The following is a 1,153,433-nucleotide window of genomic DNA, read 5'->3' as shown; positions in this document are numbered from 1 at the left end:
CACAATTATTTTAAAAAGTGAGTTAGAACTCTATGTATTAAACTGAAGAAAAATGTGGGAAAGCAGAATACAAAATAATATGCACAGTATGATCTTGTTTTTGAAAATAAAAGACAAAAAGTACATGTTTTTTTTAAAGAGAGAGTGAGAGAGGGAGAGAGAGAGAGAGAAGTTTTTTTTTATTATTTATTTTTTTTTAGTTATTGGCGGACACAACATCTTTGTTTGTATGTGGTGCTGAGGATGGAACCTGGGCAGCACGCGTGCCAGGCGAGCGCGCTACCGCTTGAGCCACATCCCCAGCCCCAAAAGTACATGTTTGTTACTGAGTTTTATAAGAACTTCAAAATTTGCAATTAAAAATAACATTAGTGGTTTTTTTTTTAAATTTTATTTTTTTTATGTGGTGCTAAGGATTGAACCCAGGGTCTCATGCATGCTAGGGGAGCGCTGTACTTCTGAGCCACAATCCCAGCCCCAACATTAGTGTTATTTTTATGTTTCTAGTTTAATGGGATCTGTTCAAATTGGCATCTTAGAAGTTGACAGTGGAGGAGAGGGGATTATGTTTACTTTTCTCTGTCCTCTAGTTTTTTAGATATATTTCAAATTTGTATTTAAACAATGAAGCAGTCTTATTTCCTTCATTAAAAAGGCATACATTACTTGGTAAAAGAAAATTTTAAAATTTTAGATTTAATATTACATAATCTAGTTTCTCCAGTTGGTTATTTAGTTGTTATAAATTATAGCCTAATAATTAGTAAAAATGTTGTAAAACAAATAGTAGTTAAATTTTTGATCTTTGAGGTTCTTTTTTAAAGTTCACAGTAATATTGTAAATCATTCTTCTTTTCCAACCACCTACTTATATTTAAAGTTGTGCAATAAATAGCTTGAGTGAGTTTAAGAAAAGGACTTAATCCAGGTTTCTTAATATAATTTTAATTTTATTTAAGTGTTTTGTTTGAAAAATATTATTTAAAATACAATAGTAAGATAGTGTTTGTTATCGGTGTATGAAAATGAATTTTCCCATAAGGAAAATTTAACTAAACTTTCTCAAGTTTTTTTTTTTTTGTTGTTTTTTTTGTTTTTTTTTTTTTTTTTTTTTTTTTTTTTTAGTTCAAATACCTTGGAAAAATGAAGTGTAAATTAAAAGTTTCCATTCCTACTTCATGGGTACTAAATCCAAAATCTAAATTAAATTGCACTAAAGGTCAGTCTACAGAACTTGAGACTTTATATTTCCCAATTAAGGGGTGGGCTACTTTATCTTTAATATCCTTTAGAAAGTGAAAAAACACTCCCTCCTCTTTCAGTCTTCATTATCAAATAATATCCAATCAAAGTAGAATATATCACTTCAAAAGTGTTTAGAGGTGTCTAATTATGCATTTTGACTAGGAGTCATCCTTTGCATTAGCAACTGTCCTATAGAACTAATTAATTTAATTTCCTCATTAAATTTATTTCTGCTCCAAATAGTGTTTACCACTAGATATAAATAAGCTTCAATTTCTACCTCTTAAGGGAATCATGCCAATTAAAGTAATGAAGTTTTCAAGTTTCATAGCTATATAGTTAACCATGTACCAAAATAGCTGGGGTTTAATGAATCATATGATTTGAGTTGGGTTTTGTTGAAGTACTGATGCTTGCAGTTTATTAAGTGACTCGTTCCTTAAATACAAACACCACAGGGTGTAATCTTCGTGCACAGATTCTGGGATTTGATAAACCTAGGCTAGAATTCAAAACTTGCTTTCTTTGTGCTCTGTCACCTTCAGCAGGTAACTAGACAATTCTAACTTTCATTTTCCACACCTATGAGGCACAAACATGAAAACTTAACTCTCCAAGTTGTCATCATCATGTGGAAGATGTAGGGAAAGTGTGAGACATCAGGCTCAGCATTTAGTAAAGCATTCAGTAAATAAAATGGCCTGCCCTTGTGATTAATTCATACTTTTTGGTTTACGATTTAATTGTTAAATGGTATTAAACATATTTAAAGTGTGAAGCATGCCTGTAATAACAATGAATCTAGAGGCTGAGTGCAGAGGATCCTTAGTTTGGGCCCAGCCTGTGCCAACTTGCCAAGACCCTGTCACAAAATAAAAAATAAAAAGGAGTAGGGATGTAGCTCAGTAGTAGAGCACATTTGGATTCATTCCCCAGTACACTCCTCTGCAAAATAATAGCTATGTATGAATAACTTTTTATTGATTATCGTTTAAGTCTTAGAACTAAGAGAAACATAATGAAGTGTGTTCCTTGAGGTTGGTGTCTTGTGGTGTTTCAAGTTGCACCTCACTATTGGCCCTCCTGTCTTACTTTCTTACTCCTGTGTTTCAATCATATACTAATGAAGTATACCAATTGTAATTTTCTTTGTTATAGGTTCTCTTGATATAAAGTATGTGGGCAATATAAATGTACTTTGCAACTTAGTACTAATAGCATCTCCGTTTTCTTGCTAACTAGAAAGTCTATCTAATATCTAATATTTGTTTCTTCTTCTTGTGCAACCTTTCCTTGGTACTAGCTGCTGCTTCAAAGAATAAAGTTAAAGGTGAGCCCATGTCCATTTTGCATGGTTATTGTGATTCACTTTTCTGCTTATTCCAAGTTCTCTTAAATGATGAAATCGATTCTGTTGGTGTCAATGCTATTTCAGTGCATGAATACTATTTATAAGTTACCCAAAATACATGTATTTCAACCATTCGGTTTTTGATATATGTCTGTTTGCATGGTTGTTTTTAAGTTTGTTTTCTAGTTTTGTTTTTCATTTTATTTCATTCTGAAATGTGCTTTCATGTGCTAATATTTTGCCTGTTGACCTGAGCTTCCTTAATAAAATTGAGAATTAAAAAAAATGTCATAATTAAAGCTTGAGGAAAGTCACAAAATTCTGTATGCCTTCATATAACTATTTGAAAAGGAAATTAAATCCTCTAAAAGATGAATATTATAAACAGTTCGAGTTATTAATTATTTTTTCTTCTATTTTGAGATAGTATTAAATTTGTTTGATAGTAACCTGAAAACATATTTTCATTAAAAATATGCACTTGTCTAAAAACCAAAATATCTTCCTAAAAGCCAAAAATCTGTCATAAGGTGTCTAAGCTTTTTTGAATTTGGAAAAAATTCAAATTATCTATCTATATAATCTGTGTATCTACTTATGATAGTATGTACTAGATTCATAGTTCATATGACTCAATTTATATTTCCCATAGTAATCTATTCACTGTTTGAAAAGTTTTTTTTTCTGTTTATGTTTCTCAATTAGCCAAAAAGCATTATTTTATTTTACTTTTTGACTTTTAGGTCCAAGTTCTAGTTTTATGCTTAGTTTTAATATAGTAAGTTAGGCCTACTTTTGAAGTGTTAACTTCCTCCTCTTGATAAAGCTTAGTATTTACTTTAGAACCCATAGTTTCCTAGCAATGTATTTGTCAATAGAATACTAAGTGTAAAAGAGGGGTTGGCAAATTATTGTCACCTCCATGCCTTGTGTAGGTTCTTGTATCAGAAAATTTGATAGAAATATTAGCCAATCTTTACTGTAGTAATTTTCTGTCTTAATTTGAAAAAAAAATTCATTGAACAATTAATGTATGTTTATAAATTAATAAACATAATGAATTCATATAATAAAAGGTTAAGAAGTGTTGTTTCAGAAATGAGGCATTAAGAAAAATGTAACAATAATGTGTCAATGGTGGGTAAACCCCTACATAAAGAGACAGAGATTCTTACTAAAATCTGGGTAATACTTTATGAATAAGGTTGAATGTTAACTTGATCTTAAAAGATGATTAGAATGTATATAGAAAAAATGTAGTAAAAAACAAAGAAGATTAGAGCCAGGTACAGTTGTGTACCCCTGTAATCCCAGTGACTAGGGAGGCTGAGGCAGTTGAATTACAAGTTTGAGACTAGCCTCAGCAATTTAGCAAGTTCCTAAGCAATTCAGTGAGAACCCTGTTTCAAAATAAAATATGAGAAGGCCCAGGGATATGGCTCAGTGGCTAAGTGCCTGTGTGTTCAATATCTGGTACCAGCAACAAAAAAAGGAGTAAGAAAACATATATAAAGCTAAGGAAGCAGGGGTGATTGCAGTCTATTTCAGTAAAGTGAGAAGACATTTTGAATGAGCCCTGAGTTTTTAAAAATAAATGGAGAAAGTAAATTTGAAGATAAAACAATAAGGAATGGAGTGAGCATGAGTCATTGCTGCATTTATTCCATAAACCTCTAGCAATAATCAAACCTATGTTCACTTAATAATTCTCAAATATAATCACAACTAATTAAAATATAATTAAAATTATTTCAAATTATAGAGGTTGCAAAGTTTTAAATACAGGAAAAAATTTTTTTCCATTGGATGATGATACCATAAATTATTCTAGTGGTTCCATGTCTTCTGCTGGCTAGAATTTTGCAATGCAAATATATTTTTGTACACAGATTAATACTTCCTACATCTTTTTTCCTACCCTTACACACATTTCATTGTCTTTTTATCTCTTCTGACTTGCATTCAGAGGGCTTTCAGACATAGTTTATCCCATGCCTGTCTTTTTGCATGTGCCAGTTATTATAAAGCAAGAATAACACTTTCTAGAATTAACTGCACCTCAATCAGAAATTTAAATTTTATTTCTAACCATTGTTTGAGAAAGATATAAATTATTCAAAGGTAATAGATTGAACTCTGCAATACTTTTATTGTCTAATTTCTGTGTCAAGGTAAATTGTCTTTAAACAGGAATAAAATTTGGATGCTGAAAATAGAACCCAAGTAATGTAAAAGTGGATGGTTGCTTAAAAATAGTTCTTTCCTCTGACCCAGACAACTTACTTCCCAGAAAATCAAGGGAAGTTCTGGGGAGGATCACATCTCATTCACTTTATAAAGTCTTGGAAAGGTGGGGAGATTCTGACAGAATGGAGAAAGAAATGTATTCTCATTTTTTACAAAATAGAAATGTGGTGTCATTCCATAAACCCTAGACTAGTGAATTCAAAATCAACATCCCAGTAAGGAATTTTAAATAAGGCTCCTATAGTAGTTATTTGTGGGTGCTTAGATTAAAACAGAGTTCACTAGGAGTCAGCTAATAGTTACTAGTAATGGCATAAAAGACTACCTTAATTGTCCTCCTTTTTTTTTAATACTGGTTACAACTATTGCACAATATCAGCGCACAATAATATAGACATTGCATATGTAAATTTTATCAAATTATGTAGCAACTGATTATCTTCATTGGTCAAATCCAATGGTGGATTGACAATCAGCATATTACTTATTTCTTTTCTGCTGAATATATATTGCTTCTTTTGATTTTCATTACCCCTGATCTCAGTGTCTCTGTACACATTAGATTTTTTAAAAAAAATATTTTTGACTCTTTCTCTCTTCTCCATTTTATTCTGAAGCAGAGGCATCATTGAGACTACATCTCTAATCCTTGAGGAGATCATCCATTGCAGTGTTGGCTCAGATCTCCACAACTCCTTTGAAAAATACACTTCATTTCATTCAAAATAAAGGAAGCAGCCATTTTCTAGATGGTTGTCTACCCACCAGCAACCCCTCCCCACTGTTGACTGGCAAGCCAAGAATAAATTACCCAATCACACTGCTTCTCTGAAATCTTAAGTCTGAGAAAAGGAAAGGAGAGAGGGAAAAGGTGAAAAAGACAGAAGGGTGAAGGAGAGACAGTTGATCAGATAGTTTATTCTCCATGGCCATGAATTCTGTGTGTGGATTTAAAAAGATAAACTAAATCTAAGAGAGAGGAATGAAGCAAGGTTGTATAAAAAGAAAGAGGAAAGAATACCCTAATTGTGCCCAATCCCCTTGTTTTAAAGTATGTCTTGGCTCTGTTTTATCCCTGCATTTTGGGTCTAAGAAACAGCTTTATTTTAGCTAAGCTTTCTAGACGGATTTCTCTTTCAAACAATCCAAAGAGAACCAGTTGGTATAGTTGTCTTCTTTCTCTACAAGTTTACTTTGTTGGTTTTGGTGATTACTTTTTTTGGCTTGATGTCACCTACTGAGCTTTTGCCTGCTATTTCCTCATTGTGCAGAACACTTACCCTTCAATATTAAAAGCATTGTGCTTATTTTGCTTTGCAAATCTGAATGGTCTGGATTTGCTATCTTCTCATAACACCAAATTTCTCTGATTTTCTAGGTTTATAAGATTGGGAACTTTTTTCATTTCTACTCACTAATAGCTCTCACATTTGGTTAGGTACCAAATAGTCCTGGTTGGATTGCATTACCATCGTATCCTCTTCCTCAAGTCACTCATTCCTCAGAGCTTGTCTGGAGTCTTTTGTAACTTGTTTCCCACTTTAGTTCTCCATACTCTACAATCTATTTTACATCTGTATATCTAGCTGAAATTTAAATAAGATCATCAATGTTTTGCCACTTAGAAGAAATGGGCATCTGAGAGTTTTCGTAAAATGTCTTTGTGTAAAATAATTTTGTTTCATTCTATAATAAATTTATAAAAATATAACAAATGTATTACACTGCTTAATATTGCTCCAAGATCTTACAAATTTTAAGCAGTTTTAACTCAGTAGAAATATTTTATTCTCTAATCCTGATTTTTAAGTTATTTCAAAATTCTGCAACAATAGTAAGGATAACATTTTATGCCATTTCTAGAACACCAGCTTTTAGCTACTATTTTCAAAGTCTTTAAGTCTTAACAATTATATTATCATTATTCAGTGCTCAAATAGAAATTAGCATAATTATTCTGACAGTGCCTAAGAATTCAAGGATAATGCAAGTGCTCAGCTATATAAATTGAGATACACATGTAGTTCAAAAAAAATCAATATTTTAATTTACTAGGTTTATTAAGGAAAAGTCATAAAGAATATCATTAAATAAAATATTCACGTGAGACTATATACAAATCTGATGTAATATAAAATATAATATTTAGGGTGGAGTTGAAAGGAATATAAGAAAATGAAATTGGAATGTTGTTTCAAACTATTTTGAGATTTTTATTTTAGGTGTGGCACCTGTTTTTAGTTTGCACTATGTAATGTATTTCACACATTGAGTCATTCATTTTGTGTTTAAACATAGGTTGAATCTTGATTTGGGGACTCACTAGATTTCAGTATTTGGACATTTGACTAGCTTCACTAAAGTTGATACAACATTCAGTTGTTATGAAAATTATATAGGATGATGCATAAAAACGAATTATCGCAGGGCTGGCCCATAATAAGCCTTCAGTAAATTTTGCATACTGTAGTTTTGAATATTACATTATAATCATCAATACCAGTTATATGATATCTGTAGGGGAAAAAATATGAAAACATATAGTCCAAGACAAGTCTATGTACTCAATGCTTTTCTAGAAGTGTTAACTAAATTTCATCTTCATGATGATGTTCATATATTTATATTCATTATAAAACTAAAATAAACACATAAAATATATGAGTGATCTAGTAGGTAGTTTTTACCTTTCTTCAATTTTGTTATTAAAAACCAAAGTTAATGAAAAATATCATTAAAGAATTTTAACTCAAAGTGAAAAGAAAACAAGAAAATTATTTCATAGAGAGGTCTGTAGGATATTTAATTTTAAAGTTGTTTTTATTCTGAGTGAAAAAAAATTGAGAAATAAGACCATACTATTTTTCTTGAAAATATCAGTTAGATATTTTTTATTGAAGATTTTGTTTAGATTTTAACTTAAAAATATAAGGAATTCTTCAAATTTTTATATTACAGCTATAAAATATTCATGAAAAATTGCTAATCAAGAAATGACTACTAAAGCTTACATTTATCCTGCATAAAACTGATCTAAAGGAATATGTTTAGGATGCTAGGATTATGTAAATGAATTTTAAAACATGTTGTGTTCCTATAACACAGTCACCAAGGGCTCCAGATAAAAGGCTCTCCAGTGGTACCTTTTAGAGGAATGCTTTCTTAATCCACACTCTAGTTGAACTCACTTCTCTAGTAAAATCACAATGAAGGCATTGCTATATATACTAGTGGAATAATGTTTATAAAATTCTAATGTATTATTCCAGCTGTTTTCCAATTTAGAAATATGAATAAAAATGATAATTTCAACAATTAATCTTTCCTGTATGTTATTATGGGTCACACCATAACCTAAACATTTTATATTAGTTTGTTGAGATGGGTATTATTATATGGGTATTATTATTAGCCTCATTTTTAAAATGTGGAAAATGAAGAAAAAATAACATATTTAAGTTCACATAATGAGTGAGAGGCAGTGCAAAAATTCCAAACCAGACATACTGACTACTGAATCTATTAATGCCTTTGAAGAGACTGGCTTAGTCAAATTTATAGTTTACCTGAACCTTATTTATTTAAATGATTTTTCTTGATCCTATTTACTCAAAAGGGAGTGATGTTCAACAAGTTATGCAGTAGGCCAACTTAGACAGAAATATTGGCCAGAAAGTGACTCTTAAGCAGACCTTTCATTTCTTATTCTGCCCTTGTTCTCTTTCTTCTAGATCTTTCACTCTTTCACCTTATGTTAACCTCACTCCCTCTTGGGAAAGTGAGAAGTAATTAGTTTCTTTAGTAATGTTCTAGAAAATTTTGGGGGATAGATAATGTGAAATACTGAGTTCAGAAGAAGAAAACAGGGTTAAGGCAGGTGCTCATGAAAATTTTATTGTAAGATGACTCAATGGGTCAAGATATGGATAATTTAATATTTTTAAAGTACAGCTTCCTTCGGTGTGGTTTCTGTTTTTTATTTCTCAGTGTGTAGCGATTGTGACATGGATTTTCTCTCTAAATTAGCTCATTACTTTAGTTGTATAACTATCTCCCTTCATGTTTCTCAGTACAATCAAGCCTGAGTCATGATAGAAAGACCCCTCTAGATATTCCATTCTTAAGTCTAAGAGAATATTATTTTTCACTTGAGTTGATGGAGCTGCATTTTCCCTGTCTTTGCTTTCTTTGTGAAATGCAAACACAGGCTTGCACTTTATTGTGGGAATGTGGATGAATGCAACTCATTTGACAGCAAAACAGGTCACAGCTTTGTACAGCAATTAGAAATTAGTTTAAGCATTACTACTTTAAGTTTATATTCTTATTTCTACCATAAATAAATCATCAGAATAGTTTTTTTATTCTATTTAAGCACATCTCATCCAAAAGGCATGATCTTCTGGGATTTAATTCATTCACTTGGCTCATGTCGTTCCATTATGCTAATAAAACTGATATTTGCTTCCTCTACAGCTGCTGTGTGGGGGTTTAGAAAGTGTGTAATTAAAATCTCAAGGTTTGTGTTTTTTTCAGATTTTTAAACAGAACAAACGTATAATAAGGGAAATACAGTGATCAATGTATACCAGTTAGTTGGACCTTTAGGAGCATTTTGAAAACATGTTATAAGGACAAATATTAAATTACACTAAAAATAAATGTAACTCTATTTTTCAAATAAAATGATGTTATGGTCATATATTAGTGGAAAAAATCCCTTGACTTAACATCCTAATCTAAAATTTTTATTATTAGCAAAGTGCACTGTTAAAAGCTTTTTAGAAGGGTATTTGAGTACTTAAGTTCTAGCATTTGCTCTATTTTTATTTTTTCTTTAGTCATCTATAAAATGATGATAAAAATGTCTACACTACCTACCTCACAGAGTTATAATGATCAAAAAGAATATTTCAAAACACATTTAAAACAACCAATTGTATTCAGATGTAAGTAGCTCCTCATTAAATAAGCCATAATCAGAGACAGGAACTTCAAATTGAGTGATGAATTAAATGTGGCCCTTATACTGAGCCCATGCCAAAGATCCATGCATGAATGTTCTTGTAATACTGAAAACTTTTTAATAGTTTTTATTACTAAATATCCTTGGAAATGAATTAAAGCAAGCCTATTACTTCACTGGCTAAATCTATATTAAACTTCTGTAACCTGTGTTTTAGTCTTTCCAAGCTGTAATACAAAAATACCATAAATTAGGTGACTTATGAAAAAACAAAATTTATTTTTCCCAGTTATAGAACCTAGGAAGTAAAATATCAAGGCAGATTCTATGTCTGAAGAGGGCCTGCTTTGTGGTTCATAGATGGCACCTTTTTGCTGTGTCTTTATGACACAGCTCTCTGGGGCTTCTTCTATAAGGGTACTGATTTCATGTGTAATACTCCACTTTTATGGCCTAACAGCTTCCCAGTGGGCCATCATCAAATACCAATACTTTGGGGATTAGGTTTCAAAATATAAATTTTTCAGTGCTATATTCACATGTAGCACTATGTTAAGATATTGCAGGGAGATATTTTTCCCCTAATTTTTATTTCATAAAGCTTTGATGTGTTTGATCACTAATTCATTCATTTCCAGAATTTCTGGAAATTTATTAATGGAAAAAAGTTCTAAACCATAGTATATTGCAATGTGATAGACTATGAAGAAAGACAAGCATTCTTGGACAAGGGAGAGGAGGCAGTGGTTTTAATTTTGAATATGGAGACCAAAAAAAATTGAATATTTGATCTGAGAATTAATAGAGAGATAGAGCAAGCCATGTATCAGGAGAAGAATTCCAAGAAAAGAAAGGAAGAAGAATAAAGTCCTTAAGGCAAGGAGGGCCTGAATTATTCAGGGGTCATTCAGCAACCCACGTGACATGAAAATCATAAACCTGGAGTGTAAAGATATAAAATCACAAAGGAAATGAATACACAAGTCATCTAATGACTTTTGCTTTCCTCCAAGTGAAATAGAGAGCCACTTGAAGTTTGAGCAAAAGAGACACATACGCTGATTCAATTTTAAAGAGATTTATTTCATTTCCTTGATGAAAAAAAAAGACTATAATCAAAATTTTTAGGACACTTTCCCTAAGAAATTAGGGGACAGATGATAGTTGAATTACGAGCATCGTAGCAATGAAGGTGAAATTACACCTACAAGAACTTGAAGGCTAGAAGTGAGGCACCATAAAGAGGGTGGATTGTAGAATGACATTATTTTATTTGTTTTAATTATTTTGTGTAGACTAGAAGGACAAAGTGACATTGATGAGATGGAGAAGACTTGGGAGGAACATTGTAAAACAACTAGAGATTCATGTCGAGTACATGAAGGTGGAGATAGCTAGAAGGCATTCCAGTGACATAATAATTAGAACTTGTTACATGAAAATGAACCTCAGGAAAAAAAAACTCTATACCATTGATAAAGTATAAGGAAATCATTAAGTTATAGACATTGTTTACAGTCATTACCTTGGGTAAGCTCACCAAGGACATGAGTGGAGCTAGAGAAGAAAGTAAAAGCCTTTGTATTGAGTTCTTGGGTATTCAAACCTTAAATAGATAAAGATGATGAGAGGAAGCAGAGAAAAAAACCAAAACAGGTGAAGAAAACATTTCCAAAGTAGAAGTTTTGTTCAACTTGATCAAATGCTGTTCTTATTTAAATTCTTTTATCTTGATCCCAATTACCCAAATGAGAGTGAGGTCAGTTGTCAGGGTAAGTAGGCCAACTTAGATGGGAACACTGGCCAGAAAGTGATTCTTAGTAGATCTTACATGTTATTGTTATTAGAAACCCAGATTTCATTGTTAGAGACAAAATAAAAATATAAAAAAAATAAATTTGAATTGACATTCTAAGAATTCATGACTTTTCAAATGTGTTTCCTTGTTCTGCCTAATGAAAAGGCTTAGAAGCAATGTTGTCCTAAATTTTAAGATCCTAAATGCCAAGAAGCAAGAACACAGGTATTTGTAAACATATTATTCCTACTTTTCCAATTATTTAAACATTTTATATTAAAAAATGTAAAAAAAGAATATTGGTGGGCTGGGGATGTGGCTCAAGTGGTAGAGCACTCCCCTGGCATGCACAGGGTGCTGGGTTTGATCCTCAGCACCACAGAAAAATAAAATAAAGATGTTATGTTCACCAAAATCTCAAAATAAATATTAAAAATTATCTCAATTCTCTCTCTCTCTCTCTCTCTCTCTCTCTCTCTCTCAAAAAAGGAACGTTGATCATTGTAATTCTAGTTATGATATTATCTGCAGGTAACAATTGTAAACCCTGGGGCAGGGGTAATGATCTGAAGTCACTGATGTGGTGCTCAAAGCAGACAGGTCCTAAAAGACATTTGGTTCCTCAAAGAAGGAATCCTCACGAAAATCCAGGTTTTGGTAGCTTTTCCCAGAGCACCTCCCACTGCTCTGACTCCTTTTCTTAATATTGGAGTGGTGGAAAGTCTCTTTTTTTTCTCTTTATCCCCATCTCCTGCTGGCTCACAATTGCCTCAGATTCTATGTATAAGCTTTTCCTTTACTTGGATATTAGTTTCTGTCAACCCACCTCCAAAGTGTAATGAACATATAGCCCTATGTGATTCCCAATCTTAAATAGGATCTTCTGAGTGAGACATTTCCTGACTTCCCAAACTTTATCTGGTTCTGTTAAGATAAAGAAAGCTTATTACAGAAATAAGGAAAACTATTGTAACACTTCCTCCTATTTTCTGGTAATAAAGGATGCACCAATTAACTTTAGGAGGGGAATATCTACCAAAATGTTCAATAAAAATGTTTAATCAAATTTAGTTACATTAAGATAAGGTGGTTTCATTATCCTATGATTTGAATTTTCCCACCTACTTTTGAGAAAATGGAATAGACTTTCTGCTATACAAGAATATAGAATATATGGATTGCATTTGCCTTAAAATGTGGTTACTGCTTGCTACATTGAAGTGTGATGCTTAACATTATGTGTCAACTTGGCTTGAATAAGTCTCAAAATTTTGATGAAATTCCCTTACAGAGGTTGCTATGAAAATTTCTTTAGATGTGGCTGATATTTAAATAGATTTTCAGTAAGACAAAATACCTGTCACAATTTGATCCAATCATCTGAAGGCTTTATGAGAAAAGACTGAGTTCTTCTAAAGAAGCATGATTCTGCTGCCAGACTTCCTTTAGACTGAAACTACATCATCATCTCTTTTCTAGCCCACAGGAGTGCTCTGCAGATTTTAGAATTATCAATCTCAGCAAATGCCTAAAACTAAAGCTGTATCCCCTCTCCTCCCGCTACCCCTCCTCTCCTCCTCCTCCTCCTCCTTCTCCTCCTCCTCCTCCTCCTCCTCCTCCTCTTCTTCTTCTTCTTCTTCTTCTTCTTCTTCTTCTTCTTCATCTCTCTCTCTCTCTCACACACACACAAACACACACACACACACACACACACACACACACACACACATGCAAACAATCTATTGAATCTGTTTTTCTAATGAACCTTGACTAATACAGAGAGAATAGAGGGAAGTAAGAAAACTAATTTAACAAGTGCATGGATCACTCTTTCTATTAGTTATTTTAATTTCCCAAGAAACCCTAGAAAGTAAGTTTAATTATTATTTTAATTTAAGAGGAGAAAAAAATGAGTCCCAGAGAAGATAAGAGGTACTTTCCTGTATAATGGGAAGCCATGCAAAGAACCTACAATGACAGTCTTCATGCCTTCTGCCATTCTTAGATTACCTGCCTGTGAGAGACACTGGCTAGGGAAACTTGTATTAGCCAGAGACAGCACTATGCTCCAAAAATAAGAGAGACTCTTTGGATTAGAGAAGGGCAAAAATAAACCTCAGAGTTATTGTTGGTAAGCTGTGATTGTTGCTGTGGTTTTATTAAGCAATAATTTTTTTCTGACATTGTGCTGGTTTTCAGAGATTATGAGATAGTCCCCATTTTAAAAATAAAACACAAAAATATATTTCTTCATTCCATTAGTGAGCTGAGAATGGTTTTTATTTTCTTTCATGGTTTTTTGCCCAATTTTCTTGAAGCAGCCCCCACATTTGTAAGTTTCACTGAGGCTAGACTAGGACAAACCTTTGTCCTTCAAATGGAGCATGTGTTTCTATTTCAAAGTCTGTGGCCCACATGTACCTTGGGTAAGAACAATGAATGGAAAAGTTGCCAAAATTATAGTATCCTAGGAGAAAAGCAATGTAGACTAATTGTACTCTCTAAAGAGTAAAATAAAGAATAGGCTTCTTTGCTCAAAGCCAAAATTATTTCTATATATCTCTAGTATTTAAAAGTTCCCAAGAAAGCATCCCAAATTTATTCTTAGGACTATAGAATATGATGGCCTTAAGGCACCACACTAGAGGTAGAAATGAGTTTGAGTGGATGACATCTTTTTAAATAGAGAGAAAGAGTTTTCTGATGTTAATATAAATGTATACTTTGATTGATTTTTTTGGAGACCTCTCAAAATATTTTAGATGAAAACATGAGTCAGTTAAAATATGATAATAAAATCAAATCTTTTGTACATATTTATGTCACTACATTTTTATTTTGGAACTGGTTTTAAGACTGAACTTAAATTTTATAGCAATGAGTTATCAATTTATTATTTCTGCTGTTTTTTTCTCTTTTGTATTGATCACTAGCAAAACACAAGCTTGCAAAAGGAAATGTCAATATTTCAGACTAAGCAGAATGGAGGCTACCCCCTAACTTTTCTGACCTTAAATTCAGAAGAAATATATTGATAGGACATATAGAAATCAAAAGCGAAAAAAGAAAAAGAAAATTAGCTCAACTGGGCTTAAAATCTGAGAGTAGTATTTAGAGCTAAGAAATAAATTTGAGTGAAATGCATCTTAGAATAAAAGCAAAACCAAAATTCCAGTGAAGAAACCAAACCATATATGTAAGATGAAAAGAGTAAGACAATTCATTGGAAAAGCTAAAATTCTAGTAGAAATAAGATTAGAAAGAAAAAGAAGATGCAAAATGGATGAAAATGAAAAGAGAAGATCTGTGAGATCTGAATGCTGTGAGAGTTTCATTTAGCAGGGCAGAGGCTCCTCCATTGCCTTCAGGTTGGATGAGTCCCCAGGCCTTTCTAACGAAAGAGTCGAATATTGTGACTTCCTCATTTCTCTCTAATGATGACACTTTCAAAAAGTTCTTCCTTAGCTCTGATATTTGGAACTTTTTCCCACTCACCAAAACTCAAAATAATTATTAATTGGAGAAAATATTTTTTTATGAAAACCAATGCTGCTCTTTGATGATTTTCTCTATTCATGTTAGTTTTAATGTTTTTACAACTTATTGGTGTCTTTCCCCTTACTAAACATGACTATTTTGTTTTAATTAATTTTAGCATTTACATGAAAGAATACTTTGTATAGATTCATTTATTTAGTGTTTTGACTTTAATAACACTCTCTGGGAATAAAGTTATTTTCCATTATTTTGTTATTGTTGTTGTTTTTCCAAATGAAATTATGCTCTTTTTATGCATGGTGTTATATTTGAAGAATGCTAATGCAATAATGAAGCCATACTCAAGCTAATTCATAGCCAAAAATGTTGTTTAAGCACCCACCAATATTGTGACTCTCTTTTAAGCCACATTTTTATACACTTCCTTTTGTTTGCTGTTATTTCTAGGGTCTTGAATTTCCAACTAGACTATAAAATCCTCCATGATAGCAACAGTATTTTAATGCTTTTATGACCTCCATTGATATTGGTATAGTGCTCAGTAAAATGTGCATTTGAATGAGTGTGTGTTGAATTGATACAGTTCTTAAACATGCATATAATTGAGTCATGTGACATCTCTGAGTTGCCAAGTTTTTGAGTTAAATGGTACTTAAATTAAAGTAGCTAGCTTCCTTAAAATTGATAAGATTTTTCTAAAATCTCATCATTCCTAATTCAATTTGTTAAAAAGATGCATATTTCAAGAGCCAACAGTTTTAGAATATCACTTATTCAATTGCATTTTTGCTACTTAACTTTAGAAAACTTAAAAATAAATCTTATTTAGTATACATCTTTTCTTTTTGGCAAAGAATATACTTAAAGAGTTAGAACTACATATGTTCATTTTTGGCAAGAATTCTTACTATATTGGCAAGGTTCAATTGTTTCTTTTAAGATATTTGTATTTCTTAAAAGCCTCACAACAAACAATAACAATATGTGAATTATGTGAAACTGAAGTTCATTCTGTATGTTGTGTATAGATTTATCTTTTCATATACTAAAATATTTGCTATCCTAAACACATTTGTACTGGCTCTGGTGCAATATAAACCTTTGGTAGCTCTCAGTTTTCCTAAACATTTTCTTTAAAGTTTTTTTCCTGTGGTTGTTCTAGCTCAGAATTCTTTTTGTGTGTGTTAAAGTTCTTGACTTAGAATTTTTTTAAAAAGTGTAAGAATTATAAAAACTTTCAGATCCATGTTGTCTTAGAGATTTATTGGTTAAAAATTTGTTGAGAGCCACAGCCGAAGGGGCCCCAGCAAACTTCCACCTGCCAGCAAACTTCCAGACTGCCGGCTGATGATTGGCTCACAGTGGCCCCAGCAACATCTAGCTGATTGGCTCCTCTGCGGTGATGCTCATTGGAGATGCTCATTGAGCTGTTTCCCAGCCCTTTCAGACTACCAGCTGATGACTGGCTCACAGCGGCCCCAGCAACATCTAGCAACATCTAGCTGATTGTCTCCTCTGCGGTGATGCTCATTGGGCTGTTTCCCTGCCCTTTCAGACCACGGAGCTGCTCATTGGGGGACTTTTTTGGCTCCGCTCATGCGACCCAGCCAATCAGCCTCAAGAGCAGGAGGATTGTGGGAGGAAGAGGCTGGGTTGGTGTGTGTGGCTTGTGGGAAGCCAGTGGTGGCAGGTGGGCTCTGAGGGTTTTTTCATGAGGAGCTGTTTTGTTTGGCGTGTGTAGTTCTAAAAATAAAGTTAGTTTCTTTTGACAAGTGGCTCCTGAATTGTGCCCAGCCAGTCTGCGTAACTGACTGCGTAACAGCCAGACTGCGTAACTTTTTAGTACTCAAAGCTACTCTTTTTTTAATATATACTTTTTAGGTGTACATTGACAGAACACAATGCCTTTATTTTTATGTGGTGCTGAGGATCGAACCCAGGTCCCACCCATACTAGGCGAGCAAATCCCAGCCCTCAAAGCTACTTTTTATGTGAAGTTGCCTGTGTGCTTCTCTCTTTCTCTTCTTCCCTCACTGAATCTTGATTTCTATGTTATCTATTTGTCAAAGCCATCAGACTTCCATCTGTTTAATAAAAATAGTGTAAATGAAACATTAGTTTTGTTATAATTACTTGGTACCTTAATAATTTTAAAGAATTTTTTATCAATTTCTTTTGGTATTTATGCTTGTAAGAAAAAATTAACATTGACATTCATACAAATACTATTAACATTCTGAAAATGGTAAATCCACATAATGAAAAATTTGTGTTCACTTTTATGTGCAAAATATAATAATTAAACAGTTTAGGGTAGTTTTACAGGGCTATTCTGTAAATTTTTATCCAGGATATGAGGCCTGAACATATTTTGAAGCAACTGTGTTTAGGGAAGTGAAAATATAATATACTGGAATTATGTGAAGAGGGTAAAGAGATCAAGAAAGTTCAGATATGTCATTATTTAGAGTTAGACTTCATCCTTTAGTTGGTTTAGAATTGTAAAAAGAATAAAAAATAAAAAAATTGAAAATTGAACAAGACAGTATGTTAAATTGAAAATTGAACAGGACAGTATGTGATATGTATTGGAAGGTAATAAGAAAGATAATTCTTTTTGTTCTTTTTAGACAATTTCTAGGGTGGCTCATGGGCCCCAGGAGGAGAGATCAGAGTAAGGTGGAATTATATCACTTATTAAAAAGAAATAAGAACTCAAGAGAGAAGGAAGGAGTTTAAATTTACCTAATATAATACCTTCCTTAGCCTTTTTTTGACAACAGATAAGTAATGTGCAGATGTAGTGACAAGATGTAGAGCAAGGCACATCTCCCACACCAGCCACATGAACACCCAATAATCATTACACTTATGAACCAAAAGTATATTTATTCTATTTTTATAAGTTATATTAAAGATTGTTGTCATGATGAAATAAATGATTAAAGTTTAATTCTTTTTTATATAGGTCATAAAATCCATACAATTATATCTTGGTTAGTATAACAGATTGAATCATATCATAATTTTATCATAATCATATCATAACTTCATGATATACAAAGAAATTTGATGTCAGGAAAATAATTAAAAGAATGTTCTGAATACTTCTTTTCTGCTATTTTTTCCATTTTTTCTGAACCTTTCATTCTGTTATAATTCAGTTATCAATTTCATTTATCAATGGACATGTATGAAGTTCTAACATATTTCAAACTAAATGTACTTGAGAAGTTCACTTGAAGTATGCATTTTAGTGTAAAACAGGAAGTTATATAAACTTATCTATGTCCTTCTCGATTCTGACCATCCTTATTGCTATTCTCCTTTCAGTACTCAGAATCAAACTAAATATCTCTGCTCAGTCTTTGTCAGTGCCAGATTTAGTATTTGTGCCATTTAGTATTTATGCCCTATCAAGTTTCTTAACCTTTTTGACACCATAGATTCTTTCTATGAATTTTGCTTAAAAATATTTACATCATAAAGTTTTGAGACTTAGATAAAATAAAAAATTATTTAGAATATATAGTGCCTCAAAGAGATGCTAACACTATATGTCAATAATATCTTGGTGTATCTTTAATATTACTTGTTTGCATTTTAAATCCTATCAGAAATATGTTTCAAAATTTATTTTTATAAAATAGAAAAAAATCTAGCACTGACAAAGTTTGAGCATAGACAAATTTTAATAAATTTGAAATTTTTAATAAAAATTTCTGTGTTATCATCATAGGTTTTTTTCTCTATATGTTTTACCTTATCAAATTAAACAGGTAAAATTGATATTTCTAAATATGAAATTAAAACCAACTGTGGCTCTACAGTGATCTTTAAAGAATATTATAATTAATGATCTTCTTATTAAGATAGTATGTCCAGATATCTATGCTAATTTTCGATTTTGAAAGCCAAGGCAAAGAGCACATGCATTAAATTTGACATTAGGATAGGATAATTTTTCCTCAGTTTGCCCTTGTTTTAAATAAACTATTCCCCTCCCACTGTGGCAAAAGATGTGTAGAATTTATTCATACTTTACTCTTCAAAAAGTTCTTAAGAGTAAAGGAAATGTCATTTAATATTTTATGACATATCAGTTGAGGAAAAACTATGTGAATTCTCCTTTAACATCTAGATGAATTTTCCCTCTCCTTGCATCCCCTTAATATGTGGAAGAGCTAATTAAGGTGTGGAGCATTACAGAGTATTGTATGGATTGCTGCAATTAAGTGCACATCTCCAAGCAACATAGAGCCATTATGCAAAACCATTGTGAACAGATGATACATTGAGCAGCACAGCTCTGCTGTGTATCTAGTCCTTGATACTGAGAAATACTGCACTTGAGATGGAATATGCAAATAGAAAATCCACACAAGGTCAGAGTGAGAAGGCCAAAATGCCACCCTTTGTTGGTTTCAAAATGAGAAATCCATTTCTGCTGCATAATCAAGTTAAAATAGAAAAAGAAATCCGTCAAAGAAAATTCAGATATTTCTCCTCCTTTTTGCTTCTTTGTAAAATAATTCTTTGACATTTGCCACTAGAGACAAATAGAAGAATTATTTTCACTACGTATTATTCCTCTGGGGTGATTTTATACTTTTCTTAATTTCCTAACATTTTCCCTCTTGTATTTACTCTAATGAGAGAAAATGGTGATGAACCATTACTCAAGAAGTCATCCATGATCATTGCTTTATTTATACTTTTCCACTCTCTGAGTTACCTTGAGAAAGAGTCTTTTCATTCTTTTCTTTCTCCAGCTTAAGTACAACAATAATAATAAACAAATAAATTTGTATACTTTATTTTCCTAATAGGATAAAATGATTAATAAATGGTGAAATGATTTTTATTTAGGTAAATAAATTTTTAGTTGTTTCTCTTTTGTGTTCATCTCACGTGCACAGGGGTCATCTCATGAATTTCTGCATTTTGTCTCATGCTATTCTCCTAACTCACCTTTTTCTTATCCTTCATCCCTAATGCCCACTTCTCTGTTTATGCAGATTTCTAATGAGTTTTATGTATGTACTTGGATAAATATAAATATGTCTCACTAAATAAGTCTTCTGTGCTTAATTCATATAGCTATAATTCAATTTTATACATTTGAAATTGTACAAATCCAGTATAATTATCTTAACATTGTCTCCAACTTCTCCTGATTATCTCTAATTCTGGCATTTCTGTGAACAATGCCAAAATAAAGCAATCATGTCTATGTTTTTTTCTAAACTTTTTCAAAAATTGCTCTAAACTTAAATCTATGAGTAAAATAACTGGAACAAAGGATATATTACATTTAACTTCATTCATAGTCAGAATAATTCAATGATCTAAATTTTCATTTAAGTATTAATTTTGTATACATAAATTTAGAGTATTCATATATTTAAAGATTTTCTGAGCAAGATGTAGATACTATTTATTTTATGTCTTGAGATATATGGATCTCTCTTTTTTAATTTTAAGAGAAAAAATTAGATTCATAGAAAAATTGAGGGAAGTTACAGAGAGTTTTTATATACTCCTTGCCCCACATGAGCAGAGCTGCCTCAAGTTAACATTCTGTGCCACTAATAATATCTTAATATTTGTTATGAGTGTGTGTGTGTTATAGTCCTTGAAATTATACTGATATAATCAATATCCAAAATAGATAGTTTTTCTATCTAAATAGATAGTTTTTCAATATCCAAAATAGAGAGATTTTCTTTTTAACCTGGCAGATTTTTATTTTTAATATTTAAATGTTTGAATTATTAAAAAGTTAGCCATATGCTTTTATTTCCTTTTAGCTCTCTAATGTGATGGATTAGACTGTAAGGCTTCTTGATATTGAACCATGTTTGCATTGTTGGGATAATGCCCAATTGATTATGTATTTTTTTCTTTAAAAAATAACCTTTTCCTATTCTGGTGAAGGAGATATAACACAAAATTTCCTCTTGTGATTACTATGAAGCATACAGTTCTGTGGCACCCAACTAACACCACCATGCCATGTATTGTTTTGTAGTACATCATTAAATTTTCTTGTCAGGATTTTGTATCTAAAACCAGAAGTGAGGAAAAATGAGACCATAATTTCATTGACTTGAATTCTTGCTCACTGATTTGGGAACCCAGGTTTCCCAGCCTTCTAAATAAGCTGGCAGCTTTCACTCTGTTTGCTAGAAATCCTTGCATGGGAGCGAAAGCAACAGTTTCCTCCAGGCACATGAAGAATCACCTATAAAACCTCCCTGCTGATGTCTCTGTGACATTTTTGGGTGCATTTGAGTGTAAATATTTTATGGTTACTTTTTGTCTGTGCTAGGCAAGCACTCTATTGTTGAGCACACCATTCTTTTAAATATAACCCAATGGCACTCTTCAGTCCCCTGCCTGGCCCCTCTGCCAGGCCCTACCTCTGATTCACCTCTTCTTCAGCTCCTGGTTGTGTTCTTCTAACTGATACTGGAGCTGCTTTCTCTGCTGCTCTAGGGGCAAGTGGCTAAAATCCTCTGAAGCCACAGTCTGCAAAGGAAAGAGAGGGTTGAGTCTGGGATTCTGAAGCTGAAGCTTCCAGGCGCTGCACACTCCTGAAGATTCAAGTCCACCTTCCTCCCCTTCCAAATATCTTGGGAGCAAGGTCATAGACAGAGTGAAGAAGGAGTGGGATCCAGCTGGCTGCAGGAAGCAAGCCTAGGGTCCACCATCTTGCTGATGGGAGGGCCAGTGCCATCCCTCCTCCCACAGTCCTCACTTACCCCCATGGCCTCCTGGAAGGATGATAGCCACAGATTGACTGACTTACTGATCTCACTCAATAAGACCAAGGGATCATAGACATAGCTGGTAAGGGAACCCATTAGGCAAGGCCAAGGACATGACACCCTCTAGGGGGAAGAGGGTTGGGGGGGCGTGACAACCAGCTGGGTCCAGGAAGGGACAGGCAAGGAGGAGGCAAGGGCAGAAAATGAAGATGGACAGAAGGATGAACATAAGTATGGATGCAGAGAAGCAAAAGCAAAAAAGAAATAAAAAATAGTAATAATATCCCAAATCAAGATGCATAATCACACAGAAAGTACATGTAAGGGCAACACAAAATCTGATAGGTAACAAGGAGGACATTAGACTCAGAGAAAGAGGTCACACCTCTCTCTACCCCATCTCCTACATCCCTTGACTATTAGGTCTAGGGGCTGGAACAGGGATGCTATAGTCCACTGGGTTTTCTGGACTCAGTTTAGAAGGAGGTACAGGAGGCATTTGCATGAAGAAAGTCTTCAGACACAGGCCAAAGTGGCATGCCACTCACAGAGGGCTGTGGAAGGCAGGAAAGGTCAGGGGTTACAGCTTAGGAGGAGAGGGCTGAAGACCAGAATGGCTGGTGTCAGTGGGAGGTGTCTAATGCATACTAGGGAGTCAGGAGCTGTCCAAGATATAAACCGGTGGTGTTAGGGTTTACATCTGATGCTAAAAACACACAAACAAACAAAAAATACCAAAACTATAGAGCATAAGGATCCATCAGATGGATAGAGATCTGGGGTTAGGGGCACTCCTAAAAGACAGGAACACAAACTGTCAGTCCAGCACGAATTCTACCAGCAGATCTTCTCCCAGCATCCTGAGCATCAGTAGACAGATGCCACAGGACAACATCCTGCCCTCCTCAGTCTCAGGGGACTCCCAGGCCAATGTGCTGCTGACTTGCCTTCCTTCCCTCCAGCGCAGGAATGTAGCAAAGAGGAAAAGTATGGCCCAGGACTCAGCATTCCTGTGGCTGGGCTCAACTCATTAGGGCCTCAGCTGTCCCCACTCAGTGTCTTCTCACACAACATTCTGGGCCCCCACCTTGCTCTTCTTGCCAAAAGGCCAGCGCTTGGCACAACTATGGCCAGGGCCCTGGAACTTAGGCTCTCCATCTGAGCAGGTGTCCAGGCCATTTTCTGAGTGTGCACAGATCACAGGCTGGCTGAAGTCCTCAAATTCCACATCACCAGGGCGGGCATAACCTGACTTGTGCACCTCAATGAGAATCTGGGTGTCCTGGGGGAAGGAACAGTGGGTGGGCAGTCAGAGGCAAGGCCCTACCTAGTTTGGGAGATTCCCACAGTGCCCACTCATTGGCCTACTCAGGCACCCACATTCTTGGTATCCCCAGTTTAAGCAGCCACCTTCATGTCCTCAAAGCACTTGGTAATGATGAGTAACACCTGCAGTTCCATCTCTGACAGCAGCCAGTACCCTGATTTACTGATCTCACTGAATGTGGCTCTATACTATTCCTTGACCTGCAGTTTCTGTGGGGACAGGGAAAAGGCATGAAACACATGAGTGGAGGCAGATCAGGTATAAAGCATTCTGCATATATGATGGTGCCCTAACTGTCAGCACTAGCTCCTGCCCAGTGGGGTGGGGAAGACACACTCCGGTAGGTGAAGCTGCAACATAGGGCTGGGGGTTGAAAATGAGTTATATAAGAACTGTAAATTGCTTCAGGTCAATTTGGTATCACTTGTGTTTTGACACAAAGTTATGAAGTATATCTTGTTTCCAATGTTTATTTAGTATAAGTGATTTCGGATCTGTATGTACTTTTTTTGGTAAATTATTTTATTGAAATTATTATTTGAAATAATAATTTTTTCATTGAAATAAAAATTTACAAAGAATAGGTAACTATCCCCAAGGAGTTTATTGATTAAAAATATCAACTGGTTGGCTATTTTATCTGCACATAATTAGTGGAAGTTTTAGTTGTTTCATACTGATTGGACTGAAGTAAATTTGAACATATATTTAAGATAAATATGAACTCTGATAAATTTTAAGTTATTCACTTCATAAATTATATTTTTGGAAAAAAACTCATGGTACTTTTAGTTGAGGAAAGTAAATGTCTTATCTGGAGCTTGGCCCCAATCAAAGAAAGGCACCTTGAGTTATTCATTCTCAGCAAGTAACATTTCTTTCCATACCTTTATTCATCCACTATATAGCTATTGTAAATCAGTGAAACTATTTTGCAGTAAATTCAGAAGATATGAATATCCTCTTCTAACCAGTTCTCTATCTCAATTTCTTTAGGAATAACGAGCAGCACCTATGTTCCCAATGGAACCTGGAGGAAATTAACAATAATGTTGAGGAAATAGGTCCTCCATATGATTAGATTGGTTTTATATCCATCAATCAATCATTCAATAAATGTTTTGAACACTAACCAGCATTGTGTTCCACAGATACATGGTGATGTATCTGTGGAAAACAAACAGACAAACATTGTTTTTTTTTTTTTTTTTTAAATTCTTGTCTTTCTTTATAAAATTTGCATTGTTGTTAGGATAAATAAACCAAGTTATTGATTGCTTAGCATAGTTATATTCTTCAGCTATTATTTTCACTATACTTAATATTCCAAAATAATGATAGTTAATCTCATTAAATAATGGCTAATTAACAAGATTTTAAATTGGTACATTTCTGGGAAGCCCCTTGGAATATAAAACAATAAACAAACAGAGGCCCAATATTCCCATTTGACAAGACACAATTATTTGCCTTAATTAAATTAATATTTTCAGAATTATTGTGGTGATAAATTTGTTAAACTGGTGCTTCAAGGAATTTCAGGTTTCTTGTAGTTCTTGTAAAATCAATTCTTTTATATTATTCGGGGAATGGAAGCAAGTGCAAGTTTAGAATTTTATTTTTGTCAGGGTAACCAATTTTTGAAAAGCTAAGCTTGGTTTCTTTCTTCTGACTTATAAAATAAGAGTCAAGAATTATCTTCCCAAATGAGTATAAAATACTAAATATCAATATTTACCTCCAACTCGTAGATTTAGGCAAATAATCATTTGAAAAATTAAAGAAACTTGTTTAATGTAATGAACTCAGGGGTGTGCTTCTACTGAACTACTCCTCAGCCCTTTTTGTTTTGTGAGACAGGGCCTCACTAAACTGTCCAAGTTGTCTTGGAGCATGCAATCTTCCCACTGAGACTCTGGAGTCACTGAGATTACAAGCCAGCATGATACTATATGGAGCTTACATGGAGCTTATGGAAAGGTAAGAATAATGCATATGTGTGTATCTTATACATAAATATATGCTTAGTCTGAAATATATCTGTGTGCATAAACTGTGTGTGTGTATGTATATATTATGGTGGTGCTAGGTGCTCTGAAGTCAGTGAAGGGCTATAATGCAGTGGGCAGGGATGGCCTCCCTGATAAGGTAACAAATGAACAAAACATAAAAGTGAGAAAAGGGACCATTTGAATAGATGTACAAAGACAATAAAAGCAGCAGAAACTCCCTCACAAAATCAGACACACTGACTTATCAACTTGGAGTTACAGGACTGAAATCTACATTAAACCCAGGGAGAAAAAATCTCAAGTTAAGAATATTATATACAAGATTGACCAAATTATGGGCATTTACAGATGTGGCATAATGAATCCTATGATTATGTATATTTACAATATACCAATTTTTAAAAGTTATATTCTAAGTTGAGTGTGGTGGTGAATGCCTGTAATCCCAATGACTCAGAGTGAGGCAAGAAGATCTGGAGATCAAAGCCTGCTTCAGCAGCTTAGTAAGGCCCTAACCAACCTAGTGAGAACCTGAATCCATATAAAAAATAAAAATTCTGGAAATGTAGCTCAGGGTTAGAATGTCCCTGGGTTCAATCCCCAGTACCAAAAACCAAAAATAAAATAACAATAATTAAAATATAAATAAAAAAGAGAACATCTAAAAGAAACCCAAAAGAACATTATGCATCAAAGATCAATAATCAGATTAACAGAAGATTTAACAACTGCTGCAGACACAAGCAGATAAATGAGATTTCCAAAGGACTGAACAACAACAACAACAACAACCTGTCATTCTAGAGATTTATGACTAGTTAAACTATAACTAGAGTAGGGGCAGGAAAGGACAGCTTTCTCCCTGAAATAAAAACTATTAAGCTGTTATTAAACAATTAAACCACATATTTTAAGCATATCAGCTCTGGAGGCTGATAGCAGAGGATCGCAAGTTCAAGGACAATCTCAGCAACTTAGTGAGGCTTTAAGGAATTCAGGGAGATGCTATCTGTAAGTAAAAAATAAAAAAAAAGGGCTTGGGATGTGGCAACCCTGGATTCAGTCCCCAGTACAAAAAATAATACATCTGAATAAAGCAAAATGACCCCAGAGAAAAGGTATCATTTGAAGGAGGAATAATTCACACAATACAATTGAAAAAGATCTTTATCATTGTGGAATTAGAAAATACATAAACAAAGAAACAAAATGGAGTCAGGTGACAACAGTGTTCTGAGGAGAGCAAGATGAGAGGTGTGTCAGAGCAATCTGGAGAGGAAGGGCCCTGCTTTGGACAGGGCAAGTTTTCTTTATCAACATCAGCACAACTGAACTTCTGAGCCAGAACAGTCCTTAGGGTGGGAGCTGACCTGGGCATGAAAGGATGTAGACAACACCTGCCATTTTAACAACCAAAAGTGTCTCTAAACAATATCACAGGCCCTTAGGCCCGCTCCTGAGGGCCCTAGAAAGAGGTGTTCAAGAAGGCAGGGGCTGGCCTGGGTTGCCAGGAGGTGCAGATAGGGACCCAACTCCAAGCTGGCCCCAGCATGTCCAGGCACAATCTAGAGGGGCCATCCAATTACTAGTATCCAACAGGATCTCAAAATTACTCTTCTGTTTCTGAGCTGGAAAGGGGACTGATGTGATGTTTGAGCAACTCCAGCGGGTACAATAGGGTCCTCTCTGCTGCCTTGATATCATTTTCCAGATTTTCCTGAAGCCGCTGGCAAAGCGACCAAACCAGAAAAACCAGTAACACCAGGCTCAGAGCCCCCAGGGCAACCACAGCCAGCCACATAAGCCATAGGTATTCCATGGGGGCCTGAACCTCCAGGTCACTGAGGGGCCCACTATCACAGCCACAAGATACCCCTCAACAGCCAGCCATGTCCCCTACTCCTCTGAAAAGCAGTTGTAGGCCCCAGCATGGTGATATTGGGCAGTCATCACCACCAGGGCTTGGAGATGGGCATCATAGTGGATGGAGCCTGGTTCATCTGCAGGTAGGTCCTGGCCCTCAAAGATTCAGCAGGTATAGGCCAACTTGGAGGAGAGGAACAGGGAAGTACCAAGTCTGTGCCCACTACCATTGTGATGTTTTTCAGCATTCACCTGACTGTAGCAACAGAGAGAGAAGGTAGCAGTGTCAGTGCAAGAGACCAAGGGCCAGGGAGGTGTGATGTGGAAAATCCACCTAAGGACCACAGCCCATCTGGAGTGGAGGGGAACACAAAAAAGCTCACCTTTCTTAGTGCCATGAAGGTCACAAAAGCCTCTGGTATCTGAGATCCCCATGTTCTGAACAAGTAGAGATCTGGCAGAGGAAAGGGGTGTCAGAAGCATGGTTCCAACCACCGTATCCACACACCTTCCTGGTCCCAGCCCTTGCAGAACCCAGCTCACCCAGAGTAGCTGGCCACAGACAAACAGTGACTAGTGTTGATGCTCCAGGCAGAGTAGGAGTCCCGCGCAAGGACACAGTCTGCACAGATGTGGTACTTCACAGAGTCTGCCAGGGGCAGCTGGACCAACTGAGAGCAGGAGCCAGCAAAGAGAAGCTTCTGTGGGAGAAGAGGAGTGAGAGGGTTGGTAGGGCCACATGCATCCCAGGGCTGCTCAGACTCCAAGAAGCACAAGCATGAGAGGTGCCCATATGAAGAAGAGGCAGAAGACAGCACTGCAAAGGAAGGTGCAAGTCTCAAGAAAACAGGGAGGCTATACACACAGAAGGCATGAAACATTTTCCTCCAGTGCCCTTGGCTCTCACAATAGCACCAGCACAGCATAAGGTGTTCTCTGTTTGAATGGTAACTGCCAATCTGAGTGTTTACACAACCCCATATTCTTTCTGCTATTACTCCATGTGCTGGGAAACAATTTTAAGTGATAATAGCTGCAAAAGGCAAACAAATCATCATCCAGAGGATGCTGCAAATGTGTATGAGGGTTAAGGAAAAAAACAACACTTCAGGGGACATGGTGGGGAATCAGCGGGTCAGGCCCGGTGCACCACTGGGGACTAGGCAGAAACCAACGCTGGGAGGGCACCATAAACATGTAAAAGCTGAGGAAGTCTGGCGAGTATGGAGAGGATCAGAGAGGAGGCTGTAAGCAGAGTCCTGGACCCACATAGAGGTGTCTAAAAAAAAACATGAGTTTTCTCCAGGACTAATTCTGGGAATGCAGCCCTGCAGGGACCAGGGTATACATAATGCTCCTTTGGAGTGCCAATTCTGTCAGCACACACCCTGACTTCCCAGGCTTGCCCTGAGGTTACTTAGGTGTGCTGAACTGGCCAACCATGCCAACCTGATTTGGGGATGGTGGAGTGGGTGCAATGGCAGTGCATGGAGTCTAATTAGCTACCTTGCTTGGTGACAGCACAAGGCTTTCCACATTTTTTTGTCAAACACTTACAGTTCCTCAATCAGGTAGACCCCAGGCCTCAGGATCACAGCCTTGAGCAGCCAGCCGTCTCCTGGAAAAGTCTGGAGAAGGGAGTGTCAATGACAGGGAATGAGGCTCTTGGGTGTCTCCCAGCCCCAGACACACCCAAGAGCTTACCTACCTGTGCCAATGAACAGCAGTGTATAGATGGCTTTGTCAAATCCTGTAAATTTGTCAGCCACCAGGTGGGTGAAGTTGGTGTTTTCATGAGCAGGGGCTGGCCCCATGAAGGCTCTACCTGCTTGTCCATCAGTGGGTGCTTCTTGATGAAGATGAGGGTTCTGTCAGCTAGCTCCAGAGAACTGGTGTGACCATGGTGATGGTGCCATTTGTTGATGCACTTGTGGGGGTAGGGGTATGGACAGGGGAGCTATCAGCTGTTGGGAGGCCACTGGAACTGACAGGGAACACTTCCTGCCCAAAAGACTCACTGAACCAGGCTGGGGGCTGGGTACTGGGTCAGTGTATTGACCCCACTTCTGCACTTCCTCAAACAACCCAGGGTTGGTTTCTGCCTAGTCCCTGGTGGTGCTCTGGTCCTGACCTGCTGGTTCCCCACCATGTCCTCCTCCTTGTAGGGACCTTGGAATACCCACTGGATCTCTTCCAACTGGTACTCACAGACTGAGGAAAGGTCCACATCACCCCTGTTGCAATGAGAGAGGGATCTCAAGGGTCAGGTCTGATGCCCACCTTAACATCTCACCCCAGCTCCAGAGATTGCAGGAATGTAGGGATCAGCAGAAAATGCTCATGGGAAGAAGAATATACCAGCAGGCAGATCTAAGGTGCCACCAGGCAGGGCCTTGCCTTCTTTCCCCAGGGGCCTTTAAAAGGGGCAAGTACTCAGTGTTCCAGAAACTGACCACTTGGATGTCCCTATAGGACAGCATGGTTCAGGCCCTCCCACCCACATACTGCCCTTGACCTGAAGACCTGCTCATCCCCACCCCAGCATTCCTGGCCAACTCACCATCACATTTGAAATACACCAAAGAAGGTGGTCTTGTGCCAGGAGGCACCCTGCAGGGTGTGCTTAGCCTGCAGCTGGTTGAAATAGAGCTGCTGGTTGGGCACTGAGCACCCCAGCCATGACTTCAGGAATGTGGTCCACTTCTTCTGCAGTGTGCGTGCACCGGCTATGTCACTCTGGCAGATATCAAGGGGATGCAGTGGGTCAGCCACTGCCCAGCCCACAGGGTTCCCAGGGCTCATGCTGGGGGCTCAATACCTTTTAGACACGGGCAACTTGGGCCAGCAGCTGCTTGGTACAGCAGTCGTATTCCACCACCCTCTCACTGAAGAAGTACACCTTGTCGTCATCCCCTGTGATGCTCCCCACACTCTCAGGGACATAGGCAGAGACAATGAAGTGGGGCCCTGCAGCAAGGTAAGGAGGTTCAGTCATGAGGTGACAAGGACCTCACAGGTTTCCCACCCTGGGCTTCCCCAGTCCTTCTCCCTGCTCACTGTTGAGCCATGAGGCCTCATACTCTGCCTTCATGGGGTGATAGGGCCCCATGTTCTGGAGGATGACATGCTGGGTGGCCAGGAAGTTATTGAGGGTGGCTGAGTACAACTCACCATCTGTGGGAAATGGAAGGATAGTCAGGCCATAAACAAGGTGTAGACACCCCAGAGTGTGTCAAGTTCCAAGGGCTCACTCAAAACAGGCACAGCCACTCACCTACAAGAAGGCCAGTGTGGCCCTTAGCTGGGTCATAGGGACAATTCCCCTTCCCATCATCAAAATCTTCATGCTCCAAAGTGAAGGTGAGCATGTTCTAGAGGCAGAGGGAGCCAGTCAGGAGGATGAGCATGAGGGCAGGATCCCATACTGGAGGCCAGGGTGGCAGGCAGCCAGGGTGGGGCAGCACTCACAATGTAGGTGCACTTGGGCTGAAAGGCGTAGGTACCACGGACATACAGATGGGAGGTGTTGTAAGGCTGCAGGAAGCAGATGCAGTTGAAACACTCCATCTTGGGGATACAGGGATCAATCAGTGAGACCCCTAGGTGAGGACCACTAGTGCCGAGGCTAAAGAGAGGTCTGCCCTCAAATGACAGTACTCCAGGGAACAGTGCCCTGTGAGGCCCAGGAGGCCAGCAGTGCCTGAGCATCCACATGGCTGCTCTTCCCTTTCTCAGTACACTCGATCTTCTTCTCAGCTGGTGCCTCCCAGAAGATCTAGTGGACAAGGAATATGGTAATGTCATAAGTAGATGCAGAGAAGGATGATACCCTGTGGGAAATCTTGATCCTCATCCTCCGGAAGCTTCTTTCAGTAGAGGACAGAAGCCCCTAGCCACCAGCAAGGAGTCCTGGCACTTGTCTTCCAAGTCACTCAGGAGGCTGAGGCAGAAGTATTACAAATTGAAGGCCAGCCCTTGCAACTTAGTAAGAACTTGTATGTAAATAAAGTTTGAAAAGGGGCTGTGAATGCAGCTCATAGAGTGTCCCTGTGTTTAAGCTCAAGTACATGGGTATGTTTGGGGGGAGTCCCATAGTACTTCATCATGACATAATCCAGTAAGTGCCATAGAAGGGAAGAGAGAGCTTGCTGATCCTGATGGGGGTTGGGAAAGCCTGGAGGTACACTATTTGATGAGATACCATGTGGTTTAATTGGGTCAAATGGTGGTTGCATTCCAAGCTTTCTGAAGAATCTCCATATTGCTTTCCAGAGTGGCTGTACCCATCCAAATTGATTTATTCTAAGCAAGTGTCTTCCCATGTCTTTTAAGTTTAGAGGCAAGGAGTTCTTTTTCCAAGGATGTCATGCCACTTTTTAAATTATTGTTGAAACTCCAAATATGTGTAGCTTTTCATCCACCCTTCCCACACACAAGTAAATGAATATCACAGTATCTCACTGGATCTCCAGTGCCCATATGTGTTTGCAGCTGATGGCAGGGTTGAAGTTTTGTGGCAGAGATCAGACAGCACAGGCTCAGAATGTTTCTCTCCTCCTTATTTTCCATCCTTTTATCATTGGAGATGGAGCCCAGCAGCCTGCTTGAATCCTTAGGTAGTGTGACCCTAGAATATTGGTGGCATTATTTCTACTCTCCATTAGGTACCAATAGCAAAAAAGCAAATTGGGAGCACACTTATAGCATCTGCAGTAAGTATGAAGTTTGTGTGCATCTGTTGGGCTGCAGTGATGAGATGAATCCTCTTTGTTAATATGTGACTTGCAACTTGAAGCCTCCCCAGTCTCTGAATTATAAAGCAGGTTGCTCCGTGGGCAGCCTTTCAGCCAGAGAACACATGGAACAGAGCAAGGGATAATTCTGGGAATGCAAAGAGCACACTGGAATTTTTTTCCTTTCCCTTTTGGTGGTGACTTTAGGTAACAGCTTCGTCAAAACCTGGCTGATTCCATAAAGCCTTGGAAGTAAGGGCTGCTAGAAATGAGAGCACACTGAAGTATGTCAGCAAAACAAGAACAAGGGGCTGCTCTTGTAACATGCACTCTAGTACCTTGACCCCTCTCCCAAAAACTATAGTTCCGAGTCAGGCGTGGTTGTGCATACCTGTAATCCTAGTGGCTCTAAAGGCTGAGGCAAGAGGATTGCAAGTTCAAAGCCAGCCTCAGCAAAAGCAAGGCCCTAAGCAACTCAGTGAGACCCTATTGCTAAATAAAATATGAAAAAGGGCTGGGGATGTGGGTCAGTGGTTAAGTGTCCCTGGGCTCAATCCCCTGTAAAGGGGGGATTTTTTGTGTATGCTAATTATATAGAATAGTGGGTTTTGTTGTGGTATATTTGAAACTGCATATACTATAACTGTAGCATAGACAAAGGGGTCAGAGGGAGAGTTGAGGGATGCAAGGGGAGGGTACCCTGAATGAAATATATCAATCAGAATATCATGAATCCTATAAAGAAAGAAACTTTCAAGCCTTCCACAGAACTAAGACTCTGTCTACCACCAACAGATGGAGCTGGGGGGTGGGGGGCTTATGTCATGTCCCTTTGGCTTGGAAACAAATATTTGTAAACACTTTTTCAGAACCTAACATAAATTGAGACTGAAATAGAAGACAGGAACTTATTATGCTTGATCATGACCTGTTGGCATAATACTTAAGATTTATTGATTCCCTTCTTCTATAATTCCATAGTCATAAAGAGAATTGGAATCATTTTGTTAAAAGCTAGAATGCTAGGTAGTGCTTGTTTTGGAGAAAATGTACCAGAAGTTTGTGCCTCAAAGAAGTGGAGTGGAGTTACAGCTACAAACCTGTTTTCTCTGATATCCATTTCTAGGAAATTGTTTTCACAATATCTGAGCATCTCTTAATTAATTGGTAAAATGAATTTCTGAGCAGAATTGTACTGTGGTCTGATAAGCCAGAAAATCCCCTCTTATTCACCCCTCACAAACACTCTGCTTAGCATTTTAAAAGGATTCTCCCCTCTTCAAAGATGAAGAATGATTGTTGTTTTTATTTTATCAATCCACATATTTAAACAAGTTTTTTTCTGTTTTGTTTTATACCTGAAATTGAACCCAAGGGCAGTTAACCACTGAGCTATATGCCCATCCATTTTTCTATTTTATTTAGAGACAGGATCTCACTAAGTTGCTGAGGCTGGCTTTGAACTTGCAATCCACTTACCTCAGCCTTCAGAGCTGCTGAGATTACAGGGGTGCAACACTGCACCCAGCTAAATGTAACTTTTTAATTCCACTTCTACACATGGGTGTATAAAGTCAATGTGACCTCAACTGATGTAACCTGCAGATTAGCCACTGGTAAACACAAACAAGATTGGAGACTTTTTAAGCAAATGGTTAGACATGTCATCACTTTTCACAGTTTGTCCATGGTTAGCATATACAGTTTCAGCAATAATCTTGCAGTTTCTGATGTAAGTTCTTGCCATAAATTTTTATTGGGGGGGGCAGGGATAGGAGCTGGGATTTTCACACTAAAGCCTGCTGTCCGTTGTGTGGATAATCCTCAGTTTTTTTCTTTGCATTTGACTGTGCAGATGACATAAAAACATTTTGTGAATTGGAAAGTATGATCACATTCCCCCTCAGGTTTCATTGAGGCACAGATTCCTAGTGAATCTATTTTATGCCTGCACATTTTTGGGGAGGTGAAGTACTTTTGCTCTGAAGGATGCTGCAGCCACTTTTCAAGTGGGAAAAAAGTTATCTCTAATACATGTGAAATTTTTCACTACCTAAGAGGAAGGGAGTTGGAAAACAGCTTTTATCTTTTTATTTTTTTTCCTTTTTCTTTCTTTCTTTCTTTTTTTTTTTTTGTACCTGGGATTGAACTCAGTGGCACTCAACTACTGAGCCACATCCCAGCCCCATTCCTTTTTTATTTTATTTAGATACAGGTTTTCCCTGACTTGCTTAGGGCCTTGCTAAGTTATTGAGGCTGGCTTTGAACTTGCCAACTTCCTGCTTCAGCCTCCTGAGCTGCTGGGATTACAGGCATGCCCAGCTAGGAAGCAGTTTTAAGTCACAGAGACATTTGATGTGCATATTTGTGTGAGTTAGAGTCTTACTAGAGACATTTTTTAAAATAGTTTTTAAGTTAGAGATGAACTCAATATCATTATCTGGTTTATGTATTTTTATGTGGTGCTGAGGATTGAACCCCAGTGCCTCACTTGTGCTAGGCAAGCACTCTACCACTGAGCCACAATGCCAGCCCACAAATTAATGTATTAAAGCTCAGATTTTCCTCCTGTCAAGTGGAGTATTACCAACATACTTCACAGGGTTGCAAAGAGGAGTTAGAAAAAGTGCTTAGAAGAATATATTCTCTATAATCCTTAGATATTGTGATTAATGTATCATGCACAATTTCAAGTAGCTTACATCATAAGACACAGCTAAAAAGGGTGAAATGAATATCCCCCAGTGGTAGAAAAAGCAATTTGACACATTCTGGAGTCCCGATACATTTTTTACTCTGGAGTCCTGATACATTCTTACTCAGATCGTGAATGGGGTTCTGTGTGCCCCTCCTATGGTTCATGATGGTTTTACTAGGTTTGTATATAGTAGGAGTACAGGTAGAGCAGCAGATGATACAGCCTCAGGGCCAGGCTGTATTTATCGACATTATCTGGGAAAAGACCTGAGGTTTCTGGGGGAGGAAACAAACAGTAGCTGATAAAGTTTGGTGGTACGAAGCATGATTCCAGAGAAAGCAATGCTCCCCAGCTAGCTGGTGACAGATTCCTGCTTGCTCTTCCTTTAAGCTAAGAGATGTGCAGAGGTTGATGGGAAGGGAGTGGGCGTGAGTTTTATTCTTCCTCATGGCTTTATCTTTGTGAAATAGGTTAGGGAGATTGTTATTTGGAACTTCAGGATATTTCTGTACCCCATAATAAGCGAGTCTGTGCTAGACAGATTGATAGCACTCCATAAATAGAGATGGCCCCCACCTTATGATGGGTTGACTTAAAATATTTCAACTTTACAGTGATGTGAGAGCAGATCTTTCAACCACTCTGTTTTTTTTTTCACTTTGAGTTCAATATTCAGTGAATTCCATCAGCCTTACAACACTGTGTTATAAATTGAGCTCTGTGCTGGGCACAGGGGTGCAGGCCTGCACCTGTAATCCCAGCAGTTTGGGAGGCTGAAGCAGGAATATCACAAGTTCAAGTACAGCTTTACCAATTTGGTGAGGCCCTAAGCAACTCAGCGCAACTCTGTCTCTAAATAAAATACAAAATAGGGATGAGATGTGCCTCAGTAGTTGAGCGCCCCTGAGTTCAATCTCCAGTACCCCCTCGCAACAAAAAGAGGTATGGCATCAGTGATTTTGCTCTGCAGCAGACTCACACCACTGGAGTTTGTTTAAGGCAAGCTAGGCTGAGATTTGATATTTGGTGGGTTGAGTGTATTGAATGCATTTCAATACAATATTTTTAACTTCCTGTGGGCATCCTTTTATTGTAGATTGAAGAGCATGAGTATTGGTTAGTGGGTTGAGGATTAGGGGACAACCTCTAAATGTTTATGTCATCTATAGAAAAGCAAAGAATTGACATAAACTAGTCTGTGTTAGTTACATATTAAAATTCTTGTTGTGCCATATGCTGATAAACGTATAACAAATTATTGCTGTAATGACTGATAACACTCAGTTTGGAATTGGGTAGACATGTTAGCATATGACTCTTTGGAGCCAGTACAAACTTATAAACTCACACAACTAATTAATAACCCTTGTGTGATGGGTACTGTGCTAAGTGGTTTAGGTATATTTGTTCATTTAAACATCACTGTACCTTTTTTTTGGTACCAGGGATTGAACCCTGGGGAACTTAACTACAGAGGCACATCCCGAGCTCTTTTTTTATAACCATAGCCACATCCCCAGCTCTTTTTATATTTTATTTAAAGACAGGGTCTTGATAAGTAAGTTGCTTAGGGCCTTGCTAAGTTGCTGAGCTGGTTTGAACTTGCAGTCTTCCTGCCTAAGCCTCCAGAGTTGCTGGGATTACTGGTGTGTCACCATGCCTGGCATAGAACCTCTTTTGAAAGGAGAAAACTGAAGTTCATAGAGTTCAAGAAGCTAGCCCAAGGTTACATGAGTTGTTAGTGACAGAATTTCCATGGGGACCCACACAGCCTGGCTTCAGGGTTCATGCTGTGGACTCAAAACTATACTGTCACCTCTCAGCAAAATTTCAACATTGCTAATCTGAAGTTTCCTTAAGTTAGAAAAACTCACACAAGAGCACAGTCTAAATCAGAGCTAAACTTGACTAAATCCTCTTGCTCTGTCCCATTTGCAAGCAAGTGCAGCTGTAGGTCGGGGAAATAGGTTCCTTACTCCCTTTGAGTGTCCTGAATTACCCCTTGAAAGCCACACACTCCTCCTGGCTGTGTCTTCTCTCCCACAGGCATCCCTCTTTCCCCAGACTGTGCCAAGCATACATCACTCTCTTCATACAGGAGTCTACAAGGGCCTCCAAAAGCATGTTTAAGTGTTACCTTATGGCTGATTTTCTCCCTGGAATCAGCCACTGTGGAATTCTGAGGAATCAAACACTTGCCTTTATCACATTGTTTACACTATATAAGCCATTTTATTTTATTTTATTCTTGTACCAGGGATTGAACCCAATGGTGTTTAACAACTGAGCCACATACCCAGCCCTTTTCTTGTATTTTATTTTGAGATAGGGACTCGCTGAGTTGCCTAAAGCCTCACTGTATTGAAGATACTAGCCTCGAAGTTGACATCTTCCTCCCTCAGCCCCCTGAGCTGCTGGAATTACAGGTATGCACCACCACCCCTAGCACATTCCCAGCCCCCTCCATCACTCAGACACTCATACTCCACCCCAACTGTACACTTTTGAGTTATTTTTCAAGCTACCCCCTAGGGCCCTCTTCTTCATAGGAGTGCTCCTTTTGTCACCAAATAATGTTGATCAGTGCCTTTAAAATGAAGATGTCTTAATTTGAAGATTATTTTTCCCTTTGGTCATTCTAGGCAAAGAAATGGCATTTCTTCTCACTGTGAACCATCAGGACACTGCAATGTAGGACACATTCTTTGTTGATATTTTGTTCTCTCAGTGGGATCATTGTAGATATTTCTGCCACATCAATCTGGGTTGTGTTATCCATCTGGCATACACTACGGAGGATGGACATGGTCAGGAAGAAAAGGGCAGTGGTGTCCAGGGCTTATCTCTACCTAATGGTGGACCGTTATAGTGGCCTGAAACAAAGAGTAGAGCTATTGCACCTCTGAAGGGTGCAGAGCTGCCTACAGATTCATCTGTGATAGTTTCTTGCCCTGAAGTGTACAGGGTAGACCAGGCACAGTGGTGCATGCCTGTCATCCCAGCATCTCAGGAGGCTGAAGCAGGAGGATCACAAGTTCAAAGCCAACCTCAGAAACTTAGTGAGGTGCCAAGCATCCCAGTGAGACCCTGTCTCTAAAAAAAATACAAAATAGTGCTGAGGATGTGGCTCAGTGGTCAAGTGCCCCTGAGTTCAATCCCGGGTTACCCTGGTCCCTCCAAAAAAAAAAAAAAAAAAAAAAAAAAAAAAAAAAGAGCTGCTGGAAAGGGTTTGACATCTTTCTCACTCTGGGTAACGTGACTGTTGTGTCAGTATTTTAGCCTCACATCAGTGATGCCCAGGCAGCTTTATCTATTGATGGTCATCTCGCATGCCCCCAATTGTAGCCTGTCTTATGTCTTTTGAATAACTCAGTCCTGCACCATCAATGCTGCTTGATGTTGATAGTGACCATGAAATAATAAGAAGGTGGGGCATGATCTAGGTGGGTACATGCACACTTGGTGGCTAAAAGTTTTCATGGTTCTGTGTGTATTCATAAAGGACCATGAAAGTGTCAAGAACATTGATTTTGAGGTTACAAATTAAATCTGGTGGGTAGGAAAATTTGCACACATAGAAACTATTAATAATGAGGATTGAATGTCTCTCTCCCTGTGTGTGCAGCTGGAAAGAGGAACCACTTTTGTGATGCAGTGAAAAATCCCTCACCAATTTATAACACTTTAGCTTTGGCTAAATCTCCAATTTCTCTTATCCTTCTGTAAAATGGAATGATACCATAGGGATTTATGAGCATTAAACAATTTGATGACCTTAGAACAGTAGGTAGTTGATACATATGTGTGTCCCCTGCAGAGATAGTATTATTTTGGTGGATATGGGTGGTGGTGATGGTGACATGAGCCTTGGAGACATTAAGCATCAACCTCAGCATCCAAATATTGAAAGGAATAATGTTTCTGGGTATTCTGGTTTATTTTCCACTCAGTACATACTATAATAACTATTTGGAAGACTATTGTGAGCATTCAATAAAATATCCTGCTGGATAGATTTTGGTCATCTTTGAATCCCAATACAATTGGGAGATGTTTCACAGTCATGGAACAGTATAGATATCGCTTATCATTTTCCTTCTGATTATAAGTATCACCTAGGATATGTAATTTTTTTTTTCAGTATTGAGGGTGGAACCCAGGGCCTTGCATGTGATAGGAAAGTGCTCTACCACTGAGATGCATCCCCAGCCTATTCTGATTCTCCTTCTTCTTCTTCTTCTTCTTCTTCTTATTATTATTATTATTATTTTGAGACAGGGTCTTCCCAAGTTGTTGAGGCTGGCCTGAAATGTGTCACCCTATTGCCTCAGCCTCCTAAGATGCTAAGATTATAGGTATGTGCCACTGTGACCAGCAAGAAACACAAGTTATTTTTTTTGTACCAGGAAATAAACCCAGGGGGCATTTTATCCACTGATCCACATCTCCAGTCCTTTTATATATTTTATTTAGAAACAGGGACTTGCTAAATTGCTTAGGGTCTCACTAAGTTGATGAAGCTGGCTTCAAACTTTCAATCCTCCTCCCTCAGACTCCCAAACTGCTGGGAATACAGGTATAAACCACTGTGCCTGTCAGGATATAGAAATTTTCATGGATGTTATCTTTCCATGAGAATTTTAAAGTTCCTCACTACTTGGCAAATTATAGTTCTTGTTAATAGTGATTATCAATATTTTGTCTTATGCCAGTCATTCATGATAGAGTTGATTTGTCTGTGGGGAGACACATGGTAATGTTTTGCTTGTCACAAGTATGCAGAGGTGCTACTACCATCAAGTGAGTAGATGACAGGGACACTGCTAAACCTCCTGCAATGCACACAACATGCCTTACAGCTGGGACAGCCCAGAATGTCAATAGTGCCAGGGCTGAAGCACTCTGCACTAACTGAAAGCTCCTTGGAAGCAGCACTGTGTCCTACTCCCTGTCCTGAGCCCTGGCATGGATCCCTATCAGATCTACCTTGGGTCCTCAGGTACCTCCTGAGTTACATAGTCTACAAATACACTAAGCCCCTGGGTTTAGCATTTCTGCAGATTAACTTTGTGACTTCTAGATTTTGGGATTCATCCACAGCCATTTTTGATATTTTATTCAGGACAGGGTCTCACTGAATTGGTTAGGGCTTCAATAAGTTGCTGAGGCTGGCCTTGAACTCATGATCCTCCTGCCTCAGCCTCTTAGATGCTGGTATGACAGGTGTGTGCCACCATGCCCATCTCTCTTCTGTTTTTATTTTACATTTTTGATGACAGAGATTTAACACAGGGCCTTGCAATACACATATAGCATACACTATAAATATAATTTTATCCTCTTAAAAATATTAATCTCATAATATCACAGACATTAGGAAAAAAACAGTATAAACACAGCTCAAAGCACTGTCCATGGACTGCCCTCAATCTCAAAACTGTTGATCCCCAGGGAAGCGAGTACAGAAAGTGAGAGAGTTCAGAAACTTGGGAAGCCATGGACCAGTGCTTGGTGGTTTCTGTTCTCTGTGGGTATCTTTCCTCACCATATTCAAGAATATGAATTTCTTTTACAATGTATGACCTTTTAGTATTTAAACTTTGCATAATAGTTAAATTGTTGGATAATTCAAAGACATATTTTTCTAACTTTTATCATGTAATAGTTAAAATGTACAGAGAAACTGAGGGAATTGTATAGGGAACAATTATAGAACTACTAAAAATGTGGATTGGGTTGCCATGCTGCTGCTTGCAGGTCCAGCCAGTGTGGAAATGAAGCCTTTGTTTGGAAATGAACTTCTTCTGGAACAAGCCCTGCCCCTTATTTCATGTATTGTTTCTGCCTGCTGTTGTACCACTCAATCAGGACTGAGTAGTTTCTACAGAGAACTTTAGGCACTGTTGCTGCACCCAGTAGCAATACATGGTTGTTTCAGAAGCACAGAGAGCCCATTTTTGGATCCCCAGTTTTAGCAGGTATTGACATTTAGGTGTCTTAAGTGCACATTTATGTCTCTTTCCCAATCTTACCCTGTCACGTCCTACCCCTAGTCTTCTGCTTATTTTATGGTTTTCTCCTTTCATTCACCTTTTGGTTTATTCTGATCCAACTACTTTCCTAAATTTATTAGAATTTTTGGTAATTTTTTTTGTCTTTGTGTGTTTATGTGGGAGTGTATTATGGGTTTTTGTTTTTATTTATTTGGGTTTTTTTTGGTGGCAATAAAAAAGGATATCCAGAGACAATTACAATAATAGTAAAACAGAAACACAAGTGCCAGATGCAAGGCATAGTGAACTATGCCTTACATCAGAGTGAATCTGTCACCCCCTACTTTTTGTTTATACACTTCAGTGAAGGAAATAGAGATATGTTTGATGTCTTCGATTACATTTTTACCTTCCATAAAGTAAGATCATTATGGTATTAAAAGAATTTCTTATAAAATGCAGGACACAAAAAAACGATTTCTCCTATTCATATCTAAAGCTTGAAAAACATTAAGTATGCTGTATAACAGAAAGAAAGTTTCAACAGGGTGTTTTTAACCATTTAATTTTTTTTCTTTCTATAATGTATGTTGTGGGAAGGGACACTTCAACAATTGCTTTCTGGTCACACATAAAACAATTCTACCTGTCTTCTATGAGGGAAATTAAGTTGTATCAAAGGATTTCTTGCAACATTTATAAGGACCTTTCTTTCGTGAAGAATTCCTGCCAAGTATTTCCTGTGGGACAATAAAAATAGTTATCAATTGTTAGGTTTATTTTTTAAGAAACTAATTATGATGAAATGATGAAGATAGTTGTGTCTTAAGTGTAGTTTTAAATTGATTTTTTTTTTTTTTGGTAACAGGCATTAAACCCAGGGGTACTTAGGCAGTGAACCACATATTCAGCCCATTTTTTACTTTTTATTTGGATACATGGTCTTTCTAAGTTGTTCAGAGCCTCAATAAGTTGCAATAGTCCTGCCTCACCCCAGAGTTATTGCAATTGCAGACATGAACCATTGTGGCTGACTGAAATTAATTTTGATCAATCCTGGGGTTTTTTGGAGATCAGAAAGCTAATACATCTTGCCTAGTAAGTCTCTCCATGAACTCTGAGAAAATTCTCATACTTCTATCAGCACAATACTCTTTGTTTTAAGATAGTTTTAGAAAATAGAACATCAATGTTTATTCTTTTTTTTTAAAGAGAGAGAGATATATAATTTTTTAATATTTATTTTTTATTTTTCAGCGGACATAACATCTTTATTTGTATGTGGTGCTGAGGATTGAACCCGGGCCACATGCTTAAGTGTGCTACCACTTGAGCCACATCTTCAGCTCTCATTGTTTATTCTTAAATTGCAGTTTTCACAAATGTACTGGGTGAAACAACACAAGTAAAATATCTAGTAATTTTCATAAAGATCCTGAGTTATATTAAAATGCTATATCCACTTTCTCAATAATTAGAAAAAAAAATGGAGTAAAATGGAATATATTGGTTTTGTATTTTTTTTAGAGAGAGGGTCTTACTGAGTTTCTTAGCAACTCGCTTTTGCTGAGGCTGGCTTTGAATTTGTGATCCTCCTGTCTCAGCCTCCCAAGCTGTTGGGATTACAGGTATGCACCACCATGCCCAGACAGAATATACTGTTTTAAATGAGTTTTAAAACTTCATTTTTTCTTGTTAGTGTAAGCATGTGAATCAAAGAGAACACTAGTGACATGGTAATAACAAGTCTGTAGTTGCATTAAACAATTTTTATATTTTAGCCAATTTTTCACTGTAGGCAAATTTCTTTAACTATTCCAAAAATGTTAGACTACAATGAATTTTGCTGATAGGTGATGAGCCAAGTTTCAGGGTCTTGGTGATATTATGTGTGTTTGCCTCCAATTCCTTTCTGGAAAACATCTGATAAGAATTTAACTTTTAACCAAGTAGAAGTATCTATACAAATGGCTCATTTATTTTTCTTGATCCTATCCAGTTTTTTTTTTTCTTGAGGAATTTTAAAATTTTGAATATAAAAGTTTATCTTTACTATTTTAATTAATGTTCTAACATTTGATATGTTTTTCATATCACTTTTCTAATTTATCAGAAATTGTTTCGTACTGCTTATGGCTATTTTCCCCAGCTTGGTAAAATTTCATATATTTGTGGAGCATATTCACCACAGTGTAGTAAGTAGAATAACATGATATTTTCATTTCTTTCAAGAATATATTCTCACCAAACCCTAGAATATTCAGTGGAGCAGGGAATAAATTATTTATCACTACCCAATATAAGGGAAGGTATAAAAAATATAAGAACGAATATTTACTTTTTAAGAAGGAATGGAATTTTTTTGGAGAGAGAAAAGGTAAAAAATTTTCTTAATGAATACAACAAATGAATGATTATTATTTAAAATAAAATCAGGTTATGTTTTTGAATAACATTTCAGAAGACTCCTCAACTTATGCCACTCCCATTTTGGGGGGTAATACTTTATACGTAATTATGTAATTATACCATTTTACTATTCAGTATTTTATATAAAACCAGTAATAATATACCATACTTTCAAATCAAGAATATGTATCAATCTACATATATATGCACAATTTATAGGCCATTGTAATGCTATATTCAAAATACTTTCAAGATAATCAACATTCAATCAGTTCTGTCAGTTTTAAAAGTATGATAATAAACATTTAAACAACAGCAACAAAAAAATCAAAACAATGATCAAAGACTGATTAACCATTTATTTTTTAAAACTAATAATCTGTTCATGATTGCAGATTAGATAAAAGTCTGCAAATTATTAATATAATACTGCATTGCTCTTCTATGACAGATGTTCCATGTGATAAGGAGGTAATTTCCTTCAGAGTATGGGCAAATTGTCCCATGTTTTAAACACACCCCATAGTAATTGCACGTAGAGATATTGTTCATTCAAATTAAGAAGAAATGGAAGAGCAGCAGTGAGCTTCACTAGAACATTTTAGTTGACAAAAACTATTCATTAATTGCTTTTTTTTTGGGGGGGGGGAAGTTTGGTAATTATTGCTTTTTAAATGCTATAAAAATAAGAAAAAGAGAAAGAACCAGGTGGTTCCTTCTAGAAAACACCAAAAGAGTGCACTGCTCATCTGTTATGGATGGAAATTCAATAAAAGCAAAGACTCAAGGTACTTTTGGCACAAGGCTTCCAGAAAATTTATAGTCTGTTTTGCCTGCATGTCTGCTTCAAGCCCCCAAAGTAAACAATAGGACTTCATGGGAACACTGGGAATGCTTCTGAGACTAGTCTGCACAAAAGCTAAGTGGAAAACAACCCTTAGTAAGCAGTAGCAAGGTGAGTTTGGGGCAAATGGGGGAGTTGAAAGGCTCAAGCTTATAACTGGAAAATTCTACAGAAAATTAAAGCCACCACTCAGCAAAGTGAGGGTGCCTGTGAATGAAGCATGGCTTACCATCAATCCTCTCTATTGTTGAGAACAGTGTTTTAGTATCTTTTATACACCATGAGTTTATCTATGCTAGAGGAGCATACTTTTTAGACACTCAGCTCTGGGACTCTTCCTGATGGTTGATGATTTGAGTGAAGTGCAACTATGAATATTCATTTCTAATTTTAATCCTAGTGGAAGTGGTTTTGGTGTATATTTTAAGGTATTTCAGGCCCATAAGTTAGCAGAATCACTCTACCTGAAATGTATTCCTTCATTTTCTATAGAAGGAAGGTCTCCAACTGGACTCCAAGTCACAATCCTTGAAGATTTGTGTATTTTGTGGTTTCCTGTTGGATGGAGTTTGCACTTATTTGTTGCAGAGGGAACTTTCCATGTGTCAGACCCAGAAATTTTCTGGTTCATACACATGTCCCCAGTAAGCTTAATCTTGTTGCTATAAAATTCTTTTGATGTAACAGCACTAGTCATCTGGGAATCTGAAGGAATGTGCCTTCAACAACTCCAAAGTGTCCTCTGACTAATTTAGTGAACTACTTACATACAGTGATTATGACAATGATTTTAGCTGGAAAGTTGAGAAGCCAACCCAAAAAAGCAATTTAGAGAAAAGCACTGTGGTTACCAAAAGTTTTGACCAAGTTCCCAGATGGCTGTGCACTACGAGGGGCCAGAATGTGGCATGAGCCAAGGTGTAAAGAACATCTACTCATTCTGCTGCAGGACATAACCATCTGCTACAGATGGGCATATGGATTGGCATCCACTGAGATTAGTTATGGAGGACTTGGCCTTTACAAGTTTGATCCTGAGTCACAGCAGTTAAGTCCTGGGCACAGCTCAAGTGTTTAGCATTTTCTCAGCATAAAACAGCACATGGAATGGTCCTCCTTCCACCCAGCTCTTAGCCTTTTTGCCTCAGAGACAAGAATCCACTGCTTTCCTTGATCTAGTCCCCAGGTTTAAGAAACTGGCAAGATCCTGCCCACTCAGAGTCTACTGCAGAAAGAATTGCCCATAAAGATATGGCCATCTGACTTGTGCCTTAGTTCCCATTAATGTCATGTTTCAATCCAAGGACAATTTATCCTGTTTTGCTACAACTTTGAAAAAAGGCAGCTCTGTTCATTAAGTCTTCCTCACATATTCACCTTGTCTTTGAGGAAAAGCATTGCCTGGTGTTGCCTTCCAAAAGGACCTCTGTCCAGGATTCAGACTAGGAGAGGACAGCATGGTTATGATGGATGGATAGTGTTCACTTCTTAGGGAAGTAACCAATGTGGTTGCAAAATATTCTTTAATTACAAAAACCAGTTTTTTAGCAGCATATGAATAATTTCTCTGACAATTGTGCATCACACACCTGGCTGTGTTCCAGGAAGGTTAAGGAAGAAGGCACTCAACAATTAAGTGCTGTCACTGCCAACAACTGTAGGTCAAAACTAACGACTTTCACTGGAATGTCTTCAGTGTGATTACACAGAAATAATAATCCAAATTGGTACAGGGAGACCATGAAAACTATTGATATTATTTCTTTTTAAAGCCACCATAATGTGGGATTGCTCTTTGCAGAGGCAAAGCCCAACAGTGAGTGTGTATGTGTGAGTGTGTGTGTGTGTGTGTGTGTGTGTGTGTGTGTGTGTGTGTGTATTTGTTCATACATGGAAGAAAACAAAATTTTAATTTTACTGACTGGGATACCCAGTAATGCATAGCCTTCCAATACTTTGGTCCCTAAGTAATATCAAAAAGGAAGTTCCTTGGCACAAGGCTTCCAGAAAATTTATAGTCTGTGTGGCCTGCATGTCTGCATCAAGCCCCCAAAGCAGACAATAGGGCTACATGAGAACACTGGGAATGCCACTGAGACTAGTATGCACAAAAACTAAGTGGAAAACAACTCTGAGTAAGCAGTAGCAATCATCTTTCAACTTAGAAAACAGTTCTGCCTCCTAAGTTTTCTAAAGTATCCATAAAAGTTCCCTGGCAATGTACTACTTGGTGTTACAATATGAAACAGTGTTTAAATGTCATTTTCAAAGGTTCTCTCTTGTAAATCATGCTTTTTTGAAAGGAAATCAGTTGAGTACTTCATATAGTGAAATTGACAACAATATTTCAAAGAGAAAAGGCAGAATGGTTAAATTGAATAGTATCCCATTTGGAAAGATCCATGGCAGGAGCATCTGCTGGGGTCACAGTGTAAATAAAAAATAAGAACATCAAAATCTCTCATTAGATATACTTCTGACGGCCATGAGTGAATATAATTATCAGCAGAAGGACAAAATGCACCACACAGACTGGGCAACACTCCGCATGGTGAAATGTGTGCTACTTTCACCTGAAAGTAGTTGATAACAGTGTTTTTGTGGTTTAATTCAGACAAAAGTGAATCAGGCCCTTCATGTCACTGCTCAAACCTCAGACACTGAGTTACTGAAACTCTAGTGGATCTTTTCTTGTTCAGATAAATTTCTAAGGGGGAAAGCAACTAAAGCATCTGAAATTTTGTTTTGTTCTGTGTTGAGAGCCAGGTCAGTCATAATGACGCCTAGCATTTGCCTGAGGGAATGTTTGAAAGGTGATGCCAGCAAACAATTTAGATGATGATTTGAGTTAAGCTATATATAATTGCTGTGATGCTGGCTTGATTGTATTGTATATTTGACCTTTACCATCTGGCAATGGGGCAGCTCTTGATGCCTGGGGGCACCAGCTACTTTGAAGTTCTCGTGGTGATTCCAGGAGAGTTCCCATTGGTTGGGGAAGTGCCGGAGGCAGGATTTCTGGTGAGGGGGGTTTCTGGATGTGCTACGTGGGTGGCCTTGGCAGAAAAACGTGACTGCAGTGCCAGTGAGAGTTGAAATAAAGTAGTTGCTGTTTGAACCTAAAAGGCTTTGTGGCAGCTCGGTTATTCTTGTCCAGCCAGACTGCGGCAGTTCTGAAAGAAATTTTTCTAAATCTTTTCAGAGTTTTCTATTCCCAAATTCTTTCTTCAGTTCTGATCACAACTTTTTATTTCATGCAAAAATATTAGTCCTTGTTGAAGAGGGACTGCTAAAACTGCTTTTCCTCAAAGCAGATTACTTGGTTGTTTTAATAAAGTTACATTCAAATGTTTAAAACTGTGAAGTGTGTAATGAAGAATTACTATGGGTGATATAATGTTTGATGGTTTTCAGCTTTTCAAGGCCCCAATTCTATCACCTTGTGGAACTCCATTTATTATGTCACCATCACTACCTTGTTCAGGTTTCTGATTGTCTTGATTTTCCACACTGCTTGTTGAAATACCACCTAAGTGAAGTCTGGGGAAGATTGATGCTGCTTAGTGTGCTCCATTCTTCTGACTCCCTATCTTTTGCTGAATATGGTCCCTATCCAGCCAGACACTGGTTTGTTTCATGACCAAATCCTTCTGCTGAGGCCTGATCTCTGAGCTGGGTCTACAGATTTGGACCCAGGAAATAGTCTCAGCTGCTCTCTTCCCATAATGTTTTATGATGTGGCCTATTTGAGTGGACATTAGATCAAGGCAGACTTTACAGTGCATGGAAATGGCACCTTCCACATTTTCATACATACCCAGAAGTTATTTTACAATGGCATCCATTGGGGTGCTATCATCCACAAGGAAAAAACCATGGTGATCAAAGAGTTTAGCAACATATATCCTTTTACTCAGAAAATACCTATAGTAACATTTTGAGTCTTACTATCAGGAGAATGTTGTGTATCTTGCATAAATTCTGCAGAAAGTGGTCTGATATTTTCCATTTTAAATCTCAATTTTTTGCTATTTCATAGTGTTTGTATTTATCAATGTCAAATGTGTTGAAATTTAAGAAGCCATAATGTGTTGCCTTCTTCAATGGCCCAAAATATAGTAACAGCCATGGACCATGCATATGCATGCCCAGGAGGCCTATACCAGCCCCAAGTGAGTGCTAGTAGGCGAGTGTGAGATGCTACCGTGGGGACATGGGGTGCCAGCTGAGCCCAGGAAAGCAGCTTAATGTATGCAAGTCCCTTTTGAGGACATATGTTTGTTGTTAAATATATCTCCAAAATATTTTTGGAATTATGCATTTCCTCTAAATAAATGAGAGTATTTGCTATTGAGCCTAGTCCATGCTTCAGATAATTACTGGAATAATTGGAAATGTATCATGAAGTAAATATTTACTTAGATATTTCTCTAGACAAGTGAATACAAAAATGAAAAGAACAGTACCCACCCCTACAAAAGATGCCTAGCTGGTCAGGAAGCACATGGCATTAAATTCAGTTGCTCAGGAGACTGAGGCAGGAGGACTACAAGTTTCAGTTCAGCCTTTGTGACTTAAGAAGTACCTGTCTCACATTATAAAATAAAAGGTTTGTTCAGTTGTAGAGTGCCACTGGGTTTAATCCCAGTCTGCATACATGTGCGCTTGCGTGCATGCACGTACACACACACACACACACACACACAGCCTGAACTTACTTTATGTTCTATTTGTCAACTATGCCAAAATTGTTGTATGCTGAAATGGAATTTAGATTTTAATACAAGATACAAAATCAGGAGGCTGAGGCAGGAGAATTGCAAGTGCCAGGCCAGCCTCAGCAACTTGGCAAGACCTTGTTTCACAGTAAAAATTAAAAGAACTTGGGATATAACTTAGTTATTGAGGGTCCCTAGATTCAATCCCCAGTATTGTACAAAAAAGGGAGGGAAAGTTAGCAAAGCAAGTATTCCAGAAGGCTACAAATATGGAGTTCTGCATTCCTGGAAATAGTAACACATCTATGAAATGGCTTCAGGTTTTTTTTAGCTCATAAAATATCACAAATAAAACATGCAAGACTCTTCCTTAGACAATGTGGTAGAGAGAACAATATATCACATTGTCCACAGTAAGGCGATTCTGGGGTCAGCACTGGTATGAGGACCTTTGCAATGTTTACTTTAGGAATGGAATTTAAAAAAATATTACAGTTCTTTTGCCTTTATTAACATAAACACATGAGCAGATAATGTAAAAAGAAAACAGTTTTTACTCATCATCAGTACTTTCAGTTCCTGAAACTGTGATTTTAGGGAAGCAAGGCAAGACAATTCAATGAAACTTATTTCCAGATACACACATAAATAGTTCACAGAGTAACACTTCAGTTTACATTAATTGTATAATTTGATCAGTAGGACTAATTTTTTTTTGTACTGAGCCACATCCCCAGCACTTTTTATATTTTGTTTTGAGATAGAGCCTCACTAAATTGCTGAGAATGGCCTCGAATTTGTGATTCTCCTGTCTCAGTCTTCCAAATTACTGGGATTACAGGTGTGAGCCACCAGGCTTGGGGTAGGACTAATTATTCTTTCCAGTATAAGCTAGAAAACTGGAAGAGAATAAATAATCAAAATTTTGACTTATAACAAAATTCTGCTTAGTACAACCATCAGATAATTTAGTTAAATTGTTAGGAAATTAAATAATGAATAATATCTACAAATTTAGCTGCCAAACTATATAATACCCTACAGAACCATACAATTGAAACTTTTTGGTTTGCGTTTTAGTTATGCATAGAAATTACTTGCAACTTATTAGTTGTATACAGGCTATCATCTAACATCAGCCTGGACCTAAGTCAGAAAGAAATAAGTTAGATAAAGTTTTCATCTCATAAACTCTAGAATAGTACTGTCAAATAGAAATATGAGATAAATGTATATAACTTTAGTTTTCTGTTAACTACATTTTTAAAACTTCAAAAAAATAAGTGAAGTCAGTTTTTTAAGAATCTTTTTTATAATTGTAGATGAACCTTTTTATTTTACTTATGTTTTTAATATGTGGTGCTGAAAACTGAATTATTCTAATATATTAGTATAATTCAATTATATATATATTAGTATAATTCAGTTATATAATATATATGTATAATTCAATTATATATAATATATATTAGTATAATTCAAATATATATATTTCAATTCAGTGCTTCAGCTGTTCCAGCCTCAAATTGAGGGCTCAACACCCACATGTGGCTACCATACTGGAGACATCTAGGTTCTGGAGTACAAAGATTTTCAGGAGATCTTGTAAATGTTCCAATACAGACTACAAAAAGGCACATGGCAAAATTATTGCCTCAATTATAAGCTTTGTATAGATTTTATTTTAAAAAGTGGATTTGTAAACAGTGATATGGCACTTACTGAAAAGTCTGGGGATGAGGATCTGGAGCTAGATTTTGTTTGCTTTGGGAAAACAAAAACAAAAATGATGTGCCTTTCTTAAGCTATGCAGCAGTATTTACTATTTAAACAGCAGTCTAGAATCTTAAGTGTGATTGTGGCTATTTTGTCAGACACTTTATTGTTCTAAGTAGCAGCATAATGAAGTGTTTAAGTTCAACTGAACTTCACTTCCTGCCTTTTTTATTCAGTCCTAATTCAAAAAGCTGTGGGATAATCTGGACACAAAAGGGTGCTTGTCAACTGGATGGCTCATGTACCTAGCCCCTTCCAGTCAGTGGACTACAAAGTTACATGTTAGTGAATAAAAGTGATACTACAATTTCCTTTGGTCTATTTAGTAAAGTGAATTAGTAATTGTGACATTTTGGCTTTGTTTTATAAATTCAACTAGGGAGAAAGAGATCAAAAACCTTTGTGTTTTAGATGAAAAATGATGGAGTCAATTTGCCACATGTTACAGAAATTTTAATCAGTGATTGACATCTGGGCTGCGTAATTTGCATATGTTGTATTTAATGACAATCAACTCTGTAAAGGGATTATCAGTTCTCTACTAGAAACAAACAGTGTCAATAAGTTTATGTCATTCAAGCATTCAAACTCAAGTTTAATTGACTACAAATATTTTGCTATTGCTACTATTTTTGTGCCACCTCCTAGCTATACTGAATGGATTGGTCATAGATTTAAGAGCACTGGCAAACAGATTATCCAAATAATAAACATCTCTGGGGTTAATTTTAAATTTAACAAATGTGGATCACACAATAGATGATGGCAGTCCCCAATATATGTAAAACCTCTTGTTATATGCTGGGAAGTCTTCTAAATGCTTTGGAGGTAACTGGTCAACTTGATTTTTGCAATAACCCTGAAAGAATATGCGATAAGAATTTCAATTTTATCAGATCTATAATATAGTTAAGAAAACTGAAGCACAGAAAAATTAAGCTACTTGCCCAGAAATGATGAAACCAGGACATTCTGGCTTCAGAGCCTGCATTTTTAACACCTCTACTAAGAATCACTCATGGGAAATGTGGAAGGGAGAAGTCTTAACTGTGTAGTAGCTGAATCTAATCCCTTAAGTCCTTTTCCAGCAATATGATCCTCAGAAACTTGGATATTGGTACAAGCAGAACTGTCACAACACTTCTCCATTAGCTTTACCCTTCACAGTGTAAATTATTAGGGACTTCACACATCTTCTTATTGTATCTTCACACAATCCTAAAAAAAACGTATCCTAATTTCTTATAGGGGGGAGCAATGTTTCTGTGGAAGATGGCTTCCCAGATTTTGAACATAACCCTGGAATTTACAAAAGTATTTACTTTAGCTTTGATTCCTCAGTGAACAATTCCAGTTATCTATATGCAAGCTTTCTAGCTACCAGGGTGAAGAAAATGCGGTCTTATCTCTAGAGTCATGGAGGTATGCTCTGACTCCTTTCCCCATGCTTATTGAAATTTTCCAGAAGCCTGAGCTGGGCATGGAGTAAAAGAAGGACCTACAATAGTGAATATGTAACTTCTGAAGCACAAAGCCTCCATCAAGGTCAACCTCCTATTCCCCACTCAGGTCATTCTCAAGAACTTAATCATCAGAAGAATTTTTCTCCCAAGTCTTCAAGGGAAGAAAGAACCCTAAATTTGACAATTACTTGCCCATAGCAAACACAGTTAGCCTACTCTCACTTAAACTAATCAAGCCTTTATACTTCTCTGACTCTGAGACCCTATTCTCCTTGCTTAGTTACTTCTTTTCATTCCCTTTAAAAATCACTAACTCTGAAGGTCACTCAGTTTAGCAAAATAATATTAGTCTCCTACTAGCCTTGCTGTAGCCAGTACCTCTGGCACAGGCTTTATAACGATAATTGTTACCTAGGTTTCTTTTCAGGCATGAGAAGGCTGTTTTTCATTTTGTTTTGTTTTGTTTTTTGCTTGTTTTTTTAAAAAGGACTCTTTCCATGGGCCTGTTCAGGTATGTAATGTGTGTCCTATTGATGTTAAAAGGCCAAAGCTCCACCCTCATATTATGCTAATGCTGACATTTTCTGAACACACAACCCAGGAAAAGCGATGAATGTTAATTACACCTATAAAAACCACTGATTAACTCACCTCCAATTATGCCCATGCCTTAAATACCCTGTTTCCATATCCCATAAATGTCCTCAAACCCTGTTCTCAGGAGGTCAATATGAGACTTAGGCTTCCCATCTTCATGTTTGGCCACCTTGTGGATAAACTCTTGCTCCTTTACAAAACTCATTTCAGTGACTGGCATGCTGTATGGTGGGCAAAGGAGCCTGGTTTGGGAACTCAGCTTGAGAGGTCACCACTAGCTTTTTGAAGAGTTGTGGGTACAATCCCCAGCGACAGCTTCCAGTGCCTTTTGGCATTTGATACACACTTATGTAGCTCTTCCTACATAAAAAATTACCACTATTGTATGTTACTCTGTTTTTTCATGTGCACAGTCTCCTGGACAAGTTGAAAGGAAAGAGGCCAGAGAGGCACCATGACATTTTGAAGATCTGTTTTGATCTGTTGCTTTCAGGTCTTAGTTGTTGGAAGTTCTTTACTGACAAATTCTAAAACAGTTCTGCTAACTTTTCACATTAAAAATAAAGTTAGAATTGCTTAGAAAGCCTATAGACAATCTGAATATATACAGTATGTAATTTATGCATGAATAAATTATGCCACCAAGCTGATTTTATCATGTAAAATCCTCACATTTGTGAGGTGTTATTCAGAGATCTGATCAGGGTCAATGAAAGCATCTGTGTGCATCTTTCAGAGGTCCTCTGAGTTACCTCAATACATAAGACTTCATATTGCCACACAGGAGATCAGAACAGTAACATGTCCCTTTGTTGTCCTTATAACAATTAGTAGTCTGCCCAGCAAAGCAGGAGGCCAGATACCCCAAATGCTGAAAGCTCTCTGTTACTTTTTCTAATGAAGTTAGTTAGTCACTATTTTTTTTCAAAAATTAAATGTAGTATACATCCATGGCAAGAAATTCAAGGGTGAGACCCTCAGAAATAATTTCATGAGAACTAAATACTCTATTTATTGGTATGATCTGCCAAATGATTCTGGGAAAGAAATCCCATTGATGGAAAAAACATTTTCTTTAAGGATACTATGATAGGTTAATTAACTGCAATTTGTAAATGTGCTGTGAGGGTCTTGGGAGAGAAGAGGCACAAGTAGATTCCCTGTCATAGGATATATATTGCTCTAATACACATGCAAAATAGAGGAAGTCCAAATTTCACAAATGGTGAATTCCACTGGTAAAGAACATTCCAAGAGGGGGCATGTGTCCCCGTAGTGTGATATTTGACCTTATTTCCATGGAGCAACATCATAGGAGTCAAACTTCAATGATTATGGGGAAGAGAGATGAAGGAGTCCCAGAAACAGTAATATAGTCAACCCCTACTCAGGAAGGTCTCCACTAACTTTCAGCAAAATGAGACATTCCATTAGTCTGGAGCAATTGCTATGCTACAAATTAGACCTGCTATTTAGGAATCCTATGTGCTTTGATTTAAAAAGGATTCATGCACTGTAGTGATCCAAATTGCCTCATGAAAGGTCGCTAATTCAACCTCAGCCTTTGGCCAGGAATGAAGGCCCTCCTTGTTGGTAGGCCTTTTACCAGGATCCCTGAATGGGGAAAAGGGGAATCTCTCATTCCCCAGAAGAGGCAAAGCAGTTGTTTGTGCATGGATGAGGAGCCATTGAAAGTATGGCAAGCCATGGGCAAAATATACCTCCATTGGGACAAGCATTTCATTGATAAACAGGTTAAGTAAACAAAGACACCTTGCTTATAAAGAGAGCACACACTAATATTCTCAATGTACTGCAGTGTATCAGGAATAATATAAGAAGCTAAAAAAATAAGAATAGTTATTTGAAAAAGAAAAGAAATAGAATTTGCTACCCAACTAGGTTAGAATGTGGTTGGTCCCAAGAAGGCCTCCCAGCAACATTTGGGAAGGTACCAAGTGAGCCTTAGGTACTACTTACTCTAAGATAATTGGAAAACTTTCAAGGAAAAATTGTGGTCACCATGATATACTAACCACACCGATCATATACACAGAAATAATTTTGAAATAAGCTGCTCTAATTGTCATTCCTCACCTTTAGTTATTGCTGTTTGCCAGGGATCATTGTACTATTAAGTCCCAGATAATCCAGGGAGAGTATAAACAATTCAGAAAAGAGGAAAGTAGGATGTGATGACTTTGGGCTGCTCAGGAGAAAGAAATGCCTAACACATGGTGGGAAAGTAATCCACATTCCTTGCTCAGTAACAAAGGCCCAGAAGATCATAAAAGTCAGAGGAATATGAGAAACTTACAGGCAGGCTTTTGCTTTGTTTCCCTATGGAATTTAGGGATATGATCTTGTAGGGGCAAAGTGGTCATCAGCCATTACCACCCTTTTCCAAATACTAATATTTCTTCACTTAACATGGCATTGCAAAGTGGTGAACCCATCATCTAAAAACATTATAAATGGAAAAATGCATTAAGTACACCTAACCTATCAAATACCACAATATGCTATAGAGGACAGGTTGTTCAAACTTAATATAAGATCACGTGGCCCAAGAAATGTTAAAATATAAAATTCAAAGTACAGTTTCTATAGAATGCAAATCACTATCACACCATAGTAAAGCTGAAAAATCACATGTTGTACCATGCCAAGTCAGAGACAGTCTGCAGTTCCTGGTTTTACACTCCCTGGTCGTGTAAAGCTCTCATTTTCCATGCCCTCTGTGGTTTCACTGGAGAAAGTGACTAGTTGTTGCAGCTGAGCTGATAGGTCAGTTCTGAGCCTAACCTGCCAGGACAAACCAATCAGTACTTTTTTCCACTGGCTCAGAGTGACTCAGAATTTCCATCAAAAGGTCATCAAAAGGAGGCAAAGAAGTAAGCTGAGTCTAACAGAATCTAAACAGAAGGTCAACATGACAGCGGCAAAGTAAACATAATCCAGGCCCTGACTTTCTGCTCAGGTCATAAATGAAACTCACAGACTTCAGGGAGGCCACACCATCAGCAAAAAGCCAAATGACATGGGACACATTCAGCACAGGATGATGACTGCTCCCTGGGAACACTTAGAAAGTCCACCACAGGCTTCAGGAGAAGATGTAATTAATTAGTCTTCAGGGTTAAGGCCAGGCAAACTTCCTCAGCACAAGCAAGAGTCAAGGACCAGCATGAGGAGTTGATGTGTACCATGATGTCTCCTCCTATCATACAGTTCCACAAGGGCAGGAGACTGTCCTGTGCATCCAAATACCATTTTGCAAGGAAGGAACAACACTAATAAATCTAAGCATTCCTGGAAAGTGTTCAACCATCCAAAACAGGCAACTGAGTCCAGCAGAGTCCAGATTCTGAGGGTACTTCTATAATTTGACATAGTTGGAGACAAAGTCACACCTAACACTGCCTCTCCAAAGGCTGCTGACTACAACAAATCTGGCCGGTTTATTCTGTTTATCTCATCTGGTAACTTAAGCTTTATGGAGAATATGGAGGCTCTTAAACTAGAGGAGGAACAGAAAAGAACAAGAGCAGATGAATGTTTACCTTCCATATAATTACTCCAGGGAAGATTCTGTACAAACCTTGTTGATTCAAGGTGCTTCCCCATGCTACCATTTTGCAGTTTGTAAAAGCTGACTAAATAAAGCTATGTAACTGCCAAGAAAGGGCTGTGTGCTAGCACATGAACATATTGAAAACAGACATTTTTACCTTTGGCCTGTCCACAGCACTTCATACCCATAGTGCATCTTGCAGGGTTAAAAACAAACAAACAAAAAAACCCTTTTTATCTCAGGACAAAACATAATGTTAGCTTAAAAATAAAAAATTTCTTTGCCCTCATAGGTCTAAAATTTTTAAAAAAGTAAATAGAATTAAATATCTGATGTGCAAAGGCAAAATCATCCCTGTATTTCATTCATCTTATAGAAATCTAGTTTGCAAGTCCCTTTGCTGTGATTTGAATTGACCTACTTGATGGAACATAGGCCAGTTCCATTAGGCATCTGCCTGTGCATAATGATGAAAAATAAAAAACAAAACATAACAAAACAGAAAACAAACCTAGGTTCTATGGAAAAAATATGAGGGTAAGATTCACATTGAATATTTAGTAATATTCTGATTTGTATCAGAGATTGACATACTTTCAGATATTTTAAATTATCATTTACTCTTTTAAGTTTTTAAAAAACATTTCTTGAATTAAAAGCCAATAAATTTTATATCATACACTATTTGGGAAATTTCGGAATTGAAATTGTAAATATTCATGTTGTAAAAAGCTATTTAGTATCTTACGGACAAATTTAAATATTTTCCCTTATCTAATCATTTTTATTTTCTTATTTATCTTCCTGATGCCCATAACATAAATGTATATACTACTAACTGTATGGAAGTGAGAAATAAGTATCTTAGTGTTAACAAGAGTTTATAAAATGCTTGGCAATGACTAGTATTGGAAGTATTAGGCAAATATTTTCCTGGATCCACAAACATATGAGGTAAAAATGTTAAAATACAAAATTCAAAGTACAGTTTCTACAGAATGCATAAAACAGATTAGCTTATGCTAACTCACAATGGGGTAAGGGGAGAATAGAAGTACTTTGCATTAGATAAAGGGAAATGAAGGCAGATGAGTGCAGTCCATGTTCTGTGGACACATATTCAATGGCATTGGTAAGGCTGAGAATTACAAGGAAAAGAGGAACAATCAAATCAGTTCCATATGTCTCTATCTACTTTTGTTTTGCAAAAACAAAAATTGATACTGCATTCTCAATGCCACTTTTGATTCAGTTGCAATCAAAGAAGTTTACAATTTCCACTGTCTCCAATGGGATCACAAATGCACGTGGCCACTTTCAGCTTTAGAGCTCACAATTTCAGCATCTGCATTATGAACAAAGCAGTCCTTTCCTGGAAAAGAGCATTTTTGCAAGCACTTGGGGAATTAGAAAAGAAAAAAAACACTGGTATGATTTTCTAGTCAATTTCAACCACCTCTGCCAAGATCATGGCTCTGATATCTAGGTCTGCACCTACAGCCCCCATGACTGACAGAATGAGAAGGTGCCAATGAGGCTGGAAGGCACCAGCATCTGAATGCTATAAGTCAGCTTTATCTATGGTCCCTAGAGTCCATGAACAAGCAAAATGTGGAGTGAAAGCTTATATAGAGATAGTTTTTTGTGTTGTTTTTTTTTATTTTTTACTTTTTAACATTTAACTGGATAAATGTGGAGTAGAAAGTTTCTTAAGAACGATTTTGAAAAAAAAAAGTGAAAATTAATATTATAGCATGTTTTTTATTTAGAATGCATATTCAGCAATCTGCTTTTATATGAAACATGCTAACTCTTAATTTTAGAAAATACAAATTTAATTTTGATGGCAACAAAGTAAACAGTCAAATCCAATTTTGTTAGAAATTTCACCTGTATCAATTGCACGAAAGGTGGAAGAAGACCCTCATCATTATACAAAATACATGTATGATGATGTGAGGGGGGGAAGAGAAATGTGTCACATTTGATTGTGTAGAGAGAGGTGATGGGAGGAGAGAGGAGGGGAAGGGGGGATAGGAAAGGCAGAAGAATAAAATAGTCACTAGTGTTGCTGTATATATATACCTGGCCATATAACTCATGTGATTCTGCAACCTGTACACTTGGAAAAAATGAGAAATTATACCCCATTTGATTAAAATGTATGATATGTCAAGATCATTACATTGTCATGAGCAACTAATAAAAACTAATAGATAATTTTAAAAATTGCAAAGAATATGATTCTTGTTGGACCATGTCAGTCCAAATACATCTCAGTAACAATGCCTTAGATATGCATTTCTGGTCAAAAGCTATAATTGAGAGTACTTCTTTAATGGGGAATCCAAATAAGTAAACTTATAACCCCTAATTAAAGAGGAAAATATTTTGGTGCAAAAAGATAGTCATGTTCAAGGCATTAAAATTGAATGGATATTTAATTACAGTTAAACTTGTCCTGAAAGTAAACAACAATAAAAAGTGTCTCTTTAAATAAAGGAATTTTACCTGTATCTAATGACATGAATTTTCTTAATTGGGAATAAGTTGTACTTCTTAAAATCTATCAATTTTGGGGCTGGGGTTGTGGCTCAGTGGTAGAGCGCTTGCCTCACCTGTGTGAGGCACTGTGTTCAGTCCTCAGCACCACATAAATATAAATAAACAAAATGAAGGTATTTAAAAAATCTATCAATTTAAAAAACTTTAGGGGAGGCATTGTGAGATGTTAACTTTTAAACAGTTTATGTTTCTTGAAATAAAAATGTAAGGCATATCATGTCAGGGCCACTCTATTAAATGTATACCTGGAACCTACCCTCAGGCTTTAAATGGGAATTCCAAAAGAATCACCACAAGCAGAGCTTTTAAAAATAAACTCTTAAAATGTATTATATATACACAATGGAATATTACTAAGCCATAAAGAGAAATAAAATAATGGCATTAGCCAATATATGGATGGAACTAGAGACTATCATGCTAAGTGAAATAAGCCAGTCCCCCCCCCCCAAAAAAAAGCAAAAAAACAAAGGGCAAATGTTCTCTCTGATATGTGTATGCTAACTCAAATTAGGGTAAGGGGAGAATAGAAGTATTTTGGATTAGATAAAGGGGAATGAAGGGAAGGGAGGGGGAATGGGAATAGGGAAGATTCTAGAATGAATCTGACATCACTTTCCTATGTTCAAAGATGAATACACGATCAATGTAATTCCACATCATGTACAACCAAAAGAATGGGAAATTGTACTCTGCTTTTATATGTTAAAATATATTCTACTGTCATAAATAAAAAAATAAATAAACTTTAAGAACATTTAATTCTATGTTGAATGATAATACAAATCCATTACTATCGCTACAATATTTTTTCTCTTCCAGTAAGAAACTCAAAAAAAAATCACTGACTCAAATATGGCCACAAGATCACTTGCTTTGATGCTCAGCCCCTTGGGAACTTCCTCTCTGTCTTTGGTCACTGGAAACACCTGAACCTGCCCAGACTTTGATACTCAGCCTTCCCAGTACAGTTCATAAGATCCCTTTCCTTTATTTGTCATAAAAGTGTTGCTAAGGAATACTTTATTCTTTTCAAAAATCAATAGAAAACAACACAAATACAGAAATAAATAAAATGCATTAGTATAAAAGAAAAATTATACACATAAAACAGAAAACACATAAATAATCCTTCAGAAGAAGTATTGATACATTAAGCTTTGTAAATCACACTTCAGGAATGAGCATGAAGTTTGGTAGCAATATCAAGGAATATTCATTGAAACACACATTACATGCAATTAGAGTTGCAACCATAAACACTAAACCTAATCAGCTGAATGCTACTCTCTTAGGAAAAATTAACTTAAATATGCAGTGAAAGTAATCTAAATATACATGGTGAATTTAGTACTACCATTTTGTAATGACTACTTATCATATTCTGAGCTGTTAAATTTTTAAAATTATTAGTAATGGAAATAAGTAGATTTGAAACTAGAAGACTTATTCGTCTATATGTTTATGACCTCCAAAGTACCTACTGCAGGGAAACCTGAATCATAACAGGTTTTTGTCTCTGCAGATCAGAAACACAACATGCAAGACCATTGGGCTTTTTTAAAATAATTGAATTGACCCTTCAGTAAATGATTGGACAAAAAATGTGGCATATATACACAATGGAATATTACTCAGCAATAAGAGAATAAAATCATAGCATTTGCAGGTGAATGGATGATATTGGAGAAGATAATGCTAAGTGAAGTTAGCTAATCCCCCCAAACAAATGCCAAATATTTTCTCCAATATAAGGAGGCCGATTCATAGTTGGGTAGGGAGGGGGAGCATGGGAGGAATAGATGAACTCTAGATAGGACAGTGGGGTAGGAGGAGAAGGAAAGAGGCAGGAGGTTATCAAGGATGGTGGAATGTGGTGGAAATCATTATCCAAAGTAGATGTATGAAGACACAAATTATGGTGAACATATTTTATATACAAGTTGAGATGAAAAATTGAGCTGTATATGTGCAATAAAAATTGTAATGTTTTCTGCTATCATTTATTTAAAAAATAAATTTAAAAAATTTTAAAAATGAAATAAAAATTTGAGTCTTTACTTAGTTATTATAATCTTTGCAACCACTGAAAAGTTTAGGTGTTAATATGGTATTGGATTAATCACCAGACCAAAAAATGTTAATTTGATAATGTAAATAATAGATGAACTCTGGTTTCAATGACAGTATATTTTAAAATATATTGAATGAGATTTGAAGTCTAACTCTCAGGCCACAGAATGCTCGTGCACATTTAAAAAATGAGAGAGGACAATCATGGGCAATTTAAATATTTTATATTTAAATATCACGTTCTGGGTTTTCCTCTTGTATCGACTGTTTCCTATCAATGTATCTGATAACTAAGCATCATGCTTGATTTTAAAGGGATAAAGAAACTCAAGGCTGTACTTTCACCCAGATCTTTGGAATATTACATAAAGGGAGCAAATACTCAACTCCAGGCTACATCACCAATACTTACAATGATGTACTTAGAAGGGGTAGAGCTCATTTTAAATTGTACTTCCTGAATGAATTAATTCACCTATCACAGAAAAATCAGTCTACCTCTTTAGAATTTTGTAGAAAGATTTATCTTTAATTGTATTAACTTATTTAATCCTCTGAACTACTATTTGTGCAACAGAAAAAAGTAATTTACTCAATGATACTGGAGTCCTAAGATGGAATGATACATCTCCAAAAAGCAAGTTCACAGCTTCCTTCATACTACCTGGGAAGGAAATCCCTACTATCAGAACAACCTTCCCCTGGCTTCCTCTCATATGATGTCCCAGGATGGTGCTCATTGCCCATCAGGCAGCCATGTATACCCAGTGCTATATATTCAACCTTGTATGATCTGATCCCAAAGTAGATTAGAAAACTCAGAGGTTAGTTGCTAAATTGCTGCGTGTAGTATCTCTGGTAAAAGCCAACACCAAGAAACAAAAAGATGTTATTATGTCAAGATCAGTCAGACTCCAATATGAAATTAGTTTTTAGTCCATTCAATTCCTGGTTAACAGTCCTATATATCAGCAATTGTGAAAACAAAGGTGACATTAACTTGGAATCCAAGTGTAAGTATCAGGTGTCAGTCTATTTAACTGCCTTTTCTGTTCCAGAACTTATAACTTAAATCCCAATAAATAAAGCTCACGTTACACTCATTTCCTCTTTTGAAGAAGCTCACAGAATTGAACAGTGCTGTTTTATGCACCTCTAGCCACGTTCTCCTACATCAGAAACAGGGACGTTGTCACTCAATGCAGAGATTATTAAAGAAGAACTTGCCAATTTACTGGAATATCAATGGAATAAACAAAGAAACTAAACTTCTTGGTTTACTAGGACTAGATTTGAGAGCATTTACTAAGAAGCTAATCTTTTTATATATTAGAGTAGCAGGAAACAAAAAAGTTTATAGGAAGACATAAAGGAAGTAGAATATCCTGAGTAGAGTCAAACTAATCCAGGAAGCAAGCAAAGGAGACAGTCCCCTTAGTCACATGACCACCCCAAATAATCTATGCTCTACAAAGATCCTTTTGTACAAATTTCATGGTGATATTAATTGAGCTTATAGTCATTTGCCTTTATGGTAAAAGTATTTATTCTAATATATGGCCCACAAAATTTATATTCTGATGGATTTGGGGTGGGAGCCCTGGACACAGAATTCAGTGTCATTTCTGGATATGAAACTACATGTATATTAATCTACTTAAAATTAAAATTATCACCTCTATGCTAATAGACTTTTGCATATATGCTTATACAGTCTATAAGACTTTCCTACTCAAGAATTTGCTGCAATTTAACATGGTGAAAAAAATCTGTTTTCCCAGAAATACTTCTGTATGTATTTTGCCTAGTACAAAGCCAGAATTTTTAATGCTTGAAACTCTTCTATAAGAACGCAAATACTTTGAGGGAAAGGATAATCCCTTATTCATAGCATTAAAAAGTACTTTTTTTTCATAAGAAAACTTTCAAACATGTATGTTAAAATATAACTAATTCCAACTTAATTTCCTTTTAAAATTCTTTCCACCCTTGTAATGAAGTGGGTCAAAGATGATTCAAATGCTTTTGAATCATTTCAAACATTAGAAAGGCAAGTGTGCTAATTTGTGTTTATAAAAAAAGCATTGCATTTAATTTGACAACAGTTCACATGAGCAAAAAAAAGCAGCAGCAGTTTAATCTCACATATTATTTTGATTAGCACTTAACATTTTAAAGGTATTTTATGAGTTTTAGAAAATACTTAAAATCATATCTAGGTCTTTTCAATTTTAAAGGCACTAAATATGCAGCTAAGTAGATCTCCACTTTTCAAAACTTAAGGAATCTATAATGTATTTTGAAGGACAGCAGGATGATTTAATGTCAGTACACACAGAGCTATCTACTGAGAAAATATGCTACAAAAGAAGGGAAAGTATGTTTTTGAACCTTATAATTACCATTAAATAAAGAAGTTACTTGTTTGAAGATGATTCTGTAAATCTTTATGAAGATTCTATATTCCAATTTTGAAGCTCAAATCCTGCATTCAGAATAAAGAACACAACATGTACAGATGTAAATAATGTAACAATAACAGATTGAGTTTTTGTTTTTTCGTGATTTAGATACTAGTTTATTGAGCCTCAGTTAGAGTTCAAAATTTTCTCCCTTTAGAATCATTTAGGGCTACTTATGAAATATGTTCATTTGGTGACATGGCATAGAAGCAAATTACTGAACACAGTACAAATAAAGAGGAAATTCATTAAAAACTTGGATTGCTTAAAAACTAAATAGTACTTTTACTAGTTCCTATAAAACTTTTCTCAAGAAAATTGAATTCACATAAAAATGAAAAAAATTTATTGATTTTTGTGTGTCTAGATTATTTTTATTAACAAAACGATTGTTTTTAACATTAGGAATTTGGAAAGCATACCCATCTAACCACAAACCCATCAGATACTTATTTTTTAAGAATTAGCCTGAAAGTTTGTTTTGGACTGGTTTAAATGAAACCAGTCATTTTCTTAAGTAAAATATTTATTTAACTGTCTTGCAACTTAAATGTATCTTTAGTTTTAAAAATAAAACAATATATGAAGAGCTGGTTTACTCTTTTTTGATTTATTGTAGGTAAAAGTTACTTACTTGAGATGGCACATTGGCAGGTCTGGTGTTTCTGACACTATGAATATTTAAAAACAAATTCCCTTGAAAAGTTTTATCACCCAGAAAGAAAAAAAAAAGGTGACTTTCCAGAGTTGAAAATTTCTTGAAAAAAGGTTGAGAGGATAATAATCTAAAAACCACACCACTCTTGATAAAGAACTGAGGCAGCTTTGAATTAAAACTACAAATTTAAATTAGTTTTATAAAGTACTGAAAAGTAGGTGAAATTACATACATAGGCATTTAATCAATAATAAGAGGAATAGCAGCAGAACTTAAATATATGATAGTTTATCAACAATAAATAAACATTTTTAGTGCAAATAGTGCAGAAAATTTTCTCAAAGCAAAGATCATAGCAAGTATTTTGATCTATACAAAATCAGTCTCAGTTCTGTATACAATCTATATAGTATATCTGTGAATTCAGCCCCCATGATGAAATGCCAATTTGCAAATCATAAATATAAAACAATGTTCTTAAGTTTTATGTCTCATTTTTCTCTTGGCAGTTCATGTTTTCGGGAAAATCTATAGTGGAGCATGAAATTGGCTGTGCATTGCTATCACCTATTGAAGTTTCTCTTCCTTTGCTCTTCTAACAGTGGCAAATTGTTCTCTTTTCCATGAAGCTACTGAGAAAATCGTCTATTTCAGTTTTTCCCTCCAAGAAATCTTCAGCGATATTATCAGATTCTTCTTCAGCTTCATGTGCAGCTACTTTCAATCTTGCCTGCAGGGTACTTGCACTACAGCTCTCACTAAGTTCATGCTGCCTTTGCATCTTCTTTTCAAAAGTAGATTTCATTTGTGTAAGTAATTTATACTTATCTAAAACAATCTGCCTTTTGGCTTCCAAGCTAGGTTCCAAAAGAAGATTTTTTCTTGCTAATTCCTCGATACTTTTTACTAAGTCATCCTTGTCTGCAATAATTTGTTTCAATTGAGGCAAAGTCAGGAACTGTTCTAGTAATACTTCCTCTTGTTCATTCATATCTGTGAGTTGTGATAAACTTAATTCTGAGAGTTCTGGAAATGTATAAGGAACATCTGGCATCTTATAACCAAAACCATTCTGACTTATCGGAGCTGAAGTGTCCGTTGTGGGAACAGGTAATGGCAGACTTGAAAGGACACCAAATGAAGGAGCAGCAGGCTTGGCTGTGGTATAACTTGTTGTTGAAGAAGAAACAGCGTCAGCAACAGACAAAGAAGTGATATTCCTGTTAGCTTCTTGTGGAGGATATGGAGGAAGAAATGGAAAGCCCTGAGAAGCATAAGGAGGCATACCTCCTGGGTTACTGTACAGGTATGGAAATGCTGTCAAAGCAGGAGCTAAAACTGGGGGATTCTTCCAGAACTCATCCAACAGACTTTGAATAATTTTCCCAAGATCTGAATGCATTGTAAAATTGCTTACTAATGGAGAAGTAACATACACTCCTTGTTTATCCATTAAGTGATGTCTTATTGGTGGATAAACACTGATCACTGATTTTTCCTGTGGAGGAAGTAATACATTAATGTTAATAGTCAGATTGTGTAGTGACTGGCAATCTGTATTCCACATCTTTCTGTATTTCAGCTATACTGGAGTGTGAGTTCTGGAGGGACTCGATCAAGCGCTGCTTCTGCTGTTGGAGGCTGGTGAGGCCACCAGGAGAACCAGTCGTGGAGGAGGAGGCGCTCTTGGTTAGGGGAAAGAGCCAGCTCATCCTCCTTGGGTCCCCGGGCCCAAGGCCCTAGAAGGCTCTGGCCTGCTTCTCCCAGCTGCTCAACCCGGGTGTTCTCCAGCGACAGAGAAGCGGGCTGAGATGCGAGTGGCCTAAACGCTGGGGGGACGCATCTTCACTAAGCAAGCCCGTCTCGCGGTCTCTGGGTTCTGGGGGACATGCTATAATGCAGTTAGCTGGAGAGGGGCAACGTGCCGCCAGGGAAAGGCAGTCCTACCTTCGCTGCCCAGACGCCCAAACCAGCCAGTCAGGGAGGCTGACCGTCCAGCGCTCCACCACCCTAGCCTTCGTCCAACAGATTGAGTTTTTGTACTTCTTGTTCCCTGTACAATTTTATCATAAGAATAAATCACATAGTGTCACTTTTCTTCTTACAAGTCACCTCTGAAAATAAAGCATCAAAGCCTAATATTCTTTCTTGTCTAAATTCTCTTACTTTTTAATGTATGTGAAGAGCAAGAATAAGCTAGAGAAAAATCTCACTGTCTTTCACTGACCCCTTAAAACAGTCTATTCCGCTGTCTGTGTGCATCCATCCTCCTCATCACACTAATGCCAACTTGCCAAAATAAGAAAAAAGGACATTTACTTGAGATCAGATCCTGAAAACATGCTTTATATAAAGGTTTTCAATGCTTTTTAGGACATCATCATAAGTGCCACATACATTTAGACAAAAACAATCCTTAAATCTTTTTTTATGCTTTTTAATGAAACAATTGCATTTGCGAATATTTAAGAAAATGTTTACAACAGTTCAAAAGGTATTGATGCAGTTTTGAAAGAATATTTGAATGACTAAGATTCTACCACAGTTTAGGAATTATTTAGAAGTATACATTATAGGAAACTATCTATTTTGAGGATTTTAAAAGTAAACTTCAATTTAGAGAACATGTCTTACTATCATCATAATAATACTCAAGTGCATAATGAATTAATTTTTAATTTTAGGATCCTATTGCAAAACTAAATACAAAGCAAAACCTGAGTTCTACATTTCAAAAAAAAAAATCTGAACTGATTGTATTTAGCAGGAACATATTTAGTAAAATAAATAAAGTTGCTGTTTACATTGTGAATGTTCAGAACAGTAAAGCCGGAATAAACAGCTGCACAACATTTTGAAAGAAATTATTAGGCAATCTTAAAGTTAAGTCAACCTTAATTGACTTGGTGCCTCCTTTTATTGTGAACCATCTCAATGGACTGAACCATAGTTAAATGAGAACTCAGTGCAAAAATGTGTGTAGAAGAGCACTACAAAAATTTTTCAGACATAACTTCAAAATTGGAATCCATTTTTGTTTATTCAGGTAGTTGTTCTTTAATTAGAACAAACTTTCTCCTCTTCACATATAATGTTAACTCTTGCCATTATGGATGGATACTTAAATAAATAGGCAACTAGATCTCAGGCAGTAAATTAGGACATTTCTACTTCAAACCATTTTTCATACAGAATAAAAAGGAGAAAAACAGAATATAATATCTACCACAAATCATACACATGGCCTTACCTTCTTTCATAAGCCATATGTATAATTTTGGGAAAGTTTCTTGTTCTACAGTAATGCATAAATAAAACCAAACTAAACACAGTTTGATTTTATTGAGATATTTTATTAATCTATATTCTCCTTTTGATGGCTACCATTCCAATGGGCTTTACCTATAAAGAGGGAACACTGAAATTGTAGTTTAAAATGATGAGCATGTAGCAATGCAGTTCCACATTTTATTTCAAAATCCTGTATGTAACCTTCTAAGCAGATAATATTATTACACCATTGACAAAAGTTGGAGGGTGAAATATTTTCTGCTTAAATTTCAAGCAGAAATTTGATAAAGTTAATCAATAGTTTAAAGATAAATTATCTTTCTTATATTCCAATAGCAAGTTTATTTATCCAATTGTATGTTAAAATGTCCAAGTATTTAAAACATTAATGAACTCAAATCAAACTGATGGTCACGGATTGTCTAACACTGCATCTCTGTTGGCAAATAGTGTTTGCCAGACCAAATTCTTCTCTGAGCTTTAGCTCTCTGCCATAAATTTCAAAGGATACCAAAAATCCATTTTCTTCAATTTTCAAAAGAATTAGTTGTTCATGTGGATTATATCAGATAGAAGAATAATATACTACTCATCAGAATTTCTTCTGTTATTGAATCAAATTCTGATTTATCCATAGTGTTTAGGTTTCCCATAGTAAGAAATGGGCCATGTATTGAAAAGTTTCTATGAAAACAACCTCTTTATAACACCACTCCTGGGATAGTAACCTAAGTGTTAAGGAGATGATGACTATAATGGGGACTAATGCAGGAATGAATTAATGCACAGTCTATATGTAAAACAATTTGTTGATTTGTAATTTCTTAAGCAATTCAAATAAGTGCCATGTTGCCATAGTGTTTATAATTTGGTTTTTCTACAATTGTGAACCTTAGTTTTCCTCATTAAGAACATTGTATTTTTAGACAATTTAGGTATACAAAATTTTGTATTATATCCATCTAAAATTGGATCTATGTATGAAAACCTCCAAGGAAGTACAAGGTTGTTATTTATAAATGAATGACTTCCTCATGATCTATCATGGGGACCATTGCATCACACTGAAGTGCTTAGAGAACACAAATGCTGTAGGAAGTTATCATTACTTCAGTCAAAAATCCATTAGCATTGATACCACTTTGTCAACATTTTATTCCTTGGGGAGAGGCAACACCGACATCCAGAGTCAGTTTCTGAAGTGAATACCAGCTTTTAGAAACTAACATCTGCTGAGTCCCAATGCTCCAGCTGCCACGGAAAGCAGATTTTCAAAAGTAAATCTGCCTCATTCATTTCTTTGGGAAGTGGGCATTCAATGGTTGAAATCAATTAATGCTTATTTGTGTTTTATCTTAAAATCTATGATTTAGAAACTTTAATTGACAAAAATAATGAATGACTACAATGCATTTTGGAGTTTGGGTTGTATTTTAAAACAAGTGAAGGTAATTGTAAGTGAAAAATGAAAGAAAGCTGCGTATCTCAGTAAATGAGTGATTAACCTTTCACCTTCCAAACCAGAGAAGAAACCCTGATGATAATAACCAAACTGCTTTAATAGTTCTTCAAAATGATAATACAATTAAATTGATAGTTTGAAATTTATTTTTATTGTTTTCAAGCTATTTCAAATTTAGCCTTCCTCATATGAGTAAGAACTTAGTACACACATCTCTCCACCCCTTCAACATATCTCTGCCTTCCTTTTGCTTTGATAGGAGCAGTGATCAAAAGGGAAGGGAGAGAGGAAGAGAGAGAGCTCACAGCAGAGGAAAAAAGGAAGAGAGGAAAGAAGAAGAAAATTACCAATAAAAATAAATTCCAGAGGCACAATCATTTTAAAATTGTTTTATAATAATTGAACTCTCCCAAGTTGTTTTTTTGGAGAGCATATAGCTTTTGAATTTGGGGAGAGAAGTAGGGATAAGTGTGCTAATGTACAGCAGAATTTGTAGCTGAAGTAATAAAGGATCAACTATAGCCTGATTCATTCTCAAACAGTGGCTATTGCTCTGGTGATCTGGCCCATAGCCAGGCTGGATATCCCCAGCATCATAGGTTGGCAGCTGGACATTCTCACATACTACTTCACAATCACTTAGTGACAGGTTATTCCTTTGGGAAGAGTTTAGGTAATATCTGAATTATATAGGAGAGCTGAATGATTTGGATTGAAGTTGGCCACACTCACACTTCATTAAAATGGAATACAAGATGTGTTAATGTGTCTATTTCTATGCATATGTTACACATATTTTGATATAAAGCATATGTTATACATATTCTGCATATGTTATATATATTCAGATATAAAACATGTTATATAGATATAGCCTGATAAAATGAGATTCTAGATGACTTTTCAAGTCCTTAAGAATCCAAACAAAGCTGTCATTTAAGGTAGACATACCTTAATGTTTCTTTTCAGTAGCCAATCTGTGAACTGATATTTCCATTAAAGTAATTAGAAGCCTGTAATCAATATGATTAATTTAATACTTTTAAAAATACTTACATCAGCAGCTTTACTCTTTCTACCCAAAAAGAGATAGGAGCCTAGCCCTGAATGTTATATTGATGTGATTAAGACTACATAAAAATATTTCTCCTAAAATTGCCTTCGGATAACACCATTCACTTAAAATTACGTTCAAAATTTGAAAGTCAAAATAAAAATACCAAGTCTAAACATTTTCTCCACTCCCAGATTTTACCTTTATATGATTTCTAATTATTGAAAATAATTTCATTATACTTTACAAACCAAGATTTAAAAATGGTGAGTTGAAAAGAAAATGCCATAGGCTCTAAAGGCAATTCCAAAATAAGAATTACAAAAATGTTCTGTGCACATAAACCATTACTGGAACATGTCTTCAGCCTCCCATGGGGTCCTACCTAGTATTGAAATAAAACGTTTACACGATGTACTTTGAGTTCTGAGATATTTGTTATAAAACAAAACTCTGATAGTACTTCACTGTCATAAGACAATATTTTATTAAATATTAATGTAGTTGCTCTGGGAAGCTACACTTTGATTATGGTTGAGAAAGAAAGGGATTGGAGTTTAAAAGATCTGAGTTCTAGTCTCTGTGGTGCTCTGACATTTGATGTTAGACTGTGTGGGTCTAGGTTCTCTTTAAAGTAAGAGGCAAATTTTTTGTTGCTTATAATGATATAAAGTGTGCAAAATGCATTTTAATGTCTAAAGCATTTTGTGACATCAGTAGCCTTACATGGGCTTACAGTCAAAACATCATGAGCCATGTTAAGCTCCAATTATAAATCCCTTCCATCTTCCCTTCAAATACCTGAAAATGATGTCAAAAGAAAAGTTTGAAGATTTCTTTGTTCAGTATTGCATTTGTGTTGAACTTTCACCAGACAAATTCACTTAAGATCTAGTACCTCTACTACCGTACTATGAAGCCAAATATCAGGGTTAGACTCCTATTTTCTTCTCTGTAGAGAAAGTGAAACTGCTGATATATTTTGAAAGTATTCAATTAATCATATTTATTACATCCTTCTAATTACTTAAAGAAAATGTGAGGTCACAAATTGGCTACTGATAAGAAAGTTTAGAATACAAATATTTTATTATTAAACTCATATCACAAAATTGGATCATGGAAGATACATAGAAGAGAATGAAGTATTTTACATATATGGAAAAGAAGTCTTTCCCTAAATTTATTTCATGTGTTTAATCAGGTATAATAAAAAACTGATAACCATAACAAAATAAAAATATTAACAATAACCAAAATGTTTGTTTTTTAAAAACTAAAACTTTTACCTTTAATTAATATGAAAGAAAAAAATACTAAGAGTAATGACTGTGTTGCTCATGCCTTGAGTTTCTGGGTTTATGTCTGATGAGCAGAACTGTGTAAATATTTAGACTTTTTTCCTTTCTAATCGTAAAATAAAATACATGGTTCTCTGATATGGAGTTGGCTCTTTGTATCAGAAGTATAATTCTGGTAAGAAGAATTTTCTTGCTATCTCTTGCTGACCATAAGATCTGCAAAGAGTTGAGGGCTTGTTAACTTGTCATTTTAAACACCATATCTTTAGTGAAGGATTTTGCTAACAGATTACCTATGTTTTATGTATCTTAATTTTCCTCTAGATGGAAAAAACATGCAAATTATGAACGTTGACTAAATTATTGAAAACTAATTAGGCAAATTATTTGCATAAATGTGTTTTCTTATTACGTATTAGCATTAGTCCCTGGGGATCTACAAGACCAAACTGTTAAGTCAATATATAGACACAAATTTACAAACTGTCCCTTAAACATACAAGTTACTATTTACCATTCTTTATAACCATCAGTTATAAACCTTGCTTCATTCTGGGACTCCATAGAATTACTCTTTCCTCAATAAAGAAGCCTAATCCTAACCTTTGTGTTCTTTAAATATGTGAAATAATATTTTGAGTTTAATGTGTTTGCTCTTGGCAGTCTATGAGACTAACTAGAATAATTTGTTATGTACAAATTTTACAGTTCAAAAAAAAAAAAAGAGAAGTCTTAGCCAACAATTAATAAAATGTTTTCTTCTTTCATAAATACCACTTAACATTCTAATCCTTTTAGAGATGGCACAATGATTTTTTTACAAATAAGCATACACTGAATAGCACCATATTTTAAGGTAGAATATATTGCAAGCTGTAATAAAGACAATATGCTAAATAAATGGCATCTCTGACCTCATGCTATTGGCTGATTCTTACCTGCTATATATAAGGAACAGCCACATTAAATATTGTGCCAATCCAGGATTCATTAGCAGGACCTGTCAGCTGTGTAAAAGCTTCCTCACAAGTGTTTGATCCGTACTCTGGTGCATACTTGTTGAGCTTCATTTACAAAATTGTCAGAAATCTAAATGTATTTTCACAGCACCTTGCAAATCTTTAATCATGCAATGTCTAATGAATCTAAAATTCAATTTCTCAATTCTTTTCCACTTCCTTTTTCTCCCAATAGGATATTTACAAAGAGAGAAAGAAGATGACACACAATTTAGTGGTTCAAAGGAAAGATATCCATAATCCACATATTACCAAACCAAAAGTTCCAGTGTCATTCTTCACTTCAAGGAGAACTTGAAGGAGAATTTCTTTTATTACAGGGTCCACTAATGCCAACTCTAAATTCCCATCCTTTCACAGAGGAGTTTATAAAATCCTTCTTCAATTTGTGAAAAGAAAATTTTCAGAACACTGATGCACAAAATGACATTTATTGACATTAAAAGCCTCATCAGTTATTTCTCAGTAGTCTTTATTCCTTTTGCTGAGGGCTTTATTGTGCTGTTTGGAAAGAAGGAAACTGGCACACTTTGATTTAGCAGAGTCTGGCCAGAAACCAATACTCCAAATAGTTTCTTTAAAGCCAGGTATTTCATAAATATTGGATTAAGTCTTGTGGGTACCTGTATGTGGCAGAGACGAGCATGATATAATAGAGTCATAAAGATCTTTTGAGGCATTTTCTTTGTATTTAACTGATTAGTTCTATATTTGCATTAAAAATTGTAATAGGCTGCAATGTATTGAAAATCTGTCTGGTCAGCTCACCAGGGTTTTTCTACTTGTGTCTCATCCCAGGAAATAATGGTCACACATTTTCTCATTTTTTCAGCTTCATTCTCAACCAGTCTTTAAAAAAGCAAGCAATGACCAATTTATGTCTTTATTACTTAAACATCTGGAGAACATCAGAGTTAGGGCCTACCCCCCACAAGAAGCTCTTTATCAGGCATTTTTTTTTTAAGAACAACCAAGATCATTGGTTCCAATAGGGTTCTTCAAAGTCAAAGCATGTTTCAGACCATGCACATTAGAGATAGAAATAAATATAGATTCCATATCCTCAAGGAACACACAATATAAAAGAAAAGATATTAACACTGGGCAACAACTATAATAATTTTGGGGAAATGCTATAAGAAAGGCTTTGTAGGCTGATTTTCAATGGCAGGAAAGGGCTTGACCCAACCTGACTGGAAGTGAACCATCATCATGATCCCAAGTACCTTGCCAAGAAAGTTTCTGTTTTTTGTTTTGTTTTGTTTTGTTTTTTCCCTAAAGTTAACTGGAAACCATTAAAGGGTTTGGGATAGAAGATCTGTTAGGGGCTATATGGATTTGACTTCTGATTTTTCTTCAGTTAATAAAATTGAATGGATAATCTACTCTGGATTGAACAATAATAAAGATATGTCATTTTCTTTGACAAATTCCATTAAAGAGAACTAGTTATAGCTGAGATTATACTTTTCTTTGTTAAGTCTTATAGGGCTGTATAGTTTGAAAATGTAGGTTTTAATAAGATGAGTATAGAATAAAATAATACATTTCTAAATAATTTTCTACATATGATGGAATATTTGGTAGTTATCAAGTGTAAAAGACAAATCATTAACTGTAAATATGTGGTTCAAAAAATTAGTCAAAATGATAGCATTGGTAAAGACTTTCAGATTCTAGGAGATAGTTTATTAATACTAAATATGTTTATTTTTCAATATAGGCCCAAATTCTATATATTTTAAAAATTTCTAGCCATGATTTATACTCCATATTCACTTTTATTTTTCATTTATTAACATGACTTTTTTCATTAAATATATTTTAAACAGTGGTATATTAGGATACATGTCCTTTGAGATTACATACTGATCTGGTCACCTACAGCTAAAGTGGAAAAAAAAATCACTTACCCTCTTTCTTAAAAAACGTTTAGACTCACCAATGACCTGAACTGGATCTCCCCAGTGCTTCATCACCATTTCCTTTGGGCACAGGACACCATGAGAAATGAGGTGCCGGGTGACTTGTGTCTCCATTCTCTACCTCTGGAACCCTGTTGTCACCCACACAGATTGTACTGTGCAGTGCTGGTATTTTTTTTTATTCCATCCTAACAAATGAACTTTGACTTTCATTATTGCATCACTCACATTGCTTTTGGAATTTCAATTTTATTTTGCATATGTGTGATAAATATTTTTGAAATAATAAATTGTGATTAAGCTGAGCTTTCTGCCAAACATAGAAATTAAGAAATTAATAACTAAACAAAAAATCAAAGATCTCAAAATTATATAATTATAAAAATTATAAAAGTGAACTGACTGATTATTACCATTGTGAAATGATGAAGTGATAATTCTGTAAAGTGCTATAGAATTTGTGAAGCACTCTTATTATCTTATTCAGTTTTAAAACAACCCTATGTGATAATTGTCATCATGTTACAATTTACAGATACGAAAACTCAGTTTTGAGAAATTAAGTGATTTTCTGCAGTTACTTTACCAGAATGTAGCAGAATCTGAGGCCCAGATATTAATCTAACTCTGTCTTCAGGGCAACCACATTCCATTAAAGCTTTTATGTCATTAAGGTATAAAACACATAATGTACTTAATTTTTTTTCTTTTTTGCCACTTGGAATATGATATTGCTCAATAGAAGCAGTCTCTCCTCTCCCTACACCTCATCCACATATGGTGGATCATATTGCATTATGCTAAGTCAAATTCTAGAATCGAGTAATGGTGGTCATAATGATGACATTAAAAATTCTCAATAAAAAGTTTTAAAGGGCTGGGGATGTAGCTCAGTAGAGTGCTTTCCTATAATACCTAAGGTCCTGGGTTCCATCTTCAGCAACACAAAAATTTAAAATGTCAAAAATTATATTACACTTAATATCCATTTAATACTATGCAGCTATAATTGTATGTTACTTCTTAAAAATACATCATTATTTAATGTTATTATACCTGCTCTCATTTAACTGATAGGTTATTAATGAAACAATTACAGAAGCATAAAGACAAAGCTAGCACACAAGTTTATATTTATACTATTATATTTTTGCCTCAATTTAAATAGACAAATGTTCTAAAATGTAAATTAAAATTTAGTTTTCTGAATAAAATTCAGTTTGTTATTTCTTTTGGAAGATGAAAAGAAATAAGAAATTTTTGATACATTTAACAGTATAAAAATTGACATTTTAAACATATTTTATTTTTTATAAAGGTTCTCTCAGCTAAAATAAGAATATGCTGCTCAAGAATATTGGTTTAAACATATGCACAGTTAAATCAATGAATTATGTTTTAATATGAATTTCTGTTAGATATGTTTCTAAATAAGTCATTTTATAATATTATTTTCAGATCAAGGTCTTATGTTTTAACTATTTAATATTACAAATATATCTTAATGATTTCCTAACAAACAAATTTTCTAAAAAATAAAATATCAAATTTCTTAAAAAAATATATAAGAGGGATGAGATGGCTCAAAAGTAATAACTAATTTACGGGAAACTCTCCATAAACAATAGGGCAGAAATGTCCTCTGAAATGAAACTTTTCTATGATTTTCAAGGCTTTTATCATTTGCCTAGTTTTTCTTTTCTTTTTTTTTTAAATTCAGTTATGTTTAATTTTCAGTACTATGAAAAGAACAATCTCAAATTTAAGATCAGTTGACAAAAAAATGTTCATGGTCACTCCTTTAAACTTCTCTACTAAGAGTGTAATCTGCATTTGATTTATCAATAGATGTGCAATAATTAAAATAAAAGTGAGAAATCCACTAGAGCATGGGCTGCCAATGCCACTATTATTCCTCTCTTATGGAAGAAGAAAAATCCAACAATGAAAGAAAAGATAGTTTGGATTTTCAGAGTCTTTTTTTATCTTAATGATAATTTCATGATACCATTGTTCTAATTTCCTATATTTGCTTTCATTGGAAACAAAGGTTTTAGGAGAATCTGAATGAGGAAAGGATTCAAAGAATGAAGACTGACAAAGCCAAATGAGGACACTTGGACACTCCACACGTTCTCATTCACTATCAAGTGATTGGGATTTTTTTTCTTTCAATATATTTTTTAAGTTGACCGTGGACCTTTATTTTATATATATATATATATATATATATATATATATATATATATATATATATATATATATTGCTGAGAATCGAACCCAGAGGCTCACACATGCTAGACAAGCACTCTACCACTGAGCCACAATCCCAGTCCCAGGGATGTTTTTTCTTTATGCATTCTTAGTAGGACTTGATTGCTAGTACACTTTTACAACCATTTTTTTCCTATCACTTCTGAATATCTTATATAGGTAGATATAAAATTAGTAAATTAGTTTTGTTTCGTTTTGTTTGTTTTTAAGGAAAAAAACTTGAAAAACAACAGGGATACACACTTTACTTCATACACTCAAGATCTAGTTGCTTTTTATTTTTGGTTTCAGCCTTTGGCTAAATTTTGCCCTGCTGGATTTATTTACCAAGTTAACTGGTGTCATATCTTTTGTATCTTGTCCCCTAATTACTTCAGGTAAAGACATCTGAGTAGGTCAAATGGTGGGTGTCTCATTGGTCTCAGAAACTATGCACTTTGAAGAACCATCTTATTGAACCTAAATCCCTATTTTTCTTTTCAATTTTTGAGAGATCAGTATCCTAATTTGCATGAGGCACAATTCTTCTGTAACATATAAAATCAGCATACACACAGAAACAGAGAGAGGGGGAAAAGAGCAAAATGACCTGAGAACAGCAGGAACCTCAGTGGACGAGATGAGAGTACATTTAGAGTGGACTTTGGGAGGGGAGCAACACCTTATCACAGACTGTTATTGCTTAATGAGATACATGACCCCACATTCATTGTGTGGGATCAACCTGGATCCCTGCTGGGTCCCCACAGCCTGCTGATGGTTGGTGGTTATGATGTTAACTCACTTGAACCCCTAGAAATGTTTCATTTTTTTTCTGATTTCTGCAATACTGAAATAAGACTTGAATTTCCCAAGAATATACAGAAGCAATATTAAAATAGCACAGTTTGGGCATTCTCAGTAGCAGTTCTGTGTTGTTACTTTAAGTAACATTTATGTTAAGAGGTCATCTTATTTAAATTTGTGAAATACTTTTGAGAATACTTATCAGCTAACCAGATATGAACAGCTTCCAACATATTAAATTTCTAATATATTGTGACCCTCTAGTCAAAGGAACCCCTGGATTTACAAATGTACATATGACCAGATGTTTTCAGACACTGCATAGAATAATATGGGTAATATTAAGAGACAATACCAAGTCTTGATTTTAGTCTTCATTCTGATTTTCTGACAGAAAATCTTTAACATATGGATGCTGATGTGAAAGCAAACTACCTTTTATGTAAATTTATCATTTAGACACAGTGAACAACTACTTGATATGATGCAAGCATAACATTCTTCCTAAAAAAAATTGTATTTTTCAAGAAGGACAGCCATATTCCTGGCCAAAAAAGAAAAGACACATCAGATATCCTCCCTTCCCTCCCTGCTTATTTTAAAGAAAAATCCCTATATGGGTGAAAATATATAATAAAAATGTTGAATCTTTATTTTTAATATATAAGAGCAAAAAGAAAAAGCACCATCTTTCATACTACTATCAAGATCAGAAAACTATTCTAGACTGGCAATTATTTGTTCTGGTGACTTTGAGAATCAAGGATAGTGAGGCATCCCCACAGCATACTCAGCATGGAGGCAAAGTCATGACTCAAAGCACCACTAGTTAGTTAGTTAACAACTCTGTTCTAATGTAGTCAGAATGCCATTTTAAATCATTTGATGAAAAGTAAATTACATTTTGAGTAATCTCAGGAGAGAATATGAAAATCAATATTAAAATATATTCTCTAACAAGTATCTTTTCACTTATTGTAAATTAATTAATTAATTTTATTTATAGATTTTTTGAGAGTTTCTTCACAGACATTGTGTGTGTGTGTGTGTGTGTGCATGCACACACGCAAGAGTGTGGCTCTACATGCTGTGTATGTAATTACTCTACCACTGGACTACACTCCCAGTTTTTGAAACAGTTTTTAAAAAGCAATGTTGGCTTCACTGGATGGTAAAGAGCATCTCCTATATATCTTACTACCCAAGATTTCTTTGGGCATTATAATGAACTACTGAACCACTTATTGGATTGGTACTCTGGCTCTTCACTGACTTTGCACCTGAAATTCCTTCTGCTCAGAAAAATCTCAGCTAGGGCAGCAATAGTACTTGGTTCTTTTGTGCAGTGCACAGACCTTATGACAGCCAAGATTCCTACTAATACATTTCATAGGAATATGAGCATTCATAACTTCCCACTGCAGTACCAGTGATATAATAAAATTATCATAACAAAAAACATTCATTAAGTACATATTTTGAGTCAAATGTTTACATGTCACCACTCAGGTTAAACTTTTGAGCTTTTCTGCAAATGTGTACATTCACAGAGATTCTAAGTGACTGTGTATCATGACCAATGCTATACTGAAAATAATGATAAAGTCTAGATTTGAATATATGGTGATTGACTTCAAAAGGTAATCTCTTAACCTCAACCCTAATGTGGTTTCACAAATTTATTAGGAACAGCTCAAGGGTAAGTTTCTGGGTCTTCCGTGTACTTGTACTTCTCTCCTTGTATCACATGTATCCATGTACTTCTCTTCTTGTATCATTGTAGCAAAGCAAAAAGATAATCCTCAGACAAAGAAGTCTGAAAATCACTAGAAAGTATTTTGTTGATGAATAATGTTTTAACATTGTTTATGGAATTATTTATGACCCAATTTATTATGGAAATGATTTCAATATCTCTCACTTAAATCAAACCAAATGTGGTGGTATATTAAGCAACCAAACAAGTAAATTGGAGCCATTCATATATTTCAGTAGAGAATCTGGGATGAACAGCATTGGTTCTCTGTAGAATGAATGCCAATCTTAAATCTCTTAATCATGCATGACTATGATACAGAATGCTACTCCTAAAACAACAGATATATTACTACTACTAATAATAGGCTGCCATTAATTGAATATCTTCCATGAACAGGACACATGTAGGTATTTTCTCGAGACCTTAAAAAAATCACATATGGTAGCTTTTAGCCAACCCTTTTGTACATAAGGAAATGATCTGTGATTACTTACTGGTTAGAAAGAAAAGACTAATAAAATTATAAAAGACACTTAGGGAAAATCTGAGATGCATAAAATGAGCCAGCAAGAATAAAGAAAAGGGAGAGAAATGAAGGCTAAAAACATTGCTGGAGGAATTAGAGAAGACGTTATAGAATAAGACTATCTATTAATAATATCACCTATGATTTTCCAGCCTACAATGATACCCCTACTGTCTAAACTGAACAAAAACATTTTTGAAAAATATTCCTTGGTAATGTTCCCTCAGTTTCCTCAAGCATAAGCCTCTCCTCCCCAGGACTCCATCATCTACTCTTGGAATGGGTTCAATACAAGACTCCATAGCTGGCACTGAAGGGGACTGAGACAACAGATAGTTTTGAATCCACATGATCCAGGAATGCTCCTTCCAGCCAATGAGAGCATTATGATGAAGTAATATGTACTGCAATAAAATTTCAGTGTAAATTGAAAATCTAAGGAATTCTGGAAGTTAATTGTTATTCTGTATGATTATTGCCTATTTTTAATCAATTACATTCTAATAAAAGTAAGTTTGACGTTAACAAACAGAAAAGGGGGATTCTCTCAGTGGTTACAGATAGAAAGCAGCCTCAACACATCTTGTTTAGGTAGGCGTCTTCATGCATTATTCTCCTTATTTTTACCAGGCAGGAAATAGACACAGAGAGAGGCTAAGTGACTTGCCCAAGGACAAAGAGTGAGTCAGAAGCAGAGCTGGGAATCGAGCCCACTTCTCCCAGTTCCCAGTGTACAGCTTTTCTCAGCAAGCCATAATGCCTTTCAGATGGATCTTTTTCTAAAATGTATTAAGTTGTTAAAAATTCAATATGGGTGTTACAATACTTTTCAAACAGCTCTGTTTTTCACTACCATAGTAGAGCTCTTATCAGAAGCTAAACTGATGGTCAGATGAGCTATTGCATATCTAAATATTATAGACAATACCTCATTAGAAGTGGCTATACCCAAATACCTAAGATGAATCAAGTTCTTTACAGAATAAGGTTGTGTTTGGCTCTCACAGCTTCAGGAAACATGCATGCAGTTTCAAAGTTAAGAACTGGAAATGATTGCACAGAAAGGACCTCACCAGCCACCAGAAAGTTCAAAACAAACACAGAAAAGCACAGTGATATTGTGTTCACGTGGGGAGAAGGAAACTAAGAAAATAAGGAAATAAAAGGTATGCATAATAAAAAATGGCAATTTTAGGCCATTCAGATACAATCTAGATGCTCATTTCTGTACAAAAATGTGTTGTTTCATTAGCTTAAAGTTTGCAGTTACTCTGGAACATAGACAGGTACCACTCTTTGTAATTGCAATTACCCAAAACTCTTTTGGGGGCTATCTAAACCAGAAATGGTCAGATATTAAAACTCATTATAGTTCTGCTATGCTCTTTGGAAGCATCAATAATTTGTCATGGTACACTTTACAAACGAAACCAGACCCAGCTATAGAATTGCTATTCTACATAATAGTATGCAGAGTCATGAAATAATTGGTCAATATTGGCCTAAATGATCAAACACATTTACTCTCCCTGGTATATACTTTTCTTTTCATCTCCCATCTGTAGAATCAGTGCATACCTCTATCTTCACCCAACAGGTCTGCCTAAAACCCCCAATTTTCCTATATATGACCTATTTATATTTGCATAATATTTCTTGTCTGAATTAGATCATCAGCTCCTTGAAGACAGAGATGTCTGTCTTTCTTTATTTCCCTCCCTCCCTCCGTCTCTCCTTCCCTTCTTCCCTCTTTCTTTCTTCTTTGTTTCTTGTACTGAGGATTGAATCAAGAGACATTATAGCACTGACTTATACCCCCAGTTCTTATTTATTTATTTACTTTAATTATTAAGTTAGGGTCTAAGTTTCTGAGGCTGGCCATGAGCCTGGGATCCTCTGGCCTCAACCTTAATTGTTAATGGGCACAGAGATATCTTTTTTTAAGCCAATGTTCTAGGATATATTTCTTGAGAAAACTTCAATAATTACTAACAGATTTTATAAAGTGTTTCTTTAGAAACTTTGCAGGCAGTGAAGTTTGAATGTCTCAATAAGTACCACCTTGTATAATAACACTAATTCAGCATTTTACTCATCAGAAAATCAGTCATTGCCATAAGTATACTGTTGAAATGAAAGCACTAAACAAAATGATACCTCTTGGAACATCAAAACATATTATCAGAAGAATTGTTCTTGTAATTGGTTATTACTCTTAAGATAACCTTATTACTCTTTGGAGAATGCATCCAATTAAAAGTTTCTGATGTTTTGATATCCTACGAAATCCTTCAAGAAGTGGTTGATTCCAGGGTAGGGACAGGGACAATACATGATGAATTGGGAATATCTGGTAGCATTAGAAAGTTAAGAAAAACGTATGTTAAAGGTTGGAGTTGTTGACCTGAATTTTTTTGCAGTAGACAGCAAGGTAAATACATAAACAAGAAAATAAACAATGATGGTATTTGATTATAGTAAAAATAATGAAATAAATATCAATGAGTATATATTGGTAATAGATATTCACTGGTATGGATACATATGTACATAGAGTAGAATTGGCAGCTCTGACAGAATTATTCCAACTAACAAATGTAGAAAGAATAAGAAACCACCTCACCCAAGTGATAAAGGTTAACATCACCAAAAATGACTAAGATTGACTTGTTTCTCCTGATATGATAGAGGGCATATATCTGTGTGTAATGCTCTTATCAAAAATATATAATCTCCATCATGAGAAAATTATCAGGCAAAATTAAATGTGAGATATTCTAAAGAGAATGACCTGTAGTTCTTATATAAACCCAAGCCATGAAAGTAAATGATCAAATATTACTCAGCCCTAAAGAAGAATGAAATTACAGCATAATGCTAAGTAAATTAAGCCAATCCCCAAAATCCAGTCTAAATTTTCTCTTTGATATGAGATGCTAACTCACAATAAGGGGAGTGGGAAAGAATACAAGTTCACTGGATTAGACAAAGGGGAATGAAGGGAAGGAATGGGAGTTGGGAATAAGAGAGACAGTAAAATGAATTGGATGTAACTTTTCTATGTTCACATATGAATAAATATATGGCCAGTGTAAATACACATGGTACAACCACGAAAGTGGGAAGTTATATATATGTATGATATGTCAAAATACATTCTACTGTCATGTATAAATAGAAAGAACAAATAAAAAAAAACATTTTTAAAAAGAAAGTAAATGATCAGACAGAGAAATTGTCACAGATTGGAGGAATCGAAATAGATATCACAAAAAAATGCAGTGTTGAATCTCAAATGGATATTGAGCTAGGTCATTAAGGTCAGCTTAGTTTCTATTTGTGGAATAAAAATGGAAAAGATTTTGCAACAACAAAAAAAAAGATCAGACTGTTAAAAGCTGAACAAAGTGTGTACTTTAATAACATTTGTTTTATGAATATATATGTTTACCTTGTATTACAGGTATGCAATATGTAGAATTAAGGGAATTGGGTGAAGAAAGTATGGGAGCTCACAATATTAATTTCACAAATTTTCTCTGAGTCTAAAATTACCTCAATACAAAAACTAAAAAAAAAATCTCTGATTCAAATAATTAGTATGAATATACTGAGCTAATGTGAAACATAGTTCTGAAATCTAAAGACCATGTGTGGTAATAGAGCACACAGTTGGCCCTTATTAAGTCACAGCATTTCCAAGGAAAGGAAAGATGAACCACAAGCCTGGATATGATCCATTCCTGTCTCAGCACAAGAATTTGTTACCCATGAGGATCATATCTCTGCCCTCTTCAGTTCACTACACAGTTTTTTTCTATTCCTTCCTGTCTTTTCCATTTTTTCCTTCCATATTTCAATAATTATCTGTGTGTAGCATGGCAATGTTTTATCACAACCATGTGACTATGTATCATAAAGAATATTTTCATGCTTCAGTTTCAGAGGGCAAAAGCTGACTAAAATCTCTTCTTAGCAGTTCCCCCCTTTATTGACATTTTTGTTTCTTAGATGATGTCCTGTGCTGTGTTCCTAAGTCACAACTGGGTTGGATCTAATGAACCCTCTGCTGGGTCATTAACAAGGTTTTCTATTACTATTTTCTCTCCTCCTCATTCACATCTTCCTCTCTAGTGCTTTGTGTCTAACAGGGGAGAGGAAGTTGTGAAGCAGGGATTCAGGGCACTGCTGAAACTCATCTGTGGTTTTCTTCTTCCCAAACCCAGGCCCTACAACAATAATGCAATGAAGATTTCTAGGCAGTATGCTTGTCTCTCCAGTCTGCAATGCATCAAACAAAATGTCCTCTATTGCACACTCTGCTGTTGTCTACACTCAGGGACCCCAGAGAGGGTCACAGCCTATCTGACTCAGTGTTAAATCTGTCACTATTTCTTTATAGCATCCTGTTGTTATTTGTTTGTGCATTGTGTCAGTGGTTTATCTTGATCAGAAATGTTTAAAACTTAAGAAATTTTACATAAAAATCCAGATTCCCAGCCTTTCTTGTGTTACCCAAAGGCCTGGCTACCCTGGCTGCCACTTTTGCATAAGGCCAAAAATATGTTTATATTGTATATCATCTGCTACTATGGACAGTCCAGTTGCTTCTAATTTGCATGACACCAACAGCACTGCATCTTTTGACCAGCCTGGGTGCTGTACATTTTTGCATTTGTTAAACATGTCCTATGTCTTGCCCCTTAATTCATAAAGGTCAATAAATGAGTAAGAATGAGGTTACGTTATATGATGAGCAAAGACATTTAAGCAGTCAATTTTCCTCTGGATTTTGGGATAACAGAATCTATAAGTCAACATTATTTTCCTTGGTGAAACAATAGAAGTAATGCTGCCAATCATTTTCTCTTGCCACAGAAGGCAGAGAAAAGGGCAGAATTGCTACTTTGGGTTCCTTTATTATATTTCTGCCTTTTTAAGGAAATATTATTCTTACTGCAGACTGAACTCAACACTCACTCAGTGACTCTCAAGCAAAAGTTTGTGATGTGGCAATGGAGCCATTACTGCTGTATTTCACACAGAAGAGAGTTTTGCTAATCCTTCTTGGCATTCATCTCTAAATCTTGGTTAACTGGAGTAGCTTCAGCCTCAGAAAATTTATTTCTACTTAAGTGATTTTCTTGCTATTGTTAGATTTTTCAGGTATCTTGCCAGTTTAACTGTCATTGGAATGAGATTTGATTATTCTCCTTGGCTCTTTATAGCAGGGTTTAAGTTCTGTTCTAAGGGGTCACAACATTTCCTGCCCAAAAGCCTTTTATTGTAAGCATGTAGCAGTAATTATTTTTTACTTTACCTAAAATATAAATAACCTCCTTATGCTGATTTTGAACCTTTTCTAATAGTACATTGCTCATGAAAGAAATAAAGCCCTTCAGCAGACCTCCATGTGATATGAGCAGAGTTCTAAGCATAAATCATACCTTGTACTCACAAATATACAAGTAACCCTTCCCCTTCCTGCTGCTTTCAATTACTCAGATTAATTTCTTTCTATACTTTCTGGCACCTCTCTGCTAAAGCACACAGCAAACAAATTTACACTGAGCCCCAAATTAAATAATAATGCAAAATCTCCCAGCTTCAAATTTCATTTGGTTCAGACACACTAGAATTTAATAAAATTTTGGTGTTTTTCATATTTAACTTATTTGAAGGCATAATGTTGATTTTAGTACTGAAAATATGGAGCCAAATTATCAAAGAGGGTTTTGACAACAACATGAATAAAAAATGGACGGAACTGGGCATGGTAGCATAAGTCTGAACTCCCAGCAACCCAGGAGTCTGAGTCAGGATGATCAAAAGTTCAAGGCCAGTCTCAGCAACTCAATGAGGCCTTAAACAACTTAGTGAGACTCTACACTAAAACAAAAAAATAAAAAAAGTAGGGCGCTGGGGATGTGGCTCAGTAGTTTGGAGCTCCTAGATTCAATCTAGGGTGCCTACAAAAAAAAAGGACTAAACTTAAAGTCACACACAAGTTATATTTTTTATACATGCATCTAGCATATGTCTACTATATTCACAAATAAGCTTTCTGCAAAATAAATAAATCAGCTGAGATCTTTTACTTCAGTATTTTATTTAAGTATTTCTAAAATTTTATATTCCTAAGTTTTGGATCACTTTTTATTTTAGTCTTATCTGTTTTGTATAGATCACCTCTTATATTTAAAGCCATACCATGTTGAAATCTAAGAACAGAATTCATTTTTTTTGTACACAACTAGTAAAAATTATGCAGCATTTCCAAGGTAATTTCCCCAGATGAGGTAAAGTATTTCTTTTATCATGTTACTGATTTCTCCATCTAAAGAAAAAAAGAGTTTAAAAGAGTTGAAGACTCACTCCAAGGTGCCCTTTTGGTTCTCTATTTAGGTGATCTACATAACCTAACAAGAAATTGAGTGAAATATTTTGGGAACCAAGGTGGCATTATGGTCATACTTTGGAATTCATAATTTACTATCATATTTTAAAACTAACCTATGCCTGTGCTTAATGTAAAAAACAAAAGAGAGATTAAATGAGAAGAAAAGCAAAAAAAATGTAGGTATGAAATCTGAAAACTATTTTTTAAACCTTAGGACCCAGCAGAACTAATCAGCTTAACACTAAGAATGTTTCCTTCAAATGTTATACTGGCTTCTTTCTCAGAGATCTCTAGGTTTTGATATTTTGATATTTTTCCTTTTCTGTCACTTTTATAAACCTCTCTCCTTTCTTGTTTTTCTCCTCTCATGTTCTCTTTCCCTTTTTGACTCCAAGAGTTAAATAAATCAGAAGTGTTTGATAGCCACAAGCAATGATTACTTGAAAAATCCATAGTTGTATTGTTGCTGAACTAGAGTCTGTAATACTTGTCCTGGTTTTAATTTAGCTGTTTCTGTCTCCAGGTCTAAAATCTGCACTGAGACTGGCACCTACTATCCATGGATAGGTGCAGGGGAATAACCCCAAGGGCTCTGATAGTCCAAGAGGCAACACCCAGTCAGTCATACATTCTTAACTAGTAGGTTCTCCTGGTCTGGTAGATTGTATAACATTTGCTGTCAGCACCTTTTTTTTCTATAATTTTCTTGGAATCTTACAATCTCTTTCCTTTACTAACCTAATCAAATATTCATAACCAGGAACTTGACTGTCAGTACAAATTCTTCTCAATCATGTCAAGGATTAGGGGACAATTGAAAAGGAGCTCTTTCTTAAAGACACTATTACCTCAAGAAGAAAACACAAATGAGTCTCTATAGGCGATTGTCTGTTCTTTTTTGCTATTGTGCTGGTTTATATTGGTAGAAATAACAGCAAAATAATTGATGTGCATTTTTCAATGTCTAGAATGTCTTTAAATAGATTATTTTAGCCAAACACCAAAGAATACTATGAGTCAGACTCTATTAATTCCAATTTAGAGATGTGTTAATGATGAATATGGAATAATAGGGAAGGTGGAATTCTGACAAAGAAAAGTAATAAAAGGGAAACCAACATTACCGGGTCCATACATGAAGGCCATATGCCTTATGTTATGAAACATATTTTATACAGTGAATAAAAGGGGCTTGCAGAAATAGGATGCAATCATTTTATTTAAAAATAAATAACCATTTAGGTTACTACACCTAAATTAGATATTAAAGTGTTTAGAATATTAACCCTTACCTCCAAGAATTATGTTTTGAGGCTTTATTTCATGTTTATTTCCAATATATTGGATGGTGCTACATTCATTTTTATAGACCATCTCCCTAAAATAAAGATGTTAATCTCTGCTCTACCTTATCTGTATCTCCACTGCTGTCTTTCTCTTTAAGTCACCATCATCTTCTCCAGGACAGTTATGATGACCGGTTAACTGGATCTTTTCTCCTCCTTTAAATTAATTTATGAGCGTGATCTCTTAAAAAAAAGTTTATTATGTCATGCTGTCTCTGATTAGATATCCAATTGCTGCTCATTGTAATCAGAGCCAAACCCACACCTCACCTTTATTTGCATCGTCCTAGCTCACTTAAACTGACTTCATCATAAATATGGCTTTTTTTTATCTCCCTCTCTACCAAACATATACAATTTACTTCGGACATATAGATCTTTTTTCTTTCTCTAAGAAAATGCCAATTTCATGACTCCCTCTCAAGGGTTTGCATAGGGAGCTCCCTCCTCAGCACCAGTCATAGATCATCTCCTCTCATCACTTAGTATAAGTAGCTATGTCACCCTTCTCCAAAAGATTCTGTGATTGTAACCATAGCGCACCAAAGCATTTTCATGAATCATGTACACTATTTTTTCTTCTTTTTAGCTTACATCTTTATTATCTGTCTCCTCCCATGCTAAAAGTCCCATTATTATGGTTGCATTATTGAACTTGCCCATTTGCTTCTTTCCCATCACCAAGAACAATGCTTTCAACCTATTTCTTCAAATTTGTTGACTGAGTAAATACATGAATGATCACCAATCACAAGGCTATTTGGGGGATCAAATGATTTCAGCAGGGAAAACTGAAAAAAAAGTTCAGGCATCTTGAAAAAATGTAAGGCTTTTCTTGCCATTAGTAACTTACATTAAGTTAATGCTATCATTGATAAAATGGGTATTTATGGAATGTAATATATGAGGCAATGTGTTTTCACAACATTAGCAGCTGTGCTAATGGAAAGTGAAAAGTGTAGGGTTGGTGCTGCATTTCTTTTTTCAGAGTAGATTGGAGCTGTATTCTATAAAACTCAGGTGATACCCCAATTAAAACAAAGATAATATAAAACCCAGTCAGTGTCCTTCATTACTTCCCATTCTCTAAGCAATGAGAGCAGCAACTGAGGTCGTAGATGGGGAAAGATGTTAGTTTTCATTGTCAGGATTAATTTCAAAACATCTGACAAGATCTTTAGAAAATAAAAACAGGAAGAAAACATCCTATAGAATAGAGAAATAGAGCATAATGTGATGATGGGCCCAGGAAAATGTGTAAGTTCTAAATTGTACCTAATTTTTGATGTTGGTAAATGTCAGAAGAAGTCAAGATACTTTTCCCAATGGAGATCAGTATACCATTGTATTAGAAACCATCAACATGATGCTAGTGTATTATTACCATTTGTGTTACAATTATGAGAGCACAAGGGCTCAGAGGGAGGCTGGATTCTAAGTTAGTAATTCTAACTACAAATCTGACTCGGTTAGTATTTTAAACAAAATCCCCTTTTATAATACTTTCATCCAATGAGGCAAGAATCTCACCCATGAGGTGATATCGTTATTACTGTACTTTCAGAGCTTAGTCATGAGAAAATGCCTTAAAAATTAATAGAGCTGAATAAAGTAAGATACTTTAATAAAGCATACTTGCTATTTTAGCATTTTTGTACCAATAAAATATACTATTAAATAGAAGCTTTGGAAAAATGCACACAATGTCTTAGATTATCTAAAATCTCAGCTTTTGAATTCCTAGAGTTTGTATGTCAGCAAAAGTTCGAGGTTCCTAATTGCTTCAGATACTTGATCTATGTGACTAGAAGCAAATAAATTCAATAAATGTCAAAAGTTCTCCTTCTTAGCATCTTTATGCTTCCTTTCCTTATACATCTTAATTTCTAAAGAAAATAGATCTTTCTAAACACGTTTCTGTTATCAGCATTATACCTACAGTTTTTCTTTTTCACAAATACCTTATAATACCCTAGGAGCCCTCAAAGCAACCACAACTATGTTTCATTTCTCTTCTTCTCTGCTCGCCCCCTTTTTATTTTTAGTTCTCTTTTCTCATTTTTAAGAAGAAAAGGCTAAGATGACAAATTGTCATTAAAGAAAAACTCAGCGATAGAAAAATTCTTAAGGAATTATGCATTCATATTTCTAAAGTTAAGCTGTCTTGGAAGTTTGAAGGATGTCAATGCAATGTAGAAAAGTTAGGAAGAAATGTCCTATTGCTTGTAAGAATAAAACAAGAGACGATCTGGGGTACCTTGATCTTACCTAAAGAAGAAACATATTCTTTCCACTAAAATGAGGTCGGGTTTCAAAAATACCTGCCTTTGTTCTGAAGGCTAAGCCAGTCAGGACAATGAGGTGCAAGCCACTCAGGAAGAGATGTCTGACTGTTAATAAGAATGCACTATGAGATAAAATGTAACACGGGCATCTTAGCAAGGCAATATTCTCTATCTCCTTCCAAAAGTTTTTTTTCCCTTCTTTTTCTCTTACTTACAGCTAGAAGAAATCATATATGAAAATGCACTTTCTCAGTATACCTATAAAAGGTACTTTGTCTCCCACAAAGAATTCAGTTATAATATTATTCATTTATAAATGTAAACTTCGATGTACACATGACTATATTCTTTTATCTTAGAAAAAAAGTTAAGTAAATGAGCCTATGCTAAGGATCTATTAATTGAAATTAGTTTTCTTTGTTTCTATGGGTAAAGACACCTATTCAACATATTGTATATTTAAAATTATTTTGGAATATGGGAGAAGAAAACCTAGATGTTGATAATGTTTCATTATTCAACAAATAGACCTTAGGGCTATTATCTAATAGTCAATTTCATCAATTAGTTTTGTCTGGGGACTCAGTCAAAATAATTTGGTTTGTATAGAAAGAGCCTAAATCAATAGAGTGAAGAGAGAAAGAAAGGGACTATATTTTGACATCACTGAATTCAGAACAGTAATAAATATTACATATTTTCTAACCTGGCCTTGTAGATATGCCAGGGGAAAACCAAGTCCACAAAATCATTTATGAGAAGACATAGATCTAAAATTGTTAAGGCAGCTTATAGAAGAAAAATAGGGAGAAAAAAAAGCATATAAATTTTGAATGTCTAAGCTTAATTGCTGCATTCCTCTTTTTCTTACAGAGAGGGTTCAGGTGTACCTAGTGAAATTAACATGTTATTTAAATGACAGTGCCCAAAATAGCCAGAACACTGATTCAGTATCACTATAAGCATACTTTTCAAAAGTGATTGAGGTAAATATGCTCATTAATACATATGGGAATTAGATCAAGTTCTAAGTTTTAGTAACTGAAACTAATTTTTAGAAATATTTTTACTTTTTGTATTATTTAGATTAAATAATAGATTTTTCCCCCAAGAAATCAATTAGTTTTAAATATCTCCTTCCAAAAGAACTGGTGAACTTTCCCAAGGCCTATAGATTGTTATATTTCTGATTATTAGGTTGATTTTTTTCCCTATGCTTCAAGTCAATGGTTTCTAACGTAGATTAAACTTGGGAATGCCAATTCCTTTAAAAATATACAGCCACTCCTCATAAAAGGATAAAAAGTATGACTTGATGTTTTTCTGTTTGGTTAGTCAGATTAATTTTGCCTCAACCCTCCGAAACCAAAAATAAAAAATGATAAAAATAATAAAAGAAAACCTTTTTCAGTATATCAAGTTAAATTCATTTTTTGGTCATTTGTTTTAGATTAAATATGGAGAGCTGGATTTCTTTAGGAAATTTTAAAAAGTTTTTAAACTACCTAGAGTATAGATAACTATTTTCTCATAGAAGTTTGGCCATGCATATATTCTAATTAATTTATTAGGAGAATACTCAACTTTTTACTTTATGTATCATTAGCATTCCAAAATATTCTTTAAAAATTATATGCATTGGCTATATCATAAACATGGAAATTCTATAGCAAATGCATTTTGACATTTATTTCTTCAACAACAAAATATTTGTCAAATGGAAACCCATTGGAATGTTCATGTTGGGAACTGAAAAAATACCTTAAACATGTTTTCATTTCACTTTATGCTTCTCAAAGAGGCAGTAATCATAATAATAAACATTTTATCCAGATTTTTAAAAAATAAAAGTTTAAGTAATAAAAACCCTCTCCAATTTTCAAGATAGAGTGGTAGTTTTAAAGGTGTTTGTGCCAAAGCAGCCATTTTGAGGGAGAATGACTTCATGTTGGTACAGGCATGTTTAACTTTTAGTTTAAATTCTAACTTTCTTTGAATGCATCTATCTAGAATGAAGACAAGTGTTTCCTTTGAACAAGAATTGTTTTGACACACAGCCATAGAAGATAGATAAATCTATCACTATGTCTGATTGGTACTTTTTACTGCAAAGAATCCCTATAATCAGGAAGGTGTTGAAGACAGGGGAAGGGTGTCAAAATTTACAGCAGAAAATAAAACTGATCAGAAAAACATTAACCTAGGTTTGTATGAGCTCAAAAAATAAAAATAGAACCTTATGATGTAGAAAATGCAATAATAAAATAGATATTGAAAAAAGCATCCTGGTTAATCACAGTCGCAGATGTAAGAATGGCCAAGCTGGAGTTCTGGATATCAGCTGTTATGGATTTGAGTCAAATCATCTTCTTTTCGATCTGTAGAAATCGTTTTGATTAGTCTTTCTGGAATCCAAATCGGCTGCTGTTCTCCCTGTGGAAACACGCAAACAGAGCCCCGACTCCAGACAATCACTGGGTCAAGACCTTTCCATTGTCCTGTTAGAATATCTTCCCAAAGTACCTTAGGCTTATGTACATTTTTTGGATACATATGTCTTTCCGCAGCACTAAGTCCTGATGAATCCAAATTTAAAAAGTTTAGAGAAAAAAGGGTTATTTTAAGTTTATCTTTGGGGGATACATACCCCTTTCCAATTTTTAAGATTAACTAGGCTTCGAGTGACGCAATCTTTCCTCTGTCATGAAGGCATCTTAACCACCTTCAAATTAACCTTTTAAAGCCTTTTAATTATCATCTATACTGTACTTTTAAATGTACTTTTTCACCACCTACAGCTTCACTATTTTAAACGAGGCTTAGATTTTGTTTAAATCGCTTAATGTTAGTTTACATGGCTGCCCTTCAACCAAAGGCCTTTTTTACTCCATTAAGAAGCTTTGTCTCAATCTGCCATGTACAAATACCTTTTTTTTTCTCAAGCTTTTAAAGTAAGTTTAGTTTCCTCAAAATCTTTTTAAATGGCATTTTACAACTTTTTACTTTACCACACAGAGATTATCTCATCTAGAAACATTTCTTTTTCTTTTAACCTTCCATATTAAAATATATTTTCACATCTTGAATCTTTTTATATCTCTTTTTGAGCCGTTAACCCTTTTTATAAATTTACATTCTGAAATAACCCTTATAAAATTTCTGATCTAGACAAATTACTCCACTTAAATAAGATGAAATACTTTCATGTTTTTATGGTACTATAATACTATAATTGAAACCCAACTGAAACTTCTTATACTCTTTGTATATAAATTACACATGATAGAATCTTAACACTTAGTAACCTTGTTTCAGCAAAGACATAGACCAAAGCAATATTAAACATTTTTCCATTCACCAATTTATGAAAGCACACATAATGATTAAATATATTACCTTATGGAACTTAATAAGTAAAGAGTACTTGATTTCATATTTAGTGGTTGATATTTTAACACTTTAGTTTTGTAAATTAATTAGAACTTTGTAGAAACCAAGATCTTAGACAAATGTAGTAAACAGAACTAGCCATCTCTTTCTTGTTGAAGAAAAATCCTTCTACAGGATACCATGATTGTCCCATTGATATACTTAGTAACTCGTCTTTAAAAAGCCATGGTCTACATTTTTGTATTGTATCAACATATGCCCTAGCTGTTCTTGGTCTTACTGGGGTGCCTTTTTTCTCTAACAATTTCTCTTCCTCGGAGGTAAACAACTTTAAACCTTGAGTCAACCATTTTCCCCAGTTTGCCTGAGAAAGTTCTAGGAACAGGCAACTTGAAATGAAAACAAAATAAATCATAACAAGAACACATTGTTTTTTGAAGTGGTCACCCATTCTTTCGCTCTTCCTCAGGGGCGAACAATTTTACTTACCTTGTCTTCAGATGTTCCCCCGTACGGACCGCCAAATACCGCAGTCTCTGGCTGGGCACCAATCACGAGTCTCCACACAGCTTGTAGATTCAAACAGCAATTCTTTATTCCCGAACTCACACTGGCCGTCTACAAACACGTTCTGGGGAAATCCACGTTCTCTGCCCAAATCCACTCGCTCCCAAATCCACTCCGCATGGGCTTCTGTCTCCCAAAATATACTGTCTGACCCTAAGCACTCAAGAGGAACTCAGCAGCAGGATACGCCCTATTCTAAAGGGGGAACACCCTAAACATGGATCCTGCCCTGGTCCTTGAGCAAGGTCACCTTTCAGAAGTCCTTCCACTAGAGAGCATGGGAGTAAGCTGGCAAGGAATTTGTCATACCTACTTGGCTGATGGCTCCCAGCACTCAAGGACAATTGACATACGCATGTGCTGAAAGTTACATCTCATTAACCTCTTCCTTGAGTTTATATTCCTATATCTTCTGTTAAACATTTTAGTGGGGGAGGTCTGTCATAATGCAGCAGCACCTTCTTTTTTTCAACTTTCAACAATATTTCTTTCTCTTATTCCTCCCCCCACTTTTTTTTCTCCCAAATGGGGCCCCCTCATTTTCATTTTGGTAACTAGCTATGGCAATTAGCTATTTGGAAAGATGTGTATACATACATCTTCATATATTTATATAAAGAGCAATAGGTTGTTGGCCTACCACTCTTTACTTGTGCTGCATGACAAAGTACTTCTTAGGATGGTATTGTTAAGGAAGAAAATGAACACTGAAATAAACAATAACAACTCACAATTATTTTCCATGTGACTGGCTTATATCTTAGATGTTCCTTTCCTTCATGGAACTAAATGGCACTAAATACAATCCTTTAGTTATGTAATTTCCTCTCACAAGAAAGTTGGTTATCTCTATGCTCAACTTTTTTATTATATAAATAATTCCCTTCAAACATTCATTGTGATCATTGTAGCAACAGTACTATCCCACATAAATATACACAAAAGCCCAGAGGACTTAGCTCCAGATGAGGTCAAATTTCTGGAGATAGGGAACTCCTTCAGAAAGAACCCAACAGCTCTAGTCTGCCAGTGCCATTATATTTTGCTAGCACAGTGGGCTGAAAAGCTTCATTCTGTTCATCTGCTGCGGTCCAACTTCAAACAATCCTAAGAAAGGTTGAAAGCCGATTGTTCCAGATCAAACACATCATCATTTCAAGTTAGAGCTATGGGCTTCCATTTCATCAGTACAGTTTTCAACAATTTCACACCAACTTCAAGGCAAGTTAAGCAAGTTCAGAAGCTATGTGATTAGGTGACAATGATATGTTTCAAAGATTATCTCTAGCAAGTGTCAGATTTCCTAAAGGAACTCTTATTAGTCCCACTGCTGGTAAAGGAAATGGCATGTGTGGGTATATTATACAGAGTATGGTCTGGTTTCCAATAGGAGGTTCTATACAAACACTACAATTCATTCCCCTTCTCTTTCCTATAATGAAGCAATAATTTTCAGTCAGTTCATAATTTGCTTCATATAAACAGAGACACTAAATCTCCCAATGCAATGTTTTGCCTGTTGGCTTGGCATGAACATCTGATATTTTCTTACTTGCTTTTCTTTATTCCTAATTAAACCTAAATTTGAACTATATTAGTCATGTAAACTCATTTTATGATTTGCAAAACTAGATCTATGATACTTCTGATTTTACTTTAAGCAGTTAACCATTCCAACCCTGGTTTTTGTGTCCCAGATATTCATCTACTCTTTTTTCCTTTTTTTTTTTTTTTAACGTGCATCCGTTGTCAAAGGTTATTAAATTTGTACAAGAATTACTGGTTTTCCAGGTTAAAAGTTCACAGATTAAAGGTTTATTATAATATCCACATCCTTTCTCCTCGGCTTCCCATACCACTTCCCTTCTAAACTTCTACCATTTATCAGCTACTGGAAGAATAAAAAAACAGTGTAAAGCACCAGGTTGGATCAAGGTACCCCAATAGTGGGCAAGTCTCTTAAGGTACCATGGGGCTGTGCTAAGATCTTCTGAATTGGAGGAAAAAAAAAAGTCAAGTTCAAGCAGGTGCTTGCGCCCTAAAAAGCTTCTAGGCTGATGACGAGAATCTCTCTGGATTCTGCCCCAGGAAGGGGCTACAGAAACCAAATGGGGTCGTGTAGGCTCTTTCACCTCTCCATAGACCCTGTATCCACCAGGTAATGAAGTTAACCCAGAAGCTAAGTTGAGGGCTGACCCGCTTAACCGGAAGAATCTGGAGCCCGCAAAAGCTCATGAGTTGAGAGCCCAAGCAGAGGGGAGTCTCATGGAAATGCGATTTCTGATCCCAACATCTGCAGCGCTTGTGATGCGAGGGCAGAAGCGCACAATCAAGTTCAAATGCTCCTGGAGGGTTCAAAATCAAGACCCGTAAATAGCCAAAGGAGGGGGAAAAAACTGTGGGGGTGTCCACAACTCTGGCACCTGGTTCAGAAATTCCCCCACCGCACCTCTCACCCCCGAGAGGTCAGAGCACAGTGGCCAAATGGTCCCGGGGAGCGGGAACGGCTGCAAGGAGTTAAGTTTCCACACTCACTTATCTCCAAGCATCGCCCAGGAGCAAAGCCGAGGGAGAAAAGGGAGGTGGGTGTTCTCCTTACCTTGGTGGGCTCCCACTGTCAGCACCTTGGCGATAGACAATAATCCTGAGAGAGTGAGTAAGGCGAGGAGAAACTCGGACATTGTGGTCCCCCTGAAAGGAAGCCTGCGCTGGAGACTGGCCCAGCAGCGGTGGCGGCAGCGGCGGCGACAGCGACAGCTCGGAGCCCGGAATTGAGCAGTGTCATTTACAAATGTCACTGGGAATTCTTCAGCTCAGTGAGTCCAGCTAGTCCGCCTTCTCCTGCCTGGAGCAGGATGTGGAAGGTGTAAGGATGCGCGCGTGCGGGAGACTGAGTGTGTGTGAGCGCAAGCAAGCAGCTCGGGTGTCTTGACTTTTCAATGCAGGGTACGTCTGATCTTACATCACGCAAGAGGGGCAGTGAGAGATGCCAGTGGATGGGAATTCACTGATTAATCACCGAATCCACCACCTACACCCCTTCGTCGTCCACATAAATCACATCTATTACTTATTAAGAGGCATTTAACACAACAGGAAAATACCACCACAAACTGAGAACGCCACAAATCACAATTATTTCAGTCTCCTTGAAGGGAAAGTAACTCCAAGCTGGTTCTGTAGGGAATTGGGTCTTTGGAAAAGGGGGAGACTTCTGCAATGGGCTGAGCCAGCCAGGCGCCTAGAAGGCTCTGCATTTACCAGCCAGCTGAGAATTATGAGCACTGGGCCGCTTCTCTGGGCAAATCGGATTTGATCCCTTCGGTCCTTGGAAGATTCCTAGGAAGGAAAGACAAGCCAAGTAATTGAGCTTCTTAGGGAAATGGTTTCCTCCACTTAACAATATCGCAGTGCTTTCTGAATTGCACTTTTAACTATTATGCTGAACAGCACTTGGGAACAGGCATGCAAAATTTAGTGACTCAACAGAAACAAAACCAAAACACCCCCAAAAGTCACTACCATTTCCTAAGATGGGAAGGTGGATGGAAATGACTATTGAGTTCCCTAAGAAGGAACAATTGGCAGTGTGTTTTGTGGTGGGTTTCTCTCTTTAAGAGGGTGCCTCCAGCCATTTTAAACAGGTTTTGAGGTGGGTTTGATGTTACTTTGTTTTGTTTCCTTTTTCTAAACAGTACAGTGGCAATTTTGGAACTTTTTCAAACCAACAAAGGCATCAGAATGAATCAGTGGAATTAAAAATAAAAGTGTGACCACTTAAGTTTTCAACATGATCATCCAAGTGTCTAAAATTTTACTTTGCCATTAAAAAATAGCTGTGTAGTTCAAACTCAGAAGTCTGAATAGTTGAAGGTTTACTTTCTTCATAAAGCACCAGTAAATTGTCCAGCAACAAATTGAAAATAAAAATGTTTTACATTCAATATTTTAAAATGTGAGATGAGTAAAAGGGAAAATTGTAACAAACAAAACTAAGCAAAAGGATAATTGAAAAGAAAGCTATTTTAAGCACTTTATGCAGTTTACTGATTGAGACTTATAGATGAATGTCAGCACTATGAACTAGTTGTTTATGTAAATAGAATTATCCAGACACACCTTTAGATGCTCCATTGAACTCATTAAAATTAGACTAGATCAAAGAACATAGAGGTGATGCCACAGAATATTGCCAAGAATCTCTGAATCTCATCTTTTCATAGTTATGATGATTGTAAAGGCATTATCTATGTCAATATTTCCATATTTTAAAACGTAGTTTATATTTCCTTGTAAACCAATTGATTTAGTGTCTAAAATATAATTCCATCTATATTTTAAAGAGTGTGCTTTTTCCTTCTAGCTGTTACTCATGCAATTTTCCATAGATTTTTTTTTCATAATAAAATGTATTACATAGAGTAATTCTTCCTCTTTGAATTCATTTCAAAATTTTACAACTTAAAAATGAGTGAAGGGGGCTAGGGATGTGGCTCAAGCAGGAACACGCTCGCCTGGATACACAGGGCACTGGGTTTGATCCTCAGCACCACATAAAAATAAAAAGATGTTGTGTCCACAAAAACTAAAAAATAAATATTAAAAAGTTATCTCTTTCTCTCTCAAAAAATTGAGTGAAGGTGTGAAAAATGAGAGAAAGAGAAAGGGATAATGTGAAAGTTATAAATATATCTTTCTTTAGAGTCCATGTCCCATTATATTCTATGAAGTAGTTATTCATTGGGAAAAAAGTAAGCAGCTGTCTTTTTCTACAGCGTCCCATTTAATCAACTACGTGGCCAGCTATTATGAAATATCTATCCACTTGTGTATTGGCAAGATATAAGATGCTCTCACAAACCATGCTAAAAACATCCAAATTCTTCCTTTTCTATGCTATTACTACCAGTACCCTTCTACCTACACATTGCAAGAAAAAGGAAAAATAGCCAGTTTCCATATGTTCCACTAAAGTCACTCAGCAGGTAAAAATGCTACAATGCAATGAGCAAGCATCAGTAGACTCAGCAAATTTAGCAATAGATGGAGCTGTCCGGGATTGCACCATTGGCTTAGAAATGGAAAAAGTCATTAAATATAATCAGAGAACCAAACTCCTAAGAGATATTGTATTCTTCATTTACCATACTTAATACATACAGGGGTCACTGATATTAAACCTATTGAATGAATTAAACAAAGTAAAAAACCATATGATCTCTTTTAAATCATTTGGTTGGTATTTTTCATTGAAGGGAAGAAAATCAAGGATACATTATTCAAACATTGTGACAAAGTAGTAAAGTCAAATAAGAAATTTTTAAAAGTTGTCATCAAATAGACAATCAAGTATGAAAAATGACTCAAAATAGTGCTATAAAGTGGTGTAGAAAATATATAAGCCAGAATACCAATGAAAGGTGACTTGTTATATTTAATGTCCACTATGATGACTTTCAATGAAGTATTATAAATAAAATAAAATTTGAAGATTGATTTTAAGAAAGCAAGTGGCTGTGATTAATAAAAATCAAAATGATATCAAAATTTTCTACAGCAATTTTGACATGGACATAAGATACATCTAAATACCTGTCACAAAGAATATTAGATAATAATATAATAAGGACATTTATTTACATCCCAATTAGTATATATAACAATTTATCCATAAAATATAATGAATAGTTGAAGTATTTAACATTAGATATATATACTCCAAAACTGAAATGAAATAGGATAAAATTTCTATCCCAAAACAAATAATTTGTATAATGTGGATCTTCTTCCCAATGGCCATTGAAAATGACCAGTTTATCAAGAGATATTTTTAAAAACATGAGTGAGTGAAGCTGATAAAAAGTCTACCAAATTTGAGCTTTAAAATTAAATCACTTATTCTTATATGTTGAATGACCATTTAGTTTTAATGGATGAATAATTGCTGGGAAATCATAATTTTCTACAAAATACTTGTATTTCTCCTTAATGTTTTGATGAAAAAGGATATTAATAAAGTATGCTGTTAGTGAAAAAAGAATACCTAGAGTTACTGTTCAAATTTGTTTGTTCTTATGGCTCATTATAATTTCTTCTTTCTAATCAGAGTTATTAACACTGGCAAGTTAAATAAATTAATTCATCAAGCTATAGAATATTATGAAATATTTCAATGAGATAAATTATACAAAGTAGAACCAATCATTCTTGCTTTCTGCTGTAAAACAGCATAGTAATATTAATTATCAGTCAGTGATAATCTTATACTTTCTAATTAGAGTTATGTTTTGCATACATGTGATCAAACATCAGATTTCACTTCTGCTAACTTGTTTTGTGTGTGTGCAGTTGTGTTTCTTAACATAGTTGATAACAATTCATGTTACACACCTGAAAGTGGTACGGTACAAAGAGGGCTTTTGTATAAACAAACTGGGGCTGACAGTTTGCCTCCTTTAAGAGGTGTGTGAAGAAGAGTTGGCCTAGAAGTTAGGTTGCTAGGGATTTCTGTAGCTATCCTTCCAAGGGTTGCTGAGTTTCATACCCAGCCTTTTCAGACAGAAAAGTTGCCAGGCAGCAGCAAAGAGGGGATGAGAAGAAGGAAGGAAAAAGAGAAATAGAAAATATTTCAGGAAACATTATCACATTATCAATGCTTTAAAATGGAAACAGAGTTACTGTAGACAATGCCTTTAAGAAAAAGACTTCATATTCCTCTTACTTCACAAACTGTGTCATGTATATATTTTGCATATTTATAACTGCTGTCTTTTGAAAATGTACACTGTTAGTAGCCTACACTTTCAACTGGGTTTTGGGATTTGATTTGGTTAAAACATTTTGTTGCAACATTAACTGCCACCACTTGCAATGTATTTGAGGGGTATATACAACTTAAGAAAAATGCATAGCAATGCAATTATCTAATTAAGTCTGGGAAGTAAAATTACTTATAACCAAGTTAAATCATCCTCTCTTTAAGTAGTCCCAGTGATCTGTACTATCATTATTTGTAAATATTGTAAGATAAATGTATTATGTATTACATGGGAAGCATAACTGATAATTATAACTTTCAAATATCAGTTAAAATTTTAAGACTGGTGGTTGTTTTAGATTTTCTTTGACTCTTGTTGGATAAACTTTTGTCATTAGGAAACAGAGGAGTCCTTATTGATTTATACAACATCAGCAGGCAACTATAAATATGAAAATCGGTCATTTTATTTTTAATGAATTAACTTTCATAATAATATTGCATCAAGATACAAATTATCTTTTGCTTTTGTTGTTGTTGTTGTTTTCATTTTGTTTGTTTGTTTTCATATAAGGAATTAAACCCAGGGGGAATTTACCACAGAGCTAAATTCAACCCTATTTTTTTTTAAATCTTAGATTCAAAGAATTTATAAGAACAAATGACTACTCAAAAACCATTTCCTTCAAAGAGTTAAGAAGCACTGACATGGAAGGCTTTCACCAACTGTGACTGTGGATGTCTTATTACTCATGTTACAAAGAGCTATAGAAAGACACAGCTTTTTTAGTTTAAGACAGGATCTCACTAAGCTGCTTAGTTCCTCACTAAAGTGTGATGGTTGATCTCAAACCTGAGATCCTCCTTCCTTGGTCTCTCAAACTTCTGGGATTACAGGTGTGCTCTCCCACACCTGGCTAATTTTGCCTCTTAATATGTGATCAGAAGGCACAATCAGTAACATTGCTATCCATGTATATGTAATACAGAAATGTAAACATGTCACCAAATCCTGTCACTCCATTCATGTGAAAGTCACCCTTAGGTTTAAAGTTATTTGCTGATTATAACACATGGTATTTTGGGTGCATTTAGAACCTAACAGACCTGCGGTCAAGGTGAGCTCCCTGGTCACCCTCACCAGTTGCTAGAGAAGCCTCAGGAAATGGTACTGAAGGTTGTCTGTAGTGCCTCCTGGTTGGGTACATTTTTAGTAGACCCTGATGATACTTTTATACCTGATGATCTTTGGCTTTTAGTCCTCATCTCATCACTTCTTTACTGTATTTAGAAACTTTTAGATTGTTGGAATGGGACGGAACATTGAAATCATCTATTCCAATTTACTGTATTTAACATATGAGAATCTTTTTTTAGAGATTTTTAAAATATTTATATATTTTTAGTTTTCAGTGGACAACATCTTTGTTTGTATGTGGTGCTGAGGATCGAACCTGAGCCACACACATGCCAGGTGGAGCACGCTACCAATTGAGCCACATCCCCAGCCCATACATATGAAAATCTTAAAAGACAGGCAAGGGGACTAGTCTGGGACCACACATTTCATAAATGTCAGAACTAGTACTTGAATAAAGTTACCTGACACTGTAACCTTGTAGTTGGACTTAATGGTTTTCTTCTTCAATGTTTTCTCCTTTATGGAGTGATAGCTTAAAAAATATGAATTCAATATTCATTTACTAAAAATTTATGTGTTATATGGCAGGCTCTGCATTCAGCACTGTGCATATAATAATGAGATGAGACATGGCCCTTGCCTGAAAAAAAAGGGGGGGGGGTACAATCTAGATCAAATATTATATATGTGCCAAAGCATTGACTTTCCAGGATTTAGTAGAAACTATGCTGTCAAAAATCACATTTACAAGGGCTGGGGTTGTAGCTGAGTGGTAGAGTGCTTGCCTTGCACGTGTGAAGCCATGGGTTTAATCCTCAGCACCACATAAAAATAAACAAATAAAAACAAAGATATTATGTCCATCTACAACTAAAATAAATGAATAAAATTTTAAAAAATCACAGGCACAATGTAAGAAGACCACTACCCAAGAATACCCCTAAAATCAGTACTCCATCTTTCCTGGAAAATATATTTATAGTTGTAGAAAAATTCAAGATTTCCATTAGAATTAGATCACAATCAAGAAATAACAAAATATATTTAAGTATATTGAGTTTTAGAACATGCATTTTTCATCATTTGGCACACCATACATATTTTGATATAAAACGTGATAGCAAATTCAGAGATAATCAGAATTTGGAACACAGAAATGTTGTCAGTGATAACTCTAAATGGATTTATCAGATTTTGAGGATTTTATGTTGTGGATTCACATGGAACCAGAAGACAAAAGAACTTGGGAAAGCCTTTTTCACCTTTGATTCATTTATTTATTTTTATTATAGCTTTTATTTGGAGACTTATTTGAGACTTAAGCATCTAACCCACTTTATTTAATAGCATAATATAAATCCATATTTTTCTCATTTACTTTGTGTATAGCCTTTGGCATCTCATAATTTCCAAGCAAAAAACAAATTTCTCATTCTTTTCATATAAACTTTCTCCTAGTAGGTATCGAGAGACAATTGGCCCTACTACTAATTAATGACTTTTCAATTCTTCCCTTGAACTTGTTAATCTTACCTATATCTGCTGTTCCAGGGTCCTTTCTGTCAGGGAACACACCTTACATCTGAAGTAAACAGGATAATACAATAACGAAGAGGTTAGACACAGTCAATTGACAGAGAGCTGAGAAACAGAATACCAGAATCACCTTAATTGTACTTCAACTATAAATACTTTAATAAAATGAGCTCCTATTAAAGTGAAAAAAAGACTTGGGAGCTAAGTTGTTTATGTCAATTCTACTTGCTTTTTGTTTTGTTTCATTTTACTTTAGAGGGGACAGTTGTTTTTCTTTGTTACATTTTGGTTCATAATTATTATTTCTTTCTTTCTCAGAAATAGCCTTCACATAGTAAACTAAAATATAAAATAGTAAAGAGTAGCACAATGTAAAATCACAAAGAGAGAGAGAGAGAGAGAGAGAGAGAGAGAGAGAGAGAGAGAGAGAGAGAGAGGAAGAAACCCAAATGTTTCTTAGAAATGTACCACACCCAATACTGGGAGCTGCTGTAAGGGACTGTCAACAGTTCCCTTTGGGCACAGTGCCTGTCATGGAGTAAGTACTAAATAAGTCTGTGGTAAGTGGCATTTACTCAGAGTTACGTTTTTACATATTTAAAAGTTGACTTTAAAGAAAAACTTACAGAACCAACTTTTCCAAAACATTATTTATTTTTAAGCAAAAAGAAAATTCATTTCTCTCAGATCGAAAATGTCTCTTGCCCACATCTTACACAGATATGTGTAGAGGCTTAAGCTCTGTCCCCAAATCTGAAAATGGGTCAAAAACTCTGAAACAGGCCTTAGAGAAAATTACAGCTATGATTTAAAAATATCTTAAAGCAAAGAAAAGTACATCTATGACAAGTTCATTGGGGTAATTCTTCCCGATTAGACTAGAAAAATGCTTCACTGTATTTTATATTAATTTTAGAAAAAAGCTGTCATGATGATTATTCCAAAAGTATACAGCATTCTGAAGGGCACTTACCAAGAAGCTCTGCCACAAAGAATCTAAAAGATAAATATATTTTGTAGAGTTCTGAATCTTTGTTCTTCATTTTTCTACATGCACAGATTTACTTATCTATACATCTAAGTTGCATCAATTATTGAAATAATGTTTTCTTTTCAGCATGTTCAAATAAAGAAACAAAAAGAATCAATTAATAAATACTAAGTTATTAATAAGAAACAAAAGTATAGCAAATCTTTTTTTCCCCCATTTTCTCATTAAATACCCACTGAGTACCTACTGGGTGCCAGATACTCATCCAGGCCCTGGAAATGCAGAGGGAAACAAATCAGATAAAATTCTCTCACCTAGAGTAGTTTTCAATGTGAAGGGAAGACATTAATCTTAAGTATACAAGTGAGAAATTCAGTATAGCATATAGATATCAGTAACTGACATGGAGAAAAGAGCAGAGAAGGGTTCAAGCATGGAAGACAGTATTTTAAATACGTCCAATAGGAAAAACTTCACCAAGAAAAAATGAAGGAAGCCAGAGTGAGTCATTCAGCCAACTAGGAAAGAACGTTTGCAGTCAGAGGAGTATCAAAGACTAGATAAGATTTTTTTTTAACTTAATTAAAGTGTCCTGGCACTGTGGCCTCAAATGTTAATCTTATGAGAAGGAAAAGATAACAGTCTCTCTCTCTCTCTCTCATATATATATATATATATATATATATATATATATATATATATATACACACACACACACACACAAATATAGATACAAGTTAATTTAAAAATGATAATATGTTTTTGATTGCCTAGCATAGATCACAAGTATTTGCACTAAAATTTTTCTTGCAGTAAACTTATATTTACAATCTTTCACCAGTGAAATTAATTTTATCCAAGAAATATTGGTTTTCAAAGATTTTTAATACAGTCTACATATTAGAAAATCAATTCCCTGAACAACATTTTTCTTATTTTAGTAGTTATACTTTAAGGAGATATGGAAAAAAAAATTTGCCCTGTGGGTCGGTATGCACACACAACATATACACACACACACACACACACACACACACACAAACACACACACTTGCTCATCCCCATTTAACACATGCAGGAACACATCCTCCCAAACCACAGAAGTGATGAGATATTAAATTTAACAATTGAAATTCAAAATGTTAACTCATTCACCCTTCATAATCTTAAAATATATATGAAATAACCAAGTAAGTAATTTGAAATAATTATGCTTTATATATTGGAAGAAAGAGAACACATTTGTCTTATTTAGAACAGCTTAAATTCTAAGGCTTAATGAACTGAAAAATCACTCAACATGATTACCAAATGCAAGCTATCCTTTTTCAGCTATCTACATTCCCCCTCCAAATTAAGGATACAAAGTTACTATTGGCACCTGTACAAAAGAAAATCTATAATGTAAGCCACTTTTCAAGGTGTGTCAATTTTTAAGGCTTAAAACAGTGCAATTTTATGGAAAGTGAATGGTCTTATTCTTTTTACAATTTCAATGTCTGATTGAATCAACTCAAGCATTCAATCCATCATATTACAGGTAAGGCCAGCTAGAACATGACTAAATTTTCAGGTTAACCTTCTGTGGATATAATTGGCATAATGTATTATCCAAATCATATGAAAGGACATTGACATAATGGGTATAGTTTTGGGTTCAGAAAAAGGTGGCTGAGATGATGGTCTCCTAGGTCATTGGAAGAACGGGATCAGAACATCCTGTGATAAGTCATTAATTGACAAAGGAGATAGAAATAATGACCTCCAGTTAACATGGCAGGTCAGGGTGAATAAAACAATAACATGGAAGGGCATGGCAGGTTGTATTAGCCGTAGATTGGCTTGTTCTTACTATAAATTATAGACATAGGGAAAGTGCTTAATGCTAATGAGGTGATGCTTGATTACTCAAGTGATAGAAATGTCATTATTAATGTCATTCTTTTTTCAACATAAGAAAAAAATCATGGTTGTATATTCATACATTTTAAAGCATATGACTGAAAGAAAACATATTTTATGGGGAAAAAAGATTTTTTGAAGTTGAATTATTCCTAGACAGCCTTTTAAAATAATAAATAAAAGTATTTTATTTATTTATTTTCATCTACAACTTCAAAAGTATTTTTTTAAATGTGTAAATTAGGAAATAAAAAACACAGAATTAAACAACTAAATTGTCAAGTATCATAAGACTACCATAAGACAAAACTAGAACTAGGCAAATTAGCCAGTTTTTGGAACTATGTATCATACCATGCTTTTAAAAATAATCAAGTGTGATAATTGCTGTTATAATTATGATATACACATGTACCTTTTGAATTCTTAGACATAGAAAAATTTCAGTTCAGTCTACTTCTCTGTAATATAATAGGCTGACAATTGCTGATAAAATTTTAACAGTGATAGATCAGTGTCCTTATGATCAAATAATTATATGATTGACAATGTTTCTTCTTATTCCACAAAATCAGTCTGCAAAGGCAAAAATATGAATGGCATACCCAAGATATGGAAACATTTGACATCATTATAATAACCAATTATGAGTGATGGGTTGGCTATTATTAAGTAATGAACATGTGATTCATTTTTTCTAGCTAATAAGAAGAAATGAAATTTACGAATAATTATATACATCTAAACATGCATTTTAAAAAACAATATAGTTTTTCACCAATAAACAGAAAAAGTAATTGGCTATAAAATAATGCATACATTAGTATGTAAAACTTTAGGCATCATTGTATAAGATTAGAAGTAGTTACGTGTTGGTCCAGTTAGGTAAAACATGATAAATGGAACAAATATGATTGCCAATTGATGCTGTCTTTTGCTTGTCACTCATATTGTATAATAGAAGTGCCATAGGTAGCCAAATTTTCTAAAACAATGATAAGCATTTTACCAACTTCTGAACAAAACAATATAGAATCTTCTCTTGAGTGGTAGTTTTATTTCCAGAGATATATTTAATTTCTCAGCAGTGTTAAAAAAAAACTGTGTAAAATGGAATTGAGTCCAGACTCAGAGATTATAAATATATATTTTTAATCTACTAGAGTATTTGGCTCCATCAATAAGTTGTGTAAAGCACAGATGGTTTTTCATTATGAGAGACACCTTCCACGTGACAGACTGGTCCTTTCTGGAGAAAGGTCCCCAGTCATTGTATCTACAAAAAATTCTCAAATTTGCATCTTTTAATTTCTCAAATGCCTTTTAGATGGAAGTAAAAAGCTGTGTCAATCCACAGCCTAGGTCCAGACCTCAGATAGTGACTTAACCAGGCTCTCTCTGTATTATCAGTACTATGGGATCACATGTCATAATTTCCAAAAACAACCGATTAATCATTTTCTTTTAAAAAAGTATGTAACTCCTCTACACCAGTAGTCAATATGTGTTTTCTGAGGTAATGTGTTCCAGGTGTTGGAGGAGGAAGAATTATCTCAGGACTCTGAGTAGCTTCTTACTGGGTGTTTCTTAATTGTTACAAGTCCTAATGTGGTTGGTTTGATTAGACTCTGAGAGTCTGGGCCAGGGAAGGGATCATCAGCTGGAAGTTGGTCTCCCCACTTCTGCCTGTCCTAGAATGAAGTAGAGAATGCTATCATTGGATAGAGGCCTCTTGGCATAAGAAAAGGCCTAGTCAAGGAATCTAGGTACTTCAGTGCTGGTACAGGTGCTGCTACTAACCCACCCTGGGGGTTTGTGCAAAGCCACAAGACCTTTAACCACGTCAGTTTTTTTTATCTGTAATAGGGAGGTGTGGTTGATGATCTTTAATGCCCTTTCCAGCTCTAAAATTATAGACCTTCAGGAGTGTGTCAGGAGACTACCCTTGCATTATCCTTTCAAAACTAGTAGGAATGCCAGGCACCAGCAGGGGCTCTCAGCAGTCAGAGGAAACAGTAAATGATTAGTCATTTCCTCTGTTTATGAACAGCCTTAGAGAGGTGGTTGTAAGATATATGACTCCTGTACCTTCCAAAATAAAATCAGTGCAGTAACATTTGAGGTCTCTAGATTTGCTTCTACTTTAAATATCTCTAATACGTGTATTAATCATACTTGTGTTATCATTGTACTAGAATTAAATTAATTGTTTTGTTCTATCCCAGTGCCTAACATAATGCTTCTCTTATAAAAGAAATATAAATTTCCTAAATCAGGTTTTGAAAAATGATTCTGTAATCCACATCACTAGTCAGTGACCAGTTTACTATTCTGAATTCCCTAAAGAGTTTCATTTTGCAGAACATAAAAGTCAAGCAACTAGAATAAAACAAAAAGAAAAACAAAAACACTCTCAAATTGTAATTTTTATATACTTAATATAAATAAGAGGAAATATTTCTAAAAATGTCTTCAATTATAATCAAATCAATTACAAACTTTTAAAAATCTCACTGAATTATTCTGAGTGTCTCTCTGTATTCTATTTAAGGAAACACAAGAGCTATAAGTTCAAAGCTATAAGTTCAAAAAGTGCAATTAGAAGAGGATAACACTACATAAAATGTTATTTTTAAGATTTACTTACAGTAAGTTTTACTGAGTTTCTTTCTCAACCCTAGATCAAGTAGGTAAGGTATAATTAGTTGAATGACCCTGTTACAGGGTTGGCACCTTCCAGGAAACTGAGGCTGCATGAAGGACCCCTTTAAGCCCCTGTTCATTAAAATTTTAGACATGTCACAGAGTAACAGGCAAGAGATGGGAAATGGGAAAAGAGGACACTCTCAAGGGAGACAGAGAGCAGAGGGAGAGTGTTCCTCAACTATCTTCAAGTTTCACTGGGGTCCCAGGGAAGTTTCCACAGAGTTCCACCAAGGTCTACTTCTTGACTTTTGATTGACAGCAGAATTACATCAGACATAAGTCCCCGTTGTCATGACAACTCTAGGTCACATTAGCTGACCAATTCTAATTGGAACCTGTTCTTACAGAAAATTAAGGAATTTTTTTTCTTTTCTCCCTGAGTTCCTGGATCTGGTCTGTGAAAGGCCACAAAAGTCCCCTCTTGAAGGTAATTTTTTTTTCTTATTATGAGTATTTTGAAATTTCAGGTTTGTATTTCTCCTATAAATAGATAATATTTTACTGAGGAATGTAACATGTTCTGTTCACTTAAGGTAGGTATAGCTACAGGTAAAATGCTCTTTAAAAATGAAAGCTTCTGTGAGTCCTCCTTCAAAACAAAACAAAACAAAACATATAAAAGTTTATTAGAAAGTAATCTCAGATCATGAACTATAAGATTATGGGCCAGAAAACACTTTAGGGTACTATAGTGTAAAGTGATTTGTCAGCTGCGGTTCAATGCAAAACCACTAACCACTTCAAAGTGTTCATACCTTCAGAGCATTGATGTATTTCTTGTAAATTATAGCAATGCCTTCAGAGAAGCACCCATGCGGCTCAAATGGAAATACTTAGTAGAATTAACAAGGGTCAATGCCTAGAGGGAGGTGGGGGTCTTCAAAGTGCTTTTTATATGGTCCTGACTCAGAGATTGGAATCTGAATCCCTTTCTTCAGTCTAGCCTGTTGTAAGATCAACTCAGGACCTGCTGTTATGTGAAAATAGATTGACATATGTGTTCTTGCAAAATCACGAGCCTGTTGTACAGTAGTACAACAGAGTAGTGGTTACAACAGTGAGAACTCAAGAGGAACTCAGGCAGCAGGACACACCCTATTCCCAGCAGGAATAATCTTCCTAAACTGGGAATGCCCTAAACTCAGATCCGCCCTGATCCTTGAGCAAGGTCACCTTACATGTAATGTCACTGCAAAATGTCCTATTTCCACGAGTCCTTCCACTAAGCAACATGGGGTACGCTGGCAAGGAAATTGCCATACCTACTTGGCTAATGGCTCCCAGCATCTCCCCCCTTCTGATTAATTAAAGAACAAGTAATGTGGCTTAAGGACCCTGCCTGGTAGGTTGTCCAATTCAACATATGGTTCTTACCCGTCATCGGAAAACTGACCTTTAGGCATCAGCCTCCTGTCTTAGGTTGATACCACTGCAATTGGATCATACCCATCACTAACTACCAGTCCAGCATATAGCCATTGGCCCCCAAATTTTAGGCCATCACTAGCAGAATGGAGGAGGATACAGAAATGACACGACACCAAGCCAATTGACAGCTCCTTTGGAAAAATTGCATCACTGGTGACACCATCAGCAAAGATATGCCAGCATTACCACAATTCGCTGCACCAAACGATAGTTAAATAGTCCAGGCAAGTTCTGCAAGCAGTTCAAAGCGGAGGAATCTATCAATATGTCCGTCTCCTCCCAAAGTCCGTTTCCTCCCAAAGTAAGTTGACTCCTTGATTGAGCATTTCTTGTTGAGTTATATTCATTGATGCATCAGTTTATACAGTTTACTGTGATAGCTATCATAGAAGCTGTAGTTTGGTTTTATCTTTGTCTTCACTGGCACTGGGATGAAGATAGGAATTCTGGCAATGATCCTGAAAAGAATTATTAAATATAATGAAAAGGAAAGGTGAAAGTAAACAAACAGATCTGTTAACTTCCTTTAAAAACAATCCTTAACAGCTGTTTACCTGATTTAAATTAGTAAACAAACAGATCTGTTAACCACCATTAAAAACAATCCTTAACAGCTGTTTACTTAATTTAAATTAAGCCATTTAAATCACGTGAATAAAAATAATAATAATTTGGATCCATTTTTCATGAGCGCTCCTCATATATGAAATATGGACATATGCACACACAGACATACAACACAAAACACAAATGTGCACACATACGTACAACACATAAGACAATAGTAAAAGCCTTGTAGCTTTACCTAGGTGAAATCTCCATTGCAATGTTTAAAAACTCCACAGTCAAAAAATAAAACTGATCAAAAAAACATTAACCTAGGTTTGTATGAGCTCAAAAAATAAAAATAGAACCTTATGATGTGGAAAAATGCAATAATAAAATAGATATTGAAAAAAGCATCCTGGTTAATCACTGTCACAGATGTAAGAATAGCCAAGCTGGAGCTTTGGATATCAGCTGTTATGGATCTGAGTCAAATCATCTTCTTTTTGGTCTGTAGAAATTGCTTTAGTTAGTCTTTCTGGAATCCAAATTGGTTGTTGTTCTCCCTGTGGAAACACACAAACAGAGCCCCGACTCCAGACAATCACTGGGTCAGGACCTTTCCATTGTCCTGTTAGAATATCTTGCCAAAGTACTTTAGGCTTATGTACATTTTTTGGATACATATGCCTTTCTGCAGCACTAACTCCTGATGAATCCAAATTTAAAAAGTTTACAGTAAAAAGGGTTATTTTAAGTTTATCTTTGGGGGATATATATCCCTATCCAATTCCCTCTTTTTGCTTTAATAAGTACATGTCTGTATCTAGTAGTTGTCTTTGCTTTTTGCATTTTTTATCTGAAATAACTTTACTTGACATTTTAACCATTTTCTATCTTATTTCTATCTTCTAGTTTTTATTTAAGTTTTGTACATACACCCTTAGTTGCTTTTTTTTCCTCCTATTTTTTTTCCTATTTTGTGGGTTTCAAATTCTTGTCTTCCTACATCTTTTTTATCTTCCTACATCTTTTCTATCTTTTTTCTTTTTAATTTTCTATAATTCTGTCTTTAAAGTTTTTCACTTCAAATTTTTAATCTTCTTTATCTAAATATCTTTTATGTTATTATCTTCCCATTTTCATGTTTTTTTTTCCTCTGTCATGAAGGCATCTTAACCACCTTCAATTTAACCTTTTAAATCCTTTTAATTATCATCTATACTGTACTTTTAAATGTACTTTTTCACCACCTACAGCTTTACTCTTTTAAACGAGGCTTAGACTCTGTTTAAATTGCTTAATATTAGTTTACATGGCTGCCCTTCAACCAAAGGCCTTTTTTACTCCATTAAGAAGCTTTGTCTCAATCTGCCATGTACAAATACCTTTTTCTTCTCTCTTCTTTCTCAAGCTTTTAAAGTAAGTCTAGTTTCCTCAAAATCTTTTTAAATGGCATTTCACAACTTTTTACTTTACCACATAGAGATTATCTCATCTAGAAACATTTCTTTTTCTTTTAACCTTTTATATTAAAATATATTTCCACATCTTGACTCTATTTATCTATTTTCTAGCCATTAACCCTTTTTATAAATTCACATTCTGAAACAACTCTTATAAAATTTCTGATTTAGATAAATTACTCCACTTTAATAAGATGAAACACTTTCATGTTTTTTTTTATGGTACTATAATACTATAATTGAAACCCAATGGAAACTTCTTATACTCTTTGTAGATAAATTACACATGATAGAATCTAACACTTAGTAACCAGTAACCTTGTTTTGGCAAATACACAGACCAAAGCAACAATAAACTTTTTTTCCATTTACCAATTTATGAAAACACACATAATGTTTAAATATATTACCTTATGGAACTTAATAAGTAAAGAGTACTTGATTTCATATTTAGTTGTTGATATTTTAACACTTTAGCTTTGTAAATTAATCAGATGTCTGTAAAAAACAAGATCTTAGACAATTGTAGTAAACAGAACTAGCCATCTCCTTCTTGTTGAAGAAAAATCCTTCTACAGGATACCATGATGGTATAATTAACAACTTTTCGTTAAAAAGCCATGGGCTACATTTTTGTATTATATCAACCTATGTCCTAACTGTTCTTGGTCTTACTGGGGTGCCTCCTTTCTCTAACAATTTCTCTTCCTTGGAGGCGAACAACTTCAAACCTTGAGTCAACCATTTTCCCCAGTTTGCCTGAGAAAGTTCTAAGAACAGGCAACTTGAAATAAAAACAAAACAAATCAAAACAAGAACACATTGTTTTTTGAAATGGTCACCCATTCTCTCGCTTTCCCTCAGGGGCGAGCAATTTCACTTACCCACAAGCTTCAGGCGTTCCACGTACGAGCCACCAAATGCCGCAGTCTGGCTGGGCACAAAATCACGAGCCACTCACAGCTTTGTAGATTCAAACAGCAATTCTTTATTCCCGAACTCACACAGGCCCTTTACAAACACGTTCTGGGGAAATCCACATTCTCTTCCCAAATCCACACCACCACTGGGTTCTGTCTCCAAAAAATACTGTCTGAATCCTGTGAGAACTCAAGAGGAACTCAGGCAGCAGGATACACCCTATTCCCAGCAGGAATAACCTTCCTAAACCGGGAACACCCTAAACCTGGATCTGCCCTGGTCCTTGAGCAATGTCACTGCAAAATGTCCTATTTCCATGAGTCCTTCCACTAAGCAACATGGGGTACGCTGGCAAAAAAATTGTCATACCTACTTGGCTAATGGCTCCCTGCAGGTTAGTACCTTTGTTTTACCATTAAATACAAATATTGTTTGGATTTGTTCATGAATAGACTTTGTTTTGTATTTCAGTCTTTTCATTTCTGAAGGTTTTGAAATGATTTTAACAGATGAGTTATTTGCAAAAACACTCCAGTTTCTTAGGGTGAAATGTGCTATTTATGTACATTCAAAAACAATTAATTGATGCTCAGTGAATTTCGTCTATTATTAACTCTATGTTCAAAGAAGTATTGTAATTTTAAATTTAGTGGTTTTTTTTACTTTTAAAATGCATTTCTACACTTTCATTTGGTAAACCTTGGGTAATTTAGCCAAGTTTTAAGTGTATATTTTGAGATATGTTAATTCCCAAATTGTGCCTTTAATGAAAAGGGTATGTTTTACCTCTATAAGACAAAAAATGCCACTTTCACTGTAATATCCTGTGGTGCCCAGTGTTACTGAATTGTCCTTTCAGGAATAAAATTGGTTATTTTGGCTAGATATGCACTGAGCCATGAGTGTAGCTCTTATTAAAAAGTTAATCAGACATGGACAACTTATATTATATTAATTGAATACCATGGAAAAATCAGATTAAATCCATTATGAGGTTCTCCTAATCCACAAGTTGTGTAATGATATAAATATCATGGCTAATATCTTTATGTTTTTCAAGATAATATGAAGTAGAAAATAGAGGTTCTTTTAATAATTAGGTGTTGTATAAGCAGTTGCAAATTATATACTTTCAGTGGAGTGTTAGAAGTTAATTACTAGTACAAATATTTTAATTTTGTGGAACAATGATCGGCTCTACTACAATGTCTAATGTTTCCAAAATAGACATTGGTGATTGGCATACAAACAGATATTTTCAGTAGTAATCATACAGAATCACTATCTTAATTGTCTTTATGTTCCATAATATTTCGAGAATGATAAAAGATAATCCAGTCTTTATTTTTTTAAATTCAAATGAAGCTAAAGTGGAAAACAAACCAAACAAAGTGACAATAATGAAGCTTTCACTCAAATAAAAAATAGTTACTATAGTAACTTAAAATTGGAGATTTACAATGACAGTGGAATGAAAAGATAATTTCAAATGCTATATTAATCTTCTGAAGTATGGGGAAGAAGAGTTGCTGTTTGATATTTGAAAGAGACTAGGTTGCTGTTTAACCTTCTAAGATGACTGATTTTGTCTTGTCTCTTAATAATAAAAAAATAAATGTGGAAGCCTCTGACTGCAGGAATTAACTAGAAGAGAAGAGAACTATTGGTTTTGCTTGTATAATTTCCCTAAGACTGATGACTATCACTTTATTCAAGCAAGTCATAATTACCTGTGGGAATGGAGGGCTGACTGAATGAAGCAGTATATTTATAAATGGTCTCAAGGATATAATTTTTGTGTTTATTTCTACTTTATCCATCACTACAACAGAGGTACAGACACATGGAGACATAATATGAGATTTTACTAAAGAGGGAAGAAGGGGAAAATCCAGAATTTTGGATGAGTAAGAAACTACTCATTCAGTGGGTCTTATATATACCTAAAACCAATGGGATCATATTGTGTTTAGGTCTCTTTAAAATTTCATGCTAATGGTGCAGTAATTGTAGATGGTGTTAGCACATTTTTCTTGGGTCTGAAAATAGAGATATAAGTTTATAGTCAGAAAAGAGGTGATGCAAAAGCTAGGACCCACTTTGATGAGGAAGGAAAATTTACAGCAGGTCTTTGAAGTCTTCTCTGTATTCCCATAAACAGGGGTAAGTCACGCTTTTTTCTTTTTTTGGTACCAGAGATTTAACCCAGGGACACTGAGCCCACTCCCAGTCCTTTTTATTTTTTTTTTTTATCTTGAGACAGGGTCTCACTAAGTTGCTTAGGGGCTTGCTAAGTTGCACAGGCTGGTTTGAATTCAACAATCCTCCTGCCTTAGCCTCCCAAGCCACTGGGATTACAGGCATGCACCACCATGCCTGGCCACTCTTCTTTTATTCAATCTTCTTTTGCTTCCTGCTTCTTTTCCTTTTTTTCTTTCCACTAATGAGTATTGAGCAAATTCTATGTGTCAGGTACTATGATGGCCACAGGGGACACAGTAGTGAACAATATAATATAGTCTTGCCTTTATGGAGTTTATAGTCTATGGAGAAGACAGACAATAAACAATTACACTGATAATTAATTACAATTGAGATTGAGGCTAGTTGGAAAGTAAAGGGTACACTGAGAGTATATCACATGAAGAAAACCTAAGTGGTTAGGAAAGAGTTTTCTGCATATGCAATATTTTCATAGATTATTATAAGTAAATAAGACTTAGCTAGTCAATGAATGTAAGAAAGAATATTTTTGGAAGAAGAAATAACATGTGCAGAGGCTCTGAAGTTAAAACTTAGAGCATTTGAGGTAAAAAGGAGGCTAATGAGCTGAGAGGGTAGAGACCAATATGAGATTAGAAAGGTAAGCAAGGGTGTTGATCCCATTCTACTGCAATTGTTTGTATAAATGATTACAGAGACATTTTTTTCCCTTTTCATTTTTGTATCCTAGATGTCAAGTATAGTGCCAGATATATAGTAAGTGCCCTATAAATGCTTGTTGAATTAATGAAGTAAAGGAAAAATAGCTCTCTCACAATTGGAAGGCCACATCATTACAAAGCTCAGCTTGCATGTGACTATTATTTCTCTTATCATGTCTTATCACAAAAAACACATTTATTTAAAGAATAGTGACTTTTTATAAGCAAAGAGACTGAAAGGGACTGGTTGGTGACAGTGAATTCCTAAATTGTACTAAGAGGAAACCAATATTTCAAGGCAAATATTCTTTTTTTTATAGTTAAAATCTATACCATAGTAAAAACCTCAAAGTCAAAGTGTCTATATGAACTTTGGAAACAGAAGCTAATTAAACTTAATGAATCCTACTTCTGAAAGCCACATAGGGTAAAGAGAAATAAAAAGATGTGCAGCTGTTAAGAAATTTAGACCATAAGATACATAGGTTTTTAAATTTCTCTAAACTTTGTTCCAGCTTTATTTTAAATATGATAATATATGATTAGGTATACCAATAAAGAATGAAAAAAGTACATTGACATAATTATCCCAGAGTTATGAAATAATAACCAATACATTATTATCTAACAAATAGCATCTGGGCTGTAATGCAGCTGAACTCCCCAGTATAAGGAAAACACTTTTAAAATTGTAGGCTTGCAAAGGTGCATATACAGAGGAATTTCAGACCCTCCTCTGAATTCCTGTTATCATCTGTTACACTTACTTGACACAGGTGTATTGTCATAGTTTGACCATTTTGTGTATGCGTCTTATCTCCTCCATTAGACCATAGTCCTTTAAGAAAATAGCATTAGGCTTCACATCTCCAACAATTCTATGCATAGATGGTGTTAATTTAGAGTTTTATTGAAAGGTGCATAATAAACAGATTTTATTCTAAGTAATTTGATTGCTTATAATGCCTGACAATAATGAAAGAGTACTTTAGTAATATTACTCTATGAGCTCAAGAATAATTTAAAATTAAAGCTACTAAAAATGAAATATTAGTGACTAATTTAGTTAGTTTTGCACATAACTTTTTGGTGTTTAATTCTAATAAAAATGTGGTTTTGATAATCAATCTCATAATAGAAAGGCTAAACATAATACACATGCCTTTGCATATAAGTAGTCTTAGATTTTGTTATTGTTGTTACCAAGGTTTTCATTTATAATCTTTGAAATACTTTCATAGTCAAATTACATCGGAGGAGAAAAGCCATGGAAACATTTTATTTTAATCTGTTTACTGAATTGTAGAGTTGCTTTTTTTGACCTGGGTTTTCAGAGAAATCATATTCAGGGCTTGCTCTGGGTTATTCAACCTCACTAACACAAGGTTGTCTTCTTTTTCTATATAAGGCACATTCTACTTTGCTTAATTTCCGATGGATTAATTCAACCACTTATTTGAGACACTGTAAAAGAAATAAGCACTATAAAATGACACAAAAAAGACTTTGTTAGAATCACAATGTCTGGTTTGTGGGCTCTATGAAGACATTTAGATGCTAGAGTTAAACTATGTGCTCCATTAACGATTAGACATAACACCCTTCCTAGCATTTTCTTTTGTCTTTCTCCATGCCAATATAGTGTCATAAGTATAAATGCTGTCTGAACCTCAAAAAATTATAGAGGTAACCTTCTGCTCTCATTGTATGTCAAATTACTAGATCATAGGATTAACAAAAGAAAAACCTAGAAGCTGCTGACCAATTTTTGGCATCCCTCCAGCCTTCTAAATCTTACAGGGATCTTTAGTTCCTCTAAATTTATATGACCAAGCAGATGTTATATAAAAGCAAGATGTTTATTGAGCCTTGGAGGTTACAAATAAGCTTTGCAATTACCTCTTGAATGGGAGGGGGAAATAGACGGTATCTTTGATTGTTTACAATTCTAGTATTTTAATAATTCTGACAGTTATGAGAAATAGTTGAGCTACTTTGAATAGTTACTTTTGTCAAATGGCAGGATTTCACTAAGTATATACCCGTGTAGTTACACAAAATGAAAAACACTTGGTCCAACAAAATAATTCTCATAAATAGGCACAGTGGGCATCTGCATCTTTGTCCATCCTCTCTGCTCTAATCTTAAATGCCCTTCAGACCCTCTCTCAGTGTGTTAAACACCTTGCACTCCTTGTCAAAGATCTGTTGTACTTTAAGATCATTTGAACCACTCCAGAAGGATTAGGAACTTTGTCCATATTTCCCATTTCTCCAGGCCTCCCTAACCTGTGGCAGTTATCACATAAATGGTAGTATATCAAATAACTTGCTCATGCTTCCACGTACATCACACATGACAGCAAGTTTCTTCAAAGAGCCCTCTCCTAGGTATTTCTGGAAGGTTTCAAGGGCTCCCTCATGTGTATTCCTGAACAAATCACTAAACTCATCAGCCTTCCACCAGATTACCTGTTGTTTTCCTTTGCTCTTATTTGTCTCCATGTTACCCTCTGTATATAAGGGAACCCTTGCAAAAATGCCTACACCCGCCCCCCGAAGAACTTAGGAGTTCAGGACTTAAACATGAGTCAAGTTGGAGTCTACATTCAAGATACCAAAACAAATAACAGCCACCACATTTTACCCAATATCACTTCACACTTTATTTTTATTTTTTTAAATATTTTTTTTAATTAAGTGGACACAATATATTTTATTTTCATGTTGTGCTGAGGATCGAACCCAGTGCCTCATGCATGCTAGGCAAGCACCCTACCTTTGAGCCACAACACCTGCCATATCATTTCACACTTTAGAGGACTTCTGGATCCCTCTTCTCTCAGGAGGAATGATTCTAATAGGCTCCTCATACACATGGACTTTGATTGACTTTATTTGACCACTGTGCTGGACATGTCTATTATTGTCTGGATCATTTAGCATCTCAAGTTGGGACTCCAATAATTTTATTTTTCAAATGATAAGCAACATCTTTAAGATGCTTTGATGTAAGATCTGGCAGGTGTTAAGAGCCACTGAAAAAAGAGAATTGTTTTCTGCAATTAAGTCACCTGGTATTTTCTGTCCTTGGTGATTCAATTCCATCCCTTAATTTATATATCCTGATTCTCCCATCCACATCTTTCCCCGCTGCTTGAACTCACTCTATCCATGGCAACTCCCAGAAATTTTTCCATGCAAACTTTTATTATTGCCCTCTCTGATTCTGGCTCAAGGAAGAGATATGGCGCCAGAATGCTTTTTTCTCAATCTATTCAGCTCATATCTTACGAGGTACAACCAGTGAAGTTCTTATCCCAACATATTGTGATTGTTTAATGCTGTCAACTCTGTTCCAATTTCTAATAATTTTGGTAGTGAGGATTGCCAGGTGCTTTTTTCATAAGCAGTTTTCCCAGGCCTGTTTCTCCCCATTAGGAAAAGTAGGCACAAGCAAACTGACAATTGTCAGAGAAATGGCCCCTGAATATTGCAATGAAAAGTCTGTTTGGCTTGAGAGACATTAATGAAATAGGAAGTCTTTGTGAACTTCATTATTTAAATATTTTTCTAAGAAAATGATTTTTTTTTTATTTTACAGTTTTATTGAGATACAATTCACATATCATACATTTGTTTTACTCTTTCAAAGTATACATGTTAATGTTTTTCAATATATTTATCACCATAGTCAATCTTGGAACATTTTTATCACCTCACAAAATCAAAACAAAACAAAACAAAAAACAACAGCAATAAAACACCCTGTACTTTTTAAGCTATTGTCTTCATGCTCAAGACCTCACCAGTTCTAAGCAACCACTAAATTACTATCTCTACAAGTTCAGCTATTCTAGGAATTTCATATAAATAAAATCATATAACACATGGTCTTTTGTACCTGGCTTCTATAATTGCTTAGCATAATATTTTGAGGGCTAATTCATGTGGTAGCATGCACCATTTTGTTCCTTTCTATGACAAAATAACAAAGTAGTATCACATTGTATGGTCATACCACAATATATATATTTATTTATATTTATATATCCATTCCTCCGTTGATGCACTTATGACATTTTGTTGTGGTTGTTGTTGTTGTCGTTTTATATGAGAGATTAAACCCAGGGGTGCTTAGCCACTGTTCTACACTGTCAGCCCTTTTTAATATTTTATTTAGAGATAGGGTCTTGCTGAGTTGCTTAGGGCCTCACTAAGTTGCTGAGGTTGGCTTTGAAATCACAACCCTTCTGCCTCAGCCTCCCAAACTGCTGGGATTACAGGAGTGTGCCACCATGCCTGGTACTTCTGCTTTTTAGCTAGTGTGAATAATGATGCAATAAGGATGCGTGTACATGTTCTTATTTAACTACCTGTTCCCAATCTTATGAATATATTCCTAAGTGTAAAATTGCAGGGTTATATGATAATTCTATGTTTACCTTTTTAAGGAACTCCCAGTTTTCTACATCACCAATCCATTTTTATTTCCACCAGCAATGTGTGAGGATTCTAGTTTCTCCATATCCTTACCAATACTTGCTCTTTTTGGTTTTTTCAATTATAGCTATCTTTAGTATTTGTGAACTGGTATTTCATTGTGTTTTTAATTTTTATTCCCAATGTCTAATAATGTAGAGAATCTTTTCATGTACTTTTTGGCAATTTACATATCTTCTTTTGAGAAACATTTAAGTTTTTTGTTCATTTTTAAATGTTTGTGATATGGTGTTTTAACAATTCTTTATATTCTAGATACTAGACCCTTATCAGATACATGATTTGAAAATATATTCTTCTCTTCTTTAGATCATTTCAACACATTGTTTTTAATGTCCTTCAATGTAGAAAAGTTTTTTTTTATGTTGATGAAGTCTAACATCAGTTTTTTTTTTCTTGCTTATGCTTTGAATGTTATATCTAACACTCCTTTGCCAAACACAAGGTCAAGGTTTACTTTTATGTTTTCTTCTGAGTCTCTGGTGTTGTCTCTTATGTTTAGATTGCTGGTCCATTCTCAATTAATTCTGAATCAATTTTGGTTATGGTTTGGGGTAGGTATCTGACTTCATTTTTGCATGTGGATATCTTGTAGTCCCAGAACAATTTGTTAAATATACTCTTTCCCCATTGAATGAACTTGGCCCCTTGTTGAAAATCACTTGACTTTATACATATGGTTTATTTCTGGAATCTTAGTAATATTCCTGTGGTCTATTTGTCTATCCTTATGCTAGTATCACAATGTCTTAATTATTATTGTTTTGTAGTAAGCTTTGAAATTGGAAATTGTGTCATTAAACTTTTGTTCCATTTAAGTTTGTTTTGATTATTCCCTTATATTTCCATATTAACTTTAGAACCAGTTGTGAATTTTTACAAAGTTCTGGTAGGAATTATGTTGAAGATGTTGGTCAATGAGGATTGTTGTGTGAAATCTTCTGATTCATGAACAAGAGATGTTTTTCAATCTATTTACATCTTCTTTATTTTCAACAACATTTTGTAGATCTTAGAGTATAAGGTTTGCACGTAAATTATTCTCTTTTACTTTTATTTTAATTTGTTAATAATAATTGTATATATTTATGGGGTATAATGTAACATTTTGATTCATGTATATATTATGATAAAATAAAGGTAATTGGCACATCTGTCACCTCAAACACCATTTTCTTTGTGGTGAGAATATTTTAAATCATTTCTTTTGGTCATATTTAATAATAATAATACATTATTATTAACTGTAGCCACCTTGCTATAAAATAGAATATCAAGAGTTATTCTTCCGATAAAACTGTGACTTTTGTACCTATTGACCAATGTTTCCCCTTTCTGTATCCATTCCCCTATCAGTCTCAGGTAATCATTCTTCTATTGTCTACTTCAGATATTTTAAGATTTCACACATAATTGAGATTATACAGTATATGTCTCTCCATGTCTGGCTTATTTCAGTTAATATAATGTCCTCTAGGTTCTTCTATGTTGTCACAAATGATGCAATTTCCTGTTTTTTTTTAACTGAATAGTATTCTGTTGTTTATATATACTACATTTTAAAAATCATTTAACCTCTTGATGGGACCTTGGGTTCTTTCCATTTCTTGGCTATTGTAAATATTGCCATAGCACACATGACGGTGCAGATATTCCTTCAGCTTATTGATATTGTTTCCTTTGAATATAGACACAGTTGTGTCATTGCTGGATCATATAGTAGTTCTGTTTTTATTTTTTTGAAGAACCTTCATACAGCCTTCCAAAATGTCTATACTGATTGACATTTCTACCATCAATGAATATGGGATCCCTTTTTCCCTCATATCCTTTCCCACACTTTTGATAATAACTGATCTAACAGGTGTGAGTTAGTATATCCTTCTGGTTTTGATTCAATTTTTAGAGATATTAATCATTTTTTATGTATCCATTGGATGTTTCTGTCTCTTCATTTGAGAAATGTCTACTTTAGTCTTGCTATTTTTAACACAGGTACATGTTTTCTTGTTATGGAATAATCTGAGTTCCTCTCATATCTTAGATAATAGTCCCCCCTCCCATGTATGATTTTTTAAAACTTTTTCTTTTTTATTTTTAGATATACATGACAGTAGAGTATATTTTGACATTATTATACATACACGAAGTATACCTTCCCATCCTTTGTTGTACATGTATGAACACAGAAAAGTTATGTCCAGTTCATTCTACTCTTTCCTATTCCCATTCCTCCTCTCTTCCCTTCATTCTCCACTGAGAGAGAACATTTGGCTCCAGTGTATAATTTACAAATATTTTCTCTATAGGTTGTCTCTTCACTCTATTGTTTGCATTACTCCCTCCAGCCTTGGTATTATTGGTAAAAATTGCATTGGATGTTTAGATTCTTTTGTAATTCCATGCCAATTTTAGGATTTTTTTTCTATTTCTGTGAAGAATGACATTTTTTAATGAGGATTGCATGAATCCATAAATTGCTTTTGGCAGTATGGACATTTTAATAATATTAATTATTCTAATTCATGGACACTGGATATTTTCCATTCATTTGTGTCATCTTTAATTTCTTTCACAAATGTTTTACAGTTTTCATTATAAAGATCTTTTATTTCCTTGGTTAAATTTCCTCTTGAGTATTGTTTTTGATGTTGTTATAAATGATTTTGTTTTCTTAACTTCTTTTTAGGCAGCTAATTGTTAGTGCATAGAAATGCTGCTGATTTCTATACACTAATTCTGTTCAGATTTCTAATTTCTTCATAAATCAGTCTGAGTAAATCCTATGTTTCTAGTAATTTGTTCATTTCTTCTAGGTTGCCATGTTGGTTGGTGTATGATGGTTCATAATACTTTCTTATGATCCTTTGTGTTTTGTGTTATCAATTGTACTGTCTCCTTTTCTGATTTTGGTGTTTTTGTTTATTCATTTTTGAGAAGTCTCTTTTTTTCTTAGATTAACTAACAGTTTGTCAAGTTTACTTAGTTTTGTTGATTTTTTTCTATTGTTTTTCTAGTTTCTATTTCATCTGCTCTGATCCTTATTATTTCCTTTCATCTGCTAATATTGTACTTTATTTACTCTTCCTTTTATAGTTATTCAAGGTATAAAGTTAGTTTGTTTGAGATCTTTCTTCTGTTTTGATGTAGGTATTTTTCACTATAAAGTTCCCTTTTAGAACTGCTTGTGCTATATCCCATAAGTTTTGTATGTACAATTTCCATTTGTTTGATTTGAGTATTTTTTTCTTTTCAGTTGTAGATGGACACAATACCTTTAAAATTTTATTTATTTTTATTTAATTTTTTATGTGGTTTTGAGGATGGAACTCAGTGCCTCACACAGGCTAAGCAAGTACTCTATCACTGAGCTATATCCCCGGCCCCCTGTTTTGAGATATTTTTAAATTCCCCTCTAGTTTCTTTGACCCAGTATTTGTTGTGGAGCATATTGTTTAATTTGTACATATTTATTAATTTTCCATGATTCCTCAGATTATCAATTTCTAGTTTCATATCATTGTGGTTGAAAAACATACTTGATAAGATTATATATATATATATATATATATATATATATATATATATATATATATATATATATATGTTGTTGGACACATGACTTTATTTTATTTATTTTTATGTGGTGCTGAGGATCGAACCTAGTGCTTCACACATGCTAGGTGAGTGCTCTACTGCTGAGCCACAATCCCAGCCCCTTGATATGATTTTGATCTTCTTAAATTTGTTAAAACTTGTTTTGTGGCCTAATATCTGATCTGTCCTGAAGAAATTTCTGAATGTACTTGAGAAGAACATGCATTCTGTTACCATTGAGTAGAATGCTCTGTATATGTCTATTGGGTCCATTTGGTTTAAAGTACAGTTCAAGTGAAATGTTTCCTTGATTTTCTGTATAGATGATCTGTCCATTGTTGAAAGTGGGGTATTAAAATTCCCTTCATGTTGCAGACTGTGTCTGTCTTCAGATTTCTTAATGTTTGCTTTATATATTTGGAGGCTCCAATGCTGGCTTCATATATACTCGCTATTATTGTACCCTTTTGATGAATTCACCCATTTTATCATGATATAATGATCTTGTCTCTTTTTACATTTTTTGACTTAATAACTATTTACTCTCCTTTGGTCTCTGTTTGCCATAGATTATCTTGTTCTATCCCTTTACTTTCAGTCTATGAGTGTCCTTTAAGTAAAATGGGTCTCTCATAGATGGTACATAGTTGTTTTTTTTGATACCAGGGAATGAACCCATGGTTGCTTAAGCACTAAGCTGCATCCCCATTTTTTATATTTTATTTAGAGACAGAGTCTTGCTAAGTTCCCTTAGAACTTTGCAAAGTTGCTGAGGCTGCCTGTGAATGTGTGATCCACCTGCCTCAGCCTCTATGTCACCACTTTTTTAAAATCAAGATTTCTGCTACTCCTTGCCTTTTGATTGGAGAGTTTAATCCATTTACACTCAAAGTAATTATTAATCGGTGAGGACTTACTAGTGATGTTTTGTTAATTGTTTTCTGGTTGTTCTTTTTTAGCTTCTTTATTCCTTTCCTTATGAAATACTTGCTTTTGTTGTGGTTTTCTGGCTTTCTCTAGTGGTGTGTTTTGGATATTTTCTGATTATCTTTTGTGTATCTATTATAGGATTTTGCATTGTGATTACGAAGAGGCATACATGAATATTTTATACTTATAATAGATTATTGATAACTTAATTTTGATTGTAAACACAAGCCATACACTTTCACACCTCCTTTTCTAAAGTTTTATGTATATGATGTCACACTTCACATTTTTATATGTACTCCTTAACAAACTTGTAGCTTTCGCTTTTTAAAAATAGCTTTGCCTTTTAATTTTTAGAGATAAATTTGATTTATCCACTGCCATTAAAGAATTAGAGTGTTTTGGGTTTAACTAGTGAGTTTTATAATTTCATAAGTTTTTATGTTACTAATTAGCATTCTCTTCTTTAAGCTTAAGTATGTCCCTTTTGTATTTCTTATAAGGCTTGTCTAGTGAAGATAAATTCTCAGTTTTTGTCTGAGAAAGTTTATTTTTCCTTTATTTTTGAAAGAAAGGATTGTCGGGTATATTATTCTTGGTTGGCGATTTTTTCCCCTAGGATTTTGAATATATCATTCTATTCCTTTCTGAACTACAAGATTTCTAATGAGGAATCAACTAATAGTCTTATAGTAATTATCTTATATGTGACAATCACCTCTCCCTGGTTGCTTTCAACACTTTCTCTATAACTTAACTATTTGATCATTATGTGTTTTGGCATTGGTCTGTTTGTATTTATATTATTTGATGTCCTTTATATTTCCTGGATCTGGCTATTTCTTTCCCTAAATTTGGGATGTTTTCTAGCATAATTTCTTTGAAATATTTTATTATTTTTGATAATACTATAAGTTATTTTATTTCAAATTGATCATTTCAAATGTAGAAACATAATTACTTTTGTGCATTGATCCTCTTTTCTGAAGCCTTGTTAACCTTGTTAATTAGTTTTAATAGTATTATTAAAAATAAATTCCTTTTGATTTTCTATACATGAGATCATGTCATGTACAAATAAAGATAGTTTTATTTCTTCCTTTCCAATTCAGATGCACTTTATTTCTTGTTTAAATTTCTCTGGCTAGAATTTCCAACACAAAGTTGGAAACAAATAAGAAGAGTGGAGTCCTTGTCTTGATCTTAGAACGTTTGTTCTAAGATCTAGTCTTTCATCACTAAGTATGGTGTTAGCTGTGAATTTTTCATAGATGCCTTTAACAGAAAAGGTATTTACTGAATAATTTCTTTTATAGTGCTTTACAAAATTATCTTTTAAAATAAAATATCTGCAATTAAATTTAGACATTTAAACACACTATTTCTACATTACTTGGGGTTTCATTATTCTTGTTAACATTTCAGAATATTGGAATGCCCTAGTCTTCTTCAGGTGGATTTTTGAAATTTATTTTTCTGTCCCCAAATCTCTCACTCCCTCCCAATGTTACCTACTGATTTTTTAAATACAAAATATACTCAAATGTGAATTGTTATGATTACATATTGCAATAGGTAGGGATTTAAAATAACAAGAGACTTTCTTTACTACCTCCAAACTATTAAATAGGTTAGAATGGAACTAACATCCTTGCTTCAATATGTTCCCAAAATAGAAGCAGGGAGAAGCTAATCTGTATTCCTGGGTCTATTATCTTTTTCCTTCAACTTGAACTATGTCATGTACCTTGTTTCTAAGGTCTCTGTTGCCACTCCTTTGGCAATGCATTGTCCTTGTTTCTGACTCAGCTCTCTTGAGGCAAGCAGCTTCTGTAACTTGTCTGTTGCAGCAATAATACAAAGAAAGATTTTAAAAATCCACTTATGAAAATTAGTGGATTCACTGCTTAGTAACTTTAATAATTTAAGATTTCTATTCCAGAAATTGAATCATTGGAAATATTTCAAAGCTAGATAGATTGCATGCAGTCTGAGGGTTGTTTAGCATTGTTCCAATAATTGGAGAAATATAGCTCATACAGATCAGTCAGGGAAATGCCACAGAAATTTGAGGAGTAAATTATCTCTGGATCCATATAGGAAAAGACTCCATTAAAAAAGATAACCATATTTTTTTTTTCTTTAAGCAGAGTGAAAACATGGATATTTTGATTAGCATTAAAATGCTGAATGTATCAGAAATGCTTTTAGTTGCAAATTACAGAAAACCTGATAAAGAGTGGGTTGAGCAAATAAGGATTTATTTTTCTCACATAAGTCTCAGTGTGGTTCTTAAAGTGTGATCCATGGACTCCTGTGAATCCTTGAAACCCTTTAAGGACAATAATAATAATAAATGGTTTGATGTTTTCACTGTGTTGACATTGGTACCAATGATTCAAAGCAAAGGAGGTGTTTTAGTCAGCTTTTTATCACAGTGACCAAAATACTTAACAATTATTTGGGGTCCATGGTTTCGAAGTTCTAAGTCTATAGATGGCTCCTCAAGGTGAGGCAGCACATCAGTGGGGAAAGGCCCTGGGGAAGAAAGCTTCTCAGCTTGTGATATGATCAGGAAGCAGAGGGGGAGGGAAAGGGCCATGGGAAGATACACCCTCACAGGTCACACCCCTGGTAACCTACCTCTTCTAGCCATATCTTACCTGCCTACAGTAACTACCTAGTCAGTCCATTCAAACTAGTATGGACTGATTGATTAGGTTATAGCTCTCACAGTCCAATCACTTTATCTCTGAACATTCCTGCATTAACACAGGAGCTTATGGGAGGAAACCTCATATTCCAAATGATAACAGAAGGAAGAAATTACTAGAAATTTAGCACAAATCACAGGAGTGGGGAGTGGATTGGGAATGCCTGATATACTTTCAACTGATCTTTAATAAGCAAGAAAAAATAATAATTTTATCAAATCTCAACACTTGATTATTTTTAATATTCTGTGGGATGAAATGCAAAGTTTGCATAAAGTATTTCTCTGTACACTGGAGCTTAAAGAGCTTTCACAGTTGAGAAGCAAACTAACCTGGCTGTTTTTCTTATGAAACATCATTTGTACTTAAAACAATGACATACAGGCAAACTATGGTAATAGAGACTTGAGTATTTGGCAGATACTAATTTTTTTATTTAAATAAATAAAAAAGTGAACCTGTTATTTAAAAAAACAGTATTTCTTTCCAATAACATCTAAGCTTCCAAGTAAGTATAAGAGATATTTTATTTTTGATAGGGCTGAGGCTCAAACTCTGGCCCTTGTGCATGCGAAGCAAATGCTCTCCTACTAATGTATGTCCTCATCCCAATACATATTATTTATATGTTTTTCGAAAATTGGCAAATGTCAATAGATATGTTCCAAGCAAGTCAAAGATTTTTTGGGCCAGAAGCCTCAGTGATGTTTTTAAATTTTTACTTGGAAATAATTTTAGATTTATGGAAGAGTTGTAGATGTAAGAGTTACATTTATCTAATTTCCTCTAATGTCATAGCCATGTCTCATTTGTCAAAGCTAAGAAATTAACATTCCTCAGTAATGGGTATTACTGTAAGGGTTCTGAGCCCTAGAAGTTTGAGATCTGCTGGTCTACAGGTAGGCAATTGTTGGTATTGGTTTTGCTTGTCAAAAATACCATTGAAGACCTAGACATTACTGTTCTATAGATTTTTGATTTCAAAATTGTCATCTCTCTTTTTTAAGATGATTCAGAATTCTAGGCTTTGCTTCTTGGTCTAAGGCTAGAATAGAGAAGGAAAGTATCAGCAAACTCTTTTAATGCTCTGTCCTTTTGCCAGGAAACAAAATGTCTCTTAGGAATACCTATCAAAAATAATAAGGTGCTGGTACAGACTAGAGGTCACAGAGCTTAACCCACAAAATAACAATTATCTTATATTAGACAAAGGTACCAAAAATGTGCATTGAAGAAAAGATAGCCTCTTCAACAAATCGTGCCAGGAAAACTGGAAATCCATATGCAACAAAATGAAATTAAACCCCTATCTCTCACCATTCACAAAACTCAAAGTAGTTCAAGGACCTAGGAATTAAACCAGAGACTCTGCATCTAATAGAATAAAAAGTAAGTCCTAATCTTCATCATGTGGGATTAGGCCCCCAACTTCTTTAATAAGACCCCTATGGCACAAGAATTAAAACCAAGAATCAATAAATGGGATGGAATCAAACTAAAAATTTTCTTCTCAGCAAAAGAAACAATCTGTGAGGTGAACAGAGAGCCTACATCCTGGGAGCAAATTTTTATCCCTCCCACATCAGATAGAGCACAAGTCTCTCAGGTGTATAAAGAACTCAAAAATCTAAGCACCGAAAAAACAAATAACCCAATCAACAAATGGGCCAAGGACCGGAACAGACACTTCTCAGAAGAATATATATAATCAATCAACAAATATATGAAAAAGTGTTCATCTTCTCTAGCAATTAGAGAAATGCAAATCAAAACTACTCAAAGATATCATCTCACTCCAGTCAGAATGGCAGCTATTATGAAGACAAACAATAATAAGTGTTGGCTAGGATGTGGGGGAATAGGCACACTCATACATTGCTGGGGGGACTGCAAATTGGTGCAGCCAATATGGAAAGCAGTATGGAGATTCCTTGGAAAATTGGGAATGGAACCACCATTTTACCCAGCTATCCCTCTCTTCAGACTGTACCCAAATGACTCAAAAACAGTATACTACATGGACACAGCCACATCAATGTTTATAGCAGCACAATTCACTATAGCTAAACTGTGGTGCCAACCTAGATGACCTTCAGTTGATGAATGGATAAAAAAAATGTGCATATATACACAATGGAATATTACTCAGCAAGAAAAGAGAATAAAATCATGGCATTTGTAGGTAAATGGCATTGGAGAAGATAATGCTAAGTGCAGTTAGCCAATCCCCCCAATAAACAAATGCTGAATGTTTCCTCTGATATAAGGAGTCTGACTCATAGTGGGGTAGGGAGGGGGAGCATGGGAGGAATAGATGAATTCTAGATAGGGCAAAGGGGTGGGAGGGAAATGGAGTGGGCAGCAAGGATAATGGAATGTGATAGACATCATTATCCAAAGTACATGTATGTACATGAATTGGTGTGAACATACTTTATATATAACCAGAGATATGAAAATTTGTACTATATATGTATTATAAGAATTTAATGTATTCCACTGTCATTTTTTTAAATCAATAAAAAATAATAAGGTACAGTGAGAACTCAAATACATGTTCAGAAATGGTCAGCAAGGCATGTACTTTGCAGAAGGGTGTGCTCCCAAAGGGAATCTGGTGAGCAAGCACACCTGGGTGGGCAGTCTGCCAACATTTATCCCTCACAACATACTGCCTCTCATTCCTGATAGGAAGAGCTCAAGGGTATAATCTATGTGATTAACTAATTTAAAATTGGGGTGGACAAAAGGGAAGAGCTACAATTGTGACTGGCTATTTGTTAGGGAATTTAAAAAATGGCATCTCTGGTCACATGATTCTGTAATTTCAAGATGGTCCTAGTTTAATCACATGATTCCTTAGTTTCAAGATGGCTTCCTTCTGACCACAGGCTTCCCTAAATTAATATGGCTCCATTATACAAGGGAAACAAGTTATAGTAACCATGTTGATGTTAACTTTGATAGAAAAGAAATCATAAATCTTACATAGCTTACCACATTTCCTTTTACATCTTACTGATCATAAGTCTCTGGGCTATGGGATCAACCCTAGAAAAAAACAGAACTAAAATGATTAGAGCAAATAATTTATTCCCAGGAGTAAAGTAAGGGGTTCTTCAACCTTGAGATTAAGGGATCTCTGCCTATGTCCTGGGGAAAAATAGCTTCTATTATTAAGGACAAGTAGAGAGAATCGCTTTTAGGTAGATAACTGGCATTTTAAATGTTATCTTGAAACTTCTGTAAGAGATTGCAGAAATTAAAAAGCAAACTGGCTACTGACTATATCCGGAGTGTGGAGAAAGTGGTGGCATTATTTGGGACTGTCTCTAACTACTTTAAACACCTGACATATGAATGTCCACAATAGGTTGTAAATTGCTATTTTCCAGCACTCATTCTACACATTGCACAATAATTTATAAGAGCAAATGAGCAAGTAACTCCCAAGTCCAATTTATCCCCCTTGACAATCATTCCAGGAAATCCCAAAACATGAATTGAAATGACTGTCTTTTTGTGACCTGCCAGGAGAAAGGGTAGAAGGTGAAGTTGAAGAGGAAATTTAGGGTGAGGACCTAGGTGTTTCTCTATTTCCATAAAATATGGAGTGAGCAGCAAGAAGATCAGTGCATCATAAATCTGAATGACTCTAGGTGATTCTTAGAATAATGGAAGAAAAATGCTGTGCCAGAGAATCATAATCAAAGGATTCTTGGGGAAGAGGATCATTACCAAACCCCACTGTCGAATTGCCTATCATGATAGTAATAAGAAATCTGGAAAGATTCCAACATGTATGGGTTAATATACTTTGAGTCTGCATACTGAGAGAACACACAACCCCAAATACAAAGTGCTTTTAACTTTTTGGTAGGAATTCAATATTTTATCATCCTAAATATATAAAAAGAATATTATTTATCTGGCCCTTGAGAATAACAAGAGTTATTCAGGAATAAATACAAGGGAAATGTGCTTGTGCTTTATTCATATAACTTTGATATTTGCCACCTTCTGTAGTGAGCTGGACATATGCAAGCCTGCTTTTCTTTGACCTAAGCCTCCTTGTAAGCAGCTTATTGTACACCTTTAGTTCCTTGGAATCTTCTTAAAAGAAGAGTTGGAATGAGACTCCTCTTTTAATTAAAATATGCAAAAGTATTTAAATCTAGATGTCATTGTTGCATACTATAACAGTGGATGAATAGCCCTGCTAACTTGGTCATTCTACAATAAAAGTATTCATAGCAGTCCCACCTATCCCACCCAGAAGCAAAATGCATAGATTTACTAATTTACTAATAGGAACTAATTATTTAGTCCACTATCCCAGGCTTATCTTGAAATTGGAATGCATCTGCTTTCTTGGATGTTATTGGGAATCACTTCCATATATAGGTTACTCTGTTTCCGCTAATGAGCAGTAGTAACAGACTACTTTCAAAACAACCTTGTATGTTGTATGGTGCTAATCTCCAGCCCTTCTTTATGTATCCTTAGCAAGAACCCAAAGTATTTATATCACTAGCCACAAGAGTTAGGGATCCCTGTTCTGGAATTCTATGTGAGTTTTTTTTTTACCCTGGCTGGTGAGTGCAAAAATGGGAGAGACATGAGCATATAGGCTTGGTTTGTTGTATTCACAATAAATGAAACACCTACCCACAGAGCTACTCATCCAAGACCACAGTAAACCTGTATTTCAGGGTGTCAGAAAAAACCTTCCTCAGCCTTAGAGTCAGAATGTTACTAAGCCAACAGGGAGGAGTTAGGGAAGTGGCTACACTTTTACAGCATTGGTGCTAACAGTTTTGGCATGAATATGATGCAGTAACCTTGGTGCATAATCAGTGTATTAGTTTCCTAAGGCAACCATATCCAATTATCACAAACATGGTGGCTCTCATACCTTCTTGATCTTTAGTTTAGTTCTATATTCAAAGGCCCCATTTCAAGAAGGTCACATTCTGAGATTCCAGGTGAACATGGAACATGGGGAGGATATTATTAACTCATTATAATAAGTAATATTAAAATGGGCATCTATAGTACTATTATAAGAAAGGATTCAGCATCTGTAATATTGTCTCATTCCAGCAAAGAAGCTAGGCATTGGAAGTTTGAATAAAAATGTTAGGATTCTAAAACCCTCTGCAAAGAACAGCAGTAGGAAACATCTTAAAAGAAACTGAGGAAAGGAGAGATCCTTGTAATAAAGGCCACAATCTGGATAAATTTGTCAAAAAGCTCACATTACATTCCTGCTTGTTGATCCCAATTTATTACAACTAAATATCATTATATTAAAGTCAAAAGTAGGACCAAGATAATAAAATGGATATTGACTGGATCCTTGCAAGGAAATTCTAGGAAAGAAGGATGGATTTCATAGTGACAAGAAAAGCAAAGAGAAGTTAACTAGAGGTAATAAACTTTATATGAATTTTTTTTAAGTTGGTTACAGTATTTCTTCAGATTTATGAATGGGATTTGTTGTATATCTAACTTTGCTGGAATTTTGGCCACCACCACCAGTTAATAAACAGTAAATGTGTAGATTGCTTCTAGTTAACAGGAAGATAGGGTACAATGATCAAGAAAGCCACCAGTCAATAGGCATAAAGGATGTCACAAGCAAAGAGCAGGGATGACTAAGAAACTTAAAGGAGAATAAGAAGAGATTTAAACAAAGGGTATTTTAACTACTTCCATGAGGAATGAATAATCAAAAAAACAACATGCTTTTTGTTATTACAGTCTTGTCTAGTATCACCTTATGCTGGATGTGAATGTAGAAAGTACTTGGAAATGCTGATCAATTCAAACTTCAGAAAGGAAATCCATAGACAAATACCAACTGTACCTACCTATTTTCTAGGTTTGCAGTACTTTCTGCTACACAATCCTAAAATTTTTCAGAAATAATATTAACACAAATTATAAATGTACCAATACCACTATACATGACTGATACAAATAAGGCTCAAATTAAAGGGTGTTTTTTCTCCAGCACTGTTTTTATTAACATTATTACTGCACAACAAAATCCATGTACATTTTTTATACTCTGGCCAACGAAAGCTATTTCTGTCCAACTCAAATATTCGGACAAATAATCTACTAAACATTTTTTTCTGATTTTTAAAAATGATTTATGAGTGTTCTCACAGAAGAATAAGAACTAGATCATCTTCAGTCATACATTTCAATTCCTCTTATAGAAAATAAAATAGTATATCATTGGAGATTTTCCACAAATTCAAGAATGCACTTTTGCCTTAGTTGTACAATTAACTTTTTGATAACTATTTCAACTACATTTCAACTAACACCTAGAATCTGTCATCCCTTTGACCTTATTCTCTATCTACCCTGCCAATATACAGCATTGGATAAACCCAAACATCTGTTTTGTTTGCTGGTGCTAAGTTCTGCTACAGAAAGTTGAAGAAAAGTGCCAATTGGCTTTACTACAAATTTATGACATTTAATCTCAATTGGGCCTTCAATGCTGCTTGGCAATTCTTCATTCATCCCTGTGACGATGCCCCCAGCAGCTGTTCAAAATCTTTTTTACTTTCTACAAGCTCTCAATCCCCAAAGAAGAAAATCATGGGAAGAAAACAAAACCATTTCTACAAAGTATGATGCAAGAAAACTTCCCTGAAACAGGATTTAAAACTGCACATTAAAAGAGCACAACTACGTGCCTGAGGAAATTGACCCAGATCAATTAACACAGAAATATATTCTAATAAAATTACTGGACTTTAAAGGGGAGGGCTTTCTGTTAAAAGGATCAAAGTCACTCATAAAAAAGAGAAAATCAGATTATCATTAGACTTTGAGAGCAAAGCTTTATGTTAACAGAAAAGTAGCATATTTAACACAGCCAAGGAAAGAAAATGTGAGCCAAAGATTTCACATCCAGACTGACTTTCAAATAAGAAGGCCACAAAATATTTATCATCATGCAAGAACTCAGGAAATGTTCCCATGGGACTTTTCCCATTTAGAGAACACACTTCTGATAGCAAAAACATCTGGAGACATCCTCAAACTCATGCCTGATGGCACTGATGGCTAAAAGAAGTATTCACGGAAAAAAGAAATGACCAAACATTTTATACCTCCAATAAAGGAATATTACCACCACCTAGGAAGTCAAAAAAAAAAAAGAATCAATTAATTAAAATCTGACCAAGCCTATGGAAACAACTACAGATTTACAGGAAACACAGAATAGATACAGCAATATCTGAGACTGTGGAAAATTCTAAAGGATAAAAGACACAGTTTCTTCAATAAATAAATTGCAAGAAAAAGTGATACAGGGAGAACTTTGATTAAAAGAGATTTAAGAATTATCAAAGGGAGGCCTAACTGAAGTAAGTTTTTACAAACAAACATTGGCGTAACAAACTTATAAAGAAAATGAGTTGGTAACCATAAAGGTCAGGATTGAGTTTATTTCTGAGGAGAGAGTTGTGATGAAGATATGGCTGGAAAAATTCTAATTTTTTTATCTTGGTGGTTGTTTACAAGGGTGTTGACCTTATAACAATTACATAAGCTATATATTCATCTTATTATATTTCTATATCTCTTATATTTTATAATAAAAATGTTTTTTTAAAAAGAAACACTACATAGTTGTTTCATGTTGATTAGTTTTTTGTTTTAGAGCAGTGAAGTAAATAATTTTAGAGCACAGCCAGAAAGGGCAGGGCCAGAATTGCCTAATTACTTAGGAAATCAGCCACAACTGTAGGATTGTTCAGTGATCTAGAGGGAAAAAATAAATAGACCACATTCCTCTGCTTTTTTCCACTACAAGTCTCATCACTTCCATTATTTATTTTATAAATGTGGTTTCCTCCCCAGTAATCAAAGTTGTATATAAAAATTACAGTAAATTTTAAACTCATAGATTGAGTAGCACCTGGTTAAAATTGGCATTTTCACATAAATTTTGCAATTTCTTCTTTTTTTAACTCAGATCAGAAAGGTACATTTATTTTTATCACTTTATCTGTTCAATCTCGTATAAAATTAGGTCACCAAAATAAATTCAATTATGTTCATATATACAAAAATAGAAGAAAGTAAAATCTCCTAGATGTGTTACTTGCACTTAGATTTGTTACTTTATTACTAGTTAACTCCTATTACCCATTAAGCTTGTTTTTTATAATAATCATATCTTTAAACCTTTGACAATAGAAAATTGTAGGTATATACAGAAGTAGTTTTAGTATTATCACGAACCTCCATGTATTCATGATGTAGCGTTGGTGAATATCAACACATGACCAATCTTGTTTTACCTCTATACATATCCAATGCCTCTTGTCACTGAATTATTTTGAATTAAATATTAGCCATCATTATGTTATGTTCATCCCAAGGCATGCTTTCCAGAAAGGAAGCAAGAGAGAAAATAGCGTGCTCAAAGACTTGGCCAAATACTACCAGTTAAGGCCAGTGCCTAAAAGAGACCAAAGCCAACAAAACCCTGTAGCTCTACCCAGAAAACTTCTAATATCATTCTAAAGTTTTCAACTTTGTGGTTGTACTTATATTACCAGTTATCACTCGTGCTATCTGACACCAAAGCTAACAGAAGTAACAAGGCTATCCAGGAAGTTCCCCATATCTTACTAATGTTTGAATTTGCAACATTTCAGTTATAAATTCAAATCCATATGGACAATGGAAAGAATTGACCTGAAATTAAGATTTGGGTCAGTCCCAGCTCTGCTAATTTATTTTGCTCCTTCCTTAAGCAAACCACTTAAAAATTTGGGGCCAATTCCTTCAGAGGATGAGAGTGATATCTCAATTTTCTTCAAGCACTGTATCTCTAAATTGACTTTTACTAGCACTATCTCTTTTTGGAGTTAGAAGATAAAGCTTTAATGCTCTTCAGAAAAAGTTAACTATAGTTGAAAAATTCTCTAAGAATGAGGTTTAAATAAAGTAGCACTTTAAGAAATATTTGAAAATACTAATTTTAGCTAAACATGATCATTGCCATTCCAAGAATCTGTGGCTCATGAGATATTTTCTGGCATAGGTACGGAGACACAAGCAGAAATTGCTCTCTAAAGAGCTGGAAAAGCATTAAAGTACTATATAATGAAATGCTCATCTAACAAATGCATGAAACCAGAATTCACATTCAGATAAATTTCAGGGCCAGATTGTCACTCTGATCTTAGCAAGGTACCTTAGAATATAATAATGTTTACCTTCAAAATGTACTTAGCAATGACATTTATAAAACATAATTGGAATGCAAAAATGCATCTGAGTAAGAAAAAAACTCTGTGGATTGAAAATGCTTACTGTTAGTTTGCACTAATAATGTTCCAACCCCCAACTTCCTACCACCATGAGAAAATCCAAGCAATGATATGACTGAGACCACTATGATTTCTCTCCTTTAGTGCATTGCAATTGTTGTCTCCTGAGAACATGCTGCTCAGAAAGATGAAACACAATATCTAATTCTTTCCAACTATTCACTAAAATCATTGGAACAACTTTGACTTATATTTTGATATCTTGTCCATCCTCAGGATCTTCAACTTCCAATTCATCTTCTGGGACTTATGTTGCTTCTTTTACCTGGGATTCGGGGGCTCTGGAACACACTAACCCTTTTATCAAAGTCAAGAGTCAAACGTCATCTTTAGGACCTCTATCTCTGTTTTGCTAATTGTGCAAATCATGGTTAGTTGGCCTCTTTCTGCTTTTCTTTTCATTTTGTACCAGGGATTGAACCCAGGGGTGCTTAACCATTGAGCCACATCCCCAACTCTTTTTTTTTTAATTTTTTATTTTGATACAGGTTCTATGTAAGATGCTTAGGGTCTCCCTAAATTGCTGAGGCTGGCTTCGAACTTGCCATCTTCCTGCCTCAGCCTCCCTAGCCACTGAGATTGCAGGCATATATTACTGTACCCAGTTCTGCCTGCATTTGTATCCAATTCAAGGTCTGTTCAGTGATTTCTAACTACAGGGAATTTCCTGTCCTCTCCTAGCTTCCCCTCATTCATTTTCTACAGTGAAAATTTTAGTTGCTTGTCTATGATCTGGATTCTCCGACTGTAGAGTTATCGACTTTACTTTCCACTAAGATAGTGAATTTAATTTCTAGTGTAGTTGAACCTTCCTATCTACTGACATATTTCTTGTCTGCTAATCACCATATGTAGAGTTTCCTGCCCAATTTAGTTGCCCACTTTATTTTCCATTTTAACCCAGAATAACTGGTTTGCTGGAGTTTCCTGTCTACTCTAAGACTTGTACCACTTATGACTATCATAGCTTGCTTCTATCCTACCCTGGTATTTTCCTCACACTGGGAGACTCTCTCACACTCCTACACATTTTTCTTCACCAAAATTACACTTTGAAACAAAAAACAATGCCAATCAAGTCTATATAGTCTTTTCTACAAACATGGGGTTTTGTTTCCTGTACTTCAAAGATAACATTTAACTTACATAGGTCAGACAACATGAATACCTGGTCTATAAAAAATATATCTTTGGATTTAATATTGGGGATGAATTCCCCCCTTCTCCTTCAGAGATGCATGTACTTATATGGACCAGATCACATGACTAGATTCATCTGGAATCTAATATCTCTGTAATTAATTTGGTAATGGCAGTTTCCCCTCCTCCCTCCAATAAGCATTTACTCATGTTGATCAGACTCCTGACTAATTTGTTCAGAATCCAATATCACTGGAATTAATTTTGATTGTGGCATTTGTCCTCCTTCTGATTCAGGTAATCATTTACTTATCTAGATCAGACAACAACAACAAAAAACTAGTGAAACAAATGTTTTTGGGTGTGATTTGGGGGTGAATTAATTATTTCCTCTCTTCATTCAGAAAGGTGTGCACTTATTTGGATTATACCACAAGACTAACTCATCCAGAATCCAATATCATTAGAATTCATTTTTGATGGTTTTAATTTTCCCTCTCTTCTTTCAATTAAGTCTGTCTTTATATGGTTCAGGCCACTGTCTAATTCTTCTAGGATCTAATATTATAGGAATTAGTTTAATGGTGACACTTTTCATTATCATCCTTCATATATATTTACTTGTATGAATCAGACTCATTAACCATTTCACTCTGAATCAAAATCCAGTGAAATTGGGCTGGGGCTGTAGCTCGATGGCAGAGCATTTGCCTAGCATGTGTGAGGCACTGGGTTTGATCCTCAGAACCACATAAAAATAAATAAAATACAGGCATGCTGTCCATCTACAACTACGAAAATTTATTTTAAAAACAGTGGAATTAATTTTGGTATTCATCTAGAACCTATACTTTCCACTGTTTTTTTTTTGACCATTTCTTTGTGTAAATCTAAACTGAGCCTTCCCTTAATTCTAGTAGCATCCCATTTTACCCTTCACCACCTTTTCTCCAATTCCATCTCTGCAAGAATACCTTCTTTGGACATGGACTTCATAAGTCCCTTGAATGTCAATCTAAAAAGTGTCTAAATCCTGCATACTTTATCCTGGAGTTTTAATGCACATTATCCATGTTTTAAAACTATAAAGGCAGAAAAGAAAAGTAGAAGGAGAGCAAGGAAAATACATTAAAACTGGTACCACAATGTGGATAATGTGCAGGACCCGGGTTCAATTCTCAGCACCACATAAAAAGAAAGGCATTGTGTTAGTGTCCATCTACAAAAAAATATTCTCTCTCTCTCTCTCTCTCTCTCTCTCTCTCTCTCTCTCTCTCTCTCTCTCTTAAAAATAAGAAGTGAAATGATATTATTTGGGCCCTGGTAAAGTTGAGAGGTCTGTTAGATGTTCCAAGTGGCAATACGGAATAATGAGTCAGATACAGTGTATGATTTCTGAAGTTCAGAAAAGATGTATTCAAGTTAAAGTAAAAGTGTACTAGATTTTGGTATAAATCCAATGCCTGGTATCCTTAAAAGGAAAGAGTGATTTGAAGGTGAAGCTATAGATTTGAACAGTATTTCAAATAGATGATATGTGTACAGATAGTATGTTAACTCATAGTACTTTATGAGATAACTCAGAAAAAAAGCATCCAGAGGAAAAAGATAAAGAAAGAGTTCTGAAATACCCCAACTTCTAAAATTGTATAGAAGCAAAAGAGCCTGCAAGAGAGACTGAGAAAGGGTACTAAAATAGAAGAAAAACCAGACAATGTTGCAAGTAGAGCATTGTCATCTATACCAAGTGTTTCTGATGAGTAAATAAAATTAGATCAGAGATTGCACCATTGGCTTGGGTAAAATTTAAGTGTCTTTGGTTAAAGCTTTTTCAAAACAACAAATTTGTGTTACTATTTTGAAGAGTATTTCAATATAATAGTTTAAACAATAAAATGAAGATTAGGAAGTTGAGTTAGTGGATATAGATAAATGTTTGGAGGATTGTTATCATTGAAGGAAAATAGAGAATGGAGGATTTTTGGTTTTGAGTGATAATGAGGTATATTTGAATAGCAGTTAGTTTGGTTCAGTACAAAGAAAGAAATTGATAAGTAGAGATAAGACAGAATTATAGAAGTAAAGTCTTTGTGAAGGTGAGATTCAAGGGACCTGTGAATGCACTGGTAGGAAACACACAAATGCTTTCATTTCTTCATAAAATGGGGATTAGGGATTAAAAATTAAGCTCATAGTGTTGTCATGAAAATTAAATAAATTGAAATGGGTCTGCTGATTGAATTAATATTTTTAAGAATACAGTGAGATGATTGAAGGGGTCAGTGGGGCAAAAAGTTAAAAAATTTAAGGAGAGAGAAGATACAAAATGGTTATTTTTTTATCCCAATGAAATGCATTCTGTTATCAGTGAAAGGAGTCTAGGTCTAAAATCCCCATATCACTGAACTGTTATGAAGACAAATAAGATAATATCTAAAAAATAGTTAAAATAAAAAGCAGTATGTGAATGGTATTATTATTTTGTTGTCACAACTAGTTAAAAATGTTCCTTCAACTATTGGGGTAGGGAAGGCTACAAGACATCATATAACATTTGATTTTTGTCCTTGAATCATAGGCTCATTTTTCAGTGTTTCTTGCACAGTGACTATATTAGATGTCTTTCCTTATTTTTGTACATTGCATTTTAATAAGTTTGAGGCAAAAAATTCTATAATTCAGCATGAATTTAGGTAGCGAAGGATTACAACTCTCAAAATATGGAATATACCTCTTAGCCTTTGGGGTTCTCTCATACTCCAAATGTTATTATTTAACAGGCTATGTTTATTTCAAAACAAGAGTTAGGTATTCATGTTTGTAGCAAATAAATGGCATGTAAAAATCCTGGCAATCTTACCATTTTGACAACATGAAATTTTCCCATCCAGCTGGTCATTAGGCCTTTCCAACTGTTAATGTCTCTTGCAATCTGCTTTAATAGTAGCATATAATTAGCTTTATACAGATCAGAGGCATTGGGGGGTAATATTCTAACACAAATATCAAAATCCCAAGAAAGTTAACTCAAAGAGACATATGTCCCTACCATTCTTCATGGCAGTCTTTAGCTCTGAAGGCAGTAGCAGTTGATTTGTGTAAGGCACTTTGAATGATAATATGGAAATATTGTAATTAAATACCTACTGGAGTTCTGGAAAATAAATTCAGGAGAATGATATAAATAGCAATATGTCATTAATGTACATTGTTTGTCTTCACATCTGTAGCTTAGTAATCATTTCAAAGAATTGTGCCAAATAATTGGAGAAAATGATTTCTAATGCTTAGGTGAGGTTTTCGAGGTTTGGTTATATGAGAAAGTTTAAATCAACAGTTTGATTTGTGAAGTAATACACTGTGTTATTGATCTAGGATTTGTCTTAATTTAATGTATCATACTGAATTATGTACACAGTCTCACACCTATACAGAGACACATACAGATTTTCTAGGACAAAAGTATGTCACTGTTTTAGTAAAGAAGATTGTGATACTTAAATGGAATTTGAGGCATATTTCATCTTTTGAGTCAAGAAATTTCATTAGGGACTTCAAGATTTTAACACCTAATGTTTTGATTTTTTTAACAAGAGTCTCTTTAGCCTTGGTAGTTCCACACCAACATAGCAAGAATTCTGACTTCATCAAATGTCATCAGACAGTACTCAGTAGGTAGGATAGTCAGCTGCTCCCCAGATTCTTACTACATGGAACTATTTATAGTTCAGTGAAAGAACTATTGTAAATAGTCACTGGAGAGGAGGTGTCTACAGAAAATTTTCCAAAGAATTCCCAGAAAGAAAGGAGGATGTTACCTTAGGACTAGCAGGGTCTTGACATACCTAGTGTAAAAGAATTTCAGCATGTGTCAGTCAGAGACCTAGACAGAGGTTTATTAAGGAAAGTAGATACACATTCAAGGGAGAATGTGGCCATCTTGAGAGAGACATATTTTGAGAGTTCCCAGCTCCTCTTTTAAAGGATACTTGAGGAGGGGTAGGTATGAGAAGGTATGTAGGAATGATATATCAGTCTGGTGATTTCAAGACAGTTTCTGGTGGTCTGGTAGTTCTCAGGATCTTTAGACTGACATGGTCTCCATTATGTGATCAATAGATAATTCTGGAAAGTCCCAGTAACTATAGGTTTCTCAAACTATCATATTTCTCTTTAATTAATGCATTCATAAGGGATTAATTAAAAGTGCATAGATTTACAGATTTTCCAGGAATTTCATGGTGACAGGCCTGGGAAAGAGATCAGCTTAGGGAACAATCGGCCTGGAAAAATATGTGGAGTATCTGAAATAAAATTTCATTTCCTTCTCCTTACCCTTTTTCATCTTTATACCCACTTCTAAGTTCTTCTAGTCTACCCTGGGTCTATGTGAAAGTGTTTCCTAAGCAGAGGCCTAATGGCAAAACTGTGAATGAGACAAGGCAGTAGACAGGATGTGAGTGTTCACTACTAGAGAAAAGAGAATTCCATCTATGTGCAATTTCTAAGAGTTTCACTTGCTTTCTAACAAATGAGAGCATTGCTAATAATTAAATATCCCTGGTAGGCGAAAAAATGCAATGTACCATGCCTCAGATCTGACCACAGGAGAATTGCCATTTTCCAGAGCAAGTCCAGAATACCAGTTGTATATTTCAGCTTATAACTTGGCCAGACCCATAATGCCAAATCACATGAGAGTAGTGAGTTTACAATCTCTTGAAGACTCTAGGGTTGGCATTATTATGGTTGCTAATGATAAATTGAGCAATAACCAGAATTCATTGACAGTAAGAAGGAAACTGCAGTCTGGAATTTACATGTGAATATCCTAAGTGAAAAATGTTCACTAATAAAGTCTGAACTAAATGTCAGATGGGATTTCTTTATTCCTTTTGAGTTTTTTATAAGCCCATTGCCTATACCCCAGAGAGTTTACAAGAAATTCCTGACTTGAGTTTCGCATTTCCCATCGATTTATTTGTGTCCCTTGATGATTATGCTCTTGTCATAAAATCATACTCATTTTCTGGCTGGGAATCATTAAGTGTTTGTTTACAAAGTCATTTCTGTTGTTGTATATACCACCTATTCCAGCTCCTGTTAAGTATTGGAGTGGACCAAGTGAGAACTTGAAAAATAAGCATTCTCATTAAGCTGTAACACCCTATAGGCAGCTTGTTGGGTAACCAAGTGATCAGCTTTTAGGTACGTCAGGGCAGGGAAGGGCAGAGAAGGAATATTTATAGCCCTATTTGATGGTTAAAAATTTGGAGACCTAGAAATGAAAAATGATTTATAATTGATCATACAACTCATTATATTCAAAGAGCATTAGGAAAACACAGGTCTTATTTTGTAGCATTTTCCATAACTCTTTTCTGTTTTTGAATATCTGATGGTAACATAAGTATATTTCCAATCACAGTTTAGGAGTATATTCTATGGAGAAAATGACTCTCTCTAGCTTTTGTGATTTCCTTGCAACAAATAAACCCTAATATAAACTGCACAAATATGGTCCATTAGAATGGAAGTTTATGTTACTATCCCAAATTCATATGTTAAAATCTTAATTACAAAGATGATAGTATTAGGAGACAGGGCCTTTCAGAGGTGATTTAGATCCTGAGAGCAGTGCCCTCATGAAGGGGATGTTGCCTTTGTAAAGGAAACCCTAAAGACATTCCTTGTCCATTTCTGCCATGTGAGGTTACAGTGAATAGATAGCTGTCTATAGAGGAAAGGGATCAAGGGGAGGCAAAGAGGAAGTGCTGGGGAATGAAATGAAGCAAATTGTTATGTGCATATATGAATATATCAAAGTGAATACCACTGTTATGTATAATTGTAATGTACTAATAAAGCATTAAAAAGAAGATGGATTGTCTAGGAAGCAGGGTTGCCACATATTGAATCTACTGATGCCTTCATCCTGGACTTGGTAGCCTTCTTAACTTTGAGAAATAAATTTCTGTTGTTTATAAGCCACCAAGTCTTGGTATTTTGGTATAGCAACTCAAGTGGACTAAAACATATTACAACACAGGAATGTATTCATGAGGGGTTTAAAATATTCTGTTTTTTAAAAAAGTGGGGTTTTTTTTAGTATGTCAGTGATCTGCCCATAACATGTGCTATATGGTGATGATTCAGCTGATATAGGTGTTAATCTGGTTGTCCCTAGTTTTCCCTAAGAAGTCCTACTAGTGCTACACAAAATGCTCACTGTTGCTTATTTTCTTTATAGTTTTATATACCTTGATCAAGTGATAAGCATATTCAGCTATTGAAAAAATTACCTACCTTCCAATCATGTAACACCTATCTTCTCTCATAGATCAGGGTAATTTCACTACTTTACTTTTGTAAGACTATTAAAGAGTGGTTTAGCACTTGTCTTAATACACCTAGGTGTCAATACAAGAGCAGCAATTTTTGTGAGCATGTGCAAGTTATTTAACCTCTCTTGATCTTTGTTTTGTTCTTCTGTAAAATGGGAAACCATTAATACCTACCTCAGAACATTGAGGAGAAAAACCGCAATTTAATTAACGTTAAAAAATATAGGAAAATGCTAAATGCATCGTAAGTAGTCAATATATGAATAGAAGTGGCTGTAGCTGTTATTGTTTTATTAGAGGATCTTTAGAAATCCCACAGGAGCAAACTGGGAAGGGGAAAGGACAAAGAATAAAGAATGAGTAATATATCTCATATGTGTATAGCAAAAGAAAATAATGGCTTATGAGCCAATTTCTTCAACTTTTTCAGATAATTCTATGAAGAATGTAAAGTAACCTTTCTTGTTTATCAACAGCTTCTCTCTTTTTGAATAATCAGGGTTATTCAATAAAAGCTGAAGCATGATTTTGCAAGCATTTTTGCTTTTTTGTGAAATATATGCCACATTCTTAGGGGAATTTAATCAAAAGCTGATGATTCACATATTTCTAAAAAATCAAAACTGATTTTGGAGAAGCATTTTGATATTCAAAAGCTTTTTATTCTTATTATAACCATAACTCCACCATCTGGAAAAAATAGGTTATTATATTTCTTAAGTAAATTGATTTAGCATCAAAGATTTGGTTTCAGACTGTGAATTTCTGAATTTTTCAGGGGTAATAGAGAGAGATAGTGATGTTTTGAATATTATAGAATGAACCATTCCCAACCATAAGAAATTACTCAAACAGACACAGAATTTCTGAGAGCCAGGTGATTATACAAGAGAAACTGGATTGCCTGTCTCTTTATTCTCCTGAACACCCACAGAGTATTCAAAAACACCCATCTGAAAAGTATTTTAACTAACATATTGGCATAGAATGTCACAGACAAACTAAGAAACAAAATAATTATAAATGGACAAGAATGGTATATACATGGAAAAAAAATCATGAAAACTGGTGTTTAGAGCAAGCATCCAGTACTTAGAACCGCAAAGGAAGTTGAAAAAAAGGTCAAAATATGTATAATTATAATTTTTGTCATAGTACAGTAGCTTAAAATTGAGTTTTCAACTATAGAAATAATCTTTGCAGGGATATGGAGAAACATTTTATTTTTGATTTAACAGAACCTCAACCACCATTTAATGACTAAAAAGTAATGGAGCTACTACTGCATTTATTTCCTGGGCAATCAGATAGGTACTTTCTGGCACACAGTGAGAAATATGCTTCTGTGAGGCCTTCATCAAGATTTTGTTCCTTGGTCCTGCCAAGAAGCAGGTCTGATACCTGATTACTTCCCTTAATCTAGCAGCCTTTTTTTAATTCTAATAATGAACTATAGAAATGATCCCTGAAAGTACAGTCTTTAGCAGTCCATTTTTTTTAAAGAGAGAGAGAAAGAGAATTTTTTTAATATTTATTTTTCAGTTTTCGGTGGACACATCTTTATTTTATTTTTATGTGGTGCTAAGGATCAAACCCACTGCCCTGAGCATGCCAGGTGAGTGCATTATGGCTTGAACCACATCCTCAGCCCCCATATTCTTTTAAATGTTGCTTAACATGTTAGGTTTGGGGGTATAGAATTTTAAAATAACAAAAGCAAGCCACAGGCAGAAATGCAGATAGTCCAGAGCCTTGCTTCTCCAAATGTTAGCCTGATGTTAGAAACACACATAAAGGAGACTGATTTCTCAAGAGAGCATATGGACTCAACCACATTGTAATAATAAATACATAATGTCTGTTTCTTAGTTTCCAGAGATTAAAAAAAAACACAGTTGCAGAAATATTTGAAGTCTGCATTTCAACATAATCCTTCTGTGTAGGCATTTATATATGGAACCTAAGTTATAGTCAGAAAGTGACTTGGTAAGAATGGAATCAAAACAGGGACATTAGGTAGAATTTTTAATTTTTTTTATTTATTTTTGGTACCAGGGATTGAACCCAGGGGCACTTAACCACTGAACTATATACCCAGCCTATTTTGTATTGTATTTAGAGACAGGGTCTCACTGAGTTGCTTGGGGCCTCACTAAATTGCTGAGGTTGACTTTGAACTCATGATCTGTTGGGGTTTTTAGCCCCCCATTCCCTCCTGACCTGTGGGAGAGATTGGGATGCATGCCCGGACCAGGATAGGCCAAGAAAGGTAAAGGTCGACTGGCTGCCCACACCCAGCCCTCCCTCCCTGGAGGACAATCAGACAAAGCAGGATCTCGATCTCATTTAATGAGAAAAAACACACAGCTAATATAATGTACAGGAGCCAATCAGGGTAAAGGTCAGCAGGGTGGGGAGAATTTACATCTACACCCATCCTATATGCAGTAATGTCCATGAGGGCAGAAAGGTTCTGAGCCTATCCTAGAGGTGGTCTTTTTCTTCATTACAACCCAGGGCAATGCCTTCTGGCTAAGCCCTAGGTGCTCTCTTAGCCACATATGGCCCCAGGACTGGGAAGCAGATGCATCCAGCAAGTTAAGTTTCCTCTTTTCTGCTGCAACATGCCCCACTTTACATCATGCCCTGCAATGATCCTCCTGCCTCAGCCTTCTGAGTAGCTGGGATTATAGGCATGTGTTACCGCCTCCAACTAGATAGAATTTTAAATTTCATCAGGCTAAGATAGATAAGCACAATAAAATTGATCTTACCAATAGTGCTAAAATTTTTGAGTTTGTTGGCAGCAATACCCTGCTCTCAATTACACACAGGTGATAACTGTAAATATGCAAAAGTTATCATTCAAAGCTATTTATCTTCTGCACAATGCTTGTATGGATTTTGCCAACCTTTGGCTCTGTGATGCTCCTTTACCTGTGTCAGCGACTCAACCTTTCCCCACTACCTTCTGATGTTCTTTCAGTTTTATAATAAATTCAAGCAAATTAGAGTCAAATCCTGTGGGCTTTGGAGTTAAATCAGTCAGGGTCCCAGCAGGAAACAGTACACTCCAGATGGTTTGAATTAAGAGACTAAAGGATAGACACGAGTCATGAAAACTCGTGTCTAGTTAGAAGTTGTTATCACCACTAATCCTGAAGGGATTATAGCGCTGACTGAAAGAAGGATCCAAGGGTATCCTGCTTGGCAGGAGCTGTAATCAGTGAAGGGGCTCATGTACTGCTGGGGACAAGGCGTTGAAGTAAAGAGGGCTTGAGGAAGAATGAAGGACAGTTCCCTTCCCCTAACCTAAAATTTCTTGCTGATGTCACCTTTTGGCCTAACTGATTGGAAAATCAGCTGGCAAGGGAGGTTGAGTAATTCAGTCCACAGAAGTCAGTTTTCCAGGAAACAAAGCAGAAAAGATGGGGATGGGTGGTGGTTTTTGAGGAGAGGCAACAAAAGAAAATAAGCAGTACAACAGCCATTTTGTATCTCTTTAGAGACCTTTAATATCTACATTTAGATCCACTATATGTTGATCTTTTGTGTTGTAAATGGAAAGTCTTCTTTATCTCAATGATGAATGGATAAAGAAAATGTGGTATATATACACCCAATGGGGTACTACTCAGCTATAATGAAGAATGACTTTGTGACATCGGCCATATTTTCTTGGAAAGACTATGCCCAAGACATTGGATATGAGATAATTTTCTAGAAAGAATTTTCTAGAAAATTAAGGCTGATTGACACAGAAAGACAAATACCACATGTTCTCATATGTAGAAGCTATAGAATGTCAACCTGAATGTCATACAGTGATTAATAGAAGTTGGGATGGTGGGGAATTGGTGGATAAAGGGAGGGTGGATTTGTACAGTTCACACTATATGCATATATAGAGATATCACACTGAATCCCATTAATATATACATTTGATACATATTGGTCAGTATAAAAGATATTAGAAAAGGAAAATTAAGAATGTTCATTAGTAGGAACATGAAACTGGAGAACATTGGGAGCAGCTCTAAAAATCAAAGCTAAAGTTGCTTATGTCCCAGTCTCAAAATGAGTAAACACTTAGCTTTCATCTCACTCCAGTCAGAATGGCAATTATTAAGAATACAGGCAACAAAAATTGTTGGCAAGGATGTGTAACAAGGAAAATATACACTCATACATTGCTGGTGGGATTGCAAATTGGTGCAACCACTATGGAAAGCAGTGTGAGAATTCCTTGGGAAACTTGTAATGGAACCACCATTTGACACAGCTAGCCCACTCCTCTGTCTATACCCAAAGGACTTAAAAATAGCATACTATACTGAAGCAGCCACATCAATGTTATGGCAGCTCAACTCATAATAGCCAAGCTATGGAAACAATCTAGGTGTCCTTCCATGGATGAATGGATAAAGAAAAGGTGGTATATATACACACAATGGAGTATTACTCAGCAATAAAGAAGAATGACTTTAAGACATCGGCTAGTAAATGGATGGATCTGGAGACTATCATGCTAAGTAGACCAGTCCCCAAAAACCAAAGGTTGAATGTTTTTGCTGATATGTGGATGCTAAACCATAATAAGTGGGGGTAGAAATTTAATAGTAGATTACACAAAGGGGAATGAAGAAAAGGGAGGGGGATGGGAAAAATAAAGACAGTGGAAAGAATTTGACATAATTATCTTATGTACATATATGAATACATTACAGTGAACCCCATTATCTTAAGGCTGGGATTCTAATCAGAAAAGATATACTCCATGCTTGTATTACTGTATCAAAATGGATTCTACTGTCATGTATAACTAAGAAGAACCAATTAAAAAACAAGAAAAAAAGATGAGTAGTTTAGGTGTAGAATAATATAGATGGGAGAAGTAAAATAGGTAAGATGGTAAGAATACATGTATGGTGGAGATGCATATGATCCATGGGCCTCAATTGCTATTGCATACTAAGACACAGTGGTTTCTTTTAATCACGAGAGAACTAGTCTTACTGATGTCCTACACAACCAGGAGGCCTGAATGAGGGGAGAGAAGAAAGAGTTGATAATATTTATTGGAACATCAAAATCATTGAGTGATTTCTAAGCAGAAAAAGGGCAGCTTTGATATCATTTTCAAATAATCAGTTATCAAAGGAAGTTCATCACTACTGAAAAGTAAAGCATGCAATGATTAAGGAAAGGGATGTTTACATAAATAAGAAATTCATGAGGGTAGAATAGCAGGTAAAATAAACAAACTAGAAACTCAGCATGATTGAGTTGTGTTGGTCAAGTGAGGTTTTCCAAAATACCTATATTTTTCTTTGTTTTATCTTCTGTCTTAAAAAGCAATGTGTGATTTTTATAGTTACCAAACAAAACTGTAACTTATGTTTCACTCTTTAAATAGCTTATTTTATGTACATTTGACAGTTCGATTATATTTCTGAAAGGAGTTGAAATTCATTTTTTTATTAACAATTGGGGAAAGAGGGTGCACATCTCCTTATGATTCCTTGATCTATATTTTAGAAGGACAATGAAGCCAGTCAATTGATACATGAATAATCATTCTATATGCTTAGCACAATCTGGGTTTCTATGTTAACAGAAGCACTATAAAACGTGGTCTTGCCTCTCAAGGAGTTTATGATTTGACCTGCATGAGAAAGCATACACATATAGAATTAGGGATTATGCAAGATAATGTATAATTAAGTACCAAAATGTATGGTATACACTGCAAGTGCTGGAATTATCAACAAAGGCCTGTTGAAGCAGAACTTGATTTAGACTGAAATATAAGATGCGCATAAGTGGAAGGAAGTTATCAATAATAATACTATTTGGGTCATAAACCTTTTAAATATTTGCTCAACTTGCCCTTTCTCACTCTGTTTTGCTCATGGTGCTCCTATTTAAGTATGTGTGAACTTAAGTTTTAATTCCTTTGTTTTGTGATTTATTTTATTCTTGTGCTTAGAAAATCTTTCCACATCTAAAAAGTATTAACTTCCATTTTCTCTTGAAATTTTTATGTTTATGTTTTAACAATTGGCTTTTTATCTGTCAATTTATTTTCATACATTTTGTTAGATAAGAATCTAATTTTTTCTTCTATTGATTTTATATAACAGCATTTTTGTACTGATTCATTAAGTCTGGATTGCTTGTTATGCATTCTCTTTACGTGTTAAATTCCAATATATGTGAGGTTTTGTTTCAGTTAGATTACTCCTGTTTTAATTTAAATTTATTTTTAAACAGAATTATAAAAATCAAAATGTGTACATACTAGGGGAGTACCAAGGGATGTTTTAATACACAAATACATTGTATAAAGTTTAAATCAGGATAAAAATATCTATTTTTTAATCAGTTATTATTTCTTTTAAAATCATTTCTTCTAGCATTTTGAAATGTTCAGGAGATTATTGTTATAATATTTACCTTTCTGTGCATTTGTACCTCAGAACTTGTTTTTCCTACCTAACTTAACATTGATCAACTTTTTCTCATCCCTCCTTTCCTCCTAGTCTCCCCAGCTTCTGGTAACATTACATCAATTTACTGTCGACTTCCAAGTTATAAACTTTTTTAGATTCCATATATGAATGAGATCATGAGGTACTTGTCTTTCTGTGCCTGTCTCATTTCAATTTACATAATGGTCCCCAGTTCTATTCATGTTGTCACAAATGACATAATTTCTTTTTTATAAACAAATAGTATTCTATTGTGCATATGAATTACAATTTCTTTATCTAATCATCAGTTGATGGGTATTTAGCTTGTTTTCCATTTCTTGGCTATTGTGAATAATGTTATGCCGCAGTCTCTGGCTGGGCACAAATCACGAGTCTCCACACAGCTTGTAGATTCAAACAGCAATTCTTAATTCCCGAACTCACACCGGCCGTCTACAAACACGTTCTGGGGAAATCCACGTTCTCTGCCCAAATCCACACTCTGCCCAAATCCACTACTCTGCCCAAATCCACTCCACATGGGCTTCTGTCTCCCAAAATATACTGTCTGACCCTAAGAACTCAAGAGGAACTCAGCAGCAGGATACGCCCTATTCTAAAGGGGGAACACCCTAATCTCTTATTATGCTAAACTGCCCTATTCTAAAGGGGGAACACCCTAATCTCCTATTATTCTAAACCGCCCTGGTCCTTGAGCAAGGTCACCTTTCAGAAGTCCTTCCACTAGACAGCATGGAAGTAAGCTGGCAAGGAGATTGTCATACCTACTTGGCTGATGGCTCCCAGCAATGTTACAGTGAACATGGGCATGAACGTATTTCTTTGGTTTCAGTTCTTTCACATATATACCTGGGAATGGGATTGCTGGATAATAGGTAATTCTATTTCTAGTTTTTGAAGGACCTTCACACTGTTTTCCAAAATGACTTTTCCAACTTATATTCCTGTCAACAATAGCAAGAGTTCCTTTTTATTCACATCCGTGTCAGCACTTGTCATCTTTTGTCTTTTGATAATAATCATTCTTACTGGGTATGATAATGTATTTCCCTGATAATTTAAGATGTTGAGCATTTTTTCATATAACCTTTGTCCATTTGGATATCTTTTCTTGAGAAAAAAGAAATGACTATTTAGAAATATTACTCATTTACAAATCATTTTATTTTAACTTTTTTGTTGTTTTTTTTGTTTTCTTTTTTAACATTGATTTTCTGAGTTCCTAATATATTCTGGATATTAACCCTTTGTCAGATGAACAGTTTGCATTTTCTTCCATTCTGGAGGTTGTCTCTTCACTCCATTGTTCACTCAATTGGATGTTCAGAAACTTTTTAGTTTGATGTGATCCTATTAGTTTATTTTTGCTTCTGGTTACTGTGCTTTTGGGGTCTTGACAAAAAAAAAATCCCTGCCAATTTCAATGTTCTAAAGTGTTTCTTCTGTGTTTTTTTGCTAATAGTTTCATAGTTTGAAGTTGTACATTTAAGTCTTTGATCTATTTAGAGTTTATTTTTGTAACTGGGAAGATATAGAGATCTAGTTTTATTCTTCTCCATGTGGAGGGTTAGATTATTCTTTACCATTAGTCTTTATATTTTTATACCAATATTATTTTAAAATTATTTAGCACTTCTACTTTAGTAATTTGTTCTTCAAACACTTATTTGGTATATTAATTTTTTTTGAGAGGGAGAGAGAGAGAGAGAGAGAGAGAGAGAGAGAGAGAGAGAGAGAGAAAGAGAATTTTAATATTTATTTTTTAGTTTTCAGTGGACACAACATCTTTGTTTGTATGTGGTCCTGAGGATCGAACCCAGGCCGCACGCATACCAGGCGAGTACACTACTGCTTGAGCCACATCCCCAGCCCCTATTTTTTTTTTTAATTTTATTTTTTATTGGTTATTCAAAACATTACAAAGATTTCAGAATCACATCGGTTACACATCCACATTTTTACATAATACCGTAATAGTAACTGTTGTATTCTGCTACCTTTCCTATCCTCTACTATCCCCCCTCCCCTCCCCTCCCATCTTCTCTCTCTACCCCATCTACTGTAATTCATTTCTCTCCTTATTTTTTTCCCATTCCCCTCACAAACTCTTATATGTAATTTTGTATAGCAATGAGGGTCTCCTTCCATTTCCAAGCAATTTCCCTTTTCTCTCCCTTTCCCTCCCACTTCATGACTCTGCTTAATGTTAATCTTTTCCTCCTGCTCTTCCTCCCTGCTCTGTTCTTGGTTGCTCTCATTATATCAAAGAAGACATTTGGCATTTGTTTTTTAGGGATTGGCTAGCTTCACTTAGCATAATCTGCTCTAGTGCCATCCATTTCCCTGCAAATTCCATGATTTTGTCATTTCTTAGTGCTGCGTAGTACTCCATTGTGTATAAATGCCACATTTTTTTATCCATTCATCTATTGAGGGGCATCAGGGTTGGTTCCACAGTCTAGCTATTGTGAATTGTGCTGCTATGAACATCGATGTGGCAGTATCCCTGTAGTACGCTCTTTTGAGGTCTTCAGGGAATAATCCGAGAAGGGCAATAGCTGGGTCAAATGGTGGTTCCATTCCCAGCTTTCCCAGGAATCTCCATACTGCTTTCCATATTGGCCTCACCATTTTGCAGTCCCACCAGCAATGTATAAGAGTACCCTTTTCCCCACATCCTCGCCAGCACTTGTTATTGTTCGACTTCATAATGGCTGCCAATCTTACTGGAGTGAGATGGTATCTTAGGGTGGTTTTGATTTGCATTTCTCTGACTGCTAGAGATGGTGAGCATTTTTTCATGTACTTGTTGATTGATTGTATGTCCTCCTCTGAGAAGTGTCTGTTCAGGTCTTTGGCCCATTTGTTGATTGGGTTATTTGTTTTCTGATTGTTTAATTTTTTGAGTTCTTTGTATACTCTGGATATTAGGGCTCTATCTGAAGTGTGAGGAGTAAAAATTTGTTCCCATGATGTAGGCTCCCTATTTACCTCTCTTATTGTTTCTCTTGCTGAGAAAAAACTTTTTAGTTTAAGTAAGTCCCATTTGTTGATTCTTGTTTTTAACTCTTGTGCTATGGGTGTCCTATTAAGGAATTTGGAGTCCGACCCCACAATATGTAGATCAGAGCCAACCTTTTCATCTATCAGACGCATAGTCTCTGATTTGATATCAAAGTCCTTGATCCATTTTGAGTTAACTTTTGTGCCTGGCGAGAGGAGGGGATTCAGTTTTATTTTGTTGCATTTGGATTTCCAGTTTTCCCAGCACCATTTGTTGAAGATGCTATCCTTCCTCCATTGCATGCGTTTAGCCCCTTTATCGAATATAAGATAGTTGTAATTTTGTGGATTGGTTTCTGTGTCCTCTATTCTATACCATTGGTCCACCCGCCTGTTTTGGTACCAGTACCATGCTGTTTTTGTTACTATTGCTTTGTAGTACAGTTTGAAATCTGGTATCGCTGCACCTCCTGATTCACACTTCCTGCTTAGAATTGCTTTTGCTATTCTGGGTCTTTTTTTTTCCATATGAATTTCATGATTGCTTTATCTATTTCTACAAGAAATGCCGTTGGGATTTTGATTGGCATTGCATTGAACCTATAGAGAACTTTTGGTAATATTGCCATTTTGATGATGTTAGTTCTGCCTATCCATGAACAGGGTATATTTTTCCATCTTCTGAGATCTTCTTCTATTTCTCTCTTTAGGGTTCTGTAGTTTTCATTGTATAAATCTTTCACCTCTTTTGTTAGGTTGATTCCCAAGTATTTTATTTTTTTTTGAGGATATTGTGAATGGGGTAGATGTCCTCATTTCCAGTTCAGAAGATTTGTGGCTGATATACAGGAATGCCTTTGATTTATGCGTGTTGATTTTATATCAAGCCACTTTGCTGAATTCATTTATTAGCTCTAGTAGTTTCTTTGTAGACCCTTTTGTGTCTTCTAGGTATAGGATCATATCATCCGCAAATAGTGATAATTTAAGTTCTTCTTTTCCTATTTTTATGCCTTTAATTTCTTTCGTCTGTCTAATTGCTCTGGCCAGTGTTTCAAGAACTATATTGAATAGAAGTGGTGAGAGAGGGCCTCCCTGTCTTGTTCCAGATTTTAGAGGGAATGCCTTCAGTTTTTTTCCATTTAGAATGATGCTTGTCTGAGGCTTAGCATATATAGCTTTTATAATTTTGAGGTAAGTTCCTGTTATCCCTAGTTTTTCTAATGTTTTGAACATAGAGGGATGCTGTACTTTGTCGAATGCTTTTTCTGCGTCCACCGAGATGATCATATGGTTCTTATCTTTAAGTCTATTGATGTGGTGAATAACGTTTATTGATTTCCGTATATTGAACCAGCCTTGCATCCCAGGGATGAATCCTACTTGATCATGGTGCACAATCTTTTTGATATGTTTTTGTATATGATTTGCCAGAATTTTATTGAGGATTTTTGCATCTAAATTCATTAGGGATATTGGTCTGTAGTTTTCTTTCTTTGAGGTGTCCTTCTCTGGTTTGGGAATCAGGGTGATATTGGCCTCATAGAATGAATTTGGGAGTTCTCCCTCTTTTTCTATCTCCTGAAATAGATTATGGAGTATTGGTATTAGTTCCTCTTTAAATGTTCTGTAAAACTCTGCTGTATATCCATCCGGTCCTGGGCTTTTCTTGGTAGGTAGTCTTTTGATGGCTTCTTCTATTTCCTCCCTTGAAATTGATCTGTTTAGGTTGTTTATATCTTCCTGATTCAATCTGGGTAGTTCATATGTCTCAAGGAATTTATCTATGCCTTCACTATCTTCTATTTTATTAGAGTATAGGGTTTCAAAATAATTTCTAATTATCTTCTGTATTTCTGAAGTGTCTGTTGTGATGTTGCCTTTTTCATCCCGTAAGCTAGTAATTTGGGTTCTCTCTCTTTTTCTCTTTGTTAGCGTGGCTAGTGGTCTATCAATCTTATTTATTTTTTCAAAGAACCAACTTTTAGTTTTGTCAATTTTTTCGATTGTTTCTTTTGTTTCGATTTCATTGATTTGTGCTCTAATTTTAATTATTTCTTGCCTTCTACTGTATTTGCTGCTGATTTGTTCTTCTTTTTCTAAGGCTTTGAGGTGTAGTATGAGGTCATTTATTTGTTGGCTTTTCCTTCTTTTAAGGAATGAACTCCATGAAATGAATTTTCCTCTTAGTACTGCTTTCATAGTGTCCCAAAGATTTCGATATGTTGTTTCTGAGTTTTCGTTTACCTCTAAGAATTTTTTAATTTCCTCTTTGATGTCTTCTGTAACCCTTTGTTCATTCAGTAGCATATTGTTTAATCTCCATGTGATGTAGGGTTTTTCCTTTCTCATTTTATTATTGATTTCCAATTTCATTCCATTATGATCAGATAAAATGCATGGTAGTATCTCAACTCCTTTGTAATTGCTAAGCTTTGCCCTGTGACATAATATATGGTCTATTTTTGAGAAGGATCCATGTGCTGCTGAGAAGAAAGTGTATCCCCTTGATGTTGGGTGGTATATTCTGTATATATCAATTAAGTCTAAGTTATTTATTGTATTATTGAGCTCTATGGTTTCTTTATTCAATTTTTGTTTGGAAGATCTGTCCATTGGTGAGAGAGGTGTATTAAAATCTCCCATGATTATTGTGTTGTGGTCTATTAGACTCTTGAACTTGAGAAGAGTTTGTTTGATGAACGTAGCTGCACCATTGTTTGGGGCATATATATTAATGATCGTCAAGTCTTGTTGGTGTATGGTTCCCTTGAGCAGTATGTATTGTCCTTGTTTATCCCTTTTGATTAACTTTGGCTTGAAGTCTATTTTATTTGGTACAAGTATGGACACCCCTGCTTGCTTCCGGGGTCCGTATGAGTGATATGATTTTTCCCAACCTTTCACCTTCAGTCTGTGTATGTCTTTTCCTATCAGATGAGTCTCCTGTAGGCAGCATATTGTTGGATCTTTTTTTTTAATCCATTCTACTAGCCTATGTCTTTTGATTGGTGCATTTAAGCCATTAACATTTAGGGTTACTATTGAGATATGGTTTGTATTTCCAGCCATATTTGGTTATGTATGATACTTAACATGATTAGTTTTTCCTCTATGCTTAGTTTTTCCTTTATTGTACTACCTCCCATTGTTGGTTTTCATTGTTATTTTTCATTTCCTCTTCCTGTAATGTTTTGCCAAGGATGTTTTGAAGAGCTGGTTTTCTAGCTGCAAATTCTTTTAACTTTTGCTTATCGTGGAAGATTTTTATTTCATCTTCAATCCTGAAGCTTAATTTCGCTGGATACATGATTCTTGGTTGGAACCCTTTTTCTTTCAGCGTTTGAAATATGTTGTTCCAGGATCTTCTAGCTTTCAGAGTCTGTGTTGAAAGATCAGCAGTTATCCTGATTGGTTTACCCTTAAATGTAATCTGCTTCCTCTCTCTTGTGGTTTTTAAGATTCTCTCCTTATTCTGTATGTTGGGCATCTTCATTATTATATGTCTTGGTGTGGATCTCTTATGATTTTGTATATTCAGTGTCCTGTAGGCTTCTAGTATTTGGATTTCTTTTTCATTCTTTAAGTCTGGGAAGTTTTCTAGTATTATTTCATTGAATAGATTACTCATTCCCTTGGTTTGGACCTCTGTACCCTCTTGTATCCCAATAACTCTTAGGTTTGGTTTCTTGATGTTATCCCATAATTCTTGGATGTTCTGCTCATGATTTCTTAACATTCTCGCTGAGCAGTCTATGTTCTTTTCAAGTTGAAAAACTTTGTCTTCGTTGTCTAAAGTTCTATCTTCCAAGTGTTCTACTCTGCTGGTAATACTCTCATTTGAGTTTTTAATTTGGTTTATTGTTTCCTGCATTTCCAGGATTTCTGTTTGTTTGTTTTTTATATCCTCTATCTCCCTATAGAGTTGATCTTTTGCTTCTTGGATTTGTTTATGTAATTCATTGTCAAAGTGATTTTTCATTGTCTGAATTTGATGAATAATGTCTTCCTTGAGACTCCAGATCATCTGAAGCATGTATATCCTGAACTCTTTGTCTGACATTCCATCAGCTGCAGATATTACCTCATCTAATGTTGAATTGACCTGTATTGTTTGTGGTCCTTTCTTTCCTTGTCTTTTCATACTGCTCATGATTCTTTCTAGCTTTGTGAAACTGTTGAGCTAATGTTTTTCCCCTTATATATTTGTATTGTTCTTGAATAGCTCCAATATCCCTCTTTTTCAGAGAAAGACAATGTTAACAGATCCCAATATCAACAGTACATTATCTAAAGACAAGTTTTCATTATTAATACATTTATAGTTAGATTCTAAGACTATAGATATTGGATTTAATTATTACTTAAGAATATATTCCTTAGTTTCATAAAAGGTGTACCATATCTGGTGGCATATAGAAAACTTAATTTCAGACGAAGGATATTATACTTAGAGAGAAAGGAGTGAGGGAATGAGGTTAAACTAACTTAGCACCTTTGGAGAACTCTAACCACTCGACTGGTAATTTATGGAAGAATGTATAGACTCAACCTCCTATTTAGATAGTTACCCTATGTATAGATAGCAAAAGTTAGGAGATTGAAAGTGGTATAGAGAGAATATGAATTAAAAAAAAAGAAAAGAAAAGAAATAACAAGGAAGAAAAGAGAAATAAGAGAAGGGAAAGGGAAGTAAGATAGAAATACAGAAAAAAAATGGGGGGGAGGTGGGGTATATGCAATTCCTCTATATTATATTACTTTGGTAATTCAGTTGTTCATGCTCAGTTCTTGGTTTCACATATGCTGAAGTTGTGGAAGAGAGAGAAGAAAAGAGAAAGAGAGGAAAAAAAAAGTCTCTCAGAACACTGTTTTCCTTGCTTCCAGTAGGTGGCGTTGTCTATTCCTAGTTTGAGCCTCTGTATTCAGGGTGGTGGGTATAGCCAGTGTGAAGGGAAATGAGCTTCCACCTGTATCTTCCCTACTCTAGTCTCTGAGGTAGAAACCAGGTGCCTCTACAGTTGTTGTTTTGTGTTGATAGCTACAATCCCCAAAAGCTTGTGGAAAATATTTTGAGTTATCGCAGCTAAGGGTGGGGGAGTTGGAAACCGGGTACCTGGATCAGCCGCAACTGTGCTGGTAGCCACACCCACTTTGATGGGTTTTAAGGGTTGATGGGCTTCCTGGAGACTAGCGCTCGGGGCGGGACCGGACTTCCTCCTCCGGTCTGGCTGAGCGGCTGGCGCCTTCCTGCTCCGGTCTGGCTGGCGGCTGGCGCCTTCCTGCTCCAGTCTGGCTGGGCGGCTGTCGCGGCTTCCTGCTCCGGTCTGCTCCCCAGCCCCTATTAATCTTATAATTCCCTAGGAGTCCTTGAAATCATTTTTTTCAGTGTGCAAAAATTGTATTCTGATATTTTTTTTTTATTTTTCACTACTATTTTACACTGCCATTTCTTCATGACTATCAAATATGATTGTGTCCTGTTACATATAAACAGTACTCTAGCTAAACTGGATTTTTGTCATTGCTGAGAGCCACAGCCAGTCAGAATGGCCCCTGGCATTTTGCCAGAAATTATGGTTGAGAGGCAGCCATTAAGATGATGATAATTAAGTTAAGCTGTCTATTTTTGTGACTGGATGATGCTGGATTGAAACAGGCTGTGTATTCAATTGTATATAGACCCCTGCTGTCCGCCTGCTACTTTGGAGTTTTCCTGGGGATTTCTGGGGAGTTCAAGCGGAGCCCATGGAGAGCTGGGAGAGTTGAGCCCATGGAGAGCTGGGAGAGTTCCCGGGAAGTGCGAGTGGAGGAGTGGAGTGCTGGTGGAGTTAGGGCAATAAAGGAGTTCCTGTTTGAACCTACAAGTGTCTCATGGTGGCTCGGTTATTTTTGTGCCCAGCAAGACTGCGGCATGTCATGTTCTTGTTAAACAGTCTAATGCATTTACTCATTCTTTTTCTTCATTGCTGGGAGCCATCAGCCAAGTAGGTATGACAAATTCCTTGCCAGCTTACTCCCATGATGGCTCCCAGCACTTCATCTTTACCTTTTGAAATTGTACTTATCCTTTAAAGACTCATTTCAACATTACCTTCTGATGTTTGATTAAGCCTTTATCTGATCAGCCATATCACTGTGTTTATTCTTCTTATGTAACTTCACCTTTTGCATTATTTTATAGCCAAATGTAGGATCTTTTAGAGCAGAGGCAGTGTCAAGTTATTCTTTGTTTTCCCAGTAAAAACTAGCATAGTTTCTAAGATGTCCACCTTGGTATAAAGTGCTTTGGGACTCTTTAAATGCTGACACAGTGGGTACACAATGTTTGCTAGTAATATGACAACCATGGTATCATTATTATATCTGTTAATAGAAACCATGGAACCAGATACTTATAGAAGTAAGGATTTAAAGCATGAGTGAATATGGATATTGTTGATATAGAAAAGTCTTCATAGGACTCTGCATTTACTTCATAGGATTCTAGTAATTTTACTATCCTTATGGGTACCTTTTTATGTGTAACTTTTTTTTTTCAAATGAATCACCCATTTCCTAAGAATTTTTTTAAAAGTTATTGTCAAATTCTATTAAAAAAATGAAGATTCTGTTCTTTTCTAATTCAGTGCTATTCACAAGCATGACTCCCAGTTCGTTACTTATACTCTAGTAGGTATTCTGTATCACAGGATCTATTTCCAAATTATAAGAGGTAATATACATTTTAATTGGATCCCAGTTATCTATCTAAAAACTTCAAATGAAATAATTACTTAACATTCTTCCTCCAAGATTTTATCCATTTTTAATGACTAAATTCTACTTTCACATTAAAAAAGTTCAGCACTTATCAGCAATTATGAATATAAAAATAAAGTCTAATGATGTAATAAAATACAGTACATAAAAATGGTGCAGGAATATAACTGGTGGTTAATTAAGAGCTAATGCCCATAGTGCTGAATAGTGTCATAGGATAATTATCCTTTGGCCCCAATGTTAAGGTGAAGAAAAGTCATTATTTTATGAACAGAAAAGTAATTTATAAGGATCATAGTTATTTATGCTGTATTCTGGTTTACAGGAATGCTACTGGATGACAAGGAAAGAGGGTTGTATAAAACATTTTTTTTCTGCAACAGATTTTCTTTTACTCAATAACAGATGCCTTTCTGTCCTAAGCAAAACACTCCACTTGGATTTTAGTTATCTCATTTATAAAATGGACAAACATCTCTGTTTTGATTACTTCATATTGTTTTTTAAAGCATTCTTTTTTTAACCTTTATTTTATTTATTCATTTTTTATGTGGTACTGAGGATTGAACCCAGTATCTTACCTGTGCCAGGCAAGCACACTGCCACTGCCACAACCCCAGCCCCACTTCATATGGTTTTGATGATTTCACAACAAGTAAAGGATATGACAGAATATTGACAAGTTAAACAATGTTAAGTACATGTGAGAAAAAGATTAAAAAGCACACACACACACATGCACCATAGAACAGACATAAGCCACACAGGTATTGGTTTTAAAAAGTACTGTTTTAGTTAATTAGAAGATAATGTGTGCTCCAAAATAATCGTCTCAACAATTCTTCCAGATATATTCATAGACACACATAAGACTAGGAAATAGTATAATCTTTAAAGTTGTCTATTGCCCAAAAGAAAAACAACAACAAAAAAATAAATGCTTAGAGACTTACAAGATATTTTCCTAGATCACTTGTGAGATGGACTCCTAGGTTATTTCTAAAATTCAAAATCCCTAGATTCCTGGTGGGCGGACACTCATCAGAGCCTAGCCTCTTGTGCAGGACCACACAGTTGATCACACAGTGAAGAAAGTTAGAAACCACGAACAGAACATTCAAGAATTATGGGACAGCATCAAAAAACCAAATCTAAGAGTTAGTGAGATAGAGGAAGGCATAGAGTTTCAAACCAAAGGAATGCACAATCTCTTCAATAGAGAACTTAGAGAATAAGGATAGAGCATAGAGAATAAACATAGAGAATAAGGATAGAATCTTAAAAGCCACAAGCAAGAGGAATCAGATCACATGTAGGAGGAGAACAATTCGTAACTCAGCAGATTTTTCAACTCAGACCCTCAAAGCCAGGAGATCATGGAACATCATATACCAAGCTCTAAAAGAAAATGGATACCAACCACGAATCTTATATGAAGCAAAATTAAGCTTTATATTTAATGATGAAATAAAAAACTTCCATGATAAGCAAAAGTAAAAATAATTTACAACCAGAAAGCTTGTGCTACTGAACATCCTCAGCAAGATATTCCAAGAGGAAATGAAAAACAATGATGAAAATCAGCAGAGGGAGGGATTACATTAAAGGAAAATCTAATCAGAGGAGAAACCAAGTCTTGTTAAATAGCAAAAATAAACAAAAATAGCTGGGAATACAAATCATGTCTCAATAATATCCGTGAATGTTAATGGCATAAACTCACCAATCAAAAAACATAGACTAGCAGATTGGATTAAAAAAAAGACCCAATAATATGCTGCCTCCAAAAGACACATCTCATAGAAAAACACATTCACAGACTGAAGGTGAAGGATTGGGAAAAATCATACCATTCACGTGGTCTGTGGAAGCAAGCAGGGGTTTCCAACCTGATATCAAATAAAGTTGTCTTCAAACTAAAGTTAATTGAAAAGGATGAAGAAGGACACTACATACTGCTCAAGGGAACCATACACCATCAAGACTTAACAATTATAAATAAATATGCCTCAAACAATGGAGCATCTATGTTCACCAAACAAACTCTTCTCAAGTTCAAGAGTCAAATAAACCACAGCATAATAATTTTGGGTGACTTTAACACACCTCTTTAATCATTAGATAGATCTTCCAAACAAAACTGAACAAGGAAACTCTAGAACTCAATAATACAATCAATTACTTACACTTAACTGACATATATAGAATATTCCAACCTTCAATGAGAGAATATACTTTCTTCTCAGCAGCACATGGATCTTTCTCTAAAATAGACCATATAATATGCCACAAAGCAACTCTTAGAAAATATAAAAAAGTAGAGCTACTACCCTGCATTCTATCAGATCATAATGGAATGAAATTAGAAATCAATGATAAAATAAGAAATAAAACCCTCTCCAACACCTGGATACTAAATGAAAAATGGGTTATGGGAGACATCAAGGAGGAGATTAAAAAGTTTTTAGCACTAAATGAGAACACATATATAATGTATCGAAATCTCTGGGATGCTATGAAAGCAGTTCTAAGACTTCATTGCATGGAATTAATTCCTTAAAAGAAGAAAAAGTCAACAAATAAATGACTTAACACTACATCTCAAAGCCCTAGAAAAAGAAGAATAAATCAACACCAAAAGCAGCAGAAGACAGGAAATAATTAAAATCAGAGCTGAAATAAATGAAATTGGAACAATGAAACAATTGAAAAAATTGACAGAACAAAAAGTTGGTTCTTTGAAAAAATAAAATTGACAGATCCATAGCCATTCTAATGAAAAGAAGGAGAGAGAAAACTCAAATCACTATTATACATGATGAAAAGGGAAATATTACGAAAGCCACTACAGAAATGCTGAAGATAATTAGAAATTATTTTGAAAACCTGTACTCCAATAAAATAGAAAATATCAAAGGCATCAGCAAGTTTCTAGAGTCATATAATTTACTCAAATTGAATCAGGATGATATACACAATTTAAACAGATAAATTTCAAGTGACAAAATAGCAGACACCATCAGATGTCTACCAACCAAGAAAAGCCCAGGACCGGATGGATACCCAGCTGAGTTCTACAAGACCTTTAATAATAATAATACAATACTCTCCAATTTATTTCAGGAAATAGTAAAAGAGGCAGCACTTCCAAACTCATTCTATGAGGCCAATATTACCCTGATTCCAAAACCAGGCGAAGACACATCAAAAAAAGAAAACTTCAGACCAATATCTCTAATGAACATCGATGCAAAAATTCTCAATAAAATTCTGGCAAATCGAATACAAAATCATATCAAAAAGATCGTGCACCATGATCAAGTGGGATTCATCCCAGGGATGAAATGTTGGTTCAGCATATGGAAATCAATAAATGTAATTCATCACATCAATAGACTTAAAGATAAGAGTCATATAATCATCTCAATAGATGCAGAAAAAGCATTTGACAAAATACAGCACACCTTCATATTCAAAACATTGGAAAAACTTGGGATAACAGGAATATGTCTTAACATCATAAAGGCTATCTATGCTAAGCCCCAGGCCAACATCATTCTAAATGGAGAAAAATTGAAGGCATTCTCTCTAAAAACTGGAATAAGTCAGGGATGCCCTCACTGGCCAGGGCAATTAGACAGATGAAAGAAATTAAAGGGATGCACATAGGAAAAGAAGAACTCAAATTGGAACTATTTGCTGAAGATATGATTCTCTACCTGGAAGACCCTAAAAGTTCCACCAAAAAACTTCTAGAACTGGTAAATGAATTCAGCAAAGTAGCAGGATATAAAATCAACACCCATAAATCAAAGGCATTTCTGTATATCAGTGACAAATCCTCCAAAAGGAAATGAGGAACACTAACCCATTTTCAATAGCCTGAAAAAAATAAAATGAAATAATTGGGAATCAATTTAACAAAAGAGGTAAAACATCTATTAAATAAAAAATACAGAACCCTAAAGAAAGAGATCAAAGAAGACCTTAGAAGATGGAAAGACCTACCTTGCTCTTGGATAGGCAGAATTAACATTATCAAAATGACCATACTTCCAAAAGCATCATAACGATTTAATGCAATTCTGATCAAAATTCCAATGACATTCTTCATAGAAATAGAAAAAGCAATCATGAAATTCATCTGAAATAGCTAAAGCAATCATTAACAGGAAGCAGGTGGCATCACTACACCAGACCGTAAACTATACTACAAGCAATAGTAACAAAAACAGCATGGTTTTGGCACCAAAACAGACTGGTAGAGCAATGATACAGAATAGAGGACACGGAGACTAACCCACAACTATCTTTTTTTTTTTTTTTTATCGATTGTTCAAAACATTACAGAGCTCATGATATATCATCTTGCATACATTTGACTCGATTTATGAATTCCCATTTTTTCCCCAAATACAAATTGCAGAATCACATTGGTTACACACTCACATTTTTACATAATGGCATATTAGTGACTGTTGTGTTCTGCTACCATTCCTATCCTTTATTATCCCCCCTCTCCTCCCCTCCCCTCCCATCTTCCCTCTCTACCTCCTCTGCTGTTGTTTAATTCTCTCCCTTTTTTCCCTTCTCCTTTCCCCTCACAACCTCTTATAATATTGTGTAACATTGAAGGTCTCCTACTTTTTTCATATGCTTTCCCTTCTCTCTCCCTTTCTCTCCCCCCTCTCGTCTTTGTTTAATGTTAGTCTTTTCCTCATGCTCATCCTTCCTGTTCTGTTCTTAGTTGCTCTCTTTATATCAAAGAAGACATTTGGCATTTGTTTTTTAAGGATTGGCTAGCTTCGCTTAGCATAATCTGCTCTAATGCCATCCATTTCCCTGCAAATTCTATGATTTTTGTCATTTTTTAGTGCTGCATAATATTCCATTGTGTATAGATGCCACATTTTTTTATCCATTCATCTATTGAAGGGCATCTAGGTTGGTTCCACAGTCTAGCTATTGTGAATTGTGCCGCTATAATCATTGATGTGGCAGTATCCCTATAGTACGCTCTTTTAAGATCCTCAGGGAATAGTCCAAGAAGGGCGATAGCTGGGTCAAATGGTGGATCCATTCCCAGCTTTCCCAGGAATCTCCATACTGCTTTCCAAATTGGCCTCACCAATTTGCAGTCCCACCAGCAGTGTACAATTGGACCCTTTTTCCCACATCCTCTCCAACACTTATTGTTGTTTGACTTCATAATGGCTGCCAATCTTACTGGAGTGAGATGGTATCTTAGGGTGGTTTTGATTTGCATTTCTCTGACTGCTAGAGATGGTGAGCATTTTTTCATGTACTTGTTGATTGATTGTATGTCCTCCTCTGAGAAGTGTCTGTTCAGGTCCTTGGCCCATTTGTTGATTGGGTTATTTGTTATCTTATTGTTTAAAAACAGCATGGTTTTGGCACCAAAACAGACTGGTAGAAAATGATACAGAATAGAGGACACGGAGACTAACCCACAACTATCTTATATTAGACAAAGATGCCAAGAACTTGTATTGGAAAAAAGATAGCCTCTTAAACAAATGGTGCTGGGAAAACTGGGAACCCATATGCAACAAAATGAAATTAAATCCCTATATCTCACCATGCCCAAAACTCAACTCAAAATGGATCAAGAACTTAGGAATACAACTAGAGACCCTGCATCTAATAGAAGAAAAAGTAGGCCCTATTCTCCATCATGTGGGATTAGGCCCCAACTTTCTTAATACTCCTGTGGCACAAGAATAAAAATCAAGAATCAATAAATGGGATGGACTCAAACTAAAAAGCTTTTTCTCAACAAAAGAAACAATCTATGAGGTGAATAGGGAGCCTACATCTTGGGAAAAAATCTTTATCCCTCACAATTAGATAGAGCAGAAATCACTAGGATATATAAATAACTCAGAAAGCTAGACACCAAAAAACCAAGTAATCCAATCAATAAATGAGCCAAAGGCCGGAACAGACACTTCTCAGATGATGAACAATCAATCAACAAATACTTGAAAAAATGTTCATCATCACTATCAATTAGAAAATTGCAAATCAAAACCATTCTAAGATTTCATCTCACTCCAGTCAGAATGACAGCTATTATGCATACAAACAACAATAAGTGTTGGTGAGGATGTGAGAAAAAAGTCATACTCATACACTGCTGGTAGGACTGCAAATTGATGTAGCCAATATGGAAAGCATTATGGAGATTTCTTGGAAAATTGGAAATGGAACCACCATTTGACCCAGCTCTCCCTCTCCTTGGTCTATACTCAAAGGACGTAAAAACAGCATACTACAGGGACAGAACCACATCAATGTATACAGCAGCACAATTCACAATTGCTAACCTGTGGAACCAACCTACATGCCCTTAAATAGATGAATGGATAAAAAAGTGGCATATATACACAATGGAATACGACTCAGCAATAAAAGAGAATAAAATCATGGCATTTGCAGGTAAATGGACGGAGTTAGAGAAGACAATGCTAAGTGAATTTAGCCAGTCCCAAAAAAACAAATGCTGAATGTTTTCTTTGGTATAAGGAGGCTGATTCATATTGGGAGCTGGAGCATTGGAGGAATAGATGAACTCTGTTTAGGGAAGAGGGGTTGGAGGGGAAGGAAAGGGGCATAGGGTAATTAATGATGGTGGAATGTGATGATCATTACTATCCAAAGTACATGCATGAAGACACAAATTGGTGTTAATATACTATGTATACAATCAGAGATATGAAAAATTGTGCTCTGTATATGTCATAAGAATTGTAATGCATTCTACTGTTATATATAAAAAATTTCATGAAAAATAAAATAAAATCCCTAATTATAATAAAGGAACTATTTGAAATAATTCTATCAAACAGAGGACTATAAATAATAAAAAAACTGAGTACTATAGAAATATAAATCCAATCTAATAAGATTATCAAATCTAGAGCAGTTAGAAATGTGATTAAAATGAATTTAAAAACCACCTTGTAATAAATCTAAGTTCAGTTCAGAAAGCCTTTTTCTGTGTGTGCATATATTTTGTTAACATACTCAATATTAATAATTTAAAATAAATATCTGGTTTTATAATAAGACTGGTATTTCATGGGAGGATATTGGGATTAAAACCAAGAGTGCTTAATCATGGCAGAACATCCCTAGTCCTTTTTCTTTTTTATTTTGAGACAGGGTCTTACTAAGTTGCTTAGGGCTTCGCTAAGTTGCTGAGACTGGCCTCAAACTTGATTCTCTTGCCTTAGCCTCCTGAGTTGCTGGGATTACAAGTGTGTGTCACCATGTCCAGCATAAGTTTATTCAGTGATTTATTCATTCTTTGGCAATCATTTGTAACAAATACCAACAATAAAGAATCAATCATCATAATGACCAAGGAATGAATATAGATATGATACCAGGGATCTGTAGTATGTTATAGGAAAGATACCAATGAGGTTTATTAAAAGTCTTTTGAAAGAATGAATAAATGATAAATATTTTCATCATCTTCAATTTTGTTTTGATTTTCACATGTTATATTTATCTTTTCTTGCACCTATTCTTTCAAAATACATATGCACACAGGTGCATAATCTTATGGGCAATGTTTTGCATTTTAGAACCATTTTTTAATTTTAGAAAAGCACTATGGAGCATATACTAATGTTAAGTAATGGATCTGATGGAATACCTCATAATAATTAAAAACCTAGTGTATCCTCAACTAAACATTCAAATGTTTACAATAAATGTTAAATATAGAGATAATAAATGGCTTTAGTCAGTTAAATTAAAATTTTGCTGAACTGGATAAATTTGGTACCAAATCTGGAAAACCTCATTTTTTTTCAGAACATTCTGAATTTTGAAATTAGGGATGAGAGATACTGGACCTGTAGTAGTTCCTTTGGAGGATAGCTGAAATTATAAGTATGACCATGTTGACCTCATTCCACTTTGAGAGGTTTTATTTTTGCTTGTCTATCCATTTTTTAGCTAAAAAAGAATAGAGTTGACTTGAGGGTTCTCTAGAATACATAGGGGTTTGCTAACCCATTTGTTGATGGAGGGCATTATGGGCAGAATTAGACACACTCTTTTCATGAAGCAATCTTGGAGAACTTGGTGAACACCAGCCTGAGTGCACCAAAGAGCTAGAGAAAGGCATCCTCTCCATTGTTGCTTGCAACACAACTTGGCTCAGTCTGACACCAAAATCCTAAGGCCTGAATGAAGGACAGTGATATTTTTATACCTTAAAATGTTGTGCAGCATACAAGGGCATAGGGATGCAGTGTTGCAAAAGGAGAGATGCCATCCTTGAGTGTTTTTAGCCAATAATGCATTTGAAAAATGGGTTTAAATGTGAAAAAAATTTGTCATGTGGGTGGAGGCATTGGGCTGTCAGGAATTCCCAGGTCTAATTGGGAAAAGGTTGATGGGACCTATTGAACTAACTCCAGGAGGGTGAATATACCAAGCTAGTGAGATTTGAGTGTTAATATTATCATGGTCTTTTTTGGAAAATCCTGGAGAGATTCTGGTTACACCTAAGTTTCAGAAAATTGACAATTTAGACTTAAAATATTTTACCACCATCATAAATTAAGGTCATTTACATTTTATAATTTTTTATTTAGATGGTATATTGATGGTGGAGATTGGGATGAAGAGACACCCCTTGTGGGAACCATAGTGTTGCCTGAATGAGCTCAATCGTTTGACAAGCAACATTTTAGGAAAAAAAAAGTCTAGGTGATGAAAGGAAATTGTACACTAAGCCCCCTGCCTGCAGAAATATCATCATTACCTTGGCATGGAGATCAAGAAGGAGGGGTACTATTAGTTGTGCTTTTATAGTGAATATTTGAATGATAGTTGGATCTTTAAAACTACCCTTTAATTTTTTATTCCATCAATATTCACCCTATAAAAAATATCCCTGTTTGAATCATAATTGACTCATGCTTGTGACATTTTACCCAATAATTAAGTACATTTAAGAGAAAGGAAATGTTTTTGAGGGAAAAATCAGGGTCATTTTTATGATATCCTAAATAATACAAATGAATGATGAAATACATTGATTAAAGTCTTTTAAGATAAAAGAATGAAGTAATTTGGATTTTAAATTTAATATTCAAAAAGTTATTGAAGCAATATAAAATCACTATGTGCATTTGCACTTATTAGTTGAATGTGAATGAATAATGTATATTTATCTTGTTCCCTATAAAAGATTTTAATATCAGCAATTATAATCTTAGAAACATTAAATTCAATTAAAGACCCAATGTGCTAATTTTTTTCTTTAAGCATCAATCGTTTTCAAGTTTTAGGTGCATTAGAAATTTTTTAAAATTCTATGCAACTTTTTGTATTAAGGGAACAAGTCAAACCCAAAAAGCATGCAAAGGCATTTATATTTTAATTTGAAAAAAATGTCAATGGAAACAACTTTGCAAAGATATATAAATTTGCAGCCACAAAAGCCAATTGTAATGTCAGGAAAATAAATTACCACAATAAGAATTTATTTAGGAAACAGTGGCATCACCTTTAAAAGTTCAATCACATATTCATTGCATGCAATCATTTTTTAAAACTCTAGTCTGTCTGTTCTAATTTGTTTTTGATAAGCCAGCAATATTGTCCCTATCATTCCTTTTCAAAGCTCCTCATATTGGTTTTTCTCTTTGTCCTACAGCATTGCCATTAATAAGGGATTTCAATTGTGCAAAGAAAGGAATGGCTAAAATTCTGTTGACTCATTGTTCAGCAGAGAGCATCGAAGAGTCATTTGAAAGGAATGTAGTATGGTAACAGATTGGAGTTTAAAAAGAAAGAAAGAAAGAAAATAAATGTAAATATTAGTGAACTCATTTTCCTTGTAGGAGTATTGATTTCATTCATCTTACTTGATAATGCAAAATAACAATATTTTGACTAAGCAAAATAACCAGATTCAAAGGCATCAACTGAACAGAAAACACGAGTGTAGTAGAGGAAGGGGGAAATGATGAATGTTACTTTGTTAAAAGAAAAAAAAATTCAATCCTTCTTCATGAGGGATTCATCATTTTTCTTCTTGTTCTTAAGCCATCTTAATAAGCATTTGATAAATGTCCATTTATGTTAGAGTCTGTAAACAAGTCAGATTGGCACCTGTTATTTTGCCCAAGAAATGTTAAAGTCTGTAAACAAGTCTGGATGGCGCCTAGCCAAATGCCAGAGGGAGTGGTTTGTGAAGTAACAAAAGCGAGCCATTAAGTGTGGAGATTCCTTATTGGTTGACTGCTGTATCTATTTTATGCTAATTACATAAGCTGTGTAAAATGTATAAATATCGCTCATATCCTACAATAAATGGCTCTCATTCCTGCTGCATCAACGTACACAAGTTATTCGTCACCCCCCGGTTATTCTGCTGCAGCCGGACTGCGGCACATTTACCTATAAGAGAAAAATCATGTTTAAAATCTCGGTTCAGGGGTCATCTTTCAAATATTTCATCTTAATAGAAAAAAAGCTTTATCAGATTCCCTGTACAATTGTTTAATATCTTGGGTTTAACTTTCTAATAGTTGTAGAGAAACACTAAAAAATTTCATCACGAGCAGTAGCAAATTTATGACAAAATAGTGTACCATATATATTTCCCCAGCAACATTGAGAACAGTTTATATGAAAATTTTACTACAGATATTGGTCTCAGTGGATAGCACATTATTCCAACTGCATATATGCAGACTTAAGATAAAGATATTCTCAGAGTAATTCCATGATATTAAAATGTAGGGGCTTGTGAAAATTGTAAAGACTATGGAATGAAGGTTGAGAACACAAATGTTTACAACTGTTAGTGTGCATGCCAGCTGTCATACATATACATATGGAAGTTTCAAAAAGAATTGGAAGGGATAAAAGAACAAATGCTGTTTCTCTCATTTGATATAAAAGTCTAAGTCATTCCATTTATCTCCATTGAGTAGATTGTCTATTCCAGATAGTTGTGCTTGAAGGCATTTGCCTAGCAAAATTGTGTTTTATTCAGAATGAAAATAAAAGGAGAAACAAAGATTTATTGATTTTTGTTTATTGGCTAGGTTAGGAAGATAACATGTATTTGAAAAAATATGTAAAAGAATAATATATGCACACAATATTAGTCTTTAATGATATCTTAGCATTTCATATAGCAATGATTGTGATAATATATAGTTAATGTCTTCACAAATAGGCAATATTGTACATGGTTTTATTGAGAAAAATAATTAATATCTGATCTGGCCACATCTCTGATAAGTTTCTTTTGAGGGAGAGAAAAATTAATCACCTATTAATAAAATCATATTTATTAGTGGTAAAAGTTATATAATTTGTATGATATTTCAAACTTATATTAGAAACCAATCTATTTTCAGTTCCTACTTTGTGGCAGAAATTTATAATATTTGCCTATATAATGTTAAAGAAATATATTCAATGGTTCATATTAAAGCATGTGAAGGCAAACTTATTCAAGACCCCTAGGATATGTATAGGGACTACTGCAAGTGCCTCTTGCAGTAGGAGAGAGAGTTTGGCTCCTCTCTGAATACAGCATGGGTAACTGGGACTCTGTAGCCAAGGAGCAGGGTGGAGGTCAAAAGACACAAAAGAGTATAAGGGAAAACATGATGTATCAGAGAGATTCTGGCTAAAATAACCTATCAGGAATCTTGTGAAGATAGGCCAGGGTGATTAAACATACTTATGAGAAAATGGAGGACCAAGAACCTGATCAGATATCCAGATATTGAAGGTGAAGGGTTCTTGCTAAAGTGACTTATTAGGTTTCTTGGCTAAAATTGGATTTTATAAGGAAGTCCACAGATGGGCCAGGGCAAAGGTGCAGAAGTCTGACTAAAGTTTAACCAAGCACAGAATCTCTTTCATTAACCATGGCAATTCACCAAAAATGAGATAAGTTTGATTACTGTATTTTTGTTGTTATTTTTCTCCAAGGCTCAGAAAATAAATAACACCCCAATTAAAACTGTAGAAGCAAAGTTTCTCTCAGACTTTCTCATGGTCTCCTGTCTCCTGCTTCATTTTCTACCCCCAAGGAAAGCCATAGAAACTAGAATTTATTTTACTTAAGATAGGTCATACAAACTAGAACCTCTTTTACTCAAAGCAAGACATAAAGCCTAAAAGTATTATTCTAATCTTCCCTTGCCTTTCTGTCTTGGAGCTGGTGAGAAAGAAATTCTCTGACCTACCTTGTCAAATAGTAGATCATAAGACTCCCATTCCATAAATGGTCTTGCCCCTTACCCGGATGGCAGGAATGCTGCCCAGAGGGGCTAAGAAGAATCTGGACAGGCCTTGTTAGGTTTCTTCACTCAGAGTACTTCCATTAGATCATAAGCTTTTTGTCTGATCATATCTCTAAAGGACTGTTCCTACTTCATTAAACCTAAGCATAAAAATGGATAGGTTACCCTGGATCTTTGTCTCTTTAGTCTGAAGGCTCCCATATCATATAAAACTATGATCAAATAAATTTGTTATGCTTTTCTCTCGTTAACCTGTCTTTTGCTATGCGGTTTTGGCCATGATCCTTTATGATGGGCAGGAAAGGGGTCACCCCCTTTTCCGCTTCTACATCTCCAATTTACAAGTTCTGCTATGGAAGTTCAAAAGGGGTATGTTTCTTGTCCAACATAGCCTAACAGGAAGTATTCAAGCTCTTTCTTTAATGATGAAGCATAAATCTTGGGGAGTGTATGTATTGCAGAGTTATTTCACTTGACAGAACAGAGAGAAGGCAAGAGATTTGCACTATTTTGAATTTTCCCACTCTTTCTGAAAAATAGAACTAAAGTGTCAGCCTTCTTCTTTGGAAATATTATCTGAAATGAGGCAAAACCATCAAAAATTCCTGGACTGATCTTAGCTATATGAGCAAAAACAGATAATAAGGAAAAAATATATCTGGATTGCTGATCATCATATAATATTCTCAAAGGGTTGGAAATGGCAAAAACAATGCCCTTTCCAAGATAAATTGAAACAGCCAGAGATGATTTGTTCATTGAGCTGCAGAACCACCAATTATCTCCAGTAGTTTTTAGCAGCTGGAGATATTTATTTTGTGTCATAGAGACATGGTTATTTGTCAATATTCTCACAGAGAAATAGGACTATTCTTTATTGCTGTGCATGATCACTAATTACAAAAGGCAATCAGTTAACATTCAAAGAGTGTTATATGTATTTCATCTCATTTAATGGAAACAATATTGTTCCCTTTGTGTTTCACATTCAAAATTGCAAACACAAGCTCTGGATATGCATCTGCAGTGTTACACACAGAATAATTCACACCAGATAATGTGGATGTTTGACTACTTTATTTAGTCAAATTGGATCTAGTAATTAGTACTGTTGTAAAACCCTATTACACATGGAAAACAATCCATATGTAATGGGGGAGGGGAGCTAAAAAAAGTGAGATTGTCATGTCCCCTTGGATCTATTGCTAATGTTTGTGTTGGCAGAGAGATTTCACTAATTTTGAAAAACTTTTTACATGATTGCTTTAATATCATTTAAATTGGAATGATAAAATCTTAAGTAAAATTGATCACCTCATGGCTGTCTTCTTACCTATACATTTTAGATAAAGTATGGTACCCCAGAATTCCTTGTTCTTACCCAAATAAGTCCATGAGATAAACATGGATGATCTAACTTTAGCCATGCACAATTGCCCAAATCTATTTGTAAAATTGGTAAAGGTGTTCATTATCTTATAGTTGGGAAGAACCTTTAAGGTTCTTTACATGGATGGAATATGAGGTTTACAGAAGAAATGATTTACCACAATAACTGCTAGTTTGTGAGGAAACTAGGACTAGAACCACAAATTCTTTCTTGATTCACAGAATGTCTTCTGCTATTTTGTACCTCTTCAACGTCATCTGCAGATATGGGAAACAGGTAGTTTTCTTTTCCCTTTGTATTATTTATATATTTAACAATACATTCATGAAAAATATTTCCTGAGCAATGTGATTTAAGAGATAACTCTTAGAGTTAAGTGTATAAATAAACTCATTACTTATGCCGAGGAGAAAATTTGTGATGACAATTTATCATTCATATTTTATTATAAGCATTCTCCCTCAAATTATAATACCTTTCTGGGGCCTAGGAGACATGTCTATATTTCTGTTGAATTCAGTTTTATTAATTCACCTTAAAATTCACACACTCAATACATAGTTCAGAAAGATTTGTTGAAGGAGAAATAATTGTTGTTCTTTTATAGATAAAATTATCTATAAAAAGTCCAACTTATTTAGAGTGCAATGTCTCTATTTAGAAGAGATTCAGGACCAAGTTAGAAAAAAAAAACTTTATTTTCTGATACTGAATGATATCATTAAATGATATCATTGTTTTTTTAAACTTTTGTTTAAACTTTTGTCATTTGTGAATACTTACCAGTATTACTATACAGTATCATAATATGACTCAGGATGCTATTCCTATTTGGATATTTCTTATATAATTAAAAACAAATGATTGCTGTATGAATTTGTATGATTGATGGAAAAAAAATGGGAAGCTTAGAATTTAGCGTTTGGGGTTTCATAGCATTCTAAATATACACATTGAAGGCTTTTCTCTTTTAAAATTGTCCTTTAAAAATAGTCTTTTCTATCTTCTCTTCCCTTTCATTTTCCTTTCTCCAGTCTTATAGATGCCACAGTTTGTTTCTCTCAGTTAGTGCTTTTTGACTGCATTTACCTTCTTCCTTTGACATTTCCTTATTGAAGATCTTAGATGGTGTGGTGATTGAGGGCTCTGAATTCACAGGATAGCTAAGATAGATAGGCTTATCACAGATTAGCAGTGAAGCCAGCTACACATTCTTAGTGCCTCTGAAGTAGAAATATTTTCATAGTTTGGTAGCCCAGACTTCCTTTGAAACAGGTGCCCTTAATTTTTCTTCAGCTAAATGCAGTATGGTTTTATTGATATGTCTTTTAAAATTTCTTTGATTTAGGTTCTGAGAGGGAAACCCTAGGGGCTTTGGGACTTAAAGGGGGGGAGGGAATTGGGAAATAGAAATGATGGAGATCTTTAAGGAAAAAAATGGTAGAAAATCCCCCTATAAATCAAAAAACGTCCTTGAACCAATTGATAGACAGTAAATGCAAGTGAGAGAAATTTCAGGTGAGACATATATCTTTGATGGTTCAAGGAAAAATAATCTTAATAACAATGGCACTTATTTGGGATCTCTTGATCTTATATAAGGAACCCAAATTAAAGGTTTATTGATTTAAACATTAAGAATAGGAATCTGATTCCTCAGTATCTGGAAAAGGCTTTATAGCACATTACTAACCCACTACTGGACATAATCAGTTAGGGCTTTTCTCTCTTAACGAAAGATAGTATCCAGCAGTGCATGATACTGTATGCCTGAAATCCCAGCTAATCAGAAGGTGGAGACAGAAAGATCTCAAGTTTGAGGCCAGCCTTGGCAACTTAACATCACCCTGACACATTAAAGAAAAAAAAATGCTGGGTATGTAGCACAGTGGTTAAGCACCCCTAGGTTCAATTACCAGTACCAAGAAAAATAAAAGGGAAAAGACAGCACTGTACCTTTGTTTCAACCTCTACATAAAGATAAAATTTATGAACACAGGAAAATAGCCCACAAAGGTTTATTGGTACCCTTACAAAATACTAATTTTCTTACCCTTTTAAATAAAGCTTATGTTAACAGAAAACATTTTTTTAGATTTGTGTTCTTCATAAATTTGTACCCTGATCTATTAAGATGAATCATAGATAACCTTTGGGGTAAAGATTAGCATTTAAAATACTCATAAACACCATACTACATTGTGCTTTTAGTAATGAACCAATAATGGGCTTGTGGAAAAAGAGTAAAGTGATACTTTACTTACCACATTTTAAGATTCAAATGCCAGCATATAAGGTACATAGAGGCTAAGAGGTTCTTATTCCATATATATAGGATTGACTTACTGTTTATTGACCATGCTTTATGTATCATTTGCTAGGAAATTATATTCCTAATCATAGTATGTTTTATATACTAGAACTGACCTATTCATAAGCATATTTTTCAGGAAAGTAAAGACAACTTTCATGGTAGTTAGATCTATATAAGCTTAATTGAAACTATTTAGACTTAATTTGTCTTCAAATTGCCATAAATTTTATATCTTTTCATGCTGTATTTTTATTGACTGGAAATATAACTCATAAATGCCATAAATTGCCATAATCAACTCTTCTCTTTAACTGCTCATGATAATTTGTAATTTCTCTTTAAATACTGCTTTCCTTTATTGTAGAAGTGAAACTAAAGGAAACCATGTAAGTGAACAAATGAAGTAAGGGAAATCTTTTTAATATTATGTAGCCTACAAGTTCCTAGAATGGTTTTCTCACTTAACTCTTTTGGGATAGCTTTTCTTCTCTTTTTGTGTTGTCCTTGGTAAAGAGTTTACCTTTATTATATAGCATTATGAACTTTTGCATGCCTGCCTGTCCTAGTACATTGTGGTGTCTATTTTATTCTTACATCCTGTTCAGTTTATTATTGCTGCATAAAAAAATTCCAAAACTGAATGGTATACAGTGGCTTAAAACAATAAAATAATAATTATTATGAGGAGTAACAGTAATAACAGTATATTTTATGAATTTGTAGGTCAGTAACTTGTCAAGAACTTGGCTATTATAGTTTGGATCTGGAATGTCACTCAAAGGCCTGTTTGTTACAGCTTTGGTCCCCAACATGGAGCTATTGGGAGATGGTAGAAACTTTAAGATGTAGGGCCTAGTGGAAAGTTTTTAGTCATTGGGACATGCCTTTGAAAAAAGATTGTGGGATTCAAATATCTTTCTCTTTCTCCTTTGCTTCCTTGCCATGAGGCAAATGTTTTGATCCACCATGAGGTGAATGAATGGCTTTGCTGTGCCACATACTCACCACTATGATATGCTGTCTAGTCACAAGTCCAAAAGCAACAGAGCCAGTCAATCTATCCTGGACTTAAACCTCTAAAATGTGTGTAAAATAAACCTTTTCTTTTTATAAGTTGATACTAACACAGCTGGGTAGTCAACTCTGGGCTACATGGCATAAGTCTGATAAATGGTGCTGGAGAATCTACTTTGAATATGACTTGTTCATATAAATATCTGGTAATTGGTGCTTTTTGGCTTTTCTCTCTTCAAACAGTATCTAATTTTCCAGGACTTCCCATGTTGTTGGAATTTCTCATAGCATGAAAATAATCAGACTCCTTACATAGCAACTGCCATTCACAGGAGTAAGAGTTCTTAGAGGCCTACACAGAAGTTGTAAAATGTTTTAAGGACCACCCACCCATAGAAATCTTAAAAATCAATTCTTCTCATTGGTAAGGCAAGTTATTAAACCACCTTCCATTCAAGAAAAGAGAAGGGATAGACTCCATCTTTCAATGAGAGAAGAAAGGAGTTAATGATGGTCATCTTGGAGATAAGGCACCACACATCTTCAAGCTTTTGAATGCAACATTTTGTATCTAATTTGTCTCTCCTTCTTTGGTACTTTTTAGAAGGCTTGGCAGTAATTGGGCTCAGTAATTGAATAAGTTATTTCTAGTTCTCACTTCCAAATAGAAGATTCAATGTCCCTCTTAAATAGAGTTATTAAATTTACAGTTGCCTGCTGAACATTTCTATCTGTTATCTCTTGCTGGTAGTTCAAATTCTCTCTCAGTTGAAACTCATGAGAAGAGTTTTTCTGCTAGGCTTCCTTAATCTCATTCTTCCAGTCATGATGGCTCAACAGCTAAGGATCTTTGATTCCACAATCTTTCAGCCTTATATTTTCATCAACTTTTTCTGTTGATTCTATTCTTCTCTCATATACATTGAAATCACAAATATAGCCATCTAATATTCTTTGTTCTCAGTCTCTGACTTATTTAATTTATCTTCTAAATTTCTGTAATGAGCAACTCTGATTATATCAGTCTCCAGCTCCCTATTATTGTGAGTGTAGTTTTGTGCTTGGTCACTCATGCATATGCTTTTTTGTAGAAGTCTCATTATCTGTCTAATTTTAGGTGAACACTGAAGTCCTCATCCTTATTATCTAACAAATGATACTTCTATGGACCCCCATAGCAAGTATAGTCCCCATATTTTCTAATGTCTACTTTTCTATATATTACTATCTCTATCTCTTATCTATCCATTGATCTATAATTTCTTCACCAGGCATTAAAGGCAGGAATTATATCATGTGTCTTTTTATCCCCAGAGCCCAATGTGGTACCTCATACATAATAGGTATCTAAAAATATGTGATAGAAATATTGGAAAAATGAATGGGTGACCAACCTATCATCACTTCTGCGCTTATAAATCATTTATAAAGAATGGGCATTCGGGAAACCTGAATTATGAGAGAGATGATTTTGATGACTTCCAGTCTCATCTTTCAGTGTCATACCTTTATGGTCCTTTGGCCCTAGCTTCTCAGATTCTTCATTAGTATATATGAGGCACATTTCCCTTCTTGGGGAATTCTTTACACTCAGGGACAGTAAGCCCATTGGTAGGATTCTAGGAATAGTCATGAGTTACTTTAAACTGTATTCAAAATTGTGTGTGTGTGTGTTTTGTGTGTGTGTGTGTGTGTGTGTGTGTGTGTGTGTGGAGAGAGAGAGAGAGAGAGAGAGAGAGAGAGAGAGAGAGAGAGAGAGAAAGAGAGAGAGAGGAGAGAGAGAGAAAGAAACTGACTCTGACTGAAAGACCTTGACCAAAATGGTTAAAAGCCACTGTTCTGGCTTTATATTTCTTCTTATTAAAATCAACTTTAGCTATAATCTTATTTCCTGGGGGACTTGTGAGGTCACTAACTTGGTTATCTCTGAAAATTAATGGCCTTTACTATTAACTAATAGTAACTCATGACTATTCCTAAAATTAATATTATATTAATTATTATTAATATAATATCACTCTTATTATATAAGAAGGGCATAGTCTAAAGTCTATCTTTAGTAATAGTGATTTCTAGTGTTTGTTAGAATATTGTATATACATAGATTAGATTTGATTCCCAATCTTATCATATACTATTCATATTTCATTTCTGAATCTCAGTTTTCTCATCTAAAATAATATGGAGACCATGATGCTAATCTTAGAATGCTTTTATGGAGAGCAAGTTAGACAAGGCACATAAACCACATATTCAAGCTTCATAAGAAGTAAATATCTGGTAGATGTTAGTTTTCATTCATAGTACTTGGAAATGTATTTAGGGTTCACCTCCACCACTCACTAACTGTGTCCTTGAAAAAGTTTGTTTTTTTTTTTTTTTTAAACAATTTTGTGCCTCAGGTGTTCATCTGTAAAATGTGAAGACTGGATAAGAAAATAGAAAGACCTTAGAACATTGTCTTACACATAGTAAACAACAAATGTTAGCTATTGATATCACTGTTACATGAGTTAAAATTGGACTTTGTACATTTTATCTGCCTTCTTGTTGTATAAATGATATTTGCAGTTTAACTATGAAGTTAAAACCCCTTATATTTGCATCAGATTTTTATATAGATTTTATCACAGTGAGAAATGTCTACAGATAATGATGAATGCTACTTCTATAAGCATATGTTTTTACCTTTTAGCATAAAAAGCAAAATAATGTTTTATTTGCCTCTCTGTTTGATACTTAAATCTGAACTCTTATAAGCTCTATCTCAATGTTGATTTCTATTTACTCTTGTCTTTGTGAGAACAGACAGTTAAGAAGAAATGACAGAAAGACATGGGAAAGGAGAGGTGGAGAAAAGTCAGAAATTTCAAGCTTTGTTATAGTCCTCGGAAATTTCTCTGAATTTCTTGACTTCATTGGTGTTACTTTTTAAAATTAGCTGCCTTTTTTGCCAGGCTGCTTTGCTAGATCTCAGAGAGAGCCATTTTGCATTTCTCCACTTGGTTTTGAGGTTTCCATGATGATAGCAAGGTTTCATTGTGGTGGCTGAAACCATTCTTGTTATTATCCATTTCCACACTTCTGGATGATTCACAGAACAATGCTCACCAGGGCCAACAAAATATACCTCCCACTGATATGCTACAAGGAGCTGCATTACCATGGTAATGATACAGGATTCCTTTTTTATGTTTTTTTAAAGATATACTGAACTATCTTTGTATTTAATTATGAAAATACCAAACTAACAATTTTTTTTTTTCTCAAAAGTAAGTCAGGGGCTGGGGTTGTGGCTCAGTGGTACAGCACTTGCCTAGCATGTTTGAAGCACTGGGTTCAATTCTCAGCTATATGTATAAATAAATGAATAAAGTAAAGGTTCATTAACATCTAAAAAAATATTTTTTAAAAAGTAATTCAGGTTACTTATTTCTTTCTGATTCTGCATCCTCACTTTCCAGGCCATGTATGTTTGGCCTATGCCACTCTCTTTCTACTTACCTCCTTATTACTTTATTAGAGGTCTGGCCATCCTTCTTCAGTGCACTCAGCTCCTTTACAACTTAGGACAAAGGTGATGCTGTTTCCTCTGCCTGAAACATTCTGTTGCTTTTTATCTAGCAACCATCTTACCTTTTTGTTGTTGTTTCTACTTAAATTTCAACTCTCTTGGGGAGGACTTCCCTGACTTCTTAGGATATAGATAAATTTCTAGTTAAGTGTTCACTGAGATACTTTATATTCCCTCATATGTCTAATAAAAAGAGTAACTATTTCACTTTGTATGACTCATGGTCTAATGTCTTTCTCTCCCATTAGAGTCTAAAATTTCAGGAAGGCAGAGACTTTTACCATATCATCCATGGTTCTATCCCAGGCACCTACCACACACAGGACCCGGAAGTGTGGCAGTGTGTAGGTCTTCAGTAAATATTTTTGTTAAATGAATGAATGAAGACTCAGTGACAGTGAACAGAGATGTGAGCAGTGGGAACATGAGGTTAAGTGAATAATTCTATAAAATGGGCCCACAGTGCTGACCACCACATGCTTTTTTTTTCCAAGAAGCAATTTACCTGTAGCCCTGCCTCACTTGATTCCACAGTAATTTGCATTCCTTAGCAAACTACCTGTTATCTGCAGAAGAAATGCCGGCTCCAAAATGAAAAAAATGAACCTAGGCGAACTTTTTTGACCTTTACACAGACTAAATCCCAGAACTCAAAGATGAGGATAATTTTTCCTAACCATAAAATCTATAAGAACAGGTTCTAATTCGAACCAGTCAGCATAGGCTAAAGTGACCTAGAGGATTTAAAAGTCTGATGTCATCTTGCTGTTTGTCAAATCAAGAGGTTGACCTGGTGCAGCCTCTATGGAAACTTCTCTGGGACCCCAATAAAATAAGAGTACAGGAGAGACACACTGTCCTTCTCATCTATGAGAGAACCCACTCTCTCCCTGAGAGTGTCCCATTTTCCTCTTTGCTATATCTTCTAATAATAGCATGCCTGTTACTTTAAGCAACATGTCTACAATTTTTCTGGCCTGATTATAAGAATCAGGGATTGAATGGGTATCTCTCTGCTTTTTCTACTTCACCTAAGGCTAATACCCTGTGGAGTTGGGAGAATTGTAATATATTCAACTGTTCTTTGATTTATATGCAGGACATCTGCTGCTTTCAAATGCACTATTTTAACTTACATTAAGGGTATTGCTTTAATGAGATATTTTTCTGTTGTTATCTATGCTCATGTGAAAAAGTCCAAATTTTACAATCACATGATGTGGGCATATGTAAGTAAGTAGAAAGGGTGAATAATGTAATTTATAAGAGAACCAATTTTATGAAAGTGTTTAAAACATTTGAGACCTTTTGCTCCTATTCAGTTTAAGCCAAATTTTCAACTAATATAATTCATTTTCTTGTTATATTAATTAAACTTACAGCAACAGGAAGTGGGAAGACACTTGATATTGAAAAACAAAAACCACAGAAGGCACTTGCCTCATTACTGTGTTCTTCCAGCATGGTTATTAAATGCTTATTAAGATATTGAAAATCCCTACCAGCCTGAGTTATTAGCTGGCTGTAGAAAACAACAAAGGAGTCGTAGGATAAAAGAAAGAAAAGTACAGGTATTTGAAATCAGATCTGAGTTCAAACTGCAAATTTTCTACTTTTTGCATGACTTAGGAAAAATTACTTAACTTCTCTAAATATGTTTATACATTTATAAAATGGATATCTTAATATTTGCCTTGCCTATTCATTTTGAAAATATGAGAGATCATATGAAAAACTTAAAGAGCTTGGAATTTTATAAGATAGTGGGAAATAGTAGTTTAAACTCTAACACCAAGTTGAACTGTAATACATTTCTAAAAACCAGTGTTATGGGCTGTCTGGTTTCCACCTTCCAGATTCAAGTTTTGGGCTCTAAAGAGGTAATTAATTTAAAAAGGAAGATTTCAGGGTGTGCTATAACCTGTCTGACCAGTGTCCTTATACAAAGAGGAAACATTAGGGCACAGATAGCATAGACAGAGGGATAACTGTATGATGACACAGGGAGGTGTATGAGGTGGCTGTCTGCAGTCCAAGGAGAGAAGCCTCAGATTGAACCAATCCCATAGACATATTGATCTTGAACTCCCTGTCTGCATAACTATGAGGAAATCCATTTCTATTGTTTAAGCTACCCAATACCTGTGATGTTTATTATGGCATCCCTAGCAAACTAAAACATCCACAAAGATTGCTTGATTTTTAAAGAAAACCCATGAGAGATAACAGGCCTGAAAATATATGGAAGTATATTTTCCTATGAACTGGTAGTGCCCAGTTCATAGGAAATACTCTCAGCACATTAGTTGAATCTGTTGGCAAACAGTTCTAAAGAAAAGCTCAATATGGCTGCAGTTGTGGCTCAGTGGTAGAGTGCTTCCCTAGCATGTGTGAGGCACTGGGTTCAATCCTCAGCACCACATAAAAATAAATAAATAAAGATATACAAAATACAATAACTATTATAAAAAGATTTTTAAAAAAAGCTTAATAGGTTGGGCATCCAGGGAGGTGTGTTGCTAACTAGCCTTAGAACCTTTATTTCTCTAGGTCACAATACTTTTGCCTATAGAGACAGGAGTTCAAAGTAAAGGGATTTTACTTTTCTTTAAAGTCAAAGAATTTAATTATTGCAAAAGCCTGATGTTCTACATGTGCTAATAGCAGAGATGGAACTTGATTCTGATCTTCAGATCCCCAGAGCAGTGTTTTACTTTCTTGCTATAAATTCTCCACAACCATGAAAAATATTTTTAAGACTTTGAGGTCAGAGGGAGTTATTCAGATATTCCTGGGTTTTTCAACATTAAAAATATTCTGTGGCAGAAATTTGCTATTGTTTTTACCATGGAACTCCTCTGATTTCCATAGATACAATATTTAAATGTTTGTTGACTGTACTGCATCAAAGATTGCTCTAAAGAGTGCTAATTTAAATAAAATAAACATGTAAAAGAACAAGCCACAAGCTACTCTGCTTTTAAGAAATTTATCTTCTGTAATTACATAGCAAAAAGAAAGAAAAGTAAAAAATTAAAAAAAGCCACATCTCTGGCCTACTTCCGTTTGGGTCAAAAGCAAACCAGAAGAAAAATTTATATTTTGAATTGATGTTTTCTTGGTGATAAGGCCTCAAGGTCCAACCCATGTGCTGCTGCAAGATAAATCGGTGGCCATGTAAGTTTACCAAGGAAAGGTAATATTTATTTCAATTCTTTAATTTCATCATCTAAAATAGTTTAGGGCTATATAGTAATGGCAAAGATTTTATTTAATACGATTTAGACAGGAATATTTGTTATCCTCTGTTTTTGAAACTAACAAAAGATAAATACTACATATACAACACTGAAATTTACCAACTTGATCCTAAACTAGAAAGAGGTAATAATCTTATATGCTTTATAACTTTTTTACTCTGTGTTGTATTAGTTTGAATATATCTAAACTGTGTTTCTTTACAATGGCACAAGCCACTGGACTTCTTGCTCTGATTAAATTACTTTTAAAAATTATAATAACAACTGCTAACATTATATGGAACAGTATCATCCAAACACTGCTCTAAATAATTTACCTGTATAAAATCATTAAATATTTACAACAAATCATTTGATTCTCACAACAATCTTTTTTAAAAAAATTTTACTCTAATTTGTTATAAATGACAGCAGAATGTGTTAATTCATATTACACATATAGAATACAAGTTTTTGTAACTCTAGTTGTATACAAAGTATATTAGCACCATTCATATCTTTATACATGTACTTAGGATAATGATGTCCATCTCATTCCATCATCTTTTTTACCTCCATGCCCCCTTTAATTTTTTATAAATGACAGCAGAATGTGTTACAATTCATTTTACACATAAAGAACACAAGTTTTCGTATCTCTAGTTGTATACAAAGTATATTCACACCATTCATGTCTTTATGCATGTACTTAGGATAATAATGTCCATCTCATTACACCATCTTTTTTACCTCCATGCCCCCTTCCTTCCATTCCCACCCCTGGAAGGATTATACAAACTCACAGCAATCTTATGGAGTAAAAGTCATTATCATTCCTATATTACAGATGATAAAACTGAAGGATAGAAATATGTATCTAGCTCAAAGTTAGAAGGATTGTCAGTGGCAGCATTAAGATTTAAATCCAGAATCTATGCTTCAAATTTATTCCTGAACTTTCTCCCTAAAGGCAGCAGTCCTACATTACCAACATCCTACATGCAGCAGTGTGGCCTTTTCCCTACCTGTTTGATTTTATTTCATCAAGGCTTGATGATCCTCAGACAATGAATATATTCAGATTTATCTTTGGAGAATAAGGTATGAGATAAAAAAAGAACACTTATTACTACTAAATAATCCTACAACGGTGATATTTGGAGATGCAAATGTGAATTGCTAATATTTCCAATCAGCCTTAACTCCATCTGTCCTGCTGAAATGTACAAATTAGAACCTAGGCTTAGAATCCATTTAAGAAAAAGCTGGAGATTTTAGATGATGTCCATTTTTAACTGTCATACAGCCTCTATGTTTGATCAACAGAGTATAGTTATCTTACTGCATTTGTTTTTCCTGTTCAGAACAACCTGAATTCATAACTTTGAAAATTGGAAGGTAGGAAAGTCGCACATGTTGAAATTTACATTGTTGATTTCATTAGATGTAAATCTTTTTCTTTCCAAACCCAACGTTTATTGTTTCACATTTTCATAACTAATAAGATTTCTGTCCTCATACTGTTTGGAAAACTTGTATTATTTTGAAGCCCATATTTGTTTTTATAAATTTAATTACATGCTCTCATTTTTTTGTTTAAAATCATGTTTCAAAAATAGGAAGATGCAATAGGTCTTTGAAATATCTGAATATTCCACAAAAGCTTGATCAGGCCTAATTCAAGAATCTGAAATCTGAAATGTTCCAAAATCTGAACCCTTTTGAATGCTGTGTTTCAGATTTTCGGGTTAGGCATGTTCAACCATTAAAATCTGTGCAAATATTCTAAATCTGAAAAAATCCAAAATTTTAGACATTTCTGGTCCCAAGCATTTTAGAGAAGGAATCCTTGGTCTCTGTGTACATGTGTGCATACACATGTAATTATAAAATGTTAGTTTTTCCCTTTACACATTTGAGAAATCAACAAATTTCAGTACAGGGTATTTTAGTCAACTAAATACTTGGTGCTCTCTCAGCATCTTCAGGCAACCATGGATTTCTGGGGGAAAATGTATGAATATCCCATTGTTAAGGATCACTTTTTAGATGGCTCTCTAGCTTCTATGGCTTGTGCCATTGGTACAGTTTTCTAAGTGGTACGTTCCTGGTTAAAAGCATCCTGTTCAGTAAGTCTTTCAATCTGTCTAATTATCCTATTTTTTGAGATCCCTAGTCACTTCTATGCTGATATTAGACCAGCTGTAAATATTGATATTTGGCCAGAGTGCCTGGCCCTCTCCAGACTTGGATCTCAACTTGACCAAGGCAGAAATGGTTACAGTGGCCTTAAGCAAGGAGCTTAAAATCTTATTGCCTAAATCAGATATCTGCTATGATATGAGTCCCAGTGAAGCTTCTAATTCTACAGATCTCCAACATTTACTATACCAATGCCTATCTTTTCAATTGGGTAGATAGATAGATAGATAGATAGATAGATAGATAGATAGATAGATAGAAAAAACATATATTTATATAACATTCAATCCCAGTTTTTTCTGCCTAATATACAAGTTGCATGTTAAAAGTTGCATCTGAGCCTATTCTAAATCAAAGTTCATCTCTCTGATACCTTAATGCCCAATTGAAATTTTGCCCACCCCTATCCTGAGAAATAGATTCAATTAACCATATCTTGAACTTTTAAGCAGAGTCTTGCTTTGGTTTGACCTACTACTCCAAACAATAATTCTTATTTCCTTATTAGTTCCTCACATATTGCATTAATAATTACTTGAATTATAACTGAACTTCTCTACCTGTTGATGTATTTATATAACCTTTCTGCATAAGACTATTCAGCCAGGTTAATTTATTATGGTCTTTATGCTGCCACTAGATCCAAACATGTCTAAACCTAGAACCTGTCACTATTATGGCATAGAAGTCTTTTTACAATTCTGATAAAATATACATAACACAAAATTTACCATTTTAATTCTTTTAAGTGTGTAGATAAATGACATTAAGTACATTCATATTATTGTCCAATCAATATCACTATCCATCTCCAGAAATTTTTCATCTTCCCAAATTGAAACTCTACCTTTATTAAACAGTAACTACCCATTCTTCCCTCTTCATAGTCTCCAGTAACCACTGCAGTAGCTTATCCCCTTTATCTGTGGAGGATACATTCCAAGAATCCAAGTAGGTTCCTGAAATCACCAATAGAATTGAACCCAGTATATACTGGTGTGTGTGTGTGTGTGTGTGTGTGTGTGTGTGTGTATTAGAACCTGAGTGCAAATTAGAACTTATAAGAAAAAGCTGGAGATTTTAGATGATGTCCATTTTAATTGTCATACAGCCTCTATGTCTGATCAACAGAGTATAGTTATCTTACTGCATTTGTTTTTTTAATAAATTTTATTATATATATATAGATATATATACACACACATACATATATACATGTATATATATACATATATACATGTATATATATACACATTCATACACAAATTTCATCTTTTCTTTTTTAATATGTATTTTTTAGTTATAGTTGGGCATAATGCCTTTATTTTATTTATTTATTTTTATGTGGTGCTGAAGATTGAACCCAGGGTCTTATACGTGCTAGGCAAGCGCTCTACCACTGAGTCACAACCCCAGCCCCTCATCTTTTCTGCTTAATAATGTACTTATCATGTGTTCTCACCTCCATAAATTTTACAGTTTGAGATACATAGCAAAAGATCATGGACTTTTTTTTCTTCCCAATTTCATAGATAGAAGATATATTTCTTCAGATATAGTAGCAATCTCAGCATACACTTTTTTTTCTTTCCTCATTAAGACCTTCTACCATTTCACTTTAAGGAAATCTTTGGCATATTCATATTGTAAGCATGACTATTCTTGTTTTGCAGTTATTATTAAGTAAAATAAGGGTTATTTGGCCACAACCACTGTGATACTACAATGGAGTATATAATAACTGAGATGTTACTACTGACTAACCAGGGGATAGTGTGTACAGGGTGGATACACTGGAGAAAGGGATAACTCACATCCTAGATAGGATGAATTATGACAATGTAAGATTTTTATCATTCTACTCAGAATGAAGTACAATTTGAAAACTTATGTTTATTTATGGAATTTTACAGTTAATATTTTTATGCTATGGATATCTCTGAAAGTAGAAAACTATGAAAGTGAAACCATGCATAAGAAGGAACTATAGTATTTTATTTTTTGTGTCTGTAAATTTGGCTATTCCTTGGTACCCCATATTATTGTAATCATAAAATATTTTTCTTGTGTTTGGTGTTTATCAGTTAGCTTAATGTCTTCAACATTTAAACATGTTGTGGCACCTTTCATAATTTAATGCCTTTTAAGACAAAATAGTATTCCATTGTATATATATATAATATATCTTGTATATCTCTTCATATCCATTGAGGCACATTTGGATTGTTGCCACTTTTTAGATATTATAAATAATAATGCTATGACCATGGATGTACAAATATCTCATGCTTGTTTTCTGTTCTTTGGGGTATATAACCAGAGGTAGAATTATTGGACCATATGGTAATTATGTTTAATGTTTTTTAAGGAACTACCATCCTGGTTTTTATATCAGCTGCACCATTTTATATTTTTCACCAACAATACGCAAATTTTCCAATCTCTCTTTATCCTTTCCAATACTTGTTTTTCTGGTTTTCTTTTTAGTTCCATTTTGATAATTGCAATCTTAATAGATGTGAAGTGGTATTTCCTTGTGTTTCCATTTACATTTCCCTAATGATGTGGAATCTCTTTTCAAGTGCTTGTTGACCATTGAGATATATTCTTTAGAGAATTATGTATTCAAGTTCTTTGGCCATTTTAAAATTGAGATGTTTAGTTTTGCTGTTCTTGAGTTTTAGGAGTTCTTTACATACTCTGGATATTAATACCAGTTCAGTGTATGCTTTGGAAAAATTTTCACCCATTTTGTGGGCTTCCTTTTGACTCAATTGATAGTGTGCATTGATGAAAGAAGTTTTAAAATTTGATGAAGTCCAATTTATCTATTTTTTTAATCTGTGCTTTTAATGTTATTCTGAAACATAATATCCAAATCCAATGTCAGAAAGTTTTCCCCTTGTATCATTTTCTGAGAGTTATAGATCTTACATTTAGGTGTTTGATGCATTTGGTTAATTTTTGTCTGTAGTATAGGTGCTAACTTTGGTTTTTTTGTTTTGTTTTGTTTTGTTTTTTTGTTTTTTTGCATCTAGATATCCAGCTTTCCCAGTAGGATTTATTGAAAAAACTGTCCTTTCCTGGATTGAATGGTTGTGGCAACCTTGTCAAAATCATTTGATCATATATAGAAGTTTATTTCAGGGTTCTTTATTCTACTCCATTGGTATATATTTTTGCCTTTAAGGAAGTACCACACTGCCTTGATTGCTGTATATTTACAGTACATATTGAAGTTAGGAAGTGTGTGATTCATCCAACTTCATTCCTTGTATTTTAAAAAAAGGTTTTCTTTGCCTATTTTTGTTTTTCTATCAGGGTACCTTGAAATTCCTTATGCATTTTATTATTTATGTTACTCTATATCTACAAAAAATTATTGAAGTCTGTTGTATATCATTCAGCCTCTCTTTTGATCTCCAATATGGCTTATCAATTTGGAGAAGAGAACTTATGGGCGTATACTACAGCAGCTAAACAGAAACTTTCTAAGTCTCAGGGAGGCCTACACCCATATAAATAAAATATAAATAAAAATATAAATATAAAATATAAATTGAAATATAAATTAAAACCATAATGAAGTCCAGTATATACTGCCAAAATGACTACAATAAAAATAAGGAAATTATCAAGTATAAGAAAGATATGGAGCAATCATAATTTACATAAGCTGCTGGTGGAAGCATAAACTTTTATAAGCAACTTGGCCAGTATATGATAAAGCAAAACATGCCCAGCTAAGATCTAACAATTCTACTTGTAGGCATATACAAATCTATACATATGATTTTCAAAAATCTAACTACAATATTGAAAGCTACACTATTTGTAATACACAAAACCTGAAAAATACCCTAATATCCACAGATGTACACTATCAATAGATTGTTGTATAGCCATATCATTCTGTACTCTAGAGCAACAGGAATGATTCACAACTATATTCAACAATATGGATGAACCTTAGAACCATGAAAGAAGCCAGACAGAAAGAATAGATACTATGTGATTTCATTTATACAACAATTTTGAGAGGTAGAACTTTTAGGAGGTGATTAGGTCATTAACGGATTAATATCCTTATCCAGATGGTGGGTATGTTATAAAAGCAAGTTTGCTATACTCTCGCTGTTCCTTGCAGGTGTACTTTCTTGCCCTTTGGCTTTGCCTTGAGGTGACATAGCAAGAAGATCATCAATAGATAATATTGCCTGAATCTTGGACTTCCCAGCCTCCAGATCTATGAGCGAAATAAGTTTCTATTCATTATATATTACCCAGTCTGTTGCCAGGCATGGTGGCAAATACCTCTAGTCCTAGCAACTTGGGAGGCTGATGCAGGACTATTGCAAGTTCAAGGCCAGCCCAATAAATAAGGGAGATCCTGTCTCAAGGTAAAAAGAAGAACTAGGGCAACTTCAATATTCTTTTATAATAGCACAAAATAGACTAAGACAATAGTGGTTATATTTAGGGGAGGAAGGGACTGGACAGAACATGAGGATAGGTTTGGAGGTTGTTGATAATGTTTTCTTTCTTGATTAGATTTGTGAAAAAACATCCATCTATGTACTTTATAATATACTTTCTTTGTATTTTTCTCTGTGTTGTATTTCAATAAATAGAAACAAATAATTAAATAGTTTAGGTAATTTTGGAGTGGCCTAAATTGAAATCCCAACTGTACCTCTTGCTAGTTCTGACTGTGGTCAAATTTTTTCATTTCTTGAAAAGCCATAATATCCTCACCTGCATAATAATGTAATGATGTGGGTGGTGATGCTGATGATGACAATGATAATAAGAAATAGAAGAAGAAATATTTTCATGACACTTTGGGGCCCAAAACAATTCTAATCATGTCATTTCAATTTCATACTTACAATAACTCTGTTGAGTAGATATTAGGTAATATTATTGTCTTCACATAATTGATGAGGAAAGCTAGGCACAGAAGTGTTAAGTAACTAGCCCAAGGTCATCCACGTGCAGAATTCATAACCTAGGCAGCATTTCTCAAGAGTTCATACTCTTACCCAATATGTCCTTCTGTAAATGGGGCTAAAAACCCAAGTGGTATTTAAAAGAGTTCAGAAAACTGTAATGAAATGGACATATGTCAGTTCTCCTTAATTATCATGAACAAGAAAACATTGCCTCTAGCTCTCCTTTCTGTGCCCACTTTTCATAGTCATACTCTGTCCCACAAGTAGCCAGTTCAGCATTGATTTGATCACAAGCCTAGATTCCTTTATCTTTCTGGTTATAAATTGTTATTAAATGCCCTTTCAAGCTTTGGAGAAGCTTATGAACAGGTTATATGTTTCCATCTTATGCCAGTTTCTTTCCATAATTATATGTAGAAAGGGAACTTTTAATGAAATGGTAGTTTTTTAAATCTCTATTTTCAATGCTTAGCAGAGATCTTAGATGCATTAGGTGCTCATTAGATACTTGTCTAGTTAAACATTCAAATGGAGGATATTTACCTCCTTGGAGACCCATAGTTGTTTTGTCATTCATAGTTAGGGTAAGTATCAATATGTGGTTTCTTGATTAAAGGTCTTTTATATTGCTGTCTAAGCAATACAAAACAAAAGATGATTACTGGAAAGCAGTGAGATAAGTTCTTTGAAGCAGTTTGTTTATTTGTTTTAAGCACTTCCAAATTATACCATTCTGATAACAATTTATTTGGTCTTTAAACATGGCACCAACTCAGCTACTCACCAAAACTTTTCAGTTCACTCTGTTGGATTATCTCTTTCTGGGAACTCATCTCAATTTTTATCATGAAAACCAACAAAAAAAATAAGTTGGTATTACATATATTAGTTTTACAACCACAATTTTGGAAACACATCTGTTCTATAAAGAGGAAAAGCATTTCTTATAATGGTCGCTTGCTCTATGCAATGTGAATGACATTGTTTCTCTTGTGTTTAATGAACTTTCCCTTTGTCTACTTGCCAGTTGGATGTAGACATGAGCAATTTAGAATCATGGCTTTGATTCTGGTCTCATTCCTATATTGTGATATCCTTGGCTGCATCATGTTACAGTGAAATCCATTGGACTTCTTGCCAACAAGGATAACCACAGAGCCATTGCAATCTTCACTATTGCTTAATTTCCTCTGTGTAAGTTTTGGTAGCCTGGCTGGGACATCTTTACTGTATTTTCCTGGCTATCATCACATTTTCCATCTGCCAGTATTTAACACTGCTCAGGTATGAAATCATAAGCTAAATAGCTTGCTCCAATTTATGACTATATTATAGGGGCAAAAGATGAAATTATCCACATTTTAATTAAATCAAAGAAGAAAATAAATGGAGGAGATAGAAGGATCTCACTGTGTGCATGAAAGTGAGGTTGCTATTAAAAATTATTTGACTTTCTCATCTCAAATTTTAGTAGCACTTCAATAGTAACTTGAGGTCTTAAGGCAAATGTCTTTTTCTGGCATTGGAGTAAAGCCACGTGAGAAATTAGATGGTACAGTTAAGGTGCTCAGTTACCATAGTTTTAACACATGAATACTCAATTGAAGTGATTTGGGTCCTGATTATGAGCTCTATATATCAGTTGGCTTATCTTATGTGCTGAGACATACATGTGTGGTTTGATTTTGGTTTTTGCTTAAAATTGTATTTCTTCCCAAGGAACAAATGAGAAGTCATGGATGTTACAATTAGGTGGTAGTGGCAGCTATTGTTTTTAAAAACTTAAAATTAACATGATCTAGGCCAGGCCTTTTCAAACTGTAGGTTTGGTATCAACTGTAGGTTATAGATTTACCAGTCATAAGTATTATATTTAAAAATTAAAATAGAAAAAAGTAGAAAACAGCATTATGCATCATATGTAGTTAGGGTAAGTTTCAATTTGTGAAACTTTTGTGTAAACATGCCTGTGAGTACAAGGTAATGATGTCCAACATACTTCTTCTGTATGTTTAGGTTAAAAAAAGTTTGAAGTCTTCTGATGTAGGGATAGATTAAGAACCATTGTCCACCTTTTATAATCTTGTCATAATAAATGATGAGGCAATTTCTCCTGATTAGAGAGGGCTCAAAACCTGCTAGTATTAATGTGTTAATATGAATTATAAATTTTCTTTTAGAGGTTCTGAAAATATCAAGATGACCTAATTTTAAGATTGCTCTAAATCAATGATCTTTACATTAATTCATACATAAGAGTAATAGATCTGAGTATATGGATAAGGTTTAAATCATCTTTCTAGGAAAACTCCATTTGGCAAATAAATAAATGATAAGATTCTAGTTAAATGGGAATCTCTGAGAGTACTTCAGAAGACCTGATATTTTCAACTGTGGAAGCCTACTTGAAGCAGAAAGAGCCTTCTCTACACACACACACACACACACACACACACACACACACACACACAGTGGTTGTAGTTAAATTGAAATTTCCAGTGTTTTGGGTCCTGTTTAGGATCCTGTGATATTCCTTTGAGGCCTCTTTAACACAATTCTGGTATAGTTACTCATATCATACTTCAAGCTATTTTTGTCTTCAGTTATTTTCGTTTCAATGAGAAAATTGAGTAGGCTATTTGAGGATTCATTCGTTTGCAACATCCATGGCCTGAAACCAATCAGGTTTGTCTCATCTGCAAAGCGTGTGCTAGTGTCCATATATCTATGAGCTGTCTTTTTTTCTCACCCTCCATTTGAGTATATATACTCCCTGGCTTCCAGATACAGACAACTTCTAAACCAACCACTGGTTTTGCCTGAATTTTAAAAAATTCTTTGATTTTATCTACGTGATCTCAGATTAGAATCGTGAGTAAAATTTTCTTTTTTTTTTTCCAGCTAGGCTTGCTATTTTATAGAAATAGTCTGAGATGTTTGATTGTGGTTATATATACTATGTGGCAACTCATTTGTCTGACTTTGACAGAGTGGCATTTTGAACAGCCAAACCATAGTGTTTGCTAGCCTTGTTTATCTAAGGATCAGAGGGAATATGGTTATGTCAATATGAACAAAATAAATGGATAATGGAAATAGCCATTCATTTTATATTGCCCCAGTGATCAAAGACGATCACCACTTGATTTATCTAGCTGTGGTGATCAGACTTAATCAGAAAAATGACAAATTGATGGATCAACAGTGCTATGAGTTTGCTGCTACCTAAAGTTTGTCATAATCATTCAAAGAATTTTCCATTGTTTGTTTTGTTATATTGTTATTTGGGGTCAATTTTACTGTTAAAATGGGCACATATTTGATAAACAACAAGCCCTTTAGTGTGGCAAATATGATGTAAATGTCTCTGCATTTGCAATGACAATCAATTTCTATCTCTAATTACATTAATTATAGCATTACATACCTTTTCAATTTGCACAGGATTGTACTCAATTAGGTTCATGTTGTATTTCAATAAAGCACTTTTGCCACTGTCATAAATCTTTGGAACACTATGCCATGGAGATAGTGGCAACTGAAGATTCATCTGCAGTGTTGGAATTCAGTGGGAAATCATGTCTTGTTATTGATTACTAAAAGAGTCATTAATTTATGGAAGCTGGTTGGAGATTTTGGCAAGTTAGGAACTTATTTCAAAATCATTCTCAATCCTAGCCACAGCTTTTGTCACAGACAGGCAGGCAGAGGAGGGGATGGAGCAGGAAGAGAGAAGAAAAATGAATATAAATTAGAATTTTAAAATTGCAAAATGAATATATGTTGCATTGTGCTAAACAGAGTGAAGAGTGTGTGTGTGTGTGTGTGTGTGTGTGTGTGTGTGTGTGTGTGTGGTTATATCAAGGTCAGTAGGAACCTGACTATTACCAGGCCACAATCAGGTTGAGTAATTGGTTTCTGACAGAAATCTTTATTCTCTCAGAAATTTAACTGACAGAAAACACCTAGCTATTCAATGTAAAAGCAGATGGCTCACCATAAGAATTCAAGTAGCAGGTGAAAACAGCTCACAGTAAGCTCTCTTTCCCTGCTTTCATAATAGAAATACTCTAAAGGTACACTCTGGTTTTTAGGCACTAATTAAAATGGTATAAAAAGGAATCTAGAACTAGTTTGTAAAAGGAAGAAAGGCTTCATGTCTAGGAATCTCATAATTTTTTATTTAGCTTCCGATATAATAAACCAATGTGACCATGTATAACATGTAATTTAGTTTTTATTTATGTCTGGACTTTAAGTCTATATTTTGTTTACCTTATCTTCATTTAGGGCTTTGAAGTACCTGTGACTAAGTTGGCAGATTGGAAACATTGAACCCATTTTTTCATTATTTTCTTTTTCCTTCTCCTTTTTTTAAATTCAGAGAATGTTTGGAATAATATATGTTATGTAATGAGAGGGAGCTTCTGAGGTTTTACCTGCAGGTGGAAGATTTGAACACTAGCAATGTAACACATCTGATAAAGAGAGAAACCTAGTATTATTGTTGCTAGATTTTTATTTCTATGGTAACCATGATGTCACTGGTGCCTGCAATGCTTAAACCTCCCATCTCTAATAACTTGAGCTGATCTGGTAGGACTGAAATATAAAATGAAAAAATTCTAATTAATAGAATGTGATCGCTAGATGCAACAATACAGATAATGTTTGGAAATGTAAAAGGCTGAATATCTTGGTTGGGACTGAAAGAAAACTGTAGCATAGAGTCTATTTTATTAAAAGGAAAAGCATGGTTTTATAAAAAAAGGTAATGAATGTGATGAGTGTAAAGGAGATTTAAAAATACAATAGAGAAGGAGCTATCTGATATACAATAGCCTTTATGATTGATAGCTACAGAATGGGGGGGTTCGTGCTTTGGGAATTAACATTTAATTTCTGTTTAATGCAGAGAATAAGTGACATGTATATAGTCTACCAACAGACAGATAAAAAGCCTATTAATTATTTTGTTATATAGAATTATTGAATATCTACTCCTTTTTCTAACTAAACTACCTTCATTTTCTCTCTAGAGCTATAGGAAGCTTTCTTTTTGCTATTATTATGAACTATCTTTGGCAAAAAAAAAATATGCAGCCACTTGCTTGCTGAGCTCTAATCTATCCTCTTTGGGAGGAGTGAACTTCTTACCCACGTAGGCACAGGCTGGAAAAAAAAGCTATATTGTGCCCATGTTCTAGGGGAGAAGAAAAATATTGGAGGCACTAATAACAACCAGAAAACTCCCAGAGCATTTACAAAGGGGATCCTCGGATGACTCGGAGTGGGCCTCTTCCTCTATTTTCTTCAAAGTGACCTTTATTATTCTTCAGCAAAGAAGCTTTTTACAGTGAAGACAAGGGGTTGGAGGAATAAATAGAAGTCTCCTGTGCCTGTCCTGTTTTTACCCTCAGAGACAAAAAACCTGGTTCTCTTTTCTATTCAAACAGGGAGATTGTCCTTCCTGCTTGACATCACCTAGATGACCCCATAATAGCAGAGGGTTGGGAGGTTGTCCTAGGTAGGTCAAAGTTTTAAGACTGTTTCCTAGGTTAATTTTGTGAAGCCCCATTGTGGTGCTAGTTTTATTAGTTTCCAAATTAATGAAACTCTTGAGGTCTAATGTTTTAAATATTTCACAGGGGACAATTCTTACCCATTAGATAGATACGACTTCCTAGCTTGATCATATGCCTGCCAGCACTATTACTTTTCTATTGTTATCTGACTACAGCTATCAACTATATAGACATTAGAGTGGTAAAAATTAATCTGGTTGACATATAAGCTAAAATCCAGCTGACTATGAGCTCTGTAAATCTCTGCCTTATAAACACTTGTATCCTTGATAACATATTGCGAGAAGAGACAAAATGAGAATAACTCTTTGTACTGCACTGACAGCACAAAGTCATTCAGCTTTCAATGGGCAAAATGCAACATTTCCATAAAGAAAATATGGATTTATATTTCCAGGATTGATGTCATATGACTTAAATTACCTCTCCCTTATCATTTACATATTTATATATCCTAACAGTGGAAACAAACTATTTTATGCATAATGATATTGCTAATTGTACAATGAAAACACCTTATATTAATAATATTGAATGTAGCTCACATCCATTTATCATTATAAAATTGTACTTTGCAAACACCAGGTGCCTGAGATTATATGCTTGGCAAAGTACAGAGAAAATGACATGGACGTAATCTGTGCTCACACTGAGAAAAGATCTAAAGAACTTCTAGCATTATTTGCATAAAATATCATCTAGAAAGGAAAATTAAAGCTTCTCTTTCATTGCATCCTCTAATGATATTAACATGTGGCGAAGTACTGTATTTGATGCAGTATAGAGTAGAGGTTAAGAGGATGCCCTTTAGAGATGACTGCCTGTTCCAGCACCACCTCTGCCAAGTATCAAGGGTACTTTGACCTTGGTGACACATTCTGAACCTCTGTGCCCCCATTCCCACATCTTAAAATGAGGTCAGTGGCAGTGCATACACCAGAGCTTTGTTTTGGGGATTAAATAACCACATATAAAATCCTTTAAGGATGTGCCTGGTCTACATTTAGTGCTCAATAAATATCAGCTACATTTATTAACTCTTACCATTTCATTGGGTTAAAATTACCCAAAGTCAAAAACCTGGAAAGAGGGGGAAGTAAAGAAAGGAAGTAATAGTTCAGATATGAAAAAATATTATACTGCTGCCATACATAGTGGTGCATGTCTGTAATCCCATGTACTTGGGAGGCTGAGGCAGGAGGATTGTGAGTTCAAGGTCAGCCTTGGCAACTTATCAAGACTCTGTCTCAAAAATAAAACAGGCTGGAGATGTAACTCAGTGGTAAGCACTCCTGGGTTTATTCCCAGTACTATAAAATAAAATTATACTGTTATTTTACCCTTAGTATGTTAACAAGATTTTAGAGAAAAATTTATTAATTTTTATTTTTTAAGTGGTGCTGAGGAAAAAAATCAGAAACTCCTGTTTTTTGTCCTCTGTCTTTTCAACTGCCCAGAATTTCCCAAATTATTATTTTGTTTAGCACCTCCAATCTTAAATATGAGTTGGTTCCAACATGTAGCCATGTGCTTCCCATTGCTGAGGTATGGAAATAATGAAAGCTCTTTTTCTAGCACTTTATCCTTTGACCCTTAATCTGTTCCAAGCAGCTCTGTCCATGCCTGACAGATACCTCAACCATGTAACAGTGCTATTATTGCTAGTTCTTGAGAGTGATTCTTCAAGGGCAATATTTGATGTAGATGTTTGTGTTGTATCATTGCCATTTTTATGACTTTCATATAGTGTCACATGCTTCTAGCTACCTCTCCTATTATTAGCTATTTGATGGAAAAGAACTTTTTCTGTATCCCAGATCTACTGCATTGTCAATAATTGTTTTGCAAGTAAACTTACAGAAATCCTAAACAAATGACTACCAAAGATGACACTTACTGGCCCTGGGGAAGAAAATGATTAACACAGGAGAATCCAAGATAAAGAGAGATAAAAATTAACACTTAGAATCCAAATTTGACTCCATCACTTATTAAATGATTTTGTGTAAATTAGCTAACCTCTGAACTTTTTATTCTATAAAATGAGTTGGTGAACATTCTTATCTTTAGAGTTGTTACAGGCATCTAGTGAGATGATTCTTAACAAACTGATTTGTGAGGCTAGGGTTGTAGCTTAGTGGTAGGGTGCTCACCTAGCACATGCAAGGCCCTGGGTTCAATCCTCAGCATCACATAAAAAAATATAAATAAATAAATAAAAAGAAACTGATTTGTAAGCTAGATATTTTTGGACAATTATTTACTGTGGTAGTGACAGTGACTTATAACTTAGCCTACAAATTCTGCTATATTTTGGTGACCAGTCTCCTTTTTGTTTAGATGATGTTCCACTTATATGATGCTATATAACAAAAAGACCTTAGTGGCTTGAAACAACAGCAATAGCATTTATTTTGCTTACGAATTTGTGATTTGGACAGTGCTTTAGGAGAACAATTCATCTATGTTCAACTGGGTTCCGGGAGGTTTAGAGGCGAAAGTGATCTCAAGTCTCATTTACATGTCTGGCAGTTGTTCAGAGAGAGAGACAGATTAAGAGACAGAAACAGGCAGAAGCTGTATTTGCTTTCTTATAACCTCTGAAGTCACGCTGTCATTTCTATGATATTGTGATAAAAGAGAGTTACTAAGGCTCACTCGTATTCAAGGGGAAATGTATTTCTACATTTTGATGGAAAGAATATTCAAGAATATGTGTACTACCCTAGACACTACCACCAACACCTTTAACACTACAGGCTGCCATTTTTGAGTGTTTAGAATATGCCAGGTAATATACAGTTATTTAATCCCCACAAAATATCTCTGAGGTAAACATCAGCTGCAGAAAATGATGCTCAGATATTAAATAGCTTGCCCAAGGTTACTAATGGTAAGATCCGGGGTTAAATTCAAAGTCATGTTAACTACCACAATATATATTATTTCCCTTTGTGTCATTGCACTTGTGTGATAATAGAAATACTTTTTTTAATGGAGTGTGACTGCTAAGTTATCAATCAGTGAGTACAATTTGTCTAGCTCTGTTGTTCTGACAGAGGAACAAATTTGATACCTGTAAATAGGTGTTGCTTAAAAAAGTTATAAGAACCTGCACTCTGAAATGAGTGCCTAACTTTGGTCAAAGAACAATTTAAAACTCTTAAAATCAGCACCCTTTTAATAATCAGCTCTCAAGAACTTTTAAGATTCTTGATGTTAGATAGCCTAGAGGTGTCTAAGTCAGAAACCCTTGTGAGTGTGTAGTTCAAAGAATGATTGAAAATTGAAGTTAGTGGCCCAGCATCTTGGTCACTCATTTGATGGGTTCTGTGCTTCAGCAATAATGGCAAGTGGAACCCTTCATGAGATGATGGCCAGACACTTTGGATGCAGTGACTGTGATTCATTTCTATGACCAATGCTATGTGATTACAGTGATCATTGCCAATGTCATTCAACTTTTGAACTCTACCTAGACTTGTTTATAGAGTTAACAGGTTGCATACTTATTTGTTGATTTTTGGAAAATCCCAACATTTTACCCTTGCCTGAATTGCCTTGATTGACAGTATGATATCATTAATTTAACTTAATAAGTGCAGAGCTCTCTGCTTTTCTTGGCTCTGTCAGCACAGTCTAATGGAGGGTGGTAATGATATGTGGGAGGCAAACAGCTGTATATCATTGTCCTTGAAAGTGGAATAATTTGGAAACTAAAAAAGACCCACAAAGGAGAGAAATGTGAATTGCTAAGCTTATTGTCTACCATACTTAATGTCAAACGGAATGGGTGAAATGAGATTGATAGCATCATTAGTTAGCCATTGCTTTTGGGATATTAAAATTCAAAAATGCAAAAAGATGGTTGCACTTATAGAGTTACATACTCATATTCATATCATTGCTTTACTAAGTTAGATTAAACTATTGTTACTCTTTAGGTATGGGGTGTCCCCCAAAAGCTCATGTGTGAGACAATCCAAGAAGAAGATGAAATGATTGGTTATGAGAGCCTTAATTCAACCTCTGAATTAATCTCCTGAGAGGGATTAACTGGGTGATAACTGAAGGCAGGTAGGATGCAGCTGGAAGAGATGGGTGATTGGGGGAGTGCCTTTGGGGTATATATTTTGTCCCTGGTGAGGAACTCTTTTTGTGCTTCCTGGTGCCCTGTTACCAGCTGTTTTCTTCTGCCACATATTTCTGTCCTGATGTTCTGCTTCACCTCAGATCTCACTGAGAAAGGAGAAGGCTGCCTATGGACTGAGACCTCTGAAGCCATGAGCCCCAACATAATCTCCCTTTCTAAAATTGTTCTTGTCAGGTCTTTTGGTCACTGCAGTGAAAAAGCTGACTAGAACAATTATATTGTTGGCTGCAAGGAATGTTGCCTTTTAAAAAGATTAACATGTTAAAATAAGTGAAGCCAGGCACAGTGGTGCAGGAGGCTGAGATAGGAGGATCATGGGTTCAAAGCCAGCCTTAGCAACAACAAGGCACTAAGAAACTCTGTGAGACCCTGTCTCTAAATAAAATACAAAAAAAAAAAATAATAATGCTGGCTGGGCATGTGGCTCAGTAGCTGAGTATCCCTGAGCTCAATCTCCAGTAGCCAAAATATAAAAAGTGAAATATTTAAGGCACAGGACAGATTTCAATTTTTCTATATTTGTTTGCTTTTATGATATTTAAGGGAAATAAAATAAAATTCTTTCATTCATGAGACAAATCTTTTTGGTCCATGAGGTCAATTATTAAAGGCCATTTCCTTAAGAGTATGTTTTGTTTTAGGGGAATGCTTATCACAGTTTGGGCAGAAACATTCCTAGAATAAATTCAATGAGAAGAAAATCAGTGCATACAAAATGAACTTAAGATGCTGTGAGTAGCTATCCATCACATTTTTCTCTTGCTCAAACCTTTGTTTTTTAGAAGAGGGAAGTTTATCAAAAGGTTAAATCCATTGTTTATACGCCTACATAAATTTTTATTTTTTATTTTTGTTTTTTGGCCTGCTAAGTATGAAACGTTTCCTTTGTATCGTTTGTCAAGTGAAGGCTAAAATGGGCAGTTGCCCATGAGAAGAACACATGTTTTACTCCACAGAGGCAGATATTTGATGAGAATATGAGCATTTGGCAAGCACATAATTACCTTTAAACATTTTTTTGTGATGATTTGAACAAAAATACTTCTTTTAAAGAGAATAAGAGAAGGGTATTTCATTGTTTATCACTTTAAGCATATTATTTCATGCCAAGATTAAAGAGGCAAAAGTTGATGTTGTACCTGTTAAGCCATAACTATTTATTTCAAGATGTTCCCTGTTTTGATAGATTTTTCAAGAAACTGAACTCATTTTTCACTGTATCTATATAACTCTAGATATCTAACACTTGAGTTTCAGAAGTCAGGGCCAGAGAATCCAGATTACAGGTTTAATATCATGGAAAATTTTAGATGTTATTAAATAGCAAGCAGATCTTAAATTTTCTCAAGGTTTATGAGTATAATAAATAAAAAATGTGGCACAGATGAGGTGTTTACTAGTATATGCTCTCTGCACAAAATCAGCCAAGGTGTGTATGATCATTAAATGTTTCATCCCACAAAATGGCTGTACTCTAAAATCTATATTATTTTAATTGATTCAGAACTGTCTGAAGAATTCATGACATTGAGATTGTGCTTCTCTCAAATCTGGATAAGATTTCTCTACAAATGTTTTATTGATGCCTATAGTGTGTATGCTGTAAGCAGAAGAGAAGATCTGCTATTATATGCTAGATCAGTGAATTTGGTTGCAGAGCTGGGGAGAGGGTAGATATATGGAATATCCTAAATTGTATGTTTATGGCCCAAGTCTAAGCTTATTGAGTATAGGTACCTGTCTCAAAGAATTTAAAAATATTATATAAAATTTGATAAAAAAATAGTCTACTTTGTTATCTTTCATAATCCACAAAATGGGAAGAATTAGCATGGCTATCTGAGTAACTGAGTTTCAAATATATGCTTCCTCTTGATTGTTTTGAAAATGGAAAAACCATGCATTCAACCCACAAATATATTCTGATTGTCTAACATGGGCCACAGTTCATTACATTGAATTATAATTATTGCTTACCAATAGTTTTCCATGACTAGACTATTTTCTTTAGGAGAAAAGAGATTATGCCATAGTCTAGTAAGAACCTCACCTTTGCTGTGTATTATATTAAAATATTTTGTAAATGACAAAATTTAATTTAGTATAGGTCAGTTTAGAATGGATAGAAACTTTTTAGCATGCAAATAATAAAAAAGCAACGTTCAATGATTGATAGAGTGAACTTTATAAAATATCATATATATTTGACTACCCCAAACCAGCAGGAATCAGTTAAAAAAACAGGACAAATTAGGAATATAAATGAGGCAGATGAAGGGTTAATATCTATAACAGACAAAATTCATACATTTTAAAGGGAAATTGACTGTAACACTCCCATAGAAAAAGAGGTAAGGAATACAAATAGATAATTCACAGAAGACAAATTAAAATGGCTGATAAACATGACAAAACACATTCTATGTCACTAATCATATTTGAAAAACTAAAAATTGAAACAATAAGGCATCATTTTTTGACCCATCAAACTTATTGTCATTGTTGTGTTTTTTTCCTCTTACATTTAAAAATGTGTATCAAGCTTTTCAAATGGATTTACACCACTTAAAAAAGAATTCCCCTTCTAAGAATATATCCTAAGGAAATAATAAGAGCTGAAGACAATGATTTATATACAGAGTTGTTCATAACAACATTATTCAAACTGCAAAAAATCAAACCATTTGACAACAAGAATTTTGTTAAATAAATTATGGTCATCTATGTTTTCTTATTATGAAAATCATGTTTTTGAAGTTTTTAAGGGTGAGGAAAATGCTCTCGAGAAGATATATTACCAACAAATTTTAAATGAGTCATAAGTCCATAAATAAAAAATGTGAAAAGTAATACGAGAAAGAAGTACACCAAAATGTTAATTGTAGTTGTTTTTCGGACTTGGGATTTGCATAATTTGATGGATTGATTGATTTCATGCTAATCAGAGAGTACTTTTACCCTTCACCTACATGACCTCATGAGATTCTCCCAATTATACAATAAGGTGGATAGGATTCAGATTATTATATTGATTTTAGATGCAGTGAAACTGGGATTGAGCTATCAAGTGACTTATGCAAGGTATTACATTCCTTCTGTATTACATGGTACAAAGTAAGCACTCACTACGTATTATTTGTGTTCTTAAGTGTGCCCCTAATCCAGGTTTTATGACTCTTAGCTCAAAACTATTTCTACAAATATGTCTATAAGGTTCATTTACTATAGCCCAAACTTCTGAAGCAACTCACTGTGGTTTGGGCCTTCAACACTTGACCACTTCTGGCTACTCTTTATGAGATATTTCAATATTTTACTTACATTCACAAAGCATTTAACCAGAACCAGAAATATGATGTGCCATTATGTTTCATCAGTTTGCTTTGGTATTATAATGATAATGTGTTAGTGATTTAGAAAGTAATTACCTCAAGATCAGAGGCTGTGTTTTTTCTATGTCCAGGTCTATAGAGAGTTACTCAATTGGCCGTGGCACAGTCAATTTGGTAGTTTAGACCATCTTAATGTTTGCTTGTGCTGCAATCCATCAGATTGAATGTGCTTTGATCCCATTTGATTGTTAAAATGGACAAAAACACTGGATTGACTGTGCCATGGTACATTATTTTTGAATCTTAGGCAATGTCCTGTAAAACATCTAACATAGTGCCTTGAACATTAGAACACTTAATAAATATGATAATGATGGCAAAAGCAAACTTGACCACAATTAGGATAGTTGTTTCTAAAAGATCAGTAGTTCTATTTGAAAACAGAAAAGTATGTATAGCTTTTTAAAAACTCTTTAATTTACATCTTCAGAAGCCACAGCTGAAAAACTAAGTTTAATACTTAGTATTTTAGCATTTTGAATTATTTTTTTCCTTCATTAGTATGGAAACATATTATATTAGCATACTTTAATTTTGTAACCTGGTCCCTTGGAGTCATATTAAATTTCCTCATAATCTTATATCATGATAGCATTTATAACACCGTCTCTATATATTTCTATTTAAATTATTATGAGACTTGTATGCATTATTTATGTCAAAATGTCTACTGTCAAAATGCTTATGGTTTGGAGAAAATGTTACATTATTTTTATACTTTAATGCAAAAGTATTACTTACAGAACCAAAAAGAATGTATTTTATACCAAAGTTTTTACTTGTATGGCTACTAAAAAGAGAAATGTTACAGTGAGGGAAGTAACATGTCAATATTTTAGCATAATGCAGGGAGTACTTATCATAATGTTAATGATGTTTCCATCCAGAATGTTATAGACTGAATTGTATCCCATTCAAATTCTTATGTTGAAATCTTAACCCCCAATGTAACTGGATTTGGTGAGGGCCTTTACAAGAGTTAATTAAGCTTAGATAAGGTCATAAGGGGGAGAACCAAATCTGATGAACTGGTATCCTTATTAAAAGAGGAAGAATGAAACAGACATTATTACTATATGTATATATGTGACTGCATGACCAGTGTGATTCTACAGTATGTATACTCAGAAAAATAAGAAATTGTGTTCCATCTGTGTATGATATATCAAAGTGCATAGATGCATTCTATTGAAATGTCTAATTATAACAAATAGAATAACCAATGTGATTCTGCAACCTGTACACTCAGAAAAATGAGAAATTATACCCCATCTGATTCAAATGTATGATATGTCAAGATCATTGTACTGTCATGTGTAACTAATTAAAACAAAAAAATAGAAAAAATAATTTTTAAAAAAAGAGGAAGAGTCATGGAAATCTGTTATGTGTGTATGTGTGTGTGTGTGCTCACACATTCACACATACAGAGCCATGTGAGGACATCATGAAGAGATGGCAACCAACAAGCCAGGAAGAAATGTTGCACCACAAACTAACCCTTTAGCATTTTGATCTTGAACTTTCAGCTTCCAGAATTGTGAGAAGATAAATGTCTGTTGTATAAGCAGTGCAGTCTATGGTATCTTGATTGTGGCCTGAACTGACTAACATAGGATTTGTTTTAAATAAAAATCACCATCCCCAAATGCATGTTGAAAATCAGAATTTTGTTTGTTTCAGAGTTTTTTTTAACCAATTCAAACTATGAATCACATTCCTTAAAGATGGATAGAAGTGTGCCAGCAAAATTTTTAAGAAATTTTTTATCTTCAAGAAAGCCATAAAATACAATATGTTATTAGTGAGGAAGAAAAGAGGAAGTGATGTAGGTTTGCAGGAAACCCTCCAATGCGTTCCAATTTGAAGGAAATTTTTAAAACTAAGAGGAGCTTCTAAGATAGAATGACAAATATAAGAGGGGTACCAAGGCTTTTTAATGAAGTTTTTTTTTTAGGTGTGCAAAATACACTTTTTTGTTACTTTTACTTGCACTAAGAGCCAGGGTTGATACTAGGTCATGTACTCTCAGAAAAATGAGAAATTATGTCTCATCTATGTATTAAACAGCATTCTGGCTCAAAGCAACTATTGTAGGCAACTCTTCTAACTACACAGTATCAGTGCCATACTTATATATTTTAAAAACTATAATCAATACTTAGAGCAAGAAGAATGAAAGCTGAAGGTTCACTGAATAGTCAGGTGGGTAACTTGACCCAGAAAGCTGACTTGGTTGGCTTCTTGATTCTGTTTTCTCTGCCAAAATAAATTATCATGAATATATATATGACTGGAAGAAACTTGATGTAAGAGAAATATGCTCATTTGTGGGAAGGAAGCTCAAGCTTATGGCAACAAGTTTATCTATAAGAGCTTTGTTACTCTGTTCATCTAATCTTCAAAGTCAAAGTTATTCCACCATTGAGAATATCCAACAATTGAGATAGCAGGGCCATAAAAGGAGATTCAAAATGATCATAAACAACAGAAGTATTGCTTGTTCTAGTAAATGCAGAGCTTTCTGTGACGATTGCTTTAAAACAAGGCAACACTTAATAAAATAGTTGAGTTGTTCTACATGTTTGTTGAAAAAGAACTCAGACTCAGTATTGGAGCTAAAATTTTTAAAATCATTCATTCAATGATTTGTTGAGTGATACATTGGGTCACACACCTCTGATGGTAATTAAAACCCAAAACTACCTCTGAAGAAGTTTTTATTTAGTATAGTGATGATTACAGAGTGATTATGATTCATTAACTACTGAAAAAAGCAGGTAGCAAATTGTAGGAATGGATGCCTTGCCTAGACACTCTTTTCTTTTTTGATTGACATTAGTGATAAAAATCTAAACTGCTTTAGTTTAAGAGGTCAGGAGAAGAAACTCTAACCCAGCTCATTTCAGTAGAAATATAAGCCATAAATAGAATTAGATTGTGCCATTATACATTTTCCAGTCACCACATTAAACAACATAAAAACCAACTGGTGAAGTTTATTTTTACATGTAATGAATACCAATTACTAATGAAATATTTACATGCTTTTATAAATTTTCAATCTCCTACATGTATTTTACATTCAATGAACACTTCTATTTCCACTAGCCATATTTTGAGCGCTCAATATCCACATACAGCTAGTGGTACAATATTGCATAGCCCTGATCTTAGTTCATACTCACCCTGAACTGCTCTGGGAGTTTTTAATCAACTGTGTTCTTTCCAAAACTTATCTGTTGGATGACCCCCAAATAAACTTTTCTGAGATGTTACTTAGACCTTATTAGTTCAATTGGTTAATGTGTTTAGATTTTATCCCTACAAAGAAATAGTATTCCAGTCCTTTACCATCACCGTAACTCTCCAGGAGCCTTATTATAAATGCCCCCCTTTCATGCTCCACTGGTTAACCTTTCATTATAGCATTTGTAAAACTTCAGGGCGCTTATTGAATAAATATGTCTCCTTCTATGTGATGCAGTATAACAAGGCACAGGGTTATAGGCCCAAGATTTCAACCTGGGTTCTGATTCCAGATTTGCCACTTGGGAAGTTCCTTAAACTCTCAAAGCCTTACTCATATTTAAAATGAAGATAGTAATACCTACCTTACAAAGTTTCTGTAAGGAATATTAGATATAATATTTATAAGTTAATATAAAACCCTTGGCATGGTGAATCTTACTAGTAAGCATTCCATAAATAGTATCTTCTATTATTGTTAATAATATTACTAATAAAACTTTGCCATCTTAATTTTAGTATTCTTTATGCCTATAGTATTGCAGGCTTTCAATATATTTTATTGACTTAATTAGTTAAGGCTCACCAGATAAGATGATGTATAAACTTGCTCAACTTTTACAACACAGAAACCTAAGAATTATTACTGATAAGCAATTCATTTGAATAGTCTTGGATTAAAGTCTAGAAAATTAGTCATAGATTCTATTATTTCTTGAAAACTCCAGAAAACAATTTTAGAACTTATTTCTTCAGAGAAAGTCACTGGAACATTCAAAATTCTCTGAGCCTGCCATGGTTTCAGTGTACATTGAGGATCATTTGTGGTTCTTGATCTTTTCCTGTTGTCTAATGAAAATAAAGACAATCTTTGGTAACTTGCTCCAAAATAGCTGGTTAAAGCAAAAGGACTCAGAATGGAAAATCAAAAATCAATTGTCCAAATTTACAAAGAGTGTTCTCCTTTCTCATTTCTCAGTCACTTTGGGAGAATAGAGTTTAGAATCAAAAGACGCCAAGGTCTTTTTTAAAAAATCGGGCACACCCGCACCATAAATGCTACACATTCATTCAAAGACACATGTGCAACATATCTGCTGACAATTCATGCTGGAATTTTTAATATTTTCAGCAATCATTAAGCAATATGGCAGTCACTTAGAATAATCCAATGTCTTAGTGATTTGAACTTCTAGATTGAGTTACATTGTACATGCCTTTTCTCTGTTCCTAATATTTATGGAGTATGCTATAGTCAATTATGGCTTTAAGCAATTAGTAAAGCCTTGAATGTTGTTCCAGAGAGCCAAGCACACTAGAACAAATGTAGCAAATCTTGACAATTAATAATTCTGGTGAAGGGTACATGGGAGTTGTACTATTTTTGCAACTTTTCTGGAAATTGTAAGTAGAGTTTTTAAAAGTTAAAGGTGCCTAGCAAGGCATGGTGTCCCACACCTGTAATCCCACTGACTCGGGAGCCTGAGACAGGAGGATCACCAGTTCAAAACCAGCCTCATTAATGGAGAGGTACTAAGCAACTCATTGAGACCCTGTCTCTAAATAAAATACAAATAGGACTGGGGATATGGCTCAGTGTTAGAGTGTCCCTGAGTTCAATCCCCGGTACAAAGAAAAAGTTAGAGGTACATAAACATCATCTCTTTGAATTCTCACAATGTGTTTGCCACCAGCGAATGACCCAGGTATCATGGTGGCCCTGAAAATTTGTGATTCATTTTGTCATTAAATAGTCTAGTGTGAGTATATCACATCTATTGACTTTTATGTTTATGGTTATATCTGTTCTATTGTGATAACTGCCCTAATACTGAGGAGCAGGGGAATAATTAGATATTAAAGTAGTATTAATTATAAGCTTTTAATGAACTCTGGCACCAGGACTTAGAGTAGGATGATGATATCAGCTGGGGGACCTCTCTGTGGTGTCTGCCAGTGTTTTCTACCTGGGAATTCTCTAGCTTTTCCTTTGTTTGCCATTGTTTGTTTTATCCTGCCTCTAGTTAAATCCAAGGTTCCCAGTAAAAAGACTGATCATGCAGTGTCCTTTTCCCAGCCTCACTGTCGACTAGAAAAACATTGAAGCTTTTCAAATAAATTCTGTTCCAGCCCGGAACTCTTTACCTAGGAAAGTTTTATAATCTATTATAGAGTTTCAAGAGTAAATCTAAAACAACCATGAAAGTGCCTTTACATTGCAAAGAAAGCCTTGGGTAAACTTTCATGTACTTCCAAATTCCCTTTCCTCAATAAATCAGGTAAGGGCTGTGAAGGTTCACAAACATGTCAAGGCAAACTATGTTGGTTTGATTTCACTTTTGAATTTAAAATAGGATCATCCTTGGCCAGGAAGGCCAAATTCCAGACATGAGGCCCTTTGGAATATCTCCAGAAAGCCAGAGTTGTTGAATTGGTTACAAGAAAAAGAACCAACTGTTAGTTCTGTCAGTTTATGTGACAAAGTCACTTAGCTGGTTGATTTCTTTCCATCTGGGAGAGATAATCAGACTTGTCCTTTGTCCATTTGGAATAGTTTGCAAGGACAAAGAATATAGAGATGTTTTTGGTATTTACTTTCAGAAATATATAATGCAATTTCTAAATTTCCACAGGCTTTTGAAGTCTCGGTAGAAAGCCCATGCAAGGAAAGTCAATACAGAATGTATCCAAAACTTTTCCCACAGAAGTATGGCTTCTTGATAAGAAAGTTTCTTGAACTTTTTGTCAGAAGCACCACAATTCTGATCATTATATTATTACATTTTTATTGCTCAGTGGGGATAGAAAGAAATTCCCTGGTATTATATAATTGGGAAAAGGAACTGGTGTCTTTGATAAATCCTTGAATCCCCCTGGCCACACACACTACAGCCAGAATATACAAAGTCTTGCTAAATAAATTGACACTTTATCAAATGCGCAAGTAAATAAGCACTGTAAAGGCATAAATAAGGTTTATGGATTTTTTTTCCAAAGCCTGTGGTGCCCATGTGACATTGATGGCAAAGAGCACATTTTGAAGTTTGGATTTCAGCTTCTGGATTCTGAGTGCTTTGCTTTATACCTTATTTGGGGAGGAAAAAATAATGACACCTCAATCCTATATCGTTCTCAGTGAACATAATGTACATTCTGTTTTAATAGCTTTTTATGGTCCCCATTTTTTATTAATACACCCTGAATATGCTATGCTTTTTATTGTGAATAACCAATAAAGACTGGCTGTAAAAATAGTCATAACACTATACTATTTTCTTTCATACTTTTATCTTCCACTTAAACTTAGATGCTGCTCAGAAATGCAATTAAAGTAAAATGAACTCACAAAGAAAACATGTAGGGCTATGAGAGCCCCTTCAGCTCCCATGGCTTCTTTGACTGGACATACCCATAACAGCCCAGTATTCACTTGGCTCATTTCTCTAAATAGTCTTCCTTATTTATAGTTATATGATATCATTGATTAAAAATTGCACATAGAATTTGAAGACAGGCATTTCAAAGGCATCTTAACTCCTGAGAGCCAGGCTTTTATTAATTACAGTGAAACTGAAAGGTTACTTGAGATAAAAATGTTTCCAAACTATGCTACAATCCCTTGGGATACAGAGTATTTTAAATGATTCCTGTCTAGTGAGCTACACTATCACTTAAACATGGTATCAGCAAGTACTCATTAATTACCTATTATGTACAATGCATTGTTCACAGGCACAAAGAGGTATAAAACACAGCCCCTTGTTGGGGGAAGACAGAACATAATTTAGTAAACAATGAATTAATATGCATAGGCAATAATTGTTTAAGACTCACAGAAAGAGAAATAATAATGCTAGGCTTATTTTCCAGAGGAGGTTTCACTAGGAACGTAGGATTTAAGCCAAATCTGGAAGGATTCATTGTGTTAAGAAAGATGGAGAGCTTTAAATGGACTTTACAAGTTTTGAAAGAAGATAAGATTGTGTTTAGGAGGATAACATGTAAAGTCTTTTTACATGAGACATGCTTTAAGAAACAGCAGAGATTGGAAAAGAAACTTAAGCTAGGTTGTAAATATTCTTGAATGCAAGGGTGACCAAGTTGGGCTTCATTCTGTAGCAGATAGAAACCTTTGGAAAGCTTTTGAGGAGAAGCATAACATGGTAGAAGAAATGATTTCATTCCACATGATGTGTGGAATTATGGAAAAGAAAGAAGCTAAAAGTGGAGAGGCTAGCAAGGGTTGTACCACCATCCTGAGAGCATGCACCAGGGCACCCAAAGGATAAATGTATTAAAGAATACAGAGTAGTCTCTGGCACTTGGGATCCATATGTGAAACATCTTCTACAGCCAGTGTCTTCATGTTTGGGGGCAATTCTTTGCTGTATCTCTTGACCTGTTCTTTGGGGGTAAAATGATGGCATCTGTATAACATAATTGACCATGCAGCCATTTTGAAGGTTAGAGCTACAGAACTGGTTAGGTAACATAAAAACTTTTCTTTTTTTTTATTTTATATTTCAGGATCTTAACTTTTTTATTTTATTTTTTATTGGTTGTTCAAAACATTACAAAGCTCTTGACATATCATATTTCATACATTAGATTCAAGTGGGTTATGAACTCCCATTTTTACCCCAAATACAGATTGCAGAATCACATCGGTTACACATCCATATTTTTACATAAAGCCCTATTAGTAACTGTTGTATTCTGTTACCTTTCCTATCCTCTACATAAAAACTTTTCAAATCTTTTTTTCTAGATGGCATGAATGACTAATTTCTTCCCCAGGGAGATATTATTTCTCAGTAATGCCCACAAGATGTTTTCTTGATTTTTTTCATGTTCCTGTTCGTGATACTAAAGAAATTAATGGATTGGCATGGTATTCACAGGATTTGCACAATGCAGCTGAAGAATATTTTGAAATATTAAACAATTCATATGCCTTTAAGTAAATAAAAGTAGATCTAGAGATATCATGCATGAAGCATTGATACTAATAATTTACATTGCTAATTGTATGGATGATAGAAATGTAATATGGATGATAGAAATGTAAATAGTTTATGTAAACTAATACATTCAGTTCAATTTTCAGAAAAAAATAAAAACTGTAGCTTTATTTAAATAGCTTTGAATTAATCATAATTAGTATTTAGCAGTTTAATAGATAAGTCAGAAGAAAAATAACTGCCAATACATATTAAAAATAATTTCTTTTTTATATTTTAACTTTATCATATGATATTATATGTTATATGATATGTTATATGATGAAATAATTCAATAATTCAAATACTATATTTTTACTCCCTCACTTCAAAACCATCAATAGATTCAATATATATAAACATCTTTATTATAGAATCATAATAATGTTGCTGAAGAGAAGTCAAGAAAAACTAATTTAAGGATTACATAGTATATATCAATTTATGATTTTCATATCACTTCTTCATCTTACCACTCATCCAACATTCCTAGCCCATTAAGGGATCACTCAGACATATATAGTAACAAGTTATCAACTTGTTACAATCAACAGCCATATGGAAATAATAGCTTTATACATTTTTCTCTCTCCACATTTTTAATTGGTGCATTAAAGTTGTACATAATGGTAAGATTTGTTGTTACATATTTTTACATGGACACAATATAATTTAGCCAATATTATTCTCCAATATTTCTTGCCTCTCTCTCCTGTGGTCATTTTACATATTGTTTGTTTTATGAGTTAGGTCTATTTGTTTATATAGGAAGATAGAACATAGTTTATTCCAATTTTTAACCTGATTTACAGTGTAAATATCTAGACATATGTGATATGGGTCTCCATTTGTTCTCTTGTCTTAGGTTCCATGATAGAGTAAGCCTGAATTAGGGATTGTTGTTGTTGTTGTTGTTATTATTATTATTTGGTATGGAGGATTGAACTCAGGGGTCTTTAACCACTGAATCACATGAGACAGAGTCTCACTAAGTTGTGAAGGGCCTCATAAATTGCTGAGGCTGACTTTGAACTGGCAATCCTCCTGCCTTGGCCTCTGAGCCACTGTATTACAGGCCTGTGCCCTCACATCTGGCATCTTTTGAAATAAAATTTTTCTTTTGTTCTTGTTTGTGTTTTACTTTTAGCGTGTGTGAAGTTTTTGACCTATAACTTACATAAAATAAAGAACAGAGAGTTTAAATGTTCAGTTTGGCAAGCTGGATAAATATATATTCAATACACCAAAATCAATATGTAGAACATTTTCATCTCCTCAGAAGGTTCCTTTGGGTCTGAAAGTTCCGCCCATGCCTCCCCACCTTCATTTCTGCCAGAGGCAAACGCTGTTCTTATTTCTATCACTATAGATTAGTTTTGCTTCTGGAATTTAATATAAATGAAATTATAGAGAACTGTACTTTATGTATAGGTTTGTCAGTATAGTGTTTTTGAATTTCATCTTTGTTGGTGCATGTAGCACTATAAGTTCCTTTTTTGCTACTGAATAGTATTTCATTTTATGAATATTACGTAACTTCCTTTGCCATTTAGTAGTTCTCACACACATTTAAGTTCTTCTAGTCTGAGACTGTCATTAATAAATCTGCTATTAACAATTTTGCATTAACCACATTTTGTGAATATATGTGGATATAAGTTTTCATTTCTGTTGAGTAATTTCTTAGGAATGTACCAGAGGGCAGATACATGTTTAACTTTATGAGAATCTTTCAAAAAATTTTCCTATGTCATTTTATAATTTTATAATTCCATTATGATTACATGGAAGTATTAATTGGTCTTAATCTATGCTAACATTGATTTTTTTGGTATTTTTAATTTTAGCCATTCTAGTAGGTGTGAAGTGATATCCTATTGTGGTTCATAATCTACATTTCCCTGATGTATAATGATGTTGAACTCTTCTATATCTGCTTATTATTCATCTGTGTATATTTTTTTTGAAATACATTTCAAGTTTTTTTCCCAATTTTTATTTGGGGTATTTGTATATTCTTATGGGTTAGGAGTTCTTTATAAATTGGTTTATACCCTTTTCCCAATATGTGTATTGCAAATATTTTTGCCTCATGTGTGGCTCCCCCAACCTCAGTTTACTAATGATGTTTTTTGATGAGCAAAGGAGAAGTATGAATTTTAGTTTTAGTTTGATGAAACTTAGTTTAATTATTTTCATTTATGTGGTGCTTCCCATATCCTAAATAAAGGTACATATCTGTTTTGGTTTGAATATGAGGTGTCCTCTAAAAGTTCATTTGTTAATGCAGGAATATTCAGAGATAAAATGACTGGATTATAAGAGCTCTAACCTAATCAGTTTATCCTAGTTTGAATGGACTGCCTAGGTGGTAACTTAGGCAGATGGGAGAGGGCTGGAGGAAGTGGGTCACTTGAAGTGTGCTCTACATTTTACCTATGGCATCTTCCCCCACTCTTCTGCTTTTTGACTGCCATCACGAAGGGAGCAGCTTCCCTCTACCATCCCCTTCCCCCATGATGTTCTACCTCAATTTGGGTCTAGAACAATAGAGTTAGCCATCTATGGACTGAGACCTCTGAAATCATGAGGCCTAAATGAACTATTCCTCATGTAAATCACTCTTGTCAGTTGTTTTAGTCATAGTGACAAGCTAACTAAAATTGTACCTCAACATCAGAGTAATAGTCTCCTGTTTACTATTTTAAGAAACATATTTTTTTAGAGTAGCTTTTAGGTACATAGCAAAATTAAGTGAAAGATACAAAGATGTCTCACACATTCCCTGTCCCCACACATGCAGTCTCCCACACTGTCCACATCCTATACCACAGTGATACATGTGTTACAATTGATAAATCAATTCTGACACACCATGATAACCTAAAGTCCATACTTTACCTTGGTATTCAGTCTTGGAGGTATACTTTGTATGGATTTGGATGAATTTATAATGGAATGTATCTGCCAATATAGTATCAAACAGATTAGTTTTACTACCATAAAATTCCTGTGTCTGTACTTTTCACTTAGTTTTCCTGCATATCTAAAACAACTTTTAAAACTAAGATAATAACAAAAAAAAATAAGTCCTTTATGGAAGAAAGTATGGAGGCTCAGAAAGGCTGAGTGTTTTTTTTTTTTTTATTGTTTGTTTGTTTGCTTTGTTTTTTTTTTTTTTTTTTTTTTTTGCAGTGAACGTTAACAGGAGATAGTCCCAGGACTCCCACTAAGGCTGAGGTTCCCAAATATGGGATTGGTTATTCCATCCCCTTAAGTGCCCTGTTACCTGACCTTAATACTTCTTTTGTGGCAGTGTAAGGAATTTGGCTTGAGGTCTCAATCAGGTCCCAAGGCAAGGATTTAGGAATATTATCTCTACTCCTGTCTGTGGATGTGAAAATAAAACACAAGTCTGAATTTTAGCAGCACTTTCACAGAAGGTAACACCATGATACTGTTCTAAGAAAGATGAGTAATAACTGCTGGGTTTGCCCATCTTTCCCTTTTTTTCTTCTTTTAGCCTCCTTTCTTTTCTTTACATGTTTTTCTTTTTAGCTTATTTAACTTAATTCACAAATCCATTTAAAAAAAACCTTTGCATTCTTCCTGTTAGTATTCTAACCCCTGAAAACCACTGACCATTTTATTATCCCCATATTTTGACTTCTTCAGAATGTCACATAGTTAGGTTTAGTTGAAAACAATAGCTTTCATACTATGTTGAAATGTCCCAATAGTCAATTAAAAATATGACTTAAGGACTTGACAAATAATCAAGATTATGAACATACACATATTATTATTACTGAGTATAAGAACAGTCATTTCTTGAACTCATGTGAAGTGTGGTTAGCATGTTTAACCTTTTGTATAAGTGACATAATTGGTCAGCTGTGCATATGGAAAAATCTGCTATCAAAGCAACTTTTCTTTATGATTCATGATAATATCTTAAATTTTATTATTAGGGATGATTTCTTTGATTAGGTCCTGTCCCTTGTTAAAGTGCAAAACTCCGTGTTTGCAGTTGCTACAGTTTGAATGTGTCCCCTTCAAAATTCATGTATTGGAACTATAATCCCCAATGCAAGTGTTGAAAGATGTGGCCCTTGAGGAGTGGTTTATGTCATAAGGGATATGCCTTCATGAATAGAATGGATTGGTGCCACCATTAAATGAGGTTGTGGGAATGCATTTTTTTCATTCCTGTGCTATGTAAGGACACATTTGTCCTCTCTTCTCCTTCTGCCTTCTGACATATGATGACACAGCAAGATGGCCCTCACTGGATGACAGTACTTTGGTCTTGGGTTTCTCAAGTCTCCAGAATTATGAGAGAGTAATTTTCAGGTCTTCATAAATCAGTCAGTCTCAGTTATTCTATTATAGCAGCACAAAATAGACTAAGATAGCAAGCAATATAACAAGCTTATATTTCTCAAAGTGTGTTCTTTGGGACACTATATCTATAAGCTCCAGTTGTTATTCTATAGTAAAAAGTAAATAAACTTTGTAAACAGTAGTTTAAATAAAACCAAACATATTTCTTTTCTTGGGGACTTCTCATACTCTGTAGTAATATAATATGTGTCCTGATACATCAAAAAGGTAAAGTATGTAATATTTTCAAAGCTTATTTGACCATGACACCTTTCTAAAATAGATCATCTATTATACTTCCATCATTTAAATATGATTTTAGAAATTTCTTATAATATAATTTCTCACTGACAGTATCCTGAGAGAAGGAGCTCAAAACAATTAAATGTTAATGGATAAGTCATAGGATAAGCAAGAGAAATTGACATATTTATAATCATATCATATAGCACTGTCTGGTCTACCTTAAGCTTGTAAAATTGCCATGGATTGAGTGGCTAGTGGAAAAAATGAGAATTGGAAGGCACATGGGAATATATCAGTTATACCCTTTGAAAGTATCATTTTCATGTTATTAGACAACTAGTATAGATGAGTGAGTAGTATTATGTAAATCCTCTATAGCTTTTCAACTTGTAAGTCTCTTAGAAATATTCCTGTTGCAGTGACATTCACCAAGTATGCTCTTTCTAATTGGCAAAATTGGCATAGAAATAATTCATATTAAAGAACAAATATTCTATTTTTATCAATGAAACCATCATTCTCTCAGTAACTCAGCCTTAAAAGTTTGAAATCATCTATGACATTTATGTCTCCCTTACCCCCATATTAAATCTATCACTGAGTCCTACTTCATTAATTTTCTCGCATTCTTTCACAAATTTAGTATAGAACTCCCTCCCCCCATTCAAAACCGTTCTTCATGTTATGGTCAGCTTCATCTTCCTAAAAAATCTACCTTGGTTTTTCATTGATAACTAGCCCTTGCTGAGGCACCAGTATCTGAACACTTTCAAGTGGTATTCAAGGACTTTGATTTCCTATACCATGCATACTTTTAGGATCCTGTGTTTTACCTCCTAATAGATCCCTTCACTCTAGTAAGAGTTATCTGTTAGGTGGCTATGCACACTCTTCCTATTCATTCTCTACTTTCCCTTATAGTCCTCATCTATCTAAAACTAATCCATTCCTCTGCACTCAGAATAAGCCCTATTATACTAGGAGGCCTTGCACAACAACACCTACATGAATGATATCTACATATTCTGGACTAATTGAATATTTACCATCTCTTCCTCTGATTTGGAACTCTCATTATTTTTGTATTTTTAGATCTTATCTCCTTAAGTCAATAGTATGCTCCTTGAAGTTAACTATTATGCCTTGTTCTTATTTAGATCCTCTAAAACAGACCAAGCTTTTGAAGAATCCCAATAAAACAAATGGTTTTTCTTACATGAAAATGCTTCAAGTGACCATGTCTTGATCTTTGAAAACACACTGAGAATAATAAAAAGAGCTTCAGTCTTTCATTCTTCAAAAATTAAGGTTTTATCTGTACTCTAATTTTATAACTGTACTTAAAATTACATCTGTTTCCCCCTTGAAATAGTATCTATATGTATGACTTGCATCCAGGAGAAAGCATCTGATTTCTAATTAGTAACATTCCCATTTTTATCAGATTTTTTTTGTTGGGAAAAGAATAGTGAAACATCATTATTTCGGTTGAATTTTGAAAAAGATGCTGTGATGCTTTCAAAATGCTTATAATCTCCCAGACTTAGCATTTCCCTATCTCAGAGAACTTCATATTTCCCTAACTGCCAAATGAATAATTCATATTTGTAATAAGCAGAAATATTATTCTTTTTTGGGAGAGAGAGTACCTCATTTTTTATGATCCTAAGTTGTTTATCAAAACCACCTTGAAAGTGTTGCCTTGATTTCCTTATTGACTAATTATAATTTGAACATGTTTTGGCACAGTCTTATGGTATGGATCTGATTGCAGATGTCTAGTAAAGCAAACTTGTCCTTTATCATTTTCTTTAAAGTAAACCTTTTTCAAAAATGCCAGCAATTGTGGTACTTATTTCAAGAAAAATTAACAGGCAACTAATGTGTGTGTGTGTGTGTGTGTGTGTGTGTGTGTGTGTGTAGGTGAGGGGGTGGATGGGAGCACAGAAGGTTAAGAGTAATGTAGGAGGCTCTAGTGCAATAGAGCTTACCTTAAAAACAGGAACAGTTTATCATTAATATACATATGAGACAACATCATGGTAGTTGCCTGAATACAAATAAGAGGAAGTCAAATAATCTGATGTCCCAGTGAACCAAATTGAACTTTAAAACTACTAGAAAAATGGATGGCAACCAGATTAGCTTACATAGTTCAGTGCTTGAAAATAGACTTTTTAAAAAGAAAAAAAAAAAAAGCCCTTCCATTTAATTTTCCTGTCACCTTAACATATTTTCCCCCAGTGGGACAGTTAGAAGCAGTATTAATTGGCCACGCCAAAGAGTTTAGCAAACTAGAATATTAAAGCCTGAAATAAATGCTTTACAAGGCCATTTGAAATGATGTAAATGATAAGGTATCTCTTAGGACAGACCTTTTCATTATACACTTATAATGTCAACCTGATATACTCGTATCCTATTGAGGGAGATGCCTATTAACTTGAAAGTTTAAAGAAATGCTTAAAAATTCCTTGTAATGGCAACATGAAACAGAAATGACTTCAGAAAGTTCTGAGTGAGTGATGTAATTCTACTCTGTGGTTTTCAATGGAAGACACAAGAAAATCATAGCGTGAGATGAGAGGGTCCCTCTGGCTAAATGCCCTTTCTGGTAAGCACAAAAGATACTCCATGTATCAGACTTGACAGGGATAAGAAAGACAAATGCATATGCTTTTATAGAAGCACTATATCATTTCAGCATGAGAAAAAAAATAAGTGAAGTAATAGACCCAGGAATTCGAACATTTTATTGTTTAAAAAAAACATATGTGTGGTGTTATTTTTTAATGTTATTTATTTTTTTAAGTGCTAGAAACTTTAGGACCAATACTGATGCATATTTTTACCTAGTGTCATATGAGAGACTACCAAATGATTTATTCAACAAGTATTTGTTATGAGACTCTGTTGTGTTCAAGGTCCTAGGTAGAGAGAGATATAAAAATAGTAAAGCTACAATAAATGAAACTTGGAGCTTATAGCCCAGTGGAGAAAAAGGAATATGCATCAATAATTAACAGTACAATTATATGCTATAATAGAACATTTCACAATGCTTTCCAAAACCACAGAAGAAATAATAAATTAGTATCTATGGTAGAATTAGCAAAATATTCACACAAAAAGTATTTCAGGTAGGTTTTAGATGATTAACAAGAGATTTTTCCCTTGAGACAAGGAGGAAGGATATGCCAGGCATAGTAAAGTTATGAATATAATTTTCTCCATCTTTTCTTTTAGAAAGATTAGGGTTTTCATTTTTAAGTTTAGGTCTATCATCAGTTTTGTGTTCATTTTTACATGTGATGTTAACCCATTTTGACCCATCGCTCCAGAGTGATAAACCTATAAAAATTTTAACTGAGCAACAAATATACCACTAATGGTAACTTATAGTAACTTTGAAATAATTATTATGTTTTAGAAGTATAGTCTTTTGAGAACAGTAATAGATGAATGATTAGAGTATTTGAAATATATATTATATATAATATATATATGAAAAATATGTAAGGGATATATAATCTCTAGATTATGATTTCCAACCTATCTAAGTGCACCTGTATCAATTTCACTGAGGTAGTCACATAATTGAAAACTTGGAACTCAATCGGTTAAGAAAGAGTCAAGAGCATGTTTAAACATATGTGCTTTTACTTGCTTATTGTTCTTAAACACTGTGTTGAAAAGAATATCCCTTCCCTTGTATGGAAAAAGAGAATAGAATACTGATTACTAGGGTCTAGGAAGAATAGGAAAGAGGGAGGAAAGAGGAAGTTGGATAATGTACCAAACCACAGACAGACAGGAGGAATAAATTCTAATGTTCTACAGCACAGGAGGATGAATGTAGTTTACAACATCTCACTATAAATTGTATAAAGAACTGGAAGAAAGGAATTTGTGAACTCCAAACACAAAGAAATGATAAATGTTTAAGAATTAAATTTTAAATACCCTGCTGTGTCCATTAGATGTTGTATACATGCATAAAGTTATCATCATTTCCCCCAGAAATATGTACAATTATTATGTGTCAATTAAAGATAACGTTAATAAAGAAAAAAAGGCATAGAAGTCTGCAAATAAATGAGGTGACAAAGAAGTGTGAAAAGGTATAGCTGAAATGTTTTTACTCTATGGTTGTACCTATTGTAAGCAGTGGCCTCCAAACCTGCTGATCATTAGAAATCTCCTAAGAGCTTTATAAAAATACAGATTACCTGATCCTAGAAATTTGTATGTGATAGATTTGAGATGGAAGAAATATTTTTAAAAAGAGTCCCCAGTATTATCACAGCTTTTAGCTAAATTTGAGAAACTGTGGTCTAAAGTGCTACTTAAATTTCAATGTGCATAGAAAGTACCTGAAGACCTTGTAAAAATGCAGATTCACATCCAGTTGGTCTATTACGCACACTAATATTCTGCATTTCTAATGTTTCCAGGTGGTAACATTGCTGCTGGTTTGTGCACTAAGAGCAGCAATGTTCTAAACCACATTATAGATGTAAGGGAAATACTGAGACAGAAATTTTTAAGCAGGGAAGTAACATTGCCAGCTTTGCATTTTATAGATCTCACTCTGGCACTATTGCAACAAATGGATTTGTGTGGTGTACAAGAGTAGAAACTGGAAAAAATGAGTAGAAGGATATTGCCATAGTTTGGGTAAGAGCTAATGATAGAATAAAGTATAGAATTGGCAATGATGATGGAGAAAAGAACATAATGAAAAAATAAGTTTGATATTCACAGGAAGTTATGACTGGATGGTGTTTGGGAGTAAATGGTAAGAAAATGGGAGTAATATGTCAGGGAAATGTGTACATTTATTTGGATGAAGATATAAGAAAATAATTTATTTGTTTTCCAGAGAAACACAAGCAATAGAGATTTATTTGTAAGAATTACATATTTGTGAAGTCTTAGTCTAAGATATGATGAGGTTAGCCAACAGACTGGAAACTCATGGAAGAATTGCAATTCAAGTTCAAAGGCAACCTGCTGGTAAAATTCTTTCTTGCTGAGGGAAGGTCAGTCTTTTATTTTATTTTATTTTATTTTTTGGTACCCATGATTGAACATCCTCCAATAAAATGCACAGGTCAGCTAAAAGAGCAAATAAAAGACATGGAAATAAAGCCATGTAACTTGAAGACAGAAAAACTACAACCTTCACATTACCTTAAATTGCACAAATGAGCCAGGCACAGTGGTGCACACCTATAATCCCAACAATTTGGGAGGCTGAAACAGGAGGATTACAAATTCATTACAAACAGCAACTTAGCAAGGCACTTACCAACTCAGTGAGACCCTGTTTCTAAATAAAATGCAAAATAGGGCTGGGGATGTGGCTCAGTGTTTGAGTGTCCCTGAGCTTAATCTCCGATACAAAAATAAATAAATAAATAAATAAATAATAAATCAGAAAATCTCTCTTTGAAATTTACTGAAGTCTTCTTCAGATAGTGAGGGGACTCTGGGAAAATTATGCAAAAAAAAAGAGAGAGAGAGAGAAGAGCAAAGCTCAAATTACCCCACAAATTCAAATTAGAAAATCTACTGAAAATACTGAAATGATAACCACTGGACTTTTATCTCAGAAAAGTATAATAAATGTTTTTAATGTTTTTAAAGAGATAATGTTTTAACAGAGGGTTTAAATACCTGACCAAAGCCAGACAGTAAGTAGGCAAGTGCATACTGTTGTACATCATGGTTTTTATCGATATGTCAAGAAAATCTTTCCATAACATTAAATACTTCTACTTAAATATAGAAAAGCCTTACTTCTGGGTGTGAAGGGGTTAAAAGGAAAGGAAGAGGTGCTCTTAGGAGATGTAATACTGAAGGTTGGAAAAGAATATTTAGAATTCAGAAAACAAAAGAACTAAATAATTAGATGACACAATTTTTCCACTGACCACGACCAAGCACCAGTAAACCAAAGTTATTCATTGAAAATTTGCTTCTGCTGTACTGGAAGTGTAGGTTGTGATTGAACTAGGAATATAATAAGCCACCCCAGAAAATCAATTTATATTCATAAAAAATTATTATAACAACACACTAGAAACTGAGTCAAAGCATTTTAGGTACTGACCCTGACATCCTCCCAAACCCCCACCACCAATAAACAACTACAGAGTAATAGAAAATTATATACAAATAGTTCAAATGGTATAAAGTATCCTAGAGAAATAAAAATTCTTGCATCAGAAATTAAAAAAAAAACATAAACAGAAATAAATGATAGGAAAAAATAAAATGAGTTGATCTGGACTCATGAAAGAAATCAAAGGAAATACAAAATCATGTCATACAACTGAATTTCAGGCATTTAAGCAATCTGAATGTCAAATAATATGGTACTTAAAAGTAAATAAATAATGGCATCTATTGAATAGAAAATATGGGACCATTAAATGCAATGTGGTAGAACAAGATTTTCAATCTGCTCTGTGAAGACTTAGAGGTTACTCAATGTGATTTAAAAGATTTCCAATGAGGGCTAGGGTTATAGCTCAGTGGAAGAGCACTTAACTACCATGTGTGAGGCACTGGATTCAAATCTAAGCACCACATACAAATAAATAAAATAAAGGTCCATCAACAACTAAAAAAATACATATAAAAAAAAAAGGTTTCCAATGAAAGATAAAATCAAGTGGTTAGGTCCCTTAAATACCTGTTCAAGAGTTCAATCCCACAACTCTTTTCTCGGTCTGTTTTATAGATAGGTATATTTTGAGACTTTTAAAAATAATGTATGCAAAGGCTACCATTCTTCATATTTTACAAAAACACAAGTATTTATTTTCATGGAAATCTTACATCAATAAAAAGCAAAATGTACAACAGTATAGACTTGTCATGTGTCTGATTTTGGGGAAATATTTAAACCCTCTGTTCCTCATTCTCTTTACTTAAAAATGGGGTTAATAATAGTACTTATAGCATTGTGAAGATTAAATTATCTAATTATTGCCTGGAACTTAATAAGTGCTCTGTAGTAGAAAAGGTAGTCAAAGGAAAGAAATATACCAAATGTGCCTATAGTGATTAATCGAATTACGATATAAGTAATTATTTCTTCATTGGCTAATGTTAACTTTTTCTCTACAATGGACACATACTATTATTTAATCAACAATAACATAATGGATAATGTTGAAAAGAATGAAGATACCTCCATAAACAAGCTGTTCACCTGATAGTGAGTGAGTTTCTATAGCTATCATGGATTGAAGCTATTTCTTTGCCTTCTAAGCTCTGAAATAGCAGTTTCACTTGTGATTGAAATAAACAAAAAGGGCTTATCTGCTACAGTTGATGGTCATGTCTTTGCAGTGTGCTTCAGAGTTTGTCCTTACACTAGACACAATCAGCAGAGCTTTTAACTTTGTGGCATTCGGTTTCTATGTAAGTATTGTGACAGCTAGTTGGTGAAGGATCTCATCATTCTTATTGGAATAGGTTGCATTGTTAGGGAAAAAAGAAAGTTCCCCCTTTCAATGAATTTCAGTGTTTTCATTAATACTTTTCATTTTTAAGACTCTGTTAATTCTCATTCTCTATCTGGTCACTTGTATTTTAAGCTTAAGTTGTATGCTTTAGACTTTCTTGAACAATGGTACTGCCAAAAACAAAACAAAAACAACCATATTTATTTCATGTGTTTATTTGTCACATAATTCTCAGATAAGGATTAGGTAAACAAGATTACAAATTAGACTTATGTATAAACATAACAAGTCTCACCATAGTTTTATATTAAATTTTGTGTACTTGGGTTCCATGTTTTTGCTGTCTCCTCATTTCAAGTCTGTAAGACCTACAAACTGGCGATAGTTGAGGGCTCATCCACTTTTTAATGGTTTCTAATATAATTTCATTGTGGCCAGAGAACATACTTAGTATGATTTAAATCTGTTTAAGTTTAATGGGTATGTTTTGTGTCCCAGAACATTGTCTATTCAGTAAATGTTCTCTAACATTGCAAAGAATTTGTATTTGCTGCTATTGAGTGGAATGCTGTATAAATGTCAATTAGGTCAAATTGGTTAATAGTGTTGTTCAAATTTACTATATCCTTGATGATCATCTGACTATTTAGTCTATCAGTTATTTAGAGAGTGGTGTTTTAATCTCTGACTACATTTTTGATTTGTTCCTTTCCCTTACAGTTATATCTATTTTTGTGTCCTGTAATATGAAGTTCTGGTAAGCTCTATTATAAGATATATAGACATTTAGGATTGTTCTATCTTGATGTTATTCTGTTGACAATATCTTAATCTCTTTATCACTGTGAAATTATGTTCTTTAACCCTTTTGATATTCTTTGCCTTGAAATCCACTTTGTTCATTGTTAATGTAGTCACTCCAACTTTCTTTATGACTAGGGTTAGCATGTTATATCTTTTCCTGTCCTTTTCAACTTTTTTATGTGTGCCTCTTACAGGCACTAAATAGTTGGACATTGCTTTTTTTCATCCAATCTAAGAAATTCCGGCTCTTAAGTGTTTGACCTTTATATTTAATATGATTGTCGATATTGTTAAAGTCTAACATCTTTAAGATTTCTCTTTGTCACCTCTGTTCTTTGTCTGCTTATAATCCTTATTTGCTCTCTTTGAGATTTTTTTTTCTGTGTATTCTTTTTATCACCCTTGGCTTACTAGAAACAACTTTGTTTTGCTATTTTAGTCGTAGTTTTAGGGTTTAGAGTATGCATATTTAATTTTTCACAGTCTATCTTCAAGTGATATTATACTTTTTCACATATAGTGTAAAATCTTTACAATGGTACGCTTTAATTTCATGCCTCATGCCTTTAGTGATTCTTGTTAAATATTTTTAATTTCATAACACATCCTTAATTTGTTTAAATGGTCACTTATCTTTTTAAAAGAATTGAAAAATACTTTAGATTTTGCCACTTAGTTATCATTTCTAGTGTTTTTCATTCATTTGTATAGATCTGTATTTCCATCTCTTGGCATTTTCCTTTTAAATAAAAGAATTAGCATTATTTGTACTGCAGATATTCTGGCGTTCAACACTTACAACTATTGTATGTATGGAGACATTTTGTTTTTTTTTCACTTTTTAAGTAATTTTCACTGGGTTTAGAATTCAAGGTTGACAATGTTTTCTTTCTTTACTTTAAACATGTTACTCTACTGTCTTTTCACTTGCATGATTGCTATCAATCCATATGCTGTAATATTTATATATTCCCCCCTCTATACATAATGCCCATTCCCAGCTGTTTGAAAACATTTTTTCCCCTTCATCACTTATTTTGGATCATTTGATTACAATGCGCCTTGGTGCAGATCTCTTCATATTTCTTATACCTGGGGTTCATTGATTCTTGGATCTATATAGGTTTAGACTTTTCAACAAAAGCTACTTGAAGTTGTCCTGTAGATGATTAATACTCTTCATTTTTAAAAATAATATTTCTTTTTTTGTGTGTTTTGTTTCTATTGTTAGGTTTTCAACTTGCCTAATAGTTTCTTCTGCATTTTCTAATCTGATGTTAACCTCATACATTATATTTTTTGTCTTATACATCATAATTTTTATCTCTAAAAGCCTTATATAGGTCTTTTAATAATATATTTGCATCACTCTAACTATTTAGACTCATGTAATAAACTTGTAATATCTCTGTTAATGTCCTCCTAAGCTAATTCTAACTTCTGTGTAAGGGCTAGTTCATTTTCAATTGAAGGCTTGATTTTTCTTCACATTATGGGTGTATTATCTTTTTCTTTTGCATATATGTGTGTGTGTATACACACACACACACATACATATACACACACACTAGGAATTGACCCCATGGGTCCTTTACAACTGACCAATACCCCCCAGTCTTTTTTTATTTTTTATTTTGAGGCAAGGTCTCACTAAATTGCTGAGAGTCTTGCTAAGTTGCTGAGGCTGGCCTGGAATTTATAATCCTCCTGCTTCAGCCTCCTGAGTCACTGGGATTATAAACTTGCACTACCACACCTGGCTGCTTTTCTAATTTTTGATTGAATGCCAGGTTTTGTGAACTTTCATCTTTTTGGCTATTTGACTTTTTTTTTACTCTAAATATTTTTTAGCTTAATTCTTGGATGCAGTTACATTGTTTGAAAACAGATTGATCCTCCCAGATTGTTCTGGATCAAACAGTATTCCCACCAAACTTATGTCTACCTGAAACCTCAATGTAGCCATATTTGAAAATAAGGTTTTTGCAGTTCTAATTTGTTAATATGATGTCTGCTGGATTTTGGTGGGCTCTAAATACAATCAGTGTTGTCCTTATAAGAAGGCTGTATGAAGACATATATGGAAGAAAGCTATGTGAGAATGGAGGCAGAGACTGGAGTTATACAAATACAGGCCAAGGAATGCCAAGGATTATTAGCAACCACCAGAAGTTTTAAGCCATGTTTTTGTGGTAATTTTTATGGCATTCCTAGGAAAGTAATACACGAATCTTGCTTCTAAGATTTGTTAGGTCAGATCATGACAGTATTTAGTATAGGGTTAATTATCCCCCACTAGTCAGGCAATACCCTTTCGAGAACTCAATGATCCAAGAATTATGAGATCATACATCCTGGTTGGTGTGAAGAGATACCATTACTGGCTCTTTAGGAAGTTTTACCCCCACATCTTCAAGTTGTTTCTTTACATTGAAAGGTCCAGAAGTATTCTCTGCAGAGTTTGGGGATTCTCTTTCTGAGTAGCTCTATGCTAAATTGGTACTATATTTCATGAACTCCAGCTGCCTTAGGTTCCCTGGACTATGAGCTGTGAGTTCTTAATTCAGGAAGAATTTTAGTCTCCACCTTTGCTTCTACTTCTTGGGTAATGCCCTGTAATTTCTTTCCAGGCATTAACTAGAAGAATCATATGGCTTACCTTATTTGTTTACCATTTTTCACAGATCACTATCCTTTGTTGCCTGATATCCAGCATCATTGAAGCTATTATTTCATAGATTCTTGCCTCTTGTTTTGTTTTATTATTTCTAAACACTGTTACTGCATGTTGTTTGGAAATGGAAATCTGCCTCAGCCAAAATTATGACAAAGCTATGAAAACATTTTAAGTATTTCCTAGTAATTGAAAGGAAGAAGAATAAAATAATTGTGTTCAAGTATTTAGGTAGCATTGGTTTCCCTGGCACCTAGATGTTTATAAGATGCAGCTTCTCAGAGGGTGGTAAGAAGGTATGGAGGTAGGCAGCATTGCTAAGAGATCTCAAATCCATCCTTTCTACTGATGAGCCTTGATCCTAGGTTATTGACCCAGTGTTAATATTATGTCAGGTGTCCCTGGGATTGTTTTGAAATTTAAATTATTCAAAACATGTTAAGTTCTTAACAGGTCATCTATTTTGATACCACAAAATTTATTTTCTATGTGTAAGAGACTTTATCTTAAGTGACAGCTTATTCATTTTCCCTGAATATTATAGAGATAGAAAACCTCCAACATTTTGCTGTCACATAATTTCTACCAAATTAATTATTTTCTTTTTTAGATATTTGGGCAAAATTCATGCCAAGTAGGGGAACACTGAGTAAGACACCCTGAAGCAAGAGAAATTTTGGTATCTTCTAGCAATGTCAAGAAGACTAGTATGGATGGTGTGCGGTAAGGTTAATGCATTGTGGAAGGAAATTAGCCCACAGAGGTCACTTTGAGGGGGTATAGACAGCAGGCTCACTAACAAAGCCCAGTTAAAAACAGGCTAAGAATTTTAGTTTTTTCCTGAGATAAGGAATGAAGTAACATTATATGATTTTTATTATATTTAATAGAAATACTCTATTGTGTGACAGAAAAAAAAATGAATGGGTAGTAAGAATGAAAGCAAAAAGTCCTTTAGGAGGCTATTGAGAAAATTCAGGTGTTAGGTTTTAATTGTCTGGTCCTTGGTGTTAGCATTGTGAATAATGAGAAGTGGTCAGATTTTGAATACATTTTGAAAATAGAATCAAAAGAATTTGCTGATGGATTAAATATAAAATGTGAAAAGGAGAGAGAAAGGAAATGATTATGAACTTTTTTATCTCAGTAGCTGGACAAATGGAATATAATTTTCTGTGATAGGAAAGAGAGACAGTTTTGAAATGGGGTGTTATATTAAGATGCATATCAGACGTCTAAGTGAAAATATCTAATTGGTATTTGGTTATACAAGTCTGGACATCAGGAGGACAAGAAACGAAATTGTAGTAAAATAAAGAGAACCAAGAAAGAAGAGAGTCTGAGAAAGAATGTGGGGGGGGGATGACCATTCAAAAAGGGAGTGTCAAATTATACTGCCAAACCAATAATTTAAGTGTGATAGGAAACAGAAAGTAATCATTGTATTTTTCAAAATACAGTTCATTGGTGACCCTAAAAATACTAAACAGAGTGGGAAAGCCTGTTTGGAATGAGGGTCAAGAGAAAATTAGACTTCATAGTTGGTTGCATAAATCCGGATGTATCCACAAGTCCTCAAAAAACACTACAGGTCAACAAAAGAGCAAATTAAACTACACATAACTTATTTTTCATCACAATGATAAGACAGAATATGCTGCAAACATCAAATTGCAAAGGAAAAGGAGTGACATTACATGTATCAGAAACATGTCAGACATCACATGAACCAAGAGTACTACCACTACTAAAAATGCATAACCTAGATTTATTCATAAGAAATCATCAGGAAAGCTAAAACAAAGTAAATTCTCCACAATGACAAGCCTGTATTCTTTAAACATTTAAAGTTGAATAAAAGGTAAGAATGAAAATCTGTTCTAGACTAAAGGACACTAAACAATACAATGATAAAGTATAATACGTGACCCAGGATTGGATCCTGGGGTGGGAAAACAAATAACTATAAAACACATTAGTAAGCCAGTTGATGAAAATTTAAATATTGTCTGTATATTAGCAAATAGTACTTTATGTTGCTGAATTTCCTTATTTTAATAATTGTACCGTGCCTATATCAGAGAATGTCTTTGTAGGGAATGCACACTGAAGAACTTTGGGATAAAAGTCAATTTATGTTGTCTTGCATTTCTCTAACTACTAGAGATGTTAAACATTTTTTCATATATTTGTTGATTGAATGTATATCTTCTTCTGAGAAGTGTCTTTTCAGCCCATTTATTGATTGTGTTTTTTTTTTTTTTGGTTTTAAGTTTTTTGAGTTTTTTATATATCCTGGAGATTAATACTCTATCTGATGTGCATGTGGCAAAAATTTGCTCCCAAAATGTAGGCTCTCTACATTTTGGAAGCAGCTTTTTAGTTTGAGACCATACCATTTATTAATTCTTGATTTTATTTCTTATGCTTTAGGAGTCTTGTTAAGGAAGACAGGACCTAATCTGACATAATAAAGATTTGGGCCTAGATTTTTCTCTATTTTGTGCAGTGTCTCTGGACTAATCCTAGGTCCTTGATCCACTTTGAGTTGAGTTTTGTGCATGGTGAGGGACAAGGGTTTATTTTCAAGTATTGGTTTGGAAAAACAATATATGTTTATATGTATGTTTGTATATACATATATATGCACTAAACAAGGAACAAAGCAAATTTGATAACATGTTAACAACTGGTTAATCTAGTAAAGAATAGAAGGGACAAGGAACTTTTTTTGTACTTAAACATTTTAGTAAGTTTTAATAAATTATATCAGCTTAAAGAGTTAAAATGAAGGAAAGAAAGTAAAGATAGCAAGTATAGGCAAATCATTTGGGAAATTTTTGGTGAGGAGGAGCAGAAGAAATGATAGTTATTGAAAGGAAATATTAAATAAAGGGAGATTTTTTAAAATGGTACTAATACAATACTGCTAAGAATAATAATAATAATGATGCAGCTTTTATTAAACTCTATGTAAAGTTCTAAGTGGTTTTCCTATGTGAACTCATTTAAGTATACACATATGTGTGTGTGCACATGGACACAATAATGCAGATATTAATGTTATCTCAGTTAACAAATGAGAAAATTAAGGTACAGTTCAGTGAAATGATGTGCTAAAGTCCACACTGTAGCAGTAGGTAGGAAGGGGCATACTGTAGAATGTTTGTGTATTTATGGAAATGATCCAAAAAGAGGAACAGACAAGACCATTGGGTGATAGTAAGGATGGAAAAAGTAGTTTTTGAGGCTTCAAAAAGTGGATGGTGTGACAATCTCCAGGGAGAGTCAAAGAGGGAATTGTTCCGGGAAATGTAGTAAGAATTGCAAAGCCGCACTAATGGGCCACTTGAGGTTTTATACCATGAATTCAAAGTGAAATTAGTTGTTATACATCAGATTTACTCTAGGCATGTCCTCCAGTTGCCCAGTAAAGCACAGAGTAGGGGCACAATCATGACCTTTTCCATTACTACAGTAGAGGGAGAAAAGAGCAAGAGATTTGAGCATGTGTGCAGTGGACCATGAAATTTAAACTGCATAAGCAGAGAAATGAGGATATGATGGTGAAAGACTGGAAAAGGTGGTAGGACAGTTTTATCCCAGAGGATAAAATGATGGTTATTTTAAGTTAGTTCAAAAATGTTTAATATCTTTTGCATGAAAATATAAAACCTGAAACTTTTTAGTAAAGAGTTGACTTTATGGTATTATCAAAAGTGATCACTTAAACACTAATGTCAAAATGTAAATTCAGGGCTGGGGTTGGGGCTCAGTTGTAGAGTGCTTGCCTAGTCATGCAAGGCGCTGGGTTCGATCCTCAGCAACACATAGAAATAAATAAATAAATAAACAAAATAAATGTGTTTTGTCCAACTACAACTAAAAACAAGTTATAAAAAAATGTAAATTCAGATGAATTAAATTGCTCATGTAAAAAGTATGTGGCTTGAAAAACTTGCAAAGGAAAGGAAGAAATATAAAATAAAGAATAAAGCTGGCTAAGATAGTAACATCTAAATAAACTTAGGTAATAATAATACCAGAGGTGCTGGATGGTTCTTATTCAGACTCTATTAAAGAAGATATTGCATTATACTCTCTAAATTGCAGGGAGCTATTTAAATGTGAATACTTATCATCCTCATTTTGAAAAATGATTTGGAAAAGACTATTTCTGATAAGGACATTGTATAATATGATATTTTTTGGCTTTGTTTGCATTAAAGGAGGACAATGTTGGATAAAGAAGTTAGTTGTTCCAGAGGAAAAAAGGCTAAAGTCAAAAGGGGGGAAACTGGAAGTAAAAGAATTGTTTTTTCTTTAGGAGAAAAAAAATGGCTATATCTCTTAAATGACATGTGCTTAATATCATGGTGAGGTTTTAATGGTTAATTTGATCCATATAAAGCAATATTAAGTATAATACCTACTATGGTAGAGAAGGATTTTTAAGTTATAGAAGTTAAAATATGGTCTTTATCTTCGATATACCTTGCAATTTAAGTACAAGTTAAGATATTGATGACTAGAAACATTTACTTATAAGGACCAAGATACCTGGAAATGCTATCTACAGAAAACTACCCTAAGCTGTGGAATCAAAAGCCTAAAGGTCTTAAGGCCTTGAGTAGCTGATTTAGTCATACATAGTGATTCATATTTTAAGGCCTCTGACTGTTCTTGTGTTTCAATTACTTACAAAAAAGCATGTGCCATTTTTTAAAAATTACATTCATACTTCCATTTTTTGAGTGCCTCTGAAAATTACCTCCTTAAATGAGGTATGTATTTGATGTTTGTCAGCTGATTCAATAAACAGGGGTACATTAGATAAAAATCTGTAGAGCAAATAAAAAAGAAAATCTATGGAACACCTATGGGTAATGACCTAGAATGCAGCTTATGTATTTATTTACATTGTACTTCAACATTTACTTGTAAGTTATGACATCAGCTTTTAAAAAATCAATTAAGAAAGAGGAAAATACTCTGTCTTATTTTCTGCTTAACAATACAAAAAGTCACCTGTCTGGTTCATAAGTTGTCATTGAGAAAGCTCATCTAAAAATGTCGTCTATACTTAAAGATCCCTAGTTATAAAGATGCTAGGTATGGTTGAAGGATTAGTTAACTAATTAGTTACCTAGAATTTAGAAGACCTAGCATTAGCTGTTTCAATAGTATGTTGAATGGCATTAAGAAAGTCACATATACTATTAGCTTTCATTTTTCACATTGGAAAAAGGAAAGGGTATAACTACATGATCTCTAAGGTATTTTGTAATATTTTCTGCTTCCTCAGTTATCTGCAAAAACTTTGTATTGTAATCCTTTTCATCTATACCACTTGACAGGGCAAAACCATACTGGTTATCCATTTTATAGGAAGATGAAATAGAAACCAGGATGAAAAGTAAAGATTTAAGGGCAACCAATGTAACCAAAAATACAAAGGAAATTAAAAATTAATATATTAGTAAATTAAAGTGTAGATCAAGATTTACTGAAAGTGTAGATCAAGATTTACCTTCATTCATGGGGTGATTTACTAGATCCCGACACACTAAATTATAGAATTACCATTTTTCCCTTAAATAAATTTCATTAAATTACTTTTGACAAGCACACACTAATGAAGAAAAACATGGAGAACTACAATCTTCCCTATTTATATGGGAAAAAACTATATAATCCATGAATTGGTGCTTAATTACTTAATTGCCAAACATCACCCAAGCTGAAACAGAATGAACAGAGCAAATCCCTATTGCCTTGTCACTGGGTGTGACCAAATCCAGTCTCATTCTCCAGCCTGGGCTTCTGAGTGAAGACAGTGAAAAAGGAATTTGGTCAATCCATTGAAAATAGTGATGGAATGTAAAAAAACAGATGTAGCCCATCTTATTATTATGAACAGGAAGTGTCCAGGGTGCAGAAACAATCTGTCTTGCAGCATTGTATAATGCCTCCCCATATGTTGCTTTATTTATTTTTTCTTCCTCCTACTTGTTTTTCATTTCTCTTCTTAATTTTCACATAAGGGTGAAATATTTTCTGGTCTTTAGAAAACTGACAGAAGGAGAACATACATACACACACACACACACACACACACACACACACAAGGACTACATGTATTGATTCAAGTTTAAAGGTAATTTAAAATTTTCTTTTTCCAAAGGCTGCATCCAAGGCTATAGGTTATAAAAAATGTGTCGTCACTTTGCCCATGAGGGTTCCTTTTTCCCATATCCTTTTCAAATAAGCATCATGTGCATTGTTTCATCTGTTTCTCTTTCTTTCTGACTTCCTGACAGTTTTTTTTATTTCCTTCTATTATTTAGGCAATGTGTCTTGAGTTGGCAGATCCCATTTTTCTTTCTTCATTTTCCTTATTTCCTACATTTTTGCCCAAAGCCTATGTAGCTCTTAGTTCAATCAACATTTCAGGTCACAAGAAGAATATATTTCTGCCTCATTTCCTTCCTTTATTGTTAAGTCAAGACATTCCTTTGTATATTTCATATGTTTCTAAAGCTATTTTTTTCTAACTTGTTCAATATATGATGACTAAACATGGTGGATGGGGAACTGGGATGGAGAAAGGAGGTGTCACAATGCATATCAGGGTGAGAGTTAACTATATGATCCCTGAGGATAATAATTTGGGACTAAGTATATACTTGTAAGGGTTTAAAGCATGTTTATCAAACAAAAACTGCCTTTGTATTCATCAGATAATCCAGAGAAACAGAAAAAATAGGCTGCGCGCACACACACACACACACACACACACACACACACACATTTATATTTATCTAAGAAATTGGTTTATGACATAATGGAGACTGAGAAGACCCAAGATATGCAGGTAAGGTTGGCAATGTGGAAAACAAAAGCATGTCAATGGTTTAGTTCTAGTCTGGGTCCAAAAGCCTGAGTACAGAGAAGACTGTTTGTGCAATGCTAGTCCAAAGGTCAATAGACTTAATAACCAGAAAGAACCAGTATTTCAGTTTGAATTTGAAGGGTGGACAAAAATCCATCACTATCTGATAAGTCAAACGAGAGTTAAGATGTAATATAATTTGCCCAAGACCGAACTTGAAGTTAATTCTATCTGAGCTGTCCCTCAGGGAACTTGAAAAGGCAACAGATAGACCCAAAGAAGATAGATACTCAGAAAAGACTCAAGAAGACCTTAAGCATTCACTTTCAATTAATCAGTATACCCAGCTAATTAGTGAAGGACTATCCAAACACAGAGCCAATCTGCAAAGACTGAAAAGGTGGCTGATTTCTCCAGTGCCCAGTCTTAAACAACAAAATCAAAATCACACAAAGAAATAGGAAAAATTGGTTCATTCAGAGTAACATAATAAATCGTGAATTGACCCTGATGAAACAGAAACATCAGATTTACTAATAAAGACTACAAAACATTTGTTTTAAACATGCTCAAAAGCAAAAAGAAAATACAAATAGTTAATGGATTCAGAAAAATGAAATATAAAATGAAAATTTCAACAAAAAGGACAGAAATTACCAAAAGGAACAAAAATTTTTAGGAGCTGAAAACTATAATAAATGGATTAAAAATTTATTGGAGAGGTTCAATAGATTTGAATAGGTTAAAAAATCAGTGAACTTGAAGCCAAAAAATTGATATTATTAAGTCTAAGGAGAAAAATTATAAACAATGAAGAAATGAACACATTCATTATTGGTATTACAAAGGAATAAAAATGGAAAGTGATAGAGAGATTATTTAAAAAAATAACAGCAGAAAACTCATCACATTTCATTAAATGTCAATATCAAAGTCCAAAAAACTCAAGAAATTCCAAGTAGGTTAAACACAAAACGGTCTGCATTAAAACCGAATTGTCCAAAGATAAAGAGAAAATCTTAGAATGAAAGTAACTGGTCATATCCAAGGGAAACTCAGATGATCACTGGATGTTTCAGCCAAAAACGTTAGAGGACAGAAAGCAATGATACAATATGATTTTTTTATTACATATTGAAAAAGAAAAAAAAAACTTGTCAAATGGGAATTCTATATCCAGCAATAGCATCCTTAAAAATTATGCAGAAATTAAGACATTCTCAGAAAAACAAAAGCTATTGGAGTTCATTATCACTAGACCTGCTTTATAGAATTGTCCAAAGAAATTATTTTAGGCTGAAATGAAAAGACGCTAGACATTAACTCATAACTAAATGAATATATTAAGCTCTTCAATGAAGGCAAACACATAGGCAATTATAAAACTCAGTATTAATGAAATTTTTATTTAGGAGTGTATTTTTAATGTTCTACAGTATTTAAAAGACAAATTAATAAAAATAAACATATATCTATGTTAATGGGTACATGATGTATAAAGATATTGACATCACTAATATAAATGGGAGTGGAGAGACCTGAGTACGAGTAAAGATTTTGTAAGTAATTGAAATTAAGTTAGTATCAACACACAAAAAACGGTTTTTACAACTTTAGTAGATTATATATAATACCCAACAAGCTACAAAAATATCAACAAAATAAATATATGCAATAAGAAATGAGAAGGGATCAAATATTTAACAGTACAAAAATTTAGCTAAGCACAAAGGATGGAAGTCCTAAGAGGAAATGAGGGACAAAAATATAACTATAAGGAATACAGAAAACAAATAGCAAAATGGAATAATAACTCCATGTCAGTAATTATTTTAAATGTAAATAGATTAAGTTCCCCAACTGAAAGACATGGAAGGAAATAATGGATTTTAAAACATTATCCAACTGTGCCCATCAGCTTTCTTTTGCTGTAACAAAAGACCTGAATAAGCCAACTTAAAGGAGGAAAGATTTATTTTGGTTCATGATTTCCAAGGTCTCAGTCTGTGATCACTTGGCTCTGTCACTGTAGGTCTGTGATGAGGTATATCAATGGGTTAGTTCATTGATGAGATTAAATACAATTACCAATTGATCCAATTACCTTTCACATCTGAACACTGCTGCATAAGGGACAAGTCCTCAACAAAATGAGATTTTGAACATTCCAGATCCAAACAATAACATTAGCTATAAGCATTTTATAAGAGATTCACTTTAAGAATACAAATAGGTTGAAAAGGAAAGGATGGAAAATATTGTAAACAAACATAAGAGATGCAAAATATATGAAGTAACTATTGACAGAACTGATGAGATGGCTATACAATAATATTTGGAGACTTCAATTCCTAACTTTTAATATTGTGCAGAGCAAGCCATCAGAACAGGACCCCAACAGTTTATAACTCTGCAAGTTTGAAATGAAAGAGCATGCTAATTTTTTTCCATTTAAGAAGTAAATGTGAAATTACCTAAGTAAACCCCACCTTCATGCCCACACATAAAGATGGAGTCCTAATTAGAATAAGATACATCCTATGCTTGTGTAATTTCATGAAAATGAATTCCACTGTCATGTATAACTAAGAAAAACCAATAAAATAAAATGTTTTTAAAAAGTAAAAAAAAAGAAGATCAATAAGGAAATATAGTACTTGAAGGACACTATAAACAAATTGTACCTAAAAGAACGCTGTACTCCATATTTTCCTTAAAAGCCTATGGAACATTTTGCAGGACAGACCCACAGAAGAAGTTTTTTTTTTAATAAAGCATTTTTTTTCTACACAATATCTTTATTTTGTTTATGTGGTGCTGAGGATTAAACCCAGTGACTCACATGTATGAGGCAAGCACTCTTCCACTGAGCCACAACCCCAGCCCCTAGAAGTTTTAATAAAGTTAAAAATATCGAGACAATACCAGGCAGTTTTTGTCACTATGGAATGAAACTAGAATAGTGGAAAATTCACAAATAAGTGGAAATTTAAACAATATGCTTTCAACCAATTGGTCAAATAAAAATCATAAGAGAAATTATAAGACATTTTCAACCTAATGGAAATTAAAACACAATATACCAAAATCAGTGAAATGTAGCCATAGCAGAACCATATGGAAATTATAGCTATAAACACTTACATAAACTAAGAGGAAAATCTCAGCAAGCACCTGTCTTTATGACTTAAAGAACTAGAAAAAGAAGAATAAATTATACCCACAGTTTGCAGAAGGCAAGAAATAAAAGATTACAATGGGTATACATAAAACAGAGAAGATAAAAATGGAACAGAAAATCAATAAAACTAAAGTTGGATTTTCAGATGATCAATAGAATTGATAAAACTTTAGCCAGAAAGATTAAGGGGAAAATTAGAAGATTCATATTACTAAACTCTGGAATTACATGAAAACGTTTTTACTGATTTTAGTTATTATTTATAATGGATGATAGGATAGTATGATGAATAATTTTATGACCACAGAATATAGAAAACTTGTGTGAAATCAATAATTTCCTAAAGATACATAATATACCAATATCCTGAATTAGATATTCCAAAGAATTAGAAAATCCAAATTGATATATAATAAGGAGAATGAATCAGCAACCAAACATACCTCAACAAGGTGAGTCATGAACTAGATGGATTTATTGATGAATTGTACTAAATATTTAAAGAATTTACATCAGTCTTTTTTTTAATCTCTTTTTTATGGGGCTGGGAATTGAACCCAGGCTTGATCTACCGCTGAACCATATCTCTAGTCCTTCAATTTTTTTTTATTTTGAGACAGGGACTCACTAAGTTGCTGAGGCTGGCCTTGATTTGCCACCTTCCTGCCTCAGCTTCCCAAGTTGCTGGGAATAAAGGTGTGTGCCATGGTGTGTAGCCATACCAGTCTTTTCCTTAACTATTCTTAAAATTTGAAGAAGAATGAGCATTTTGTATTAAATAATAAAATGTGGACTTGAGACACTAAATAAATTAAGAATAAAAATTGTCATATAAGATGATTCCTAAAATGATAGTTTTGGCTTTGGGAATAGCACAAATTGACAAAAGATGTGAGGAACAGCCAAATCAGTTTTGATGCAATGGCTCAGATATGTTGAGTAGATCAGTGCCAAAAAAAGAGAGAAAGAAACCAACTCCTGGAATGTATTGTCCAGAAAAGGTGTTGAGTGGATAAATAGAAATGAATACAAATTTAATAGTTTGCTGCTGTGAAACCACCCAATCAGACAGTATGTGTGCAAGAGATGTGCTGGCATATATGGAAATATGTCATCAAATAGCTTAATTTGATATGTAGGAGAAATGAACAGCTTGTGACAGTTCAGAGGCAGGCCATTGTGAACTGTAGCAACAACAAAAATTAGTTAACTACATCTGAAATTAATTCCATCCAGCATGAGATAATATAAATTTTGGATTTCATCATATCATAAATGACAAGGGCCCCAATGGTAATGAATATATCCTGGAACAATAACATTGAAGAGCTGCCAGTGACTACAAATGAAAAACATAAACTGTTGTAGGTCTTTTCACTTTTTAGGAAAATATTTTGACCATAAGTAAATTTAGCATACTAACCAGTTACATATTGAATCTGAATGTTTGGGGATAAGGAATGCTACACCCCTCATGATTGATTCTATTGCATGTTAGTTTCAGAATCAGTTAAAGGACTAGTGTTTACTACTATTGTACCCAGTTTATTGCCATTATAGCAACCTCAATTTGGGTTCACAAACTCAAGAGTTAGAAATTGGGCAGATATCTAAAAGTGTGGTCTGGGAACCATTAACATGGAAATTATATGAATGCTTGTTAAAAATTTAGACTCTGGACTTGATCCTCAGTTCTGCTCAAACAGTTTCAGTAGGAGTACAATCCAGAAATCTGCTTTTAACAAGCTCCCAAGTGAATTTATTATATCCTGAATTTTAAGAGCCAATGATTGAGAATGATTCCCCAGCTTGAAAAAATGTATATGGCTAAAAGGAAGGAAATACTTATAGGGCAAAATCTTAGAACTCTAGAGAAATGGATACTGAGCTAAAAGTCTAGAATCCTGGATTTTGGCCTCAGTTCTGCCATATATGTAAATATATTAGGTAAGTCACTTTCCCATTGTAAACCAGTTTCCTAATGTGTTAAAAGAGCAGGAAAAATAAAATGTATTACTTTATGTACAGCAATATTTTATATATTTTATCTCATCTATTCCTCAAAACATCCTTTGAATTAGGTACCATTTTACAGAAGATGAAAATGTGTCTCCATGACATTAAGTAATTTTTCCAAGGTTGACTATTTAACAACTGGCAGAGAAGTATTTTGAATATAAGTACCTGACTCCAAAGCCATCTTGACTTCTGCTCCTTCAGTTGGAACTAGAAATGATTTACTGTAGTCCCTTCAGCCTCTAACATTCTCTTTTATTATGCAATATTGCTCTGGCTGATAATAATATGACTCAGATAATAATAGTGTAGCTAGTGAGTTTTACTATGACTATTCAGTTGTTACTATGACTGGCATCTGTTTTCTTTCAGAACCTGAAATATATTATTCCAGGACCTCCCAGCTTTAAGGGTCTGGGCTGAGAAATCAGTTGAGACTTGAATTGGTTTTCCCCCATATGTAATTTGATTTTTTTTCTCTCACAGCCCTTAAGATTTTATCTTTATTATCTGTGTTAGTCATTCTCAGTGTATTGTGTCTTGGTGTGGGTCTGCTATCATTTGGTACATTTAGGGTCCTGTATTTGATTTTCCATTCCATTCTTTAGGTTTGGGAAATTTTCTGCTATTATATCATTGAAAAGATTGTGCATTCCTTTGGTTTATATCTCTGCTTCTTTCTCTATTCTGATAATTCTTAAATTTGGTCTTCTCATGTTATCCCATAAGTCTTGGATGTTCTGTTCATGGTTTCTTACCATCTTCTCTGCATGTTAAACTCTACTTTCAAGATTATATATTTTGTCTTCATTGTCTGAGGTTCTGTCTTCCAAGTGGTCTAGTCTGTTGGTTTTGCTTTCTATTGAATTTATAATTTAGTTCACCAATTCCTTTGAGGATTTATGCTTGTTTTTTTTTTTTTCATGATCTTTAATGCCTTATTGAAGTTGTCTTTCACTTTCTGTATTTTTTCTATGAATTTGCTCCTTATAATATCCTTAACTTCTCATATAAATTTAAATATATACAATCTGAACTCCTTCTTGGACATTTATTCTACTGTGTTATCAGTGACTTCTGTTGTTAAAGCATATTGGTTTGTTTAGGTGCTTTATTCTCTTGTTTTTTCATGTTGTTACTGTGTTTTCCCATCTAAAATTATGGATCTATGTCAGGATAAAGTCTGCCCTGTTGACCTGTAGTGTCCCTGAAGGTTTCCAGCACTTTGCCTTACTGGTGAGATGATTATCAACAGCACCCAGTGTACATAATACATAGCCTTAAACCTAATAGCTCCCACTAAGGTGTCTACTGCTTTCTGGCATTAAATCAAAATGATGAGTTCAATAACTATCTATAGTACAAATAGAATATTTATTAAAATGACTTACAATTTCAAATGGTGGATTAGAGAATAGAGGAAGTGAAGTATGCAATATTCACAAGGGAGGAAGAGAGAAGCTAGAAGTAAAAATTACAGGAAGAGTGGAAGAGGAGCTGACAGAGATTGGCGATTGATTAGAGAAAAGTTGGAAAGAAAATCCAAGAAAATATACAAGAGATAGGAAGAATATGAGCAAAGAGAAAAAAAATAAAGACATAACAATATAACAAAAATGCAAAACACCATTCATGTATCATTGTCCTTCACATACTGATGCATAAAAAACATCCTGTTTCAAATATGGTAGAGAGATTAGTGAATCAAAAATAAAATAAGTCTTTCTGGAAAGTTGAACTGTCTCTGTCAGTGTTCAACAGTTTCTCAGCCCTGTCTCTCATATCTCGTGGAATCACCAAACCCAGATCAGCCCTCTCAAACCCAGTCTCTATCCCACTGATCTTGGCTTCATATATCTCAGGCTTGGCCGTGCTGCAGTTCCAAGATCTCAGTGCTGTTCCTACTTGCAGAGAGACCACCAGGGATACACTCATGCAAAGGAGCAACCCGGAGATGCAGCAGCAAGACAAGGGCCACCAGCACTCTCAGCTGGAAGACCCCAGGCTCCTCCAAATCCGAAGATACCCCACACTGGACCTGTAGGTCCCAGCTGGAGTCCCCAGACAGAGGCTCTTGTAGTGATAAACCTGCTGGCACCTGTAGGAGGTCTGTGTTTGGGATTGAGGTCTACAAACTCCGTGATTGTGACATGCTTGATGAATAGGAAGTTTCTGTGCAAAGACACAGAATGTCTAGATGGTAGGTAACACCTGGTGACAGGAAAACTCCTGTGCAAAAGCATGACTGCCATAGCATTTTCCTTCACAAGTGTACCCTGCTTCCCAGATCTAGGATGCCCAGCCTCCTCCCTCTGAGGCTATTAAGAGAACTATGCAGGTGTACTACCTGGTTTCCATAGTAGTGTCCTTAGGTGTGAGAGTCTCTTTTTTGCATTAACCTGGACCTTATCTCACTCAAGGTTAAAGGAATACTGGTTAGAGTATAGTCATTGGTGGTGGGTAATATGTAAGCTTTGTTTGGTTAATAAAGATGATGGCAGAGGGGAGTAGGGACCCTTTTGTCTGCCATCCTTCTGTCTGTCTGCACCTTCCCTGTGTGTCTGTGTCTGTCCTTTGTGCGCCTCCTCCACAGGTACCCAGGCCCCAGGCCCTGGCTGGTGTCCCAAAATAGGTACAGCCACGTGCAACCAAACCTGCAGTCTCTCCCAAAGCAGTCTTCTAGGCCATGGTAGCAGTGGTAGTGGTGGTGGTTTTCGGTAGCAGGTAGTGGGTCAGCAGTAGAGGCAGCTGCAGTAGCAGCTACAACTGTAGCTGTGGGGTCAATGTCATCAGGTGATCTCTGGTGGTCAGCAGCAGTGTCGGCTTCACTTGCATCCAGGGCAATGATTTCTTCTGAGGCAGCAGCATCCAGAAAGAAGACCTCCAGGGGACCTCAGGCTGGCAACAGTGGAATCAGAGGCAGCAGCAATGGTGGTAGTGGTGCAAGCGGTGGTTGATTGACAGGAGACTTCCAGTTCAGCTGCAGTGACCATGGAGGTAGCATTGGAATTCCTGATCAAAGTAACTGAGGCCATGCCCAGAAAAGAGACCTCCAGTATGGCAGCGGCTTCTGCGGCAGCCCAGAAAGAAGAATTCCAGGTGACCTCAGGCTGGCAGCAGTGGAATCACGGGCAGCAGCAATGGTGGTAGAGGTGCAGGCCCAGCTTCTCTGGTACCCAGAAATATTTGTCTAGACTATATGTCAGTTTCTCTCTTCCTCTGCATATGCTCTTGTGTATGATATCTATAAACATTATGAGGAGAATCACACCTTAACTGAGGAAAAGCAAGATATAAGAAATTATAACAGGTTGTAAGGATCAGGATATTACAAATTTAGTGAGGCCTATCAGGCAGTCAAAAACAAAAACAATGGAGCTGGGGTTATGGCTCAGTGATAGAGAGTTCACCTCACACGTGCAAGGCCCTGGGTTCGATCCTCAGCACCACATATAAATAAATAAAATAAAGTTGAAAGAAAAAGAAACTATGAGGACATGTGGTACTATTGCATAAAGACTAAAGTCCTTAGTCTTTATTTCTTCTCATACACACTAAAGATTAACTGGTCTATACAATTTGACTCTAGTTATAATTTTTGGTGCATAAAATAATAAAATCTTATGTCTTGCAATAGTGGGAGACTGTAAAAAAGGATAGTTATACATGTGAAAGGAAGATCATTTAAAAATTATTTACTTAGGGGCTGGGTTTGTGGCTCAGTGGTAGAGCATTCGCATAGCATGTGTAAAGCCCTGTGTTCGATCTACAGCATCACATATAAATAAATAAAATAAAGATATTGTGTCCAATTACAACTAAAAAATAAATATTAAAAAATGATTTACTTAGTCTTCTCAGTTCTATTTGAAACCAAAGTCGTTAAGTAGAAATAATATACATATGTAGACATGTATACCTGTGTTAGTATACACACATATATTTCCTTGCTTTGCAAGCAAAGAGGGTCCAGAGCCGTAAAACTCCAGTAGCAATGAGTACAACTAAGTAGCACACAGATCTCAGTTTCTAATGTAATTCTCCAATAGAAAAAAATAATGCTCCTTAGATAAATGGTGGAATCTATGACTGGGTCAATAATTATATAAGATGATCCTGAAGCATCCTATACAGCCAGAATATAAGGAAAAATAATCAAGAAAACACTTCAATGATGAGGGTATGTCAAAAGGATAAATGAGCCAACTGAAAGAGCTCCCAAAAGCCAAAGCTGGAGCACTTTGAATAAGACAATAAATATAGTATTTTTAAGTTATAACCTAAAGGATATAATTAATATGCATGAGGCCATATTAACATAAATAAATAATCAAATAATTGGGGAAAAGAGACAAATGTCCCATGAGGAATTATATCAAATAATTTATGCAGATACTCTATAATTAAGGATGTGGAGCATAACTCCACTTTTCTTAAGTGTTTGTTGTACATAGTGACTTCATTCTAAAGAAGAGAGTATGGCATTATGGAAAAGGGCAACAAATGGATAACCCTTACAGTGTACAATCCTGATAAGCACTACTTCGCCAGGTAGTCAAGGTTGACATCATCAGCGAAAGGTCATGTTGATAGTATGTACTTGCACTATGATGTGATGGGGATAGCACTTTAACTTTGTGATCTTCTTCTCCCAAACCCAGAACTCTAATATAATAATAAGAAAAATATCAGAAAAATCCCAATTGAGGATCAGCACAGTGGTACATGCCTATAATCCCAGTGACTAGGTCATTGAGGCAGGATGATTGCTGGTTTCATGCCAACCTCAGCAACTTAGTGAGACCCTGTCTCAAAGTAAAAAAAAATGTTAGAGATGTAGCTTAGTGGTGGGGCACTTGCCTAGGACGTGTGAGGCCCTGGGTTCAATTCCTAGCACTGCAAGAAGAAGAAAAAAAATCTCAATTGAGGGACATTGAGATGACATCAAAATATTTCACCAGTATTCTACAAAACCATCAAGTTTATCCAAAGTAATGTCTGAAAATCTGTCATAGCCAACAGAAACCTAAGGAGACATAATGTGGTATTGTGGATGAGATCCTGGAACAACAAAAAATATATAAAAACTAAGGAAATGTGAATAAATAAAGACTTTAGTTAATGTATCAATATTGGTTCACTAATTGTAACAAATTGTACCATCCTAAGATATTAATAATAGGGAACACTTGTTGTAGGGAATGTGGTCATTCTCTTTGTGATCTTCAGTTTTTCTGTAAATGTAAACCTGTCCTAAAATAAAAGGCTCATTAAAAAATCAATTAGCCATAAAAAAGTATTTGAAAAATGTGGCTAAGGTTACTCATATTAGTTCAGTTGTGTATTATAGTTTCCTTCAAAATGAAGAGAATAATTTGTCTAGGACTTTCATTTGCATTCTCTAGTGTGAACACCCATCAAGACATTGTGATACATATTGCTTCCCAATTTTTGATCACTTTAACTCAAAGAACATGTGATAATAATTATATAACCTGTCTCCTGTCAACTTACTTCCATCTTCATTGTGAGTATACTTTGTTCAGTAACCTTGTGTATTTTGTCGCTATCTCACTCTATCCAGCTTATAGGTAAGCATTTCTCTTTTGAAAAGCCTGCTTAATTTTGTCTATAATTTCTCAGAATCTTCTATGAAACATCATTTTGATGACACTTCATTGTGCAGTATTCTTGGATTTAAAGCAGATTAATGTTACTTGTTTTGAAAAAGTCTTGGCCCTACTTTTGTATTCCTATAGCCTACTTCTGAGATGAGAAAATGTAATCCTAAAAATAGGCCAGAAAGCAAGTCATTTCTTGTGTTTTCAGAGAAAAACATTAATTAATACACAAAATATCTCTATTTAAGTGACACCTCTTTTGACCAAATGGTCTAACAGTAAAAGTTGTAAATTCCAGCAGACCACATTCAGGTTACCAGAGATTAGTGTATCTCCATTTATTGATGTGGAACATTAAGAGAAATAAGATAGGTTGATTCTCAGAATGGTATCTGACAGAGAGTTAATGCTACCTGAGTGTTCACCATTAATATTATTGTTACTACGAAGAAATTTATGCATCTCAGTTACATACAGGCACACAAACACAAATAATGGTCACTGGCTGTGTATAGCTGTTCATACTGGGAAAGTGTGCTGATAGTGAGCTTCATTGTCAGGGATCTTGAAGGCTCAGAAAGAGCTGATTCACGGCAGGAATCTCAAATGATTCCATAAAATGAATGCCAGGTGATCAATTCCCATAATTAAAAATCTCTGATTAATATTTTAAATATAATGAGTCCCAAATTGCAGAAATATTAGTTTCCTTTTGAGCATAATTCATAACAACGTTTTCAAACATTTAGAGTTTACAAAACAGTATCTAATAAGTTATCTCATTTGATAACAACAAACCTATGCAGTAAGTAGAAAGTGAAAATAGAGTAAAATGCTGGTGCAACTGTGAGGAACATATTACCTGTGTTATGATTTCTGCCTTCCCAGTTTAGTAAAAATTTAAGGCTACAATTGGATATTTCCCTTACATTTTATGTTAGCATCTTGTGACAATTTATGAAATTACATGAAAAGAATTTGCTACTTCTGAATTTAATATAACTAAAATCCTGAGAGTTTTGAAAATATTTCTGTATGTTCAGTAATATTGTTTTACTATTTATAAGTGCCTTCTCTCCAACTATGGACAAAAGTGTTCATCCTGTAATAAAAAAAAGTCATGCTTTATCAGATTGTAGGTCAGAAACAAAAGCCTAGTCCATCAAAGCCAGAGCAAAACAGAACATTTATCAGATAATTCAGAATCACTCATTTTTCTCATACTCATATTTTTCTGCTAGAATGGCATGAATGATAGTTTCAATTTCCTATTATATTTCACTTGACTTGGATTTCTAAATACCTTTGTTTACTCCAAATGTGTGGTACCTAGATTCTCTGACTCGATCTAAGTAATCAGTATTTATTAAATGAGTTTGGATGTATCAGTTCATGAGAACTTTAAGTATAATTTTTCTTTTTCTATTTTTTGGTATTGTGAATTGAACCCAGGGATGCTTTACCACTTACCTAATTCCACAGCCCTACTTATTTTTTGAGATGGGGGCCTCACAAATTTGCTGAAGGTCTCACAAAGTTGCCAAGGCTGGCCTCAAACTTCCTATCCTCCTGCCTCACCCTCCCAAATTGATAGGATTATAGGCATTTGCCACCACACCTGGAGTTCAAATTGTAAAGAGGTTCTTAATCACTAAAGAACCATCTTCATGGTTCTTCTTGAAATTACATGTAAAATTGCAGCACATATTAACAGTGGCCAGAGAAGGTCTATACCTTTCATCCTATCTTTCAGAGTCCTTCTATTTAAAAAAAATGTTAAGAACAAATTAAAGAAAACAGATCTAATCCAAAGTTATCCCTGTTTTGTGTTGATCTACGCCAAGAAGGAGGAAACCAGTGCTACTTTGGTAACATTTTTTAGAGTTAAGAAAGTTGGTGTTTTTTTTCATTATTTTCAAGTTTATATTCAAATATTACTTTATCAAAGAAATCTCTCCTGATAACATTTCAAAAAATAATACTGTTTTCACTACCTTACTATTACCCCACTTTATTTTTGTAGAATATATTAGCAACTGATATTATACTTTTATTTATTTGTATTTTCAAATTCTCCACTTCATTAGAATATATGACCATGAGAATAGTGGGTTTGTACTGTTCACTTTTCTATCTTCAGAGCCTAAAATTATGCCTAGTTAAAAGCATATGATTAATATTACTAGATGAATAAGTAAATGAATTAATCCTACAAAATAAACTCTTTTATTCTTCCCCCCCCCCGCTGTGGTACTTGAGACCAAACCCAGGGCCTTGCACATTCTAGGCAAGTATCTATATCCCCAGCTCTAAGGTTAACTCTTAAGCAATCAAATGTATTTGAAGCTTAGCTAAAAGTCATGAAGTAACCAGTAAAGTACCATAGTCTATCAAAAAACAATATCACAAAGGAGTATTATATATTTCAAAATGTGCATGAAATGATTCAGCAGCACCACTATGTTCTCTTGTAGCTATAGAGTTTGGTGGTGCAGCTCACTAGGGGAGCCAATTTTAGATCTTCCCAAGTTTAAAATTGCTTTTAAAATGAAAAGAAAATGTTTTTTATAGAAATTCTTGTACCAATTTTGTGGGGTCACAAAAAAATGCAGAATTGAGCATAGAACACAGGGAATGTTTGACTCAAAGAGAACTCTAACTTGAAGGGATACAGTACTGCTTGAATAATGATATGATTCCTGGCATGAAAAGTACCTGCAGCAAGAATTTTTTCAAGCATGTTAAAGAGTAAAAATTCAAAATAGATATAGCCAGTGGGTATAACTAGAAACGTACTAAGAGTATACTAAAAAATCTAAATTTTGAACTATTCCAGGTCAAGATATTACAAGAAAATGTGAAATACACAGGTGTAACCTTAACAGTAAATGTGTAGAGTCTACATCTTGAAAATTGTGTTAGTGAGCTTTACATCACAGTGACAAAGTAACTGAGAAAAAAATAATTAAAAGATAAATTATTTATTTCCACTCATGGTTTCAGGGGTTCAGTCCATGATTGGCGGTCTCGATTATTATTGACCTGTGGTGAGGCAGTATATCATGATGGAAGAGCAAGGTGAAACAAAATTGCTTGCCTCATGGCAACCAGGAAGAAGAGAGACAGCATAAGGTAGGGACATGGGACAAGAATTCCCCAGTGAATCTCTTCCTCGAATCTGGCCCCACTTCCTATGGTTTCCACCACCTGTCAATAATGCCATCAAATCATGAATTAATTAATGGATTAATCCACTCATATGGTCAGCACCCTCATTATCCAATCACTTCCCCAAAGCCCCATCTCTGAATATTGCTGCTACATGAATCAATCCTTTAACACATGAGTCTTTGGGGACATTTCAGATCCAAACCAAAACAAGAATTATAAAACTTTGTTGAAAAACAAGACAAAAATTGAATACATGGAGAATCATAGTCTGGTTTCAGTTTTGTGAGTTTTTGCTTCATGCATTTTGTAACTCTATTTTAAGGTACATAAACAATTGGAATTATATTATCTTCTTGTTAAATAAAATCCCTTTATCATTATAAAATACACTTCTTGATCTTTGGTAATGCTCTTTGTCCTGAAACTGACTTCTTCTGGTTATAATATAGGCACTCCAGTTTTCTTTTGATTAGCATTGGCATGCCATAGCTTCTCCCATTCTTTGATGCTTAATATATTTGTTATATTTTAATGTGTTTATTTGTAGGGAGAACATAGTTGGACCTTTTTAAAATATAATCTGATAATCTTTGTTTTAATATTCAATGTAAGTATTGACACAGGTTTTGAATTACCATATTGCTATTTTTTCCCTATTTACTTAATCTCTTTCTGCTTTATTTTAGGTTGATTGTCTGAATTAGCCTTTATTTTACCTTCATTTTTTGAGATATATTCATGGAGTATAGAATTCTAAATTGATTCCCTGCCTACACTTAGTATTATAAAGGTATTACTCCCCTGTCTTCTCATGTGCATTGTTTCTGTCATGAAATTGTCTGTCATGCCTGGCAAGGTTTCACCCTTAAGTGATTAAGAACCTCTTTACAATTTGAACTCCAGGTGTGGTGGCAAATGCCTATAATCCTAGCAATTTGGGAGGGTGAGGAAGGAGGATAGGAAGTTTGAGGCCAGCCTTGTCAACTTTGTGAGACCTTCAGCAAATTTGTGAGGCCCCCATCTCAAAAATAAAAAAAAATTCACGAGGCTGAGGCAGTAGGACCTCAAATTAGAGGCTGGCCTTGGCAACTTAGCAAGACCCTGTCTCAAAACAGAAAGTGAAACAAGCTAGAATGTAGCTCAGTCGTGAAGTGTCCCTCGGTTCAGTCTCCAGTACCAAATAAAAAAGAGGGAAAAAGCAGGATGGGGAGAGAAGTAAAGAAAAGAAAAGAAAATTGTCTGTTACTCTTATCTTTGTTCTTAAGCATGTAGCATTCTTTTCCTGACTGCCTTTGAGATTTCCTCATCATCACTGCTTTTGAACAATATTTTATAATGTGTCTTGTTAAAGTTTTCTTCATGTAATTTTTTATGCTTATGGCACATTGAGCACTTTGCATCTGTGGGATTACAGTTTTCAACAAATTTAAGAACTTTACAGGAATTGTTTCTTCAGATATTATGTCTCCCTTCAGCAACCCCAATTTCACATATTTTGGACACACAATTAATTAATGGTTGCTTATTATTATTATTTTTAATTCTCTTTACTACCCATGATGCATTTTGGATAATCTTTATTGCTATATGTTTAAGTTTAATAATCATTTCCTTTATAGTATCTAATTAAACATGAATTGATCTAATGTATTTTCCATCTAAAATATTGTAGTTTTTCATCTCTAGGAATTTAACTTGCATCTTATATTATCTTCTGTTTGTTGTTAACTTTTTGTTCATATGGAATGCAATTATAGTAACTATAGTAACTATTTTATGAACTTATTTACTAATTGTCTCATCTATGTCAATTCTGGGTTCGTTCCATGGATTGATTTTTTTGTTTTGATTCACAAATACATTGAATAATGGTAATAATGGTCAAATCAAGATAATTAGCATATCTGTCACAACCTTTTATCATTTCTTTATGGTGAGTACATTTAAAATTCTGTCCTCTACTTTAAGATGCATTATTGTTAGCATATTCACCCTATTGTGCCCTAGAACATTAGAGCTTTTATTGGCTGTTAAATTATAACATTGTGTCCATATTCCTGGTAATATTTGATTGAATGACTGATATTATAAATTTTATCTCTTACTTGATGAATGTTTTCAACTTCCCTACAAATCTTCTTGAGCTTTGTTTTAGATTGTAGTTAAGTTGCTAAGAAACAATTAGATGTTTTGTAAACTTGCTTTTAAAGTATTTATCAGTCAACAGAAGAGCAGCCTTCAGTCTGGGGATAATTATTCCACACTACTGAAGGAAGACCCTTCTGATTGCAATCATCACTAATTCATAAATCGTGATATTTTCTTATATGGCTAGTGAGTTTAGGCACAATTTTCCATCATACATGTGTGCCATGAATCATTGCTTCTAATCCTTTATGGTGTTTCTTTCCCTATTCTTGTATAGTTTTTTAAACATGTGCATTGATCAATTTTGCTGAATAATTGAGGAAGACCTTCTGTAGCTCTCTAGGGTTTTCTCTTTGTGCAGCTCTTTCATTTCCAGTACTCTGTTCTGACAACTCAAGCTGCCTGGTTTCTCTAGGCACTCAGCTTTGTTTCCTCAACTTACAGAATTAGCCAGGTTTTACCTTTATTTCCCCTGGTAGGTGCTACAGTTCAGATTTCTCTCAACCAAGTGAACTGGAAAAATCACAGAGCTCAATGAGTTTTCTCCTTATCTCTCAGGGATCATTGTTTTTCAATGCCTGATGTACAGTAACTTGATAATCATCATTCCCTATATTTTATACATTTTTCTTAGAGTTGTTTCAAATGGAAAGGTAAATCCAATCCCGTTACACCATGTCAGTTGGAAGCAGACATCTGATTCTGTTAATCTCACTTTTAATGACATTGAATTTATATTTCTTTGATTAACTATTTTTCTTCCAATGATAAAGATCATTAAGGCTATTCATTTGACTCTACAGATGGATTTCACCAAATCTCATGTATTTCATTTTTGTGTCATAATTATTTCATTTAAGAGATTAATTTTTGATCATCAAATTCAGTTTTTTAATATTCTAGTTTTATTGATTTCTGATCCAATAATGTGACTTCAAATTTTCTACTTTTTACTTTTTAAAGATGCTCTTTGTTGCTTAATATAATAATAAGGTAAAGTTTACTAGAATTTAATGCATCTTAACAAAGTATAAACTTTAGTTAACAGCCAAGTTTGAGTTAACTTTTGTAGTACTGCATACATTTCTCTTTTTTTAGTTTTTTTTATTATTATTTTTTATTGTTGGTTGTTCAAAATATTACATAGTTCTTGATATATCATATTTCACACTTTGATTCAAGTGGGATATGAACTCCCATTTTTACCCCGTATACAGATTGCAGAATCACATCAGTTACACATCCATTGATTAGAACCTTTAAATACACCATCATAAATATGTTGCTGAAACTCATGTTGCAAGTTTATTGGTTTCTTCTCCATTTCTCACATAAATCTTACTGCCACACATTATATGACATGTGTATAGCTTAGAAATGGCATATACTCCAAAAGCTCATGTATGAGACACTGGAAGAATGTTCAGAGGTAAAATGATTGGATTATGAGAGCCTTCACCTAGTCAATGCATTAAAATCTTGGTACCTGGTACCACCGTACATGCCTGTAATCCCAGCTGCTTGAGGCTGAAGCAGGAGGAACGCTAGTTCAAAGCCAGCCTCAGCAAAGGCGTTAAGCAATTCAGTGAAACCCTGTCTCTAAATAAAGTACAAAATCAAAATAGGGCTGGGGATGTGGCTCAGTGGTTGAGCGACCCTGAGTTCAATACCAGTACCCCCCAAAAAAAAATTTCTGGTGGATTAACTGGGTGGTTACTGTAGATAGGTAGGGTATGACTGGAAGAACTAGGTCACTGGGGGCATGCCTTTGGGGTTTATATTTTGCCCCTGGGGGGCTGAGCTCTCTTTCTTCTTCCTGATTTCCCTGTCTGGAGCTGTTTTCCTTCTTCACAACCTTCCAGCATGATAGAGCTATGGAATCTATGGACTGAGATCTCTGATCCCCAGCCCCAAATAATCTTTTCTCCTTTAAAATTGGTCTTGTCAGGTCTTTTGGTCACAGCGCAAAGAAACTGAGTAAAACAACATGTGATTTATATATGTTTACCTCACTGAAAGCTCTGATTGAGGGGCTGGGGTTGTGGCTCAGCGGTAGAGTGCTTGCCTGGAACGTGGGTTCGATCCTCAGCACCACATAAAAATAAATAAAGGTACTGTGTCCATCTACAATTAAAAAATGTTTTTTTTAAAAAAAGTTCTAATTGAAGCTAGTCAGCATGTGCAATCCCTCAGGCAACACTGATTGTTTCAGGGAATGGTGACTCAGATCAATTTTAAGTAGTACAATTTCTGCCAGAAAGGATTCTTCCACTACCCTTTGATAGTAAGGAATAAGGTTATGAAACCTGCAGTTGCTGCATTGGTTTTGTAGCTATAAGGCAAGAGTCTGGGTTTGATTTGATAGATAACAGTAGTTTTATTATACAAAGTGAGTATAAAAACTACTGTAGAATATGGATTTGAATGAAGAGAAATGTGTATAGGTGATATCATTTTAGCCAGCTGATCCAATTTTGCCTGAAGCCAGCCCACCTTCAACTTTTTCAGTAATTAAAGGCAACATATTTCTTTCCTTTTTGTCTGAAGTACACTTGATTTGGGCTTTTTGTCACTTGCAACTAAAAGTATCTGCATATAGACCCTGACTGATGATTTCAATCAAGATTATGCAGGGCAAAACAGGTGAGCAATACCCATTACAGAAAGATGATGGCTGCCTGGGGTTTGCAATACATTACACATGCTCTATTACTTGTGCATTTTATAAATATTCAATTTCTTCAGATTCTTGTTTAGAGTCTTTTCCCTTCTTTTAAAATGACAAAAAACGCTTCATCATCTGGTTTCTAAAACCATTAGCAGAAAAGATGCTACAGATGAGGAAAGAGAAGAAATACCATTAAGGACAAGCTCTCTTGTCTATAGAAGTCATCATAAATTTTGTTTAATTCAGGAAGAGACAAATAATTCATATAGCACAGTAATCTGGTACGAACACTCTGATTCTGGTAAATATACCTTGAATTTACTAGGACGACCCTGAATTATCATGAACAGTAACATTATATTTAATATAATTTAAACATTGTCTTTATTTAGTACATTAATTTAAAAAGCACATTTGGTAAACAAGAGTTGAAAACACAATGAAGTTCTAGATAATCAATATTTCACAGAGTATGAATTTTTAAAAATTTGATTTTTCCCCAGGTTATTTAGGATATAAGAATAAAAAAGAAAGATCCTTGGCCATGTAACTATGACTAGCAAATTTCTTTAAAACTTTCTGCAAAACTTCCATTCTGTCTTTTGCTTATGTGTTTGCACTTGTTTCATTTTCTTTTTAGATTTATAAGGGATATTCTAGATATCCTTATCTTAATGAAAAGAAACAAAAATATTAAATATTCCATATTAAACTGTTTACCAAAGAAAAGAAGGGGTGTATTTTTCCTTGAAAAATACCTAAGAAAGAGTGCTTCAGAGTTGTATTTGCCAGATACTTTTTAAAGTGGTATTGCATGTTTTTTAAAAAAGATATTCATTTTATTTTGTTTTTGGGTCAATCTCCCATAGAACTCAAAAGCAGCAGAATACCATATTGAATATTCATTATTTCACAAGTAGTCTGACTTTTGCTAAGTCCTAGGAGACAATAATCTAGGATAAAAGAAAAACATTTCTATTTTTCTTTTGTTCTCTTGGTTGTCTTATGTATGTTTGTTTTTCCCATGGAAAACATTCTGTATTCTTTCCAGAGAGCTGACCTCAGGTCTTCGGAGCTGTCTCTAATAGAAGAGATGCTGCATATCAGTCATAATTTCAAGTACCATTCATGTATGTGCATTTCTAACATAAAAAGCAATGAGGAAAATGGTAGAGAAATATTTCAGATGTAAGTTATGGAAAGCATGTGTGTATTTTGAAAAGATTAAATAGAAATAAGCATCTTAGTGATAAAATTGTCTCAGAATGCCCAATAAATGTTTTTACAAAAAGGGAAACAGTCAAAATGGGTTTCCACTGACTCTTAAGGAAATAATCTATTATACTGTTTGATTGCAATATCTGTGCAAAAAGATGGTTATCTACTTAATCAAATAACCATTTTTCATTTTAACAATAGTGCATAAGGGGAATCCTGTTAATATAATGGGTTTTCTTTCTCCTCTATGTAGATCTAATGGATACAACCATGGTTGAAAGTACAATCAATTTTCTCAGCAAGTTGGATTGCTTTGCTTCACTTCTTGGTGATGGTGGATCAGGATAATGATTTTTTCAATTTTTTTTTCCTTCAGGGTATTGTTTCTAGAGAACCTGAAGAGATTTGAAGGAACTCATTTCTCAGTTCCTTAGATGGCCCAATAGCTTGAGGTCACTAACAAAATCATTTATTCCTTAGGCTGGTCTATGTGTTTAATTCTGTGTAATAAAATGTGAAACCATTGTTTTAGAACAAAAGGTCCAATTTGCTTTAAATCAGAGTCATATTTAGATGTGATCTCACTTTGGTTTTGACCTCCATGTACTGACTCATATTACAAAGACATTGTTTGTAGGTGTAATATGTCATCCCAATTAACAGGCAATGACAGTACCAATCTCTGTCATTTTCATTTGGAAAAATGTTTATAGACTATATGTGTGTGCCGATATCTGTATCAGTCATTTTTCTCCAGAAAAAGAAATAGCCAATAGGACATATCTAAATTTCTGTCTAGCTGTCTAGTCAGTGAGGTAGGTAGTTAACTCTCTGTATATATGTGTACACACACATATGCAGAGAGAGAAGAATAGGATGCAGGGAGATAGAGATTATTTTAAGGGTTGGCTCACATAATTATGAGGACTGGCAAGTCTGCAATTTGTAGGAAAGGCTGCCAGGCTAGAAACTCAGGCAAGAGTTGATGCTGCAGACTTGAGGCAGATTTTTTTTGCTGGATATCCTATTTTATTCTTCTCTCTCTTAAGGCCTTCCAGCTGATTGGATGAGACCCAGCCACATTATGAAAGGTTATCATCTCTACTTCAATCAACTGATTGTAGATGTTAACCGCATCTACAAAGTACCTTCACCTAACACCTTGCTTAGTGTTTGATTAAATAACTGGGTATTATAGCCTAGCCAAGTTAACATATAAGTAAGCATCACAATATCTTCTAAAGGCATAATTCTTCATTTTAAGCTCTTCTGAAATTGATCAGTTTCTTAAGCAATTATCCATTAGAGAAATTGCTCTTTTTCTTTAAATCACTAAGTGAATTTTCTTCTTTGAGATTAAGTTTATTATCACTAACATTTTTCTTCCTGGGAAGAAGCACTATCACACTTGTCACTGTTAGCTGACAAGATTTTTTTTTTGTCTCTCACTTACTAACCCAATATAACCTGTTTCTGTGTTCACATTTTTGCAAGATTCTGGTAGTTGTCTTAGTGCATTTTAGATATGTACCCTGTCTCCAATTTGGCGAAACAATAGCTTATTAGACCTGAAAGGGCAAGGGATAGTTTGAAATTGTCCACAGAAGAAACTTATCACATGTTCAAGCACATTTATTTTTTTATTTTATTGCCATTTTCAATACCAGGGGCCTGCAGTAATCCATTAAAAGGTCATGATTGTTACAAAAATAAGTCTTTAGCATTTACTGACCATATTTGTTAGAAATCTCTTCTTGTTCTTTTGATAATAATAGTAGAAAAAGTAACTTAATATATAATACTAGCTTTGTCTGTTTTATAAAACTCTTGATATATTTTTGGGGGTACCAGGGATTGAACTCAGGAGCACTCAACCACTGAGCTTATTTTGTATTTTTTTTAATTAGAGACAGGGTCTCACTGAGTTGCTTAGCAACTTGCCATTGCTGAGGCTGGCTTTGAACTCGCAGTCCTCCTGTCTCAGCCTCCCTCGCTGCTGGGATTATGGGTGTGTGCCACCATGCCCAGCCTTAAAACTCTTGATCTTTAAGGCATTCTTGTGAGCATCTATCTCATTTTGGATTGTAAGTTGTCCAATAGATTGTGTCCCTTAATATGGCCAATAACCAAACTAACATCTAGCAGATATGGAGAACCTCAGGCTATTTATAGTTTGTAGCTAACTGGGACAATAATAAATAGTTTATTCTTTGACTCCATTGAATAAGTAATTAAAAGTCAAATCATGAAAGATGTAGATGATATTCCAAAATATAACTTTCCCGTTACTTCTTCTTAACCCAAAGATAAAAACCTTCAAAATGGTCTGGAACTAGTTTCTCACAAGTCTGATAAATGAAATTGAAGGGTTAAAAAAATTATAATATTGGACATTATTGAATGCAGGCAATTCCCTTTGGGAAGAATCGTATCAAATTGAACCAAAGTATACTAATGTATAAGCTTTAAATTTTAAGACCTTTAGGTCAAAGTTATATCCACTAATGCATTTTAATGTCTAAAAGCTCTAAAAATGCATTTACACTGTAGATGCCTGTTGTGATCAATTAGCTATGATGGTATTTTTCCAGAAAGTGCTTGCTTTCATGAATAAGCAACAAATCTGGCAACTCTTTTCTTTGAAGCTGTTAAGCTATACCCCAATTTTAGTATTAGTGTTTCAGAAGATGATGCTATAGGCATTCTGAAGTTAAAAATCTAATCATGATTATTAAGACTCCATAGAACATCCCAAGTCAATAGTGACCTTTAGTATAATTTCATACAGTGTAAGTAAGGAAATAGTTCTTTATCTGGAAAGAGTTTGGAAATAAAGTACTTGGTTACATTGGTATACTGTGTGGGTTAGATAGTATATTCATTAGTGACACAGACATAACACAGGTACCTTTGTAGCATGCTGTATGAAAGAGTATAATTTTGTGTGATATGATTTAATCTCAGGTCCTGGTTTAAAAATGGTTAGTCAACAGATATTATAGTCTCATCTTCACATCTCAGTTCATGTGTAGTTTGATTTCATGCATGCCACCCTTAAAAAGCAAGCATATAGTAAGGATTCAGAATTGAGTGTATTAATGACTATGTGATAAATACAGATCTGGAAGTGGCAGTAGTGGAAATAGAATAATTAAATTACTTTCAGAAAATTGTACAACTGTATTCAGAAAAAGAAAAAGAAAATCATCAACCCCAAGGTTCTGCCAAGATGCTATTTGATCCATGAACTTCTATACAACCTTGTCCTATGCTATCTAGAAGAAGATTAATGCATCAACTATATCTTTGCCTTTTAACCCCATAGGAGAAATTTGCTCAAGCTTTCAGTATATACAATACATACAAAATAATCTACAAAAAGGGGGAAAATAATTAATATTCAATTCATTTACAAAGCTTATATATAAGTAATAAAGGAAAAATATTGTCAAGTTATAGAACTGATGAACTATAATTAGAAACAGGACCTAAATTATTTCTTAGTCTAAAAATCCAGGATGCAGTGCACTTTTCTATATTATGATAATAAACATTATGGTAAGCTATCTTCTGTATTCAATATAAATGAAGAAAAAATAAAATAACTTCAAATCTCTTAAATGCCTCCAGAGATTTTCAAGGAGCTAGGAAGGTGGGATTGTTCATTTTCAGTTATGCAGTTCCTATGGCATTGGGAGGAATCCAAATGAGTTTTCCTCATTATTTTATATGGATTATGTTGACTGTTGTGCCAATTGCATTTTTGATCTTTGCAGTGTAGAAATATATTTTGTACAGTAAATAATAAAACTGTTCTGAATTGATTCATAGAACAGCAGCAATTCATAAAATCCTCATATTGCTTAAAGATTTACTCTCTCAGCCAATGGACTGGGCTTTTCTTGATTGTTTCCACTAAGGAGGCAGTGTCCACTATTTGATGTCACCTGGGAGAGTAATTTGACTTTCAAGGTCACCAAGCTTAAATTCACTCAAATTTTATGAACTGAAATGACATCATTCTAGTATCTATGCTGTGTGTAGCAGAATTGAGACGCAGCAAAATTATAAGGTAGGTTAGGTTAATCTTCAGTTGTCTGTTACCTGCTCATTCAGGACTCCTTTCTCTTTTGTGGTAACATTCTAAGATTCAAATAATATATCTAGTAGTATAGGAGACATTTTTGCACTTTAGAGACTACCATATACTACTACAGCTTCACTGAGAAAAGCTCCTGGATTCTACACTGAGTAGTCCCTGATAAAAACCATTAAGGGTAGTTTTACTCTAAAGTAGCATGCATTATTATTATTGTTATTATTTGTATGAATCACTTTTTCATACTTGAAACTACAAAATATATAATTCACATTTTCTTTAGCATATATATTACAAAGTATGTAAGACAAAACAACTCCTCAAAGAGACACAGTAATTATGTTATTGGTGTGGGCAGGGAAGCACATAAACAAAAATCACTGAAGATATGCATTCCAAATACACAAACCTCTATATTGTTAAGCAATGACCTCCATTATTTACCTTTAGAAATAAAGTTTACATAGATTTGCAGAGCAATATGGGTTTCAGGATGATTGCATACTTTAAAATGAGAGTAGGTCTTTAAAAATCCCTACAGAAAAATAAGTAGAAGGCATCTATTTCATAGTGACTCCATTTCTTGAAGTCTTAGAAATACTATTTTATACAATGATTAACTGTTCATCAGAGCCAGGGAAGCTCAAAATGCATTCGGTAATGCCTTTGCCACTATCCTGAGCAGTTAAAACATTTTGGCATATCTCCTGTTCATTTTTGGTCCTTACAGGCATCTCCCTTTCAGAGAGGTTTTTCTGTATGAATATTCATGCTTTCTACTGGCTTTCCCTGTTCTTTCAACTGATGTCTTATTAGTTGACATAATGAAAAGAGCGAATTGCCTAATCAAGCTTTTTATAGTACTAAAAACTAGAGAAAGATTTTTTAAATTATATGCATATAATGCATGTCATCAAAATCAGTGGCATTGTTAATGAGAATGAGCTCACCACACACTTGAAGAGAGGAACTATGCCCCCCCCACCATGATCATCACACAGAATAGAGAAACAAACAAAAATATGCAGACTGTCAACATCTGTAGAGTGAAATTTCCAAATTTATAATGGAATTAATTCTTTTGAAGTTATAAATATCAAAATGTAGTTCTGCATCTGCTAACTCATGCTTTTTGACAATAAGCCGTGCTGAAAAGCAGTCTGTTGGTATTGCAAGCAAGCACTGTGGGCTGAGGGGTTGCAATTTGTTTATTGTTTTCTGATACACATTCTTGGGCCATATGGTCAGGGTCTTCATGGAAACAAATTCTCCATCATTTTCTTCCAGTTTGAGGACAGGATAGTAAAAGTATTTCAGAACTATAGAACAACCTCAACAAAATCTGTTAATTATATTGATTATGTGAGGGTTGGACAATTTACTCATCTCATTGAGTATCTCTGCATATATTTCAGAGGCCATCACCTATCTCTGCATATATTTCAGAGGCAGGTATTCTAATGCAATTAGTATATCAGATATATTATGTTACTGTCTTTATTTTTATTTTTTATGTTACCTTCTCTATGACTGAAATATATCCTCCTCCATCACAGTGGGAACTGTGTAGTATACTTCATTTTGTGCAGCCAGAGGAAACAGTTAGAGTAGTTGTTTCTCAACAAAATTAGCACTCAAAGTATATGTACTTCTCTGCCACAATAGATTTATGTTTTCATATTTGTTTTCTTTTGCATTTGTAGTTGTATGTTGCTGATACCACCAATTCAGAGCATTAACCTGGAAAGCCTAGTAGCAATAACATTTCATTTTAAAAATCCTTCCTAATTCAAGTGTACCTTTCTGATTCTAACTAAGTGCACCTCATCACAATATAAGTCAACAAGAAAAGTAGGGACAAAATAAAGACCAAAGCAGTGGCTACATTTCACATGAATAGAGAGGTATATATCATGGAGATCAAGTGCTGCAATAAGAAATGCAATGTTCTTAATCTTCAGAGAGAATAGTGCTTTACAGTCTTGAGGTACTCAGCTTTGTGTCATTTAGTCAGAGTGGAATGAGGCTGTGTGCAAAATCATTTCCATTACTTGTGTCTTATGACCTGTAGCATACAATTGTAAGCCAGCCAACTAATTAGAAGCACCCTCTATAATTAGAACATGAAATGAAACCAACTGGCCATATGGGAATTTGCCCCATGGTGTGAATCTTCTTAATATCATGCTCTAACCAATGCAGCAAATAAGTTCTAACTCGAAGTAGAAATAGAACATAAGTTGCCTAAATTATTCACTATTGCTATGATTGTGATTCTGAAATTCTAGTTCTGGTGAATGAAAAAATGAAAGAATTAAACATTATGTGAAAGACAAAATAGTTTTTACTTAAAGTAAAATGAAAGGTGAAATAAAAAGATGATACCTTTATTTTTATGGTACTCAATAAATTATTTGAAATGAAGATTATTGAATTGACTGAAAATGGATCTGATGTAATTGTCTGTAAATGCAAAGTGTTGGGACAGTTGCGTTGACTTGACTGGAACAGCATTAAATTAAATGTACCTTCAAGCTCTTGCTCTGCAGTAGAAATTCTATGGCCTTGTAATCACTGCTGCCATTCCCTCTGAAAGACCACCCACAGTTGGTAATAGCAACTGTTTCACAGTAAAAGGATGTGTGGATTTTGACTGCAAGATAGTATTATGCTTATCTAGACCACTTAGGTTTGATAACATGAGCTTAATAGCTCAATCTCACAAGAACAATATCCCAGGAGATTTCCAGATTGTACAACTGTGCTCTTAGCTGTGTGTCCTGTAGGAATTGACTGCATTGTGCAATTCATCTTGGTTTTACCTGGCAGAACCATGTAATTTCTAGAACGACCATATATTTTTAGTCACCACCTCTGATATGCATATATCCTTCTTCATGTACCTAATGTTAACAGTTAACTCATTACTAGTTATATACATAATTGTTTATGATGGTAGAGAGGGTGAGTTCATTTATGGTGGAGAGAGGTTTATGTTTCCATGTTTATCTTTTTTTTTTTTTTGGTACCAGGGATTAAACTCAGGGGCACTCAATCACGGAGCCACATCCACATCCCTATTTTGTATTTTATTTAGAGACAGAGTCTCATTGAGTTGCTTAGCACCTTGCCATTGCTGAGGCTGGCTTTGAACTTTCAATCCTCCTGTCTCAGCCTCCCCAGATGCTAGAATTACAGGCATGCACCACCCTGCCAGGCTCCATGTTTATCTTAGATGTTGGAATCCTGGGTAGAAAAATCAAGTAGTTAATAGCAATAGCAACTAAAAACTTATTAAAAGTGCTGCAGCAGATAAGGCACTATTATCATGTACTAGCAACAAAGAGAAATATTGGAACTGGAGGTTTTAATTCCTCTGGGTTCTTGTTTCACAAATTTTGAAGAATAAAATTTACAGACAATCACAGAAAGGAAGAGTAGATGGAGCAGGATTTATTTAAGCAAGAAAAGATACAGCTCCCACCATGCTGATGCAGGAAGAGGCCTGATAGCGTGCGCGCACGCACACACACACACACACACACACACACGCAAAAAAACCCTTTGCTATTTCAGTTAAGGAGTTTATATATGTTTCTGGGTAGAGCATGGAGCAAAATGTATGTAAAAATAGGGATTGAAAAAGTATCAAGGCTATCACCTTCCTATAACTTCCATCCCATTTTACCCCCACTTTTTTCTAGTAACTTCCATGGGGTTCATTCCCACCTTCTGTTTTCCACCTCTTGGACTAAGGAGTTGGCTGGAGGTGTGCCCACAGGTGAGCCTCAGGTTTTTTACATTTGAAATAGGCCTTGGTAGTGCTCAATAATAGGTCTACAGATTAGCCTCCAGGTGTGGTTCCTGCATTTGAATAAGACTGACCATTGATATATTTTTCTTTTTAAAATTTTTTTAGTTGTTGATAGATCTTTATTTTATTTATTTATTTATATGTGGTGCTGAGAATCAAACCCAGTGTGCCTCACACATGCTAGGCAAGCTCACTCTACCACTGAGCTACAACCTCAGCCCACCATTGATATTCTTATTCAATATGTATTTGATTGGAGGGTATTATAAATATCAAAATATGTATTTATCACATGAAGGTTTGTGATTAAATTGGAAGTTGCCAAAAGACACGCATAGATAAGCAGCAAAGAACGGTGGGAAAGCATGAAAAATATAGTTTTCCAGTCTTGGGGAATGACAGGAACAAAATGTGAGGTTACTTACAGCCTAACCCAGCACTCAAAACAGGTGCTAAGAAATTCTTTGTCATGTTGATCTTGCTTTTAATTACATGTGTGTATGCAGTTCTATAAAAGCAATAGTTGATTGACTACAAGGTGCTATTATTATTCTTTCAAATAGAGTTCTTTTGGGGTGAGAATTATTATTCTGGCAAATGCTGTTTATATAACAATAAAGAAAATGTACCTACTTACATATTTTGCATTTGCATTGTTTGCTTCTTGATAGGAGCAGAAAGGGAGAGGAGGAGAATTTAGCTGGAGCTGTGGTAGTTCTAGTTCTTTCACTCACTACCTCATAGCCATTACTAATGCTTCCTAAATTCTCAAGCAGTTCTAATACCTACTTCTTGACCACACAGAATATGCAAAAACTCAACTTCCACACTACCTTCCAGAACAAAATATGTACAAAACAGCCTATAAAAAACAGACCAATCGGCTGGGGTTATGGCTCAGTGGTAGAGTGCTTGCCTAACACATGTGGGGCACTGGGTTCCATCTTCAGCACCACACAGAAAAAAATAAAATAAAAAGGTATTGTGTACATCTACCAAAAAAAAAGACCTATGAGTTCAAAAGGAAGGAGTAAGGCATTGGGATGGGGTAGCTATGGTTACCTACATGAAACCTACCTTGCTACCTTGTGCTGCCACCCTCCACACATATTTTGCCCTCTTCATTTTCTTTTATTGCTGTCTAAAGTGCTGCTTTTCACTTGTTAATTCAAACAGATAAAAAAAAATCTAGGCATCAGCTTCTTTCTTCCTGGCTCGCAGCTTTCTTCTACCTTTAACAAAATATCACCACAACAAACAATGAATTCTGAAGTCTCCTTTTCATAGTAAGACTTTTACCTGTTCCCTGAGTGTAATTGCAATGTCCCTGACCTGTGATTTCAGAAATCATCCTCCTTTTTGTTCGCTAAAGCAGTGGCTGGCTACCAAGTGCATTAAGTGTTCAACAACAGGCCATACACTGGAGTGTGTGCTGGGGCAGGGAGGGAGGGTAGGCAGGTGCTCTGCTATAGGGTTCTGTAATTAGACAACTCCATCATTTGAATTTGACTGGCCTCTCTTTCCTTCCTGACAACAGGAGCTATTTCAGCTGTGCTGTGCCATTGCATTAAAAGGTCACATTTCTACTGCCAGAGAGAAAAGCAAAGAATTGAAGAATTCAATTAAATAATCCAGAGTCTGATTTCCCCCCATTTTTTCCTAAAATTACCCAGGTAATTATTCCATTGTGTTTTGACCTCAGAATAAAATTATCGACAAGGAAATAAAAGTTAAATATTATAGTGGTATAAACAACTCTGTTGCCGTCCCTTGTTACAGCCAGGTTTAAAATGTAAAATGGATCTATGAGATAGAGAAAATCTAACATAAATACAAGCTGTTAAAATGGAATGCTATTATATTTAGTAGACTGTTTTTGATTGTGAATAATATTTGGAGAATTGCATCTTTGTTCATTCATGGCCATCATGATTTTACCAAAAAGAAGAGGCCCCTGCCTCTATGCCCCCACTGCTCACAATGTAGGTGATGGGAAATTTTAACTGACCTCTTCTGTATTTGTCTCAAGATCTTCTTTTTCCTGTTTGATTTAAGCCATAAAGAACTGAATGCTGATGAGGCACTGGGTAGAGCCTCCAGCCAGGATTTTTTCCCCCCATTTTGGGCTAATTTGTTTCAGAAAGTTAGAAAGTTATCTTGTTCTTAATCGGAACCTCTAAGGTAAGTTAAAATCATTTCCCATAGCTAAGAAGTGCTTGTGGCTGCCTGACCAGGTGAATAGGTAAACATTGCTCATGAGAATAAATCACCTTGCTTAGTTGAGGCTTGGACGGAGAAGTTGAATGGAATGCCAGAGTGTTAGCTGTGGCTGTCTCCTGGCTCGGTGGGATGCCTCCATCGTTTGTGATGCAAATAGTAATTTATTTCTTCCCAATAGCAGGTCAGCCACAAGGATTTAGTTTCCTTCCAAGGTGGGGGAGCTGATTTAACCTGCCGTTATGCTTTTCTACAAGATTCTTATTTACAACGGATTCTTAATGAGTTATGTCAGAGTAGCTGCTGGTATGATCCTCTTGATATCAGGACCTGTGAAGCAGAATGGTTAATGATGCATGCCTTGCTAGTTCCAGTGGAGAACATTACAGATTGACTGTATAGCAGTGTGGACTTGATGCCAAATTCATAATAAATGGAACACCGCCACCTTTTGGTCATAAAGTAGGAACACAAATTAGAATGGCTAGGATTCTGCAAGTCAGAGAGGTTATTTTGAACTATTTGTGACTGATTGGTGGTCATGCAATCTGCAAATAATAGTAAAAGAATTCTTTGTCTCTCCCCCCCACACTGTGACAGCATCTATAATTTGACTGTATGCATTTCACATAACAAGGATGCTTCAGAAGAGACTGAATTATGTTACATTCTAATTATGTTTTGCACATGAATGAATTACACATGCATTATGCAGATAATATGAAGGATACCATGGTTACCCTTGTACACATGGCAACTTCTTTTATACAGTGACAATTAATCTAAGGAAATATTTGGGAATAGTTTTGAAAGAAAAAAACTTAATTGAGCATTGCGGTATTTGTTTAGTATTGTATGTTGAATACTGATTCTAATTTTAAAAAATTGGGGGTCTGCATTGTTCCTTCCCTACCTAGCCTTTCTCATGAAACAATAAAATAGTAATTAATTGGAAAATAATTAATCAAAAACATTCACACATTGAAATTGATTTTTCTCTATTCATTTTAAAAATAGACTTTATTTTGTTCAATAATTTTAGGTTCATAGGAAAATACTGAGGAAGGGACATATTTTCTGTATCATATTTCCTGCTTCCACATATGCATACTCTCCTCCCTCCATCATTAGCATTCACAACCAGAATGCTATTTTTATTACCATTGATGAGTCTCAGGGACAAATCATTATCACCCAAAGTCCACACTGTACATTAGTTTCGCTCTTGCTATACCTTCCATCAATTTGGACAAATGTATAATAACTCATGTCCACAATTATAGTATTTGTATTTCTTTTGGAAGAAAGTGGCAAATCACAAGAAAACAAGGTGATATCAGGTATTTAATTAGAAAAGGAAATCACTGGTTATGTTCTGATATATATCTATAAATATTCAACCCAATCTCCTATGCCATCTACAGGTCAGCCTAATGGTGATTGACATCCAGAACATGCAAGACCCCAATTCTAGAATTCTATAAAAATATGTCCACTTGGAGCCTACTGGGAGAACAATATTTTAAAAAAAAATTAAAATCACAATCCTAAAAGAACACTATAACACTGACTTGAATTTCCTTCTTTCACAATTCTTACCAAATGTTTTCTCATGTCAATTGTCACTGGATAAAAGATGTTTCCATGTATATTGAAATGTTTTTCAAAGAGTTTGTAGCTTTTATTAAATAAGAAATTTAATCTGTATCTTAATGGTGTGCAAAATAGAGAGTCTGGTGGTTTTCAGAATATAGTATTCAGCGTTAATTGGATCTAATTGTAGCGTTTCCCTTTTGCCTAACTTAATTCTAAAATTAGCCAATCGCAAAGATTGTAACCTGAACTCCTCCAATCAGAATGAAGGGCAGCGCTACAGCAGGCTAGAAATAGGCAGTAGGCAGGACTCCCTACCCAGGCATGCTGGCTAGCCAGGTTCTAGTAGAACACCCTTCTGCTGGAAATAAAAGTTTTTGCCTTGCCCATCCACTTTCGCACACGTATTTGATTTCCGGTGGCACCTTGTTATTTCTAACAATGTTTATTACTGGAAATAGTGTTTGTCAACCTGAAGTGGAAGTTCAGGTATTTCAGCAAATTTGGTTAAAAGATATTATTGAAAGGTTGTGCCTCCCCAGCAGCAAAACTTATTCAACTAGACATAGGAAAACACATTGCAAAGTGAAAGAGGATGAAGACTGTTGGGGGTGGCCAAAGAGTTGGCCTTAATTGCTTTTATTGGAATGCTACATCCACCTTTTGCCTTCTATGATATTAATATGCTTACTGATCACCCATGAGCTGATTCTTAGAACTTTTCCACACAGACTCTGTTTTGCTGTTATCCTTCCAGAAAAAGATTGGAAATGGGCAGAATGTTTGCTTTTTTTTTTAACCTCTCTTAAACAATCAATACTATGTAATCCAGCATGTTTCCTGTTGTGCTTTTATCTGCTAGAAAACAGGAAATTTCAGAACATTTAGTTTCTCTAGATCTTTTTAATATTTCCTATTTTGTGTTAAGTCTGGATTATTTTGAATTTCTTTGCATTTTATTTTGATAGTGATTTAATCATATTGAGCTGCCACAACATATTACCATAGACTGAGTGGTTTACACAACACAAATTTATTTTTCACAGTTCTGGAGGCTGAGAAATCTAAGATAAAGGTAAGGATAACGGTTTCATTCTGAAGTCTCTTGGTTTGCATTTTCACATGATCTTTTCTTTGTGCTTATGCAAGGGGGAAGGGAGAGAGTTCCCTAGTGTTCCTTCTAAGGACACTAATTCTGTCATGAGGGCCCCACCCTCAAGACTTCATCTAACCCTAATTATCTCCCAAGGTCCCCATCTCTAAATACCATCACATTGGGAGATAGGGCTTCAATGTTTGAATTTTGGATGGACAAAAGCATACACATTCTGCCACTAAGGAATTGCTTCTCCAAATCCTTTAGGAAATAAATAGTGCTTAACTATAAAAGCATAAATTGAAAATCATAAGTGTAGTACATCATATTAGGCATTTGAGAGGAAAGAAATATTATGTTTTTTATTTGACATTAGAGCAAATACAAATAAGTAGATTTCAGTTGCTTTGTGAATTAAACTTACTTTCCAAAATTAACATTTATAAATCAAATAAGATTTCTGTAATATTAAAACCAATGAAACACATTTCAAATGGAGTTTTTATCATTTACATATATAAAATGTGTTCAATTTAATATGTTTGTATATAGAAATGTTCTTAATGTTGCAGGAAACTGAATATATTTAATTTTTTTCTCTTCTACCTTGATTGGAAATACTACAAACTAGTTTCATTCATTATCTTAATGTAGTTGTAACATATGGTTATATTTGATATACTTTGTGCATAGACATGATAAACTGTATGATAGATCAAAGGTAATGAATTTTTGGTTCTATGAAAATGTACCAAATGATGGAAATTAGGAAGATTAAATATACACTTCTCTTCAAGTCAAAATAAACTTAATTAAATTTGACATTCTACTTAAGGAAACTGTCAGATTTGAGAGAATATAAGATTTATGTTTTGTTGTTAAATGTCTTGAAAATTCTTGTTATTTTTTCTGGGTGTATTTCTTTTACTTTTGGAGGAACCTACTTCAAAGCCTCCTTAAAAGTGACCTTTACTGCTTTTCTAATGTATTATAAACAAAGAGAATGTCCTTTCCTCAAATATGCAGGACTCCTGTGAGATGTCACTGATGTATTGAACAAAAATCAAGAGCTTGCTCTTTTATCAGCATTATCAAGCCCCATCCAGTAGTAAGGACTTGTGGCAAAGGCACATCATAGGCCACAATTTAGACTTATTTTATCCAATTCACTCAGCTCAGACTTCAAGGGACAAAATGATACACCAGCAGAAACTAGATTTCTCTCTGCTTTTATCTTCTTTCTACTTCTTGAGCCATGGTTTCTGCCAGTTCTGGGCAGAGACTGCTGTGTCTGCTACCATGGTTCACTATCCAGGTTCATTGCATGGTCAGAGATTTACAAGGTCTTCCTCCCTCCAAATAACTACCCCAACTGGCCTGATCTAGTACCTGATAAAAAAAGACCTCTGCTTCTTGCCAGACCACTGAAGTGTAAAATAGAATATCCTTTAATAATCATTGATATGTTTTTCAGATTAGCTATATGTAAATCTTGAAAATATCATAGAGGACAGAGCAATGAAAAGAATACTGGAAGGAAAACTTTCAGTTTGGGGGGATGACTACTTGGTGCATAAAGGCTAACTCTAGGAAGGACATGGTTTGTTTTTATGAATACAAAATTATTATCTATTAAAAGGCCAGTGATTTGGAAGGCTGAGGCAGGAGGTTCACAAGTTCAAGGCCAGCTTCAACAGCTTAGCAAGACTGTGTCTCAAAATTAAAATTAAAAAAGGCTGGATATGTGGCTCAGTGATTAAGTGCCCTTGGGTTCAATCCCCTATACCAAAAAAAAACAAAAGGAAAAAACTAATCCTACTGATGTAAGCCAGCATTTTTCTGCATTTATTAAAATATTTATTGAGTATATAGTATATGCCTGTCACTGACCTAGGCTCTACAAAGATAGCAAGATTCCTTTTTTTCAGTTACATTCTAGTAGGGAGCTTACACAGATGGTATGGAGGGCACTTTACTCAGTTGTCCTCATTTATTCTCAGAGCTTACTATACAGACACTAGTATGGCAATAGGTAAATCAATGAATGTGTAACTGATGTGATTCTGCAATCTGTATAAGGGGTAAAAATGGGAGTTCATAACCCACTTGAATCAAAGTGTGAAATATGATATATCAAGAACTATGTAATGTTTTGAACAACCAACAATAAAAATTAAAAAAATAATAATAATAAAAAAAAATGAAAAAAAGAGATAGATTTGGCTTCCTGTATTGTTCCTGTGTTACATTTTCTTTTTTTCCCCAGTGCTACTTTTGTTGTGTGAATTAGCCTTGGGGACAAAGAAGACAATCCAGGAAAGCCCTAGAGATACCATAAAAATGTCCCATTCTCCCAGCAAGCTGTATTTACAAAATATTGGCAATAAAAAATAATTGTAGGCTACACCTTAAGCAGTCTTCTTAATCAGAACACTTGTTGTTGGTTTTTTTTTAATTTTTTTTCATCTTTCATACATTTGATTCAAGTGAGTTATGCATTTCCATTTTTACCCCAAATACAAGTTGAAGAATCACATCAGTTACACATTCACAATGTTTACATAATGCCATATTAGTGACTGTTGTATTCTGCTGTCTTTCGTATCCCCTACTATCCCCCCTCCTCTCCCCTCCCATCTTCCCTCTCTACCTCATCTGTTGTTGTTCCGTTCTCTCCCTCCCCCCACTTTCCCCTCACAACCTCATATATGTGATTTCAGATAACGATGAGGGTTTCCTTCCGTTTCCTTGCAATTTCCCTTCTCTCTCCCTTTCCCTCCCATCACTCGTCTCAGTTTAATGTTAATCTTTTCCTCATGCTCTTTCCCTCTGTTCAGTTCTTAGTTCCTCTCCTTAAATCAAAGAAGACATTTGGCATTTGTTTTTTAAGGATTGGCTAGCTTCACTTAGCATAATCTGCTCTAATGCCATCCATTTCCCTGCAAATTCCATGATTTTGTCATTTTTTAGTGCTGCATAATACTCCATTGTGTATAGATGCCACATTTTTTTTATCCATTCATCTATTGAAGGGCATCTAGGTTGGTTCCACAGTATAGCAATTGCGAATTGTGCTGCTATGATCATTGATGTGGCAGTATCCCTATAGTACACTCTTTTAAGGTCCTAGGGAATAGTCCGAGAAGGGCGATAGCTGGGTCAAACGGTGGTTCCATTCCCAGCTTTCCCAGGAATCTCCATACTGCTTTCCATATTGGCCGCACCAATTTGCAGTCCCACCAGCAATGTACAAGGGTACCCTTTTCCCCACATCCTCGCCAGCAATTATTGTTGTTTGACTTCCTAATGGCTGCCAATCTTACTGGAGTGAGATGGTATCTTAGGGTGGTTTTGATTTGCATTTCTCTGACTGCTAGAGATGGTGAGCATTTTTTCATGTACTTATTGATTGATTGTATGTCCTCTTCTGAGAAGTGTCTGTTCAGGTCCTTGGCCCATTTGTTAATTGGGTTATTTGTTATCTTATTGTTTAATTTTTTTAGTTCTTTGTATATTCTGGAAATTAGGGCTCTATCTGAAGTGTGAGGAGTAAAGATTTGTTCCCAGGATGTAGGCTCCCTATTTACTTCTCTTATTGTTTCTCTTGCTGAGAAAAAACTTTTTAGTTTGAGTAAGCCCCATTTGTTGATTCTTGTTATTAACTCTTGCGCTATGGGCGTCCTATTAAGGAATTTGGAGCCTGACCCCACAATATGTAGATCGAAGCCAACTTTTTCTTCTATCAGGTGCAGGGTCTCTGATTTGATATCAAGCTCCTTGATCCATTTTGAGTTAACTTTTGTGCATGGCAAGAGAAAGGGATTCAGTTTTATTTTGTTGCATATGGATTTCCAATTTTCCCAGCACCATTTGTTGAAGATGCTATCCTTCCTCCATTGTATATTTTTAGCCCCTTTATCAAATATAAGAAAGTTGTAATTTTGTGGATTGGTTTCTGTGTCCTCTATTCTGTACCATTGATCCACCTGCCTGTTTTGGTACCAGTACCACGCTGTTTTTGTTACTATTGCTCTGTAGTACAGTTTGAACTCTGGTATCGCTATACCTCCAGATTCACACTTCCTGCTTAGAATTGTTTTTGCTATTCTGGGTCTTTTGTTATTCCATATGAATTTCATGATTGCTTTATCTATTTCTACAAGAAATGCCATTGGGATTTTGATTGGCATTGCATTAAACCTGTAGAGAACTTTGGGTAATATCGCCATTTTGATAATGTTAGTTCTGCCTATCCATGAACAGGGTACATTTTTTCCATCTTCTAAGATCTTCTTCTATCTCTCTCTTTAGGGTTCTATAGTTCTTATTGTATAAATCTTTCACCTCTTTTGTTAGGTTGATTCCCAAGTATTTTATTTTTTTTTTGAGGATATTGTGAATGGGGTGGTTTTCCTCATTTCCATTTCAGAAGTTTTGTTGCTGATATACAGGAATGCCTTTGATTTATGCGTGTTGATTTTATATCCTGCCACTTTGCTGAATTCATTTATTAACTCTAGCAGTTTCTTTGTAGACCCTTTTGGGTCTGTTAAGTATATTATCATGTCATCCGCAAATAGTGATAATTTAAGTTCTTCTTTTCCTATTTTTATGCCTTTAATTTCTTTTGTCTGTCTAATTGTTCTGGCTAGTATTTCAAGAACTAAATTGAATAGAAGTGGTGAGAGAGGGCATCCCTGTCTAGTTCCAGATTTTAGAGGGAATGCCTTCAGTTTTTCTCCATTTAGAATGATGTTAGCCTGAGGCTTAGCATATCTAGCTTTTACAATGTTGAGGTAAGTTTCTGTTATCCCTAGTTTTTCTAGTGTTTTGAACATAAAGGGATGCTGTACTTTGTCAAATGCTTTTTCTGCATCTATCGAGATGATCATATGGTTCTTATCCTTAAGTCTATTGATGTGGTGAATAACATTTATTGATTTCCGTATATTGAACCAGCCTTGCATCCCAGGAATGAATCCTACTTGATCATGGTGCACAATTTTTTTGATGTGCTTTTGCATTCATTCACCAGGATTTTATTGAGAATTTTTGCATCTAAGTTCATTAGAGATATTGGTGTAAAGTTTTCTTTCTTTGAAGTGTCTTTGTTTGGTTTTGGGATCAGGGTTATGTTGGCCTCATAGAATGAATTTGGAAGAGCTCCTTCTTTTTCTATTTCTTGAAATAGCTTGAAAAGTATTGGTATTAATTCTTCTTTGAAGGTTTTGTAGAACTCTGCTGTATACCCATCCGGTCCCGGGCTTTTCTTAGTTGGTAGTCTTTTGATGGCCTCTTCAATTTCTTCTTTTGTTATTGGTCTGTTTAAATTGTGCGTGTCTTCCTGACTCAATCTGGGCAGATCATATGACTTAAGAAATTTATCGATATCTTCACTATCTTCTATTTTATTGGAATATAGGGTTTCAAAATACTTTTTAATTATCTTCTGTATTTCTGTAGTGTCTGTTGTGATATTGCCTTTTTCATCCTGTATGTTAGTAATTTGCGTTCTCTCTCTTCTTCTCTTCGTTAGCATGGCTAAGGGTCTGTCGATCTTATTTATTTTTTCAAAGAACCAATTTTTAGTTTTATCAATTTTTTCAATGGTTTTTTTTTGTTTCAATTTCGTTGATTTCCACTCTGATTTTAATTATTTCTTGTCTTCTGCTATATTTGCTATTGTTTTGTTCTTCCTTTTCAAAGATTTTAAGATGTAGTGTGAGTTCATTTATTTGTTGTTTTTTTTCTTTTTTTGAGGAATGAACTCCAGGAAATGAATTTCCCTCTTAAAACTGCTTTCATTGTGTCTCATAGATTCCAGTATGTTGTGTCTGTATTGTCGTTTATCTCTAGGAATTTTTTGATTTCCTCCTTTATATCTTCTGTAACCCATTGATCATTCAGTAACATATTGTTCATTTTCCAGGTGATGCAGGATTTTTCCTTCCTTCTTTTATCATTGATTTCCAGTTTCATTCCATTATGGTCAGATATGGTGCATGGTATTATCTCCACACCTTTATATTTACTGAGAGTCGCCCTATGGCATAATATATGGTCTATCTTTGAGTAGGATCCATGTGCTGCTGAGAAGAATGTGTATCCACTTGATGACGGTTGATATATTCTATATATGTCGGTTAAGTCTAGGTTATTGATTGTGTTACTGAGATTTAGAGTTTCTTTGTTCAGCTTTTGTCTAGAGGATCTGTCCAATAGCGAGAGTGGTGTGTTGAAGTCCCCCATAATTATTGTGTTGTGGTCTATTTGACTCTTGAACTTGAGGAGAGTTTGTTTTATGAACGTTGCAGCACCATTGTTTGGTGCATACAAATTGATAATTGTTATGTCTTGATGGTGGATGGTTCCTTTTAACAGTATATAGTGTCCTTCTTCATCCCTTTTGATTACCTTAGGTTTGAAGTTGACTTTATTCGATATGAGAATGGCCACTCCTGCTTGCTTCCGAGGGCCATGTGAGTGGTATGATTTTTCCCAACCTTTCACCTTCAGTCTGTGTATGTCTTTTCCTTTCATGTGAGTCTCCTGAAGGCAGCATATTGTTGGATTGGTTTTTTTAATCCAGGTTACTAGCCTATGTCTCTTGATTGGTGAATTTAAGCCATTAACATTTAAGGTTACAATTGAAATATGGTTTGTACTTCCAGTCATGTTTATTTATTTATTTATTTTAGATTGGTTAGTTTTCCCTCTTTGGTTATTTTTCTCCCCCTTTACTGAGATACCTCCCACTGTTAGTTTTGGGCGCTATTTTTCAATTCTTCTTGTAATATTTTGCTCAACATACTTTGCAGTGCTGGTTTTCTAGCTGCGAATTCTTTTAGCTTTTGTTTATCGTGAAATATTTTAATTTCATTGTCAAATCTGAAGCTTAGTTTTGCTGCATACAGTATTCTTGGTTGGAATCCATTATTTTTCAATGTTTGAAATACGTTGTTCCAGGATCTTCTCGCTTTCAAAGTCTGTGTTGAAAAATCAGTCGTTAACCTATTTGGTTTACCCCTAAATGTAATCTGCCTCCTTTCTCTCGTAGCTTTTAGTATTCTCTCCTTGTCCTGTATGTTAGCTATCTTCATAATTATGTGTCTTGAAGTTGGTCTATTATGGTTTTGGGTGTTTGGGGTCCTGTAAGCTTCCAGGATTTGGCAATCCATTCCATCTTTCATCTCTGGGAAGTTTTCTAGTATTATCTCACTTAGTATGCTATCCATTCCTTTGTACTGATTCTCTGTGCCTTCTTCTATCCCAATGACTCTCAAATTTGGTCTTTTGATGAGATCCCATATGTCTTGGATAGATTGCTCGTGAGATTTCAGCATCTTTTCTGTGTTGACTATATTCTTTTCAATTTGATAAACTTTGTCTTCATTATCTGATGTTCTGACTTCTACTTGATCTAGTCTGTTTGTAATATTCTCATTAGTGCTTTTAATCTGATTTACGGTTTCTTGCATTTCTATGATTGCAGCTTGATTTTTTTTTTACACCTCTATCTCCTGATAAAGCTCATTCTTTGCGGATTGAATTTGTGTGGTTAGTTCCTCTTCAAAATATAGTTTCAATGCTTGGATTTGCTGTCTCATGTCTTCTCTAATATTCCGTTTCATCTGAATTAGGTATGCCTTGATTTCTTTCCCTGTCCATGTTTCTGATTCTTCTAGCTCCTCCTGTATATTTAGGTTGTCCTGCATTGTTTGTAACCCTTTTTTCCCTTGTTTTTTTCATATTGTTCACGTTGCTTTCCGGATCTGTTTGACTGCTTAGTAACTGCTTTCTCCTATACATTTGTTTTGGCTTTGTATATCTCTGTTGTCTCTCTTTTGTGGTGGGAGATTATGCCTAGAAATGTTGGGCTTTGTTGTACTTTAAAGCTGATTCATTCAATTCATATAAGGCTTCTAGGTTCTGTATGCATATAATGTTTTGCTGTTTGTTCTTAGGACTATATGTTTAGGTTGGGTGCTCTGGTGGTACGATGGTGAGTATGTCTTGGCTACTTTAGAAGATTGCTCCACTGAAGGTGGATACTACCAGGCAATTGGATCAGGGTGTTGGTAGTAGCTAGGTATTTATGAGTCTTATAGACAGCCTCGAGACATTCACCTATTTGCATTTAGACAATTACACGCCATGGAAGATGTAATGCTTGGGATGAGAGTTGGGGGTTAGGGGAATGAAGGTGCTGTTAAAAAAAGAAAAAAGGATAGAGGGAGAGATAGATTAGAGGGGAATGAAAAGAACAATAAAACTTGAAATGGGATAGAAAGAGAGAAGGAAAAGGGGAGAACGGAACAGGGAGAGAAGAAGGAGAGAAAAAAAATATCGACAACAGCAACAAAAAAAAAAAAGAAAAAAAAAATTAAAGTCTTAGAGATCCACCTTCCATTCTTCCAGTAGGCGGTGCTGTGCCCTCCAAGTGGAGCGTCTGCTCTCTGAGAGCTATCTCTGTAGGGCGTCTCCTGGGGGTCTCTCAGACTTGTCAGTCCAGAGTCATTTCACTTCTCCAGCTCTTAACTCCCTTCCTCCTGTCAGCCTGCCAGCCAGGTCCTGTTCCCCAGAAGTGACTCCCCCGAGGTCTAGTTACACTTGCAGCCCCGCCCTGTGTCCCTTTTAAGCCTCAGTGCTGTGGTAAACTGGCAGCTAAGACCTTGGGGTTCACCGCTGGTGATATGTGGGGCTGGGGGTCTGGTATCCCCTCTGCTTCCCTATGGACACGACCCCTGAGAAGTCAATGAAGTTTCCTGGCTGCTTGTATCAGTATGGGGAGTCACACACCTGCTAAAGTGGATTCTGCTGGGAAGGAATTCCGCCGGCAGAACTCCGATGACGTCACCTCTCTGCTATGGCGGGCCCCAGGCTCCTTGCCAGAGTGTCCGAGGGGAGGGGTGGGACTGGTCCGGCCCGGTTCGCCTCAGCTCCTGGCTTGTGGAGGCTTGGCTAAAGACTTCTTCCTGCCAAGCTGTATCTTGGCATCTAGCAGGACCCAGTCACTTTGGCTGCGGGTGGGTGGACGGATCTGCAGCTGTGCCCGCAGTGCGCGGACTGTGGCTATTGGATTTGGAACTCTGCGTCTCTGGCAGAGTCCCGCTCGTCTGGGTCACTCAGACGCTTCAAGAAAATCATTGTAGCTCCCGGGCGGTCTCTCTTCAGTGGAATTTTGCTAGGAGAATCTCCGTTGGTAGAATCCAAGAGTTACCTTTGCGACTTTATGATCCCATCACTGGGAGTGCATTAAAAGCGCAGCCTCTCTGCCCGTGGCCATGTTGGATCCCCCAGAACACTTGTTTCTAATAGTTGATCTCCTAAGATGCTCAACACCTTCCAAAATTATCAGCTGTTAATATTTACCTCAGTATCACAGATTGATGTTCCATGTGGAAGCTAATGCATGGTCTGCATTGGGTTTTCAGGAAGCACAGCTGCTTCCAGTCAGCAGTAATAAAGTAATCCCTATACCCAATTATATGGCTACACAATTAGCACCAGCCTGTGTACTCAATAAATTGTTGGTTGGTTGCTGGCTCTATTCAGAAGTTGAGAATGGTAATTATGGCAGTAGCATATTTCAGCTAGTGATACAACAGGCAAGATGTGTAAGGCATTTGTTTAGAGCAGCTGGTTCTTTGGATGGACAGAAACCCAGATGGAGTAGTTCTGAGTCACTGAGCATTAGTAAGGGTATGTACTGATCTGGCACACAGTCATCTCTGCTTGGGGAAGATTCAGTTGATCATTACCAATAAAGAACTTAGATCAAGAAACTAGAAGGCAAAGAAGACACTTGGAGAGTGAAAAGTAATTTGAAAAACAAATGAACATTTCCATTTATACCATTCATGTCTTAGAATTATTTTGGCACATTCCCGTTTTTAGAAAGTATAAGTAAAATGTATTGTAAATTAGGTTTATAGTAAAATTCATAGACTTATGTTTTATTTTATTCTGGTCACAAATACTACTTTACATTTGTTTGTTTGTTTGTTTGTATATTTATTTATGTTTACATAGGATTGAACCAGGGATATTCTACAAATGAGCTACATCCTAGGGCCTTTTTATTTTTTATTGTGAGACAGGGTCTCACTAAGTTACTGAGGCTGGTCTCCAACTTGTGATCCTCTTGCCTCAGCCTCCTGAGTTGTTAGGATTACAGATGTGCACCATCAAGCCTGGAATCTGATTTTTATTTTTAATGAAATAGGCTGGAAACTAAATCAGAATTTGTTTAATGTGTATAAAAAAACAGTAGCCATAACATTGTGATCCCTCTAACTCTTGTTTCTAGATATTCTTTTTGGATAGCTTTTTGGGACATGATTTGGTGCCCAGGAATAGGGGTAGTATAAGAAAACTTCTTTTGTTTATCAAGAGCTAGATGGTATCTCTTAATCACTGAAGATTTCATATAAAATACGGTATTCTTTTGGGGGATTTAAAATATGTCCAGAAAATATATATTACTGCAAGGAAAAATAAATGGCTATCATAATTTCAGACACCCCTTGTGGACTATCATGCTATCCCCTGAGTATACTAAGAGGGTTTTGTTATGTTTTATTACATTTATTGATTTGTATACATTTATTGATGAATGAATTGGTCATCAATAAAGCACTATTAATGTGACTTAAGTAGTTAGGAATAAGTATATGGTCCTGTTATTTCTTAAAAAGTAAATTCAAGCAACTACTTGACCATAAAATAATTTGCTTGGTGATGAACCATAACAATAATTGAAATATTGTGCTTGAATTTTATTACCATGAAATCTACATTCTAAGCATGTGATCACCTTAAAAAAGAAACACATATTTACAAAAAATTATGCAGAAAAGTGATATAAAAACTGACTTCTTAATTTAATAAGAAGTTTATTTTGGTTCATGGAATAGTATCAACAAAACTAAAATGAGATAAATTTGATTAGGCTAAAAGCCTTATGAAATAAAAAAAATGAAAATTTTATAGCAGTAAATTTGTTGTTGGCATATTTTTTATTCCCCATGTTCACCATATTATTCTTAGGCAAATCTAGAAATATTTCCAGGTTAAATATTGTTCTTTCTTTCATATACTTACTTTCTCCATGTCTTTCATAGAGTACCAATATTGAAGACAGTTTCAGTAATAATTAGTATCTTTTTTCAGTTACATAAACTTTTTATTTCCTAAGTCCATATAAAATGAGAAGGTAAAACTTTATTTGGTTTTTCTACTCCTTTGTGGAGAAGGGTGCTGCTTGAATTCTTTGGCATGCCTCTCCCAGTTTCCACACACTGTGTATTTTTTTTAACCAGACAGCAGGGAGGGAACTGTCCGTATTCTACTGGCTTTCTTGACAAAATAGTTGTAATTTATGGAATATTTTTCTTCTACATTTCTCAAATGATTTTAATGGGAGTTTTAAATGTAAGCAAGTGGAGTAGTGTGTGTGTATGTGTGTCTATACCTGTGCATATGTATGCTTTTAGAACTCCCCAAAGAAAACCAGGACATTAGTAACACTAGGACAATTCTCTAAATTTCAGATTCTCCAGAGGACTGATGATTCTAATAGCCATGAGACTTGACATTGTGATTTATGATAGACACTGACTTAATTGCTGTTTTAGTCAGCTTTTGCAATACTGTGACCAAAATACCTAATAAGAACAACTTAAATGATAGAAAGTTTATTAGGTGCTCACAGTTTCTGAAATTTAGTACATGATGTGTAGGGTCATCACTCTGGGCAGAAGGTGAGGTCAAAATCATGGTGAAGGACAATGGTGGAGGAGCACTGCTACATTCATAGTGGCCAGGAAGCAGAGAGAAAGAAGAGCGAGTGGCCACAGGGAAGATCCACCCTTCCAGGAAATATCCCAGTGGCTCACCTCCTCAAGCCACACCCCACCTGCCTACAGTTACCACTAAGCCAGTTCATTCAAACTAGGGTGGACTGATTACATTAAAGCTATTACAATCCAATCATCTCACCTCCAAACATCTCTACATTAATAGAGGAACTTTTGGGGGCACTCCATATCCAAACCATAGTCGTTGCCAAAGATACACCTTGTCAAAGCAGCATGCTAATATTATACCACCTTTAACTTCACTGGGTAAAAGCGCAAATTATTCATGTAACTATGGTAGATGGAATTATAATTTGTAGTGCTTAAAATATTACTTAAATACTTTTTTTCTTTCAGGATATTATGTCACTAGTAGTTTTTAAAAGTACTTTATAAGCCCAGAATATTAGTATTCTTTTCCACAAATCCTTACTTATCAAACATGTTTTCCCTGTAACCCAGCAAAAGTCTAGAGCAATAATTTGTAAAATTCAAAGTAGTTTTTTGGTTTCCCTTGATTCCATTTTAGAATTGTCACTATTTGCACATAACATAAACACCACAAATGAGGTATATCAATCAGAGCAAATCAGAGACAGCTATGTATCAAAACACTGAAAAATAATTTGTAGATATACTGAGAATGATAGCAAAATCCATGACTTTGAATTCCAAATATCATATTTTCTTCACTAGAAAAAAAAAACGGAATTTCAAGATTGACAGTGACTTTTATTGGTATATGTATGCCAATATCTAATGATTTGGTACATATCTCATCTTTTTAATATCTTTAATTTGGCTTCTGATATCTTTCATATGCTGAGAAGAGAAACCTGCAGACACACTATTCATCTACACTTGAAATTTGATTACAGAATATTCCAGATTCTGCAACGTTCATAAAACAAATTCTCCTCAAGTTCAAGAATCAAATAGACCACAACACAATAATTATGGGTGACTTCAACACACCTCTCTCACCATTGGACAAATCCTCCAAACAAAAGTTGAATAAAGAGACTATAGAGCTCAATATCACAATCAATGACCTAGACTTAACTGACATATATAGAATATATCAACCATCATCAAGTGGATATACTTTTTTCTCAGCAGCACATGGATCCTTCTCAAAAATAGACCATATATTATGCCACAGGGCAACACTCAGTAAATATAAAGGGGTGGAGATAATACCATGTATTTTATCTGATCATAATGAAATGAAAATGGAAATTAATGATAAAAGAAGAAAGGAAAAATCCTACATCACATGGAAAATGAACAATATGTTCATTTTCCATGTGATGTATGGGTTACAGAAGACATAAAGGAGGAAAATCAAAAAATGATCAATGGGTTACAGAAGACATAAAGGAGGAAATCAAAAAATTCTTAGAGATAAATGAAAATACAGATACAACATATAGGAATCTTTTGGACACAATGAGAGCAGTTTTAAGAGGGAAATTCATCCCCTGGAGGTCATTCGTCAAAAAAAGGAAAAAACCAACAAATAAATGAGCTCACACTTCATCTCAAAGCCCTAGAGAAGGAAGAGCAAAACAACAGCAAATGTAGCAGAAGGCAAGAAATAATTAAAATCAGAGCCGAAATCAATGAAATTGAAACAAAAGAAACTATTGAAAAAATTAACAAAACTAAAAGTTGGTTCTTTGAAAAAATAAGATCGACAGACCCTTAGCCATGCTAATGAAGAGAAGAAGAGAGAGAACTCAAATTACTAACATACGGGATGAAAAAGGCAAGATCACAACAGATGCTACAGAAATACAGAAGACAATTAGAAATTATTTTGAAAATCTATATTCCAATAAAATAGAAGAGAATGAAGACATCAATAAATTTCTTAAATCCTATGATTTGCCCAGACTGAGTCAGGAGGATACACACAATTTGAACAGACCAATATCAATGGATGAGATTGAGGAAGCAATCAAAAGACTACCAACCAAGAAAAGTCCAGGACCAGATGGGTATACAGCGGAGTTCTACAAAACCATTAAAGAAAAATTAATACCAATACTTTTCAAGTTATTTCAGGAAATAGAAAAAGAGGGAGCTTTGCCAAATTCATTCTATGAGGCCAACATCACCCTGATTCCGAAACCAGACAAAGACACCTCAAAGAAAGAAAACTACAGGCCAATATCTCTGATGAACCTAGATGCAAAAATCCTCAATAAAATTCTGGCGAATTGGATACAAAGGCACATCAAAAAAATTGTGCACCATGATTAGGTAGGATTCATCCCTGGGATGCAAGGATGGTTCAATATACGGAAATCAATAAATGTTATTCACCACATAAACAGACTTAAAGATAAGAACCATATGATCATCTCAATAGACGCAGAAAAAGCATTCGACAAAGTACAGCATCCCTTTATGTTCAAAACATTAGAAATACTAGGGATAACAGGAAGTTTCCTCGACATTGTAAAAGCTATCTATGCTAAGCCTCAGGCTAGCATCATTCTGAATGGAGAAAAATTGAAGGCATTCCCTCTAAAATCAGGAACAAGACAGGGATGCCCTCTATCAGCACTTCTATTCAATATAGTTCTCGAAACACTGGCCAGAGCAATTAGACAGATGAAAGAAATTAAAGGCATAAAAATAGGAAAAGAAGAACTTAGATTATCACTGTTTGCAGATGACATGATTCTATACCTAGAAGACCCAAAAGGGTCTACAAAAAAAATACTAGAACTAATAAATGAATTCAGCAAAGTGGCAGGATATAAAATCAACACGCATAAATCAAAGGCATTTCTGTATATCAGCGACAAAACTTCTGAATCGAAAATGAGGAAAAACACCCCATTCACAATATCCTCAAAAAAAAAAAAAAATACTTGGGAATCAACCTAACAAAAGAGGTGAAAGACTTCTACAATGAAAACTACAGAACCCTAAAGAGAGAAATAGAAGAAGATCTTAGAAGATGGAAAAATATACCCTGTTCATGGATAGGCAGAACTAACATCATCAAAATGGCAATATTACCAAAAGTTCTCTATAGATTTAATGCAATGCCAATCAAAATCCCAATGGCATTTCTTGTAGAAATAGAGAAAGCAATCATGAAATTCATATGGAAAAATAAAAGACCCAGAATAGCAAAAGCAATTCTAAGCAGGAAGTGTGAGTTAGTTGGTATAGCGATACCAGATTTCAAACTATATTACAGAGCAATTATAACAAAAACAGCATGGTACTGGTACCAAAACAGGCGGGTGGACCAATGGTACAGAATAGAGGACACAGAGACTAATCCACAAAGCTACAATTATCTTATATTTGATAAAGGAGCTAAAAGCATGCAATGGAGGAAGGATAGCATCTTCAACAAATGGTGTGTGGAAAACTGGAAATCCATATGCAACAAAATGAAATTGAATCCCCTCCTCTCACCATGCACAAAAGTTAACTCAAAGTGGATCAAGGAATTAGATATCAAATCAGAGACTCTGCGTCTGATAGAAGAAAAAGTTGGCTCTGATCTACATATTGTGGGGTTGGGCTCCAAATTCCTTAATAGGACACCCATAGCACAAGAGTTAATAACAAGAATCAACAAATGGGACTTACTTAAACTGAAAAGTTTTTTCTCAGCAAAAGAAACAAGAAGAGAAGTAAGTAGGGAGCCTACATCCTGGGAACAAATCTTTACTTCTCACACTTCAGATAGAGCCCTAATATCCAGAGTATACAAAGAACTCAAAAAATTAGACAATAATATAACAAATAACCCAATCAATAAATGGGCCAAGGACCTGAAGAGACATTTCTCAGAGGAGGACATACAATCAATCCACAGTACATGAAAAAATGCTCACCATCTTTAGCAGTCAGAGAAATGCAAATCAAAACCACCCTATGATACCATCTCACTCCAGTAAGATTGGCAGCCATTATGAAGTCAAACAACAACAAGTGCTGGCGAGGATGTGGGGAAAAGGGTACTCTGGTACATTGCTGGTGGGACTGCAAACTAGTGATACCAATTTGGAAAGCAATATGGAGATTCCTGGGAAAGCTGGGAATGGAACCACCATTTGACCCAGCCATTGCCCTTCTCGGTCTATTCCCTGAAGACCTTAAAAGAGCATACTACAGAGATACTGCCACATCGATGTTCATAGCAGCACAATTCACAATTGCTAGACTGTGGAACCAACCCAGATGCCCTTCAATAGATGAATGGATAAAAACATGTGGCATTTATACACCATGGAGTATTACGCAGCGCTAAAAAATGACAAAATCATGGAATTTGCAGGGAAATGGATGGCATTAGAGCAGATTATGCTTAGTGAAGTTAGTCAATCCCTAAAAAACAAATACCAAATGTCTTCTTTGATATAATGAGAGCAGCTAAGAACAGAGCAGGGAGGAAGAGCAGGAAGAAAAGATTAACATTAATCAGAGACATGAGGTGGGAGGGAAAGGGAGAGAAAAGGGAAATTGCCTGGAAATGAAGGGAGACCCTCAATGTTATGCAAAATTACATATAAGAAGTTGTGAGGGGAAGGGGAAAATAAACAAGGAGGAAAATAAATTACAGTAGATGGGGTAGAGAGAGAAGATGGAAGGGGAGGGGAGGGGAGGGAGGATAGTAGAGGATAGGAAAGGTAGCAGAATACAACAGTTACTAATAGGGCATTATGTAAAAATGTGGATGTGTAACCGATGTGATTCTGCAATCTGTATTTGGGGTAAAAATGGGAGTTCATAATCCACTTGAATCTAATATATGTAATATGAGATGTCAAGAGCTTTGTAATATTTTGAACAACCAACAAAAAAAAAGGATATTCCAGATAATCCACCATTAACTATAAATGTGTATCTGAATTCCAATAAGTTCTCTTTTCTAAATCAGAACTCCTTTGTTTTCCAACCCTGTAGAGGTATTGCTTTCATATTCAGGACAACTGACTATAATTTATGAGACAGTTATCAGTAAAGCTCAATGCTTCTGTGGTCATACTGTCTGCAGCCTATTATTTTCTTATTAGTGAAACAACAACACCTGGTCTGTTAACTAAGTGGAGAAAGTAAATTCAATGGGTTTCTAGTTTTGTGCCAAGATTGTACTGTTTTTCTAAGATTGACTGTCAGCTTTGGCATTTGGCTATTCTCCAGGTATCTTTTTGATAGATACTATTTTACATGAAAGAAAAAGGATATCATTACACCACATCAATATATGATGGAAAGTTTGCCCCCAGGAATTTTGTTCAGCTGCTAAGTTGGGGTCTGATCTTACACTGCTTACCAGATTCATTAAAAGAGGAGAAATTCCATTGTTGAAAATTATTAAATGTCAAGTGTATACAAAAGAATATTTATAAATTATATGTAAACAACATTGGATTATAATGAACACTGTTCTCTCACCCATTCAATTTAAGATAAAACAATCATCATTACCTTTTTTTATTTTAGAGAGAGTGAGAGAGGGAGAGAGAGAGAGAGAGAATTTTAATATTTATTTTTTAGTTATCAGTGGCACAACATCTTTGTTTGTATGTGGTGCTGAGGATCCAACCTGGGCCACACGCATGCCAGGCGAGCGCGCTACCACTTGAGCCACATCCCCAGCCCTCATCATTATCTTTTAAAATTCAGTATGCCTCATCTATTCTCTCCTTTCATTGAGGTAGTCTGATCCTGAATTTTGTGTTTACTGTCCTCTTGCTTTTCTTTATATTTGATCACATGTGTTTGTACATTTATGTAATTATCTCTTTAGTTTTTTTTACAGTTTAGTTTGTACAAAAGAAATCATATCATGAGCATTCTTTTATGACATCTTTTGAGCTTTGTTTTTAAAATAAATATTGTTATTTAGACTCATTAATTCATGAAGTTGTAATTCATTATTATTTGCTATTGTGCAGAAAATTTCAGTATGTCACTATTCAAAATGTACTTATTCTATTGATGAGCATTTGAGTTATTTCTAATTTTTCTTACTATTACAAACAGAAATGTTATGAACATTATTCTTATAACTGTCTTCTATGGCACAGTTTTAAGAATTTATTCAATACTTGTACCTAAGAATTTGATTACTTCTAGGTCATAGGACATATGCAATTTCAACTTCACTAGACAATGCTTTTTTTTAATTATTTTTTATTATTTTGTTGCTGTAGATGGACAGAGTGCTTTGATTTTATTTATTTATTTTTATGTGGTGCTGTGGATCGAATCCAGTGCCTCACACATGCTAGGAAAGTGCTCTGCCACTGAGCTACAACCCCAGCCCACATTTTTTTAATGATTATGAATACTGGTGCCAGTTGCTCTGCATCTTTAACAATACAATATTATCAGACGGAGTTCTAATATGGAAGATCATATCACATTTCATTTGATAATGTGGTTGAGCTTCTTCCATGTGCTTATTAGCCATTTGGGCTTCCTTTTGCATGAAGTGACTCCCTGAAGTTTTTATCAATTTGCCTGTTAGAGTTTTGTATTTTTCTTACTGTATTTTTTTTAAGAAGAAACAGATTGCAGAGGGGCTAGCATGTGGCTCAGTGGCAGAGCACTTGCCTAGCACATGTGAGGCACTGAGTTCGATCCTTAGCACCACATAGCAAATAAAATAAAGGTATTCTGTCCATCTACAACTACAAAAAAATTAATAAAATAGACTGCAGACACTAATTATGTGTTGCCAATATCTTTCCTATATTTATAATTTATCTCTTCATTTTTTGACATATTTCAATGTACAGAGGTTCAAATTTGATAAGCTTTTATTTTTAATTTTTTGATTTACGTGGGTTTTAAATTAAATCTTCTCTAAAGTTCATAAAGATGTTTTTTCTACACTGTTTTCTAAAAGTTTATGTTTGTGCTTTTTACATGTAAGTATTGTGATCTCTGTTAATTTTTTTGTTTACTTGTGGTGTTACATAGACATTTATTTCTCATATAAAGGGCATGTTCTTGTAGAACTATTGATGCCCATGAAGTGCTTGTATATATATATTAGTCACTTTCTGGGTGTTTAATTCTATTTCTTTATCTAATATGTTTATCCCACTGCCAATACTAAATGGTCTTAATTATTATAGCTTTCAAAAACTCCTGATAAGTTGTGTTTATATTTTTGGATTGTTATGTCTTTTCCTGGTCCTTTTTCCTTGGAAAAAGTTTTAGAATAATGTTAACTTAGAATAATATTAACTAATACACGTTTGTTAGGTTTTTGTTCAGTATTGCACTGAATCTGTATTTTAATTTGAAGTAGATTGACACTACTATAATACTGAGGTTTTCAACAAATGGCCACAGCATATCTCCTAATTTTTTTAGGTGTTTAAGCTATTTTTCTATCTCGTTAAAAATTTCACAATCTAATGTTTTATACTGTTGTTATTCTTTCATTTTGTAGCAATGTTTTTTCCTGGGATACTGAAGTATGGTTGGTTTGGGTATTTGTTTTCATATTCCACAATCTTGCCAAACTTGTTCTAGTTTTTTATCTGTAGATTACTTTCATTTCTGTGAAGATAATTTTATCACTTGTAAATAATGACACTTTTATTTCTTTATTCCTAATTATTATTCCCTACCTATTCTTTTTTTTTTTCTTATCTCATACTGACTAGAACTTTTTCTAACATGTTGGGTACTGTTTTTGAAAGCAGTTGCTATTTTTAAAATATGTTTTATTTCTTCTTTTTAGTTATATATGATAGTAGAATGCATTTTGACATATCATACATATATGGTGTATAACTTCCCATTCTTTTTTTCCCATTCATTCTTTCCTTTTTATGGTTGTATGTGATGTGGAATTACACTGGTTGTGTATTCATATATGAACAAAGGAAAGTTATGTCCAATTCATTCTATTGTCTTTCCCATTCCCATGCCCCCTCTTCCACTAGGCCCTGTCCAATCCCATGAACTTCTCTGTCCTCCCCACCATTCTGAGTCACCATTGCTTATCAGAGAAAGCTTTTGGCCTTTGGTTTTTTGGGATTTGCTTAGTTCACTTACCATGATAGTCTCCAGTTCCATCCATTTACCAGCAAAAGCTATAATTTCACTCTTCTTTATGGCTGAGTAATATTCCATTGAGTATGTATACCACATTTTCTTTATCCATTAATCTGTTTAAGGGCACCTAAGTTGTTTCATAGCTTATCTATTATGAATTACGATGCTATAAACATTGATGTAGCCATGTCACTATAGTGTTGATTTTAAGTCCTTTTGGTATATACTGAGGAGTGGGATAACTGGGTCAAATGGCAGTTCCATTCCATGATTTCTGAGGAATCTCCATGCTGATATTCAGAGTGGTTGCACCAATTTGCAGTCCCACCATAAATGTATGAGTGTGCCTTTTTCCCTGCATCCTCTCCAACATTTATTGTTACTTATATTCTTGATAATTGCCATTCCAACTGGAGTGATCTTAGTGTAGTTTTAATTTGCATTTCTCTAATTGCTAGTGATGTTGAAAATTTTTGCATATATTTGTTGACTGATCATAATTTTTCTTCTGTGAAGTGCCTGTTCAGTTTCTTAACACATTTATTGATTGGGTTATTAGTTTTTTGTTTTTTTTTTTTTTTTGGTGTTAAGTATTTTGAGTTCTTTATATATTCTCCTCTATCTGAGGGCAGGTGGCAAAGTTTTTTTTTCCCATTCTGTATGCTCTATGTGCATATTTTTGATTGTTTCTTTTGCTGTGAAGAAGTGTTTTACTTTGATATCATCCCATTTATTGATTCTTGGTTTTACTTCTTGTGCTTTAGGAGTCTTGTTGAGAAAATCAGTTCCTAAGCTGACATGATGGAGAGGGCCTACTTTTTCTTCTAGTAGGTGCAGGCTTTCCGGTCTAATGCCTAAGTTCTTGATTCACTTTAAGTTGATTTTTGTGCAGGGTGAGAGATAAGAGTCTAATTTCATTTTATTACATATGGATTTCCAGTTTTCCCTGCACCATTTATTGAAAAGACTATCTTTTCTCCTTTGTATAGTATGAAATAACTGTATTTATGTGGGTTTGTGTCTGTGTCCTATATTCTGTACCATTGGTCTTCATGTCTATTTTGGTGCCAATACCATGCTGCCAAAACCATGCTGTCTTTATTACTATAGCTCTATAGTATAATTTAAGGTCTGGTATTGTGATGCCTCCTGCTTCACTTTTTTCACTGAGGATTGCTTTTGCTATTATGGGCCTCTTATTTTTCCAAATGAATTTCATGACTGCTTTTTCTATTTCTATGAAGAATGTCATTGGTATTTTAATAGGAATTGCATTAAATCTATATATCACTTTTGGTAGTATGCCCATTTTTTAAAAAAATTTAATTTAATTTATTTATTTTTATGTAGTGCTGAGGATTGAAACCCACTGCCTCATGTGTGCTAGGCAAGCACTCTACCACTGAACTACAATCCCAGCCCAGTATGGGCAATATTAATATTTGACAATATTAATTCTGCTTATCCAAGAACATGGTAGATCTTTCCATCTTCTAAGCTCTTCTTCAATTTTTGTCTTTAGAGTTCTGTAGTTTTCATTGTAAAGGTCTTTCACCTCTTTTATTAGATTGATTCCCAAATATATTTATTAGGCTATTGTGAATGGGATAGTTTTCCTAGTTTCTCTTTCAGTGGATTCATCACTGATGTACAGGAATGCATTGATAGCAGATGCCATATCTTGTTCCTTATCTTATAGAGAATTTAATATTTTACCATTGACTACCATGCTTGCTGAAAGAGTTCTTTTAAATAACCTATATGAAATTAAAGAAGTTTCCTTCTTTAATTTCATATAGGATATTTTAATTTGCTTAGTTGTATCTTGAATATTTATTGCATTTTTATCAAGCATTTTTCCCTGTAGCTTTTGAGATGATTTTTTCGCATGAAATCATTATTTTTTTTTCCAATTAAGATGTCAGCATAGTAAATTATTATATTGGATACCACTGGCTGAACTTATACCTTTCAGTCTACCTTTTCCTCCCTTTGTTGTGATGGTAGGCAGAGAAATTAGCTTTGTGTAGGTATTACCTGACAGTTCTCACTTCTAGTACTACTTATCTCTCAATTTTTGCTCCATGGATTTCTCTTCTTCCTCTAGAATGGCCTGTGTACCTACTTGGAGCTTATGCACAGACTGGAAGTGAGAAAGAGTTAATGCCCCATGGAGCAAACTAAGCCAGTTAAAATATATTTTAATTTTCTTGGTTTACAATAGATAATTCTGACCAAGTTGTGGGTAGTTGAGAATTCTCTGTTCTATTGGCTTTTCCTCTTTATGAGTTCTATTTTCTCCATATAGTTACTTTCATGAAAATCTTTGTATGTGGGCAGAGGGTGGAGTAGTTTAGGGATTAATACAAGTATATTGCTTATTGAGTATCAAATTAATTTCATTTTCCAGAATAAACCCAGTGTGGTCAGTGTCCAATTTTTTGTACAGTGGATTTTACTGGTAATTTTGTTTATTATTTTGTATCAGTTTCATGAAACATGTTGCCTATAAATTTCCTTCTCTTTAAGGCTCTTATATCATGATTATGATAATCTCAGGGATATGATCCTGGGAGTGTTTCTTATTTTCTATACTCTGGACTAGTTTCTAAAAAAATAAAATTATTTATTTCCTGATTATACATCTTTTTTTATTACTTGATTGTAGACCTTACATAACCATATAGTCCTAAGGTTTTCATTGTAAGGATATTGCTAACTACTGATTTCATTTTTTTTAATATTGGGTGTTATCTTCATTCTTAGGATACTTTTATTCCTTTTTTCTTAAGTTTTGTATTTGTGAAGATAAAGATATTCTCATATCCTCTTTCTGTCTTTATATCCAATATCATTTGCTTATAACTTTATTACCCCTTCCTTTTTGACTCTTAACCTTTTAAATTTTAATTTTTGATCAATTTTATAACTTTCTGCAAAATGCTTTGTCTTCCTTATTCTAAGTTTGCTTTCCAGGTAGTTTATTTTCTTATATTTACATTTTCCCATATATTTTCTTTAGATTTTTAAAGTTACTAACCTTGATCACTTAAATTGGATTCTCAGTCCACTAATATTCAGCCTATAATATTTTTAAATATAATTATTATAGAGAATAAACTTCCTTCAAAGCACTGCTTTGGATATGTTACAGTCACGTTTTAGTCATCAACTCTGAATGGATCCCTCCTCTTCCTCTACATTCCTGGGCTTCCTCATAGTATTGTAGCATTCTATTAACTGAACTCATCATATACCAGCTCAGGGATTAAACAGACTGTAGTAGAGCTGCCAGTCCTCTTAAAAGTTAGGTCTGCAATTGGCATAGCATCACTTCCAACCTATTCTGTTGGCCAAAGCAATCCCAGTCCGTGCTGGGACTAGGATATGGACATCCCCATCCCCGACTGTGAAGGGGAAATAGACCCCATATTTCAATAGGAGGAGAATCACAGTATTTGAAGGCAACATAATCTGACACAAGCTGCATCCCTGACATATTAATATAGAATATTTTACTATTTAATATGACACATTTTCTAATTTTGACCATGATTTCTTCTTTTACGTAAGAGTCATTTGGAAGTAATTTTCTTCATTTCTAAATATTGTTATTTTCTAGTATGCCATTATGATTTAGCTGTATTATTGTTTAAACTAATTTGTGGTCGGAAGAGTTTATCCACTACATCAGATTTGCTAATTATGTTTTTCAAATATTCTAAATCTTTATTGAATTATTTGACTTTTCAGGATGTACTAAATATTGAAAAAGGGGTTAACCTCAAACTATAATTGTGAATTTTAAAAATTTTCTTAAGTCCATTTTTAAATTAAAAATATATTTTTTGGTTTATATAATTTGAGGTTGTTATTGGTACAATATATGTTTGGGATTGTTATATCTTCTCAGTGAATTGACCATTATTTTATTTTTGATACTGAGGACTGAACCCAGGTGTGCTATATCACTGAACTATATCCCAGCCCTTTAGGGCCTCACTAAGGTGCGAGGCTGGCCTCGAACTTGTTATCCTTCTGCCTCTACCTCCTGAGATTACAGGTATCTGTCACAGTGTCTGGTATAAATTGACTTTTTGTCATTATGTAGTTAGTGAATAATGTTATGATAAAGCCTAATTTATTTCCTACCAATACAATGAAACTAATTTTATTTGAAATAGTAATTTTACTTACATTGTTCTTCCCCCTGTTTTATTTGCATTTTTATGAACTAGTTCTTATGAATAGCCTATAGTTAGATAGAAGAAAATGACATTTGTCTTCAATCAGAACCATTTAGTTCATATACAACTATCGTAAGTATTAGTAAATTTGTTTTGATTTCTACTGTCCTGTTTTGTGTCTTCTATTTGTCCACCTTGTTTATATTTGTTTCTCTCTCCCTCCTTGAATTCTTTTGGTTTATTTATTTATTTATTTTTACCCATTAGTGTTTTTGTTGTTGTTGTTGTTGTTGGCATTAGGGATTGAACTCAGGATTCACCACTGAGGCACATCCCCAGCAGTTTTTTTGTATTTTATTTAGAGACAGAGTCTCACTGAATTGCTTAGCACCTCACTTTTGCTGAGGCTGACTTTTTACTCACAATTCTCCTGCCTCAGCCTCCCAAGCTGCTAGGATTACAGCTGTTCACCACCACACCAAGCACCATTACTTTTTTCTCTATTACTTTAGAATTTATATACTTCATACCTACTCCTTAAATGATATCCACAGGAAATTTAACATTAATGTATTTTTAAAATGTATTGCCAGTTTATTTTATTTTTTATGTGTTCTAATTAGTTATTCATGACAATAGAATGCATTGTAACACATCATACATAAATGGAGTATAACTTCTCATTCTTCTGGTTTTACATGATGTAGAATCACACTGGTTGGGAAGTCATATATACACATAGGATAATAATGTCTGATTCATTCTACTATCCTTCCTACCCCATCCCCTCCCTTTACTCCCATGCCCTTCTACAGATGAATGCATAAATAAAATGTGGTATACATACACAATGGAATATTATTCAGCTTTAAAGAAGAATAAAATTATGCCACTTTCAGGTAAAAGGGTGGAGCTGGAGATTATCATACTAAGTGAAATAATTCAATCTCAGAAAAACCCCCAAAGGCCTATGTTTTCTCTGATATGTGGATACTATTTCAAAATGGGGGGAGTGCCGAGGGAAACAGATGTATTTTAATTCTACTGTAACTCTGTGAAATATTATTATTGTTTTTATAGAATCATATTTACCACTTTATTGTTCTTTCTTTCTTGCATATTGAGCTTTTCATGTGGGATAATTTTCCTTCTGCTTAAAGTATTTCCTCTGGCATCGATTTTGGTAATAGTGTAATACATTGGTATAAACACTAATAACTTTTGATTAGCTTCAAATTGTCTGTATTATATCATTGTTCTTAAAATATATTTTTTTGGGGAATAGATTTATAAGTGATTTTTTTTCTCAATACCAACAAAAATGTAATGATAATACAAATCTACTGTCTTCCAGTTTTCACTATAACCTTTTAGAAGTCACCCATCAGGCCTTGTGGCTCAGAGGTAGAGTGCTTCCCTAGCTTGTGGCAAGCACTGGGTTCAATATCCAGTACCACATAAAAATTTAAAATAAATAAATAAAAAAAAATAAATCTATTTTTAAAAGTCATCCATCAGTTGAATTACACTTTTGGTCTAGTCTTTTGTATTCTGCCTGCTGTTGTGATTTTCTTTTTGTGGTATTTTTCACTTTCATAATGTTTTGTGTTGGGATAGATTTCATTTTAGATATATTCTCTGAGATCAATGGTATTTATGATGAACTTGTAGATTATTGTGTTTTTTAACCTCTGGAAAATTCTCATCCAGCATCTCTTCAACCATCTCTGCTCCTTTCTCTCACTCCTGTTCATTTGGAACTCCAATTATGTGCATGGTAAAACTGTTCACTCCATTTTCCATATCTCTTAAACACTTTCATATTTTTCGTCTCTATATCTTTCCATGTGTCATGCCTTTAGATCTATCTTCCAGTTTTTTATGTTGTTAACTGTACTAAATGATTTTTATCAATAATTGAGATTTTGAAATTGCTATGTTCTGAAATTTTTATTAGTTTTTAGATATGTTTGTCAATTATATTTCCCAGTCTCACTTTTATGTTTTGAAACATTAAACATATTTTCATTATGCATCTTATAGTTATAATTTCTAAAATATTTTTGTCCTCTTTATTTTTTTATTTGTTCCAATTAGTTACACATGACAGTAGAATGCATTTGACATATCTTACATAAATGGAGTATAACTTTTAAATCTTCTGGTTGTATGTGATATACAGTTACACAGGTCGTATAATCATATATGCACACAGTGTCATAATGTCTAATACATTCTACTCTCATTTCTTCCTCCTCTCCCTTCTCCTCCTTCTGTCTGATTCAAAGTACCTCTATTCTTCCCTAGCCCCCTCCTATTGTGAATTAGCATCCGAATATCAGATAAAACATTCAGCCTTTAGTTCTTTGGGATTGGCTTATTTCATTTTAATTTCTAAAATATTGATGGAGTAATATTCTATTGTCTGTTTCTGCTGGATCTCAGTCATTGTACTTTGTTTGCTGGTTTTCCTCTTTTGTTGTTGTTTGGATGGTCATGATGGTCATAGTACTTGGATAATTACATAGTAAAGAGGAAGTTCATAAAGTCTATTAATATTTTACAGGCATCTCTATTAGCATGTGAAAAGAATTTGATCCACCAATACATAATAGATACTTGTCTAAATAAATGCATACTTATGTCAATTACACAATGTTTTGTACTTTTAAGATTTATTGATAGGGGAATGCTAGGCAATGGATGGCACCTGAAATAATACTCTACTGATTCTAAATGACTTATAAATTGATATATTATAAAATTGAAACATCCATTGGGTTTAAAAGTTTGGGGTTAAAATAAAATAGTTCTAAAATTTTGGAGACGAAGTGAGGTCTGCAGTTTTTTGTTTTACATAGAAAGTATACTGTTTAAAATACATGATAGCATATGCTATTTCCATTTTTTTGTATGAAAAGGGGTGTTCTAACATCAAGAAAGTAGTGAAGATAAAGATCAGTCCCTCTTCAGAAAGATTGAGAAGTCTCTAAGAAAGGTAGCAGGGGATGAGCTGGTGTATGCTTAATCATTGCCAAGCATAGGGTGTGTCCTTGTGGGTTCTCTTCATTCCTTAATAAAGATCTTTGAAAGTTCTGAAAATGAGACAGTGGGTAAATTGATCATATAAAATTGAGATTTTGTAATTTTACATGGACAAGTAAAAAACAGGAAACTTAGAACCGTGGTCCACAGATTGGCATTTGAGAACCATTACACTAGAAGACAAAGTTGGGAATTTCAAATAAAGAAGTTAAATCCACATAGAAATCAGTTACCTTTCATTGCTCAAGTGTAGACTCTGTTTTTGATTCTGTCCATCACCTAATGCATGTTACTGGTTTCAAAATTACTGGTGACTAAATGTGGTTCTATCAGAGATAATCTATTGCTCCTAACTTAAAAATTAAGGAAAGTCACTTGATTTTTACACTTCCATGCTTACTGATCAGCAATATTTTTCTTACCTGAAAAATAGCCTCTTATTCAGTGAATATTGTCAATTTTCTTTTAATTTCTGGTGTTGGATACTCAGAAGCCTCAGAGTCCTGGTTATAACATAAACTTACTGTCCTTATTGCATAATGCAAGCTCTGGGAAAAGGGGCCCAGTGACTTCTAACATTTCCTCACTATCCCTTGTAAAAACAGAATATCTAAAGTCCTTTCTGTAGTTGTGCCAATCCTAGCATTAAATGAAGAAACACACCTTTCCTTTCTTTCACTATCTTTCCTTCCTTCTGTACCAACAGAGAGTTGAAAGCCTTCATTACTGTTGCTTTTTGTTTCTATGTTAAGCTCTTTTCTCTTGAGATGCTGATACTACTCATCTTTCTTATTGTGAATTATAAAAGCAGGCAGATTGCTAGTTTTGAGGTTCTTATTTTCCAGCAATCTGATAAATAGTATTCAAAGTTTTATAATAATTATTTCCATCTTATTCTTATTACCCAGAGTCCTCTGGTACTGCCACACTTGCCCCCACCTAACTTCACTCCAGGAATCTGGAAAACATTTGTTATGTCCTAGACATTGATGGGAGATTTTGCTGACATTAGTTTTGCCTTTGTAATACAAATATTAGTAAGATTTTACCTCCTGGTGGGTAAAGACCTCATTAACTTTATTCTAATTGCACAAGTTTACTTCAGATACACTGAAATAAATGGAAACAACAAGAGTAGATCTAGCTGGACTGCAATGCTCATTTGGAATCAGAATTTAATTATTTAAGTTTTTCTAAGAGTTATTCAAACCTTTCCAGATGTGCAGTTAAAAATTATGTCAACATAGAAAAGACAAAAAAGAGACAATATTCATATGTTTTAGATCAAAAGTTTTTAATTCATCAGCAAAAACTGAGTCATGTTGTTTAGCCATCCTATTTAATTTTATATAAGCCAACTGACTTACTTCTTTTTTAGGTAACTTAATCATAGCAACCTAAATGTATTTATAAAATTAGAATTTTTGTCTAATGTAGCCTATGTCTCCTTCTAGATTGAATTGATTTTTTAAGCATATGAAATATAACAAAATTTGATTGGCCTGATAAGTCCCAAGAACCCTTGAAAAACAATTAAAATAAAATATTTTTATGTAGATTAAACATATTAATTGGGATATTTTATAGTCTTTTTTTTCCTCCTTATCAATTACAACATTAACATGAGGGGTTTAACAATTCTCCAGATGTCTTAGCTATTCAACCAAACAATCTATTTTATTCTTCTTATGCCTCTGGCAGTGTTCCCTTTTCCAAGTTATATTAGCCTAGATCAGAATTTCTTAAAGGTTTTACATTACTTACTTAAGATGTTAATATGTATTACATGAAAAAAAGAATACTGTGATCAAATAATTTGGGAAAACACTTGGTTAGCAAATTAGCAAAACAGAATGCTTTATTCCTTTGTTCATTCATTCAATGAACATTTCTGCTCTAGGCACTATTTTATCTATATTCAACAAGACAGAGCATGGCCTTTCCATTGTGCCACTTGGATTTTAGTGGCACTTGGATTTTATTGAATAATGTAGGTGAACACCAAATATATCAATATTAATACCAGATACAGAAAACTGACTTAAAGCATATAAAGGAGGATAAGTGATGAGGAATGATGGGGGATCCCTTTAGATGGGAAGTAAAGGAAGCCTTCTAAGACAAAGTATTATTTGAACAGAGACTTGAATAAGATAAGGAAGCCAACTATGCCACGATAGGGATAAGTATAGGGAATGGTTCAAAGGCTTTGATGTGGGAATTATCTTGATGTGTTTCAGCAGCAGAATGGAAGATGAGTCAAATGATGGATAGTGCTAAATGATGAGATCCAAGAGGCAGTGAAGCTCCAGATTATGTTGAGCCTCTTAAACCATCATAAGGATTTTCAAATTTGTTACCAGGAGACTTCTCAGGATTTTAGAAATTATGATATGCTATTGTACATTGTGAAACAATAAGAATAGGCCATACACAGTTTCTACAAGTTCTATAGCCATGGATCCCTCCTTTCATTGAATACCTCTCAGATTAGATACAAGTGTGCACCTCAAAACTTCCTTGGAGAAATACTGGTATTGGACTAGATGCTTCTAAATCACTGGTTGTAGATAGAACATGTGAATTACTATGACTGACTAAAGTGTAAAGTAAAGGGAGCTCAATTCACATTTATATTTATATTCCTACATTTCAGTATTAGTATGAGTTCCATTTCAGTCCACTATTCAAACTTAATTCACTTTAAATTTCCTTAGAAACAAATGAGCCAATTCATCTTAATGAGAGTTTTTAGAGGAAGAGAGACTTTGGAAGACAGTCTATTTAAATATTGAAAAACTTGCTATTTTTATTGAAATGCCTTTTCCTTCCACTTTCCACAGGCAGTTTAGATTCAAGAACCATGTAATGTCTTGTTATTTTTGTATTACAAATTAAAAATTCTTTTGATGCTCTCTCGAATGGTTTCTTCTTTTCCTTTTTTTCCCCTGGTTGTCCTAACACAATTTTAATCAAACCATGAGTGAAAGTTACACTAAAATAATTGTGTCCTATATTCATTTATATCTTTTGTCCACCTGCTACTAAAGTCTCAACAAAATGTAAAGACATAGGGAAGACATGTCAGAAATAAAGAATTTTTACTGTATATTTTACTATCTATTTGTTGTTTTTGATGATGTTACTCTTCTCTTTAGCTGTGAAAAAGTAGCAAATTTACTACCATTGAGAGATTGGGGAAAGCTAGTAGATGGTAGAAGGATCAATTAGTTTGGCTTAAATCCATGTTCCCAGAAACCTATAGAGAGCAGAAATTCAGAAGCTAAAATTTCTTTATGGAACTTTGAGAGAAGCCACAAAGTATAGTGGTTTAATTTTAGCCATGTAAATTTTGATAACTCTGGGAAAAGCTGAAGTAACCTTAAGAATTCTGCCTTATTTGTATTCTGGCCTAAAGCAGCCATGATTTATGCATAGAATGAATGAAAATTGGTTCTCTTGCTAGAAAAGGAGGTGAAAGAACTTATCCAGGTGGTAAGTTTGGTCTCTGCTGTGAGCTACACATTGCATATATTCAGCTGTTTATTTGGCATTGCATTGTCACTTGGATGGCACTAACTCAAATGCAGATTCCCCAAATAGAATATGTAGGATCTCTCTATAATATGTCTCAAATTTGAGCCTTTTCACATGTATTCTTAATCTTCTGTTTTGTACCATCATGCATGTTGCATAAGCCCCAAACACAAAGTTATCCTTGATTCCTCATTCTGTGTTACTTCTACACATAATCCATCACCAAATCCCTCTTCCTAAATATCTCCTGAAATTACCCATTTGCTTCTGTCTCCAATTAACTAGACCATTCAAGCTATCATCAATTTCCCTTGGAATTAATAAAGTACTAACCTTCTAAAAGGATTCACTTTAATCAAGTCATACTTTCTTCCTCATTCATTCGTAATAGTCTAATCAACAGGAGAATGGATAAATAATCTGATAATGCATCAACATAGATGAATCACAAATATGTTATGCTCCATGAAAGAAGCTAATTTTAAGATTTTGTATTGTATTATTCCACTTATATGAAATATTACATGGGAACATGGCACCAAGAAGCAGAGAGGGAGAGTGCTTTTACTGCAGACAAATTATAAACCTCAAAGACATGTCCCCACTATCCACCTCCTCCAGCTACACCATACCTACCTATAGTTACCATACAGTTAATCTCTATCAGTGGATTAATACACTGATTAGGTTAAGGCTCTTAGAACCCAATTATTTCACTTCTAAACCCTTTTGAATTAACTCACACATGAACTTTTGAGGACACATTATATCTAAACCATAACATACACTATATATTTTCTCCACCATATTTTACTGCCAAACAAAGACATTTGGTCTTTTACCTGACAATTAAGAGGACATATGGAAAGATTTAAATACATCTTTGGAGTTGCATTTCAGAAATACTCATTTTATGTTTGAATAGGCAATGGGAAGACCAAAGGAGAAACGTTTGGAAGGGAAGTTTTATGTTCAGCATGTCTCACTGTCAAAAGTACTAATAATTATACAGTAGGCAACAAGAAATATAAGAGTGAAGATCAGAGATTTGTTTGGTCTGAAGAATGAGATTTGGAAGTCATCCATTTTTTTTTAAAGAAAGTGATATAAAGCACAAGACAGAGTAAATGCCCTTTAAAAAGAAAAGTATGATAAAATGTGGAAAAGCAAAGGGTAGACCCTTAAGGAATAATCATGCTTCTGTGTGGGAGGAATAAAAGAATCCAGAAATGGAGATAAAATTTGGTTAAAGGTGACGAGAAAGAGGGTATATTCCTTACCATACAAAGCTAAATTTTAAGAAAGATGTATTTATAGGACACTGTTCTATGGTACAGAGAGATGGAGAAAAATGAACATTAAGTAAATTCTATTGATGAGACATTCACAAAACACTTTTTAACAGTGCCTCTGGATTCAGAGAAACACTGTGACCCAGGAAGATGAAGAAAACCTTTTCTTTTTTCTGCTTCAATGGGACTTGAGCCTGTTTAAGTTAAGAATTGCTCAGCTGTCATCAGGGGCCACCAGCTAACACAGGGTCCTAAGTATATCCAAAAGCTGCTTAGGGAACTGTCATATCTGAAGCATAGCAGCAGCTGCTGCATGTTACACAAGGGAAAGTGTATGTTTCATTTTATTGCATTGACTGTGCCAGTCCGTATGTGGAGGGCAATTGAATGATATGCTGCTGTGAGATCTCTGGCTATCTGGATTAGATTTTTTGACAGATATCCAAGTCTTCACTCAATGGTTTGAATTGTCAGGGTATAGAATTCATAATCTTCAAAGGCCCTCTTTTCTATTTTCCTCTTTTGGACCCCTTTCTACCATTTCTTTATTTTTTAATAAAAAGGTGAAGGCAGTACTTATATTTGCACTGTAACCTATGGTATGATTAAGAGAAGACTTAATGTGATTATGGGTAATCTTTCATTTTATTTTATTTGGCTGGTATTAAGTTTTCTCCATCCTCTCTGCTCCAGATTGTTATATTTTTAAGTACCCCTTATGGAAACTTGACATTAAATATGTGTAATTATTATAATGGAAACAAAGTACCTTCATTTTATACTATAATGAACTCTTTTCTGAAGTATACATTTAACTAGCTCATCTGGGTGAATTAAAATGATACACGTTGGAAAATTGTTTTCAAATAGGGTATGAATTTCCACCAAATCATGTACACAATGGTGTTTGTAAAATAGTTATCTGGAATAAGATTGTACCTAGTCAATGGAGATAGAACAAAGTTAGTTGGCCTATAATTAGCACCTTTTTTTAAAAAAGAATTAGGACAATAGAATCAATTTTCTCTTCAAAACAACCACTTCAGTTCATTAGCTGAACTGTTTTATAAAGATTTAAGAATCATTAAATCACATGCATCCATAGAACTGTGATTTAGTCTAAATTTTAAGAAATCAGGATCTGGGTCCATAAATCTAATTTGGCATGATGAGAGTGGTGTCTGCAGTATACATTAGCTTGAAGAGTTTTATAAGCTAGAGCGGTTTTAAGCTAGAGCAGATTTTGCACTTCAATGACATTCCACAATGTGTGGAGACAATTTTGATTGTCTAAACTGGGGGATGAGTGAGTGTAACTACTTGTATCTAGCGGGTAGAGGTCAGACATGCTTCTAATGATCCCAGAATGAATAGGACACCCACTTCCAAAAAAGAATTATCCAGCCCACAATATCAAGGGCCAAGGTTAGGGAACTTTGGCTAAAGCCCTGATCTTTAGACATAACCCTCATCCCTTCACAGCTATTAATCTTTTCACAAATATATGATATAAGTACTAGGGACCTGAAGGTGTCAAGTGTAAATATCTTGTAAATCATTTCCATTAAAGGAAGAATTGGAGTTATACCAGAGGCAGTGTTAGAAAACCTGGCACTTATATTGAGCTCCCAATATAAGTTTTACACTCTATTAGGTGCTTTGCATATATTATCTCACATAGTTTTCACAAAGAAACCTTATGAGGTAGGTCATCCTGATAGATGTTCAAAGTGAGGCTCAGAGAAGTAAGAATAACTTTCCAAGGACAGACTGTTTTTCAACAGAATTGCAATTTGCATGCCGCAATATGGACTCTTTCCATTAAAGAGAAAAGCCATGCAAAGTGCTCTATGCAGATCGTGCCTCAATGGCACAATATTACTATATAAAGCCCTTCTCATTATTATTCGGAAAAGTACTGGAGTACTGAAAAAAATTTGCTTGCAAAAACTGATTCAAGAACATATCAAATTCTGTCCTGTCTTTGACAAAAAATAAAGAGAGGCTGACAATCTTGCCTTTATAATAGAAAATTCATTGTTCAGTGAAAGTGAAGGTCTTTTTGAAGCACAATTTTCTTCATCTAACTAGATTGGAATAAATCTCGTAATCTCTTTCCAGTTTTAAAACTATGTCATCACCCCAACTTTTCTTATTATCCAAGATTCTGTTATTGAAACCCTAAATGGATAATTTGGAAATAGGAAAGACACAGAGGTGAAAAGAAAACTTATATATGTCTAAGAGAGTACTTTTAGAATATTTCAGTAAGTACCAAGGTATGGCCTTATGAGATATATTATAGTGAAAATTAAATTATAATGTTTTTGAAATTTATAGAACTACTCTTCAATCTTACGATCTTGAAGACAAATGATAAAAACAACAAAAAAAGCTACTGGGTAAAATAAATTTTGCTATAATATGCCTTGATCCCCAGTTTTAACATGTATTTGTATGATGACTGAAATATATCCTCATTTTTAATACAGTTTAGTTTGAAAGTGTGGAATGAACTCTTGTCCTTATGATGAATATATCATTCAATTGATTTGCCAACTTCTGTGTGGGCAATTGTCTTGTTTACCAGCATGCCATGAGCTGACAGGGGGAAAGCCCATCTTCTCTGCCTCCCTCAAGAATTTCACTCATTTCACTAAGATTAGTTATTAGTGACTATTTTTGGCAGAGATTCTACCTAATGCATAATCCTAGGACCTATTCCCTGACTTAATTTTTTAGGCACATTTAACTCTTTGTATAGCACAATTAGGAAATGCTTAAATTGGAGGTCTCTCTGAATGGAAGGTGGGGTGATTAAAGTGGGGGATATGTGAGCAACAGAACATTATTTCCTCTCTCTCTGATTCCACAGGACAAAGCAGAAATGTGGGGTGATAGTTTTTCTCCATTTCTTTATACATGCAAAAAAGACTTTGGATGGGTATTTCTGGAAGCATATGCTTACACTAGGTATGTTAGTCCACCAGGGATCCATATTTGAGAAGTTTTAATCCCTAGACTGCTTTTAACCAAAGTTCCCCAGGAAACAAAGCAAATTCTGATGCACAACACTAGCAAGGCCAAAGAAAGGAATGTTCTATGTAATGCTGGCATCCCAGTTCTTGAAATGAGTTTTTCATCTGGCTTTAAATTCATGCCATGATAAAGGAAAAATAAAAACAGCATTGAAATTGGTATGTAGGAGATTGCATGGAGACTGCTGTTTATATTTTAGAGTTAATCTAGAGTCAAAAGAAAAGGAACTCTTTATCGCTGAAATACTCTGAAGTCAAACAAAAAAATCATATATTTGAGTTAAGTTTTAAACACAGGGACAAAAAATATATAGATGCAAGAGATGTGGTATTTCACTGTCCTGTGAAGCACTGCACTGAACACTTCTTTATAGCCATTAGGTTGGCCATTTATAAGGTGAAAATGCAGAGCCCATTAGGATCTTAGAGGGTTTCTGTATAAGAGTGGCTATGAGTATTCTCTGAGGTCACAGTTTGTATATGCATGCATGTCTGTGTATGCATTTTTGTGTGTACCTAATGAGCATGTATTGTTTTTGTAATAAGAAAATATCATAATCAGTGTTTTGGTTTACATGTGATGTATACCCCAAAAGCTCATGTGTGAGACAAGGCAAGAAGGTTTAGAGGTGAAATAAATGGGTTATGAGAGCCTAAACCTAATCATTGGGTTAATACTCTCATAGGGATTAACTGAGTGGTGATAGTAAGGCTAGTAGGGTATGGCCGGATAGCTGGGTCATTGGCAGGTCGGTTTTTAGAGTACATATTTTGTGAGCCAAGTTTAGTCAATCACGAGCCACTCACAGCTTGTAGATTCAAACAGCAATTCTTTATTCCCAATCGTAGTTGATCTTACAACAGTTCTCAATGGATTCAGACAGTATTTTTGGGAGACAGAAGCCCAGTGGTGGTGTGGATTTGGGCAGAGAATGTGGATTTCCCCAGAACGTGTTTGTAGAAGGCTCGTGATTTTGTGCCCAGCCAGACTGCGGCACTAACCCTCTATAATTATTTGTGTTTATGTAATGGTCTATGATTTATAAAGTACAGCCAACATGCTCCATAATCTTCTCAAAAGTCCTGTGAGGTAATCATCATTGCCATTCTACAGATTAAAAACAAACCCAAAGTTCATTTAAAGACAGGGCTTTCTAAGATCACAGAACTAATTAGTGGCAGAGCTAAGTCTCAAATTCAGTCATATGACACACATACAAGGCTTTTCCACTTAATTCACATAATATATTGTTTTAATTATTGAAAAATCATTACTAATGCCTTCCAGGTAAAAGACCAAACCTTCTAAAAGTCTAAGCCTTAGAGGCAGAGGAAAAATGAAAAATGACAAGTTTTATGAACTTTCAGTTTAGGTTTATCATCCAAAAGTTTCTATAATTACAGACAGAAATGTAGTTAATAATTTTGTTAAATCAAAGTGCTTCTATTTTTTAAATAATTTTCAGTATTTCTTTGGAAAACAAAAATTCGAGTACATGGAGCCTATGGTGACTGTTAAATACCCAAGATGATGTGTTGTGGTCAATTTGACTTTGAACTTGAGAAGAGTTTGTTTGGATTCTTTTAAGAGAAGTCCTGTGCTTTCATATCTAGGGGTGAATGCCAGTTGAAAAAGATGGGTGTCCATCCTGGTCTTAGAAATAGACTACAATGGTTCTGTATGTAGACTGTTTTCAGTATAGTTGTTAATCTCATAAAATTCAAATTAACTACTGCCTCCATGTGCTCTGTCTCTATGGGGTTTCCTTTGGGAAAAACACATTCTTTTGAAGCCTTCTTATACTATAGTTTAGATTGTGGATTTTCTACTTATTCTTATCTATCAATTTAAGAACCACTTCTCATATTCAGGGCATTTATTAAAAATCTACTCTAGGTTGGTAATATTTCCACTATGTTTTGGGTAATTCAATAGCCTATAAGCACTTTATTCTCTCCTGCACCTCCCAACTTTTATTGTAGAGGGGTCTTGGGGTAATGGATAGCAAATTCATGAGCCAGAGTATAATTTTGGCCTGGCCATATGAGTGTGCACTTAAAAGCAATCTCATGAAGTGTTTCACTTATGAAGAGGGTGGTTGCCTGTTGCAGATAGATTTAGGAAAAATTGACAAGCATCATAAGAATGGTATTTGAATCTGGTCACAACTGACGCTATTGAAAATCTGAATATGTTATTCAAAGCCAAGATCTGGAGATCCTAGAATGTTGGGATATTTATGAAAGAACATGTAAATTAACTGGACATCTATTTTCCAGAAATAGTTCTAGAATGGGCTTGCCTCTTCCCCATGTCTAACTTTCCTAGAATGGGGTAGTCAGAGGAGGTGTTGTCATGGTAATTTATGGGATTGGGCACTGAAGAGAATGAATGAATATTCCTGAACTTTTTAATAGTTTTATAATTTAGTGTCAGCAGCATTCAGGTAAAAAAAAAGGTGTTTTTCAAGAGTTCTTCAACTTTCCAATAAATGGATAATAGGAATAGTGTTAAGCTTAAATAGTGTTAAACTAAATTCATCATTACACTTCTCAAAATTTCTTTAGAGATTTCTAGCCCTTATGAGTGGGAGAGCTACTACTAAGAATTACAGGAGATACTTCGAATTTCTAATTTCTAGTTTTTATTATATTCATACAATATCGTTGGCTATTGCAGCTGGAGAGGCTTAATGCTTAGAACTCTAAAATTTTAATCTAAGAAATATCCTGCCTGACAGATGTCTAGAACCCATGTCTTTTCAATATATTTGATTTAATAATTAATGTTTTCCATTTATATATGATCTTATTACATAAATTCCCTAAATATTTTGAAACTATTATTAGGCATATTTTTATAAGGAAAAGAAAATGAGCAAGTATTTGAATTAAATATCAGCATTGTCTGCTTCATTTACCCTTGTTTTTGTCACATCACCTCTCATCTTTCTACTCAGTGAGACAATACAAGGTGTATTTAAAAATAAACAAACAAAATAGTTTATTTTACAAGCAATTCCTGCTTGGTAATTAAGATTTTCCAAGGAAACAAAAGCATCTTATAGACATATATTCATAAATATATTTTATATACTTATTCAAGACTAATACATATTTTATATGCATACACACATTGACAATTCATGATAGTTCAAGTTATTTGTATTTTGTTGCATATTTATTCGTGTTTAATAAAGAGAGATATTTAGGTTAAGAAAGATGTGAGGTTAAATCAAAATAAAAGCAAGATTTCAGGATACAAAGTTTCCAATAATCTATTTTTGAAATATGAACAAGGTCACTGTGGAGGGCAAGGTCAAGGAGTTCTGCCTAATTGTACTGGGGTAGAATTAAGCTGTGTAATACATGTGTGGCAAATGGAAATGAAGAATCGACCTTGTGTGTACAGAGTACTATTCCTCTTAGATTAGCAAAGTCATGAATGTTAAGAAAAGGTTAGTGATTTTTTTTAAAAATAAATCATTCATTGCACTCTTTGCTTCTCTCTCTTTGGGAAGTCTGTCATACCAAGGGTGAGATTTAACAGTGAATGTGCAGCCCAGCATTAGCCAATTATTAGGTGATTGTATAATTGCAATCATTTCCATAAACCTTAGGCAAATTCTGTCTTTTTGCTTTAATTTTTATGTGTAAGGCCTATTCTCCTTGTATATAGGGCTCTAAGAATCAATTGCATAGCAATGAGAAAACAAAAAATGCTTCAACTGTATTTTTGCTGGGTCTATGACAGCAGTTTCATAATGAATACCTTTGAGCACCCTTTTTCCACTTCATAGTGTGTTCAATTCAGAAATGTTTGGCCTTGTATGTTTTCTATGTTGTCAGCATTCTCATCATTTTGGGAGACAAATTGATAACTCCCTTAGAAATGACCAAACTGAGTGCCATCTGTTACAATGAAGGGCTACTTCAAGGACAACTTTTATTGAGTGTGAGTTGGACTTTTCATTGTAGCAGCAAAATTGATCAGCATTTTTAGTGGGCTCATGGGGTAGTGTTTTTCTCTTTAAAATCATTGTTTCCAATTTTATAGGTTATCACCCCAAAAACTCTTTTGAATGACATGCAACAGAATTTTTGTTTTACGAATTACATCAGAAGAAATTGATGGTGAATCAAACTAGAAGAAAATATAACAGATATTCCTAGAAACCAAAGAACTAGTATTAAATGTATCAAATACTGATTCAAAGGCATCTAAAGTAAAGCTCTGCATAAAATGGTTAATGATTTTTGATCAACTTTTAAAATATCCTCATTTTATTTTATTGACATTCATTCATATATTTGGCACACTCTGTGGGACTAACCCTAATAAATTATCATAAAATGCAAACAATTTTTAAGTAAGCAAATATTACAAAAAGATGTACACAAGTAAAACTAATCTAATACATCAGTTTGGAAGCAAATACTGTCCAGATATTTTGAAAACATTTTAAGTACATGTTCTCTATCACAGAATTTCTTGCTACACATACACATGGTGATTCCTGAGTAAAACTCAATTGAGTATGGAAAATATATGTATTTGTTGAGGAAGTTGGTGGTTGTACCTCTATGATGGAGTATTAACATGGGTTTTCTTTTAGCACTTGCAGTGTTTCTGCTCTAATTCCTAGGTCCTTGATCCATTTTGATTTGACTTTTATATGTGATGAAATATAGAAATCTAATTTCATTTTTCTGCATACAGGTATTTAGTTTTCCCAGCACCATTTAAGAACAGTGTTTTTAAAATATGTCCACTTGCTTCTTCTGCAAGATTTATTTTCCAATATCTTACATTAATCGTTTTGAGGTGTGATGTTTAGAGTTGCTGTTAGAATTCAGTGCTTGACCCAGTCACAGGAACAATCCTGTGTAAACAACCTACAAGTAACATAAATACAAGTGTACCTAAATATAAAGGTACTCAGTGGGTTCATTAGCCATCTTTGATAATTCAACCCTATTTGTTAGGATAAGATCCATATGGTTATTCAGATATACTCACAAATTGTACAATTGGGTGAACTAACACCCCTTTTCAAGTCCTTTATTCATTTTCTCCAGCTAACAATTACTTCTTTTTTTGGCAATTCTATTTATACCCTTTACATTTACCTTGTAAACCTTTTGTCCTTATTCCAAATATGTGAAAAAGAATGGCTTTTTTAAGATTGAGAAAAAATATTTTATTTCTAGGAAGGTGGGAAAAACATGAAGAAGAGGATGTTTTTTGTATTTACAGGCAAATCCATTTTATTATTTACACTTCATTAAAGAAGAAATTTGTGTATAAGCTTAACTGGAATGTGACCTGATGATTTATATACCATTTTTTTCATGGCAGCTTAATTAAACTACCACAGTATTGAGATTTCCTCTCCAGAGACTTAGTGATGGCCCATAATCTCTTCAAATGGCTCATTGCAGAGAATAAGAAAGCTTAAAGGTTTTGTTTGCAAGTTCAGAAAATACTGCATGTTAAAAATAGTTTCTATTTAATGTAGATACAAACTGTTATTGTTTGGATCTGGAACCCCCAAAAGCTCATTTGGTGAAGGCTTAGTCCTCATGCAGCAGTGGAAGAGATGGGGGGTTTTTGTAAATGATTGGATCATAAAGGCATAGACTTAGTCAAGGGATCAGTCCATCCATAGCTGAATGCACTACTGGGAAATGGTGAAAACTTGGGGTGCATGGGGGTGGAGCATGGTTGGAAGAAGTAGGTCACTGAATGTGTACCCTTGGGGTTGTCCCTGACCCCATCCTCCCTCCTTTCCTCTCTGTCTCCCTCTCTCTGCTGTTTTTTCATGAATAGAACAACTTTCCTCTGCCCAGTGGGTTTTGCTTCACCTCAGGCCCAAAGCAATGAATTCAGTCAATCATGGATTAAAATCTGTGAAACCATCATCTCCAAAACATTTTCCTCCTTTAGGCAGTTTTTTATAAGTATTGGCCACAGAGAACAAAAGCAGACTAGCACTCAAACAAACCTCAGAAGCATCACCATTCAATTAAATGTGAATCTAGTTAGCAAGACTACAGAGAAGAGCACACAAGAAAGTGCTGTTCACAACTCTGTGTTATTTGCTTACTTGTAAGATTAGTACAAAGACTGAAATTTGTATTTTATGGAATAATAGCAATTTCCAAGATGGGGAAATAATCTTCATAATTACAAATAAGTGTTTTTGAGCAAGGTCTCAAAGATAATAGTGAACTTTAGTGATCAACAAAAAGTTGCTTATCAAAGAACAAGTGTAAACTATGCTCAGCCTGGGATAGGCTGTTAGTAATTTGTTAGTTCTTTTATCCTCACAGAGATAGTGATCTTCACATTAAGTATGCTGGATATATTAGAATGCTTGCAATGTGCAAAATTGGTGTGCATACTTATTTTGTAATAGTCCTCAATTATATTGTTTTTTTTTGGGGGAACTAATTTCAAATCCCACTCCCATCTTGCTCAGTCCTTCACCCAAAAGGATTTTATACATATTTAATATTTGTAGTAGGTTCTTTGAGTGGTGTCTTAGTCTGCAATCAGGTCTAGTTGTCTGGCTTTATCTTCCCTTCTTATGAATTAATATATATTACAGGTCTCAAAAAATTAAAAATAGAAAAGAAAAGTTTTGGATAGGAAAGCAGAACCTCTGTGCTTCCCATATAAATCTCTGGAATTTTCTGACTGTGGCTGTGGGACCTTTTGTTAAATAGAGCTTATGGAGCTAGGAGTACTGCTTTATTCAGTCTTCTATATAGCATGTCAATAAGTGAACTGGAACAGAGATTGCCAGATTTACTTAAGTTATCCCAAATTTGGCATAGAATATTCTATATTAAAAGTAGTTTTCTAAAATTCAAATTTAGTTGAACATTCTATATTTATCTGAAAAACTTAAGGGCAAATAAAAATTAAAAATAGAGGCTAATTCTTCCTGTGAAAATAAGGGTAGAATTTTTTCTTCTTAAGGAATTTACCTTCTGAGACTTGTAATTGTGAGGACTTTCTAATGTCTTTGAAACGTATATAAGCTCTTTTGAAAACCAGATCTTTAGTCAGCTGACCTTTTCTCACTTTTGTAGCCAGGAATGTTTCTTCCTCAGGAACAGAGAATGTCTCTCTCATATAAATATCAAAGGAACATCCCTGTTTCCCAATTTCTGTGTTAGGGAAGGAAACTGACTTCTGTAGGTATCTTCATCCCAGTAGCAAAATTAACTCCTGTTATAAAGAATCAATACATATGTTTTTCCTCTGTATAAAATCAATTAGCTAATACAGAGAGATGGTACACTTCAATAATCAGGTGACTCTGATGAACTAAGAATCAGAAATGCCTTTATCAAATTCTCTTTTTTGAGGTTTACTAATTATTCATCTTGAAAATGTGTATGCAGCTATTTATGTTCCTTCACTATATAAATGAGATTTCTTTCTGTTTTTATAATCTCTTAATGGATGACCTGTTATGCACATCACATTCTGGTTTAATGCTTTTTCAATAATTAAAACTGCTTTCTTTTTCTAGTACCTTTGTGAAGAGGTTTCCTGGGTTGGAAGAAGATTCTGGTTTTAATTATTTCCCAACACAACCTTGCTTGGAACACTAATTTCATATTTAAGTTTTGATTTTAGACTTTGAAAGTAGTGGGTGTATAGGTGAGTTGACTCAAATTGGGTGTTTATTGTAGTACAAAATCACTAATTTTCTTGTACCTTCTAATTTATCATGATATTCATCATTTTGAATGAAGAATTGAATTTATGAATACAAAGTTTCTCCAGGGAAAGTTAATGGTTAAATCAAAGGATGGCTGATGCCTTTGTTCTCAACTCATACAAACAGAGTTAATTTGACCTGAAGACTGTTTTCTGGCAAAACCTAGCTTTCTTTATACATATAATGCTATCTATAAGGAAGCTAATGAAGACACAGTGCCCTCCATGTTCTCGGACCTGCCATTGTAGTAACTGAAAAAATCTGTTCAGATCATGCCATTTGCTTCTCCTTAGGTTGGGTTCATGTCTATCTTACAGAAAATAGATCAGAAAACCCTGCCAACATTTGGAAAATATAAAAAATTGTAGATTGTGTAATAAATCATTGGTTCAAATGTATGTATTATTATTGTGGGTGTGTGTATGTACACAGGTTTGTATGTGTGTATCCATCTTAGAAATATACCATTAAAAATTGAATATAATCCTCCTCCATCCCACTTTCCTCCCTCTTTACTTCTCTCTGTCCCAAGGAAACAATCTGGTATTACATAGCATTATTATTTTTGCCTTTATTGATTTATCCTGTTGTATGCATCCCTGAAATTATACTGCACAGATCTATCAATTTTAAACTTTGTATAAGTAGTTGCAAATATCAAGGGAGATGCCTGTCAGCAATTTACTTGAAACCAGAATTGCCAGATTTACCAAAATTGTCCTCATCATGTCATAAAATATGCTTATATTAAAATTTTATATATTTCCTCAGAATTTTTTTTATTGTTCAATAGATTTTTATATGAAGATATGCTCAGTATCAGGCTTGTTATTCTTTTAAAAAGTACAATTATCCCTTGTTTTATATGAAAATAATTTCAAGATGGGTTATGACTTAAATATAAAAGACCAATCTTTAAAATTTTTAAACATGTGGATTTTTTGCACCAGATGATGAAAGAATTTTCTGTTTGGTTGTGATGATGGCCCACCACAATTTCTGAAAACACTAGTGTCATGAAGTCATGCCACATTGTTTTATTACTTGGGAATGCTATATAGTTTCAAATTTTTTGAGTTTGTGAGTTGCACATGAGAAAACTGGTAGATGAATCCAGGAAAACCGTTAGGGCACATATAATGTAACTGTAACTTAGGTTTGTAACTAAAGAGAAACAATGAAACTCAAAATGTATGCAACAAAATTGAACAAAATTGATTATTGTGTAAACAAGTACAGTGGGTTTGCCCCCCCACCCCGTGGTGAGTGCAATGATTATCTGCACAACAGGGAGATAATAGTAAAGATAAGTTTACTACTTGCAGCAAGCTAGAAGCAAACTGGAGATAATTCTCAGGGCAGTGTCTCCCAAAACAAAAATAGTAAGGGCAATAACTTTGGGAAAACTTATGCATATTCCTATGGAAAGGTTGGTCATTACAGGTAGAGGCAACACAGTCCTGAGCATGTTCAGTTTTAGGCTATAAATCACATGTTCAAGAGAATGGTGGACAAAACACCTCTGGCAGAGAATTAAACATTATTTAATAAGCAAAGTTTATTTTAGATCATTAAAGAAAGAAAGACACAATGATTTTGGCTGGTTCCTTATAAGCTCCCCAAGAGGACTTTATCTGAAACAAACAAACACCACTTTGAAGGAGGCTTAATAGTCATCTTAAAAGGAAGGATCTTCCCTCCTCCCCTTCAGAACCTAGGTGATTGCTCATAAAAGTAAGTGTCTTATGGCAAACAATAGTGCAGAGGTTATATGAATTAGTAATTAGGAGGCATTTGCATTAGTATAGAGAAAATATAATGGGAGTCCTATGAATGTATTTGCAAAAATCAAAAAAGAAAGAAAGAAAGAAGGAAAGAAAGTCAGACAAACACATATATAAATAGAAAATTTATTCCAAAGGTTCAACCCCTCAGTAAAGACAATGCCCTGTGAAACCTCAAATGCAAATACTGTTTTAAACAAAAAAGGAAAATGTACATTTACTTTATGTAGCCAAATGAAATTATCAAGCAGGAAGTTTAATATACCAATTTGTGACTCATAGGTCATATTCAATACAGATATAAATTTGGAAAAAATTAAATGAAGACCATAAATATTAATAGCATTGCTTAGGAGACATGATCTCCAAATAGAAAATAACTAAGAGAAATAAAAATTGAGAGACCCCATAATTTGAAAATTAGGAGATTGTAGCCCCCAAAATAAAGCACTTAATACAGGTAGCATATATAATTTGACAATGTAAACAAAAGAAGAAAAAGAAAATACTTCTACTATCAATGATTGGAAGTTAAAAACTCTGGGGATTAATATGTTAGCAATTTTGATCTTTCTACTCATTAATTGTTAACTCAACAAAATTCTGGGTGCCTACTAAATCCCAAGCATTCTTCTATCATAGGAAATTCAGCAGTGAAAAAAGGTGCATGGATTTAGGTGCTGATACAGATGTCAAATAGACCATTGTAGTGATGTGAAAATAAACCTCAGAATCTATATTAAATATATCAAGCAAGGTTGCATAAGACTGTTATTTAATGTCATGATAGAAACTAGCTACATTAAAAAAATTAAAACAGTTAAAAAGAAAGAGAAGATTGGGAAGAGAGAAATGGAGCAATATATTATTATTATTTATTCAAAATGTTTTTTATCTTCAATTTGTTTATTTGTAAGAACTTTATTTTTTTAGGAAAACAAGGAGAATTGATGATTGGGCAGAAATTACAAAAAGATCACTGAGAAAGATACAGAAATTTTACATGATGATAGTATCATGGAATCATAAGAGGAGGAAGTCTTCCTAAAGTAGGATATTATTTTCTGCCTATTTATTCAAGAATAGGAATCTTAGAAAAGATCGTCTCCTTTGTGTTTATGACTCTATAGCATTCTTGTGATAAGATCATTTGAAGTAAGATTATTTCAAAGCTTTCTACATCTAAAAATGATTTCTACCTAAACTGACTTTCATATTTTCTAGGCTACAATAATCTTTCCCTTGGGCTAAGTATTGTTTTCTTTCTTTCTTTCTTTCTTTCTTTCTTTCTTTCTTTCTTTCTTTCTTTCTTTTTCTTTTTTTGAAGACACAATTCCTTTATTTTTACAGATAAAATTGTTAAATATCTCTCTTTAATTCCCTTATTACAATGTTATAGATGATGTGACAAGGTATGTGTATAATTATTAATTCAAATGTCTAATATTATAGCAACTGCAAATAACTATATTTTTAAATGAAGATAAATATAGTTTATCTGGCTATAAATTTTGTTGTGTTACTCAGGTTTTATTACTGGAACAAAATGCTGATTAAAAACAACTGAAAGAAAAGTTTACTTTGATTGATAGTTTCAGAGGTTTAAGTGCATAGTTTCAGAGGTTTAGGTCCATGGTAAGCTGGTTTTATTGCTTTGGGCTTGAAGGTGGTCATAACAACATGGTAAAAGGGCATGGTGTAGGAAATCATTCCTCTGTGGATTAGCACATTAATGAGGTCGGTGTTCTCATGATTCAATCATTTCTGAAAAACCTCACTTATGGGCATTACTGCATGGGGACTAAGTGTTCAAAACTTTAGCTTTTGGGGGATATTCCACATCCAAACCATCACATTCTGTCTCTGGTACCCAAAGATTCATGTCCATTTTTTTAATGCAAAATATATTTATTTCATCTCTTAAGAGGCTGCAAAATCTCAACAGTTTCAGCATTGCTCAAAATTCCAAGCCCAAAATTTCTTCTCTGACTGAATCCTATCTTGTCTAAAACTTTCATCCACAAGATGAAATAGTACATCACCTCTAAATTCAACCTCACAGTCTTAAGGCATAGACAAAATATAGACAAGTTCTTTACCAAATATAACATGAATGGCCTCAACTCCAATTCCCAATAGAATCCCCATTCCCATCTGAAACCTCATGAGAATTTCAACTTATAAATATTGTTCTGATTTCTCTAATGAATGAAGCATGAATAATAAAATGATTCTGACTGTGAACAAACAAAAATCCTCATTATCATGATAAGTGTCCTTACTGTCCACATTCCTATCAGCATTCTAATATTTCAAGCTCCCAACAGAATTGGGGATTAAGTTGCCCTTATAATATTCTAAGACTTTTTTGTCCTGCATTTCCAAACCTTTCCAAACTCTTCCTGCAGTACAATCCCAAATGCTTCTGAAACTTACATGATCAAGATATTATCACAGCAACTACCCCACTCATTGGTACCAATATTTGTCTTAGCTTTACATCACTGAGAAAAAACATCTGAGAAAAATATCTTAGAGGAAAAATAAATTTTGGCTTATGATTTCAAGAGTTTTTACTCTTGGTCATGTGACTTCATTGCTTTGGGTTCAAGGTGAACAGAATATCATGTGGTGGAAGAAAGTTACTTACCTGATGGCATCCAGGAAGCAGAGTAGGTAAAGTGCTGGGGAGAGTAATATGTCCCCAAAGTCCCACTCCTAAGCTTCCACACTCTCCCAATAATCGCCTTCCTCTTGTTGTTTCTGCCACTTCCTAGGAATCCACTCAGCTGTGAAACCCTCAATAAATTAATCCACTCATGGGATCAGAGTCATGATTCAATCAGTCCCTAAGAGCCCCACTTCTGACCATTACTGCATTATACATTAGCCTTTGGAAGACATTCCATAACCAAACCAGAACAGCAATCTTGAAATTTTTGAATGTTATATCAAAACCAGGGTATTTATTGAGAATTTACCATAGTCTAGATGCCATTATAAAACATTTACATGTGTAGAATTTCATTCTAAAATGTTAAGTAGTATTTTCATATATATTTCAAAAATACAGTACACAAAGCTTATCTTACTTGCCAAAATCTGAAAACTATTATAATTTAGAACCATGTTTTAAATCAAATTTATCCAGTTTCACTGGCCTCACAATTAAGTGCTCCATAAACTGCCTGCCAGATGAAAACTTCCCTCTGGGCTAGTCGCTCCTTACCAATGGATACTCAAGAACAGTGTTTTACCAACTTTAATGTATACATACATTACCTTTGGACATCATTAAAATCCTGATTCTCACTTAATTGATGTGTAATAAATACTAAACTTTTCAAATCTCGAGCTGTTGCTGCTGTTGCTGGTCTACCTCTCATCTTTATGAATAATCAAAAGTCCTCTAAAAATAAAGAATTACTGAAAGTAATTTTAATATTTTCTACATGCATGGGAACATTAACTTATCATATACAATGCAACTTAGAGAAGCACATTTGAAAGAGACTGCTTGACTAATTCTGCATTACAGATTATAACGCATAGAAATGGAATGGTGACCTGAGGAGAAAAACGGATTAAGACAGATTTTGATAGCCTTGTGTTAATATTGTTTTTCAATGAGAGGTGTATCAATATTGTCTACCTATGGACATGTCCCAGGTAAACTGAAATTTAGCTCTATCTCCTGCCTAGGAGAATAGAAAAAAATATTTTATACTTAGTTTTCTAGATAGCATATGAATATGTAAGTTAAATAATATGTAACATTAATTTATAATTTATAGAAATCATGTGCAAACAATTGCTTTAAAGAAGTTGAATATATACTCAATATAGTCCTCTTAATCATAAGTTAAAAGTATCATTTGAAAAATGGCAATAGACAGAAAGTTACTGAGTGATTTTTCAATGCTGTGCTTGACATAAATTTATATTTACTGGAATATTATACAACTTTTTATTACCATAGTTTATCTCAAACATTTTGATCTGGTAGTGGCCAAGGGTTAAATTTGTAATCCTATTAAACATTAACTAGTTTTTATCCAACTCAGAAATCTTACTCTTTTATAAATAATTTGATATCTCAAATACCATTTGGAGGACTTACAGTAATCAACCCATTACTTCATTAATTCACAAATTAAATGAAACCACTGATACATGTTCATTTGTTATTAATAGGAGAGTCATGTTATTTTTCTAAAAGGTTTTGAAACTTTTGCTTTAATAGTTATGGACATTAAAAATGTGCATAAAAATGCACCAGTAGATTTACCTAGAGGACTTTAGGAAACTGCATGATTAATGACTGCACTGTCAAGAACTATAAATGGTGTGCGATTTTACTGCAAAAAGTAACTTGTTAACTGACCACGTTTTCATTGATTCCAGAAGAAGATATGAGATTACTGGGTCAGATCAAAGGACTTTCTTATAGTTCAGCAGGCAGCTTAAATGTCACATTTGCATGGATTTCCCTTGCATCCTCCAAGTCCATGGAACAATGAAGAGCCAGGTTCAGTTGAATTCTTTATATACATAGAATTTGTGTCAGGAGGAACAACAATTTTTGATAACTCTAATCTTTAACATGGCTCCTACAAAAGTTGTCCAAATTTTACCTGGAAGAAAAGCATCACCTTCATTATATTCCACAACAAACAAGTTTATTCCCTGACCTGAAGTGAGGGAAACCCATCTTTCAAGGCCTAGATGCTGAACTGTTAGTTCATGGAAAAGCTGTCACCTCTGTGGAACAACATTGAGGTGCTCATGAAGAAATGTCTTCCAGCATGTGGACTGTTTAGCCTAGGCAAATTTTAATCTTAAGAAGTAATAGAACTTGAACTCTTCCTCCCTGTCTACCCGCCAGATCTCTGCATCTGCTTTGGGAATTTGATTTTCTTTTGTATTCATATACCATAAAACACTTATTCCTCAGTGATAGAAACAACGATGGGGGTTTGATTTTGAGAACTGTAGAAATTCTTAAATTCTTAACTAGTTTTTAAACTCCATAAGAGAAATGTTTGAAAACATGAGGGGAGAGATGGCAGAAATCTGATTTGCTAGTTTTTGTTTTAATATGTTTTTGTCCACTTATAAATGTGATTAGTAATTTCATGTCCACTGATAAAGAAAACAAGCTCTGAGATACTTAATGGACAATTATTGTGTTTCTAATTGCTTTTCACCTGTGGATAGTTTTGTGGAACCAAACATATTAACCTCTGTGTATCTGGGAGTCTGCATGTCTGTACTTGAAGAAAGACTTCCCATTTTGAGTGCCTGAAATGTTTACCAACCTGTGGAGGATATTCACAAATTAAATTGTAGCATCTTCTAAGTAAAAGACACTCTGCTTTTATTGATATACAGAGATGAAGAAAGGCTTAAATATTGCCTATTTTTTTTCTCAAAATAAAGAGGCTAAACCTTAAATCTTTAAAGTATAGGATTTTAAGAAAAATATTTTTTTTTCAGAAAGTACTACCCTGGAAACATTTTCAGAATGTACATTCATTATAGTTAAGGCAAAAGTCTTCTTGTGGTTATCACAGTGGAGTAAAAAGAGGTCTACATTTTTATATCTATTTTTACAAATTAGTATTTGTTTTAAATTAAGACACTTTTATAGTCTGAAATTTATGAACTTATACTGGCTATATGATCAAGTAAGCTAACATAAGTCATATGTAATATCTATGATAATTACAGATGAGTTTCTAAATTAATTAGAATAGTGATTACAATAAAAGTTTATATGTATTTAGGTTGTTCTTGATAGTTGAAATAATTTCCAGATCCTTAGGCAACTTAAAACCTTCAGATTCTTAAATTGAGTTAATTTATTAGTAATGTTGGATATCTGGATACATTCTTATTAAGATTAAGCAATGGGGTGATGATTTAGAAGCATAAATTTATTTTCTCTTGGTTCTTCTTTTAAAATATCCTTTAGAGAAGTTTTATTTTTGAGTCATGGTAATGAGCATGTGTATCTATACCACTTTATGAAAGTATAAAAGATGTCTGTGGCTACAGAAAATTGTGTTAAGTGTGTTTTTAAGCATTGATAACCTGCTAAAAGATTGGTTGTAACACAGTTTGTATTTTTTTCCCTCCCACTTTTCTCTATTTAGTGAAAGTGAGTGACTTTGATTAAAAGTTATTCACATAAATGCTGTAGAGTATTCTCAGAGCAATAGTGACAGAGAAATAGAACCACATATACAAGATAATGGAGAAAATGTTCAGTTTTCAAAGGTTGAGTATGTAATTTTTCTAAAGTACAGATTTATGTCTTCATAATATATGATTACAATAAAAGATAACAGCTGAAGAAGTGCAGCAGATTATGAAAGGTATGAGAAGAGTGGATATTATTTTACTCAATTATAAAACGTATATCACTTGTCTAAGCCTGCTGTAATAGATTTCAGGAAACTTTGTGACTTAAAACACTACAACTTTATTGTCTTATAATTTTGGAAATCTAAAGTCCAAACTGTGTCTCAAATGGTTAAAGTAAAGGTGTCAACAGGGTAACATGTCTTCTGGGGACTCTAGGAATAAAAATCCATTAACTAAATTTCTATTTCCCAGTTCTTTAGGCTAACCTCCATTCCTTATAGAAGGTAAACACTACTTCCAAAGTCTCATCTGGTACCCTGGTACTCTGGTACTCCGACCCTCTTTTTCTTATAAAGAGCCATGAACATTGCATTGGGTCAAATTGCATAATCCTAGATAACATCTCCACCTTAAACTCATTAACATCATTAAGTCTGTAGAATCCTTATTAACATGTGAAAAAAAAAACATTCAGATCTTCAGGAATTAGGCTGTGGATATCATTTGGGGGTGGAAGGTCAAATTGTCTGTGATGAAACCTGAATCTGAAAGTAAAATGTAAAATGCATTAAAATTGTATCAATTTCAAATTCCATCAAGTTTACTAAGTTATATTAGCTCTTTTTGGAAACATAAGAATTTACCAAGAATTTACTATTAAAAAACAATGTGTATTTTTATCTCATATTCCATGAGATAAAAATACTATAGAATACTCTGCATTAAGAAATGACAAAATTACTCTGCATTAAGAAATGACAAAATCATAGAATTTGGAGGGAAATGGATGGCATTAGAGCAGATTATGCTAAGTGAAGCTAACCAATCCCTTAAAAACAAATGCCAAATGTCTTCTTGGATGTAAGGAGAGTAACTAAGAACAGAGTAGGGACGAAGAGCATGAGAAGAAGATTAACATTAAACAGGGATGAGAGGTGGGAGGGAAAGGGAGAGAGAAGGAAAATTGCATGTAAATGGAAGGAGACCCTCTGGGGTAAACAAAATTACATACAAGAGGAAGTGAGCGGAAAGGAGGAAAAATATAAGGGGGAGAAATGAATTACAGTAGAGGGGGTAGAGAGAGAAGAGGGGAGGGGAGGGGGGAGGGGGGATAGTAGAGGATAGGAAAGGCAGCAGAATACAACAGACACCAGAATGGCAATATGTAAATCAATGGTTGTGCAACTGATGTGATTCTGCAATCTGTATATGGGGTAAAAATGGGAGTTCATATCCCACTTGAATCAAAGTGTGAAATATGATATATCAAGAACTATGTAATGTTTTGAACAACCTACAATAAAAATTAATTAAAAAAATACTATGGAATATATCCACTCTTCTCATACCATTATGAGTGTTGGACAAAAAAATAATACAATAAATGAGTGTTTGCATCAGAGTTTTAAAAGGACTTCAACCAAAATGTTGAGAAGGGCAGGAATCTCTCTGAAGGCTCAGATAGGGAAGGATACACTTTCAATCTCATATAGTTTTTGGTGTTAGGGCAGTCCATTGAGGGCTATGTGGTTGTGGATCTAAGTTCCCAGCTGGCTGTTGATAAGCAGCTGTTTTCAGTCACTTCCCAGATGAGCCAATCATGTCTCTTGCATCAACAGTAAACGGAAAAGAGAAGAGACAGTCTTCTACTGAAGGAAGATGTTCTCTTCTAATAGAAGTGATGGCTTCTCAAAGTGCTGGATCCTTCTTAGAATCGAGCTTTTAGAGGGAGGTCTGTACACAGGTTATGAGTGAGAGGAGGCAGGTATTGTCAGGAGTAATGTTAAATCCTGCCTGCAAACTAATGTATTTTTCAACTTTTTACCCAAGAAATACTCTTTTTGATTTCTACAAGTGCAATTTGGGTATTTGAATGTATTTCATGTCTTTCTTAATGTAGTCATATGTTCCACTAATTTATTAAATGAATGAAGCATACTTATAATAGCAGACTCATTGCCCTTGTCTGTTAATTCTATCATAAGGATCATTTCTTTTGACAGAGCTTTTTCTTCATCATGGGTCACATTCTCCCACTTCCTTTTACACCTGTACATTATAGATGCTAGAGCTTCTGAAAGTTCTATTGCTGTTTCTCATTTGCTGTTGTTGTTATATACCTTTAAATGATTTGAGTCTTTGATCTGAGATGCAGTCATATTTCTTGAAAACAGATCCATACTTGAAAGTGTAGTGCTTGAGATATTCAATGAAGGACCAAGGTAGGTAGTTTATCAAGAGCAGAAAATAAACTATGAATAATTGGCTCCTCATGCTGAGTTCTCTTTGCAAAACACTGTGTATTATGTGGTTTTCTGATTTAGATGTTGATAAAATGACTTTTCCCAGACATGTGGAAGCTCTAGAAATAGTTTTCCTTGAGCCTTTCTATGCTTTACCTTGTCTGCACATTCATACACTGGGGGTGAATGAAAGCATTCTCTACACATCTTCAGAGCTCTCCCTGTACAATACTCTCCTTATCATTACTGTGTCTTATGAAATTGACTGGCTTTCACTCTTTGCACTACACTAGGCTGAACATGCATTATCGTCTGGAGCCATGTCCTAAAACTTCACTCTTGGTAGGCAGTAACTGGGAGCAGTCATAGGACTTAATTTATTTATTTTATTTTTCTCAAGATCAATACATTTAACTCTCACTTCACATGCTAAGATTATTTTTCAAAAATTTTGAATGGATTTTACAATAGTGTTTTCATTAACAGAATGTTTCATTTTAAGTGGTTACAGGAAGAAGCCTCTTCACACAACCTCTAACAATTTGTTAGAATATTTTTTTTCTAACTCGAAATGAATCATTCTAAATTAATACCTAATTCTCACTATCTTCTCAAAAATAAAATGTGAATAATTTTGCTGAGTCAGTTCTTTACATGGATGCAGTATAACTCTGTCTTCCATTTTACCAGGATATAATTGAACAAATCAATAGTCAGCCAAAGGCATATTTGAAGTGCTTATTTTGAACATAATCTCACTTAATAAGGTATAGCAATCCCCTATTAAGGACTAGGGATCAAGTTAATTTTTGGAGACAAATTCTATAATATCCTCCCAAGAAAACTGATTTGTTACCTGAATTACAAAGTCTTTTTACAGTTGGTAAGAAATTCAACTATGTAGTAAGCAAAGGACCTTGAAAAATCTGGATGTCTCAATTCAAGAGAATTCACTCAAATATATAGCAGTTGAAATCTGATGGAGAAGGTAGTATTTGCTTAGTTCCCTACCTTCAGAAGGAAAGAGTAGTCACACAGCTTTGAGCAGTCAATCGATGAATCCTTTAGAAACTTTATACACAGAGAATAATTATTTGATATTATTAGTCATCAAAACTGAAGACTCACAACAAACTCAAAAAAGGTATTTTGGGACAAGTAACTTTCTTGCTTTAACAATACAAATAATCAAGCCAAATCTACTAAGGCCATTGTGTGTGTGTGTGTGTGTGTGTGTGTGTGTGTGTGTTTGAGTGTGTGTGTGTGTTTGAGAAGAATCTTTGGAGATTGTGATCAGAGAGGTGAAACATCCTGAACAAAAATATCTACAACTTGGATATAGGTAGGTAGAAGAGGTTTATTTCTACAAATGTAGTCACAAACGTTTAAACTGCTCATAACACATTACTGCTAATATCATTAAATAATTTGTCAACAACTTTGACAAATGTTCCTATTATATTTGCCTGAGAGTCACACTTTTTTAACCTTTTGAAAATTATACTTTAACAAATTATATCAGAAAACTTCTATTATTTATCCTCATTTTAAAGATAAAAATACTGATGCATTGTTAAGATTTGTGACTCACTAAAGGTTCTGTATTTCTGATTAGATGGAACAGAAATACAGAATACAGAATCTAGTTCTACAGGACATGCTCATTATTCTGAAATCTATGTGAATAACCTGTCATTTCAGAACATAGAATGCAGTTCATAATACCATCTTAATGAAAAGTTGGGAGCAGAAATGGCATGTTTGCAAAATTCTTCCCCCTCCAAATGATTATAATGTGCTTTATTCTTAAGAGAGTTTTTGAGTATGAATGTTAATGTGATTCTGAAAGGATTTTGCAAGAAAAATTATAAAAGCATGGATCTCATTTGATGAGGGTCTGGTGCTTAACTTTTCACAGTACTGTTTACATATTTTTGACTGTAAAAACATCTTCAAATAAAAAATTTTCTATTTTTAAAAAGTTAATAAAAGTTACCCATTGGGTTGGTCTCAGGTTTTCCTGCTACAACCAAAAGGATTTGAGTATTTTGGCTACCTTGAATTGATATGAATTTTATTGACAATTTATACTAATTATATCAAACATGAAAAAAATGTCACATTGGCAGGAGTTTGAATAAAGAATCATAATGTGAACTATAAAATAATTAAAAGAATCATTTACTTCATATATATTTTACAGTAAAATTATCATGTTTATCCCATAAATACATAAACATGTTATATTTAAATCAGATACTATAAATTTTATCAAAGAACACCTTTGTATTACTAAGTAATTAGTAATACATTCCCTTTAACAAAGCAATATTTGTTTAGCTACTTGTGTTATATTTTCCATTAAACATAGCATGTAGCATTGTATTTAAAACTAAGCCTGGTAACAAAAGTTATATAAAATTCAAATACATTTGACTTTTTTATTCTCCTCTTTTTACTATACCATGGATAAACCTACAATTATGAGTTGTCAGATTTGCATTCTTTATTAAACCAAATTGAATTCTCTTTTTGAAAATTGATAAGAGTTTTGAAACTCTGACAGTGCCTATACAACTCTCATTGCAAAAAACAGTGAATGCATATTACATTGATTTGCTGAATGTACTCTGAAGTAACAGCAACTGCTGAATGGTCTCTGCAGTATATTTTCTTACTTGAAGTGAATGGAATATAGACTGTTCTTGTACTACATCACAAGAATTAGTTTCTCGGGATTAGCATAATGCAATTCTCTGAATCCTCTTTTCCACTTTATTGTTTCTATGTGCCTGTTTGTTTATAAGAAAGCCCTCCAATTCATTAAAGAAGTGCCTAAGCAGCATAGTTCTGTATAATTTTGAGCATTGTTTTAAAAATTGTTCATGAGAAAACTGGATCTCTGCAATTTTTTATTCAGCTTTAATACTTTCCATTGAGTCCTATACTAGATTTACTTCAGAGCTGATTATGCCAAAATATGATCAAACAGCCATAAAAGTGTATAAAAGCAGCTACACTTTTCATTAAGTAGGTTCATTTTGATATGAATATTGTTTGTTATGGGCTAACAGGGAAGATGTTTTGCTATTTCTATTATGGAAAAATTATATTCAACTGCTATATCTAGCATTTCATTGCAAAATGTAGCTCAAACTGGGAATTTAAGTTGCCAACTAGAATGCAAACTATGCCTAGATATTTTGATTAATTGTAGACAATAAGGGGCCAAAGTGCAATGCATTGTTTTGCATATTCAGAAGCCTACTCTGCATTGATTAATAATCTGGACCACCATTTGCTCTTTTACACATAGGTTATCTTTGAACATGAATTGGCCATTTAATCAGTTTTATTTTCCTTTTAAGTTTTTTTTACATCTAAACTAATCTTGCATATATTTCAGTCAGATCTTAAAACATTGCAAGTATTTATATATTCTATGTCTGAAGTTGCACATATTTTCAGATAAAAGGCAGTTTAAATTCACTTTCTATATGTCAGCAGATTCATCATGGCTACTTAAAAAATCATGAAGAATTAAAAAAAAGTCTTTGAACAAGGTTAAATTAGGTTATTAATGTTACTTGCTAGCATTTTTGTCCAATATTTTTCTGTTGATTGTTAACCTAGAGCTTACTACAAACCCAGATTTAAAGTTAGCAAGAAAGTAGCTCATCTATGTCATGTATATGTGTTTTTGTGTGTGCTAGAATCATTCCCTCAGAAACATTTATCACATACATCATATGAAAAAGACCTGGTCTTTATCATCAATAAATGTAAAATCTAGAATGAAAACATTTATGAATATGAGATATGTGATCTAAAAACACACTAAAATACAAAGAACATAACTACAAAACAAGGTTATATTATGCTTGCTATACATCTGTCCATTCAAAAACTCATTAGCTTGGATTCTCAAACAAGCATTGTTCTAAGCACAAGGGTTAGAAAGATAAATGATGATGAAAAACATAGAGGAGGTATTTTATTCTGGATTGAATACATTTGGAGAGACAGTATGGGCCAAATTGCATTTTAGTTATTTACTGAAAATATAGTAGGATTTTTCTAGAAAATAAAATGATTAGAGCAAAATTATCTTAGGGAAATGGAGAGACATAAACAAAGATAAAGAGGCAGAAAAGAATTTTTCTAGATTGAGGGCATAATAATAAGTAAAAGTGTTGTAAAATAATGGTGTGGAATTTGCAGGCAGAGTCATTATTGGAAGAACAAGATTTTAAAAGTATCACTAAAAAGTCAAGAGATTTTTGAGTCCTTTCTTCTTACTTATTAACCCATCATTTATACATGAAGTTTGAGGGAAAAAGGAAAGTCAGATTTAGCTAAGGAGAAAGCAGAGAAGGTTTACTCTAATAAATGGGTTGGTGAACATCTAGGCATTGACCACAGATTAGAAGAAAAAGAAAACAAGTAATAAAAAGCCTGGGTATTGGTAAGAAATATAATCAGATTTTTTTATAAGAAAGGAGGATCAATGATTCAAGGAAATAAAAAACAGATATTGAAAAGTATTCAACAATATCAATAAAGACAAATAATGAGATATTTTGATGCACAGCATTATCAGTAAACACAAATTAAATAATAAAATATTACTTGTCATTAGTTTTAAACATTTGAGAAAATTTGAATTTACATAGGATCTACTAAAATATGGAGAAATAATATAGTTTACTGCTATTTTTTGGAAGGCAGCTAAGAAATATTTTTGACCATAAAAAATGTTCATGTCCTTTATGTCAGTTAATAATCATATAACATATATATATATATATATATATATATATATATATATATATATATATATATATGATAGAGCCAAATATCATGCACTGTGATTTTGATTCAGTATTATTTAATTTATTCGAAAATTCAAAAGAAAAAATTAAATATTCTATGTGTCATGATAATAATTACTTACACATTAACTACAATAGGGACTATTATGCATATCAAATGGGTTATTATATTAAATTTTTAATAGTAATTTTTATTATTTATATGTCAAAACAGGAAATACAAAAGAGCAAGATACAAAATTTAGGGACAGCATCATCAAAAATATATAAATATGCATATGATCCCGACACATTAACAATATCTATTCATCAGTAATATGATCACAACTAATTTTCACTTTTTTTCTGTTTTGATGCAACTTCTTAACTTTCTTTTTAAAATATACATGATTTCTAAAATATCAGACTATAATTTTTTGAAGTAAATACACAAAGAATATCAGCATTGTAGAGCTTAATTTGAGTAACAAGCAAAGTGGGATACTGGAAAGTAAACAAGAAGGACTCAAAGGAAATAATCGTAGGATTTTTGATGAAACTTTGCAATGAGTACCATATCATACTACCTCCCTAAATCTCTTGGTTCTTGGTGTATGGAATAATAACATCTAACTTGTTCTAAAGCGTGTGGGAGAGCTGAGTTCATATTGAAGTTTGGCCTCTGTGTTGTCCAAAAAAGGGAAGTTTTGAATGAACATATCACATAGTATAAACTATAATATAAAACAATTTTGGTAATGTTGAATTTAATAGATACTGTGTGATGCTGGAAAGTAATTTCCCTCCTTCTATTTTCTCTTTCTCATTCTTGTAACAATCCTTTCAATTAAAGTCTCTCTTTACTGAATCTGGATTTGTTTTCTGCATGAAAACATGTTTACAAAGGAATTGTGACTCAAGAAGATAATTACAAAGTCTTCTATTTCTTTTTTTCAGCTATGTAATTCCAGCATATATTTGCCCAAAACATTAATTTTCCCTTAGATATGCTTTACTTGAAGCATTTGTTTTGGTGTCAGTTAAGACAATAATTGATGAATCATTGCATTATCTCCAAACATATTCTAAAACAAACAATTTTTGAAATTAAATAGAAAAATTAAAAATATATATATTTTGGGAGGTAATGGGGATTAATCTCAAGGGCACTTTATCATTTGAGCCACATTCCCCAGCCCTATTTTGCATTTTATTTAGAGACAGGTTCTCACTGAGTTGCTTAGCATCTCATTTTTGCTGAGGTTGGCTTTGAACTCACTTAATCCTTCTATCTCAGATTCCCAAGCCACTGGGATTACAGGCGTGAGACACTGTGCCCTGGTGACAGGAAGGGGTCTCATCAATCAACAAATTGATTCAACACTTAAATTTTTTTTCAAAGAATCAAAATACATGTTAATATTTTATTACACTTTTAAACTGACAGACAACAATTTTACATAATAATAGAGTGCCATGTAATGTTTTCATAGAGTTATATCTTATGTAATGATTAAATCAGGGTTTAACAAGAATCCTCTCTATCATCTATCATTTATTTCTATGGAAAACAATATTGTTTTTTCTAACTTTTTGAAATCTACAGTATATAAATAGTCATCTGTAGTCAATACTAAAGGAAAATACCATATGTGCTTTTTTACTCCACTTTAATTACACATTTTTCCCTTAGCCATATTCTCCTAAGTGTTTGGTAATCAGCATTCAACTCTCAGCTTCTATGAGATCAACTTTTTTAGATTCCACATATGAGTGAGATCATGCAGTGATTGCATTTTAGTCTAACTTTTCACTTAACATAATGTTCTCTAGTTCCCCACATATTATTGAAAAAATCACAGGATTTCATTCATTTTATGGTTGAATAATGGAATACATGGTGTATATGCAACCACATTTTCTTTATTATTTATCAGTTTATTGATTCCATTTCTTGACTATTGTGAATAGTGCCGCAATGAACATGGAAGTGCAGAAGTCTTTTCAACCTGTTAATTTCATTTCTTTTGGATATATAGCCAGTAGTTAAATTGTTAGATCATATGGTAGTTCTATTTTTAATTTTTTGAGGAACCTGCATACTCTATTCAATATGGTTCTCCTTATTTACATTCTCACCAATAGTGTTCAAGGTTTTCCACTTCTGTACTTCATAGCTAGCATTTGACTATTTTTGTCTTTTGGAAAACAGCCATTTTTGCTAGAGTGAGGTGATAATGCATTGTGGTTTTCCTGTCTATTTTCCTGATAATTAGTGACACCGAGCATTCTTTCTTATATCTGTTAGCCATTTATAAGTCTTCTTTTGAAAAATATCTATTAAATTGCATTTCTTTTTTTAATTGGTTGGTTTGTTTGTTTGCTATTGAACTTTTCAGGTCCCTCATATATTCTGGATATTACTCCATTTCAGGGGTATAGTTTGCACATAGTATTTACTCTACATCAATAGTTCTTTGATTTTCTTGTTTAATTTATTTAAAGATAGTTAAATTATTTTGTAGCTACTGTTAATGTAATTCTTTTTGGATTTAATTCTAATCAATTTCATTGGTTTATAAACATGATTGACTTTTATAGGCAGATTTTGTATCCTCCAACTTTACTATATTCATTTGTCAGCTCTAATAGAATTTTACTTGAATCTTTAAGTTTTTTGAAATATAGAATCATAGTGTTTACCCATTGGTATAGGTCTGTTTTTAATACTGTGAATATGCAGGGCAAGAAGGAAAATTTTAAATTACATGGACAAAATTTTTGAGATATATTTTTTATTTCTTATAATATTTCTGAAATATTATAAGCAATTTAGTAGTTTGTCATGTTCATGGGTTTGAGAAGCAATTCGTATAAGGGAAAAATTTTAAAGGGATTTTAAATGACTCCTGTCTAGAGGAAGCCAATATAAAAGTGAGATAAAGAAACATTCTAAGTCCCTTATTTTAGTGAAAAAAGAAGCAAGTATAGTACAAGAACCCTTCAAAGATTTAAGAATCTTTTAGGACAATGGATAAAGGACAAAACTAAATATTAGATCTAAATAACTAGCTATTATCTCTGTTTCTGTACAATGGGGATAATAAAATAATTAAAGTATGCTATGAAGTATCTAATTTAGTATAGCCCTAGAAGGTTATATGATCAAGTATACTACAAGAATGGTAAGATAAGTGCTATAAAGACACAGTGGAAAAGCAATTAATTTTAAGAAAGCTTAAATGAGGGATTTTATTACATATGAATTTGAAGTTTCAGATAAATATAAAATCAACAGATGGGAAAACAGAAAAAGAATCATATAAATGATGTTATAAAATCTTTTGTGAGACTCAAAATATATTCAGATCCTCGGATACTTGGATATGGTACCATAATTGGAGGTTATGGTAAGGTGGGCTCAGAAAGAACACAAAATGTCCTATTACATATAGGCTTTACTGTATATTACAGAAGGAATTCACTTCATGTTTTAACGCAAATGCTATGCTTTAGAAATACAACTTTGGTAGAATAGATATGTAGGAGGGGAGAAAGACTGACACAAGATAAACCAGTTAGGGGGTATATTGCAATTACTTGCCTGCTCAAGAGACAGTTAAAAGCTAGGATAAGTCAATACAAATGAAAATTAAGAAGAGTTCAGTCAGTATTTGGAGAGTCAATACAAGTATAAAATGTTTTCTATATATAGGTGAAAAGGGTTTAACCATTTGTTTTGAGATGCCTTTGAGACATCCAGATGGAAATATCTTATTTGTGCTTTGAGGTAAGTGAAAACTGGACCTGCTGACTGCTAAGCTGTTAGGGGAGAACTGAAAATTTAAAAAATAAACCACAGGGATTCCCACCTCTTGGGTCCCCTTCTTCCTCCGGGAGAAGTCTTTTCTGCTGTTCTTTAATAAACTTCTAATTTCTACTCTGACCTTGCCTCAGCGTGCTTCTTTGGTGTTATTCTTCAACATCGGGGAAGCAAGAACTCGTCACCGGTCAACAGCGGTTTCATATTGGAGGTCCCATACCGAGATTCTACACCGAGGTAAGTGCACACACCCCATGTCTGTTTGAGGTGCATCTTTCTCTCTCTTTCTCTCTGGAGGGTAAGGTGGGTACCTGATGGCTACTTAAACGCAATTAGTGCAGCCGCCACTCTTCAAGACTCGGGTGAGAGGTTTCCAGGCCTAGGCAGCTCTCGATCACCTGTTCAATACAGAGCAGGCATGTTGGGTTCTGCCAAAGTTGCTTCAAACTTTTCTGTCTGGGCCCGGAGAGCAATTGGCATGAGTACACGGGGTCCCTAATCCCGATCTGCCTCGGATGCGTGGAGGTGGGGGAAGGAGTTTGGAACAACTGCGGAATTCCGGTCTGGGCTACACTCAGACGATTCCTAAGGTTCCTTTCTCTTGAGCCTCCCGACAGCCTTCAGGGGTATCTAGGGTGAGCAGTAGATGAGTGTCACTGAGGGAAAGCCCCAATCACATTTGCCTCCGTATGGGCTATGCAACACTCCCAAACTCGCATCCATTTCTCCTGGATGCTCCCCTTCCTTCGCAGGTCAGAAATGTTAGCAATTCAGGTTGTAGGACTGAGAGAAAGGCATGGGATAATTAGTAAAATCTGCCCAGGTTCCCTAAGGTGCATAGGTAACTTTCAATAGTCTGTTTTACCGCCCAATGTTTAAAATGAGCTGTGTTCTCTTTAAGCTGCTAGAGAGGCATTTTTAGAATCAACTCCTCAGGTAATCTGCTAGTCTACAGAGCAAAGGCAACAAAAGAGATCATGTTTCTCTTTACAATGGGTTTTTAGTGGCCGGGAGGATGCAGTAATGCCCTTAAGTCTGAATCCTCCCAGGGTCTCTGGCACAGGGCAAACTGAGACCCTAGCTCTTTGCTAAAGGGGACCAGAAACCCCTTTGCAAAGCAAGGTGAGAGACGGGTTTTCTGGACTGTTTAGGAAGCTCAAACCTAGGGAGACGTCCCTAATGAGAACAGTTTTCTCTGGCGCAGCGTGGGCGCGTGAGTCCTGTTTTCTTCTCACTCAGATGGGAGCTTCTCTCTCTTCAATACGCCAGGTGCACCACAAGCCTGCGTATTGAAAAACTGGGACAGTTTGATAAAATTTACAAAAAAGAAATGGTGTGAGGTGCTGTATGTTCAGATTTTCATTGCTCTAAGGGAAAATCCTAAATTATGCCAACAGTGTGAAGTAGACTTAGCTATGATATCTGCTATGAAGAGAGAAAATCTTGGACTCACTGAGGAAAAAAATCAAGAGAAAAATTTGATCCGATCAAAGTACATACCCTCTTCCCCCTTCAAGACCTAAGGCAGATAAAAACTGACTCTACTGGAAAGTTAGGAGATATGCCAGATTGCCTGGCATTGGGTCTATCCAAAGGTGCTAATCCTATAAGTACAGGGGAGACTGAGGATTTCCCAGCAGCTGCCAGAGCCATTTGCTCTGGGGAATTTCCTCATTCTTTCCCTGCACTGCAAGGATTACTCCACCTGAATGCAGTAAAGTCAGTCACACTGAGACCCTTAATTTTACACCTATAGTTGCCCCTATGTGAAAACATCTGGTCCACTCATGGGAAAATCTATGGTGCCACTGATAGGAGTCATAATTAAATGGAAGTTCAAAACCTGGAGAGATATTTTCTTATCTAGTTGTCTGATTGTTTCTTGGGGATAATCTAGGCTAAATGTGTGTCTAAAAGATGATGTTTCATTGTAACATCTGGTATCTAAATGAGTTTGAAGCATTGTGCAATCTTGCAGTTAAAAGTTAGGGTTAGGTAATTGTTTAGTTTGTGATTTCAGATAATTAATGCCAGAGAACTTAAATATTTAGGATAAAAAAAAATTAAAAGAACTCTACTTCCAAGTTGGCAAGTAACTCTCAATCATTCAGTTTTATTTTTTCATCAATTTTGAACTGGGAAGCCTGAAAAGATATCACTAGGTGTACCAGTGCATTAATTTGGGCAAGGATAGTAAATTATGATTTGGTATCTGTTCCCCGTAGTGTGTAAGATTCAGGAAAAGAAAATGTTGGATTGGGATGTTGGTCTGGCTTATTGAAATAACATTGAATAGCAACAGTCTTGGAAATTTTTAAAGCTTAATTTTGGATATACATGGTAGTGTGTGGTTCTCTTAAGATTTTCTCCAGGTGATTTAATAAAACTTTATACTACTTTAGGAACTTCAGAACAAAGGAAGTGGCTTAATGATCCTAAAGAAATTTCTTCTGATGGTAGAGATCCTATTTTCAGTTTTGTGTGAGAAAGTTTTTCTAGTGTAGAAAGATGTAAAGGTATAAAATTTTATAAATTGTATCTTAAACTTGTATCATAATTTTCAACATCCAAACCTGAAAATTGTGATTTATGGTTAAAATGCCTTAGGCATGAGGTTTGTGCTCAGAATTCCAGTTTTCCCAGACCTCAGCCAGGACTTAAGCTGATATGCAAATAGAAGAAGCCTGGAGCACTCAGTAGGAGACAGATCTGAGGCCCAAGGGGAAAAAATAGTAAAAGTGTCTTTTTATGGGAACTCAAACTAGATTAAACCAGAGAGTAATTACAGGCTGGTCAATTTTTTTCTAGGACTTTTTGCTTTTTTCTTAGATTTTGTATTTTTTTTGAGCTCATGATTTTGATCCTACAGACAAGTTAATGTTTTTTTGATAAGTTCTATTTTTGATCAACTATGGAGTTTTTAAACATTGCAATAAGATTTCACCTGAGAAAGCAACAAGGCCTTTACTATTGTGTTGTGTTACACTTGTGTTACGTGTTGTATGTCAGTATGTCTGTATGTGTGTATGTATGTCCATATATCATGCAGTGATATGACAATTGACAGATGAGGAGCGCTCATGAAAAATTTTAAAAATGGATCCAAATATCTTTGATTCATGTGATTCAAATGGCTCAATTTAAATTAGGTAAACAGATGAAAGTAAAGATGTCTTTAAAATTAAGCTAATGTTTTTCTAGGTGTTCAAAAAGGCCCTAATAAAATGTTAAATCTGCTTAAATTCAAAAATTTACAAATATTGTTTCAAAATGTGAACAGAAGGAAGATAACAGATAAAAAAGAAACTAGAAGGTTCTAGGTATGGATTTCATAGAGGGAAAATGTGTTTCTGGATAAGAGTCTATATGATTAAGTAATTAAGAGGGTTTAAGTAAATGATATAAAGAAGGTCTGTGTAAGTTGCTTACAAGTGTAAGTTTTTGAGCAAGTAATCTTAAAGAAATTAAACAGCTGGTTAAACAAGTGCTGTTTTAGAGAATTGTGCTGGGTTATTTCTTTAAAAGGTAAACTTGGTTAATACAAAAACATCAATGTAATTGGTGCTAATAATGTGTTCATATCTTCCAGGTATAAAAGTCTGTAAGGTAGAAGATTTAGAAAAAGCATTATATCAAGCTGTGTTCTAAAGTTGTATGGTAATTTTAGGCTTAAAAGAAAAACATGTTGGAAATTTATTTATCATTTGTGTTCTATAACTGGACTTGTTATCATGTAAAGTTCCATGTTACTTTTTACACTGAGATACAACTTAAGTGTATTTTTAAGTTATGAGGGCTTAATCTGTGTAAAGGTTTTATTGTAAAACACAAAAGTACTTTGCTACTTTTCTACAAAAGGTTAGAAGCTTTCAGCCTTTCTTTAATTCATGTTTTAGATGTGATATTATGTTATGTTTGCTCAAGTTCACAACAATTTATGTAGGCTTTGTAAAATAATGTTTAAAAAAGCAAAGATCAGTTTCAGAACTATAGTATTTAAGATCTAAGAAGAGCCCCACCTTACTTGAGATAAGGCTCTATGTCCCATCTCACTGCATGTGAAGTGACTATGAAAGAAGTAGGCTAGATTTCAGTACTTTTAAAGTTGTGTCCAAAAGTTGGTTTTTGTCAAGATTACTAGGATCTCAAACAGGGGATATAATGTATAACTCCACCAAAATTCAAGGTAGCTATTACATGAACTAAATGTTTTTACTCTTGATAATTTTATCTTGTAGTTTTTAAAATGGCTTAAAGATTGCCTGTTAATGTTTTGCAGAGGTACTGATTTAAGATCTCACAACCTGGGTCAACTTAAGATAAGGAGTTACCACCTACAAGATAGAGAGATAGACATTAAAGCCTAGTGCTCTTAATATAAGGCTGTTAACTTATTTGCTAGATGTTTAAGATCAAGTTTTAAAATTAAAAAATTGGCTTTTCCCTCTGAGTCAGTCTGAGTCAGGGGATAGGGGACTTTTTCAAAGAGCTTTGCAACTCTGGGCCACATAACTTCCCGATCAGGGAGATTAATGAGACCAGTAGAGGACAGAAAGCCAATCAGTGCATTTGCTGTGAAGAGGAGGGTCATCAGAAAAGGGAGACATCCCTGATGCTTCCGAGGGAAGCCACATGGTCAAGCAAGGCCTGGACCCATCCTAGCGCAAATGGCACTAGCAGATCTGAAAAGCTGCTGTAAAGTTCCCGAGGACTCCCAAGGAAACTCAGCTGACTGTTAACAATAGATAGAAACAAAAGTCAGTTTGACTTGCTTCATCTTAAACACTTAGCAAAGACAGTCAAAGCCAAAACACAGCTATTCCTGGGCATTTTAAATAAAATAATAGTTAAATGTAACTTCCATAAATAAGTAAACTGGAGGCTTCAAAAGAGATTCTCAGACAGGAATGCCTGATAACTACTCTGGCAGTTTCTTTTGATAGTTTTTAGTTCAAGGCCTTTATTTCTAACCTACACAGGTAGGCCTGGTGTTTGCTAGTATGGTTATCCAACCCTAAGTAACAGAATTAAAGATTTCTCTATTAGACACAGAGGTCATACTAATAAAAGGATTTTACAAGATCAGATGACATTAAATTATTAAACTGTATCTTAAGGAAAAGGACATCTGTAACCCTAAAAGTTAAATGTTGTGTTTACATCCCTGACAATTCTGGCAATGTGACGAATATCCTTAAAGATTTACATCCTCAGATAGAAGCCATGTCCTCAGCAAATTTGTCATGAAAACAATATCTTAGCCCCTTGTTCTTGGTACTTCCTGGTGGAAAACATTGTTAGTCTTTGTCTTTGCCATCATACTCATTGGCATATTCCTGTGCTATGGCATTTATTGCTACATCAATCTGGTTCCAGTACTAATGAATTCTTGTTTCTCTTATAGACCACCCATCACTCAAATGGCCCTCTAGTCTGTTACTTCTCAATCAGACTTCTATCATGGACCACTCGATAGACCCGATTTTTAAAGGGGGACTCCAAACTGCTTGCCCCACACCGTCCCTTTTCAGCCTGAAGAAGCCAGAAAGATCTTTGCCCCCCTTCCTTACAGCAGTAAGGAGTTCCCAAATTAGAGGGGGGAATGAAGCCAGATTTAAAATTAGGTAGTCAGTGTAGTTAGGTAAATCGGGTCTAATATCAAGTGAAATCTAAAATGGAGACCATGCTGGGAATGACTCAGGGAAAACGCAGGACAACTCATGGAATGTTAATGAAGTCCTGGAAAGGCCCTAGGCCAAAGTCCACCTCAAAGAAATGTTAATGGAGCTCAGGAAACAGCCCCCAACAGACTTGGAGATAGCCCATCCCAAAAGGTGATAATTAAGCCCACTGTGTCCCACCCCTCGGGCCTCCAACCTACATTCAATCACTGAAAGAACTATAAAAAGGGGAAAGAACAGCCCTTCCATGGATTCCCACCTCTTGGGTCCCCTTCTTCCTCCGGGAGAAGTCTTTTCTGCTGTCCTTTAATAAACTTCTAATTTCTACTCTGAAAAAATAAAAAAATAAAAAATAAATAAAAAATAAACCACAACCTGTGCAAGATACATCACCTTTCAAAATAGATAAAGTAAACCAAACCAAAACTATAATATTCCTCACAAAATATCTAAATTGAATTTAAAAAATCAGTGCATTCAGAGCCTTATGCTTCAAGATGATTATAAACTGCTTTAAAATTTACTCTGCACAAAATTGTGTATTCTGATGTAGTGAATATATAAAGGGACAATGGTCCAGTCTGAAATGATAACAAAGCTAACTCACAACCTCTGCAGCAACGAGAGCAAGAAAACAAGCACAACTACTGCAGCAATGAGCTCTAAGGGGTCAGGATCTAGTTAGTGACCACCAACTTCCCTAACTGCCATTCCTACTTCCTACTCAGTCCAAACAGAGAAACACAAATATGTTCCCCAAACCATCAGATATTATCCCACTTCTAGTCTCTCAACTCATGTTTCCCCTGAAAACAACAACCAGTCAGAGAAGCTTCAACCTTCTTCTCTCTGTCTGCACTGAGGTGTTTCACAACTCGAATGATTGGGGCTGACTCCCTTGACAGAACAAAAAGCAAATAAATAACCTTCATTTGCTATTAAAGGGTTTTTCTGTTTATTACCATAGGTAAGAACAGTGATTTCTGTACTTTAGAAATTCTGAACCATTAATTTAAATACTCATTTATAACTTATTATACAAAAATGTGCCCTTTCCAAATTTTTCCTATTAAGACACTCACAGATATTCATTATATGATTTACCTTTCTGTGGCAATTGGCAAGTCTACCTTTCCTGAATTTTTTTTTTCCTAATGATCTTTGTCAGATAGGCATCATCATTTGAAAACACAGAAACAAGGAAAATAAAGTTTCTCTGCTTCTGCAGACAGGTGGGATCTTCATAAGCTGCAGGACTTTTCAGCAGCCAAGAAAGCCTATTTTAGTGTTAGCAGCTAATAAAGGCAGGATGCCTACTAGCATCAACTCTGAGGGTGGCAGCTGGCAAACCCAATTCTTCTCTACTACTACTGAGTTGCATGTTGCATATCCTAAAGGCAGGCTAATGCCCTCCAGTGTTGCAGCAAACCCCAGTAGCTCACCAGTTTCTTTCCTGGTTCCTGTTTCATAAATTCAAAGAATGAAAATTTCTGACAACAGTAGGCAAAGTGAAAAGAGTAGGATTTATTCAAATGTGAAAAATAAAAACAACTCCAGAGGTCAAGAAGGACCCTGGTAGCAGATTGCAGCTTGAGGGTGCTAGTGTAGTATTTCATACAGCTTTTGGTTAACTCTATTGGTCCATATTTACATTAAACATGTATTGGAAAAGTACCAATACTGTTGTTCCAAATTTATGCGAACCAGGTTATGGAAAGTGTCAATAGTCTTGGTGAACCATTGAGTTAGAATTGTCCTGTAATCTCCATTTGGGTCTGCCTCCACTTCCATTTTTTTGACACTCATTGGACCAGGCAAGGCCTTTGTAGGAAGAAAGGTCCAAGTGTCCTGGCTCTCCTTGGCCCTGGCTCACTGCACATTAGGCCTGTGCTAATTGGCGGGTATTAAGAGGCTGGAGCCCATGCTTACTGCCCTTACTCAAGTCTGCTTGGGCCACTGTCTGCCTGCTTCTCTGCCTCAGTATCTTTGCAGGAATTAAAGGACTGGCTATGCTGTTCGTTGGTCAGGCAGCCATACTGACTGGGACAAATATTGGATTCAGTAGGTGGGAGAAAATAAAATGAAGTCAAATTATAAAGATTGTTTTAGAAAATTGAGATAGTTAACATTTCTGGAGTAATTAAAATGTGTCAGAAAGCCTAAAATATTCATTCTTTATATTATTTAATTTATCACCATACTATCTAATGAGTCTCAATATCTTCATTTTATAGGAGGAAAATGAGAATTCAAAAGGCAAAAAGACCAGACTGGGGGTATGGCTCAATTGATAGAGCACTTGCCTCGTATGCACAAGGCCATGGGTTGAATTCCAGCACCACCAAATGAAAAAAAAAATGAAAAGGTGGAAAGACCAAGATTATTCAGAAGTAAAAGATGAATGGGTTTTGTGTAGGGATAATCTGGCTTCAAAAATTTAATCAAAAGGCTAAAATGCTTCAGAAACGCAATAGAATGAAATCTGAAAAGCACAACTTCAGTTTAGTTTTATATTAATCATAAATTTGGTAAGAACTGTTTCAGGCATGTGGTGGTGGCCAAAGTCAGGCTGCTGTGGAGTAGATAAAGGAGAAAAGTAAGTAGCAATGGTGGATAATGATTTCTCTTTTGGGAAATGTGGTTCAACAGAGAATGAAAACAGTATCCTGAAAGGAGACGTGAATATGGCTAGTCATGAGAGTGAAAGACAACTGAAGGTAATCATAAATACAAAAAAAAAGTAAAGCAGCCAAAATGGAGTAACTGAAGAAACTCTTTAACAGAAATGAAAGTACTAACAAAATGATAATTTGAAAAAGTCTATGGAGCACAGAAGGGTAAGTGACATAGTTTTAATATTGAGTCTTTTTTAAATAGAAGAAATCTTAGTGCCTAGAATGGGAATTCGATTTTTGAAAATAACAAAAGATAAGTTGTCAATTTTGTGAATATGATAGATAATTTGGATGAATATTATTATATCAACTTTAAATTAAGATTTGATGATATTATTGTGATATTTTCCATTTTCAGATATTTTTGACTTGAGATTTCATTATTTTAGTTATTTTATAATTGGAGGAGCAGTATCTATGGTTTTATAACATCAATAATTAATGTTTATACCTAAATTTGAATATATACCCACACATACACTTAGCATGATGTTTCAGGAAGATTCATGTTGCAACATGCTAAGTTATAGGAAATAGTAATTTAAAGTAATGTATAATTATATAAATACAATTTGTCTTAATTCTATATTATGTATCTAAATGTATATTTCAAAGACAACAAATTCTGAATTTTATTAAATTTTGAGAAAATTGCGCATATTGGAATGTCATACTTCTGATCTTTATATCTTGAAATTTAATTTATTTTTATAAAAGAAGATGACTAAATATAATTTCTAATATTGTCAGTCATTTCAATATGCAAATAAATTTGTAAAAAGACTGAAAACATATGATAAAGTTAAATCCAAATCTTCTTTGTAAGTTCATTTTCTTTTGGAGATAGAGTTATTAGCACAGAAGTTTCGGCTTCAGGTTTTCTTAGTTAGAAGGGAATTTGCATTTTAATCTTTTTGACATTTTTTTTTTTTCAAACTTGTGTGATACTTTATTTCACTAATTGGGAATAGTCTTTAGTTTTACATTAAGAAAAGTAATCACTTAAGAAAAATTTCGATGAGGCTTTTTAGTTCTACCATATTAAAAATTTAGTAGTGGGGAAAAGTGGGCATTAAGTGAACAAACTACTTGACACTAAGTGTAAAAATGTCATACATATTTTGTTCATATCTTTATTGTTCAATTCATGTTTCTAGAGATTTTTCTAATAACAGGCTTCTAATATCTAAGTATATATAGTAATTTATATTCAATTATACTCATAAAACTTCAACTATTTATTATAAAGTCATGGCATTTCTATTTTCTGTCATAAAAGCTCTTGTCCAAATCAAAGAGCATTATTTATTAAATATGTAGGATATGTAAAAATTTAGTAATGATATTAAGAATTTGAAAAAGAAAGTCACCTTTAAAAATGAAAAAAGCAACATGAAAACATTTCCCTTTTTATGGTCCAAATATGATTCTATTTATGCAACCATTATATTTATCGCTGTAGAACTGAAAATGTTTACTGGTGATTGAGTTTCTCTTCTCATCTTATTGCTTTTAAGGAAAACTTGAAATTACTACTAGCCTGCCAAAAAAATCTTTATTGTTAACTATAATTTGTTAGCATAATAAACTACAAATATTGCAACCAACAATTTCTAGTAAAAGCATAAAAGATGATTGAATACAAAATAAAAAGACCTAATAGAAAGATGCACTGCACTGATAATTGGAGAAAACACAGTGCTTGAGATGTACTCAGTTCAGCATGTGAATAAAAACTTACAAAGGTAGACTGTTTCAGTTTCAAAAGGAATGATTTTAATGGAGCATTTTGTATCACAAAATAACCTTGGGATGTACTCCTTATGTCATTCTAAAATGTCTTGATGCATGCTGTAGTTGAAATAAGAACTGTCTACAGATATTGTCATAGGCCATTTACCTTGTTAAAGGGCTTGCTCTCTCTAAGAGTTTTATTTATCACCCTTATTAATACCTATTAATCAGAGGTGCAACATGGGGAAAAAAAAAGACAATGATGAGTAAGAATAATAAGACTTGTTTTTTTTTGTATTAGCCATGCTGAAGCAACAAATAAAGTGAATCCACTATCCAAAGTGTTTCTAGCTAAGAAAAGTAAGCATCACAATTATTATAAAATGTACTTTTTACATGATATACTCTTCTTTAGGTTGAATCATTTTTCAAAAATCATTTTCAAGTAATTTTAGATTTGTAGGTGGTAACAGTGATGACAATGACAGTTGTGACTAAGAATTTCATCATGTATAGATCAGAAATAAGAGCCACATGGCATTAGTGATAGTTTCCATATATGAGCTCTGAAAATGCTTGAAGAGCTACAATTTTTTTTTTCTGTATTTTACATAGAAGAGGCCTAATGAGACACTACCATCCACCCCCAACTTTTGGCAGTGACACATTAGTAGTAAAGGATGTACCTCGGGATGATTACCCCTGAACCATGAACTACTATGAAGAGAGGGGACATGGTCTTCTTTTCCTTTTGCTATATATCACATTTATATCTCTAATTTAAAGTCACACATCATAACAACTAGAAAAAATCCTAAATAATGAATGCCAAAAAATCCAATAAAATGTTATATTTCAACTGTTGATTTTATTAATCTATGCATTTATAGTGTTGATTGAGAACAAAAAAATGCAGATATGAAACCTTAGAAAAGGACCTCAAAATGATTTTAAAAATCTAAGAAATAATTGAAATAGTATTTATAAAACTCTGTATTTGTAATTCAGACTAGAAAACTTAACTATTATTTTCTCAAATTCAAGTAGCTAACAAATGAGGGACTGAATTTAGGAACAGAACAAACGTGGTAACTTTAGAACTGAATTTTCTCTCTCTCTCTCTCTCTCTCTCTCTCTCTCTCTCTCTCTCTCTCCCTCTCTCTCTCTCTCTCTTTTGCACTTCTTCCTCCTTTACCTAATTATTCTGATTTCATAAATGAAAGTAAAAATTTGGACTAATGTAATTTCATTAATTTTTTAGGTTTTTAATGGTTCAAATAGGAATTAGTGTTTCTAGTGACCTAAAATCAAGCTACTATCTCATGAGAAAATACATTTTGAGTTCTGAACAATCAATATGCAAACACTTATTGGTCACAATTCATAGATATGACATTGTATATCCTCTGATTAAAAATGAACCCAATATAAAATTTTCAATATGGGAAATCAAATAACCCTGAAAATTACATCATTTAAGAGTGAGTCATCAGTAGGTATGTTTCATAGGGAATGGATTTTAGCCTGTGAGCTATAACTTGTTTTATGGCAAGTTGTTAATACTGTGAGCACACCAGAGACAATATGATGTTATTATGAATAAAATCTTGGCAGAGCCTTAGCATTCAAATTTCCTGTTCTGAAGCCTGCAAAGAAGATATTTTCCTTTAATATATTAAAGAAAGAGAAGACAGTAAAAATCATTTATACAGAGAGTAAAGGAATGTTAAAATGCAGGAAAGCAGATAAGCTAGCTGACATAGGGCAAGTCTAATCTAGCTTAATTTCAAAGAACATTATTTGACAATGATTTGCAATTTCACCTAAGCTGAATAAATTATTCTCTACATATATTTAGTTTGAATACAGAATTATACCTGGGATTATTTAAATCCCCCATAAAACACACACACACACACACACACACACACACACACACACACACTAAGTTTAGCACACATATTTAATTTTTTAAACATATAATCTTTGATAATATTTTTTTCTGGGTACCAGGGATTGAACCCAGAAGTACTTCAGCATTGATCCTTATCCCCAGCTATTTTTTTACATTTTATTTAGAGACAGGGTCTCACTGAGTTTTCTGAGTTCTTGATAAATTGTGGAAGCTGGCTTTGAACTCACGATTCTCCTGTCTCAGCCTCCTGAGCCACTTATAGGCCTGCACCACCAGGCACAGCCTTTGACAATATTTTCTGAGAATAAAATATGTAAATTATTTGAGATAAAGTGTTTCAGATTTCATTTACATAAGTTCTCTAAATGTTTATATGCATATATGTGATAATTAATAATATTTAATCTGATAAGAAATAATATTTTATCCTTTAGTAGTAAAATGCAAATTATAATTTCTATGATTATAAACCTACTGATTATCAAAATAAAATTTTGAAGTATATAATATATTCTCTCCTTTTGAGACACATATACTCTACTCTCATATATTCACATCCTCCAAAAAAATCTTGAGTATGTATTTGTAAAATAAATGCCATTTTACATATAAATGATATAAAATATTATAGTATAAGACATATATACAGTAAAGTGGTTTTAGTAGTAGAATGTACGCAATTATACATTTAGACCAAATTTCACATTAGTGATTTATTTATATTCACATACTTCAGTTGTATTGAAGGATAATTTGCATGGGCTTTTTAATCAATCAGACCTTGTCTAAAATAACAATTCCTTTTATAGTATTTGTCAAATTAAGATCCTTAGGACCTATCCTTTATATAATAAAACACTCAACAATTTTTAATAATTCTACATTTTCAAGTTGTGGGGATTAAGAGAAATGTAATCAAAGTTACTTCTGAATTCCCAAAAATATAATCCCAGGAATATAGCTCAAAATAACAGATTTCATGCATTTTGTTATATGCACAGTCTTTTATTATTTAGTGATTTTGTTATATGTTTGTTGTTGTGCATATAACAGGTGTGTCTATGCTCATGTGGTCTGTTTAAATTCCAGATGTAAATATTATATATGTGTTCAACAGTGGTGTGAAGTTATTTAAATCATGTCTGATTTAAATTATTTATACTTGAATTAATTAAATAATAATTCTTCAAGAGCAACTTATTTATTATTTACAGCCATACCTTATCTTTCTCTCTTGTGAAAAAATTACAACTTAAGCCCCCTGCTGTGAACTAAGGAGGATACATCTGTAAGAATATCATGCCTGTGTTTGAAACATACACAAGTATTCATTATATGTTACTTCATTTTTTTAAAGTTTTTTTAAAGAGAGAGAGAGAGAGAGAGAGAGAGAGAGAGAGAGAGAGATTTTTTAATATTTATTTTTTAGTTTTCGGTGGACACAACATTTTAATTTTTATATGGTGCTGTGGATTGAACCCAGCGCCCAGTGCATGACAGGCAACTGTGCTACTGCTTTAGCTACATCCCAAGCCCTTTTACTTCATGTTATACTCATTTTCTGAAGCTTTTTATCAGCTGTCTTAGCATATATATGCACAGAAAGTAATATCAATAGCAAAACATGATGAGTTAATACATACTTCCATTTAACATCACACATTTCAAATGCAGAAATAAGTTTACATTCACCAAATGTGCTTATGATGAAAGAATTCCATTAGTTGTACATGATTTCTCTTAAAGACAAGGAAAAAAACCAATTATATATCTTTGATCATGGCAACTTACTTTTGATATTTACACTTCCTATGAACTCTTCTCTTCCTAGAGTAATCATGAGGTAATCCAATCAACTGCAGTAGTATAGATATAAGGAATACATCTCATAATCTAACATTGGAAAAAATGTCCATAATGTAGCAAATATTAAATATATGAAGTGATACAAATTTAGACTGTGCTGAATTATTTATTGAGTCTTTGAGAAGAATGTAACTAGAAATTTTTAAAGAGTGATTATATGATCAACACGTTCATTTTTCTATATCCCTATATTTTTAGAACTGATCATTGTAACTCAGGCATCTTTATTGTCCCAAGGGTTGGTGGAGTGCTTTTTAGGAGGGGAAAAATTACTTTTTAATGGGGGTTTGCAGTTCTTCAGATAAGTATAGTATACAAGGGTATACATTAAATCTATGTTAAAATATCATAGGAAGAGTAATTAACAGAGGATTTTTTAAAGTTTGTAAGGAAAAAAAATCTTTTAAGAAACAAATAATTAAGAAGTGCTTCACTAGCAAAATTCATACAACAATATATGGGTAGTCACTTTCCAAAAAAGTGAATATTGTGCTTGATGACACATTTTGGCTTTTATCTCTTTTGTGATTAAAATTAAAACATGATGAACAGTTTGTGTTTAATGTAGGTGTTTATGGGTACTTCCATATGTCTTTGGTTTCAAATTTTGATGTACTAAAACTTGTTTCAAAAATGTGTTCTGAGAATTTAAATATACAGATTAAAAATAATTCCTATAGTGAGTTTTCATAAATAATAAATGGTCATTTGAAAGAATAACTTATGTGGAATAAAAGCTATATAATATATTTTTTTCTATTGCATATATTATGACAAAAATTTATTTATGTTTTTGGTCTCTGGTGTTTGTGAATTTTAATCTAAATAATTTAATATTATGTTAAACAGTATTTCCATTATTCCTTAAACATTCCTTTTAATATGTGAATATTTTTTCAACTCAAGATTTCTATGTTTTCGTACAATTCAAACTGAATCATGAGAATTGCTGATCCAAATTTCATCTTCTGCTGGTATTTAATCAGCATCATATTGTGCTAAAATTCTGCTCAGGAAATAATTTTTTTCACTTCTCTGAATATAAGTTGCATTATACTATCAAATATGCCTTTTTGTTCAAACCATTGAGGCATCAATGATGATATCATTCCTCTCCCTTTGTTCTTTTTAAAAATGAACATTGTGGGAAAGAACTGGAACAGCCATTAGGGCTTTGTCAGTGACTATGACTTGGAATAATCCACTTAATCTTTGAAGTTCTCAATCATCTAAAAAATAAAATAAAAATGAATTATTATTCAGTTTTATATATGGCAGTCTATTAAATAAATAATTATATGAATAAGTGTATTTGAAATAATTTTACATTTAAAATTCAAGTTTTCCAAATATTTGACTAGTAATTCTACTGTCTTCTATGTAGCAATGATTAGTACTGGTAATTTGTACTTTATTTCTTATTCTATGAGCACTTTGTTCATAATCAATAGTGTCATCATTTAACCAATAAGTTCTGTAAATTAACATAGTCAAAATTTTTAAGTATGTATTTTTTTAAATTAATTTTATTTTTTAAAATATTTTTAGTTGTAGTTTGACACAATACCTTTATTTTACTTATTTTTATATGGTACTCAGTATTGAACCCAGGGCTTTGCACATGCTAGGAAAACACTCTACTGTGGAGCCACAACCCCAGCCTGAGTATGTATATTTTAATACACAAAGTACTCTTTTTGTTTTATCTTTAAGTGCAGAGAATTCATCCTTTTCACAAAAGGATGAAAAAGAATTCATCCTTTTTCACAACCTAACACTATTGAAAGAATTTTGTAAAGTTTGGCTAATTCTAAAAAATTAATTTATCTCTGTATTATAAAATTTTGAATGTTTACTATAAGGGGTGCAACATGTAAGACACTTTTAAAAAATTTAAAGTTTAGGTATGCAAATTCAACATCAATACACATTTTTATAATTATTCTGGTAGCTGTAATTTTGATGCTAGAAATTAAATGATTGTTTGACATTTTCTAAAATATACATTTTAAAATTTTAATTTTCTACATATGACAGCAGAATGCTGTCAATTCATATTACCCATATAGAGCACATTTTTTTTTATATATCTCTGGTTGTACACAAATTAGAGAGTCACCATTCATGTCTTCATACATGTACTTAGGGTAATGATGTCTATCTCATTCCACCATCTTTTCTACCCCCCATGTACCCTCACTTCCACTCCATCCCCTTTGCTCTATCTAGAGTTCATCTAATCCTCCCATGCCCCATTCCCCATCACATTATGAATCAGCATCCTTAAATCAGAGAAAACATTCTGCATTGGGTTTTTTGGATTTGGATAATTTCACTTAGCATATATTCTCCAACTCCATCCATTTATCTGCAAATGCCATGATTTTACAATCTTTTAATACTGAATAATATTCTATTGTGTACGTATAACACATTTTCTTTTTTTTTTGAGCTATTCTTTTTTAAATTTATTTTTAAAATTTAATTTGTTATATGAGACATAAGAATTCATTACAATTCATATTACACATATAAAACACAATTTTTTTTATATCTCTGGTTGCACACAAAGAAGAATCACATTCTTTGTGTCTTCATACATGTACTTAGGGTAATGATGACCATTGCATTCCACCATCTTTCTTACCCCTCTGCCTCCTCCCTTCTCCTGCCTATCATTTTCCTATTTGCCCTATCTAGAGTTAATTTAATCCTCCAACCTCATGTCCCACAGCATATTATGAATCAGCATCCTTAAATCAGAGAAATCATTTAGCATTAAGTTTCTTGGAATTGGCTAATTCCACTTAGCATTATATTTTCTAGCTCCATCCATTTACCTGCCAATGCCATGATTTTATTCTCTTTTAATGCTTAATAATATTCCATTGTGTATATATACCACATTTTCTTTATCCATTCATCTACTGAAGGGCATCTATGTTGTTTCTACAGTCCAGTCATTATGAATTGTGCTGCTATAAACACTGATGTGGCTGTGTCCCTGTAGTATGCTGTTTTTAAGTCCTTTGGGTATAGACTGAGGAGAGGAATAGCTGGTTTCCATTCCCAGTTTTCCAAGGAATATCCATACTGCTTTACATATTGGCTGCACCAATTTGTAGTCCCACCAGCTATATATGAGTATTCTTTTACCCCACATCTTCCCTTACATTATTGTTGTCTGTAGTCTTAATAGCTGCCATCATGAGTGGAGAGAGATGAAATCTTAAAGTAGTTTTGATTTGCATTTCTCTAATTGCTAGAGATGTTGAATATTTTTCATATATTTATTAATTAACTGTATATAATCTTCTGAGAAGTGTCTGTTCAGGTTTTTGGCCCATTAATTGATTGGGTTATTTTTATTTATTTATTTATTTTTGGTGCTCAGATTTTGAATTCTTTATATATCCTAGAGGTTAGTGCTCTGACATGCCTGTGAAAAATATTTGTTCCCAAATTGGAGGCTTACTATTCACCTCACTGATTTGTTTCTTTTTCTGAGAAGAAGTGTTTTTGTTTAAATCCATCCCATTTATTAATTCTTAATTTTAATTCTTGCACTATATGAGTCTTATTAATAAAGTAAGGTCCTAATTTGATGTAATGGAGATGTGGACCTACTTTTTCTCTTGATAAATGCAGTGTCTCTAATTTAATTACTAGATCCTTGATCCACTTTGAATAGAGTTTTGTGCATGGTGAGAGATGCAATAAAATATATCTTTTATATAAATGCAGACTAAAGAATTTTTCCATATCATGTAACCTTTTAATATGATCATTCAATCTATAACAATAGATTAGGAAAGTAAGATTATACAGTATTAAAAATGATATCAGTAACATTGATAAAGTACTCAAGCAATGATGGAGTTCATCACATCATGAAAGTACCTCAAACAATATGTCTTGAATTCCTACTTGTCTCAAATAATGATTTAGGCTCAATGTTACTATCTACTCTTAGCAGTCTGTAGTTAAAAACATTCCAATTGGGGCTTTATGGGCATAGAGTTCAGTTTCATATTCATGAACAGAAAGCATGCACATGCTGCCACTCTTGTACCATGCCAAGCCTCCTATGGAAGGACCAGAGAAGTTTCAAAACTCCACACTAAATTGAAAGTTTTCAGTTCAAAAAAAGAAAGGTCAATGGTTTCCCATTTGTCTAACAGTCAAAAGGAAATTTGTTATTTTAGTTAATAATAATATCAACACAATTTTATTCACACACATTTTTAAGTTTTAAAATTAAAGATTACATATGACAATTAGAGATCTTTATATAATCTTCGTACCTGAAAATATTATTGGAGCTTGGTCATGAGGAAAAAAGGACTGTAGGTTAATATTAGTAGGATGCAGTTATTTATAGCTAGTGAAGTTTTATGTCACTTGCACATTATTCGAGTTGTTTAATAAGTTTCTTTTGGTAATTTTCTATAATGCTGCTTTACATTCCTAATTAATGAAACTGGATCAGTGGCTCAGAATTAGTTCAAAAAGCATGAAAATATCTATGCAAATAGCAAAATAAACAGTATAATTTATAAATGCAATTATGAACAGGAGCCTTCTGTTAATTTCTATCTGCTGAGACAAACAAATCTGTAAGTGTGATTATCTTACACAAGCATATTTACTAGTACCAACAAAGAACTTAAGTAGCAATTGGAAATTATAATTTAAAAAATTCTAACTATTAACTTTCTACATCTTAATATGTTATCTCTTAAAAATTTATGATATATTGTCATGAATTTATCAAAGTTTTCACATCACCTTTAAATAAAACAGATTGAATTCAATGACAAAAATAATTTTACAATTTTTCCAGAATAACTTTAATATAATATTTTCTTTCCAAGCCAATAAATGGAGACAAACTCAGTATTCTACTATTGGTTGTTCAAAACATCTGCCCAGGAGGGAGAAGGCTAATGATATTCAGGGCCTGCTCTACTGAGCCTGATATTGAAGGCAGAGTTTCAAGGGCCACAGAGAAGAAATCACTATATTCTTACCAGTTTATGTGTATTGATCCAATGATCATCACCAGAATGAAGTCTTTGTCTCCTCCATGACACCTATTTATAGCGTGTGCACACTTGTCTTCAAAAGGTGTTGCTGATTCCCCAGCTCCCTGAAGCACAGAAACCTCGCCAGGTGTCCTGGAGCCTTGAGAGGTTTGCTCACAGCCAGCCCCACAGAGGCCTGAGCCCCTGGCTGGTGAGGAAATGAGAACATAAAAAAAAGAAATCAGCCTTTGATTATCTTTGCTTTGTGTCCCTGATCTGATCACTCTGCGGAGGATTCAGTCCCATAATTCACATGATTTCCTTTAAACAGGTTGATCCTGTTAACGATGATCATATGAAGAGTTTACCTTTAGAATTAGTGGAAGGGGTGCAGCTTTGGAAGGATATGCTTGGGGATTCGATGCCACGCTAAGTGTTCTGCTGCATCCGTGTCCAGGACCCTAAAGACTCCCACTGGGGCAGAAAATCATGTCAGGGAAGCAAACTGAATAGGGGGACAGTGCCAAGGACACCAATTTAAAGGAGATTCATTTTCCAAATTGTCTTCTATCCAACAGAGTCCTTTTGCCATTTAACACATCGAAAGCTTCTATACAGTTTGAGGCCAAGTTTATTCTCGGTGCAGTTTTTTTTTTTGTAAATCACATCCAAAATACGATTTGGACCAAAAAAAATGCACCTTCATATGAGCCCTCTAGTACTGGAAAGACCCAGTGCACAAATCATTTGCACCTGTACCATTTCCATCCAGTTCTAACTAATTTTAAAAAGGCTCTGAAAGCCTGCCAACAGCACATGTGCACAGAAGATAAAATGTAATAGCAATTAATCCAATCTCTCTGATTTAACGTTAATTTAACCCAGTGGATTATGCCTTGTTTTGTGTGCAACTGTGTTGATCCTGCTACATTTCAGAGAGCCCCCAAATCAATCAAGTCACAATCCCTAATTGCAGTCAAAATGGGGAATTCCACTCAGCATGGCCCTTCTCTAGAGTATCTGTTCCTCCCAAGGAAGAAAGGAAAGTCAAAGAAAGAGGCGTCTCTAATAGCAGGCTGCTAACATGCAGCTGATGGTGTCAGGGCTGGCTCTGAGGAGTGGCCTACTGTTTGCTGGCATATTCTATTGCATCAGGGCTTCTTGCCAGAATGAACAGGAAAGGGCTATCACAGAAAAGCCAATGGAAGCATCGCTGCTGTTTAAAGCAGAAACAAACAACAGCAACAAATTCCGGGGACACACTCTTTTCCTTGCCTTTATTTGCAATATGGATCCGATGACTGTGGCAGTTAGAGACCCGAATTAGGACGGCAGTCATGAAAAACTAACACTATGATACCCTCCTGGGTCTGATTCAACTGGGTTAGAGTGTCAATCTGTTTTCTTGGAACCAAAAGTTGGTTGTGAGAGCATTTGTGCTATCAGATGTGAAGAATAGAGAATGTTTCCGGTTACTAATTCCTCCTAGTTTGGATTTTATTGAGAACTGAAATTATAAAATGGGTTACCTGGGGCTCAGGACAACCCAATAAGTTCAATGGTAGTTCAGCCTTAATTAAGGATTAGTTAATAGGTACTTCACATAAAGTGCTACCATGTTCTTTTTCATAATTTTTCTCTCCCCTCCTCCCTTCATTTGCAGCTGAGAATAATTAACTGTTCTTTTGTGAGTGTCATTTGTTCTCAAGGAATTAAATGGCACCTTATTTCCCAGAACAAGAATTCAACTGTCATAATCATAGCTTCATTTCAGAAGCAAAAAAAAAAATCATAATTTATTACAGATTGGTCAGCATGTGAGATAGGTTTAAATGTCATTGGAAGTAAATTGTGGCATGTCATGAACGGGTTTTAGCCACCACTGTAATTGATTTATAATTTCACATTTAAAATGAACAACATTCAAAAAAAAGTATTCTACTATTGATTAATGGATAAATAAATTGTACACATGCATCATGAAATATTATTAAACTATAGAAAAGAATAAAATCCTGTCATGTTTGTGATAACATGGATAGAACTGAAGATCATTGTTAAGTGAAATAAGCCAGACACAGAAAGATAAATGCCCCTTGATCTCTCATTTATGTGTAGAATATTAAAAAAAGTTGACCTTCTAGAGGTGGAAAGTAGAATGTTGGTTACTATGTGCTGGGAAAAGTAAGGAGGAAAGGAATAAGGACAGATTTTTCAATGGGAATTGTTATAATTAAATAGGAGTAAAATGTTTTGGTGTGGTATTGCACATCAAATGATTATAGCTAATAATAATATGCTATATATTTTTTAAAAAGGTAGAGAAAAGGATTTTGAAATTTTGTACAGGAAAGAAATAATAAATGTTTAAGGAGATGTGTTTAACTGATTTAAACATTATATAATGTATACATTATTGAAACATGCATCATACTCCTAAGTATTATATATATGTATCAATTAAAATAAATTTAATAAAGATAAAATATTATTTTCCAATATAAAATTTATTTATTTGATCTTTTAGCAGAGAAATAAGATTAAAACTACTATACTATATTTTATATATCAACAATTATACTACTACTGAACTTTCATGTCTGTAAAGATGGCAAGAGTCACATACATAGTGAATAACAGAACATCTTTTATGTATTATATAATTAACAACTACATCTTATATGGCACAGAAATACTACCAGAAAATCTTCCTAGCAGGTGTTTTACTTTCAACTTTACAAGACTATATATGTACATACCATGGTATGTGCATAAATCAGCTATTCATTTTTTTTCAAAATCTAAAAAAAATGAATCTTTTTATTATATTTATTGCAATATCATCTATTTGGAAATAATTTTGGTTTAGTAATTAAATTCTTGTTCATTCCATTAAACTAATTTAAAATGTCACAGTGAAATAGTCAAAGTATGCTCATTCCTACAACATCGTTAAATAAACTATCTTTTCCAATGTAGCTGTTGTTCCTATCCTTGCAGATATTGATACTGTGTAGTGTGGTTCTGATATACTCTACAAAGAGAAAGCACTTTATAGTTGAGAAGCTACTTGAAAGTCCTACTTCATTTTCAAATTAAACATATAACACCTCTGGACAAAATATGGTTATTTAGTTTCTGATAGAGAATTTCCAATGGTAAGAATTTTCACTTGTTTCAAAGGTAGCACCTTAAATTTTTAGATGTTTCTGAGTTTTATAAACCTTATTCTATTTGAATTAATTCTACTACCTACCTTTAAAAACTTACCATGTGAGATTACCATGGGAGGTCAGGCCCATCCCAGATCTGCCCACATCTACTTGCACAGAACCCAGGTGCAGGGTAGGTCTGAGTTCTACCTTCCCACCACCTGGGAGCCTAAGCCTAACACACTTCAATGTTGGGACACTGCAGTCATTACCATTGCCTTCTCCACACAGTAGCCCCTAACTTTTTGACAATGGACAGGAACTAGAAGCAGTTGCGTCTAAGAGCAGGCATCCCAAAGACAGTGTGAAGCCCACCCTTTCAGCCGAATCTTTGTAATACATTGCTTCCATCTTGGGGCATCTCAACTACTATCTCAAGTTACCTAGGCTAATGCCACCATCACCTTTAGTTGCAGTAGCATACATTGAGGGACACCAGCAGGTTCCGGAAGCCTAACATTAAGGTGAGGTACAATCTGCATGGGTACTACAAGAATATAGAGTAGAAACTATAATATCTCAGATCCAAACTGCAAAAAAGGAAGACACATACACACATGAAAAAAGGGAAGAAATTGCCTCTAAGACAAACCAGGACATTATAATAATAGAAACCATTGGCTGCAAAGTTGATGAAATGTCAGAGAAAGAGTTCAGAAGGTTCATATTTAAAATTATTTGTGAATCAAAGAATGACCTAAATGTGAAAATACAGGCAAAAATTGATCACTCTAACAAAGAGATAAGAAAGCAAATACAGTAGCAAAACATTACTTCAACAAAGAGATAAAGATCCTGAAAAAAAAGTCAGAAATCCTTGAAATAAAGGATACAATAAGCCAAATAAAAAACTCAATACAAAACATAACCAACACACTAGATCACTTAGAAGATAGAATGTTAGATAATAAAGACAAATTATACTATCTGGAAAATAAAGTTGATCACACATTGAAGATAATAAGAAACAAGGAACAGAACATCCATAAATTATGGGACAGCATCAAAAGACCAAATCTAAGAGTTATTGGGATAGAGGAAGGCACAGAGTTTCAAACCAAAGAAATGCACAATCTCTTCAATGAGATAATATCAGAAAATTTCACCAGCATGAAGAATGAATTGAAAAACCAAATACAAGACACCAAATGTACAAAATTACAACAGATCTACACCAAGGCACATTATAATGAAAACACCTAGCAAACAGAAAAAGGATAGAATCTTAAAGGCCACAAGAGAAAGGAATCAGATCACATATAGGAGAAGATCAATTCATATCTCAGCAGATTTTTCAATTTTTCAGATTTTTCCAGACCTTCAGAGCCAGGAGATCATGGAACAACAGATACCAAGCTCTGAAAGAAAATGGATGCCAACCAAGAATCTTCTATCCAGCAAATTTAGGCTTTATGTTTGATGGTGAAATAAAAACCTTTCATCATAAGCAAAAGTTAAAAGAGTTTATAATTAGAAAACCTTCACTACACAACATCCTCAGCAAAATATTCAAGTGACAAAATAGAAGACTCCATCAGAAGTCTACCAACCAAGAAAAGCCCAGGACTGGATGGATACATCGCCGAGTTCTACAAGACCTTTAATGAAAAACTAATACCAATACTCTTAAATTTATTTCAGGAAACAGAAAAAAGAGGGAACACATCCAAATTCATTCTATGAGGCCAATATCACCCTGATTTCAAAACCAGGCAAAGATACACCAAAAACAGAAAACTTCAGACCAATATCTCTAATGAACTTAGATGCAAAAATTCTCAATAAAATTCTGTCAAATTGAATACAAAAACTTATCAAAAAGATTGTGCAACATGATCAAGTGGGAGTCATCCCAGTTATGCAAGGTTGGTTCCACATACAAAAATCAATAAATGTAATTTATTACATCAATAGACTTAGAATAAAGAATTATATAATCATCTCAATTGATGCAGAAAAGCATTTGACAAAATACAGCACCCCTTTATGTACAAAACACTAGAAAAACTAGGGATCACAGTAACATATCTCAATATTATAAAATCTATCTATGCTAAGCCCCAGGCCAATATCATTCTGAATGGATAAGAATTAAAAGCATTCCCACTAAAAACTGGAACAACACAGGGGTGTCCTCTTTCAGTAATTATATTTAACATAGTTCATGAAACATGGGTCAGAGCAGTCATACAGATGAAAGAAATTAAAGGGATACACATAGGAAAAGAAGAACTCAAATTGGCACTATTTGATGATATGATTCTATACCTGGAAGATCCTAAACGTTCCACCAGAAAACTTTTAGAACTAGCAAGTGAATTCAGCAAAGTAGTAGGATATAAAATCAAGACCCATAAATCAAAAGCATTTCTGTATATCAGTGACATATCCTTAGAAAGGGAAATGAGGAAAACTACTCCATTTACAATAGCCTCAAACAAATAAATACATAAAATACTTGGGAACCAACTTAATGAAAGAGGTCAAAGATCTATATAATAAAAATTACAGAATCCTAAAGAAAGAAATCAAAGAAGACCTTCGAAGATGGAAAATTCTACCTTGCTCTAGGATAGGCAGAATTAATATTATCAAATTGAGCATACTACCAAAAGCACTATACAGATTTAATGCAATTCCAATCAAAATCCCAATGACATTCCTCAAAGAAATAGAAAAAGCAATCATGAAATTCATATGGAAAAATAAAATACCCCGAAAAGATAAAGCAATCATTAGCAGGAAGAGTGAAGCAGGTGACATCACAATACCAGACCCTTAATCTATACTACAGAGCAGTAGTAGCAAAAACATCATGGTATTGCCACCAAAACAGATTGGTAGACCATGGTAGAGAATAGAGGACACAGAGACTAACCCACAAAATTGCAATTATATTACACAAAGGCACCAAAAACATGCATTGGAGAAAAGATAGCCTCTTCAAAATGGTGCTGAGAAAACCGGAAATCCATATGCAACAAAATGAAATTAAAACCCTATCTTTCACCATGCACAAAACTCAACTCAAAATGAATCAAAGACTTAGGAATATAACCAGAGACCCTGCGTCTAATAGAAAAAAAAGTAGGCCCTAATCTCCATTATGTGGGATTAGGCCACAACTTCATTAATAAGATTCCTTTGGCACAAGAGTTAAAATCAAGAATCAATAAATGGGATAGAAAAATAAAAAGTTTCTTCTCAGCAAAAGAAACAATCTGTGAGGTGAATAGAGAGCCTACATCTTAGGAACTAATTTTTACCCCTCATACATCAGATACAGCACTAATCTCTGGGATATATAAAGAACTCAAAAAGCTAAGCACCAAAAAAAAAAAAAAAACAAACAAATAACCCAATCAATAAATGGGCCAAGGACCTGAATAGACACTTCTCAGAAGAGGATATACAATCAATCAACAAAATATATGAAAAAATGTTCATCATCACTAGCAATTAGAGAAATGCAAATCAAAACTACTCTTAAGATTTCATCTCACTCCACTCAGAATGGCAGCTATTAGGACTAAAGACAACAATAAGTGTTGGCTAATATGTGGGGAAAAAGGTACACTCATATACTTCTGGTGAGACTGCAAATTGGTGCAGCCAATATGGAAAGCAGTATGGAGATTTCTTGGAAAATTTGGAATGGAACCACCATTTGACCCAGGTATCCCTCTCCTCGGTCTATATCCAAAGGACTTAAAATATCATACTACATGGACAAAGCCACATCAGTGTTTAGAGCAGCACAATTCACAATAGTTAAACTGTGGAACTAACCTAGATGACATTCAGTAGATGAATGGATAAAGAAAATCTCGTACACAATGAAATAGTATTCAGCAATGAAAGAGAATAAATTCATTATATTTACAGGTAAATGTGTGGAGTTAGAGAAAATAATGCTAAGTGAAGTTAGCCAATCCTAAAAAACAAATGTCAAATGTTTTCTCTGATATAAGGAGAATGATTCATAGTGGGGTAGGGCAGGGGAGCATGGGAGGAATAGATGAACTCTAGATAGGGCAGATGGATTGGAAGGGAAAGGAGGGGGAATGGAGTTAAAAATGATGGTGGAATCTGATGGACATTATTATCCAAAGTACATGTATGAAGAAATGAATTGGCATGAATATACTTTAAATACAACTAGAGATATGAAAATTATGTTGTATATGTGTCATAAGAATTGTAATGCATTCCACTGTTATATCTAAATTTTAAAAAATTAATTTAAAAAAAACTTACCATCTGAAACTTTCACCTCTAATTCTTTACTACAAACAGGCCATCTCTAGTTCTTACTTTATAGTTTTTATCAAAGCAACTGGAATCTGCCAATACAAGCAATCTTATATTAGAATAAAAGCAATCTATACTCAGAGATTTGTGATATGCATGAATTTCAAAACCAAGATTTATCTAAATAACACCAATTGTATCAACAGCAATTTTTAAATTTCAGCTGTGACTTTAATGGAAGATATTGCAAAAAGCACACTTTTTTGCCACTAGTCCTTTGGAACACATATCACCTTATTTTTTTTTTCAAAGTTTTCTTGCCAATTAGTCATTGTACATCTGCTATTTAGCACATTCACAGACAGCAAAGCATGCACCTGCATTACCCCTTATAATCCAGTGACAAACCTATGTGACATTTGAAAAATGAATAATCAATACAGAAAACTGGTCAACAAAGATAAAAATTCTGGAATTAAACAAGAAGTCATAATGCTGAAAGTGAAATTTGAAACAAAAGTAAGTGGAGTTTTAAAAGAAATGAATGACCATTCAAATGTCATTCATTCAAATGATATTGCCACTGTTTGAGAGAATTTTTATTGGCAGACAGAAAATTTTAGTGAAAGAAAACATATGAACATACTTGACAAAAGTGGTTATACCTGTGAAAAAACACAAACATACCAGGAGCACTAATATTGGCTAAACTTCACATTAAGTGAATTCCTGAATGTATTTCACAACATCAAATGCAAAAGATAAAATGATTCCTCACAGGTGATTTCTCAGATAACATTGTTTAAGAGATCTGATTATTCTGAAGTTGTAGAGTGAAGATTTTCTAAAATATGGTTTATAAGACATGGCAACTCAAGTGGACTTCTCTGAATGTGATCAGATCTCTCTGTACTATATGTTCACATTATTGAATATCTACTTATTAATAATTATTTATAAAACCAAGGGTTAGATACATTTTAAAAAAATAATAATAATACTATATTGTATGGTTTATCTCCCAAAGTAAGATATTTGGGTATCAATGGGTCTGCTCAATGCTCTTCATGATATGTGCTATGTTTTATTGCTGAGGACTTATTAAGTGGATGTGCTATATAAGTTTGTCCAAGATTTAGAAGGAAGAGAAAAGACTTAGGAACATACAGCTTATTAAAATAATTATTTTATTAAGTAATTATTATTTATTATTTATAATCTTTAAAAATAATTAAAGAATATTTGACAAATACAATTATGAATGCAAACCAGTAACATTTGGGCAACCTGAAATATAAAGAAAACAAAGGGAAGAAACAGGGCTGGGGATGTGGCTCAAGTGGTAGCTCGCTCGCCTGGCATGCGTGTGGCCCGGGTTTGATTCTCAGCACCACATACAAGCAAAGGATGTTGTGTCTGCTGATAATTAAAAAAAATAAATATTAAAAAATTCTCTCTCTCTCTCTCTCTCTCTCTCTCTCTCTCTCTCTCTCTCTCTCTCTCTCTCCCCTCTCTCACTCTCTCTTTAAAAAAAGGGAAGAAACATATATTACTGACACCAAATAACACATGTATGTATTAAGAAACAGGTCAATTCTTTTGAAAATTATCAGTTCAGAGTCAAAAGAACAATACTGAATATTCAAGAACCTATATTATAAACAAAAATAAAATAAGATGATCATCTGGCCCAGCTATACACATCTCACTCATTGTCTCAACTTAGAACAAAGCATTTCCTGTGGGAAGGAGGCAGAAATAAGTGGAAGGCATGTTGTCTTCCTCAGGGAAGTCACAAGACACAATTAGGAGTCTGAGGACGGATGCATTAATGGATGGATGGACAGCAGTTGTGTAATTATTTTCATTATGAAAAGAATAATCTATCTTATAAAACCTGTAATATAATTTCATTTTTTGAATGTGGTTGCAAAACAGAACACTCATGGAATTCTATGTCAAGTGTGTGTGTGTGTGTGTGTGTGTGTGTGTGTGTGTGTGCACGTGTGTGTGTGTAGTATGTATATTTTCCCCCAAATTGAAGTTTTCTATTTGAATAGCAAATTTACCTTGAGAAAATCAAAACTGCTATACCAAAGAAACAAATTTAGGAAGTTGTTGTTGCAAAGTTCCTTTTGTGTCCTCTCCTTTTTCTGTTCCTCAAATTTGTTTCTCCTTGCTAAACCTTTTCCAAGGTTTTACTTCTTTCTGTTCTGCCCAGCATTCTGAATTCCAAAGAGAAACCTTATGTGTGTAGTTGAGCTGTTAACAGCTAAATAATATTTCTTCAGAGTTACAGAATCTAGAACATTTTGTAACTCCCATAATGTCCCTCCATTCCATAAGTATATCAACTTGTGCAAAGCATGTAAATATCTACATTTTACTTATAGAAAACTATATATATAATTTTAGAAAATAAAGAAATTAACACTGAGAGGTAGGGGTTAGTCAGCATGTTCTGGTCTGAGTCAGGTGGGAAAAAGAGACACACCCCATGTATTATGAAGACCCTACTGAACGCGTAGCTATCATTTCATTGTATCTCCAGTTGGATTCTTAAAATCCCTATGATGGAACTTTGAAGATATTAGTAACTTCATTATTGGTTAAACTCAAATTTGAACTTTTATATTTCTATTTAGAGAATATTATTTTATTTTTGAGCTGTCAAAAGTTGCATCAAACAATATTAAGCAGTCAAGAAGGCTTTGTTGAAGAGGATTACAATAGGGGAGAAAGATTGAACTCAACTGTTAGCAGAGGGTAGTATCACAAATTTGTAATCCCAGCATCTTGGGAGGCTAAGGCAGGAGGATCATAAGTTTGAGGCCAGCCTCAGCAACTTAGTGAGACCCTGTTTCAAAAGGCAAAATTAAAACAACTGGTATGTAGCTCAGGGGTAGAGCACCCCTGAGTTCTATCCCCAGTACCACCCCCACAAACACATACAGTACTTGAGTCTGCTTTAATAGAAGATAGGAGGATTTTTAAGTGTGGGGGTGAGCTATTGGAAAAGTAAAGTTGAAAACAGGAGCATGAGGTAAATTGGTGCCATAGCTAGAGGCACTTATATTGAATTTAAAAGGTTAGAAGCTGTGACAGGGAGAGGAGGGGGAGGAAGCTAACAGGAAGTGTATTAAAGAAGGGAATTAGAACATGAGATCATGATCAAAGCAAAAACCAAAAACACTACTCTCTGGAAAGGGAGAAAAGTCATGTATCACAGTGAAAGTAAGAACTGTAAAGAGAATTTTAAAATGCCTAAAAAAAGATGATTAATAATCAAAAGTTTTTAAAAAATATGATTCTCTATGAAATACCAAGCTACCTGCTGCTTAATTCTTTCAAAGAATGAATGAAAACCTTCCAGAATTTTGTGATAATATACTGCAATTTGGTAGAATATTTAGCTAGATGATGTCTTTATTTTCTCCACATTAGGGTTCAAATGTTTTGGTCTTTCAAATTATAGAAATGGAAAGGAATATTCCAGATGTTCTCTGGAATACTATCTAAGGGATTTTTCATGTTAGTATTTTTTAAAATACTCCTTGTTTTAACATTTTACCACTATGTATGAAACATATATGGTTGTAGGAATTAGTATACCAACACCTTACAGTTTTAGAACAATCTATTTAATACTTGGTTATGAAGCCAAGCCAATGGTACAGTTGTAATTGGTAATTATGATATGACTAATTCCAGCCTTTATAAAACAGAAGAAAACAAAACACGCATATGATTCTTATTAGTTCAGTGGATAAAAAGCAAACACCACTTATAAACTCAATTACCATTACTCTATCATCTTTTTACTATATTGAGTCATACAAAGTATTATGTGCAAATCACTGTGACATTCCTTTTGAGTTTAAGCTAATAACTATAATTTAATGTCCTCTGAGTTTACTTTGAATAGAAGGTAGTGACATACTATGTAATAAATTGTAAGAATAAATCATATTGCAGTGTTCTTATACACAGATATTGTTCTCAAGTTTTTGAGATTGCACAATGAAATATCTTTATAATGGCAGAAAGAGGAAAATAAGCATACTTTAAATTTAAAAGCACTTTGATTTGAAATACTGTTATATATTAATGAACATATTGTATTTGTTACATTTTCACTTATGCTTTTGACATCTTTTTCTCTATATAGCATATATAATAACCTTGAGAAAACTTTCAATGGATAGTTCTAACAGTGAAAAAATTGCTCTTTTTGAGAAGATAAGTTATTTGAAATTTACAAGCTCCATATTGGCTGTTTGAATTTTATCTCTTTTGGTATTATACAGGAATACCAAAAGACACATTAAATAGTTTCTTTTGTTTCAATTTCATTGATTTCCGCTCTGATTATAATTATTTCTTGCCATCTGCTGCATTTGCTGTTGTTTTGTTATTCCTTTTCTAGGGCTTTGAGATGAAGTGTGATCTCATTTATTTGTTGGTTTTTCTTTTTTTTTAAGGAATGACCTCCAGGCGATGAATTTCCCTCTTAAAACTGCTTTCATTGTGTCTCATTAAAGATAGGGAAAATTTAGAAGAAGACTCTAAGGATGTGTGCACAAAAGAAAGAGCATGTGAAGAGGGTGGCCATATGCAAGCCAAAGAGAGGTGTCATAATAAAGCCAACTCTGCCAGCTCCTTGATATAGGATATCCAGTCTCCAGAATTGTGAGAAAGTAAGTTTTTGTTGTTTAAACTACCTAGTCTGTGGTGTTTTGTTATTGTTATTCAAGAAATTAGTAGAGTTATCTTCTTCATTTGTGTGATTCTTTGGTGTTATGGTTTGGATGTGAGGTATCTCCCAAAAATTCACACATGAGACAATGCAAGAAGGTTTGGAGGAGAAATTATTGGGTGATAGCATTCATCTAACTAGTGAATTAATCCCTGGTGGGATTAACTGAGTGGTAACTGGAGGCAGGTGGGGTGTGGCTGGAGGAAGTAGTTTATTGGGGGCATGACTATGGGGTATATATTTTGTATTTGGAGGGTAAAGTCTCTCTCCACTTCCTGATCATGAAGTGTGCTGCTTCCTTCGGTCACACTCTTCTACCATAATGTTTGTCATCACTTGAACCTCTAGGAATGAAGAGTGCTGTCTATGGACTGAGACCTATGAAACCAGAATTCTCAAACTTTTCCTCCCCTAAAATGGTTATGGTCAGATCTTTTAGTTGCAACAGCAGAAAGGCCGACTAAAACATTTGGCTTATCTTGTGTGGTCCTAGTCCATTTGCCTTCCTTGAAATTTCTATGCTGCTTGTTCTCTTAATTCTGAGTAGTATTAAATGTTTGCTTTGATTCTTTGAACAACACAGATTTCAAGTCTCTGGTGTTGTCATATAATGACCATACATAAATATTTTAGAGATTGTCTTGGATAAAGGTAATGTTACTTTAATGATAAAATCTGATAGGTGCACTTAGATTAAACAATATGGGGAGTATGCTGCATGAATGAAGAGACATGCAGTCTGGAAAGAAGTCAAATCCAAAATCAATGAAGCAAAATTAACTAAGAATAAAGGTAGCTGGGTAGTGTGGTGCACACCTGTAATTCCAGTGGCTTTGGAGGCTGAGACACAAGGATTGCAAGTTCGAAGCCAGCCTCAGCAATTTATTGAGGCCCTCTGCAACTAAGTGAGACCCTGTCACCAAAGGAAGATGCAAAGAAAGGTCTGGGTATGTGGCTCAGTAGTTAAGGGCCCTTTGATTCAATCCCAGTACTAAAAAAATAGAATAAAAGTAAAGTGTTCGTTTTTAAATCTAAAAAAAAAAAATAAAAATAAAAATAAAGATAATGTAGCCAAAACATAATATGTGATGCAAGGGCGAAAAGCTTACTGAAATATTTATCAGTGTTGTTTAATATTCAGTAAGTTTGATATAAACTTAGATGCAGAAGTAGTCATCTCAACATTTTCTAGGTTACTCATACTTTACTCAGATAATTTGACCTGTAGGAACCTAAGAGATATTAACTACTCTGATTAGGTCTATAAAATTGAATTGGATGTTGAGTAAATGCAATGTCCATGTATATTAAAAAAAGACATAGGAAGATTTTATATTAAAGATGGAAAAAAATAGAGAATCCTCAATTAGCTTTCTTAAAATAATTAAGGTTTATTATTATAAGAGGTATAAATTCCATTTTTTTTCCTGAGTATCACAGTACCCTTAGATAAATGGGAAAACAAAAGAATAGAATGTTGTATTTAAGGGATTATATAGAAATAAATTTTCTTAAAGAATAAAATAATCTAAAAAAAAAGAAGAAATTGTCCTACTATTACTAAGGCAAGTTTTGTCTGATAAAAAACATTGTCACTAATGTCCTAGAGTATATTAAAGAATCCACTGGGGATTTTTAAATTATGCTCTCTGATACTTGGGTGATTTTCTTCCAGTTAATTAATGAGCCACAAACTATATCAGAAAACAAGTAGGCCATTGGAGTTCTGCACCTCTGTCTTATTTTTAATGTTCATGTAATTTCTTTTGAATGTGTTCCATATCTGACTTTTTAAGAATATGGTTGTTCCACACCTATCCCTCTTCCTCAGAGTCATTCAGCTATAGTATCTGTCAGGATTCCTATGATCAAACAGAGGTTACCATTCCAGGTACTTCAAGCAGAAAATAATTTTTTACAGGGACTTACATTACAATAATGTTGAAAAACACCAAATTATTTTAAAATGGAGGACACTCTTCACCAGATGTCAGTAACAGTAGGAAATAGCTACGTCTTGGAGAAGCAGGCTCCTGTCTGATGCAGTTGACATGGGAGCCCAAGAATATATTTTGTCCCCTTATGTCCCTGACACTTCTCTGCTGCTGTTTGCTCTTGTCACCAACTAGAGGCCTCCCACCAGCAAAAAATATAATGATGCTGTGATAGTAAAGACGCTGGAAATCTATGTTGGTGTTATAAGACGTGCATTAGAGGAAAATGCTTCAAAATAGCAGGAATTACTAGGTATGGTAGCACACACCTGTAATCTGAGAGACTTGGAATGCTGAGGCAGGATAATTGCAAGTGCAAAGCTAGGCTTAGCACAAAACAAAAAATAAAAAAGGACTCAACATGTGGCCCAGTAGTTAAACAACCCTGGTTAATACTTGGTACTACTACTACTACTACTACTGCTACTATTACTACTACTACTACTACTACTGCTATTACTACTACTACTACTACTACTACTACTAATAATAATAATAATAATCAAGATGGTAGGAATTATTCTGAATGCCAGAATGAGATTTTATGTCACTCTCACCTCCTAATATCAATAGATGGCATAATCTTATCTACTCTGGTAAACAAAGAAGTAAATTAGACAGAGGTACCTTCATATGCTTACCAGAAGTGTATCTACCTACAGAACTTCCTCAGGAGTGGTCTTCTTTTTCTTCCCTTTACTTGCTTACTTACTGCCAGCCTCCTTCTTCTTTTCAATATTTATCCTCCCCCAATTACCCCCATTAGCAATATCTTTTGACACTATATCCAGTATATCCCACTCTGCATACCACCATATTCCTTTGTACTCCTGTATTTTAAAAAAGATCTTAGAAAAGTTAACTATGGTAACTATCCACTTTCTCATTTTACATCCTTTCCTCAATCTAATTGCATTCCCATTATTTTAACTCCATTAAAACAAAGAACTCTAATTTTCTAAAGTTAAAATAATTTTGTTTTAATTTTTAAACTTTTTAAAATATTTATTCCCTTGTCTTTCTTCTCATCAAATTCACCATTTAGTCTACCATTTCCCTTTCATTTCCCTACTCCCATTTTTGTAGGAGATCCTTTCTCTTAATTCTTAAATGATGTACTTATCATTCTGAGCTTCATTTTACTCTATCTCAGTATAAATTCAAGATTATCTCATCTACTTCCAAATCTTCCACTACAGCTATTCAAATCTATGCCTTGAATCCCAATCCTTTTAGAACATCAGATAAATTTCTAATTAAGTATTTGACTTCTTAACTATGATATAAAATAGGCTTCTCTAATTTAATATTAAAAACTATTTTCTACTCTAATTTACTTAATTGATGATTTTGAAACCACAGAAGTTATTTTATAGTTGTAATGCTTCTGTTACTCCATCAGCAAAATCTTTTGCTTCTATGCTTAAAACAACAAACAAAAATCTACAATCGGTTCAAACTTCTCCATCTTTTCTATCATGCACCTAATCCACATATTAGCACTCAATTTTCTCTCCTGGATATTTCAGTATTTTTCCTGCCCATCTGCCTGCTTCAACTTTTGATGTCTATAATCTATGGACAACCTAACCCCTTATGATTCCACATTGCAGCCAGTGTGAGTTATTTCAAACAAAATTGGACCACTTCACTTAAATAATTCAGGACCTTCCATTTTAATTGAAACAAAATTCAGTCTGCTATCCTGATTTACAAACAGCTCCATGAGTTGACTTTAATCTATTTGAATAATCGTTTCTAATGCTACTCTCCCACTTGTCTGGTAATTCCAGGCAACAGACCTACTTTCAGTTTTCTGAAACTGCCAAACTTGTTTTAGCTCTAAGACCTTTGCTCTAGCTGGTTCCATGCCTGGACTAGCACTGAAGCATGTTGAGCTCTCTTAAATTTCATCTCTTATTCTAGGGAGTTTTCTCTAGTTTGCCAACTCCTGATCTTGACTTAAAATAAATTATATATAAAATTGTGTCAGATGCATTAATTTAAAATAAGAATTCAAAACATTCTGCTTTTTCTAACCTTGTATTTTTCCAGTAATATTAATTTTATTATTTTAACTTTTTTTCATAAAGCTCCAGTTTTTAGATCATTTCTTCTCTGCATTTCACTTTTATCCATTCTGACATTATTATTTATACTTCTCACTCTTCCAAGATACACAACACTCAAGTTTTAAAAATGAGATTTTTTTCTTTTGAGGAAGATACACCTCCTACTTGTTTTCAAAATGAAATGTTTACCTTCTTAATAAAGCTGTAATCATTCGTAATGAATTTAGCCATCCACATCATCAATAACTGAAAGGTCTGGGTATGTGGCTCAGTAGTTAAGGGCCCTTTGATTCAATCAGCACATAAATTTGGGGAAAATTACAATTTCTTCCATAAATATTTGGGTCCTCAATAGTGAATGGTAATTACTATTTATTGGTCTTTCATTACTTACAATTAATTTTACTCCATTTGTCTCACTAACTTTTTCTTTTACTCTCCTGACTTAACAATGTGAAAATATTTTCAACCTTTTTATATATCTCATTTCTCTTATTTTTCTCTCAGTTTTGGCAGAAGAGTATTGTTTCCATTACAGAAAAATCAGAAGCCATCAATTGGAAATTTCCTAGTCTCTTAAAACCAACCTTAGAATCAGTTTTCACTTATTACTATCATGATAAAATTAGAAAAAATGTCTTCCCTCAAAGTCTATTTCTTTTCCTATTCTTCTTTATTTGATTCCTTCCCATCTCTGCAACCTTGATTATTTCCTCTCTTCTCTCTCACTGGATCTTTGTATCTTCACATGCTCTAGATTATCCATCAATTAAAATATATTGAAATTAATCTTAATAATGAATATTAAAATAAATAATTGAAAAAGTTTACATTTACATACATTCTTCAATCTATTCCATACAATTATATCTCATTTTTCTCTAGCCTTTTAGAGTTACCTTCTCAAAAGAGCTTTTATATTATTAATAAAACTTTACTTTTTTGTAATTGACTTCCAAACATATTCCAATGTAGTTTTGTCTGTTAAAGTCACTGATGTCATCCATGTTGATATATTCAATTAATATATTTTACTTGAAAGTCTATTTTTTCCTTAACTCACTTAAGAAATCTTGAATTTATAAAATCTTACAAAATTTCCCAGACCCCATTTATCACCAATTGAAAATTTTAGTTCCTCCAAGTTAAAACAAAGTTACAAAAAATAATGTCTACTCTTCTCTAGGGACCCTGCAGAAGTTCTTTAGTTTTTGTTCAAACCAACTGCTGTCCAATTAGGTGAAAACTTGCATGTCAGAATACTTAAAGCCTGCCAGTATTTTTCCCCTGGAATCACTGCTACTTGTCCTTAGCATGGCTCCATCTATAAATCCCCTGTCCTGTTTATTCTGTCTGAAACACTTTCTTCAGAGGCTGCCATCCCTGCTGTGCATCAGCTTATAAAAAGAAAAACTTTGTTCTTTCAGATCCCCTAGTTTATTCCAATGCATGCTAAATTATTTATTTATTCATTAAAGTTTTTTCTTTCTTTCTGTTCTTATCATCAGATAATAGTAGACACTCTTTCCATGAAGCATTTCCTTTGGAAGAAAGATAAACATGCTTTTCTGGCTTCTACCTTTCACTACTCTTTTGGTTTCTACATTTGATTTTACCTCTTTTATATGACTCCTATGCTTTTTTTCTGTTTTTGGTTTTAAGACTTCAATATTATTACTTTAATTTTCTTTCTAAAATGCTGTATGCATTTTCATAAGTCTTAATACAAAATATATCTTAAGGAATTATTTTAAAAAAAGTATATCCTGAGCATAGTTGTTGTCATTAAGCCTCTGAACAGCAGGCATAAATTTTTTTTTAAACTAATGTTTTTTCTTTTGCCAAACAAGTCACAAAAACTCAAAATGTCCTAAATTAAATTCATATTTCCCACAGTAAGTTTCTTCTCCAGTTCAAATATTTGAGGGAGTAAATTGCCCCTGGAGATCTCACTAGCAACAAAAGGACACACCCCTATCTGTCCATTTCTATTGGTTTCACTGTGACCCTCCACTATTTTTTATTGCCTCTTCCTCTACTCTCCATCCAGCCATCATCACATGAAGCCTAGTGTGCATCAAGATGCTGGCTCCAGTATCCTTGCAGCCTCTTTGTTTCTTTTCACACCAATCTTCATGGAGTAGGCAGAACAATCTTTAAAATTATGAACTGAATCATGACAGATCCTCTCCTAAAGTCCCTATATTTTCATGTCTGCATTATCTCTGCTGAATTTTACACATTGAATGCAGATACTCAATGAGTATAAAATTTGTTGTTAAATTTAATGAATAAATGACTGAATGGATTTATGATTTCTTGACAGTGTAGAGAAAATTTAAATATCTGGATGCTAATAAGGGATATATGATTAGTAAACCAGTATGTAATGTTACCAATGATCAGAATCTGTACTCTTTTCAAGGAATACTTAGATATTCATTTAGGCAGAAATATCTAAGAGAAGAAAACTATTTTCATATTTTTTTTAAATTTTTGTTAAAGATTTCATTCATTACCAGTGTGATTATATTAAACAAATATATAGAGAATCATATAAAATTTATAAAGACTTTAAATTTAAAACCATTGTTGGCAAGAGAAAACAATCAAATATATTCATGGCCTTTACTCCATTTAAATTCAAGATTTATGCATAGGATTATAGTGCATTATATGCTCATGCCACTAGATTCACATTTAAAACATTCCCAGGCCTATATGTAAAAATAAAGGAAGGGATTTTGCTTACAAGAGGATTAAAGTGCATTGTGGTTACATGTTCAAGTTGTTTGTTTACCATTGAATTGAACACCCTTTGCTTTGGCCAAAAAAAAAAAAAAGAAAGAAATCTTGTTAGACTCATGATAAGTGAGCAGAAGAAAAGTAGTGCCCTGAATTTAATGCAGATCAAAACACACTTGCTTCCAAAAAACAAAACAAAGAAACAAAAAAAACCTCTGCATTTCTTCAGTGCCTGCTGTTAAAAAGCAAAACTGTCTCTAAGCAGAGAAAGGGTTCAGAAGTCTCTCAATTCAGATCAGACTGAAGGAAACCTTGTCATGCCATTAGGGATCACTTTGCTTTTTCTATGGATGACACTGTGTCACTGTGTCTCTTTTTCTCTGCATTATCTATTAATGAATTACCTGTACTATAAGTTAGCTTATTCATTATTTGAATACCAAGTTGTCCTCCTGCATAAAACCAGGATATGGGGAGGAGAGAAAATAGTTGTAACTGTGAATGCACTGAGCTACTTAAGTGGCTGTCAGGTGTCCCTCAGTTCAACACAATTTTTTCTCAGGGTCCCCTGGGAAGTTTTGAACATTCTTTTGGAAATGAAAATGTTTTTCTTTCTACTTCTACTGCATTTCTTTGAAGCCCACATACAAGCCATTATTCAAAGAATGAATAATCCTGAAAATTCTCCTTGGAGATCATCGTGTTGCATACTGAATATAATTTGAGGCTGAAGACAGAATGAAGTGCTTTTTTTTGTAAATAGATGGTATAGTTAAAAAAATTGAAAAAAAAATTGTCTCAAATTCAGTGTGTGTTTCATTTCACCATTAGACTACCAAGTTTAAAAAAATATATATTTGAGGCTGCTAGATTTTTCTTTTGCTACATTTTATAAACATCACAACTCATATTTTAGCCTCACATTTTTACCTTTTTACTTCATTAAGCCATTTTACAAAGCGTTCTAAAGGGTATATAAAATAAGTGAAATTGGATGAGAATGTGTTTAGAGGAAAGAAAAGAATATTGTCAAAACAAATTTAAGCAATGTTATGTTAAAAAAATTCTTAGCAATCCAAACCTCACATAACTAATGATAAAAATAGGTGAGATCAATCCTCACTCATCACATTACCTAACATAGAGTTTACTAAACTTAACAATCTGCTTTTTATAGAAAAATATGAGAAAAGAATAAAATTGAAAATAAGAAAATGTTGTACTCCATAACAAGTAATATCAAATTTATATTTTAAAACAACAATGTTCATAATATCAAAAGTTCCATAAGAAATCACTCAGTTTTGTTTATGTCACTTTAAATTTGCCACATACCCCATTACCAGTTACTTTCTATCTTCTTTCTGCTTAGTTTTTTTTTCTAACAATAATCATTATCTTAATGTGGTATACTATATTTTACTTTTTTTTAGGGTTTATTGGTGATATCTTCTGACACTCAAAAAATAGGGTTTGAGGGTTGGAATAAGAAGAAAAACATAGATGTTTGAGAGTTAGTGGAGATTTCAAGGTAGCTTAAGTTTTTTTTTAAAATATTTTTTTTAGTTGTAGATGGACACAATATCTTTATTTTATTTATTTATTTTTTAATGTAGTACTGGGGATCAAACCCAGTGCCTCACACACCTGAGGCAAGTGCTCAATCACTGAGCTACAACCCCAGAACCCTGGTATGTTAAGTTTTGAAAGCATTATGAATAATTTATGATTTTTTTTCTTTTTCTGGCAGTTATATGATTTTTTTTCTTTTTTTGGCAATTATATGATTTTGTTACATTTCCGATCCCATCACAATATTATATCTTTAAAATATGGTACGCCTTCTGGAAAGCATGAAAATTTGAATATCAAGAAGCCAGGATTCTAGAGACACCGAATAACAACTACTTTTGCTGTTTTGGGCACTTCATTTTGTGGCCCTATCTCTAGAATAAGGGATTTAAACTCAGTGGTCTTCAATATACCCCTAGTCTTTCTTGATTCTTAATTAAAATAGTTACTCCACTTTCTCCTTTAACAAATATTTTTAAGAGTATGCAATTTGTCAAGGCAGTACTGATTAAGCCAAAAAAATCTGACCTATATTCAACAGGAAGAGCAATTAAAATATATGAGAATGACAATGAAAATAAAACAATAAAAAGATAGTAAATCTAGAGATTAATTTTCTGTCTATGACAAAAGACATGTGATGAAGTAGAATTTAATGTGAGACTGGGGTGAGAAGGTATCTAGTTAAGTGAAGGTTTTATGGAAAAATGAAATCAGGCTGAAGAAAAGACAAATCCTTAAGACATGAGTCTAGGAAAGTAATAAACTCAGAATATTCAAAGAGCAGAAAGAAAGTCTGAATCTCTGACACAGTTCCAGAGTATAATATAAAAGGTAAGTAGGATTAGACTGTGCTGGCCCTTCTCCCAAAAATAAGGAGTTGAAAAGTTAAGATATTTATTTGGGAAGAGAAGCTGTGTTTTAATTAATGGAGGGTCACTTTTAATAACTTGGTAGCATAGATTTCAGGAAGGCAAGAAAGAAAACAGAAAGATTAGAAGGAGTATAGACAAACTCTTTCACTGCTATAGAGCTTGTGCTAGTGATGTAATGGTAATGAGAAGCATTCTGATTTAGAATATATTCTATAGGTAGAGTAGGAAGAATTATATATTGCTTTTCTTGTGAAATATAACAACAACAACAAAAAAAAGATTTAAGAATAACCATGATCCATACTGTAATCCCAGCCACTTGGGAGACTGAGGCAGGAGGATCATCAGTTCAAAGCCAGCCTCAGCAAAAGTGGGGCACTAAGCAACTCAGAAAGACGCTGTCTCCAAATAAAATAAAATAAAAAATAGGACTGGCGATGTGGCTTACTGGAAAAGTGTCCATGGGTTGAATCCCTGGTGTCCATCCCCCCACAAAAGAAAAAATAAAATAAAAACAACTGTGAGTAGGTATTCCTGGATAGTTGTTTCAGTTCTGATGTTAGGAAAAAAAACAGCCTTGGTGCAGTGGTTGTCAGGGCATTAGGAAGTCAATGACATTGTAGTTTAAGTCTGTGTTTCTGTGCCAGCCAGTGAAGTATAGGTAAAATACTAGAATAAACTAGCACAAATCTCCTATTGCACTTTCATCATAATGAGACTGTTAAATATGTCATTTCGCTTTGCCTGGCCTTTTCTCAGCTTTCTTTTTGTCCCCCTTTCTTCCTCCTTACTAATAGAGGTCCTTAGTGTTTTAAAAGTCTGGAATGTCCCTGCCCTGACAGTTCTTCTGGTGTACACCTGTGATCAGCTGGCTGTGAGGTCCAAAAGCTTATCTGGATGACCAACTTAATCTGATGTTATAAGAATTACATATCTCTTTTGAATGTAAATGCCTTTCTCTGGGCAACATCATGTTAATACTATGAGTTCTAGACTCAGGCCTTTCCAAAACCCAATGGCAGCAGTCAAAAGCAAGATGTATCTAAATGTTTATGAGTACACATTCTAAAGGCTATTTTGATGTAGGTGCTTGCCAAGAACCTCACTGAGATATTCTCTAGACAGGACTAATTTTTCTCCTTTTCAAATAAGTAGTAGTCTGAATTTTCAGAAAACCAAAAATCCAATGGCTCCAAAAGGAGATATTTTGCACAAGAGTGTGATATTTAATCCATGATTCAGCTTTTCCAGTACCAGTTTATTTCTTACGTATCCAAGAATTGTTGCTTGCTGTTATTTTTTGAGGCAGAGGACAGGCCAAATGAAGAAATATCAGATGGCCTTGTATTCCATTCATTTCCTTTATAGTGACAAAAATTGTTAGCAATGATTAAACCCAAATTTGACTATTATTTAAAGTAGAATCAAAACGTCTATTTTTACCTAATAAAAGTTAATACTTATGTATCATCAAATATTATTCAAGGATTATAAAATGAGCTCTATATGCTTTCTCATTTAATGCTCAAAATAATCATATGATGTAGTTATTATTATTACTACTACAATTTTAGAGAAGAAGCAATAGGCATGTCAAGTGACCTGTGCAAGTTATTCAGCCAAATGACCTCTAGGATTTTGATTAAATCCCAGTCAACTTGTCTATCCCCTAAACTCTATGAGATTTACAAATATTAGACTAGAAACTGACATGAGTTTGGACATCCAGAAACCATATCAACATGACATAACCTTTATGTGGTGAGAATTTAAAATATATATCTGAGACATGTGCACATAAACATTGGTGTGAGTCTGTTTTTAATTACTGATTATTTTCATTCTACTTATTCAGTTAACAAATATCTATTGACATTGTAGGCTTTGGAAATTATCAGTGAACAAAAAAGGACAAAGACCCTCACCTTCACTGAGTTTACTTTCTAAGAGAAGTTATTGTCAAGAGGTAAAATGTGCTTATTTCCACTTCTTCCCTAAGAGATAAGGAATAAATACCATTGTGTTAGCTTTACATTGCTGTAACAAATATGCCTAAAAGAACAATTTAAATGAGGAAAGTTTATTTGTGTTCATGTTTTTAGAGGGTGAGTTTATAATTGGCTAACACCTTAGCTCTGGGCCCAAGGTAAGGTAGAATATCATGGTGAAAGGGCATGATACAAGAAAAAAGCTCAGGGTATGACATCAGGGAAGCAGTGAGAGCTTGAGTGCAAGAAGTCAGGGGTAATATAATCCCCAGGGACATGTGTCCTGGGTCCTACTTCTTCCAGCTATGCCCTGCTTGCCTATAGTTACCATCTATTAATGCACTCAAATATAACCCATCAAATGAATCAGTCAATTGATTAGAATACAGCTGTAATAAACTAATCATTTTACCTCTGAAGGCATCTGTATTGTCTCACATATGACCTTTCAGGGACACCTCATATCCACACCATAACAATCATTGACCTTATGGTGAATGTCAAGTGGATTCCAAGCCTGGGAGTGATTTTATAAAATGTGTCTCAGATCACTAGGGCATAATCCTTTTGCTGATAATAGTACTCCTCTACTGGGATGCAACAATTATTATTTAGTACCTATAAAAATGAACTAAAATTTTAACCACTGAAAGTGTATGTGAACTGCAAAAAAGGTCATTCTCACTAAACACCAATATCTTTTATACGGAAGGATTTTTGTTATTGTTTCACTTTCTCTAATACTTTGCAGCATCTATAGAACATTAAATCAACTTAGAATTTCTACAGTTCTTGCTTGGTTATGCTTCAGAAAAAAAAATCATTAATGACAATAATCTTCTGAGGCTTCCTCGGAATGAAGAGAGCTACATTTCCGCACTCCTCTGAATTTGTCCCATTTTGGTCTAAGCAGTACAAATGGGCTGTTGAATATTGTTTTTGCATCTTCAGCCACCAAGAAAATGGTATTCTGTGCTTCTCACTTAGACTGAATATTGGGATATCAAATAATCAGACAGCCTTTGTGTCTGGGATATCTTCCTTCAGGTTTTACACAATCAGTAATTTATTGTGAAAATTAGACAGTGGTTTCACGTATTGCTTTGCTATTGTTTTGAAGTGATAACTTTTGAATGTGCTGGTTATTTGTCTTGTTTGGAATAGGGTGCTTATTTGTGAATGTTTTTCAAGGATCAGATAGAGGAGTTCGTGCATCTTAAGCAAATTAATAAAAATACAAAAACATAAATAAATGAAGCATATATGTAAAAACATTTTAACTATGATCTGGTTAGGGCACTTACTTCATCACCTTTTGAATGTTTTCAAAACATTGACAAATATATTCATCAGAAAAAATGTGGTGGGTATAAAGAACAAATTTATAAATTATTTTAATGCCTTGAGGGATAGGGAAAAGAAACCATTAATGGAAACCATGTTTTGAGACACTGGCTGACAATCATTACAATTTGATATTGGATGTTTTCAGGTTTTTATGCTGCTGGTTATTTGAGGACAGTGTGAGTGATTAACAGCACAAACTCAGATGTCTCACAGAGTCATTTTTAGACCCATTTTCTTCTCCATTTTTTATTAGTAACCTTGCAGCTCAGAACATGATCTCCTCTCTGTGAATTGACAGTGTGCCAATGCTGTGGTGTGAAATTGCAGTATGTAACTTTGCCTCAAGGATTCTAGCAGTCTGGAGTTGAACTTTGATAAAAATGAATGGATTATTTCTCCCCAATGGGAAAAGATGGATGGCCTGGTGTGCAAGGCATTAGATCATGAGGCAGAAGTCATAGCCTTGTCACTTACTTGCTGTGTGACATTGGGCAAATCAATTAACTTCTCTGTGCCTCAGGTTCTTCATCTGTATAATGAAGACCATGATTCCTACCTTAAAAGTAAGGTAGAGGGATTAATGAGGCAATGTCTGCAAAACACATTAAGCTCCATGGAAGAGAGGTATTCTGTAATTACAAGCCATTATTACAGAATATAAAAGACAGTAAAATGGAACTATTATTTTATCTTCTCTTGTAGGAGTTATTTCAACTGAAGCAGTATTTGGTAGAATCTTAAAGCTGAACAGCTTATTTAAATTGCTTTAATTTTTGAAGAATCTCTCCTAATTATAGAAAATATCAGATTTTGAATATAATAGATCTGAGAATTAAGTTAATTCTGTACAGTGGCAGAATGCAAATCACTAAATATTGAGCTTCAGATGACCTCAGATTTATTCTACTGCCTAGAAAGAACTGAGTCTAATTCATCTCAGAAAGATAGTTATCTATTTGATCCTTGAGCCTTAAAAGAGAATGTTTCTAGACCTCCTGTACTAAGCTGCTCTAATATTTAGCAACACAGTCTTTCACATTACCTAAATAGTTCCTGCTCTATTTAACTTCAATATTTCATTCTTAATGGAAAGAATAGTCATTTTACATATTCCATTTAACTTTTGTGTGCTTTAGAAGAGTTCAGAGGTTATATTATTCTCAATGCTAAATAATCCTATCATTTTCCATTTTTTCCTGAAGTTCAAATATTGCAATATTGCTGCCTTTGAATTCTGAATCTCATTTGATTCTTTTTTTTTCAGTACCTGCACCATCACAAAGTCTAAATTGTGAAGAAATTCAGATGTACTGCTTGGGTTACCAACAAGATTTCTGAGCTCTTTGTAGGCCACTGAAACTTCCAATGGCTTAATTTATGGAAAACTTGTAAAGTCAGGACTTGAATGCAAGGGTTAATTTGGGTACTCACATCCTACACTGCATATCAAGGTTCTTTGGTAGTTGGTTTGTTGGTTGGTGGGTTTTATGCTAGTCTATAGACTAACAACCTGTAGTTCCAAATCTTTCACAGGATTTGCCACATTTTGTCATCTCAACAGACTTGATAAACAATTATCTCTTTCTTTTTTATATTTATTTTCTCATTTTTGGTGGACACAACATCTTTATTTTACTTTTATGTGGTGCTGAGGATTGAACCCAGCGCCCCGCACATTCCAGGCGAGCGCACTACCACTTGAGCCACATCCCCAGCCCAATTATCTCTTTTTTGTTGATAAAGAAATGAATCAAACAGAAATAACTGTGTTTTTTGTAGCTAAAGATCTGACTACCGAAATCAGACAGGCATGGGATTGATTCCAATTAATCCATTTCTTTAGACCTCACTTTGTCAGTGTGGTATAATAATACATATTTCATATTTCACAGATTTAGTGAGGATTATACAAGGTTCTATATAGTAGGTGCTTAATAAAGCCCAGTATGTTAAATACTTAGTACCTTTTGATTTTGATTGTCACTGGGGTTGTGGTTAATGCTAATGATTCAGTATTCCATGTAACCTATTCAATAGGTATAAAGTTTTGATGCAAGTATGTCCAAAGCCCAAGTTCCATAGGTTTTAAAATATAAGTAAAGGCATTCTTTCTTTTATTTAGTTTTTCTTTCTTCTTCTTCTTTTTTTTTTAAACTGGGAATTTAACCTGGAGACTTTTAACCACTGAGCTACATCCCAGCCCTTTTTTATATTTTTATTAGAGACATGGTCTCCCTGAGTTGCTTAGGGCCTTGCTAAGGTGCTGAGACTGCCTTTGAACTCACAGTTCCTGCCTCAGCCTCCGCAGCTGCTGGGATTAGAGGCACATACAACTGCACCTGACAGTGAAGGAATTTTTATTAGGAAAAAAAGTATAGATAATTTCTCAGTTTCCTTATGCCTTCCTGTGAGGAAGTTAAGACTCTATAAACCATTTATTGGGTAAACTTCTTATTGAGGAATTTGCTTTATTTCTTATATATGCATGCATATATATATATGCATATTTATTACTTATAGATACTTACACCTGTATTCCAAAAGATATTATTTTAGAGCTTGATATTATTCTCAAGAAATACTTGGTTGATAACACATGTAATAAATCATATAATAGACATAATTAATTTATTTTTTGTTTATTCTTAGAACAGTACTTTAATATTTTTTATTATTATTGCTGAGAGTACAAAAGCTAAAACACTGTCTTTTCCTTAACAGACTGTGAGGCATTTAATATCAGGGATTCTGTCCTTTTTTTCTCTGAATTTCTAATGACTTACTAAGTTCTGATCCTTATGATGATCCCTAAGAATTTTGAACAAAACTGTTTTTTCTTTGAGGAGTGTAAAATCAAGGGAGGGTAAGACATGTACCACTCAGATTCTGATACAGAGTAAAAACTGTTAGAGTTACCATAAAGAATATGGACACATCATTACCCTAGGTACATGTATGATCTCAGGATTGGTGTGACCCTATTTTGGGTACAACCAGAGAAATGAAAAATTCTGCTCCATTTGTGTACAATGTATCGAAGAGCATTCTGCTGTTATGTATAATCAATAAGCTTATATATATATATATATATATATATATATATATATATATATATATATATATATATAATATGTGATAAAATTGAATGAATGAATAAATAAATAAATAAATAAATAGACTATGGACAAAAAGAAATTAAGCAGTCTATGAGATTTGGATTCGTAATGGAATTTTCTGAAGGAGAAGGAATTTTAGTGGAGCATTTAAAGAAAAGTTGTATTCAGAAATGGAGAGAGAGGAGAAGATGCTATGAAAGGCAATGGGAATGTGCGGAAAAAGAACTATTTTGTTTTCTTTTCAAGCACTGTGTCTTGGGCTCATCTCTACATTCCTCCACTTTTAGGACAGAGTTATCATTTTGAAAGGATAAAAATGAAATTCAGAGGATAAGATGCTTATTAGGAGTGACAAAACTGAGTTTGTCAGGGGTCTGTTTTCAGGTTCTGAGTGCCCGGTGATTGGGTAGGAGGGCAATATAAAAATCAAAGAATAGTTGATTTGGATCAAAGAGAATGTTTTGGATCTTTTTGGTCTTTACTTATTCAAAAAAGTCCAGGCTGAGACTGACCTTGCTTTTACAAACATAGAGTCAAGCCTCTTGGTTTGCATTCTGTGAACCAGGCACCATGGTTCTCTCCCTACTTCTTATGGCTTTATTATTCTCTCTACAAAAAATTGATAAACACATTCAGTTAAAAATGAGGGAGATCCTTGCTCAATTCCTAGTGACAATTAGAGATGTGTGGGTGTGTATAATTTTTAAAACTTTCTGAACTTCAGTTATTTTCTATGTAGATTTGATAATGTTATTTTAGAATAATATGTGATAAAATTTAATGAACATTCTATCAATCAGGGATAATATCATTTTCTCTATGGACTATTCTGTGGATTCAAATAGATAAGGTAAATGATAAGAGTATTTTTTATAACATAAGCACCTAAAGACTGAGAAAAAAGGTCAGTATTACACACACACACACACGTATGCATATATATGTAATTTCTATACTCACACACTCACACCCACACTCACACACATACTCACCAGTCCATATACATCTTATCTATATAAATTCTCTGTATACTACCTAGTACATACTAGATGTTTTATAGGTAACAACTGAAGGCACATGCAACTCAATACAAATGTTTAAGATAATAATTTATTAGTTTGAGCATCCTATTTTAATTATATTATGTACATAATATCCATAGTTTCCCCATAGACTACAGAAAAAATTGACCTCATTTATATTTTGCACAACTATGTAATTGCTGTCATCAAATCTACTGATTTGATTATTTTGCTTAACATTTGACAGTATTATTTCTTCTGATACTAAATGGTTACATAATATTTTACTATACTTTAAGTAACTGATCATATATTTTTAAGTGTTTTAGTCATTTTTAATTTGTTTTTGTCTATTGAAAAAATGGATTCTGTCTTCCTGGTTAAACTTTTTAGGAAAAAAATTTCCATTTTTCAAAGTGAAACTACTAAACTTGTGTATATGTATTTTTCAAGAGTTTCCCTTCTCAATATCAAACTGCCTTTCAGAAATATTTCCCTATCTCTTTAATTAATATTATCTACTTTATCTGTACCATTGTGAAAAAATCTTCAGTGTTTTGTTTAAATTGATTTTTTAAAAAATAAATGACAGCGGAATGCATTACAACTCTTATTACACAGATACAGCACAGTTTTTCATATCTCTGGTTGTATATAAAGTATGTTGACACCAATTCGTGTCTTCATACATGGACTTTGGTTAATGATGTCTATCACATTCCACCATTCTTGCTAGTCCCTTGCCCCCTCCCTTCCCCTTCCACCCCTTTGCCCTATCTAGAATTCATCTATTCCTCCCATGCTCCCCCTCCCTACCCCACTACAAGTCAGTCTCCTTATATCAGAGAAAACATTCGGCATTTGTTTTTTGGGGATTGGTTAACTTCACTTAGCATTTTCTTCTCCAAAACCTTCCATTTACCTGCAAATGTCATGATTTTATTCCCTATTATTGCTGAGTAATATTCCATTGTGAATAAATGCCACATTTTTTAAATCCATTTCATCCACTGAAGGGCATCTAGGTGGACTCCACAGTTTAGCTATTGTGAATTGTGCTACTATAAACATTGATGTGGCTGTGTCCCTGTAGTATGCTGTTTTTAAGTCCTTTGGGTATAGTCTCAGGAGAGGGATAGCTGGGTTAAATGATGGTTCCATTCCCAGTTTTCCAAGGAATCTCCAGACTGCTTTCCGTATTGGCTTCACCATTCTGCAGCCCTACCAGCAATGTATGAGTGTACGTTTTTCCCCACATCCTCGCCAACACTTATTGTTGTTTGTCTTCATAATAGCTGCAGTTATGACTGAAGTGAGATGATACCTTAGAGTAGATTTGATTTGCATTTCTCTAATTGCTAGAGATGATGAAAATTTTTTTCATATATTTGTTTATTAATTGTATATCCTCTTTTGAGAAGTGTCTGTTCAGATCCTTTGCCCCATTTGTTGATTTGTTTTTTGTTGCTTAGCTTTTTGAATTCTTTATATACCCTAGAGATTAGTGCTCTATCTGATATGTGAGGGGTAAAAATTTGCTTCCAGGATGTAGGCTCTTTATTCACCTCACAGATTGTTTCTTTTGCTGAGAAGAAACTTTTTAGTTTGATTCCATCCCCTCTATTGTTATCTCTTTCATTAATATTCTCTACCTTATATGTACCATTGTGAAAAGATCTTCAGTGTTTTTTTCTTTAGTTCTTTTCTTCATTGGAAGCCACTGTGGAATTTCATGTATATTATTCTAGTGAAGGTGAATGTTGTGAATATCATTTACACAATTTTACAGTGTGTAAGGGTCTTGTCATTTATTAGAGCAGGAAAAAAATGGGTTTTATTTATTTATATCTTAGTTATTATTTTTGTGATGTTATATATTCAAAGGTCTGAGAAAAGTTTCCTTGGAATTGAGAGATTTTATTTGTCTTTCTAAATCAAAAAGTGATTTAATATACAGATTTAACAAACTATACACATTTATTTATATCCACTTTTATTTAGCTTACTAGATTGGAAATAATTCACTAAAATGCCTAAAAGTATTAATATCAAAAGCCTAAACTTACTATTGGAAGAGTATTTTGGAAGTTGGAATTCATGAATCTTTTATACCTTTTAGCAATAACTTAATTATAGTCTTTTGAGATACAATTTTTGCATACTAATGCCACACTTATAAATCGTGTTCCCTTTGTCTGCAGCTCTCCAAAATAGCTTTGAATTATAAACTAATAAAAAATCTACCAGATAAATGATAATTAAATTATAAAAATTAGTATGAACAATGTGATTAATGTGCACTTTCCTAAAGTTGTATTTTTATTTATTATTTCTATAACAAAATGCCTATGATCTTATGGGCTATAATAAAGATAGCACAAAACTGAACATGGTGGCACATGCCTGTAATACCGAGAGCTTGGGAGGATGAAGCAGGAGGGTCCCAGGTACTAGGCCAGATTCGACAATTTAGCAACACTGTGTCTCAAAATATGAAATAAGACTAAAAGTGCTGGGGATGTAGCTTAGTGGTGTGTGTGTACACCCACACAGACACACACACACACACACACAGACACACACACACACACACTCACATACATTTTTATGTATAAATATGGTTTATGATATATATCTTTATCATATACAATAAAATTTTACATTTGGAGCATATAATTAGTCTATATAATTTAGCTTGTTCTTGAAAGTAGAACTGGTTAACTTCTAGAATGTTCTTGGATATTTCTAGTTTGTAGTAATCATGTTGAAGTAGTATTTCTATTTTAGTCATATACCTTCAGTGTTAAATAATTGGGAGATGAAGTTCATTTTTTTTTCAATGAAATTATGTTATGTCAAATCTGTTCTGACTCTATTTGACTTCATCATTAAATTTTCCTCTAAGAGATAAATATTCAATGACAAAACCTATCATTCTTGAAGTCAGATTCATAATTCTTCTGGAAAAAGAACTATCTCTTAAAGATAAAATAAACTGATGAGATGTGTGAATATGAAAAGTTAGGACTAGTGGCAAGTTCATGAAGGACAGGGCTTATCTAATACAGCCTTTATCATAGTACTTGAGATAAGGTGAAATTATGAAAGGTGTTCAGTCTGTATGTTTAATTTATTATTTTACAGCACTTTAAAACCATGTTGGATTCAAAAGAGTTGAGTAGGGATGCAGAACAACAGGTAGATGTAGTCTAGAAAAGGACAGAGGTAGGATGAGAAAGGTAAAATTCTAGTAAAATGAGAAAGGCAAAATTGAGCAGTTTTTGATATACAGTTGATACGGAGCAAGATTTCAATGCTAAGGCAGTTTGCTACTCCCTCATCACTTAAATAAAAGTAGTCAGACATATTTCCTGTCAGTGCTGCATTAAACAGAATGATTTTTAGGTAATCCTGTGTGGATATGGAACTGTATGGAAAAGAAAGAATATATGCAAATGCCACTACAAAAGTAGAAACTGAGAATTCAGAGACAGCATAAAAACAGAAGCGATGAGGGTAAATTTCAGTCCTGCAAGAATTCCCATATTAATTTGGAAGGATAGTAGGTTTCTTTTGAATGCATTGGATATACCTGACATAATTATATTTCAATATTAAAAGGTGACTCCAATCACATTGAAAGACTTAGGGCTGATATTTTTTTTTTCATAAGATAGTACTTTATACCAAATCCAGATCTACATAAAATCATCACATCAGTTTCCAGCATATTTGATTTTCGGCTCAGTGTGTTAAAAGATGTTATTCATAAAATGTTTTATGAAATATTTAATTTCACATAATATTTGTGAAGTCAGTGTCTGGCTTGATTACAAGAGGATATAATTTGGCTTTGTTAATCTATTTGTGATCTTCATATTTTTAAATATCAGGCAAAAATACATATTACACATTAAATTTTTGCACTAATCAGCCAAGAGACATGAAGAATTTACCAGCTACCAAGAGCTGGTAATAAAACATTGAGGAAAATAGGCATAATTTCTGGTTTAATACAGATCACATTCTGATGAGAGAGATGTTAGGAAAATAAGAGAATTATAATAAGAGAATTATGTAAAAATTTTACCTTTCTACGTGCCACAAAGCAAATACATATGTTATGAAAATGTCAGATTCAGGGTGCCATTGAGTAAATTCGCCTGAGCTTAAACCTGAATGCTTCATGGGAGGTAATTGGCCGAGAGGAAAAGAAAGCACATTGCAAGCAGAAGAAATAGTAAGCACAAAGTTCTTTTTTTTTAACATCACCATGATAATGATTTTATTATAAGACTGATTTAGGTACATGACCATACACAATCATCATTATGATGACAGCCCAATGTGAATAATTAATCCTTATTTGACACCAGAGAAATTCTGTTTAAACAACCAAGTGGCAAACACTATCAGGCAGAATTAGACATATTGAATGCAAAAAGAACAGCCAGAAAATACTCAAGCTTATTCTTCCTTTTCACAATCATCTTTCCTGGTATGTGGTGTCTAAGGCTTGAGAAATGAAAGGTTTATATACAAACAAATGAACATCAGCCTCTGTCAGCTTTTAGCTGGCTTACTGCACTAAGCTTACAAGCTGCCTGAGAAGCCTACTGGTTTCAGTTAACTCTGCTTGAATGGCTGGTGAGCCAGCATGGCAGGGAAAGATCTATTACACATCAAAAGGCCTTTTCAGATTTCAAAACAAGTCATTCATGATAGGATTTTTGCTGAGTTTGTCAATTTTTTAAGATAACTTTTTTAAATGTGCATTTAAAAAAAAAAGTTCACTGAATGTGACTCTTACCTAACATTAAACATTCCCACACAGAGAAGAACGGATCTGCACCAAGGAAAATAATTCTGGTATTAATCCAAGAAAAAAACAATCCTGTTCACCCTCCACCCTCAAGCTAGTGTTTCACACTCTTTATTGGTATGATTTGGATACTCCTCACAAATGCTAATGAGCAACAATTCAGTAATGCTAATGATTAAACTCTCTTTGAGTCTGAAAGCAACCTAACAGATCCAGAAATCTGAAGAATCCCAAAGTAGTTCAAGGGGTATTCAGCTGCAGGTGCATTCTAGAACAAATCTTACACATAGTGGTGCCCTTTTTTGCCATGGACTCCATCCCTAGGAAGGACAGAATCCCAGATGTAAATATATCATATTTTCAGATGAAACTCGAGAAATATCCAGTCCAAGCACTCTTTTACTTCAACTACTCGATGCACTCTTGTTACTTCAACTACTTGATTGGCATTTCCCCACAAAGCGCTAAAGATAAGAATGAATATACTATGCTTAACAGAGCAGGTAACAGGAAAGTAACTCTTAACATAATGTCTGCCCTCACTTTCCCAAAAGGTACACTCCATCAGTTACCAAGTCTGACTTCTGCAGTTATATAACGAGGACCCAGGGAGCAAATTGAGAGGGGTAGATTGGGAAATGTACTGTGACATGTAGTTGGGAAAGCTTTCTGAAAAAAGGTACACATAATAGCCCCCTAGAAGTTCAATCAACCTCATTATGAAACTCACTGAAATTAACTCATACCAAAGAGAGTACACAGATGGTAACACCAATACCAATATATTCATGGCTTAAGTTCCTGACTAAAGGTAGGTGAGCATTTTCAGTTCGATAACCCTGAAGTTCTACCTTTGAAATGAAAAAAATATAAAAACAAAGCCCTGTAGCTATTTTTGTCCGGAAATCTTCATATGCAAAATGCTAAGTCCTCAGAGAGGGGCAGAAAGCAAGTTTAATTTAACATTATCAGCTACATTTTTAAAATGTTTTACAGTTATTCATGTGATTTCCTAATTCAAACAGAAAAAAATGAAAAGAGCTCTTTCTTTTTTATTTATTAATTTATTCTAATTAGGTATCTATGACAGCAGAATGCATTTTGATTCACTGTACACAATTGCAGGCACATCATATGTGCAGTCTACATGTGCCTAGGGTCATGATGTTTATCTCATTTCACCATCTTTCTCCTCCCATATCCCTTCCTTTTGCCTCCCTCCTCTTTGCCCAATCACAGTTCCTCCATTTTTCCTGCTTCTTTAATACATTAAGCAGTGAGTCTTAACTAAGATTGCCCCTCAAATTCACCTGAAAAGATTAAAATATCCTGTCCTGACTACTCAGTGGATTGTCACCTTTATTGGCTTGGGAGTCGGATCTGAACTGAGATCAGTACTTTTTATTTATTTATTTTTTTGTATTTTTTTATTGGTTGTTCAAAATATTAAAAAGCTCTTGACATATCATATTTTATATATTAGATTCAAGTGGATTATGAACTCCCATTTTTACCCCAAATACAGATTGCAGAATCACATTGGTTACACATCCACATTTTTACATAATGCCCTATTTGTAACTGTTGTATTCTGCTACCGTTCCTATAAATAAATGCTGCAGTCCTCACAGCAGGCAGTGGGTGGGGCTAGGTGTGTCCAGCTCACTGGTGAGAGGGTTGGGTTAGAGCCTGGGAGGATAGTAGAGGATAGGAAAGGTAGCAGAATAAAAGCACAAAGTTCTTACTGCAGTAGGTAACAAGTAGATCTTTCCAGAAATATAAAACATTCTAAATGCTGGAACAGAGGTTGAAAAGGGGCATGTGTCACACTATTAGCCTGTAGTTGCAAGGATGGGGTCATCCATGCTGGGCCTTTCTGACCTATTTTAATAATTTTGACTCTATTTTAGGAATAACTGAAAAATACTTAAAAGAGCTTACATGTGCCTACAAAGTAAAAAAAAAAAAGCTGACATAATTAGGTGTTTATTTAAAAACAGATCACTCTTTCTGACTATAGAATATAGATTGACAGTGTGATCAAGTAAAATCATGTAGGAATCTATTAGAGAAATCCAAATATGTAGTAATAATAATTTGACCTAGGAAGATTACTTATGCAAATGGCTACAATGATCAGATTTGTGGTAAGTAGTTAAATTTTAAAATGTGAAACCAATATTTGGAGAGGTGGGCAAAAGTATTAGAGTGGTCAAGAATGATAGTGAATCTCTTCCTTGCATTTCTTTATAGGTATAAAAGCCATTCAATCATATAGGCACCTCTGCAGAAGGGTGAATGAGGGTGGATCACAAATTTACTTAGAACTATTTAAACAATTATTGTCTTTGAGCTACTTAAGAGATGTGAACTGTGAGTTGGATATAATGATCTGAAGTGGAAAAAATAGTTCAGGCTAGTTGTCATGACTTCTGACACCAGCTACTTATATTTAGGTCAAACTTCACAGGGTAGAAGCACAATCCTCCAAAAAAATTATATTCATTTCCAACAGTGTTGTAAGTTCAGGGGTCCTCAGGCCAGCTTTACTTCTGATTAGCTAGCTACTAATTGGAGTGAACCTACTCCTCCTCAGGTTCAATAATTTACTAGAGTTCACAGAAGTTAGAAAAAGTTTTAAATTTATAAGTATAATTTTATTATAGAAAGGCAATTCAAATCAGAATGAGTCAAAGAGAAAGACGCTCAGGACAAGGTCTGGAAAAATCACAAATGCAAAGTTTCTTTTTTCTTCTCAGTCAGCACACATTGACATCACAAAAGAATGATGTGAGCCAATGCCCAGATTCCTGAAAAACTCTGGGAGTTTTTTTTTTTTTTTTTTGGTACCAGGGATTGAACCCATGAGCACTTAGTCACTGGGCCATTTCTCTGACTGCTAGAGATGGTGAGCATTTTTTCATGTACTTGTTGGTTGATTGTATGTCCTCCTCTGAGAAGTGTCTGTTCAGGTCTTTGGCCCATTTGTTGATTGGGTTATTTCTTTTCTTATTGTTTAATTTTTTGAGTTCTTTGTATATTCTGGATATTAGGGCTCTATCTGAAGTGTGAGCAGTAAAAATTTGTTCCCATGATGTAGGCTCCCTATTTACCTCTCTTATTGTTTCTCTTGCTGAGAAAAAAACTTTTTAGTATGAGTAAGTCCCATTTGTTGATTCTAGTTATTAACTCTTGTGTTATGGGCGTCCTATTAAGGAATTTGGAGTTCGACCCAACAATATGTAGATCGGAGCCAGCTTTTTCTTCTATCAGACGCAGAGTCTCTGATTTTATATCAAGCTCTTTGATCCATTTTGAGTTAACTTTTGTGCATGGCAAGAGAAAGAGATTCAGTTTCATTTTGTTGCATATGGATTTCCAGTTTTCCCAGCACCATTTGTTGAAGATACTATCTTTCCTCCATTGCATGCTTTTAGCCCCTTTACCAAATATAAGAAAGTTGTAATTTTGAAGATTGGTCTCTGTGTCCTCTATTCTGTACCATTGGTACACCCACCTGTTTTGGTACCAATACCATGCTGTTTTTGTTACTATTGCTCTGTAGTATAGTTCAAAATCTGGTATCGCTATACGGAGTAACTCACACTTCCTGCTTAGAATTGCTTTTGCTATTCTGGGTCTTTTGTTGTTCCATATGAATTTCATAATTGCTTTATCTATTTCTACAAGAAATGCCCTTGGGATTTTGATTGCAATTGCATTAAACCTATAGAGAACTTTGGGTAATATCACCATTTTGATGATGTTAGTTCTTACTATCCATGAACAGGGTATAAAATTTTTCCATCTTCTAAGGTCTTCTTCTATTTCTCTCTTTAGGGTTCTGTAGTTTTCATTGTATAAATCTTTCACCTCTTTTGTTAGGTTGATTCCCAAGTATTTCATTTATTTATTTTTTTTTTTGAGGATATTGAGATACCATCTCACTCCAGTAAGATTGGCAGCCATTATGAAGTCAAACAATAACAAGTGCTGGCGAGGATGTGGGGGAAAGGGTACTCTTGTACATTGCTGGTGGGACTGCAAATTGGTGTGGCCAATTTGGAAAGCAGTATGGAGATTCCAGGGAAAGCTGGGAATGGAACCACCATTTGACCGAGCTATTGCTCTTCTCGGACTATTCCCTGAAGACCTTAAAAGAGCGTACTACAGGGATACTGCCACATTGATGTTCATAGCAGCACAATTCACAATAGCTAGACTGTGGAACCAACCCAGATGTCCTTCAATAGATGAATGGATAAAGAAATGTGGCATTTACACACAATTAAGTATTACTCTGCACTAAAAAATGACAAAATCATGGAATTTGCAGGGAAATGGATGGCACTAGAGCAGATTATGCTAAGTGAAGCTAGCCAATCCCTAAAAAACAAATGCCAAATGTCTTCTTTGATATAATGAGAGCAACTAAGAACATAGCAGGGAGGAAGAGCAGGAGGAAAAGACTAACATTAAACAGAGACATGAGGTGGGAGGGAAAGGGAGAGAAAAGGGAAATTGCATGGAAATGGAAGGAGACCCTGATTGTTACACAAAATTACATATAAGAGGTTGTGAGGGGAATGGGGAAAAAAACAAGGAGAGAAATGAATTGTAGTAGATGGGGTAGAGAGAGAAGATGGGAGGGGAGGGGAGGGGAGATAATAGAGGACAGGAAAGGTAGCAGATTACAACAGTCACGAATAGGGCATCATGTAAAAACGTGGATGTGTAACCGATGTGATTCTGCAATCTGTAATTGGGGTAAAAATGGGAGTTCATAATCCACTTGAATCTAATGTATGAAATATGATATGTCAAGAGCTTTGTAATGTTTTGAACAACCAATAAAAAAAGAAATAAAGACAAATCAAGATAAAAATGAAAAAAAAAATCACTGGGCCATATACCCAGCCCTTTTTGGTATTTTATTTTAGAGATAAAGTCTCACTGAGTACCTTGCTAAGATGCTGAGGGTGACTTTGACTCACAATCCTCCTGCCTCTGCCTCCCAAGTCACTTGGATTACAGGCATGTGCCACTTTGTCTAGCTCTTTCAGTGAGTCTTCAAAAAAAAGGTTCACCTAAACCTCCAGGTCCAGTTTTGGTTGAGGTCTTATTATGGAGGTTATGTTGATTGGATTATTGATTACAGTACTCATATTAGCTCTTTTTACCTTCCTGGAAATCAAATTGATAACACTAGTCCTAATCCTCTATTCAATTTTTTGTTTTTCTAGTATGGCCAGCCCCTATTCTAAGTTATGCCATCATCACAAGCTAAGAGCATACTGTCAGTTACCATGTTAGCACAAACTAACAGGTGTGGCCTAAAAGACTCACCAAAAGAGCTGAGCATAGTTGTGAATGCAGGTAATCCCAGTGATTTGGGAGGCTGAGGCAAGAGGTTTGTGAATTCAAAGCCAGCCTCAGTGATTTAGCAAGGTACTTAGCAAGATGTTATCTCTAAATAAAACACAAAAAGGCTGGTGGATATGGCCCAGTGGTTAAGTGCCCCTGGGTTCAATCCCATATACCAAAAAAAAAAAAAAAATCAAAAGACTCACCAAAAATAAAAAATCTCTCCTTTCACTATGGAAATCACACAGAATTTGATACTAACACCCAGGAACCCAGGAACAAAAGTCAGTGAGACATTTTTCTACATTCTAAAAATAATATCTTTGTGGGAAATATGCATTTAAGAAGTTGTTGAAGCTATGGAAAAGTCGCTGTAAATAGCTGAGTGTGGCCTGGAACTTTGCATACTCCTGCTTCAGTCTCCAGAGTCGCTGGTAATACAGTTATGTGCCACCATGCCCAGCAGCTGAGATCTTGTAAGAGGAGGCCTAAGAATTTAGTTTTTTTTCTGACTGATGACTTTTACAAATGTTGTATTTTTAACCAGATGGGGATGGAAACTCTGTGAGCAGAGGATTGAATTTCTGGAATTTGGTAGGTATAGATATCTATTTATGGACGTGGCTCTTAAGTAAAAGTAAATTTACTCCCATAGCTGGAGAAGTATGAAGGATTCAGATTTGGAGGTTTGTTTTAGATTTACTGAGGAGGAGTTCAAGACAATTAAAAGCTAATAAGAGAGCTGGGGAAATAGCTCAATTGCTTCCCTTACATACCCAAGGCCTTGGGTTTCATTCCCAGCACCCCACCCCACACACACACACACACACACAAAAATGCTAATAAGAAACAAGTATTAGAGACAGAGAGACAAGTTTGTTTCAACTGAAAAACTGCATGTGATTTCCAGAATTTGGATGAGAAAGAAAAGTACATATGGAAGAATTTAATACATAAGAAGAGGAAAAGGAAGGGAGAGGAGTAGGACGGATAAAGATAGAAACACAGTGTCTTCAGCTGGACCTTAGCAGAATCAATGAACAAAGTTCTACCATAATAGAGCTTATGGTCTAGGCAGGAAAGTACCATTAGCCAAATACAGTGTAAGTACAAATGAGAAGAGTGCAAATGAGAAAACAAACAATGAGGAAAAACATCTAGAGGGAAAAACAGTCAAACAAATAAACAAAACAAACAAGTCACCTTACATAGATAGAATAGTTTGAGGGATTTAATTTTAGACTATAATTGTAGTGTCAGCCTTGACAGGTTGGGAGTGGGAGGAAGAAATGGAAGATCATCCTTGTGTAAGAGCTCCATGCAGGCTGAGAAGGAGAGTGGCCAACCAAGGTGTTGGAGGGAAGCCAGTGAGACTCAAAAAGTATAGAGAACCAGGGGAAGAGAGGGAAGAAAGTTTATTTACACAGTGGAGCTTTAGTCCCCCTCAATGAACAAAGAAATTGTGGCACTTGAAGGTAAATGGATGGAGGTAGAGAATGTTATGCTGAATGAAATAAGCCAGATACAGAAAGTTTAGGATTGAATTGTTTCTTCAGTGTGTGAAAGCTAAACCAGAATAAGGGAAAAAAGGGGGGATGCCATAAACTTTAGGGAGATTAGTAGAGTAGGGGAAGAGAGTTGAGGGGAGGGATAAGGGATAGGAAAAAAAGGAGAAACTATGGAATAAATTTGACCAAATTATGCTATGGACATATATGAATATAAGCAGTGAATTCCACAATTATGTATATCTATAAAGCACCAATTAAAAAATAAATAAATAAATTGAGATCAGTAGAGTAAAGGAAAAGAAATGGGGGGACAGGGAGGGAGGCAAAGACGAAGCACTGAAAGGGAGCAAAATATATCCCATGTATGTACGATTATATCAAAACGATCCTACTATTATGTGTAATTATAATGCACTAATTTAAAAATCTAAATGAAAAGGATACCAATCTATCCATTATATACCCATATATCCACTATTTCTATTAATCATGATCATTTCTCCAAGATCCAAGATTTTTCCTTTAGCATTTAGTTTCTGTACAAAGAACTTCCTTTAACAACATTTTTAAGAGTAGGTATGTTAGCACCAAATTATTTTGATTTTTCTTCATTTGAGGTGTGTTTATTTTTACCTCATTCCTGAAGGTTATTTTGACCAGATGTCGAATTTACAATTGATAGGTATTGTGTTGTTTTGTTTTAATTCTATAACTTTCTTTTAAACTGTACATCTTCTCATGAGAAATATTATATTATTTATCTCTGGCTGTTTTCAAGATTTTTATTTGTCTTTAGTTTTCAGAAGTTTGACTAATGCTGTGTTTTGAAGTAGAATTGTCTGAGTCTATTGCCTTTCATTCACTTTCTTCAATTTGTAGCTCTGTGTCTGTTGCTTTATTTTGTTTGTTTTATTTTTTTACCAAATTTTTAAAGTTTTCAAGCCATTATTTCTTCCATTTTTTTTCACTTTCATATTTTTCTACTCTTAATCTGGATCTCTATTTATTTATTTATTTATTTATTTATTTATTTATTTATTTATTTATTGTGTCCCAGCGGTTAAACCCAGGATGCTTTAACATTGAGCAATATTCCTAGTCCTATTTTATATTTTATTTTGAGATGGGGTCTTGCTAAGTTGAATAGGACCTCCATAATTCGCTGAGGCTAGCTTTGAACTCATCATCCTCCTGACTCATCCTCCTGAGCCGCTGTGCTGGGTTTACAGGTATGCACAGCACTTCTAAATATTGATGAAAACAAATGTTAGATCTTTAGTTATTGTTGTTCTTTCAAACTGTTTTCTTCTTATTGTTCATATTAGGTAATTTTATTAAGTTCAGTGATTCTAATCTGTCCTTTTCACTCTATTTCTAAATCAATCCAGATAATGAAATGTTTGGAATTTTTTGTAATTTTCTTCTCATTCCTCTGTTTTATAACTTCCATCTCTTTGCTGAAATTTTCTACTCATTCACTTATTTCAAGAAGATATACAATTGGTTGTAGAAGCATTTTATGATATCTGGTAAGTCTAAATATCTGATTTCTCTCTTTTTTAATGGTCATAAATCAAGTACTTCTTTATTTTCATCAAATTATCTGAATTTTCCTTCAGAAAAAAAACTTTAGTATTAGCAAAGGATGTTGAACTGTGTCCTTTCCTTAGTAACTCAAAACCTATTTGAAGAAATAGACAAATAGTTAACAATTACAGAAAAGTTGTAGAAACAAAAAACTTAAATCTTTTAAAAAGTTTATTGCTTCAGAAAGCAAATATTTATTTCTCACAGAATTCAAGTCAGTTGATCATCTTTTCTCAGAGTATGACTTTCTTGGTAGGACAAGTGATTTAATTGCATCCTGCAAAATATTTTTTTAATACCATATTAGGGGACTCTATGGTTCTACTTATATTTTCTTTTAGAAGATAGTCTGTTTAGGTTTAGCATGAGGAACCTGGCCTATTTTTATGGGTTGTGGATGGGATTTGCCATGATATTATGCTACCAGGGAGAGTCTGAAGTTTCCTGTGGAAGGAGAATACATCCATGGAACTTACTGTTGTAAACTCCCTTAATGTTCTTACAGATTCACCAAGCTTTGGACAGTGTTATCACTTGCTCTAGGGAAGAATGGACCTCCTTGAGGTATATCTTATGCTGGATTATGGTGGTGAAACACTGTAATGTTGGGCTTGGGTTTTCTCAGGTGGACAGTATTCCTGGCTGTTATGTTACTACTCTAGTCTTGAAATTTAAAAGCAGTTAACTTCCTTCTCATTAGGTTTCAAATATTTACTTTACTTATCTCTATGTTATTTTGAGAGTTTATAATTGTACTTAGTGAAGAGGAAGAAATGGATCTGTACCATATATTCTGGACTGAGTCAGAACAACAGTATTTTATATTTCTTGCTGGTAACATGAATCACCTTGATAAAAATGTTAGTCTCATTTGTGCATAAATCTAACATTTAATGGTGGTCTCTTAACCTATAAAATCACAAGGAAAGAATAGAAGCATGCATTGTTATATAGATAAGAAAATTAATGGTAGTATCAACAAGACACTTTTAATATTTGAAAAAGAATAATATAAATCATGATTTAAAACATACATGTTCACTATTTAAATACACACATGATTTAAGGTATGAATCTGTTTCAAGATGTTATTATGTTAAATGAGTTCATGAATGAGTTAGAAAAAAAAATTTTAGGGTCTAACAATTGCTGGATTCTTTCAAACTGGTGTTAGTACAATTAAATAGATAAAACACTTACCCACACTGAGCACATACTTTTGAGAAAAAAGCAATTTTCAATTTCCAGCAAAGTAATGCATTAACTATAGGCACATGATGTAAACATATTTCTAAAAGAAGAAATACAAATGACAACAAATATATGAGAAAATGTTCAACATCTTTAGCAATAAGGGAAATGCTAGTCTAAACTACACTGAAATTTCATTTCACTCCACTTAGAATGGCAATTGTCAAGAATACAAAAAATAATAAATGCTGGAGAGACTTTGTAGGGAAAGGTACACTTACTTATATATTGTTGATTGGAATGCAATATGGATATTCCTCCAAAGTCTTGGAATGAAACCACCAAACTACCCAGCTATTCTATTCCTTAGTGTTTATATGAAAAAACAAAAATCAGCATATTCCGGTGATACATGCATAACAATCTTTATAGCAGCATAATTCATGATAGCCGTGTTATGAAACCAGTTTAGGTCTTTGTCAAAAGACAAATGGATTTTGAAAAGTCTCATATATACAATATATACATAATGGAATTTTATACAGCTATAAAGGATAATGAAATTGTGGTTTGCTGATAAATGGATAGAACTGAAGAACATCATGTTAAATGAAATAAGCCTTGATTCAGAAATTCAAGGATTGAATATTTTCTCTCAAATATGGAAGCTAGAGTGGGGACAGGGAGGAATAAAAAAACAGAGGTCTCACAAAAATGGAAGACCAGTAGAATAGAGGAAAGGGATTCAGAGAGAGGGAGGGAGGCCAGAGGGGAAGGCAAAGGGAAGTTCTGGGGAAATTAATCGACCAAATTATGAATATGCCACAATGAATCCTGCTTTATATATTATGTATTATAATATATTAATTGAAATAATAATAAAAGAAGGAGATTAGTAGAGTAGAGCAAGTAGATCATTGCGGGAAATGAGAAGAATGAATAAGAGGAGGGAAAGGAAAGGTACTGGAGAATAAGTTTTATCAAATTATGTTATGTTCATGTATGAATATGGTATAATAAATACTACTATTATGTAAAATTATAATGCATCCAATAAAAATTTAATTCAGCTAACACTTTCAAAATAGAGAAGCAAAGTCAAAGGTTTTTTTGTTTGTTTTGTTTTGTTTTTTAATAATGCGGTTATTAGGGCTTTAGTCACACTTTAAGGTTATTTTAAATCAACAGAACAAATTCATCAAGTTTATGTTAAAAAAAACATAGATTTAGATTCCAAATTTTTCACATTATTATTTCACTCCCTATTTATCAATCTCTAATTTATAATTCTATTTTTTACAGATATAAATTTTAACTTGAATAAACTCATATTAATTTTTTTTGCTTGGATTAATGAAAGGCATATTAGGACAATTTCCTATTAAATCTGGAAATAATGAGCTAGCCAAATGTTGTGTAGTTTGTAGCACATTTATGCCTAAAAAATTACTTAAAGAGATATTAATTAAAAAGTTGTTCCAAATTCTTTTGTATTTAAATCTCAAACTCTTTTGTGTTTCTGATTGGTGATGCAGAATTTGTAAGTCTCTCTCATAAATAATATTGTTTATGTAGGTATACAAGCAATTAATAGTAGATGAATAATCAGGACAAACTTAATTTTGCTACAGGACAATAAACCTTATTAGCAAAGATGAAACTATGACACTTATATGAAAAATAATAATAAACTTCAGGGTCTTTGATTCTGTATTGGCACATATACTTTCTGCCTCTTGGGTTACACCAGGCTTTAGCTATTGCCTTCTGCATCATAATTTAGCAGTAGGACTCACTCTTACCTAATGACACCATTCTTTGAGCAATACAATAATAGATCATGGGCTGTTGATGTTCATTGATGATGAATCACACTAATATATCATTTTCTCTGTCACACAGGTGTTTTATCAGATTAATTTCATCGGTGCAATGACCTGTGATGATGATGCATTGCTTAAGGATAATGCAATTCACAAAGAAATGAAATTTAGAATTAAACCTGTATTCAGCATCTTTGAGGCTCTATTGAAAAACTATAGAAACAATAGATACAAATGAGACATGCATTCAAATGTTCAGCATATATTCTCATTTTTATAAAGAACAGAACAAAGCAGCTCATATTTCTAATTACAAATTATTTTTTTCTAAAAAGCAAACATATTTAAGTCCTAACCTGTGACTTCTTAACAAGTAGATTCTAATTAGTTAAACTATTGTATGTAGTCAAACTCATTTCAAGTAGCTTTTTTGTAAAATTAAAACATTGTGATTCAGTATTTTTTCTAAACTTAGGCAATATTGTTAGAGATGGTAATTAATCTCTTATTTTTATTAATTTGGACATTGGATAAAAACAAAGTATATGTTTTACATATTAAATATCTTAGATAATTGATTTAGGTCAATGTAAAGAGAATTTTGAAAGTTTCCTATATATAGCTAATCAAAATATACATTAAAATTACATTTTTTCTTAATATATGTGAATAAAAATTTTAAAACTTTACTAAGAGAATTTTAATTAGGCCTCTCATGGTGATAATGAAAAAATGTTTACTTTTTATTATTACATTTATATTTTCAATTATAAAATTGAATCCCAATTAGCACCCTATTAAATTACTTTTAAATGATTATTATCTACATAATATTGAAGACATCTTTAAGAATATATTTAAACATTTATTTTAGAATTTTCTTTTACAAAACTACCTCACTTTTCTTTAAGTAAATTTCCAGTTCTTAAAGTATTATGTAAATTATCTTTTACTCTATAATTCCTGAACTCAATTTTAATCTTTCAGTATTTTCTATAAGTTTCCAAACTGATCTAGATCCATCCCTGATACACATGACTTCTCTAATATCAATTGTCATTTTTATGTGTAGTATAAAAGACCCCTGCAAACTTAAATCACCCACATTCTAACAAACTTTGTGTTCTGATTGAAACATAGAAATTATGTTATCCTTTCCTAATGGATGCTTGACATTGACCAGAGGGATCTAAATTTATGCAAATTTAGCATTTTGTGAAGATGGTGTTGACTTTTCTACTTCTTATTCTCAGATCTTTATTTTTAGACAAGTATGTGTGCATAATATTTTATACTCCCTTACAGTGACATCCTGATCTGTATAATGATTTTATAACAGCAAGAAGATTAAGATACATATCTCACCTTCTCCCATTGATGGCCAGGATAGTAAATTGAAGTAATTCTACATCTTGGAAAACAGGGAGAAAAGACTGAAAATATTCAAGGACGGTGCCTCTGTTACATTCTTGTTTAATTTTTGTATTTGGCATGAGAAAAACCAGCTGGATTGTGGCAGATGGTGATGAACTACTACAGTTTAAGCCAAATGGCAGTCTCAATCAAAGCTCTTTTGCTAGAGGAGGTATTTCTGCTAGGCAGAACAATGCAGCCTCCAACACCTGTTGACCTAGAGAATTCATTCTTCTCAAAATAATAGACATATATCTGCTATAATGCAGTGTCAATCAGATATGGAACTAAAGGATGGTAAAGAAGAATATTCTGCCAGTGGGAACAGATGTAGTGTTTGACATTAGTTATTCACTGTGTATGGAAAGAGAAGTAGGAAAGTGTCCTGAGGTTTAGGGATAAAAGGACTCCTAGGTACAAGCAATTGGTCTGATATGCTAGTCAGTGACAAAGAAGAAACAAGATTAGAAAATGAGATAAAAAGTAGAATAGGAAAAACGCATGTATGTGGAATGCTAGTGAGGACAAACATTATTTATTATTTTCTCTTGTTAATGCCCATTAGAAAAAGAATTGACTCTAAGTGGCCAGAATGCCTCATTCTGTAGGATTCCTCTGCCTAACTGGCACAATGAGCATATGAACAGCTCAGTCATCATGGTAGTGATGATGGCCAGGCATAGGCTCAACAGCATGGATACTATTCCTAACAATGATATTCTAGATATGGACACTAAAGAGTACACAATCTACCAGAAAGTGAGAATGATGTTAAATTCTTAGAATGAATTACCTACTTTGTAACCACTTTGTAGGTTGTAGTTTGCTCAGGAAAGATGCGAATTCTTCTTAAAAATTACTAGTATTATTTCAGATATAAGTTTACCTTTCCTGCCTGTTTGATTTTGGGGAAACTTCCTGCAGGAACGAAGAACTGCTCTCACTAAGTAAAAATCAAACAGACCAAAAGAGGCAGAACACTCCAGGTTGATAGGCAGTCAGGGGAACTTACATACCAGGCAGTGTTGGATGAGTTACATCTCTACACTCACAATGCATGCCTGTCTAGCCTTTTCTAACATGAAAGGTAAAATTAAGGGAAAAAAAGAAAAGACTCTGATGTCCTGTTAAACCATTTGGTTATAGTCTTAATCCATGTAATTTTCTGCTTAAATGGAGTGTTTATATTTCCTATATCTTGTCAACATTTCTAAGCGGAAAAATTTCAGCTAGCAGCAGTCATCTTGGCATCTGTAGGTTTCTTCTGGTCACCGCATCCTATAAAATACCTCACAGTCACATAACCAGAATTATTTCCACAATAATTCTTTGTTTTTCAAACATTTAAAAATTTTTGATCAAGTAGTTCATATAATGTTGAATCTGATTAAAGTGTTCATTTTGCATGAAAGAAGTTGTAATCATGGACACATGATCATGGCTTATGATGGTCTCATGAATCCCATATGTCTGAAGAACCTTATAGAATAACACAGAGAAATAGACTGTTAAAGAACCAGCTGAAGCTCCTTCTTGGGACTATCTATCCATGGATATATATTATTTTATCAATTGATGATAAATCATGTTGTCTCCCTAATAGAATACAAGAATGGAGAAAATGGGTTGTGGCAATAGTAGTAGTGGACTCATCAACTATAACTTTCAATAAATAATTTAGGAAATCTGTGTTTTCTTCCCCTATTTCCTCAGACTCTGCCGGACTAGATAGAGTTTCTTGCTCCCACTGGCACCAAGTAGGATACCACAGAGATTGAACTGATGACCACTATTTAGCCACTAAGATTTCATCTTCCAGTCAATCATCAGAAAAAAAATGGAATTATTAACCTAAGAAGGATAATGGCAAATAATAATCTATGTTAAGGGTAAAAGAAAGTATATCTGGAAACTGGAGATTCATTGGAATTTCTTTTACATCTTTGCTGCTTTATAATAGCAGCAAGTGGACAATTGCAACAACTAGAGAACAAAATGAAAACAAAAATAAGGTTTTCTTTTGGGAAAGATAATTTGGTCAACCTACCTGGTTAGCAATCTAGACTAGCCAAAATAAAAGATGAGAGAAATCTATTATGGCTTGTAGAGAAACATCATGGACGTCAGTAATGCTTTGGAGATATTTGTTGTTGCTGGAGAAGAACACCCCTCGCCACCCCCCCCCCCCTTTTTATAGACTGAGTTGTAACAAGAGTTTCAGATGATTCAGCACTGATGTATAGAGATGCATTTGACTTATGGGTGTTGATTTTATATCCTGCCACTTTGCAAAATTCATTCATTAGGTCTAGAAGTTTTCTGGTGGAATTTTCTGGATCTTCTAAGTATAGAATCTTGTGTTTGGCAAATTTGAGTTCTTCTTTTCCTATTTGTATTACTTTAATTTTAAGAGATTGGATTTCCCCTATAAAAAGACTCTGGCTGACTGCCTTTGATTTAAGAATCCAGTGATGCAAATAATTATATGAGACACCTGTGGACATCATTGTAAATTCTTAGAGCCATTTCTTTCTCAAGGTGATGATGAGACAATAATTAACTAAACAATTTGTGAAATGATTTGCACAAAAATAAAAAATAAAAAATAAGTGAGTACTGTCCTCCTGCCTCTTGCTTTCAGCCCCAGAGATTTTTATATAACTAACGTGTGTCTGTGGAATATCTGTGGAAATCTACTGAATACTAATACATATGTGAGCTTGATTGAGTTTCTATGTAGCTGTAGGATTCCCCACATACCTGTATGGCAAGATCAACTCAGGACCTGCTGTTATGTGAAAATAGATTGAGGGAACAGAATATGGTTAAGGGTCATATCATGTTCGATTTGGGTTAAAAGTCATTCTGCTGGATGAATACAGGTATTGGGCAACTGGGATATTTTTACGAATGTAAGGTGAAATGTAAGTATGAAAATAGAAAACTAGGTAAGATCTGAAGCACACAAGTTTTTTGGGCCCTTGATTTGGATACATAGTTTTGAATTATGTTGTGCAGAGATGAATCCTCTAAATCCATAGACAATGGCCTAAGACCTTGTACCTGGGACTACTGAATGTAAAAGAGAACTTGCAGTGAAATAGAGAGAGTAGGCAGGATTCCAGTGTAGGGTAAGGAAGAAGAGTGAGTTTAGGATTTGGACCAAAGGCCCTTTTTGCAATCCAATGAATTTCTATTAAAGTGTAAACGGGAATTTCAGCACACATGAAGAGTCAGTCACAAGGCACTTGGGGAAATAGATATCTCTAAGGATGTTAGGAGATCATTCAAAGTACAAAATGAGTGATAAGATCAGGGATAATTTCTACAGGGGGCTAGTTGAACACACTATCCTTTAAAGAATCAAGTGTATACTCACCATAGGAGTGAAATTTGAAAACAATAGGCAATGCAGATGTACATGATTTTAGTAATCAATGCTCTCTTTAAAATGAGGCTTTGGGAAAAGAATTAGATAAGTCTGAGTTTTGCATTTTGTGTCCAGAATATGTTGTGATGAAAGGAATATATGGAGCAGGTGACATGCGTATTTCTTCCACCATTTCTGGGAGCATGTTTTGAAACCCTATCATTTAGAGTTTGGGGATAAAAATAGATGTACCCTGGGTTTATGTATATAGAGATGATGCATGAATAGACCATATGGTGAATAAAAAATATAACAGGTTACTATTTTAAATAATGGATTGAATTATTATTTTAAAAAATACATAAAGTCTGGTATTCACATACAAACATTCAATCCAAGTAGTTATACATGTAGTGGTAATATTAGGGTTACTAATTATAACAAACTGTGTTTGAGTTTTGCTTTGAAAATGATGGTGGAATTCAAAAGTTATGTGATATAAAAGAAATCTCATGAAAAAGCAAGTAAAGCAACATGCAGAAATACATGGGATCTGATACAGGGAGTGATTAAAAGTGAATCATATGCATATCAATTTGTGAATTGTGGATGAAATGATACATCCTATGATGTATATATACTGAAGAAATAGGAATATAACAATTTTGAATAAAAATTTAATTCAAAATAAACATCATGTCCCATATGAATATACTTTCATTGACCTTAACCTGGGTCACCTACTGTAGAAATATTAGGGTTTGTACTCAATATTCACTGAAGTTCATTTTGAGTATTCCAAAATGAATATGTATGTCAAGAAAATGAATATTTCTGAAAAATATCACCTGAAAAGTTGATTATAAATCCACACAGATGGACATGAAAGAATCAAGGTAGAATAAGTATAAGACACATATAGTTCATGTTTGCAAATTCATAATATATATATATATATATATATATATATATATATATATATATATATTTAATACATTAAAATGTAATAGTATGTATGCCATTAGAAATTCATAAGGGGATTTATTCAGGATATATATCCCCTTATGTATCCCCTTATGTATTTTGTGTTTATGTATTTTGATTGGCATACATATTATTACATTTTGATGTATTAAATATATATATATATATATAATTTGCAAACATGAACTATATGTGTGATATACTTATACTACCTTGATTCTTTCATGTCCATCTGTGTGGGTTTATAATCAACCTTTCAGGAGATAATTTTAAGAAATATTCATTTTCTTGACATACATATTCATTTTGGAATACTCAAAATGAACTTCAGTGAATATTGAGTACAAACCCTAATATTTCTACAGTAAGTGACCCAGTTTAACATCAATGAAAGTATATTCATATGGGACATGATGTGTATTTTGAATTAAATTTTCATTCAAAATTGTTATATTCCTATTTCTTCAGTATATATACATCATTGGATGTATCATTTCATTCACAATTCACAAATTGATATGCATGTGATTCACTTTCATTCACTCCCTGTATCAGATCCCATGTATTTCTCCATGTTGCTTTACTTGGTTTTTAATGAGATTTCTTTTATATCACATAACTTTTGAGTTCCATCATCAGTTTCGAAGCAAAACTCAAACACAGTTTGTTATAATTAGTAACCCTAATATTACCACTACATGTATAACTACTTGGATTGAATGTTTGTATGTGAATACCAGATTTCATGTATTTTTTAAAATATCAATTCAATCCATTATTTAAAATAGTAACCTGTTATATTTTTTATTCACCATATGGTCTATTCATGCATTATCTCTATATACATAAACCCAGGGTACACCTATTTTTATCCCCAAACTCTAAATGATAGGGTTTCAAAACATGATCCAAAAAATGGTGAAAGAAATATGCATGTCACCTGCTCCATATATTCCTTTCATCACATCATGTTCTGGACACAAAATGCAAAACTCACAATTATCTTATTCTTCTACCAAAGCCTCATTTTAAAGAGAGCATGGATTACTAAAATCATCTACATCTGTACTGCCTATTGTTTTCAAATTTCAATCCTATGGTGAGTATACACTTGATTCTTTCAAGAATAGTGTGTTCAACTACCCCCCTGTTGAAATTATCCCTGATCCTATCACTCATTTTGTACTTTGCCTGATCTCCTAACATTCTTATTGATATCTATTTCGCCAAGTGCCTTGTTGTGACTGACTCTTCCTGTGTGCTGACATTTCCATTTACACTTTAATAGAAATTCATTGGATTGCAAAAAGGGCCTTTGGTCCAAATCCTAAACTCACTCTTTTTCCTTACCCTACACTGGAATCCTGCCTACTCTCTCTATTTCACTGCAAGTTCTCTTTTACATTCAGTAGTCCCAGGTACAAGATCTTAGGCCATTGTCTATGGATTTAGAGGATTCATCTCTGCAGAACATAATTCAAAACTATGTATCCAAATCAAGGGCCCAACAAACTTGTGTGCTTCAGATCTTACCTAGTTTTCTATTTTCATACTTATATTTCCCCTTACATTCCTATAAATATCCCAGTTGCCCAATACCCGTATTCATCCACCAGAATGACTCCTAACCCAAATCAAACATGATATGACCCTTAACCATATTCTGTTCCCTCAATCTATTTTCACATAACAGCAAGTCCTGAGTTTATCTTGCCATACAGGTATGTAGGGAATCCTACAGCTGCTCAGAAGCTCAAAGTAAAATTCAGAAATTATCCCTGGAGCAAATGTAGGCAGCTAGGTAGGACCTGTGAGGTATAAAGTCATCTTCCATGGCCAAGAACCCAATCAGGATGAAGGGATGGGGCTGAATAAGCCTCTCTCTTCTCAATGCAGGGAAGATGGACACAATTATGTCTGCGTGGATTGCTGATCCCGGACTCCTAGGGTATATAGACCTTTATGTCTTGTGAAAATGTCACAGGAAGGTGGGGCAGCCTCCATCTCATGGGACCCTTGGAAACAAGTGTTAGGACAAAGTGGTTGCCAAGGCAGTGACCTCATTCACTTCCCTGAAGGAAGTGACCTCACCTCACTTCCTTGGTGAAGGAACTCTCTGAACTTTGGATCTAGGAGGCAAGGCATCCAGAGGCAGTTCCACTCCCAGTGGGCTCACTTGATTGTCTCTACCAAGGCCAGAGTCATTGTTTGTTGGTACCTAGTGATGTGTGGATAGCCAAATGCCTTGAATGGTCTCAACAGGGGCCTTTCCTGAGAAAAAAGTGTTGGCTCATTGCTGGCTCCTGAAAACTACGCAGAGATGGCCAAGGAGACCAGAGCTGAGACAGGAAAGGCCACTGTTGAGGAACGTATTTTCACCCACCAGTCAGAAGACAGAGTGGATAGATGCAGACCAAATACAGGGGTGGTTTGTGTGTCTCAGTGGGTGTGTATTTCAATTTGTCATTTTGTCTCATGTTTTGAGAACATGAAGAAAAAACGTTGTTTTTTTTTTTTTTTGTTGGTTTGAAATGTACTGTTAACTAGTGAGTTTTTTTATGTCAGTGGATCCCACTGCGTTTCTGGTTAAAGAGAGAAGACAGAAGAATGCAGTCGTGAATATGTCCTATCTTGTTTAAATCTTTGCAGGACTCCTCATGGCCAATCTATGAATGGACTGCTACTTGCCTTGCAGATGGGAAACACCTACCAAGATCCTAAGTTCCTGTATTCTTCCTGAATTTGGGCCACTCTCTGAAGGGGTTCGTAGTTTTGTGTCCAAGATGTGTACCACATTCAAGCTCTGTGACATGGCCATGGACGGGATTGCTGAAGGGCTTGCCAAGCATCTCAGAAAACTCAAAAATTACCATGACTGGTAAGGATCTCTCTGGAGAATCCCTGCTTGCATAGATAGTAACCCAAGTTGCATGATTAGGAGCTGTCAGTGCCACAGTGTTCAATTAAAGGCAAGTTTTTCTCCAGGCTTCTTTCTTACCTATTGTTCTGTTCCCCTGAATGTCAGGGAGGTGTTTGCCTTAGGGCACTCCTTTGGGACTTCTCAAGAAAACAGTTTCTAATGGAAATGAAGAGGCTTAATCTGTGCCTTTTAATAAAGTGCTTTGTAAAAGCTCTGCCTGAATCAGAATCTTGGCCCTGTGTGTGGCTGTGAATTACATTCTCAGCTCCCCAAGAAACTCAAGAAAAATCCCATGTATCCATCCCAATCTAAAAGGATGAAAAAGAAGTGTACTATTGGATGAAGTCTCTTGCCTTCCTCTGGTCAGGTTCCTGACCCCTATGAAGTCAGAACAGGGATCCTCTGGGTCAAATGATTTGTTGCAAGCCCTCCAGTAACTAGTACACAGGTGTTTGGGTTTTTCATGAGTTGAGTACACATAAAGAATCTACCCCTGGCAGGCAGGAGGCCTCTAATTTGACCAGCAGAGCAGTATTAACTACAGGCCCATTTAATCTATCCTGTTTCTCAGGAAGTGTGTCCAGGCCACCATGACATTTGGCATATGATGGGCATGAGAACTTACTTTGCACACCATCTAAGACTGCTCACCCTATAGAAATCCCCAGCCAGAATGTTATGATGAGTGTCTGTATGGAAGAAGATGAGGGCCATGTGGGAGTGTTTTTGTAAGAATAGTGGTCTTTTGTGTGGTGGTTCGAAAAGTTGACTGGGTCCAACTCAGCTTGAAATCTGGTGTGATGCCATTAGAGACTGAGTTCTGGAACTGATCTCAGAGAAGTATTGCCATGAATTGTGTTGGAATTTTAGAAGGCCAGGCACTAGAGGAGCCTTTGGAAATGGAGATCTAGGCCAAGGGTGGTATTCTCCATGGCACTGGGAATCTCAGCCAGGATTTCACATGATTTTGATGTGAAAGCCTTTTCAGCTATAGTTGAGAGCCAAAATTCACAGGAACCTCATATTTTAGACCCCAATGGGTCTGGATTCCTGTGACCTTTTGCCACTCTTTGGGAACTTTGCCTGCATGTGATCTCCAGAGTTTTTACTGAAAGGAGATTCCTCAACACTTAATGGCTCCTGAATGAATCAAAACCCACAGTGTCCACTTCTTCATTCTTGAAATATGGCTAGGCCAATACCATAAAGTTTTTGAGAATCTCATGACCAGAAATCCCTGGAGAAGCTTTAGATCTCCTGTTGCTCATCATGACTGAACCAGCGAGTGCCATTTTTGAATGAGTGGATTTTATGACCATGGTGAAGAACAGCGATGTCAGTGAGTAGGAGGCAGCAGGGAACTGGGCCTGGAGCAAAGAAGTGCAGGTGTGTGATCCAACATCTGTGGTGGGCCCCTGTGGTTCTGTCATTGGCTTCCAAATGACATGAGACTGACAAGGTGCAGCCAGTAGACCCAAAAATATAAAGGCATGTTGTTGTAGGGATAGGATTTGGTGTGATGCTCAGAAACACGTTGCTACTCTCAAGTGGGTAAGATATATGGGGTAGCAGCCCAGTTTGTGTTTTTGCCTTTAGACCCTGACTCAACCAACATGACAGAGCTCCCTCCAGCATTGTGTCTTGGTTGACCTTTTTGTATTTCAAAAATAAACACCAATTTTTTAGGGAAGCTGTAAGAAATGCCATTAAAACTGGGTGGTGAGCCTAAGGCTTCACAATCCACCCAGGGAGACATTCATTCTCCAACGGCCACAGTTACCTGCATAGAGAGGATTCAGCTCTGCTGCCTCCTGTTCCTATTGGAAAATATGAACCCATGTCCTCCTGTTCACATAGACTCAGAACAAGCTTTCTTGATCTCACTACAAAGGAAGCTAAAGCACCAAGGTATATTTCTAGTGCACAAATGACAGAGGCAGATAGTCAAGAAGTCATTAGGCCAGCAAAGATCCATGTTTGTGGAATGTTTACCCTGTCCTCTACTTTTGGGATCTCTTCTGCCACACCCAAGTTTGTGAGCTCCTCAGAATTTCCAATTCCAGATATGTATTCACAGATTTTTTTCCTCTTCTCCTCTCATTGTGTCTTCTTTGGGGTGATAGTAATGTCCAGGCATTGTGGTGGATGACAGTGGAAGATTTTTATGTGCCACGTGTTCCCATATGTAGTAGACTCATAGTATGTATGCCAATCGAAATTTATAAGGGGATATATATCCTTCCCATATGTACCCAAAATATTCATTTTCCTCTACATTGTTTCATGTCTAAACTTGTTGAAGTATAAAGATCACCACAGCTTGAATTTTCAGGTACCTCAGTGTATTGGGGGGCAGTGATCTCTTCATGAAATTCGTATTTACCAAAGTGAGAGTACTCTCAAGAATATACCTGTGATGGCAGTAGGATTATATATAGGTATATAAAAATATACATTATGACCCAGGCGACAGAGACAGGGAGACAGGAAGTTACATATTTGTTGATTTTGAAAATTCTTGGAGAAGTAAAATGAGAAAAATGTGTCACAGGTTTTATAATATGTATCTCTGATGAAGCAAAAGGCAAGTCCAAGTATACACCATGCCTCCTATCTAATGCCTCTACTTGTATTCCTTTAGGATAATTTTTATCGATGTTAGGATAAGTAGTCAGAGCCTAGAAGGTTATGGGTTAGTGTCAGAGAGTCAATATTTCAAATGGCAAAACGGAAAATGAGTCTAATACATATGGGAACACGTGGCACATAAAAATCTTCCACTGTCATCCACCACAATGCCTGGACATTACTATCACCCCAAAGAAGACACAATGAGAGGAGAAGAGAAAAAAAAATCTGTGAATACATATCTGGAATCGGAAATTCTGAGGAGCTCACAAACTTGGGTGTGGCAGAAGAGATCCCAAAAGTAGAGGACAGGGTAAACATTCCACAAACATGGATCTTTGCTGGCCTAATGACTTCTTGACTATCTGCCTCTGTCATTCGTCCACTAGAAATATAGCTTGGTCTTTTAGCTTCCTTTGTAGTGAGATCATGAAAGCTTGGTCTGAGTCTATGTGAACAGGAGGACATGGGTTCATATTTTCCAATAAGAACAGGAGGCAGCAGAGCTGAATCCTATCTATGCAGGTAACTGTGGCCGTTGGGGTATGAATGTCTCCCTGGGTGCATTGTGAAGCCTTTGGCTCAAAGCCCAGTTTTAATGGCATTTCTTGCAGCTTCCCTGGAAAATTGGTGTTTGTTTTTGAAATACAAAAAGGTCAACCAGGACACAGTGCTGGAGGGAGATCTGCCACGTGGGGTGAGTCAGGGTCTCAAGGCAAAAACACAAACTGGGCTGCTACCCCATATATCTTTCCCACTTGAGCATAGCAACGTGTTTCTGAGCATCGCACCAAATCTTCTCCCCACAACAACATGCCTTTATTTTTTTGGGTCTACTGGCTGCACCTTGTCAGTCACATGTCATTTGGAAGCCAATGACAGAACCACAGGGGCTCGCAACAGATGTTGGATCACACACCTGCACTTCATTGCTCCAGGCCCAGTTCCCTGCTGGCTCCTACTCACTGGCCTCTCTGTTCTTCACCATGGTCATGAATTCTACTCAGTCAAAAATGGCACTCACTGGTTCAGTCATGATGAGCAACAGGAGATCTAAAGGTTCTCCAGGGATTTCTGGTCATGGGATTCTCAAAAACTTCATGGTATTGGCCTAGCCATATTTCAAGAATGAAGAAGTGGACACTGTGGGTTTTAATTCATTCAGGAGCCATTGAGTGTTGAGGAATCTCCTTTCAGTAAAAGCAGGCAGACAAGGTTCCCAAAGAGTGGCGAAAGGTCACAGGATTCCAGGCCCATGGGTGTCTAAAATATGAGGTTCCTGTGAGTTTTGGCTCTCAACTATAGCTGAGAAGGCTTTAACAACAATATCATGTAAAATCCTGGCTGAGATTCCCAGTGCTGTAGAGAAAGCCACCCTCGGCCTAGATCTCAGTTTCCAAAGGCTCCTCTAGTGCCTGGCCTTCTAAAATCCCAACAGAATTCATGGCAATAGTTCTCTGAGATCAGTTCCAGTACTCATTCTCTAATGGCATCACACCAGACTTCAAGCTGAGGTGGACTCAGTCATCTTTTCCAAACACCACACAAAAGACCACTATTCTAACAAAAACACTCCCACATGGCCCTCATCTTCTTCCATACAGACACTCATCATAACATTCTGGCTGGGGGTTTCTATAGGGTGAGCAACCTTAAAAGGTGTGCAAAGAAAGGTCTCATGCCCATCATATGCCAAATGTCATGGTGGCCTGGACACCCTTCCTGAGAAACAGGATAGATAAAATGGGCCTGTAGTTAATACTGCTCTGCTTGTCAAATTAGAGGCCTCCTGCCTGCCAGGGGTAGATTCTTTATGTGTACTGGACTCATGAAAAAACCCAAACACCTGTGTACTAGTTACTGGAGGGCTTGCAACAACTCATTTGACCCAGAGGATCCCTGTTCTGACTTCATAGGGGTCAGGAGCCTGACCACAGGAAGGCAAGAGACTTCATCCAATAGTACACTTTCTTTTCATCCTTTTAGATTGGGATGGACACATGGGATTTTTCTTGAGTTTCCTGGGGTGCTGAGAATGTAATTCACAGCCACACACAGGGCCAAGTGTCTGATTCAGACACAGCTTTTACAAAGCACTTTACTTAAAAGGCACAGATTAGGGCTCTTCATTTCCATTTGAAACTGTTTTCTTGAGGAGTCCCAAAGGAGTGCCCTAAGGCAAACACCTCCCTGACATTCAGGGGAACAGAACAATAGGGAAGAAAGAAGCCTGGAGAAAAACTTTTCTTTACTTGAACACTGTGGCACTGACAGCTCCTGATCATGCAACTTGGGTTACTATCTAAGCAAGCAGGGATTCTCCAGAGAGATCCTTACCAGTCATGCTAATTTTTGAGTTTTCTGAGATGCTTGGCAAGCCCTTCAGCAATCCAGTCCATGGCCATGTCACAGAGCTTGAATGCGGTACACATCTTGGACACAAAACCTCGAACCCCTTCAGAGAGTGGCCAAAAATCAGGAAGAATACAGAAACTTAGGATCTTGGTAGGTGTTGCCCATCTAGCAGTCCATTCATAAATTAGCAATGAGGAGTCCTGCAAAGATTTCCACTAGACAGGACACATTCACAGCTGCATTCTTCTCTCTACTCTCTTTAACCACAAACCCAGTGGGATCCACTGACATAAAAAGGCTCACTAGTTAACAGTCCATTTCAAACCACCACCACCACCAACAAAAAAAAAAAACCCAGTTTTTCCTTCATGTTCTCAGAACATGAGACAAAATGACAAATTGAAACACACACCCACTGAGACACACAAACCACCCCTGTATTTGGTCTGCATCTATCCACTCTGTCCTCTGACTGGTGGGTGAAAATATGTTCCTCAACAGTGGCCTGTTTTGTCTCAGCTCTGGTTTCCTTGGTCTTCTCTGTGTAGTTGTCAGGAGCCAGGAATGAGCCAACACTTCTTTCTCAGGAAAGGCCCCTGTTGAGACCATTCAAGGCATTTGGCTATCCACACATCACTAGGTACCAACAAAGAATGACTCTAGCCTTGGTACAGACAATCAAGTGAGCCCACTGGGAGTGGAACTGCCTCTGGATGCCTCGCCTCCTGGATCCCAAGTTCAGAGAGTTCCATCACCAAGGAAGTGAGGTGAGGTCACTTCCTTCAGGGAAGTGAATGAGGTCACTGCCTTGGCAACCACTTTGTCCTAACACTTGTTTCCAAGGGTCCCATGAGATGGAGGCTGCCCCACCTTCCTGTGACATTTTCACAAGACATAAAGGTCTATATACCCTAGGAGCCCGAGATCAGCAATCCACACAGACCAAAACTCTCAACCACTTAGGACTTAATCACTTAGAAATAAATCCTGTTACAATGTAGGAAGGGATAACTATCTCATGTCATTTAAGAATGGTTTAATTTTTAATTTAACAATCTTCAGATATTAAAAACTAAGTGGCAAAAATATCTTTTGTGGAATAATATAGTTTCATTGTTGGAACTGTATTTCTTTGGTTTTTAGACTACTTTTGTTTCTAACTTAGAGCAAATTACCATATTGTTTGCTGCTGTGTATCTGGATCTAGAATATTACTGAAAACAATCAATCAGTTACATGTTGGTCAAATAAATAGATATCTTATACTGAACTAGTAATAGAGTGGTCAGGTTTAAAGTCAAGACTGGCTTTTACATGGAAAATAAGTTTGGAAAAATCAAACATGGTGCCTATGATTGGGTAAGTACAAGTTCAAAAGCCAGATTCACATTCAACATTAATGATGAATAGAAGTCATGATTGTGAATACTCTTTTCTTGACCTTATCTGTGAGGTTTAAATATTAAGGGTTTTATATTAAGTCTAGTATTATTCATAAGTTTTGATGTGGATACATTCATTCCAAGGACCGAATATTTTTATTCCTGTTTCACTAAGCGTTTTATTAGCAATGGATGCTGAATCTTGCCAATGACTTTTTCTGTGCCACTGTAACAGAGCCTGACACCAGGTAACAGAAAAGAGGTTCATTTGGCTCATAAATCTGGTAGTTGAAAAGTCCAAAATGCGTAGAAATGTTATCCTGCTGTACTACAGCGTGACAGATGGCACATGACAGAAGCAGGTGAGAGAAGGAGAAAGGGAAGGAGTGGGAGAGCCATGTTACATGATGAGACAGGAAGCAAGACAGCAGGGAGGGGCATATATATCCCTGTTTTATAACAATCTGATCTCACAAGAGCTAATCAATTCCTGGGAGTGCTAATCAAACTGGAGGAAAGTAACCCAGTTTCTCAAGGAAGACATCAATTCATTCTTGAAAGAATAAATTTACCATAAATATCCCTTTAAAGCCCTCACCCACTCAATGCTGGGTATTTAGGCCTTGAGAAGAGTTTTAGTAGCATCATACCAGTGTGTGGCTATGGAATTGATCATGTGGTTTCCTTTATTGTATTGATATAATGAATCATATTGATAGCTTTTTAAAATAAAACATTTAACTCAAGTTATCCAAACTATTAACATTTTGACATATTCAATTAATTTATCATTTTTAAAGTAAAAACTTATCATGAGATCTAACACCACATTTTAAAATATAGAGTATTTTTTCCTGTACGCATAGTTTGCTATACCTGTTGTATAGTGATTCTACATTTCCCCCACCCCCAGATTCTGGAAATCAGCCTTCTATTCTGACCATGACATTGGTCTTGAGAATTATTTCTTATATATCACACCAACAGCACAGCAATAAAATCAAAGAAAAAGAAATGGGGCAACATTAAATGAAAAAGCTTCTTCCTGGGAAAGGGAATAATGAAGACTGATAAGGCAACCTACAAAATGGGAAGAAAATATTTGCAAACTGCATATCTAATAAAGGGGTAATATCCAAAATCTACAAGAAATTCCTATAATTTAAAAAGAAAAAAATAAACTGATTATACAGTAGGCAAAGGAATTGAATAGACAATCTAAATGAGGCAAATATATGGTCAACAATTATATGAACAGATGCTCAACATCACTCTCTCTACTCAGGTAAAAGCAAATGAAAACTGCAATAAGTGAACACCTCTCACCTGTTAGAAGATGTATACACCTGAGATAAGGGTTAGAAAGGATGTGTAAAAAAATGGGATACTTGTGGGTACAAATATAAATGGTACAGTGCCTTGGAAAATAGTATGTATTTTCCTTGAAAAGTTAAAAATTCAATGATCTAGCAATCACACATCTGCGTTTTTATCTGAAAGAATTGAAAATAGTATCTTAGTGCCATATGCACCTCTAAATTTCTTGCCATATTATTCACAATGGCAGAAAATGTAGAAATAAGTCATGTCTTCTGGCAGATGAACAAATAAAGGACACATGATATGAACACTCAATGGACTGTTGTTTAGCTTTAAAAATGGAGAAAGCCAGGCAACGTGAAACAATGTGTATGGACCTGGAGGACAACTGTACTAAAGTGAACAGTGCTGCCTGCTTTCACTTATGTGGGGTTTATACATCTATAGAAGCACACAATGAAATGGTGATAATTTTTTTCCCTCACTAGGGGATTGAACTTGGGGACACTTAACCACTGAATCACATCCCCAGCCTTATTTTGTGTTTTAATTAAAGACACTGTCTTACTGAGTTGCTTAGCACCCTCCCTATTGCTGAGGCTGACTTTGAACTTGTGATCCTTCTGCCTCAGCCTCCCAAGCCGTTGGTATTACAGACATGCACCACTGCTCTGGGATGGAGATAGATTTTAAATTAAAAATGAATATTGCATTGCTTGGATTTGTAAGGTTTTAGCATCAGAATAATTCTGACTTCATAAGACAAGTTTGGAACTGTCCCCCTCTTTATTTCTGAAGAGGATAACATTTTTATTCTTTTAATCTGGAGAACAAATTTATTTTAAAAATAGATCTCAGCAAAAATAAAATATCCAAACTGGTTATTATTTAAAAAGAAAAAAAGATAGCAGAAGTTTGATTTTTGTCTTTCCTGAAAAATACAAAATTATCACTGTAATAAATTGTGAGTTTCATTTATCTGTATTTGAGTTGTTCATTTTCCATAAAAGAAAGAAAGAAAAAGAAATGGGGCAACATTAAACTAAAAAGCTAAATTATACAAGGACAATTTTGAATCATAGATTGAGGTTGTGCCTAATATTTAGACATATGGGTTTTATTCTTACCTTCAAATAAATACATCCTTAAGGAATAAAAATAAAATCGAGCATTTGCTTAATATAATTAGGAAGATAAATTTATGCTCAGAAAGTGTGTTCCAAAGTAATATATTCTATACTATCACTTTTCTTAATGTTTTAGATTTAAAAAATTGTTAAAGATACTGGTATTTGAAAATAACAAATTATACTGATTATATACCGAGAAAAGCCATAATTCTATTATTTTCAATCCAAAGCAGAAGAAACATTCAAGGCAAATGACATTTGGTGCTTAAGAAATGATTTTCTATTTGTAAAGTTGTAAAGAAACAGTATGAAAGAAAAACTTGAGGCCAGTCTGTAAAATTATGGTTGAATAGAAGCACTGACTGAACTTCCAAGAATACAAGAGAAAATAAGTTAAAGGTCCTCTTACTACAACTAGATTTTGCACAGAAATAAAAGCAGTAGTTATATAACCAGTTAGGGCTGAGTTTGTTACTTACAACTCACCTAGTAGCCCACTAGGTACTTTTCATAATAACCATATGTGTTTCATAAAATTTCCTCCCTAGCATATTGTATTGAGTCAGTCTTACCCACAAGTTAGTTAATTTTTTTAATCATATTATTCAAATCAATTGTCCATAATACCCAGCAAGTAGAAATTATCCAAATTTACATCAAAACTTTTGATATTTGGCATTCTTTGAAAACCAAAGTTGATGACCAAAGCCATAGTCCTGATTAAATGCAGTGCATACTCAATATCTTAGTTCACTTTTGTATTTTCAGAAGTAGCTGTTGTTTACTTTGGCCTCTTGAGATACAGATGTTATCTTAGTACTTAGATACTAAATATGTCTTTTGTTCAAACTTGACTGAGCTTTGATTATGGAATATAAACTTTATGCCTTGAAACATTCTAAACTCTATTAGCTAATAGTGATGTCTCTATGAAACTTTGCATTTTCCTCCATTAACATAATGCATCTAGCAGTAACTCCTCTTCAGCCATGGAGTTGGTGATTTAGGGAAATACCCAAATAAGGTAGCAAGAAATTGTCCGACTAAAAATTTTCTTTCTTAAAGCTTGATGGGAATTTATTCCAAAATATCTGTGCATGTGTGTGTGTGTGTGTGTGTGTGTGTGTGTGTGTGTGTGTCTCATTTCCCCAAGCCTCTGAGTAAAATCAACAGTGCATGAAGAAGCAGCATTCTCGGGCTGGGGATGTGGCTCAAGTGGTAGTGCGCTTGCCTGCCATGCGTGCTGCCTGGGTTCGATCCTCAGCACCACATAGAAACAAAGATCTTGTGTCCGCCAATAAGTAAATATTAAAATTAAAAAAAGCAGCATTCTCATTCTGCAAAGTTTTGTAGTGGAGGAATATCCCATAGTCTCCAGTTTAATAAAATTGGCATTAATCTATAGTTTTGACTACATAGAGTGTTTCTTTTTCGGAAACCATATAAAGGGCTTTTAAAAAAAACTTAGGTATGTTTATTCTCCACTAAAATAGTCAACATATTTATTGTAGGTCTACAATTCTCAAAAATTATTAACAAAATATAAAATTAACATTAATGAGTAAATATGAAATAAAAGCAATTGCTAGTCGTGACAATATTCTCACAGGGAAAAACTAGAAGATAGATTTGCTACTATCATTCAAGTTTTACAAGAAAGTCTTTAAAACATTATTATGTAAACATTGCAGTTGACCTAAGTTACAGAGAAAATACTATATCAATTAATGTTACAATGTCAAAAGAAGTCATTTGTAAAATGTATGTTCTTAAATGCTCCAAGGGTTTAATATAGGTTTCATTTGGGATTTCATCTGAAGAATTATTTTGTATTTTGTTTCTAAACCAACTATTATACTTCAAAACATATAAAATATTTATGCTTTCTTAAATCATGCTTCAGAAGTGCTTTACTCAATAGCAATGTCTGTTGTGTAGCATTAGTAATTAGGATATGTCCAGATCTGAAAAACACTGAAGGTCTTTGCATGAGTGATAAAAACACTCAAAATCCTGAGTGCTGTGACAAACACCTTCTTTGTATGCCCAGGTTAGGGGCATACAAACATTGTGTGTTCAATGTTGTATTTCAATTACTGATTCTATGTGACAAATGCCACCAAAAAAAAGGACTTGTTTGGCATGCGATGTATTTGATGAAAGTGAATATTTTCATTGCACAAAGTGTAAGCTCCAACCATTCATTAAAAAACTCAAATCAAACCCTTTTAGTAATCATATGACACCTTTGCATATTTGTGTAACATATTGGGCATTATTTGCAGAGCCTGCTTATACTATTTCCAAAAAGAGAATATTAAACCAAAATTTTAATGCTGCATTCATATTTTTCCTTTCTTCTTGTTCTTTGGATTTCCTTAAATGATGACATGTTCATCAATGATTCTATGGATATTCCCATGCCTCTTCTTGGATGTATTTTGCATCAAATGTAAAGAAAAGTACAATCCCCAGTTTTAATACCATAACACACAAGAAAGCTGCCAGTACCAAATTTTATTTGCTCATTTTCTTTAGTCTGAATAGTTTCTGTGATTGTTACTGATAAAGAAATAGGTGTCACTAAATTATTGTGTGCTATATAGCCTTCATGGATATTGACATCTGGGTGGTTTTTTCAAACAATTGTTGCTTTGCATAAAGTGTTGAAAGTTATATTTGTTGAAATCAGAAACAGACTTGAAGGTGGTGAAAGTTATTTGTTGAGACCTCTGATGTTGACACTTCTGACGTTACTGTAGGTGTCAGTGGCCATTGTCATATTGCTTGGGACTGGTTATTTTCATCGGCAGCAAGAACTGTTTGCCTCTCTGCACCTAGACCCCGCTGCATGTGCCCTTCTGCTGGTATCATCTCCCTTTATTTTCTTAAATGTGTGAGCAAATTCGCCAGGAAAATCCTCAGCATCTTCAATTTATTCATTTGTTTACTTTACCTTTTATGTAAGTTATCTGACAAGTTTAGAGACAAAAGAAAAAGTTGAAATCAATGAAGTGCATTTCAGATTTAATCTGTGGTCTTTATGATTTTCTTTATTAAGTTTTTTTCTTAATTTTTCAAGATATTGGATCTCTTTTTCAAGGGAAAAAAATTGGTGTAAAATGATTCCCAGTATTCCATTGTCCTCCTACTGTTTCCTTTCTTCTTTAAAGATACAATCTTAATTCCTGGCAGTTTGTAATTTCTGCTTTCTTTCTGACCTCAGAAATAACTTGTGGCCATGTTAATTTTCTCTCATTTTTTTTAGATCATTGATTGTTAATCTTCATTTCCCCCCTTTTATATAATTTGCTTTTCTTGTTTGAGAACTTTAGATTTTTTAGGTAGAAAATGTTATTTTTAATTTTTCTTTTTTGTATAAACAATTATACAAAAACTTACACTCTGTTGACATTATTCCACACACTTTGATATGATGTAGTTTTATTTTATTCAGTTTAAAATATTTTAAAATACTTTCTCTCTAGAGCTATAGGCTATTTAAAAGATGTATAGTTTAATATTGCAAGATTGTCACCACTTTTGGCTTAATTTTACTCATTTTTGACTCATTTTCATTAAGGTCAGAAAGCATACATAAGATTTCAGAGGTTTGAGACTTATTTTTTTAAATTTATTTATTTACTAAATTATTTTTTATTTATATATAACAGCAGAATGCATTACAATTCTTTTTTTTAATCTTTTTTTGTGAGAGAAGAGAGAGAGAGAGAGAGAGAGAGAGAGAGAGAGAGAGAGAGAGAGATTTAATATTTATTTTTTAGTTATCGGCGGACACAACATCTCTGTACGTGGTGCTGAGAATCGAACCAGGGCTGCACGCATGCAAGGTGAGCACACTGCCACTTGAGCTACATCCCCAGCCCGCATTACTATTCTTATTACATATATAATATGAACTCAATTTTTCGTATCTCTGGTTGTATGCATAGTATACTCACACCAACTTATGTCTTCATACATGTACATTGTATATTTTGTGGTCTTGTTTGAATCTGTCTAAATAAATGTTTCATGTGTAGTATAATTGAACATGTATTTCATGTTTTGTATAAATATCAATGATCAATTAAAATTTTTAAATTCTATTTAGGTACTCTATAAATTAACATTATTTATCTAGTTATTCTGTAAATTCACAATACAGCATTATATATACACAATCAAATAACATTTTATCATTAAGAAATATCAATTTATCTCATATTTCTTATTTGGATATCTACGTTTTAATAATATAATCACTTAGGGTCTCTTATGCTAACTGTTGCCACGATGTGATTAAAAATAATTGTATGTATATGTGCCCCACTTGTGTATTTGTTGTAGGCACTTCTCTTATCTGGCTTGACAAGCTATCTTTGATCTGGAATGTTTATTTCATTTACATTTGGAGTTGTTTCTATGGTTTCATTTGAGTCTACTGTTTTGCTCTTTATGTCCTTCACTTGATTAATTGACCATTTTTTAGCATTCTGCTTTAATTCCTATATCGCTGTATGAGTCTCGTTTCATAGTATGGAATAGTTCTTTAGGAATTATAATAAGCAACTTTAGCTTATCACTGTCTGTTTAGAAATAATTAAGGACTTTTTCATGTAACAGGAACATGGATGCATAATTTTAACCTTTAGCTTCTTGTCTGTTGAACTATTAATTCAGAATGGTTTATTTACATTCTCCATCACACAGTGATTCTCTCCTATTGCACCCGAGTTTTCTACCTCTTTTATTCTCTTTACCTAGAGCTCTGTACTGACTCTTTTCACTAGAACAACTTGCTGTCTTCATTGTAGACATCCAATTGTATACAGAATGAACAAAATTTCATCAGGGGTCAAATACTGACTATCATGCTAATTCTTTTTTCCAATCCAATCAAATATATTTTAAGAATTTGTTATTTTCCTTTGCATCTGAATTAAATATGTGCTACTACATTTTGTAATTGAAACTTTTTGTATCAATGTTTGCAAACCCTCTCTATATTTAGTGAACTTTACAAGTTCTCAATCTTCAAGCACTAGAATTGGGGATTAAATTCCCATTTTTACCTTTTAAGCAGATGTAAATAATCAGATATATCCACACATTTGATAGTAAGAAAAGGGTTATAAGGCACTGTAGGAAGCTATCATTTTTAAAAAGTGCATTATAGTTATACAAAATAGTGTGCTCATTTTGACACACTGATCCATTCATGGAATATAGAATTTTTTCATTTTAGTCCCCACTGTAATATTATTTGATGCAAGTGTGTGTGTCGGGGGGTAAACTTTCATTGACAATTTCTGTCTTCCGTGATTGTTTTCCTATGAGTGAATAGTTAATTTTATGGACAGAAATGGGATTTGTATGGTGTTAACTGACATTCTGGTTTTATCCTTTTAAAAAATATATTGTAAATTCTCCTTTGTTTCTGGTACTATTACCAATACAGTATAGAATTTCATAGTTTTGTTCTGGTTTTGCAATCCAGCCTAAACTTATTTTGGTGGGTGAAACTCATTTTTGAAAAGAAGTAGTTTGGGTTCATATAAGACAGAAATGACAATAAAGAAGAAAATAAGGAAATATATTTGTCATAACATATTCATTTATCTATTGACAGCACCTAGGCTGATTCTATAATATGGATACTGTCAATTGTGCTGTGATAAACATTGGCTTGCCTGTATCTCTAAAATATGAAGACTCTAATTCTTTTGCATAAATACAACAGAGTGGAGTGTCGGGATCACATGATAGCTCTATTTGCAGTTTTTTAAGAACCTCCCTACTGATTTCCATAGTGGCTGTACTAATTTACATTCCCACCAACAGTGTATGAGATTTCCATTTTATCCACATCCTCTTAGTGTTTATTGTTATTCATATTCTTGATGACTGCTGTTCTAACTGGAGTGAGATGAAATATCAGTGTAGTTTTGATTGCATTTCCTTGAGGGTTAAAAATGTGAACATGCTTTCATATAGCTGTTAGCCATTTGTACTTCCTTTGAGAAGCATCTGTGCAGTTAATTAGCCCATTTATTGTTTGATTTCTTTTTAAATGTTGAGTTCTTTACGTTACTTATATAATATATAATGGATATTAATCCTGTTTCAGAAAAATACCTGGCAAATTTTTCCTGTCATTCTGTTGGCGATTTCTTTGTTCTTTTAATTGGCTTGTTACAAAAACGTTTTTATTTGTACCTTTACTTCAAAACCTTTTAAAAATATTTGAATTTTTTACTTTTGTCATAACACTTAAGATACAAACACATTATTATCAAGTGTTATATACTGCACAAAACTGTATATGCTACACTTTTATATGGCTGACAGTACAGTAGGTTTATTTATACCAGAACTATCACAAATATGTAAGCAATATATTCACGATGATGTCATAATGACTACAATGTCACAAGCAAAAGAGACTTCATCTCATGGGATCACCATACTATAGGCAGTGCATCTTTGACTAAAAATTTGTTATGAGATTCATGACTGTTATAAATCCTATGCAACTGGAAATTAATTGCTTCAATTTGTAAATATGAAATACAAATGGAAATATTGCATGGCAACAATAGCATACAATTAAGTTATAAATCTTGCTTTTGAAGAAATTCTTTTAAAAGTGCATGTAAATTGCTAGCAAATGGAATATACAGAGTTGACTAATAGGTAAATAAGCAAAGATTTCTGCAAAAAGCAAAGATGTTTGCAAATGCTGTTTGACAGAGATGCAATTTTTTCTCTTTTTATTGGATAATTTCCAGAAATATGTACTGCTTTAGAACATTGGACAAGGGATGGAGGCTATAGGCAAAAATAAACAACAAATAGAAACAGATGCTCAAATATAAGAATTTTTATGAGAAAATTATCAAATATTAGTAATTTCAAACACAGCTTTGCCAGGTAGTATTTTCTGAAAGTATCACAGCAGAGATGGGTTATGTGTTCAGGTAGATCTTATTAATGAAATAGGCAGTTAAGTGTCAGACACTTGAATTTTAGGAGGTGCATTGACATCCTAAAAAATACCTCTCCCACAGAGATTTTCTGGGGATGTCTAATTATCAGAAGCATAATTCTAACTGGCTACTTCCATGAATTAGTCTACAAAATATTTATAATTTGCTTTTCAGAAAGTTTAAAGTTCTGTTCCTACAATTTTGCAAAATGAATGTTTATCAGGACAAAATATTAAATAGTAAAATTAATTGGGTCCTACAAATTAAAATCTAGCCACCTTAGTTTTTTCTTCTTAATGATTTTTTTTTTGTCTTTTCATTCATGTCTTTATACATGGAGCAATGCTCTGGATACCTTTTTTGAAATTCTTGGCCACCAATATAATTAATGTACAAATAATTAGTCCACCCACAGAGGGCTGGTTACATTAAATTGGAAGCAGTTTGCTAATTGGCGTATCCTAGAAGATAACCTAATAATAACTTTTATAAGAGAACAACAGTTTTCATTTTATGAAACATGAAATGTAAGCTTCACAGTAAATGTAAAACTTCCAGCTGCAAAGTGATAGTTTGTAAATAGTACAGTGAATATGCCAAAGGACAATAGTTGCTTATCTAGCAAGTCTATGCAAAAGTTCTGGGACAGGTCCAGGTGCAGGCGAAGTTATACAGTACTTGACACTTGAGTTCAGAGTTTTTCTCTCCTTCAGAGGTATTCTACATATCAAAGAGATGCAGGCTGTGAGTACAGATTACTAGAATCAATAGTAGGGAATGAGTCATAAATAAGTAAATTTCCCTGTCCTGGATTTCCCAACAGTTTCAAAGACAGCAGGTGTAATTCTCTAGGCCCACATAATCTTTTTACATAGCAAGACCAAGTAGTATCTGGTTAAGATGTAAGGTGTGTGAAGGTTGTAAGATGGGTCTAAATATATTCACTCAGAGGTCTGTTCTCATTGCTTATTTTAGCATTCAGTAACTAAGTTATCAGTGTTGCAGTAAGCAAGTAACTTTACTCTTATCAAGTTTGATATCAACCCCCAAGTTAGGTCATTTGAAAACATAACTACAGATTGCCTCACACAAAGGGACATACCCAATTATGAACATTCAGTGATATTTCTATACATTGAGCACTTCAGGCAGCAAAAGATACACCACAGGAAATGGCAACCTGACTTCATTGACTTTTTACCTATGAACTCATCTATAATTTTTTAACTCATAAGAACATAAAATAACTCATAAAAATACATAAATATATGGAAAACCAGGTAATGTTTCAAAACATGTATGCATTATATAATACTAGGTTAAACATTTATGTCCTCAATATTAATTATTTTTATGATGAATTTTTACCATTTCATCTAGCTTTCTGAAATGTATAGCATGTTATCATGCATAATCATCTTACTGTGCAATAAAACACCAGAAATTTTTTAATCTAACTTCATTACCCACTGACTGATAGCATCATCTCTTCCTTCCCCATATTATCCCTAGCTTCTGGTAAACACCATTTCATTCTCAACTTCTATGAAGTCAACTTTTTTTTTTTTTAATTTCACGTATGAGTGAGATTATGTACTTGTCTTTCTAATCCTGGTTTATTTCACTTAACATCATGACATCCAGTTCTTTCTATGTGGCAGCTGACAGTATATCCTAATTTTTATTGATAAGTAGTAATGTGTTGTATACATGTACTATATTTTCTTTATCCATTTATTAGTTGATGGACACTTAGGCTGTTGCCACAATAAACAGAGGAGTGCAGATGTCTCTTCCCTATGCTGATTTCATTTCCTTTGAATTTATATCCAGTAGTGGGATTGCTGGATGATAAGATGATCCTATTGTTTTTTAAGGGACTCCATACTGTTTTCCATTATGGTTTTGCTATGAAACATTCCTTTGAACAGTGTGCAGTTGTTCCCTTTTCTTGACATCCTCCCCAGCACAAGTTATCTTTAGTCATTTGATAGTAGCTGTCCTTATAGAATGAAGGGATATGTCATTGTACATTTAACTTGGATTTCCCTAAATAGTAATGTTGCACAGTTGTACATATACTTGACAATTTGTGTCTTTTTTGAATGATGTCTATTGCCCATTTTTATGAGGTTATTTGCTATTGAAGTTTCTTATGTACTCTGGGTATTATCCCCTTGCCAGGAGTAGTTTGCAAATATTACCTCACATTCTGAAAGCTTTTTTTGTACTCTTGATTGTTTCCTTTTCTGTATAGAAGCTTTTTAATTTGATATTACCCTATTTGTCAATTTTTGCTTGTCTCCTGTGTTTTTGGAGGCTTGAATAAAAAAAAAAAATCTTTGCACATTCCAATGTCCTGAAGCATTTCCCCTATGTTTTCTTCAAGAACTTACATAGTTTAAGGTTTTACATTTAAGTCTTCAATTCATTTTGAGTTTTCTAAATGAGAGAAGGGTCTAGTTTCATTTTTCTTCTTGTGTTTGTTTTTCTTTTGTACCAGGGATTGAACCCAAGGGTGCTTAACCACTGAGCCCTTTTTATTTTTTATTTTCAGACCAGGTCTTGATAAGGTGCATAGAGCTTCACTAAATTGCTGAGCCTGGCTTGGAGCCTGTAATCCTCCTGCTTTAGTTTACTGAGTTCCTAGGATTCCAGGCATATACCAGAGCACCCAGATAGTTTGTTTTTTTTTTTTTTTTTTTTTTTTTTTTTTTGCATTTGAATATCTTAATTTTTCCTGAACCATTTACTGAAAAACTGTTTTTCCTCTAGTGCATGCTTTCACACCTTTGTTGAAATCAGCTGACTGTAGATGTGTGAATTCACATCTAGCCTCTGTATAATGTTTGTTTGGTCAAGGTGTCTGTTTCATGCCAATATAATAGTGTTTTGATTGCTATAGTGTTACAGTATATTTTGAAGTCAAGTTATATATACCTCATGTTTTTTTTCCTTTTACATTGGTTCTATAGATTAATTTTGGTAGTGTGGACAATTTATCAACATCAATTCTTCCCCTCCATGAACATTGAATAATATTCCAGATTTTTTTGGTAATCAATTTCTTTCATTGATGTTTTAGAGTTTTCATTATAGAGATTTTTCACATTTTGATCAAATTTACTCTTAGGCATTTTATTTTACTGTGCCATCATTGTTAAATTACTTTCTTAGCACAAATCAATTAGTACTGATTTTATATGGTGGTTTTTATATCCTGAAGTCTGCATAAATTTGTTTATTCTAATAGGAGTTTATTTATTTATTTTTTGTAAAGTCTTTTGAGTTGTCTACATAAAAACATGCCATCTGAAATATCAGTTTCTTTCCTGCCTTTCCAGGTTAGGTGCTCTTTATTTATTTCTCTTGCCTGATTGCCTGGCTAACACTTTTAGAAATTGTTCAATAAAAATAGTGGAAGTATCCTTTCTTGTCTGTTCCAGATCTTAGAAAATTGTCAGTATTTCCACATATAGTATAATCTTCGCTGTTGGCCTATTATAAATGGTCTCTATTATATTGAGGTATGTTCCCTTGATACCGTATAACTTTTTTGATGTGCACTTGGATTCTGCTTGTTAGTATTTTGAATTTTTACCTCTACATTCATGAAGGATGTTGGCCTGAATCTTTCTTTCCTTGTGCCTTTGCCTAGTTTCGGTATCAGGGCAATGCTGGCCTTCTTGCATGTGTTTGAAATAGAAGAAAGAAGAATTCTTAAGAATTCTTAAGAAGAGTTGGTATTTATTCTTGTTTTAATGTTTGGTAGAACTCATTGGGGAAGCCATCTGGACCTTCCTGGTCTTTTATTTTATGGGAAGCAATTAAATTACTGAAAAATCAGTTGTTATTTGTCTGTGCAGGCTTTTATTTCTTCGCAATTCATCATTGTCAAGATGTATGTTTTCAGGAATCAGTTTCTTCTAGTTTAAAAAACTTGTGGGCATAAAATTGCTCATATAGTCTCCACTGAACCATTGTATTCCTGTAAAATCAGTTGTAAAGTTTGCCTTTTCATCTCTGATTCAGAGTTTTAGTCTAGCCAAGAGTTTGTCATTTTATGTATCTTTTTGAAAAATCTGATTTTCATTTAATTAATTTTTTATATTGCAGTTTGTATTTTATTTTATTTCTGCTCTGATATTTATTATTTCTTATTTTAATTTTCTGGGTTTTTGTAGTTTGTGAAGATATAGCAATAGCAATAGCAATTTGTGATTTTTTTTTTTAATGTAGGCATGATTGGTATAAACTTTTTAGTATTTGTTTTGCTCTATCCCACAAGTTTGGGTATGTGGTGTTTCCATTGTTTCAAGAAACTTTTAAATCCCCTTCTTGATTTCTTCATGACTCATTGTTTTAGTGTAACTTGTTTACTTTTCATGTGTTTTCAAAGGGTTTTCTTCTTGCGTTCTGGTTTTATTTATTGGGGTCAAAAATATACTGGATATTTCATTTATTCAAAATTTGTTGATTTGTTTTGTGGCCCATCATGTGGCCTATCCTGGAGAATGTCCATATTCTGTTGAAGAAAGTGTATTGCACAGTAGTTGAGCAGAATAACCTTGTGGTATGTTAGGACCATTTAGTCTAAGGTGCTGTTTAACTCTGTTATTCTTGATTCTCTGTCCAGTTGGACTGTCCTTTGCTGAAATTAGGGTACTAAAGTCCTCAAACATTTTTGTATTGGATTTTGTGTTAGGTATTTTGGTCACTGCAAGAAAAACCTGACAAAAACAAGTAAGAGGAGGAAAAGCTTATTCAATTAAGCTTATTATTTCAGAGCTTTAGTCAGTCCATTGTTGGTTGATTCCATTGCTGTGGGCCCAAGTAAAGGCAGAAGATTGTGGAGGAGGACTGCTGCTCCATTCATGCCAGCCAGGAAGCAGAGAGAAAGAGGAAAGTTAGAGGGGCTCCAGGAAAGATTCTCTTCCAGGGACTTTGCCTCATGATCCATCTCATCAAGCCATACACCACCTGCCTACAGTTAACACCTGGTTAATGTATTCAAGCTTGGAAGGACTGATTAGGTTACAGTTTTCATAATTAAATGAATTTACTTCTGAACATTCTGTATTAACAAATGGGCTTTTCGGGGACATATCATTTTCAAAATAATAACATTCCGCACTCCCCCCAAATGGTCATGTCCATCTCATCCTGTACAGGAATTTAGTGCATCTTCAGGAGTTCCATAGAATTAATAGTTTCAGTATGGCCCAAAGGTCCAATTCCATAGTCTCACCTGAGACTCATGCAAATTTGGCTGGGAGCCCCTGTAAAAATCAAAAGGAATTTTCATATATCCAATACATAATGACAGAATAGACATTCTTTACTAAGAGGGAGTAATATGGGGATAGAAAGAAAGGATGGGACCAATCAAACAATGAAACCTAGGTAGGCAAACATGTCCCATAACTCTACATACAGATCTAGGACACATGGTGGCAAACCATGCTCTCCAAAGGGCTTGGACAACCTTGCTACTTTAGCCTCGACTATATTTTCAAATAGCTTGCCCTTAGTTCATTAATTATTTCTTCTATTTGACTTAAACTGCTATTGTGATGCTTTATGTCATGTTTTGATTTTGCTTAGGAAATTTTTCAATTTAAGAACTTCTGCTTTGTTACTTTAAAAAAAATTCTCAGTAAAATTTCTTTTTTAAAGCATTGAAAATATTTGTTTTCTTGAAGCCTGTTGGGATTCACCCATTTCAATGTTACCTAGACTGTTGTAGATATGACTTTCATTGGCATTTATAGATAATGGAGCCATTCATTAATCAGAGTTCACTGGCCAGGGTCTGCGTTACCTCAAGGAATGAGTCCCCTTTTTTCTTTTTGCTGTCATTGGTGAAGATGACAACAGTGAAATCATCCAAAACAGTAGTTGGAACATTAATATCTGATGCTTTTGGTATGATTGATGTAATTATTGGAATCAAATGTGAACAAGTAAATATTCAGGAAAGCTGTTTGGATAATTATCAGTAAAGATGCTAAATAAGATATCTGGAAATGATTGTTCTCTTGCTCTGCTTTTCTATAGTTGTTTTTCTAGTTATTTCCATTTCCTCTAAAGTTCCCACAGTATTATCTAACAACTAAAAAATTAATTAAACCTAGTATTGAAGTGGCTTTTGAGATTTTCAACAAAAGATGTTTCTGCTAAATGATGATTGCCTAAAATGGGAGTTGACTTCCTTCATACTCTTGTCTCATCTTAAGATACTGTTGCTTTCCAAGGTTCTGGGATTTCTGAAAAATCTGTGAATTTCTATTGCCTACATCATGAAAATCATCTGGTATAAAATGAGAAAAAACATTAAATTTTAAAAACATGTGACTTTCTTTGTTTAGAGCATGCCTTCTCTAAATGGAGCAGGCATGGTTCTGTCTGAAAATTTTCTACAGTTGCTCTGGACAAATTTTGGGCTATGATTTTTTGCCTATTTGTCAAAAATAATGTTTGAAGGATATATTTTTGTAAAATATATAATGTGAGTGTGCTCTTTTTGAGGGTCTATCATTTAGCCTTTTTAAATGTCAAATACTGTGCAATCAAGGAGCCTCATTAGAGGACTTTACTGACAACACATATACCCATGTACACATATGCATGGATGTGCACCACTGGATTAGGCAGGATGAAATGGGACTCGATGAAATTTCAAACTTGTAAGAACAGTGCAAATGCCTTGGTCTTTAAATTACCAAGTAAAAATATCTCTATTTTATGTCCTTCTAATTAAGCTGATTTAGCCTTCTCAGGCACTTGAATCTGGGAACCATGCATTTTAAAAAAAAATTCTGTGCTCTAGCATTTCCCTCTGCTTCTCCATAGAAGCATGGGTAATTGTTTCAGGTCAATACTACTTTTTAAATTGAATATTAATTGCTAAATAGAATTCCATAAAATAACATTTTTTTTAATTTTCATGAGTGGTTTTATGCCAATGTTGGACAGAACCTGAATCACCATTTACACTTCTTATGATCTTTTGTTTTCTCAGTTTAAGGGCAAGATCAAAGCTGATCCCTTATTATACTTGTGAATCAGAATGATTTAAAGGAATTATGCATTTATTAGAAACCCATAATCTAAAGAGAGCATCCAAGATATACTAACCTTCAAAAAGATAAATTTTGTATTCATAGTATTACAGCTAAACTTATATTTACATTTTTATTTATAATATTTTGTTAAATTTGGTGGGTACAATGGTAAGTGCAAAGAACATGTAGTGGAGAAAAATCCAAGCACCCTTGGTAAACTGGCTCAACTAATGTTAGTAGAAATGCTGGGTTTAATAGTGAGAAACCTACCAGTCAAATTTGTTGAGCAGTTTTATATATTGTTGTAGTCAGAATCTTCACCACTGTGATCAAGAGTCCTGATGAGAAGAATTTTAGAGGAGGAAAAGTTTCTTTGGGGCTTAGAGTTTCAGAGGTCTGCCTACGTGACTGGCTCCATTGCTTTGGGGCCAAGTAAGGCAAAACATCATGGCAGAAGAGTGTGGTCAAGAAAATCAGCTTAGAACATAGCCACTAAGGAGCCAGACAGACTTAGTTTGTCTCACCAGGGACAAAAAATCCCCCAAACATGTCCCCAGTGACCCACCTCCTCCAGTCACATCCTCCCACCTGGTTAATCCATTTAAGTGGATCAATGAACTAATAGGTTAAGGCTCTCTTAACCCAATCATTTCACCTCTAAACTTTCTTGTATTATCTTACACATGAAATTTTGGGGATACCATATATCTAAATCATAACATATGTGAAAGACTGTTGTCTGTTAATCAAGGAACAATGTAAGTGGAGGTGAGTAAAATCAGATATTTAAGTTTTGCTTTGGTTTCTACTAAGAAGAAAATATAAAAATTTATAATGCTTTTTTCCCCTTGTATGGCTATTACTTCTCAATGTTCTATGTAAACTGCTAGTGTCTATTGGGTTTTACAAGATAAATGATTCATATTCAACATTTATTTTTGCCACAACACCAGGTTTTGCCCGGTCCTTTCATATTTTTTTCTTCAACCACATTAAACTAATGAAACTATCTGCTCCTAAGCTTTCTTTCATATACAAGCTCCCTTGACCTGAAAAGACCAGTCCCTACTATCACAACCATGTTATCCCATAATTTATTTATGTTCATGATTTTTTTATTCTTTTGAGAACAGCTCAAGTGTCATCATTTTCAAAAAGTTTTCCCTAATGTTCCAAATCCAAATCAGGCACATTCTCATCAACTCTCTTAGATGTACCACTTGTGCATATTATTTGTTTATATAGTGCTGGTCTGGAAATTAGGAAATTAGCTCTTTATGGGCAGGTCCAGGATCCGGTTATTCTTATGTCCATATTGCCTAACTCAGGGTCTATTGCTACAAGCATACTGAGGGACCACAATGCCAGAGCATATAAGCAAATGGTAGGGATATAAAAAGGTTTTGAATAAATACAAAAAATTGGTTCTATTGAAGAATTCAATTAACTTGGCATTTCTATATAGATAAAAATCATAGGGAAAAACTAGTACAGAATAATAGAAAAGTCAGGATGTAGAGTAACAGAGCAGGAAATTGGTTCTTAGATGCTCAGATGCAAAGAAATTGTGAAAATTAATTGCTGACATGGGAAATGGAGTTGGCAACATGGACTAGTAGCCAGTATCTGTTATTTCAAGACATCCAGGAAACTGCATTTACCATACAACAAATTTGTGATTAAATGGAAGATTAGACAAGAGGCAGAAGACTTGCAGATGACAGACTTAAAAAAGACATGGATGGGGCTAGAGGCCATAATCTTCAAAAAAAAAAAAAAAAGGTTATTTTTGCTCCAGGAAGGAAGACTAAGTCTAAAATGTAATAAAGGATAGATAATCAGCTACATCATAATGTGTTCTGAGAACTCAAGACGTATGTGTTGGTTTTAGTCATCCTTGTGCTCACAATTTAGATTTTAATATCTTAGAATTCACATTTGTATGGTTCTTCTTGCATGAAATCAAAAATACAAGATGTAGAATGGTGGTGTCTGGGAGAAGGGGATTGAAAGGCCATGGTTTAATGGGTTCAGGGGTTCAATTTTATAAGATGAGAAGAGTTATGGAGATGGATGATGGGGATGGCTGTATACCATTATGAATGTACTTTAAAAAACACTGAACTGCACACTTAAAATGGGTAAGATGGAGAGTTTTATGTTTTATGTTATATTGCCATAAACTATTGATAGAAATTGCATTTGAAGACATAGGCAATTTCAACAGCTGTATGAAACTACTCATCTGTGAACAGGCATCTCTGATTCCACTGTCAGGAGGTTAATGTTATTCTCCAAAATATGAGAAAATTGATCTCACATGGCCGAGTAATGTGGGTGTAGTTATTCCACCCAGGCAATAATGATATTATAATCATAATGATAATTCACATTTAACACACTTTACATTTATAACTCTTGGGAGAGTACTTTGTAGACATTATTACTTAATACCATTTTTTCCTTACCACATCTGTCTCTTCTGTCTCTGCTGGCTTCAGAAAAATGTCTCTTCCACAACACTCTTCAATCATCTTCTTCCTTTTGTCAAAACTCAAGTCTCAGAGTCTCCAAGAAAATATTCCAGACAAGCCTCATCAGTTTCCAGTCACTGATTTGCCAATGTCCTTAGAGACTTTCCCCATCTCAATTTAACATAGCTTTCAAATACCTTTCCAGTAAAATGAAGTTGTTTATATGGTTTTGTATTTCTTCCTGTTGCCTTATGAACATTTGTCTATATTGACATTGATTTCTATCTGGTCATGAACTACTCAAGATGAAGAAAATGGTACAAGATGGCTAATGTTTAGCAAGAGTCGGGTACAGTTTTAAATTTCCTACAAGGATAAATTAATGTATGAACTATAACTTCATTTTAAAAAGAGCTTGTTAAATCATGTTTTTCCCCCATATTTTAAAATAATATAACTCTTTGCATAGTCTCTTTTTCACTGAGACACTTAAGTTTTCTTCCTAGAGCATTTTTTTTCTGAGAATTTTCTTTGTATCTTCTATGAAATACAATATATGAAGTAAAAAATGTTTATTAAGTTCCAATTATTTACCATGTACATGGCTCACATTTTCCTGATCAACTAAAGTCCCATGATGAATTTTTCCAGAGAACTATAATGTGTACAGGGACTTTAGAGATAACTTCTTTAATAGAATGGTAGTGATTAGATGGCAAGTTTTTCTATATTGATATCTCCAAAATTTATTGCCTCATTGACTGAGTAATATTGGTTAGTCCAATCTTCTCAAATCTTAGCACCTTAGGTCTTGGAAAACCACCACATTCTCTCAAAGAACATCTGACTGAGGGCGTGTGAGATATGGTTGGATAATTAGCATTTCAACGTTGCAAACAAGTTTCTAAGCAATATTTATGCTGCTGGTCAAGGTCTTGTCACCACACTTTGATAACCACTGGCTTGTCAACCTAGAGGTTTTGTTTTTGTTTCATTTTGCTTTATAATCTTGAGGCATTGCCTAAACTATAGTTGTTTTGTAGTCATATGTATTTTAAGAAGTCACATGTTTTGCCCTCATCTTTATAGATTTTATAACACAGTTGAAGAAAATTAAGAAATTACTTTTTATTCTATTGTTTGTTTTGAAAAAGAAACATAAATTTGTGTTTGATTTTTAGGGTCACATATCATGAGGAACAAACATAAACTCTTACCTAGTTTTATATACCCTGCCAATATGAAAACAGGGGTCATGTTCATAATTCAACTATTATTTTTATTGTGAAAAAAACTCACTTAAAATATTTTATATCACATTCCATAGAGATAACTGAATTTTAGTTACAACCATTTGGAAGATTTTTCATACATAAATCAACAATTTATTGTTAATAATAACATCGGGCTTTTCTGTAGAAAAATGTACTTCTGTAGCTGACTTGCATATATGGTTTTAAGACTTTTGTTCCTAACATACACAATTTAGATAGGCATCAGACAATTGCATATCTCTTGGCATTCTTACATTCATGATTTTCTAGTCATCTAAAAAGACAAGTCACTTTTTGTTAATTTTGGTGACCTACAAACATCATTCAAAATGGAAGGCGATATTAGAGTTATTTTAGTAAAAGTTTTACAAATGATCTAACAAAAAATATTCCAAAATATAAAGTGAGTATATAAAAATCATCCAAACTGTGAAGCCTAGGCAGAAGTAGAGTTCTGCTATTCTCATAAACTATTCAGTTCTCTCACCTCTATTTTATAATGTTTACTTGAAATTTATGACCATCAAAAGACAAAATTTTCTCTTCTTAGATCACTGAGGGTTCATAGCCACCAAAAACAGAGAGCAGTTGGTTTCCAACACATGGCTTAGGTGTATACAATAGAATGTCCAAATCTGATCTAAATGTCATACAAGTGTGTGTCTGTGGGTTCATAACTCTGTGTAACTTAGGGTCCTAACATCTGTATGTATCTCCCTTTAGTAACTAGATGTGTCTATAATTATAATTATATGCTTCACAGCAAGAAACCTTTCCCTTATGTATAATATTGTAAATTTATGAGAAACAATTCCAATTTGGTTATTCTCCATGCTAGATAAAAATTAGGACACATTCTTTTCCTCTCTGTGATTACATTTAGCTCTTCCCATTAAGGGGTGGCATGTATTTTTGTGCCTTTTGAGTCAGTACTGGGCTGGGAACTTGCTTTGGCAGACAGAATGTAGCAGAAGTGACAATGCTCATGTTAAGGGTCTGAATCTCTAAATTCTTGCACAGTCATTTGGGTGAAAGGCAAGTCCAGAAAATAGTACTAGATGCTACACAAAAGGAACCATGAAGACACTGTTCTCCCCCAAATCTCAATAGCTAACTATTGGACACTGATTTATTATCACATAAACACTGACATAGATATCTCCATCTTAGTTACCTAGATTGTAGAAAGAAATACCAGGGGAAATATAAATAGATAGAATGATGCATTATATTACTCATAGGGAAATAACAAGAGCTCATTAGAGGAAAATTGTCTAGTGGCATTGTTGAAAAAAATATTTCTGGGCATATTAGTCTATTTTAGGTCTTTTTCTACTGTGTACATCAGCTTTGCATGCCTGTGATCAAGAAACCCAACAATAACTTAAAGGAGAAAAACTTTACTTTAGTTCATCGTTTCAGTGGGTCAGTTCATGGTTGGTCAGTTCCATAGTTCTGGGCCCAAGGTTAAGCAGAATATCATTGCAGAAATGTATGGCTCAGTTTAAGACACAGAGAAAGAGAGTACTCCAGGATCCAGAGATAGAACGTAATTTCCAAGGGCATGTATATAGTGACATAATTTTTCCATCCACACCTACCTTCCTTTAGTTACTACCCATCAATCAACTAAAATTATTAATCCATCCAATGGGTTAATGCACTGGTTCAGTTACAGTTCTCGTAAGTTAATTGTTTCACCTCTAAACATTTTTGTATTTTCTCACAGATGACTTTTCAGGGGAAACTCAAATAGAAAACATAACATCTTTTTTTTTTCTTCAAGCTAGTCTTGATGAAAAACAGAAAAAGGAGGGAATGGAATTTTGATCAGAAAAGGAAGTACTTTTGCTAACCTATGAAGAGGTTGGTGATTAGGTTACTTCCACTGGAAGAGGAGGTTCATGTCACAATAGGTGAGAGTGTCTTGGCAAGATGGTAAGTCTTCAGAAAACACCACATGCATTTGGAGGCAGAAATCTAGATATCGGCATTTCCAACTTTATAAAAAAAATCCATATCTTAAATAAGGAAGCAGCAAAATCATTAGAACACATCAGCAGGTACACAGATTGTTATAATGTCATCTGTGTAGACAGGTAAATCTGAGAAAGTTTTAGTCGCAGCTGAGATTGAATTTTATGTAAGTTTTTATTTTGAATACATATGAAGACAAATATTTGCAGTGAAATGCATGAGTTCATGGACCAAGATTTATACTTGCTATAGTGCCTAAGTATAATGTAGATCCAGGAACCAATGCCATCTGGACTTGATGACTATCTAAAAGAGTTTAATGGAGATGATGTGTCCCCAGATGAAGTTTGCATACTCATGGAGCTATCAGACAGTGCTAGTGCTCACAACAGAGGCTAATTGTTCCTTTTGGGAATGCCAAATTCATGTCTCATGGTATATTGAACTCAAGATCATAACTATTAAAAAAACTCTATTAGGCTATCATACAGAAAAATATTTATTTCTTAATCTGTACTGTACAGTCACCTTTTTAATGTACTTTGACAAAAAAACATTCATTATACTGAGGAAAATCATAATGAAGCTATAAACCACTGACATTTGAAAGGAAGTTAAGAGATGTCTAATCCATCTCAAAACCAATACTGAGCTCTCTTAATACCCTTCATGATGGATGGCCATCTTGTCATGGCTGAGATTGACCACTATCAGGAATAGGAAACCTCATAAGTGAGATCAACAAGTTACTGAAGAAAAAAAAAGCATGAAAAAATTAGTGTTGCAACTATTTCATACAAAGAGAGGCAGCCAGGCCATTGGGGCAAGGAGAAATTGAACTTCATCACTTGTGAATGTCAGATCTTAGACATAGTTTCTGTTCTAATGATCCCCTACCTCTAAAGGTTTGTTTACTGGGCCATTACAGTGTCCAATAGAATTTTTCTAGGATGGAGACATATATTCCCTGTGTTCAATATCTTATTTTGTATAACATGTAGTAATTTTACTTTATAAAATTTAAAATTATAAATTCTATAGAAAAATAAGTAAAGGAGTATCAATGTTTGGCTTTCTCCATTGATTCTATGATCTTTTTATTTATTTGAATCATCCTATGAAGTGGCTCACAAATATATCAGAGAATATCGTTAATTTTTATGGTGCTTCTACATGTGACTTTAAATTTTATTACCTAAAATAGAAAATATCCCCAAATACATTTTTCTCTCATTTTTATTTTGAGGCAAACATGGGAGAATGTTATTTTCCTATTGCTGTATACACTTATAATTGGTGTATTATGACAATTGTGTATCTAATGCAGCATTATGTGTTGACCTAAAAGGAAGGAGGTGGAAAATCTGTACTATCATTGTTAAATTGCAGTATAATTTAACAAGAGATAGAGATATAGAGAAAGAGAGAGAGTTTTACCTCATAAGTGGTGAATTATTGGGCATCATATTGACCAAACAATCCACTGTAATTTCCAAACATTCAAATTAAACCCTGGAGTCAAAAGAAGTTTCAGGATGGGTTGTTTTGGGCTTGGTGATGCTCTCAAAGGAAATGGGGGAAACCAAAGAGTAACTCAGAATGGTGAAAAAAAATCTCCTACTCCCTACAGATAGGCAGGCAGCCAGAAGGGAGGAAAGGCAGAGAGGTGTCTGTGATGTGTAATAGACTTTCAGGGATAGAGGGTAACTGATGTTGGATTTAAACTTTGAAAACAAGGCTATAAGTTTGCTTTTAGAAATTTATAGAGTTACTATTTCCTATGTGTTCACTTAATTTACAGGATTTCTTTCTATTAACTACAACATTAAATATAATTTTTATGAATATCTAAAATACTGACAGTCTTTGTTCAACATTTTAATATTTTTAATACTGATTTTTATTCATGGAATATAAATAACTTTTAGTTTCCATTGTTGGCAATTATTCTGTTTCAGGCTTTAGAGTCTGTTCCTTCCTGTAGTACAATATGTCCAACAAACAGGTAACATTAACATGAAAGAGTGATTCCCCTGTAGTATCTGTCAAAGGTTATGTCCATGTGTCAGAGGACTGTAAACTTATGTCATTTTTCAGGGTCCCAATGGTTTAAGGAATTCCTGAATGCTGAATAAAGTCTTTCAATGACAGTTTAATAATGCTGAATAAAATTGAACACGTAATGTCTTACCATATAAGTGTTACACATTGTCTCTGTTATTATTATTATTTTAAATCAAGAGTAGCGACATGAGAAGAATTGTGGAGTTAATCAGAAAGCAACAACCCATTTTAATTTACACTTCAGGAAATTTTGAGAATGAATATAAAGTAATGACAAGGAACTTTTTTGCTATCTGGAAGACAGTTGTTTTATAGTGTAAATAAATTGGCTAAATTTGCTGTCATGAATCCTGAGTTCTTTAATACAGATGTCATTTACTCTTAGGGAAAACCCACAGATACCAAAATCTAAGAATGCTCAAATCCTACAGAATTTGCATACAACCTGTTCATATCCACCTTGTATACTTTAAAATTACTGCTAGATTAATATATGAATAAATTAATTATGTGAATAAAGTGAAAATCCTCTGTATATAATTTTTATATTGTATTGTTTAGGTGTTACTGACAAGCGAAAATATCTGTTCATGTTAGGTACCTAAGCAGATTTTTAAAAAATATTTTCTCTCTGAGCTTCATTGAATGCCTACATGTGGAATCCTCAGCTAAGGAGAGCTGACTATACCATTATTGCAAACTACCTATTCAGAGTTTAAGTGTATCCCAAACTTCCCTGATCCTATTTCCCCACTCATATTAATGGAGCACCTCACTGGGTTACTGTGAAAGAGAATTGCAGTAATGTTGATGTTCAAGGCATATTACATGACTCCATCTGGTTGAACACTTTACCTTAAATTTTAGATTTGCAGATGATAAAATCATCAGTTTGAACTCATCTGAGGAAATCATTAAGTACCCATTTGTTATTTTAAGGGATTACATTATAAATTAAAACTAGAGATTTGATTTTTAATTTAAAGTATATAATAAGTTTTGACATAAGATAATATTTCAGGAAAGCATAACTAAATCATCATAAAAGTCATCATAAAGCCATCTAAACCAAACCAGTAATTACTTTTGAAAGCAGAGGAAACTGGTGCTCCAAATAAAGGCTTGGGGAGTTTTATCAACCCCAAAGGTAATCAGGAGAAGTCCTGAAAGGCTGAAATGAGGCAGAAATACTGTAATCAGATGAAATAAAGAGCACCCAAATTTTAATTTCAAACATATTTGTTATAGTATAAGTAGGTTCCATGTAATAATTGGAACATCATAACAAAGTCATGTGTGCATAATGACCCGTGAAATATTTGGGAAATCTTATACTAAAAATATTCACTGATGAAAGGAATTCAGATTTAACTGGGTGGTCTTTTGCTCTTTTTGCTCTTGTGTTTCAATCCAGTTACCTTTGGTAATAGGAGGTTCTTAACATTGTGAGGAATCTTTTACCATGAGATTACTCTTTCCATCCTGTATTCAGGACACAGTAATGGTTCTTTAAACATGCCCTAGAAAATCCTTTATTGTACTCACAGGAGAAAGCTAAGAAGGCTGAATCTGGAAGGCAAAAATTCTGATTCAAGCTTTGTTTTCAGTTTATGATACACACAAGACCTCTTTGCACAAAAGCTGCTTTCACCCAGCATATTGATTTTTATGCTTCATCTTCATTCCTTTGCATATATTGTTTACGTATCTTAGATTTCCAGAAGCAATCACTTAAGTTTTGTTCCAATACTGCCTTTTTTTTCCCAAGGCCACACTTGCCCATTTGCTTCTGTGTAGAAGGAACATGTAATGATCATTTAGATCAAAATTCTTTTGAGAGTGATAGTGGGACATATAATTATTATGCAAGAATATAGTAATTCATTCAAATTCTTCCATTAAAACCAAGACATATGGTTACTCTACTTGTGGTATATCCCTGACCTTATCCATTTATGGCAATCTCACTCCACCATGGATGATAGCACTGAGGGTATATTGCAAGTGTTTTGCTTTTTTGGCTAACTTTGCCTCACATTTTTGATTATCTTCTTTCTTGTGGATATTTTCTCATTTCAAAATGAAATGAATTTTGAAATCAGTCCATCTTATATTCTCTGTTATTGAAGTTATCCTAGAGAACCTTCAAGAAAGCAGACACAAAATGAATATTTGTTGACTGAAATATTCTTAAGTCCAAAGTCTACTCAAGCATTTTGTTAGTCAGCGTTTTATCACAGTGACAAATACCTGAAAAAAACAACTTAGAGGAGGAAATATTTATTTTGGCTCGAGATTTCAGAGGTTTTGGTGCATGGTTAGTTGGTTCCGTTGCTTTAGGACTGAGGGGAGGCAAAACATCATTGAAGAAGGGCATGGCAATGCAAGTTCAGCTCATAGAAACAAAGAAGCAGAGATAGTGAGTGAGCAGGGAAGGGGTCCAGGACAAAATACAGTCCCAAAGGGCATATGTCCATGAACCCACTCCCTTCCACAGCCTCCACCTATTCCCAGTAGATCACTCAGCTATCAAAGGATTAATCTACTGTTAGGGTCAGGATCCAGTCACCTTCCAGAAACCCCACTTCTGGATACAGGTGCATGGGGGAACAAGCCATAAACTCATGAGCCTTTGGGGGACAATTCATATTCAAATCATAACACATTTCAACAAGTATAACAAAATTAATTATTATACAGCTATGAATATGTGTTGAGTTTGGTCATGCCACATAACTCATAATGACAAAAAATCATATCTCATGTTCATAAGCTGTGACATCAAGAATATTCTTATGGCTACTACTAAACAAGAGCTAATTTTAGAACGGTCATTCAGATGAGGATTCTGTTTTAAGATTGGCGATATCCTCTTTTTATGTTTATTTAATATTAAATTTCTCTTAATATGTGTCTTTGGAGATTTGAGTGTACTTCTGTGTTTATATATTTTCAAATTCTCAGTAATAAAATTGAGAAAATGAATATAAAAAGCTGATGAGATTTTTGGAATGTCCTCTTTGTATAGTTAGTATAATTGCCATGGATATGGCCAGGTGTAGCTAAACTATATTTCAGGCAAAGAACTAATAGCAAAGCTTTTTACACAGTAATTTCCTGGGTAAGGTTCAACAAAATGAAAACTCATCAGAAGCCCTGCTGGGATTCCATCAGCAAGGATTTATTTGTAGTCTCATGTACACCTGCTTACATAGTAATAATACACCAGTGAGTTAAGTCACTATCCCAATGCAAATTAGCTTTATTTTGAATCTAATACTAAAATCTAGAAGATACAGTAAGCAGACAAACGAATTACCTCTGGATAGGTATAATAAGCTGAGAAAAAATCTGTTTTATTTGCCTGTTTCTGCTGCTTTGTGTTGTAGATAATCTTGTGTGAAAAACCTTTTCTCTAGCATCTACCATTTCGATGAAGAATTTGCAGCATATGCCTTGCTCCATTGGTGCAGCAATGCTAGGCATTACAGCATGCCCTCTGCAATGTGGTTTTTCAACTCAAGAGATCCTGTGTATTTAATTCAAAACTGAAATCAATTCAGCAAATATTTATAGAAGCAAACTTTATGGAAGCATTGGACTGGGTGCTAGAGGTAGTGACAGGGCATAAAAGATGGAGAGGAACACCACCTGCTCCAAGAGATTTCTGATAGTGTAAGGGAAATAAGATAAACACTGACTCTATGGCAAAGAACCAAAGTGAAAAAACCACAGGGGAGCCACAAAGAGCTACAGCACAGGCGAATAACTGAACCACAGTTGATGCGATTGACAAAGGATGGTTTATAAGATAGTCTTAATGTCTAGTAGGATTTAAGTGGGCTGAAGGGAGTGAGAGGGAAGAGAAGTTCTATCATAGGATGGGTCCAGCTTGAGAAAAGAAAGTGGGAAAGCAGAATGTCTGCTAAAGCAAAATAATAGGAATTCAGTTTAGCTGGAGTGAAAAGTACTTGTTATAGAAGCAGGGCAAGAAAAGTTTGGAAAAAAGGGATAATTCATATCTCAAGTTATTAACAGTAGTATTTCTGATATTTTAAGAGTGTATTTTATGAAAGGCACTGTCATACTTAGAGGTTAGACATTCATTCTGTAGATGATAGTTTCCCTTCGTGGGATTTTCCTCCTCCCCTTCCTCCTCCTCCTGCTCCTCCTCCTCCTTGATTTTTGTAAGAAAAGTACATGTCAGAGTATTAAGAATACTTAGGTTTACCTACAGAACTATAAGGAGATTCATACCATTATCATGTGAACTTATGAAAAATTAATCCCCATCTCATGATTTCCCTTCTCTTCCATTAGGATACATTAGTTTCTTACATATATAATAATTAAGCACCCTAAACTAGGTGGCTTAAAAATAATAGAAATTTATTCTTTCACCATTGTGGTGGATAGAAATCCCAAATTAGGATGATGGTGGGATTGGTTCCTTCTGAAGCTCTCAGAGTATATATGTTACCTGGATCTCTCCCAGCTTCCGGGGCTGGCTGGAAACCGCTGGCACTTCTTGCCTTATAGATGTGTCACTCTAAGCTCTGCCTCCATTTTCTCATGTGGTTTTTCTTGTGTCTCTGTGTCTCTGTCCATATTTCCCCCTTGTGAGAACACATATCAGATCAAGATCCACACTAATGATGCCAACCTTATTATGGCTAATCTGACGAAACTTGCAATGATTCTATTAAGTTCACATTCACAGGTACTGAAGGTTAAGACTTAAAGTATTTTTTTTTGGTGAGCTGGGCACAATTTAACCCATAAAAAGTGATTAATTTTTTATACATCAAATAATTAATATACAAATAAACCTCAGTTTCATTATTTACATGATAAACATAATGCGATCAACAAAGGTTGTTGTGAAGATGAGATTTTACATAAAAAGTCCAGCATGGGACAGTCTATACAGTTGGTATGCAGTAAATATTAGTATTCTTTAGTTGAGATACCTAATTCCAGAGGAACTTTAGAAATAGATTAGTTAGGTTCTATACAACTATCTGATTGTAAATACCAGATATTATCAGTTTAAAACAAAGCCATAAGCATCATATAAATAACCAAAAGAAACATATGACTTGACATTTAGTTGCTGTAAACTAACCTTAGAGAATTCCATTAGAAAATCAAGATATTGAATATTTGCAAAGTTAATGTTTCCCAACTCTGCTTGTCCCTCTACTACAACTCTACCTATATTTATACCATATAGTTAGTGGTGTTAGAAAGTGGCTAATTGCTACATTACTTGAGCTGCTTAAGAATTTCTCTTCTCTATTTCTCCCTCTCAATATTCCATGGCTAGGTTTTAATGGTCTAGATAATTACCTGAACTTTCTACTTTTCTTCACCCTTTCGCACTAACTCATGCTAATGTGAAGATATCATCTGGCACATTTTTTTTCAATCTCAATAAGGTAAATTACCAAACCTCAGTTGAAACATTTCTACTTTATCCTGACTTTTCAAATTGAATGCTTCCTCATGTCTTCACTTAATTTGGTTTGTGCAGATATAATCATATGTGAATGGGGAGGCTTCTTTGCTGTCAGTAAGTTTGGCATCCATAAGGGATTGTATATGGGAATTCTGGAATTTATAATCCTTTTCACTCTGTCATTAATTAAAAATACCCCAGAGACACATTGGGCATGACCCAGGGTTAAGGGGCTAGAGGTTAAGCCTTTTAGCTTTGAGTCTCCAGTTTGAATTTGATCTAAGCTGGTAATAAACAAGAGCTACTGCTATTTTATATCAGTTTGGTGACCCATGTGGAATGAATTAGTAATCTCAGTTTTATTCTGGTAGACAGGTGTCCTCATGTAGCCAGAGTTGATAGCATCTGCAGAAGACTCCAACCACCTAAAAATGGAAAGAAATGACTTCTTAAATTGTCTCTTGTCCTGCTAGGATTGGGATTCAGTAACATAAAAAAATACAAGGGTTTAGGATTCTACATACCCAACTTGTAGAAAAACTACATGAATAAATGTGATCAGAGTGAGCTTAGTAAGACCCAGACAGTGGGTCAAACAAGAATCAGGTGGTAGGACTAAAAGAAATTTAAAATCTTCAGCTTCTCGTTTTTTTACCTTCCTGTTTGGTTGTCATGAGAATCTGTGCTTATGGAAGGAGCACTGATAATCCTTGCCCAGGGCAGATGGGTATACCCCTTGATCATTGAATTTGGCAGTGGCAGGACAGAAGGATTGAACTGATTAAAAAGGGGATACACTAGTAATTTTGTCAAGAAGAATAAAACTATGACAAGTATGCTACCTTTTTTGTTTGTTTGTTTAGAGATGTGATGCACTGAATTGAAATAAGAACACAAAATTTATTACTGAACTTAGGCTATTTGGATCTTGGTTTACTCTAAGTTTTCTATTAGAATTAATTTGGATCCATCTGTACCTTCACATGTTTTTTTAAAAATGTGTATTAATGGGGCTGGGGATGTGGTTCAAGCGGTAGCCGCTTGCCTGGCATGCGTGTGGCCTGGGTTCGATCCTCAGCACCACATACAGACAAAGATGTGTCCACCAAAAACTAAAAAATAAATATTAAAAATTCTCTCTCTCTCTCTCTCTCTCTCTCTCTCTCTCTCTTTTTAAAAAAATGTGTATTAGTGCAGGGGTGTGTGTGTGTGAGTGTGTGTGTGAATGCCAGAAGTGGGGAAACTGGGAAGTTAAATGGAGTATAGAAGTATTCAATCCTCCAATATGCTTATATTTATTTATTTTCTTTATATTCATTAAAATAGAAACCATTAATATTACTTTTATCTTGCTATTTTTAATGAGTTTTGAAGCTACAATGTTGGGGCAAAAATTATATTACTTTTTGGTTCAAGTTTGTGGGCTTTGTGTGAAGCTCCAGCTTTATTTATGTATGTCAGTGCTATAGAGATGTCGTGACTGTCTCCTTACTACATCTTATCAGATAAACTTCTTCAAAGATAAATTCATCAGTCTGTGATGGCTAGTACCATGAATTTCAGGTCTAGCTAAGGTCTAATCAAACCACGTTAATGATTCTGTTTTCTTCATTCCCTTTTACTATAAAATGTCTTACTTTGAGTTTTGACAATTTGTTACTCATCCAGAAACAAGTTATTTTATAGACGTTTTTCTCTAATTGGTGTTGTCTTTGAGGTGCCATTATAAATAATTTTGCATCAAATGTTAGGGCCTGACTGTTGATTGAATATAAAAATTGAACCATATAAAATTGCTTACATTTTTTGCCTTTGATATAAAACATCAGTTTCATATGGATCAGCCTTACTATTTTGAAATTTGCATTTATAACAATTCCAGTGGCATTTCATGATAATGTAAAAAGAGTTGGAGTGAAGTGAGTCAGTGCATAAAATATTATAGAAGGAGAACTTTTATTGAGATAGTCAAAGCCCCATCCTGTAAGTTTTTACTATTATATATACAAGTGGCATATATTTTTTATTTCTAAGGAATGGCATAAGTATAGCACCAAAACATTAGAAAATAATTGCAGCACATAATTCTTTATTGGCTTACTTTTAAATTTAAAATTTTTAAACCAAAATAGTACATATTAAGAAGCTTCTTCAGTAATACTCTTAGGATCAAAAAAGTTTTAAAATAAAAACTTTTATTTGGTCAAAATTTGATATCTCATTAAACCATCCTACTTCCTTGCTGTGTAGGTTTTGATAAAGAGAGTGTTCTAGAAGATCATCTACAAAGTATTGAGATTTTGATGCCATTTTCAGAAAATCAGATATAACAGATGTGCTGCTATTCCCATTTTTAAAACAAGTAAATTCTTGCTTAGAGGCACTAAGCAATTACTCATAGACCCATTCATCATTGTCAGACCTGGTTTTCAAACTCAATTCATTTGGACTCTATACACATTCTTTCACTGAACCACAAAGGAACTTGTTTCTGGTGATATCACAAAATATTTTCTGCTTTACGTATACTTTGTTTACCAATCAGCATAATGAGGGACATCACTGAAAATGAACTCTGTTTACAATGTATTTTGAGACTGATATAAGAAATGCATTTTCCAACTGACTAATTTAATGAGAAATAATTTTCACTTTGAGGTTTATGGTTTGAATTTTTTTTTCTGAAAACCTATTTTTTTCTGGAATAAAATATAGGAGAATAAGAGAGACATTCAGTAGGATTGCTGAATTGAAGCAGATGTAACCAGGTACCTTCATTCTAGTTATTTTTTGCTCTGTTTTTGTGACAAGATCTAGAGAAAAGTACATCACTAAGTCCCTATGACCTCTAAATCCCATCCATGAGTGAATAAAGAACGGGGACATCACAAACTAGCCTATTATTTGGTATTATTTTTGTTGTTCTTGTTGGGACAAAATTGAATCCTATGACTTTGTAAGCAAATATATTTGTTTCTTAACATCTATTCTGATAATACAAGAGAGCTGACTATAATATTATGTAATATCTCTTTAGTGCTATGTCCTACACAACAAAACAACATTGCTAGAATAAACTTTTTTTTTCCATCCATTCTAGAAACCACTTTCATTAAATCCTTAGTTTTAACCAAGAAAACAGATTAGCATAAGTCCCTTTGGACTTGTTATTAATGCCATTCCATGAACCATTTAAGGGGACTTTTAAATTTAATCTCTTCTCCATTCCCTGAACACTCTTTGAAGAAAATAATTTTTTTTTCCTCGTGGACACACATTAGTTTTAGTCGATAAAATTACTTTTCCTAGGGTTTCTTTACTAAAATATATATATATGCTTATATTGGATTGCCTTTTTAGCTGCAAAGGTAATTAAGAGTTAGGTTGCATAGATTTCCAAAACTATAATCTCCAAGGACCTATATTTGTGACTGCATTTTCAATTGCCAATTAGATAAAGAGTATATCATGTGAATCCACTTAAATGTGTTCAGTGCTACAATCTAATCTCTTTATAAAATAGTGTTCAAGGGTACTTTGTAGGGTAAATTTGGTTTCAATTTTAGTTAACCTATTTGGTCATGATTTGACTTCTGATATATACTAACATCTGTATTATAATGATTTATAGTCTAATGTAATTTTCAAATATTAAAAATAATTGTAAAACAAAAATTTTAAAGTACAAGTTGAATAAACAAAATAAGAATAAAACTTTTAAATACAATACAGTAATTTTAATAGTAAATCACTGAAAATCTTTCTATAAACATAACTTTTGGGTTTCCTTTTATGAAGCATATAATTTGAAGATTAACTAGACATAGTGAAACTCACTATGATTTTAGTTTCTTGGATGTAATAAGATTGAAGTTTTAGATCTATTGAAGAATTTAATGACCAACTTTTGAGTGTATAATACATTCCAGAGAGTAATCTAGGGGTTAAGAAAAAATCAGTATAAAGTAACCACCACCCTCATAGAGCCCATACATTAACAAATATGATCAAATAGTACAGGTTTTATGGTGGAAGTACATTCATTGCACCATGGAGTCAATAAATGAAGAGTGTTAAAAATGGAAGGAATAAAGACAGCATATATTTAGTTCTGATATTTAAAGGCATTAGATAATTTCATATGACAATTAAAATATTCTTGTTAAAGGAACAAAGAACTACCAACATCTATCTTATTTTAGAGTGTGTTTTCTTCTATAATTTATCATTCATAAAATGAAGTGTAGCCAAATACTCATTTAGGATATAGGTAAAATATTTAAACATGCATATATGTTTTAATTTGAAGATCTAGGTTAAAATTACAGCTTATGTGTGTGAAGTCCATGTGGAATATTGTATGAATTCTAGTTATTATAAGTCCTGGAGCTGGGTAGGTGGCTTATGCCTGTGGTCCTAGCTACTTGGGAGACTGAGGCAGGAAGATTACTTGTACTTCGGAGTTTAAGGCCAGCCTAGCAACATTTTAAACCTCACCTCTTTGCAATAAAAATTATTAATATTGCATTCATCAAGTTATTATAAGTCTATTATATCACCTATTTTCACATTTTGACATACAGTTTAATGTTGGTTGGAGCCTCCATTTATTGCTAACTACGTAATGTTCATCTTTGTATTCTCAGAACCTAAAAACATACTGCATACATAATAAATATAATACTTGGTGAATAAAATATTAGTTTATCCATCATTGTTGTTATATAACCCTAAAGAGTTTATTTGAATATTAAGTGATATTTAAATGTATAATAAAACTTTCTATATTTTCAGTGGGAACATTTCATACTTACTGACAGATAATCTAAGTATATAGTAAATATTCAATTAATTCTAATCAGTATTAAGGCTTTGCATTTAATTTTGCATGCTTTAATTAGAATATTAAAATTGAATACATCTAAAACAGAGGTATTCATTATTCAACTTTTCACATTTAGAAATATTATTCAAGCAAACACAAACACTTTTCAAAAGTTGTACTCATCTTCTGCATGCTATTTTGAAATTTCATATTTTGATTGAATACAAAGAGTAAATAAAATTCTGTTAATTAAAATAATCATTTTTGGTCTGGGATGATGGCTCAGTAGTAGAGCTCTTGCCTAGCATGTGTGAGGCACTGGGTTCAATTCTCGGCATCACATATAAATAAGATAGAGGTCCATTGACAACTAAAAATATTTAAAAAATAATCATTTATAAAAGGTTGAATAAGATTCTTTGTGAGTTTTAGTAAGTAATAAACAATTCTTCTTACAAGTCATAATTAAAAATAGCATTGCATATCTTTTATTAGATTAACCCACTAACAAACAAGTATATTTTTATGTTTCCACTTTTAATAATGAATCTCCCTTGACCCCAGTTTTCCTGAATCCTTTGATTCTTATAAAATTGTATTTCAAAAATTTGTTTATACAATCAATCTTAAAATATTTCTAAAAATAATTTTCAAAAACTACATAACCCCTTGTAGATTTTGATTTTTCTTTAATTTTTATCATAAGTGTAAGCACTGGTGAAGAATAAAATATTTGCATGTGCTCATCTTAAAATAAATCACTGATGCTTGGATATATTGACATGATATGATGCTTTGGGGATATGTCAGCACTGTTGTTTCTTGCCCCATATCCATAATCTGAATTTACTCATGAAGACATACACAAAATGAGTGGCCAGTTGTACAAAATTTCTTAAAAACTATGAGTATATTAGTCTTTTGATATTTATGCATCTTAAAAAATGTTATTTTAAGTATGAAAGACAATTTTTTCAATTTATATGTTTATCAATAGATTTAAATTAGTTAGGCTGAATTTTTAAATTTTATTTCAGTGCTGGCAATCAAACCTAGGGTCTTGGGCATACTATTCAAGCACTTCTACCATTGAACTATAACCCCACTGCTTGGCTTTGTTCTTATTGTTGTTTATAAGTGTAAGCTTTGAAATCTCTTGTTTATATTAAATGTTGGGAAAGGAGTTTTGTCATCATTGGGAATTCTAGGAACTCCTTTTTTTATGTTCAAAACAAAAGAATATAAAAAAAGAGTATGACAACTATGCTATAACAGTTATTTTTGTTAACTTAAAAACTGACAATTTTATGAGGTCTTCCTTCGACCTGTTAAAAGCATATAATTTAAAATATTGCATTTGGGGCATCCAGTTTCTCATTTTTCTGGGAGAAATATTAAAATGATTTTATTAAAACATATCAGTTTACTAATCATTACATTTGATTTTTTAAAATACAGAGACAGAAGGCTTTAAGTTAACATGGTCAGAAAAATGTCAGGAGAATTAAACTATTATTAATTTTAATACACTTTGACAATGTTATATTTTAAGAAAATACTTTATTATTTGCCTTAAAAATATTTGTCAAAGCCTTAGAATTTCAGCTTTAACTCATTCAAATTTTTAAAAAAATAGGCACAGTGTAACCTACTACTTCAAGTCAGATTTCAATGTTAAACCAGTCAGGACAGACTTACTTTCTATTAGAAAAACAAACCCAAAACCAGATAATACATTATGTAATGTGGATTTCAAATTAAAATAAATATGGTAAATATATTTCAAAAAACAATATTAAAATATTAGAAATTTAAAAGTGTTGAAAACATCCTATGAAAGAAATTAATAAAATTATTGATATCTAATTAACTAATACATGTTTATAATAAGTTATAAAACAAGTATAATAATCAAATATTATGTATGAAGTTAAAATTATCAATTTTTTAGGAGGCAAAAGTAAGATATAATAGCTGTTATTCCTTTCATGAATGTATGTTTATTGTATTTTGAATTCTAGTGTTAAGTTTTGGGGCTCAACTTGTAGATAATAAGCATGTATAAAGTTCAGAAATACCTCCCTTAATTTCATTAAACATCAGGGCCACTCTTTTCCTGTTTATTTAATAAAAAGTGAAAATATGTTTGATATTTTCAGCTCCAATGTAGTTTCACTTTCCAACTATAGGAAGTAAAAGAATGAATGAGAATTTCATAGATTAAGTAAAATTATTGACTGTAGCTAAACATTTTATATAATTGGAGGTTTATTCACATGCCCATTGTGAAAGAGCTCATGTAATATCTTTCCATGGATTTTGTTCACTATAAATTAATATTATTTGCTTTTTATTGTTTCTTGATCTGTATTATTAAACTACTTTTCAGAAAATTGATGCCAATTCATTATATTCTGTGGGGAGTTGGCTTTTAGTATAGATATGTTGAATAAATATGCAAACTCCTTCTACAAAAGAAATACAGAGGAATGATAGTTTTAGACTGCTAAATGCTTGATTGTGTTAATAGAAAAAAATTGATAAATTCAAAATATTTTTCAGTTTCATTTGTTAAATAGTGGAACTAAAGAGTACCTGGATCTTCCACTAATAAATCTATGTAATAAAATGTTGATACATAAATGTAATCCTAGATCCCCTGTTTGGTTAGGGACTGCATGTCGAAACAGCTCTGATGTTGATAACAAACAAACAAAAACTGCTGAGAGCCATTAGCCAAGTAGGTATGACAATTTCCTTGCCAGCATACCCCATGTTGCTTAGTGGAAGGACTCGTGGAAATAGGACTTGCCTTAGACATTTTGCAGTGACATTGCATGTAAGGTGACCTTGCTCAAGGACCAGGGTGGATCTGGGTTTAGGGCAGATCAGGGTTTAAGGCTCTCCTTGGATTTAGGTCGTTCACAGTTTGGGACAATCCGGGTTTAGGGCGGTTCCAGGTTTAAGGTTATTTCTGCTGGGAATAGGGCATATCCTGCTGCCTGAGTTCCCCTTGAGTCTCTCCTGGGAGTCAGAGAGTTTTTTGGAGGCAGAGGAGGTGGATTTGGGCAGAGAACATGGATTTACCCAGAACGTGTTTGGAGAGGGCTGGTGTGAGTTCGGGAATAAAGAATTGCTGTTTGAATCTACAAAGCTGTGAGTGGCTCGTGATTTTGTGCCCAGCCAGACTGCGGCAAAAAAACAAACAGAATTTTAGGAATTATCAAAATGTGCAAGTGTTAAAATTGAGGGTAATATATTTGAGAGGATGGTGACAAACAATGACAACAAATCATTTCTTAAAGCAGATAAAATGATACTGTGCATGATTTGCCCTAATGCCTTAATACATTATTTCCATGGTGACATACATGGATGGAAGTAGCATGATTAAATGATGATTTGGAGTTATTACTGTGTCAAATGTATGAAAAATGACTTATAAAGATAGAAAAAGTCAAAATAGGCAAGTGCAGTAGTCTGAAAGTGGTAAGAAGAATCTGAAATAGGTAATGATAATGGGAATGAAAAAGAGAGTAATTTTGATAGACATTTTGCAGAGATAGAGTCAATAGTCACTGTTTGGTTTTGGGGAAAAAGCACCAAATAAAAGAAAAGAGAGAAAATGATAGAAATTTTTCTTTTTTTTTCTTGTTAAGTAGAGTGATGATATTAACAGAAGATAAAGGAGGAGGAGTAGGAGGAGAAGGAAAAAGAGGAGGGAAGAAAAAGGAGGTGCCAAGAGGAGAGAAGTGAAAGAAAATGTAACAAATTTTGCCTTGAACATATTGACTCATAGATACTAGATGTCCATTTCACCATCTATCAGAAAGTTACAAGTGAACAATGCAGCCTGGAAGAGAAACTGGCAATGGAAATATAACTTCTGATGACATTTGCTGAAGTGATTGTTGAAGCTATGGAGAAATCTAAAATCAAAAGGAAAAAGGCTTGTCGGAGACCAGCTCCAAAAGGGGGTCTCAGGTGAGGAGTCGGCGAAAGAGGGGTGGAGAAACAACACAGACACCAAAGTGCAGGTGTTGATCCCAATCTTTACTTGTGAAGTTGATCATATATACTTTTCATTTTGGCAGGCTCACAGTACTTTGTGGTTACAAAACAGGAATCATTATTCAAAGAAACAAAATATTAGCTAGCTACAATCAGAATAGAAGAATGTATCTTGGCTTATGCATAAGCAAACATTTGTACTTTCAGTTCGTGTTTTGCTTTGAGCTGTTTCTGCTTAGTTAACTTTTAATAATAATTACAAATGTCCCAAACTATTGGCCTATACCTTGACTATTCTTTCTTGACTTACTGACTGGAACCGGTGCCATGGTTATCTCAAGTGGTTGACTTGTTATTAATTTTAATCAAACAAGAGTAAGAGCACAAACCATTGTGCACAGGAACAAGAACAAGTTGCCCAGTACTAAGCACTAATCTGTCTTCTTAACATTAATTTTTCTTCTCTAGATTTTAATTTAATTTCTCAAAAACTTCCTTGACAGGAATACAGGGAGTTTTTCATTAGACATTAACAATTTACACTCCACAGCTGAATCATTGTATTTAGAGCAAACAGATCTATTCTTTAGAAGTAGTTGCATTAATTGGGAAAGTCATGTTTTTTCCCTCATACTCAATGGTCATATGAGAAGTCACAACTATACTTATTAAAGGAATACAAAAACAAATTAGCCCATTCCCAGAAACATACTGCGCTCCTCCAGAGGATGGACGCCTTGCGCCATCCACCTCAGTAGGGCCTTGCCATTGCCTGAGTCAGGGGAGGGGTGCAGCAAAGGCTAAGCAGAAGGCAGTAAATAAACTGAAAGCAAATGTTAAGAAAATGCTTTTAGTATAGAATAATTTGTTTTCTCTTCGGTATAGAGTGGATCCAAACATGTCAGCAAAGTAGAGACCTAATGAATAAAGCACAGATTTAGAGAAAGTGGGATAAAAGGAATCCACTGGCACAAAATATGGGTTTAGAAGGAGTAAGGGAAAAGGCGATTGTATTTTGTAGATAACAAAGTAAAAGTAAAGGTTGAAGAACAACATAAAGTGAAGAGCTGAACACAAGGATTTATGCTACAGAGTCTGCACTTATTGATATAAAGGATGGGGTTATGGTCAGAGATGTTTAAAGGTGTAGGGAAAAGAAAATTATGCTCTGTCTCAGGACCATATAGATATAGGCAAAATGAGGTTCACAAAAATATGGATAAACCCAATTGTAATTATCAGGTTAAAATAAAATTTGATTATGACATTTTCCAGCAAAACTTTGCAGATGAAAGGAAAAGAGAGCAGGATTGAAAGTTGAAGAGGAATGAAGAATTCTATATGATGAAGTTGACATCCACTCATGGTAGAAAATTAATGATGTAAGAGATTTAAATGGCTAAATTGAGTCTCACTAAAATGGCAGCTAGTTGCTTGAGATTTGGGATGGCAGCTGTAACACATATGGTCAAGAACTTAAAATAGAGTCAAGAAGGTAAATTTTATCTCCAGCATGAGTGACTTTGGGTTTCTGGTAAAGATAAAGGGTTAAATCTTCTCATTTAGTCTTACACATTCCCAAAACTCCATTAAAATAATAGTAAAGGAACATGTTCATGACTCCATAACTCAGTGACAAGACAAGCCAAGAAAGTAGCAAGTAAATATGGGAACTGGAAATCTGAGTGAATGGCAAAAAAATATAGCAGTCTTGAGAAAGCAAAACCCTGATCATTGGCCAAAAAAGCTTAGAAGTAATTAGTTTGTATCACAGATTCCACCAAATCACAATCATTGGTCTAGTGTCCCTGGTTATTAGGAGACCAAAAAGCTGTTAGACCACTAAATTCCTTCTGCCACTTTTCAGGTCTAGCAACTAACCCTGTTAAGACAGAAGAACACTAAGAATTCATTCTCTGGGATAGGTCAGGTGGAGGCTAAGCACAACTGAGCACAGAGATGTTTCACTAAAGATTATGGCTTTAATTGAAAGTTTATAAATTGAAAATAATTGTTGTCTTTCAATTGATGTTCCCCAATCAACACAAAAACAGAGTGGGATCCAAAGATAGGATGTTTTTGATTCTTTCTAGAAACAACTAAGTTGAATGATCTAAAATTAAAATGAAAGATTCTGTACAAAAATGGTTCTGCAAAGTTTCACTACAGTAAATACCCAAACCGATGAGCCTCTTTTCCCATACAACACAAAGGAAATTTCCACACATTGTTTTGGTTATATGTTTATAAATATAAGCAGGCAATAAATCTGAGACAATTAAGGACAGAATTCATTATGAAAGATTGTCATGAAGTATTAAAGTAGAAAAACAAATTTCAGAAAAGAGAGACTATGCAAAAAGAAACTTGAATAATGGAAATACCAGAAATATCATCTTTAAAAAAGAAATATGCAAATTAATTTTCAGAAAAAAAAATTGCTTTGGGCATGTAAAAATATGAGAGGAAAGTAATAGGTCACTTTATGGAGCTAATACCATCAGTTACTGGTGATAGTTCTGCTTCCTCATATGTTGAAGTATAATATTAGAGGAGCACGATGAAACAAACATATAAAGTAGGGTTTATTTAAAAAGGGGTTGGGGCTGGGATTGTGGATCAGAAGTAGAATGCTCACTTAGCACAGGTGGGACCCCGGTTTGATTCTCAGCACCACATAAAAATAAAGGCATTGTGGTTGTGTCCATGTACAAAAAAAAAAAAAAAAAAAAGATATTATCTCTCCCTCTCTTTCTCTCTTTAAAAAAAGGTGTGTGTGTGTGGGTGGGGGCAGTAAGATAGACTTTTCCCAAGAGGAAGAAGGGGGCCATACAGTATCCTGGTATCCCAAGAATTGAGGCGTTAGGCCTTTTTAAATGGGTCTAGGCTTCCTTTGTTCTCCTGCTCTCTACCCCTTCCTTCATACCTGGCCCAGGAGATGTTCAGATGGGATGGCTGAAAGATGAGAAGCAGATGGACAGGGAAAGGGCCAGATAGAGCAGCCCAGGGCGTATTAAATAACAACTTTTATAACTCCCTGTAGGGAGGGACAATTCTTGGGACAGGTTACCTTAGCAACAGGTTGGAACAGGGGTAGGTTATCTTGATAAGGGTGAAGGAAGAGCTCTAAAGTAATTTCGAACCCTCAGGAGGAATCTTCCCAGACTCACTCAAATTGACCTCCTGATCTGACCTGACTCGATTTACCTATGTATTTCTACTGCCTGTCTAATTCTGGCTTCAGAGAGATAAACTACAGAAAAACTGTCATAAAACAAAATGAGAAACAAGACTAAGGAAATAAAAAAAAAATATAAAGAAAATTAAGGAGATGGTAAAAATGCCTAATATTTGAACAATATGAATTCTAGAAAGGAAGAACCAAGAAAAGAAGGAAAAGGAAATTTTCAAATGAATAATTCAAGAAGTTCCCACAAGTTTAATATGAGATATCAATAAAATGTCCCACTAATTATCTAGTAAAATAATGAAAATAAAAAATCATAAAGCATGTCACTATGAAATTTTAGGAAAATGTGGAAAAATATTTGGTCTAAATATTCACAAATTGGGAAAAAATAGTTTTCATACAAAAAAAATCAAGAAATTGAATGGTATCAAACTCTGAAATAGTAGCCAAAGCCAGAAAATAGAAGGCAATGGGATGTCACTCCCAAATTCTTTTTTTGTGGGGGTATCAGGGATTGAACTCAGGGGCACTAGACCCCTGAATCACATCCCCAGCCCTATTTTATATTTCATTTAGAGACAGGGTCTCACTGAGTTGCTCAGTGTCTCATTTTTGCTGAGGCTGGCTTTGAACTTCTGATTCTCCTACTTCAGTCCCTTGAGCCTCTGGGATTATAGGGCTACTCCCACTCCCAAATTATGAGGTAAAATTAAATTAAATGCCAATTTAAGCAATGAACTAAAGGTAGAAAAAAAGATGATTTTAGACATACCAGGTCTCTAAAACTGTGATTTGCATTTACCCTTTTTCAGAAAGCTACTAGAAGATTTCCCCCTTTAATACCAAGAAGTAAACATAGGAAAAAGTAACATGGTATTTAGGAAAAATGAGATTCTACACAAGAGAAACTGAGGGAATCCAGCCATGATGGCAAATGGAAATCCTAAGCAACAGCCATTGGACATTCCTTGACACAATCAGTGCAGTTGGGAGAAGGGTTAAAATCTCTGGAGAGATTTTAAAAAGAGGATTAAAGATGAGAGTAAAATGAATTTGAAGAGAGTAAAAGGAAATGTATTCAATTTGTTGAGCATTTGAGTTCAAATTGAAAATAACGCAAATGCCAAAATAATATAATCGTTAATTTTAGAGTAAACAAAGCAAGATGAAAAGCTTCACATGTTGCATAATTGGCTATAAATATTCTTTTATGAGGTAAACTGTTTCAAATACTGAAATATTATCTAATAAAAGTTGAATTCAAACTATTTTGGGAGGACTTGTGCTTGAGATGGAGATAGTGAAAATGTTAAATGTTGCACTATCACAGAGAAAAATCCAATAGCTAATATTTAATATATGAGAATCAATAGGTATTAATATAACCAAATTTCTCAGAAAAAATGGACTTAAAGATGAAAAATTTGTTAATAAATATTGGGAACAGGAAATTGGAGAAAATTAATTCATAAAAGTGGTGCATGTTTTGTCTTTATAAAATCTGCACTATAATCTTGACCGAATGGGCAACTAGGTGTTATTTTTATTACTTTTAATACAATAACAGATAGAAATAGTAGTGGGAATGTAAGAACGGGTAGGGAAATTTTAGATTGAAGACTTTGGAGAAGGAGAAATGTCAAATGAAACCAGTCAAATTGCAGCTGTCGAGGTGGACAACAGGAAGTAAACTCAGTTGAAAGTCCAGGAGCTGAAGAGGTAGAGGAAACACTGGCACACATGGTATTGGAAGGATTAATATATGGATGATGCTAAGAGCTGTTCATCTTTGGGAATGAGCACTGGTGAACAAATGCAAAGGGAATAATTCACTTCTCTGACTGATAGCTCCAATATTTGAGGTGAAAATGAAGCACATGATTGAAATCTAAGGCAATGAAGCAACTGAAAGTTGAAAATCTGTATTGAATTATAAAAACCTCCAAACTAGAGGCTCACTGAAGTGTTAAATTCTAAAATTCAAACATTATTTCCTCATGAGTATGCTTCTCCAATTTATATGCCCTCAAGTTTATAATAGTCAAAGAGAGAGTTCTCATGGAGAGGGAAATAGTTGCCTTTTTTTTTTTTTTACAAAATTGAAATACAATAAATCAAAGTTACACTTACCCCTCTGTCAGGGGTGTTGTAGTTCTTGATAATCACCTAACTTCCAAGGTAGAGACACAAGCAAGAGTGAACATTCTATAAGAGACTCAAATCATACTAAAAATTGTTGAAAATTCGTGGCTTGTCTCATATTTTCTATACCATTTTTATGTTTTCATCATACCAGTTAAAATTCGGGGGAAAAGTACGAGATAAAAAGAAATCTGGAAAGTCTTACCATAAAGCTTTATTAACAGTTCAAACGTTGCAAGCAGGAGGCTAACGTGGGTGGACAATTAGTGTCTCTTAACTCTTTCTAGGGTATGGTGGTTTTTAATCATCGTAGCAATTTTATTATGAGTGAGAAGTCATTTCCATCTTACCTTCATCTTACCTTTATTCATCTTTAGCATTTTGACAAACAAATACAGAAAATTGCCATGGGGTAAAGAGGAGAAGAAAGGAGAAGTTTTTAGATTCCATCTTGCTTGTTATTCTAAAAGTATAAACAACAACAAAAAAATTGGCTGAAGGAGTTACTGAGAGAAAGGAAGTAATGAGAAATTCCACTGTGGAAATTTTGTAATCACTTTTCTAAAAATAACTATACTTTAATTACCCAAGGAAAAATCTACATACAGAAGAAACACTGTGGAACATGAGACATTGCAATGAAAGAAACAAAGAGAAATTAAATTCAAATCAGAATATTTGCTTAATAGCTTAAGCAGTTGCTAAAGTTTATATATTATGATATGAATTATAATGCTTAGATAATGAATTTGTTGCTTTTTAAAAAGTCATGAACATTTCAACTCACAACTTCTCATACTAAACAGATATGCAAATATTGTTAAGATGATTGTCTATTTTACAATAAGGTTAATTTTGGTAAAAGGCACATTAACTCTATAATCATAATAGGGCTAATCAAGACTGGGTTTGGTAAAGAAAGCAACAAAGGTAAATTTTAAAGGGAAAAAAATTGCCAATTTGGATAATTTAGGCCAATACAATAATTTTTGTTTCTAAATAGAAAGGTGGAATTCTTTTGGCATGATATAATATGAGAAAAAGGATGATTTCTTTTCGCTTACCTTCTTTGGGGAAATGTATTAAATGCATTCTGATTTTGTATTATTTTAAGCATAAAAATTTAAGGGAATTTTGAAAATATATGGCTGCTAGCTAGCTAATATTGAATTTACATTTTGCTGAAGCTGGAATAAAACTTCTGTGAATTTTATTCTCTTCAGCTATGATTTATTTCCATAAAATGATCATAAATGTATATAGAGATACTTTGATTTTACTTCAGTGCACAAATTAGATGTTAAATAAAATGTTGCTTTTTACCATTAGAAATTATTTTAGTCCTTAGCCATTTTGAAATGTTCTTTTAAAATAGGATAGCATTCTGTATTATTCTGATTAAATAATACATTTCAGCCATACATTTGAAATTTTGAAAATAGAAGGGGACCTCAGATCTCTTCTGTTCACATTTCATGGAAGCCGCTGAGGCTCTATGATGCTACATGATTTGACCAAGTTCACTTAGTTAATTGAATGATACTCTGTGGGTATTATATATTTGTATTACAAAAATGAAAAACCATAAGCATATTTGAAAGTGAGGAAACAGAAGCCTAAAGTGATAATGTAGCTTGCTAAGAACTCACAACTAATTGATGGAAGATGCATTGTCTTCTGGAAATGTTTATGTCCAAACCTCATTAATTTAATGTAATTAAATATCCAGCACGATTTTTTTCTCTGAGCTCTGGACTTTCATTTTCAGCTGAAATTGCCATCTTCAATTCCTATAGACATTTCAAATTTAACATGTTCAATATTTAAATTATGATTTTTCTCCATGAAAATTGTTTTCTCACTGTCACTCTGTAGTCTTATCCATCTCAGCTAAATATACAATCACATTGCTTAATCCAGAAACTATACAGTCATTAAATTCTCCCTTTTTCTGACCTGCCACATTCAAGTCATGTTGGTTCTACTTCTAAGAGACATTAATATGTCATCTTCTCTGCCATCTCACTCCAGAACAATTGTGTTGCCTTCATTATCATCTCATTACCAACACTACCATGACTTCCTTTCCATCTCCATCTCCCTTTTACCTGTGTGAAGAGTAAACAAAAACGTGTAATTCTTCTGCTGAAAACTGAATAGATAACCAAACTAATTATCATAGTCTGTGATTTGCATGGCCGAAATGCACCCTAACCTCTTTAAATTAATATTTTATCACTTTCCCCATCATTTATACTTTCTGATCTCTGCACTCTTAAGTCTTTCCTACTTTAGGTCTTTGACATTATTTCTTGGAGTATTCTTCCTCCTCCTTTCCTAATGGTCAAGATTAGGTGACATCTTCTGTGGTAGTATCTAATATGGCCTTAAAAGGTCTCTACCTTCTGGTATTCATGACCTGTGTTATACCCTTTGTTTGACTGATTTCATTTTAACCTATTGAATATCTTGATTATTTGATTAGGTTATAAAGATTCTGACTTCTGTTTTACTAGCAATTTTTATCTCTTGCTGGCTTCAATGAAGCAAACTGTTATGCTGGCATGTTCAAGTGGCCAGGACCTGAAGGTTGAAATAGTATCTTTCAACCACAGTTTCAAAATTTTGAAAATGAAAGGAGACTTCACTTCTCATCTGCTCATGTTTCATGGGATATAACTGAGGCTCTGTGAGGCTACTGAGTCAAGTTTAACTAAGTTCACTTAGTTAATTGAACAATAATACTTTGGAGGCATTATATATTTGCATTTCACAAATGAAGTCTACTAAAGCCCTCAGCCTAATAACCCAAACAAAAATGAATTCTCTCAAAAACTGCATATCTGGGTTTTGCAGAGTTTTTTTTTTTTTCCTAATCAAGCCTCCAGATGAGACCCCACCCCTGGATGATCATGAGAGATTCTAAAGAGGAGGAACCATACTGAGTTGATTCCAGCTTCCTGATCCAGAGAAACTGTGAGATAATAAATTTGTGTTGTACTAAACTATCAAACTTGTTGTAATTTGTTATGCAAAATATATATGTAGGACATTCTCTCAGGGAGCATTCACTAAGTATCCTAAAGTAGATCTCCCTTTACCTCGACTCCTCATCTCGTTTCATAGAACATATTAAAAACTTGAAGTGATCGTATTCAGAGTGACTCCTCTTGCTCACACTTCGTCAGGCTAACTTGCATAAGTGAGTTTTCAAGTATTGAAATGACATATGCATTACTGGTTTATTGATGGCCTCTATTATTGACCCATCCTCCTCTTTTCTTTCTTTATAGCCTTTATGTGGTATTTAGGGCTGCAGAATTCTCAATTCAGGACAGTGTAGTGTTCCTTCATTTTCATTTTCTTTCAATACATGTTTGGGCTCTTGAAAAAAAATTCTCCTTCACCATTGTATTATGAATGGAAATACAGGCCAGTTAGGCTTTGCTGTTTGGTATCTTTCACAATATTACTATCTTTCCTATTTCTATACAAAGAGGAAACATGGGTAGTATAGTTAATCTGGTCAGCTCATGCCTCAGTGGCTGCTTGCTTATGACTTTCAGGGAATTATTTTTTGCATGGTTAATCAGGAAAATGCCTTTAGTTCTCCACTTTACAATGATTTTGTAGACACAGTCAGAGGCCAGAAGTGCTAAATCCACCTTGAACCCTTCAGGTAGTTCAGAGGGCTTCTGTCTCGCATGCAGCACCTCAGAATAATAATTCTTCTTTTGGGAATAGTTGCAACTGAGGTAACTCAATAGTTCAAGTGAAGCATCTGTCAAAATTGTCTGATTCTGCATTTGTGAAGCACAGTGTAATTATCATAATACAATCAAGTATTTTGCTCAAAATAATTTTAAATGATTTTGAGCAGGTTGATAGCCGTAAAATTCAACAGAAGAAGTTGAATTATTTGATTTTTGTTGTTGTTTATGCTTTTTCCAAAAAGCTGTTTTTCAATTGTTGCATAAGCTATGTCCCTCTTCTCACCTACCTCTGTTGATAGATATAGATAGATAATGTATGTGAACATACATATGCACATATATACAAATGTATAAATATACTTACACATACATGAATATACACACTTTTTCAAATGAAAATATTAGCTTAATTAAAATGCTAGTGATTTAAAATTGGTTTTCAACTTGTTGGCATTTCATTAGAAATATTACAATTTATACATTCTCACATATTTTTTATTTAACCCATTGGCATGTAGTCACAGGTGGAGTGAGTTAATGTGGACTCTCCCTTTTCCCAAGTGTTAGTAGATCATTACTGAAGGGAAAAAGTTCAGGTTCATCAAAGCTATCAATACAATCTTTCCAGAATGAGGTTGTTTGTTCTAGGTTTCCATCAGAAGAGAGAATATTAGGATTGTACTTATGTTACAGTTTTACAAAAGTATTTTTGAGAAATTATAGCCACAAAGAACTGTTTACTATTCCAGGGTTACTGCCATTAATATTTCACTCAACTAAATTGTAAATTTGAATTTCTTCATTGTTGTAATCTACCTAGTGTATTAAAAGTATAAAGGTAATAGCTTCAAATTTACTTAAGCTTTATTCAAATTCTCTTTAGCCTCATTGTTTCTTTCATGCATTGTAATGAGGCAAATCTATTTAAAGTTTAGTTTGAATGTATTTAAAAATTAATTTTCCTTTATTAAGTAAGAAAGCTACATATTTAGCTTTTAGGTCAAATTAATTATACGAACAGTATGATATCATTAATTTTCACTAATAAGAATAAAAAAGTAAATTTGAGTCAATCCTGAATGACTCCCTATTGCATTGCTTATGTGCCATAAAATCTCTGGTATATATAGTGCCAAGAATTATAGAGGACATACAATAAGAGTCTCTATGATGTGTGGCTACTTGGGAGAGTAATCAAAGCTATCTGAGCACATTCAAAACCTTTGCAATTAAAAATTGAAGCAGAGAATTAAAATTCAAAATTTAATAATTTGAGTTATAATAGTAAAAATTTGATTTTAGCTGATATATTCCATGTAATTAGTCCTAAGAATATTTTAGTTTTGTTTTAAATTTTATTTAATTTTGTTTTGCTACTTGGATCATGTTGTCTTTTATTTACTTACTTGGTATAAGACACAGCCAAAATGTGGACATGAGAAATAACTTAAGGCAATTTCTGGGACAGATATTACTTAATACTGATAAGAGATAAATAAAGGCATACTGAAATTAAAAACAAACAAACAAACAAAAAACTATGTGAATAGACAGCTCCAGACCACAGGGGGTTTGGTGTTCCAGCAATGGGGCATGAGAATGAGACTTTTGTAGGTTCTAGCAGAAACAAGGCAAATGAAATATTTGAATTATTTAAGTAGTGATGTAGACTTATTTGGATCATTCCAATGGAAAGTCCCTTATAAGAGGTTAGTTAGTATGAACATGGATGTAGCATTGTCCCTATAGTGTGCTTCTTTTAGGTCTTTAGGAAATAGACCGAGTAGGGGAATAGCTGAGTCTAATGGTGGTTCCATTCCGAGATTTCCAAGAAATCTCCATACTGCTTTCCAAATTGGCCACACCAATTTGCAGTCCCACCAGCAATGTACAAGTGAACCCTTTTCCCCACATCCTCGCCAGCACTTGTTGTTGTCTGACTTCCTAATGGCTGCCAATCTTACTGGAGTGAGATGGTATCTAAGGGTGGTTTTGATTTGCATTTCTCTGACTGCTAGAGATGGTGAGCATTTTTTCATGTACTTGTTGATTGATTGTATGTCCTCCTCTGAGAAATGTCTGTTCAGGTCCTTGGCCCATTTGTTGATTGGGTTATTTGTTATCTTATTGTCTAGTTTTTTTTAGTTCTTTGTATATTCTGGATATTAGGGGTCTGTCTGAAGTGTGAGGAGTAAAGAATTGTTCCCAGGACGTAGGCTCCCTATTTACCTCTCTTATTGTTTCTTTTGCTGAGAAAAAACTCTTTAGTTTGAGTAAGTCCCATTTGTTGATTCTAGTTATTAACTTTTGTGCTATGGGTGTCCTATTGAGGAATTTGGAGCCCGACCCCACAGTATGTAGATCATAGCCAACTTTTTCTTCTATCAGACGCCATGTCTCTGATTTGATATCAAGTGCAGCACAATTCACAATAGCAAGACTGTGGAACCAATCTAGATGCCCTTCAATAGACGAATGGATAAAAAAAAATGTGGCATTTATACACAATGGAGAATTACTCTGCATTAAAAAATGACAAAATCTTAGAATTTGCAGGGAAATGGATGGCATTAGAGCAGATTATGCTAAGTGAAGCTAGCCAATCCCTTAAAAACAAATGCCAAATGTCTTCTTTGAGATAAGGAGAGTAACTAAGAACAGAGTAGGGACGAAGAGCATGAGAAGAAGATTAACATTAAACAGGGATGAGAGGTGGGAGGGAAAGGGAGAGAGAAGGGAAATTGCATGGAAATGGAAGGAGATCCTCAGGGGTATACAGAATTACATGCAAGAGGAAGTGAGGGGAAAGGGGAAAAATATAAGGGGGAGAAATAAATTACAGTAGAGGGGGTAGAGAGAGAAGAGGAGCACTGCCCCATTTTTCTAAATTGGTAGTGCAGATCACATTATTCCCTGTGATGACAGCAGGACCCATACTCCCTCCTCTTTCTTTATCCTCTGTTTCAGTTGATGATAGCATTGTCCTAATTAAAAGCTAAGGTGGTCCTTGACTCTTGCCTGGACATTTCCACCGCTCAATGCTAGTACTCATATTAGAGTCTTACAGTAAAAGAATTTAGAAGTTTTCACAGAAAATGTCAAATCTACTGCTTCTTATAATGTGAAATAACATTTTAAGTTTCAGAGACAGCAATTTTTTTTCCTGCAGTAATGTAGCTAGTAAATAGTGTAACCGAGATTATAATCCAGATCAGCAACACCTGGTATGATATGCTTTCATTTTATTTACATTTTGCTGATTTTTAATGGTAGGAATCTTTCATTGTGGTCAATCAGATACCAAAGCTGATGGAGCAGTCACTATCTTGGACCTTAAACTGTTCAACTATAGAAAGAATCCATAGGAATAAACACTTGCATTTATTTAACCTAATCAAAGAACTTAATGTGTTTGCTGAGGACGTAATTATTGGATGCTTACTATGTGACAAGCATAACTACCTTTCAGGGCTAATCTCATTCAATGCAGTCTTAATATTCCCATTTAGAGGTGAGGAATTTGAGTCTGAAAGAAAATCTCTAATGTGTCCAAGAGCACTTTGACCTGAGAAACCAACCTGGGATTTGAATTCAGGTGTCCATGAACTCCAGATCACTCATTCTTACATAGCCTTTTCCTGTACTGGAATCATTTCACCAAATTTGGAAACTAAGAAATGTCTTAACTTCTCTAGGCCACCATTTCTCAATTGTAACATGATAGACCTTTAGGATTTAAAATCAAGTTGATATGAATGTGAAATGTTGCAACCATTATGGAAAAAATTTAAAATAGAATTGCCATATGATTCAGAAATTCTATTTGTAGGTATATACCTCAAAGAATTGAAAGCAGCATCAGTTTTGAGTTTATGACAGAATTAACAATAGCAGAAAATTGAAGCAATCCTAGTGTTACTTTTGGATAAATGGATTAAAAAATGTAGCATATATCTACGTAATGGAATACTTAATATTCAGTCTCAAAGTAAAGGATATTCTAATATCAAAATATGGATAAAAATTGAGAATGTGTGCTAGCTACATAAAAGACAAATACTGTATGATTCCACTAGTAGGAAGTACCTAGAATAGTCAAACTCATAGTAACATAAAGTAAAATGATAGTTGCCAGAGGCTGGGGAAGGGGGGTATATGGAGTTTAGTGAGCACAGAGTTTCAATTTTGCAAGATGAAAAAAGGTTAGGAGATAGGATCCACAACTAAGTAAATGTACTCAACATTATTGAACCATACATTTAAAAATTATTTGGATGGTTCATTTACACTACATGTTTTGCCACAGTTTTTAAAAATTTTAATTGAAGTAATGTTTGAAAGAAATTATCATAGTGCCTAACTTCTGATTGTGTTGATCAATAAATAGTAGCTATTCCTGTTTTTGTCTACCAGTTTCCTTTTAGTGTGGTTAATTTTATTCAGGTCTCAGTATCTGGTGGAATTGAGTGAAAAAACTAAATTGAGTTTCTGAACCACCAACCATGAAGACTTTAATAAATTGCTCTTATTTATCAAGCCATGTCTGTATGTTGGTTAAATCTCTCACTTTTTACCTTTAGCCTTTTAATTTCCTTGGCAATAATTTACATAAAAAGTTAATTTTCAGCTTAAACTAGTATATGAATCCTGTTCCCTATAAATAAATTTCAAATAGAAATCAGTGGCAAAAACTTCCACAAAGAACAAAATTTAGGATAGTATTTTAATGTAAAATATCTTAAGAAAACCATATGGGAATCTATTTAATAGCTCTTCAGGATTTACTGTGGGCAACTGGGTCAAATACAACAAGTGGACTTGTTTGGTTTGCTAGACACGATGTTTCATAAAATTTCAAGTTAGGAATGTCTTTGAATTGGACAAATAATTTACAGGTTTATTCAGGAAACTCTTTACCAACACCCCAGCTGTATCCTAAAGTGATTCTTTGTCTTGGAGCACACATTTTTATTACCTATTTTGTTCTTTGGGTGTTTGATTTTCTTATATCTTAATTTATAGGTTAACCCAGGAAAATGAATTACAAACTACTTTCCATGAATTACAGTAATTTCAATGTGTCTACACATTACAAAAGCTTTTGTATAACTTATTTATTTTTATATAGTTGAATCAAACTGTCCTATCATCTTTAATATGTTGTATATTATATGTAACACACACACACACACACACACACACACACACACACACTTAACAAGTATTTACCAGTCTTAAAATTTATTTTACAAATTTTGGTAAACGTTTTTATCCTTTTCATAAGAATTTTTATTCAACTTTTGTCACCAATGATGAAACTATTCTAGATTACTGTATTTAAATGTTTGAATGAATATATATTATTGTATTTTAAATGTTTGAATGATTATACACGTGTGTGTGTGTGTGTGTGTGTGTGTGTGTCTGTGTATGTACTTATACTTACATGGAGAGTCACTATGTAATTAGTAAGAAAGGTTCTTTTGGTAAATTAAAGATAAGGTACGAGATAACTGAAAATCTCAAATATTTTACATATGCTCACCTTTAAATTTTATGGACTCTTATACTCCATACTAAAGTGGTACAGAGATACAGAGAATATAAAACAGAAAGTAATTTCTGCATTTACAACATTTTCTTCTGATGTCATATTGTCATAGCCAAATTTTAAAAAATTCCCCCTGCAATTACAAAATGTTTTATTCAAACATATTTGTTATCTTACAAAGATATACTGGAGAAAAAAACTCCAATATGATTTTCCATTTTTTTTAATTTCACAAAAGCAGTTTCTCCAAGGCTCACATCTTCAACATGCAGTTCAACACAGAGTACATGTTTATAGCCAAGTGATAAACCTCTCAAAGTATGGAAGTGATGGCAAAGTGTTAACTGTGAGCAGCACTATTATCATCAATTACAGTGATATGCAGTGGACTTAAAACTCGGAAACTGTTCAATAATCTACATTTGAAAGAAAAATTTGCTTATTCTATTTCATCTCCCAATTGCAGCCATAATAATTTATAGAGATAAAAAGACTAGGTAGGAAAAAACAAGTACATATGGGCAGGATATATTTGCAAGGATATGAATGGGTAAGTGGAAATTATTAGCCTATTTGCTTTTAAGATTATTTATGATAATATTTTAAAAGCATGCATTAGCTTTGACATATACCATTCATAACAAAACCACTATTTATTTTACTTTGGGGAAATTCATTTTTACATGAATATTTGGAATAAAATTTACTTGGTAAAAAATAGGAACTATTCTATTATACTGGCAGATATTTTCTTATAGATGGAAAAATAGCCTTGCAATTTTTTTTCTGTACTGGGTTTCAAATACACGACCTTGAGACTATTAAGTGAGTATTCTATAACTTCATTCTGAGTCCCTTTTATTTTTTGTTTGAGACAGGGTCTCTCTAAGTTGTTTAGTATGGCCTCAAATTTCTGATTCTCCTGCCTCTAACTCCAGAGTTTCTGGAATTATAGGTATGTTCCACGTGCCTGGCTGGTTTTATAATTTTTTAATGTTTATTTTTTAGTTGTAGTTGGGCAAAATACCTTTATTTTATTTATTTAATTTTATGTGGTGAGGATCGGACCCAGGCCCACACGTGCTAGGCGAGAGCTCTACCACGGAGCCACAAAATCAGCTCTGTTTTATAATTCTTTAAATATATTTTGGGAAAGACTATAAAAATAATCTTAGGTGGCTTTTTTTAAGGCTTATGTTGTTTTTGGTATTCAATTATAAAATATGTAGATTATCAGTTTTCTGCATGTAAGTTGTTTCTCTTTTTATGAGAAATCTAAGAGACTTACAGGCACCTCATCTGTTTTTTTTCTTCATCTGATTTAAGCATACATGCATGTTTTATTCAATATTTATCATTCATTGGACCTCGTCCAAACTATAAGATGTATGTGTCATTGAACTGTTCTTTTTACTCTTTGCACCTTAAAAGATAGCTCCAATCGAAAATATATGATGAATACAATTCTGAGTTATTCTGGTGATCTTATCTATTACAAGTTTCTGTTATTCCCTCTCCAAAAGCATATGTGATTAATTAAAGACTAAAATAAAGACAAAAATAAGATTAGAAAATATAATTCCACTTTAAATTATATTGAAGAGGCAATATCTATTGTTTTTGTTTAATGCTCATGGGTATTACTTACATTATGAATGCAAGTTATGGGTAAGTGTACCTAGGATAATTTTTGTAATTTATTTTACCTAGCCATTTTTTCCACATATTTTTTCAACCCAGGAAATCAATTGTACAATTTTTTTTTATAAAATGGAAACTATACCATACATCATCAAATTGTTAGGGATCTGGATGAATACAAATGAGAAAATAATTTTTAAAATTCCACTAAAGATAAATTTTCTTTCCAATTCAATATCTTTTACCATCTCTACTCTTCATGTATGCTTTCATCAAAAAGATAGGAAGATTTAGAAAATAAATCTTTCATCAAAAATATAGGATGATTTATTTCCTATTGTTCTATAGATATGTTGCATGTTTTTGATATAAGTGGTATAATATTCATTGTTGTTTGAGTTCATGAGATTGGATAAATTAGTTAAATAGATTGTGTATTTTTTAATCAGGTAGAAATAGGAGAAAATGAAAATGTGCTAAGAAATGATAATTACTTTTTTCTAATAAAAATTGATCATCTAATATACTCAGAGAAGGTGAAACTTGGTGTGACTGAAAATTAAGGTGTAAAGAAAGACAGAACTTCAATTCTCAGTCAATAAACTGAGACTTTTGTACCTTAAAATACTCAGTCTCAAAACACTATTTTGGTCTTATGTTTCTAAAGACACTCTTGTAATAAAAAGATGAATATTCAAGATAAATATTTATGTTTCATTTTGCATTTCTGCTATAGTCTGTTAGAAACTAGTCAATTCAGATTGTTAGAGCTGCTTCAACCACAGAAACAATGTACTACACAACACCCTCCAGTCTATATTAAGTCCCATTTTATTCCTGTTTTGAAATGATCTAGACTAAGATAAGAAAAATCTTTGGAGAACAGGAAATTGCCTCTAGAATTTTGGAGAATGACTCAAACTCATTTGACTTAACACACACACACACACATACACACACAGAAATAAATAATAATTTCACTTTTTTAACATTAATAGGAGCTAACCTTTGAATACTCTGCATAAACAGAATTTATTTCAAATGGATAAATTTCTCTTGATAGACACACTGGTATATAGACATTTGTTAACTTATCTGCATAGTAGTTGATTTATGTTTATTTGAAAGAAGGTCAATTAATGAGTGGAAACTCAGAGTGTAATTAAGAAATCTTTTACTCTTTCTCTTCTTGCTAGGGAACAGTTCTGAATGCTGATGGGACTACATCTATTACAATGCCATCTACTGGAGTTAGATAATTAACTCAGAATGAAGGACAACAAAATATCATGGCTAGCGGCAGAAGTCTATGGAAAATCAGGAAGCAATGAGGATGCAGATTCACAACTTTGATGAAGATTATTGAAGACTCATTTTTTTATTGATCCAGAATAAGAAAACTTCTGTAAGAATGAAATGCTGTATACCTGACCAGTACCAGTATTAGTTCTTCATAGGCATTAGGAACAAAACAACTTTTAGTTTTTATTAATCAATGAGCTGAAGTTTTCCATAGTGCTCATAAATATATTTTTTTAAAAAAACACTTGCTTTTCTATGAAGCTTTGGCATAGATCTCACTTTTAAAGGCCAAAGTCTTTCTATACCCTGAGGATGAATACAAAGTGAGTTTTTTTTTTAATATTTCTTTTTCAAATTGCTGTTCTACTTCATACTTTCCTAAGAATGAGTATCAGAAATTTCTACCAGACCCATATTCTTTAACTCAGCATGTTGTCTATAATGAAGATTTTTTCTTCCTACTCTGCATCTATATAAGTCACTCTATTTGAATTACCTTTGAATCTGCAGAGATTTCTTAAAGAAATGTATCAAAATCAATGCAGTGCTTGTTAAAAATGCAAATTTCAATTGTTATTTTAGAGACCTGTTGAATCTGGATCTTTAAAACAAGTCAAGAAAATTTGGGTTCTTAACAAGCAGTGATTCTTTTATTCATAAATATTTGGAAAAACCTGATTTGTGGGCTTATAGGACTATAGGAGTTTCCTAAACTATATGAAGCATATACTTATATATACAAAATTGAAAGGAGTAAAATAAATCTCTTGCTTTTCTTTTCCAGGGCTGTTTCAAATGAAAGTTGGGTACTCTTCTAAGATTTGCTATTTTCTCTCTCACTGATCATTCATCACCTGGCTACTGAGTGCCTACATGGTGCTTCTAGATGATGAGAAAATACAGCCAACACAACATGAACAATCCCTGCCATCCTGAAGCCTTTGTTTCATGTGGAGAAGATAGAAAAGAAGCACAATAAGTAAGTATATGCTGATACAGTTACACTTAGCAAAACTGGATGTTTGGGCCAATGACAGACCACATATACAGCAATGAAGCCCCCAAAATAATAATAGAGTTTAAGATTGCTCTAACCTAGAAACTTTAGTCATCCTAATGTCATAGTGCTGCACTTTCATTTCATTTTGGCCTATGAGCTTCCAGTACTATAAAAATATAGCACAATTATATATAGTTTATAATACTTGATGTGCTAATATGATTATATTATTGATTTATGCACTTATTATCTTGACCTTTTGTTATTTTGGAGTACACTGGTACTTATAAAAAGTTTCCAGTAGAACAGTGCATCATACTATGCTATCAACAGCCTCACACTTCTAATGTTTTCTATGTCTTTTGATGGCATTAAGAGACCACCTTAATTGATTGGCCACTACCATCTAGATTTTTGAAGTATACTTTATGATATCTGCACAGTGATAGAACCACCTAAAGTGCACTTCTGAGAGTGTATCTTCATAATTAAGTAACACATGACTACAGTATGTGAGATGGTGATGAGTGCTTAGCATGAATTTAAGTGCAGAAGAAGAATTGGACTGTGGGAAAGCAAGTATTAAATTATTTAAGGGAATAAATAGAGAAGGAAGATACATTTGGAACAGAAATTTTTGAATAAAGATCTAATTTATTTAGTGAACTAGCCTTGTAGACATCTGGAGGATGTCTACCATGAAGAAACTGTAAAATTAGTGGTTGAAAGATAAGAGAGTTTCACAAGTTCAAGTTCAAGGGAAGGAGGTCAGAGCTACTGCTGTGAGGGAACAAGAAGAGCTTGAGCTCTGTGAGAGCAGTTATAAGCATGAGTCAGAGAGGACCTTGGAGATGATGATCAAACTTTGCCTTTTACTCTAAGTGAATTAGAAAATTAGTGTTTTGGTTGGCTGTATTGAAGCTATTCTGAAAGGAGCAATAATAAGAAACAAGGAGATATTTTAGGAAGCTTTTGCTCACATGTAGACAAAAGATGGTGGCATGTTGGACCTGCCACATTGGAGGGGAGGGTGAGGAAAAGGATAGAAATATAATCTGCATAGAGAGAGGTGAAAGAGAATAACCAAGAATGAGGCAAAGTTTTTAGCCTAAGTATAAACCTGAGATAATAGAGTCTCCATTAATTAAGGAAAACAGAAGAAAGAAGAAGTCAGCATGAGATATCAATCTCAAATCTCAAGATAGTTTCAGGTGCCTATTAAACATTCAGGTGGGATGTCAAGTAGACCTGTGAATGTATTGTTGGGGGTTTAGGTAAACATTGAAATTTGAATTACCAACATATGAAAACTATTTTAAAAATCATGAAATCAGTTGAGATAAGCCAGGAATGAGTGGAAATAAAACAAAGGAGAAGTTCAAAGATGAAGTTTGGAGCTTCTGCACATTTAAAGTTTGGGAACATGAGGAAGTGCCCATAAAGGAGGCCAAGGAGAGACAAGTGAAACAGAATGAAAGTGAGGCTAGTGGGATACACTGGAAGAGTAGCAGAATAAATACTTTAGGAAGAAGTGAGTACTCAAATGTATTAAGTGGTCCTGCTAGGCCAGCACTGAAAACTGACTTCCCAATTTAGCTTTGTAGACCATTTTTCCTGGAGTATTGCAGAAAACAGCTTATTGGAATACATTTAGGAAACAACATGAGGAAAGAAATTGAAGGGGCTAGGGTTGTGGATCCTTGGTAGAGCTCTCGCCCAGCGCGCGTGAGGCACTAGGTTTGATCCTCGGCACTACATAAAAATAAAATAAAGTTATTATGTCCACCTACAACTAATATATATATATATATATATATATATATATATATATATATATATATATATTAAAAAAGAAAGAAATTGGAGATCATGATTAAAAACAACTTTTGTCTTAAATGGGGTGGAATCTCAAAAGTGAAGAATGTAATTAAAAGGTTTTTGTTTTGTTTTATTGTTTTCTTATTTTTTTCAATATTTTTTTTAGTTATAGTTGGACACAATACCTTTAATTAATTAATTAATTTTTATTTAGGGTTGAGGATCAAACCCAGGGCTTTGCACATGTTAGGCAAGTGCTCTACCACTGAGCCACAACCCCAGCCCTGTTTTATTGTTTTAAGAGAGAAACAAACATACGTATAAATGGAAATGAGAATGACCCACTATAGAAAATGTAACAGAGTAAAGACAGAGCATTTTGCACTAAAAACTGGTTAGTGGATGGATGTTGTGGGAGAAGTGGCAAAGGTTCTCTTCTGATTGTTTTTTTTTTTTGTCTTCAGTAAAGAAGGAAGAAGATGTGCTGATTAATATTTTGTGTCAACTTGACTAGGCCACATGATGCCCCTTTATTTGTTTAAATATTATTTCTGCATATGTCTGTGAGAATGTTCAGGGTGAGATTAATACTTGAACTTGTAGATTGCATATTCCCAATGTGGGTGGAGTGCATCTCATCCGTTGAAGTCCTAAATAAAATAAAGGTTAAGAAAGAATTCTCTTTCTCTGTTTTAATCAGCTTTTACATTGCTGTAATCAAAATATCTGGAAAAAACAATTCAGAGGAGGAAAAGTTTATTTGGGGCTCACGGTTTCAGAAATTGCAGCCCATTGATGGCCACTCAGTGGCTCTGAACTCAAACTGGAAAACACATCATGACAGAAGAGCCCAGTATTGGATAGCTACTCAGCTCATGGTAGGAAGGTGGATGGGCAGGGAAAGACAGAGAGAAGTAGGAGGAAGAACAACCCTTCCAGAGTATACCCCTCAATGACCCACCTCCTGCAGCCATACCCCATCTGCCTACAGTTACCACCCAGTTAGTCCACTCAAATTTGGATGGACTGACTAGCTTATAGCTCCCACAATCCATTTTTTTTTTATCTCTGAACATCCCCACATTAACAGAAACTTTGTGGGGAGACCTCATTTCCAAACCATTACACTCTGTCTAACTATCTTCAAGTTGGGACATTGCCCCTGGACTTGGGCTTAGACTGGAATTCATAGTATCAGTGCCCTCTTCTTGCTATGAGGCCTCAGACTATGTCTAAAATTATAATATTGACCCACATGCAGACTGCAGATCTTGGACATTTTAGCTTTTCTAATCATATCGTCCCCCCCCAAATATACAAAAACAGTACCACTATTGGTTCTGTTCCTCTGGTGTTATCATTTGGATCTGTAACATTCTCCCAAGTCTCATGTGCTCAGAGGTGGAGTTTGGGGGAAGTGATTAGATCATGAGCAATCTGACTGCATCAGTGAATTAATCCATTGATATCTGAATGGACTACTGGGAGTTAGGACCTAGTCACAGGGTGTAGGTCACTAGGGGTGGGCCCTTGAAGGGTTTATATTTTCCCCATATCTTCTCTTGCTTATCTGCTTTCCCACTGCCAGAACTGAATAGTTTTCCTCCACTTTTTCCTTTCTGCCATGATGATTTTGTTTCAGAGACAGCTAACCATAGACTAAATCTTCTGAAACCATAAGTCAAAATAAATCTTCCCTCCTCTAAATTGTTCTTGTCAGGCATTCTGATAATAATGATGAAAAGCTGACTAACACATCTGTAGAAGCTTGATTAATATAAAAGCCTTATGACTCAGTGTCAGAGTAATGAATATTGGGATTGTGAAAGAAGGATCTGTAAAAGAGTTACCTAGCTATGTAGCAAAAAAGGTGTGGGAATAATCTAGAAATATTTTCTATGATTTCCCAGAAATATTAAAGTTTAGTAACTATATATTTAACATCATTTTTTCACAACTTGTAAATGCTTTTATTTTTTTCTTGTTTAATTTGATTTTGCTTTTCTCTACTATGTTCACTAGCAAAAATTAAGATCAGTAGTATATTAACAGTTGGATTGAACCAGGTCTATAGCATAGCCACACAAATAATAAAAAGAGGAGGGGGAAAAGAAAATTAAGAATATACAAATATATATGATTAGCCATTCTAATGTAAGCTTGGAAAAAGAAGACAAATATAGGTAGTGAGAAGTTGGTGACATCCAAAATTGGAGGTTCTGATAGGTTAAAAGGAATGTTAGAGTTGGAGCATGGCATATGCAAGATGGGGTTGAAAAGATTGGGTATGTACACTATCTGAGATAAAGATTGTAGAATGTTTACAGTAATGACAGATTCAAAGTAATGTTTACAGTAATGACAGATACAAAGAAATGACCATGTGACTGACTGGCTAATACAGAGTAAAGAATATTAGAGAGGAAAAAGATCAGGAATGGAGAGTTCGGACATTAATAGGAAAATGCTTTGAATTTAAATTCATTCAGAGTTAAGGGAGGAATAGCAATGAAACAGATGACAATTAGCCAAAGATCTAATATTCAAAGAATAATGTGGGGGTTGGTTAAGGTTGAAATAGTACAATTTAATGACATGAGATTGAAAGCCTGAGATTTTAAGGAGGACAGCTATTCAACCCTTTATTATCAAGAAATAGCCACCTATATGTGTATAGTTGACTCTATGACCAGTGTGATTCTGCAATCTGTACAATCAGAAAAATGAGAAATTAGACCCCAATGATTCAAATGTATGAATTGCCAAGATCATTGTAATGTCATGTGTAGCTAATAAAAAGATAAAATTAAAAATAGTTCCAGAAATCAAAAATAGCCCCCCATTTAAGAGCAAGGTAAGGGAAACCTTGCTTTCTCTAGAGTAAGATGGAAAGGGGAGATTTAGAGAATTTGTTTCTGGAGGAGATTTTGTTGAGATTTGATCTGGAGTTCCAGAAGGCATACCCAGAGGGTTTACAGTGTCATACTTAGATTGGAATCCACTGTGTCAGATTGAACTCTGAGTTCTGGCCTTTGTGCTGTGACTATCATAGATGGGAATGAAGATGCAGTGAGATAAGCTCAGGTGGTCCCTGGCATGGAATATTGGATAGGCTTGGGAGAGAATGAAGGGATGCAGCCATGTCTCATCAGCAGTACCAGGGACTAGAGCTTGCCACTAATCTCCTGTTATGAATTCAGGGCCTTTTGCCAAGAAGTATTCTTCTTCCAAGTACTAAAGAAAGAAATGTTCACTCGGGTACAATAATTGTCCTTTGTCAGTTGCTGAGTAGTGATCTGCAAAGCATTATTATATTAAAAAAAGTTTAATAAGCACACAAGAAACACCCTCCTCACTATTGCTTTAGAATTATATTTTAAATCCATTCTGTGAAAATAGGCCACATAGTCCTACATTACATTGACATATACAATTCGATTTCCTAAGTGTATTAATGTGATTTGTAGCCTGAATTAACATTTTTATAGTGTCCCTATGGTAATTGGCATATATATATATATATATATATATATATATATATATATATATGACCTTGTGCCAGGGTAACAAAAATGAGACCCTTCCTTTTTAGTCTAGTATGACTTAATCTTGATAGTCTGTATTTTACCTCATATGCTGGCTTTTTTAATACAGAATATCACATTTGAAAAATGATAACAAGCTGTTACTCTTCATCTCAACATGAATTTCTAATTATACTTTTTGAGTTATTAACAGTGAGTAGAGGATAGGAAAGGTAGCAGAATAAAACAGTTACTAATAGGGCATTGTGTAAAAATGTGGATGTGTAACCGATGTGATTCTGCAATCTGTATTTGGGATAAAAATGGGAGTTCATAACCCACTTGAATCTAATGTATGAAATACGATATGTCAAGAGCTTTGTAATGTTGTGAACAACCAATAAAAAAATAGTGAAATAAAGAAGGGTAAAATCAACTTACTTTGTATATAAATGTATGTAAAGCAGCATTTAGAAACACACCAAAACTTGGGACATTTTCTTAGATTATACAACTGAGAGACATCATTTTATAAACCTTTGTTTAAACTGTTTAAAGACATTTTTCAAGAATCATCATAAAATATATCCCAATATAATACTGTAAAGACTATTGAATGACTACCCAAAACTTTCTAAAAATATGAAATATTTGCAGCAATATTTTGGGGTAGACGTGTTTTCCTTGGCTTCTTATCAAGACAAACTGTTGCTGAAAGGGCAGTTCCTCCTGGGTGTTGAGAACAACTGCTGGTCTCATGTGACCTGAATATATTTTGTTTAAGTCATAAAAAAATGCTGTTCTTCTTGGAAAACAAATCATTCAACTTTTTTTTTTTTGTTTGTTTGTTTTAGTTCCCTGATGCTCTAAAGGCACAAATTATGTTTTTGTTGTCAAAAAAAAAATAAAACTTAATGCCAAGAAATTTTGAATTCTTAACATAATAGGTATTATCATTTGGAGAGATTTACTTTGGGGATTTAAAGCATAGGAACTATGAAGATTGTATGATAAAAATGCTGTTACCAGAATTTTTAATGGCATCTTTTATTTAAAAGATGGTATTCAAAAAATCTAAATAGGAAGTTGGCGTACCATTTATTTCTTTTTTTCCCCAGTCATTTTGTTTTTTATTTATATATGACAGCAGAATGCATTACAGTTCTTATTACACATATAGAGCATAATTTTTCATATGTTCCATTAAAGTTATAATTGATAAATTATAATACTATCTGGAGGAAATGAAGGAAATCAATGTAAATTTAAGTACCTTTTAGTCTTTCCTTTATTGTTTCTTGCATTCAACAATTAGTTATTCCCTTCTCTGTCCCTGGGAGCAATGTATGTTAGAGAAATAATGGGTTCAATATATATGGTCCCCAACTTAATGTAGATGAAGAAAAACCAAGAATAATTGCAGTGCTGAGTGATATAGGAATTATAAGGAGAGGACAGGGCGTAGCACTTAGAAAAACAAATTAATTCACACTTTGCAGTTGGATATTTCCTCGATGAACAACCATTGAGGCTGAAATTAAGAGAATAAAAGGGAATTACATTCATCAAAGCAGCAGAGAAACTGTGTCCAAACAGAGAATATCACTTTCTTTTATTATGCTTTGTAAATGACGAAGAGGAAGCTAGAAGTTTTGGAAAAGGAAGAATTTATTTCTTGATAGAATTGAAGAAATCGTTAAGCAAATAAAGTGTAGAAAATGCAGTTGATACTAAGACAAGAGGAACCATCCTTTTAATTTCTTGCTTCTTTACACTCATTGGTTCTATTCTCTTTCACTGCAAACCGACTTTTATTTCAAATGGCAGTAAAAAGTCCACTTGACTTTGGCTACGAATTTAAAGTTCTAAAATCTGGGAATAGACTAATTGGTTCAACCTGTGTCTGGTTCCCATCTCCAAGGGAATAAACTGTGGCTGGAGTGTGGGGACTATGTGAGGATTTAAAAACTCCTGCAGTAATAATGAGGTGGTTAGTTGAGAGGAGCTGCAGGTCCTTAGGGAAATAGTCTTGGGCAGCAGTCTCACAGATGTTTATGATTTGGCATTTCAATCATAAACAGTTTTCTAATAACATTTTAAATCTGTCTGTGATTAAATTTACTATTTCACTCAAAGTGCTAATACAAATATTAAATAGAATAGTATTTTCTTCCTCAACTTGTAAAATCGTTTTAGTTTATCCTAAAAGCACATTGTACATAAAAACACATACATTGACACAGAAATATATACACACATATATTTACGTATAATGTATTAATATATAAATGAAGACATAAATTCATAATTTAATGTTTAGTTGTGTAATATATTTAAAATATAAGCTTAACTATATGAGGGAGAGTTTTGTGTTTTTCCTTGTTTTAAAAGAAGGCATTCTTTTGTAGACTGCTATTCAGCAACAGAAAAACTGGTACATATATAAAAAGAGAGACGCACATGTATGTATGTGTGTATGTGTTCCTATGTTTTTCTTTTATATCAGCTGTCTACCTATTCTATATAACTATATAGCAAGTTGGGAATTTAGTACTGGAATATACAGACAGTGGGTCTTCATTATAGGAAGTCAGTATGCCCCAGAGTGTCCTGTACTGACCACCGGGATGGGTGCACTCCCACATGATGTCATTTTGCCTTCATTCTGCCTAGAGATGGGTAAGGAATTCAAGGTTGGTATTATTCTTTATTTTCTTGCCTTAAATAGTGACTTGTGATTAACTTTGCACTTTAATCTTTAAATTGATGACACATCATTTGGGAAAAAAAATTATTTGGATGGAAACAAAATCTGGTAAGAATTGTAATGTTTTCCAGGCCTCTGGTTGACTAAATTTCACTAGTCAATGTTCAAAATTTTCTACTTGCATAAAATGATAGTCACGAACTGGGATTGTAACTTAGTGATAGAGAACTTGCCTAGGATATGTGAGGCCCTGGGTTTAAATTCTCAGCACCACCTATGAATAATTAAAATAAAAGTCCATCAAGAACAACAACAAAAAAATTTTAAAAGAAGACAGTCACACATAAAGTGAACATAGTAGAATTCTATTCTGTTAAAAGTTAGTTATACATAAAGTTAATGTTTACTTTAAACAGCATTTGTTCATAACTTCATAATATTTGAATCCAGGCCCTGGTTAAAAGTTCTCTCTCATAATCCTTTACCACATATGTTCTGAGATTTTGTTTTGAGGGTAACAAGCAGGAGCTGTAACTTGAACCAGATGCCCACATAGCTTCTGTCTTCTTTTAAGTGGCTATTTCCTACATCCTTTTATCATCAGAAAATAAAATATTCAGATCCCACATAAAGCCAGAGCTGAGTTTCTAAATGCAGAATTTGAACTAGCAAACATTAAAAACACATTATTATATCAAACTTTTTTGCTTTAAACAAATAAAATATGCTGAAGATAGAAATTCTGATTTTTTCAATTTTTCTATATTATATTCTTATGTTTTCTTAGTATTATTTTCTCAAGGTTTCAGATATTTCAAAGAATTTTTCATCCTGAAAAAAATATTATAATAGTTAAACTAATAACATTTGTTTGAAATAATGGATAGGGAAAGAACTTGCATTCAACATTATGAGCATGATCTTTATTTTAAACTTTGTGGCCTAAAGATCTGTGGCTAGAAGCATATACAATAAGGTGAGAAAATGAATTAAAATTTATTCGAAATTAGACAAAGCAACTTCTCATAAAATATTGAGAATATATTTTCTGACACAAAAATTGATGCATTATTCTGCCAAAGTGATTCTAATTTTCTGATTTGTGGTTCTATATATGTAAAAAGGCTTTAAGTGAACAAAATTGGTTACATTTACATTTGCATTTACATAATCACATTTATTGAGAAAATGTTGTGATCTAAAGGATACCTCAAGGAACTCTGGAAACATGTCATTGCCGAAACTGTTTTCACCTTCAGGTATCCAAATGTCCTCAGAGCACGAATATTGCCCTAGTAACAAAAGTGCTCTCTAAGAACACTGGGTCTGTAAAAAATTATGGGAATAGGTTGTTGGGAAAATATTTCAGATGTAATAAGGGAATAAATGGCATATAGTAGCCAAAGGAAAAATAGGACCTAGCAGAGAAAAATACTGTTTTCAGAAAAAGAGTGAGCTTTATTTTATATGTATGATAACCAGACTATGCTACTTAGTTTGTGATCATAATTCTGAGATGATGGAACTCTCATCCACTGTGTATCCTGTGTAATAAAATGGATTTTTCAAGCACTCATGAATATCCACCACTGACCTGAAATGCTACAATATCTCTCTGGAGTTCAATTTCAGTTACAAAGCTAATTCTATCAAATCATGTTCATTTCTAGTGGAGGGACTAACAGAACTAAAAATGCCTTTTAGACAGAATGTTTTTTTCTATGAGGAGAGAATATAATTCAATGGACAAAAACGCAGGCTGTAATAAGAAAGTATATTTATTTATTTTTTTAAAGAGAGAGAGAGAGAGAGAGAGAGAGAGAGAGAGAATTTTTTTTAAATATTTATTTTTTAGTTTTCGACGGATACAGCATCTTTGTTTGTACGTGGTGCTGAGGATTGAACCCGGGCCGCACGCATGCCTGGAGAGCACACTACCACTTGAGCCACATCCCCAGCCCCAGAAAGTAGATTTATTTTAAGTCACTAGTTGTTTTCTTCTTCGATTATGAATTCCCTAAATTTGTTTTATATACTTTGACTGGGACAATATGGCTCTCTAAGGTTTTTTTTTTTTTTTTTTTTTTTTTTTTTTTTTAATAACACAATTTCACTATAGACTAATGGATCCTTGTATTTCAAAAATATGAACTTTTCATCTACTGATTGTAGGATGTATCCTGTGAGCCCCTCATGCTGATATTTATTTCCTTTTATAGTTTTCTTCCTTTGAATCTGAATTACTTCTATTCCATGCTTTCTTTATAAATCATAGAAAATTTAGCAGGAGACATATGATTTCATGGATAGGTTAATATCTTTAAGATTAGATAAGAGAGAAAATAAATATGGGCATAAACTGTGCCCAGTTAGCAGGAATATATTGCACATATACTCTAAATTTCTCTTCTACCTCCTCTTCATGCTCAAAGCATTGTCCAAATATATCTATACTTGGACAGAAGGCTAGTCAAAGCAAAGGGTATTGCATAATGTGACCATAAAATTGAGTCTCATGAAAAATTGACATGGCCATAGAGAGACTGCAAAGTCAGAGTTGAAAAAAGGATACATAAATAGCTCAAACTGGCCACATTAATTTGTCTGTACAAATTGAGTCTAATGTTACGGAGCGTCCCTGAGATAACTTTGAGGAGAGAGAGAGAGACAGAGATCTGGGGGTTGCTTAAGAGAGAGAAAGAGAGAGAGAGAGAAGAGAAAATAAATAGCACATGGAGAAAAACATGACATATTTATGCTTCACTGAGTTCAGTCTGCTCAATGAACCATTTATTCTTGCTATATTTCAAGGAACATAAACTGAGTGCAAGCCAGTGACTAGAGTTCTTAGCTCTGCTACTAGAAGAATCATAAACTTGATAAAGTTATTTAGTCAGATATTGAGTTCCTTTGAGCTATTTATATATACAACAAGCAGTAAATGGGAAACTTTATACCTGTTGGATAACGCTTCTCGTAATGATGCCATCAGTTATTATTGTTGGTTTCATTTCATGATCAAGGAAAAAGTTCAATTAGATGTCCAAAGCCATAGAACTAAGATTCATATTCAGATTATTATATCCCAGAACATTTGTTTTTTCTATCATTTTGCATTTCTACTTAAAGCGGCTCTGTCTTTTCAATTGAAATAGTTGTAAGATGGGGGAAAGACATTTAAAATTGTTGTGTGTGTGATTGTGCTGAGAAATTAGTAGTTTGGTTATCCTTCATCTCCTATTCCCATCCACAACATAATTAATATCCAGTCAAATTGAGTTGCAATGTTAAGAACATTCTTCTCAGAAAAAAAAAAAATCAGAAAATGATAGCATACTGTCTTATATAAGCTTAAAAGTTAAGTCTGGGTGCCCAAAAGTATTTGTTATTTTTAATTATTATTGTTATCATTACTGTACCCGTAAGCTCGAGTTATTTTTTTTTCTAAGCCTGTTGCATCACAGTAGAATAGTAGATAAAAATTAAGACCCAGAAGTATGGACATAGGTTAAGTGGGTCACATCTTCAAACTTTCTGGATGGTTTGAGAATTTACCTCCTTCAGTTTTAAGTTTTGCTTCCTTGATTGTGTTGTAAGAGATGCAAGAGACTTCATCCTTCTTATATATCTTAAAAATTAATGCCCACAATATTCAATTTTATGGCACAGGGAAGTTTCAAAAACAGGCCTAGAATCTGTTTTAGGTTTGGCAAGCAAAGATTGATGTATAAAATGCCATATAACTGTGCAAAAAAAATTATCACTATTTTCCCTATCATTTCATGAAGGACAATTTCATTTCAAAAGTTAGAAAAAAGTTCCAACAAAAGAGAATCTTTTAAATCCATAAATTTACCTTTATAACAAATACACTTTACTTGTTTTGAGGGGGATATACTTTTGCACCTTGCAGACACCTTGTGAAAACTTTGACATTAATCCATGCAAATCCTCAGACTAGCTTTTAGCAAACAGACCAAAAGACTCCTGAGCCCAACCTGGAGAGGAGCATGAGGTGGGTGATTATGCTGACTGTGCTGAACACCATAGAAGTTCTGACTCATCAGCTTCTGGCCAACTGACCAGTGGTGAAAGGCTTTTGGTGGACACCATGTTGTGGTTTGCCACTTTCCAATCCCTGGAGTCCTGTGCGGTCCAAATCAGCATTCTCTTGTGGCTCCCATAAGCCAGAGAATTGCCCGATTGCAAAGTTTCATTATTTATTTTTCCAGTTATCCCCCGCTCTCTCTGTGAGGTATAGGCTAGTGTGGCCACTGATACTGTTTTTGCAACATTCCATCCTTTGGGATCTGAGGGTTTGAATCAAACGAAAATCAACTGTGAAGGAAAACTGAAGTCAGGAGAGGATCACATATATGGTTTTCCACAGTTCTCTCCAACCTTTCTTTCAGTCTCAATTTCCCTGACTTCTCATGATTCTGAAATAGAACATTCTCATGAATACCAGAATATGAAGCAACATGAACTTCTGAGATCCCAGGGCCAAACCATGAACACACGCAAAGAATCTGGGCCCTTCAAGACACATGTTTGGTACAAGACACATACACAAATTGTGCAGAGTCCACCATACATTTAATAACATCCTGTGGTCTTAAATGAGGAAGAAAATTCTTCTCCCCTTGAATTACGTGATGCACGTTTATGGCTTTTCAAAAGGTGCTTTGAAAATAAGAAAGGAAAAAATAAAATGAATATTCCACTAAAGAAATAAATGAGTTTTAGAAAGTAAATATATCATGTAACTTCCTGGACATTGAAAGACAGTGCTGCTTTTTAAAAAAATATGGAGTCTGGAAATAAGGCTGAATCCCACCTCTGCCATTTATAATGATGAGATTCAGGGCAACTTGTGATTTGTGTCACTATATAGTAGAGTATAAAATGAGAAAGAGAAGACCAATGTCATAACATTGTAGTAAAGATGAAGTTGTACAGTGTATGTAAACATTAGCCCTGGTCTTAGCCCATACTGAATGCTATTAGGGAAGTATCACAGTGGAGGATTGTTGCTACTCCCATTGCTTTTTCTAACACAATTACTAGTCAATTTATTAACTTGGCACATGGAGAAATCCATATGCATCTCTCTTCAAACTGCTTTAGAGTCCTCCACAAAGTCTCTATTTCATTTTTTAGGACTTTTTATTTTACAAATATTCTTTTATTTTCTCCTTTCTCCCATAATCTGAGGTCAGGATTGAATTATATCTTCCCTCACCAGCTAAAGAGGGACCTGTACTTAATAATTAATATACTACTCAGTGAGAAACCTCCACATTCTTCAGGTTTAAAATTCTCCTTTCTGATGTTCCTCAATAGGCTAGGAATGGAACCATTATATGAGCAAGCTATACAATTCCTTAGTATTTATCCTAAAGAATAAAAGTTATTATACTATAGAGATAAATATATACCATATTCTTAGCAGCACAATGCACAATAGACAAACTACAGAACAAGCCTAGGTGTCCATCAATAGGTGAGTGGATACAGAAAATATGGTCTATATACACAAGAGTTTTATTCACCCATAAAGAAAAAATTAAATTATGTCATTTGCAGGGAAATAGACAGAACTTGAAAATGTTATGTTGAATAAAATAAGCCAAACTCAGAAAACATTAAGGGTCATATGTTTTCTCTCATGTGTGGAAACTAAGGAGGTAAAAGAGAAAGAAAGGTGTGGGGGGGGGATGGGGCAGGGAATTTCATGAAAATCAAAGGGAAGTCAGTAGAGTAGGTGAAAGGGAAAAGGGGGAAAGAAGAGGAGAGAGAGAAAGGAGAAATACTGGGAAATGATATTGGTCAGATTATATTGTTATATTGTGTGCATGTATCAATACGTAACGACTAATTCCACCATTATGTAAAACTAGAATGTGCCATTGAAAAATATGGAAAAGAGCTTTTTCCCAAGAGAAATAAAACAGAATTCTCTGTATTTCAGAAATCTTTAATACTGAAACTTCGTGAGAATAAACTATATAAAAATGCAAGTTTATATACATTAAGACACAATGTTTCTGAAGCATAATATCTCATTCGTAATTTTATAAAAGCTAATCAGCATAGGAGGGACAAACAATCAACTTCTAATTTACTGTCCTGTGACATATTTCACTCTCTATTTGGATCCATGTTGTTGAATCTTCTAGTATTTTAGGGTTACATCCCCAAGCTCCAGAGGCAGTTTTTGGCAGGGCTGAGACTGAGTATAGGCATGGCCCACTGGCAGCTGGGGCTCTTCAGACTTGAGAAAGAAGATAAGATGTTTGAGGAGCAGCACTTTGTTTTAAGTGCTTCTAACCACAGGACTCATTTTAGTGGCCTTCACTTTCCAATAAGACTCAAGGACTGGTTTTATATTTCAGTTTCCTATAGCTTATGTTGGAACGTTTCTTCTTCCACACATGTAGCCAACAAATATTAGGTTTTCTCAGCGTTTGCTTATCCTACAATGCAATGCAAAATATACAAGATCTGGAGGAGTCTATATCATAAGTAACGATGAAAAAATAAATCCATTTGTAAAAACTCACCCTTATTGTGTGAAAAAAAATGTTCAACAGTTTCCAGTTAAGGGTTGTGTAAGGCCAAGACTTGATGAAATTTTAATAATGGGCTTGAGAGGTTGTGCAGATTGGTCACTGGAAGTTTAGATAAAAACACCAGTGGATAGGAACTAGCAATGGCAAACACATGAAAAAAAAGGTGGGTATTGCTTTAGTTTGCATCTTGAACATTCCCCAAAGACCTACGTGTTTAATGTGTGGTACCCAGGACGATGGTGTTTGGAAGTGGAGAAACTTTTAAGAGGTGAAATCTAGTAGTAGGTCTTCCAGTCATTGGAGGCATGTCCTAGAAGGGATAGTGAGACCCTGAACCCTCCTTTTTTTTCTTTTGTTTCTCAGTCATAGTGAATAGTTTTGCTTCACCACATGCTCCCAGCCATGATGTGCTCACTCACTACAGGTCCAATAGCTAGGTGATCAATGGGTCATATACTGAAACCTTCAGAAATGTGAGTCAAATAACCCTTCTCCTTGTAAGTTGTCTCAGGTATTTGTTTAATGATAGAAAGCTGAATTAGCATAGATACCTAAAAGGCAATTGTAGAGAAGAGAAAGTTGCATTTCCATGGGGCCAGCTACAATAGCTATTCAGGTGGTCAGTGTATGTTGGAAACCCATTGTGTGTGTGTACACACACCTGTGCATATGTGTGCAAAAAGGTGAATTTGCAGATTTGTTTGTCAGGGGTGGTCATTAAGCAAATGAGAGATAAGGGGAGGCTTACTAGAATTGGAAGGGCACTAAGCTGTCAATTATTGCCACCTTTGATGGTGAGAGAAAGGGAAGAACCTTTTACATTTGTAGGAAGAAAACATTTATGGACACCTAGACACTGTTTAAGAAAAAAATTTTAGCCAAAAAATCATTTTTTGTTTGTAAATTATAATGTTTCCATGTGTCTAAATATAAATAAGCAAAGATGATTTCTTGATGTTTATATCATGTTTTGGGAAAAACTTTGTCAGAGCTTCTGAAGAGAAATCTCTCTAAGTGATTTTACCAATATTTTACTGAAGTTAACAATGGCTTTCTGTAGTTTACTGTGAGACAAGGAGAGGCTTAGGTCATGAAATATATTAGTTAAAATAATGTAAACTTGTTGGAATCTAGAGTTAGAGCTAGTTTTAAAAAGGAAAGAATATATGAGCTTCATCTAATCACTAAGATTTTCAATTGAAAAAAAAAAAGAAAGCACCCAGAGAATGGTGTTATTAAAATCTCATTTCTATTGTGGAACTCAGGTCTGGTCTTTACAGCATCATTTCATAGTAATCATATTTCTGTACAGACAATATTGTTTCCCTAGATAATAAATGATGCATGGGAGAAACCTTATACCATCATGTGAAAAATTGGCTAGTGATGTTATTCAGAGGCAGATCACAAAATAAGTACACACTGGAGACCTATGTTCCTATCCTTAGTGACTCTTAGGAGTTTTCTCAGTGTTTCAGAAAATGTGAATGTGTTTTTGTTGCATTGAACTTGCAAACAATATAAGGAGGGAAAAAATCTAACTATATAATTGCTAGAGCAGAAAATCCTAGGCCTGTGTATGAATGTTATTTTTCTGGAGAGCTAAGTAATGGATTAATTCAAAATTGCCATGGAGATGATGATATATTTACCATTAAATATGGAGAAATGTTTTTTTTTAATAATGGCCTATTTTTATTTCACAGGCAATTTGTTTTCATCCTGGGTAAAGGATATATAGCTATTTATGTGTGAGAAAACTGGTGGCCACATGCCCCATGACATCTGTAAGATCTCTTAGGAACAATGAATTTGGCAGGAGAATAAGAGAACTTGTACATTTTAATTATAAAGAGATTTAATTTATAACTGATGAATAAGAAAATATGATATCTCAGAACTGGAATATAGACAGATAATAGGAGGGATGTTGGGAAGAGATCATTTTTTTATGGCACTTAAGATTGAGCCCATAGGAAAATAGGCAAAAAAAAAAAGTTTTCAAAGCAACTGATCTTTGAGTGCTTCCAGGGACATGATGCTTGGTGTATGTCATCTCCTTTAGGAGAGTAAAACACTTCACAGGGCATTTCAGAGTCATTTTATCTTTGTTGAGGAAATAGACTACATTTTAAATGCATACTTTGCTCCTATGTGGAGCAGCCTATACCAGAGAAGCCATTTCCAAGGAATCAGTGGATAATTGAGGAATCGAGCAACACATGAAGCACAACCAATGAGTGCAATAATTGGGAGCATATTATTACAGAAATGAACATTGGGAAATCAGACTGACTCCCAAGAGGAACAAATAAGCCTGGCAACTACAAGGTGAAGTTAATCCAGACCCAGAGCCCAAAAAGCGATGCCTGAGAGGAAGAGGGAAACTGGCCTGAGATCTACATGAAATTTTTCCTTAAAAAGTGGCTTTCAACCCTGGATGCCCATTAATATCACCTGGGGAGATTTAAAACCAAACTGGCTCCCACCAGAGACTGATTAAGCCAAAATTTTCTGAGAGCAGGAAGAAAGCACCAGTGTATTTTAAAACTCCCAAGATGGTCATAGGTACACAGTATGGCATCTTATCATGAAGCTTCTGAACTTTAAACCTTCCAGAACTGACCAAGAAGAGAGACCACTACTTCCAAGGGTAGGAGGAGTTTCTAGCTTTGGGGACTCAAATATTGTTACATGAAAGTTTTATCAAAGAGATGATATTATAGTCTTAATTCTATACTCCTACTTCTCTCAATGTTTATTCCTTTTGTTTACTGGAATAGCAAGAAAAAAATTTGAAATGTTAAAATTTTCTGTGTTTATAGGAGCTAGAAATAAATCTAAAAGAAATCAAAGATAGATAGGAAAGAGCCCCAGTGGAACTGGTTTGTAATGTTAGGCTCTGCCTTCTCATTAGATTGCCTAGAAAAACAAAAATGAACTTTATGGCACTACGGTATGATTAAAAGATTGTTAACAACACTAGGAAAACATTCCTTGTTTGGTTTCTTTTCATATGTCTACATTTCTGTGACCTTTCACTACTAAAAATAATTTTTTTTCATAATCAGCTAATCTTGCAAGATAGGTATTGCCTAGTTTTACAAACATAATCTCTAATATCCATCATAACTCTGATACGTAAATATTGCTATCCTTTTTAGGGTTCAAAACTGAGGCTTAAAAAAATCAGGTGATATTTTAAAAATATCAAATCTGGTTAGAGGGTGAACAAGGAATTCAACTCAGTTTTGTTTGGGTTCAAAGCCAGTTATTTCAGAAAATTTATTAAACTACTTTTCCTATGAATAACTTCTCTAATGCCAGATAGTCAGTGCACCAAGTATATTTCATTATGGTAGACAATTGTATTTTTTAAACTTCTTTTAAGGAGAAAAATGATATCACAATAGTAGGCAACTCTACCAAAAATGGTATCACAGTAGTAGGCAACTTTACCTAAAACCAAATGTTTGGGGCTAGTTTTATTATTTTCTTCATGCATTTTTTTCTTTTGATCTTTATACAGCTTAAACATAATATGCCTGTATATAATTTCTTGATATTTATCCCATTCAGTGCATTCTGAGCATTTTAGATCTATATTTGGTTTCTGATATTAATTTGAGGAAAAGTTCTCAGTAATTATTTCTTCAAATGTTGCATCTGTTCCTCTCTCTTCTTTTCGAATATTCCGATCCCACACGTTATATGGTTTTTAGCTTTCCACTGTCCTCAATATTCTGTTTGTTATTTTTGTTTGTGGTATGGTTTTTGATTTTGGAAATTTTTACTGATATATCTTCAGGTGCAGAGATTATTTCCTCAGCCCATTTCATTTATCTCACAGCTTTATTGTGTGTGTGTGTGTGTGTGTGTGTGTGTGTGTGTGTGTATGTATTTTTAAAAATTTTCATGGAATTTTCAATTCTTACAATTTTTCCATCTATTTTGGCATGTTGTCTGTTTTTCCATTAAAACACCTCTGACATATTAATGAGTCATTATAAGTTCACCGTCTGATAATTCTGACATTCCTGCTATATCTGAATCTAGTTCAGATGCTTACTATTATCTTTCAATGCTGTGCTTTTTGCCCATTACTATGCCTTGTGTTTTTTTTGTTGAAAGGTAGGCATGATATTTTTGGATAAAGGAATTGCAGTAAATAAACCTATAGTGATATGGTGGTGGAGTGTTGTGAGAGGAACATGCTCTACATAGACTTACTGATTAGGTCTAGGTCTTCTAGGGATCGTGAGCCCGTGGGCTGTGAGCATCACAAGTTTTCAGTTTTTTTTCTTTTATTTTCCCCCACCACCCTGTAGGTAGCATAATAATGTGGCTTTAGGGGGATATACAGTTGGATATTTCCTTTCTACTAGGCCCCAAAGTCTGATTAAAACCTCTGTACTTTACACTTTGGTAAAGTAGCTTCTCCTGAAGGCCAACTTTAAGAGCAGAAATCTCTGTAGATTTCTCTCCCGTATTTACTCAGAAACTAGGAAAGCTCTCTCCTAGGTAAAACTGCCAAAGAGAAGTCTCTGCTGACTGGGTCCCTTGGGTGTTTTTGTTCACAGTGCATCTCCAGAAATTCAATTATAGTTCAGGATTTACCAAGCCCCTGATTCCTACAGAAGTTTCCTACAGAAGAAGTCTGTTCAGGTACCTTGTGATTTTGGGTACCTGCCTGTTTCTCCAACTATGGGAACAGCAGTTTGCCCTGTGACCTCACATCTTTGATGGATCTAAGAAGAGTTGTTAATTTTTATTTTTTTTCAGCTTTATACTGTTTTTAGATAAAGTAGTAATTTCTAAGCTATATACCTGCTAGACAAGACACTGTGTATCTCTATAGTGTACTTTTAATTTTTATTTCTAATTTCTTCTCAGGAAAAAATGCAAACAAAATCATAAAATAATGATCAAAATAAAAAAATAGTCTTGAACAAATTTCTTTAATTTCTTATTGAATTTGAGGGAACTTATTTTTTCATATTAATTGTGCTATCATCATTTGACTTTCATTAGTTGCTTCCTGGTATGATAAATCTGTTAGCCTATAGGTCCCAGGTGGTCTCATTTATCTACTTTTACCCCTGCAACCTAGCTTAACACTTCAGAATAAACAGTTTCTTTAAAGTATATTGCAATGCCCTACACCTGAGAGCATTTAGAAGCAGTTTCTTTGTACTGGGCACTGAACTAGGCAAGAAGGTATTTTGTTATAAAGGCTTTCTTGACATCAAAGCTCTGCTTCTCACTTATCATTGCCCATGTCATTCCACATGGATTATTGAGTCTGTTTTCTTTCCCTGTCTGTCCTGTTCATGGATATTTATGATTTCCAGTTATTAATATACACTTAATACTGATTCCTTGCTTGGAACAAATGTGGTATTTATAATTGTCTCTGTAATTATTTAAACTAGCCTAGATTTGGACATCACTTTTTTTTTTATTTTTGGTCAGTTTGCCAATATATACTCTGATCAGAAACAATCTGTTTGTTTTATCATATGTGACTTAGACTTCATACATTAGTACTCTTATTAATTTATAAGTTTATTTCCTTTTAAACTATAATTCATCAGAGGCTGAAAAGTGCCCCCATTTGATAAGATAGACAATTGGATGATTCCCTATTTCATTCCAACTGATATGAATGTAATGTTTACATTCATGTATATGTTGCATATTGTTTAAAATGAGGTCAAACATATTTATTCTTTTTGGTGAAAATTTTTTCTTCTGAGTTTCAAAATATATAGTAGTTATTGTTATCCGAATTCACCCAATTTATAGTAGCTCACCAGAACTTCTTGCCAATATCTGAATGGAGCTTAAAATACATTGCTTAACGCCCCCCCCCCACACACACACACTAACTCTCTGTGGCCTTTGGTAACTGCCATTCTACTCACAACTTCTGTGAGATCTAACTATAACTCATTTTATAATCTAACTATGAGTGAAATAAGTGGTATTTGTCTTTTTGCAACTTGCTTATTTCATTTACTGTAATCATCTCCAATTCCATCCATGTTGTCACAAAAAGTGGTATTTCATTCCTTATTATGGCTGGGTAGTATTCCATTTAATATATATATATATATATATATATATATATATATATATATATATATATATATATATATATATAATTTTCTTTATCCATTTGGTTAATGGACACTTGGGTCATTTCCACTTTTTGTTTCTACTGTGAATAGTGCCGCAGTGAACACTAGCGTGCAGATGTCTCTTTAACACACTGTTTTCATTTCCCTTGGAGAGAGATATATGTCAATATATGTATTATAAATAATATACATAATTATATATAGATATTTCCCTTTATATGTATTTATATATAACATATAATATATATATCTAGGAGTGGGATTGCTGAGGCCTGGAAATTTTTGGAACACATGAACAAGAACTATATACAAATACATTTCTAAAGCAAGTAGGTATTTTATGCAATTTTTTTTAATCCTATAATTAGAGGTTCAAAAATAAAAGATCTGACAGCCAAACTCAAGCAGAAATTTCTTGTACCAACTTTCTCTTCACAAATTTCTACTCACAAATGCTAAGTATTAGTATGTAGTAGAGTAATCAAGTCTATGGATATGCCTTGTCATAGAGAAAAGCTTCACTTATGAGAAGCCATGTTTGAAACTCTGAAGATTGAAACACTCAATCCTAGGATTGAACTAAAAATGTTAAGGAAGCCAAACATCGGACTCCGTGAACATGATAGTAGTGCTATGGATGAAGTTTCATGTAGGCATTGCATTTGCTTTATTTGGTCAGGCTGAGGGGTAATTTCCAAAGAGAAGGTGTACATCTGTGTGTTTCCTGATATGGTACTTAGTAAGTGCTCCTGGGCTAGGCTTCATTGCTTAAGGGTATTATGTTGATATTCTAAATGCTGCAGTGCAATTCACATGTCTATATTTTGAGAATATCCATCAATTCCATAGAAAAGATACTGTGTGATATGAAAACTAGGTAATAGGCTATTTGTGCCTATTAATTGCAGGTCATATCTTAAATGTTTAATAATGTGCCTTAAATATCAATGGATTTTAATTTTTCAGTAATAAATGTTCATATAGCATATGCATAGTTTTATGAAAGCAGGTAGTACTCTAAATATGTATTTTAAGGAAAAAGAGTTTAGGGAAATATTGTAGAGAAAAAGATTAAATATTTTAAAATGTGTAACAGCTTACAAGAAGATACTAATTTGCTTCAAAGACATACCACCATTAGAGGTTTATGAATAGTCATCTCTGGTTGAAAGGAATAAGTATAGCCATAGGCATGGTTTAGAAATGCAGTACATTATAATTTTTTATTAGAGCATTATGGTTATATATAGTAATTAATCCCAACAAACACATAAACGTATGCAATTCAATTTCACTTTATGATCTACGCCCCCCCTTTTCCTTCCTGTCCACTCTCCATTCTCCTATTCTGTTTCCTCTACTAGACTTCCTTTTGCTCCTCTATTAACTTATATTTTATTGGTTCTTTCTGTCTATGCATAAGATGAACTTTCCTGTTACATATTTATATATGCCCATAATATGACTTTTAAAATTTGTTCTTTTTAATTATACATGGCAGTAATATGTATTTGAACTTGTCATACATGCCTGGAAAATAACTTCCAATTCATAACATAATTTTTAACTAATTAATTCTGCATTACCACACCTTACCCATCTCTGTCATTTTTGGTCTCCTTTGTCTATATAGTGATCTTTTCCTCATGTTTATGTTATCCCATTCTTCACTTCTTGTTTCCTTTGTTTTATTCTAGCTTCTGCAAATGAGAGGAAGCATTCAATTTTTGAGTTTCTAAGTTTGGCTTATTTCACTTAGCACAATATTCTCCATTTCCATCCATTCATTTACTGGCAAATACAATAATTTTATTATTTTAATGGCTGAATAGAACTCCATTTTTTTGTGTGTGTGCATGTATTTCACAATTTCTTAATCCATTTATCTATTGATGGACATATAGGTTAATTTCATAATTTAGATATTACAAATTGTGTTGCTATGAACATTGAGGTGGCTGTAACACTATAGTATGCAGATTTTAGATCTTCAGGGAAAATGCCAAGGAGTGGGAGAGCTGGGTCTTATGATTGATTCATTCACAGTTTTTTTTGAGGAAACTCCATATAGTTTTCCAGAGTGGTTTTACTTAGTCTGCAGTCCTGCCAACAATGTATAAGTGTTCCTTTATCCCCAAAACTTTGCCAGCATTTATTATTGTTTGTATTCTTGATCATTGCCATTCTGACTGCAGTGAGATGCTATCCCAGTATAGTTTTGATTTACATTTCCAAGATTGCTAAAAGATGTTGAATATTTATTTATTTATTTATTTATTATTACACATGAAAGCAGCATTTTAATTCATAGTATACATATGGAGCACAATTTTTCATTTCCCTGGTTGTATGCAAAGTAGAGTCACACCATTTGTGTCTTCATACATGTACCTAGGGTAGTGATATCACCCTCATTCCAATATACTTTGTACCCCCATGCTTGTTCCCTCCCTCTCCCTCCCCTTTTACCTATCCAAAGTTTTTCCATTCCTCCCATGCTCCCCACCCCTCTTTGTGGATCAGCATCCACTTTTCAGAGAAAATATCCAGCCTTTGGTTTTGGGATAGCTTACTTAGCATGATATTCTCCAACTCCATTCATTTACCTGAAAATGCAATAATTTTATTCTCTTTCAATGCTGAGTAATATTTGCATTGTGTATATATACCACAGTTTCTTTATTCATTCATCTATTGAAGGACATATAGGTTGTTTTACATAATTTAGCTATTATGTATTGTGTTGCTATAAACATTGATGTGGTTGTGTCACAAAAGTATGCTGTTTAAGTCCTTTGGGTATAAACAGAGAAGTGAGATAGATGGGTCAAATGGTGGTTCCATTGCAAGTTTTCTGAGGAAGCTCCATACTGCTTTTCGAATTGGTTGCACCAATTTGCAGTCCCACAGGCAATTTAAGAGGGTACCCTTTTCTCCACATCCTAGCCAACAGTTGTTGTTGCTTGTATCCTTAATAACTGCCATTCTGACTGGAGTGAGATGAAATCTTACAGTAATTTTAATTTGCATTTCTCTTATTGCTAGAAATGTTGAACATTTTCATATATTGTTGATTGATTATATATCTTCTTCTGATAAGTATCTTTTCAGTTCCTTAGTCAATTTATTGATTGAATTATTCAGATTTTTGGTGTTAAGTTTTTTTGAGATTTTATATATCCCATAGGATAGTCCCCTATGTGCAGTAGCCTGCCTGCACCCAGGAACTTCACACAGGCTCTGAAGTCAGCAGACAGCTACACACTGCTCATCACAGAGCTCACCTCTGAACTCATCGTCCAACGCCAAATAAATAAAGGTGTTAAATAGAAGAGGTGAAAGAGCACGTCCCTGCCTTGTTCCAGGTTTTAGAGAGAATGTTTCCAATTTTTCACAATTTAGAATGATGTTAGCCTTGGGCTTAGCATAGATAGCTTTTACAATGCTGAGATATGTTCCTATTTTGCCTAGTTTTTCTGCTGTTTTGAACATGAAGGGGTGCTCTTTTGTCCAGTAATTTTTCTACAATCTATTGAGATGGTCGTATGATTCTTTAAGTCTATTGATGTGTGAATTACATTTATTGATTTCCATATGTTGAACCAACCTTTCATCCCTGGGATGAACCCCATTTGATCAAGGGGCACTATCTTTTTAATATATTTTCTATGCAATTTGCCAGAATTTTATTGAAGTTTTACATCTATGTTTATGGCAGACATTGGTCTGAAGTTTTTTATCCTTGATGTGTCCTTTGTCTGATTTTGGAATCAGGGTGATATTGGCCTCATAGAATGAGTTTGGAAGTGTTCCTTCTTTTTCTATTTTATGGAATAATTTCAGGAGTACTGATATTAGTTCTTTGAAGGTCTTGTACAACTCAGCTGTGAATCCATCTGGTCCTGGTATTTTCTTGGGTGGTAGGATTTTGATGGTGTCTTGTATTTCATTGGTTAAAATTGATCTGCTTAACTTGTATATCATCCTGATTTAATTAGGACAAATCATGTGGCTCTAGAAATTTGTCGATGTCTTTGCTCTTTTCTATTTTATCGGAGTACAAATTTTCAAAATAGTTTCTAATTATCTTCTGTACTCTGTAGTGTCCATTGTAATATTTCATTTTTCATCACGGATTTTAGTTATTTGAGTTTCCTCTCTCCTTCTATTTGTTAGTGTGGCTAATGGTTTATCAATTTTATTTATTTTTTCAAAGAACCAACTTATCATTTAGTCAAGTATTTTAATTGTTTCTTTTGTCTCAATCTTATTGATTTCAGCTCTGATTTTAATTATATCTTGTCTTCTATTTTGGTGTTGATTTGTTCTTCTTTTTCTAGGGCTTTGAGATGTAATGTTAGGTCATTTATTTGTTGACTTTTAATTCTTTTAAGGAATGAACTCCATGCAGTGAACTTTCCTCATAGTACTGTGAGGTGGACGTTTGGACTTATCTCCTTATATCCCCTGTAGACCTCATAACTCCTGATGTCTAATTTAGTCTCTAAACTGTATCTCACTTACCCTCTCCCTTTCTACTTTCCAATCAGAAATGTCTCTCTCCAGAGTTCTTGTGGGCTGCACTCTGGGGCCCGTACAGTTGTCATAGAGAGCTGTTTTGTATCAGGCAGTTCAGGACCAGGCTTTGCAAGCTACAGACCTTCCATGTAGCTGCAAGCACTGTGCTGGGTTAGTGGTTGCAGGGGAGAAGGGGGAGTTGTGGGATTATAGGTACCTTGATATTGATTCTAGGCCCTAGCCAGTGTCCCAAGCTGGGGGTTCTCCCAACTAAAGATGGCAACAAAGGTGTCTCAAGATGGATGTGGCTTCTTTCACAGATGGGGTGTCAAGTAGTATCAGGCCACATGGTGGTGTTGGGTGGGGTGTTCAGTGATGCAGCTCTGAGGCATTCAGTGTTGTGGCTAGTGGCTATCTCCAGGACCTGTCCACTGTCCCCAGGTTCAGGCTACAACATTTAGGGGACTATGGCAGTGGTTTCAGTGTCCCAAGATGAAGGTGACAGGGGAACCCCACATTGGTAGTTGGGGGTCCACATGGGAGTGGTGACTGGAGGTCGTGCACGTGGGTAGCCGCTAGAGGTCCTGCATGGGAGAGGCAGCCAGGGATTCTGTGCAGACACTGAGGCCACGGGGCCTGTGGGGACAAGGTAGCCGAGATTACTGCACAAGAATAGCTGTTGGGGGTCCTCTAATCATTTGTAGAGAAACAGTATTCCTACAGTTTGAATCCTAGGTCACAGAGTGGCAAGGAATGCTGCCTCCCTCTAGCCCACCATCTTGGATCCTTTTTCATGTATTTGTTGGCCATTTGTGTTTTCTTTTTTGAGAAGTTTTTGTATTTCTTTTGACCATTTATTGAGTGGGTTTTGTTTATTTATTTATTTTGGTGTTCAGTGTTCTTGAGTTCTTTGTATATTTTGAATAGTACTCCTCTATCTGAGGAGTAGCTGGCCAAGATTTTCACCCATTTTGTAGACTCTTTGTTTCCTTTGCTGTGCAGGAGCTTTTTAGTTCCATGGCATCACATTTACTGACTCATGGTTTTATTTAGTTGGTGCCAGCATCTATCTGATTGGGTATTGATCCTAAGTTTTCTTCTAGAAGTTGTAACGTTTCTGGTCTAATTCCTAAGTTTTTGATTTATTTCCATTTGAATTTTGTGAAGGGTGAGCGATAAAAATCTGCTTTTAATTTTCTACAGATAGCTATACAGGTTTCCCAACACCAATTGTTAAAAATGCTGTCTCTTCTCCAAAATATATTTTTGGCACCTCTGTCAAATATCTGATGGCTGTTGGTATGGACTTATCTCTGGGTCTTCTATTCTGTTCCATTTGTCTTCATGTCTGTTTTGATGCCAATACGTCCTATAGTAAAATAGCATGATATTGTCACTAAATTATACTACATAGCTGTAGTATAATTTTAGATCACACATTTTGTGTTCACAGCACCTCACAGAATAGGGCAAAATAAATAATAGTAAAAACCATTGCAAATAATACAGAGCACTAAAGTAAATGCCCAATTTCTACTAGGACATCTTCAACATTAATTGCCATAAAAAACTAGGAATTTGGGGTTCAGCAATTGTCAGCAGAAAATAAAATAACCATGCATTAGATCTGGCTTTAAAGCAAACAGCAGGTGTCAAACTCTATCATGCACAGCAGTAATGATTGCCTAAGCATTAATAGTGGGGGCAGGAGTTATATAAGCCAATTAGTTCTGAAAGATGGTACAAACACAGTTAATTAGTGAAAAATAAAATGTGTTAGGAAGTTACAAAATAGTTTACAGTTTCAAAAAGTGAACAGAGAATGTAAAAGAGATGTAGTAGGTGATATTTGTATCCAAGGAGGAGAAAATACAAGAAGCAATGTATTGGCAGAGGGGAGAACAATAGAATAGAGAAGGAGGAAAAGAAAGAAAGAGAAACAAAGGAAATAAACAAATAAAAATGATACAAAATGAAACCAAAATATACAAACCCAAACCCAAACTCTCAAAATACAAAGCAAGGAACAAATAGCAACATTAATTATTTTTATTTTTTTTATTGTTAGTTGTTCAAAACATTACAAAACTTTTGACATATCATATTTCATACATTTGATTCCAGTGGATTATGAACTCCCTGATTCAAGTGGATTATGAACTCCCCAAATAATAACATTAAAAATGATAAAAATAGGAGAAAAAGAAACAAATATATGTATATGTTCCTGAACTAATCATCACAGCAAGAATTTACACACACACACACACACACACACACACACACACACACACACATATTCAGGAAAATAAAAAAAAATGTCAATAAAGAAGGGAGCACCCCACCACTGAGGTGATCAAGATACTTGACCCGATTGGGCTATCACTGTTTATGTCCAATAGTCTTTCTTTCTAGTTCTTCTTGAATTATGTACTCATAGAAAGAGCATGCAGTGGGGATTATTAACCCCTTCCTATTTTTTGTGTTACTCTCTGAGCTGCCAGTGGGAGCAGACTAGGATTGACCCTGGTTGAAAGAAGACTCAGCTTCCCTTCTTACCAGTTTAAAGTGGGATGGGTTAGGAAGTACTGTCAGTTGGCATTTTGTCCAATAGGACCATATCAGCGCACTCCCATGGTACAGTTTCTGCAGTGTTCTTTGAGGCAAGTTCCAACAGGTAATGCTGAGGTCTAAAGTGGCCTCAGGGACTTTGTTGGGTGGTGTCTATTCTGGAAAGATTAGATAAACTTGCCCCAAGCGCTTGGCAGTAGTCTTGTTCTTAGGAGCCTCCTAAGAAATCCAAGGGATTGGGTGAGGGCAATATTTTACTCACTGCTACCTAGAGTACAGCTTTTCCAGGATTAGTCCCCAAGTATATACACTGCTGCTCTCTGACTCCTGACCTGCTTCAGCTGGTCATAAGAGCTGCCAGACTGAAAGGAGAAGCAAATCAGACTCCCTTTTGCCCTTTTGACTTTAATTACCTGGATATAGTCTACTGTGCTCTGTTTCACTCATATTCAATCAGGCACACCTTAGGCCACAAAATTGGTATCTGCTGGGATATTGACAAGAGTTTGCTCTAATCTCCTGGGTATCACAGGGAGATGGGCAGATGCCCAGATTTCAGATTGCCCCAGGATGGCTCATGCTTCAACTCTCTGGGCCAGAGAGATTAAGATAATGATTGTGCTTTTCAAGCCCCAGTGTACAGTGCCTCCTCTGGAGCAGCCAAGTTTAGTCAGCTTTTCTGGTCTCAGGGGTTTTGGTACCAAATCTGTGTTCTCCTTCCCTCTTTAATGAATCAATACCACCATAACCACTTATGTAGATCAGCACAGTAGCCAGGTAGGCTCCAATGTATTTGTTCATTGTGTTCTGAGTCCCTTTGCTACTTTGAATGTCCAATATTGAATTTGAGTGGCATCCCTTTTTCACCCATCTGAAAAGCTGTCCACCTGCTACTTTGATCCTGAGACACTGTGTGATTTGGAATGCGGCTTTCCTCTATTCCACTATTTCTTCTCCCTCAGTATACTATAATTTTAAAATAAAAAAAAATAAATTTGACTGCAGTCCATTCTCTTATTGTTTAAACATTCTCTGGAGAGAAGTGTAACCCCATGGTGCTAACACTGGACAGACTGATCCCATTATTCACTTTCAGTATCTCACTGTCCATCACACTTTAAAGGAACTACAGTTAAGATGATAGAGAATCATTGCTCCTTTTAAGACCATATTTACTCCTATGTAGTTGCTTTTCCATCCCTCAGGATGTTATTATCATCTCAAAAAACTGGTTTTTCATTGGTAAGAATGGAAAATGGAGTAACCACTTTGGATATTATGTTCTCTGTATAGTAGAGTCAAACATATTTTTAAGCACTGTAGATACTGACTTGAGATATAGGTAAATATGTTTAAATAAAAATATTTTGACAAAAATATTCATAGCAGCTCTTTCCATTCTAGTCCTAAACTGGAGACATCTGAAATTCCCACTAATAGATGATTAAAAAATATTCACACAAGGTAATACTACTTAACAATGAAAAGGAAGGAACCATTGGTTTATACAACATGGATAGAGAAATACATAAGGAAACTTGAGGAACAATGGAATTCTTATTATTGTATTATATTTTGAATGATACCTAGATGAGAGTATGCATTCAGTTAAAATTCTCCAGTTAAGATTTATGCACTTTACATAATGCAAAATATACATTAAAAATTCTAAAAATAGATCATAGGCACACTACTGTTTTGTCTTATAAAGACGAAAGAACTGGCAATTTTTAAAATGATTTCCCTTATTCAATCAAGGAAATGAAGTTATGAGGCCCCAAAGAAGTACGGGATGAGTTTCCAGTAGCTTGGGAACTTATGTATAAAGAGACTTTTATTATCTTGGAACAATAATAGCAGAAAGTTTAGTTGGAAAACTACAAAATTTAGCAATTTTATGTACTTTATGTGTAGATTTATAAAATACTCTATAAACTTGTTTTGCTAAAATAAGGACAATTTGTTGTAAGAGACCAAGGGAGTTTTATTTCATCTCAAGTAATATTTGATGTATTCACCACAACATTTTTCATTGATAAATTTAAAGCAAGAAATAGAAATGCTTCATAAACTAATCATATAAGTCCTGGGGCTCTTTCTATTAGATTTGTTAAAATTTAAATAGTATATCAAAATAATAGTAAAGTATTTAAAATACCTACCTTCTTTTATGACACAGTGTAAGTATTATGATATCTGCTACTTTTCCAGAGACTATGGAAATAATATTTGTAATGATTGTAGTTTTAAGTATAATTTTCTGCCTCTCTTAAATGACTTTAAGTTTGATCTTCAGAACTGGCCGTCAAAATATCTATACTAAGAGTCATTTTTTTTTCTGGCACAGTGGAAATTCCCTTTTAAGGTCTAGACTTTGCTGATTCCATATTATTTATAGAAAACATAAAGCTGTAAAAGAATCAGAATGCTATAATGAGTGCAATGATTTTTAGGCTTTAACATTATTCTTCAAATAAACTTATGTTCTATTTCACAGCAATGAATGTTCGTTTCTTTGCTGCCATTTGGGTTTATTTAATGAAATATTAGTTTCCTTCAAGCTGTCTCCACTTCCTTGACTTCCATTTCCCTCCCAATCCCACTGCCCTGCAATCTGTCTTTTGTTTTCATCCTTCTAGACAAACTACTGTCTTCAAGTTTCCTGGGAAAACCTTTGTAAATAAATCTGACACCTGTTTTCTAGTGATTTTGTTTTTTTAATTGAATTTGGCAGCTTTTGACGTTAAAGAAAAAAACAAAAAAAAAGTACTCTCAGCTTTCTGCCTAACACTCTTTTCTTCCTTCCCTTCCTCCAACTTTTCAGAATGCTTCCTCAGATCATTTCCTTGGCTCTTCCTTCCCTGCTCCTTTCTGACCTTCTCTCATGGAGCTGGGGATCAAACCCAGGCCCTTGTGCTTGCTAAGCATACACTCTACAACTTAGCCACGTCCCCAGCCCCTCTTTCTTCTTGAGTCATATTTTTTTTTCAGATTTCTGTCTCCAGCCCATAACCTTTTCTTATCACTCTATATGCCCATGACCTACCTTTTCCTGTAGACATTCTTAGCACTCCTTTTGTTATCTTTGACCTTTCTTGAGTCCCCTTGTTCTCCAACCATCACCCAACATAGATGTTTCCAAGTACCACAAACAATCTTTAAGTGGATGCTCTTTCTGAACTGACTTATCTTCACATTTATTATGCATACTAATGTCATTTCCCATTACATCTTTCAATTAGAAACCTTCAAACCTCACCCTTTATTTAACCTTTTATTAACATCTAAAATCTCTACTGAGTTTTGTAGATGTTTAGATTTTTTTTCACTGACGCACTATTTTGTTTAGATCTTTAAAACATCCTTTATTTCTATTCTTTTCAATTTGGTCTATGAACTATTAGAATTTTCTTTTGTAAACACAAAACTTATCACAATCCCTATAGATACTATTTAGATAATGTATTTTTTTAAACATATAAACATGTACTCATATTTGACCAAGATTTTCAAGAGAAGCGAGTCAAAAGATGATCTTCCCAGTGTGAGTCTCTGTATCTGCGTTCCTGAAAAATACAAGCCAATTTCTCTTTGGCCTGCAGACTGCATCTTCAGCCATGCAGGTGCAGACAGGAAATGTGCTTCTCGACCCCCCATGTCACTGGGCTCATGATCCCTGCAGCCTGACAGATAAGAGAAGAAGAAAAAGATTGACATCAAAACTTCTGAACTGTATTTATTGGATTCATAAAGCATTCAGCATCAATATGCCTGAGCTGTCAGGAAATTTGCTTTTGAAGAAGACAGCAAAACTTTAAGAATAGGTCAGGAAGGAGTTTGAGGCCAGTCTGAGTTAATATGGCATCAAGTATTATCTATAACAATCAAATCTAAGAACACATAACTTAGTTCCTGGCATATAGTAGTCACTCAGGAGGTACTTGCAGATCTAAATCTGAACAAGACTATGAAGAATGATTATCTCCTATTTCATTTAATTTCATGCAGCCTGTGTAACTCATTTCAGAAAGGAATTCCTGCTCTAGAAACTCTTGAGTCACTAAGCTATAATTGTGTTCAGAAGCCTTTGGGAAGAGAAGCTAGAAACCACTGTGTGTCGGCAAGCAAATTCTCCCTTAAAGGGCACTAAAAGATGTGTCTAAAATTATGAACTAGGGTATAGGGTCAGATGAATTTAATATCTCCTGAATATCAAGTATTGAATACCTCTGGGCAGTGTCACATGCTAACAAAAAAAAAGCAAGCTTTTTACTAAGAACTGTGCTCTCCTACTGACTGACACTTTCTAGCTTTGTAACTATAAGCAAGTCTTATTTCTTCACTTATTCCACTTTTCACATATGAAGCGATGATAGAAATAGAGTTGCTTTGAAGATCAAATAATAAAGAAATATTGAACGTGCTTTGTAGAATTTTGAAAGGATGGGCCACTATAAACTGGTCTCACATCTAACAGTAAAGCTTACATGTCCTCAAGGTAATTAGTAGCACAGAGATGAAAGTTGCTACGGAATTCTGCTCTTTAAACAAAAGACACTCTGTGACTTGACAGGTAACAAAGGAAGTCCAAAATGTTAGCACATCTACCTGCAGGAAGGGGGAGAGAGGGCAGAGTTTTCACTGTACCAACAATAGGATTAAATTAATGGCCCAATAGCTGTGCCTCTATTTTGAACTTGGCATAGGAATTGCTTACAATTTTATAAGTAGGTAGTTATTACTTCCTTCCAATGTTATATTACTGCCTATAGTTATAGTGAATTGAAGTTGTAAAAAAATAGTCAGATCATGTTGAGTGAAGAAGAGTAGACTGAAGTTCCTCTGCACAAGCTCTGCTGTGTAAGTTCAGAGTCTTAACAGCTAGTAGAATGGAGGAAGGCATGCTGAAGCCCAGGAGAAAAGTCACATGGGAGTTTGGGTAGCATGCAGATGAGTGTCCTCAGGAGCAAATGTCAATAGACCTTATCTTCAACCAAAAGGCAGTGCCTACTCATGTTCTCACCCAAAATGATGAATTCACTGGAAATCCAAGATGTAACTATCCTGTTTGCTTAAGAGAGGACTTTCATTTGAACCCACATGATTTCATTTTCAATATGATGTAACATGATGGGGGATGCCTATCACCAAGAAAGCTATAGGTCCAAACCAAAAAAAAAATCACTTTTATAAAAAATAGAATGGTTCTGTTTTTCTGTTTTATTTTGTTTTTCTATTTATATTCCCATGTGGATATTAAGTATCTGTCATCAAACATACATATCTTCCAATTTTACATGTTGAAATGAATGGATAATCTTTAATCTTGCTTAACAAAGAATTTTATCAGGATATTTACTGTAATGAGAATTGGATTGAGAATTTGGCTGTGTTAGTGTTTTCTTCATGCAAAGAACATTTTAGGAAATTGCTTGAAAACCTATCATTTGAATATATTGCATGAAGTTATGCCATGGGATGTGTCCAAAGATTAAAGAATCTGAACCCATACTGGAAACCTTTGTAAGTTAAGGTCCAGCTGTTTTATTTCAGGCAAGAATTATATGTGGTCTCAAACTTATGAACAATTCTGTAAAAATTTGTAGACACAATACTGAGATTTTGCCATTTATGGGTTTCAGATTAAATTTGAATTTCATATACCCCTAAGCTACCTTTCATGATGTAAATAATATTTTAAAACTTCTCCCAGACATTTAGAAGTGAGAATCCTGAGGGAGAAATAATACATTGTAAAAACACTGGATGCCCCATTATCCATACTTCCTGATTTCAATTATGTTCAAGATTCCTCCAATACAAGTCATTTCCTGCTCTGTTGATAGTCTTGACATCTCACTCTGAAATTCTAGTATTGCCCTAATAGTGTTATACTACTCTAAAATAAACTTTTCATGCCACAGACCTTTTTATTGATAGTTTTAAATGTAATTCAAAGTGAAAAGCCAAGTGTTATGGCAATTTCCTGAGTCATAACTAGAAATTACTGTAGCCTTTCCTCATTTGATATCCTTTCATCACATACTATAGACGGATGGTCAAAGTAGTCAGTTAAAATTGAGAAAATAATTTTTGCCTTTTTAAACTAAAGCTGAATTTGCTTGAAGGAAGCACACTAGCTTTAATTATTGTTCTTGTTTACATAGGATGCAGTAGCAACTCAAATATCATGCAAAAGCATAGGTTAAGGTGAAAGTTCTAAATTTTCTATCAGGACTTATACCTTCTACCTGCAGGTATGGGCTTCTTACAAACGGCTGTTCTGCAGCTGCTGGTCTTCCATGCCTGTCAAATAGTTCTGACTGTGCTAGTTTTTCCTTTCAAAATAAATGACTATAATGATCAAATATCATTCCCCATATAAATCTTTCTTTATCCAAAGTATGGCAAGAACTAAAAACTATTTGGGGAAAGTTAATTCTCAAGCAGAATAGTTGGTACTTGGTATAGGAATTAATTAATTAATACTGTTATTTTTCATTATTATATTATTATCTTTTTGGCCAAAACTAAGAAAATGTGTAGAAAGGTTACCAGACGCTTTGCATGTCTTCTAGATGAGGTGTATTAAGAAAGTCTCCTGATTCAAAGCTATCCTCCTATGTGAAAAATCTATATTGCAAAAAAAAAATTAGATGTTATGACACTTTTTAAATTCAAACTGTTTTATTTTCTAAAGATGATTAAAGGGAGTCCTGATTAGGAATGGTGACAGGGTCAGTTTCATACAGGCAATGCTTAGATGGAAACTCTGTCCAATTTGCCAGCTGATCCCTAATGAGTGCAATTTAGGTTAATAATCTTGTTTAAAAATAAAAATAATTATAGGAGTAGTTGAGCCTATCAGTCAGTCATTCTTTAATGTGAATGAATTCAAATTACTTTCTTCCTAAATGATATCAATTGCAGAAATGAGGGGGACTAATAAGCATTTTTGGTGCAGAAAGAGATTTGTTGGATCTTCAACAGAGTAAACACAGTGTCAAAAGTCAGAGAAAGAAGGAAAAAAATAGGTTGGAGCTTTACAAAGTATATATCTACAGGCAAAAAAGGAAGGGTGGGCAAAGGACCACCAATAGAAGCTTATTTTTCAATTTTGCAGGAGTCTCTAATGTCAAACTTTTTTTGTGTTGGAACTCATCACATATGCCACGTTGCTGCAAACTTGTGCTTGTCTCATAAAGAGACTATACAAGAGCATCAAAACAAAGACTTTCCCTCTGTGGGAAAGGATTTGGGGGAGGGGATAATATGGACAGAGTTAGGAGGGGAGGGAACTGTGATAGGGTTGGGTAGGTTGGGAGGTTTCCAAACCTAGGTGGTAGTGCTGTGTACAAGTTGGGGCTCAGAACACATACCCCAGACAGGCACTTTTACATGCTAGGCACTTTGAACTGAAAGAGACCAAAGAGCCTGAGAAGCAAGAAATTCCCTCTGAACATCTCCTACTCTATTTTCTCCTTCTTCATTTTTCTTCAGAAGAAAGTTATAGAAACTTGTAGAAATTCAAATTCTCATTGGCCACAGCAGGTAAGAGAAATTAGAATTCCTCTCTCCAAAGCAAGGCCTATGATCTAAGAAGGCCACTCTCTGACCAACCCCACTTGAAAGTAGACCTAAGACCCTCATTCGAGAACGTTCCTGGTACTAAAAATTAAGTCATGAACAGATGAAAGTTATGAAAGAGAAAAGCCCTATTATGCCTATTAAAATTGACATTTTTTTCTAATTTCAATGAATTGTATTAATTCACATTCTGAGATGATAATTTTAATTGTGCACCTTGTTATTTGTCTTGGAATTTGAAAAAATCCTATGATCAAATGCCAAATAACTCCTATGAAATGCATGTAGCTTTTGATGAGAGAGGGATTTTCCCCTGATGACTATGGGTATTTTGCTTATGTATATATTTTATATGCACACACCACACAAATATGCATACATATCCTATACATACACACATCTCCCCCCCCACACACACACATTGAACTTAAGGGCTAGATCAGGTTGATCTTCATTTCTAAATGTTTAAATATGTTTTATGTCTTCTAAGCACTTAGTCTGCACAATAATTTTAAATCCCATTGTTACTCAGATAAAGAGGAGTAGAACTCTATTGTGGGAAGGTGAGCAGAGGTGAAATCAAACAAGACATCCACCATAAATCACCTCTGCCTTCAAATGAACCTGTTTGAAGTTTTCCAGCTTCTAATGTTTCCTGCCCTGTTGTATGAGTTTGTTTTGCCAGTTGGAGACACAGGAATTTTCTCACTTCTCACTTCAGATAATTTGTCTTTAGAATTTGCTGCTATAAATGATTCAACCTTTTTGTACTTCTTGCGGGGGAAAAAAGAAGAAATCATTCTTTACCAATTTATAATATTAGAGAATAATAGACATCACAAGTTTTATGTTTTAATGAACTTTATTTTAAAAGTAGATTAATCCTGAGATTCTAAATGTTTTTATTAAGAACATTTCACAATTAGGACTTGTTTGGTGAGCATCTCATCTAAGACATGAGTGATATTGGTTTATCATACCATATTGCTGATGAGCTGTGCTATGTTTAATTTTTGGATTGAAAAGATGAATCAATATAGATTGAACTCAATATTTTAACTGATAAGCTTGAATAAACATTCTTTGTACCTAGCAATTTAACTGTACTTAATAAAATAAGGTGATTTTGTTTTTCGCTTTTGCATCTTAGCCAAAAGCTACTTTCTTCTAAAATAGTCACTTTCAAGAAATGAGAAGTTAAAAAATTACTAAAATACCAATACCAAATTAACCTGGGACTTCATCTACTAGGTGGCTCAACAGATGAGATTTACCTCAATCTTGAGAAAATAAAATTTGGGGCTACTTTATTCAACAATTTTTATTGAGAGGGAAAGTTCATTCATTATCCAAGATGTTTTTTTTTTTGTCTCCCTGACTTCAACATACATAGTTGAATATCTTTTGTCTTTCTATGAATGGCTTCATATCACAAGTAGATACCACATGAAGTGGTGGACTGTCTCAAAAAACCAATGGAAAAAATGGCACCCTCCTCTGTATGTATATGCTTGTCTTCTCACTAAAAGTTTAAGGTGATTGCCAAACCCCTGAAGTCTGGGTTGGTCCTGTGACTTGCTGGTCCTGTGATCAGTCATACATGGTGAAAGTGATACTGTGCTAGTTCTGAGTCAAGGCTTCACCAGGACATTAGCTTTTGCTTTTATTCTGTTGGAATCAATCACCATACAGTAAGGACGCAAGTCTAGACTAGTGAAGGAGAAGAGGCCACACAAGGACAGTCAAATGCCCAGCCAACAGCTAGCACCAGTTACCAGACATGGGAATGTGGACTTCTTGGAAATCCAGCCTTTGCTATGCTATACCATGTCAGCTGAAGCCAGCCTCAGGCATAACTTCGACTAATACCACAAGCAGAAGAAAAGGATACAGCTGAGTCTAGCCTCCCACAAAATCATGGAAGACAAAATCAAACACTGTTTTAGGTGACTAAGTTTTCGGAGTGTAATACTATACTAGTATAATACTAAAGTAGCTACAGTCTTCACCAAAGTGCTTCCATACCCATCTCATAGCTGAACTCCCTACCAGAAGTAGCCAAAAAGATGTTAAAAATACAAAATCATAAAGAGTCTGAGGCAGTATAGATAAAACATCTATTACAATGGTATTCTGTCTTTATTCATATCAAACCAAGGCCTCTCTTTTTCTAATGATTAATAGTATATATCTATCATGGCTGAGGATTAGTAAAAGTGATTTGTTTTCCTGTGAAAAACTTAAATTATTGTAAGATAGAATAAGTTTAAATATTGAAATAAACATATTCCCTCAAATTATATTTGTAACATTATAGTTATTATAGGGAAGTCTAAGAATTTAGGAATATATTTTCATTCTAGAATGGAAACATACACAAAATAAAACAAAGCAAGCAACTTATGGTTATTAAAACAGGAGAGAAGGCCATAAAAGATGATTGATAAGTGGGTTTATGACAGGGACCTGGGATATGATTCTCCCTGATCAAGATGACCAGAGTGTAGCCTCAAGTTCTCATGTCTGGAATATGACTGATATAAAAGAAAATTGCAGACTATTCAATCAAGATGTACCCTGCTTGACTTGACATAACAGTGCTTGTGGGCTCTCAAAAAGAAAAGAACACTGCTGATCATGAATTCTCAGTGTTTATTCTACACTGTGCAGTAGAAACAGTGCTGGAAACCGAGAGCTAAAGCTCTTGAGATAGAAAAAAAATTATTAGACTGGAGGAAGGCAATTCATCAATTTTCAGAGCTTCATGTTTGTACCCTGTGAGAAATATAATTTTTTCTCTTCAATTTTAGTTTCTCTAAAAAGTCTTATAACTTTTTGTTTTAATGGGCTTGCCCAATAATAGAGAATTACTTATGTGTACATTTGAACAAAAATTTTAAGGAGGAATATTTTTTTCATGATAGAGAACACTAAGTCATTTTATCATTGGATATTATTATGGCATTCAATCCTTAAAATGTATCACATTGGAGAAAAGAAGAATAGAACCACTTTTTAACTTTGAAATGGAAAGTAAAGGCAAAGTAAGGGTAAACTGACTCTCTTATGGAGCAGAGTCATCTATCTTCTGCACTTGGATATTAGAATTCCAGCATCTTGGAACTTTGGACTCCAGGATTTAGACCAACAGACTGCTGAGTATTCAATTAGAGTGAATTAAACCACTAGTTTTCCTGTTTCTCCATCTGAAAGATGGCATACTGTAGGCCTTTTTGGACTCCAAAATGACATACTTCAATTTTATAGTAAATCTCCTTGTAAGTATATATGAATGCATGTACATATACATAAATATCCTTTTATATATAAGTACACATACAGTTTTTTACATAAATATATATAACAGAACCAAATATTGCTTATTAGGTTCTCTTAGTTATTAGAAAAACCTGACTAATATATATCTCAATTTTTATGCCATCTTTGGTAAAATATTAGTCTTCTTAATATTGCATATTTAACATAATAGCAAAGAGAGAAAAACAAAATTGAGATTTTTTTAAGTTTACATTTCTCTGTTATATATTTCTTTTTAATCTCTTTATTTTGTTGACAGATAGTAGTTGTATCTATACTTCTATCAAAGAATATGCATTAGCACTAATTCTATCAATTGCATATAAATTGAGTACAGCTTATTATATACCTTGTTATTATAAGTGCATCTTAAAAGGATATAGATGAACCCTTGAAATTTTCTCTCCACCTAAGGGAGGCAGAACACTCTGTACTTGCACAGGGTTGACTGTGTAAGTCACTTAGGATTAGTTCCTAGGAGAACACTGGACTTGGTTTAATGTTCTGCTGTTGCTGTCTTAAAACACTTAATAATATTTGAACCCACATTTTTTGAGTCCATATTCATTCCACATTTTCATCTTTAACAGAGCTCTCTAGATCATGAGCCAGTCATATGTTGAATTTCACCAACTATGATTCAAATGATATCCCCTAAAGAATAAGTGTCCAGGTTAGGGTTTTATTTTTTTTTAAATGTACTAGCAACAGGGAATATGTTCTTTTTTTTTTTTTTTTTTTTTAGAAACACAATCAAATGCACATCTGTGACTGCACATATGAAAGGTAGTCTCAAATGTTAATTTTATTGCACTGAGTATTACCTGAATGGCATATCATAATATAATATTCCTCAAATCCACTGTGACTGAAACTGGACGTATTGTCCTTCTTCTTCAATATTTCTTAGATATCAATAGTGCCATCTTCCACCTAGTCATTATGCCCAAATCCTTAGTTGTCTTTGACTCTTTCCCGTCTTTTGTCTCTTACAGCCAATATTTGCCAAGAACTATTGATTTTATTTCATGATAACTCTCACTTTGGTTCCTTCCTGTCTATTCTCACAGCCACTACCATATTGGAAGCCTTCATTACTTTGCTTCTAATTTACTTCAATGGCTTCCTTACTCATTTCCCAATTTAGTCTTTCACTTTCTACTCAATTAATTTTACTTATTGCTTTCAGCTTTATTTTGTGAAAGTATAGCAGCACTGATCATGTCTCTCCTTCCTCAGAAACATTGAAGCTTTCTCATTTCCTTAAGAATTAAATTCATATTCTTTAGTGTGTCACTTATGTCTCTGTGAATTAATCTTAATCCACTAGCACAATTTTTACTGTCTCTTCTTCATATAAGATATACTAAGATCACATTAAATCCTCACAGGCTATCAGATTTGCTGTGAATATTTATAATTATGTTGACTGCAGTTAGTTACTAAATATGTTTGCAAATACCTGAGAGAAGAAATGAGGGCTAAAAGATGAGATCAAAGATTAAAACATGGTCTAAGCCATGTGGGTCTTGTAAAAAAACAAAAGAAGGTGACTTTTTAAATGCATCATTGGAAGGATAAAAGGAAGGGTAAGGTGATCAAATTTTGTTTAACTAAGCCTATTTATCCAGTAGAGAACAAATTGAAAGAGAGAAATATGTAGAGTGGTGAAATACCTTTTCTCTACTCATCCTAGATTTATGAATGAGTCACATAAAATAAAACAACAAAAACCCAGAATGATAAGAAAAAAAATTCTTTGTAGCATGGGAATTTTCATAAGAAAATGAAGACAAAAAGAAATGCTTAAACCTGGTATTGTTATACTAAGATTGCTGAAGGTTGCTAGTCAAGGAGAAAGATGACAGAACAAAATGGTAGTAAATTTGGAGAAATTTAGTAAGGCCTATTTGCTCACATTGTTCTGTGTAATTCTTCATCTTCAAAGATAAGATTATTCCTTTCTTCTGGGATAGGGAGGACATCTCTCATGTTCCACCCTGTTTTCATCTTTGATCTCATCTTACTAAAATTTTTCCCTAAATTTATGACCTCACATAAAGGTCAGAAAATCCATTCTATGTTTTGCTAACCTGATTAATGACCTTAGAGTGACCTTCCTGCTTTTAAGGATTTCTCAAATTTTGTCAACTTATGATATTCAATACATTAAAGATACCATATTTGGGGTAATGTAATATTTCTTTGCATGAGAGGGTAAAGGCCTCTTAGGAAAACATAATTACCAATGGAGTATAGTCAACAAATTTGAGATGCTTAGAATGTGGTATCTATAAAACATGAAAGATGATATGTCATGAGCTTTGTAATATTTTGAACAACCAATAAAAAAAAAGAAAAAGTGTGCTCACTGTGTGATTTGAGAACTTTCTGTATACAGCAAGAATAACACTTGCACATAAGAACAAAGAGGCACATGTGGGATATAAACTTTTTAATGTTTAAGAATTGGAAATAGCCTAAATATCTACATAAATAAATGAATTATTAAATAAATAAAAAAATTGAACATACATTCAAAGATGGCTCCATATTTCTTTAATAAGTTCACTTACCAATAGATAGAACACAGGAAGAATATTAGGTGGTGGTAGAAGTGAGAAGCAAGATTTGGGTAGGAAGAAATAGGTAAACTAATACCAGTTTGGGATATAATGAGCTATTTAAAGAATATGTCTCAGAGGCAATGGGAAACAATGGGAAAGGACTCTAAAAAAGAAACCTAATAATACCATTTATTTAACAACTTGTCCTGAAACAATGGGAGTATGCATGTAATCTCATTTTGACCACTATTGAAGTAAACAAACAAGAATTGTCTGGTCTCTTATGTATTAATACTATATATATAATTTTTTAGGGGGGTACCAGGTACTCCACCACTGAGCCACATCCCCAGCCCTATTTTGCATTTTATTTAGAGACAGAGTCTCACTGATTTGCATAACACCTTGCTTTTGCTGAGGCTGGCTTTGAACTTGCCATCCTCCTGCTTCAGCCTCTCCAGCTGCTGGGATTACAGGCATGCACCATCGTGCCTAGTTAAGAATTTTATGTTCTGAAAGAAGATTTTTAAACACACTAGAATTTGGACTTTATAAATAGAAACTATATTCATGGCAAAAATGCTTATAAAGCATACTTATGTAAAAGGTTAAAAATACGTCAGCTTTTCCTTCCCAAACCACTTTTCATTCCCTCCCTAGAAGCAAAAATTATTATTGGTTTCTTGAGTCTTTTTCTAGAAGTACGTATACATACATATATGTATATGTATATGTTTGTATATATATTAAAGTAATTATTTTATACTTTTATTACACTATATGTAAAATTCTTGTAAATGTGAAAACTGCAGGATTTTGAATGCAAAAATTAACTTTAATTTATAAATTTGATTTTAAATATGATTTTAAATATTTAAGTTAATGCATGGCATCACCCTACCTTCCTGGTAAGGACTTTGTTTGCATAGTTCTCCTGTTCTATTGAACATTATACTGGACTTTGCTGGTAGAGCCACATGTCCCTCAGAGGCAGGATGAAGACAGCTGACTCCCCTTTTGGCTTCTCACAGATTCTTTTACAACCACAGAGCCTCCCTCTTTATTTAGTCAATAACTTGGCAACAGCAATTGGGTACTACTTTTCTGTTAGACATGACAGAATAATTCAATGTATATTGAGCATTATGGTTGGGTATTACCTATGAGGTTGATTCACTTTCCTTCCAGGAGGAGGGCTCTTCCAGCAGGCATAGAGGTCTTCTCATGAACAAGTTTTTATAGATTTGCCTACCAGGTCATTGGACAGGTCTATACTTCTCTGACATTGAAAATAAAACAGTTTATCCTCAAAACTAAATTTCCTAACTACTTATAGAAATGGCCTCCTCTGTCTAACCTATGTTTCATCCTAGTACTGTTTGAAATAGGGGAAGAAGAAGAGGTTGGGCCTCAGTAGTTTTGGACGCTCCTCTTTACTTAACCTCCTACCTTGCATTAATTTTCTTGGCTTTGCTAGATGTTTACATCAGCTGATGTTTCAACCACTTCATTTAACATTGATCTTTTTGCAATAGCTAGGCATGTTTCATCGTGATGGTTATGCATATAGCCTTAGGATGTTTTTGCTTCCATGGTAACCTAACACAACATTTTCCAAAGTTATTTAGTATGCAGCACTTTCAGAATCATAAAATTTTAGTAGAATGCTATCTGAGATTTTGAGTTATAATAATTGCATTTAGTGCTACTGTGTTTGACAAACATATTTTAAAATATTTCTATTACAGTAACTGGAAAATATTTTGGTGATATTAATTTAATTCCTTTTTTCTACACAAATGATATTAAACCAGTGTGTTTACTTCCCTTTTAGCCTTCTACCTTTATGTTTAGCTATGAGAATTACAGTCCTATGAGAATTACACTCCTTTGAAGAGGGAATTCTTTCTAAAACCAAAACACCATTTTTAGGTTTGTTTCATAGGAAACTATTTTGAGTCATAGAAAATACAATGATCTCCTTAAAGTATATACCATACCAAACATTAATCCTATCAGATAAGGTCATGGAATTTTACCATGGGTCCATATATAACTCATGATATCATGAGGAGATAGTGGAAAGTTCAGCCCTTCTACCTTCAGAATGTGTGAGAAGAAAGGTAGTAGACCAGGTATCACATGTTGCTGAGCTCCTTTGTCTAAGCTAATATAGTAGGGAGAAACAAAGTTAGCTTGGATGATGAGAAAATCCAACTGGGAGGAAGAATTTCTGCCCAACACTTTTCTGAGGACACTTGGAAGAGATGCTACTACATAAATTGTGCCCTCTCTTATCTGGAAGGCAGCATCATAGGAGAACATGATTTTTTCCTGGTTAGGAAAAGAGAGGTTGAGAAAGACTATTTGACTATCTGCCTTCCAAAGTTTCAGATTCTCAAAAGTTCTTACTTGCTATGTAGAGATGGAGCATTAGGTGGGCCACAGTGTTCTGTTGAAATGACTTTGGCCAAGGACAACAGTGTAGGGTACTCTACTGGGAATTTTAAAATACTACAATTACACTTCAGGAGGCTAAGCCTGTCATTGCCAAGATTGGGCTGGGTTAGTATTGACGACTCTAAGGGAGGTGAGAGAAGAGGCTAAACAAATCTAAGATACAAATGGGAACCATGTACCATATTTTTCATATTATTCATAATTAAAAGCTATATCCAAAATAAACACGGAAAATGGCCCCCCAATAAATAATGTCAAGTCATTAAGGTAAATTTGTTCTGATCTCCTACTACCTTTACTATCTCCACACATAGATTTATTTGTTGTAGTGTTCCTTGGAATTCTCTATTAGACCATTTCAACACACAAGTAGCCAACCCCAGTCTGCCTGTCTATTGATGCTCAAGGCTCATCAACATTGCTCTGTCACATTCTACAAGAGGCCTCATACAATACCTGAGGACACCGCGGCACATAGGTCCAAACAGTAGTCAGTTCTTCCGGCCATCCTCCCCATACTCCCTAGACATAGTGTGCTATGTTATTTGTCTCTGTTGCACCAAAAATATCATAAACTCAATGGCTTAAAACCTCTACATCTATCATTTCATAGTTTCTTTGGGTTAGAAGTCAAGGCTTGGTTTATCTGGATGTTCTGAGTCAGGTCTTACAAGGCTCAGTGCGTCATTCAGCCCAGCATCATTCTCATATGGAGGAGTGAATGGAGAAGGGTCCAACTGTGAAGCTCTCCCAGGATGTTGATATTATTTATAGGAATTTTAGAAAAAAAATTCACTTAATTCTTAGTCTGATAAAACTTTCCTTTTAGTTTTGCAAATATATTCTCCTGTTATGTTATAGTATCTTTACCTGGTTTTGGTAGAGTCCTTTCTGAATTAGACTTATTTTTGAGTACGGTTAAATGAGCTATTAGGACCAGATTGTTGCTGAAGATTAAGATGAGAAAAACTATATTTGTCAGAATACTTTCTTACCCCATCTGCTCTAAGCCAGAGTATACACTATCATGCACTAAGTCCTCTTAACTTTTCTGATGAAACAGAAGTAAGCTAAGACCAGAGTGATGTATTTTCTCAAATGCTTTTGTTTTTGATGATCTTATATTTTTGTAGAATTCTTCAGTGTTCCATGATAAGCTCCATGACATTGACTGTCCCCTTCCCTACCTACAGCCTTGCTCTTTTGAATACTTAATAGTTCCCTGTTTGGTCCATTATCTACCATTCTATATTGTAGAATAAAGCCCATATATTTTTCAATAACTCATTCAAATCCTTAAATATATTATCTCAAAAAGGTGACAAATCACCAGTTATTTATGGTCAAAGTCATTTTAGATCTGTACTGTCTAGTTTAGTAGTTATTAAAAATTACAAATGGCAATGTATCTGAATAGACGCAGACATTCACATGTGTGTTTGTGTGTGTGTATATATATATATACATGTATGTATATATGTGTAAAAATATGTATACATGTGTTCATAGTATGTATTATACACACATATATATGCATGCACATATATAATTATATATAACATTCCCATGCATACGTAATTATATATTTATATATACACAATTTATATACACACACATAAACATACACATAGAGAGTTCTAATTTAGGCATTAGGCCACAAATTAATCTGAATATCATTATTCTTGGCAGTTATTTATAGGTTTAGGTTTTCCATTACCTTAGATTTTCATAAAAATAGAAAAATCCTTACTTTAGTATCATGCATTTTGTAGTTTTGATAGGTTTTATGAAAGAGCAATATAGGAATGCCTTTATTTTGGTAGTTCAAACATAAGTCTCTTATGCATGTACTAAAAATAAAAATTAAATTTTTAATAAAAAGGATAAGATATCTAAAATATCTTTTTAAAATTTATGTGATACTATTATTGACACTATTGTTTAGAAAATGTTATTAAAAACCCAAGTGGGCAGTCTGGGAGGTCCTGGTTATCACAAGCTATCTGCAATAAGTGATGGGTTTAATATTCCAAATTGAGACTACAGTACAGAAACTGACTGACCTGGATCCATTCTTATTGAGGTCATTTTTATTTTGCTACTTTTCTTAAGAATATTCCACTTTTGACCAACCTACCTATTGTTGGTGATCTAAAAAGCAAAATTACAAGGATCTCAGAGATCTCTCCCTGCCTATTCACTCAGAGAAAATTATATTTTGAATGTGTTTACCTGGTTTTTTAATCTCTAGCAAAACAGTGATAAACTGCGTAGGAATTTCTCTCTAGTATAAATATCAAGAAAAACCAGAGCTAAGGGTTTAGTGAGCTTTATGAGAAAATGGCAAATATTTATATTTTAAGTAATTTCTTTTCAGAATTAATTTAAAGATTTGAATGCAAGAAACGTAGAAGCTATTTTAATTCAACATATTTAAACTACTTAAAGTTAACTCTTCATTTATAGGGGAGCTTAACTTCTGTTCCTCGATGTTTCTGGTTTTTTGAAAATTGAATAATTTCTACACTATATTCCAATAATACATTAGTGAAAGACAAATTATCATTCTACTATAAAATCTAAGATCCACCATCATAATCTGTCTCTTCCCTCAAATGAGAGAACAAATAGTCATATACCCATTCCAATTCCAATGTAGTATGGCATAGCATATAATGTAACACTAACCCTTTTATATTTTCAAATTAAGATTTGAGCTAATAAACTCCATTCTTATTATCTTGCACAGTCTTTAAAAATAAAACCAGTTGTCCTTTAGTTTATTATCACCATTTTAGAGAAAAGAAAATTAAAACAAAGAAATATAACTCCTTTAAGATCTTGTTGCTAATAAATGGGAGCAACAGGTTTCTAAATCAATTAAGTATAAGCTGAAGCAAACTAATGCTTCTGGATTTTAAGAATAGTAGCTAGAGTGCTAATGCAAGAGAAAGGGAATGAAGTTCAGTTGAGAACTGTCTCATGAAGACTGAAAAACAGGCATTCCAAAAACCAATGGACCCATTATCTGGTATTAATGGGTGATAACTAGTGGCTTTGAGAATGATATTCTATTTTAAACTTAAACAAGAACTTACTGTTTAAGGGAATTTTATATAAAGTAAAAATATTCCCTTAAGTTATGGACACCAAATCCTTAGGAGAAGTCCATCTTGGAAATCCTGTCATTTTTGTATAAGAAGTGATGGGCCGGGTTCTCATAGTCTGTGTCATTAATATGTTCATATGTTAAATTTTCCTTTTAAAGTAAAGAAAACTTTATAATATAGGAAAGGAATTTTTTCAGCCATTAAGTATGATATTGCCTCTGAGAATGAGACTTCTGGTTCAATATAATTTTAGTATAAGACCACTTACATTTTAGCATTTGGATGATGGAAATAGGTAAAAATTCAAAGGGAAAGGTAAAAAAAAAAAGAGGTGATTCCATCTCACAAACCCTTGAGAGAGTGTAACATTCTACTTTGAGATTAATGAATCTTGAAATCACAAAACAAGTTAACAGCATAAAGTAATAATCTGCAGCTATGCTTTCTGCATAGGGTTAGGTGTCAGTAATGGGGAATATATATAGCTCACATTTCAGATGATAAATATGTTCTTTTCTGATCAACTCATCATCTCAACCTAGTATACTTGAGTTCATTGTCCTCAAAAGGCAACTTCTGATGCCATAACATTGATAGTTGACCAGTATCTCTGAAGAATGGCATGAGAAGTGGGAACACTAAAGGAATAAGTGATCTACTTACAGGTGTTTATCTGTTGTTTTGACAGTTCTCCTGAATCTACCCATGGATTAAATGTGTTTTACATTAATTATCTATCACTGTATACTGTATTATTCTAAACATAGCCATTTAAAATAATATACATTTATTATTCCACAGTTTGTGTGGGTCAGGAATCCAGGTGTGTCCTCTGGTTCTAGAAATCTGCAGTCACCTCAAGGCTCTTCTGTGAATGACCTCATACATGGACATAGGCAGGACTTAGTATTGCATGAGCTCTTAGACAGAGGTCTGTTTCTCATGAGCTTCTGGCTCTCCATCCTATCATTTTGACTTCCCATTAAATATCATACAACATACCAGCAAGTTAAAAAGAAGGAGAAAAGAGAGTACCCGAATGATAGAATGCCACCAAGATGGAAGCCAAAGTCTTTTTGTCACCTAATAAAAAAGTGTTATCCATCATTTTTGACAACTGATTTATTGCAAGCAAATTACTATGTAAAGCTCACAACCAGGGTGAGGGGAGTGTGTGAGAATATGAATACTACCAAGCAAATGGAAATCATTGTTAGCCATGTAGAAGCTTGCCTACCACAGAATATGTGTTTACAGCTTTCAAGAATTTACAATGTCACTGTTTGTAAATTACCTCTTCTTTCTTTGATTTTGAATAATAAACAAGTTTATAATGTCAGTCAACATCAACAAAAAGGCATGGCAAATGTTTCTTACTTTGAGCAAATAGACATATTTATCTGCACCGACAGCAAGAAAAAAGGAACTGAGAGAAAAAGGAGTTTGTTTTGTTTTCTACTGTTGTGATTTCCACAGAAGGAGGGTTGGATTCTGAAACTTGATATGTAAGAACCATGCATAAAACTTGATAAGCATTAAGGTATTTATTTTATTTATGTTACCTGAGTTTTCTGGATTGGTTCAAGTTTAATGCATCATGTGATTATAATACCAAGGACAATAGCCAGAAAATTACAAATAATGTATAGAACAAAAGATGATATTCATTGTTTGTTCTTAGCTTCATCAAAAATTTATTCCCTGACATTATTAAAATACATCTAAATATCTGTGTCTGCAATTTGTTTTGTGGATCTCTTATTATTTTCTACATTGATTTCTTTGGACTGCACCTGGGGATAAAGTTAAGGGGCTAAGATCTAGATGAACATTATTCTCTTTCAGAAATGCTCCCTGGTGGATTTATAGTAATACATTACTATACCTTCCTAATATTTAAATAATTTTCACAATTCCTCCCCAGTTCTGTGGCTACTATCCTGTTTAAACATACCACCATCTCTAATATAGATTATTATAACCACATTCTCATTTTTCTCCCTGATTCCACTTCCAAACCCTCCCCTACATTTATGCAGAATAGAGCAGCCAAAGTAATCCTCTTAAAAAGTAAGTAAAATTGTATCATTTTCTTGTCAAAACTTGCCATGCCTTCTCACTTCACTCAGACTGAAACCTACTGTCCTTTCAAAGGCCTACAAGGCCCTGCAATTGGGACCATGGTCTTCTGTCTGACCTCATCTCCTTACTGTGTGTTCTCTGGATCACCAAGCTTGACATAGCTTTCTTGCATTTCCCAGAGCATCCTAGAATGTTCCAGCCTTTGTATTGCTTGTTTTTCTCTATTTAGAATCCTGTTATCTCAGGAACTTGCCTCACTTGTTCCCCAGACTCTTTCAAATAATACTCAACTATTTTACCTCAGTATTTCTATATCATCCTGTTTAAAAATTGAATGCCAAACCTATCTAGATTTTCTTATCTACATTCCCTTCTTTTCACTTCCTCATTTTGACATTAGTTGACATATTGGTTTAATTTTTTTTGTTTTTTCTTTGGTTATTCCATACATGCAGGAGTTGATGTTTATTTTGTTAGCCTAGGAACTAGAGCAGGGTCTTGTACATCTCATGGCAGGTACTCAAGAAATTGCTTTTGAATAAAAGTCCAATCGTTATTTTTTTCTCAATTAGAGAATTTGACTCATGCCCACCCTAACTTCTGACATTCATTTATTTATTTATTTACAATAACACAGTTATGCTAGTTATTTTACTTTCTTGTTCTTGGAAAGTGTACAAAAACACCACAAAGTTTTATTATGAGGTCCTTTTATCTAAATGCTGCATAAAATACATAATCTGCCTTCCATGGGAATTTATACTCAACACAGAAATAAAATTTATGATTAAATATTTTGCTTTTGTGTATACCATTGTGCTGCTGACTCATAAGTAAGTTTATTAGAGTGAGAATTTAATGTTTTACTGTTAATACAATAATTAACATAGTTAATTAGATTATTGTCTCACATTATATTTCTCTATGTTATCTAATATGCAAAAGTATGCACATTTTCTTTTGTAAAGATGAAGAAAGAATTTTCTTCTTTTTATTTATTTCATTGCTGTATCAGATTTTCCATCAGTGAGTAGAAGGTAGGGCTCTTCACAAACTGCTTATTTTAAATACCTCTCAGTCAGTATTGTATCTTGCTTTATTTATCTGACTGAAGATCTCACTGTGCCTCAACATGTGCTTTCATAGGGCTTTGAGAAAAAGCAGGCTCAACCTAACAAGGTAAAATGTAATCAAAGTGGTTGTAATTAATTGTTCTACTTTGTATGCAAAGTGTTACCTGGCTTTTATAAAATAGAAGTTGCATAATTTAACAACAGTGATTTTTTTTTTTGGTGGGGGTGGGTATCGGGGATTGAATTTAAGGGCACTCAATCACTGAGCCATATCCATAGCTCTATTTTGCATTTTTTAGAGACAGGATCTTGCTGGCTTGCTTAGGGCCTCACTTTTACTAAGGCTGGATTATAATTTGCAATCCTCCTGTCTCAGCCTCCAGAACCACTGGGATTACAGGCAAGCATCACCACACCTGGCTTGGTTAGTGATTTTAACTCGCAAGAAACAGCAACACAATAGAGGTTCCCTAAAAAAATGCTTAGTCTACACTCTTTGTAGTTTAATACACAGGATATAAAAATGATGTGATCATCATATTCTATTCTGCATACAACAGAATGATATACTAATTGTGTATGTTTAAACTATAGCAAACTGTTAAGAGAAGGTTTTACCACTGGAAAGGATGCTTGCTAACCTTGAGGGAGAGACAAGGATGCACTTGGAGCAGACAGAGGACAGACAATATTAAAACCTTTTTTCAAAGGGTGTCCTCAAGAAGAGGATTTAGAAGTTTGATATTCTTTGAAATGTACAAAAAGCTATGTATGAAAGCAACCGTTTTAGTTTTAATAAAATGTTAGCCCTTAACAATAACAGCCTCTGGAAAGTGGCACATGTTGCTTTTTGAGAAAATGAGCTCCACATTACAGGAAGTGTTCCAGCAAAACTCCAGATGTTCAGGCATGAATTGGGGCTCAGGTGGATATTTAGTTCCCCTCCACCCCTGAACTTTCATGTTTCTTAAAAAAAAATAGAACAGAAGAAAAACCAATAGAGGAAAAACTGTGGTTGTATTTAATATGAAGATAGTATTATTCAATATAATAAAGATACTTATTGAAATACACATTCTCCTTAATATCACAGGAGAAGTCATGTTGAAAAGCGAATAAAACTTAAAAATTTGATGAAACACACACATCAAAATGTGTGAGCACCAACAGTATATTAAGAGACAAGGATGCACTTGGAGCAGACAGAGGACAGACAATATTAAAACCTTTTTTCAAAGGGTGTCCTCAAGAAGAGGATTTAGAAGTTTGATATTCCTTGAAATGTACAAAAAGCTATGTATGAAAGCAACCGTTTTAGTTTTAATAAAATGTTAGCCCTTAACAATAACAGCCTCTGGAAAGTGGCACATGTTGCTTTTTGAGAAAATGAGCTCCACATTGCAGGAAGTGTTCCAGCAAAACTCCAGATGTTCAGGCATGAATTGGGGCTGAGGTGGATATTTAGTTCCCCTCCACCACTGAACTTTCATGTTTCTTAAAAAAAAATAGAACAGAAGAAAAACCAATAGAGGAAAAACTGTGGTTGTATTTAATATGAAGATAGTATTATTCAATATAATAAAGATACTTATTGAAATACACATTCTCCTTAATATCACAGGAGAAGTCATGTTGAAAAGCGAATAAAACTTAAAAATTTGATGAAACACACACATTAAAATGTGTGAGCACCAACAGTATATTTAATTTAAGGAAAGGCAAAAAATAAACCAAGCAGCTCAAATCAAGCAAGACTCAAATCTCCAAATAATAAACCCAAGATGAAATGAGCCCTAGCTTCTGTAACAGTGCATAAGTACATGAGAGGCATTGTTGTTCCCTGTGACCTTCACAAAATCTGGACGAATAAAAGGCAGAGCAGGTTGTATCCTGCTATAAATCAATACTCAGGATGTATTGCTGTCCAGAATCGGAACTAAAGGAGGTGGAGTATTAAAGGGAAAAGTCATTACGCTCCTATGAGAAAAGTTCCAGCTATGTATCCGTTAACATGGTATCAATGTGCTGACTGTGAAATGTTTCAAACCAGGAGGATTTAAAATGGTGATATTTTAGGAGAACATACTCATTCCTGTTGAAAGTTTTAATAAGTGTAAACCAAACAGTCTGTGAATAACAAGATTTCTAGAATCTTCTTTTGTAGATTGGGTATGTGCTCAGGTCATTCATTTTGAAGTTTACATTCTCACAATAATGTCTGGCATTATTTCTTGTTTTCATTGACTCAATAAGCAAAGAAACAAGAAAGAAAGGGATATAAACAAAATTGTTTTTTATAGTATTTAATAACTGGGTCTTTTATTTTCCCCCTTTTGAATGGTTCTCAGTGGGAAGAATAAAGATAGTTATTCCATCATCAAATCCAGAAATATTTTCAGTATCTCTTTAAAAGTTATATTATTGTGAAGGGTTCAAACAGAGACACCAGTAACTGTAGTAAATGAAACAGATTATCCACTGTAAGTGAAATTTGTGTGAAATTCTCCTGGGTCAGAGTCCCTTTCTCTTTATCTACAGTCTTCTACCATTTTGAATTTAACTAAAGAAGATAGGGACACTTTGTGATGACTTGTTTTCTCTTTAGTCAAAGAAATATTTCCTTTTATCATTTTCATGTATTGTATTTGCATTATTTAGCTATCATCATGTTTTGATGCTGGACTTTGTGAAAGAAAGGAATGAATGAATATGATGTTAAGAAACAAGATCAAAGCAAGAGAAAAATTCACCTGGGAAAAGAAGTCTTGTAGCTCCTGAGACCCTGCAAGCAGCCGCTGAGAGGGTGCTGCCTGGAGATGTGTAAAGGAAGCTCAAGTAGCACTGGATACTCTCCAGATTAAGAGATGCCAGTAATATGGAGTGTCTTCTGAGGAAAGCTGTAGGAATTGAGCAGAATTAAGCCAACAGAGAGGGAGGCCAAGTGGTCTCCAAACAGCAAGGACATAGGGGTGGAGCTGCACAAGATTTTTGGAGAGAACGTTAGGATGCCATGTACCCCAGCTGCCAAACATGAGGCTACAAGACTTGAGTTTATCCTTTCGTTTCTTTAGTATATAAATGATATTTGACAAAACCCAATCAATCACTCAATGGTTCTAAAAGTTACTACTTCCCCTATATTACTTGAATGCTGGAGATAATGCAAAAGAAAATAAATCCATTCCCTCCAATCCCATCCCAATTCACCTCAGAGGAAGGTTAGAAAATATAAGACACTATTGAATTACAAGTTACAATACAGTTTCCACCAGTAATTGCATCTATGTTACCATCAGGCTGGTAAATGACCCCACCTCAGGATTCTCTCCCAGTATCCACTTTCTAGGACCACCTCTGTTAACTCAGTTAATTCTCCAAAGTGAAATCCCAAGATAAGGAGTTTGAAATGAAATGAATATACTAGAGAAAGTTCATTGAAAAAAACTGGAAAAGGAGTGGGGGGAATTAGATATTGGTTTGCCTATATCTCTTCCAAATTTCCAGTGTAATGTCATCAGGAATGAGACCTTGTGAATGGGATCAAGACCCTTATAAAAGAGACTTTCCCTTTCACCTTGTACAATATGGGGATGGTGTTCTTCCCTCTAGAGGATGAAGCCATGTCCAGACAAATAGATGTGCTGATTCCTCCATCTTAGACCTCCCAGCCTCTGGAATGGTGGGAAATAAACTCTATTGTTTATCAATGACCCAGTCTGTGGTATTTTAGGATAGCAGAACAAACAGGCAAAGTTCAAGCAAGAGTGTGATACCCATAAAAGTTCTATTGGTACCAAATTAGATTTTTGGTTTCTGACTAACAAATTACCACATTTTGTGACAATACAATGCCTACTTATTTCATAGCTCTACAATTTTGATGTCCAGCCAGACTCAACTGGGTTCTCTGCTTAGGGATCATAAGGCCCAAATTAAGGATTGGTCTGGTTAAGTTCAGACCTGGAAACTGAGGATGAACATGCATCAAAATTCCCTTAACTATGGTAGAACATAATTCCTTATGATTGCTGGATTGAAGTCCTTGTTTTCTCGTTGGCTGTTGGGCTGTTGTTACCCACCTCTGCTAAAATCTCTCTACAGCCTTCACACAACCCCTTTATCTTCAAGGTCAGCAGTGGCTCCTGGATTCCTTCACATGCTTTATATCTCTTTGACTTTTTCTTCTGCTACCAGCTGAAGAAAAATCCCTGCTTTTAAAGGATAGTCTCACCTGAATAAGCTCCTTGTATTGAAGTCAACTAATTAGAAAACTTAATAAAATCTGCAAAATCCCTTTGTCACATATCAAGAGTTAGAGGAGGAACACCATGGGGCAGAGACCTCAAGGACCATGTAGAATTCCATCCACCACAGTCTGGTACAGAGCTGTCATACACCAAATATATAAAGCAATTAGTTTACCTAAAAACAAACAAACAAATAAAAACAAAACCCATCTTTCACTGGGTTATTACAAAGATTAAAATGGATAATGCATACAAAAGTACAGATAGTCCCTAACTTAAGATGGTTTGACTTGAATTTTCAACTTTGGGATGGTGCAAAAGCAAAGCACATTTAGTAGGAAATGAACTTATGCATTGTATTTTGAATTTTTATCTTTTCCAGAGCTAGCAAAATGTGTTACAGTACTCTCTTGTGGTGCTTGTCATCTCCCAGGCAACCATGAGATCACAAACATTAAAAACCCATTCTTTGCAGTGTCCTGCAATGCTATAGTTTTTAAGATATAGTGTTTTTTTTTTTTATTATTTTGCATCCCATCATGTCTGCAAAATGCCTATTATGTGTATACATGAGATATTTCACTCTTTATTATAAAATAGTCTTCATATTAGATAAGTTTGTTCAACAGTAGGATAATGGAAGTGTTTGGAACACTTAATCTTAAAGATAGGCTAGGCAAAGCTGTGATGCTCAGTAGGACCAACCAGGTGTATCAAACACATTTTCAACTTAAGAAATTTTCAATTTTCATTTGGTTTATGAGGATATCACCCCATTGTAAGTTAAGAAACATCTTATTTTGAGGAGTGCTCTATTCATAGTAAGCAACAGCAAATCCCTCAGCTCGTAGATTAACAAGTTTTTTATAGCTGTTCTCTGAAGAAGGACCTCTACTGACCACGCTTCCGAATATTCATGCCCTTATATAACTCCTGACCCTTGAGTCTAGGCTGACGTTGTGATATGCTGGTAACAAATAATTTGTGAGAGGGGTAATACTGTCTGACTGACTCCTGATCTTATGTCATAAGAACTCTTGTAGTTTCTAACTTTGTCTCTGGGTAAAACCAATTCTGCTCTAGGGAAAACCAATTTTCTCAGATCACTATGCTCTGTGGATACTCCAACTAGTCATGTGAAGTGTTGGCATGGAAAGAAAGATGCTTGAACAGCTCTAAGTGGTTTTAACTCAGGCAGATGATAGACCAGTGATTGAAGGAGTTATCTTGATCGTGACCCTGTTAAACCTTCAAAAGTCAATTAACATCTGGCTGTAATGCTATGTGAGACTCACAGAGCCAGTAAAGATAATAATAAATTTTTGCTTAATGTCAACAAGTTTGCTATTTTATTTTTGTTTTTGGTTTGTTTATTTGTTTCTTTGCAACAATGGACAACTAGAACAAAGTTCGAAGCAAGTTACTAAATTAAGTTGTCATTGTAGTATATTTTCATGGTGCAAATTCACATTACATCCTTTCCCAGGTTCTTTTGTAATTTTGAGACTGGTTGATCTAGAGGTTTTTTGTGATGTGGGAATCAGTCTTTCGTTTGCTTTATGTAGACTTATTGTTCGTTAGAACACACTTCCATTCCTTGACCATCTGTGATAAATGTCTATGTCTATGCACGGATGGTCAGAACTCAAATTAAATCTGACATCCACACCAAGTGGTTGGAGTTAATTTGTCCTCCCCTGGCTCCCACTTATTACAAAGAGACCTGATCATTTAAGTGCTTTCAAGCTACAAATTCCTGTAGTTGGAAGTTATTACATGTTGATAGTTATCTTCACTGACATTCACTAGCCTTGATGTGCCAGGGAATTTCAAATAGAACTGAGAAACAAAGGCAATGCAGTTATGCAGACACCGGAATGTGAAATAACACTCCAGTGACTTAAAGAAATGGGATCAATATAGCTCTAATAAAATATGAAGGCTTACGAGTCCCAGATCCTATTATCTCCAGTGATACTCTACTTGTCTGTCTTTTAAAAGTGCAGATGCAATCCATTTAGAAAAATGTCAGAGTTCTCCTGCAACAACAGAATGCTGTACACTCACAGTAATGAAGATTTTCTTCTTCAGTGAACATGTTGTCTTTAGTCCCCAGTGTTGAGACGTTCCACCCAAATTTCAAGATCAGCTTATTTGACAAGTGATTTGATCTCATCCACAACAGAAGCAAATATCATCTATAACATTAGTAATTCACCAAAGTTAAATAAAAAACATGGTCCAAGAAGAGCAATCAGAAGCAGAGCCTAGAAGCTAGTGGAGCACACCAACTGAGCATCTCTGTCCAGCAGTGCCTATGTGGACTATCTTCAAGGGCTTATTGATGATAAATGACAGCGAGGTCATTATTTTCCTGAACCTAATTCCAAAACCTCCTCTTTCTTATACGCACAGTCATGCATGAATGACATCTAAAGGTATTTGTGACTGTCTAGAAGGATGAAGGCTGTAGCTCCAAGCTTAATGAACAGTCATGTGTTCTGAAGGAAATAAGAGAATTACCCAGCCGCCTTGATGGCAAAACTTTTCATAGTGAAATAAGAGAGACTAAAGCTACACCAATGTAGGACTCCAAAACTGGGAAATGGTGGTGGGGAGATATTAGTTCATAGGTTCCTTAATGGCTACAATGTTACTTGTACAAAGACTGTAAATCTAGCTAACTTAGAGATCCATGTCTCTAATAAAGGAAGGTTTTTGCCTTGATTTTTCCCCATTAAATGTCATCCTATCAATCTTTAAAAAATACAGCCATGGTGTGTGTGCATGCTTGGAGGAGCTGAAGGATATAAATCAACAAATAATCAAAGAACTAGAATGGATTCTATAATTTCACTAGTTCAACCCTATTATTTTAGCTTATCCTCCATGACAGGAGCCTAGAGAATGAGTTGTGTGAGGCCAGGAAGCTCATCTGTGACAGTCAGGATCTGAATGAAATTTCCTTCCTCCAGTCTCTTGCCCATCTCAGTACTGCTCCTAGATGCTGGATATGAGGAAGGTCTGTTCTCATCAGCTGCTTCCTGCTGTACTCACTCACCATTAATGTGCCAGAGTCCCAGTGTGGAGCATGATTAGGGAGGAGAAGGAGGAATGTTCTCCATTCCCTGAGTTTCAGGGGAAGTCGGATAAGCAGGGAGTTCATGGCAATGGCTAACATTGCCTAAGTTTCCAAAGGATGTTCTGTACAGTGTTTGGGATGATTGACAAGGGAGTTTACAGAATATATATTAAAAGAAAATTAGTGGGTTCTCTGTCTTGAGGACCAGAAGACCAAAATTTATAGGCCCAAGAGGCCTTTCAAACCAGGTAACCATTTTCTTTACTTTTTAACTTTTATTTCCCTACATGTACATAGGCTGAATACTCTAACAATGTATAATTTTTCACCACTTCCTGTTGATCCATCTCTTTATTTCTAACAATACTTTGGGGTTTTGTAAATACAACAGTAGATGAAGATAAATCTTTATTTTCCCAGATTTTTTTTTTGGGGGGGGAGCGGGGGAGTGGGGGCATGGTACCAGGAGAAGAGACATTTGACACAATCAGGATTATATCTACTTGAAATCGTGTTGAGAAGATTCTGACAAATTCTTGTCTTTCCAAAAATAAAAAAAAGTAAGGCATAACCATTTTCTGTTTCCTATTCCTCCTGCCTGAAGCATGTGTGCAATGTTAGGAGCAGCAGCAGTCATGTTACAGTGATGAAGGTGTGGCATTATTGACCCTGAAACATATCCAGCAATTACTTATTGTGAACTTGTTTTTTTTTTTTTGAGATAAAAATAAACTTTTGTTCGTTGCAACTATTGCCTCTGGGTTTTCTGTGATATGCAACAAAAAGCATTCCTAACTAATTCGTTCTTTCAAGATATCTCTTTGCCTATTTTTGAGAGAATTACTAAAATTCTCTCAGTTTTCTAGTTCTTCATGCTATTACATATTCTGACCTTTTTGAAATGAATATCTCCCCTTTCCTATATGTAAAATATTTTTTCTACCTATAAGAAAATTATAAACCATAGCCTTTTCTGCTGAATCTTCCCTTAAGTCTTCTGAGTTCACTCTGTACTTTTGGGTGTCCTTATTACTATCTGTGGTTACCATAATTAGATACTTATTATAAATTTATTATAATCATATATGTAATCTACAATGACTCAGTCTCCATGGACTCTGAGATTGTATTAGTATTAATATTCATTTGCAGCCTCAGTTGCCTCATAGTAGCAGTTCCTAGAAGGACAATCTATGACCTCTCAATACTGTGGACACCCCACATGTGCAGGAAGAAGACCCATACTCTGAGTGTGGCTATCCCAGTACCGGGTCTAAACTGGTAACTGTCACTGTCTCCTGGGCAATTGCTTACTCTAATGAGCATGTTGCCTCTCAGCACTGCCTGCTGCTAAAGCTCCCTCTTCCTTGGAGAATGAGGTCTTGCTCTGGGAACAGAAATCTAGGGCAGTCCAAAGCTGCAAAAACACCAAAGTAACAAAACTGTATTATGCTCTCAAGTGTAAGCAATATCATCCATTCTAGAGTGTCTTCAGGTACAGCACAAATCCGGTCCCATGGTCATGTGCCAAATGCCATGATAGGCTAGCTAATCCACAGTATTTCTCTTCCATCTCCTGCTTTTCCTTTTAAATGAGCACAAAGCTCTCATCCTCTCCATTATTACTACTGAAGAGTTCATCAGAACATGGACATCTGAAGTACTGGTCACTGATCACAGATGTTACATAAAGGCAGACTGTGATTCCCAGGTTGGTGTCCCCAGAACACCACGACATATTTATTTTACATCTGCTCCTTTTTCAAGGTTGTAAGTTCCTCTGAGATTTGGAGATTTTAGTTTAGTTTCCCCCCCCCACCCTACATGTGTTTATTTTTTGTTCTTCTTTATTTCCCTCCTATCTCCATGTGCAGCCTCTGACATTCAGTGGACCTTTGACCAATATTTACTTGATGATTTTATGAGGCTGAAAGAGGCTAAGTGACAATATTCCACCTGTTCAACCAGTCATTGGGGGAACCAGAACTAGAAGCTCTTTGACTTCCAAGCCCACACTCCTTACTCTTGAATGAGTCTTTAATGACACTTGGAGCAGTAAGAGTGGACATGTTTTTCACAAAAGAAAACATCTCTCTTGCTTGCAGATGAATCTAGTTCTTATAGTTTGAGAAAAGTGTTTATCATTTCCAACATATGACATGTGCTCTACCCCATAGTCCTAGGAGGCCATATGGCTTTCTGGAAGCCGCTGGATAATCTTAGGAATCACAGTGGAGTCCAGCCTTGCTTTTGTTAGAGAACTATAGGTCCAAAATGAGTAAGTGGCCTACTAGTGGCATGATGAAAAGGAAAACAAAAATTGGTAAGATTAACACACGTGCAAAAGTATCTCACCTTGATGTGTGCACACTCACCCCCCCCACACACACACATATGGCTTCACTATAAACATATCTTAGCAAAACTGAAGTTTGAGCAAAGGGAGCTCACAGAAGCAAAATGACAGCAATCAATACTTGAGTTGGCCTCCAGCTGGTGGTGAGAAAGAAAAGCCCCTGTCAAATGACTCGCATGATGACAATAATTTTCCCTGAGAGTCCTGCAGTAGCACCATTAGCCATCTGGCTTAAAGAGTGGGAGAGAGCAGCAGTGCCAATGTAGTGCACTATTTTATCCAAGCATCCTCCAACCCCACTAACTGAGTCGTCTCAACTCAACTGGTGACAGATTCAGTTGAAAAAAAAACACAAAAAACTGCGTAGGCATACGAAGGTAGGAGAGACAAAATATTTTTGCTGTTCTCATTATTTAAATTTTAAAATGAGACCTGTATTAACTCAGGCTGTCATAACAACATTACATTCATTGGGTGGCTTAAAGAACAGAGATTTTCATGGGCAGGCAGGGTCATTTTCTGATAAAGTTTTTGGTTTGTTTGTTTGGCTTGTACATTGCCCTGTCTTGCCATTTCCTCATATGGCAATTGATCTCTACATGGATATAAAGAGAAAAAGTTATCTCTGCCTCTCTTTGTGAAGCAAGGGACCAAAACCATTGTCTCATGCATGCCAGGCCAACACTCTACTACTGAGCTTCATCCCCAGCCCTTCTCTTCCTCATCAGACCCATATGATCTCAATTAACCTTAATTATTTCAAAAAGGCTCCATCTCCAAATACCATCCCATTGGGATTTAGGGGTTCAATATCTGAATTTTGGGGAGACATATTCCAGTCTATAGCTTAAAATGCATGTCCCTCTTGCATGCAAAGTATATTTATTAAAAACCCAACAGTCCTGAAGTCCTAACTCATACCAGCATCAAATCAACTTCTAAAGTCCACTCTTGGCTAAACGTCATTTAAATGTGAGACTCATCCTAAGACCAGATTCCTCTCCAACTGTGAAATTGTAAAGTCAGATGAATTATGTGCTCCCAAAATACAATGGTTAGATAAGCGTAGGATATTCCCATTCCAGCAGGCAGAAAGCAGAAGGAAGAAAGACACAAGATAGGTCCCAAACAAAGTCTGAACTCTATCAGAAACATTTCATCAGACATGAAGGCTTCTACATAATTCGTTTGTTACCAAAAGCTCCATCTTTGTCCCAGATGCCAATCTGATAACATGGACATGATTTGGAGAGAAAGGAAAAAGAAATTTTATTGCTTTGCTAGCTAGAGAGAAGCACAGAGGACTCTAGTCCCAGAGGCTGTGGTTCTTCTTCCCGGCCCCCAGGTTAGGGAGGGAAGAGGGAGAAGAGGAAAAGATAAACACATTCCTTTTAGACTAGGCCTCAGAGCAGTGAAGGCTATGTTCAAAAAGTGAAATGGTTCAATTCTCTCCCTTGTTTGTTTTCAAATGTATGAAAGATGATATGTCAAAAGCTTTGTAATGTTTTGAACAACCAATAAAAAAACAAAAAAAAATTGCAATGAAAAAAAAGGAAAAAAAGAAGTTAAGTGGACCCCTGTTACACTAGAAGCTGGAGCCAGCAGCTACCAACTGCTCTCTGGAACTCTCCATTGCACTCTGTTTCTCTCTGGCTGATGGACCCCTCAGCATTGCCAGCCCTGGTTTGTGGCTGCTTTTAGTACCAGCAGCCTCAGTGTTACTAGCTTTTAGAGTCACCAGGTCCGCTGGTTCTACTCAAGAGAGAAATCATGAATACACAAAATAAAACCCATTTCATTAGAACTTTTGTTGCAGCATAAGGAAAACAGTACTCAGACTATTCCACTGTTCCAAAAAGGGTGAGGAGAAGACTGCTCATGTAGGAAAAAACAAACAAACAAACAAAAACGGAAGATAGATTGCTAACACATGTGCACCATGTCCTGCCTATACTGCGGACGTCCTGCTTCCTCTCTTGAGGAGCTTCTGAGAGACCACAGAGGGGACAGCTACAGTGGCTGCAGAGGGGGACATCACCTAGAGAAGCTGTGGGGTGGAGTTATCTGAGATGAACACTTATCAAAAGTTTCAGCAGCTGAAGCAAAACTCTCTGGAACAGTCTCGGAGTATCTGATGTCACCGAGGCCAATGGCAAGACATTTAGGACAACCATGTGTATCAAAGACAGAAGAAAGAAAATAAATGCCTCTTGGAAAACATGGGTCCTTCAGGTCCTTCAGGTCTGCCCCAGAGACCAACCAACATGGCTCTCTCGGGAGGGCATGTTCCATGTGTTCTCTGTGGTAACCACTTGTTCTGCTAAAATGGAGGAGGGAGCCACCTTGCTCCAGGCTTGTGAGGGAAGCAGCAGAGGTTCTCTGAATTCCTCGGGAGTCATTCCTCACTTTTCTCAAACAGTAACACATGTTGGCAGGCTTCCTTTACTGGGTCCTATTTTCTGTTTTCTTTAGTCCCAGCAGGCACTGTTTCTGTGGGTATAATCCTGGTTTTTGCTGAGCAGTCACTGCCTAAGCAAAACCAGCTTGTACATTGCACATTCATCAACACCCTGAGTGGAAAATCTTAAGATTCATTCATTTAACTGACCAGTTGCTTTTTTCAGAGTATTTTGGGTGACTTCTGGTGGGTCCCACAGCTAGAAGAACATATTTCATAGCCTCACCTGAGTTTTTTTAGAGGGAAGATCTTTTGTGGGAACACCTGCAGGAAATATTTTAAGCTTAAAGGCAATTTCTTCTATTACACACAGAACTCAGGCCTTTTCTAAATGCTAAAGATGATCCAAGGATCTTCTTATAAGAAAATATTGACTATCTGCTCTCTGGGTATACATGTTGCTTAAGTAGATTGAACCTACAGGTAAGAAATATTGGTCTAATTCCCACACTTTAACCCCACAAAAATTGCCTTTGATAAGGTAATATTTACTGGGACTTCACCTCTAAGCATATATAAAAGATTTATATTAAAAAGGATCTGTTTCAAAAATAGTCTTCTGACTTACAAAGCTGTGGTTGATGGTAGTGCTATTTTCGTACCCAGCATTTATCTGAAGTCTCACTTGGTGAACTTGCACTTCCTTAAAATTTTAGTGGAATATGTATGTTTGTCTCTCCAGAGAAATGTTATAATTAATTGAACATAAGTAGTGAAATGGTGCTTTATAAAGCTTTGTTCTTCTTAAGTGTATTGAAGACAAAATTTCAGCACTTCATAGCTTCTAACTGTTTTGATGCTATTCTATTTCCGCAACTAACTAAGGCTATTCTGCATTACGTTTAGACATTCAGCTCATTGATAGAATATTTAGTGAAATGTGAAATTGCTGCTTTTTCAAGTGAAGTCACAATGATGTTCAACTGAACTTAGTAAAAAAAATTCAGGAAGAATACAGGAACTTAGGATCTTGGTAGGTGTTGCCCATCTGCAAGGCAAGCAGCATTACATTCATAAGTTGGCCATGAGGAGTCCTGCAAAGATTTCCACTAGACAGAACACATTCACGGCTGCATTCTTCTCTCTACTCTCTTTAACCACAAACCCAGTGGGATCCATTGACCTAAAATGGCTCACTAGTTAACAGTCCATTTGAAACCAACAACAACAACAACAACAAAAAAAAGTTTTTCCCTCATGTTCTTAGAACTTGAGACAAAATGACAAATTGAAACACACACCCATTGAGACACAGAACCCACCCCTGTATTTGGTCTGCATCTATCCACTCTGTCCTCTGAGTGGTGGGTGAAATAATATTCCTCAGCAGTGGCCTGTTCTGTCTCAGCTCTGGTCTCCTTGGCCATCTCTGTGTAGTTATCAGGAGCCAGCAGTGAGTCAACACTTCTTTCTCAGGAAACGCCCCTGTTGAGACCATTCAAGGCATTTGGCTATCCACACATCACTAGGTACCAACAAAGAATGACTCTGCCCTTGGTACAGACAATCAAGTGAGCCCAATGGGAGTGGAACTGCCTCTGGATGCCTCGCCTCCTGGATCCCAAGTTCAGAGAGTTCCATCACCAAGGAAGTGAGGTGAAGTCACATCCTTCAGGGAAGTGAATGAGGTCACTGCCTTGGCAACCACTTTGTCCTAACAGTTGTTTCCAAGGGTCCCATGAGATGGAGGCTGCCCCACCTTTCTTTGACATTTTCACAAGACATAAAGTCTATATACCCTAGGAGCCTGGGATCAGCAATCCACACAGACCTGATTGTGTCCATCATCCCTGCATTGAGAAGAGAGAGGCTAATTTAGCCTTATCCCTTCATTCTGACTGGGTTCTTTGCCAGGGAAGATGACTTTAGACCTCACAGGCCCTACCTAGCTGCCTACATTTGCTCCAGGGATCATTTCTGCATCTACCTTTGAGCTTCTCAGCAGCTGTAGGATTCCCTACATACCTGTATGGCAGGATCAACTCAGGACCTGCTGTTATGTGAAAATAGTTGAGGGAACAGAGTATGGTTAAGGGTCATATCATGTTCGATTTGGGTTAGGAGTCATTCTGCTGGATGAATACGGGTATTGGGCAACTGGGATATTTATAATGTAAGGTGAAATGTAAGTATGAAAATAGAAAACTAGGTAAGATTTGAAGCACACAAGTTTGTTGGGCCTTTGATTTAGATACATAGTTTTGAATTATGTTCTGCACAGATGAATCCTCTAAATCCATAGACAATGGCCTAAGATCTTGTACCTGGGACTACTGAATGTAAAAGAGAACTTGCAGTGACATAGAGAGAGTAGGCAGGATTCCAGTGTAGGGTAAGGAAGAATAGTGAGTTTAGGATTTGGCCCAAAGGCCCTTTTTGCAATCGAATGAATTTCTACTAATGTGTAAATGGGAATGTCAGGACACATGAAGAGTCAGTCACAACAAGGGCCTTGGGGAAATAGATATCAATAAGGATGTTAGGAGATCAGGAGAAGTACAAAATGAGTGATAAGGTCAGGGATAATTTCCACAGGGGGGTAGTTGAACACACTATCCTTGAATGAATCAAGTGTATACTCACCATAGGATTGAAATTTGAAAACAATAGGCAATGCAGACATAGATGATTTTAGTAAACCATGCTCTCCTTAAAATGAGGCTTTCGTAGAAGAATAAGATAAGTGTGAGTTTTGCATTTGTGTCCAGAACATGATGTGATGAAAGGAATATATGGAGCAGGTGACATGCATATTTCTTCTACCATTTCTGGGAGCATGTTTTGAAACCCTATCATTTAGAATTTGGGGATAAAAATAGGTGTACCCTGGATTTATGTATATAGAGATGATGCATGAATAGACCATATGGTGAATAAAAAATATAACAGGTTACTATTTTTAATAATGGACTGAATTGATATTTTAAAAAATACATGAAATCTGGTATTCACATACAAACATTCGATCCAAGTAGTTATACATGTAGTGGTAATATTAGGGTTACTAATTATAACCAACCGTGTTTGAGTTTTGCTTCAAAAATGATGATGAAATTCAAAACTTATGTGATATATAAGAAATCTCATGAAAGAGCAAGGAAAGCAACATGGAGAAATACATGGGATATGATACAGGGAGTGAATGAAAGTGAATCATATGCATATCAATTTGTAAATTGTGGATGAAATGATACATTCTATGATGTGTATATACTGAAAAAAAGGAATATAACAATTTTGAATAAAAATTTAATTCAAAATACACATCATGTCCCATATGAATATACTTTCATTGAAGTAAACTGGGTCACTTACTGTAGAAATGTTAGGGTTAGTACTCAATATTCACTGAAGTTTATTTTGATTATTTCAAAATGAATATGTATGTGAAGAAAATGAATATTTCTGAAAAATGTCTCCTGAAAAGTTGATTATAAATCCACACAGATGCACATGAAAGAATCAAGGTAGTATAAGAATATGACACATATAGTTCATGTTTGCAAATTCGTACTATATATATATATATATATATATATTTAATACAATAAAATGTAATAGTATGTATGCCAATCAAAATTCATAAGGGGATTTATATCCTTCACATATGTACCCAAATATTCAATTTCCTCTACATTGTTTTATGTCTAATCTTGTTGAAGTATAAAGCTCACCACAGCATGAATTTTCAGTTACTTCAGTGTATTGGGGGGCAGTGATCTCTTCATGAAATTTGTATTTACCAGAGTGAGAGTACTCTCAAGAATATACCTGTGATGGCAGTAGGATTATATATATATATGTATATAAAAATATACATTGTGACCCAGGCGACAGATTCAGGGAGACAGGATGTTACATATTTGTTAATTTTGAAATTTCTTGGAGAAGTAAAATGAGAAAAATGTGTCACAGGATTTATATTATGTATCTCTGATGTAGCAAAAGGCAAGTCCAAGTATACACCATGCCTCCTATCAAATGCCTCTACTTCTATTCTTTTAGGATTATTTTTATCGATGTTAGGATAAGTAGACAGAGCCTAGAAGGTTATGGGTTAGTGCCACAGATTCAATATTTCAAATGGCAAAATGGAAAATGAGTCTAATACTTATGGGAACACGTGGCACATAAAAATCTTCCACTGTCATCCACCACAATGCCTGGAAATGAATTTCACCCCAAAGAAGACACAATGAGAGGAGAAGAGGAAAAAAATCTGTGAATACATATCTGGAATTCAAAATTCTGAGGAGCTCACAAACTTGGGTGTGGCAGAAGAGATCCCAAAAGTAGAGGACAGGGTAAACATTCCACAAACATGGAACTTTGCTGGCCTAATGACTTTTTGACTATCTGCCTCTGACATTCTTCCACTAGAAATATACCTTTGTGTTTTAGCTTCCTTTGTAGTGAGATCATGAAAGCTTAGTCTGAGTCTATGTGAACAGGAGGACATGGGTTCATATTTTCCAATAGGAACAGGAGGCAACAGAGCTGAATCCTCTCTATGCAGGTAACTGGCCATTGGGGTATGAATGTCTCCCTGGGTGCATTGTGAAGCCTTTGGCTCACCGCCCAGTTTTAATGGCATTTCTTACAGCTTCCCTGGAAAATTGGTGTTTGTTTTTGAAATACAAAAAGGTCAACCAGGACACAGTGCTGTAGGGAGCTCTGTCAGGTGGGGTGAGTCAGGGTCTGAAGGCAAAAACACAAACTGGGCTACTACCCCATATATCTTTCCCACTTGAGCTTAGCAACTTGTTTCTGAGCACCGCACCAAATCCTCTCCCCACAACAACATGTCTTTATATTTTCAGGTCTCCTTGCTGCACCTTGTCAGTCACATGTCATTTGGAAGCCAATGACAGAACCACAGGGGCCCACCACAGATGTTGGATCACACACGTGCACTTCATTGCTCCAGTCCCAGTTCCCTGCTGGCTCCTACTCACTGGAATCTCTGTTCTTCACCATGGTCATGAATTCCATTCAGTCAAAAATGGCACTCGCTGGTTCAGTCATGATGAGCAACAGGAGATCTAAAGGTTCTCCAGGGATTTCTGGTCATGGGATTCTCAAAAACTTCATGGTAATTGGCCTAGTCATATTTCAAGAATGAAGAAGTTGACACTGTGGGTTTTGATTCATTCAGAAGCTATTAAGTGTTGAGGAATCTCCTGTCAGTGAAAGCTCTGGAGATTGCATGCAGGCAAGGTTCCCAAGGAGTGTCGAAAGGTCACAGGAATCCAGGCCCATTGGGGTCTAAAATATGAGGTTCCTGTGAGTTTTGGCTCTCAAATATAGCTGAAAAGGCTTTCACAGCAAAATCATGTGAAATCCTGGCTGAGATTCCCAGTGCTGTGGAGAAAGCCACCCTAGGCCTAGATCTCAGTTTTCAAAGGCTCCTCTAATGCCTGGCCTTCTAAAATCCCAACATAATTCATGGCAATAGTTCTCTGAGATCACTTCCAGAACTCAGTCTCCAATGGCATCACACCAGACTTCAAGCTGAGGTGGACCCAGTCATCTTTTCCAACCACCACACAAAAGACCACTATTCTAACAAAAACACTCCCACATGGCCCTCATCTTCTTCCATACAGACACTCATCATAATATTCTGGCTGGGGGTTTCTATAGGGTGAGCAGCCTTAGAAGGTGTGCAAAGAAAGCTCTCATGCCCACCATATGCCAAATGTCATGGTGGCCTGGACACCCTTCCTGAGAAACAGGATAGATAAAATGGGCCTTTAGTTAATACTGCTCTGTTTGTCAAATTAGAGGCCTCCTGCCTGCCAGGGGTAGATTCTTTATGTGTACTGGACTCATGAAAAAACCCAAACACCTGTGTGCTAGTTACTGGAGGGCTTTCAACAACTCATTTGACCCAGAGGATCCCTGTTCTGACTTCATAGGGGTCAGGAGCCTGACCAGAGGAAGGCAAGAGACTTCATCCAATAGTACACTTCTTTTTCATCCTTTTAGATTGGGATGGACACATGGGATTTTTCTTGAGTTTCCTGGGGTGCTGAGAATGTAATTCACAGCCACACACAGGGCCAAGAGTCTGATGCAGACACAAGTTTTACAAAGCACTTTACTTCAAAGGCACTGATTAGGCCTCTTCATTTCCATTTGAAACTGTTTTCTTGAGGAGTCCCAAAGGAGTGCCCTAAGGCAAACACCTCCCTCACATTCAGGGGAACAGAACAATAGGGAAGAAAGAAGCCTCGAGAAAAACTTTTCTTTAATTGAACACTGTGGCACTGACAGCTCCAAATCACGAAACTTGGGTTGCTATCTATCCAAGCAGGGATTCTCCAGAGAGATCCTTACCAGTGTTAGATCAGGACGCAAGAAAAGACCACTGACTCAAATTAAAATCAAATTAAAGCAAGCTTATTATTTCGACCGGCCGGGAAGCTTCTCCCTCTCAAAACGGTGGGAACAAGACAGCAAACCCATCATTCCTACAGCCCAGATTTATAGCCCAGAAAGTTACACAAAGGGGGGTTACAGATAACAGAACTCTGAAAAGCATCACACTAATGGTAGTTTACATTTTTTGCTGGCCCCAACATCAGAATTTATGAGGACCATTAGAGCCTCAATGAGGATTATTGTCTGGCCAGGGAAGGCCAATATTTATGAGGTGTCACTAAGATTCAGAGAGGGCTGCTATCTTGTCAGAGAGCCAGGCATGGGTGAGCACAAGGCACGGGAAGTCATTCCAAGCAGGTTCATAATTTGCAGTAATTTATAGTAAAGCCAAAATTATCTTTTCAAGGCTTTGTGGCAAAATGGCTCCCAATTTTAATAAAAGATCAGGTTGGGTCTATCAACCAGTCATGCTAATTTTTGAGTTTTTGGAGATGCTTGGCCTGCCCTTCAGCAATCCAGTCCATGGCCATGTCACAGAGCTTGAATGTGGTACAAATCTTGGACACAAAACCACGAACCCCTTCAGAGAGTGGCCAAAATTCAGGAAGAATACAGGAACTTAGAATCTTAGTAGGTGTTGCACATCTGCAAGACAAGCAGCAGTCCATTCATATATTGGCCATGAGGAGTCCTACAAAGATTTCCATTAGACAGGACACATTCACGGCTGCATTCTTCTCTCTACTCTCTTTAACCACAAACCCAGTGGGATCCATTGACATAAAAAGGCTCACTAGTTAACAATCCATTTCAAACCAACAACAACAAAACAACAACAACAACAAAAACGTTTCTCCTTCATGTTCTCAGAACATGAGACAAAACGAAAAATTGAAACATACACCCACTGAGACACACAAACCACACATGTATTTGGTCTCATCTATCCACTCTCTCCTCTGACTGGTGGATCACAATATGTTCCTCAGCAATGGCCCATCCTGTCTCAGCTCTGGTCTCCTTGGCCATCTCTGTGTAGTTGTCAGGAGCCAGCAATGAGCCAACACTTCTTTCTCAGGAAAGGCCCCTGTTGAGATCATTCAAGGCATTTGGCTATCCACACATCACTAGGTACCAACAAAGAATGATTCTGGCCTAGGTACAGACAATCAAGTGAACCCACTGGGAGTGGAACTGCCTCTGGATGCCTCGCCTCCTGGATCCCAAGTTCAGAGATTTCCATCACCAAGGAAGTGAGGTGAGGTCACTTCTTTCAGGGAAGTGAATGAGGTCACTGCCTTGGCAACCACTTTGTCCTAACAGTTGTTTCCAAGGGTCCCATGAGATGGAGGCTGCCTCACCTTCCTGTGACATTTTCACAAGACATAAAGGTCTATATACCCTAGGAGCCCAGGATCAGCAATCCACATAGACCTGATTGTGTCCATCTTCCCTGCATTGAGAAGAGAGAGGCTGATTCAGCCTCTTCCCTTCATCCTGACTGGGTTGTTGGCCATGGAAGATGACTTTAGACCTCACAGGTCCTACCTAGTTGCCTACATTTGCTCCAGGGATCATTTCTGCATCTATTTTGAGCTTCTCAGCAGCTGTGGGATTCCCTACATACCTGTATGGCAAGAGCAACTCAGGACCTGCTATTATGTGAAAATAGATTGAGGGAACAGAGTATGGTTAAGGGGCATATCATGTTAGATTTGGGTTAGGAGTCATTCTGCTAGATAAATATGGGTATTGGGCAACTGGGATATTTATACGAATGTAAGATGAAATGTAAGTATGAAAATAGAAAACTAGGTAAGATCTGAAGCACACAAGTTTGTTGGGCCTTTGATTTAGATACATAGTTTTGAATTATGTTCTGCACAGATGAATCCTCTAAATCCATAGACAATGGCCTAAGATCTTGTACCTGGGACTACTGAATGTAAAAGAGAACTTGCAGTGACATAGAGAGAGTAGGCAGGATTCCAGTGTAGGGTAAGGAAGAATAGTGAGTTTAGGATTTGGCCCAAAGGCCCTTTTTGCAATCCAATGAATTTCTATTAAAGTGTAAATGGGAATGTCAGCACACATGAAGAGTCAGTCACAACAAGGCACTCGGGGAAATAGATATTAATAAGGATGTTAGGAGATCAGGCAAAGTACAAAATGAGTGATAAGATCAGGGATGATTTCAACAGGGGGGTTGTTGAACACACTATCCTTGAAAGAATCAAGTGTATACTCGCCATAGGATTGAAATTTGAAAACAATAGTCAATGCAGACATAGAAAATTTTAATAATCCATGCTGTCCTTAAATTGAGGCTTTGGTAGAAGAATAAGATAAGTGTGAGTTTTGCATTTGGTGTCCAGAACATATGGAGCAGGTGACATGCATATTTCTTCCACAATTTCTGGGAGCATGTTTTGAAACACTATCATTTAGAGTTTGGGGATAAAAATAGGTATACCTCGGGTTTATGTATATAGAGATGATGCATGAATAGACCATATGGTGAATAAAAATTATAACAGGTTACCATTTTAAATAATGGATTGAATTGATATTTTAAAAAATACATGAAATCTGGTATTCACATACAAACATTCCATCCAAGTAGTTATACATGTAGTGGTAATATTAGGGTTACTAATTACAACAAACTGTGTTTGAGTTTTGCTTCGAAAATGATGATGGAATTCAAAAGTTATGTGATATAAAAGAAATCTCATGAAAAAGCAAGTAAAGCAACATGGAGTAATACATGGGATCTGATACAGGGAGTGAATGAAAGTGAATCACATGCATATCAATTTGTGAATTGTGGATGAAATGATACATTCTATGATGTATATATACTGAAAAAAAAGAATATAACAATTTTGAATAAAAATTTAATTCAAAATACACATCATGTCCCATATGAATATACTTTCATTGATGTTAAACGGTGTCACATACTGTAGAAATATTAGGGTTAGTACTCAATATTCACTGAAGTTCATTTTGAGTATTCCGAAATAAATATGTATGTCAAGAAAATGAATATTTCTGAAAAATATCTCCTGAAAAGGTGATTATAAATCCACACAGATGGACATAAAAGAATCAAGGTAGTATAAGTATATGACACATATAGTTCATTTTTGCAAATTCATAATATATATATATATATATTTAATTCATTAAAATGTAATACTATGTATGCCAATCAAAATTCATAAGGGGATATATATCCTTCACATATGTACCCAAAATATTCATTTTCCTTTACATTGTTTCATGTCTAAACTTGTTGAAGTATAAAGCTCACCACATTTTGAATTTTCAGTTACTTCAGTGTATTGGGGGGCAGTGATCTCTTCATGAAATTCGTATTTACCAAAGTGAGAGCACTCTCAAAAATATACCTGTGATGGCAGTAGGATAATATATATGTATATAAAAGTATACATTGTGACCCAGGCAACAGAGACAGGGAGTCAGGAAGTTACATATTTGTTAATTTTGAAAATTCTTGGAGAAGTAAAATGAGAAAAATGTGTCACAGGTTTTATAATACGTATCTCTGATGAAGCAAAAGGCAAGTCCAAGTATACACCATGCCTCCTATCAAATGCCTCTACTTCTATTCCTTTAGGATTATTTTTATTGATTTTAGGATAATTAGTCAGAGCCTAGAAAGTTATGGGTTAGTGTCAGAGATTCAATATTTCAAATGGCAAAACAGAAAATAAGTCTAATACATATGGGAACACGTGGCACATAAAAATCTTCCACTGTCATTCACCACAATGCCTGGACATTACTATCACCCCAAAGAAGACCCAATGAGAGGAGAAGAGGAAAAAAATCTGTGAATACATATCTGGTATTGGAAATTATGAGGAGCTCACAAACTTATATAAACTATAGCTGAGAAGTCTTTAACAGCAAAATCATGTGAAATCCTGGGTGAGATTCCCAGTGCTGTGGAGAAAGTCACCCTTGGCCTAGATCTCAGTGTCCAAAAGCTCCTCTAATGCCTGGCCTTCTAAAATCCCAACAAAATTTATCTCAATAATTATGGGTTATTGATCCTGTTTCCTTTATTCATTAATCTTCAGTTTAATCATATACTATTATAGCTATCACACCTATTTCTCCACAGTTTAATCTTGATACATTTCATTTTCTATGGATTTAAAAATATTATATTTAGTATCTTCATGTAAAAACTGTTTCCCTCTTTTGTCTCTTTTCTTAACATAAATATTCTTTGGGCAGTTTTACATCAAAATTAGTAACATTAAGATAACCAAAACATAATATGTTTACAGAAAAATTTCTGTGAAATGCTAACCTTTATGTATCATACATTTCCAGTAAATGGTGAACAAGTAATTCATATCATCTCTTCACAAAGGCTTCTAAGAAATTGGATTGAAAAACAACTTAATAAAACAATGAGAGCCTCATATAAAAATGAGGGAGGGAATGAATGTTTCTTAGGGTAATTTTGAACCACAACTACAACAGGCAGCAGACAGCAGTAGTCAGAGATATAGGCCACTAGGAAGATGGATGTTCCTGAGAGATAGCCCCTTTTTGCCCTCTGTGTTCTGGAAACTTCTGCCAATCCTCCATGTGCATCTGTGGTGAAAGTTCCATTCAACAGTTTCTCTAAGATGGAAAGATTAGTGTTAATCTCCAGCGATTACAAAGTTGGAAGCCCTAGTATAACATCCCTTGCTCTGGGCAGGAGGCTGGAGAACCTGGCCATCTAGGTAATTAGCTCTCACAATTCTCAAGCTTTAGTGTGGACCTCCTAGCGCATTTCTTCTCAGCAGAAGAAAGAGAAGTTCATCTCTGAAAGAATATAATATCTTCTTAGGACTCAAATATTTTTGAAAACATTTATTTAAATACACAAATATAGGAAGTAGATGCCAGAATGAAAATGCATGAGCTAGAATCAGTCAAAAAACATTCTGTAGAAGTTGTTCCAGAGGGCTACTGGCTGTGGGAGTTATAGATACACATTGTGATACAGTATGCAAGGTTAAGGGAAAGAAAAAAGTAACCTAAGAACTTAGAGCAAAGAATTAGAAACCATAAAAAAATGATACTACATATTTGAACTAAGAAGAAGTTTGACACAGCTGAGCTAGAGAGAAACAGGGACAGGTAAAATATAGACATAAAGAATAGGTAGGAGAGGAGACAATGAGAAGATGTAATATCCTCTAAACCAAAATAATAAAAGAGTATAGCTAAAATGGAGCACAAGAGATTTTTGTATGAGATAATGGATGAGAATTTTCCAGAAGTAATGAAGTAAACAAAGCATAAAAATTTTAAAAAATAGCCAGAGTTTAATCTCACATAAGTTACTGAGTGGCTTCTGAGCATTAAGGGCCAGAGGACAGTTGAGCATCTTCAAGATGCTGAAGTGTACAATTTTCAAGTTGAATTCCTCCATTGTAAATAAGTATATTTTAATAACAAAGGTAACATCAAAGCATTTGCATATGAGGAATTAAAGATTCACCACCAGAAAAAGAACCTGTAAGAAAATAATAAAAACTCTTCTTTAGGAAAAAAAAATAATAATAGGTCCCAAATGGAATCCCAGACGTGAAACAAGAAAAAAGGCAGAATATTAATCTGGGAATTAACCTAAATGAGTTCTGGTAATAAAAAGCAATTATAAAAGTATAGTGGGATTTAAGGTTTCTAACATTAATATACATAAATATTATTTAGGAAGCTAATAAATGGTGTTAAAATGTGCTAAGTGCATGTTTTGTTCAAGAGTGAGGGAAATATGAGCAGAAAATCACAAACTTCAAGTTTAAAAGGCAGATTTACTTTCAGTATGTGAAATAAGGTGTAGATATTTAATAAAAATAATTTAGTTGAAGTTCTGATTAAATTGTTAAGTATGAGAAATGCAATACAAATTTGATAATAATCACAATGTAAAGTTCTTTACATAATGTTTGTTTTCACTACATAAGACTGGCCTTAAGTTATTAATTACCTTGTATATTAGTTTTATCATATTTAAAAATAGGGTTATATGAGCCTATTGTAAAAGGTTTTTTTTTCCAATGTAAGAAAGCCTCAATTTTTACTATCACCTCAGGTACTGTGATGCAAACCTGGTAGAGAGATTATAAGCAATATTGATGGAAACATGACTTACTCATTTCTCCATCACACCATGGGACAAAAAAGAAAAAATGAGTTTAAAACAAAATAGCCATTATCTCATAAGGATTGTAGACAGATCTTTGACCTGACTGTTCATATATCAGAAAAACAATGACGAAATTTGAAAACCATTCACAAGAGTCATATTGTCCTGTGTCAAAAGACTAATATTCTATAAATGGAGGAACAAGAAGTTTAACAAAGTAAGTACATGAAGGGAACAAATTATTTCAGCATCAAATGATTTGATTTGAAGATTTTTAAATATTTAATAAAAATAAAACTCATGAAAATGTAAAGAAGCACTGTGAATCCTAAAAGGGAATAAGAGAAGTTTCAAATGATTTTGGCTTTTTAAATATATTTTTCTTATTAATTTGCAAGAAGAAACTTACAATACTTTTGCATTAGGATGAGGTTGTGTAGCACAACAACTTCAAAGTGCTGACTATTTTATTTTTGTAAATGTGCAAAACACTTAAAATATCAGAACCAAATGCTGCATATTTTAACAAGTAAAAGGAAAGCTGACAATCAATAATGTATGATATTACACCACATAATAAAAATGTATGATTCAATTTTCTTTAAACACATTTTCATAAACATGAAATAGAATTGCTTTTATCTTTCTGTTAATAAATTTGAATTCATTGGGATATTATTTGATTTGAATGTCAGTGAAATAAAATCAGAGGTGATGAAAATATGTATAAGTCTGGTCCAAACTAGATATTTTAGAACAGTTAGATGTTAGCAGACTGTAACCTATGGGACATGAGTGGTTTGTATCTTTTTGTTATTATATTGTAAAAGTCTTACTAGAGTATGAAGCATGTACGTAGCCTCTCTGTGCTTTTTAAGTAGATGAAAAAGACTGGGAGTGAAAAATAAGGGCATTCTTACTTGTATAAGGGCATTCATCAGTGGTTCTTAATTTTACTTCTTTGAAATAAGTAAAATCTCCAGATTTGGTTCCTGATAAAAGATAAATATGCAATCTGTATCTGAATATCTGCTAATTTTGAAGACAATTTTAGAACAGATACCTTTAGGCTTAGAATCCATCTAAGGCCCCAAATCTCAGCAATGCCATAAATATACTTAACACTCAGAGGCTTTGTGGCTACACTTTAAAGTATGTTTTAAATTTACACCTAATTCTAATCTTTTCTGATGTTCTAACTTATTAGCCTTTAGTTTGTGGGTAGTTTTTTCTTAATACTCGACACATATGCTTGCAGAGGAGTGTATTCATGTGGAATCCTATTATATACTATGTGATAGACATGTTTGTAAGCACATGCACAAATTCTGTACATAAAAATACATCAAATATGATGGTGAGCCTCCTTATGCAGGAATTTTGACTCTAAACAGAGATAGTAAACATAATCGCATATGGTGAAATAAACATTGAAAATCCTTCAAATAATCTAGGTGTTTGGCCCTTGGAAGTTTAAAGTCACCAGAAGTTTGTATCACCCTGACTTGGTACAATCTAGGATACTGGAAATACAAAACAAACAAAATGGCAAAAATCTCTACTATCTTGAAGCTACATTTTCATGTGGTAAGTATACAGTAAAAATGATCAATAAATTTATTTTATAGAGCGATGCATCAATAAAAGTTCTTTTATTTTTAAAAAATGAGAGAGAGAGAGAGAGAGAGAGAATCTTTTTTTGTTGGTGGACACAACATAATGCCTTTTTTATTTTTATGTGGTGCTGAGAATAGAACCCGGGTCCTGCCCGTGCTAGGTGAGTGCTTATGCTGAGCCACAATCCCAGCCCAAGGTAATTTTGATTCTTGTTTTTCACCTTCCCTTTGAGCATGGAAAAGAGAAACAGAATAAAAAAAATCCTCCCTTCTTTCTCCTCTCTTCCAGTCTTTTTCTCTCTGTTTTCTTTCTTCCCTTCCTTCTGTCTAATTGCTATTTTTTAAACCCAGTCCCCTTCAATGTTGGAATTATTTGTGCATAGATATGGTAGGTGTGGTGAGTTCTATTTTGTGGTTGTTGTTGTTTATTCATTTGTTTTAGTCCTGGAGATTGAATTGTAGTGACTTGGAAAGTTGAGGCAGGAGGATCATGAGTTTGAGGCTGACATCAGCAACTCAGCTAGGCCCTAAACAACTTAGAGAGACCCTGTCTCAAAATAGAATAAAATGAAAATAAAAATAGTCTGGGAATGTAACTCAGTGAATTCTAGATTACAAAAAAAATGCACAGAAAATGGTGATATAACCAGCTTGCAAATATTTGAGGCACTGACTAAAATGGGTGACTATACTGAGTCTAGTGTGAGGGAAAAGTCCCTTAGCTGAATGAGAAAGCCAAGCTGATAGTATAGATTTCCTTGAGTAGGTGTCTATTTTCTTTCATTTTCATCAGTGAGCTCCTTTTCATGACAGTCAACAACTGTTTGTCAGAACTTATCCTCTATTTCCTCAGTATAATTCTGTAGAAGTGTTGGCATCGTCTGCTTTGAAGACTTCCATTCACTGATGTCTGCATAATTGTAATGGGTTTAAGTTTGTTGTTGATTAGTATTTTTCTAGGGACTCCTTTCACTTTTCACAGCATGAAATTATCTTTTCTTCAATACTCACCTTTTGCTATTCTGTTTTTTGTGTCCTTTTTCCACCATAACTTGTTTTCAGGCACAATTTCAATTCTTACTTCTCTGACATTGACAAGTAATATATATTAACAAACTTCAGTGATAAGTGTCTCTCTTCTTCCCTCACTGTCTCTCCTTTTTCTCTCCTTCTCCATCTCTCTCTATCTTTCTCTCCCTCTACACACACACACACACACACACACACACACACACACATACATAATTGATGAAAAAAAAGAAAATATAGTGGAAAGTAAATATATTATTTTAAAGATTGCATATATATATATATATATATATATATATATATATATATATATATGGAGAGGCAGAGAGAGAGAAAGAGAAAGAGAGAGAGAGAGTTGGAGAGAGATATAGAGAGATATATATCTTATGTCCCAGCACCATATTTTGAACTACTTGACATCCATTTTACTCTCTGGATATCTCTACTGGCAGGTATCCTGAGTATCTCAAATCCAATGCATCTGAAATGAACTTATCACTTGCCCTTCTGCAGTTACCACTGCAGATGTGTCATGTCCCTATTCTAAAGATTGTTAAGACTAAAACCACCCTCAAGAATTAGTTTTGGAATCATCCTTGATGTCTCCTTCTCCATATTTTATCAACTTCAATAATTAATTACTGTCAAACGTGAAATCTAGACAATATGTTCCCTTACTTTCATCAACATGAGAGCCACCATAAGTTGTATCCCAGATTGGACACTGCAAAATTCCAGAGTTTCTACTTATATATTCTACCATAGATATGGTATCCATTAAGAATATGCATACTAATATTCATAAAGCATGTGTTTAACCCATTCCTTCCCTCTAATCAAAAACAAAGATTGTGTGAAAGCAAAAAGTGTTCAGAATATGAGCAATGATGATCTTTGAAAAGTATTGATCCATATTTCGCTAGACATGTGACCTCTGAACAAGATATTTAACATCTCTGAGAAATAATTTTTGTCTTCCATAAGAATAATAGCAAGGTAAGGAATTTTTACAGCAGTCAGAAAAAACAACACTTGCTAGAAAAAAATTACTTCTCGGTGGTTGTTACTCAGAATTCTGAGTACCAGGAAGCAGAATGAAGGCCATAGGTGCTTCATAGAATAAAGCCTCCAAGAATGAAGGTGACATAAGAATATGAGAGGATGCCAAGTGTGAATCTTTCCTGAGTCAAAATGTGCTTAGCATCAGAGAGAAGTGGACAGGATAATCCATTGAAATTGCTAAATAAATGTAAATGTGTAAGATTAAATGTATAAGACTATCTTTGTCCTTGCTTGTCCTTTACAGGGCAAATTTAAATGTTAGACTGGGCAAGCAGCTCAGTGGTAGAGAGTACTTGCCCAGCTTACGTCAGGCTCAAGGTTCAAATCCCCAGTAATAGAAAAACAAAATAACAGAATAAACACATTATATATAATACATTATCAATTTAGTCCTGAAGGTTGTTTTTAACCATGTTCTCATACTGTGCCCTGAATTGAACTTCTATAAAGATAGATATTAATGTGAAATTAATAGTGAAAAGAGAATTTGGTGTTAAAGAATGTTGTTCATAAACCATTCGTCTCAACCTGTGACATAAATTAGATAATGAATCTGCATGGAAGCAATTAACTCAACCAAAGTTTATAAAGGTTAAAATGAAAAGACTATCTTAAAATTATGATCTTTCTCTAGTTAATTGAGCCATTTTCTTGTGATAATTAAAGTTGGTATTTCTGAAGGTAAACTTGAGATTCAAAATCCCCCACATTTTTCCCCTTCACTTTTCGCCAACCAAAGTAACTTTAACTCTTAAGGCAAATAATGGAATTAAATAAATTATGGAAGAAAGAAAATGTAATGGAAATTAAATTAAATATATTATTTTAAAGATTGCATCAGTTTCTACAAATATTTTGTCTTGATTATTGTAGAATATTTATGTAAAAATAACTATCTTGAATGATTCAAATTCATTTTCTTGTTAGAATAAAATAATTCTGAAATTTACTCTTAAAGCATGAAATAAATTAGAGAAAAACTATTAATGAACTTAAATATAGTTCTGAGTTTTTTCAGAACTATATTTAAAATTTGTGTCAAGCCCTGTGTTCAAATTCTCTATACTAGAGAGTGAGATTAAAATGATCATTTAACTTTTTAGAAAACATTTGCTTACCATTTTACTTTTCCGGTCAACAATGAAATATATTTTAAATGTTGCTTTGGGTTTGGGGAGAAAATTGAAGAATGCCTTAATTTCTCATTAACTACAGCATTAATCAGTGGTTAATTGTCATTATTTAGCCTGTAGAAAAAGTGAAAGTAGAATTAGAATCTGATTACAAGTCAAATAAACTTTTTTTTATTATTGATTGAAGCATTTTTAAGACAGATACTCAATAGAGTTTGCTTAGCAAAATTTTAGTAGTGCCAGGTCACAGTGCTGAATAGTAATTGCAGTCAGTTGCTATGGCAGACTGTTTCTATTTCTGTGTTAACTTGTAACTATTAATATGCTTTAATATCAGAGGACAGTATTAGTATTGTTTTTCCAATATCAGTATATAATTACAATTGAAAGTTTTGAGAGGTTATTTAATATATTATCTGCCTCTGTGGACATTCAGTATTATATTGAAATCAATTGATTCTGCATTTTTGAAAATGTTTCTTGATATTTTATTTGGAAGCCATTGAAAATGATATAAATTATTTGTACAGATCTCTCCAGTATGGTTGATGTCTCTTGCTAATTGTTAAATTGTTAAAGGCATAAATCTGGAATCCAATTAGCTTCAACTCCCATTTTGCATTTTAAAGAGCACCTTCTTGTTTGTAATGTGGGGGAGAAATTGGAGACCAAATATTTTCTCAACAGAATGTCAGAAAATAAATAAAACCCCTATTTCAAAATGTGAAAATGTTAATGGCATGCCATGTCTCGTTTCTCATTTTGAGAAAATGTGATGGTTGTAGAGTTTCATCCTTTTCCTGATAGCTATACTCAGAACCTTGTTATAATCTTTTCTTCACAGAAATTTCTCATTGAAGAAGAAACACCTGAATTTGGCATTCTTTAGCTTCCCTTTCATCAGTGTCTGAATTATCCATACATTTTCTAAATTCTATGCTAACAGGCCTCTGCAGTCAAATGGTAAATGTTATTAACCTCTAACAAATTAGATTTCTGATGAATGCATGTTCTTTTTTGCAACAGTGTCAATAAGTCATCTTTAATCCTCCAGTGGGGATCCGCTAGTGGCTCTCTGAATGGGCCAGTTCATCTATATGGCCTTTGCTTTTGATGAGTCTGATGCCATTTTTTGATGGTTTATAAAATAATCATAAACACAAATATTTTTATTTTTACTGAACAAATATTTTTTTTTAGTACAAGCTGTGTGGTTGTACTATGTTTAGATCTATGAATTATTAAATAACAAAACAGTTGTGTCTAGAGTTGTGTTTCATTTATTTAGTGTATATGGGTATATGTGGTTTTATAGAAGTAAATGATACATTTTGTACCTTTCTCAAAATCGGGGCATTGAGTTAATTTAAAGTCAATTTTATAACTTCAATTAATAAGAAGAAACTTTAATATAATTATTAACTTCTATTTTATTTTCAAGCCTTTTTCCAACTTTCAGAGAAACATAATCAATTCTTATTCCATCGGGTCAGACATGACTTCTGTAACATGAGGTGAAAGTTTTGTGATTTCCAAGCACATAGAAATGACCTCTTCCAAAACAGCATTTTTCTTTCCATGGTCTAGCTGAAGGTTGCAAGCAGATTGTTGAGAAGGTATCTCCAAAGTTTGAGATAATAAAAACGACAAGACTTCAGCAATTTCTGAAAATGTATCAAATGCTTCCAAAGCAGCCCCTAATGTTTGATTTATCTCTGTGATCTTTGTACATCAAAAATAGATTAAGGAGAGAGAAGCATACAAATTTATTTAATATAAGTTTTATATGACATGAGACTTCTGATAAAGAGATGAAAGCCAAAAGAAACTGGAAAAGTGGTTTATTTTTATGCTTTCATTTTAGAGAAATGAGATTGGAGAACCAAGAGGGTGTTAGCTAATGACAATAAACCAGATGCCAATCATTCAGATTCTTTATTGTATTCTTTTGTCTTCAGAGATAAGGATACTGCTTTCCTCCTGGTTTAAGGGTGGCACCCCTAGAATGAAGCATTTGTGACCTGCTTCAGAGGAGAGAGAAGAAGGGAAGTTGAGAAAGACCTTTCTGATTCTGCTGTTTTCTCAAATGCCAAGATGCATATTTTGGGGTAACATATTTTGAGTCCCATCACATTCTTAAGTTTTACACCTCAAGTTTCTCACAATCTCACAGGGTCTTATGTGTTTTTATGATGATGTTTACATTTTGTCCTATGTTTTATTTTGCTAAGCAGGAGGATTGGTCTGTACACCTTATCCATCAGTACTCAGCAGGACTGAGTACTGCTCCAGCTATCAGTGAGCCTTCTTCAAAGTGTCCTCATACCCTCAATATTTTTGATAACTTTAAGCTAAAAAAGCAACAAGTGTTCTGATAATCTAGTCTCCTAACTTGTATTTACATAACATGGCAGATGATAAAGAGAAGAGGGCAGTCGTTTTCAAAATTACAATTTCAGCAAATCCTTAACAGATTTTCTAGGTTCTCTGCTGCTTTCATTGCAGATAATTCTGTCTTTCAAGTAAGGAACAGTATAGTATTACTGTAAGAAGGTATATATTAGTTTTAACCATAAAACATAAGGAAAGGAAAAATAGGGTTTCAGAAGAAAGTTGAGTGTGAAAATTATGTTATTATAGAAATGAATTAGAGAATGTACACTTTTTAAAGGAAACTTTTTCAAGATGAAGGCACCAGGAAGTGATGAATTAAGGATATATGGGAAGAAAAATAGGGAACCTCCACTCTAGGTATATTCAGGGACTGTGGATCTCTGAAGAAGATCTGGAATGTTTAACTTACAAATAATTTGCATGGCAGAATTCAAAGGATTATTGTGGCCTCAAACTGTTTGGACAAGCAAGGAAATCATTCAACAATGCCATGTGTGCACAACAAGAACAAAAGCTGTTAGAAAAGTCAGACTTATCATGAAATGCTATGCTAAGTATAATAATCATTAAAATACATTTTATGAATTATATTTGTTTTGCTGGAGAAGCCATAGAAATTACATGTGCTGGGTGATATGACTTAAAACAGAAACTAATTCATCCAGCAGACCCACATGGGAGCCCAGGCCCAGGTAAGGCCCAGGACTGCCAACACTGACCTGAAAACCCTCATGAGAGAATTAACACCAATACTCCTCAAATTACTCCATGAAATAGAAAAGGAGAGAGCCCTTCCAAATTCATTCTATGAAGCTAGTATCATCCTGATACCAAAACCAGTCAGAGACACATCAAGGAAAAAAAATTTCAGACCAATATCCCTGATGAACATTAACATAAAAATTCTCAACAAAATTCTGGCAAATCACATACAGAAATATATTTTTAAAAATAGTGCACCATAATCAAGTGGGAATTCATTTCAGAGATGCAAGTTTGGTCCAATATACAGAAATCAATAAATTTATTCATCACATCAATAGACTTAAAGATAAGGATCATATGATTATATGAATTGATGCAGAGAAAGCACTTGCCAAAATACAGCACCGTTTCATGTTCAAAAAACTAGAAAAACTGGGGATAATAGGATCATAATTCAACATTGTAAATATTATCTATGCTAAACCCAAGGCCAATGTCATTCTAAATGGAGAAAAACTAAAAGCATTCCCTCTAATAACTGGAATGAGACAGGGATACTCTCTTTCACCACTTCTATTCAACATAGCCCTTGAAACTCTAATCAGAGCAATTAGATTAAAGAAATTAAAAATATACAAGTAAAAAAAAGAACTTTAATTATCATTATTTGCTGATGACATGATTCTATACCTAGAAGATCCAAAAGAATTCAGCAAGTAGCAGTGTATAAAATCAATACCCATAAATAAAATCCATTTCTATACATCAGTTTTGAATCCTCTGAAAGAGAAATTAGGAAAACTACTCCCTTAACATTAGCCTCAAAAATAAATAAATAAGTAAATAAGAAAAAAAAAGAAAATAAAAATAAAAATTTTTAACAAAAGAGGTGAAAAATCTCTAGAATAAAAACTACAGAACACTAAAGAAAGAAATTGAAGATGACCTTAGAAGATGGAAAGATCTCCCATGCTCTTGGATAGGCAAAATTAATATTGTCAAAAAGGCCAGACTACCCAAAGCGCTATACAGATTCAATACAATTCCAATTAAAATCCCAAGATCATTCCTTATAGAAACAGAAAAAGCAATTATGAAACTCATTTGGAAAGAGATCAAAGAGTAGCCAAAGCAATACTTAGTGAGAAGAGTGAATCAGGAGTCATCATAATAGTAGACCTTAAACTATACAAAGCTATGGTAACAAAAATTGCATGGTATTGGCACCAAAATAGACTTGTAGACCAATGGTACAGAATAAAAGATGCAGAGACAAACCCACATAAATACAGTTATCTCATACTACACAAAGGCACTCAAAGCATACATTGGATAAAAGATAGCCTATTCAACAAATGGTGCTGGGAAAACTGGGAATTTATATGCTGCAAAATGAAACAAAACCCCTATCTCTCACCAATTGCAAAACTCAAATCAAAGTGGATCGAGGACCTAAGAATTAGACCAGAGACCCTGCGTCTAATAGAGTAAAAAGTAGGCCCCAATCTTCATCATGTCGGATGAGGCTCTGACTTCCTTAACAAGCCTCCTAAAGAAGTGGAAGAAACAGAATTAATAAATGGGATGGATTCAAACTAAAAAGCTTCTTGTCAAAAAAATAAACAACCAATGAGATAAAGAGAATCCTACATTTTGGGTGCAAAATTTTGCCACATGCACGTCAGATAGAGCACTAATCTCCAGGATACATAAAGAACTCAAAAAACTTAACACTAACAAAACAAACAACCCAATCAACAAATGGGCTAAGGAACTGAACAGACAATTCTCAGAAGAATATATAAAATCAATTAACAAATACATTAAAAAAATGTTCAACATTTCTAATACTTAGAGAAATGCAAATCAGAACTACTGTAAGATTTCATCTCATGTCAATCAGAATGATAGTCCTCAAGAATACAAATAACAAGTATTGGCAAGGATGTGGTGAAAAAGTCACACTGATACATTGCTGGTGGTACTGCAAATTGGTGCAGCCCATCTGGATAGCAGTAGGAGATTTCTTAGAAAACCTCAAATGGAACCACTACTTGAGTTAGCTATCCCACTCCTTGGTTTAAACCCAAAGAATTTAAAATCAGCATACTTTAGTAGCAGCCACATCAATGTTTATAGCAGCTCAATTCACAATAACTAAACTGTGGAATCAACATAGATGACCTTCAATAGATGTATGGATAAAGGAACTGTGGTATATATACACAATGGAATATGACTCAGCATTAAAAGAAAATAAAATTATGGCATTTTCAGGGAAATGGATGGAGTTGGAGAATATCATGGTAAGCAAAGAAGCCAATCCCCAAAAACCAAAGGTTAATGTTCTCTCTGATAAGTGTGTGCTGATCCATTATCAGTGGTGGTGGTGGGGGGGTGGTTTGAGAAAAATGGAGGAAATGTGATAAAGTAAAGGGTAGGGAAAGGGGGTCATGGGGGCAGAAAAGATGGTGGAATGAAATGGACATCATTACCCTAGTACATGTGTGACTGAACATATGGTATGACACTACATCATGTATAACCAGAGAAATAAAATTTGTGCAACAATTGTATACAATGAATCAAAATGCATTCTGTTGTCATATCTAATTAGAATAAATACATAGATATTTTTTTAAAAAAAGAAATAACAACCCCCTGAATTTTTCTTAATAATAGAAAATAAAAATGAAAAAAAATGTCATCTTCATCACACATGATTAGGGACATTTTTTTTCCAAGTCATTTAAAATGATATTGGATACTAATCTTCTAAACTCAATTGAAGTGAACTCTTTTAATTATTTAAAAATTTAGACTAAGTTTATTGTACTTTGATTCCTCTATAAAAACACTCTATAGAGTGGGTTCAATCATCTAATTTTTTCTACCTACACCTAATTTCAAAATGTACTGAAGTCAAATTATTTATTTGAGTAAATTGATTTTCCAGAATCATGAATATATCTGGAGTTTTAGTTTGATTGTAATTTTGATGTGTAATTCTTCAACAACTTTTCAATATGAAAGTTACATGAATATCTGTAAAATTATACACAAACAGATCTGATCCTAGACAATTTCATGTAGTAGAAGAATGAATTAAAATATGGGGTAAAAATAAGTGTAAATATTTGATGACTATTTTAATTCTCCAAAACCAAATAATAAATAATAACTTCTAAATGTGTGCATGTCATATGAAAAAGCTAAGAGCCATGGCAGATATTTGCTTAATTTTGCATAAAAAATAAAAATATAATAGAGATCAAGAAGGAAGGATATGGATGGGCTAGCACTACATCAAGTCATTTTTTCCTTTGATATATTGACTTAGTTTACTTGAGTGGCTTATTATTATTTTTGTTCAGAGCTTCAAGTGAAAAAGAGCCCTTGAAAAATTCTTCCATGGTTTTGAAGTCTAGAGGTCAAAAAAAAAGGCATCAGCATGGCCACACACTCTCTGAAGGCTCTGGAGGAATGATCCTTTTCTTTTCTTAGCTTTTGCCATTTCTCATCTGTTGGAGTCTGCAAACAAGTCAGGATGGCACCTGGCATTTTGCCAGAGAAATGTTAGAGTCTGTAAACAAGTCTGGATGGCGCCTGGCAAAATGCCAGGGGGAGTGGTTTGTGAGGTGGAGCAAGCGAGCCAATAAGTGTGGAGATTTATTATTGGTTGACTGCTGTATCTAGTTTATGCTAATTAAGATAAGCTGTGTGGAATGTATAAATACCTCTGTTGTCTTACAATAAATGGCTCCTACTCCTGCTGTATCAATCTACACAAGTTCTTTTTCCCCCCCAAACTCCACCCCGCCCCGCTATTTTGCCGCAGCTGGACTGCGGCACTCATCAAGTCCTCAGTGTTCCTTCGTTTACAGTGTTGTCACACCAGACTCTGCCCCATATTCACTTGGCCTCTTTCTTCTATGACTCCATATCTCCTGTTCCCTTCAAAGGACACAATGCATTGGATTTAAGATCCACTCTGATCCTGTGAGTTCATTGTAACTGAACTAGTTATATCCTCAAAGTCCCTATTTCCAAATAATATCACATTCTAATATTTCAGTTGTATGTATTTTGAGAAGACATTATTAAATGTACTGCAGGTATTATTGTCACTAGTTATATCTACTTATTGATATAAATATATATATATATATATATATATATATATATAGATAGATAGATAGATAGATACATGATTACATATATTTATGTATATATTATTAACCTGTGTTATATTGCCTTCATAATTTTGTTTTATGATGGCATACTTTCCTATATTCATAAGATTGGGCTTAGTTGATGTTTTTGCAGTTATGGTCTATGTGAAATCATCCATTCAAAAAGTATTTGCTTTTTGTTTAGTAAGTGTTATAGATTTGCTAGACTTGTTGGATAAAGCAAAGGAAAAAATGTAAAAGAAGAAAGAAAATGCAATGATAGAGGTGGGCCTCTATATACCCAATAATAATAAATGAAGAATTTTAATTACTATGTTAAATTAATATAAATAAATTCCAAAGAGAGAATATAACATGGAAGAAAAATGACAGCATTGAAATCGTGGGGTTAGTTATGAGAACTGCAAGCATTTCTATATAGAAAGAGATACAAGCAATGTAATGGTGAAAGTGATTCTAGGGAGGAATTCAATCATTATGCTTGCATTCTCATCTCTTAGACAAATTGGTCATAATTCTTTTGACAGTAAAGAGTCTCTGGAAGCTTTTAAGCTGGGTGAGAAAAAGATGTTGGAATTATTTGATTTATGTTTTAAATTTCTTCATTTGCTTCAAACTTACACAAACTCAATTGTCTACAAATTCTTTAACTTTCTAATCTTATGCATAATTGATGTTGCTTCTATAATTTGAAAGAATGTTTTTAAAAGGGATAATGACTTTGACCATCACGTCCAGCACACATCTCACCCTGCAAAAGTACCAGTGCCCCTGAGTAAATCTTGAAGATATGGTCGTCATGTGGAGCTTGGAAATTTGAAAAACTTAGTTGAAATTGTATTTGCAGTTTTAAGTATCTTATGTGTACTCTTTGATGAGAGAAATAATTGAATTGTTCTGATTTTTATTCAAGGGAAGTGTCATATTCCACCAACCACTACCAAATTTGTGGTACGATCAATTTTAAGGTGGAAGAGGAAATACTATTTGTCTAATCACATAGTATCATACTCTGTTGTTCAAAATCTCAGCTACATACACCATACACAAATAACCGTTCTTTGATCGCTGTCTTCTAACTGCCGTGCTCTGGCAAACTTCTTTGAAGAACCTGGCCACAAGGAAGAGGAGGATCTTTCCTCTTGGCTCTAGATGGAGAGAACATTTAAGGTCAGTCCCCAGGGGATGCTTTCAACAGATACTAAACAGAAAGACTGAAGAGCTGTGAGCCATCAACCAGGTTTATGTAAAGATTTCCCAAACAGAAAAACACAAAAGAGGAAAGCACAGGGCATACCTTTTGAGATGAGCTTCTGAGTGGGTACAGCCTCTAGGCAGTTGATACCAAAAAGCATGACCCCAGAAAGCCAGTAATTATGAGATGATATACACAGGGCTTAACAACCTTTCAAAGAGCATAGAAATTTGTGTAAAAACAAGCCTACTGGCCAGGAATCTGGACATGTACCTTTTCCCCTCTCTTCTGGTTCCAAAGTAATAAATAGTGTTAAGAACCTTCTGAAACCAGCAGGAAATCATAACAAGCAATAATAACATTTTCAGCACAGTAAAAGTATAGTTGAATGTCACTAAGGTAGAAAGCATTTTGTCTTAGAAGGTAGATGTTTTCTAAGAAAGAATTGTTTTTTACTAAAAGACTATAAATATAGGATATTGAGAGAAATTTTGTCTTAGAAGGTAGATGTTTTCTAAGAAAGAATAGTTTTTTACTAAAAGACTATAAATATAGGATATTGAGATATCTTGAAGGGATTGGCGGTAGGATAAACAGTCTTTTAAAGCCTGAATCATTTGCAGGAGTCAGAGCATGACTGGATAAAGGTACACAGGAGGAGACAGGGTTTTAGAGGAATGTTAAAGACCAAATTCAACATAGTTTTCACAGAATCAGTCTTAGCACAGTATGTTTCTCATTCTCTGCCTTATCTTTGCTCTGATACAATAAGCATTTACACGCATTTATACACTAGGATCCAGAACTGAAACTATTTTATGAGGATTGATGTAATATAATGGGCAGATTACTATCAAACTGTGATAATCTGTGATTTTTGGATCTGACATAGAACACAGTGTTTTCTAAAATATGAAAGCTTTGAGTTACATGAAAATTGAAATGTGAATAAGGAAGGGTTTGTGTACTGGCATTAGACAAATAGTATTCATCTAACATTATCTATGTTAAATACTGAAAGAAACACAGTCAGTATGTATTTTAGCATTGGAGCTGAAAGGTCACCCTCAATTTTTCAGTTGGTAAAGGCATTTCTTAAGCTTTTTGTGTAACAGTCAATGGCATATATAAGCTTAAAATCTGATTCATATTCTGGTAGAAATAATGAAACAAATAAAGTACATCATTGGAAAAAGTCTGAGTTCAGTTCACAGAAATTCTCTTGGTTTACTTAAAAAGGATTTAATACCTGTGGCTGGCCTCATTTGTTACTGCACATAGGTATTCACCATTCTTCTCATAATTGTCCTTAAAATCCACTACTAGAGTGTTGTGCCAGAACTTGCTATAAATAAATAAACAAACAAATAACTAAATTGGTCCCGCAACTTCAGGGATATGTTAAAAGAACACAAGAGCCAACACAGAAATCTTAAAGCTGGAAGAATTTGTGTAACAAAATAAATAATGTGGGGCTGGGGATGTGGCTCAAGTGGTAGTGCGCTCGCCTGGCATGCGTGCGGCCCAGGTTCGATTCTCAGTACCATGTACAAACAAAGATGTTGTGCCCACCAATAACTAAAAAATAAATATTAAAAAATTCTCTCTCTCTCTCTCTCCTCTCTCTCTCTATTAAAAAAAACAAAATAAATAATGTAATTATTTATTTGAGTATCAAAATAAATAATGAGATTATAAACCAATGCATGAAATAAATATATGTGAGACTGTACGATATGAACAAATGAATGGATAATTAAATTGGGTACAGTAAAGAAAAATTTCATGTGGAAGCAAATCAAATAATTTATATAAACACTCCTTCTACCCTTAAGGAGATGGAACATAACTCCCTACTTCTTAAGTATGGGATTCCCAAAGTAACCTCTGAAGATCATGGTATATAATGGCAGAAATAAAACAGTTTTACAGTGAAGTTCAACCTCAGTCGGGTGCTCAAGATTGACATCAACAGTGTTGTTATGTGATATAATATTCTGAAATAACAATTTATCTCTGATGTTCCTCCTCAAAACACGTAACTGCCAGCTAATCATGAAAAAAAAAAAAATACAACAGAAAAATCTTACTTGAAGGTTGCCTACAAAATATCTTACCATTTCTTTTCAAATCTGCCAGGATAGGGGGAGGTGTAGCACACTTATAATCTCCTAATGAGGCAGGAGAATTGCAAGTTCAAGAACATTCTTGTCAAATTTGTGAGACCATCAGCAATTTAGTGAGAACTTATCTCAAAACAATAAATAAATAAATAAATAAATAAATAAATAAATAAATAAATAAAATGGGTTGGGGATGTGGCTCAGTGGCAGAGCACTCCTGAATGTAATCTTCAGTACAACCAAAAAAAAAAAAAAGAAAAAAAAAGAAAGAAAGAAAAAAAAGAAAAGAAAGAAAGAAAGAAACACACACTAATGTCTTTTAAAACAATACCCTAAGAAACTGTCTCAGCCAAGAGTATCATAGAAGACACAATGACTAAATGTACTGTGGTGTTTTGGATCTGGAAAAGAAAAAGAAAATTAGAAAAATCTTAGGAAATCTAAGTAAAGCATGGACTCCACTTAATAAAAACATATCAATATTAGATCATTATTTAGAATAAGCTAACCACACCAATGTTAGGATGTTAGTCGTAGAAACTGGGTAGAGGGCAAGTGGGAACTCTCTGTACTATATTTATGATTTTTGTTTAAAACAAGAATTAATTTAAAATAAAAAGTTTATTCAAAAAATTGACATAATTATTCTGAGATAATAATTCTTTGGTAGAGCAGATTGTATAGATAGTTCTAGTCCTGAGAATATGATATAGGCCTTGCTTATTTGAGCTTTGTCTCTTACACAAACACAAGGTTTGGCTACAGACATAGACATCCAAATTATTTCAATCAGAGTAAATCCTGAAGTGTTTCTGGAGGGATTAAGTATGCTTTGTTGTATTTAGTTTTCTTTGCTACCAGATGTTGATCTTTTTGCACATAGGTGTAGAGCTCTTTTTGCATATAGCTCTTGTGAACTGAACTCGAGGGTAATCTACCACTGAGCTACATCTCCATTCCTTTTTATTTTCTATTTTGAGATAGCCTCTGTGTTTCCCAGGCTAGCCATGAATTTGTGACTCTTTTGCCTTGGCTTCCTGAATTGGTGGAACTACAAGCATGTAACACAACACCTGGCTTTGTGAGACCAATTCATCTGTACATTGTTAAGTCATTTTTTATTCACTCCAAAATAGCACTATTTATTAAAGAATATGCAAAATTTGATGCACATTTTGTTGAGTAACAAAAACCCTTAAGAACTTTAGTAAGAAACATGGAAAACTGTCCAGATAATAAAATTCTCCATGTGTAAAGAAGTCTTCTTCCTGAATAAGGAAACTCCAAAAATTTTTGAAGCAATGGAAAATAATAAACATATAACAATTTTGGTCTTTCATTCTAGTGTTAAGTAATTTTTAAAGCAGTTCTGACTCTGAGTCTTGTTTTCCATTTGTCTAAGCTAATAAAGTCCTCCTTTTGCTTTAACCAGTTGGAGTTGCAACCCTTGCAATGTATGCAATGCAACTGAGATAAAGCAGTAAATTGTCAGGGCCCCATAGATCTTCTAACAGGGTTTCATTTGGAGCATACCCTTTACTCATGTATTAAACAGATGAGGGTTTGTCTGATGTACTCAATATTTGTATAAAACAAAAATGTTCATTTGTTGTAGAGAGGTGTCCTCTGATAATGAATAGACTGCAAAAAATATATGTATTAATTCATCACTATTATTTTTAAGGAATGTTTAAGGAGCATCTAAAATACGGCAGTACTTTTCAAGCTGTGGGCAGTCAGCAGTAATAAACAAAACAGACAATGTCTCTTGTTTCATTCTAAGCAAAATCAAACAAAAACAAACCCACCAAGGATCAAGGACAATGACTATAATTTTTTGAGTAGTAAGTATTATGGAACACAGACAATGGGGACAGAGACCTGAAGGAGAAGGATTCAGAGTAGGATGTTGCACCAATAGCTAGAAAAGGAATATTGCCATCAGATGGAAGTATGCAAGGCCTTGAGTGGGATATGATGATGTGACAGTTTTATGTGTCAATTTGGTTGGTTCTCATGCCCAGACAATTTGGTCAAACATTATTCTGGATATTTCTGTGAAGGTATTTTTCTGGATAAGAATAACATTCAAGTTTGTTGATGTTGAATAAAAGTAATTACCCAACATAATGCAGGCAGGCTTCATCCAAAGAGCCTGAATGGTATAAAGGCTGATATTCTACCAAGCAAGAAAGAATGATGCTGTCTCATCTCCTTCTGAAACAGCATTGTAATGTTTCCCTGGATTTCAGTTTGTAGGCCTAGCCTGCAGATTTTAAATTTGTATTTTCACAATCATGTAAACTGATTCCTTCAAATATTTTTTCTTTCTCTCTATCCCTACCCTTTACTCTCTATGCACATCTTGTGGACACTCTTGAACTAATACAGTATGTGTTTTGCTGAACTCAGAAATAGCAATGAAGCCAGAACCTACTGGACCAAAGTGAGTGAGGGGAGAGAGTGACTTACAGTCAGGAAGTTTTTATATATAGGGTAATGGTGGTTCATCTAGCAAGTTAACAATCACTGAAATCCACTTACAGTTCCCATCATCCTAATTTCTTCCTTTGGTGTAGTCTTCATGTGTTGACATTTTTTGTGAAAAAGTGCAGATGTTACTTCTACATTTTAAATTTCATCAGTTATGTATGGCTCTGAAAATGATAACACCACAGGCTAACATGTAAAAGAAAATTATTAAATCAAATTTGTTTTAAAATAATATGTGATAAAAGTAAAGGAAAACAAAGGTGATTGATTACTTACATAGGGTTATATAATATACAAAATGAATAAAAATTTGCTCCTCTCACCAAAAGTTTTAATAAATTTTCATCTTCTTTGTTGCTTCTCTGGCCTTGGGAAGATATAGTCTCTAAGAAATTAAAATGCAAAATATTCTTAAACTAGCTACTTACCCATAATTAAAATTTTAGAGATGAGTCTCCAAAATTTTGATTCTTTGTGAATGACCCAATAGTCTAGTATTTTTGGTTCATGTAAATTGAAATATACAGCATAGTTTTAAAAAGAAAGCTTTAGCAGAATGCTAACCACACAAATGATAACATAGTAATTCTAATCTGTCTAATTTATAATTATTTGTGACAAATTCTATCTCTGCTCCTAATAGCTATACTTTATTATTTTCATTTTGGATGTCAGCAATAAAGTTAATGACATTTTATTAGTTTGAAAAAGAATTTCTTATTGTGTCTATTGTACTAGATATCACTTTTCTAATTTCAAAGCTCCCTTTCTGTTCCAGAGGAATTTGAACAAGGGAAATAAAATCTTTGATATGATTAGTAGACAGATCTAGGCCATCCTATAAGATAGGATTAGAGAGAAATGAAATAGCTTTTAAGAAACATGTCTCTATTTACTTATACATTCAAATTAGTTTTCTTCTAAGCGGTCACTTTGGGAAAGGTCATTTATTTATTCTAATGACACTATTGTTGCTCAAAATATTTTTAAAGCTTTTATTTTGTTTTGATTTATTTTCATTTGGCTTTAGAACGTAATTATGAGTCACCTAAGAGAATTATTTCACTTAGTGTATTACTTATTTCAGAATCATTTATATACACTTAATCTGATGCAGGCATTGTCCTGAGAAGGTTTTAAATGTCAATCTTCATAACAAATTTTGAGGCAGGTGCTGTAACTGTCCTAATTCTGTTGACAAGAAACCAAGGCATGCCCATGGTTTCTTGATCACCTATAAAGTGATGCAGCTGGACTATACTTATAAAGTCTGCCTCGTGGTACCTGCTTAATAATTGTGCATTTTGCCACTTACATCACCTTTTGTCTCAAAATTATTCGACACATTTTTCACATAGTATAAAATATCTCTGAATTTGTTTGTGTTTTTAATATGTAAAGGGGCTTCTTCAAATGTCCTTCATTGAGAGATTAAGAATCTTGAAGCAAAACAAGAACTGGAATCATGATCCTTCCAACCATCTCTGTACTTACCAAGGAAGAAAAATCGGAAAATCACTGCTAGGAAACAATTATCCTGCTTACTCTTTGTTGATCAGAACTGCTTATGAATACAGCATCCTGTCTTTTAACTTCTGGGGAATAGAGGTTTTATTAAGGCAAATATAGCATCAATTCTTTTAGCCACCCAATTCTCAGTGATAATTATTAAGTTTAAAATGTACACTGTCAGCATTATGTTGAATTTCACTAAGTGGACAGGACCATTACTCAGTTGATTTTGATGAACCTCTGCTATTGGGTTGATTTTTATGAGTGTAAATCAGCCTCAATGCCTTTTTTTCTCATTCAATCCATCTTTTGGCAGACTATAAATGCATAGTAGCTGAGAAATTTTGTTCATTTGTATCTAGATTCTGAGAAAAAAGAATAAATTATTGAACACACATACACACACACATACACACATGCACACACACACACACACACACAAACATTTTGATCTTCCATTCTTGTACTTCATTACATAGGGAGAGTCCAAGATCTTACCCCCGCCCCGCAAAAAAAAAAAAAAAAAAAAAAAAAAAAAAAAAATTGAATGACTCCAAATTTCCTCATCTTTTGTGAATCATTCATAGGCCTAATTGAAAATGTAGTCTCTCTTATGGTGGATGACAGATGAATCATAAATCTCAGTTTCTAAACCCCCTATATCCAAGGAAGAAAAAGGTGTTGGCCTAATGGAGTTGAGTTATTCTCATTGATGATCTTCCTAAGCATTTGCTTACTAATATTAATTAGGAAAGGAATATTTTTTAAAAAAAAACAAAAGCAAACATATGTATATCTTCACCATTAAATGCAACTTCCACCACGGTAATAATTGCATTTATTATATTCACAATTATACATAGTGATTAACATATTGTGGGTACCTAATAGTAGGTGCTCAGAAATGTTTATTCAATGAGTGAAATTCTTTTGTAATGTCTAATTACTATCATTTTCTAGGTGACTAATTTCTATCCCAGAATATTCTCATAATAATATCTTAGGAATAGACTTGAATGACCTCGGAGTTAGAGAATAAGTGATTTGGAATGCCATGATAAATCCCAATAACTTGTACACTTATGAAATTTTAATCTATTCAAGCTATGTAATGTGTATTCTTTTGTTATTTGTGGAACATCTAGAAGAATAGTAAAATAGGTTTTGGTGCTTCTGCTTTTACTGATGATGAAATAGATTCAGGCAATTTAAGATTCTGGCTCAAGGGTCATGCACTGAAGTCAAAAATCTAAGCAAGGAATTGAACTCCTTCCCACAGAGTTCAGAAGGGTGAATCTGCCCAAACAACATAAATTATTTAATGACCCAGATTCATCTTTTTGCATCCAAATGAAGCTGCCATATTTGCATCTTTATGATTGCAGAGAGGAGAGAAAATTCATGGCAGCTGGCAAGAAGGGCAAGCAGATTAATCAGCTTATAAAAAGTTTATAAACTCAAAAATTTCAGGATTCCCTTGAAACTTCAGAAGTACCCCATTTTCAGTTTTGCTTCTGCTCATGCTACATGAATTTTTTTACAGAAGCTAAATTGCAGTGGTCAGTACAGTTTTATTTGTAAGTTGTATGTTTCGAGTTGTGAAACATTCAGAGTTTCCACACACATATAAAAACTGATTATCAAAATAAAAGTATTTTTGAAATGACTAGTTTTAATTTATTATTTAGCTTCCCTATACCTATTGTGCATTAAGTAATATGTTCCTCACAACAGGCTCTTACTTTCATTAACCTTTGTATGGAGGCAGTGATCTCATTAATAAATTCTATTTCCAAATTATGTGTATAAGCCACACACTGATTCTTTCCCACCTCAATAGGAAGAAACAATGTGCAGCTGTAGATTTATTTTTTAGGTGTGAATTTTTTTTGGGGGGGTGTAGGGGAAAGCAAAGAAGAAAAAGAGGGAAAATTTCACTGATATGGTTATTAATTTTCCTTTTCAAATCATTGTTCTCTGATTCCTTTTTCTTGTTGCTTCTCTATTCCAAAGAAAATAACATTTTAGAAGAAAATCTCTCAGTAAATAAGTGATACACAATGACATCGTGGTCAAGTAAAATAAAACCTTTCTTCCTTCCTCTTTCTCTTCCTTTATCTTTCATTTTCTTCCCCTCCTTTCTCTCCGTCTTCCTCCCTCTCCCCACCCCTCTCTTTTTTCATTCTTTCTCCAGGTAATAGGTTGAATAACCTGATAAAGACAGTGGTGATGTCAGTTCCTCCATCATTATTTCACTTCAGGATAAATCTTTTTTCTATTCAACTTTCTGCTTTGATAGACAAAATAGAAAATTTATGACCTTTTTTGCACTTTTATAACAAAAAGCAAAACATATCAGCAAACTATAGGTTCTCCTTTTGCATACATTCACAAAAACAATGCCCTATAGCCATGAAATTCTTATCATTACTATCTCCCCTGTTTAAATGTCCTAGGACTTTTATAATGTTGCTCGGATTAGGGAGAGAAGAGTCTGTAAATGCAATGAGGCAGGGATAAAGCAAGTGGTCTTGTTTTGGACCTCTATCCCCTCTCATAAAGCCAGTTCCTCCTGTAAATTTAGCATATCCACAAAATCTGAAACCTTGGAGTAGGTTAAAACAATCTCAGGGCTATTAATTATTTCATCATCAAGTCATCCATTGCTTCTGAGACTTTTTACACAGCAGGTCCAGTAACAAGGCTTTTCATTGACTACACTGAGGACCATTCTTGATTTAGACTACATTTCTAATAATCTTGTGTGTCAGTATACAGTTGGGTTATTCATTAACTGTATAGGCTAATAATTGAGTTCTACTGTAAAAATTATTTTATTCTTCTGTTATCTATCCTCATAGTTCTTTTCTTGTTACTGTTCTTAATGGAAGAGCAACACTACTGGCTTTCAGACCCCTCTGCAAACAATCACCCAGTGAATTCCTAAATGTTATTCCTCTGTGGATACATACTTATCTTAGTTATTTTTTTTTACAGTTTTAACCTTTCTGATTTCCAGGTCATGGTCATGATGACTGGGATATTCTATTTCCAACCAAGTCCTAGTTAAAATAATATACAAAATATGAAAACTATGTTTGCATATTTTTTCATTATACTAATGTGAAATAATTCTATCTCTGGTGCAAGTATCAGCTATGAGTCATTCTGAAATTGTTTGGAAACAGGTCACATGTGTTTGACAAATAGACACTTAATTTAGGTGATATACAAACTTCACATTCTTCCATCAAGCTTTTTAAAAACCATTACAAAAGATATTACAGTCATATCTGAATTCTGTCACTTAACCACAAAAGAGCTCTAGCTTAATAAATCATGAAGAGAATCAATGAGGCTTGCCTTGAATGCCTGAAAGAAAGCTGCAATCATTCATATGAAGTAACACTGGATGATTGCTAAGTTATCTGAAATAGTTGAGACTGCAGAAAATCATAAATGCTTTGTACAACAGTTATCACTATCCAATATATGAATGGAGCCATTTTGAAAGTATTTCCAATAAATCCACAGATGCCTTGACTGGAACTGAAGTGAACTGTTTTTTCAAAACTCTATTGAAACTCTCAGCTGCAAAGGTTGCTGTCTGAATGGAATAGTAATGTTCTTTTGTCAGGATGATAAATATTTTTGTGTAATTGTAGATCTTTTGATCAAATGCTTCTACTCAAGAGGAAAAACAACAAAGAGAATTCTATTAGCATGTAGGATAATGTAATGCACACAGAATATGACAGAATCACACAACTTATTTAGTAATATAAACTGCAAGTGATAGCACAGCTTTTTAGGTGCTTAATGAGTTAATGTCTCTCCTTCATATTCAAGAAAATATGCTTCTAGAGTTTTTTATATGTGCCAAGTATTGGACTAGCTCAAGGAGAGAAATAAAGAATAATAAAATTTTTCACTATCCTAAAGTACCCCTATATGAACAAAAAAACATGAGGAGTAAGAAAGAGTGCATACATGTATACATTCAGTGACCAGGTATTTTCAGATATAGACATACATGAGATGAGCAGTAACATAGAGATTGTGTCTTAGTTTGTAAACAAACTATTAAAATCATATTTAATCTACAGAAAGTGCAATCTTTGAAGAGTTTTCATTTCATTTGAGATATATATATATATATATATATATAAAACAGGAGGAAGACTTTGGTGATCCTGTTCACAGATCAGATCCTGAGACCCAGGGAGATAAGAATAATTCCTCCTAACAATACAATCTATAAGAATATATATATTCCAAACATATATTCCAAAATCAAGGGGGTGGAAGCTGCCCAAGAGTCAAAATTACATCTTAATCAAAGCACAGCAAGAGGACATAGAAGGTCTTAATTAACTTGCTGGTGACTGAAAGAACCTGAGATAATTACACATCCCATATGAGAAATTATTATTCATGTTGTATGGTCTGTGCTAATGAACGTTGAACATATGAACATATCTCTAAACATATGTTTAGAGAATGAAGATATTAGAAAAAGGAGAAGGGAGTTAGCTATTAGGTGGATATGATAGACAGTGCATTGGTTGTAATTAAGTCATGGATAAATAAGCCAGTAACAATTGTAATTATTGATATATTTACAAGGGCAAATTGGATTTGCATTTTGCATCTGCTGTCAAAGGAATGGGATGATATGTGAAAACATAGCTACTAGAGTACATGATTGAGAGTCAGTTTGTACTTCCAATCTGCTCCTAAAAGTAACTTATTTTGCAATGTGTTTCAAATCATGAGAATTTTTGGCCTTAGCTTACTGGCTTATATATGGAGTGTAGGAGCGCATCTGCATCTGCTTCCAATGATGACTCTGCTTCATTTACATAGTTCTCTCTGAATCATTTTCACATCTTTTTTTGCACATCCTAGGTAGGAATCCAAAGGCTGAGTATTCTCTGACGTCAATTGAAATCTGGCATTAGGTCAGCTTGATATGGGTGTTGCAAAAAATCAGTTCTTTTTCTCATGACTAAGGACCAAGGAAAACAGATGGAAGGGAGAGGAATGCGGAGGTTATCAAATAAAGTTCTTGCCAACAAGATTTGGTGCTAACATAATGTATTCAGTCAATTGGAGCATCTTGATGACACCAAATATAGAAAAGAAAGGTTTCTCTTTTCCCATCTGAACTCCGACTGAAACAGGAAACTGGTGTTCTCATTTGTTGTGGGTATTAGTGAAATGGGAATGATCTCTGTAGACATAAATTTGATAATATTGATACCAGCCCTCTGGTCTTCCTTCCACTGACTTTGAAGATTAAACACCCAAGAAATGCTGAGGCAAATGTAGAAAACAAATTTTATTTTAGAAAGGGACAGAGACAGACTTCTCTGGAAAAAAGTGGGGCCAAGAGCTGTATGCCCTCAGAAGCGGGTATGTCTTGCTCTTTTATAGGTTCCCCAGAATGCTTCACCTTCTTTCGCCTTGTGTACAAGTGCCTAAGACAGGAAGAAGCAGCACAGGGGGTAATCATTTTTGTCAGGAAGTGCTGTCAGATCCCAGAGGGGTTAGCGACCCTTTCAGCTGGGAAGTGTGATTCCCCCTAGAGGTTTGCTATTAGCAACCCAGTGATAACCAGTCATCATCCTGTCTCCCATCATTCATTATCAACACTGAATGCCAGGCCCCCTGCCTCAGTTTGTTGAAGAATGTGACAGTTCCTGTCTCCTCAGGCCAGGTAGGGGCTGTAGGCAGATTGCTTTTGGGCAAAGGAAGCATGTGGAGAGTCAGTACAGTGGGCTCATGTTATAGAATTATTCTCTTACCCTCATGTTCCCACCATCCTAATCTATATGTCTCCTTAAAAAAACATGAGATGGGGATGGGGGGGTCAGTGCAGTGGGCCCATTTTATAGAATTATTCTCTCTCTCTCTCTCTCTCATTATTCTCTTAACCTCATGTTTCTATCTTTCGCATATACTTGTTCCCTTACAATATTAATCCAATTTTAAATGTACACTTATTGGTTGTGGTGGTGAGGATGAGTCAGAGGGGCTTATCTTTTCTAGCTGAAATTATTTTGTATAAGCAATTTGAATCACAATATATTTCTAATTTGAAAAGAAAAGAAACCTTTAAGCATATCTTCTCTGTTGTCACACTGAGGGAGGAACTGTGCATCTCTGATTGTTGGGGTGTGTCTAGACAGTAGAAATTAAAAAAAAAAAATTAAAAATCTTAGTTAAAGACAAACATGACTGGAATAAAGTGAGAAAAAGTAGAGGGAGGAAAATCATCAATGGTGAGGGATGTACCTGCTGCTAGGATGCAATTAATTTCCAAGCAAAAGACATAATGAACTGGGGTATTACAAGGTATGTAATGAAACCTGCTGTGAAGAAACAGAAAATAATAATTGTGCTAGCTCTGAAGGAATCTATTCTGATTATCTCAGAAGTTTATGAAGCAAGCAAGCTTTCAGGGATCAGTTTTATGAATCTTCAGGAAGGCAATAAATTGGGTACCATGAATGTTATTGTGAAGCTGTGATGGATAATTCAAGGACAGATATGGTGTGCAGCATTGAGTGGTGTGAAACACCAGTTCCCAGAGTACGTGACATGGGTACCTGAGGAATACAATTATGTAATGGTCCTGCATAGACAGCACGTTCTGACTGTAGACATACTAAGTAACAAGTTTGACATTGACCTTGAGAAAGACAATCTGAATGTGCCAAAAGTACATCAGACCTAAGTTTGAATCCATATTCTTTCTGGTAGTAAGGGTCTAAATATAAGACCCAAGCTATTTTTGTTTCTCTTGCAGATAGCAACTCTTACGTCACATACTTAGTATATGATGTAAGCTCTTACAATTGTCTGGTACACTATTATAAGTTTATACAAATACTTATATTTGAATAGGTTTACTGCCAATATTCACTCAGAAATACAACTCAGGTAAATGAAACATCATGGTGTATAAGGCTTAGATACTCTAAAATGTTATTTAATTTTATTCATGGACTATAGAAGGATATTAAAAATTACAATGAAAAGAAAAATATTACAAAAAATGCAATTATTATAGAACTTTATATGAAAATATTTTATTTTTAAAATTCTTACTTCAGGAATAATAACACACTACATATCAGAACCCTCGAAACTGTGCTCCTTAAGGTTATAATCCTCAACAGAATATTGGATGTACTCAGAAATACCATGCCTGACAAGAATCAAAAGAGAGACAAAGAAAGACTTCAGTGATGTTTAGAAAGACAGAGTGTGTCAAATACTTACATTTTGATGAATAACTTTGATCTATATGTTTGATAATCAGCATTCATGAACATGTGCTTGTATTTAAAAATAGGTTTGTTGTCATTTTGAAGTTTTCTAAATCAATTGCTGTCAAAAGTATGACTACTATTATGTTGGGTTCCACAAATATCTTTTCTTATAACTCAGAGAGATTGGAATCAAATAATGTAAATATTATGAATATATGGAGTGGTGGCAATAAAAAATTTCTTACATGATCCTCATATTATAATAAATCAAAGCAGTCATTTTAAATGAAATCAGTATATGTGGTGAAAAATCTGTACAAAATAACAACAGTTCAGATATTGTAAAATGTCAGGCATTCTACAAATAATGTTTGGGATTCTTATTATTAAAGGTAATTAGCAGCCTCCTATAATAGTTATTATATTTCAATAATAACACACAAAGCACTTAGTGTGCACCAAGGATTATTCTAAGCATTTCACATAAGTTAATTCATCGCATCCTTTCAAGAATTCCATGAGATAATAATATTATTATTATTGCTGTTATTTTTATTCCCATTGTACAGATGCAAAAGAAGTAGAGCATACATATTTCAAGTTAATAATACTTAGAATTATCAATATTTGCTACTCTAGTTATCTGCTTAAGAATAGATTAAAATAATATAGCACAAAAAGCAAAATCGTGAGACATGGTGGTCTATTTCAAGTGTTCTCTCCTTTCATTAATATTTGAATTCAAAATAATATTACTATAGCAACTCTACTAATGTGTTTGTGCTCTGCAAGGTTTTTCAAGATTCCTTTTATCAGAATGAGAAAGTTCTTATTAATTATTATTTTTTGAGAGATTTTAATTAATTTCTACATAGTTTTGCTGCATCTATTAAATTGATTACAAGTCTTTTCTCTTTTATTCTGTTATCAAAATAAATTAGACTAATTTTCAGATTCATTTAACATTTGCATTACTAGGATAAATCCCACTCAGTTACTATAACTACCCCCACCTTTTTTTTTAGTTATACATGGACACAAATTCTTTATTCTGTTTATTTATTTTTATGTGGTGCCGAGGATTAAACCCAGTGCCTCACATGTGCAAGGCAAGCACTCAGCCACTGAGCCACAACCTCAGCCCATGTGTATTATTACTCTTTTTAAAAAATGTACATTGTTCTATTTGATTTGCTAATATGTTGTTAATGATGTTCCTGCCCATGCTTATGAGAGATATTAATAGTTCACAGATTTTTTTCTTACATAGTCTTTTTTTTTTGGTTTGGGTAATTTTGCCTTATCAAATTCATTGGAAAGCATTCCTCTGCCTTTATATTTTATGAAAAATTTTGGGTAGAATATATGGGTTTTGATTTATATTTATTTTGATAATCTTTATCTTTGTATTGGAGTGAATAGTCCATTAACATGTATTAAAATTATTGTGGTTGGACTAAAGTCTGTAAATCTATTATTTCTTCTATTTAAATAAATATTTTTATTAATTTAATTTATTAAATTATTTCTTTTCATCTTTAGTATTTCTCTCTGATCCCATTTCCTATCTTCTTTTAATAAATTTAAAATTACTTTTTTTTTTTAATTTAGGAGGCACCTGAGTTATTGCTCTTAGGATTTTTTAATTTAATGTTAGATGGATTATATAATCATTCTTACTGTTTTCTTCACTGCCTACTTAGAGATAATATTTTGGCATTCTGGATAAATGTAGAAACTTTTCAATCTAGGCCCATTTGACACACTCTTGCCCTTCTTTATCTTGCTGTATTCATATGTACTACATACCCATATATTATAAAAGATAATTCAATATTTTATTTTAAATAACTATGTGAATCTTAAAGAAAATAGAAGCCATGCATTGTCCATATTTTCAATATTTTTAATATTCTTCACTTATTCAAAAATATCTAAGATTTATTTGAAATAATTTTTCTTTTTTGCATTTAATAATTTATTTTTTTGCATCTTTTCTTTTATGGAGCCTACTGAGGGCAAATTCTTCTCATTTTACTTCATGTAAAAAATGCTTTGTTTTCATTACTGGAGAATTTTTTGCTGTAAATAGTACTCTTTTTCATTCAAGAATCAAGTCTCATCCTCTTTTATTCATTTATTGCAGTTTTATTAGAAAATTACAGTTATAAACAGTAGTTATGTTTATTTTGACAATTATCATATGTGCATGGGGTTTGATCTATTCCATTTCAGTCCCCATTCCCCTGCCCCACTCTCTCTCCCTTCCTCCCTTCCTCTATTCTCTTTCTACTATTCTATTGGTTTTTCTTTAGCTCATATATTTATTTACTATTTTTGATCGGTGTTTTGTGCATATACATTAAGATGGCATTCACTCTGGTATATTTCTATAGGCATATTATATGATTTTGTAAAACTCATTCAGCATTTTCTCCCCTTTCACATCCCTTCTCCCTCCCCATCTCCTTCTTCTACTCCACTGATCTTCTCTTTATCTGTATGATATCTGACCCTGTACCTGCTTTTTTCTCTTATTTTTCTCTAACTTCTTCATATGAAAGAAAACATTCTACCCTTGACTTTTTAAATCTGGCTTAATTCACTTAGCACCAGGTTCTCCAATTTCATTCATTTACTGGCAAATGGTATTATTTCATTCTTCTTTTTGACTGAGTAAAACTCCGTTGTGTATATATACTACATTTTCTTTTCTTTTTTTTTTCAAGTTGGTCACTAGTAGCCTTGCCTTTATTTCCTTTGAAATTTGTAGGACACAAATGGAAGACATGTTAAGTATATCACATGTTATGCAGTTTTTTTGTATCTGAAGAGAAAAAAAATTCTTTTTTTTTTAAATTTGTTATATTGATTTTATTTTTTTAAATACATGATAGCAGAATGCATTACAATCCTTATTACACATATGCAATATGATTTTTCATATCTTTGTATATAGAGTATGTTCACGCCAATTCATGCCTTTATACATGTACTTTTTTGTTTTTGTTTTTTTGCATTACAATTCTTACACATATATAACACAACTTTTCATATCTCTTTGTATAAAAAGTATGTTGACACCCAATTTGAGTTTTCATACATGTACTTTGGATAATGATATTCATCACATTCCACCGTCCTTGCTAATTCCCTGCCCATTCCCTTTCCCTCCCACTCTTCTTCCCTATCGAGAATTTATCTATTCCTCCCATGCTCCCCCTCCCTACCCCATTATGAGTCATCCTCCTTATATCAGAGAAAACATTCAGCATTTGTCTTTTGGGGATTGGCTAACTTCACTTAGCATTTATCTTTTCCAATGCCATCCATTTACCTGCAAATGCCATGATTTAATTCTCTTTTAATGCTAAGTAAAATTCCATTGTGTATATATGCCACATTTATTTTTTATCTGTTCATCCACTGAAAGGCATCTAGGTTGGCTCCACAGTTTAGCTATTGTGAATTGTTCTGCTATAAACATTAATGTGGCTGTGTCCCTGTAGTATATTTAAGTCCTTTGGTATAACACATTTTCTTAATCCATTCATCTATTGATGGGCATCTGGGATGGTTCCATAATTTTTGTATTTTGAATTATGCTGCTATAAATATGGATGTGACTATATCACTATAGTATACTAATTTTCGTTTATTTGGATTAAAATAGTGGTTCCATTCATAGTTGTTTGAGAATTCCTCACATTGCTTGGAAATAAAATCCTTTGTTCTCTTTTCTTGTTTTGCTTTTTCTTTTAATCTTTTCAAGAAATTTTCTATTTTCTTCTGAACTTCATATTTTTTGTTGAGCTGTCTGTTATGGTCTAATTTTTTTCCCTATATATCTAGAAATTTTCTCTGAGTACACAGAAGATTTCACTGTTTATTTCTCTATCTTAGATTTAAGCAGATTGACTCTTGTGTGCGTAAGTGTGAATTTTTTCAAGTTTGTTCTGTTTATTTCAATAAGCTTCTAAATCTATAAGTATATTTATATTTCCAAATTCGGGTAGTTTTCTGGTATTGTTTCTTCAATATCTTGTTTTCCCTCTTCTCTTGAGAAACAAGATGTTTTGATAATAACCTACAGGTCCTTGAGGTTTAATATAGATATTTCGTTTTGCTCTTCAAAAATTTACTTTAGATATTGCATTTGGTTCTTTTTCTATATTTTATTTTTTCTAGCACTTTCTCTTTCATTTCATGATGAGCATATTTTGCTTTATCTGAGCACTAGTGAGAGTTATATCAACTCCTCAACTGCAACCTCCAGGCAATCTCAAGGTTAGCATGTGCTTACTGCCTAGTGTCTTGAGAATGAACTCTATGTTCTTGCTTTCTGTACGTTGAAGATGTCAATTGGACTCTGAACATTTTTAATATTATGGTGCATAGACTGTGTATTCCTCAATAATGCCAAAGAACTAGATGATTTTTGATTGTTAGGTTGGTAGTTTGCTTTTACAAAGAATACAGTGATGTCTGAAAGTACTGATCTCAGTTCAGTATTTTCAGCCATAGTTGAAGGTGCTTTCATTTATCTTCCTGAAATGTTGGGGACAAGATGTAAACTCAAACTGCCTATACACTGTTTTTCTCTTCTTTGGTGCTTTCTTTTCTGGGATTTTTTTCTCAATCTCCAGGGGATGTTTATTACCTTGATCTCTCTGAATTTTTCCAGCACAACAGCCTATGTACTCTTTTATCAGAGTTTAGATGCCTATATGTTGCAATCAAAGCCACAACTAGGCCACCCTCAGGGAATCAAAGACAAAACTGGAAAACTCAGTTCATATCATTTCGCTTGTTCTCAGTTTTGACTGACAATATTTTGACATTAAAAATTTTTTCAGAGCACGCAGGCAGCTCTTTCATGTATTTTGCTCAGAGTTTATTATTTATTTATGTGAGAACACATAATAGCTGATATTTATGGAATGATCTACTTCTCACTTCTTAACATTAGAAGCAAAATTCATATATATTCTAACTAAAATTTGTAATAGGAGTAAGAAAAAGTAGTGAAAAACAGCATATCCCATGATTCTACAGGAGAGCAACAGTAAGTGTTAGTAAGAAATGTATAGGCAATTTGTTTTATCAGTCTACCAGGAAAATAATCAATTTCATTTACATGTCAAAGTATAATTTCATCCCTCACATGGTTTCTTCATGTAAACACAAGAAATAATGCCAACAATGTTCTGAGACCATGTTTGGAAATGAGAAAATAGATCTTACTCTCTGCAATTGGTCTTAAGAATAAACATGGAAAATGACCCAAACCTTATTTTTCATAATGCAATTTCAATACTACTAATATGAGCATATGAAATCTGCAGCTATTTTAAAATCAGAAAACTAGTAAGTGAATAAAAACTAGCATCATTAGAAAATCTTTATTTTTTCATCACTTGAAATTTTATTCTCCATATATTGCAAAAGAATTTTTGTTCTACCTTGGAATTTTTTAAAAAGCATACATTAATCATCTGTGTTGTCATGTTTTATGGTTACCATATTATTGTTTCCATGCTGAATACTGTCATCTCTTTAAAGATATTTTAAGCAGCAATTAAAACATAATACATGTAGCACTAATAATGCACATAACTCAATTGATGCAAAGACAACATGAACAATGATGATTGATTCTAGGCTTGTCAAGTCAATTACAGCTACATTGTGACTGTTAGCTGGCCAGCTGTCAATTTTAAGCATCCTCTGAAACTCAGATTTTAAAATGTAAAAATGTGTATCTTAGTGTAATAAAACATTGCTAAATATCTTGATGATTTTTTTCCTAACAGAAAAATAGTATACCTTTTGAATTAAGTGATCCATTCCTCTAGATAAATATCTTTCTATGTGACATTTTTGTTAGATCATTAACATAGCATTTTGTTCTGTTCATTTCATGTTAAAATAAACAAATCATCATAAATTATTGTCACAGATTATATATTTTAAAAAATAAAATCCAAGATAAGAGAGTTGGCTATATTTCTAAACCAAGAGTAAATTAATTTAAATTTTATTTTATACTGCTATATGTCTCCTCCCTATATTCCAATGTATCATGTGTTTTAATATGTAGAGTTTTTGAAGTCTACTGAAAGTACGGCAGACAAAAATCCTGAACCTTATCTTTCTGTGTGCAGAAGTTTTTCATAGGAAATGAATAGAAATCTTGGCAGTGAGGTCAACTTGGGATACCCTCTAAATAGTAAAAACAATGTGATAGAATTTCCTTATGAGTGCTCTGAGTTCCACATAAGCAATCCCGAAAAGGCACACACTGGGAACAAACTTCCATTGACATCAATGTTTTGAAGATGGGTTTTCAATAGATATGTATATTTCAGTTTTTCAAATGGTTTGTGGACATGTGATCTCTCCCCTAATGAACTCACCTCATCTCCCATTACTCTTTCAGACCTTTTCCTTCACCAACTCCTTGAATTTCTGGTTTTTTATGCTGTTTTTTTTCCAACTGTATTTCCTCTTCATTAGTCCACAGTTCATGAATAAACTTTCCTCTTTACCTTGCTTAATGAAACTCTTTTTCATCTTTAAAAATAAGTTAGGCAATCTACTCTAAGAAGATTCCCCTGATCTATGTTTCATTCTAATCTGAATTGTAATCAAAACTTTGAGGTGGTCTCTCTCTCTCTCTCTCTCTCTCTCTCTCTCTCTCTCTCTCTCTCTCTCTCACACACACACACACACACACACACACCTTTTCTTTTTATCTAAGTTGATCTAAGTTGATCTAAGCTTCCCGGTTCTGTATTGGTCAGCATAGGCTGCCATAACAAAATACCACAGACCAGTGGCTTTAAAACAGAAAATGTTTTTCCTTATCATTCTAGAAACTGGGATGTCTAGAATCAAGGTGGCAGCTGCTTTGGTTTCTGCTTTGGCCCTCTCCCTGGCTTCTTAATGACAACTGTTTTCTCAAGTGTTGTCTCACTGTGAGGATATAGAGAGAAGAGAGAGAGTGTATGAACATGTTTTTGGTATCAATACTTTTAAGGTCATTAATCCTATTATATCAGTGCCCCAATCTCATGACTTCATTTAATCTTAATGATATCTACAAGACCCTATCTCCAAACATAGCCTTGCTGGAGGTTAAGGCTTCAACATACTAATTTATTGGGAACAAAAACATAATTCTGTAACATGGTTATAAAAAAACCCCTTTAGAATCAGAGAACCACAGAGGTGAAGAATTATTTAACTAATATTACTCCTCACATACCCACTGATATTATAATTATTGTCATCATCATTATCATCATCATCTCCCTAATGTGTGGCAAAGAATAAGCTTTCATGGAGAAGCAAGTAATAGAGTCTCTATGAAATAGAAGTTAGGTGAGAATCTCTTCCTATTACTCAGTTGTGTATGTTTATTACCTAAAAGCAACAACACAAAATAAATAAATACATAACTATTCTATAAATTTTTAAAAATGCAAATAATCTCCAATTGTTTTGTGGTCATCTAAATCAACTCATGAACAGTATTACACCTTATGGCATATTTAGCATACTCATGGCCAACTGCTATGAACAGTGGAAGGAAGAAAGGACTGAGATTGCTTCCATTCCCTCACATACCCCTACAATCCTTGGTGATTCCAAAATTCAGTTTCCTCCCCAACTTCTCTCTCCCTACCTCCCTTTCAATATACACATAATCTGCATGTAATTTTCTGTTATCTTCAATTCCTTCTGCAAGATTCAATCTTTTCTGCCCACTAGTATATAGGCGTGTTAAATGCCTTTTGCCATGGGGAATACCTGACTCTTAATGTTCCTGTTCATTTCCTTTTAAAAAGTCCCTTCAATCAGCTTTCATCGCTCACCCCATTGAGTAAGGTCTTCATTCTGGCAGGGCCCTAACCAATGCATTTTTCAATGTTTCTTTCACCTAAATTATAGAGTTTTTTGCAAATGACATAATTAAAAACATACTTCATGGCCTGGCACAGTCAATGATTTGATTAATAAATATACCCCCCAATATTAAATTTTCAGTCCCAAGTATTTCTTTTTGTTATTGCTACAGATTCAGTCCACAAGGACTAGAATCACTTATCTGTCTGTCAAGTAGAATTTCCAGAACTTTGTTCTGAAATGGGACAGAATGGAGAACAAGTGTTTCCTTTGTGAAGGGGAGATGTATTGTCAGTACAGTAAATCAAACCTCCAATCAGCAGGCCCTTTGTTTGTAAGGACTCTCTCACACAAACTTTCCTGAAGACCATTTGAGATTAAATAAAAAGTTGATAGAGTTTATTGAGGAGTGATGTGCTGTGTTATATCTTGTACCAATAGAACATTGGATTTTCTAGCATATTAAGGTGAAACAGAGGAAATGAAGAGGGAACAACTAAATATTACAGGGAGAAGGAGAGATGAAAAACAAAATTACCAGAGCATGAATATCGAGAGTAATGGGAGGATTAAAATTCTGACATGGGACATATTGTCTCTTGATCCTTTCATTTTGAGAAGTCTGATTCTTTTTCATTCTTTCTGCTTCTCATTTATGTATAGGCCTGGATTGCTGAATTTAGATCATTCCATTTGCTCATATAAATGCTCCTAGCTTAATGGCTTTGGCTGAATATGCCTTCTTTCAGAGCAGCACCAACTGAAGAAAAAAGTACATGTAACAATGAGTGTCTATGAAAAAGTTGTTTATACCCTTTGAAATAAAGACATTGATGGAAAACTATAGTTCTCAGTATTCCTGAAAAGATATCCTTTTTTGTTTGTTTTGTTTTGAGGTCTGTAATGCCCACAGATACCTTCCTAGATGGACAGTGCTATTAGATTTAACGGGCATATTCAGCTACAGCTCACCTAGACATGTTCTGTAGAAAATGATGTAAAATAGAGCTTACATTGGAAGAAACACATTTACCATTATAGAAAAAATTACTCTTTATGTTTTGTCTGAGAAATACCAAGACAATAGTAAAATAAAGCAGTAAACATATTCTTTAGTTGCTCCCAGTATAGTGAGTGTAAGGGTGGCAGGATAGCTTGTAGATCAGGGATTGGCCCCCAAACTGGTAAATACCACAGCCTTGAGAACAGAGAGCCCATGGCATATGAGTCATTCTTTCTATAGCAGAAGTAATTCATAACAGAGTCTGGAAAAAATTTCATACAGTTGCAGAAGGGTTAGTTAACTCATTTGTTTTCATGGCACATGGAAAACTATGCCTATGAATATGAATTACAAAATAGTTTAGTGTTCAATCATGTAGTCTTTTTCCCCCTGTCTCACCCCATCCCACTTTCTATTGTTTAAGAAGTGCCATAATATTCCATATGGTAAATCAGCTTTCAGGAACCAGAAAACACTTCCTCTAGCTAATTTACCATCTGTGCTTTCATTGTCTCAGAGTATGCCTGGTTCTGGTGTCTCAGGCATTGTGCATGCCTTTCATGGAGGAGGCAGAGCATGCAGCTCTGTAAAGGATCCATTCAATAAAATATCCCACCACAACATTGCAGCTTGTTTCTTAACAGAAAAGATTATTATCTCAAATATTCAGTATTCCTTTTGTCCCTACTGAAATAAAAGAATTTCTGATTCCAATATTCTGAAAAGCTAAATTAGCAATGTAACAGCTCAGCTGCATGAAGTGTAATATACAATGAAATCGCTGTGTTAAAATAGAGATCTAATGATTCCTTCATTAACTTGATCACTGAAACAGCTAACCCTTTTCCAACAGAACAGTTTCTATAGACACCACATGCTTATGATCAAAATCGTTTTTCTGAGTGTGTTTTGATCTTCCTTTGATTGTATTTTCCATCTTCATTCTGGTTGTAACTTACAATTAAACACAAGGAAAAGCACTACATGGTAAAGTATACTTCATATCAGTTAGCTATTCAAATAAATGGGTAATCTCCAAAAATCAGATTTTCATAGTGGGTAAGTTGCAGATGACTGCCTAGAAAGATTCCAGTTTTTCTTTCTATTTCTGTTTTTGGAGGAGAGAAAGAGGAATGGGAATTTTTTGCCACCAGTAACTTCCCAAGTACTGCTGGAAGTATTTTTCATTTATTTTAGGTACTTACTAAACAGCCTAAATGCTCTACAAACTTAAACTGCTGTGATACTTTGTACCATTAAAATGAATACTAGATTATGCATAGACTTTCATACACAAGCACAGTTGTGCTTTTTTATTTATATATTGACTTGAAGCCATATAAACAATAACTTTGAGAAAGGAGTCTTTGAAATTAAAAAAAAAATTTTTGAATGTAGAAATTGTCATTTTTTTCTCTACAACATTCATCATTTTCTTGTTGTGTTGTTGCTTAGCATTTTTCCCCATATATTAAATAATAAAAACAAATTAAGTTACTAATGAGAAATCCTATAAAATTTTATTCTACTTTCCATAAGACTAGTTTTATGTATGAAATTTTATGCATATAATTTCTACATAAATTGTGGAACTAACTATAGCAAAGAACTAGTGGAGTATGAAGCCATATGAGATGCTCATGAAAAAGGAAAATTCAGTAACATGAATCCATTTCTACCAAAATTTTTCATAATTTGTTCATCACAAAATTTTCTGTCAATTTTGAATTTTGTATGAAATTATATATATATTATTTCTGAGTTTGCAGCAGCTCCTTAAATTTTGCACATTAGGCAAGTGCCCTCTGACTTCACTTACCTGGTTGTAGTCATAGCCATGCAAAGAATGATTATGATCATTAAAATTATTTAAGTATACATAGATCCTATTTTATTCCAATTATTAACAACTAAGAAACACTATAAAATTTCATGACACATATTCAGTTTTCTTTGGACATTATGATATTGTCAGTTATTGTAGCTCAAAAGATCCCCAAATAATTTGTCTTATGTCCTCAGCAGAATTTATGTTGTAATGGTCATTTTATGTACTTTAATAAACAATGTACTTTATAATTTGTGAAATGCAATGCTAACTACTTCAATTGGTATACTTAGTAGTTGAGAATGGTTTATATTGATTTATACTTTATTAACTTTTTTTGATACTGTGACACAATATACAATTCATTTGTGATATTTAAAGTGACAACCAGAACATTTCCATCCTCAAATGATATTTTGAGAAGCTGCGTATTTCATATTAGTGTGTTAATATTCTAAAAGTTTCTATGTAACAGATGAATGTGTTTAACTTTGGTTAATTCAATTTTTTCCCAATCATTGACCCTAAAATCTGTTAGGATATTTTTGATATATGAATTCTGTAAGTACATGGGATAACTCAGAATGTACTTTAAAAAATTCACTTCTGAGTGAAATTAATAAATACTATGTTGTTGTACAAAAGTATTTATATTGTTTTCTCATCCTTTATATTATTAGCATTAAAATGTTTGTTTAGTTTGCAATATTTTACATGTACATGACTTTAATTTACAGCTTTGAATACTAAAGAGGAGAGACCAAAATTATATCAAAGATGACGTTAAATGCTATATCATCCTTAAGTTCTATATTAATTCAACAGAAGATGATTGTTTAAGAAGCACATTAATTATATTCTACTTTTATATTTAAATATTTATTGGAATGTTTATTACTTATATACTCATTTATTCAAATTTCTTTATTTTTCAACTTTCAAATATCTAAACATCCTTACATCTATCCTGTATTTTATCAGATGTTTTGAAAAAAATCTCCCATGATTTCTCAAAATGTCCAGTTTTTCTTGTCTTAGTGCATATATCTCTTCCTCAAAGAAATGTCTTAGGGATGATTTGAGCTGTTATTTAAATGTTTCACATTATGAAGTCTCCCTCTTTACTAAATTATGAGTAATTTAAATATAAAAGTTGTGCTTTGTTCTTTGAATAAACCACAATAAGTGGCATATTGTAGGTAAATATTAGGCACATTATTAGCATTTTCAAATTAATTAAAGTAAGCCAAATTATTGGATATTGTTAGTTTTCTTTTATGAATATCCTTCATTATGAAATAATTTTGCCTTACTTTCTTTGAAAACTGCTTACTGTACAATTAACAAATGGTCAGGGGAATACAGTCAATCATAGTGGAAAGTATATGGACTTTGGTGCCAGATATCACAGGGTTCAAATTCCAGAATTTTTAAATTCATAAGTTTCAGGAAATTGAGAACTACTTTGATTATATACTTCTATTAAAAGGATATTTTTCAGGGCTTTCTAAGAGGATTAAATGGCACAATATATTTGAAAGAGCCTAATATCTTCTGTCAGTTCAATTCTCAAAAAATTCCTAAGGAAGGGTGGAATAATATATCACCCCAAAATATGCCACTTTGGCATAAAGATTAATTTGAGCTAAAGGCACTTGAAAAACAGCAGATGCAAGAAGGGCATTCTAATCTGTGCTTTTCCTCCTGAAAAGAGTAGATAAAAGCTCCCATGTGAAGGATGCCGTCCCTGTATCCAGAGAAAAGAAACATTCTTCAACAAGGAGTCATAGCGAAGAGAATTCTGTATAAACAGACCTTGTAAAAATAATTCTTATCTTCTTTTAGCTTCCCCACATAATTTAGTTTCTTTCCACAATCACCTCTCTCAGTTCTACCTAATACATAAGTAGGTAGGTTTTGCCAGTTCTTTAAGTTGTCATTTTCTTATGAGGGTTCCCTTGTTATGTAAAATTATATACATCTGTATGTTTCTCTTGTTAATCTGTTTTATGTCAATTTAATTCTCTAGCCCAGCCTGAAACCTTTAGCAGAGATCATTTTTTTTCCTCCTCTCACTAAGTACTTAATAGGAGCTTTGCATCACATTTGGCATTGATTTTCATGAAGGTAGGTTCTCAGCACACAATGTACATTATATACACAGGATTCCACTGAGGGTAAGCAAAAAGGATAATATTTTCACCTGATTCTTGGCTCCTGGGTAAAATCCCACTCAGATTCTACCATTTTTTTCCTCAGACACGTTCTCAAAAATATATTTTTGTCATCATCTTTAATTTCACAAATGGTTCAGTTGCTAAAATATTGAGTCTAAAATAAAATCAGATCTTCAATTTTTAAGATCTTTTCCTCTCAGTCCTGCTGAGAGAGTGGATTGGTAGGATAAGTGAACCTTTCCTCCTACCTCCCATTCTGGTGCAAACTGTCTCTGACATCCTCAGTGTTTGAGGTTGTTTGGGAAATGAGAGGAAAGCTAAGGCCAAGGAGGAGGACAGCAATTATTATGTTTACAAAGATCATAAGATGTTATGTTAACAGAGACCATTTCATAAAATCTTGTTTTACATAGTATGAATTTTATTGTTTTTTAACATTATGAGGGGCTGAAAGTTTGCTAAAATTTCATGATTTTCTTCGTCACTTTCAAAACATGATGAAAAGATGGGAAATCATTCTCTAAGATGATGTCATAGTATTGCTATAATCCTCTGGTTTCACCAAAAATAATGAGAGTGCAGTTCTGAGTGACAGTAAAATGTTCTACCTTATATGATGGGTACTACTCTCATTAGGCATTGGCTGGGTTTTCTAAACTGGCTCTTATTTTCATGAGAATAGTTTATACTTACCTGAGATTTCCTTGCTGAGAAGATCTCCCCTGCATAACCCCCTCACAAAGAGAATTAATTTCACCCTTGAACTTTGGGTACTTCTCAGCCTTCCTGTTGTATGGGGCTTTCAGTGACCCTGCAGTTATTCTTCATCACAGGATTTGAAATAGCATCAAGTTTGTTTTCCTCCAAAGGGCCATATTTGTCCATGAAAAATATCCACATATCTTCCTTTCATATCTGAAATCATAGTTTCAACAGCTTCTAGTTTTACTACTTTTTAGGAGCTGCCACAACAATGACCCAGAGATCAGGCAGTTTAAACAATGATTTATCTCCTCACAGTGCCAGAGGCTGGAATTCTCAGATCAAGGTTTTGACAGCTTTGATTTGTCCTGAGTGCTCTCTCCTTGGTTTATAATGACTGTTGCCTTCTATTATTTTCAAATGGTTTCCCTCTGTGTGCCTGTCCTAATGTCCTTGAATAAGGATATCTATCATACTGAATTAAAGCCAACTTTATTAATCTCACATAGCCTTAATTATCTCTTTAAAGACCCCATTTCCAAATATAGTCTCATTCTGAGGAAGTGATAGTGCAGTCAGCCTCTCTTCTCTCTCTCTCTTTCCCCCTCCTATTCTCTCTGTTTATCTCCACTGTTGGCTACATATTCACAGCCTATGCCTTTTACATTTCTCAGGTCACTGTAGAAACCTAGGTTCACTATCATGCAGACACAAGGAGTTACATATACCAAGCTTTCTGAGTTGTCCCTTTGTATTCTCTCCTATTTCACTAAAGGGGGAAAAGGGGAGGAATTCTATAATATGTCAACCATTTTATCCAAAGAAATTTTCTTTTCTGGCCTTGTTTTTTTATCTGTCACCCTTTTTACATGCTGTAGGTGGGTATTAAGTCAAGAATTGCAAAACTGGTTTTTGGAGCTTTCCGTAATAGGTTTAATATCATGGATTGAAATTATCTCACCAATTATTTTGTTATCAAACATTTCAGCACTTTGCTATGTTGAGAACAAAGGTTTAGATTTTAGTAAATAAATTTTATCATATTTAAAAATATTTGAGAAATATTTTATAGACTTTCCAAATCCTCTTTTTCTGCAGAACTTTGAAACTAATGTGTAGTGGGGTGAACAGCAATTGTTATGTTTACAAAGACCAGAAGATGTTATGTTTACAGAGACTATTTGGCAAAATCTTGTTTTACATAGTGTGAATTTTATTTTTGCTTTTTTAACATTATGAGGGGCTGAAAGTTTGCTAAACTTTTGTGATTTTCTTCATCACTTTCTAAACATTATGAAAGATGGGAGATCATTCTTTAAGATGATGTCATGTTGTTGCTATAATCCTCTGGATTCATCAAAAAGAATAAGTGTGCAGTCCTGAGTGTGAGTAAAACTTACTACCTACAAAACACACACACACACACACACAAACACACACACACACACACACACCCCACAGGCAATACAAAAAAAACAGAAATCTGCAGTGGCATTGTAGCATTGTACAGATGATGCTTAATATTTTCTGGAGCCTTGGGAAGGAGAAAAAAGACAAAAATGATTCAGAACATTTTGGCAGTGCCTCTATGAATACTATGTGTAAAAATGTCCTCAAGGGTAAGAACATGATTCTTTGGAACATAAGTGTATAGAGAGTGGGGCTTACATGATATTTTTAAAATATATTTTCAGAGGATTTTCTATCATCATAAGTGTAAACCTTAATTTTTTTTCAGATAGACTGTTAGCTAATTTGTTTTGTCATTTTGATCTTTTGCTCCTATAAAGCTAGTATTTCCTTATGCACAAATATGAATTGCAATATATTTGAAAGTTACCCCAAATAATTAGTAAACCAAATTATGCTCCCAAACATGAACTTACACACAAAACAATAAAGTGAATTTCCCTCATATGCAATAATTTCTCCTCATACTGATGAAAGATATAATGAATTAGCTATAAATATATATTTGGCATTTTTGTTAGTCAAGATCCATTTTCATTTATCAGCAAAACTTTAAAGTCACTTTATTTTTTCTTTGTTTTTTAATTCATGCATTTGTTTAAATTGTTTTAAAAATTATTCATTCTGCCCAAATATCCCATTATACATAAATTTCTTTTAAATATTACTGAAACTATCTTTTCCCATAATTAACCAGTTCCTAATGGCCAGATGAGTCACCTGTACTACTATTTTGTCAGATTTGAGACTGAGAAGCTGTGAATGTTGAAAGCACCAAAGATATGATGAATCTAAAATAAATAAGTCTTGTTGGTTTTTCATGTAAACACTTCTCAGTTGTTACATTTGTATATAGAATATATTTCCACACCCCTCATTTAATCTGCTCTACTTATGATGGGCCAAACAGCATCTATGAAAGGATGATAGAGTGGAATAAGATTAAGATCTTCTAAATTAAAAAGATGCTGTGTTCCTCCACCACTACAGCTGAACTATAAATAGTGGCTTCTTACCTCCTTCCATTCAAATGCATTACAGATGCAAAACTGACAACCCTGTTTTTTCTTGCATATGGAGGGCATTTACTCCCTATTACCACAAAAAAATATTCTTCTTCAGAGAGAACCTCTTTTAAGTAAATGAGGGTCAAGACACAGACACAAATTCTGACATATTTGCTATTTCTGAAAAAAAATGAAATATGAATTTAAAGGCCAAGACCAACCATTTCCTTACATGGTAAGAGAATCCCCCAAGGAAGAACATTTCACAAGGAATCCTATAGAACTTTCAAAAGCTTATTTACTTATTTCATATTACATATGCTATCTCTACTCATACTTCTTCAATCCTCCCAAACTTAACTCTCTACAGATTTCTTTACATAAAAAGCTATATTGCCAGAAATTTTCAAATAGTGGTTTTTAAGATCATTAGAAAAGTTGAAGACTTAAATATTAACTGTGGTAATTTAAAAATTTATTCATAATTTCATCATTACTATCATAAATTGTTGAAATATTGTTTTCTAGTTTATACTGTCAAATTTTTTCAATATTTTAATAAGAACTACATCATAAATATTTTATTATATTATTTGATGGCTTTAAAAATAATTTTTCATACTATGTAATATTTTATTATATATTATGTGTGAAATTTTATTATCATATATATTTGTGATGTGTGTTATAAGGTACTAAGTGATTCCCTGTTGTGGCTATTTAGAAGTTTTAGATTCCCTAGCCATATTTCAGATTATTTTATGGTTAGATTCTCAAATGTGTAATTTGTAAGTGCAGGGTATAAACATTTTAAAATTAATATTTATTGATAAAACCCATTCTAAAATCATTATTTACAATCTCATAAAAAACTGAAAGAGAGGTCTGTTTCAACATACTCATACTGTTCTATTTCTTAATCCTAAAGTGTAGAAATAGCATAAACATTTGATATTAATTATTACATAGAATAATTATGTGTTATATGCTCTATTTTATAGTTATTTACATTTGTGTTTGAAACCATTAAATATTTTTCTGTTTTATGTCTTGACATATATTAACTATTCTGAATCTTATAATTCTCTACCACCACAGTGATAGTGTTCTCATCATCTTGACAAACAATTAATTTGGGGGTAAGATAAAGTATTATTTCTATATGTATTATTTTTTTTAAAAGAAATTTTTGAACCTATTTCACCTGAAACTATTTATAAAGTTTTTTGTCAGTATCAAGATTTTCAGAGCTCTTAAGGTATACCAATGCAAAGTGTAATTTATATATTAACTGTTGTCTCTACTTTCATTCCATAATTTCACTTCTAGAGGTTAAATTTTTTAAAATAGTAGCATTTTACCTTTATAACCTTAAGACATTAAATCAAACCAGCCTGCACACAAGTTTTCAATCTCTGACTTCTGGTTGTTCTTCTGAGTTCCAGCTTGCTAAGCCTGTTGTGAGACATCATGACAGCCCACTTTCTGAACATGTGATCCATGATGCTGCCTTTATTCATTCCAATAGCAGGTGAAAGTCATGACACCATTTTTCCTTTAATGGATAGAGTAATCAGACCAATTTTCTGACATGTGAAGTCCAAGTCAGCCTCACTTGATAAGCAAAAGCTGTTTCTCTGCTCATGTGAGAGATGAATAAATTGTAAGAGAATGTGGGTTGCAATTGCCTGAGGCAGAAATATGGTCTCAAGAGATTTCTTTTTAACTTCCCTGTTCAATATTTAGTGGCACTTTGGGAAGTCAAAGCCAGAAATCCAAGGAGCCAGTTGGCAAGGCAGAAAGCAATTTGGCCTTGAGATTTGACCCCTTTTGAGGATAGAATGAAATTAGTCTTTAATGTCCTTTACAAAATAGAAGTGTTATAGAATAATGAAAGGTATTATTAGTTGGGTCACATCAAATTTGGGGACTAAAAATGCCCCCTTTCCCTTGCATTCTGAGGGTAGTGAGGGAACAAAAGAGAACTAACATAATCCTTTCATAGGTTTTTAAAGTAATTCCTGGAAAAAATTATAAATTTAGTTGCTTCTTATTATTTTTGATGATAAAGAAGAGACATAAAATGAATGGTAGACTCTAAAACAGCAGGTATATAGTATTTTTAAGATGAACTAAAATAAGTAAGTTACAAATAGTCTTACTTTGTAGTGTTATTTTGTTGTTGTTTGTTTGTTTGTTTTAATCAGAAATTTAATTTTTACAAGTACAGATGTAGAGACAGATTTTTGAGGAAACCTTCCATATGTGTGCCATTCCTCGTTAGATCACCAGTATCTAAAAAGAGGTTGGTACATAGGATATTCTTTTGAGTTAATGAATGAAACTTTTTCATGCATTTTGTCCAAATGTATTCTGATTATCAGATCTCTTTGACAGATCACCCTTCAGATTGATCCCTTACATTGCTTTAAAACAGAACCACAGAACACAAGAAAAAGAGATTGGGTAGCCTGAATTTCCATAGTATACCCTGCTACTGACCTCAAAATTACACCATTATTAATAATCTAATAAAAGATTTACTCCTTCTACCACATATGAGCTCATGTAGCCAAATTCATATAATTCTACTTATCATGAGATTTTCAGTTTATATAATACTTCCCCTGCTAAACTGAGTTTATGGGTATCTAGTTATAGCCCATATTGCCTTCCTGTACATATTCTTTTGATTATTATCTCTTAAACTGTCCTCTCTTAAATTGTTTTTGCCCCAGTGAGTACTGAAGCATCTTAGTGGAGCTGATTCACAAAATGTTCATTGCAGACAGAATATTTTGGATTTACATAACATCTTAAATATCCATATACTGTTGAAAAATGCAAAATTCAAAATATAGAAAAAAAGTTCATACTCCCTCAGGGGTTTCCTCATGGAAACCACTTAGTAGAAGTCAATTTTTCTATGCATTTGACACCTGTGCAGTTAACTGACCACTGAAGACTCTGATCCAACATCACTCCAGGAACAGAAATTGCCACAGTCCGGCTGCAGTAAAATAACCAGGGGTTGACGATCAACTTGTGTAGATTGATACTGCGGGAGTAGGAGCTGTTTATTGTAGGACAGGAGGGGTATATATACATTCCACACAGCTTATCTTAATTAACATAAACTAGATACAGCAGTCAACCAATAAGGAATCTCCACACTTAATGGCTCGCTGGTGTTACTTCACAAACCACTCTCTCTACAAAGTGCCAGGCGCCATCTTGACTTGTTTACAGACTCTAACAAGAAATGTAGCATCCAGATGTTCTCTTGTTTCTTTCACCCATGGACACCAGTCATGATCTTTATTACCAAATCACTAATCTTGTTTACTTACTGTATTAGTTTCCTAAGATTGCTGTAATAAGTCACCACAAACCTGGTGGCTTAAAACAAGTGACACTTATTCTCTCACAATTATGGAGATAATAATTCATCATTTCAACAGAGACACTCTTCTTCTTAAGGTACTAGGAGGGAATCCTTTCTTGCCTCTTACAGCTTCTTGTGGCTCCAAACATTCCTTGGCATGTGGCTGCATCTCTCTAGTCTTTGTCTCAATCTTCATTTGATCTTCTCTTTTTGTTGGATTTAGAAATCACTTCAATCCAGGATGATCTCATCTCAAAACCCTTAACTTAATTATATTTACAAAGATACCTCTTCTTTGTTAAATTGGATTAACATGTTCAGGGGATACATATATCTATTTGGAGGCCAAAAGTCAACTCACTACATATTTGATATACAGATGGGACAAACAGTCAAGATCCCTACTGACCCTTCCTCTAGAGCAACTCTGTCTCCCAAATTCTTCTCACCTTATCAAAACCTCTCTATTCTTCCCTTATAACATCCATTGTAGAAAAGTATCAGTGGAGCATTAAGTTTGATTAAATTTGGAGTTCTAATGATAAGCAATTGAAAATCAGACCCTTTGAGCTATAGAGATCTTGAGCCTCATAAAATCAATTTGCTTAGCTCCCCAGTCTTGAGAGGAGGGCAGTGAAGTTTTAAATCAGTCTATGGCTGAATAACTTTTCTCACATAGCTAAAAAGTGAAAATTAGCTAAATCTGATGCTATTTAACACAAATATATTTTGTAAACATTGGACAACGATAAATTGCTAAAAGTGCAGATGAAAACTAAGGATAAACTCCCTTTATTTAAGTAAAGGGTTTTATTTAACAATGGAAATCAGAATGTACAAATTAATGAGAAAACAACTAGATAGAAATAATTCAAATGTTGGCATCAACTGAATGTGACAGATGATTATTTTCTAAAACTAAATCACTACTGGTTAGACTCGTGGGAATACTAATTATTGAATGTAGTTCATTAAGGGTATAAGCCCCTTGGTGCTGTGTTTTGCTATGGTCCAACTATTTCCTCTATCCAAATAATTATTTAACCTTTTCCTTATTTGGGGCATAATGGGCATTTGGTCTTCTCTCTATGCAAACTCTATTTGTTACTCCTTATTAGAACAATTAAAGGGGACAGTTGAGTTCTAATATATTTAAAATCAAACATAACGACAGGTCAGAAAGATGTACAGGTAATGAGCTCAAGTAATTAACAAAATCTCTTTAAGATTGTACAGTTTTCAGCTACAAGTTTGGTGTGGAGTCTGTGTATGCTGCTTCATTTTGATAGAAAAGAGTTTGCTGGAGTATGGATATTTAGCTCATACTTGGGGTTCTAGTGAGTTTCTTTTTGTATTTAAAAAGTTTTGTTTTCATCTAAGGATTATGTACTGAAATGATTTTTCACTCTGGCTGAATTTCAAGCAAACCAGGTACTCTGTGTTGCTTATTGGAGTGAGAAAAGTGGCATCCATGAATTCATATTGCTCAATTTTTTCAACTAACTCTAAAATTGAGCCTGAGAAGGAAAATGAACATTTGTTACAACTTTCAACATTTCCTTTTAGATTGGAGATGGCCTAATGTTAACACACTTATCTCAAGTGCATCATTATTATGCAAACATTACAGACATTGTTCTATATGGAAATAAATACAACAGCAGAATTTACCTTTCTGTTTAGTTTCACATACAGAAGGTATGCAGGAATATTGTGGTTGCACAGGTATCTTGACTGTCATGTGTCACAGTGTTATGAACTGAATCATGTCCTCCCAAAATATATAAGTTAAAGCATTTACCCACCCCCAATGTATTTGGAGACAGGATTTTCATAGAGATAATTAGAAATAAATGAAGTCATAAAAGTAGAGTTTTAATTAGGTAGAACTGGTGTCTTTCTAAGAAGAGGAAGACATTCCAGAGATGACAATGTGAGCAAACACAAGAGAAAGGCTACAAGAGAGCAGATTGAGAAAGCCACCATTTAGGAGGCAGAGACAGCCCTCAGCAAAAACCAAATTTGCTAGGACCTTGATCATGTGCAAGCCTCTAACACCATAAGAACATAAATGTCTACTGCGTGAGCCACCGAGTGTGTTGTTTTAGTTTTGTCAGCCCAAAGCTGACTAATATGCATAACAAAGTTTGATTGGTTAGTGTTATCCCAGATAATTACCTCACTCTACACTGAACTGTCTAGCTTTAGTTATAACTACACTACCAATGTCTGGTGGAAATTATTTCATCTGTGACTTTGCTGAGACATGGTGAAACATTCTACTGAGTGCTGGAAATGATTTTGAGTTGAATCCAGTCCATAAAGGACAAAGCTGGCATCAAAAAACCTCCCCTCATCATTGGGTCCTCATTAGTCTTCTTCCTGAAAGCTGAAGTAGGTAAACCAGGACTGAGTATTAAATCAGGGTGGAATAAACTGCTCTTGTCCTTAGAGTTTATCTTTCTTACCAATTCTTGAGATATTTTCTCTCGGAAGTCAATGGAAATTTGTACTCCTGGTTTTCTGACCAATTAGAGCATTTTATTTTTCCATCATCTTGACATATTCTGCCATGGAACAAAGGTAGAAATAAAAAAGCAATTTACGATTTCTGTAAACAGTGAGGCATAATTCTAGTGTATCTAGAAAATTACTATAAGACATTTTTCACATTAGAAATGATGGGCACACTGTTCATTCCTTATGTCTCTGAAATGAGTTTTTTTAAATGTGCCAGAATGGCTTTAATTTATCATAAAGGACCAAAGAAATTATTCGGGAAATCCATGAATCACTGAAAATTCAAATCAGTTAACCATCAGGTGAGTCTCTTCTTTTTATTCAGCTTAGTTAGCACTTCTATTTTTTACTTTGAATTAACAAAGCACTTATCGGCCTTATTAATTAACCCTTGTAATGTGCCCATGAAGTGGATGGATGGCAAGCATTAGTGAGACATACATTAGTGTAGTCCTTTGAGGGATGCCATCAATGAAGCACACAGGTTAAATGATTGCTACACATTTGCCCATCAAGCCTGAAGGTAAAAAAAAAAAAAAGGCTCAGTCTCAATTTCCTATGTTCTAAACCTTGGCAACACCTAGGGAAAAACTAAAGATAAGATCATCCACAAGGATCTAATGTGTATTCCCCTTTAAAAATAAAAGCTCCCAAATGCATTTTCTTAGGGTACAGAGAATCCATCCATTGAGCAAGTATATTAGATATATATTTCTTTGTCACTTCCCATTTAAGATGGGATCATCTTAAATGGCCATGACATAAATTGTTGTGGAAAAGATCTATTAGTTTAAAAGCTTTTTCCTTTTAACAGATCAGATAGTCATTATATTTCACCCTTTTGCGTGAGATTTTCATTGAGCCATTTTTGTCATTTATTCATTTGAAAATTTTTTCCCAAACAGGAGGGTCTACCAGTTTATTTACCAGTTCTGGCGCTAATTGCTACGTTTGGACTTCCAGGAATTGGAGACAGCTGCCTGACTCTGAAATCCACATCTTCAGAAGCAATTTTTCTTTTTCTTTTTTTTATTTCTTTTTCTTCAGTTCTCTTCATGGTTAGAGTTTCTGCCTCATTTATAATCTCTTATCTCATTGGAGAACATCATCAGATGGATGTTTATTTGACACTGAAGAAGGATATGTTTTGAACCTGAGGGTAAAGAGAAAGAGACTGCAGTCCGTTTGATGGGAAAGCATGCTACGCGATATATTTTTGGATGACTCAGTCTGAGTCAATCTTTTAATTCCACTTCCCGTCCCTGTATTATATTCTTGTGTGTGTGTGTGTGTGTGTGTGTGTGTGTGTATATATATACATTCATATCCCCAAGTGACAACTTCAGTTGGAAATAAATACAGAGAAAAAATACATTCAGGGTGAAATCATATTATTTCATTGTCCTCTTATAATTTAAACGAAAAACTGGTGAGGCATAAAGTTAAAACTGTTTTAATAAAATTAAAATTTATAGATATGAATTATTCAACTTTCTTGACTCCAAACAAGAGAAAACTAATATAAAATACCATAAAGTGATGACCACTATTTATAGTAAATATTTTTATGTTTTAAAGTATTCCTACATTCAACATTTAATTTGATCCTTACATTGTTTGAGATGCTGGTATTATATATTATCATTTCTACTTCTCTGGTAAAGAAAATAAAGCTCAAGGAATCTGAGGTTTATTGAAGTCATGTGCCTGATACAAGTTTTAGAATTAGCACAGGCACATTTTGACACCAAGGTTAGAAAATTCTCCTCTCACTATTTTATACTGTGGTTCCAATATTCAAGCATACTCACAGATACACTTTGGAGGATGTGTAATATCTCTTTCACACCTAAGATAATTAATATGAAAGTCATGACTGATATAATACCAATAAAATCTCGATAAGCATTTCTCATATTAATCCACAAGGAGAGAACAAAATAGCTATCATATTTTAAAAGTTGTTAATGATTTTTGCCCTCTTGTCTGCAATTATACATGTGGGTGGTTTCCAAATAAAAACTGATCCATAAATGCTGCATATGATTATTGCGTAAGAGTAAAATTTGCTTTAAGAAGCTCCAAAGAATTGGTACTTAAGTGTAAATTCAGTACCTGCCCTCATGTTCAGTAATCTTGTTATGCAATTATAAAAAATTTGTACTATATTTGTATCCCTAATTGGCCATTAATGAGAGTTAGTTTGCTTCTGAAAGGACCCATCTCACAATAGATTCTGCCCACTTTATGAAATTACAGTTTAGGGGATACAAATCTCAACCAAGTCAAGTCCTCCTTTCCTGGCATTCAAGGCCATCAAGACTGGTCCAGTGTCTTTCTCCAGCTTCCTCCTAATTACTCTTATAATCAAGTTTGTGTTATTGCTAAACCAGTCGTCTGCCCTTTCTTCAGATTTTCTTTGTGTTCTTTTTCATGGGTAATTTAAATGTCTTACCATTTTTTCTTATCTATCCATGTCCTGTCAAATCATCACTGTCCACCTCAAACACAGTCCCTACACAATATTATCTTTTTTTTGAACTCTAGCTTTAGTGCATACAATTCTCATTTGAACTGCAAAATGTACTGCTGTTGTTGCATTATATCATACATTTTTAAGTGTCTTGCATGATTACACTTTTTTTTCTTTTTTAAGGGAATCAACATAAGACAACATAATGTTTGCTAACAATCATTAAATGTTAGGGTCAGACACCAGCTAAGCACTTCAACTACATTTCCTTGTTTAGGAAGCAACGCAGAAGCTGCTACTATTGTTATTTCTATTTCACAACTGACTACACTGCAGCCTAGAGATATTAAGTTATTTGTTAGTGTTATAGTACTTTGGTAATTTGCAAAACAAGAATTTGAAACCAGGCATTTCTTCCCCTAGAACTCAATTTTATCTTACCACACAACTCAATCAAGAATTATAATTGATGATGGAAGTTATGAACTAAAATTATTTCTATCCTAAATGCAATGGCATGCTCTTAATTGAATCCTGGAACAGAAAAAGAACAATGGTGGAAAACTTCTGAAATTCATATAAAGTCCAGAGGTCAGTTCAAAGTAACATAATCAACGTTGGTGTCTCAGTTTTGACATCTGTACTATTGTTATAAAGATGTTGGCATTATGGAAAGCTGGATATACAAGAAGTCTCTTTACTATCTTTACAACTTTTCTGTAAATCTAAAATTATTCCAAAACTTAAAAGATGTCCTAAAAAATTACATGAATAATTTGTTTCTGCTCATAATTACAGTCCAGTTATATTTTCTCAAACATTTATTTTTTTTCTCTTCTGAAGCTTCAAGTAACTGTATTACCTCTTTAGTTAAATTTGTTACACTGCTTATATTTGAGTGTGTTGGTTAATGTGTCTCACAGAGAGACACACACAAAGAAAGAATAATTTTGCTGCTGTAATTTTGTCAACTTTATGATGTCAAGCACTGTCTTATTTGATTTCTCTTTAAATTTTGCTAGTGTCCCTGATATAATGAGAATGTGAATAAAATTTATTGAATTAATTTGAGCTTAGGGTGGGCAATTTCAAGGTACTTTTTGGAGATGTAATAGATTTTCACATGTGCAGCCTTACTCTCCACTTTCTTATTCACCTAGTCTGTATGGCAAGATGTTTAGTAAGCTTCATAGCTGTAGTCTGTGATTAAATAATAGTTCATTCATGTGATCCCTAAACTGTGGCATACGATATGTTGTAAACTTTACCAGATTATGGTTTTAGATATTATAGAGAACACAAGCCATTATTACACAATATCCACCACCCAAGAGATGTAGAAATGCAGGGGTTTTGTTTGTTTCTCTGTGTAGTACTGAAAATAAAACCCACAGCTTCACACATGTTAGGGAAATACTCTACTGCTGAGCCACCCCTTACCTAGAAATACAGGTAGAGAATTCAAAAAAAGAAAAATGGGTGATTCTTCCTAAATATGAAACTGTAATCTAGTGCTTTTTTGGTTTTGTTTTGCTTCAGAATTCATTGACAATAGTCTAAAGTTTTTCAAAGGAAAAGCTTTTCATTATTATTATTCTATTATTATTCATTATTATTATTCATTTTATTTTCTGAAAATAATAATGAATATCAACCAATGCCCTTATATTGGCTATCAAATGTCTCTTGAAAACCAAAATAATATTATGTAAGATATATAGACACAAGATTTGTGACTTCATAAATTTAAAAAAAATTAAAATGAGGACAAAAAAATGTGTGACTTTAAAACTAAAATCCAGAGCCAACTTCAGGCTCAGCTCTAACAGCAGTATGCCTCTCATGCATAACTCAGTAACAATGGATGAAGACAGTAGCAAGGATGCTGACAAACCCATCCCTCCTGTTTATATTCTTCTGAGCTTGAAGTTAGTTTTTAAAATTAACACCCCAGAGTTAGTTTGCCTTGTCTCATTGGTAAGTGTAACAAATCAGTGGCAATTGAATTAGGATTCTTTGCCCTTGGCACCTCAAATGCACTGCTAAGCCCAGTGAGTTAATGGGATATTGTGATGGCATATTAGAGCATCCTGATTTCTGAACACTATCATACCTAAGACAAGAGTGACAGGACACTTTAAGTAATCAACCAGGAAAGATTTCTCCACTCATGCCTTGAAAATGAGAATAAATGTGCAAATATGTACGATTGTACTTGCCTTGCCATCTCTCTTGTCAAAATGAAAATCGACATGGGAATCAAGTCAAATGTGCTTTAGCAGATTAGAGAGAAATAATGTATATTTTTTTCTCTTGAGTCACACAGAACAGCTATCAGTTCCTGCTGTGCTAATTTGTCTTGGGCTAGGAGTTCTGAAGGTGAAACTCTGAAGGTCATATGAATGAGAAGTCAGGACAACATGAGGAGAAATAAACAATAAAAGAACAATGTGTGGATAAAATAATTTATTGTAAAGCAAACTACCCATAGTTTATTCATGTGATCGCTAAACTATGGCAAGACAATATAGTATTCTCTTGAATACTATCAGAAATAATTAAAAGAGAAACTGTAACATTATATATAGAATATTTTCTAGCAAAAATTGAAATTCATTCAGTTATTTCTGTGGCTTTCATTCTGTGAAAAGATGTATTTGATCTCCAGTCATCTTGTGGCTCTTGTGTGTGTGTGTGTGTGTGTGTGTGTGTGTGTGTGTGTGTTGTATGTTATGAGGAGATCACATAGGACAGGTTGGGGAGGGCTTTGACAAGAAAAGAAAAATATGATGGCTAGAACTTGAAGTATATGAAGAATGCATTTTAGATATTGTCAAAAGTCAAATGTGAGTCACTGTCTAAACCACTCATTCATCACCCCGCCTACATGTCTACTTTTTCCACCAACACTATTATTTTCCATTCCATAGACTCCTACCACCATAATTTACTCCCTCCTGTACAGTTCCTTATACTCTTTCAAGGAAATGATATGCTTCCCTCATTTCTAGGGTCTGATGTGATTTTTTTTAAAAAAAGACATTGGCATATTCAAAGCAAAGGGAAGATATTTCTTAATTCCTTTTTGCTTCCATGAGATCACTTTTTGAAATCCATCAACATGACCTACATAGGAGACCCAAGATATTATAATCTCCTTGCCTCTGCCCTTGGGATTTGCCAGCAAGTGAGGTTGTCTAGGAAAATCTGATTACGGCAAGACTCACTGTCCAAGCAAGTATTAGCAGAGAGAAAGCAGGGAGAAATGTAACCCAGGTGACTGTCAGTAAATTGACACAGATTAACTGTTCTTTGTCCAGATTCCTTGTGGAATATTGGAGAGCTACAGAAAGTCATTTGCAGATACAAACTCGAAAATAGAACTGAACAATGATACATAGGCATCTGTGAATCGCAACAAGTGCCATACAATCCAACAATCATGAGTAAAGTTAATTTGGCCCCAAAATATCCCAAGGAACAGTTTTAGCTAAGCTTCAAAATGTTCCTATAGCGGACTATTTAATTGAAAAGGCCATTAAACCATTTGATTGCAATGGGGAAAATTCCGTGAAATTGTGGAGCCATATTCATAACCACCGGTTTCTCTTTTCTCCTTGTATTCAATTGAGGACACTAATTGAATTCATCTACAAAGCCCTGGATTTTATTGTGTATGGAGTTGGTTTCATTCCAGGAATCAATTCCCATTCTAAAAGGATGCCTAAAGTGTCCGGGTTTCAGCCAGATGTTTCTGAGAGGAGAGTGATTAAGATGGTTGCTAGCTCCATGGTGAATATTTGCCTTGCCATTCTCAAAGCCCACTTTCAAAAATCAAGACTAAATACTATCCTGGATTACATATTTCTGAATAAGATTTTAAATGATATTTTAGTTTAAAATAAATTTTACATGTATCAAATAATTTAGAGAGGCATAAATTTGATTTGGATATTATACAATATTAAAGCCAGAACAAATGATATTTATCTATGGATAGATAAGTGAATGCTCTTGGGATTATGACTAATTTAATTAAATTTTCTTGAAAGATTGAAATCACTAAGAATCACTTTGGAATATTTGTTGCAATTTACCACATTTCTATATCTTTACTTCAAAAGATACTGTAAGGTGTATATTTATGATACCAACCAGAATATGTGCATTTTTGAAAGACTAGGAAAAAATGAAATAAGATTTTCCCCTATGAGAACCCATAGGAGTAACTCACACACATATCATCAGCAAAACCACAAACAAAATGTATAAATGATTTAAAGTATTTTATTAGACCACGATTTGGCCAAAGTTTGCTTGCTGGTAAATTTTAATTCTCATGGTTGTATAAGTTTTGCAAAGAGCTTTGTTTTGTGTTTTTTTTTTAATGAAGACTGCTAAAAACCCAGACATCAAAATGTAAGAATCTACTTTTGACATGTATACTTTTATTGCACTTGCTACTTAAATTTCAGTCTTTAAATACTGTTACATAAATCTATCCATGCAAGGCAGTCAACTCAAGTGGTGTGATTGTCCTTTGTAATCTCTTTTCATCAGGAAGTACTAAAGTAAATTCAGTGTCTATGATGCACACTGTTGTACACATGGTCTGGAAATCAAGTTGGTTTCAAGTAGGAGAAATTTACATATCATAACCATGCTTCAAGAAAAAAATATGACTTCATGTAAGAATATTGAGGATCAGAGAACTCATCACCTTAATTGAAATTTAGCCAATAAGGTAGGCTCAGGGAAAGGTTAGGGAGCCCTTGGATGAGCATCCATGCTGATGGTAGTGTCGGGTTGATTTTGCATGGCTACACCAAAGAAGCTTCACATGCAACTGCCTTATGTTGGAATTTCAAGTAAAATTATATTTGAACAAAAGAAATTTAAATAATTTATTGCAGTATACATAGGGTGACCAACTGTCCCAGTTTGCCTAGAACTGAGGGAACTGCCAGGAAACAAGAGTTTCATTGCTAAAATGGGGAAAGTCTCAGAAAAAAAGGATGAGTCAATCACCCTGCTGGTCTACTTCCCATCAAAATATTTATTTTTTGTATCCTGCAGATTGAACAGATGGGAAATAGTGTTCATTGAGGGCTCTGATTTATGTGGAACATGACCCTGTTCCACATCTTCAAATGAGTTAGTTTTTTAAGAAGCTGTGTACCTCTTCTAGGTCTTGACTTCATGCAAAATAGAGGCAAAGATATGTGTTATATAATAACAATTCTGTGTAACTATCATTTATTCTTATTTAAAATATGTTTTATTATTTAGGAACTTATTTTCTATTCATTTATACTTTGTACCTAGAATAGAAATACAGGTCATAATAAATGTGCTACCTAGACTGGTAATCATGAAATCCTGTTTTAGGTAATTATGTTATTTTGCATTGTTTCCAGTACTATAAAGCCTGTGGGCTCCAGAAAGGCAAGTTAGCCAGAAGTGGGATTACAAGTCCAAAGAATAAAGAAATTCAGGAAAATTATATACAAAGATTTTATTTCATGTCGAATTGGAGCCTGCATTTCTAAAGCAGTGAGATTAAAACATACAAAGCACTAGAAGGGCACAGCTAATTTCTCTCACTGATTCATTATGAAAATTACAAAATACATTTATCATCAAGGAAAAGACATTTGTGTAAAAAATGGACAAAGGCTTTTTGCTGGGATGTTGTTAGATCATCCGCCAAGTCAAAATGGTTGTACATTTTGTTAATATGTTACTGGAATAAAATAATGTTGCACATTTAGCACTGGATTATTTGGCCTGCTGCCAAAATTTGTAGCTCTGATTACAAGGTGCAAATTTAAGTAGTTCCTCACTGATTTATGTCTGATGCATTATAATTCACTGACTGACAGGGTAAGATACTATATTTGTTAAATGGACAGAAAAATACATTTTTGTTCTTCTGTTGTAATACTTCAAAATTTGAGGCCAAGGTAAGAAAAATACATGCTATCATAAAATTCAACACATTATAAATGAGACCAAGGGCAATTTTTTTTTAATTCTTGTTCCAAGTAATTATAATTAAAGAAAAGTAAACTCCATGGTGTAAGTTAACAAGACTTATATTAAATACCATTTCTATATGTATAAAGTCAGTTCATGTTAAATAAATGCCTAATATGTATTCAATAAGAAGTGTTGTGTATCACTATCAGAACCCAGCCAATGGTGCCTTTTAAGTAAGAATAATTCATTATTTGCATTAATGTTTAGGGGTTTTCATGTCCTACCAAAAATGTAAGTAGCTCACTCTGCTGTTCAACTTGAAAAATGTGATAAACATGATTTCTCTGAAAGTATATATACTTTTTAAGCTTTATTTTTCTACAGATAAAAATAGCATTACTTGCATGTATACATTTGAGTAAAATAGATGAGAATCTAGTACTTAAGTAAGAAAAATGTGAAAAATTTGCATTAATATTCTGTATTCCATCCAATATCTCCTCTTAATTATACTCCTATAATGAATTAAATGGAACATTTTTAAGAGATGAAATTTTACATCACCAGTGAAGTTTTTATTATTTCAGATACCTCCCTCATTAATTTACATCATGATGGAATTAAATTCTTTCCCTGTTTTAATAAAGCACTTGTGATTTATTGAGTTAACCATAGTAACTAACAGCATGACCATGGGATATTTTCCTGCCTGTAAAGAGAATTAAACTATATGTTTTTTTGCATGCAATAGATTTTTTTTGAGTATCCAGAATGTGGGAAAAAAAAGATTAAGTAAAGGAAGAAACAAGATCCTCAAAAATAGATAATGAACAAAATTCAATTCCATGTAAACTAACTTCGTACTAAGTCCAAAGAGTTCCAGGAGTTTTTAAGGAGTTGGAAATAACAAATTAGACAATCATCTTTCAGGAAGACCAGTGTAATAGAATTGGGACAGTTGTCCACAGGACACTATGGAGTTGAATAGAATCTGCTTGTTTCACAAAGATTATGGAGAAGAATATGGTAGCTAAGGCCTTCCTGTCTTCTGTTTGAAGTACAAAGGATTTCTTTCTCTGTGCCCCATATGTTAGACATCTGAGGAACATAGAAAACGAATGTACCCACTGACTTGTAAACAAGTGGGTTAGAATGGCTTCTCCACTGGAATGTCAGTGGAGGGCAGTAATCTGACAGGGGTATAGAAACACAGTGGTTTCAAAAAGACCTCAGTGCACAGACATCATCTGTATAAAAGAGTATCTAGTATCTTACTAATAGAAGAAGGGTACCAGCAGTCCCAAGACAGACTCCTGAGTCAGGAGAAAGCAAAACAGGTATGAATACTTATGGATGGGTAGATGTTCCTCCTAGAGGCAAACCATGCTGAAATGTATGATTGGTGAAAAAAAAAAGAAACTAAATTCTTTTGTTGATTATTTTCCATTTTGCTTTGAGTTAAAGTCTGCAACATGGTCAGGTAGATGCTGTAGGATCAACTTTTCACTCCTGGCTGAACTTCATCCCCTGTCCCTCCTCTCTACTGCAGTCATAGTAGCCATTTCTTCTAGGTATTTACTCAAAGATTGCTACATCCAAGGAAGACATCACTGACAACTTTGTCTAAAATAGGGAGACAACTCACTTCCCCATTCATCATGCTCTTTAATTTTTCTTCACAGCATTTTAACACCCCCTTGCCTATTTCATGCTGTTGTACTGTTTCTTTCTGGAGGATTATAAACTCCACAAAATCAGAAAGGATTTTGTCCCTTTTATTTATTGCCATATGCTAAAGATACTAAAATACTGAGTGAAATAGTCTAATAATGAATAACATCCTTGTTCAACTTACTAATCTCCTCTTCACCTTAATAAAAAATTATTAATTTGAAAAATAGTTAAGATTCAGTGGCTAGGAACTCAGTATGGATGTGTTGATTTAAAACCAGTCTTGGGTAAGAAAAATTGCAGAGGGTAGATTAACTCAGTGATTAGACAATATATTCATTATTCTGCACTCAAGGTTTAGCACTTATTATTCCAACAATTGGCTTATAGCATTAAATTTGTCTCAGTAATTAGAAAATCTTTTGTGAATTGGCCAAGTCTTAGCATCATAAAAAAAGAAGAAGAAGAAGAAAGAAAGAAAGAAAAGAAACAGAATTTTGTTACTTGCTTTTTACAGCTTCTCTTTTTATAGAAAGGTCAAAATAGCAAGAACACAGGGTGAGTTGATTACTCTCAGGCAATATTAAAACATACACTTAAAATTGCTGTATTCAGGTTCCAGTGCACCTCCAAAAAGAAGTACAGAGAGAGAAAATAGTATGTCATCTCTATCTTATTACCCATGGGGAGACATAGAGTTCAGGTAAGGGATTAAAATTGGAGAAAGTATTCTATTCAAAATTGCATTTTACATGTCTAAGTCTTGGAAATTACTTAACAATCCCTTGGTAAATATATAAATTTTATTCAAGTCTTTTAGCTTATAACTTGTTTGTCAGAAAGTTAAAAAAAAAGTCCTGTATTATCAAAGGTCACTGTGGCTTAAAATAATTATAAGGACTGCAAAACATATTTTAGTTTGAAAATATACTAACTTATTATTTGCTTCACAACGATATATTAGAAGAAATGACATGGAGGATGCTATCCTAGATCATGAAGGGAATATGAAAAATAAATATATATTATTCCTCACAAACTTGTGAAGGGGACACTATCATATTCTCTTTGGATATCATTGCACAAGGAGAAAGAGATGGTAAGACCTATCCCATGTCAGTCACATGCCCAAATAGAATATAATACAAAGTCAAAAACTAGTGTTTTAGCTTATAGTATCACAGAATGATTAAAGTGTTAGTTTATTGGTAATCTCTACATAACCTTTTTGAGTATAAAAAATATTCTTAAAATACTGTTTTTATAAAGTTTAAATATATTAAGCTGTTTAATTATACCTTTTAATCTTTAATTTTCCATCTGGTCAGCTCTAGGGAACAAAAACAATGCAGTCAGCAGCATTTACTCTCACTACCTTTGCTATGCACTGACTCCTTATATGTCCAAAGTTGAATATTTGCCTAATCTAATCCTAAAACATCTTTAGTGCTATGTGCTCATAACTGTATGGACACTATAAAGAATGTTCTAGCTAATTATATTTTTATGGTGTATGTGTGTGAATTAAAAAAATATCTTTTACATTGCACGTGAAAGATACCTTTGCAAAAATTAAATGACTCATTTTTCCTAGATATGTTGTATGAAAAATGTTGTAACCCAAATCCTATTAGATAATGTTGTCATCAATGATAAGGACTGATGAGTGGGGAGAGAAGATGAGTATCCTTATTACTTCAGAGTACACTATGAATCATGCTCAGTGAATGAACTGTGCCCAACTCTACAGAAAAGTATTAGGCTAAACAATATAGAATTTTCATTTTTGTAGGTTAAAAGTGTGTATTATCAGTTTCACATGTTATGTTGAAATTTATTTATTTATTCGTGCCTCTAAAGAAGATGCCCATCCTTTACCAAACAACTTAACAATATCAAGGGCAATTAAAGTCACCAAAAGCCTATAATAAAAACTAATAAGACAATTGCTTTTGATTAAGATTTTTTTCAAGGGAAAACATTATTCAGAATTTTGAACTACTATACAATTTTGTATCTGTCATTTCTCTTGGCACTAGTACACATTGGAGTAAATGATGAAAATTGTGTTTTAAAGAGTAGATTATTTCTCTATATCAGAACATAATGTCTCAAGAAACAGGATCTAATATTCCAAGCCAAGAGTTCATATTTTCACAAAAATTCTTTGTTCTAATGATTCATTGAAAAAATGATTACAAGTTTAAGAAATTCATTTAAATTTAATTTGTCCACATTACCTCTTGGTTGGATCATAATTATCTCCACGTAATTATATAAATAATTACTTCAAATGCTGCATTTTGCTATACATCATGAAGTAACTAAATTAATAATTTAAATTATGCTGCTTTAGTATTTATAGTTAATTATATTTTCACTTCATGAACAGCTTTTAATTGGGAATTTGAGTTTAAATTTAATAATTAAAAGCTGAGCTGATTGAAGTTATTGTTGAAAGATCTATTAAATTTAACCATTAATTGAATGAGGTAATATATTTAAAGATAATATGCTTTTTAAACAGTGTCTCTTAGCAGGTTTTAAGACCTACTAAGTTTAATGTGACCTATCTATATTCTTTAGCTTATTGTAAATATTCGTCAGTTTTTTACTTGATGTGTTCAATGTTAGTAGAATATTTTAAGAAATTTGTTTCCTGGAGCTACACAGTACAAATTACAGTGATAAATGAGAAATATTATAATTCCACTTAAGATTATAATTCTCCCAAATGAATAGGAATAGTGGGTTATGAATTAAATATTTCAGGTGTCTTATAGTGTAGGAAGTATTTGGTAGTATTTTAGAAGATGCCAAGTGTTGGGCACATTGGAAAAGAAAAATTTGAAGAAAACCTGTATGCTTTATCATTTAACCATTATCTACAAATCAGAAATACTGAGGAACATTATAATTGCAACCAGGAAATATATGATAGATAATATATTCTTTTGAAATAGGCTTTTCAAAAATTAAACTATATTTTGATTAGAATGTAAAGTATGTTGGAATACACTTAGGTAAGTAAAATAGGACAAGATCCCCTATTTTTTTCATGGAATCTGATTATTATTTGGATCTGGGTTGGTGGCTGAGTGTTCACAGAATCAATGGGACCGGTAAAGAATCTTCATTTTGCTGATAATTAGCATCAGGACTTTAGAAAAATCTTTGAATTGCAATATCTCCATCTTATCAAAATTGCATGCAATCTTCTCCATTAAGCATTGATTTTCTTTATTCTCCCAGCTGAACATTCTCCTTTGAAACCGTATGAAACATGTTCCTGTGCCTCTTGATGCGTTTGTCACTTTCCAACTTTTGTTCTATTTACTTATGTATGTGGCCATGTACAGATGGCTCTACTGGAAAACAAACTTTCTGGGATGAAAGTCTATTCCCTCACACTTTTATGCATTTAAAGTAACTAGTACACTAGGCCATGGGTCAATCCCTAGCACCACAAAAAAAAAAAAAAAAAAGATTCCTTTGAGTGCAATCAATGACTACCTGCCTTGAAAGCAAGTTAAAATGCAGATTCCATAAATGCTAGCCCTATGTTAGCCAACGCAATAGATACCAACCACATACATCTATTGAACTCTTGAAATGTGCTTAGACTTAAATGTTCTGTAGTTGTAAAACATAGATTCCAAGGATATAATACAAAAATTATGAAATTTTTATTAATATTTAAATATTAATTATATGTTTAAATAATAATAATTGGATATATTATGCTAAATAAATATAGTTTAAAATGAATTTCACCTGTTTCTTTTTACCTTCCTAATGTAGTTTCAGAAATTATTCAATTATTTAGGTGAGTCCCTTTATATTACTTTTAGAGGCAGGCTAGAGATTTTAATAAAGTAGAATTCTTTTTTTAAGAGAGAGTGAGAGAGGGAGGGAGAGAGAGAGAGAGAGAATTTTTAATATTTATTTATTTTTTTAGTCATCAGCGGACACAACATCTTCGTTTTGCATGTGGTGCTGACGATGGAACCCGGGCCGCATGCATGCCAGGCGAGCATGCTACCGCTTGAGCCACATCCCCAGCCCAACAAAGTAGAATTCTTACAGTATAGCTATCCCTATTTATGAAAAGATCTTCAGGTGATTACAATGTGTACAAACTTTTAAAAATCACCAGGTTGGCATATGAGTTATACATAGTGCAAAGTTAGCAAGTGACTTTGGTGTTGGTATGATAGCCCATCATCTCATTATTAGGAAGTAAATGATCAACAAAAGTCTTGGCACTGGGTAATTCTGGGGAGACATACTGGTAAGGCAGAAAGGAAAGGTTGCCACCATTCTGAATACTGTTTGTACAAATAACAAAGCTTATTTGAGGTCATTAGAAACAATTAGCACCTTGTCTGCTATAGTAAACAAGAACTCTGTTTTCAGTAAATGATGTTTCCTGCCAGCTTCCAAAAAGAAACTAATACCCTGGGGGGTGGGGAACAAAGACAACATTTCCTGAGGGCTTGGCTGTTTAATGGTGGTGAGTAAGGCCGATTAATTTACTTATTGATCCAATGTTGGTGTAAATTGAATGTGTATGGATTGTTGAACAATGAATAAGATTAAAGGAGATATTAAAATTTTTATTCAAAAAATAAAAAGTACAGTAGTTTCCTTGTATAAGAGGAGTAATAAAATAGAATAGTTTAAGAAAAATACATTTAGAATTAGTCTAATGAAAAACAGCATTTTACATTATTTTGATTACATAAAGTTACAGCTGCAATTCATTCTGACTTTCAGATGTAATAGAAAGGACAATATTATGAAGCAGAATGTAGGTAATGATACTTTCAGGGAAGAAAACACATCTATTTTAAAGCTTTTAATTTTAGTCTGATTTTACCCTACAGTAAAAAAAAAAAAGCCAAATTTATGTTCTTGAAAAGCAGCTTGATCAAAAATCATCACAGGACTGTTACATTCTTCGTGAGATCCTGGCTGAAGCATAGTGTATTTTTAAAAATATGAATAATATGTATTCATATCAGTTGATTAGCGGAGCCCATTCTTTTCCCTTTCAACAATCCCTTTAAGAGAAACAAACTACTTTGCCATCTTTGCAAACAAGACTTGGTGTTGGGTTGCAAAGAACCTTTTAGTCTTTTAGATTCTCCACAAGCTTACTGGGAATGACTTAATAGCCTTCTGAGAGAACTGAAGTTGCATTTTGTGCCACTGCAAATTTAAATCCAGGTCACAGAGATGTTAAATAGCAAATGACACATTTACTATGCCACCCAGCTGCCTACTGTAATGCACTAGGACTGCCTTCTGAACAAAGTCAGCATGCCAATGCTGGGCTGTGTGCAGTGGCTTTGTTTATCAGGGTGATGCTAAAAGAAGAAATTCTGCCCACAATTAAGAAGCTACTTAGCTCAATTGCTAATTCACCCCTGAAGTGTCAAATAAATGACTTGTCTCTCAGAAGGCGCTATAATCCTCACCCTCATGAGAGAAAAATTTTCAAGCTGTTCAGTGACTCAGAGTTGAGATTAAAATACTCTTAGAGAATCTAGCTCCCCATGCTAGATGGCAGAGGTCACGGGATATTGTCGTCGGGCTACTGTAAGTAATCATTTTACAATATGTTTAGCCCCAAGAAAAACTTGTTAAAGTGAAAGCTGTCATCATGCTACATTGTGGTTGCATAAGAAAGATGCACAGTGCTTGGAAAACCCTAAAGTTTCTTTCATCGTACCACAATTTCATATGTGCTTTCTTCCAAGGATTCTCACTATTGTAGCCTCTTCCTGTGAATCAACATCATATTGTCTATTAATTCCAAGAATAGAAAAAAGATAACACTGAGAGACAGATAATTTCAGAAGAGCAAGACCAGATGCTTTCATTCTTGAGAAACTTGGAGATCCAGAGCCCTGGGTTTACAGGGAAAGATTATGGCATGTTCCAGATAAGGGAGAGGGAAACATAGTACTTGCCTGAAAACAGTTTTTTACTTGTTAATACTTCTCAGCCATTACTGAGTTATCTTGATGAGGCAAATATTTGAATCCTAATACAGCTGTGTCTAATATAGCTGGATATGAGAAAAAGAGGGTGATCATTACACACACACACACACACACACACACACACAGACACACACAAGAACTGTCCTATTTTCTGATCTATTACTTCAAGGATTAGGGCTTCATTTATAAAATTTTACAGGTCATTCTAATATTCAGCTAATTGACAAAAGTCTTGTCCTATGCCTTATATTGTTGTTTATCTACAAATATATAAATTGTTTTATCATTCAAACCAAGTGTAGATTTCTTGGCTTTGTAAGATCAAAGTTACTTTGCAAGATACAGTAAATAAAGAAAAATATATACGAACACACATATATGCATATATATATCATGAAAAATGTTCACTTATTTATATACAAAATGATCTCTCCTTTTATGTATACTAAGGCATGTTTATTTACACCTTCTTTACATTTTTATTCCCAAAGAGCATCTTCTAAACTTCACCCAGAGTGATCATACTCGCCCCAGTAAACATAGGTGAGAATAAATATTTTCCCCATCAACATTTTTTTTCTGTTTTCACTTTGTCTTTGAGGTATTTGAGGATACCGAAAAATGTCTACATTTTGGTAAATCACTCTATTCTAAAAAAGAATTTGGCTTTTTATTTTTTACTGAGGACTGGGAGATATGGTTCAAGCTAAACTATTTATTCATTCTTTGGACAATATTTATCTGTGCTTTATCCCTTCTATGTGCAAAGCACAAAGCTAAGTGCTTGGAAGGACATGAAGCTGAATCAGATATTTATATATTTATTTAGCCCACATAGAATTTATATTCTTTTAGGGAAGATGAGCAATATACATAAATATCTATACTACAACAAAAAGCATAAAACATAAAGGAAAAGTCTGATCAATCTGATTGCATTAATATTTTAAAATTGTGGGCATCAAAAGGTACCATTTTATTTCAGTGACAATATAACCTGCAGAACATAAGGACATATTTTTGATGGCCATAACTGATATATGAATACAATCCATAATATGTAAAGTACTGCCAAAAATGAATAAGAACAATAAGGACACATTAGAAAAAGAGGTAGAAATATGATCAGGTAATTAATGGGTACTGAATTATGAATAAAACATGGAGAGTTCCTATAACATAATAGATGTCAGTAAATGTATACTAAAACCGTGAGATACATCAAACATCAAATTTGCAAAACAAATGAAGGGGTTCATATCTACTACTGGTGAAATTATAAACTGATACAATATCAGCAGAGAACAATTTAACAATTTGGCAATAACTAGTCAAGTTGAAGGTATGCATACTCAAAAAATGTTTTATTCCTAAGCATATGATAGTGTCAGTGTCCCATGAAGAAACAGGATGGCATAGTCAGACCAGAAGACTAAGGAGAATTTTATAAAGAGATTCTCTGCAAAGTTTTGGGCAGGCTTAAAAAAAATCAAAAAAGGGACTTTAGCATCCCAGGGCTAATGTCAGAGGAGTCACTGCCAGTTCTAGGATAAAAGATACAGAGAGAAAGAGAGTTGTTACAGATGTTACTGGAACCAGAATAAAGTGAGCGAGCTATAAAGAAGTCTGACCAACAGGAGCCATTGTCCTCAATTAGAGAAAATAGCCACAGGAACTAACCCAGGCGGAAGAGAACCTAGGGAACAAATATTCATACCAAGCTCATGCTTTCCTTTCCTTGGGTCACCTGTGAGTGCTTTCCAGTATCCTAAACACCTATAAGTCATGTTACCATTTATTGCCTTAAACGTGTAACATTATTATGAGGTTGCTAACAAAATGTGTAATTAGCAAAAATGTAAAGAAATTTAAAAAAAATAATGCACAGTAAATTTATAGGTGGGGTACCTCTGGAGGAAGAAGGAACACAGTTTTGATACATAACTGGACTAAAAACAACAACAACAGCAACAACAACAACAAAAACTTTTGTATGACATTCAAATTCAATTTGGCAGCCTGTATTTCATGTAACAATCCCAGTTCAGAAGGGGTATGAAATGGCCTCAGAAACTGTGGTAGTACAAATACTTCCTCTCAGTCTGTAGTTTGTCTTTCCTAATGTTCTCTGCTCTTATAGTATTTCTCAATGAGTAGTAGTTAATTTTCTTTAGCTGGGCATTGAGAACACAGGTATTCATTTTATTATTCTGTATAGCTTTCTATATGTATGGAACATCTCTTAAGTAATAGTAAAAATATCTGTGCAACAGAGTAGAAACTGAAATGTTATAAGAAAAGACTTCTGGAAGAAGTGCTTTCTGGAAGTTAGAAGACAGCTCATACTCAGCTCAAGACTAAGAGGCTTAAAAGTTTGGACTATGAATAAAATATCTAAAGAAGAACAGCATATTCTATGAAAAGGATCAATATGAAGAAAGGCAGAAAGACCCGCATACACAGCATATGTTTTAAAAAGAGTAAAAATAAGAATGTAAATAAAAAAGGTAGTGCAAAGCACAACAGTTGTTTTAAATAGCCAACTTGAGTGCTGTATGCCAGAAAATATGTTGATGTTTTGTGTTTTAATTTAATACACTAATCTTTTGCAATAAGTATCATAATTTTCTCACTTTAAAAATGAGCTTTAGTTATGTGGGGTAACTTATGCATGTCCACAAAACTAGTAAGTGGCAGAGGCAAAGTTTGACCCAGATTACATGAGTTCACAACACACTAGCATCTGCACTCTTACCTATAATAAATACTGAAGCTAATGTTAACATTTACAGTACATCTGCCCTTTGCTAGAAAGTGTTTTTAATTGCTCTATGTGTTTCCGTAATTGATCCTTGAAACAACTTTATGTTAGGTAATGCCCAACTTTATGAGGGGCAGCAAAGTAACTTGCCTGAGAACCACTGGCTACAAGGTAGAAGAGCAGTATTTTAAACATGCTTTGTAGGACTCCAAAACAAATCAACTATTTAATAGATAATGCCAAAGTAAAGTGAAGAGAAATATAGAAAATACGCCTGAATATTAACTGTGGGATTTAGATCAGGAAGTTAAAGTTAGAATTTCTTCTCTCAGCAATTGCTTGTTGCAAAGGGTATAAAAGTAATCATTGATGATATCTGGAGAAATGAAATGATGGGATCGATATGTCAAGATTAATATTTAGATAATATGAACTTTTGTCGACAGGTTATTACCAAATATTTGGGTAATATATTGTAGAGATTTACTATACCATTGTTGTCCTATGCCAACACTTACCTGAGTATTTCACATATAACAAGAACTTAAAAAACACATAGGACAAGTAATCGATATTTGCATTGCATAGATACATAGATTAATGGCATAGCATATCCAAGTTAAAGAGTCATACAACACATTATCATGGGGTCTGGGGTATGTTATAATATAGGAACTCAAAGGAAGTAAGAAGTCTTCTGCCACAGCCTTGTGTTGTTAACATCCTGTCTATAGTTCTCAGATGAGGTAACTCCTGGGGTTCCTTGTGATATTGCCATATGAGATGTTGAAAGGAATATGGGTTTCCTGAGTGCCCACAAGTTCCCTTCAAGAAAATATAATTTAGACATAGAATGTTGGGCTGTGATTATCAAGAGAAGCAGTATTTGTTATTTAATTCAACCCCACTTCAGAAAAATAGTAGAGGTTCTCTGCTTTTCCCCAAACTGAACTGCCTGTCTTTAGTTGAACTTTAAATATTCTTGAACCTTTAAGTAATTGATATTCATTTTAGTTCATCGAGTTGGTTTTTAATCCACTCAATAAAAAAGTAATTATGTAAGAAGGAACGGAGAATGAACAATCATTTGCAAGTTTGTTTTAATGTGGAATTCTGGTGAAGTATGTGCTTTTGAATGATTAATGTGGTGTTTCTTCCTACAATACTACAAAATCTAACTCTTATTTAAGTGTTTTTCACACAATAAAAGGCTTATTTATGATAAACCATATAATAATTTGTGTACAGACCCACACAGACCCACATTCCCAGTCACTAGCAATAGAGGCTTAAAAACAAAAATGATACCCAATAAAAGTCTCTTCTGAATTCCCCCAGTACACTAGAACATTGGAATTCTTTCCATGAAATTGTCACCCTGCACAGGCAATAAATTTATATCATTTAAGTATTTCCAAATGAACAGGATCGTTAAAATATAGGGGTAAAAACAAACAAAAAAGTTTTTTGGCTCAAGTATATAAAGACAGGCTATTTTTTGAGTTTTTGTTTATAGAATGAATACTTTCATTTGCACTTGACACTACCATTTATAATGAAGTTATTTATTTCCTAGCAGAAAGGCAAACAATAACCCCAAATGAAGATAATTTGGAAAAAAAAATGTGTCTTAGCTGTATGTCAACATATAGATAGATGAGCACTGAGTTTGTAACTTTGATTACTCCTTTGTTCGAGAGTTGCCTTAACTTTCTTGATAGTAGAAAAAAAATTGTTGAATGATCCAATTGTCTGTGGGTAATGTTAAATGATGTTCATTCATTTGACTTTTCTTTTTACCTAGCATTGCAATGGTAACTGTTCTTGTTCTTCTATAATAATTTGCAATCTGGGGTTTAAGTCTTCATTTTGCTCAATTTTTATATACTGAATTGATACATAATCAAATATATCATTTCAAATTTTAAAACTTTTATTAATATTTTTGTGGAAATAATATTATAGGCAAAATTTATTTTGATATTCAAATTAGTGAGTTAAATAATATAAAGATCTTGTCACAGTGACATACGCCTGTGATGCCAGTGGCTCAGGAGGCTGAAGCAGGAAGATAGTGCATTCAAAGTCAGCCTCAGCAACTGAGCAAGACTCTAAGCAACTAAGTGAGACCCTATCTCTAAATATATATATATATATATATATATATATATATATATATATATATATATATATATATATATAAAGGGTTGGGAATGTGGCTCAGAGACTAAGTGCTCCTGGGTTCAATCCATGGTATTAAAAAAAAGAGAGAGAAGGAGGAGGAAATAATCACAAAAAGGAGAATAATAAAGAAAAAATAAGAACACACTGTCATTTATGCAGGGATAATCACTATGAGATAACATCAAGCATGTTAACTCTCTGTATCAACAGTATTTACATTTTAGACATCACTGTTCCATAATGAGTTCTGGAATTCAAATACTTGGCTTCTTTAACCCCTCTACCATTTAACCTTAACTCAATCTTCAATGGTTCAATTACACAAATTTTATGGATTTGGGAAAGAACACCAATATGATTCTTTTCTTGTAAGAGATTTGGGCATTTAATTCATTTGCACAAAACCCAAATCCAAGTATAAATTGCCTATCATTAATTCTTATTTTGATTCTTCTATTTTAATTTTTGGTTTTTGCTTCTCTTAAAATACACTGGCTCTCTCAATGGTAATTAGCATAGTACTTTCAAATCCAAAAAGAGAAGGGGCGGAAAAGCAATGGAAATAGAATTGAGTACTACAGGGTTACTCAAAACTGAGCTGCAAGAAGGACAAAGTTTCTAAAGAAAACATTTTTTTAAATATTTGTTTTATTATTTTAACTTCCACCAAATGTTATAATTTTCATCAGTGACACTCAGCATTGCATATGTGAGCTTGCACACTGACATTTCCATAAAAATACTCCAAAGATGTCTTCATTTCCAAAGGCTATTTAATTTATATAATTGAAGATATGTTTAACATTTTTCTTCATTTGAAAATAAATAACCCTACCTTCCTTAAATATTACTCTCTGAATTTCACAGAACATAATCAGTTTACCGGATTCCATTATAATATGTTGGGTTACTCGACAACCATCTTTTTTTTTTTTTAATTCCAAGTAAATGATTGAAAAACTCTAACATCAGTCCATCCCTACTAAAAAAATTCCAAAAATAAAATATATTTTTGATATATTTCATGGGATTGGGATTAAATTTTGAAATATTTTCGGAAGTTCAATTTGGAAAATAAGGTTGAGTATGTAGCATAAAAAACCACCAGGAAAACATGGTGTTTCTAAGGAATTTTGAGCAAATATTGTAAAATATTTTATTTTACATATATGGATAAACTTAAAAATTATAAGGTGTATCCATTAACCAAATTTAAAACTGAAACCAATTCCCAGATTCAACTATATGAGGATACATTTTTAACCAAATAGTTTCTTGACAGTCTATTAATCCTTTCCTTATACTCAAGTGCTTTCATTTTGTTTATAAACCTTAAATTTACTGAGCAACAAATTATTGTATACAGTGTCTAATTCATAGGAAGAAGAATTTATCTTTTCTTTAAAGGGAGTTAAAAATAAACCTCTCAGATTTACTACTAAATTGAAGTTAAAGACATATCTTCATTAGAACATAGGAGAGAACAGAGGAAAGAAAGACATGTCAAATATGGAAAGGTCCATTCCTCTGTTTTAACTCTGAGCATAAACTCCAGCAGAATGGACTTTGCAGTGGCATGGCATATAAGTGAGAGCTTTCTTTGATCAACTTTATTTCTAGTGGTAAGTTTTTCTTTTGTTTTTGTTTTTGTTTTTTGGGTCAGGTGGAGGAGCAGATTTTTGTTGTTGCTATTTGCAGGTGACACTATGAATCAATTTAAAACTAATGTTTGTACAAATCATTTCACAATGAATCCTGGTAAATTTCTGAATATCAAAATGGATGTTGATTTAAAACCAGCAGGATTCAGAGGTAGGAGGATAGACAAGGAGAACAAGAAAGGCTGTTACTTTCATATTATCAAACAATCTGTGATTTTCACCAGTATTACTGTGGGTACTAGGCTTCTGATTAATGAAAGTGTCTTTATAGGTTTTGCCTGCAATATACAATAAATTATTTAGCAGAGGGGTTTTTTTTAGTTTTTTATTATATTGGACATGATGAAATGTATGTGTTTTAATGTGTGTGTAGTTTATACTTTAATTTCTCCAATTATTAATATCAAAGATTAAAATAGATCTTCTATTTTTCTGTGTTAATATAAAATCTCTGTGTTAATTCTTATCTTTCTTATGATGTTCCAATATTAGTAAAGTTTTTGACCCCACTGTTTAGTTAAATTATTTTTATATTATACATACAATTTTTAGAAATGGTTTGCTTAGTAAATTTCAAATCATAACCACACTTATAACTAGTACTTTATACTTACTATTATGATGAATTGGCTTCAATTTTCATCACCAGATCATCTTTTATATTTTTACCATTTTTTTGCTCTTTAATAAGTATATTAACTGGATGCATATTTCTTCATACTGTTTCATAAGAAGTGTGAAGGATCTGCATGCTTTGCAAGCTCTTGAAAACAGTAGGTTATTTTACAGATAAGGAAATAATGTTTTGGGGTCAAAACTCTTTATAGTATAATGATAGCTAACGTATATGTAGCATGAATTATTCTCATCATTTCTACTTGTTTTCTGCATACCATATCAACCATTCTACCAGGTAGAAGACATTTACTCTGCCTATTTTTATAGGTGAGAACATTGAATCTTGGTGCAGCCAAGTCTCTTGACAGGGAATCACACATAAGTAAATGAAAGAGTTGAGTCTCCCAATCACCAGTACTTTGTACCCTTCAAAATTGCAGCTCAGTAGATGTGAATTTTAACTGTGCATGTACCTCTGAGGTCATCTTCTTAATATTTATTTTCTAGTTGACCTTTTATTTCCCTGCCTAGGTGATTTCGGATTTTATAAATAAAATTAATCCAAATGTTTATGAGAAAAATTTTCCCAGACTGCCTCTATGTATTACTATAATTTCATTGACTTTTTTTCTTTGAATGGGAAGGGACTCTAATCATCATAAAGAACTAAGTGTGTGTGTGTGTGTGTGTGTGTGTGTGTATGTAATATATATATTTTTGAGTCCACAGTGTCATGAACACAATCATTTGCTAGTGATTTCACTTTGGCCTGTCAATGTGATTTCTTTTCCCTTAGGCAATAATGTTATATGTACCCTGAAAATAGATCATTATCCTTTATCTTTAAATACACACACATACACACACATACACACACACACACACACACACACACACACACACACACTGTTTCCACATTGACTGTCTCATCCATTTCCCACTAATCCTTTGATCTTTGTCCAGGCTCTAAATATCCTTCTAATGTCATTGACACTGCAATCCTCTACAAATCCAGAACAAAATTCTTACCTTTTAATTTTAGTTTTATAGGTAACTTATCAGCACAAGAAACATTGTGTTTCTCACTTTTAAATGTCTTCCTATCATAAATAATGTTCTGTTCTTACAACAAAGATACCACTGAGGTGGTATCTTTTGTTAATTTGCTTTAAAAAATCTAAATTTATATTAAGAAATGATATTATGACATACAAATGTAAATAAATACATGATATGAATAAAATATCATTGTTCATTTTCTATCTAAATCATCTCTGCTTAATTGTTACTTTTGACAAATTATGTCGTACAATCAGCAAAACTATTGAATCTGCATCTACTCCATGAATTCTAAATTGTCTGCTATTTAAGGATCCTCTTAATCTGGTACACACCTTGTCTGTCAAACTTTACAGTACATCACATCCTCATAGTCAATATTTTTGGGAACAGAGATCTCTTCAGTATTTTTCCTCTGTTGCTGCTATTCCATAGATTTTCATCAGGGTACAATTTCTCATCTAATCTAATTCATATCTAATGTTCCATTCCAAGACTCAGCACCTTCAGAATAACATCAGGGGCATATTTTCTTTTGAATGTACTCCATCTTTAGTCACTTAGGTTTTCTTTAAATTATTGAGGTGATTGATTATGCCAAAATAGTGAGGAAATACACAGAAGGATAAAGAAAATTGAGTCAGGAGTTTGCAGAAAGGCTTCTGATCCCAGTGCAGGTTAGACTCCAGTGAAAGCAGAGGAAGTAAGGGGGATCCCATAGGAAAGGGATGCAATGTTATTGTAAGAAAGTTGGCCAGACCATTGTTAAACATAAGCACCCATTTTATACTCAATCTTTGAGTGGGAGTTTTAAGGAAAGGGTCTTTCCCATGATCTTGAGTCCTGTGATAAGTCCTGCCTGCTACAAGTGATAACAATAATTACATGAAAAGTCAGTGCATTATCCCTCAACAATGATTCAGTTGGCTGGGAGTGGGGGAAACTGATTAATACAATATTTGGGGGTTTTATTCACTTCTAAAATATAGTTTATAGTTCCACTCTTGGCAAAGCCCTTTGATTTGCTATTAATAAGATTTATGTATCAGAGCTGGGTGCAGTAGCATACACCCATATTCCCAGTGACTACAGAGGCTGAGGCAAAAAGATCTATAGTTTAAGCCAGTCTCAGCAGTTTAGCCAGCGTCTAAGCAAATTGGTGAGATCCTCTAGAAAATAAATAAATAAATAAACATAACTGGGGATATGATTCAGTGGTTAAGCCCTCAGGGGTTCAATTTCTGATAAAAAAATATTTTTGAGTTTGATGAAGTACATTAATTTCTATTCAACTTAGGGATAAATGAAGCAGAGAATGGGGAGTAAAAGCCTAATAATTGAGTTAAGTAATGAGTAAAGTTAGCTAGATGTCATTATTAAAGATAGTTAATATTTTAAACTCTGCCTTTTGTTTTTCTTCCAATGAATTTCTGTTATGTAGATAAATTTTCCATATAGATTATGAATGGAACTAAAAATCAGTTTTAATAAGATTTACAGAGTTTTAATCATCTGTAAATAACATTACATTCAGATGTACATTAATGGTACTGTTACTTATGAGAGGTAAAATTTGAGTGGGACTGTTTACAGGTAACTTTTCAATTTTAGTGCTTAATAGATCATTCAGCATGTACAAAATGTTTGCAAGGGTATCTCCTGGGACCCCAAGGATTCTGTGTAACAAACTGCTACTTCAGTGCATTATCTACAAGGACTTTAATATCTTGCTCATTAAAATACAGTAGAGGCTGAGGATGATAGAAAATTAATAATATAGCAATGATAAATTTTAAGACATAAAATCATAAAATTTTGATAACCAAAAAAGAAAAATATATATATGAAGGTAAAATGTAAAGGGATTATTACCCACTTGGAAATCTGATGTTTTTATCTAACTAGCTAACTGTGGAATTGAGGAAAACACAAATATGATTGTCACATGGAGTACCTGAAAAGCCATATCTAGATGTAAAGAACTTAAAATTGAGTATGTTATTTTGCATATCTTTGATAAATGATACAAGCATCTTTCAAAGATTTAAACTTGTTGTTGACAAGTTACAGAAAAAAGTAAAAGCAAGTGGACTCTAAGGACACGACATAGTTTACACTTGTACATCTGTGTGTGCAAGTACATGTTTGTGTGTGTGTGTTACAAACAAGTGAAGCACATGGTAGATCTCTCTAGAATTTAAAAACAAAAATATTCCACTAATCCTCTGCCTATTTCTCAACTTCTTTTCAAATATCTACTTTATTATTTTCTCTCTTTGCAGTCCAGATTGTTCTGCTTTTCCATCTGGTCACATTGTGGGTGGATAATGGAAACTCCACAGCCTCAAAGTTTAAACTTTTTTCTGATTGGATACTTTTCTATTCTTGATCCAAAATTGGAGGAGAGAGTATATGACTGCCACAGTTTAGGTCAAACGTAGCAATTTAAACATAGCTAAGGATGCAGGGGCTCACAGCATCCCTTGGCCATTTAAGACACTCTTTCTGTGGGAAGGCAAACATACCCAGAAAGGGCTATACTTTAAATGCAACAGATATCCTCCTTAGTAAGTGTCATCCAGTTGAAAGGGAGCAAGGATAAGGTCTGGAGTGTGTCAAGGTATGAGATTATAAAATTTTAGAAGTTAATGAATTGATATCATGCTTTTTTAGTAGCATATGAGGGGACATTTTTTGTAAAGTGCTCCATCACAATAAAAGAAAAATTAAAGTTACTCTGGTTTTTATCATCACCACCCATAAGAAATTCTAAAGGATGCTAGTAATAAATGATCCTTCCTGCTGGGATGAACCTCTCCCAACTTCTAGTCTTCTTGGTATGTCATTATCACTTTAGTGACCCACCCAAAGTGGGAGAGAATATACTATTCTGCTGATGGCACAGAGGAGTAACAGATTTTTTAAAAATATTTTAATTTCATTTAAAAAAGCAGGCCCATAGTCTGCAACCATGACAATTAAAATCTGTGCTAATGCGTGGTATTCTATAACAGTTCTACAAACCAATCAGACATTACATGAAATTACAATGAGTCAAAAAGAACATAAAACTGTGTAAAAGCAAAAAGTTAAAAGGCCTACCACAATAATAAAAATCCATCAATTACATCATCATGTTAAAATAAGCCAGATGTACAAAAGTCTGAGACAGAAAAGAATGACACGGGCTATTTGTCAAAATGTTTGTGCTCTTTGAGCACTTAATTAAAAATTGCAAAATCAACATCTTCTTCTTCATCAGACTCTGCATTCTAGTCAAAGGAATGCATTAATACTCCATTAAGGGAAAAAATTCAATCTGTGGATATAGTAAATGGAAACCAGACCAAGATTCTTTATAATAGATGTTTTCCCCCCACCCTAGGGATTTTCAATATCATGTAGTTTTAATGTGTAATGACGGAAGGAGTTAATGCAAGTTGAAGGAGTGTCTAACAAATGCACAGAATGTCACTTGGCTAATGGTAAATCATAGTTGTTATTTGGTAATTTAAATATAAAACTATTATTACCTGTGAAAAGAATAGTGCTTCAGAAAGCAAACTTTTAAACAGGTCAGAATCCTAATGTGAATCCACTTATTTTACTTGGCAGGGGGTAGAAAGGAGAAATGTAACATTAAAAACCTTTCTGCAAGTGAGATGCAAATTGTAACCATTTTATGAAATTGAAGCCTGAGTTGCATTGTTATAACACTTTGGAATATCTACAGATTTTGGAAATCTAAGTACTTAGAATCCATCTAATAAAAATACAGGTTAATTAGATGTTGCATATGTTTTTTTTAAAAAGTCTACTTTTAAAATGATTGCCTCCAAAACAAGTAAAGGTAATGAATGGGATTCAAATTTAATGTAATATTTATGCTTCTGAACTTTCTTAGCTACCTATTTTCATTACAAGTCTATGAGACTTCCCACTTTTAAAATCTAATGCCTATTCAAAATTACCCTGAATCTGTGTTTATTACGTGTCATTAGTTTCTGCATCCAATTCTGAATAATACCTTCAGGGGAAAAATTAGATTGTTAAATTCAGATAAAATATAATGTATTCTTGATTAAGAAAGCAATTCTAAGATATCCCTCAGTAGAACTGCACTAAAACGCCTAAATTTTTAAACCTCATTGTCTATGTTTGAAAGGCATTCTGCCTATGTCCTGGATCCATAGGTGTGGCATTCCTTGTACTAAATTCATGGTCCCCCTTTTTGCTTACAGTTCCTAGTCCAATAAAAGAGATGTCTGTTCATTGTAAAATATAAAGACTGGGTGCAGTGACACACACCTCTAATCCAAACTACTCAAGACTGAGGCAGGAGGATCAGAAGTTTGACTCCAGCCTAGACCCTGTGTCAAATTAAAAAAAAAAATGAAAACTTCTAGCGAAGTAGCTCTGGTCGAACACCCCTGGGTTCAATCCCTAGTACCACTGAATAAATGAATGAATAAATACACATATGTGTATGTACATACACATACACACACACACACACACACACACACACACACACACACACATAGACAAACACAAAGTATATATAAAGTCCCCTAAAAACTGTTTCTTCATAAATACAGTAACCAGGAGCACTTGTGTTGTAACCTGCTGTACAAAGTACTTTCAAATAGTGTGGAGAATCTGACATGTTGTTCAGAATCAGTTGGAATTGGAATTGATCAAATTGTAGTTTCAGGTTTCTTTCACAAGGTGGCAGGGTTAAAGACAAAACAAAACAACAACAACAACAAAATGCATGCACAGGATATGTTCTTTTAAAAACATATCTTGTCAGATTAGCAGTGAGTTTTCAGGGAAACAGTATATACAAAATTCCTAGAAAGGAAGTGAATTTATTGGCATCCAGGAACAACCCAATTTTAAAGACATCTAGTAAATTCACAATTTTCCAACAGAAAAGGTTACCTCCAAGCTCTATGTCTTTTCACTTAACAGAGCACTGCCTAATGAGCTTGTCAATCCTGTTTAAAAATACAAAAAGTGTATGCATATGGGGGCATAGCATGATGCACATAAAAAACACACTTGTCTGTATATCTTAATTAAAGAATTTTACCTCAGGGGAACTAATTGTTTGACTCACTATAAGTGCATCTTTGGAGTGTTCACCAGGAACACAGTTTTGTGATAGGCACTCAGGCCAAGAGATAGATAGGGATAGGGAGGGGGCTAAGTGCTCTGTTTTAATCATCTTTAAAATACTTTGCAGAAATTCCAATTTAAGAATATTCCAGAAGGCACTAACTTTTGTTAACTCAGCATTATGTAATATTCTATACTCTGCGTTTACTTATACTCTTCATTTTATTAGTAAGGCAATAGATCCTAGTATTTCCAAATCCACAAGTATATAAGCATATCTGTAATAGAATCCCATTATTTAAAACACACTATGTTTTGTCTTGGGCTAAAAATAAAAACTAAAATTCTCTCAAATGCTCTCCAAAGTCCTTTAATGTTTATCCTGTACCTTTTGTGCCAGATTCATATTGTTACAAACTTTCCAAAGTTCTCTGAACTGAAGCCATACTCAACCTCCTTTTACCTGGGGCTGAATCCTCAGACCCCATCCTAATCCTGCTGCTAATACCAATTTACTTTCAGAGCTCAACTCCTCCCCTTTTCCCCAGGGAAGGCCTCAATGAGGAACAGGTGAAAGACCTCTGGTTCAAGCTTTCCCAGCAGAAGGAACCTCTGCTGTAAGCATCTATTACAGTTGATTGACTGCTGTCCCACAGTAGACTGAGCTCCCTGAGGAAAGTGATGAGGTCTGCATTTGAATTAGCAAATGCACCATCAAGCCAAAGTGTCCATAGACAAACATGATAAACAATACTTACTATTAGGGTTTGTAAATACTTTTTTAATGAATTTTGCTGTCTGATTTTAAGCTTATATTTCATGATGGAATAGTATTTCAAAGCAGAGTAAACTGAATTCTGTTTATTTTTGGTAGTCCTAAAATGCTGAATCCTTTTATCTGGCTTAGCTGGAATACAGTCTCACTTCTTTCAGGCTATTACTGTTATCTGTTTTTAAACTGTATCCACAATATTATCATTCTAAAACATATTTACAGAAATCAGCCATGTAAAAATACATTAGGAAATCAGATTTTGACATGAATTCAAGTAATTTCTTTGTAATTCGAACACTGAAATACACTGATTCATATCAAAGACTATTTCTTTGTCATTGGCTAGGTGGGTGACCTTGGATAAGTAACTTCATCTTTATAGACAAGTTTCCTGCATTGATAATATGAGGGATTGAAAGAGATCATCCCTAAGGTCTTTTTCAGTTCTTAAATTCTTTATCTTTTAGTTCCTCTCTAAGGAATTTTAACTCTGAAAACTGCAGCCATTTCACATCCTACACTTTGCAAAAGAGATATTTTCAATTCCCAGTGATGAACTGAATCTGCATACATACTTGTATTTATTGTGTGTTAGAGTAAAAAGATTAAGGGGAAAAATATACCTTTTCCCCCTAAATCCTTTTACTCTAATATTTTATATATACATACACACACACACACACACACACACACACACACATATATATGTATATATATGTACACACACACACACACACACATATACATACACACACACATTCAAATCCTCCTCCTAAGAAAATGGGATTTAGTTGAATTATGAATAGAAATTAGAATACATGTATTCAACATATACCCATAGCTCCTTCTCCCCAACTGTCTGTTTTCAATTCTTAAAACAGTTAACATTTCCACAGAAGCCACAGAAATTCTTCTCTAATTTGTAAAAAGTACATTGTAAGTTACATACATCCATATCAGTATTTTAGCATTTTAGGGTTCTTTTCTTCCTTATTGGATGTGTATGAAGACTTTTGAGTTTAGGCTTTCTTATTCGTTCATTAGCATGTACCTGCAGAATAGATTCATAACAATAATTCTAAACTTTAAGTGATCATATATCTTTGTGAAGTGACAGATTACACAGAAAACACTTGAATTCTATTAAAACTATTATGGAAAATAATTTACCTTTGTCACCCTCTCCTATTTCATCTTCTGTCATTTTATTAGCTCATGTAAATTTTTAAAAATATCTTTTCTTACTTTACAACTCATTATGGTCAGTGCTGTCTATTTTAAGTCATCCATTCTTAAATTGATGACATGAGATTTTTTAAAAAAACTTGATGTTTTATTGTTCACATTTAAGTTTTTATGCCACCTAGAATTATTACATATAATGAGACAGTGAGCAAATTTAAAGTTTCTCCATATTTTTATCTAATTGTCTTGGTGCCATTTACTAAAATTTCTGTCCAGTTGTGTGCTGATAAACACCAGGCAACAAATGCTTAGGACTAGTATTTGCCTGTTTCAATCATCTAAATAAACCCAACTTTGATGATTTCCAGATATTAATATGACATTAGTGAATACAAATTCGGGCAATGATAGTTAATCTACAAGCTATCATCCAGACACACGGGAAATAAAAAGGTCAACAAGAGCAAAGAAATAATAAAATACAGTCAAATAATTAAATGGTTTAGGTTTTAATTATTTATTACATTTATTTTTAGTATAATTTAATTGCTAGTTTATAGTTTAATTTCAAGAGTGAGCATATTTAATAACTGACTTATAAAATTTAATAATCACAAGTCAGAGGACATAAATCTGTGTGCACCATTGAATGTGTCTTTTTTCAATACTTCTGAAATGACACCTGTATTTTTATCAAGTATCTGTATACTCTATGCATAGAATTGTTTGAGTTCTCTATTTTTTGTATTTTCCCATGTGTCTCATTGCCTTTATTACAGACTGTTAATTGCTATAGATGTGTGATGTTTTTGTATTGTAAATCATCTTTTCCTTTCTTTTTTATTATTAACACATTTTCAATCACACAAATTAATGGAATGCATTATTCTATATTCACGCTTGCATCTATTGTGCATTGGTCATGTCCATCTACCCTTTTCTACCCTCTCATACCTTCCCCTTTCTCCCCCATTCTCTTGATCACCTTCTGTTATGGTCCCTCTTCTACTTTCTACTTCTTTTTCTAGTTTTCATATATGAGAGGAAATGTGAGAAACTTGTCTTTCTGTGTCTGACTTATTTCACTTAACTTGATGTCCAAGAGTTCCATTCATTTTGTTGTAAATGACAAGAATTCCTTCTTCTTTATGGCTCTATTACTTATACATCACATATATTCTTTATTCCTCTGTTGACAGGCACCTAGACTGAATCCAAATCTTATTATTTTTATAATACATATTTAAAGTACATATCTACATATTAAAGTACATACTTAAAGTGTATATCATGGTGTATAATTGTATTATATTAAGGTATATTACTGTTGAGCATATTAACATATTAATGTGCTCACTTACTTTTTAAATTTGTGGTAGGAGCTCCTGAAATCAGCTCTCATCATATTTCCAATATACAATACAGGTTTAAATACCATCATAACAATGTACATTAGATCTCTGGACTTAACACACACACAACTGCAACTTCTTACCATTTTATCTTTCTTCCTTTTTTTTTTTTTAACTAGGAATTGAACCCAGGAGTATTCTACAACCGAACTACATATCCAACCCTTCTTAAAAATACTTTGAGACAGGATTTTATTAAGTTGTGACCTCATTAAGTTGAGACTGACCTCAAACTTGCAATTTTTCTGCAGTATTCTCCCAAGTCACTGGTGTTATAGGTGTGCACCACCACACCCACCAACTTCATACTCTGATCAACATTTCAACCTGTACACTGCCCCTTTTCATTTAATTCCCTAGTGGACCCTAGTTTTATATTCCATTTATATATATTTAACTCTTTTAGCTTCCACATGTAAATAAGATCATATAGTATTTCCCTGGTGTGTCTAGCTTATTTCCGTGATTTCACTTAGCATAATATCTCTACAAATTTGTTGTCACAAATTGCAGAATGTTCTTTTTTGATGCTAAGTAATAGTTCTCTTTCTTCCTCTGCCTCTATCTCTGTCTCTGTCTCTCTCTCTCTCTTTCCATGTGTGTGTGTGTGTGTGTGTGTGTGTGTGTGTGTGTGAAAGAGGGGGTGGAGAGATTCATCTAATAATTAACAAGATTTATCTTGTTTCCCTATTATGGTTTTTGTGAATACTGCTGTCACAAGCATGAGAGTACAGATACCTTCCAAGATATTGATTTAACTTCCTTTGTCTTTGTACACAAAATGGGTTGATGATTGTACAGTAGTGCCATTGTAGCTTTTTGAGAAATCTCAATAGTGCCTTCCATATGGCCATATCAATTCACATTCCAACCAAGAGTACACAAGAATTCCTTTTCCATATCCTAGCCAACACTTGTTATTTCTTTTATTTTGGAAAAAGTCATCCTAATAGGTGTGAGATAATATCATAGTTTTTATTTGTAGAAAAATCTTCTGCACAATCAAGAAAATAATCTATGAAATAAAGACAACCTATAAATTGGGAAAATATTTAAAAACTATATATTCTTTAATCCATTATATTTCCTTTGATTATTTTCTTTTCTGTGCAGAAAATTTTCCTTAATTCAAATTGTATTATAAAGCTATAGCTGTACTATGTTACTGATATAAGCAGATACATAGAGCAGTGGAACAGAAATAAACCTAAACACACTGTCAATAAATTTTTGACAAGAACAGCAAAAATACACAGTGGAAGAGAATGGTAACTAATAAATTGTCTTAGCAGAACTGAATATCTCCATGCAAGAGAAAGGAACTAGACCCTTACTTTATAAAACCTGTAAAACATCCATTTGAAATTGTTTCAAAACATAAATGTATAACCCAAACTTGTAAAATCCAGGAGAAAATGGAGGAGTAAAGCTCCTTGACTTGAGCCTTGACACCGACTTTTCCAGTGTCACACCAGAAGCTCATGCAACAAGACAACAATGCACAATGGGGACCATATTGAACTGAAAGTCTCTTCACCAAATTTCCATGTGCTGTGGTAATTTTTGACCATGGCACTTATACATAAATATTCAGATCAGTTTTACAAATTAAACTCAGACACAAGCATGCATAAACATGCAAACATCTTTTGGGGGTTCTATTAGTATTGAAAATAATAAATTTTTTGCATTTTTATGCAGAGTCTTTTGACCTTGATACTCAGGGTATTATTTTTGGAAAACCTTAATTTTCTTCATTACATTGTCTATTTTTTGAATAAAGGTCTTTTATATCTTTTACAAATTTATTACAAGGCCCTTTTAATGTTTTGAGCACCTCTTATGAACTTTTTAAACTAACTGAGTTGGTTTATACATGGAAAATGCTTAGAATATTGTGCAGGATATAAATGAATTATTACATATATTTTTTAAAGCTTAAGTAAATGCTGAAATATATTTCATTAAAAAACTAACGAAGTATATAATGTGCACTATTGACTCTGTCACTATATATATATATATATATATATATATATATATAAAGCAACAATAATATGTATATCATAATGTATATCACATATATATCATAACACAACATATGTGTTTAGGTAATGTTAAATAATGATGTTAAGACCTGAAAATAAATATCCACCTTGGTAGGGATAGTGACAATTAGGCAAATGCTCTTCAGTGAGGTTCTTTGGCAGTTTAAAATGAAGCAACCTTTGTGCAAGAGTGTTTGGCAGTTCCCCACAGAGCACTAAACATAGAAATTCCATAAGTATTAGCTTGACTAGTGCTTCTACAACAAAATGTCACTGCAAAGGGAATTTTGAAATGTCTTATCTCACTATTTAGGAGGCTGAAAAATCCATGAACAGGACTGATTTCTCCTAAGGTCTCTTTTCTTGATTTGGGATTTAATAACTTTTCATGATGTCTTCACGTAATCACCTGTCTGTGCACGTCTTGGGGGTGGCATCTTATTCTCTTGAAAATTTTGAAGTTTCAGCATTATTATATTTTATAAACTTTGCTACTTGTCTATAGAATTATATTATGTATAATTTCTGTATGCAAATTTTTAAACCCAGTAATCTTGTTGAACTATTGTGTTTATTGTGATCATCGAAGTGTAATTTCTTTCATATTCTCTACATAATCATATGTTTGAAAGTAATGACTGGCTTGTTTCTCTCATTCCATTCAAATATTCTTAAATAATTTCCTTGCCTTATTGTTATGGGTAAGATATTCAGAACAGAACTTAAATGGATTTGGTAGAAGGAATAGCCAAGTCTTATTTGTAATCTCATAGGAAAGACTTTTTAAAAGTTCCTCATTGAAGATGATGACTATTATAATTTCTTGCAGCTATTTTTATCCTTTTAGAGAGATTTCTTTCTTTATAAAATTTTATTAAATCCAAGATGAATGTGGAATTGTATCTAGTAATTTTGGGCATAATTTTAAAAGATAGTGATTTTTCTAATTTGGTTAATTACTATACTAAAATACATTACTTGAATTTTTTCTCTTTTGGGGAGGGGTACCTAGGATTGAACTCAGGGGTACTTGACCACTGAGTCACATCAGCAGCCCTATTTTTTATTTTATTTAGAGACAGGGTCTCACTGAGTTACTTGGAGCCTTGAAGTTGCTGAGGCTGTCTTTAAACTTGAGATCCTCCTGCCTCAGGCTCCCAAGCCACTGGGATTACAGGCATGTCACACTGCACCTGGCTATCAGTTGTTTTTTTAATCCTCAAATGTCCTTTATTCCTTGAATATGCCACTTTGGGCATCATATGATAGTTTTAGACATTTATTAATTTGATCAGATAATATTTTCAGATCCACACAATAATTATAATTGTGTCAAAATATAAAGTATAATTTTTTAGTTATTGGGTCCACTGTTGATAAGGTATACATTACATAAGGGTAATGCTGTTATTCAAATCTTCTGTATCTTTACTGATTTTTTTTAAAATCCATATAGCCTATTAATTTTTGAAAGATCTTTTATTTAAATAATCATCCTATAAGAGTAGATTTCTTCTTTTTATTTTTTTCCATTTATTTTACCTTGTATAAAAAGGCTTTTATATTGATCTATACAAGTAAATTTTGACATACATGTTTCTGATGAAATTATCAGCATTTTGTAGTTAATGTATTTATCTTTCATAAAAATGCCTTTTGGATGTAAAGTTTATTTTACCAGCAAATAATTCAAAAACTCTAACATTTTTATATTTTCTGACTGGTAGATCATTTTTCATAATTTATCTTTCAGCATTTTTTTAAGGTTTATGTTTTTTATTTGTAGTTAGACACAAAACCTTTATTTTTTTATTTATTTTTATGTGGTACTGAGAATAGAACCCAGGGCCTCAAGTGTGCTAGGTGAGCACTCTACTGCTGAGTCACAGCCCCAGCCCCCTTTCAACATTTTTCATCCTAGAGTTTTGGATATTTCTTTTTGAATAAGAGCAGGTATCTAGCTTTTATAAAGTCTATTCTGATTTTCTTTGTTATGTAAGTGTATCATTATTTTTTATTTGTACTTTGATTTTAAATACTTATAAATCCTGTTTTGTTGTTTCATCTTATTTTGTACTTTATGAATTTCACCTTTTATATGCCTTTATTTAATATTTTTTTTATTTCTCATATATTGAAAATTATATAATTTTGTAACTTTAATGCTTCTCTTAGAAATTTTTAAATGTCAAAATTTAACTATATTCTTAATTTCCTTCTAAATAATGAAGTATTTAGAACAGTAACTACAGCAACTCTACTTTATCTTTTATATTGTTTGGTCACACATTTTAGTTTTTATTTTTAATAACCTTATAACTTATTATTATTTGTGAAATCATCAGTTATCACTTTTTTTAGTAAGGATACACTGATGTTTAGTTTTCTTTGTCCTAAAATGTCTTTATTTTTCCTTTCTCCATATGAACTTTTAAGTATTTTTAACACTTTATGTTTTATATATATGTGTGTGTGTGTGTGTGTGTGTGTGTGAGAGAGAGAGAGAGAGAGAGAGAGAGAGAGAGAGAGAGAGTTACTGGAGGTTGAATAAAAGGGCTCTTTACCACTGAGCTACCATCTGACCCCAGGCCCAATTTTTTTATTTTTGGGACTCTGCTCTCACTGAATTGTCCAGGTTGGCCTTCACCTTGTGGTCCTTATCCCTCAGTTTCCTTAGTCCCAGGGATTACAATAATTCAATCTTTTAGACTAATAGTTTTATTTTCACTATACCCTAATGATGGGATTCCATTCTCTTTTGCTTCCATTTTCATAGTACAGAATTTGTCTTATTTTCATTTATTTTATATATGGAATCATCACAGAACCCTCTTTTCCTAGGACAGTCCCATTTTATGTCAGTTGTCTTGAAGAAAGAATATTCTCATTTTCTCTCCTCAAGTTCATGCTTGTTTATAATAAATTAGGTGATCTTTCCATAAGTGGTATTCTGGATATTTTTCTGCTCAAATGTTTCAAAAATTTTGAACCAATATTTTAATTGGTTGTACAGTTGCATTATATGTGCATAAGTATGATTTTTAAAATATTTTTGTCCTCCTCAGATTTGCTTTATCATATTAATTCTATAGTTTGGTATATTTTGGCAGGTATGGAGTATTCAATCATTATGTATAAACATTGCTTCTGGTATATCTACTATTTATCCTTAATTTAATTAAATTTTTTATCATCAGTCTAGCCTTTATTGCTCTTAGATTTCTTTCATATTTTCTATATTTTTCTCTTTTCTCCCTATATTCTGTATTATTCACTTAGATTTATTCTCCAGCTACTACTTCTATTCAATGCTAACCTGACATTAGGTTTATTATATTAACAGAAACATTTTTTTACTTTTAGAAAATAACATTTTTTTCCAAGAATTATGGGCTATTTTGTAATTAATTGCCTTTTTAGACATTCCAATTCCCTTCTATTTATCTCAATATACAAAATATCAGTTTTTATTTTATGCCAGATAATTTCACTATCTGAAGTTTTTATATTTATAGCTCTGATTCCCATAGTTCTTATTTCTGTCGGCTCCTACTCATGACAACTTGATTTATTATGCAATTATTGATTGATTTTTTATGTATAAGATCATGTTATTTATAAATTTATCTGTGGAATTCTTTATGACTTGGAATCTAGGGTAAAACCAGGGCAGATTTGCAGACCTTGTAACATCGCAATTACAACTTAGAGATATGTTAAATTACATTGTTAGCTTGAGTATTTTGTTTTTGTTTTGTTTTGTTTTAAGATGTTGATGAACCTTTATTTTGTTTATTTATTTATATGTGGTGCTGAGAATTGAACCTAGTGCCTCACACATGCTAGGCAAGCACTCTACCACTGAGCTACAACCTCAACCCTTGTTGCCCTTTTTATAACTTACATTTTGTCCACAATATTAAATATACAGGACCAAACATCATATCAGGTCAGGTATTGGTTGTAAATTTTTTCAAGAGCCATTTTCCCCCTCGATCTCTGTGCAATTGGGATTTATGTTTTGTTCATACTTGATGCTCACAATGTGGTCCTTTGGTACTGTCACTATATGGGGGTTAAGTAGTCTCCTTATGCAGGCCTATGATTTTCTCTCTTGAGGTCTACTCCCAGAAGGCCTTTGAAACAGAAGTCAATCTCACCGTGTGTCAGCAAATATCCACCAGATATAAGCATGATATAGTGTTCTCTTTAATTCTCCATTTCTTCCATTTACTTAGTCTTTGACCTCACAGTATTTCTTGGTTTCTTACCACCTGTGATTAAAAAAAAAAGTTGAGTTGGGTGATGTTTTTCAAAGCTGTAGTTCTATTTGTATTATACCAAATTAGAAAAACAAAAGGGTTGTATTTTTCCAAATAAATGAGCTCTAATGTCATAACTAACGGTTTCAATGTTCTTTTCATTTTTCAAATACTCAAATGTAATATTCTACCTAGTCAGGAAGACAATGAAATAATTATCTGGAATTCCCATTTGAAACGATTTAGGTAAAATGTTGGAAGTAGCCCATAGTTTACATTGATATGAAAAGATATACTGTTAAAATATTGAATATTGTGCTAGAATGCTTTTTTTCAGTGTAATTTTTGAAGTCTACTTTCAATGAAGGAATGGAAACATAATGGTGAATTCATAGTTACATAAATAATCAGGACATAAAAGATGAAGTTTGCATGCCACATAATAGGATCAAAACAAAATAAACTATATTATCAATGAATAACTAATGGTCATATTCATTAGGAAATGTTAAAAATGCTATAGTTTTTGCGAAAAATTTCTTTGATATACATTTTTCACATAAAATATATTAACTTATATATTTGATAATTTTGATAAGGCAGTTTGTCAGCTTTTATATGTTGGAGGCAAAAAGATATATTTTAGCTCCTGGTTTCAGGTATTTCTTTCTTGACTGGTTCCATTGCTTTGGACCTGAGGTAAGGCAGAATATCGTCATGGAAATGCAGGATGGAGGAAAGCTGCTCAGTTCATGGCAGCCAGGTAGATGAGAGACCTCCTCAGGTATACACTTCTTCCAATGATGCCCCATCATCTACAGTTTCCCAGCCTCCCTATAGTCCATTCAGCAGTCAAAGATTTAACCACTGATGAGGTCAGAACCTCAAGACACATTCACTTACTAAAAGGCCCACCTCTGTCTTCAAAACATAACACCAAGGAAGAAACATTCCGGATCCAAACTACAACACAGATATATTCTTCTTAAAATAAGATTCCTTCAAGGAACTGACATGTAGTTAAAGATTTATGACTGAGAAATTTGAGCCATATAAATATTCCAAGAGTGTCATGAATTGAAAAAAAAAATCTGTATCTGGGTTTATTCGAATTTACATCACTTTTGAGTTTTGTAGTTAATGCTTTGTAACAACCAATACTTAGAATATAATTTCGAATTTCTTTTCTTCTTATGAAGTATACTTACACAAGCATTACATGACTTTGCTAAGAAATCTTTAATGTATGAGATTGAGTATATTTTATAGGTCTGATGAAAAATGTAAAATTGAAGGTTTACGTGGATTAAAGAGGAGACTCCAATGCTCAGAGGCCCAAAGTCATCACTTTGCTTCTCATGTTAATAGGAGCATATCCTTTGCTTTGTATTATAATGCTTTTCAATTTCAAAGTATTCAACAGTATACTTTGTCATTTTTAAAAAGTGCTCTTTTCTCTAGCTAAAAAAGCTTTAATACACTTAATGTTTAAAAACTAGTTATGGCTTTTTCTTAAAAGGAAATAACTTTATTTAGGAAATTGGGGATTTGATAAACTCAAGAAATATGAAGAACTACTGAAAGACCAGCATCTTTAAAGTGTACTCAAAGAACAAATTGAGGTCATGTTTCTATTCACTTATGATTCAAGAAAGTTTGTGAAATTATGTGAGAATATATTTCTTCTCTATCCCTAAGGAGACCAATCTAGTCCACCTATTCCATCTTTTCTCCCAGTTATCTTTCTAAATAACAAAATTGATATCATAATTTTTCTGCACAAAATTTGTTAAATCCACATTTCTCGTAGAGAAAAATATAGAATGTTCTAGTTTAGGATATGATTCAGCCTAGTTCTGACTTGTTAGTTTTGTTTACTACCTCACTGTCCATCATGTACCCAATGCTATTAACATACTAGTTTTCTTAAAAATTCCTTTTCAAAATACCATTCATTTTGAAATTAGGGTACTGTTATACAGAATGTATTTTCTTTTTTAAAAAAATGATTCACCCTAATAATAAAATTTAAATTTTAACTCTCATATAAGAGAATTAGGTCACAAAACGGGAATGAAGGGAAGGGATGAGGTATGGGAAAAGTGAAATGAATCTGACCTAGCTTTCCTATGTACACAAATGAATATGCCACAGTGAATGACCATCATGTACAAGCACAAGACACTAAAACTATTAAGTAAATAGAAAGATCAGAGCAGTACAGGAGGAAAAGGAGAAGGAGGAGAGGAAGGAAAGGGGAAATATGGGGAACAAGTTGGAACCAATTATATTCCATGCTTTTATAATTAAGTCAAAATGAGTTTTAGTATTATTTATAACTAAAATAAATCACAAAAAATATTAAAAAGAGAATCCAGTCACATAAAGAAGCTTATAGTGTGTATTGAATGAATGAATTACACTTTTTGAAAAAACTCAAAACTTTCTTTTTATAAAATATCAGTAAGGATACTTTTATATTAGCCATTCAAATTTGAAGTCATTTTGCTTTTTAATTTGTTCTTATTATATATTTGACAGTACAATGCGTTTTGACATATTATACATATATGGAGTATAAATTCCCATTCTTGTGTTATACATTATGTGGAATTACATTGGTTGTGTATTCATATACGCATAAGGAAAACCACAGAACCCTAAAGAAAGAAATTAAAGAAGACCTTAGAAGATGGAAAGATCTCCCATATTCTTGGATAGGCAGAATTAACTGTTAAAATGACCATACTACTAAAAGCCCTAAGCAGATTTAATGCAGTCCCTATTAAAATCCCAATGACATTCTTCATAGAAGTAGAAAAAGCAGTCATGTAAGTCATTTAGAAAAATAAGAGACTCAGAATAGCCAAATCAATCTTTAGTAAGAAAAGTAAATCAAGAGACATCACAATACCCGACTTTAAATTATACTACAGAGCCATAGTAACAAAAATAACATGGTATTGTTACAAAAACCGACATGTTGACCAATGGTACAGAATACAAAACACAGAGATAAGCCGACATAAATGCAGTTATCTCATAGTAGACAAAGGCACCAAACCCTCCATTGGAGAAAATATAGCCTTTTCAACAAATTATGCAGGGAAAACTGGAAATTTATATGTAGCAAAATGAAATTTAATTCCTATCTTTCACCCTGAACATAATTCAACATATATCAAGTACTTATGCATTAGACCAGAGAATCTGTGCCTAATAGAAGGAAAAAAAAAAAAAACCTTCATCATGTCAGCTTAGAACCCTTAACAAGACTATTAAGCTCAAGAACTAAAATTAAGAATCAACAAATGATATGTAATGGAACTGAAAAGTTTCACAGCAAAGGAAACATTCAGGAAAGTGAGGAGAGAATCTATAGAATGGGAGAAATTCTTTTGACACCTATACATCAGATAGAGCATTAATCTCCAGGATATATGAAAAACTTAATGCCAAAAATCCAAATAACCCAGGTAATAAATGTGCAAAGGAACTGAACAGGGACTTCACAGATGAAGTCATTTTAAATATCAACATGGAAACCTTTAGATAATTTCTTATTTAAATGTTCTTAATAACCAAGTGGAATTGACTGTGACAATCGTGGCAGTGTTCTTTGTTTCCTAAGTACAGCTCTACCTCTTTGAGATCAAACAGACACTAAAAGGCTGTTTCCTGACATCCAAACAATTAGATTGGTTTACTGCTACACATTAAAAAATGTAACAAACTGTATTTTGTTCAAACCCTTTGTAATATAATCATTTACATAATCATCTAATTATTCACTCCTCCTCATCTACACACCATCAGATGGTAGAATCATATATCCTAAAATATGGATCTTTCTTAGTCATCTTTATATCCCTCCAAGTGTGTACACATGAAGTGTGCCCATTGTGAAAAGTCTGCGATAGTCTTTTCTACTTAATATATTTAAAAATATATTTTGAATTAGCCATAGAAATTATGAGAATTATTTAAAGATCTGGAAAAATAGAGGGTGTATGTTATGTCATTATTCTATAAAATAGTTTCTTACACAAAATAACACATTTATGTGCAGGCATATTCAGGTGTATTGGACATAGACCCTCCAGAGAGGACCGCACATTTCAGAACTTTAGAGCTACCTACAGACAAGCGTGTGTCAAAGAAAATGAAAAGGAGTCATTTACCTTTAAATGTTGGGTATTTGCATTTTAAGGAGTACTAGTTTAAAATTCCATTGGGCAAAAATTAAAAGTATAAGAGTCACTGATTTTGGAGATTGTATCTGATGAGTATGGCAACATTTCGTAAGTCAGTTTTCTTTTCTGAAAAAAAAAAGAAAGTTTGGCCTAGAAAATTTCTCAAATTTTTTAAAATGCCAAAATCTTAAATTCATCACATAAGACAAAAGGAACACATTTTCTAAAATACTGACAAATTGGTCTAAAAATAGAATCAACAGAATGAGTTAACCACTCACCAAATTAATCAGTTTTTCCTTCTGCTAACCGGACACAATGATTGGTATGCATCTGAGAAGACTGTTAATTTTTTCAAATGACTGATATTTGAACAACCATTACTGAGTATTCTCCTGCATAAATCAGTCAACCAGTTCACTAAATAGCCCCTCCATGTCTTGGAAAATGAAATACCTCCCAAATCCCCAAGGAGTAACTTCCTTGGCAGAATCTTGTCCAATAATTATGGCATTTAGGACAGATGGATGTATCCTGTGGCTGCAATGAGTCTCCCTTGCTGACTTAAAATGTCAAGTTTTGTTTTTAAAAATGTTAAAATTTAACTAAGGGGAATATGATCCTTATAATGATGCAGCTCAAGTACTTAAAATCATTAATATCTTTTATGGAGTAATGATTATAACTATTAGTTAGATTAATATTTTAAAATCTCAAGACATTTGTATGGACCAGCATTTCTGTATTTTATATTTCTAAATATTTTAAAATCTAAAATGTGGGACTTCAGTGTATTAGAATATGTCATGGGTTCCTGGAAGTGGCAGGGACTCTTTGGAGAACTCTTTGAGGTACTTAGTAGATAAAATAATTTGTCTCTTATTCTCTGCACTCAGTTGTTTCTAAGAGCTTAGGACCTTACAATGTACATTTAAAAAGTTGTATGGGATGTTTAAACTCTGTTATCAGTCAATTTTTATATCTGTGGTTAGTTCTGGCATGACTGTGAGCTCCTAGATGGCAAAGTGATCATTTTATTTATTTCTGAAACCAAGATGTTAACTTGTGCTCAGTTCTTGTAAAATAACTAAGTACATATGGAACAAATAAAATACCATTTCCATATTATTGTAAAACACTGTGCTTAGATACTTTTATGCCTTAATAAAAATTTAATAAAAAATTTAAAGAAGTCAGAGCATTCCTGAGATTTAGGAATTTTAATTTTATATTTTGCTTCCAAGTAACAATAAAATTAAAAAAGAAAGTTAAAAATTAAGACTTTCTAAAACTATAAGAATTTATAAGGAATGAAGTATTTTCCATGTAAGACCAAATATGTAGACTACATGTGAAATGATAACTGAAGAACTGTATTACTGAGATATTGTGATTATGCTTCTGCCTTTAAGCATTTAAATAAATCTAAAAATCATTTTGCACTTACATTATTTGCATGATTGATTTCTTCACTGTTACATCAAATAAAATGTGATATGAATGTTGAACTGAATATCAGTAGATATTGTACATGCGTATGTGTATATCATTGCAGTACATATTTTACAGGAAGCAGTGGTCATGTTCCTAATTGCAAGTTTGTGTAGATTTTGGTGTTAAAATTGATCTCTTAGTAGTAAACTTGACACTGTGTTAGATCTGTGTGTGCCTCTAGATCATTTGAAAAATAACTCATCTTCATTTCCAAATCTTTTTCTAAGTATATATATCAGATGTTGGGTAGCTTTGGATAATTCTCAGCATGTGCCTTGCCAAACACCTATGTCAGGATCAAGGCAAAAATAAACCAAAACACAAATACATTATGTCGTATTTATTTTTCTCAACAGCCTCTAGAATGCTTTCATAAGATATCCTTGGCAAATTTACAAGGTAAGGCAGAGTGGTTTCAGGGTAATTCATGATAAAGAAAATAAGAGTGAGTATTAAAGTTGAGTCACAATTCTTACTTGCTTGATTTGGCTGTAGGCCAGGAATCTCTGAGATTCAATTAGAGGTCTTACTTGTCACTATTATCTTCTCATAACTTTTCTGCTCTAGTCATTGTGTTTTACTTTTTGTTGTATTTAAAGGCATTAATTCTGCTATATGAATCTAAAGATTTCATGAAAATTGCCAATTTCAGGATTTCAACATGTCTAATTCAGAGATATCATTTCAAAGCCAAATGCAGAAACAGATCTAAACTCTTGGTGACATGGTTGTGCCATTAGAGACCAATGCATTGAATTAAAAATGTCCACTTTAAGTTATACCCAATATAGTAGATACATATTAGGACTATAAACTTGAAATATGTCTATTAAAGATAAAAAATATATATTTTTTTTAAAAAAACTTTAAAATATGCTATGTTCAGCATGGAAAATTGTTGTTTCAAAGACTATAGATGACAATCCTCACCTCCCATAAGCCCACATAACGTTCTTGAGTTTGTGTTTCTCCTCTGTTTCAATGTCAGGATATTGTCTTAAAATGCTTACACATCTCACCTACACACAATTTAAATACAAGGATTCAATGTATGAGGAAAAAGCCGTATGTATAAAATGCTGATGAGAACTCTATGACAGTCTGAATGCTGTTTCTTTCCTGGACTATCTGATGGAGACAAGAGCATTCAGGGGCAATGTATAGAGCATATTTGGACTCCTGCATTGGAAGTAATTTTTTTCCTATATTCCCTTTGGGGGAATGGCTATTTGCATGACTGTACAGAGGTGAGCTAAATTTGCAGCTGTTAATAGGAGGGAGAGGGGAAAATAACTGAAGGATACTCTATAGTAAGCACATCAACATCTTTAGAACATAGCAGTGGGTTTTTGTAAAGGAATAACAGAATTTCATTTTGGCTAACCTTAAAGGCAAGATAACAATTATTGAGTCCATATCTTGGGAAGAAGAATGAGGCACAGGAAAAGATTCAAATATTGTTAATGAGTGGAACTCAATAAAGATTCATGATTCTCCCTTGAGTCTTTTCATGTAGTAGAAAATCCTCATCAGTAGCATTAGCAGACTGCCATATATATTACTTAAGAGTTCTTGTTTCTAACCACTGAAAACTACTATACTTCCCTAAGGCCAAGAGGGAGTTTATTGAAACTTTGGAAAATCAGATCAAAATGAATCTAAAGAAGCAAAACACTGACTAGGATAATTCTATTGGGCACTCACCATTAGTGAGTAGCAAAATTAATTTCTATCTACCACAACAGCAAAGATGTGACATCTGATGAACAAAATTTGGATAGGTTCTAAAGAGTGAAAGATTTGTCTAAAAGATGGAAATAAAAGTGTGGGAAAAAAGTTTGTGAAAATATGACTTACTCTAGAGAAATTCAAAACTTTTATCTTCCTAAATTTGAAAAAATGAAAGAAATAGTTCTGAAGATTGTTACTTCAATGGATTTTATTCTCAAAGTTCAGAACATGCAATATTTATGTAGTGTAAGATAGTTTGCAATAACTTTGCAGTCAAACTGATTTATGATGCAGATATATTATGAGAATGAGTCATAATTTTTCTTTTAAATTTATCTTGCCCTAAAAGATTTTAGGAATAAATCAACATCTATTTATTGACTATCTAGTACACGTCACATTGTCCTTAACATACTATTGGAAACTACCTCTGAAGGATTTATGAACTAGTCAAAGTGGGAAAAGGTAAGATTCTGAACTAGTAAATACTAATCATATTAACAATGAAAACCAAACTAATCTGCTTTCTAAAAGTCTTGGTAAAAATGTGACCATTACTCTGAACTGATTTTGCATTATGCATACATGTATTTTATTATCATCATAGTTAGGATTTCTAAGTTACAAAAAAACTTCATTTTGTTGCAACCATCACTATTTGCACTTGAGAGATTTTTTGTGTGTGTGTTGTATGATGTTATTGATAATGTAGTTATATTCTCAGAGTATACAAGAAATAAAATAAATTTAATTGACATTACAAATTAGAAGAAAATGCATGTTAAATCCAAAGCAGACCATACTACCATTTATGTATTTTTAACTTCTCTATAGCATAAAAAGCAATATGTTAATTTTTCCTCAAAGTAGAATTTTAATATATGCTATCACATTAATCCTTCAGAGACTTAAAATATTACACAAGGTATGCAGAAAGTGGGTATGTGATCCGTCTAACATTAAATTCAGGGTTTTGTTACTATTTGGTGTGTTTTCTTCAGTTTCCAGGTCTAGAGTATTATAAATATTTCCAGTTCCTTAGAACTATGCTCATGGAGAAAAAGTCAAACCTTCACCCTCAGAAAAGCTTAATAACGAATATGGGCATTCAGCAATCATTCAAAAAGTTTCATTTATGTAAGAACTAGTAACATTTATTTCTGTAATCCTAAACCATTGATTACCTAGCTCCCTGAACTCAAGCATCATTAGTAATAATGTCACATTATTAGTAATAATGGTCACATTGTTACCAAGACTTTTAGAAAGCAGGTTAGTTTGCTTTTCATTGTTAAAATGATTATTATTTAGTAATTTCGGATCTTACCTTTTACCTCTTTAACTAGTTCATAAATACTTTAGAGGTAGTTTCCATGCAGTATGTTAAGGACAATGTGATGTATACTAAATAGCCAATAAATAGATGTTGATTGATTCCTAAAAGCTTTTAGGGCAGGATAAATTTAAAAGGAAAATTATGACTCATTCTTTTTTGATAAGTTTCAGAATAATTTACATTTACTATAAACTCATGTATTTTTTTCTATATGTGTTTTGAGATAATACTCATGTGACAGAGAAAATATTCTTTAGAAGTTGATAATTCTGTATATCAAGATGATGTTAGTCAATTTAAAGGAAAGAGCAAGGTACTGTACATGATGATAATAATAATTCCAATTAACCAATTTCTATGATGCATGAAATAATCTTACAGTTTGTTTTTTCTGTGTTGTTTTTATTTTAAAAAAATCTTTGCAAATGTACCATCAGATAATGGCTATTATCTCCTAAAGGAGACTCAGAAATGTTAAGTAATATGCCAAGGTTACTCTACAAATAAATACTTGGCTGATAGAATTTAAACCAAGAAGTTCAGAGTCTGTATTCTTTCCACTAGACTTCGCAGAGGTTACAAATGACCTAATAGATTGCCTTGCCCAGCAGAGCCAGAAATTGCTTCCAGAGGCATATCTATATTAGCAGCATGAAGTTGATCCCTATGTGATAATTGTCCCATTAATGTAATAGAAATATTGAACAACTTGGATCTTCCTGACCCCAGGCTAAAGTGGAAAGGGGAGAAAGATAATCATCTCCTGCGAGTTCCAACTGGGGTCATTTCCAGAATATTGTCTCACCCAGAGAGTGAAACTCAGATATAAGGTTGTAATAATTTCTTGGATCCATGTGTGTGGCATAAATGGGTTTATGAATTCCTTTACTTTATCTTAGTCAGTGCCTCATGGGAGTTAAACGGATGCTTTTTGACCCAGACTTCAGTATACAACAATGTTGTCATGGAGGTATGACCTTCATGCGATCGATAAAACTCTTGATTTATAATTTTATAGACTTATAATCAATAAAAAATCAATTGTATTCCAAGAACAAAACCAACTTCTTATCCAGAAGAAAATATTTAACCAGTTCCTTCAGAATGTTTTGGAAAACTACTGTTTATTGGTTCATTGAATTTAGTGATCTGTTTGATATTTAGTTTCATACACAGTACAGACATTTTAAAATTAGCATAGAAATGTACATAACACCTCCTATTAAGAAAGGAAAGAATTTATCAAATGGCACAACCTTGATATTTAAATCTAACACTTTGGCCATTGTAATAGCTATTCCATGTTAAAAAAGCCTACTTGTCAAGACTTGTCATATGCTGTTTGTATAGCTAGTAATTACAGAATCAAGATGAATTATTCTCTGTTTTTAAAAGCTATAAAATAGACACCAAACAATTAATATAACTATACCTCTTGTTCTTTGAAGAAGAAAAGAATAAATCAATCTCATTTCAAAGCCATTTATCCAGTTCCCTCTCTCCTTCCACCCATCTCCACAGGTCTGTACATTAAACCTGTGATTCCTTGTCTTACAGTGAAAAAAAGCTGCCAAAACACAAGGAGCCCTGGAATTCTCACATAGCATTCTTTCCCCATGAATAGGCAATCATTTACTCTGGCAAACTGAAACATACTTGGGAGTGATGCCATAATTTACTCCCTTAACTTGACCCTTTGCTGATGAAACACTCCTTTTCCTAAATTGGTGTTATTGCCAGTGCTAAAAAGTAGGTCAAAGGAAAAAACTGACAGTTTAAACAACAAAATGCCTAATTGGTATTTTTTACTTAGCTTGAAAAAATACCAACCATGTGGTCGTTCAAGATTTTTTGAAAAATGTTATTCACCATTATCATCAAGTACGATCTTGACCCCTGAGTATGAACCATTACAGATATTGTATAACTTATTAGAGTGCATGCTCTTAAATCTCTGTAAGTTCAGGGTTAAATCACAATGATGGGAAACTACATTTCTTTCATAGGAAAAGCCTGAAAAATACATAGATGCACTGCATATATTACATAAAATGACAAAGAAATAACAATCATTTTCATAGAAATTCAGAGTACCAACTTAGCATTAAAAGCTTTATCTATTTTTCTATAAATAACTCTCTCATCTTGTTATTTTAAAACTATTTTTATGGCATATTACATTAGGCCTACTGTAGAGATGGCAAGTCATTGTACCTTTTGGATTTTTTTATAAAGCTGTTATAATATTCTTCTTCTGACCTTATTTTTTTCTGGCTTATTTTCTGTTTCAAAACCTCTAAAATATGTAGAAGACAGAAACAGATAAACTATAGAAGTAAAATTCTAGTTAATAATCAAAGAGCACTAATGCCCATTGGAAGGAAGTAGTCAAGTGATCACTGTCTCTGGGAGGAACCAAGAAATGCTTAATGTACATTATTTCCTTTAGTTCTCAAGACACGGTGAAGGTACTATGTGTGTTATTCCTATTTTACAGCTAAGGAAACTGAGGCACAGATAAAAGTGCTGGGCTTCAAAATGTATGTGACTTCAGAGTACATTTCCCTGCCTCTACACCTCTTGATTTAAGGAGCTGGAATTCCACAAATGGGAATTTTATTCCATTTGGACCAATGTTTAAGTACCATCTAGTTTCAAAAACAACAGGGAAAGAATGGATGCCAGTTTCTTTAGAAAATGTTATGGTTTTAAGGCCTCATAAATCCAGAAATGAATAAAGTATAAAAATAATATGAGCTGGTGGCACATGCCTGTAATCCCAGAGGCTCGGGAGACTGAGTCAGGGGGATCTCAAGTTTAAAGCCAACCTCAGCAAAAGTGAGGTGCTAAGCAACTCAGTGATTCCCTGTCTTTAAATTAAATGCAAAATAGGGCTATAGATGTGGCTTAGTGGTTGAGGGCTCCTGAGTTCAATCCTTGGTATCCCCTCAAAAATTAATGTGTATATTTAACTATTCTAAAACCTTGAGTTCCAAATTTCTTCATTTTTCTATAATAACTAGATTTAGGTTATTGAACTGGAGCAATTCTTAATAAACCAATAGTTTTGGATGGGATTTTTACTTCTGTTGAATTACGTGATCTTTCAAAAGTAAGAAATATTTATGTTCACCAATTAATTAAAGCAATTTTAATCATTTCATTTACACTTGATGAGTGGCTTTTAGAAAAGGGATGCTTTTAAAAATTTGAAGCCTATTCTAAGATTCTTAGATATATTGGTGATTCTCCATACTGGGGTAAACTTATTGATAACAATAAAACATTGGTGATATGTGAAATATAAAGAAAGAATCAAAGTAATTCCTTATACTGGTGCACAGAACATTCTCTAGAGATAGCATTTTTTATTTTGTGATTACTCAACAAATGCATACATCCATATTTTATTCACAAACACATATAAACTTTATATATATATATATATATATATATATATATATATATATATATATATCATTCATATAATTAATACAGTACACATATGTCCACTTTTTATCTACAAGCATATATGAAACTTTTACTTAAATATAACTTTAAAAATATCACACTCCTCAGTTGCTTAAAAATTCCTTTTCATAGACCATATTATACATAAGTAACTTTAAGTTCTACCAGAAAATTGCTTATTTAAATAAAAAATTTTCTTTTAAGCATAGAATCTCACTTTTTTAAAAAGGAATCAAGGCAAGTGAGAATTACTCAAAGTATTCACATGCATAAAGCATGCCATTAAAATGCAGCTTTTTTCATTGCAATATGTTAAGAAATACCACCTTACAAGGATGAGAAATTATAAAGGCATATGAAATTTGGAACTGAGTGTGCAGTTTCAAAAGGAACTAATATATTATCAAAAGCAACATCTTGAAATAGTATTTTGAATAGTTACACACCTGTTGAAATTTCAGTCTTTAGTTGGGTTCTTAAAGGTAGAGTGAAGGAATGCTCCTGGGATTCTGTCAGAATAGGTGAGTTTTCACAGATGTCCTCAATTCATACATCTAATATTTTAACATTAGGAATAATTTTTGTTAGAAAAGTACAGTGCTAATGTCAAGTATCTGAAGGATAAGTGGAAAATCACATTGCTATTTTAAATCTATGTTATAAAATGTGAATCTATATAATTTCAGTTGTTAGATGAGCACAGTATTAATGACCAAGCTCCTGTTCATTCTTGGTATTCATGCATTAATACATTGAGGAGATAGGAAGATTGGAAATGTGTACAGAGCCATTAAAGAATCTAGAAATAATGATAAGAAAACACTAAAACTCTATAAACTAAGATTTTATAGAAATGGGGTCATATAAAACATTGCTTTTGTTCATTCAGCTCAGTCTTAGATGACACCACCATTATTTGCCAGTTACCAATGACTAGAACCCAAACTCATTTTTTTTCTCTTCTCAGCATCCATCTCAAGTCTATATTCTTATTATATCTCATTTACATCTCCTCCTACATGTTGTTATTATCACTGTAAATTTTTGGACTTGTACTTTGAAACTAAATTCCAGCATTATTTCTACTCTATCATGTTGTATGTGATTAAATGTCCAAATGACTGACATTTACAATGACTGCTATGGGAGTTTGAAATAAAGGAGGGTTCACACACACACACACACACACACACACACACACACACACACAAAACAACAACAAAAACCAGATAATTTGAAATAAATATGTGTGTATGTCTGTGACCAGAACACTGCACAATAAAAAGAGAGTTGATAGAGAACTTTAACAGAGAGAGGAGAGGAGCCATTGAAAGTACAAAGTCTTAGACTGATCCTTGAGGCTAAGAAAGTATTTAAGGTACTGGTAAGAGCAAAGTTTAATATTTGCTTTAATTTGAACCCTTCCACAGGGTAGTTTTCAGGAGGAAGATTTGCTTAAGGCACTGACAGTACTTGTTGTTAAACTAAGGGTGAGATAACAAATTAGAGATAAGTGAAATGATTGGGACAAAGGCAGAGAAAAGAAAAAATCTGCATCTGTCTTTTTGATATTTTTATTGAATTTTTGTGAAAGAGGTATATTGTATAATGTACCTATGACCTACGTCATAAGCAAAGTCATATAAAATAAACAAGTCAACCACGTCTTCTCACATCTTCATAGTAAAGTGAGATGAAGTAAAAGCATTTCACCAACTGTCAACTAGTTTCAAAGGATGTTATTGTTCTGACACAAAAATACATGCCTTCTTTAATACCTATTTGTGTTAGTCAGCTTTTCATCACTGTGACCAAAATACCTGGCACAAACAAGGTGGAGGAGAAAAGATTTATTTTTGTGCAATTTATTTTATTTATTCAAGGTTTCAGGACATATTCAGTTGGCTGCATTGCTTTGGGCCTGAGTAGAGCATCATGGTGGAAAGTCCAGGGGGAGGAAAACAGTTCAGCACAAGGCAGCCAAGAAGGAAGGAGGAAGGGAGGGAGAGAGAATGAGAGAGATAGAATAAGCAGACAAGGAAAGAAATCCTCTCCTAGGGCATGCTTTCAATAACCTACTTTCAACCATACCCACTGCATAGAGTTTCTACCAGCTCCCAATAGTCCAATCAAATTATGTTTCCTTCAATGGATTAATCCAGTAATGAGGTCAGAGCCCTCATTATACACTCACTTCCCAAGGGCCAAACCTCCCAACTTACCTTTATTTGGGGAACAAGCTCTGAACAGACAAAAGAAACTTTGGGAGACTTTCCAAATCCCAACCATATGATTGTATGTGGATAAGAATAAATGTTTGTATATGATATTGTATTCTAGATTATTAATAGTTTGACAGAAAATATTGTTGCTCTAAGAATATTCTTTGTTTCACAATTTTCATTCATTGTGAATCTGTCATTTCATTATAGATTGGATATATGATCTAAATTAAACTCATATTTATTTCATGTTGACATTTATTTCACATAAACTTAAAAAAATTCCGTCACAGACATAAGTTGAATTGACAAGTGTATATTCTATTTTTAACCTATTGTCTATAAATAAATTTCATCTAGTTTGGAATATCAGTCTAACATTGCTTCATTTCTTATTATGCAGGGGATATAATATAAATATATATATATATATATATATATATATATATATATATATATATATATATATATATACTAGTATCAGAAATCAAATCTAAGGAGCTGGGGATGTGGCTCAAGCGGTAGTGCACTTGCCTGGCATGCGTGCGACCCGGGTTTGATCCTCAGCACCACATACAAAACAAAGATGTTGTGTCCGCCAGTAACTAAAAAATAAATATTAAAAAAAATTTAAAAAAGAAATCAAATCTAAGACCTCCTTGATGCCAAAATTTATATGTTATAATTCACAAATTACATATGAAATGATAACATTAGATCTTTGAAAAAAAGAGAATTAATTTCATGCTTACAAGGCTTCTCTCTCTCTCTCTCTCTCTCTCTCTCTCTCTCTCTCTCTCTCTCTCGATGTATATTTTCATATATTCATGACTACATACATGTGTATACCATATGTATGTGAGTGTATGGGTGTGTTCTCCAACACGAAAGTATACAATTGTATTCAATCTTATTTGCAGAACAACAACAATATTGATAGAGGGTAATTTTTTTCAACTTCATGATTTATTTTCACTTCAAAGCTGTGTAACGATCACAGATTTATAAGAGCAAAAACAAATTTAAAGGATGCATCAAATTTAATTTTCCTATGACTTAAATATAAGAAGAATAGTGATATCTCATTTGAATTTCAAAATCTCTACATGAGATTTCAAACAAATGGTGATAGTTTCATTACCATTGTTCATAACTGTACCCCCAACAAACCACTCCTTGAAAGAATAGGGGCCCTGGAGAGGCTTGTCATGCCTAATTCAATGGTAACAGCTCGTGGTCACTGAAGCATGGGGAAATCTGAAAAGAAGAGGTTAGATGATAAGTAAGAAGTATTGCTGGGCTATTATCTTGACTATTTTCTATATTTCTAATACATGTCTTTCCCTTTTATTAGAAGGCCAACAGTTAAAGTGGAACAATGAATTCACTAAAAGAAACTAATTCACCAATATAATAGAATGAAATTGATTTGTGAGATAGGAAAAGTCTGTGGTTTGTGAAATTTATGTTATTAAATTCCACAATGAGTGAATTTTTTAGAGTATGTCCTCATTGCAGCTCTAAAGTGTTTGAAGGTTATCTAGTTTCTTCTGCTCTATTCTCTGTCCCTTGTCTTCTGAAACAACCCCCCCAAAAAAATCACTTAGTACAAAATGCCTAAACTAAAAGATCAGAATGAAATAGCTTTCTGTTTCTCATAGGTGCTAATACTTGTTATACTGAAAACGTTTTCAATTTCATAATACCATGTATATTTTATGTCATAAAGTTGTTTTCTTATTTTTAAGCAATGCATGTTCATTGTAATATGTCAAGCAATGCTGAAGTATAAGAAATAACTTTTCCTCCCACTGTTGAAGTTTCATATTTATATATATGCATACTAGATATATGCATATGTAAATACTTCTATTATTTTAATTTTCCTCTTTCACCTCCATTCTTTAATTCTAGTTATCTCTTTTCATTATAAAATTAAGTATGTATATAATATTATATTTTATTTATATACTTTATTTATTTTTTTGTACCTAGAAATGAACGTAGGGATACTCTCAACTACTGAGCCACATCCCCAAGCCTTTTTTATTTTGAAATTAGGTCTCACTAAGTTACTTAGGGTCTAAGTTTCTGAGGCTGGCTTTGAGGAGGTCAACAACTTTATGCCTTAGTATTCTGAGCCACTGGGATTGCAAGAGTTTGCCATAGTGCCTGGTTCCAAATATAAAATGAAGCACAACTTTTCTTTTCTCTGGTTGTACAGGATGTAGAACCTCACCATATATGCAGTCACACATGTACCTAGGGTAATGATGTTCATCTCATTCCACCATCTTTCTTGCCCCCAAACCCCCTCCAAATTCCTCCCTCCCCTTTGCCCAATCAAAGTTTCCCCATTCTCCCCGTGACCCTCCCCACATTAAGGATCAGCATCCACTTATCAGAGAGAACATTTCAGCCTTTTTTTTTTTGATTTGCTTACATTGCTTAGCATGATATTTTCCAACTTCATCCATTTACCTGCAAATGCCATAATTTCACTTCTCTTTATTGCTGAGTAATATTCCATTGTGTAAAATACCACAGTTTCTTTATCCATTCTTCTGTTGAAGGGCATCTAAGTTTGTTCCTATTGTGAACTGAACTGCTATAAACATTAATGTGACTTCATCACTACAGTATGCTGATTTTAAGTCCTTTAGGTATAGACGGAGAAGTGGGTCCGATTCCAAGTTTTCTAAGGAATCTCCATACTACTTTTCATAGTGCTTGCAACAATTTGCAACACCAGCAATGTATAAGTGTGCCTTTTCCCCCACATTCTTGCTAACACTTATTATTGCTTGTATTCTTGATAATTGCCATTCTGACTGGATTGAGATGAAATCTTAGAGTAGTTTTGATTTGCATTTCTCCAATAATATTTTAACATAAATCCTAGCATATATTTTACTCTCATTTTGTCCTTAAAATAAGGGTATTTAGGATATCTTTTACACATGTGTTTAATCATCATAATATACCCTATAAATATATATGATTATTATGTGTCTTTCAAAAATTTTTAGAGTGTTTGAAGAGTTAGAAATATTAAGGGGCCTGATTGGATCATTACACACTGTAGGCATGCATTGACTTATCACATAGTACCCTATAAATATGAACATTTAAAAATAAATGATAAAAAGAAGTATATTCATTTTCTTATTTGTGTTCTTTTATCTTTAAATAAAAATGGAAACTTTCTGTTAGGCTACTTTTTTACATTTTAATTCATAAAATATTATAGGTATTAGTTCATATTATTTCATACATAATATAATATGTAACATGCTTGTTAATATTTTGGCAGAATCATGATTTTAGTCAGCCATTCTCCTACTAATGGACATGCCAGTTGCTCCTTGTTTTCTTTTCATCAAATGATGTTTCAACAAATATTTTTGTACAAAGACACATAACTTTCAAGTGATCAAAGTCGTGTTCTGGAGTTTAAGGTGATATCTGTGTTAAATTTTACCTGAACACACACACAAAAGAAAAGACAAGTGAATAGATTATGCAATTGTGATAATAGGGAGAAGGGTAAATTTTGATGACTGGAAATGTTTTGGCCTCATAAAGCTGTAGCATCACAAATTAATTCAAGACATCTATTATTTTAATTTTTCTCTTTCAACTCCATTCTTCAATTTTAGTTGTCTCTTTCAATTGTAAAGTTAAGTGTGAATATTACATTGAATAAATTATGTTGTTTGTTTATATTTTATTTATACAAATTACTATTTGCATTTCATTTTTCTATATTAGAAGTGACAAGAATTAATGTTTGATATTTTTAATTTAAAGGTATCACAATACTCAATTAAAGACAATGATTTTCCACATATTAATACCTTCCTTATATCTTTTTATCTGGCATGTCAAGTCAGAAATTTATTTTTTATCTGTCTGTGATATTAGCCAACTTATTTACACACATATTTGATTTTTCAGCTACAGTATTTTTCACACTCAGTCTTACTAATTGGTTTTCTTTATGAGCACCTGACACAGCTTTTTGTTGCAAAAACCTTCTTTCAGCTTTTTAAACATATGGGATGTTCTTTCAGCATTCGTATTTCTTTGTTCTATTTGTTTAGATTTGGCAGGTTATATATAGGTCTTACATTTTTTATCTTTTCTTCAAAAATAGTGGGTTGTTAGATATGACCTCATGTCCTTGTGTTCCTGGGAATTTTGTCTCTCAGAATGATGGCCAAAGTATGTGCCCTTTTGGTGAGGTTGGCTTTATCATCACTTCTTGTATTCCAAATGGTGTTCTCCATTGGAATCTTGCTCTTACTGGAAGTTTCCTTTGCCACACACTTTGCCATTAAATGGATACCTTTCCATTCTTATCCCCCATAGCCTTTAGATTCTCAAGGTTTTTATAATTTCTAGGTCCTCAGCCTCCGTCTCTTGACCATGGGTATTTCAGTCGTTAATTCCAAACTTTTTTCATTTTCCCTTTAATCAGAATCTCCCCTTTCACTGTGATGGCAATGATCTCTGTTGATAAACTGCACTCTGAATTTTCTTATCACTGACAGAGAAAACTGACCAAGAATACAAAATGGTCTGCCTGCTAGATGCAGCTAAATTGGCATTATATGTAATGATTAGTGAAAGTATACAAAAATAAATAAATAAATAAGTTCCAGCTTCCGCCACACCAGGAAACCTCCACTGTATTCAAGTATTTATTCTCTGACATCCCTCTGAAAAAAATTTTGACAGAGCAAAATTTATTCAGAGATGACAACTAAGATGATGAATTGTATAAAAGTCTGCCATATGCAGAAATAATGAAGTTATTATCATGTTTGTTGTATAAATAAGATTCAGAAGAAATGTGACAGCTGTGATCTCAAATATATGAAGGACCATTACATAGAGAAAGACATCTCAAAGGATAAATTAGGGAAGATATAATAGTTACTAGAGTACTAATAATTACTATGCAAATCCATTGAGTACTAATAATTACTCATTGCATCATTCATGCTTACAAGATTTTGAGATATTTGTTGGTTGATCTCACTGATGTTTATATGACCCCTAAATATATGACTGCAAGATGAGGTGGTAGTAGCACACACAAGATTTATTTGGACAACACATTGGTATGTGGCCTAGGAGCCAATGTCTCATAGGGTGAGCCTGCTCAGAGACTTAAGGCACCATAGCCAGCATCCATAGGGAGGAGGCCAAGGGAAAGCTTGGGGAGAGGACTCACAATCCAGAGAGGCTTGTGTGCACAAGTGATGTCTCTTAAGCATAGTCAGGAGACTGTGGGTCAGAGAGCTCTACAGGCAGCTGCTTGAGGCTACACAACCTTTTGCTTATCTATGGCTAGCAGATATTGAGCGCAATTTCTCTCAGGGTATGCAGAGCAGGAAGACAGTTAATGACTGAAATTCTGCTTATTTGGGCTGTGTCTAAATCAATTGGTAAGTAAAAATTTGAACTTGGCTCTGATTTTTGAGCTAACAAGTTCTTAGTCTGTTGTGAAGAAATAAGCAACCTAGTAGCCAGTATACAAAAGCCATTTATATTGCAATGGCAAAGACTATTTCCCTTATAGTGTTTCATTTATTTTCAAGAAAGATAATTTCATTATATAGTTAGAACAAGAGTTCCCCAAAGTAAAATGAATTGTTTATAAGGTATTATAGAGAAGGTAAAATAGACATTAGGTTAAATGCAATATCTAACTCTTTTGTGACCACATGTAATATAAATCATAACTTAAGTTTCTAATCTTCTAAAGCCATTCCTATGAATAGTAAAAACAAACACATAATTCTCTCAGTGAAATATTTTCTTCTCCAAAAATTTCATTGATTTCTATCCTAGTTCTATGTAAATACAAGTGTACAAGTGTGTATGTGTGTGTGTGTGTGTGTGTGTGTATATATATATATATATATATATGTGCATGTGTATATAATGAATTTATGAAATTGTTAATACTCAACTATTTAGACCAAATTTATTAATATATATATTTGCAGTTCTAGATTAACTCATATTTGAATAAAATAATATAATATTCCTTACCAAATGCATTTATATATTTTGTATGTGTTGTTTTATATATATATATATATATATATATATATATATATATATATATATATATATTATAATAGAATATCTAAATTTCCCTATTGTTTCCAGTTAAAAAAAAATAGGAAAAATAATGTAGATGATTAGATTATATACTTTAAGCATATTTATGATTAAAATTGTAGAAAAACTGGTGTTTTATTTCTATGTGTGGATATACATGTATATGATATATATGTTTGTATATATGTGTATATGTATATACATTAGAAATAAATTTTGTAATTATATACTCATATAATTTCTTATTCATTTTACATGATAATTCTAGTGTTATTTGTCTTTTATTTTTGTTTTTGCTTGTTTTGAGATTTTAATGGAATGTGATGAGTAACCAGTGCTATCTAATCTTACCAAAATGTATCATATTTGAATAATATTAATAATATGTATTTTAGTATTAACATTTCAAAATGTATATGAGATTTTGGGGATACAACTAGTAGCAAATTCCATATTTCAGTAGTTACCATCATGGTTGTGTAAGTCACTTACATCTCACCCATGGATTTGACATGAACAAAAAGTGTACCAAAATGAACAATAGTAGTGACCATCAATTTGACAGTACATTAGCTAATGCCTTGTTTCACTTTATATTAACACATATATTCCAAGTGTAGCTGCTTAGAGAAAAAAAAATAAGATATCCTCCTTTAGAATACAACCGAAGGAAGCTTATCAAAGAGAAAATGAAGACATCTATTTTAAATAGTTCTAGCTAAGAAAAACTATTTGAAAATTAGCAACTTCCTGTCATTTCTCAATTTCAAAATAGGATGCAATGGGGGGAATATTCTAACCCTCTAGTTGGGAAAGGTATAGGTAAAATTATAAACTTCACATCATAGATGGTAAGTCCTGGCACACATGAACAGTTATCTCTTGATTATAAAAGATTAAATAACTTTTATAAATGATTGCCATATCTATAGTAGATGTGAGATTGCTATGCATGCATTCGGTCCATCAGTTAGAATTTCTTATGTGACATTCAACAGAAAACCCAACTTCAGGGATGCTTTTGTATGCCAGTTAAGGGTGTTATTTTTAATTAATTAATTTATTTATTTATTTATTTATTTATTTTTAGGTGTAGATGAACACAACACAATGAATGCCTTTATTTTTATGTGATGCTGAGTATCCAACCCGGGTCCCGCCTATGCTAGGCGAGTGCTCTGCCACTGATCCAGGATCCCAGCCCCAAGGGGTCATTTTAGTAGTTTAGTTAATACTCATTTTCCTGTTTTGTCATTGCTTTATTTCTATATCTTATAATAACACTGGAAGGCACAAAATGACTGCCATCTGTCTTGGGGATTGTTTATCCATATGCAGATAGAATATGTCCCTCCTACAGAGATGGAAAGCAAAGTCAGGACCTCACTCTGACCAAATCAACTTGGGTGCCTGAACCAGTTATGAAGCACAAGGAATCAGATTATCCTGGCATAATTAGGCCAATTAGAACCCATATGTAATAGAACTGAGAAAATTATGGCCAAGATTCTAGCATTTTCATTGAAAATTAAATAACATTAAAATTAAAACATTTTATTTTTAAAAAATTAAAAATTTAAATTACAACAGATTAAAAGCAAAATAATGCACAGTTTTGCATCTGGTAATCACTATCATATTATTATGGGCACATTCTTATAAGTCAAATTCATGATTTATCTATTGTTTTCCTCAGCTTTTTTATTGCTGTGACTAAGTGATTTGATTAGAACAATTATAGAAGAAAATTTTATTCAAGGGCTCAAGGTTTCAGAGGTCTTAGTCCATACAAGGCTGAAGACATGCTTCAAGGCTTGAGGCGATGTTGAAAACTTGGAGGAAAAATCTGGCAAATAGAAGCTGCTCATATGGTGATCAGAAGCAGAGAGAGACTCCATTGTCCAGATACAAAATGCATACCCCAAAATCATACCCCCAGAGACCTACTTCCTCCAGCCACATCCCACCTGCCTCCAGTGACCACCTAGTTAATCCCATCAGGAATTAATTAACTGATGAAGTTAAGCCTATAACCCAATCATTTCTTTTCCAAATCTTCTTGAATTGTCTCATGTGAGAACTTTTTAAAGACAACTCACCTCCAAACCATCACAAAACAGATTGCCACCATAAAAAACATTCAATAGATTTTTCATTATTAAAAAAGCCAACTACATATAGACATTGTATGAGGTTGCAAATGAGTATTTAATAACAAGAGAAGATCATAACAGGCGAATAACAGACATAGCATGTGCTTTAGGATAAAAACTTTGAATTTATTTTGCAAATTTTATATAAATACTAGAGGAAATTCCTTCTGAAATTTCAGAATTTCTCCTTTAAAATTTGTGTAATTTCTAGATTTGCTACAGTACATTTTATTACATTTGTAAAAGAAAGAAATGATTAAAATTCAAGTTAGAGTTTTTAAGCTTTTCTTTTACTTGTTCCTCATCTAATCTCACCATTTTAGCCAATTAGGCACCTAACAGGCCTAGAAGGAAGAAGTCAGAGGAGCCGTGAGTTTTAATTCAGGGTCAGGAAAATGTAGTCAAGCCAAGTTTGGGGAAAACCAAGCCATTGATGGATTCAGGAAACAAAGAGAGAATAGGAAATTATAGTCTTGCTCTTTCATTTATGCATTATATATAGCTGCTTATGCATTACAATATTGAAAGAGTTGTGTAGTTGCCACAGAGCCTAGGAATCCCTGGAAGCCTGAAATATTTATTAGCTGATGTTTTACACAAATTATTTGCATTTTCCTTATCTCAGCCATCTAGATTTTAAAACTCATTAGATAAAATTCTTTGACCATATAGAGATTTCCCTTTCATACCCTTAAATGACATTAAAGAACATTCCATACCAGAAAAGATTTCTTTTGGGTGAACAATGGTGGTTTCTTTCTCTAATGAAAAACTAGAAAACTGGAAGAGACAAATGATGTGAGGACATTGTTTTTGAAAATATGAAAATGGAAGCTATAAAATTTGAATGTCATATGGAAATTTGATAACTGTACTTTTAAAAAATTATATTTGCATTTGTATTTAAATGGTACTATTAGTAAGATTCTAATTATCAGTATGCCAAATAAAACAGGTTGAGTACTGAAAGTAAGCTGTCACAAAGCATTGAGTTCTGTATGAAATTTGACCTTTAATCTACATTTAAAACGAACTATTTGGAATGAATTCATTAAAATTCATTTTAATAATCCTCTGAAAACAATTACTTAAGATTCATTAAAATTCTATAGGTATAGCAAATACACAGTAAAATAGTTCCGCTAATTTCTTATCCAAAGTTTCATACCAACTGTACTACACATTTGATAATGTCGATTTTTAAATCCCAAGCACCACCCCTGTTGAACTGCACACATCCCTCTATAAATACAATCTGTTTAGAATGTGTAAGCCTTTTAGTTATTTTCTGAAGTTTGCCAAAGGGGCATGTGCATCTGCCAAAATAAAGAACATGGGACAATTTTTGTACCTCTAGGTGGCTCTAAAATGGCATGCCACAATCTGCCACTGGGCATGTTCTAACGATAAACATTTAAAATGCTGTATCTAGTTTTACAAGATTACAAGTATTCTGAGTCTTTATCTACTTTGAAGCCATAAAGACAAACAGTTAAAACACGACACATACACACGCATGTGTGCACACACACCCAGCCACACATACACAAACAGGCATACACATGCAAACTCACGCAAAACGAAGCCTTTGCATCAACTGTTTACCTCAGGAAGTTGAAAGAGAATATTATTACAATAAAGTGATATGTTTGTGACAATGATGGAGGAATGCATTAGATGCTATCAATAGGAAGTTGGATCAAGTAAAATAAACACCAGTATCTTTTCAAATAGACAGTGTCTATTTAGTCTCTTAGTGCTATTAGAAAATTGCAGATTCAAGGGCTGGGGTTGTGGCTCTGTAGTAGAACACTTGCCTAGCATGTGTGAAGCACTGGGTTCAATTCTAGGCACCACATATAAATAAAATAAAGTGTACACTGACAACTAAAAATATTTTGAAAATTTGCTGATTTAAAATTTGTGAAAATTGAGATAAGCAAATTCTGTCTGGCTACACACTGATTCTGATTTTTGTACTTGCACTGTAAGTAATCATACTTTCTTGGAAAAACATGTTTCAACATGTGAACTACAATTTACATGAGGAAAGTATATGGCCTTCTTCTATACATAATTGAGTATAATGAATTCAACATAGGAAGAATGATGAAAAAAGTACACAGCATGGACATTCTGTGATTTAATGTCTTCATTATGCATTTTTAGGTGCATGAAGTATACTTTTTTGAGGTGTTTTTATAAAATTTTATTTTATGCCTGGACCTAAAAATGTGTTAGCATAAATGAATGCAATATCACTGCAATAAAGAAACAGATTATTACTAACACCAAGTATCCTCCTTTTTCTCCTTTCCAAACCTCACTTCCCCAGAAAGAGTAATTGTTGCTCTGATATAACAGCCCAGGTGAGATTTGCCTGGTTTGTGATATAAATTTGATCATAGAGAATAATATGCAGCTTTTTTAAAAAAAAGTTTACTCAAATTTATAAAACTCCATTATAAACTTATGGAAACTATCATTTTTAAATTTATTTCTAATAAGTCATTAATTTGTTTGATTTCTTTAGTAGGTAACCAACTACGCCAGTACTACTTGCTAAATATTTATTCCTTTTTTTTCATCAGTTAATAGATTAGAAAATGAAAAAAAAAATGTATAAAGTTTGTTAAAAGGAAAAAAGTTAAGAAAAAAATTTTTTATTTGCCTATGTCTCCCCTTCCCTTCTCTCTTCCTCCTCTCTGTGTTCTCTCTTCTCATCTCCTCTCTCTCTTTGTTCTCTCTTTCCCCTCCTTTACACTCCCTCTGCCTTTTTCTTTCTCTCATCTGAAGGATATTTACACTACAAAGCCATTTGGTAATGCACTTTAATTTTTTAGGGCTATAAGATTTTAAGAGCTGTTTTAAGTTCAGAGAAAAATTGAGAGGTAGGTACAGAGATTTCCCATATGCTCCCCGGCACCCACACATTCACATAGCTTCCCCTAGCAATATCCTAGGGGTATTGAGTGACATGATTGCTAAAAATAGTACCAAGGATTGAAATGAAGCTAATTATGTGCACTTGTGAAAATGACAAAAATGAACATAGCTATTATGTATACTTTAATGCACCAACAAAAACATAAAAACATTTATATATAATAGTAACTCAAAATATAAATTACATCCTAGTCCATTGTGATTGTTTGTTTGTGTGTGTATGTGGTGATGGTGGTGGTGGTGGTGTGGGGAAGCACTTTACCAACTGAGGTGTATCCCTAGCCCCTAGCTCATTCTTGATGTGCATTCCATGGGTTTGTCCAATTGTGTAATGATATGTATCCATCATTATAGTATCATAGAATGCTTTCACTAACCTAAAAATCCTCTGTGTTCTCCCATGTTCATCACTGTTTTTCTCCCCATTCCTCAGGCAATCACTAATTTTTTTTTCTTTTTTTTTTTTCTTTTTTTTTTTTTTTTACTAGCTCCATGGTTTCACGCTTTTGAGAAGTGCATATAGTTGAAATCATGCATTATGCGGTCTTCTCAAATGGTCTTCTTTCACTTAATATGCATTTATGCATTTGGTATTCCTCTGTGTTTTCTTATGTTTTCATAGTAAATTTATTTTCAGTAATCTATAGGAACCCATTATCTGAGTGTACTTTTGATGTTGTTGTTGTTTTGTTTTTGTTGCTGTTTGTTTGTTTAATCTAATGGTGAGTTCTTCCAAATTTGGGCAACCATGAATTATACTACCATAAATATCCAAGTGTACATTTTTGTGTGGACATAAGTTTTCTCCTACTTTGAATAAATAAAAAGGCATGGGATCAGACAGTAAGAATGTTCATTTTTTTAATAAACTACCAAAATGCCTTCTCTTGTAGTATTTCTACCAGCAAAGAATAATAGTACCCATTTTTTCATATCTTTAGCAACATTTGGTATGATCACCATTCTGGATTTTGGCCATTCTAATACATGTGTAGTAGTATTTCATTGTTCTTTAAACCAGTATATGGTGTGGAGTAATGTTTCATATGTCTGTGTGCTATCTGTCTATCTTTTTTGGTGAAGTATCTGTTCAGGTCTTTGGCCCATTTTTTTTTTAGTCAGGTTATTCTTTTGCCAATACCACATTGCTTATTTCTTACTGCTAAGATTTAAGAACTCTTTATATAATTTGGATAATACTTTTGTAAAATATTGCTTTTGCAAATCCCCTTCAAGTATGAGTCTTGTCTTCTTATTTTGACATTGTTTTTACAGAGGAAAAGCACTTTCAATTTTAGTGAAGTCCAGTGGATCAATTATATCTTGCATGGAACATACATTTTGTATTGTAACTAAAAAATTATAATCATACCCAGAATCAGCTTGTTTCTATTGTAATCATCAGGGATTTCATAAATCTGTGTTTTATTCTTAGATCTATAATCCTTTTTGTGTAAGTTTTTGTGTATGTATGTATAGGTCTGTGTGTAAATTATTGTTTTTTTGCATGTGGATGTTTCGTTGTTCTAGAATGATTTACTTAAAGGATTTGTATCCATTCAATGGCCTTTGCTTCTTTGTGAAAGATCAGTTGATGTATTTCTGCACTTCTCTATCCTTTGATTTCTGCCTATTCTTTTGCCAATACCACATTGCTTTGATTACTATAGCAATAGTATTAGTGTCAAGTAGTCCTCCAACTTTGTTCTTCTCCTTCAATATTATGTTTGCCATTATGGGTCTTTTGCCTCTTATAAACTTTAGAAGTTCTCACATTTTTCTAGATATGTTGTCCCTTCTCTCATTGTTTTGGATGTGTATATTTTGTGATCTGGAAAAAGAAGAGAACTGTGATTCACTTTAAAGCCATGTCTATGCAGTGTGAGGAGCTGCCAATTGTTTTACATGTTAGTATACACCATCCTTGCTTTGGAAAGTGGTGTTGCATAAAGTACCTAGTTTTTGCACAACAATATAAGCACAGAAACGGTAAAAATCATGGTTTTACAGGTGACAAAACTGATACTTAAGCTAGTGGAACATCTAGGAATTTAAAGGTGTTGCATATAAATAAAAAGAATTAATAAAAATAAGTAAGTAGAGATTCAAAGCCAGATTTGTTTGATCTGCAGCCTCTCCAGTGTCCTATTTGAATATTTGTGCAGTGATAATCAAATGGCATGATTGCAGATTCCCAGATTCACAAGTAACTCTATAGAAAATGAAATGGATGATTGAGGGGCTGCCATCTCCCAGGTTTTAAAACTGGAGGCCACTATATGCTTTATTGAAAATTATCATAATCAGTATAATCTTGTGCAAAAAAAGGTTATTTGAAAATGTATTCCTAAATGCATAATATTTATACTTTTCAATATACACACAATTGCAAATTTTGTATCATTAGCACTTCTAAAATATAGAAAGTTTTTCATTAAATATGAATATTGAGAAAATGTTTTATGAGAAAAATGGTGAGAAAACTGTATATGGCTTTAATACCTAAACAAAAACGTATATGATTTTCTAGTAAGTAATTTCTATTAGACTTTATTAAAGATTTTTCAGTATCAAATTGTAATTATGTACTATTATTGTCTTTTACCTGAGAATTTACATTACATTTTAGTTTAGTTGTAAGTTTGGTATGTTTGACTATTGCTCCTTTGGTTTGGCTACAGTTTAGATCTGTTCTTCAAAAAAACCACATTTCTCTTTCAAATTCCTTCTCTCTCCATTCACTTTTATGGACCTCTTAGTGATATCTGTATGGAAGGGCAGCTGAATAAAATAGTCACTTGTATTACTGTATGTATATACGTAGCTATATAATCAATGTGATTCTGCAACTTGTACACTTGGAAAAATGAGAAATTATACCCCATTTGTTTCAAATGTATGATATGTCAAGATCATTGTATTGTCATGAGCAACTAATAAAAAAAATGTCAATACTACAATATCACAATTTGCCAATATCACAGTAAGCTCCATAAAACAGCTTACTATTGCTTGAAAAAGAAATGTGCACAGTCCATGTTAATCACCACAGATTCCAATTGGGCCCTCAATACTATAGATCCTTCACAATATTATCTTAAAAAATTCACTTTTGCATTTTTCATAATTCAGTCCCATCATTTCTAGATGCCCTATATTATCTTCTCTCACCTACTGAACTTTTCTAAACATTATAGCTAAAGAAGTTTCCCTTGGAATCATCCCTGTGCCTGTGCCCTAGACATTATCTGCTGTCTTCTCTTAAGGCTTTTATTCCACGCACAATCTTCTTTATATTTCAAGAGCCAAGTCAAACTTACTTAATAGTATCCATCTCAAAAACAAACAAAACTCCTCACAAATATGCTAATAGATTCCCATTTTTCTGCCTTTCTTCTTAGCTACATTTAAAAGCAAGTGTTAGCCAAATTAAGTGGTGCATACCTGTAATCTCAGTGGCTCAGAAGGCTGAGGCAGAAAGATTATGAGTTCAAAGACAGCCTCAGCAACTTAGCAAGGCCCTAAGCAACTCAGTGAGACCCTGTCTCTAAATAAAATACAAAGGGTAGGGGACTGGGGTGATTAGGGGTTAGTGATTAAGTGCCCCTGAGCTCAATCCCCATTAAAAAAAATGTTGTCTCTGGTTTATAGATCTTTGTTCTAACTTCCTATTATCTGCTTTCTTCATTCCAATTTAGCTACAGTAACCATAAAATAACTGGAAAAATCTCTTAATAAAAGTAGCCAAGAATTTTTCCAAATGACTGGTTGGGTGTTTAGCCTTATCTTATTACACTTGTCAATGGCAAATTAAAAGGTAGCCTGGGAGTAGAATAGTGGTTACCAATTTGGGAAAGTAGGAAGGAAGGTTAGATGTTGATCAATACCTAAAATATTATAGTTAGATAGGAGAAATTAGCTCTTCCCACTCCCCACATACATTTATTTTTATTGATGCATTATATCTGTACATACTGATAGGATTTGTTGTTATATATTTATACATGCAGACTGTGTACAATATATTGAAATAATTTGGCCAATATCACTCCCCAGCATGGCCAATATCATTCCTGGCTCCCTCCTCACCTCCTATTCTTGGTCCCTTTCCTCTACTCATGTGCCTTTCATTTTTCATGACATCTGCCCCCATCTTTCTTTTCCTTTCCTCTCTAGCTTCCACATACGAGAGAGAGAGAGAGAGAGAGAGAGAGAGAGAGAGAGAGAGAGAAAACACTAAACCCTCAACCTTCTGCCACTGCTTGGAAAGTCCTTGCTGCCTCATGACTGGCTTGGGCAGGTGGCAGCTGCTGTTTAGATTTATATACTCTCCAGTAACAAAAAGTATTTAGTAATGGCCTTTTGCTGCAACTTTTTTTCTGATAATCCTTCTTCTGAACTTTCTTTTTCTTTCTGACTATTGTTTCTGGACTTCCATCAATATATGCCCTAATTATTCTTGGTTCCACTGGGGTGCCTTCTTCCCTTATCAATTTACTTAACACCCCTTCCATATTTTCATCACAAAGATAATACATTACACTGAGACAAAACAAGACAGAAGCATACTGTATCAATCTTCTCCATTTTCTCCAAATGGCCATTTTTCCTCTCGCCCTATCTGCCTAGGGTCAAGCAGATTTGCTCCCGTCCTATCTATGGACAGGCAGCTTTTTTTCGTCACTTACCCCCGAGTGTCCCGGGGCTCCCCGTACAGGCCACCATCTGCTGCAGTCCGGCTGTAGCAAAATAACAATCTCTTCATCTAATGATGGACACATGCATTGGTTCTATAGTTTGGCTGTTGGGAATTGTGCTACTATAAACATGGATATGCATGTATCACTATAGTATGATGGCTTTAATTCTTCAGGATAAATATTGAGTAGTGGTAAAGTTGGATCATCTCATAGTTATATTCCTAGTGTTTTGAGGAAACTCCATACTGATTTCCATAGTGATGAACTAATATACATTTCCACCAACAGTTTAGTGTTCCTTTTTCTCCATATCGTTTCCAGCATTTATTATGATTTGTAATCTTGATAACTGCCATTCTTACTGGTGTGAGATAAAATTCGAGTGTAGTTTTGACTTGCATTTCCCTAATTGCTAATAATGTTGAACTTTTTAAAGAAATGTATTTATTGGCCATTTGTATTTTTTTCTTTTGAGCATTCTCATTTAATTTATTTGTCCATTTGTTAATTGAGTTATTTGATTTTTTTGGAATAAATTTTTTTAATTCTTTATTCTAGTTTTAATCCTATCAGAATAGTAGTTAACAAAGATTTTTCTTCCATTGTGTTGGTTCTTTCCTCACACAGGGGGAATCAGCTCTGATAGTTTATGGTACAGTAGCATGAATATAGTTAATGGTGGTGCATTATATATCTCAAAATTGTTAGCAATTGGCTATAGCTCAGTGGTAGTGTATGCTGTGATGCACAAACTTCTGAATTCAACCTCCAGCATAGAAGAAGAAGACAGAGAAGAAAAAGGAGATGAAGCAGCAAAAAGAGATTTTGAAAATATTTACAGTAAAAATTATCAATATTTAATGTGATAGTTATGCTTGATATCTACTTGAATAGATCAACGTATATCAAAATATTCAAGACAAAACATCACATTGTATCTTATAAATGTGTTCAAATATTGTGTCAATAAAAATCATTTAATAATTATATTTATTGTACAAAGATGACCCTTCTATTTTGAAAAGTTTTATTTCTGAGGTTACATGACATGATACTAATCTGGGTTTTTGCCCATGTTTTGGGCAGTCTGTTTTTAGTTTCTTTAAGCTTTGCTAGAATATGTTGAAGATTTTCAGTGTTCAAGAGAATCATCTTGTCCTTTGCTTCTTTCTTTCCATGATTAAATCATTTAGTTGATACTTTAGATGCCATGCATTATTGATTTTCAAATTTAGATGTGAAGCCTGAACCCCTTTCTTAAAGGTCAGACTCAATATCCACTACCTTACTGAGGTCTTCACTTTCATGAAGAATAGACTCCCAACCATTCATAACCCTTTCTCATTTTAGAAAAAGAGACAACCAGAGAGAAGCTCTGCAGAAATTCAAGGTACATCCTTGATTCTTTCATCCCTTCTTGCCCTTCACTCTTACTATCAGTCAGTTCTGACGACAGAATTTCTAAAATACACCTTTTGTCTGATCAAATCTTAACATCACAACTATGGAAATTGAGGACCATGCCACCAATATGACTTATCTGGCCTTCATAAGCAGGTTCCTAACTGCTCTCCCTGTGTTCTCTCTTAATCATTCACAGCCCATGGTCTACACTGTTGTCACAATTTTTTTTAACCATAAATAAAAAAAATAAAACAAAACTTTCAAATTTTGTTTTATTTCACTTAGCACAAAATCCAAACCTAATACAAAATTTTATTTGTCTTGCTTTTGGATCCACTATCATATCTTCACTTCATCCTTCTTGTGGCATATATCCCAAGTTGCCTGCTTATTTGTGCTGGGAACATTTATTCCCCAGGTGTTTTCATGGCTTCCTCTATTCACCTTTTATGACAACCATTAAACATAACTCTCTGATCACCCTAAGCAAGCATTAATCATTTCAGTCCATCAATTACATCTACCACATAACTACCATATTATTTCTGTCCATAATACTGTTTAGTGATTAAAATTATTCAATTTATTCATTTGTTACATTTTTTTTGCATGTGTTTTCTGCAACTCCCTCCCCGAAATTTGCAAACTCTTTGAAGGCAAGAACTCTATTTTTCTTATTCAATTCTGTTTTACTAGTGCCTTTGGTACTGTCTAGCACATAGTTAATGCTCAGTAAATTAATTGTTTGACTGACTGTAGCACTATAGATTAATTATTTCTGGCATTTTTTATTAAAAATTTCATCTTCATTCACAACCTGCCAGATACTGAAATATTAATTGCCTTTTCTTGTTGGTATTATCTAATTTTCTTTACACTAAAGAGGACAGCAATAATTAGTTTTTATGAATATTTTATTCATGGAGGGACATTTTAGGGACAAATTTCAGTATTTAAAAATAGTAGAATTTCATGAGGTGTAGAGAGCTATAGTGAGATATAGATTTCAGAGCTGGAAACCCAGAATCCAATACAGATTTAACAGTGGCTTGTTGTGTGGCATAGAAAACATACTTTACCTTCCTATAATACTTCTTCACTAATCCATAATATGGATTCAGTTCAGCCAAGTTCCAAATCTTACTGATAGGGATGTTTGACGATTAATTAAATAGTGTCTGTAAGACTCTTTGATTTTACTTTAAGATGTGTTATTAAAGTAGTAAAAAGTGATTTACACATTATTATGATTCAGAGATTTTCCCTATCTCTTGCCACCTAGTTACCACTGTCAATTATTGAAGAATAATAAACACTAGTGGTATACCAAGAGTAAGGAGGTGGGAACAGGCAGCACCCCAGAGCATGCAACAAGAGAAGGAATGGTCTGTAGGGAATTAAGAAAAAAAATAGAGCTAGCTAAAGCCAGTCTGTTCTTTATTATCAATTTGAACTAGAAATCCTAAACTGTCAGTGATGAGATACATTTCTAGAAAAAAATAATCCTGCCTCATTTATAAACAATTGCTATGGTTATTGCAGTTTTAAGGATGTAAGTGTAAGCTTCAAACTAGCCCATTTGTATGCTGTATCTGTTAATAAATGTCTTAATGTATATGGAAGTTAATATGGAGAACACTCAGCTACCAGCAGGACACAGCCATACTTGTTTCTTTGGAGAGTAAATTCATACCAGCTCAGTCATTGCAGCTCCCTCCAGGCACAGTTTGAATATGCTACATGGTGTCACATATTCCTGCTTTAAACAGCAGGTGTAAAGTAAGCAGTGACAACAGAGGATTTGTCTAGATGAAGGTAAAGAATTTAGGTTTTCTTAATTTTACTCTGATTGCTTGCAGATTGTGTTTAAAATTTGAAAGTCACAGGAATAGATATTTAAGAAATCAAATCAAGCACAGTATTGTAATCTGGGTTTCATTGTCTGATGGATTTATACTCATCTCTCCCAAACTTATATTCATGCTTTAGAGTTTTCTAACTCAGTGTGTATGTGTTGCTTCAGGTTAAAAAAAAAAAGCTTTATAAATTAAATTAGTAAAAATTTATTGGTAAACATATATTGGAAATTGTTTTCTGTCCATTGAACATGAAGATGTGAATTATTGATAAATTTACAAAAGTTAAGGCTATAACGAGAAATTCTAATGTTATTGCTATTTTTAATAAATGTATTTTTCTTTTAAAATATATTAATTTTCATCAAATGTCAATTATTACTTTTGTACCATAATATTTATTTTACTTTTGTTTTTATAATTATTTGATTATATAAAAATCAGTAGGTGAATTTTATTGTCTGTTTCTTTTATGGCATTATTAATATTCTATTTATTTAATGCTTATTACTAAAAGTGACTTTGTTATAAAGATGTAAAATACAGTCCATTCTTATACATTCAACGTTCTATTTTCTACAAACATGAAGGTAAATATTTAATGTCCCCCTTTCTTTGAAACTGTCCTGGGTGAGTACTCTCGTGCCTTGTTCATGGCCAGATTATTGATATTTCAAATCTACAGACAAAATTTTGAATGTTTTAGGTTGTTATGGTTACTTAATATGTTATATTTGTGTCATGTTAGAATAAAGACATATCTGTAAATTTGAGGACAACTTCCATTCTTCCTGCTGCCTTATAAATTTATTACTTATTTTGAATATCTAAAAATGATTCCATGAATTTCTTATATGCAAAGTTATTTCCCCATTTTATTGTCAATATTATTCTATTAAAATGGCAAAATTCTTGAGGTGATTCAGCAAGTCATTTGGCTTGGTCTGATCTGATCAATTATAGGTCCTGAAATTTACTATACATAATTCTATGATTTATAATATGTTATAAAGAAGAAGCAATAATCAAAGTATCGATTTAGAATAAATGTTATAGACAACAAATAAATAATAAGAGCAATGTAAATACATACATTAGATACCTAAAATTATCCATAAAAATTGTTCATACTTTCCATCCATACTGTCACTTAAAATTTCAAGGAACACTGTAGGGGTTGCCCCACTCATTGGACTCCTGACCATCAATACATCTTCTCAGGGTGTAACCTCTGAAAAATACACAGACAGAAGAGAGCAGCCAAAAGCATACTTCTATAGTTCCACCAACTTCTCTCTCATTGTCTCCACACACTAGGGGAAATTAGTTTAATTTTTGGACCTGTTACATTCTCAGCATGGAACAGATGGAGCACTCAAATTCAAATTGAGAAGAATTCTGTGAAAGGATTATTGACAAGGGTTATTTTTAGATGTTCAGGTTCAATGCAATAGCTCAATGGACTTTAGTTATATTTATTATAATAATTTATTTACATATGTATTCACTATATTAATATGTAGACAATATAAAATTAGGAGTCTTTAACTTGCAAGATGATTCAGTCTCAGGGAATGATTTAGCAGAGGCCATTAAAAGAAATGGAAATGATCACTTTTGAATATACAGGTAAGCACAAAATTGCTTTACAGTTTTAAATTCAAGAAAAAGCTGAGAATATGGCATGCCCTTACTAGTATTTAGAGGTAGAATTGATTTAGAAAAATATTAATTTTTCTAAAAAAAACTCTTGAGGGACATATACTGGCATATAAGGATAATAACATTGCTAATGTTCTTTAGTATACCACAAAAATGAGTCAGACGCATACTTGGAAGTTAGATGATAATTTGTAAATAGGCACTGCTTTAAGGGCTATTTTCATCTTTTCAGTTGAATGATTATATCCCTTGTTTCCAGTTAATTTTATTTATTTGACTTATGAATAGTCCATACAGCTTATTGGCTACTTTTTCTTGATGGAATGGAAAAGAATTTGAATCACCATTTTAATACCACATGATTCTCCATATCATTTAGAGTTGAACTAAATCAGTCAATCATGGATATAAGCCACATACACACACAAATAAATATTCTGGCACTTGAGACAGCGAACCATATGTCCCACAAATTGCCCCATGTAATTCCAGGGAGCATGTTCATATGCTCAGGTATTATCACATAGATATCCCTGGTTGTACTTTGTATCTCTCAAACCAGTAAGACATTTGACTGCACAGTCAGTACAATACTGCCCAACAGGGGGTAGAGATTTCACTTAAAATGCAAGGAGTTGTCAATGAAAACTCAGGGGATGGCCAAATACAAGCAGTGTATCAGGGCAAAGCTAAAATGTTCTTGGAAATAAAATCAATTTCTGATGTGCAATGTCATATTTTGTATGATTCTCTATTTTTATTATCAAAAATAAATTATTCTTTTCTATTCCTTTTACTTGTGATTTTCCAAGAACAAAAACAAAAGAATGTGAAAATGAGAAAGGGCAGAGAAAATAAACTTAATGAAGCTTAGGTCTAAAAAGTAACCATTTTCCTGTATTTTCCAGAGGTGTGGAGACAATTCAATTTATACCTGTAAAGAAGTGTTGTAATTGGAAATATTTCAAAAGCTAGTTCTCACCTGAATCCCAGAGGCTGACAGTGTTTGTAGTGAGCACTGCATGCTCAACTCTCATTTATAAACTTGGCAATTTCTTCTAACGAAAAAGTAGGCAAAGAGGCAGGTGTATGATCCCGATTGCCTGAAGTTTATTTAAGTAGTCTATTTACTTTTCTTTAAGTAGTCTATTTACTTTTCTTTTCAGTGTAAGAAAAGGTATTTTTGAGTGTAAGAAAAGGTTTTTTGAGTGTAAGAAAAGGTATTTACCACAGCATATGCCACATGACAGGGCACTTTTGATTCTTAGAAATTGTTATGTTTGGGAGAAGACAGATTTTCCATGCTAAATCTTCATTACAGCTGTGATTTAACTAGCAGATTTCGTCAGCATACAAGCAGTCTCAATTAAAGCTAGATGAAAGCTTCTCATTAGTTTGTCTGTTTAGATTTCAAAGAAAGAAATCCAATGCCACCTCTGTGTGTATTAACATCAAATAATTTTGGTTTCTATTTAGCATCAATATTTTTGAGAAGGTTATTCTCTTTGAGCAATTCTTTCAGCTCTCATAAATCATGAGCATGCATTGAAGTGATGGAGGAATTTGGCTAACATATTTCTGGGCAGAAGGCTGTGGCCTGATAATAATGTAGTCGGACAGTGGGCTTCAGTCATTATTTGAATAGATGACTGTAAAGCAATAAATTATTTTCATTTTGGAATGATAGGGTTGCACATCTTCCATGCTGTGCTCACCTGGTTGTTGTTATCACAAACCCCTTTATTTTGTAACAAATTATGGCAAATGGAAAGGGCTTTATAATGATGACATGCAGGTAATATCTCCTGATAATAAGGATGTAACACTTTTTGTCACAACAAATGTACTTCCTGCTGATATTTTTTATGTGATGATGCCTGTCATTTTTCTCATTGCCCTTAGATGCAGGAAGCTTTTGTATATGGTCTGACATGTGGACAAAGATAACATATCCTGTGAAGTACTTTAATATGAAGAATACATCATGTATTCCATGTGAAACTGGATTGGTTTCATTCTCATTTTCCCGGTATAATTAATCTTCTACAATTAACAAAGTGTCACATTGAGCATTGACTTTTAATCAGGATAATTTACCACCTTAAACCAAGATTAAATCTGGTTTTTCAGCCCATGAGGCAAAGACTTGACTTCAATGACTTTAAACTATTCTCCAAGATGACAGAAATATTTTCATGGCATTATAATGCCTCTTAGCTCTGTTTTCACAGCCCATGGGAACATCCTTTAGAAGGAGGAGACCATAGCTAACAGCTGGCTCCATCACTTCCTGGAAGACTTTGAGGGAGCCAGAAGGAAATGCTAGAGGCAATAGAGGGTGTACATAACATTTCAAAGTTTTGTTTGAACCATACAAAAGACAGAATTTGATTAGAAAAATTTCAGAAGAAAATGAATTGAACTTGTGTCATATGGAAATGAAAGGGAGAAATCAAACAAATCAAGTTAAAGCTTAACCTCAGAAGCCCATATCTGCCATGTTTGCATTGCTTAGTTTGAGGTTAGATAGAATGTATAATATTTGAGCCCAACAAGATAACTACTCGATTTAGAAATATCATATGAAATCCCTTCTCATCATTGTGATCACTGTCTATCATTCACATTCATGTACATGTATGTGTGTGTGTGCATCCGTGTGTGATTCTTTTTCAATATACAAAAAAAAATGTTATTTTTGGAGAAGTTTTTAAATGTGTGCAGGTTTATTTTGGATATCCTAGTGAATATTGGACAAGATACATTATTTAACCATATTTACCAAACATATCTGTACATTTTAAGCAGATATAAGTTCCTTTGTAATACATTTTTCCTACCTTCAAAAGCAGTCAATCCAAATTCTTTTTTATGTAATTTTTTAAAATTATGTATGACAGCAGAAGGCATTACAATTCTTATTACATATATAGAACACAATTTTCATATCTCTAGTTGTATACAGAGTATATTCACAGCAATTTGTGTATTCATACATATACTTTGATAGTAATGATCATCACATTTCACAATCATTAATTACTCCTTGCCCCCTCCCTTCCCTTCCAACCCCTCTGCCCTATCTAGAGTTTGTCCATTCGTCCCCTGGTCTCGCTCCCTATCCCACTATGAATCAGCCTCTTTATATCAAATTCTTGATGAAATTTGGTATGTATGACTTTTTGATGTGCACAGAGAAAATTACATTGGAAAAATAACATACATGCTTATGGGCAGCTCTTTGTGGATTAGTGTAGAGCTGGCACTTGATTGGATGAGTTGAACTTGCTAAGTTGTGCACTTCTATTCAGACTCTTTAGTTCTGTAAAATATTCAGTGCACACATTATTTTGACTGTTTCTTCTTGTGCAAAAATTAGATATTGCTGACTTGGTCCTACTTGATGAGGCGATATCAGCCCCAAGCAATATCCTCCATGCTGATTTTCCTGTGAGCAATCAATTGTCAAGCCTAGACAGCTGAACAATTGAGTGCCAACATTAGTAACTTGTTTATTTTATTTTGTCTAATTCTGATTTCAATTTTTTAAAATACTCTTTTTGCTTTATCATATTTTTCTTTCTTCTTCTTCTTCTTTTTTTTTTTTACATGAACTGAGTTTGTCTTTATATAATGAGGGTAGATACATACATACAGTGAATGGTTTGGACTTTTTCTGACCTTAAATTATATTTTAAATTCAATACTTTCTCTAAATATAAATGCCTATTGAATTCAGAATGGTACTTTAATTTCTATAAACATAGATTGTGAGAAATTAGGCATTGGTGTAGCTTGTGATTGAGATCTGTTTTCTAATTTGAGCAGGTATCAACTGGGAAAGTGTGATTAGAGAGAATGGCTGGGTTTAGCAGAGAATGCAATTTATCAATGGACAGGGATCAGCAGTTTGGATATGCCCTATACCACCCTTGAGACACCAATGTGGAGCAAATCAATCACCTTATTTGTTTTTAGATTTGGAAAGTGTTTCACATACTATGTTCTAGAATTTTTAAAACAGGTCTAGAAATTTTGATTTGGATAATTCACTATGATAATTTTTTGTTATTTTTGGAGAAGTTTTTAAATGTGTGCAGGTTTATTTTGAATATCCTAGTGAATATTGGACAAGATATCTGAAGATATTTTTAAACTAGTTTTCTAATGCTATGTAACAAAGTACCACAAATTCAGCCTGTTAAACTAACTTCTATTTATTATCTCATAGTTCTGTAGTGCAGAAGTCCAGGCAAGATCTCATGGATTTTTTGTATAAAACCTGATAATACTGAGATCAAGGTGTTTGTCTGGGTTCTCACCTGGAGGTCTGTAAAAGAATCCCCTTTCAAGCTCATCTTCCCACTTTCAAGCTCATCTTTGGTTAGTGTATGAATTCAGCTTTCTTGAGGTGGTAGGGCTGAAGCCACAATAGTAGCTGGCTTTCAGTTGCCGTCACTCTCAGCAGTTAAGGACCACCACATTCGTTGACATTTGACCCTTTTTTATGTTCAGACCAGCAGTAATGGCCAAAATTCCCTCCTCGTGCTTCTAGTTTCAGAGCCTTGATTTCCTCTTCTGTTATCAGAGACCTCATCTGATTACCTTAAGAGCACCCAGGCAATCTCCTTTTGCCAGATAATGTAGTATAATTTGGAGAGTGATTTTACAGTCACAGATTTTATACATACCTATATATCTTTATATCTGTATATCTATATCTATATCTATATCTATATCTTCCCCAAAATGAATATAAATATTTTCTAATGTGCATGAATTCATTATAGGAGCTAATGGTGGCCACAATTAGGCAATGTTCATGGTCCTCTCTTACAGATAACATTAAAATTCCTCCTTAGAATTCCAACAAAAAACATTTTAGTCTACTAGGGCTTTCATAATAAAAATAACAGAGACCAGATGGCTTAAAAAGCAAAGATTTTTTTCCTCACAGTGCTGGAGGCTGGAAGTCATATATTAAGGTGTTGGTGTGATTGTTTTCTTCTGAGCCCTTTCCCTTTGGTTTATAGATGACTGTCTTTATCCAGTGTCTTAACATGGCCATGTCCTCAAGTGTGTCTATGCCCTCATCTCCTGTTCTTATAAAGACATCATTAATATTGAATGAGGCTCACCCATATGACCTTATTTGGCATTAATTTTGTCTTTGAAGGCCCAATCTTCAAATATAGTCATGTTTGGAAATACTAGGGTTAGGATTTTAACATGTGAATTTGGGGAGTACATAGAATTAAAATTTGAAAAGATTAACAAAACTATGAATTAAGATTAACAATGTATTAGTAGTTAATTTGTTGATTTTGAACTTTGTGTCTCTTGAGGTTTTGTGAGGTTTTGTACTACTTCCATTGCACAAAATCTAGTATTGACTTTTTTTGAGGGGGGTTGAAAGATGAAATAACCATCAGTTGTTTCAAGTAACAAATAGTTTAAGTCCCTCAAGTCATGAATAGGATCATTAAGGTTATGGTCCTTTCGCACTCTCAGGATTGGCATACATTGTTCAGCATACAGAAAGTAGCCTATGGAGTTTTTTGCCTGTCTGAGATTTAAAAGGTGGATATATAGGCAATTTAAGATATGATGCAGAGCCCTTGAATATAGTACCATCCATTTCAACGAACTCTCTGAAGGTATATATCTACATAAATATATAAATGTGATTATTTTCTTTCTTTTTTTTAAGAGAGAGAGAATTTTTAATATTTATTTTTTTTAGTTTTTGGCATACACAACATCTTTGTTTGTATGTGATGCTGAGGATCGGATCAAACCCGGGCCGCACTCATGCGGCCATGCCAGACGAGCGTGCTACCGCTTGAGTCACATCCCCAGCCCAAATGTGATTATTTTCAAAGTGCTACTTTCATTGACAGTCTATTTGATTAGATATCTTCTTTACAGAATTAATTAATTGAAGGATATCGAATATAAGACATTTATACAATTGTTTAGTGAATTGCTTTCTTTACATAAATAATTAAAAAAATATTCTTTGAGGCAGGGACAATCTACCACTTAGAACTACTCTATGCAGTCTTATTTTTACTATGGTCAACAAGTTTTTGTATGTTCATTGAATTTTTTCAGCAATGGAATAACTGAATGTAGAATTCAAAAGGGAAAGTAGACGCAAAGGATATCTTGATCATTTAATACACAAACAAAAACTTCCTCCCAAGGTTGGTAGTTATTTTGTAAGGTTCTATGCTTTAGTGATAGTGAGACAAATTATTTGAATGGTCTTTGACACTGCAAAATACAGGAGAAAATGTTTGCAGGTTGAGGAACTTCTAATATAACTATATCTGTTATATTTAATAACTGTCAACATTTCAGCCAAATGGAGTATTGATGACTTAAAATTTGCATTCTCACTGAAACCTTTTCATATACCATCTAAAAGGAGAGGAGAAAAGAATGAATGTTCAGGGGTGGGATTGTGGCTCAGTGACAGAGCGCTGGGTCCAATCCTCAGCACCACGTAAAGATAAGTTAACAAAATAAAGATATTGTGCCCATGTATAACTGAAAAAATATTAAAAAAATAAATGTTCAAATTGGAATTGAAGGTTAAAAAAAGAATGAAAGGAAGAAAAACCACACCAATCCTAGTTATATTAAGCCTGAACAAATTGAGACAAAATGGGTTAAATATATTCAAATGTGCTAAACCCAGAAGGCAGTTTATAAATTTGACAAGATATTAATGATACCTTTCTTACCATAGTGATGGATGTCTGTGTTGAGACACTTGACCTTGGAGGTAAGTGGAGTCTTGCAGGTATGAATATTGAATTGCTGCACTCTGATTGGAATCACATGAGTGTGTTCACATGGCCACTCAAGTATTTTTCTGATAATCCTGAAGTATTTCTTCCATGGATAAATACAAATGTGGTGTAAGATTTTCTTTAAATTTTTTTTTTGGCTTGGCAATGTGACATAGTATGAGAGATTCTTAATGATTAAAAAATGAAACCTATTTATTTAATAAATTAAATACAAATTAATTCTATCTTCAAGCAATCTGAGCAATTGGAATAGCTATCTAAGATACACTCTTAAATGACTGAGATTGACTTCTGTTTACAATTTAAACTATTGCAGGGGGAACTATTTAAATCATGAATAATTGGACCTGCCCAACCCAACATGAGCCATACTCATCACAATGAGGATTCAGACTTCGGGTCCATGTTAAATTTTGCTTCTAATATGGATTTTTTTGTTCCAACCTTTCATTCTCCAGTAACAGGTTAATTAATTGAGCACTTGCAGATGTGATGAATTGAAATTGTCCAACCTATGTAAAGTTAAAAAGAAAAGAAATAAATAAAAATTTTTAAAAACCTATAGTTCAGTGAGTTAAAGCAACTAGTTTAAGGACATGTGGTTAATAAATACCAGAACTATGACTAGAATTCAGATTTCATTGCCTTATGCATTCATTTATGTTCTTTCCAGTTTACATGTGTGCCAACCAGTAAGAGTTCTCAGCTCCTTTTGTAGTGATTGCCTGTCACTGTTTATCAAAACAATCACAACATAAAAAACATAAAGTACTCAAATAATAATTTACACTAATTGCAAAATTTAAAATTTAAAAAAATTAGTAGTCCATACATAAACTATCTTAGGCAATTGCTTCTCTATTTCCTCAAGGGCTGATGTGCATGTACACATACACACACAAAACATACACACACACACACACACACACACACACACACACACACTCAGGACAAATATTTCTGTAAAAGAAAAATGATGCGTTTACTTGATATATGCATGGGCTTTTTTTCTGTGATAGCATAAATAATGAGAGGTTATGATCAGTAGGGAAAAAATGAATATAAATGGTTCTCACCTTGCTTAACTTCCAGAAAACATCCTAAAACAAAAGGTGAACATGTGTTTTTAAAAAAATTAGATCACATTAGATCACGCTATGATTCTCAAATATTCTTTCAGGCTATTTTTAACTTACAAACAAAATTCAAGAAATCAGTGTAGACCAGTTTTTCTTTTACTTTTTCAATAACCTAAAAAGTAACTATATTAATCTTTTGGAAAATCTATAAATGCTAATTTATATTTAACCCAAGGCCTCATTGTCAGGTTGTTGCACACAGCAATACTTTTACAACTCTACTATTTTCACTAATAAGCAAATCCGTGATAGAAATACTGTTGGAGCTTAAAGAGAATAATTCCAGACTCTGATAAAAAATAATACTTCTCAATTCATTGGTGTGTACCTACCCCCAATTGGAATGTTCCTTGCATATTGAAAGCAACATGACTGAATTTTTGACTTAATATTTCCTGAGGACTATTTTTTTAAAACTATTCTTTTATCTTTGGCCAAAGGGCTTCATTTTGCTTGTGCTGTGAAACTGCAACATATAAATTATGTGCATCATTAAAATATATTTGGAGTTGCAAGAAAGGTGTATAAAAGATTGTTAGCTATTTTCTGAGAAAAGTGATTATTGCTTAAAGTTATTACCACTTATTTTCAGTACCTGATGTATTACCAGTGTAAAACTAGTTTATCTGTGATTTCAAAGTATCATGTTGAACTTTTCAACAGGTAGGTACATTTGATGAAGTTTACACCTTGAGAGACGGTTAGTGTTTGACTATGACCAGAGCCTTCCTATCTATCTACATGATTTTGATCAAATCCAATGGCAGAAAAGTTTTACTTGGTGTTTGAGATTTGCATTGACTTATCAGAGAAGTTCTATTGTACAAAACATGGAGCATTTATCTTGATATAAAAATAAGCTTTTCTTGGTGTCCATTGGAATCAATATTCTCCTTTGTTCATTATTACATAGATGGAGAGATGTAATGGGAAAAAACATTCATCAGGAACTGTTGGGTTTAGCAGTAGCTTTTCAGGGAGACTTCTGTCAATCAAGGTTAAACCCCCATCATGATGTGAGGCCAACATTCAAGTAACATTCAAGAGAAGCTCTCTCTCTCTCCAGACTAAAATATGCATTCCAAGGATATGAATATAAAAGCCAATGGTTGTATGATCTGAAATTAGATGTGAAGGGCCCAGTAGAAATTTAGCTTTGTGTCATCCTTTGCCAATGCCTTCTGCATGAAATTGTTTTAGTGGCATATCTCCTTCTGTCCAACTCTTTTCTTTTTAGCTTTCTTTTACTTGCTAACTCTTTCTTTTATCACCTACCATTTTCTTCTTAACTGTTCTCAGAGTCCTATAGCCAAACATGAGTCCTATTTTATTGTTCTCCATTGAAATGTATATTTTTCTTTAGTGTCTATGGCTTTGTTTATAGTCTTTCCTAACTTTCTATCTTATTATATTTAATTAATACAATAATCAATCTGTTCATTTATTTTTTGCAGTGCTAAGGCTTGAACCCAGAGCCTTATGTATATTTAGATAAGCATTCTACCTCTGAGGCACACTCTTAACCCCCTCTCTTATTTTAATGTCTTAATTCTAATGCTACTAACTCACATGCTGGTAATTCACATGCATACTTTAAATATTATATATATATATATATATATATATATATATATATATATATATATATAAATTTATGATGTTCTTCTCTCTCAACTTTTACCTCCCCCAAATAGTTTCATTAGTGTAACAAAGAAACCAAAGCTACTTAACAACTACTTTAATTTCAATAATATTTCAAATTAATTAAATTCAGTAGGGATTTAAAAAGTAAGAGAAGAAAGAAGAAAATAAATCTAAATTCTAAAGAGCTGCCTTAAATTCTAACATAATTCTAACTGATGAAATGTTGAAGCAAATATAAAGAATTTAAAGTTTCTGCAAAAGAGGCACTCTCTAAAAACTCTGAATATCAAGAGCAAAATATATATGTATTTCAACAAATTATTCATAATTTTAAACAAAATTAAAAATTTTGTATTTGAAGAGTTTTTCCATAATTATTCTCTTACAATTAAAAAGTTTAAAAAAAGAGAATTTTGAAATTTGGCAGCATTAAATTTACATAAAATAACTCTGATGACTATGAATGATTTTAAATTATAATCTTTTGTAGGCTGTTCTTTTCTATGTGTTGTATACTGCCACTTAACCTTGGAAACTGGGACCAGAGAAATTTGTTATAGAAACTCTTATTTCAGTAACGACATGTTTGGCCATTAGGTACTATACGAAAAGTGCTCAGTGTGTTTAAATGGCAGTTGAATGTTACCTTTTATTCCACCAAAAATGTGCTAAACTATAATAACCATGTTTCTCCTTAGAATTACTCATGAAACCCATTGTTGTTTGAAAGCAGATGGTCTTTTAGAAATGAGAGCGTATCACTCTTTTTTAAACACAAAGTTGTGATATAAAACATGTATTTAGAGATTTCATAAAGCATGCAATATGAAGCTATTTTAATCAGCAAAAAAGATGCTTGACTATGAACAGAGGAAAGAAGAATGTCACTCACAATGTGTAAAGTATAATCACAAAACAAAAGAATATCCTTCTGTAGCCAGTAGTGGAATCAACCAAAATGAAGTTTAGCTTTCTTAAGAAGACAACTAATATGCATCTAAAGTGGAAAGGAAGTAAATGACCTTTTTGAATTTTTTTTTAATTTTTCATGGTAATCAGTGGATTTATATTCCAGGAGCATGTCATCAGAAAGAGGTTATTTTTAAAAGTACTTTTGCTTAATCTTTGGAACAATGAATAATGTATTTCTCATGAACTTACTTAAATGTAATAACCTAACCAGATTTAAATTTTCCTAAATGGAATGTCATTACATTGTTCTCAGTGGTGTGATATCTACCATAGTCTTAATTTTTGTGTCATGGAATGAGCCTAATACTAATTAAAATGAATGTATCCAATTGTAAAGTAATTAGGAATAAATAAACTAACTAGGAATAAACTACTCATCTGAACTTTCAAAGAATAATATTTAGAGAAGAATTAGAAAACATGTTAATGAATAGGAATGAGAACTAACTCAGTCTACTAGTAGCCATACTAGTAACACAGCAGAGGATGTCTTCTCTCCCACTCATACTAAACAACAAATGGTTCTTTATAATTAAATAGGTGACTCTCTGCTGCAGTTCCTTACTGGTAGTTGTTCATGATAAAACATAAAAGGAGATAAATTCAGGGTACAGAAGTGTATTCTCCTTTGTGTCAGTGAACATCTGTACTTTCTGTTGGGAAAATGGAAATATGGTTTCACAACTTATTGTTTTAATAACTACAAAGAAGATTTTGAGCTTTGAATGTCAAATTCTTGGACTCAGATCAATGGTTCTGTCCCAGTGTTTATTTTCTCTTTTATTTTCCTTAGTTTAATCTCTTCTTATTTTGTGGTCTCATTGCCTTGTTTGGTTACTGTAAGGAGCATTTCTTATGTTATGTTTGTGAACCGCAAGCCATTTTTACAATATAAACAAAATGAACTAATGATGAAAAAGAAAATTGTAAGGAGCTGGATTTTTTTGTTCGTTTGTTTTAAACTTGAGATGTGGCTTTGACATTTGGAAAAAAAATTCAAAATAAATGGAATTTAAATAGTTATAGAGGGAAATTTCTTCAAGAGAATGCAGTAGCCAAATATATCAATTTTTTTTGTCTGAAATGGTCTATGTGACTCATAGGAATCTGGGTAGTCCAAAGGAAAAGATTGGAGAGCTTGAATGTGGTGCTTTAGACATAAGGTACTCATTTACTAGCTGTATGATCATTTGAAGTGGACATAAACAACCTGGAATGTATAATTCATCAACGAATCACTGTAATTTAGAAACTCAACAGAAGAGAGAAAGGACTGCTTTCTGTCTAGCAGGGTTTGATGTGCTATGGGGTTGAGACTATCTCTGCTGTGTCTTTCACCTGGGGTCTCAGACCAGAGGGCTTGTTAATGATGGTGAAAATCACCCATGGAATAAAGACAGAAATGTTGCTTCCTCAATGTCAATTTGGAATTTTTATTTTCTGATAATGAGCCAAATTAAAGTAAAAAATAAAGAAAGAATTTCAAGTAGTTAAGTATACCTAACAGCTGATCTGTGACTCTTTGTTTCATAAATTAACAATCTAGTGAACAATAAAAGTATTTTATTTGAAATTAGGTTTCAGGGAACTTTTCTTTTATTTATTATGAAAATAAAAAATTTTAAAAATGTTTTGGAGAACTTATCACATATTTTTAAATAGATACCTTGTTTTATGTGGATATTTAGCTTTAATCAATATTTAAAAAGTTGGAAAAGTTATTTTTCAATGTATATATATATATATATATATATATATATATATATATATATATATATATTTGTATATATATATATTTGTATGTGGGCATATTAGCTTTCAAAAGCATGATCAAATACTGTAATAATCTACACATTCATTTTTTAGTGTATTTTCATACTCTTCTAATGTCTTCAGGATCATGATTCTCTCGTTTTGCTATTTTTCTTATAAGTTTTTCAAAGTCACTTCATTCTAATATTGGGAGTAAAATGCTTCAAATCATTTAAGTATAAATTTCCATTACTGAACACATAAACATATCAAAACAATGAAAATATTACATTTAAAAAAATTACCTTCCTTATTAACAATTTTATACCAGTGATAAAATTGTAGAGAATTTATAAGTAAATTTCAAATCATGTCAATTTCTTTATCCTTATTGTCTTTAAATCTAATTATAATGCATATAAAATTAGTTTCCTTAGATTTTTCTGGAACATTTTTTTATACAGTGAGCAAAATACAGAATGTTTTGCTACCAAGGAACTCATTATGGTTTCTGAAGTAGTTTTTTAGTGTGAAAGACAGTTAATGAAGAAAAACACAAAATGGTACTGCTGGAGTCTTGAGTTCCCTTTTTAATAGTGATTCCATTATACCAATTAGATAGGCTTCTGACATCTGGTGTTCAAGCTGGGTGGAAAAGAAGGCCCCTGCTCACTTGCCACCTACCCAGCCCACAAGCACCCCTGGGGAGTCATTCCGGAATTCCCAGGGTGCATTAGAGCCCAGCTTGAATCAACTGCTCTGAGGTGTAACTGAGATCAAAAGAATTATATGTAGGATAATTAATTCTTTGGGGAAATTAAAAGTAAAAAAAATAAATACAAATAAAATCTAAGAATGTGTATAGTAGGCTAAATTCTATTCATTAACAGAATACATTTATTTTAATTAAATAGCTCCATCTCTTCCAGAGGCTTTCACTGGTAATTTTTCATGATAAAACATACATGAAGATAAATGCAAAGTTTATCTCCAGAGACACATCAATACATCAATGTAAGGATTCAAATGGTGCATCCAAGCTATTAATTCCTAAGAAATGGATCTGAAGAAGCAGTAGGAGGACATCCTTAATGTGGAAAACCACTAGCTTTTAAACTATTTCTTTATTCCTAACTTGAATTCTTTAATGGATGTTAGCTATTCAACTTCAAGGACTACAGAGTACTTGAAGTTATAATGTAACATATCAATGCTGCTTAAGTCATTAATAAAAGGGAAAAATGAAGGACATTTGGAGTCCTTTTAGTTTTATACAAATAAAATGTACCTACTGGCAGCAGATCCCAGGGAAGTTATACACTTTGAAAATATTCAAAATTATTAGGCCACTTAATTGCAAAATCAGTACAAGTTTCCTTGACCCTCCTCACCTTATCAATACCACCCCATGGGCTATTCTTGCCTTCCTTCTCCTCTTTACAGTACTCTAAAATGGAATGTGAAAGGGTATGAGCAGCTCTCTATAGGGAAAACACTCAGATACATCAAAAAGCATTTTTTTTCATTCTATACCAATCAAAAAGAAAACAATGAGAAACAGGTATGTTTCCTATTAATCCGAAGCATGGTTTTATCAGATTATTTTGATATCTTTCAAGCCTAAGACGTTCAATCATTGGCAGGTCTCAATATTTTCATTAGTATAACAACATAATTGCTGCCCTTATCCACCTTAAAGAACAATATATGGACCATTCTTGCTACTGGTCTTGTGGAATTACAACTATTTTAATATCTAAAATGTATTGAGTTCTCACTATATACACATAGTGCCCTAAGTGAATGGACTATTAAATAGTTGTTTTCTTTTGCAAAAACGGAGGCGGTGTCAACACAGTCTCACCCTGTCCTATTAAACATTTAATTTTATTTTTCAATCATCACCTAAAAGATGTATATTAACTGAGTCTGAAGAATAATAAGACAATTAGGAGTCATTGTTTATGAATGCTAAGTTCCAGGTTTTATTCTAATATTTTACATAGTTTCTATTAGCCCATTCTAATGTTAGTATATGTGAACATAATATCAGCACGATTATTATAATTCATCATTTAAAACAATTCATTTGACGAGACTATAGCAGAAACAAGTAATCGATTTTTTTTCTCAAAAACTTCCCACAGCTTCAATCTTAAAGGAGATGATCAGAGCTCAGCAATTCCAAGAAGGTTTTTGTAAAATAAATTTAGATTGTGTGTAGCTCAAATCCTGGGATTGTTACAAACAACAACAAAAAAAGATACTGGTTTGTTGAGAGCCACAGCTGAAGGGGCTCCAGCAAACTTTCAGACTGCCAGCTGATGATTGGCTCACAGCGGCCCCAGCAACACCTAGCTGATTGGCTCCTCTGTGGAGATGCTCATTGAGCTGTTTCCCTGCCCTTTCAGACTACCAGCTGATGATTGGCTCACAGCGGCCCCAGCAACATCTAGCTGATTGGCTCCTCTGCGGTGATGCTCATTGGGCTGTTTCCCTGCCCTTTCAGACCACGGAGCTACTCATTGGGGGACTTTTATGGCTCCGCCCATGCGACCCAGCCAATTGGCCTCAAGAGCAGGAGGATTGTGGGAGGAAGAGGTTGTTGGGGTGTGTGGCTTGTGGGAAGCCAGTGGTGGCAGTTGGGCTCTGAGGGTTTTTTCCTGAGGAGCTGATTTGTTTATCTTGTGTGGTTCTAAAAATAAAGTTAGTTTCTTTTGACAAGTGGCTCCTGAATTGTGCCCAGCCAGACTGCGGCATTTGGTGGCTCGCACGGGGAGCGACTGAGGGTAAGTATACCGCTTGGCCCTGAGGGCAGGGTGAGAGGATGGGGAGCCATTTTAAGATTCCTCTTTTGTTTTGCTTCATTTTTGTTTTAAGTTGCCTGTCCCTGGAGATGAGTGAGACGGAAGAAAAACCGCTCACTTCTGAGGAAAAACTATTTACGTCTGAGGAACAGATAGGGAGAAAGGACGGATGCACATGTAAGGAGGATAGAAAGGCTATAATGAATTTTTGTTGTTCCATTTTTATTTCATTCTGTCTCGGTTTTGTTTGGCGTCATCTTGTTGGGTTGTATTATAGTAGAAATACGGGATCAGAAACTAGTAAAAAACAAACTGAAAGAGTGTTAAGTAAATTGTTAGAGGAAGAAGGCATCTCAGTAAAATCAAGAACAGTCAGGGCATACGTTGATACAATGCAAAAATGTAGCCCATGGCTTTTTAAGGAGGAGTTGTTAAATATATCACAATGGAACCATCATGGTGAAGATTTAAAAAGAATAGAAAAGAACAGCCCAGGAACTCTGCCAGCTGGCACATTGGCATTGTGGGCGTTGGTATCTGGTTTTCTTAGTCCAAAACCTTCAATTCAGACAAAGGTAGAGGAAGGAGAAGATATATTGATTCAAGTAAATGAGGAGGTCTCTCAAGTTAGTCAGAAAGAGGAAAAGATTCAAGTAAAAGAGAAGGTCTTTCAGATAATAAGACAGAGAAAGAAAGTTTAGAGCAGAAAAAGCCATCAGGGGGAAAGTTACAAAAGGAGACTGCTACTAAAACCTTTCTATCACCAGAGGGCTTAAGTGTCCAACCAACAGCACCACCTCTACAGGAGACTGCTACTAACACCTTTCTATCACCAGAGGACGTAAGTGTCCAACTGACAAGGCCACCTTCATATGCTGAGAGGCCCCCAACCCCCGCAGTGGATAGTTCAGATCCTGAGACAGGATCTCAAGTATTAACATGCCCTGTATTTGAGGTAGGAGGGCAGCAAATTTACCATACTTTAAATTTCAAAACAGTGAAGCAGCTAAAAGAGGCTGTAACAACCTATGGTCCTCAAGCACCCTTCACTGTAAGCTTGGTCGAATCCATTACCAACTTGAACATGACGCCAGCAGATTGGGCTAATATATGTAAAGCTGTGCTAAATGGAGGACAATACCTGTTATGGAAGGTTGCCAATGAGGAATTTTGCAAGGAGACGGCTAGGCGAAATGCAGCAGCTGGTTATCCTCAGAGAAATCTAGATATGTTGTTAGGAAAGGGACCTTATGAGGATCAGCAGCAACAAATTGCATATGATCCTGGTGTATATTTACAAATTGCTGTAGATGCAGTTAAGGCATGGAAGACTTTACAAGGACATGGAGGTTTACAAGGTCAATTATCTAAGATAATACAAGGAACTAATGAATCTTATGCTGAATTTGTAGATAGGCTTATTCAAACAGCTACCAGAGTTTTTGGGAATACAGAACAAGCAATGCCATTAATAAAACAACTGGCTTATGACCAAGCGAATCGTTGGTGCAGAGATATCATTAGACCATGGAAACATGAAGATTTAAAGACATATATTAAATTATGTAGAGACATTAATGAAAAAGAGCAAGTCATGGCAGCTGCAGTAAAACAGGCTTTAGATGCCAGAGACATTAATGAACAAGGGAAAATTGTGGCAGCTGCAGTAAAACAGGCTTTAGATGCCAGAGACATTAATGAACAAGGGCAAATTGTGGCAGCTGCAGTAAAACAGGCTTTAGATTCCAGGCCAAGAACATGCTATAATTGTGAACAAACAGGACATTTTAAAAGGAATTGCCCCATAGGAGGAGGGTTTAACAAAACTAGGTATCAAAGGAGTAGAATACCGGGTATTTGCCCACGATGACGTAGAGGGAGACATTGGGCTAATGAATGCCGTTCTCAAACCACCATAGAGGGTACTCCATTATCAAAAAATGAACAAGGACCAAGTGTTTATCCACGATATCGTGGAGAAAGGCATTGGGCTCCATTGCCAAAAAATGGACAGGGGGGCCCAATGCTCCGGGGCCCAAAACCACAAATATACGGAGCACTGGAGGAACCCAGCAACCTCATCAGGGTAGTGCCCAGGACACATTGTCCATCAGATCCCTCATCAGACAAACCAGAGGGAGCGCAGGGTTGGACATCTGCGCCTCCGCCAGATCAGTACTAACTCCAGAGATGGGAGTTCAAATCATTCCCACAGGGGTGAAAGGACCTCTTCCCAAAGGAACAGTAGGCTTATTATTGGGACGCAGCTCTTCTACTCTAAAAGGACTTATGATAAGTCCTGGGGTAATTGATCCCGATTATGAAGGTGAAATAAAAATTATAGCCAGTTCTCCAAATGGTATATCAGTAATTTCACCAGGAGATAGAATAGCACAGTTACTAATAATACCAAGCCTACATGATAAATTTTCCAGTCGTGCTAAAGAAAGAGGTTCCAAGGGATTAGGCTCCACAGGTGTAGATTGGGCTATGCTGTCTTTAAATTTAGATTCTCGCCCCATGCTAAAACTAAATATTCAAGGACATGAATTTAATGGGCTACTGGATACAGGTGCAGACCTTAGCATCATCTCTCGTCAAGAATGGCCAAAACATTGGCCATTACAACAAGCCACTCAAATGCTTCGAGGCCTAGGAGTGGCTACTAATCCCCATAGAAGTGCAATGGTATTAGATTGGAAGGATCCTGAAGGATGTGAAGGAACTATACAGCCATATGTATTGGATCATCTTCCTATAAATTTATGGGGACGAGATGTCCTAGATCAATTAGGTTTGACATTAACAAATAACATCAACCAAAATGCACCCACTATTATGACTAGACAAGGTTTTAGGAAAGGAAAAAGATTAGGAAAACAAGAACAAAGTATAGCAGCACCAATACAAATAGATCAAGGAACAGACAGACATGGGTTGGATTTTCAGAAAGGGCCACTGAGACAATAAAAATTACTTGGAAATCAGAAAGACCAGTGTGGGTTCCTCAGTGGCCCCTGACTAAAGAAAAGATACTAGCAGCCCATGATCTGGGCAAACAACAATTAGCAGAAGGACATATACAACCTTCTGTATCTCCCCATAATACTCCCATTTTTGTCATCAAAAAGAAATCTGGTAAATGGAGATTATTGCAAGATTTAAGAGCCATTAATAATGAGATGGTTATTATGGGACCTGCTCAATTGGGGATTCCTCAATTGTCTGCTTTGCCAAAAACTTGGTATGTTTTAGTTATAGATATTAAAGATTGTTTTTTTTCAATTCCAATTTATCCTGAGGATAGTCCACGTTTTGCATTTACTATCCCTGCACTGAATCATGAAGGTCCTGATCAGAGATATGAATGGAAAGTACTCCCTCAAGGGATGGCTAACAGCCCAACTATGTGTCAAATTTATGTTAACAAAGCAATCCAGCCACTTAGAAATCAAAATCCTGAACTACAAATATTTCACTATATGGATGATGTATTATTAGCACACAAAGCTAAAAACACATTGCTAGACTGTTATGCCACACTTACAAACTTATTAAAAAATTATAATCTAGAGATAGCAATAGATAAAGTACAATTAAATTTTCCAATTAATTATTTAGGAGTTCTATTATCCTCAACCATGGTTCGTCCACCAAAAATTCAAATACGAGTAGATCAACTCAAATCACTTAATGACTTTCAAAAGTTATTAGGAGACATAAATTGGATAAGGCCTTATCTAGGTATACCAACAGGAGAGTTGGGACCTTTATTTGATATCCTAAAAGGTCCATCAGATCCAAATTCACCCCGAATGTTAACGCCTGAAGCAAGAAAGGCATTAAAAATCATTGAAACATATATGGAAAATATACATTTGGATAGAATTGATATAAGTTTGCCTTTATTATTTATTGTACTACCAACAAAAAATATTCCTACAGGAGTATTTTTGCAAGAAGGCCCATTATTATGGATACATTTATCTTATTCTCCTAACACTATTCTTACTAGGTATCCTGAGGCTGTAGGACAATTAATACTCAAAGGAATAAAAGCAGCAAAGGGAGTGTTTGGAATTTCTCCCAATAAAATTATTACTCCATATACTATGAATCAAATTGATGAGTTAGCTAATGAGTTAAATACTTGGGCAATAATCATGTGCAAATCTAATGTTTCATTTGATAACCACTTACCATCTAATCCTTTATTGTCTTTTTGGTCATCGCATCCTGTAATTTTTCCAAAAATGACAAGAAAAACACCTATCGGGAATGCTCCAAATATATTCACTGATGGATCAAATAATGGTACAGCAGCAATAGTTACACCTGATCAAACTTTTACATTTTTAGTACCCAAACAATCAGCTCAAAAGGTAGAGCTTAAGGCAGTATTACAGGCTTTTGTGATGTTTAAAAATTCTGTATTTAATTTATTTTCCGATAGTCAGTATATAGTTAATGCTGTAGTATCCCTTGAAGATGCTGGTAGGATTTCCCCTTCCTCTACTATTTTCTTTTTGCTTTCCACTATACAAAGTCTAATCTGGGACAGAAAAGATCCATTCTTTATAGGACATATCAGGGCACATACAGGATTGCCTGGAGCCCTTAGTTTGGGCAATGATTTAGCAGATAAAACTACGCATGACATACATATTTTCTCTACACTAGAAGAAGCTATAAATTTTCATAAAAAGTTCCATGTCAATGCTAATACTTTACAAAAGCATTTTAAAATAACTAAGGAACAAGCTAGACAAATAATAAAACAATGTCAAAATTGTGTGACCTTTTTACCACAAGTTAATCTTGGAGTCAATCCTAAAGGATTGATACCTAACCATATTTGGCAGATGGACGTCACACACTTGCCAGAATTTGGAAAATTAAAATATTTGCATGTTACAGTTGATACTTCTTCTGGATTTTTGATGGGCTCCCTTTATGCCGGAGAAAAAACTAAAGATGTTATAGCTCATTGCTTACAAAATTTTGCCACTGTGGGCGTTCCAAAACAGTTAAAAACAGATAATGCCCCTGGTTATACTTCTACCTCTTTTAAACAATTTTGCTCATCATTTGGCATTACTCATATAACGGGAATCCCATACAATCCACAGGGACAAGGCATAGTTGAAAGAGCTCATCAAACTATTAAAATGTACTTATTAAAGCAAAAAGAAGGAATTGGGAAGGGGTATATATTCCCCAAAGATAAACTTAAAATAACCCTTTTTACTCTAAACTTTTTAAATTTGGATTCATCAGGGCTTAGTGCTATGGAAAGGCATATGTGTCCAAAAAATGTATATAAGCCCTAGGTACTTTGGAAGGATTTTCTAACAGGACAATGGAAAGGTCCTGACCCAGTAATTGTCTGGAGTCGAGGGTCTGTTTGTGTGTTTCCACAGGGAGAACAGCAGCCGATTTGGATTCCAGAGAGATTAACTAAGGTCCTGACCCAGTGATTGCCTGGAATCGGGGGTCTGTTTATGTGTTTCCACAGGGAGAACAGCAGCTGATTTGGATTCCAGACAGATTAACTAAAGCGATTTCTACAGACCAAAAAGAAGATGTGATATCCAGAACTCCAGTTTGGTTATTCTTACATCTGCAACAGAACCAGAATGCTTTTTTCAATATCTATTTTATTATTGCCCTTTCCCTTTTTTTTTTTTTTTTGAGCTCATACAGACCTAGGTTAATGTTTTGCTGATCAGTCCTATTTTTTGACTATAGAGTTTTTAAACATTGCAATGGAGATTTCACCTGTAAAATGTTATAAGGCCTTTACTATTATGTTATGTGTCGTATGTATTATGTGTGCACACTTGTGTTTTGTGTTTGAATGTACATATGTCCATATGTCATATATGATGAGCGCTCATGAAAAAATGGATCCAAATATTTTTTTTTTATTCACGTGATTTAAATGGTTTAATTTAAATTGGGTAAACAGCTGTTGAAGATTGTTTTAAAATGTGAACAAATAAGGAGGTTAACAGATCTGTTTGTTTACTTTCACCTTTTCTTTTCATTATATTTAATAATTCTCTTAAAGATAATGTAAGTTGTTAAGAAAATTGTTTTCTTTTAATGCCTTCTGGAACGTTACATAATTTTTTCTTTAGACATTATTGCCAAAATTCCTATCTTCATCCCAGTGCCGGTGAAGACAATGTAAATTGTTAAGAAAATTGTTTTCTTTTAGTGCCTTCTGGAATGTTACATAATTTTTTCTTTAGCCATTATTGCCAGAATTCCTATCTTCAGTGAAGACAATGTAAATTGTTAAGAAAATTGTTTTCTTTTAGTGTCTTCTGGAATGTTATATAATGTTATATAATTTTTCTTTAGCCATTATTGTCAGAATTCCTATCTTCATCCCAGTGCATGAAGACAAAGATAAAACCAATCTACAGCTTCTGCAATAGCCATCACTGAACTGCTTGCAGAACTTGCCTGGACTATGTATCACTTATATGCATTGTGAACTCACTTGTATGCATTGTGAACTATCTGTTGGTGCAGCAACTTCTGGTAGTGTTGGGGTATACATGCTGATGGTGTCATCGGTGGTACAATTTTTCCAAAAGGAGCCGTCAACTGGTTTGGTGTATCTTCCTCCCTTCTGTTTGTCATGATCGTTCAGCTAAAATTTGGGGGCCAACAGAGGTGAGGCAAAGAACCTCACCCCCCCGCTGGTACGAAGACCTCTACACAGGTGTGGCTATATACTGGACTGGTAGTCAATGACGGGTAAGATCCAATTACTATGGTACCAACCTAAGACAGGAGGCTGACGCCTTGAGGTCAGCTCATCCAATAATGGGTAAGGACCATATGTACTATTGGACAACCTAAGGCAGACACGGTCCCTAAGCCACATGCTTCTTGATTAAACAGAGAGGGGGAGATGTTGAGAGCCACAGCCGAAGGGGCTCCAGCAAACTTTCAGACTGCCAGCTGATGATTGGCTCACAGCGGCCCCAGCAACATCTAGCTGATTGGCTCCTCTGCGGTGATGCTCATTGGGCTGTTTCCCTGCCCTTTCAGACCACGGAGCTACTCATTGGGGGACTTTTTTGGCTCCGCCCATGCGACCCAGCCAATCGGCCTCAAGAGCAGGAGGATTGTGGGAGGAAGAGGTTGTTGGGGTGTGTGGCTTGTGGGAAGCCAGTGGTGGCAGTTGGGCTCTGAGGGTTTTTTCCTGAGGAGCTGTTTTGTTTATCTTGTGTGGTTCTAAAAATAAAGTTAGTTTCTTTTGACAAGTGGCTCCTGAATTGTGCCCAGCCAGACTGCGGCACTGGTTTTATTTTTCTTTAGAGACTTATATATGGAGACTTGTAACAAAAATCTTGTAGCAGCAGGTATGTTATACTGAAGAGTATTTGTCAAAGGAAAGCTTATTTCTATCTCAGAGACCAGGTTCTTCTGACCAGCTACCAAAAACTAACAAAATAATGTGTCTTTGATAGCTCATATGTAGAAGGAAAATCTATTCCTTCATACATATTTGGAGTGTTTCATCAAAATACTATTATGGCTGGGAGTGCTGGCACTGGCCTGTAATCCCAGTGGCCAGGGAGGCTAAAGCAGGAGGATTGAGAGCTCAAAGCCAGCCTTAGCAAGGGGCTAAAGCAAGGGGCTAAGCAACTCAGTGAGACCTTGTCTCTAAATAAAATATAAAACAGGGCTGGAGATGTGGCTCAGTGATCAAGTGTACCCGAGTTCAATCCCCAGTACCCAAAATAAAATACTATTATGGCAGTGATTAAAATAGTAGCTTTGTGTACACTTACAGCAAATTAAGAATAGATAAATGGAGAAAAAGATGTAAATAAGAAAGTCTGCTGTTTTTAAATAAAAATCAATAGTTTGATTAGAAGCAATACTTTAAAAGTGACATATAGTACTTACATCATTGGGAAGAACATGGTTTTTCTTTTCTGATCAACTTCATTGAGTTATAATTTATATTCAGTAAAATTCATACTTTCTAGTGTACCGTTAAATTTGACAAATACAAACCTTTGTGTAACATCAGTCAGTCAAGATTTAGAACATATTAATCATCCTGAAGAGTTCCTCTTTTCTATCTGAATCAGTCCCTTCCCCCCATTTTCAGATCCTGAAACTGGTCTCTTTTGTTCATGCAAAGCAAACACTTCACACTGAATTATATCAGAAAAATTAAACGTGTTTTATTTATGATTGAGAACAAGGCAAAGATGTTCATTCCCCCTACTGCATTACATACCTTTACCAGAAATCCTGACCAATCCAGTAAAGCAAGAAAACAAAATCAAAAGTAGATAGATTAGGAAGAAATAAAAATAAACTATCTATATTTTAAGAAAATATGATGTTTTAAGTAAAAAATAATCAAACCAATTTAAAAAAAATTATAATAGTCCTTGAAAGGAATTTTGGAAGATTGCAAAGTAATATACAAATATCAGTTACATTTTTATTTTAAACTATTTTCTGGCTCTCAAAACCACACTAGGTTTTACTTTTTATCTTTCTGAATTTCTCTACCGTCCCCACAGCTGAAGCACACATACAGTGGTCAGGTTACTAAAAAACAGAAAAAATGTCAATTATAATCTAGTCTTTGACACTAAAGTATTTTAGTTTTGTATTTTTTTTTTTTTTTGGAGTGGGGGTTGTCGTGCTGGGTATTGAGCCCAGCCAAATATATTATCACTGAGCTATATTCCCAGACTCCTTCTTATTTTATTGTAGAAGAAATAAAATATACTTAACTAAATGTTGGCATTATACATATTACTTTATTTAGGCCATTGTGTTTTCTTCTTCCACATTCATTGTCGGTATACAATAAAAAGGTATCATCCTCCTTTTTAAAAGTTTTTCATTGTCAGATAAAAAGCAAATCCTAGCTATTTAAATTTTAGATATTATGAGAAAATGCAATACATCACATTCAATCATTTCCAAAGTACTGCCACACTTAGAATTTTTTTAATTTGAAAATATTTGTGAATTATATTGACTACACCTGCCACAGAAATTTTATCTTTTATATGTCTTTGAAGCCACCTTCATATTTCCTTCTCTCTCTCTCCTTGGAATTCAGATTTTAATATGAATACACTATTCTGTATTATCAAAGCTGATGATTTAGGAGACAGCCTTTCCACACATGTAAAGCTTTTTTATTCGCCCTTTTCCCAAAGGCAAACATTATGATGATTATAATATATGGACTTTGAGGTCTGTTACTCCCAAGAATAGAAGTAACTGTGAGTGGAGAATTCCAACTAATTTTCCATTCCATCTCATCTAAAGACACAAAGAACGTTGCATGTGAAAGAAAATATACCTTTTCCCATTTTGTACATTCTTTCTGGTTATCTTTTCTTTTATTATAAGTGGGATCCACTGGTTCTTCATGTTGTTCACTTTTTTAGTTCTTCTACATGTCTGATAAGGAATTGTAGTTATCAACCACATTTTGACACATGGAAAGAATCACCTAAAATATTTTTACAGTTTCCTTTCCAAAGCTAGTGCAGTGGCACTATAGCTAAATGTTAAAGTTGGCTTCTTTCCTTGTGGTATCACACATTTTTCCCAGATGGTCACAGAAGTGTTAGAGTATATAACTGCTAGGTGATACAATAGATAAACTCTGAATCTCAGCAGCTTAGTTGTTTTTGCAGATAGGAAATTTTATGATTCTTAACAGATAAGATTCGCCATCTGATGACTCTTTTTCATAACACTGACATCTTAACACCTAATTTCCAAGATCATCATTGTAGTGAAAAAAGGAACATGGAAATGTCACACAGGCTCTATAGCATTTTAGTCAGAATTGAGTTGCTCCAGAGATTCGCCATATTTCTTTGCCCAGGAGCAAAGAGATCAAGAAAGATTGTTTTTCTTTGATCTTAGTTAGGAGAGAGGAGGAAATCAGAAATGGGTTAGCCTTAGAAATGGCCACTATGTCAGGATATTCCCCAGAAGTTACAACACACATAGCTAAACTTGACTATCTGTAACCATCTCCCAGTTCACCTCTAGTACTTGAGGCAAATCAAAAGTAATGCACCATTAGTAGATAAAATGACAAAGATTTAAGAAAGCTTTGGCCCTTATGGGTACCAAAAATTTACAAAGATGTGTAACTGACTCTTTTAGAGTAAGTGTCATGCTATATATCACAGACTAGAGAGAAAATGGGTTATTATATAATATGTATATCTTGATCATTTTAGATGACAGAAGAAGGAGAAGTGACAATGGAATGATGAGGCATTCAGCTCTTGGAAGAACAAGAAAGAAAATCAAATTCCTTGTTCTTATTGTCTCCACAAGTCAAGTTGGAGTTGAAATCTGTCCCATGCAAAGATTTGAAGAGCAAAGATAGGATTGTTTAAATTCTACATTTTCATAGGGAAATATTATTTATTTCTTGTCTATAATATATTCTTCATGTACAGGCTAGATGAAGTAATTCCTTAAGATCACTACCTAGCATCTTAGAGCTGTAAATAGGACCTAAACATTTTCACACAAAGTTTCACTGAAATATTTACATTAGTGTAACAAAATGTAAGTTTAATCTACTGTCCTGTGAAAAGAAAGTTTATATATATATATATATATATATATATATATATATATATGCACACACACACACACATACACCATATATAGGTTTGCTGTGATCAGTAGAAAATTATTTAATCAATATCCCATATTTACCTTTAAAACTTATTTTGGTTTTATATTTTTATATATTTCGGTTTTATATATATATATATATATATATATATATATATATATATATATGTTATATTTTGGTTTTATATTAAGGGAAGAAAATAGCCAGTGAAGTTAATTTTACTATTATTTGCTTCAGCCTTATGATTACTTTTACATAATTAAGAAAAATTTATGTAATTACATATATGTAATTCCATTAATGACAACTTTTAAGGTATTATAAAATATTACCACTCTTTAAAATTAAACTAGAGTTGAATGATGGATTGATTTTTATCATAGTAACTGGGCTATGATACAGGGTCTTGATATCTAATTTTCCAAAGATTGATTATTTTAACAAGTCATTAATAAAATATCAAGAGTTAAAGAGTTGTCAAATATGTTCTCAAAAATATAACATTAGGGTTAATTTAGAAATATTTAATCCATTTCTTGGTAATTAGTACCTTATTGGTAATTGATATGTTATTGGTAATAGAACATTTCTACATTGTAACAACCAATCTAATTTTCATGGGATTAATTTTAATATTATCTGCTATAAAAAATCTAATTTATCTTGTTATTTCAATATTTAGAATGGGATAGCTTTTAGGTCTGATGGAGGATTTATATTTCCTCATAAGCTGCTATAATTTTTATATAAAACAATATGCTACCACTAGGTAAAATCATGAAAAGGTGACAATAAATAAAATTTCTAAATTTAGAAAGGAGAAAAATTGTGAGAACTAGGAGTAGAAACTGTTCTTTTAGGAGTAGACCTGAGTATATTTGGAAAAGAATTGACCTGTGAATCTAATGGTCAATCAAGGAAATTTCCCGTGTGATGAGCAAACTTGGATCCAAATGTTTTAACACTAAGATCTTAAGATAATGTAGAAAATAGCTTTATGAAATTCTTTCTTCTTTTTACATTAATTCTATCTAGCAAGCCCCAAAGTGAATTCTCTTCTCTCTGCCCTTCTATTCTGGTAACATCTCAAGTTGCGGAACTGCCTACTTAAAAAAAAAAAAAAAATGCTCTTACTCTGTGTGCCTCAGAGCAGAAGAGTCATTTTGTGTGACTGGGAAGCAAGTTGCTTATCTCTGGTACAGGGATTGAGTGTGTTTTTTAACCATTTGCTGCGGTTCTACCTTTTGCTTTACAGGAATCCTGGCATGTAAACTGCACAATAATCGTTTGTTGAATATTTAAGTGAATTGGTGAACAATAAAGTGGGCTAAGTTCTTTCTACATTTCTCCATAGGTTTATGATTCTCTGATTGTCTGATTGCATAAGAAAGAGCACTGATAGCTAGAAGTCTCCTACTTAGTTCTCATCTCCCTGATTGTATTCTCTCTAAGGGAGAAAACATCTCCCTGTTCTCTTTGGAAAGGTTTTTTCTAACACATTTCCTTACACAGAATAAACATATAATAAGATCTGTTGGTCTGAATTGAAACGGGGTGGGGAGCTCCTGTGTAAAGCTGACATTGCGTTTCCTTTACCTAGATCACGCATTCCTCGTTGGCCAAATGTTCGATTTTCGTGAACATATGTTACATTTGTTTTTGGTAATTTTGCTCTCTAACTATTGCACAATGGTGAATGTTGCACAAAGCCCATATAGTCAGTGTCTAAGACAATATAATTCTTCTAGTTTTGAGTGTTCATTGCCCCAGTTACAGAGCTGAATATTATTTAGGGCAGTTGTTAACCCAAATAAAGGAGGGGGGACAGAACATGCAGAGAAATGCAGTTTCAGACCAAAACACATGAACTTTATAAGAATAAGGGGGATTAAATGTTGGGGTTAGATAATAGAGGCTGATTATATAGAGGAAAATGTAATTTTGTCAAATATATGCAAAAGCAGAAGTTGGAGCAATGTTCTATTAATTGGTAATAATGTATCTGAGATAAAATTCATTACTGTTATTTGGAGGAAGACAAATTCAGTCTATAATTCTATCTTTTAGAATATTTGTAGACACTTTATATATCAAAAAAATACCTTCAAAAAGACCATTTTCAGTCATGACATTATAAACATCATCTAATGGGTCCCTCAAGTAGACTGTGATTATCAACAACCCCATGGGATGTGGCTCTAGAACTATAACTCACTTTAGCATATGACTGAATAATTAAGCATGCAAATATCAAAATGCAAGTCCAGAGTTACATATAACCAGTCATCTCCAGTGAGGTGATAATTAGAAAATGACGGAGTTCCAACAAAATAGGTTATGAATGTGAAAGACAGGGAAACCATTGCTCAGATAAAGAAAAATGATGATAAATAATGCTGTTTTAAAAAATTTATGAAAAAAAATATTTAAGAAATTTTGCTGGAACCAGGCATGGTCACTCACACCTATAATCCCAGTGACTCTAAAGACTGATACAGGGGGATTACAAGTTCATGTTCAGTCCCAGCAACTTAGTGAGACCCTATCTCAATAAATAAAAAGATTGGGAATGTACTCAGTGGTAGATCACAATCCCGCCCTGGATTCAATCCCTACTACAAAAAAAAAATGAAGAAAATAATCATAATTTGTGTCACCGTCCTTCTCCTCCTCCTCTTGTTTATTCCACTGAAAGCAATTTACATGATTAGAGAGCAAGAATACTTTTCCTAGCTCTCATAGAGTATTTGTTTCCTTCCAAAGTGTGCATAGGCATCTTTTATGTGTGTCTGTGTAACTACAAAGAGTCTTTGTGAATTTTGAATAAAGTCAACTAGTGCTATATTTATCCCACAATAAAGAAAATTCAAATTAGAATATTTATTAAAATTTCCATTAAGGACATTCTCTTCTTCCAAACTGTCTCACACAAATGTTGTTCTCCTTTATGTTTTCTTGTTTGTAATGCTGTTTTGCTGACCAAATGAGAGAGGATGGTAAAGACTGGCCTGACTTTCAGGAGCAGCTAAGAGTGCTTCTGTCCTCATTTTTACACTGGATTTCTTTTTGGGACACAGAAGAAGCTGCTGGTGGAAACAGCCACAGTTAGTTCACTTGGTTGAGTAACCAACAGAAGTAGTTAAAGAGACAAATAGCAGGGAAACATATTTAATGTAGTTTCTTCAGACTTGTTCAGTACAAGCACAGGATTTATTCATTTTGACATCATTCTCTCTATAACTTAATGCCTAATCAACCTGTAAGACAGTTACCATATGCATCTAATTGTCTTACTTGATTTCAAAAATAAATATCATTTAAAGATACGGTGTCAGTTGAATGTAAAGCTTAGCAACCAATAGCTTTTGGGTGACGACATGAGGTCTGGAGCGTAGATTCTAGGAAAAGTTGAAAAGTATACAGAATTTGTTTTCACTGTTACATTCTTACATTTCTACCATCATTGTCTTATCATCTTCCCTGGGACTCTGCTCTCTTACGTACTCCACATCTGAGCCTTAACTACATCTCATTGCTTCATTCTCTCCTATCCTTCCATAGAGGCTTGAAATTCCATAGGACAAATTCTATCCAGGCATGGTACCTCAGCCCTATTAATCACAACAGCTTGGGAGGCTGGACAGGAGGATTGCAAGTTTGATGCCAGCTTATACAATTTAGTGAGACTGTCTCAAAATTTAAAAATAAATTAATAAATGGGACGGGGGAGGTAGCTCAGTGGTAGAGTGACCTTGGGGGTTTCAAACCCCAGTGCCAAAAACAAAACACAAAAAGAATGATTTTATATCTCACATCTAATACCCGAATGCAAAATGCCTTAAATCAGTGGTCCATCAAGTAAAACATTGTATATCTAGAAAAGTAATCTGTGATAAAGCAAAATGACTAATGAAAATGAATTCTAGAAGGATTTCACTTGTCCTGTGTTACTTTTGTTGGCTAACTTAAAGCACTCTCTAATATAGTTCACAGAAAAAGAAAGAAATGCAGTGTAAAGTCCATTATCAGCAACACTTTTCCTTCATCAGAGTGAATTCAGTAGGGGCTGTGCTATGTCCTGAAGGCTGAGGAAATTGAACTCAGTATAGTTCTTCCTAGCTCCAGTTCAGTGGTCATTCTGTGGTTAAATCAGCCCTCATGGGGGTATTTACAGAATGGGAATAAGAAATGTCTAAATCACTAATTATTTTTTCCTGAAAGTCTGTTGATAGACATTTGTCAATATAACACTGATTGAATTAAATAACATGATACATTTTCATACCATGGGGAGAAGGTTGTAGTACTTACAAAAAATCAAATTGTCACAGAATTCCAGAGATGAATACCTCTCCCCTACCCTATTCACCAAAAATAAACACAACGTTTTATTTGCATATGAAACTTTATTAAAAATATTATGCCACTAATAATGTATTAAAGCCACTACTTCTTTAAATTATTTTTAGATGTTGATGGACCTTTATTTAATTAATTTAATTATAAGTGGTCCTGAGAATCAAACCCAGTGCTTCACACATGCTAGGCAAGCGTTCTACCACTGAGACACAACTTCAGCCTGAAAACCACAACTTTTTAATATTTCTGAAAAATGATTCCCTAACACCATTATTAGTATTTTTCCTTTACTAACATATTTTTGATAAGCAACTTTTAGAAGTCTCTAAAATTTTCTTATATTGTCCCTAGAAGTTTGTTAGTATTCAGGCAATGCATTAATATGCTTTTATTATATTACAATTATAAATCCACCTGTTCTTTCATTTATATGCAAACTATCCACTGTTGGAAAGAGAAAGTAATTCTAGATTTGCCATCTTTATTTTATGGGAATTTGTGAAGCATGACGAAAGACAGTGTGTTGGGAAAAGAATTGACAGGAGGCCAGAATAAGAATTTAGTAGAAAATAATCAGTTCACATAAACAAGAGGTGGCACAAAGTGAGGACAGGGTGACATAATGAAGATATCAGGGGCCTTTTAAATATGAGACACACAATTTAGACACAAATGTCTTCACATACTAGCTGAGACTTTAATTAAAGTGTATAACTGGTTTTCTCATCTGCAATGGAAACAACAATTACTATCCTAGGGTTTTTCTAGGAAAAATAGGATGAATAATGGAAAATGATTAGTGTCATCATGTAATAATGCAATAGCCTATGAGGTATGTGTGTGTGAGTCTGTGTGTGTGTGTTTGTGAGTGTGTGTGTTTCTGGGGATTGAAACCAAAAGGAGCTCTATCACTGAGCTATACACTACCCCACCAGCCCTGTTTTATTTTTATTTTGAGCCAAGTTCTCACTGCATTGTGAGGCTTGCCTCAGACTTGCAATTCTACTGCATCAGCCTCCTGAGTCACTGGGATAATAGGCAACCACCACTGTACTTGACTGGCAATAGCATTTTTAATGCTTTAAAATAACCTTATTATGAGTATGTATGTGTGTGTATGTTTATAGACATATCACATTGAAGACTACAGTATATTTTATTTAAAGGTCCTCTAGGAGGGAATGATTTGAACAGAGCCAATCTGAAGGTCCAATACTATCTGGCTGAGAGATTGAGAACCATAATTCTTAGCAATGCACTAATCCAATCAACTCACTTGATATATGAAGACCCAGGAGGTTAAGCAATTAATTTATGTAAATAAAATATAAATTAAATTATTCAGCCCTCATCATGTTGTGTAAGCTTTCTAAATTCATTTTTCTATTTAGTAAAGCAGAAATAATTCAGTACTGACTTATACATATCAGATTAAATGAGATAAAAAATGTAGTCATGTAGCAATCCGAGCTCTGAGATTCTGAAATCTTGGGGAACAGTAAGAATAAAGGCCATGAAATATTTTCCCCACTTGTCCACCCACTCATAGGCAAACTTTGTGTTTCTATATATTCTGTGGCTTATACTTAATAATTTACTTCCAAAACTTTAAATGGCTGCACCATTACTATAAATGATAATGTGGTTGGTATCTAAGTATAGCTCATCTCTCTGTGTATTGTTTTCTGTGCTACAAAAAAATAAAAGTGTCTGTTCCCACCAGCCTCAAAGGCTGTTAGAGCAAGAAAGAGAAGTTCCAAGTGTGTAGGAGGCAAAATAATGTGTGTCTGCATTTTCTGCCCCATTACATTTTGTAGTTCGTGGTCCTAGCATACATTTGTTTTCAAACATATTACACACACCGTGGTGGAAAATTCAGTTAGCTTTTGGTGTTCTGAGATAGGAAATGACTGTGACTAACCACAAAGTCCTGAATAAATACAGCTTGTTTTCACTTTGCCTGGGAAGCACTACTCCCATCAGTTCAGTTGCTCTCTGCCTATCACTGAGCTGCAGGCAGTGGAGTGAGATGAGCAGATACACTGTCTATAATGTACAGCTTCTACAAAGATTTCAGAAGCACATCAGCTACTGACCTGTCCCTTGGGAATCTCAGAAAATACTCAACATCTCTGTGATAGTTTGTGAAGTGTCTAGATTATGTTTTCACCTTTCATAAGACTGAGAATTCAAAAATCATGTTGAATATCAAGTATGAAAAGTGCATGTAAGTGAGCTCAATCAATTGTCTAATATAATGCCCTATTCTTATTCGTGCTAATGGAATTACTGCTCAATGTTCACTTTAAACTCTTTCAATGAAATTGATATTAAAAACAGCAAATTTAAACATGGAACAAAAACATAATAGGTCCCAACTCGCCCACTGCTGCTTGGTTTCCCCAAATGATCCTATTTCTAATGCTACCCAAACCAATTCATGTTCAGCTTACTTATTATTGCACAGGATGGTTTAGTTAAATGTGCTATCCTATATCTATACAAAGAGAAGGCATAAATTTGCATGCATTTAGTTTTTTATGTATACTCTATTAATAGATTAAATATTTGTTCACTGGAAATTTGGGCATTTATTTTAAGAATTAAATCATAAATGTAAGCTAGCATGTATATCTTGCAAATTTTTAGACTCAATAGTCAAGCATTTTGTGGCCATAATAACTCAGTAAGATTATGGAAGGCCCTACTTGTCTTCTGGAGCTCATCCTTACCTGTTTTTGAAAGTCATTTGTAGATTCAGTTTCTATAAATTGAACCAAACTCATTTTGCTCTACTCTTATTTCCTACCTTCCCATATCTTGGCATAACATATTTAATACCAACTCTATCTGCTATTTGAAGTTGGATTTTCTTTATTCATTTTTAAATTACCTTACCTGCATGTCAAAAGGTGCCCCTCTTCCTAGTAGTTCAGGATTTAATGAAGAAATTCATGTTCACCGTATCTTTACTATTTATGATTAAATAGATGTCAATCATGTCTTCTTTTAGCCTCTGCCACTGTAAAGTCTTTTTGTTGGTTTTTTGTTCTTTTAGTCTGTTGTCACACAGCAGTCTAACCCCGCCACCACTCCACTTCTCACTCTAGTTAGGTTTTTGAACATTTTGAACTCCATTTACAGTTTCAGTAGTAACAAGAGCTGTGTACAATACCTATGCAAAAACAGTAGATCAGAGTCTTAATAGCATCTTCAAATAATGAAAACAATGACGGTAACAAAATATGTGATAATAGTCATAATGTATGGTGGTATCTGGCACATAGTAAAGAGTAAGTGAAGATGTGATGATCTATTGTGAATAAGCATCAGTCAGGTTCTACCATTCCACAGGCATTTTAGAGGCAGTATTTCATTTGATTAGATACCTCATGTACAATATCTCATTTAGTTTTTCTACCACTATCTTAAATTATATAATCTTCAAAGGGGTGATACTTGAGTCAAATAGCTGATAATTAGCAGACAAGAATAAAAACCTGGTCTTTTGATTCCTAAATTAACAGCAAAGCTATTTCTTCTGAAGCCATCATTATTGTGCCAACACTCACACATTAACTAGTCCATCAATCAGATATTACTGATCACCTACTGTTTGGTGTTGTGTAAGTTATAAAATGGATGGTATTATCTCAACTCTTGGGGATCCTAGAGCCTCTTAGGGCCATAAGATAAGCATACAAGTAACCACAGCATGATAATAAAAACTCTTCAAGACATGAAGCATTTTGTGCTATGAAATCCTAAACATTATGGTAGTTAGCAAGGATATGTAGAATGACTTTTGCAAAAATGATTTAAGTCATGTCATGTTCAACAACATGGACTTTGAAAAGCCAACTAATAATCAATTTCCATACTTTTCCTTCCTGATATTCTTCCAATAGGTAACTTTATATATATAAAGTTACCTATTATACACACACACACACACACACACACACACACACACACACACAGCATTATCACTTTTACTACCTTAAAACTGAACATTTTGAATTAACATATAATACCTTAGATTTAAAATGAGTCAAATGATGAAATAATTGATGCATAGATTAATAAATCTATATTTTTGTTCTATGTTTACTTTAAATATTTGTATACTTTTAGATGAATAGTTTTTAGGATATTCCCGAAGGCAACTGTGTAATTAGGAAGAAAAGCAATTAGTCTTTTTTTTTTTAATCCTATCTGACTTTAGCATTAGTTCCATTCATTGACATGAATTCACCCATCTGTACATTCAGTTTTTCGGTCTGTGTGACTATAATATCTGTTTCAGCTGATATTTAAGGAATGTTAAAGGTTTTTTGAAATCTATAATCATGACTCTAATACTGACAATGAACACATGTTAAAGATTTTAATTAACTTATTAATGATATAACAAGTGAGATACTATAATTGTTTCAAGAAAATCTCAAGTAATCACATAGATGTGTATATGCAAATAAGAAATGATAAAGTGAATTTACAAATATATGCAAAATAACTCTATCTACAGGGAAAAAACTCAATTGCATTCCACACTAATAATTTTCATGTCTATGAACAAGATCCATTTGCATTATTATTAATTTTGTACAACTTACAAAGCTGTGCAATAGCTAAAAGACAATGAAAGGTTGAGATAGCCCACATTTAATTGCAAGGTAGAATACACAGTAATCTTTTTTTTTTTTTAGCTTATCACAATATATTAGCATTTTTCTCTATAGGAGTGATGTAAAAAGTTTTTATGTCTCACAGTTTTTAACAGAGTATGGATATAAAGATTGTCTTTAAGGTATTATAAATGTAGCACTAAGCACACTGAGGGTCAGTTCTGAACATTTTTAATCCTTCAGAATCTGGCTATTTTTAAAAGGCAGGAGAACTAGAAAATAAAATGAAGTTTTATCAATGAGATAGGCATAGGGGGCCTTCATTGGAATGGAAGAGAATGAAGTTTCAGAGTTTCAGTGTCTGCAGTGAAAGACAGGTGAAAGTAGTAGTGAGGATCAGATCTCTCACCTGGTCCTTCTTCGAAGATTCTCCTGATAGTATTAAGAAGACTTTCTGTGTAAGATCTGTAAAGTGTTGCTACCTGGTGGAAGTTTGAGTGAATTAATGTCAACATGTGTTCAGTAAGGTAGTGTTTGAAGGAACAATGTATTCAAGAGGATCACCTTGTAAAAAGATTGGTTCTTTACAGTTCTCCTGAAGACAAATTGGTGATTTACTGCCCCTTCTCTCTTTTTGAGCAGTTTTTTCATCCTTATGAGCAAAGAGTCCTATTAGACTCTTAAAATATGATTTTAATTATCATTTCTGCCAACCTGTGGTAAGAATGCTATAAGTTCTTGAAACAAGGAGACATATGCTAAAATTGATATACTAGCACTAATTGTGATTTTTCTTTGTAGTAGTAGTTTTTAACACCCATTTCTTTCAGCACATTTTTTGAGAAAAGCAAAAGGCTTAAGAGTTCCGGACCTAAACACTGATACCTGGGTTTATATTTTTCTCTTTTGATTTAAGGCAACAACGCTTAAGCTACTGCCACTAGCTTTTCCTGTTTTTCAATATTCTCCTTTTCTACATGAGTGCACAACCATAACCTACCATCATACTTTTGTCATTCATATATTCTGCAAAAAAAAAAATGAATAAAACCCACAAAAACGTTTCCTTCATAGACGTAGGTTGTTGTGTTTTGTTTTCCTCAATAATTAAGTCTGAAGAACAGTTTTATTTATTTATTCAAATTTATTTTCATAACTAATACATTAAAAAAACATAAAAATTGTATGTAGTCATGGGGAACCATGCAATGTTCTGATACCCATTCACATTGTGTAATGTTCAAGTCAGGTCGAAAATATCTATCTCTTCAAGTACTTTTTATTTATTTATCATGAAAACATCCCAAATCTTTTCTTTTAGCTTTTTGAAATGAAGAGTACAATTTGAGTCTCTCTCTGACCCTACTATGTAAAAACCACACCAGAGCTTCTCATTCCTGTTTAACTGAAACTTAGTATGCTTTGACCCATCTCTTCCTACCCCTCCTTCTTCTCTACTCTCCCAAGGTTTTGGTAACCATCATTCTATTTTCAACTTCTATGAAATCAAATTCTCAGATTCCACCAATGAGGGATATCACAAAGAAAACATTTTAAGGACTTGCACTTAACTACTTTCTAGTAGATAGATTGTGCAAACTTGTGTTTTGAGGAATTACAGAGGGAGACGACTAAAGGCAATGCCAGGAAACCTCTGAAAAAAGTTGCACTGTCTTAGATTTCCACAAGCTGGTAACAAAAAGGCTCCCATCCCATAAATATCCCTCAGTGCTCACTTTCTTTTTCCACCCATTCCTACTTTTAATGATGAATAGTCTTCCTGATTTGGGATGGCTTTATCTTTATGATGTATTGACTTGTCTTCCAGCAAAGCACACTTGACTTTGCTCCTATTCTTGAAGCATCTGGTTTTGAAATTGGCTACCCCTGGATAGACTAGGTAAATCTAGGGTCATAAGATTTTCATCATGTGTTTTACAGAATTTTGGTTTTCATAGACAAGGTCATGGACAAACTGGATATGTGATACAGATAGAAGATCATTTATCTTTAACTCTGTCAAATTAGAAAATAAATATAAGATAAAATGAACCAAAAATTATGCTAAACCCATAGTGCCAAAATATAAAGAGCAGTTAAACACATAGAAGAAGAAATCACTTAGAAAACAACAGAAAATGTTTAGAATTTGAAATAAAAATTCCAACTGGGGAAAAGTCTTAACTTTTTCCTAGTTTAAGCTAGCTGAATATGTGACCGCTTACCTAGTTAGCATTTGTATTTAGTAGTAGGTCTTCAAGGACTTTGCAAAGAATAAGTGTCATATGTGGAAACAAGGGGGATTGTGTGCTTCCTTAAGGCAGGTTAGTTAGATGAATCAATGCAGTGTCCAGTTCCATCACATTGGAAATAAAGTTTTTGACGGAGGAATTTGGAGGAGTACACAAACATTCAGTCCACACTATAGGGAATAAAATCAGTTTCTTAAAAAAAATTCTAATAATATGAATCTTCTTCTGAAAGATATCTATGTTTTCAAATCGTTTCAGATATAGTTACCAGAGCAATTCTAGCTCATTTTCTAATTTGGTAGACTTCTCTTATTCTTAAGAATAAAAAACTTCTTGCACAGTTAGAATCCCCACTGGAAGAGACTGTTAATAGATTAACAAAACAACTGACTTTTGTGGATTTAACACATGTAAAATCCAATTAAGTTCATGTAAAATTGTAGCAACATCATTGTTTTCCAATCAGGCCTGGCACTTTGGGAAGGTAGGTACCTGCCTTATATTTATGTCCAACTAGTTTTTGGTCTAATTAAGTAATAATAATTGAAATAGTTAAACTTTTCAAATACTAATGACTTCTTATTTGCTCCAAAATCCATTATTTCCCCCAATCAGTAAATTTTAGAAAATCTATTTATAATTGAAAAAGAAAATAATTAGAAGAATAAAACCATATATGAAAATCTGAAGGGAAAACATTTTGTTATTTTTTCCTAACAATATATTTTAGGATAATGATGTAAGACTAAAAAATCAGTCTAATGGCTCAAGTCATTATTCAGGATTTAATTCTTTATAATTAATCCATAATACCCTGAATGCTGGTCTTCCCTTAACTTTCACCAACTACAGAAAGAAGCTGAGGGGCATTTGTGAAATTATCATCTGTAGAGATGAAAACGTTAAGATAAATTGTCTACCTTATTGACAGGCCACTCATTTTCACACTTGAACACGTGTCAAGAAGGAGTTCAAGTTCATTCCCCCTCAGTGACCTCGTCCCATTTTTAAAGACAGTCCAGGGACATGGCACCTCTCAGCACTCTTGGTTGGACTTTGCAATCCACTCACTAGAAGCTGAAATAATAGCATAAGACTAAAAGCTTTCAATTCCACTTTGAAGGAAAACATGTTCAGACAAAGACAAAAGCATTTCTAGCACTTAAAAAAAAGAACACTTTTCTGTATTTATAGCTGTGGCAGTCAGTTATGATGCTGTAGCCAGCAATCTAAATATTAGTGAAATGGCTCAGGCTATGACCTTCAATAGATCATAATTAGTTCACAATTATTAAATACTCATGAAGAGCATGCCATTTGTCAGATGTAAAAATATTCTGAAGTCTCAGTTTTGAATTAATGTAGTGTTCAGTTCTGTCTGATCATTGAAGAAGTTGGAATATTTATTGTGTAATTGCCTGACAAATTTTAAAAAGTGAATATTTGAAATTAGAATAAGAGAATCCATTGTTTTGATGAAACTGAAAAAGGCGGGTTCATAAAAGTTGATAGGCAGGAAATGCAAAAGGAGTAGACAGCATTGTGAGAAAAAGAAAAGTGACTAGCTTTTCTTAGGGGAAAAATTGTTGGTGCTGGAGAGGGTCAGAACAAATCAGAACTCTTCAATTGAATTAGTCTAATATTTAAGGAAAGAACTACATTTTGTTCCTCCTGACTCATATTCTATACCTTTAAATGTCATGAAGACTCTGTCTGGAAATGATCTTCAATTCAGAGAAATTGAATATGGGCACAGCATTTTGCCAGTCAGTCTCTGGGTGACTTGGGAGACTCATCACTTAACCTTTCCTAACATTAGCTCCCGTGTTTTTCCATTAAAGAAATAGGACCAGATCATTCTCAAGGTCCCATTTTGCTCTAACAATCCCCACCTCCATTATTCCATTTATAGTCCCAAACTTCAAGACTTATGATAAGAATTACAAGATTGAAATAGTGTCTGGATGCAATGACACACTCTTATAAGATTAGCTACACTGGAGGCTGAGGTAGGAGGATCACAAATTAGAAAGCAGCCTCAGCAACGGAGCAAGGCCTTAAGCAACATAGTGATATCCTGTGTCAAAATAAAAATAAAACATAAAAAGTGCTAAGGATGTGACTCAGTGATAGAGCAACTATGAAGTAAAGACCTATCTAACTTCCCAGTATGGAGCATGGAAACTGATAGTCATGTTCATGATTTTCCCAACACTAATCCTAACCATCCACATTTACCTTCTGCTTCATTCCATTTGGAACCTGAATTTTGGTATTAATATTTCCAGTTCCGCATCTGCCCTAAAACTCTCCTCTGATACAAACCAATACATTGTGTGTACCATTACTTTAAGGCTCTACTCTTTCCTGCTAAGAAGGGAACTGTCTCAGAAACAAATGTCTATTTACTATCTTCCTATAGAACCTGAGAAAATACATACAAATTATCACACATGGTTTTTTAAGACAGTGTCTTAACTTTAAGGAATGGTAGTTTCACTAATGATAGAGATTTCAATCATCATTGCAGAATATTACAGAAATGGCCTATGTAGTGGAGCAAGCAGAGACCCCTGTGTTGACCTTCAATTCATATAGCTTAAATGACCAACCACTCTTTCTCTATTAAGTGTGAGGACTAACTTCTAGTGAATTACCAGACCGAAACTACATGAACAAAATGTAGGCATTGGAATAAGACTCTGGGCTTTGAAAATCACCTTCAACTATCAATACTTAATAGAAATACATACAGTTATAAACTTTATATTTTATTTTTTTGTTTTATGTGTGTGTGTGTGTATTTTGTAGATGGACACAACACCCTTGTTTTACTTCTTTATTTTTTTATGTGGTGCTGAGGAATGAACCCAGTGCTTTATATGTGCTAGGCGAGCGCTATACCATTGAGCCAAAACCCAGTTATTATCTTTTATCTGTACAATATTTTATTGTTAAGTTTTCTGTGAAATGGTGATAATAATGATTTTTATCTCCTAAGACTTTGGGGAGAAATAAATTAAATATAATGAATCTCTCTCTCTCTCTCTCTCTCTCTCTCTCTCTCTCTCTGTGTGTGTGTGTGTGTGTGTGTGTGTGTGTGTGTGTATCACTTAACAGGGATAGGTACTCTAACCCTAGTAGTTACTAATATTAATATAATTATTAATTCATCCAAGCACATATATTTGTTAGAAGTACCAGGTGTCATAAGGAATCAGACATGTACTCAGAAGTAGCTTGGCAAGGCAAAGTTTACTTCTGCAGAAGGGTTTGCTACCAAATAAAGTCTGGCAAGCAAGCACACTTGGGCAGGCAGTCGAACATTTTTTCTCTAACACAGCACTGCCCCTTGTTGTTCCAGGAGGAGTTTGGGATTACAGTCTATGTGATTGGCTCATTTTAAAGAAAAGGGCTAGAGTTAAAATTGAATAAAGGTTGGGGAGCTCGAAATGGTTAATTGGGTTATTTAAATAAACCCATAGGCTATGGTGCTGTTGTATAACTTTCCATTCTGCTCTATTTCTCCTTTGGCTGCCTTTCTTACATGCCAATTTTACTTTTAAGGCTAAATGCTATATTCTGGAAATGGACCACCAGACTTACTATTTCTCATGTATCAGAAATCTTAACATTTGGTTTTCACTTAAAACCAACACAAAATAATGAAAGAAGTACTCCTTTATGAAGGACATAGTATTCCTCCTTCTGCACAAAGCTAACTTTCTAAGCACTGTCACACAGTAACCATGAACAGTTTCTAGCAGAAGCAAAGAGGTAGTAAATCTTAAATATAGAACAACATTTTTAATTTTTTCTCATATTTCAACCACTGAGAAATCAGCTGACTAAAATATGTTTTTTTTTAATTTTTACTGAGAATGAAACTTTTAAAATAAATGAATGGAAAATAAAATGAGATTCTAACTGTGTGTGGGGGCTGATGAGAGGTAAAATGACGCAGTGTTGGAAAATAAGAAAAATCAAGGCCAAAGTGAAAAAAAAATTGCCTGGAAATTTTCTGTAATTTAGATCCAAGCATAAATGTGAAGAAATACATTCTTAAACATAATACTAAAACAGACCTATTTGAAAAGCATTGAAGACTTCCCTCGAGTAAAAAATATTTAATGATTCTTGAATATGTGTAATGTTTTAAAACATCATTGACACTTTTGCATTCAATCTTTGAGACTGTTTATATGCTAAGAATACTTAATCAACATTTATTGGATTATTTACAACCAGTGTTATTAATACACTAGGATAAGCACCTTGAGGAGATCAGAAAGTTATGTTGTCCTCAAATCCTTCTTTCCCACTGTTTACTGGCTTGTAGGTTATTGTCTTCTTTTGATTTTGTGAATAGAATAACCAGCCATGCAAGTGATTTCTGAAAATGTGCCAGTTTGGGCCCCACAGAAGTTTAACAAATTAGCTTCTTTTGATTCAATGAAAATTGCCATGGGAGAGAAAAATGGGGCATGTTTGCACACAGAGAAGAAATTCCTGTTTAATCTTCTTTCCCCTGAATGTTGAACTTAAAGCAGGAGAAATATGATGAACTATGTTTTCTCAATTCTTCGGCTCCCATAGGCCATGGGTTTTTTGTCAGACTTGTCTGTCCATTTGTTTATCTCACACTGTTATCCAAACAGACCACTCTCAGAACTTCATAGTTGAACTGTTTATTTTATATTTAATAACCTAGGGGAAAGACTGAGTGAGAGAATAAAGCTGTAAAATTAAGGTCAGGATAGAAAGTACAGCAACCCCTGAGGGAAAGAAAATGAACAGTCTATTCATCAAATCTGACAATATGTATAAGTCTTAAGAGAAGATAAAAATGTGAAATCACTCTTGAGAAGGCTTAAGGGACAAAGATAATTTTACCTGAACCTACCTAATAACCTCAGCAATTAAATGCTTTCTGCTGCTTGGATGAGAAGTGGCTGCAGACAAAATCCACAGGTTTTTGAATGAAAATGCTTATGCAAGCTCTGTCTTAAAATAGTGACTCATGCAACTTTGCTTAATACTGTAGCTCATTAAACTTCACTTGTCTTGCTTTCCTTCACTGTCTAGCCAGAGTTGAAAGGATGCAGGCATGGACCTCCCTGGTCCCTGTGGTCAGTTCTTTCCCTGAGCCAAATCCTGGTGGGTTATTTGTTTACAAGTTATGTGTGGGTGCCCATGCCATTCTTTGTTCTATCTAGGCTTTTGGTCTTCAGTTTTATTATTTCTGTGGCTTATCTCTAGTAGAATTTCTATCCATTATTTTCCCTTAGGTTAAATCCAACTCAGAATAATAAAAATCATTCTGTTCACTCCCTGTGGGTAAGGCTTGTGTAGTGGTAAATAATTAATCAAACTGTATTCAAGGGGTTTGTTTTCTTCCTGTACTCTCAAATAACTGGGATGAGTTGGAAGCCATAAAGCTTCCTGTTGTCATGAAAGTCCATAGGAGAATTAAAAAATCATAAGAGAGGGATAAAATCCTCCCCACTATTGTTGGGAAGGGTAGAGAGATTGATTGATCACATGGTGTTAGAAGGATTTTCTGTCTCATGATTGAAACACCTTATAAGAACCCAGTCAGGTCTTTGTAAAGGCACTATTCTTTGTCCTATTGTGCATTAGTTTTGATTTGCCTCTCCATTTTCTGATGAAGAGAAAAAAAAAAAAAACCTCTGTTCTTGAGGACTCTTGAAGAGAAACTGAAAGACTGCCATCATTCTTGCCAGGAAGATGAGTTTTAAATAAAGTCCTCTGGAAAGCTAGTTCCTACTTTCTGCTCATATTCTTTGAGCTAACCACATCAGGTGATTTTCAGGGATGAGAACATTACCTATAGTACAATACCATCCTCACCTTGAAAATGCACCTGAGCCCATTGAAAGGTGGTATCCCTTCACAGAACAGCATTTTGTGAGTACGGAATAATAAGACATTTCATATAACCCTAGACACAGAAGGTAGCCTTTTATATTCTGTATGGGGACACACATAGTCAATTTCAAAGTTTGCTGATCATCCTTGGCTTTTCTTATTGTTCTTATTTTCACTCCAAGATAGTCTGACCTTGTTTAGCCTGAGAATTTATACCTCTTTGATATTTCCTATTATTTGCTTGACACTCTTTTCTATCCTTATTTGATTATCTTGGGTGAGAAACAGTTCTAGGTAATTATCCAAACTTTAATTCTGTGCTTATAAGCATAGGGAAGAAATCAATAAGCAACTAAGGTAGTGGTATAGATATGGAGAGGGGGAAAAAAGTAATACGGTGATTTTTTTTCCACATGTTTCTTAATCAAAAAATTGGGCTCCTTGAAAATTCAATTAATGCAGTGCTTCTTTAACTTGAGTGTTGATCAGAATATCCTGGAGGGCTTACTAAAACCCGAGGCCTCACCTGAAGGGTTTTCGATCATATAAAGCAGGGGTAATTGCATCCAGAAACTTACATTTGTAATGAGTTCACAGGGATGCTGTGGCTGGTAGTGAAAACTAACTTTGGGAAATCACTGAAATGGTGGTGAAAGAATCACCAGTTGTAAATCTCAACTGAAGAGGATACTCTGCACTAAGTGGCATTTGCTTCATTTGGATTGATCTGTGTAGATGGCACTGGGAAAGGGATTATGTGAGTAGAAATGTCTTTCTGGACAAAATGGCAACTCTCTTGCCAAAAGGCTGAACGTATCCAGTATCTCACTTTTAATTATATCTGAAGATGTGTTATGAAATTTTTATCTAATATTTTTCCAGATGTCACCTAGGATTTTCCTGGTCTCTGTTGGTATTGCTGCAACCTGCTGCCAGCAAAGTTCAGGTACTTTGAAAGGCAAGATGCACCAATTGGACTTCAATTAAGCTTGAGAAATTCTTAGTGAATTAAGCAAAGAGAGTTTGAGACAATACTTGTAACTTAAAAAAAAAATAAAGTAGCTGTTTGTAAATCAAAAGCATTGTCTCAAGCAATGCTAATTGAGAAATGAGACGAATATAAATATTCAGAAGCTCATACTCTGTTACTTCTATTTTTATACTTAACAAACTACTTTAAAGATATTTTAAGTACATTTTCTTGTTGTTCCCAGTCTATTAATTACTAGACCTTATTTTCCAATCTCTGCTTCTCAGAGTTATACTGAATTCCTTTGTACTTGTGTGGGAAAACTTACCTATAAACTATTTCTCAGTATGGGGTATGAAATGGCAGTCTTGGCCTCATTCTCTCAAGCAGGATTCATGTCTCCAATTACTCAAAAATCTCCCAAGAAACTCATCTTATCATCTTTTAATAGCATTATTATAGCCTGTAGCCAACTTTAATGATATTATTTATCCCCTGGGCACTAAATCTTTGTAATAATTATATTGATAAAGTATAAAAGTATATGCAAAACCAGGGAAAAAAGTATAAAACTGACCTAATGCACTACCTTTTTTCTGTTATGTGTGCTCTTGAATTTGTTGAGATATACTGATAAATATGCAAACTATTTTATCTGTGATGTTTTTCACTTAAGCTGATAATAACATTTCCACATTTATGCATGGTTATAAACATTTGGATTACTGTATTAAGATTGCTTGGGCTGCCATAACAAAATGCCACAGGTTGAGTGGTTTAAGCAATAGAAACTAATTTTCTTTCAGTTCTAGAGGCTGGGTGTCCATGATCAAGGTGACAGTAGGGTTGGATTCTGGTGAGTCCTCTTTTCCTGGCTTGCAGAAGCCTGCCTTCTTTCTAATAGCATACAGAAAGAGATATCTCTGTTATCTCTTTTAAAAATGACAGTAGTTTTATCAGATTAGAGGCCCTCTTTCAGACTTCAGTTAATTATCTGTTAAGGGCCTGTTCTAAGTACTATCACTTTGGAGATGATGCTCCAGTAGTCAGTTTTGAATAACATCACAGAATACCTGAGATAAACAACTTAGAGGGAAAAAAAGTTTATTTTGGCTCATGGTTCCAGAAATTTCAATCCATGGTCACTTTGCCCTGTTGCTTTGGGCCTGGGATGGCACAGGACATTATGGCAAGACAGTGTGGCAGAGGAGGCCAACTCACCTCATGATGGTCAGGAAGCAAAAAAGGAGCAAGGGAGAAAGGGGCTGTGGCTCCATAGCCTTGTCAAAGACATGCTCCCACTGACCTAGCTTCCTCTTAGTTGGCCCCATCTCTTAAAGGTTTTACCACCTTCATATAGTTTCACAGGCTGGTGACCAAGTCTATAGCATATGGGCCTTTGGTGCATAGTTAAGATCCAAACTATAGCATATGCCTTCAATATAAGAATTTCAGTGCGACATAATCCAGTCCATAGCAATAATTTAAGTCTTTTTTACTGATTATAAAAAGAGAATGTTGGTGATGGACTATTTAAAAAACTCAATAAAAACACGAAGCAGCAAATTAAAACACTCTGTAGTACCATGACTTAGATTAATTACCATTTATTATCCTCTGTTCCTACAGGATTTTCAAGTGTAATCACTTTTTATATAATTTTTAAAATTATTTCCACCCTATGGTTTAATGTGATATTTTATTTATCTGTAGCATTAAACTTTTATTCCTTTAAATATAATCTTTGCTATAGCACATTGTCCTGTAATGAACATCTTTTGCATCTCTTTAGGGTAGATTCTGAGATTATTTGTACAAAATTATAAAAACACCTTTTTTCTTATACCAGTAATATATAAAAAAATTATACCTTACTGAAACCAGGCATCATGTAGCTATTTCATAAAAACACCATAAAGAAAAAAGCCTACCATCTGTATGGTTACATTGAAATAGGTTTTTTTCTGATATATTTTTGTTTTCCTTATTTATTTATTATTTCTTATTTTACCATAAAATTTGCATACTCTATCAATCCTTCAGCCTGAGAGGACTGAATATATAATATATTACATATTTATTAATTTTAAAGTGTTTTTCCTATAAATATTCTATTAACTAAATCTATAGAGAATTATTAAATATAACATTTACACCAAATGTTAGCCTTCTTACCCTCAACCTATAGCATATAGGTATACATATATATAGATATATGCATACAACCCCACACCTGAGAGACTCCCTATCAAACTTGTTAAGATGTCTATCATTCTCCATTATTTCCTTCAGGATATCAAATTTTTTTCTCATTTTTACACTATACATTATTTATATAAAATATATATATATATAAAATATATACTTTATGTTTTATATTATCTATATCAGATTTTTATCCTTTCTATTTGTATACAATCAAATTAATGTTTATCTATATTCATCTTCCAAACTTTATTACAAGTAGCTGTCTTTTTGATACTCGTCAAGTACATTATAAGAATTTCACTGAAAAAATAGTCTCCATGATCTTTTAAAATAAAATTTTGTCAAGTAGATAGTTTGCTAACTCCATAATACTAACCAAATTTTTTGAAAATGCAGAGAAAAGATCACACCAAGTCCCCATCAATAATTTAAAATTAATAACATAAAAACATATCTATATGACATTTTATTACAAGATTAGGATGACTCCAAATGAAGATTCAGTTTTGTAACTTTCCAATAACTCTTGAAAATCACTTTGTGACCAAATATGGTTGTATCACCACTTAATTTAACTGCCACTTACAGATGGACATTATGTTTTAGTATAGTTATGATTATTAGTTTCATAATGAATATCATGGAAATTTTATTTTTACATATAATAATATTTTAAATTATTAGAAATAATCCCATAGGAATAAATTTTTACAGATAGTAATAGGAATGATGAATTGACCTCCATCAATGTAAATGCCATTCAATTTTCTTTCCTTGAGCAATGTTGTCAGTTTGATTTGGAGACTAATATAATTTAGGTTTGTAGTTTGTTTAAAACTCAAATTTCTATTTGAATATTTATTCATATATGTGTAAATTTTTTGAAAAAAATTTTATGTTTATTTCGCAAACTGTAAGATTTGGTATAAAGTTGTAGCTTTAGACATTCTTCTAGTCTAAACAAAAATTTAGAACACATTATTTGTACTTCTGTCTTAAGCATCTTGTCATCATTGACATAATCAGGGCTTGAGAATAAAACAGTTACATCAAACATATTGTTTTAGATTTATATATATTCCATAAATATTTTAACTTTGGCATTCACCTTTGTAGGTATACACATAGTATATATTCAGAATTTCTTTAATATTGTGTCACTAAGGCTTCGTGTCCACCAGTATAGAACAAGATTCTGCCAGTCTTAAAATCTTAATTTTGTAGGTTTCATTATTTTAAATAAATGTATAGTTGGATTTCTTCTATTCTTTCTTTAATATTCACTTTTCCATTGCTCTTGGCATGCAGTGTGCCTGTCTACCTCTAAAGTTCTCATCTCTCAAAAATCTAAAGGTTTTTCCCCGTGTTTTGAAAGAACATCCATTGTTGTTTTTGTTTTTTTTTTCCTTACCTTGATGGTTTGCCTTTTGTTTTTCCTAACTAGATATGAATGGTTCCTTTTAAAAATAAAGAAATAAATAATTCCCATCGTGTTTTGGGTCTAGTGAAATGCCTGGATTATAACAATGAACACCATAAAAGATCAGCAAATATATACTTCATTAAGGCATCATTGAATTTAGTGGTTCAATATTTTGTCTGGTGATTTCTTTTTACAGTCACTGATACTAATAATCTGAGCATTTTAGATGCTTATATATATTTGATTTGTTTATACATTAATAGATGAAGTTTAGAGTGGACTTGTGAAGACTGCAAGAATAGTTAAAGTAGAAAAATATATTTTAATATTCAGGCTTGAGTATTCACCTAAACTTGTGAATTTTTATACATAATATTGAAATTAAAATGACTAGTGAAGCCAAAATAGTGCAATGTAGTAAATGGGACCACATAAAGCAGTTTGTGGCTATTTTTGATCTGAAAGGAATACAACAAAACCAGCTGAGCTCTTAGAAATTTAAATTCCTGTAATACTGAAGTGGGGAAATGGAAAAGAACAATTGTGCTCTTGTCTACATATGAAAATTCCCAAGAAACATATGTATGTAGGTTAATGATATACTTAAGGGGCTTATACATAATTTGCATAAGCTGTAGCTGTTGATTTTGCATAATTTGTAAATACAGCTAAACTTGTTTTTTTGATTTTCTATTGCTAAACAAGGTTAAAATCATCCGAAAATTTCATTATTGAATTTTTTTTTGCATTCATTATCTTTTTTTTAAGAGAGAGAGAGAGAGCGAGAGAATTTTTTTAATATTTATTTTTTAGTTCTCGGCGGACACAACATCTTTGTTGGTATGTGGTGCTGAGGATCGAACCCGGGCCACACGCATGCCAGGAGAGCGCGCTACTGCTTGAGCCACATCCCCAGCCCCTGCATTCATTATCTTTCTGGTGTATATTGCAAAGTCTTGGGAAACAATGAAGTAAAAAAAAAGGAATAAACTTGAACTCCTAAGGGGAAAAACTGGATTACAACTGAAGAAAGATCACTTGTTCTTCCACCACTAAATTTAACATGTATAACATGTACTGTTCAATGCTAAATTTTATTTGTTATCTTTGCTATTACTTCTCTTTGTTTGATATTTCTCAAACTTTGGTGTGTATTGATTCTCCTAAGGATCTTGTAAAATGTAAGTTCTGATTTAGTAGGCCTAAGTGAGGCCTGAGACTGTGTGTCCCTCACTAGAGCATAGTTGCATTTGATGTTACTGACAAAGAGACTGTAGTCAACAATATTCATGTTTTAGGTCAAATGAAATGTCAATGACATCACCGTAACTTCTAAGTTATTTTTATTTTAAGTTGATGATAAAAGATTTGGAGAGGTATTGCAAAAAACTACTGAAGTAGACATTGTCTTAAAATTTCAGCTGGTAATGGTTGGTAATTTTTGTTTGTCATCAGTTTGAAGCTCAACATATCTTAAACATTTGTGTTTATAAAATCAAAGTTAGGAAGTGTGAAAATATTTACCATATAGAAGCATTTATACAAAATGGCATTTATTATAAATGGCAAAAATAATAGATTTCATCTCTCCATACTGGAGAATAAATGTGTGGGTGTATGAATTTATGTATATATATATTTTGTATAAACATTTGATCAAGATTTGAGTAAATATAATATTTAAGTCTGTAATTTTGCTTATCTCAACATGTAAAAGTTAAATAAATTGAAACAAAGATTCTAATAGTATTGGATGAATGCTCTGGAAAATTGGACTTAATTCTTGATGGGTTCAACATATTTTTCAATTGCATGATGCTGGTCAAATCAGTTAATTTGAACTCATTAAAGTCAAGGAGCCTTGTATTGGGGAAAGCTGGCTGGTGAGGTTGTTAGAAAGAGGGAACACTATGAAATAGCCACAGTTTAATAATTCAGCTAAATTTGTTTTCATATATAAACATACTGATTAAAGCACTTGACATTTATAGGAATACTAATAATCCCAAAGATTCCAGTAAAAGAAATGCAAAAAAAAAGTAAAAAAGGAGCAATCATTAATTCATAGGGGTTGTTGGAGGTGATAACACAAAAAAGAAATGTATGATGAATTAAACTTAGTCATGAAGAGTGCAATTTTAAGTGGCATACAATTCTACCTTTGTATATTAACTGTTGTTTATCTGAGAACATGATGATCAATATAGTAAAATGCTATTTAATTTGTATTTATGTGATTCTCCAAATTATGAAATTATTAGTGAATAAATATGTACATTTGTATATCCACATTTCAGATTTCACTGGATGGATTTTACTCTTTAAGATGGAAAGGGAGCAATTTAGCCAATTATTTCTGAATATTTATATTTGCTCAAACTTTGATTATTAATAGTGTGACAGTGAACATTCTTATACAATATTCCTTTTCAAATACCTGTATATTAATGTAGAATAAAATTCTAACATGAAACCTTGTAGCTTCAAGTTGATAAATATTTCTGTATTGTTAAATGTGTTGCTAAAGTGTTGCCCTTCAGGAAGTTTTAACATGCTGACCTGCTTACTAGCAGTAAACAAGCTTTTACTCTGTATCCTTACCAAGACTGAGTAGTAGTATTGAAGACACTTTTTTTTCCACTTTTTGACAATATGATATTTGAAGTGATAAACACATGGTTGTATTAATTTGCATTTCTTTAATTATGAGTTTAAACAAAATATTTTAATTATAGATGTGCTATTCACTTGATTTCTTTTAAGATTTTGATCATTTTATATTGAGGTATTTGCATTGGAATATTTACATTTACTGTTTTATAGGCTTATAAAAACCTATTAAACATTAAGACAATTAACTGTCACATCTTTTAGATAGCCTGCAATATTTTCCCTGTATATCATTGGCTTTATTAAACAATTTATGTTGTTTTCACTTGCTATATTTTAAAACTTTATGAAGTAAACTCTATGAATCTTCACAATGATAGCTTTCCTTTGAACCCAACTGCAACTATTTTATTCCTTTGAAATAAAGGACAGTTTAAAACTAGCCTCTGTTCCACTCACTTCCTGTTATAAAAAAATGGAGAATTTGTTACAGTTATTTTGTATAAAATATAATCCAATTCCCCTTTAGGAGCTGTACATTTCATCCTGGAAATCAGATATGTTGAAGTGAATCCCATTAGCCTTAAAAAAAGGCTTTCTAGAATATTTACCAAACTGTTGAGATTATAATATCAAAGTTTATATTTGCTTAAATTTCACCCATTAAAACAAAATAGCTAGAAGATGATGATAAATTTGATAATTTTATATTTGTCCTTCAAGAAATGTAATTAAAGAAAGCTGAATTTCTCAACACATCTGGTGCAATAAAGCAAAGGTATGCTCAGAGTTAGACAATTAGTGTAGTCTAAGTTGGTCAGAGCTATTAGGGATAAGAGATAATAATGTATAGCCCCAATAAAGGGAGGAATTACTGTTTTGTCTTCTTTCTCTAGGAGAATCTTGGTAATCCACGTCAGCAGAGATATTTTTGAAGGACAAGTGGATGGGGTTATATCCAGTCACTAACTTACATATACATCCCCAATACATTCCACTAATGGTCTGGAAGGTGTTCTAAACTATCTTATCCTAAACGTGTTATAATATATTGGTTGGTGTTACTTTAATCAATGCGTAAATGTCTCCTACTTACCTAGGTATAAATCCATTCCCTGAAATATTTAATTTTTGAATTATACCTTGCTAACTAAAAGCATCCACACATTTTCAAGTCTGTAACATTTGAAATTGATTAACAGAAATAACTTGTTCACCTGGCAAGATAATAGTGCCTTGTTAACTCTCAATTATCCACACTAATGGAAAGTAATCTGTCTGGGGAACTTTTTTTTTTTTTCCCACTGCCATAGAAATGTTAGAGGTCAGAAATGAAAGTGCCTGGGGACAGTTCCAGGAAATGAGATTCTCAGGAAGATGCTGGGGATATGGCATATGAATTCATTTTTTTATTTTGCATTCATTGATTAAAAATAAGAAGGGAGAAATTCTAGGTGTGTTTCCTTTGACACAGACGACAATGGTTGCATTAGCACAGGGCATGCTGTTGTGGTTACAACTACGTAGTTGTAGCCTGGTAGAGAAGTCTGAAATCAAAGTGAGTTTTACCTTCCATTCAGCCATTATCAAAGTAGGGTTTCAGGTGAAAGAAAAATGAGTTCCCAGCAATTCTATTGGTAACACTGAGAAAAGAATAAGAAATATTTATTAAGTACTATTTTAAAAAATAGGGTGGTTTTGTAGAGTTATTGCAGTGAAGGGACAACTTTGGTCAGCAGGTCAGGAAAAGTGTCAAGTACATGGAGACTGTTGAACTGATACCTTTATGCAAGTCATTGAAGGGTTTTCGGTAATTAAGTGACTTGACATTGTCATCTTATTAAAATATTGCTAAGCCTTCCTTCTGGGGAGTGGTTGGAATGGAAAAGTTTGGGGGAAAAAAAGAGTTAAGTAAATAGGCTATTGCAGTATTCCAAAGAAAATGCCTACAACGAGAAGTAAATCCGCTGCTTTTCTGAGCCTGGAGGGGGGGGGGCAAGAGCTATCCAGACCTGATCCACATGGGCTCTTGGGATGTGGCAACATGACCATTACAATGAAAACTGAGGCACATAAGGCTGTAATGGGAAAATTAAAAGGAATATGGGGGCTAATAAAAGCACAGTTTAAAAAGGAGAAATTAGTAGCAAAACCAAAATTGGGTTGTCTGGGGCGGTGGTTATAACCTTTGGCTGTGCACGGGAATTATCAGGAATGTTTTAAAAATTCTGATGACTGACACTTCCTGCCTCCCCCTGACCCAACAGCCCAAGATTCTGATTTATTTGGAGTGTGGACTAGACACTAACTTTTAAAAATGCACACAGATCATCCTAATCCACAGCTACATGTGAACAGCACTGTTTTGGGCAGGATGTGGGTAAGCCATAGGTGAAGGTAGGAGAGAAGGTGAGCAAGCCAAGTAGGGCTCTGGATTGGGGGGCCCAAAAGAGTATTATCAAGGGCTTAAACAATTTCAAGACAGCTTTCAGATGTATAATTCTGAGAAAGAATTCTGTCTCCTTAGTATGCCAGGCCTCTAGAGTCGAGTAAATGTTTGCCGTTTCTTACAAAAGATTTCTCCACTTTGGGGAAAAATATTTTACATTTATGTAAATAACACCTTTAAATTCTCTTCTGCCCTTTAAAAATTCTCCATGTACTTAGGAATGCATTTGTAACTACAGCAGAAAAATTAAACTTCCTACATAAAGACATTAATGGATGCCATTAAATATAAAATTAGTGTCGATTTGTAAATACTTAGGTCAAGACTAGTACTAATATAAAAACAAATTATATTCCTCTATTACATATAAAATACCAGTTCAATTTGATTTTCACTGAGATTAATGTATATTGGGGGAAATTCATAATCTGTAATTTGGCTTCCTCCAAATTTATGAAGCCCATTTTAATCATTTATGAAGATTACTGTTTATTATGGAATTTGAAAATGTTGGAACAAAGATGACCATCTTCTAAATATAAAAGTTAATTTGAAACAATTTAAAATCACACAGAAGAAACTGCTCTGTAAATAAAAAAAGTCAGTAGTGGTTGATGCTAAAATATGAAACTGTTGCATTTCTAATTTCCAAGGCTGTGAAAGCCCTGTGCTTAGATGTTTGCTAGCACGCATTCAAGTCATTTTTCTCATCTTGAATTATTTATGTTTAAGATGAACTTTTTAATAAATAGCTTAGTAATGTATTTCTCTTTTCTAGATAGTCTGTTCAGGAGTAATTGGTCATGCAAATGCTTTGCAGAGCAGGGCCAGTGACAAAGGCAGAGCCCCCTGCATGTTGGCCAGCCAGAGTTTAGTTTGCAGTATGCAGCCTGCTCTACCTAGAGTTTGCAAGGCAGCACTTCAGTCACTCATGACCCCTAGTCCTCCAAGATCTTCTATATAACTTCTTGCAACTGGTAAACTTTTCATTCTCAGTGCTTGGTATTCAGCATTGTCTAAGACTATATTGATTAAAATTTAAAAAAAGGCCTTTAGGAATTGTTTTCAGTAAAGAGGAGTCCATAGAATTTATTTATTTAAAAATTTATTTTAATATTATAAACATAATGCTTCAATTGTATTTTATGCTTTGTACAATTTTAAAACTTTCAGATAAAACATCAAACTCACAGGGCATGTGACGAACACCTGAATTCCAGCAACTAGAGAGGTTGAGGCTGGATTGTAAGTTTGAGGCCATCCAATGAAAACTAGTGAGACTGTCTCAAAATCAAAATAACAAAAAAGGTTGAAGATGTTTCTCAGCAGTAAATCACTTCTAAGGTCAATTTCTAGTGATGATGATGATGATGATAATAATAATAATAATGATAATGATAATAATATTGTACCAACTGAAAAAATAATTGAAAGATATACATACAAATTCCCTATGTTGATATTAATTCTAATGGAAGGAACCTAAAGATAGATATGTTTAATTTATTTTCTGATGATATGTTTAATTTATTTTCTGGTGTGTTAATGTTTCATTCTAATTTTTTATTGTATTAAATATAGAAAACACAAAAGAAACCATTTTATCTTTATTTAGAAAATAAAATAACATTTAAATATGTTTACTTAAAGGCTTAAAATTTTAATGTTTGTCAAATAATCTTAATTTGTGAAGGAAAGAAATACTCTAAAATTTTTATCATGGAATTGATTTAAAATTATGAAAACACCTCATTTCTTTTTTTTTAAAAGAGAGAGTGAGAGAGGGGAGAGAGAGAGAGAGAGAGAGAGAGAGAGAGAGAGAGAGAGAGAATTTTTTTTAATATTTATTTCTTAGTTATCGAAGGACACATCTTTGCTTTGTATATGGTGCTGAGGATCGAACCTGGGCAGCACACATGCCAGGCGAGCACGCCACCACTTGAGCCACACATCCCCAGCCCAACACCTCATTTCTTAATCTCTATGTAAGATGTAATATAATTCAATGTTTTTCTAATGAATATTTCCTAATAGTACTTATATTTCTATAAAGAAAGTAGATAAAAGACTAATGAAATTAAAAAAGTTTTGAGTGCCTTCATGCAACATAATTTAAAAGTCTTATTTTTTCAAAACAAATCTAGCATCTTATTTATCCCCAGATACATTATTGTATTTGAACTATTGCAACCAAGTAGTAAAATAGAAAGTGTATATGCTTTGGGAAAGTGTGCAGGTTTTCTTTTTGTTTTCTTCTTTTGAAGTGTGCATATTGTAATAAAATAATGAGAGATGCTTTCCTCAAGTACTAGCAGTGCTGTCTAGAAGCAAGAAGAGATAAAAAGCTTGCTTTTCCCTTTTTGGTTTCAAAGGGAATATGCTATAAAAAGTCTGGATTGTGAATGAATATCCAGCTTCTGTCCTTGAATATTGGAAATAGTTGGAAAGCAAAGGGGTATCTGATGTCACCTAAAAATTATTTTTAATCAAAAGCATCTTTCTAGAAATAGAAGGGTAATTATCATCACAGAAGGAGCTAGGGCATCTTGCAGTTGGTCTCAGCATGAATTCAAGAATTATGGAAAAGAATCTCCCAAAGAGACTAGCCCCCAAGCTATTATGCATATGGGGATTCCATGAAAAGAGTGAATACTCCACTCTGAAAATGAGTATGTGACAGTGCATGTCTGCCGAGAAATATACCAAACATACAGCTGTTCTTCAGAATAAGTGAAGAACCATTAAGACTCTGTAATCACTGCACTGAGTCCTGCTTTGCTTTGGACAAGTTAAACTGGTTTTGTAATTTACCAGTGCTTGGCCTCCAAGTCAATAATTCATGATCATGGGTGTTGCCTAGTATCTTCAGGTCATACTTCATGGTACTGACAGATTTCCTCTAACTTCTTTCTGGTTTTGATAGTAACCAATTTCTCAGGCATCTAGGCATTAATATTAATGTTTCCTTCAATGCCTAACACAATTTAGCACAAGTAGAACTATGCTCTGTGTATGCGTGTGTGTGTGCATGCATGCACTCATGCACACTTCACCAAATTTTCCTTCGTATGTCCCATTCTCTATAGATCTGGCTCAGTGTTATTCTCCAAAGTTACCCTTTTATTCTTCCTCTAACCACCTCATTGAAAAACTTCCCTGTGTAAACATCAACCGAAAATATGCACATGCCTCTCAAACAAGATATCTAACTTGTGGTGGGCTATGGTTTTGGAGAATACTGTTATTAAGTTTGGATTGGCAAAAAGTCCTTCCAACTTTAGACCTTCTATCACTGACCCACAATTGTTATCCACTGTGTACTCAAAAATAGTGCTTTTTCTTTGAAGTGTGAAAATGGGCCTCAGGCACATCAGATAACAACTCTGGATTGTGTTGCTTTTATCTAGGAAATAGAGGTCAGTCCTCTTCTCTAAATTAATGTGTTTATGTCAATAAAGAGAATTGAAGTAAATCTGGGACAGTAGAATGCCCTTTATAAATTATTACACATTCATATATAAGAAAATCTGATTGAAAATTTGAAAGGCCTTCTTTCCCATATTAAGCATGAATGGAAATCAGGATCTTCGTGCTCATTTCAAAAATTTCCCAACTGTATAATGAAAGAATAAAAACAAAATTCTTTCTTTGTAATATTTGGTTAGTTACTATAAAGGACCACATCGTTTTTCATGTAAAGTAAAATTAATTCTTTACCGAACTTTCTCTATGAAATTATCTCCATCCCTAGTCTCATATTGAATACAGTTTTAGAGAAAAAATAAGCCTCAAGATTTCAGCATAAGGGCTTGTGCATTCATGTCTGTGTTGGAATTTTTCTTTTTCTTGAAGAGTACAGAAGCCCCTGAGCTGAAGGAAAGGCCACTGTTTCTGAGAGATAATGAATTATGGTACCCAGGCAGAAGTGACTTCAGCAATTTGTTCAACTCCCAGAAGTCAGGGCTTCCAGAAGCCTTTAATGTTTGTTTCTGGGAGGCCTACAGCCCAAGGACTACTTCTTTGTAAGAGGCCAGGCCACTTCTACCATGTGAACCTAATATAACCTCTCTTTCCATGATAAAGCAGCATGTGCAATATAAAACTGTCACCAGCACATGTGGTCTTTTTCCAGGGATGCTACAGAAAACCAAAGCATAAAAGCTAAACTCGAGAATGATATCAAAAGTATGTTGTCTCCTATGAGGAATGTGGGGACATAGGATTTCTTCCATCACACACCACTTATAGGCACCCATGATCAGATCTGGTGCCACATTAAGATGGGCAAATGAGTGATATCCCATAAACAACACTCCATTCATTGAAATATCTTCTCCTGCTATAATAATGGGACATAAAATTTAGGAAATTTGTGTTAGAAAGTGTATTTAGAGAGTTATAAAAAAATTCTCACAGAAAATAACAAAGCATTAATACTATATGCTTATATTTATTGACTTAGATCTTTTAGGTATATTTCAAAATTTAAAGATTCTATAAGAGGTGTTATGATTTTTACATAAAAATAAAAATTTTCCAAGGTCACATGTAGATCTGTACCAGCACTTTGGGAATAGGAATTATGTGCATCTCGGCCTATGAAATTGGCATGGGAACATTATAATTATAAATTAGCTTTGAAATATCAGAAACTTCTTACTTTTAAACTGAATTGTGCTGTGCATTTTTCTGTATTGCAGAGTGATTATGAATTTGTACCTTGGAAGTAAACTGCTAGTTACAACTACTTTAATAATAGTGGTTCAATCATTAATCTAGAAGATGTCATCCACCTTAGTGACTTCATCTATAAAACTGGATGATAGTTGAAACTACTTCATAATCTCCTTGTCATGAAGTTAAATGAGGTCATGTAAGTAGAGATACAAATGTTATATACCACAGACATCAATAAATATATTGTTATCTGATAATAAAGAAAGGTTCTATAATACTTCCTTTTAAAATACATTTAGATAACTGCATTTAAATAAATGCTTTTTAACAAAGTTGTAATCAGTCATATACAGTTCACTACTAATTTTACAATTAATTGATACATAACTATTTTTCATTTTCTTATATAATCAGAAAACTTTCCTATACCACCAAATATCAGATGGCATAAAACAATTTTGCTTTGTTTGTGGAAGAGGGTTTTTAGAGTGGTTGTATCATTTCTTTTTAAATATGTAATGCAACTTAAGAGCTTTGGGCATAATTTTTTATTTTTGTATTTGGGATATAGTTTTTCTTTGACTCCTGTATGAACTTGTCATAATTGATCTTAAGGCCTGTGTTTATGTATCTTTCATATTCTCTACATCATTGTTTGGGTTCCACTTACTGCTTAAATGAATCTTTTGCAACATTCTATCCTGACTCAACTATGCCAAGGACAAACTAAGAGTATGTTTTCCTTCCTTGAAATAGATTTTTTTAATAGTTTTTTTTTAGTTGTAAGTGGACACAATACCTTTATTTTATTTATTTATATGTGGTGCTGAGGATTGAACCCAGTGCCTCACATGTGCGAGCATTCTATCACTGAGTTGCAACACAAGCCCCTTCCTTGAAATAGATTTTATTCCCATCTAAACAAACATTTGTCTTTTCAGGATTTTTTTTCATATGAGAGATATTCATCAAAACTTATATTCAATGCTTTTAAGCAACTGTGATATAATTGGGGTTATGTTTATTTGATGAGGAGAGCAGCAAGGAGTACCATTTATATCTATTTTGGTATTCATGACGTAAGGGTATTTATCACACATTTATGTGTTTCAACTGTATATTTCTTATGTGTTGTCTGGCCTTTAGCAGTGTTTTTAAAATCATAGTTCTATTATTCAGTATACTGGCTAAAGCCCCAATGTTATATTTTTGCAAATTTCATCAGCATATTCTTATATCCCCATACATGTTATTAATAAGTGTATTATGCTGATTAGTCTGAATTATAAGCCATAAAGGGCACCACCTAGGGAGCTCCACCCACCCTATTGTGCTTATCTCAAAATGTTGGCACCAGTCAAAGTTTATCAACCGTGTGATAAAGATTTCATGGGAGGCATTACTGAATATTTTACTAAAATAATAATATAACTCAATATGTCCTGACCATTGAAATCATACCATCAAAAGTGATGACATATATTGAGCCCCTATTGTCAATTAATTAAAAAAATGATGATTTTGAGCAGTTAAAATTGTTCCAAACATTCATAAACTCCATACTTTTCATTTTTTAAAATATTTTCCTTTATGTTATTCATTTCCTTCCCAAATTTATGTGTGATAAATTTTAAAAGATATTTGTTCACAAATTCAAGCAATCTTGCCATAATTATTTGATGCAGAGCATTTAATCAAACAAATTCATAAAGGAAATGAGTCCAATTATGCTATGAGGAGGAAAGTAACATGTTTTACTATTCTCTGTTGTAAAAGAGGTGAACCAAATAAGTTTGGAATTCAGGCATGTGATTCAAAGTTGTAATTTATTTAATTAACTGCTGCATATACTTTATTTCTAAGTATTGACCAGATTTTTTACATTAATTGTAGAAACAGTAATAACCACTATCTGAATATGTCACAATTTCTCATCATCATGTTTTAACAGCTTCACAAAGGAAGACAATGTTTACCTGCTAGGTAAGGAAACTGCTCTATTTGCTGGCAGTCACACTGGCTTTACAGAGTAGCATGAGAATGGGAACCCTCCATTGTAATGCCACTCCTTGTCAGTGCTGTTCCTGAGCCCACAAAACAGGATCTGAGTATTTACCTTGTGAATGGTAAAAGGATGGATAATCATACTTCCTTTGTAGGGATATAACTGTGTATGTTTATTCATTTATTTGTTTGTTTTGACTTTAGGTATTGTTTGGTTTCTCAGTTTTTCTTGAGGTTTTGTTTAATGAAACGTTTACAAAATAGGATAAGCCATCCTGCTAGGAGATTATTGATCTAATTCACACTTAGAGAAGAAAAGGATAACAGAATGAAAACACAAATTTTGAAGCACTTTATTTTAACCTTCAGCTAACATTAAAACTTTTAAGGTTATTTTAATCCTTCCCTGAGGGTAATTTTTTCCCTCAATTGGAATCAAGGTAAAAAACAACAGATTAGCTTTTTTGTTCCTGTTCCTCAGAGCTCTGAGTAGGAAGTAGATCTTTATTTACATTCCTACTTTATGTATATGAGTGTGCATGTTTCTGTGTGTAAATTTTGTATTATATATGTATATACCTTTGTGTGTAATGTAGTTATTTGTTCTAAATTGAAAAAAAAAATTGAAAGCAAAACTTAAATATTCTTCATTTTTGACAAATGTATTTCCTTATCACATACAATTTGAATAGAATTGCAGAGAAAGACTGTCAATATTTTTCTTTGAACATTTTTGCAGCTCTAGTCATTCAGCAGTTTCATGTGGAAAAGACTCCTTATTGAGGTTAGGTCTTTTTTTTTTTTTTTTTTTTTAAAGAGTAGAACTGTTGGGTCTACCTGTCCTGGTTGGGAATATCTTTTTCTAATAATACCCAAGTTTAACCTTGAAAAATGATGTAGCTATTAATGCAAAAAGTATGCCATAAATTTGTCTTAGTTCTGAAAAAGTCAAGATGCATCTGCCTTTCACTTTCTTCTTTGTGTATATGTTTCTTACAGTCACTATCCTGGTGGCTGTTTGGGTGCTGGGCTACCACAGTTGGTCTAATTTTCATGGCCTGGTGTGTGTCATTCTCTGGAATTGTTATGTCACCTGTTCCCACCATCCAGAGGCTTTTCTTGCTGTGTGTGGATTATACAAATAAGTTTCCTGATTTCACCTTGATGGTGAAAACATTTAGATTTCAAATGAATCAGAAATATTTCTATAGAAATGGGAAAGGAGATTCAGAAATCATAATTTCTAGTTGTGAGAGAAATGGGCTTTGTTTTATATAATTTTTCACTTTTTTTTAAACCATGATTAGAGGTGCATTTTTAGAACTAATATTGAAATCTGTTACCATAGGCACATTGTATAACTTGGTATTTTCAAAAGCATATTATGATAAGTGGTACTGGATTGTGAATAATATTGTAGAAAGCCTCATTTTTTTTTCCTTCTTGGAGATTATATGTGGCTCCAGGAGAGGGGATCAACTGAGGAAAAGATGGCAATTTTTGAACTGGATTTTTAAAACTAGACTGAAGAAACAAGTTGACTAGTAAAATGTTGAAAATTAACCCAGAGAAATTGATAGGGTGGCATCCTCTATCATCAGAACACAACATAGTGTGTGTCTTCTATGGAAGAAAAAAAAAAAAACAAGATTTTTAAGGTAGCTGCCTCTGACTAAGAAGTCTTATTGAAGCATTGAAAGAAAAAGGTTGATTTCTCAGCATGACTTAATATGAGCCAGTATCAATAAGTATAGCAGCATTATCATCAGCCAAAAAGCTCTAGCTTACATGATTTGCAAAGAATGCATTGTTTTTTTATGAAGGTGAATAAAAATGAAAATAGAAACTCAGGTCATCAAAAGACTGTGTAACCCACAGCCTTCAGTTTTCTCATCTCAACATGATGGTGTAAATGGGATCAACCCCAGTCTTTGCCAGCCCTATATTTCATGCATTATTTTTCCTAAACCAGTAATTCATTTCTTGAATTTTTTTTATTTGGAGACTAATTCCCACAATCCCTAGGTTTTCTGTTTTTTTTTCTGATTTGAATTGCTTTTAAGAAGCTCTATATCCTAACAAGCCCTACATCTTTATTTAATTTGACTTTAGGCAACTTCTATATTTAGAAAAAAAAACAACAACATTGTCTACTAAGCAGAATCTGGTTCCTTCTCAACCTAGGAGAAGACTGGCCATTTGGTAAGATTTGGTTAAAGACTTGAGACCTGTGAAAAGCCAGATGAAGTTTAAATTCCTTTTCCAAGCTGCTATTAAGATTATGCATCTCAAAATCTTTATTGAAAAAACACCTCTCCTACTCTACGCAACATCATCCCCCCTCAGTGTAAGACACCCCCTCGTGACACTGGAATTCATAAGTCTCTTTTGAAGGAGGTGATTGATATTAATGTGAGACAAGGTGATGCAGAGGATTCCTGGAAAGCTCAAAAATAATCCTGTGCTAATCTCTACTACCTGACACTGTGGCCCTTGCTAGTGGTCCTGTGATAAATTTGGTTTCTGTGTTAGAGTCCTAGAGCTGTTATAATGAAGTGCCACAAAGTGGGTAGCTTAAAACAACTGAAATTTGTTGTTTCACAGACATGGAGGTTTAGAAGTCTGAAGTCAAGATTTTGGCTAGGCTATATTCCCTCCAAAGTCTCTAAGGGAAGATCTTACCTTGCCTCTTTCAGCTTCTGCGTGTTCAAAGTGTGCCATGCCTTGAGAGAACATAACTCCAATCTCTGCCTACATTTTTATATCACATCTTCCTGCCATGTCTGTATCCTCACATGATTTAGTCATGTTTGAATCTCTTTTATCAAATTTTCTGCTTTTTATACCAGCACCAGTTCTCTTGGATTAAGTCCTGCCCTAATGACTTCATCTTAATTTAATTATATCTGTAAAGATCTTATTTCCAAATAAAGTCACATTCACAGGTAACAAGGATTCAAATGTGGGTCTATCTTAATGAGAGACACATTTCTACCCACAGCAGCATCCCAGACTTTTATATTTACTGTTGTCAATGGTACATATCACATGTCTGTGACAGTTATTATGAGGGGAAACAGTAAGTTTTACACTCATCCTAGGCAGTTCACACCAAATATGTCTGGGTTTCAACATTGTGCTGTTAATGTCACTGGGACTCCATTGCAGGAACAGCTGCTTATGTTGAGACTGAGTGAGGAGGGCTCCTGCTTTCTCTGTTCTCACAAGCTTGGCTGCCTTGTTCCTATCAGTCTTTCACTTAGGAAAAGAGTCCACAAACAACTTTTTGGCTCTATCTCTTTGTACTTTCATGTAATTTTACAAAGAACAAACAATTTCTCTATAGACTTTGGTTCTAGACATAAATTGGTATCCTTGTTTTCAAAGAGCTCTATTTTGTACCATGTTGGCAATAAGGAAAACTGAGTCCAGATCAAGCTGATATACTGCTTCTACTTTGTTTCTATTGCTCTGAACCTTGGCAAAAGTAGGAATTGGGGTTTCCAAATATATCCATATCCATCCACCCCCAATAAATCAAGCTCTCAGGGAGTAAAAATAATTCTATCTTACAGATTATCTAATTATAAGAACTTCTAACTAAATTAATAACATAATAACAATGATCATATTTTACTTTTATTTTAGACAATACTAGAGAGTTGACAGCAATTGAGAACTCTCAACTGGATTTCTTGTGTCTTGAAACAGCCTATTCAAAACCACCTTTTGTCGCGACCCCTTGCCCGCAAGGAAGACGCAACTCAGGAATCTTCTTTCAGCAGTTTATTCAGGCCCTTGATATTTCTTCTAATACCTCGTCGGATGCCCCTCCCAGCCTTAATAAAGCATCCCAAGCCCCAATGTGAAGCTGCCACGTGGAACTTTCTCATAGGGTGCTGAAAAACCATGCACCAACTCTCCCAAACAAGGAGTTGTTTGTCACAGACCACAGTGGAGCCAGCGCCATCCTGCAATGGCGACCATAATCTGCAGAAGCGGCTCACCACAGTTCCCCCTTTCTGTTTTCTGAAAACAATACAGGCGAGAGTAGAGGTCCTATCCCACTGTGCAGAAGTGGCTGCATAGTATGGCTCAGTCCTAAGGAGGGCCCTTCCCCAGATCTGAAGCCATATCAGCCAACGCCTTTTTCGTGGGGCGGGGCGTGGACATCAAACCCGCATGCAATAGGACATGCTCTCCTTGAGGTCCACTTCAAGGATCACTCAAGTGCAGTGCCTTGCCTCGCATCCTGTATCGTGACAAAGGTGGACGAAGGGGGACAGCTGAGGCTGAACTGTGGCTGTACACAACGACAAACAAGTTGACAGCACCCTGAAAGAAAGGCACGGACTTTAAGGCGATAGAGAAGCATTAGTGTGGAAACCCACCTGCGTGCAATGGCAGCGAGACCGGCAGAGTGCAAGGGCTTTCCAACACTAAGAGAATAACTAGGAAAGACATGCCGATCCCAGTGCAATGTTATAATAACTTGGGGTGCAACGACCATGTCAAAGATTTACTGTTTAAGATGCGCAAGCCAGACTTGAGGTGAATTGCCATTTTCTAAAGCTGCAAGAGCTTGGATGATCATAGCCTTATCGTGAGCATTGCAGGCCTTGAGGCGACAGAGAAACCACAAACAGAGAAAAATACCGAAGCAACACATTGCACCAAAAATGCTTACCCCCACCCACTCTTTAAAAAAGGAAAAAGCAGAAGATATCCAATCGGTGAATTGACCCAAAGTCACGGGATCAACACAGGTGTTATTCAAGACAGCTATCTGGGTTAGTTGAGACTGGATCATGTCTTCCGCTTCCATGGACCAATTTCCAGCCAAATATTCGCCAATGATGCGGGAAGCATTCCTGGAATCATTAAATCTGACAGAGGTTATGCATAAATGTGCACGTTGGTCAACACAACCCAAAAGCACTAAGTTAGCCAATTCTTCTACCTGAGCTTGGAGTAAATCTATTCTTTGGTTGGCAGCTAAAATCCCTGACAAAATATGTTGATTAATTGTATTTTGGGATTCAAGTATGGTGGAAGTTTGTTGGACAACTTGATTAATGGTGGCAGCAGTTTGTACTTGATTGGCCATAGCCATTCTGGCCGTAACCGCTGCAGCAGCAGATACCGCCACAGCTGTCACTATAGCCGCTGTGATTCCAAAATCTCTGCGGACTCTAAGTAGCTCAACAATAGGGAATTTATCAGGATCCGCAGTGACCGGGATTGGGACGAAAGTTGGCATTTTCATAACCACTGCTACAGTCCAGGAACCATTCCAACACTCAGATAAGAGACAGGTAGTATGAGAACAATCCAGCATCCCCGATGAGGTGGCTTTAGCCAAAAGGAATAAGAAGGGGGATTGGACACAGACCATTGCAGGAGGCAATGTGGCATTATACAACAGAGAGTTGAATGAAACAGATGTAAGTCTATTACCTCGTTCACTTTCCCTAACAGTACCAGAAACATTAGCCAGCCAACTTTTGGCTCCTACCAACTGAGCCAGTGCAGAAATATCGGCTGAAGCCCCCTTTTCATTGGAAATCAGCCATTGAAACCAGGACCAACCTACTCCTGTAGAGGAGCTGGCACTATTGTTAAAGTTATAAACATACCTCTGAAGAGAGGGGGAAAGGGAGAAACCTTTAGCAACTTGATGTTTCTCCCAAGAATGATCCTGACAAGGCGTAAATGTTGGGGGGAAACCAAGATTAGGGGAACAGTAAGGAGAGGCCTTGAAATGAGTGGCATCATGGATACTACTAGAAGAAGGAGGTACTGGGATTAGTACCTCGGACATAATAGCCAAGGTAGTTATGTTAAGAGCAGAGCCGCTGTTTGCGGGGGTCCCTGAGCCTGATTGCTTCCCCAAAACTACCTTGCTCAATACAGCACTGATAATGCTCCCTGAGACCTGATTGGACCGCAATGGGTCCTCCCAGTTAGTCAAATTTTTGGTCTTAAGGCTAATGCAATTAGCGTTTCTAAGGCTGAAACAAAAAACTCCTGTGAGATTAACTTGAGATTGATTAAAAATTCTCTCCATGTCCCCTCTAGGAGAGGCACAGGGAGCAGACATCTCACATGAGGTAGAAAAAAGAGTGGGGAGGACACTAGAATTACCATGAACCGGCATCGGCATTGGCCATGCCCGTGCCACTGCACACCACCGCATTGGTGTCGCCTGTGCCATCGGCACCAGCAGCAGAGCCAGAGCACTTAGCAGAATGAAGATCCTCATCACAGGGTTGTTGTGGTATCTCTTGTTGCTGGTCAGTTGATGTTGAGACTCTTCTTGTCAAGCGTTCAGGGACCCACAACGGTTCCGTACGATCCTGGGGAAAAACACATACAGATCCTCGTGCCCATGTCAGCACGGGGTCAGGGCCGTTCCATTGGCCCGTAAGAACATCCTTCCACTTAACATAGCCAATCACAGAGGGCTGAGGGGACACATGTCTATCGGCCGCAGAGCGACCATGAATATCCAAATTCAAAAAATTAATGGTAAAGAGAGCTAAGGACAGGCGTTCTTTAGGAGTGTGTTCAGCTCCTATTCCCCCTTTTTGTTTTTGTAAAGTTTCCTTTAAGGTGCGATGAGCACGCTCAACAATGCCTTGTCCTTGAGGATTATAAGGCAAACCATGAGTAAGTTGCACTCCCATAGTAGAACAAAAAGCTGTAAATTGTCTGCCAGTATAAGCAGGTCCATTATCAGTCTTAAGGGATGCAGGTGCACCCCATGCTGCCCATGCCTCTAAACAGTGAGTAATGACATTACGTGCCTTTTCTCCTGATAAAGCAGAAGCATGGATAATTCCAGAGCATGTATCAACGGAAACATGCACATACTTAAGGTTACCAAAGTCAGGTATATGTGTCACATCCATTTGCCAAACAACCAATGGCTTCAATCCCTGTGGGTTTACTCCATAATTAGGGGGATGAAGAAATGTGACACAATGGGGACATTGCAATACTATCTGCCGAGCATCCGCTCTTGAAATGGAAAAACGCCTGCGCAGCGTTAATGCATTAACATGGAAGTTTTGGTGAAACAACTTAGCCCCCTCTAAAGAGGAAGCCAAGCATATCAATTGACCTCTAGTGGCTAAGTCCGCACAGGCATTACCCTGGGATAACGGACCAGGAAGAGAGGTGTGAGCCCGGATGTGCATTGGATAAAAGGAAGCAGTGCGGTTAGAGATAAGCTGTTGAAGCTGAGTAAAGTAAGCAGACACATTGTGGGCATCACTAATAGTTCCCACGGCCTCCAGGACTTTTAGTGCTTGTACCACATAGCTGGAGTCCGAAATAAGATTAAAAGGAAAAGAACACTGTTTAAAAACTTCAATAACAATTTGTAGTTCTACCCATTGTGGATTTCCAGGAGCAAATTGATGCTGGATAGGGGGAGAGTCATTAATTACATAAGCTCCCATTCCAGACTTGGAACCATCAGTAAAAATGTTAACAGCCCCGGAATTGGACTGGATGAAGTTACCTTAGGGAAAATGATGGGATGTTCTTTAACAAAATGGAGTAATGGATGAGAAGGGTAGTGATTATCAATACCCCCTTGAAACGAGCAACACAGAGTAGCCCAGTTGTCTAGAGTAGCACATAAAACATTAAGTTGAGCTTTAGTGTAGGGTATGATAAGAGAAGAAGGTGATTGGCCGAAAAATTGAATGCTTTGTTGAATCCCTTTAAGTGCCAATGCTGCAACAGCATCAGGATAATATTCTAAGGATTTTCCTGGGGATACATGTGGGTGGATCCATAGTAAAGGTCCATCTTGCCACAGTACTCCAGTAGGCTGCCGCATAGTAGCAAGCACACATAACTGGAAAGGTTTATCACTCTGGAGCCTGCATAGAGTGGCATGCTGTATAGCTTGTTCTACTTTTATAAGGGCCGCTCTAGCCTCAGTAGTGAGGCTACGAGGGGAAGCAAGATCTGGATCACCCTTAAGAGTAGCATACAAAGGCTGGAGCACAATATTAAGGATATGTAAATATCCTCTTATTAAATTAATATCTCCCAGAAATTTTTGAAAATCATTTAGAGTTTGGAGATCTTGAGTCCTGATGGTAATTTTTTGCGGTTTTAATTTGTCATACCCAATTTTCGCTCCCAAATACCTGATAGAATCCCCCGTTTGAACTTTTTCAGGTGCGATGTGCAGTCCATGTTGAGCCAACAGCATCACGAGTTCTTTATAAGCCTCATTAACTGTCTGTTCTAATTTTGCGGCCAATAATACATCATCCATATAATGAATGATCTTGGTGGAGGAATACTTATGTCTGAGAGGTGCGAGTGCCTTCCCCACATACATCTGGAACATCGTGGGACTATTAGCCATCCCCTGAGCAACACCACCCACTCAAACCTTTGATCTGGTTCCTCATGATTACACGAGGGAAGGGTGAAAGCAAAACGTTGTGAATCTTTAGGATGCAAAGGAATGGAAAAGAAACAGTCTTTAATGTCAATAACAATTATATGCCAGCCTTGAGGAACAGAGGAGAGCACAGGTAGCCCTCTTTGAATGGGCCCCATAAGTTGCATCTGAGCATTAACTGCTTGTAGATCATGCAGTAGGCGCCACTTCCCTGATTTTTTCTTAATGACAAATATGGGAGTATTCCATGGAGAAGTAGAAGGTTGGATGTGACCCAAGTCAAGTTGTTCTTTGACTAGATCATGGGCTGCTGCCAGTTTAGCCGAGGGAAGAGGCCACTGAGGCACCCAAACAGGCTCCTCGGTGAGCCATGTTATGGGTATTTGAGCCCCAGTGGCCCCTAGGAAAAACCCAGACCAAACCTGTTAAGCTTTTGATGACCGTGCACAGGATGCTTACGCCCCTGTAGGTGCCTTCCTAGTCCTAGACCTGGCCTATACCCCATATTTTGCATGATATGTTGAGACACTGGGGAATAGTCATTACTAAGAGTGAACCCCATGTCTTTCATCAGATCACGGCCCCATAAAGAAATATTTAAATCAAGTACATAATGCTGAAAGGTACCATCGTGTCCTTCCGAGTCCTTCCAAGATAGATGTCTACAGCTGATTTGAGGGGCTTGGGCATATCCAAGTCCTCTTAGGGATTGATCAGAAGCCTGCACTGGCCATCCCCTAGACCAGTCCTTAAGGGCTATGATACTACGATCTGCTCCTGTGTCCAGCAATCCCACAATAGATTTACCTTCTATGCTTAATTCCAAAGTGGGGCGATTGCTCATATCCAGTGACAAATAGGCACAATTTCCTCCGGTGGTACCAATTTCATTTCCCGTCCGTGACCTTGAGTCAGCAGGGAAGTGATTATGCAAACTAGGCAAAATTAGCAATTGAGCAATCCGATCCCCTGGGGAGATAGACACAATGCCCCTTGGAGCTTCCACCATAACCTTTACTGCCCCTACAGTATCAGGGTTTATAACTCCGGGGAAAACATGAAGACCTTGTAGGATAGAGGATGCACGTCCAATTAGCAAACCTACAGTGCCAGGTGGTAAAGGCCCTTTGAACTCAGTTTCCACCAATTGGACTCCCATCTTAGGTGTTAATACGAATCTGGAGGTGGAACAGAGGTCCAATTCCGTGGCACCTGTAGTGGCTCTCCGCATCTCGTGGGATGGCGCAGAGAAGGCCATGTCTAGGGTTCGGGTGTGACATTCTCCATTGCCCCATATATTCGTGGGCCCTGGGGTCGGGGGCCCCTTCGGCCGTTTTTTGGCCCAGCTGAAATAGGCTGTCCATGGATGTCCCTCACTGATCTACACTCTTTTGCCCAATGCTTCCCCTTTTTGCATTTTGGACACAGCCCCGGTTGACGAGGGCCATTAGAAGGGCCACCGTGAGGAGGTCGAGTAAAATTGTCTTTTTTGGGACAGTCACGTTTGAAATGGCCGGATTGACCACAATGGAAGCATGTTCCGGCACCAGGACCGCCCCCTTTTGCAATCCGAAGGACAGCAGCTGCAAGACCTGCATTAGTTAAAGGTCCTCCAAGCTCTCTACACACTTTCATCCAAGCTTCTATGCCCTTGTTTTTATAAGGAGCGATTGCTGCTTTACATTCCTTGGTGCATTGCTCAAAGACCAATTGCTTGATAAGGGGCATGGCCCTATCAGGGTCCCCAAAAATCTTTCCAGGGGACATCCACCATCCTTGCTACAAAATCTGAAAAGGGTTCTGTAGGGCCCTGCAGAATCTTAGTCAAGTTACCAGACACCTCTCCTCTATTTGGAAGTGACTTCCATGCCCGAATGCAAATGTTGTTAATTTGATCATATGCCTCAGGAGGGAATCCTGTCTGTTGATTAGCAAATCGGCCTTGTCCCAAAAGCATATCCTTGTCCCAATGGGGTGTCCCGCCGCATAGTTTTGGGCGGCCTGCTCTACCGCGCCCTCTAGCACAAAGGCTCTCCAGTCCAAATATTTACCTGGAGAAACACAAGCCCGAACAAGGCTAGCCCAATCAGAGGGAGTCATACAGTATCTAGACAGACTCTCCACCTGAGTTAGTGTGAAGGCGGCATCCACCCCATTAGTGCGCACAGACTCCGCCAGGGTCTTCACAATTTTGAAATCTAAGGGCTCATGGAATCTTCCCCTATTGTCATCCTGGAAAACTGGATAAGCAAGACCCATCTCAGCGTTAACAGCCCTCCATGTTTGGGCATGGAAAGCTCTCCTCAAAACACCCCCACCGTACGGCGGCGGATCCGGAGGATCATTTTTCTTGAGCTCCTGTTTATTTTTGTTCCCTTCTTCTATAGTTAGACTCCCTAGCTGACAAGACAGTCTCCCGAACTCCTCCTCCTCATCCTCCTCCTCTTCTGACCCACTTTTGCATGGGAGTGTGCGCAGTGTACTGAGATCTGGATACAAGCGTTTCCTCCCCCGTTTCTCGCTCCGCACACTCCCTTCCTCCTGAAATACCTCACTTCATGCCAGAGACAATCGCCTCCTCCCCTGTTTCTCGCTCCGCACACTCCCACCCTCCTGAAATACCTCACTGCCTGCCGTTTCTGATCTTTCCTCATGTAATTGCTCTAAAACTTCTTGTCCTTTAGTAAGTGCTTCCTGACATCTGCCATCTGCGAGGCAACTACGGATCATCTTCCAAAGGGGTATCACCCCACCCTCTAATATGCCCTGCTCAGAAGCAAAGTCAAGATCTGTGCCTAACTTATCCCAGCTAGGTATAGTAAGGCTGCCCGAGAACGCAAACCACGGTGCAGCAATATCTGTCTTCTGTAAAAATCTCTGTAAAGTACTACGTTTCACTTCTAGGCCCTTGGAACGTAACAGGTCATCTAGGGCCAGGAGAAGCGTACTTGAAGATACGGCACCCATGACACAACAAAAGACGCACAAAAAACAAAAGTGAAAATAAAAGCGAAAGTACACAGTGCAGCTGCAATAAGATGTAATGCTCTCTCTGGCTTTACAGAGGAGCTATGCCGCTTTGATCGCGGGTCCCGCTTACCTGGGACTAACCCCCGCTTTGATCACGGGTCCCACTTACCTGGGACTAACCGGTGCACCACCCCTGACTACTGAATGTTCTGGTTCCGGGGTTTTCAGCACCACTTGTCGCGACCCCTTGCCCGCAAGGAAGACACAACTCAGGAATCTTCTTTCAGCAGTTTATTCAGGCCCTTGATATTTCTTCTAATACCTCATCGGATGCCCCTCCCAGCCTTAATAAAGCATCCCAAGACCCAATGCGAAGCTGCCACGTGGAACTTTCTCATAGGGTGCTGAAAAACCATGCACCAACTCTCCCAAACAAGGAGTTGTTTGTCACAGACCACAGTGGAGCCAGCGCCATCCTGCAATGGCGACCATAATCTGCAGAAGCGGCTCACCACAACCTTTGGCTCTGGTCTTATTAGGACATTGCCTTGATTTGGTTTCAGCTCTCCTTGCAATAATTTTTTTAAAAATGTGCATCCCACTGACAAACCTTTTCCCAATCTCTAATCTAGCCTTCATCTATGAGGTTGCAGAGAGTGAGCCAGTCTGCCTTTGAGGTCTTCCCTTATTGGCCATCTTGACATCTGAAATGTTTACCTATTTGTCTCTTACCATTCTACCTGCATTTTCACTGACATACCCTTTCTCTGAATTGCACATCACAATAGGCCTATATGCTAGACTTTGTCTTTCAGATAGATTATTTTCATTTCTTTAAAAAAAAACTCCCTGCAGAGAAAATGATTTTTAATGCTTCTCCAAGGTCAAACTCTTTCTACCTACAAAGGTATATGGCTGGAGGAGGACTAGCTATATGAGTTCAATGTTCAAATGGGTATTGGGGGAAATACTATATTTCAAATGCTGCAGTTTAAATTAATCTGATTTTACCAAAAACAACTAAACACAATTTCTAAAGGACCTCAAGTCTGACAGAAAGTTACCATCCCTTCTTTTCAAACAGTTCCACTTTAGGAACTGGAGTGCAGGTGCTTAATAACATATTCATAAGGACTCCCCAGCCTCTATGTTTGTTATTATAAAATGCTTTAGTTTGCTGTTTGTGCAATTCTAAGGCCCATTCACCTGCAGTTTGCAGCACTTCTTATCATCCAAACAGCGCTCTGGAGCATTGATAATTCCGAGGAGACAGGAAGAGGGGCCCTTAAAAATATTTAGAAAAAAAAAAAAAAAAAACATAGGAACTGAAACTTACCTCAAACACAAATACCCAGAAATCAAAAAAAAAAGTGTTATTAAAGGATAAAATCATGATCTCATTAAAAATAATTGCTAAGTTAAAGCATATTGACAATACAAATTGCTTTTTAAAACTGTTTTCTGTAAATATTTTATTTGTCTTACTATTGTATACTCTTTCTTATTCTCTTTGTTTTCAGTAGAACATTTTAAATTTTTGTATAGAAAGAGATGATTGTCTTATATATACTTGAAAATATAGAATCATATATATATATATATATATATATATATATATATATATATATATATACACACACACATACATATATAAAAAACATTAATTTATTGCTCTTCTTGTTAAGGTCTATTTCAGTTTACTAGATTCCAAAGTTGATTATATTATTAGAATTTTTATTCAATGCATTTATTTCCTTTTTTTCTGTTCTCCTCCAAGATAATCCACAGATTAAGTCTTCAATTAATTAAAATGAATTCAGTGTTGCCCTTGGCTTATATAAGCACTTCATAAAGGTGTTTTCTTTTTCACCATCTAATTGCTAAATTCTTTAGCTATTTTAATAGTGAACAAATACTAAGCATGTATTGTAGGCAAAATGCTATGATAAGCACTGGTTTTATAAAAATTAGTAAAGCATGATCGCTAAACTTTGTAAAATAAAAGCAGATATATAAAGTGATAAGTGCAATTAAGCATTATAGGTTCTAGGATGATGATGTACATATGTACCTACCGTAAAAAGATAGAGAAAGGAATAATCTGGTGTGATATATTCAAAACTTACTTGATAGTGGACTGACAATTACACCAAAACCAGAACACTGGCTTAGTTTTAGGCAGGCAATGATGAAAGCAAAGCTATGAAGAGCAGTAAGAGCCTGGTATGGTGGCCATGCCTGTAATCCCAAGGACTCAGTGGGAGTGTGGGTGGGGGAGTGTTGAGACAGAAGAATTGCAAATTCTAAGCCAGCCTCAGCAACCAACTGCAAGAAGCTAAGAAACTCAGTGAGACTCTGTCTCTAAATAAAATACAAAATAGGGCTGGGGATGTGCCTCAGTGGTCAATCCCTGGTACCATAAAAAGGAAAAAAATTGCTGTAGGAACTCTATGCTCAAAAGCAGAGATCTGAAATGCATATCCCATTTGAAGAACTCCAAGTAAGATAGCAATGATGATGTGGGAATGTAAGTAATAAATGACTCAGAAGAGCCTGAAGCCCAGCTAAGCAATTTAAACTTTCATTCTGTTGGCAATAGGGAAACAATAAAGGAATTTAAACAAGTAGATAAGATGACAAGATTTACATTTGAAGAAGGTCATCTTAAAACTTTGCCATTTGGAGAAAGCAAGGCCATATACAGAAAGCTGGGATACTATTACTACAGTTCAGGTGGGAGATGATAACCCTAGAACTAAAACTGTAACCACCATGGATTGGAGTGAAAGATTTGTGATATAAACAGATATTTTTGGGGACCTGCAGATTTCTCTCATCTGCTGTGGGCAAAACATTACAGGGAGATAAATCATAATTCAAACATTACTTTACAACAATAAATGCATTTCACGGGACTGGCACTTTATATTCTCTTGAGCAAACCATTTACTTGCCATAGAAGAAAAAAACAAATAATAAAGTGTTTCTCTGGAATCAAAATAAATGAAAGTAAAATGATAAAATGTTTAATAGCTTCAGGCCACCATGGCCTGATAGGACCATCTTTTATAGGGTTGGTCTTGCCAAAGGTATCAGAATACATAGAGTCCTTGGCTTTAACTTCACCATCCATTGTCACATCAGGTGTGACTTTGCCATTGGAACTGGAATAGAAGATATTTCAAGACCACTGGGGGGATGTGCTTGCTTTAGGTATTGTGTCTAGCTCAGTCATATGAAGATTTGTCATTTTTTACTTTTTCTCTGTTTTGGTTGTTCCTTAATTCATTTTCTAATTGACATTTTTTTAATTACTTTAATAGTCAATAAGATTGCAATCAAATTTTAAAATGTATCATCTAAGCGGCCTGTTAAGGTGAATTCATATATGCCACAACGGATCTGTCCTATAATAAAGAATGACTCATTCTGAAATTTCTGATGAAAATTTTATTATGCTATCCTTCGTTCCTCTTCAAACCTTACCAACCTATTCACTGTCATTTATGCCATGTCTGTTTTTTCTGATAGTTCTGTGGATTAACTTTATTAACAGGAAGTAGTTATAGGAGTTAGATACTTTAAGTGAATATGAAGTCTCATGTGATGATGCTTAAACAGATTTGCCCCAAAGACTATAGCATGAAGAAACAAATTTTTGATGAATTGCATGAGCAATTACCCACTTTAATTTTATCATAATTTAATGGACTTGTCACTGTGTTAGATGAACTAAGGCATAACTGTCCTGCATGGGAAAAAAAAGGAAAGAACCATTTTCATGAAGGCTGACATATTTTAAGAATCTGCCTGATTTCTATGTCCTGCTGTTTACTCCACAAGGAAAGATCATAGTTTTAGGAATTATTCCCCAATGTTGTAGCTACCAACCCATTTACTAAGATACTGAATAGAAGCAGAGTTAGAAGACAGGAAAATTATTTTGTAAGTTCTCCAGTAAGACATATGGTTAAGGCTGAAATTTCAATGACATGAGAAAGGCATTATTACTTATGTGTCCATGATCACCTGGAGTTCATGAATGGAGATCAGAATGGGAGACAGAGACAAAGCAGACTTCCTCTCAAAAACATTAAAAATAAAGACTGAGGAAGCTGAAAGATGAACCAGAAATAGAGTATTCTCCAAAATGAGATGAGTAGAGAGCCCTTCAGAAAGAGAGTGGAAGACAATGTCAAATGCCAAGGGGGCGAAAATTAGATTTACAAGAACTGAGGAAAACAAAAGTAGTGGTATGTTCAGAACCCAATTTAAATGTTTCACAGTACCTACTCTTCCCTACCACGATATAAGGTTTGTGTTCCTGTTACACAGAAGAGGGAACTAAGACACAAAACAGTTATGTAAATTAGTCCAAGGTCAGAGATCAGTAAGTGATAGAGCTGGATTTTGAGTTAGTCTGGCTTGAGAATCTGAAAACCAGTATATGATATTATTTCTCAGATTAAAGTAATGGACTTGGTTACTAAAAAAATCACAAGTAAGTGGTTTCCCATGTCTGTTTTCCTGTGGGCTTTATAAAAATGAATGGTTTATATGCTGATATGGAAAAATATGAAGGAGCAGAATATAGCTGTAAATCGCTGCAGTTTTCACCGGGAATCTTCAATTTTCACATCGACGTAGGAAACAAGTTGAACAGTAATCCCAGAGGAGGGCTGAAGGGGTAAAAGAGGCTTTCAGGATGGATCTAGGGGATAGCTTAAACCATAAATAAATAAGAGTTCTCTAGACACTCTTATCCTTTCCTAGGAGTTTGTGTCAATCTCTGGTTCCAGTTAGGATTCCCAGTTAGAGGGTGAGATCATGCCCAGGGGAGGCACAGCTCTTCTGGGACTCGGATTTTCTCAGAAGAAAGTATGAGAACCCTGCAGCCCTTCCAGTTCCTGGCTCAGTCTCAAGATCCTTTGAAGCATGAGTGTGAGGCTTAAACTTGAACAGAATGCTATGCAGAGTGGGGCTGGACAACAGAGGTGACCTTTATTTCACAAGTTCTTTTCTCCATGCACTTCTTTGAAAGTTCCTCTTATTTTTCCCTGGCTGAATATTTCACCTTCAGAAGCTATTTCACACCTCTTGAAAACTACTGCTATTCTCTAGAATGTTTCTTTTTTTCTTATTCCGCCCTATTATAGTGTTAAAAGTACTGTCTTCTGGGGAAAAAAATCATAGAGTACAAATTTCAGAATAGGAAAAGGCTCACAAGAATGCTGGGCACTCCTCCCCTTCAGGACACTCTCACTTGGCAGTTCTTGCACAACATGCTACTCTCTCTCTACAGCCCTTCTTTTGTCCAACCCACATCTTACTGTCATGTCAAATTCAATTCAGAGCTTTTTTTATTTTATTATATAACTCTTTCCCATAACTCATGAAATATTTTTAAAGTGGCTTAAAGGTATATGATGTAATGGTTTGGAGATGAAAGTTACATCTTAGATTTGGAAGATTTGGAAACAGCAGTAGAGATTATACCATTCCCTTTATTTTAGGGAGATGGAAACTGAGACCATATTTAAATTTTTTTTTCTCTAGTTGTAAATGGACACAATAACTTTATTTTTATGTAGTACTGAGGATCAAACCCAGCTAATTCTGGGACTGACATTCTCAAACAGAGTATAAGAGCCCCATAGTCCTTGCAGCTCACACATGCTAGGCAAGTGCTCTACCACTGAGCTATATCAGCAGCCCCGCAAAGACCAGATTTTAATTAAGAGGCTTGATAAAAATCACACACCTTAATTTTCTTCATACCAACAAATTGAAGATGAATAACTGGAGTTAGAATCCAAATTCAATTCAAGCACAGTGGTGTACATTTTTAATCCCAGAGATTTGGGAGGTTAAGGCAGGCAGGTTTGCAAGTTTGAGGCCAGCCTCTGCAGTTTAGTAAAACCCTGACTCAAATGAAAGATAATAATGTCTGGGATGTAGCTCAGGGGTAGAATATTCCTGGGTTCAACCCCCAGTACCCCCAAAAAATCAATATTAAAAGAGAGTATCATTAAATAATGTACTATAAGTGTGATAGGCTGATTAACTTTTGAGTTACACAGGAAACCTGCATCAACTTACTTTAGTATAGTTAGCTGTGGAAATTTGATGTAAGTGTTCTAGATAGTCTGGATTTTGGTCCTGCCTCTTAACATGTGACATTGGGATAATTGTTTATTGTATTACCTTGTCTGTAAAATGGAGAGAATAAAAGTCACTTTAGAGGCTACTCTGAGTATTAATTATTCCCTGTAGATGCGATTCTAGAGTGCATACATATTCGTCCTATTACCTTTCTGTACATAATACTTCAGATATTTTAATTATGATCTTTTGTTCTGCTTCATAACAGCAAATTTTAAACCATTTAATTCTCTCTATATATTAATGGCTTTGTGGAAATATTTTTTTTCCTTTTTAAAGTTGTAGAGATTTTCAAATTAGTACAAACATTTTTTGGTAAATGTATTACTTATCATCCAATTTTAGATCACAAATCAGGTGTAAAATCAGAGTCAAATTTATAATACATGCTCATTCTACCAAATACCTCCACCTCCTCCTCTAAAATATTTTCAAGTATTACTGGTTTTCATCTTAAATTTGTCAGGCAGAGGATTGCATCCAATTCAACTTCAAATCAATTCTAGCAAATTTCATAATTTATTCAATCACATGTTTTCTTTCAATGTTTCCTTGTATCCGTACGTGCTTCTCTTGTTGGGGGTATTGAACATCTGAATTTGACTGGTTGGATTTATTTTTCATAAGGCCACACTGCTTTTTATTTTATTTCAATTGAATTTTTTATTCATGTTATATAGTTATTAATATATTAAGAACAGGCACTAGTGAGAAGTAATTTCCATGTTGCTTTTCTAATAATGTTTCAAATGGATTAGAATGTTTGGCTTCACATATTACCTCAATTCACTTTAACTTCAAGAATTAATAGTATTTCCAAATTAAACTGTCCTGCCCCCTAGAATGCGTATTCAACAAAACTTGATATTTCAGAATCCTAATTTGAAAAGAGTATTCATTGTATTTTTTCTGTTATAAAAATAATATATGTTTAAATCATAATTTGGAATATTAAGATAAATACAAATTTTAAGAAAATTATCTCTAACCCAGGGATAATCATAATGAATATTTTAATTGATATTTTTTAAGTAGGAATATATTTATAAATTTTCTTTAAAAATGATAATACTTTTCATATATTTTGTATCTTTTTTGTCAAACAATATATCATATTTCCATGCCATTAATTTTTACGACTCCATTTTTAATGGCCAAATATTGTTGTTATACGGAAGTCATATTTATTTAGACAACTATTTCTGTTTTCTTTCTTTTTTTTTTAAGAGAGAGTGAGGGAGAGAGAGAGAGAGAGAGAGAATTTTTTTAATATTTTATTTTTTAGTTTTCGGCGGACACAACATCTTTGTTTGTATGTGGTGCTGAGGATCGAACCCGGGCCACACGCATGCCAGGCGAGCGCGATACCGCTTGAGCCAAATCCCCAGCCCCTCTGTTTTCTTTTTTATAAATCAAAGTTCTTAAAGTAAATAAACCTTAGTCCACATGCAGAACAGTAAAAATAACTTGCTTTATTGATTACCTGTTATATGCTAGGCCATTTATCTGTACAGTGTGTACTTTACATATACCACTTAATTTATAAAGTCGATGTTATTCAGTTCTTATCATGGGGGAGAAATCTTAGGACAGATGAAAAAAACCTGTTTTTTTTTTCTAATTGGTCAATTCCAAATACCTTGAAATTAGATTAATTAAAATTTTCACCCAGGTGCCACAGTCCGGCTGCAGCAAAATAGCCGGGGGGGCGGGGTGAGGAACAAGCCATCCTGACTTGTTTACAGACTCTAACATTCTAACACCCAGGTACACTAGTGCCAAAGCCTATGTTGTTTTCTTTCTGCTTCATCATATGAATTCATCCATGAATTAAATATCTAAAAGTAAAAGGAAATCTCTTCGTAAAATTTGTTTTGCTATAGCACAACAAACAAAAAGACTTTGTATTATCTGTATTCAAAAGAATAATTAAAAAAAATCTTTACCAAATTTTAAAATATTTATCATGCTTAGTGAATTGAAAAAATAATTATTATTATATGTTTTAAATTTAATGCATCACCACATTGATATGATTGATGAAAATTTCCTCTTAGTCAATGACACTTCTGAAATATCTGCCTTTCAGTTCTTTGATAACCTTTCCACTAGAAGCATTTCACACTGATTATTCTTGGACAATTCTTGATGCAATAATGAGGCAAATTATAAGACCTCTAAATTTTGAAGAGTTTTTTCTAAAAAAAAGATAAATTTTATACTTTTAAAACTTTATATTTACTTTCATAGAAGAGAATATTATGGAATGGATTGTCTTGGAATTTGACCCACTTTTTACCAACAGTATCATCTCCTATCTATCCTGAATAATGCAAGTAAAAGGATAACTCAGCAAGTTCAAGAATTCCCAATTACTTATACTTAATTTTAGAATGAATTATGTGATACATTTGTGAAAGTCTCTTCACAATTATATTTTTCTTAAACTAAATGTAACTTAATTCTAAATTTTCTAACAGATGACCAGAAGATATTCAAAATAGAGCAGGGAGGGAATTTCTACAGCTGTGAATTATCCACCTATATTGCCTAGAAACATAATAATTTATTTTTTATTATTTTTAGATTTTTAATGTGCCTTAAAGGAATGGCACTTCTATATGAGCAAGTACAAGTGCATGACTTTTTAGACTAGATATATTAACAAATTCAAGATGTCCTGATGAACACACTACAAAAAAAAGTCAATCTACTAAAATAACTGTAATCTTTAATTCTCTTGGTCTCCCTCTCCCTACCATGCTGCTATTAAACAATTTAAATAAAAAACAAACAAATGAAATTTCAGGCAAGAATGTTCTACTTGAACCCAATGACCTTGGTTAGCAACATGCAAATTTGAGTTTTTCACATCATGATTCCTTGAACAAACTAAAGTGTGTTCTTAATGAGGAACATAGTACTGATTTTGTGGCCTAATTTCTCGTCCAAATGTATCTTTTGTTAAAATACTTCAGTGGAAATTAAAGCAATTGCTGTGTTACTTCTCACTGCTACCAAGTGTCATTCACAGCACTATGTTTATAGTTCAAATTTTAAGACATTACTGAAAATTGCCATCTACTTTAGGTTCCTCATTAGTTCTTAGATTTCATCTGATATTGTTGTCACTATCTGAGATATTATTCTCCTCACTCTTTCTTCTACTTTGGCTTTGAATTCCTTGAGAAAGAGAGGTATAATTTTAATATGTATTTCCATTTAGTCAATGGAAATTATAATTTTATTTTCCCTGGTAGCATTTTCTTATCCCTGCCTGGATGCATACAAAGAAACATTCTCTGTTAACTATAAAATGAATGGCACAGAGAGAAGCTCAGCTACATCACTGATATCCACTAACCCAAACATTATGAGTGTTTTCTAAGCAAAAATTTTCTTTCACCTGATCATCCTTTCACTCATCTTACTTTTTTTCCTTCTTCCTTTATATTTATTTTTTATATCCTATATATTTAAGGATAAAATACCTCTCACTAAAAAGAATATTATCTCCAGACTAGTACATTTGATACGACATATAAAAAAAAATACTACACAATCTTTTCCACAAAACAAAAACTACCATCCTTAAATTGTCAGAGGTCAAGATAGAAGTTTAGTTCAAATTTACTTATCTTTTAGTGTTTCTATATAAGCATTGAACATATCTGCATTATAATAATCAATTTTGGTGTTGTCTAGCATAAAATAGTCACTAGATAAATGCTAAAGGAACATGAAATTATGAATTATGAACTTTCATTTATTCTGATCCTTGATCTTCTAAGTTTCACACCTCTTTTGTCCTTGAAAATTCTTCATGATTTATTGCTTGCCGAGTTACTAAAAACTGTGTGTAGCTAGGAATCAAACCAAATCAAAGTTGCCCAAAAGTCATTCAATTAGAATTCATTATGTCCTCAAATCAAACCAAGTGGTGATTTTATTACACAGTAAGGCAAGTGAATACTCATATGTAGTTTATTTTCTGCTTGCAGATAATTGTGGGTTGATTATCTAGGAACATTTTTGAAGTATATACTACTTTATTTCCTAGAACAAATCTGCTCATGGAAAATGTTTAAATCAGTTTGCAAAATTTAGTCAATTTATCAAGGTAGAGATTGATTGATTTTCTTTTCTTATCTGGTAAAGTCCTATCAACACTGATTCTTTCCAGTAATCATCTGACCTTTTCTTCCTTTTTCCCTTTCTGGGAAACTTAGGATTATACCTAACTGGAAGCATTATAAAGTAAGATAAGTGTACTATATCACTTGGCCTGATTAGTGTTGACATTTTTGGTGAATTTTAAGTACATTGTGTAGAAATATGTAATTTTTTTTCCTCTTCTAGTGCTCATTTACATTTTAGGAGATTTTCTGGAATGGTGTGGGGATGATAATTTGAGAAGAGAGTTCATGAAATATAATTATGGGAAAATATACTTCCATCTGCTGAAAATTGAAGAATCTTCTGTTTTTATTAGTATAACTTTCTATAATTCATTTAGCTAATAATACATCTAAGAAACAAAGAGGTTTTATGTAAAAAGACAAGGCCATTTTTAATATAAAAAAATACACAACTATCTCAAATCTTATTTACAGCATATTTTCTCTTTGGTCTCTAATGCTTATGAATAAATACTTTGTTGTAGTTTGAATAGTTTCTGTATCTAGTCCTGAAGAATGTTACTTCTTCAATTATATAGATATGTCCCAATGAAGTGAAAGTGTTGAGCAAATTTGCCTTTGTCTAACACATGAGTACACTAAAAATTCTTTCCTTTTAACTAACATTTATTAAAGTCCCATAGATTACTTTATTAGAGATTCAATGACAATATAAGAAGAAAGTGATACTTTTACTATGAGTTCATATGAAAATTGGTCAGCAAACCTATGAAAAGATCACTCTTATTAGTTGTCAAGGAAATATGAATTAAAAAAATGCAGAAAGTTTTTTTCTCCATAATCAGATTAGGCTAAATGCTAATGCTGGTAAGAGCTGAAATCCAACAAAAACTTTGGAAAGAATTTTGACAATACCTATAAAACTATAAATATATGAGATCTCTGACTTTCTGACATTTCCACCACATAAATAAAAATGCAATGAAGCAAAAATATAGGTTCCATATTTCTGGACAATAGTATTGTCCAGACTGGCAAAGCATGAAAGACACACAAAAATATCCAGCAATCTAAGACTGGACAAAATTGATAAACCATAAAATGACTGTTTTGCAGTTATTAAAAAAAAGTATTAAAGCTGGGTGGGTGGGACTTGCTTATAGTTCCAGACTTGGGACACTTAGACAGAGAACTGTTTGCCTGAGAGCACAGAGTTCACTGCTTACAGATGAGAGTAAACATGCATTACTCTAAATAGAAAATGGAAAAGATCACTTATAAAACAGCACACACACCTACATACAAAAATACAAGAAATAATCAACTAAATGTAAATTAGTTGTACAAAATTAGCTAAATTTGTCACCAAAATTGTAGGTCCTTAGTGTCAGAAGGGACTGGGATCCCTCACTTCCTCAAGAAATAGTCTGTCACTTCTTTGAGAGAAACACAATATTCCAGTGTCTGTGGAAAATTGCAGGGTGTGTCTGTGTATCTTCTAGGACTGAGCTTTACCTAAAGATTAAAGGAGGGAAAATAAATAAATACACATACACACACACACACACACACACACACAAACACACATACACACACACACACATACGTTTTCTTATGTAATTATATTTATAGTCTAATGCTTGCTTAGTCATTTTACCACCTATCTGCATTCATCAACTGTTGGTTGATCTCAACTAACCACAAAGCCCAAAGATGTTGGAACACTTTGCTTCCTATTTGGTGCCTGAGCTGGAATAGTAGGAAGAGCACTTAGCCTATTAATTTGAGCTGAACTAGGTCAACCTGGAGCCTTGCTAGGAAATGATCAAATTTATATGTTATAAATTTTTAACATTGTAATGTAAGTAAAATGACAAGGATAGTTTCTGTAGGGCTCTGGGCTACTAGGGCCTAGATGATCTGCTGGGACAGGAACTAGAATGTCTAGTTTAATGGTTATTTTGATAATCTGTATTGATGATATTGTTGATTTAATATTACACATTTTAGGTAGAGGTTATTTTGCCACTGTGTCATAATTTTTCAAAATTTATACCAAAATATCTTGATAACCTCAAATTGGTTGTCTTTTCATAACAGTTCTGACACTTAATATGTTCTAAATAAATAAGTGGTTCAGATTATTCTTCACAAAGAACAATTTTTTTATCTTAGAATGCTTCCCAAAACACTGTATTTTTCTGTGTTTTAAAAGTGTATGTGATAGATTGATCTCTACTTTTTTATGTTATTTTAAATCATAATATGTTATTGTAAATGGAACATATTCCCTGAATTAAAAGTCAATTTTTTTTAATTAGCTAGAGATCAATGAAAGCATGAAGCATATCAGAGGAGTGAAGGAAATCTAATATCTTGTAGAAATGACTAATTTGGTCTTTTCCAGGGGCTTTTCAACCATCTTTCTGACAGCTAAAAGCCCAATAGCACTAACTCAACCACTGATAGTGTATTAATACAAAGTAATAACAGTTCACCTAAAGCTACGAGTACTTAGATGTTTATTTAAGAAGAAAATAAGGAATAATAAAATTAAGCAATTATTGTGTCATGTTTTTAAAACCAATCTGAAAAAATTGTCTTAAAGGCATAATTTCTTTCTTTTTTTCTTTTTTGTAAATAGAGGAACACGATGAAAAAAACTTTAGCAAAAAATATATCCAATGATTAAAGGGTGAATTTTGGTATTGCCTTTGCTTGTGAAGTATAGTAGGTGAATATCCTGTATACCCCAATTCCATATATATGATTGATTACATAGATTTGTAATTTAAAAAAAAAAAATGGACAACTAAGCAAACAGAAAAAAATATTGTATTCAAACATGATACAACTATGCACATTACTGTGCTTCAAATTTCAAAGCTCTACCTTGCCGCAGTCCGACTGCAGCAAAATAATGGGGGGGGGGGCGGGTGAGGAGGAACTTGTGTACATTGATACAGCAGGAGTGGGAGCAGTTTATTGTAAGACAACAGAGGTATTTATACATTCCACACAGCTTATCTTAATTAGCATAATCTAGATACAGCAGTCAATCAATAAGAAATCTCCACACTTAATGGCTTGCTGGAGTTACTTCACAAACCACTCTCTCTGGCATTTTGCCAAGTGCCATCCAGACATGTTTACAGACCTTAACATTTCTCTGGCAAAATGCCAGGTGCCATCCTGACTTGTTTACAGACTCTAACACTACCTGAATAATCAAATGGAAGTCGGACTTTCTTATTTTTCTGGAGATTGAATCCAATGAGACATTATCAATGAGGCACACCCCCAACCCTTTTTATTTTTCTTTATTTTCAGATAGTTTTGTTATGTTGCTTAAGGCTTCATTCAGTGGCTGGCTGAGGCTGTCCTTGAACTTGTGGTCCTCCTTGTTCCAGCCTCCTGATTTGCTGGAGTTACAAGCAAGCTCCACTTTGCTTGGCCTGTAAGTCAAGCCTTCTTTATCTTAGAATTATGACATTATAGATGTAATAATTTAACAAATTTCTTAATTTATTATAGTAATGAAAAAACATGCACTAGAGAGGTGTTTTTTTTTTCATTGTTGTTTGTTTCATAAGTATACCAAACAAAGAAATGTACTATAAGCTTGTGTGTATATAGGTATGGTTCTTTCAGAGAAAAAATCTTGGAGATGGCAGCCAGTCCACACCTTGAGTAATTAAACAGCCAATATATCTTTGTGAGACAGAATGTGTCAAAAAGAGCAGCCTCTTGATTGTCTTTCAGTTATCTTAGTGTGATAATTAAAATTGTAAGTTCATAAATTTGCATTGCACAACAGGAGAAATGTACTGGAAATTGTCTTAGAACTCATGATTCATTTATTACTGCCCTTGTGAGAAAGGGGAGGCTCATAGATATTTACAACATTGAATAAATAAATACCTTTATAGCTTGTGATAAAAGTTGGCTCTTTTAATAAATATTTTGTCTCACCAACTATAGCTACATAAACTTCAAGCCAAAATTCTGAGAATGAAAAGATCAGTGGAAATAAAGCTTAAGATCTGGGCAAAGTCATTAGTATTAAACCCATGTGGCACTAGTAGCCACTTGTATGTGATTAAAATTAGTACTGAGGTTAAAATCGGAAAAATGAGTCAGCCATACCCAGGTAAAGATGGGGGAGAGTAGATGAGAGACATTTTGTGTCTACTCTAAAACAACAGCAAACCTTACTGCTCATTAAGAAACAACTTACTAGAATTCTCCAAAAGAATAGTCCTAAAAAATATTATGCCATACATTCTCCAATATTCTGGTAATCTCTTCTCAGTTACATTGTTCTCTTTAGTAATATAGAGATTATTAAAAATACCTACTTTTCACTCATTATGTATTCATTTAAACCAAAGTTCTAGGAAAATAATAGAAATGTCAGAAATAGAAAAGTAATAGAAAATTATAGAAAAATAATAGAAAGGTAGAACAGAGAAAGTGTCTAAACTTTGACTTTGATCTTCAGTAACAGCTCTCTTTTGCACAATTTTCTTAAATTGACCAGTTCATTATAAATAGATGGTGCTTCTTGTTTTATAGAGAGAATACCAACCATTATTTCCATATACCAATATACTGTGAGCAGAGCAGAATGCAATTTTGTTTCTGAAGATATCAAAAAACATTGTTTATTTAAGTCAGTCTGTTTATTTCTCTCCCCTTCCTCTCCTCTCAAAAATCACTAAACCCATTAAGAATACATTAATCAAAATGTTTCAGGAATGCTGTCATAGGTCTCATCTAACCTTAAGTGACTGATAAAAATGAAGCCCACAGAGGCACCATGACTGATTTAAGATAACATAATTAGCTAGTTGATGAGTTGATACCCTATCACATGTTTACTGAACTATCAAAGCTTCCCATGACATTGAAAGTCCATCTTGCTCTTAAAATGATGAGAACTGGTAAGACATTCAACAAAATAACAAATTACAACCAAGGAGTTATTGAATAATGTACTAAGAAACAGAGCAAGAAAGAAATGAGATTGCATTAAGCTTAGTCAACTGTTGAAAACATTGCTTTTAAATCTACTTTAAAGCTATGCAACTCTTCCAACAACACTCTGTATCACTAGATCTAATTTTAAATATGATAATAATGTCTGTCGCAAGTAATATTCAGCAAGCCCCCTTTCTGACTGACATCTGCTCTAAAATCTCAAGAAAATCGATGAGTTTATATTTTTTTTTATTAAAGCCTCTTCTGAACTTCCATTAAATTTATTTTATTTTTTTTAGAACCACAGGCAAAATACCCAGTACTTGCTTTTAGAAGTTTCAGTACAAATAAGTATTTACTCTTAAGTAACCCTTTATTTTTTCCTTTCTTTGTCTGTGTGTGTGTGAGTGTGTGTGTGTGTGTGTGTGTGTGTGTGTGTGTTTCTTTCCCTCTTCCTTCTGTAGAAGATAGGCAAATTTTTGAATTTTCTTTTTCTAGAACTAATTGACAAGATGTAAAATACTTCTACAATTCTTAAAAAAAAAAGTAAGACATACCAGACTAATGCCTTGAATGCCTAACAGGATGTACTTTTCTTTTGACTCTTCATACACTGCTTCACCAAATACAAAGTAGTGATGACATTTTAGACATACTCTATACTTTTGCTACCAACATCTCAACCTTCACCATGGGGTTGGAAAGTTTTCATACATATCAGAGTATCTATGTGTTGAAATAAAATCTGCACAGATTTTAGAAGAGCACAGTTTGTGTAGGGGCATTCCTATGCAGAATTTGAGACTCAATACAAAGGGGCTTTCTTTATAAGACAAGTTTGGACTTGACAGGGGAAGTACATTTTCTGAATGTATATTTAGGTTAACACACTAGGCTGAACACATGAAGTAGATGATCCTATATCTGAAAACAAACAAACAAAAACATAGTTTAAATGGTCACTAAAGGCATTTAAGGGAAAAGAACATCTGGATAGATCATTTTAAAAATGCCAGTCAGCTCATGAGACTGTGGCAGGAGAATTGGAAGTTCAAAGCCAGCCTCCCCAATATAGTGAAGCCCTAAGCAACTTGGCAAGACCCTGTTTCAAAATATAAAATAAAAAGACCTGCAGATGTGGCTCAGGGTTAGGCACCCCTGGGTTTAATTCATGGTACCAAAACAAAACAAAACAAAAACATTCTCAAATGGAGGTCTAGGAAGCAAAAAGAAAACTAAGCATTAATACAATTGCTATCAGTTGTACACTTTGTTTCTCCTTGTCCTAAAAAGCCCCAGCAAATCTGCAGTGTCACTCTTTCCTCTAGCCATCTGTCCTCCTCCCCTAAAACTATGAGACTGAGCTCATGACTTATGAGCTCTAAGAATTGCTTAGACTAACTCCTCTCCAAAATGTTAGTCATTGTCATATTCTCTGCATAGCACTAGCAGACCTCACAGGACAAGCATATACTTCCTCGACCCTCCTTTGGTTGTTATTTCATCTCTTTGATCTCAACTGCATTCAGATGGTTATTCAAAGAGGCTCAAAATTATCTGTCCAGTATGTCTCAGAAGGAGATTCAGAATTAGTCTTGATTGTATCCTGTCCATGTACCCTTTACTTATTTTAATTTTTAAGTTAATTATCATCATTTTCAGTATCAAGACACTGTATTCCTTAATGTATAATTAATAGTGCCCAAATATGCCCTGAGAGACTTGAATTGACTATGTGTTCCATGACCTGGAGTAAATATGTTCATGGACTTCTCCTTTAGAGAGAGCAGCTGTCCTCCGCCCTAAACCAAGGTGACATTTAGCACCAGCAGATTCCTTTATTGGCGGTTTTAGAAGAGTGGCCATAGATTGAATCTGCTGTAACTGTTGTTTCCATTTAAGATACATTGAATTATATTGGCAAGCTAAGGTAGCAAGAGCTGAGGCTGCCGCTAAGCATAGCACCTAATATTTGGAAAACATGGGAGTTCTCCCCACATTAGTCAATCCAATACCACTGATCAACTTAATGCTATAGAGGAAAACATTTTCAATTATAAAGAGCAGTTATTTGACATAATAGTAACAATTCAGGTACACTAGTATTATCCACAACATTTGGCTTTTTTTTTTTCAGCAACTAAAATTTAAAAGGGCTGTGTTTGTCCAGAAGAATATTAACATGTAGTTAATAAATAGTTACAAATTAACTGCTGAGAAAAAATTGCTTTCTGAGCTATTAAGATAGAGAAGGTCCTCTGGGTTTAGTGCTGGCCAGAGATTAATTTTTATTGACATTTGTATCATATGTTTGAGCTTTAGAAAAAATAAAAAAATGGAATCAAATCAGGTCAAGCAAGTACAAATAAGGAGATATTGCTGAGAACTGCATGAGAATCCAAACACCTAAACCCAAATTGAACACAAGCAACTCTGAATTGCAACACCACTTGTGAATCATGCTGCGGGAGAAAATACAGAGGGTTTTTTTAGAAAATCTTGGCAGCAGACAAGTAGGGGGGAAAAGGTTCAAAATTGCTAATTTATTTTGCTAAGGAGCTCATCAAGACTAGTAGACACAGGAAGGATCTCAGACTGTCTCATGAAGTGGCTTACAATCAATTGCAGAACTAGACATATTAGTCTAGAATCAAAGCAATATTGCTTTTAATCACTGAACATAATTGAGCACAGCATGCTATAGAAAGATTGCAGGCCGCCAAAGCTGCTTGGCTTTAGTGGATAGATTTTGGCTTTTGCAAATGACAAAAACATATGCAGAGTGGTGGCCTTTCTTTGAAGCAAGTTTCTGTTAGCTGATCACCTTCCATTACAACTTAAAATTTTGTTGCTGAAATAGTTTCCTTTCCTCCTGATCTCTCCTAAAACTCTCCTTTATTATTTTAAATGATGTATTTATCACTAAGCATCATATTGACACTGGAGTTCTAACATTAAAACAAGAGTCAGTTTTCCGAGCAGTGGGGGTGGGGGGGCATATATATTGTTGCTTTTGCAAAAGAAATTTTTATTAAAACACCAGCATCTGTGACTCTCAAAAGTGAAATAAAGTATAATGCTTGCTAAGGCATATAAATACCTGTTCTCCAAATTACAGGACTTGAGCACTACAATTTTGCTGCTGAAGCTGTTGAACATTTTAAGGAGTGCTTCTAATACCCTTTATAGCTTCTGTGCTGAATGCAGAAGCACTGTTCTCTGGTGAGAGCGTGATCTTAGAAGTGTTAAAAATGCTGGTTGCCTTTTGCAAGGTTATGGACAGCTTCGTGAACTTTGTCTTTTATTATTCTATGTCCTACCCTAAAGAGATGGGTGTTTTACTGGCATCAGTTGAGGGATCTGTGAACAATTGCCTCATTGCTGAAGACAAGCTATTGTGTTCTACCTGAACTCCAGTTGCTTGACTTGGACTATCACATAAATAATCACTGGGCAGCTCTGTACTCCAATATAAAAAATGCAAACTTGCCAGGCTTTTTGGTAGGCTACTTTTGCAAGAGTCTTTGAAGTGGTAACTGCTTCATTCTTTCTGCAGAACTCTGAGGTAGGCTGTTTTCTTTATAGATGAAGAAACCATGGAATTTAATAACTTTGATGTTTGCTTTGAGTCAAACAAGAACAATACCTCTAAAAAGAAATCTACTTGTCCACTTTGGTTTCTATTACTGAGGAGACACATTGATCAATGATCAATGATCTTGCAGGAGCTGTTAGTGAAGGACATCTGATATACCACCTCCAAAAAATAAGTAAAAAACAGAAATCATAATCAAAATGCTTTAGATATTTCAACAGTATCATTGCTTCTAGACAACCTTGTTGGTTCTTTAATTAAAACAAAAAGAAACTTTTTTGTCTTCTCTATGTACCTCTGAATCCATCTCATTATTCTTCATCATTCCAGTCGAATTCTGATTTAGAAGAGAAAACTGGCATTTCACCCCCTGTGAATATTCTGAGGGTTTTGGGTCCTGTTTATTAGGTCCATCTGAAAGTAGTCTTGGCTTTCCTTGCTCACCCTGCTCAAAATGCAACTTCCTGCCAAGTCTTGGATTTATGTCATTGTCTGCCTTCAGCAACTTTTCAGAAGCCTGAAGCAAAAACTTACACATGTCTTTCAAGACAGAAAAATATAAATAAATACATATATTCAGATAAAAAAGAAGAATCCACAAAGAAAAAGTCATTATACATTTTAATATGAACATTTGAACTCTAAAAATTTAAAACACAGAAGTAAATATCTTATAAGTAAAAGCTACTTCAAAGTTGACTTTTTTTTGGAAGAAGGTTTGTAACTATTTACCATTGAAGCAAATTGAATGTCATTATATTAAGAGAACACAATTTTCTTCTCCTCCTCTTTTTTTCCCTCTCTCTTTTCTTTTTTCCTCTTTCTTTGTCTCTTTCTTTTCTTCTTCATTTTGAGTATTGATGATCATTAGCAAGAAGAGTCAACCACTCAACTATCTATCTGACAAATGCTTATGGACAGTTTCTGATATGTTCTGTCATTTAGTGCTTCGAAAAATAGTGAGTCACACTTAGATCCAGAAAACAAAGATCACATGCTTGGTGTAGTTATTCATATTGATGTTTTCACTCTTTTTAGTCTACATTTTTCTTCCTTTTCTCTTAATTTTATTCGAATCTTGGGTGATTCTGCAAGTTCACAGAAAATTACACACTGAAAGAAAGGTTAAAGATACTGGAATAAACTAAAGGGAATTATTGGACCCAGCACAAATAGCACTGCCCAATGCTAAAGATAACAAATCAGATAGGAAATCACCTTTACTGAATAAGTTCAGCAAATCAAGCAACCCAAATTTCTCTGTAGTTTATTATACTAAGATGGGGCAAAGACTTGGCATGTGGCTGAGAAAAATCAATTAGTTGATAATTTGATCAATCTTTAAGCATGGAGTGAAACAAATGCTTCAAATGATTAATAACATTTCCAAGTGATTCATCAGAAAAATGAATGATATAAGAATATTATTTAATACATTAAAATATGTATTCCTTTTATCCTATTATATTTTGATATTTCATTTTGTTCTTGTTAAATGTAAATGTTATTTGGATGGCTTTATTGCAGTAATTTGGCAATTTACTAGGGTAATAAAATAATTCATTTTAACTAATAACTGCTCACAAAAGGCTTTCTCGATTAGAGTTGAGTTTTATTGAATTTGAACCTGGTCGGGGCATCAGCATTGCTGTTTAACAGATTCAGCATTTATTATGCTATTTTCTCCTCATTGCCTATGCATTAGCCTTGCCATTTTCTCAGATGCACTTTGGAAAAGTATTTAAAGAAATGTTCACTTAGATAAAATGTATGTTTATTTCATTAATAGCTTTGTCACTGAATTAAAACTACATTTTGAAATATACATGAGAATAATCTTTGAACCTGAAGAATATCCAGAATCATATAAAGGCTAGATAGAATCAGCCTCTTTTTATGTCTATGATTGTTGTTATTGCATAAATAAACCAAATTATTATAGGCTGGGGCTGTAAATGAACTCATTCATATAGCCTAGTAGTCTTTCAAGTACTTTAGTTTTCTGATCACGGACTTGACTGACAAGCAGATGTGGTATTTGTAGGATCAGGCGCCAGCTACGGTTTCCTTGTCGGAACCACAATGCCAGATCCCCACAGCTTCTCTCTTGCCCTTGGACTGGCAACAGAAGGGACAGAGTACTTGGCTTTCTGGCTGATTTCAGTTTACTTCACCATTTTCCTGATTGAGATACCTAGCAGGTTCTATATTTACTGAGGATTCTGACCTTGTTTTTAAAGGCATGTTTCCATGACCTAAGCCTCTTTTTAGAACTTTTCACTTTCTATTATATTTGATATTTAGAAAAACCTTTAAAAATTAATAATAAAATATTTTTTAAAAAATTACAATAGAACTTATTTTTATGTCTGAAAGGCATTAAGATAATACTTATGCATATCTGTTCTATAATACTATGAACATATGTAATAGTAACAATTTACTGAATAATATTCACTGAAGAATTACTATAAGAAAGCAACTATGTTATGTGATTGGTAGACATTATCTTTTAAAATGTTTCTTACATCACAATGAGGTAGGTACTGTTATTCCCATTTTACTTGTAAGCGCAATAATACATGAAGAGAAACCAGTGGTGGTTCACTCAAGATCACACAGCCTGTTCTTTGAGCTGAACGTAGCATGGCCTATATTCACTATAATTATTACACTATAAAAATAGTATTGAGGTCTATGGCATTTTCAAATAACATTTCATTAAATAAAAAGTTGCTATTTTAGGGTAGTAACCCACCTATATTCTTCCTGGGAATCGTGAACTTTCTGAATTCTAATTGACATTACTCTGAACATTAATGTTCTCAAATAGAGAAAGTCAATCTTCACATTAATAATAATAAATTGAAAATAAATACCATTCACATGCATTTAGTTTTCAAGTGAATTTGGCAGACCAAGATTTTTCTATGGGTGGGATAAGCCACATTATGTATTATATGGATTGAAAGGAGTTACAGTCCACTTATTTTTCATAGAAACTGTAATGTGTATAGTGGTTTATGCTGTGTGTGTTTGTGTGTGTGTGTTTGTGTGTGTGTATGTGTTACAGAGGAGAGAGAGAGAGCCAAGGAGATTATATGTTTAAAAATGTAAATGCTTTTGAGAGAGAGTTAGTTCAAAGTTCCATTGAGCTATATATGACTATGGATGTAGCATTTAACTAGAGGAGAGTTGAATTGAACCATATAGGTGTCCCTCGGTATCTAGATAGGAAGATCTAAAGGGAAATCAGAAACTGTATATAGGACATTACTGGCTGATAGAAAGGGAGCCTGTGAACATCTTTAAGAACTTTTGTGAATTTTAAATTATCTAAGTTTTAATTTAAAGCTCCAGGCATAGTGCAAAAACTGCAAGGAAGAACAGATGTGTTTCTGAATTGCCTAAAACCAGCTAGGGAAATGCCATTAGCTGAGGCAGCTCCTTTCTCTCTCTGGGTCTTGCATTTTCAATCTTTAGCTCTCCTAATCCTTCTCCACATGATATCTCCTCTATGCTTCTCTCTGCAATTCTACTGTTTCCTTCTTACTCTGCTGTTTGGTTTTCTCTGCTTCTGCACATTTGATAGCCAAACCAACTTAACTAATAGGATTACTTTTTTGTCTACTTAAATGATTTCATCTCCCCTGGTCCTGATCCAGTATTCCTAAGGGAGAATGTGATCAGGAAACAAGCATCAGATGGATGCTACTTGCCAAAGGGCTATGGTTGGGTGGGCACACCATATTAGGTTGGTGCCAGGTACCACCAATGAGTGCACTGGTACCAAATGTTTCAAATATAGTATTTTGTTGAGGTTAAAGTCTCTGTCAAATCACAGGAATAAATACAAGATAGAAAAACTAGGAGGATTAACAGATAGTGTAGCTGTTTTAGAAGCAAGTGATGAAAGGTTAGGGATAATTCCCAGATCATCTTGACAGAGAGAGTCAATGATCTAGGTATAAATAAGGTATGATATACATTTCCCCAGGTTTCTCCTGAACCAGAATTATAAGAAATTGAGTTTTACAAAATCAATATAATGGACAAAATGATCCTTTTCTAACTTTGCTGGTAGTTTATTGATATAGAATAGGTGAAAGCGATCACTAGATCACTTCACCCTTACCTTGGCTAAGCACTCAAGTTAATGAATGTCCAGATGACCTGCTTGTGGCCACTATCAAAGGCCACTCTCTGATGAATGCTGTCATTTGTAACCTTTACTTGTGGTTCTAAACTTGAGCAGGAGAATCATTTCCCTGTATTTTATTTTTCTGTTCCTATCTTTATCTGTGGCATTTGTTTTCAGTTAAGCTTTGTTCTGGAGATCATTAGTATTTATTCTGTGATGCAGATCTTCTTTTCCGTGTTTAAAATGGCTCCATGGATGGCTGTTTTAGACCTAAATTATTTTGACCCTTATAGATGAAACAAAAGGTGATATATTTGAATAGGAAAAAAAAATTATGCTGAAATGTCCCACATTTCTATGCTAAGGAGCCCACTGCAATTCTACAATTTGCTGTGGTGATCATAGGGTGGCTGAGCTTTGTTTTTGGATCATTGAGGTGTTTTGTTCAAATTAATAAACACAATTTTAGTAACTTCTAACAGAGTTCCTTCTAGTTTTTCCCAATTAATAATTGGTATTCATCTTCCTAATAATCTTTAAAAAACAATGTACAAGGAGAATTTGACCTATTTTGAGAGTAAAGAATAGGAAAAATTATCCAATAATTTACATGTGATTGTGACTTTACCCTAAGAACTAAAGCATTCAATTTGGATTGGCAAAATGGCACTCATGCAAAAGCAATGCTGGTTGCTACAAATTGAATGTGTTCTCTGGTATTCCTATACTGAAGATTAATCCCTGATTGGATACTATTTGATGTGGGGCTCTCAGGAGATGCTTAGGTTATGAGGGTGAAAATCTTGTGAATGGGATTGGTGCCTGTATTATAGAAACTACAGGAAGCTTCCCCATCCTTCTACCATGTGGGAACACAGTAAGAAGATAATTGTCTATGAATCAGAAAACTGATCCTCACAACACAATGAACATGTCAATAATTTCATGTTGAACCTCTCAGTCTCCAAAACCATAATTTTTTTTTTTTTGCTTATAAGCCACCCACTATTTATTCTGTTATAGCAGTCTAAAGACACTGAAATGCTGGTCTTACTAAATACCTATGATGTTGTCAAAATTTTCTCCTTGCACTTAGACACTCCTTCTTCTTTTCCTGTCTGCCCCTTACCCTCCCTACCACACAAAGATGGCTTTATGCCTTTCACTTCTTCTTTCAAGGTTTATTCCACCAACCAACTCTCAGTATATACATTCATAACTTACAAATAAGTTTTAATACATTTTTTCTCCCATCACATTTCAATAAGCAGCAAAGCCATAAGACAAAGAAATTACCATATTGGGATTCAACAAATGCTTAAGGACTCATTAGTACTTTCTCTGTATCTCCACAAAATTAATCCCTGACCACTGTTAAATGGAACCCTATTTGGGATGAGAACAGTTAGTCCCAGAGCACATTCTCTGAATGGGTCACTTTTTAACAGTTAGACTGGTAATATGTTGATAGGATGAAGTTTGCCAATGCTGCCATTAACAAGGACTACAGACTGGGTGGCTTCAACAATGGAAAGTTATTCTGTCACTACTGGAGGCTCTAAGTCCAACACCAACGTGTTAGCAGTGTTAATTTCTTCTGAGACCTCTCTCCTTTTTGGAGATGTTTTCTTTTCTCTTTATACTCACATGGTCTTTTCCCTGTGTGTGCATCCCTGGTGGCTCTCAGTATGTTAAGATGTCTTCTTAAAAGGTTTCAGTTTTATTGGATTAAAGCCCACCCTAAAATGCCTCATATCAACACAGTCACCTCCTTAAAGGCCCTTTCTCCAATTATAGTCTCATTCTGAGATACTGAGGGTAAGAATTATAACCTGTGAATTTTGGGGAGATACAATTCAGTCCACAACAGATGGTCACATTAGAAGAAGCAGTACAGAAAGCATCACTCAAATATCAGATGGAAGACTAAACTTTTGGAAGAGTATTTTTAGGAATTGCATTTTTTCATTATTTAAAAAATTAAACTGTGTATGTGCACGTGTGCACTTACAACAGTCACAGTTGTGATATATTTTCCATCCCTGCCCTCAGGGCCTGTTATTTTTGAAGCATGGACTGAACTCTGCCTGCTGCTTATATGATCCCTGATAAAAGTACCCTGTGAGAAATGGGTCTTTGTGGCATTCTGGAGAGATTTGTTTCTTAATATTGCTCCTATGACATTTTCCATAAAACAAGACATTATAGAATATAAAGTTATGTTTTTTATGTTTAACATAAAAAAATTAGTTTTGAGTGGGGATGACTCTTTATTCTGGGAACTATCAGCAGGAACATATGGAAAACAATCATCAGAAAAACTTTGATTTCTCCTTTGCCTCACGCATTTTCTTAACGTTGGAGTTCTGAAAGTTGCTTAAACTAACATGCTACTTAGAAGACTTGTTTCTTCAATATTTCAAAATTGCTGATAGAAGCAACACAACAATTGTTATGAATATAAAATAAAAATCTGTGTCAAATGTTGGAAGCGTTCCACTTTCTAATTTAAAATATTCTTAGTACAAAACTTTGTTAGTACAAAACTTTAACATGTAGAACAATGCCTATCACTTTGTTGGGTCTTAATAAATACCTGTTGTTGAATGAATCAGGCAGGCTGTCTCCAGTGCTCCTGTGGCATTTTGCTTCTGCTTCTATAATAGCATCTATTGTACTGCATAATCATTACCCATTCCCATTTTAGTCACTCCTCCTAGTCTATATCCTCAGTTCTTTTCTCTATCCATAGGATGTAACAAAATGCTTGACACATGGCATACACTAAATATTTCTTGACCAAAGGATATAAAGAAAAACATTTTAATATCAATGTTGATATAGCTAGATTTTCATGGCTCGGTGTGTGAAGTAATTGTTATAGTGCTTCCAGAAATTTTCCAAAACACTTCTTGGATGCCCCAAATCCCTTAAGTATGGTATTTCTAACATTGGAGATGGGTCTCAAAGACCAAATATTCACAGAAATAATAATAGTACAAATTCACCACATAATGTGGATAATTGGTGTTATATCCTTTCTAGGAATGGACTTCAGTGCCTCAATTGAGGACTCTGAGAACTAGTGACTAGTCATTGGATATTCAGGATAAGGAATAGGAGGGAAATAGCCTTATTAAGTCTTGGACTTTGCCTATGTCACTATAACTACCAGAGTTAGCTTGGATTTAGCCTTGTATTGAGGTAAAAGGGTTGCTGATCTATAATCAAATCCCAGAAGCTATTAACAATCCCAGAAAGCAAAGCATTGTTTTATGTTTTTTATCACTAATATACATGCTTTTAAATTGCACCAATTTTCTAAAACTGGAATGTTCATAGTTGCTTGGCCCTTATATCCATTGCCTGTATTTTGATAATTTGATTATCTATTGATAAGGGGATAGGGAAAGAAAAAGGAATTTAAACATATGCAGGTTATGACTTAGCTGATAAAAAAATTGGTTGATAAAGTTTGCTTATTACCTCATACAGGATAGAAAACATTTTAATAGAATTCAATATTATGGGTTCTTGATGAGTGGTTAAAGCTAAATAGTATAATTCATAGATTAATAATTTTTAGAAGTGATTAAAATATATGTTCATTCATTTTTCAGCTTATGAAAATTTTGAAAAACTGCAAAATTTTCTTAGGCTGACAATATATTAAGAGACATCAAAGAACTAAAAAATTATATTTGTATTTTTAAAATATTATTTCTTTCTGCACTCTAAAGCTTTTCTTCTATATACCAGTTATAGGAATCAGCTTTAATAATATTAATTAAGAATTTATTTTTAAGTAACCAATTAAAGTTTTGTAGTCTGTCAGAAGATTTTGTGGTTGGCCGGAGGACTTGGAAGCAAGTTGGTATAAATGAAACTCTCCACTTTAGGACTTGAGTTGTGAAATTCGGTCCAGTTCTGTCACTGCTGAGAGACTATATACAGCTAGCTTATTTAAATAACTCAAAATATGTTAACTGAGGGTTCCCCATACATACCTGAGTGCCTAGTGCTTAAAATAAAAATGAATGCTAGCTTATTTAAATAACTCAAGATATGTTAACTGAGGGTTCCATACCTGAGTGCCTAGTGCTTAAAATAAAAAGGAATGCATAGTTTCTCTTCTGTGCCCCATTGTCTGCCTTCTTGAGGAATGTGAGTAATCTACATGGCAGAGAAGACAGTCCAATCCAAAGGCACAGCATGGCCAAAGTCATAAAGTTTTGAAAGTGTCCTAATTTATCCCTCAATGTTGGAGTAAAGTATTTCCACTGAGAATGATTGATAGCATACATTTAAAAAGATTGCTCTGTAGCAAAGTGTGATATACAGGATCTTTGAGGGTCATTTAAAAGATTTTGAACTTTGTTTATGTAAGTTTACCTATATTTCAATAAGGTTCACAGGCTAGTAAGCATGTTTTCTAATATGTACTTGGTCATGTCCTATTTAATTGAAACAAGAACAGAGTTTCATCAAATGGTAAAATTGCAACTGTTGCAATTAACTAAAATTAATTGTAGAAATATGGTTGGAGACAGATAATAATAGGTCTTAAATGTCTTTCCATAAAATTCAGGTAACCAGTACATACTTTATGGATAGAAATGATGTGATTTGCTCAACAGAAGCCATGGGAGGATGTTCAAAATCATCAACTCTGCCCTCAACCTACATTTCAACACCTGCTTCACTCTATGTGCATCCTTGGAAGAGGGGCTTCAGCTCGTCAGTTCTTCAAATCTTTCTAGCTCATCTGTGAATGAAGATAATATCTGCATTCATAAATAGTGTCTAGAACACAGAAAGCACTGACTCAATGATAGTAGTTCCATTTTAGTTACTCCTCCTAGAGAAGTAACTGTGGGAATGAAGGGAATTGTCAGAAGAACTTTTGCAGAAGTAGAATCAGCACAATGTGAAAAGAAAGTGCAATTCAGTAGCCAAATGCTACTTGTATGTAGAGAGAGAGGAGCCTAATTTCCAGATTTGTTCAGAAATCAGGAAGTTTTAGGGACTCGAGGTTTCCAGTGCTGGCAAAGTGGGATGGATTGGTCACTCTTTGAAAAAGGGCGTTTTTAACAGTAAACACTATGAGGAAATATGATCATTCATTTCAGAGATAAAGAAATTGAAGTTCAGAAGATAGAGTCACTTGCTTAAATTCATCAGCTAATATACAACAGAAATTGGTGTTGAAGTTTAGATTTTGTTGATCATACAAAGTTTATAAATATAGAGATTCCAAAATCAAATTATCTGAGCTTAAATGCTGGCACAATTACTTACCAGATAATATGACTTTGGGAGTGCTATTTAACACCCATGCTTCAGTTTTTCCTTTAAAATTGGATTAATAATGCATGTTCACTTGGGTGTTGTAAGGATTAAGTAAGGTAATATGTCTAAGAAGCATAGATCTAGTAGATGGCATGTATAAACTCCCCAAAAAGCAGATGTAGTAGCTAAAAATCAAAAAGTATTACCTTTCTACTTTGTAACCAGTAATCTGCAAGACATTCTTTTAAGACTAGATGGTGTAAGATGTTATGAATTTAATGTCCTTTGAGTTTGAAACATCAAGTGGGTACCAAATGAACATTTCAACTAAAAATAGGAATTTGGGGCTCATAGGAACTTCCTGAAATACAGGTACCATCTACTGTACCAGACAGTGGTTGGTGAAATTGTAGAATATAAGTGGATTCTTGAAAGGACCTATGTAGAGAAGAGACTGCTAGGACATCAATGATGTCAGGAACGAAGTATCAGTTAGGTGCTTTCAGGCATCTAGTCTAAGATGACTGCTGAGCTTATTTTTAAGAAGAGGGATAAAATGCCAAATCAGAATGCATTATGCATTTACACAATACCTGGGGGATGAAGACGTAAGGCTGCAACAGGGGAGCAGTAGGGAGCAAGAAGTAATCGAACTTATGTGGCTCTCTTGGGCTTTCAGAAAAGTAGAAATCTTACATTTTAAATTCAAGAACCTGGAGGGTTTTATGTGTTATGTTGAATAAAATGAATTAGATAACAAGAGCATATGTACTGCTTTGATGATTGAGAAGGCACTTCAAAATATTGTGTGGTGTTTTAAGTTGATCTTTTAAACCACACTTACATGATAAGTACAGAAATTCTGGTTAATAAAGCATTTTAACTGATACCATTTCAAACAAGAGAAAGGTTAGCAAATGAAACAGGATAAAAATACAATAGAATAGAATCCCAGAGTATTATGACACTGCATATACTTTCAGAAATATTCCTGATCTAAGCATGAATGCAAATAAGTCATTCACCAAGAACATGATATTACTTAACAATCCTTTGAGTTCACCATTTTTTCATTTTTCTCATTAAAAATGACTACTTACTTGGCTTATTTTTAATTGAGCCCTGAGTTTTTGCCATTAAACTATATGTAAAAAAAAATCTCATCATAATCACCAGGGAGCTGGAAGGTGTTGAGCAATCAGCAAAATAATGAGGAGAAAAATGTTAAAAACTGGTAAAAATGGGAGTGGCAACTTCAAACATCTTTTGTAATGAGAGATTTTCTGAGTATATCACTACAGTTTAGGAAAAAGACTTGGGAAAACTAAGCTACTATCTGAAATTGGCATATCCAGCTCATTTTTTAATGAGTCAAGTACAAAAACACACCTCCCTGCCCCCATGCCTGGGCATCTGTTATGTGCACCCTCAGCAATGCCTGGGGGTGGGGGGTGCTAATATCATGGGGCTTGATTTAGGATTGAAAGGACGCTAGTTGATTTTTCTGTCTGCAGGATTCATTTCAGAATGCTCAAGACAGGGAATGGTGTGTGGGAGCTGAATGAAAGGACTTCAAAATTAAAAATAATATCCCTCTAAAATTCATAGACTGATTCAACAATCCGTAGTGCCTTGGCACACATCCATAATGGTTTTTTCTATATATATACTGGGAGTAATGCAAATCGTTGCTGAGTCAAATGATGCTTCTCTGAAAGTTTTAATTTCATAGGAAAGAGAATTACCCCCTAATCATTGTTATTAATACATAAAAACAGACCAACATGAGCCATAGATTAACCATTGCATTTTAATTTAACACCCTGGAGAGAAAAAGCCAGGTAATTATGCTTTATCACCAAACAGTAAGCACAGATTTGTCTTTCCTGGTTGTCTTTGTAACAGCATGCAGAAGCCTTAGCAAAGAGGACCCTTCTAACACCTTATACATTTTACAATAGGGTGTTCTGTCTTTAGGTAGTAAATGATAACTGCATATTTATGCTGTTCTAATTTCTAAGAGCTGAGTGTAAAGATGACTTTTACTGAAAATAATATATGATTGTACTTGTTAGGGGACATATAAGAAACATTCAGGACTACTTAGCACAGATGTTGAAAATGTTCTGTTTATCCAATTATATATAATCAGATTAACCTTTCCTTTTGTGCTATAATTATTATACAAACTGGCAAGGTTCATTTGGTGAAGCATGACTTTCTTTTAATGAGCTCACTTATGTAAATCCTTTGATCAAAGGAGAAATAAGAGAAATGGGAGCAATTAACACAACTTGGGCAGACAAAAAACTAATTTAAGTCAGCTAAAATTAGAGGGAGGCCCAACTGGTTTGCTGTAAACCTCAGATCACTCTCTTTATTCTTGTACAATTACCATCTTAGACTGGACCTTAATATCTCACACCTGGATTAATAAAATAATTCACAAAATGGGCGTGTTTGTTCCTTGAATTTTTTTCCAATAATCTTTCTTGAAAACAATTTTCTGGAAAAATCTGCTTAAAACAGATGCAATACGTCTGCTCAAAAACATTCAATGGCTCCATATTCACAATGGGAATTATAAATACTCGCAATTATATCTACAAGAATATAATATAATATTATATTTTTATTATAAAAAAAAGAATATATTTTATAATAAAAATATAATTAAGAATTATATTTTTCCGAAGAATTTCAAACTGACAGCAAAAATTGGCAAGGACAATTTGTTTCACCTGCCGAGTCTTTTTGTAAAACACTGAAAAAGGTAATACCTGTTTTAAAATCAGGAGAACACTCTTTTTAAAAGTATATGCTCTGTCAACATGGGGAAACCTTCCATGGGACAAGAGTAATATTATGGCCAAGGGGAGACTGTCTCCTTATGGCTGTCAGGGAGTAGGTCTTTAGTTTGCCAAAATCCCTACACTGCCACCTAGGTACTAAATTTATTTACTTATTGGCCTTTGATATTGTAGTTTGTGACCCCTCTTTTATAATGTGGTACTACAAAAATGTTCAGCCTAAACTAACTGGATCTAACCACAGTTTTACCTACCTTCATTTCACTGTTATAAAAATGTCATCAATATGTGTAATCATTTTAACACCCTTTCCAAGTTCTCCTATGTCAAGAATGTTCCCGAGTTTCTCCTGTCCTCGGAGTTTGTGACTGTCTGGACATTTCACATCATTCTTGATCTGTAGAACTCATTTGGTAATAAGCATTTGGTTTGAAAATAATTAGCATAATTTGAAATGTTGTATGTATTAATCATTTCTGAAAGCGTATTATAAGCTACTAAAAGATTGGACGCATCTTAGGTATTTTTTTGTAAATCCAGATTTAGCACCAAATTATATAAATAATGGACATTAAATGTAGAAAACTGATCATTCCCGATATCATTTTCAGCACTAGAAACCCAAGCAAAAACAAAACACTCTCTTTTGGCATTATGATTATAGTGTACATTGAAAGATTGTCTTATAGGGCAATATAATATGAAAAAGCCTGTAGGTTAGTTTTGAACATAAAAACTGATATTATTTATTACTTATTTACCAGGCACTGTTCTAAGTATCTTCTTATATTCACTCCTGAGAGCCTCATAGTCATTATTTGAAGCAGTTTTTTGGGTAAACCATGAGATTAGATACTTCATGAGGATGAGGTTCTGTACTTTCACAGGATTATGTGTGTTGTCAAAATGTGCCACTTTGAGTAAGGATGGAATATATTCTCTTGGCGATTCTGTGTTCACTTGTAAGAAGGACTGGCCTGCAGAGCTGGTCTTGCAATGCTTGGGAGTCCATCCTATGGAGATGGGTAAAACACACCAAAAGTCATGTGGATGGTATGATTAAGATGTGGTGGGTGGAGAGCACATGGAGGTCCAGGACTCAGCAGGCAACTGAGTGTGATTAGAGCACTGGGGATGGCACAGTGCAGTGTGCTAATGAATTGGGATGCTTTTTTGTGGACAAAGGAATACATTAGAAATTTATTTAAAAAAGGGGGGGAGTACAGTGTGATTGGGTGCATTTTAATAAGATTGACTTCTATAGTAGCTTAGATGGCATGTTAACCCTGGCCCACAAAAGGGAAGACCATCATTCCGATCACATGCAGTGTGCAAACCAGCGGGTCCATTTAACTATCAATCAGGAAATTAAGAAGGGGTTAGGTAGACTCTTAGAAGCCTGGGGAGATATGACATCAAGACTTTGTGCTTAGTTGCTGAGGTCACTAATAGATATGTGGAAAATTCAGGAGGAGTTTTAAAGCAGTAAGAGGTTGGGAGTTGACTTTATAAACCCTTCTTAGGTACCTAATCAGTTTCTTTTTCCTTTTATATGCAGTAGCTCAAATTGAACCCATAACTCCTTGAGAAAGTTCCAACTCTTTCTGGCATCAAACATAAGTTCCCCATAAAGGTCATAGACTCCCTCTATCAATTAATTTTATTTTCATATCAGAGCCATTGCAAGTGTTCTCTAAGTACTCATCTGCAACATTTTAATAACTCGGGAATCTCTGTCTAATAGTGTTATATCACGAAACTGATAACACCCTAATTTCATTTAATCCATTTTGAAGCATGCTGCCATTATCTCATGGAGATTTTTGCTGGTTTCCTTGTTCTAGATCCCCAGGGAGTAGAGGCTGCCTTTCTTGTTATCTAGTATGTCCCTTAAAATTTGTGAAAGTCACATGTCTAAAAGTTTAGACATGGAATTACATTACCAAAGGGGATTTGGCATATGAAAGTTTACCATCTCTAGTTAGAGTATAATTTTACTATTATGTATGGACATGATAATATCATGAATTAAATATAAAAATTAGAATAAATGTCTTAGGAAAGTTTTAGCTCAATGTATTTAGCTCTTAAGTCACTTGAAGTTGCAGTTTTAAAGAAGAAACTAATTTTATCATCAAAGATTAGGGTTCTTTCTAAGTTTTCTATTATTATTATCTTTCTGATAAACCTGTGTTGAGTACACACTCTTTGATGAGGGCTTCTCTGGACACCAAGGAAAAGGAGGTGAATACAGTAGAAGTAGTACCTCCTCTCACAGAGATCACAGTCTGCTAGTAGAGACAGGCAATCAATACCAGCTTTCCAAAGCACCCCCACACACAGACACACACACAGACTCACTTTTTTATTAGTGAATTTTAGTTGCACATAGGTGCAACATGCACACAATATACCAATATAATTTGTTCAGTATCATTCTCTAGTATTTCCCTTTTCTCTTCCCTCCTCCCTCCTTCTTTTCCTTTTCAATATTCTACTGATCTTCCTTTCATTTTGATGAGATTCCCCAACCTTCTTTTTACATCTCTAGCTTCCACACATGAGAGAAATTATACAGCCCTTGACCTTCCAAGGTTGGCTTATTTTGCTTAACATGATGTTCTCAAGTTCCATCCATTTTTCTGCTGATGACATAATTTAGTTTTTCCTTTACGGCACAATAAAAAACCATTGTGTCCAGAAGTTTTGTGTAGAACATTTCCTTAACATCAGTTTTATTTTTAATGTCAATAAAAATGTATTAACCATGTCACTTTTTTTTCTTGACTAGCTTTTCTTCAGCATGTTATATACTTATCAGAAGTTTAATGAGTAGAAGAAATTCAGATTGAAGAAAAAACTATTATTAAAACAATATCTAAAGCTCTCTTCAGTATTTCTCACAAAAAACTCATGTTGTAAGAGGTGAGGCTTAATGGTATAGTTTCACAATATTATGTATATTCTTTTATTTTTCTTTTCTTAACACAAAATAAATTAGCTGATGTCAAAGGAATGTGTCCTTGGAGACAAAGGCACTTCACTTGTGCTACCTAATAATGCCATCTTTGCTTCAATTTTACCATTTCTAGTGTCAACACTTTTGTTTTCTATTTGTCATATTCTAAAAGGCAACAATGTTCAAAATACAAAAATATCCACACGCTCCCAAAACTCTGCAATAAAGGCCATTTGAAACCTGACATTATTGAGCACACACTATATGCCAAGCACTATGTACTTGAGAATTATATAACATCTCTAAAATAGCATATTTGGCTGGAAAATCTTGCCACCCTGCAAAAATGTAAGGGCTTGGAGGGGCAGTTGTGGGTTGTAACCGAGTACAGTTTAAATACAAAAGATGATAAGCAGTTTGTATTTGGTGATAAATATAAAAACAAATCAAACCACATAATAACATAGGAATTGAACTAAACAGCTCAATTATAATCCTGACTCTCACTTTGTACCTTTGGAGTGATCATTATTTGAAGTTCCTCGTCAACATTTATGAATGATGTGAGTATTAAAATATATCTAAATATATATATATATATATATATATATATATATATATATATATATATATATATATAAGCATCCAGCAAAGGAACTGTAATAGTGAATACTGAAAGTTTCTCTTCCCACTTGATGAGGTTGGGGACAATGGTAATTATTAGTTTCACCTGTTGATATTTAAGTACTGATGGGGACCCATTCTGACCAAGCAGAGTCTCTAGGGATGACACCTGAGTAGTGGTAATTTTTAAAACGCCCCAGGTGATTCTAAATGTGAAGACAGGCTGGGGACTGCTGTTCTTCCTCTCTTCCTGCTTTATATCATAAAGATTAAAGTATGTACAAGAAAACCTTTTACAAATTCCAGTGGCTTCAATAGGATTTGATCAAGGAGAAAAAGCAGAAGAGAAGAAAATGAGAGAAAAAAATTAAATTATCTCTGCTGTTCCCCAAAAAGAGCTACTAACTATTTTTAGCATATCCTCTAACTTAGTATTTCTTGAGGTATGGATTTGCAATATCCATATTAAAATAACTGTGGTTAAAAATACAATATATTTAGCCCAGTTCTATACCTCCAGAACCACAGTTTCAGTAGAGTGGTATAGAGGCAAAAATCCATTTTTTTAAATGCAACATAGAAAATTTCATGTACCCCAAATTTGAGAATTGCTGCCCTAATTACCTAAGCTCCTAATTTATTTTCTTTGCTACATTTGTGGTAATCTGGAAATGACCCATTGCCTTGAAATAAATATATTATACTTGCTATTAAATAATTTCTATATGTCATATACTATAGATCAGTCAAATATCCTGAGAAATTAAAGAGTTTTATAAAGTTTGGGAATCTTCTAGCTATTCTATGAATTGTACTGATAAATATATTTCATAACTGATTTCAGATTAGCCTAACTGCTTAAAAGGTAAAAATAATCAGTCTTTTTTTTTGTTGTTTTGTAAGCTCCATCACAGTTTTCATGTTTGAGTCTGTCTTTGGGAACTCTTTTGGTTTCTGCTTCATTGCCATTTTCTAGGTAAGGCCTTTCCTTAATTCTTGAATTCTCCATGCCAACTTGCTGCATGGGATTTCCCAGTATTGGATACAGAGCTCATCATTCTTTATTGCTATCCTTTGTTTAATTGTCTAAACTTCCCACTAGGCAAAAAGATATGTGAACAGCATCCTCATTTTTCTTGTTCACCACTGTTTTTCTAGCATGTAGCAACTTCCACACCACACAAGGATACTTCTCGAGTGAATCAAAAATGCTTCCCTATGAAAAAAAAAAAAAGTTTAAGCTTGAGAATATAGACACAATGTAAGAATATTTTCCTGCAGGAACTCACCTTTTAAGACTTTTTCCAGAGAAGCAGAACCTTTACTTCAAAGAGATACACTAGAGCTCTTCATCTATAACTGCTACCTCCATACCTGGACTTTATTGATCATGAACAGATGGTGCCAGTGAATCACAGAACCAGGGTAGAAAAACTAAAAACAAATCTAGTCATCAGCATCACCAATATTTGTCATTGAAGGCATATAACATTATTTTGCTTATGTATGGTGGATTTTGCCATATAGATTTCTGGTTCTGAATGCCATTTATAGTCAGTTCTACGTAAATGGTGCCAATATTTCTTGCATAGGAGAATATGTAGTTCTGTTATCTTATTGTCTTGATTTTTTTTTGGCACGTTTGATGATCAGGTGACTGAATAGTGCTGCATGCAACATTACTAAGGGATCTTGGAAGCAATTGGCATACAAATCCCAAATGACATTACCAATTTTGCCATCATTATTTTTATGGAAAACACCTAGCTTGTCATTTATTTCTCCATTTAGCTCTTTATACTTACTTCCCAGTATTTCTTCAGGTAGTCTAGTATTTTGGAAAGCAATGAATCTCATTCTTCATACACATTTCAATATAATATGAATGTAACAAATATCATATTTATTACCTCTTTCCAGAACATTAACAGAGAGAGTAAATGAGATTGAACCTAACAGCAACCTATACCTAGGAGACAGCAGTGCTGCACTGATTTGGTGACTTACTGTGTTTTATAATCCTTGGTTTACAAACCATTAGCTAATAGTCCAGCTAGTACACATTCATTTTTAAGTTAAAGTGCATAGGGTGACAAATTTTATGCTGATTACTGTGTTTATTTTTGTTTCACTAAAATGAAGTAGAAATGAAATGACTGTGTTTTTATCAACTGTACATTGCTGATCTTGAAAGTGAAAAATGTCATGTTAAAAAATAAAACAAACAGAAATGGTAAAATAATGTTTAACATTTAAGCAATTCTGGTTACCAAAAGGAAGAAAAGAGCATGATAGACTTATTTATAAAAATACCTGCCCTTGAAATTTAGAAAACTGACACAGACTAAATACTGGATGAATTTATTGTAGTTTGCATAAGGACAATTCTAAAACATACAAAAAATTATCATAAAATTATTTTATTGATTTTTTTCTGCATGTTTACTTTCAATACTATTGCAGATTACTGCATGATAAACTCTTACCTTCCACCTTAAACATATTATTCAAATATGGCAATAGTTTCCCTTCTCAGTTAGTTTTTAATAAGCTTTTATATATATTTAATACCCTGACCATTCCTCATAATTGAAGTCTTACCAGCTGCTTCATTATTGCAGTGGTTCCTCCAAGTTATCTACTGAGAAGTGGTGTTGGGGTTGATGTATTATATTGTACTTTTCTTCTAAAATTTCAAAATGGAAAGCTATAAGCATGATTGTGTACATATATGTATGTTTTTGTGAAACATTTGGTATTCTAAACTCAGAATTCTGTGTCTTTATTTGGCCTCATTAATAACTTAAAATACCCAGAATGGTGATACAGATAAATAAAATTAAGATGAAATTCTTAATTAAAAGACAATAATATAAAAATAAGTTGAAAAAAGAACACAAAAGAAATTTAAATTGTTGGGGATTATTTAAATTACTAAAAGAAACCAATGAAATTTCCATTTTTATTATGACAGATGCCTCTAATAAGGGTTTAGATATCTATTTTAAATATCAAATAAGCACCTTATATTTGATTCTTAATTTATTTTTAAAATACAAAATTTCTTACTCTAAACCTATTTTCAGTTGAAATTTGTTTTTTTGTTAAGGGTTAGGGCTAGAGAGAGGAAGAAAACATTAATAAAGTCATAGAAGCTGACACAAATAGACATTGATTCAGATTCTCTTATTTAACAACAACAAAAAAGTTGGGCTGGAGTATGCAGGTCATTGGTCTCTACCAATGCTTGCCTTGGATGTACAATACATTGGGTTTGATGCCTCAATAGGGGTTGGAGGGGGAAATTATTTTAAAAATCTATTAAAGGGCATTTGCAGCAGAGAATGGTGGCATATACCTGTAATCTCATTGACTCTGGAGGCTAAGGCAAGAGGACCTCAAGTTCCAGGCCAGCCTTTGCAACTTAGCAAGACCCTGTCTCAAAATAGAAAGGCCTGGGGATATGTCTTAATACCTCCATAAGGGAGGGCTGGGGTCAATCAGGAATTATTGATTCTTTATAAATCTTTATACATTTATAAAGAACCCAATTTTGAAATACTGTATATAAGATTTTTTTCCCACAAGGTGAAAATTCACATAGTTTGAGGAGAACTCAAGTACTCTCTCATTTGTTATTTAAATTCATAAACAGAATCTTTATCATAAAACAGAAGTAGTCTATTAATAGTACAAAATAAGTAAAAGAATTTGCATGCTACAGCTAGTTTTCCCTAGAATTTGACAGTAACTATGGATTGACTGTGTTTACAATGTTTTCAAAAGACTTTGGCCCAAGACCAGTGTATTTTTGTGTTGTTTAGGACTTCAGTTTTTAAAATGTTTGCAGTGGCATTCATTATAATTGTTAGGTGGATGAGTGTGCTCTTGTGGTGGGGATGGCTGAGGAGATGGCTATTGTTTAGGCCAGCTGCAATTATTTATTTATAATAACATCTTGATGAAATCAGACAGATCTGGTTCGAATCACAACTTCAAGGGCATAATTGTGCCAGGTTATATAGCCAGTAAACCTAAGTTTCCTCAGTCTTAGGAGTAGCGATATCAAGACCTATTTCATATATTTGTTGTAGAGAAATTAATAAGTAAGAGTGGTCTTATGATAGCACCTGATAACATTATTATTGTTACTAATCTTAGACAATTCACAATGACTCTTTAAACAACAGACATGATCTGTGTTAGGCTACCTGAAGATTTTCGAGAGGACAGAATCAAACTTGTCTTTAAGTCTTTATAAAGAACACAATAGCTGGGTGTGGTGCTGCATGCCTGTAATCCTAGCAGCTCTGGAGGCTGAGTTATGAAGATCAAAAGTTCAAAGTCAGCCTCAGCAATTTAGCAAGTCTCCATCTCAAAATTAAAAAAATAATCTATCTTTATCTATCTATCTATCTATCTATAATATCTATATCTATATCTATCTATTTATCTATCTATATCTATATCTATCTATCTATCTGTGTGTATGTATATATATATATATATATATATATATATATATATATATATATATATATAAAGGGATGGGTTTGGTTCAATGGTTAACTGTCATTGGTACAATCCCTGGTACCAAAAAAAAAAAAATCAATAGATTTACCCCATAGGGCATTAGAAAAGTGACAAATTGCTTTTTATTTATTATATATCCTCTCATATGATATATCATATTTAAATCTAAGAAAGGTTAAATGGTCAATAGAGCAGCTGTAGCAAATTATACTCAATATGGATAAGTATAGAGAAAAATAAAATTCATACCAGGAGGCACTATTTGTGTGGTGCAAATGAGGAGACAACAGCTCATTGTGGACAATCATCCCATGACACAGCAATGCTGTCATTAAATAATTTAACATTTTTTCTTAAAGTATTATTGAATAGAGAACTTAGAGTAATGACATTTTAGTGATTCAGTCAGCTGAAAAGAGACGTAAGGAATTCAAAAAAGAAGCCATCAAAAGGAAATGCAAACATAATGACTGGGCAGAACACAGCCTGAGAAAAAGTATTCAATGAGAAATTTGAGACAGAGATGGGATGCAATCATCTGCAGGAATATCAGGCTCAGAAAAGAAGTAAAAAGATGCTCTTCTCACCTGTTGTCATTTAATTTCTCCTTTCCTGTTCAAATTTTGTGGGAATTATATCTTCTTTAAGTTCATTGTTTTTCCTAAAGAAGACCACTTGTTCCTCAAAGTTGTCTAAAAGAAAAGATTGTGTTGTTTTCTTTCTCTTTTTTTTTCCTCCTTTTTTTTTTCTCCCTAACAATCCAGTTTAATGAATCCAAATCTTCAGGATGCAAATTTAGGTATTTCCTAACTATGTGGACCCAGGACAAGCATGAAATCAAACCATATAATTTTAAAGTCTGAATCAATCCATAGCTAGTCATGAAATTGAATTTTCCATATCTTTAAGATAAGGATGAAAGTAGGTTTGTGGAGGGTGGTGCGGGTCAATAATGCTCAACCTCTTAAAAACAGAGCTTGGCACATTGAGCACTCAAGACAGGCTGGCTGTAAGATGACTCAGTTGGTAAGGCAGGCTTGTCTGTAGTACCCTGTGGACCATGCTGTGTGCCTCCCTCTTTCCCTTCCATTTTTCTGAGTTCTGCTTCAAGGCCAAGGCTTTTCTGCTCTGAATGTCACATGATAGAATATTCAGGAAGGAAAGAAGCATGGAAGTCACAGAATCCTAATATGCCATTCTACAGGTGAGAAAGGGAAGGATGGGAGAGGAAAAGAGAGAGGAGGAGGAGGACAGAGGAAAAGAGGGAGGGGGAGTGGATAACTTGGCTCCTTACCTTAGGAATTTACATTTCAGTGAGGGCTGCATTCAACATTTGCATAATTCTCCTCTTTGGGTCCAGCTGCAGATTGGACAGGTATTTGGAGCAGTTCAAGGGAATTCGAAAAGGGCAGAGTGAATCTAGAATTGTAGGTGGTCTTTAGGAAGAGATGTTAACTTGAATCCTTTAGGATTAATTTATTCATGTAAAAAGTAAATTAGAGAATGAACTCAGACTAAATATGAAAGACAAATTATTGGCTGACATAAAGCTAAATCTAATACTCTTTGGAAGTTCACACACAGTGTGTTCAACACTGTATTGATTAAGTTAATCCAGGCTCACTTGCCAACACAGTAATTTCCCTATTCCACTAAAAATACAGGGAAGAAGTATAATAATCATTATAATTTATATTATGTAAATTTGTTATAAATAAATTGTATACTTATATTTTAATGATTGCTATTATAAAAGAATATTTAATTTTATCACCAATACTTTAATTACTAACCTCAATGATTTCAGGGATAGTTATGAATTTGAAGAAGCTTCAGATAAATCCTAGCCCTGGAAGTGCCCAAATTTGGTATTATATCTGGATAAAACATCTCATTTTTTTAGGTGTTATTAATAAAAACTGATGACCACCTTGAGATTTTCTTTCTCAGAACGGAGATTGAATTAACAGATACTTTTTGAGTATTTATGATGGGTAAGGAAAATATGTTAATTTCTGAGGAAATGACAGAAATAAGACATGGTACCAGAGTGATTTCTAGGAACTTATGAATGAACAAGCAATAGAGATTATGATAAAGGTGACAAAACATACTCGGGAAGATCTCTGAACATATGACCCGCACAGTTACAAAGTGGCCTGTACTCAGGTGAGCTCTTTGCTTGATCAGGGTTCTGCTGTCACTCTCTCAAAATTATTAACAAAATTTGAACAAGGGTTCTCTCATTTGCATTTGACACTGGGTCCTGACAAACTGTGATTGGTTCTTAGTAGTTTGATAAATACTGTAGAAGGAAAGGACAGGTGCAGTGGGAACACATAAGATAAAAATATAAGCTCATCTCTAGAGCCAAAAGTAAAGAAGGCTTTCCCAGAAAACAATGATAAACTCATGCTGAAATAGTAAATAGAAATTAGTCATGTGGAAAAGAGGATAGCTAGAAAGGGTTTACAAGGAGAAGGAACTGTTTATATAGTGTCTCTGTGGTGGACGAAAGCATGGAGAAGTCACCATAGTTCAGTGTAGTTGAATTTTAGAAGAACAGGTAAGGAGAGATAAGGAAACAAGAAGGGTTCAGATCATACAGAACCATGCAAACATGATGTACATGTTCATTTTATTCTGAGAGAATTGGAGTCACTGGATGATTTTAGATAGAGAAATGAACCTATCAAATGTTTATTTTAGGAAAAAAATTACTATTAGTTGCTCTCTGATAAAAAGAAAAAAATGAGGGAGTAAGTATTCTGGGTCACAAGATTTCTGGTGCAATTACAATATTTTTAGTTGGCAATATGAATAAGTGTTCATGATACTTGCTGAAATATGAGCTAAAAGAGGAGGATCAGGCTTTTAGAAAAGGTCCTGGCTTCCAGGTTAGAAATAATGCTGGATTCCCATTTTCTATGTGATATTCCCATAGAGAGATCAAGGGGATGAATAGATAAATGATTCTAGGAAAAAAAGAAAAAGATGTTCAAGTTGAATATGGGGCTTGAAAAGAGAATAGAAGCTACATAACAGGACAAGTTTGTCCAGGTTGCTTAAAAAAAAAAAAGGAAGCAACTGAAAACATAAGTTTCACACTGAATAATTAAGAGTTTAAGAGTGTCAAATGCTGCCAAAAAATCAAGTAAGCCAAGTAACATGTAAGTGTACCATGTGCATACCTGTAAATTGACTGCTGTATTTGCTTTGACTTCCCCAAAGTAAAAAATCCTTTAGATGTGGAAGCATACCATGGCAAACCTCAAGGAATCTGACAAAATGCTTTGTGTTCGCTCACTCACTCTCTTTCTCTCTGGTGTGTGTCTGTATGTGAGTGTTGGGGGGGGGCGGTGGCTGATTGATTGCTTCATTGATTTCTACAAACTTGGGCAAAAAAGGTATTCCATTTAATTAGTAGGACAGTTCAGTGTACAGTCACTACAGTTCAGCACCATAAATTCTGGGAGTAAGCTGGAGGGAAAACTAGAAAATATCTCAAGTTCCCTAAGCTGCTATACTAAATATTCATTATTGAGATTCATCTCCTCCTAATATAGAGGAATTGGTCTAGCTGGTTGGTATTTTTAAGCTGAATCTAATATGAGTATAAATGGACTAGGTTAATGAGTGCCTGCTATGTCATCTATTAGGTGAAGTCAACAATAACAAAGTCCTTTCAGTGATTAATTCCCCCCCACTTTTTTAAGTTTCCCTATTTTTTTATATTTCAGAGGTCTGTTCTTCTAATCTAATATAATACCCAATTCTTAGTTCTGTCCAAGTATCAAAAATTATTGGATTTCCCCTGAAGAACTTAAGTTAAATTGCTTTCACTCTATATATCTTTTATCCTTCTGTATGTCTCATGTGGTCCTCATGGTGCCCTTCACAGAAAAACTCTCTGTAATAGAGGGCAGGCACCCTGGAAGAGGAGGAAAGAAAAAATACACCATTTAATTTTGTATAATAGAAGTACCTGAATGCTAATGTACTCAGAATGAAACTACCAGAAAAGATTGATTTATTCTTATTTGATGAAAGCTTGTCTCTGGAATTCAATATTTTATATTACAAATTGACACTAACTCAATAACAAATTTTGGTTCCAGAGTTAGAGTTCTGCTAGATTCTTTGTAAAAAATAATTATGATATTTGCAAAGATAAGAGTAGAATTTCTACTTATTGATGTCAGCTATTCAAATCTATACCACTGTTATCTAGCATTGTTAGTTTGTTTGCAGTTGACTTCAATTTTACCTGATCCTCTTCCATAAAGACCAGGCTATAAAATTGAAATATAAAATGATTTTGAAAATACATGGTTTCTCATAACCAATTTATTTGTATTTTCAATTATGTATAAATTTGTAGGTACAATCTCCTTTATGGATTTGGCTTTTTTTTTCTGGTACAAATACAATTAACTGGAACATATGGGACACTTGTACCACAGCATGGACTAAAAAATTCAAAGGGACTTAATTAATTGGAATACTGAGAAACAGCAGGCTTATATAAGCATAGGGAAATTCAAGATAATCATTTTAGCCTAATTTATGTTCTAAATATTTGACAGATGAAGGTGACCGAAAAAGCAGTTGAAATTCAAACTTTTACCTTCAAGCTACATATTGAAATTTATTGATAATGCAGTTCTTGAAAAAAGTGTAAATCGCCTGTATAAACAGGAAAGAATGTAGCTAAAGAATACTGACATGAATTCAGTTTTTGTAATGCATTTCTATATTTACATTGTGAGACTTATAACTTTTTCAAAATTAAAGTCTTCCAAGTGTTTATGAGTGATAATGCTTTTAGTATCTCCATATTTTATGTTTATTGTGGCTATCAGAGATCTTATAGAAAATTTACATTTTAATCAGTCTTTTTACATTGGAGACAAATGATATTTTCATAATTTTGCATAGCTGGTTGAGAAATACATCAGCTGACTAATGCTTGTTCTATTACTACAATGGACATTTATGAAGTATAAAAACTACTGGTTTAAAATTTAAATGTGTACTAAATTAAACAACTTTTACCAAAAAGATTTCTAAATCATGAAAAATGTATATCAAATATTCTTTTATAAAATAAAAAGGAAAAATATTCTATTACCTAATTTTATATCTGTATTTTAATTATTTTTAGCTAATTAACAATATTTTTCTGTTTCTCTAATTTCTCTGAAACACATACAATATAATAATAAAGAGTTGCATACTCCAAAAGCAGTAATAATTATACACCAAATGATATACCTCATGTATGTGTTTATGATTGAGGTGTATATAATTTTTAGATTTATCTATATATTAAAATTGATTGTGTTTGAGTGTGTTTGTGTATCTGTGTAATTAAGTGGACACAGGACAGTCTTTTTTATATTTATATATGAAAGCAGAAAGCATTACCATTCTTATTACACATATGGAGCACAATTTTTCATATCTCTGGTTGTATACAAAGTATATTCACGCCAATTCATGACTTCATACGTGTACTTTGGATAGTAATGATCATCACATTCCACCATCCTTGCTAACCCCATGTCCCTCCCTTCCCCTTCCACCCCTCTGCCCTATCTAGAGTTTATCTATTCCTTCCATGCTCCCCCGCCCTACCCCACTATGAATGACCCTCCTTGTATCAGAAAAAATATTTGGCATTTTTTTTTTTTTTTGGATTTGAGGCAAACTGAAATGGAAACCGGGTCCAGCCTGCCCCTTACTATTGATGGTCTACCTTGGAAAATTATCTGTCATTTCAAATAGAATATCTCTTTGGCTAGGTTGTATTTTGAAGAATAATGGTAACATGCAAAATGCCTGGAACAGTGATTAGTACCTAAAATGAATTTTATCTTTATATTCTAATTTGGTTTTAAAAACCAAGGCAAGGCAATAACAAACAATGATAACTAAGTCAGTATTGCCTGTAATTGAGCCAGGTAATTCCTTAAGGAGGTCACAAAGTGGGTGCACTTTAATTTCTAACATCTACAGTAGATGCTGATTCTATTATTTTATTGTGAGACAAAGGAATTGCAAATGATCAATAGGCTAGAAATGATCTTGAATTACATATACTTTGTATTACAGTTTGTAAAAGGAATGGGAAGATGAATAATCATTTAATAAAATAGAATGTTATCATTATCCACCCATTCTAGGTAAAGGTAAGAGAAGTATTTGATAGCATACTTATTTTCATGGCCTTTAATTTGAAACCTTTTTATTACATAAATATAATAACTTTCTATATTTAGTGGTTCTAAAAAGATAAATATATAAAAGGTCAATATACTGCAGTAGACAAGATTAGTTTCTAGAATCAGATTATATGGGTTGAAATTCTCCCAGTGCTATTTACCAATTTTATCCTTAATTACCAAATGAGATATTTGTTTTCACTTACATTATTTTTGTAATGATTAGGTAATAGATTTTGGCCTTGGGTTTATTAGGTTAAATTTCAGTAGCACCATTTTTATTGTATTTGACTTTAGAAAAATCATATAAAATTTATGTCTTAGATATTTTTTCTTTATACAATGGAGACAGTAATAGAACATACTATATAGGATTGTTTTAAAAGATTAAAAATGTAAGCCCATTCAGAGTATATAGACACTAGGGTTTTGCATTTTATTCTTAAAAACAGCTAACTATTACTGTTAAGCAAATACATGACAAGAATATAGCCTATGTATGTATAATATGTGAGGATATCCAGTTGTTTATATATGTGTATACATGCTATACACATTTTGTATGTGTGTGTATTAATATATATGTACAAATTGAAGTAAAATATTTGCGTCTAAAAGTAAAGTGACAGGGAAGAATTTGGAATTCCTAAATTAAGTATGCATGACCATGTTTTTATAGAGAACTTGCCCAACAGAGTACCCAGCAGACAAGTGCTTCTATTTTAAAAATGTCAAAATTCCTGAAATATTTTATAACAAAGCTTTAGCTCTCTGAACCATAAGTTATGAATATGCCAGGTCAGTTCTAAACTAGAGGTCTTGCTATTGAAGTTTAATTTATTGAATTGATCATTTCAAACTGTCTTCTAGCCTGTAGAACTGGTAAAATGCTTTACATGGTAAAAGACACTTCTTGGTTTATATCTGAAGGGTAGAAATGAAATTATATTTTAAGGGATGAAATGGAAACATAGAACAGAAGGAGTTTGCTATCAATCTGTTAACACTTTTCTCTTCTATCTTAAAAAATTAAACTTTTATTCAACTTACTTTATATAGTCAATGGCCAACAACTATAAAATACAACAAATGTGTATGAGTGTGAAATATTTTGATTACTTCACTTTTTAGTGAAAGCTACAAGATGAAGTTGTGTCTATTTAAGTAAATTAAGAAAGAGTGTAGTGCAATTATTTTCTCTTAAATTTGAAAAACAATTTATCTTTAAAATCAGAATAATTTTCTTATAAGCTCATAGACTTGTTTTGAAATTTAATATGGTAATGATTGTGAAGTCATATTTTCATTAAGAGTGGATAACATATTAATTCTATCTGCATAGTTTAGAATTTAGTGGACAGTGTTGTCCCAACAATGGCATCTCTGATTTTAACCAAATAGCACTAAACTTCAGGACTAAGCTTTCCTGAGTATTTTCTCCCATTCACCAGTAACATAAAATGAACAAATAGTTATTAATGCATTTAATCAAAGCTGGAGTGGGCTTTCATATATTGAAAATTATATTCTTTGTCTATATAGGGAATGACTCTCTCTCTCCATAGATATAAAATCTGAGATGATGACAAAAGTTCTTTTCAGTCCAGATTTACAGAAACAGCATGACAGAGCTGATCCTTTATAAACTTTGATGGTAGTGGGGACATTGCTCACAAATACCATAGATATCTACATGATCATGAGATTATTGTTAAAATACCCTATGATATTTGAGTTGTAGACCATTGTTAGAATTAGCAATAAGGTGTGTATGAATGTCACACAACAATTTCTATGACACATAGTCTTTAACATATATATGTTTACAACTTATTTTAATACTAAAACTGGAATGGCCCAAATATTTAATACTTCATTATTGCTTCATTTACATCGCCTATCTAAAAAAATGCTACAATATAACATATTAGTGTACTTATGTTATCAATTAAAGTGAAATATAATAAGTTTCTGAGATTTATGTATCTTTTTTTTATATAGCAGTTAACATATTTTAGTGTCTGAAAGCCAGATGTAAAAGACTGATCCTATAAAAATGTATTTTACTTTGCTAAAATAAATTACTCAGAAAAATATATAGTTACCCTGAAATGCCCCTCGGATGACATTTCAGAGTTATAGCTCTAATGAAAGAGTTATAGCTCTAATGAAAACCTTGTTTTAATATTCCAGTTATTTTATTTTATTCTAGTGATAATTAATTTATTCTGGATTTATTTATGACATTTAACAATGCTTTTCCAAATAGGGTATATTATATGTCATATTTGTCTGGAAATTGAAGAATTTATGGCAAAAGGAAAAATACATTCTATTTGTCATCTGTTACTGGGGCTAAGATGGAAGTGATGGTCTGGTTGTTTCATCTGGAGGCTCCATAGGTCAGTCTGTTCCTTGTGTTTTCTAGATCTTGGAGACTGCCAGTTTCCCTTGGTTTATAGCCACATGGCTTCAATCTCTGCTTTTGGCATGCAGCTTCCCCTCTATGTGACCTTCCTGCATAATTTATTGTAAGAATCCTTGTGATTTCATTGCTTTGGCCTAGATAATCTAAGATAATCCACCTATAACTACTTCCTTAATTTAATTATATCTGCAAAATTCTTTTCCCCCCATTAAGATAACATTCACCAGCTCAGGAGAGTAGGATGTGGGTGTATTTAAGAATTAACATTGTTTACCCTAGTACAGTACATCTTCTAACCACAAAGATTTACATCTATCCCACATGTAAAATCTATTCAAACTATTCCAACAGTCTCCAAATTCTCAACCTATTGTAGCATAATTCAGTTCTAAAATCTCATCTAAATATTATCAGGTCAAAACAGGTGTGATTAAGATTCTTGCATGATCTATTCTGGGCAAAATCCCTCTTTATCTCTAGGCTGAAAAAAACTAGAAAACAGATTGCATCCAAAATACAATGGTGTGATGGAGATGGGATCCAAGTTATAGACATACCCATTTTGAAAGGGAGAGAGGGGTAAGAAGAGTAAAAGGAGTTACTTCCAACTCCCTCAACATTTAGAAATTTAACTAGGCAAACTCCATTAATTTTCAGGACCTGGGAAGAATCCTCTGTGGTTCTTGGCTACGCCATCTGGGCCTGCAGCTCTGCCATCTGAGTCATCTTCCCTTTTGCTTGAATGGTAATATATATTTTCAGCTGAGTATTTCCATCAGCCTTCTTCTGTGCTGTGCAATTTTAGGAGTCTGACAGCCTTCCTTCATTTTGTCCTGTCTCTGTCCCTTTCAGTTCAAGCTGACAGTGTTCCTACTGATGTAACACTCAAAGAATCTTGTGGGTCCCCATGTATATCCGAGATTTGCTCCATTAAACAAGATGTTCCTCCAAAGAGATTTCCTAAATAATCCAATCTCTCTTCCTGACTTCTGCTGAGATGGCTGAGGAATTCATTAGCCACATGTCTGATCTCTTCAAAGGTCTCTCTCTGTTCTTGAATTCCCTGTAATTTCTATTCTTTCAAGGCACCTAAAAGCATGCCTTGAAAGAATAAAAATTACAGGGAATTTTTAATTAAATTTTATTTTAATAACTTTATTTATTAAGTTATTATGTAATTGTTTAGCTACATCCTTGACTCTACCTTCCTGATCATAAGTTTTCTAGTTTTAGCATCTTTTGTGTAATCAGGATAAACTCATCATTTACCAAATCACAGAATATGTACTCTCTTTTACTGAAATTACTTCCTCAATTTGTTTCCTTTGCATTTTACTATAAACAACAAGAAGAAACCAGAGAAAACTTTGGCACTTTGCTTCCAAGCATTCTCTGCTAAATATAAAAATTCATCGCTCACAATTGTTTCCATATAAATGTAAGACACCACTCAGCAAGCTTCCTGCCATTATATCACAAGGAATCCCTTTCTTGTAATTTTCGATAACTTATTCCTGCCTTCTTTCTGCATCCTCAGTAATGACACATTTAACATATATATATATTTCTACCAGCAGTTTGATGATGATACTTAGGTATTCTCTGAAATGCAATAAGTTATCTGTACCCTCCTTCACACTCCCTTCTGAAACCTCACGAGTAGCACCTTTAACATCCATGTTTCTATTAAGTGTGTTCAAGGCAATTGTGTCTATTCAAGGAAATTGGGCTTTTCTGCCATGTTCCTTAATATTTGTCTGTTATCTCCTCATTACTGATTCTAAGGCCACTTCCACATTTTCAGGTATGTGGTACTGCCGCACCTCACTATCAGGTACCCAAATCTGTATTTGTTCCTCTCTTGGGGGGCTGAGCTCAGGGGTCTTAAGGACTAATTCCTCTTTCAGGCTCCCGGGGAAGAATTTTACCTGTCTTTCCAGTTTCTAAAGCCTGCCAGCATTCCTGGGTTTGTGTTCATATCACACACGCAGAGTGTGAAGACCAGCAAAAGCTTCCCATCCACATTTAGAAATAATATTAAGTAGAACCTGATTACAAAATAAAAGGGAAGAGTTGTAAAGCCAAGACCATCATTATTTCTATAATAAATCTTAAATAAGGAAGATATTTCTAGCTACAAAATCTTTTGAAAAATTCCATTTACAATTGTTTAATATCACACTGATAACGCACAGAAAAGCAGTCCTTCAATTACATTTTACATTAAATGTACTTTGCAATCAAATCACGTATATTAGAAAAAGTTTTTATCTCCATATCCTGAGCAAGTTGTATTTGATTATGCTTACCATTTTGAAAGCACATATGTACCTGAACAATTTCTAAATTATTCAGATTGTCTAATATTGGTATTGACCCTAGTTATATAAAGATTGAGGGTAAGTTGGCATTTCTTCAGCAGAGAATATTTTGTTAAGGAGAATATTATTACAGTTGAACCAAATCAGAACTACTCTCTTCATTATTAAGTGATTTTTTTTCTTACACTTCATTTAATTTCTGAATATCATGTCAATTGTTACTTTTGCATGTCGGCTGCATAATTATAAGATCAGTTGCTTACTTCTTTCCTAGAAATCACTTCCTGCTATATATATTTTGAATTTGCTAACCTCTTTGATATTTCTAAAAATGTTTTTCTACAAGATTGAAGAGTGAGCATAAGCAATGCTACTTAATAAAAACATTGGCTAAGAAGGTTGTAGATACAATTTCATTTTCCCTTTCATCTTGACCTAACTTCTCCCTATCCTCATTTCAATTTTCTCTCAAGGAATTCTACATGCTAATTTAAAGGAACACCCAATTTGACCAGAGCGCCGAATGGAACACGCACATAATTTCCCCTACCTCACTCTGATCTTCGCTTCTACCTACTTTTATTTTCTAAATTTTGTCTCTGAATCCGAAGGGAGGTAACCTGGTTAAGGATGCCAGGATGAGAGTACAAAGCCCGTGATGTCAGAGTGATATTGTTAATCCTGCACATATCCTGGCTGTGTTGAGGACATTTCTTATTTTTCAGTTTAAAATTGGATATAGCTGTGAGTCTTTTTTTTTTCCAAAAAAATTTCTATTGAACTGAAGATGAGTGAGAAATTTAAAAATAGTAGAACTTGGGAGATCATTTAATTTAAGCCTCTGCTTTTATAGACAATGAAATGTATAGGAATCCACGAACTTGTTCCAGGTATTGTCCAGACTGGAATTAAAGCATAATGACTCAATCAAGTGTTCTTACTACCACCTCTGACATCCCCTGTCAATTTAAGTCTAAAACTTGGTTCTGTCTCTCCATCTTATTATCTTGGATGATTTCTTTCCTAAATCTTACCTTCAAGAGCTACAAATGTCAGTATACTTGAAGATTTTTTTTTAGTGACAAATTTTAATACTCTAACAATAGAATGAATATATAAGGTAAAGGGTTAAAATTAAGGAAATAATAAAATTATAAATGATCACAATCTACATTTTTGCATCTATATACTTAGGGACACTCTAGGTTTTATTTATTAGTGTGTTGGCAAGATTTTTTTCTTTTATTTATTTATTTATATATGGTGCTGAGGATCAAAGCCAGTACCTCACTCATGCTAGACAGGTGGTCCACCACTGAGCCACAACCCCAACCCCTGTGTTGGTGAGATTTTTAAAATCCTGTACTCTTTGTGGTTTTGATTTGTATTTCCCTGATGGTCTGCTGATTTTTAAGTGTTTTTTTTCAAATATCTTTTGGTCATTTTTGAAAAAAATATCTATTCAGCTCAACAACCCATTTTTTAAATAAGTCATTTTTTTCCAGTGAGTTAGTTGAATCCTTATAAATTCTGAAAATTATTTTCTTGTTAAATGTATACTTTAATGACAACATGGATGAGCTGGAATGTAATTATAATAATTGAAAACAGCCAGATACTGAAAGACTACATTATCTCACTCATGGGAAATCTAAAAAAGTTGATCTCACAGAAGTTGAGTGTAGAGCAATATAGTTAACAGAAGCCTGGGAAAACAGATGAGGGGAGGGAGGTCAGTCAACAGGAACAATATTGTAGTTATAGAAGGAATAAGTTCAAGTATTTTATGGCAGAGTAAAGTGAATATAGTTAACAACAGTGCATTTTATGTCTCAAAATAGCTGGAAAAGAGGACTCCATAAAACACACCATAAAAACATGATAAAAGTTGATAAGTATGGCAAGTAGGGCAATTGCCCTAATGTGATCATTACACAATACATCAAAATACCATCTAAAATCCCATAAACATATGATTATGTGTCAATCAAAACCATTTGAATAAATTGTATTATTTACCCTGAGACCTGTTGATTTTGATTTTAAAAAGTATTGAAAATGTTCTCAAGATATTTAAAAGATGATGTTTTTAAGGTTATGAAAGTTTTCCTTCATATTAGATGACTTTCAGTTTAGGGCAAAAGGTAATACATTTTCTTAAAGTTAAGCTCAGCATTTAATCAGTTGAATAAAAAAAAACCCATATTAAACCAATTTACAACAACAATCTTCCCAAGCAACTAGATTATGATTTTAATTTATTTAATGAGAAATATTTGTCAATTACTGCTACCAGTGTTGCTTTAAAAAACAATTTGACATTGACAACACTGTGGATCAAATATCTCCTTGATACTGCACAGAAATCTTGTGACTTTTCCCTATTAAGACCTCGGCCTCATTCTTTGAAAATACTGTGTCACTGCTTCTCTGTCATCCTTGGGTTGCAAAGTGCCCACTGTGTTCCCTCTATATTTGTGGATGTGCCTCATACTTCCAGTCTGTCACAGGCTCCTAAGTTAGAAATGCTTTGTCAGCTTGTCTACCTGTCCTGTCTTGCCATCCTCGGTTACAGTGGAAGAGATATATGCCCTGTAATGACAATAATTTTACAACTCATTACTTCCTGTGTTCTCACAGGCCCTGCTCTATTCTTTATCCCCTTTATTTGCCAAATTTTCTATGTCTATCTCAGGACAAATCATTGCCACTCTCACCCATATGTATTCTGGTTTCTATCATTTAGAAGAATAATAAGGAAAATAAAAGCCACAGCTTCATTTTTGGACCCACAGATTTCTCTACTATTCCCAGTGCTTCTGCCTTTCATCATCAAACATCTGTATATTCTATAAACACTGCCTCTACCTGATTATCTGTCTCAATTATTAAATTTAAAAATATTATGAAATATTTCAATTATACTAGCAAAAGACAAGAATAACATGACCCTTAAACATATAACTATTCATCTCAAAATTTTTAATTAATATTGGCATTTTGTCAAAGTCAGTTTGACACTCTTTTCCAAAGAAATATTATATGTTTAACTAAGGCATACCTCATTAGATTCATTTTTTCATTTAGAAACCTAAAATAATTACATATTATTTGTATCCTAGTTTTATATTTTATAATATTTTATCTATCCATGAATAATATGTGGTACTTATCTTTTTATTTATATAAATCATATTGAATAATTATAGCACTCATACATTATGTTAATACATACAGATCAAGTTCACCAATGTTATCATTTAAATACTTTCTCATAGCATGAATATTTCAAAATGTGTCTGTTTTCCAATTTATACACATTTAGTTTGTCAGTTTTTCACTCTAACAAACAATTCTACAATGTATGTGCTTGTTTATATTTATTTGCTGACTTGAAAAAAAATTGGAAGAAGTATTGGTATCCCAAAGGTACTGCACCTTCAAATTGATTAGAGATTCAGACTGATTTTCAAAGAGATTGAACCAGTTTACATTTCCATCAGCAGTCCATAAATGCTTCCTTCTTCATGGCCTTAACAATACATCTTTTAATCAGCCTTTTAGATTTTTGCTTATTTAAGAAGTATAAAATGGTTACTATGTTTATAATTTATTACTGCATAACAAATGTCTCCCAAACTTAATGGCTTAAAACAGTAAAATATATCTTATGGATCCTATGCAGTGTGATTGCCCACATCTAGGCTGGAACTGGATTAGCCTCAAGTTCTTTCAGAGACTGCACTCCGGGTGTTATCTAGGGCTGTGCTCTTCTCTGAAGTCTTTATGGAGAAAGATTCAGTTCCATGTTGTCATAGGTGTTTATTTGCAAGAGTTAATTCCTCGTGTGCTAGTATGGAGAATCTCAGGTCAAAAGTGACTGTAGGAAAGATTTCCCTTGGTTCTTTGTCACATGCACCACTCTTAGGTCCATGATGGTATGGCAGCTGGTTTTGCTCACAGAAAGCAAGAACGTTAGCATAAGTAAGAGGGAAGTCATGTTTTTTTTGTGTTTTTTTTCTTTCATAATTTTATCTCAGGAAGAGATAGTTCATCAACTTTTATCATACTTTATTTATTAATAGCAAGTCAATAACTACATCTTGCTCAGTAGGGAGATGGCTACCAAAAAGCAGGAACATCAGAGGGCAGGTGTCACTGAAGCTCATCATAGAAACTGTGTGCCATTGCATGTCCTGCATTGTTAGGTCACATTTTTCTGATTATTGGTTAGACAACTATTTATTTATTTATGCCATTAATATTCATATTTTTGTGAATTACCCTTTAATATCCCACTTTCCTTTTAAGTTATATGTTTGTTTTAGTCTTCACAAGTATGTATTACTTATATATTCTGAATACTAATTTTGGTTAGCTTCAAAAACTTGATCCCATTCACTCTTTAACAGACTTCAGTTTGTTATCTTTTCTCATTTGTTTCCCCTGCCTCCTTTGCCAAAACCATTCTAGTAAGGTCACCATTGATTTTCATATTGTTAAATTCAATGAATGCTATTTAGATTCCTCTTAATTGACTTGTTGGCAGCACTCAAGATAGATGAATAGTTTTATTCATTTATTCGATAAAATATATTTGGGGTCTTAACTTTATGTCAGGCATGCAATTTTTTCTTGACTTTCATGATACTACCTCATATTGGTTTTTCATCTTTCACAATGCTATTTGTCACACTCTTGTTGGTTTTTCTACTTCTACCCAAAATGTTTAAATTCATTAGAATTATTCCTGAAATTTTCTTCTTAGTGATTTTTATCTACCTCTATGGATATACATTTATTATTTTGATTTTCAAATTTATATTTCTAGAACCCTAACACCAATCTTCTATGCAGTGTGTTCACTTGAATTTTTTGCAAGTCTTACACAGTTAATAAACCTAAGTCTTGGGCTGGGGCTGGGGCTGGGGCTCAGCAGTAGAGCACTTGCCTAGCACATGGGAGGCGCTGGGTTCCATCCTCAGTGCCCCATAAAAATAAATAAATAAAGATATTTAAAAAAATAAGCCTAAGTCTAACACTTTTATTTTTCAATTCTGGCAATTGAACCCAGATCTTCCAGCATGCAAGGCAAGTGCTCCACCACTGTGCTATGTCCTCAGCCCCTTATATTTTGAGACAGAATCTCACTAAGATACTCAAGCTGAACTCTAATTTGACAATTTTCCTGCCTTAGCTTCTGAAGTAGCTGGGATTACAGGCATTCACCACATTGTCTGTCCTAAGTTGGAAACTTTGGTTATCCTTGTGTCTCAGTTGTATGAAGATCATAAATGTCATCCTCTTTCATCCACTTGAAAATACAAGAAAACTAAAATTATCTGTGAAATTTCTTTGTCCCTATAAATATCAAATCCCATGTATTCTCCCTGCATAAACCAGTTCTTTTCATATCTATCTCTCTGTCTATGTGGTATCACCTAAGGAAGCTACCACTTTCTCTCCCATACTTACAAAAACACAATTTACAGCAAGAATTTTAATGTAAAAATAATGTATAATTTCCTTGTAACCACTTTTTTAAAGAATCTTTATGGCAATTCAAGTAAGATTTTAAGTCCCTCATGATAGGCTTCAGTGATAAACTTTGCACAACAGTGTGTCAGCTAGCTTTCCTGACATATACATCCTCAGTTTCCCTTCCTATGGTTTCTGTAGCTACACTAAGTTTCCTCTCCTTTTCTGTAAAATTTCCAACTACTTTTTTTCTCACTTTTTTGGAACCCATGATTCTTTCTACATTATAAAGAAGTCCTCTCTTTCCCTGCTTAACTTGTGCTCATTCTCAGATTTCAGTTGAAGTGTAATTTCTTTGAGAAATTCTTCCTTGACCTTCCAGACTGAACTAGTCTGGTGATTATTTGCACAAAATTATTTGGTTTTTATTTATAGCAGTTATCACACTTTTAATTGTATTATTGTTGATAACTATTTTTAAAGTGATCTGGCCAAATTCTGCCTCATTTCATAGACTGTGGTTATACATAGGCAAGGTTCATATCTTTGGTAGTTTTCATTCTGAGTATTTAGAATATCGCTTGTTCCTTAGTTGTCACTTAATTAATATTTGCTCAATAAATTGCTGAATCTATTGCAAGTTCCAGCTTCAGGGAGCTTTTAATCCCATTGGTACAAAATTAAAGAGAAATACAAAATTGAAAACTAAAATGTGAGTCATGGTCATTAAGAATCCTCTGAGGGAAAGTTTTGTAACCTCACTAGCCATCCGTTTCTTCATTATTAAATGAAGGGTTTAAATTAGATCAAGTCTTAAGATTAGTTTGCACCTCTGATTAAATACTTCTAAATGCTGGCTCAGGGAGAAAGAGAAATCAATGTTTTCCCAAGTAGCCAAGGACAATTTTATGAGGTTTTTGGTCGTAAAACCTATAATTCATTAGGAAGAAATAGAAATCAACATAGTTGTACTGAATTAGTAAGATTTGGGGTTTAGTGGGAGAGATGAATAACATTGGAGCCATTTTCCAAAGATGGAAGAAATGACGCCAAGGAGGTGGGAAGGATCAGGGTACTTTGCATTTTGAATAGTAATTTGTATTTTGAATAGTAATGTAATGTGGCTGTATATTATTCTTAAAAATTATCTTAATTCAATAAACAGGTATTGATTTTTAGTTATGTCATGGATACTACAAAGCACCAGGTATATAAACATGATTGAGACATGACCCCTGCCTCTATGTATCTAAAAGTAATGGAATGACAGTCTAAAAAGTAATTATGATATTATATCACAGAAAGAATGCATAAAAATACAAGATTTATTAACTAAAATATGTGAGTTTATAAATATTTCATATTATAAGGCAGCGTTGTATTGTGGAAAGATGGCAATTAATGTGATATCTTTTGAAGAATCATGATCACTTCAAAGAACCTGGTCATTTTAGAGAGATACACATGTTAGTGCCAGACCATTTATAACCTAGCTAACTTTATCTGTTCATGGCACCTCTCCACATCTCAATTTTTAATGTTTTTAAAAATAAAAGGTAAGGATTGTAACATTTATGTAATATGAATGGTATGAATGAATTTACAACTCAGCATACAAAAGGCATTTGAGTATAAAATTATACTGTATAAGTGGAATTATGCAAAATTTAATCAAACATGTGAGGAAAATGAATGCTTCCTGAGCTTGGAAATATGATTCAGAATCGTAACTTTTAAAATTTTTTTTATTCTAATTAGTTATACATAATAGTAGAATATATTTTGACATAGTATCCAAATATGGAGTATAAATTCTCATTCTTCTGGTTGTATATGATGTAGAATTACATTGGTTATGTAATAATATATGTACACAGGGTAATGAGATCCTATTCATTCTATATCTTTCCTATTCTCATTCCCCCTCCTTTATCTTCATTCCCCTTTGTCTAATCCAAAGTACATTTGTTCTTCTCTACCCCACCCACCTTACTGTGAATTAGCATTTGCATATAAGACAAAACATCCAATATTTGTTTTTCTTTAGGATTAGCTTATTTTACTTAGCAAGATATTCTTCAGCTCCATCTGGCAAATACAATAATTTCCTTCTTTTTATGGCTGAGTAATATTACATTTGTAAAATACCTCATTTGCTTTATCCACTCATCTGTTGAAGGGCAACTAGGTTGGTTCCATAGTTTAGCTATTGGGAATTGGGCTACTATAAACATTGATGTTATTATGTCACTGTAGTTTGCTGATTTTAAGTTCTTTGGGTATAAACCAAAGAGTGTAATAACTGGGTCCTAACTTTTACTTAAACAAATGTACACAAAATAGATGAATTTTATTTATTTAATTATTTACTTACTTATTTTCAATATTTTTGTTCTAGTTGTCAATGGGCCTTTTTTTTAATTTATTTATATGTGGTGTTGAGGATCAAATCCAGTGCTTCACACATGCTAGGCAAGTGTTCTATCATTGAGCTACAACCTCAGTCCACTAGATGAATTTTAAATAAATAGAAGCTAATATTTAAGTGCTTAAAATGAGTCAGGAAATTTTAAGTATTCAATGTATACTACAGCTTGTAAATCTTTTAAAATTCTATATGATGAAGGTACTCTCATTAGCCCAATTTTAAACTCAAAAGAACTGAGGCACCAAGAGACATTGAAACTATGTTTTCTGAATCATGAGCATCATGGCTTAAGTTCTGTTCCACATGATTCAGAAAGATTCAATAAAAGGCTGTAAGAATTGAACTAAAAGTAACATTAAAAGCAGAGTTCGGTGGTTCATGCCTTACTCCCAGTGGCTTGAAAGGCTGAGGCAGAAGGATCCCAAGTTCAAGGACATTCTCAACATCTTAGTGAGGCCCTAAGCTATTTTGGGAGACCCTGTTTCAAAATAAAATATAAAAAAGTCTGGGGATATGGCTCAGTAGTTCAGCACCCCTGAGATCAATCCCCAGGACAAGCCCCCCCAAAAAAAAATGTAAATTAGGAATAATCCATAAATTGGGATTTTTATTGTTTTTGTTGTTTGTTTATTTTATTTATACTTTCAATTGGAGTAAAAACCTCCTGGTATCAAAAACCACGCTACAAATGTGTAGAAGTGATTTTTGAAAATTTAATATCCTAGTATGAAAGACACATTAAACAAAATAGAACACAGTGTAAAAATAAAAGAAAATATTTACAGTCCATATATTATAAATTACATTCATATTTATATAAAAAGAATTTCTACAAATAAATAAGACCATACATTTTCATGAAAAAAAGTAAAGAAAAAATGTATTTTAATTTTCTTGATTTATTTCATTAGCTAATTACATACAAATACATGTCGTATAATTTAAATACATATAATAAAAAAAATAATAAAAAGGAGAAATCAAAGCATCAGTTTACAAAAATATTAAAAGAAAAGTTGACTGAACACATTCAAAACTCTCAATTATGGGTGAATAAAAATATAATCAACATAAAAAAGAAACTTTTGACGAAAACACAATGTTATTAGCATACAGTGTTGTAGAGGGCAATAACATACATCATCAACATGCTTATAAATTGTCTTATACTCCTAGGAAAGTAATTTCTAATATCCAGCAAAATATTTAATCTGCATATACTTTGATGAAGTAAATTATATTTTTAGAAATATATTCATTACAATGTAGTAAAGAAATTTGGTTTGAGAAAAAACTGGATCCTGTGTCCTGTTATACCATTATTACATATATTCCCTAGAAAAATGTTCTTATTTTTAAAAACCTCAAATTACTCATTTGAAAACGAGATAATAAGAACAAAATTGCCTCACAGTGTTATTCTGTAGATTAAGTGAAATCATGCATGTAAAGCAATTAACAAATTTTAGGAAGTTGATAAATGTTAAATATGATTATTTTTAATTATACTATAGGACAGTCTCAAGTGTAAAGAAACAATTGTGTGAATATGTTTATTGTATTTAAAAATAATAATTTCTATTAATAGTATTTATTACAGTCTTAAAATTGAGGCAGTTATCTTTGTAAAGTTATATTGAACAAAGAATGAATTTGTACTCAGAAGACAGGAGATAGAGAAATGATGCTGCATATGACTCAGGCAACACATGCAAAGGATGCAAATTCAGAAAATTACTACCATCTAGTAGGCCGGTCCTTAAATGTTTATTAAGTACACACTTCTAATTCTTTAAAAGGATGTGCTCTAGAGATTAACAGGGATTCATAAAAAGTGGTGGTCTTTATATATGAAAGAAGTGTTAACTTGCCACTTTAAAACACTGCATACTTTTCATTTCAGAAAGTCATAGCTGTTCCAAATTTGTTTTTGAGATTATGGACTATGAATGAGCATCATTGTGCTTTGGCAACTCAGTAGTATTAACAATAGAAAGACTGGGATTTAAATACATGACATTCAGTTAGGATGCCAAACTGAATGAGTCATGTCCATGGACTGCCCCAAATTTCTGTCATTGAGTATATTCAGCTTAACATATTTTTTTTTCCAAAGAGTTGGGGGAGGTATTAACGGTATGACTCCTAAATTTTCAGTCCACACATACTTAGTTTAGGAAAATTCAGACAATTGATCCAATCAAGAGTTGAAATGATCTCAGGAATAAGGGACTAAGTTAAAATCAACAGATACTGTTTAACAAAGGAAACTATAAATAGCTTCAAGTTCAAATTATCAATCACCCAATTATAGAAGTTCATATGAAAAACTACTATTATCCGCAACAAGAACGTTCCCCAATTGCGCTGCAACTGTTAAAAAAAAATTCTCACATTGTTTTACCAGTCTCCCATTCCCTTCAGTGTTTGGATTATTGTATTCCATTTTTGATAACACATTTTAAAAGAAACATTGAAAACTATAATAGTTCCAGAGGGCATACAAAAACATGTTATAGATTTAAGAGTTGAAGGAAGTAGGCATGTTTCCCCCAATGAAGGGGAAATTGAGGGGAGAAATAATAGGTCTATTCAAATATCAGAAGGTTTTATTTTTATTTTTTTCAAAATAAGGAACTGAGTTGTGATATCCAATTTAGAGAGTAGCTGAAAGCTGCAGGGAGGTGAGGTTTATTTTAGGAAAGACTTTCTCACAATTAGAGGTGTTCTATATTGCAGTAAACATTTTTTTTTTTTTGGTATTAAAATCCTCATAGCTGGAAGTACTTAAGTAAACAGTAGGAAAACGCATTCAGGGTTGTAGAAGAGGCTGTGTGTATAGGAAAGAGTTGGAGTAAATTAATTCTACATTTATTTTATACAAAGAAGCATCATAAAGTAGAATGAATACTAATCTTGAAGGTAGACAACATCCAGGTCTAACTTGCTCTATCACTCACCCATATTTTAAGGCAATGTAACGTACGTGATGTGAAAATTTGATTAGGGCAGGAGATAGTCAGCAATAGCTACAAGGAGACTTTTAGAATAACTGGAAATGCAGGGTTTCAAAGTACAGTGGTACCAAGATTCTCCTCAACCCAATGAGAAGGGAAGTCCCAGGGACAAGAATCTTCCATAAGGAACACACATTCTTCCACACTTGTGTCCTTGTTTACATGGCTTTAAAGTTCTAGTCGTCTCCTATTAGGTATGTCCTGTTTATTTTGTCATTTTTTATACCCTTCTCATATGAGCCAGGAACAATGATGCCCTGCCCACCTTCTTTATTTTCTTTAGCTCTCTTCATGCCATTCCTCTTATTCTTCATATCTTCACTGATTTTTTCTTTCTAAAATAAACAGTTTGCCCAGGATATTGTTACCAAGAAAAAATCAATTTTCAAGTGATTTAAGAAAGTCTCTCTCTATATATTCTTCTCCTGGCATGTCTATTAAGATTGCAGTAATTTTCTTATATGGGAAACTTAATGTAGGTAATCAGAAAAGTGCTCCCCTTTTCCTTTGTGCTTTACTTTTTCCTATAAAGCTTACATACACAATTTTATATGACTAGAAATTTGTACAGCTCCTTGCAGTTTGGAAAGTACTTTGCTACCTGAATATACATGATCCCCTCAAAGACATTTTCAGATTGGCAAGAATGTGCTGCTACCCTCATTTTATAGAGGAAGAAACTGATTTAGAAAGTTAAGTGAGTTATCTATGATAATCTAACAAGTATCAGAGAGGAAGTTTTACTGTGACTTCCAATCCAGCTGTTGTTTTTATGATTTTTTGGGGGGGTGTTTGTTTTCATGCTATATTAATACATTTCACTGAGACTATCTGCCATGTTGAATTACAAACAGATATAACTGGAATATGTTTTCATATCAAAATAAATCAATCAAATATATCAATCTAAACAAAAAACCCTTTTCAATTTTATGATATAATTATAATATAAAACCATTCAACAGTGTTATTACTCCTTATTCCCAGGATCATTGTAGAGGTCTTCAGGACTCAAGACAAGTTTATTTTAGTTTTGCATCTTTCAGCTAGACATATTATCTTTCATTGTCTGGTAATATTGGAGGCTATAGCATGTACCTGACAAATGTCCATGGAATACAAGCCTTCATAATACCATTTTATGGAGTAGCTTCCTTAGAAGATAGCTAACTGCTATTTGTTTCTAGAATTATTGTATTGCATTTAAGAGTTGAAAATGAATGTTAAAATGTTTGGGGATCATCCCTAATTCAAAGCCAGCTTTATTAGGTTTTAAAATAGATTCTACAGTCCACTAGTCTAAAATACAATCTACATAGACTATGATGAAAATAAAATGAATATTCAGTGTAGTGTTTAATTTTTCTGAGTTCATTAGTGTGTATGCACCTCTTTTATAACACCTATGACTGTATATCAATGGTGGTGATCACCAAAGTCACGTATCTGAATGCATATTATAAAATATGAGATACATTATATCCCAGTAAATACATTTAATAATACAATTATTGCTAGCACTTTAAATAAATGGAATTTTAAATATTGTGGAAGACTTTAATTTCTCAATAGAGAAAAGGAAAAGATAAATGAAAGTTAATGAATAATGGAAAATATACCTACATGCAATACTATTTATAGCAATTGTTTGTCCCAATGGGTACTTAGTAAACTAATTTCAGATCTGATTTTAATAAACAATTTAACAAGCCTTTATTTGGCATATACTATTCTGTGCCAGGCCCTGAAGATACAAAGACAAATTAATTGCTCCCCACCATTAAAACATTCTCAATCTGCTTAAATATGCTCTGTGTGAAGAATGAGGTGTGTGAAAAATACCATGCAAACACCAGTGGGTACAAACATTTATTCTGATGGTAGCAGCAGTGGTATGAGGTGTGTTTGAGTAAAAATAGAGAGTCAAGGTGCCATGTGATAGAGGCTGAAGAAGCAGGAAGAAGCATGACATAAGAATGGAGATAAAATTAGGTTTGGATATCCTGAAGCCTATTTTGGTTTATCTTTTATTCATATTAACACTTTTATCAAATAACTTCAAAGTCTGTATGGGTATTCAAAGTAAAAAATCATTATATTAGAACCAGATCTAGGTGTTGGCAGGTGTCTGATGGTCTTATGCATATTGATCATGATGTTTATCAGCTCATCTGAGAAAAAAGGGAATCTTTAAGAAGCTTGGTTCTCACTTCAGCAGAAAGGATATGGGTCCTCAGGCATGAATTTCCCTTTGGTTGTCTGTTTTGGGTTGCTGATGCTGTTGAAGGGCATGCAATTTATTACAGGTGATGACAGTTATTAGTTTACATTTCACTTCAGTTCAAGTTTCTTTTGCTGAATCATGATTTCCAAGGTGATGTCTTTAACTTGGTCTCCTTTTCATTTTCTCTGTGTGTGCATCTGCCTGTGAGCTTACTAAGGTAACTCTTACACTTTAATTTTTATGGTACTATCAAATGAAAAAAAGGAATGTTTAAAAATCTTTATAAAACACAATTATCAAATATGCTGCTGTGAAGTATTTTATTATTTATTAGCTTAGATATTTACATTAGGTAGGAAGAGGAATTCTCTTCTGCAGTAATCCTGAAGGAATTATTTAATTGGAGATCTAATAGGATAGCAAAAGAATTGAGCTTGGCAACCCACACAATTAATTGAGATTAAATGAGCAATGTATACATTTTAATTATTTAATAATATACACCACTTAATTATATTTATCTAGCAAAAATATATGCAGGAGAATGCACAACAGGATTTTAGTGTTCTAGTGCCTGATCAGTTAGAATCTGGTTAAAACAAACAAAAAAAGCTTTTGATGCTATGCTACTCTATGTTCAGTGCTCATACTGTATCATTCTTAAATTACTTTTAGATATGACTTATGCTTTTTATTAACTGTAACATACAAGCCTTCACATTGTTTGCTAATGCTCTTTCGTGCCCTAGAATGTCTTCTTTCTCAGGCTGCATGATGGTCTATGTGACCTTAGTGTGACCTTTGTCTCTAGTCTGTTCCCTGAAGCCCCATTTTGTACACTATTTGGTAATTTTCTGTTGTGGTGGAAATTAACTATGCTTTGCCCTTCACTAGTCTGAGACCGATGTTATAACACCATGCCACTTATGGATGTCACCCATTAGGCATATACCTGATGCTAGAGTCTCAGTATTCTCCTTCCAGTCCTAATTCCAGGATCCCTAATGTTTACCATATGGTAAGCACCGAAGGAGTAGAGGAGCATTGGTACTGCCTTATGTTGTATTTGCACCACAGTGCAAATCAGTAACAGATGCCTATTAAACATGAAGTGAGTATGTATTGATTTCACTTTAGTTATCATTGTTCATGTCCTTTATTTTAAAAATGTAGACCGGACTGATTCTCTGACTTGGGCAAATATCTTTTGTACAAGAACCATGATGGATATTTTATTAACCTGGTTACTTCATCTTTTTCCATCCACTCTGATTCCTTCCCGATAATAAAATGTGTTCTCAAAATGGTTCACCTTAATTACCATGGTCATTTCCTGCCCCTGAGTAACTATTGTCTAGTAGTGGTTTCCATAGTTTTCAAATAATGTGTGCCTTTCTTAATATTCTTTGGTTGCTTTAACTATTCTCAAAATCCTCTTTTATGTTGATAACAATTTCTAATTTCTTTGCTAAGCTTTCATTTTTTTCTGTTATTGAACAGTCCATCAATCTCTCTCTCATTCTTGTCCCAATGTTTTGATGATGATATTTTATTAACTTGTGAATTTTCTGTCATAGTTCACATGGTTGCCTTAAAACCTGCAAGTTTATATAAATATATGCTCAAGGCCAAAATTCTCTAAATTACACAAGACAAAACATTAAAAGTTTTCCTTTACTCCTTTCTAATTCAATCCCCTTTCCAAAATTAACCATATTTAACAATTTGGTATATATTTTTCTGAGCATCTTTCTATGCATTTACATACATACATATGCATGCAATATAGAACAGACAGATGCATTAATTTACATAACCATATGTATTGTTCTGTGATGTACTTCATTTATTTAGCCATATGCCCAATAGGTGATTATATGATAATACATACATTTCTACCTAACTTTTTAGCAACATCAAAGTATTTTATAATAGAAACTACATTTTTTAAACCACAGTCACAGTGTTACATTAAATTAGGTTCATAATTTTTACCATTCAACTGATAAAGTGATGACTCTTTTTGTTGGCATATTTTGACATTCCTTTTGATGATTTCTCAAATGCCTTCAATTAGAAATGTTGTGTAAATAAATATCCCATAATTCTAATTTTGATTGATGTTACCAATTGACTTCCAAATAGAGTTTACCAATTTATACACCAACCAGAGTCTTTAAGATTGGATATTATTCATCCATGAGGTTATATCAGACTTACAAATGTAATTTTAAATCTCATTTTGATTTTCCTTAGAGTTACTAAGGTTGAATTCTTTCTCTTTGTTTTTGAATTTAATTTTCTCTGTTATGAAATCTCAGTAATACTTCGTATCCATATTTTTTTATTTATTTGATTGTTTTATTAATTTACAAAGCTGCTTATTTATTACAGATAGTAATCTCTTAAGTATACTGTAATTTAGGGGTAACTTCCATATTAAGCAGTATATACCTATTGCTTATTTTTATGCATCTTCTTTATACAAGAAGTAAATTCCATTAACTCAGGATCCTAGTTTTATATCTTTTCTATTGCCCTCAGTACTCAACATAGACATAATAAATATTAGACACTAAATACTGATTGTCAATTGATGATGGAGACTACAATGACAAAATTAAGACAAGGGCTGCCAGAAAAGGTGTTCATGTTTCAAGGCTCAAACCAAAGGATGAAAAGAACCTGTATGCCCATGATAGGAGTGTGCATTTTTGTCGATTCAACATTCACTTCTGAGTTCATTGTTATGCACATTCATTCATCAAAGGATGTGTTTTTCTTCACTAATTTGTTTAGCTTTTTCCAAGATAATCCACATGGAAAGAATTTTTAAGACAAAATATTTTCAAAGGCTTCTCTTTTGAAGTCATGTCCTTAGTGCTATTCCATCATGCTGTATGCAAAAGTCAACTACATTCAATGATATTTCACTTGTCAAATTACTCTTTGCATAGTATCTTTTGTTTATAATTTAGCCTTTACTTAATAAAACCCCTTGCACATACATATTTATAAGCACATGAAATTATGCAGATTTTTCAGAGAGCTGTAAACACTTTTAAGTGAACAGAGATGCTAGTTTTCTCAGGAAGAAAGGGTATATTCAAGAGGTGAGCTGTCCTTTATTCATATTTCACCATTTCTCTCACTCCCAATTTGTATATACACTTCATTACCAAATGCTTTTATTCACTTATTTGCCAGGTCCTTAGGTGACACTTGATGTGTTCCATCCTTAGTCTAGGAGATATGTCTTGTGATTTGGAGAAGTAGTTTTCTCTAAATAAGATTTTTAAAAACACACCTAATTTGTAATCATTATTGTCATATAGGTTGTGGGGAAAACTGTCTTTCTCATTCATCTTCTAAATCCTGCACAGATACACACATCCTGTACATATGATAACTCTTGTTTCATTATTTGGCTTGTTTTTATGGTAGGAGGGGATGGGGGTAAATTTTTCTCCCAGATCTGTCTCTGATAGTGGGTAAATGCATGTGTGTGTAATTGACTGTGATTTTCCCCAGAAAGAAATAAATGTATGTTATAAAAGTACATTTAACTTTTTTTATTCTTCTGCAATCCTTAAAGATGCTACCAAATATCAAGATATGAGAATAGACATTACATAATCACAACAAAAATATAATAAATAATAATTACATGTTCAACAACATCTCTACTTCCAATGTGAAATTTTATTGGCAAAAAAAAAGCAACCAAGAATTTAAATTCTTTGTTAAACTCTTATAATTGAAATGGTCCACTCTGATTGTAGCACAAAATCTTGTCAAATTTCTAAAAATGATAAATAACCAATTAATAAATTTAATATAAATATAGCCAAAATATTTCTTGCATATAGCTTTTCTAATATATTAGAGCTGTTCTTTAACATAATGCATGTATGTTACAATTTATATTTACAACAAATGTGAAAGTAAAATATAGCCATTTATTCAGAAACACAAAAAAGCATTCCAATATATGGATGAAACAATAGACTAAGGTTCAGCATTAGTGCCTACTGCCACAAGCTACTTTGGTAAATTAAGAAAATGTCATTCATCTTTTCTAGATATGTGTACTTTCATCTGCAAAGCAAGGGGCTTAAACTTGGTGATATTGTAAAATCTTGTCTAGCTACTAAATTCTATAAAGGAATATAATTTTACTACTTTAAATGATTACAAAGGTTTATAGTTTTTATAGCTTTGCTTTTATGATATCTTGTTGGTCATATTTGTGATTAATTCAATGCCAAGTCCTGCTCAGGAATACATCTACCCAATTATAACATTATTCCTATGGAAAGAGAACAATATGTTTTAAGGTAAGCCTTTTTTGATAGAATTTATATGACCATATTATATCAGAAATGGGGGACTGCCGTGTTTGCTAGTGTATTTTAGTTTCTTTCAGAACTAATTCTCCCAATGGGCTTTTTTGTTTTCTGAATGCTCTTTATCTTTAAAATGTGGTGTTTTTTTTCTTTAAGTGTATTGCTTCATGGGAAATAATTACTTATGTGTAGTGATTTTAACTAAAGTCCTCTTGTTAATCTCTCTGGGATCAAGATCAAGGAGACTAAATTCTTTACTCTTCTCCTCCCTTTTGGCACAAACATATAAATGAGAGAGTTAAAATAAATTCTATACAAGTTTCTCCTATGCTAATCTAAGAACTTTAGCACATGTGGTTAATTTTATTTTGGAATCCTTAATTTTTATGGTTTTTCCTTCAGAACTTAAGCAGTCTTTTAATGTAGTTTGAATATGCATGTGAATATTCATGAAAATAAGTATATGTTTAATGGTTACAGAGTTTATTTGGTAAGAAGAAAAAATTCTGGAAATGAATGGTAATGATAGTTGTACAAAATTGTGAATGTAATTAATGGTACTGAATTTTGCACTTTAAAAACATTAAAATGGTAAATCTTTTATATATAGTTTACCATGATAAAAAGGCATAGCATGACCATCACTCTAATTATTTCTGGAACTCTATTGGCGAAACCAGAGAAAAATAATTTCCTGAAAGACAAAGGATAAGGAAAATACTTTACATTGTAATTGGAGATGAGGTTTTTCTGTGTTGGATTCTAGATGCCTAAGTATCCTCAAACAAGTCTGCCGTAATAATGATTTGAAAGTAGTATCTGTGTCTCAAGGGTATGATGACCTCTGTGGGTCTATTAATTCCATATCCATATACATGTTTATAGTTCTTTTCTTATAACCAGAATATTCACCTCTGTCATTTTGATGATATGGATGTGAGTGGAATACACAATTACTTTCACTGGAGGAAGAACAGACCAATTCAAAGAGCTAGTACCTCCACAGGTTTGCAAAGCTTTCTCCTTTGAGTTCTTATATACTTTGCATTATTTTTGTGTTTACTAAAAGCTATTTATCATCTTATTCTCCGGGTGGCTAAAGCAATATAAATGAAGGGATATAGAGAAATATCCAAGATACTATTAGAGTGGAAGGTTTGGAATTTGAAGATGAAAGTCAACTTGATATTGGGGGAAATGTCAAAATCATAAACAGATTGGCCCTTATTTGTCTAGAGCATATTTGTAAGTTGATAGTTTAGGCTATCACCTCCTTTATAATGCCAGAGAAAAGAATAGTTTGGTTATATATATGTATGTGTGTGTGTGTGTGTGTGTGTGTGTGTGTGTGTGTGTGTGTATTAGCTCCTGGAGCACTTACCACATACAGTCTTAAAGTAGATTTTCTATTAATCTTCCATGCTTAGGACTGATTGGCCCAGTGCTGGACCAGCTTTGATCAACATTTATTCTTTTTCATGTCATGGTAGGTTACTCTCTCTAAAGCTTCTGCATTCAATGCCTAACTCTATTAGGTATTAGGTTCACCTGGAAAATAAGAAAACAATTTCACATATATATTAAATACTTTTTCTCTCCTCAGCCCTATTATGTATAATTGGAAAATTTTATTTTAAGTCAGACTCATGAGATTGTTTTAAAGTATGTAATTTGTGTAGAGATAAGAATATTTCATGATGACCAAAAGCACAATCATTTATCTATTCTGTCATCAGTCTAAATATTCCTGGTGAAGAAGGAATGAGACCTATATGATATTTTGTTTTCTTATCACCCTAGGCTAACTGTGGAGGTCTCAGATAAAAATATGATATACTCAGGTAAAATTGAGAGTATTTGAATGTAAGCATGACCAGTTTGCAAACAACTTGCCATGATTAGGAGGGATTACTGCCACAAAATTAAGGAAGATAAACCATAAGCAATGAGAAGGAGATGAAGATATGAGGAAATCACTCCTTTTTAAAATAATTAACAAAAGTGTTTTCTGGAATTCTTTGTAATATGAATAATTTTAAAAAGATAACCCTTTGAGGAACTTAGTATACCATATTCACAAATGATTGCTTATATGTTGCTCACAAGTGATTCATATAAACTATACAATCTATTTTACTGCATTAGAAAGAATGTCTGTTTGATTAATTCAGAATTTATTTAGCTATAGTGCATGTTAACATTGTGTTTTCCTGAAGTTTTTTTTCAATGTTGGTTTAAGTTGCCATAACTTGAGAACAAGTCTTTAAAATGTGCCTTTCTACATATTTTATAAAGTATCTTTAAAAAAATGGATACTTTCATTCATATCTGCCTTTTAAAAATTATCTTAGTTCCAGCTAGACTTGCCATGGTCTTCAAGGACAAGTTGATGTCATTCTGAACTATATGTGTTATACTGATAATCAGCATCATTGCACCTGAAATGCTGCCATCTTTCTTTTGTGTGATTGACCTTGTTATTTTAAAGGTGGTAGCGGTGGGGGGAGGAATTTGGCAAAGCATCTAAAAATCAAGCACTTCATAGCTCAGCAGTTCACTGTAGACACTGAGGTCAGATCAGGTGCCAAATAACCTTACAAATTTGGAATGAGCAGTGGGACAGCAACCTAGAGAACGTCAGAAGTTCATAATGTCACCACAGCAGCAGAAAATAGGGTAGCTACTAGCAATCCTTTTCATTATTTGGCTGGTATTATTAGTAGAGACAATGAACTCTTCCTTTTTACTTTCCAAAGACACTGTATAGATACATAAAGCATCAGTAAAAATGGATTCTTACAAAGTCCTGGAATAGTTAATGCAGTCATTTGTAATGTGAATCACATTACTGATGCAATAGCAAGAATTTGAGGTTCAGAGGGAAGTTTCTAAGTAGATATATTGAAAGATATGTACCAGAGCTCCATACTACCAGCTGATGTGCAAGTTCTAACAAGGAAGTTAAGTGCAGTAATTGACATGAAAGTCACATAAATCAAACAGAATCCATTTTATCTTTTTTCCATTTTTTTTAAAAATGTACCATTCTAAAGTCTATAAAAAGAGTCAAAAATTGGATACATGCTATTGTCAATAGATGAGTAATTTAAAGATATAATGTAGAATTTTGAATTCACTATTTTTCTCTTACACTTGAAACTAATTAATTAGGTGAATTTTCTTCCATCAAATGAGAATGATGAATACAATTTCAGTTATTTTGTTAAGTCTAATTCTCCTCCACCATTTTCTTTTACACATATCTAAATATTTTCCCTGTTCTCTTATGTTTACATCAAGTTTAGAAACTCAAAACTGTGAAAGGGACACCTATAACAAAATTATGAGAAGAACTAATCCACAATTTCTGCCTTCCTGGAGTAGAGAATACTGACAAACCTAAATATTTCAATTTAGTAAAATTTTTATGAGAATAATATAGTACTGAGATTTATTGATTCAAAACCCCCTTAATGTTCATATCTGACACTTTTCTATGATTAGTTTAATTCTACTCCTAGTTTGACAATATATGTCATAAGATCATTGACACCTTTAAAATGAATGGAACAAACTTACATAATATCTATAATAAAAGCTTGCATACATTTATCTGTACATTTAATTTTAGCTATTTTGTTATTTTCTATATTTCATGTTTTCATAAATACAATAGGACATGGAGAGAACTGATAATTATTTATATTATAAGAAATAAGTAAAATTACTTTTTAAATTCATAAACATTACTTTTCTTCCTTTAACTTAATTCTTATTTGTCAATTGAGATTAGCCTTTGAAACGTTGGCTCAATGGCATTGTTATGAGCATTGATGATCATTTAGTGTATTGTCAACATATATAATTTCACATGTACCAAGGTATGTACCAAGCATGAGGGAGAGAGCTCACCATTTACTGACTGAAAGACAATCCTAGCATTGTACTTTTTCAAATTCCAGTCTTGATGTAAACAAAGATCATCTTGCTATGGTCTGGTTGTTTTGTTCTCCTGGGAATGCATGGCCTTAGAGTTGAACAAATGAGAAATATACCTTTTTTATTAAAAGGTTAATGAAATTCTTTCTGACTTTTTGGAGGAAAGTTCAGTTTGGTTTTTTTGCCAATGTCTGGAAACTTTCCCAGTATGTCCAACTAACCTGAATGACACAAGCCACTTTAAAAATCAATAGTATAACCAAGACTTCACCCAAAAGTGTTCTCCAAAGGTGTCTTCATTTAAATGTGTCAAGTGAAATGAGCGATAAAAATAAAGGAAAAAAGAAAAAATGATAATTACAAGCACAATAACGATTTTGAATTTTGATTATTTTAATCGTTAATTATATATTAATTTTATGACAGTATTATTTTAGCATGAATAATTTTAGTAGAAAAATGATTCTATAAAATATATACTAATATAGTCAGTGCAATTATTTATGAAAAGTCAGAAAATTATTTTTAACTCACTGAAATAACTTCATCCAAAAATAATGTACGTAGAGACTTCATAATTTTCTTTTAGTATCTTATATGCCTGGAATGAAGTTCCAGAGAGAAGAAAAAAATCTTTATTTCTTCTGCCAAATTCCACTTCTATTTGTTTTGTGATGTAGGGGAATTAAAAGTATCATCTTTTGAGAGATGCAGCCAGTCATGCCTTTATCAATTGTTACAATTATTAATGTTATGTAACAGTTGGGCAAAAGGCTGTTTATGGAGACGGAAGCTATATGTCACCAAATGCACATTTACTAATTTTTACTTGAGTCATTGAATGAATATGCAATGTATTGATTTTAAAAATTAGAAACTTATAAGTAGAATGAAGTAATTATGGTAAGCAATCATAAACATTCATTCCTTTGTTCTTCTACCCAGGATGGTTTTTGGGTTAGTGGACACTTGTTCTCACCATAGGGAACAAGGAGAACTTATGCTTTCCTAGGAGATAAATAACACTGTACCCCTGTGGTTTTTTTTCCAATTTAATATCATGTCCCAAAGGATGCATCCTTTTTTATTTGTGGGCAAAAATTGCTGTTTTTCTACTATTGTTGAACTAAACTCCAGATAATTTGAACTCATTAATTCACAAATATTCTTCAGTTTTTAATAACTTCTTTTTAATATGTAGTTGATTATCATACCTTTTAAAAACAGAAAATTCCTAATGCATATTTAAGTGAAACTAATTAAATTATGATGCACATTAATTGAATTACAGAATCATTTTTAGCTTTTCTTCTTGTCATTCAAATATTTCCCCTAGCTATTAAATGTCCATTGTCTCTTATATGCACAATTTATCTATTATTTTATTAAGCCTGACAATGTCTCAAGCTCTAATCTGGATATGAGTTCACAATACTGAATATTAGCTCCTCAGGGTCTTAAAGAGTTCACAAGTTACCATGTATAACTTGACTATAAAAATAAATAAGAACTGAGTATGGTAACAGAGACAAGAAATGGGTTGAACCAACATTGTCTATTTAAGATGAAGTTATTTATTTATAAGAAAGCAATTCCCCAAAAAGCTCAAGAAAAGCAACTCAAAGTGAGGATTAGGATAAAAGTTTTAAGGACACAGATATCAAACAGGTTAGGGAAATCAAATACTTACTGATTAAAAATCAGTAGGACTGTGAAGGGAGAACAGGTCTGTATTGAGACAGCCCATGGGGATCACAGCAGATGAAATCATTGAATCTTCCCCATAAGGTTACACTTTAAGGTTACTAACTCGAACTCCACAAGAATGTTTCTGTCTTGCTATCAAGTTGCTATGACTTCCTCTTTATATCTTAGTTCAAATTCTAAAGTGAAAAAAAATAAAATGATTGGCATTGTTCACACTCTGAATGAACTTCTTAAATTCAATTGCCTAGTTTAATTCTATCAGATGGGGTGCAGACAAGTGGCATTTGCCATCTGGCTCCGTATATTCAGCAGAGACTCTGTACAGCAGGGTCAGGCACTATCAGCACACCACAGCTTAACTAGGATAATACCTATCCACTTCTGGTAGTTAACTTTTGTTGTTTAGACTGTTGAAAAACTTCCTAACAGGCTGATTAGACTTTCTGGTTAGAGAGACAGATATCAAACACATTCACATGAATGAAACATTTATTTCTCTAGATGGTCTTATGACCTAGCTTTTATTTCTATTGTAGTATTGCTCCCTTAAAAATCTGTCTAGATTTAGGAAAACAGGAGGAATTCAGTAGCTGTTATCAAATGAAGGGATAAAGGTATAACTGCATTTATCGCACTTTGACTTTTACATAAAGGCCTAAACATTTTTAAGTTGAAATTAATAGAACTTTTATTAATTAATGAATCCAAAGCAGAGAGAATATCTCACTTTAAGAGGAATATGGGGAAACAATTAAGACTCTCGATTGCCTCTTGTTATAATTATTATCACCACTAATTTGTAAAAGGATGTGATGCAATGACAACAAATCACTAGAGGGGCAAAACAGCAAGGAGAGCATAACAGATTTCCATTTAAGGGTATGTTCCTTCTCTTCGCTTTGCAGACCTCAAAACAAATGCATGCCAGAGGGCACACACAAACTGACTCATAGGGCAGACACAGAGGACTGCTTGGACTTTTTGCAAAGTTTGCTTTTCTGATTCTCACTGCAATTGGTCCACAGCATTTCTTCACCCTTTTTCTTGACAAATAGCTTAGATGCCCTGTAAAGCTACCAACAATTATCTTTTAGTTCTGCATCTTGTTTTGTGTTGGTTTAAGGCTTACATTAAAAAAATTAGGATGGGACAAAACACTTAGGATTGTTAAAATTAACTGCTGAATACATAGGAGTTTGTCTACTATTCTCTGCTTTTTTTATATTTACAATTTCACATAGGATAAAATTGGTAATGAACTACATGTTTTTAAATTCCTAGAATTCCTTCTACTTCCTCTATTGCACTAATCCATCAGTCAGTCTTGTTAGGAGGACTTCCCTTGAACCTTTCTGGGATAACTCATTTTTTTATCATCTGAAGGGGAAAAAAACTCGTATTCTCTTACCATAGTCTTCTTAGAAAAGACTTAAAAAAGGCTGGATAAATAAGGAAAGCACTGATAACTCTAAGAAATCCTAATAAAGTTTATAGAATTAAATATAGCCACATTGATTTCTGAAAATGACCTTAAAAGCTAACAAGCACAATTCTGACTTGTGGTCTAGCCTAATGATACCTTACCATATTAAATTAAACCCCTGGAATTGCACATGGAGAAATAAAGATGGTCATATAAGTTAGTCTATTTTTTTTCATCATGGTTTGATTTAGCATAGTAACAGCACAGAGAATAATTGACTTGATTTTTTTATTCTCCCTAGACTTCTTTTTTTTAATCTGTCTTTTCAATAAATATTTATTGAAAATCTAAGTTTTGTCAAGTAGAAGTCAAAACACTAGAGATAGTTGTGTAAAAAGACACAATCCTTGCCTTGGAAAGTACACAATCCATCAGGAAGTCAGATTCCAAAATGTAGTTTATCCTACAGTAAGCTATTTAAAAGAGATATACTCCAAAAGAAAAAATAAAATAGAATAAAGAAAGAGACTTGATAATTCTACCCTGCGCAACTTGGGAGGCATTGCAGATATATTAAAGTTACTCAGGATCTTGAAATGTGAGTCTGATTGCCCAAGCAGAGTACTTGGTCAGTCCTCTGACTGACTGCTTTTGGAAATACTATTTGGAAGTGAAGAAAAGTAGTGGAAATAAGATAAACAGGCTAAAATGTGACAATATAAGAGCTATAATAAAACAGTATATGGAGTGGCAGCCAAAGAAGGACCACAAAGATGTGAACTGATGAATTTGAAGTCCTTGTGGCATGTAAAATTGGAAGCAACAGTTGGACGATTGAAAGCTTGTGTGTATGGTTAGCATTAATTTGTCACTTGATATTTGCAAAAAAAAATGTTTAAAAATGTACTATGCCTATATGTAAGGAATTAAAATATTTCCTAAACATATTTTATGTGAGTTAAATTCAGAACTATTTTTAATTATTTAAATCTATAAAATGCCTTTTCATTGAATTACCAGTTTAAGTCAAAGATTGCTCTTGCAGGAAAATGGGACATACACAAATAAAATGGTGAAGAAAACAAAATTTTCAACTAATTTTTATCAGAGTGTCAGTTTTTCTTGAAAGTTACTGGGAAGAGAATAGGGGTGGAGAATTCAATTTTGTTATTGTTTTCGTTTCCTAACTTACCAAATTTTTCATATGAAGTCTTTATCATTTTATACAGCATTTTTAAAACAGCAGGTGACATTTAGGTGATTTAGGTGACATTTTGATTAACTTAAGAATAAAGACAGCCATAATTTTTTATGATCTTAATATATTCTATGGAAGCATGGATCTTTGTTTGCTATCAGTGTTTATAGGATTTATGCTATTAAAGTCAACCCAGCTGTTACCAAACTCTTTCTAGAAACTAATCGCATATGTGGCCTCAAATTTGCATCACATTATTCTTTTCTGTTTCTAAAACTCAAAGTTTAAGTTTAAGTGAGAGTCCTTACTTCAAGTCCTATCATTAGGTTAATTTTAGTTTCTACTCTGAAACAGAGTGTCTATTACAAGTACAATGTGCTTATATTCATGTATATTGTTTTCATTTACAGATTTTTTTTCATTTTTCTAATTTAAAGATTACAATACATAAGAACTTTTCACTTAGAAAACAGGCAATTCAATTCGTAGGCCCAGTTTAAGAATTTCAGCTTCATGCACTAGTTTCATTCACTCTTTCAGCACTTATTGAACATTTGGGAAATACTGGTAATCAGAAAAGACTACTAAATTCCTGCCCTTATTTGTCCGGTGATGAGAAAGAACAATAGGCAATAATCATGGTGTATTAAACCATATTACATTCAGTCTCAAGGTAGAGCTGCTTCTTTCTCTTCTTTCACATTTACTTCAAATGGAATGGACAAAACAAAACAAAACAAAAAACTAGGCTATACCTTCCACGTGTTGCTTGGCAATAGCCTCAGTTTAATATATATGTTCATCACTGATAAGTTTTTACTTTTAGTTGCCAGCAAAATTCTAATTCTGCCATGTTCTGGTACACTTTATAACAAGGATTGTGTTTCCTCTACTTTCCAATAGCATGTTTCTCTTTTCCATCTGAGACTTCAAAAGAAATACCTTTCAGTGTGCTTATTGTTACCAGTTATCTCTTCAAGGAAATCTAGTTTCTTTGTACCCACTACCTCAAAACTTTTCTAGCCTCTTCCCATTACTCAATTTACACTTGCACATTTTTAGCTATTTGTTGCAGCATGGTACTTCCTGGTACCAGAGTCAGTTTAGCAGGGTGGCCAAAACAAAGTATGATGAACTGGGAGGCTTTGACCAACAGAAGTTTATTCATTCACAGTTCAGATGCTTTAAGTCTGAAATGAGCTTGAAAGCCAAATTGATTCCTTCTGAGCACTCTCTGGGAGAATCTGTTCCCTGCCATCTCCCAGATTTTGGTGAAGGCAGGCATTTCTGATTGTTTCTTGGCATGTTGGGGCTTCATTCCAATTCTTGCCTGTGTCTGCACATGACATTCTACAGTGTCTCCACCTTGCATTCCCTTTGTCTCTGTCTCTGTCCAAATCTCCTTCTTAAAAGGACACAGTAGTGTTGGATAAGCACCTACTCCAAGGACAAATTTGTAACTTGATTTCATCTGCAGAGACCATGTTTCCAAATAAGGCCACATTCACAGGCATCACAGTGAGGTCTTCAGCATCCTTTTTGAGGAACAAAATTTAACTCTTCACAATGGCAATTAAATACATTGTGTGGCATATTAAAAAGTGATGAGTGTACATATCCAATATTTCCTCCTTTGCAATACAGCCAGAGTATGTTTATTTTTACCTAATATTGTACAATGAAGAATTTACTAAACCATGTATGGGGTGAGGCATTGTATAAGAGAGGGGGAATACAAGCAAGTAGATGTTCTTTATATAGCATCTGTATCCTCTCTGTATGCTTTACAGTGACTATTGACACATTTAGGATTATCTGAGAATTCCTTCATAAAAAAAAGTAATGCAAATGAATATGACCAGGTGACTTCTAATCTTTAAACTTTCCTTGAAACTAGTCTATTGCTGGATGAATATGGGTATTGGGCAACTGGGATATTTATACAAATGTAAGGTGAAATGTAAGTATGAAAATAGAAAACTAGGTAAGATCTGAAGCACACAAGTTTGTTGGGCCCTTGATTTGGATACATAGTTTTGAATTATGTTCTGCAGAGATGAATCCTCTGAATCCATAGACAATGGCCTAAGATCTTGTACCTGGGACTACTGAATGTAAAAGAGAACTTGCAGTGAAATAGAGAGAGTAGGCAGGATTCCAGTGTAGTGTAAGGAAAAAGAGTGAGTTTAGGAGTTGGACCAAAGGCTGTTTTTGCAATCCAATGAATTTCTATTAAAGTGTAAATGGGAATGTCAGCACACATGAAGAGTCAGTCACAACAAGGCACTTGGGGAAATAGATACCAATAAGGATGTTAGGAGATCAGGCAAAGTACAAAATGAGTGATAAGATCAGGGATAATTTCTGGGAGCATGTTTTGAAACCCTATCATTTAGAGTTTGGGGATAAAAATAGGTGTACCCTGGGTTTATGTATATAGAGATGGTGCATGAATAGACCATATGGTGAATAAAAAATATAACAGGTTACTATTTTAAATAATGGATTGAATTGATATTTTAAAAAATACATGAAATCTGGTATTCATATACAAACATTCAATCCAAGTAGTTATACATGTAGTGGTAATATTAGGGTTACTAATTGTAACAAACTGTGTTTGAGTTTTGCTTGGAAAATGATGAAGGAATTCAAAAGTTATGTGATATAAAAAAAATCTTATGAAAAAGCAAGTAAAGCAACATGGAGAAATACATGGGATCTGATACAGGGAGTGAATGAAAGTGAATCATATGCATATCAATTTGTGAATTGTGGATGAAATGATACATCCTATGATGTATATATACTGAAGAATTAGGAAGATAACAATTTGGATTAAAAATTTAATTCAAAATACACATCATGTCCCATAGGAATATACTTTCATTAATGTTAAACTGGGTCACTTACTGTAGAAATATTAGGGTTAGTACTCAATATTCACTGAAGTTCATTTTGAGTATTCTGAAATGAATATGTATGTCAAGAAAATGAATATTTCTGAAAAATATCTCCTGAAAAGTTGATTATAAATCCACACAGATGGACATGAAAGAATCAAGGTAGTATAAGTATATGACACATATAGTTCATATTTGCAAATTCATACTATATATATATATATATATATATATATATATATATATATATATATATATTTAACACATTAAAGTGTAACAGTATGTATGCCAATCGAAATTCATAAGGGGATATATATCCTTCACATATGTACGCAAAATATTCATTGTCCTCTACATTGTTTCATGTCTAAACTTGTTGAAGTATAAAGCTCACCGCAGCTTGAATTTTCAGTTACCTCAGTGTATTGGGGGGCAGTGATCTCTTCATGAAATTCGTATTTACCAAAGTAAGAGTACTCTCAAAAATATACGTGTGATGGCAGTAGGATTATATATATGTATATAAAAATATACATTGTGACCCAGGAGACAAAGACAGGGAGTCAGGAAGTTACATATTTGTTTATTTTGAAAATTCATGGAGAAGTAAAATGAGACAAATGTGTCACAGGTTTTATAATATGTTCTCTGATGAAACAAAAGGCAAGACCATGTATACACCATGCCTCCTACCAAATGCCTCTACTTCTATTCGTTTAGGATTATTTTTATAGATGTTAGGATAAGTAGTCAAAGCCTACAAAGTTATGGGTTAGTGTCAGAGATTTAATATTTCAAATGGCAAAACGGAAAATGAGTCTAATACATATGGGAACACGTGGCAAATAAAAATCTTTCACTGTCATCCACCACAATGCCTGGACATTACTATCACCCCAAAGAAGACACAATGAGAAGAGAAGAGGAAAAAAATCTGTGAATACATATCTGGAATTGAAAATTCTGAGGAGCTCACAAACTTGGGTGTGGCAGAAGAGATCCCAAAAGTAGAGGACAGGGTAAACATTCCACAAACACGGAACTTTGCTGGCCTAATGACTTCTTGACTATCTGTCTCTGTCATTCGTCCACTAGAAATATAGCTTTGTGTTTTAGCTTCCTTTGTAGTGAGATTATGAAAGCTTGGTCTGAGTCTATGTGAACAGGAGGATATGGGTTTATATTTTCCAATAGGAACAGGAGGCAGCAGAGCTGAATCCTATCTATGCAGGTAACTGTGGCCTTTGGGGTATGAATGTCTCCCTGGGTGCATTGTGAAGCCTTTGGCTCAAAGCCCAGTTTTAATGGCATTTCTTACAGCTTCCCTGGAAAATTAGTGTTTGTTTTTGAAATACAAAAAAGATCAACCAGGACAGAGTGCTGGAGGGAGATCTGCCACGTGGGGTGAGTCAGGGTCTAAAGGCAAAAACACAAACTGGGCTGCTACCCCATATATCTTTCCCACTTGAGCGTAGCAACTTGTTTCTGAGAATTGCACAAATCCTCTCCCCACAACAACATGCCTTTATGTTTTTGGGTCTACTCCTACTCACTGGCCTCTCTGTTCTTCGCCATGGTCATGAATTCCACTCAGTCAAAAATGGCACTCGCTGGTTCAGTCATGATGAGCAACAGGAGATCTAAAGGTTCTCCAGGGATTTCTGGATATGGGATTCTCAAAAACTTCATGGTATTGGCCTAGCCATATTTCAAGAATGAAGAAGTTGACGCTGGGGGTTTTAATTCATTCAGGAGCCATTGAGTGTTGAGGAATTTCCTTTCAGTAAAAGCTCTGGAGATCGCATGCAGGCAAGGTTCCCAAGGAGTGGCGAAAGGTCACAGGAATACAGGCCCATTGGGGTCTAAAATATGAGGTTCCTGTGAGTTTTGGCTCTCAACTATGGCTGAGAAGGCTTTAACAGAAAAATCATGTGAAATCCTGGCTGAGATTCCCAGTGCTGTGGAGAAAGCCACCCTTGGCCTAGATCTCAGTTTCCAAATGCTCCTCAAATGCCTGGCCTTCTAAAATCCCAACAAAATTCATGGCAATAGTTCTCTGAGATCACTTCCAGTACTCAGTCTCTAATGGCATCACACCAAACTTCAAGCTGAGGTGGACCCAGTCATCTTTTCCAACCACCACACAAAAGACAACTATTCTAACAAAAACACTTCCACATGGCCCTCATCTTCTTCCATACAGACACTCATCATAACATTCTGGCTGTGGGTTTCTTTAGGGTTAGCAGTCTTAGAGGGTGTGCAAAGAAAGCTCCCATGCCCATCATATGCCAGATGTCATGGTGGCCTGGACACCCTTCCTGAGAAACAGGATAGATAAAATGGGCCTGTAGTTCATACTGCTCTGCTTGTCAAATTAGAGGCCTCCTGCCTGCCAGGGGTAGATTCTTTATGTGTACTGGACTCATGAAAAAACCCAAACACCTGTGTGCTAGTTACTGGAGGGCTTGCAACAACTCATTTGACCCAGAAGATCTCTGTTCTGACTTCATAGGGGTCAGGAGCCTGACCACAGGAAGGCAAGAAACTTCATCCAATAGTACACTTATTTTTCATCCTTTTAGATTGGGATGGACACATGGGATTTTTCTTGGGATTCCTGGGGTGCTGAGAATGTAATTCACAGCCACACACAGGGCCAAGAGTCTGATTCAGACACAGCTTTTACAAAGCACTTTACTTAAAAGGCACAGATTAGGCCTCTTCATTTCCATTTGAAACTGTTTTCTTGAGGAGTCCCAAAGGAGTGCCCTAAGGCAAACACCTCCCTGACATTCAGGGGAACAGAACAATAGGGAAGAAAGAAGCCTGGAGAAACACTTTTCTTTAATTGAACACTGTGGCAAAGACAGCTCCTGATCATGCAACTTGGGTTACTATCTATCCAAGGAGGGATTCTCCAGAGAGATCCTTACCATTCATGCTAATTTTTGAGTTTTCTGAGATGCTTGGCATGCCCTTCATCAATCCAGTCCTTTGCCATGTCACAGAGCTTGAATGTGGTACACATCTTGGACACAAAACCTCGAACCCCTTCAGAGAGTGGCCAAAATTCAGGAAGAATATAGGAACTTAGGATCTTGGTAGGTGTTGCCCATCTGCAAGGCAAGCAGCAGTCCATTCATAAATTGGCCATGAGGAGTCCTGCAAAGATTTCTACTAGACAGGACACATTCAGGGCTGCATTCTTCTCTCTACTCTCTTTAACCACAAACCCAGTGGGATCCACTGACATAAAAAGGCTCACTAATTAACAGTCCACTTGAAACCAACAACAACCACACACAAAAAAGGTTTTCCTTCATGTTCTCAGAACATGAGACAAAACGACAAATTGAAACACACACCCACTGAGACACACAAAGCACCCCTGTATTTGGTCTGCATCTATCCACTCTGTCCTCTGACTGGTGGGTCAAAATATGTTCCTCAGCAGTGACCTATCCTGTCTCAGCTCTGGTCTCCTTGGCCATCTCTGTGTAGTTGTCAGGAGCCAGCAATGAGCCAACACTTCTTTCTCAGGAAAGGCCCCTGTTGAGACCATTCAAGGCATTTGGCTATCCACACATCACTAGGTACCAACAAAGAATGACTCTGGCCTTGGTACAAACAAGTGAGCCCACTGGGAGTGGAACTGCCTCTGGATGCCTCACCTCCTGGATCCCAAGTTCAGAGAGTTCCATCACAAAGGAAGTGAGGTGAGGTCACTTCCTTCAGGGAAGTGAATGAGGTCACTGCCTTGGCAACCACTTTGTCCTAACAGTTGTTTCCAAGGGTCCCATGAGATGGAGGCTGCCCCACCTTCCTGTGACATTTTCACAAGACATAAAAGTCTATATACCCTAGGATCCCGGGATCAGCAATCCACACAGACCTGATTGTGTCCATCTTCCCTGCATTGAGAAGAAAGAGGCTGATTCAGCCTCATCCCCTCATCCTGACTGGGTTGTTGGCCATGAAGGATGACTTTAGACCTCACAGGTCCTACCTAGCTGCCTACATTTGCTCCAGGGATCATTTCTGCATCTACCTTTGAGCTTCTCAGCAGCTGTAGGATTCCCTACATACCTGTGTGGCAAGATCAACTCAGGACCTGCTGTTATGTGAAAATAGATTGAGGGAACAGAGTATGGTTAAGGGAAATATCATGTTCGATTTGGGTTAGGAGTCATTCTGCTGGATGAATACGGGTATTGGGCAACTGGGATATTTACACGAATGTAAGGTGAAATGTAAGTATGAAAATAGAAAACTAGGTAAGATCTGAAGCACACAAGTTTGTTGGGCCCTTGATTTGGATACATAGTTTTGAATTTTGTTCTGCAGAGATGAATCCTCTAAATCCATAGACAATGGCCTAAGATCTTGTACCTGGGACTACTGAATGTAAAAGAGAATTTGCAGTGAAATAGAGAGAGTAGGCAGGATTCCAGTGTAGGGTAAGGAAGAAGAGTGAGTTTAGGATTTGGACCAAAGGCCCTTTTTGCAATCCAATGAATTTCAATTAAAGTGTAAATGGGAATGTCAGCACACATGAAGAGTCAGTAACAACAAGGCACTTGGGGAAATAGATATCAATAAAGATGTTAGGAGATTAGGCAAAGTACAAAATGAGTGATAAGATCAGGGATAATTTCAACATGGGGGTAGTTGAACACACTATTCTTGAAAGAATCAAGTGTATACTCACCATAGGATTGAAATTTGAAAACAATACGCAATGCAGACATAGATGATTTTAGTAATCCATGCTCTCTTTAAAATGAGGCTTTGGGAGAAGAATAAGATAAGTGTGTGTGAGTTTAGCATTTTGTGTCCAGAACATGATGTGATGAATGGAATATATGGAGCAGGTGACATGTGTATTTCTTCCACCATTTCTGGGAGCATGTTTTGAAACCCTATCATTTAGAGTTTGGGGATAAAAATAGGTGTACCCTGGTTTTATGTATATAGAGATGATGCATGAATAGACCATAATGTGAAAAAAATATAACAGGTTACTATTTTAAATAATGGATTGAATTGATATTTTAAAAAATACATGAAATCTGGTATTCAAATACAAAGATTCAATCCAAGTAGTTATACAAGTAGTGGTAATATTAGGGTTACTAATTATAACAAACTGTGTTTGAATTTTGCTTTTAAAATGATGAAGGAATTCAAAAGTTATGTGATATAAAATAAATCTTATGAAAAAGCAAGTAAAGCAACATGGAGAAATACATGGGATCTGATACAGGGAGTGAAAGTGAATCATATGCATATCAGTTTGTGAATTGTGGATGAAATGATACATCCTATAATGTATATATACTGAAGAAATAGGAATGTAACAATTTGGATTAAAAATTTAACTCAAAATACACATCATGTCCCACATGAATATACTTTCATTGATGTTAAACTGGGTCACTTACTGTAGAAATATTAGGGTTAGTACTCAATATTCACTGAAGTTCATTTTGAGTATTCCGAAATGAATATGTATGTCAAGAAAATGAATATTTCTGAAAAATATCTCCTGAAAAGTTGATTATAAATCCACACAGATGGACATGAAAGAATCAAGGTAGTATAAGTATATGACACATATAGTTCATGTTTGCAAATTCATACACTATATATAAGTGAGTCAAATATAAGTGATCCTATGGTTTGTGATGGCAATAGCAACAAACATTCCCAGTATCACAGGACATTCACAGGACTATCTCTAGGGCTTGCTAGGTGACCATGGGTAATACTGGAGTTTTCCGCAGCAGCAGTCCAGTCCAAGTCCCAGAGTATTGGGATACAGAGGGGCCTGCTCTTTGCTCTGTGAGGTAGGTGTTGGTTCTGAGGACTTTTAGTAATATCAGCCAATATATTGGGATGCTCATGGACCCCTGAGGCATAGAGTCTAGCAGTGATTCTGTTCTAAAGATGGTGCTGTGCTGCAGTGACTTGATTTCTGGGGTTGAAAATTGAATTAGGGGTTGGGAGGGGCTCATTGTGACTTCCTACTCTGGGTTCAAGCAGTTACATGGACCCTAGGCAGCTCCTTCAACTGGATTAAGCCTGTGAGGCTGTGGAACTCTCCTCTACTTAGAACTGCTGACACGCTGTGATGATGGTGGTCACTTTTCCCCATAACTTTTTCCTGACATTGTGAAGTTCCTTCTGGCTGAGGAGCAAGGGTCACAGTTGCAGTACGCTTTGTTCCTCTCTCTGTGCTGCCATTCTGTGTTTCCATGATATTTAGGGTTCCTGTTACTCCTGTGCTGAATTTCAGTTCTGCCTTAGTCACATTCCTTGTGATGCAGCCTTTTGTTTGTTGCCCTGTTTATCCCTGTGCTGGAGGTGAATGCCAGGCCATCTCTTCAGCTGTCTTATAACTTTCTCCAGAGGGTTTTTACCTATTCTTCTCAGGAATGCTATGAGAGATTACCTGGGAAACTTTATCTAAATAATGAGACAACCAGCCTTTGTTCACAGTGAAGTTCAAACCCTCACCTCCCCCGCAAAGTAGAAAAAAAATTTGTCTCAGTCTATTTTCTGTTTTCTAGGCTTAATTTCCTTCTCCCCATGAGAGAGGGTATTTAATCTTCAACTATCTGACATACCCCCCACTTATTTTGGTACTAGGCATTGAACCCAGGAGTGTTTTCCCTCTGAGCTGCACTCCCAGCCCTTTGGGTGTTGTTTTTTTCATGTTTGTTTGTTCGTTTTTGATACAGGGTCTCCCTGAGTTGATTATGGGCTTCACTGAGTTTCCCAGGCTGGCTTTGAGGGCAATTCTCCTGTCTCTGCCTCACAAGTCCCTAGGATTACAGACTGCCACCATGCTGGATTATCATCAGACCCTCTGAGTTGCAAAAAATTTGTGTCAGTCCCCTGCATATATCCACATTAAATAATTTTGCATGCCTTTTCTGCCTTTAATCTGTCTATTGTAATTTAATTTGAAAGTTGTCATGCCAACTTTCAAAGTATTTGGGAAAATTAGCTTTACCCCTACAAAAATGTACAATTTACACTTACAAAAAGATTAGATTGAATGCAAAATCTTAGAATTTTCTCAAAGAGATCAGGTTGTATATCATTGCACTGTGTGTATATTAATTGGGGAAGCTACTTGCTATCCAAGCTATGTTTTCCAAATAATAGTTGTTTTTGTTTTTTTAATCTTAGGAAACTGCCTCTACTCAAATAGCTTTATCCTCTTCTCTCCAATCTTTTAATTCTTCTTTTCTCATCTTTATCTTGGTATTTCTATAAGCAGGACTGAGTATATTGTACTGAAAGGAAATTTTGATTTTTCTCTTTTTTTTTCTTTTCAATAGCAAATAATATAAAGTAGAAAGCAGTGATGGAAAACATCACAGTATAATAATATACTTCTTATTTTGTTTATTCAGATTTATTATAAATACAATTTATACATTTAGAAAATATTATATTGAACATTTCTTCTACAGTAGTATAAAGAAAATTATAAAAGAGAATTATGGAAATGAATCTATAGGAAAGAAAAGAAATGTGTAAGACACCTACTGAATATATGCATCATTTTTCTAGGTAAAATAAAAGCTTTTACCATCTCCTCAAAAAACAAAAAAAACCCAAACAGGTTAAGATTCACTCATGTATAATTGGTAAAACCAGTCATTAATTACTTTTCTAAATCAACCTGGAGAGTCTTATCTCTATTACATAGTTAACATACAGTGTTTAAATATTTTTTTTAATCATGGGAATGAAGTGCTCAGAATTGTGTATTATAAGGACTGAAGGTAGGGAGGCAAATAAGGCTGTTTCTTCACAGAGAAGAAAGGACTCATTGAGAAGCATCAAGGTTGGCCAGAAGGCTCAGAACTGAGTGACTTTGAAGAAGGCAGTAGTACTGAAGAACCAGTCAGATGTAATTGGGAAGGAAAGCCCTCCCAGATGATTTGTGTATATCCATGTAAATACCAAATGCATGTGCTAACTTATTGTATGAATTAGGTACTTGGCAGAGTAAACCACCTTGCATCATGAGCCAGGAATTGAAAGTGGGACACAGGAAGGGACCAAGGTCCCACAGTCCCCTTTGAGGTCATGCTTCTAATGACCTATTAATCCCTCCAAGATCTAACCTCCTCAAGGCTGCACCATTTTCCAATAGCACAACTCTAGGGAGCAAGCTTTTAAAATATGGACCTTTGGAAGATACTTAAGATCCAGAACATAGCAGCTAGCTATTATTAAAAATTAAATTTTAGAAGTAATATATGATAAAAATTCCTTTAATCAAGGAAAAGTACTCATCTTTAATCTCCAAAAGGAAAACATTGTCATAAACATGACAGTATTTATAGTTGCTATTTTAGATAACAATAAAGGGTCTTTAATTGTACCTTTGTATGTCACTGTGTCAAAAGCTGTTAAAAATCAAAGTCACAATTTTGACTAACAGCTAATGCTGAAAAAATGTTTGCTTAGTAAATTAAGGGGCAAATACCTGATTATCCTAAGAACATAGTTTATTCCTTTGAATGTGTAAGGTTTTGTCATTTGTTAAAAGTTAATCAAGCTTTTCTGAGTTGCCTTGAGCATTGCTAATGTATCAAAAGTAAATCACTTTTAAAATGAAGATTGCTTAGGAACCTGGGCCTTACTTTGATTAGTTGGAAGAGTTGCCATTCAAATATTTTTTGGATTATATTCCTTTAAAACATTATCACTTAGTAAAATTGTTGAATTTAGTGATTCAGAATAAGCCATTTATACACAGGGCTAGCATCTATAATTTAAGATGCTACTTATTAAATTTTTGCTTTAAGATTTCCATTTATGAAATTTGTAATAGTGAACTCTTCTGGTTTTTCTAATCTTGGTTGAAAAGTACCATTTACTCATCCCTCACAGTTCTGTGGTTCCTAAAACATGTTTAGGTATTCATTCATCTCATTAACCATGTTTGAGTATTGTTGGACCTTTTGACTTTAGAGATGGTTTCTGCTAAAGAAATGTTTGGATTGTATCTAGCATTTTCTTTCTGCTTTCTTTTAATAAATGTGGAGGAAATTTCTATTAATTGCTTCAGCAAAAATGTAAAAACTTTCTCCAACTACTATGGGACAGGTAAGACTTTGCTTTTGATAATAAAGTTTCCATTTTTATATCACTTGTAAAATATTTCATAAGATTGGTGATTATCTTATTAGTTTCTTAAATTGTGGTAAAGAAAAATTTATTTTTGCAATATGTAGCAAATTAATGCATAATCTATTAATATTATCTAACTTTTCAAATTTAACCAAAATGCTAAATCTAATTTAGAAAAATCAGTGTCTCTTTCCATTTTAAGTTGCTGAATCATAGCCAAATGAAACACTGGTAGGTAGGTGTTATTTTTTCAAGACACATCTTGTCAGTGGCCTTGGCATAAACTGGTATAATATATACAAAAAGAAGATTTTATTATTAATGATTAAAATGTTACAGTTTGAATATAAGGCTCCTTTTTTTGTTGATTTGTGTGCTGATATATTAGCACTGGGGGAAATTTATTTTTTCATGGTTAATAAATTCTGAAAGTAAACTTGCTAATCCTTACATAAAAATAATATTGGGATTCTTGAAAGGAAAATGCTATATAATCTGAAAATCATTTATTATCATTTCCTCTGAGAACCTGCACATATTTGAATATTCCCAGGAGAGACCTAGCAGAATCTTTCAGAGATTATTAAATTTAAATAAACTATCAGTATGTAGACATTTTTGCTTAGTTTGTTTATTCTCCTTATATAATGGTGACATTACATATTAGGTCCCATTGCATTAAGGAACTTCATGAGTAAAATACTGATATTTTAGATTACATTTCACATTTTTGTACAGTATGATTTTTTTCCTGATACCTTCACTGCAAACTCCTACTAAGTCCTGCATATCTTATGGCAAAAGATATCATCTTGTGAAACTTTCTTCTCCAGAGTTTAGTTCCAGAATTTTGTTTCAGATTTCCAGAGTTTATAGGTAAGACTCAAGGATAACTTTCCAAAACAGAGAAGAATCACGAAAGAGATGCTGTAAAAAAGGCAGTGATTATTCAGAACAAGGAAAAGTTACTTTTTTCTATTAAAGAAAATTCAACACTTAGTGAGATAAATCATGTGTTCCATATGGAGAAGATTTATGCCTCCAGGGGGCAGTTCTAAATAATTTTTCTGCAACAAGCAGTTGATAGGTCAAGTTTAGATAAAATCAGGTAAGGAGGACATGTACTTCACAGCACATGGCTCTAATGATACCTTTTTCCTTCCTATTCATTAGTCACTATGCAAATGACTCAGTCACATTATACTGAATAATCTTGAATCTGCTCTGATTATGTTTTAAAAGTGAATCAAGTATGAACATTGATGTTTTTACTATTATCAGTAACAAACTACCTAGAAAGCTTCTTAATATAGTATCTAATATATTATTGCTTCTTCTTTAAATATAGTGGCAAGTAATGTTGGTACTTTTTTTCTAGAAAGTTTGTTCTCCTCTCTGTAATATGAATTTCATTCTTGTTCTAGTTCATTTTATGTTTTCCTGATGTACTTTTATTTATGCTCCTTCATTTGACATTTCCATCAAAATGATTCTAGTTTGGGTTTCTTTCTATTGCCTCATCACTGTCCTGAGGAGCAAAATTCAGTTATTTTTGTTATTATGTTGAAATTGTCACATGAAGAGTTTTCTTTTTGTTTTTATGTTTCTATCTCATTACTCTTTGTTGCCACAGAATCATACGTTTATTTACTGTTTCTGTGAATGAACAATATAGCATTAAACCACAGATTAGATAGCAGATAGATATTTCTTAATTGCATGAACCATTTTCTATACTGGATGGTAAGCCTAACTTTAATATGCAATTCTGTATATATAATTCTCAAGTATATCAAATTACAGACATTTCCATTTTCTTCTTGAGCACTTTGCCTTCACCATGCTATAGCAGATACTGTTGGTTCACTGCATAGACCTTCTGTACTGGCTGGTGATCCTTTCAGTGAAAAATTGCTTTGGCTAAACAGGAGGTGCCTTTCCAGGGAGAGAATGTGCTTTTCCTTATTACTCCCCTCCACAAGGGGAGAGCAAGCCAATGATACATGCAGTATAACAAGTTGGGATCAATTCTGTGTTATAATTAGTGCTTTCCCCTGTGTAGTTAGGTAGAAGCTGATCTATAAATCTGATCCCATTCTTGCTTGGCTTTTTTTCTCCTTTCTTTATTTCCTCTAGTATCTTTTCTCAGATTAATTCTCTAAAAAGTTATTTGAACAACAATCCCTATCTGGGTCTCAGCTGAGAATACGATTTAAGATGCACATCCAAATTTATTTCATCAACTTCTCCTTAAATACATTTTCTTTCTGTATTTGTAGTGTTTGATAAATGATACCATTTTATTACCCTCAATTAGAAATCTCACCTATTCTGGTGTAGAGTTATTTCCCAGATTTTTGTTTCTGAACATCCTTTTATTCTTTCAAGTTATTAAGGACAACATGAGAATTGCTAACATGATTCATTGTAATGAATGAGTCATTGTCTTTAGTCTCTGTTTTTATTTTGATCATAAAGTTCAGTCACTTATGTTTATTTGTGTTGAGTGGGCAGAGGATGGCATTTAGGTTGATGAGGGAAATAGCAGGTGGTAGGGATCAGCCACTGAATGATGACAGATATTTTGCAGTCAAATAAGAATAAGTGGAACAAGTGGAGTCTGTAAAACTTGAAATTTAAGTCCTTGTTCATTTGATGAGGGAGCATCTGGTACAGCTATCACAAGATGGTTCTAGAGATATGATTACTTAGCACTTAGGATAAGTAAAATCAGATGCCAAGTGGAATTTATCCTAAAATATATCCAATCAGAATTATACTTGCAATTATGAAGATAAGGTGATTGTAAGTATTTTATTGATTTCAAAACAAATTAATTTTATAACAACTAATGGAAACAGCAAAATCATTTAATAATTGTCATATTATTATATAAGTATACATATTATAATAAGTATACATATTATTATGTATTATTATATAAGTATACATATTATATATTATTAAATATTGTTAAGATATTTTATAATCAGGATGAAAATAAAATTATTGGATGTTTTCAAGTACACATACTATTTATATTCTCATACTTAAGTATAACAGTGTTAATCTTAGTTTTAGGAAATTTACTCCTGCTTTGAGGCAGTGAAATTGACCAGTTTTCAGAGTCCAAAAGATTCTGGAATAGTAAGGTATTTTAGAGGATTCTTAGTACTGGACATTTCGGATAGCCTGAAATCCAGCTATTACGTATCAAGGTCTATTTGTTGATTCCCTGTCATATACTCTATGACTCTCCATGTACCTCCTAAAAGAGACTGGTTCTTTAACTGTCTTTATATTGATGCCCTGAAAATCTTCATTTCTATTTAGGGTGAGCCTGTCACTTTCTGTGCGGAAAGTTTTGTAAAGCATCGCTCAAGTATGATGAAACAGTTCTTGGAAACTGCTGTTAACCTTCAACTTTTTAAGCAGGTAAGAGTGGATCTACACATTTTTAGTCTGTAACAGAACATTGTCATTTTTGCACGTTTTCATCATCCTGAAACTGTGTCCTAATCCTGAGTAAAGTCTTTTTCTAGCATTTTATAATTTTTTTTAAACTCAGTAGCTATCTATGACCTAGCAGTGCAGAAATATTATGTAATAACTTTGCTATTAAAAGGAACTAATGAAAAAATTGCTAAGCTCCAGGTTTCACTGAGGAAGGGCATATATCCACAAAAGAAAACACAACATGAGTAGTTTTTAAGCAGGGAATGTGAGGAGGAGTTATTTTGGAATGGTAGATTGATATGGTAAAAAATAACTAGGATAGTCTCAGTGTTATCTAGTTTATAAAATAATTTACAAAATGAATATTTAACTAACCTTTTAAGCTTTGTAAAAGACTTTTCATAATTATGAATTTAAAATTTAGGGGGAAATTATGGTTATACCATATGTCCTGATTTTCAGTTGAGAAAATATAATTTCCATTTCAAAAAAGTTGTAGCTTGACATTGGAATTCAGAAATTTTGGTATACTAGTTTTTTCCTCTCATTATACAGTCACAGCAAGTATCTTAAGCTTTGTTGTCTTAGTTTTGGTTTTCATAATTTAAGTCCTTAAAATTTGTATTTCTTCTTTGAAATGACAATTTTAAGAGTAACGTTGATGTTGTGAATTTAGTGTTAATGAAGAACAGTGGTATTTCAAATAGTGCTCAAACAGGATAAAAATATGTAATGCCTTGGAGGAGCTGATGACCCTAATAGTAATTTATTTAGACTCTTGGGGGAAAATTCCTTATAGCTTAAAATATTCTTCAAAATAAGTCAGTAAAGAAATCAGCATGGCAACAAATTAATATATTATCTATATTCTATGGAAATTTTAAAAAATAATCTGAGATTTGAAAGTATTTAGATAATATAACTGTCTTTTAATATATAAAGGAAAGGCTTTCTATATATAAACTTTTAGGATCATGTATTTCAGGACCAGAGATGTCTTGTTATTTTCCAAAGATATAGTTGTATACTTTGGAGTTCCCTATACCTAGATGTATCCAAGCGTATAGTGAATTACTTCCTAGGGTTATAAGGAGGATCAAATAATAGTGCTTTATAAGCGCTGAAGAATATAGTACAGTGTATTCCCAAGTTAGTCATCCAGTATGGGCTTGTTGAATTAAATATTAATGTACCATTTTTGTATCAAGAAGAGATACAACTTTCTATTATCAAGAATGAGTAGTGAAGATCAAATTGTTAAATGGGTCAAGGATTGAATGGGTGGGTAGAATATATAACTTGCTACTTTTGAGTAGAGATTCTGTAACTGGTTTATTACCACTTAATAAGTTAATAAAGCATGGTAAATTTTATTGCATAGTAATTTTTAAAAAGCATTTATAAGAATCATGAAGAGTTGGGTTAGATACTTTTCACTTAACAGATGATTGTGCATAAGTGCATGTTTATTTTCCTTTAAAATACAAATATTGCCACCTACCTAACAGGGTTGTGATAACATTCATGTGTGCTTATATATACATTCAGCATAGTGGATGACACCTTGCAGATGCTCAGTAAGATTTATTGTCCTTCTCATTCTTAGAGGAAATACAATAACATAATCCAAGTCTATGTGGGATTATTTTTAAATTAGTAAAATGAAAAGGCTAAATCTAAAAAATGAAAATCGTCAATGAAAGTAAAATCCATTTTGTGGACAACTTGAATAGTTTTGCATAGACAAATGTACCATTTTTAGAAGTTGATATCATTTTATGAATCTTAAGAAAGTTATTCTTAAAGATAGCCCTGAAAGTATTTAAAAGAGTCTTGTTGACAGAGTTTTACAAACTTTTTAAAAAGAAAAGTCAGTTGGTAAAAATCTATCAACACAGATGGATCTTCAAAGATTATACTTAGAAATGGCTGAAGGAATATAAAAATTTACTAGGCACAAGTGATTACTATCTATAACAATGATTTTATGATCCATGGTAGATCTAGAATCGGTGTCTCTTTTAGCATGTTAATGCTTCCAGTTTGATAGAATTTGAACCCAGGAGAGCAACATACAGTTTTAAAGAAAGAATTAGAGTGAATTTTTATTTCTGGTAATATGTCAGAGTAGGTTGAGAAATAACTTCTTTACCCAAGCAATTTAAAATGTAGGAGTTGAAAAATATTTTGGCGAAAGGAGGCACAGGAAACAGAGCTCATGGGTCACTTTTTCTGGGTAAGAAGTATAATAGGAGAACTTACCTCCAAAAATCTGGGAGGACTTCATGTAAAAGTAAACAGGAAATAAAGGTACCTTTTCCTTTCACTTATTTCCTGGGTATCTGAAAGGAGACTAAAATTTCAAAAGAATTTTCACTATTAAAAATCATTAAACATACAGGGAATCAAATCATGAGTAATATTAAAAGTAAGAGAAACTGACCAAGACTTCAAATACTGGAATTATAAGAAATAGAATATGACATAGCCATGTTTAAGATGTTGAGAGAAAAAAAATCAAGCTTTAATAAAGTTGTTCAGAAACAACTTTAAAGGATATAAAACCAATTTTAAGAATACAGCAAATAATTAGTGAAGCATATAATAATTGAAATTAAAGAAAATTGTTAGGTTTAATTGCAGATCTGTCTTAAATGAAGAGAGATTTAAGGAGTTGAAGATATATCTGAAATAGAAATTATCCAGAATATGGTAGAGACAAAGAAATAGAAGATATAGTGAGATAATAGACATGGAGAGTCTAGAGTAATTCATATAATCAGTTCTAATAGGTAAAGACTAAAAACAGAAGGGAGAAAATAAATGAAATGACTTCACTAGAACCAGTGAAACACTCCATTTTATGGATTTAAAAAGTCCAACATATCCACACCAAGCAAAGAAAAAGAAATCTAATATATTCAGTTACAAAATATTAAAGAGGGATTTTTTTTAAATGATAGGAGAAAAAAGATTACCTTCAAAGGAGAACTGCACTGACTAAACTAACTTTAAATCAACAACAATGAGTATAGATGATCCTGGCCTGATATCTATAACATGTTTAGAAAAAAAATATGTAGAGTCGGATACCAGTTTAAACACCTTTTAATTACACAAAGGATATGAAGGCATTTCTCAACAAAACCCAGGTTTGCCCCTTGAGCTGGTTTTGTTGATATGTCTACTTGAGTAGGCCACTGTCCCCACTTTATTCATACATTAACTTAGGTTTTGTGATGAAGAAGTATTATAGATATAACTAAAACCCCTAATCATTTGACTGTAAATAATAAAGATTATTGTTATAACCTGAATGGTGGATCAGTCTGAATCACTAGGAAGTCATTAAAAAGAGGAATAAGGAGTCCATGAGAAAAGAAGAGAGAAAGCTATTCCTTAAGAATGAACTCATATAAAATTGGAAGAGGTATGTGTCCTAAAAGATGCATAAATATCAATAAGAAATACAAGAAACATAAAAAAAAAACCAAGGCAACATGATTCCTTTAAAAGTTCACAACTCAGTAGTATCTGATTCCAAAGCAGGATGAAATTCCAGACAAAGAATTTAAGTAATTATACTAAAAATGATCATTTAATTCAAAGAGAAAACTAATAAAAAGCTGGATGGTTTAAGGGAAACAATGTAGGATAGAAAAGAGCAGTTTAGTAAAGGAGAGAGCTTCTAAAAAAAGAACCAAAAAGAAATTTTATAGATGAAAAACTCAATAGATCAAATGAAAAGTCTCACCAAGAGTAGATCAAAAAGAAGAAAGAAATCAAGCCTTCAAGACTTGGGTGAAGAGTTATCATATTTAGAAAGTAAAAAATAAAAAAAAAAGTAAGAATAAACAAAACCTACAAGTCCTATTTATGATTAAAAGCAAGGTGTGAAATCATGATATAGAAGAAGGAACAGAAGAACAGCCTTGATATTTAGTGAAATAATAGCAGATTCTCTACTCTTGGGAAAGGTATGATCATCCAGGTATAGGAGTTATTTAGAACTTCAAATACACATGACTGGAAAAGAACTTCTCCACATTTATTGAACTTTCAAAATTATAGGACAAGGAAAACTATTGAAAGCTACAGAAGAGAAATACTTACAAAGGCAAACATATCAGAATAATAGCAGATTTCTCTAAAGAAATTTGGAGCGCCTGAAATGATAGATATCAAGCTCTAAAAGAAATAAATGCAATTCTACATAACTATATCCAGTGATGTTATCCTTCACAACTGAAGAAGAAATAAAGTCTTTTCAAGATAAACTAGAGGAATTCATGGCCACTAAACCAGAATTACAGAAAATACTTAAAGGAATTCTACACACAAAAGAGGAAGCAAGATAAACACAATCATGAGAGCATGAGAAAGAATACATCTCCTTAAAAGAGTAGAAAAACTAATAAGAATTAGGAAAGAATAAAATATTATTACCTTATTAGATCATTAGACTACTAAGATGAATAAAGGAGATTGTTCCAAACAACCAGAAGAAAAACATAGAAAGAGATAGGCCCAAATACAAATGACAGGAAATTGTCCATACCATTCAATAATTATCCTGAATACAAAAGGTCTTAATTCTTCAATTAAAAGAGGCACACTGCCTAATTGAGTTTAAATAAAAATAAAAAAACAAAAACAGAATCTGACAATCTGCTGGACGCAAGAAACTCACCTCAGTGGCAGACATACAGATACTAGAAGTGATAGAAAGTGAAGTTTCAAATAAGTGAAAACAAAGCAAGAAAGACTAGTTATGTTCATATTTGGCAAAACAGACTTCAAGTCAAAATAAGAGACAAAGAAGGTTACTCCATGTTTACAAAGCAAACTGTCCATCAGGAAGATATAATGTTGTAAATATAAATGCACTAAATATTAGAACAACCTCAGATTTATAAAACAAACATTACTGAACATAGTAATGTTTGTTTTATAACATAGTGGGAAACTTTAATATCTGATTCTCACCAATAGATCATCCAGATCAAAAAAAATCAACAGAGAAATATCAGAGTTAAATTCCAGTATAGATCAGATGGACTTAACAGACATCTAAAGAATATTCTGTCCAACATCTGAAGAATTACATTCTTTTCATTAGCTAATAGAACTTTTTTCAATATAGACCATATTTTGGGACATAAAGAAAGTCAAAGAAAATGAAAAAGGAAATAATTTATTGCATTGCATCAGATCATAATAAATTGAAACTAGAAATCAACAGCAAGAGGAACTACAGGAACTATGTTATATGGAGAGAAAACACTAAACATTCAACTAAACATTCAAAAACTCAGGGGGAGGATTAAGATATTTGTAGAATCAAATGAAAATGGAAACATAACGTAGAACAATATGTGCAATACAGCAAAAGCAGTTCTAAGAGGTAATTTTATTGCTATGAGTTCCCACATTTTAAACAAATGAGAGATCTCTAATAAGTAATTTGATAATGCATCTCAAGGTCCTGAAAAACAAGAATAGAGCAAACCCAAAAGCAGTAGAAGGAAATAAATAGTAAAGATTGGAGCTGAGCTAAATAAAATAGAGACTAAAATAATGATACAAAGGATCATGAAACACAAAGAGTTAGTTCTTTGAAAAGATAAATAAGATTGACAAACCTTTAGCCAAACTAATCCAGAGGGTGGGGGCAGGGCCAGGGGATGGGAACAAAAAAAATATAAATACAACTGAAAAGGGGTTATTATCACAGATACTACTGAACCAAAGATGATCATTAGGGACTGTTTGGAAAATTTGCACTCCAATAAAATTAAAAATCTAAAATAAATGGATAAATCTGTAGACGCATATGACCTACAGAAATTGAACTAAGATGATAACAAAAGCTGAATAGATCATTAATAAGCAGTGAGATTAAAGTCTCCCAACAAAGAAAAGCCCAGGACCAGACAGGTACATTGATGAATTTTATGAGACATCTAAAGAAGAACTGACACCAGTGTTCCTCAAATTATTCCATAATGTAGAAAGAGAAGGAATTCTTCCAGACACATTATGCATATCCAGTATTTCCTATAGAAATACTGATAGATACAACAAACCTGATAGATACAACAAAGAAACTATTGACCAATATCTTTGATAAAAATAGATGCACAACTCCTCAGTAAAAATACTTGCAAATCAAATTTGATAACACATTAAAAAGATCATACACCATTATCAAGTTGGTTTCATGCCAGGGCTGCAGGAGATGGTTCAACATGCAAATCAGTAAATGGAATATAGCACATAAAAGAATAAAAAACAAAAATAACATGATAATCTCAATGGATGCATGAAAAGCCTTTGGTAAAATTCATCATCTCTTTATGATAAAAATCTGAAGAATATAAGTGTAGAAGGATCATACCTCAACATAAAGTCTCTACATGACATACTTATGGCCAATATCATACTGAACTGGGAAAAACTAAAAGTATTTCCTCTATATTCATGAATGAGGCAAGTTCATTCTCACTACTTCTATTTAATATGGTTTTACCACAGCAATCAGCCAAGAGAAAGAAAGAAATGGGATACAAACAGAAAAGAAAGAATTCAAATTGTCCCTGTTTGAAGATGATATGGCTGTATACTTTCAAGAACCTAAAAACTCCACCAAAAGACTGATAAATAAATTCAGCAATACAACAGGGATATACAATATGCAAAGATTAATGTATTTTTAAAATACACCAATAAGCTCATTGAAAACAAAATCAGGAAAACATTCCCGTTCACAATAGCCTTATAAAAAGTCTACAAATAACCAAGAAGGTAAAAGACCTCTTCAATGATAATTATAAAACACAGAAGAAAGAAAAAGAAGATACTAGAAGATGGAAAGATCTCCCATGTTTGTGGATTAGGAGAATTAACATTGTTTAAATGGCCATACTGCCAAATGTAATCTACAGAATCAAGCCAATTCCCTCAAAATGCCAGTGTCATTTTTTTCATAGAACTAGAAAAAAAATCCTAAAATTTATTTTGAACCACAAAATACCATGAATAGTCAAAATAATCCTGAGCAAAATGAGAATGCTAGGGTCATCATAGTACCTAATTTTAAATATTCCTTAGAGATATAATAACAAACACAGCATGGTATTAGCATAAAAACTGACATATAAACCAATGGAATAGAATAATAACAAACACAGCATGGTATTAGCATAAAAACTGACATATAAACCAATGGAATAGAATAGAGGACCCAGAAATAAACCCACTCCTGTACAGCCATCTGATTCTCAATAAAGTTGCCAAAAATATAGGCAGCCTCTTTAACAAGTGTGCTGGGAAAATGGCTGTCTCCCAGTAGAAGACTGAAACTAGATCCTTTCACCTTGTACAAAAGTCAACTCAAAGTAAATCAAAGACCTCAATGTAAGCTTGCAACTTTGAAGCAATTAGCAGAGTGAAGAGGCAACTTACAAAATGGGGGACATCTTTGCTAGCTGTTACAGAAGATTAGTATCCAGAATGTGTTAGGAATTCAGCATCAAAGAACGAGAAAAGGGCAACTGAACTGAATAGATGCTTCTCAGAAGAACAAATGGCCAATAAATATATAAAAAAAAAATTGTTCATCATCTTTAGCCATCAGGGAAATACAAATCAAAGCTACCTTGAGATTTCACCTCAACCCAGTTGGAATGGTTATTATCAAAAGAGAAAAAAAGCATAAAAGTTAGGAAAAGCTGGTAAGGATGTGGAGAAAAAGGAACCTTTATAATATACTGTTATTAGGAATGTAGACTAGTACAGCCACAGTGGAAAACACTATAGAGGCTCCTCAAAAAACTAAAGAAAACTACCATATGATCCACCTATAAACTCCTGGATGGATGTATACCTGAAGTAAATGAAGACAGCATATGAAAGAGATACATGCATACCTCTGTATACCTATCTTAATTGTGACTCTATTCACAAAAATCAATTTATGGGATCTGCCTTGGTGTCTGTCAATGGACACTATACACACATACACATTGGAATATTATTCAGCCATGAAGATTGAAATCATGTCATTTGCAGGAAAATGAAACATGTTAACCAAAATGAGCCAGATATAGAAATACTAGTGTTGTATTTTTTCATATATGGAAACAAAGAAAGAAATAACCTATAAGTAGAATAGAAACTATTAGGGAAGAGGGAGAAGGGGGGTCCAGGGTAAGGGTGAAAGAAAGTAGGGTAAGAGATAGTTCTAGAGAGGTAAATGCAGTTAAGAGAGGATGTGTGCATGTATGGAACTATCCCAGTGAAACCCACCAACTTGCATAGTTAATATGAGTTAATATTTATAACAAAGTTTATTTTCAAACCATTCTAGTGGTTTGAAAATAAAAGGTACTATTCCATGCCTAAATTGTATTTATCTAAGAAATTAAATAACAAATACACATAAATTTATAAATTTTTTGAGTCTAATTTACCATGTTAACTTATTATAGGAGAAAAATTATTATTCTCAAAAGATGCCAAAAATTCTATAGACTTTAATAACCATTTATGATAAAATGTAGAAAAAAGGCATGATTAAAGATATTTTTCAACAAGTGTCATTCAAAATTTTGAAACACTAATAGTTTCTTTTGGGGAAAGATGCCAGTATTTTTCACTTAACCTTCTTATATGCACAATTTTGCCCCCCAGAAGGTAAAAATATTTCAAGAGGAAGATACTAAAATTACATTCTCATTACTTTGAAGAAGAAGACATGCTTCTTAAGGCTTAATACTTTGATTTCATTAAAATTCAAAACCTTGGTCATCATGTGTATTCACAATAGATATAAACCACCCAATCACTTAGAATCTCTATACTATAAAACACAAACTTCCTCATGACACATATGATTCAATATAATTGTGTAAAATATTTGAATAGATACATACTGGTGAAGAAACCTAAATGACTAATACTGACCTATAAGATATTCAACCATAATTTCTACTAGAGAATTACAAATAAAAAGCACAGTTTACTCATTCAGTAGACTGGCCAAATTTTAAAAACATAAAAACCCCAAATTTGAGCAAAGGTGTAGAGCAAGAAACTAAATTTTAATTATTTAGGTATAAGTTTATACAAGTTATTTAGAAAACACTTCGATTCTACCATTTAAGTTAAACATGCAAATCTCCTATGACCCAGCAACTATACTCTAATACACATCAAAAGTTATTTACCAAAATTGCTCAGAACAACAAAACATGTGAGTAATTTTAGCATGAAGGATTTGTTATATTCATACAATAAAAGATTTTATCAGGGAAATGAATGAATTATAATAAAACTTGAGATGAAGGAAGTGAAACAAGTGTCAGTGAGGAATGGATATGATGAACTCTTGGAAATAATGTTCAAATGCAATAAAAGCTAAATAATACATTATTTATGTAAACCTAATTATGTGATCAAAAACCATAAAGACAAAGTAAGCATAAGCTGGAGGTTTTTTTGTAGGGAGGGAGGGGCACACAGAGATGCCTTTAAGGAAGGGCAGTGTTCTCCCAGATTATCATATCCTTAAATTGTATAATGTTTAAATTTTATTTTTAAAAAATTTAATAGACAAATAATAATTACATGTTTGTGGAATACAATGTGAATGATATACAAACACATATATGTACATATGCATCGTGGAATCATATCACGGTAATTAACATCACTCACCTAATGTAATTTTTTTAGTGAGGACATGCAAAAATTTTCTCTTTCAGAAATATTGAAACAAACAGTACTGGTAACTACTCTGTACAGTAGATCTTCTGTTGGCTCACTAAAACTTTGTATTCCTTGTTCCTCATCTCCTCATCCCCGGGCTGCAGTTTCTATAACAAAGCATCAGCCACCAACTGCCTTTACTTTATTATTATTAAGCTATAATTATTTAAACAATTAATATTTAAATTAAATGATTATGAAAATATACAACTTTTTTGATTTTTCTAGATTAGGAATTAAAAGCTGTGTTTTCATTTATTTTAAACTTCTTTGAGCTTTAGTTTCTTCATTTCTAACAAGAGTTACTCTAAAGATCACTAAATTTGAGATACCTTTTGGCTCTAACATTCCATTATAATATGAAATAAACATATAGCTTAGACAGATGATAGGAGGTTCCATTTGGATGAATTGCTCTTTAGATAATGGATTTGGAAGGAATCCCAGAAATAGTTCCTTAAATCCACAATCTGACATCACTGTATTTCTTTAATTATCAGTTTTATAAAGATTTAAGCCACTATTTTTACGTCTCTTACCTTCATTTCATAGTACACTAACACAATAAAGTAAATAATTTTCTTGTATTTATTGTGGGTTATTAAAGTTACTGGAAGAAAGGTCTTCTATACTCGTTTTGCTAAGTACTTTGTATGGCTAAGAATTGTGTTGAATTTAGTGCGTCAGCTACATCAATGTTTACAGCAGCACAATTCACAATAGCTAAACTGTGGAACCAACCTAGATGCCCTTCAACAGATGAATGGATAAAAAAAAAAACTGTGGTATTTATACACAATGGAATATTACTCAGCATTAAGATAGAATAAAATTATGGCATTTGCAGGTAAATGGATAGAGTTAGAAAATATTATGCTAATCGAAGTAAGCCAATCCCAAAAAACCAAAGGCTAGAGGTTCTCTCTGATAAGTGGATGCTGACCCATAATGGGGAAGGGCATGGGGAAAATGGAGGAATTTTGGGCAAAGGGGAGGGAGGAAAGTGGAGTGGGCATGGTGGTAGGAAAGCTGGTAGAATGAGATGGTTCCTGTATGACTGTAAGCATGGTGCGATGCTACATTGTGTACAACCAGAGAAATGAAAAGTTGGGCTGCAATTGTGTACAATGAATCAAAATGCATTCTGCTGTCGTATATACCTAATTAGAATAAATAAATAAATAAGTACACATCTTTAAAAAATGTATTTAATAAGAACTTTAAATGACTTTTTGAATTTCTGACTATTATGAAGAATATTTCTAATTTATTCTGCTCAAGAATTTGGTTTGCATTTATACAGAGTATTATAACAAGAGTTATACCTCTTGTAATAGTTATCATTAAGTATGTTCTTTATTAAATATTAATCCATCCATCAATCAAGGAAGATTATTTTTTCTAATTTATACAAAAGCACTGTGTAGACTACAGCCAAAATTTTTGGTTTCCCCATCCAAACAATATTGACCATAGGTTTTTGAAAATACTCCTTGCAATTAAGGGAATTTTATTCTATACTATTTTGATAATGAGAAAACATTAACTGAATTTCATATAATGTGTTTTCCATAGATGTTGATATAACCATGTGATCTTTTATTCCTAAATCCTTAAATTTTGGGGGGGCATTACATATTTTATTTTTATATAATCAATTCATTGTGCTAATATCCTCTTTAGGAATTTTGTACCATGTCAAGATTAAGGTAGGCTTTTAGATATCCTTTTTCAAATTGTCACCATCTGTTTTGGTTATACTAGACTTGCAGATCTGGTTGGAAAGGGCAGCCTCTTCCATTACTTGAAAGATTTTGAATTAATCAATTCTGGAGGGAAAAGATCAAACTAATCTGCAAAATCATCTGACCTTTGATATTTTCTTTGGGATAATACTATTTTTTAAAAAATTAAATATCTCAATTTATTAGTTTTAAAATATCTAAGACTTTCTATCTTCTCAGGATCAGTCTTTATATTTTGTAGTTTTCAAGGAATTTGCTTATTTTGTCTGTTATTATGTATATAGGCATTAAGGTGTTTTTATATTTTCCATATAAATTTATTGAGACGTAATTGGTTTGCAATGAATTTTGTGTATTTTAATGTGCCATTTATGAATTTGGACATATATGTCCACTTGTGAAGCCAATACCATAGTCAAGATAATTAACATTTACCATGCTTTTCAAAGATTCATCCTGCTGCTGGGATGAATGTTAATTTGGAAGAAAAAATTTTTTTGGAATTTTGATTGGCATTGCACTGAATTACAGATCAATTTGGGAATAACTGTCATTTTAATCATATTATTTTTTATTCCATGAATATAATATAGCTCTCTATCTACATCTTCTTTTCTCAATAAATTTTTATAGTTTTCAGTGTAAAAGTCTTGAAAATATTTTGTCAGATTTATTTCTAAATACTTAATGTTTAGTGATGTCATCATAATGGATTTTTTTTACATTTTCTAGTTTGTGCTAGTAGAATGTAAGAAAACAACTGATTTTTGCTGATTTTGCTTGTTAATACTTCTGTGGTTTTATAGATTCTTTGACATCTTCTTTGTATACAACTTTATCACCTGAAAATACCCATAGTTTTATTTCTTCTTTCTTTATTTTATGGCTTTTACAATTGTCAAAAAGCATCACCAGAACTGTCAGTATGTTAAAAAGACATTGCACAAGTGCACACTTTTTCCTTGTCCCCAGTTTCAGAGGGAAAGTGTTTGGTTATTTATCATTACATGTAATGTTAACTCTAGGCTTATCATTTTGAGTTAGATTCTTACCATTCCCAATTTGCTGAGTGCTTTTTTCTTTTATCATAAATGGGTGTTGAATTTGTCCAATGCTTTTTCTGTATCTATTGAAATATTCATGTGCATTTTCTCTTATTCTGTTGGTACGATGATTTACACTGGTAGCTTTTTAAGTTTGGCAGTTTTGCATTGTCTGGTAATTCATCCTAGTCCTAATATACTATCCACTATAGACAGAATATTGCATTTAATTTGTAACATTTTAAAAGGGTTTTTTGCATCTGTATTTATGAGGAATATTTATCTCCAATTTTTTGGCAATGCTTTAGACAAGTTCTAATGTTTAGGTTATGTCCCTTCCTCTTTTTAAAACTTTAAAAAATAGTTTGTGTCAAAATATTTCTTGAATGTTTGATGGAATTGGTGACTAAGAACTCTGGGCCTGGAGCTTTCTGTTTAGGTCTGAATTGGTAAATATACTGTGGGCACTTGAAAAGAATGCATAGTCTGCAGTTGATAGATGAAGCATTCAATAAAAGTCTGTTAGATCAAGGTAGATGATGATATTGTTCAGATCTATCTTTACTGATGTCTCATTTAATTGTCCTGTCAATTGCTGGGAGAGCAGTGCTAATCTTCTGCTGGTGGCTCTAGAAATGTCTATTTCTCGATTTTTAATTTTGATCCTTATAATTTGGAGCTCTTATATTTAGCACACACATTTATAAATGTTCTCTTTTCCCAATAAATTGCAGCTTCTGTGATCATAAACTATTTTTTAATCACTTGTATTACCCTTTATATTAATTTAATTTAATGTTCATACACTTACTCTAGCCTTCTTGTGTCTATAGGTATACTTGTTATGTATCTTAATATATATTTACTTTCAACTTATTCACATTTGTATGTTAAGACATGTCTTTCATAGGTAGTGTACAGTTGATTTTTTTCTATCCTTGCTGTGAATCTCTTCCTTTTAAGTAAAGTGGATAGACTAATAATTTTTAGTGCAACTTTTGACATAATTGGATTTAGGATTATCATTTTATTTTTTTATTTGTCACTTCTGTTTTTTCCCATGTTTCATTGTTCCAAATTTCTTTTGAATTATTTTAACATTTTCACTCTTTGATGTTAATAAATTAGTGGCCTCTTTATTTTGCTAAGTCTTCTTTTTTGTATTACATTAAAATCTGCATATCTAACTTTGTAATACACTTTTTTTAGGCAATGTTATGCCTCCAATATAATGCCTTCTCAAAATTACCTTTTTCTTTGGGGTCATTTGTGGTTCTATATAAATTTTTGGATTTTTTCTATTTATGTAAAAAATGCTATTAGAAATTTGATAGGGATTGCTTTGAATCTATAGATCTCTTTGGGTGGTATGAATATGAAAAATGAATTTTGGCCTTATTTTTTAGTTGCGTCTTCATTTTCTGTCTCTTTAATTTCTGGTTGTATATCCATTATTTGTTCCTTTCATTGTATTTATTCTATCTTTCTAAATTTTAAAACTTTCTAAATTGAGAAAGTTAGCTAATTAATTTTAAAGTCTGCTTAGGTTAAAATATAAGCATTTAAGCTATAAAATCCTCTTTAAGTACTATTTGTGTTGTATGGTATTTTAAAAATATATAGTTGTAATTTTTTATTGCATGAAATATTTGGAAGTATGTTTTGAAATTTGTCAAATTCATGTTTTGTATGTTTTGTCTTTGTCTCTTTCAATGGCACTATATTTCCTTCCTTTTGAATCATTTTTAATGAGTCAATGAAACTCTCCAAATGGTAAAATCAAAACAGTCTGTCACCTCATTCAGCATCAACCAGTATCTTGAGAAATCAAATGAAACTACAAAGAAATAATAATAAAAAAAATATGATCACAGGCTTATCCTGTCATCTCAGCATATTAAAAAAATGTGTATATTTGTGGTTGGTGTGTTTTAAGGTGGAATTTAAGTATAAAAAGTTAAAATACAATAGTGAATTATGAAGATATCTGTCTTTGGCTTCTCTAAGCCAGAGAAAGCAAAACAACACTCAAATTAAATATTATGAAAAATTTCAGAATAAAAACTTGTAGACTTTTAAAACTAATTTGCATGGGAGATTGTGTGAGATAACAAAGATGACTTGTTTCAAAGAAATATAATCAATAGGATAAAAAACTACCTTTTGAGGTTGATTTTTGTTTGGTACTTGTCAGTAGAAGGGCCATCATCTGAAATATCATACTTTTTTTAAATGTCTTAAGAAGGGAGAGTCAGTGGTCCTGTGAAGTTTTACTCTCACATGGATGTCTATGCACCCACAGATTCAGCTAAGGAATGAGTAATAATAGTCTTGGGAGGAAGAAAACCTCCTGTAAACATTTTGGTGGCTGTATTAGTCAGCTTTTGTCACTGTGATCAAAGTCCCTGATATAATTTTAAAAGGAAAAATTTAGTTTGGCTTATGTTTTCAGAATTTCAGTCCATTGTCATCCAGTTCCAATGCTTTGGGACTGAGATGAGGCGGAATCATGGAAGAAGGGCATAGCAGAGGAAAGCTGATTAGTTCATGTCAGCTAGGAAGGGAGAGAGACAGACAAAGGGACCAGGGACAGGATGTAGTCCAAGGGCACACCTCCAACCATTTTCCAACCATTCCCCAAATGCCTACAGTTTCCACCTCTTTCCTGAAGTCCATTCAAAGTATTAATCTATCAGTGGATTAATCCAGTGATGAGGTTAAAGCCCTCATGATCCAATCACTTCCCAAAAGCCCACCTCAGGACATTGCCGCACTGGACACCGTGTTTTCAGGACAAGAACTTTTGGGGGATATTTTACATCTAAACCCTAATAGTTGATTTCTTCATATACATAAAGATTATAAGTTTCTTGAGACTTCTGACTATGGTCCTTTTCATATTAATCGAAAAAGTCCTTTTCTTGAATTTCATATTAAAGTAGGGCTCCTGGCATTGAATACCATGGACCAGAACTGCATATGGAGGGATGGAATTGAGAAGAGGGAGAATGTTGTCCCAACATTGCTCTCCTATATTCGGAAGGACAGACTTCCTAAGCTCTGTACCAACTATTTGTAATGTTTATCCCCAATAACACTCTGTGAATAGTCTCTGGCTTCATGTAGTTGCTGTGCCCCAGTAATCTGGGCTCCCTGCCAGCACTATCTTGGTTTAAATGAACAGGTTAGCCTCGACACTCAGGGGACAGTGTAGCACTGAGCATATGTGCCGTCGGTCAGTAAAGCATGTTACTCAGTAAACCAGCAGCACCTGAAGGTGGAGAGCTTGCGGTAACACAGAACTAAACAGTGAGTAGAGAGAAAAATGCCAGGAGTCACTGACATATATAAATGTGTGCTTCTATATCTATAGATCTCCTTCAATACCTACATATATTTGGGAGATAAAAGAAAGATGTTTTTTCTCCTTTTCCCTTGAAGACAAGGAAATGGGCTCAGATGAATGGATTCATCTCTAATGTGAATGAAAGATGTGAATATATTTTTAGGGAAGAAGCATATTTTATCTCAAAGACGATTATGGTATCATTCATACAATGATGCCAGAGAAGATGAATCAAATTTCCACTTAACATTCATTATATGTGGTAGGAATTACAGATTTGATCATCATCAGAATTTCCTGAAACTTGTAAATCTTTCAATGGATTGACACATGCAGTATGTGGTTATTTTAGACACCATCTCTTCTTTCTCCTCTCGTGCTCCTCCTCCACCTCTCTTTTAATTAAAGGAAAAGGACTTGTGGAAACAAATCTTATTGAGTCACTTATACTCAGTAAGTGTGCCTGCTGGATACTTGATTATGAACACATCTTCCATAAGGTCACATTGTGGGATATAGACTAAACTTCTACAGGCAAAAATTTCTGTGACCTAGAATGTGAATATTTTCAAAAGTTCTGATTATGTAAAATTGTCTCTTCTTTAAGGTCAGTTCATGTGTGATCACTGACAGCTTTGACAACGGTCCAAGTGACAAAGAAACTGTGTTGCTTTTGCTGTCTAGGACAGAGCTAAGCACACAGTAAGTGTTCACAATCACTTTAAATGAAAGAGATTCTTATGTGAAAATATTTTCACCAAGGATGAGTTGTATAACAATGAAAACACCTAAATTGTATAAAAATATTGTATAAACAGTTATACAAAAAGAATATGGATCAAATGAAAATCTTTTTCTGTGAATTTAAGAAAGATCTAATTTTTATCAGCTTATCAGTCCATCAGCATTTGTTTAGCACTGACTATACAAACAAAAACATAAGATGTTGTTTCGTCCCAAGGATCTTTCAGTTTTGTTAACCTAAGCAAACATGTATTCTAACTTTTCATGTCTTTGTTTAATATATGTTACTCTTGAGTAGGAGCATATTTAACATGTTAAAAACTAACAAAATTTATGTTCTAATTTGGAGGGTAACTTAGGTGACATAACCAGAGGAAAAAAATGAATAAAAATAAAACATAAGGACTGTAAAATTCTTGTGAAGTGAGAACAGAAGTTTGAAGAATTTCACTCAACACATACAGCCTGTATCTATAAAGAGATGGTGTTTGTGTGTATATCAACAATTTCTTGCCTAGTAGTTTGTAGCATGTAAAACACTTTCTCACTGTCAATTAAAACGGTCTTGTAGACTAATAAGTGATCATACTAAAATTACAGATGAAGGAACTGATGCTTATCCTTGAGATGAGTCTGAGATCCAATCTGTTTCCTCCTGAACACACCTGCAGAATATTGAGAAGGGAGCTAAGATGCATTACGTTAGACTGCACATTATGGTTTGTAATTCACAGCCTGGGCTCTTCCTTTTGGTTCATCCCCGTCCATTCAGATAATAAGGTATCATCATCTGTTGAAAAGTATAACATGCACATCCCCATTATTCTAATAAGTATGATTTCATTTTTGGTTTTCCTAATGGGTCTAAATGAAAAAAAAAAATGTTACGTACAGGACAAAAGGGGCTGAAAATCTATCTGACCCAGAGTTTCTTGTCCTGGATTGGTTAAAATAATCAAATAGTGGTTAAGCACTAAAATCTGCTCTAAAATCATCTTTTGATGTTCTTTACATCATTAAAGTTCTTATTGGGATTAGCTTAGAGTCTTCATCTATCATTGTCTCTTTGGTTCAATGAAAAAATATTATAGATACTTACAGGCCATTCTTTCTCATTAAACTTCTTGTCTAAATATTTTAAACAAATAATTTAGTTGTTGATCCAATTATTGGAGATTATTTCTAATGGAGTCATTCAACTTTGCCTTAATGAGTGATTTATGAAGATACTTCTCTTTAATTATACTTCCAGGCCTAAAGAGATTGTGCAGATTCTGATTCTTCTTGTTCTTTGTCAAAAGCATTCCAGTTACTTACAGATGTAGTTACAAAAGGATGAAGGCTGCACCCTCATGCACATGGTGTTTTGTTAATGATATTTACTTACTATTTTATTAAATAAATATTTATTAAACATCAAACAATGGGATAGATTCTAGAGACACAGTGGAAGAGACATGTTATTCATTTTAATTGCTTATTATTAATGGGTTTTACACCCATTAGAATGTGAACTTCATGAGAACATTGTTCATTGCTGCCTCTAGCACCTAGGATAATGCCTGGCACATAGTTGCTGCTCATTATATAGCAAATGGATGAACAAATTGAGTAATACAAGCTACATGAGTAGGGAAGATGATCAAAAAGAAACATTAACAAATAATATGAGACTATTTTTAAGTTGCACAATTTCTAAGAGGAAAAGAATCCCTCATTGCTGACCAAGAATGATGAAGAAAGAAATTTTAAAAATAGGATGGTCAGGAAATACCACCTCCGAGAAGGTGGTATTTCAGTGAAAGATGAAGGTCTCAGCAGAGAAGGAATGGGAATGAGCCAGCCCTGGAAGCCTAGAGAAGGGAGTCCTCTGGCAGAAAACAGTCTGCCCAGAGCCCTGAAGAGAAGAGCTTGGCCTGCCGACAGAACTGAAAGGGTCTGAGTAGTTGGGACACAGGGCCAAAGTGACATGGTATGTGGCAGGTTATTCAGGGCTTGAGCCTGTGGGCCACGTGAGGACGGTGGCTTCCATGCTGTGGGCACAAGAGTGCAGAGACGATTGCTGGCTGCCAGCCCACTATGGGTTCTCTTTGCTTCCTTACTGAAAAAAAAAATTCTGATTTTGTTGAGGACAGCAATGTTATTAAAAAATGAGCCAACAAGCAGAACTCACGGTGGTTTCCTGCCTCCTCCATGCAGGAGAGCTCTGTGGTTTATTTCCATCCAGGGGAAAGATATTTGAGTGAAGCCTGCAATAGGTACAATGGTGACTGTTCCTATGCCTTTGGCCCTTTTCTCCTGCCTTGGATGCAAGGAACTGCAGAGGAGCCTGTCTTGTCACCCTTGAGTGCTGAGTCAATGGATGCACCCCTCTGATGTTCAGCTTTCCATCGCTAAAACCAAATGCATTGTTTCCAGGTTTTTAGTCACTGCTATGACAAATCTTCCCAGTCTGGCGTATTATTTCAGAGGTGTCAGCCCATAGTCAGGTGGACTCATCGCTATGGCCTCGGGTGAGGCAGAGCAACCTGGCAGCAGTGTGTGGGGGAGGAAAGCCACTCAGCTCATGTAGCTAGGACCTAGCAAGAGGTGGAAGAAGGGACTGGAGACAGAAATAGTCCCCTAGAACATGCCCCCAAAGACCCTCTCTCTTTAGCTAGGTTCCACCTCCTAGTTTCCACCACCTCCTGATGGTCCATTCAGCTATGAATTTCTCAGTGGATTATTAATCCACTCATGGGTCAGAGCCCCCATGATCTACTCATCTCCCTACCCAAATTTCCATCTCTGAACATTACTGTGGAGTGGGAACCAAACATTGAGCACATGAGCCCTTGGATGACATTTCAGATCCAAATTATAACACCCCTAACTTCAGGTTGTCCTGTAATATAAGAAAATATACCATATGTTTTAAAGCAACTACCAGTCAGATTTTTATCTTGCTTATAGTTTAATGCACTCCTGATTGATACAGTGACATATGGAATAAGAAAATTGCCAATTCAAAGTAATACACTGACTCTACATTAAAGAAAGAAAAGGCTAGAACTAAATCACAGCTCTTCTTTTCTCTTTATTTAGGAAAAGAATGAGTTAAATGACTGAATAGACATCTTGGTTCTTTGAGTTTCCTGACTACTGCTTCATCAGGGTTAAAAATGGAAGGCTTTGACTACATGACCTTCAACATTCCCTTCAGTTCTCCAAGTCTATGCATTCCACAGTAATAGTTCTATTCTTTCCCTGAGTCTGGAAGTTAGAGAAAAGGTGGGGACATTGATTCCTGGATGGGAAGAGGGGATAGTACATGAACTCAGTTTTCTCCATAAAATCAATGCAAGTTGAATAGAAGAATCACCCAGAGCCAGTGAGGGTCAGGTTAAAGTTGTGTGGCATGAATTATTCATGGGTTCTGGTGTGGTGGTCTGGCTTTTCTTTCAGAAGTGCTCTTTAAGAAAGATTGAAAGTAGAGGGGTGAATAGTGTAGGGACCCTCCAACAAATTTGGATAAAAAGTTAAAGTGCAGAGTGGAAGTGTGTGCCTACCACAAAAATGAGGAAGAGGTACCCATGTATCTGAGGAGCATCTAAAGTTTTCTAAAAATAAGTAGACTCTTTTGTAGTTTCCAGTTTAATGGATTTCTCCATTTATTCAAGTTGTTTTACTTGTCAACACATACTTGGGTACAAGTTCTTGTTGGCTATTTGTCTTATAAAATCTTCTCCTATTCCATAATTATTTTTATATTGTGTAGCTAATGACTTTTCATGAGAATAAATCCTTAATATAATTTGGTTTATGAAACCTGTTCTTTCTAGTTAATACTTTTTTGTTTTAAGAACTTGCCTACACTTTTAGAATAAAGATATGTTTCATTTAGATGACAGGTTATGGAAATTTTATCACTTTATCTTTTGAAATTATATCTATAAATTTGACCTGGAATTTATTTCTGTGTATGGAAATGTCCTTCTTTCTGAAGTTGACTAAGAGTTTACTTTTGTTTCTGTTTAAAAAGAATGGAAGGTGAAATTTATCAAATATTTTTTCAGGATCTTTTGAGATGGTAATATTTTCTTCTGGTTTGTTTTTTTTTTTTTTTTTTTGGTACTGGGCTTTTGGGTTCTACCACTGAATTTTATTCCCATCCCTTTTCCATTTTTTGTTTTGAGACAGGGTCTCACTATGATGCTGAGGCAGCCTGGAATTGTGATCCTCTTGCCTCAGTCTCTTGAGTTGCTGAGATTACAGGCATGTACCATCATGCCCAGCAACATTTCTTTTTTATCATAATATTGCGAATCATGCTACACTTTTGGAAAATGAAAACATTACTCCTGGAGCAAAGCCAATCTTTGACATACTCATAATTTTTATGTGGAAAGATTTGGTGTTTTGTTTAACATTCCTAATATGTTCATGCTACCTTTGGTGTTCAGATTGTGCTGAATCTTTTAAATATTCCCATCTTTGTTCTTCTGGAAAAACACTTGTGCAAGAGCTGAATTTATTCTTCTGAAAGGCTGGTAGAATTCTATGGTTAAAACCATTTTGGACTTGAGTTTTCTTTGTGGAAGTTTTATAATTATAGATTCAATGTCTCCTATAGATATTGAATTTTCATATTTTTCTATTCGTTTTATTCTAGATTTTGTAAAATATGTTTTCTTAGAATTTTCCCATTTCATGAAATTTTCAAGTTTATTGGTATACTTAGTATCGTATTATCTTCTTAATATCAAAGACTGGTGATAATTATCTTCCTATGTTCTAAATTTTTTTTTCTTTTTTGGGATGCTGGAGATTGAACCCAGAACTTTGCATATGCTGGGTGAGTGCTGTATTATAAATCCAGTGCAAGATAGTTTTTTTTAGTACAGTAAGCATCTGTAAACATGCTTCAAAATTTTTGGATGAATATTTTTAGAGTAGGTGAAATATATGAGGAAATTTGGGTTATCCTAAATGTAATGTTATGTTTCAAATTGAGTGATCATTCCATGACAGTATGATGAACACACCAATGCTTCATAAAATAATAAGATTTGTACCTAGTATCCAGAGTTGAAGGCAGGCAGATAGCCCAGTAGTATGGACAAGAACACACATCCTTGTTTTCTTCTGCAACCAACACATCAATGAACAAGCAAATGATGTTCTCAGCATTGTGTGGAAGGAGTTAGGAGCTGTTCTGAGTTCTAAGCTGAGAGTTGGCATCTATGGCATATCATTCCTGTATCCACTCCCATGAACCTTGCTCTTGCCATTTGTCCCTCCCTGCCTCAGGACACCCTCACTCTGGAACTGTCCAGTTCAGTGTGGGTAGGAAGTAAAACCATCTTCTGACCATCTGCCTTTGTCCTGCAACTCTGCTGGGTTTCCTGCAATCATTCCTACCTAATGTCTCCTATACTGGCAGGTAAAACTGCTCTCAGCTTTCTATATGATCTCTGAAGATATTTTGAAAAGAACCATTTCTATGTGCTTACAAAAAATCAAATTGTGTAATTATTTTTTCTCCTAATAAGTGAAATATTCACTTTCAATTTCCATTTAAATGAGTGTCCTCTTCCTTTGTGGAAAGATAATCTTAGACCCATTCTCCTTCCAAAAAACTACACATTTTCAATTAATGTATTTGAAGTTAGGCATCCTCCTTCCTGGAGTAATGAGCTCAGACGGTGGACAACCCACAGTCTGAAACTCCCATAAAACACATTTACTTGTTGAATTAAGTACTGAGTTCAACAATTGTTTTTCTATAATTAAATTGTGAATAGAATCATTATGTAAAATAAAGAATAAAATAAAATAAAACTTTAAAAATATCCCAGCAAATTACTGAAGATTCCTGTTGAACCTTAAATGACATGGTTGAAGGGACAACATTGTGGCCATCACCCACAACACATTTTGGAACTTATCTGGTCCTGAGTACATTATGGCCATTGTCTATTTTTTAATATTTCCTAATTATATACTTGGATGCATCTGTAATTTTCAACATGTTTCTTTAGCAGCTCAGAGAACTTTTTTATATTTTGAGGATTTGTGAGCACACATATTTTAAACAGGTAATTGTACATCTTTATCATCTTCTCCCCACCATAAATATCAGATGCTATAATTAAAGAAAGGCATGAAACAAGGGTACAAAATAGATGGTATGTCTCCCAAAAGTACAACTTTGAAAGAAAAAAAATCCTTGTAAAGCAGCGGAATGTGCTCTGTGATTATGTGCATGATGGGATTACAAATTTGCTAGCTCTGTAGGAAAGATATGCCTATTAACAGAAACCAGCTGTTCAGAAAAAATGCTATGCCCGGAGAAGTGAAAGGATGTCTTAATTTAGCTCTGGGCCACATTTATTACAGGTGAAAAAAATTTTTTCAAAACTATAAACTCTGTTCAAATAATAACATTTCTGTGAAATTATGCAATTTACCAAGGAAATATTAAGAATAGTTCATCTAAAGTCAATCAATTTCTATGACTTAACACCTTTCTTTCCCCACATGATATCTATATGCTTTCTAACTTGCTATTTTTCACTCAGGTCTATGAAAGGAAGAAGTCATGGTGGTAGGAAATGTTTGTGCTTACCTCTTTGGGATGACCAATTGACTGTAAATATCACTAAAAGAGTCCTTCCACATTGAGCATGGTGGAGAGGGGAACTAACTGCCTTTAGCATTCATTGAGCATCCAAACTCTACTTTTTCTAATTGGTAACTGACATAGTTTATATATGAGGTGTCCCCCAAAAGTTCATGTAAGACAAGATACAAGAAAGTTTAGAGGTGATGATTGAGTTAGGAGAGAGCTTTAACCTAATCAGTGGATTAATCCACTAATAGGGATTAACTGGCTGGTAACTTTAGGCAGGTAGGATGTGGCTGGAGCAAGAAGGTTACTGGGGATGTGCCTTTGGGGTATATATTTTGTTGCTGATGAGCTGAGGTCACTCTCTCTGCTTCCTGGTGCCATGTTCTGAGCTGCTTTTTCTCTGCCATGTTTTTCTGCCCTGATGTTCTGCTCACCTTGGGTCCAGGGCAATGGAGTTGGCCATCTGTGGACTGAGGCCTCTGAAACTGTAAGCCACAGATAAACATTTCCTCCTCTAATTCTGTTTGAGTCAACATTTTTTTTTTGGTTGCTGTGACCAAAAGACCTGACAAGAAAAAAACCTTTATGTAAATATTTGGTGTCTTCCTGAATTTAAGTAAAATTGTATTACATCTTATGAATTATGGAGATAATTAACTCAAAAATTTAAAATGCACAAAGGTCTAACCAGAATATTAGGTTGCAAAATAAAGCATAATTATTTGAAGCTCTGAAATATCTTCATTTCCAGAATGATCTTTATCATCTATTATAATAAGGGTACTTTTGCTTAAGAGTAAAAGATTTGATTTATCATCTGTGTAGGAATGGTGGAAAACCTCCATAACCTCAAAAAGCCGAGATTTTATTAGCAGGACTGTAGAGGCCTATCACAGAAGAGAAGGGGGGAAGGGAAAAGAGGGAAGGGGAAAGGGAGGAGGGGGGAGTGAGAGGGAGGGGTAGGGGGAGAGGAAAGGGGAGGGGGAGAAGAAGAGGGTGTTGATATTGATGGGCTTAAGGAGGAATGAGAAGGAGCAAGGGGAATGGGCTGTTACTTCTTTATTGGCTGAGAGTTCACACCACTTTGGGGATTTGGAGGTTTGCCATTCGAAGTCCACACCATTCAGTGTGTCATGGACCTGAGCTCCTGGAAGAGAAACGCTCTAGGCACCATCTTTAACGACAATCTGAGCTTTTCACATATTAAAAAAGCAGAATAAAATTAGGTGACATTAAAAAGAATTAATCTCCCCTAAATGAGGTAGTGTAGTTTATGTGTCCCAATAAAAGATTTTTCAAAACTGTAATGGTTGCTCAATTCATTTTTTTTTTCATATTTAAGACCATTTTATTAAAATGGCCCTGACCCATAGAAACATTCCAAACATTTCAGTAAACACCTTTCTCTGGTGTGAAAGAAAAATAAAAGTAGGACTAACTTGAATTTAAACTACATGAAAGATCAATTTCTCTCTCTTTTTTTTTTTTTTTTTTTTTGTGGTACTGGGAATTATACCCAGGGTCCAATGCTTAGAATGCAAGCACTCTACCAGCTGAGCTATATCCCCAGCCCCATATTTTGAGGAGCAAAACCAGGAATTGAAGTCAGGGGCACTCTACCACTGAGCCACATTCCTACCCTTATTTTTTATTTTTACTTAGAGAAAGGTTTTCACTGAGTTGCTTAGTGCATCAGCATTGCTGAGATTGGCTTAAAACTCAGGATCCTCCTATCTCAGCCTCTGAAGCAGCTGAGATTACAGGCATGCACCACCATGCATGGCCAACCTCAATCTCAAAAACTAAAGTACACAGCAAATTAGGTCAAAGGCTATGTCAACAAATAGGTACATTATGTTTTAAAAACCCATTTTTTATTTGTTGATAGACCTTTATTTTATTTACTTCTATGTAGTGCTGAGAATTGAACCCAGTGCCAGAGAAATAAGCTACCACTGAGGTGCAGCCCCAGGCCCCAGGTACATTTTTTTTATTGTGAATACTGAAGATTGAACTCAGGAACACTCAACTACTGAGTCTCAGTCTCAGGGTTATTTTTTACTTCTTTTAGTGATGAGATTTCACTGAGTCATTTAGCACCTCACTTTTGCTAAGGCTGGATTTAAACTTTTGATTCTTCTGACTCAGCTTCTCTAGCAACTGAGAATACAGGCCTGCACAAACACATCCAGACCTTGGTATATTTTTAATACCTATTTCAAATAGATTTTAACAAGTAGCCTTAAGTCTTTCCTAATGTTTGTTTGGATTGAATCCATAACCCAGAAATCAGTGAAACAGAGAATCTAGTTTTATCTCCAACACTGGTTTCATCTATCAAATTGTCTGAGTTAAGATTACCCACTGGAGGATTTACTGTGTGTTGTGGTCTCATACTGACCTCCCATATGTACCTCATTCTCAGTTTTAGAACAGTCTGAAAAAAGGTGCCCACAGATACCAAACTTCTTGGAATACTTAGAACACACCAGTATCTGAGTCTTGCCTTCTAGGGACCAGTTTTAATTTTAAATGTGTAGTTTCTAAAGGGACTACTTGAATAATCTGCAGCTGGGAGACATTTTCTGATAAGACCTTTTATCTAAAAGACACTTCATTTATTTTCTTTTATTAGATACTGTGAATAAAGATACAATAAAAATAGAAGGGCAAAAGGATTTCAATTGCTTTACATATACATATATAATTTTTTATTTATTTAGAATTTAAATTACATGCAAGTTCAATTTATCTCTCTCTTTCTCTCTTTTACCTAAAAGACACTTCATTTGTTTTCTTTTATTAGATACTGTGAATAAAGATACAATAAAAATAGAAGGGCAAAAGGATTTCAATTGCTTTACCTATATAATTTTTTTATTTATTTAGAATTTAAATTACATGCAAGTTCAATTTATCTCTCTCTCTCTCTCTCTTATTTTATTTATATACTTATTTGTAGTACTGAGAATTGAACCCAGGGATTAACCCATGGGCACTTTACCAATGTGCTACATACCCAGTCTCAACCTCTTTTACTTATTTATTTATTTATATATTTATTTGTTTGTTTGTTTATTTATTTATTTATTTTTGAGACACGATTTACTAATATGCTTAGGACCTTACCAAGTTTTTAAGTCTGATGTCTAACTTCAGATCCTCCTGTCTCATCCTTGTAAGCACTGAGAGTACAGGAATGTATAACCTTGTGCTAGTACCCCAAATTATTACTAGTGGATTATGTATCATTTTTATTTTGGGCTTCAAAAGAAACTTAACACTTTTATCAAAATATATTTATTAAATTTATGGTGTTGCCAACATTTTTATGTTTTTGTACCCTGAAATTTTTATGTATTTATTTATTTTAAATTTTTGGTTTGGTGCTGAGTATTGAACCCAGGGGTGCTTTCCACAGAGCCACATCCACAGTCCTTTTTATGTTATTCTCTCACTAAGTTGCTTGGTGTCTTGTTAAGTTAATGAGGCTGTCTTCAAACTACTAATTATTCTGCCTCATTTTCCTTAACTTCTAGGATTTCAGGCATATGTCACCACACATGACAATTTTGGATTATTATAATAGCCATTCCAACAGTACTGTACAGGCTGCAGGAAATTCATTTGATTTATGAATTAAATCCCTGAGGCAATTTTATGTGAAGTAGTCAGTGTAAGAGTGTTGTGTAAAGATTTCTTGGGAATAAACAGGGATTTTTCTTTCTAACCTCTTTTGTGAATGACTGCTGGAAACCATAGTCCATTAAAGTCCTAGAAAAAGAATGCAAATTGATTTGTTTGCAGTTTACAGATACATGCACACGCCCAGTCACCTTTGCATCTAAAACTTGAAATTTCAGAACATAGTAACTCGAACAAAATTTGTTAAAGTTGAAACAGTGCACAAACAAATTTCTTTTAGGAGCAATTGGTAGTTGTGGAGTTATTACTGCGGTCAGTAGAGTTGGGCCAGGGCTCAATGGTAAGGTCTAAAATCTCACTTAGTTTATTCTGCACTATTACACACACAATACAATACTGCCAGCGATAGTAGTTGAGAAAATATGCTGATAATATCTTGAACTAAACTGGCATTTTCGATATTTGGCTATTTCTCTGCATTGATCCCAGCTGAGTCATTAGCATGGAACAGGATTGTGAATAGGGTATTTCCTGGGCTTATTGTTTTGGGGTCAGCTGCTCAATTAGGTTGGGGGGGGGTCTGAAAACAAGCAGGTGCAAGTAGTTATGTATATGTTCCTTTGCTCTGGCTGAGGTCTATAATTTTAAATGACAAAAGATTTAGAGTAATGTGCTTGGACTTATTTTCCGTACCCTTTACAGTTTATATCAAGGACAAACAACAGGTAGAATTTATCTCAACACCCCTTTACATACAAAATATAGGTTGACATTGAAAATGTTGGAAGTTTAATCAAGGTTTATTAATTAGAGAACAGGCTGATCTAGATAGATGTAAAGTACCACCAAGTCCTATGTTTTCAAAATAGGAAGAAATGTGGGCTATATAGGAATGCAGATTTTTTTTCTTTTTTCTTTGTTTATTTTATTATATTTTTTTATAGAAAGTACATAGAGGAAAAAGGAGACCAAGTTTAGAAATATAATTACTGGCAGGACTATGAAACATCAAAAAATTGAATCTAGATTTCAGAAAAGAAAGATTTGACATACTGTATTTGGAGATGTAGATGACATGAGAGCCCATTATAAGAATGTTGTAAGCTTCTGAAAGAAAATTGATATGGTGAAAGGAGCTTATGTAAACCAGATCCTTACTTAAGCCATTTTCTTCCCCCAAAATAAGTCATGCTAGGTAAACCACTGCTTGATTCTCTGTTGAATAATGAATACAGAAAAGATTGCCAATGAGCGGTTTGCTTCATACCTTCCAGCTTTATCATTTTTGTCTCATTTATGCTAATGTTAATCAATCCAAAATTATACAAACAGTGATGACATTTCAGTCCCTTTGAAATTTGTCAATTAACTCCTGACGATTTTGATGGAGGCTCACAGCAGGCCTAGCAGGTGCCCTGGAGAAGACTTCGACCTGGCTGGAAGCATTAGAACTTTATTTTCCTTCATCTGAAATTAAACAATATCTTGAGATAACTTTCTGGCTGGAGGCAAAAAAGAGCAATCGTTTCAGAAGTGTGGAGTCAGCTCAGAAATGTGTAAAAGCCAGCTGGGCACTAGGGCTCAGTAGTTGACTGGTCAGAAATATCTGCAGTGGCCTCATGATGGCAGTCTTGCCCAAAGAAAGATCAACCTTGGTGCTTGTCAGGTTTCCAGGTAAGTCACATGGATCCCAGGCATGGAACACTCACCTGCCTTTCTACAAAACCTGCAAAGCCACTACCCAGGTATTCATTCTTAATAGTAGCTGAACACTCTGTGCTTTTCAATGTGAATAAATAAATAAATGACAGTATCATGACTGCTCACCCCAACCTGCTTATTCTAAGTGGGGCTGGGATTGAGGCTCAGTGGTAGAGCACTTTCCTAGCATGTGTGAGGTCCTGGTTTCCATCCTCAGCATCATATTATATAAATAAGTAAATGTATTGTGCTCATCCACAACTAAAATTTATTTTTAAAAACGAGGCCAAGTGTTCTGTCTTGTTCCCAAAGTTTCAGTGGTGAAAAAAGTCACATAATCCAGAGAAGACTTATCATTAAGAAAGACTCAAGGAAGGAGAGGGCACCGGCAGAAAGAAGTCCAGAGCTGAGGAGGGTCTGACTCCTGGAGCTCAGGACTTTCTAGAGAGAAGAAAAGGAACCCAGTTCCCCGGGCCTCCTAGTCCACCCCTTTCCTGGAAACTGTGCCCCAATGCTGGCTGGGTCCCCTCTCAGCTGGACTGGATGGGTTTCCGGAGGGTTTCTGGAGGTCACCAGTCCTGGCAAAGGCAGTGTCCCCCTCTTAGTCTTTCTTCTTCTAGCTCTCTAGCGTCTAGGCATCGGGCACCAGGCGAGCCAGTTGACTCGAGAGTTGGAGCTCGCCCATGCTGGGGCAGGAGGACAGGCCCCAGGGCAGCAGAGCCTGGCAGCAGAGAAGGCCAGAGCTCCTGGGCGACCTCTGCGGGAGGGCAGGAGGCCGTGGTGACTGCGGGCTGCACTCTGGGCTCCATGCGCCAGGCCTTGTCTCCCAAATCGCGGGGCTCTGAAGGTTCCAGGGCTTGGTGGTGTCTCTGGCACTCTGTTCTAGGGCTCTTACCTGTTGCTCTCCGTCATTGTGAAGGGACCAGCGTCTGAGCCAGCTTCCTGGGGCTGTGTGGCCCCGCCGGCTGTGTGCCCTGGAGGCCAGGCAGCCTGGCTTCCAGAAAGGGCAGTATCTGCTCCATGAAACTGAAAGTGCCTCATTGGGGAAACTTGACTCCAGTATGGAGCTCCTGGGCACCTGAAGGGATCTCGGGGGACATCTGAGTTGGGGCACAGCCTGCAAAATATGGGTCTCCGGGGGAGTTTGCGGCCCATAGTCCAGGCTACAGCAAAGAAGACCCCCGTTTACCCTCCTGGCTGGCCTGTTAGGCACTGTCAGGTAGGGACACCTGGGGTCACCCATGGGAGACCAAAAGGATGAAAACAACACCTCCAGTCCTGGGATGGCACAGCCTAACAGAGGGGCATTTTTTAAAATATATGAAGAGACGGAAAATGGTCAAAACTAGTATATTTTAAAGTTGAAATGAAAGCTTGCAAAATTTGGGGACTATAAAGTTGTGTACCTAGTGCCTAAAGAAATATTAGGTCATTGACCCCTTTTTAATTTTTGCTTTTATTTTATTTTGGCAAGAATTGGTTTTGCCAGCATTCAGGAGCTGTGCATTACCCACAGGAGGGAAGATACATTTACAATTCTCAGGTTGCTTTTGACTTCAAGTCTGTGCTCTAGCACTTCTAAATGTAGAGGAAAATAATTTCTTGCTGTATTTTCCATGTGTGATTTCTTCCCTTATCCTCAAGGACCAGCAATATTTGTTTATTTGTTTTGTAAACATTTATTTAAATGTAGTTTTTGTATGAAATACACCCAGTTGCCACAGGGTGTAGTTTGGGGATTAGAAAATGCTGTCAGAAAAGGCTGCTAGTGACTTCATTTTCCAAGAATGTAAGTCATTTCCTTTCTGTGATTTGAGGGAGTTGATATTTCAAAGCATAAGAACTTTGTAAGCACCAGTTCTTGCAGTGCTTAAAACATTTTAGGGGACAGGAAATCTTTCTCTTTATCCAATCCCTCCTTTAGGTGGGTATCAGGGATAAGTACATAATTTAACTGTGCAAATTTAAGATACCACTGGTTCTACAGGAAAATGCCTGAAAACAAGAAGAGTTATGGTACAGACACTGCTTTTGAAAACAAATGCCAGTGTACCAGGTAACAGTTTTTAGCTACAATTTTCTTAAAAACTAGTATTACACTGGGCTAGCTAAATTGGGGGTGAATTAGAGCTTTTTCTAGATTCTGGATCCTGTTTCCACCTTTAACTATATTTATAAACTTTTAGATTTCAGAACTTATGACATAATAGACTGTGTACCCTTTTGTGGCAGATACATGGAATGAGAGTTTTAAACAGAATTGTTTTTGATTGAGCTGTCAGTTTTAGAGTTTAATGCCAATGAATCCTGACTCACAACTGACTTTTTTGATAAAGAAATTCTTTTTGTGGTTTTCAACTTGAATATTGCACATTTTAATTTCTAAAGATTGTTTTTTTAATGTAAAACCTGCAAACAACTATTTAATTACATGGAAGCCAGTACCAAGAAAAGATTAATTCAATTCAAATGTAAAAATGTATGTGAATTTTAAATTTGGAGGATCTCAACAAGTTTTATTTTGTTGATGAGGCTGCCTGGATCCCAGATGGCACTCACAAATGGCTTTCCCTACCTGTGGCCTTACCAGTAGAGTTCAATCTCTACATCAGGAAACTTGGAAGAGATTAGGTCATTACTAAGATCCTCGCATAAATGTGGTGATAGTTAGGATGATTTTTAGGCCCTTAGTTTCCAAGTATTATCAGATGTTTTCCTATTTTTTAAAAAAAATTATTTAAAACAACACCTTATATTAATTGATACCCATAGTTATATGTGAGAGAAGAATTCATTTTAAGAATGATTTTTAAAAGAAGATTTTAAGAAATGAATTGAAGATGAATGGTTAGCTTTTTCGGTTGTTCTCTTTCTGGTCATATAATGAATTCTCTCCCCACAGGGAGCAGCATTTGTGGTATATCATTTCAGTAGATTATTTCTTCTTCTTCTTCTTCTTCTTCTTCTTCTTCTTCTTCTTCTTCTTCTTCTTCTTCTTCTTCTTCATAAGGGTGGGTACTCCTTATTTTATTTCTTCAAATTTGTTCTTGAATTATTACATATAGCCAGAAAAATCTACATACAGCACAAAGTGATCACATTTAGGTAATTAGTATCCAAGTCAAGAAACAAAAAACATCACTGTATGGTCATTGTTTTTGTCCCAATGTTAACTACTATTCTGACTGCTAATGTCATAGGTTGATCTTTTGTTGGACTGAATTCAGTCCAACATAAGATGACATTTTTGGTGTCTTTTTTAGCTCAATATAATGCAATGTCATATATCCAAATTGATAAAAATAGCAACAATTCTTTTTTATTTGTGTGGGTGAATATACCCAATTTATTTATCCATTCAGCTGATTAACATGTGGGGAGTTTGGGGCTAATATTGTTGGGGAACCTTTAAATAGCTCATAAAATTAACATTTTTGGCTGGAAGGAGAGCACAGTCTTAAATTTAACAAAATAACTTCTAATTTTTTTCAGAATAGTCCATTTAATTATTAAATAAAATGGTGCACATAAAACAACTGGCCTGGTCTTTGCCATATAGCAAAAAAAATGAATAAATGTTGGCTATTATTACATAAGACAAAATGAAATTATATATAGAAAGATTTGTGTATTAAGTGAGAGAGAGAGAGAGAGAGAGAGAGAGAGAGAGAGAGAGAGATTCAACTGTCTCTCTTTAAAGAAAAAAAAAGGCATTTATTGTGAGTCAAAAAAAGCTGATCTCAGATTTTCTCATTTTGCAAAATACTCCATAGACTTGACAATACATAAATCTATTAGGACTCTTACTAATTCACTAAAATGCACCCTGCTTCTCTTTGTCCTAATTAAACATGGGAGGCCTTGAAACTTCCAGCTTCCTGTAATCCCTTTTCCTTGGATGAATGGAGATATGGTGTGGAGTCCTTACTTTTCTTCTTTGCAGCACCCTGCACCTCTACCTTATTCTCAGTCTTTGCCACCTTTGGGGGCCTCCACTTGCATAGAGATTCAGATATATTTGAATATACCTAAAGATATTTTATCATCTGGCTATGATGACATCAATTTTGTTCTGTTATTTCCCGCCAGCTGAGTATATCCCTCAATAATAAAATAGTCTACACAAAGTCAGCAGTATTCCAATAGAAAACCTTTATTACTAGCCAGGGCTCGCTCCAGAACAAAGGAGAGTGTCCCCTACTGATGTTAGGGCAGGGGTTAAAAAGAGAAAAAACACAAAGCTTCAGTTTTGGTACCATTTTCCTCTGGTCTTATCAGTATACAAAGATTCTAAGAACCTCATCAAGAGCTTGTCTCAAAATTTATATATAAAAAATAAATTTTAAAACTTGTGAAAAAAGAGAAAAGACAAAAAGGAGTGTGAATAGAGCAACATTAGTATAGTGCTTGCCTCATATGCAAGGGCCCTGGGTTCAATACCCAGAAGAAGCACACAGTCTCTCTCTCTCTCTCTCTCACACACACACACACACACACACACACAAACACACACATACACAGAAACAAACACAAAAAAATTGGGGATATAGCTCAGTAGTTAAACATCTCTGAATTAAATACTCAATATTATTTAAAAAAATAAATAAGATAAAAGCAGAATTTCCATTCATCTCATACTGTTTTATCCCTCCCACCCCTGTGGGAATAATATCTTTGAGCAAAGACTTACAAAACTTCTAGCATGAACTTGAAGTAAACTACTAAAAAGACCGAGAACTGAATTGAAGGAAACAAAAATATATTTTTAATTTGTCATCAGAGAAGAAAAATTTAAAATGGATATGTTTTCTTACAGGCATGCTAATAATGAAACATGTTATGAATACTGCAACCAGAAAACTCTATCTGTATTTCAACATTTTTGTAAATTGAAGTTGGGTGTAGTGGCACATGCTTGAAACCTCAGTGACTCTGGAGGCTGAGGCAACAGAATTGTAAATTCAAAGCCAGTCTCAGCAAGAGTGAGCTGCTAAGAAACTCATTGAGAATCTGTCTCTAAATAAAATAAAAATAAATTGGTCTTCAGATATGACTAAGTGTTCAAGTGCTCCTCAGTTAAATCCCTAGTTTAAAAAAAAAGAGTTTTTCAGATTGAAAATATGAAATTCCACATAAGAAAATGAAGAGAGAAATAAATACGACAATGGTTGTGATCTATATAACAAATTATACACAAATCTCCACTATAAGAATATCATCTGGCGCTGGGATTGTGGGTCAGAGGTAGAGTGCTAGCCTAGCATGCATGAGGCACTGGGTTTGATCCTCAGCACCACATAAATATAATACAAAGACATTGTGTCCACATATAAGTAAAAAATAAACATTTTTTAAAAACTATTAAAAACAATATCATCTGGGAGTATAATAACAAAAACAATAACAAAAATAGAAAAAAAAACATGGTACTGCTTAGAATTTGCTTTAAATCACAGGATTTGTATTAGCCTCTTACAAATGGTTTTCAGGTCTTTGACTGCTGTTCACAGGCTGACAGCCAGTAAACAAGGTTTAGGGCTCCAGGAATTTAAAGAAGATGTGAGGGGCAGGTGTGATAGAAGGGTTGCTTTATTTGAAGGCAGCAGTTGTCTCTATCCAGCCTCTAGATTTTAGCCCTCAGTCCCCTAAATTATTCCTTAGAACTTTTTATTTTTTTTTAACTGCAGGTCAGACAAAGAAGTCACATTGCCAATATTTTACTGATGTAAGTACATAAACTCAAGTAAATATTTATGACCTTGAATATATACACTGAATAAATGTATTTATGACCTTGGTTATCAACTGAAACCATAACCCTCTGGAAGCCCTGCCACCTTGTAACACACTCAGTCACATTTGGCTCTATAAAAACCTCATGACATTGAGTATTTTACAACTTCTGCTATAAAGAGAAGTGCTAACTTTTCCATTTTCAAGGAACTACACAGAATGCTATTCATCTTTTAACCATACAGAAATAAAAACAAACCAGTCAGGGGATCTCTCGCCCATGTTTAGCTTACTATCATAAGTACACAAATTCTGCTTGATAGGTAAAGTGTGATGAAATTGGATACCTGGGCTGGCCCTGCCAGTAGTTCGCTGGAGCCATTGGCTGCTCTTGTGTCATTTATTGCATCACCATTTACTGGATTTTCTGGCATTTATCCTCCTTCTCTTTCCCTGACTCAATCAACACTATGGGGAAAGTTGATGGGTATTTTCAAAGTAGAGAGATCCTCCTCTACTGACTGTGCCCTGGCTTTATAGTCTTCTTGTTTGTCTTACAAATTTCTAATTCTGTCAGTCTCTCATATATTTTTATCAGTTTTTTTTTCCTTGTTGTTGTTGTTCATTTGTTTTGTTGGTAATGGGAATTGAACTCAGGCACTTAACCCCTATGCCATATCTCCAGCCCTGATTTGTATTTTATATAGAAGTGTGGTCCCACTGAGTTGTTTAGCACTTCAATTTTACTGAGGGTGGCTTTGAACATGGGTTCCTCCTGCCTCAGTCTCCTGAGCAAGAGGGATTAGAGGTGTGAACCACCACACCTAGCTCTTTGTAAGTTATTTCTGTCATATAAATAGAAACCACCCATACCATGGGCCAAGCACCTGCACATTGTACTTAGGATATTTCTACAAGTCATCAGTTCTACTCATGCCACATTTTTTCCATAGCCAGGGACTAAGGCCTTTGTTCTACTAGTCCTTGACAGTAAGTTGATGGGTTCTTTTAAACACACAGTGCAATCAGAAGATTTTCTTAAGTTTACAGGAAATGCATCCCATCATATGTTAACTCTACATAGGGATACATTCTAATAGGATTGTGAACACTGAGAGCTATGTGTTTCTTGATTGCCATAGGTGATTCCCACTCCCCAAACCATCACCACTAATATATTAGGGCTCAGGTATCACTCACCTGCAAAAGATCCTACAGACTATGCCAGTTGCTTTGTGGCATATCAGATTCAGGAAGAAAGAGTTGTGTTTCTAGCAGTTGAAATATATGAGGCACAATAGGCATAGTCGTCATGCATATGCAGAGGTGGCTATAGTCTCCTACATCATTGCATAGGAGATATATATATATATATATATATATATATATATATATATATATGCCAATTTCAAAAATTTTACATAGTGAATACATGCCGAAAAACAAATATTTATGACCGTGAATACATTTACTGAATCAGAGTGTTTATTACCTTGACTACATAATAAAAACCAAACTGCTAGAAGCATAAGCAAGACAGCATGTCTATAGCCATCATGGGCCTCCCTATCAATCCACATTTTTATGATCCCTCATCATAAAATCCAAACATCTGAAGTCTTCTGTAATAATCCCTTAGCAAGAAGGCCAGAGCTCTGCATCTCCAGTCCAAATCCATGTATGCTGCAATGTCATGTGACCAGAACACTAGACCACTGCCTAGGATTACTAAAAGTCACCTCCAGGTGGTACCCTGACAAGCTCATCATTCATGGAAAAGATCATTGATCAGCTGGTGTGTGGTTGCAACTTTAGAAAGCATATGTGCTGAAGTCATACTAATATTCTTTTAGTTATCTAGAATACATATACAACTAAATATGTTACATACTCATCACTGTGCTGCTGTTAACAAACAAAATGTCATGTGATTATGTAACACAATATTATATATCTGATACTTTTTCTTATTCACTAGAAATAGCTCCTGCAGTCTGTTATTTAAGGCTTGTGCTGTATGCTCTCTCAAAGCAATTATCTGCTTCTTAGTCACCATGGATGAAGTTTTTAAAAATAAGAAAAAATAAAGTACCTCATCCTTGGGAGTAACTAGACTTAAAGGCAGGCATCATTAGGTGAATTTGTATACTCAACTTTAAGAATGTTATAAAATAGCCATTTTCAGGGTCATTCACTTCAATATCAGTGATACAGGTTTCTGATGCATGAGCATCAAAGTTTGAGATTAGCCTTGACAACCGAGAAAGACCCTGTCATAAAACAAAGAAGAAAAAGAACTGGGAGTATAACTCAGTGACAGAGGAGTTATGAGTTCAATTCTTCATATTGCTAACTAAGCTAGAAATATGAATCAAGAATATTATTAAAATTAATATTATTAATATTTTGTTTATTATATAGACTTTTATAGCTGTAAATTCATCATAATATTTCATGGATATTGAAACCAGTGTTCTAATAGAGTGCAGAGAAAGAACAGAAATGTTAAAGAATGAATTATATTTTCAAATTAAATGCAGTTTTACACTGTAACAAATTGTGTAGATAAAATGTGAATCAACAGATTCCTGATTAAAGTAGATAATATGTCTTCATTATATGTCAAAACAAGTCCAATGTTTAAACCTTAGGAAATAAGACACCATTTAAGTTCGGGTGATTATCACAGCTCTCTTTCTTTTTGGCATCCCAATTCTGCCTGTGTATGAACCTGAAAAGAACCGGTATGGTGAAATGTTTCTGTAATTTTAGTGACTCAGGAGATTGAGGCAGGGAGATTTCACATTCAAGTACAGCATCAGCAACTGAGTAAGTACCAAAGCAAACAAAAAATGACTGTGTTGGGCAACGTGCATACAACCATAATCCCAGAAGGATGAGATAATGAGGCAGGAAGATCATCAATTCAAAGTTACCCTCAGCCAAAGTGAGATCCTAGATAACTCAGTGAGACTCTGTCTCTAATTATAATACAAAATAAGGGTAGGGATGTGGCTCAGGGTTAAGTACACCTGGCTTCAATCCCAGGTACAAAATAAAATAAAATAAAATGGGGCTGGAAGTGTAACTTTGTGCTTAAATGCCCCTGGATACAATTTCTGGTACAAAACAAACAAAAATTCTTCACTTTTGAATAAGTATAACTATCTAACATCCAAGAGAATATGAAAATATTGATAACTCATATAGCCTAGAGCAAGTCAGTTTTGGCTTTGAGATAAGGTAGAGTTGACCCGGAATTCCAGTAAAGTTAATTAGTAATTGTGAGACTTAGTAAATGCTCTTTCAAACTCAACTCCTATGTAAACCTCATCTATTACAAAAGGCACAATAATCATAAGTGCCAACATGTAACAATTCTTCAGCTTGATCTATATACAAAAAGTTGATGATATGTTTTTACTCCTACTATAGAAAAATGTAGAATGTGTTTCCAAAATTTTAAATATGTTCCCTTATTATTTTTTATTGATTGTGTAATGCTGTGGCTATAAAAAAGTATTAGGTATCTGTTCAAAAAATTTTGAAAGTTTTTTTTTTTTTTGCTATCAGAAAACAGTTATCTCCATGAGAACAAGCCCACATTATTTTTTTGATAATGACTTACCTGGAAAAAAATCAGGGTGTTTTATTGGCAGTCTGGTCACACTCTAAAATTCAGTGTACTTACCAATCATCAGCTAATAATATGCAGCAAAGATTCCAGGTGAACCCAGCCTAAATTGAAGACCATCCCAAATATAAGCTAATAAGTTTTAGAGTGAGTTAACTAGTGACAGATAATTAATTTACTCACTATAGGCTGGATGCCATGATTCAATCACATGATGTGCAGAGGTTGTATGCAAAACAGCAGTCATCTTATAGATAGTGATTTATTTTTTCTTCCTTTAAATTTTGTTGACTCTCTTAATAAACTTTATTGAACTATAGAAAAATATTTATAAGATATATATGCCTCTAATTATGCAAATATTCTCCCAGTACCTAATAAATTTGGTATGAATATTAGCACAATTATAAAAACCAAATATCTAAATCCTGCCTCTAGGGTCAATGTAAAATTGCAAATAAGTTTCTATTTAATGTATTTATACTGTAGAATCTGAGCTACTGAAAAATCTGAAGATCTGGCACCATCCACCTCCTGGGACACCAATTCTTTATGTTTAACATGTGAAACCTGAAATGGGAATGAATCTGTTCTTAGAATCTAGTGAAAAACAATGCCCACATTTGCACAGATCTCGGTCGAAGCTGTCAGTGATCTCAATATGCACTGTCTCTCCTGTTCTTTGGCCCTGTTGAGAATTTGTCCAGAAAGTGTATTCCATCACCTAGGACCTAAAAATGAGTGGTTCAGGCCTTTCATCTTGCTGATATCAATAAATTCATAGCTATTAAACATAAAAATTTAAATCAGTAAACTGAGAAATGCCTGAGACTTCAGGTAAATAGTGAATATTAAGATGGATTTCCAAAAGTACATGTATGTATTAATAAATTCATAATGTCAAGTCATGATAATATATTGAATACAGTGTTTCTAGTTATAATTTGTTTAAGCTCTTATTTTTCTTCTCCTTCTCCTCCTTTCCTTCACCTCTTCCTTCTTTTTTATTTAAGGACAGGGTCTCCCTGAGTTTCTTATTGACTTACTTTTTGCTGAAGGTAACATTGAACACATAGTTTTCCTCATTCTACCTCCTGAGCCACATGGATTAAAGGTGAATGTAACTGTGCCTGACTTTTGTTTTTCATTTTTAATGTGAATAGTAAAAACTTTAAAATTATACTTTTGAGTCTCTTTTTAGAGGTGAGAGATATGGGGACATTGAAGCCTCAGGAAATTGCTAATGAGTTTAAACCTCAAGCTATTTTTCATAAGATCAGAGAACAGAAAAGTTAAATAAAAATTTAAAGTAACTGTAAAATCATTTCCATAAATAAAAATATATACATATTTATTCAAAAATTGCTTTAACCTTAAATACAGTGATAAGTGTAAATGCACTTCTCTCTGGGTTAGGTCCTACTATTGGGAGGAAATTCTGCCTCAAAGTAACTCCATCCCAAGACACTTAATGCAATACACAGCCACTCAAAATAATAAGAAGAATAAGGGTAGGGGGATTCCAGGTTTGTGAAGCTCACCTGCAATATAAGTTATTTGAAAAGGCATCACAGGAAAAATGTATACCCTTTCTTAAGACATATATATATATATATATATATATATATATATATATATATATATATATTGTTTATGGAATTTTTTAATGAGGGTTCACAAGTCTAATACAAAGTCCTTTTATTTCCTGAATTTTTATTTGTTGCTGCAGATGGATACAATATCATTATTACTTTGTTTCTTTCTTGTTTTTTTTTTTTTAATGTTGTGCTGGGCATTCATCCCAGTACCTCACACATACTAGAAAAAAACTCTACCACTTAACCACAACCCCAGTCTCCACAGTCCTTCACTTACTCTTTTTTTATATGTGTATGTGGTGCAGGAAGTTGTATCCATGGCCTTATATAACCAAAACAAGCACTCTACTAACTAAGCTGTATCCCCAACTCCGATCCTAAATGTTTCAACAATGAAAATGGGGAAGTGCCTGAAGCCTTTTCCAACCAGTCTCTTAGGTGAAAACTGTCCAATCCTCACACAGCCAATGATGAGGGGGTGGGATTCCACAATCTTCTGTTCACTTGATGTCTGGACCCCAGCATTCTTTCAATCTTTTTGTAGGCTTTCTGTCCTGGATCAGAGCCCAGGTTGCTTTGCTACACAGAATCTAAAAACAAATCACAGGGCAAATGCTGAGAACACTAAAAACCATGAAATGGTAAATTTGTTTGTTATCCTGAGACTGGGTACAAAGGTTGTTTGAAGCTGGTGGAAGTGGCAATGGCAGAAACTGAAAATTGTGGCTAGGGACTCCCCATGGTTCTCACCAGTGTCTGGGGCCAGAGGGACTCTCTTTGGCAGCTCAGCCTTCCCCCTCTGACTAGTCTAGTGAAGCTTAGATAAGAAGTTGATAACCAGATAATTTTGTTCCACCATTGTATGGAGTTTTCAGCTTCTTTCTGAAGCCCTTTGTTGGCATCCATGTGCCACAACTGTGACATGATCTCAGATTATTATCCCAGTGGTGAAGACTGGGATAATTATCAGGAGAGAACCCCAACTCCATTTGTTGTATTCATGCATGAGAGAGACTGTGAATTTTAGGGCTTGTTACTCATGAGTTTTCATTTTGTTTCAATTTGTGTTTTGTTCTTTTTGGTACCAGAAATGCAACCCAGAGGTGTTTGTCCACTGATTTACATCCCCAGCTCTTTCTTGTATTTTTACTTTCAGACAGCATCCCTTTGATTTTTTTTTTCAGTTCCTTACTAAATTGTTAATGATGGTTTTTAACTCATGCTCCTCATGAATCCAGAGCTTTTTAAATGAAAAGAAAACTTTATCTTAAATCCAAAACAAAAATTTAAAATCCAGAACTCCAGCTTGAGTTTTCATAGGTCTGAGAATAAACTCTTGTTTTCTAGCATTTTGTTCACATATCTGTTTGTAATATTTATCTCTGTTCAAAGTGAATAAGTATAAAATAGAATAGATAGTAAAATGACCCTCATAAGGATAATGGGATTTATTGTACCACACCACAAGGCTAACTGGAAGATACGTTAATGAGCACCCTTAAGGCCTATTTCAAGTGTAAAAACTCTTGAAATCCATTTGGGAGTACACCTCCAACAAAGTCCTTTGTTCCTGGTGTGATCCCAGAAAAATTAAAGTGAATCCATATGATAGTCAGGATGCCTTTTCCAAAGACTATTTTAAATAAATCTTGCTTAATATTCGGCCCCAAACCATCTGTAAACTTCTAAGATGGCACAACAAAATGAGATTTTCTAGTATCATTCCCCTTTTCACATGGTGGGAATTCTATTTCTTCTTGCTTAAATAAATAAATTTTATTCTTCAAAATTTTGGAGACTCGTGTCCAGAAAAATTGGCAAAGTTAGAAATTTTGTTTCATCTAAAAACTTCACTTTCAACATAATCAATGATTATTTTTTCATATTTTATAAAAAGTAATAGATTTCCATTACTATAATATTAAAGGATTATTTTCTTCTGCATCAGGCTATCTGTAAGTTTGGATCAGCAATCAAACAATATCCACTATTCAAAAAATAAACTGCAATTACAATTATATTAAAGATAGACAAAATTTACAATGATTCAAAAAAGCAGTGTTTGATTGCATCTATTTATATACTTCAGCAACATATCTATAAAAAGTATGTTAATGAGCCAGGTCTCTGATCTACTTAAGACCAAAATTTTGGTTCCAGTTACCCATATTTCTGTTTATCTGTGAATCATTCAGAAATGATTAGGTACACATTCTCTCTATAGGAAAAATGTCAATAATAAATAAAACATTGATTAATTGAGGTGATGCTAAGGAATTATATCTACTAGCAACCTATTCTATCAACAGAATTTTCAAATTTCCATTTTGAATATTTTTATCTTTAGCTACATCAACCTGTTATTTAGGAACATGTTTCACCATAGAACATGAGGAAAGTTCTGATGTAATCACGCCTTAAATGTTGGAACCTTTTACCTCCTTTGGAACCATGGCCATTATTGGGTGTTGGCTGAGGTTGCCTCATGGGCTCCTCTAGAGCATTTCTGTGTATATGTCCTGGCTGGATTGGTGTGCAAGTAGGCTAAAAGCCCACACACAGGCTTTTGACCTTAGCCCTGCCTAATGGTTTAACCTGAAATCTGCCTAGGCCCTTAGTGATAGTAACATAACTGCCCCTATTGGTTCTCGCTACTGTCTCTTCTTACTCCCTCCTTCTATCATTATATAACCTTGTCCCTGACACAATAATACTGAGATCTGCTGCCCCTTCACAGCTGATACAACTCCCGGCTCAGTGTGGTTTTTTCCCAATCTTGGGGTGGGGACTGGGCCATCAACACGTAGCCTCTTGCTCAGCCCCTCAGAGATGACAGGTTGGTCCTGTCTGTCTCACATGTACCTTTGTTGCAGGGAGCAATAAAGAGAGACATAGTTGAATTTTACAGTAAACTGATATTTAATTCAACATTAACTGAATAACAAGGCAAATTTTAATATTCTCCACATTCAAAGTACATCATCTCTTGGTGCTATGCCAGACAGTATTCCAGGCCAGGTGGTGACTAGGTGTCAAGTATGATTAACAGTGAAAAAATTCAGCCTCTGATCTTGAGCTGAAAGTATTTGCAAGGCTATCTGTGTTAGGTGCCAGGCTGGAGCACCAATAACAGCTAAAAAGAGCTGTCATTGCCCTTAAAAAGTCTGGAGTCCAGAGAGAAAGATAAATATTAATCAAATAATTGCCTAAATAAAGATATTATCACTGATAATGGAGAGTTCTGTACAGAAAAGTCCAAGGTGCCCTGAAAGATCAGAGAGATGAATGGGCCTGGATGTGGGAATAGAGAAGGACCCTGCACACCAGATGGTGTGTTGTCTATTGAGCATAGAGATGACTGATGGCTGTAGGTAGTGGCATATTTTTGAGTTTTCATGAGCAGCACTGGGACACCCATACCCTCACCTAATTGTTCTGAGGATTATCACAAGCAATAAAGTCTCTGGGAGAGTTTGTGTCCACAGAGAGGTTGGGGATTCCACCAGGTGATTGGCACATGGAGGCTTTGGCCTTGACCTGTGGGTCTGCAATAGATGTGGTTATATATCTTTTCTCTTATAATGCATTTATCTCAGTTTCCTCACTGAGTGAAGTTTTAAACAATGTCATGTTCACATGTCATTTTTTGACTTTTACTGGTGCATGCTGGTCCTGCCACTGTATCAGAAATCCACATAGAGAGATGGTCTCATGTTCCCTTATGCAGTTTCATGCCTTCAGATACTTACAATCAATGGCTTTGTTAAAGAAGCACTCAGGACCTGCCAATATGGTACAATCTAGAGCAAATTCCTACAGCAGAGAGCTTCCACAAGTTAATTTGAAAAATTTGACTATTTTATCTCTTTTACGCCCAGCATTTTCACAGGCACCCAATTAAAACCAAAGAAAAAAAAAAGCATCAGAAATGGCCCCATCCTAAAAAGTTCATGAGACTATTCAAAAAGGAATTTTCACTCATTTATTCAATAAGTAATGAGAATCTACAATGTACCAGACATAGTAGCAGATTTGGAAGCCATGCTCATAGTTCCAGCTAAGCATAATCCTGGTTTCACAGTGCTCATAATCTAGAGGAAGTAAAGAGAGACTCAAACAATTGATGCACATGGCAATTTCAAGTGTCTTACCTGCTTGGATAATTTAAGACCTATTGCAGGTCATGACATTTAAAAAGAGTCCTGAATGTGTTCAGAGCATTCTGGACAGAAAAAAAAAAACACTTGGAGGGTTCTGAGGCTCCACAGCAATTGGCTCATTTAAGGAATAAAAAGCACTGAGTATAGCTAAATATAAGCAAGGAGCAAAGTGGTCAGTTGGCTAGCAGGTACAGTGTGGATTTTATTTTGAATGCAGGAAGCTTTCCACAAGCAAACATGTTTCACTTCAGTCAGAACCTACCTGTCAATTTGGGGGAGATTCTGTAGCCTAGTAAAATTTTGAAAGTTATAGACTAGGGATTCTTAGTACTCAGAACCCTAAATAAACAGACATTTGGAAAGGAAAAATGTCAATGTTAGCCTATTTTTGGGTAAGAAAGAACAGTGCCTCCTCTCTAGGAGGCTTTCCTGGACCTGAGAGGATAAAAGTAAAATGTGAATGAACCACAGGACAGGCTCATTTTTGTTGTTTGGTATCTGTTTTCTACCTTCTGGATTCAATACCCCACTTTTCCTCCATGAAATTATTGCTTCCCTGTTTGGGGGAATATAGTTTGGCTCTTCCTACTCAGAAGTGTTTTTTACCTCCTACCCCCACATCAAAGTTTCTGGCTCAGGGATGGAACAAAACTCAATCAGAGACAATGAAACCCAAGAAGAGATTGCCAAGCACCTTCTGGCAAAACACACTTTCTGTCTTTCCCTGGAAGCATTCAGAAAGAAGATGTGAAATTTAGAATCACTGCAACTATTTGTGAACAAGGGGAAGATTCCATAAGTGTTAGGGGGTATGGAGAAGCACAGTGTGACTCCTGAGGATAAAGCAAGTCACACAGATGGCAGGGTGAAAGAGAACTCAAAGTTCTTGTCACTGTATTGAGGCCCAGGATCAAACCTTACTTGCAGCATGAGAAATCCTGGATATTTTAGTAGCCTTGGCCAGTTCAATGTTCTTTGTTATTAAACCCAATTTTATTGGGTATTCATGTCTTGCAACATAAAATGCCCATGTGACAAACCTTGCAGTAGGTGCCCGACTGTTCAGAGAGCCTCTGTGCATCCTTGATCCCTTGGAGGAAGTAAACCAACCCCCCCAAAAACAAATAAAATTTCTCTTCCCCCAATTCTCTCTTTCAATGTTTCCAGCCTTCCATCATAATACCACTGTTACTCTCATGGAAAGGCAGAGAAAGCAGAGGAGGAGAGGAAGCCTGTTTCCAGGATACATAAACACAATGTGTGGAGCAGGGATAAAGCATGAAAGAGGCAGCTCCAAGCCTGAAAGTTCAGTATAGAGATAACAGGGTAAAAATAAACTCCCAAGTTCTGTACCTGGCACTTGCTTCTCTGTTTCACAGTTCTTATCTCTCTCTGCTTTGGGGATAGAAATGTTCTTTTCAGGTCACCACTTGGCCTTCCTCATCCCAGTCCTGGGCAGGGAGGAGGAGGTGTGGGTCATTGTCTCCCATCTGTCCACACCTGCCAATTCATATCTGGGTAGTCAAGTGACACCATCCATTCCTGCATCTGCTCTTCTTGTTTTTTAAATCACTTCCCATAGAATGCTCCAAACACATAGTGTATTGAGCAAGCCTTGGCTGAGGTCTCCACCCCCTAGAGGGTGACAGAAAAATGAAATGATTTATCCAAAGTCACACAGCTAATTTGTACTTACTGTATTCTGGTTTCATGCCACAGCCTTTTCTGCCTGTCTCTGAGCAGGGACAAAAAGAATTTGATTCTTCTGCAGAGCCCACTGAAAGCCAAGTAAGTTGGGTACCAGGCTGTTACTATGGGTAGCCTTCACATCATCTGGGATATAAGCATCCTGTGTGCCACCTGAGAGCCACACCCCTCACACTTGCACACTTTGTTCGAGCTTTGTTTTCACCAGGAAACAGTTTACTTGTTTAACACAGAAGAACACTGAGGGCAAGTCAGTATCAAGGACACAGCCCCAACTGCTGCTAAAGTGCACAGAGGGTCCTTGAGCCTCAGGTTTCTGCTACATACCATACTGGTAAAAATAGATCTGCAGGGTAGGATTGTTGCAGGGCCTACATGAGTAAGTCATCATATGCCTGCCACTTAGCCTGTGCCTGTTATATTATCATCTAAGATTCAAAGCTCTCATTACAATTTAAACTATGATTGTTCATGTATAGTGGCAATGTCACTTGCCCATGTCAGTTGATATGCCCTCTGAGATCTTTGTCTCTCAGTGGCCAAAGATTTGCATTGAGCCATTTCAAATGGCACTTGCTTCTCTGCTTCACAGTTAAGACTTCTGTGGTTGCCAGTGACCAAAAGGGTGATCATAGCTTGATTACATAAAAAAGGAATTTATTGGCTGAGTGGATAAGTCTAAAGGTGTCCAAGGGTATAACCTAGCTTTAGACAAAGCTGGAACAAGGGATGAAAACGATTCCATCAGGATTGGGTTTTTTTATCCTGGTTACTCACCCTGATTCCTTCAATGTTTTCTCCATCCCCAAGGTGGCAGAAATTACTACAGGGGCATCTCATCTTCTTGGTTTCAAAGTCAGTGGGAAAGAGCCAGTCCTGGCATTCTCATAAAATCTCACTGCCCAGCCCTGAAACCACCCATTGTTGTGGATGTAACAGAGTACTCAGGAAGCGACAGATCCTAGATTTGGGGTGGGTGGGTAACTCCAGTAAAACCCTAGGTGTGAAAGGAGTAAACAGGTTGCCCAGAGGGTAATCAGGCACATCTACCAAAAAAATGATCTTCCGCAGTCACCCACTCTCAGGACATGTGCCTCAGAGTGGTCATTGGTCCTGAAATCCCAGGGAGCAAAAGGGGCTACAATGGAGCTGTGAAGCCAGGACAACCATCTCTGAAAAAAATGAAAAACTGTGATCTAAAAATGCTTCAGTGCCAGCCACTGACCACCTGGACCAGCTCGCTTCAAAGAGGACTCTTGCCTGAACCTGACCAACACAGCCTGCTGGGCAGAAGCCATGCTCCATGATCAGCAGCTAGCATCTGGTCTCTTCTCTAAGCCTTTGCAAATTGCTTGGTTTTTTTGAAGGGAATCAGCTGTGACAAAAAGCCCCTTTCATAGTCTGCAAAAAAATATATGTGCAGCACTGAGTAACCTTGCTGTAAGAGGATAGTGAGCTGCTTTGGGCTCCCATCTGGAGTTCGTTGAAGATATCAATAAATGGAAGGTTAAGAAAGGCCAGGAGGAGTTAGTGACTTATCTAGCACCAACTTGAGGAATTAAAACAGTTGAAAACAAATTATAAAGGGAGTAACTTTCCCAACTGGTGATTCAGTTGTGTTTATTCCCATCAGGTAGCTTCCTGTACCATCTGCAATTTCCTCATGCTCCGAGAGAGAGCAAGTGAGTCTCCCACTTTCACTGGAAGAATTTGACGTATGCTGGTCCACCTGCAACACAAGGAAACTCTAGAATCTCCCTTCCTGAAGCCTGCAGGAGAGGTGGAAAATTAGAGGGTGAGGGAGCAAGAAAAGTTTCTTTTAAAATAATTATGATCATTATGTATGCATCTGCTAGTGGGAGACTCTGGGAATTATTTTTTAAAGACTGGAAAAAATTTCCTCCTTTGGTCTTGATTCAGAGTGAGAAAATCAAATTAAGAAAAAAAAGAAAGGGAAGATTTTCAGTGGGAAGGAAAGAACAGGGTTGGGGTGGGAGTGGGATTCTGGGGAAAACATGGGGTGAAGGAAAACCCTTGGACACCTTTCTTTCTCTTCTAGATGTTGGTAGGCTGAGGAGAAAGAGCTGAGAGCTAGAAAAAAAAAGGTTAGACAAGCAAAGAAGAGGGTTCACGTCTCTCCCATAGGACTTCTCACCCTCCATCCAGGGCCCTCCAGAGTGCTACCCATCAAGTTGGTGAAGAATTGGTTCCTGCACATCAACCATGATGGCAGGGCTTCTCAACAATGGTGCTCACTCTAACAGGAGCCCTACAAATTCTCACCAACACTGAGCCAAATGCCACAACAAGATTAGCAGCTGTGGGTGTGTGAGAAGTTGTATTTTATTTTAATCGTCTTGTCTCTTCTCTAATTTTCTTGTGTGGTTGCTCAGCAGAACTCCTCCGCCCTGTTTCCACTTCCCTTTGCTTCTGCTGTCTTTGTCTCTGTCTGCCTTCACCCCCAAAAGCTCTTAGTTCTTCCTCTTTCCTGCTTTGTGTGGAACTCAGCGAGCAGCCCCAGAGTGGGTTCCAGCTCCCAGGGGCACAGTGACAGGCACAATGGTGGGTGTTCAGATTAAGGAACTCACCACTGTGCTCTGCAGAATGAGCATAGAATTCCTGGCAAGAAAGACCTTTGCTGGATTCACTCTGGATCCCCCAACATAGCTGAGGGATTTCTTCCTTTCTTCCCTCCCTCCCTCCCTCATTTTTTCTTTCTTCCTTCCTCCCATTCTTTTTTCCTTCCTTTCTTCCCTCCCTGTCTCCTCTCATCTCCCTCCCTCTCTGATGTGCTACAAGTCTTCCCCTAGAAACTAACAGGGAGGAACTCAGGTGTCAGCAGATGCCCTGCAGGTGATATATTGAGGGAAGCAGGCTGATCTGAGACAGTGGAGAATGATGGAGACTACTCCCACAGGAGCACCTGCTTGGGGAGGCACTGCACTAGCTCTCAACAGCAATTGTTGGGGAGGAATAGGGTGTGGTGTTAAAAACTCTAGGCAGGCCAAGGAGAAACCCAACTGTGGGTGACAGTGGGAGGAGCTGGTAGGTGGGATCTAGAAGGCTGTATTGTATGTTTCCACTGGATTTTTAGAGATTTATCTTTGGCAGCATGGAGGAAGATGGTTGGGAGGAGGGAAGTACTCATGGGTAGACAGCTATGGCTCTCAAGAGCTTTTAGAGAAGACTTGGTGGTTGTCCTGGGCTCTTATTTCTACAGTTACCTAATTTTTATGGGTAGGAGAGTGGCCCACTGGACATCAGAAAATGAGCTCAGGTTGGAGAGAATGATTGTCACTTTTCACTTCTTTCCCAACGCCACCCATCCCCTTCTGTTCTGCTCTGTCCTAGACCAGAAAGACCATAACTTAGTAAGGTCACTCACTGTAGTACAGTGGGGCCACATAGGTTACCAGGAGTGGAATGAAGGAGGCCATAGATCTGGCCAGCATCCATGCCACTTGAGGTCCTTTGATTGGGGACTCCCCATGGCCATGATAGAGCCCACAGGCCCCAAATGGCTCTATCATGGCTCCATGCTCCTTTCTCACTAGCCACAAAATGTTGTTGGATGGTGCAGAGATCTGAACCAGGCACAGGGAACTCTGCCCTTACAAACAAACCACCCAAGTCCCACTGAGAGCTCTGTGCCAGGACTGATATTTGAGCAGGAGGCTTCAGAGCCCAGAGCTCAGAGGATGCACTTTCTATATTTTGTTCAACGTGGAGAATGGCATCCAGGGCAACAGTTCTGCAGCTGCTCCTACACACAGAGGGATTTCTATCTCCCCTTCTCCACTACTATACAATTCCAATCCCATTGACCTTCCTGGTTCTCAGGCCCAGTTTCTGAGGTCCAGCTCTCCCCTAGATGTGCCTGGATTTTACTTCTGAGGGCTTGAGCCAAGGCATCCAACCTTCAGTCTCCACAAAATGCAGAGGAAGCTTCCCCCCTTTGAGGGAAGCTTCCATACAGATAGTCATTCCTACCCTCATCCTATTCCTGGGCCTCGGGCCCCTGACCATACCCTATGAGTGTCCAGCAGCTGATGACCAGCTGGGAATACAAAAAAAAGATTTATCTATCTATCTATATCTCTCTATATCTATCTGTCTATCTATCTATATATATATTGTTGTTGTTGTTTTTAATAGTAGTGAAAGGATCTGATGATGCAATTTGAAGCAGGCTTCTCTGATTCAAAGGAAGGATACTCAAAGACCCAAATTGGGATTCTCATGAGAGATCCTAAATTGTTTTAGTACAAGCTGTCTATGCATGCTTCTGGTGACATTTGGGTCATTGAAGAGTCCTTGCATCTTTCTTTGGCTGGGTTCCTAGGGCCGGTAGGGCATAGCAGAGTGTCTGGAGAGGTCATTAATACTTATGTAGATTCTTTCCCAGAATAAGGCATCGAATGAAAGAGTCCCTGTCCTCATAGTGCTTACAGTCTAGCTGGGACATCATAGTGTAAGTGCCAGAGAACTTAATTGTAGTTGTATAATGAGAATTAGATCACCTGGGGCTGTAGAAAGGGAGGGGCTTATAGCTTTATGTAAATGGCATTTGCCAGTCTGACAAAGTAACTCCTGAAAGAAGCCTGACAGGTGAAGGACTGAGCTTGGTTCTCAGGAGGAACTTCCTATGCAAATGTCCTGAGGTGGGCCTGGTGCATAGATGGAAAGTAGGGAGATGAGCATGACTGGTGTGTGAGCAAGGCCATGTGGGGTTGGGAGAGCTGCAGGGCTTCCCAGGGTCTGTGAATTATGGTGACAGCAATTTTGAAGACAGATTCCTTCAAAAATGAAGAACTGATATTTGATACCATTAGGATAAAACTTGAAAATATTATGCTCAGTGAAAGAAGTCAGATACAAAAGGTTCAGCAATATCATTTGTATGAGGTACCTAGAGTAGTCAAAATCATGGATGATATAGTTATTTTATTTATTTGCAAGTAATGAAATCATAAGCTGGCTAAAATTCCAGATATATATCTTTCATATTTCTATCCTTGTCCTATTAATTTATTTATTTTTTGTTTACCATTGTACAATCTACTGATCTTCTTTTCTTACCCTTTCACACTTTATGAGCTTTAGATTTCACATATTAGCAATAACTTTCAACTTTTGGTTTTAAAGAAATGTTTTGTTTTATTTAGCATAAAATCTCCAGATTCATCCATTTCCAATGTTTCATAATTTTCGATATATTGGTATTAGTAAACCAAATTTGACACCAGGTTTTCTCATTGATTGTGGTACTAGGGAGGAAACTCAGGGATCCTCTACCATTGTGCTGTATCCCTCACTCTCTTGGTGTTTTTATTTTGAGTCACTGTCTTACTAAGGTGTGGAGGCTGGCCTCCAACTTTCTTGCCATCCTCTTGCCTCAGCCTCCTGAGGCACCTGGATGACAGACGAGCACCACTGTGCCCTGCTGGAATGAGATTCTGCCACTGTGCCAGACTTCCTCCACAAATAGCAGAGGCCCACAGGGAGGCCCTTGATACCCTGTCTCTATTATAATCTTTACTATTTTCTTTCTTGGGCTAAAATTGCATTCATTTGCCTCTTCTTTTTAAAATTTCTTGAGGTGTAAAATTAGGTTATTATTTTGATTTCTTTCTTTCATTTAATATAGACTTCCACAGTTAAACAATGTAAGTGGATCCTATTAACATTATGTAATGACTTTTTCTCTAGAGATTTTTAAATATATATTTTAGTTGTGGATGGACACAATACCTCTACCTCATTTATTTGTATGTGCTGAGGTTCAAACCCATGTGAGGCAAGCACTCTACCAGTGAGCTTCAACCCCAGACTGAGAGATAGTTTTTAATGTACAGACTACTTTGTGTGATGTAAGTATATTCTACACTTATTTATATGTGGAAACTTGAGTACATTGCTTATGTTCACATTATTTAAGCATTAAATGCTGAGTAGTTTATGCACTTTTCCCCCAAACAAACAAAAAAGCAAAAACAAAAAACAAACAAACAAACAAAAAAACCCTCTGTCTGCTCTTTGGGAACTCACTACCTCTACTAATAGACAAGCAAACCTGGGCATGGAGTCCAGGTTCAAATTGTGCTACAGTTAGTCTAGGAACAAGATGTTATTTAAGTCCAAGTGGTGTAAGTTGGTCTGTCTCAGTTTGATATTTGATGCTCAGTGCAGGGTGACCGAGCTGTTTACACAGATGCAGAAAGCCACAGGATTAGCTGCATTCTCCCTGGCTATGTTCAAACAGATGGTCAGCTGCACCTGGTGTCTTCAACATTTTCTACATAAAGATACACATTATGTAAATAGGGATGATTCAGTTTTCTTTTTTCTTATGTAGGTGCCCTTTTTTCTGTCTTTTACTGGTCTGAGTAAAACTTCCAATAAGAGAAGTCAAAACCAGACACCTTGGTCTTATTTCTGATCCTAGAGAATATGATTTCAGCATTATTCCATTCAGCATTTCTCCAATATGATGTTGACTATGTGTTTTTCTTTTGTAGGCAGCAGTTGGCATTATTTTATATCTGTTTGAAGAGGTTTAATTATGAAGAGATGTTGTGTTATATTGAATGTCTACTATTGGGATATTGCAAAGGTTTTTGTCTTTCATTCTGTTGACATAGTACTTTACATTATTGATTTGTTTATGTGTAGCCATCCTTGCATCTTATGGTCAATTCCACTTAGTCAGGGTATATAATATCTTTTATGTGCTGTTGGTTTCAGTTTGCTTGAATTTGGTTGAGAAGTGTTGCATTTATTCTCATCAGGGATATTAAATTTTAATTCTTTTGTATAGTTGTCTGGTTTTTTATGGAGATAATGATAAATCCCAAGTTCAAGGAAAAATTTATTAACAAAATCACAATTTTATTGAAAGAGAATTGAATTAAGCAAAGTGTACTTTTTAACACAAGAGCCCAGGATCAACCTAAACATGTAATAAGAACCTTGCCAGAGGATCATGAATGGTATATACAAAAAGGGTACAAAAAACAGCAGAAGGTATATTTTCATGTACTTTTTATGCTTATTATCACACTTTCTGTTGAACTTCACCAATAATACATAAGCACAAAGATGAAATTATTAATTGCATAAGGCCCCTCTGAGCACAGAGCCATGTTTGATTATGTAGGTTGAACACCTATGCAGCTAGCTCCAGTCTCTGTCTCTGTCTCTGTCTCTGTCTCTCTCTCTCTCTCTCTCTCTCTCTCTCTCTCTCTCTCTCTATATATATATATATATATATATATATATATATATATATATTCAAAAAAGAATACTATCCGTAAAATACACCCTCTTAACAAATTATAAGTGCTACAACATTGACAACTCTAGACCTAATGATATACATTATGTGATAGTAGGAGCAAATGTGACTCCATTTTGTTTTATGACTTCATCCTGTAAAACAACCATGCCAAGTAGAAGAGTCTGTAAAACAACCATGCCAAGTAGAAGAGTCATGACTGGGGCAAGATGTTCTTTTCCTTTTGTTATACAAACCTTTAAAAACACAAAACTACCTAATGGGGTATTGGTTCTATAACTAGTGGAATAGGGCTCTGTTTCTGTAACTGGGGTGACTGGGCTAATTGTGATTGGATAGGCTTCCCTCCGCTTGACTGCTCTGTCCCGCTTCTGCAACCTGGCTTGCTTGCATTGGATAGACCCCTTGAACATCCTTTTTGTAGTTTTCAGGCTTATAAGGAGGGTCCTTGCAATTGTTCAGGGCTGATCAGGGGAAAAGCTTTATGTTCTGGTCAGCTGCCACGGTTGTGCTTCAATAAAGGCTTGATTCGATTATATGTGAGTGGTCTGGAAGTCAGTTTATGAAACCCTGGGATGAAGCTTTAACTATAACATCTGGTTGTTCACCCTGGATCCATTTCTTCCCTGCCCTCATGCCAAAATTGCCTCCAACTACAGGCTTTGGACCTTGACCCCAGAGTAGAGGGGAGCTCCTGAGAGATGTTCCTCAGCCTCACTCCAAGGACAACTCCAATCCATCCTAGGATGCTCTGAAAAGTCTCCTGCCTGCCTGTCAGTTCTGGTGAGTTGACTCTTCTGGGGGAAAAGGTCAGATTGGATGCAGTTATTTACACCTCCCTCAGGACAGGACAAGATGTTGTCACTGTATCCCTGGAGGTTTCCCTGTTTGACCTCTTCTGTCTGTATCTGGGAGGCCTCATCTGTCTGGGAACAGGACTAGATATGGTCTGTGCCCCATTAGAGGTCTCCCTGTGTGACCTCAGTGATTGTTACTTGTCTTGTTGTTTGTCATTTCTCCAATGTCTTCTGCTTTTGGTCATTTGTCTAGTGTCATTTTGCCATCCGTTTGTTCTGTTTGTGTGGTCTCTGCCCCATTAGAGGTCTCCCTGTGTGACCTCAGTGATTGTTTCTTGCCCTGTGTGTGTTCTGCTGTTTGTTTTTTCTCCAGCATCCTCTTGCTGTTTGTCATTTGTCCTGTGTCTGTTCACCGGCCGTTTGTCTTGTGTTTATCTGTCCATGTGTTGTACGTGGGTCCTTTTCTTGTTCTCATAACTGCTCTTCTTTCCTCAGGACTTCTTTGCTCCACATACATCATGGGACAATGAAGTGCTACAGAGATCTCTACCTGGACCCCTTTAACTTGTTTTCTTAACAATTTCCAGGATTTTGTCATTTTTTTAAAGAGAGAGAAGAGAGAGAGAGAGAGAGAGAGAGAGAGAGAGAGAGAGAGAGAATTTTTTAAATATTTATTTTTTAGTTTATAGGCAGACAAAACATCTTTGTTTGTATGTGGTGCTGAAGATTGAACCCTAGCTGCACGCATGTCAGGCGAGTGCAGTACCACTTGAGCCACATCCCCAGCCCAGTTGGTTTGTTTTTGTTTGTTCCCTTTGTGTTCTGTGTTAATTTCTACCTCAGTTTGTTTCTAATGGGAAAAAAATGGTTTAAACGTTTTTAACTGTGCTCACTACAGCTTGCATTAAAATGTATAGTGCTGCCAACAGGACTAAAAGTATTGTCAAAAGTAAAAGCTAAAAGTAAAAAGAAAAAGGCATTCTAGAGATTGCCTTCATTTAGGAACTGGGCCAGGTGGCCAACTGGGTAAATCATGTCAGTTCCTATAGAGGACAGATTAAAACTAAAGTGTTTTATAAAATTATGATTCCTAAATTGTATAACAAAAAGCATTATTTTGTCTAGAAAATTTGGCTTTTGTCTCTCAGTATTTGCAAGCATTAATAACTCCCAACTATTAAATAATGGTTTAAAGATTTTTCAATGTCAGGCTAAAAGTTGGTGACTGGTATCCAAGAAACCTCCTCCTTCTTCTCAGGATTCAACTGGAACAGATGCTTTCTTGGCTCTCTGTTCTTATCTCTTTAAAGCCTCTCCCTTTGAGAGATCTTTCTGCCTCTCTAACACAATGATTTCATCATATGATCTTTTTTTTTCCTGCTTCCTCACCGTTCAATGGGCTGTATCTTCTGACTCCAAATTATTTTTGCCAACTGAGACTTATCACAGTTCTCCATTTCAAATATTCTGCCTCAAACATGCCTTATAAACAAGGCTTGGTACATGCTCCCCTGGACTCCAGGTTCTGGCCTCTGTTTTGCTTGGTCTCCACTAACAACTACTGTCCACCCATGAAAATGTTAAGTACATCTCTAGGAAGAAGAAATAATCTCCAGGAAGTCATTTCTGTGCCCATGGTGACCTCCTCCATCTCTTCCCTCCATGTCTTTAAAATTGCCTGTTCCCTGCCCCTCCCTTGTTACCCTGGTAGTGTCTTGCAGTAGTTGAGAACACAAGCTCAGAAATTAGACTACTGGATGCTTAGTGCAGCCTCAAGGCTTACTTGATTTGTGAACTACAACAGTTTATTACATCTCATCAATAAAATAGGAATAATAATAGCTAACCCAAAAAATAGATACTATGATGATTGAATTAATTAATCTTTTGATTGATTGTCACGATTAAGATAAGAAATGCCTATCATACTCAGTGGTTAAGTGCCCCTGTGTTCAATCCCTGGTATAAGAAAATAAATAAATAAATAAACAAATAAATAAAAGTCAAATGTGTGTTGGCAAGAACATAGAGCCACAGGAGTTCTGCCCACTGGTGGGACCAGAGTGGACACAGAAAAGAAGAGAAATGCCTGCCATGTAGAATTTAGCACAAATTAACTATTATTATTACTCAGTTATGTATAGAAATGTTTAACATCTCTGGTAATGGCATTTAACTCCTACAGGGTTTCCTATCTCATTCATTTCCTATAGTCCACTCTCACCTTGTTCTTATTTATTTTATCTGAACCAGACCTGAAATTGAATCCAATGAATTGGTCTGTTTTTCTGGATTTTCTGAGGTTGTCACTTGTCCTAGATTCAAATCACTTCTGTTTTTTATGTTTTCCATTTGTTACAGTTTGAATCTTAAGTGGCCCCAAATGACATATGTTAGAAGCTTAGACCCCAGGCCATAATGCTACTGGGAAGTGGTTGGAGCCTTTAAGAGGTAAAGATCTTTAGGTCAAAGAGTCAGGACCTTGAAGGAGATAATGGGATGCTGATCCCTTCCTTCATCTCTCTTTTACTTCCCAGCCGTGAGGGAGGAGTTTTATTCTACCACATACTCCTACTATGGTGTGTCACCACAGCCCTAAAGCAACAGGGTCAACCAATCATATGTTGGAATCTTCAAAACTATAAATCCAAATAAAACTTTTTCTCTTTATAAGTTCATTATCTCAGATGTTTGCTAAAATGAGGGGAAACTGACTAACATAGCATTGACAACAGATTCATTCTCGCTATTATAGTCCAATGTTATGACATTCGTAATCCCATCCTATCATCTCCTTGAGTCTACTCAACTATATTTTAAGACTATTAAAATGGAGGAGCTGGAGTTGTGGCTCAGTGGTACAAAGTTCGCCTAGTGCATGCAAGGCCCAAGTTTCCATCCTAAGCACCACATAAAAAATGAAAAAATAAAACAAAGGTATTGTGTCCAACTACAACTGAAAATATAAATATTTTTTTAAAGGAGAACTATTTTTTGAAAATGTTCTAAATTATTTATTCATTAAATTGATGACACAAAAATAGAGATATTCATGGCTTATTATTATTCAGTTTCCAAAAAAGAGACATTGTATATCAGTGAAATTTGACAGGCACCTGTGAAAGCTGGATTTTAGTAGGTTCAAAGAGATATTTAGAACATTTTATTTGCATATAAAAATAATCGAGTACTTTTCACTCTTACAAGCAATAACACTTAAAAAAATAAAAAAAAATAAACTCTATTTCAGGAGCCCGATGCGGGCGGCGCCACAGCCGCCGCTGGTGGCTCTAGGAATGGGCGGAGCCCCAGCTGCCTATGCTGGTGGCCACCGCTGGTGCCCAAGTCTAAAACCCAGCTGCCGCCTTAGTTCCTCACGATGCTGCTTCACAGAGTGGCGGAATGCTAGGGAAAGGGGTATTCGGCGGTGGCGGTGGCACCAAAGCGCTAAAGCCTTCCTTCATGTTGTACTTGTGCCCGGAGTGCTGGGGATTGAATCTTGGATCTCTGGCATACTATGCAGCGTATCCCTGGGCCTGGTACAACACCACATAACTTATGCAGATGGACCATCATAAAGCATCATGTGGCTCTGCCAAGCAACACTTTCTGTAGCACGATCAAACAGGTGCCACAAGCATAGCCTTCAGCTGAGAGCCAGAAACTCCTCTGTAGCCTTCCATCTGCAGTTTACAATAAGGACTATTGCGGATGCGGGTATAGCTCAGTGGTAGAGCATATGCTTAGCAGGTGCAATGCCCAGGGTTTGATCTTTAGTGTGCATATACACCCCCCCCCCCAGTACTACTATCATAATCTTAGTTTGTGGGATCACACCTAGAAGTTTACAAGTTCTAGATCTTTCTATGAATATCCTCAATAGAATGTTGGATATTTTGAAATACTTCCACATAAAACTCTCCTATAGGACAGTGTGCTTTAGAGAGAATCTGATTTTCAGGACCAGAAATCTTTGGAAAATGTCCATACTTTCTTATAATAAAGTCAAGTGTAATAACATTGGTATTTGGAAGTTAATTTTTTTTAAATGCCCTTATTTATGGTACCCTAGCCAAAGCAATTATTCCATTTTTATAGTATTCCCAAGCTTTCTTCTTGTGTGTATCACATGTGATTGTACTTGTGTGTAAAAATATATAGCTTTCATGTGTAGTTAAAAAAAAATCTTTATTTCATTAACAGAGAGAGTCTGTTTGCTTATGGCTCCTGGAAGACAGGAATTTGATATTGATTCTCAGGGAATTGGAAAAATTGATTTGACCCATTTAGGAGTTTAACAATGAATTCATAACTGTTCCCAAGGAGTCCAAAAACAACAAGTGCATCAATTGATCAAAAGTGCATTTAAGAAGAGAAGGGACTCACAATCAAGGAATGTAAAGACACTGCAGAAAAACATTTTATTCATAGAATTAAATCATAAAGTGTCACAGCAGGTAAAAAACAAATGAGTTAGGAGGTGTTTCTTTAACTTAGGATGCCAAAAAGAGAGGTTTGGAGGGCTCCAAACTCTATCTTGTCACTGGAAAATCAACATCCCCATCCCATTCAAAACCTCTGGGTCATTGACAATAATTAATTCCATCCTGTGGTCAGTCCCTGATGTCAATTTGAAGAAATTCTGGCTTCCCACAAAGTATGGGCTCTTAGCCTTTTCTTGGGGACAGATTCATAGATAGAGAAATAAACCCGAGGGGACCCTGATGAAAAAGGTTTGTTTAGGAAGAGGCTGAGTGGCTCTTTACATTAAAAAACACCCAGAAAATCAATGAGAAGTTTGCAATTTTTCTAATTAATTCTACAAAAAACACCAGCAACATGGGTTAAAAAATACCATCAGTCATTATCTGGAATTGATTCTGCTAGATTCCTAGAAAATTCCAGGTGTAATGAGTTTGTTTGTGATGTTCCCAGATCCATTGGCTTTCTTCTCCTTCCCTAATTGCTCTAGCTCCTGGGATAAAAGCCACTTTTGTGTTCTGTGACATGTATATCCATGTGCCTGACAGTCCTACTTCTCTGAAAGTCATTGTCCGCCACTTCCAATGCCTCCCCTGTGCCTCTTGCTCTGATGCATAGAGCAAGATGGCTGAAACCCTAGGAGTATTTTCTGCATGATGTCACTGTGCACTTACCAGAAAAATCCACTATCTATGTGATCAGCTTTGTGCTTCCTGTCAAAACAGAGCTGGACTGGAGGAGGCATCACACTCTGGCCCATCATGGTTCCAGTGGCTATGACTGCCCCTGCTGTACTGTTGCTCCCTTTGTCATGATGCCCCAAGGTTGTAGTTCAGCTACTTCCTCACCAAGGTTACAAATCCTTTCCTTGACCTTATTAGGAATAGGGTGACTTGAAGCATCAATCAAAGGGACAGATGCCTGCCTGGAAAAACAACATTCCTGACCTCTGGAATGTTGCCCTCTCACAAAGAAAACTAAACAATTTGGACTAAATATAGAACCTAGGCACAGAAACACGCCCCATATATTTTAATCCCATTTCCAGTACAGGGTTAAACATAGGCTTTCTGAGTCTTGATTTTATTTTCTAAAGTTTTTTTGAGATTAATAAAGATCATCCTTTACACGTTCCTCTTTCTCATAAATAACATGGTCTATATGCAGACCATGATGGGTAAGATCATCACCCTCCAAGTCAAACCCAATAACACCACAAGGAGGCATCCTGCCTGTCCATCATGTGTGATTTTTGCAGGCAGATTGCTATAGAATGCTAACTTTTCTTAAACAACATCCAGAAGGAGTCCATCTGCTCCTAATGCTTCATCATGGTGCTGGACCTTTTCCTTAGCTAGCTTGCACAGAAATACAACAACATGAAGATGATTCACACAAGTTGTTAACTTTGCCACAGTCCCTATAGCTCACATCCCAACCCAGCCAAAATGCCCTCTTCAACTAACTCTTTCTGACATCACAGGATGACCTCCTTCCCGAGCCCCATTGTTCTGGAACTTCAATAAATTTGCCATCCTTAAATGGGAAAAAAATCATGCAGGTAATGGTGTTAACACAGAGTTTCCTTATAGCATGACCAACACAGATGGTGGTGAGGGGTGGTTGATGGTTTTGTGGTGTAGCTGTTGTTGCTGAAAGCCACACCTTTCAAGGTGCTAGTCCAGAGAGTTACCGCACTGTTATACATACCACGACTCTATGCCCATCATTGTGGAGATGCAGTTATGACAATTTACCCTCTTGTTTCACAAAGACTGTTTTCTAAATATTTTTAGTGATAAAAGCCTCTATATGTCCCACAAGAACATCTAATTGCATATTTATGTCTCCATAGGCTCTGTAAAGTATTGTCAGGTAGTTACTAATTTTTTAGTTGTGCACACACACAACTAGAAGCTTAGTAACCACTGGAAAAAAAACACCTTATTATATATATATATACTTGTGGGAAGCCACTCTTGATCTATTTAGTGTCTTCACTCAGCCTAAGCCAAGGAGATTTTGTTTTGGCATTGCAAGTCAATTTGTGTCTCCTCCTAGTTAATAGATTACACAATGCACATGACCTCAGTATTCACTGTACAAGGAATGCTGCTTTCCTATCTCCCCTGGGCATTACCCATTGGGACTGGACAGCCCAACTCCTACTTTATTTGACAGAAGAACATTCTGTGGAAAACATTTGAAGTTTTCCCCACATACAAAAAAGCAAATGTGGGCTCTTACTCTCTCTCATTCCAGTGTGAAAGCTTGACCCCTAAGGTTGTAGAGCCATCTTGCCTTTGCTTTTCAAAATTACTTTCTGTGTCCTCTGATTTTTTTGCCACCTTCTTTTCTTAGTTTTATTTTTGCATCCAGGCTCCTTCATGCAGAATAAACACAAATTCCAATACCCATGTGGGATGTGAATGAGATAAAATTATATATTACAATTATATATATATATACATAATACCAGGGTGCATATTTGTACATACTTGTGCAAGTACTTCAAGGTAATTATCCCATCTCTTCCCATCATAGATGCTTGGACATTGAAAAATTAGAGGGACCCTCCCCATAAAGATCTGGTCTCCATGCCACGATGGCTCCCCTCTGCCTGCCCTAGCCTTTATCACAGAGGATTACAAGGGACCCCTTCCCTACCCGTAGCCCCTAGAAGCAGTAAAGCCCCTGATCTATTGGCATTTGCTGAGTGCTGAAAAGACTCAGCTCCCCTGGTTCCCTTGGGCACCTTGAAGTGGGAAGACCACATGGTCCCATCTGTACCCTGGAATTAGCTAAGTATGTTCCTTGTAGTGACGTCTGTATGCTTGTGCTAGGGCAGATGCATGAGCTCTGTGTATCTGAGACTCAGGGAGAAAGAGATAGTTTCAAGGACACTGCATCTGAACTGGTCTTGGAAAATGGGGACAGAGGTTGCTTCAGAAAGATACACAAATGGTCCAAAGTTCACAAATAGATGCTCAAGAACAGGAGCCAACAGGGACCAGCAAACCCAAACCACAGTGAGACGTGGCTGTACCCCCACTAAGATGGCCAGAATGGGAGGAGAAAAAGAAAAATAACACAAAATAGAAAATGCTGAGAAATGAAAACATTTCAAAATAAACAAAAAAACGAAACTAAAATAAAAAGAATTCATCATTAGACTTGCCATACAAGAAATCCTGAAGAGATTAATTTGAGCAGAAATTAAAGGAAACTAGATGGTAATTTGGATCCATATGAATAAAGAACACCAAGATTTTTGGTTTACAATAATTTTCTTTCCTTTCATCACATGAAATGCATAAAAAATTAAAATCTGTGCTGATGGGCATTCAATGTATAAAGATATTTGTACAATAATAGAAGTATAAAAGAAGAGGGAAAAACAGAAGTGTAGAGGAACAAAGTTTTTGTATATGATTGAAATGTATTAATCTGAACTAGATTATTGCATACTAAGGTGCCAATTATAATCTGTAGGGCAACAAATAAAAAATAATTTTAAAATATAGCAAAACAGGGACTGGGGTTGTGGCTCAGCAGTAGAGTGCTTGCCTCGCATATGTGAGGCTCTGGGTTTGATCCTCAGCACCACATAAAAATAAACAAAATAAAGGTATTGTGTCTAATATATATAGCCAGGGAATACCAAAACAACATACTAGAAAGTCCTTATATAACACAAAAGACGTATAATGGAGGAATAGAGGAACAAAGACACAAGATATATAGAAAATAAATAGTAAAATAGCAGAAATAAATCCTGCCATATTAGTAATTGTATTAAAGGTATATGAATTGCATACTCCAATATAAAGGGAGCAATTGATGACATAAATTTTAAAAACATGATCCAGTTACATGCTATGTGTGAGATTCACACTTTAGATTCCAATACAAATAGGTTAACAGTAACATGATGGAGAATGATACCATTCAAATAGCAATAGAAAACTGGAGTGACTATATGAATACAAAATAGATTTAAGACAAAATGTTCTATAAATAAAGAGGAATATTACATAATGAAAAAAGAGTCAACCTACCAAGAGGACTTAACAATTATAAACATAAACACATCTAACACAGAGTCCCAAAATACATGAATCAAAGCCTGACAGAATAAAAGGGGTAAGTGGGTAGTGACAATTCAAGACTTTCCATAACTTAATTCTCATAACAAATAGAACAGACATTCAACATGGAAATAGAAGACTTCACCAATGTTATAAATCAACTAGACCTAACAGACATCTATAGAATGTTTCTCAACAATAGCAGAATACAGACTCTTTTCAATTACACAGTGTCAGATTATGTTAGGCCATAAATCAAGTCTTAATTAAAGTCTTCTTACTACAGCAATACCTTCATACCTATGTTTTATAGCAGTAGAATTCACAATAGCTGAACTATAGTACCAGCCTAGGTGTCCCTCAGTGGTTGAATGTATGAAGAAAATGTGTTGTATATACACAATGAAGTTTTATTCAGTCGTAAAGAAAAATGAAATTATGGCATTTGCAGCCAAAAGGATGGACCTTGTGAACATTATGTTAAGTGAATTGAGACAAACTCAGAGGGTCAAGGATTGTATTTTTCTCATATGTGGAAGCTAAAGAGAAAAAGGAAAAGTGTGAGGATCTCATAAAAATTGAAGGGAGGTCCGTGGAGGAAAGGAACAAAGAACTGGGAGAGCAAAAGAGGAGAGGAGTGCTGGGGAGTGATATTGGCCACATTATAATGTTATATTGTGTGCATGTACGGATATGCAACAACAAATCCCATGAACATTTACAGCTATAATGCACAATAAAAATGTGAAAAATGTCAATAACAGAAAGAAATTTGATGACATCACAAACATATGGAAATTAAACAACACAATCTTAAATAACCAATGAGTCAAAGAAATCACAAGGGAAATTAAAACATGCATTGTGATAAGTGAAAACAAAAATACACCACACCAAAACTTATGGAGTGCAGCTAATACAGTACTTAAAGAAAACATTATAACTGAAATGACTATATTTAAAAAAAATGAAGAAAGATCTCAAATTAATAACTTTCAAACTTAAGAAACTATAAAAGGGAGAACAAGCTAAACACAAAGAAAGCAGAAAAGCAGACAGAAAGAAATAATAAACATTGGGTCATAAATAAATGAAATATAAAGTTAAATTTGTAGACAACATCAAAGCACCAAAAAAAAAATTGGCACTTTGAAAAGATCAAGAAAATTACCTTTTAGGCAGACTAAGCAAGAAAAAAAGAGAGACCTCAAATTAGTAAAATGAGGAATAAACAAGAATACATTACTAGCAGCCTTACAGAAATGAAAGTAATTATATGGATATCTATCAAACAGCTGCATGCTAACCAGTGAGAAAACCTAGATGACAAATTGGACAAACTTCTACAAAGACTGAAAGTAACTCAACAAATCCTATGAAAGTCAAAAAAACATAACTACTACAACAAATAGACTAGTTTAGTGAGGTTGTAAGATACAAGATAAATATTATTATTTTTCTCTATACGTTTGCTATAACAATCCAAAAATGAGATTAACAGAAAATTTTCAATAGCCAGCTGAGGTAGCAAGTACTTCTATTCCCAAAAACTTTGGAGGCCAAGGAAGGAGGATGACTTGAGACCAAGAGATATTTTTTAAAATTAATTTTTATTGTTGGTTGTTCAAAACATTACATAGTTCTTGATATATCATATTTCACACTTTGATACAAGTGGGATATGAACTCCGATTTTTACCCCGCATATAGATTGCAGAATCACATCAGTTGCACATCCATTGATTTACATATTGCCATACTAATGTCTGTTGTATTCTGCTGCCTTTCCTATCCTCTACTATCCCCCCTCCCCCGCCCCCCTCCCCTCTTCTCTCTCTACCCCCTCTACTGTAATTCATTTCTCCCCCTTATATTTTTCCCCCTTTCCCCTCACTTCCTCTTGTATGTAATTTTGTATACCCCTGAGGGTCTCCTTCCATTTAAATGCAATTTCCCTTCTCTCTCCCTTTCCCTCCCACCTCTCATCCCTGTTTAATGTTAATCTTCTTCTCATGCTCTTCGTCCCTACTCTGTTCTTAGTTACTCTCCTTATATCAAAGAAGATATTTGGCATTTGTTTTTTAAGGGATTGGCAAGCTTCACTTAGCAAAATCTGCTCTAATGCCATCCATTTCCCTCCAAATTCTATGATTTTGTCATTTTTTAATGCAGAGTAATACTTCACTGTGTATAAATGCCACATTTTTTTATCCATTCATCTATTGAAGGGCATCTAGGTTGGTTCCACAGTCTTGCTATTGTGAATTGTGCTGCTATGAACATGGGTGTAGCAGTGTCCCTATAGTATGCTCTTTTTATGTCTTTAGGGAATAGACCAAGTAGGGGAACAGCTGGGTCAAATGGTGGTTCCATTCCGAGCTTTCCAAGAAATCTCCATACTGCTTTCCAAATTGGCCGGACCAATTTGCAGTCCCACCAGCAATGTACAAGTGAACCTTTTTCCCCACATCCTCGCCAGCACTTGTTGCTGTTTGACTTCCTAATTGCTGCCAATCTTACTGGAGTGAGATGGTATCTTAGGGTGGTTTTGATTTACATTTCTCTGACTGCTAGAGATGGTGAGCATTTTTTCATGTACTTGTTGATTGAGTGTATGTCCTCCTCTGACAAATGTCTGTTCAGGTCCTTGGCCCATTTGTTGATTGGGTTATTTGTTATCTTATTGTCTAATTTCTTTAGTTCTTTGTGTATTCTGGTTATTAGGACTCTGTCTGAAGTGTGAGGAGTAAAGATTTGTTCCCAGGACGTAGGCTCCCTATTTACCTCTCTTATTGTTTCTTTTGCTGAGAAAAAAACTTTTTAGCTTGAGTAAGTCCCATTTGTTGATTCTAGTTATTAACTCTTGTGCTATGGGTGTCCTATTGAAGAATTTGGAGCCCGACCCCACAGTATGTAGATCATAGCCAACTTTTTATTCTATCAGACGCCGTGTCTCTGATTTGATATCAAGTTCCTTGATCCACTTTTAGTTAACTTTTGTGCATGGCGAGAGAAAGGGATTCAGTTTCATTTTGTTGCATATGGATTTCCAGTTTTCCCAGCACCATTTGTTGAAGATGCTATCCTTTATCCATTGCATGCTTTTAGCCACTTTAACAAATATAAGGTAGTTGTAATTTTGTGGATTGGTTTCTGTGTCCTCTATTCTGTACCATTGGTCCACCCGCCTGTTTTGGTACCAGTACTATGCTGTATTTGTTACTATTGCTCTGTAGTATAGTTTGAAGTCTGGTATAGCTATACCGCCTGATTCACACTTTTTGCTTAGCATTGTTTTTGCTATTCTGGGTCTTTTATTTTTCCATATGAATTTCATGATTGCTTTCTCTATTTCTACAAGAAATGTCATTGGGATTTTGATTGGCATTGCATTAAACCTATAGAGAACTTTTGGTAATATCGCCATTTTGATGATGTTAGTTCTATCTATCCATGAACAGGGTATATTTTTCCATCTTCTAAGATCTTCTTCTATTTCTCTCTTTAGGGTCCTATAGTTTTCATTGTATAAGTTTTTCACCTCTTTTGTTAGGTTGATTCCCAAGTATTTTATTTTTTTTTTGAGGATATTTTGAATGGAGTGGTTGTCCTCATTTCCATTTCAGAGAATTTGTCACTGATATACAGGAATGCCTTTGATTTATGTGTGTTGATTTTATATCCTGCCACTTTGCTGAATTCATTTATTAACTCTAATAGTTTCTTTGTAGACCCTTTTGGGTCTGCTAGGTATAGAATCATGTCATCTGCAAATAGTGATAATTTAAGTTCTTCTTTTCCTATTTTTATGCCATTAATTTCTTTCGTCTGTCTAATTGCTCTGGCCAGTGATTCAAGAACTATGTTGAACAGAAGTGGTGAGAGAGGGCATCCCTGTCTTGTTCCAGATTTTAGAGGGAATGCCTTCAGTTTTTCTCCATTCAGAATGATGCTAGCCTGAGGCGTAGCATAGATTGCTTTTACAATATTGAGGTATGTTCCTGTTATCCCTAGTTTTTCTAGAGTTTTAAACATAAAGCGATGCTGTACTTTGTCGAATGTTTTTTCTGCATCTATCGAGATGATCATATGGTTTTTATTTATAAGCCTATTGATGTGGTGAATAACATTTATTGATTTCCGTATATTGAACCATCCTTGCATTCCAGGGATAAATCCTACCTAATCATGGTGCACAATTTTTTTGATATGTTTTTGTATCCAATTCACCAGAATTTTTTGAGGATTTTTGCATCTAGGTTCATTAGAGATATTGGTCTGTAGTTTTCTTTCTTTGAAGTGTCTTTGGTTTAGGAATCAGGGTTTTGTTGGCCTCGTAGAATGAATTTGGAAGTTCTCCCTCTTTTTTTTATTTCCTGAAATAGCTTGAAAAGTATTGGTATTAGTTCCTCCTTAAAGGTTTTGTAAAACTCTGCTGTATACCCATCCGGTCCTGGGATTTTCTTAGTTGGTAGTCTTTTGATGGTTTCTTCTATTTCCTCAATTGATATTGGTCTGTTTAGGTTGTCAATATCCTCCTGACTCAATCTGGGCAGATCATATGACTTAAGAAATTTATCGATGCCTTCACTATCTTTTATTTTATTGGAGTATAAGGATTCAAAATAATTTCTGATAATCTTCTGTATTTCTGAAGTGTCTGTTGTGATATTGCCTTTTTCATCCTGTATGCTAGTAATTTGAGTTCTCTCTCTTCTTCTCTTCGTTAGCGTGGCTGAGGGTCTGTAGATTTTATTTATTTTTTCAAAGAACCAACTTAAAGTTTTGTCAATTTTTTCAATTGTTTCTTTTATTTCGATTTCATTAATTTCAGCTCCGATTTTAATTATTTCTTGCCTTCTACTTCTTTTGCTGTTGTTTTGCTCTTCTTTTTCTAGGATTTTGAGATGAAGTATTAGATCATTTATTTGTTGGTTTTTTTTCTTTTTTTAAGGAATGAACGCCAAGCAATGAATTTTCCTCTTAGAACTGCTTTCAATGTGTCCTATAGATTCCAATATGTTGTGTCTGTGTTTTCATTTATCTCTAAGAGTTTTTTAATTTCCTCCTTGACCAAGAGTTTGATCAAGGCAGCCTGGGCAACACAGAGAGACCACATAGGTGGGGAGGGAAATGAGAGGGGAGGGAGAGAGAAAGAAAAGAAGGAGTAGAGAAAGAGAAAGAGAGGGGACAGGAGGGAGGAGGAGAGGGAAGGAAGAGGAAAGCAGGTATGAAGCCAGTTCTATATACAATAACATAAAAAACACTTAGAATAGAAAGACGGAATACTACAAAATTCAAATGGAATTAAACAGGACCTAAATAAGTGGAAAGACATGCCATTATTTTCTATGAGAAGACAATATTATTAAGATGGCAATATTCATCAGATTGATATACAGATCAATCTCTGTTGTTTTTGCTTTTATGTTTTTAGAAATTGACCAGGTGATTTCAATGTGTAAATGGAATTACAAAAAATGAGACTAAACAAAATGATTTTTTAAAAACAAGTTTGTTCTGGGCTGGGGTTGTGACTTATTGGTAGAGTGTTCACCTAGCATGTGCAAGGTCCTGAGTTCAATCCTCAGCACCCACATAAAAATAAATAAACAAAATAAAGGGATTGTGTCCAACTACAAGTAAAAAATAAATCTAGAAAAAAATAAAAATAAGAACAAGTTGTTCTTTGACAATTCCTGACTTCAAAACATACACAAATCAAGACTATATAGTATTGGAACAATAATAGACATAGAATAGAATTGAGAACCTAGAAATAAACACATACATGTAAAACATGATTGGAAACAAGGGAAACAAGGCCACTCAATGGGAAATGAATAGTCTTTTTAACAAATTGTCCTGACACTAATGGGCACCCATATGTGAAAGACTGAATTTGGATTTCAATCTCATACTACATAAATTAACTCAAAGTTGATCAAAGATCAAAATTTAGAAGACAACAGAGATGTAAAGTATCTTGACCCTGGATGAGCCAATGGTTTATTTGATATGACAGCAAAAGATTGTTTGTAGCTTTAGGATATTATAAATAATGCTGCTGGGAATGAACAGTCATACACAGATTTTTGTGTGGACAAAAGAAAAGAAAATGATAAATTACAGTTCTTCAAAATAGAGTCTTCTGTGCTTCAAAGAATGCTACCAAGACAATGAAGACAACATAGAGGATATTGAGAGCCACAGCCCAGTCAGAATGATGCCTGGCATTTGCCAGAGGGAATGGTTGAAAGGTGCCGCCAGCGAACCATTGAGATGATGATTTGAGTTAAGCTGTATATAATTGCTGTGATGCTGGATTGATTGTATTGTATATTTGACCTTTACTGTCGGGCAATGGGGCAGCTCTTGCTGCCATGGGCACCCGTTACTTTTTCTATTCAATAAAGAAGTAGAAGTCTTAACCTGAGAAAGTAGGCAAAAACAAGAAACAAATTGTATTTCCCAAATTTGAAAGTAAGAAGTGGAATTGTTCCCATCTGTAGATTATATGGTTTTATCTATGGAAAACACAAAGACTTCACAAAAACGTGCTAGAATTAATTTACCAATTCAGTAAAATTTCGAGGTACAAACTCAACATATGAGAATCATTTGTGTTTCTATACACTAACAAAAACAACTAACCAGGGCTGGGGATGTGGCTCAAGTGGTAGCATGCTCGCCTGGCATGAGTGAGGCACTTGGTTTGATCCTCAGAACCACATAAAGAAATAAAAAAAATAAATAAAGATGTTGCGTCTACCTACAACAACAAAAAAAATATATTTAAAAAACACAACTATCCAAAAAAAGAAAGTAAGAATCCAATATCATTTATAATCGGATCAAAATAATAAAATATTTAGGAATAAATTTAGCCAAAGAAATGAAAGAGGTGGACACTGAAAACTACCAAACATTCATGAAAGAGGTGGAAGAAGACACAAATAATTGAAAATATCATGAATTGGAGGGTTTAATATTGTTAAAATACCCTCATTAGGGGCTGCGGTTGTGGCTCAGTGGTATAGTGCTCACCTTGTATGTGTGAGACACTGGGTTCGAACCTCAATACCACATAAAAAAATAAACAAAATAAAGGTATTATATACAACTAAAAAAATTTAAAATACCCATATTACTCAAAGTAATCTATAGATTCAATACAATCTCTTTGAAAATTCTAGCAGTGTTTTATACAGAAATAGAAAAGACTATCTTAAAATTCATATGAAACCACTGAAGATACTGAGTATCTAAAGCAATCAAAGAAGGAAGTACAAACCAGGAGGCAAAACACTTCCTGATTGCAAATTATACCACAAATATCCTGGTAAAAAAACAGCATGGTATTGGCATAAAAACAAAAGATACACAGAGCAATGAAACAGAATAAAAAACCCATAAAATAACCCACATATATACAGTGAACTAATCTTCACCAAAGGTACCAAAAATACATGATAGGCAATGGGTAGCCTCTTCAATATATGATGTTGGTAATACTGGATATCCACATATGAAAGAACAAAATTGAACCATTTAAAAATTGTATTTATATTCATTTATTTACTTCCTTAGGATAATCTTTTCAAAATTCCAAAATATAACAAGTGTTGTCAAGGAAACAGGAACAATTGCACATTGTTGGTGGGAATGTAAATTGTGTAAATTGGTACAGCCTTTATGGAAACCAACTTAGAGGTTCCCCAAAAATTAAAATGGGACTACCATATGATCATTAATTTCACTCTAGGATATATAATCTAAAGGAAATAAAATCATTATCTTGAAGAGATTCTGCACTCTTGTGATCATTACAGCATTGTTTACAATAGCGAAGATATAGAAATACCCTAAATGCCTATTGATGGATAAATAAATAAAAATGTTGTGTGTATACATGTATACAGTGGATATTGTTTCACTTTAAAAAGGAAGGTAGTCTTGTCATTGTTACCACATGCGCTAATTTTAAGGATATTATTCTAAGTGATAAAAGCCAAGCATAAAAATAAAAATATTGTATTTATTATACATATTAGGACTCTGAAGAAGTCAAATGTATTAAAAAAAGAGTAGAACAATGATTATCATAAGCTGAAAGGTGGGGGAAATGAGGAGATGTTGATCATAAGTTAAAAGATAAATGAATTCTGGAGATCACAAAATAATGTAGTGACTACAGTTAGTAATACTGTATTGTATATTTGAAATTCCCCAAGAGAATTGAACTTAAGTGCCTCACAAAGTAACTTTTTGAGGTGGTTTTTATGTTATTAGTTTGATTTTGGTGATAATCTCACAATTATACATATAGCAAATCATTATGTTGCACAAAATAAATATATACGATTTTTATTGGTCAATGAGACCTCTCATAAACTGAGGGGAGAAAAACAAAACAATTTTCTGTGCATACACATCAAAAAGGATAACATAGTCAATACACTTATTTTTACTAAGCAGTTTCTATATTTATGATTTGAAATATGTAGAACATTCCTGAACTAAATTCAAGAAGACCTAGAGAAAAGAAAACACACACCATGTTCATGGATTGGAATACTTACATTAATAATATTGCAACATTCTCTAAAGCAATCTATAGATTTAAGGGAATAGCTATCAAAATCTCAATACTCCTTGTTCAAGAAATGCAAAAACTGACCCCAAAATCATATAAAAGTACAACTGATTACAAATAGCCAATATAATTTTGAATAAGAAAATGTTAAAGAACCCATTCTTAAGCTTCAGTATTCAAAATGGTGTATTATTCACATAGAGATATAAGTTAATGGGATAGAATTAATAATCCAGAATTGAATATATTGAAGGTCAATTGACTTTTTTTAAGAGTGCCAAGGCCAGAGTGTCATTTTACTATCTGGTTAAAACTATGTTTTTAATAGATGATGCAGAAATTATGTATCCATATGCCAAAGAATTAAGTTGAATCCTTACCTTGCACCATATATGAAAATTAACTCGAAATGCAGAAAAGATTTAAATTTAAGAGGAAAATCTATACAAAAATTTTGAAGAAAATATAAAGATAAATCTTCATGACCTTACTTTGGCAAAGAATTCTCAATTATGATACCAAACACAATTGACAAAAGAAATAATAGATAAATTGAGTCTCATAAATATCAAAAACCTGTGTACATGAAAGGACAATCTCAAGAGAGTGAAAAGACAAATCAGAGAATGGGAGAAAATATTAGCAAAGTATAAATCTAAGAAGGGTCAAATATTCAGAATATAAAAATAACTCAATGTGTAATGGTTAGTCTTATGTGTCAAATTGGCTAGGATATAGTATACATTTGTTTAATCAAATCCTAATCTTGGTGCTGATTCTAAAGGTATTTTGGAAATATGGTTAGGATTTGCAATTATGCAACTTTGAGTAAAAGGTTTTTTTATTTAAAAAATTATAATTAAAAAAAATTAATTGTAGATGCATACAGGATACCGAGCATAAAAAAATCATAGTAGACCAACACCAAGACACATTGGTATAAAGATGTCCAATATACAGAACAAAGAGAAAATATTAAAAGCTACAAGAGAAAGGAGGCAGATTACATTCAGGGGTAAACCAATAAGGTTAACAACGGATTTTTCATCACAGACGATGAAAGCCAGGAGATCCTCAACAACGTATTTCAAACACTGAAAAACAATGGATGCCAACCAAGAATTTTGTAGCCAGCAAAATTAAGCTTCAGGAATGACAACGAAATAAAAATCTTTCATGATAAACAAAAGTTAAAAGAATTTGCAGGCAGAAAACCAGCATTGCAAAGAATCTTGAGCAAAACACTACATGAGAAAGAAATGAAAAACAATAACCAAAACCAACAATGGGAAGTACCTCAGTAAAGCGAGAGGGTGGGGGGAAAGCTAATCATGGAGAAACAAACCAAATTAAAATTAAAAAAAAGATAAATAATCAAACATGGCTGGAAGTACAAACCATATATCAATAGTAACTCTAAATGTTAATGGCTAAAACTCTCCAATAAAACGACATAGGCTGGTAACATGGATTAAAAAAACAAATCCAACAATATGCTGCCTCCAGGAGACACATCTGATTGGAAAAGACATACACAGGCTGAAGGTGAAAGGTTGGGAAAAAACATACCACGCACACGGTCCTCGTAAGCAAGCAGGGGTGGCCATCCTCAAATTGAATAAAATCGACTTCAAGACTAAGTTAATCAAAAGGGATGAGGAAGGACATTATATACTAGTAACAGGTACCATTAACCTACAAGACATAACAATTATTATTATTTATGCACCAAATAATGATGCTACGACGTTCATAAAACAAACTCTCCTCATGTTCAAGAATCAAATAGTCCACAACACAATAATTATTGGTGACTTCAACACACCTCTCTCACCACTGGACAGATCCTCAAAACAAAAGTTGAATAAAGAAACTATAGAACTCAATAACACAATCAATAACCTAGACTTAACTGACATATATAGAATATGTCAACCATCATCAAGTAGATATATTTTTTCCCAGAAACACATGGATCCTTCTCAAAAATAGACCATATATTATGCCAAAGGGCAACCCTCAGTAAATATAAAAGGGTGGAGATAATATCATGCATTTTATCTGATCATAATGGAATGAAACTGGAAATCAATAATAAAAGAAGAAAGAAAAAATCCTACATCACATGGAAAATAAACAATATGTTACTAAATGATCAATGGGTTACAGAAGACATAAAGGAAGAAATCCAAAAATTTTTAGAGATAAATGAAAATACAGACACAACATATCGGAATCTATGGGACACAATGAAAGCAGTTATAAGAGGGAAATTTATTGCCTGTAGGTCATTCCTCAAAAAAAAGAAAAAAACCAACAAATAAAAGAGCTCACACTTCATCTCAAAGTCCTAGAAAAGAAGAGCAAAACAACAGCAAATGTAGCAGAAGGCAAAAAATAATTAAAATCGGAGTGGAAATCAATGAAATTGAAACAAAAGAAACTATTGAAAAAATTGACAAAACTAAAAATTGTTTCTTTGAAAAAATAAATAAGATCAACAGAGCCTTAGCCATGCTAATGAAGAGAAGAAGAAAGAGAACTCAAATTACTAACATACGGGATGAAAAAGGCAATATCACAACAGATGCTACAGAAATACAGAAGACGATTGGAAATTATTTTGAAACCCTATATTCCAATAAAATAGAAGATAGTGAAAAAATCGATAAATTTCTTAAGTCATATGATTTGTCCAGACTGAGTCAGGAGGATACGCACAAATTGAACAGACCAATATCAATGGATGAAATGGAAGAAGCAATCAAAAGACTACCAACCAAGAAAAGCCCAGGACCGGATGGGTATACAGCAGAGTTTTACAAAACCTTTAAAGAAGAATTAATACCAATACTTTTCAAGTTATTTCAGGAAATAGAAAAAGAGGGAGCTCTTCCAAATTCATTCTATGAGGCCAATATCACCTTGATTCTGAAACCAGACAAAGACACTTCAAAGAAAGAAAACTACAGACCAATATCTCTAATGAACCTAGATGCAAAAATCCTCAATAAAATTCTGGCAAATCATATACAAAAACACGTCCAAAAAATTGTGCACCATGATCAAGTAGGATTCATTCCTGGGATGCAAGGATGGTTCAATATATGGAAATCAATAAATGTTATTCACCACATCAATAGACTTAAAGATAAGAACCATATGATCATCTCGATAGACACAGAAAAAGCATTCAATGAAGTAGAGCATCCTTTTATGTTCAAAACACTAGAAAAACTAGGGATAACAGAAACTTACCTTAACATTGTAAAAGCTATCTATGCTAAGCCTCAGGCTAGCATCATTCTGAATGGAGAAAAATTGAAGGCATTCCCTCTAAAATCTGGAACAAGACAGGGATGCCCTATATCACCACTTGTATTCAATATAGTTCTCGAATTACTGGCCAGAGCAATTCGAGAGATGAAAGAAATTAAAGGCATAAAAACAGGAAAAGAAGAACTTAAATTATCACTATTTGCAGATGATATGATTCTATACCTAGAAGACCCAAAAGGGTCTACAAAGAAACTACTAGAACTAATAAATGAATTCAGCAAAGTGGCAGGATATAAAATCAACATGCTTAAATCAAAGACATTCCTGTATATCAGCGACAAACCTTCTGAAATGGAAATGAGGACAACCACTCCATTCACAATATCCTCAAAAAAATAAATAAATAAAATAAAATACTTGGGAATCAACCTAACAAAAGAGGTGAAAGACTTATACAATGAAAACTACAAAGCCCTAAAGAAACAAATAGAAGAAGATCTTAGAAGATGTAAAAAATATACCCTGTTCATGGATAGGCAGAACTAACATCATCAAAATGGCGATATTACCAAAAGTTCTCTATAGGTTTAATGCAATGCCAATCAAAATCCCAACGGCATTACTTGTAGAAATAGAGAAAGCAATCATGAAATTCATATGGAAAAATAAAAGTCCCAGAATAGCAAAAGAAACTCTAAGTAAGAAGTGTGAATCAGGCGGTATAGCCATACCAGATTTCAAACTATATTACAGAGCAATAGTAAAAAAAACCAGCATGGTACTGATACCAGAAAAGGTGGGTGGACGAATGGTACAGAATAGAGGACTGATCCACAAAGTTACAAATATCTTATATTTGATAAGGGGGCTAAAAGCATGCAATGGAGGAAGGATAGCATCTTCAACAAATGGTGCTGGGAAAACTGGAAATCCATATGCAACAAAATGAAACTGAATCGCCTTCTCTCGCCTTGCACAAAAGTTAACTCAAAATGGATCAAGGAGCTTGATATCAAATCAGAGACTCTGCGTCTGATAGAAGAAAAAGTTGGCTCTGATCTACATATTGTGGGGTTGGGCTCCAATTTCCTTAATAGGACAACCATAGCACAAGAGTTAACAGCAAGAATGAACAAAGGGGACTTACTTAAACTAAAAAGTTTTTTCTCATCAAGAGAAACAATAAGAAAGGTAAATAGGGAGCCTACATCCTGGGAACAAATTTTAATCCTCACACTTCAGATACAGCCCTAATATCCAGAGTATACAAAGAACTCCAAAAATTAAACAATAAGATAACAAATAACCCAATCAACAAATGGGCCAAGGACCTGAACAGACACTTCTCAGAGGAGTACATACAATCAATCAAAAAGTACATGAAAAAAATGCTCACCATCTCTAGCAGTCAGAGAAATGCAAATCAAAACCACCCTAAGATACCATCACTCTTTAATAAGATTGGCAGCCATTATGAAGTCAAACAACAGCAAGTGCTGGCGAGGATGTGGGGAAAAGGATACTCTTGTACGTTGCTGGTGGGACTGCAAATTGGTGAGGCCAATTTGGAAAGCAGTATGGAGATTCCTGGGTAAGCTGGGAATGAAACCACCATTTGACCCAGCTATTCCACTTCTTGAACTATTCCCTAACGAACTTAAAAGAGCGTATTATAGGGATACTGCTACAACGATGTTCATAGCAGCACAATTCACAATAGCTAGACTGTGTAACCAACCCAGATGCCCTTCAATAGATGAATGGATAAAAAAAAATGTGGCATTTATACACAATGGAGTATTACTCTGAACTAAAAAATGACAAAATCATGGAATTTGCAGGGAAATGGATGGCCCTAAAGCAGATTATGCTAAATGAAACTAGCCAATCCCTAAAAAAACAAATGCAAATGTCATCTTTGATGTAAGGAAAGCAACTAAGAAAAGAATAGGGAGGAAAAGCATGAGAAGAAGATCTCCATTAAACAGGGATGAGGGGGGGAGGGAAAGAGAGATAGAAGGGAAATTGCATAAAAGAAGGAGACCATCATTGTTATACAAAAATTACATGTAAGAGGAAGTGAGGGGAAAGGGGTAAAAAAACAAGAGAAATGAATTACAGTAGATGGGGTAGAGAGAGAAGATGGGAGGGGAAGGGAAGGGAGGGGAGGGGGGATAATAGAAGATAGGAAATGCAGCAGAATACAACATACACTAGTATGGCAGTATGTAAAAAAGTGGATTTGTTACCCATGTGAATCTGCAATATGTATGCGGGGTAAAAATGGGAATTCATAATCCATTTGAATAAAATGTATGAAATATGATATGTCAAGAGCTTTGTAATGTTTTTAACAACTAATAAATAATAGAAAAAAGGAGTATTTCAGAATTTTTACTTCTCCTCTCACTCTGCTGGATATATGAAGGGATCTCTTTCCAATATTCATTGTGAGAATGTGGTACACCTCCAGGAGATAAAATCACAAAAATGCACTCCCCACCCCCATGGCTAGGATTCCATGGACTTTTAAAAATAATTTCTCAGACTTCCATGATGAGTCTTCAGCAACTTTTCAATTACAATTCAGGTTTTGCTAACCAGGCACTGATTCTGGCCAATTTTCTACCTGTAGATTTCTATTTCAGTACGTTGTGGTTATTGATATTTTCCTATTGGTCTCTTCAACTTGCGGAAATAATTTTCCCTGTGACCTTCTGTTACATATTTAAGAACAGTTGCTTATTTATCAGTTTTTTCCAGCTTTATACTTATTGTTGGATGGAATAGTGACTTCTAGGATTCTTACATACAATACTTTGCTTTTATACTAGAAGTCTGCAATTATTTTTATTATTACCTTCCTTCTGCTTGCTTTGGGTTGATTTTACTGTGTATTTTTCTAATTTATTATTATTTTTTATATATGCCTCTTTTCTAATATATGCATTGAGTGCTATTAATTTCTTCCCAGCACTACTTTAGCTGCATTACACAGATTTTTACATGTTGTACGCATTTCCAGTTTCATTAAGTTCTATTACCAAGTGCCATTGTCAACATTTCACAACTTCAAAGAGAAGTGTAGAGACCTTATTTCCTTTTTAAGTCTCTCTACATTCCCTGCTTTTCCAATATGTACCCTATACCTACATTGAGAGCCACATTTAGATATTGTTATAATATTTGCTTCAACTGTTAATCACACTTTTAAAAATTCGAGAAGGGAAGGAAAGGCCACTGTGTATGCCCATGTTTTTATCTTATTTCTTGTTTCCTGATTTTTTAATATTCCTTCTTTTGCCACTACCGTTTCATTTCAAGGACCTCCTTTAGCTATTCCTTTAAAGTAAGCCTGTCAGTATCAAATTCTCTTGCTTTTCCTTCATCTGAAATGTCTCACTTTTATTCTTCATTTCTGCAAGATATTTTTGCTGGTCAATAGTTCTTTTCTTTTAAGTCTTGAAAATCTCATATCAATTTCATTTCACATCCATTGTTCCTAATGATAAATGGGCTATACCAGGAGTTCTCCCCCTTCCAAGTAAATTGTCATTTCTCTCTTACATCCTCTTCTTCTTTAATGACATGAACTATAATGATATGGTGGTCCTGTATTTATGTATGAGTCCTTGATAATCTTTTCATTTTTAAAGTGCATTTTGCCTGTGTTGCTAAAATGGGCAATATTCATTCCTCTGTCATCAAGTTCATTGATTCTTTCCTCTGTTACCTTCATTCTTTCTAAATTTATCCATTGAGTTTTTCATTTCAGTCATTTTATTTTTCCATTCAGAAATTTCCATTTTGTTTTTCCATATATATTCTATTTCTTTACTAATAATTTCTGGGCTTTTTAATTTGTTTCAACCATATTTTCTTGTAATTCTTTGTTAAATATATTTTTACTATGGCTGCTTTTAATCAGATAATTAAATATCTGTGATAACCTGGTTTTGGCATATATGGACATTCTTTTCTCATTCAAGTTGAAGTTTTCATTGTTGAAATCTGGATATTTAGTGAATAATCTTATGAGATTCTTATTTAAGTCTTCTCTTTTAGCAGGAATTCTCTATCACTATGCTAACATGGAAAGGAAGATATCACTTCTTTATTGCTATTTATATAATAAAAATCCAGATTCTCAACTCTGCCTTTGAAGCCCAAGGATGGGAGAGTGCCTCTTTACTATAGGTAGATATAGGAGTTCAGGATTCTTATAAGACTTCCACACCCAGTGGGACCAGGGAAGACATTATTACCACTAAAAAGGGATAAAAGTCCTTTAACTTTTTCTGATATTATTCCAGTGGCCATGGAGTGACAAGCAGGGGATAGACTAAGAAACCATATTATAGCCTGATGAGGGCAGAAGTCACTCAGCCCATTTGCTGTGGATACAGGGTGGAGCCACTTTTTAATTTTGTGGTGTTAAAATGGGGTGGATTGATGGTGTCTAATTGTTTTTTTGCCTTGCTATGCATCTCTTTTCTGGCTTTTTGGTTACAGAAAGCAGACTTTTGTTGGAGTTGAATTTTTTTTTTTGGCATTTAGTTTCATTTGATTTTTTTTGTCTGTTCCTATTGGTATTTCTGATTTCTGTCTTCTATAACACTCAATGGATTTTATTTCACATTTCAACAATCACATTGTTCCTTGGGCCCTCAGTTCTTTAGCTGCTCTGCCTTTACTCCACCTTTCAGTGTGATGTATATATAGATAAGAAGATCATCCAAAGTTTTTAGTTCTATCTAGCAGGAGGAAGAGAATTGTATCTCCTTTTTCTTATCTTGAACCAAAAATTCCTGTTACCTTTTTCTTGTACTTGAGAATCATCTCTAATCGACTTTTACAAAATGAAAACTACAGGAAATAATTCACAATTTTTGACTTTTTAATTTTAGTGAATGACAAAGAGCTCATAATACTCAATGTGTCTTCACAATGAACTTCACAATAAAAAGATTGGGTGCTAGCACTCACAAAAGAGGAGGCTGAGTTGGAGATTTTATTTCAGTACATGCAGAAATCAGTTCCTCTCTTACCTTCTAAAGCTGGTTCCAGAAGAACCCATGCCTACCCCATTTCTGGATGAAATCTTAGGGTGTACCCAGAGAGCCTTGGAACCTGGTGTCTATGTCCTGTGAGTGTGGGTAGAGGGAACAGAGGAGGAGGCCCAGGGCTTTCTTCTCAGGCTGGCCTCCAGGGCAACTGCCTGGGGCCACCTACCCCTAGCAGCTTTGGCCCTTGGCTTTATCCCTGTTGTCCTTCTACAGTTTATTTTTTCTATTCTCAGTCCCTTCCCTGCAGACCCTCCTCCCCCCATAGTAAATGGCTCCCTAATGGTTCAGGGAAGAACATTCCACACTCCTTCTTGGGGCTCAGGCCAATGAAGTGGTGGCAGCTATTCAAGAATGCAGGTTGTGTTTGTGTGTATGTGAAGGGGAGGCTGCCTGCCTGCCTGGCCTGAAGCCAGGGATTGGGAGATCCCCAAAGTGCCACAGTTGTGAGGGATGCTGTGAAGGTTGGGAGCTGAAGCTAAAGAGGGAGCAGCAGCATGTGTACACTGATCCTTAAAGGCTTTGGTCTGTGTTGGTAGCACTGTAGTCCTGGGATCTCTGAGGCTACAGTGGTCCCCTTTTGGGGAATGCTTGCTAAAAGATTTTGGGGCCCAACAGTATATTGGGCCTGGTCAATTAGGCTCCTCGGGCCACTCTTATACTACAGCCTCTGTTTTTCCACTTCCAAAGGGGGACAATGTTCTAGGCCCCTTCCTGTTCTGATTTCAGATCATGAAACAAGCCTCCTTTAGAGTCTCTGTCTATCTTATCCTGACACATTCCCAAATCCTAACTGGTCTGATGGCCTTTTGACTGGATAGATAACCATTACTATGACTGTACTGAAAAAGTAGCCCTCTTTGGGTTTTAAATGTATAGGTTTAAATCTGCTGCAGAAAATAAATTTAATTAAAAACCCCTAACACTCCATCATGCCTTAAATTTTGGACCTGTCCACAGACCACTTGAAGGTCCCATAGACCAACACTATTTCCTGGACCACTCCTGGAGAACCACCATCTCAAAGGAGGCCTCTGAATAGGGCCTAGAGACTAAAGTGTGGCCTGGTGAGTTTGAGGAGGGAGGTTTTCTGAGACAAGGACATTTTTCAGGGTGGAAAGAAGCAGAGTTTTGGGGAGGGGTGGCAATAGCCATCAAGCTAAGTTAGATCATCCTACTGGGAAATGGGATGGGTAGCCCCACAGGAAAGTCAGACACTGGATGGGATAAGGTGGCAGCAGCAATGAAGACCCAGATTAGCCTGCTCAAGAGATGATCTCAGAAGGAGGGGACTTCCGATGGAGAACATAGCCCCACAGGGAGTTGCCCATGGGACAGATACCAAGTGATCAAAGCTCTACAGGGAGCTAAGAAAAGTTTGTCTGAAGGCATTCCACACCCTTTGAGGAAAGCTTGTGTTACCTGGAAGAATACAATTTATTCACCCTCCAAAAGTTTACCCGACATCTATTACATGCTAATCTCCATGGTAGATTCCAGGGATATCATTATTAGCTAGACAGACCCACCCTCAAAACACCCCCAATCTAGTGGGAAAGATAAGTCAATGATTTCAAACAGTTGGATTAGAGGGTTGTGGGAGCTCATAGAGGGGCCAACACAGATGTGGTGTCACAGAGAAGGTGAAGTCTAAACTGAGAACTAAAAGTGAGGTAGCATTATCCAGTGGAAAAAGGTCAGAAAGGGGCAGTGGTCTCAACAAAGTCTTGGCATGGGCAAGGTCTGGAGGTTATAGAAATCCAGTGCTCATGCTGTGACATTATTGGCTCAGTTCCTAGGCCTGGCAGGTTTTGTGATGCTCCTCTCCAGGCTTCTGGGTCACTTCATGCCAAGGATGTCAGGGATCCTGATTGAAACTTCCCCCACAGTAGGGTGAGGCAAAGCTGGTCCAGAGATTCCTGGGGGCTGCTGATGAAGTCTCAAAGAAAGCAGGGCCAAAGCATCTGAGAATCTTGTCTGAAGCAGGATATGGGCAAAGGAGTGGACATGCCTGCCCTGGTGCTTCACAGTGTGCAGGGACTGCATCCACCACCATTGTCTGTGAGGCTCCAAGTGGTCCTGGGAGCTATGCCTAAAACAAGACTGGCCATAGCTGGTCATAAGGGGCGACTTCTTTGAGAAGTCATGACCTGATTAAGGTTTTTTTAAGATAAGGAGTAGGTCAGGCCTTGACACTTCGGTCTTCCACTGGAAGCCCTAGTCTGTGAACTCAAAAAGTTGATGGGCTACAAATGGACATGTTGGCATAATGAGGATATGAGGAAGAACATATCTTCACAACTTCTACCTCCAGAAGTTGTGAAGATGCATCTCCATCCCCCTCATAGAACATGTCGGAGGGGCAGCCCAGAGAGCACAAGCAGCTTACCCACAAGCCAAGCAGCAGGAGCAGAGTGGGTCTGGCACCAGTGCACTCTGGTGGAGAGACCAGCTGTCCTCTGCAGATGAGAGGCCATAATGGACCAAGTGTGGGCAGCAGCCTGGAAAGCAGATAGTTTTGTTTCAGTTCCTGACTTTGCCATCCCATTGCTGTGTGACTTTGAACCTGTTTCCTATTTTGAAAAATAGGGATAATAAACAAAGCTTAGATCCTAGGCCTGGGAAATTCAAAGAAGCCAAAGGGCATGAACTAGGTCAGGGGTGAGAGAGGCTGAGGGAGGAGCTGGAAAGGTCCATAGGGGCTGATGGCTATGATAGTCCACATCCAGACTCCTCACAAGGCATCATCTCTGTTTTCAGATCTGTTGAGAGCCAGTCAGAATGATGCCTGGCATATTGCCAGAGGGAATGGTTGAAAGGTGAGGGCTGCGAACCATTGAAATGATGATTTGAGTTAAGCTGTATTTAATTACTGTGATGCTGAATTGATTGAGTTGTATGTGGACCCTGCTGGGGGGTGGGGGGCGGGAATAGGGTGGCTCCGGGAATCTGCCTCGGGCATCCACTATTTTGGAGTTCCCTGCAGTTATGGGGAGTGGGGGCTCAGGGAGATTGGGGCTTTGTGGCTGCTGGGTTATTTGTGCCCAGCCAGACTGCGGCACAGATCACCTCCTCAGAGAAAGGGAGTCATAGCTTCCCTCCAGGATTTATTATCAGATCTCCCGAGGCCCAGGCCTGTCCATAATTTTTGTGATTGGCCCCAGCTCTGGAGATGGGAACATCTTTCCCTCTGTGTTGTCCTGCTCCCCACTTATGATGTTGGGGGGTCTGCCTGAAACTTCTGAGTGAGCTGGCCCTGGTGGTAATGGGACCACTGTCACTAACTTTCAACTCTACCCCCTCAGCCTCCATCATCTGTGGGTACCTGCACCAGAATGTTGGACCTCAGGGAATCTTGCATTTGCCAGAGTCCTGTGCCTGGCCTTCTGGAACTGGCCCCTTTCCCTGTGTTTCCATCTCCACTTTGTAAACAGGGCTATTCCTCCCTGTGTACTCCATGGTATCACTAATCTTGGGGCCCATTACTCTGAGAAAAAACTCAGCCTCAACCATTTCCCAGCCAGGTGACCTTAGATAAGTGACTTCACTTCTCTGGGCCTCAGTATCCCCATCTGCATAACACCATACTGATATAGTTATACATGGTTTAATGACTGAAAAATCCATTGATATGTGACTTTGTCCTTAGCTGAACATCACAGAGTGTACTTACACAAACCTAGCTGGTCTAGGTTTGTCACTTGACATGGTAAAGATAAGAATTATGGGGCTGCTACAGGTGTAACATGTCATACTATTTTATAGGGAATGTTTTTATAAGTAGGAGTACAACTGAAATAATGATTGAAAATATAGTATGATAAATACATAAACATAGTTGTTTGCTATCATTATCAAGTAATATGTATTGTACATAGTTATATGTAATGTACTAAATTTTGTATGTAGTGTGCATGGACATAGATATTATATATGCATATAGATAATATATATAGATATTGCCGCAGTCTGGCTGGGCACAAAATCACGAGCCACTCACAGCCTTGAAGATTCAAACAGCAATTCTTTATTCCCAAACTCTCACTGGCCCTCTACATGCACATTCTGGGCAAAATTCACCGGAACTCTACACGCACGTTCTGGGCAAATCCACACTCTCCACCGGGCTCTGAATCCCAAATACGTTCTGAATCCCGCAAGAACTCAACGGGAACTCAAGGCGCCTGAGACAGCAGGATATGTCCAATTGCCAGCAGGAATCACCTTAAACCTGGAACCGCCCTAAACCTGAAATGCCCTAAACCCCAATCCGCCCTAAACCCGGATCTGCCCTGGTCCTTGAGCAAGGTCACCTTTCATGCAAAGTCACTGCAAATGACGTGGGTTCACAATGGAGAGTCCTTCCTCTAAGCAACATGGGGTAGGCTGACCAAGAAATTGCCATGCGTCATTCCTACTTGGCAATGGCTCTCAGCAATATATAACTTTTTGTTACATGTCATTTATTGTGTTTTCATTTTATAAGGCTATAAACATTTATGTTATAATATTAGATACAAGCATTACCTATTAGATATGACTATAAATGAATAATGTGTGATGTGTATGATACAAATAATAAGTATAAAATGTAAATACAGGACGGGGGCTATAGCTCAGGTTTTGTTTGTTTGTTTGTTTTGATACCTGGGATAGAACCCAGATATGCTTACCCACTGAGGTAAATCCCCAGCTTTGAACTTGCAATCCTTCTGCCTCAGCTTCCTGAGTCACTGGGATTATAAGGGTGAACCACTACGCCCAGTTGCTAAACTTTAATAGAACTGGCAGCATAGTAGTTTATTATCAGCATCATACAAATGTGTGTAACATTTTGTGCTATGTACATTATGACAGCTATGAAATCGTAGGTGATAAACATTTTTCAAGTCCATTCTAATCTTTATGAAACCCTTGTTGCTTCATAGCTGCTTGCAACATTGTTAGGTAGCAAATGACCATAGTAATGAACTCATGTGATTGTTGCAAGGTTTAGTCCAACTAACACATTTTGGTAATACTCATAAATGTGAGAATATTGAATCAAAATGGAGCTGCACTGGGTGTGGTGGTGTACCACTGAAATCTTAGCTACTTAGGAGGCTGAGGCAGGAGGATTGCAATTTAGAGGCCAGTCTGGACCACTTTGCAAGACCCTATCACCAAATAAAATAAAAAATAGGTTAGGGATGTAGCTCATTGGTACGGTATTTGCCTAGTCCCTGGGTTCATTCACTATCACTGGAAAAAAAAGGGTGTGGATGGGATGGATTGGGGACCACAAGATATCCCAGAAGTTACTGTTGTGCTACACTCAAGCTGCCATGAGATTTGGCAACCTCTTATCACCAGGGACTTGGATAGGATATCAGTTTCCTGGGCTGTTACTAGAGGTGGAGCCCTGATCTGAATCCCACCAGGACTGCCTCACTCTCTTCAGCTCCTTCCCTTCTCTTCCCTTTGTCCCCTTGAACTTCCCCTACCCCATCAAGGGTCTTGTTCTCTCTACAAAACACATAGAGGATGGATACCAATGGTCTCACATGAAACATCACTTTGGCTGTGAGACCTCTATTGACAGGCCCAAGCCTCTGCCTTCCCCTTCTTCCCACCTTCCTGAGCACTATAGTTCCCTTCTACTCCAGAGGAGGCCCTCAACCACACTCAGTTTTGCCCTCTCCCTTATCTTATAGATGGGAACAATTTTGCTCAAAATATGCTTTGGGAACCAGCCCATTTGTAGTGGTGACACTTCCTGTTTTTCTTCATTTATTTCATAAATCTGAAATAGTGTCTCACTTTTATTTAACTAAGTTCCATTCTCCCTTCTTCTAATCTTTCCTAGATAAAGTCTCTCACAGGTAGCTTGTCAGAATTAAGAGGCCAGAAAGTAAATGGGGATGTGGCTCAAGTGGTAGTGTGCTCACCTGGCATGTGCAGGGTGCTGGGTTCGATCCTCAGCACCACATAAAAATAAAATAAAGATGTTATGTCCACTGAAAACTAAAATATAAGTATTAAAAATTCTCTCTCTCTCTCTCTCTCTCTCTCTCTCTCTCTCTCCATCTTAAAAAAAAGCATTATCATCTATCAGTAAGGAGCTGTCCTTATAATCAAAAATGACCCACGAGGATTTAGTTGGCATTTGACACTCACCTTCTATTTCAAGGATGGTTTGTCTCAGAATGTGAGTTTTCTAAAGACTGAGGATTGGCTGGATCCTGGGAGATTCCCACCAGGACAGCACTTCCTCACAAGAAGTGTCTTGAAACAGCAGCAATCTGGTCTTATCTATAGAGAATGGCAGGGCCCAGGCTCTGTGTTCCCATTTGACTTAAGTGAATGCCTGCTGGATGTCAGGATCATGCGTTCCTTGACACTTCAAATCTTCCATCAGTGAGACTCATCAGAATATTTATGATCAAAGGAATACTAGACCAGGAGTTAGGCAGACCTGATGAGACTCCCCTGTCCAGCTTATTTGGTCATGCCATTTGGTTTCTAGAAGTCTTTATGTGAGATTATGTGTGCAAAGAAGTCAAGGCTCTTCCTGGCACATGGTAGATGCTAAGAACATCAGGGTATTTGTACTGCTCCTACCTTCATTGCTTCCCCATCATCCCCACCTTCTCAAGCCTAGTCCAGATCCAAATGCTTTCAGAGCAGCCCAGATCCCCAAAGGGGGCTGGGCCATGACTGCAGGAGACCCTGGGACTCCTTCTGTGCTCTGCACTTGGGGACTAGGGTCACAGGAGCTTAGATTGGCCCAGGCATTGAAGCCAAGAATCAGGGATTTAGCACAATTCATTGGATCTAAGAGTAGGAAGGATGTGGTCAGTGTTGAGGGCCTTAGCTGCCATCCCCAAAGATCCAGAGACTCCATCTTCACTTAGCTGAGTCCCTGGTCCTATCTGTCATGTGAAGTTGGGGCGGAGGTGGCTATAACAATGACCTCCAAAGTAACTTTCAGCTTGACCACTTCATGGGTATGAAAAGATTGAGGAGAGAGAGAGTTGGGGGAGCCAAGGTCTTCAGCTTTGACACCCCAGCAGGGGGCAATGCAACCAGAGCCTGGTGCCAGACTCTCTGAGGAATGAGTTCCCGCAGGGATCTTGCAGGTGAAGAAAGGGCTGAACAGGTAAGCCATCCTATTGGCAGGCACGTTGCAATGGAATGGGAGGAAGAGGCCACCAGTGACCAATCAGTTTCTTGTGTCTGCATCCAGAACAGCTTCCCCTTGGCAGGAGCAAGAGTCAGCACACAGGGCCAGGGTAGCCTCAGCTTTGTGCAAGCTCCCAGGGCCAGGCATTGCTCCCTGGGGACCCCAGGTAGCCTAGGTGTATTCTGGTCAGGATCTGTGGCCTCTTACCTCTCCATCTTTACACTCTGTCTTTTCAGAACTGTTCTGAATTGTCATGGAAACCAAAACTGGAGTCTACCCTTGTTTTCTGAGCCAGGCCTGCTGATGAGGCCCATTTCCAGCCAGTGTAGGTAGACGGGGCCTGTTATGGTTTTGATGTGACATGTTTCCAAAAGCTCACGTGTGAAACAATGCAAGAAGTTTTGGAGGGGAAATAATTGGGTTATGAAAACATTAACCTCATCAGTGGATTATCCCTGATGGGATTCACTGAGTAGTGACTGGAAGCAGGTGGGGTGTGACTGGAGTAGGGGGGGCATTGGAGGTGTGGCTATGGGCTTCATATTTTATATCTGGAGAGTGGAGCTTCTTCCTTTCAGCTTCCTGATCATCATGTGAGCTAGTTCCCTGCATCAAACTATTCCATCATTATGTCCCGCTTTACCTTGCACCCCAAGGAATGGAGTCTTCTGTTTATGGATTGAGGGCTACAAAACTGTGAGCCCTCAAATTAACTTTTCCTCTTTCACAAATGTTCTGATTGGGTCTTTCTGTCACAGCAGCAAAAAAAGTTAACTAAAACAGGTAAGTCTCCCTCATATGGCCTCTCAAGCCAAGACTTGAACAATGTCTGCCTGCCTGCCAGTCTTCCATCTTTCCTTCCTTCCTTCTTTCCTTACTTCCTCACTTCCTTCCTTCCTGTCTTCCTTCCAGTACTGGGGATGAACCCCAGGAGTGCTCTACCTCTGGGTTATTTTTCCAGTTCTTTATATTATTATTTTTAAGAGAGAGTCTCCCTAATTTGCCCAGGTTGGCCTTGAATCATGACCTTCCTACCTTAGCCTCCCCAGTAATCGGGATAACATGGCTGAAAGATGAATTGTTGATCTTTCTGGCTCTGGCTGACTCTAGCCCAGTGCAAGTGCCCCAGATGTACCCCTGGTGTCCTCCTTGACCCTCAGTTTTCTTGTCAATAATCTGACTGGAAGGAGTAGTACTGTGTTGAGCTCCAAGTGTCTCTCCAATTGTGAAATTCCCAGAGTTGGAAGTTGCATTCCTCGTCTGGCTTTTTTTACCTGGGTCTGGAGAGAATGCTGAGCCTGAGTCTCTTGCTCTTTTTTTAGAGGGACCTGTAGCCATGCTCATATCACTTTCCAGTTCCCTACCTGTTTTCAGCGCACCTATCCATTCCTCACTTCTGGGGGATCCTGGACCTCTTAAGGGTGTGTGTGCACCACACATGCTCACGCTCATACCCCAGTGTGTCCCCCACCCTCATCCACATCTGTAAATGAAGAAGGAAAGTGCTAATATGTCTTGACCTTTGTCCATCCATGTGGTTTCCCCAAATTGGTGGTAAACACATACCTAGGGCCCAAATTCACAGTCATCAGGCAGACTATATGCGGAACTTAGGCTTTCTTATTTTTCCTGTCTGTAAAAACTTTCACTTCATTAGAACTTTATGAGACTCCATTCATCCATTCAGCAAATATGCATGGAAAATTTACTGCGGGCCAGACACCATTCAAAATGCTAGAATGAAATGAGGTAATACATATAAAGTGCTAAGTCCTATGCCAGGCATTTGGCAAGATCCAGTCAATGTTATCCACATAGTTATTGCCAACATCCACTCGTCACCTACTATGCATCATGCACTGTTTTATGCAATTTTATTTGTATATTTCTCACAATTCTTTGAAGTAGTCACTATTATTATGCCCATTTTCCAGATGAGAACACTAAGCACAGTCTGGTGAAGTGATTAGTTCAAGGACACATGGCTAGTAAATGGCAGTCTGTCCCAAAGTCAATGCTCTTAGTTACTCTAAATATATATATATATATATATATATATATATATATATATATATATATATATATATATATATATCTGACTGGAGCTTACGGGTTTTTTCTTCAATTAGGACTCAACTCACAGTTCCACATGTAAAAGAGAAATGTACATGTACAGATGCACATATTGTGCACACATTCATGCTGTAAGTGTTATTGCTGATGATCAGTGACCCTGGCCCTGTGCTGGTCCCATGAACATGGAAAGGTCCATCCTCCATCTATGTGTAATGCTCCTCTTCCCACTAGACCACAGCTTTGAAATCCCAGGGACCACCACATCTTCCCATGGACACACACTCCTCCCTCTGCTTCCATGGCCAGAGGAGGGGGAAGAAAAGAGAAGGAATGTTATCTGCAATTGGAGGCTGTGCTGTGTGGTGGGCAAGGTCAGCAGGAGGAGGGAGCAGGGGGGCAATAGCTGTGACCACAGACCAAGGGCTGGGGGAGGGGGCCTACAGCAGAAGCAGGAGGAGGAGGAGGGAGAGCCCATATCTTTATAAACCATGCAAGTTCAGAGAGGGGGGATGTGAGGATTGGACTTGCAAGAGCTTTCTCAAGCCATCAATTTTCACTGACTGCCTGAAGCCCAGAGCCTGGAGGCCAGAGGCCTGAAACCTGAGCAAGCCCCTAGACAGCCAATCTCAGGATCAGCAGGGTCAGGGTCCAGGCCCCAGTGGGAGGAGGAGACATTGGGTAGCCCAATCTTTTGGGATTCAGCACTATGGCCCCAGTACCTGGAGTGAGATTGGCACCCTGCTCTGCAGGTTACCAAGGAGTGCCAGCTCCCTGTGTTGGTCTGCATTTTTCTGCTATTGCGGGCACTCATGTGTCTGTTTGTCTGTATATGCAGTGGAGTAGCTGGGCAGTTAAGAATGAGTGTCCAAGCCAGGCATGGGATGCATGCCTATAATCCCAGTGACTCAGGAGGCTAGGGCAGGAGGATCACAAGTTTGAGGCCAGCCTCAGCAACTTAGTTAGGTCCTGTCTTGAAAAGTGGGGGGGGGTGGTGCTGGGGATGTAGCTTAGTGGTGGAGCACCACTAGGGTCAATCCTGAGTACTGCAAAAGAAGAAAAAGAAGGACAAGGAAGAAATGTTCACATCTGGCTCCACAGCTTACCAGCTGCATGACCTGAGAACGCTCTATATCCTCCCTGACCCTCTGTCTCATTTACAAATAGAGATAAGTATTGCTACCTTATAGAATTGGAAGGATGATCTGATGTACTGCATGTGGGCCTGACACACAATTAATGCTTAATAATTGAAGTGTTATTTTCAGCACACTGAACCCACCCACCCAAGAGACCCTCAGACTCAATTCAGCTTCCAAAAGAAATGGCTGCCACCCTCACACGTCCACCACGGTCTTGTGTCTTCATCGGTGAGCATGACTAGCACTCTAGCATTCTTACACATTCTCACCACCCAACAAGGGCCCAATTTGCAGCCCAATAGCCCACCTGAGGTAGCACACACAGAGAAGGCAAGCACATTTTCACAAAACATTCATGAATCTACCTACACACATCTGCACATACCTGCATGCACAAGTACACTCACATCCCTTCATGGATCATGCATATGAATCCATGCATGATTGCTCAGGAACACACACTAGCTGGAACACACACACACACACACACACACACACACACACACACACAAATATATTTTTGGCACTTGGGATCAAACCCAGAGGTGCTTAACCCCTGAGGCACATCCCCAGGCCTTTATATATTTTATTTAGAGACAGAGTCTCTCTGAGATTCTTAGGGCCTTGACAAGTTGCTGAGGCTGGCTTAGAACTTGCAATTCTCCTGCCTCAGCCTCCTGAACTGCTGGTATTACAGGCATGAGCCACCATGCCCTGCTGAACATATATATTTCTAGTTGTGATCTTCAACAACTTGCTGCCCCTCTTGGTGTTCAGTTTTCTTACTTGGAGAACAAGTATAACATTGATCCTTGCTTTAGCCACTTGACCTGGATCTTGAGAACATCCAATTCCATATTGCTTGTGGAGTATACTTGGAAATTTCTATGCCAACATTACCACTAGTCCTGTCCACTCTGCCACCAAATTAACACCCCAATCCATTCCCTATACCCCATTCCACTGCTGCTACTTTAGCCCAAGCCACCATCTTGTCTCATCTGGATAACTGTTTGCACCTTTGCCCCACTAGAGATCTCTGTCCTCCCTGCCATGATGTTCTTTTAATATATATATATATATATATATATATATATATATATATATATATATATATATATATGTTGTAATCAGTTATATGTGAAAGTAAAAAGCTCTTCAATTCATTGTAAACAAATGGAGTAGAATTTTTCACTTCTCTGATTGTGCATGAAGTAGAGTCCCACCATTTATGTAGTCATACATGTACCTAGGGCAATGATGTTCTTCTCATTCCACCATCTTTTTTAACCCTTTGCCTTCTACCCCCTGCCCTATGCCCCATCCAAACTTCCTCCACTCATCCCATTCCCCCTCCCATATGAATTAGCCTCCACTTATCAGAGAAAACATTCAGCACCTGGTTTTTTGAGATTACCTTATTTTGCTGAGCATGATACTCTCCAACTTCATCCATTCACCTCCACATGCCATGATTTTATTCTTTTAATGCTGAGGAACATTCGATTGTGTATACATGCCACAGTTTCCTTATACATTCATCTATTGATGGGCACCTAGTGCTTCTGTTAGCTTGTTGGCCAGGGGATTTCTCCCCTGCTTAAACCCTTGATGGTTCCTTGGCTTCTAGTTTCCCAGTGTTTCAGAAGAGCGCTGAACACAGGGGTAAGGCTCTGGAGCCCAACTGTATCCTGCTTCCTAATGTGAATTTGCATTGGGACTGGGGGCAAATCACTTGACTTCTTTGAGTCTCAGTGTCCTCATTGGAGAAATGAGGCTAATAATAGACCCTGCTCTTAAGGTGATTTCAAATATTAAATGAGCTACCACTAAAATGGGACTTGGCACCTCCTTATAACGGTTAAGACACAGAACTGATTCTAGAACACACCTATATGTCTTCCATGGACTCTTCCAACTACAGTTTGAACAGCACTTCCTCTAGAAAGCTGCCCTGAATCCCTGCCTACTTTAGACTGCTCAGAAGAAAGCACTCCAAGTTTGGTCTAACAGCACTGCCCTAGCCTTAACTTTTTGTTCAGCCTGTCTCCCACACTCCCCTGGAAGGTTCATGAGGCCATGTTTATTTCTGCCCACAGGGCCCAGCACATAGTAGATGCTCTCTATGTCATTGATGGATGGATTAGCTTCCTTTCTGATACTGGGCATCAAAACGAGGGCCTTGCACCTGCTAGGCAATCATTCTACCAGTGAGCTACATCCCAGCCCTGGATGGGTGAACTTTCTAACATATGTCTTGCACCCTCACCAGAGGACAAAATTTTTGAAGGAGGAGAATAAGATAGGCAAGGTAGAGGCTGGGGCCCAGGGTTCAGGTGATAGCTATATGCAAAAGAAGACCAAGGAGTTTGGAAGAGAGACAGAAAGGGCATCTGTATTCCTCATCTTGGCTCAGAGCTTAGATTTTTGTACTAAAAGTGAGTCCTGATTTTACTAAGCCCCAGCATGGTTCCCTAAAAAAGGAAGGTTTCTAATGGAAGATAGGAATAGAACTTATTTTTTGTGGTTCTGGGAATTGAACCCTAGGCCTTGTAAATGCTAGGCAAGTGCACCACCATTGAGCTGCATCCTAAGCTGTTTTTATCATTTTATTTTGAGACAGAGACTCACTAATTGCCCAGGTTAGCCTCAAGTGTGTGATCCTCCTGCCTTAGCCTCCTGAGTAGTTGGGATTATAAGCATGGGGCTGGAATTGGAACACTTCTAGGGTGTCTACTGTATGTCAGAAAGAATGGTAGTGTGTGTTATTCTCATATTGCTCTTTGGAGTCTGTGGGTCAGTAAAATTCATACTGTCCAAGACCAGCTACAGAGAGTCTAGTACTGGTCCTGATATCCCCGAACAGTACTGGTTACAACTTCCCATGTATTTCCTCCAAGGGAAGACCAAGTACAGACATGGAAATCCAGAGGCTGAAATAAACCTAAATGAACAAAATTGAGACAGAAACTCCAGGGAGCAGCCGGGGGGTGCAGTGGTGCATGCCAAAATCCCCGCTGCTTGGGAAGCTGAGGCAGGAGGATCACAAGTTCAAAGACAGCCTCGGCAACTAAGTGAGGCCCCAAGCACCTTAGCAAGACCCTGTCTCTAGATAAGATATAAAAGTACCAGGGATTTGGCTCAGTGGTTAAGCACCCCTGGGTTCAAAAAAAAAAAGAAATAAAGAAAGAGAGAGAGAGAGAGAGAGAGAAATTTCAGGAAGCAGGTCATGCAGAGATTAGAGAAGAAAGAAAGACTGGTGCAGGGAGAAGAAAGAATAAGAAGTAGGAGAGAAGAGGGAAGAGAGAGGGGAAATAATAGGAAGAGTCAGTGTATGGTGCTTCCTTCTGGCACCTTCTCAGGCTGTGTCCACCCTGGTGATGCTACAGCGAGGCTGCATAAATACATCAGAGGTGACTTCTATTCAACCATGGGCACATCTGCATGGAGACCAAAATGAGGGGACCAGGAATATGAGGCTTAGAGGCAACTTATTGCTCTATGTTCTCAGGCCTGGTGAGCCAGGGCTGTGGGCACTGGCTGGTGACCACCTGAGGGCAGGCACTGGTGCTCTGGTCAGCAACAGGAGGAGAACACACTGCTGACTGTGGTAGACCTTCCTACTTTTTCAGTTCATTCTGGAAGAAGCTCTTCCAGCCCTGTCCCTGTGTCTCCCCTTTCCTTCAGGATACTGAAAAGTGCCAGCCACCAGCTCCTAAATTTATGTCTCTAGGGTATGCAGAGCATTCAGTGATGGGCAGTGCTTGGTTTCTTTGAGTACCTTGTAGTCTTTTCTTCTTGCCACACCTATTTTCCAGGCCAGGCATTGATGTGGACACCCTGCACACAGGCCTTGTTTTCTTCTCAGAATCACTAATAAAGAACATCCCAGGAGCTTCATATATTTTATTTTGTTTTGTTTTAAAAGTCTATCACAAGTAACCAGGTGTAGTGGGGTATCCTGTAATCCCAGCTGTGTGGGAGGCTGAGTGAAGTAGGAGGATCACAAGTTCAAGGTCAGCCTTGGTAATTTAGTGATACCCTGTCTCAAAATAAAAATAAAAAGCGCTGGGAATGTGGCTCAGTGGTAAAATGCTCTGGGGTTCAGTCTCTAGTCCTGCAAAGAAAGCTCTATCATAATTTATTAATTTTTTAACTGTGCTGGGGATGGAACCCAGGGTCTTGCACATGTTAGGTAAGGACTCTGCCACTGAACTACACCCCCACTCCAGCAGTTTCATTTCAGACTCAAAGAGTGATTCTCTAAGAAGTGACTTTTGCAGAGTCACCCATGCAGGAAGCAGCAGATCAGGGACTTCAGCCAAGTTATGTCCACTAACAGAGCTCATGGCTGCAATCCACTATCTCCTTCAGAGAAATGGCCAAGGAGTCAGAGGAGAAGATGTCCCATGCCTGGAAGTCCCCAGGTCATGTCTCACAGGAATGTCATGGACAGATGGAACCTAAAGGGTGATTGTTCCTAATCGAGTTCCTCATTGAAAAGATGAGGCCAACAGAACCTAAGAAGGGAGAGGGTTTCATTTGTCAGGGCCATAAGCCTATTAAGTGACACAACAGATACTGGAACATAGAAATAACTCAGATACTGACACCATAGTGTGAGTTCACAGGTGCCAAGGAAGCCTTTGACATTTGGATACCAAAATGTTGGTACTGGAGGCTCATTTTGATGTTTTTTTTGTTTTTTTTTTTTTTTTTGTGGAGTAAAGAAACTGCATGTTGGGATTCAGGATGATCCTGGAATATTCGTGCTGCATAAAATTGACTCTGGAACAGTGCCAGTCCTAGGAGCTGGGGTGAAGGGAAGCACTCCTCTTGGATGCTGACATCTTAGCTTCAAGATGGCTCCTACAGTTTCATCAGAAAGCAGAAGCTCAGAGGTGGGCAGAGAAGGTGTGTCAGGAGTCACTGCAGTGCCACTCAGATGGGGAAAGGGCATCTGTTTGTGCCTCAGGTCCCTGGCATCAAGCAGAATGAATGGTCCAGTACCTTTGTGTCAGAGGACTTAGACAGATGGACCCAAGGTGGCTGTCCTTGTTGAGGCAACCCTTGCTTTGCCTCTAAATGATGAGCGCTGGGCCTCCTGGGAATTTTGCTTTGAGCTCCACCAATAAGGCAGAATTGTCCTGAAGTCCCTGCAAATCTCTGCCAGGTGTCCCCAAACCAGCTCACACACCCAAAGACACATCTTCCCAACTGGGTTCAGGGGAAAAGGTGGGCAAGAGGGCCTATGAGGGACCCAAGGACTTGCTGCCCCAGTGGACATGTCCCCTGTCTCAGGACCCACCAGCAGGGGAAGCTGGCACTCCACAACCATTCTGCCCCAGAGCAGAGCCCAACCAGGAGATTGTCCTGGTTAGGCCAGTCCAAGCAAGCCCCACATAGGCCTGAGGAAGGGACAACAGTATGGACCAGCTCCTCCCGGCCCCCCATTTGCATCTTGATTCCATTCTTAGGGAAACTTTCCAGGCCACATTCCACCTGGCAGTCTGCTGGGAGGACCCACAGAGAACTAAAGCAATGCTGGAGGGGCCAGGCCTGGCAGCCAGCAAGAGCAAGAGCCGCAGGGCTAGGGAACCTCCCTTCTAATGCCAGCCTGGATTCCTCAACCGCCTCCAACACCAGCCAGTCCCCACTCATTCAGAATGCTCCTGCCCCCAGCTCACTAACCCCCCCCCGGCCCGCAAACCCATGCACACATGCCTTCTGCAGGGCTTGCTGTACTGCCAAGTCCAGTGCCCAGCTCCCCAGGCCCTAAGGGCTCTGAGGAGGACTTGGTGCTGACTCTCTTGAGCAGGCCAGAGCTAGAGCTTTCTAGCTTTTGTTAGTTTCCTCTCCCTTTTGGAAAACATAGTTCTCCATCAGGCCCCCAGTAAGTTACAAAGAGCAAAAATCAAAAAGTTTCTCAGAGTGTTTCCATACTCATAATTTGGTAGAGAGTATTTCATTATTTGTGGAACCCAAAAGCACATCCATAGACCTTCTAAATCCTCAGGAAATTAGATCACCACCCCCCACCTTTAACAGCCCTAGCCAATATCCCTTTCCAATAAAAGCAACGCACCTTCTTGTTTGATGCCTGTGCCCCTGGAGGCCCACAAGGCTGTAGGAAAGGTCATGGCACAGAAGGGAGCGCAGCTTCAAGCTCCTCCGGCTCCCTCACTGATCTCCCTGTTTGGGAGTACCCCAATTCCCGCTCACTCCCTTCCTTCCTCCATCTTTCTTCTCCTCTCCATCTTTTCCTTCCCATTTTAGCCACAGAAACCTTCCATGAAGCAAAACCCCATGTGAAATCTCAATGTTCAATCTGGTCACCAGGTGTCATTCTGGTAGAGAAGAAATGGGACTCAACAGTCCCACCTACTGGGCTCCCACTTGTGCTTCAGGGGCCTTGGAAACCTCCTGAAGCACTCCGAGGAATGGAGTTTGAAAACCACTGGGTTTGGCCAGGTGTGGTGGCACAAGCCTGTAATCCCAGCAACTGGGGAGGCTGAGGCAGGAGGATTGTGAGGCTTTGGGGATGTGGCTCAGTGGTCAAGAGTCCCTGAGTTCAATCCCTGCTACACACACACACACACACACACACACACACACACACACACACACTGTGGTTGTCAGCTCAGGCAGTCTAACAATAGGTGCCTTTTCTTGCTCTTAACACATACCCTTCTTTCATTCTCATCTCCCCTCCCTTCTTCCTTCCTGTCTTTGGCCTTCCCAGCTTCTCCCCCCCCCCTTTGCCTTTCACACTATGCATGGGCCTTACTTAGAGAGCCCTAGGCCCAGTCTGGCTCTGCTTTTTCTGTCTGGGGTGAGTGGGCAGGGGCTTGCTGCCAGCTCTGGGCTGTAATTGTGGGTCCCTGGCTTGACCAGACAGTGCTCACCAGTCACATGAGCAAAGGCCCTGAAGCCAGGCATTCCTTCCCAGACCTCTAAACTGCAATCAAGGCAAGAGTGGTGGCAACAACTCCAAAAGAGAATTGGAGACTTTCTGTTGTTGTCTGGAAGGATTAGGGAAGGTCAAACATGATGTCAGGTGAAGACACATTCTTGAGTTAAATATCCCTTCCCACTTGCTACATGGTGTGGGACCAGATAATTGAGGGAATTAAGGGACAGAATCTTGATTACATACCAGAGTCCTCAAACCTGCCATCCTGCCATGTAACCCTCCAGAAAGAACCCACCAAAAAGGGCCCTGTTTAGGCTACAGAAAAGGGAAGCAAAGATAGTTCAAGGCTGAGTGCCAAGGTCTGAGTCCAGAGACTTCTCTGGCTTCCCTTTGCCCAGCAGGGCTCCAGAGTTCCCTAAACGGTCTTCTTTCCTTGGATGCTATGTTCCAGGTCCAGTGCTAGACACTGGAAATATAGTTGCAAATATAGTTGCAAATGAATAAGCACATATTTCTGTCTCATGTTGCTGATTTTCAAGACAGGGAGGACAGTGAGTCAACCAAAGGGTTAAGTAGAAAATACTATCAGACAGTGAAAATGGAATTAACAAGGGGCATGGGGAAGTAAGGCAGGGTAACAGAGGGTCAGGAGGGTCTCATCAAGAAGGTGACATTTAAGCAAAGACTCAAAGGATGTGAGGGAGGAACTTGAGTATATACCCAGGGGAAGAACACTTCAGGCCAAGGCCCTGAGGTGAGCACATGCTGATGAGTTTGATAAACAGCCAGAATGGCTGGAGAGAGCCATGAGAAGGGTGGGAGGAGATGGAGACTGAGAGACAAAGGGGAGGAGGAGACCCTATAGAGCCATATGAGTCATTCAAAGAAGTTTAGCTTCTGTTCTGATTGAGATGGCAGAATTTAGAGGAGGAAGAGGGATGGGATCCAATAGAATTGTATTAAGACACTCTTTCTAGTTGCTGAAGTCCCAGGGCACTGGAAACACACTGTAGTGATCCAGGCTGGGGACAATGAGGACTCAGAGCAGGTGGGTGGTATCTAGATTTAGCTTGAGATCAGAGCTAAGGAATATGAGGTGGGCATGGGGGACAAGAAGCCCTGGACCAAGGTGTGTGTGCCAAATCCTAGAGTAAGCACAGAGGCTAATGAGCCAGGGCCTGACCCTCCAGGAGATCACAGTCCAGTGGGGCATAGAGATCCAACAGAATGTGCTGCTGGCACACAATCCCAGGGGGCTGCACAGCATAGGGGGGACACTCTGACCCTGAAATACTGAGAGGCACAGAGAACCCATCTATAGGGCTGGAAATGGACAAAAATACAGGTGAAGGAGACTGAAGAGTTCTAGATAAGGCGAAGAAGTGCATGTCTAGTCTGGGTAAGAGCAGGCTGATTTGTGTTTTGAGGTCATAGTTTGCTCCTCTCTTGGGGCTAGATGGAAACTGAAGCTAGCCCTCTGGGGTGGAATGTTATGGTTTAGATATGAGGTGTCCCCCAGAAGCTCATGTGTGAGACAATGTAAGATGGTTCAGAGAAGAAATGATTGGGTTGTGGGAGTCTTAACCCAATCGGTGAATTTATCCCCTGGCAGGATTAACACGGATAGTAACTGAAGGTAAGTAGGGTGTGACTGAAGGAGGTGGACACTGGGGGCATGCCTCTGGGGTACATATTTTGTATCTGGTGAGTGGAGTTGCTCTCTTTGCCTCCTGATCATCATGTGAATTGCCTTCTCCTACAGCAATAGGTCACGTAGACCCTGGGAGTCAGGGCCAGTGGTCTGGGGACTGGACTAACAGTTCAGGCTAGTTTTCCAATCAAATCCATCTCTCCCATCAGATCCCTCTTCCTCTTTCCTCTGGCCAATCCACCCCACTCCCTCATTCTAGGAAGGGCCGGGATGGGAAGCACAGGGCTGTACCAAGTCCTGGGAGAGGAAGGAGCCAAAGTTACTTGGCTCATGCATGCTGCAGGACCCTAGCTCTGTACTCCTCAGGCCACAGGGTCATACATCATTTAGTAGACCAGTACATGCAGAGGGCCCATGGATCACCATCTGTAATCATACTTGTAACAGAAAATATCAGGAGCTCCAGATTTCAGAAGACCTGGTATCAACCATGGCAACAGCCATAGCTATCATTTATTAAACTTTTTTATTTGTTACCAGGATTCAATCTAAGGGTGCTTAATCATTGAGCCCTATCCCCAGCCCTTTGTAATTTTAATTTTGAGACAGAGTCTCACTAGGTTGCTTACAGCCTCACTAAATTGCTGAGGCTGGCTTCAAATCAGCAATACTTTTGCCTCAGCCTCCAGAACACATGGGATTACAGGCTTTTGCACCACCATACCTAGCTGTTGAACTTTTCTGTAAGCAGGCACTGTGCTAGATACTTTCTGTGTATTATCTCATTTAAAGGACATGACAAACCAGTGAGGTATGTGCCAGCAGTATGTCCATGTCAGAGAGGAGGCAGCTCCCACCCAGAAACGTTGAGTTCCCTACCCACTGTATGTAACTAGGAAGAAGCAGAGCTTGGATTTGAACCCACTGAGACACATATGCCTATTTTGACTGTGGGCGATTTAACCATGAACTCACATGACCAACTGTTAAGGTATGTAAACAAGTCAGATTGGTACCTGTTATTTTGCCAGAGAAATGTTAAAGTCCGTAAACAAGTCTGCATGGTGCCTGGCAAAATGCCAGAGGGAGTGGTTTGTAAAGTAACAAAAGCAAGCCATTAAGTGTGGAGATTCCTTATTGGCTGACTGCTGTATCTATTTTATGCTAATTAGATAAGCTGTGTAAAATGTATAAATATCTCGGTTGTCCTACAATAAATGGCTTCCACTCCTGCTGTATCAACGTACACAAGTTATTCGTCACCCCCCGGTTATTTTACCCAGCCAGCCGGGCTGCGGCAGATGGTGGCCCGTATGGGGAGCCCCAGGACACTGGGGGATAAGTGATGAAAAAAGCTGCCCATCCATAGATAGGACGGGAACAATCTGCTCGTCCCTAGGCAGATAGGGCGAAAGGAAAAATGGCCATTTCGAGAAAATGGAGAAGATTGATACAGTATGTTTGTGTCTTGTTTTGTCTTGAAATGTTGTATTGTCTTTGTGATGAAAATATGGAAGGGGTGAGAAGTAAATTGACAAGAGAAAAAGGCACCCCAGTGGAACCAAGAATAGTTAGAGCATGTGTTGATAAAAGCCCAGAAACTCTAGTCAGAAAGAAAAAGAAAGTTCAAAAGAAGAAGGATTATCAGGAAAAAAGTTGCAGCAAAAGGCTACTACTGAATACTTTTTGATACTGGAGGGTGCATAAATTGACAAGGCGGCTACCACCTGCCCAAGCCGATCATGGCACAGCAAGAATTTTCCAAGCGGCAATTGCGGGCTCTTCCCCGCCCCCCTGCCCGGGGGAGCGGATCGCCACTGTGAGCCCAAATCTAGACCTGACCTGGAGGCACAGTCTCGCAGGCTCTTGCTCCCTGTGCCTGGAAGCAGTTTGAGTTTGGGACTCTCCCCAGGGCCATCTGGGGCTACCCGGGAAGCTACAGCTGGCAGAAGACGCTACTGGCATCCCTGAAATTTAATCATTTCCAAGGCCAGTAACTACAATGGGTCTCCCACACCTGGAGGCTGATGAGTAATGAGCACTGTTAAGGCTTATTTCAAATGTAAAAAACCTTGAGATAATGTACTAAATTGTTCCAAAGGTTGTTTTCTTAATGAAATGCTACAGGATTTTCTTTAGCCATCCAGAGTTACTGCCTTCATCCCAGTGCCGGTGAAAACAAAGGTGAAAGAATTTACAGTGTTGCTGAGAACCGGAGGAAACTTCAGCTGAGAACTGAAAGAAACTTCGGCTGAGAAACGGACGAGACTTCGGAACTGTTGCTGTTTCTGCTGCTACAACTTAAGCTAGCTGCCTGCAGAACTTACCTGGACTGTGATTTACCTGGACTATGAGTTAATCTATTGAGACACCACTTTACCAGGACTGAGATAACAAACTGTAATCTACAACAAATTGTAACTCGGTATCTTTGCTAATGGTGTCATTGCTGGTATAATTTTTCCATTGGCTTCTTGCATGGAGCCATCAATTGGCTTGGTATTGTAACATTTTGTATCCTCCCTTTCTGTTTCTAGCAGGTTATTTATGGTGTTTCTGTAAAAAACACTATGGTCATTATTTAAATTGAACAAAAGGGGGAAATGTTAAGGTCTATAAACAAGTCAGATTGGCACCTGTTATTTTGCCAGAGAAATGTTAAAGTCTGTAATCAAGTCTGCATGGTGCCTGGCAAAATGCCAGAGGGAGTGGTTTGTAAAGTAACAAAAGCAAGCCATTAAGTGTGGAGATTCCTTATTGGTTGACTGCTGTATCTATTTTATGCTAATTAGATAAGCTGTGTAAAATGTATAAATATCGCTCAGATCCTACAATAAACGGCTTCCACTCCTGCTGTATCATTGTACATAAGTCATTCGTCACCCCCCAGTTATTTTACCCAGTCAGCCGGGCTGCAGCAACCAACATCCCTTGACTGGTGGTGCTAGGGAAACAGAGAAGAGGACAGGAGTCCCTTGTCCCAGGACTCTCCTTCCCTCCCTTTCCCCAAACCCCTGACTCACTGCCCTCACTCCTCACTTTACCTCTTCCTCTTTGCTGGTTCCAAGGAGGCAATGGGGGCTGGGGCCAGGAATCTCCATTGACCAGATCTAGAGAGGCAAGGCCTGGGGTTGGGGGATCCAGGAGGGGAAACTATTTGGCTTGGAGATCCAGGAAAGAGGAGGGATGAAACAGGGGGCTGTCTTGGGGAAGGGGGATCATGCTCCAGGCTTGGGCGAAGCCCCTCAGATTGTAATGAGGGTTTGACCTGGCTCCAAACAACTGTGGTCTGGCTCCTTCTTGTTAGCAAGGAATGACGAATTTGAGAAATTACTGGAAGGATGGAGGGAAATGATGAATTTCCTCATTTACACTCAGGATGGGTTTGGGGTGTAGGGAGGCTTCCTCAAAGGCCCCAAGCCATTTTCCTCCACTCTAAATTCACCCTTGCTAACCTGACATTCCCTAGTCCTGTCAGCCTGTGATGGCTGCCATGATAGGACAATACTCGCCAGGAGTTCAGCATGATTGAGAGGAGACCCCACAAAGGAGCTCCCAGAGTCAGGTCAGTTGGGGCTCAGCAATGTGGGACTGAGCTGAGGGCTACTTTGGGGACAGCAGGATAATGGTACATTCTAAAGCAACATTGCTGGAGCCATTCCATTGGATCTCAAGTTCAAAGCCAGCCTCAGCAAAAGTGAGGTGCTAAGCAACCCAGTGAGAACCTGTCTTTAAATAAAATACAAAATAGGGCTGGGGATGTGGCTCAGTGGTCAAGTGCAAAAACAATTCATGGTAACCTGCTCAGTCAGGCCCTCCAGGATGTGTGCTTCCCGTGCCTCTGAGAAGGGGTTTAAATACATGCTGATGAAACAAACTTCCAATGGTTCGAGACTAGACTCTTCTACTTACTATGTGACTTGGGGCAACTCCTTAGCACCCTATGTCTCAGTTTCCTCACTTTAAAAACACAAACAGTGGTGTATCCATCTTATTAGGCTTTTTGGAGGGGATGAAATAAGTCACAGAAGCACTTAAAGTGGTGCCTGATGCATAAGAAACACTCACTTAGTTTGACATCATTTCTACAACCCCAGCTTTAGGTCCAGCCTCATCCCTGCCATCCATTATGACACTGTGCAAGACAAGGCCCACTCTCCTAGTCCAGCATCTGCCTCTATTCCTGTCTTTCCTACAGTCTTACCCCTGCTTCTGTGTTCTGGCCCTTCTCTCCTGTCTTGTTTCTAGACTATGACTGATAAGAGTGTCCCAGTACCAACCTTATCCACCTCTGCTCTTCTCACTGTTGACCTTTCCAGTGCCTCAGGGCCCTTCCAGCTTCATGAAGCCCTGGGGACTGGGATTTACCTTGTCTTTGCTGGGCCTCTTCAGAACTAGAGTCCTAGTTCTCCAGCCCCTACTTTGGATCTGCTGCCTGCAGACAGATTTCCAGCTGCTACCCCTCCATAGCTGTCCCCTGACTGTTTGGCATCACCTGTCCCTGGATTCTGCTGGTTGCTGGTTGGAGGTCCTAACCCCTGCCGGGATGTCTCCCAGACCTCTCCAGAGACCCTGGTGTGCAGAGGATGGACTCAGTTCCCATCATGCCCTGTGTTGAGACTGGGGAGTGGCAGCACATCACCAAAAGAAGGAAGTTGGGGGCTTCCAGTGGCCAAGTTCAATGGCTGCACACGTGGGTGAGAGCCCTGTGTGCACTTGGCCATCCAGAAGGGCCCTTTGTACGCACCACTGCCCTTCCCTCAATCTCTCTCCCCTAGACGCTTTGGGGAGGAGGACTAGGAGGCTTCTCCCCTGCTCTGTCAGCCACATCTATTTTGTGCTTGGCTGCAGAAGGTAGAGGTCAAGTCTCAGCCACAAACAGCAAGAGAGAGGAGAGAAGAGGGAGGAGGAGAAAAGCACTGCTGGAGGAGAGATCACAGTCCAGTGGAGAAGCTCAGGGCAGGGCAGGGAGGGTGGGGAGGGGAGGGGAAGCTGGGCCTGGGGCTATTTCTGTACAATAATCGAGGGGAAGAGGGCCAAGCTGACAGGACAGTGAGTAGTCTTCAGGGGGCAAAGGCCAAGACTCTTCCAGGAGCCTGGGGCTGGAGGACCTGGCCTAGGGCCCAGTCCGTGGACGGGTGCCATGATTTCAGAGTCCGGGAATCTGAGGCGAGTTGGGCACATGGACTAGGGAGCAGAGAAGGTGGGAGTGGGGAAGAGGAGCCAACCAGCATCCCTGCCCCACCTTCAGCACAAGAGCATGGAAAGTGGGGTGTGACAGGCCTGCCCAGCTCTCTGTCTTCCACCATGGGTTTATCTGGCTGGGCATGGGGCAGAGTTTCTGAAATGCACACTTCCTGGGCTCTGGCCTGTGAGGGAGATGGCATGAGAAAGAGGCAGGAACACAAGGCTCAGAAACCTCAAGGGAAGAGTCAAGCCATTTTCTTTCCCACGGGATTTCCAGTCATGGGGTTGAGGAGAGAGAGTATGAGAGGGTCAGGTCATGCGGGGACCAGGGAAGTCACATTTACCAAGTACCAATTCTATTTTGTGCCTCTTGCCATACATTAGCACATAGATTCTTTCTGAAAACCAAGTGAGGGACCAGTGATTCTTATTTACACCGAGGAAACTGAGGTTCAGAGAGGTGAAATGATTTGCCAAGCATCATACAGCTCCAGAGGCAAGTAATCAGCAAATACAGTTCTGTCATACTCCAAAGCCTGGCTTTAGAAGCAATATTTCAAAGTGAAAGGCCACAAGTTCAGGCTTTGCTCTAAGAATGCCTGGCTTTGTGTCTACTACCTGTTCCCTGCCAGCTATATGAACTTAGGCAAGTGACTTCATCTTTCAGCCTCAATTTCTCATCTGTAAAGTGGAGCTAACAATAGAATTACCTTCAAGCCAGGCCCAATGGTGCATATTTGTAATCTTAGATCCCTGGGAGAATGAGGCAGGAGGACTACAAGTTCAAGGCCAACCTGCGCAACTTAGTAAGACCCTTTGGCAAAATAAAAAACAAAAAGAACTTAGAACGTGGCTCAGTGATAAAGTACCCCTTGGTTTAAGTCCCCTGTACGTACACACACACACACACACACACACACACACACACACATACACACACAGTATATTCTTAACATTGTTATGAGGAGTAAACAAATCAATGTGTATAAAACATCTAGAACAGTGCCTGGTATACAATAACCCGTTGCTAAGAAGCATGAAATGAGTATTTTTCTTCTGTCCTTCATAGATCTCCTTAGAAGAAAGAGCATGAGCAAGGCAAAAGAACTATGTGGGGAAAATACAGGGCAGAGGGTCACTCCAATTCCCTTAGAATTGGAGTCCTCCCACATTTGGACAATAGTGTCAGGAGTCTTCCAACCAGAAGCTCGTCTGACCCTGCAATTGCACTTCTGGGAATTCATCCTAAGAAAATAATGGGTCAAGAGAGCAAACATGTATGTACCAGATGTCATTTCCAGGCTGTTTATTATAGTGAAAAACAGAAGCTTGCTTTAATGAATCATGGTGAATTCATACACAGCAGCCATTAAAAACAACAATGTCACTGTTTTAAAAATATTGATTCAGAAAGAGATTCCTGATAGTTAGTTGTTAAGAGAATAAAAGCAGGTAAGTAGAGCTTGAGAGAGGAGATACTGGAGGGACAAGGTTGGGGAGGGGAACTCCATCTTATTTTTGGAGCACATAAAATTGTTTACTGTGGACATTCATTACTTTTGTAATGAGAAGATAACAAGCAGTAAAACAATTTCCACTTTGGGGGAAAATACTTAAAGGTTTAGAATGTCCAGCTAGAAAGCAGTCATGAGCCTGGAATGGCTGGGCCTTCAAAGGAGGATCTCTCTGCTCCTTTGGAAGTGAGCCCAACATTTTATCCTCTTCCATCCTTCTCTCTGCCAAGAAGCAGGGGTTGGGTGGGGAGCAAAAGGGCCTGGTGGGTCAGACATACACAACCAGGTCTGTGTGTTAAACAGGCTGGCATTTGCTGTTAAAACAACTTCAAAACCACTGGCCAATGAGCCCTTCTATGTTCTTCTGCTCATTGATTGATTCACTCAACAGGTATTTTTTGAGCATGTGCTCTGTGCCTGGACTATGTGATGAGGCTGTTTTTCTGAAGACAAAGAGTAAGTGTTCAACAAATAGACAAAAATGTTGGTTGTCTTGGAGCTTGTGTTTTAGTGAAGATACACAGTTAATTTGTGAGACAGATTGTATGAAAAGTCTACTAGATGATGAGAACTATACAGAAAAACCAAACAGGAAGAGAGAAGAGTGAATATGGGATTTGGGGGTGGGATGTGCCATTAAAAGTAGAGAAAAACCCAGTGTGGTGGTGCATTCCTGTAATCCCAAATCTTGGGAGGCTGAGGCAGGAGAATCCCAAGTTCAAAGCCAGCCTCAGCAACTTAGCAAGGCCCTAAGCAACTTAGTGAGATACTTTCTCAAAATAAAAATTAAAAAGGGCTCGGGATGCAGCTCAGTGGTTAAACACCCCTGGATTCAATCCCCAGTACCAAAAAATAAAATAAAATAAAAAAAGAAAGAAGAAGGAAAACCAAAAAAGTCAAGAAAATTTGAAGTCAACTCTTGAAGCAGTTCTAGGAAGACACTATGGAGAAAGAGTAGTCCAACCAGAGGGAACAGCAATTACAACAGCCCTGGGCAGGAGGGGTGTTTGATGGGCTGAATGAAGTATAGAAAAGATGCCAAATAGGCATTAGGATTAGTGAAGTAGAGAGCACTAGATTAATTTGGAGAAGAAATGAAGATTAAAGGGGGTAGGATTTGGCAAGCTCTGGTGAGGTTTTGGCTTTTACCCTGAAGGTGGGAGGAGGAGAGGGGAATGTTGGCTCAGAACACACATGCAGGTGTATCTGGTCCCTTCCTCTCTCTGCCTGGCTGAATGTGAGTGTAAATATTAGTATTTGTAATTTTGGGCCATATCAAAAAATGAACCCACTTGGGAAGAATCACTCTCATTTTATTTAAGAGAAGGGATGCAAGCCCCGGGAAATGGATAGATTTTCTGATTTGGGGACAAATGGAATCCAAAGCTTTGGCCCATCTGAGTTCTAGAAAACCAGAAGCACTAGCTTTTCACTTTGCTCTTTTGGCACAACCCTTCCAGCTCTTCTAGAAGCTTCATTCCCATTCAACTGCAAGTCTTCCCAATCTCTTTGCCCTACTGCCTGCTGATTCTTCCAGGGCTTTCCACTAGCCCTCTGTTTACTTTGAAATCCTCACTCCATTCAAAGGAAACTCCTCTTCATCTTGAAACATTCCAAATATCCTTTATTAAGCAATACCCGAATTTTCTGCAGACCCTATCCTTCTCATCTCTGTAGACTACTTTCAAAGCTTAACTTTTCCTCTAGCTCAAGAGGAGGGTAGATTGACTGACTCAGACCCTGGATAGCCAATTTTCCTTCTTTATCATCTAGAGGTACATCATAAGCCATTATTAAGGTAACCTGGGGAAGGTCTTGCAAAGTTGAATCAAGCACAATGCAAATAAGAGAGGGAAGAAATAGAATCTCCCTGTGGTTTCATTGCACATCTCAGTTCTTCTAGTTCAAACACAACAGAGAGATAAATATTCCAAATCGAGCTCATGCTGTTTCTTCCCTCAAAGTCCCACGGAAATGGCAGCACAGAAGTTTTGAAAGGTCCTTCAGTTAAAAGACTAAGGCAGAAGGATAGAGACAAGTGCAACAGAAGATTGGCAGCTGGGACTGTGGTTGTGGCTCAGTGGTGGAGTGCTTGCCTAACATGTGTGAGGCCCTGGGTTTGATCCTCAGCACCAAATAAGAATAAATAAATAAAGTTCCATCTATGATTTTTTTTAAAAGAAAGAGTGAGAGAGAGTGAGAAAGAGGGAGAGAGAGAGAGAGAATTTTAATATTTATTTATTTATTTTTTAGTATTTGGCAGACACAACATCTTTGTCTGTATGTGGTGCTGAGGATCGAACCTGGGCAGCATGCATGCCAGGCAAGTGTGCCACTGCTTGAGCCACATCCCCAGCCCCTCCATCTATGATTAAATATATAATATATAATTTTATATACATATAATTGTATATGACTGGGAGCTGATAAAAAGGTACAAAAACTGAAGAAAAAGGAAACCCAAGTTGGCAGTGGGGGAAGCTCAGAAGCAGACCAATTTATTCAACAAACCTCAGAAACATTCAGGAAGGAGGCACACCAGTTATCTCTGAGAGCAGGAGTGTATTTGGCCTGAAGACAAGTGGTGTGGTTCAAAGTTTGTATGAGAAAAATTAGACCTCCAAACTTCTTCTCCCAGATGGACAGAACACTGGAGATTTTTGTCCCAGAAAGGCTGGACAAAGAGATACCAAGCACATTGCAGAGATCACTGCAGCAGAAGAAAATGATGGTCCACATGCTACACAGCAAGGTGTTCATGCCCCCACTCAGCTCCAGGAACATATGCAGCTGTGACTCTCTGTTCTCCTAACGGAGACTGCAGTCTTCCTCTCTGGGGAATAATATTTGGGAGTCCCCTAAAAAGTACAGGAAATTCTAGCTGTACCTGGTAGCACACACATGTAATCCTGGCTACTAGGAAGCTTGAGGCAGGAGGATCACAAGTTCAAGGGCAGCCTCAGTAACTTAGTGAGACCGGTATTAAAATTTAAAAAATATATATATAATAAAAAGGTTTCTGGTTGTAGCTCAGCAGTAGAGTACACCTGGGTTCAATTTCCAGTACCCCCCAAAATCAAAACTAACAAAAGTCCAGGAAACTCACTCTGCTGTGTGCAGTTGAAAACCCCTACAGTCTGCATACAGAATTCCAATAAGCTTTCAGTTCCTCACTCTTAGAAATGAGTGGATGGTCAAGGATGACCAGACATTTGAGGAAGTCTTTAATGTGGAAGACAAAGACTAAGACAGACAGAAAATTTAATTCAAAGGAAGTAGAAACAAAGCAGGGAACAGAAGAAAACTCAGCAAAAACAATTACGATATCTCCATGGCTTGCAGCAACAAAAGGTGACCTTTTGGTCATGCCATATATTATCTGCATGTCTGTTTTGTTGTCTTCCCTCAGGATCCAAACAAGAGAAGCAGCTTCCATCTGAGGTATCCTCAGGCTCCTAGCAGACAGGAAAGCAAGATGGAGGCCTTGCACAGTGACTCTCAACCCTTCTGCTCAAAAGTAGAACATATCTCTTACACTCATATTTCATGGACCAAAGCAAGTGATGTGTCCAAATCTGATGTTTGCAGTGCAGAAAATATTATTCTGCTGCATAGACAGTCCTGATAGACAGGATAGAAAATGCTTTAGCAATATCAGAATCTACAGGAATCCATAGAAGGAAAACAGGAGGCAGTCAATGAGAAAAGAGAGGATAATTAGCAAATTGTCAACATGATATGATAAAAGCAAAATTAAATAAATTATGAGCTCAAGGATGCACAACTGTAATGCCAGCTACCCAGGAGACTAAGGAGGAGGATCAGACAATTGAGGCCAGCCTGGGCAACTGAGTGAGATTCTGTCTCAAAATATAAAATAAAAATGATTGGGGATATAGCTCAGTAGTAAAGTGCCATTGAATTCAATGATTCAATTCCCAGTACTGGATGTGTGTGTGTGTGTGTATGTGTGTATGTGTGTGTGTGTGTATGTGTGTGTGTGTGTGTGTGTGTGTGTGTGTGTAGTTGATGGCAAATAGACAAAAGTATAAAAAAATGGAAAATAAATAAAATTAGAAGAAGGCTCCAAGAGGCCCAATATGTGAATTAAAGTAATACAATGGAGGGGAAAAAACAAAGACAAGAGAGAGTAGGAAAATATTAATGAAATAATTCAACAACATTCCTCTTAGTGAAAGGACAAATGTTTCTTAAATGAGAGGGCACAATAAGCACACTAGATAAAAAAGACAAATAAGAGGGCACATTTTGGTGAAATTTTAGTATACTTTACAAATCGGCCCCAAAGGTTCCCAAAGAAAAGCAAGTGTATGAATCACAATAGCATCAAACTCCTCAACCACACACTGGAAGCTAGAAGATAATGGATCAGTGGCCTTGAATGTTTTACAGTAAATGTTTTGCAACTTAGAATTTTATACTCAAATGACCAATAAAGTGTGAGGATAAGACAAAGACCTGTTCAGATGGAAAGGTTTTCAAGAAATATACTTTCATGCAGTCCTCTCAAGAAGCTGTTGCAGGATCTGATCTGTTAAAATGAAGATTGAGATGCTTCCTATTATCTTTCCATGACAGCATAATGGTGTGCATGAATGTCCTGGCTGATGCTCTCAAAGGCATCAAAAATACCAAAAGGGAGCTGTGCGTGGTGGCACACATTTGTAATCCCATCCACTCAGGAGGTTGAGGCAGGGGGATCATGAGTTCAAAGCCAGCCTCAGCAAAAGTGAGGTACTAAGCAACTCAGTGAGACCCTGTCTCTAAATAAAGTACAAAATAGGGCTGGGAATGTGGCTCAGTGGTTGAGTGCCCCTGAGTTCAATCCCCAGTACCAAAACAAATTTTTAAAAAGGAGTTGCAAATGCCAGGTATGTAAGGTTGTGCTTCAAAGTTATCACGTGGCTCCTAACTGGGATGACAAATTTGAAATCAGTGATGACCACAGAGCTGAATGATCAACCCCAGATTTGATATACAAAGACATAGAAAAATGGCAGAATAATCTCCTCCCATTCCATCAGATTGATTTCATTGCATTGAAAATCTCAACTGGCATCACAGACCATGAAGAAGCCAGACAAAAACACACAGGAAGGTAAAATTTGAGATTCCTTTTTTTGGGGATATAAAACATACATACTATTAAAATACATCAATAGATCAAATAATGAAGGATGATCCCCAAATGAGGGAGATCTAGAAGCCAGAAAGCAGAGAATCTAATATTACAGAAAGGTGGGGATGACCCCTACTTTGAAGGTAAGTCCTCAGAATTCCCTTTTACCATCATCTTTCTATATAATAGGTAGCCAATCCTGGAGCCCCAGGAGCCACAACAGCAGCAGAAAAAGGATCATGGAGAGTTCTAAAAAAGATACTTCTACGAAAAAATGCTAAGACATATTGAAATGAGATTTACTTTTCTGGCAGACACTTTGGTGTTGAATTAGTTATAGGTACACAGAAGACGAAGCAGGCACAAAATATTGAAGAACATAAATGGTATTCAAAAAAGGCCATATAATCATAGGAACTTCATATTTTTATTGGTACTTTTTATTTATACGTGACAGTAGAATCCTTTTGATATAATTATACAAGCATGAAATATATCTTATGCCAATTAGGATCTCGGTGTTGTGGGGGTACATAATGGTGATATTCACTGTGCTGTACTAAATTCTATACATATATAGGAAGGAATTCCATATTAATAGAGCTATATCAGGATGATGGGAAAAAGGGAAGATTGTATGACTTTAGGTGGATGAAGGGAGCTGTTCTTTTAGCACAAGAAGTCAGTAGATAATATATAAAACTGAAAATCCAGTATATATCAATATATAATTTAGAAATGTAGAGGAAAATATCAGTAAAACATTTTTCATCTAAAAGTGCTGAAGCCAGGCATGATGGTGTACACCTGTAATCCCAACAACTGGTGAGGCTAAGGAAGGAGGATTGAAGATTCAAAACCATCCTCAGCAACTTAGCAAGGCCCTAAGCATATGGCTCAATGGTTAAGCACCCCTTGATTCAATCTCTGGGACTAAAAAATACACAAGTAAATGAATAAACAAATAAATAAATGGGCTAAAAATATTAGTCTCTAAAGAGTTGGAATTAGGTATAGAAAGGTTAAGGCAGGGATACTCTGCTTTTTGCCATAAATAGTGCAAACTATGTACATTAAATTTTTTTGAATTTTATTTTCCTAATTAATTGTGAAGCTGAATATCTCTTAACATGTGCATCGACTAGTTCTCTTTCTGCATATACCCTATTGATAACATTTGCCTATTTTTTTTGGAATGGTCTGCCTTATTTTTAGGAGTCTATTATAATTGATAAATTTGTACATTAATTCATTTAACAAATATTCATTGAGCATCTGTTGTATGCCATGCACTGCGGTAGGCACTGGGGATACAGAAGATACAGAAAATTAGAGAACAAGTCTGTTTAATGGGCCTGACAGAGAAGCAGTGAACAAATACAGACTCACTTTTTTTTTTCTTTCTCATTTATTTATTGTTGTAGTGGAGATTGAACCACGGGCCTTTTACCAATGAGCTACATCCCCAATCCTTTTTAGTTTTAATCTGGAGATGGAGGCCTCGCTAAGTTGCAGAGGCTAATTTTAAATTTGCAATCCTCCTGCCTCAGTTTACCAAATGGCTGGGATTACAGGCAGGTGCTACCATATTCCTGCCCAGACTCACTTTCTGGAACAGTTAGTATTCTGAGGAGACTAAAAAGGAGTGTCAGGGTAGATTATGAAAGGTGGGGAGTGGCGGCTTGTATTGGACTGTTAGGGAAGGCATCTATGAAGAGAAGAAATGAAATCATTAAGATCTCATGAGAATTTAAGCACAGATGCAGCATTTCAGACACTAGGAATAGAAATTTTACATGTGCTAAAGCAAAACAAAATTAAAGGGGGTGTTAGAGAAATAGAAGGAAGACCACTGTGGATAAAAGTTGCCATTCAGGTCTCCCAATCTGTCATTTGTGTTTTAATTTTGTTTATGGTGCCTATTGTTATACAGACATTTCAGAGTTTTGATGGCATCAAATGTACCAGTCTTTTCATTGAGATCTTTTTTTGCTTTCTGTGGTTTCTTTAAAAGAAGGTTTTTCCCCTACATCAATATTATAACCATACTTTTCAATATTTTCTTATAATACAGTCATATTTTATATTTTATATCTTCTGCTTTTTATTTGTCTGTAATTTCACTCTTAAATGGTGTGAAGAAAGGATCTAATTTTTTTTTCCAAATGGACAGCCAATTGCCTCGATACTATTTATTGAATAGACCATTCTTTCTCTGCTGATTTGAAAAGCCACCTTCATTAAATACCAGATTACCACATCCATATGAATGTATTTCTGGTCTCTATTTAGTACCCTTGTTCCCTATCTCTATCCCTGTACTAGGTCTGATTATTAGGCCAGTCATCCTGCCTCAGGCCAAATTGGCTATTTAGGGCCCTTGTCCATTCTGATTGGACAAGGGCATACCCATTGTTGTCTACTTTGAATAGAGCTCTAGCACACAGTTTTCATTCTGAGTAATGTATGAAATATTTGGATGTCTGGTCAAGCAAGTCTCCCTTTCCATTGTTCTTAGCTATTCTTGTGCATTTTCTCTCACACATGAATTTTCTCATCAATTTGTCAAGTTCTGTGAAAACTCCTGCTGGGAATTTGACAGTGGTTGAATTAAATTTATAGATTAGCTTGGAAAAAACTGATATATTTACAATATTGAGTTTCCCATTCAAGAACATGAGTGTATCTCCATATCTTTAGATCTCTTCAAGTGTTCTTTTGAAAAATTGTAGAGTCTTCTTTTTATAAGCCTCTCACACTTCTTATTTGGTTTTCCCTTAGGTATTTCATATATCTGTTGCTTTGGGAAAAGGAACTTCTTTACCCGATTTACTTTCTATTTGCTCATTGCTGGTTTATCTTGATTTCTTTTACAAGAAACTTCATTTTGTAATAGTTTTAGATTTATAGGAAAAAATTCAAAGAAGAAAAGGGATGTAGCTCAATGGTAGAGTGCTTGCCCAGTGTGTGTAATTCAGGGGATTCAATCCCCAGCACCATTAAAACAAAAAATAAGAACAGAAAGAAAGAAGAATTCATTCCAAAGATAAAATAGAGAGTTCTCATAATCCATGCCTTATTTAAAAAATATATATATATAGTTGTAGATGGACAGCATGCCTTATTTTATTAATTTATTTTTATATGGCACTGAGGATTGAACCCAGTGCTCACATGTTCAAGGCAAGTGCTCTACCACTGAGCTACAGCCCCACCCCTCTATGCCTAATTTTTATATTATGAACAACTTACATTACTGTACACACTTAATGAATGAATAAATGCATTATTAATAACTAAGGTACATTGTTTACTCATATTTCCTTAGTTTTTACCTAATGTCCTTTTTTTCCGTTTCAGGATGCCATTCAGGATACCTCATTCCATTTAGTTATCACATTTCCTTAGGCTCCTCTCAGGTGTGACAGTTTCTCAGACTTGCCTTGTTACTCATGATCTTGATCATTTTGAGGAGTACTGCTCAGGTACTTCCTGGAATCTGCCTTAACAGAGATTTTTCTGATATTTTTCTCATGATTCAACTGAGGTTATAAATCTTGGGAAGGAAGATCCAGAGGTAAATGCCATTTCCATCACATGATAGGAATATATGATCAATATGACTTGTTGCTCTTGATGTTTCTGTGATCAACTAGCTGAGGCAAAATTTGTCATAAGTCTCCTCTATTATAAAATTACTTTTTTCCACCTTCCATAGTGTACTCCTTAGGAATAGTTACTATGGGCAAGTCACACTAAAAAGTGGGGAGTGATGCTCCACCTCGTTGTGGGTAGAATATTTTCATAAATTACCTGAAACTCTCATGCCCTTGAGATTTATCCATTCTGCTCTATTTGTATCAGCATTGACTCATGAACATTTATTTTTATATTTGGATTATAATATAATACTCTTTTAGATTTGCTCAGGTCACTGGGAACTCTTTCAAATAGATCCTATGGTCTTCATATTCCAAAAATATGTTTTTTTGTTTTTATTTATTCCTGTTTCGGATTAGGTTTGGCGCAGGTACTCCCATACTTTCTGAAACCATAGTATATTCCAGTCCTATTTTGTGCATTTCCTGCTCCAGTTGTCAAACCAGCCACTTCTTCAAGAATCCCTGTTTCCTTTTATTGGAGGATGGTATTAGAAATCAAGATCTAGCTACCAAGTGTGCTCATTTCTATCAGGATGTACTTGCTTTTAGGCCTTATCAGCCAACAGTACCAAAATGTTTGTGTGTATTGTAATCTATGTATATCTATTAATGTTTCTGTATGTAACTATCTGTATCTATATAGTAAGCTAAACATGATGATGACTTCAACTCTAATCTGTAATCACGTGGATGATTCTAGTCTACTTCTCTTGCTTATCTATAAACTACAACAGTGATGAATCAGACTCCAACTATCAAACATCCATTAATTTAATTGTATTCTTCCAGTATACATGTATGGTGATAAGAATTGTCAACCATACCCTTGCGGAAAATAAATTTCTCACAATAAATTTCAGTTTCTTTTACTTTCATGTTTACAGATTGCAGATTTTCAAAGTTATTTAGGTTAATCTCCCCTTCCTCTTACCACCCTACAATTTGATTCTTTGGTCACATTCTGAATTCCATCCTGGAATCCCCAATCTCCTAAATGATTTTTTTAAGAGAGAATTTTAATATTTTTATTTTAGTTATTGGCAGACACAACATCTTTGTTTGTATGTGGTGCTGAGGATCGAACCCGGGACACATGCATGCCAAGCAAGCGTCATACAACTTGAGCCACATCCCCAGACCCTCCTAAATGATTTTTAAAAATTTGTTTCATTAAGATTATTTCTTTATGCTGTAAAGTTCTGTGGCTTTTGAATAATGCTCTGTCATGTAGCCACAATTTCAATGTTATACAGAATGGTTTCACCACCTTTAAGTCCCCTTTGCTTCACCTATTCATCTCTTATCCTCCTCACCTGGAGCCCCTGTGACCACTGATCTTTTTATTATATGGTCATCACTATAGTTTTGCCTTTTCCAGAATGTCATTTCCAGATTGTTTGAGATCATATAATATGTAGCCTTTCGGAATGACCTCTTTTGCTTAGTTCACCCATGTTGTTCTATTTCTTTTTTGTGGGGGTGAGGGGTGGGTACTGGGGATTGAACTCAGAGACAATAAACCACTGAGCCACATCCCAGCCCTATTTTGTATTTTTTATTTAGAGACATGGTCTCATTGAGTTACTTAGTGCCTCACTTATGCTGAGGCTGGCTCTGAATTTGTAATCCTCCTGCCTCAGCCTCCTGACCGCTGGGATTACAGGTGTGCACCTCCACACGTGGCTTGTTTTGTTACTTAATAGCTCATTTATGTGTAGCATTGAATAATATTCCATTGTATGGATATTTTTTATTTCTATTCACCTATTGATAAGTAGGTGCATATATAATTGTTTACAGTTTGGGCAATTATGAATGGTAAAACAAGAACAGGTGGATCTATTGTTGCTGCTACTTTAGGGCAATTATGAGTACAGCTGCTATAACATCTGTGAGGAAGTTTTTGGGTGGGCACAAATTTTCAAATCAGTTGACTAAGTACCTAGGAATACAATTACTGGATTGTTGTTCAGACAACACCTAGCTTTGTACAAAATCACCAAACTATCTTCTAAAGTTGTTGTATCATTTTGCATAAGCAATAGCCAAGAATGGACATTCTCATTGCTCCACATCTTCACCATGATTTATAGTATCAGTTTTTGGACTTCAGCCATCCTATATACATATGTGGTATTATTTAAATTTGCAATACCCTAGTGATAAATGACGTTGAGCACCTTTTCATGTGCTTGTTTGTCATCCATATATCATCTTTAATGTAGCATCTGTTCTAATTTTTCACCTATTTTAATTGCGTTATTTGTCTAGTTATTTTTGTATTTTAAGTGTTCTTTCTATATTTTGTATATAAGTTTTCTACTGTATGTGTTTTGTAAATATTTTTCTCCTATCTTAATTAAAATTGAAGACATATACTCTGCAAAATACACCATTGTATTTACTGGATTTTATGTTCAGACAACACCTAACAAATCCAGTGTATTTTGCTGAGTAGATGTCTTCAATTTTAATTAAATGTAACATCATTTTTTTTCCTTTTATGTGTTGTGCTCTTGGTGTTTTGTTTAAAAACTCACTACAAACTCAAGATCACCTTGGATTTTTCTTGTGTTTCATACAATTTTTACTGTTTTATGCTTTACATGTAGGTATATAACCCATTTTGAATGAATTTGGGAGAAAGGTATAAGGATTTTGTTTAGTTTTTATGAGTTTTCATTTCATTTTGTATGGGCATCTATAAGCAAATGTTGCTAAATTATCCTTTTTCCACTGAATGATCTTAGTTCCTGTATCAAGGAACAACTGACTATATTTGCATGGGTCTACTTCTGGACTCTACATTGTGTTTTGTTGATCTTTGTGTCTATTTGCATAGATGTGTGTGTTATTTCACTTACACCACATTCTCTTTCACTACAGTTGCTTAATAGTCAGTCATGAAATTTGGTCATGTGAGTTCCCCAACTTTGATTTTTCAGTATTGTGTTGGCCACTCTAGGTCTTTTGCCTTTCTTTATAAATTTAAGTGTCAACTTATTTATACAGAATAGCTTGCTGGGATTTGGTTTAAGATTGTATTAAACTGGGTTCAGTGACACATGCCTGTGATTCTAGTGGCTCAGCAGGCTAAGGAAGAAGGATCATAAATTTAAACCAGTCTCTGCAACTTAGTGATGCTCCAAGCAACTCAGCAAGACCCTGTCTCTAAATAAATTTTTAAAAAGGACTTGGGATGTGGCTCAGTGGCTAAGTGCCCCTGAGTTCAATCCCTGGTACCAAAAAAAAAATGAAATCTATAGGTCAAGTTGGAGAAGATCTGACATCTTAACAAAATTGAGCATTCTAATCAAATAACAAATTTGTACGTCATTTAGATCTTTGATTTCTTTCACCAGTTTTATGTTTTTCCACATATAGAAGCTATTTTGTCAGATTTGTATTTAAGATTTTATTTTTGTAACTATGGTGAATTGTATATTTTATTTCTAATTTCAGTTATTTATTTTCTTGTATATAGAAAAGCAATTGACACTTGTATATCAACTTTGTATCCTACTACCTTTCAAAACTTATTAGTTTCAGGAGGATCATTTGTGGTAATGAAGATTGAACTAAGGCCTTACGCATGCTCAGCAAGTGCTCTATCACTGAGTAACATCCGCAGTCCTCCCAGTGGTATTTCTTTTGGTCAGTTATTTGGTGATTTTTACATAAATGATCACCTCATCTGTGAACAAAGACAGTCTTATTTCTTATTTCCCAATCTCTCTACTTCTCATTTATTCTTATGTGATACCGCACTAGCCAAGACTTGCAGTATGGCATTGAATAAAAGTGGAGGGAGAGGACATCCTTATTTCCGATCTTAGGGAGAGAGCATCAAAATTTTCAACATTAAATGTAATGTGAATGTAGGTTGGTGTAGATGTTCTTTATCATGGTGAGTAAGTTCTCTGCTCTTCCAAGTTTACTGACAATTTGTACCATGCAGGAGTGTTACATTTTGTCAAACATTTTTTTTCTGCATCAATCGATGTACTCATGTGATTTTTCTTTAACTTGTTGATGTGGTAGATTACATTGCTTTTCAAATTTTGGACTAGCCTTGTGTACCTGGAAGAAATCCCAGTTGCTCACTGCATTAGCTTTTCATCGCTGTGACCAAAATACCTGACAAGAACTACTTGGAGGGTAAAAGGTTTATATTGAGCACATGATTTCGGAAATCTCAGTCCATGGTGGGCCAACTCCACTGCTCTGGGCCTGAGATGGGGCAGAACGTCATGGCAGGAGGGCACAAGAGAGGAAAGCTGCTCAGCTCATGGAAGCTATGAAGCAGAGAGAGAGAGTGTGTGTGTGTGTGTGAAAGGCCAGGAACAAAATATAAAACCTAAAGTCATGCCCCCAGTGGCCTACCTCCTCCACCAGTCTACCTTCCTACACTTACCTGCCGATCTGATACAGTAGTCCTTTCAAGTTATTATTCCATTAAACAAATTAATGAACTGATCAGGTTCCAGCTCTCCTCATCTAATCATGAACTTTTATGTCTACACCTCATATCCCAAAACAAACACTCATGGTGTACAATTCCATTTAAACATTATTGGATTCAGTTTGTTAATAGTTTGCACAGGATTTTTGCATAAGAGATATCAGTCCACAGTGTCCCTTCCTTGTGATGTCTGTGTTTTTGGAAACACTGTAATGCTGGCCTCCCAATATGAGCTAGGACATTTACTTTTCATTTCTTTTTCTGGAAGACACTGGAGAAAATGTGTATCATCTCTTACTTAAGGATTTAAAGTTTTGAGAGCATTAACCAGTGAAACCACCTGGGCATGGTGCTTTCTATTTTGGAAGGTTATAATGGTTTCATTTCTTTAATAGATATTAATTTGTTCAGATTATGTGTTTGGATTTGATAGTTTGTGTTTTTCCAGGCATTGGCCCATTTAATCTAGTTTATCAAATTTACAGGCATATAATTGGTCATTATATTTATTATAATGTCTAAGAGATCTGTAGTGATTATTCTTCTTTCACTTCCAATATGAATCATTTGTGTTTTCTATTTTCTTCTTCTTTTTCTTCTTTTTTTACCTGCCAATCATTAATTTCAAAGAACCAGTTGGTGAATTGGCTGATTTTCCTCTTTCGTTTTCCTTTATTAATTTCATTGGTTTCTATTCTGATTTTTTCCTTTTCTGCTGCTTTCTTTAGCCTTAAAGTACACATTTTCCTATGCACCAAGGTGGAATTTTAAACTCTAGATTTTAGACCATTTGCCCTTTCTCCTGTATGCATCCAATACTCTAAATTTCCCTCTACCTTTTGGTTTAAATTTTTCATTTTATTTAATTCAAAGTACTTTTACATTTCTCTGAGACTTCTTTGATCTGTATGTGTTATATAGAAGTACGTTGTTTGAGGTTTAAATATTTGGGGACTTCACATTGATTTTTAATCCTGACATCTTGTCTTTTCAGTAGAACTGAATTTTCCCTATTCTTGATAATGGCTTTTCTTGAATTCTCTGAATAGACATTAATTCCATCTGCAAATAATAATGATGAATATCTTATTTTTGAATACTTAAAATAGTAGCATATTTCTCACTATATTCCCTTGATCAAAATCTTAAGAACAATGGAGAAGAAACATGGTGATGGTGGGTACCCTCGTCTTATTCTTGAGTTTGGTAAATAAGGCTTCTAATAATTAACCACTAAGTTTGATGTTTGCTGTAAATCTCTGATATCTTCCAGTTTTCTAAGAGTCTAGTTTAATTGAGAAATGGGTATTAAATTTGTCATATTTTAAAAAATCTATTAAAATAATGGTGTAATTATCTCTTAAAGGCAATATAGTGAATTACTTGATAGATTTTATTAATGGCAAATCAGCATAGTGAAATGGGTTCAAATCTCAGTTCTTCATCCATTTTATTAACTGTGGACTTGTGTAACCTCTACTCTTCTCAGTTTTTTAAACAATAAGAACTATCTCATGAGGTTGTTGTGCAAGTTATATATATATATATATATATATATATATATATATATATATATATATATATATATAACATATATGATTAATCTAGAACTTAGAGCAGTATGAAATAATTTTTTAAGTTGTTGCATTCTTGGAGGTAAAATATATTTGGTTTTGATTCCTTTAGTATTTCAGTAGATTTCATCTGTTAAATGTTTATTCATGCCTTTTACATCAGTGTCATTAGATTGTAATATTCTTTATGTAACCTGTTGCTTTCTGTCATCAGAGTTATGGAACTTTCTAAAGTGAGTTGGATAGTTTCTCTTTTGGTATGCTCAGGAACTATTTATGTGACAAAGAAAATCTGAACCTGTTGTCTATATTTATATTAGTTACATATTACTGTATAACAAATTACCCCAAAACTTAGTGAATTAAAACAACAGACATTTTTTAATACTTGTTAGTTGTAGATGAACACAATATCTTTATTTTACTTATTTATTTACTTATGTGGTGCTGAGAATGGAATGCAGTGCTTCACATGTGTCAGGCAAACACTCCATTTCTGAGCCACAACCCCAGCCCCAACAACTAGGAAAGCCAAATTTATGAAGTCATCCTAAGTTATCTTCGGTGTCCTTCCAAGCATTTTACACCTGGGTGGGCATGCAGTTAGGCGCTCAGAGAGTGCTTGTTGATCTAGGTGCAAATAATTCTCATACACTAATTAAAACTAGCCCCTAACATCAGGTTCGGCACTTTGTTGGCTTTGTTTTTTTTTTTTTTTTTTTTTTTTCAATTTATGAGGCATGAACTAGAAAAATGACAGCATTTGTTTTCTTTTCAAATATTTTCCTATTCACAATTTACTAATATACACTGGCCTTGTACACAGTAGTGCGATTTTACAATACACACACTCTGAATACTTATTCCTTTGTTTACACACTACTCAAAAGTTATTTTCTTTATTTTACCCAAAATAAGAGTTTTTTCACAGTCTTCCATTTTAAGCTCAGGCATTTTTTAAATGCATCAAAATAAAGTAATACCTTGCAAATAAACTCTTAAACACACACACCTAAATTTCAGGCTTTATTTTGTTTACAGCCCCCCAAAAAAAATCCAACAAAATTTTATTATTTATAACCCCATTATGTCCCTCAGATATTGGATCATGTAATATTTTGGGGTGATTGATTTTTTTTCTTTTTTTTCTATTAGTGCTGTAAGATCAGAATCTCAGCTTCTTAAAAATGTGCTTCAAGATCTATTTCACTTAGGAAGATTATATGATAAATAGGAGTATAAACAATTTACCTTCAAAACCCTTTAATTTTTGCAGTGAACTTTTAATAAGTTCAATCCATTGTTTTCCATCCATTATGCCCTAAGAAATATGTTCTTCTTGATTTATAATGCACCGGTTTATTATTTTCCAAAGTTATAAACTGCCGCAGTCTCTGGCTGGGCACAAATCACGAGTCTCCACACAGCTTGTAGATTCAAACAGCAATTCTTTATTCCCAAACTCACACCGGCCGTCTACAAACACGTTCTGGTGGAATCCACGTTCTCTGCCCAAATCCACTCTCTGCCCATATCCACTACTCCTGGGCTTCTGTCTCCCAAATATACTGCCTGACCCTAAGAACTCAAGAGGAACTCAGCAGCAGGATACGCCCTATTCTAAAGGGGGAACACCCTAATCTCCTATTATGCTAAACCAGGAACACCCTAACCTGGTCCTTGAGCAAGGTCACTTTACATGCAATGTCCTGCAAAATGTCCTATTTCCATGAGTCCTTCCACTAAAGAAACATGGGGGTACGCTGGCAAGGAAATTGTCATACCTACTTGGCTGATGGCTCCCAGCAATAAACAATACCTACAAGGTGCTCTGATTAATTAGGAAACATTTAATCATTTGTTTTTCCTTGAAAAGAATTCTTAACCCATTTTTTGCTGTGCATCCACAGATTCTCATCAGTGTTTGGCTAGGGTGGGGGGGTTGCTCTGTTGGTGCTTATGCTCCCCCTCCCTCCCATCTGATGCAATTCTTGCAAAATTGCCTTACATAGCTGCTCTGGCAATACCAGCAGTACCTATGTTTTCCTATCACTACCCTACCCACAAATGGCTGCACTTTATGGTGGAAGGAGTGCACCAGAGGTGTGGGCAGACAGTCTGAATGAATTTGCATACTCCTTCCCATGATTGGACAGGCTCTATCAATCACTTTTGTAGTGACCTGGATATTGGGATCCTCCAGGTAGCAAAATGTGTCTTCAGATGTAGGGTTGTAGCCCCATTGATTGAGCTATGCTCACTTGTTCCTTTGTGATATTACACCTTTGCCCTGTTTGGGATAGAATATTCCATGGAAACACCCTTTTTGTGTCTCCTTCTCTTGCTCTGCCTTTGGGTGTGGCCTTTCTAGTTGTCAGTCAACCTGCTGACTGCAGACATCATAAACCTAGACGCAACCCCCTGAAACCTGACCCCTTGCCTCATATGAATGGTTTCTCCTCAATAAAAGGGTTCAGCATTCTCTTTCTTTGGACCCTTAAAGTCAGAGGAGCTGTCACAGGACCCCAAAGAAAAAGGTATCTCTGTCTCTTGTATGGTTATTTTTGCAGCCCAGTTCCCCTGGAGTGACCCTGAGTGTTTTTGTCGTGAGGAATGGGAAACACAGGGACTCATTGAACATTCATTGAAGAAAAAAAATCAGAAGAAAAAAAAATCTTGGAGGTATTAAGCCATCCAGAGCAGCTGTGTAAAGCAAATATGAACTTTACATATACATATGCATTTAAAATGGTTATCATTTTTAAATAATCAGCCTAAGAAATTCATGGGGGAATATAAGGAAGTCAGTTTTCTTTAAAGCATACCTGGGCATAATTTATGAGCTATACTGAAGATTGACAAAAACGCTAATTTTTTAAAACTATTTTTGGACAGCTGTCTCTTTGGAAAAGAATATACAGGAAAGCAGTTCATGATGCCTCACTTCAAATCATGCATTCAGGCATGGAAAACTTTCTATAAAATATAAAGACCTCGCCATGATATTGTTATTTTAAAAATCACCAGTTGTTCAGTATTATATTTTCTTTACAACGCAGGGAAAAAAGACGTTATTGGTATCTGAGAAATATTTTGGCCCTTTCTGTATTTTATGTCAAGTCATGCTTAGCCCCTCCAACATGAAAAGATTATTTATGTTACAGAGATGAGAGGAACATCATGATATGTTTGGGTAAAGAAATTTGCATTAAGCATTCTCCACACCGTGATGTTACATTCCGCACCAGGCAATTATATTGTAGTTTTAACAGATGCATAAAATGACCAGCTCGCTCTATTTTCTCAGGCAAGCAAATGGCCCATGTCATAGCAGTATGTAATACCTCCCCAGATAAGTAAGTTGTCTGTATTGGGTGAAATGTTTTTACTGGTTGTGCAAGCCATGCAGATGAATAGGCTTCCACAATCAATGCTACCTTAGCTTTAGCTGGTGATATTTTCTAGCTCTATTTCTGTTCTTCATTATAGCCTCAAATGAATAGGTTGACCACTCTGATTCTGTTAGGATCATTTTTGTACAAGCTAGCTGGTACAGAGGATGTGAAACTAATAGCAGATTGGTGTAAATCTCTTCAGAAAACAGAAGAAAATAAAATCAATGATGGGTGAAGAGGTCTTGGTTGTCTAAGATAATTTTTATGGCTGTCTTTGGTTGCACTGGTTTAAAAAAATGACTTTTTATTGAGGTCTAAGTGACAAGCCACAACATTCATTCATCATTAGTGTGCCATTCAATGATTCTCAGTAAATTTTTCAGTTGTGTAACCACCACCACAATCTAATTTGCAAATATTTTCATCACTTCCCAAAGGAATGTTCATTTGCAGGCACATCCACTTTCCACGTTCACTCTCAGGCAACCATTGATCTCCTTTGTAGATTTGGTGTTTATGAGCATTTCCTATAAATGTGATTATATAATAACGTGGTCTTTTATATTTGACTTCTTTCACTCAGCGAGACATACTTGTGGTTCTCTTACACTGTATCATATATTGTACTTAGTTCATTTTTAGAGCATTTCATGGAAAGGAGGAATGGGGAACGGGCAGAAATTTTATCCCCTAAACCTGGGTGACTCCCCAAGAAGCTGAATTGAGAACCCACCTAAACGCCACCCTCCAAAAACCAACCAAACAGCAACAACAAAAAACAAGAATTCTTATGGAACTCCATCTCCAATGGCCTGAAGAGGAGATGCTTTTCTGACCACAGTAGGTTTGAAGTGGGGCTGGGAAAGTAGGTGAGCTGGGTTTGACTTGACTCATCTGTCTCCCAAAAGAAGCTGAGACTGGATGTTAGGAAATAACAGGAACTGAACACATTCATCTCTGGGTGGGCGATGCCCTTTTTGTTGGATACCCTGAAATGGGTTCCTGTGACTGAACCATGTTAGAGTGGAGTGTACAGCTCAGGATCCCATGAGCACCTACAGGAAAGGGAGGGGCTTTGGACAGTGTCCACCTGCCACTCCCAGGGCATAGCATTGAAGGCAAAGCCTGGAGGAGGCTAGCTATGAGGTGGATGGTGCTGGGGACACCTCACACCAATTCTGGGACAATGGAAAACTGGTATTTTCCACAAAGGGAAATGCCAGGACCATGGGCACCTTGGGCAGAAACTACCTACCAAGTCAGACTTTCCCAATGCTCTGGAACCACCTTACCAGAGATCAGGTTACGTCTTACCTCTGTCCTGGAAAGAAGAGTAAGTTAGCACACAGCAGAACTTCCACTCCCAGCTTGGTGACTGAGTTTGTGAAATGGAGCACATGACTATGATTATTGTCCTGAAGATCCCTCAAGCACTATGAAAATTTTATTGTGAAGTGATTCTGTCTTCTACCCTAGCAAAGAACACTTTCAACTTGCTAGTATATTCTTCTGTGGGAAGGAAGATTCTAGGCTCATCTCAGGATTAAGTTTAGGACCTGATCATTCTGCAGCACAAGGATGGAAACCTTGAACTTCTGAATTTGCTGACTCGTTTGAGATGAGGTGGGAGGAAAAGGCTTTTAGTAAATGATGCTCTTTAATCTTTGGTGTGTTACCCAAATAACCGTGAATGAATGGAATTACATTTTTTGAGCAGTTTAGTGAGATTCTTTATAGGCAGATTGGCTCTTACCAGCAGACTATCACTCTAAAAACACTCTGGGAGCAATTTTATCTAACCTTACCCATTTCCTTCTGAGCATGAGGATGGAGGTAGAAATCAGAGAAAACACATGAAGAATCTCCATATGTTCCCACCTCAGACGGGATGGAGAGCAGGCCAGGTGGTGTGATCTCTGCAGCAGCTGTGTGTGATGCGGAAGTTGGAGGAGGGGGCTTTTGATTAACACCTCCCACTCTCCCACCACCCACACTTCAAATCAGTCTGAATTCCCAGGGCTGTCAGAGAAAACGGAGGAGTGGGAGGGAAATAATGATTTGCAGGCACTGTCCCCAATTCAAGTGGCAAATGTGCACACACCACTAATTTGGCTTCAGAGTTGGGGGGGGGGGTCTTAACTGAGGCTGGAAATAACTGAGAAGTGTTAGAAGACAAGATCTCTTGAGAAGAAGGCCAATTCTCTTTTTCTCTATTTCCTTTCCTTTTCATTCTTGATGATAAGATTTTTCCTGAACAGACATAAATGAATTTATAACAAATTATGCCTGGGTAATTGGGGCTAAGACATAATGTGTACAGTTAAGTAAGGAGAGAACATGCATCCAGAAGCAGAAGACCCCAGAAGAATACATGTGAAATATTTTTTATGGATATCCAACATGTGTTGAGGTCAAGGAATTGAGACAGACAGGTTTAAAGATACAGAGTCCTAGAAACTGCTTATAAGGAACTTTCTTAACCAAAAATATCTTGGCAATTTTTCTTCACTTTACCAAACATTATTAAAAAAAACAGGCTAAATAGCATTCTTTATTTCAGTTGCTCAGAATTAGAGAATACTATATTGGGATGGATGTAGCTATTGTAAATATTGTTGGACGATCATCCTTCTGTGTTACTTGTTTCATGCTGTTCTGTCTTTTAAAAATATTTTCAAACACATTTTGATATATGTTGCCAAATTAGGGGTGGGCTCCTAAAGTGATTTTTCAGTGGTTGTAAACAATTCCTGGGCACTGTCAGTGATCTTTTCACTCCTAGTTTTAGTTTTGGCACTGGGGATTGAATACAGGGGTCTGTTAACACTAGGCTGCACCCCCAGCCACTTTTATTTTTCATTTTGAGACAGGGTCTCATTAAGTCACTTAGGGCCTTTTCTAAGTTTCTGGGGCTGCCCTCAAACTTGAGATCCTCCTGATTCGCCCTCTGGGATTACAGGTACACACCACCATGCAGGGCCCACTTTGTTTCTCTGTTAGATGGCTCTTGTGATCTCCTTTTCTTTCCTCTTGTTAAAGGGCAGGTGAAAAGGTTAGGCAGTTATCAGGGAAGGCAGAGAATAAAATAGCTTTACCAGTCCCATCTACCACCATATCTCGGGTTCTGAGAACATCTGCATTCCCTAGTTGGGAGCAACAAAGCTTCACAAGTCTGTGTTAAGTCACCCTTCTCATTCCTGTTCAAGTTTCACTTCTTGTTTATTTTCATGTCACCTTATTAGTGGAGCAAGGGCTTTGCCCTTGCCTGGTGCTTGTGTCCCTGCTTGAGTGTCTATTCAGCAGCCTGCTTCAGGGTAGTTCTCTCTTGACCTCCAGGCTTGGCAGGACCTGGTCACCTACTGTCTCCACACCCACTTACCTAGATTCTTCCTCTGCTCTTGGATTTCCCCTGACAGCCTCTTTTGCACTGCAGGGTGAGGCTCATCTCTAGGTTCTATTTAAGTGACCTTGTCTGATTACACCAAATCTCATCTGATATGAGATCAGAAAAGTGGAAATATCCAAGGCACTTCTCATTTGCTTGTTCTGGTTATCTGTCACTATGGAACAAATTATCCTGATACTCAGTGACTTTAATGACAATAGTAATTTTATCTTGCATGGCTTCCATGGGGAGAAGTTTGGAAAGGATGTAGTGGAGCAGTTCTGTATGGAAGTCTTGTGTGCATTTGCCACCAGAGGGTGGTTGGGAGAGCTGGGGAGTAGCCAGGCATGCCTCTCTTATGCAGCTTAGCGCTTCTCTGTGTGGTCTCTGGCTTGGCCAGATTGGGCTTCCTCACAACAAGACATCCTCAGGACAGTGGAAATGCTTACATGGTATCTTGAGGCCCCTGCATGAGTGTTCTGGTTAAAACAGAATTTGATGATTTATCCTTTGTAAGAAGTTGCTGTGATTTGTCCCCTATAAATTTCATGTTGAAAAAAAATTTTTTTCAGGTGGACATAATTATAATCCTAGTTTTATTTTAGTGTATATTTACAATATATATTATATATTTTGATAATAATATTCAAATTTATCTGATACTGTGTAAAAAAAGAAAATGCTTTGCTTTGATCATAGAATAATCATGTTAAAATTTGATTGTTATGTTGATGTTGGGAGGTGGGGGTTTTTAAGCAGTGATTAAGAGGGACAAATGTCTTTCTTTCAGAAATGGATTTGTTATTGTGAATGCAGGTAGTAAGGCTGTCCCTTGGGTTTTGTCTTTTAAAATGCCCATTCTGTGACCTCTTGGCTTTCTGCTATTTTTCGAGTTACCATGCTCTTTCACAAGATGCAGACACCAAACTTGGACTTCCAGCCTCCAGCACCATGAGCCTAAAGAAATCCCTATTCTTTATAAATTACCTAGTCTCAGCCATTCAATTATAGCAATAGAAAGGGAAATAAGTGCAAGGTTATGTCTGCTGTACTCCATTGGCTGAAGTTATAAATGTTAGATTTTGTTCTCTTGATGGGGGACTTGGATTTCTTTGAAAATTAGAGTCTACCAAACCCCTCTACCAGATATTATTCTCAAGTTTCCTTTTTTTATAATTCACTAAACTCTTTGGAGAAGATGACAGATAAAACAAAGACTTCTTTCCATATCTTCTCACCCTGAGAAAGAATGAAGACCTGTTCACCGGACACTCTATCCTATGAGAGGCTACCCTCAATTCTCTGTAGAGTCATTTCATGTTCTGAGTAATAACATAACAAACATGGAGTGTGCTTTATATGTTACAAATCACAGCGACTAATCTCACTTTGTACCATTATATATGGCGTATTAGTGTGTCTTTCCCCTATCATTAAGAATCCTCTACTAGAAATCTTTATATTTCTTCCCATCCTTACTCCCACCCTGGCATCAAAACCCAAAGTCAATCCTCGTGGATACCTGCTCAATGAAGCAATGAAAGGAAATTTTTAAAAAATCAAGGAATCGGGAGTTATATGAACACCATCATAATTAACCAAGAAAACTCATCTTTCAAATGCAATCTTTAAAATTGCTGCAGACTTCAGATGTATTGTTTTAGCAAGGGGTGGACAAGTCACAAAATTCCAATTCTCCACAAAGACAGGCATTCATAAGAGATACATATTATTTTCTCTGAGTGTTCCTTGAAATATACTGCCTTCCATGCTCAGCAGACCAGATAAAAGCAGAATTGTCGACAGACCAAAGTATAAATTAAATGGCTGGACCACATTGTTAGACATGTTGTCTCCCAGGAATGGAGACTTTCTTGTTGTAGGTGGAATTTGTAATATTCTGTCCTCTAGGACCACATGGTTGTATTCTGAGATGGCAACAGAAATAAATACTTGACTTTTAATGAAGGATTCTTTGATTCGTTAAATTTTAATTCTAATTTGTTATATATGACATCAGAATGCATTACAATTCATATTACACATACAGAGCACGATTTATCATATCTCTGGTTGTATACACAGTATATTCACCTTTTTTACTCCCTTTTTTACTCCACTATATTTGCTAATCTCCTGCCCCCTCCCTTTCCCTTCTCTCCCCTCTGCCCTATCTAGAATCCATCTATTCCTCCCATGCTCCTCCTTCCTACTCCGCTATGAGTCCACCTCCTTAGAGAAAACATTTGGCATTTGGTTTTTTGAAATTGGCTTCACATAGCATTATTTTCTCCAAAACCATCCATTTACTAGCAAATGCCATGATTTTATTTTCTTTTATTGCTGAATAAAATTTCATTGTGTATATATACCACATTTTTTTATTCTTTCATCCACTGAAGGGCATCTAGGTTGGCTCCACAATTTAGATATTGTGAATTGTGCTGCTATAAACATGTATGTGGCTGTGTCTCTGTAGTATGCTGTTTTTAAGTCTTTTGGGTATAGTCCGAGGAGAGGGATAGCTGGGTCAAATGGTGGTTCTATTCCCAGATTTATAAGGAATCTCCATACTGTTTTCCATATTGGCTGCACCAATTTGCAGTCCCACCAGCAATGTGGGACTTTTTCCCCACATCCTCGCCAACCCTGATTTTTGTTTGTCTTCATGATAGCTGCCATTCTGACTGGAATGAGATATCTTAGAGTAGGTTTGATTTGCATTTCTGTAATTTCTAGAAAAGTCGTACATTTTTTTCATATATTTCTTGATTAATTGTATATAATCTTCAGAGAAGTGTATCTTCAGGTCCTTGACCCATTTGTTGATTGGGTTATTTGTTTTCTTGGTGCTTAGCTTTTTGAGTTCTTTATATACCCCCAGAGATTAGGGCTCTCTGTTCACCTCACAGATTGTTTTTTTTTGCTAACAAGAATTTTTTTTTAATTTGATTCCATCCTATTTATTTATTCTTGGTTTTAATTCTTGTGCTATAGGAGTCTTATTAATGAAGTTGAAGCCAAATCTCACATGATTAATATTAGGGCCTACTTTTTCTTCTATTAGATGCAGAGTCTCTGGTTTAATTCCTAGGTTTTTGATCCACATTGAGTTTCATTTTGTTGTATATGGATTTCAGGAGCATTTGTTGAAGATGCTATCTTTTCTCCAATGCCTATTTTGGCACCTTTATCTAATATAAGGTAATTGTAATTTTGGGGTTAATCTCTGTGTCCTCTATTTTGTACCATCGGTCTACCAGCCTGTTTTGGTGCCAATACCATGCTGTTTTTGTTACTATTGCTCTGTAGTAGAGTTTAAGTTTGGGTATAGTGATGCCACCTGCCTCACTCTTCCTGCTAAAGATTGCTTTAGCTATTCTGGGTCTCTTATTTTTCCAGATGAATTTCATGATTGCTTTTTCTATTTCTATGATTAATGCCATTGGGATTTTGATCAGAATTGCATTAACTCTCTATAGTGATTTTGGTAGTATGGTCATTTGATAATATTAATTCTTCCTATCCAAGATCAAGGTAGATTACTCCATCTTCTAAGGTCTTCTTTGATTTCTTTCTTTGGGGTTCTGTATTTTTCACTGCATAGATATTTCACCTCTTTCATTAAGTTGATTACCAAGTGTCTTATATATATATTTTTTGTTGTTGTTGACGTTATAGTAAATGGGGTAGTTTTCTTCAGTTCCTTCTCAGAGGATTTGTCACTGATATACAGATATGCCTTTGATTTATGGGTGTTAGTTTTGTATCTTGCTACTTTTCTGAATTCATTTACTAGTTCTAGAAGTTTTCTGGTGGAGCTTTTTGCGTCTTCTAGGTGTAGAATCATATCACCAGCAAATAGTGATAATTTAAGTTCTTCTTTTCCTATACATATCCCTTAAATTTCTTTCAACTGTCTAATTGCTCTGCCCAATGTTTCAAGAACTATGTTAAATAGAAGTGGTGAAAGAGGGCATCCCTGTCTTGTTCCAATTTTTAGAGGAAATGCCTTTAATTTTTCTCCATTTAGAATGATGTTGGCCTGAAGCTTAGCGTACATAGCCTTTATGATGTTGAGATTTGTTCCTGTATCCCTAGTTTTTCTAGTGTTTTGAACATGTTAAGGTGCTGTATTTTGTCAAATGCTTTTTCTGTATCTATTGAGATGATCATATGATTTTTATCATTGAGTCAATTGGTGTGATGAATTACATGTATTGATTTCCGTATGTTGAACCAACCTTACATCTTTGGGATGAATCCCGTTTGATCATGGTGCACAATCTTTTTGATATGTTTTTGTATTAAGTTTGCCAGAATTTTATTGAGAATTTTTTGTGTCTATGTTCATTAGAGGTATTGGTCTGAAGTTTTCTTTCTTTGATGTTTCTTTGGCTGGTTTGGGAATCAGGGTGATATTGGCCTCATAGAATGAATTTGGAAGTGCTGCCTCTTTTTCTATTTGCTGAAATAAATTGAAGAGTATCGGTATTAGTTCTTCTTCATAGGTCTTGTAGAACTCGGATGTGTGTTCATCTGGTCTTGGGCTTTTCTTGGTTGGTAAGCTTCTGATGGCATCTTCTGTTTCATCGCTTGATATTGGTCTGTTTAAATTGTATGTAACATCTAATTAAATCTGGGCAAATCGTATGACTTTAGAAATTTTTCAATGCCTTTGATATTTTCTATTTTATTGGAGTACAAGTTTTCAAAGTCACTTCTAATTATATTCTGTATTTCTATAATGTCTGTTGTGATATTTCTTTTTTCATCATTTTTTGTTAGTAATCTGAGTTTTCTCTCTCCTTCTTTTCATTAGCATGGCTAAGAGTTTGTCAATTTTTTATTACTTCAAAGAATCAATTTTTTTGTTTTGTCAACTTTTTTAGTTGTTTCAATTTCATTGATTTCAGGTCTGATTTTAATTATTTCCTATCTTCTACTTCCTTTCGTGTTGATTTATTCTTTTTCTAGGGCTTTGAGATGTAATGTTAATTTATTTATTTGTTGACCTTTTCTTCTTTTAAGGAGTGTACTCTGTGCAATGAACTTTATTGTTAGTACTGCCTTCATAGTGTCCCAGAGATTTCGATGTGTTGTATCAGTGTTCTCATTTACCTGTAAGAATGTTTTCAATCTCTTCCTTGATGTCTTTGCAACCCATTGTTCATTCAGTAGCATATTATTTAGTCTGCAGGTGTTGGAGTAGTTTTTATTTTTTATTTTTTTCATTGATTTCTAATTTCATTGATAGAATGGATGGTAGTATCTCTCCTTTTTTATATTTGCTAAGAATTTCTTTGTGGGATAATATGGTCTACTTTAGAGAAAGATCCATTTGCTGCTGAGAAGAAAGTGTATTTGTTCATTGAAGGATGAAATATTGTACATATGTTAGTTAAGTCTAAGTTATCAATTGTATTATTGATTTCTGTAGTTTCTTTGTTCAGCTTTTGTTTGGATGGTTTATCCAGTGGCAAAAGAGGTGTGTTAAAATCATTCCAAATTATTCTGTTGTGGTCTATTTGACTCTTGAACTTAAAGAGAGTTTGTTTGATAAACATAGATGCGCCATTGTGTGGGCACATAAATTTATTATTGTTATTTCTTGTTGATGGATGGTTCCCTTAAGCAGCATGAAATATTTTTCTTTATCCCTTTTGATTAACTTTGACTTGAATTCTACTGCATCCGACATGATGATGGAAACCCCTGCTTGCTTTTGATTTTCATGTGAGTGCTATGATTTTTTTCTAACCTTTCACCTTCAGTCTGTGGATGTCTTTTCCTATGAGATGAGTCCCTTGGAGGCAGCATTTTGTTGGGCCTTTTTTTAAAAAAAATCCAATATTTCAGATCATGTCTTTTGACTGGTGATTTTAGGCCATTAACATTCAGGGTTATTATTGAGATGATTTATATTCCCAGCCATTTTTGTTTATTTTAGGTATTTAACTTGACTTGTTTTCTCCTTCGATTAGTTTTCCCTTCAGTGTAATACCTCCCTTTGCTGATTTTCATTGTTGTTTTTTATTTCTTCTACATGGACTATTTTACCAAGGGTGTGCTGTAGTGCAGGCTTTCAAGTTATAAATTATTTTAACTTTTCTTTATCATGGAGGGTTTTTATTTGATCATCAAATCTAAAGCTTAATTTTGCTGCATGTAAGATTCTTGGTTGGCAGCCATTTTCTTTTAGAGCTTCATTTATGTTGTTCCAAGATCTTCTAGCTTTCAGAGTCTGGGTTGAAAAATCTGCACATAACCTAATTGGTTTTCCTTTATATGTAATCTGATTCCAGACTATTGTAGCTTTTAATATTCTCTCCTTATTCTCAATGTTAGACATTTTCATTATAATGTACCTTGGTGTAAATATGTTGTGATTTTGTACATTTGGTGTCCTGTAGGCCTCTTGAATATGATTTTTCAATACATTCTTTATATTTGCAAAATTTTCTGATATTATTTCATTGAATACATTTTTCATTCCTTTGATTTGGAACTCTGTGCCTTCCTCTAGCCCATTTAAATTTGAATTTGATCTTTTTGTGCTATCCCATATTTCTTGAATGTTCTGCTCATGGTTTCTTACCATTTTTACTGTGTGGTCTACATTCTTTCCAACATTATATATTTTGTCTTCATTGTCTGAGGTCATGTCTTCCAAATGATCTAATCTGTTGGTGATTCTTTCAATTGAATTTTTAATTTTGTTTATTGTTTCTTTAATGTCAAGGATTTTTTTAAAAAACCTCTATCTCCCAATTGAAGTAATCTTTTGCTTCCTCTATTTGTTTATGTAGCTCTTTGTCAAAATCATCTTTTACTGCCTGTATTTGCTCTCTTATAATATTCTTTAATTCACAGAACATTTTAATTATATACATCCTGAACTTTTTCTGTTATTTCTTGGGCTGTGCTGGCCATGGATTCTAATAATGTGGTATCTTGATTTGTTTGGGGCGCTCGTGTCTTCCCTTCTAGCACTGTGGATTCTAGGCATTACCATTTTTACCCTAAAGGATTATGGTGCCTCTGTAGGAATCCAATCTCTCCCTTGAGATGAAGGAAAATGTTATCCAATCAAACAAATGTTTGCTAGTAAGACATTTAGAGTTTGCTCACAATATAAATAAATGGTGAATTCAATTATTATCTACAATAAATTCAGTAGGTTTGTAAAAAGGTTTACAGTTTCTGATGGTTGACACAGAACCAAGGGTGAGGTGTGGGATGATAAGCTGAGGAGGTAGGAGGTGAGGATATAAAGTTGTTATATCTTAGGAAGTTTGAAAGAGAAATCTAAAAGGAATAAGAGTAGCAGGAGAAGGGAGAGAAAGTAATTCTGGGTAGACAAGTAAGTGGGAAGACACTAGAGTACATAAAACAAATACACACATATATTGGGAAAAATAAAAAAAAATGTTAAAATAGTAGATATTGTAGGGAAAAATAAAAAGAATATGCGACACAACTGTAATATACTATTCAGATGTGCCAGTCCTCAAAATCCTAATTCATGCAAAGTACTTGGTTTCATATATATTGGGAATGCAAGGGCGAGAGAATAGAGAGGGAGGGGGGATATCTTGAAGGAAGAAACAGGGATTGTTTTGGTTGGAGATCAGTATCTTTCCTGCTTCCTTTCTCATCCAAGAGGTGGGGGTAATCTGTTGTTAACTGGTATCTCTGCCCTCAGGATGATGAAGGGAACCAGAGTTTCACTGTGTAGGGGTAGTGACTGCTGGGAAGAGGGGGAGTCAGAAACTGGTTACCTTGCCAGTTGGAGTTCCAAACTGGGAGTTTCCCCCACTGAAGATGATGATGAAGGTGATCCAAGATGGAGGTGCTTGCTTTTAGCAGTGGGGTGTTAGGTTGGGTGGGGGAACCTGGGTGGTGATATTAGATGGTGAGCTCAGACTTGAGCTCTGTGGCTTCCAGTGAGTGGCTGTTGGCTGACTTCAGAGCCTGTGTGAGGTTCCCGGGTGCAGGCAGGCTATTGCACATAGGGGACTATCTCTGCTGCTGCAGAGTCCCAAGATGCAGTGACTAGGTGAGCCCCACATTTGTAGATGAGGGTCTCAACAGGAGTGGTGGCTGGAGTTCCTGCATGTGGGAAGCTGCTGGGTGACCTGCATGGGTGTGACAACAGTGATTTCTGCTCAGATGTGTGGCCTAAAGTTCTGCGCAGGTGCTGATGCTGATGGTACCGCTCAGGTACCTGGTAGTCCTGCTTGGGCAAGTAGTTGAGAGACCCACTCTGATGCTGAGGCCTGGAGCCCTGGACCACACAGTGGCCATGCTTCCTGTGCAGGAGCACAAATATCACTGGCAGAGAAGCAGTATTCTCACTATTTGAGTCCCAGGTCACAGAGTGACACAGAATAGTGCCTCCCTCTGGCCCACCATCTTGGATCCCAGGATTCTTTTTTGATGGTCCTCCTCCACAGCCATAGTTAAGGTATTTTTTTAACTGCAAAATCTAAAAGCATAACATTAATATTTGGTTCAGACCCTTTTAGTGATTTGTCAATGCTAATTTTACCCTGTGTGTAAATAGGCTAATCAAGGGCCATCCCTACAGAGGGTTGGGGACTCTAAGCTAATCCTAGCTGATGGGAACATGACCTAGGCCCTATGACTCTGGACTCAGCTATAGACAATTGAACTGGCTGATTCCTGGCCAATGGCAAGGTCTCAAGCCAGCACTTCAAAAGATTTCCTGGCTTTATAAAATCTTTTCTTAAGTAAGACTATAACAACATCTGAATGATTAATTGCTTAGGGATAAACTTTGCAAAAAAATTTGATACTTGTATACTGAAAACTATAAAACAATATAAGAGAACCTATAAAGATACAAATAAATGGAGACGTATACTCTTGGATAGATGGAAAGGCTTGATATTATTAGGGTGCAATTCTTCACAAGTTACTCAATAGATTTCTAACACTCCCAACCAAAATGACAACAGGCTGTTTTTTAATAACCTTAAATACTTTGAAAATGGGGAGCAGACTTCCTTTGGCAGCCCACATACTAAAATTGAAAAAGGGGAGCAAATTTGAAGGAATAACACTACTTGATGCTAAGAAATAATTATTTTAAAGCTACAGTAGTCACAATAGCTTGGTAGCAGTACTAAGGAAGACAGATAGATCAATGGAACAGAACAGAGATTACAGAAATACACCTACATGTATTTAGTTAATAGATTTTTTACAAAGGCTATCTAAAGGATAATCCTTTCCAACAATTGGTGCTGAAACAATTGTACATTCATGGGAAACAAAATGAACTCTAGTTCTTAGCTCATGCCACATATAAGAGTTAGTTCAGAATAAGTCATAGACCTAAATATGAAACCAAAATTATTAAACATCTATTAAAAAGAAGAAAATCTTTGTGAACTTGAACCAAGCAAATCATTTAGGATATATTACCAAAGGCATAATCCATAATAAAATCAATAAGTTGGACTTCATCAAAACTAAAAACTTCTCTTTAAAAGGTACTGATACAAAAATGAAAAGATAAACCACAGACTAGAGAAACATATTTGCAAATCACATGCCTTAGAAATCATTTATACCTAAAAGGATTTGCAAAATACATTAATAAGAAAACAAACAATCCTTATAGAAATGAGCAAAAGATCTGAACTGAGAATTCACTGAAGAAGTTGTAAAGATGGCAGACAAGTACATAAAAAATGCTCAACATTATTGTTCTTTAGGGAAATGCAAATTTGAATCCATGAGCAAATCACCTATTAACATGTGATGATTTAATTTTAAAAAGATTGACACACCCAGTATTGGTGGGCATGTGAAGTGATTGACCCTTTCATACACTGCTGGTGGGAATGTAAAATGGAACAACCACTTTGGAAAAGTTTGTCAGTTTCTTAAAAATTTACAGCTATTAAATATATAAAGAGATTGGGGGTAGAACAACCACTCAGCAGCATGAAACAGTAGAATACAAGAAAGACCATATCATGGAAGAATCTCAAAAATACGTATGCTGTGTAAAAGAAAACAGTAAACCTGGCGTGATGGTCCATGCTTGTAATCCAAGCAAATTGGGAAGCTGAGAAATTTCAGAAGTTTAAATTCAGCCTCAGCAACTTCATGTGGTTTCAAGCAACTTAGCAAAATAGTCTCAAAATTTGAAAAAGTGGAGAGAGGGTTTAGGAATATGGCTCAGTGTATCAAAATACCAAAACTTAAACTGAAATAAAAAAAAATTAAAGTTTAAATTTTACACTTCGGTGTTAAACATCAAAAATAGATTTCATATAATTCTTTCTCAGTATTCAAAAGTGAAAATAGAATTTTTTTATTTAGAAAAACAGTTATATTCTTTCAAAGATGAGGTTTCTTCACTATGTATGTATGATATTTATGACTGATATTTCTACAAAATAACTTTATTATGCTTAATATATTTAAGCAAAAGTTAAAGACAACTACTTGTTTTCTAAACTTAAATGAGTTCTGTATTTTACTGATCCTCATATACATCAAGGTATAATATATAGATAATAACTTTACTATACTCACACATTTTTTATAAATGTTTCATTGTTATGCCTTATTTAAGGCATACATTTTGGACAAAATCTGTTCAATGTTCACTACTAGTATGTTTTTTCAGATGTTCAATGAACTTAAAATTTAAATACATTTTGGAAATATTATTTAACTTTTTAGAGTTTCTGGGCACAATGAATTCTCCAAAAATAAGCAGTGTTTAAGAAACATGTAGCTACAATTATTTTTTTATTTGTATTTTCTCTAACCAGTATGTATCCACAGGTTCTGAGTATTGGTGAATAAATTTTGGAGGCATTATGACATTGTCAATTTTCACCTTTTAAAACTTTCTCTATGCTATGGTTAAATGTTGTCCCTTTCTTAGGGTAATGGTACAATGGTCTCATTTGTAGAGCTTCTCTACAGTGTGTTTTCCCTGATGTCTAATAATATATGATACATAACTTAAAATATTTCTACATTCTGTACATTTAGATGTCTTTTTTCCAGAATAAGTAGCCTAGTTGTGAACAGAATTGATTTCTTATTAAAAGCTTTGCTGCATTGTTTCAATTTGTAGGGGTTCTTTTCTGTATAAATTCGGTTTTTAATAAGGTTTAGTCGTTATTTTTGTTTATTTTTTAGTTGTAGTTGGACACAATACCTTTATTTCACTTATTTATTTTTATGTAGTGCTGAGAATCGAACCCAGGATTTCACACATGTGAGGCTAGCATGCTACAACTGAACCACATCCCCAGCCCCAAGGTTTAGTCTTTCTTTAAAAGTATTATCACTTTATTCACATTTCAAATTCACCAAGATGTCTTCTGCTGTAGTGAATAAAGCTTTATTTTTTATTAAAATCTTTTCCACATTATTCACATTTGTAGGGATATTCTCCAGTGTGAGTTCTGTTGTGGTGAATAAGGCCTGTTATATTGCTAAAAGCTTTGCCACATTCCTTATATTAGTAAGGCTTCTCTCCAGAATAAATGCTTATGTGGTAAATAATGTCTAATATTTGAGTAAAAACTTTGTCACATACTTTGCATTTGTAAGTCTTCTCTCCAGTGTGAGTTCTGTTGTGGCAAGTAAGGTATGATTTTTGACTGAACGCTTTGCCAAATTCTTTATACTTGTAAGGCTTCTCTCTAGTGTGAGTTCTCCTGTGGCAAATAAAGCCTGTTTTTTCAGTAAAAGCTTTGCAACCTTTTTTACATTTGTAGGGCTTCTCTCCAGTGAGTTCTGCTGTGGTGAATAAGGTCTCTTCTTTGACCAAAAGCTTTGCCACATTCTTTACATTTGTAGGGCTTCTCTCCACTGTGACTTTTGCTGTGGCGAATAAGGTGTGATTTTTGACCAAAAGCTTTGGCACAATCTTTACATTTGTAGGGCCTCTCTCCAGTGTGAGTTTTGCTGTGGCAAATAAGGTGTGATTTGTAAACAAAAGCTTTGCCACATTCTGTACATTTGTGGGGCTTCTCTCCTGTGTGATTTTTTCTGTGGCAAATAAGGTTTGATTTTTGACCAAAAGCTTTGCCACAATCTTTACATTTGTAGGGCTTCTCTCCAGTGTGAATTCTTCTGTGGCAAATAAGTTGTGATTTGTAACCAAAAGCTTTGCAACATTCTTTACATTTGTAAGGCTTCTCTCCAGTGTGAGTTCTGATGTGGCAAGTAAGGTTTGATTTTTGACAAAAAGCTTTGTCACATTCTGTACATTTGTAGGGCTTCTCTCTAGTGTGAGTTCTTCTGTGGCAAATAAGGTTTGATTTTTGACCAAAGGCTTTGCCACAATCTTCACAATTGTAGGGCTTCTCTCCAGTGTGAGTTCTTCTGTGGTGAATAAGGACTAATTTTCGACCAAAAGCTTTGGCACATTCTTTACATTTGTAGGGCTTCTCTCCAGTGTGAGTTCTGCTGTGGCGAATAAGGACTGATTTTCGACCAAAAGCTTTGGCACATTCTTTACATTTGAAGGGCTTCTCTCCAGTGTGAATTCTGCTGTGGTAAATAAGGTGTGATTTTTGACCAAAAGCTTTCCCACAATCTTTACATTTGTAGGGCTTCTCTCCAGTGTGATTTTTTCTGTGGCAAATAAGGTTTGATTTTTGACTAAAAGCTTTGCCACAATCTTTACATTTGTAGGGCTTCTCTCCAGTGTGAGTTCTGCTGTGGTAAATAAGGTGTGATTTTTGATGAAAAGCTTTCCCACAATCTTTATATTTGTAGGGCTTCTCTCCAGTGTGAGTTCTGCTGTGGTAAATAAGGTGTGATTTTTGATGAAAAGTTTTCCCACAATCTTTACATTTGTAGGGCTTCTCTCCATTGTGAGTTCTTCTGTTGTGAATAAGGCCTGAGTTTTGACCAAAAGCTTTGACACATTCTTTACATTTGTAGGTCTTCTCTCCAGTGTGAGTTCTGCTGTGGCTAGTAAGGTGTGATTTTCTACCAAAAGGTTTGGGACACTCTTTACATTTGTATGGCTTCTCTCCATTGTGGCTCCCTCTGTGGTAAATAAGACCTTTTTTTTCACTAAAAGCTTTGCAACATTCTTTATATTTGTAGGGCTTCTCTCCAGTATAAATTTTCTGGTAGTGAACAAGGCCTGAATTTTTATATGATTTCTGGTGTTCACTCTCACTTGTAGTTTTCAATATTTTCTTTTGCAGTAAATAGTTAAGATCACAACTATTATATTTTGCACTTATCAATTCATGAAACATATGTTTTAGGCCCTTTTCTGGTGAATATTCTTGGGTATGATTAGGAGTCATGACTGAAATAAACAAAAATAAAAAAATACCTATTAGACTGGGATAAATATATTTTGCATACATAAAATGAAATTAAGGTAAAATAAGTACATCAGGACTGTAACAGATTAGTAAATCCAAAGTAACAAAAAATCCAAAAAATATATTAGTTCAATAAAAATGTACAGGAAAAAATTACCTTGAGAATATTATCCAAATTTTTGTACAGACCACAGTATTCAAAAGGAGAAGATCATTAATAAGAGTAATATAATTAAGTGTAGAAAAGTATCATTAATAGCCTTTTGTCCTTCATAATATAGTATTGTGTATTTAAGAAATATCTACTATCTACCTTCATTGTCAGTAGAATAAGTGAAATGTAAAACATATACAAACATTTCTGGTCTTTTCACAGAGTGACCAAATTATGGTTTTTGTCTTCCATGACATAGAGTCATGAAAATAACTAGGAGATTTTGAGTGATAATACCATAAATATTCAACAAGGGTAAAGAGGCAATGGACTCTTAAAAAGAAATATGAACAAAAAATTTACTAAAAAACATACACATATATGTCTATAAAATGTTTCATAAAAACATTTTAAAAGACTATAAAAACCTTGCATAGCCTATGGCCATAATATTTGGATGAATTCAACACATGACAATCAAGAATAATAAATTGATTTTTATATTTTTACTTTTGTGTGATATGAGAATTTCCTTTTTTGACAAATACAACTCTGTTTATTTATAAATATATCATGGTATTTTATAATATATATACAAGGTAAAATGACTAAATAGAATGAATTAACAAAATCATTATTTCATATAATTATCAATTTTTTTCTTACGAGGTATTGTATTCCTTCTAATAGGATTTATGAAGAACATAATACACTCACTATGTGGTAAAATAAAACTCTTGACCTTATTATGCTCAATAAAATAAAAATATGGAACCTTTGAATATAATATCAACCCTACACAAAACACAGTACCTGGTGAGCAAAATTTTGCTCACTAAATTTCTGACTTCCACATGTGAATCAAAAGCACCTACAACTTAATATCTAAATGCCTGCCACCTTTCACTTAATTCAAAGTCCTGCATATATTTCTTATAACACTTTAAGAGACAAAATATTTTATAATTAAATAGTAATAGTATATAAGTACATATTTTTAAACATTTGGCATTGATGGGCACACACATTGAGTCCCTAGCTTTAATACTGAGAAAAATGTTGGCACTAAACACAAGAGCAGAGGTATATCTTCAATTTTCTGATTTAATTGTTCATGGATACATATTTAGTACTGGCAATTCTGGATCTTTAAGTCATCCAACTTTTAATGTTTCATGTGTAATGCTTGAGATTACCCCAAAAATTCTATATCACAAACTACAACTCAACTCTTTTTTAAAATTGTTTGAGCCATGTCGTTTATAAATTTCTGTGACTTCTCTCAAATGAAGTACTTTTTCATGGCCTCCCAATTAGCAAATATTACAAGGATACACAGCACTGTTCTTGCCTATTTTTATTTATTTAAAAGTTTTTATACTGTTTTCCCAAAAATGGACTATATAATCTGCTGATGGCTCCTTTAATGAACAAATAAAAAATAGTACAGCAAATATAAACAAAGAGAAGCATGGCTAAACTCAAGTGACATAAAAAGAAAAATAAAACATTAGGAATTTAACAGTTATGTTAAATAATTTGACAGTTATGAATTATTCAAAGAACACTAAATAACTATTTAAAAAAAGTTTAGAGAGTAAAATTGAAAAATAATAACACCAATGAGCACAATGTTTATGTGAATAATTCTTTAAGAAAAAATGAGAGGGGCATTCCTAGTGTGCAAATTTGAAATTCTACAAATATGGGAGAGGCTTATCAAGCAGTACCAAGTCTAAGGCAAATCTAAGCAACTTGTAAAATACTGTAAAAAATAAAATCTATATGATGTATAAAGAGAAGTGGGAAATATGTGTGTGTGTGTATGTATATATATATGAAATATGCATAGATATGTGTGTGTGTATATATGAAGTGTGAAAAAATGCAAGCATGCCACAATAAAAAAAAGATCCAGAAATTAAATAACTAATTAAAATTTAAAAATTAAAAAATGTAAAAAAATTTACAAAGTAGAAGTATAATGATTTATTCACTTCAAAATATTTATGATTACTAGTGCATTATTGCAAAACACAAAACAAAAGAAAAAATATACTAACAGAATTGAATCTAAAAAGAAAATGTCAAGTCACTTCCAGCAGAGAGCATGGAAAAAAAACAAGCAAGATCTGTTCCTAGAGGCCCTATTTGTTTAATGATGGATAATGCTCCTGCCTTTATATCTCATTCTTTTGCACAATTTTTAATCAATGAGATATAGCTTTAAATCATGAAATTTCTCATAATTCTTTTGGGCGAGCTTCTGTTGAGTGAGCAAATTGTATACTAATACTTGCCTTGTAAAACAGAAACAAACAAAGATCTAGCCTCTCTTATATTAATATGCATTAAATATTGTTTTATTTACAGTTAATGTGTTCAATATACAACACAAAGTTAATACTCAAAATTGGTCATCTTCATTGAATAGACATTTTATTCTCAAACACACATTACCAATAAAATTATGTAATATATGAGGTTCCACCTGACCAGCACAACAAGATCCTATGCCTTTGATCACGTAGGGAAAAGCTTAGATTGCTACACTTATGCCAACATGTCCTGTTTGGACTCTAGCTTCATGCTTGAAAAATAGCAATTATAAATGTACATCAGGGACTTCACAAGCTGATTTCTATGTTTCAATTAACCCTGGAAGGTAAGAGTTCATCCCAACAAGAGAATAATCATTCTCCTCAAAAGAGGAGAAACATTAAAAGAGGACCCCAAGATACTTGAATTCTAGTTACTTGGGGAGATATAAAACCATTAACAGCCTCAGCTCAACAGGAGTTGGCTAAAATGGGGTTAGAATGTACTCTAGATAACTTTGTTACTGCTTTGATTGCTAAACTCACACAAAACTCTGTAAATGCTTTGGTCTTACTAACAATTTTACTCTGTTTTTGTACACCAGCTCTGGAAAATTCAGTACTGTTAGATCCTGGACTTCTAGACCCATTACAATATCTTGACTCACTTGCATAAAATTGTGATATACCTGCAAAAATGTCTCATGGTATTCATTGTTGTCTCAGAAGAATGTGTCGTACCATCCACATAGTATTTAATAGGTCTCCATCCTGTGCAATTTATTAATAAAAGATCTATTCCTCTTGATAAAACCTGTGATGATTCAGTGAAGCTTCTCTCTAAGGCAGAATTTAACGCATTGACCTTCTCCTTGGTGGGTTTACCGGACTAGCTCTACCAGCTTATAAAACTACTATGAAACTCGCCTATGCTATCAAAAACAGTATTATTCATGCCTCCATGAATGTAAATATGCTTAATGAAGATCAAAAACAACATTGTCATGCCATACTTGACAATCATGCTGAAATTGATTGTCTGTTATTGTTACATTATAAAATATATCAGAAGTTTAATACCATGTGTTTCTTCAATTTAAGTTATAATAGTAATTTTATTTCAAAAGACTTAGATTACCTTAAAGATATCATTAACAAGGTTCAACAAGATGATGGATTTTGGACTTGTTGGATTGGTTAACTTCATGTTTACTCCATTTCATCTGAGTCAAAAATATTCATAGGTGGATGTTTACTGATGTTGGAATTTGCTGTTGTCTATGCCTGCCCTATTTTTTGCCCCCAACAGCATTAAGGAGATAAGTAATATTATTTATTCAAAAGGCCTTAAAAAAAGAGGGGAGGTATTAGGTATTCTGGCCTTGGAATAGACAGGAAATTGTGGGGGTAATTGTAACTGGCACCCTGAGTCCCACAATTGTAATGCCCAGCAGTTTCTCCCTAAAGCTATTAAGTCAACTCTACAGGTGCACTATCTAGTTTCTCTGGTAATTTCATTAGCGAGAAGGGGCTCTATATTTGTATTAACTGTACATAATCATGGTTAGCTAGCACTTGGGGTTAAAGAAACCTTGTGTTAAAATGTAGTCATGGTATCAGAAGCTATGTAATTTAAGGTATTATATGTTCAGCTGTTAAGAGGGGTGGCCAGTTTTGTTTTTTTTTTCCTTTTCACTCTGTGTGTGTCTCTCTCTTCTGTTTGCTTTTCTAAAGGTTTCCTCACAAGAAGATTTGAAACAGATTATGCTGGCCCTCACAACAAAAGCTAAGTTTTGATGGTTATTCTGAAAAAACTGGGACATCACTAAAGAAGAAAACAAAGAACAACAAGGAATTTGAAAATGTGATAAATATAGGGCAGTATGTGTTCAATGATTACAATCAAAATATAGAATAGACATTTAATTCTCAAACAGCCATAACCAATAAAATTATGTAATATATGAGGTTCCACCTGACCAGCACGACATAAATAAACCTAAGCTTCTGAAAATTTCTTCTGCTGGATAACTACTCTTTCAACATTTTTTAGTTTGTTTTTCTCCTTGACATTTGAATGACTCAACTGTGTCCCCTGCTATGTGTAGTCTACATTAGTTTACATCACTAAATTATACTAGGTACTACTTATCTAAAGAGAAGGATGTGTAACACACAAAGAAAGAGACAGGATAAAGAGTTAAATTATATATATATATATATATATATATATATATATATATATATATATATATATAGAGAGAGAGAGAGAGAGAGAGAGAGAGAGAAAGAGAGAAATAGAGTAAAATATTTTTACTAAACATGCCCTTTTTCTATGAAACACAAATCTGAAACTCATTTTTATAGAGAAGATCCCAGAAGATACTCTGCAACAGAAGTAAATTAAGTAATTAATAATTTTAAAGGGAAATTAAACTTACCCAGGAAGGCAAGGTTTCTATAGTTCTCTAGCATCACATCTCTATATAAATTTTTCTGAGCAGGCTGAAGGCATTCCCACTCCTCTTCAGTAAAATCAATGGCTACATCCATAAATGTTAACAGTTCCTAAAATAAGAATAGGTAAATAAATAACACACTGACCCCACGAATATTTGCACAGTCTGTAATGTAATTACAGTTGAAATTAGAGTTAGTAGACTATCATGTAGGTAGTGTTTTGGAACACAATGATACTATTATCTACTTCTACATAAAAAGTGAATTAAGTTCAAAAAAGTATACATACCCCACATTTGTGAAACACAATATAAAACTTAGGAATTATCACAAAAATATATATTTTGTAATTTGTATATCTTGATCTAAATTAAACATATTTTTCAGATGAGAAAATCATGCTAATTAAGAAAACAAATCCTCACATATTAATTGTAAAACCACTAACCAGAGATTTACTAATGTGTAGAATCTTATTTGTTATTTCTCTGATAGAGCTGGCTATTCTGAATGTGTAGTGAGATCTTAAGTAATTCTAATATCAATGGTATAAGAGAAATTTTGAAATTTAACAATGTAGACAGACCACTTATTGGAAATATTTAATAGTTTATTTAAGTTCAAACATTATATGGTTTTTATGTATATTATTAATCTAAAAAATAGCAACAACAATACTGTTTGAATTTTCCTTTTTATAATTTTAACATTTTTAACATACCAAATTATATATATAAAATATTTGATCAGTGTTTATATTGTATGATATTTATAATAAAATATACATACAGCTCTTCAAACAAATTTAATTTTTTTTATTTATTTCTAGTTCTACCTGAAAATAAAATCAATTTTTATGGTATTATGCAAGCATGGGATATATCTTATCCTAATGAAAATTCAGTTCTTGTTGGTGGCTACAATGGTAGGATTCACTTACAGATATATATCTTTTATATTTCTATCCTTGTCCTATTTATTTATCTGTTTGTTTATTTATTTATTTATTTATTTATTTATTTATTTATTTATTTTCTGTTTACCATTGTACAATCTACTGATCTTCTTTTCTTACCCTTCCCCACCTTATGTGTTTTAGATTTCACATATCAGCAATAACTTTCAACTTTTGGTTTTAAAGAAATGGTGGGTTTTACTTAGCATAAAATCTCCAGATTCATCCATTTCCTGTCAAATGTCATAAAGTCTTCGTTATGACCGATTCATAGTTTATTGTGTACATAAGCAACAGTTTTTTATCCTGTCATCATTGAATAAACCCATTCATCATTGAATTGTTAGGTTTATAGCTTAGCCATTGTGAATTGTGCTGCTATAAATATTAATGTGGCTGTGTCAATGTAGTATGCTGATTTTATGTCCTTTGGGCATATACAGTTCAGTCAAAAAACTGGGTAAAATTGTGGTTCCATTTCTTTAACAATATCCATATAGATTATTAAGTTTCACTTAGACCTCCATACAGCTGGAAAAATTAAATTTCATCTATACCTGAGGTGAAAATAAAACATACAAAAAATTAGTAAGCCATAAAATGACTAGAATTTATTACCAAGTCATCCATCCCAATAAAAAGTAAAATTTAAAAACAAAAAGTAAAGAAAGTCTTAGGCAAAAGAGCAAAATTAGAAGCTATTAAAGATAAACATACCACAGAGTTACCAGTATAAATGTTGGTGCTTTTAAAAGGCAAATGAGTCCAGTCTAGTGATGGACAAGTGTAGTTCCAGTGACTTAGGAGGATAAGAAAAAAAGGATCATAAATTCTAAGACAATATTATATTATATATAATATTGTCTTATATATATTGTATTCAGCAACTTAGTGAGGCACTTAGCAACTCAGCAATACTCTGTCTCTAAATAAAATATATTAAAAAATGGCTGAGGATGTGGCTTTATTGTAAAGCACCCCTGGGTTCAATCTTCAGTACAAATTTTAAAAAAGCAGATACAATTAACAAACCACGAGCAAATTTGAAAATTCAACAAATAAAAATTATATCAATTATTCAGTATATAATTGCAAATATAGGCATATAAAATGATTTCTCATTTTATGGAAATACACTCTGGAAAATTTATTCTAAGAATCTTATGCAATTTTCCAATTCTCTGAGTGCAATGACAGAATCTAGATGGTATAGACTAGTACATGGCTAAGATACTTGCTAGATCCATGGTTGTACATAAAGTCTACTGCTAACCAAAATACCATGATGCCACATGATTGATGCTATGAAGTAAAATCAATCAGGGTAAACCTCATAATAAAATAAATGGTGGAACTACAGAAAACACCAACAACAAAACTCTGAAAACATGCTAGGATATTGGGAAAAGAGTGTGATAATAAAATGCTATTTTATCCCTTCACTCATAAAACATAACAACATATTTTGACACATTAAATGCTGGATATGTTATTAATAAATGATACTGAAATATATAAGAAAGTACAAAGCTCAAAAGTTCACATACAAAAGATAGGGTTCATATGGTGGTGCACTCCTGAAATATCTACTGTTCTGGAGTCTAAGGCATGAAGTTAAAAATATAAGGCCAACTGAAGAAATTGAGCGAACCCCATCTGGAAATAAATTTTAAAACGCAGCTGAGAATATGCTCAGCATTAAGACACTTTGGTTCAATCCCTAATATCACAAAAGAAAAAAAAAATATTTTTTTTTGTTTTAAAAATTATACAATATAATAGACTTAAACTTATGAATTACAAAATATCAATACAAAAAAATCTATTCGTGAAATGATTACATTAAAAGCTCCAAAACTGACAAGGTAAAAAAAAAAAAAAACTAATTTCCTCACATATAATCAAACACTTATAAGAAAAAGAAACACAACAGAATGCAAAAGAAAAACAAAAAAATCTTGAAGAGTCACTTTAAAAAGAATAAACTTAAGTGTTCAATAATCATGAAAACTCAAAATCTTTAGAAATTATGTAACATTGAATAAAATCACATCATATAGATGAATTAAATAGTGTTGATGAATAAATGCAATAAAAAATAAAATAATAATTTAAGCTTTTATTATCCATTTGTAGAAACTGTTTTGTAATCATATGTATATGATACACCCACACAGGAAACAGAGACTAAAACTACAGCAACTGTACATGAGAATGCAGCCACATTCTTCCAGAGTTGAAACAAAGGGGCATGGCTAAAGAGGAAGAAATAATTATTACATTTTGTAAAATATAAATTCTAGGAGCTAGAATTTTTGTTGATATAGTATATCCAGTTTGACTCATACTATAAAATACCATGTATGGATTATGCTGATGTCACATGAATGTTGCATTTCATATGCATGTATGTTTACAAAAGGAATATGCAGTATTTGAGAAAATAAAAATACAGAAGAGAACATTAAAAAACCTCAAATATTCAACATATTTAAAAAGGATAAAACTATTATGAAAATGATCATTTTTCCCAAGGTACCCTTTAATAATAACTGGTCATAATTTTACCATTCTTTACTTTTTGTTAAAGAAGAAATCAAAGCAACAACTTCTAAAATTTTCCTGGAAAGATGAATGTATATACAATTAGACAAGTACTCTCTCATATATAAGAGCAAATGTACTAGTAATCATTACCTGACACTAATTTATGTTATAATATTACAACAGTGTAGTAATTTTAAGATAAAGAAATCACAATACAGAAAACTACATAGGGCAGTTCATATGTATGCAAATATATTTTTATTGTTAATTATTATAAGTATATAAATCAAAACATATCAATAAAATATTTAATGTGAATGAATGCTACAATCCAACCTCAAGGTAGATGTTAGAATAAAAGGCATAGATTACAAAAGTGACTTGTGTGCAGAATTTGCGTGACACTGGAATTACACACAAGCATCCACCAAAGAGCAGATATAAAGAGAGATAATTTTAAAAAATAAAATAAAAATAAATAAAAGCATAATATAAGTCTACCTCCATTTATGGATACACACCAAATAAATATATACTCCTGTTTTGAGTTCTTCTAAAAATTGTAAAGGAATTAGAGGCACACAAATTGGAAAACTGAAAAAAAATATATCGACAAAGAGATAAGTAAAATGCACATGACGATTTTTCTGATTTGAGCAATATGCAAAATTACTGGAACAAAATGCCTAAATCCAGTGTTAATATAAATAAAGAAAGATTGATTTGGGTTTGAAATATATTATTTAACTCTAAATTGCCTGTAGTTTAAATGCTAATTTATCTGTACACACAGAGGAAGAAATAAGATATACATGAGTATTTACTCCGGGGGCGGGGGGGAATAAGTGGTTTTCTATGGCCATGCAAGATCCATGGGGTTTATTCCACTAGACCAGAGTGGAAGAGGTGTTAAATCTTAAGGTAACCTCTTAATCCCTTAGAGGGATTTGCCAACATTCTCTAAAAATGCAAATAGTTGTTGCTGACAGTTCAACTTTTATCTAGACAGTACCAAAAAATTAACAGGGAAATACAGACCACCACTGAAAGCCAAAGTGGCAGTTTAGCACTTCCTGAGCTCTCTCACCTAGCTCACTTTACTAATAACACCAGACGTAACCAATTCTTTCTGTAAGTAATTTGTCCTGATATTAACTTTTTCCATTCAATGGACCACATCTAAAACCTCAAAGCATTGAAAGCACTGGTAACTGTGCAGGTGCAAATCTCCATAGATCAATAAAGAGTGTTTTCACATGGGTGTGCAAAGATTGTAATGGGCTAAAATCTTAAATATTAGTGAAGAAAAATGGTTACAATCACAGATCCCTCTTTATTTCTGAAACAGGTGCACATAAATTTCATTCCAGTGAGCATAAAGCACTCTCGAATCTAAAAAGCTTACATCAGAATTTTAGTGCACCATCCAACTATAAGATCTTCTTCATGAGCACAGCTGTTAGAATGACTACTCTCAAAAAGTGGAATAGTAAGTAGTACTCCAATTATATGAATATGGAAGAAAGAAACACTGTGATCGAGTATAAAATTAGTGAAGACATTTTTAAATAAATGGAAGTTGAGAGTTCTCTGTTATTTCTTTGAGAAACTAAACTCTCTACATTTATACTGCTCTTGAACAAGAAAAGCCACACGTACTGGTCTGGACTTATGAGAGGCATTAGATGTGCCAGCTGTGGAATCCTCATATTACATAGTTCTGAAATACAGTTCTAGGGAAATACCAGAGAATGAAATGAGAATGCTCTCATATACATTCCTCAAAGAAAAATCTGAGCATAAAGACACTCTGACAGGTTATCTGCATTTGGAGACACAAAGGAAGAATAGAAACACATGATTTTTCCAAGATCAAGTAATTCTTCTTTTTTTTTCAATCATGTAAAATGCTAAAAAACAACAAAAAAAATTTTTTGTGCTTCTGATTTTTTTCTATGGTACTGGGGACTTGAAACAGCAGCATGTTAATTCTGGGCTACATACCCAGCCATGTTTTAAAATTTCAAGACAGGTTTTTCTAATTGTCTAATTAGTCTACCTAATTTCCTCATGTGTACTTTGAAATTACAATCTTACTGACTTAGCCACTTGAGGCTCTGGAATTAATATGCATGTATCATTGCACCCAGAGAGAAAAAAAATGCTTTAAAGTCTCATCCAGTTTTTAGTATAACAATTGAAATTACCATGTTCATTTGAAATATAATATGGGAAAAGTAATGGATAATACTGCAAAAATGTAACTGATAATACTGGGAAAGGGGGAAGTTGTCATTGAACAGTAAGCTAAAATTTTATATATAAATACAACTCACAATACTGGGGCATAAATTTAAAATCACACTAAGCAACTGTTTGAAGATAAAAAAATGTAAAAGTACCAGGTATGTCGCTAAGTGGTACAGTACCTCTGGCTCAATCCACAATACCACAGCCTCCAAAACGAAGGAGAATGAATTCAGGAGGAAAGAAAAACTGAGATACCTCTAGAGTATCTCACCCCACTCCTAGAGGAAAAAATACATGGAGTTGTGATTGGGATGATCTCCTCACTCCAGAATCCATAACACAATCTGAGAAGATTCAGAATAATTGCCACAAATGTTCTCACGTAGAATTTAAGGTAAGGACTGAAGATATTCTATAGGATACTATAGGACTTCCAGTGTCTACTGTTAATATATGGTCCAGTTGACTGGCCAGTGGAAATTCATGGCTGACCATTCTCAGAAGAAGACACAGGACTGCAAAAACCAAAGATTAAACCAGGGATTCTAGCCAACAATTGCCAGTTCCCACCATAGTCAGTGCAGCCAGTTTCAACCAGACTCACCATCCAGTCTCAGGATTTCACTGCACACTGATCATTTACTGTATTTTAAGGAACCACGTGTCCTCTCTATAAATCACACAGTACCTATACAGGAGAAGATAAACAATCAATCAATCAATAAAAAAAAAATGTTCAATATCTCTAGCAATTAAAGAATTGCAAATCAAAACTATTCCAAAATTTAATCTTACTCCAATCAGAATGGCAGTTATTAAAAATACAATAAAAAATATATGTTGTTGAGGATGTGAGGAAAAAGGACCACCATTACACTGTTGGTAGGACTCTAAATTGGTGACACCGATCTGGAAAAGAATAAGGAGATTTCTTAGAAAACTTGGAAAGAAACCAAAATTTACCCAGCAATCCCACTCCTCAGTTTAGACCAACAAGACCTAAAAACAGCATAATACAGGGGCATATCCACATCAATGTTCATAGCAAAACAATTCACAATAGGTAAACTATAGAACCAATCTATACGCTCTTCAATACATGAATGGATAAAGAAAATATGGTCTATTTACACAGTGGAATATTACTTAGCATTAAAAGAGAATAAAATTATGGAATTGGGAAGTAAATGAATGGAGTTGGAGAATATCATGTTAAGGCAAGTAAGCCAATCCTCCTAAACCAAAGACCTAATATTTTCTCTTCTAAGTGGACAGTGATCCATAATGAGGGAAGTGGGAGGTAGCATTGAAGAAATGAAGAAACTTTGAATAAGACAAAGGGGAGGGAGGTGATGGGAGATGGTATAGAGGTAGGTAAGATGGTGAAATGAGATGAAAATCTTGTTGTACACAAAGTAGAGTTACATGGGTTTTGTAACTGTACTTTCTGTACAACAAGAGAACTAAAATTTTGTGCTCCATTTGTCTACTATGAAGTGAAATGTATTCTGCTCTATTAGCATGTTAGAACAAATTAATAAATTAATTGATTTTTAAAAATTCAGGAAAGAGACTTGCCTTTCCCTAGATCTAATATATATATATATATATATATATATATATATATATATATATATATATATATATGTATGTATATATATATATATACACATATATATATGACATGATCATATTTAATGTATATAATTTATGAACAAATTTTTTTAATATTTCTATCAATTTTTTAAAGAAATGACAACAGAAGCATTACAATTCTTATTTAATGTGTAGAACACAATTTTTTATATCTCTGGTTGTATTTAAAGTATAGAGACACAAATTTGTGTCTTTGTACATGTAATTTTGATTATGGTCTCTATCACCTTCTACCATTCTTGCTAATCTCGTGTCCCCTTTCTTTTCCATCCACCCCTCTTCTTTATTGAGAATCCATCTATTTCTTTCATGCTCCCCCTCCCTACCCCATTATGAGTCAGCCTCCTTATATTTGGCATTTTTTTTTTTTTTTTGGAATTGGCTAACATCACTTAGCATTATCTTCTCCAATGCTATCCATTTACCTGCAAATGCCAGATATAATTTTATACCTAGAAGAATCAAAAAGCTCCACCAGAAAACTTCTAGATTTAGTAAATAAATTTAGCAAAGTAGCAGAATATAAAATCAACATCAATAAATCAAAATCATTTCTGTATATCAGTGAAAAATCTTCTGAGAAATAAATGAAGAAAACTACCTCATTTACAATAACTTCAAAAAAAAAGATACTTTGGAATCAACTTAATGAAAGAGGTGAAGGGTCTATACAAGGAAAACTACAGAAAACTAAAAAAAATCAAAAAAGTCTTTAAAAGATGAAAATATCTACTTTGCTCATCAATAGGCACAATTAATATTATCAAAATGACAATGCTACCAAAGCACTATACAGATTTACTGCAATTCTGATCAAAATCCTAATGGCATTCCTCATAGAAATAGAAAAAGCAACAATGAAATTTATCTGGAAAAATAAAAAACCAAGAATAGCTAAAGTAAACCTTAGCAGAAAGAGTGAAGCAGGTGGCATCACTATACCAGACCTTAAACCATACTACAGAGCAATGGTAACAAAAACAGCATTGCATTTGGAAAAAAAAAAAAAAAGACTGCAGACGAATGGTACAGAATAGAGGTCACAGAGACTAACCCACAAAATTATAATTATTATATATTAGACAAAGGTGTCAAAACATGCACTGGAGAAAAGATAGCCTCTTCAACAAACCACTATCTCTCACCATGCACAAAAGCCAATTCCAAGTGTATCAAGAACCTAGGAATTAAACCAGATACTCTCTGTCTAATGGAATTCAATACAGGCTCTAATCTTCATCATGTTGGATAAGCACCCAATTTCTTTAATAAGACACTGATAGCAAAGAATTAAAACAAATAATCAATAAATGCGATAGAATCAAACTAAAAAGTTTATTCTCAGCAATAGAAACAATCTGTGAGGTGAAGACAGAGCCTTCATTTTAGGAGGAATATTTTACCCGTCACATATCAGATAGAACACTAATCTCTAGGGTACATAAAGAACTCAAAAAACTAAGCAAATAATAATAATAGTGATGATGATGATGATGATGGTGATAATAATAACAATAATAATAATAATAATAATAATAATAATAATAATCCAATCAAGAAATGGGCCAAGCATCTGAACAGAGAGTTCTTAGAAGAGAATAGAAAATTAATCAACATTTTTAAATATATCTGATTGGTTATGGTCCTCCCTTTTCAGTACCAAGAACAGTTCTGGTTAAGTTTCTAAGGAGGGGCAACATGAGCAAGAATTATTCTCAATTCTCCTTTATAAATTATGAAATACGATTATCTATGTCATTTTCTAAACATAGATGGGCATGGGTAATATAGGTTTGGAGCAGAGAACATTTTTATTGGAAACACAGTGTAAAAGAAAGAAAAAATTACAATTATTTGTACCACATTGAACCACAAGAGAAACGGAACCTGGAATTCAGAAAAGAAAAATTCAAACTTTTATACTTGGGAATGGGGATGACATGGATGCTTAAAGTGAAAAGGTTATTACAAGCTTTTGAAAGAAAATTTATGTGAGTGGCAAATAATGGTTATCCAAATAGAATCTGCACAGTATATTCCAGAGGCTTTGTCAGATGTTCACTACAGAACATGCAGGTATTCATAGCCTCCATGAAGAGCATTATTCATCTGTGCCCTCTAAAACTATTCCCATAGTACAGATGAAAAAAACATGGGTATCTGGATACTAAATGGCAATTTAGTAGTCCACACAAAGCTACCCAGAGACAGAACTTTTGAAATTTCTTCAAAGACCATCAAAGTATTCTTAGCTCCTGACACAGGGATATCAGTCTGGGGAAATATTATTTTCTCTCCATTTTGAAGAGAGTGCATTGAGAATACTTTTCAGGGGCAACATAAATACTTTTTTTTCTTTCATGTTAAGAAACTCTTCTGAAACAGAGCTCACAAGACAGATTTCATAGAAGGGTAAATGCCTGGAGATTACAAAATGAAAAAAAAATAAATAAATAAAAACACATCTGTGGCCCTGAGTGACTCAGTAAGGAAATAATTCTAAAAGGGTTATTAGAAACCGAAAATCAAAAACTAACTATTTCTAAAAATAAATATGTTCATTAGTTGCTATCTCTATGTCATTAAGTAAACAACAAATTATGTATGAATATTTCTAGGATTGGCCAAATTTTATTCCATATGATTTTATATTAAATCCCAAAATCCAGATGATAGAATTTATGATTCACTGCCAAAAATATTACAGAAAAAAGAAAGTTAAGGAGTGGATGTTTAGTAAGTATGTCATTTAACAATTTTATTACCATATGATTTTAAAGAAATTTATTCATTTTCCTGCAGCCGTAGTGTAATAAATGATGAGTAAAGTAAAAAAAAAAAAGTCAATTTAAAAAAAAAAAATTGAACCTTTTTCTTTTTTTGAAATCAATCTCTAGCTGCATTTTTGGATCCTTTTCTCATCTTTTAAGCCAAAAATATATAAAAGTCAGAAGTTCAAACTTCAAATTTATACATGAAATATGTTTATTAACTATAAAAATTCAAAATTTTTAGAAATTTAAGAAATACGAAATAAAAACCCATCATAGGAAAAATTAAGTAATATTGATGAACATTTAAAACAAATTAATAATCATTATCTCAAAAGGAGTTTAAATTAGTTTCTATTTGTGGATACTATTTTGGTATTTAATATACATGATACTCCCCATCACAGAGACTTACTGAAATTATAGCAAATCCGATCATGATAACATGTAAGTATGCAATGGTATTTATTAAACACTTGAAGCACAAGGGCATTGTTCAATACAATATACATCTTGGAAGAGATAAATAATAATCTGTAGGAAAAATGGTCACTGGGGCCAGTCATACTTCATAATATATCCAGTTTAAAAAAGAGCATAAAACACTATGTATAAATTTTACATAGGTGCCTTATGCAAGTGGTATTTCATATGTGTACATTTTTAGAAACAAAATGTGTAGAACTTATGAGAAAATAATAGTCAAAAAAGCACATAAAAGACTGAATTATACATCCCATGTAAATAATAAAACTCATCATTACAAAGGTGATAATTTTACCCCAAATTAATCGACAATATATCTCACCAAGACAGCTATGTTCAAATATGAATATATCACAGTGAAGTCTACTTTTATGTGTATTCTATAAAGCAATAATTAAAAAAAAACTATAAATAAATATATGATAGAAGAAAGTAGGGAAAGGGGAACACTGGATACTGAAGGGGAGCAAATTATATTTCATGTTTTTATGGTTATGTCAAAATAAACCTGACTATTAAATACAACAATAATGCAATATTAAAAAAAATCAACAAGCTTTACTTTAAATGAAGAAACCAAAGCATACATTTTTAAAATTCATCTACAAAATTATATGTAACTTTATTCAAAAACCTTTTCAATTATAAGAGCAAAAAAAGAACTTATCATGGCCTACTATTCATTTATATTGTGAAAATATAATATTACAATAATAAAGAAACACAATATAAATAAGATCCCTATATGAATACATATGTATGTAAAAACAGTATGCTTTATTGCAATAGCAAATTCTAGATAAATCAAACCATAACAAAAATAATCTTAGGAACTTAGCTAGGACCTTTCTCAAAGTAAAATTAAACCTGTTAGAGCTGTTTACTGGTGAAGAGTCCTTGCTTCCCCAGTGCTGAAGTATAACACCAGAGAAGTGCGCCAAGGTAAGTTTAGAGTGGAAAGTAGAAACTTTATTAAAGGACAGTAGAAAAGACTTCTCCCCAGTTGAAAAAGGGGACCAAAAAGGTAGAATCCATGAAAGGGATTTGTTTTAAAACTAAGGTCTTTTTAGCTTTTTTATAGCTAAGGTCTTCCTTCAGCTATCCTGCATTCCTGTCACATTGCTGTCCTTTGTTCTGTTTTCTTGCAGTGTTGGAATGTAGGTGGGAAGACCCAAAGTGTGGAGGACAGTTGGGCTGAAAGAGTAATCTGGGCAGGAAGGGCTTTTAGATTAGCATCTCCAAGTTTGCCTTGAGCTGCTTCATTAAAATATCCTTGGGATGGGCCCAGGGCATTGAGCACATTTTCAATTCCCCTTATCCTGGACTCCATCCTCAATATGGAGTTCATTCTTGATTTTACTGGATATTAGATCCAATTTTTCCTAACTACACTAACTACCTATCTGTAAATCTGACTCCACTACCAAGAATATGGCTAAGTACTATAGTATCCCTGAGTTCACCTAACTTTAACAAAATAATAATAATGAAGAAAGTAAAAATAAAAGAATGTTAAAATGAAAATTAGCTACCTAAAAAGGAAATTAGGTACCCAAAAATGACTGCTCCTTTCCTGCAAGAAAATGGACCTTGGAGATTTGATTTTGATAATGATTCCACCTGTCAATCTCCAGCATCTGGTAAGACACTGGGCTGCAGGAACACACCTGACAAATAGTATTTTATGCAGATTCTGAGGATGCCCTTTGAGCATAAGGACAGCAGCAAAGAGTCTCTGCCACTGACACGTTCCCCACCTGGTTGGCCAGTAGGACTGAGGACATAGTGGCCCAGTGGAGGAGTTAAGCCTGGAGATTCCAGAGACTGCCCAGAGTCCCAATCTGCTAGCTCCTGTTTTCAACACAGCCAGTCTTGTGGTTCTAATAGTCTTACTCCCCTAGCCTCCCTTGCTAGGCCAATGCACACTCACCATTTCCTAGTACTCAGCAGTAGGGCTACTTGGGGTCCTCAGTTCCTGAAGAGCAGAACATGTGACTCTGAAGTGTGATAATACAGATGGCAAAAATGGAGGACTCAGAAGATAAGAAGTGAAAGCCCACCCTCCTCCTCCCTGATGACACACAACTGGACAGTTCCCACAAAATGCTCTTGATTGGAAGGGGCTTCAGATCATGAACATTGAATCTGAGAGAAGTGAGCCCTTTTTTTTGAGTGACAGGGAATATTATCCAATCCAGGCATGAATAAGGGCTAGAATCTCAGGTCCTTGAGTGCTGTTTTATAATCTGAGAAATATACCCCAGAGTCTCAGGCTACTGTTATTTTAAGGCAAGGTTGTTTTCCCATAAGTAGGAACTAACCCAACCAACAGAACATTTTCATTTAAACTTACATATAAAATCATTTCAGTTTATGGAGTATATATGCTTGTATATTATTCAGAAATTAATATAAAATAATGACAATAATTATCAAATTTTATTTATTTATTTTTTGATCTCTGTTCTTTTTAGGTGACAGATTGAACTTTGAACTGGGAAGAAAACCCCTAAAGTAAAAATGCTCAATAAAAACAACACATAAGGGGCTGGGATTGTGGCTCAGCAGTAGAGTGCTCACCTCCCATGTGCAAAACCTGGGTTCAATCCTCAGTACCACATAAAAAATAAATAAGTGAAATAAAGGTATTGTGTCCAGCTACAGATAAAAAAAATACGTAAAAAAACATAAGTTACAAGATGAGAAACCAGCCTCTACCTCAGAGCAAAGACTGTCCATGGAAGGGGGTGTGACTCTTGTCCTTGGAAAGACACACAGAGCACTCCTAGACTCATACCTACCCTGCTGAGTTGTTATCTACAAATAACAGGAGAGATTTGCTGTGTCTGGTGTCCCTGACTCAGTTAGGCTAGGTGGGGATTCATAGCAACCCCCTAGCAGCCACCAATCAGCATGAGACAGGAAAAATTCCTGGGATTCCAAATCACACTTTCAGTAGTTCATGGTGGTTGATAACATTTTGGGAAACCATATAGTTCAGCATATACTCCCCTCATGGCCTAAGTCAATCTGTTCAAATAAATCCCCATCTTGTACTAACCAATCACATTTACCCAACTTGTTTCCACCAGTGAATGTGCTAATCATGTTTTAGAGTTGTTTATGATTGTCCCAAGGTGTGTGACGATTTGCTAAGAAGTGCTGTGATGTATGTGGGGTTCCTGCCTTCCCCAAAGAGTTATAAAACTGCTGCAAACTCTGGGCTAAGGGCCTCTAAGCCACCAGTTTCTGTTTTTGGAGGACTGAGCTAGCTTGAAATAAACACCTCTTTGGTGCTTACATTGATATTGGTCTCTGGTGGTCTTTTGGGGGTCCTGCATTTGAGCATAACAGTCTCTCCTGAAACCCATGGGGAAAGAATTCAGCCCTCCAGTTCTCTAGGACTCTAGTTTTATAGCACCAAAAGTTACAAAAGGGGGGTGACTTGAGAACTTACACAAAAAACAGGATTTTCACAAGCATAATACAAAGACATGTAGTAGGTTAATGTTCTAAATGGTTTAGCACTTAGGGAGTAAATTTAGATCACAACATCAGAATTTATGTCGAACCACTAAAGTTTCAGAGTGAGTTTTTATTTGGTGAGTTTTTATTTGGTCAGGGAAAGCCAGAATTTATGAGTCATCACTAAAGTTTCAGGGAGGTTGTTATCTCATCAGGGAAAACCAGACATGGGTGAGTTCAAGGCACTCGCAGGCATTTCAAGCAAGTTTACAAATCACAGTAACTTATAATGAAGCAGAAATTAACTTTTCATGCCTTTGTGATGAGATGGCTCCCAATCTTAAAAGGAAATTAGGCTGGATTTTTCACTTGCTATAGCCATAGCTTTTAAAGTATATGTTTCATACTTTAACAAGTATGAGCATTAAATTGTTAATATTAATTACTACTAATTTTTTAAAGACTGAATAAAATAGGAAATTAGGCATTTGCTATTAAGTCCATAAAAATTTTGATTAATATATTGATAATATAAACATGGAAAATTTTGACAATGATAAAAAGACATTTAATATAAGGGACTCAATATTATATGTCCCTCATGTTTAGTGGGTCATCCTTCAATGATTTTTTTTTTTATTTTTTTAAGTCATTTTGAATTACACTTCTGCAAATGTTTGTTAAGTATACAAATTTAAGATTTTGTATTTTGTAAAGTGGAAAAATGGCAGATTTGAGCTCCTATCAAGATTTTAAAACTTATAAGCCATGTGGGTCATCTTAGCACTTTTTTTTTCTTATTTGCACACAATCCAGTTTTAGAGAAGAATGAGTTGGAGATATAATCTACTGTTCTGAGCAAAAGAGCAATTGCCTTAGGATATTTCTAAAGCTTTTAACTTTTCTCACTTTTAAGAATTTTTGATGATTTGAAAAAAATATATTTATTTTAAGAAATGAATTCTTTGAAATTAATTATTTATCTTTTCTGCATTATTTTTTACTTTTATTGATTTTTTTAGAAGAACTAACAGAACAGAATTCCAAAAGTGTTCTATGTAAATTTAAAGGTATGTTTCTAATAATCAACATAGAAAGCAGAAGCAAAACATCATCTAGTTTGGTGGTTCTGCCTCAAATTAGAGTTACTTATTTATTTCTGCTATTATTCACTAGGTTCCTGAGGTCGCAGAAATCACCAACCAACACAGAGAAAAGTCTTTTCAGTTTGTTTCTCACAACCAATTCAAGCTAAAATACAGTAGTATCACTGTAGTTTGAGACCAAAGGGTGTTTTTAAATAATAAAAATATATGTATACATAAATATATAAATAAATATAAAATAAAATATAATATTAGATAGACTTTTTCCCCTGGATAATAATTTTGTACATATTTCCATTTTGAAACAGTTCTGGAAACAAAGTATCACAAATAAGACATAAATCCTACATTGCTACACAGAGTAATTGAGGGACATACTAAGAGTTTGGTATAAAACTTGGCATAGAGACATAAATAACTAAAGAACATCATAGAGAATTATTCCTAAGTGCTAAATAGCAAATTCATAGTCTTTAAGTACATGAAGAGATAAGCTATCATAGCAAATTTTATAACTCAGTTGCTGCTAATATACAGAGATGGAGATATTTATTAAGAGGGTTTTATGCAGATATTTGGTTTAAAAAGGGAATGATCAAATAATGGAGGTGATTTAAACATGAGCAATAATATTTTTCTGCATTCAGTACCTTTTTTGCAGATATATGAATTATAACTAATTCCAACCAATAAAATGCAGATAGTGTAAAGAATATTCACTAGGAGTAAAACTACTTAAAAATAGAACCAAAACTTGCATTCCTGTCCAAATGTTTATTCCTGACAAAAAACTGCAGGTTAAGGATCTACATGACTAACATTTCAAGGTAGGAACTAAATTCACCTCCAGATATTAGAATTTATGAGCTGCCACTGAGATTTAGAGAGAATTGTTATTTGGTCAGCAGGAGTGAGAATTTATGAGGCACCAGTAAGGTTTTAGAGAGGGTTGTTTTCTGGTAAGGGATAGCCAGGCATAGGTGAATTCAAAACACAGGTAGAAATTGCAGGCAAGTTTAAAACATCAAAATATTGTCAGGCCAAAGAGAAATTTTAGTTTTCTTACACAAAACAGAAATAAACTATTTACCTCTAAAAGCTCTAAGAGAAGATTTTATTTTATTTTATTTTTGTGTTTTCTCATATCTAACGGCTTCTGGCATTCTTTTGTTTGTGACTATAAATGCTTCTCTTCTGTGTTTATGAGGCTACCAACACAAAAAATATAGATAAGCCCTTCTCATAGGGAAGATTTTTCAAACATAACAAGTAACTACCCTTTAACCCACAGGATCTGACAATGATATTATGGGATATGAAAGACCCTCCAATATGCTTGTTCTTCCAACCATTGTTTGCAAAGATTGACAAAAGTCAATTCATTAAACAGAATGAGTGAGGTGAGTCTCTGCTCTGCAGTCCAGAACAGGAGGTAAAGGAGCCCCCAAAGTGAGTTTAAAACAGTGCTTTACATGACATCGCTGACAAAATTTTAAAAACAAAAGAAAACATAAATTCAGAGAGAACCATACCCACATAATCTCATTTGACAGAATCAAATTCACAAGAGGAACAGAGGACAGAGGTAAATCTAAAGAGATATAACTATATTTTCTTTTTCTAAATTGCTATTAATGTCTCCAAGGATTATAGAGTTCTGGATCCCCTCAGTTACTACTTTATCATTACCGTCAACCTATAATGCATGAGGCACACTGAATTTACCCTCATACTCATGTACTTACCACTTATTTTTTTCTAAAGAAATGCATACGTATATGATTGTATTTTTCCCATATTTCCAAGATTCTACCATGAAAATTTCTGTGATATCACTTTCCTGAAATGCATTTTTATTATTTCATGTCAGTTCACCTAAGTATTCCATATCATGTGTTGGAAAAGATGAGACAACTCTAAGGCCCTTATTATTTGACTATTTATAAACTATAATTAAAGGTCAACCTCAGTACTTCCACAGAACTTAAGTCTCATTCACCTTTCTCATTCATAGTGCTTTAATTTTTAAGTAGGTAGCAGAAATTTTATTTTGAAGAAGAGTAAGTGATTTAAAGCCATTCAGTGTACTTTAGAGGATCCCAAAAACCTTTGGTTGTGGTTCCTAAACAACCTTACCACTGAAAGATCTGAATTATACTCCAGGTTAGACACTGATACTATGCTTCCATGGTAAATGGTTTCTTGGTTGTGAATATTGTATTTCCCTTTCCCCTATAGTCTTGGAAATGTGTCAATTGTGTGAACTTTTAGAATCACTATTTTCAACACACTTAGCAAGCACACATTTGATAATAGAGGACATCTATATTCTGCAAAAAAAGGACCCTTCACCAATCCCTAAAAAAGTGATAAAATAATCTTTGGAAAAAATAACAGTCATCCATTAGATTATTTTTTAAAAATACTAAGAATAAGTTTAGTTAGTAATATATTACTGAACTACTAAAAGTGATATAAATGCAATTTCAATTTTTAAAGTTGTTTCTGATTACTACAAAGAGAAAATAAAAAGCTGGGTACATGGGCTGGAGTTGTGTCTCAGTTGTAGACTACTTTGCTAGAATATGCAAAGCACTCGAGTTTGATTCTCAGCTATACATGTAAAGTTTTTAATTGTTTTATTTTTTAAATACATGACAGTGGAATGCATCAAAATTCTTATTACACATATAGAACAATTTTTCATACCTCTGTTTGTATATAAAGTATATTCACATCAATTTCTGTCTTCATATATGTACTTTATTTTTTTAGAGAGAGAGAATTTTAATATTTTTATTTTTTAGTGATTGGCAGACACAACATCTTTGTTTGTATGTGGTGCTGAGGATCGAACCCCAGCCGCACGCATGCCAGGCAAGCTCACTAGCACTTGAGCCACATCCCCAGCTCCATATATGTACTTTAGATAATAATGACTCTCACATTCCACAATTCTTGCTAATCTTTACACTGGCTACTTCACATAAACTTGCCTCAGGGATTTAATGCATTAATCAAATAGATTTTATTCAGCCTATTCAGTGCTGTTGGAATGGCTATTATAAAAATCTAAAATTGTCATGTATGGTGGCATATTCCTGAAATTCTAGAAGCTATGGAAAATGACACAGGAGAATTGTTAGTACAAAGACAGCCTCAGTAACATAACAAGGCTACAATCAACTTAATGAGAGCCTGTCGCAAAATATAACATAATGAAGAATGTGGATGTATCTCAGTGGTATGTACCTCTCGGTTCAATACTCAGCACCAAACCATACAAAACCAAGCAAATATCTCATAATTAATAGAGATTCCAGGGTACACAAATATGTAAAAATGTTAGTGACAATATAAATTTAATAAATATATTTTTATAAAAGTTTTAAGGTTCTTTAAAAGCCCAAAATAAAAATGCCACATAATCAACTAGTAGTAATTTGGAGTAGCAGTGCAATATTGTACATGCCTATACTCCCAGTGGCTTAGGAGGAAAGGAGGTAGAAAACTAGGGATTTATTCTCAAGTTAAAGGCCAGCCTCAAGAAATTGGCAAGGTCCTAAGAAACTCAGTAAAACCCTCTCTAAGAAATAAATAAATAAATAAAAATGTTGGAGACTGGGTATGTAGCACACTGGTAAAGTGCCCTAGGGTTAATCTCCAGTATTTAAATAAATAAAAAATATATAAATAATAATTCTCAGTAAAAAAATGCAATACAATCCAGTAATAATAACACTGGGTATATATGTAAAAAATTTGGGGTCCTTTTGCTAAATATATTGCCACACATCTATTTTTATTGTACCTTTATTCACAGTATCTAATAAAAGGAAACAAATAAATTACCTTTTAGATAGAAAGTATATCAGAAAATGCTTTCCAGCTGCAAAGCATCCAATTAGTCTATCCCTTCAGAAGCTACACACTTAAAATTCAAACTGGTCCCTAGAAGACAAGACTCAGAGAGTGGTGTTTTCTAAATACTACAAAAAATTTGCAATCTCTGGGAACCTTGTTTCAGATATTCTAAAACTCAGAAATAGGTCATATGGGAGGTCAGAATGAGAACACAAGACATAGTAAATTCTTTAATGGGGAATCTTAACTCAGACACTGACATAACCAAAAGCAATGTTGGAGATAAAAAATAGATTTTGTTTCACTGATTTCTGGGTTATGGATTTAAATCAAATATATATTAGAAAAAAGGTTAAGACTACTTGTTAAAATCTACCTAAAGTCGGTATTAAAAATGTACCAGGGGCTGGGTATGTTGGTGCAAGCCTCTAATCCCAGTTGCTGAAGAGGCTAAGGAAGAATTATCAAAATTTCAAAGCCAGCCTTAGCAGAAGTGAGGTGCTAAGAAACTCAGTGAGATCCTGTCTCTAAATAAAGTAAAAAAAAAAAATCCTAGGGATTTGTCTTAGTAGTCAAGTGTTTGTGGTTCAATCTCCAATATCCCCCATAAAAAATGTACCAGGGGGCTGGGGCTGGGGTTCAGTCGAGCTCACTTGTCTGTCACATGTGAGGCACTGGAATACAAAGTGTATCAATAACTTTATATATACAGTACCAAGATACTGACATGGGCTTTGATCTAATTCGCGTGTACTTTATCCCTTAAGATTGAACTTGGTTGGGGCTGGGGATGTGGCTCAAGCGGTGGCGCCCTTGCCTGGCATGTGTGCAGCCCAGGTTTGATATTCAGCACCACATACAAACAAAGATGTTGTGTCTGCCGAAAACTAAAAAATAAATATTAAAAAAAAATTCTCTCTTTCTCCCTCTCTCTCTCTCTCTCTCACACTGTCTCTTAAAAAAAAATTGAAGTTGGCCAGGCAGGGTGGTGCATGCCTGTAATATCAGCTGTCTACAAGACTGAGACATAAGGATCATGAATTCAAAACCAGTCTCAGCAATGGTGAGGCAGTAAGCAACTCAGTGAAACCCTGTATCTAAGTAAAATACAAAATATGGGTAGGGATGTGGCTCAGTGGTAGAGTGCCCCTGACTTCAATACCTGGTCTCCTCCCCCCCAAAAAATGGGGCTGAGTAAATAGCTCAGCTTGTAGAGTGCTTGCTTTCTAAGCATGAGGCCCTGGGGTCAATCCCCAGTGCAGAGAGAGAAAGAGAGAGAAAGAGAGTGACAGAGAAAGAGAGATTGAAATTGTATGTAATTTAAATTCAATTTAGTCCCACTTTTATTTTTTCCTGCCACACCAGAATAAAAGTGTTTCCTGAAATGTTTGGAATGTTTCTGTGGGTTATTTATTTATTTATTTTTATTTACTTATTTTTATGTGGTGCTGAGGATCAAACCCAGGACCTTGCACGTGCTGAGGGAGTGCTCTATCACCGAGCCACAACCCCAGATTGTCTGACTATAAATAAATAAAAAAAACAAACAAATTAATAAAAAATTAAACCCTCAATTGATGACCCATTAAAGTTTTTAAAAATCCTTAATTGGGACATATAAACCTCATTTAGGAGAAATTCATTTTTTTTAATGTCACCTTATTTTATTCTGCTTTCTTCTCATGTAAAAATCTCAGAATGATAAATTAAAATCTTTTAAAAATGCCCCCAGTTCTTGAAGAAAAACTTTATAAATGATGCATACATTTGAAATAAAACATGGGAAAATGATTAATAATGCTGAAAGTGGAGTTTTGAGATGAACCAAAATTTCTCAGTTTGCAAATTGAATCTAGGTGCTTGACTCATAAATTTTGAAGAAAAAAATCTATTTAAGCAAGAAGAAATAGAATGCCCACAATGTGGTATGAGGAATAATACCAGAAAAAAAAAAAAAACTCATTTTTGTGTGCCATCTTAGAAGTTTACTGACGATTTTGGGCAGAACATGAAACATAATGCATTTAGAATAGGCTTTGGAAAAGGAATCCTGACTACCATATGGCTTCACTTTCATTCTTCCTGTGACCCATCCTTTTTTTTTTCAAATTCAATCAGGAATCACCCCTGGGACAAAGGACTTTGTTGAAGGTGTTCCCACAAGTGGACTAAAAGGTCTTTTACATTTGAAATAGGCCTTAATGGTGCTCATTAACATCTTTCAGTTAGCCACCAGGTGTGTTTGAGTGAGGCCCATTATGTGCATTACATGGTCATTATACTATCTATTCTATTTTATACTCATTATCGGTGAACAGAGAACCCTACTTTTGAATATGTGAACAAAGAGCTAGAAAACTAGGGGTTTATTCTGAGTTCTATGGAGAGCTAAACTGAAGTTCTGGATTTCAGATTTTTGTGTTGGATTTGAGATACTGCTTCTGCTACAATTAAAAATCTCAGGACTCATGAAGAGAATGAGTTAAAAGCCAGCATCATCAAATTTGTGAGGCCCTAAGAAATTCAAAGGGACCCTGTCTCTAAATAAAAATATTTTTAAAAAGGGATGGGAATGTGAATCAGTGGATGAACACCTCTGGTTGAATTTCTGGTACCAAAGAGAAAACAACACACACACACACAAATAATAATAATAATAATAATAATAATAATAATAATAATAATAATTATCATAAATTAATAAATAAATAAACAAACAAAAAACAAACCCTCATCAGTAACAAACCCTAAAATTAACAGCCTCTCTCATGCATGAATACAATAAATGGATTTTGAGTTCTCTCCTGAAAATTATCTCAGTCTTCACTATCCAATCTGGAGACATGCTGGACTCATGGCACATGGAAGCCCACAAAGGGCTTTAGAAAGAAGCTGAAAACACCATACAATTATGGAACAAAATGCCCAGGTTTTAGCTGATGATCTAAGCCTCACTAGACTAGTCAGATGGAGGTGAAGGCTAAGCTACAACAGAGAGACCCTCTGGCCACAAGACTCAGGAGAGAAACACAAGGAGTCCCTAGCCAGGACTGCCAGTTTCCACCATTGCCACTCCTGTCAGCTTTAAGCCACCTTCCTATGCAGGCTCAATAATAACAAGGCACACTTACCATTTCCTGGCTCTCAAGGTTCTCAGCATTCTCCCTGTGGTTTGTTTTCAGATTCTGCATAGCACAGACACCTGGGCTCTGGATCCAGGACAGAAGCCTACAAAAAGATTGAAAAAATGGCGGGTTCCAGACACAAAGGGAACAGAAGATTTTAAAAGCTCTCCCCCTCATCACTGGCTGCCTGAGGATTGGAGAGTTCTCACCTAAGTTATTGATTGGTCAAGGCTTCAGGCACTGCCTCCAACCTGAGCCAAGTGGGCACATGATCAAAGTCTGAATTACAGGCTGCTCCATTGTCATTGTTAACTGACTACAGATAAGGGCTGAGAATACAGCCGAGTCAGTAGAGTGCTTGTTTTGCTGATATAAGGCCATGGATTCAATCCCCTGCACTACACACACACACTCTCCCCGCCCACAAAAAAAAGATTAAGTAAAGGACTTTGGGGACTAGGGTTATGGATCAGTGGTAGAGAACTTCCATAGCATGCGTGAGGTACTGAGTTGAACACCCAGCACCTCATTCAAAAGCCACCCAAGAGGAGATGTGGCTCAAGCGGTAGCACACTTGCCTGTTATGTGGGCGGCCCAGGTTCCATCCTCAGCACCACATACAAACAAAGATGTTCTGTCCACCAAAAACTAAAAATAAATGTGAAAAAAAGCCAACAAACAAACTGCTAATGATACTGTGTCCATCTACAACAAAAAATATTCAAAGAAAAAAAAAACTGTGTATTGGACTTGTGCACCCTCACTAGAGAATTCATAAACATTTTTATAAATAATATATACATATATGTCTTCAGACAGTGTATAAAATTCTCCTGTGATGTCTTTTCAAGTAACTTATATTAATATTACAGGTATGCTTCACAAGCATGAAATCCTCCACAACTCAATTATTATTATTATTATTATTATTATTATTATTATTATTGGCCTGTTAATTGCATTATATGCCTCTTATGGGGTTATTTTAAGGCAAAGTTTTCTTCCAATAATAGAACTGAGCCCAGAGAGAAATGTATTGACACTTATAACTGTTTATAAGGTTAAAACAATTTGTGAATAAATATGTATATATATTTTTATGAAAATAATATCACAATTACTTTAATATATATTTTTTAATTTTTAATTCTTTGTCTCATAAAAAAAACAGTTTGAGCTTTTAAACTCATTAGCAATGTCCTTATATCCCTTCCCCAAAAAGTGACTCACAAGTATAATTCAAATTATTGAGACTCATAAATTTTGGTCCTTTATTTTAACTGGTGAAGTCTAAAGATTTTCTTTTTATTTTTCACCTTTAAATGAAGCCCACTTTTTATAGCTTTCTTGTTGTGTAACTGACCCATTAATATTCTGCAAATTTTACCCCCATTCTAATCACTTTAGACAATTGATGTTTTGATGGAGGGGATAAAAAGTGTTCATGCACAAGGTAGGAAATGGATATAGTAAGATATAAGACTGGTGATTGCTGAGTATGTAGATTTTGCTATAAAAAATAAGTATTGGTGGATGATATGGGGGTAGGGAGAAGAAGAGCAATGAAAAAGAAAGAAGAAAAACTTGAACAGTAGAGGGGCTCACATGCTACAAGTCTACAATGATAGTGTGAATATAGAGGGTAGTGTTCTTGGAAGCAGCAATAAAATTTGAGGGAAAGAAAAAGGTAATTTTTTTCCCAGTTCCCAAGTGAGAGAGCAAGGTGAATGGGTTCTGTGTTCAACTCTTCCCACCTAGGAGTGGAATTTATAGTTCATAGGGTATGTCTCAGTAAGTAGTAAAACACCATTTCTATGTACCTTTACACTTTTTCATGGCTACAAGCTGACTTTGACAATTCCAGTCACATTACATCTTTGCACTTGTTAGCTATTCATTCATTAATTAATTCATTACATTATTTATTTGTTTTTTATTAATTCACTTTTTCTTTAGTTGTCATCGTTTTTACATTACTGGTGATTACATAATAGCATAAATATTCTCAATGTTGACTTTTGGTTAAATATTGTTTTATGTGTTTATTCATACATTTATTTTCATTGAAATGTTTTTCCTTTGCCAAGCCTGATTTATGTTAGACCTCAATCTTCATTTATGAAGACTAGATAAAATCACATTATTCCAAATAACTCAAGGATTCATCATTTTTGCAGAACCCTAATCACCTGCTAAAGTTGACCCAGTCTGTGTCAACTAAAAGCTGTGTCAAAAGTCCTCTTTTTTATATACAATTTAATAAATAATTCCTCTCTCACTTTTATATTTTGGAGAGTAGAGTAACTTCCAAAGCAGCAGTTAATAACCTAGATGAGTTTTCCAACTAGCTCACTATTACTTTTAAATTATTTACATCCTTGACACTAAGAGTGTCACTAATTCCTTTTTTTATTTTTTCAAGATCTCTCTCTCTCTCTCTCTCTCTCTCTCTCTCTCTGTCTCTCTCTCTCTCTCTCTCTCTCTCATGACAAATTCAAATCAGATATGCTTTTTTACTAAGAAACACTCTCAGCCTTTAATAAAATATTCTATAAAGAAAAAGGGTTTCGCTGATTTTCTTAGAGCCTCACTAAGTTGCTTAGGCTGGCTGACTTTAATGTTATAGAAGTTTGCATTATGTGTGTGTGTGTGTGTGTGTGTGTGTGTGTATATATATACATATATATATATATATATATATATATATATATATATAGAGAGAGAGAGAGAGAGAGAGAGAGGGTAGTGTTCATTTGACTCTTTCTCTTGAGGACTGTGCCAGAGTTACCTTCTTCTTTCACTTCTACCTTATTTCTGCCTCCAAAGAAACTACCCTTTATCCTCATACTACCATCGATCCACCATTAGACTTTTAAAATCTGAACTCTTGAGCTGGTCATTCTTTTCCTCTTTCCTTCACAGCATTTTTTTCTCTACCCGTACATATCCCACCAATACTTTTTCATGAATACTCATTACTACATACTAAGTATCCACCAATCTCACATCCTGACCCATCCCTGTTCTGCCTCTTCCATGGATCACTTTGAGATCCCTTCCACCCAGATATCAATAGTCCAGAGTAAGGTCAGGTAAGGGTGTCATATATGCAGGTTTTTAAAAGTCATTTACATAACAACAGGCCTATTAAATTTGGCATGTATTTTGTGTTAGGTTAAAAAAAGAAAATCTACAGACTGCTCTGTTATACTGAATTGCTTAAAATTCATTAATCTCAATAATTTGGAAAAAGAAATTCTATAAAAAGGAGAATAAAGAAAAGAACATAATACATAAAATTGACAAATTTGAAGACACACCAAGTGTATATATCAAAGAGAATCATATATCAGTGCTTTTAAAAGACAAATTAACTAGAAGTAAATGTAGTTAATGTGAGATGTAGTAATCATTTATTAATTATATATCATGGTAGTATACATATATATGTACAAAATGCATCTCATATAATTATGAGTATACATTGCAAAAAATAAACTCTACAGTGGTTTTTGTTTTTTATTTTTATTTTTTAATTTTGCTGACAACACTATAAATACCTACATCTAGGGTTATATATTACCAAATGTTCAGGATACATTTTGTATTTTATAAAGTTTACAACTGAAAAACAGACCTTTTTTTATTTTCAATTTTTAAAAGGAGTAGTTTTTATTTTCAGTAAGAATATAATGACATGATTTATTTTTATTTTTTAAATATTTTTAATTATATATGACAACAGAATGCATTACAATTCTTATTACAGATATAGAGCACAATTTTTCATTTCTCTGGTTTTATACAAAATATATTTACATGAATTCACTTCTTTATACATATACTTAATATAACAATATACATCATATTCCACCATCATTTCTAACCCCATGATCTCTCTCCTCACCTCCCAACCCCCAAAAGGTCATTTTGATACTCATTGATGTATGCTATGAAGTTACAGAAAAGAGTAAATACCTTATAATAATATGAACAGATAATGTTTTGTAACTAATATATAGCATAATAATAATAATAATAATAATAATAATAATAATAAACTTGCCATTTAGACATTAATAAATTATACATCTAGCACTACTGACATATTTTCCAAGAAAATTTACCTCTTTTCCAAAAAGGGGGGTGGTATTTGTGGGGTAAAATTGTATTATATGCTTTCTTAATATCAAGAATAAATTATTTTCAGAAGTAATATATATTTCAATATAAAAATAAAATAGAACCAGATTCCATGGCACACACCTCTAATTCCATTGGATTGTGAGGCAAAGGCAAGTTTAAAGCCTGAGTTTAAAGCCAGCCTCAAAAATTTAGCAAGGCCCTAAGAAACTATGTGTGACTCAGTCTCTGTGTGCCCCTGATTTAAATTTCCAGTAAGAAATAACAACAACAAAAAGAATACAAAGTATTGATGAGGACACAGAACAAATTCTCATGAACTAAAGATGGAGTAGAAATTGCTGTTATTTCATCATGAAAATTGTATATATATATATATATATATATATATATATATATATATATATATATGTAAAATACCCCAAAACCTTTAATAAAAAAATACTATAGTTATTTTTATGAGACATATTTAATGTATATTATGAAACTATATTGCAATAATACAGACCAATATATCATAATATGAATCAAATCTGAAACCATATGTAGATCAATAGTATTGTTAAAAGCAATAGAAAGGCATATGTAAAACCGACCATATGAAAAATAACATTACACGTGAATGAATGAATCTATCTAACCTATAGTGGCAAATTTCACTGTTAGAGTGTGTGTGCAGAATGGGCAAGATAGTCAGTTCCAACATTAGCAACACTATAAAAAGCAAATATTAAGAGGAAATGATGTTGAAAATAAAACAGTATATTAAATGAGACACTCTTTCTCCATCTATATATACATTTAAGGAAAAAAAAAACTACTGAAAGTGTCTCTTTGGCAAAATCATGAATGAGTAGAGAGATTTAAATACACTGGATATTAGTCTTGTCTTAAGAAATGTACCACATTTGGGACAAAATTCCCCATTACCATCAACGCCTCTAGTGAACAGAAATGTGAGAGAGGGTCTGAGTATGTAGCTCAGTTTTTAGAGTGCTTGCCTTGTATGCACAAGGCCCTGGGTTCAATCTCAAGCACCACAAAAAAAAAAAAAGAAAAAAAAAGAAAGAAAGAAAAGAAAAAAAGAAAGAAGGAAATATGAAAGAATTGATACAAAAAATGGTGATATCTAGGAGCTATAAAATCCTTCACAAGTGTTCCATCAGGTGTGACCAAGACACAAAAATACCCAAATATCAAAACTGTCAATTTATCTCAAAAAATAATCTGCCAACATATTCTCCAAATTGCTGTTGCTGACAGATGAAGCTCACTCTAGCTTCTATTATAGGTGAAATAGGGAGGAATCCAGTAAACTACTCTTAGCTTGAGTGAGATTTTAGCACTTCCTGAATCCTGCCCCAACCCTGATACACTAGTAATAAGGCCAGAACTACCAATTCCTCCTAGAAAAAGTTTTTTTTTCTTTTTGTGGGTGTGTGTATGTGTGTATTGAATGTTTCAAATTTAACATATTTTGTCTATGTTACTATGTCCCTGATACACTACTAATAATGAAAGAACTACCAATTGCTCCTAAAAAGTTCTTTTTTTGTGTTTGTGGATGTGAGTGTCGATGTGTGTACTAAATGTCTCAACTTTAACATATTTTATTTAAGTTACTATGTCCTGAAGTTCCAAACTCTAGAACAAAAGGTGATTGAGCTTATGTAAATCTCTGTAGATTTCAAACAAATGAATTTGCATTCTTTTTCCCAGCACTTTTATGAACTATGATACCAAAAAGCAGTTCAGAAAAGAGGTTAAAAAACAATGATCCCTGTTTATTCCAAAAAATCTTTACAAAATAGTCCTACATTGGCTACTTCATATAAACTTTCCACAGGGATAAAATGCATCAGTCAAAGAGATTTTCTGTAGCCTGAGCAGTGTTGTTGAAAAGGTTATTATAATAATCTGAAAGAGCTAGTTGTGGAGGCAAGTCAGGAGGATTGTGATTTGAAAGACAGCCTTAACAACATAGCAAGGCTATAAGCAACTTATTGAGATATTAGTGATATATCACGTCTCTCAAAAAAAAAAAAAAGGACTGGGGAAATAACTCAGTGGTAAGCACTCCTGGAGTTCAATTCCTAGCACCAAACCACACCAAACTAAACAAATATCTGAAAGATAGTAGGGACTCCAGAGTATAGGTGGTTCTTAAGAGCTCAAAATAAAAATGTCATATAATCCACTAATAATAATTTTTTGAAGCAGGGTATTATTGTGAATTTCTGTACTCTCAGTGGCTTGGGAGGATAAAACAGAAGGAACTTAAATGCAAGATCAGCCTCAGAAACTTGGCAATGGCTTAAGTGACTCAGTGATATCCTGTCTTATTAAAAAACATAGGGATGTAACACAGTGGTAAAGTGCCTAAATAAATAAAAATAAATAACAACTCTTGGTTTAAAAATGCCCTATAACCCAGTAATTATAATTCTGGATAAATATCAAAAGAATTTGGAACATTTTTGTTAAAGAAATTACGTCACTTCCATTTTTATTTTAGGTTTATTCACAGTATCTAATAAAAGGAATCAAATGAAGTGCCTTTTAGATGCAACGTATTGATTAAAAGGTTCCTTCCAGTTCCACATCATCCATCTACTTGCCTTAAAGTCTTCATACTTATAATTCAAACTGCTCCCTAAAAGGCAAGACTCAGATATGGATTCTTCTGAGTAGTCCAAGCAATTTTGGTACCTCTGGACAAATTGTGAAAGAATTTTGCAAAACTAAGGAATAGGTAAATTTTGGAGTTTGGAATGTGGACAACATACTGTAAATTCCTCAAGGGGGAATTTAATTCAGACACTGTGATAAGGTGTCTGGTCTGGGGAAGAAAGAGGAAGTAAAATCAGAGTTTGAGATAAAACTAGACTTTGCTTCACTTATTTCTAGGTTATTGATTTAATCCAAACAGATATTGAGAAAGGGTTAAAGCTACTAATTAAAATGTATGTAAAACAGGTATTTAAAAAGTACCAGGAAAGAGCTGAAGGTGTTGCTCAGTGGTACAGTGCTTGCCTAGCATATATGAGGCCCTGAGCTTAATTCTCAGAACCACATATAAATAAATAAAATATTTAAAAAAACACCAGGTAAGAGTTTAGGGTTGTGGCTTAGTAGTAGAGTGCTGGGCTAGTATGCATGAGGCAGTCTGTTTGATACTGGACCCACATTAAAAATAATAATAATAATAATAATAATAATAATAATAATAATAATATAGATAAAGATGCTTTGTTCATCTACAACTAAGAAAAATAATTATTTTAAAAAAGTACAACAGTGCTATGGCCTGTAACCTTCTAATTATCTGTGTTCTAATTAAGCCCTTGCAATTGAACTTTCTTATTTTTTAAATTAAAGTCCAGTTCCACTTTTGTTTCCTGCCACACCAGGATAAAGGAGTTTGCTTGAATATTAGAAATGCTTCTAAATGTCATGTTAATAAAGTTGTCTTACATATTTAAAAACCTAGTTGAAAGAAAACTTAGTGGCACAGGCCATAATCCCTGTGGCGCAGAAGAATTGTACATGGGTATCATGAGTTCAAAACTACCTTCAGTAAAAGCAAGGCACTAAGCAACTAAGTGAGACCCTCTCTCTAAATAAATAAAAAAAGGACTGGGAATGTGTCTCAGTGCCCCTGAGTTAAAACCTGGTACAAAAAAAAAAAAAAAGAAAAGAAAAGAAAAGACCAAAAATTCAATTGAGGACAAATACATTAGAGAAAGAAACAAACAACAACAAAGAAAAAACCTTAATTTTGGACAAATTAACTACACTATTGTGAGGATGGCCTTAGTCCTGGCCTAAAAATCTCCATTTTAAAACCTTCAGTTTGAAACAGGCAGTCTCACCAGGGCATGCCTAAAGAAGCCCTGCAGTGTTGCCCTCAGACATAAACAAATCACTTCTCCCTCACCTTGATAGACAGAGTGAGGCCTCTGTCAGGTTGTCCTCACCTAATAAGAGGGAAGGGTGAGAAGACCAAGGTGCAGACCACCAGACCAGATGTTTCTGGCCCTAGATTAAATGATGTCATGGAAAAATCTGTTGGTAACTAACAAGGATTGAAAAAAGGGTAAAAAACCTGCAAAATTTAGTATAAAGAGTATAGCAAATGAACAGATGTTCATCTAGCTCAATTAAAAAATGCACTTGAGCTGGGTAGGCTGATGAGGACTTGGAATGACATATCATCACTTTTCATCATTTGTATTATTCTCACCATTCTTAAACTCTACAGCCACACCTTAGTGAAACAGGGAAATGTAAAAGATTATGTGATGTTCTTCTCATGTGATGAAAACTTAATTTCAGTGGGGAGAAACCCAATAGAAAATATAAAATCAAAAGGCAAGATCTCCCACACACCCAAAATATATACTTTTATGAATAAAAAATTTATGAAAATTACATTAAAATTTCATTTAACTTTTGTGCTGTTTTATGAGAAAGCAAATTTTATTTTAAACTTCTAAGCAATGTCCTAAGGCATTAATATTTTCCCAAAGGGAAAAACAGTATAATGCACTAATATAATTTTTAAAATTCTAGTATTCATAATAAAAATTAAGAAGGACAGCTTAAATCAATTTAATAACAAAAACCACTATATCCAAAATATTATTATTTTTGAAAATATCAATTGACTAATAAATAAATGTATTTTTAAAGCTTCATCCTAAAATTCACTCTTGACCTCTCAGAGATATCTATGTTCACCACAGCTATATTCCATGTTTGAGATCTATAAATACTCTGACCTCAGCAAGGTGAAAAAATGGACAACTCAGTTCTGTGTCATAAGTTATGGAATAAACATACCATACAACATTCTCTCAGGGCCAAAGAACAGGAGAGACTCTGCAATTTGAGAAAGCAGCCATCTACAACTCAGAAGTGTACAAAAGTGGACACTGTTTCTCACAGGATTCTGGGCACAGATCTATTTTCATTTTAGATATCATACTTTAACCAAAAGAGATTGGTGTCACTAGAGAGAAGACTCTAGCACATCAGATCATCAGTAACCCAGAAACTAGAGTTTAAACATTTTTTTAAAATTTATTTTGCAGTTTTGTCTTTAGCCTAATGCAGGGTTGTGATTTCAATTTTCTTCTTTAGTATGGGGTACACTGAGAATATCATCAAACATTAAAGGCATTGAAGTCTACACATATTTCCATAAAATTCAATAAAGCCTGTCAAGAGATTAAAGTTTAAATTTAAATTAATAAATATTTAACCAGTACCTATAAGGCACAATATGTTTTTCACACAACTTCTGTTCCACATTTGATTGAATCCTGGAATTCAAACTATGTTTAGTAAATTAGATATCTATCACTGAATAAAAGAAACTATATACAAATTATTGTCTCAAGTGTGGGCTTATCATCAATTAAGGCTGGGTTTATATGGGATCTTTTTACTGCATTAGGTGATAGTTGGTAAGGTTAGTGTACTTCAGAGGGAGATATGGTTGCCAAAAAAACCACCCTACTTCTCAGAATCAAATAAACTAAGGAGGTCTCTTTCTCATTGAGGTGACAGTGTTATGAAATTTAAAACAAAGTATTTAAAATGTTTCCTGACTCATACACTTTCATAGTCACAGATTTACATAAGTCACACACTAAAAATAAGAGCTCAGATCCAAAATTTGGGAAATATACTCTGCACTTTAGCTACAAGAGGATTAAAAACACATTGTCAACTTTTTGTGTACAGATAGGGTTAAAGACTTGCTAATATTTTGGCATTCGGTATCATTCTACTTTTTGTAATGGATGAGGTTTACATAGCTGTTCAGTGTGAATCCTGGAATTCAGGATCAATTCTTTGTGACCTGAAAGCCACAACTCACATCATCTAGACTACATGAATTATCAATCTTTCATTATTGTCTTAGAAGTTAGATCATGGCACAGAAAAGCAGAATATTTTTTTGTACCAACGACTGGACTCAGAACACTTTATCACACATCACATCTCTAGCCCATTTGTTTTTAAAGACAAGCCAAGTTCTCACTAGGATGCTTAAGGCCCCACTGAGTTGCTGAGTCTAGCCTTGAGCTTAAAATCCTTTTTCCTAAGCCTCTTGAGTCACTGAAATTACAGACTGCTGGGAGCCATCAGCCAAGTAGGTATGACAATTTCCTTGCCAGCATACTCCCATGCTGTCTAGTGGAAGGACTCCTGAAAGGTGACCTTGCTCAAGGACCAGGGTGGATCCATGTTTAGGGTGTTCCCGGTTTAGGATAATAGGAGATTAGGGTGTTCCCCGTTTAGAAAAGGGCGTAACCTGGTGCCTGAGTTCCTCTTGAGTTCTTAGGGTCAGAAAGTATTTTTTTGGGAGACAGAAGTCCAATGGAGTGTGGATTTGGGCAGAGAACATGGATTTCCCCAGAACGTGTTTGTAGAAGGCTGGTGTGAGATCAGGAATAAAGAATTGCTGTTTGAATCTACAAAGCTGTGCATGGCTCGTGATTTGTGCGCAGCCAGAGACTGCAGCATCTGGTGGCCCATACGGGGAACACCTGAAGCTTGTGGGTAAATGAAATTGTTCGCCCCTGAGGAAGAATGAAAGAATGGGTGAGCATTTCAAAAAACAATGTGTTCTGGTTTTGATTTATTTTGTTTTTATTTCAAGTTGCCTGTTCCTAGAACTTTCTCAGGCAAACTAGGGAAAATGGTTGACTCAAGGTTTAAAGTTGTTCGCCCCCGAGGAAGAGAAATTGTTAGAGAAAGGAGGCACCCCAGTAAAACCAAGAACAGTTAGGACATATGTTGTTACAATAGAAAAATGTAGCCCATGACTTTTTAAAGACGAGTTATTAAGTATATCAATGGGGCCATCATGGTATCCTGTAGAAGGATTTTTCTTCAAAAAGAAGGAGATGGCTAGTTCTGTTTACTACAATTGTCTAAGATCTTGGTTTTTACAGACATCTAATTAATTTACAAAACTAAAGTGTTAAAATATCAACCACTAAATATGAAATCAAGTACTCTTTACTTATTAAGTTCCATAAGGTAACATATTTAATCATTATGTGTATTTTCATAAATTGGTAAATGGAAAAAAAAGTTTAATATTGCTTTGGTTTGTGTCTTTGCTAAAACAAGGTTACTAAGAGTTAAAATTCTATCAGATGTAATTTATATACAAAGAGTATAAGAAGTTGCAGTTGTGTTTCAATTACAGTATTATAGTACCATAAAAAACAAACAAAGTATTTTATCTTATTAAAATGGAGCAATTTGTCTAAATCAGAAATTTTATAAGAGTTGTTTCAAAATGTGAATTTATAAAAAGGGTTAATGGCTAAAAAAGAGATATAAAAAGATTCAAGATGTGGAAATATATTTTAATATAAAGATTAAAAAGAAAAAAAAATGTTTCTAGATGAGATAATCTCTGTGGTAAAGTAAAAAGTTATAAAAAGAAGAAAAAAAAGGTATTTGTACATGGCAGATTGAGACAAAGCTTCTTAATGGAGTAAAAAATGCCCTTAGTTGAAGGGCAGCCATGTAAACTAACATTAAAGCGATTTAAATAGAATCTAGCCTCGTTTAAAAGAGTGAAACTATAGGTGGTAAAAAAGTACATTTAAAAGTACAGTATAGATGATACTTGGAAGGCTTTAAAAGGTTAAATTGAAGGTGGTTAAGATGCCTTCATGACGGAGGAAAGATTGTGTTATTCCAAGCCTAGTTAATCTTAAAAGAATTACTTAAGAAAAACATGAAAATGGAAAGATAACAGGATAAAAGATATTTAGATAAAGAAGATTAAAAATTTGAAGTAAAAAACTTTAAAGACAGAAAAATAGAAAGTTAAAAAAAAGATAGAAAACATATAAGAAGATAAAAAAGATGTAGGAAGACAAGAATTAAAAAATGGTTAAAAATGTCAAGTAAAGGTATTTCAAATAAAAAATACAAAAAGCTAAGACAACTATTAGATACAGACATGTACTTATTAAAACAAAAAGAGGGAATTGGTAAGGGGTATTTATCCCTCAAAGATAAACTTAAAATAACCCTTTTTACTCTAAACTTTTTAAATTTGGATTCATCAGGACTTAGTGCTGCAGAAAGACATATATATCCAAAAAATGTACATAAGCCTAAGGTACTTTGGAAAGATATTCTAACAGGACAATGGAAAGGTCCTGACCCAGTGATTATCTGGAGTTGGGGTTCTGTTTTTGTTTTTCCTCAGGAAGAACAGCAGCCGATTTGGATTCCAGAAGGACTAACTAAAACGATTTCTACAGATCAAAACAAAAGAAAAGAACATGATTTGACTCAAATCCATAACAGCTGATATCCAAAACTCCAGCTTGGCCATTCTTATATCTGTGACAGTGATTAACCAGGATGCTTTTTTCAATATCTATTTTATTATTGCATTTTTCCACATCATAAGGTTCTATTTTTATTTTTTGAGCTCATACACACCTAAGTTAATGTTTTTTTGATCAGTTTTATTTTTTGACTGTGGAGTTTTTAAACATTGCAATGGAGATTTCACCTAGGTAAAGCTACAAGGCCTTTATTATTATCTTATGTGTTGTACGTTTGTTTACACATTTGTGTTTTGTGTTGTATGTCTGTGTGTGTGTATGTCCATATTTCATATATGAGGAGCACTCATGAGAAAATTGATCCGAATTATTTTTTTTATTCACGTGATTTAAATGGCTTAATTTAAATTAGGTAAACAGCTGTTAAGGATTGTTTTTTAAGGTGGTTAACAGATCTGCTTGTTTACTAATTTAAATCAGGTAAACAGCTGTTAAGGATTGTTTTTTAAGGAGGTTAACAGATCTATTTGTTTACATTCACCATTCCTTTTCATTATATTTAATAATTCTTTTCAGGATAATGTCTCTTCAGCACCATTGCCAGAATTCCTATCTTCATCCCAATGAATATAACTCAACAAGTAATGCTCAATCAAGGAGTCAACTTACTTTGGGAGGAAATGGACTTTGGGAGAAGATAGACGTATTGATAGATTCCTCCACTTTGAACTGTTACAGAACTTGCCTAGACTATGTAACTACCGTTTGGTACAGCAAATTGTGGTAATGCTGGCTTATCTTTGCTGATGGTGTCACCAGTGATGCAATTTTTCCAAAGGAACTGTCAATTGGCTTGGTGTCGTCGCATTTCTGTATCCTCCTCCCTTCTGCTAGTGATGGTCTAAATTTGGGGGCCAATGGCTATATTCTGGACCGGTAATCAGTGATGGGTATGATCCAATTGCAGTGGTATCAACCTAAGACAGGAGGCTAACGCCTAAAGGTCAGTTTTCCGATGACGGGTAAGAACCATATGTTGAATTGGACAACCTGCCAGGCACGGTCCTTAAGCCGCATTAACCTCACTCCCCCACTAGCACCAAGGCCAAATTTGGGGGCGAAGAGAGGTGAGGCAAAGAACCTCACCCCCCCAACTGGTGCATAGACCTATCCACAAGTATGGCTGTATGCTGGACCGGTAGTCAGTGACGGGTATGATCCAGTTGCAGTGGTTTCAACCTAAGACAGGAGGCTAACACCTAAAGGTCAGTTTTCCGATGACGGGTAAGAACCATATGTTGAATTGGACAACCTACCAGGCACGGTCCTTAAGCCACATTACTTGTTGTTTAATTAATCAGAAGGGGGGAGATGCTGGGAGCCATCAGCAAAGTAGGTATGACAATTTCCTTGCCAGCGTACTCCCATGCTGTCTAGTGGAAGGACTCCTGAAAGGTGACCTTGCACAAGGACCAGGGCGGATCCGTGTTTAGGGTGTTCCTGGTTTAGGATAATAGGAGATTAGGTGTTCCCCATTTAGAATAGGGTGTATCCTGCTGCCTGAGTTCCTCTTGAGTTCTTAGGGTCAGAGAGTATTTTTTTGGGAGACAGAAGCCCAATGCAGTGTGGATTTGGGCAGAGAACATGGATTTCCCCAGAACGTGTTTGTAGAAGGCCGGTGTGAGGTCGGGAATAAAGAATTGCTGTTTGAATCTACAAAGCTGTGAGTGGCTTGTGATTTGTGCCCAGGCAGAGACTGCAGCAACACACATGCACTATAATATTGGCTCTTGTTTCCTGGTTTATGAAAAGGCAAAATTGAAATCCTAAGCTGCCGCAGTCTCTGGCTGGGCACAAATCACGAGCCTCCACACAGCTTGTAGATTCAAACAGCAATTCTTTATTCCCGAACTCTCACTGGCCATCTACAAACACGTTCTGGGGAAATCCACGTTCTCTGCCCAAATCCACACTTCCTGGGTTTCTGTCTCCCAAAATATACTGTCTGACCCTAAGAACTCAAGAGGAACTCAGGCAGCAGGATACTTCTTATTCTAAATGGGGAACACCCTAATCTCCTATTATGCTAAACCGGGGACACCCTAAACATGGATCCGCCCTGGTCCTTGAGCAATGTCACCTTTCAGGAGTCCTTCCACTAGACAGCATGGGAGTACGCTGGCAAGGAAATTGTCATACCTATTTGGCTTATGGCTCCCAGCACTAAGCAGAGAAACAGCTGTTATAATCACCCCTTTGTTAATTCTGGCTTATTTCCTAAGGTTTAAATATTGAAACCTATATTTCAATGTATATTGAAGGTAACATTATCTATTTCAGTGAATGGTATGTTGATCTCCATTCTATCCAGACATTTTTTTTTTTTACTGCCTAAACATTTATTTAATTTGAAAAGGTTACTCAATATATTTCAACTTCTGGTTTTTCTGCTGGCATTATGAAGATACTAGGTTCAAACCTTACAGCCTATGGAAAATTAAGGTGTGGTTATAGCTAAAGAGAAGACTATATGATAAATAAAATTTTAAACTCATGAGAATGAGGTATTTTCTTTGTTGTTTTTTTTTTTTTAATGTATCCTTGGTGAATAAGATAGAGTGCACAGTCAAATCTTAAATCATACAAAGCAGGCTCTATCTCTAGTTAATAAAAATATCAAATACAAAAAGTTGTGTTGCAAAATCACATGGCACTTGGTTTGTTAACAGCAGTACAGGAATGGATTCCTGCATTATTCAATTGTATGTATATTCTGAATCATCAAAATAATATCAATATTATTTGAAAACATATTACATCTTTAGTTTCAGCCATACAGCAGTTGATCAATGATAAGTTGAAAGAATGATGAGCTTGTCAGGATGCCATCTGGAGATCACTTTTAGTAATCCTAGGCAGGGGGGATTGTGTTCTAGTCATATCACAATACAGTGTATTTTTCGTGGCCTGTGGATGCAGAGCTCTTACTTCCTTGCTAATAGATCATTGCAGAAGACTTCAGGAGTGTAGATTTTTTGATGATGAATCCTAAAAGTGTGGATCATTGGAAAGGCCAAACATGGCTATACCTACAATGTTGTTGATGCTTCCAACAGGTTGTTATTATTATTTATTGAAGTAATAAATACCCTGATTTAGTGTATTAATTCATTGTCATAAACATTTTCTTTTGAGCATGTGTTCATTATGTAAAATATTGACCATTCATCTTTGTTTTCTGTCCTATATATGAAAAGGCCTATGGCATGATGCAGGAATCTAAGGGCCGAAGGTTCTGAGATGTCTGGGAGCTATTGTGTTTTTTTGCATAAACATGACTACACTGCCAACTCTGTCTCACATCTCTCAATTGCTAGAGACCCGAATTTTACATCCTGGGTCTCAACATCCACACAGCAACTGTCAAAGTCTTTAGGATATTTGCAGGTGAGAGATATCTCAGTCCTGATAGATTAACAGAGGTTGTTAGGGGAGTGGTAGCACCTATGGACGCCAAGAAGCATACACTACTTAGTTGCCTCAGTCCTATTACAGTGGATTCCTATGGAGAGTTATGATATAATGGGATTAGTTCCTTGTAAGCAGAAATAAGGATTCTGACTGCACTGTGGGCAAACATGAACCCTGCAAGTTGAAGTCTCAATGAAGTATTGAAGCCTAGGCCCCAGCCCCTGGCCAAAGAAAAAAGTGGCAGCAGTGGCATAGATGATTTGGAGAAGTAGTCAAATGAATCATGTGCAGCCACTCTGACCATGGGATGAATGGTTTCTATATATCTGAGAGCAAAAACTGATGCAAGTTTATGAGAGACTACCAGAATGAGGAATTACAAGATAATCAAGAGGTCTAGGAATCCAAAATACACCCAGTAGAGTAAGATCTCTGTATTTTGAAAATACCTATCAACCTTACCCATTGTGATGTTGAGTCTGTAGATAAGAAGAAGGATAAAGGCCTTCAAGTCCAGTCATTGGATGATGCATAAAATGAAACAACAGTAGCCAATGGTTCCAGTGAAAAACTGGCATGGCCAGTGCAGGTATCCAAGTTGAATATATTTTACCTGTTAAGAAGAACTGATGGACTTAAAAAAATAATTTACCAAGGTTTCAAGAGAGCAAGATTATTATTTTTGTCTATAAAAATTAGAGATAAATAGCATTCTATATTGCACCCTAAAAATGGTGAGGTTAGCATTGCTCCTTATAGTAGAAGTTGTAAAATTCTGAATTCCATGAGGCATTTAGGGCCAAAAAAAGACAAAAAAAGATCAAGTGTGTTAGTTCAGCTTCCAGAGAGCTATGTTTTTAGCAAATAGCCAATGTCATAAACACTCAGATTCAATGTATGTACTCAAGGTAAAAAACATTTTTGAGCATGCTCTTACATCAGTCAAATGTTATTGATGTGCCTTCTTTGTCTGACCTGCATAAAAAAAAATTTCTATTTAATAAATTTGTGGGCTGGGGTAGAAGCTAGAGGCTGGTTATGGGCTATTGCTGCCTTCAGAAGTAGCAAGCCTACCAACTCAAAAGTTCCTCACATCTGGTGTATAGGGAGCCTACATCCTGGGAACAATTTTTTACCCCTCAAACAGCAGATAAAGCTCTAATTTCTAGAGTATACAAAGAACTCAAAAAGTTAAACAACAGGAAAGCAAATAATCCAATCAACAAATGGGCCAAAGACTTGAACAGAAACTTCTCAGAAGAGGATATACAATCAATCAACAAGTACATGAAAAAATGCTCACCATCTCTACCAATCAGAGAAATCTAAATTAAAACTACTCTAAGATACCATCTCACTCCAATAAGAATGGCAGCCATTATGAAGTCAAACAATAATTGTTGGCAAGGATGTGGGGGGAAGGTGTACTCATACATTGTTGGTGGGACTGCAAATTGGTGCAACCAATTTAGAAAGCAGTATGGAGATTCCTTGGAAGGCTGGAAATGGAACCACCATTTGACCCAGCTATTCCCTTTCTCAGACTATACACAAAAGACCTAAAAAGAGCATACTACAAGGACACAGCCACATCAATGACTATAGCAGCACAATTCACAATAGCTAGAATGTGTAACCAAACTAGATGCCCTTCAATAGATGAATGGATTAAAAAATGTGGCATTTATACACAATGGAATATTACTCAGCACTAAAATAACAAGATCATGGAATTTGCAGGCAAATGGATGGCAATAGAGCAGATTATGTGAAGTTAGCCAATCCTAAAAAACAAATGACGAATGTCTTCTCTGATTTAAGGGGGGGTGACTCAAAATGGGATAGGGAGGAAGAGCATGAGAAGAAGATTACCACTAAATAGGGAAGAGATGTGGGAGGGAAAAAGAGGGAGAAGGGGAGTTGCACAGAAGATGGAAGGAGGACCTCATTGTTATACAGAATACATATATGATGTTGTGATGAGAAAAAGAAAAAAAAAGTGTGTTGTTGAGAGCCACAGTTTAGGGTTCGGAATGACGCCTGGCATTTTGCTAGAGGGAATGGTTGAAAGGTGACCCTGCTCCAGGAATAGGGCGGTTCAGGGATTAGGGCAGATCCTGCTGCCTTGGGTGCCCGCTACTTTGGAGTTCCCATTAAGTTCTCACAGGGATTCAGGGAGAATTGGCACGCGGAACCTGGTGGAGGGAGTGTGTTCCAGAGAAGTGTGTGTAGAGTGCCGGTGAGAGTTCAGGTATACAGACTTGCTGTTGAACCTACAAGGCTTTAGTGGTGGCTCGGTTATTTGTGCCCAGACACACTGTGGCAGTGTGTAACATTCGATTGAATAAAGAGAAAGGATGGGAGAGGAGGGCAGGAGTAGGGAGGATAGGAATGGCAGCAGAATAGAATAGACAATATGATTGATGTATGTACATTCCATGTATGTATTATATGTCAAAATACATTCTGCTTTCATTCATGACTAAAAAAAAAAATAATAAAAATAAATCACATGGTAAAAAAAAAAAAAGTTCCTCATATCTTTTTTCAACTGCTTGAGCCCCAAACATTGCTTTTTTGATATGAGCCCCTACACAGCAGCCACAGATGTGAAATTATTTTTAATTTGAGACTCTCACAAATCCTCTGTTTATGCAAGGAGTATTGTGTTGTTTTGCAGACATGCTCCCAGATAATATTTATATAGTGGATATTTAGTGTATTATTTATTTTAGATTACATATATTGCCTTAATGTTGTCTCTCCCTCACTTTTTTATGTAGTGTTTTATGTTTCATATTCTCCATTTATAAAACTTTTGTGATACAAATACAGTGGTTTTGTTGCAGTTTCCATACCATGCTGCATTTTTATCATGACTATAATGAAATATATCTGTTTTTAAGTTTCTCCTAATAAGAAATTTTAAAAATATTGCTTGTCCTTGATTTTTCAATTCAATTCTCAGCCATTTCCCAAGTTTATTTTAAATCCTTGCTATAAGCTTCAGAAGTTTTTCTCTAACTTATTATCCACATTTAATAAAAAAGTACACCAGATGTAAAAAGTTTGTTTTTGTTTTTTTATTCTTTTCTTTTCTTTTTAAGGGGAGAGGAATGAGTACTTAACCCAGCATAGTTCTCATAAACCCTTGTATCACCAGCCCTTTTTAATTGTATTTTATTTTATTTTCAGTTTTCAGACAAAGTGTTGCTTAATTGCTTGGGGCCCTCTCATATTATTTAGGCTGAATTAGAAATTGTGATTCTCCTGATTAAGTCTCCCAAATTATTAAGATTGCTGATATGAGACACCATATGTGTGTAACCCCCCTTTTTGAAAAAAAAATTACTACTTAACTTTTAAGAGAATTTAAAATAATGATGAATCCATGGCTCCTAAAGGAGATAAGATTTGCCTTTGTGTCAGGCATATTTGATCTTGATATGTACTTAAAAATTGTGGACACACAAGAAATCATATTTGTAAGATCCTGTCTCAAAATTTAAAAAAAGATAAAATTGAATATAGAGCTCAGGAATGATATTCCCTTAGTTTAACCACCAGTACTACACTCATATAAACACACACACACACACACACACACACACACACACACAGTACTTGTGGGACTTTGAAAATATTTTTTTTTTGATACTGAACAGCTTTATAAACCTCATCTATTACAAAAGGCAGAATTAGTGCCATAATATCAGTAGTCCTTAGCCTTATCTGTGTACAGAAATTTGGTAATGCAATTTTACTCCTACTCTAGCAAAATGCAGAATGTATTCTCCAAACTTTGGGTCAGGGCTCTTCTTATTTTTTATGGCTTATATAAATGTGTGGCTATGAAAGAGTACTTGTCAGTTACCTAGTCAGGAAATATTTTTAATGATTTTGCTTTTGCTTTTAGAATACTGTCTCTTTGATGAGAAAAAGTCCACCTTAATTTATTCGATTCTGAGATATCATGTGAAGAAGATTCACAGTAATCAGGTCCAGAACCAAGGCAGGTTTTTCCTGGCATAGAGTGGATGACCTGTTGAGGAGAGGGACATAGAAAGAAGTTGAGGCTCTCACCATCCAGATGAGGTTCCAGAGTTTGAGAGGATGAGGATCTCATCAGGAGAATGATGATAAGTAATGAGATATCAGTCCAGTTCCTCACCAGGCTTTCCAGCCCGAGTGCATCTTTGTTTCAGTTGGCTGAATCCCTGTTCATTAGCTCTATTTTTACACTAAATTTTGGGGCTTTATGATCCTCTTTGCAATCCTAATAAGCTACCACCAGATTTCTCCAGGACATCATTTACCCTGGGGTCAGAAACCTCTGGTCTGGTGGTGTCCACCCTTATCTTCTCACTTTATCTTCTTATCAGGAGAGGACAGCCTGCCAGATTCTTCACTCTGTCTATCAGAGTAAGGGGAAGTAATTGTCTGAGGTCATACTTGAGGGATCTGTGAATGTGCCTGGTGAGAATGCAGGTTTCAAACTGGAGTTTTTAAAATGGAGTTGCTTAAGCTCAGGGCTAAAGTCATTCTCACCATTCACCCACTTGATTCACAATGAACATCCTGGGGAAGGGGTGCCTAAGCTTGGCACTGTGAATCATCCATTCCATTGGCCAAAGGCCAGACTTCACATATGTCCAAAAGTCACTTCTAATTGTGGTTTGTTACATTGTTCCATAACCACCAATAGTGACCATAGTTGAATTACATCTGGTTAAGACCAAAGTGTTTGCAAGGTACCCAGGGATTGAAATGATAATATAATCAAAAACAAGTGGTATGATAGGGTTGAGACATTTATAAATTTGTCTTGCATGTAAGTCCCAATGAACTAATTCTGTTACATTGTCCAAGTTGATTCTAATAGTCACTGTAAGACTCTCAAATGTTCTGAGATATATTGAATCTAAATATTGACTAAAATACAAGAATGAGGGTGGTTCCTTTAATTATATGTACATAGGAATTGCAATTCCAACTCCCATCATTCTGTGTTTACTACAAGAGGGACTCTGTCCTTAAATCACCTCCTGGGAAAGATGTGGGCAGAAAAACAAAAGATGGAGTTCTCACTGTTCTGTTATAAGCTCAGGATTTAGATCTCCAATAGCTATTTTTGCTTGAAAAATAATGTGACTTTCCAGTGTTTTGTAGCCTGTGAGTGAACCTTGCAGGCTTTCAGAAACTGTGAGAACATGGGTCTGTTTTCCAGTCCAGCCACATACACACCCCACAGCCTTGGCTAATTGCTCCAGTAACCCCCCTGCTTATTCCACACCTGTAAAGTGGGACTTATGCAGTTCTAGATTCTATGGTGGTTTGGGGGATCAAAGAACAGGCTGTGGGGATGAGTGGGAGACTCCACATAACTGAAAGCCTTGTAAAACCAAGGTACACCCAGGAGCCATGGGGCTGCATTTTGTACCTGAGAGACATTAGTTTGCAATGCGTGGCCCAGTTGACTTCTGGGGGAATTTAGCAGGAAACCTACTCTGCATTTAGCATGCTTGTTTTGGTGCCAAAAAACTCATAGAGTGACAAAGCGGCAAGAAAAATGATAAGGCCATGGTACTCACCCAGACCAAATGTGCTTAGCAAGGTTAACTTCTTTACACTGATTCCTTATTAATAAGTGGGAAGAATAGAATCCACCTCATGGAATTTTCAGGAAGTCTGAGATACAGGTGGATAAAGCATCGAGCCCCGTGTCTGGCATACAGTAAGCTCTGTAAATTTTATCTGTGTTTTAGAAGACAGTTTAAAATTTTTCTTCCTCCATAGACAGTAACATCCTGATATCTTCTCTTTCTACTTTTAGAAGAGTGGACTCACCCAGACCATCCCTAACCCAGCTGTAACAGGAGCCATGGAGGTTCCTGAATAAGAGTGACTGCAAGATAAACCTGGAAAAAAAAGACAAGGAGAGGAGGCCATGGCTAGGAGGCTCAGGATCACCCCCAAGGGCAGGCAAGTAAAGGGCCATGAGAGATCACAGTGATGGAGTGCAGGCTCAGGCAAGGCCAGAAGGACCAGGACCGAGAAAACAGTACTTGTTGTTATATATCCACTGACCACTCTGCCCGGTGCTTTACCCTGGGCAAAGGAGGGCAGCGTGACCAAGTTATTGCAGTCTTTTCCAGTGAGTAAGCTCTGTATTGGTCACTGCCTTTGACTGACACCACCCATGTGCTCTCTCTAGAGGAGATAGGTTCCAGAAGGGAAGACCATAGCTTTTCCAGGAGTGGGAGATGAAAAAGAGAGAGAAAATGAAATGAGAATTCTCAAGATGGAAAGACCAGATACTCTCAATTCCCTGTTCAGAAAAAAAAACCTGGCCTCTGACCTAAGCACACAGGATAGAATGAAGAAATATTTAATCACAAGATACATTTGAGTGAGGAAATTAGGCAAATAAGAAAAAATTTCCTGACTTTGCTCCCATAGCCTCCTCCCACCTCACACCCCCTCTTTTATTCAGCAAGACAATGAGGTGACATGAAAAGGTTCCCAGAGGCAGGACACATGTCAAGGCAAATGTGGAGATGAGGGGAGTATAGATTCCCAAATTAAAACAGCGCCTTAGGGCCCGGCCGGCCCACCCTATTTTTGCATTTCTCATTGGCTGGGAAATGGGAGGGAGAGTTGTTGGGGTCCTAACGCCTGTGTGGATTGCCTATCCTGTGTGCCCCTGGCCCTGCAGCTGGCATGCTGGGAGGGGGACCCCCCCCCCGGTACTGGGGTGATGTTCATTCGAGGGCACAGTCAGGCTGGAGTCAGGTCGTTGATCCCCAAAACTAGGACTCAGAATGGGGGAAGGGGTGTCTCCAGCTGGGACGTCTGGGGACTTAGCTTCCCACAGTCTGTCATGTGGCAGGGCGGCAGGCCTCCTGAGCAGGACAGAATGAATGGCCCCCCAAGGAGAAGCCCCCATCTAAAGTCCTCAAAGGGCCCTGTCCTAGTCGCTGAAGACTTAATAGCCCCAGTGCCAGGATCAATTAGAGAATGGCAGAGTGAAGACAAGTCACCCATCAGGCTACCCGGGACCCCATGTATGAGTGACCTCAAAAGTACATTCCTTCACCTTCCTGTGCCTCAGTTGCCTCACGTTCTGAATAGGAAAGTGTGCTCATGGCATTCCCATGGGACCATGAGGTCATCAATGTACAGCAGTTAGCTGAGTCCCTGGAACACAGTGAGGCTTGGTAAACATCAGTGATCTGCTCCATTCCCTAAATGCACAGATGAGGCCCAGAGAGGGCTGGTGGAGCTCCCCAAGTCACAGAGATTAACAGCAGAGGACTTGACTGGAGCTTCAGGCTGTCCAGCAGAGACTTAGGGGAAGGATGGGTGGAGGCCAGAAACTGGCCCTGCCCCCCTCTTCTCTTGGAATGGTGCTTGGCAAGAAGGTAGGAGGAACCTCTGAAGCCACTGCTCCCTTGGGCTGGGGGAAATGGGAGCTGGGTCTTGACAGGGCATCCCGAGGGCCTGGGCAGGGGCAGCTGTCCAGAACTGTCTGTCCGTGGAGGGGACAGGGAGGCTGCCACTAGGAGCACGCAGTGTGCCAGTCTCTGGGCCCAGGGCCGTTCAGCCTGCTGGCTCCATCCAGGCCCCATCCCAAGGGATGCTGGGGGAGGCAGCCAGGATCAGAGCTGCCAGTTGTGTGCTTCCCTCCCCCAGCAACAGGGAAATAAAGTGGATCAAGAAGAAAGGAGGGGGCCCAGGAGGGCTGGGGGAGGGGCCCAAGGAGCTCAAGAAGGCACCCAGGGGGAGGGGACCAGGAGAGGATGCCTGGAATGGCAAACCCATGTGTGGGGTGGGCCTCGGGGGGTGGGGAGAGCAGAGAGGTGCTGTGGCTTTGGAGGTCCTAAAAACTGCCTCAGAATTAAGTCCAGAGAGTCCTCGGTCCTGGCTCCTGCCCCAGAAGGCCAGTGCATGCCTCTCCTCATCTCCAACCCTTCAGCCTCTTTCGGAACCCACAGGCATGACTGGCCCCAGCCCAGGGGTTTCTGAGGAGCATCTCAGACTGTGGCTCTCTGGCTCAGACCTGGAGGGGGACCTGGCTGAGACCCCACTTCCCAGCCAGAAGGTGGGTACAGAGAAATGTAGGGAGACAAGGTCCAGCCAAACCCCAGGCTCAGTGGGACAACAGCGATGCCAGGCCAAATCAGGTCCTGTCACCAATGAGAAAGGTTAGAGTATGCTCTTGTTCCCCCCACCCCAGAGGAACCCCTGGGGAGTCTGGGTGCAAAATGAAAGGGAGGCAGACAGGAAATGCCAAGGAGGGCTACTCTCCAGCTGGCAGGTAAGCCAGGCGCCAGACTCTTAGAGGAAGGGACTGGGGATCACAGTTTGATCCAGGGAGACATGGGCAGGTTGTCAGACTCCACCCCTGGCTGGCCCTGACCCAGTCATTGGCCTGTCTCCCAGCTCCTAGCTCCTCCACCCAGCATGGCCCCCCAAAAAGAAACAAAACCCAGGCAACTCGATATGGTCCAGAAACCTCCAGGGTCCCTGGGTTCCAGGAAGCCAGCAAAGGAGTGGGCGGAGGGCAGAGAATGCAGAGGGTTGAATCAGTGGCCAATTAGCTAGACATCAGGAGGGAGAAGGGCTGGAGCTCAGAGCCTCTCAGCCAGCACGGGTGCCCCACAAAGGGCAGCAAAGAAAAGAGGCTCAGGAGGGGGCACACACCCACCCATTCTGCAGAGATGTCACAGTGAAGATAATGCAGACTTACAGGCCAGGCCTGGGACCAGAGGGCAGTTTGGGTGGAGGCAGAAAGAGGTCCACAGGGCAGGGCCCCGATTTGAGTTCCTCAGCAAGGCCACACACTCCCAACAAGCATATCCAAGTTTCCAAGTTGAGCCAGTGGAGCTCCTGAGGCCTGGGGGATGGGATAGGAGGGGACAGAATAAAAGAGAGGACTCTGCACACCAAGTCCCTAAAAGAAGTAAGCACCTCCCACATGGGAGGACAGAGTTGCTGGCCCAGCTGGGCCCAGCGGTGGACACTGCTATGTTGCAGTAGCCAAGAAACCAAGAAGCAGGTAAAGCCCAGCCCAGCACCCACTCAAATGTCCCTGGACATGGCCTCATCTTCCCACCCCTGACCAGTCCAAGCTGCTTCTCTCCCACTTGAACCTCAGCAGCTTGCCAGGCCCAGAGTAGGGAGTATTTCCTCCCTGAGAGGGAGGAAAATAAACTAAGACTCAGCAGTAATACAGCAAGGGTGTGTGGGAGCAGGGTTGGGAGCTGAGACCCATCTGCTCAGAATACCCCCACACTCCAGAAGCTTAGGGGTCTCCAGGCTGTCTCCAAAGTGGGTCCATGCCTGGGCCAGAGGCCACAGCAAGCTCTCCCAGCACATCTTGCCCCTCCCCTAGGCACAGTTCTGCCACAAGGTCACTGTATAACCTTGGACACCTGACTTGTATCTCTCTGGGCAAGTTTGACTATTCATATGAGAAGAATGCTCAGCTGAGAATTCTCCAAGATGCATTGTTGCTCATGAAATAGAAAGCCTGAGGCCCCACCTAAGCATCAATTCGTGCCAATATTAAATGAGACCCTGCCTGTAAAGAACACAGGCCAGCACCTGTACCCAAGTGTGCTCTTCTGATGTTAGCTGCTCCTGGTGGTCATCTAATTTCACACTTCAGGGTCCAAACAAATTGTCATTCCCTATGCTTTGCCTGATTTCCCCTATCAAAAAGAATCTCCCCCAACTCCCCCATCCCCCCCCAGCCCTAAGCCTGGACCTCAATGCTGGACTGCCCTGTCTGGTCTGGGGATTGATGCCTCATACCCTTCCAGTCTATGGGCTCCCTGAACACATGGCTTGCTCTTGGTTCTCAACCATCTTCCTTGGAGTCCAGGCTAAGCTCAGCTGGTAAGAAGCTCTGGATTTAGATGGAAGGATGGATGTATGGAAGGGAGGTGGGGGAAGCACTGAAAGACTCACCAAAGGAAAGAGATGCCTACTGGGTGCAGCCTGCCCTGCACCCTTGCAGCCAAGATGCCCAGAGAAGAAATGAAACCAAAGTGGACAACTTTGCTAAGAATAATAAAATGAAGTAAAAACAAAAACAATGTGCAATGTCTTGCTTGCCTGATGGGCAAAAAGAAAAAAGGGCGGGGGGGGGAGGGGATGACAGAAACAAAGAGAAGAAAGAAAACATCCTAGGTGGGCAAGGGTTCAGAGGAACATGCCATGCACCTGGGCCCTGTTGTTGAAGAGTTCCCCGGCACAGCCTTTGCACAAGGTGACTCAGAAAGATCTACCAAATTGCTCGGCACAGTGGCACAAGCCTGTAATCCTGGCAGGTCAGAAGACTAAGACAGGAGGATCATGAGTTCAAAGCCAATCTCTGCAACTCAAGGCACTAAGCAACTCAATGAGACCCTGTCTCCAAACACAATACAAAATAGGGCTGGGGATGTGGCTCAGTGGCCAAGTACGCCCTGAGTTCAATCCATAGTATAAAAAAAAATAAAAGTATCAATTTTTTTGAGTGATACCCTTAGACCCAACAATTCCACTTCTAGGAGTTCAGCCTAAGAAATACTCAAACAAGAACTCAAAAATAGATACCTGAGGATGCTCGCTGCAGCACTGTCACAGCAAAACATTAGAAAGCAACTGTATGTCCACCGCTAGAGGACTGAAAGTTCTAGAGGGCTGAGAATGTAGCTCAGTAGTCCAGTTCTTGCCTAGGGTACTGAAAGTCCTGGGTCTGATCCCCAACTCCATGAAAACAATTAATAATTCTGGCACATTCTCTCCATAGATCCCCTCTGGCTGTAATGTGGAGATGTGTGATGCACACTTGGTGCTAACCCCTTCACCAACAATCCTTAACCCTGGCTGCACATTCAAGTTTCCCAGGAAGTTTTCAAAGAAACACTGACCTGGAACCCCTCCTCAAAGACTCCAGACGCTGGGCCCAGGTCAAGTTATTTTTTTCTTTACTGAGTGCCTACAATGATGCTAATTGTGCTACCACAACTGAAATTTCTGTTACGTGAAAACATGGAATGGGAGTCAGTATAGCCAGAGAGTAGCAGGCACCATCTGTGTTTAAACTGACACATACAGGTGTACACACCCAGGTCTAGTGTAAAGGCACCACTGAAAATGTCCTGGGGAAGGGAGCACCCAGGATGCTAGTGCTCTGGGAAAGGAGCGGGACTGTTTTTTAAGATGTAAATCCTGCCCCCCCACCAGATTAGAACATGGACAGCCCTAAAGACAGAACTCCACGGATGCACAGATGGGTGGGAACGAGCCTTTATTCATGGCCCAGATCAGAGGCGGGCCTCTGTTGTCCTTCACAGCCACAGAGGTAGTAATAAATAAAGGTGGTGGTGACTGACTCAGGCTCTGGACCTAGATAAGGCCTGCCCTCAAATCTCAGCTCTGCTACTTCCAGCAGTATGACCTTGGGCAAGGGACTTCTGTACCACAGTCTATGCACCTGTGAAACTGAGATAAGTAAATCAGAAAGCTGCTGTGAGAATTTCGTGGAGGAACGGGGATGAGAGGAAGACAGAGCCCCATGGTGCCCAAAGAGTCAGGTCCTCAATGTCCCTCCATGTGTCCTACCCAGTGATCAGGGCTGGTAACTCTGAATGGATATGTGTCTGGCCTGGTCACCACTGAATTACAGCAGCACCCAGATGACCATAAATGCTTTGCAGAACACCTGGAGCCAAAGAGCCCGGGACACCCCAAGTTGGGACCAAAGATGCCCATCACCACCGACTCTCCCTCTCAGACACCTGGAAACATCATGGTTAAGCCTCAAGCCTCTCCCAATCTGTTGCTCACCCTAAACCTTATAAAGGGCTAGTAAGGACTCAGCTGCCCTGCAGCAGATGCCCTAGAGCAGTCAGATGTATCCACTGTGGCCCCAGAACTTGGAAAAGAAACTTTTTTTTGGTACTGGGGATTAAACTCAGGGGCACTCAACCTCTGAGTCACATCCCCAGCCCCATTTTATATTTTATTTAGAGACAGGGCCTCACTGAGTTGTTTAGTGCCTTGCCGTTGCTGAGGCTGGCTTTGAACTTGCCATCCTTCCACCTCAGCCTCCCTAGTCGCTTAGATTACAGGTTGCACCACCGCACCCATCTTAGCCTACATTATTTTAAAACCCAAGTTTTGTGTGTTTGCTGCTTTTTGTGTTCCAGGAATTAAAATCCTATACCACCTAAGACATGCAGCGATCCAACTGGTTCCATCCCATTTCATAGATAGGGAAACTAAGACTGAAAGAGGATACTATTTTCCCCCAGATCATAGAACACATTGTCTCCAACCCATACCCATCCCCCACAAGTAAAATAAAGCATTTTTGAGCCTCAGCTTGGAGATAGGGTTGTTCGTTTGTTTTTACAGAACTGGAGATTACTGAAATGCAGAGGTGCTTTTCCACCTAGCTACATCCCCAGCCCTTTTTATTTATTTATTTTTTTTAATTTTTAGATAGAATCTGGCTAAATTCTTAAGGGCATCAGTAAAATGCCAAGGCTGTCCTCAAATTTGCAATGCTCCTGCCTCAGACTCCAGAGATCACTTGCTGGGATCACAAGCATGCACCACTCTGCCAGCTTAGAGTGGGCCTTGGTTTTCTACTCTGGGTAGCAGGTTTCCCTGCGAGCACTGCCCATTTCCTCCCTCCTGCTACCTTCTCCCGACCCTACCCCCTTAGTGCTAATCCTGTGGCAAACCGTGAAACATGAGGAGGGTCCTGAAGGCCACTCAATGGTAGCTGAACTGCCCAGCACTGACCAGCACCAAGCCAGTTAAGGATGTTCCATCTGACCCCTCAATCTCTGTGGCAGGATGACCATAAGCAGAAGGATGGGAATTTATTGAGTCAAACATTCTGTTTTATTTCAAATTAATATAAAAATCTCATATTGCTTTTATCATTTTTAAAAGACTATTTTTCAAGCCTAGGACCATACAGGGCACAGGACCCCCGTGAGCGGCAACTACCATCTCACCGCATGGAGCACCTGAGAAGGAAGAGGATGGCACAAGCCACCCCCAGCTCCAGGGCACGAGGGCTAGCAGCCTCACCTCCTGAGTAGGAAAAAAGGCAGAGGGAGACCAGGAGGGCAGGAGACACCAGAGAGAATAACACCCACAGGAGCCCAAGTTCTGCCTGGGAGTTCACCCACTCGCTGTTTCTCTTAAGAATTTATTTGCCATGACCTGATCATTCATTCACTTACTCGCTTGCTCACGGGTTCATTTCGTCAACAGTTTACACCTTCACTCATTCAGTTCAGAAGTCCTTTTATTTTTAAACACAGTAGCCCAGGATCCCATCTTGGGTCCTCATCTGTGATGGAGCATGAGGTCCCGGAGGCCACCCCAGTCTGCCCTGTGCCAGGCAAGGTGCTCTCCCATTAGGAAGGTAAGGCCAGTCCGAGCAGCTATCAACAGGGTTGCTCTGGGGACTGGGAACCTGAGTGGTTCTTTGTGGCCCCAACAGGTGGAACGAGTACACAAACCCCTAAATTGTGGGAGCCAGATTGCAGATGGATGTGTGAAATTAAAGATGCACAGATGTGGCACAGAAAGAGAGAGCTCCCTGAGTACAGCAGTGTGCAGGTCCAGGCACACACACACACACACACACACACACACACACACACACATCTGAATAAAGGAACTCCAGGGTCCCTTTTCTGTGGTTTTCAGGATTCTGAGAGATTCAAAGGCAACAACAGTAAAGACCTGAATCTTCCCAATGTACATGCCCAGGGCCCTGACTGACCACTGTCACTCTGGGGGGCACAGGGCATCTGCAGACGCTCTCTTGGGACACCAAGAACAGGTGTTCTGCTCGCGGATCCCCAGAGAACCCAGCGCTCTCTGCAGCCTCCACCTCAAGTGATGGGAAACTGTCCCTTTTTTCCATCTTTCTGCCACCAGCTGCCAGCCTGCTCTCCTCCCTTGTCCTCTCCCTGGGGAGTCCCTGAGCTGGTGATTGTCTCCTGTCTCCCCAAATTCAAACCTACATCCCAAAGGGGGCTAAGGACAAAACCAAACCTCTTGTTCAGGAAGCAGAAACACACTGTATGCTGCCAGTGCTCCATAGTCCCACTGCACCCAGGCCAAGGGGCACAGCTCCTCGCCTGCCATTCCCCCATCCCCCCCTCCCAACTTTCCCCCTGCTATTTTCAGGAATGCCCTGCTCCCTGATCAGGTCCAAATGGCCATCACTCTGCCTTAAGGCAGGTAAAATTTGGTGCAAAATGAGTTAGGTGAACAGTATGTTTTACTTAATTAGGATCAACAGAAGAGATAAACCTCACAGCAGGACAGGGAACGACAACACTGCACAAAATAATTCATGCCCAGGTAACGAAAGGGCAAATCTCAATTACAGGGAAATCAGGAAAGGAAAAAGTTTCCCAGCACTTTGAAAGAAGCAGAGGAGGAGGAGACCGCACACTGAGGCAAAGCCCAGACCTGCAGGCCCAACATGGGACTTCAAGGACACCACAAATCAAGAGAGCCAGGTGGCCATCCTGTAACAGCTGCTTCTCCCTTCTCCCCATCACATACAAACCTGCCCCATGTGCACTGGGCTGGTTGAGCCAATGCTGCCTGGAACCTGGCAGGCAAGTGTGGGAGCCACTCAAGATCTGGCCTATGGGGGCCACTACAGGAGCTCTCACCCAGCCAGGCTTAGTCTCCAGAAGAATGGCACCTCCCAAAGAGAGGGCAAATGTTCTAATCCTAGGAATGGTCACCAGATCACTAGAAAGTTCCTGTCCTTGTCTGGGGCACCCCAGTCCCACTGGCCCTGATGGGGCTAGGCTCCTGCTCTCTTTTAGCAGCAGGCAGACCTGACTCACCTCTCACTCTGGAGTAAGAAAAAGAACCATGAGCTTTTGAAACCCCACATCATCTTCTGAGCCAGTTTTTTCACATCTGCCCTGGAAAACTGAAGTTTGAAATGATGGACTTTCCCCAACCATCACTACTTGGAGGTGGTGTCAGCTACAATGTTGGCCAGTCTCTTCTTGACATTCTGGCCCTTGGAAATCACAGGTCTGCTTTCCATTGCTACAGTTAAGTCATTTCTTGTATCTGTAGTGTGTGGAGGTGGCTGTGCTGCTTGTGCCCTCTGCGTCTGTCTGGCTTCTTTTTTCTCTCAGTACGACATGTCAGGGTTTGTACCCTGCATTCATCAGCAGAACCCTGTGTGTGGACACGATATAATGTGTTCTCCCATTTGGCAGTCCATGGACATTTGTGCTGTTTCCTTTTGAACCATTTTTTTTGTATAAAGCTATGAGTATTCATGTACAGGTAACACAGTGATTCTAGTTTTCATTTCTTTTTATGAAAATGCCCAGGAGAGGAATTATTGCTCCTGTGATGTTGAGAGCCACAGCCGGTCAGAATGACGCCTGGCATTTGCCTGAGGAAATGTTTGAAAGATGACACCAGCAAACCATTGAGATGATGATTTGAGTTAAGCTGTGTATAATTGCTGTGATGCTGGATTGATTGTATTGTATATTTGACCTTTACTGTGGGGCAATGGGGCGCTACTTTGGATTTCTCGTGCTACTTTGGAGTTCTTGCAGGGATTCCTAGAGAGTTTCCATTGGTTGGGGAAGTGCCGGAGGAGGGATTTCCGGTGTGGGGTGTTTCTGGAAGGGCCATGTGGGTGGTGTTGGCGGAAAATCGCGCGTGCAGTGCCAGTGAGAGTTGAAATAAAGTAGTTGCTATTTGAACCTACAAGGCTTTGTGGCGGCTCGGTTATTCATGCCCAGCCAGAATGCAGCACTGTGATCTATTTTAACTTTGTTAAGTTTTAACTAATTGTGTTGAGCATGTTTTTGTGTGCTTACTTGCTGTTTGTAACTTCTTCTGGAAAAAAGAATGTGAAAATCCTTTGCAAATTTATTCCTAGTCTGTTACCAAACTTCAAATTTCTAAAAAATAAAATTCAGTAAAAAATTTATACATACTTGATTCCAACATAGGACTTAGCACACAAGCACTCACAGAGAACTATTCCAGCATATTTTCTGAAATTAAAAAGAATGAAGGAACAACACAGTTTGAGATGAGAATACTTCTTTCTGGTTGGGTTGACCCAGAGCCTGGATGTAGTAAGGTACACAAATTGTTTCTTTCTTCTTTTTTCTTTTTTCTTTCTTTTTTTGTTGCTTTTTGTTGTTGGCTAAAAGGAAAAAAAAAAGTGCCAAAAAGGGAGTTGAAGAGAATTAGCATTTGGCAATTAGAGTGAGATAAACCCACAAAGCACTAAGAAATGATTTATCCAATAGGTGATGCCTATATGTGAGAGAGCCATTTTTCTAAATGACTAAGACACACCATCTCTGGAAAACTACTTCATTTTTCAAATTTGGTAATAGCCCACTATAAAACTATAAAGCAGACTAATGCCCCATAATTTAATTGGCCAAATGTTCTAGGTGAAGCAATAAAAAAGCCAGAGCTATGCAAATGTCATTTATTACAGGTGCACTCATATAATCAGAACTTGACACATTCCAGCTCAAGAACTAGGAATGGGGAAATATCTCAACGGCACAGACACTTGTTTTTAGAATACATACATCTAGCTAATAAAAATGAAGAGTAAGGATGTCAAAAATCATCTAACCCAATAGTTCTCAAGACATGATCCTTTGTCAGTAGAATTGATGTCACCCAGGAACTTATTAGAAATGGGAGTTCTCAGATACCACCATAAACCTACTGCATAAGAATCTGGGAGAAGGGCCCTGTGATCTGAACTTTAATAAGGCTCAGGTGAATGAGAACCACTAATGAAACCTAACTATCATACTTATCCTTGGGTCCTTTCCTACAGAATCTCTGCAAAGTGGTTGGCTAGCATATGCTTGAAACATCCCAGAGGTGGGATGTTTGCTATTCATTCCTTCTAAGATAATTAACTCCCCCACTAGTTTTCTTAATACCAAGTCACCCATTTGTTGAGGATTTATTCCTTGGGGCCATATAAAACAAGAATCATTCAAGCCACAGTGCCTCAGATATTTGGGTTTAACCATTCTTTATTTCTTCCAGTTTTTCTAAAAAGAAACATGCAAATTGTGCAAACCACTCCAGAACAATACTGGTTCTAGAAACTGGTAATCCCTGTGGTTCTTTGCCTCTCCAGAACCTACCTTCTAGAGTTCTAACCACATCACTTTTATTTTCTTTGGGGTATACTTCACCATAGTCTACAGATGGGGCTCTTCCTACTGCCAAGTACCAGGGATGGGAACTTCTCTGGCATATCACTGCTTCAGGAGAGGACATGGGACACAAAACGAGTCATTGAAGGCAAGGATATCTTCCCATTGGTTACTGCTAATATTAAAGAGAGCTTTTTCAGCTGTGTTGCCAGATTGGTTAAACATGAACTCCAACAGCTAGAGATCTCCCTAAAAACATATAAGAGCTAACACTGAGGCAAACAGAGCCAAGACACAGAGACCCATACCTGATGACACTGTCTAAGCATCTGGATAAAACAATGCTAGAAAGAAATATGTCCCTAGAATTTCCCTTTACAGACGTTTGCACAGTCTTAAGCATAGGTTGTATTATCAAGAGTCCATAATGGGCTCTCCTTGTTAATTTTATTTTTCTCTTATTATCACTCTCCCATTCATCCTCTATGCCCAGCACCATTCCTCCCCCTTGATTAAAGGATTCACTTTTTCACAATTAATGTACTATTTACAACCCTTTATGTGTTTGTATACATATATTTCTTTTTGAGAGAGAGAGAGAGAGAGAGAGAGAGAGAGAGAGAGAGAGAGAGTTTTTTAATATTTATTTTTTAGTTTTTGGCAGACACAATATCTTTGTATGTGGTGCAGAGGATTGAACCCGGGCCGCATACATGCCAGGTGAGCTCACTACCGCTTGAGCCACATCCCCAGCCCAGTATACATATATTTCATATGTCAAAATATATTCAGGGCTCTTCAAATTATATATTGTAAATCTCATTCTTTTGTTTTCTCTCAACATTTTTTTTCTGGGACTATCGATGTTACTATAAATAATCCCTCCTCTCTTACAGCTTCTCACTGGATTCCACCATGGAATTCTGGTCCCTCCCCACAGAGCTCATGGACTAGTCTTTTACCACAAACACCACTAACTGCCATCTGCAGATGTATTTCCCTAGATACCTATACTACACTTCCATTATGGGTTTCAGGTAATATATTTTAAGGGTCCGGCGAAGCGTCGGAGGGAGAGACCACAAGAGACCGGCTCCATGCAACTGGCAGAAGGGGTTTTATTGATTCAGCATGCTGAGGTTCCAGGCTTACTCAGGAAGATAGAGCAGCCCAGAGCCCCGAGCAGAGGTCAGGCAGAGCTTAAGTACACTTTTGGGGGAGGGCGGGGGGGGGTTTGCATACATCAGAACAAATCATCATTAGGTGCGGGAAAATTGAACAACAACTCTGAGACCTGATTAGTACATTCATTGGCGGGAACAGATTGGACAGGGGTGATTCGTTATTCCTAAGTGGGGTACACATTCTAACTGATTGGTTCGGCCCATAGCTCTAGACTATGAATCAGCAAAATAGCCTAGTAGGGCGTTGTCTTAACTGCCTCAGGGTGTAGCAGTGGAATTTAACAATACCTGGTCCTTCACTTTTTAACTTCAATTTCTTTTACTCTTACAATACATGAATTTTTTAAAATTGGTTGAGAAATGGAGATAGTAAACCTATAATATAGGGTACTTTCCCAATCTTATCTATTGATCAGAAAATGGAGAAGATGTCAATCTAAAGATCCCTGGAACTCCCAGACCTCCATAAGCCATCTGTGATCACCAGACTGATGTCATCTGCACATACCTGCCCAGGCCCACACTCACCAAATTTCTTTTAAAAGAAGAGCCCAAACCGCAGAAGTGCTCTCACTCTTGAGATATCCTGTATTCCTGCCTACCCCATCCCCTTTTTTGTACCAGGGATTAAACCCAAGGAGCACTGAACCACTCACTACATCCCCAGCCAATATTTTTATTTTTTTATTTTGAGACAGGTTCTTGCTAAGTTGTGGAGGCTGACCTTGAACTCCTGATCCTCCTGCCTGAGCCTTCCTAGTTGCTGGGATGATGGGTGGGCACCACGACACCAGGTTTGAATTCCCTCTTGAATGTGTATTCCTTGCTTTCCTAAATAAATCTGTGTACCTCAATGTCTGACACAGGCTAGAATTCTTTACTGTCACATACATTAAGGACCCCATTGTCCCAAATTGAGGTCCTCCTCTCTGGGACCTCATTGGACCCCCTCCAGTGACTAGACCTATCCGAAGCCAACCCCTTGGCTTATACAGTCCTGTGCTCTTTCCTGCTCCACAGTCTTGCGGGAGACCCAGGAGGCTCCAGTAAGAGAGTGAGCCTCCATAGATGCTTTCAACAGCCCAGTACTCACAGGTGGGCCTGTCAGGCTAGCTGGGGCACTGTCAGGGGCAGGGTGGAACCCAGTGGAGGAGATATCTTGAGGTGGGAGCCAGGCAGATCTCTAGGAATCAGATCCCCAAGTGAAGGCGGATGGACTGATTCACATTCTCAGCACCTTGAAATGAAAGAGGGGGCTGGGGTCCCTTCCTCCCCACATTGCAGAATGGCCAACTGAGGTTACAACAGACTTAGGTTAAGGTAAACCCTGGGAGAGACCTTGGGAACTAAACTGGGGTGGAGGTGGCAGATGGGCTTCATCTCACATGCCATCTGGCATGGAGGGTGGAGGGCTTCCCAGGTGGGTACTGCAGGAAGCAAGGGCAAGATTGGAAGGGCGAGGGTCAGCATGGCATGGGCAGGAGGTGGGGGCCAGATTGGACAGGCCATGAGGCCATTAAGCTTTGATTCATCATAGGAGAGATGGGAAAATGCTGAAAAGTGTTTTAGGGGTTAAGGACCAACCAAGGCCTGAGGACTCTGCAGGCTGAAGAGTAGGAGCAGAGCCAGAACCAGGACTATTAGAGCTGCCAGATAGACACAGTGCTGGGGCCTGGGTGGTAGAGCTCTGGCTAGCACGTGTGAGGCACTATGTTAGGCATAGATATAAATAAATAAAATAAACTTATTGTGTCCCTCTGGAACTTCACAAACAAGACACAGTGCAGGACAGGGTGACCAGATAGGTGTGGAGATTCAGAGACATCCCCCCTCCCCCCCTCCCCCCCCCACACACAGAGCACAGGCCAGATTACAGGGACCTTTGCCCAAGTGGTAAGCTGGAATCAAGTTACTGCCAGCTTTCGAGACACATTCCCAGCTATTTCCACAAGTCAGATTGGGAGCTGGGAACCTTCTCTTGGTCTCCAACTCCTTAAAAAACCAGCAATCCAGCTGGCCCATGCCTGTAATCCCAGTGACTTCGGTGGCTGAGGCAGGAGGATGTGAGTTCAAAGCCAACCTCAGCAATTTAATGAGGCCCTAAGCAACTCAGTCAGACCCTGTCTCTAAATAAAGTATTTTAAAAAGGGATGGGGATGTGGTTTAAGCACCCCTGGGTTCAATTCCAGGTGCCAACCCCCACTTCAGCAGCTCATATGTTCAAGGCCAACAGGGCCATGAGACCCAAGGCACCCACTGGAGGATCAGTCTTGTGCTGTTACTGATTCAGCCTGTGATTTGAGGAGCCATACACCCCCTCTTAGGTCTTAGTGGGTGGGGGTCTAACGGTGGTCTTCCAAGCCAACCACATTGGCTAGATTTTTTCACCTCAACCATAAACAACGTGGCCATAGGACCAGGGCTGCAGAAGGTGCCAGAAGTGTGGGCTGAATGGCCATTTTCGAGGCAGAGAAGAGGTATATCAAGGACACCTTGTGCATTTCAGGATGAAGTCTGTCCAGCAAAGGCCACAGATCTCCCAAGACATCCCTGAGGGTCCTTCTTATCATATGTCCTCAGTTCACAGGCCTCTGAGCTCATGGAACAGTTTGCAGATACACCTGGCCGCTATCAGGGCAGCAGCTGCAGGAGCATCTCTGCCCAGGAGACCAGACCACCCAGGATCAAGAGGCTCTGGTCCCTGCCCAGGACCCCAGGCATGATCCCATCTCCCTTCTGAGGCTGCCTGTTGGGGTGAGTCAGAGGATGGACCTGGGGCTGCAGGAAGGGCAGGGCCCCTCCCTACTCTGCCTCACCGGCTCTGTGTCCTGGGGCCAGCCACATTTCAGCCTTGCCCAATGCCTGGGGCAGCAGTGAGAGCTGGAAGAGGAAATGAATTGAGGAGGAGCGCCTGAGGCCACTGGACCATCACCATCACTCTGTCCCATGCCAATGTCCAGAGTCCAGTGTTCACAGTTGAGCTGGACCAAGAAGGGGCTTCCAGGGACAGGGGAGGCCGACACTAAGGGTGGGTTGAGATGAACATCATTACCCTAGATACATGTATGATTGCAAAATGGTGCGACTCTACATCTTGTACAACCAGAGTGAAAAATTCTACTCCATTTGTGAACAAGGAATCGGAAAGCTTTCTGCTATCATGTGTAACTGATTAGAACTAATAATAAATTAAATAATTAAAAAATAGTATATGAGGTGGCCTTTGCATCTGGGCAGCTGAGGGGTGGGAAGGGAGGCAACATCTTTGAGTTTGGAGTCCAACTTGTGTGGGTTCAAATCCTGACCCTGCCACTTGATGTGTGACCTTGGGCAAGTTATTTAGCCTCTCAGATCCTTTATTTTCACACCTATAAAATGAGATGAATAACTACAGCCAATATTAAAGCCAAGTGTCTCTCTAATACTCCCAGCTACTTTGGAGGCTGAAAGAGGAAGATTGCTTGACCCTAAGAGTTTGGGCCCAGATCTCATTTCAAATAAATCAATTCAATAAAAACCAACATTAAGTTCTAGAAATAGCTCTAACCCCTTTAAATGCTTTATATCATTCTATAATACCACACTGGTGTGTAGGTGCTATTTTAGTCCCAGGGAATAGAAGAGAAAATCAAGGGCCAGAGAGGCAAAGTAATTTAACCAAATCACATAGCTGATAGGTGGCAGATGATCCCAACATGGTCCCTAACTCCCACCTTCCAGAATTAGTGAAGATCATCTTGTCACATGGAGGTCACAGTATGTGTTTGCTGTTGTTATTGTGGTGATGGTGGCTGTATTAGTTTGCTAGAGCTGCTGTAATGAGGATCACTGATTTTTTTTCCTCTCTCTTTTTTTCCTTCTAATTGGATGACTTAAACAATCAAAAGTCTGAAATTAAGTGTTGGCAGAGTTAGTTTCTGCTGAGTCCTCCCTCTTTGGCTGTCTCCTCCCTGTGTCTTCACCGGGTCTTCTTTCTGTTTTTGTCCGTGTCCTCTCCTTATGAAGATACCTGTTCTATCGAAGTATGGCCCATTCTCATGACTTTTTGTTGTTGTTGTTTTTCCCAGAAGTAAACTTGCTTTGTAATCAATACAATTTCTGGACCTTAGAATCTAACAAAACACCTGGAACCCAAAGTTCCCTGTGAGTTTAAAACTGTGCAGGGGATCAGAAGTGACCAATGTCAGGTGTGGAAAGAAGGAGGAAGTAGACTTTGGAGTGATGAGTTCTGCCCTGAGTGGGGGTGGGTAAGTGGAAAGGGAGGGGAAGAGTGGATGCACTTGTAATCTCAGTGGCTTGGGAGGCTGAGGCAGGAAAATTTTGAGTTCAAAGCCAGCCTGAGAAACTTAGTGTGGACCTAAACAACTCAGTGAGGCCTTGTCTCTAAACAAAATACAAAATAAGGCTGAGTGCCCCTGAGTTCAATCCCTAGTACCAAGAAAAAAAAGAAAAAAAGAAAAAAAAGGAGGTATTGAGCCCTGCAGTGATTCAGCCCTGGGAGTGAGGTTGGCTATCCCCTAGAATGTATGCAGAGTCACATGCTAAGCAGTCACCAGGACACAGTAGTAGAGGCAGAAGTGTCTAAGGAACATCACCTCAATAGCATGGGTGGAGTGGCTCTTGTTTCGTGTACCTATGGCAGAGGAAGTGCAGCTAGTCCCAGGAGAATTAGACAGTGTGTAGAAGTCCAGGGGGAAGTTGGAGGCAGCTGTCCTCTTGTACACTCCCAAAATGCCCACTCTCTGAGCTCTGTTGGTCTCTTTTTTACTCAACTTTAAAGACTCTGTCACCAAATACAGTCACATGCTGAGGTACTGGGGGAACAGGGGTGGAGGACAAACAGCAGCTGACCAGATAACCCCTTGGTCTTGCAGGCCCGAGCCAAGGAAGGCTGGACACCATATGAGGGCCACCACCGTGAGGAAGAAGCCTGTGGAGTAGAAGCCTTCACACATATGGGCCTTGGATGGAAATTAATGCCCAGCATTTTGGGGATAATTTCCCCAGTCTTTGCCTGTCTCTAGGGTCAGATAGGGTACCTGGGCTCCACCCTGCCAGTCATGCTTTCTCCCACACAGGTGGACCAAGAACATGTCTCATGGGCTGGGAAGCCTCCTCCAGCTCCTGTTCTTCCTCAGGAAGTGCTTTCTTAAGCCTTCCTGGGGAAGAGAGCAGCTCAGTGGTAGAGATCTGGACTAGCAGGTGTGAGGCCCTTGGATCCTTCCCCAGCATCAAAAAAAGAAAAACTCTGCCCCTGGAAGGAAACGAAGACAATAAAATGTTTTTCCAACCCCCTCAGGAACCCTGGGCTCTTCAGCCTTGGTTTTTTCCCATCTCACACCCAATCTGGGTTTGGCCAGCCTGGGAGTGGTGGTTGACACACCACCCCAGTGTCTCACCAGCCACAGTGCTGGCCCTTGAGACTTCTTCTGGAAAGAAAGTCCTGAAGCCAGCATAGCCAGGTCTGGGGTCATCTGGGGTCACATATCCCTTTTTCTCCTTCCTTCCAACTAGCCCCCACCTCCCTAGGGCTGGCCACCCTGCTCTCTCCTCCTGGATTGTCTCCAGTCTTCTGTGGATCAGCCAACAAACAGCCAGCAGGATCTTCTCAACATACACCTGACCATTTTGCTCTGCTAGGAGCATGCAGACCAGGGCAGGAGGAGGCTGGTGCACCTTTTGTGGCACTGGGGATGGAAACCAGGTCCTCGGGGGTGCCAGGCAAGCACTCTACCACCAAGCCCCAGCCCCAGCACAAGGACTACACTTTGGTCTTTCTTCCCTCTCCACTGGGGACTTGATCAGAGTTCCTAAGGGCCTGGAGGGTGGGTCGTTGCTTTGGTAAAACAGGGATTAACAGTGAGTGCACCAGAGTATATCTAAAAAGAACAGATTTTTTAAAAAATTAAAAGAAAATCAGCAATAAGCACAGCTGCATGGCCTGTGGTAAGAACAGACCAGGGCTAGTTGTGCTTCTGTGTAACCTTACCCCAGAACAGGGGCCAGCTGATGGGCAGACACTTGCTACGGTGGTATTATTGCCTGAAGTCTAGACCAGGATGGTGGCCAACCTTGTGTCCTTCCAAAGGTAGAAAAGTTTGGGCATAAATGGACAGAAGGAGAAATAATCACTGAGGGTCAAGAAGTGATTGGAAGGAGGGAAATTCAAGGAACACGGATACCTGAAGAGGCTCAGTGCAAGAGAGGACAGTCTCTCTTAGGTCAATCAGGGGAGATTCCTGAAAAGACAAATCATTTGACAAGACCACTTCTGTTTTTGGAACCTGACAAGATCAAATGGAAGCCTGCAAACCTGGTGATCTAGTTCTGGGAAACATTTCCATATGTCTGAAGGGTGGAATGGACTAATTATTAGTGATTGAATGGACTTATAGTAATACCCATGACTTCTGAATTGTACATCACCTTGCAGTGAGGGAGTTGTGTTTGAAGTCCACTGACTATTATATTGTGGTTGATTGGTTGATTGATTAATTTGTGTAGTACTTGTAGTTGAGCCCAGGGGTGCTCTGCCACTTAGTTAAATTTGTGCCTCTTTATATTTTATTTTTATAAAGAAGGGTCTCGCTAAGTTACCAAGACTGGCCACCAACTTGGGATCCTCCTACTTCAGTCTCCCTGAGTTTCTGGAATTATAGACAAGTGCCACCTCTCACAGCTGACATTGTGATTTGTAAATAAAGAAAAAATTTTGGAGCTATGCATGGTGGTGCATGCCTGTAATCCTAGTGACTCTGGAAGCTGAGTCAGGAGGATCCCAAGTTCAAGGACAGCTTCAGTAACTGAGCAAGATCCTGTCTCAAAATAAAAAAGTACTGGGGGTATAGCTCAGTGATAGAGCACCCCTGAATTCAATCCCCAGTACTATAACACACACACACACACACACACACACACACACACACCTTTTGGTCTTCATTCCCAGTTCCTGGCACAGAGTTCCTAAATGCTTGCAATTTTCTAGGCGATAGTGGTGTCTTTTGCTTTAATGAAGTGACTTTCTTGGTAGTTTTCTGGATAAGGACTGCTAACCAACATGATCAAGCCATAATTAGAAGTTTGGATCCTTCCATGTCAGTCCTCATCCTCTAGGGAGGGGAGAGGGGCTGTAGATTAGGTTGAAAATAAAGCAAGCCTAGTGCTGGCGTGTACCTCAGTGATGGAGCATTTGCCCAGTGTTCAAATCCCAACTCTGCTCAATCAGCCAGTCGGTCATACCTCCAGGATAAAACACTCCTAAACATTCTGAACTCTGGGGACTCAGGGTATTTCCAGATTGTTGAATACATCCACGTGCCAAGAGGGCGATGCATCCCAACTCCATAGGAATGGCAGCTCCTGCCCTGAGGACTGGTTCAGAGCTCTACCGCCGAGTCCCAGCCCAAGTCCCAGGACTACACTTTTGTTCTTTCTTCCCTCGCCTTTTTTTCTTTTTGGATGTTCATTGATGTCTTTTATCATATCCTTTATTGACCCAGGAGGCAAGTTTCCCTGAGTTCTGTGAGCCCTCTTGTTTAGTTATCAAACCTGAGGTGGGCACCATGTGAACCCCAATTTATTATAGCCAGTTGGTGTGACATACAGGTGACAACCTGTGACTTATAAAGGGAATCTGGACTAGGGTGGGGGCAGGCCTGTGGGGCTGAGCCCTTCACCTGTGAAATCTAACTTACCTCTCAATGGTGTCAGAATTGAGCTGACAATTCACCCAGCAGATGTCCATTGGAGAAATGTGTGGTGCAGGAAAGTCACGCCCACACCTGGCGACAGAAGTCCTCTGTGCTGGCCGTTGAGAGTCCTGGAAGAAAAAAACAGTTTGCTTTTTCTGTTATATAAGCACAAAGTGTACTCTCACTTGCTGTCAGCTCCTACGGACTCCAACGAGCCCTCCTTCTCCAAGGTGAGAAGTTTACGTTTTGATGCAAATGCTTCTCAGATTATAAAAATTATAATTGTTGTTGTAGTTCTCATGAGTTTGAGTTAAGTAAAAACCCTTTGATGATCTCTGTTTTCTGAGCATCCATGGCAAGGCTGATGTTGGGCCAGCATGCCCACATTCCCGGCAACATCTGCAGCAGGGGCCTGGGTCTGTTGGGCTCAGTTGTTGGAGAAAACCTATCTCTTGAGTTTATCCCAGGACTTCAAAGAACCAGGAAATTATTTGTTCAGCCTAGACAGGTCTGAGCTTCAAGGTCTCCCACCGTCGAGCCACGCTCGCTACTTGGGAATATTTTAGCCAGAATTTGGGACTGAGCCTATGGCAGGGAATAGGGGTGTGACCACTCTGTCCAGAAACCCACACCCTCTGATAGGCTCAGTTTCCTCCAACTCTCCCTGGACACCACAGTAGCCCCTAGCTCTCGTTCAAGGGCTCATACTTGTTAGAAGGAATGGTCAAAGTCATTGCATTAGTTTTCTGTTGCTGCTGTAACAAATTTGAACAAATGAGGTATTTAAAGCAACACAAACTTATCTTACAGTCCTGAAGGCCAGAAGTCAGAAGTGGGCCCCAAGCTCCTCCCCCGCCCTCCAGTGTTGGCATGGCTCCATTCTTTCTGGAGCATTCCCAGCCTTTTTCAAGTCCTAAAGGCCTCTCGCATTCCTTGCCTTGTGGCCCCATCCTCCATTTTCAAAGCCAGCATCTGCAGATTTCTTCCCTCCTCTCCTCTTCTGCCTGCTTCTGCTACTTCAAAGGATCCTTGTGATTACACTGCCCTGGCCCCCAGTGTAAGAAACCAAGGGCATCTTTTTTGTCTTGAGGCCATTTTAGAGCAACCTTGATTTTATCTGCAAACTTAATTCCCCCTTGCCACCTTATATAACGTATTTACAGACTCCAGGAATTAGGACATAGATGTCTCTGGGGGATCATTATTCTGTCTACCACAGCAAAAGGCACCATGCCTCTCAGCACTGGAAAAACAAAAAAAGGAAAGAGAGTGAAAAAAAAAAGTCAGCATGCCCCAGTTAGAAGGCACAAGTGGCAGTTAAGATAGTTGGCTCTCGAGGCACTCACCTGGGTTCAAGTTCACCAGCAAAGTGACCTTGGGCAAGTTGCTTCACTTCTCCAAACCTCAGTCTCCTCATTTTCAAAATGGAGGATAATGTGATACATCTATACAATGGAATAATACTACTCAGCAGTAAAAAGGAATAGATTATGACTATATCACAGCAGGGTGGGCAAATTTTTATGAGTGAATGAAGCCAAATTTTTGTTAAAAGCACTTATCACAGGATTTTGTTTATATATAATTCTAAAAAATGTAAACTATTTTATAGTGTCAGCAGATTAGTGGTTACTTGTTCTCATAGGATGCAATTACAGGGAGCATAAATAAACTTTTGGGCAGAGTACAGTGGTGCATGCATGTTATCCCAGACACTTAGGAGGCTGAGGCAGGAGGATCACAAGTTTGAGGCCAGCCTGGACAATTTAGTGAGACCCTCAGCAAAGACCCTATCTCAAAACAAAAAAGTAAAAAAAAAATAAAGGGGTTGAGAATGTAATGCAATGGTAAAGTACTCCTGAGTTCAATCCCTGGTATCAAAAAAGAAAAAGGAAGAAAATTTGAGGATGATGAGGTGACGGAGAAGTTCACTATCTTGATTGTGTAGATGGTTTTGTGGATGTATATAATAATTATTTCACTTTAAAATATGTAGTTGACTATCTGTCAAAAATATGTATTTTGGGGGCTGAGGTTGAGGCTCAGCAGTAGAGCACTTGCCTAGCACGTGTGAGGCACTGGGCTGGTGCCGCAGTCTGGCTGGGCACAAAATCACAAGCCACTAACAGCTTTGTAGATTCAAACAGCAATTCTTTATTCCCGAACTCACACGGACACTCTAAAAACACGTTATGGGAAAATCCATGTTCTCGGGCAAAATCCCAAATACTCTCTGAATCCAGGGAGAACTCAATGGGAACTACAGGAGTGGGCACGCCTGAGGCAGCAGGATATGCCCTATTCCCAGCAGGGTGCACCTTAAACCTGGAACCGCCCTAAACCCAAGGAGAGCCCTAAACCCTGATCTGCCCTAAACCGGGATCCGCCCTGGTCCTTGAGCAAGGTCACCTTACATGCAATGTCACTGCAAAATGTCCAAGGCAACTCCATTTCCACGAGTCCTTCCTCTAAGCAACATGGGGTACGCTGGCAAGGAAACTGTCATACCTACTTGGCTAATGGCTCTCAGCAGGCTGGATCCTCAGTACCACATAAAAATAAGAAAACAAATAAAAGTAAAGGTATTATGTCCTACTACAACTAAAAATAACATTTTAAAATATGGATTGTTGATTGCACATTGTTTAACCCTCAGTAAAGCTGTTTAAAAGTGAATTCTACTTTTCCAACATCCATCAAATCCCACAATGTAATTATGTGAATATGTTCCTGATACTTTGGTCAGGTAGGCCAGCACTGGCCACAGTTGTTCATTCATTTATTCATCAAATGTAACCTCCATTAAGCAGCCCCAGTGCTAGGACATGAAGATGGACCTTCTGGGTGCCTGGTCTGAGGAGAGAAATGGATGAGGAAACAGGTCCACATGGTGAGGAATGGGCCCCTGAAGACCCACACACAGGAAACCACCAAGACAAGGAGGAATCAGGGAAGGCTTCAGAGAGGAGGAGGCAACATTTTTATGGGTCTTCAAGAATGGGTAGGAGTTTGCCACGAGAAAAAGAGTTATCTATTGTTGTGTAACGAATTACCCACCACTTACAACTTCAAGGAACCATCTTATTATGTTCTTAAGAGTCTACAGGTCAGTGGCTGAGGCTGGGGCTCAGTGGTAGAGTGCTTGCCTTGCACATGTGAGGCCCTGGGTTCCATCCTCAGCACCAAATAAAAATAAATACATGAAATAAAGGTATTGTGTATATCTACAACTAAAACAAAACAAAACAAAACAACAGTCAGTAGGTCAGTATTGTGGGCAGGGCAGAGTGGAGGGAGCTTGTCTCTGCTCCTTAGAGTCTGAGATCTCAGTAGAAAAACTAGAGACTGGAGCAACTTAAAAACTGGAGGCTGAAATGATCTGATATCTCCTGTGTCTGGCCAGGGTGACCGAGAGACTGGGACTGCCAGCCCCTCTCCCACAGGTATGGCATGGGCTCTTTCCATCAGAGTTCCTCGGAGAGGAAGTATTACACTGGAGAAGAGGCTCTGCACTGTGTTGTGTGACAGCCTTGGAAGTCACAGCAGGACTCCCCCTGCATTCTATTGGCTGAAGCATCCTAAGCCCACCCAGATTCCAGGGCTCTGATGGGGGAACTGCTCCACTGTGTTCAGGGAGTGTCGCTGATGATGAAAACATTTGATGTACCCATGGAGCACTTACACAGGCCAACACCATTCTGAGCACTCTTTATGCAGGAACTCATGGAGTCCCCCAATCATCCTGATGCATGGGGAACTTCTGCAAACTCAGAAAGTGGGCAAGCAGGAGAGCTGAGATTTGTTCCCAGGCAGCTGGCTCCAATGTCCAGGCACCAGCCATTATACCACACTCCCTCCTATTAGCAGAGACTAGCCTGGCTGGACCATGTGGTGCCAGTGGGGAAGGCTGAAGCTGCATCTGTAGGGGGGCAGGGTGCCAGGGTCTGAAGACCCCTGCCAGACACATGGAAGAGCTTGGAGTTCAGGCGAAGAACAGTACAGAGCCGTGGAGGGGACTTCTGCAGAAAAACAGCGTGACCAGATCTGTGTCTCAGGATGAGCCCTGCAGGAATGGGCAGAGTGGGAAGTGAAGGAGCCAGAGCCAGAGATGGTGGGCAAATCAGTAGTTGTTGCAAGGGCTCAGGGAGGACCTTAAAGTGGGGAAGACAAGACGGGCTCGATGAGGGGGTCAGTAAGCACTGTCCTTCGAATGTTCTGCAGTCGTTAAATACCTTGTGCTGGGAGCCATCAGCCAAGTAGGTATGACAAATTCCTTGCCAGCTTACTCCCATGCTGTCTAGTGGAAGGACTTCTGAAAGGTGACCTTGCTCAAGGACCAGGGCAGGATCCGTGTTTAGGGTGTTCCCCCTTTAGAATAGGGCAGTTTAGCATAATAAGAGATTAGGGTGTTCCCCCTTTAGAATAGGGCAGTTAGGCATAATAGGAGATTAGGGTGTTCCCCCTTTAGAATAGGGCGTATCCTGCTGCTGAGTTCCTCTTGAGTGCTTAGGGTCAGACAGTATATTTTGGGAGACAGAAGCCCATGCAGGGTGGATTTGGGCAGAGTAGTGGATTTGGGAGAAGTGGATTTGGGCAGAGAACGTGGATTTCCCCAGAACGTGTTTGTAGACGGCCGGTGTGAGTTCGGGAATAAAGAATTGCTGTTTGAATCTACAAGCTGTGTGGAGACTCGTGATTTGTGCCCATCCGGAGACTGCGGCATTTGGTGGCTCGTACACGGAACGCCTGAAGCTTGGGGGTAAGTGAAATTGCTCGCCCCTGAAGGAGAGCAAAAGAATGGGTGACAATTTCAAAAAACAATGTGTTCTTCTTTTGATTTATTTTGTTTTTCTTTCAAGCTGCCTATCCCTAGAAATTTCTCAGGCAAACTGGAAAAAATGGTTGACTAAAGGTTTGAAGTTTGTCGGCCCTGAGGAAGAGAAAATTGATACAACGATTTTTTATTCCGTTTTTGCTTCATTCAGTTTCGGTTTTGTTTTGTGTTATCTTATTGGGTTGCGTTATCTTTATAGTAGATTAAAACAAACTGAAAAGATGTTAAGTAAATTGTTAGAGGTTCAGAACATGGAGAAAGACATTTTAGATCAAGCAAAAGAGAAGGTCTCTCGAGCTAGTCAGACAGAGGAAGAAAATTTAAAGGAAAAGGGGTTGTTAGGAAAAAGGCCACAACAGGAGGCTGTTACTAACTCCGTTTTATCACAAGAGGGTTTAATTCAACCAACAGCCCCACCGATAGAGACAGCTGAGTGGCCCTCAAACCCTGTAATTGATAATTGGGATCCTGAGCCAGGACCTCAAAGATTAGCATGCCCTGTACTTGAACAGGTAGGATGGCAGCGAATTCACCGTGCTTTAGATTTTAAAACAGTGAAGCAGTTAAAGGAGGCTGTAACAACCTGTGGTCCCCAAGCTCCCTTCATGGTGAGCATGGTCGAGTCCATTACTAACTTGGACATGACACCAGCAGATTGGGCTAGCATGTGTAAATCTGTGCTAAATGGAGGACAATATTTGTTATGGAAGGTTGCCAATGAGGAATTTTGCGCAGAGACAGCTAGGCAAAATGCAGCAGCCGGTTACCCTCAAAGAAATCTAGAAATGTTACAAGGGAAAGGACCTTATGAGGGTCAGCGGCAACAAATTGAATATGATCCTGCTATATATGCACAAATTGCTGCAGACGCAGTTAGGGCATGGAAGACTTTACAAGGACATGGAGATTTACAAGGTCAGCTATCTAAGGTAATACAGAGAGCTAATGAACTTTACGCTGACTTTGTAGATAGGCTAATTCAAACGGCTGCCAAAATTTTTGGGGATACGGAACAAGCAATGCCATTAATAAAACAACTGGCTTATGACCAAGCAAATCGTTGCTGCAGAGAGGTTATTAGACCATGGAGACATGAAGATTTAAACACATATATTAAATTATGTAGAGATATTAATGAACAAGGGCAAGTCTTGGCAGCTGCAGTACAACAGGCTTTAGATGCCAGGCCAAAAACATGCTATGATTGTGAACAAACAGGACATTTTAAAAGGAGTTGCCCCATAGGAGGAGGATTTAACAAAACTAGGTATCAAAGAAATAGAATACCGGGTATTTGCCCACGATGCCGTAGAGGGAGACATTGGGCTAATGAATGCTGCTCTCAAACTACCATAGAGGGTACTCCCTTATCAAAAAACGGACAAGGACCAGGTATTTACCCACGATATCGTGGAGAAAGGCATGAGGCTCCATTGCCAAAAAAAGGACAAGGTGGCCCAATGCTCCAGGGCCCACAACCACAAATATACGGGGCAGTGGAGGAACCCAGCAACACCATCAGAGTAGTGCCCGGGACACATTGTCCATTAAATCCCTCATCAGATAAACCCGAGGGAGCGCAGGGTTGGACATCTGCGCCTCTGCCAGAGCAGTACTAACTCCAGAGATGGGAGTTCAAATCATTCCCACAGGAATAAAAGGACCTCTTCCCCAAGGGACAGTAGGCTTATTATTGGGACGTAGTTCATCTACATTAAAAGGACTTGTGATAAGTCCTGGGGTAATTGGTCCCGATTATGTAGGTGAAATAAAAATTATAGCTAGTTCTCCAAGAGGTATATCAGTAATTTCACCTGGAGATAGAATAGCACAGTTGTTAATAATACCCAGCCTACATAATAAATTTCCTAGTCATAGTGTAAAAAGAGGTTCCAGAGGATTAGGCTCCACAGGTGTAGATTGGGCTATGTTGTCTTTAAATTTAGATTCTCGCCCAATGTTAAAACTAAATATTCAAGGGCACGACTTTAATGGGCTACTGGACACAGGTGCAGACCTTAGCATCATATCTAATAAGGAATGGCCAAAACATTGGCCATTACAACAAGCCACTCAAACGCTTCGAGGCCTAGGAGTGGCTACTAATCCCCATAGAAGTGCAATGATATTAGATTGGAAGGATCCTGAAGGATGTGAAGGAACTATACAGCCCTATGTATTGGATCACCTTCCTATAAATTTATGGGAACGAGATGTCCTAGATCAATTAGGTTTGACGTTAACAAATTACATCAATCCTAATGCGCCCATTACTAGGGCTAGACAAGGTTTTAGGAAAGAAAAAAGATTAGGAAAACAAGGACAAGGTATAGCAGCACCAATTCAAATAGATCAAGGAACAGACAGACATGGGTTGGATTTTCAGAAAGGGCCACTGAGACAATCAAAATTACTTGGAAATCAGAAAGACCAGTGTGGGTTCCTCAGTGGCCCCTGACTAAAGAAAAGATACAAGTAGCCCATGATCTGGTCAAACAACAATTAGCGGAAGGACATATACAACCTTCCATATCTCCCCATAATACTTCCATTTTTGTCATTAAAAAGAAATCTGGTAAATGGAGATTATTGCAAGATTTAAGAGCCATTAATAATGAAATGGTTATTATGGGACCTGCTCAATCAGGGATTCCTCAATTGTCTGCTTTGCCAAAAACCTGGCATGTTTTAGCCATAGATATTAAAGATTGTTTTTTTTCAATTCCAATTCATCCTGAGGATAGTCCACGTTTTGCATTTACTATCCCTGCATTAAATCATGAAGGTCCTGATCAGAGATATGAATGGAAAGTACTCCCTCAAGGGATGGCTAACAGTCCAACTATGTGTCAAATATATGTTAATAAAGCAATCCAGCCACTTAGAAATCAAAATCCTTAACTACAAATATTTCACTATATGGATGATGTATTATTGGCACATAAAGATAAAAACATATTGCTGGAATGTTATGCCACACTTACAAACTTATTAAAAAATTATAATCTAGAGATAGCAATAGATAAAGTACAATTAAATTTTCCAATTAATTATTTAGGAGTTCTATTATCCTCAACCATGGTCCGTCCACCAAAAATTCAAACATGAGTAGATCAACTCAAGTCACTTAACGACTTTCAAAAGTTATTGGGAGACATAAATTGGATAAGGCCTTATCTAGGCATACCAACAGGAGAGTTGGGACCTTTATTTGATATTCTAAAAGGTCCATCAGATCCAAACTCACCTCGCATGTTAACTCCTAAAGCAAGAAAGGCATTGAAAATTATTGAAACATATATGGAAAATATACATTTGGATAGAATTGATATAAGTTTGCCTTTATTATTTATTGTACTACCAACAAAAAATATTCCTACAGGAGTATTTTGGCAAGAAGGTCCATTATTGTGGATACATTTATCTTATTCTCCTAACACTATTCTTACTAGGTATCCTGAGGCTGTAGGACAATTAATACTCAAAGGAATAAAAGCAGTGAAGGGAGTGTTTGGAATTTCTCCCAATAAAATTATTACTCCATACACTATGGATCAAATTGATGAGTTAGCTAATGAGTTAAATACTTGGGCAATAATTATGTGTAAATCTAATGTTGCATTTGATAATCACTTACCATCTAATCCTTTGTTGTCTTTTTGGTCTAAGCATCCTGTAGTTTTTCCAAAAATGACAAGAAAAAACCCTATCATGAATGCTCCAAATATATTCACTGATGGGTCAAATAATGGTACAGCAGCAGTAGTTACCCCTGATCAAACTTTTACATTTTTAGTACCCAAACAATCAGCTCAAAAGGTAGAGCTTAAGGCAGTATTACAAGCCTTTTTAATGTTTAAAGATTCTGTATTTAATTTATTTTCTGATAGTCAGTATATAGTTAATGCTATAGTATCTCTTGAAGATGTTGGTAGGATTTCCCCTTCCTCTACTGTTTTCTCTTTGTTTTCCACTATACAAAGTCTAATCTGGGACAAAAAAGATCCATTCTTTATAGGACATATTAGAGCACATACAGGATTGCCTGGAGCCCTTAGTTTGGGCAATGATTTAGCAGATAAAACTACACATGACATACATATTTTCTCTACACTAGAAGAAGCTACGAATTTTCATAAAAAATTCCATGTTAATGCTAATACTTTACAAAAGCGTTTTAAAATAACTAAGGAACAAGCCAGACATATAATAAAACAATGTCAAAATTGTGTGACCTTTTTACCACAAGTTAATCTTGGAGTCAATCCTAGAGGACTGATACCTAACCATATTTGGCAGATGGACGTCACACACTTGCCAGAATTTGGAAAATTAAAATACTTACATGTTACAGTTGATACCTCTTCTGGATTTTTGATGGGCTCCCTTCATGCCGGAGAAAAAACTAAAGATGTTATAGCTCATTGCTTACAAAATTTTGCCACTGTGGGCGTTCCTAAACAGTTAAAAACTGATAACGGTCCTGGCTATACCTCTACCTCTTTTAAACAATTTTGCTCATCATTTGGTATTATTCATATAACAGGAATTCCATACAATCCACAGGGACAAGGCATAGTTGAAAGAGCTCATCAAACTATTAAAACGTACTTATTAAAGCAAAAAGAGGGAATTGGAAAGGGGTATATATCCCCCAAAGATAAACTTAAAATAACGCTTTTTACTCTAAACTTTTTAAATTTGGATTCATCAGGACTTAGTGCTGCGGAAAGGCATATGTATCCAAAAAATGTGCATAAGCCTAAAGTTCTTTGGAAAGATATTCTAACAGGACAATGGAAAGGTCCTGACCCAGTAATCGTCTGGAGTCGGGGCTCTGTCTGTGTGTTTCCACAGGGAGAACAGCAGCCGATTTGGATTCCAGAAAGACTAATCAAAACGATTTGTACAGATCTAAAAGAAGATGATTTGACTCAAATCCATAACAGCTGATATCCAGAACTCCAGCTTGGCCATTCTTACATCTGCGACTGTGATTAACCAGGATGCTTTTTTCAATATCTATTCTATTATTGCATTTTTCCACATCATAAGGCTCTATTTTTATTTTTTGAGCTCATACAAACCTAGGTTAATGTTTTTCTGATCAGTTTTATTTTTTTGACTATGGAGTTTTTAAACATTGCAATGGAGATTTCACCTAGGTAAAGCTACAAGGCCTTTATTATTATCTTATGTGTTGTACGTTTGTTTGCACATTTGTGTTTTGTGTTGTATGTCTGTGTGTCCATATTTCATATATGAGGAGCGCTCATGAAAAAATGGATCCGAATTATTTATTTTTTATTCACGTGATTTAAATGGCTTAATTTAAATTAAGTAAACAGCTGTTAAGGATTCTTTTTAAAGGTGGTTAATAGATCTGCTTGTTTACTAATTTAAATCAGGTAAACAGCTGTTAAGGATTGTTTTTTAAGTAGGTTAACAGATCTGTTTGTTTACTTTCACCTTTCCTTTTCATTATATTTAATAATTCTTTTCAGGATAATGTCTGTTTAGCATCATTGCCAGAATTCCTATCTTCATCCCAATGAATATAATTCAACAAGTATGCTCAATCAAGGAGTCAACTTACTTTGGGAGGAAAAGGACTTTGGGAGGAGACGGACAGATTGATAGATTCCTCCACTTTGAACTGATTACAGAACTTGCCTAGACTATGTAACTATCATTTAGTGCAGCAATTGTGGTAATGCTGGCATATCTTTGCTGATGGTGTCACCAGTGATGCAATTTTTATTTCCTTGCCAGCGCACCACATGTTAATTGTGGTAATGCTGGCATATCTTTGCTGAAGGTGTCACCAATGATGCAATTTCTCCAAAGGAACTGTCAATTGGCTTGGTGTCGTGTCATTTCTGTATCCTCCTCCCTACTGCTAGTGATGGTCTAAATTTGGGGGCCAATGGCTATATGCTGGACCGGCAGTCAGTGACGAGTATGATCCAATTGCAGTGGTATTAACCTAAGACAGGAGGCTGACGCCTAAAGGTCAGTTGCCTAAAGGTCAGTTTTCCGATGACGGGTAAGAACCATATGTTGAATTGGACAACCTACCAGGCGCGGTCCTTAAGCCACATTAACCTCACTCCCCCACTGGCACCAAGGCCAAATTTGGGGGCCAACAGAGGTGAGGCAAAGAACCTCACCCCCCCACTGGTGCATAGACCTATCCACAAGTATGGCTGTATGCTGGACCGGTAGTCAGTGACGGGTATGATCCAGTTGCAGTGGTATCAACCTAAGACAGGAGGCTGACGCCTAAAGGTCAGTTTTCCAATGACGGGTAAGAGCCATATGTTGAACTGGACAACCTACCAGGCACGGTCCTTAAGCCACATTACTTGTTGTTTAATTAATCAGAAGGGGGGAGATGCTGGGAGCCATCAGCCAAGTAGGTATGACAAATTCTTTGCCAGCTTACTTCCATGCTGTCTAGTGGAAGGACTTCTGAAAGGTGACCTTGCTCAAGGACCAGGGCAGGATCCGTGTTTAGGGTGTTTCCCCTTTAGAATAGGGCGGTTTAGCATAATAGGAGATTAGGGTGTTCCCCCTTTAGAATAGGGCAGTTTAGCATAATAGGAGATTAGGGTGTTCCCCCTTTAGAATAGGGCGTATCCTGCTGCTGAGTTTCTCTTGAGTGCTTAGGGTCAGACAGTATATTTTGGGAGACAGAAGCCCATGCAGGGTGGATTTGGGCAGAGTAGTGGATTTGGGAGAAGTGGATTTGGGCAGAGAACGTGGATTCCCCCAGAACGTGTTTGTAGACGGCCGGTGTGAGTTCGGGAATAAAGAATTGCTGTTTGAATCTACAAGCTGTGTGGAGACTCGTGATTTGTGCCCAGCGGGAGACTGAGGCAACCTTGCATTTGAATAACATTCTTTCTTTCTTTTGATGCTGGAGATTGAACTCAGGGGTGCTCAACCACTGAGCTACATCCCCAGCAACCCCCTTAAAGACGTTTCTTATTTTAAGACAGGCTGGCTCTAAGTTGCTGAGGATTTCACCAAGATGTGGAGGACGGCCTTGAACTTGTGATCCTCTTGCTCCAACCTCCTTAGTTGCTGGGATTATAGGCATGTGCCACTGTGCCTGGCTGGAAGAACATTCTTACAATATATATACAATTAAAAAAATCTAAATGGTACAATACATTTAACATTTTAAAACATATGTTAAGTATAATAAAGAAAATGTTTATATATTATGTAACAATACATAAATACGTAATGTAAATATACAAATAACATAAATATAGAACAAAATATCGATGGATAAATAATGTATAGATACATAATATAAATAATACATATGTATATATGTATTTGTGTGTATTTGCATTATAAGAGTTACATATATATATATATATATATATATATATATATATATAATTTTTTGGTGCTGGGGATGAACCCATGACCTTGCTCATGCTAAAGGTGTGCTCCTCCACTGAGCCACATCCTCAGCCCCTAATTTATATTAATTATAAATTATAACAAGCTAAATTATATTATATACTATTATGCTTTTATAATAATATGTATTGTAGTATATAAAATATGGGATATAAAAATTCTTTCTATTTTACGCCCAGCTTAAAATAGAAAGCTCAAACTGTACTCCAATTTATTTCCTTATTATCTATTTCTTTACTTTGGTGGTCTCAGGAAGAGCCTTAAGTGTGCTGAGCAAGTGCTCTACCACTCACTGATGGACATCCCTCTCGTAATCTCAATTTATTTTATTTTATTTATTTATTTTGGCCTGGGAATTGAACCCAGGGGTGCTTTACCACCAAGCTACACTCCCAGCCCTTTTCATTTTTTAAATTTTGAGAAAGGGTCAAACTAAGTTGCTGAGGCTGGCCTTGAACTTGCTGTTTATTTGGTGTATTGCTGGGATTAGAGGTTTGCAACACCACATCCAGCACCTTGATCTTTATTTATTTATTTATTCATTTTTGTATTTGTGGTACTGGGTATTGAACCCAGGGCATGCTGCACTGAGATACATCCACAGTATTCGGTTTGTTTAAAATGTACTTAGCTCCTGTGCAGTTTACTCTCCTCCGGCCTCTGCCTACTCTCTTCTCCTCTCTGTCCTCTGGCATTCCTAATACTACAGATGCCCTCTCTTGGGTGTTCTTAGTCCCTCTAGATAAGGGCACAACTCCTGGTGGCCCTCCTGCCACAGCTCCAGCACTCACTGCATTCTAGCAACACCCCTTCTCACCCCCCAAATGATACAACTACACATACACACATACACACACACATAAACACACACACATAAACACACACACAGGTCTAGATGGAAACACTTCAAATTGTAAATAGCACTTATTTAACTATTTTTAGTTAGACCCAATATATTTATTTAATTTATTTATTTTATGTGGGGCTGAGGATCAAACTCAGGACCTCGCACATGCTAGGTGAGTGCTCTCCGCTGAACCACAATGGCAGCCTGGTATTTTGCATTTATTCAGATGGTAGGATTAGAGGCATTATGCTATAATTTCTGCTTTTCTAAATTTTATCAATGAACTCGTATAACTTTCATAACTTAACAAAATAGCATTCTGGAGCTGGAATTGTGGCTCAGTGGTAGAGTGCTTGCCTAATATGTGCAAGGCCCTGCGTTCCATCCTCAGCACCACCCAAAACAAATAACTACAAAAAGTCGTCATGCCTCTTCCTCCCACTCCCCTCTCTCTTGGATCACTGGCTCCGGAGGAAGCCAGGGGCCTGTCATTATGACACTCAAGCAGCCCCATGGAGAAGTCAGCATAATGAGGAACTGAGGCCTCCTGTCAATAGCCCAGAGAGTGAGCCATGTTGCAGCAAATCCTCCAGCCCCAGTCCAACACTCAGACAACCGCAGTCATGCAGCCTCAGGAGAGACTGATCCAGAAGCACCCAGCTGAGCCACTCTGATTTCTGACCCAAAGCCAATGTGGAAGAGGATTCAATATATTGTGTTAATGCCACTTTTAAGTTCTAGGGTCATTTGTAACAGAGAAATGTCACTAATAGAGCATTAGGAATAGATCCCTGGATTACAGTTTGGATGTTAGGTTAGATGAGATTCAAGATGGGGAACTGTCATGGGGAAGAGGGTAGTCTCCGTTTGAGGGATGTTGAGCTTAGGGGTCTTGGGTGAAGGTGACCCATGGACCATGGGTATAAAGGTTAGAAAGTTAAAGAGAAAGATCAGGAGACAAAGAGGTGGGAAAAGAAACTTATGGAAGAGTTCATGGAGCAGAGAGAGTACAGGATCAAGAAAGGCCCCAAGAGAAGACCACAGTCGGGGGGCCCGAGGAGAAGTCATCAGAGAGGCAGAAAGAGACTAGGGAACAGAGTAGTGTTTCGGAGAGGGAGAGCTTTGGAAAGCCATGGACTGAGAGGGGACTGTGAAGTCCCCAAGGGCACCATGGTAGCCTTGCTGAAAGAGTAAGCTCCAGGTTTTCAGTCTTCTAAGTTCTTCTGGCTGAGGGCTTTCCTCAGTGAAGTCACTACTCAGTATCCTGGACACCCTCCCTATCCCCACATGGATACCAAAATCCCTGGGTGCTCAAGTCCCTTAAACAAAATGGAGAAGTATTTGTGTGTCACCTGTGCCTTTTTCCTGTGTACTTTCAACCACCTCTAGAGGACTTACAGTGCTAATTAAATACACATGCTATGGAAATCACTGTTATACTGAAATTTTATTTAAATCATGTTTTTTGTTGCATTTCTATTTTTAAAAATCTTTTCTCTCCACAGACCAATCTGTGGATAAGGAACCTGAAGGTTGAGCTGACTGTCCATCCTCTCACAGACAAAAGACAACCCACCCTCACCCTGAACCAAGAATGTTCAGGCAAATTCTCCAACCTTGGGAAACAGATCACCTAGAGCTTGTGGGGAGAGGGGCTCCTCACATAGGTGGCCCCTGTTCCTTGTGCTTACTCTGTTGGGAATGGGTTTGATTTCTTCATTTTTTCCTTGTACCTTTCAAGAACTTTCTCAATTTCCTCTTCCTTTTTCCACACTCCTGTCTGGGGAATGAAGTGTTGAGAAACCCACCTCTAAACATACACTCCACAGAAACACACAGATCCAAGTTGGAGGGGGGCGGGTTCCTCTTAAGATCCGGCCTCTTCTTGAGTAATTTCAGTGGTGGCAACTTCAAGGGGAGGGAAGGCTCTTTGAAAACTCCATGCAGCATCCATGTGGGACCAACTTGCCTTCCCTGGGTTCTCAAAGCCCAATTTAATCAAAGCTTATTAACACATAACATTTTAATTTGCCTTTTCAATTCATTCTGCACTGTAAAAGCATAACAAATTTAATAATATCAGAAGTAAGGATTTCATATGTTAATTATAATGCTCTAAGTCTTCAAGAATCTCCATCCAGTTGGGGGTAACCCCTGTGGAAAAGAGATTGCTGTAAAGAGAGACAGTTTCTGGTCCTTCTTTCACCCATCCCCCAAATCACTGTATTGAAAGAAATCCAATAGGAAAAAAATAAATTTCTTTGGTACAAAAAATGAGCTGAAATCTCATGTTCTCCAGTGTCTCAGTGTGGGTTGCCCCAGAAGCAGAGAATGAGCTAAGGGTCCCAGTGTATGATGTTTACTTGTAGCCAAGGTGTCCCATAGGGGAGAGGGAAATTAAGGGGAAAAGGAGCCATCAGTAAAAGATGTATTATGAATCCTGCTGCCAATCCTGCTGGAGTACAGGACATGTCCCACTTAAAAATTATCACCAGAGAGGGGAGGGTCTGTCAATCATTGGTTAAGAGCTATTTTCCGGGCCATTAATTCCCTGGCAGTCCACTGCATGGTGGCAACATTTGCCCCAGTTCCCAGATAAAGCCACAGACCAAGTCAGGCAGGCATGGGCAGCAGAAGTCAGGCTGGTGAATGCTGAAGGGATCAGAGTTGGGGAAAGGGGGTGGGCCCAGACATCTCCAGGATGATACAGCACAGACCCAAGTGCCCCTCACACAACCTGAAGCCCCAGCATAAGCTTGTTAGCTCCTGGATTGTGCCAACATTCAATGCAGCTCTGAATTTTCTGGGGCCAGGAGAGATTCTGAATCTTCAGAACTAAACCAGCCAGCTAATAATTTTGAGCATTTATAAGGCACTAGGTAGATACTAGTTAGGTCTGGAGACTCAGTTATGAGTCTTGATTTTTGTCCTGTACATGCATACAGTGTGCAGACTGTCGCATAGAGGTGCCATGTGAACCTCTAGGGGCCGACAGGGTCACTCTAGGGGATTGCAAGAACACTTTTAATTTTTATTTGTTATTTATATATTTATTTTAATGAGTATTCAAAATGTATTTTACCATCAACTATAGTTTGGTTTTCCTTTTCTGCAGCACTAAAGATTAAACCCAGAGCTGGGCATGGTGGCACATGCTTATAATCCTAGTGACTCAGGAGGTTGAGGCAAGAAGATTGCACGTTCAAGGTCAGCCTCAACAGCTTAGTGAGACCCCATATCAAGACAAAATATTTAAAAGACTGGAGATGTAATTAAGTGGTAAAGCACCATTAGGCTTAATTGCCAATACAAAAAAAAAAATTCCTACCCAGGGCCTCATAACTGCTAGGTAAGTAATCTGCCACTGAGCTACATCCCCAGTCCTTGGTTTTCATGGATCTTATTGCTTAGGATGTGACTGAATTTAGAAGGTGAGCCAATCCAAAAGGTTACTAATGGGTGAATAGATAAAAAAATGTGGTTAACACCAAACCTGGATAAATATTAGCCATAAAAAAATAAAATTCTGACACATGCTCTAACATAGATGCACCTTGAAAATGTTATGCTAGGTGAAATAAACCAGGCTCAGAAAACAAAGTCATGGCAAGATTCTACTTGCCTTAGGTATCTCGAGTGGGAATATTCATGGAGACAAAGTAGAATAGATATTACTGGAGGCTGTGGGGAGAAGGGAACGGAGTTATTATTTAATGAGGACAGAGCTTCTGTTTGGGATGATGGAAAGTTCCAGAGATGTGTAGAGGGATGGTTGTGTAACTTATTGTCACTAGAACCTGGAGTGAATGATGGTTAGGGGCTGAGGAGGCTGCTCAGTGGTAGAATGCTTGCCCAGCCTGCACGAGACCCTGGGCTCAACCCCTAGAAACACACACACACACACACATGCACATACACACACACACATGCACACACACACATGCACACATACAGACACATGCACACACACACTCATATGCACATACACATGCACACATGCATGGTTATTGTGGTAAACTTTATGTCATGTCTTTCTTACTACATTAAAAAAGTGTGAGCAAATGAAAACATTGATCTAAATAAAAATACCAAGAAATGTACGCCTGGCAGCACCCTGTAATAAAAGATTTGTGAGGAACTGGCAGGTGAACGTAGAGAAATGACAGGTAGGTGGCTGGACAAAGGGTCAGGAAGACTCAGGAAGCAGATCCAAGAATTTGCCAAGGTGAAGTCGGGGGAAAGACATAGCAGGGGACATACTCTCCCACCCTGGGGACAGTGGTGCTCTGCTCTGCTGGGGAGGACAGGGCAGAGCAGGTGCCGGTCGTCCCACTGGAGGGGTAACACAGTTGGCTGCAGGCTGTTAAGGGAGCACAGCTCTTTCCCACTTCTGGTCCAACTCATGAACAATGTCAAGGGGCCAGAGAAAACACCTCAGAAGTCAAGGGTTGGAAGCCTGAGGCCACGAGATGGGCACGCCCACCATGGTGAGTGTAGGGAGGGGGGGCTATGACAGGTGCCGACTGTTTCTGTGACAATAGTGCAGCTCCAGACCAGGAGTGGTGGTGCACACTTGAAACCCAGCAGCACAGGAGGCTGAGGCAGGAGGATGATGAGTTCAAAGCCAGCCTCAGCAACTTAGTGAGACCCTGTTTTAAAATGAAAATCTGAAAAGGGCTGAGGATGTGGCTCCATGGTTAAGCACCCGTGGGCTGAAACCCAGGTACAAAAAATAAAAATAAAAAAGTGGGGTTCCATCCTGGTAATGTTTTATATTGCGACAAGTTCTTCCTGAAGTATGGTGGGGGGAGAGAGGAAAATATTGTTCCAACACAGGCTGCTCTGCCCACCATGGTCTCCAGGAGTAAGCCCTGCCCCTCCTACCTTCTGTGGCCATGGGCCACCTGAGACCGAGTCCCTGCATTGAGGATACTGGTAGTGTTTCAAGATGTATATTCTTCTTACACTTGATCCCTCAATGCAAAACATAAATATCACCCAATCCTAACTTAATGACAATGGCCATGTTGGTTTGTTGGGAGAGACCCAGGGCAGGTATGGAAGGGGTCTCCAACATTTATTGGATATCTACCTGAGACATTACAGATGCCTCCTTCGGGGTGTCCATGCCTCCATACTCTCTCTTGCTCTTCTGTGACCCTGTCTCATTTGTCATCACTGACCGGATGGTCCCCCGTGAGTCACCCTATGACATAGAGCTTTTGAATATATATATATATATTTTTATTTTATATTGTTTTGGGAGCTCCCAGGGATTGAACTCAGGGGCACTTGACCACTGAGCCACATCTGCAGCCCTATTTTGTATTTTATTTAAAGAAAAGTTCTCACCAAGTTGCTTAGCACCTTGGGTTTTTTAAAATTTTTATTCTTTAATTTTAGGTGAACATAATATCTTTATTTTTTTATGGTGATGAAGATGGAACCCTGTTCCTCACATGTGCTAGATGAGCATTCTGTCACTTTAGCCACAGCCCCAACCCTTAGTACCTTGCTTTTGTAGAGGCCAGTTTTGAACTCACAATACTCCTGCCTCGGCCTCCCGAGCCGCTGGGATTTCAGGTGGGCATCACCATGCCTGGCTTTATCTTATGTTTGAGGCAAGGTCTTGCTTATGTTGACCAGGTTGGCTTCCAACTCCTGGGCTCCATTTATTCTCGTTGTCTCAGCCCCCTGTATAGCAGGGACAGCGGGGACTACAAGGTCATGCCACCATGACTGGCTTCTTATTTTTTAAACAAGGCTGTTCTGGAGCTGGGGCTGGGGCTCGGGGGTAGAGTTGCTTGTCTAGCTTGCATGAGGCACTGGGTTAAATCCTCAGCAGCACATAAAAATAAATAAAATAAAGGTTAAAAATACATTATTTAAAAAAAACAGACAAACAACCAAGATTGTTCTGATGTCCCAATTTTACAGAAGAAGACTTGGAGCCTGGGGCTGGGTAACTTGCTGTAGCAGACGCTGTGGGTGCTCCACCTATGACCCCCTTCCATCCCGCTCAAGGCCCTGACTGTGCGGGGTAGGGGGGGGGGACAACAGAGAGCCGAGTCATGTTATTGGTATAGGCTGAGACACATATGCTGGCAGAGGCTCAACCACTTTCCTCAGTTTCCCGACTTGTGCTAGAGAGTCTGTGTCTTGCAGCATTACAGATGAGCCATGTCTCACAGGCATGGTGGACTGTGTGTGAACAGTCAAGTGGGTGGTACTGTAATGAGGGTGAGCAGGAGGAAATAAAGTCCCTGCGGCCCCCAGAGGGAACCTCAGTTTTCCCACTGTCATTACTGGGTTTGGGCAGCCTAAGCCATCCTGTGTCACAGAATCAGAGCCCCAGATCCAGCACCACACTTGCCATCCCAAGCAATCCTCCCTGGGAAATCTTCAGTGGGGTGTGCGAGCTGGGGTTTTGTTGTTTTAGTTTGGGGTTTGGTTTGGTTTTTCAAGCACAAAGCAACTAAAACCAACACATAGCAATTAAAATCTCCAAGTGAGGGCAGCCACTGTCCTCAGGCAAAGGATGGAGCAGAGTCAGCCCCTGGGAAGCTTGCCCTGTTGTACCTCAGTGGAACACGCTGGTGGCATGTGGACTTGTCTGTGTGTCAAGTGTCAACGAAAACAATTTGACTTACAAAGTACTAAATTCCCAGATGTGGTGTTGCACGCCCGCAATCCCAGTGACTCAGAAGCCTGAAACTGGGGGATCGCAAGTTCCAGGCTGGCCTGGAAAACTCAGTGAGGCCCTGTCTCAAAAACAGAAGGGGCCACACACATGTGGGAGGCTGAGGTGGGAGAATTGCAAGTTCAAAACCAGCCTCAGCCTCTGGGAGGTGCTAAGCAAGTCAGTGAGTCCCTGTCTCTAAATAAAATACAAAATAGGGCTGGGGAGGTGGCTCAGTGGTGGAGTGGCCCTGAGTTCAATACCCTCCCAAAAAAACAAAAGGGGATGAGGGTGTGGCTATGTGGTCAAGTCCTTTTCTAGCAGGTGTGGCCCTGGGTCCACATCCAGTACCAAAAAAGAAAGAGGGAAGGGAGAGAGAGGAAGGAAGGAAGGAAGGAGGCAGAGAGGGATGGAGGGAGAGAAAGAGAAAGTCCGGAAGTGGTGCTGAGTGAATGGGTTTGGAATCGTTTTCAACACAGACCGTGGCACGGTGTGGGGACAGGAGGAAGATGTCTGCATCTGTCACGCGTGTGGCCGAACACACAATTGCATAGAACCAGGCAGCAGAAACTAGAACAATGGTGGTCTCCAGGAAAGGCAGGTGGGTGGCTGAGGGCTGTTTCAATTTTATCCCATATGCATTCATGAGCAGCCAGTGTTTTTTAAAGTCTGTGTGTGTCCTCCTTACAACGCTCTGCCCCATCCCCAGGGTGCCCATGTTCCCTTGGGGACAGGGTATTGTGGTGCTCCATCTCGACCCCATTACTCCAACCTGTCCCTGCTGGGTGGTGGGGCCCTGGAGACATTCTTGGCCTCTCTGGACTCCCATTTACTTGTGATACAAGGTAAGATTGGACCAGGTTTCCCCCAAGACCCCTTCCATCCCAATGTCCCATGTGCTGTGACTTGGTAAATGTCAGAGGCTAGAAGGTAGTTACACTCTTACCGTCACCTGTATCAACAACTTATAAATGATGTACAAACTCTATCAGGAACCATTAAAGATTTACAGGACCAAATAGACTCCCTGGCAGAAGTGGTCCTTCAAAACAGACGAGGCTTAGATTTGCTGACAGCTAACCAGGGAGATATTTGCTTGGCCCTAGGCAAACAATGCTGCTTTTATGACAATAAATCAGGCATAGTAGGCACTAAAATTAAGCAGCTTCAAAAAGATCTAGAAAAGAGATGAAGGGAACTATTTGAAAATCCCCTCTGGACTGGGCTTAATGGATTTCTACCCTACTTTCTAGCCCCTCACAGGTAAACCCAATCCAGGGCCAAAAGCTGCCCTGATGGGCGACAAACCTCTCCACCCAGCCCACCCCACGACCTGGGCCTCTGAAGCCTCCCAAGATGGTGGGACAGCACAGCCAAACAGCAGCAGTGCTTGGACAGGTGTCCCCGCCTTCAGGCAGCCTCTGCCCAGCCTCTGCTACCAGCATCCTCACTGTGCTTTAAGACCCCCCTCACCCTGTGTGGACCTTGAAGGACTCTCCCTGCTAACCCAGCATAGTGCATATGCTTCCCCAGGTCCTGGTTCCACAGCCCAGGGATGCGGCAACACCAGGACAGGGGCTCTCCCCATGGTGAAGTTCCCTGGGGGGTGGTCCATTCCTTAGTCCTCTAGGGTCTGGAGCACCCAAGCCCTAGTCCTCCTCCCCTCCATCCCAGCAGCTCTCCCGCAACCAGGAAATCCCTCTTGGGCCTAAGTTATCACCTCTTTTTTGTGTAAACCCTAAACCCTGATGGACAGAAGAGCAGCCCTGTTGCTAAGATAGCAGCTGAGACCAAGCGCGTCTCCACCCTCATCCCACACAGGAGCCAAATTTGAAGGGTGATCTCATCAGTCCTGAGAGTGCACAGCCCTCCACTCTGCCCTGGGAGAGTCAGGCCCAGGCCCCATCTGGGGGAAGAAAGCAAGCTCTTCCTTCCTGTTAGATGGCGGGGCTCACTTGAGTGCCCACTTCCTTCCTTGGAGCCCAGAGCGCTCAGGAAGCAGCTGGTGCAGGAAGGGCAGCCTGTGCCCAGGGACTGGCTAGAGGCTGCCAGGAGTCCCTGGCTGGTTTGCTCCCCCAGCCATTGTGAACCCAGGCCTGGGATGGTCGAGGCCTTGGAAACAGTCACAAGCCCAGCCCTCAGCAGCTGAGGACATCGGCCAGAGCCTATAACATTAACCTTTTCAGACATCACCTATAAATGGGGGGATTCAGCTCCTTTCCCCAGAGGAGCTGCAGAGGGGGTGAGCTTCAGGGGTAGCCTGGCAGAGGAGGTTACCCTTGCCCTTTCCATCAAAGGGACACAGGCTGGGATTGGGCACAGACAGGGGTTTTCCTTTCTCAGATGGGAGAACCAAGGCTCAGACAGGACACGCTGGGTCATGAGAACTACGAGACACACCAATTCTTAAGGTTCCTCCTAAACAAACACAGCAGTTGTCCGGGCTGCACAATGTGGCCTATGGAGCTCGGTGAGCAATTATTATACCTGCAAAGAACCACAAGGGTCTTTTGGCTGGATGGGCCTTGAGTGCATCTCCCTATCCCATCTGAGGGCATCGCACAGCACCACTGACACTTGGTGTGTAAGAACTCAGTCCAGAACTGCTAGAACTCCTGATCACCTGGACCCTGGGAGCGCAGCCCGGGTCAGCCCTGGGGGAGGGAAGCCTGGTCCTTAGCACACAGCCAGAGGGGGACTTCCCTGATTGTGCTGATGGCCTGTAAGGAGGGCTAGTGCAAGAGGTGGCAGGGTCTCCCCAGGGCACTGGCCTCCCCTTTGCTGCAGGGCACCTCTCTACACCCACCTCCTCCCAAGCCACCTAAGGGACAGAAACAGTAGTTAGGGCCCCACTGTCTGCAATGACACAAACCCAGGCTCTTGGCCACTCATAGCTATGTGACCTCTGGCAAGTTACTCAACCTCTCAAAACTTCAGTTTCTTTTTCTGTAAAACAGGGGAGGAGAGCCTCTCTTTGTAGGAGAATAATGCTGCTCAACAAATCCCATCATTCTTATCAATAAACACATTATGTTTCCAGAAGCCTTGGCGCATGACTTTAATCCCAGCAGCTTAGGGGGCTGAGGCAGGAAGATCACCAGTTCGAGGCCAACCTCAGCAACTTAGAAGACCTTTTCTCAAAAATAAAGGAGGTGGAGGATGGGGATAGAATTCAGCAGTAAATCACCCTGGGTTCAATCCCCACTACCACAAAAGAAATAAAAATAAAAAGGTCTTTTCCCTTTCCTGTTCTAATACACCTCATGCCCCTGGCTATGGGTTTAACACAAGTAGTTACCCGAGAGTTTTCCAACCCTGGAAAAGCAGGGAGTCACCTAAGCAAAATCTGATTCCCATGCCTAATTCAAAAAGGAGAGAAGGGAGACAAGGCAGCCCAGCTCTCAGCCTTGCCCTGGCTTAAAGTGGAAAACCACTGATCTAGTCTACTGGCCTCCAGACAGATAGGGAAACTGAAGCACAGAGAGGTGGCGTGACTGGAGCAAAGTCACATAGCAAGCAGGAAGCAGGGCTGGACCAGAAGTTTCATGCTGACTCCTGCGTGCTGCCCCAGCTCATCTAACCCTTAGTATGTTAGCAACACTCAAGGCCTCCAGCGACAGATACAAAAGGGGAAAAGAGGACTTGCCAGATATAAAAAGGGAAAAGAGGGCTCGGCTGCATTCAGGAGTCATGGAAACTGGCAGGACAGCACCGGAGATCCTCGCTGTGTGAGAACTCACTCTGGGGCTGCCAGGTCTCCTGGTGACTTTGAAGGACAGTTAGAAAACTGAGTTTTTGTGCAAAATTTCTTGAATTTTAAGAATTACGTTCTAGGGCTGGGGTTGTGGCTGAGTGGTAGAGGGCTCACCTAGTATGTGTGAGGCACTGGGTTCGATCCTCAGCACTACATAAATATAAAATAAAGATATTGTGTTGGGCCTGGGGATGTGGCTCAAGCGGTAGCACACTCGCCTGGCAAGCGTGCGGCCCGGGTTCGATCCTCAGGACCACATACAAAAAAAGATGTTGTATCTGCCAATAACTAAAAAATAAATATTAAAAATTCTCTCTCTGTCTCTCCTCTCTCACTCTCTCTTTTAAAAAAAATATTGTGTCCACCTAAAACTAAAATATAAATATAAAAAAGAATTACGTTCTAATTCCAAGCAATTTTTTAAATATTTATTTTTCAGTAGTAGTCAGACACAACAATACCTTTACCTTATCTTATTTATTTATTTATTTATTTAATTATTTATTTATATGTGGTGCTGAGGATCGATCCCAGGGCCTCCCACGTGGTAGGTGAGTGCTCTACCACACAGCCACAGCCCCAGACCCCAAGCAAATTTTAAACCTGAGCAACCAACAAACAAAAACCTGGAGCCAGGTGCTCTTTTTGGGTTATCAGTTTGCGACCTCGGTTCAGGATTTCAGGGTTGGACCTGGGGATGACTTTTTGGCACTAAGTTAGGATGACATGCGAGGTTCTTGGAAAGTATCTTTCTCTATAAATCAGTGTCTGGTCCTGGTGCCTCAAATTCTTCCATTAGCTATTTGTTCTTGTGAGCCAAACAGTGCTCTCCCCAGATATTCTTGCCAAAAGATTTCAAAGAGTTTATTACAAATATCTTTGTCTAGAGGACAGATCTAGGTAGTGTCCTGGACCTGGAAGAACAGAAAAAAGTAATATTGACAAGAGCAATTAGACAACACGGAGCAGTTCCGATGGCCCAGGTGCCAGCCCAAGACCAAGGGACACAGAGTGCCGCCAAAGCTTCTGAGAGGTTGAAGCAAGGCACGTGTCTATTCTAGAAAAGAAGCTGCCAATATCCCCCCAAAATACCACCCCCGAGGCTGAGATCAGACAGCTGGTGTATTGCCAACCAGGAAGCATCCGCCACATTTGCCATCTCAAAATAAGTCTGGCGTCTTCCAGGGAAAAAAAACTTTTAGCTGCCAAATGAATCGCTGGGGCTCAGCGGAGGCTCTGGCCACCTGACATTCTACCCAGAGTCCTCACAGTGCCGAGGGGAGGACAGAGGTAGGTGGGCAGGCAGGGGAAGCTGTGCCTTGACACTTTTCCCCAAAATGCTGATCTTAGGTCTAGACAACAGAAAAGATGCCACTAAAATTACTATGAAGCCTTTCTCCAAAAGGCATCTGGTTACCTTGGATTTTAAAACTGTTTTGGCAGAAGCCTCTTCTCTTAGCCTGTCCTGGGTTTCCACACGAGGGCTCTGGAAGAGGACTCTAAGATTAGGGATGCAATGAAGGAGAGGCAGAGGCCTGGAGAGGATTTCCCTGGAAACAAATGGGGGCGAGGGGGGGGACTAGATTCTTCACAAACTCCCTTTTCTTTACTCCAACACACTGAGTTCATCCAGTGTGCCAATCGCTTCCCACCAGGGGTCCTGGAGAGCTGTGGACCATCACCACCAATGCCCAGCCCCCAAGCCCATCCACATCACCTCTTTACTCCTTAGACCCAGTCTTACCATCCCTTTTTTTCAGGAGTGGTCTCTACATCTGGAATTCAGTTCCCCTGCTCCTAGCAGCACACAGCCCAACAGAATCACACTGTAGCATCACACCCACTGCCAAGCTTGCCTGAGCAAAGCTGCTCAAAATCATCTGGAGAGACTGTGCAATCTCGGATTTCTGGGCTCCACCCACAGAGATTCTGGCTCAGCAGATCCAGGCACCTGGGAATTGCATTTCTAACCAGTTCCCAGGTGAGGGTGATATTGGGTCTGCAATATCCATGACAGTAGCTATTAGCCTCCTGTGGCTACTTAAGTGAAAATCAAAGTTAAATCAAATTAAAATAGTAAGCAATGTGAGGCAGAGCCCATGCCTATAGTCCCAGCTTCTTGGGAGGTGAAGGATGGCTGGATTTCAGGAGTTCAAGGCCAGCTGGGTAGCAGAGCAAGAGCTCATCTCTAACAAAAGTAGTCACACTAGTCACATTTCAAATGTTCAAGTCACATGGGGCAGGTAGCAGCCATGCGGAATGGTCCAAATAGAGAACATTCCCCTGTCTGCAAAGGTTCTCTTGGGTAGCACTGGTCTAGACTCCGGAGCACACGTTGTGTTGGAAATTGTGGGCTCCCCTGTGAGTTTCTCATGGCTGTTGTCTCGAGCAATCAGAAGGCAGGTTTCCCGAGGATGGGGACTAATGCTGTGTTCAGCTCATTGGAAGAAATATTTGTTGAAGAAAAGGATGGCTAAACAATGGATGGATGGAAGGAGAGACTGATGGCCAGGTGGACAGAACTCCAGAAGGGTTAGAGAAACCAGGTGGCCTGAATCCTCTCTGGGATTGGATCCACACCTCCTTTACTGACTAGGCATGCTCCCTCCATTCAATACCAGAACACTGCCCTAAGACTCGAACAGTTGAGGACTGTCCCCCAGGTCCTGGATGGCCATGTCCTGCTTAAAACTGAGAGGAAGCCACTGATGGAAAAGAAAGTCAATTCTAAAATGCTTTTACTATTTTGAGTTCCTGGTTACCTAGCAAAGAGGGGCTGACAATCTGCCATTAATAACTCCAGCTCTGAGTGTCTTAAAGACATTTCTTTCCAACTAAGTAACCCAAATAAATTTAGTGACTTTTTTTGTAAGGATAAATAATTAAAGAACAGATGGTGTTGCTTACTTTGAAATTTTTGCTCTAAAATAGATTTTGTGTGCACCTTGGTTGGAGTTCATCGCCCCTCCCTTTTTATTCATGTGTTAGAAAAGGAGATCAGCTCACTAATTTCCTAGCTGTCTTTTCCCTACAAGATCCCAATTTAAGAATCACATTTCATTCAAAGAAAATTAATTCAAAATGCCAAATAATTTAAAAATGTACTAAGATTACCCTTAGACTAGAAAGCAAAAAAAAAGAGTTTTCATTTGTTGGCTTAAAATCACCTTGCGTAGTAAAGACTGAAGTTTTTTTCTTAAGACCTGATCCCTGGAATTGAGCTATTGGCAGAACTATAGGTTCTATATGTCCACAGAATGTTTCATTTAAAATATATGTGCTTTTAAACTGGTCTCTGACCATTTCTGTGCCACGGTCTCTAACGACTCCATGCATTTTCCCAACCCTTAGAGCCTTGTTCTCCTCAGAAGTGAGACTCTTTTATTTGCATTGGAGGTAATCTCTTTCCAGCAAGCCAAAAAAATGTTCACTTTCAAAGCCACTTTTGGAGATTTTGTAGCCTGAAATGGAATAAAATTTGAATTTAATAAAATTTGAGATCTGAACTAAAAAAAAATGAAATTGTTTAAAAGCCAGCTACCCAGACATTGAGGAAAATATTCTGAGAAAACCCCACAGGGCGGAGGTGGGGGGGGGGAAGCCAAACCATCCTTAGCCTGTCAAACGTCATTTGGGGCTGGCTTTAGAAGAGAACCAGAACTGGGGACGCAATGCAATTATTTAAATCCAGAAAGAAAAATTTTTTGCGCCCAAATCTGGCAAGAGATGATTGCTTCTGACTCCAACTGATTCTGCACATGAACCCAGGAAGCTTCCGGCTTAGGAGAGTGCCCAAGACACCGTGTTACACCTGGGCTTGAGGTATAGTGTGCAAAGGAGTAGGGCCTGGCCTTGCCTCAGATGGACTCAGGGTTGTACTTGAGGCCTCCTGGGGGAGAAAGCCACATTTTTCTTTAAACTACAGGTTATAACAAGAGGGGATTTCTCTTCCTTTGTTTCTCTGTCTCCTCCTTTGTCCCTGGCTGGCACCCCCTCATATGCTCCTTCAGCTCTCTCTCTTTCCCTCCTTCTAGCTCCTGGGAGTGTGAAGGCATAGGCTGGCTGTCACACAGGCCCAGGGAAGAAGGCCACTCAGGACTCCACCAGCCTCAGGGTATTTATGATACCCTCCCCCAGCCCCAGACCCTCTGTAGTCTCCAGGGCTGCAGCTCCAAGGCTGTGAGGTCTGTTGCACACACCCACAGAAGGGCCTCTGGTGGATGCATTTGAGGCCCCCAGTTGGGCTTTTTGGCCTCCCCCAGATAATGTTCAGTCACCTCCACACCTCCTCTCCCACTGAGGGGATGACACGCAAGAGGAGCGCTCCAGTGAGCGTGGCTGGCTCAATGACAGTACCAGGAAGAGCGTGGGCATAACCTGTGGGGATGGCGATCTCAGTACAGTAGCCTGCCTGGTCTCGTCCTCAAAAGGTCAGCTCATCTGCCTCAGTCACCCCCGCTGGACTCTGTGTGTGCGGGATGCTGGGTGAAAGCTCTGCAGCTGAGCCACCTCTCCAGCCAACCACAGGAGTGTTTAAAGACAAGTCCGTGGGGCAGAGAGGACGCTGTTCCTTCATTCTTTTTTCTACAGATGCACATCCCACTGCAGGGCCCCCAGCTGGCCCAGAGTGGGGAGCCCCACGTTGTGGGTGAGAACTGAGGTCCTCTAGCATCTTTAATTCTCCACTTCTCCTGTCTCCACCCCTCAGCCCAGTGCCTCCCTGTACTCCCTCTCCTCCTGTGTCCCTGTCTTTCTTTTTTTGAACAGTAAGATCTGTCCTTCTCCAGGAAATTTTCCTGGGTAATGATAACAGGATTGCTCATGGCAGGCCAGTGGGCATGGTGGATCTCATGGTGAAATACTACTACATCCATTTCCCAGACTAGAAAACCGAGGCTCAGGCTAGTTAAACGGCTTGCCCAGCTAGTCAGCAGCAGGATCAGCATCAAAATTGTTTTACAGGTACAGGGGACTTGCAACCCCTCTGAATGGCTATCACCATGGACCTTCCACCAGCAAGGCCTTGCACTGGGTGTGGCCTAGGTGTCAGGATGGGCAGCGCTGAGTCATCCCACTCTATCATCAGGCCATCCTGGTGACTAATGACTCTGGGCAAAGCAGAGAAGCCTGTGTGGGGGACAAGAGGCCTGGGATTGACCTTGAACTTAAGAGGCTGCAAGCTCTGACCAGCCACACTATGGACCCGGAGTTACCTGAGCCAGGCCTTGAATGGAAACTCAGGCATCATGGCTGGCTGACCTGCTGGCCGCCTGGCACCCCACCCAGGTGACAGTGCCTCTTCTACATTTCATGGGCCTCTGTTCTGACAACCTTTTCTCCTGCAGCAACAAAGCTGTCCTCATTTATCAAGCACCGACTAAGTGCCAGACACTCCGCTGAACATTTTATACACATTAACTTGTTTAATTTTCACAAGTGCAAGAAAACGGTGTTAATGCTGCATGACAGGCAAGGAAACTGAGGCTCATGAGGAAAAGGGAGGGGGCCCGGGGGGCACAGTTGAGCTGCAAGATGGAACCTGAGTAGGCCTGGGTTCTGACCACGGATCTGTGCTGCCCCTGGATAGAGACTGTGGTTCACATTATAGGTGACGTGTTGTCTTCATATTAATCTATTTTCAAAACACTCTACAACATTCTAAAGGAAAAATGTAACTTGTCAGGAGAAAAAATGGAGAAATCAAGTTGGGGGGGCAGGGAGGAGAAGGGTTCATCTGTGAGGTCATCATGATGTTCGTGCACACAAACCCACAATCCCAAATCAATGGCAGATCAAGATTAAATTCTTCATTTGGGATTATTTTGGATAAGATTATATCTTTATTTGGGATTTTGTGAATGTCAAAATTAAAAATACAAAAAGCTTTACAATTTTGTTCATCTGAGGTCTTACAGACGTCTGGTAGGAATATTCTTTTCCATAACCATTCAGCAAGACTAGATGAGTGATGGTGAAGAAGAATCAGAACCAAGTTTGAAGACTTATACTACCAAACAGAAGAGAATGTACCTAAATAAAGCCAATCATTTGGAGACACTTGATTTTGGGGAAGTTGACACTGCAGAACAGTGAGAAAAGGATAATCTTTTTTATTAAATGATGCTGAATCAATTGTTCATCTAGGTGGATAAAAGTGAATCTAGACTGTTTCCTCACATCATAAGCAAAAATAAATTCCAGTTATATTATTGATCTTGTTGATCTGTGAGAGGTGAAACAATGAAGCAGCTAGAAGATAATAGTCAAATATAGTGAGTTTTGGGATAGCCAAATATTGCTTCCACAGGACACACACAAAAGAACCACTAACAAAGCAGCATTATATATAACAGCACAGAAATGGAAACATCCAAAGTATTTGCTTAGTAATGAAAGGATAAATAAATGCAGTATATTCATATGGTGGAATATTGTCAGGCAAGAAAAAGAAATAAAATGCCAAGACATGCTGCATCATGGATGTACCTTGATACTGTCATGCTGAGTGAAAGACAGCATTCACAAAAGTCTGCATATTATATGTTTCAATTTTGTTAAGAGATACCCATAATAGACAGATCCATAAAGACAGGAAATGGATTAGTAGTTGCTTTCAACTTGAGGGTGTTGGGAGGAATGGAGAGTAGCAGACAGTTGGTATGAGATTTCTTTTTGGGGTGACTAGAATGTTCTAAAATTAGATTGTGATGATTGCTGTACAACTCTATGAATACACTAAAATTTTTTCAATAATATATATTTTAAATGGGTGAGTTATATAGTATCTGAATTATATCTCAATAAAATCATTTTTTAAACTGCAGCAAAAAATGAAAAGATACATATGTTAACTTCATTAAAATGCAAAGTATTTGGACCAAAGACATTATTAACTGAGAGAAAAGGCAAGCCACAGAATGGGAGATGATAAATGCTACATATCTGACAAGGGGCTAGTACCCAGATGATATCAGTAACTTTTACAAACGATAATAAGAAGCAGCCCATTAAAAAAATGGGCAATGGATTTGAACTAACCCTTCATGAAAGGGAGTATCCATATGATTAATAGGTATATGAAAAATTTCTTATAATTAGTCATGATGGAAATGCAAAATAAAAGGGCTATGTGGTATCACTGGGCACCCATAAGAATGGGCCAAAATGAAAAACAAAACAAAACAAACAAACAAACAAACAAAAAAAAAACAATGATAACACTAAGTAGATAATTATAAGTGTCAGCAAGGATATGAAACAACTAGAACTATTACAAAATGCTGTGGAGTTGAAAATTAATACAATCTTTTTAGAAACTGTTTGGCAATCTGTACTGAAAATGAATAATTATAGGTGTGGTACCTTGCACTTCTGCTATGTATGTGCATAAAGAAGTGAAAATCTTAGTTCCTAATAGTCTAAATGAAACTTAAACTGAATGTTCATCAGTAGAAGAACGAGTGAATAAAATGGGACATTTATAAAATGGAATATTTATTTAGCAACAAAAATGAGTCACTTACTTTTGTTTGCAATATGTATATCACTAGCAGAAGACATACATAAAAATGTATATATTATATGATGCCATTCATATAATCCATGTTGTGTTAAAAATCAAAATAATGGTTTGTTTTGAGATGAAATAGGAATAATTGGGAGGAGGTCTAAAGTATGATTTGGGAATGCTAGTAACACTGTATTTTTCTATTTGTATTATAACATGGTTAGGTTCACTCTATGAGAAATAATTTTGATTCATGCACTTTTCTGTATGATTGTCATATTTTCATAAGTGTTTTTTTCTTTTTCTTTTTTTTTTTTGAGAGTGGATTGGAGCAGTGGAAAAATAAAAATAGTATTTAGCAAGCTCTTAAAATTATCCAGGTGTGTTGATCCTATGGCATTCAGGACAGTGATGAGGATAGGAAGCACTAGAGAAATTCCACAGGTATTTGGGAGGGAGTTAGTGCATGATGTGGTGATGGATTTACTCCTGGGGTGTTATGGTTGAATTTTGTACCACCAAAAGGTATTTGATGTTCTAACACCCATTGTTTCAGAATGTGACCTTATTTAGAAAGACGGTCATTACAGACATAATTACCTAAGATGAAGTCACACTAGACTAGGATGGTTCCTTAATTCAGTGTGACAAGTATCATTATAGGAAGAGGAGAAGAGACAGAGATACAGATAAGTCTGAGGGGAATGCCACATGAGGACTGTGGAAAGACAGCAGTGATACAGTTGCAAGGGATACCAAGGATTGACTACCACCACAACCCACAAGTAGGAAGAGGTGAGGAAAGATTCTACCAGAAGTTTCAGAGGCAGGAACATCTGGAAGGATGGTACATTGAATTGACCAATCTGAATTTAACGTGGATCATTGTGTCACTAAGCTTTCCATAAATGTGACAAAATACTTGAGAAAAATCAACTCAAAGGAGGAAAGTTTTATTTTGGCTCATGGTTTCAGAAGTTTCAGTTTATTGTCCCTTGGCTCCATTACTTCTAGGCAGAATATTATGGCAAGGACCATATGGTAAAGCAAAGGAGGCTTACCTCAATGAGACAGACAGAGAGAGAGAGAGAGAGAGAGAGAGAGAGAGAGAGAGAGAGAGAGAGAGAGAGAGAGAGATGGAGAAGGAGTAGTGGAAGGCAGTGGAAGGGGAGGAGTAGGAGGGATCCCAATACACTCATCGAAGGCATGCCCACAATGATCTACTCCCTCTAACTGGGTCCCATCTCCTATAGGTTGAACCACCTCCCAATAGTGCCCTAGGCTGCTAGCAGATTAAGCCTTTAGCACTGGCATTTGGGGACATTTCAGAGGCAAATCATTACAACCACCAAAACAGAATTAGAAATTTTAGTTAAGTCTTGATGATGTTTTTAGTGAATAATAGAACACAATGCTTCAAGGATTGGGCACTTAAAGGGAACATTTTATTTCTCATTCTACTTTCAGCAAACACCTAGAGATTTCACTTAAATCTCTTTGACCAGTCCAGAAGACATCATCTTAAAGCTTTTCAGAGAAGGACAACCTCCCTTAGGATTATTTGGAAGAATGACAGCAGGAGGGGAAGGTTGGTATGAGTAGTTTACATGTCCCTTCTTGTTTTTTTCCTACTCATAGGGTACAGCTGGAAGTGGAACCCTGGAGATACAGCCTCTCTATTTTATTATACTTCAGGAAATCTGAAAAAGGAGGCAGGGTTACTGCAAATTAGCTCCATTTCCCTTTCTGTTTCCCAATTCTGAGCACTAGGAGATTTGCTAGGGCTCTGTTCTTTTAATCTTGTCTGGGCAGTGGGAGATGGATCTTTGTCAGAAGCCTCTCTCATAGGCAGTCTTGAAATAAAGAGGCAGCAGCAATGTTATACTAAGTTTGGGTTTCTGCCTTTTTCTCTTTTTGCAGTGGCCGTTTGACAGGGCTGGCCTACTCTGAGTTCTCTGCACATTTCATTCAGTGGCCTGCATGTGAATTGGAACAAACTTGCTCATTGTTTGTCCCTGCTGTGACAGCCAGAAATGGTTCCTCATTGGTGGGAAATGCCCCACTAATCCATCACTTTCAAAGTGTCCAGGGCTCTTTGTTGGCTCCAGAAGAAAAATAATCGGGTCTATTCAAGCACCTTAAATATTCAATATAATTAGAGGAGAAATGAATGAATTTTGTAAACTCCTATTGATACTAAATTCTACTTGCAGTTAGTCTTGGACATAAATTTCAGAAAATTACATGTAAATGTACTCATTAATGCACTATAGTATTGTACATTTATTTTGTCTCTGGGTAATTTTTTTTTAGCTCAAAAGCTATTTATACTTATTAAAAGTAGTAATTGATTTTCCATTTTTTTTCACAACTGTTTTTTTTCCAGTTCCCTTTCATCTACGCATTTTGGCTTATGCATTCCAAAAATATTTTCCTAGGATTCGTTAATGAATTACATTATACTCTAATAATTTTCAGGATAAAGGGGAGGAAGGGCAGATGCAATGTTACTAGAGAAACCTTGTTAGTTGGAGTGGGCCCAGAAAGCAAACTTCAGAAAGATAAATTGAATGATGTTATGCTAAGGAGCTGATTATACTGTATATTGTTCCATCTGGACATATGGATATTATTTTATAATTAAATGTTTTGATGAAGCCCTAACTAAATAGTGCTAGAGTCAAAACATGGCTTTATTAAGGGACTCTAAAACTTACAAATCAGCCACATAGATTAGTTTAAATATGAATGCTTTGTGCATTCTTTTAAATGCATGTTTAATTTCTACTCAAGTGTGAATTTAAGAAAAAGCAAAAGAAATATTTCTCAATAAGCATTTGATGATAATTTCAATTAAGCTTTGTTTATTTCAAATCACTATTATTTACTGGTATATAACACATGTTCTATCCTCACAAATAACCTTTTTTTGGGGGGGATATTAGAAATATTTTGTATATTTCAGTTTGATGTCATAATTTTGTTTGAGTATGGTATTATGTATCCTAAAGGGAAAATGAATGATCTTCATTTTATCATTTTGTGAGTTTCCTTTTTTATGTTTAGAGGGCTCAGATAAAGACAAATAGAACACATAGAATTTTGGTGTGTGGGGGGTGTGTATGTATATGTACACTTGCATACACATGTGTAATAATTCATTTTTTCACCATCAAATTGATTTGATAGATAGTGAAGATTTAGAAACTATATAATTATAACAAAATAGGAAGAGATTTTTCAGATTTTTTTCTTTGTATTTCTCCAATTTCACTACTTATTTTGACTTGAGGAAAGACAGCCCTTGTGATCCAGGTTGTCCATCAGGCAGAGTTCTTGGTTGAATTTATTTTTCCTTCTGTATTCCATAATGTGTCAAATAGACAGTTACACAAATTTTTAAAAATTATTTGCAAAAAACCCTATCATGTTCTCAATGTGCGCTTGATTGTACAGTTTGGATTTATGGTGTTGGCAAACACAACAGACTATTTATATTATTATTTATTTAGTAAGGTTCCCTTAAATTCCTGAGGCAGTATATTGTTTAAGATCAAGGCAATAGAACCTCAGCCACCAGCCTCAATTGGAATCTCTATTGTTTTAGTACCTAGTTTTTGTGACTGCAAGCAGCTTTTTAAGCCTTTGATTGCCTTAGATTCTTTGTATGTCCCAAGAAGAAAATTACAGTGTTTGATAGCATTTGGGGGAGGACTTAATGCACTGAACATATTTAGAACAAGTGAATGTCCGTCTGTCTCTCTCTCTTTCTCTCTCTGTCTTTCATTTCCTATATAACCTGGTTTGTGGTATTCACATTGACTTTTATAATTGGGAGAAAAGATATTGTAGAAAATGTTTTAAAAATTACATGCATATACTAAGATTATATGAAAAATACAAATTTACAGCATTTTCATTTTAAAGAAACAAGCAGATTATAAAACTTTCCAGCTATTACTGTATCACTTTGCACTGTTAACAGAGTGTCTTGATAGGAGTGAATTATGAATGTTGCTGAGATTATACGAAAAGCTGTTGATGGTATTTTTAGATTTTGTGAACATTATTTGCTGATTTGAAGTCAAGTCTTTATGGAGTTTCCAGCTCAGCTTCAAGAGTTATTTAATGAAAATATTATTGGGGAAAGTAAAATTTATGGTAACACACAGGCAATACCACTCTTTAAAGGACTAGAATGTGATTCCATTGTGATTTCTGTAGGAGAAATGAGGGATGTGGCTGCAAGGGAGGGATCAGGGATTGGTTTCCTCATAGAAACAATGACTGTCAGGTTCCTTAAGGATGTTCTCCACTCATTCTTTGCAGAAGAAGAAGAATGGTTTCTTTCCTATTTCATAGTGAAGAAAAAGGAAAATGTACCATAGAATATGAATCACTAATATCCTGTCTATTGTTTATTTCACTGAGATTTTCTGCCTCTCTAGTTAGAGTGATGGGTGAATAAAAATCAATTAGAAGCTGGAATCTGATTTTAAGATGAGATGTCAGATACACATATCAACTTGTTAGGTGAGCTGTAAAGCATAACCTAGGTTATATTTATTTAGAAGTCATAATGAATCTGTCATGAAAATCAGATTATCCTTTGTTGCACGCTAATGGCTATGGTCTCATGAAATTGAGGTCTTCTAAACAACTACCTGCTGGCTCTGCTGTTTTCTGACTTGACCAAGGAATAATCCACACATAGTAAAACACCTTCTTTAATAAATGCTTCTGGAGCTTTACAGAGAAGAGATGTTTTCCCCTGGACTGTAGGGGTGGTCTCGTATGGCTCTCATTGACTCTATTTTGTCAACAATAATCAGCCAGCCCATCAATCACTCTGTTCAGTAACCTAATAATTTCCAAGATATTTACTCTGTACTTGCTATGTGCCAGGCCATTTACAAGATGCTAGTAACCCAATAAAGTTAGTGCCTGACTGTGTAGAGGCTATGATGGGGGAGAGAGATAAGAAGGCTCCTAAAACTTGGTGAGATGGGGTGGTAATTATAGGCAGGTAGGGCGTACATGGAGGATGTAGATCACTGGCTGTATGCCTTTGTGGATTAGGTCTTGTCTCTCTGGCTCCTCCCTGTCACTCTCTGCTTTCCCACTGCCTGAAGTAAGCAGTTTCTCTCCACCATGCCCTTCTACCATAATGCTCTGCCGTGCCTTAGGCCCAGAGAGTTGGAGTCAGCTATCATGGACTGAACCTCTGAAACTGTGTCCCAAAAAAAGACCCTTTCCTCTTCTAAGTTATTTTTGTCAGGTATTTTAGGCACAGCAACAAAAACCTAACTAATCCAGCTGTGAAAGGACTAAAAGGTTAAGTTGTGATGGAGACAGATGGTGAGTATTGAGATTTGAGAGATTTGTAGGACTTTGCAGACTATGTTATATAATTCTTCTCAAGACAGTGGAATGCCATTGAAGGATTTAAGTCAGGAAAATATCTTCCCCAAACCTATGACATTACTGTATTTCATCTGAGGTGGTCATCTTTCTTATAGCAAAGCAATGCCGTATGACCTTTCTGACCTTAGTTTTCACTGTGTTTACCTTAGTTTTCACTGTGTTTCCTGACCCTTCCTTTATTCTAGATGTACTTGAACTCTATGACCCAGATGTTCTTTGTATTTCTATGCTTGTACCTACTATATTCACACTGATCCATCAGTATCCAGCTACCATCACCTCCATTTTAATGTGTCCATACCTCGTAGGTTTCTCTAGTCCAGTACAGTACCCTTTGAGTGGGCACAGAGCCCCAGCATGCTGGAATCTCAATAAAACCCCTCCTGCTTATTGCATGAAGTCAGTTTCTTGGTGGTCTCTTCCTCTGATGCTTCGCCGGACCCTTACAACAACTGATTTAAACTATTCTAAATGTTCTTCTTGAGTTTTCTTTACAGTTAGTAAAACGCCATATGGGAAATATGTCTACTTGATTTCTAGTCCTTTCATAACCTTTGTCTAATTTTGAGCCCAAATTTATATACCATACTTTGCTTTTTGGAAATTTATTTACTGCTGAAAATTAATTAATCTTTAGAGAACAAGACTTGTCACCATTCAAAGATTTCCAATAAACTCTGAAAGCAATTCCAAAAGAAGGGCCCTGCAACAGGACTACAAAGTATAGGGCGCCTGAGGCAGATTCATGGAGCTTCCCTCCCCCCCCCCCAACAGGATCCATATACAACTCAATCAATCCAGCATCACAGCAATTATATACAGCTTAACTCAAATCATCATCTCAATGGTTCGCTGGCCTCACATTTCAACCATTCCCTCTGGCAATATGCCAGGCATCATTCTGACTTGGCTGTGGCTCTCAACAGGTTCCAAAAAATTTGTGCTATTTTAAGTCACTACCTTTGTGCTAATTTGTTACATGGGGATTGAAAACTGACAGTTCCTGGCATTCTTCATTAAACATGGGGAAAATTGAATCCAATGGGGGAATTCCTCTACGTTAGGTCCCCAGGCCCAGGAAGATCCTACCTGGATTATCTGCCCTCTGGGAGCTTCACTGTGTCTTCTTGCTTCTGCATGGAAAGGAACTTGTGTTAGTAGCCCTGTGACTTGCCCAGCCCCCTCCTGCCAGAGATGTTGATAGTTCTGAGCATCTTCCCCTGTCCTGAAGTCTGTCCCTGTCAGTTCCCCCAGGCTGCTCTCCTGCTGCTGAGACAGCCCAGTTCCTTGTGGGCCCCTGTGAATGCCTCATGAGACAGAACATGTGCTCACATCTTGCTGAGGTCATTCCTTTTCCATTTTCAGCTTCTTCTGGGGTGGCTGAAGGATCATTCCAAGAAGCTCCCTGGTGGCTCTCTGAAAGGACTGAGAAGACCCAAGGGCATAACTTGAACCCCTGGTGTTGAGTGCTGGGACCTTTCCATCTTCCTGAGATCGCAGCAAAGGGCTGTACTACTGCAACCCTTCAGTTCTTTGTGCTAACCTCCAGAGCAGCTGTCTCTTATTTTTAGCACCTTTTGCCATCTGTGAAGGATGAGGATTTCCCACATTGACAGCTCTTTCCTCAGTTTCTCCCTCTCTCTCCCCACCCCAAATTTTACTATAAACATAAAGAAGAAAACAGTTTTCACTTCAACACTTTGCTTAGACATGTCCTCAACCCAACTTGTAAACTCACCATGGACAGGTCCTACCTCCTACCATTTTCCTAAGCTTCCGGCCACTGGGGAACAAGGGTCTTTCTTCCTGCAGTTCCAATAACATGAGGTTTCTTTCTTCTGAGCACTCCCTTGCAGTCCTTTTAGAGTCCATATTTATAGCCGTCTTTCAAAGCAATCTAGGCTTTTAAAATTATTATTATTATTCTCTCCTCAAAATTCCAGCAACTTTAGTTTACCACCAGATTCCAAACACTCTGCACATATTTGAGGTTTTGTTATGGTAGCATGGCTGGTACCAGAATTTATATCAGTGTTCTGCTGCTACCATACATATGATCACATAGGACCCACTTGTTATCTCCCAGTTTCTGTGCACAGAAGTCTAGCAGGACTCAGCTGAGTTCCCAGCTCAAGGAGTCCCAGCAGGACCAACTGAGGTCCCACTAGCCTGTTTCCCTCAGGAACATCAGGTCCTCTTCCAGGCCCATTCTTGTGACTGGCAGAACACAGTTCCTTGCAGTTGCAGACTAAGGTTCCCGTGTCCTCCTGGGTATTTGGGCAGCAGTCACTGTTGGCTCCTTGCAGCCATTCTCCAATCCCTACTTATGGTCCTCTCCATCTCAAAGGCCAGCAACAGTGGGGCAAAATATAGTTGAACAAAGATTCTCCCTGATAGTCACCCCCAAGGTGGGGTTTAGTTCTATAATCTTGCTTGAACGGGGACTTTTCTTCATTTACTTTAATGCGTGATAAGTGAGCTCCTGATATAACCCCCTACAATGAACATTACCATGGCTGTCCCTGCTTCCATCTGAGCATATTTTGATTATGTATTTCTCTCTACAGGTTCCCGTGTGGCATCCAATGGCAGGACCTTGGTTCTCCTGAAGTTCAGGAACTGTGCCAGGTTAGTTTTATGTAACTTGTGTACATATTCAAAAGTCCTGCTTTTTTATCCATCACAAATTACAGACTGAAGTGCTAGACACTTATGTAACTGGCATTTCTAAATTCTTCCAGAAGCAAATAATGAATGCACATAAAATATAAAAGTAATAAAATATTCTTCATTGATTTCACTTTAAAGTTAGCCCAATTAAACTAACAGGGATTATAAAATCAGTTAACTACAAAAATTCTATCAAATAAGAAATGTATCTTGAGAAGTCTTAACTGATGCCAATTATTAAGTTACAGTAATTATTAAATTATTTTTGCATAATGCTCATATGCTTCAACATATTTTAAAGCATATTAATTAATTAAGCAAAAATAATATCTGCTTTCTTCTTTGAGGGAAGCTCCTTCTACCCATGATTGCAGAAGATTAAAAACTATTTGCTTTTAACCTCCTCAGATTAAAAGAATGTAATCAGAGACAAAATGACAAATTGATTAAAATAAAAAGCTTTTTATAAAACTTGAAAAGTACTATCATCTTATTATGTATTCATTAATATGAGTAATGTTCCATTTGAGGTCAAACAAAATATTTTCCAAAAGTTCTAAGTTGCTTTTGAACTACTATATTTCAAGTTGCTCAGCCTTAACGTCTGTAAAAATCATGTTCTATTGAATAAAAATGCAATTTTTAATAAATACATAATCTAACACTGAAAAAGGTACAGATGGACAAATGTTTTTATCTTGTGGTTTTCCTGTTTATTCATGTTAGACAGTACATAGAATTAAATCCATAAAAAATGGCAGCTGTTTGAATCAGACCATCCTGATTCTAAGGTAACACAGAAGATCAGCTTTCTTTAAAATGGACAGAGAACTGGTATATGTGTGCTTTTTGTTTTTCTCTGTTGGGGAATTAATATGAAATATCAAGTTTTCAAAGGTTTCTTTCCATTTGTGGTCTTTGAAAAACATAGCTGTAATTTTGTGAACCTTATGCCAATAGCAGTGGGATTTGGCCCCACCTCTGATGCTGAACTGTCCTGGTCAATTGCCTTGACTTTTATAAGATGTGACAGGAAGCTATGTGGGGCAGTTTCAGAATCTATACCTCACCATCTTTCACAGCTTTTCACAACCTCCTCCCCCACTGCCCCCAGATCTTGAGGAACTCTGGACCCCCAGGAAGAGAAGAAGAACCAGTACCGGATTCTAGGGTCTCTCAGCTGCTAAACTACACATGTAGTGACCTCCCTCCACCCACGGCAGCTGCATGAGGGGGCCCAACAGATGTCAGAGCAACCAGTTGGACACAGCATGGTGAGAAGTATAGGTAAGGGTGGTTTTCAGCCACTAAGCTTCAGATTAAGGGATTCAGTGCAGCCACAGAGTCCAAAAATCTAATCCTCCACCAAAAGCTATTACAAAAATGAGTCCTCTTTCAAAAGCTCCACTTTACCACAGCCTTCTTTACAAACTGCTATATACAAAGAGATTCTGTTCCAACATTTTAATCTTTTTCTATTTAATGAGTCAAAAGGAGGTAATATCACATTCATCATTTTCAGAAAAATGTATTAGAGAATAATATTAATAGAAAAGATTATTTTTATACTTTGAAAATTTGTAACTAATTTTTCCTATTCAAAAATTATACTTAGAGCATTTTTATCTTTAAATAAATTAAAATTTACAGTATTGTTTTATCAGTGTAAGAGCTCACAGGCTTCAAACCATCTTCAATTTCTCAGGGACAGGCAGCCAATTCTGCAGGTAATATTTCCTCCAATGTATTGTTATCTGATTTCTCCTTTTTCTTGAGAATTTTTTTTTCTCCTTGGCTTAGAGGAGTGAGAAAATCAATTGGGGTAAAATTCCCCTAGACCAATGTGAGAAATGGAGCCCACATGTGGAAATCTAGGCTCTAGCTTGAGACACAAAAGCCTCCTGCCTCAGCGGAGCCAAACCAGAGTGAGGCTGCTGCAGGGGCCCCTCCCGCAGCTCTTCTGCTGCTGACTCTGTGGGCCTGGTTCTTCTTTATTCCAGAGGGTTCCATCGTCAGTGGAGTGTCTTGGCCTTCCTTAGTCAATCATATAGAATCTTCAGGTTGGAGCTTTAAAAGCTCTCATGAGGAAGGATTCCCCCTCTGAGAAATGTGTCATTTTATGTTCACCAGGTCTGAACTCAAACAATCATAAATCTGTATCCTCTACTCTAAACGATGATCACCCACAGTGATGATAAAAGAGACAATTACTATTTAATTTAATAGTATTAAATACAATGAGGTCCACACATGGAAAATCAAATTTCTGTTACTGGTTCCTAGAGCATTGTCTTATCTTCCACCACTGCAGCTGTGATACTGGTCTGTAAGTTGAATCATTTTTTATTTTCTTATTTGTAATATCTGAATAACGACTGACTTGTTTTTACCAATTCCTTAAAGTATATTTACATAAATAGCAGTAGTTCTGGATTTCATTTATTTAATCCCTTCAATTATTAGTAGGGGAAATTGAAATATGCAATAAATACTACTTCCCCTAGAGGGATTGTTATGGCTCTTGCTATAACATAGGAATATATGCCCTCATTCTGATAAGGACACATATTCCTAAATGTGCCCCAACTTAAGTAGGAGGTGGTGCTTCCAACTCAGCTTTCACTTCCGACAACTGTCAGTATTCATTTAAGACAAATGGTTTCTGTTTTCATTCAGCGAGCTATCCTAATTGTCATGTGACACTAAAATATTTAGCTTAAATTTAAACACACACATTTTCATTAAAACACCTTTTTTTAAAAAAAAAATTCTTCAGTCATCAAACCACCATCTGTTTTTCTACTAGATTTTGCTTTTATTGATACGATGTCTTTATTGATTTATTATTATCTGATTTCTCCTTTTTCTTGAGAATTTTTTTTTCTCCTTGGCTTAGAGGAGTGAGAAAATCTATTGGGGCAAAATTAACCTAGACCAATGTGAGAAATGGAGCCCACATGTGGAAATCTAGGCTCTAGCTTGAGAAACAAAATCATTGTGACAGAAATAGTTTCATTTTAGCACAAAAATTTTATCCTTAAAGTTTAGATTTTTTTCACTTTATTTTATATGTGTGTGTGTGTATATATGTATATATGTATATATATATATATATATATAAACACACACACACACACAAACACACACACACACACACACACACACACACACACATATATATATATATATATATATATATATATATATATATATATATATATATATTAATGAGGTGCAAAGGATCAAACCCAGTGCTTCACATGTGCTAGGCAGGTACTCTACCACTGAGCTGCAACCCCAACCTCTAAAGTTTAGAATTTTTCAATGAGCAAAGCAAAATTACTTGACGAATATCAAATTAAAGGCAAACATTCTTGCCATAGGCGAAAAGAAGTAATATTCATTTACCTCTTTGAGATCATTGATTCTCTCAGGTAGAATTTCCCCCCAGTATCTAAAAGTCCAAAAGGAACCTTGCTACCTGTCCTACTGCCTGTCTCACTAGCAGAGCCCCACCTGGCTGTCTGGCACTTCTTCCCCAGGATGCACCTCAGGATGGACAATTTGGGGGATCATATGCATGCACCACAATCTGGTTCCTCGACCTCCCGCTGTCCTTCCCTGGCCAGTCCCAAGCCTGGCTTCCTCTGGCTCTCTGCTTCCCTATTTCTGCTCCACCATGCTGAGCGGTTTGGGGAGAGTCACACATTCCTAATTGCTTCTTACCAACAGGACCCTGACTTTTTTCAAAGCGACATGTGTCCAGAATGTGCAATCTACTTCCCTGTCTACTTTGCATAGTTCTGGTAAATTTGACACAAGTGGAATCTAGGGACAGGTTTTCCTTTGCTGAATTCAGTTTCACTGCCAGTCACCTTCTACTGTTCCCTGTCTCTGTCCTGCCTCTAGTGGGTAAGAAACGCTTTGAGAACAACTCTCCTGTTGAACCGAGGAGATTCCCCAGATTTAAGATTTTAATTGAAATTGGCAGCAGCCACTGGCAACCTGGAACAAGCTTTTCATTTTATAAGAGGTGACAATGAATACAAAAGCTACATAGAATGGCAGAAGAGAGACATCAGGGTGGTTTCTGATGGCTTTGTACACCATATAAACTAGGCCTGCCTAACTTTTTGTTTCCCAGGAGAAACACCCCCTCATGATCAAACCATTGTTTGGGGGCTTTGTTACCCATAATCAACATAACCTCTAACTATGTTCCCAACCTGATGTCCTCTAGTCCCTAAGAAGTGCATCACAGTCCAATTGATTAATGTCACCTGAAGTTGTACAGTACCCAGCCTGCGCATTTATCTGTGGTGACCCTACACTGTCCTCAAACCATGAAGCTCCTAACATTCAAATATGACTTCACCTTTAAGTAAATCCAAAGACATACTCCCTCCTGAAGTACGTACAACATAGCTCCTTTTTTATTACTATTATTTCATGTGTTCTCTTAGACAAAAGGATTCTTCTTTCCTTCCTTCCTTCCTTCCTTCCTTCCTTTCTTTCTTTCTTTCTTCTGGGGATCTCCATGATTCTTTCTTTCTTTCTTTCTTTGTACTGGGGATCTCCCTGAGTTTCTTAGGGTCTCACTAAGTTGTTGAGGCTGGCATTGAACTCACAACCCTCCTGCCTCAGCCTCCTGAGTCACTGGAATGATAGGCGTGTGCCCTGTCCCTGGCTTCCTTCTTTATTCTAGATTGTGGGTCTCCAAGTGTAAACTTGATTCCCTCCCTTTCATTTACTCTAGGCTTTTAATGTACCTGATTTGATTGGAAAAAAATGTTTTATTATTTTTTGAGATTGCAAAAATAAATGCAGTGGGACTCTTGTGTGACCATTCCATGAGGCTAGGCATGGAAGTTTACAGTTGTAATGTCATGGGAACACTGAAAAATTTCAGATGTGGAACATTTTGGATTTCAGATTTCTGGATTCAGGATGCTCAGCCTATGTGTGGATCGTGAAGTTGTTTATTGTTTCCATCTGACAGTGTTTAACTTACTTACTACTATTTCACAAGCCCTGCCCCCAGAGCCTCAAAACACCACTGGCCTTGTCATCCCCTATATTTCTGGGGTTCCCGGGCTCAGCTGGACAATTTTTTCCCTGGTCTCTCTTGGGGTTCTTCATAAATTTGCTGCTCATGGTGTTGGAGGCTGGAATCATCCCAGGACCCACTGCCCCCCTGGGATGTGGCTGACTGGGCCTCTCCCTGTCCCTGGGATGGCCTTTTGGGGCCACTCTGCACTGCTTCTGAAGGGGGTGGGGCAGACCTTTGGTTGATGGTTCTAAGAGGGTGCAGCCCAAGGCAGGGCCTGAAGCTGCTGTCCTCCTCTCATGGAAGCCTGAGTTGATGCCCTGGCACAGGCCCACAAGCTAGAGCAGGAGGGGACCACTAGGGGACATAAACTGCAGGAAGCAAAGTTCACTGGAAGCATTTTGGAGTCTAGCTACCACATGTATCTGGGGGAATGGGGCGTGGAAATACTGCTTCCTTTTTCAAGAGTGTAGGAATCTACACACGTGCTTCTCAGAGACTAATTGCAGGGTGGCATTTCCAGTGCTCCTGGCACAGCAATACATTCTGAAAAGGCACTGTGCTGCTCAGTTAAGGCACCGGGCATAGAGTAGAGTGAGCTCTTCAACCAACTTGGTTCAGACTTGTGATTTTGCTTACACCTTTCTGTCAGAATAACTTTCTTTCTTTCTTTCCTTCCTTCCTTCCTTCCTCCCTCCCTCCCTCCCTCCCTTCTCTCTCTCTCTCTCTCTCTCTCTCTCTCTCTTTCTTTCTTTTCAGAAAGGGCTTAGTCAAAATCAAATAAAAAGAAAAAGACATTTTAACTCCCCAAAGGAAGGATTATGAATTCGGCCAACTGACAGTGCTAAGAAATATGGGAACCTAGAGGAAATTGACCAGAAAAAAAATGTACAAGTTACACCAGGGGGCCATGTAACGTCCAGCCTAACTCAGACAAAATGAAAGGAAACATTCAGAGAAACTGAGGACCCTGCATGTGACTCTTGGTGCTGCTGGGTCCTAGGCCCCATCTGAGCCATTGCCACAGGGAAATGTGAAAGTACCCTGCCACCTCTGTGGGATGGAAAACATGGTCTCCTAGGAGCCTCTGTGACCTTAGAAAAATGTCTCACCCCGCAGACGCTGCCTTCCAATTTATTTTTGTGTTTTTCAGAACATTTTAATAATTTCCAAATGAATCTGATCTACCTTACCAAGGTCACCAGTACTAAGGCATGCTTGTTGAGCAAGTTACAGAGACTTGGGAAAAGGAAAGAAGGAGGTATGGTTTAAGAAGAGCAGAGACTGAAGACAAGAAATAATCCTTTTTATTTTCTTGGGAACTTGTCAAGTTAATAATAAATTATGCACAAGTGAGTAATTTATCTGATTCACAGAAACCTCATCAGAGAATGCATAGTGGACATAATAAATTATGAATGTCACCTTAACAAATGACATTTACTATTAGGTTCAAAGTAGTATAATTATATGCAATTATTGCTATTATTATACATGACCACATGACACGGGAGTCAGGAAAGCAACTTGTTACTAAGTCTGTTTCTGCTAGTCTCAGATACTTCAAATATAGTTCAGAGAAAACTCATGAGTGACATTTATCAATATGAGGTGCCTGATGACAGGCTGAGGGAGACGGCTGGCATTAAGTGGTCATTAAACTACACAGAAACCTGTAGTAGAAGAGGTGGGAAAATCAGTTCTGAGAATCCAATGAATAGACATACATTAGAGGATTCTAATTTCCTTTTTAAAATTCTTTGCTGTATACAAGGAATGGACAAGAATATGAATTCATGTTATCATGTGTTCTATAGGTGTAATTTTGGGGTTTGACTGAGTTTTTGCTCTAGCTTAGGGGTCTAAGGAACACAGGTAAAGCGTTGTAATCAGCTACCTGATAATCATAGCTAGCAAGTCTTCATCTTGCTTAGCTGGTAATTCTGCAAAATGAATCATATTTGGGGGTTCTTTTAATTTTTTGAAGAAGAGGCTTTTTTCTTTCACATTTTATAAGTAAAGACTATTTTAAGACATGCTTTCAAGAACAGCACTGAATAAAGCTGGCACGTAATTTTTTTTAAATGTGAAATTTAAATAAGGGTTCTTTTAAAAGAGTATTTAAGAGAGCAACACAGCTGGCTATCCCTATCAATACACTTGTCATGCCAATCAAATCTTTTGCATGGTCTAGGTCTCCCTCAAGACCCATCAACATAACTAACATAATGCACGTGTTTGTGTAGATAAGGCGCTTATTCATATTCGCATTAAAATCATCTGGGATGAGTTTGATAGACCTTCATTGTCTTAGTTCCAGCGTCTGCCATGTTTAAGAGTGTGTGAGAGGACAGAATTTAAATTTGTGGGGAAATATTAAAGATGGCCAGTGAGAACTTTCTTCCTGAACCTTTCCAGATTCAAAGTAACTAGAGTACTGTGCGGGGTACTATCTGAAAATAAGTAAGTACATATGGCTTGATATGGGAGGTGGTACATTTGCTCCTCCAAGCAGTCCTGGGCCTGGTCATAATCAGAGAAGCTTGGGAGGCCAGTGACACTGCTGGGACTCTGTGTGTCAGCCTACTGCCTGGCATGCTGGGGCCTGCTTCTGCCACTTTCCACACACATGAGCCCCACCAGGCTGCTACTTCTGAGAGCCACTGGTACATGTGGAAAAATCTCGTGAGGTTTGTCTGGAACATGTGAAATAGAGATGGTTTTGCCTATGGTGGAGTGGGAAGCAAGTATGCTGAATTCTTTTGTACACTGTGGCCCAGTGGGAAAGTCTGCTGGGAAGGCTCCTGAGAGCACTCTGTTGTGAGTAAACCTATGGACCTACTAGTTAAACTGGAGGACTAACACAAACCTCTACATTTTCATGCACTTCATTCAATATCATTGGCACTCTAAAATCAGATTATTCACCTTCAGCAGCTTTAAAGTCTTATAATGACCAAAAACTGAGCTTACAAATAAATTGAAATTTATCTCTGCCAAAAAAAAAAGAAAAACAATGTACTCTATGAAAAGAGCATAAACTTCATAAGAAACCTAGTTTTGAAATGTATAATTGTGCTTTGGGATACTTGAACTTGTGGGGAGAATCTTTGGATGGAGCTGCTGCTTCTAATTGGATAAAACTATATTTGGGGCTGGGGATGTGGCTTAGTGGTAGGATGAGTGCTAGCACACAGGAGGCCACAGCTTCCATCCCTAGTACCACAACAACAACAACAAACTATAACTTAAAATTTATGCAGTTGTGAAGATAATTTCAGGAAGTCTTTTAAAGAAAAATAAGGAAAGCCATATGAAAAAAAAAGGCATTTTTCAGAAAATGCCAGTACCTACTATTGGAGAAAATGATGGCTAAGAACCTGATTAAACAATGTGAATAGTTGCAGGAGTAAGAACTCTGGTCATGCTATTTTTAGCATGCAGGTAATTAACAAAAAGAAGTATTATAAAATTGTTGGTATTATTAAAACTTTTCTATTGAGGAAAGCAAAAAGCAATAAAAAATGAAATAAACTTTTTTTGTATGTGAAATAAACTTTATTTATTTTTATGTGGTGCTGAGGATTGAACCCAGGGCTTCACACCTGTGAGGTGAGTGCTCTACAACTGAGCCATAACCCCAGCCCTGAAATAAAATTTATTTAAAGTAAAAAATTAAAATTCTAGATGGGCTGAAGATTATTAACTGCATAGATGTAGCTGATGTTACTATAAACTGTATTTCATGCTGTGGGATAGTTATCATTAGAAAGGCCCACCAAACAAAGTTTCTGGAATTTTCCTGTCAGGTAGAAACTATTTTAATTATCACACTAGCAGTGGCTTAATGGAAATGATATGTGATATACATGTTTCTCATTTAAAATTTTCAGTAAACATATAAAGTGACAGCTGTGAAACTGGAGTCAATCAGTGTTGCATGGCAAACTAAGTCATGATTAGAACTGCTCCTTTTACGTATGAGGTGCCAAAATGCATCCTGCTATCATGTATAACTAATTAAAACAAATAATATATTTTTAAAAACTGCTTAAGCAAGCAAAACTACATTGAAATTTCACTTTACTCCAGTTAGAACATCAGCCATTAAGAATAAAAACAATAATAAATGGTGGACAAGATGTGAAGAAAAAGGAACACTTTTATAGTGTTGATGGGTTTTTAAATTAGTACAACCAGTATGGAAAATTAGTATGGAGGTTCCTCAATAGACTTGGCATGGAACCACCATATGACCAAGCTAAACCACTGCATAGTATTTATCCTTAAGAATTAGTCATAGTACAGCTACAGATGCATACCCATTTTATAACTGCTAAATTCACAGTTGCCAAACTATGGAACCAGCCAAGGCTCCATCAGTGAATGAATGGATTAAAAAAATGTGGTATGTATACAAAAAGGAGTTTTATTCAGCCAGGAAGAAAAAATGAAATTATGGCATGTATAAGAAAATGAATAGAACTTGAGATCTTAGGTTAAGTGAAATAAGCCAAACTCAGAACGTCAAAGGTGGTATGTTTTCTCAGCTATGTGAAAGCTAGAGAGGAAAAAGGAAAATAAAGGTGTGTGTGAGGGGGGGAATCTCATGTAAATCTATAAATCGAGATATCAGTTGCGGGGAGGGATCGGGGGAGGGAGCAAGCGATAAAAAGGACAAATACTGGTTAATGCTACTCTGGCCAAATTTCACATTGTGTTCATGTACGAATATGTTACAACAAATTCCCTATTATGTACAACTACAACGTGCCATTAAAAATATTAAAACAAATAAGCTGTTTAAATCATAATTTATAGTTTCATAAAATCAACTTTCAGCTAATTATGGAAAAATTAAACTTTACTGTCATTTTGGTTGTGTTCTGGAAAAAGAATCACCAAATTAAGGGTACATAAGTTAAAGCTAAACATCAAGCCTCATGCCATGAATAAGCAATATGGGAGAGTAAGCACAAGCAGGTCTATTTGGTTGTGTTTCTACTTATGTATGCTTGTTATACTTTGAAATTCCTAAAACCAGGGAGAACTTTTCATCTTAGCAAAAACAATAAAAATAATAAATGCACCACGTTTCACAGGTCGCGAGAACACGCCCCCCACCCCGTCCTCCCCCTCTACCCCCCGTCCTCCCCCCCCACACCCCCGTCCTCCCCCATCCTCCCCTGAAAGGCGGAGCCCCGACGCCCGCCCCAAAAGGCGACCCCACGGAGCGGCTGCAGGTCCCAAGCGGTCGCAGGCGCGGGCACGGGCCGCCAGGGAAGCAGGGAAAGGCCTCAGGGGCGGGGCCTGCGCAGCCCAACAGGACCTGCCTGGGCGAGCTTAGCTAGCAGGGCCATGGGGGTGGGGCGCTCACCGGCGACTGAAGACGGGTGGACGCCGGGGGCGTGGCCTGGTCAGATGGATGAGGCAGGCGGACGGCGGAGGCGGGGCCTGCGCAGGCCAACGGGACCTGCCCGGGCGAGGGAAGCAAGCAGGGCCACGGGGCCGGAGCGCTCGCCAGCGAGTGAGGAAGGGCCGACGCCGAGGGCGTGGCCTGGTCGGGCGGGTGAGCAGGTCGGACGGTGGAGGCAGGGCCTCGAGAGCGGGCGGGGCCTGGGCAGGCGAAGAAAGGGCGGGGCGGGGCCTAGGGGCGGAGCCTCGGTGGCGGGGCGGAGCTGGCGGGTCCAGCTGCTGGAGACAGTCACTGCCCGGACTGTGGCGGTAGCGGCCGCTGGCCGGTGGGGGTGGGGAGGGGCAGGGCCTGGGCTGCTGGGGCAGCTGGAGCTGGCTTCGCCAGGAGCCAAGAGGCAGATCTGCAGCTGGGAGCGCAAGTCAGGCCGGCAGACGAGGCGGCTGCAGCCAGATCCGGTAGCGTGCTGGTGGCGGAGTCTCTTGCAGCCAGTGCCTGAGGCGGAGGCGGGGCCCCAGGTACCTAGGGGCGGCGGTAGCAGGGCCGCGGTGCCCACGGGCGGCGGCGGCGGCGGGAGCGTGGCCCTCCCTTGGTCGGCAGCGCGCAGCTGCGGCGGGGCTGGCGCACTGCTGCGGTTAGCAGTGAAAATTGTCCTAAGGTAGTATCAAATTTAACAAAAGAAGTACTTAGCCAAATCCTTAATCCTTAATCCAATACTTGCAAGAAATGTTTTGATACAGCAAATGACAGGTAATCTTTAGTATTACTCTTAGTAAATTTCTTTGAAATTTTTAAATGTTTATAATTAAACCAAATGAAAACAAAGGTTAATGTAGCACGACAGGCTTTAGAAAGCTTCTTCAAATCATTCTGCTAAAAGACAGGTAGATTATCAGTCAATAACATGTCTAGCAATACATGTTTCAAAGAATATCAATAGTGTGAACATATATTTGGAGGTTTTGGTTAACCTAAGATATGCTGGAAACTTTTCAATACCTGTAGCATCACTATTAAGATGACTTTGGCACAGTGCTTGGCATATAGTATATATGAGTATCAGGATGAAATAAATATTTCACTTTTTTCTTTCTAGTTTTTTCATAAGAAAAATTTGGAAAAGGTAGATTTATTCTATGTATATAGATTCCCACTTATTTTAAGATTTTCTACCAAATCTGAATTGTCTACCAATAAATGTAGTCTCTGTTATAAATATTTGTGTAGTGTTATCAAATTCATAAAGAGCAGAGTGAACTCTAATCTGGCTGCTCTCCTGGCCAGTTTTCCAGAAGCTAAGATCTTGCCATAAAAACCTGATGATGTTTTATTAATGAGTATTTAAAAGTAAATAGTTTTAAGAAATGAGCTTACTCTTGAATGATTTACTCTTACAAACATTCACACAGTGGTGGAGAAAAGTAATCCTGGATAGTCAAAGGTACAGTTTAACTCCAAATGATAATGACCAGAACACCCCCTAAAAGAAAGCCCCATTCCCCACTAGGGAAGCATCACTGAGCTGGTGTATTTAGCATGTCCCAAACTAACACAAATGTGTGTATTTTGCAGTATTAAACACCTTTACTTACTCTTGTGGATTTACAAGCAATCTCCCTTCAAGGAGATTATAATATAATTTGGGAGGCTATTTTTTAATGGGTGACTTTACCTGTAAGCTTTTGTATGACAATTTGATGATGGTTTATTGATGATATGATGCTATTATGAAGGATCATTCTCCCCAAAGCTCCTCTCTGCATCCTCACATAACAACCCTTTTCATGGTTGGGGCTGTAGGAAATGAGTAATGCTTAACCCATTTGTGTGATCAATTCACTTAAGCAGCTACTGTGAAATGTTAATCACAACTTTAATTTGTATTGCATTAGCATTTTGATTAACTTGTAGGCTTGCTAGCACACTTGAAGCGCTGTTACTCATAGTTACAGCTCAGAAATGACTTTTTGATTAATTAAGTGTGTTAGCAGCTGAGCTTCCTGAATGCTCACCTTCTGGGGGTACAAGTTCAGGAGAAAGTTACTATGAACAACTGTTGCTATTGGAAAAGATTCTTATAAATATACTTACAGCATTTTAATTATTGACAAAATATTGTATCATTACTTGCAACTGACCTGAACCTTTAAAAGAGTGTGCCTTTCTGTCAAGAAAGCTTTTTTTAGGTCTTTCCAACACTGTAAAACTTTGGGTAGCTCTCGAGGTAAATACTGTATTTGCTAGCAGATGTCTGACAATTAATATTTTAACAAGCTGCCTAGGATAAATTTCCATAATTATGTTATTGTTTTGTAATGAACTTTTAATTTGAGAATAGTTTTAGATTTCCAGGAAAGTGGCAAAAATATAGAGTTCCTGTATACCTTGAACCTGCTTTTCCTCTAGAGTTAATAGCTTATATACATTAATAAGCTATTTTTGCTATCAACAAAAGTGCATATTCATCCATAACTCTCTAATTTTTATTTTCATATCTTTTCTGTACTCAAGAATTTCATTTATAATACCACATTATTTAACTGTACTCTTCAAGTCTCCTTTGACTCCTCTTATCTTGGCTGTGACAGTTTCTCATACTTTGTTGTTGTTCCATTAATAACCACTTGATTTTTATAAATCAATGCAATTTTCTTCTCATTCTGGACTAACTAAATCTTTATTTTAAATCTGATAACAGTATATTATCTTCATATCATTTAACCTGAATAGAATTAGCAACATCACCAGCCATTTTGACATTCATCATGATATGATTTTCCTGTGCTGTTGCAGTGCCTGTACAATCACTGGCGACATCAAGATGACTCCAAGAGATACAGGGGGCAGGGGTCCCTGGAGGAGGAGGGAGGATCAAGAGAAGAGGAAAAGAGGGTACAAGTCTATAGAATGTGCCCACTATGTAGAAAAAGTCTGGAACATTATCTGTCCAGTTCCACTCATGCATCCTACAGCCAGAATCTTGACAACACTGATGGTTAAACTGACAGATTTCTCAAATTGAACTTTAGATTTTAGGAGAAATCTTTAATAATAAATCTTAGAGCCAGATCTATTAATATACCTTTTTATGGTATCATTTTTCTTCTAATGATATCATTTTTTTTAATAGCCTAGGTCAGTGATTCAGTTATCTTACAAAGAAGCTGGCTTAATTTGATCACAGTACTCAATTTTCCTATTGTACCCTTGAATTATTTAACTTCATAATTCAGGCGTGTCCAAAAGGTAAATGCCTAAAGATTAAATATTCAGATGTAGTTATAACCAATGGTAGATTAAAATTAATTTTTAACTTATGTTAACATAAGTTTTAAATTCACTCACAGAGATAATAATTAAATAAATACATAATTTTATCTGCAGTTTGTATTTTCAGCTATGTAAACAAAAGAGAATAAGATGTAAGCCATCTCAAATCCTTTTGAAACAAGACAGGGTGCAAGTCAGCAGAAGTAATGGGTTATTGCGCAATGAGCATAGATCTGAGAGCAATCCTTAACTCCATCCCATTTTTTTTTTATCAGAGGGATGACATAGTGAGTTTCAGTTTCCCTGTCTGTGAAAAGCAGGTAATACTGATGCCTGCCTCATAGTTGGTATTGTTAAGGATTAAACTATAGCCATTTGTGAAAGTGTTTTATACTATATATTACCATACAAATATTTTCATTATATTATATATACATACTGTCTACACAGTTTGGACTTTATATAACTCACCATTTGAATCTTTTCACAATAATTGCATAAGATTCATAATACTTGATATAAAACAGATATTGTCAAACTTAAAGCATTAGCTGTTTAAAGTATAATTGGCAATCTCGGAAGAAGAAAAATATCAGTAGATTTGAATAAATATGACATGTGCAAAAATAGTTCTAGCACTATAAAACTGTGGTTGAATATGAATGCTAAGACCAAGATTGATGAGCTTAGGGAATTCTTGAAATGGATTCAAAATAAATGTTGAGAACACGAAATGTATCCATATCATAATGATATACATCCCAAACTCTTTTACTCTTATCGTTGTTACATCCAAACCACTTCAACCTCCACCTTTGTGATATCATCTTCCAAGTCACCTCTTTGGCTGCACCATTTTTGTCAATCAACTTGACTAAACATTTCTGATACTATGACCTGGGATCTCTTCTCTCCTTCCTGATCCCTCAGTTTATTTCTCAGTCCCATTATAACCTCACTTGCCACCTAAATAGCATCAGTCCCAGAGTTAGCCATTTTAAAAATAATGCCAGGATTCCCTAAAAGATCTTACCTTCTTGGGTAACACCTGAATTCTCTGCTTTCACACCCAAATTATTCATTATTGCTGTAAACAACCACAGGGCACTGCTAATTTTTGCTACTACAGAGTCATTGAAGCTCACAGCAGCTCTAATTTTGTTTTGTTGTTTTCCACATCTTTCATTCTACCAGTAATTATTCCCAACATTTTTCTTTCTCACAGCAGAAGATATCAGCTCCAATTTACAGATATTACTGAAACCCTCTGGCATCAGTATCATCAGTTTCTGGACCTCAGAAACCCTCATCTTCTGAACTCAGGAGGGTTATTTCTCCATACAGCTTATTTTGTATTTAGTATATTCTACCCCTGACCTTAAGGATATTATAGCCCACCTAAAATGATAGAAAGCAAACTTCATAAAAACAAATAATTATATAATATGAGTGTATTGGTATTTAATCACTGAAAGAGTAAAGCTTGGACAGAAGACAAACCTTAAAAAGTACCTAATCAAATTATATTTTTCAGATGAGAAAAATAAATACCAGGAGTTAAGGGATTTGCCCAAGGTTTCACAGTAAAATTGGAGGCATGAAACTCAAAACTGTAATTCTAAGTCTCTTTGAAGTGTACCACACATCACCTTCAAATCAGTGTCAGATATTCATGAATTACACTATTGTTTACACTTTATCCAAACTTTAAAAAGTTGTCCTTCCATTTTCATCAATTCCATATCTGCAGATTCAATCAATGGTACACTAAAAATGTAAAGGAAAGAAATTGTATCTGTACTAAATATATACAGCATATTTTTCTCATCATATTTCCTAAACAATTCAGTACAACATCTAATTGCATACTGTTTACATTTTATTTGGAATTTTAAGTAATCTAGAGAGAATTTAAAGCATACAGGAAGATATATACAAATTCTCTACTTTAAATAAGAGATTGACCATCTATGAATTTTGGTATCTGGCAGAGTCCTACAACCAATCCCTCATATATACAAAGGGATGACTGACTATATTTACTTTAAATATACTGTGTTGTCAGGAAAACTTCTCAAAGTTTCATTGTTACAGCTATACCCATTTCTCATAAAATCTATAATCCTAGTTTGTAGCCCTATTTAAATTCTATATACCTTCCACATTACCCAGAATGTTGTTAAAGTCAATCCTTTGGATTGAATTTGAATCCCACTTACCAGAATTATGCAGGCTTAGACATGTTTCTTTACCTCTTTTAGCCACAATTTCTCCATCTGTGATATATCTTACATAAAACATTTTACAGAATTTTTGGCAAATAGTAGACACTTAACAAATGTCTGTTCTTGGCCTTGAAGGTCCTTAGATATCCTCCTCCATTATTCTTTTCTGTCTCTCTAGATCGTCTGGTAACCTCAATTCTACTATCTCTACCTCTGCCACAGACAGGGTTGCTCATATAACTCTTTGACAGGATTTCAGAGTCCAGAGCTCCAGTCTGTACTTTCTCAACAGCTCATTTTCACCTGAACTTCTTACCTGGCTTCATAGTATCACCTCAGTTAAAATGTGTTCAAGACCAAACTCATTGCCACTTTTTCAACCCACCCTTCATCAGCAAATGACAATAGCCCCACTGTTTCTAGTAATAATGATAAGGGTTTTCTTTTGTTACATTGTAATTTTATAAATGCATAGTGTACTAGAAATCACATTTCCACTCTGCCATGACTGCCTATGAGAAATTGTTTTGAATCAGCAATCAATTGAAATTGGTTCCAATGTGGTAGACGGTCTTATGCAGTCAGCCCCCATGTATTTTCCCCCTGTACTCAGAATTATTCTTTGTCTGATAGATAGTGTGCCAAGGAGAAAGTGGATAAGAGGTGAAAGGGGATTCAGTATCTACCTAATATTAATGTAAAGTGGCTAAAAAATGTCCAGGATTCTTTCTCAATGTACTGAAGCAGCCTTTTATTGTTAAGCACTGCATCTCTGTAAACGACTTCAAGGTAACATGGAAACTAAGCCATGTTCTCCAGATGTAGCCAAAGCCAGACTCTGGGGAGGAGCATATTAGACCTTATCTGCCAGACAGACTACTATAAGGGTAAGGAGATAGAGTCAGTCCTTCTAGGCTCAGTCATATAAAGGTACATACTACCAGGATCCCCCAGCTGGTTTACCTAGACCATCTCCCCATCCTTAGCTCCTATTAGTTAACACACTTTGAAGAGTAAAATGAACTTGCCCACTGAATTGAGAAGGCCCACACCTTCCAGTGTGACCTAAGTTGCAGGATCGGATTTTGACCTTCTCTCCTGGCTTTCCTGTAACTGCACACCTCTTTTGATGGACCTGTACTTTCCATTCCATGCATCTCCTTTGCCCATCTACTACTGCCCAGTGTAGAAATCAACACCAAAAAGACCAAAGAAAATTCCTGTTAGAAAGAATGGGTTGATATAGAATGTCTTCATCTAATCATAGAGGAACTTTAAAAATTGGCATTTGTCCATTTGTATCCACTCCGTAGCATAGTATATTAGGTACTAACATAGTAAGTAGAACATTTCATTTTACCCTCATAGATCACCTAAAAGGAAATATGATACCTTTGGGGGGAGGGGGGATTGTTGTTGGAGAACTCAGGTTTATTATTCCGGCATACCCAGATGAGCTAGTGCTCTGAAATTCTGGGCCCCGAGCTGAGTTTACGTGGAACTTTTGTAGGAAATTTGGTATCATTTCTTTTAATCATTGCAACATTGGTGAGTTTGAATTACTGACCTGTGTGACCAAAGATCATGCACAGGAATTCTTCAATAAGTAGTACACAGATGCAGAATGAATGCAGTGAAATACCTCCAAGCGACATCACAAAGTGACCTTCACCACAGGCAGCAGTTTCTCAAAAACTGTAAGCTTACATTTCTAAGAGCTATAGTAAAAAAAATCTAGCATAGAAATGCTACAATTTATGCAAGTACTTAAACTACACTCTTACAGGGACCAGGAATTAACTAACACTCTTACAAAGACCAAAACTGTAAAGTAATATTTCTTCATTTCCCCTCTGATGCCTGTCTGTATCATATAAGGCATCAACCTTTATAAAGCTGGATATTTAAGGTCTTCCTGTTTAGAAGTCAAGACCATCTTTGGTTTTGTTGCTTTTAGGCATGACATAACAAACTGGACCAGGCAGTTTAAAATGTAAGGAGTGAATATCAGTGTCATAGCAAGGGGTCTTGCCAGGGGCAAGAGCCAGGCTTCCCGGCCAGGTTCACCTCTTGACTTTTTCAAGTTTCCATTGTCATGGCAACTCCAGGTCACCTTCACCCATGCTGACCCATTCCAATTGGATTAAAGATTTTATGGTTAGAAGGAACCTTTTTTTATCTCCCAAAGTTTCAGGATCTGCTCTCTGGCAGTTAACAAATAGTTTGCTAAAGAAGGTGACATTCTCTCCACTTAGACCAGGCAAGGCTGCAAGTATCTTGGTTCTTGGAAAAGAAAGCATGTGGAGGTGAAATATGATACCCTTCTATTATTGAGAAGCTTAGGTTCAGTAGGGTAAAGTGATCTTCCTGAGTTATAAATGGGACAGAATTAGGATTCAAATCTGTTTGTGTGTGACATCAAAACTTGTGTTTTATCTTCTGTTTTGTACAGTAACTTAGGCAGAATTTATTATAATTCTTATAATTTTTTAACCTATATTCTTTTGTTTGTTAGTTTGTTACTGAGGATTGAACCCAGGGGTGCTTAACCACTGAGCCATATCCCCAGCCCTTTTTATTTTTTAAGACAGGATCTTGCCATGATGCTTAGGACCTTAACTACATTACTGAGGCTGGCTTTGAAGTTAAAAATCCTCCTGCCCCAGCCTCCTGAGCCACTGGGATAATAAGCATTTACCATGGGCTTTTCAGTGTTCTTTAGTAGAACAGGTATTTTTTGAGTGTTCTTTGCTAGGGCTGGAGTTATAGAAAATAAGATTCTTGCTGTCAAGAAGCCTATAGTTCAAAGGACAGGTGTGTAAACAAAAAGTCATACTATAATAATGATGGCATTCCTCAAAAGCAGCAAAGGCATAGAGAAAGGACTAAATCCACCTGAAAGAATCAGTGAAGGGCTGGGGATGTGGCTCAAGTGGTAATGCGCTTGCCTGGCATGCGTGCAGCCCGGGATTGATCCTCAGCACCAAATACAAACAAAGATGTTGTATCCGCCGAAAACTAAAAAAAAAAAAAAAAAAAAATATATATATATATATATATATATATATATATATATATATATATATATTAAAAATTCTCTCTCTCTCTCTCTCTCTCTCAAAAAAAAAAAGAATCAGTGATGTTTCATAATATCAGCAGTGTTTAAGCTAGATCCAGAGAATGAATAGGAATTTCTCAGGTGAACAAAAGGAATGATATTTGTTTTAAAAAATGAATAAATAAAAGCAAGGGTAAATGTGGAAAAAATACCAGTAATTTTCTATTGCTCTATGTGAGGTGGGGGGATGGCCAGAGAGAAAAGTAAGGACCAGTGAAATCAAGGACCAAACAGATAGTGGGGTGTTGACCATCTGTAATGCAGAGAGACATGTTAGTTTTGTTCTCCTTACCAAATAATGGCATTGAAGAAATTTAAGCAGAGGAATGACATGACAAGTTTTACCTCTTTAAAAATTCAGTTTGAAAAAAATATAAAGTACAAATTAAAGAAAACTTATGAGATTGAGAATAAAGGAAATTTATATAACGTTCCAGCAGAGACCAGGAGGGTCAGTATCAAGTAGTGGGGAGGAGACAACAGGAGCACCTGGGCGGGTTGAGCAGAGATAAAAGTGGAATAGCATTCGGCTCACCACACAAGCCTCAAAACCTTTTATAATCCCAGATTCTTGATCTACCCAGCTGCCTTTTCTGTAAACTAATAAAAAATAATAGTTTTTCAATTTGTGATATGGCCTTTCATTTACTTCACTTGATAAGCACTTATTTCCTTTTTTTTTGACATTTTCACATCTGAATCAAACAATGAATAATTCTGGGGAAGTCTCATAAACTTTATGCAATCTTTCAACTTTATCATCAAAACTTCAATGTTAAAAACATGTGGTTCATTTATCCAGCTCTCCTAGTATGTGAATTTTTGGTCTGGAATTTATTTCCAGTCAAGTTGTAATGTAAAATCACATGTAAAATTGCCATAGTTACTCCACATTACAAGTTATGATATTGAATCAGGTAAAATTATTCATTTTTCTTTTCCTTTCCTCTTAGCAAGTCTCAAGAGTTACAACTAGTGGACTACTTTTTCTGTATGTTGCATGCATTCATAATAACCTGCTTGTTTCCTATACTTCACAGAAAAAGTGCATTTTTCTTCTTTGTAAAGAAAAATATAAATGTATCTTCTCTGGATTTATAAATATGTACATTCATATGTGTACACACAATCATACATGCACATAGAGACACATATTTATTATACTAACATTCAGGCTTTATGATGTATAACTAGCAGGTTAACAGGTACTAAAAATCATTTTGACCATCCGTTAACACTAATTAGGGTATGCAAAAACTTTGTTCTATTTTCCTATAATATATATAAAGAGATCATAGGTTAGTTTAACCAAATTTATTAAAATAGTTTACTTTTTGAAAATTAGAAAACACAGAATTGGAAATTTGCAACTTAGAAGAAGAATGTGTCTCTATCAAAATTCTTAGAAGTACAGTGTATTAATTTTACTAGAACAGCTTAAAATCATTTCAAAATTAATAGATTTTTGTTCAATATTTTATAAATACTTTGCTGTCAGTGAGATATTTACCATTAAAGTGTCATTGTAATGCTTTGCTAGGTACATCCAAAAATAAGAGAGTGGAGTCTTAAAACTGTATGAAATAACTGCCCAAAATCATAATATTAACTTATGTGTCTTTAAGTCAGCATTCTCCAGAATCTAATTTAATTGAAATGGCTTTGCCTGTGCAAACTTCTTCTTTGTTTAAATAAGATTTCACTGTTTATTTTTGCCTTAAGCAAATGCAGCATTTTGTTTGTTCATAAAACAGACTGATATTAATAGCTCTCCATCATTCTACATGTACCACTGGCAGTTGCCCCTCTGCCTAGTGTGTGGTGTATTATTGTCCTTGACAACAAGACTCTATTCTTAACTTGCTCTTTGGGGAAAATGAGTTTTTCACAAGAAAACCTCTCTCCTTACCATCATTGTTTTTCAAATTTAAAAGACTTTGTGAAGGGCCTGGGGTTGTAGCATAGTGGTGGAGCACTTACCTAGCATGCATAAGGCACTGGGTTCAATTCTCAGCACTGTGTATTAATAAATAAATTAAGGTCCACCAACAACTAAAAAATTGTTTTAAAAAGAAGAAATGCAGCTACTAGTATTCTTGATATAGTGAATTATTAAGTATTTGTTTTCAAAGTACAATGAGTTTTTACTCTTAAAATTAGCTTAGTGTTTGACTTTTTGTAGGATGTTACAGGAAATTCATTTTGCTCTCCCTATCCAACTTATTTTGTTTTTATTTGGATGAATAGTAATTTAGTGATAAAATGATTTATTTTTTTGTTTTTGTTTGTTTTGTTAAAGCTAATGTAAGATTTCCAATGGAAGAGGGTAAATGCCTTGATGTTCTTGTAACATGTGCTTTTTGCCTATTCAGGCAATGCTGGATGTGGCTGCAAACCAAGGTTGGCTGGTGACTGCCCTGAATATCACCAACCTGGTTCAGATGTCGATCCAAGGATGGTGGGGTTAAAAGATTCTTCTTACACTACCAAACATAGAACAGCACCACCTTTACCTTTTCAGGTAATTGTCTTAATTTGCAATGTAATTGTTTTAAGTTTTTTTAATGGATTTTTTGGGGGAGGAGTGGGTATTTCTGGGAATCAGACCCAGGGCTTCATGCATGCTAGGCTGTACCATTGAGCTACACCCCCATGTCCCCCAAAATTCCCTTACTTAAAATACATATAGACACTGGAATTTCATGTGGTGCCTACAATATTGATTCTTTGGAGTAAAAATGCCCCTTTCTCAGAAGGAGACATGCCCTCAGTACCAAGCTGAACCACAATTCACTTTAACCTTCTCCTACCTAAATTGTTTGTTCTCCCTTTGCAATATTAAATATGTTTCTATTTTAACTGCATTTATTCCTTTACATTATCAGCTTTATTTAAGAAAACGTTATTAAGGTGCTTTGTGATCTAAAACCAAAATAAATCACCAGCTTCTGTTATGTAGAAGAGACTGAGGGATCTGAATTCCATTGTCAAAAGTAAACTATGGGGAGCTGGGGTTGTTGCTTAGTGGTAGCGCTCGCCTAGCACATGCAAGGTGCTGGGTTCGAGCCTCAGAACTACATAAAAATAAATAAATAAAATAAAGATATGTGTCCTACTACAACTAAAAGAAAATGTTTTTTTTTAAAAAAATAGTAAATTATGGATCTGAAATGTCCAAACCGAGATAGTTAGGTGTAATGGGAGTTCAAGATATAATCTGTACTGAGTTTATATTAGTATCAAATAATTTAACCCTTAGGTCTCACATACATGCCTGCAAATGTTTCAGCAAGGAAAAGAACAGTACACTATACAAGGAAGATTGACAGTGTTGAAATGAAAATGTCCTTTCACTCCAACGTTTCACAGCAGATGAGATACCTTGCAGCCAGAATGTTATTTCACAGTTATGGAGATAACCAAAATAGTCTGGCTTGCCATCATGCGCCCTATACCTCTTGTCAGCTGCATAAGGATCGCAGTTATTTAAACCATCCAAGTACAGATGCCAACAAGAACCTCAGGAACACCTGAGATCCCCTAAGAAAAATCCCTAATTTGAATCAAGTGTACTGGGTGACAGGGTGACAGGTATGCTTGAGTCCCTACCATAGGATGTCCCTGGAAACTAACAAACACATTCAGAGAGTGAGCCATATCAGCAACAGGTGGCATGGAGAGAAGGTAGATATATCTATCTACAACTTGTCAGAAGCCCTTCTGGTAAGGTACTGAAGGTTATGTGAGTTGGATTTCCTATAGAAAGCACATTAAAGGTACAACATCACACAGCATCTATGAGGGAATCTACTGGAGGGTGTAGGAGATTTGGTCCAATTTTCTTATCACCCTTAAAAATTCAATATTAATATAATTTCGACTATATTTTCTTCTTACTATAACTTTTAGGTGGCTCGTGTTCCTGTGATCTGACACAACTTAAAATTATCTCAAAGATCTTCAAAGTGTACTTTAAATTCTGTGCTCCCCAAACTTAAAATTTAAAATTTTATTCAAGTAATTATATTAGACATTTCACACATTCACCAAAAACATGTCAGGGTTTCACATCAGCACTTTATCTCCATGAAAACATTGTTTTACATCAGTGCTTCCTATAGAAAGACATCCACTGCATATGAACTCTTTTACATATTTACTGAGCCTGATACATGATTTACAGTTTACAGATTTCATACAATGATAGTGATACTACCTTAGGTTGATATAAAGAATGTTAGCTAATATTTATATTTAAAACTTTTTTTTTCTTTTTTTTAATTTCCAATTTTGATTTCTTTTTTTTATTGGTTGTTTAAAACATTACAAAGCTCATGATATATCATCTTTCTTACATTTCACTCAATATAATGGCCTATAAAGAATTCTATCTTAATTTTTTAACAACTGTTAATATCATACACACCAATGTTATCAGAAAATCTTACTTGTGCTTTGAAAGAGTTATTTTGTTGGTGTTGATATAATTTCCAAGGAAATGGAAACCAGTTATAAAGTGCTCACGTGCTAGTTGCCGAACCTCCATTGAGTGCCTTCCTGAACTGATTCATGCCTGTGGAGGGAAAGACCATATATTCAGCTCCATGGTCGAGAAGGAGTTACAGGCCACCAAAACAAAGCAGGTAAGAGCCCCCTTACTCTGTGAAGTTGTACCAAGAGTTTTCTAACTTAGGGCGTGGGTTTTGAAGTCAGTCCCACCTGTGTTTTAATTCTGTCTTTGCCATTTATTAACCATGGAAACATTATATATATCTTATGACATTCTTGTGAAAGTTAAGCAAAATAGTATTATGCAAACTGCTTTATATATTTCTTGACATAGAATAATAATGGAACAAATGAGAGTAATAGTGATTAATAATATTACTGGCATTATTAGAACTTGTTCATTATAAGGCTTTCAAGCTCACTTTGAAAGGCTTCATTCAGCCTGTCCATCATTACCCAGGAGCCTACTCTGTCTCTTCTAGGTAGTTTTGCACATTTTATGGTAGGGTATATTTTCACATAATTCCTTCAATTACTGTTTATGTTCCACTCTTATTTTAATCACATTATTGTGCCTAGATTTAAAGAGATTCTTTCATATAAACCCCTTAATTGTTAACTATGTAACTTATATGTAAAGTTAAATCTAAACAATCTTTCGAAGGCCAAAAACCAAATGAACAATGTCAGATAGATTTGGCTTTCTAGGCTTTTAAGTCTTAAGCAGCTTTATTCTAAACGTGTCAAAGTAAATGTTCGGGATTTATGACATGATTATATTGATTTGTATGTGCACATATTAAAGAAACTTTTAAAGCATGTCTCTTTTTCTTTCCAAGTAAAACCTTTTTTTGAACAATACTTGGAAAAAGTGTAACAGGCATTAATGTCTGATTGGTTGTTCAGTTTCTGTTGAACCCAAAATTGGCACAAAAATATTATTTAAATGTTCATAATAAATGTCTACCTTTCTAACTAAATTACCATTAAAATTATAAATAAAATCAATATATTGAAATCAAAACAAGGTTTCTGTTAGCAACAACAGATTTCTAATACAGCATACATTGATTTGAAGCCAAGTTTTAGATGTGATGAAAAATTAGAACATTGTTATAATTCGTTCAGAGAGAACTCAGAAGTAAACTTACTTAATTTATTTGAATAAATTACCATTCTGTTATCTTTAAAACCAAATGCAAATTGGCTCTGTCTGATATGATGACGGTTATTTGGCTCAAAAGTGCTTCAATTTGCAGAGCAATCTGGTGTCGGCTCTGCAGTGAGGCAATCCCAGGTAACATACAAATCCTGAATTATTACAGAAATTAGTATGTTGAAGCATCAATTTAAGTGCTAATTGCAGTAGTAATGAGAAAAAGCAGTACGACTGTGAGATTTGCATCTCCTACCCCATCAGTATGCCTGGAATGGCTGCTGATTGGCAGAAGATTTGGCTGTGAATTAAATAATTGTATGCATGGCTGTGTTCTTGCCTGATTCAATAGATGAAGATTAATCCTCAGATAAATATGTTTGGCTTGTATTGATATATGTTAGCAGTTTCTTTTAAAAAGCTCATGTTTTATATACATAAATATACATATATACCAAATAAATATATGTGTACACATTATAAGTTAAAGTCCTACAAAAATATGTCATATGTATATATATTCATATTCTGTTCCAAATAAAGCCGGTCCCCTAAAGAATATATACAGGACTCTGTCTTCTTGAGGCCTTTTTTAACACCTAAGAAAAATATTTGTACCACAGCTATGGAGGTGGAGGTGGGGACATTGTTCTGATGTTCTCTGGGAAACAACTTAACAAAAATGGATGTAAGACTGAGTATCTAGAGATCTCTGGTCTTCTTGGTGTAGAAGTTCTGCCCTATAAATAAGCTTAAGTGAGCGTGGTTGGACCTGGTACTTTCACCCTGCCATGCCTATGGTAGAGCTTTGAGCAGGAAAGGAAATCTCAGATCTCTCAGATACTGTTGACTAAAATAGAGCCTCTGCAACACAGAGCTAGGAATCTAAAAAAAAAACGGTACCCCACTCCTCCTGGGGAGACACTGTTGCATTAGATTGGGAACTGAGGGAATCTTGTATTTTGGGCCTTATCTACTTAGAGTAGAGCTACTATCATGGTGTTTTGATAGTGGGAGGAGCATACTATAGCTCAGATGTTAGAGACTCAATGTTCTGACAGATATTTAGTAGATTTTTTTAATGAATGGTTCTCCATTTACTATGTGACCTTAGCATTACTTCCAGAGATTTTAAAAATATTAATTTTCACTAGTTATTTTTGTTTCACTTGGGAAAAGGTCATGGAGCTCTTCTTGCCACTATTTCAGATGATTATTCTCCTAGGTTGTTCTTAACTTCAAGAAAAATTAGGAAGCTTGATTGGCTCTGGAGATGAAAGACTGGAATAGAATTTTAAAGATTATTTATTGTGCCAATTAACAAAAAACAACAAAACAATATCAATATAATCCCACATCTTATAGTGATGGTATGTCAGGCAGGAGTTGGAAAAACTTGCCAAATTATACAAGACATCCTCCTACACAAGTCGTTTTGCCAGTCATTGCAAATGCATTGTTATTCTTTTGTATTACCAGCCTTCTTCACTCAATATTCTGCCTTAACTCTGTAGGAATTTTAGTTTGCAATTTCTCATAATCAAACATCTTGGAGTTAACAATAAAACAATATCACCTTTATTACCCACCAAATAACTGGTGCTAATCTTTATTTTTAACAAATTTGCTTCTGTGACTTTTGCTTTAGCACTTTTTGTTTTGTTTCATTTTATAAAAAATAGGTCAATGATATTTAATGAGTGCTATTTTTATACTAAATATTAGTAACTAGGGATTTTTCACTCTTACCATTTCCATCTATTTTGGATTTGCTTTGCTACTTCTATTTTTAGCAACTCTAAACTTTATATAAATTAGTGAATTAGGGTTAATATGCACATATGCATATATATAAGGTTGTCTTTTAAGTCATAGAATACAACATTGGAAACAGTAGTTAAGAATTATTTTATTACCTTATTGTGGAAAGCTTCCCTTTCTTTGGGTTAACATTTCAAAAAAATATAAATAAAGACTATAGAATTTTATTTTATTTATTTTTTTCTTTTAAACATTTTTTATTTGTTCTTTTTATTTGTATCATAGGTACATGACAGTAGAATATATTTTGACATATCATATATACTTGAAGTATAACTTCCTATTCTTGGGGTTGTACATGATGTGGAGTTTCACTGGTCGTGTATTCATATATGAACATAGGAAAGTTATGTCTGATTCATTAGAATTTGATTTTAATATTATAAATTTGATTATTTTTCTTGTGGAATAAGATATTTTTGAAAGGTGCAAACATTTTTTCTTTGAATTACCTTCTAAGTCATTTAATTGCAAAATGTGCTTCCCTACCCTTTCAATAGATTCTTAACTTGTACTTTTAAAAACACTTATTCTATTGTAAACAAGGAAAGGAGCAACATGTTTGATATATAAGAAGAACACAATAGAACCATTAATCTGAAAAATAATTTTCATCAAGAATTTCTGTTTCTATTAAGGGAATAACCCAATGACCTGAATACCTCCCACTAGACCCCATTTCTTCAAGTTACCACAAAGTATAATTGTACCTCCTTGGAGACCAAGGAGGACATTGAAGATCCAAACTATAGCAAGTGGACAGTACAGATACAGGGAATCTTTATGTTTGCATGTGCAGTGGGAGGTGGTGTGAACTGTAGCAAATATTTAGATAAAATTTTCTCCCAGAAAAGTTAGTCCCCAGTGAATTAAAAAAAAGTTATGGAGCTTGATCTAAAGAAGGAAAGAACATTAAGAAATATTCAAAAACATTTTAAAATAAAGATCCTTTTAAAACTGTAAGCAGAGTGATGAATCTCAATCTAATTATCGGCCCTCAAAAGAAGTAAGAATAATATTACATTTATTCAACTCATGTTGAATTAGAGTTTCAGGTGTGTTATCATTCAGGAAGGAATAAAAGCTTGAAAATTTTGAACTCTTTGCTAACTCATAGAGCAGATAATCTTTAATGCCCCCGTTTTCCCTTTTGCCTTGAGAAAGATACACAGCTTCATCAGCTTTTTTTTTAGTGTTAGTTGATGGCATTTTAATGGGATTTAGATAAAGTTTTTCAAGGATTTTAGAAAAAAGATTGGGATTCATAAACTTTTAGGAAGACTGTTCATTATGTTGATGTTCTCATCTCTAAATCCTCTGGAGTATCCAAAGAGAAGAATTTCGTGAAAGTGCCTCCCCATGAAAACACTCTCTAGTCATTGGCCAATGGAAGAGGTAAATGTCTACCTGGCTTTGGCAGAACATGGCTGCTATCTCTCTTGAATTCTACTGTTCTTTGATTTCATCAAAAGGTATATTTGCATATGGACTGATAAGGCACCTTGGCATGAGGATCCTGGATTTCATTCAGGCACAGATTTGTCACAGGCCTGATGAAAACTCAATTATGATTTATGTCTATTCAACAGAGTTTCCTGTTGATTACTTGCCAGAACCATAATAAAGCAATGTTCGGCCCAAAGCCAATGCTTTGCAGCCATAATCTTTCCTCAGGTTTTATATTCTGTGCCTTTGCAAGAGTTTTTTGAACATTTATGACTAATAATGGCTCATAGGAATTATCCTTGGATATGCAAATTTGCTTGCAAAAAAAATCTCTTCTTAGTGCTTAAAGTTCAGTTTGTATTTATTTTTTAATTATTTGGGATTTAATCAGCACTTGCTTATGTGTATTACACTGTTTTAAATTTTGAAGACTATAGAAGAAATGGAAAGTATGGCTCATGTTTTCAAGAATTTGCTCATGGATAACTGGAGAAAGTATGTCATCCAGAAACAAAGATACCAGTGCAGAAGCAATTGCTTTCAAATATTGGTATGTTGCTCAAAATGAGCACAATGAGGTGATGACCAGACCAAGCTGTGAATAGCCTGAGAACCTTAAAAATATCTAACATGAGCATGTGCTATTGTGTGTCAGCCCCAGTCTAAGTGTATATATTTAAATCATTTAAATCTTAAAATAAATTCCTTTTTATCTCCATTTGGTAGACCAGTTAACTAAAGATTGGGGATGGTAAAAAACTTGCCCAAACTTCCACAGGTAAGAGCTGGTGATGCTGGAATGTGTACCCAGGCTCACGGCTCTATGCAATCAATCTCACTTCAGATGCCCTCCTCTCTGCAGAGAATAGGAACAGAGAGGCAGATGTCACTGTTTATCTTGACAGCTCAAGGAGTGACAGAACTTTGCCCCTTCCTTGTGGTAAAGGGCAGAGGGGTCGTTGTTCTTTGTTCTTTAGATTTAGAATTACTAGTCATTGGATAGACCAGGTCTCCTCATCATTGCTGAAAGCAGCCAATTCCAAAGATTCTTCTTCAGTTCTGCAGAAAAATAGTGTTGTGTTCACGGTTGAATTGTGTCCTCCAAAATGATGTGCCAAAGTCCTAAACCCTGGTAACTGAGAATAAGATTTACCAACAATATCTGTGCAGAGATAATCAAGTCATTTTGCATGGAAGCTCTAGGAAACTAATACAGGTTGGAATTGGTTTTCAGGTATATGAGCTAGTATTAGCTGAAGTCTACTTAAGGTTTTAAGGGGCACCACATTGCCGCATATTGGCAGAGAGTGGAGCAACTCAAAATCTCTTCAGTGAGATGGAGGCATCACATCTCTCATGACCACTCAGAACCTTATACAATTAAAGACTTATTTCAATTCATCCTTACTTTAAAGAACTTACCCCCAACAAAATTTGTTTTGAATTAAGTCATTGTGTTAGGACATGTAGTTAGATTCTAGAGGTTATTTTCCTTTCTAATCTTATTCAAGGACCCCTCTCACCAACTTTCCCACTATAATTTATGCTACTGTTAAAACTTACATGGTTGGATGAATAGTGTAATTTATTCCATATTTAAAAAGGACAATTCTCCCTATTCCAAATTATAGCCTTCCTAAATTTTCCTAAAATATCTGCCAGGTATTTGATTGTAAAGTTACAAGTTTAGTTCTCATAGGCCAATATTTTCTTTTAATGAGGAACAGATCACTTTTATCTTCATTTAGAAAAAATATAGTAGAAATATCAAATTGTTGCTGCACTTATTGACAGTTATTTGGTTTTAATCCTTGTGTTTAAAATTTGGTTGGCTGAGGAGATCGTGAGCTCTGGTGAGACAGCACCTTAGGTCCAGACATTTATATAAAACTGAACCTACCATGATTCTGCTCATATTAGAGCCAATAGGAACCCTCTTTTGACACAGATAACCATTGTTTTTGAGGTTACAAATGATTGTGTGTAGATGTCTTTTCTTTAAAACTTGGTTCTTAAGGACCTGGTTGGGCTGACTTCAACTCTTCCTTCTCCTGGTATTGAGAATACTGCACAAACATCATTTCTAATATGAATATTGAGGTTTTTTTTTTCAAATAAGAAGTGGCTTTAACAGGTCTCTGACCCCAATGGCCAATTATTGTCTGGAAATAAAAGCCTCTGGTATGCCTGTTAGCCTTTTCTTCTTCATCTTATTTTTTTTCTAAAAATGTTATTTTCTTTCCTAGAGGTCCTCATCTTTTAGCTGGCTTATAAATAATTAACAATCTCATACAACGCATTGCTAGTTCCTTGATGTGCATTTCACAATGGCTTATCCTGGGACATACACTAGAAAGTATTCTACTTAAAGCTAACAATGTTTTCAGTGCTCTGTTGATATTTTCTTTTGGCTAAGCTAGGTATCCTATTGTCTTCAGTTAATGCAGCTAAAGCTATTTTGGCCATGCGAAATGGAGTAGAACTTTGGGACCTCAATTGCCTATACTTCTGGGTCGGCAGTGGGTTCAAATTTTTTTTTTTTTAAAGAAAGATCATTTTCTTGTCAGTGTACTGTTTCCTTATCTTGTAAGGGAGTGGGCTATCTATCCATCAGTCATGTGCTTTTCCAAGCTTCTCAGTTTCTGCAAAATGACATGAACCCTAGTCCAACTCTAGAGTTTGCTCAAGTACTGGCAGATGAACCTAATGGCACAGGGAATAGCCATTCTTGATGCATTTGCCACATTTAATCACACACTTGTCACTATGCAATATTGATCAAAAGCTAGGAGAGAATTGCTAAATTTATCTCCTTCAAGATACTCAACATTAAAAATCTGGGTAAAAGCTGATGTATGGTGGCTGGAACATTACCTTTTTCTTTTTTTTCTTTCTTTTTTTTTTTTTTTTTGGTGTTGGCCATTTCTGCCTTTTCTTTTTCCCTTTTCAATATAATTCCTTTTTTTGTTCTGTATGGTGTCTGACATGTGGCACTAGTTTACATATTAATAGCAGCACCAGGGACCTTGCTCTATGAATTATGAAGAAGCTTTTATGGTTTTCATTACATCACCTCTTTATGAAGATCCTGGGAAAAGTTCCTGTCTTGTCTGAGTACCAAGAATAATTAGACTTCCCCAGGAAATTTGCACTGTTAGTGTTCCATGGACACTGCAAATTGTGTAACTAACTGATAAATTTCTCTTTTCATGTTGGCTGCTAGAAAATTTAGGGCCAGATTTATGGCCCACCTATTCACATGTGTGGATTATTACATTATGCATTTTTAGACTCATTTTTGGATCGATTTCATCTCCACTCTTGTTTTACTTTCTTCTTTTGCCCCACTTTTAACTGATGTTATTGGGTCATCTTCTATATGTCTTGGTATAAGCTGCTTTGAATCTTTTTGAGGATAGATCAAAGTATAAAAATAAACACGCATACATAAATGGAACAATTTCAAATAGAGTTTTGAAGGGAGTGCTGCAGGGATTGGTAAGGAGAAAAAGAGGCTTCCAGATGCAGGGAGTACCATAAATAAACTTGTAAAGATAGAGAAAAGTGTTTTGTCAGATGATCTGATAAAAAAAAATTCTTCTTATCACAGGTAAGTTGATAAAGCAAAGCTGCTCAACTGAGATCTCTGAACATTGTAAAAGATGCATTGCATAAAAGTAAAATTTCTCATAATGTTTCTTGGCTTGATATATCTTATTTTAGGTATAAATATAATAAATATTTTTTTCATTTTTATTATTGTAATAAAATCTAGAATATCTCTGGAAAAAATCAAGGCCATTGAGATAAGTAAACATGTCAGTATCTTTTAGCATAATATATCTTCATATGTTATTTAAATACTTCAAAAAGAGTTAAGTGATGACATTCTTTCAATTTTATTCATACTTCCAGGGGTCATGCTTATATATATATTTGGAAGACAAATGTGAGAAAACACTGAACATTTTATTGAAAATTCAGGTGAGTAATTATGGCAATAACACAAATAATTTAAAGATAAGAAGCATTATGCTGACTTTATCTGCCTGGAAGTCTTTTGATCTCAAGCTTCCATTTTCATTCATTAATTAAAGGAGATTAAAGACTGGCCAATCATTACTTTACACCAAGTATTAGACTGCTTTCCAGCACATGGTTGACAATCTGCATATATTTGCTGAATGAATGAATGAATAAAATGGATATGAGGTGTGGAATGCATTTGTGCCATCAAGATGAAACTGATTTGACCTTGGGAAGGCAATGACAGGGACTTCACTTATGCCCCATTGTGCCCCAGTCTAAGACAAAATATCTTTTATAGTCAATATCCCAGAAAGCTATTTAATGTCGTCATTTTTACACACACTTTGAAATTCAGTTTTCAGTGTGGAGCTTGCCCCAAGATGATTACTTTGTAAAAAGAACCATCCTCTCTTTGGGGTTAGAATAATGAATTCTGAAGCTCAGAAGACTTTGAAGACCTTTTGCTCCTCCCCTTGAAAGTGAAGATCTAACCACTAGGAATTGATATCCTCTGATGGAAATCACTTAGTGCATTTCCATGGAGGCCATGTGATCTGGTGGCCATGCAGTCAGTTGAGAGACAGATAGTTCCTGCTAGAATTCTAGCTCATCCAAGGATTACAGTTCCTACTTCATAAGTCTTTCTGGAGAATATTTTACACAATAATGAATGCAAAATATTTACAACGGTGCTTGTTACTATTTAAATCAAGAGCTCCAAATGATGGTCTAGATGCATTACTGCAAAGTAAAGCATAACTAATCTGAACGTTTGAAGTCATCTTCCTGTGTAAACATTTTCCTGACACCCAAGCAGAATGGATTGTTTTCTTCTCTGAAACATCTAGAGAATTTTTTTCCATGCACACCATTCCCCACCTCTCAAATAGTAATCTTTGTTCCTAAGTCCTGATCCATTTTGAGTTGAGTTTTGTGCATGGTGAAAGATAGGGTTTTAATTTCATTTTGTTGTATATGGATTTCAATAGATAGTCTACAGAATGGGAGCAAATTTTTATCACATGCACATCAGATAGAGCAGTAATTTCTAGGGTATATAAAGAACTCAAAAAGTTAAATACAATAAAAACCCCAAATAACCCAATCAATAAATGGGCCAAGAACCTGAACAGACACTTCACAGAAGATGATAAACAATCAATCAACAACTATATGAAAAAAAGTTCATCATTGCTAGCAATTAGAGAAATGCAAATCAAAACCAATCTAAGATTTCATTTCAATCTGGTCAGAATGGCAGCTATTATGAATACAAACAACAATAAGTGTTGGTGAGGATGTGGGGAAAAGGTACACTCACACACTGCTGATGGGACTGCAAATTGGTACAGCCAATTGGAGATTTGTATGTATGTATTTGCAGTATGGATATTTCTTGGAAAATTGGGAATGGAACCACTATTTGACCCAGCTATCCTGTTTCTCAGTCTATACCCAAAAGACTTTAAAACAGCATACTACAGGAACACAGTCACATCAATGTTTATAACATTGACCCAATTAACAATAGCAAAACTGTGGAACCAAATTAGGTGCTATTCAATAGATGAAATGATAAAAAATGTGGCATATATACACAATGGAATATTAGTCAGCAATAAAAGAGAATAAAATCATGGCATTTGAAGATTAATGAATGGAGTTATAGAAGATAAAGCTAAGTGAATTTAGCCAATCCCCAAAAAACCAAATGCCGAATGTTTTCTTTGATATAAGGAGGCTGATCCATAGTGGGATAGGGAGAGGGTTCACAGGAGGAATAGATGAATAGGGCAGAGGGGTTGGAGGGGAAGGGAGGGGGCATGGGGTTAGAAATGATGGTGGAATGTGATGGTCATTATTATCCAAAGTACATGTATGAAGATACGAATTGGTGTGATTATACTTTGTATATAACCAGAGATGCAAAATTGTGCTCTATGTGGGTAACAAGAATTGTAATGCAATCCCCCTGTCATATATAAATTTAAAAAATTTAAAAAATAGCAATCCTTGAAAAGTAGTGTCTGCCCACATGATTGGGCACTTAATAAATTCCTGTGGTTTATTTTAATAATTATCAATAAATTCCTTTATCAAAATTAATGTAGTGTTCTGGGACCAACGCATGGTACACACAGAGGCCTTTAATGATTAATCCAATTATTCAAATTATGAATCTTTTGTTGTAGTTTAACTGTTTTAGAGAAGAACAATTCAGTTGCATTTGTTGTCTATTTTAGTGTTTTTCAACATTAGCCTGATTGACATTTTGCTGGATAATTCCAGGCTGTCCTGTGCATTATAGGAAGCTGAGCAGCATCACAGACTAGATATCCTGCATTCTCCACCAGCTGTAACAGTAACATAACATCTCTGGACATTGTGATATGTTTTCTGGAAAGCTGAACCACCCCCACTTGAGAACCATTAGGATAGATTACTTCAAATAGTCATATCTCTTCATTATATTTTATAATAAATCTCTAGAATATGCTTTGAAGTAAGATCATGGAGTCTTCTTTCTTAGGTAATTTAAAATCAGAATAGTGATTTTCAGTTCTGGAAGGTTTGGAAATTTGCGTCAAATTAAATTTTAAGATATCTCTTAATTAAAGATAAGGATGTTCCATATGCCTTCTGGGGGCAGCAGGACTCCCCAATGCACACCTATATAAATATTTAGAACACAAGCTGCACTTTGTCCTTCTATGATGTTTATATAAGGACTTGTTAGTGAAAATTACTGAGAAATAATCACAAATCTTGTCTCCTTTGAAATATTTTTTGCTGTTTATCACTTTCCAATTTACCAAGCCCATCGTGTTTTAGGTATATGTCACTGAGCATGTGAGGGAAAGTCAAGGTTGTGCATACTTTGTCAGGTGCCTATTTATCTTATTGGTTAAGATGGGGATTGAGTCAAGGGAGAATATGAAGAAGTTCCAAGTTAGTTCTGAAAGGCACCTGTCCCTGTAAGTGACTCCTCACTCCATGCAAAATAACTTTGACTAAAGATTCTTCCCAAACACTCCTCAAACTTCAATTATATATGTGATCCAGTTAAAATAATTCATACTTAAATCTTCAGATGCAAAATGATCCAAATTTAAAATGTCTGCAACTTCATAAAGGTGGGAAAATACTAGTGACAGGAAGATTGACTAAATGAAGATACAACAATCAACTAACTTAGTAGCTCTGGGTTAAAGCAGCATTGTGCAAAAAGATTTATAAATAGCTCAAAAAGAAAGGTCTACACTTATTTAAGTATTGTCTTAGCACTAAGTTTGAATGAAGCATGGAAGAAAATTTATTTTGAACAAAGTGACTTGTATTGGCACAGCGTTTTTTTGACTATTATTTCAAGCTATGGCTTTTATATTTTTTGTTCTCTTTACTGATATTTAATGAGTATGTTTAATTTAATTTAATTTTATTTTAAATATGCATTTATTTTAGTTATAGGTGGACACAATACCTTTATTTTATTTTTATGTGGTGCTGAGTATCAAACCCAGTGCCTCATGTGAGCCAGTCAAGCCTCTACCACTGAGCCCCAGCCCCAGCCCAAATGAATACATTTTAAAGAACATTTTTGCTATTTTATATCTAGGGTACTAGCTATAGCAACTGAAATTTGTAAAATGGTACAATATAGCCCTTACAACATGGTTCCACCAGTTATACACCAATAAATAACAGTGATTTTAAGGATGATTAATCATAATCATTATGATTAACTTTGGCCAAGCCAACATCTGTTTCCATGGATATGACAGCTGGTCATCATGGTTTTGTAATTTGTATGTTTTAGTTATTGTTCCCAGATGACTATGAGGGCCATTCTATACAATATGACCTTTTAACTTTAAACCCCAATGGGCTCGAAAGTGGTTTGCACACATCCCGTCATCCTTTTGAGAAGTTTTTTGTTGAAAAGTTGTGGAGAGCTGAGGAAATGAACCAGGATTTCAAAGGTCTTCTCATCATTGCTTCTTGGAAGAGGTAAAGTGAAAAGAGTACAGGGGTGATAACACCAGTAATGAGAACTGATAGTGCTGACAAGATGGTTAGTGAATTGGAGACCTAAGGACCCACAAGGCTAGAAGTAATCAGATCTAGGGTTCTACAGCACAGAAGGGTGACTGACTATAGGTCACAGCAACCTTTATATATTTTATGAATAACTAGAAGAGAGGAGCTTGAAGTCTCCAAACACACAGTAATGATAAGGAGATGAAAATGTTATTTACTTTGATTTGACCAGTACACAATGTTTACATGCATTGAAATATCACTGCTACACTAATAACATACTATTATTATGTGGTAATGAAAAATTAAATGTCAGGTGTTGTGGTGTAAGCCTGTAGATTTAGTGTCTTGAGAGGCTGTGGAAGTAGGATCATAAGTTTGAGGCCATCTTCAGTAACTTAGGGAGAAAATTGGCAACTTAGCAAGATCCTATATCAAATTGAAAATTAAGAATTGGGGATATAACTCAGTGGTAAAGCACCCCAGGATTCAATCCCTGTACCAATAAATAAATAAATAAATAAAATTGAGATGGATATGCTAACTACTCAAATTTGATCATTACACTTTGTATACATGTAATAAATTCTCACACCATATCCTATAATATGTACAAGTAAAATAACAACAACAATAAAATTTTAATAAAAGCCTCTCAAGGCACTAGAGAAACTGAGGACCAGAAGTTAGAGTGTCTTGCTGTGTGCATCACACTGAAACTGAGTGTAAAGCTAATTTACACCAGGTCTTCTGACTTTCAGGTGATAGTATGTCTTTTCTTCAACTATTTTAGACAAATACTCTATTTAGTTAGCTCTTTAATGAAAGAATGCACATTAAACCTTATGTGCCAAACACTTAGCTCAGTGCTGGCAAAGTAATAGAAAGTCAATGGGAAATCAAAACCTATACTAGTTTCTTCCCCCATGGCTCAGAAACAGGCCACTGGCAGAGGTTCCCATTAAGCAAAATCGCACAAGCAAAAGGATAGTGTCGCTGTGGCGAGTAGGTGAGATCTGTTGAATCATAAAGGCGCGACAAGCATTTGGTCTAATTTCACAGGTAAAACAGAGTTTGCTGGGGCAGTGTTATGGCTTCAATATGAGATGTACCCCCCAAGCTCCTGTTAATACAGGAATATTCAGTGGTAAATGTTTAGATCATGAGAGCTGTAACCTAATCAGTCCATCCTAGTTTGAATGACTGGTTGGTAACTGTAGGGAATGGGTGCAGCTGGAGAAGGTTGGTCACCAGAGGCATGCCTTGGAGGGATGCATTTTTATTGTGGCCCCTTATATTCTCTCTCTGCTTGCTGCCCTTCCCTAAGGTGAGCAGCTTTCCTCTGTGGGGCTTTCTCCCCATCACTGGGCCAGAGCAGTGGAGTTGGCTGTCTGTGGACTGAGACCTCTGAAATCATGAGTGTCAAATAAACTTTTCTTCCTCTAAGTTGTTCCTGTTGTGTGTTTTGGTCATGGTGTCACTTAAGCTGAGATCTGAAGAAGGACTTAATTATGTAAAAATCAGAAGAAATAGCATGTCAAGGACCAGCATTTGCAAACACCCACTACAAGAAGATATGTATACCAGGAGTATAGAAATCTGGGTCAAAATTATCCAAGGTTTGATTATGCAGGACCTGTGCAGCCCATGATGAAACTTTCTGTCTCTATTCTGGTTATAGTAAGGATCCACATGAGTAGATAACTTGTTTTACTTGTAGCAGAATGAGAAACAGTAGGAAGGGACTAATGCTTGGAATTTCTCTCTAGCTTGGAAGATAGGAACATGACCTGGTCTTTGCTCCCTTAAGCACTCTTTTGTAATATATTCTCCTTATTTTTTCTGTGGAGATTAGTTGCTGAGAACAGTAGGAGAGCCCTGAGATCTTTTCCTTCTTTGACTAGTCTGGTTTCATATGCTGCCTATCTAGCTGTTCAGGGAGATCATGCAATAGCATCTTATCCTGGGGCCTAAGGTATAGGCAAAGTATAAATCTTTCTCTTTCCATACACAGGAATCAAAATATTTCTTCCATATGGTGGGTATATAGAAAAACACATGAAGTACACCTATCTGCATTAGTTTTCCATGCTGTGTACTGAATCACCATACATTCAGCAGCTTCCAACAATACACATTTATCATCTCACAGCTTTTCTGGCCCAGGAGTCTGCACATGGCTTAATTGTGTCCTCTACAAGTTTCCTATCAAGGTGTCAGTCAGGGCTGCATTCTCAGATGGAGGTGCCAATGGGGAAAGGCCCATTTCCAGGCTCACTCAGGGTGTTGGCATAATTCACTTTCTCGTGGCTGTGAGATTTACAGGATTTACAGCAATATACTTCTTCAAAACCAACAAGGAAAGCAAAACCCTAGAGCCAGCTGGCTAGCAAGGTGGCGTCCTATATAATGCAATGAAATCACAGCAGAGACTTCCCCTCAACTCTTGCCATATTTTATTCTTACAGTTTCTGTCCACACATAAAGGAAGTGGCTAAAAACCAGGGCATGAACCACAAGAGTCAGGGATTGTGCAGCCAGCCGTCTGCCACACTACCCATACCCCAACCTCACAGACACAGGCACATGGAATGCCTACGCCACGCGTGCGCTCTTCTGGACTGATTCTGCCAGGGAGCTTCCTACACCACTTGGTTACACCGAATCGCACGGGTAAACCTCAATAGCCAGTGAAAATCCTGCCTGCGCAGCATCTTTCCCACATCTACATCTGTGCTTTGCTTTCAGATTTGTCAAGCTCTTCTTAGCTCTTTTCTTCTTGTTTGACCAACCATACATTTTCATTCTTGATAAACACTTAATAGGTCAAGCTACATCTTGCTCTGGTTCCTATCTCATGAGGCCGGTTTGCTTTTTCCTTGAGTGCCTTCAGTACCACATTTCTCCACTGTGTCCCTGGGCAGTCGCCTGCCCTGTACTGACCAATCAGACAAGCTCCTCCTTCAGTGGGAGCCGCAGTACTGCCTTAGGGTCTCTCACAAGCAGGTGAAAGATAAAAATCAGCCTGATGTCATGCAGTAGTATGATTTGTCTTTTCCAGATTGGCATATATATGGAACCACATACTAGGAATTCTGTCAAGACCACCTTTTCCCCCTCACTTAACTCAATGGTTTTGCGATGTCTCCAAGTTGTTACACTTGTCAATAGGTTGCTTCTCTCAACTTATAAGTATTCCATTTTAAGAATGTTCAGCTCTATTTTTTTAATTTAGCAGTTGGGAAGTTGGCAGTTTGGGACAATGCTCAATAATGCTGGATCCAGGTTTACATATATGTTTTGGGGTAGACATGTGTTTATTTCTCTTGGATAAATAGTTGGGGAATGACTGTGACCACAATGATCTTTTAGAGGTCAAGTGATGAACGATCTACATACCAGAAGTATGACATGTTGAGGAGATGGTATTTGGGGGGATGCAACAAGAGATGGCTGAATGCTTTTCAAAATACCAATCTTGCTATTGCCTTAGAATTATTCTTGTGTTTGTGTGTGTGTGTGTGTGTGTGTGTGTGTGTGTGTGTTTGCCAAAGCAGAACTGGATCAAAGGGTAGAGTTGATTTCTCAGGGCCTAATCTTTGACTATGCAGATGAAATTCAGGATCATTATTCTTTTTTAGTGTGCTCTCTATAGACTTGTAGATTTATTGTTACTCTGTCTCCAAGGCTGAACCTTCTGGTAGGACATGCACACCATCTTCTGAAGGTCCCTTTTTAAAGATGCTGGGGCTCACTGAAGGTTCCATGTTAAAGATGCTGAGGCTTTCTTGGAAAAACTTCCACTAGTTCTCTTGGTTTGTTTTCTGTCTCTGTTATGGACTAGAATTCCTCTGCTAGCATTACTGATATTCTCTCTCCAGGTAGCCCTTGCTTCAGCAGTACAGATGATGTGTGATTTCTTGACTACATCTCTGCACATGTAGCCCCTCTCCTGTGATTTTCTGTATTTTTCCTCCTGAACTGATAGACCCTCTTCTTCCTTTCTAGAATAATACTTTTACATTATTATGACATTCTTACTTGACCAATGAATCACAGGCATTTACACAAATTATAGGAATATTTTCTTGGGTTTTTTCTTTCTATATGACTTCTCTGGTGCAACCTGTGTCTTTCTTTATTCTTTGTGTGTTTGTTTGTGTCTCAAAGACCTAGCCTGGGTCCTTGTGGATTGCATTATAGATGGAGCACCAACTGCTGTGGTTGATGAATGAATGGTAAGTTCTCCAGGGATTTTTCTCTAGTTCATCCTCATCCTTTAGAGGAGATCAGCAATTAGGTGGGTAAAGTGACACCAGAAAAGGAACAGGACTCCTGGATGTAAAGGCAGGTTTGGGGTGGGAAAGAACTGAGGCTTGAGTCTGGAGCCTGACTCTATTGCCTCAGGTGGGTTGTCTCGATCATAAGGGATGAGCTGATGAATTGAAAGAAATTATTAGGAACAGGTTATGGTGATGGTGGTGTGACAGAGACAGAGAAAGGCAGATTAGGTTAGATAGGGCCAAATCCTGAGCTGATCCACAGAGTGGGGAAAGAAAAGGAAGACAACAGAGGCATCATATGCTGGACTATGGCCTTTGGCATTGTTTTATCATCCTATAAGATAAAATATTCAGCAGAAAAATGTTGCAAGGTGTTGCATTAGCCAATTTACCAGCTGTTTTCTTTTGATTTCTCCTTCATTTCTTCCTTCACCATGGCTTGCTAGGCCAAGGAGGGAGGTTTCAGGATACTCTAAGCAGGGCAGGATAAAAGGGGAAGATGAGAATTGCTTAAAGGAGTATTCCACGACTCCCAATTAGAGGAGAGGCCTGTTTCAGTCTTTTACTTCAGTGAGGCACGTGGCTTTCTCCTCTGAACAGAAATTTCCTCTTTTAAAATGTGACTCTGGTAGATGGTGGAATTCAGGCTGTCCTTAACTCTATACACTGCATGGGAGGAAAGTTTTGCTTTGCATCATCAAAAGGCCTGTTAGATGTGGTACACCATACAGGACATTTTGCAGGCTGGTGACCTTACTTTGGCATCTCTTTGAGCCTGTGAGAGCTGGTATGCAATCCTGCCATGACCTGAGCTCCTGCCAAGACAGGGATGCTGGTAACTCTGTCATCTCTTTATAGCGAGACCAGCTCCCCAGTGTGTCACAGAGGAGAGAGTTTTACCCAGGCTTCTTGACTAGTAATCTTGGGGATGCAGATGGAAACAGCAATTAGTCACAATTTCCACCCATCAGAGCAATGCAAGATGAATGAACTACTGAGTAGTGTATGCATGATACAGCCACTTTGGAGAGCAATTTGGCAGTTCCTGAAAATAAAACTAGAAGTGCACATACATTTCACTTCTAAACCAATGTCCCAAAGTAACTTTGCTTTTATTTATTTATTTTATTTTATTATTATTCGTTGTTCAAAACATTACAAAGCTCTTGAGATATCATATTTCATACATTTGATTCAAGTGGGTTATGACCTCCCATTTTTACCCCGTATACAGATGGCAGAATCACATTGGTTGCACATCCACGTTTTTACATATTGCCATACTAGTGACTGTTGTATTTTGCTACCTTTCCTATCCTCTACTATCCCCCCTCCCCTCCCCTCCCCTCACATCTTCTCTCTCTACCCCATCTACTGTAATTCATTTCTCTCCATTGTTTTTTTTTTCTTTTTCCCTTTCCTCTCATATCCTCTTATATGTAATTTTGTATAACAATGAGGGTCTCCTTCCATTTTCATGCAATTTCCCTTCTCTCTCCCTTTCCCTCCCAACTCTCATCCCTGTTTAATGTTAATCTTTTTCTCATGCTCTTCCTCCTTGCTCGGTTCTTAGTTGCTCTCCGTATATCAAAGAAGACATTTGACATTTGTTTTTTAGGGATTGGCTAGATTCACTAAGCATAATCTGCTCTAATGCCAACCATTTCCCTGCAAATGTCATGATTTTGTCATTTTTTAGTGCTGAGCAATACTCCATTGTGTATAAATGCCACATTTTTTTTATCCATTCATCTATTGAAGGGCATCTAGGTTGATTCCACAGTCTAGCTATTGTGAATTGTGCTGCTATGAACATAGATGTAGCAGTATCCCTATAGTACACTCTTTTAACGTCTTCAGGGAATAGTCTGAGAAGGCAATAGCTGGGTCAAATGGTGGTTCCATTCCCAGCTTTCCCAGGAATCTCCATATTGCTTTCCAAATTGGCCACACCAATTTGCATTCCCACCAGCAATGAACAAGTGTACCCTTTTTCCCACATTCTCGCCAGCACTTGTTGTTGTTTGACTTCATAATGACTGCCAATCTTACTGGAGTGAGATGGTATCTTAGAGTGGTTTTGATTTGCACTTCTCTGACTGCTAGAGATGGTGAGCATTTTTTCATGTACTTGTTGATTGACTGTATGTCCTCCTCTGAGAAGTGTCTGTTCAGGTCCTTGGCCCATTTGTTGATTGGGTTATTTGTTTTCTTATTGTTTAATTTTTTAAGTTCTTTGTATACTCTGGATATTAGGGCCCTATCTGAAGTGTGAGGAGTAAAAATTTGTAACCAGGATGTAGGCTCCCTATATACCTCTCTTATTGTTTCTCTTGCTGAGAAAAAACTTTTTAGTTTGAGTAAGTTCCATTTGTTGATTCCTGTTTTTAACTCTTGTGCTATGGGTGTCCTATTAAGGAATTTGCATCCCGACCCCACAATATGTAGACTGGAGCCAACTTTTTCTTCTATCAGATGCAGAGTCTCTGATTTGATATCAAGCTCCTTGATCCATTTTGAGTTAACTTTTGTGCATGGCGAGAAAAAGGGATTCAGTTTCATTTTGTTGCATATGGATTTCTAGTTTTCCCAGCATCATTTGTTGAAGATGCTATCCTTCCTCCATTGCATGCTTTTAGACCCTGTATCAAATACAAGATAGCTGTAATTTTGTGGATTGGCCTCTGGGTCCTCTATTCTGTACCATTGGTTCACCCACCTCTTTTGGTACCAGTACCATGCTGTTTTTGTTACTATTGCTTTGTAGTACAGTTTGAAATCTGGTATCACTATACCTCCTGATTCACACTTCCTGCTTAGAATTGCTTTTGCTATTCTGCATCTTTTACTTTTCCATATGAATTTCATGATTGCTTTATCTATTTCTACAAAAAAATGCCATTGGGATTTTGACTGGCATTGCATTAAACCTATAGAGAACTTTTGGTAATATCGCCATTTTGATGATGTTAGTTCTGCCTATCCATGAACAGGGTATATTTTCCATCTTCTAAGATCTTCTTCTATTTCTTTCTTTAGGGTTCTGTAGTTTTCATTGTATAAATATTTTATAAGTATTTTTTTGAGGATATTGTGAATGGGGTGGTTTTCCTCATTTCCATTTCAGAAGATTTGTCGCTGATATACAGAAATGCCTTTGATTTATGCGTGTTGATTTTATATCCTGCCACTTTGCTGAATTCATTTATTAGCTCTAGTAGTTTCTTTGTAGACCCTTTAGGGTCTTCTAGGTATAAGATCATGTCTTCCGCAAATAGTGATAATTTAAGTTCTTCTTTCCCTATCTTTATGCCTTTAAATTCTTTTGTCTGTCTAATTGTTCTGGCCAGTATTTCGAGAACTAAATTGAATAGAAGTGGTGAGAGAGGGCATCCTGTCTTGTTCCAGATTTTAGAGGGAATTCTTTCAGTTTTTCTCCCTTCAGAATGATGCTAGCCTGAAGCTTAGCATAGATAGCTTTTACAGTGTTCAGGTAAGTTTCTGTTATCCCTAGTTTTTCTAGTGTTTTGAACATAAAGAGATGCTGTACTTTGTTGAATGCTTTTTCTGCGTCTATCGAGATGATCATATGGTTCTTATCTTTAAGTCTGTTCATGTGGTGAATAACGTTTATTAATTTCCAGATATTGAACCAGCCTTGCATCCCAGGGATGAATCCTACTTGATCATGGTGTACAATTTTTTTAAATATGCTTTTGTATCCGATTCGCCAGAATTTTATTGAGGATTTTTGCATCTAGGTTCATTAGAGATATTGGTCTGTAGTTTTCTTTCTTTGAAGTGTCTTTGTCTGGTTCCAGGATCAGGGTGAGGTTGGCCTCATAGAATGAATTTGAAAGAGCTCCTTCTTTTTCTATTTCCTGAAATAAGTTGAAAAGTATTGGCATAAACTCTTCTTTAAAGGTTTTGTTAAACTTCGCTGTATACCCATCTGGTCCCGGGCTTTTCTTGGTTGGAAGTCTTTTGATGACTTCTTTTATTTTCTCCTTTGTTATTGGTCTGTTTAAATTGTGTGTATCTTCCTGACTCAATCTGGGTAAATCATATGACTTAAGAAAATTATCGATATCTTCATTATCTTCTATTTTATTGGAATATAGTGTTTCAAAATAATTTCAAATTATCTTCTGTATTTCTGTAGTGTCTGTTGTGATATTGCCTTTTTCATCCGGTATGTTAGTAATTTAAGTTCTCTCTTTCCTTCTCTTCGTTAGCATGGCTAAGGGTTTGTCGACCTTATTTATTTTTTTGAAGAACCAACTTTTAGTTTTGTCAATTTTTTCCATGGTTTCTTTTGTTTCAATTTCATTGATTTTTCACTATGTCACCTTACAGTACAACCTGGAGACACCATCATGGGTGGAGAGCAACACTACAGGGAGCGGTTGCCCACGCCTGTCATCCTAGCTTGGGAGGCCAAGTCAAGAGGATGGCAAGCTGGATGCCAGTCTCAGCAACTCAGTGAGGCCCTGAGCAACTCAGTGAGGCCCTATCTCCAAATCAATTCAAACAGGGCTGGGAGGTGGCTCCGCAGTTAGGTGCCCTGGGTTCAATTTCTAGTGCCCCTCCTCAAAAAAAAAAAAGAAGAAGAAGAAGAAGAAGAAATGAGGGTCGCTGCTCTCCTGACAAATGGGGAGGGCTTCTGCTGGCAGGTGGCCATCGGGCTCTCTGTGAGCTGATATGGAAATGTCCCAAAGGCAGAGACACACAGCCACAGGATCAGACACTCAGGCCACTTCCCACTGTTCAAGGGGGGTGTTATCTAATCACACCATCACTTGCCTTCTCTAAATAACCAACCAGGACAAGAACAGTCAAGACAGGAAGCTAAGGGCCAGCTCTCCTCTGCCTGGGATCCACCTGAGAGCCTATAAAAGAGGCTTTTGGAAAACACACAAAAGGGATGATGAACCAAATTTGCAGCTCCTGAACCCCAAGACAAACTTCCCAAATAAATCCGGGTGCAGCTGCGAACACCTCGAGTTTCAGCAGCTCCGGAGGCTGAGGCTGGAGGATCATTGGTTAGAGGGCAGCCTCCACAACACTGAGGCCCTGAGCAACTCAGGGAGATTCTGTTTCTAAATAAAATGCAAAATAAGGTGGAGATGGGGCTCAGGGCTCGAGGGCCCCTGGGTTCAATCCCTGGTAGAAAAAAAAGAAATTTCCCAGACAACATGAAGGTATCAGAAAAATCTGTCAAGCTTGAAAAATTCTGGGCTTTTAAGCCTACTTTGATTTTTTATAATAGAACCTTTTCTATTCTTCAAAGAGGAAATTCCTCCAAATGGAATGCCTGCCCAGACTCACTGTGAGGGGACAGTGATATGAAATTCCTCCAGGAGGGGAAAAAAGGCATCCCAATCTCTCAGCCATTCATATTTTTCTAGAAGTTTCTCGGTGGTGACAACTAGACAGGGGAAGCCCTGGTGGACGGTGGGCCCAGTTGGTGGCCAGGAGAGGGGCTACAGGCGCTGTCTCTGGCCATGACAGCACAAAGGATACAAGTTTCATCTGCTGGCTCGGGTTTCTAAGTCCCTGACAGGGACCTTTATCATGTCAAAAGAGTGGCACAGACAGGAACAGATGACCTTCTCTCACTCTCTCTGCAGCTCTGCAGGAATTAAAAGGTGCAGGGACAGAAGGCTCCTGTCTGAGGGGAGGCCATGGCCTGACCTTTCATTCTGTGGCAGAATCTAGAAATTTCTCCTCACCAGCTTCCATCAAAAGCCCCTGCTGTGTCCCAACCCCCCATCCCAAGGGAGACTCCCATCAAATGAGCCTGGTGACCTATACTTTTTCAAATTTTAAAGCATTTCAGTTTCTACTGAGCCACTGAAACACAAGCATCTGTGTGAAGGCCATTTTATCAAGTTTTTGTCTCACAGAAAATTTTTTTAATTATTATTTTTAGTTGTACATAGACACAATACCTTTAAATTTTTATGTGGTGCTGAAGATGGAACCCAGGGCCCCACACATGCTAGGTGGGTGCTCTGCCACTGAGCCCCTGTCCCAGCCCAGAAAAAATGGTGTTTTTTTTGTTTTGTTTTTAATTTAAGTTCTTACAAATAATAATATTCAGGTATTTGAAAGGTTGTGATATCTTATTGCTCACATTTTTTGGTTCTTGTTGGTACCAGTAATGGAATTCCAGGGCCCTCAACCCATGAGCCCCATCCCCAGCCCCTATTATATTTTATTTAGAGGCAGCATCTCACTGAGTTTCTCAGGGTCTGGCTAAGTTGCTGAGGCTGGCCTCCAACCTGCTATCCTCCTGCCTCAGCCTCCTGAGCTGTTGGAATATGGTTCATATGTTTAATTAATGAGTTAAATAAAATCACTGGCACATGTTTAAATAAGGAAAAGTAAGCCAGGCACCATAGCACACATCTGTAGCCATAGTTACTCAGCATACTGAGGCAAGATGTTGGTTTGAACCCAGGAGTTACAGGAATGCCTGAGAAACATAGTGAGACCCTGAAAAATAGGAAATGAAAAGGGAAAAGAAAATGAGAAATTAAGAAAAAAAAGAGAGAAATATTTTAAACGTAAAACCCAAGTGTGGTTGTGCACACATATAATCCCAGCACCTCAGGAGGCTGAGGCAGGACGATCGAGAGTTGGAGGCCAGCCTTGGCAACTCAGCAAGAACCTCTCTCTACATAAAATATAAAAAAGGGCTAGGGACGGGGCTCAGGGGTGAAGTGCCCCTGGGTTAAATCCCTGGAACTTAAAAATAAAAATAAGATGCCTAAGTTCAATGTGGCACAAAGCTTAGCTTCTGGACACAGTTCAGAATTAGAACTCTTTGGTTCAGCATTACTGGCACACAGGGGCTTGTGGTGTCTCAGTGGCCATGGTCTCAAAAGAGAGAGAGAGCACCCCATAATTGAGTGCTTACAGGGACCTGCTGAGGAAGATCCAGAGGCAGAGCCAGTCCCTCATAGAGGCACCGCAGGAAGACACAGTGCCAGTCACCAGGAAATCAGATGGCTGTGGGGGGTGAAACAGGGTCCCATGACATCTCCCCATTTCCAAATGCTGCACCCTCCCACTGCATTTTCTTTCCTTCAGCATTAAATCAAAAGCTCCCCAAGTAGACTTCTTAGCCTTTTTATTTATTTATTCATTATTTATTTGGGTATGAGAGATGGAACCCAGGCGCCCTTGACCACTGAGCACCAAACCCAGCCCTTTTTATATTTTATTTAGAAACAGAGTCTCGCTAAGTTGCTCAGGGCATCACTAAGTTGCTGAGACTGGCCTCCAACTTGTGAACCTCCTACATCAGCCTATCAAGCTGCTGGGATGGCTGGCTGCTCTTGCCTGTCTTATCAACAGCACCAAAAGAACACGAGCAGTCCAATCAACACATCACAGAAGAATTTTTAAGATGAAAGGATTCAAAGCACCAGAGAAGTAACAGCCATCTGTCACTCCAATGTGACACTCACCAATAGCCCTGTGGAAGTACTCCATCAGCACCTCTGTGTTCTTGATCTCCATGGAGTAAACTTTGCTCCCCACAATGGGCCAGAAAGGCACTTTACTCCCAAGCTCCTGAGCAATTGCCAGGGCCAGAGCTTTCTACAGAGGCAAGAAATTAAAGGTTTTTATTTTACAGTCTTTTTTGTTTTATTAGAGAGAGTAAGAGAGAGAGAGAGAGAATTTTAATATTTATTTTTTAGTTATCGGTGGACACAACATCTTTGTTTTTATGTGGTGCTGAGGATGGAACCCGGGCCACACGCATGCCGAGTGAGCACACTACCACTTGAGCCATTTCCCCAGCCCATTTTACAGTCTTGAAAACATAATTCAAAGCCATCTATAAAAATTCATTCAAGAGGCTGAACATGGTGTCGCACACTTGTGATCCCTGAGACTCAGGAGGTTGAGACACAAGGATGGCAAGGTGGACCCCAGCCTCAGCCACTTCGCAAGGCCCTGAGCAACTCAGTGAGACCCTGTCTCTAAAAAAATATAAAAGGGTTGGGGATGGGTCTCATGGGTTAAGCACCCCTGAGTTCAATCCCTGGGTCAAAAAAAAAAAAAAAACACTAACAAATCAGGAAAGGTTTATTACATGACCTTCATTTTATGTTTAAAGGCCAGCAAATAGTGGATGATATGTGAGGCCAAATCTGGAAGTGGTGGGTTGTTCTGCACAAGATCCCCCTGTCCATGCCCTGTGGTCAACTATAAATTGATCCTCAGTAAAATAACTTAGGTTGGCAGATGCTAAAGAGAACCAGATGGAACAGACGTCTCGTCAAATACCAAATTATGGAAAGCAAATGGTCTCAAGTGGGCCCCGGGACTGGGAAATGCCATGGCCTCTGAGTGCCATTTCATAGTTTCTCATCTCTGAAATGAGAATGAGGTCAGACCCCAGTTGTGCAGACCAGCAGAGCCTCCTGGGTTGCTGAGGGCCTCACTAAGTTGCTGAGGCTGGCCTCCAACTTTTGATCCTCCTGCCTCAGCCTCCCAAGCTGCTGGGACAAGGCCAACTGGAGCTACTTCCTCAAAGATGGACCAGGGAAGGCTCCTCTTGGATTTTCTTTTTAATGCCCTTTTGGAGACATCTCTGAGCAGCAGACCTGGAGGATGATCAGTGAACACTGTGGGACAAAATCCACTAGACCTCCACCTTGAGATCCTCCTGCCTCAGCCTCCTGAGTTGCTGAGTTTACAGGTGTGAGACATTGTGCCTGGTTTTCATGTCCCCCTTCTTCCCAGAATGTCTCTTCCCTGATCTTTCACAGCCCCCAAGTCCCCATTCTCAGTTTCCAGTGTCAAAACAGTGACCACGTCCCACTGAATAGCATCCCTGCCTCCGTCTACCTAATACTGAAGGGGTGACCATGACCCTTCCATTCAAATAGGATCAATACTTGGTTAATAATGGCTCCATGTCTGTCCAGCTTTCTCCAATTAAAAGCTCATGGAAAGGGCTGGGCTGGGGCTGGGACTGAGTCTTGTAGCACTCGCCTAGCGTGTGCAGGGCCCTGGGTTTCATCCTCAGCATCACACAATAATAAATAAATAAAACAAAGGTATTGTTTCCAACTACAACTAAAAAAATAATATTATTAAAAAAACTCATTTAAGAAAGCCACATATAACTACCCTTTCCTATGGAGCTCTATAGATCTCACTGATCTATCCATAGCCTGTCATCTTGGAAGTTTAACTTGTAATTTTTTAATATTTTAATATTATCAGGCCTCCCAGCTGATCAATCAATACCCACCAAGACACATCCTGACCTTTATGTTGTTTATTTTTGAACAGTGTTGCATTATTTATATTTATTTTAAATTTTTTTTCTTTGAAACAAGTTTAATTGTGTTCCATCCCTAAATTAGGGGAAAATCTTAAATCTTAAAAAATGCTCAAAAATCAAGCCATTATAAAGTTAAGCTCCCCTCCGCTTAGCAATAAATATTGAACTGATATAGGTGACTGAACTGATATAACTGATTTAGTTGTAGATGGACACAACACAATGCCTTTGTCTTTATGTGGTTCTGAGTTTTGAACTGGGTCCCACCCGTGCAAGGTGAGCTCTCTACTGCTGAGCCACAATCCCAACCCACTAACTTATATTTATGGATTAAGAAAGTGAGAGCTGGGGTGGGGGTGCACGCTTGTCATCCCAGCAGCTTGGGAGTCTGAGGCGGGAGGATGGCTAGTTGGAGGCCGGCCTCGGCAACTTAGCAAAGCCCGGAGCAACTCAGCAAGACACTGTCTCTAAATAAAATACAAAAAGGGCTGGCAGCGAGGCTCAGGAGTTAAGCATCCCTGGGTTTGATCCCTGGTAGCCAAAAAAAAAAAAAAAAAGGATTTCTCAGTCTTTCTTCTGTTCTGGGGGGACAGCCTTGCAGTGCAGGTTGCTTGCCAGCATCACTGGCCTCTAACACTAGATGCCAGGAGTCCCCCCACCACGTTTAGAAAACCACAAGAGATGACTCTCCAGATAATCGAAAATATCTCCTGGGGGACAAAAAGGGGCCAGGTTGAAAATTGCTGCAGAGCTGATCTCACCTAGCTGGACTTCCAGAAAGAGCATACAGAGAACAGGAAAAGCCCACAGCTCAGGGGTTCAGAGTTGGCGAGTGTCCAAAGCAACGACACCAAATGGTGAGACTCAGAAAGCGCTGTGGACATCAAGAAAGAGAAATCAGCGGAGGGCGCCCTATCCAAAGTACCTCTAAAACATCCAGAAAGAAAGGTTCCAACCCTGAAAATCAGACTTCTTATGAGCAACACTGGAAGACAAAAAGTACCAAATAACACTGAGAGAATCAGCACAGAAGGAAACAGCTATCATGCTGGTGCTGTAGCGCAGGCCTGTCATCCCAATGGCTCGGGAGGCTGAGGCAGGAGGATCAAAAGTTGGAGGCCCAACCTCAGCAAAAGCGAAGCTCTAAGCAACTAAGTGAGACCCTGTCTCTAAATAAAATGTAAAAAAGGATGAGGATGGGGCTGAGGAGTTGAGAGCTCCTGGGTTCAATTCTTGGTAAATCCTCCCTCCAAAAAAAATATGGAAGATGACTTGGACAACCTAATGTTCTTGTTAAGTGCACACTATATGGCATTCCAGCCTCAAAAAAAATTCCCCCAGACATAGGACTTCTTCATCCACCACCAGACACCACACAATAGACCCTGGCAACTCCATATGTACAACTTCAAAATTAGAATTCAAGCTTTTATTTCACAGCTGATTGTGTTTCTGCTTCTGATAGATAAGGAGCTTGCCCCAGTCCTCCAAGCTGATCAATCAATACCCACCAAGATGCAGCTCAGAACTTTAGGGTGTTTATTCTTGAACAGGATCACATTAAGTCACTTAGAGCCTGGTGAAACTGCTGAGGCTGGCCTCCAACACGTGATCCTCTTGTCTCAGCCTCCAGAGTCACTGAGATGACAAGCAGGGGCCACCACACCTGGTAAGAGCCCACTTCTTTACATACAAGAGTGCAGGCTCCTACTCTCCTGTGCCAAGAGGCCCTTCCAGAAAACAAACCTTGCCCAGACCAGGAGCTCTGGGAAGCCTGAGGATCTGGCTGATCCCCTTGCAGATCCCAACAAGCTGCACCATGTGTCCTCTTTTGTCCCCTGGAAAGCCCGACTCTGGGGGAATTATCAAACTCTCTGCCCAATTCCAGCATTTAAAATCAGTCAGCAGGGGCTGGGAATGTGGCTCAAGTGGTAACATACTTGTCTGGCATGCGTGTGGCCCGGGTTCGATCCTTAGCACCACATACAAACAAAGATGTGTCCACTGAACACTAAAAAATAAAAATATTAAAATTCTCTCTCTCTCTCTCTCTCTCTCTCTCTCTCTCTCTCTCTCTCTCTCTCAAAAATAAATAAAATCAGGCAGCAGTTTGAAACTCAGCACTCAACTGAGCCATTTTGTTCCATCAGGGGACTTTCTGTTTCTCTGCCCGGAAAACACTAGAAGCCCCTTGAAGATCAAAGCACGTTTCTGTTATTTGTCAATCATGCTTGTAGCCAAAATAGTGGTGGGCAAAGTTCGCATTTGAAAAAATACTGGTTGACTCATTTTTCCCCCTCCAATAATGTGCCACAGAAGATTTATAAAATAATTTTTTAATTGTGCATGGACATAATATCTCTAATTTTTTTAATATTTATTTTTAGTTGTAGTTGGACACAATACCTTTATTTCACTTCTTTATTTTTATGTGGTGCTAAGGATCGAACCCAAGGTCCCACACATGCAATGCAAGCGCTCTACCGCTGAGCCACAGCCACAGCCACAGCCTGTCACAAATTTTTAGGAGGCACTGAACTAACAGAAATGGATTTTCACCTGGGTGCGGTGGTGCAAACCTATAATCCTACTGCTCAGGAGGTTGAGGCAGGAGGATCACGAGTTGGAGGTCAGCCTCAGCAACTTTGCAAGGCCCTCAGCAACTTTAGCGAGACCCTGGCTCTAAATAAAATACAAAAAATTGATGTGGGTCAGTCGTTGAGTGCCCCCAAGTTCAATCACTGGTTAAAAAAAAAAAGAAGAGAAAAGAAAAGAAAAAGAGATGCATTTCCCAAGCAAAGGAGACTTGAAAGAGTTCAAGGACCATCCCAGTGACCAGACCCCTCAGAGGACTTTCCTCCCACTCTGGCCAGGATTATTTTCATTCTAGAAGCATGAGTTTGGGATCAGATTCCTTTCTTAAACACACATGTGACCCATATCACTAAACAAAGACTAGTTATGATGTATATTCTATTTGGCTTCTATGTGAGGATCGTCCTGTTGGGCAGCAGAAATCAATGAGAACACAAGGACCTTTCCAGTTCCCAGAGGTCCCGCCCACAGCATGGCTCTTCCTGCCATCTTCATGCTTTGGATGAACTCTTCTATGATGTCATCTGCCTGCAGCACAGAGGGAAGAAATGGTCACTATTACTGTGTTTCAGTGAGGAAAGAAATGTAGTCCCTGGTCCATATGATTCACAGACTTGTCCAACAAACCCTGGGCACCAGCACCTTCAAGGCACTGCTCTGGATGCCCTGACAGTGGAGGTGAGAGAGAGAAAAGTCTGTTGGGCACAGTGGCCCACACCTGTGATCCCAGGGACTTGGGAGGCTGAGGCAGGAGGATGTCAGTTCAAAACCAGCCTCAGCCAAAGTGAGGCCCTGAGCAACTCAGAGAGATCCTGTCTCTAAATAAAATGCAAAAAAGGGCTGGAGAGGGACTCAGGGATCGAGGGATCCCCAAGTTTAATCCCTGGCACCTCCCACGCCCTAAAAAGAGACATAGACAAGAAACCAGAGGCTTTTTGTTGGTCTTTTCTGTTTATAGGAGGCTCCGAGGCCACAGTCACAAGCTCATATAAATTGAAGGTTTCTGTAGATGCTCAGCCTTCAGGGAGACCATGGGCCATGAATCTAGGGTCCAACTGCTTAGAGGTGATGAAATGCAAACCCCCGGCTGTCATTACTAAACTGGGTGGCCAATGAATGGGCCATTTTTTCTGGAAAAAAATAATAATAATAATAAATACCGTAAGTGCTGGGACTTGGTACAGTTGCCACTTAACAAAAGTAGACCTGACTGGTAAAAGGATGGTTGATCAGGGTGCGGTGCTGCAGGTCTGTCATCCCAGGGCACCTGGAGGCTGAGACAGGAGGACTGCAAGGTGGAGGCCATCCTCAGCAGCTCAGCAAGACCCTGTCTCTGAATAAACACAAAAAGGGCCACAGTGTGGCTCCACAAGCAGCGCCGCTGGGTCAACTCTGGGCACCAAAGTGACACTGAGTTGGGGAGAACGTAGGATGGCTGTGTGAGGCGATGCGTGGCATCTGCGTGGTGCTCTCCACCTCCTGGATCTTCAAGGTGCCAACTGGAAGCCCAACCCGCGTGGAACCAGGAGCCACTACCCTGCTCCTGCCCAGGGGTTACCAAGCGGCAAATACTAGGGAGGCTGGCAAGAGCCCGCCTCCACCGGCGCCCCATTGGAGGATATTGGAACACCCTCACTCTCCATTGGCTCAGGCATGCACTCATCGCATCTGCTGGTAGAGCTCTGCCCACACACTTCCTGCTGTGGCTCTGGGTTGACTTCCATGGCAAGAGTACTTCTGGCTTTCTCTGCGGATGTGAGCACAGAAGGATTGATCCCAGGAGTTCTGCTCCCTGGATGAGGAGCTGAGGGGGGGGTGGTGGCCCAGAGGAGCATTTTTCTGGGTTTTTTTTTTTGGTACCAGGGATTGACACCAGGGCTCTAAATCACTGAGTCCCAGTCCCAGCCCATTTTTGTATTTTATTTAGAGACAGGGTCTCACTAAGTATCTTAGGGCCTTGCTAAGTTGCTGAGGTTGGCCTCCAACTTGCAATCCTCCTGCCTCAGCCTCCAAAGCTGCTGGATGTGCACCACCATGCCTGGCATCTACTCAGAATCTTAATAAATGAGTGAGACTTTGTCAGAAGCAAATGGCATTGCACCATTTTGCAGATGAAGGAAAAAACCCATCCAGAGAAAACAGAACTTCCAGAGATAAACAAGCTTACATGAGGGTGAAGACACACCTGATATCCCGTCCAGCTGTGGGGGTTGTGGACTCCCATGTGATTTCTTTGTCCTCTCTAGTCTGACTTTTAAATCTAATTATTTTTTTCAGGTCATTGACATCATTGAGGCAATTTTGTCTCTTTCCCTCTAGTGCTTTACATTATGAAGGTGGAGAACACATATTTACCATTTTAAATTTGGAATGTGTTTCACAGTCTACAAACCAGCTTCTACATAAGACTTCTTATGAATTCAAAGAAGGTCCTAAAAAACACCCCCCTGCACAAGCACACACACTGTTGAATTCATGCTCTTTATTTTTATACTATGGATTGAACCCAGGGTCACTTTACCACTGAGCCCCATCCTCACCCGTTTTTATATTTTATTTACAGAGAAGGTCTCACTGAGTTGCTTAGGTACTCAATAAGTTACTGGGGCTGGTCTTCAGCTTGTGATCCTCCTGCCTCAGCCTCCCAAGTCACCGGGATGACAGGCATATTCCACTGTGCCTGGCTTCAAATATGTTTTTATCTACTAATAGGTACTAAAATGGCAGATCAATGCAATGAAACATACACCAATAATCCTATGGAGAACTACCTTCCAGAACCATGCACTGAACAATCCCATCTCTGCCATCTCTCAGTTTCTCATTCCTATCAACTTTCACCTTAAGTCCTTCCACCTCTCTTCTCTCCAGTCCAAGAATGAGGCCCTAAGTCACTTGGTTCCCAACTCTTTTGCTCCCTGCCTGCCTTGACCTCTGTCCCATTTGACCTTTGGACCCCCAAGCCCAGGGTCCAGCCTACATTGCCTTCTGTACTGCTGCTCAGGAGGAGAAAGTCACCCATGGTTCCCCAGGAGCCCTTGTTCTGTCATGGCCTCTGACCACAGCTGAACACTCACAATTGTGCAAGCGATGATCTTGCCGCAGTCTGGCTGGGCACAAAATAACCGAGCCACCACGAGGCACTTATAGGTTCAAAGCAGGAACTCTTTTATTATCCGCACTCCTGCAAACGCCACCCAGGAACACCACCCACCGGAATTCCCTCCTCCGGCACTTCCCCAAACAACTCTCCAGGAATCCCAGCGAGAACTCCAAAGTAGTGTGAGAACTTCAAAGTAGCAGGCGCCCGAGGCAGAAAGAGCCTCCCTATTGCCCACCAGTAAAGGTCAAATATACGATACAATCAATCCAGCATCATAGCAATTACATATAACTTAACTCAAATCATCATCTCAATGGTTCACTGGCATCACCTTTCAAACATTCCCTCTGGCAAATGCCAGGCATTATTCTGACTGTGCCTTGGCTCTCAACAGATCCAATGTTGTGTTAGTTAGAATGTTAGTATAACTGCATTAAATTAACAGAGAAAGTCAAAACAATGGTGGATAAAGCAAAAGAGAAGCTATTAATTTTTGGGGGGCACATTGGTGCAAGCTTGTAATCACAGGGCTCAGGAAGCTGAGGCAGGAGGATCTCCAGTTGGAGGCCAGCCTCAGTAACTTAGTGAGAACTAGTCTCAAAATGAAATATTAAAAGGGCTGGAGATGTAGATCAGTAGTTAAGCAACATGGGTTCAAGCCACAGTACCAAAAAAAAAAAAAAAAAGTTATGGCTAGCTGCAAGGGATTTCCAAGAAAGAAAAGCAAAGCCCAGGATACAATGGCTTGACTCGATTGTGAATTCTATGATATATTTAAAGAATGAACACCAGCCAGGCAAGCTGGTGAACTCCTGCCATCCCAGCAGCTGGGGAGGCTGAGGCAAGAGGATTACAAATTAAAGGCCAGCTGCAGCAAAATCGAGGGCCTAAGCAACTCAGTGAGGCCCTGTCTCTCAATAAAATATAAAAAAGGGCTGGGGATGGGGCTCCATGGATAGTGCCCCTGGGTTCAAACCCCGGTGCCAAAACAAAGAATGAAACCAAATGCATCTCAAACTCTTACCAAATAAATAAATAGAAAGAAATGTTTTCTAATATGTTCCCATGAAGCCAGCGTCATCCTGGTAACAGCATCAGGTAAAGATTCTACAAGGAAAAACAAAACAAAACAAAAACCCAGGTCAATATCCCCATGAACATAGACACAAAATTTCTCACAAAAATCTGGTATTAGTAAACCAAATTCAGTGGCAGGTTTTCTCATTGATTGTGATCCTAGGGAGGGAACCCAGGGATGCTCTACCATTGTGCTGCATCTCTCGCTCTCTTTGGTGTTTTTATTTTGAGTCACTGTCTTACTAAGGTGTGGAGGCTGGCCTCCAATTTGCTTGCCATCCTCGTGTCTCAGCCTCCTGAGCCACCTGGATGACAGAGGATCACCAGTGTGCCCTGCTGGAATGAGAATCTGCCACTGTGTCAGACTTCCTCCACCTCTGATTCAGTGTGGCATTAGCTGATCTGTCAGTTCTGGGGGTGACAGGGAGCTCAGCTGGAGGCCTGACAGTCTTCTCTGAAGTTCGTGTATGACCCACTGAGGAACACACAGGGTTAATGGCAATCCCTGACAAGGTAGGTCCTCTCTCAGAACAGAGAAATTTCCATTTCACTCCTGAAAGCATAGTTGAAGCCCAAATTCCAATCAAAGGGGAAAGTATAATAACTTCCTCTGGGAAAATTTATAATGAATCCAGGATTAATTGGCCTTAATGAAGTTGAATTTATGACTGGCTATTTGTAAAGGAGTCTGACCACCTTGGTTTCAAAATGGCATTGAAGACACAAAAATAAGCCAACATCCTATGGCCATGAAGAACAAATTCCAAATCATCCAGTTCTGCAGGCAGTTTTCCAGCAGTTATGTCCCCAGGGACTGTGCCCAGCTGGGACTGAAGGGGACCTGGGGAGTGTGCTTTAGAGGATGATGCTATTTAGGCTAGTTGTCTGGGGGTGAGTCCCACTCAACTTGGGGTCATGGTAAATTTGCAGGTGTCCATGCTTCCTTAGAGCTGGGTATGGTGACGTATTCTGTCATCCCAGCAGCTTGGGAGGCTGAAGCAGGAGGTTCAAAACTTTGAGGCCAGCCTCAGCAACTTAATGAGGCCCTGAGCAACTCAGTGAGATCCTGTCTGTAAATAAAATACAAAATAGGGCTGGGGATGGGGCTTAGGGGTGAAGCATCTCAGGGTTCAGTCCCTAGTACACACACACACAAAAAAGGAAAGAAGACCAGCAGTCCTCAGGACATGGGTGGTCTCAGGAGGGCTGACCTGTGGGCTAACCTCCATGCTCAGTTCTGAGACTGGCTTTGAACTCAGGAAAGTGGCCAGTGTGGAGAGACACAGGGCCCAGGAGGTTCTTGGGCACATCTGGACCACAGATGGCTGTAGAGATTTCCTTACTAGCCTGCTCTCTCCAAATGGCAAGAAGATGGAGAAATGTTGACAGGGGGCTCCATGTCAACCCTTCAACAAGCTGGGAACCATAAATGGTGGGCCTTAATTTCTAAAGCTGTGAACTACAGCCAAGGACAGGAGCAGCACTGCCTACTTAGAGGTCTGTTGGGTTAATTACAGACTAGAAAGTATGGAAATACTCATGAAGCATTAAAGGACTGTTCAAAGTTGATGACAGCTAGAGATTCCAAAATGTCTGTCAGGTATTGCTACAGGTGATGCTTGAGATTTGTGGATGCTGTGAGTAAAAGATGATAATATGTTTTTACATCTGAGTCAGAGAAGTCTTTTCAGTTTTGCTGCCCACCATAATCTGTTGAGATAGGTGCAGAGTCTCACACTCATTACTCATGAAAATAAAATAAGGTTTCTGAGCATGGGAGAAACTTATACAAATTCCCATAGCTCCTCTGTGATGGAAGATTTCACTCTGCCATTTGGGCTCTTGTAGGAATTGTTACAAAGTCCTCTCTAAAGTGTCATATTGACAATGCTGGATTAGGAGCAGTCTGAGTGTGATGTCACATGCCAGGAGCCTTGGCTTATAGTGGATTATTGCCAGTGTCTGAGACTTGAGTGTCTTTTTTTCCCTTCCCTGTTTACCTGAGATGTATTTATGTCTTCAGAGCAACATTCTGTGCTCTGCCTTCTCTGCTTTGGCCACCCCTGTCCTTGAGCCAGGAATTTCCTCCAGGAAGAAGCAAGGTGGTTATAATATGCAAAAGATAAAATCCAGCTTTCAAGCCAAACAGATGCAGTTGGATTCCCAGCTTCACCTTTGCTTAGTCTGGGAGATTGCACAAGCAATGGTTTCTGAGCCTCGGTTTCCTCATCTGAACTGACTCTTCTGTGGCTCTGAGATGCTTTGAAAATGTAATTAATGAACAAACCCAAATGAAAGAGCCCAGCCTCGGGCCCAGGACTGAGCCAATGCTCAAAGAGAGGGGCACCTTTGTCTTTCCCCCTCCACGGAATAAGTTCCATGGGAATATAAGATCAGTGTGTCTTGGGGAGCAGGCAGGCAAGACCTTACTGGCTCTGGCCACCAAGGACTTGAGAAAAAAAGCAAAGATTCAGTGAGATGAGTCCTGAGAAGTTGGTGTGGAAAAGTTCAAAAACATCTGGGAGAAGAAGGGAAAGTTGCTTCTTGAAAAAAATCTATGTCAAGAAAAAAATCCAGGGAATCTTAGGAACAAACACTATTATGTACAGAGTTGATAGGGCCTTGAAGATAATCTTATCCAACTCCTTTGACCCATGTGAAAATTGAGGCACAAAGAGAAGAGGTTAGTATTGGGATCACAGAATGCATTTGTGGAAGACTTCCTACTCCCTCTAGTGTTCATGACACCTCCCACTCAGCCTGGGTGGGACCGGAAGAGGGCCTACCTGTGTCACAGAAAGGGACATAGAACTTGCTCCTATCTTTTGGTGGTCACAAGAGGAACAAGAAAGAAGGTGGGTCCATTGGCAGCATCCAAAGCCTGGACCCCAACTTCTCTGTTCCAGGTCTGGTAGCCTTGCAATGACTCTGATCTGCCAGTGGAAAATGCTGGCCAGCCTTATCTGTCTAGAATTTTTCTGGCCCATCCTGACAAGAAAGAAGAAATTCTGCACTCAAAGTAGGGGCTGGGACAGACAGCATGTCCTTGGAGGTCCTCAACAGCTCTGGATGTCTTCACACAGGGTCTCTGGAAAAATAAGAGGTGATGTCCCTGCAGAAGAACCATTAGAAACTTCTGTGTGATGGTGACACAAACCATTTCTTCTTCCATAATCATCCTTGCTCTAGCCCCAGCTCAGGTCAGACAGCCCACCATGCATGCACTTTATTTTAAAATACCTCTTGCTTTATCTATATCTATATCTATATCTATCATCTATATCTATATCTATATATCAATCTCTCTATATATCTATCTATCTACCTATCTACTTATCGATCTATATATCTATATATCCATATACCTATATATCATCTACCTATCTATATCTATATATCTGTATATCTATATATCATCTATCTATCCCTGTGAATTTCTGAACTCCAAGTCTGTAGAAAGCACTCAATTCTGTCTTTGAGTGTGCTGATGGTGATGTGATTTTTTCAGACAGAATCCTCTGAGCTCTGCAGCAGAAACAAGCCCCCTCCTGATATAATTTAAAAGAATAACCTCCCAATTTTCTCATCTCTTTGCTGGATACACTTTATCCAAGAACAGAATAAGCCAATGTTTGGTTAAATAGTTCAGAAGTTAATTCTCAACAGATGTGAGAACTTATTTCTTACACTCCTCCACTCTTAGAGGGAATCTGGTTAGCTCTTCTTGATGGATTCACAAGGCTACCTTTGGCCCATGTGTGCTCCACTCTTCAGGCCTTCCAACCTACATTCCATCACTAAAAGATAACAGAGCAAAGCACAGGAACACTGACAGAAAGGCAGGAAAGCTAAAAGAAAACCTTAGCTATAAAAAGGGGAAGACATTGCCCTTCCACAGGTACCACCTCTTGGGTCCCCTTCTTCCTCCGGGAGAAGTTCATTCTGCTGTCCTTTAATACACTTCTACTTTCCACTCTGACCTTGCCTCAGTGTGCTTCTGTGGTGTTATACTTTTACATTGGAGAAGCAAGGACTCATCACTGGTAAACAACGATAACACTGGTGTCTGAAGAAATGAGAATTTCTGTCCTTTTTTTGTGTTCTAGGCTTCCTTTGTTCTCCTGCGTTTTCTTCTTATTTTTCTCCTTCCTGAATCCTTGACTAGGCCCAGAACTAGGCCAGGAAATTGTTGGTGGGGTGGCCCAAAGGTGAAACACAGGTGGGCTGAAGGGGGAAGGGCAGTGAAGAGAGCCAAAGACAAATGAACCACCTTAAAGCTTCCTGTAAAGAGGGGCAATTCTTGAGACAGATTACCTTGGTTACAGGTGGAGGGGTGAGGTTCTTGACAAGGGTCAAAGAAGCACTCTGAGAGAGTTAAAATTCTTCCCTTATGGGACAGTCTCCAAGTGGTTGAAATCACTCAAAATTGGTCTTGTTGATCTTGCCTGACTCAAGTTATCTATCTGTACTGACTGCTTGTCTAATTCTGGCTTCATGAACACATTTGCTTTTCAATTTTCAGTATTTTTTTTTCTATAATTTAACACTGCAAAAAAAAAACAAAGACAAAAAAAGAACCATTAAATCATTAAGGAAAACAATTAATGGAGTACACTTTGGCCCCTTCCCCTCAGTCTCAGGACACTCCCTCAGCATTCCTGCTTTTTCTCTGCCAGGGTCACAAAAAGAACCTGGGGTCACTGTGTTAACATGAGAATCACAGCCTCAAGAAAGAGTATTTTGTAAACTGACCCTGAATAAATAGTGAAGGAGAGAGCAGGGCTCAAAACTAGGACCTCCGAAGCCCTCAGGCACAGGATAGGCCCAGTATTCATTTCTAGTTTTTTTTTTAATCTTCATACAGATTTCCAGATTTGTATTAATTTGCGGATCCACTGAAAGACCTAAGCAACCTCATACTACTTGTGACCTCATTTTGCTCTGAAACTTAACCTTTGACCTACTATAGTACTAAAGTCAGGAAAAATGCCACAGAAAAGCTCTGTGGAAACAGTTCTAAAAAAGCCACAGATGGTGATTGCTGAAGATAGGCCAAGATATTGAAATATCTGAAATTCCAGATGCTCCCATCTAGGTGTGGTGGCCAATATGTAAACTAGAGGCCCTGCAGCTGGGCACCTGTCCCCTCTTGCCACACCCTCGTTGTTTAAACCAATCATTTTTTAATTGCATCAACCCCTTGAACTAACCAAGAATCCTTTCCCTATTCTCTCCTGCCACTTAATTCACTAATCGTGTTTTAGAATTGTTGTTGGATTTTCCATGGTGTGTGATGATTTGCTAAGAGATGCTGTGATGGATGTGGGGTGCCTGCCTTCCCCAAACAGTGTATAAACTTCTGCAGGCCCTGTGCTGGGGCCTCTCAGCACCCCCAGTTGCTCTGCATGAAGGACCGAGCTAGCTCGCAATAAACGCCTTTTTGCTGCTCACATTGATCTGGGTCTCTCGGGGTCTTTCTGGGGCCCCAAATTAAAGCATGGTGGCACCTGGGTTCTAATCCTTCCAGGTCAAGGGGGTTGGTGGAGAGGATTCCAGGAAGGGGATATGGATAAAAGGTCCTGATAATGGCTAGTCCTGACCCCGGGCTCCAGCTCCATGACCCAGACCAGTATGCTGTCCCTGGGGTGAGGGCGGGGGAGTGCAGAGAGGAGTGAAGTCTCCAAGTCTAGCGAGTACTGGCGGTGGCCGATTCCTGAGCGGCGGGTGGCAGCGGTGTCCGGTGGGGGCTAAGGAGGTTGAGAGCAGCAGACACCAAGGCCGCAAAGGGATTGGGTCAGGTGGGTGGCCCGCATCTTCAGAGGCAGCCCAACATGCCCCGAGGCTGCAGCAGCGCCCAGTCCCTGCCATTTGGGGACCAAGCACAGGATGAGGCACCAGGTGCCATGGGCCAATCAGTCCTCGCACTCCCGTGCGGCCCTAGGGCCCGACTCAGTTTCCCAGGGTGGTGGGGTTGACACTGCTGGCCATGGCAGCACCACTTTGCTGTGTACCAGGCACTTAACTTGTGCATTTCCATGCTCAGGCTGTACAGAGAGGTGCAGTGCCCTGCCCAAAGTCACACTGCTGGGATGTGGTGGGATGAGCTTCCAATACCTGTGCAGGCCTGCACCCTTCCTGGTCTCTGGTCCTTCTCCCAGCGGTGCTCATAGCTGGTTCTCTTGGGTCCTGGTGGGGCTGATGAGGGTATGTCTGGGACTTCCTTTGGAATTGGATGCAGTAGGGTGTGTGTGTTCCTTGGGACAGGCTTTTTCCATGCCTTTGTCCAATTCCTGGAAAGTTTTCCTGTTAGGTGCCATCTGAATCTGGCTGCAACCAAATAAAACTGTTTCCCCATCTTCAGTGCTATCTTAGGTGCCTTGCCTTGTCCATCACTACAACAGTATACTTCTGTACACTTAAACATTGTTTATGTTTTCATGAAATGGTAAACAGATGGGATTAATTGTGTACTTCAAATAACAAAATATCACTTATTAAAATGGAATAATTTGCCTAAGTTCAGAAATTTACAAGGATTGTTTTAAAGTGTGAATAAAGAAGGAGTTAACAGATGTGAAAGAGAAATTAGAAGGATCTAAGTATGGATTTAATAGAAGGAAAATGTTTTGGGATTAGAGAGTGTATGCGATTAAGTAAATAAGAGGGTTAAAGCAAGTGATAAAGAAGGTTTGTTTATGTTGGCTATATAGGATTCAGTAAGTGATAGAGAAGGTCTGTGTAAGTTGATTATATATGTAAGTTTTTTGAGCAAGTAATCTTGAAGGAATTAAGCATTATACAACTGTGGTTAAACAACAACTGTTATTTTGCAATATTGTAGTATATTATTTCTTTAAGAGCTAAACTTAGTTAATATAAAACCATCATTAGTAATTGTGGTAGTATTACTCTTTTTTGTATATTAAATGTGTTCATGTTTTCCAGGTATATAAGTCTTTAAGATAGAAGCTCAAACAACAACAACAACAAAAACAAGAACAAACCAAACATTATATCAAGCTGATGTTCTCCAAACTAAAGTTGCATGGTAATTTTAGACTTATAAGAATAACATATTGGAGATTTATTTATATCATTTAATTTTCTATAACTGAGCCTGTTATCAATAAGATAAATATGAAGTCCTATACACTGGGTAGAATTTAAATGTAACATATTTTCTTAGCTAGTATTCATGTAACATCAAGCAACAATATATGTAAAGTTTATAAAATAATATTTAAGAAACAAAGATCAACTTCAATACTAGAACACTTTACCTAAGATTTATAAAGAGCCTTGCCTTCCCTGAGATAAGGTTCTGCCTACCATCTTACTACATATCAGAATGACTCCAAAGTAGCCCTGACTTCAGCTAAAAGCCACTACTCTTAATTTAAGGTGAAACTAACTTTGCTGGATCTTTAAGATCAAGACTTAAAGTTAAATTAAAATGGCCAAGAAAACCAATATTTGACTCTTGCCCTCTGAGTCAGTCTGAATCTAGGGAACAGGGAACTTCTCTAAAGAGCTTTGCAACTCTGGGGCACAAAACCTTCTGATCAGGGAGATTAATGAGACCACCGGAGAATGAAAAGCCAATCAGTGAACTTGCTGTGAATAGGAGGATTATTTGAGACAGGAGATGTCCCTGATGCTTCCAAGGAAAGCCACATGGTCAAGCAAGACCTGGACCCATCATAGCGCAGATATTACCAGCAGAACTAAGAAGCTGCTTTCAAGTTCTCCCACCAGTGACCCCTATGGGAACTCAGCTGACTCTTAATGATAGACACAAAGTCAATTTTGACCAGCTTGATCTTAAAAACCTACCCAAAACAGTTAAGCTAAAACACAGTCATTCCTGGGAGTAATAAAGGACAGGAACAGCTAGAAAAGAGGAGACAGCAACTAGGCCAACAGGTTCCATGGGAAATGTTCAGTCAAGTGTGGCCTAGGCTCCTCCCCCTCACAGAACACCTATTAGTCCTCTTTATGTTTCTTCTAATAGAACTCTGTATGTTAAATTGCCTACAGAAGTTCCTGCAAGATCAGATACACAAATTCACCAACCAGCCAGTCAATCAACTACTTCTTTAAGACTACCAGCCCCTGATGCCCAAGACAGAGACCTACAACTCATGACCAACTCTTCTAGTGAAAAACCAGCCTCTACCTCAGAACAAAGCCTGTCCAAGGAAGTGACATGACCTTTTTCCTTAGAAAGACCCACAGAGCACTCCTAGGCACATTACCACCCTGCTAAGTGGTTTATCTACAAATAACAGGAGAGATCTGCTGTGCCAGGTGTCCCTGACTCAGTCAGGCTAGGTGGAGACCCATAGTAACCCCCTAGCAGCCACCAATCAGCATGAGACAGGGAAATACCTGGGATGCCAGATGACCCTCCCAGTAGTTTATGGTCTTGGGAAAACATGTAATTCAGCATGAACACCCCTCTTGGCTTAAACCAATCAGTTCAAATAAATATTTGTAACCAATCACTTCTACCCAACTTGTTCCTGCCAGTGAATGTGCTAATCATGTTTTAGAGTTGTTATTTGATTTTCCTGTGGTGTGTGATGATTTGCTAAGAGATGCTATGATGTATGTGGGAGTCCCTGCCTTCTCCAAAGAATGTATAAAACTGCTGCAAACCCTGGGCTCAGGGCCTCTCAGTGTCACCAGTTGCTGTGTGCACATGGACGACCGAGCTAGCTCGCAATAAACACCTCTTTGCTGCTTACATCAATCTTGGGTCTCTAGTGGTCTTTTGAAGATCACGAATTTGAGCATAACACTAGCTCCAGACACTCTTCCCCCACCTAACACCCTTCATAACCTCTTTTACAGATTTTACAACCTCTCTTTCACTTCCTAGAAATGAGATCTGCTCTCTGGCAGGTCCACTCTGCTTAGTTTGTCTGCTCTACAGCATCCCCACAAGGAAGCATCAAACCTAAACTCCCCACACATCAGATGAGGAGCCACCAGCCAGATGAAGAGTGGCAGATCAACTTCACTCACATGCCTAGTCACAAAAAACTTCACTGCCTACTTACTTTGGTTGATACTTTTTCAGATTGGATAGAAGATTTCTCTACATCCAGGGAAACTGCTGACACCCTCACCTCCATCCTCATCAAGCAGATCATTCCCAGGTTCAGACTTCCCACCTCCACCCAGTCAGACAAGTGGCAACTGCTTTTTAAAGTCAAGCAATTCAGGAAAAAAAAAGTCTTCTTCCCAACCCTATCTACATCCAGTCCTTTGTACTTACCTTAAATATGCCAACAGAATTTCCATGGTATGATTATCAGATAATGTCAAGCCCTCATTTATGACCCTGTATCACTTAGAGCAAAAATCATATCTTCTTTATGTAGAGTCTGAGTTTTTTCTTTCTCAATGTGTAGTTATAATAACATTCTCTACTTTGAAAATTGGAGAACAAGTAAAAATATGTAGAGAGGTCAAATATATATATATATATATATATATATATATATATGTGTGTGTGTGTGATTTCTTTTCTCTACATATATTAGTGGCTAACAGAGAAACAGAAGTGCAAACCTGTCCATCCTTCAGAAACTACAATCAGTAACAACCAGGAGAAATTAATAGTTGCATACCAAACCCTACTCTGCTCTCTTCTCATAGTAATATAGTGGAATTATTTCCCAAACCAGGAATATGCTTTCCAGCCCCTTTTATAATTAGGTGAGCCAAGCATAGCCAGTAGGACAGAGCAGAAGTAGCATTTGCTGCCTCTAACTAACTAAAACCTGGATGGCAAGAGCAATCTGGCATTGACCAAGAGGGTAACTACATGGTCTTAGGTCCATGCTATCTCAAATGGTACTTTCTGGCCACATGTGTCTGTATAAATTTAAATGGAAGCAAAAAATGTGTCTCCACAGTCATAATGTCATTTTTTAAGCACTATGGTGCCATATATGGTTAGTGGCTGCCCTGCTGGAGAGCATGGTTATTGGCTATTCCCAGCCCTGCAGAATGTTCTCTTGGGCAGTATTATGTCCAGTGGAGTATTCACATGAGGACGCAGAAAAGATCCCAGAACTGTGAATCTGTTTAAGCACAACCTACTTCCAGGGTTTATAATTTTAAACCCTGGGATTCCCCCGGGAATGAGAATTCTTTGGTTAAAGCACAAAATGTCTGGTTTCATCTGGGACCCACCAAAACTTTTGAACTAACAGATTATAATTCTAAAGGGATGGTGTCTATTTCAGTTATTTTAAAATATAGAACGCAAATGAAACTAAAGTGCCTTCAGGACTGGAAGTTCTGACATAGCATCTTTCAAAATTGTCTGATACAACTCAAGAATACGAGTGAGTTTGCAGGTTTAGCTCCGCGTACCACCAGCCCCTGACAGCACCCCGCTGGGAGGTGATACATGTGCACTGAAGGTAGTGACAATGCCCAATGCCGGGCTGGCCTACTTTTGCCACTGTGATTCCTGCATCCTTTTCTGAAGAACTACCCCTCCAGGAGTTATCTCAATTTCTCCTGCAGCTTCTTTTTCACTGCCTCTCCGGGAAAGCAGAGAGCTCACTACCCTCTTTCTCTCTCCCTCTTGGGTTTCATTTAATTGCAGTTTATTTTGATTTAGTTGATGTCTCCTCACCTATAAAATTTCCTCTGAAAATTTTTATAATCATAAAACACACTTTTAATAAATCTTCTTTCTATAGCAAAATGTAGTGGCTTTCTCAAACATGAATGGCTTCCTTAAATATGAAAAGGGGTCTGTGATTCAGACCTGTGTGTGAGGAGTGGCATCAGGCAGGTGGGCAGCTCCAAGCTTCTGTCCTCCCACAGAAAATTAAGAAGCAAAAAGAATCGACTTTGAAGAGACATACTATAGACCTTTTAAGACCTTGAAGTTCAGAGGGTACATTTGCATTGGGAAATTTAGGTATTAAAACGTAGATTACAGGAAGAAATTTACAAAGCTGTGCATGTTCTCAGATAAGGCCTGAGAAGATACTGAACTTTCAGATTAGGTTGATCTTTAGGCTCAGTGCAAGACCTTTAAGTGCTGAAAGAGTCCCATTGCACCAGGACCTCCTGCAGAGATTGACAGAGGTAAGTGGTTTGTTTTTTCTTGTGTGTGGGTTGTTTGCTGTATGTCCTCTCCACCCCAATCTCATTTTAGCTTCTGATGTTCAAGGAAGTCTCTGTCAAAACCAGGCAAACACAAGCTAAGGAACAGAGATTTCATTTATCTCACAGTCTGTAAAGATAACTTGGAAAAATTCACTAAGCCTAAGAGCTATTATAATTGTCAACAATCTAAAGGAGAAAAATCAGCAAAAGCAAAGGATGGGAGACAATATGATTTACAGAATTCTTGCACATTACAATATTCTGAAGCCCAGTCTTCAACACAAGGGATTAAAAAAAAGAAAGAAAAAGAAAAAGAAAACTATGAGCTTTGCAGAGAAATACAATATATTTTTCCTACGGAGTTTTCAATAAATTAATTGAAAAGCATTCCTGATGAAGTCAGACAGCAGACTCACTAAGTCTACTCAAAGAGCTAATGAAAGATACACACAAGGAAGTAATTAGGAAAATTTTGTATTAATGATTATATTGTTAGTGAAAAAAACGGAAATCATTGCTTCATGTGTACAGAGTTTCTGACTGGGATGAGGAAAATCTTTTGGAAGTGAGTGGAGGTGATGAATGTGCAACATTGGGAGTACAATTAGTGCCCCCTGAGTTTTTCACTTAAAATTGGCTGGTTGTGGTGGTGCACAGCTGCAGTCCCAGCAACCCCAGAGGCGGAGGGTTTTAGTCAGCTTTTTCGCTGCTGTGACTAAAAGACCTGACCAGCACAGTTGTAAAGGAGGAAAAGTTTATTTGAGTACTCACGGTTTCATAGGTCTCAATCCATAGACTGCAGGCTCCATTCCTCAGGGCTCAAGGTGTGGTGGAGGTGAAATGATAATTAAAAGGCAGCCGGTGTCCATAGGTAATCTGCTCAAATCACAAAGATGGAGGCTGGTTTGGGTCTGGAAAATTGAAGGCCGCCTCCAGAACCCTTCCTCCACCCTTATCAAGACCACTTGCCCCTGCTCCAACCTATTGCTAAGGTAACCTGTCCCAGGAATTGTTCCACCCTGCAGAGAGTTGTGAATGTTGTTAATTGATGCCTCCTGGGCTGCTGCATGCCTGGATCACTCCATTGTGCCCTTCCCCTGCCCATCTGCTTCTCACCTTTTGGCCATCCCACTGGTGACTTCTAGGACTAGTCACCTACACAGGACGTGGAGAGACAAGAGGGGAAACAGGGCAGAGGAACAAAGAAAATGTAAAATGTGTAGAAGGGGCAGGACGCTCTCACTTCTTGGGATACCAGAACGCAAATTATGGTCCCTTTCTCCCTCCTGGGAGAAGACTGTGTTACTATTTGTTAAATAAAACTTGCTTTCTAGCTTGTCTCAGAGCTTCCGCAGCGTTAATCTTCACATCTGGAAAGCAGAACTTGTCACTGATAACTACCTGCTGGTATCAGAAGGATGCTCTGTAAGCAGAGAGATGGATCTTAACTTGTCAAATACAAATATATACGCCAAAGCCACGCCCCAATGCCCGCCTGCTCCAACCACACTCCACCTGCCTCCAATCACCACTTAGTTGATCCTATCAGGGGATGAATTCACTGATTGGGTCAAGGCTCTCACAACCCAATCATTTCCCCGCTGAACTTGCTCACATTGTCTCACAGATGAGCTTTTCTCTGACACCTCACATCCAAACCATAACACCTAGCATAATGGTCACAAGTTCAAGGCCAGCCTAAGCAACTTATCCAGGCTCTAAGCAATTTAGTGAGACCCTGACTTAAAATCCAAAATAAAAAGGACTGAAGATGTAGCTTGGTGGTGAAGTTGGGATTTCTATGTTCAGATCAGGGAATAGCTAGTAGCATATATTATGTTCTCAATTAGTAATTGTTGACTTAAGTAATGAATAAATGCAAAACTATCCACTAAAGTACAAATATCCACATTTTTCCTCTCAGGAACTCCTAATAGTGGCCAAATCAGCTCCTGCTGTCACTTAATTTCCCATTTTAATTACACACACACACACACACACACACACACACACACATGCATGCTCACGCATTATTCCCTGTTTAATCCTTCCACTTTCACTCCAATTCTCTTCCATAACAGTGGAATCAAAGGAAAAATTAGAAGAGTATGTTTGGATATGGAATCAAATTCTAAAACAACAACATTGTCAAGAAGAAATATTTTAGATGCATAATGTAGAAAGAGGTCAATGGCTAAAGACCAAAGTTCACATGCAGATACAAAGGAGAGTCTGTTATAGCTTGCATGTGGCCAGAAGACAAAAGAGAAAGGGGAATGTGTGTAATAGCAGAGACTACAGCAGAAAGAAAAACTTAGATTTACAGAGCTATAAAACTTATAGTTGAGAGTAAAGTCTATACTACTACATTTTAGTATGTAATTTATGAAATTGTAGGCACTTATAATATCATTCAAAAATAACAAATAGTACCCAGAGATATAAAAGTGAACACAATAAGGAAGATGAAATATTACTATATACTTGTAAAAGTCTAGCAAGGTACTGCACTCATAATAAAAGTTAATAAATACTTGACCATTGATTGATATATTAGTTCATGAATCCTTAAAATGTGATAAAGCCTTTTATTCAAGGCTAAAGCAATGGAAAAGGAAAATATCTTAGAAGCCATGATTTATGTTGTCTCTGGCTTCAAATATACACTGACAGGGGCATGGAAACTGGAGAAGACCAGGATACGATCAGAACACAGCCACAGAATTCCAGGGCACCAGGATACCATCAGAACACAGCCACAGAATTCCAGGGCACCAGGAGGTCAAAATGGACTGGAAGCAGCAATGGCTTCCAACAGAATGAGGAGAGAGGTGGGTGGTTAGAAAACACAGACTAAAGATGAGCATTGTTAAAACAATAAAACACTGAAAGCAACATACGTAAGCTTAATGTCCAGGGATCTTTTTTGAAATGTAAGTATGCAAACTGATATAATGATATCATTGCACATTCTATTTCACTTTGGAGACTTTGAAGTATATGAATTATTATTCTAAAAATGGAAAAAATATGTGTATTGTGAGGAAAATAGGCATCATTTGTAGTTGTTTGGTCAAATAACTAGTTCATCTATGCAAGAATTTTTTTTTATTCAGAAACAGTGCTGAATATCAATTATAATGAACTGGTTGGAAGGGGAACAGAGATGCATGAGCATAGCAGTAACAAAAATTTGGAATTACAGCCTTTTTCAGAGAATATAGAAAACAGGTTAATATTACAATTTTGAGCATTCCTGTATCTTTTTCTCTTTTTATAAGGTAAACTTTCATTTTAGAAATATTACAGCTTATGATGAAGAAATGGATATAAAATAGAAAAAATGTTAAACCCAATGGGAATAATAGTATGCTCCAGTAATAAGATTCAGGCTAATGCAGAGTAGAACCAAAATACCTTGAGACTATTTCCAAAAACTGTTCTTTCTTGTAAAATTGGCAAAAAAACCCTACAAATACAAAACCATTCTACAGTTGCTCATGTTATCATAATATATTTTTGCTTTTTTCCCTGTTCCTTAGGAAACTGTGTTGTCAAAGGCAGTTAAGTCTGTAGTTAAATTTAGTGGGAACAAGAAAATACAAAACACTGAACTGTATGAAGTTGGATTTAAAAGCAAGATTAACTTAATTACTTCAAAACCACATGGAAGGTTTCATTGTTAAGCAAACTTTGAAAGAATGTCAGCTTAGAAAATCAGGCTACACATTCAGACTTTGAATATACATGCTTTATACTAATTTAGGTGACAAATCATAAACTGGACCAAAATCTAAGAAATCTAAAATCAGCCTCTGTATCTATTTGAAGGATTATTCATGAATACTCCCAACACTTATGAGAATATTAGTAAATATCATTCTGGAGTAGCATGATTATTAAATATTAATAAAATGCTTCAAAATAAAACTGAGGCTTGTATGGAACCTCATTACAGACAAAATTTTCAGCAGTGTTCTACATATACATGCTCAACTCTTTCTTAAAGAAAGGTGTTCAAAAATGTGTAAGGCACTCGGGGAGATGAAAACAATCTCACTGAACCAAGAATGTCATTTTCTGAAATCTTTTGTGTCTTCTTACATGCTCTGTCTTCTTTTAAGGAACTAGTAAAATTCACATCACGCCTCCAAGCCTCCTCTAAATACCCACATTTAGCTTCTTGTCTTACACCCATGTGAAATTACATCTCTACTTTGTCAAAAAGCAAAATCAGATGTCCGTGATTGAAGATTGCATTTTTAAGAGAGATAAGACAGTAGTAACTCAAGGTTTTACCCTGCAATTCCTGCTACTCCTACCACAACCCCAGAGAATCTCATAGCTGATTCATTGCACCATCTCAATTCATTAAGAAAAAAATTCTATATTCTAGCTTATGATAAAGGATCTCAAGCGACATCTTTTCAATGAATTCTAAGTAAATCCTCATTTTTCATGCTACACCTGTTGAATTTGCTCATAAAATAATAAGACATGTCAGAAACCTGGCTTTGCTTATAATGTACCATAATGAAATAAATCTATTCATTAAAGGTCATTTATATGAATGCAGGATATAGTCAAAAGAATTGTAAAGTGTGTCACTTGAGGTTAAGTGATATAACCAGGATATATGAACAACAATTTTTTAATAAAAGGCTAGCCCGGTCACAAAGCAGAAAGATGAACTATTAAGAGAGAGTGAAAACATTGCAAAGACACATTCCAAAGAGACTTGGAAAACGTTTTCTTTAAACAAATCCTCTGTTATATGAGTAGAGAAACTAAGTTTCACATTGGTTAGACCAAAAAGTGTAGTACCCAATGGGGATCTTTGCAGTTCAATCCTTGGCACTCCTGACATCATGATTTGTCACATTTGATATATCTCTCCTCTGAGGGACACTGGTCAGGAATCCCTGATCATCTGTGAGGATATCTTCTTTGAGGCACATTCTTTAGTGGGTTTATTCTTGCAATAGTATGCTTAGCTATCTGGCATGTGTTTTCTCTGGTTCTCTGGAGGATGGCTCACACCTAAGGAACAAAGACTCTCATGGACCAAGTGAAGGAATTTCTACAGCATAGAAGGTTCAGGTTTCACAGGAGCCGATAACTTTTCAACAACCTCATAGGCAAAAATTTCAGGATTCCCCATCAATGATTTTCCCAGTTACAAGAGTCAGCATGTACAGGGAAGCCAAGCTATGACTGATCATTGTTAAAGGGCAATTTACCAGCCAGGGTCAGCATTATACAAGAAATGTTGTTTGTCCTGTAGTGAATAGTCCAATTTTTCTCAGGTTGCTGGGAGAACAGAAAATTTGATGGTCAAATTTTCCCATAGCAATAGAAACATTTTATTAACTCTTTAACTTGAGTTGACTTTTCCTAAAGTGAGTTCTATGAAGTAATTATTTTCCTTGTGATGGAAGAAAGTATTTTCTTAATAAAAATAATTAAATAGTTAACAAAAAAAGAAAGAAAGAAAGAAGTGGGAGGGAAGACAGGATAGAGAAAGAAAGAAAAAGACAAGTTTGTTGTCTAACACCAGCTATTGTGAAATTTAAAAGTTCTAGAAGGAGCCCGGGTGTGATGGCACACACCTGTAATTTCAGCAGCTTGAGCAGTTGAGACAGGAGAATTGCAAGTTCAAAGCCAGTCTCAGCAGAAGTAAAGCACTAAGCAACTCAGTGAGACCCTGTCTCTAAATAAAATACAAAATAAGGCTGGGATGTGGCTCAGTAGTTGAGTGCCTCTGAGTTCAATCCTTGGTAACCTTCCCCACCAAAAGTTAAAACTCCTAGAGGAAAACATAACATGTGCAATTTCCCCTATGTATTACAGATCATGCTGTATCCCACTAACCTCTAGGATGTTTCCTTCACATTCCTTACTTAGCATAAATAATCATAGTCCGCCAATTCTTGGTGCCATTTTACTAAAACTGCTTCATAATAAAATTGCAAATAGACACATAGTGTTATCACATTGCTAATAAATTGGGACTTCCTTGATTCTTCTTTGTCAGTACAGATCAGTGTGGATAGACTGGGAACCCAAATGAGTCAGTCAGAAGAGCATGAGAACTGAACCAAATCATTTTGGTCTGCATTTTGTCTTTCCCTCATGAGATTGTACCAAAATAGAATTGGATATCTATTAAATTAAAGTATTAGGTAGAAACCCAGGGAAATTTAAATATTATAGGATAGAAATATTCAAGTATATGAAAGGAACTATTCTGTATCAGACTATGAGATGATAGGGGCTGGGGATTTATCTCAAGGGTAGTGCCTAGAATGTGCAAGGCCTTGGATTTGATCCCCAGCACTACCAATAAATAAATAAATAAAAAGGAAAAAAAAGAATATAAGATGATGATAATAAATTCAAACCTGTTGGGCAGAACTTCGTGAAACAATATCTTACTGTCATCTATATGACTATTGTTTTTGCAATAATTCTGTATCTACTAATATCTATACAGATTTTTAAACTTTGGCTGTTTGTGTTTTTAAGTGAGATAAATTCCTATGACAGCCTGAGTTTGTGAAGAAAACTAATTTTCATTCATAAATGATGCTAGACTTAAAGATATTTTCAACTTCTTCACATCTTCCCCTATTACTTTTTTTAAAAAAGAAATTTAATTAACAAGTAAACCAGACAGAGAAAACTTCCCTTTGTGGGATATTAAACTGATTCCAGGGGGTCAGTGCTGCTGCTGCTGCTGCGCTTTGACATGACCACCAACAGCTAGCTATGCATAAGGACTCCACCAAAGGCAGAAGTAGGAAAAACGTGATATGCTCCTTTCATCTGATGGACTAATACAACAGTGGAGTTTATAGCCACATATTTCAAATGTTGATCAGAGGGAAAGCCCAAGTCCTGGCACAAATATAAACATGGGTCATAAATTAGCCATAAAAAGGGTGCTACACTGTTCAGGATGCGGGGCCTTGTCTAAATTTACAAGCTGTTTGCAGAACTTATGAGACTAATGGATGAATAAAATATTCCAGCCAACTAGCAAAGTAAGTAGTATGCATGATTGAAAAGTACTGCAGCTGACTGCTCTGATTAATGAGGGGTAAATTACTGTTAATGCTTGTAATAAATGGCATGAGCTATATTTCACTGAGCAGCAGCCAGGGCACTATATGGGCTCCACTGGTTTAAGAGTTGTGGATGAAAAAATGGCTAATTAATCACTATGAAGTTTTACAATTCTGTCATGCTGTTTTGTTAAAAGCAGAAAGCCCTTTCTAGGCTGCTAAGAAGTGGGTGATTGTCTCCTTCTCCAGCCTCACAGGGGCCAGGAGTGGAGTTTGATCATCTTCTCAGACTTGACTTTGTTCTAAGGCCACTTTTAATAGGATAGTGTCTAAAGAAACCCAAGTCTCTTAGAGAAAAGAATGGAACTGAGCTATAAGGTGTCCTCTACGACTTTAGAGGTCACCTTGACATCCAATGCCTAAGGAGGCAGAATGAATTGCCCTGGTGAAAGCTGAGTTAAGGGGCTGAGGTTGTGGTTCAGCGGTGGAGGGCTCGCCTAGCATGGGCGGGACCCAGGTTCCATCCTCAGCACCACATAAAAATCAAGGCATTGTGTTGTGTCCATCTACACCGAAAAAATAAAATAAATAAATATTTAAAAAGAAAGCTGAGTTAGGGACTAAGCAGCCAGGTTTTCTGAGCAGGTGGGCTCACTATCAGTTAAGGAGGCATGTGTTGAATACCAAGTTCAGATACTCCTTGGCTGACGATAGGGTGATGTTCCAATGATAATTATAATATTTAATATCATAGGTAGAGAATGCATTAAATCTACCTAATCTACTGATGTCATGGCTTAGCAACAAAGAACACGGCAGAGTTTTGGTTATGTCCCCTCATGATCTCTGGGCTGACCAGCTCACTGCTGCTGCACAGCATTGTGAGAGAAGATTATCCTACATAGTGCTCACCTAGGAAAAAAGTCCAAATTAACACTTTGAAGTACTGTTTTTACTTAATGCATATGCTTTTGCTCCATAGTACATTTGAAAAATCACATCAAACCATTGTAAGTCAGAGATTATCTGAAATCAAATTTAGATAGCTAGAGAGAAACTTGGTCAAGTGGAGTGGTAGACAGGAACTCAATGCCAGTCCTTCCCCAGGAGAGCCTGATTGGCTTTGGAGAGGTGAGAGATGGAAGGATCAGTCCAAACAGCTTGGCAGGAAGAGGACTGCTGAACAAACAAAAATCAAGGCAAGCCTACAGGCAGGTCTGCAATCCTATTCAACAGACAAGTTGGGCTGGGTTGTCAATATCCAGTTTATAGATAATCCTAATAATCTCAAATTGGGGTCTAGGCATACTCAAGCTTGTCCTCAAATCTCTCAGAACAAGAGGAATAACTAACAGGCTCAAATTCCTGTTGAAAGTGTCACTAATTTAACCATTTCCAATGCCATGGTTCCAGGACTCTGTGTCTATTGAGCCCAGACAATATCACAAGAATGCAACTAGAAAACATATGAAATTTGCAAGTAAGATTAGCTGTACGGTGATGTCTCCTCTTCCTCCTCCTCATCATCATTCCTTATTTTGAGGAAGCATTTCATTTTTTGAAGTAGTTTTATATGTAGTTTATCTCTTAATTTTCACAACCAACAGTTAAACAGATGGTCATTTTCCCATTTGAACATTAAAGGATCTGATCCTCAGAGAGGTTAAATGATTTGATCAAGATTGTAGACTTAGTGTTAGAGCTGCAGTAAAATTCTGATATATTTATATGTAGTTCAAATGTACTACCAATGAATGGATTAACTGTAATAACATATCTATTCATGTATCCATTCATCTAAATACCACTGTGCCTATTTACCTACTCATTTGGTCATCTTTTTATTCATTCATCCATCCACCCATCTATCCATTCATCCAGCTGGAATTACAGCACAAGAAAAACTGCAAAGGCCATCTATCGATCCTTCACTCCATGCATCCACCCCTCCATCCATAGTCTTGTGGTGATTCCACTAGCACTGCATGATCTGGCCTCCCACTTAGCTCTCCAACGTTGATTTATACAGCATCTCCCAATATACAGATCCACATGTATGTCATTCTGCAGCTTTTCTGTTTTCTGAACTATCCCCCCCCAATCATCCCTCTATTCATTTCTATCAATGAATTGATATTAATCTTTTTAGAGAGGTTCAGATCAAATGGAAATTTCACACAAAAAATTGTGGAAAATATACAAGGGTAATCATGGCAATATCTATACGTTTTGAGTGTTTACTATGCAGCAAAAGCTATTCTAAGTGTTTCACATTTATAATTTTAATTTTTTGCACTCTTAAAAGGTAGATAATATAGAACCACTTTGCTTTTAGGAAAATAAAATTTTGAGTAGTTGTTTCTTTTTTCTCCTGAAAGTCACAGAGCAAGAAAGTGGAAAGTGGGGACTTGTTTGGCTCTAACACTGATGGTTTTCACCATTACCAGGGCATGTTTAGCATATTTTAAAAAACAAATTATTTTAAGTACCCCTTACTAATACATTAATTCCTCATGCAATTCAATTTGTGAATTTTTACTGTGAATAAGACACTGTGCTCAGGGATAGGGAATGAAGAGATACCGAAGACAGAGTATCTACTCTCCTGCAGAAATACAGGGGGAAATAGAACAGTAAAACAACTCCTGGTAGAGTGTTGGGGGGATGCCAAGGAGGCATTGCAGACCTAGTAATGTATATGGAAGTCACAACTCAGCCTACGGTGTCAAAACTTTTATTTCCTTGTTTCCCTTCCTCTTGTCTCATTAGACACATGTACATTTTAACCACCTGCATTGGCAGCTTCTGCCGAATAATGCAACTAGTATTTATCCACAGTCCCTAGAAAAATACTCTTGTTCACTGATCAGGTGAATTTTTTATTTCTTGATATTTGCCCTGGATACCTCCCAAGTTGGCAATCTGAAATTATAGTGTCTGCCAAGGAAGAAATAAAATGGAAGTGGTGCTGTTGCAAGGCATATCCTTGGCATTTGTATTTTGCTTGAGAAAGGCAATTCTTTCCCACATTCATCTTGCTTGTATCCAGTAAGTTTTTAACCTGTTAAATGTAAACTTATTCAGTTTTCTGGGTTTATTCTTAATAGGCCCAACTTACTTCTCAGCATACCTGGGAGCTTGGGCTGTTCACCTTCATTTGTAGATGTCTATTACTCTAAAGTGTCACTAGGCAGAGAGAGGTACTTGTACTAAGACAGATCTGGAAGTGATCTTAGATGTTAATCTCAACCTATTCTCTAACTTTACAAAAAAAGAAAAATGGAATCCAAAGAAACAAGTGATTGACCCAGTGCTTTACTGTCAGATGGTAACAGAAGAAACTCCGAGTGACGAGAGATTCCAGAGTCAGTGAGCACTCCTCTCCAACCAGAAGGAGTAAGAGGTGTTTCTCCAACAGTATGGCCAGGCCAGGGTGCTGCAGGAGAGGGGAGCAGACAGCAGGGCAGCAGCTGGTGCACACTCCCGAGCAGGGGCTCTCTATCAGAGCTTTGGCTAGGAGTGCATACATGGAGCAGGGCAGGAGGTAAACTCTGTACATATGAAGACTAATTTAATGTGCCTTGAAAAATACATTGTTCCATACATCTGCTCTTCACAATGCTTTCTGCTTATTATTGGATATGCATACTTTCTGTACTGCTCAACTATATGTAGAAGATGAAACCACGGGGAAATGACTTATTTTAATGTCCAAATTTTATTAGTGGAAAGTAATTTGAAATATCACTTCTAAAACAAACACAAGGTATGCTATGAAAAAGATTATTATATCCAACTTATTTTTTATTTTTAATTTTTTCTTTGTTCTAATCAGTTATACATGACAGCAGAATGCTCTTCAATTCATTGTACAGAAATAGAGCACAATTTTTCACTACTCTGGTTGTACACACAAATTAGGGTCACATCATTTGTCATTCATACATCATACCCACATCTACTGAAACCAAGTCAAAAGCAGATCCACTTTGGAAATAATCATCACTATGCGTTTTCCTCCTGTGGTATGTTGTTCATGCATTTCTGTACTGCATAGCATTGGTCTCAGGAGGATCCATGAAAAAAAAAGCCTCTGGTCATATTTTTTAAATGTCACTTGCATTTTCTCAGGACATGCTTTCTCATTCTTCTCTACCCTAGTCACAGTATGTTAGCCTTCCTAAAAGGGGCAGGCCAGTTATAAGAGGGCAAATTTCCCTACTAGAATTGTTACATGATTTTAAAGACTCCATTAGAAATACTCTGTGCAATTCAAAGAATTAAAAGCTTCAGGGGAAAAAATACAGTAATATAACTTTTTAGTGCAGTGCCTAGTACACAGTAGGTATTCAATATTATTTTAGAATCATTTTAATGGATTGAAGCTACAATCACTTAATCTTGCTCAAAACTACATTTTGAGCAAGGGTAATGATATCAGTATCATTTTACCATCTTTCCTCATTCTCCCATTCTCCCTGCTCGCCCCTCCCATTCACCCAATTCAAAGTTTTTCCCCTCCCCTCTATAATGGGTTAGCATCCAGTTATCAGAGAAAATATTGGTTTTGGGGGATTTGCTTACTTAGCTCAGCATGATATTCTCCAACTTCATCCATTTGCTTGCAAATGTCATAATTTTATTCTTTTTAAATGCTGAGTAATATTCCAT

At 35.5% G+C, this 1,153,433-nt stretch overlaps 1 protein-coding gene and 4 pseudogenes across 1 annotated transcript; all 5 read right to left on the bottom strand.

Annotated features, from left to right (window-relative positions):
• Window positions 1-17,882: 17,882 nt before the first annotated feature.
• On the bottom strand, window positions 17,883-17,991 carry LOC143411115 (small nucleolar RNA U13; annotated as a pseudogene).
• Window positions 17,992-26,693: 8,702 nt separating this feature from the next.
• LOC143410638 (semaphorin-4C-like) lies at window positions 26,694-31,556 on the bottom strand (annotated as a pseudogene).
• Window positions 31,557-64,235: 32,679 nt separating this feature from the next.
• LOC143410202 (vacuolar protein sorting-associated protein 37A-like) lies at window positions 64,236-65,352 on the bottom strand. The gene is made up of 2 exons (XM_076870943.1): window positions 65,228-65,352; window positions 64,236-65,154 (listed from the first exon to the last, which is right to left on the bottom strand). The coding sequence occupies exons 1-2, from the start codon at window positions 65,350-65,352 to the stop codon at window positions 64,236-64,238; spliced, it is 1,044 nt and encodes a 347-aa protein (XP_076727058.1).
• A 79,893-nt stretch (window positions 65,353-145,245) lies between these two features.
• LOC143411146 (small nucleolar RNA U3) lies at window positions 145,246-145,423 on the bottom strand (annotated as a pseudogene).
• An 818,437-nt stretch (window positions 145,424-963,860) lies between these two features.
• LOC143410637 (uncharacterized) lies at window positions 963,861-969,463 on the bottom strand (annotated as a pseudogene).
• Between the last annotated feature and the right edge of the window lie 183,970 nt (window positions 969,464-1,153,433).

Source organism: Callospermophilus lateralis, chromosome 11 (genome assembly GCF_048772815.1).
Source record: "Callospermophilus lateralis isolate mCalLat2 chromosome 11, mCalLat2.hap1, whole genome shotgun sequence".
Taxonomy (NCBI): Eukaryota; Metazoa; Chordata; class Mammalia; order Rodentia; family Sciuridae; genus Callospermophilus; species Callospermophilus lateralis.
This window is presented reverse-complemented; position numbering and strand designations above follow the sequence as displayed.

Excerpts from the sequence above, each read along its gene's own strand:
- LOC143410202 (XM_076870943.1), bottom strand. The coding sequence starts at position 65,352 with ATGAGCTGGCTCTTTCCCCTAACCAAGAGCGCCTCCTCCTCCACGACT. Across the intron at positions 65,155-65,227 it reads CTCCAGAACTCACACTCCAG|ATTACTTCCTCCACAGGAAA; the intron begins TATAGCTGAAAT and ends TAACATTAATGT.